At 45.9% G+C, this 951329-nt stretch overlaps 1 protein-coding gene across 2 annotated transcripts; it reads left to right on the top strand.

Annotated features, from left to right (window-relative positions):
• The first annotated feature begins 102188 nt into the window (after window positions 1-102188).
• DGKI (diacylglycerol kinase iota) lies at window positions 102189-791236 on the top strand. Of its 2 annotated transcripts, XM_086952973.1 has the most exons (34): window positions 102189-105623; window positions 152886-152994; window positions 241841-241936; window positions 247791-247865; window positions 275614-275670; window positions 280020-280085; window positions 282378-282449; window positions 323563-323679; window positions 346789-346863; window positions 352209-352304; window positions 355120-355202; window positions 356172-356232; window positions 357483-357596; window positions 358939-359076; window positions 359550-359628; window positions 383944-383999; window positions 384692-384754; window positions 385198-385271; window positions 389909-390020; window positions 397242-397441; window positions 397758-397874; window positions 497605-497705; window positions 535954-536033; window positions 555057-555101; window positions 563861-563930; window positions 582560-582600; window positions 584656-584783; window positions 618967-619089; window positions 717924-717949; window positions 739203-739240; window positions 740376-740496; window positions 774946-774982; window positions 778404-778503; window positions 788678-791236. In XM_086952973.1, the coding sequence occupies exons 1-34, from the start codon at window positions 104764-104766 to the stop codon at window positions 788792-788794; spliced, it is 3747 nt and encodes a 1248-aa protein (XP_086809099.1). In that variant the 5' UTR covers window positions 102189-104763; the 3' UTR covers window positions 788795-791236. The 2 variants fall into 2 exon arrangements, with proteins under 2 accessions (XP_086809099.1, XP_086809100.1); XM_086952974.1 differs by lacking the exon at window positions 397758-397874.
• The last annotated feature ends 160093 nt before the right edge of the window (window positions 791237-951329 follow it).

The following is a 951329-nucleotide window of genomic DNA, read 5'->3' on the forward strand; positions in this document are numbered from 1 at the left end:
AAGGGGGACCTTCAAAATAATCTTTAGAAGTACACAGCAATCCATTCAAAACCAGCTCTGGCTCCAGGCATCAGTAGGGGGTAAATCAGGCCTTTGTGTGAGGGCAGGACACAGCCTGTACAATTGTAAAGGGTAAACGCCATCTCCCTCTCCCAGCCCAAGAAGACCATCAGTATGCAGATGAACGCAGATGTAACCCTGTCACACCCACCCCTTCCTGTGTGATGGTCGTCTGGAAAGTATTTACAAAGTGTGGCTGTCACCCAGGCCTGGACGTGGATTGAAGTCAGGCTGCAAAGTACAAAGTGTCATAAGCACAGAGAAATATCCACTTTCTTAAGGTGGCATTTCTAAAATAGTAATGTAAAATCCAACGACACCAGGATTTGTCACTACCGTTCTAAACTTACTAAACATGTGAACGCTACTCCTTTCAGGAATTACCACTTAAAAACATATAACAGCATTTCCAATGCTAGCCTCTGAAAGGAGTAGGCCTCATAGAAGTGAGAAACAAAATAGGCTGTTTGTTACTAACAGGACATGCCACACTATAAAGGCACATGTCCTACCTTTTACTTACACAGCACCCTGCCCATAGGGCTACCTAGGGCCTAACTTACAGTGCAATAGAACAAACACAACAGAAAGGGTCAAGGGAGACTTTAAGACAAGCAGGTGTTGGCTCCCCAAAGTCCGAATATATCACATAAATAAACACCTGGGTCAGTAACAAGAAAAAGAGGAAGAAAGAGAGAGGGAGAGAAAGAAAGGGATTGGATCCAGGAAACTAAGGCAACCCAACTGGAAAGGAGTATTCCTTTTTGAGGATGGTTTCCATCACCCACCAGAGGTAGCATACTTCATCATTGGGAACCTCCTCATACCACAAAACCTAGTCATGGTGTGGGCTCCAACTCTTCCATGAAGGAGGAGGGGCTCAAATGATTTTTCCAAGAGATAAGAGCTTGTAGGTGGTGAGGTGAGCAGAGCATGCAATGGTGATGTGATGGGTATAACTGGCTACAAGGTGCACCCACAGGTTTATTAGGGCACTCCTGGGTCAGGATTAAAAACAAGGTACACTGCAGGAGTGGATTAAACCTATTGGAATGTGTTACCCAAGACGGTCAACATGTGTCTGCCTTGTACTCTCAAACGAGGTGTGTGGTATTCGACAGGACATAAGGTGGAAGTGCTGCTGCTCCAAACGTTTGTGAATAAAATGAGAATACGAAACCATACAGTGGTCCACTGGTAAGTTCAGAGGGGATTCACTGTTGATACACCTGTGGAGGGATATAATACAGGATTGTAATATACAGCTGGGTTACCGTTCCAAAACAAATAGGTAAGTCACCATTCCAAAACCAGGGCGGCCAATCAATTGTGCCACCAGTCACCCACCCTCTATGACAAATACAGTTGATCCTGTAATCAATGCATGTAATGCCTAAATCAGGATGACATTCATAATACAACTACTTGCCACTATATGTGTGCAATGCATAAATGCAGGTGGGCAGGCAACCCAAATGGGGCTTACCTGCAAATTGCAGGTGAGGTGCCTCAACTCGGTGGCCCTGGTGTGGGGCTCAGGGTACTCTTTATCTTAAGGAAGAACCGTAGGCGAGAGTGAGAAAATAAAGAATGAGGCGCTGGAGGCCTGGAAACAGTATTAATGTAGAAAAGAAAAGGCAGAGACAGTATGTCAAAATAACCAAATATTATATCAAATAAGGATGTCTCTGAGTATCCAAGAGGATGGCGTGAATAAGACGCCCATTGGGAACGTTATATGAGCAAGTAGAAGCTTCACAGGTGTCAGTCGGTGCTCATATACTCATAATATTTTCACGCTACCAGTCAAGAGTTTAGCAAACCAGTTAAAACCAGAAAAAACAGTGGAAACAAATGACCCGTGCCAAGGGCACTCTGCGCTTAAAGACAGAATATGTGTACACCTCTCATATAAGTATGTCCTTAAGACGACTGCTCAAAACGAGGGTTTTTCTGTCCCCAATAACAATGATTGAGAGCCACAGGGGATAATGTCAGCAATAAAATTGTAAATAAAGCCAAGTAGCAAGGGCATAATTGTAGAGAGTCAAATGCGGTGTGCCGCTAAGACAGGTTGTCAAGACCTCAGTAAGAGGCACAACGTGCCAACCGAGGGACTATGATGAAAAATGGGATGCTCTCATAGCGGTGTACCCTAATGCAGGGAAGTCGTGTAAAATGATAACAAAGCCCGCTGCGACCGCCTCGTCCTACCACTAAGGTGGGTTATCAAAACCTCGTAGAGAGGCACAACAGGCTGAATGGGGGGCCGTGTGCATATATGTCAAAACCCCAAAAGTAGAGTGAGAGCCTTGTAAGAAAGCTTCCAAAGGCAGGTGCGAGGGCGCCAGAAGCAATTCAGATGCCCTCTCAAATGTTAGAAAGAGTTCTACAGCTCAGAGTCAATTTCAATGTACAGTCAAGCAGTAGATAGCTCCATACTCAGTGATGCCTGGTATCTGGAAGTGGTGTTGGAGAATGCACAAGCACATGCATATCCATGTACTTAAAAATGGCTAAAGTTGTATATAAATGATTATATAAAGTGGCCAACAGTGAGGGTACCCTACAGCAGGTGGAGTAGAACAGTTCAGGGGATTGACGACCATGGATTTTATCGTTGAGCCCATTAATGTGGCTATGTAATTTAAAAATCAATTTCTGTTATTTTATAAAAAAATATATTGTAAAATGTTAGTGACTGATGTTGGTACTGTGGGTTTGTTGAGTACTGTCCAGTGTAATTCATCAGCTATATGTCCTTTGTCGATAAAGTAACCGGTCAGTTTGGTAGTCTTTTTTTTACACCTTATAGCGTTCGTGTTTCATGATAGTAGTTTTGATATTACGTGTTGTCATCCCAACATAGCATACACCACAGGGACATATAATGAGGTAAATGAGTTTCCCACTATTGCAATTTGTATTCGGTCTCAGTTCCCAAGGGGTATTCATCCCAATGTCAATGAGTGTTGTGTGTTCCGTCAGGGCACAGACTCTGCAGGAGCCACACAGAAAATGGCCAAGCACTTTTGGTAGGCCAGTGTGTAACCAGCCTGTCCTTAATTGTGTGGCTGCGTTTAAACACAAACAGGGGTCGTGAGATGGACTTATGCCCCTTGTTAAAAAATATTCAATTGCTGCATATTGATTTCTGAATTGAACTGGAGAGACTAGAGTAGGTGGTAACACATACTATTCTTTCTGTTTGTGGCTTTGGTGGTCTGATTTCCAAAAGTGCGTCCTGATTATTGTTCCTAGCTCTGTTAGCTGACGCCTGTATGAGCGGAGCAGGATATTGTCTATCTACAAGCTGGGTGGACAGTGTACCTGTATGTTGCTTGAACTTCTGTATATGAGAGCAATTGCACCTGAGGCGAAGGAACTGACCAAATGGGAGGTAATCCCTTAATGATTTGGGATGAAAGCTGTGATAGGACAGCAAGGAATTCCGGGCCATCGTTTTTTTGTACATTTCAGTTTCCAAAATACCAGCTGAAGGGTAAATTAGCAGGTCCAAGAAGGAAAGCTGCTTTTTACTATGCTCACAAGTAAGTCTCAAAAAAGTATTGACAGAGTTCCTCCATTGGTGGAACAAAGTAATGGATGTTGCACCCCTATGACAGATGACCAAAACGTCATAGATGTAACGTTTCCACATATGTTTGTTAGAGTGGTAGGGGTTGGTAGTGGAAAGGACATGTTTTGTCTAAAATGCATGCATGTAAAGATTCACCAAGCTTGGGGCAAAGATACTGCCCATTGAAGTCCCAGACGTTTGTCGATAGAGGCAGTCTTTAAAATGAAAATTGCAAAAAACACAGTTGATGGACAGAATGCAGAACAATGTCTTACATTCACCCCAGTACAAAGATCTGGGCCTAAATCCATCGTTTTATTGCACTCCACACCACCCTAGGTCAGACAATGGCTATATGCAAATCAGCCTTGACCCAGTGCCTCATGGGAACAGACCAGCCCGAACTACCAAGCCATGTCTTTCCTAGACCGGAATCAAGCATCCAAGGACCGGTTTCTGGCTATCAGCCTTCTTCAGCGTGGATAGCTTGACTCCAGTGATGTGGAGAGCCTGGGACTCACGTCTGAGCATACCCAGCCCACTCGGGGTGAAAATTGTCTTTAAAATGAAAGCAATTCTCTTTCATGGCCAGGTGGGCACATTTCATGATGAAAGATACTGGTGTTAGTTATTCATAAGTACTGGCTTGAAGCAGGGACTCCACAGTGACAAGAGTATGATCTTGGGGGTTGCAAGTATATATCAAAGGAGATGAGGAAATCAATTTCAATGTCAAATGCCCAACTATCTAGGAGTCTAAGGACATCTTTAGTGTCCTGGAGGTAGGTAGGCATCTCACGCACTAAGGGTCTTATAAAGGAATCTACAAACTGAGAGAGTGGTTCTAGTAACGACCCAATGTCTGAAATAATCGGTCTGCCATTGAGTGTTGTGAAATTTTTTGAGGACGTAAAAGTATGGGGTGATGAGGTCAGTTATTACAAGGAAATCAGCTTCTTTGGCTGATGCCCGTCCATTTTCTTTACTTCCTCGACCATTGACTTGATTGTAGAGAGTAACCTAAAGTAGTGACCAATAGGAATCCCTTACACTCAAATGTCGGAGACACTCATCCTAGGTATTGGTGTCCAGGATGATTTTTGCACCGCCCTTTTCAGCTGGTCTGATCATAATGGAAGTATCTGTACTGAGGCTACTGATGGCTGACTGGTCCTGTCTAGAGAGATTATAGAAGGGTTTTCTGGCATCCTTCTTGTTGATGTCAAAATCTTTCATTACTGCCTTTTCAAAGGTCAGAACCTCTGGTGGAACCATATGGGGGTCGGGGGGGAGGGTTAAAGTAGATTTGCTCCTTAAATTTGTGTTGGGTTGTGAGTCCCTAGACTCAATCTCACTGTTGTTTGCAAAAAAGTGATGTAATCTTATTTTCTGAAAGGACTGTGAGAGTTCTTTGTAAATTTAAAAGTCATTGATGATTAGATCGTCTTGTTGCTCGTGCCTTGTTGTGGGTGTGTTTTCATCATGCTTCGGGTGTGACAGGGTGACTTTTGGGGGCTCCAATGAATGTCCACCTGTTGGTGCCTTCTCCTTCCTCTTGATCTCCCCCAGTCCTGCTCTAAAAAAGTCAGGTTGTAAAAAGGAGGTGGAGGAGGTTGGAATTGTGGCATATGGTAGTACCAAGGGGCCGGGTGCCACCACTGATGGACCTCAGACTCTCAGCTATTAGTCTGCCCTCGGTACAAACTTGCCACCAAGGGCGGTAGAGCCTTTTCGGTGCTGGTTCCGCATTTATGGAACACACTACCTGAGCCACTACGAAAGGAAGGAAACCTCCTACGTTTCAGAAAGGGGCTGAAAACGCTGTTGTTCAGGAGAGCCCTGTGAGCCACGTAGGCTAGTGGATGCCCTCTGTACTGTCAAAGTTGTTGTTTACCATTGATTCCCGAGCGCTTAGAGGCCTGTAGGTGATTGAGCACGCTACAAATCAAAAATAACAATAACAATAACAAGATGGGCTGGAGTGTTGTCCACACCACCTGCTGTAGCCTCTCCTTTGTTGTCAAGAGTGATTAGAACCACTCGACTCAGAGTAGCCTGACCAATCATCAGTCTCAGAAGAGGAACAATCATCTCCGGGCTCAGCCATCTCCCTCCTTTTGGTCCATATCTGGTGGTACATAATCCTTGCTGGTGTAGGGGTATACTTTTTCAAGTGAAAAAACTTGCCAGATCCTTCTTGATCTTAGCAGTCAAAATGGAATCTTTGTAATCTTTATTAGTTTTGTTTGTGTCTTCCATATATTTTTTATGAAATGTAGCTGACACAAAAGTTTTCAAATTGCCCTCAAGGACCTGAATTTCAACTGGGATTGCATCTGCAATCCATTTGACAGTACTGACAATCAGGAAAAGCCTGTCCCTGGTGCATCGCCACTCAATCAGGACCAGTCCGTCCTGAACACCATATTGTCAAGAAAAAGCCTGGTGACTTGTGTGACAATTTTTGACAGTCACACCCATGGGTGCAGTTGCCCTGAAGATATTCGGTCATAATTGCCCCATGTATGGAGGTGCAAGTGTGAGTTTTTTTAGATTGAGTAATTAGGTCTGGTCATCTGATTGTACCAGACACTGAGTAGTTGCCCATTCCCATAAGCCTGGAGTTGTGAGAATAAATTGGTCTAGAGAGTCATTGTTGGCTGAGCTAGCCCTGCAAAATCAGCCATGTCTTTTGACTGGAGGGTTTCCTAAAGAACGAGCGTACCAGAGAGTCAAACGAAACAGCTATGAAAAAGAGAGGAAAGCAAAGCGAAACAAAACAAAAGCCCACAGCCGTAGCTGTTCACATAATCCAAACACAGCAAAGAGAGCCAAGGGAGATTTTAAGACCTGCAGGTGTTGGCTTTTCAAAGTCACAAAGTATCACACAAATAAAGACCTGGGTCTGGTAAAACAAAAAGAGGGAAAAAGAGAGAGAGAAAGAAAGGGAACAGATCCAGGAAACTAAGACATCCCAATTGGAAACCAGTATTCCTTACTAAGGACGGTTTTCCTCACCCACCAGAAGTAGCATGCGTCATCACAGGCAACCTTTTCATACCATCAAACCTAGCATGGTATGGGCTCCAACTCTTCCACTAAGGAGGAGGATCTCAACTGATGTTTTCAAGAGATAAGGTAGATGCCCAGCTAGGAGCATGTGGGTGGTGAGGTAAGCAGAGCATGCAATTTGGTGCTGGTTAAAACTGGCTACAGGGTGTGCATACAGCTTTATTAGGGTGCAACTGGGTCAGGATTAAAAACAAGGGACACTGCAGGAGTGGATTAAATCTGTTTGGATGTGTTAACCAAGACGGTCAACATGTTTCTACCATTGTACCCTCAAACTAGGTGTGTGTGGCATTCTTCAGGCCCTAAGGTTTAAGTGCTGCTGCTCCAAAGATTTCTGAATAAAAGGAGAATACAAAACCATACAGTGGTCCACTGGTAAATTCAGAACGGATCCACTGTCGATAAACCTATAGAGGGATATCATGAAGGGGTGTAATATACAGCTGGGTCATCGTTCCAAAACAAATAGGTAAGTCAACATTCCAACGGAAGGGCAGCCAATCAATTTTGCCACCGGTCACCCAAACTCTGCAATAGTACACCTTAAAACCTGAACCTGGTGCAGCTTTCCAGGGGTACTATTACACCAGTTTTTTGATTTGTGAAAAGTACAAAAGTATATTCAGTCTGAGTCACAGAAATCAGCCCTTTCGTTTACACTTATTGTTTTGAATCGAGTCCTTAGGTTGTTGGACTCAACACAGCTCTCACAGCTGTCACTTTCAGACCCTCAAACAGTGTACGGATAACTCCTACACTATTTGACTTGCAGTTTGTATACAGCTGCCGGTAACTGGTTTGAATCATGGTAGGGCTGTCTCAGACATTTATCTTTTTGAATGTAAACCATTCAATCATGAAGCACATAAATACATATTTAGAGATCCTTTGTTGACGTATACCAAGTGTAAACGTTCTCTGTCTTCTCCCTTCAATCATCTATTCAAAAATAAAAAAAGTTTATCGAAATTGTAATTTAAAATGTGTCTCGTGTGTGAAATAAAAAAAACGCGTTAAAATGGCCTAGTTGTAAATTACACATATTATCAATAGGTCAATGTCTGCACATTTCCTCTAAAGTATATTCAGTGACTGGATATTCATTCTTATACATAAGGCAACACAAATGTGACAAAACCAATAGGGTGTTCTTCAGGTTTTGCCATGTAGTTATGTGTGCACATTTTTTTTGTACCTTTCAAGCTTTCCTTCCTTCCCCTGGTGATCCAATGGCAGCTGTTGCAGCAGTATTGTTAGATCTGGCACTAGCCAAGACATTTTGATTTTAATAAAAATTAGAACATTGGAATGTTGGGAGCTCCATTGAAAACAATGGAGTGCTCCGGCTTATAATGGCTGCTGTAAGCCTGGAGCTCCAACATTGCAATGTTTCTTTGTTCACAGCTCTGGCTGTGAACAAAGGCTTCAGGGAGCCTGAGGGGATTCCAATCCGCTCACGCTCCCATAAGGCTTTGTTTTTTTTGTTAGAACATTCTGCCCTCTGGTGGCAGAATGTTCTAATAGCCTTATAGCCCTTCGTAGCTGGGCTATACCGGCTATTAAAGTCCCTCTCCCTTGTTAAAGGTAACGCTGGAGAGGGCCTTTAATAGCCGGTATAGCCCTCTACGGCTGGCTATAAGACTATATTATGCATATAATAAACTAATTTATTGGGTCTTTCAGTCATCTCTCTTTATCCATTTGTGCCCACCACAGCATGCAACAAGGAGCACAAGGTCTTCCAACTTCAGCCATCGGCTTACCTCTCTGTGAGTGACAGCATTCTTTTCTTGCACAATGTGTGCTTACACAGAAAAAGTAATCCACTTATACAGTTTTACAAAAAACATTTGCAAACTGTGGCAAAGCCAAAGGTTGGCAGCCAACTTCAGAAGTATGGCTCTGCCAATACTTGTTTAACTATTGTGGCCACAGTGGAGGGTGACAAATACATCACTGCAGAAAATAAAATAAAATGGTGTCACGTGCCTTTAGTATAACAGGACAATCTCGCTATATTGAAATTCCTGAGTAGGACTATGGTATCAAAGGAGTATCTAGTGATGATGCCAAATGTGTGTCATGTTCGCCTAAGCTAAGTTTTTGGGGAGGAGACAAGGATGTAACAAGAGCAAAGGTCTAATTTTGGAAGTTGCATCAAGAGTTTATTTTGTAGTAAATTTTGATCAAAATAAATTACACTGGGGTGAGAGAAAGGCTTTGGAGTAGCGGGGTAGGACGGGCGTTGCTACAGGAGTGAATCACCATAATGCAGTTATAAGAAGGAGTTTATGGGCACGTGTGCCAAGTCAGTAAAGCAGGAGCTTGAGAGCAATCAAGCCCGGCTTTCTTGAATCCAGTAAAAACAACAAGTAGTTCGGACTGGACTGTTCCCATGGGGCACAGGGTCAGAGCTGATTTGCATATCGCCATTGTCTAACCCAGGGTGGTGTGGAGTGCAAAAAAACGATGGATTCGGGCCCAGATCTTCGGACTGGGGTGAGTGTGTGACATTGATCCACATTCGGTCCATCACCTGTTTTGTTTACATATTCCGCCCTAAGTGCGCTGGGGATGCCCAGACGTGGGTCCCAGGCACTCCACACCACTGGAGTCAAGCTAGCCGGGCTGATGAGAGGTGTTACCTCGAAACCGGTCCGGTCCTCGGATGCTTGATTCCGTTCTGGGAAGGACATGGCTTTTGTAGTTCAGACTGGACTGTTCCCATGGGGCACAGGGTCAGAGCTGATTTGCATATCGCCATTGTCTAACCCAGGGTGGTGTGTAGTGCAAAAAATCGATGGATTCGGGCCCAGATCTTCGGACTGGGGTGAGTGTGTGACATTGATCCACATTCGGTCCATCACCTGTTTTGTTTACATATTCCGCCCTAAGTGCGCTGGGGATGCCCAGACGTGGGTCCCAGGCACTCCACACCACTGGAGTCAAGCTAGCCGGGCTGATGAGAGGTGTTACCTCGAAACCGGTCCGGTCCTCGGATGCTTGATTCCGTTCTGGGAAGGACATGGCTTTTGTAGTTCGGACCGGACTGTTCCCATGGGGCACAGGGTCAGAGCTGATTTGCATATCGCCATTGTCTAACCCAGGGTGGTGTGTAGTGCAAAAAAACGATGGATTCGGGCCCAGATCTTCGGACTGGGGTGAGTGTGTGACATTGATCCACATTCGGTCCATCACCTGTTTTGTTTACATATTCCGCCCTAAGTGCGCTGGGGATGCCCAGACGTGGGTCCCAGGCACTCCACACCACTGGAGTCAAGCTAGCCGGGCTGATGAGAGGTGTTACCTCGAAACCGGTCCGGTCCTCGGATGCTTGATTCCGTTCTGGGAAGGACATGGCTTTTGTAGTTCGGACTGGACTGTTCCCATGGGGCACAGGGTCAGAGCTGATTTGCATATCGCCATTGTCTAACCCAGGGTGGTGTGGAGTGCAAAAAAACGATGGATTCGGGCCCAGATCTTCGGACTGGGGTGAGTGTGTGACATTGATCCACATTCGGTCCATCACCTGTTTTGTTTACATATTCCGCCCTAAGTGCGCTGGGGATGCCCAGACGTGGGTCCCAGGCACTCCACACCACTGGAGTCAAGCTAGCCGGGCTGATGAGAGGTGTTACCTCGAAACCGGTCCGGTCCTCGGATGCTTGATTCCGTTCTGGGAAGGACATGGCTTTTGTAGTTCGGACTGGACTGTTCCCATGGGGCACAGGGTCAGAGCTGATTTGCATATCGCCATTGTCTAACCCAGGGTGGTGTGTAGTGCAAAAAAACGATGGATTCGGGCCCAGATCTTCGGACTGGGGTGAGTGTGTGACATTGATCCACATTCGGTCCATCACCTGTTTTGTTTACATATTCCGCCCTAAGTGCGCTGGGGATGCCCAGACGTGGGTCCCAGGCACTCCACACCACTGGAGTCAAGCTAGCCGGGCTGATGAGTGGTGTTACCTCGAAACCGGTCCGGTCCTCGGATGCTTGATTCCCTTCTGGGAAGGACATGGCTTTTGTAGTTCGGACTGGACTGTTCCCATGGGGCACAGGGTCAGAGCTGATTTGCATATCGCCATTGTCTAACCCAGGGTGGTGTGGAGTGCAAAAAAACGATGGATTCAGCCCCAGATCTTCGGACTGGGGTGAGTGTGTGACATTGATCCACATTCGGTCCATCACCTGTTTTGTTTACATATTCCGCCCTAAGTGCGCTGGGGATGCCCAGACGTTGGTCCCAGGCACTCCACACCACTGGAGTCAAGCTAGCCGGGCTGATGAGAGGTGTTACCTCGAAACCGGTCCGGTCCTCGGATGCTTGATTCCGTTCTGGGAAGGACATGGCTTTTGTAGTTCGGACTGGACTGTTCCCATGGGGCACAGGGTCAGAGCTGATTTGCATATCGCCATTGTCTAACCCAGGGTGGTGTGGAGTGCAAAAAAACGATGGATTCGGGCCCAGATCTTCGGACTGGGGTGAGTGTGTGACATTGATCCACATTCGGTCCATCACCTGTTTTGTTTACATATTCCGCCCTAAGTGCGCTGGGGATGCCCAGACGTGGGTCCCAGGCACTCCACACCACTGGAGTCAAGCTAGCCGGGCTGATGAGAGGTGTTACCTCGAAACCGGTCCGGTCCTCGGATGCTTGATTCCGTTCTGGGAAGGACATGGCTTTTGTAGTTCGGACTGGACTGTTCCCATGGGGCACAGGGTCAGAGCTGATTTGCATATCGCCATTGTCTAACCCAGGGTGGTGTGGAGTGCAAAAAAACGATGGATTCGGGCCCAGATCTTCGGACTGGGGTGAGTGTGTGACATTGATCCACATTCAGTCCATCACCTGTTTTGTTTACATATTCCGCCCTAAGTGCGCTGGGGATGCCCAGACGTGGGTCCCAGGCACTCCACACCACTGGAGTCAAGCTAGCCGGGCTGATGAGAGGTGTTACCTCAAAACCGGTCCGGTCCTCGGATGCTTGATTCCGTTCTGGGAAGGACATGGCTTTTGTAGTTCGTACTGGACTGTTCCCATGGGGCACAGGGTCAGAGCTGATTTGCATATCACCATTGTCTAACCCAGGGTGGTGTGGAGTGCAAAAAAACGATGGATTCGGGCCCAGATCTTCGGACTGGGGTGAGTGTGTGACATTGATCCACATTCGGTCCATCACCTGTTTTGTTTACATATTCCGCCCTAAGTGCGCTGGGGATGCCCAGACGTGGGTCCCAGGCACTCCACACCACTGGAGTCAAGCTAGCCGGGCTGATGAGAGGTGTTACCTCGAAATCGGTCCGGTCCTCGGATGCTTGATTCCGTTCTGGGAAGGACATGGCTTTTGTAGTTCGGACTGGACTGTTCCCATGGGGCACAGGGTCAGAGCTGATTTGCATATCGCCATTGTCTAACCCAGGGTGGTGTGTAGTGCAAAAAAACGATGGATTCGGGCCCAGATCTTCGGACTGGGGTGAGTGTGTGACATTGATCCACATTCGGTCCATCACCTGTTTTGTTTACATATTCCGCCCTAAGTGCGCTGGGGATGCCCAGACGTGGGTCCCAGGCACTCCACACCACTGGAGTCAAGCTAGCCGGGCTGATGAGAGGTGTTACCTCGAAACCGGTCCGGTCCTCGGATGCTTGATTCCGTTCTGGGAAGGACATGGCTTTTGTAGTTCGGACTGGACTGTTCCCATGGGGCACAGGGTCAGAGCTGATTTGCATATCGCCATTGTCTAACCCAGGGTGGAGTGGAGTGCAAAAAAACGATGGATTCGGGCCCAGATCTTCGGACTGGGGTGAGTGTGTGACATTGATCCACATTCGGTCCATCACCTGTTTTGTTTACATATTCCGCCCTAAGTGCGCTGGGGATGCCCAGACGTGGGTCCCAGGCACTCCACACCACTGGAGTCAAGCTAGCCGGGCTGATGAGAGGTGTTACCTCGAAACCGGTCCGGTCCTCGGATGCTTGATTCCGTTCTGGGAAGGACATGGCTTTTGTAGTTCGGACTGGACTGTTCCCATGGGGCACAGGGTCAGAGCTGATTTGCATATCGCCATTGTCTAACCCAGGGTGGTGTGTAGTGCAAAAAAACGATGGATTCGGGCCCAGATCTTCGGACTGGGGTGAGTGTGTGACATTGATCCACATTCGGTCCATCACCTGTTTTGTTTACATATTCCGCCCTAAGTGCGCTGGGGATGCCCAGACGTGGGTCCCAGGCACTCCACACCACTGGAGTCAAGCTAGCCGGGCTGATGAGTGGTGTTACCTCGAAACCGGTCCGGTCCTCGGATGCTTGATTCCATTCTGGGAAGGACATGGCTTTTGTAGTTCGGACTGGACTGTTCCCATGGGGCACAGGGTCAGAGCTGATTTGCATATCGCCATTGTCTAACCCAGGGTGGTGTGGAGTGCAAAAAAACGATGGATTCGGGTCCAGATCTTCGGACTGGGGTGAGTGTGTGACATTGATCCACATTCGGTCCATCACCTGTTTTGTTTACATATTCCGCCCTAAGTGCGCTGGGGATGCCCAGACGTTGGTCCCAGGCACTCCACACCACTGGAGTCAAGCTAGCCGGGCTGATGAGAGGTGTTACCTCGAAACCGGTCCGGTCCTCGGATGCTTGATTCCGTTCTGGGAAGGACATGGCTTTTGTAGTTCGGACTGGACTGTTCCCATGGGGCACAGGGTCAGAGCTGATTTGCATATCGCCATTGTCTAACCCAGGGTGGTGTGGAGTGCAAAAAAACGATGGATTCGGGCCCAGATCTTCGGACTGGGGTGAGTGTGTGACATTGATCCACATTCGGTCCATCACCTGTTTTGTTTACATATTCCGCCCTAAGTGCGCTGGGGATGCCCAGACGTGGGTCCCAGGCACTCCACACCACTGGAGTCAAGCTAGCCGGGCTGATGAGAGGTGTTACCTCGAAACCGGTCCGGTCCTCGGATGCTTGATTCCGTTCTGGGAAGGACATGGCTTTTGTAGTTCGGACTGGACTGTTCCCATGGGGCACAGGGTCAGAGCTGATTTGCATATCGCCATTGTCTAACCCAGGGTGGTGTGGAGTGCAAAAAAACGATGGATTCGGGCCCAGATCTTCGGACTGGGGTGAGTGTGTGACATTGATCCACATTCAGTCCATCACCTGTTTTGTTTACATATTCCGCCCTAAGTGCGCTGGGGATGCCCAGACGTGGGTCCCAGGCACTCCACACCACTGGAGTCAAGCTAGCCGGGCTGATGAGAGGTGTTACCTCGAAACCGGTCCGGTCCTCGGATGCTTGATTCCGTTCTGGGAAGGACATGGCTTTTGTAGTTCGGACTGGACTGTTCCCATGGGGCACAGGGTCAGAGCTGATTTGCATATCACCATTGTCTAACCCAGGGTGGTGTGGAGTGCAAAAAAACGATGGATTCGGGCCCAGATCTTCGGACTGGGGTGAGTGTGTGACATTGATCCACATTCGGTCCATCACCTGTTTTGTTTACATATTCCGCCCTAAGTGCGCTGGGGATGCCCAGACGTGGGTCCCAGGCACTCCACACCACTGGAGTCAAGCTAGCCGGGCTGATGAGAGGTGTTACCTCGAAATCGGTCCGGTCCTCGGATGCTTGATTCCGTTCTGGGAAGGACATGGCTTTTGTAGTTCGGACTGGACTGTTCCCATGGGGCACAGGGTCAGAGCTGATTTGCATATCGCCATTGTCTAACCCAGGGTGGTGTGTAGTGCAAAAAAACGATGGATTCGGGCCCAGATCTTCGGACTGGGGTGAGTGTGTGACATTGATCCACATTCGGTCCATCACCTGTTTTGTTTACATATTCCGCCCTAAGTGCGCTGGGGATGCCCAGACGTGGGTCCCAGGCACTCCACACCACTGGAGTCAAGCTAGCCGGGCTGATGAGAGGTGTTACCTCGAAACCGGTCCGGTCCTCGGATGCTTGATTCCGTTCTGGGAAGGACATGGCTTTTGTAGTTCGGACTGGACTGTTCCCATGGGGCACAGGGTCAGAGCTGATTTGCATATCGCCATTGTCTAACCCAGGGTGGAGTGGAGTGCAAAAAAACGATGGATTCGGGCCCAGATCTTCGGACTGGGGTGAGTGTGTGACATTGATCCACATTCGGTCCATCACCTGTTTTGTTTACTTCTTGAATCCAGTGGCAAAGTGAGCAAAGGTCTCACGCCTGAGCATACCCTGCCACACTTATGGCGGCCAAAAGCGGTACAAAAGGGGGTGGTGATGGACGGAGAATCTGAATTAATCAAACACTCACACCCAGTCAAAAGATCTGGGTTTGATCCATCACCGTTCTTTAGCCCACTCTGCCACCCCAGTTCAGACATGGCTATATGCAAATCAGTCTGACCCTGTGCCTCATGGGAACAGTCCAGCTCGAACTGCCAAGCCATGTCTTCCCTGGACCGGAAACAAGCTTCCGAGGACCGGTTTCTGGCATTCCAGCCGTCTTCAGCCCGGCTTGCTTGAATCCAGTGGCAAAGTGAGGTGTTTTTATGGCAAGATCAGAAGAGTTTGGTTTTCAAATTCGAGCCTAACTGCAAGAGATGTGTTCCGGGACTGGAGATACTGAACTATGGGGTTGTGGTGTGGGATTCTGTTGTAAATAAGTAGATGTAGACAGCAGGAGACTTCTTGGTAGTTGTAAGTTAGGTTTATTCAATTACAGCAAAGCAACACAACTTACACCTCACATTTCACTCTCAACACTCTTTGCCCTTTAACGCTCGTTTGCCTTCTATATCTTCATTTTTCTGTCTATTATAAAGGAAGAGGATGGTGTGTAATATATTTCCAGATAAAGGAGGAGTATGTGTAGTAAACATATGCTCCTCCCAACATGGCCATCTGCAGTCATTTGTCTTTTCTAGATAAAGGAGGAGGATGTGTAGTAAACTAGTTCTCCTTCCAACATGGCCACCTGCTGTCATCACACTTTCCTCTATGCTCCTACCTACTAACCTCCCAGAATGCCTGTCTACATTCTATGTTGTACTTGGTGGTTCCTCACTTGACAGTTGAAGGTCTGGTCAGCTGGCGAGTTGTGTTGCTCTGCTGTAATTGAATAAACCTAACTTATAACTACCAAGAAGTCTACTGCTTTCTACATCTACTTATTTACAACAGATTCCAAGAGTTTGCTTGATCATTTTGAAATTTAAAAATGGTTGTAAATTGCAATTTTCTAAGAGGATGCAGCACCCCATTTGCATATGATAAGTTGGAAAATGAAAGGAAAGTTTGATTTATTGGAGATTTTATGTAATTAACCCCATAGAATTGTTCGCTTAGTGGCGCCTTTTAGTCATTGCGCATAAGGTTAATTGTCAATTAATATTGCGTATAGACCTGAAAGACTTGATTCAGGACATGTTGGGTGATAGGTATGCTACCCAATATCAGTGAAATGTTTGTACTAATCCAGGACTGCACAATGTACAATCAGATCTCACTGCAATGGGAGTATAAATCGTGAATGGTATTCATCACTCTTGTATGAACATCCCAATGCAAACAAATGCCATTAAGTTTGGCTTCTACTGGATCAGTTGTTCAGCAGGGGATATACAGCACCATCAATTTGGTCAATGGTGTTCTGAGATGTCATCTTATTCAATTGTCAGTTTCTCGGTGACAAGTTAAGGCGTTTGTCTCAAAAAAGAAAATTATATATATTTATATAAAACGAGATTAGATTGGCCCCTGAGCCTGCAAGTCATAATGAACTGAGGATTTTCTTGGGTCTCAGAAATCTATTCCAAATTAGCTCTTAATTTCTCCAAACTTGTTTTCAATGAGGATTATAATGTTCAATGCAAGTGAGGTAATGCATGCCCAGGTGCAACTGAAAGTGTGATGGAGATCAATTGTGAGTTTACACATTTTGATTCAAGATTGGAAAAGGTGGATGTTATGGATCTGAGGGTCAGGGGGCTAATAGAGGTGTTGTTTCAAAGAAGGAAAAACGGGAGAATGTGATTGTCCATATGTCACGGGCATTATCACTGACCGAGGAAACATGCGCTAGGGATTAAGGGTTTACTTGCGTTTGTCAATAAATCACTTCAAGAAGTTTTAGCTGCGGCTGGAATTTGTGCTGAGGTGTGACCTTAAATCGCTGACTTTACCGACAGGAGGCATGCATAAGGCCTCAGCACAAGCACAGGCTAATCACAAGTCAATTAAGTTTTATCTCTGTGCATCATGAATAGAACGTATCCTCATTGCATCAATGCATCGCAGACAAATATTGTAAATTGCTGGGGGTGGGCCCTCTGCCCATCTGGGGGTGCTATAATGCACAGTCAGTTCATCGTGTGAACAGTGGTGATGAGGACAACAAAGGGGAAGGTGCCTTTGCTGACAAACAGAACTCCTCATTTCTTGTAAAAGATGTGGTGAAATTAGGAGTCTTAGGTGAGGTGTATGAGGATGAGTGGGGAGATTGTTGCGGTACATTTCGGAGTCAGGAGTCAGTGGTGTAGACCATTACCCACCAGGAGTGAACTAATCATTACCCAGAGGAGGGAGTGTTACCGAAGGTTTTGCAGAATGCCCCAGAGGGTGGAAATGTAGGTTGTTAAATCAGGTGGGAGCATGTTTAGAGATGAAGGAGACACTCAAGGAGGAGGCCATGTTCTTTTTGTGAAATCAGAGGCTGGTGTCACCTGCACTGCTTTGAGAGTAAATTGCATCTTTGCGTTTCGCGTGGTACATAGATATCCCTAGGACTGAAAATATAGTAGGAGACACATTATGGTGACCTGTGATGAACAAACATCTTTGTGGAGAAGGACATCTGAGAGTGTGTTGTTTGTGAAGGTATTGAGAAAGCAGTGAAGATGCTTCATCCCATAGCTTACCGTCGTTGGGTTATCCCATAGACATGCTTGTCATGACCGACCACTGTATTAAGCAAACCTACAATGAAGCCAATGCCTCGTCTAAAACTACCAGCAGAGCTTTCCTTTAAAAAATAAATATATATATTATTTGATTTTGGGAAAAGCAATACAAACGGGCACAAACTAGTACCCATAAAGAACAAATACACATTGCAGGGAATTATTCTGATTGGAAATATATTTCAGTTCTGTCTGACACAGTGGGGGAATTTCTGTTCTATTTTTTCTCGAAGTTTTATATATAGCGCAAACTTGAACCGAAATCAGGTATAAGAGCGCTTTACATGATCACCGGTTGCATTACACGAGGACACATTCATTTTTTTGAGGCACTGGGAGATTAATTGATTTTCCCAGAATCACAGGATGTTGAGCGCCATTGCCGAGACCCCTGTTTCCCAGATTTGAAGTCCACCACCCTAACCGTTAGGCTACTCATGGATTGATCACACATTCTCTTCCTTATAAGCTAGGAACCACTTTATTAGGATTGTCAAGTGGAGTCTCCAGTTGCCTGAATCGAATAAGGAGTTGAAGGAAACTGTATGGATGGTCAGACTGCGATAAGTAGTTTGAAATAGTGTTTTACGTTTGAACTGATGAGTTCCGATATTGCAGCACTGCTGCAAAACCGGTCCCTAGTGACAAAACTGGACATCACCCCTCCGGCCCCCCGGGGAAACGCCCGGTGCCCACCACGGCCAGTCCGGCCCTGATATGAATGCTGATATGGCAAGTGAGTAAGCCAGGCCAGTGATACCTCTTTTGAACTCTGATTCCTACAGGGCCAGGAAATAAACCCGAAGATAACTTTATATATGTTAGCGTCTAGCTAATGAACTTGAACACTATAACAATGTTAGAATAGAAGACCTTTCTCGCTTTTCTATGAGAAGTTTATTGGGGAGAGAGCATGCTAAGAAGCCCATGGAGAAGCTGTGAGAGGAGCATGCTACTTGCCTGACTTTTGCTGAGCTGTACGAAAGATCTTGGGTTGGTCTTTCTTGCCCTTTCGGGGCATATTGTACGTTCAGTCCAAGAAAAGATTAATATAAAGCATTTTTGCGTCAGACTTGACCAAAAGATAACAACCATATGCTAGGGTTGCCACCTAGTATTTTACTGGCCTGGTTTATATGTTTAATTCCAGGCTATTTGGGAAAAGCAGTGAAAGCTGGTATGTTTTCCTTTTTGAAATTATAAACCAAAAAAACTGAGCACAAACGAAGAAGTCATTTAAAACATAAACGGGAGCTCTCGAAATTATTTCTAAATAATAACTGATAGCCACTGTTTTTTTTACTGAGAAAGATGTAAATAAACACTAAGGTCTCCTATTGTGAGTAACATTTTATTGTCTGGGTTGACAGAGCAGCTGTCGCCATACAATAATGTGAGCATCACTAGAGAGGGGCTTTGGCTCTCCCTACATGGTGGTAGCCAAAGGTACATGTTTTGATTGGGCAGATGTGTGCTTTAAAAAAAAGTGCTTGCCCTCCACAGCTGTGATCCTTTCGTTTATATATCCAGCTGCCTAAGCTTGAACTTTCAGGGGTACTCAGAAGACATTGGAATACTATTTAAGTGCCTTAGATATCAAGTTTGGTTGGAGCGCAGTCATCCACCCCCATACTGCTAACCTGTTATGCTTCACATTACAGGACATAATTCCTCTAAAGCCAGGCCTATGGGCCTTGCCAATGCTTTTTCAGTACTGCTTGTAGGAAGGGGGAAGCAATTTCTTAGCTAGAATGAGACAGCGTTTAATGTGAAAAGGAACACTTTGTCTATATTTGTTCACGACTATGTTGTGTCTACATGTCCCACTAGCACAATTTTCATTCTGCACATTCCCTGGTGTGTCAATGATCATTTGTGAAATACTGCCATATGGCGCGGGTCCATGAAATTGTTCACGAACTGTAATAATTTTCTAGGAACTTGCGAACAGCTCTCGTTTTAAACAAAATTGTGTCTTGCGGTAACATCGCGTGACTTCGTGCAATATGGATGCGTTTTTGGGCGCCGACTGCCCTCTAACGCCTAAACTACGAATTACAGCGGAAATATTACCACTTCAGATGTTGCAGAGAATGGAGCAGTCCACCATCCCAGGGACCTCGGTTTCGTTAGTATGCCAACACAATTGCTTGTTTTTGTGTAATATACAATTGGATATTAGTGTAATTGCACACTCGGCAATGCCTAACAATATATTATTTGATCTGGGCGTAAAGCTTAAGAAAAAACACTTTAAAATCTCCCTTTTTCTCCTTGTACCTTGTGAAGTGATATGCAGAGTGCGTCTTTGTTGGGCTAAAAGAGGTACAATCTGTGCTCCATTTGATCGTTAACCAATCACAGCCAGGACAACAACTTCGACAAATGCAAATAATAATTATTTGTGAAGTAAGGCAATTGCAGAAGTGATGCATGTGATGGAAAATAAGAGCCGGCCTCAACCTAGAGGCAGCTACTCTACACGTTTATCAAAATTGATGAGTCTGAACTCACACTGGGTCACATTCAAAAGTCTGATTGAGTCAACTGAACCCAGTTCCAGGCAGTGGCGTAGCAGCGGTTGCCAGCGCCAGGGCAAAGCAAGTATTGCGCACTCTGACCAATGGACCGTTAGCACTTCCTGAGCCCCTTCCACCTGTCCTGTATTATTCCTTTAACATTTTGCGATCCCAAGAATTTTGCCCCCTGGGCTACACCCCTGGTTCCAGGTGCAGAATAACTGCTGGCTCCAGAATCCAATTGGTTCCCATTGAACAGATAGACTGGACAGTGGTATTAGTTTTAGGTAAACGGCGCACCATAGAAAATTAACACAAATTGTTACACAGAACCCTGTATTTGACGGTGCTATAAGGTAAGGAGAACCACCTCTCTCCTTAAAATAGGCCACAGCCTTTTAGAACCAAAATCACTCCTTAGTACACGTAGCAATATAGTTTGACACAAGTATGTAACGTGTTTCCACAGAGTTAATGCAGGCAGACTGTATTTTAAAGGAGCGCGGGAGTTTCTCACTCAAGCGTACTCTGCCTTGAGGACTCCGGGAGGCGTCACGGAAGCTTCAACACATCAAAGAAGCACAGAAGAAGATATTTACAAGTAAAATAAGATACCGGAGAAGCCAGATCCTTTACTAAAGACGCCTCCATTGGAACCCCTATGCGGGTCGGAAGTATCACCGAATATTAAAAGGAACTTGCCTAAGAGAAATTAGCCTTGAAAAAGTCGTGGGACGATTTCCCTCAATTGACAAAACACGTGTTGGCTGTTGAAAACTTCCTGAAAATTCACATAAAATAACGTGATCAACAAAGAAGAACGAATACTAATTTCCTGTTTCTTATTGCATTAACTCTGTGGAAACAAGTTACATACTTGTGTCAAACTATATTGCTACGTGTGCTAAGGAGTGTTTTTGGTTCCCATTGAACACCAATACTGCCCACTGGTTAATTTTGACTGCAGATCAGCAGAAACCTTTCCTGACATCTGACCAACTCGAGCCTGCTGCTCATGCTCTGGTCCTGTCGAGACTGGACTTTGTAAATACAGTTCCGGGCGTTGTACCACAGTCCACTCTCATTGCGCTGAAACCATCTTCCACACGACTGGAAGATTATTAACCTTATGGACAAAATATCATTGCATATCCCATATCGTCTCTCTCTGATGCATGATCTGTATTCAGGCTGGGATGCCTCACATACGGTCCTACGGCTTAACACATGAACCTACCTAACTCACCTATTTACAATGTACTACATAGCAAGGACATACTCCAGCTCCAAAGCCTAGGGGTTACAACCTCACCTCCAGAAGGGTAATTGTCCGCAAGGGCTGAAAGCACATTCGGGAGCTGCCTTCTGGGATTGAACCCTAATCTGCTTTCTAGGAGCATAACACAGGCCTCTGCAGCCCATGCAGAGCAGGGAGGCCGCCACCTCTTCAGGGGCCCATCAGCCCTTCAGGGGCCTCCATTCAGCCCAAAGCCAATGAATATTTGTGAGATATGGGAGACTAAGGGGCCCCTCCTGACATTCAGCAGGGGAGGTGGGGGCGCCATTTTGCCCTCCGCCATAGTGTCTTTCCATTGACAGTTAAAGACTCACCCTTTCAAGTTATATTTCTACAGTATGTGCATCCCTCTTGAATGCTCCTGTGTGTTTACGGTTCTGTTCTTTTTGTTTCAATTCACTTAAGGTTTATGATTCCTCTATTTCTGTTTGTGCAATGATAACAGGCCTTTGAATAATAGGTGCTTTAGAAAACTTCTAATTAAATACAAATATTTGGAGTGTGAAATGGATTCAGTTATACATATTGCCTTTATTATAAGTGCTAAGTGACTCCAAATTCGGTGGATATTGGGGTTCCCGGACGAATCAGGAATTAAATCTGAGGCGGTGCCTGACACATAAGACATTTTCCCAGCTAAAAGATACTGATGTTTGTGGGTGAGCACCAGCCAGAAATGGAGGATTACCAGCGGTGTCATGTAAAGGGAACCATGTTTCCTGCTGTGATTCCCCATTTCTCAGGGGCTGCTTAGGGTGCAAACAGGAATACCACAATATCCTGCTCCTTGTAAATACTGATGCTTGTGGTATGTTTAATACCAACATCTAGAATCCTGCATCAATATTCCTGCACCTGTGAGAACGAAGGCTATAGTGTAAATGCACCTTCACCAACAAAATCTTTGAAATAATATTTCTTGAACTGGCCTGTAAGGAAATCAGGCAGTCTCCGAAGGGCTGCTCTGACAGGTCAGTGTTGTGGGTCGTTTGTGGGCCTGTTTTATAGTCTGCTGGGCCTCTTTTACTGTTCATTTCCCTGATGTTAAAATAACCATTGCCTACAGCAAGCTCAAATCCATGCAGTCTTCCTACTTTACATTTATACAACAAGTCCAATAAGTTAAAAACTGCCTCAATTTGGGGGCGTGGCTTGGATGGCAAGGAGGCAGCAGTCCTGAGTCCGGAGCTCCCGATCTCCCAAGTCAAATAACGGCGAGCAAAAGGACAAAACGCAACAGGCAACGGAAATGAACACATGGAGAGGTGCATGAACTGAAGGGGCACCCACCGCAACCCTTTACGAACCCACAAACCACGCTGGGCAGACGCAAGAGACAAAAAGAACCGCCGAGGGAACGAGAGTGCTGGAGCACAAGATGGCGGCAGACTCCTGAAAGTTCCAAAAAGCCTCAAGTAAGAATACCCGGGCGAACCGGCTAACTAACAGCGCGCAACCCCCCCTCACCCCCCGAACAGGCCTTCGACCCCTAGAAAGGAGCGCCTAAACTAACGAACATCAGCGCAAGGGCGGAGGGAAGAGGCACCTGGACGGAGGCGTAGGGGGCGGCCATCTTGGTGCAGTACAAAGAAGGGAAGACGACCAAGCGGAGGGAAGCGCTAGGGAAACATCTCAACCACCCGACGGCGAGCGCACCGAAAACCGGGCAGGCCGGTGAGCACAGCGAACGCAGCAGGAGCGGAGGCATAGAGAGGAAGACCTCACATACGAACACCGAGGCGGCCATATCGGTAAAGTCCGGAGCCACACCCCAGGTCCAAACAGGCGCCGAATACAAAGGCAGCGCTGCATTCAAACCACAGGCAGGAGGGCAGGAGCGCAGACCCCGAAAAGGAACCCGATCGAGGGGGTGGGATGAGAATCTGCGACGGAAACCGAAGCAATTGAACGGCGGCGGCCATCTTAGGAGGGGCAGCAGCAGTGGAGCGCCAACCCGTACACAACAAGTCCACAACCAGAAATAAGGCCAAACCGCACAGAAGCCACACAGAAACGCACGAGATCACGAGACCCACCGGGCCCACTCCCGAAGCGACATAAGTGCGGCACTTGCGAGATAAGGTAGCGAGGCCACCGGCAGCTGGAGCGGCCATATTGAGAAACCGGGCGAGAAGAGGCGAGCCTGGGGAACAACGGGAAATAGAGCAATATACAGGAAGTACAGCTATCCAGCCGCGGAACAACAAGACGCAGAACGAAACGGGGAGAAGGCAGCGTGGTCAGGCGCAGGCGCAGGCGCAAGCAGCCACTCGCCGCAGGTCGTGTGAAAGTCGTGTGAAGGCAGACAGCCACCAGCAAGGGAACACTAACTCACAAGCACCAACACAACCAGGGCTAACACTAGTCCATCTCAGTCCACGCAGGAGGCTGCCAGGTGGGCATGGAAGCAGAACGTGGGGAGCACTAACAGACAACAAGCTAACAGAAGCACAATAACTGGAAGCGGGAACACAGGCACAACAACGAAGCAGACCCCACTCGCCGACAGCCTATGCAAGGCCCAGCCGACCAGCGACCACAGGGGCCTGACACAGCAAGGAATAAAAAGGGCAAAATCGCAGGAGGCTGGCGGAGGCCAGGACCAAGGCCAGAGTGGTCAAGTGGCCACCCCGCTTCAGAGACTGCAACCTAACAACGGGGCCGACCCAAAGAAAAAAGGAGGACGAAAGACAAAAAAAGACACCCACAAAGCAGCAGCGAACAGAAGTTAAACCTAGAACGCACCAGGTCAGGAGAGGTTTTGACATAATGGCAGAGAAAGAAGGCAACCTAGTGACAAACGCCCAGAAGAAGAACAAAAACGATCTGACCGCGTCACCCGCGAAAGATCGCGGAGACATCGGCGGCGAAACAACCACTCTGGACACACTACTAAAGAAGATAACGGAGGGCAACGACCTCGCAAAGGCGACAAAAAAGATAGTGGACAACATACAAATGGAACTAATAGCCATAAGAGCGGAGCAGAGCAGAGCCAACGGCAGAATAGACGAAGCGGAAAAAAGAATTAGCAACCTGGAAGACCGAGCCAATACAACACACAAAGATCTAGGTCTAGTCATAAAAAGAACATCAGCCCTACAAAGATCGATGGCCGAGCAGGATGACAGAAGCCGCAAGGGGAACATAAGACTACTAGGAATACCTGAGGAGGAGAAGGACACCCCGGGGGCATGCGCCCGTATGCTGGAGGACATTATCCCCCAACTAACAGGCCTCACTTTTGAAAGACCGCTTGAGCTGGTCAAAGCTTACCGCATCCCAGCAAAGAAACAATCAAACAGCAACACCCCGAGACCAATCATATGCAAACCGCTACGAGAGGACCACACAGAGGCAATATTCGCAGTAGCCAGGAAAGGTAAACCAATGACAATCAACGGGAAGAAAGTAACTATCACGCAAGACCTATCTAAGCTAACGGTGGAAGTGAGGAAGGGCTTCCTAGCTCAACGAGATACCCTGCGGAAAAACAACATCACCTTCTCTTTCGCAGGCCCTTCCAAACTGAGAATCACAGACAGACACGGGAGCAAAATCTTCGAAGACCCCAACGACCTACACAGGTACCTACAAGGGCCACCTCCAGAAGAGATGGAACACCAAAGCCCAGGGGCCAAGAGAAGAGCCTCGACGGACGAGACCGAAGGAGAGGGCATATGACAAGAGTGGCAGCGCTGGTCAATATTCAACAAAACCCTGCCTAGGTAACGCCAGAGGAAGAGACAATGTCCGGAAACGAAGTCCGGAAACAGCTCAAAGACTCCGAACGCACGAGACAAAGCTTAAGCACACAACAAGAATGACTAACCTTGAACTTTAGACAACAAACCTACCTCGATAACGCACACACTGATCAACGCTTCTACCTCAATGTCGCCAATGATGATCGGAGAGACAATGAAGACCAATGATGCACATATCCTTTGCCATATTCTGCAGAGACAATGCCAGACTTGGGGGGGAGGGGAGTGTGAGGAACCTTGCTGTCACACACCCGTTTTTCTACAGGCGGAGGGAGGGGGGAGGGAGGGGAGGGGGGAGGCCAGATGGGGCGGGGGGGCGGGCAGGCATGAAGGCCAGCGTGACAACGGACATCGGTGCAATGTATAACTACTCTTTCTCTCTTTTCTATACTGATCTCTACACCCATTCCTTTACTCATCCCCCACCCTGCTCACTTTCCCCCCGGGGGGGGGACCCAAGTACCTGGGAGGAACAAAGGCAGGCACCTCAAGATCCAGCAATGAAGACGACAGAACAACCAGCGGCAACAACAAACCCCCATGACAGACCAAACACCGGCGAACCTCTCCGCGAACCTAAAGGTAATCTCCATGAACGTCAAAGGCCTAAATCATCCAATCAAACACAGGAAAATACTAGAACATCTGGGGAAACTCAAGGGGGACATATACACGCTACAGGAGACCAAACTCTCAGAGGAAGAGGCTAAACTACTTAAGGCAAGATGGATAGGCGGCATCCTATGCTCACCTGCTAAGGGAAAGAAGCGAGGTGTGGTAACCATCCTAAGCAAGAAAGCCAACCTCACCATACATAAGACAAACACGGACGAAGACGGACGCCTGCTGATAGCAAGTGTCCAAAGAGGAACCGACCGGCTACACGTAGCAAACATCTATGGACCAAACACTGAAGACAGAGACTTCTGGCAAATGGTAGACGGCGAACTCAGCAAGCTACCACAGGACGACCTCCTGATTGTAGCCGGCGACCTGAACAAGACAATGGACCAAGCCACGGACAGACACCCAAGCAGGCCAAGCCACAACTCTCCAGGCAGCAACACCCTTAAAGATCTTTGCATCAAACACCACCTAGCAGACCCATGGAGGCTACAACACCCCACAGCGCGTGAGTACACCTTTTATTCACACCCGCATAACTCCTACAGCAGAATCGACTATATATTGATGTCCAACAACCGCACGCACCTAATTGAGAACACAGAGATAGCCCCAATAACCGTCTCCGATCATGCACATATATCCCTCGCCCTTAACGGCAAACACAATGAAAGCATGACGAGAAGGTGGAGACTCAACGACGACATCCTACAGAACAGAGACAATGTAAAAGAAATAGAGGAGGCACTAAAGAACTACCTGGAAGACAACGACAATGGCGAAGTGGAGAAGGACACCATCTGGGAAGCACTCAAAGCGACTTTAAGAGGCAAACTGATAAACATCAAATCAAGAATGAACAGAAGCAGGAATAAGAAGATCTCAGAGATAGAAAGGGAAATAGAAGCACTGGAGAGAGGCCACTGCGCAAACATAACAGACAAGAACACACTCACCACGCTCACAAAAAAAAAAAGCGAACTAAACAGAATCCTAAGCGAACGAGCTGGTTCGTGGCTAACAAAATTCAAGTCGGTGAATCTATGCAGAGTGAACAAAGCAGGGAAACAGCTTGCATCCTACCTCAAAGGGAAGCAAAGACAACACACGATAGCAGCAATAACAGACAAAAACAACAAATCGCAAACAACAAACAAAGGCATACTTGAGGTATTCAGACAGTTCTATCAGGACCTATATTCCGAAGATAAGAACTTGAGCAAAGATGGGGGCCACTCCCTCCTCAAAGACATCAACCTACCGAAACTCAGGGAGGAGGAGAAAGCACCCTTAGAGGCGGACATAACGGAAGAGGAAATCGAAGCCGCAATCAATCAGCTAAAACGGAACAAAGCCCCAGGACCAGACGGATACTCCGCCGTGTTCTACAAGACCTTCTGCCCAAAGATCAAGAAAATACTATCAGAAACATACGCCGCCTGCATAAGAAAAGGGGAGATGACAAACACCATGCGAGAGGCAAACATCACAATAATACCCAAAGAAGGTAAAGACCACCAGTACCCGCAAAACTACAGACCTATATCACTCATAAACGTGGACTGCAAAATTTATGCAAAGGTGCTTGCGAACAGACTTAATAGAATTCTGCCCGACATCATACACAACTCACAAGTGGGCTACATCAAACACAGGCTGTCGCAAGACAACACAAGGCTGCTGTGCCATCTGATCAACCACACAACACAGAGCAATGAGCAGGCGGTCATGATAGCACTGGATGCGGAGAAGGCTTTTGACAGAGTCTCGTGGCCATTCCTTAGGAACTGCATGACAAAGTTCGGACTAGGGGAGAAGTACATAGCAATGATAATGGCCCTATACAACAAACCGAGAGCAAAAATAGTGGTCAATGGGAGCACATCTGACTCGCTCCTACTAGGAAGAGGAACTAGGCAAGGATGCCCACTGTCACCTGGTCTCTTCCTACTGGCACTTGAACCACTACTTGCAAAAATAAGAGACAATGAGGGAATAACGGGTGTCAAGATCGGAGAGAAGACAGTTAAACTCGCAGCATACGCAGACGACATCCTCATCACCACCACCAACCCGTCAACGTCAATCACAGCACTAATGGAGGCAATAGGGGAATACGCAGAAGCATCCGGATACAAACTCAACAAGGACAAATCGGAATGCAAACCAATGAACATCCACACCACAAAATCGGTATTAGGAGACTCCGGCCTAGCCTGGCAAACGAAACCACTCAAGTACCTTGGCCTACAGTTCGGGAGGGATCTAACATCAACAATACAGCACAACGAAGACTCACTGCTAAAAAAAGTTAAAGATAGACTAGAGCTGTGGTCGCCCAAATACATCAGCTGGTGGGGAAGGATAGAGACGATAAAAATGATGATAACACCCGCAATAAACTACACGCTAAACATGCTACCGATCCCAATGACGGAAGGCTTCCACAAAAAACTGGACGGCTTGATCAACACCTTCCTATGGAGAAACAAAAAACCACGAATTAGCCTACCCAAACTGAGGTTAGCGAAGGAACTAGGAGGCCTCAACCTGGCAAACTTCAAAACCTACCAGACAGCCTGCCTAGCTAAACAAGGATTCGCATGGATCAACGAAACACAACAATACAAACCAGTCTGGCTGGAACTGGAACGAGAGCTCCTGGGAGGCCTACACCCGACAGCGATTTTAACTGCAAACAAACACCCCCTATGGTCTAACACGATACTGAAGCACACCAGAGAAGCGCTGATGGTGGTAGACAGGCGAATGGCACAGAAACTGAGAGGTACAACATGGGAATCCATCTGGTTCAACACAAAAATATCATATCAAGGGGCAGTAATGAACTATGACACATGGATCAAAAAGGGAATAAGCCTTCCCAAACAAATAGAAACAAAGGGGAAGCAGCTAACCTTCTCAAACTTACAACAACTATACAACCTCCCCAACAAAGAGCTATACACATTTCTGAAAATAAGGACTGCCATAACCAGAGCAAACCTAACCCGAGAGGAACCGGGCATCGTCAAGTACGTGCTAATGCTAAACTCGGCGGGACACCAAACCGCGAAGATCTACAAACTACTCGCCCCAACGACCCTGTCTCTAAACAAGAAGACAACAAATTCATGGGCAACACTCCTAGGCAGATAGCTAAACGAAAAGGAACAGGCGCAAATGTGGGCCTCAGCTACAAAAAGCAAGATCACCCCCCAACTGGCACAAACAAAATACTGGCTACTCCACAGAGCCTACTGGACCCCATCCAGGCTCCATAAAAGCGGCATAGCAGAATCAGGCGACTGCTGGAACTGCCAGAAAGAGGAGGGCACACTTGAACACCTCATCTTTGGATGCGTCAAAGTCAAGAAGTTCTGGGCCCAGATAAACGCATTCATAAACGACATGTTCAAAACAGACTTAATGTTAAATTATGTGACCTTGGCGACAGGGCACGTAACGGCAAACCTGAACAGCAGGGAAGAAAGAGACCTTCTAGACCTGCTCCTGACAGCAGCCCTGAAGATAATCTTAACAAACTGGAAGAACACGGCGAAAGCAAACTTCAAAACATGGATCAACTGGGTCACCTTCCTAAGAGGAGCAGATAACATTACAGGCAACCTCTCGAAAGAACATACGCCCCAAGAGCACATGTGGAAACCACTCGACGAACATTTAAAGAAACCACACTAACCCCCCCCCCCCTCTTTTCTTCTTCTTTCGTCTCTCTCTATCTCTCCAGCACTGTTGTAAGACTGCCAATGTATATGCCACTTTATTTTTCAATAAAATCTTTAAATCAAAAAAAAAAAAACTGCCTCAATTTGCAAACATGGGACACTTTTTTAGCTAACTAATTTATTATTGAGGCCACTTTTATTTTGTACTCAGGTCTATATTTTGTCCCAATCTGACCCTGCCAATCTATGCTGACAATGCACGGTGATTCTTTGTCACAGGCAACCCACCTGTACTCTGTTCAATCTGCCATGAAACGCAAACATGGCTGCCAAGTGGCTGCATTTAATGTGTGCCAACCCCTTGGTGTGGCTAACAGTACTGTGCATTCCTGGGACTTGTGCATTCACTTTCAACATTAAAATATTGGATTTAAAATGCAAGCACACAAAGTGTTGTTTACTCAAACGCAAAGACTGGCAGAGACTGCCACATGGGCCACTTGGCAGCTATGTACCTCAGTGCCTGAAAACAAGCATATTTATAATGTAGTGGTAAGGACATAGAAGAGGCTTGTTCCTTTCAAGGCATACTTGTAGACTGGTTTGTAATCATACTGGTAGATTTTCAGATACCAGACGGGTGAGGCATCTGAAAAGCAAAAGGGACTTGAGGCACAGTCGGTCATGGGTGGGAGATACACGTGACTAACTATCCAGAGAGCGGGCTGTGCTAACTTGCAGAGATAAACTTCTTCCATTTCTGGAGCTCCATGAGAAAGGGAATAAACAGAGAGAAGTTTGTACATTATGTAATTTTTTTATTTTGGGGGGAACGGATCTGCAAAACTGGGTCTTGTGGTAAAAAATTCCAGCAAATTGCTGTTTATCAGATTTATTTTCAAGCAAAATAACTGAAATATCCTTGAAATTATTTTCCTCTAAACAATACTGCAAATCTAATTTATGTGGGAGAATTTTCTCGCAAAAAGGTTTTTGTAGCCGCAAATCTTGTCAGAAGTGTGATGTTGCAATGTGGAGGAATACGAAAATCTTCAACTTGTCCAATTCCATGGATGGAATTTTAAAAATCACCCTATCGGCCATTCCCAAGGACTTTGCAAAGGCCTTCGAAGCCGGTTGTAATTAATGAAACAGGGTATCTAGCCCGCTGGCAGGAACAAGATTAAGCCACAATTCTACGCGGTTGGCTATATGGTAACGGAACGCTGATATGACAAATCGGGTGCTATGTCGTACTTAAAAAATAACTAGAAGGACATATACCTGTAGATGACCAGACAGTCTTAGGACCTGTGAACAAAATGATAAGAAAGGAGAATTTCAAAAGAACTTTTGGAGCAAAGGATGTTGGTTGCTGTTTTTAAAGAGAAGCAAACATTAAGCTCCCGTTGAGGACGGGAACCTTGGGAAATCCTTTCAAGAGGACATTGTTGATACAAATGTAATGGCGCTCTCCTAAGAGCACATTTGTTATATCTTGACGGTCTAGGACAACGTCTAAAGCACCACTATAATCCAAGTAATAGCTCTCCAACTGTCATTTCTGCTTGTAATACCTGTGTAACATGATGGATAGGTCTGGGGTTTGAGGTGCACCCTAGTAAAATCTGTGTAATTTCATAGATTGATTTGCGGTATCAGATTGTAAATGTAATTGCATTTATATAGCGCTTACTAACCTCTGACGAAGGCGTCAAAGCGCTTTCTGGCGAGTAGCATGCTACTCAGGAACCCAAAAAGGATTAGTGGTGAATTAGTAAAGGGGAACATGAAATTGATTTGAGCGGTGGACATGTGAGTCTGTTAGTTGGATTGAAAAGGATAGTGGAGGGATGGAAGAGGGAAGAGTCTAGAAAGTGTTTCTTTGGAGATCATAGCAGTAGGAGGAGGTTTGGATGAGTGAAGGAGAGATGCAGGAGGGAAGAGTCTCTAGAAGTGGATTAGGGAGAGAGATGAGGTATCGGATGAGTCTAGGAGGGATACATAAGGGAAGGGTTTAGAAAGGCTTTTTTGGGAGATCTGAATAATAAAAGAGGTTTGACATGATGCAAGGAGCGATAGAGGAGGGAAGAGTGTAGAAAGGGTTATTTTGGTGATTTTAGTAGAATGAGGTTTGGAATGAATCAGAGAGTGGAGGTAGAGGATATATTGAGAGGTATACAGTGAGATATAGTTTAGTGCATTGGAGATGCGGAATTAGGAGTAAAGTGATAAATATAAATATGCATAAGTACATGGAAGGTATGTATGTAGATGACTGCACTTACATCTACGTAACCCAAGAATAACACTGCTGTGTAAGTTTCATTCCTACACAATCTCTGATAACAAAGGGAATACTATTACATCTATGCATTCACATGTAATAATTTAGAGATGTACTCAACGATAGTTGTTTATTAATTCAGTATGCATTAAAATGATTAATACCTGCTGCCCGAACCATTCTTATAGCTTTGGAGGCCTGGACTAGCCTGAATTATCACATGTAGGAGTGTGATGGTTAGTATTTGTGTTCGTACTCTCATTGGTAGCCTTGGTAGGAGCAATGGTGGTGCACGCTGCAATGGCCGAGTGCCCTTTCACTTATAGTATTTTACAAATTAAGCACTGAAAATGGTTCTACTTTCTGAGACTTCTACCAATGCCAATATTTGGAAACCTGGAAGTACCGCTACTCCTGGTTTCTGGAATAAATGTTACCATAAAGTCAGCTAAAACCTATCACAGTGTGCGGTGGCTCTTTGCAAGTCAAAGCACTAACGGGTCACAGAACGCAGAATCATCAGCTCTGTGTTTACTGTCTGCACCACTTTATCTCTACCACTTGAGGCAGAAGTCCATGACCTAGACAGTGGTCTAACATAGGGCCCTGCAGCTCCAGCGTATGGGGGGAGGAGGAGAGCGGCCTACTGGGGACCCCCCTTCAGCAGAGTACTCTGGCCTGAGAGCTCCTGACTGACTCTGGAGGGGTGCTTCTATGTACTTTGCAGGGGCCCCCTCAAGTTTAGTTACGCCACTGGCCCTGGGCTTCACTGCTTTTTCCCTACCATACAGCAACAAACAGCCACTGTCCCTTGCCTTACACTTCCGACAGGTATCACAGGCCTGTTCCAACACGCCTGTACTCTCTCTCCTCCACTGGGGGCACACGTCCTTGACTCACACCGTCTACAAAGTGATCTGCAAAAGTCCAGACTCAAGCAAAGGTACACAACACGCCCACAAAGTTATTTTACCAAAATTTCAAATAGTATATTTTACGCACCATGTGTTGTCGCTGTCATTTTGGTTGGCCCCATGATAACTTGCTTCACCTTGTGTATGGGATATGTTTTACGCAAAAATTACAAAGGTTCCCTTTTCATCTGATCTTGAATAGAGAGACTGGGGTCTCTGAGGGATCTTGGTGAAAGACAATGGGTAAACACTGGATTTATTCTAAGGTTGTATATGAATTAACAAATTTACAATTTTGCAAGGATGATGTATATAAGATATTTACATCGGACATCAAGTTGAAACAATGAGAGTGAGGAGACAAAAATTGTAAGGTTTATCTCTGATATTTATTTTCTATTCTTGCATGTATTGTGAGTTAAAAACATCATATTTATTCATAAAAACACTTTTCATTATTAAAAACAATGTTCACACAAAATGAGAAAAAATATGTTCACGCGGCGTTTCGGTGATATAGGTCGTCACCTTCTTCAGGACAATTTTTTCATTTAAAAAGAACAGTCTGAATTTAAAACAGAAAAATTAAATACTTATTATACACGGTTTTCTATATTCATTGATGGTATTACAGAGATAATCATTTCTAAGGTTAGACAAAAACCTCATCTCCACATTTCACTCTTATTTATTAACTCTAACAAAAAACATTTTACATCACTTCAAAAAAGATTTTTAACCTATTAGAGCAATATGCACCATAGTTATCCACATTTTATGACATTTCATTTTTTTGGCTAGACATATCATAATACAGATCTACACAGTATTTGTTAGTCCACAACCTCATTGTGTTACCCCTAGTCTTTATTGTCCCTTCATGTAAGTCATTCATTTCTGACTTAACTTTACGTCAATTGTCGTTGAGCGTGCATGGTTCTACTGCTAGCTAGTCGCTTTCCTCCATGGGCGATTTCAAGCTCTTACGACTAATTTACCATTTCTAAATAGTGACTTGACATTACTTCAATTGTCGCAGTACATACCTAGTTCTACTGCTGGCTAGTCGCTTTAATCAATGGGCGATTTCGAGCTCTTGCAGTTTGTGTATCGTTTCTAGAAAGTGAGACAAACCTGTCAGACAAAGATTGGCGTACTATTACAGGAGCTCATATTTTTATTCTGCTCGATTAATTTATATACCTTGTTTTCATGAAGGTTTTCCTATTCATCAATCGTAGTAAAATCTTTTCTATCACAGTCCCATCTGGTGATTCATCAATTATCACTATTTGGGAATTAGATCATTTGGTTACATATTATATATTAGAACCAAGAATATAGTTTCATCTTTCCACATCCTAGTTCACTATTTGATTAACACATCATTCCATATGGTGCCTATCCTTCATATTCAAGTTCTTATCCTCAAACTGTTGCTTCATTTCATGCATTTTAATCTGCTCTTTCCATTTCTTTGTTGTAGGGCAATCTTTAAATATACCCTTCTATTCAGAAAAAGAAGCCTGGGGAACATTAGTTTAGATATGTTTTAGCACACAATACGGAAAGGGCCAATTCCATCCCTCATACATGCATGTCTATGGCTGGATACTTGGCAGCTCCAGCGTGGCTGCCTAAGCCATGGATTTTAGCATCAGCGTCCCCAGTTCTGGGCGCTGCCACTGCATCCTGCTTATTATCCAATTATCTCTGATAACTTCCCACAACACGCTTGCAAAAGTTGTATACTCAGTGCTTAATTTGAACTGGTGGTTGAAGGTGCGGTCCATTGGTATTCATTTTTGGGGACCAGCACATATTTTGCCTCAAAAGACTTTGATTCAGAGCAGACCAAGACAAAATACAAAAGGGGAAAAGAAGCAGCAGAAAGATGGACAAACTGTGACAAACAGCAGCGGCTCCTCCGCTACGGCGAAGGAGCGTAGCGCCATTGCTTTTCAGCAGTGCAAAAAGGAAAAATAAAATAATAATAGCACGTTGTTGTTATCATTTTATTCTTCTGTGGAGAAGTGTGGCTCAATGGTTAGAGTGGCAGACCATGATGCAGAGGTCTAGCCCAGGACCAGGGTTCAAATCCCCGCCTCGGCAGGTCTTGGGCTCAAAATTTCCACGGACCTCATAATTCTCGCCTTGGTGCCAATTCCAATCATGGAGTCCCACCCTGCAACTCTGGGCAATAGCTTGCTTAATCTCCACAACGGCTCTCACAACGCTAAGGATGCCTGGCCTCCACCTTGGGGGTGCCCAGGAGTGGACGCCTCACAGGGAAAGCCAGGATGGGTTCCACAGCGGTATTCGTACATGCGCCTTGAGACCCTTGCGGGTGAGTAGTGCGCTATACAAGTATCAATTTACAATTTACATTTTCCGTGTTGAAGCCTGTGTTGGGGTGTGGCGGGTGGTACTTGGCTGTCATCACAGCCAGCAGGGGGGAGGAGGAAATATGTGCACTTCAGCGCCCATGATGGTTTGGATGGCCGTCTTGGGCCGGCCAGTCTTTTTACACTTAGCATGTTCTCCACTGGGCTATAATGCACAGCCTGGGTGCAGATCATGCCCAGGCTCACAGTCCCCATTTGAACTCTGAACTACAGCACTCAGGCCAATAAAAATGCTGCTGTCATGCGGGTGACAGCGTCATGATTGGCTAAGGGGAGCCTGGGTGCTTTCTGCTTACGGGAGGAGAGACGAGGGACGTGAGATGGCGGCGTGCAGAGGTGTTTTTTTTTCTTTTTTACACCCCCTCCCTCTGCCCCCCACCACCACCACTGTCCCATAACAGCTGCCACTGGTGACAAAGTGAGAAAACAGAGATCAAAAAGCACCTGCAATGGGGATACAAAGAAGCAGAGAGTATCTCATTGTGAATTAAAGGGTGTGAGGCGGAGGTCGTGGTTTTTGGCACCCTAGTTTCAATATTACTAGCCCCGGGCTAATAAACAAAACTTTGGGCCCCAGCACCTATTCTTTAAGAAATTGAGCACCGGGTATTTTGGAAGCAGAAGTAGAACCCACAAAACGTTTTTGTGGCAAATGAGTTAACCATTGGCACAAAGCCGCGGAAGCACTGTGCAGAAAGGACAAAGAGTTCTTCATTTCTTCCTACTGTTGTCTCAGGGGCCAAAGAAGAGGCTGGGATGGGAGCCAGACTTTACCATCAAAGTAGCTCTGCTTCCTGGAATCCCCGGCCGGCTTCGCGATCTATACCTTTAATCCTGCCCTGTTCCAATTCACTTCAATACTGTATGAGTTCGTATTAGCAATTCTGAGCAGTGTTCCTTCCCAAGACACCACAGAGATAATCCTTTTTTGTCTTGACTGCCCTAGTGAGACAGCATCATGCCATGCTAATCAAGATGCTGGTGAGTGCATCAGTGCCTGTCTACAGAGAGGTGGTTGAACAAGTCAAAGGGGCAAGGGCGAAAGCTAAGTTAATAATAATGACTTTTTAAAACTATAATGATTTTGATTTTTAGTTCTATATAGCGCAAACTCGACCCAAAGGTATCAGAGTGCTTTACATGAGCACCAGTTGCGTTACAGACAGACACATTCATTTTGCTAGGCACGGAGAGATTAAGTGATTTGCCCAGAGTCACTGCGCGTCCCTGCCGAGACTCGAACCTGGTTCCCCAGCTTCAAGGTCTACCACTCTAGCCATTAGGCCCCATCCTATATTCAGATTACTCTTCTGCTATTTGCTGGAACCAGATGTACAAAGCATTTTACTGGTCGCAAACGGCCCATTGGGCCATTTGCGCCCGGTGAAGTGCATTTTGCCATGTACAGAAGGCAAAATGCGGCTCAGTAACTTGTTAATGAATTGCATTTTGCTTTTGCGATTCAGAAGTGGTGTGTTTAAGGCGTCCCATCCCAAATACTGAATAGCACTGGTATGTATGACATTCGCAGTTACCACCAGATCCAAGTTGGTGGTAACCCATTCGCAAACGGGAATTTGTGAATGTGGGTGCCAACATTTTTTAAGAGCAGTCAGTGACCCATGGACTACTGCCTACTCTAAAAAAATGAAAAGGTAGCTTTTAATTTTAATTTTGAAATGCTTCCTGTTTCCCTTTAAAGAAAACAGGCTGCATTACAAAAAAACATATTGCTTTATTTAAAAAGCATTCACAGATATGATGGTCTACTAACCCCAGCAGGCCACCATTTCTGTGATTGAGGCCATTCACACTGGGTCGCAAATTGCAACCTGCCTCATGACTATTGATAAGGAAGGTCCATTTGCGACCCACTGCGAATTGTTAACAGTGTCTAACACACTGTTGTACATCCCAGTTTGCAATTTATCAATAGCGAATCACTAAAATTTGCTATTAGGAATTCACAAACACACGATTACAAACATCTGGCCCTAAGTGATTTAAATAATTAACAGACTATTCTGTCATCCAATGTAATTGTTCTTAATTTACCAATCGTGCGATGATGAAGGGTAAAGTGTGGATTGCCATCTTTTAGACTTGTGTCCTATAAATAGCAAGAGATGTTAGCGGCAAGTATATTTTGAAACTCACAGTTGTGTTCATACATCACATGCATGTTTAGGCATGTATGGGATTCAAGACTTGTGTTGCTGTGAAGACTGCCTGAGGCCTATGATCCCCTTCGCGGTGCACTTGTAGTGCTTCCATAACAGAGCAAGCATTACCAAAGCCGATACGTAGCGCCATTGTAATGCAAGTGCCATTGTAATGCAAGTGCTTTGCTGATGTTTGTTTGTAAAGCATTGATTAAAAAAAAAAAGTTTACACAAAATCATAATAATCACAGAAAAGCCAACATATCTTATGGTATCTGAAAACTGTAAATTAAATCCAATATTTTCAATCTTCACAAACTACATGGTTCATTTTTCAAATATTTTCCACGCTCTTGGACGTGATCTAGCTTTAAAATAACACAGAGGACTGGTTGCAGGTATTTGAAAGAACATAATAGCTTTCTGAGGCTGTGAGTTACAAAGTGACAGAAGTTAAAGGAAAACATTTGTCTATTTTACTTTTTACAAAGTTTGGAACTGAAACACATGTTCCATCTATTTGGTGCTCTGCAGCAGCCTAGGGGGCAGATTTATGGGCCTCTAAGATAAAAGACATCATCATTCTAGTCACTATAAGTACACCCACTGCTTAAACTACCAACTGAGCAACCTGCTGTCCCCCGGTACCGTAAATGCTGCCTGCTTTTGCATGTCAAGACCTGGGCTTTCATGCAACATGTGGAGCACAGGAGCTAAAACAAATCCAGCCAGGCAAAGGCTGCTCTTTCATTGAACCCAGCCAAGGATATACCTGTTGCTGTGTTTTTACCGATGATCTGGAAGAGGCGAGGAGCAAAACAGAGAGCATGTGAGGCAGATATTTGAGGGGTAAGCAGCAAGAAGAGAGCAAGAAAACACATGCACTTCTATGGAGTGCCCAAAGAAAAAAGTAGTTTCCTGATGTGAGCTGTGGAAGTCATCCAATAAAGAAATGGTAAGGAGGCTACTCTCCAGGCGAAGAGGGAGAAAAGCCATGAAATAAGATGCACAAATATGAGAAATCCAGCCGATGAAAAGCAATGGGCTGTCTCAAAGCCAACTTGAGTATTAGTATTATCCCCAGGTCTTCCACAACAGGCAGCAAGAGCTGAAACCTAAAAAGTGCACATTTGAAATGAACCTGAATTCTAGTGATCCAAGCCACCCAGGGAATAGGCCACGGGTTCTGGAAGGCAGGCATGCTTGAGCATGGAGTGGGAGCCACAGGCGGATGGCTGCATGGATTTCAGACTCCACATACCTCTGCCAGAACAATTCCCGAGGCGAAATGCAATTCGACTATGCTTCCACGTGGGAAAATTTAGTGAAGACATCTGTAACCAGGAGAATTTAAGACCTTACCTGTAACTGGGAAGAAGAAACCAGCTGGGGTCAATAAGAAAAAGAACATTCGCAGTCTCCGTTCAGAAAGCGGAGGCCCCTGTGTGGTTAGAACTACACAGAAGAATAGTACCTAAAATGACATGCTGTTACATGACCTAACATAGAAGACCATTACACAATCTAGCAGCTTCAAAATTAGGTACTATAACATGATGCTATCATTTAACATAAGATAAAGAAACATAACATAATACAACATAAAACATATAATAACAATGTAGCATTAAATAAATTAACACAAAATAACAAAACATTGTTGAATTGTCTTTTTTGTGTGCCTTCTTTGGACGAGGGAATGTTAGATATGAACTTGTGACTTTTATAGTTGTAAGCATATAATTATGTCTGTTGTTTACTATTGTAAACATGCTATTGCTTTTTGTGTCTTTTAACCATCACTTCCATTTTTCTTTTTCTGTTCTTTTTCGTCTTTTTTCAAGTTGTTATTGCTACATTTAAATGATTACTGTATTGTTAGGATTTGTAAAATATATATAACTCTTTTGTACCCCTACCAGTGATGTGAAGTACTTTGATTTGCATTACGTTTCTGGGTGACCATTATGAGTACATTTGGAGGGTGTTGGTTGCAACGAGATTGTACATTGTAGAGGTTGTTAGTTACAATAAGATTTTACATTGTAGAGTGTGTTGGTTGCAATAAGATTGTACATTGTAGAGGGTGTTGGTTGCAATAAGATTGTACATTGTAGAGGGTGTTGGTTGCAATAAGATTGTACATTGCAGAGGGTGTTGGTTGCAATTAGATTGTACATTGTAGAGGGTGTGGGTTGCAATAAGATTGTACATTGTAGAGGTTGTTAGTTACAATAAGATTTTACATTGTAGAGTGTGTTGGTTGCAATAAGATTGTACATTGTAGAGGGTGTTGGTTGCAATAAGATTGTACATTGTAGAGGCTGTTAGTTGCAATAAGATTGTACATTGTAGAGGTTGTTAGTTGCAATAAGATTGTACATTGTAGAGGGTGTGAGTTGCAATAAGATTGTACCTTGTAGAGGGTGTGGGTTGCAATCAGATTGTACATTGTAGAGGTTGTTAGTTACAATAAGATTGTACATTGTAGAGGATGTTAGTTGCAATAAGACTGTACATTGTAGAGGGTGTGGGTTGCAATAAGATTGTACATTGTAGAGGGTGTTGATTGCAATGAGATTGTACATTGTAGAGGTTGTTAGTTGCAATAAGATTGTACATTGTAGAGGTTGTTAGTTGCAATAAGATTGTACATTGTAGAGGGTGTGGGTTGCAATACGATTGTACATTGTAGAGGTTGTTAGTTGCAATAAGATTGTGTATTGTAGAGGGTGTTGTTTGCAATAAGATTGTACATTGTAGAGGATGTTGGTTGCAATAATATTGTACATTGTAGAGGGTGTGGGTTGCAATACGATTGTACATTGTAGAGGTTGTTAGTTGCAATAAGATTGTGTATTGTAGAGGGTGTTGTTTGCAATAAGATTGACATGGGAGGTTTTGGGTGTGGTGGATGAAGTTAGAATACAACCCCAAAACATGGTGCAGTCGATATGTGGCACATACGCAAAGGATATCGAAAAGTGTGAGAACAGGTGCAGCACTGCAAGCAGAAACTTACAATTAAGGATAGTTAATTGTGAAGGAAGACCCAGGTTTTTAATTCTCCCTGAAATCTGTAAACGATTCTTATTCTCGCAAGAATGAGTCTATATCTCCTTGAACTGAGCAGAAATTTCCACAGTGTGAGATTTTCCAAAGGTGAGGCTGGTCAAGTGTGGGGCCAGCCTAAATTGTAGGGTTCTAGTTCTGTGGTAGTTACAAATGTTTTGCTAAATGAAAAGAGGTCCAGACTAGCCTTTAATAGCACGAAGACCTATGCACATTCCTTTTAAAGTTAGACATCTAGCCTTTCGGAGAACTATTTTGGGTTCAGAAAAAAACTGAAAACACAGCTTTTTCCAGATTAATGGTCCTTCTTTATCTACCCGCTCCCTCCCCAGTTCTCCTGTTGACTATTCACTATTGACTATACTCACCACCAACTGATCCGAAAAGCCAAGAAAACAGCATTCAAGGATCGACTTGACAACAACGCCCACAACAGCAAGGAACTCTTCAACATCGTCAAGGAATTTTCCAACCCCTCGGCCAACTCCAACGACATCACCCCCTCTCAAACCCTCTGCGATTCTCTAGCCTCTTTTTTCCACAACAAGATTGCTGACATCCACAACAGCTTTGACAACCAACCCGGAAGCCAACCCACCCTACCACCAGCTGACCATCCTCCCCCCGTTAACACCCTTAACGCCTGGAACCCAATCTCCACTGAGGACACCATCCGCCTGATGAATTCCATCCACTCTGGATCCCCCACAGACCCATGCCCTCACCACATCTTCAACAAAGCAGACTCCGTCATAGCCCCGCACCTCCGAGACGTCATCAACTGCTCCTTCAACTCCGCCACCTTCCCAGAAGACTGGAAACACGCTGAACTCACCGCCCTTCTGAAAAAACCAACAGCAGACCCCACCGAACTCAAAAACTACCGCCCCATCTCGCTTCTTCCATTCCCGGCCAAAGTCATCGAGAAAGCTGTCAACAACCAGCTCGCCGCCTTCCTCGAAGCCAACAAATCACTCGACCCCTCACAATCTGGCTTCCGAGCCAAACACAGCACTGAGACCGCCCTCATCGCAGCAACAGACGACATTCGAACTCTACTGGACAATGGAGACACAGTCGCCCTCATCCTCCTGGACCTCTCATCAGCCTTCGACACAGTCTGCCACAGCACCCTTCTACAGCGCCTCAAGGACATCGGAATCCAAGGAAAGGCTCTGGAATGGATCACCTCGTTCCTCACCGGAAGAACCCAGAGAGTCCGCCTCCCACCATTCAAGTCTGAGCCCTCTGAAATCATCTGCGGCGTACCACAAGGATCCTCACTCAGTCCCACCCTCTTCAACGTATACATGAGCCCCCTCGCGGCCATCGCCCGCCAACACAACCTCAACATCATCTCTTACGCGGATGACACTCAACTAATCCTATCTCTCACCAAGGACCCCAGCACCGCCAAAACTAACCTACACGAAGGAATGAAAGAAGTCGCCGAATGGATGAAACAAAGCCGTCTGAAACTTAACTCAGACAAAACAGAAGTCCTCATCTTAGGTAATTCCCCCTCTGCATGGGACGACTCCTGGTGGCCGGAAGCCCTCGGAAATGCACCCATCCCGACAGACCACGCACGGAACCTTGGCGTCATCCTGGATTCTTCACTCTCAATGAACAGACAAGTCAGCGCCGTATCCTCTTCCTGCTTTAACATTCTTCGCATGCTCAGAAAAACATTTAGCTGGATCCCCACCGAAACAAGGAAAACAGTCACCCACGCTCTAGTCACGAGCCGACTGGACTACGGAAACACCCTCTACGCAGGTACCACCGCTAAACTCCAGAAGAAACTACAACGAATCCAAAACGCCTCAGCCAGGCTCATACTAGACATCCCACGCAACGAACACATCTCTGGTCACCTTAAAGACCTCCACTGGCTACCCGTCAACAAGAGAATTACTTTCCGACTGCTTACCCACGCACACAAATCACTCTACGACATCGGACCAGACTGCCTCAACTCTCGACTGTCCTTCTACACCCCCTCCCGCCAACTTCGCTCTTCCAGCCAAGCCCTCGCCACTGTACCTCGCATCAACAAGACCACCATGGGAGGCAGATCCTTCTCATACCTGGCTGCCAAAACATGGAACTCACTGCCCGCTTACCTTCGCCTCACCCAGAATCACCTAGCGTTTAGAAAGCAGCTTAAAACGTGGATATTCGACAAATAATCCTCCTCCCCTTCCTAAGCGCCTTGAAACCCTCTGGGTATGTAGTGCGCTATACAAATTCTATGACTTGACTTGACTTGACTTAGCGCCATGATATCCCTCTGGAGACGAATGCTAGCGTCTACAAATACCGCAAAGAAAGAAATCGAGCAGCCAGTTTAGGGAAAGGTGCTATCCAAATCCACCTGTTATGATGAAGGATTTCCCTCGCATCTGCAGTCTGGATTCTCTGTAACTTCCGAACCACCTGGATGGATGCCCTGTGTGTACCAGTGAGATAATTTAAGCAGCAGAGTACTAAGCCAAAGATGGCTCATACCCTTTGAGGGAAACCTAGAAAAGGGCTAACCTGATGGAAGCATGTTATCTCAATGCACTTGAAGCCAGGGCGAGGTTTGAATCAGTAAGGATGCCTAAGGGGGAGGACTGGTTCAAGGGGATGACCCCCCTTGAGGATGAAGCAAAATGTAAAGGACACAGATAAGAATTAGAGAAGGTGTAGGTGTGTGCACAGTTCCACATTATGTATTACAAAATGACAATTTAATTGTATATATTGGGATGTACCCTGACAACTCTGAACTATCAATAAACAGAATAATCATTTAAAAAAAATAATGGTGCCTTGATCGAGGACTGGGTGTGATGGTCAGATGGGTATAGGTGGTAATTTTTCAGAGGTTAGATTTCACTATTTACTGTTTTTATATGTAATTCCAGAAGGCATTGATCGATAGTGCATGAATCGAAATACAATGGGTTTTCAAGTTCTATTAGATTGTATATGGCTTGTGGCGGAGCGGAGGGGTGTGTTATGTTGTGCTGTGGGGGCCCTGATGGGGTCGAGGTGCTGAGCTTTGCGTTCTTGTTGTGGAAGCGGTGCAGGATGCGCTGAGAGGCGGCCAGGTAAGGGCATTTGGTTCAGTTACACAGGTGTCCCCCAGTGCTTTTGCCCCACCCCAACTCCTGAGTCTGGCTGGTACCTGGAAGAGTAGCCCAGAATTATGGGGGGCTGGTGGACAGCCTGGAGGGTCTTTATTAAAGGTTTGCCTCTCTAACCTGCCATGTGTAAGCGGGTAGGGTCGCTTGTCATTTGGTTCGCTGTTGGTTGGCCTGCATGCCAGTTAGGTCCCAGTCTAAAAGCCGCATAGCCACACACGCAGCATAAGCCGCACTCTTAGTTTTGGGGCCACATTAAAGACACCCTAAAGGAACATTGGAGGAGGACTGCTGCGCTGGTTTGAAGGCACTGCACACCTGGCAAACTATTGGTCCAATATGTAGCAGACACAATGAAGGAGTGCGGAAGCTAATCTGGTTTCTTATCTACAGTGATTATATTTAGAACTATCTACACCTGCTGTGCCTCACCATATTTTGAGCCGGGGTGCAGAGGAGGGGTGGGGGATGTGGAGCATCTGTTATAATCCTGTGGTGCTCCGGATTGGAGTCCCGGGTGAAGCCAGGTTAGGTGTGACATCCAACTCTCTCACCTGGTTTGTTGTTTGAATGGGAAGCTGGTCTGCCACGGGTCGCCATAGAGTATGTCCCGGAGATTGGGTGTGAGTGAGGATGCAACGTTGTAACATTGAGCACAGAGAGGTAATTTGTTTTGGTGTAGTTTAAAGATCTGTTAAGACAAGAGGAAATTACTGTCCAAATGAAGGAACTTTGACGTCATGCAATTACATAGAAACGTGCAAGCGCATATGTTCTGAACACTAGCCAAGAAGCCACGCGTATGGTTTTATCCACTCCAAATAGCATCCCATTTCAGAAGATTTTTCTTCGTTTTAATGTATTAACTCCAAGAAAAAAAGTGTTAATCTGTATACATCAGTCCTGGCAAAAGGGAAGTTGTATTATACGGGATTTAAATCCCTCCTCTACAGAAAGACAAATCTTAACGGAAGATTACTTAAGGGAGGGTTCAATGGAAAAATCCATAATCTCATCTGTTAATGCCAACATGGAGACAATGCACCACTCTAGTGATTAAGCATCTCTTGAAGCAGATAGAGCAGTTTCAAAAATCATGTTGCAAGAGTCATTCGCTTCTTTGGTTTTTCACCTTCAGGTAATTGCACATAAAATAACAGACACACATCCGTGGGAAATGCACCATTTTAAAATAATGATTTAAATATTCACAGAGCTTTCTGTCACAGACTGAGACCTCTAAGCACTAGAAACAAACAAATCATTATTACCACTGTGCCAGCCATGATTCAATTCTGTGACTCCCTGGTCACGCACACAGACGTCTGTAGTAACCGTATTAAACGATTGCGGTTTCAAAACATAAAAGGGTGCATTTCCCACTGATGTGTGTCTGTTATTTTATGTGCAATTACCTGAAGGTGAAAAACCAATGAAATAGTTACAAACATTTTGTTGTTTTTAGCCATGTCTTTGGCCTCACTTACCCACTCAGTGGCCATGACCCCTTGGCACTCAGGATTAGAGTTCCCATACTTTTCTAGGCACCCCAACGGTGGCTTGCGTCTGTCTCAGCCGAAAGATGGCAGTTATATCTTTGTTGGCTGGAGGTCCTACTGAAGTGCAGTCTGCCATGCTTCTTGGCAGCCTACTCCATCTTACAGCCTTACTTGGAACACAAGTCAACAGAAGTCAATTTGCGAGAGCATGAACCTCAGAATTCCAATACTGATATTTGGATGAATGACGTTACAACGGTATTCACCTGTTACAACGCATTTTTTACAACGCACTACCACTACAACGCAGGCATTACAACGCATACCATTACAACGCATAGCGCTGGGGGGCGCTCTAGGATAAGAGGTAAGTTTAATTTACTATCCAACACCTTCCCTAGGGTCCACGGGGACTGGAGTTAGAATAGTAAATTATACTTACCACTATCCAGCACCCCAAAGCGCTATGCGTTGTAGTGGTATGCGTTGTGAATACCGCGTTGTAATGGTATGCGGAGTAAAAGTATGCGTTGTAACGTCATACATCCGTTACAACGCATGCTTTTACCACGCATGCCTTTACAATGCCATTTTTACAACGCATGCCTTTACAACGCATAGTGCTTTGGGGCGCTGGATAGTGAATAGTTTAATTTACTATTCCAACTCCAGTCCCCGTGGATAGTAGGGAAGGTGTTGGATAGTAAATTAAACCTATTCCCTATCCTAGAGCGCCCCCAGCGCAATGCGTTGTAAAAGTTGCGTCGTAATGGTAGTGCGTTGTAAAAGTTTCGTTGTAAAGGTTGTTTACCCTGATATTTAAACTTTTTTTTATAGCACTTGTTTTATTGCCCTGTAAGTAACATTTATTGATAATGCTCTACTTGATAATTCTATTTTTATCAGCCTCAGAACAATGAAGGGCTGAGTTGGCCCGTGAGCTGGATTCAAATATGTGACTGCAGATCACACACAGATCTCAGCAATAAATGCTTAATTCACTGAGCCCACTGAAATATGGGGATGTTTGTCCCAATGGGTTAGGGCCAGCTTTAGGGTGGTGTGACGGGTGCAGCTGCACTGCACCTAACACTGAGTTGAGGGTTGAAAAATGTAAGACTACTACTGAAGTAAGCGTTATCATGCACTGCATTTACTGTGATGCATTGGTGCAAATGGAGTGCTGTGATGTGTGGCAGAGTGCTCCTACCCTCCTTCTGTGTTTAGAAATAACGTACGAGTTTAAATGCACCTGCTGCAGAGTTCTTTCTGTGTCCAGCATTTTTTGGACAACAATAAAAAAAATCAAGATAACTCTGCTGATTAACGTTCCTCCTGAAGAAAGATTTCTAATGGCAGTTTTGGCTCATCTTAACCCCTTGCATGTTGATGACGGCCCCCAGCCGTCATGCACTACGGCGCTCGTGAGCTGATGACGGCTGGGGGCCGTCATAAACCCGCCCACTTGCGATTTTGCCGCACAGGCGCAGAATCGCGGCCGCATGCAAGGGGTTAAAGAAGCCCGGAGGGTTAATGTGCCTGTTGGAAAGAATCACAGAACTGTATTTTTAGTAGATAGCTCAGTGGGTTACTGGTTTTATCACAAAGATTTTGCTATTTGCTGTTCATAGGTTACAATCCTAATATATCACAGTGACCTAAGTCATCAAAGAGATGCATGCAAACTGCATGGTAGAGGTTAAAGCATTATGTTGTCCCCAGTCTTTCATTATCGTAATGTTGCTTAAAAACAGGGGTCATATGGCTAGAAATACATTCTTTGTTAAGTCAGACCCAACCATTGGGGTTGTTTTAAATCCTGAGTTTGTGCTTCTTCAGCCACTCTTAAAAATATTCCTCCTACCATTGTGGAAGACGTGTGAATCGTACACCTTGTACTACTCAGGGCCTTATGTATCATTCCCAATAGAGTGATTCACACGGGTGATTTATTATCTCTGTATAATATGTGTGTGATGTAAAGTGCTCTGACACCCTATACTGGTATGAGTAGCGCTAAAAAAGAAATGAAATGAATCTGAGAGAGGGGCTAGCGGGGGATGAGGAGCCCTTTGAAGAGTGGTAGTGAGGGATGCCACGAAGAAGGTCATGGGGGGAGAGGAAAAGGATTGTCCCACTGGGTGCCACCAATTTTAAAGCCGCCCATGCTCTGGGGCTTCCAAATACAAAAACAATCTTTTCACCCTGAGTATAAAAAATTCTTTTGGTACAGTACCTTCATTCTAAGCCTGGGCTCCCACAATGGAAATGACATAAAATCTCCTAGTGACCACAAGAGGGCGAGGTACGTCCATGTATCTGTAGCTTCTGTCGCATACATTTTCTTTCTCTGCCTGTGCTCACCATTCCATAGTGCTTATGACTGCATAGCGTGGGATTTAAACATGTATGCGAGGACCTTTGCAAAAACAATGGACTTGTGTTGTGATTGGAGATCTTAGGCATGAACATGCCTTCTCCACAACGCCTGCTTTAGGAACATTCGTGTCTATGCCTGACTCTTAGCTTTACCATTGAACTATATTTGGCAAGTGACAGACAGCATAGAAAGCTCTCAATAGACACTGGGGCGGCTCTAGGCTCATGGCGGCCCTGGGCAGGGAGTGTAGGTAGGGGGCCCCGGAAGAGGGGGTCCGGGCGGGGCGGAGCGCGGAGGCCAGTGAAGAGAGGGGGGCTGGGGCGGGGTCAGGGTGTTTGGAAGTGGAACAGAACCAGAGGCCGCCAAATCCCTGCCAGGGGCCACCACGCAAATATATATCCATCCTCAGAGGATTATTATATGTGGCCCTGGGGTTTGGTGGCCCTGTGCAGGTGCACAGCTTGCACATGCCTAAGGCCGCCCCTGATAGACAGCACACACTGTGAGTCCTCACACAAAGATGTGCACAAAATCTGTCGTGGGGATACCTGCAGCAAATCTGGGGGGCTCGCGGACTAGACACTAAACCTATATTTTACACTTTTCCGGGAATCTTTTGTTTTTGTAGTACTATTTAATACTATTTATACAAACCCATGCATAAGTACCCAGGCGCACAACCGCAGACTGGCGTGCATAGTTAAAAGAGGTCTGTGTTTTCTAAAAAGCACCAGATTGCCCCCTCTGTGGTGTTGTCTGATAAATTATTTCAAAGGTTGTAGTCTACGGAAGCCTCGGATTGGTAACGCAGGCACTCGGCCAATGCCTGAGGGGCCGGTGCCGAGTTCCAACTGTGGGCTACTTTTTGGAGCAGTCTGGGGGGCAGATTTGGGAGGTGTCGCTGTTGTGCAGATACAGCCCAGTGGGTGTCTGAGTGGCCTTTCTGGAGGTAGGTGGGCGTCAATTACCTCCCATTTAGGAACGGGCAGAGGTGTCACTCCCTTTCTCTCGCTGGGCCAGCCCAGTAATGCATGTATACCCACCAGGCAGGGGGCCTGAGCAGAAGTGGCCTCACTTGTTTTCAGTCATCAGTATAAACCAGAGGTCTTCAAACTTTTGAAGGTTGAGCCCCCCCAGCTGAATTTTTTTTAAATGTCGGGCCCCCCCACCACCTGACAGAAATTTCTGGAATCTGGTACACTACATAATCGACCGCCACCCGCATATCCCTGGCCAATTCCGGCAAAAAAAGTTCAAAACAATGAGTGTTTCCTCCTTCTCCATGAATTCCCTCACTACCACTCACCAACAATGCACCTCATCTCTCTATAGCACCTTTCTGGCAAACATATAATTATTTTATATAGTGCCACTCATAGTTTCATCATACTCAGGGGCATATGTACAAGCCCCTATAGACACCACACCATCACTTTTTAAGACGTTGTGGTGGTGATAGTGGCATTGCCGTATTTACACGGCAGAGTTAAGCCACTGAACTTGGCTTAACGCTGCCTTGTAAATAAGGCCCTCTTTCATACTATGCTTACCGTGAAAGGGTGGGCAGTGGGCGTTCCACTGCAACAGGCACTGATTTTGATGTTGCTCCCTATTTACAAGGGCAGCGTAAAAGTGAGGCAGCGTTAAAATTAAGAACAGGGAAAACCTGGTCTTAAGCTGGCGAAACTAGGAGAAATGCATTATTTCTCCTCATTTTTGATTCATTCATGTGTGCTGCCTTGTGCAGCACACATGGAAAAAGCAAAATGCCTTGTATTTGTACTCTTTAAAAAAAAATAATTTTGTGATTTCTGTGTGTGCTGCATTAAGCAGCACACATGGAAGTGAGAGAAATGGCATTTCAAGAGTGTTTATGTACAGGAAGATCCCCCTCCTGAACATAAACAATATTTTCCCTGCACCCAGACACCCTTGCACTATGGTGCAATGGTGTCTGCATTGGCGCTACACTGCTAAGTGTAGCACCAGCGCAGGGGAAACGCAAGGCTGCACCATATTGTTGTAAATATGGTGCAGCCTTCTTTTTCTGAAGTGGCGGAGAGAGGCATTAACCCATGACTGCTAACGCCTCACTCCGTAACTTCCTTGAACATATGCCCCTCAGTTCTTTGATCTGCATGGTACACCTTCTTTGTAGCAGGCACATTAACCCTCTGTGCTGTGAGGGTGGCAGGAGTGCTGATGTGAGTACACAGTGAGGTATGCAACAGTGTGAGAGTAGGGTAAGTGGAGTGACTGCGGTGACCATATGAATTTGGTTGTGCATGTTAGTGCCGAGTAGGACTAATGAATGCATGGTTAGTGATGGGCTTGTTTAAGTGAGATTGCAGATTGAGCAGTGAGGGGGACAGGTGAGTGAAGTGTCACATGAGTGCAGGGTGTGTAGTGTGCTTGTGTGGCTACAGGTTGAGGTACAGGGAAAACCGCAGAAGTGCATTGTGAGAGCAGAGTGATCACTGAGTGTAGAGTGAATGGTGTGAGTGCATGGGGGTCAGTATGAGGGAATTGTGATCGCAGGGTGAGCATGAAAGTGAAGGGCGAGAATGAGGAGCAAGTTGTCTGAATGCAGGGTGCATTCCCAGAAACTTGCAGTAACTCAGCATGCTATTGATGGCAGCGCAGGGTTTCAGATATGTTAAACTATTGTTATTGCAATTATGGCATTAACCAGGGATCGAGGGTGGAGGAAATAAATACTGGGCTGATCTTGCAACAAATTTCCAGTTTTATGATTAGGGTTGCCAGCTCATTATTTTGATGTCCCAGGTGGTACAAATATAAGCAGTCACTTAAAGCTCTATTTTCAGCACTTATCTGTGCATACTCTGAACAGCAAATATAAATAGAGAGCACTTTAAATTGTGTTTTAGGGCTGCCTGAATGATATGACTGATAATAAAAGGGAATAAAGACAGAAAAGTCACATCATAAATGAATACATACTTCTTTATAACCCATATTTAGTGTCAAGAGAAGCAATTTGCAGGCTGTTTAAACACCTATCTGGGATTTGTCTTTTGGCAACTTAAAGCCCTTTTAGCCCTGTGTTCATTGAGCTCCTGCCAGTGTAATTTAAAAAGCAACATTGTCACCTTTCTGGGAAGAGCTGTCCCTCCCTGGACGGGGTTAAATTCCTAGAGCTGAAATGCTTCAGCTGCAGTGGGTGGAAGGAAGCCTTCTCTGCTAAAACTGAAAGCAAGTAACAGACATTCATTTCATCTGCAGTGTGAGGCAAGGAGTCTCCTCTACTCTGAAATAGTTGCTTTCAGTTTTAGAAAAGGGGGCTTCTTGCCTCCCACTGCAGCTAAAGCATTTCAACTGTAGGAATTAACCAGGATAGCCCCCCCCCACAAACCCAGTGTGTGGCAGCCTGGATGAGACAGCTTCCTGTGCACACAGCCACGAGTATTTCACAGGTCTTTAAAAGACCTTTTTCTTGTTAATGAGGCTTTAATGGTTTTCACCCCTTCTTCGGGCCCCTGCAGCTCCACTCTGCCGTTTGTTTCTTCAATCAGTAGAAGACACAGGTGAGATTTACGGAGGAGTGCGGGCCCCCCCTGAGACGGTGTCACGCCCCCACAGGGGGGCGCGCCCCACAGATTGAAGAACTCTGGTATAAACATCCGTGCATTTTTTTGTACCACCCCTTTTTAAAAAAAAAATTCGCCAAAGCAGTGTTTTGAGGAAAGGCAATATGCAAATGTCGGCCACTTTTTTATTTGCGTGCCTGGGCCGATTTTGAATCCCAATCCAACCCTGGTCTACGGTGGAAGTTTTAAAGTTCACTTTGGTTCCCATGTGGCTGTATTGCATAGCACAGACTCTGTCGGAATGTATCATTTTTATTTTTAGCTCATTTCCGTCTTAGCCGCTGATTTTTGCTTTCAGTTTTATATAGCGCGAACTCGACCCGAAGGTATTGGAGCGCTTTACATGAGCACCAGTTACATTACACATTCATTGGTGATAGGCGCAAGGAGATTACTCGATTTTCCCAGGATCACAGGATGTTGAACAAACGCTGAGGCTCGAACCTGTTCCCCGGCTCCAAAGTCAGCAGCGTTGGCCCTTACGCCGCATCCAATTTGGAAGTACCTGCGGCATCCTTAGGTTTCCAAAAAACAGGTCATTGCAGTAGTCCAGTTCTCCTCATGCGGCTGCTCTCCCTGCTCCACAGAGGGCGAACTCTTCTAGGGAGTTTCAAATGGTAGGTTGTAGGCGCTGCTCTGTAGTTCAGCTGAACATCAATTGATAATTATTGGTCATGATAAATTAATTCCTATGCCTCAAATGACGAAAAAGTATGAGAAAGTGAAAAAAAAACATATTAGCAAGAGTTTTATCCAGGTATGGAGCTTTGGGTGGTCCTCTGTGTGCCTGTAAGTATGTGAGACTGAGGCCTCCATCTTGTCCTCAATAAATGCTTGCACTGTTTGGCACTATTCCGCGGATTCTTATCTGGGGGAGCAGTGGGTGGTTTTCAGATATTGCTTAGTCTGTTAGTTTCCCTGAGCTGCTGGCTAATTTTAGAATACCATCAGATATGAATTTCTTTTCTGCTAAATCGAGTACAGCTCCAGTCTCTTCCCCGAGTCGTTTAAGGTTGTTTTCTTGGGGTTTCAAGCGATTCTCTCTCCAACATTTCTTTAAGCATTTTACGTCTAGGCACTAATGTTGTTTTACACGCACAGGCAGCAGCAGGGCTTCACACAGATTTGCTCAAGTGCATCTTGAAGGTGCTCAACCCACACCCAGGTCTGCTTTAGTGAAAATATTTGTGGATTTGAGTGAATCTGAGCTGCACCAAACGTTTCCTAATTCGCTTAAATCAACTGGACAACTTTGTGGGTGTTCACCAACTTTCTATGAAATCAGCGCTTTGGTCATCTCACTCCCTGCCCAGGACAGCGATTTATTCCCACTTCAGTTTATCCTATATTACTGTAATTCTGTTTCGGAGTATTTCAGTTAAAAAGGTGTAAATTCTTATTTTAAGCAGTGGTCGAAGTGGGGGGAAAAAGTTGGGGAACTGTGGGTGGAGAATCAGAGGGCAGGAATAACCGGAGAACTGATCAGTGGGCGGAGTCAGAGGTGTGGCCAGAATGTGCAAATCATCCCACTTTTTAGTATTTGTTTGGCATTTCACTGGCCAGTTACAGCTTAATATGTTATTTCATTCAATCAGTGGATATACACAATTATTTAAGCTTTAATATGAGTTATTGACATTAAAATGCAATCACAAAGTGGAATATGTTTCCAATAACAGAATGTCCCACATACGCTTAAAAGTAATTTGTCTCTGATCCACAGAGATTCAGCAATTTAGCACTTCTCCTCCCTTTTTCCACAAGAGCAGTTCAAACGTGAATGGGAAAAATATCATAGTTTGCAAAAGTTTTCTAAGTAATTATGGCTCTGCCATATTTGCCACATAATACATCTGCTTTTTAATCTGACGATTGTAACTAATAAATTGTTTGTAGCTCACACAGATCAAAAGTTACTAAACAATGTGACTTGTGTTGCTGCGATTTGGATGGCCGTTTGCAAAGGTTGATTGATCACCTTTCTCACTTCTGCATTTGTATGTTATACTGGTACTAATAAGGCAACATCTTTCCAGAGACTGTTAGCATGTGTAAAAATATCAAAATAATTGTGTCAGAAAATATACTGCATTACGTTGCAGTATTTTTTTGCTGCATAATTTAGTCAACACTGCGGCATAATTTTATCTTCTTTTGATGCATAATTCAAGTGGCCCCAAAGCAGGCAGCACATCTTAAAAGTGCTTGTGCACGAAGCAAAGAGAATGTGAAGTTTGCAAAGTTATTTTTGTGCGTGTGCAAATCACGCTTTGCCAATCCCTGGTGAGTAGCAGCTACTACTGCTGAAACAAGGCCAATTGAGGTATCAATGGGTGAGGCGGACTGCCCCAAGGGCAAGGCCAGCTTTAGCATTGGTGGCGCCCCACCAATGACCACCTCCGCCACAGATTCCCTCAATTCCACCCTTTAACAGTGCCCCTCAAGTCTCCAAAACTACCCTTTCTCAGATACATTTCATTTGATTTACAGCGCCACTCATACCATTGTAGTGTCAGACCACTTTACAGCACACACTACACAGATGCAGTCAATTATAAATGTGTAAATCACTGTATAGGAAATGTTACATAAGACAAAGGACTAAAAGTTGTAGAAGTCACATGACAACCATACTAGTGGGCAGTATAGTTTATTAGTGATTGGTCTGGACAAACACAAACTCAGAATTTAAAACGTAATACCATGGTTGGGGGTTCTCTTTAATAATCAGAATTGATTTCTATCCAAATGAACACTTTTTGCAACATTAGGATAATCAAAGACTGGGGGAAAAACAATAACGCTCTAATTTATACATTGAAGTTTGTATTCTGCTCTTAGATGACAATAGCTCACTGTTCTATGTTAGGGTTTTAACTTCTAAATTGTAAGTAACCAAAAATCTGGCTGACAAAAGCAGTAACCCACTGACCTAATTTCATTATGTGCACTTAGTGATCTTCATGGTACATGTTCTTTGCAGCAGGCACTTTAACCCTCTGCGCAACCGTTCCACAAATCAAAACTTTTACTAGAAAAAACTCCAATCTCTCTCGATGAAAGAACATTAATCAACGGAGTAATCATAACATTTTTATTGTTGCCGAAAATTGCCGGAGGCCAGGAAAGAGGCAGCAAGCCCTTTTAAAACCATAATATACTTGCCACCCAAAGTCAGCACCCGGTGCGAACACACCGGTCACACTGCCCTAGAGCTGGCACTTCTCAAGGGTCCTGTTATGTTATGTTATGTTATAACAATTCATTATGCGCACAGCGACTCCAGCGAAGGAGCGTCCCGGCGCAGAGACAAGGAGCAACATAACACAACAGGGAGATAGGGCCTCAGAGAGATGGCTAAAACAGGAAAGTCTTGATGGCTCTACGGAAAGACAACAGGTCCTCAAGCAGTCGGATTTCAACTGGGAGGGTGTTCCAGATTAACGCAGCTTTCACCCTGAAGGAACGACCCCCCATCCTGCTGAGCCTAAATCTGGGGACAACAGCAAGGGCCTGACCTTGAGATCGAAGGTTGCGGGTGGGGGCATAGAAGGAAATTGAGTTGGCCAAAATCTCAGGGCCTATACCTCTTAGGATTTTGAAGGTCAAACAAAGGACCTTAAAAAGAATACGCTTCCTTACAGGGAGCCAATGCAGGGAGCGGAGGACATTAGCCACCGGGCAGAATCTAGGTAGGCCGACAATGGCTCTCGCCGCGGCGTTTTGCACCCGCTGCAGACGAGTTAACTCAGCCTGGTTAGCCCCAGCCAGCAAAGAGCTTGCGTAGTCCAGACGGGAGATGATGGTTGCCTGGACTACAAGCTGTCTGGTAGGGGCATCGAAGAATTTAAGAACTGGTCTTAAACCTCTTAACAGTCCAAAGCAACAGGCTGCAATTTTTTTGGTGTGACCTCTGGCACAGAGTCACTGTCGCTCTAGGGCAGAGGTCTTCAAACATTTGGATGCTGAGACCCCCTGTCGACATTTTCAGCTGTAAGGACCCCCTCATGACAAAAATTTCCAAACCTATAGGCAGAATCTGCACATGCATCAAACTCCAGCTATGGTCCAGGCAGCACAACACGTTTTGGTCCCAGGGCAGGAGCAGGCAAAAAGCCTGGATTCATGGTTCTGCCAGTGTCGCAGGTTAACAAAAGGTTTCCTAAGCCTACATACTCAAGGGCAGATTTACAAGCCCCCTGCGCCACCACTACGTCACTTTTTGTGACGTATTGGTGGCGCAGAGGGCCCTTCCATATTTACAAGTAGATGAAAAGCCACCCTGCGAGCCATTTCCTCTCCTTGTAAATATGGCCCCTTCACATGCAGCACTGTGCTTGGAAGGGGAGATCCATGGGTGTTGCCGTGGGTGTTCCCACGCAACACCCATTGAACAAGACACATCTCCATATTTACAAGAAATCGTAAATCTGGAGATGCGTGTGAATGCTACGCCATCCTAGAATTGGCGTTGCGAGGCGCAACGAGCAGAAATTTTTTCATTTCTCATTTTTTTCTCTTTCAAAGCGTGCTTCATTCTACAGCACACATTGAAAGAGGAAAATGCCTGTAGTGATTGTTTTGTGCAGGAAGGTACCCCTTCCTGCACAAAAACAATCTCCCCACGACGCAGGCATCCTTGCACCATGGTGCAAGGGTGCCTGCGCCGGCGCATGAAGCTTTTGCGCCAGCGCAGGGGAAGGTCAGAGATGCGACATATTCTTGTAAATATGTCGCACTCTGTGCTTTCCAAACTAACAGAGCACGGCGCAGCAAAATGACTTGCTGCACCGTGCTGCGTTACTTGTTGTAAATCTGCCCTAAAGTGCTTTAAAATTTTTACAACTCCAGCACATCCACAGGACCAAATTCTCACGAGTGCAGAGATGCAATGGGACTTGTATATAATGTTTTTATAAGATAAACTATTCTTATAATAGAAATTGGCAAAAGTGAAAAAGATTTTGAGGCAGATTTACAAGCCCCTTGCGCCACTTTTGCGTCACTTTTAACATGGGAAAAGAGACGAAAAAGTGGTGCAAGCGGCTTGTAAATCCGCCCCTTGGTGTACAGAAAAAACCTTTTAAGATGTATGAATGTCTTTTCTATTCTTGGTTAATTTCATTTGTTGTTGACCTGTGACATTCTTAACTTCCTGGAGTTTTATTCACAGCTACTGCTTGATAAAACTGTTCAATGTAAGGAATAGGCAGAGTGGGGGCCCCGGGGGTACTGGAACCAGAAAAAAAACAAAGCCCCTGTAACCAGTTAACAAAGGCATGTAAATATGCAAATGGTCTTTAACGACCTGTCAAAAACTCGGGTGTGGGGGAGATAAGACTCCGGACACTGCCCAGCCCACAGAAGCTCGAGCTGCACTGCAGCAGCCTGGGCTGAGACACAGACGAGGAGGGGGCGGGAGCCCTTGTAGTTTTATGGGCATGGGAAGAAGCTTGACTGGGAATGCGCGACCCCCTTTGTAACACTCCAGGCCCCCCCTGGGGGGCGCGCCCCACAGTTTGAAGAACCCTGCTCTAGGGTGTGCTGCTTCATATGCCTGCCCGCAAGACTGGAGGTGAACTTTAGTATGGATTGTGGTGGACAGGCCTCTAAGGTTAACCCACACTTGCCCCTACTAGGGTAAACCTGCTAGTGCTAAGACACCAGGGCTTTTATGGTCTTGCAGGGCCGCCTTAGGCCTAGCATGGGAATATGCTCCCTCGGGGGAGTGGTCTGGGGGACTGGTCATGAAGGCTGAACCTGGTTCCCTAGTTCCAAATGCGGCAGCTCTGACCATAGTGCCACATCCTCTCCCCCACTGAACACCATACTGCCCCACTGAGAGAAACTCGCACTGCCTTCAACTATAACCCAATTGTGCCCGCTATAAATTACTTGGATGCGACTCAGTTCAAATTACGCAATAAGACAAGAGCAATAAACTGCATAAAAAAACATAACAACATCCTGAAAAAAGCAAACACTCATAGGGAATGCAAGATTAAGTTAAGCATGTGAAATGTAAGCAGGAACAACATGGTTAACTTAACACATTTACAATTACTATTCAGAAATCAGTGAGTGCTTGTGCCTGAACAGTTAAGGACAGACTACAGGGCCCGGAAGGGACCTGCTTCAATGTCCATTGCTTATATCCTAACAAAACTCCAGCAGTATGGTTTAAAAAGACCACATCCGTGAACACCGAGCAGCAGTACACATTTTGTTTTCCAATCCACTGATCAATCCGGCATTGCAGTATCTCCAGGAATGGTGCACTTTCTCATTCAGGGAAAACAATGCTGTTCAAAGAAAAGATAAACTAAAAGTAGCGCTTCACTGGCAAACTCCGTATAGTGGCGCTAATGTGGATGGATGTGAATAAAATCAATCTGGCCGCTTTGTGAACACTGTCTTGCTTTATTAAGTTATTTATTAATTTTTCATATTTGAACGTTTTATTTCCCTCCGTCCTGAGGCTGTACTTTGGAATAGAATATTGTCATAAAAAAGACAACATTTGCAGCAAAAGTATTTTTCTTTTTTGGATCCATTTCACAGAGGACCAAATTAACGACAAGAGGAAAGAGAGGATGAGAACTGTTTCTTAAAATCACGGTTTTCAGTGAGGAGGAGCGAGACAGAAAGAGGGGAAGAAAGGGAGAGGGAGCATCTGCCAGCGACAGAGCAGAAGTGGACACTGTCCTTGTCTTCCGTCCCGAGACGCATTATTAAAATGAAAAAAGTAGGGGCACGGTATCTATTGAATTATAGAAGTTGGGGCACGCCTTGCCCTGCGGATCCCACCCACTTCGACCACTGATTTTAAGGATTCCAATATTCCTGCCATTTGCTCCACTTTGTTCAATTTAGGTGTGCAAATTACTTTGTGAAATATTTTTGGCAGTTGATGGCAGGATGAGAGCTTAGAATTTAATTCTTTCAGAGCTTATAAGCTATATTTTGTGATCCTGATTCACAAAGTCAAGTCAAGTCAAAGATCTTTATTCGGAATAAAACATCCATAAAAGTGCATACAGAGTATAATTTCAGAAAGTACAGTACAATGATATAACAGCCGACAAGAAGCATAATCCAATCAATTCCACAAAATCACAAAAATGTCTCTCTTTGTTTAAAAACAGCGGTATATACAATTTAAAATTTAAAACTGCTAAAAATAGCAACAACAGTAATAAAATCAAGATCAATATAGGTGCAAAATACAAATGTGCAGAGTAAAAATATAAAGTGCATAGAGCAATGTGCAAAATATTATACATCAATGTGTAAAGTGGCTCGTGACCGAACAACAGCTTTAAGAAAACAGCTGATTCACAAAGAGTTATGCCACAGCTCATCTCTGGATGCCTGGTGCATCTTTGAGAAGCTTCTGAGTGAATAATTATACTTATGTACCGCAAGTATCCAAGAACGGCCTCTAGGCGCTGATGTCATTGTGTATGTACAGCACCTGGACTTGCTCAAGTGAAACTTGAAGTTGCAATGGGCTTTTCTACATTTGCTTGGATGCAGATATTCAGAAAACTTTCCTTAAATTGCCTGGTTTGAATCAGATGTTCTCTGGTCATCGTGCAGTCCACTCCAAATGGAAATCTCTTAATAAGAGCCTGTGTGTTGAGGACTCTATTTGTGAAATAATATTACACAAATAAATTGTAAGGGTAAATTCATGTTCATTGTGTAGCAGACATTTTGCCTATGCAAATGGGGATTCGCAAATACAGAAAGTCCATCAGTGAAATAATCCTGCATTAGCAAATCCAAGATTTACAAAAGATTGGGTTCCAATGATCCTTTATTGTGCCGTACTCTAGACATTTTGATGAATACATTACAAACCCCTAAGGTTCTGTATATTCACAAATGTTTTTTAGGTTGCTTCCACCTTCAAAAGCACAGAGGCTTACTTCTGGTAGGGGCAGGAGTAAGTGTCTATCCAAGATAGGAATGGGTTATCTGAAGTGAAGTGGTGTGGCTCTCTGGTTAGAGGTGGCAGACCCGGAAGCAGAGGACGGCCCGGGACCAGGGTTCAATTCCCAACGCGGCAGGGTCGTGAACCAGGGTCAGCGGACTCGATAACTCTCGCCTCGGTGCCTACTCTAACCAGGGATCACACTCGGCAACTCTGGGCATTAGCTTGCCTCACCTCCACAACGGCCCCCCACAAACGCCAGGGATGCCTGGTTTCACCTTGGAGATACTAAGGAGGAACATCTCACAGGGAAAGTCAGGACGGGTTCCCCAGCGGTCTATAGCGCCAGGACGCCTCCGGGTAGCAGTGCGCTTTACAAGACACACACATTTACATTTATCTCTTTACTAGACTCCAGGTAATCCAAAGCGCGACTGCCAAGGTGATCTGTAATATGGACAGCTATAGCTCAGCTTCAGCCTGCCTGGCAACCCTACATTGGCTGCCAGTAAGGAAAAGGGCCAGCTCCTACACGGTCGCTATATAATACTGGGCCTGAAATTCTGCAAGACAAAGTGGATCTTGACATTCGGGCCCGCAAATTGAGATCACGAAACCTGGCGCTCGCCGACGCAAAATGGATAAAAAGTTAGAAAAGGTGGCTGTTCTGTTTCTCATCTGGCAGCGGTCCATTAAAATACTTTTCCTTTAGACCTTCGCCTGACCGAGAACCACCTATGGTTTAGGAAAAAAATAAATAATTGTTTTTTCAAAGGTTAAATCTTTCTTAGCAGTTTATTTTTAAATTCATGCCAGTTTTCACAGTTGAAAAGATAGGGAGCCTTCTAAGCGCCTTGATATCCCTCAGGAGACGAGTGCTGCGCGATATAAATATAGTAAATACAAAAAATAAAAAAAAAACGTCACCAAAATCAATGGCAGTGCAGGCAATTAGTGGATTTTACTGTAGGAAAAAGTATTTCATTTCTGGAGAAGCAACGTAACAGTCAAATGTGCAAATGAATATATGTGTTCATTTACATATGTGTGTAATTGTACTTGTTACAATTTACATGCAGAGCTTATTTCACTGCTTTGCCATGGGTGTCCTAAAGCCCGCCAGAATTCTTTGAAATGTCCATACAAGTTGGATGTTTTCCTTATGGTTATATGGATTGGTTGCATTTTGATGCTTTGAATATATGTTTTTAATTAATTGATATTTTACAACGTTATTTTTATACTGATAGGTGTTTTCTGTTTTATAAGGTCGTTTGGATGGTTTACAAAATCTTTTTCAAGCGTAAATAAAATATTGGTTTGATTTTGTGTTGCCCAATTTTGGAAAATTGCTCCACACATCCGGGTAACAAAGTGTACATCTTTTAGTAAAAAGAATTAGCAGTCTTCTTCCTTGAACGTTTTGTAAATCAAGCTAAAAAAGGAAGCTTGTTGCATTTGTTTTGCACCTTATCTGCAGAGTGCAGTGCATGGGTCTGAAAAACAGGGTTGGATTGGGATCGAAAATCGGCCTGGGCGCACCAAAAAAAAATGGACCACATTTGCGTATTGCCTTTCCGCAAAACACCGCTTCAGTGAAGTTTTATGAAAAGAAAGGGGGTGGGCATGTTTTATTAACTTCCCTTAGATAAGAAAATATGCACAGATTAGTTCACACTGCTGAGCCACACATGAATACAAGTGATACCACTTCTGCTCAGGCCCCCTTCCCCTGCTCAATCAGCATACATTAATGGGCTGGCCCAGCAAGAGAAAGGGTGTGATACCTCCACCCATCTGCCGCTAGAAGGGACACTCAGTCACCAGGCTGCACAAAAAAGAAGCCCTCAGCTAGAACTCTGCTGCCGGCCCTTTGACCATTTCCTGAATGCCCGCCTTACCAATCCGACCCTGCTGAAAAACAACTTTGCAAAACAGCTCTGTTGTAACATGTATATTTCTTTTCGAGCAAACTTCTCCCGATTGTGAAATTTTCAATTTAGTATTTTTGCAATATTTTCCTTTAGAGTATTTTATTGAAAAATAGACCACCCCAATGCGATTGGATGGGGGGATGAAACATGCCTTGTTTTCTGACTCATAATTTTCTAAAAGTTGGGGTACTTGGTGGTGTTACAGTCCCATTAATAGCAGGCATTGCACACCAAAAAAGTTCACCTCTTTTCATGTTGGTTGTGGATAACTTTTTAAAACTATCAAACAAAACCAGCCAGACATATTGACTTTGACATCTCAACTATTTATTGTGTCATTAACGAACAACTCCATCATTTGTGTTTGTAACACTATTGTGTTAGTCTCTTTTCATCACTCACTCAGCAGCAGGGCTTAATTTGTGCAAATATTTTCAGGGGGTTGACACCAGTACTCATCTTTAGAGACTGGGGTTAATTATTCATCATCAGATTTTGAACCCAGTGCAAGAGAGACAGGCAGAAAATATTGAGTGGACAAAATATCGTGTAAATATTATCGAGGACAAGAATATTGTGAAGGTAAGTTTCTACGGGTATGCAATGTTTTAGTATACTTAAATCCACATGTACGTACCTTGACAATATATATATTGTCAAGGTACATTGTTGTGGAATTAAAAATAGTAAATCTATACTTACCTATTTGCACTTAAGATCTCAATATTTTGAACCTTAATATTTTTGACACAATCTTCTGTCCACACAATATTTTTGTTCTTGATTTCCTGTCAGCCATCCTCATCCGTAGATCGCATCCGCTCTTGAACGCCATTATCAATGTCTAAACTGCGTGTGGTTAATCGAACATCCCGATTGATACAAAAACAACTGTGTTCTTCCTGCGTTGTCTCTGCAGCCCTCAAACGGACGGTTTCTTCTTCTGATTGGGAAGCTCGAATCAAGAACACATTCTCATGACGCATTTAGTGCCACAAATCGTCAAAAGTGGGCTATAGTGCAGTCAATAACCAGCTGAACCTGAGCACAATTAGTTAATTCCAGTCGTTCAAATAAAGCCTCATTGCCCTTATGTGAATGTGGTCACTGTGTTCTGAGACTGTCTGCATCTGGCATATGCAGACAGCTCGCGGATCACTCATTGGATCCTCTTGGGATCTCCGCTCAGATGTTCAAATGCAGATCTGGGTGGTTCTGAGGCTTTCAGGAATAACCTATGTATTCAGATGCATGATTAGTAGAGTGCCACAAATTTACCTAAAAAAGAATTTTACCTAATGGCGAATTTAAGAGCAGTAAATTTGTCAGGTGTTTCTTCCCAATCTCTGAGATCGAACACAAAATCCTGCCGGAGGAAGAAAGCCGCCCTGTCAGCTTCGAACATGTGACAAGTCACGCGTCCTCAAAGCGTGAAGCTGTATTCCATAGGGGCAGTCATGTCTCATTCCGTGCTTAGACAAGACACATGTTCAGTTTTTCTGGACTCTATCATTTCAGGAGGAAGAGGACCACAAAGGAATAGCATGCAACTGACTAAAAAGGCAATTTCAAGCCTTCCATAAAAAAGCATAGTTTGGCTTCATCCTTGGTGATGGGTGAGGCGGCCTCAAGGATCATTTTATTCTGCCCGTAAGCTACAGAGAAATATTCTTTTACCATTCAGAGAAATATGTGTAGTACTAGCAGTCAGCTTTAGCTTCTGATTCTTCATGGACTTTGGAGATCAAGATGCAGGGCCTGACTGGCCGTAGCGGGCATCAGGTGTTTTCCTGGGAGGCTGGAAGAGTGGGGGCCGGTTTTGCAGCAGGGGGGGGGCTGTTTTTTGTCACGGGGCTGGTTTTGCAGCAGTGCAGCAATATCGGCTCCCAGTAACAAAAGCAGCAGTGCTTTACGCTTGCACTCCCCCTAGCCTCGCCATGGGGCAGGGGAGGGGACTGGTCCTACAAAATTCCAGGGATGCTTTGGGTTACTAGTCCGGCCCTAATCAGATGGCTAGATTCGGCTCCACTAGGGTAATAAATATAATTTTTACATGTCATAGTCCTGCCAGGTAATGTTGGCATGGTCTGCACATGCTTTGCCACCTCTTGAAGTAGGCTCAAGTGCAGAATTAGAAAGAATAATATATGTTTGATACATTTTATAATAAAAGTGAGTGCATTATGTGTTTATTGCTTTTTTCTGGAGTGATACCAGATTACCAGTGCATGACGTTTGCTTGTTTACACACACTGTGTGCTTTTTAATGGAAGGGTTGCCATAAATTGAGACTAAAGATAAGGAGACTATAAGCAGAAGGAATGTGTAGCATTTATTTAGAGAGAGTAATGGAATTTTGTTGTGGTGTCCAACACCCACACATTGTAGTGCTCTCTCTACCAGAAGTTGTGGTCTTTTTCTACCTGTCAGGTGAAAGATGTAGGCGCAGATTCATCAAGTGCTTGTGTTGTCCTTGCATTGCCCTTGCGTCATGCAAGGCGACGCAAACCGTTAAATCAATACTTAATTTGTAATGGAAATAAGTGCCAGGGCCCTTGGGAGGAGGCCACCAAAGCGTGCACCACCCATTGCCACTGCCAGCACTGTAATGTAATGTAATGTAAAAACAATTTATAAAGCGCAACATACACCGGTCGGTTTCTTGGCGCTGTTCACTAAATCAGGAGGAGACAAAGAAGGGAGGGCAAGGGAGCTTATGTGTAAGCACCGCGGAAGAGGTGAGTCTTTAGGAGAGACCTGAAGTGAGGGTAAGAGGGGGAAAGTCTAAGTTCCGTGGGGAGAGAGTTCCAGAGTGAGGGGGCCAGAAAAGAAAATCTGAGGCCTCCGTGCTTTTTGCGTCTGAACCTGGGCGTCTGAAGGAGAGCATGGTGGGAAGATCGAAAGGGTCTGGAAGGGACGAACGGGTGCAGAAGCGACGAGATGAAAGAGGGGCCGATGCCGGCCAGGGATTTGTGGGTCAAGCAGCCTAGTTTAAAATGACAACGCTCTGATACAGGAAGCCAGTGCAGGGCTTTAAGTAAAGGACGGACGTGGTGATGTTTGGGTTGGTGGTAAATGAGGCGTGCTGCCTGATTCTGTATCATCTGAAGTCTTTTGATTTGGTATTGCGGGATACCTGCGTACAAGGCATTGGCATAGTCAACCCGAGAGATGACTAATGCCAGCAACGTCAGGGTGAGGGCTTCGGTGGTCAGAAAATGGGCAATTTTGCGAATTTTTCTGAGCTGGTGGAAGCAGGAAGACACTGTAGCACTGACCTGATGTTGCATGGAGAGATCATGAGAAATGTAGACCCCCAATCTTTTGACCTTGTCAGCAGGGCGGGGGGAGGGGCCAAGGGCAGGGGGCCAGAAGGTGGAGTTCCAGGGGTTGGATGGGCCTCCGACAAGAACAAGCTCTGTCTTGTCGGGATTGAGTTTGAGATGGTGAGTGCCCATCCAATTGCTGATATGACAGAGGGTAGACTGGCAGTCCTGAGCCGTATCCTGCGAGGAGTCAAGATTGAAAATGAGCTGAATGTTATCTGCATAGTTAAATGCAGTGACATTCCTTCCCCGGAGGGAGCGGATCAGGGGGGATCACTGCCAATTACAATTCTTACACATCTACTAACTATCATACTGTGACAATTCAGACTGTTTAAGGCTCCAAAAAAAGATATAAGAATGGCTTGGGCAGCAGGTATTAGTTGTTTTTAATGTATATTGAATGTATAAACAACTGCTGTTCTTCTCACCTCTAAATTACACAAACAGCACCACCATGTGGCAGCTGTCATAAGTCCTGGTGTTGACAAATAAATGCCGGTGCTGAGCACCGAAACCACCAGCTAAAATTAAGCACTGCCTTAAATTAGATTTGCTCTGCAATGAGACTATGCCTCACAAAGCTACCTAGCGTGGCTCTATGCAGCATAGTAAATTGGCTTAACGCAAGGCAGCGCAAGTTGCTGTCTTGCAGTCTCTGGAGCGTGAGTACTACCATGCATCCACCCGTGGTTTTTGGTGCATTCCCAGATTCACTAACACTAGGAAACCTGACAGAGAGCAGAAAAATACAATTCTTAGTAGATATAGCACATTCTTGCTCTCTTCATTTGATGCAACGCAGCACTTGTCTTGCTGAGTTGCGTAAAAACTTCGTAAATCTGCTCGAAGTGTCAGCCATTCCACGGTTTGCTCCATCAGCCTCTGCCCTGTGTGGTGTACTGTCATACAATCATACAATTTATTGTTGCTGTGCTGTGCAGCACCAGCATACAAGCAGAGGGAAACATGAGTCACAAGGTCACTCTTGAGTAAGGACAAGTAGCTGAGAGTTCCTCTTTTTAGTGAAGAGGGGCCGGCATGCTTATGGGAATATCCATAGTGTACAACAGCACATAACATTCCACCCAAGGAATATTCTCAGATGCAGTGTGGAGGATTGCCCCTCCCACCAAAATGACTGTAACAAAACAAGTCACAAGTTTAACCCCTTCCCTGCTGTGTACATTCCCCCGCTGTGCTGGGGGAGAGGGGGGCGCACACAGCGCCCCCATGCTCATGACAAGCTCGGGTAGTCATGAGGCACGGCGCTCCTGTGCTCATGACGAGCTCTGCTCGTCACAGGTACATTGGTTCCCGTGGAACGCTCAGCACAGCAGGGGAATTCTCCCCGCATGCGAGCGTTCCACGGCCCATGACGAGCTGAGCTCGTCATGAGCACCGGAGCACCGTGCCTCATGACGAGCTCAGCTCGTCATGAGCATGGAAAAGGGTATAAGGTACTCTTATGTCTTCACCTTTTTGAATGTAAATGCCTGCAGAAAGCCGCCTGCCACCTCTTTAGAGTTTGCAGAAAGAACTTGCCTTGCAATCTCTAACTGTGCCTCCAACAGTTTGCTTTTAATTGGGATAAGAGTCTGAGCATCATGATCAAGCAGCCCTGCCACAAGTTCCTGGTAGCTTGCAGCCGTACCCACAGCGATGAAAAGGGGAAGGGAGGTAACTCTCAGCTGGCCAACCACAAAAAACAACAGCAAATGTGTCGTGTCCTCAGACACCAGCTTTTTGCATATTGTTTCAGAAGGAAGTAAAACTAATAAGAGTAATAAAGCACGCGCACTGTGAATATGGTATCAAGGCAGGGTGTCTGGGCTTAGGTAACCGGGAGTCAAATCTTTCTCATTGGTCTTTATGTTGTTATGTTATGCTACTTGCATTTACTTAGTGCAAAGTCTGCAGAGCCTCTTAATGCATCAAAAAATAGTAAACAAACCTACAAGCGAGCGGTATTTTCTTCTGAACAGGCTACAGGAAAAGGAGGCCATATGTAATAAAAGAGAAAAAGAAAAAATAGGCTTTTTTTGGGGGAGGGTTTCTGGCTTTGTGAAACTATATTCCGAACATATGTGGAAAAAGGGTAGGGCTATGACCTTTTTCAAGATTTGCCCGGCGCTAACCGCCTTTTTACCATTCAAATTACCAAGCAATGAGGCAGGCGCCGGAGACCAGAAGGCAGGAAACAGAAGTTTTATTCCGACGGAGCAGAACACATCAGATCAGACAACAAGGTATCGTCTCGAGGTGCTCTAACAGCCTCTCTGAGGCCTGGCCTCTTATACACTGGTTTATGGCATGTGACCTTTCTTTATTACAATCAAGATATTGTGAAGTAAGGAAAGAGACATCCCCGTTATCCTCGTGTCAATCCCACCCCACATGCCTCTACAATAGGGGTCCTCAACCTGCTGATTAGAGGAGGGGGTCATCACGCAGCTGAGTGTTCTGCCGATTCTTAGGATGTGTGCGCCTGATCATATCCCCTGGGGTGGGGAGGCCATGATCAATAGTGGGTCCTTTGAAGAGGAGTGACTTCATACAATAAGGGGCAGTAAATGGTATCTCCCGGCTTAGGCGATGGCCTCGGATCTGTGTGGACAGTCGGACTCGGGGGAAGGGGTCATCAAAGGAGCGGTATTCATGCCGCGTGGACAATTGAACATCGGAGGGATGGCTTATCAACAGAGGGGTATTCATGGAAGGAGAGGAGGCGTTGGTCAGGCGCGGGTGTGATTTTCCAAGGACAGGGTCATGCAGGAGGAGAAGGGTTATGCTCATGTGAGGGAGGGAGGGGGGAGCCAGGGTGCGCGGAGGATGCCTGCAGGGTCAGAGGAGCGCGCTGGCGATCGATCGTGGACAGGGACACCATGATACCTAAAATGGCTGTCGTGTACATTGTACGTGGGTGACAAGCTGGCGCAGATGATGTTCAGCTCGTAAACTAGAATTCCACAGTCCTCCCTTTTAACATGTCTTCGCCAACTTGTCAGTTCGGATTTATCCCCATAAGGTCACGTATTTCTACCTCATAGAGGGGGCTCATGTGCTCATTTCGGAAGTCCAAAGTCTTTGGGCACATACAGTTAGAGACGAAGCTGCACAAAGATGGCAGACATTGAATACCTAAACAACACCCACATAATATCACAACAGGTATCAGTACGAAGGAAAACAACTTCCAACCCCAGTCCTTCAAAGTGTCCCAAAACCAGCTCCCAAGCGACCATCCTTCTTGTTCTTGGTGAACTTCCGAGGAAAGTCTGTGGAGGTGCTCAATTGCTCTGTAGACTGAAGGCGAGGTATCTGGCACGTAGGTGCAGCAGCTAGATCCAATGATGCGGCATGCTCCTCCTCGATCGGCCAGGACCACATCCAAAACAAGGCGGTTTTGAAGGGTCACAAGGCGGACCGCCTGAAGCTCAGCCGTGTTGTTAGCGAGGATACCAGCCGTGATGTTGATCGTTGTTTCTACTGCCTGGGTCAGGTGTCGGATAGCGCGGCTGTTCGCCATTGGGCCCCACAGAGGAACAAGTCCCTTTGCGGCGTCCAGGAACTGTGCTCCAGTGGAGTTGGCTTGTTCAATGTCATTTGCGCGCCTCTGCCGGTGATGGTTAGCAGGGGCTACATACGTGGGGGGGAGAACGAAGGCAATATAGCAGATACCCTTCCAACCTTTCGGGAGCCAGGTGTAAGCTTTGGTGCCACACACAAAGTACATGTTTGGAGAAGCAACAAAGGAAGGGGGGTCGACTGAGTCCAATGTTCTGATGACTCGGCAGGAACTGCGACCCACCAGCTGTGTTCCCTGGCCTTCGAGACACACAAGACCTGTGACATTGATAACAGACAGAGCCACAGTCAGAGTGGCGGTAGTTTGTTTTTGCAGATGAGAGAAGGTGGATCTAGCTGGATTGTGGAGCACCTGTACTTCGACACGTTCTTTGGCTGGAATGTCTTTAAGGAAGGTGGCGCCGGTGAGCGCAGGACACAGAGGAGCAGAGGTCTTTCCGGTTTTATTCAGCCAGAACCCAGAGTAGAAGTGCGACACCGTCTGGCTGGAAGTGGCGTTGTCCTTGTGGCTCTCTTGCATGAGGATCAACCAGGCGAGGCAGGAGCCGTGAACTGAGAAAGGAGAAGGGATGAAGGGGATGGAGTGTCCAGTGGCATGCGGGAGCAACCCGCAGATCCAGCAGTTCGTAGCATTTGCAGCAAGGTTGTGTTGGTGCAACAGTTGCACGAAGGAATTGTTCCAAAATTCCCTGCGCCTTTCTCGGAGCTGAGGCGACAGGGAGATTAGGTGATGCTCTTTCATAGGGGTCGGTCGTGCAGTGGGCAGAAATGCCTCATGAGCCGGTGTGCTTTCCTCCAGAAGCCAGAAGGAGGTCATGAGGAGGAGGCAGAAGAGGAAGACAATAAAGATGGCGATTGTCTTTGATTTGTGCAAATTGTCAGTCTTTGGATTTCTATAGTGGGTATTTCCTGTTGCTTCCATCATCTTCTTATCTGGCGCTTCCATCATCTTCTTATCTGGCGCTTCCATCATCTTCAAGGGGCTCGGTAGCGGGCAGAACCACAGACTTCGTTTAGCTTCTCTCCCGGTAACCCTTGGTTGCGTTTAGGTCACCGTTCTGAGATTCCACTTAGTCCGTGGCCTACTTAGCCGAAGCTCCCTCCTTTCGACGCAGAAAATACCCTTCTCAGGTTGGCACAGTGGGGTCAGAGAATTTTGCAAGTTCAAGTGCCTCAGTATCGGGATAACAGTTCAATGTTGGTCGATCTTTGTTCAGGAGCTCTTCTTGGGTGTTGACGTTGTCTGTCGTGGCCAAGGTCGAGGAGATCTTCCTGCAGTGGTGTGCGTGCAGCCGCTTCCCCTCCACTCGAAGTGCTGTCCGGGTGGTGATAAGCACTTGCCAGGGGCCCGTCCACCGGGGTTCCAGACTCTTGGTCCGCTGGAAGTTTCGTATTAGAACGAAATCTCCCGGTTGGATGTCGTGGCCGGGGCCCCTGGAAGCATCGGGGATGGCCTGCTGCACCTGTTGATGAATGACAGACAATGTTTTAGTTAACTTGCACAAATAATCAGATAGTAGGACGTCCGGGACGTCATGAATGGAGGTTGGTTTGGGAGCAGTCCAGAGGTTCATCGGTCGCCCGAATACAACCTCGTAGGGGGTCAAATGGTGTTTGGTGGGAGTGGAGCGCATCGATAACAAGGCCAGTGGGAGGGCATCTGGCCATTTAAGTCCAGTGGTGGCCACTATTTTCGACAATTTCAACTTCAGTGTGGCATTATGGCGTTCCACCAGCCCGGCGGATTGGGGGTGGAAGACTGCGTGAAATCTCTGCTTCACCCCCAATCCCTTTAGGATTAGTTGGATAACCTCGGCTATGAAGTGGGGGCCATTGTCGCTCCATAAAATTCGACAAAGGCCATAGGGAGGAAAGAATTCTTTCAGTAGTACTTTAGCAGTAGTCATGGCAGTGTTGTCACGGGTTGGATAGGCCTCTACCCATTTGCTGAAGGCGCATACAATGACTAGCACATACTTCAGGCCTTGGCATCTCTCTAGCTGGATGTAGTCCATCTGAAGGACCTCAAAGGGGTGATTGGGGGTCCCGAACCCTCCCCGGGGTACCACAGTTCCTTTCCCGGGGTTGTGCTGTAGACAGATAAGGCACTGCTGGACTAGGCGTCTGGCTGAGTCGGGGATTTTGTCGTTGTGCCAGACTTTGGAAATGAGTTCGATCATGGGTGCAGATCCTATGTGTGCAGGGGAATGAGCCATTGTCAGTATGGGGATCAGGTATGAGTCAGGCAGCAAACATTTGTTTGCATCTTTTGTTCGCCAGCAGCCCTCATCGTCCTTCAAACCCACCCCTGCCCACTTAGTCAGTTCGTGAGGGGTGCTGGCCGACTGTATGTCTCTGATCATTTCCCTTGCGTCAGTCCATTTTTCTGCTTGTGACCTGGTCACACACATGCGTGTCACTGTCCTATTCTCGGCTGTGGTTCGTGCAGTGATGTCGGCCAGTGCATTCCCTTGTCCGACTAAGTCTGTCACCTTCTTGTGTGCCTGGCATTTGATCACTGCTAGTCGTTTGGGGAGGAGAACCGCTTCAATCAGGGCAGAAACCAGATCTCCGTGAAGGATAGGGGTGCCGTGGGACGTCAGGAATCCCCTCTCCCTCCACAGGAGCCCAAAATGGTGAACCACCCCGAAGGCATACTGGCTGTCTGTATATACGTTCGCGGTGGTCCCCGTGGCTATGATGCATGCTCGTGTGAGGGCTATCAGCTCTGCTGCCTGGGCAGATCGTTGTGTGATGCAGGCTGTCTCAACTACTGTTCGGGCTGTCGTAACTGCATAGGCAGCTGAAGTGGTGCCATCTGGGAGTTTGATGCATGAGCCGTCTACCCATAGCTCTCCATCGGGGTCAGTGAAAGCAGTATCTCGGAGGTCAACTCTACTCCTAGTTTGTTCGTCCGTGAGGGTCACACAGTCGTGTATGGGAGGAACGTCGGGGTCATTTTCAGGTAGGGGCAACAATGTGGCCGGATTCAAAGTCGTGCATCTCTTTAGTGTGATGTGGGGTGCAAGTAGCGTCAATTCGTACCCTGTCAGTCGTGCGCTAGTCAGATGTTGAGTCTTGGTTTGGTTCAGAAGGGTGTCGACTGCATGGGGTACTAACACAGTGAGGGAGTTGGAAAGTACGATTCCCTCGCTCTGACGGATAGAGACAGCAGCGGCAGCTACTGCTCGAAGGCAGGCGGGCAAAGCTCTGGCTACAGGATCAAGAGTGGCGGAGAAGTAGGCACAAGGGCGTTGCTTTGGACCTATAGACTGAGTCAGGACAGACAATGCACACCCCTCCCTTTCGTGGGTGAAGAGGGAGAAGGGTTTGGAGTAATCCGGAGTTCCCAGGACGGGCGCTGAACAGAGGGCATCTCGTAATTCCTTAAAGGATGCTTGACACTCAGGGGTCCAAGGGAGCGGGAAGGGGGCATCTTTGGCCAACAGGGCAAGTAGGGGTTTTACAATGAGGCTGAAATTGGGTAACCATTGTCTGCTGAAAGAGGTTAGGCCAACCAGGGAGCGGACTTGTTTTTGTGTCTTTGGGACGGGGGTGTCTAGGATGGTTTGGATTCGGTCGGGTGTGAGTTTCCTCCCTTCTTTGGACAGGAGATGGCCTAGGTATGTCACTTGTGGCTGGCAGAACTGCAATTTCTTTTTGGAAACTTTATGGCCATTTTCTGCAAGAAAGTGTAGGAGTTGAACAGTGGCTGTGACTGCAAGTGGGGTGTTGTCGGCTGCCAAAAGGATATCATCGACATACTGGATTAACACCACTCCATCCGGTAGCTGGACGGCGTCCAGCTGTCTTTTAAGGGCCTGGCTGTAAATACTAGGACTTTCAGTGTACCCCTGGGGAGCTCTACAAAATCGGTACGAGCTGGAGTTCAGGGTGAAGCCGAAGAGATAACGGCTGTCCGGATGGATGGGGATAGGGAAAAACGCATTCTTGAGGTCGATAACAGTGAAGGTGGTGGCAGTGGACGAGATGAGGGTCAGAATAGTGGTGATATCTGAGACTACGGGGTATTGGGGTACAACCACTTTGTTAATCTCTCGCAGGTCGATGATGAAGCGGTACGCTTTCTCATCTCCTTCGCCTTGCTTCTTAACAATAGGTAGGATTGGGCTGTTGCAGACGTTGCTAACTACTTCTTCGACCACTCCTGCATCCACCAGAGACTGAATGATCGCTACCAGTGCCTTCTCGCCCTCGGGCGATATCCGATATTGTGGGAGTTTCGGGAGCATAGCGTCCTGTCTTACAGTTATATGAATAGGGTCAATCATCATTCGTCCCACATCAGAGTCATTTTTGGCCCATAGGTACGGAGGCAGGGTATCAAGCAAGGACAGGTCCGCATCAGTTATGGAGCACATGTGTCGTGAGGGGCAGGATTTGGGTATGTCTGGGTTGTCGTACAGGATGACTCGGATTCCATCTGGGGAACACCTAATGGTAGCTCGAAAATGTTTCAGTAAGTCAATGCCCATAATGGCGTCAGGGGAGTTGGAGGAGAGCAGAAATGTTGTGTCAGTGGTGTTGCTTTCTAGGTCAAAGGTGATAGGCACGGACAGGGGGTTAGTGGAGGGCGTCCCATCGAAACCTATCGATGTAATGTGTGAGCCAGACAAGGGTGCCCTTGGAATCAGTCGTTTTGATAACACACTACGTATCGCCCCAGTGTCTACCATAAATGGAGACTCTGTACCCAGGACCTTAGCAGTGACATAAGGACCTTGCTGGTCAACACAGAGCTCGACTGGATCTCTCCCTTGCCCCTGGCAGTCCTATGCAAAATCGGGGGCATTCTCACCGTCGGATAGTTGATATTGGTTCTGTCGGGGGCGGTCAAATGTGTTCAATCTCCCTGACCTGTCATTGTTGGTGTCGTTTGTGTGCCCTCGTCCTTGTCCTCTATTTCTCGGACCACCCGCCACATCCCTGGGGTCCCTATTTCTGTTAATCTCTAGCAGAACCGGACACTGGGATTTCCAATGGCCGAATCCTTTGCAGAAGGCGCATTGGTCATTGTTAATGTCTCTACGTCCAGTGTGGGGTGTTGGAGTGTTATCTTTAGGAGGTAGATTTCTGGGGGCGGTCGATTGGTAGTTCCCCCTTTGGGGTTCCCGTCCTACCGCTATACCTTGTATCTGGGCTATCATCACCCTTTCTTTCAAATCTTTCTTCTTTTTCTCGGACGCCCTATCATTCTCATTCTTCTGGTGCTCGTAATACTGAGCCATTTGAAGGATAGCTGCGGGTTTGGAGGCCCCCCAACTACTCTCGCTCGTCTGCAGTTTTTGGGAGACCTCCTGTGACAGGCCCTTCACATAGTTTTGTACAAACAGGTGTTGTCCGGTTGCGGTGGTCATGTCTTGGCCACTGTAGTCGGAGAACACTGTCTCGAATCGGGAGAAGTACTCTGATACATCTTCCTGGGGTTTCTGACGACAGGCCGTGATTATCGACCAATCTACCTTTTTCTCTGGGATCAGTGTCTTTAACTTCTGAACTAATTTGTCTGGGAGTTCTAGTATGTCTTTTACTGGTTTCCTTCCAGGCTCTCGCTGTCTATCTAGTTCACTGAGTTGCTCCCAGGTGTGCCCGAACAGATCTGTGTGGTCAGCCTTCCGGATTTGCTTCCACACGTCAGCAGGCAGGCATAACCCGAAAAACAAGTCAATGTCCGCTAAAGTCATTATCGTTGAACCCAGAGCTGTGTTCATCTCGGTTTAGAACGCTGTCGGGTTCTTTCTTAAATCGGGCAGAGTTTGTCTAAAGGTTAGGATATCTTGTTGGTCCCATGGTTGGTAAACCCAATTGTATACAACCCTCCCTTTTGCATCTGCGTGATTAATATCATCGTTTGTCCCCAGACCGCGTGGCGGAATCCAATATGGAGCCGCTTCTCTGATGGGCATCATAGTGTTGGCTACTTCTACTGAGGTCGTTTCAGGGACTGTAACCTTGGTTTCTGGTTTTTGCTCCGTGAGGTGGCGGAAGACCTCAAGCGTCTGCATGAAGAGCTCCGTCGCCTCACATTCAGTCCCATCTCCGACATCAATCTTCCTATACAGCGTGGTCAGTTTAGCGGGGCCCTTACTTTGATACCTATCTTCATATGCGTTCAGGGTGTGGTAGCTGAATCGCAAAATGAAATGCCGTCTGTGGCTATCGGCATGCGAGTTATACAAGTTCATTGTGTACTCTTCGCTCTCCCTTCGTTCCACTAGTGTCTTTGCTATTTTGTCAATCCCATCCCGTTCATCTTTGCTCAATCTGTTTGATCTGGCTGGTGGGTGCTCGCTAGCCTCGGGGGCAATCTGTTGGTGCTGCTAATGTGGCTGGTGCGGAGGCCGTGAGGGCTGGTGCACTAGCGCTAAGGCCGTTCTCGCTCGTACTCAGGGCCTGCAGGTGTTGTTGGCAGGGAGCATATGGAGGGGGCATGTAGATGATTGGGGGACCTAGCAGTAACTCATCGTTCGCCCGCTGTTTGGAGGGCAATTCAGGGTAGAGCGCAGAGGGGGTCCTAACAGGACATTGACCTGTCGACCCTGATTCTTGGTTTTGTGCAGCTTCTTTTCTTTCTTTTATTTCTTCTTCTAGTTGCTTGGCGGCTAGGTGGGCTGCCTTTCGTAATTCTTTCCCTATTTTTGCTTCTTCTCTTTTCTGTCGTTGTTCCGTTTCTTTGCGCCACATGCCAATACTATCGAGCATAGTGGGCGTGGTCTTATTTTTCTGGAGCGCTATTTCTAATGTTTTTATTTTATTTTCATCAAAGGACCCTATCAGTGGCCACTGACTTTCGGGGTTCTTCTTTGTATATTTATGCCATAGCTTAGTATAAGCTATAGCGACTAGTCCATGCTTAGTGAACATGTCCTTATTAGGGGTGCCCTCCAGTGGAGCTGGATGGTTCATCTCTAATAAGCGGTCCGGGCTGTACAGGCTACCAATCAGTGGGGAGAAGATAGGCATGACGGGTTACAACGGGGACAAAGGTCTGCACTACCTATCTTATCACGGCGGACAAAGACTAGACAGAATATTTCTATTCTACGTTGTTTGTAGGCCGTGAATACCTCAAAAGAACCAATACCGAACACTTAATGTACGGTCAATCAAACAATCAATGGGGAGAATAAGTGGGTACGACGTGTTAAAGTTTTGCGTTACCCGCTCTTTCTCTTCCTGCAAAGAGAGACCTTGTTCTTCCCTGTTTGCAGACAGAGAATCTCCAGACAACAATCCATGAACGATAGTTCGGGAAGACAGTGGGGGAGGAAGATAGGCACGACGGATTACAATGGGGACAAAAGTCTGCGTTACCTATCCTTCACTGTTTGCAAAGAGAGAGCCTGTTGTTTCTCCGTTTGCAGACGGTGAATCTCCAGAGGGATCAACAAAGCGTAATACTAGTATTATCCAAAACAAACAATCATTTCTCAGTTTGTCGTGTTTACATGACCTTACCCGGACCGCATGGACGGTTTCCTGTCTTCCGAATCCAGCGCCCGATCGTCCTCTCCTCTTCGCGATGTTCGTGGCACTCCTGATGGTTCCCAGTCAGGACCGTAGATCACTCGAGAGAGGTCTGTTCGGATCTAGTGAAGGTCGGATGATCGGCTGTCAGACGAGGGTCTATCGGACACGAGCTCTCCCGATCGTTGCAGTCGTTCACTCTGTCGTCGGGACCTCTCCCACTGGATCCACGTGTCGCTGATGGGCCCCACGCTTTGGGACGCCAATTGTGGAAAAAGGGTAGGGCTATGACCTTTTTCAAGATTTGCCCGGCGCTAACCGCCTTTGTACCATTCAAATTACCAAGCAATGAGGCAGGCGCCGGAGACCAGAAGGCAGGAAACAGAAGTTTTATTCCGACGGAGCAGAACACATCAGATCAGACAACAAGGTATCGTCTCGAGGTGCTCTAACAGCCTCTCTGAGGCCTGGCCTCTTATACACTGGTTTATGGCATGTGACCTTTCTTTATTACAATCAAGATATTGTGAAGTAAGGAAAGAGACATCCCCGTTATCCTCGTGTCAATCCCACCCCACATGCCTCTACAATAGGGGTCCTCAACCTGCTGATTAGAGGAGGGGGTCATCACGCAGCTGAGTGTTCTGCCGATTCTTAGGATGTGTGCGCCTGATCATATCTCCTGGGGTGGGGAGGCCATGATCAATAGTGGGTCCTTTGAAGAGGAGTGACTTCATACAATAAGGGGCAGTAAATGGTATCTCCCGGCTTAGGCGATGGCCTCGGATCTGTGTGGACAGTCGGACTCGGGGGAAGGGGTCATCAAAGGAGCGGTATTCATGCCGCGTGGACAATTGAACATCGGAGGGATGGCTTATCAACAGAGGGGTATTCATGGAAGGAGAGGAGGCGTTGGTCAGGCGCGGGCGTGATTTTCCAAGGACAGGGTCATGCAGGAGGAGAAGGGTTATGCTCATGTGAGGGAGGGAGGGGGGAGCCAGGGTGCGCAGAGGATGCCTGCAGGGTCAGAGGAGCGCGCAGGCGATCGATCGTGGACAGGGACACCATGATACCTAAAATGGCTGTCGTGTACATTGTACGTGGGTGACAAGCTGGCGCAGATGATGTTCAGCTCGTAAACTAGAATTCCACACATAAATATTGCTAGGGGAGACAAATCCTACTTCTCAAAGAGGCAGACTTCAAGTAACTTCTTAAGCATTATTAGCTTAGTTCTGTAGGTAATACGTGCGGGATCAGATTCAATGTTTTCCAAGTCACAGATAAAGCTCTGCCTCCATAGGTAATGGCTGCCGTTTAGGGACATAACTATTGACTGGGCGGGGAAAGCAAGATGCGACCAGGGATATGCAGGTAGGGGTGCCACCCTTCCAAGAGAAAAATACTGACCATTTGTTGTTGTGTTAAGCGTCTGCAAAGTCTTGATACAATACTAAATAAGACTTTAAACAAAATTGAATGTATATATCTGTAACTTGACTTTTCCGCTTTTCTTCACTTTAATTAATAAGGATTGTTAGCACAGCTGTAGAACACATCTAAAAGTGATTTCTATTTATCTCTGCTGTTTTAAGTCTGCACAAGCAACGGCTAAAAATACCGTTTTTAAGTCATTTTGCTTATACCAGCTGGGACATCAAATACCGGATGTGCCGGATTAAAACTTGCCAAGTGGCAATCCTATATGCAGGCAAAAATCAAGGGTTTTTGCATGAACTGCCTTTTGTGCTATGGTCATAGCCAGGGCTTTAAGAGGGCCGGGTCCTGGCGCTGCTCAGCACCGGCAGTTAAAAAAAGCAGGTGCTGAGACGGGTCCCTACCGGGCTCTTCATTTTTGCCCTCATCCTCTTGGTGTATTTTTCCTTTAACTCTGCAGCAGTACCACCATTCACTGCCTTTGATGTAAGATCAAAAAGACTTGTTATAGTTCTTTAACTGTTTCACACTTTCACAACTGAAGCATTTTCAAATATATATATATATATATATATATATATATATATATATATATATATATATATATATATATACCTGCTTCAACAGTCCCTCCCCGCAATCCTCGGGAAATAGGAGGCAGCACTCCAAAGATAGATGCACAAAAATCTTTAATCTCACACGTAGCGCTTTCGGCACTCGGCCTTCGTCAGCAATGAGACACTCATAACAAACATTAGATTGTATTTAAACTCCCGCGTTGCACGGGTGATAAACATAAAGATAGGACTACCATCAAAGGATAAATTCAAATATAAGAATGGCGGTCGCCATCTTGTAATGGTAGTGGTCGCAATGTGTTAAACGCTATGTTTATATCGTTACACGAGTAATATCCCATTATATTACCACACAATGCGACTGTATAACTAAGACATCACGCCCTGGATGGGCCATATTAGACGGCATCTGCCTATTCAAAGTAGATGCAATGTGCAAATAATCACCAAATGTAACAGTGTTAAAGTCATGTGTGAATCGAAATTGATCCTCACCGCCGTATGGCCACAATATTAACACCAAACTTAGAGTCCCCCTCTATTGTTATGCCGCCCTGGATGGGCGTAAATCCATAGTAGTATCTGCAACGTGTCACAACCCTTATGGAAAAGTAAATATTCTACACACATAATAAAAGTTCATTCTACCTTCCATTAGGAAACAGTTAGAAAACGTGAAGCAATATTACAGTCAATTCAAATCAAATCATCCCAGGTGCACAGCGAAATCCTCATGCATGTTCAATCCAGTAGGCATTTTACTTAACAGGTCGATCATATATCGTGATTCCAAACGCCTTAATTTTAAGAGTCTGTCACCACCCCTTACATTCACCGGGACAGAATCCAAGCAGAAAAAAGTCAGCAATTCCCTGTTGCGTGCATGCTCCTTATCAAAATGTCTCGCAACAGGATAAGTGGCATCTGCATTCTGGATCGCTCTCTGGTGTTCCAATATCCTTAATTTCACTGGATTGGTTGTACTGCCCACATACCTTCTGCCACAAGGACATGTTAGACAGTACACCGCATATGGCGTGGAACATGTGAGGAATTTTAGAATTCTTTTAGGCTCCTTGACACCTGGAATGCTGTACTGAGTTACTCGTTTACTTCCCTTGCACGCCTTGCAACGTCCGCAGGGAAAGAAACCTTTCATGGGTTCAATTTTAGGTTTGGGTTTCAGTTCGTCATGGTGACTGTGGACCAAATAGTCCCTCAGTGCTCTTGCTTTTCTGAATGTAATCATAGGATAGGAGGGCAGATCATGCTTTATGACATTGTCCGTCATCAAAATATTCCAGTGCTTCCGCAAGATGCGTTTGATGTCACAAGCGTTCCTCGAATACGTGGTTATTAGTCGAAATTGCCCATTCTCAGATTGTTTATTCTTCTCATGAGTTTTACAGTCGCATTGTGTGGTAATATAATGGGATATTACTCGTGTAACGATATAAACATAGCGTTTAACACATTGCGACCACTACCATTACAAGATGGCGACCGCCATTCTTATATTTGAATTTATCCTTTGATGGTAGTCCTATCTTTATGTTTATCACCCGTGCAACGCGGGAGTTTAAATACAATCTAATGTTTGTTATGAGCGTCTCATTGCTGACGAAGGCCGAGTGCCGAAAGCGCTACGTGTGAGATTAAAGATTTTTGTGCATCTATCTTTGGAGTGCTGCCTCCTATTTCCCGAGGATTGCGGGGAGGGACTGTTGAAGCAGGCATTGACGTCGGGTGCACCCCCGACTGGCAGGCACCCACCTCAGAGTGCGACAGGCTGGTGCGAGTGGAGCGGCTATATATATATATATATATATATATATATATATATATATATATATATATATATATATATATATATATATATATTTACCTCCCAGGCACAAAAGACCATCAGGACGAGACTCGTGTAGACCAAAAGTGTATTTATTTGTCGCCCTCGGACGCGTTTCACCTGACCAGCAGGCTTGTTCACATATACCATATATATATATATCTCCTCTTTGCCTCGGAAATTCGTCACCGCCTCCAGACCAACGGGTGTCTCGCCTGAATCAAAGACCTCCGATGCCAGGTCTTTTTAACATTTCCACAAAACGAGTAGAAAAACCACACGCTGGCGAGACCATGTACCAGACAAATGAGTTTATTTGTCAACCCCCGGACGCGTTTCGCCTGACCATCAGGCTTGTTCACCAAAGTTACAATACAAACATGTTTTTAAGCTACACCCTTAATTACATCAGCCAAACTCTTTGGAGAGACCCCTCAGTTTTTTTATCCCACTTAAAGCCCTGGTCACAGCCTCATAGGTAATCCAAACCTTCCAACTCACACAGTCCAACAATTTATCCCACAATATTGGCTTCTTTCATGCAGTCACCAAGTTAGGAGCTGACATCACACGGTGTGCACACAATAACGCAGACAGCAGATTTCCAGTTAATTGTTGAAGCCTCCGCAAAGCCAATGTCCTTAAGAGGGTGTGAAACCGCCCCAGGACATCGGTGGCAGTCTCAGAAGGTTTATTTTGGTGTTGGAGGGGGGAGGCAGTGGATTTAAAGTGCCTCCGGCTGTCCTCGTCCCTATGTCCCTACCCCTCCATGGCCCTGCATGGCGAATTATTTTCACAGGTTGGCAGGTCAGATGGTCCTTGAACACTGCTCACTTTATAGAATAGTCTCTTGCCTTAGTCTGTTTTATGTTATAGAACACTATTAAAAAATACATAAGCAAAGTATTCATCGTGGGCGGCCATTTTATCTTTAGACTAGAGTCTGGAACCGAAAACGAAACCACACAAAAGGCGGGAGTCATGAAGTCTGCTCATTATATGACAAATACGTCTTACTTCAAACAGTGTTGTAAATTCACATTTAAACAGTGATAAAACAACAACAGCTATGCTTAAACGTACCACAAATCAGTGTCAGAAACTCAATAAAAAAGGTACGTGGAAGATAAACAGATTGACAGAGCCCAGAAGCTCTGCTGCTGCATTTTCCAGTGAGGCATCTTTGCATTTGCTCTTCACTGAATCTGTGCAGATATTTGGCAGATTTGTTATTAGGTTCCATTTCACTAAGGAAACAAGCATTTGCAATGCAATAGGTCTCGCATTAGGAAAGTTTGAGCTATTGTTATTGCAAATGACACATTTTTTATTTATGTGTTGGTTTTGAAAATAGCGAAATTAATAGCTTTGTCATTTACAATGCCAATAGTTTTAACTTTCGCAAATGTGACACCTATAGCATTTGTAATGCAATATGTGTTGTATTTACGTGACAGATGTATTGATATCACAAATAACAATGGCTTTTAATTTTTTTAATAATTAATACTTAAATAAAAGTTATTGTAATTTATAATGGCAATAGCTTGAACTTTTGTAAATCCAAGAACCAAAGTGAAATATTAACATAGTTTTTGTGACATTTGTAATAAAGCTTAAAACATTGAGAGAACATATTTGAACCAGTTGTTGTTGAATGGTTGCACAGACTGATGCTGTGGTGGCGCTGAGTGATGTTGTGGTGGCGACGAGTGATGCTGTGGGGATGCGATAGAGTGAGTGCGATAGAGTGAGGGGGATAGATAGAAGGAAGGCGATAGATAGATAGAGGGAGGGCGATAGATAGATAGATAGATGGCGATAGATAGATAGAGGGAGGGCGATAGATAGACAGAGTGAGGGCGATAGATAGAAGGAAGGCGATAGATAGATACTCACCTCCGCCTCACACAGAACCACCTCTCTTTCAGAAAGCAGCTAAAAACCTGGCTATTCGATAAATAACACATCCACCCTCCCTCAAACGCCTTGAGACCCTCCGGGTGAGTAGTGCGCTATACAAATTACTGAACTTGAACTTGAACTAGACAGCCGAGGAGTTTAATACGGTTATCAAAAAGAACAACCTGTGAATGCTTATATCAGTACACCTGTGACATGACCCTCAATATATAGAATAAACTAGCAAGTAGAATGTGCCCGACTTCTTTCCCGGCATCATACCTCCCAATTCACTCTAATCCATCATTTACATGGGCATTGGGGGCAAAGGCTTCTTTAAATGGAGTCGGGGGCTCTAGAATGCTGTCAGATATGTTCCTTAAAGGGAAAATTAAATCTTTCACGCAATGTTAACTAGTTTGCGCTGGACGATAAGGAAAGGTTCAGGTGTGCACAGACCCGACCCTTGATCCAGAGGACAAGCAGGCAAGTATCCAAGAAAAGACTATTTGAGAAAGAGATCCGGAAGAAAATAGGGAGAAAAGGAAGTATTAAAGTGAGGCCAAAAGGGGACCTCAGATGGGCATACAGGGGCACATGGGAAAGAATACTTATGATATGCATACGACCCAAACAATGGGAAATCCTTAGAAGAGATTAACAAAAGCTTGCGGATTGCTGAAAACAAGGGACCTACACTACAGAGTAATGTATGGCTGGTATTACAAACAGGGAAGATTGAAATACATATATTGGAATGCTAGACATGCTGGAGAGGTTGTGGCGGTCGCGGTATATAAGATTGCATATATATAATATGGTGGTTGCACCCCACCATAAAGGTAAAACCCTTCTGAAGGAGCTAGGAAGACACTAGCGCAGGTCCTGGGTAATCCTCTCCCCGAGAATCCAGGCGCATGGAAACTAGGTTCGCGATCCTTGGAAATCAAATGTCTACATAAGCAAGAGTGGGAAGCAAAACTACAGTGTTCAGGGGCAGCAAAACTGACACTGATAACTATAAGAAACACGTAAATTGGAGAAGCTGGTGGACGTGCTTAATAAGTGGTTATTTAGAAGTATGGATCTGTATGTCACTCGCAACTCTGGGGAAAACGGATATTCACTTTATTCCCTTTGACTTTTTGTGTTGACATTATAACAGGTCAGGATGAAAATTCAATAAACATAGTGTGGACAAAACTACTTTAGGGAGGAAAAATGACAGTCTGGAATGCCTGGCTCAGCTGTTTATTGGCTTGTCAGACCATACAGGACAACCGCCGAGCCAGGTTCTTAATTTCTGCCTTTCTCAAACTTTAAAATGATTTCCCAGTTCACCTTGGAGGATGCGAGTTCATTTTTGCTTGATGGCAAGACAATGTTTCGAGATTATTTTCACTCTGATCAAGCTCAGCCAAAATGCACTGTGTATGCATAATTTTAATCTGTAAATTTACCTTTTGTGATGTTCGCACAGTTCACACATTTCTTGGAATTAGGTGCAAATAACAGCTGTAGATACCTTTTGTTAACCAGGCTCACAATGGCACCCACTGTTGAGCTAGGCTGTTCCTTTGACCCTCTTAAAATGTGATACCTATGACGTTCCAGTTCACATTGCATTACAAAATTAACCTGTAACCAACAATGCTGCTTGAGGGGTGGCAAGCGTTTACACTGCATACAAAGAAAAACAACGTTTACAATCCCGGGCGGAAGTCAGGCAGGCCGGGGGCGGGACATCAAGACACACCGGAAGCCCGGCCGGGCTTCCGTGAGGTGAGAGCCTCGCATGCACAGAAGGATGAGACCGCCGCCGCATCCAACGAGCCCTCGCCTGGAGACGAGTACCGGTGAGTGGGGGCCCTTGCTGAGCTGCGAGGGCGGGGGGCATGTGTGTGTTCGTGGGGCGGCGGGGGGCTCTGTATGTGTGTGAGCGTGCGTGTGTGTATGTGTCTTGGAGTCTGTGTGTATGCGTGTGTGTGTTTAAAAGAGCCCGATGACTGCGGCGTGGGGGGGGGCTCAGGGGGGGAGAGTGTGTGTGTGTGAGCGAGCGAGTGTCTGTCTGTGTGGGTGCGCACGCATGTGTGTACGTGTGGGGATGTGCACGTCGCGGGAATTGCTGCGAATGTGGACGGAGCCGACGTGCGCGTGCACGAGGTCAAATCCACAGGTTAAAGTGCGTGGCACCCTCTTGTCCCTAATCCCCCCGAAGTCGATGACTATAGTTGTCGAACTTGGACAGCATCCTACAGATGCTAGTCCAGCTCGACCTAAAAAGATAAGGACTGAGTAATGCCTGCCCAGCAGATCCCTTAATCAAAAAGAAATGTTGTAAAATGGTGAAATATAATGTGTCTCATTTAGTTGTGTCTGATCTGCAGGTGTTAGACTTGGGACAGTTACACACATCATTAAGGGCCAACCGCTGACTATGAAGTGGGTCAGTATCTGTACACCCTGGTGTTTTCTATTTACCATTGTTCCACTTATTGCTAAGTCTCACTCAAGCTTGGTCCTTCACAGTAATTAATTGTGGGCGGGCCTAAAATGCAGATAGCATGCAGTGGGCTGGGCCTAGCTTCTGACTGTGGGCGGGACTAAGGCTATCGGGAAACTAAAAGGATTAGGGGCGTGGCTACCAGTAAGAGCTTTGGGAGCAGTTTGCAACCCAGCAAACCCTGAACACGCTTATCTTCATTCAGTTTGTTTCTGCTGATAAATGTTTATGTCAACATATATGACCGGGATAATCAGCAGTCATGGGTCAGATAAATACTATCTACCATTGAGCTCAGCTTAGTGTTATCTGCTTCTGAGCAAGTCACAGCCAGGTAAGATTAAAAATACAGAGGTGAATATAGAAGAGAGAGACATAAACCCCAAATGGGCCACTGGACAGTGTTTTTCAGAGGTTTGACATAGCTGAACAAGTCCAGTGGCGGCTGCTGCCTATATAAAGTGGTAGGTCCGCCGCAGGTGGAGAGGGCGGCTGGTTGGGTGGGGGGGGGGGGGAGGGGGAGAAATAAAATATGATTAAAAAAAATAAAAAAGACTTACAAGCTGCTCCGCTCTTGCTGATGCCTGACTCGCACCTCTTCTCATCGGCCGGCCAGCATGGGATTGGCCCTCAGGGCACAGGGTCCACAACCACTCCAGACGCTCCTCTCACATGAGAGCAGCGCCAGGATTTGTCGGAGCGGCCCCGTTTGCCGTTCAGATGGTAAATAGGACCCTGTGGCTTTTTCTCCACCCAGCTGTGTAACACAGCTGGTTGGCGAAACATAAGTGCACATATGTGTTTGGCCAGCCTAGGACTGCGGGCACAGCACTCCTCCTCCCTGCCATGTCCGGCCAGGCCCAGCCCTATACCTATTGTATTTCGGGGCTCAGACAGCTTAAATAAAATGATAATAACATTGTGTTGTTATCATTTTATATATCGTCTGGTGGCACGGGCTCTGGGGCAACGCTCCTCCACCTTTACGGAATAAGCTGTCTATAGTTGGTCAAAGTTGCACCTCCACTGTGGGCCTCATAGGCACTGCACTACAAGGGGTAACTGCTGCTACTGCTGGGATTGTCCTTGTTAAATCTGTCCTCAGGGGTTGCAAATGCGTAAAACCAGAAAGTAATCCGGATTCTCCGACCCCTGTTTACTTCCTGTGGTTTCCCCTTCAAGGGCCAGATGTAGGAAGGCTATTACCGGTCGGTAACGACCGAAATTAATGAGTTTCGGCCGTTACCGACCAGTAATAGGCTTTTGTGATGTAGGTGGCCTATTTACAGATTCGGTAAATACCGAATCGGTATTTACTGATTCGGTATTTACCGAATCATCATTTACCGATTCGGTATTTACTGAATCTGTAAATGACATGTAGGAAGCACTTTGAAGAGTGCTTCTGTGCTTTAAGGATTCGTTATTTACCACCAACTATTAGTTGGTGGCAAATAAGGAATACCTCTGTAAATGCAAATCTGTGCATTTACACCAGTGCCATGTGGCAGACATACATGCCCTTAGGGCATGTATGTATGCAACATGTGCACACAAGCACTATGCAGGGGTGCAACAGGGTGTCAAAGTGACACTCTGCCACCCTTGACTCTTTCCCTAAATACCAATTCAGTAATTGACATTCATTCCTATGGTCCTCCAATCGGGAAAATTCGGTATTTAAGAATAGGTAAATAGTATTTACCTACATCTGGCCCCAAGTCTTTTCATTAGCTGCACAGCAACAGATAGAAGGCTTTGGAGAGGCAAAGTGTGGGATAAGAGGTCACCCCTGTTCTGTCTCATGAGTTAAATGGTTTACAATGTCAATCTGGTTAAGTTTGTCGATTTTAGGTTGAGCCAGCTAGACCGCACATGAGCTGTTGCGAGGCATATTGTGGCTTACCGTGAACACAGTGTGGTTTAAAGCCCGCACATTCCTTACCATTTGTTGGCTTTCCTTAACACTCTCATGTGCCTGCTTCTTATTCATGTCCCAGCTAGTCAATTGTATGTTTATCTCTACCATAGAGGATTGCCTCTTTACGAAGGGCATTTTTGCCTGTTGTCTGAGCTCAGGGGACTACTTTTTATTTTTTTTAATTGCAGGGTGGTAGAGGGTGCATGTGCCTTTGAGCTGTCTTCCTCAAGTACTCCTCTCCTCAGTTGTGCTGCTACCTGTCGCTGTGTGCCTATCCCCATCCACCTCCCTATTGCACTCGCCTGTGTGTTTCTTCATGTTGCATCTGTCTCCCCACCCTCTGCCGTGTTGCTTCTGTGTCTCCCACCCTCTTCATGTTTCTTCCGTGCCCTGTGTCCCTGCACCCTCCTCATGTTGCTTCTGACCGCAGCACTTCTTTGCCACCTCATTGCTTCGAAAACCCACCCACCACACCCCCACCGCCACTTTAAAAAAATGAAAAATGCTTTTGCACAACTCGATTTTAGCAACAGACCAGACTTGAATTGATAAATAAAAACAAAAGCAGCCAGGCCATTTTGTAGGTGCGCTAATGTGTGGTGCGCACGCCTACAGAATGATGCAGACGGCTACATAAACGTTTTTTGTTTTTTTTAACTTTAGCCATGCTGCACAGGATTGGGAATGTTGTGCAGCTTGGCTAAAACTATTTGCAAAAACAATAGGTTCTGGACCTATTGGCTTTGGCAATGCTTTTGCGTATTGACGCCTAAGACTTCCTTCAAGACAATAGCGTGAAATATACTCCAATTCTGGTTTAGTTGCCTGATGACCCAATTTATTGATACATTTGTAGAGTGCTGCAGTTTTGCCTTTCATGTAGAAAAAGTTCAAGCAGTCTTTTTCTTCTTTTTTATTGAGGATGGTGGTCCAGAGAAGACTTTAGCCTATGTCTCTGTCTTGTTTTGGGGACTACCCCACCTCCCCTCATTTGTCTCTTCCTCTCTTCCCTTTCACTTATCCACGTTGGGTACATGTCTTCTTCCTTGACAATGTATTTTTTCTTCACCTCGGTTCTCAACCCTGCCTAACCCCTAGCACTTTTACCCGTACCAAGAGATGGAAATCCAAATATGTCTATCCCCCTCTACAGCTTGATGTTTGTACCCTGCCTTTAACCTAGTACTTCTACACCTAGTAATACCCTAATCCCACTACCAATACCCTAGAACCTTTACCCCATCTTATCAAAGCATGTCTACCTCTACCTTCTATACACTGACTTCCCACCTTGCCTATCTTCATTAAAATGTATCCTTGTACTTCTACGCCTTCGTATACTATACAACTTCTACCCCTACCTACAAATATCATAGCATCTTTACCGCTACCTATATTCTAGTACCTTCACGTACACGTTGTACCTCTACCCTTCCACTTCTATCCATGCCTATATCCAAGCCCCTCTGCCTGTGTATACCATATCACTTCTACCCATACCTTATTAGCCCTATGTGAGAAACTGAGATGTTGGTTGAGTAGGGTGTTAACCCTGCTTAAGCAACAGCCACTGTCTCTGTCAGGGTGAATCACAAAAGTCAATAAATTAATCTGTGCTTAACCCTCGGTAGCTTGGCGTAAAAGCGGTCAGGCTTAACTTAGAGCTATTTATGCAGCCTACAAACAGTAATAAAGTGAAAACCCATGAAAAATGCCGCACCAGTTAAAAAAATAGAGTACATTTTAGTAAATTATTTGAAACCAAAACAACAAAAATGCAATCAGTAAAATCGAAGTTATGAATTTTTTAAGTTTAAGGTAAAAACTAGCACCTAAAAGATCAAAAGCGCCAACCTTGGACAGCTAGTCACGCTAGATTGGACCAAAGTTGAAAAATATGACTGACTGTGATGGAGCGCGAGTCGGAAACCAAGATTGGATTGGGCCTAGTCGGTGCTTACCTTCGGACATAGAAGACATTTTGACAAAAAATCCCTGAGAAGGTAGAAGTTCTGCAGGGCAAGGTTGCAGGCAGTGTCCGAGGAGGAGGCGTCATCTTCTGGGAACCGCTAGATGAAGTCATGGTGAAGATTTTTTTAATTAGACTTAGAGCCTGATTTAGATCATGGCCGATTGGTTACTCCATCACAACGGTGACGGATATCCCATTCACCAAAATATGAACCCTATTATATCCTGTGGGATTTCTATTTCCGTCACTATTGTGAGGGAGTAACCTGTCCGCCAAGATATAAATCAAGCCCTTCCTTTTTGGAATTTGAAAATCTCCAGCGGGACAAAGCTGAAGGCTGTGGCTGATGAGAGTTCCACAAGGGCTGGATACCCATTTGGCGAAGGCCAACTAAACAGGATTTGCCGGCTGGCGATGCATATGTGGCAGAGTAGATTGATCCTGGTCTCCTCACAGCCCCAAAAATGTCAAAGTCCTACGTTTTGGATTTTAGCTATCTGGGCACCATCACACCACCACCCAGGCCCCAGAACTGCTAGGGCACCACTTATGGGGTTAGGACTCACTCAGGCTGGGTCTAGGTGTGTGTTCACAATGATTGGAGCCTTTTCTGTCCCTGAGGCTCTGATCAAGAGGCCAGACAAATAGCCCATGCAGTCACTCTGGTAGTCCTGTGTCCAAGAAGAGAAACATGGCTCAGGCAGCAGGATAAGCCTCTGAGGCTTCAAAGCAGGCTTCAGACAGCAAATAAATCCTTCTATGGGCAGCAAAGCAGTCTTGTGGAGTACACAGAAGCAGACACCCCTGTGAAAGTCCCTTCGCAGGTCCAGGAAGTTAACAGAAGAGTGGATCTGGGGTCCTATTTTTATACCATGTGACTTCTTTGAAGTAGGGGAACTTTCTGTGGAATTCGCTTTGAAGTGCTTGAAGTTTCACACTTCCTCTGCCCTAGCTCCAAGCTGTCTGCATGAACAATGTTTCAAGGCAGAGGACAGCCTATTCAGTTGCAATTGGGACTGTGCCCAGCTCTGCCCCCACTACCAATCCTGCCAGTTGAAGGGCCATCCAGGCACACCTAGTTTCTCTATTGTGTGGATGTCTGGGAAGAATAAGCAAAGTCCAACATCCAATAATACCCAGTCGAGTGACCTAGGAACAGGTTACAGGCACCAAATAATTAGGACAGGAAAATGTAAACTTTTTAAAAGTTACCAAACCCTTTTGTACCGCTTTTGGCCGCCATAAGTGTGGCAGGGTATGCTCAGACGTGAGTCCCTTGCTCACTTTGCCACTGGATTCAAGCAAGCTGGGCTGAAGACGACTGGAATGCCAGAAACCGGTCCTCGGAAGCTTCTTTCCGGTCCAGGGAAGGCATGGCTTGGCAGTTCAGGCTGGACTGTTCCCATGAGGCACAGGGTCATACTGATTTGCATATAGCCATGTCTGAACTGGGGTGGCAGAGTGGGCTAAAGAACGGTGATGGATTAAACCCAGATCTTTTGACTGGGTGTGAGTGTTTGATTGGTTCAGATGCTCCGTCCATTACCACCCTCTTTTGTACCGCTTTTGGCCGCCATAAGTGTGGCAGGGTATGCTCAGACCTGAGTCCCTTGCTCACTTTGCCACTGGATTCAAGCAAGCCGGGCTGAAGACGGCTGGAATGCCAGAAACCGGTCCTCGGAAGCTTGTTTCCGGTCCAGGAAAGGCATGGCTTGGCAGTTCGGGCTGGACTGTTCCCATGAGGCACAGGGTCAGACTGATTTGCATATAGCCATGTCTGAACTGGGGTGGCAGAGTGGGCTAAAGAACGGTGATGGATTAAACCCAGATCTTTTGACTGTGTGTGAGTGTTTGATTGGTTCAGATGCTCCGTCCATTACCACCCCTTTTTGTACAACTTTCTAAAAGTGGCATTTTTAAAATTGTAACTTAACCATACAAGGGGATTTTAGATTACAATTTCTCAGACACCAAACATGAAATGCTTATCTATTCCCAATCAAAAGTTACCACTTACTAAATTTAACAAGGCAACCCAATGGTATCCTATGGGAGGGGTAGGCCTCAGAGTCGTTTTTCACCAACAGGATATGTAAATTAAAGGACATGCTCACCCTTTTAATTACACTGCCCCCTACCCTATTCAGGCTGCAGAAGTGGGCCTGGGACGTGTTTTAAGGGGCTACTTAAGTGGTTTCACAATAAGTGCTGCGGGCCCACTAGTAGCTTAAAAAAAAAATAATAATAAATATATATATATATATATATATATATATATACCACTTTACTCTGGACTTATAAGTAAAGTAAATATGCCAATCAGGTGTACGCCAATTTTACCATGATTTAGGGAGTGAGCACGAGCACTTTAGCACTGGTTAGCAGTCCTAAAGCCAACAAAAATGAATTCAACAAAATAGGATCCTAAAAGCTAATATTTCAGGAGAAAACCACCCTAAGACTGACCTAACAGCCGACCTATAACTGACCACCAATACCTATAGCTTAGGACTCTTACTTATACCATGCACCTCCACCCATTCCTGCAAACATTCTTGGGCCCCCACCTCTCCCTACAACCTCGTTCCTTTACTCCTCAAGTATATTAGTGTCTACTTTTGCCTTTGCCATATTACCTTTCACATATACCTATAGCTCCACCCCTGCTTTTAGCCTAGTAACTTCACCCTACGTATACGCTATACCTACACCCCAGCAGGATCTCTTGCCTTGACATTTACTCCTCTTCTACACTATTTTCTTGCAACTATTTTTGTTCTTCTTTCCCTAAATATTGTGGAATTTTCCTCATTCTTTAAAAACAAAAGAGTTTTCCTTGTTTTGGACATGTGCCCAAATGAGGAGGCTTGATTTCATGAGGCTTATGATCTCCATTGTCATTTTTTCTCCGAAAGGAAGCAGAGGTGTTTTAGTGTAGAACAATGGCACTTTATCATGTTATTCATAAAATGTTTAAGTTTAGCTTGACAGCACAGCTGTCACCAGTCTTTCTGTGATCAATAGAAAAAAAAGCTTTCAGATGTACTACTGAGAGAGGAAATTATCCCCCTCGCCCCCACACGTTGTTTTTTTTGCTTGAGTACAGCATTTGATTGAGCATAAGCTGTTTCTTTCCACTGAAAAGGATTGTTTGTATTGCTCTTTTTGCCTTTTGGGAAAGCTTAGGCCTAGTACTGTAGGACTCAGTTGATGATTTTGGGTCGCCAATGATTAAGACTCTAGCCCTGATTTGTTTATTAAGAAATTTCATGATAAAGGCAGTAGGCCTGACAGGTTTGTTGTGAAAAGTATATATTTAAGTCCATACGCATGAAATATGTTATTACTTTGTGTTAAAGACTGTCAAGAGGTTTCTTGTTACAGGGAATGGCACAAATTACTGTTTTAAAGAAGGGTTTTGGTGTTGCTTACCAACTCTGGCAAACCATGATAATAGAAGATTTTAACTGTTATAGTACTTATTACTCCTTCTCAGGAGTGATAGTGTTTGCTTGCCAACTGTAATTTTGAATACATTTATAATAGTTATGATTCATAACTGATGATTCAATTGTGGGAAAGCTTAACGCTCTATGTAGTAGGCTTGAGTTAGGTATGGCCACAATCCAATGCTAAAAGCTAAGACCATAATTGATTCACTGTCTGCTGTCATAAGCCTGATCTGCATTTTCAGAAGTTATGACAAAGGCAGTAGACCTAGCTTGTGTAATGTAAAAATCATTTGAAAAAACCAATAGGTATTTCAAAATGGATTATTATCAAAACCTTTTAGATCACCCTAATAGGCATGAGCACCCTTTAACAAACCTTGGCAATGCCAGATATGTAGAGTGGAAGGATAGCTAATCGGAGAGGAGGGTAAGGCCCAAACCCACAAACACCGATCACATACCCTCTGTTCTTCTCAAACAAATTGGGGCCTAGAACATTTTTTTAAGCTCTGTCTAAGTGCCACCACCGGCAAAAGTGCAGGCACTGTGGACGTTTCTTTTTCTCCCTGGAAAGCGGGAAGCAAGGGTAGGTGTCAAAGAGACCATCAGTCCAGCGGCAGCAGGCCCATCAAGGGCTCACTCTCCATTCTGACAATAGTGGGCCATAAACAGTATTGCTTGTCGGCCTTGCTACAGTCCAGATTATACTGCATACATGGGCTGCTTGTTGTAAGTCCTTATAAATGGCACATCCACCATCCTACCCATTTTAGGGTAAAATGCTTCTTTTTAAATTAAAAACAAGTCGCATCCTGTTTGCACAGGTATGGGAGGCAGGTATGGGAGGCGGATATTCGATGCATCAGCTTTTCTCTTGCTCAGATGCCACAAGAGGGTGTGACTCGTCGTTATCTCGGGGTGCTTCATCACTTGAGGGTCTCAGAGGGCACGATTCACAGAACTAACTTAAGACTATGGGCCATATGTATCAAGCTATTTAGCATTCGCAAAGGCCGAAATTCTGTGAATTTCGGCCTTTGCGAATGCTAAATACCTAAATGGTATGTATGAAACATTTTTGCATCAAAATAAGGAATCGCAAAAATTGCTATTCCCTATTTTGCGATTGCACTTAAGGAATCGCTAATTTTGCGATTCCTTAAATGCAATGTATCAAAGAAAAAAAATGCAAAAAATGCCATGAAGGAATCGCAAATTACCACCAACTTCTAGTTGGTGGTAAGTTGCGAATTCTTTTAATAATGCTTTTTTCAAACAAACCAAAGTTACCATATGACGCCCATACATGTGCTACATATGCCCCCAAATGTCTTTTTCAGGGGTGCAGCAGGGTGTTCTTGAGACACCCCTGCACCCTTGAAAAAATTCCTAATTTGCGATTACCTAATTGCTAATCGCAAATTGCCCCTTCATTCCTATGGGCCTCCCATAGAAATTAATGGGTAATTTGCGATTAGCAATTTGCTAATCGCAAATTAGGAATGGTAAGGAATCGCTATAAAAAAGCGATTTTGTACATACATACCGTTTTGCAAAATTCCAAATAGCGATTCCTTAAAATTCGCTATTTGGAATTCGCAAAACGGAACTATGATACATATGGCCCAAAATCCTAAACTTACTACTTTTGGTATTCACAGAAGTTAGGATTTTGTCTTAAAACAGACTTAAGACAGACTTAATTTAGGATTCTGTCTTATGTCTGTCTTAAGACAAAATCCTAACTTCTGTGAATACCAAAAGTAGTAAGTTTAGGATTTTGTCTTAAGTTAGTTCTGTGAATCAGTCCCTCAGAATCGCCACCAGCGCTGACTCAGCAAGATATCTAAAGACGACGCAGCAGCACCGTGGAGCGTTGTCACTCCAGTGCTTCCAGGCAGATCCAAGCACATCCAGGGCTCTGTACGTCACCCTCCCCTTCACGGGAAAAACCAGGGGCCTCATTTATGAGGCCTTGCGTCAGTTTTGCGCTGCGGATGCGTCACTTTTTGTGACGCATCTGCGGCGTAAAACATGCGCCTTGTTGCGCCATATTTAAAAAGTGACGCATCTAGGTAGATGCGTCACTTTTTAAACCCCTGCGCCACATTATACCTGCGTCAGGTATAATGTATGGAGAGGGGGCGTTCCCCCGCAAAAAGCCTCGTAATAGTGACGCAGTGAAATCTATGAGATTTCACTGCGTCACTTTTAGGATGCGGTTGCGTCAAAATCTTGCGCCTGCCTCACAGTAGGCGTAAGACTGACGCAAGCCCTTTCACATGGGGCTTTCCCCATGTGAAAGGACGCATTGCTGGAGATGCGTCACTTTTGTGACACACTCCAGCAATGCGTCACTTTTGCGCTTACAGATGCGTCAGAAATACTGACGTATCTGTAAGTCCTTGCGACATGATGCGTCATACATTAAATATGACGCATCATTGGTGTAGCAATTAGTGCGCAGTGAAAAGTGACGCATCGCTGTTTTCACGCAGCGATGCGTCACTTTTCATAAATGAGGCCCCAGGCATTTATTCTTAGCTCTGAAGTGCTAAAGAGCTGGAGCGAGTTTCAGCAGAAAAGAGCGAGCTAGAGAGAGTGAGACAGACAGCCTCAAGTGTTTACTGGAAAAACAGAGCGAGTGGGACACATTGCGCGCACTCAAAGAGGGGTTGTAGGGGCGGACGAAAATACACAGCTGTTTGCACCAGATGTTCCACCTCGGCGTTTCTAGACATTCTACCCTTAACATGACCCTGTAATATTATATATTATTGTATAATATTGTGTATGTGGCCCTGTAATATTATATATTATTGTATTATATTGTATATATAGTCTAAGGGCTCTCTCCTAAAGCAAGCATAGTCATACCCACCCCTTAAGCTGCTGGTGTGAGATGAGGGAACCCTAAACGAATACCACCTCACTCCAGGTCACTATGGACGCTGTCTCCTGTCTTGAACGTTTCACCAGAAAAAGGGTTCAGGTGTGTTAAGTGGTTCAATTGAAACAAAACAGAACTACAACACCCAGAGTTCATGAAGTTATCACATAAACATCCAGGACCCGGAACAGTGCCGTAGTGACCTGGAAGGAGGTGGTTACCTTACCTACTATTGCCGTACTTAATTTGCAAAATAATAAGGGGCAGATTTATGTTGCCTGACGCATCTCTGCAAATCAGTAGAGATGCGCCAGGAAAGATACGGCAGGCAAGTTTATCCTTGCGCCACCCATGATGCGCTGTATTTACAATGCGGCGCGCCATGGCGCAGGAATAAACAGATGCGTGTCGCATCTAGGGAGTGAAGTTGGCGCAGTGCTGAAGTTGTGTTGTATGTGGCACGCAACTCCAGCACTTTTCCAACTTGCCCTATCTGTTAACGTGGAGCCTCAAGCCTTACGCCTGCTTCAAGCAGGCGCAGGGTTTTGACGCATCAGCGTTAGTAAAGTGACTTGGTAAAAATCTTGTAGATTTCACTCAGTCACTTTCATGGGGCGTTCCTGCGACGGAACGCCCCCCCTTCGTGGAAACACCCACATGAAACCTGACGCAGGTTTCATGTGGTGCAGGGCTTCACAGCGTGACGCATCTCTCAGATGCGTCACGCTGTAAATACCCCGCACCATGGCGCATCTTTTGCGCCACCGCTGCGTCACAAAAGGGCCGCAACGGCAGCGTAAAAGAGGTGCAAGGGGCTTGTAAATCTGCCCCTAAGTGCCAGGGCCCCGACCAGGAGGCCACTGCAGCTTGCACAACACATAGCCCCTGTCATCGCTGCCAAAACAACTACTAACCATCTTGCTCGCCTGCGACAGTTCAGGTTATTACTGGTACCTAAGTGAAAGGAATGGCTGGGGAGGCAGGTATTAGTCATTTTTAATGTATATTGTGTTCATAAACCACAGTTGTTCTGCTAATCTCTAATCCGTCATACGTGCAGTGTTGACAATTAGGTGCTGGTGCTGAGCATCAGAAACCACCAGCTAAAATTAAGCACTGTAGCCATTGTCCTTGAGGGAGACACTTCCCACTTCACTCCTCTTGCTGTAAGGCTGTTCCCGGTGGCAGTGATCATTGCTGTTGGGGGTTTAGCGTGTTTTGCAGCCCAGCTTGTTATACAGTTCAGCAGCCCCAGTAATAAGGACTCTTCTCCCCCTCATCCCAAGTGCATGAGGCTATGAGACTTAGTCGGACAGCAAGTATACAAAATATTATGTTATGTTAAGTAGATTTATAAAGCGCAGTCTGGCCCGGCAGGGTGTGCAGGTGCCGGTGGATGCATGTCTACAGGATGCATGCCTACAGAAATTACAGGGCTTGATCACACCCAATGTCTTTCTCCATGGCATGAGAAGAAACTACTCTTCTTCTCGCCCTAGCAGCCCCCTAAAAGGTAAGCGAGACACAGAATACATTTTGTGAGCATGCTGGCAGCTGAGAAAATACAGATTCTGCAGAATTTCTTTTCCTGTGGGTTGACCTTAAGCGTGGGTGAGCGCTCCACTTAGAAACACAGCAAGAGGTAGTGTGAACAAAGTGTGTAATCTTGTACCTTATCTGTCTTCCAAACTGAGCACACTCGGACGAAAGAGACTTTTTAGCAATGATATTAAATCATAGATCATACCATGACTTGAAAACCTGGTAGTGTTCAACCAGTGTCCTGCAGAGTCGGGTTGTGAGGATCCTTTTTGATACAGTGTAAAATCCTGCTTGAGTGTCAAATCCCACTTGACAGGTCTGTTGAGATTACATATAACACTTTGGAGCGCACCTGACAGGCAGAGACCTAGATGCCAAGATAATTTCTGTGTATCCACAGTCTGGTTTCTGTAGATCTGCTTTGTCCCACCAGACTTCTGCCTCTAGATTTTACTTATAACACTTGGGGCACACTTGAAAAGAAGGGAAACAGGATGCCAAAACAATTCTTGTGTAGTCACTGTCTGGTTCCTAGAAAACCTCACTTTGGTTCTACCAGGCTTTTATCTCAGGGTTTATTGTGGGTAAAGTGGCTGCCCGAGTTGGATTTTAGTGTTAAGATCTGGGAGGACACTAGGATTACCTTAGTACTCTTCCCATACACATCCCCAACCCACAGAGTCCAAGTTTAATGTGACCAAAGACCTTCACCATCTTGAACATGCCCAAAGTGGGTAGAGTTGGCCGGAGGAACTTTTACTTCATGGGTAAGGGTGTGCCAGGCATACATGTAGCATCTACAGTCACTCACTTCAGAACACTCATAGCCCTGAGAAAGATCAGAAAAAGGGCTTGACCTGCTGTCTTTGACCATAGAGGAGCTCTGAATGACTGGACAAGCTACCTCTTATACCCTGTACAAATAAGTAGACTCCAGGGTTATAAGACTGACCTCCTGTTCAAGCTATAGGGATACAGCAACCTAAAAGAGGCTTTTCCTGCAACTGCCCACCTGACCAGTGGCTACTGGACTTGATTGGATGGACAATGCTTTTGGCCCAGGCTGACACCCTGTGCGAATCTAAGTGCCTCCTCTAAGGTCCTGAAGGGCTCTAGAAGTGTACGTTTGTAGTAGAGTGGGACTTAGAAGACTAAGTCAGAAGGTACAATCTTTGACTAAGGCGAACCTGGTTAGTTGTCCGACACACGCTCTACCGTGGCCAGCCTCAAATAGTGTCTAGGTCCTAGTCTGCTGTGACAATTGACTATCATTGGCACTTTATTCTTCTTGACACTTATCGGGCCCTTACTGGATTTCTGTCATTTCAGTGTAATTTCGTTTATTACATTTTACTCTACTTTTCTAACCAAGTTTGGGATTTTTATTGTTTTGCATTTGACTTTACTTCTGTTTTGATGCTGCTTAATCCCCGCCCACTCTTCAGAACGCCCGCACCACGGCGGAACGTCCGCCGCGGTAACAGGTTAACTACTTCACACATTGCCTCTAAGTTAAACCTGTCTGCTCTGTGCCATTGTTACTAGGGGGTTGAACTCGAGTTCATTTAGTGGCTTTAGTGGTTGATGCTGACAAGGGTTGTGATTGTGCCTTGAAGTGGGTGGTCACCCACCCAATTAATAATCCAATTCCTACAAGTCAAAGTCAATGGAAGAAGTACATACAAAAGAAAGGCTGCAAGTGGGGACTTGGAGATAGGTCTGCAGAACCAGAAGGGAGGCCCAGCTCGTGAGAGTCTCTGGAGCACAGGGACATATTTGGTTTACGTGAACCAGGGCTGGGGGCTCCGGTGTTCTTGCAGGATCTTTCTGACATGGTTGCGCCCACTTTTTGTCAGTGTAATTAGACTATAGTACACTGGGATCCTGCTAACCAGGACCCCAGTGTCAGTGCTCTTGTCTCTAAATGTACTTGGTAAGTACTTTGTACACCCCACAATTGGCATACTCGTGTACTCCTGTAAGTGCCTAGTGTATGGTACTAAGGTACACAGGGCATTGGTACACCAGGGGTGTCCCATGGACTACAGCATGTATCATGCCACCCATGGGAGCATGGAAACTGTGACAACAGGACTGCCATTGCAGCCTGTGTGGAATGGGGATTGCACATTTCGCTGCAGATATACTATTTACCTTATATCCCAGTCACTGCACTTAAAACCTATAAGTTACCCCTAAGGTAGCCCATTCAGTCCAAGGGCAGGGTGCATGGCTCTAAGCGTGTGAGTGCCCCTGCATGAGCAGAGGCACCTCATAAACACCGGACTCCTTTCTCTTGGCTTTGTAAGTGCAGGGAAGCCATCTTAAAGAATGTAGTGGACACTGGTCAACACAAGATGTCCAACTACATAATGGCTTCACCGAACCTGGTCATGTTTGGTATCAAACATGTTGGAATCATGCAACTACACCGATTCCAGTGTTAGTTGCATGATACTATGTACTGGGGGGCTCATCAGAAGATCCCTCCATAACTACCTGTGTAGCCTTGCAGGGTCTGGGTGCAAGCCAGTGCTGCCGCCAATTCCAAACACTATTCTGCCCTCCTGCTGATGAGCCTAACTCGGGCAGGGGAAAGCAGAACAATGGATTTCCTGTAGAGGAGAGGTGTCACCACCTCTCCTTTTGAAATAAGTGTCTCTGGGCTAGGGTGGGGGTGCTTTCGAGCGCCTTGAGACTGCTTTGAAGGGCACATTTGGTGCCCTCCTTTCATAAACCAGTTTACTCCAGTACAGGAGCCCTTGGCTCCCGCTCTGGAGCAAAACCACACAAAGGACAAAGGAGTGACCACCCCCTGTCCGGCTCTTCCCCCTGGAGGTGCCCAGGGCTCTACTAGGAGGCCGCTTAATTCAGCCATCTTGAAAGCAAGAAAAACAGAGGCCCCTTTGAGCATTTGACTGGTCAGTCCACCAGGGTAGCGTTCCTGACCCCTCCTGGTGGATGGGTCACTGCAGAAGTTGTTTCACCACTCTTCCTGGGTTCCTTAAGGGCTCCCCTGAGGGTAAATCCCTAGATTTGCCTGAACAAGTGTTCCACTGCAATACTCATCTTCAGGACCCTCCACAAGACTCTTCTGCTGCTGGACACTGGACTCTGCTGTTGGGCTCAAGACAAGACCACCTCTAGTAGGAAGGCTCCTTCTTTAACTTTGTCTCCGTGCTTTGCACCCATCCTGTAACGTGTGGCCATGCATCCTCCAGAATCACAAGGACTTTGTGTGCATCAAGGACAGTTGAAGACACTCCCCTGCACCAGCAGGCACCTCAACGACGATGACCAGTGTGTGGATCCTGCTGTCCCATGGACTCTCCAAGGATCTGCAACACAGGCGGTGGTTTGAGGGCTCTCCCACGGCCAGCCGGCCGGAGAGTGGGGCTCTCACCTAAAGGGGGTCAGAAACTGATCTGTGGTGGCAAGCTGGGTGATACCAGTCAGTCAGCATACTAGAGGACTAGTCAGTTTTCTGAAGACACCTCTAAAGTGCCCCCTGGGTGCATGTCATAATAAATCTAGTAGTGGCATCAGTACAGATGTATCAAGACAAGGTATTTGATACCAAACACCATTGGTTTCAGTGCAGCCATTGTCTAGCTGGGTAACTCATGTGCCCAGTACATGTCCTTAAGATGGCTGCCTGATCACTTGCAATATTTAGTAATGTAACTAGACATCACAGGGGCCCTCACATATAAAATAATGCACCCTGTCTTAGGGCTCTAAGGCCTGCTGTAGGGGTGACTTACATATAGTATATGCAGTGTACCTTGGCATGTCGTGTTTTCAAAATGGTTTGCACTATTTCATGCATCCTGCAATGGTAGTGCATGCAGTTTCATGTGGCATAATACATGCTGCAGCCCATAGGGGACCCTCTTTAGTACCCATGCCCTGGGTAACAGGAATACCATTTACTAGGGACTTACAGGGGTGCTAAAGTCCTTGCCAATTAGGTTACAATTAGACATTTATCTTTTTTTAAGGGAAAGAACACTGGCACAGGGGGCCTGATTAGTAGTGACCCAGTGCACATTCAGTCAAAAAAGGACCAGTACTGGGTACAAAAGTGGGATGACCATGTCAAAAAGGGCACTTTCCCACAGGGTGCTAGTCACGGTATAACAATTTATCATTACATTTCCACATATCATACTTTAAATACAGACAAAACACAACTACATTTCACCAGTTCAGCAAGATTTGCACCGGCTCCCACTGGAGTACATAATAAAATTCAAAACTGGCTGCATCACTACAGTGCTTAATTTGAGCTGGTGGTTGCCAATGGGGGCCACTGCACTTATTTTTCAGCATCAAAAATGTACAGAGAACAAAAGATGGAAAAAACACACAAAGTGGAAAGGAGGAAGAGAAAGACAGGACAACTGCTACTAAGGGAGAAAATAGGAACCTGCAAGGAAGGGATAAAGGAGTGTCAGGTGGTGGATTAAAAAGGCATGATATGGATTTAATAGTATGCAGCCTTGGTATTCGGAGCACCAACATTTAATTGCTCCGGCCACAGGCTTCTGAGCAAAGCTTTGGCAATGGCACTTATTTTTTTACAAAGTAAGCGCGGCATACATCACAGAGCTTTCCTTCGGAGGAGGCCCAACTAGCTGATAAACTTTTTAAAGCACTCTGAAGACTCCGGAATCAACACCATACTTCGAGAACAAGATCGACACATAACGGACACTTCAGTGTTGTAACACAGGCACCCCGCAGCCCCCTCGTTGTCGGGGGGCAAAACTACAGAGGGGCCCCCTCAGCACAGAACTCTGGCCATAGAGATCCCAAATTAGTCCGGAGGGGGCCCCTCGCCGTCCTTGCAGGGGGCCCCCTCAATTTACATTACACCAGGGGCCGATGCTTCATGGGAGCGCAACCAGCTTGGGTAACTCTCTACCAACCCTCTTGAGACAAAGACCACACGCGTTCAGAAGACGCTTAAAAACTTTCCTCTTCACAAAAAACTTAAACTAAGAATTATCACAAAGCTACTGAACCAAATCTTCTCTTTTCTCTTAATTTGTCACACTCATCTCAAAGCCGTCCAACTTGCCTTGTCCATTTTGTGTAAATATATCACACTTACCTTCACCATATCCCCAGGACATTGCTACTGTTTAGCAATTAGTGAGCCTATATTCCCTCTATCATTTTAAAAGAATGTCAATTGCTGCCGCAAAACTATATAAAAATAAAGTAAATTAAGGTCAGTTATGGTGGGGGGGGCGTATATCCAGCTGGGAACTGTTGCATAAACTAAAATTTCACCCCCTCCCCCCAAGGTATGCAGTAAACATTTTTTGAGACAGGAAGGCTGGCATTGCTTTGTAGTCAGGGTTGTAGCTACCATTGGTGCAGCAGGTGCAGTGCACCGGGGTCCAGACTCCTTGAGGAGCCCGTTGAACCCTGATAATTCTGTATTTTAGTACCCCAGTCGTAGCCAAATGGGCAGTTTTTCCTAGCTTCCAACAGGGCCCACTGCATCCTTGATACGCTACTGTTTGTAGTACCTACCATATTTAGATTATTCTTTTTTAACCTGATTTAGTTTTTTTTAACTAATTGCCTTCTGTGGATGGTGACAAAATATAAATATATTTATTTATATATATATGTTTTTTTAATATAATGCGCACAGCTACCCCCATCGGTTTCCCGGCGCACAGTCAGCAAGGTAGGGAATTTTGGAAGTGGCAGATTAAAAAAGCCAGGTCTTGATGATGATGTACAAGCTCTCAAATGCTCTGGAAGGGAGTTCCATAATTTTGGGCCTAACTAATATAGTCACCGAGGCCTGGCATCTAAGTAGGAAGTTCACGTTGGAGAAGCCTTTTATTGTCATGATATGATCCCTCCTGTTTAAAGTTTCCCAGATTAAGGCTGTGTGTGCATACGTCATTGCGTGTTGCCCCCCACATGCCACTTTCAGCTGCTTTAACCGTCACCATAAGAGGCTTTCAGGAGGTCAGGGAAGGAATGAGAGGGGGAAAGTTGCAAAAAAATGTGTGGGCAGCCGTTCGAATGCAGGGAGGGGCCTGGACTCTGTTAGAAAGTTGGCCTCAGCGTGCATTTGAGGAATCCGTACCATAAAACCCTAAAGTAAGAGGGACTGAACAGCAGACCTTGAGGCACAGGAAACCCTCGGGGAGGCCGGGCCTCGTGTGGCGCGAGGACAGCTGCCTGCGGTGCAGCCGCGCCGAGGAGAGCTGACTTCCTCGCGCTGAGGGGCTTTCCCACACACACGCTGGAGGCCCTCCCCCGGCACTGCCTGGCTCTCAGCCTCGCTCCCAGCCCCGAGCTGTGACCTACGGAGCGGAGAGGAGGGCGGCCCTGTCTGTGAGAGGGTGGGGAGAGGGGGGAGTGTGAAGCGGCGCTCGCGGGACTTTTCACCTCAGCCCGGGGTGCGGTGCGCAGGTGCCTGCAACTTCAGGAGCCGAGAGCAGGACGGCCCGTCACCAGGCAGGGGTCTGACTGCAGCTAGAGTGCCCCACCCAGGCCCCCCAAGGCACAGACCCCCGGACGCAGAAACATGCAGCGCCTCGTGGGACCGCAGCTGGGCTTTTGTGAGTGAGGAGCCCTGAGCGCAAAGCGGACGCGCACCCACTGAGCTGCAGGGCCAACACTGCCGGGAGTGTGCCTGAGCTGTGGACCCCGGACCCAGCACTGCCCGGGAGTGTGCCTGAGCTGTGGACCCCGGACCCAGCACTGCCCGGGAGTGTGCCTGAGCTGTGGACCCCGGACCCAGCTCTGCCCGGGAGTGTGCCTGCGCTGTGTACCCCGGACCCAGCTCTGCCCGGGAGTGTGCCTGAGCTGTGTACCTGCCTTGGACAGTCCTTAATGTCCCACAGCTCTGGACTCCCGACCCCGCACTGCATAAACGGCTCCTATGGTCGACAGCTGAGGACCCTGGACTGTCCCTGAGATGTGCAGCTCAGGAAGCCAGACCTAGCACTTGGTAGGACTGTCCCTAGGCCTAGAAAGGAGAGCTCTGGACCAAGAGATGCGTGGGATGTCTCTAGGACCTACAACTGAGACCCTGGACCCGGCCCTGCATAGCGCCTGGTGTGACAGTACCTAAGGCTTAAAAAGGAGAGCTCTGGACCAAGAAATGCGTGGGATGTCTCTGAGGCCTACAACTGAGGAGACAGAAGACTCCGCAGCAAGCACTGTCCCCTGACCTCAGAGCCACCATTGTGTGAGGCAACGTCTGAGGCCTACAACTGAGGACCCTGGATCCCCCCACTGCCAGGGACTGTAGCTAAGTATCTACAGTTGAGGAGAATCTCAGACCCAGGACTGTGTGGGAGTGTAACGAGGTTTCAGCAGCCGAGGAGAACCACAGACCCAATACTACTTGGGACAGTACTTAAGGCCTACATCTGAACACTGTTGACCGAGCATTACATGCACCTCTATCCAGGGCCAACAGAGTGAGGGCCGCAGACCCAGTGCTGCTTGGGACTTTAACTAGGTGTCTACAGCTGAGGACCCCTCTGTGGAACTGTGACTCATTCCTGCAGACTGAGTATCCCTGCTTACCCCGCTCTGCAAGACACACCGCAGACGGAACCCTGCTGGGGACTGTAACTAGGGCCTACAAGTGACGACACCAAGCCCAACATTCTGTGGGACTGACACTAGGGATTGCAACTGAGAACCCCAGCCATGACCACCACAAGAGACTAAATAGTTGTTTACAGCTGAGGATTCCAAGCACTGCACTGTGGAGCTGTAACTAGAACCCCAAAACCCAAGTGTTGTATCGAACCACAGCTAGTTGTCAACAACCAAGACTATGACAACATTATAGCAATGGCAACACAGCATGACACCATTGGAAAGTCTCGGTTGCAGAGCTCGACCAGCCCTACTGAACTGGATCGCATGATCCATGTAGATGTTTAGAGTTTTTATAAAACTCTTTAATACTGTGGCTATTGGCCTAGCGGTTAGTAGTCCACTTTAAGGCACTCCCAATTCTGACAAATAGCGGAATTTAATCATTTAGAGAAAAAAAAATGAATTGTTCAGAATCACACAATGTGCTTGAATGGAGAAGCCAGGATTAGAAATCGGGCCATCGGATAACACACCAATTAGAAGCCATCAACCCCATCCCTAGACCACATCACATGCTTGAACTAGCATTGCATTGAGCTGGGTAGTTGCCTAAGTCTGCCAGTACAGAGAGGAACCTAAACTCGACATTTGTGTCTAAAACCACAGGTCTTACCTACAGTGTGTGAAGTCTCAACAACCCCTCTGGTTGAGGCTAAGCCTCTCAGGCTTAATCAACAAAGGAAATCGAGGCATCTGAAATGGCTTAATCTGGCTTAATCATTTTATTGTCATCCATAAAACCGGTAACATTGCAAAACTGAGTGTGACGCTCCCCTTGTCACTCACAATTGTGCACAGCACGTGCGGCACTCTGAACGTGCTCGCTGAGTTTCTCCCCAGATTTGCACTGCAGCCCCAGTGAGTCTGAACACGGAGGTGGGGGGTGAAGAGGCCGAGTGCTGTTTGCGCACACACCAGCTGTTCCTTAATCCACACTGACCTTCTAGTTCCAGCCGCCCTGTCAGACAGGAGAGGTATGCAGACCCCAAAGACAGGCAGGAGGCAGGGACAGGCAGCGTGGGAACCGGGAACGGAGGAGAGAGGCAAGGGGAAGGAAGGACGAGGAGAGGAAGGCCATTGAAGGGGGCGACTGAACCTCAAGGCAGAAAATTGAGGATCGTACGTGAAAAGGAGGCCGAAGGAAAATGTTTAAATTGAGGGACAAAGGTAGAAGGTGGGGGCACTTAGGAGAAATATTGTAAAGGTCGAGGAAAAAAGAATACAGGAAGGGAATACCTGAAAGGAGATGAGCAAAGGGGAAAAAGAAGAGAGGCTAAAAAGAGAGAGCTTCAACACTCTAAAAAAACTCTCAAATCAAGGCAGAAGTTAAATAAACTGTGCCTTCCACATCCAAAAATATTGCTAAACCCTTCTCTCCACGTTATTCGTTGACAACCTTCAACCTGCCCCAGAGTAGCTGAACAGCCACCCCCCACTGGCCTAATCAATCACTCACCACCCACTTTGATCTCTTAATTATAAACTCATTCATCTCTGTTGCTTCCCTCATCAATCATCCTCATTCGTCCCTAATCAATAACGTTTGTGAGTAATGCAGATTCAGTAACCAACACTGCACATTACCTACAGTCTTTCATCTAGTAAATATTTTAGCCTCCCCTGCTCTCCTAAGCCTTAGCCAGCAACTCTCCCTTCCCTAATACATCATTTTGTGATAATAAATCACCAATCACCCATTCTGTTTGCCTGTTCAATAGGAGAGCTCTGTGGTGTCCCTTGACCAATTGCACTTTTGATAGTGCCTTTTCAGTGCACCATGGAGAAGATATTCTGTGGTCATTTTAAGAAGCAGCCGCCAGAGCCATGTCGGGCTGACAGAAAGAGACGGCCCAGTCTAGCAGTGACGGCAACCAAGGTGCGCAGAAAATCTAGTGTTGGTATTCCATCTCAGGAACTTTTGGCCCAAAGAAGGAAGTCCATTGGGCAAAGGTCCTCGTGCTGGGGAAGAGGGACCAGGGGGCGGCGGAAATCAAGCACTGCCCCGCTGCAAGTCAACCCGCGTTTCTCTGTCAGGGGCCGGAAGGCAAGAAGGTTTGGGTCTACAGAACTTGGTAGTCTACAGTGGAGCGATTGGACAAAATCACGAATCCTCGAAAGTGGCAGCGAGGAACCAGGATGCATCGACCCTGGATGTGATGATGGAAAGAGCCCAAGCATCTCTAGCCCAGTTATCGATGACCAACGCTTTGGGGCAGCCAGTGGTAGTCATGACTTGCGGTGGATCGCCAGAGCTATTCCCAAGTCATTGTTAGTGGCTTTGACGGCCCATTCCCATGTACGCCAAAGTCCTGACCCACGGGATGTTATGGGACCGAAGGCCTATGCAAGAAGACGACTGGCCACCTGGTCCCACTCACCCTTTGATGAGGTGGATAGTGAGACACCCACTGAGTGGGAAGATGCCTTCCATGATCAAGATGATGCAAGTACTGTTGTTTCACACACAAACAAACCCTCAGAACCGTTGTCGAGGACCGGGGCATTGGTACGTAGAAGCCCTTCCTGTCGCAGGTTTCAACGCCTGGCCCGGACTCTGAGTCATGAATCTGGAGTGCCGCAGGATTCAACCACTCTCCTGAGGACATTGCATGGACATCCTTGGAGGCCAAGCGTGAAGTACGTAAGTCTGTTGAAGCTATGTCTGGTATTTCCCCTTAGTTGTATACGCAGTGTCTCACCCTAAAATGTATGCAATATTCCGCCCTACTGTTTAATCAGTGATTGGCCCTAATGTGAAGGGTGTTCATTGGTATATGTCCGACCCACAGAATTTGCATGCTATATTTCAAAATTCCTGCAATTAAAAGACAGCCCAGAAATATTGTAAAATATCACACAATGTGTTGCTTTAAGATTTTCTTCAACTATTGTTTTAAATCTGTCTCATTATTGGATAAAAATCCTGTTTACTGAGTATTCAACCAGATGCAGACGTCCCTGGAAAACAAAATCTCTCTCTAAAGCATGGTGTTGGTTTGCAGTTTCTGTGGGGGTGTTAGAGGAGAGAGCCTGGCGTGCATAGATATATTTCCCTGTAAGGGAAGAAGTCTTCGCTCCACTTGTTCAAATAAGCAGACACTCAGTGGAAAAGCACGAGGAGTCTGAGTGAAGGTAGCTCCCGCCTGGCCCTGGGCCACGAGAGGCACCTTCGCCAAGTCATGGCTGGTATCCAACAGCTCTTTGCATGTCAGGCTTCTAAAGTTTGCGCTTTCTAATGCATGAATAGCCAGGATTGGATGAAAATAGATGCAAGGCATGACATTTGCAGGACTTCAGACAAGGTATGATTGCTAGGGTGAAAACCCCTCTCCAGGTTACTAACAGAGGTTTGTGAAATTTGTGCAAATTGCTTTTGCGCAATTACTGTAAAATTACACTGTATTATATCAAATGTAAATCTTTCAAATTGTGCTATATTTAGTGGCGTAGTGAGGTAATGCAAAAATCCCCATATTTGGCGAATTACTCCGCTGTAATTTAAATTTCTCCCAGGCCTAGTTATTATAAACACTGTCTCCAGTACTGAACTTTTCACATATAGACCGTTGGTTTCTGTTCTGAAGTCCAATTCATTCAGTTGAAGCAAAACTAGACTACGATACCCAGAATGCATTAGGCTATCACACAAATGCCCAGGACTGCTAATAATGTCTGTAAATGACCTTGAGGAGTCAGTAATCCTGACAGTTGTCGAATCTGCACCGATGAAATACTGCATATATGGTTGAAAATGTGATATAATGCAGATAAGCTGAGATGCAGTAGGTCATATGGACCACCAAGTGTTTCACATATTATATGCTCTACGTTACAGATTGAATACGTCATGTGAGCAGATAAAGGATCCATAATGTGCAGCTAGGAATTTGTTTACAGTGTAGACTAGTTGTGCAGCATCGATATGCAATGGTGTCACTCAGGATGGTACATATTGTGCATTGCTGATAGGTTGAGTTCTGTTGATAAGCACAAATGCCACTTGTGATGGCAAATATCTTGCAGTTAACAAACTCAAATATTATTGGTATTCCAAACATTGTGCCGTGTTGGTGGAAATTACTGTGAAATGTTTTTTACATTTTTTTAGAGTTTTATATAGCGCAAACTAGACCCGAGGATATCGGGTATCAGAGCGCTTTACATGAGCACCAGTTTTGTTAGAGATGAACACATTCCTTTTTTTAGGGCCATACACATTTTCCCATAGACACAGAATGGGCAAAACCTTTTGATGCATCTGGCCCTAAGTGATTTGCCCAGAATCACAGGATGTTGAGCGTTGTTGCCAAGACTCAAACCCGGTTCGCCAGTTTCGAGGTCGCTCGCTCTAGCCTTAAGGTTACATCCTCTACCCTTATGCACCTCGTGATGGTAAATATTGCGATGAGCTCAAACCTCATTGTGATGGCAGATACCTTGAAGTGTTATGAACAGTGTTTTACTGATGAGGTCAACCTCACTTGTGATGACAAATACTGTGCAGAGATAACAAGCTCAAACATCACTTGAATGAATGAATATTGTGCATTTTTGTTGCGCGTCGAAGTCACATATGATGGCACATATTGGGCAGTGTCAATGAACTTCTGCATGATGCGATGACAAGTGTTTGCTGTGTTGAGGCGTAGACCTCATATGTGCTGGGTGATATTGTGCTGATGTTAATGAGCACAGATGGGTGATATTGTGCAGTGCTGATAAACACAAGTATCACTTGTGTTGGCAGGTATTGCACAGTGTTCATGCGCTGACACAAGTTATTGTTGTTACTGTTCCCAACATAAGGCTTAGCAGTCTTCATTCTTATTGTCTGGCTTGACAAAGAGGGTCTTTGGCCCCCGCACACGTTTGGAGCTCATCTTACATACATGTTTTGGTTGGGCAGAAGTTGTAGGCTTCCACAGCTAAAATGCTTGCCCTCCACACATCTGTCATCATTTCCCTTATTTATCCAGCTGCCTTAGCTTGACCTTTTAGGGGCACACACATGGCAAATACATGCTATTAAAGTGTCTTAGATAACTAGATAATTGATGTTGTTTTTCTCGGACAGCAGCACTGATGGGAGGAGGGCAGTCATTAACCAATGTGGACCTTCAAGTCTGGCTTGACTGTGCAACTGTCACCTGACATTTAACCTACACCAATATTATTCAATAGTTCTTGCCTCCACACAAGTGCATATCTAATCCCATGCTGTTTAATTGTAAGGCTTCACATTGCAATACAACATTCCTTTAAATACAGACCTGTCGGCATTGCAAATGCTGGTTTAAAACAAGTTAAATGTTATTATGTATGTTTATCAGCAAATTAATTACACAAACATAAGACAAAACAAATACAAATTTTATGTAAATTAGAATATCATGTTTTTTCGCCGCTTTTCAAGCTTAGAAAAGTTCCAAAAAATAGTCACAATCCTGTCAAGAGTAATGTAACCAATTAGCTTATTATTTAGCATTAATAACTACTTAAAACAATGCATATGTTTTCTATATGTATCTGCAACAATGTGAAGTGCTGGACAGGATTATTATTAGTTACAAATGGGTTGCTTAAAATATATAACTTTATTCTTGTTGCATATTAATTAGGTGTTTCAAAACCATTTGTTACATGTTTAAACACCTAATTATCAGGTTTGGAAAATATATTCCATTTTATATCTCGTCCCACTTTTTACAGATTGTAAATATAATAATATTTATACCATTCATTTATATGTAATTCTGCTATGTTTAGGAGTATTTCAGAATCATACAAATAACGCTACATGGAAACTGTTATTCAGATTAAATCGTGATTAGAAATCAAACAGATCCGGAACTTCTTTTCAAGTGGACTCAAATTGTTCTTCTTGACCTTTCAGATTAAATGATATTTTTTCCAGTTGTGTCAAATTTGCCATGTTGAGGGGACATAGGTTGATGTGCGGGTGAATAGATGATATGTGCAATTTCACTTAGTGTGCAGTGTTGAAATAGGAGTGTGAGTGGGTGGATATGAAGTTGGGGAGAGTGGGAGAATTGCTTGGTGGACAATGTGGAATAACATTGGAGAGCTCAGAACAAGGAGACTGTTAGATTTTCAAGTAAAGCAAGCGATAGTGGGAGAAGGAGAGGAGTCTGAAGCAATGATGGGGAGAATGGAAGAGGAATATACGGTGAACTGAAGTAACATTGCTACTTTTTTTTTCTTCACTACCTATTTTATTGTTGACATCCAATACAACACTGGCGTCTTGAAGAGCACCCCGTACATATAGCAGTGATAACAAGCATATGGAGCAACATTTTGAACAATAGTAGCGGGTTGATTCCAAAAAGAAAATATTGCAAGAAAGATTAATAGCCACAAAAAAGAAGAGCATGAGAAGAAAGGAAAAAGAAAGAAAAGGAAAGAGGGAAAAGAAAAAAGAAGAAAGAAATAACAAAAGGACATCTGTGCAACATTGCCTGCATTCAGGAAACATAATAGCCTAAGATAGAGAAAAAGGTCCTGTCAACTACATTCAAGGAGATTACTAATTCCACATATATGCCAAACGATGAGTATCATAGTAGTGGTTCTTCAGCATCAGATGGGGTTGGGGGTGGAGTCTCTAGATATAGTCCTCTATAGTCGGCCCGTCTTTTCCAGATGTTGTAATGTTTACGGGGGTAGCCCCTCGCCTCAAAGACCAGGAGCTCCAAGCCCATACAAAAATCTAGACCAGTCTACCATACCCTAGGTGACTGTGGGGATTCATCTTTCCATACCCTGGCAATATCCCGTTTGGCTAGTGTAAGAGCCAAGAATAAGAGGTGACACTTGTATCTATTCCCACCTACATCTTCCGTAATATGTAGTAGAGCAAGTCTCGGTGAGGAGGTTATGGTCCACCCCAAGTCCTCTGATATGCATGTAAACACCCCCTTCCAGAACTTAGATAATGCAGAGCATGACCAACAGTATGTAGGAATGTACCCTCTAGGGATTTGCAGCACTGGCAATGTGGAGCATGCGATGAGTCCAGCACACCATAATTTAGGTCTGGTGTAATAGGCTCTATGCTGCTATTTCAACTAGATGAGGCGCAGGCGAGCCGCAATGGCTGCGCTGCATGGGGACTCTAGAGCCTCCACTCAATCACCCTCCTCCAGGGGACCCAGATCTGTCTGCCATGTCTCCCTAGTTTTAGACAACGTGGTGGGGGTGTTGTTAATAAGTGTGCCATATATTTGAGTAATCTTGTGATCTCCTAGGTCACCCATAAAAACTTTTGCTTCAATGGGGTTAAATTCAGAGATTTCCGTCGAGTGGGACAGGTATGGGGTAAAGGCATGTCTGAATTGGAGATAGCGATAGAATTGCGTACGGGGCATATCGTATTCTGTTTGTAGTTCAGAGAAGGACTTAAGGGTGCATCCACTCACTACTGCCCCCACTGTATCAATCCCAATAGCCCCCCAGCCCAGAACCCGGACAGGTGTGTTAGTTGTAATAATTGGCCATTATTTCACAATGGAGTCTCCCTAGTAAGTTTCCCCCACCAGCCCATCTGGCGGAGTGCCGTCTTTCAAATCTTAAAAATCGTGGATGTGGCAGGTGGTAGTTCATGAAGTAATGCCGCTGAGTAGAGGACCATGTGGAGGGCATTATCCCCCAACAAACACTGCTCAACCGTTCATGCCGGGTCCCAAAGGTCACGATACCACCAGTCATTGAGAACTAGCAAATGGACAGCCACATAATATGCCTGAATATCTGGGATGCCCACTCCGCCTGTGTAGGTAGACTGTAAGCAGGTCCTTGGAGCTACCCGTGCTGCACCCCCCCCCCAGAGGAAGCGGGCTGGAATTGCATTCAATTGGCGGAACCAAGTAGGTTTTATTGGATAGGGATGATTTTGTAGCTGGTACAGGAGATGAGGGAGGGATATCATTTTAAAAATGGCGGAACTACCAGACAAGGACAGAGGTAGGTGTGACCATACTGGTGTCTGATCCCCCACATGAGCCCACAGGGGGGGCGAGATTCCTATTCCACGCCAGTGTGTGGTGTGTGATGCGAAGAGAGATAAACTCCCAGGTATTTAAAGCCATCGGGGGCCACCACAAACTCCTGTGACCAGTCGCCCAGTCAATCTCCATCTCGCAACGGCTATAGAAAGGAATTGCCCCAGTTCCAGAGGTTTCGCCAAAGATCTGCATGATGCGGAGAAGACGCGGCCAGTCCGATCTAGATCCGTGAGAAAGAAAAGGACATTGTCCGCATAAAGCGCGATGCGATCGAAAATGCCTGGAGCCCACTCAAAGCTGTGCATGTGTGCGTCTATCTGTATCCAAGCTGCGAGCGGCTCCATACCTAGGGAAAAGAGATAGGGAGTGAGCGGACAGCCCTGACGTATTCCTCGCCCGACGGAGAAACCTCCGGAAACCGAGTCAGTCACATAAACTGAGACAGTTATATCCCTGTAGAGCAAACAAATATTAAAAGCAGCCAGGGAGTTGATGTTGAGGCGATTTAGCAGGGCAAAGAGAAATGTCTAACTAAGGGAATCAAATGCTTTGTTCATGTCTGCCATCAGGAAAGCGGCTGGAGTACCAAGCATGTCGACCGCAGCGATGGTATTTTGGGCACACCTAATGTTGTGTCGCCTAGCGCGGTGCGGCATAAATCCTGCCTGGCTGGTCAGGATGAATCAGCTCCGTAATATACGGTTATGTTATGTTATGTTATGTTACGTGACTAAATGATTTGCAATCACTTTCGCTAGAAGCTTAGCTTCCACGTTAAGTAAAGCAATTGAACGATAGGACGAGAAGTGTTCTGGTGGATGGCCCGGCTTAAAAAACATGACAATCTCAGTGTGTCGCCAATTGGGCGGAAGGAGTTCACACTCTCAGGAAGCTTCCCTAAAGGTTGAGTGTGATATTTTTGGAAGAACTCACAAGGGTAGCCATTTGAGCCTGGTGCCTTTCCCACTCGCATAGCCAATAGTGCAGGTTGGAGTTCATCTGCCGACAGGGGAGCGTCCAGCGCATCCCGTGCTGTATTGGACAGAGCGCGAGGAGGGAAGTCATCAATACATTTCTGCCCCATGGCCCTGGCAACACCTCACGGGGGCATAAAGGTCCGCGAAGTAAGCGGCAAAGCTGTTGGCAATGGCGGAAGGGTCCGTAAGCGCTGTCTCATCAGGTCCACGTATACTCGGGAGCGTCTGGGGGCGCAGCGTCTGCTGACACAAGCAATGCAGCAGCTCACTTGATTTGTCACCCCACCGGTAAATCGGACTACAAGTGGCAAGCCAATAACGGCGGGCTTCATTGAGGAGTTCGCTGGTGTATGTCTGCTGCATCGTCTGCAGGTGTCTGCGCGCAGCCTGTCCCGCTGTGTCTCTACTAACACGCTCCAAATCAAGTAATTGTGCTACGATGCTAAGTAGTTTATCACATCGCAGCCGACGCTGGGCAGTACAGAAGGCAATGTCTGCGCCCCGGAGAGTAGGTTTCATAGCCTCCCATAGGGTGACCTGCGACTCCACTGTGCCAGTGCTACGTATTAGATAATCGGTTAAAGACATAAGCATATGTGCCCTATATTTCTCATCTCGTAGCGACCATGGCGACAAATGCCACCGAAAACGGGAGCTCCTGGGGTCAAGGGATAAAAGAATGGACACCGGGGAATGGTCTGATAATCCCCTAGGGAGAATTGTGGCTTCAAGCAATATATGTGTGTGTGTCTCTGATAGGAAGACATAATCTAGGCATGAAAAGGAATCAAGAGCATTGGAGAAATAAGTCTATGCATGTATATCAGGGTGCATAGTTCTCCACGTTCCACCCACCCCAAGCCGCGGACCTGGGGCAATAGTTAGGAATCCGGAGGCTCAGTAGCTCGAGCCGTGGCACGAATCTATCCTATATTGAGGACATAACATCTTTCCAGTTCCCCCCAACTATTGTCATCGCCGACGGGAGGTCGGTCCAGAGCACTGTCAATTTTTCAATCAGGGACCATGAAATGGGGAGGGGCATATACACTACCTAGGACAATGGACTCTCCATATAGTGTCCCATATATTACATTAAATCTGCCCTGTAGATCTGACCACGTGCGGCTATGGACGAAGGCAAAGCTATGGTGTATGTGGATTGCAACTCCCCTGGAGCCTCTAGTAACGCCAGCTTGGTATGTGTGTGCAAACCTAAACCGTCCTAGACAGGGCGCCTTAGTGCCCGCCAGGTGCATCTCCTGTACACAGAGAACCCCTGCCTTATGTTGCTTAGCCTGACGCAGGAAAATGAAATGAAATGAAAATGAATTTTATAAAGCGCAAATAGCTGCCCAGGGGCGTCCAAGTGCTGAGTGCTAATCGTGTGTTGTCGACTGAGTTAGTGAGCGCAACGGAAACAACTATTTATTAAACAAAAAAGTTCTAAAAGAGGTAAGGTCCGAATTGGACCTTAAGTGGAAAGTTAACTGTTCCAAAGCTTGGCCGCATTCAGAGAAAAGGAGCGACCTCCCGCTCTGGACCTTTTTACCTTAGGCACAACAGCACATAAAGCATTGGTAGACCGTAGCTGTCTGCAAGGAAGGTAGGGAGTAATTAGGGGGCGACTGATCACTGGACCAGTTTCCCAAAAAGACTGGTGGGCGACACAAAGAGATTTAAAACTGATCCTGTCCTTCACCGGGAGCCAGTGCAGTCTTGCTAGTTCAGGTTTTATAGAGGTCCTACGGGGAATTTGAAGCACGGTCCTAGCAGCGCAGTTTTGAATCACCTGCAGCTTCTTTAATGTGAAGTCTGGGGCCCCAAGGTAAATCGAGTTTCCGAAATCCAGCCTGGAAAGAATCAGTCCTTGAACCACAATTTGTCTTGCCTCAAAAGGTAGCAAAGGAAGAATCTTCCTCGACATTCTAATGAGGCCAAAACAGGTGGCAGATAGTACAACAGCCTGATGGTCAAACGTCAAGGACTTGTCCAACCAGATGCCCAAGTTCTTAATGGCATCCTTAGGAACTGGAGGAGTACCCAGACACGCTGGCCAGATCTGGTCGATTGCATTTGGAGCTGAGTGGCCCAACAGCATGACCTCTGTCTTATCCCCATTAAGTTTGAGACAAGACAGGGTCATCCAGCTCCTGACCTCACTCAAGCAGCCCGCCAGATCCACTGTGCCCACAGGGTCCTCCGCCCGCGCCAGTGAGACCACCAGCTGTGTATCGCCCGCATAGGTCACGATCTTAATACCATATGGGCGGACGATCCCAGCCAGCGGCCTCATATAGACGTTAAACAGCGTCGGGCTGAGCGAGGAACCCTGCGGAACTCCACAGTCCAAGGGCCTGCTGGTGGAGATGGTAGTTCCCTCAAAAACCTGGAAATTTCTATACGTTAGGAATGAGCAGATCCATTCCAACGCTCCTCCTTGAATCCCAATGTCCCGGAGACGATGGAATAAGATGGTATGATTTACAGTATCAAAAGCGGCACTCAGATCGAGGAGGATGACTGCCACCGATCCTCCCCGATCTAAGATGCCCCTTGTTTCCTCCAGGACCGCCAACAGAGCCGACTCCGTCCCATGCTTGGGGCGGAAGCCGGTCTGCGAGGGGTCAAGGAGGCTGTTATTCTCCAGAAAATTGGTCAGGAGGCTGTTAATGTATGTTTACAGTAATTTACTAGCCCAAGGAAGCAGGGAGATTGGACGATAATTGCTGAGGTTGTTAGTGCTCAGATTGGGCTTCTTAGCATGTGCCTTTACCCTGGCCTCTTTCCACTTAGATGGAACTGTATTGGTGGAAATGGAGGCATTGAGTACCTTCAATACAACCGGGAGAATGGTTTGACCGACGGTCCTTAAGAAACTCGGAGGAGCGGGGTCACTGAGAGAGCCCGATTTTACCTGGGTCATTAAGGTGGCTAATAGGTCAGAGTGCAGCAATGGAAAGTTATCCAGTACTGGTGACTTGGGACTATTATCCGTCATGTCAGTTTTGGCATATCCAAAAATGGCTACTGGGGTATCTAGTTGGGTAGTAGGGAAGGCAGAGTATATAGAATCTATTTTATTGAAGAAATAGTCTGCCAGCTCGTTACAGCGGACTTGTAAGTTATCACTGTTTATGGGGGGCTGGGAGAGAACAGTAAGGCTTTTTACTATTCTATAGATTTCCTTAGAATTGGACCTAGCTTCAGTGATCTTTTTTGTATAGTGCCGAGATTGAGCTTTCTTAATCTCAAGCTTGTATTCCCTTATGGAATTTCTATACACAGATTTATCTAAGTCTGTATAGTCCAGACGCCATTTCCTCTCCAGCCTTTTACACTTACTCTTGATCTCCCTAAGCTCTGAGGTGTACCAGGGGGCTGAGATCCTAGATCTTTTAGCCCGTGTTGCCTTTACTGGTAGAATGGTGTCCAATGACTGGGTTATCCAGTCATTGAAAGTGCCATTGGCTGCCGTAGGATCTATGGTGATAGAGGGTATTGTGGCTTGAAGTTCATGAGCCCACTCATCTATTGACAGTTTAGGCCAATTTCGAGCTTCCCGTAATCCTGTAGAAAGAACAGGCAATTTATGGATGTACCAAGTTAAAGGGACAAGTCGATGGTCTGTCCACGGGAGTACAATGGGGGCTCATTCACTAGATCCAGGCAGTTACTAAACACGGGATCCAGCAAATGTCCTTTTACATGTGTAGGTGAGGGGACCAGTTGGGTCAGCTGTAGCGCGGATAGGCCAGCGATTAATTCTTGGGCAGCATGATCGTGGATGTCTTCGAAATTCATTTTTAAATCGCCCAGCAGCATGAAGTTAGCTGAGGTGGTGGCAAAATCTGCAACTGCTGAGGGCGCAGAATCTAAAAACTGTCAGGCGGGGGGTAGACCAATACTCCAGAGAAATTTAAATTTGGTGAAAGTTCCAGGCTAAATGACGTACTTTCACAGTCCAGAATAGAGGTGGAAATGCATCGGCATATGTAACTGTCTTTAAATACTATAGCTAAACCTCCTCCCTTCCCCGATATGCGGTCTGTCCTGGCTATTTGATATCCCTGTGGTAATGCTTGAACGAGATCAGGCACGGAAGATGAGGTTAACCATGTCTCCGTAAAGAAGACTGCATCCGGCTTATGTTCTTCAAGCAATAGGGATACTTCCGTTTGATGCTTGGGCAGGGATCTACAATTTAGAAGAAACATCTTAAAAGAGTGCCGATGTTCAGTGGTCATAGTGCCTCTTGGGTAGATACGGCAGTGTTGACAATAGGAGGGTAGATTTGAAGGGCAATACAGATGATGACATTTTCATTTTGGCGAAGGTCTCAAACTGAGTAGCTCATTAGAGGTATATCTTATATGAGGGCCGAGAAAATGGGCAGGGGTCGTAGCCCCTAGCCCCGTCTGGTCGCGGACGGGCGCAGACGGGCTCTCCTTTGGCGCGCCTTCGGCGCGCCGCCGCGCCCGCCCGCTGCGCGGACTGGATGACAACATCCTTATCAATGGATTAGAGGCGGGTGGGAGGCGACCAACAACTCGAGCGCCAACCCAGATTACCCCCAATATGGCCTCCTAAGCCCTGCCTCGCACAGCGTCAGCACTGACTACTGCAGCACCCCGTTTGATCTTGTCAAATTGGCCATTAACGTTCCAACTAAGGACTCAGAGCTCTCTATTCCCGACCCCTGTTAAATCTTGGGGCATATAGGGTGATGGTATATAATTGTGAACCTAATAACATGGATGACAGTGGCAATTTCAAAAGTATACATAGCAGTAGATGTAGTGACAATAACAAATATCATCATACAAATAAAGAAATCCTGTCCCCCAATACCCCAAAACAGTAGAAGTATCTGTCTCAGTGAGCGTCGTACCACTGCCCCCAACGGGGGCAAGGCACAGCTCTACACCAATGGATCCCCATAGAACTATCCCCAAACATATATTAGAGTCTCAAATACCTGAGAAAAGAAGATTAGGGAGAAGGCCTCACGTAGACCCATATACAGTGCCATCAGCGTAAATAATGCACAAATCACAGCAGTTAGGACCCCCATATCTGTGTCATACATTCAAAAGATAAAGAGAAATAAAAGAAGTGAGTTAGTGTTTACCAGTCAGTCCATTCAATGTACCGTTGCTGCCTGCAGTCTTCATTCTCCTTGGTGCGGAGTCACGCATAGTGCCATTACCCCTTGAGCCAAAGGCACCTTGAGATTTAGAGCGGCGCTTTGACAGTGATCTCCGGTTTGTGGTCTTTTTAGTCTTAGGAAGGCGCTTCGCCGCTTCTCCAGAGGACTACTCCGAATCAAATCGCGGTGGAGTGTGGGGCTTGAGTTTCCGTCATTTGTCTGTCCAACCAAAGACCTCCTCCGGGGTGTCAAAGAAGAGAGTACGCGATTCATAGATGACTCTCAGCCGGGCCGGAAAGAGTAGAGTATATTGGAGTATAAGATCTCGCAGCCGGGCCTTGGCAGCCGTGAATGACTGCCGACGTTGCTATACCATTTTCATATAATCGGGAACGATTAGGATATGATTGGATTCATGGTGTAGCTTGCCCGCCATTCTGGCCAGCGTGAGAACTGTGTCTCGGTTGTGGAAGTTTAAGAATCTAATGATAATGGGTCGGGCCTAGCTCCCGGCGGAGGTTTCTGCGTCAATGCACGGTGAGCGCGCTCGATGATGAAGAATGAAGAGAGGGACGACTGAGGGATACAACTCTTTAGCCACAGAGTGAGGAATCTTTCTACGCTGTTGTCTTCACACCCCTCAGGGAACCCCACAAAGTGGAGATTGTTCCTTCAGGCCCTGCCTTCGCCGTCCTCTGCTCTGAGCACAAGCCCCTTGGTGATGGATTCCAGAGAGGACACCTTTTGGAGAGAGGTAACCATATCTTCTGCTGTTGAAATCCGGCGTTTGGCCTCTGTTATCCTATCGACCGCTTTGCTTAGGTCCTGGCGAATCAGCATCACATCCGACTCCACCGCCCCAATTTCGGCTTCAAGGGAATCTCGCGACTGCGCAATTGCCGCCATCAATGTAGCATTACCTGGACCAGCAGAACCATGGCTTATCGGATCCCCTGATTGCGCCCCTGCGGTGGCATAGAGAACAAGTGTGCCTTGCTTGGTATTTTGTAATTTGTCATGGTGAGTGTCCACAAGTAAATTCCCAGGAGCCGGTGGAGTAGTAGAGCAAAAGAGGTGGTGTATCTGGACCTCAACCCCAACCAGGATGGCACCGGCGCCGGGGGGGGTTCAGCTGGGAGAGGGGGCTCCTCAGTAGCGAGCAGGTATTCAAGACCGGCTGAGAGGCAGTCGCGAAGTCGGCCCGCACGCAAGCCGCACCAGGATCTAGACCGGCCGCCTCTGCACACAGGCGACTCCCAACACCCCCTAATGGGTGCCAATGCTGGGTCACGCTCCAGCCATGGGGCACAGTCCGTGAGTGAAGGTAGTGCTCAGGGAATGCAATAATAATGCCGTAGGACCTAGTTCGCTCGACAGCAGCACCTTTCTGTGTCCCTCACAATGTCTAGGCCTTTCACTGGCCCTCTATGTGAGAGTAACTGCACACTAGACCCAGGGCCATGCTGCTGCCCACCACACCACTTTTCCTGCGCCACAGGGCTATGGGAGAAACCACGGGTCTCCTAGGAGGTCACCAGCCTGGATGGCAGGATATTGAAGAGGGGCCCGATCACGCACAAGGCGGGGGCCTGACCGTCTAGAAATCAGCCAGAGCCCTCACGATGAATCCAAGGCATGAAGAGGGGAGGGCCGCACTCACCCATCATGATCACGGCCCTCTGCAGCTGCCCGGAATGTTGTAGCCCAGACCCTGGCCCGCAGCCACAATTCATCAGGTCCGGCGGCAGCGGCCACCGCAGTCCTCAGCAGCGGCGTCCCCCAGCGGCAGCCTCAACCAGCCGCGACGCCACGGCCCGGAACGGGTCCACAGTCGACGTGGCGGTGAGCGAAGGTCCCAGCCGCGAACGGAGCCAACGCTCCGGTAGTCCGTCCAAGTCTGCAGCGCGCAGCACCAGGGCACAAGCACCTGGCTCCCCCCGGCCGTGTCACAGCAGGCAGTCGAGCGGCAGAGGAGCCCCGGGGTGCTCTCTCGCCAGATCAGGGGCGGCCCAGCAGCCGGGACACCAGAGGGCGGTTCTGTGGGGTCTCAGCTCGTCCTGCCGTCAATCCTGGGCGTGAGCCGGTAACCAGAGGCCGGAAGGTCCAACGGGCAGCGCAGCCAAGGCCCGAGCAGCAGGCCCCGGTCCGGCCACAGTCCCTCCAAACGCCCCCTCCGCCGCCAAATCAATCTCTCTTGGTGCGTCAGGTGCAGGAGTACTATGCCGGGAGGTCTGCGGCACAATGAGTGCTGATGGTACAGGATATTCGAGGATATGTCGGCGGGCCTCGGGAGCTCGTCCAGAGCGCGTCCGCCATGTTGGACTGCTCGGCCACGCACCCGAAGTTACATTGATACGTATGGTACAGACGTTTTGATGCTCGGCCGTCAGAGTAAAGACCTTGGACCAGTTTCACCAACCGTAATATTGTTTGTACCCACCAAGACCACTTCCTGATTTACAGACTCACGATTTTGGTGATTTTATGATTAAGGGTAAAATCTGCTAGTATAGCAAATTTTTTCCTAATTGTAAAGTTTGGTTTAGTGGTGGGACAAAGAGAGTTTTTTTCCACATTGATTTATCCTAGCATAACAATAATACTCCTTTCCTGGCTTTTCAAGCAATTACTGTGGCCCTGTTATCCACTTATTTAACTGGCCCTGTTTACTATCAGGTTATGGTGTTTATTGGAGAGATGCTGATTGATAGATGCAGGTGACAGCATGTTGCTTCCACTATACAATTGGAGAAGTCATGGATGATACACTCATGGCCAGAGACTTTCAGGGAGACAATTCACAAAAAAACATATTTACGCCAAATATGTCCATCATAGGTTTCCTCTTCTTTGTGTAAATGTCTGATTTTAAAGGGAATTCCCCAAAATCCCCAGAAAATAAGCACAAACATGTTTGCAAAATATAGATTGCTATATTTACTCCTGCTCTACACTTAATCCGGTGGTAGAAATGTGCACTGTATTGGAAGGCAATATTTTGAGATTGCAGTTGTATTTATTCGGCAGATGTGTCTGTACTGGGGATGTTTGGACACTTTACGGAAGAACATCCATATACAAAAGAATTGAGAAGAGCTCAATGCTGCATTTTTTTAGGTGGAAAATATGCCAAAAGGAACAATATTCAAATGTGTCTCTATTGTTTCTCATGTGAGTTGGATTCTAGTATCAGTTCAGGAATTAAGTTTGAGTAACACAGTCTATGTTGGTGCCCACCAGTGGATGTGTAAGCGATGCAATGATGAAACAAAGACTGATTCAGATCTTGGTGGATGGGTTGCTCCGTCACAACGGTGATGGGTATCCTGTCTGCAGAAATATAAATCCCATTATATCCTATGGGATTTATAATTCAGCCGACAGGAAACCCATCACTGTTGTGACGAAGTAACCAGTATGCCAAGATCTAAATCAGGTCCAAAGTGTTATGTGCTATAACAGAGATACGAATCTTGCACTAAGCTGGCCCTGATGCAGTCTGTGGCATTGCCAGATAGGTCTTAGGATAAGATGGCCATGGCTTTTATTAGACCTTTACGTATTTTACAGAGCCGAGAGAGTTGCATTTGGGCTGAAGTTAGGTTTATTGTGGAACAGTTACCACTGTAGTGTTCATTTTTTTTTAATTTCTAAAATCTCAGGTGTTAGTTGAATTCAATGTGATTTTCATACCTCATTTGTTGTGTGGCTGTCAACATTTTCCTAAGCCATGAATGTAGCTCTCTACAATAGTTCTTTTGATTTTGTGGGGTTAAATTAGACCATATGTCTTCCCATCTTTATTCACTACAGTGGTTACTGGTTCAAGGTGTATCCATTTCACAGCCTTCTTCATTTGTCCATAAAACACTCGGTATCACTGTCAAAACCTCTTTCAGAGAGAGGGCCACGGGACTTGCAGGAGTTACTGTGCCCAGCTTTGGGGGTTTTGGCCTTTTACTCATAATGTCCCGGGCTGTCTTACTATGACTGAGTAACTCGTTCAAGTACCCCTTCTGCACTGATTCTCAGGACAGGGTGGTCAGAGCAGTCCAAGGCTCCCTCAGGGGGAAGTGTGGATACTGTATAGTGAACTTGGGCTCACAACTCAACTTCTGCGCAGCAACAAATCATTGTTCAGCCAAATACTCACTTTTAGGACAAAAGAGAAGTATTATATTTCTACCGCTATCCACACAAAGGAAAGATTCAACATCCACAAACAACTACACAGCCCTCTCCTGGGGTCGGAGCTCTCGTGTTTCTGTGGTGGTTCCATGCCCTACTCACTCCTCGCATTAGCGATCATGGTTATATCACATTCACTTTTGGTATCATCCAGGGTATGCTCCACTAGTAGTCCAAGTCTCAAGAGTCCACTACGACTAACTTTAAGTCAATGGTGTTCCAGAGCTATTGTGCTAAATTAGCAGCAAGTTCCCCTGGGACCAACAGGCCAGAAGCCAGTCTTAGCCGCAGATATGAAGCATTTGGAGTTCCTGAGTGCGCCCCGTCATCAGGCACTTTCAACTGATGTGTCCAAGTTTAGGTAAGCTGGCCGCATGCGGGCCAGGCCGCAGCACTCAGTGGTTGCAGAGATCTCATCCGCGGTCGCTCTTCTGAAGTAACCAGAGGCTTTCTGCAGGGTAAGTGCTCGTTCAGCTCCCGATGGTGGGTGGCTATGACGATCCTGTCTTCGGTTCCTCGCCTGGGTCAAAAGTGCACAGGTGCTCCTACAGTGTCCTTACTTCTCCTGCAGGGGTAAGAACAAGTCACAATCCTTGCTGCTCCCAATGACCCCCTCGTGCATATGGAGTCACAGCAAGTCACTGTCCACTGGCTTTTTTCCGATCAGCACAGTGAAGTTCTCCACAGCAGCCCCTCATGGCATACGAGGTTGCCGCCACGCTACTGCACAAGGCTTGAGCAGTTACTCCACAGCAGTCTTTTGCACAGTGGCCCCTCCTGGCATACACTGTCACGCACTACCATTACATCGCAACCATTACAACGCATACCATTACAACGCATTGCGCTGGGGGGCGCTCTAGGATAGGGAATATATTTATTTAATTTACTATCCAACACCTTACCTGCTATCCACGGGGACTGGAGTTGGAATAGTAAATTAAATAATTCACTATCCAGCGCCTAAAAGCATTATGCGTTGTAATGGACTGCGTGGTAAAAACCGCGTTGTAAAGGCATGCGATGTAAAAGCATGCGTTGTAGTGACACCAATCCACTGTCACCGCCTCACTACTATGCAGGGCTGTGGCCTGATTGGCTCACCACAACACACAGCTAATTTCACGGCAGCCCTTTCCTGACATACGGTGTCACCAATTCTGTCCTGCACATTGACAACGACCTGATCGTTGCATCAGCCATTTCCTTACACAGGGAGTGCACTTGACAGGGCTCCCCACTGACTTCGTTCCCTGCAGCGCTCTCCTCTTCCTCACAGGGCACATTGCTTTTGGGAAGCAGGCAAGCACTGGTACCTTAGACTCCACAGGAGGGGATTTTGGATTCCCTGATGATGTCCCCTCACCTAGCAGGGACACTAGTAGGCCTTGGCCACCATTCCTGGTCACAGCCAGAAGTCTTGCAAAGCTTCCCCATCTCACACAGCCCATCTGGATTCTTTGCAGATGACAATTTTGGGGGTATCTAGCCCTCCTTCTTATAGTCCATTTCTAGACCCCAAATGTGATTTAGGATCTGGGTCTTTAAAGTTTTATGTTGGGGTTCTGCTTCTTTTGAGGTGTCCACTCCTCTGTTCCCTCTTCCTCTTGAAAAGCAGCCTGTCACAGCCGGAGCGTCTCAAAAGTTGATAGTCCCAGCACACAGTGTGCATTTCGGCTTCATTGACTTTACTGTAACGCTTCACTTCCGAGGGGCCCTGCGTGGCGTGGCAAATTTTCCTGATCCCTGCATCCCAGGAAAAGGGGATCCGAAAATGATCTGACCATAAAAGGGGCAGAGGAGGATCAAGGCCTAGAAGGAGATTATAAAATATGAGGTCAAGCGTGTGCCTCTTTGATGTGGTGCATGCGTGACGTATGGAGATAAATCAAGAGCATGACAGGCTTCCACCAAAACCCGCCTAGAACTATCTGTGGACACATCCAAAAGGAACAAAAACAGAACAAAATTGCACGATTTCCCCAATGCGAAATATAAAATAGAACTAAAGCGTATCTCCAGGAAATTTTCATAAACAAGTTCACAATTCTCTATTGGCACATGAAGTTCAGATGCTCAAAGTGTAATGATTTTATTAAGTTTTAATGTGAACAAGAAAAATAATACCACGACTTTCCGAAGGGCTCCATTTGCACACATTAATATGTAAAAGGTTGGTAATACCTGCTGAGTTGAATAACATTGTACACGAAAATCTTGGCGCCGCAGGCACTAATTTCGCACGGAATTCATAATAGTATGGTAAGGCAATATATCATGACAATATTGATAATCCATATTACTTAAGAGCATTAGCTGTTGTTGATCCCTCCTTTGTGGGCACTGTAAGGGATAACAGGCACTTTCTTTCATAATCAGTGTTATTACTCTTTTGTGCCTAAGAAATCTAACAAAAAGAAGCAAGCAGTGGAGAAAATGTGCAATCGGCTGGTTTCACGACTAATGCTTTTTTAATGCGCTCCTGTAGAATCCTCTGAATGTGATGGGCGGGGTGGGAGAGGCCAGTAAGAGAAGGGGGCGGTGACAGCTAATAGGATAGTACTTTGTGATGACAGTGAGTGACAGCTGGATAATGAAACTGTTTTATTATTTTTTTAAATATTAAACTATCAGCTATTTTTGTTGTTAAAAATTGTTACACTTTCAAATGATTTATAGCCAAAAGACCTTAAATGCATGCTTTTTTTTGCCATTTTTTCACTATCTGACTTACTCCCTTTTAAACTTGTTGCAATTTTTTTTATCAAATATCGGCTGAATCCGGTCTATTTGCTACATTCCCTGTAACAGGTGCAGCGAAAACGACGCGGCAAAAGGGGCATGTGTGTAATCTGGCCCCCGGTGTCTGTCAGCTTTTGCTTTTTGAAATCAGAGCAAGCTGAAGAAACGCAGATGCATGGACATCAATTCACCGAAATGCCAGAAGTAGCCGAAGTGACATCACACGCCCTTAGACCTCCACTTTCACTCACACACATGTACTAACCACAATACACTCAAGATTCACACATATACACTTTTTCACACATAAACACTGTCACGCGCAAGCACACACAAAACATACATTAAAAAGCATTTTTTACTTACCGCCGCTTTCATGGAAGGGCGTATTCCAGCTTATTGTACTCCATTTTTATTACACTATTAGTGAATAATATACTTTATTTATTCACTATTAGTGTAATAAAAAAGACAGAAAATAAAGAGAGTGGAGCCCCACCTGCCCTGTGTTCCTGGCACTGAATTTGTCACCTTTGAGGCCACGGGTCGCAAAGGCAGTGCTAGGGGTAGCAAAGGGCAAGCCAGGGGTCGCAGCTGCGACCCCTAATGACGTCCTTGTGCACGTGCTGGCTCCCATGCTCCCAAACTAGAGGTCTTCCCGTGAGGGAAATGTAACTCCTATTTAGGGACACCATGTGGAATGCATTATCCCTTTCAGTTCAGCTTCAGGAAAGGCAGCCTGAATTCTGAAACAGCCTACAATAGGATTGACTGTTGTTCGAGGACATAGAGTGACGTTGTCTTTAGGTGCTTAAATAGTTACCCAAATTAATCACTTTTTTTAGGAGTCTCAGGGGATGAAAGGTCCGAGTTTTCTGTACTGAGGTTCCACCTCTTAAACCTACACTCTACATAAAGACTACAACAAGTATTCAACTCATAGAGGTATTTTTACATGTTTCTGTGCATGTAGTTTTGCACTCTATATTGAGAAAGAAAGGGAAAAAAGTTGCTTCAAATATATATATCGCCACTGGGTAGTAAGAGCTAGGACGACTTGTCCTAAGGTTACTATAACTTGCGCCACCCCGGCACAGTTTTCTCATGAATAATTTATTAGCAAATGTTGCAGTGATATTATCAGTGATGTAATTGAAGATGTCATGAGTGATGTAATATATTCAGTAATTAGCAGTGCAATATGAAGGCATGAGTTGTAGTTACCTTAGGGCATGAGTTATAGTTACTTGAGATAACTGTAACTGGTGAATTTCTGTGGTTTATAGAGTTTAAAACCTTATGGTGCTGCTGAACATTTGTTAAGTTATGTATGTTAGTTTTGTCTTTTATAGCGCACAGCTACTCCAGAGAGTGTCCCGGCGCTTTTATTAAAACCAGTTGTAGAGTAACACAACACAGAATAAGCAAAAATGGATCAGCAAAAATCAGAGAGAAAAGAATTACTGGGCAAAAAGCCAAGTTTTAAGGCCCTTCCTAAAATTCAACAGATTAGAGGTGCTGCGTAGTGCCAGAGGCAACGTATTCCAAATCTGTGGTGCCAGCAGCCTGAAGGAGCGACCCCCAATGCGGGCCCTCTTTACTCGGGGTCCCACCGCAAAGAACAGTGATTCAGATCTCAACGATCGGGTCGGCTGGTAGAAGGCAATCCTCCTTTGGAGATATTTAGCTCCCGAGGCATGGAGAGCCTTATGGGCCAGGGTCAAGGCCTTAAAAACTATCCGCTTCCGGATAGGCAGCCAATGGAGCGACTGCAAAAGGCGTGAAACTCTGGAACGTCTCTAAAGGCCAAAAATGGCCCACGCGGCCGAGTTCTGGACGACCTGCAGACGTTGTAAAAGATATTCCGGCAGGCCAAGATACAGGACTTTTGAATAGTCCAATCTTGAGCCAATTAAGGCCTGCACCGTCATCTTCCTATGATCTTCTGAGAGCAGAGGAAGAAACTTACGGACCATCCTCAGGAGGCCAAAACATGTCCCAGTAAGACCAAGGATCTGGGATCTTAATGCCAGGCTATTATCCATCTTGATCCCCAGATTCTTAGCTAGCTGGGAAGAGTGCGCTGGAGGAAACATGTTGACATACCACCATTCCTGCCAGTCTGGGTCGTGTGGGCAGCCGAAGAAGAGCACCTCAGACTTGTCTGAGTTGCACTTGAGGCTGTTGAGCTGGAACCATTTAAAAACAGCCCCAAGGCACTCGCGGATACTCTCTCCATCAAAATCTTCTCCTTTCCTGCAGGTAAAGAGGAGCTGGGTATCGTCTGCATAAGATACAATCTGGGCCCCATAAGACTCCTCCAATGCGGCCAAAGGGGTCATAAAGATGTTAAAAAGAGTCGGGCTCAACACAGATCCCTGCGGAACTCCGACTCCCAAAGGCGGCATAGCGGCGGAGCTGGGTGAGGCCCAGACCGTTTGTAGACGGCCAGCCAGGAATGATGTAAACCAGCTAAGCACCGTCCCCCTCAGACCGATCTCATGAAGTCTGGTGAGGGGACCCTCGTGGGGCACGGTGTCAAAGGATGCCGACAAGTCCAGCATTACGAGCATAGCTTTGCCGCCCGAATCCAGCGCCTCTTTTATGGCCTCAGACACCTCCAAAAGCGCCATCTCAGTGCTTAAATTGGGGCGGAAGCCAGAGTGAGTGGAGTGCAGCAGATTGTGAGATTCCAAGAAATTGGAAAGCACGATATGAACATGCTTCTCCAGGATCTTAGCCAGCGCAGGGAGGAGAGAGATCGGCCTGTAGTTGACCAAGGCCTCTGGGTCAAGACCCGGCTTCTTAAGAAGGGGAATGACCATTGCCTGCTTCCAGGCCTGCGGGACCATTCCCCGAGTCAAGGAGAGATTCAAGAGTGGATTCGCCAGCGGATTTACAACGTCGGCCATTTTCGCCAGGAATTTGGCAGGGCATGGGTCAAGAGGCGACCCAGATTTAAGATTGGCCATAAGTGCCAATGACGAAGGAGCTGAAATAGGTGGAAAATCTGCCAAGACTGAACCCGAAAGGACCCATGGGCCTGGCCCATCTTCAAAGCTTGGAGGTACTTCAACTACCCTCAAAGGAAAAGAATCCTGGATCGATTTGATCTTGGTGGTAAAGAAGTTGGCGAGAGCGGAGGCCCGCGAGTCAGAGGGGCGGCCAGGGTCGAATTAGTTCGAGGGGCCGTGAATTCCCTGACGATCGTAAAGATCTCCTTGCACGAGTTGGAAGCAGCCTCTATCCTCCTAGCAAAATAGCCTTTTTTCTCCGAGAGGATGTCCAGATGGTAGGCCTTGACCGCTGTCCTGTAGACAAGCCTGGCTGCTGGATCATACTGAGCACGCCACGCCCTTTCAGCCACCTTGCATTGCCTATGAGAGGCCGACAATGCTTCGGTGAACCAGGGGGCAGAAACCCGTTTCGATGTTAATCGGGGGCCGTCTCGGGGGCTAGGCCGTTCAGCCTATCTGTTAGCCACGCCTGCAGGGACTCTAGGTCTTTCTCTAAAACTCCCGTGAAAGGGCATGGATGATCGAGAGATGCTTGAGCCAGCATCTCAGGAGTCACCCGATGAAACGCCCTAGGGGCTCGCCCAAGCTGCCTAGAGGCGGTGCTAGTTGGTTTCTTTGTGCCTAGAACATAGAATTTGGCCATCCTATGGTCTGACCAGAGCACCGGCAGAAATGACATGATCTCAATGGGAGACGTTGAAAAAACCTGATCCAGAGTATGACCCTTTTCATGCGTTGGTCCGAACAGGTAAGGCGCCAAGCCTAAGGGGGCCGTAATCTCAATCAGCTTGATCGTATCTGGGTCCGATCCCTCATCCATATGGAAATTGAAATCCCCAGCCAGGATGCAATGCTCAGCTCTCAAAGCCAGCACCGAGATAGCCGACTGCAGCTCGTCGAAGAAAGAGCCAGCCGGTCCAGGGGGCCTATAGACTAAGAGCCCTTTAAGAGATTGATGCGGCGCCAGAGCTATAGAGAAAGCAAGGGCTTCAGATCCAGTAATAGCATCCAAGGGAATAATGGAGCAAGCGGCCCATTTATTCACCACAAGTGCACCCCCCCACCCCTCCCATCCAACCTATCTTGCCTGAAGATATTATATTCTGGGGGGATTGCTATGGCTATATCGGGATTAGAAGAGTCCTCAAACCAAGTCTCTGTTAACATTAGACATAACAGCTTTTCAACAGTCAGGAGATCATAGATATCCTGCGCATGCCTACGTGCTGACCTAGTATTAAGAAGCAAACAGAGATGCTTCACACTATCCGGCTCCCTATATGGTAGAGTGGCCGGGGCATTATCTGGTACCCACCCACAGCCAGGGCATCGTCTCTTACCCCTATATCGACCCGGAAAAACTTTATGACAGCCACAGGGTATCTTTAACAGAGACCGAAGCTCGAACGACGTGTAGCAAATCCTAGTGGCAGCAGGAGAAGGTAATCTCGGAGAAAGAGCCCCGCGCTGACGGGCGCAGACGGGCTGGACTCTGGCGTGACTCCGGCGGTGATCCGACGTTCCTGCTGCGCGTGACCGCTGCGCTTAAGCATGACTTCCTTAAGAGGAGGTCGAGCGTCCTTGGGCGCTAGAGCGTGCACTACACGCCCGGCGTCCTTCCCTCACCAAAGATAGCCGCCAAACTGCCCAGCTGCCGAGAGGCAGAAAAAAAAGGATCCGGGACCCTCAAAACGCGGTGACAAACCAATTATAGTGCAAGTGTGGGGAAGCAGCCCTTAAAAACAGGGGAAAGACAAAATAAAAACGGAAAGCAAATAAAAAACGAGGAGATTTAAAAATGCTTGCAAATCAAGCAGAATGCACCACTTTAGCGAGCAATGCGGTGTGACCGCTCTACGCAGGTCAGATCTTCCTCTGATAATTAATCCAAGATCATTATTTCACCTAACTATTATGTTATATCAACCTCTGGTTTACTCAGTGAATTTCTAGTCTATTTTAGAAGTAAAGTAGGTTTTCTGGTCCCCAAAACCTACCCCATGCCTCTCCTGGGGAGAATGCGTTCTGGAACCCTCCTTTTTTCTTGGACCCTGCTTGACTAATCACCCCAGATTTTTCCATGCGCAAACTAGTAAAAAAAATAGCACTTTTTTGGAAGGTTTCCTGGAGATATGTCAAACAGCCTCAAAGTTATTAGCAACACAAAAAAGGCATTTCTTATGGAAACACGATCCTAGCTATAACTTCCCAAATCAACCACCACTGGGTAATAGATAAATATACATGTGTGCGTGTGTGTATATATTCATGTCTCTTGGTTCAGTCATGGCAATGTCTTTAGTTTGTGGGGGGATTCTTGGATGCTTTTAAGTTATTGTATAATATATTCCGTTTTGCGGTGGTATTATTTATGGTGCAAAATAAATCAATTACAAGTGTTAAAGAAATAAACTTTCTTTGAAGTTTAAGGAGTGTTTATCTTCTGTGTTCATGACATTTGTTTTATGAATTATGAGCCAAATCTTTCGACGGCTAGCCTCGTGCTTTGGCTCTTAGTGCCAAGAAAACTCCCTGACTTGGCTCTTATCCAGTTTCTCTGTGAAATTGCTGGTTTGTCCAAATTTTTGTTTGAAGTATTTCTTCCAAAATAGGGGAGCAGCTTATCCTGTCCCAATATTTTTCCTTGAATTCTGATACTTGTAGTACTGATTGTGTAAAGGGAAGACAATGCAAGTCCTTGTACGTTCATAAAAACCTCAGAACGTGCTGGATTTATCATGTCTTCTCTTACATCACCCTGTGCCCCATATTTTACATCATCCAAGTGGCACTGAACTGCTCATCACCTACTGCATCCTTCTTGCACAGCCCCCCAGCAATAGCTAGTACTCATGTGAGGCAAATCACCAACTAGGACTGTAAATGCAGGACTTGCTCTGGCCAGAAGTGATGTTGTTTTCATCGAGTTCACACAGACACTGATGCACAGTGCAGTATTTGCCAGGGCTTGTGGACGTTGGACCTGATTCACGGAACTAACTTAAGACAAAATCCTAAACTTACTACCATTTACTCATTTTGGTATTCACAGAAGGCACTTACTCAATTTGGTATTCACAGAAGGCACTTACTTACCAATGAGTAAGTAAGTGCCTTCTGTGAATACCAAAATGAGTAAGTGCCTTTCTGTGAATACCGAAATGAGCAAGTGCCTTCTGTGAATACCAAAATGGTAGAAAGTTTAGGATTTTGTCTTAAGTTAGTTCTGTGAATCGGGCCCACTGTTCCCTGCCTCAATCCACATGGGCCTCTGTCTCTTTTTTTACTCTGCCCTGGTCTCCTTTCTCACTCTCTCCCGCCTGGACCCTACTTGCTTTCTGACCTGTTAAGTTCGCCCCACAGCTGTAGCAAGAGAAGCAGTGGACATCTAGGTGAGGTGCATGTAGGGCTGGTACACACATGTGTTGCTGTGCATCCGGGGGTCTGGGTTGTGTCTTTCATGTTACACGTAGCGTCCTCCACCATGGTGTGTTCTGAATCCTTGTGGCTCACTATCTGCCCCTCCATTGCCCTGCCCCCTGACTAGAGCCTGGTGCCAACTCTAGTTCCTTTGGTGCTCTCCGAAGCCCTGTACTACTCTCCCCTTACCATGCACTGCTTCCTCCAGCCCCTTTGCTACTCTCCCTGGACTCTGTGCCGTTCCCCACCTGAATGCTGCTTCTCCTGCTTGCACCCTGAGATGCACCCTTCTGGCCCATGTATTCCTTCCTTAACCTTACCTCAGTGCTTAATTTGTAATAAAATAAGAGTCAGGGTCCTGGTTTGGAGGCCACTGCTGCTTACGCCAGCCATTGCTCCTTATAGCGCTGCCAATAAAATTACCAAACAACCCCTAACCATCACACTCATACAATTGTGACAAATCAGACTATTCCAGGTCCCCAAAGCAATAATAGTGGCTTGGGCGACAGGCATTGGTTGAATTATTAAATAACTGTTGCTGTGCTCATCTCTAAATTAGATAGACAGCACCACCACGTGGCAGATAGTCATACATGCCGGTGTTGACAAGTAAGTGCCAGTGCTGAGCACTGGAAACCACCGTCACAAATTAAGCACTGCCATTATGTTACCTCAGATGCTTTTCTGCCCCTATCCACAGCTTGTATTTTCCCTCTTCCCTTGCACCGTGTACAGCTCTTTGCTCCCTGTGCTGCTCCTCACTTCAGGACCATGCACTGCCCTGGTCCCTTAGGACCCTGCACTTCCCCAGTATTCCATAGAACAATGCACACCTCCAACCCCCTCATCCTCCCCTGGACACCTAATCTTGTACTACTTCTGCCCCTTAGGCACTGCACAGCTTCCTCGCCCATGGATCCTGAATTTCCCCTGCACGCACTCCTTTTCCCCAGTAGTGGCATTTTGTATAGTGAAAATGTATTGACCAAACTTCACTAATATACAACAGTTGTACAGACTGAGCTTCAGCAGTGCTTCATTCTGTGAGTAAAATGCTATGCTACTGCCACCCATGTGCTTCTTCTTCTGTGGTTTGCTTAAGCGTGTGCAGGCCAACATTTGTAGCTTGGTGACTCCTTCATGTTATCCCTGTTGGTGCAACCACATATTGGCTCTAGTGTGCTGCCTGTGGCCCTTGCCATTCAGCACTTTCCTCTCCTTTTCCATCTTTGGGTCCCGCTCGCCCCCACCTCTCCACCAAGTATCTGGACAAATGACAGCAGTCACTGGCTATAACTGACATGTGTTGTCTGTACCAGGGCAAATCTGCGTTTGAATATGAAAATATGATTGGGCGTAGGAGGCTGTCTCTAGCATAAACTGCATTAGCTAAACTTGTGATGCTGTACTTAGTAAATAATGACCATGCTTGGGCGTATGAGGCTTTATGTAGGCACCCAAGACTTTTCGCAGACATGTGGTGGGTGGAGCTGGCCACACGAGTGTGGAAAAAGGTAGGGCTAGGACCTTTCTCAAGATTTGCCCGGCGCTAACGGCCCTTGTACCATTCAAATTTACCAAGCAATGAGGCAGGCGCCGGAGACCAGAAGGCAGGAAACAGAAGTTTATTCCGACGGAGCAGAACACATCAGATCAGACAACAAGGTATCGTCTCGAGGTGCTCTAGCAGCCTCTCGGAGGCCTGGCCTCTTATACACTGGTTTATGGCATGTGACCTTCCGTTAATACAATCAGATCTTTGTAAAGCAAGAAAAAGACATCCCCGTAATCCTAGTGTCAATCCCACCCCCATATACCTTCACAATAGAGGTCCTCAACCTGCTGATAAGAGGTTGGGGCCATCACGCAGCTGAGTGTTCCGTCGAGTCTTAGGATGTGTGCGCCTGATCATATCACAGGGGGGTGGGGAGGCCTGGATCAATAGAGGGTCCTTTGAAGAAGAGCGACCTCATACAATAAAGGGCAGTATATGATATCTCCCGGCTTAGGCAATGGCCTCGGACCTGTGTGGACAGTCGGACACGGGGTGAGGGGCCATCAATGGAGTGGTATTCATGCTGCGTGGACAATCCAACGCAGGAGGGAGGTTTATCAACAGAGGGGCATTCATGGGAGGAGAGGAGGTGTTGGTCAGGCGTTGGCGTGACTCCCAAGGACAGGGTCATGCAGAAGGGTCATGCTCATAAGGAGGAGGAGGGAGGGGGAGCCAGGGTGCGCGGAGGATGCTTGCTGGGTCAGAGGGACGCGCTGGCGATCGATCGTGGACAGGGAGACCATGATACCTAAAATGGCTGCCGTGCTCGTAGTAAATAGGTGACCTAGAATAGCCGCCGTGCATGTAGTACATAGGTGACAAGCTGGCGCAGATGATGTTCAGATCGCAAATTAAAATTCCACAGTCCTCCCTTTTAACATATCTCGCCAACTTGTCAGTTTGGATTTATCCCCATAAGGCCACGTATTTCTACTTCATAGAGGGGACTCATGTGCTCATTTCGGAAGTCCAAAGTCTTTGGGCACATACAGTTAGAAACAAGGCCGCACAAAGGTGGCAGACATTGGATACCTAAACAACACCCACATAAGATCACAACAGGTATCAGCACGAAGGAAAACAACCTCCAACCCCAATTCTTCAAAGTGTCCCAAAACCAGTTCCCAAGCGACCATCCTTCTTGTTCTTGGTGAACCTCTGAGGAAAGTCTGTGGAGGTGTTCAATGGCTTTGTAGACTGAAGGCGAGTTGTCAGGCACGTATGTGCAGCAGCTGGATCCGATGATGCGGCATGCTCCTCCTCGGTCGGCTAGGACCACGTCTAGGACAAGTCTATTTTGAAGGGTCACGAGGCGGACCGCCTGAAGTTCCGCAGTGTTGTTGGCGAGGATACCAGCAGTGATGTTGATCGTTGTTTCTACTGCCTGGGTCAGGTGCCGGATAGCGCGGCTGTTTGCCATTGGGCCCCACAGAGGAACAAGTCCCTTTGCTGCATCTAGGAACTGTGCTCCGGTGGAGTCGGCTTGTCCAAGGTCGTCTGCACGCCTCTGCCGGTGATGGTTGGCAGGGGCTACATATGTGGGTGGGAGAACGAAGGCAATGTAACAGGTACCCTTCCAACCCTTCGGGAGCCAGGTGTAAGCCTTGGTGCCACACACAAAGTACATGTTTGGAGAAGCAACAAAGGAAGGGGGGTCAGCTGAGTCCAATGTTCTGGTGATTCGGCAGGCGCTGTGACCCACCAGTTGCGTTCCCTGGCCTTCTAGGCATACAAGGCCGGTGACATTGATAACAGACAGGGCCACAGTCAGAGTGGCGGTAGTTTGTTTTTGCAGATGAGAGAAGGTGGTTCTGGCTGGATTGTGGAGCACCTGTACTTCGACTCGTTCCTTGGCTGGAATGTCTTTGAGGAAGGTGGCGCCGGCGAGCGCAGGACACAGGGCAGTAGGAGTCTTTCCTGTTTTGTTCAGCCAGAACCCAGAGTAGAAGTGTGACACTGTCCGGCTGGAGGTGGCGTTGTCCTTGTGGCTCTCTTGCATGAGGATCAGCCAGGCGAGGCAAGAGCAGTGAACTGAGAAGGGTGAAGGGATGAAGGGAATAGAGTGTCCAGTGGCATGCGGGAGCAACCCGCAGATCCAACAGTTCGTAGCATTCGCAGCAAGGTTGTGTTGGTGCAACAGTTGCACGAAGGAATTGTTCCAGAATTCCCTGCGCCTTTCTCGGAGCTGAGGCGACAGAGAGATTAGGTGATGCTCTTTCAGGGGGGGTCGGCTGTGCAGTAGGTAGCAATGCCTCATGAGCCGGTGTGCTTTCCTCCAGAATCCAGAAGGAGGTCATGAGGAGGAGGCAGAAGAGGAAGACAATGAAGAGTGCGATTGTCTTTGATTCGTGCAAGTTGTCAGTCTTTGGATTTCTATACTGGGTATTTCCTGTTGCTTCCATCATCTTCTTATCTGGCGCTTCCATCATCTTCTTATCTGGCGCTTCCATCACCTTCAAGGGAGCTCGGTAGCGGGCAGAACCACAGACTTCGTTTAGCTTCTCTCCCGGCAACCCTTGATTGTGTTTAGGTCACCGTTCTGAGATTTAACTTAGTCCGTGGCCTACTTAGCCGAAACTCCCTCCTTTCGACGCAGGAAATACCCTTCTCTGGATGGCACAGTGGGATCGGAGAATTTTGCAAGTTCGAGTGCCTCAGTATCGGGATAACAGTCCAATATCGGTCGGTCTTTGCTCAGGAGCTCTTCTTGGGTGCTGACGTTTTCTGTCGTGGCCAGGTTTGCAGAGACCTTCCGACAATGATGCGCGTGCAGCCAGTGCTTCTTCCCCTCCACTCGGAGTGCCGTTCGGGTGGTGATCAGCACTTGCCAGGGGCCCGTCCACCGAGGTTCCAGACTCTTGGTTCGCTGGAAATTTCGTATCAGCACGAAATCTCCCGGTTGGATGTCATGGCCGGGGCCCCTGGAAGCATCGGGGATGGCTTGCTGCACCTGTTGATGAATGACAGACAACGTTTTGGTTAACTTGCACAAATAATCAGATAGTAGGACGTCTGGGACGTCATGAATGGAGGTCGGTTTGGGAGCAGTCCAGAGGTTCATCGGTCGCCCAAACACGACCTCGTAGGGGGTCAAATGGTGCTTGGTGGGGGTGGAGCGCATCGATAACAAGGCCAGTGGGAGGGCATCCGGCCAGTTAAGTCCAGTGGTGGCCACTGTTTTTGCCAGTTTCAGCTTCAGTGTGGCATTATGGCGTTCCACTAGACCGGCGGATTGGGGGTGGAAGACCGCATGAAACCGTTGCTTCACCCCCAACCCCTTTAGGATTAGTTGGATAACCTCAGCTATGAAGTGGGGGCCATTGTCGCTCCATAAAATTCGGCAAAGGCCATAGCGAGGGAAGAATTCCTTCAGTAGTACTTTGGCAGTAGTCATGGCAGTGTTGTCACGGGTTGGATAGGCCTCTACCCATTTACTGAAGGCACATACAATGACTAGTACATACTTCAGGTTCTGGCATCTCTCTAGTTGGATGTAATCCATCTGAAGGACCTCAAAGGGATGATTGGGGGTCCCGAACCCTCCCCGGGGTACTACAGTTCCTTTCCCGGGGTTGTGTTGCAGACAGATAAGGCACTGCTGAACTAGGCGTCTGGCTGAGTCGGGGATTTTGTCGTTATGCCAGACTTTGGAAACGAGTTCGATCATGGGTGCAGATCCTATGTGTGCGGGGGAGTGGGCCATTGTCAGTATGGGAATCAGATATGAGTCGGGCAGCAACCATTTGTTCGCATCCTTTGTTCGCCAGCAACCCTCTTCGTCCTTCAAACCCACCCTTGCCCACTTAGTCAATTCGTGAGGGGTGCTGGCCGACTGTATGTCTCTGATCATTTCCCTTGTGTCACTCCATTTTTCTGCTTGCGACCTGGTCACATATATGTGTGTCACCGTCCTATTCTCAGCTGTGGTTCGTGCAGTGATGTCGGCTAATGCATTCCCTTGTCCGACTAGGTCTGTCACTCTTTTGTGTGCCTGACATTTGATCACCGCTAATCGCTTGGGGAGGAGAACTGCCTCAATCAGAGCGGACACTAAATCTCCGTGGAGGATTGGGGTACCGTGGGACGTCAGGAATCCCCTCTCCCTCCACAGGAGCCCAAAATGGTGGACCACCCCGAAGGCATACTGGCTGTCCGTATATACGTTCGCGGTGGTCCCTGCGGCTATGATGCATGCTCGGGTGAGGGCTACCAGCTCTGCAGCCTGGGCAGATCGTTGTGTGATGCAGGCTGTCTCAACTACTGTTCGGGCTGTCGTGACTGCATAGGCAGCTGAAGTGGTGCCATCTGGGAGTTTGATGCATGAGCCGTCTACCCATAGCTCTCCGTCATGGTCAGTGAAAGCAGTGTCTCGGAGGTCAACCCTACTCCTAGTTTGTTCGTCCGTGAGGGTCACACAGTCGTGGATGGGAGGAATGTCGGGGTCATTTTCAGGCAGGGGTAACAATGTGGCAGGATTCAGAGTCGTGCATCTTTTTAGTGTAATGTGGGGTGCAAGCAGAGTCAACTCGTACCCTGTCAGTCGTGCGCTAGTCAGGTGTTGGGTCTTTGTCTGGTTCAAAAGGGTGTCAACTGCATGGGGCACTAATACAGTGAGGGAGTTGGAAAGTAGGATTCCCTCGCTCTGACGGATGGAGACAGCAGCGGCAGCTACTGCTCGAAGGCAGGCAGGTAAAGCTCTGGCTACAGGATCAAGAGTGGCGGAGAAGTAGGCACAAGGGCGCTGCTTAGGGCCAATCGATTGAGTCAGGACAGACAATGCGCATCCCTCCCTTTCGTGGGTGAAGAGGGAGAAGGGTTTGGAGTAATCCGGCGTTCCGAGGACGGGTGCTGAGCAGAGCGCATCCCGCAATTCCTTAAAGGAGGCTTGACACTCAGTGGTCCAAGGAAGCGGGGAGGGGACATCTTTGGTCAGCAGGGAAAGTAATGGTTTCACAATGAGGCTATAATTAGGCAACCACTGTCTGCAAAAAGAGGTTAGGCCAACCAAAGAGCGGACCTGTTTTTGTGTTTTTGGGATGGGGGTGTCTAGGATGGTTTGGATTCGGTCAGGGGTAAGTTTCCTCCCTTCCTTGGACAGAAGATGGCCTAGGTAAGTCACTTGTGGCTGGCAGAACTGTAACTTCTTTTTGGAGACTTTATGGCCATTTTCTGCAAGGAAGTGTAGGAGTTGGACGGTGGCTGTCGTTGCAAGCGGGGTGGTGTCGGCCGCCAAAAGGATATCATCGACATATTGGATCAACACCACTCCCTCTGGTAGCTGGAAGGCATCCAGCTGTCTTTTGAGGGCCTGGCTGTAAATGCTGGGACTTTCAGTGTACCCCTGGGGAGCTCTACAAAATCGGTACGAGCGGGATTTTAAAGTGAAGCCGAAGAGATAACGGCTGTCTGGATGGATAGGGATAGAGAAAAACGCGTTCTTAAGGTCGATAACAGTGAAGGTGGTGGCGGTGGACGGGATGAGGGTCAAAATGGTGGTGATATCAGAGACTACGGGATATTGGGGTACAACCACTTTGTTAATCTCTCGTAAGTCGATGATGAAGCGGTACGCTTTCTCATCTCCTTCACCTTGCTTCTTAACAATAGGTAGGATTGGGCTGTTGCAGACGTTGCTAACCACCTCTTCAACCACTCCTGCATCTACCAGAGACTGAATGATCGCTACCAGTGCCTTCTCACCCTCTGGGGATATCCGATATTGCGGGAGTTTCGGGAGCATAGCGTCCTGTCGTACAGTTATGTGGATAGGATCAATCATCATTCGCCCCACATCAGAGTCGTTTTTGGCCCACAAGTACGGGGGCAGGGCGTCAAGCAAGGACATGTCAGCGTCAGTTATGGGGCACATGTGTCGTGGGGGACGGGATCTGGGCATGTCTGGGTTGTCGTACAGGATGACTCGTATTCCATCTGGGGAACACCTAATGGTAGCTCGAAAATGCTTCAGTAAGTCAATGCCCATAATGGCGTCAGGGGAGTTGGAGGAGAGTAGGAATGTCGCGTCAGCAGTGTTGTTTTCTAGGTCAAAGGTAATAGGTACGGACAGGAGGTTAGTGGAGGGCGTCCCATCGAAACCTATCGACGTTATGTGTGAGCCAGACAAGGGTGCCCTTGGAATCAGTCGTTTTGATAACACACTACGTGTCGCCCCAGTGTCTACCAAGAATGGAGACTCTGTACCCAAGACCTTAGCGGTGACATAAGGACCTTGCTGGTCAACACAGAGCTCGACTGGATCCCTCCCTTGCCCCTGGCAGTCCTATGAAAAATCGGGGGCATTTTCACCTTCGGATAGCTGATATTGGTTCTGTCGGGGACGGTCAAATGTGTTCAGTCTTCCTGATCTGTCATTGTTGGTGTCGTTGGAGTTCCCTCGTCCCTGTACTCTATTCCTCGGACCACCTGTCACATCCCTGGAATCCCTATTTCTATTCATCTCTAGCAGAACCGGACACTGGGTTTTCCAATGGCCGAACCCTTTGCAGAAGGCGCATTGGTCATTGCTAATGTCTCTCCGCCCAGTGTGGGATGTTGGGGTGTGATCTTTAGGAGGTAGATCTCTGGGGGTGTTTGATTGGTAGTTCCCCCTTTGATGTTCCCGTCCTAGCGCTATACCCTGTATCTGGGCTATCATTACCCTTTCCTTTAAATCTTTCTTCTTTTTCTCGGACGCCCTATCATTCTCATTCTTTTGGTGCTCGTAATACTGAGCCATCTGAAGGATAGCTGCAGGTTTGGAGGCCCCCCAACTACTCTCACTCGTCTGTAGTTTTTGGGAGACTTCTTGTGTTAGTCCCTTTACATAATTTTGCACAAACAGGTGCTGTCCGGTTGCGGTGGTCATGTCCTGGCCACTGTAGTCGGAGAACACTGTCTCAAATCGGGAGAAGTATTCTGACACATCTTCCTGGGGTTTCTGTTGACAGGCCGTGACTATCGACCAGTCTACTTTTCTTTCCGGGACCAGTGTTTTTAATTTCTGGACTATTTTATCTGGGAGTTCCAGTATGTCTTTCACTGGTTTACTCCCCGGCTCTCGCTGTCTATCTAGTTTACCGAGTTGGTCCCAGGTATGTCCAAACAGATCCGTGTGGTCAGCCTTCCGGATTTGCTTCCACACGTCAGCCGGCAGACATAGCCCAAAGAACAAGTCAATATCTGCTAAAGTCATTATTGTCGAACCCAAGGCTGTGCCTAATTCGGTATAAAATGCTGTCGGGTTCTTTCTTAAGTCGGGCAGGGTTTGCTTAAAGGTTAGGATATCTTGTCGGTCCCATGGTTGGTAAACCCAATTGTACACAACCCTTCCCTTTGCATTTTCGTTATTAATATCATCGCTCGTTCCCTGGCCCCGTGGCGGGATCCAGTAAGGAGCCGCTTCTCTGATAGGCATCATAGTATTGGCTACTTCTGCCGAGGTTGTTTCGGGGACCGTAACCTTGGCTTCGGGTTTCTGTTCCGCGAGGTGGCGGAAGACCTCAAGCATTTGCATGAAGAGCTCCGTCGCCTCACGTTCAGTCCCATCTCCAACATCAATTTTCCTATACAGTGTTGTTAGTTTAGCGGGTCCCTTACTCTGATACCTATCTTCATACGCGTTCAGGGTATAGTAGCTAAATCGCAAGATGAAATGCCGTCTGTGGCTGTCGGCATGTGAATTATATACGCTCATTGTGTAATCTTCGCTCTCCCTTCGTTCTACTAATGTCTTTGCTATTTTGTCGATCCCATCCCGCTCATCTTTGCTCAACCTATTTAGTCTGGCTGGTGATTGTTTGCTAGGCTCGGGGTCGTCTGATGAGGTTGTTAATGTGGCTGGTGCAAAGGCCGTGAGGGCTGGTGCACTAGCACTGAGATCGCTTTCGCTCACACTCGGAGCGTGAAAGCTTTGTCGGCAGGGGGCATATGGAGGGGGCATGTAGATGATTGGGGGACCAAGTAGTAACTCATCGTTCGCCCGTTGTTTGGAGGGCAATTCAGGGTAGAGCGCAGAGGGGGTCCTAACAGGACATTGGCCTGTCGACCCTGATTCTTGGTTTTGCACAGTATCTTTTCTTTCTTTTATGTCTTCTTCTAGTTGCTTCGCGGCTAGGTGGGCTGCCTTTCGTAATTCTTTCCCTATTTTTGCTTCTTCTCTTTTCTTTCGTTGTTCCGTTTCTTTGCGCCACATGCCGATACTGTCGAGCATAGTGGGCGTGGTTTTATTCTTCTGGAGCGCTATTTCTAATGTTTTTATTTTATTTTCGTCAAAGGAACCTATCAGTGGCCACTGACTTTCAGGGTTCTTTTTCGTATATTTATGCCATAGTTTAGTGTAAGCTATAGCGACTAGTCCATACTTAGTGAACATGTCCTTATTAGGGGTGCCCTCCAGTGGAGCTGGATGGTTCATCTCTAATAAGCGGTCCAGGCTAAACAGGCTACCAACCAGTGGGGAGAAGACAGGCATGACGGATTACAACGGGGACAAAAGTCTGCACTACCTATCTTATCACGGCGGACAAAGACTAGACAGAATATTTCTATTCTACGTTATTTGGAGGCCGTGAATACCTCAAAAGAACCAATACCGAATAATCGGCCAATCAAACAATCCAGTGGGGAGAATAAGTGGGCACGAAAAATTATCGTTACCCACTCTTTCTCTACCTGCAAAGAGAGGCCTTGTTCTTCCCTGTTTGCAGACAAAGAATCTCCAGACAATAATCCACGAACGACAGTTCGGGAAACAGTGGGGGAGGAAGATAGGCACGACGGATTACAATGGGGACAAAAGTCTGCGTTACCTATCCTTCACTGCTTGCAAAGAGAGAGCCTGTTTGTTTTTCCCCGTTTGCAGACAGTGAATCTCCAGAGGGTTTCAACAAAGCGTAATACTAGTATTATCCAAACAAAAACAATTTTCCTCAATTCGTCGTGTTTACACGACCTTACCCGGACCGCATGGACGGTTTCCTGTCCTCTGGATCCAGCGCCCGATCGTCCTCTCTCCTTCGTGTTGTTTGCGGCACTCCTGATGGTTCCCAGTCAGGACCGTAGATCACTCGAGAGAGGTCTGTTCAGAACTAGTGAAGGTCGGATGATCGGCTGTCAGACGAGGGTCTATCGGACACGAGCTCTTCCCGATCGTTGCAGTCGTTCACTCTGTCATCGGGACCTCTCCCACTGGATCCACGTGTCGCTGATGGGCCCCACGCTTTGGGACGCCAATTGTGGAAAAAGGTAGGGCTAGGACCTTTCTCAAGATTTGCCCGGCGCTAACGGCCCTTGTACCATTCAAATTTACCAAGCAATGAGGCAGGCGCCGGAGACCAGAAGGCAGGAAACAGAAGTTTATTCCGACGGAGCAGAACACATCAGATCAGACAACAAGGTATCGTCTCGAGGTGCTCTAGCAGCCTCTCGGAGGCCTGGCCTCTTATACACTGGTTTATGGCATGTGACCTTCCGTTAATACAATCAGATCTTTGTAAAGCAAGAAAAAGACATCCCCGTAATCCTAGTGTCAATCCCACCCCCATATACCTTCACAATAGAGGTCCTCAACCTGCTGATAAGAGGTGGGGGCCATCACGCAGCTGAGTGTTCCGTCGAGTCTTAGGATGTGTGCGCCTGATCATATCACAGGGGGGTGGGGAGGCCTGGATCAATAGAGGGTCCTTTGAAGGAGAGCGACCTCATACAATAAAGGGCAGTATATGATATCTCCCGGCTTAGGCAATGGCCTCGGACCTGTGTGGACAGTCGGACACGGGGTGAGGGGCCATCAATGGAGTGGTATTCATGCTGCGTGGACAATCCAACGCAGGAGGGAGGTTTATCAACAGAGGGGCATTCATGGGAGGAGAGGAGGTGTTGGTCAGGCGTTGGCGTGACTCCCAAGGACAGGGTCATGCAGAAGGGTCATGCTCATAAGGAGGAGGAGGGAGGGGGAGCCAGGGTGCGCGGAGGATGCTTGCTGGGTCAGAGGGACGCGCTGGCGATCGATCGTGGACAGGGAGACCATGATACCTAAAATGGCTGCCGTGCTCGTAGTAAATAGGTGACCTAGAATAGCCGCCGTGCATGTAGTACATAGGTGACAAGCTGGCGCAGATGATGTTCAGATCGCAAATTAAAATTCCACACGAGGGCGCACCTGACCTGATAAACATATGAGTAACTATTAGGTATGTGAGTAAAGACCTGGTGTGTGATGGCTTTACCTTTATTTATGAAACTGTGCCTGGCTTTGTCATTAGTTTAGTTGTACATACTATTGCTGTACCTACGTCTGTGAGGTTTCACCTGGCACATGATGCCAATCCTTGGACCTATGAGATTATACTTAGCTTCTAATAGCTTTACTACTGGGCATATTAGACTGAACCGAACACATGATCGCAGGACTGGACTAGACAGGCAGTACTGGTGCATGTCATGATTTACCTCTGCATACCACTCTATGGGCCTGATTCACAGAATGAACTTAAGACTCAATCCTAAACTTATTACTATTTTGGCATTCACAGAATGCACTTACTACTTTTGGCATTCACAGAATGAACTTACTACTTTTGGTTTTCACAGAAGTTAGGATTTTGTCTTAAGTGTGTCTTAAGACAAACTTAAGACAGACTTAAGACAGACTTAAGATAGACTTAAGACAGACTTAAGACAAAATCCTAACTTAAGTCTGTCTTAAGTCTGTCTTAAGTTTGTCTAAAGACAAACTTAAGACAAAATCCTAACTTCTGTGAATACCAAAAGTAGTAAATGCATTCTATGAATACCAAAATAGTAGTAAGTTTAGGATTGAGTCTTAAGTTCATTCTGTGAATGCCAAAAGTAATAAGTGCATTCTGTGAATACCAAAATAGTAGTAAGTTAGGATTGAGTCTTAAATTCATTCTGTGAAACGGGCCCTATATCTGGGCATAGCAAGACCATCATTGGACATAAAAGACTGTAAGTGACACCAGACAGAGCTGGATGTATTCACTACTCCAGATTTATCATCTGGTTTTTCTAGACACCATATGAAATTTGCAAGACACAGTCCCTATAACCTAGCTCAGTGAGTTATGCACCCGCATCAAAATACAACTGTTAGATGCAGGAAGAAAAACTTGTAGGTTTTTTCTCAATATTTTGTTATTCTAAGGTTGTTAAAATGGTTCCTTTAAGTAGTAATGAACACTTATCAGTGAGTGCTATATAAATGGTTATTATTGTGCATACACATGTAGATATACCTGGGTTTTGTACAGAGTAGGCATTGGCCTACATCTCTTACACGCAGAGTGTGAGATGTACGTTTCCAGATATCAGTTAGACTATTGTGAAGTGACGTGCTCAGTGTCTGTTTCCTCTATTTGGTGTTGACATCAAGATATTAGATTCTAGCGGTGGCGCTTATACATCTGACTGCTTCCAGATACAATACGATTCAGATAAAAAGAGTTGTTGATGGCCATTCAAGTGAGCCATGTGTGCCAATCCCAGATGGAAAAAAAAGTAAGTGCCCCTACTCACTCCCTGCAAGCTTCTGTTCTACAGGCAAAGTACACTGAATGTTTAGGCACAGTGTATGTGTCCCTGTACTGGCAAACTTCAGTGGGGCACATTCAGTACGAGTCAGTGGGTCCCACCTGGATCTCAGATCTGGCTCACCTATAGCTGCAGGCTCTGGAATCTGTATTTTATTATTACCTTTCATCTATTTATCCTGGTAATGTATTCCACTTAGTAATGTTTTATGCAATTTAACACAAATGCATATTCTCTGATTGGTTATATTTATACATAATAGGGTATTCTGGCGCCAGACCCGGTCACGGCAGGGTCAAGTAGGACTTGAGGTCAGTTTTATTTTTCTGCATTAACAGCCACGAGCAATGCATGTTTGCACCCCGAGTAGTTCCAAGAAATGCACAAGGGGTACTAACAATAACCATGTTAACTGTGGTGAGGTATTAAAACCTACCGAGAGAAGTGGGAAGCAAGAAGTGGAGTGGATGGTTTTAGGTATCTACCGGCTGGCTCCTAGACAGAGACTTGTGAAGACTGTAGAGTGCAAACCAGAGAAGACTGGATAAGGGGGTGAACTGGAGACTCATTTAGTCTTGGGTGAAGAGATAGGCCAAGGCGATGTCTCAACATCTGAGCGTCAATACCAGTCTGAGGCGGGATGAGAAGAGTTCCAAGGGGAGGCAAGTGAGTGGAATGATCATACACACTTGTGGGAGATAATGAGTCTGTAGAGGTTTAAATGCGATTGAAGTGGTTGAAGCAAGGTATAAGTGTTATTAACCCCTTCCACGCGGGGTTAATTCCCCCGCGGTGTGGGGGGATGGGAGCGGAGCGTGGCGCTGCGGTGCTCATTACGAGCTCAGCTAGTCATGCTGCACAGTGGAGCTGTGCTCATGACGAGCTGAGCTCGTCACGACTCCGCCCACTCAGTCGTATGCCCCGCACAGGAGGGGAATTAGCCCCCCGTGGGCATTCCACGGCTGTTATGACGAGCGAGCACAGCTCCACTGTGCCTCATGGCTAGCTGAGCTCGTCATGAGCGTCGAAGGGGTTAAAAATATGAGTTTTGAAAATTTAGAATACACAGTAAAGAGTGTTTGATAATCAAAGGCGTTTCACTATGTGATAATGATAATGTTTCTGTGCCAAAATGTTATGTTATGTTATAAAATTTATAAAGCGCATAGCTGCCCCAGGGATGGGGCTTCCCAGGACTAGTCCAGAAGTAAAAAACCAACTGTAGCAACAGCCTGAGAAGAGGATACCCAAAGAAAAAATCCAAAGAGGAGAAAAGCCAGGTCTTCATAGTCTAAAGTCTAAAAGAGAGTATATAAGAAGCAAATGAAGCAGGTTCTAGAGCCCTGAAGGATTGTGTATCAGATGAGCTTCCCTGCACCAAAATCCACACAGAGCTGAGTGCACGCCTCTAGTTGGTGTTATAAACGTGTGGTGTGGGGTCTGTGATTAATTGGTAACAAGCTAAGCTGAAGATTCCTCAAATTCTGTTTTTGCACAACCTGCAAAAGAACCATCCGTGATGAAGCATTTCTGCAAACTGGGAACTTTAGTGTTTCCAAGGTACATTGAAAGACAAGGATATTGACTTACCAATATTTGGCTGCTGCATGAATGTGTTAAAGTTACATCCCATCCTTGTCGCCAGATTGTAGTGAATATACCAGAAATAGTTGTTTCTTCTTGAATTAAAAGGAAGTTTATTGTTAACAATGCTGTCACACCCATCCCTGCCAGGCACCACACTCCAACTGTTAAGAAGTTCGAAAGTAAACACCATGGGTACCCGACAAGAACATGCACTGAAACACTATTGCATGGTAAACTTTCCTTCGTGTTGAAGTTATAACAAGAACTCACTGCAGCAAGCATGTTGTACCTTATGACCGATTTCCTCAAAACTGAGCCTGGCGCCCTCTGCCTTTCATCGACCGTGGTCTATAATATTACTGCCTGGTTGGTTGAGAACCTTAACTACCCTTCATGCACAACACAGTCACTCAGTTTGCTATGCCAGCTTTGAACAAGTGCATTTTTTGTTTTGCTAGAATGAGGCTCAATAGAAGGCGCCTTTCACCAAGACAGCATCCCTTGGTACCCATCACCTTTACGTCAGCCATCCAAGCAAAGCCACTGCTCAATAAAAATCCCCACCCAGCCCCTGCTGCCTTCCTCCAACCTTATATCCCCTGCTGCAGCCCTCTCCCCATCTACATCCAGCCTAACACACACCTGGTGCAGTCCTTTTCCAATCTGCCCATGCCTCATACACCCCCAGGGTCCTTCTCAACATCTGCCCCTTGCATCTCTTGGCTCAGCTGTCTCTCTGCACACCTCTTGATCCAGCCCTTTCACCATCTGTCCACGCCTCATATACCCCCTGCTTTGGCAAAATTCCAACCTACAATTCAAACCTGTGGGAAATAAACTGTGGTCCCATGGTATGTATTTACAACGTCCTGCAGCCAAAAATAGGCAGAGAGAGGAAAGAATGAAGTTAAAATAATGTCATTTTTGCTCACATCTTCCACAAATTGTCTGCACGTCGTATTTCTAACACAGATGTCACTGTTATTTACTCACAGTTGTTGACATGGAACGAATATGAGATATAAATGCAAAAATAGGCACATTTTTGCCTCTTATTCTTCCCATGTTCTTCCCAGTACGAGCAACTTTAAAATAGGGCGAGAGTGTCAATCCACCCATTGTCACACCAGATCTGGGTGGCAAGAGAGGAATAGGTTTTAGCTCAGACAGGTCAGTGTAGCGTGTGTTTGCCAGACATCCTCAGGAACTGCAGACATCAGTGGGGCACTGAGCTTCGAGTGGCATGAGCATTCTATGTGATAGGAGTCTAATGGAAACTTATAAGTGTGTGACTGCTCTGTGTTGTGCTGACTGTGTTCATATTGCAGCACCCTTGCCACATAGTGTCTCTATGAGGGCAGAGCGCTGGGCAGAGTGGCTTAATAGAAGCTGGTTAGGGCATGCATTGGGACTCTCTAACACTCCAATGTCTGGTAGAAACTCTAATCACAGAGCAGAATCCACCAGCCGAATTTCCTCCACAATCGGAATATTATTGTGAAAGAATTTCAGCCCCTGACCAACATCAGCACTAGCACAGCTAATGTATTTTTTTATATGTGTGCCTCCACAGTACACTTCAAACCAATGAAACCCAATTTCCCAGTTAAGAATCAATGGGGCCGGGGCTGGCCTCAGTGCCCCCAGAGGATCTCCCAGACCTCGGGTTGCATTGGGAATGGAAAGGGTTTTGCTACCTTGGGATACAGGTGGCACCGACGGACGCACAGGCGATGGCTCAGAATGTAGACCGCATAATTGCTTCATTATGGCAGTCGTTGTCCTTTTGGAATACCCTCCCACTTTCATTGATGGGCAGGTTGGCCATCTCTAAGATGGTGATGCTTCCGAGGACACTGTACGTTCTTCAGAACTCATTATGTCCATTGTCGCACCATACTTACGTCTCTGCTTTGGGCGGGCCGGCGCAGTAGTGTAGCGCTCAACACTGTTGTTTGTGGCTATGAAGAGGGTGGTCTGGAAGCTCCTCGCTTAGACTTGTACTATTACGCGGCACAACTACAACCTGCAGCACGTTGGTTTTCAGACGCGGACAATTGGGAGAAACGCCTCCTCTGGCAGGGTAGACACTCAGGCGCTCGAAGAGGCACTGATGCAGGGCAGGGGGTCAGACGTGTCTCTTCCCTATGTCGTACGACACACAACTGTTATATGGCAGCGGTTTGTGGAAAGGGGCTTAACAAGGGCACCCTTTCATAGGGAGCTCCCAATCTGGATACTATCCCCCTTCATAGATATGGGAAAACACATGTCTTTTCAATCTTGGAAGGAGGGTGAGTGTGAAGTTCTTGCCGATCTCTTCCCGACGAGGCCTCATCACTTATGAGCAGGCGGAGGAAAACTTTTGGCCTTCGACAGGGCCAAATCCTACACTTCCGGGAAATTCAGGATGTGGTGAAGGTCACCTGGCCTCAGTACCCGAACATCCCACCACTGAGACACACTTTAGATGTCATACTCATCTGCGGTGCCGGACACAATTGATTTCACTCTTGTACAAGGCGAAGAAACAGAAGAAACAGGACTCAACCCCCCCGGAACCGCCGTCTCGGAGGGCCTGGGAGAAGGACCTTGCAACCCAAATAGAAGAGACACAATGGGCGCGCATAGGCTCCCTCTCATGCTCAGTCTCATGCAATGTCAGGTTTAAGTTGACACATTTTAACTTCCTACACCGCACTTATTTGACCCCGGTGTCCCTGAAACGCATCTCTGGTGACAGGGGAGATGGCTGCCCTAGATGTGCTGCTGAGAACGCGGGCTTCCTACACTTGGCATGGGACTGTCCACTGGTCCGGCAGTTCTGGTCGTAGGTGGTGGGCAGGACTGTGGCAGTTACTGGCCTTCAGATGATGCCTGAACCCTTATACTGCTTGTTGGCAATGGTACGGAACCCTAAGAAAAAGAAGCTCCAGTATAAACTGCTACAATTATTGCTATTGTTAGCTAGGCGTAGGGTAGTTATAACTTGGATGTGGCAAAGGGCCCCAGAAGTGCCCATCTGGCTCAAAGACGTGTGCGAGTGGTCCCTAGCTGAGGGGGTCCACATGAAACTCACCAGAAGGGACGAGAAGTTGCAAGAAGATCTACTAGCCTGGCGGGCCATGTGTGTCTCAGGGTTGGCAGAGGGAGAATTTTCTACGCAAAATGTAACAGACAGCAAGGAGAGTGATTTGGATATAGGCGGTGGACCCATTCATGACAGGGAGGGGGAAGGTTGACCCTGATAATGTACACTTTGGTCTTCAGTAAAGGGCCCGGAGTTCTTCCTCACTTTGATATCAATACAAATGATTTTCTCCTTTTCCCATTGTGTCTTTCCCTCCCGGTTGCTACCTCTTGCCCTGTACGCCATTAATGTTGTAAATGATATGCTTTCATATGCTGATTTGATGCCAAAGTGTTTTCTTTTTGTATTAGCATTTTGTAAAGTGAAAAAGAAAGTTTATGAAAAAGAAAGAATCAATGGGGCCACATAATTTTATATGGGGTTACCTGTTAATAAAAAAGTGAGGACATTTTGCTCGTTTGGCCATTCCTCGGGCCAAGCCATTGACTCAAGCCCCAGTGTCATTTCTGGACACACAACCGCATGTGCTATTCCGCAACATTCTGCTCATGTGCCAGGTAGCTTACCAGCACTTCCACCTCATGTACACACCGCACGCCCAGCATCCAGTTTTCCTATTGAGGCGTGACTGCATTTTCAAACAGACACAAGCAGCGGCGGTTCCTCTGCAATGGCGGAGGAGCATTGCCCCATTGGCTCCGAGCCAGCAGCTGAAAAATAAAACAATATTTTATTATTGTTTTATTTTTCAGCTTCTGGCTGAGCCAGCGTGTTCAGGGAGGGTTGGGGCCAGCAATTGGAGGAGTGGTATGTTAACTTTTAAGTGCGCATGTATGTTTGTCCGCTGTCTTAGGCCGGGCAAACTGACCAGCGCACTTATGTTTCTCCAACTTACCTGCATTTCACAGCCAGGTTGGAGAAAAAGCACTGACTCCCTGTGCTTGAGCGAGCTTTCATCCAACCCGCTCAGGCCAATCCCCTTGCTGCTCTCATGCTTGAGACCAGTGTGGGAATTGGATGGGGATTCCGTGATGCCAGAAACTGGAATTAGAGGAGCACGAGGCAGCCGGTAGCACCAGCTAAGTCTTTTATTATTTTTCATTTTCATTTATTACCCCCCCCCCCCCCCCCCCCCCCCCACGCGTGCTTCCCCGTGCCCCCTTCCACACCTCCCTGCTGGACCTCCTCCACCCATCTCACCTCTCTTTATCTGCGTTGGCCGCCAATGGTCACAAGCACATATATCTTTAGATTAAGGATATGGCTGGTCCTACTTACGAAACATGGGCCTTCTGGTTAGGTGTCATTCTTCTTCATTTTTCCAGACACCTCCTCGTGCAAAACCTTCTTTTCTGCACTTATCTGGGGCATTGTGATTCTGGCATTGAAATGTGTACATACCAAGGACATTGTAATACAGGAGTGGAAATGAGTACTTAAAAGAAGTATTGTGGAAACGTGTATGCAGCCACACTAAGCCACCGATAAGTCAAGCTCAGGTATATCTGATCACTGCTGGGTGGTAAGCTTATTCAACATCATAATAGGAGCAGCAACAAGCAATGTTCCAGCAACACCGTGATGTTGTTGGAATATTTATGCATCACTCCTGTGTTTGAGAGATGAAGAGAGAGAGATGAAGTGAGAGAGAGAGAGAGAGAGAGAGAGAGAGATCAGCTTTGTGAGGTTTGAGGCACCTGCTGTTATTATTTTTAGCCGACTAGAAAGTTTCTAAGATAGGCAGAAGGCGAGTCAGCAATGCACAGTAGCCTAACAGGAGTGTAGGCTCTAGCACGTTTGCCTGTATTACAGTGGCGCATTCTGTAGGTGCTTTGTGTGATGAGGGGAGCTTGCACTGCTGCTGTCTTTGCAATGCTTGTTCTGGGACCATGAAGAAAGCTTACCTTTATGCAGCCTGTCACTGATGTGTGCCTGAGGGACGCTTGCAGCCGAATGTATGTATAGGCATTTAAGGCTCTGTCTGGCCTTGAGGCTAGCATTGGCTATACCACGTCTATTTGGCATATGATGGCTGCCCATGGGCATGTGATTTCTGCATCTCTGCCATCTCATGATAGCAGGCCTAATCAGTATAGGCATGGTGACTAAAATAGACATACCTTCTTTAGCAACTTCTTATATGATTAGCATCGAATTTATTGTTTATCTTTTGCACTTATTTTGTTTTTTGTTCATTGATATCACTTCCTGTGATGTTATCAGAGTTAAATGGCAAACAACATAAGTTTAATGCAACAGGCCTGGTGTTACATGTCACGTCCTGTGATGTCATAGCATGTCAAAAGGCAAGTGATGTCACTTCTGTTCACCTAGTACTTTGGTGAATCGACGTCCATGTTGGTCACTTGCTGTGATCTATTTGTGCTCTGTTTGAGTAATAAGTATTGCATTTCATGCCAATTTTTAGTATGTCCCAGTTCTTTCCTCCTCAGGACTTTGGCACCCTAGGGTAGATTGTCTGCTATAAAGAGGATTTCAAAAGTTAATAAAGACAAAACGTATATTTCGTTCTTGGGTTATTGTCCCCTAAATCTGCCATCCAAAAAGTGTATCTTACAAATCCTATGTTATTTGTTGCTTATAGGCATCCACTGGCGGCGATATTTAAGGGTCGCTAGAACTCGAATAAGTTAGAGAATTGCAAAAGCTCAAATCTGCCCAAACTAAGGGAGATTCAATTGTGGCTGACCCCCTTTGCCCAGGCCTACTCAAAAATAACCCTGTCACCAGTTGGCTGCTTGTGGCTGTGGGGTACAATATGGTGTAACAACCATTTCTGGCAGGATCTCTTTCCGCCTTATGCACTCTGCTCACACAAAGTCTTATAAATCTGATTGTCAAGAGGGGAGAAAGCCTCCTCGACAGTCTTAAAGAAGGCTCTCGCGGTCCAGAGGAGAGAATATACCTTTCTCCTTCTAGTAAATAGACTGTAACATGAGGGGAAGTGTGGAAAGGTCCAAGCTGTATCAAATGTCAGTGAATTTCACTCTCCTCTCCCACTGAAATTCTCTGACAAGTGATTCATCTACATCTTGATAGCTGTTGAGTTGACTGCTGTGAGGGTAAACAGCCATAACAACGCGGGCATTACCCCACACTGCTATTACAACGTTGCTTTAACAACGCAAGTTGTTACAACGACTTGCTCTGGAGGGCGCTGTTGGATAGGGAATAGTTAATTTTCTATTCCAACACCTTCCCTACTGTAACGTGGGCTGGAGTTGGAATAGAAAATTAAACTATTCCACTATCCAGCCCTTATAGCGCAAGTCGTTGTAACAACAGTGTTGTAATGGCACGCGGGGTAAAAGCCTGCGTTGTAATGCCATACAACCGCTGTGAGCAGTTGTGTATCATGCAGTGTATGACGAAGAATGTCATGAATGCACAGTTTTAGGTCTGGCTTGGTAGCGCAGCTGTGTGCATGAAGTATTTTCAATCACATAAAATATACATAGTGCGGGCTTTGGATCCACCCAGAAGAGACTCACTCTTACCTCATGCTTTTAGCAATTTGGTGTATCCTTCCGCCTTACTGCAGTGCTTCCATTGGAATGTATGTGGAACTCTTTTACATCTGAAAGGTACTTTTGTCATAATGACTTCTTTAACTCCTATATGTATTCTGTGCAGAAAGCAATCCTCATTGCTATCTATTTCCAGCACTGGCATAGCTAGTAGTGCAGCCTTTAATGCGATGAACAGCATTTGTGCGCCACATGCAACTCATGTAACTAGTTTATGTATTTGTAAATGCCCATGTTTACATGTTCTAGAAGTCTGACCTATTATAGGCCTATGCCGGTGTCTGTTGTTTTTATTTTCACGAGTTTCAACTTTTTCCTACTGTTATTGTGTCAGTGGACACTTCTTTCATGTGGAGCATATTTGGCCCGATTCACAGAACTAACTTAAGATAAAATCTTAAACTTACTACTTTTGGTATTCACAGAAGTTAGGATTTTGTCTTAAGTTTGTCTTAAGACAGACTTAAGACAGACTTAAGTTAGGATTTTGTCTTAAGTCTGTCTTAATTCTGTCTTAAGACAAACTTAAGACAAAATCCTAATTTCTGTGAATACCGAAAGTAGTAAGTTTTGGATTTTGTCTTAAGTTAGTTCGGTGAATCGGGCCCATTGTGTTTTCTTCAAAACTTGTTGTGTCAAGCTTCTCAAGCAGCAATCGATTCATATACAACTATCTGGTGTGATAACGCTGCATGGGTGGTTGATGGCAATAGTTGCCCCCTGTCCAGGCTTAACCTGGAAGGCTTGAGCTGATCTATTTATGTCTGAACACATCTTTATTCACATCAGAGAAACTCTTTTTCCTAAGAAGACCTCTTGTGGGTTTGGATCTGGAGAATAGTTAGTATAGCGTTTTCGAGGTCTAACTTGAATAAAGACAATAATTGTTTTGTGAGGTTATCATGTTTGTCAAATGGGGCAATGCAGGATCCATAGAAGACGGCTGCCACACATAGGAAGGAGATATGGATATTGGTGGGGAGAGTCATATTGGGTCTGTTCCTTCTGCTTCCACTCACCTGCTGTTTTCTTTTCCCTCTTCTTGCAGGAAGGCGATCTCCCGGTCCGGCCTCCAGCACCTGGCTCCTGCTCACTCCCTCAGTGCTGCACTCTCCAACGGGCCCTTGAAGGAGCCCAGGTCAACTCTCGATTGGACTGTAAGTGACGCCTTTCCTCTCACTCCGCTAGCTTTGCATTGTGTACTGCGTCTCTTCGTTTGGCCTTCTTAGAGCATCTCCTGAGGATGGCTTCGCACAATGATAACAAATGTTCTTTGAGAAAGCTCCTGCAGCTACTTTTTGTTCTTTCTTGCACCAGCTGCTGGGTCATCCTCAGCAAGGGCACTAGGATTTACTCTTTCAAATTTATAGGGATTATGGTTTACACCAAGTCACATGAGATTATGACCGTAATGGCCCAGATGCCTCCGCGATTCACCTTCTGAGGGAACTCCCATATGAAAAAGCCACACCTTCCTGCAAACCTTGTCTCTCATTTGTAAGATAATGGGAAGTGGACAAACATCTTAGAAGGAGCCGCAAACACCACCTGGTGTCCACCATTAGTGAAGGGAGGGCTAATAGCTTAGCACCTTGACTCACCATAGCGTAGTCCTGCCTTCCCTGAAAGCTGCTAACAGTCAATACTTCCTGCCCCTTCAAGGGCCCTTATTGCCTCGTCCAGAAGCATGTGGCCGGCGAAGGGAAGATTGATTTGTAATTCATACACAAATCTTTCTAGCTTTTTCGGTTTTTCATTAACTTCACTCAGTCACCAAGTGGCTTTAATTTGACTAAAGGCCTCCTTAGCAGCCGACAAACTAATCGTCAGTAAAACTACAAAAGAGTTTCTGGAATTTGAATGGAGTATACTTTAAATTTGTTTCTAACTGGGGTTTGCAGAGCAGTCCCAGGAGTGGAGCATGGCTCTGGTACCATAGCTGCGTCTCATTTGCCCATCTTAGTAATGGTACACCATGCAATGAGCCCCCATTCTAAAAGTAGACATGCTTGGGTCATATCACCATCTTTGGGTCAGGCAATATTTGATTTTGACAGTGAGCTCAAAGGAGACTAAGTATTTTTGTTTTCTAAATACATCAAATCCATTTTGGGCCAATATGTTCTCTTTTTTACTGAATGCAGCAAAGATGTCTTTATCTATATGTGTAACTGGAAATGGGCTTCTTGCGTGAGTAAAGACGAAACAAAGTCTGAGAAGCTGGGTGTTCCACAGAAGGGTGAAGATGGTTAAGTAAGCATATATCAAGGATGGGCCATGTCAGATTAACATTAACTCTCTTCCTCCATCCCCACCAATAGCCCTTTTACTAATATTCAAGTTTTAGAAATTAAATTTGAAAACCCAATAAGTCCCAAAATGCATAATTTATATTGTTCATTATTTATCTAACATGCAACCTAAGCACAGTAAATAGATGCAGAATAAACTTTGCTAACTTTGTTGTCCTACCACATAGTCCGGTACAGTTCTCCATTTATAACCAACAGTATTCATTCTATATGCAGGGCACTATTTCAATGTAACTAACATGTGCATTTTTTATGTGAATCACATTGGCTTAGCTTTTTACAATTTGAGGGTTAGTGTTGTGTTATGGAGTCGTATTTCAGTTTAGCGTTTGTAAGAGTTGTTGTGGTTACCTAGTCGGGCCATTGCCCCTCCTCCTGCATCATCAAAGCCTCATTTAGAGCTTGTTGATCAGCTGGTATTTTACCACCCGGTGTAATTTTACTTTTAATGATATTTTAAAGTTTTTCAAGAGAACCATGGTAGCACTTTTACATATCCATGTAAACCTGGTGGTATTTGCACCAATGACATTTGTGGCAGTGTGGTTTGTGCTGGCAATTTGTCCAGTCGTGCAGAAATAGCTCATGTGCAAAAACACACTGATAACGCGAGTGTGAGTCACATTTCACAGAACTAAACATCTTGCGCTTGTGCTGTGGTTGGGAAGCGGGCATATTTTGATGAACCGTCAGAAGGAGTGACAAAGGGGCTGTTATTCCCCAGGCCGCGTGCCTTTTCTGAGCCCCACACTGATGCAACAACATTTATATACTGATTGTAAAGCAAAACTGCCTTATCTATTATTGATGAAGGAGCTGGTTAGCTGTGAGGGGAATCAGCCATTTCAACACAGTCATAAGCACGCATGACCATTACCATGCATCCTTTACAGCGAACATGCCGTTACCACGCATGTCCATTTCCACCAATCCTTTACCACAAATATTCATGGTGTTCCAGTATTTGTGCTACTGATACAAGTTGAGCATGCTGTGCCATGTCCAGAAGGTTTTATTTTATTTTTAAATTGTAACTTATTTAACCGTTTTCATATTTTTATTCTTCATTTTTTTCATTGCAAAAAGAGCTGACACAGGTTTCACCCAGGCCCGGACTGGCCATAGCGGGCACCGGGCAATCCCCCGCGCCGCAAGAGTGGGGGCCGGTTTTGAGCCCCTGGGGGCCGATTTTGATCAAATCGGCCGAAAACCGGCCCTAGCAAAGCGTTCGGCGGCACCTCCAACCCCCCCCCCCCCGAGTGGGGCGGGGGGGGGGGGGGGGGGCTGGCCGAGCACTTTGCCAGGGCCGGTTTTGGTTCCCAGTCCGGCCCTGGTTTCACCCCATAGCAGTATTTGTCTTGAGGTTTCCAATATGTGAATATAGTTACATATAAGGAAGATTTAATATACTGAATAATAAACCAACAGTGGTCGGTGGGCACGAGTGCGTAGGCACTGCAAACATGAAACACATGAGAAAATGTGTAGGTAGTGCATTGTGTGTCCCGGGGTGTAGGGTACATAGAGGTAAAAAAAGAAGAAGAAACAAGAACAATACTGTAATACAAATATCTCATTACAAACCTATGGGATACCAACTTAACTTCAGACATTAGCAATATATTGACTATTAGCCTAACATTTTGTCCAACAACCACTTGGAATCTGGAAATATAAAAAATAGACCTCTTCAAATTTACTCGCAAGCTGAAAACTTCACTTAATCCTTAAAGACAAAAAAGACCCCAGAAACACACCGAAATGCAGTTCACTGCAGTCCTTACAGAATGGGGCCTCCTTGAGCATATCAACCAACTTTGCTAATATGACTCAGGAGGGCCATGACATAGAAAACCTGCCACAAATCGCTTGTGTAAAGTTCACGCAGTTCCAGTGTGCACACCCAGACCAATGGAAATCAAATGCTTTCCGTTCTGGGGTGTCACTCAGATTCGGCTGCAAATTTCACATTTATTAATAACTATACCGGTGAGCATTGGCACTAAGTATGTGCACAATTTGCATCCATAGTTTGCTTTAGTTGTGCTATAGACATAGTATTTGTGCCATTTCAACAAAGATGGACAGACTCTGATTACAGTGGGCAGGACAGAGGTGTAAATGTGGCACTATGTGTCCTCTTTTCTGCAGATGTCTTTGATTACACCAGATCCCTATCTCATTTTATCAGATCGTACCATTTATAAGGATCTTCGTTCGACTGGACCTTTTTATCTGCTGAGAAGTGTAAAGGGGAGAAACCCAATACAATCACCACCATCAATAGGACTCATCAATTCGGACTCGAAAAGGAACACTTGACTACAACTTACAATTTAAGGGTTTTATTACAAAGCCAAAAATAATTGAACCTCATAATAAGGTTGAAAAAATACATGGGCACTAACACGAAATTCACTCTACGGACTAACCTAATTTGGTGCAACGTGAAAAGGATAATCAACTTCAAAAGGATTAAGCAAGCAACAACTGCTCCAATATCCAAATTAGTCTTTATCAGTTTACAGAAATAGGAAAAATTATCGGTTAATTCTGTCCCTACTCTAACACTAAGGTAATATCCCTACATAGCATCTTTCAGGCAAAATCGAGAAAAAGAAGATGTCAGCTTGTGAAGGCTTCCTAAGAAGTACATTCACATTAGCTAAGTCTTCATCCTAAAAATCGATCTCTTCTCTTACCCTCTAATGGCTCTCTGCTCTCATCAACCCTCTCTGCCTCTTCCCCCGGGGCACTGTCCCTAATACAAAATGCACAACTCAAAGAACACGCCCTGAAACACCTCCTTCAGATGGACATCTTCGGCAGGTAATTTTCCACAACTTGCTCTTCGTTCAAGAACAGTTGAGTTGTCCTTGGGTCTCAAGCTTCTCCAGTGAGCTTCCAATTATCAAGTTCCACTGTAACATTGTAACAGGCCTCCTCCATACCTAACTCCTAAAACAAAGAGCATCAGTCCAACTAAGGAGAAAAATGTCCTTGCACCTGCAACGGAAAGCATGTGAACAATCAACCTTGCACGCTCAAATCTGCTGACTGCACTCAACTGAGAGCCGTCTCAAGGAAAAATACATTTCAGGCCTACTCAATTCTGCTATTATAAGAAACCACGAACAGGCCTTTCATGACAAACCGTGAAAACTTATTTCAATTCAGGCCTTTATACATTCAACTTGCACAAAATTAATAAACGTTTCATTTGTAAGCATTACATTTCTTCACCTTAAGTCACATTTAGTCATCCCTACCTGTGCAGACTTTTATAGTGCACGTTTTAAATCTAATGCATTACATTACACACAAACTGATTCGTTAAGCACTTGCAAAAAGCAGTTACATTTAAATGTCATTTTACCCTTTATACTAACACAAACTAATTTTCTAACATTACGCATACATTGCTCATTATTACATCCACATTTTCTAATGATTAAACCTTAGTTCAACCCACAATATATATATGGGTGCGGACTAACAGTGATTATAATGCACCCCTACAAATTTCAGAATAACATGACGCTCTATCATCTTTATTTGTCAAAATACAAGATGACTAAATTAAGCAGTTAAGTTGAACCTGAGTGTGCTTGATTACATTACAGGCAGATAGTACAATTTATTTTATTGGAGAACATTGGCAGGTTCTGGTGACAGAGAGGACTATTCTATCCACACCAGAGGACTGTGTTTGGCCTCTTGGTTGCATGGTTGAATCCCTTCAGATCCACTGAACATTTCATCCTTCGAGGCCGATAAAACAATTACCTCTGTGTAAAAAACATTTGTTATTTCACCCCAAAACCCTCACAGGTGTGTGTTCACTTTACAGATACAGACATTATATTATGATGGTCTAACCATTTTTTGTACTGTAGGACGATTATTGTTCTAAATATGGTTTCAGACTTATTTTATAACTAGCACATGTTGGTGTTTGGGATATTTTTAAATTGTGACTGAGTTTTGTATATTTGAAAGTGAGCAAGCTGAATAGAGTAGTGAATCATACATAAGAATAGAATGCATATCAAGTTGTGAGCCTAAGAAAAAGGCAAAGTCCTCTCATTAATGTAGGGCTTTATTTAGTAGACACCCTGGCACAAAAGAACTACTGGAATTAATGTCTGTAACAGGTGCCACTTAATGTGCGTGCCAAAGCCAAAAATAAACCTCAAGTGGGGGTGGAGAGGTCAGCTGACTCCTCTGATGCAAGTACAATACATTAAACCACAACAGGCTGGATGATTCCTATAAGTAAGGCGGTGACCATTTGGAAACCATTGGGTTAGCCCCATAACCAATCAAGTCTGAACCGAGCTGCTCTTTCTTTACCTACATCCAGGCATGATTTCATTTTAGGAAGAGGCAGATGGAGTGGGGACCACCAATCTATATGTTGCGCTTAGTGCAGGTAGCACAGAGGCAGCTCTTGATGGGTTCCCGTCCAGGGACTTAACACAGGCTCCTGCAGTGCAAGGGGGGCCACCAGTCCATTAGGGGGCCCCAATCAGGACAAAGCCAGTGAGTATATATGAGAGACTTAGGGCTCCCTCATCACATTCTGCAGGGGGGGCCCCATCATTTTGTGTCACGCCATTGTTCCTGCAAAAAGCTTTGGAATGCCCTGGACCTAAACTTGAGGGAAGACCCCAACTAACTGCAGGTCAGGCAACTTTTAAAAACTAACATGCACATGCATCAAGAAAAGCTTTTGCGAGTCCTTAATTGCGATTATTAAGGAATCACCATTAAGGACTCCCAAAAGCCTATGCATGTAGGAATCTCTATTAAAATAGCGATTCCTAAACATTCCTAAATTGCGAGTCGCAAATTGCGAGTAGCAATTAAGGAATGGCTTCCCATTCATTCTCATGGGCCTACGGGCCCATAGGAATGAATGGGAAATTGCATGCGCAGTTTGCGAGTACGAATAGGTAGTGGCAAATTGTGCATTCAATTTCAAGGGTGCAAAGGTGTCAAAATGACACACTTTGCGCCCCTGAAATTGTGATGTGCACCCATGTTGCACACTAAGCTGAAACCTTGAAAAATGCACTTTAGTGCATTTTTCAAGGTTTTTGCAAAATACAGATCAGATAAATTTCTCTGTATTTTATGGCCCCAAATAGCGAATTCGCTATTTCTAAATGCTTCTAGCATTGAATCGCAAAATGCGATTCCTTAAATACAATCTCAATTTAAGAAATCGCAATAAATTGCGATTTCTTAAATTGCGTGTGTCTAACACTTTGATGCATCGCAAAAGGCCTTTTTGTGGGCGCAAACGGCCGATTTTTGTGATTCGCACCGTTTGCGCTTGCAAAAATTGTTGATGCATGTCCCCCATAGCTATTTAAAGTGACCTTTGGCTAAGACAGATGTAGTGAGGGAGAAATAGCCAATAGAGGCAGTTGTATACAAATCAGCATTTAATGGGACAAGTATAGTTATTTGACGTAAGCCCTGACGTGACATGCAGTACTATATAAAACTCCTAAATCAAGAAATAAGTGGTACGGGATTTAGGCAGCGCTTCCATTTCTCAAGCTCCTGCCACCGTGGATATCACTAATGGAAAAATCAAGTGGAACTTCTGGAAAAGCAGCCTCTTTTGAGCTCGATTCAAAGAGCTTTTATTATGTAAGCAGTTGTGTCTTGCAGAGGAAACCTCAGGTGTAAGTCACACCGGAGTCAGGAGTAAGACCCAAGTACTAAGAGCTTTGTGAATTGGGAGCATATAAACCATGCGCACGGTCAATTTTCGTAATTTGTAATTTTGTACTGCATGTTAGGCTGTGGAATTAATGTGGAGTTAAGACAGAAAATGTTGTGTTTTAAGCAATAAAAACAAACGTGGTAAAAGATGAATTAATTCTTTGTATTTATGGCGCCTTGTTAATTGTAATAGGAAATTCGCCTTAGACGTGGATCCATGCTGCGTCTTTCTCTATTATTTGAAATAAGACATGGGGTGCTTGTGAGTCACTGATGTTTAATAGACAAATTAAACTGCCACTCGAGCAAGTTTATGTGATCCAAGCACTCGAAGGTACAAGGAAGTAGACCTGCAAGGCTTCGTTGAGGCATTTATGCAAGTGGATTGTTTTAAATAGGCCGTGACATGACTAGCTGTAATCCACCTTATGATTAGAGGAGTGTTCGCAGTTACATTTTATTGTACACTGTTGGACATGGCTCTTCTTAAAACTGTTTGCTTTTTGTCCTGCTGGTCTTTGCTGAGTCTCTTTTCCTGACCTTAGGACTCTGGGCACTTTCCTATTGTACTGCAGCGGGAGAGTGCACGCACCATTCCCACACATACCAGAATAGGGTGCTTACTTGATAGGGTTAGGTGTTGTACCTGTGAATGCCCTATAAAAAGGTAAACCAGATACCCAGGGTAGGTGCGACACTGGCTACTAAGGGGACGCTGCACTGATTGTGCCATCCACCTGAATTGCCTGTCAAAAATGTCTCATACTGAGGGTGGCCAGTCTCACTATGTAGCCATCCCTGAGGCCACTGCTCACTACCTCCAAACTGGAGTAGGTGAGTGGCCAGGTAGGTACATCTGCATTTGCAATGCCTGGGTAGGGATGAGTTTTCCCCACCTAGAGGGTCGGCTCTCCTGATGGGACACTTCCTGAGTGTAGTCGATTCTCCTGTTAAGGCCTCAGAGTCTGGGGCACTTTCCCACAGTAAGTGCAGTGTGAACGTGCACGTTCCCTTCCTAAACACATTAGGAAGTTGTGTTCACCCGAGGTTTCTAAAACGTCTGTCATGTCTGCCATGGCCAGCCGGGGTGCCCATTCACACCGATCCGGCCTGCCATTGCAATAGCGGCTGACCTGGGCCAATTACCTGCTGCTGTGTGGCACCCTGAAGTCTGCTCTTCAAGGGCTTGTTGAGCGTGTCCCCTGTTATTTTGGAAGTCTCAGAGACATCAAAGATCACCTGCAAGGGACCCCATACCATCTACCTGTGACACCTGAAGTGCAGTGCCCTCTCAAGTACCCAGATTGTTTGCTGGATTCCAACTGGAAGCGTGGTGTCGGACTAAGAACTGTGCCTGGAGACCGGATTGATTTGTGCGGATCCCGAAGTCTGGCCCGCATCTAAGACATGTGGCCTGGTAATCTTGGGAGCTTGGCACGCATAAGCGTCTTGTTGGTGAGTAGATTCACTGGTTGCGGGATCCACGTTGCCATTTTTTTCGATCATGCTGTATCTCTCTCGTGCGAGACGCCGACTGCATGCTCATTGCGTGCAGTCTCCTATTCACACATTGTGATCCTCAGAGGTGGGGGTGTAACTGTAGTTGTGCCTCATTCTACCTCATGACGCATTGCTGAACGTGCACCTGTGTGTGTGACCGGAACTGTGCAGTACGACCAATATTAACGTGCACCAGAAGTTATACCTCAATTCCAGGGATGGATTAAACCCAGATCTTTTGACTGGGTGTGAGTGTTTGATTGATTCAGATGCTCCGTCCATCACCACCCCCTTTTGTACCGCTTTTCGCTGCCATAAGTGTGGCAGGGTATGCTCAGACGTGAGTCCCTTGCTCACTTTGCCACTGGATTCAAGCAAGCCGGGCTATAGACGGCTGGAATGCCAGAAACCGGTCCTCGGAAGCTTGTTTCAGGTCCAGGGAAGACATGGCTTGGCAGTTCGGGCTGGACAGTTCCCATGAGGCACAGGGTCAGACTGATTTGCATATAGCCACGTCTGAACTGGGGTGGCAGAGTGGGCTAAAGAAAAGTGATGGATTAAACCCAGATCTTTTGACTGGGTGTGAGTGTTTGATTGATTCAGATGCTCCGTCCATCACCACCCCCTTTTGTACCGCTTTTGGCCGCCATAAGTGTGGCAGAGTATGCTCACACGTGAGTCCCTTGCTCACTTTGCCACTGGATTCAAGCAAGCTGGGCTGAAGACGGCTGGAATGCCAGAAACCGGTCCGCGGAAGCTTGTTTCCAGTCCAGGGAAGACATGGCTTGGCAGTTCGGGCTGGACTGTTCCCATGAGGCACAGGGTCAGACTGATTTGCATATAGCCATGTCTGAACTGGGGTGGCAGAGTGGTCTAAAGAACAGTGATGGATTAAACCCAGATCTTTTGACTGGGTGTGAGTGTTTGATTGATTCAGATTCTCCGTCCATCACCACCCCCTTTTGTATCAATTCCAGGGAGGCACAGAATTTGCAACTCTTAATTGTGTGTGTGACCAGAGGAATCTGGTGTGGCCAACATCAACATGCACCGAATCTTGTGTCTCCTTTCCAAGTAGGCACAGATTTTGCAACTCTTTGTTGTGTGTAACTGGGACGGTCTGGTGCGACTCGTATCATCGAGCACCCAACTTTGTGCATGGATTACCTGAGTGCGACTCTGATCAGTGTGGACATGATGGGGTGCCTCCTCCTTCCGAGAGGACCCCCCTGCTCATTCTCCATTCATCTACTGTTCCCTTATAGCGCGGCGGGCCATCTGCCCTCTCCTCACCTGACCCGCCCCGACGACACCTTGCTGCCATGTAATATTACCCAGCTCAGGGCTATGTGGTGAGAGTGACTGACTGGGCTGGAGGAATGCTTCTGAGAACGATCGGAAGCACGTCAAGTGACTGCGTGACCCCCCCATGTGCTTCGCAGAAATGAGCTGGTGCTGTAAGGCCCTTGGGTACCCCTTTGGTGTGACCGTCTATTGCCCTCAACCCATGTCTGCTCTGCATCCTGTGGGTGACCTTCTCGAGTGGTTGACAGACCCCTTTTGGCGACTGCCTCCTAATTGACCTTGTTGCCTTCCCCCACCTGCTTCCTGGGGCCCTGACTAAGAGCGACTTCAGCCGCATGCAGCTTAGTACTCAGGGGAAGGGCAGAGTGTCTTGAATCTGTGTGTGTGTAGGATAGTCAGGGTGAGTTGAAGGACAGAGGGAGGCTTGGGGCCACGGGGTCTGCAGTACGTAATCAATTGAACTGCTGGTATCAGTGCACCGCGTTAGGTTGCTAAGTGAGTATGTGTACGAGCGATTAAATACAGACTTGTCTGCTATCCATTGCACCGCACAGCGGTGCAGAGTGAGTGTATGTGTGGGAGTGACAGTGGGGATCTCCCCGTGACTCACGACACTGGACGGCAGTTTGCCTGATACATTGATTTCTTGCCAGAATAGCATTGCATGTGACATTGTTTTTCTCACGCAGCCTTGGCCTTTGGTGCTGCTAAAAAGTGTTATAAATTTGTAGTATATACATATTTCTGATATTGTTGTGTCCCAGGGTGCACTCTATAACTTTGTGTTATTGAATTATCAGAATTGTAGGGTGAGCAACGTATTGCACCACACAAGGGTGCTGGGTGTAGATTAGAATATTTCCCATGGGTGCTTATTACAGATGTCATTTGAACACCGTTGGGCCTAGTAATGCAAGTAAAAATTCTCAATGTGATTTATGCCCAGAAATACATTTATCTTATGATGTGTTGATTATTACGTATGTTGAATACAAATGTTATTTACATATGTGTGTGATGCCTTTGTTTTGATGCTCAAGGTATTTATCATGAGTGATTGCTGGGCCAATGCTTTACACATTGTCTCTGTGGTAAGACTGACTGCTCCGGTCAAGCTACCCAAGGGTAACCACAGGCTATACATTGAGTGTAATCACCCACCCTTGACAGGAGTGGTAGATTCTGCTTGGCTGGGGTACTGCCTCAGCCAACCAGAAATTGCCAGTTCCAACACATAACTTACTACTACATAGGGAAGCTGAACATGTTAATGGACAGGATTGTCGTCACAAGGTACACAACTAGAACTAGAAGTCCTTAAGCATCGCCAGCAGGCAGGTATCCTTCTTAAAAGGTTTAAATCTTCTGTAACAAAACCCATTAGCCCACTGCTAGAAATATATGGGATGAAGGTACTTAGTTCGGCTCTTTATGGAGCTGAACTATGGGGTTTTGAAAAACTAGGGACCCTGACACAAGCAGAACATTAATTCCTAAGAAAAGCGACTAGCGTCCCGATAAGTACCCCGTTGCTACCTTTAATGTGGGATCTAGGGAAAAAATCTGTCCAAGATCTTGCTTTCCTGCGCCCGCTTTTGTATTGGCGCAGGATATGGACCACAGAAGAGCTTCAGCACTATGCAGAGGGCCTAAAAGAAATAATAGCTAAAGATTCCTCCCAAAAAAGTCGTTGGCTAAAGGCCATAAAGTCTCTGCTAATTAGTCTAGGGATGAGGGAACTTTGGGATGACCCGTCTAAAGCGGTTTTTCCCTCTAAAAAAGATTTAAAGACAAAATATTGGGAGATGGTTGCATCAAATGCAAGAACGAAGGGCCTCTCCCTGCACCTTACAGGTCGTTTTCTTGATTTCAAGGGATACCCTAAGCTAGAATTGTATTGGGATGCCATCGAAAAGCAGCTGGACCGCAAACTTTATTTTCAAACTAGAGTAGGCTCCCTTCCAACAAGGTCATTCACAGCTAAATGGGTAGGTGAAAATCATCATGACAAATGCCCGAGGTGTACAGAAGAACAAGAGATGATAAGTCATCTCCTTTTTTTCTGTCCTCTCTATGTGGCCCCTAGAAAGATGTGGATCAAACCAATATGTAAATTAATAGGTATCCGCCGACATGAGGAGGCACTACGAATCTTGTGTACAGACCCCAATCCCCCAATTGCCATAGCAGTGACAACATTTTTAAAATGGGCATGGATAATCCGGGTAAGAGCTTTATCAAATTAGTTTGAGAATATCATCTAAACTGTTTATTTATATTGTAAATGCTGGGATGTAGCTGGGACATGAGCCTTGCTATATAGCACCTGACCCACACAACTGATGAGTTTTATAAATTTTAAGGATGTGTTTTTAGCTATGTGATATTCGGCAACTGTCCCTTGGTGTTTAATTCTTTTATAAATCCATTTATTGTATAATCTTTTTAATGATTTTTTAATTATTGGAAAATGTGATTTTATGTCTCACTTTTATGACTTAATTGTCGAATAAATTTTATTTGAATTGAATTGACACAGTGAGTTATTGGCACTGCTCTTCCTGTCCCCATATTACCCTGTAAAATCAAATACGATGCAGTGACAATAGTATTACAGAATTATTAGGCAACCCAGGCAATTCCCACCAAGACAAGTTTTCAAACATTGCTTGCCAAAGTGCACCATTACAACTCTCCAGAAACTAAAAAAAGACTAGGCTAAAGTCAACAACGGTCACATTTTATGTAGTGTGCAGCATTTTATTTATGGCGGTAGGACTTGTCCTGCTAAACCTTTTTAATTTATCTTTCGCAAAAATGCTGTGATTTTTGCTTTGATCCCCTAGGAATATGGAGTAAGATGAGGTGGCTTGCTCTGTTCCTGGTCCCTCAATCATCAGGTACAGATGCTTGTAAACTTAAAGCACGTCTGTTCAAGAAGTATTGATACAACCTATGTGAAGGCACCAAAAGAAATGTGGAAAAGACTGATACAGGGAAAAATGTGTGGCCAGACACTACCTGGAAGTGTATGTCTTCCCCCATCCCTCTAGTAGTATTAGAATGGGGTACCTAAATGAATGGCCTTTCCCCTTGCAGGCAAAACAGTCCCAGCTGCAAAAACTCTGAGTTTTGCAAACAACCTTATGATGCGGACAGATTAAAAAAAAAATTGCTAGTTAAAAGGTTGCCCAGAAGAACCCCACATTGAAGAACCCTGGATTTTGGCTAATCTTGGCCAACATGACTATGTCAAGTGGTCATAGGATAGATGGTGGAGTACCCTCTTATTGTTCCCAGATTATCATTTATTCTAAGTCTTTTTATTTAGGAAAGTTTGATATAGCACAAACACAACCCTTTCGGGTATCAGAGTGTTTTACAGTTGTTCAGAGAGCAGAGACAAATAGAATTATTAATATCATAGTCATGAAAAAAACTTGATATGGCAGCACCCCAGATAAGGGAGGGTACAACACAAAGTCAGGAACAATAGATAACAAGCATCTGCAATGCAATAGGTTTCGCATGCACCCAAGTTTGAGCAATTGGCATTTTGCCTTTTAGTTATGTTTTGGTTTTTAAAGCATAAATAAAAGGCATTGTCATTTACCATGCCAATATTGCATTCCAAATGCTTGAAGGCATCGCAAAGTTGCCCCTTTCTGCCTTCCATGGCACCTGAAGAGCTCCCCATTTGAAACAAGTTAAATAAACAAGCCGGTGGTCACAACTGCGCAGGAGAGAGCCTCCTGCCCTCCTGCAGTAAGAGAAACTCATTAAAGAAAATAGTGCTCACAGACTAAAGAAGACGCACCGTGTTACAACCGAAGTAAAAGGGTCAGTCCTCATGGGAGGTTACAAATGAAGATAAGGCGGTACTAAGGAGGGACTGACAAGCCTATTCAAGGATCAGAAGCCAGCATTTACAAAGGACAATGACACAAGCCAATGACAAATATGAGTGGAGAGTGGGCGGGGTTCAAGTACATACTTCAATACAGCATGGCTCGCAGACCAGCGCCTGCGCTGCCCAGGCTCAGCCTAAAAAGTAGCACAGGGCAGCAGGAACGGGTATGAGTTGTGAAAGTTGGCTTTAGCCTCATCTGGACTTGGTTGAGGCTGCTGGGAAGCTTTGCTGATGGCAGTGCAGTTCCAAACCTGATACAGTGTGGCATCATCTCTGACATATGTGCCCCGGAGACTGATAGAAAACACAACCTGTTGTAGACCCATTCACAAAGGCTTTTGAGGGCACCAACCTGTTTCAAATTTATTTTATCAAGCATATTAATTAAAACCATTACATGTACATTTAAAACACTTTAAAATACTTCCATGAAAATACAATATAAAAGGAAACAGGAGGCAGTGCATAAAGTCAAGTTAGGCTGGGCCTAGCTGACAAGAGGTAAGGTAAGAAGTGCAAAAAAGGGGAGAAAGTGTAAGAGGCTTTCTCTGTCTGTGTTCACCGGATCTGCCACGGCATCCCTGTATCCATGAGGTCGGCACCAACCCTGCTCCAATCCAGGAGTGGAGGACACACCTCTTTAAAGACCACTATATCAGGATGCAACAGCAGTCCGCTTTCACCCTTAGAAACCAGCTGCCCTGCCAATCACAGGCTGACTCTATCTTTGCCTTTTTACCCTGATCGAGTGCTCCTGCTTTTTGGCTAGGTTCAAGCTGCAGAAATTCAACATACATACACCTTAGCCACCAAAATCATACATTTCCACTCAAGTGTCCTCCTCAACTTTTCATGATACACTCATACTTAACCTATGAGCAACAGACTGGTAGAGCTAAAATCAGCACCGGAGAATGAATGCCCATCAGCACCTTATTGAACCAACTGAGTGTAGAAAATTGGTCCAACTGTCTCCAAGAGGATTTGGTAGGAGGGTGAAAATGATATACATGTCTAGAACAAAACTGGGTGTGTTTTCTCAGGGCCAGATAACTGATGCTGCCTCAATCCACCCTCCCCTGGTCTTCGGCCCCCTGGTTTTCTCCTTGTGCCCCCTATGGCCAGGTGCAGCCCTGCCTCTGCGGTCACCGAGCAGGGCTGGCCCACCTTGAATCACCAGCGTTAACACAATCCCAAGTCTAGCCTCCAAGATATCTCACTGTCCCACAGGCCTAACACGTATGACCTCTTTCCCTTCCAGAGCCTGGACTCATCACGCCTTTCGGTCAGGGGCAACCCTTCAGGGGCTCCCATTCAGCCCAAGGCTAAAGAATATTTTTGAGATATGAGAGACTCAGCTGCGGCTTATCAGATTGGGGGGGCGTGTTTTCCATTAGGCTACTGCTTTGACTGGGAGACTCTTCCAGAGGACTCCCATTCACCACTTTTCAAAGTTTTTTCCTTAGTATCTGCTAATTATTGTTATCTACCATTACATTGCCTACATCCTCTCTGTTTGAAAGCAAACACGAGGAATGTACTTTAAAAAGATCTTGACACGGAGTGAGGCAGGGGTTCGGAGCAGTACTGAACAGACCATGTGTGTGGTGGCACAGTGTCCGGGAGGGGCAGAGAGCTGGCTGGGCAGAAAGACACAGTCGCAATCTAAACATGGCGAGAGATGGTCTGGAGGCCTGAAGCACGAGTGGCGAGCCTGAAAGGGGCGTGTGCTGGACAAACCTGGCTAGAGCCTGCCCTGGGGTGTATTCATCACTAGTTTTAGAGCCGTCTTACTACTCAGCATTGCTGTATGTGGCACATTTATCCACTGGGCTGCCAGGCTCTACAGGGCCCAGTGCACACGGTTACCCCTAGGGTAGCCGAAATGCCCCGGGGCGATGCACACTTTTACCATACGGGTTGCACGACTCTGCGGGGCACTGTACAAACACAACTTTAACACACGGTTTGCCGGGCCCTGCCCGAGCATAGTCAGTCCAGGATAGCCAGAATCTGCAGGTCCCGGTGCACAACGGCAACCTGCCATTAACCCTCGGTAGCCGGATTCCACAGGTGTCCACCTGTAGGTTATCAGACTCTGCAGGGACGTGTCCACCTCTCATGCTTAGGCTGCCGGAGTCTACCACCATCATCATCTTCTTTCTATAGTCTATAGGATGTGTCGGTGCTGTGCTGCCTGTGCATACCTTGAGCCCACTGGCCGCGGACTCTGCATGGCCGTGTACGCAACGTTAAGCCCTAGGCCACTGGATTCCACCGTTCACCCTGGGGATGTCGGACTGTCCAGGATTCCCCTGCACTTCTTGACCCCTGTGTTGCCGGACTCTGCAGGTGCCGTGAACACCTTTAACCCACAGGCTGCCTAAGTACCTTCCTTTAATCTCAGGCTGCCGGTACCTTCCTTTAACCCACAGGCTGCCGGTACCTTCCTTTAACCCACAGGCTGCCGGTACATTACCTTAACCCACAGGCTGTCGGACTCCGCAGAAGCCCTGTGCACAGCACACCTTGACCCCAGGGTCATCGGCTCGGTGCAGCATTACGCAGTAATTCTCCGAGCAGCTGCCGGGGCATTATGCAGCCGGCAGAGAATGCCTGGCTGTGCTTTCATGTAACCGCAACATCTAGGAAACGTTCAGCCCTGCTCAAGTGGCTAATTTTTCAAAGCAAACATGCCTTGTGGCCTCTTTCATGACTAATCCTCGGTGCGCCTGCGGTGCCGGGCCGTGTCTGCGATTAGCCGGGCCTTAACGCCGCCGCGCCCGCGCTCCCGGCCGCTTCAAAGGCCGCAGGACACATAACAAGTAGCGACAAGTGCGCATCTTTCTTTGCCATGCGTTTTACCGGGGGTGCCCATCCCTCACCCACGGCGCTGCCACACAAACCCTGTGTTTCCCACCCTCTGCCCTGCGTGGTCACTCACCCCGGGTCGTGCCGCCTGGAGCTGCAGGGAGGCGGCTGCCGGCGTCTCGCGGCGGCCCGGGAGGAGGAGGAGAGAGCGCCGCGCCTGCTCAGCTGAACACCGGCAGTGTGTGGCCGGATCTGAAAACCAGAACAAGCCCCACCGCCATTGTAAAGAAGTGAGAAGCAAGCACACGCCCATCAAAAGAAGTCCAGCAATCCCCCACCGCACCCGAAAATGCGTAGAATAAGTAAAAGCGAAGTACTTTCGTTCTAATGCTTCTGGCGCTATAACATCCCCCTCTAATTGTGTTCACGTTTTTTCTATTTTCTGAACGAAGGCCTGGCGTACACGGACAAGCAGCCTTTCCCATTTAAACATGATTTTTCAACGAATGTCTATTCCCCGGCAGTATCTTATTGAATGGCAGCTTCAGAGACTCCTTATAACACTCTTCCACGGTGATTCGTTTGTAGGAAACAACCAGGAACAAGTCAGGTCCCGGACCGTGCTGTGATTGGCTGACGTCACGGGGGTGTCCCGGGCCGGCAGCCAATCACAGCGCGGCCCGGGAATGACGTCACGGGGGTGTCCCGGGCCGGCAGCCAATCGCAGCGCGGCCCGGGACAAAGGGGCGGGGCTTAAAAAAAGCACCAGAAACGCCCCCGAATCGCGTTTTCAAGAGAAAGCGCGATTGACAGCCTCTGTCTCCCAATGGCTAGCCTCCATTTATGGAGCTAGCCAATGAGAGGCAGAGGCTGTGCCGACATCCCTACTGAAGACAAAAGTTTTCAAACTGGGAGGGGCACTTCGTGCCCCTCGCCAGGTCGAAACCTAAAAAATGATAACATAACAGAAGAGCAATAGTCATGAGTGTAATTGATGTGTCATGAAAGGTATGAAGAGAGGAGATCCTGGGATCTAGGGCAGACATTTGTTCAGTAGTACTTTAACATCTTTCTTGAAACATCCAGTTGAGGGATTGAGTCTGATTTCAGGGGACAAGTCATACCAAATTCTCGGGCGATTCTCAGAGAAGGCTCCGTTGTAGGTTTTCTTTTTAAGGAATCTCTGTGGTTTCAGCAGCGGGGTGCTATAGCTTCCAGAGGCTCTGCAGCCGCCAGAAAGTTACAGTTTCCGAGTGAGGTATCTCTGGGTATTGAAGTGTAGGGCTTTAAGCAATTTTTAGAGGAGTTCTTACTTCGTAAGGTCGCATTTGAGGGATTTCAAATCGGGGGTGATGTTGTTTTTTCGATCCTGTGATGAGCCTTGCAGAAGAGTTAAGAGAGGCCCTTAGAGGGGCAGTTTTTGGTCTGGGCAAGTTGAAGAGGTTTGCACTTCCATAGTTCAACCTAGGAATCACTAGTGCTTGCACTGCAGACTTGAAGTGATGGGGGGTGGAAGGGTGTTAATTTTTTAAAGATGATAATTTGGGCTTTCGCGCCTATGGTGGCAGCACTGATGTGCTTCAGCATCTTAAGGTTCTTGTCGAGAGTTATTGTCAGTGATCTTTCTGAATCTATAAATTGTGGCAAACAGTTGAGGGCTGTTAGTTGTTTCACCCATTCCTCAAATGAAAGGCGACTGGTTGGGTGGGGCGATTAGGATGAATTTAGTTAGAGCATTTAGTTTGAGGTGGTTGCATGCCAGCCAATTGTGGGTACTCTGTATAGTTAAGCTGAGGGATCTGATGTCTTCTGGGGAGGATACTTTCAGGTATAATTGGATGTCATCAGCGTTCATGTGGTAGTGGATATTGGATGCACTCAGAATTTCTGTTAGAGGCTCTATGAACAAGTTAAAGAAAGTGGGTGAGAGGGAGGACCCCTGTGGGACCCCTAATGATACCGGAGTGGTCTGAGATAGAGAATGATTGCGTCGTCTAGTTCCTACCAATCTATATAAGATCTGCAGGTTTAGACAATATAAACTGAGGGATTGGTATCCAGACTGATTCCAGACACCCCCAAAGGATATATTAGTCTGTAGACCAGCTAGCGCACAGTGCCACTATAAGACCCCCACAACCTTACCAAGGAGCGGATAGTTTCTGGCAACTATCGAGCATGACAACCCTGACCCCTCTAGGATCGTGGAAACAATACAGTACTTTTTGCTCAGTCACTCATGCTCATTTTGTCTCAGAGAGATACACAGAATAAATGGTGGGAATGCTTTCAATAAGCGTCATGCTACTACAAAATATGTGTGCTGCACCAACCATTAGACAGAAATAGATATATACGATTACAAGCACCAACAGAACCTAAAACACCTAAAACAGTCAATATATGCAGGCATATAGATACATGGCAGTAATCATGCGTACTCCTACAATGCAAACCCTATCTAGATGTACCTAAGTGTACCTAGCATGTATGTAGGTGTATAGTCAAGAATTCCCCTAGGAAAGAGCCTACCCCATTACCTGATGGGAGAGAACGAAGGAACCCATCTTGGTCTCAAGTTGGACACCCCGCAAGGGATGTCAGTGCACTGCATGCTGGAGTGTCTGCATGCAGGGACTTCAGCATCTCGTGTCAGCATGGAAGCTTCTCTTCTGGTTTGCCCAGCGAAGATGTGGTACTTATATACCTGAAAGGTACCCTCAGGGGTTATACCTACATGTGTCATGGTCGGCCAAGGATGACGATAGCAATGACTTTTGTACAGAGTTATTATGTAGTAGATGGGAATCCTACATTTTTAGCGCAACTTCCTCTATGTGTGTAAGAACAGGTTTGGTGCTATGTCCTGGACGGAAGCCAGGACATAGCACCAATTGCTATTTGCCAATTGCTAATTGGTCTAAAAGGCAGAATTGTTCAATGTGGTTAGAGAGCTGGACATGTACCCATTTTTCAAGGAGCTTCGACAGAGTAGGAATGTTGGAGATAGGGCAAAAGTTGTTTAGGTCAGGTTGTTTTAGGATGGGGGAAACCTGCCCTGACTTTAGGCAGTCAGAGATAGTACCTTGAAGTAGGGAGGCATTTACAATCTTGGCCCAAAGTGGGAGTATCAATGGTTTGATCTCATTGACAAAATTGTGGAGTAGAGGGTCGTCGAAGTGCTTTGAGGGTTTCAGCACTGCTAGAATTTTGTGAATGGTGCTTTCCTCAAAGGTTTTGAAAGAATTCCATGAGGCTTTGTTTTTGGGGATGTGCCCTGGTAGACATAAGGGAACAACAATCTGGGAAGAGGACAAACTGGAGTGAGGTATGAGAGGACTATGCACCAAAGCCATCTGCAAATCATTTCTCATGTTTTCGGTCTTCTCAAGAAAGAAGTAGGCAAATTCCTCGCAGTTTGGTAACAGACTAGATCCAACTAGGTATGCGTTCGGTAGGCCATTTAATTGTAGTTTAATGAGTTCAAATAGTTTTTTAGTTCGGTTTCTAGTTTGCTGTAGTTGGCGTCTGAAGGAATTTGCTTTCGAGCTTCTACTACTTTTGTAGATGTTATTACTGAAAGATGTCACTTCATTGAGGTTGCTGTTCCGCGTGCTCCTTTTACAGAGTTTAGGTTTAGTTAGTTGAGCTGTGTTTGTTCTCACAGATTTAGAGATAAGGCACGTGATGCGATGGTGGTCAAACCAGTTACAGGGTATGATAGATTCAAGTTGAACGGAGTTGGCCTTTGCAATGATAAGATTTAAGGTCGCTCCCTTGTTGTGCGTGGGACTGTTGCAGATTTGGGTCAGGTTGAGGTCAGAAACAGAGCTTTTAAAGCTGTTAACCGCAGGGCCATTCAAATCTTTCCAGTGTAGGTTGAAGTCTCAGAGAAAGATTTGGTACAATGTTGTCCCGTGTTTGTAGCAATGATTTCCATAATTTGTTCTGTGAAAGAAAGGTGATTTCCTGGAGGGTGGTAGATCCTGTGTAGTTTGCATAGTGTCTGTTGTTGCATGCGAGGTCGAGGCATAAGTAATTTGCATGTGAATAAAACAGGGGATTGTGAATGTTTCACTGATTGACTGTTAGGGTGTACGCTGGCAATGCCTCCAGCTGGTCTGCTGGGTCTATCCAGTCTAATGATGCCATGGTTAGAAGGGACTAGTATGTCAAGAATAGGTGCAGAGGAATCCTTTAACCATGTTTCCATCAGGATTAGGAGGTCAAGATCATGTGCGAGAATAAGGTCAGCAATATCCACTGCGTTTTTTGTAGCTGATCTGCAAATGAGTAGCATGCATTTCAGATAGGGTTGTGCTTGCTTACTTCTCTATGGTTGAGCCTTGGTGCTCGGTGTGGGTTTATAGGAATAGATTGGATTAGGCTCTGATTTTCTATGTTATACGGGTGTGAGTAGTTATATGATAGAAGGAGGGATTGGATATCTTTGTCGGCTAGAGGGACTTTCCGTCTAATCGACCACGAGAGCGCATTGGGATAGTGTAGGGTTCTCCATCTCAGGTGCGTGGGCGTCGAAGAAGGTGAGGTCAAGTTGGTTGAGAGGTGTGCTGGAGTTGAGGTGAAGTGGTTGGAGGAATGGTCATGATAAAGAGTATTCATCCTTGGATTCCTATTAGGTCACTGTTTATTGGTCGTTTCTACGGTGAAGCAAATGAGTCTTTGTAAGTCTGCTTTGAGATCAGGTAGGTTTTGTGTGATCTCAACCTGTCTGGATTCAAGTGAGGTGTGGGAGTGGTTGTCGGGTCTTGTAGCAGGGGGCAAGGAGGTGGGGGGTGTTTATGTCTGTGGTGTCGGTGTGCTGATGGCTAGGGGAGCCAGTGGAGGGGAGGGTGGGTTGGAGATGGTGGTAAGCTCCAGGTTAGGTGGGGGAGAACTCAAGAGATAGGTGAGTGGGAGTTCTAGGGGTGTATCACTGGGTGCATTTAGGGGATCAGCATTCGGGAGTGAATTGGTCGAGGCAAGTGGGTAGTCAGAGGTATAATCGAGGTGAGTGTGCGTGTACCACGGCTATATAGCTCTGAAGTAGCTGCTCAGGGTGTGGGGTGAGTCTGCAGTCTGGTGTGGCGATTGATGAAACAGTGGATTGGTCAGTGGCATACACTCACACAAACTGCAGACCAATGATGTCGAGTTTTGGCCACTAACCAACACATGTGTGCATGTTGGAAGCAACTCAACACTTTAGTGAAATATAGTCAGTAGAGCACTTAGATCAGTAAACTGTCCAGCCCCCATCTTATACCCTTTTAGGTTTTTTGAGCTAACAAAGCTACAATAAGAACAGGCAGGGTTCTCCAAGACTACATCATGGAATTTCTGGCCTCTTGAGGAAGCCCGTAAGAGCTCAGGAGTGACCCAAAGGTTATCCGGGAACATACGTGTCCAGAACTGACCTGGTGTGTAAAATGTTTGGACTTCGGGTGAGTGCCATCTGCTGTAGAAGTGCCTAAACAGGCCGGCTCGCAATCCAAGAAGCACACTTGCAAAAAGATGGCAGTACACATACAGTGAGAAATACGAAAGCAAAACTTCCCCTTTCCTAACAACACAAGACGAATATCGCCAAAGAAGGAGCAACAAACCCATACAAATTAAAGTGAATGCCACAAATGCAAAATATGTTAGGAGTGATGCAAATCGAAGCAACATGGGTTCCAGGAAGAATGCCTCAGTGTTCTAATGCTACACTAAATAATTCTGCAGCTGGTGTTTACAGGAGAAGGACAAATCCTCTGCGCGTGTTAAATGAGATTGAGGGACAACCTAAGAATAGTTAAATATGTCTGCTCCCCTGAGGCAGATCAAATTTGGCCATGCAATTACCAGTTGCTGAGACTGGGAATATTTGCAGTGTGCAGAGCCTATCACAAGGTATGGCAGAAGTAAGGGAAATATTGTGGTGGGAATTTTTTCAAGGAAGTGGCTCTTGCTTTCACAGCGGAAACTCCTCATGTACGAAGAACTTATTGTGCACGACCCTGCCCCGTCCTGAAACTCATTACAAGACGGGTTAGTGAAAAATATAATGGGTTTAAACCAACTTTATTAGCATTTTATTTTTCAGCTCTGGGGCTTTTCTTGGTGCACTTTGTAGTGGGGCGACGCTCCTCTGCTCTAACGTGGTGACAGGTGATATGATAATCCTTCAGTCATCCTCTCCAAGGAGACCACGGTTCTGGGCACTACTGATTCTTGGCTGAGTCAAGACAGTCAAAAGAGGGAACAATGGAGCCTGGGTTGAGGGATGCGAGAAAGGCACAGGGTACACAGCATCTCTCTCAAAAGTCACGGGCTTGCGCATTCGTTTACGCGAGTGTCACTCTTTATGGGTTCGGTCTGAGAATGTTCTTATAGTGCATACATGAAGAATAGTAGTGTGAGAAATGTAGGTACGGACAGGTTGGGTTATTGTCAGAACCTCCCTTCTGGTTCTATTACCGCTGTCCTGATGCTCCTATTGTCACAGCAGTCCAGTATGAGCACCCCAAGCTCCGGAGCCCCAGGGTGCTAGGGTGGAAGCGGCACTGAGGTTGCAGTAGCGGTCAAATCATAGACCTCAAGGCAAGGACTTTGCAGGACAGCAGCTGGAGGATCTCGAGTAGCAGAAAGATGTGAGGCCCTAAAGGGAAAGAATATTCAGACGGAGGTTAAAAACAACAAACCACCAACCTTTACTATATCAACAAGTTAGGTGTGAGGCACCATGGTTCCGCTGCTGGCACTTATTAAGCTTCCTGAAATGTGCCAGTTTCAGGGACTCTTAACCTCTGATTGGTCTGGCTTTTCCTTTGCCCTGTAAAGCCCTCCTCCTCCTCCTCAGCCCCAGCCTCCAAAGACCGGTATTCTAAACTCTCCAGCTTTTGCGACTGCACCAATGTTTCTGAGTTACCTTACATCTTCCCCTGTGAAGTCCTTTCCAGCCTTTGATTCTCCCCTTCCACTGAATCCCGACAGTAGATGCCGAATCAAGTCCGGCTTGTTAGATTCTGCAGATTTTTCCTCATTTTTGAGGGGTCCATTTCGTAATTGCCTGTTAACTACCCCCAGAGTTACCAAAGCTCTGAAGGGGAGGGGGTCTCGGAGTTACCAGCAGGATAACACCCCAACTCGTAATGCCACCCATGGAGTGGAAACCCTTCTCATGAGGACCATGAGCTTGGGGCCAGAACATTACTTGTCGATCAGTATTGTAGATATGCATAGATAGATATTACCTAGTGAGACAATTTGCTTCCACTACATAAATGTTTATGGGAACTTGTTGAAAAAGTAAAGTTACACTGACTCCCACAGTCTTCACGATTCATTTGATGAGAACTAAATTGTTTATGGCTGATTCAGCCTCAACACCCCTCGAATGAACTGTAGATGCACGCCCCGGTAGAATAGCCATGCCAGAAAGAGAATTGTGGGGTTCGATCGTAGGCTTGTGGAATTTGAAAAGAATCACCACGTTCTTAATTCTTGGAACTCGCTCTGTTACTCACTGACTCATACATCCAATCTAGATGCACATTGAAAGGGAATGTAAAAATAAAATCCCCATCATTATATATGAACCTATATCCATGAGGTCTTTTGCATTGTGGTAAATGAACAATATTGCTATCTATGACATACTGTATGTTGGGGCACAGCAGTTATGGGAATGCACACAGAGTTGTATAATTCATGTACTACTTAAACTAAGTGCATCGCTTTTTAATCTTCATAGAGATACAATCGCAAGAAACTGGTCTAAAAGACTTGCAAGCAATAACAATTTCACTGTCAATCAAGATAGGGAAACCTGTTGGATATGTGAGTCACATTTCTAAGAAGGCAAAGGATGCAAGGCAAGATATGCATATCAAGAAGATATTTGATAAAGACGAATGTGGTGGAAAAAAGAATTCATCTTTACTCAACCTTAAGAATTAAAGTGGTGTGGAAGTGTTTAGAGCAAAGTGGAAAGAGCGTGCATCCTGATGTGCAGAGTTCTGCTAAGAGTGTTTTTGAAAATATGGAGTAAGAACAAGCACTGCCAAAGCTAGGTCTTGCCAAAGCAAGAGCTATTGGCTTTGCAAATGTCTTTAAGCCATGTTACACAGCAGCATGGATGGGCTACCGGGCTAATAGTGAAGTTAGAAAAAAATCGCTATGATGCAGCCAGCACTGGTGCCGGGCCATATTGTTTTTTTGGGGGTGGGGCATGATGTGCAAGCAAAAACATGGGGAAGAGGGCAAGTGAATAACAAACTTAATGGGCTTAGAGACACAGGGCTTCAAACCTTGTCACAGAAAAGTAGAATATTATATATATTTTATTTAAAGAAGAGCAGGTGTGCCGACGACCGAGGAGCCCAAGGGGACGGGGAATGGACTGCGGACCATTTAGGCTAGGTTAATTACGCTCTCTATCTCTGATAGCTCTTTACGCATGCTGGGCATTTGGCCACACTGCCTACAGACAGTACATGCGTCTCCAAATGACCCAAAGCAGTCTCTCTCCTCCCGTTGTGCGGCAGAGACTTGCTTCGTGAGACGAGGAGAGCTTTTGCGCCTGTCTGATGATTCCTTGTAGTGCCATGAACCTACTTCAAGCAGGTTCCTAAAAAGAGCTAATGAGCAGTACGTATGTCCACTATGACAGCCTTCAGCTGTGTTATACATATCGCGCATTTTCCTTGATTTTGCCAGGCGCACCTTTTAAAAATGTGTGCCTGGCGCAATCCAGGAAAATGCGCCGTATTCAGATGAATGCACTGCCCCTGGGCAGCCGCAAACTTGCGCTGCCCTGGGGCAAGTTTGTCCTACCCATGAGAGCATGCGAATTATGAATAAACCTCTCTAGAAATATATAACATGACTTTCAAGTAAGTCTTCTTCCTATTGGCGTTGTCTACCACAACTTTGACCCTAGGAGGTCTTGTTCCCTGTATGTAAATACCACCTTGAATTAGGCTTTTTATTGTTGAGTATGAGAACATTCGCTGGCATCTTAAGAACTTGTATGAGCGTTTTCAGGTTTGGTGCAAGGGAGCCTCAGTGCAGATAAAGGAAGTGGCCTCTTTGAGTGGAATTTTATGTATCGAGCATCATATTGAAAGACCCGTAACGTTTTGACAGTTTGTAAAGTATTAACACATTTTAGATCAGATTTAACTAGAGTATTCACAAAACTAACCTTTAACTGAACAAATTGGCCATTCAGGCGAGCCGATATAGGTTAACTAATTGAAAGACACAACAGGAAACACCGAAAGATGATTTCAGTTCTATGTACATGTGCTGGTAAGACAGACCACTGCAAAGGTTTGTGGACGCAAGACAGGTTACAATAGACACTGAAGACAGACCTTTGCTTTCCCTAACGGCTAAATGAAAGGTTCCCGCAGTGAACCAATGGGTTAGTGGGGGTGTTTATGCAGAAGGTGTTCTTAAACTCTGACATGTCCCAAAGCGGGAAGAAAAAGGGCTAAGGAGGGAGCAGCAGGCAGTGGGCGGATATATGGGAAGCAATAGTACCTCAATTATGTCGGTAGCAGCAGACTGATGAACTTAAATCAATTGGTGCTTGTTCGATGCTCCACAGAAAGGATCAGAAGTGATGTTTAGCTGCACTGGCCAATCATGGAGGCTGCAAAGAAAAGTGACAGTGGAATCAGCAAATGGTAATCAATGGGCGGGTTCCAAGGCCTTTTTGTAAACAGTAGTGTCTCATAAGTGAGAATGCATGCGATAGCGCATGCTCTTGCAGGCTCAACCCTAAAATGACATGAACACCCCATATCTAGCTGTGGGGGCCATTAGTCACACCGCCCAGGGAGAGTTAGCTCATCATGTGGCCCAACTACTGCTTCTTCTCCTCTGCCCTAAGGTGCTCTACCACCCTCTTTGCATTTTTCCCACCTGGAAACGAGAGTGCCAACTCATATTGCAGATAAGGATGTGCCTTAATCAGAGGGAATGGACAGTGGATGTATAAACCTAAGTTGCCATAGGAGAACTTCCTCTTTCCTTCTGGATCCTCACAGGTGCCAGCACACAAAGGCAGCAAGGAATTCACCCACCCAAATCTCCTACAGTGCCTCGCTTTGGAATGCGAATAGATAGCAGATCTAGTAGTAAAAATGTATCTCATTAACTTTATTTCATTTATGTTTCTATGTTGTTCAACTCTTTCTGGGATTTTGAAGTACATATGGAACTGACTGGAGGAAATCTAATCTGCAGGCGGTGATGATGGTCTACTAGGCCTACCTTGGGGATTGCCCAAAGTGTTTTCCTTCAAGAGATGTGGTCAGAGCTGGCCCCACGTGCCCTAAGCGGGGTTGGCCTTGTGCATGGTTCCCTGGTTTTGTACATATCCTAGTTCCTTGTTGCCTTGATGTCAAGTTGGTGTTTTACCATTTTGTGTAAATAAACTTCGTTTTGATTATCCCATCCTACCTCCAAGCAGGGATGTAATCAGAATATCTGAATCTCAATGAAACGCTTTGTATCATTTTTAGGTCTCGGCTCAACGCGCGGAAGCGTGTCTCCGCCGAGATCTTTTGTCAGCGACTGTGCTTCCCAGGAGACAGTGTCGGCCACGCGCATCCTTCGAGGCGATTTGTAACTGGAACGCGCGCTGTGGCCAGGCGCTGTCTCCTGGGAAGCGCAAGCACCACACACGCATGCGAATACACACACACACAAGCGCCCATGCACGCACGCACATACATACATACATACAGAGACACCCCCCCTGACACATACACACACGCGCGCACACACACACAAGTGCACTGAGGCCCCCCTCCTTCCCCCGCCTCCCTCCCTCCCTCCCCCGCCGTCACCGTCGCACACATACATACACACACGAGCATACACGCACACACACACACAAGTGCACCAAGCCCCCCCAGCCTTTTGGAACTTACCTGGCCAATGTCGGGGACTCTGCTCAGCACGCGGCGCCCAACCTCCTGCTGGCGCGGCCCCGGGGCTCCACACCGCTCACAGGAGACCCGGGCGCAAGACTCATTTCACTCCGCCTGCCTCCTCTTCCGGTCTGGACGTGGCCCCGCCCCCGTCACAGGCGACCGTGCCTGACTTCCGGGGCGGCCGCGGCGGCATTCCGGGGGCATACTCAATTCTATATTTAAAGTGCCTCCTACTGTGTAATGTGACAGGCGGCCTGAAATTATGTTTTGCGAGACGTTTTTATGATGTAAACTTTTAAAAGATCTCTTTGAAAGAAGAATTTGCAGACTAAACAAAACGACGGCATTTGAGACAAACAGGAAATGTACCAGAATTTTACAAACAAAAGACGAAGTATGGAACAAAATAGTGACAAGGAAATAGAACAGTCTCTCACAAAAGTATGCAGAAAACGGTGAGACCTATTAAATGTAGCTCTCAGGCTCACTGCAGTAGTAATCAGTTGCAGGAAGGTATTTGCAACTTGTGAATGAGCATAGCAGCATGAATCATACTTAGTAATAACCATAAAATATGGCGGAAGGCTCGATACTAAAGAATCATTGTAAGGTGAGTGCAGAGTAGTAATGCAGAGTAGTGAGTGCAGAGTAGTGAGTGCAGAGTAGTGAGTGCAGAGTGCTGAGTGCAGAGTGCTGAGTGCAGAGTGCTGAGTGCAGAGTGCAGAGTAGTGAGTGCAGAGTAGTGAGTGCAGAGTAGTGAGTGCAGATTAGTGAGTGCAGAGTGAGTGCAGAGTGGTAATGCAGAGTAGTGAGTAGTGAGTGCAGAGTGGTAATGCAGAGTAGTGAGTGCAGAGTAGTGAGTGCAGAGTAGTGAGTGCTGAGTAGTGAGTGCTGAGTGCAGAGTGCTGAGTGCAAAGTAGTGAGTGCAGAGTAGTGAGTGCAGAGTAGTAATGCAGAGTAGTGAGTGCTGAGTGCAGAGTAGTGAGTGCAGAGTAGTGAGTGCAGAGTAGTGAGTGCAGAGTAGTGAGTGCAGAGTGCAGAGTGCGGAGTGCAGAGTAGTGAGTGCAGAGTAGTGAGTGCAGAGTGCAGAGTGCTGAGTGCAGAGTAGTGAGTGCAGAGTAGTGAGTGCAGAGTAGTGAGTGCAGAGTAGTGAGTGCAGAGTAGTGAGTGCAGAGTAGTAAGTGCTGAGTGCCGAGTAGTGAGTGCAGAGTAGTAAGTGCTGAGTGCAGAGTAGTGAGTGCAGAGTAGTAAGTGCTGAGTGCAGAGTAGTGAGTGCAGAGTAGTGAGTGCAGAGTAGTGAGTGCAGAGTAGTGAGTGCAGAGTAGTGAGTGCAGAGTAGTGAGTGCTGAGTGCAGAGTAGTGAGTGCAGAGTAGTAAGTGCAGAGTAGTGAGTGCAGAGTAGTGAGTGCAGAGTGCAGAGTGCTGAGTGCAGAGTGCTGAGTGCAGAGTAGTGAGTAGTGAGTGCTGAGTGCAGAGTGCAGAGTAGTGAGTAGTGAGTGCTGAGTGCAGAGTAGTGAGTAGTGAGTGCTGAGTGCAGAGTAGTGAGTAGTGAGTGCTGAGTGCAGAGTAGTGAGTGCAGAGTAGTGAGTGCAGAGTAGTGAGTGCAGAGTAGTGAGTGCAGAGTAGTGAGTGCAGAGTGCAGAGTGCTGAGTGCAGAGTGCTGAGTGCAGAGTAGTGAGTAGTGAGTGCAGAGTAGTGAGTAGTGAGTGCTGAGTGCAGAGTAGTGAGTAGTGAGTGCTGAGTGCAGAGTAGTGAGTAGTGAGTGCTGAGTGCAGAGTAGTGAGTGCAGAGTAGTGAGTGCAGAGTAGTGAGTGCAGAGTAGTGAGTGCAGAGTGCTGAGTGCAGAGTAGTGAGTAGTGAGTGCTGAGTGCAGAGTAGTGAGTAGTGAGTGCTGAGTGCAGAGTAGTGAGTGCAGAGTAGTGAGTGCAGAGTAGTGAGTGCAGAGTAGTGAGTGCAGAGTAGTGAGTAGTGAGTAGTGAGTAGTGAGTAGTGAGTGCAGAGTAGTGAGTAGTGAGTAGTGAGTGCAGAGTAGTGAGTAGTGAGTGCAGAGTAGTGAGTAGTGAGTGCAGAGTAGTGAGTAGTGAGTGCAGAGTAGTGAATAGTGAGTGTGCAGAGTAGTGAGTGCAGAGAGAGTGTGCAGAGTAGTGAGTGCAGAGTAGTGAGTGCATAGTGAGTGCAGAGTGGTAATGCAGAGTAGTGAGTGCAGAGTGGTAATGCAGAGTAGTGAGTAGTGAGTGCAGAGTAGTGAGTAGTGAGTGTGCAGAGTAGTGAGTGCAGAGAGAGTGTGCAGAGTAGTGAGTGCAGAGAGAGTGTGCAGAGTAGTGAGTGCAGAGTGAGTGTGCAGAGTAGTGAGTGTGCAGAGTAGTGAGTGTGCAGAGAGAGTGTGCAGAGTAGTGAGTGCAGAGTAGTGAGTCCAGAGTAGTGAGTAGTGAGTAGTGAGTAGTGAGTGCAGAGTAGTGAGTAGTGAGTGCAGAGTAGTGAGTAGTGAGTGCAGAGTAGTGAGTAGTGAGTGCAGAGTAGTGAGTAGTGAGTAGTGAGTGTGCAGAGTAGTGAGTGCAGAGAGAGTGTGCAGAGTAGTGAGTGCAGAGTAGTGAGTAGTGAGTAGTGAGTGCAGAGTAGTGAGTAGTGAGTGCAGAGTAGTGAGTAGTGAGTGCAGAGTAGTGAGTAGTGAGTGCAGAGTAGTGAGTAGTGAGTGCAGAGTAGCGAGTAGTGAGTGTGCAGAGTAGTGAGTGCAGAGAGAGTGTGCAGAGTAGTGAGTGCAGAGTAGTGAGTGCATAGTGAGTGCAGAGTGGTAATGCAGAGTAGTGAGTGCAGAGTGGTAATGCAGAGTAGTGAGTAGTGAGTGCAGAGTAGTGAGTAGTGAGTGTGCAGAGTAGTGAGTAGTGAGTGCAGAGTAGTGAGTAGTGAGTGTGCAGAGTAGTGAGTGCAGAGAGAGTGTGCAGAGTAGTGAGTGCAGAGTAGTGAGTAGTGAGTAGTGAGTGCAGAGTAGTGAGTAGTGAGTGCAGAGTAGTGAGTAGTGAGTGCAGAGTAGTGAGTAGTGAGTGCAGAGTAGTGAGTAGTGAGTGTGCAGAGTAGTGAGTGCAGAGTGAGTGTGCAGAGTAGTGAGTGCAGAGTGAGTGTGCAGAGCAGTGAGTGCAGAGTGAGTGTGCAGAGCAGTGAGTGCAGAGTGAGTGTGCAGAGCAGTGAGTGCAGAGTGAGTGTGCAGAGCAGTGAATGCAGAGTGAGTGTGCAGAGCATTGTGTGCTGTTGAGTGCAGAGTGCTGTGTATTGGCAATGTTAATGACAATGCCATTTATTTTTGATTTAAAGAAAAAAAAATGTCATGAGCAATGCCAATAGCTCTACCTTTAATGATGCCGAGACCATTGCATTGCAAATGCTTGTTTCAAAATATGTTATTGGGTGATTCAATTAATATTGTGCCACACAATTCTGAATATCATGATTTAAGTTAAATCTGGCTACGTCCTATGAATATCAACAATGGTCTTTGCCTTTCCTTGACAGCATCCTGTGGTTGGTGGTGGCAGCATCCGATGGTTCGGGACAAGTATTGCATATGCGCTAAGGAATGCAACAGTATCACAGCTCGTAGCTTACTGTTGTCTGTGTTTACTCCATTTGAGGCTTTATTGCTCAGTATTTCTTATCTATCGGCCTCCCCCAGAAACTTATTAACAAAATACAGGTGGTACTGAATGATGCAGCTAGGATGATTTTCAGGCTCCCAAGAAGGTCTCACGCTTCCCCGTTGCTGGCAAAGCTTCATTGGCTCCCCACCAGGCAGAGAGCAAAATTCAAAGGCCTCTGCTTTGCCCATAACACAATCTATGGGCAAGCTCCAGCCTACAGCAAATAACACCTCGAGAACTATGTTCCTGGCCGTATACTGCGGCCTGCCGAGGCCCGCCGCCTAGCCCTTCCACGCTGCAATACTGCATCCAAAGGGGGCAGAGCTTTTTCAATCCTGGTTCCACAGTTATGAAACCAACTGCCTGAACACCTTCGCAAGGAACCCGCACTGCTCCCTTTCATAAAGCAGCTCAAAACCTTCTTGTTTAGAGAAGCCTTAGACACTGTTTAGCACCCTGTCCCTGCAATGTTATGGTTCTACTAGCAGCTCTGACTTCTCTCTCCAAAGCAATAAGAGACCTGCCGGTGAATATGCGCTATACAAGTACCAGTTAACAATAACAATTTCCTCACCACATGGTGGATCTGAGGGGGCGAGCCCTGCAGTCACACATTCATCAAGGGTGATTTGCCGTTTGAGCTACCTTTTTTCCGACTTCTGGAGATCCGTACGCTCTACAAGGTGAAAAATAGGTAACTCAAAATGGCAATTATTACAGGCTGTGATATTGTCGGTTGCATGCCTGAGCACGCACGCGATACTGATTCTGAAGAAAGCTGTACTGCCCCTTTAGCTTTTAGATATGGCTGAAACATGTAGACTGAAACTGAGGGTGTTAGAGTTTATTACCTTCTTGAGGCACATCCACCACCACTTTTAATCTTTGTCCAAGGCTGCTATTAAACATACCTCAGTGGCTGGTAACCTGGAAGCAGTTTTAACTCACCTTTTCTTGACGTAAGAAACACCAAAAAAAAAGCCAGCTCCGCTGTTATCAGGCGTTGTAGCACACCCTCGATGCGCTAGGTATCTTGGGTGGGACCTCAATGATGAAGCATGCCACCAACTATGTTAGAGGAAGAGGGGGTCTTTTTAGAAAAACGAAAAGTGTTTTTTTCACACGGACGGGTGTAGAACATCTCAAGCAGACAAACAAAGTATGGTAGCATGGTCGCTTTTCTTTGTTGTGTACTTTTTACCTGTACGACATGAATGCATGCTTATCTGGCCAATTATCTAAACTTCCTCTGCTCATAATGAACCCAGAATCCTGAACGCCGACATCCCATGTGGTGTACATGTGCGCGTGTGCTAAGACTGATAGTGTGGTGTTTACGGGTGATACAGGCCTGTGTGTTCCATTTGGGAAGCCCACAGCCTCGATCAGAGTACAAGATGGAGTACAGGGTGCTTTGCCCAGATGACAAAGTAGTGTATTGCTGCCATCTCATAGTCAAAAGGGATAACACTAGATTCTATACCGAGGAAAGAGGTGATAGCCTTTTTTGAGCAGTGCCTGGGCTCTTCCTGATACATTGGGGTGTAAATGACTCTGACCACAGCCTCTTTTAGGTAAATGATAGGGAGTGCCAGGTGAGGCCTGTAGAATCTGTTGTTAGGGGGATGAGTCCTTTGAAAGGCCACTGATTCTGGTCTGACTTTCTAAATTTCTGTAAGAAGGGGTCGTATTTGCAGCCTGCTCTCACCTTTTTGTTCTTCTGTGGTGGCACTCAACCTGGAAACTCTCTGGATAGGCAGAACATTATTGAAGACAAAAACAGGTCTGCAAAATTGCTCCAGGTCATTGGTGTTCGTTGTTGTCTCTTCTACCAAGGGGGGTTTACTCCGCAAAGTACTCCGGGATCATGAGGCAGCCAAGGGTTGATGTTGCTACCAAAACCAACTCCCCACAGGATAGGGAACATTGCCTGGTGTCTGATCTGAAGGAAGAATGACTTGTATGTCCTCGGTGCCAAGACATCCTCTCTGTGAATGAGGAAAGGAAGCACAGCCCTGCAGGAGGAGCAGGGACTGCTGTGGAAGGGACTGCCATATTTGACCTTGGCGTAGGGTCCGTCTGACAGGGTCTTACCAGGGAGCTGCGCTGAAGGAATTGTGGTACTGCCAGACTCAGCAGTGTGTTCTTACTAAGTGTTATTGTAGCAACTACTGCACTTGGGGCTGTGTGCCCAATTGGTAAGCGCAGCCAAAGCTGGGAATAAACAACTACTGATGTCCCAAGTGCTTGACAGGTTTACTGCCGTCCTCCACGAGTCCAGACGCACCTGTAGACAGGTCGAGAAGAGATGGAGGAACAATAAAACCCCAGAAGCCCAGGCAGCCTTCAAAGCCACCGTCACTGTCCACCACATCCTCCTCAAAACAACAAAGAAAACGGCACTCCAAGACAGAATCCACCCCACTGCACACAACAGCAAAGAACTCTTCACCATCGTCAAAGAGTTTGCCAAACCCAAAATCGAGACCACAGTAGTCCCACTCGTGCCGCTCGTTCCGAGGAGTCTTTCTGCCAAAACCCTGATCGTGCTACAGGAGTAGCTATTAACTGTTCCAGCTCGTTTTCCTTGCCGGCGTGAGGAGGTGTCAGCTGCGAGGCCGCAGAGGAGGCGAGAGGTGCGGCCCCGGGACTGCGAGGACCAGCCTACAACATCCACAGCTGTGTCCTCTTCCCGGGTGAGCCGCGCCCCCTCCCAGTGCCCGCCCCCACCAAAGCGCTCTTCACTCCTCGCGGCCCCCGCTTCGCGGGAGCCGCTCGTTCCGAGGAGTCTTTCTGCCGGGTGAGCCGCGCCCCCTCCCAGTGCCCCGCCCCCTCTCCACCCAAGAGAATAACAGCAAGCCCAGTGACGCGCACCGCGGGACGCGCGCGGGGCGCACCCCGGGGCGAAGACCGGGCAAAGAGCGGGCCGTTTTAGGCCGTTAGAGGCCGGATAGAGCCGGGCCAGGCTACCCCCCTAACTCCTATCTCAAAAACATATCATATCATAAACATCCCCACTTGTATAAACATGTCTCCAAGGGGAAGCAGAAGTAAGACTGCAGCAAAAAAAGGACAACTAACTGGCCCCATAGACAGTTTTATAACTAAGGCTAACACCTTTATAGATCAGAGTATTTCACTCATAGAACGGAGAGTATCCCAAGACCTCCTGGAGGCTCGACGATCCTCAATGGGTCATCTAGCAACCGCCAGAACGCCAGTCCCTACCAAAGATCAAAGACATAGTGAGGGCAGAGCCTCCCAAACATAGTTGACCTATCGGTGTCACAACTCTCAGAATCTCAATTAATAACTGACTCTGACCTAGAAAAAACTCCTGACTTAGTTCCACACCCTACACCAGAAGAGGAAAGACAGGCAAGAGGGAGGAGGGAGGGAGCTATAAAAAAGAAAAAGAATCATATAGCAGCTAATAAATCACCAATGAGAAAACAAACTCCATCCGCTACAGAGGAAATAGGAAATACACTTAGTCCCCCTCTGCTGGGAAATCAGAGTAGGCACACTGCGAGTATACACCATGATGCTTCACCTACCACGAACTTAGTGATAGTATCTGAGGACTCCCCAATAAATGAAACTGACTGTAATTACAATCTAGATCTGCTAGAAAAAATTGGAAATCTCCTACACAAATCCCTTTCACCCATTCAAGATACCCTGGCAAAACTAGAAAAAGCCGTAGTCGAACTCTCAGCTTCGATAAAAGCTAACCCTGCCTCACACCGTGTACAAGAATCACAAAAAGTACAAAAACCTGGGGCACCAAAACCGGTAAATATAATCCCCGTGGCTCAAGCAAAAAGCTCGACACCCGTACCCACTATAGCCCCGAAACCCCCAGCCACAATATCATCTAAGGCCTGGGGTGGGCTATAATTTTTTGGGGAAGGGTCTTTTCAGGATTTCTGCGGTGTTTACCGGACAAGCGCTTAGAGACCCCTGGGTTATAACGCGCGATATAAATCGAAAGAAATAAAATAAATAAATAAATAAATCTAAGAAAAAAGCACCAGTCACATTAGCCTCAACAATCCCACCAGGAAACAAGCATTGGAAATGCAATAGGTCTCGCATTAGGAAAGTTTGAGCGATTGGTATTGTAAATGACACTCTTTTTATTTATGTGTTGGTTTTGAAAATAGCAAAATTAATAGCTTTGTCAGTTACAATGTCAATAGTTTTAACTTTCGCAAATGTGACACCTATAGCATTTGTAATGCAATGTGTGTTGTATTTACGTGACTTAGATGTATAGATATTACAAATAACAATGGCTTTTAATTTTGTAAATAATTAATACTTAAATAAAAGTTATTGTAATTTATAATGGCAATACCTTAAACGTTTGTAAATAACTTTTGTGAAGATTATGTTCAGTGTATTTTATTGTGATGAAAAACCAAGAACATTGCATTTGCACCTACACACACACACAGCCACACACACACACACACACATATAGATGTGGTGGTGGTGGATCTGGGGGATATGGTGGTGGTGGATGTGGTGGTGGATGCGGTGGTGGATGTGGTGGTGGTGGTGGATGTGGTGTTGGCGGATGTGGTGTTGGTGGATGCGGTGGTGGTGGATGCGGTGGTGGTGGATGCGGTGGTGGTGGATGCGGTGGTGGTGGATGCGGTGGTGGTGGATGCGGTGGTGGTGGTGGATGTGGTGGTGGTGGATGTGGTGGTGGATGCGGTGGTGGTGGAAGTGGTGGTGGATGTGTTGGATGTGGTGGTGAATGTGGTGGTGGTGGGTGTGGTGGTGGATGTGGTGGATGTGGTGGATGTGGTGTTGGTGGATGCGGTGGTGGTGGATGTGGTGATGGTGGATGTGGTGGTGGTGGATGTGGTGGTGGTGGATGCAGTGGTGGTGGAAGTGGTGGAGTGTTGGATGTGGTGGTGGATGTGGTGGTGGTGGATTTGGTGAAAGTGGTGGTGGATGTGGTGGTGGTGGTGGATGTGGTGGTGGTGGATGCGGTGGATGTGGCGGTGGATGTCAAGGTGGATGTGGAGGTGATGCTGGATGTGGTGGTGGATGTGGTGGTGGATGTGGTGGTGGATGTGGATGTGATGGTGGATGTGGTGGTGGATGTGGTGGTGGATGTGGTGGTGGTGGTGGTGGATGCGGTGGATGTGGTGGTGGTGGAAGCGGTGGTGGTGGTGGATGCGGTCTTGGTGGTGGATGCAGTGGTGGTGGATGGGGTGCTGGTGGTGGTGGATGGGGTGGTGAATGTAGTGGTGGTGGGTGTGGTGGATGTGGTGGTGGTGGGTGTGGTTAAAGTGTTGGTGGATGTGGTGGTGGTGGATGCGGTGGTGGTGGATGCGGTGGTGGATGTAGTGGTGGTGGAAGACGTGTTAGATGTGGTGGTGAATGTGGTGGTGGTGGATGTGTTGAAAGTGGTGGTGGATGTGGTGGTGGTGGTGGTTGTGGTGGTGGTGGTGGATGTGGTGGTGGATGTGGCGGTGGATGTCATGGTGGATGTGGAGGTGATGGTGGATGTGGTGGTGGATGTGGTGGTGGATGTGGTGGTGGTGGATGCAGTGGATGTGGTGGTGTTGGTGGATGCGGTCATGGTGGTGGATGCAGTGGTGGTGGTGGATGGGGTGTTAGTGGTGGTGTATGATGTGGTGGTGGTGGATGCGGTGGTGGTGGTGGATGCAGTTGTGGTGGTGGATGGGGTGGTGGTGGTGGATGGGGTGGTGGATGTAGTGGTGGTGGGTGTGGTGGATTAAGTGGTGGTGGGTGTGGTGGATGTAGTGGTGGTGGGTGTGGTGGATGTGGTGGTGGATGAGGTGTTGGATGTGGTGGTGGTGGATGCGGTGGTGGTGGTGGATGCGGTGGTGGTAGTGGATGTGTTGGATGTGGTGGTGGATGTGGTGGTGGTGGGTGTGGTGGTGGATGTGGTGGTGGTGGTGGATGTGGATGTGGTGAATGTGGTGGTGGTGGATGCGGTGTATGTGGATGCGGTGTATGTGGATGCGGTGTATGTGGATGTGGTGGATGTGGTGGTGGATGTGGCGGTGGATGTGGCGGTGGATGTCATGGTGGATGTGGAGGTGGTAGTGGATGTGATGGTGGATGTGATGGTGGATGTGGTGGTGGATGTGGTGGTGATGGTAGATGTGGTGGTGGATGCGGTGGATGTGGTGGTGGTGGTTGCGGTGGTGATGGTGGATGGGGTGGTGGATGTAGTGGTGGTGGGTGTGGTGGATGTAGTGGTGGTGGGTGTGGTTAAAGTGTTGGTGCATGTGGTGGTGGATGTGGTGGTGTATGTGGTGGTGGTGGATGCGGTGGTGGATGTGGTGGTGGTGGTGGATGTGGTGTTGGTGGATGCGGTGGTGGATACGGTGGATGTGGATGTGGTGGATGTGGTGGTGGATGTGGCGGTGGATGTGGTGGTGATGGTGGATGTGGTGGTGGATGTGGTGGATGTGGTGATGGTGGATGTGGTGTTGGATGCGGTGGATGGGGTGGTGGTGGTGGTGGATGGGGTGGTGGATGTAGTGGTGGTGGGTGTGGTGGATGTGGTGGTGGTGGGTGTGGTTAAAGTGTTGGTGGATGTGGTGGTGGATGTGGTGGTGGTAGATGCGGTGGTGGATGTGGTGTTGGTGGTGGATACGGTGGTGGATGTAGTGGTGGTGGAAGTGGTGGTGGACATGTTAGATGTGGTGGTGGATGTGGTGGTGGTGGTGGATGTGGTGGTGGATGTGGCGGTGGATGTCATGGCGGATGTGATGGTGGATGTGGAGGTGATGGTGGACGTGGTGGTGGATGTGGTGGTGGATGCAGTGGATGTGGTGGTGGATGTGGTGGTGGATGCAGTGGATATGGTGGTGGTGGTGGTGGATGCGGTGGTGGTGGTGGATGCAGTGGTGGTGGTGGATGGGGTGTTGGTGGTGGTGGTGGATGCAGTGGTGCTGGTGGATGGGGTGGTGGTGGTGGATGGGGTGGTGGATGTAGTGGTGGTGGGTGTGGTGGATGTGGTGGTGGTGGGTGTGGTGAAAGTGGTGCTGGATGTGGTGGTGGATGTGGTGGTGGATGTGGTGGTGTATGTGGTGGTGGTGGATGCGGTGGTGGGTGTGGTGGTGGTGGTGAATGTGGTGTTGGTGGATGCGGTGCTGGTGGTGGATGTGGTGGTGGTGGATGCGGTGATGGATGCGGTGGTGGTGGTGGTGGATGCGGTGGTGGTGGAAGTGGTGGTGGATGTGTTGGATGTGGTGGTGGATGTGGTGGTGGATGTGGTGGATGTGGTGGTGGGTGTGGATGTGGTGGTGGATGTGGTGGTGGTGGATGTGGTGGTGGATGTGGTGGTGGATTACATTGAACCTGCATGCATCAAGTGCGGATTATACAATATAAAATAATGATTTATTTTGTGCTGACTCGCAACCTTAACCAGCCATGATCATTTAGAAATAAATAAGACTATCCACTTAGCTGTGTGAATACAGCACATTCTACAGCCGATAATAAAAAGTCACCAACACAACTAAATAAAGAGCATGAAAAGACAAATAAGAAAGCTGGTGAAAAGGGAAACACATTGCCCAAAAAATAGTGCTTCTGCAAACTGCATATATTGTGCAAAAAGAAACGGAGCATTACTGACAAATACCAATAACTTACTTAACAATTCTTTTAAGCTAAAGAAATCCATTGCAGCGCACGTTCAGTGACTAAAAATTGAAATCAAAGCAACCACATTCATCCATCAAAAGAACAGCTCAAGAAGGCTGTATGGTGGGCATCGTAAATAAAAAGTGCACTTTACACGGCCGGCCGGCCATGAAACTGAAAGCACAGCCGGCCGGCCGTGAAAGCCTTTGATCTGGCAGGGGGTGGAGCGGCACCAAGCTGGGCAACAGATGGCTGGCGATTTGATGCTGTGCACGCGCATCGGGCATAGCACCAAATCGCCAGTTAGTTAAAGTTTGTTTAAAGCCCTATAGTCTCGCTTCTCTATCAATGCGCATGCGCATTGATAGGTCACGAGACCTAAAAATAGCACCCCCTGTAATAGCACTACCACAGCCACAAAAAACAAACAACCCCCAATCAAACAACCGCAAACATATCGAGCAAGGGAAAGACAACAACAGGGCGAAACGCGACCAGTAACACTTCCACCAGAAGCGAGTCCCTTTGTTGTTATATTGACCGGTGTACCAGAGCTGACGGACCAAAAATACGAACCAAACTGGTCATTAAAAAACAAGATACAACACTGGCTTAGCATAAATCGTCCACCACCCCCCTACTGCTCCACTAGAATTTTGATGGTCAGAAGAGCCCCCTGGGTCGGCCATGGTAAAAAAACAATACAGGGGGATTGCGTTCTAATTTCCTTTGAGGACCCCAGAATAGTAGAATACATCTGCTCAGGAGAGGACCTAACTTTAAATGGGGGGATAGGAATAAAACGTCTTTCTTTCCTTTACCCACCCAGATTTCAGGATGGCCCCTCGCAAATAGATGGACCTTGGTACACAGTGGGCCCTCATTATCGAGGCAGAGAAAGGGATGAATGGAGAGGGCAAGAACAGTGGAGAAATTACAGAGAACCCCCACGCTGGGACGGCTGGAACGGATTACCACTAACAAATATGTACAGTGGCCTAGAGTGTGTCGACTGACCACCACAGCCAGAAGAACAGGCCTCTAAAACTCCAGATAACCCGTCAATCCCAGATAACCCTTTAATCCCTGAAGACCTAGTTATCCCCAGCAATCTACAAATATATAATACCTCCACAAATAATCCTCCGACTTTGACCGTGATCTCCTGGAACATCACGGGATTACGGCCAAAAGTGGAGGACGGGACCATCATGCACCATGTACACAGACATCAAATAGTCTGTCTACAGGAGACATGGTCACAATCAGAACTCCACTTGCAGGGGTATAAGACATATTTTTCCCCTGCGCTGATGGGACAAAAGGGTAGACCAAAGGGAGGACTAAACATTTATATAGCTAACACCATCCAAAATATAAAAATAAACATCATTGAACTGGATTCTAATTTCCAGATCATTGGTCTTTCTTTACCCAAAAATGAGTTTGTAGTCCTCATCAATTTTTATAACAATCTTGAGGAATCACAGCTCCAGAGAGTTTTGGCCCACCTTTATGAAAAATTAACTACCCTTAGACAGAAACAAGGAGTAAAGGGTGTACTATCTATAATATGGGCAGGAGATTTCAATCTACATCATTGCACCCAACCAGAGCAAAAATGTCCAGGTATGGTGACAGAGGAAGGTGATTCCCTTATCCATTTTTCTCACAATAATGCGGGCGGAATAATGAACGATCTTCTATCAGATCTGGACCTCCAAATAGCAAACATTCCAGATCACAGAACTAGTTCATTAGAACCAACCTATATAGGAAGAGGTTTCGGCACTACGGTTGATTACATTATAATATCAGCTAGCCTACAACCTAGAGTAAACAGCTTTGAAGTCCTACCCAACACCCAAAGTGACCATGCTATTCTTAAAATAGAAATGACTTCAAACCACCAACAATCTCTACCTGTGACGATAGCTAGTGCATTGACCCAGGACAATATAAACCTGGGCCAACTAAATGGGTACACAATAAAGTGGGGGAAGATAAATCCAGAGGAAATCACCAAAGAATTGATAAAATCGGTATACCCCCAAATTAAGAAATGTTTAGATACACCGATAGAAGATGAGGAACTCCTTAATAGCTTCGCTCAAATTTTGGAAAAAATAAAGTCCCTACTCACAGCAAAACACAAAGCTGGACCACGCTGATTAAAAGGATGGTTTAATCAAGAATGTACCCAGGCTCATTCAAAACTCAAAGCAGTACTAAACAAAGATGAAAGGGATCCTCATACCATATCCGCTCTGAGAAAGGAATATCTTACAATCAGAAAAAAGAGAAAAGCGGAACTAAAGCAAGCTTTATGGGACGAACTCCACGCTAGTGCACAGGAAAAAAACAGCCAGGCCTTCTGGAGAGTAGTAAGAACCCCTTTTCTGGCTGATGACACAAATCCAAAAATCGAAGTTGCTATAGACGAGTCAGAATGGGTATCACACTTCTCAAAAATCTTCCAAAAACAATTGTCAGAGCAAGAAACTGAAGACGAGAATTCAGAAGTTCCGCCCTACCCCATTCAAATAGACTTTGAAATCTCCGAGATCCTTCTGGCCCTGAACTCAAGCAAAAATGGAAAAGCACCAGGCCCGGACGGAGTCCCGGTTGATTTCTTCAAGTATAACACAGATCTCTGGGCCCCGATCATTACCAGGGTGTGTACGGCAGCGGCAAAGAAAGGAATCCTGGAGTCCTGGACAAGGTCCGTGATGGTCCCGATATTCAAGAAGGGTAATCGCCAGGACCCCGCTTGCTACCGCCCAATATCTTTGCTGGACTCATTGGGAAAGATAGCAGGTAGGGTGATCCTGGAGCGACTTCAGGATTGGGTGGAGGAGAGAGGCATATTGTCTGAACTACAATTTGGTTTCAGGGAGGGCTTTGGAACTGTGGAACAAGCCCTAAACCTTTCCGTGATCATTGGAAAACACATACACGCCAAAAAAGATAAACTCAATATGATTTACGTGGACTTGTCCGCCGCGTTTGACTGTGTTTCTCACACCAAACTATGGTCCCTCTTGGCCCAAATGGGGGTAGATCCGCCACTCCTGAACTTTCTAAGGGAAATGTACTCCAAGCCCTCTGCTAGAGTTCGCTTTGGCACAAAGGGAGAGCTGACAGCGTCCTTCAGAGTGGAGCGTGGAGTCAGACAAGGATGTGTCCTGGCGCCTTTCCTTTTCTCCCTCTACACTAACAACTTGGAGGTTGAGCTCTTGAAAGGCGCCCGGGACCTCCCACAGGCAAAACAACGCCCGATTCCCGCCCTACTCTATGCGGACGACGCTGTCCTCCTGGCACGGACTCCCTGTGAACTCCAAAAGATCCTTAACAGGAGCAAGTCTATGGGGCCACACGGATGTCACTTCCTTGCAAATAGCAGAAAACAACTTTTTAAGGTTCCTTCTGATGGCCTCAAAGCGATCCTCAACTTATGCTTGCCACGCTGAATTAGGCGTCCCCTATATTGAGGACCTTGCAAAAATACAACCGCTACTTTTATGGCGCCGGATCTGGACTTCGGAAAAAAATGACCTCACCAAGATGATAGTGGCAGACGCTATGACATTGGACCACGCCCTAAAAATCAAATGGTTAGCCTATATCAGGAACTTTTTTATTGACCTTGGGGCAGAGCAATATTATTCAAATCCTGAAAAAATCAGAGAACTCACAAAGAAACAACTAAAAACATTAGCCCTGGGACATTTGGAAAACCTGAGACTACAATCTGAAGCAGGCAAACCGTCCGTTCAACATGCGATAATGGTCCAATCTACTCTTTCAATTCAGCCCTATCTAAATCTTAATATTGGTATTTTTGACCGTTTTCTTTTGACAAGATTCAGACTAAACATGTTTCACAGACTGGTAGCTTTTCCAACAGCAAATGTTTGGGATCCGAATCCACCCTTATGCCCCTGTGACGAAAAGTCAATACAAACCACATTACATACTGTCTTGTTTTGCAAGTTTTATCATGAACATCGCAATGTTTGGCTACTGACTTTGTTAAAATCCTGGGGTCTCAGGCAATGTCGCCCTGCCATGCTGTGTCTACAGCTTTTGGACACTGAAGCTACTTGCTACCATGTTCTCAATTTTCTGAAGTGCATACATAGACACAGAAAAAACCTTTAAAGTAATTTCCCTATACAAAACTACGTTTTTGTAAGTCAGATGTGAAACCTACTTGTTATATGAAATCACTTTGTACTTTTTAAAGACTTTTTTGTATAACTGTTTTATTATGCATTATCATTGCTTTTATGGATTTCTAACTTTGAAATTCCGAATAAAGATTATTATTATTATTATTATTATTATTATTATAGTAGTCCCACCCTCCCAAGACCTCTTAAAACAAACTCAGCACCTACTTCCCCCACAGGTCTATGACAGCTTCGACACCCAAGATATGCCCATCACTCCTGCCACCATCACACGCGACGACAATACCCCCCAACAGATTCTGCTCAACTGGACCCTGCTCACCACAGACGACACTCTCAAGACCATTCACTCCGGAGCCCCCTCTGACCCATGCCCACACCACATCTTCCACAGAGCCTCCATCGTCCTCGAACTAGGCCACACCATCAACTGCTAGATCGAGACCGCCACCTTCCCCGATGATTGAAAACACGCCGAGATCAACCCCCAGCTGAAAAAAACATTTGCCGACCCAACAAACCTCAAGAATTCCAGATCCATCTCCCTGGTCCCCTTCCCAGCCAAGGTCAAGATGGTCATGAACGCCCAATTCTCTGAGTTCATCAAAGCCAACCATATCCTGGACTCCTCTAAATCCGGCTTCTGAAGCAACCACAGCACCGAGACCGCCCTCCTGGCTGCCACTGATGATATCCGCTCCCTCCTCAACCGGTGAGAAACAGCAGCCCTCATCCTCCTGGACCTCTTTGTAGCCTTCAACACCTTCTCCCACTGCACCCTATGCACAAGACTTCACTACGCCGGTATACGCAATAAAGCCCTGAACTGGATCCATTCCTTCCTCACTGATAGAATACAGCGAGTTAGACTACCACCGTTCCTCTGAGAACCCACAGAGATCAGCTGCGGAGTCCCCCAGGGCTCCTCCCTGAACCCTACCCTCTTTAATATCTACATAGTCAGGAACCACAGACTCAACATCGTCTCCTATGCCAACGACACCCAGCTTATCCTCTAGCTCACCAACTAGCCCACAATCGGCAGATACAACTTCCACCACTGGATGAATACCGTCGCCACCTTTAATCTTTGGCTGAACTCTACTGAGCTGGACACTCAGGCAGCCGCGCTGAAAGAGACTTTACTAGACCTGAATTTGACCCAACAGATACACCTACCCACCCATGAAAAAGGGCATAGCCTTGATCAAATTTGGTCACAGAACATCCCCTTGGCTATCAGTTCCATCACTCCTTGCATCTGGTCAGATCACTTTTTGATTCATTTTACTATCACTATTGCAAAAAGTAAAAAGCAGCCTTTTCAGAAAGGAGGGAAAGTCAGAATATGGAAGAACACTGACATCTCTGCCTTCATCGACACTCTAACCTCATCCCTCCCCCCATTAGATCAGGATATTGATGGGACTGAAGAAGCCTTCTCCAACTGGCTACTTCAGGCAGCCGACGTGCATGCCCCCTGCTCTAATATTCCCCGCTCCCGCCCCAATGACGCCCACAGGTGGTTCACACCTCATCTGAAGGCTTTAAAACTTGAAGTTCGTCAAAAGGAGCGGAAGTGGCGAACAGCGTACTCAGAACTAGATAAAGCCAACTACTGTAGGGCCCGAAAGGATTATCAGAAACTTGTCCAAAAACACAAAACTGATTACTTCTCGGAAAAAATCCTTAATTCCCGTAATAAATCAAAAGAATTGTTCAACATCGTGGAAAGTCTTAGTGGCAGTGATAGAACTTCTCAACCTGTGGCCCCCACTCAGGACCTTTGTAATTCACTGAATTCTTTTTTCTTTGATAAAATCTGCACTATAAAACAAAGTATCCTCACTACTCTGTCCTCCTCCCCTTTGGCTGAACCTATTAAAACTCTTCAACTCTGGAATCTTTTCCCCTCATTGATGGCGCCACTCTATCTAAGCTTTTCGCCAGGGTCAAATCAGGCTCACCTGATGATATCTGCCCCCCCGCACATTTTGAGAGAGGTGGGAACTGCTATTCCTGAGGGCATGCTCTCTATGCTGAATGGATCTCTCTCACAGGGTAAAGTCCCTGACAACCTCAAAAAAGCCCTCCTCATTCCCCTGATAAAGAAAGCCGGAGCTAACCCGCTGGACCCGCTCAACTATAGGCCTATATCACTGCTGCCATACTGTGCCAAACTATTGGAGGCTCATGTCTGCGACAGTATCTCCAAATTTGTTGAAGAAACAGAATACCTCGCACCCAACCAAGCGGGTTTCCGCCCATGTCATTCAACTGAGGCAGTAATCCTTTCGGTACAAAATACCTTGAGGCGGAATGCGGATAAGGGGATCCACCAGGCCCTGGTGCTACTGGACCTTTCGGCTGCGTTCGACACGGTTGACTATACCATCTTGGTCAACCGTGTCGAACAAGCAGGTCTCAGGGGCCCTGCACTGAGCTGGATCCGCTCATTCATTACCGGCCGCACTCAATCTGTTAGATTGGGCTCTTTCAAAGCTCCCACTATACCTACCACCTGTGGAGTACCTCAGGGCTCATCATTGTCACCTTTACTTTTTAATTTATACCTACGCCCCCTTCTGTATTCCCTTAGGAAAGCGAAAGTTACCATCTTCAACTATGCAGATGATTTGCAGCTCATCTTTCCTTTAAACACCAAGGACTCAGTGGAGGAATTTCAAAATACCATGTCTCATATCCAGAGTTGGATGAGCTGCAATCATCTGAAACTCAACCCAGGCAAGACTGAATTGGTCTTGCCTGGGCAGAGTGCACTTAGTTGGAACCCTAGCTTCTGGCCATCTAGCATGGGGGCCCCTCCCTCCAAGTCATCTTCAGTTAGGAGTTTGGGAGTTCTTATCAGCGAGGATCTGTCCCTGAAAAGACAGGTAGGCGCAGTGGTGTCATCCAGCTTCTTTCAACTGAAGAAAATCAAGAAAATTGCCTGTTTTTTTTCTCCGGCTGCCCTTACTCAGATCGTCATTGCCCTGGTCCTGTCTAGACTAGACTTCTCCAACAGCCTTTACCTCGGGCTCCAAATTGGAGAGGTAAAACGCCTCCAGCTGGTTCAAAACCAGGCTGCCAGACTTATTCTGAACCTCTCTAAAAGGCAGTCTGTCAGATCAGGGTTGAAACAGCTACACTGGCTGCCTGTCGAGCAGCGAGTAGCTTTTAAAACGGGGTGCATTTTATTTAAGTCCCTACATGACTCTGGTCCTCAGTTTATCAGAGATCTATTCATCAGATATGACCCTTCTCGCAATCTCCGGTCCACTCACAAATCCCTTCTGATCGTCCCCTCTTATAAGAGAAAGCGTCTCGGAGGTTGCTGCTTTGACCATCTTGCAGCCACCTTCTGGAACTCCCTTCCTCTTCAATTGAAACTGAGCGATTACATTCTGAGTTTCAGACACTCCCTCAAAACCTGGCTATTCTCCCAGGCTTACTGCTGAGCTGCTTCATCTCTATTTTTAACCGGTGCGCTGTGTTCCTTCCTATAGCACCATGAAGCCCCAGGGCGTACGAGCGCTTAATAAATTAATATTAACATTAACATTAACATTAACCTGAATGAGAGACAGCTGCCGCAAGCTCAACTCGGACAAGACCAAAGTCCTCACCCTGGGGCCCAACACCACTCCTTGGAGAGACTCCTGATGGCCCGCCATGTTAGGAACCCCCCACATCCATGGACCACGCATGAAAGTTCAGCATCATACTAGACTCCTCGCTCGCAATGATCGCCAGATCAACACTGTCTCCTCATCGTGCTTCCACACTTCACCTGCTTCGAAAGACATTCAGATAGATCCCCACTGATGCCATAAAGACGGTCGGCCACACACTCATAAGCAGCAGAATCGACTACTTCAAAGCACTCTGTGCAGGCATCACCCAGAAACTCCTAAGGAAACTACAGAACGTTCAAAATGCCGCAGCCAGACTGGTCCTCAACATCCCCCGCTGCAGCCACATCTCTGAAAATCCTAAGAGAACTTCACTGGCTCCCATTCAACAAAACAGTCACCTTCAAGCTCCTCATACACTCCAATAAAGCCCTCCACGATGCCGGACCAGCATACCTGAACCACTGCTGCTCATTATGTATACCCAACAGACACCTCCGCTCCGCTCAACTGGCCCTTTCCACCGTCCCTCGGATCTGCAAGACCAGGACTGGAGAAAGATCCATTTCATACCACACAGCCAAAACCTGGAAACCCCTGCCTCTCCTCCTCAGGATATCCCTGGCGCTGATCTAATCCAGGAAGGATCCCAAGACCTGGCTCTTCGACTGAACCGCAGCGCCCTGTCGGACCTGCAGCCCCCCTCCCCAGCACCTTGAGACCCTCATGGGTGAGAAGTCGCACTTAACAAGTACTTATTGATTGATTGAGTTTGCTATTAGGTCAGGACTAGTCCTGAAGACCAATTTTTTTGATAGGTGTTCTGGGGTGCCTTGTGAAGAATCAAGTCAAGTGCCTCTAGGCATGATGGGGCCGATTCACAGAACTAACTTAAGACAAAATCCTAACTTACTACTTTTGGTATTCACAGAAGTAAGTATTTTGTCTTAAGTTTGTCTTAAAACAAACTTAAGATAGACTTAAGACAAAATCCTAACTTAAGTCTGTCTGAAGTCTGTCTTAAGACAAACTTAAGACACAATCCTAACTTCTGTGAATACCAAAAGTAGTACGTTTCGGATTGTGTCTTAAGTTAGTTCTGTGAATTGGGCCCTGTGTGCCAAAGGTAGCGCCCAACTACCACTGCATCAAAGAACGATCACCTGCGGCTGTGTTGTAGCACTCAAGAAGAAGCACCAACTACTCACTTGCATGCTGGAGTGAGCAGCCCTGTGTGCAGAGATATACCGCACAGCATTCAGAATGCTGTGCAGAATGGCTTAAACCAATTGGCAAAGCCAATATGTCCCAAAGGCGAGACCTATTGAGTTTGCCATTATTTTTAGCTTTTAGGCACTATGCACCTAGCGTCAACCTTAACTATGTCTGGGAATGGCAGGAAGCTAGACACTGTTTAAACAATTTTTTAGAAAAATAATTACTTCCTTTGTTTAAAAGCCCAAAAGAAACTCTTTATGTTGATTGCTGACCAGTTTCCTTGCTCTCAAGTACAAACACTGTTGTCTGAGTTCTCCTTGGCCTGCAAGATGGCGCTGTTCTCCTTCACCCTCATATTTTTGAGGGTGAATAAGACCTGGACCGGACAGTGGGGAAGCTATCAGCTGGCTGGATCTTTTTGGCCCTAGAGCCTCATTCGCTATCATGAATATCTATCACATCTCGGCAGCTGCCAGCACTGCTGTGTTTAGGTCGAGCCTAGCACAGCGCGCATGCACTGCTCTAGGAGATAACCTTTTGGAATCGGTCTGCACTTTTCCTTCCACTCGTGCTTGTGGCGGCCTCCACCTTGCTGGAGCGAGCAGTGGCACGCAGGGGCCATCTGTTTCCAATTAGCGCGGCAGCGCGCTCTTGTTTATATTTCTCTACTTTCCCTTCCTCTGCCTGTCTCACCCTCGCCCTCCCTTATTTTGATTGGGACTTGAAACCCATTAATCTAGTTCCAACGACTGCACCCCAGTGCCCTCAGACAGATTGTTACTGTTGCATTCAGAGCCGGGCCCTTACTCAGAGTGAGTGAGCCTTGGGCTAAAAAAAAAAAAAGAAAGAAAGTTGCCGCCCTTGTTGCAAAATGAGGCAAGGGGGGGCTTTGCACATGTCGGTCACTGGCTACCCTGGCTGGTTTACATCAAATCAGTGACTTGCTTCCGATGACAAACATCTTCCACCTCCCCCCAACCCATCTAAATTGGCCACAACCTAGTTTCGACAGGTGGGTGCCAAGTTGTTTTTAAAAGTCGAGCTTAGGCAGCGCATGTGCTGTATCTCCAAGGTGTAGTCATCAAGCGTTTATCTTAATCGTGGCGGCGCCCACTTCGCTTCTGCTGCTGATGATTACACCTCTGTTGTATGTGGTCCCACTAATGGTGGAGGCAGTGAACTGTTGTAGGAGGGGCCAATTTGAGAGCAGATGCCCAATGACTGATAGCACAGTACAAAAGGAAGGGGTCCCAGACAAGGAACAAATGATTCAAACTTTATCTTGATATACAGTTAATTCAAAGAGCAAAGCTATTGAATGCAAAAAAGTTTAATTCAGATTTGCATGTATTTCCTTTCATTGGTTAGAACACATAATACATTTTTTATAAATGACAAATTTTATATATGTGTGCCCACATTCACAACGGGGAGGGGGTGAAGTGAAGGAAGTGTCAAGGATAGGATAGGGTAAAGGGATAGTCTGATTCATTCAGTGACAGGTATTATTCTCAATTTAGAAACTGAGTACATGTGGTTCCTTTAGCCAAAGGCCACAACATAAGGCTCATAAAGAGTCCAAAAAACAACTGATGCAAACAGCCAAGCTCCGCTTCAGCCGCTAAGGTCTTGCTTGGGGTAGGAGTTGGTAGTAGTTGTGTAGTCTACGTTTCGACCCAGATTATAAGTAGGAAAGTGGTCCTTACAGAGCGGGTCTTCTTCAGGACAAAGAAGTTGTGGGTGGGCAACCTCCTATCGCTGAGGGCGAAAGGGGCAGGGTCACCAGGGGCTGGAATCTCCCGGGCCAGATTATAGGTTTTCAACTCTGAACTCGGGAGGTTCTCGAGGCGTCTCGCCGGTAGGATACATTGTTCTTTAATGTTTTATTTCTCTATCACTCAATTCAGTTGTAGACAGGGTGGATCCTATGTATACAGCACACTTTAAGGTGCTTCAGTAATTCGTACTATCAAGTTGAAGGTAATAAATATAAATTGTGCCTCTGAAATACGGAGGGTTCTCAAGGCATCTACCCGGTAGGAATTCTTTTATTTTATTTCTCATAGTTTGTGCCTCCAATGTTCAAGTTATATGGAGGAAGAATGGATCCATTCTTTACTGAAGCACCTGAAAGTGTGCTGTATACATAGGAGCCTGGACTGCTTCTCTTCTCCATACAATAGAGTTTGACTCCTCAGACATTCCCCGAAGCGGGGGAAAAGTAAAACCCACAGAGGAAGTCGAGTGACAATTGAATGCAAATGGCAGACTCAGGCTGGGGCACCCGTAGGTTGCTTCCTCCCCGACTTACATCAACCTGCACGTTCACCTTTGCATTTCACAGCCTGGGAGGGGTGCTGCTGTCCAGGGTTGCTCGAGACTCGACCCCGAGGACACAGGGGCCTTTCTCACCAGCCACAAGACAATGTGCTCCAGGGACCCGGTGCTTAGCAGGCCCTGATGCACGCACACTGCCCCGGGGAGGCACGGGGACCTTGCAGCACCTGCTAATGTTAAACTCTTGTCTACAGTGGTGCCCGGAGGAAAAGGAACCAAGACACGTGGAAATAATGATGCACCCAGGGTCACACAATAGGCGCTTCAGCGCCTCGTCAAGGGTTGTGTGCGATATAAGAAGTTAATTACAATACAAGACAATTTAGCTGAGCGTGAAATTTAGTGGCGTGCTTCCTAGCTGTATACCGCATTATTTTCCCTAATGTGTGAAGTTAAACAATTCTGTAAAACGTTCTAGTAAATTCGGAGTTTTCCCCTTGTAAAAGATTCAATCTTAGATGAATTAATACTTGCTTTGTTTGTTTTTATTTGTTGACTGAAAGGCGAGCCTCAATCGGGTGAACAGAGAGAACACTCTATTTGCACTTAACTGGCAGCCCCACTACAGTAGACTTAGGGGCCTAATGTTGTTTAGATCCCCTCGTGTTTCATACACATAAGGCCCAAAATCGTTTATAAACGGTGGTAAGCAGTAAATACTTCAGCCGAGTGAAGGCATTCTACAACAAGCATTGGCATAGCCAATAGGTCTCGCCTTTGAGACCGTATAAGTATTTAATTATGCAGCACAATATCCTTGGTGCAACATCAACGGTTGCATGGCTAAACACTTATAATGTACCAAAGGCGAGACCTATTGGCTATGCTAATGCTTGTTTTGTTTTTGTTAAGGCAGAATCTCTCCAAACTTGTCCTCAAGTCAACCATGGACAGCGAAGTAGCACTGAGTGTACCGACTCCAGTGCCTTGGGCAAGGTGAGGAAAAGGGTGAAAGAACAACACTCCTGGCCCTTGGCCAAGGCTGTGAGGGTCTGAAAAATGCACTACCCCCCTCACCACCATTTTGCTATCAGGCAAGGCGTGCTTCTCAAAACAACAACCCCCCTGGCACCTGGACAGGTGGGAAGGTTTAAACAAGCATTTGCAAAGCAATAGGTCTCTCATTTACATGAGTTTGAGCTATTGGCATTGTAAGTGACAACTTATTCACAACAGGGAGCTTTAGAGAGAAAATGATTGCCAGATCACCCTGAATGAATGAATGAATGAATGAATGAATGAATAAGGTATTTGTTGAGCGCACGGTGGCCGAGCAGCTTCCTGGCGCTGAGAGCTCTACTGGACAGAACAGAACGGGGCTGAGGAGGTTAGCAGGAGTAGGCCTGGGCAAACAAAAAAGTTTTAAGCGCTTTGCGGAAGTGTGAGAAAATGGGGATAGAACGCATGGATAGAGGAAGGGAGTTTCAGAACCGGGGGGCAAGAACAGAGAATCTAGTACCACCAGTGCAGGATTTGCGATAGCGGGGAACAGTAAGGAGGGCAGAAGTAGAAGAGCGGAGGGTACGGGCAGAGGTGTGAGTGGAGATCAGGGTATTGATGAACGCCGGAGCAGAGCGATCAACAGCCCGGAAAACTAGGCACCCTAGTTTAAATAGGGATCTCTGCAAAACAGGTAGCCAGTGAAGTGATTTGAGGACAGGGGTGATATGGTGAGTTTTGGGAAGATGAAAAATAAGACGGGCAGCCTGGTTCTGGATTGCTTGAAGACGGCGGGTTTCGTAGGCAGGGATGCCCACGAACAAGCTGTTTCCATAATCAAGGCGGGAGGTGATGAGGGCCGAAATGATAATTTTAAGGGAATCCAGGGGAAAAAAACGGGAGATTTTTCGAATCAGATGGAGGGAAAGAAAGCAGGAGGACACTATAGAGCTGACCTGGCCATGCATTGACAGGTCCTGGCTGACCTTGATGCCCAGCGTTTTGACAGAGGAAACCGGGGTAGGAGGGGGGCCAAAGATGGGGGGCCAGAAAGCAGAAGACCAAGGACTGGATGAGCCACCAGTCAGGACAAGTTCAGTCTTGTCTGGGTTGAGCTTGAGATGATTGGCGCTCATCCATCCGGAAATAAAAACCAGAGTGGAACGAAAAAATGATAAGGAGTGAGAAGAGGAGGAAAGGTCAAAGACGAGCTGGAGGTCATCTGCGTAATTTGATTATTTTATAACATTTTACTGTCTTTTGAGACATACTGTCTCTTGTATATCACAGGGTCTTTTCTGTTTGAAGATATATTCATCACTATTCTCACCTCTTTACATTTTCTTTACTGGACACAATTTTTCTTTCTATATGAGAAAGTTACAGATGATGATAAAAGCGTGGGCAAGCTGGTGAGAACCTGCCAATAGATCCTCTGGTGTTGCGCAAGTGAGGTGCTTTCTCCTTTTCATGCACATTTTTCTATGGTACACATACACCTGTTTGTTGAGGGTATGTATGTGAAGAGTGATCTGACTTACATTTCTTTTTTTATAAAATAATCAAAATATTGGTTAATGAGGACTGGATCAGACTGTGTAATTGATGAAAACTGTTTTTGGACCGAGGTGGATACCCCCCTCCACTAGTCCTAATCAAAATAAATGGATATTGCCTGTTACAGCCAGATTTTTGTTGTATAAATGATTGTAAATGACAATGCCTTTTCTTTTACATTTTGGTTTTTAAAACATGAATAAAAGGCATTGTCATGTATATTGCCAATAACTTAAAGTATTGCTTAAAGTTTCGCAAACGCAAGACCATTCCGAATGTTTGTTTGTAAAAGAGCCCCATGCCACGCTTTGAATTTATTGGTGGCCACGCCCCTTTCTTTAGGCAAGCCCTGTCTAACGAAAGGGGAATAGCCACCAATACAGGGCTCTTCTAAAGAAAGGTGCGGCCACTATTTAAATAAAAGAGCAGGGCGCTTTTACAAAAAAAACATTTGTTAATCAGCATAGCACATTTAGAAGTGCTGTTCTGTGCAGGGAGCATTTTTGAAAGATTAAGTGCAGCATTCATTATCGGCACCGCGCTGTTAAGGGTTAGGAAGAGCCTGTCATGCCTGAAAAAGCAGCAAGATTAAAGACATTAAAGAAACTAGTGCTCACAGACTGTAGATAAAACAGACTGTGTAACAACACAAGTCCAGCCCTCATGGGATGTTACAAATGCAGACAAGGCGGTATTAAGGAGGGACTAACAAACGTATTAACAAACCAGAAGCAACCATTTAGAAAGGACAGTTACAGGAGCCAATTGAAAAGCTGGACAGAAAATGGACGGAGCTTCAGGTCCATACCTGAATACAGCATGCTTCGCAGAGCAGCGCATGCACTACCCAGGATCGACGTAAAAATTCAATAACTGTCATACTTCATCAGGGCAGAGTTGAGGAAAAACTAACCATTTAGCCTCTTAGGCTATGTACGGAGAGTTAGAGCATAGGGCAAATAACTAAATCCAAAAGGAGCTTTTCATTGGCCGAATGTTTCCATGGTCCTGGAACACTGCAAATTTGATGGTTGGAAAACCCATAGAAGTTTTGAAGTGATTCCATCTGCTTACAGCCTGTAATTGGCTGGAATAGAACATCAGCAGAGCTTTTTCTGTCTGTAGACGAATCCTAAAAAGACATGAACTTTTCAGAACTGAGGTGGAGATTTGAGAAGCACACTCCGGCTTTGCCACACGGCAGAGTGTTAAAAATAATCCTTTAAGGCCTTGTCAGAGAGAGAGAGAGAAACAGACAGTGGAAAGGCTTTTGGAATTACTTATCAAAGGGACTGATTTATATCTTGGCAGTATGATGACTCTTTTGCAACGGAGGCAAAATATCCATCCTGCACAGACTGTGGTGCGTCAAGCTGCATAAAGCATTGAAAGGAACTGCTGTGACGGTGATTCCTGGTAAGGCTTTAAGAAATGCTCTCAGTTTCACTAAGTATGCAAACTTATATTGGTTATGATTCATTGGTACTCAATTTTTGCATCGCATCTACAAGTAACAGCAAGTTAGTTCTCATTCTTGTAATTTCATGTATTTTCTTAAAGTAGGAGTCTTCAATTCTATTAAATAGGTAGGTGTTTCAAAAGAGTTACTATAGCCAGCGTACAATTCCAATTCCTTTGCTCAAAACTTTTTTTTGTATATATTCAAGTTTCATTTCTATACTTTGATACCTTGTTTTGCACCGCGAGAGGCATGTGCTGTCTTTTGACTGTTTACTGCCCCCCCAGGTATATTGTATGTTCCAGGTATATTTGATTCTGGGCTCCTTTTTCATTTATTCCATTTAAAATTTTAACTTTAGGTGATTTCCTCTGAGAAAGCTTGCAGCTATAATTTGCGAGAGTGTTTCTATTGTAGGGCCCGATTCACAGAATGAACTTGAGACTCAATCCTAAACTTACTACTATTTTGGTATTCACAGAATGCACTTACTACTTTTGGCATTCACAGAATGAACTTACTACTTTTGGTATTCACAGAAGTTAGGATTTTGTCTTAAGTTTGTCTTAAGACAGACTTAAGACAGATTTAAGACAGACTTAAGACAAAATCCTAACTTCTGTGAATACCAAAAGTAGTAAGTTTATCCTGTGAATACCAAAAGTAGTAAGTGCATTCTGTGAATACCAAAATAGTAGTAATTTTTGGGTTGAGTCTTAAGTTAATTCCGTGAATCGGGCCCGTAGTGTCAACAGACTCGGTATCCAGTTGTAATCATACCACCTATCCTGAGTTATGTTTTGAAACATCTGAGTTGATTTGCAGGTAAGCAATTGGTACTGATTCAATATTCCTGGTATAGGAATAACCCCGGCTTCATCTTCATGCATATTTGTGGAGACGGTGTTTACCTGGTACCCTATCAGGCATTGCAGAAGGATTGCCACTTTCAGATGATATTAGGCCTAGGGCTAGCAGTCTTTACCCAGTGCTATCGTAAGTTCTACTTACAACTTCCCGTGCATGCCGACCTTACGAACGACATCTATCCCTGTGTTTGCACCACCGTGCACTTAGGACTTCTTGTGGTCGCTGGCCCTCTACAATTACTTGCACCTGCATGTGGCAAATACACTTATTCCTGTTTATTGTCGTTTAAGTAAAACAATAATAAATGTTTAAAAATGTTTGTGTGTTGCTTGCAAGAATGTCTCAGTTTGGCTGTCACAAGGCTTAAATGTGTGTTTTCTTGATCTAATGTTTGGCTGTGCTGAGCCTTTTCTTGAAGCCTCTAGGTGTCCAGCCTAGGGATGTGGCACATCTGTGGTAATGGGCATTAATATTTTGGAACACCATGAAATCATCTAATGACTTGTTTGCAAGACATTGTTTACTGTTCAGCATTTTTTTTTCTTCAATTGCTGTGTGCATTTCATTTTGTCCTCTCTTCCAACCTATTGCAAAGCGCTCTGATATCTGTCAGGATCTTGTTCGCGTTATATAAAACTTTATAAATAAAATAAAATAAATTACTCAAGGTGCAACAAAGATATGGTAGCCACTTGGGAGGACCCCTCCGACCTCCTGTTCATATTGAATGAAACAGTAGTTTTTTACTACTGTTGTGGTATTCGCGATTGGTGGTGGTGGATTAGCTATTAATCTGAGATAGCCGACTGCTGCGCCTTAGCACGGCCTCAGGATTAGCCCTTAAGCATTCAGCAGATCCAAAAATTGAACTCATAGGTGGCTTGTGCTTACTTCATTCACTTCTCAGTAAACGTCGACTGTTGGAAACCCGAGGTGGCAACCAGTCTTATTAGGTAGCGCAACTGGCTATTGGAAAGTGTATTGCGTTATACCATTGATTGAAATGACCAATATTCTCAAGGAGATGCCTGCAGCTATTCTTTGCAGCTGTGGGGTGTGAACCCTAGTGTGACTTCCTAGTCCCTCTCTAAAGTCCCAGATACCATAGGGCTAAAATATTGAAGGGCTTCGAAGGTTCAATTGGCTTCTAAATAATAGGCAAAAAACGCTGATCCAGGCGCTTGCATTACAAAGAAACAAAATATATGACAGGAAGCACCAAGAAGATTTTTTTTTAAGTTAACCTCCATCTATAGGCTAATATTTCTAGTGTCAGAGTTTGAAAAACGAAAACCTGGACTTTCCACAAACAAAGAGGTAGTACTACAGTTTTGTATCGACCGAGGGGCACAGAATTACTTATTTGACGGCACGCCTGCACAATGAGGCCCTACCTGAAATTAAATGCAGTTTTTTCCACACAGGATAATCTGTATAATCATAATTGCATTTCGTTAGAGGTTACTACCTAATCCTTTACTGAAACACATGAAAACTTGCCAACCTCTGTGTGCAGTTGACCCTCTCAGAAAACTGTGATGTGATAAATTTCCTTACATTTGCCGGAACAGATGGTGAAAAACCAGGACTGTTCCAGCAAACCCAGGATACTTGGTCACTCTAAATAAACCCGATGCAATAAATCAATACAAACCCTAAAGCAGCCCCCATAAGATCTCATGCAACTTTCATTCTTTAAAAGGCAGAGGCACAAGTGATGTGGGCGTGGCATTGGGAAGCTCTAGGATCACATACTTCCCAGTGGCGGCTAGCATGTACCAAGGTTAGTAGGGCGGGCAGAAAAAATAAAATACAAAAAATAAAATCGACTTATGTTTCTTGCTTGCAGTGCGACGTCCTCCTCCCTCGGGTGTCTTCTCTGGAACCATGTAACTGCACTACCCAATCCTGGCGCTGTTCTCTCAGCATGAGAGCAGCGCGAGGATTGGAGGAAGCAGCCTCACTCAGCGCTCTCAAGAGCACTGGTGGCCTGCGCTTTCTCTAACACAGCTGTCTAAAACAGCTAGATTAGAGAAGTCTAAAATGTGCATGTTTGACTGGCCGTCCCAAGACTTCTGGCCAAAAAAACTGTGCATGTCTGGCTGGCCTTCCCAAGACTGCTGGCCAAAGAAACATGCTCATTTCAAAGTGCACAGCTCTCTACTGCTGCCACTTGGCAGCACTGGCTCCGTCCCGTCCTGACACTTAGTTTGGAACGGGTTGCTGTAAAAGTAAGTGGTAATAAATAAACTTTATTAACATATTATTTTTCAGCTCTGGGGCTTGTGGGGCAACCCTCCTCCTTTCAAACGGAGGAGCCTCCCCTGATAGATCTTGTTCATCTTCATCTTTTCCAAGATCAGGGACTGAAGAATGGCTTAATGTTTGTCCAAGACGGGTGGACCTCACTTACCCAGACTCCACCTGAGGGACATCGCAGAGGCCCCTGCAGCCCATGCTGGCCATTAGGAGTCCAAAATCATCGATTCAAGGGGGTCCCATTTAGCACAAGGCCAAGGAATTTATGTGAGATATGGGAGTCTTGGGGGCCCATCATCACATTCTGCAGGGGGCCCCATTACTTTGCATGATGCCACTGCTCCACCTATGAATCCAGAGCGACAGTCCACTGGGTTGTCAAAGGCCACAGGGTGTGTAAAGGGGAGTGGCTTAAGTGTGGAGATTACTTCCTGCTGTACAGGGACCACTGCACAATCCCATGGCCAGAGGGGCACCAGTGGAAAAGATCACCCACTGGACATGGACAAGGCAGCCAGTCTTTGTCGCAGAGGTGTGCCAAGAAGCCTAAAATGGTGTCCAGCTTTATATAAAGCATTAAGGGTAGCCGCAAGGAGGGACGTACAGCTGCAATTAGTACCAGCCCAGACACCGTCATGGTGTGCTTGCCCTACAACAACTGTGTGTGCTGGCAGGGACCATTGCACGTGACTGTGCCCATCAAGGCACCCTTCCTGGATATGTGCACCAAACCTCACCCCAGACCCAGCTAGCTGCTCCAAGCAGAAGAGCGGGCAGAGTTTGCTGTTAAAACTTTCAGAATGTCCAAGACCAGGACTCCCCTCAGACTGGGGATATGAAATAACACCATTCATGCAATGTATGTAGCACTGCTCTGCCAGTACGAACGACAAATGTCCACTGGTGAACCACTGGTCCTGCCTGGCCCTCTCTACTAAAACAAGATTCTTCCTGCAGATGGGAAGATTGAGCTTTTTCTATGAGCCCCCTTTAATTTCTGCAGCTTCTTCTGAATCTTTGTTCCAGAAGAGGAAATGTTATCTCAGCATTTGCTTCAAGTCCTGAAGGTAAACCTTTGTTTACCTGGTGGCATAATGTTAAATATCTAAGACTACTACTGCTTTTACAAAAGGTTATTTGATCCGGCTCAGTGGCTGGAACAAAGGTGGGACTGAACAACAGAGTTCATGCAGCCCCAAAAACAGGCATGGCCAGATATCTCAGAGAGGGTTACCAAAGCTGGAAGTCCTTTCATTCTGGGGTGAACTCAGTTTTGAAGCGGCTTGTGACTCGGCGAACCCTCACTGTGCTAGTCAATATGCAACATTTGAAGGCAAAAAGACTCCACGCAGTAGTTCTCGTTTATTTGGTGGTGAAAGGTACTTACGGAGTTATGATATCGCTAATCTAAAACATAAACATGTCTGGACTTCCCACTTTATATGTCTATGTGCAGATCATAACATAAGTCTCCACACAGGCACCTTTGAAGCGTGTAGGAGGTTGGTGGTGGTATATTTCTGTCCCAATCCTTCCAACACTAACACTTAAAAGTCTCAGGGACGAGTGGCTTGTGTTCATTTTGTTATGTATTTGTGTTTCAAGTCATTTGGTTGTACTTGCTTCATTTAAACAATTTATTTATAGGCAATGTCTTTATACTTGATTTTCTTATTGGCTTTTTCCCATTTCTCCCCTAAATTTGATCCTGATTTTTACTGGTTCCTAACTCTGTTCTCTCTTCATACTTGCCAATTAATGTCATTTTGTGCTCTGCCTCTGTCCTTCAAGCACAGGCTCGTTTACGACTTTATCTCACATTTCTTCATATTTTGAGTAACGTGGTGATACGGAACTTCCTGAATGTGCTAGCCGTGCTACGTCACTGGATTTGCTACGTCACTGGATTTACTGCAACTAACTAAAGAAGGCTGTCCCCTTCCCTCACCCTTTCCCTTATCCTGCCTTACTCCTGTGTGGAAATCTAGAACTAGTCAGTCAGTGGAAAATAATAGTGAGGTGTAAATGCAAATTGTAATTGTTTTGATTTTTAAAACATAAGCGAAGAGGAGGTTTAGCCAAAATAATTTGTGCATCAGTTTTTGTATGCAAAATGTTTCTTGTTTTTTTATGGTAAAGTCTTACGTGCAACAGTAACCTGGGGTCTGCTCACAAAGTCAGTGATACTATGGGGTCTATTACGATGACGGGCGCACTGGAGTCATCCCGCCCACCCTAGCGGTGCTGGGACCAGCCACCATGGCGGTCTCATCCTGTATATTTAACATTGCGGCGGGCGGTGCTGTATTCAGCACCTGCCACAATGTTAAAAGAGCATGTTGTGCATTTGCATGCACAACGTGACAGGCATCGCTTGGTGCCTGCCACCTTATGCATGCAAATGTCGGGGGTACCATGGTTACCCCCCTAATGCAGCCACCCACCCCCCTAACCCACTGGGAGCCCACAACGGGCCATGGAAAGGCATGAGACCGCTATCATCGTAATATGGATGTCAATGCCTGGAAGGCACTGCCACCTTATTATAGGTCTTTTCTCCCTGGTAGGCAATCGGGCGGATTTCCTACAGGCGGACAACTTACAAACGGTCTTTCCGTCTGCCTGGGGACCCGCCGCCATCGTAATATGGAGGGGGGGAAATGATAGTCAGACGGACGGAAATGGCGGGCAGATCGCCACCGCCATACGGGCGGTGGCGATCCGGCCGCCATCCTAATAGACCCCTATGTATGAAATAATCTGGTCGCAAATGTAGAGATAATATAAAATGATCAAGCTCATCAGACATCCATTAGTTTACAAATGAAAGTGATGGGCTAGTTACTTACCGGTAATCTTAATTACTGTCAATCTGAGTCTTCCTTGTCATAGTTCTTGCATTGTGTCCTTCCCAGATCTGTCTCAACCTTAGTGTTTTGCTTGGTAGCTGACTAGAAAAGATTCTGAGAGGGGAGCTTATACCAGGGAAAGGGGCCATTAGTGAATAGAAGTACATCTAATGCCAAAAGACCAATGCAAACTCTTACTTGTCCCTAGATTTAATTTGCAGCTTGTGGCGGCAGGAACTTCTAGTTGGGCTCCTCCAAATGCTGGAATGCACTTCCGCTGCATATCAAAAATGCCGCCAACCTACTGGCCTTCAGGAAACTGCTGAAGACCTGGCTTTTTAACTCTCCTTATCCTCCCAGCTTCCTCCTCTCTGTGTCATTCAGTGCCTTTTAGCTAGCTCCAAGGCACCTCCTGTTATTCGTTGCGCTTTAGAAATCTTAATTACATAACATATATTTGCTAATCTGTTATGGAATTCGCTCCTTTGTTTGCATTCCATCCCATCTCATGCAAAGCCTAGAAGCAGGTATTTTGTTACAATGAATCTTAAAGGTTATCTTGTAGGCAATGCTTTTGGTGTTGATTGCTCCTTTTGACAGACCATAGGGGTAGAAGATTTGCACTGTAATGATTCTTGCTAGAATCTTTTCGAAAGGCCTGACATGCTTATTATCTGTCAGAGTCTTGTAATAAAAACATTTTTAAAATACAGTATATATACAGAATGATATACAGAGGCTTCTACCATTGGTCAGCACGATTGTCATTTACACTCTGCTTCCGTCCATGACATGACCATGGGGCAATGGGTCAGCTCACTTCAGACATTGGTTTTCTTGCAATGTGTTTGACACTGTTTGCCTGATCACATGTCCATCATGTGCACATCCACCCAGCGGTGGCTGCTGCCAATCCGACTTGGATTAGAATACAAAAATAAATGAATGCATTGTATACAACTTATTTCTACACTTACCCCATTACTTTATTTTAACTATAGCTTTAATGGTTAAGCAGAACGAACAAGGTTTTGAAGCGGCCATCTTTAATACTAGTGCGCAGCTGCAAAGAATTCCCACCAAAAGCTGAAAGACGTCACACCACGTATATGTGGCAGACGCATGCGCAGAAGAGTTCCCGCGTTTTCGGCGGCCATATTAGGTCACTCAAGAGACTGTTAGTAAAAGCACATATGCAAGCTTCCCCTAGATACTAGAAATGTCATGTAATTCAATTATTAGTAGTACAAAACATGTTGATTAATAAGTTATATGTTATTTCGAGAGGACTGCATCCAAGCAAGTTTCCGTACGTACGAAACCTTGCTCCATCAGTGCCAGAGCTGCTCTTCCAGTCCTTTAGTTTTCCATTTTTTCTTTTTGATTTCTTTTCTTCCCTTTTTATTTTCACTTACAGCAGCCTAGAGAGTGCTAAAAGGTCACTTGCTTGCCACTCATTTCCTCTTCAGTGTGCCGCATCATGAATGGCCACTGCCTCTAAATCAGGCAGCCATCAAAAAAAGGTATTGTTCATACTGTATCACTGTTTTACCCTACTAAGATGGCAAATACAATGGTTCTAAACATGATGGTTATTGGTGGAACTTAAAAACAATGATGCTTTATATATATAGTACCATTACAAGATGGCACCTCGCTGCCGTTTTTAATTTAATTTGTTATTGCAAGCAAATGCTTACCATGTTTAGGAGGAAACATTTATTTTTTCTACTTTTCTGTTTTAGTTTATCTTGCATATATTGTTGAGCTTGTATGTGTGTGAATGCAAGAATGAGTTAGTGGGGGGATGCATGGATATTTCAGTGCCAAGATGAGAGACAGATTGCAAGTGTAATGACCTGAGTGTCACAAATCATCAGCGGCAAAAAAGGCATTTTACTTTCTCAGCCAGACCTATTACCAATGCTTGTTATTTTTGTAAACGCTATACTGTGCTCCCTTGTTAGCAATCACAATTTGGAAATGGAAGATACAGAATGTATGGTAATAGAAGGCTTGCATGAGCTGGTGGCCTTATCCTGCCATCTCTATCTGTGTCACTTCTTTTAAGTGGGTCCCGAGAGCATTGACTCAGTCTCAAAACGTTCAGTGAATTAATTGTCAGTTAAGCTGCAGCATCTTAATATATGCAGACAATGCAGTTATTTTCTTCCTTACCCAATTTGAAGTCTAAGAAGGCCAAAATGTCTGTTTTTTAGAACAGAAACATATTAATGCATTGGAAGAATCAAAACGCCTAGATTTGCAGCACCAGTTGCATGAACAGAGCACACAGACAGATACACGGTAAAGGAAACAGCTGTCTTATAGGAGTTTCAGTTCTGAAAAGAAACATCACTAGGGTGACCAGATGGCTCCATGTCACAGGAACACAACTTTTCCACTCCTGGACTTTGCTTTTATATATCATTATTAGGTGTAGTCCAATGGGCTCAATTAAAATGAACCAAAACCACAACTCCCAGGATACACAGATATGTGAAGTAATAGAAAAGTGGTGTCCCATCTGGTAACCTGCACATCACACTGCCTTTGACTCCTGGTCACTGGGTTGACCTCTTGTTCGACCCTAAACCTCACAAAGTCAAGTTCTTTGCTGCTGAGGGGCTGTGGGAATGTCAAGGAAAGTGAAATGCAAAAAGTTCATGAGGATGCTATAAACCTATTTACTTTCTGATCCAACCACTGGCTTCATGACCTGTCCTATGACACTCAGGGTAACAAGGGCAGTGCTAGGGGTACCAGAGGGCAACCCATGGATAGCAATTGCTACTACCCTGTCTCTTGCCGCGTTTTAATGTTATCAACAAATCATCCCCTTTCACCATATCTCCTAGTAGACTTATCTGTTCCCACCCTTTGTGCTTAAAGCTTATCCTTAATTCTGGTCTACCTTTCGCCCGCCCTCCCTTCTCCGTCTTGTGCTTCTCAGTCACACTCGGGGTCAGGATGAGTTGTGAACCTCTGTTGCCTCACTGAAAATAATCAATTCTAAGTCCAAGAGACGTAGTGATTTGTCTAGGATCACACAATTTGACCAGCCTAGGAAGTTAAGATTCAAACTCGAATCTTTTTGTTCTGTAGTATGCAACTTAGCTACTAGCTCGCCATCCCATAAAGGAATCACAAATGTTAATTGAGAGCCTTCATGGCTGCAAGTTGTCATCTTGCTTATGTGTGACACTTGTATGGATTTAGTGTGCGTATGTGACATTGCACTGTCAAATGTGTGAAACTTCGAGTGACTCTCAGGAGTGAATTTAAGCAACGAGCAGCATTTGAGTAACTCTTCTGCTACTGCATATAGACTTATTACACAACAACAAACTTTAACCTAAAACAAGGCGAGCTTGTTTGTGCTACCAAGGTTTGTTAGCGGTATCAGATCAATGAATAATAACAATGATTTTCTTGCCTGTAATTAGAATTGAAAATGTTTCAATTCTGAGATTATTAGACTGCCAAGTGAACAGCACTAAGTCTGTGGAAGGCATAGTCGTCTTTGGAGACTCTCAGTCACACCTGCTTTCATTTCCCACCTTCTTCCTCTGTGGTTTCTTGCTCAGTTAGCCACTTACAGTTTTTTTCCCTCATATCTTTCTGAAATTCTCCATCTACATATCTCATATTTCACACGCTCTCTCTGTCTCTCTCTCTCTCTCTTTCTCTCTCACTCGCTCTCCCCCTCTCTTCTCTCTCTCTACCTCTCAATGTCTCTCTACCTTTCTCTCTCTTTCCATGTAAATAAAATATTCCCAGCACTGTCCTGATCACGCAATTTTCAACAGTATTTCCAACCAAATTGTCATTTATTCACAACGTAAAATGTGCAACCAGTATTCAACGGCGCAGTGGTCTGGGTAACGTGTTATGTTAATGTTAATGTTAATGTTAATTGTGTCTTTTATAGCGCTCGGCTACTCGAAAAGAGTGTCCCGGCGCTTTATTGACAACCTGAAAAAGACAAACACAACACAGAGATTTAAGAAAATGGAATCAGCAAAATAAAAGGAAGTCTAAGAGGCAAAAAGCCAGGTTTTCAGGCCCTTCCTGAAGGCCAGCAAGTTCGAGGTACTGCGCAGTGTCAGGGGCAGAGTGTTCCAAAGCTGTGGAGCCCGCAACCTAAAGGAGCGACCTCCAAGGCAGGCCTTCTTCACACAAGGAACAGTGACAAGAAACAGCAACTCTGATCTCAGAGATCGTGACGGACGGTAGAAGGCGAGCCTCCTTTGAAGGTATTTAGCCCCCGAGGCGTAGAGGGCCTTGTGTGCAAAAGTCAGGGCTTTAAAAACTATCCACTTCCGGATAGGCAGCCAATGAAGAGACTGCAACAGGCCAGAGACTCTGACTCGCCTGTGCAGGCCAAAAATGGCTTGTGCTGCCGCATTCTGGACCACCTGCATCCGTTGCAGGAGATACTCCGGCAGGCCAAGGTATAGGACGTTGGAGTAGTCCAATCTTGAACCAATTAAGGCCTGTACCGTAGTCCTCCTATGATCCTCAGATAGCAAAGGAAAAAACTTCCGAAGCATCCTGAGGAGACCAAAACAGGTGCCAGTGAGGGCAAGGATCTGAGATCTTAAAGTCAGGCCGTTGTCAATTTTAATCCCCAAATTCTTAGCCAACTGAGACGATCGCACCGGAGGAGACGTGCTCGGTGTTGACTCAATATCAGTGATACACACATGTGACAAATGATAATCAAAGGTGCATACATAAAAGCAAGAATAGCACAGCCCGTTGTCAATAAATCATTAGTATAGGGAAGCGTCCATGAGTCAAGTTGATGTTTCGGTACCCTGTTGAATGGCGGGATCATCATTAGGATTCTAAAGTACATAACAGAGCCCGGCATTCATAATGACACCATGGCCTATTTAAATACTCAAGAATTATGCAAGAGGCCTGCAGAATGCAATGGGTCGAGAGACCTGGGGAATGAAGCTTCTTTTTGTCGCAATGTTGGTGTTGCCTAAACTGGTTCAAAAGACACGGACCATGGGCGGCGTCCTGATGGCCCAAGAAACTTAGGAAAAACGCAAAAAGGGGTGTGATGTAATTACGTCGTCCCAGCAGCGCAGTGCAATAGAGTCGGCATGTACGGTAAAAGTGTTACTGCAAAAGGGGGCGTGGTTTAATAACTGCGTCCCAGCGCATTACCATACACGCACAACTCCATTGCACTGGTTCCCTGCTGAGGCCGCAGGGTAATCCACCAGAATTTCAATTACAGAATTTCGGCAAAAATATTGAGGCTTAAATACCAAGCACCAAAATATTGTGAAGGTAATTATACAGAGGTAAGCATAGGTTTACTATTCCTAATGGTACATAGGATTACCTTGATGATTTATGTATCTTTAGGGTATGTAGTGGCAGCTCCTCCATTGGAGCGAAAAATGCAAATTGATACTTGTATAGTGCACGGGTCTCAAGGCGCTTGTACGAATACCTCTGTGGAACCCATCCTGGCTTTCCCTGTGAGGCATCCACTCCTGGACACCCCCAAGGTGGAGGCCAGCCATCCTTAGTGTTCTGGGGGCCGTTGTGGAGATTAAGCAAGCTATTGCCCAGAGTTGCAGAGTGGAACTCCATGATTGGAATAGGCACCTAGGCGAGAATTATCAGGTCAGTGGAATTTTGAGCCCAAGACCCGCCGAGGCGGGGAATTGAACCCTGGTCCCGGGCTAGACCTCTGCATCAGGGTCTGCCGCTCTAATCATTGAGCCACACTTCCCCACCCCACTTAAATGCCCCCCAAATCCCCCGAGATGAAAAATAAAATGATAATTTATTACCATTTTATTTTTCATGCCCTGTCCCGAACTAGGGCTAGGGTGGGGCCGCTGCTGAGTGACTGAAGCAGGGAGGAGGGTGGGCAGGCTATGCACTTTTCAAAGTGTGCATATCCGTTTGGCCGGCCCCTTGCGACGGGCAGCCAGACATGTGCACTTTGAAACCTCTAACCTTTTAAGAGAGCTGGATTGGAGTAAGTGCAGACTTCCAGGGCACTGTGGAGAGTAGAGTGAGGAAGCTCCCTCCAATCAGAGCGCTGCTCGCACAGCATGAGAGCAGCGCCAGGATTGGTTAAGGAAGTTGCAGCATCCAGTTCCTGTGGGCATTAGAGAAAGAAGAGCTCCGTAGCCAAGGATGTTGTTCGGTTAGCCTTTTTGATATAATTCTGCGCGTGCCCACCTGCCTCCCTCATTTTCAGTAGATGTCAGCCACCACTGATGTAGATATGGAGTTAAGAATAGTAAATTTATACTTACCTATATCGACTTACCCTCATGATAAAGATTTTTGTCTTTGGTATTCTGACATACAATCAACTGCAGACCTCTCTATCCTGTCCCAACAAGAACATCCACCAACAACCAGAACTCACCCGAATACATAGAAACAACTCATGAAACCGTAAGCAGTTAACATTTCCATGATATACGAAAAATGAACCTACAGAAAGCAAACATCTGAGAAAAGCGTATACTCTTGAGGGATGCAAGATGGAGTGAAACTTGAAATCCATGTAATCGCTGCCATGGATTAATTTAAGAGTGCCTTAAGGGAAGGTGCTGTGTGCTGGTTAGAGAGGCCAATGATTGGATGAGCATATGAACACCTTAATGAGCCACCAATAGGCACGGTGAGAAGCTTTAATTGCCTTCATTCTCACCTATACGTCTCTAATTTGTGCTCAGTCATCCATACTCGCCAATAACCTATACTTACCCAGACACCTGGATGCCACTAAGTTCACAGTCCCAGCTGAGGTCTGGGTACACCGGATGGACTGCTTCAAGTGTGACTGCTCTGTCAGACAGTACAACCGACTTAGAGGCCTGAACTGTACACATAGCAACTTGATGTGGACTATTCGGCTCACACCTTCATAGCTTGCACTCGGAGTGCTTTATGCTGCTCACAGGGCAGGATGTGGGTCTTCAAAGACAACGTGACCATGTTTCTGAAATGAAAAACTAGGACTACAATAGCATCCGGTGCTTGATGGCTGCTTTGCACAGACTTGCCCAGTATGTCTGGTGTCCACAAAAGAGAAATGGTGCTGGTGTTGTGGTCTCGCTAGCTTTTGCGCTTTGATGGATACATTTGGTATTTGAGTAAAGTTTTTGAACTTGATCTTGACTCGCTAGCCAGTGAGACCGAGTTTGATGGCAGAAAGCTCGAGGCCACGGAGAAATGTCAAATCAGACATAAGTCCTCTTTTGATAATGCTATAACTAGCCCAGCCTTTAATTCTGTAATTTTTGTAGACTAAATAATTCTGGTCATTTTCAGTGGTGTCAGAACTCCTAAAATTGGGTGTGATGCCAGTCAAAGAAGCTTGCCTTGGACACCCCAGAGCTATACAATGGAAGTAGCCGGGCCCAGATCAGATTTTCATAGCAAACACAGTCACCCCTCTGGTCCCAGCGCACAGTGCCTCGGACGCTTCATAAAGATAACGCAGAAACACTCGCCTGCTGCACAAGGGCGGCTGCTCCATTAGAGCGGAGGAGCGCCACCACCAGCAAATAAAACGATGTATATATGTATGTATTGCGACTTATATAGCGCACGTATCACCCGAAGGCATCAAGGCGCTTGCCTTGGGAACCCGTCCTGGCTTTTTTCCCTGTGTGATAACCCCTACTGGGCATCCCCAAGGTGAAAGCCAGGCATCCCGCAGCAGGTGGGCCGCCGTAGTGGAGATTAAGCAAGTTGCAGCGTGGGACCCCATGATTAGAGTAGGCACCGAGGCGAGAATTATCAAGTCCGTGGACATTATTGGGCTCAGGACCCTGCCGTGTGGGGAATTGAACCCTGGTCCCGGGCCAGACCTCTGCATCAGGGTCTGCCGCTCTAATCAGTGAGCCACACTCCTCCACTCGTACAGTTTCTATTCTGCTTGGCAGCTGGCACCTAACTACAGCAGGTGCAGGAGTTGTATGTGCACACCATATCCCATTACGTCCGGATAATTATAAAAGGCAGGGCTCGAGTCGGGGTACCACGCGGGTGGACGGTGTCCCCCACTTATTTTACCGGGTGGACGCCTTACCCCCTGCCAAACAGCTGGACTACACTCTTTGGCCTCTCCGGGACGAGATCAGAGCTCACGCCACGCTGCTCACGCGCTGGCTTCTCAGATGCAATCACATCTAAGGGGTGAGCGAGGGGAGGCAATGAGCCTGATGGTGCAAGTAACCTTTCGTGACGTCACTTCGTTCAAATCAGCACAAAAGTACGTCACACATGACAGCGTCCCTCCACTTCTTTTTCTAGGACTTGTGCCCTGATAAAAGGAAAATAGCAGTGAGGTGCGGCGAATACTGTCCACCGCTGTTTAACGCTTACCATAAAACAGCGTTCGTTAAAATACTAATTCCAGATTAGTACATTATCAATAGTTCCCTATATATAACAGTAATGATTTATACCAGTTGATGCTTTCTGCTTCATAGTTTTGCAAGATATTTCAGCTGCAAATAGTTACCTCTAACGAGGGCCTCTCCTTTTAGGTCTGGCGTATAAGTGCAGCTCTCTGCTTACCCATTGTTACCACTTCTTTTTAGTATACAGTGCATGGCCTTTGGCTACAAGCAGGAGAGTGATTCTCACTGTTTTCTAATGCCTCTTTTTTTGTGTATGTTGCCTCATGAGCGTAATGTGGATTTCTTGCATTACAATGCACGAGGGACTATTTTGAATCTCGAAAATACTGTGAATCCTCATACATTTATTTATTTACCTCATAGATGAAAGTGTTTTTGTTCTGTTTTTAGGTATGGCTTGAAAATGCAGTTGTCAATTGTAATATTGTACGGTTTAGGGGACCAGGCCTTGGCTGATCGCTAGCGCAGGGGTGGAGGCGCGCAACATACACCAGTCAGCCTCACACCCAATGCTAGTCGGAAGTGACGTGTCCGAGCACACGCCTTCCATTTATTGATTCCCCGCAGGCCACGCCTGGCCTGCGGATGAGGGGATGCGTGCGTGCGACAGCTAGAGTGCTAACAGCACTACATCCCTATCCAACTTTACAAACTTTGAATTTTTGTTCTCGCAATTGTTCCAGAATTGAGTGATCAGTCTATCATATCATAGTCTCAATATAAAGCACTGTACTTGCGTGTCCCTTGTTGACGACTTCAGGGGCTCAGCTGACAGGCATAGTCCCTTAGCTTCTGGCTCGGGGGTAGATTGGGCCGTAGGTTGTATCGCGGGGGCTGGCTTTGACCATGTTCCCGGTAGTGTGGGGTACTCCTGGTGGGGGTTTGCGTCGTTGGTGGTCCGCTTTCTGGCTCCGGCATTACTTCTTGGGTCCCTGCTGGCGAGTTGTCCTCCTCCTCTTGCGCTAGGGCCCCGGGCGATGCCCCAGTGTTGTCCACCGCTTCCGGGTTGTTGGCCAGCCCAGGGGGTATCACTTTGAACCACGAGGTGTTTCTCCAAACTTCTTCCCCTTCCTTGCGCGTGGTCACCATAGTCCCTTTTGTGGCTGTCACAGTCCACGGTTCCGGTTCGTAGGGCGTCTGGAACTTCCCTCCAGGACGTCGGTTCCGTATGACCACTTGGTCTCCCCGGCACAGCCGTCGTGGTGTTGTTCTTCGACGCTGACTTGCTCGCTGATTGTTCTGTCGTCTCCGCTCCTGGGTTTCCTCTGTGTCATTCGGGGTCGATGCCATCCCCGGGGCAGTGGGAAGGAGGTCTCTGCGTTGTCATTGGAACATAAGGGCCCACGGACTTCTCTGGGTGGTGCAATGAGGGGTCCCTCTATATTCCCATAGGAAGTCATGCAGTCTCCGTTCTGGGTCTGCTTGCTCTACCATCGCTATCCGAAACATCTTATTTAGAGTTCGCATAAATCTTTCGGCCTCCCCATTTTCTTGCGGCCATTGGTGTGTTATGCGCCGGTGGGTGATGCCTCTGGCCTTCAGGAAAGTTGCGAACTCTGCTCCCTGGAACGGTGGTCCATTGTCGCTTTTCAGTTCTTCTGGGTATCCAAACATGGAGAATAATTTTTCTAATGCTGGCCCCACGTGTGTGAAGGCAGTGGAGTTGATTCTTTCAACGAACAGGTATTTCGAGTATGAATCAATGACCACCAGTGTGTGTCCTTCTCCTGGAAAACTCCCGAAGTCCACACTTATTTTGGTCCACGGTGTGGTGCAGGCCGCCTCCGTGATGATCGGGGCCGGCCTCTCCGGGTCACCCGTCAGTTGGCAAGATAGGCAGTTCTTCACATAGTCTTCCACCATAGTTTCCAGCTCGGGAAACCACACCTTCTCCCGCATGCGGGCCTTCATTTTCGTTGTGCCTTGGTGGCCGCCATGAGCGAGTTGCGTAGCTCGATGCCTAAGGCGTTGTGGTATTACTAGTCGTGTTCCCCTTAGTAGCACGCCATCGTCGGTGGCACTGAGTTCATGGCGGACGTGCCAGAACTTTGTGAGGGCCTCCTTGTCCGCTGCCGTCCAGGTGTTGGGGGGGTGTAGGTAATTGGCCCAGGTCCCTTCCTGGTTAGCTTGCAGCGATCTCATGTATGGGTTGTCATCAGCGGCCGCTTCCTTGATTTCACTGATGGTCATGCATCGGGGGCAGGATGTGAGTGCCACCCATCGGGCGTACTCGTCGCAGTCGTCATCGGTGGATGTCGGCTCCTGAGGTAGTGGATGGCGTGATAGATAGTCAGCCGGGTTCTTGGCTCCTGGCCGATACACCACCTCCATTCCATACGACTGCAGCTGGATCACCCATCTTTCAATGCGTGGTGGTGGATGCGGGGCTGTGCCCTTGAAGAGGTGTACTAGGGGTTGGTGATCTGTGACCATGACGAATGGGTGGCCCTGTAGGTAAAGGTGAAAATGGCTGCAGGCCCACTTGATCGCCAGGGCCTCCCGCTCAATTTGGGCATACCGGGTCTCAGTGGGGGTCAATGCCTTGCTAGCGAACGCTAGTGCTGTCCATTGTCCGGGCTTGTGCTCCTGAGTCAGGACTGCCCCCAGGCCTACCGGGCTGGCGTCGACAATAACCTCGGTGCGTTTCCCAGGATCAAAGTAGGAGAGTGTGGCGTTTTCCAGGAGGGCATCCTTGATGCTCTGGAATGCTTCATTTTCCTTGGTGCCCCACTGCCAAACGGCGTCCGTTTTGGTGAGGGCTCGTAGGGGTTCGCTTTTTGTGGCTAGACCCGGTATGAACCGGCCACAGTATGTGGCCATCCCGAGAAAGCTTCTCACCTCCGTTGGTGACTTGGGCGCTGGGGCGTCTTTGATGGACTTGGACTTTCTCGGGTCAACTTGAATTCCTTCCTGGTTAAATATGTAGCCAAATAATTCAATAGATGACTGAAAGAATTTACATTTGTCTTTGTGGAGTGTTGCTCCATATGCACTTAGTCTCTTCAGGACGTTCCGCAGGTGTTTGTAGTGGTCAGATGCAGTGGGCGAGTGTATTAGGATGTCATCACTGACATTGATGACTCCTGGCAGCCCGGATAGGAGTTCCCTAATGGTGTTTTGGAACACCTCAGCTGCTGACGAGATGCCGAAATTGAGGCGTTTGTAGCGCCTGATGCCGAGGTGAGTGCTGAATGTCGTGATGAACCTGCTCACCTCCGCAAGAGGTAGTTGATGGTATCCAGCGTTAAGATCAATTTTGGAGAACCATTTTGAGCCATTCACGTCGGCCACTATGTCGTCCATCGTGGGCGTCAGGTGCCTCGCTCTCCGGATGGCTGTGTTCAGTAGTCTCATATCAATGCACAACCGGATTTCGCACGGCTGTTTAGGTTTTTCGACGATGACCATGGGTGAAACCCATGGGGTCGGCCCAGTCACCTTTTCAATAACTCCAAGATTCTCCAGTTTCTCAAGTTCTTTCTCCACCAGGGGTCGGAGGTGGAAAGGTATCCGGCGGTGGCGCAGGGCTGTGGGGGAGATCGATTTGTCAATGTGGAGTTTAATGGGGTCACATTTGATGCACCCTAGTCCCTTGAATAGTTCAGGGAAACGCTCCAGCAACTCATACACTTGGTGGGCCCGGATCCGGTTGGCGAAGGCTATCAATTTCAGATCTTCCGCCGTATGACTACTCAGTAAGGTGTCAGCCTCCCGGTTGATGATGTGGATTGTTGCCGCTACTTCCTCCTCATCTGCTCGGATGGGTATCACGATCTTCCCCTTGAGAGGTAGGGGTGTATCCGCGCCATAGGCGAAGATTCTCGTTTTAGATGGTAAGACCTCGGGGCGGGGACGCAGCTTGTTGAATTGTTGTAGTCCCATCACATTGACAGTGGCCCCCGTATCAATGATAGCCTTCACTTCGCTTTGTCCCATTTGTACCACGCAGGTTGGCTGTGGTCTTCTCCGCTGCTTGAGTTCCCGGGCGAAGGAGATGACAAACGCCTCTTCGTCTTCCGAGTCCGAATCATCATCATAGACCGTGGGCAGGTGCTTCTCTGACTTCTCCGGGGCCGGGTCAGCTAGTGACACTTGGCGGACTGCTTTAGTGGGTGTCCATGATTTCTTAGGGTTTCTCATCTGGTCCTTCCTGCGACAGACTGATGCGAAGTGGTTTGGTATCCCACAGTTCCCACAGGTCTGACCCTGGGCCGGGCAGTCCTTGGCCGCGTGTGGCTCATGGCCACAGTATCCGCAGCGAGCCTGAGGTGACTTCTTTCGATATCCTTTCTTTGCCTGACCACGTGCCCGAGGCCGCACGGCGTCCGCGCGTTCTATCTTGATGCTTTCCGCCTTAATCGGGGTTTTATGCAGGGCCTGTTCCGAGAGCTCGTGGGATCTGGCCAAGATAAGGATGTCTTCCAGAGAGATTCCGGGCTTACGGAGAATCTGGCCTCTCAATTTCTTGTCCCGGCAACCCTGGATCAGCTGCCTCCTTATGGCTCTGGGCTGGTCCTCGTCGGTGGAACTGGCCAGCTCTCTGACGCTCGTGTGGAATTGATCCATAGTCTCTCCGTCTCGTTGACGTGCCTGTCCCAACTTGAATACCTCGAAGTCCACGTTCACTTGGGGGTCAAAATGTCCGTTGAGAGCGGTAACCGCGGCAGCATAGCTGGTCGCCGCACCCGCGTTAGGGAGGTGTTTGAAAAGTCTGAAGATCTCATCCCCTGCGTAGTGGAGTAGTAAGGATCTTTTGACTGCCTCATCCGTCTCTCGTGTGACTACAAAGTAGTTCTCACGTCTTTCTAGCCAAATCTTCCAGCGGGGTGAGGCCGTGGACGGGTCGATTGCTTCGCTGAATGGTGGAAGGACCCGCCTGCGGCATGCTGGAAGGGGATATTAATGACAGGCGCTGCCGCATCTCCATCCCCCATGACGCCGACTCCCAACTAGGGCGGTGATAGCTTCTGGTCTGGGCAGTCCCCTCAGGAATTCGCAGCAGCACGTGTACCTGTGCAAAGATCCGCACCATCCGCTCTCCCCGTGTCGCGGCTTCCTCCTGCGCCACGTGCGCCGTGCCTGGCCAGCCTCGGGATGGTCAGGACTGCTCCAGACGAGTCTCCAGGTTTCCAGGGTGTTGGCAGTTGTCCCTCCAGGCGTCGGCACACACCCCCGGGACGCAGCAAACCAAGAATTTGGTGCACGCGATATGGGTGAGGGTTCGTAGGGCGTTTTCCCGCTTCCCACGCGAAATGCATGAGGTTTGGCAGGGCGCCGGTGCCGCGGACCACGCGAGATGCGTGAGGTTCGGCAAGGCGTCGCAAAACTCCAGACCGGGACACCGCAGGAACCAGCAGACGGCTCGCACCCTCACCGGAGGGCAGCCAGAGGGTGGGTGTCGGGTCCCAGCAAGCAGGCAGGGCAGTGGCAGGGAGAAGAGCTCCGGCAGCAGCAGGCTCACTGGTAGGAGCCAGGATATGCGCGGTCGGCGCCGCGGAAGAGGAGCGGACTGCTCCGTTTGGTGCTGGTGCACGGGCGAGTGTTGGGCCCCCTCCACTCGTCGCCAGTGTAATATTGTAGGGTTTAGGGGACCAGGCCTTGGCTGATCGCTAGCGCAGGAGTGGAGGCGCGCAACATACACCAGTCAGCCTCACACCCAATGCTAGTCGGAAGTGACGTGTCCGAGCACACGCCTTCCATTTATTGATTCCCCGCAGGCCACGCCTGGCCTGCGGATGAGGGGATGCGTGCGTGCGACAGCTAGAGTGCTAACAGCACTACATCAATGACCTTATGTGATCAATAGAAAAGAAAAATAACTATTAAGAAAGAGGCTTTGGTTTGCCAAATGTTGATTCTCTTCAGTACAGATTTTGATTCGCCTCATGTATTCTTCCACTGAAAAAGGGTGCTTCTATTGCATTTCATGCCTTGTGGGAAAGCTTACGATCAGCTAAAGGCTTCACCTTACTCCAGTGAGTATGTCCCCCTGGGCACTATCCTGATCATGTGACCAAAATTCCAGTTTAGTGATTTCAATAATGTTCATCCAAAGTATTCAAGAGTAAACTCCATATTTTTGTTAACGGTAAACAAGTGTATTTCACTCATCCATCATTAATCATTTCTTCAATTTGTGATTATATCCCATTTTTTAGTTCCAATGCATTTCGGGTTTAACAGGCCTTCATCAGGCAAAATCTAGAATAGCAACAATGATTGTAAAAGAACATATAAGAACATGAACATGAAAGCTTACGATCAGCACAGTAGGATTTAGTTTTAGCCATTGATCAAGCTTACAGGCCTGATCTGTTTATTATGAAACGTTATGACAAAGGCAGTAGACTTGACTTATTTATTGTGAGTAGCGTTTGTTAAATCCAATAGGTCTTGAAGGGTGGATAGTCATTACACTGTGTTAAAGCTTTAGATGTAATTTGTTACATGGAATCTCACAGATTAATATGGTAGGCAAGATGTTTGGAGTGGTTACTCCTTTTGATAAATCCTCGAGTAAAAAGATTTGCACTTTGAGAATTTGTGTTTCGCTGGTTTAGAAGGGTTGTATAATGCTTTAATAACTGTAATTGTGTACATATGCTGTAATTTTATGACTACAGAGACTGAGGCTATGGTTCCTCCAAAATATTTGTTTCATCAAGTACAGATTTTTGTTGCACAGAAGTTGTGTGCATCTGCTTAACCCCTTCGACGCTGATGACGAGCTGAGCTCGTCAAGGCGTAGCCTCCTCGCACGCTGACGACGAGCCCAGCTTGTCACGTAAAGTGCGTTTTTTTAAAACCCAGCGTGCGAGCGGAATTCCGCTAGCGCGCATGCGGTTAAAAAGAGTGCTTGTATTGCATTTTTTGCCGTGTGGGAAAACTTATGCACAGTACAGCAGGACTGTTTCAGTTTTAAAATCCCGATTATTTGGACCGTTGGTCCACAAACAAAACATATACTATTAAAATTTTCTCTTAAAAAGGACACTTCATTAACACACTAAAACGTATCAAACATATTTAATATAAAACCCTCCAGTAACTCTGATTGGAGCTAAATTATTACTAAAACTCATTAGAAAAGGTATGAAGGAATGCCTTCACTTTTTGCATAAATTTCCCAATAGCAACAGCAATATCTAGATGGATCATTTCAGTCATTAAAGTTACAGCCTGGGCCCTAGAGTTAATTTCATATTTCTTAAAAATCGGTTTTAAAAACATAATTCGTAAGTCAGGAAACTTCTGACAATCTAGTAAAATATGTAACAAGTCACAAGTGGTGCCCAAGGTACAAGTGCATCTTCCCGTCTTATCGGTCATTACGTGTTTTGCCACATTATTCATATAACATGGGTTCAACCCAATTCTTACCCTGAGAACCTCACTTCGTAATCGGCAGTCCAGTAGCCTATCAATATAGGGAAAGCTTTGCTCATTTTTCCATGCTTTGAACATAAAATGCACTGAGATTTTATTTGCAAGGTAATTTTTGGTCCTGTTCATGGGATAATTCCTTCCCCAAAGTCTTAAGTATCTTCTTGTCAATACTAATCATAAGGGTCGTAGGGCACAATTTAACCTCCATCATGTGACATAGCTTCATCATAATCGCCCTAGTCTCTTTTGCCATTTTAATTCGCTATTCCGTATTTCGGTTTTACACCATTGTGAAATTTTGGAGTCTTCGTCTACTCCTAGACGTTGCCAGAATCGAAGTAGGGCCATACCAGCTAGAATGCCCCATGAAGTAAGTCCTAATTCTAGTCTTACTGCTTGGACCATGGCTGACAAGGGCAGTATAAATAGATTTTTTAGGTCTTTACCTTCCTCAACATCCTAGCTCTCTTTACCGCTCAGGTATAGCAATTCTGCGCCGTACAGAAATTGCGGAGGTACCATGGCCGAATAAGCTTTTAGAACTGGTCTGTCTGACATCTGACCATAGGCTTTGTTAAACAATTTCAAGCCACTAATTGATGCGATAGTTCTTACTTTTGATGCCTCTAGATGGGTGGACCATTTCATCAGTGGCGTCACTAGGGTTGGTGTCACCCAGTGCGGTAACTCATGGTGTCACCCCCTCACGACTTACCCCATGATGGACCTCCTCCAAGTCCACCAGTGCCAAATAACGCTCTAGCATAAAGCATGGCATGGCACAAAGAAGATAAAAAGTCCTGAGACTTAACACCTTTCATGGAAGGTAAACGTATCCGGCAAACCACCATTGCTATATTGCCCCCCATGATATTGCGTAATTTCTTTTATTAATGAATTTCAGTTACAGGTTTGAGCTCTGGGCTGCCGCACTGTGCTGGTGAGGCGCGGATTTTGAATGCTCACTTCCATTAGCTTTGTAATTGGTTGGACGGCAGCGCGTGCCTCAGTGGTGGCTGATGAGATTTAAAAGTGGCAGGGCGTAAAAAACAGTTTCCAAAGTGAAAAAAGTCAGCATGTATGCACTACTATTTTTTGTATATATGTTGCAAACTCAGACAAATGAAATTGACCAGAGCACTCTGCAAGAACACCAGATAAATTTCACAAGGTCCGAGTCCTTTTTAAGCATAAAGAGATGAATTGATTTGCCGAGAGTCACATCACAGGATGTTCAGCCGGTGTCAGGAGGACTCGACCACAGTTCCCCAGTTACAAAAGTTGGTGACGGCACATTATCATAAAGAAAAATAAAGCCTTTTCTCTCACCTGGCTCGAAAGAGAAAATATGTTTATTGTGTTGACCCTGGAGCTGGGTTTCCAAACTCTCTGTTTATATCTAAGAACTGTTCATAAGCCAAACGGACGTGCGCTGATCTTTATTCTTTGTGAGAGGATCCGCTTCTCAGTTTCTGCTTTCCACTGACCTGCCCAGGTGATCGACATGGTGATTCTGGCAGCAAAGGCTAGGGCTCGGGTGTCCCTGGGTGGGCACTGGCTCATGGTGAGACTGGCAGCGAAGGCTGGGGCTCGGGTGTCCCTGGGTGGGCGCCTGCTCGTGGTGAGACTGGCAGCGAAGGCTGGGGCTCGGGTGTCCCGGGGTGGGCACTGGCTCATGGCAGTGAAGGCTGGGGCTCGTGTGTCCCTGGGTGGGCACTGGTTCATGGTGAGACTAGCAGCAAAGGCTGGGGCTCAGGTGCCCCTGCGTGGGCCCTGGCTCATGGTGAGACTGGCAGCGAAGGCTGGGCTCGAGTGTGCTGGGGTGGGCACTTGCTCATGGTGAGACTGGCAGCGAAGGCTGGGGCTCGGGTGTCCCTGGCTGGACACTGGCTCATGGTGAGACTGGCAGCGAAGGCTGGGGCTCAGGTGTCCCTGGGTGGGCACTTGCTCATGGTGAGACTGGCAGCAAAGGCTGGGTGTCCCTGGGTGGGCACTGGCTCATGGTGAGACTGGCAATGAAGGCTGGGGTTCGTGTGTCCCTGGGTGGGCACTGGCTCATGGTGAGACTGGCAGTGAAGGCTGGGGCTCAGGTGTCTCTGGGTTGGCCCCGGCTCATGGTGAGACTGGCAGCGAAGGCTGGGCTCGAGTGTCCCGGGGTGGGAACTTGCTCATGGTGATACTGGCAGCAAAGGCTGGGTGTCCCTGGGTGGGCACTGGCTCATGGTGAGACTGGCAATGAAGGCTGGGGTTCGTGTGTCCCTGGGTGGGCACTGGCTCATGGTGAGACTGGCAGCGAAGGCTGGGAATCAGGTGTACCTGGCACTGGTTCACGGTGAGGCTGGCAGTGCAGGCTGGATCTTGGGTGTCCCTGGGTTTGGCGCTGGCTCATGTTGGTCTCACTTGCTGCAATCACAGTATTCACATGCACTTAAACTCTTGGAGTGGGAAGCACTCATTCCAGTAGCTTCACAAGTACTGCACACAACACCGAAAGCACCATCCCGTCCTCATTGCCATCACTAATGCGACCACTGCTGCTGGGTTTGGAAAGAGCGTCGTAAGTAGGTAAAGCAGGAGTAAATCAATCCTACTACTGCATGCTGGGCCTTCAGCAGGTTGTCGTTATTTGGGGATCGAACTATTGTTTAACGACCCGACTGATCATCACCCTGGTCTCTGCTGTTTGGCTTCCCCAGTCTTTTCTTACACACTTCTCTCGTCCCTTTTCTTCCCCTCCTCATCCTCACTCGCCTCCCCCACTCCGTTTCTATTTCCCTGACCCGAACCGCTTTCTTTTTCCCCATCTCACATTCTCCCTCCTCTCTCTTCTCTCAGCTCCTCCTTTCTTTTATCCCTCCTCACATTCTTCTTTCTCCTTCTCCCACTCCTCTCTCTTCTTCCATTGTTATTTCATTGTCTCCCTTTTCTCTTTATCCTCGTCTTCAATGACATTCTCTCTTCTTTCTAGATTTGATGCCTCAGAGGACTAACCTGTCCACAATAGAGGCCTGTGTTAGACCTCATGGTCTCAGGTTCAAATCCTGGCAGGTCCACTCAGCCTTTCATCCTTCAGAGGTCAATAAAATGAATTGGGTAAAAAGAAGCATCTGTCATTCGGCACCAAGATACCCTTGGGTGAATGCGCACTTTATACATGTTATGTTTCCACTCTTTAGCTTGACTTTATTGCCTTTTCTACCCTTCCTCTTACTAGGTATTCCATTCTGTTTTACTTCCCTTCCTCCCAATCTATTCTTCCCCTTTCCTTCTCGTTGTCACTTTTCCTCTTTCCTCTCACAGTCCTTCCACTCCCTTTATACTGCCTCTCCCATCGCCTCCGCAGCCCAGCCCAACCAATCCCGAAGCTGCTCTATAAAATAAAGAGCGCAATGTTCTTTCAACAGTCCTGCGTCTCTGTATTTGACAGGTTTGTGGTGCTCTCTCCTATCGTCTGCTCCTCTGCCTTCAGGCGCCATATTTCTAAGCGCTAAGTTCCTTGCTGGACCCCTGCTCCAGCTGACAATGTTCCTCAGTACGAGGAGAGGTACTGTGTGTTTATCAAGTTTTAAACAAGCTATTACCACCGCTGTCCCTGCCCTGCTGCACTCATCATGACAGCTGCTCCCGTCTCCGTTGGGCGTTCGTTGCAGCTGACAGCTCTCGCAGCATGCTGGCTTACCCGCTTGGAGATGGATTGGATGGCACTGCAGAAGTTAAGGAGTTCCAATACAGAAGTTTTCGAGAGGCTCACGGTGTCACCCCTTGGGGTGGTGTCACCCGGTGCGGGCCGCACCCCCCGCACCCCCCTAGTGACGCCACTGCATTTCATACTTTTTTCAAACCATGGCCCCAGGTACCTGTATTCAGTAACCAATTCTAATTTCTCTGTCCCCAGCCGCCATGTGAACCCGGCTTTCCTTCTACCAAAGCTCAAGGTTTTAGTTTTATCCATATTGATTACAAGTTTTTTCCTGGAGCAGTAATCATTAAATATATTCAATTTCCTTTGCAGGCCAACTTCTGTCTGATCCATGATCACAAGATCGTCGGCATGAAGCAAACATGCAATATGCCTACCATCTTGTTTCGGGCTTGCTCCAATCACATTCCCTAACATTTTTGGCAGACCTGCTAAGAATAAGGAAAACAGCAGAGGTGCCAATACACATCCCTGCCGCAGCCCATTTCCAATCTCAATTCTCCCAGTTAATCTACCGTCTATATCTAAAATTATCTGGGCCCAGTTCCTAGAGTGGAGCAATTGAATTAGGCATTGCAGATCTTTAGGAATATCAAAACTAGTTAGTGTCTCCCACAACAGTTCCCGATCCACCAGATCGAAAGCTGCTCGGAAGACTACGAAGCAGCAGAACAAACTTCCCTGTACTTCCGTCGACTTCTGCGCTATTGCCCAGAGAGCAAAACAATGGTCGATTGTTGAGTGCCCTGCTTTAAACCCTCCCTGTTCCGGGGGTTTAATCTGATTTTCCTCTGCCCAGTCTTTTAATAAACCCAATATGGCTTTGGCAAAGACTTTTTCCCCTACATCTAGGAGATTTATCAACCTATAATTTTTCGGTATTTTGTGGTCGCCCTTCTTATGTATAGGTCTTATGATTGCACCCTTCCAACTTTCTGGTATAATTCCAGTTTCCAAGACTATCTGAAACATATTTGCAAAGAACTGAGCCCACCAATCGTGCCTAGTTTTTATTATCACTGCCGGAAGGTTATCTGGGCCTGCAGCACGGGTAAGATTCATACTTGTTATAATTTTCTTTATAAAGCTTGTGGTGAAGTATTCCTTTATGTCATCCCTCACCTGTCGCCAAATTGGAATCCTGGGCTCTTCTTGCGTTGGCCATTTCTCATAGATTTCTCCCAGGTAGCCCTCCCAGTGATCTTCCGGGACCATACATTCTACACTTTCTTGCACTAATTTCCAAAATCCTTTGACATCTCTAGTTTCAATTACCTCCAACATTTTTACCCAACACTTATTTTTAAATGTTCTTTTTTTATTCCGAATTAGGGTTTTATATTTTAACCTTAAATACTAGAGCGACTGATATAATTCCACATTAAACCTTACCCTTAGTCTTCTTTCCTTCTGTCTAATCTGGGCCTTAGCTACCCGACATTCATCGTCAAACCAGGTTTTCCTATTTTTCCTATTTTTATTAGTACTATGGCTCCCAGAACCTGGCATTCTTGACCTAATTTTTTTCTTTGAGGTATCCACCAGCTTTCCAATGGTGTATTCAATCCAGGTAATTTCATCTCTAAGTTTGATCTCTTCTACAGGAATAGCCTGCTGGATTAGCTTTATTTATTTATTTATTTATTTATTTTATTTATAAAGTTTTATATAGCGCGAACAAGATCCTGACGGATATCAGAGCGCTTTACAATAGGTTGAAAGAGAGGACAAAATGAAATGCACACAGCAATTGAAGAAAAAAAAATGCTGAACAGTAAACAATGTCTTGCAAACAAGTCATTAGATGATTTCATGGTGTTCCAAAATAGTAATGCCCATTACCACAGATGTGCCATATGCCTAGGCTGGACACCTAGAGGCTTCAAGAAAAGGCTCAGCACAGCCAAACATTATATCAAGAAAACACAAATTTAAGCCTTGTGACAGCCAAGCTGAGACATTCTTGCAAGCAACACACAAATATTTTTAAACATTTATTATTGTTTTACTTACGACAATAAACAGGAATAAGTGTATTTGCCACATACAGGTGCAAGTAATTGTAGAGGGCCAGCGACCAACTTTTTTTAGATTTTGTTGCACCCCATTTATAAAGGCTCAAGGCCTCATGTGTTTTTATGAAAAGTTATAAAATAGTTAATGGGCTTGACTTATTTTTTTACTGTGGAAAGCAAATGTTAAAAACCAAAGAGTATTTATGGGTCAAATGCCATTACACTGTCTTAAAGCTTGGAGACAGTTTTTTTTGCTACAGATTACCATAGTATGCAAGGGTTTCGTGTTGGTTACCCATTCTGAGAAAACCCTCTGAATAGAAGTTGTGCACTTTGAGAATTCTTGTTATGCCATTTAAGGAAGGCCTGTATATTGATTGCACATATATGTATTTTTGTACATATTTGTAATGTTATAACTGTAAAGCAGTAGTTGCATTGCGGGAAAGCTTATGGGGAATACCGAAAACTTGGTTTGGTAATGATGACAAGCCTGTACTAAAGGCAATATGCATGGTTGGTTGGTTCACTGGAAGAAAGTTATGTCAGAGGCCTTCAGTCTATTCTTTTTATTATGAAAACTTGTGACAGGCGCAGTAGGTCTGACTTATTTATTGTAAACATATGTGTTATTACACAGTGTTAGACAGATATTGCGTTGCATGGACCCTCACAGATTACTGTAGACTGTAACGGTTTTTGGTGTTTGTTTCCCTTTCTGGTTTCCTTTTGACAAATCCTGCAGATAGAAGATTTGCACTTTGATAATCCTTGTTAACCCTCTTAGGAGGGATTGAATATTCATTTGCCAGCTGCATTTTTCTGTATATTTATAATGTTTTGCCTTCTGGGAAAGCTTACGTAGAATTCAGTAGGCCAGAGTTTGCTTCTGCTGACAAATCAATGATAAAGACGATGAGCCTGATTCGTTCATTTGGGAAAAGTTATGTAAGTGGCAGTAAGCCTCATATATTTATTATGAAGAGTTATGACGAATAAAATAAGCCATTCCAGTTTACTGTAAAGAGTCTATGTTAAAACCAATACACCTTTAAATGTGAATTTTCATTACAGTGTCTTAAAATGGCTACATAGATATTTTGTCATGTGGAATCTAATAGATTCCTATAGTAGTCAAGGGTTTTGCTGTTGGGTAATCCCGCTGACAAACAATTGCAATGTGATAATCCTTGTTAGGTCCTTTTCAAAGGGGTTGTTTATTTTTGCCAACTGTAATTTTGCTTCTATTTATAATGTCATGACTGTGTGCCTGGTGTTTGCCAGTTTATATGCAATAAAGTGGGCCTCTTTTGGTTTTAGCAACAAGTCAGGGATGAAAGCTTGATTGGTTCATGGGAAAAGTTAGGTCAAATGCCATAGGCCTGATATGTTTATTGTGTAAAGTTAAAACAAAGGTGGTAGGTCGGACTTACTTTTTGCAAAATGCATTTATTAAAACCAAGAGGCACTTAAACAAAACTTTTTAAACTGTGGCGAAGGCTAGAGACTGATTTTTTGTTTCATGAGATCTCACTCATTCATTTAGTAAGATATGACTTTGGTGCTGGTTACCTCCTCATATATCCCCTCTGGGTAGAAGATTTTCACTGTGATATTTCTAGGTAGACCTTATTAGGAAGGGTTGTATATTGACAGGCTTTTAATCTTGCTGACTTCCTAATGGCTGCCTTGTGTTAAAACATAGACTTGATTTAGAAGGCCTTAGTTGATGGTTGTGACTAGGCAGGTATATAGGCCTGGATGTTTCATTGAGAAAGTTATGCCAACTTTGATGCCAAGACACAGAGGACGTAAGACACACAGCTTGTCACTTTTGCAAGTGCTTAAGAGATTCTATAACTTGGAGGTATCATTTTTTTAAACATTTCCCAACTTTGTATCATATGATATAATACACTGTAGTATTGTCATATGCATTGGTCTATATGAATAATTACGCCAGTAATCATTTACACTTAGTATTAAACACTTATGACTTATGATAAGTGTTTAATACTAGTAAAAGGAATTCTTTTTAGTAACGTAAGAATAACAAAAGACTGAGACAATGAACAGGAAGGGTGTACAGTTTTGCCTTGCAGGCCACTTGCAGCTACTTGGTACTAGCTCATAACCCCCTAAGCACACTCAGCTACATTGCAAAGACTTGTACCCTTTGACCCAAGTAACTCTGGAGTCCGAACAGTGAGCCACTGAGCAACCTTCATAAAATTTAAATATGTGACCTACGTATTACAGAGTGTGATTTGCAGGAGTCACACTATTTTATGATGAGTCAAATCTGTAATTAAACAACACACAGATGTCTCCAGCAAGTGCATTAATCACCAGAGGTATCTTACTGCTATTACATTGGTATTTGTTGGGCACACAAAGATCTTTGCCATAACCCCTTAAACATTTTTAAATGCAGTCTCCTCATGACCAATTAAGTAACCCAGACATTTGTACTTGTTGCCAATTTCCTTGGTGACAGAGTTTTAAAAAATGAATGTGTTGACTGTCAGACAACATTCTTCATGATCCCGCCCCATTTCTACTGCCACTTTTTTATCCTAACGTTTTAGGGCTCCAGAGTATTTTTTTGCATTTCCAGGTCTGCTCCCAGCAATCTATATGTTTTTAAGTTTAATTTGAAAACATTTAGAACCAGATACACAAATCACTTTTCGTGAGTTTGCCTTACTTCTGGAAATTTAAGTCAAAGGCACACCTAAGCAGAGAGTAATTCAAGCTAGTAACCCATAAAAGCTTTGTGAATTGAATCTTAAGCTGGAAAACCTTTGAAAAATCGATTAAAAAAACTAGTTTTTTACAGTTTGGCATGGCGATATTTCTTACCGTGACTATTACTTTATCTTACCATTACTTGAACTGATCAGCTTTACTGTTCCCGCTCCACTCTTGTATAGTTTGATAATTGGAGCCAAGTCATTGTAATGTTAAGTTTTAATAATGGTGCAAATTCTAATTTGAAAGTAAATGCACGTAAACGAAATGCCTTTTCTAGGCAAATATTAAGAGCTGTAGATTCAGAAGCTAGTGCTCAATTAGCCTGCAAGTCCAAAGGGAGTTAATTTGATGACAAACATCCTTAGCAGATTATGTGAGTTGACTGACATATGATAAAATGAAGAAGGTAATGCCAACGTACGCGATTGCGTCAAACTAATACAGAAAGTAGCTAGTGTAATAAAGGGACGGAAAGAGCTTCAGCAAATTATATTGCATACTAGCAGCCCGTCCCGACGTTGTCCGGGTATGAATTGCTGCCGGCTAGTAGTATATTGTTTTGTAGGATTTCGTTTTGATAGCATTTCTTATCTGTCAGAGACCTGTGAAACCCTCCGATTCACAGTGCACTGCTGATGCACTTAAGAGTGCGCGTTCAGTAGTGTGTGAACTCGAGTTTCCCTACTTTATTTTTCCTTGCAATATTATGTAGCGCAAACTCGACAACATGGCATGAGCACAATTTACATTACAGAAGAACACATTAATTTGTGGTAGGCACGGGGAGACAAAGCGATTTGCCTGGAATCACAGGATGTTGAGCTGATGCCAAGATTCCAACGTAGCTCCACAGCTCTAAAGTTTGCAATTCTAGAACTTGTGGTAGGAGGTGTGTCTAAAAGTGTATGTCGGTGCTGGCCATCAATGAGAGAGACCTGTGCATTTTTCAAATGGGTGGTGAAAAAATATGAGTATGTTGCTGGAGATGTGGGCAGCTGTGCCACCAATGTACTTACCGGGGGAGGGTAAAAACCCATTATTCCGCAACTTTCTTTCCGCATACCATCACTCCGCATACTTTCATTACGAAAGTACCATGACTCCGCAATGCCATTATAACGCATGGCATTACATTTTATTTGCTTTTACCACGCATACATTTACAACGAAATTCGTTGTAAATGAATGAATGGTAAAAGCATGTTTTTTTTTAATGTTTGGATAAGTATGGGTATAGGGGTATATGTTTTGGGGTACTGAGGTATATGTTTTGGGGTGTTTGGGTATTTTAAGGGTTCAGATATAGTTTTGGGTTATGGGGTACAGGGGTACTTTTAGGGTTTAGGGATAGGTATGGGTTTTGGGGTACAGGGGTATTTATAGGGTTCAGGGCTAGGTTTGCGTTTTGGGGTATAGGGCTATTTTTAGGGTTCAAAGGTAGGTTTTGGTTTTGGGGTACAGGGGTATTTTAAGGGTTCAGGGCTAGGTTTGGGTTTCGGGGTACAGGGGTATTTTTAGCGTTCAGGGCTAGGTTTGGATTTTGAGGTACAGGGGTATTTTAGGGTTCAGGGGTAGGTTTGTGTTTTGGGGTACAGGGTTATTTTTAGGGTTCAGGGCTAGGTTTGGGTTTTGGGGTACAGGGGTATTTTTAGGGTTCAGGGGTAGGTTTGGGTTTTGAGGTACAGGGGTATTTTAAGGGTTCAGGGCTAAGTTTTGGTTTTGAGGTACAGGAGTATTTTAGGGTTATGGGGTAGGTTTGGGTTTTGGGGTACAGTGGTATTTTTAGGGTTCAGGGGTAGGTTTGGGTTTTGAGGTACAGAGGTATTTTAAGGGTTCAGGGCTAAGTTTGGGTTTTGAGGTACAGGAGTATTTTAGGGTTATGGGGTAGGTTTGGGTTTTGGGGTACAGGGGTATTTTTAGGGTTCAGGGGTAGGTTTGGGTTTTGAGGTACAGGGGTATTTTAAGGGTTCAGGGCTAAGTTTGGGTTTTGAGGTACAGGAGTATTTTAGGGTTATGGGGTAGGTTTGGGTTTTGGGGTACAGTCGTATTTTTAGGGTTCAGGGCTAGGTTTGGGTTTTGGGGTACAGGGGTATTTTTAGGGTTTAGGGATAGGTTTAGGTTTTGGGGTACAGCGTATATTTATAGGGTTAAGATGGGTTAGTGTTTAAGGGTGTTGGGGTATTTTAAGGAGTAAGGGTGGGATATGATTATGGGGTGCAGCGGTATTTAAAGGGAGCAGGGTGGGATTAGCACATGATATGAGACATGGCATGAAGGGCGGAACGTACCACACGCCCTCAGCGTTTGTCACGCCCCCAGCACACGCCCACAGCACAACACAGACACGCCCACAAGGGACTACTTTACTGGCACGGTTCTTTTACCTTTTAAATGTATATGGTTGGCGTCTGCATAGCCTATGTCTTTCTGCTGCAACTGCCCTTTCCAACGCTGTATTGGGTGTTGTGATTGGTGCTGTGGTTCCTGAGATTACCCGCCTCAAAGGTTTGGGCTCTCTCTTTATTATATTGGTATGGCTTTGCTAACTTGCCTGATTGACCTCAAAACAAATGCAAAGAGTCGATGGTCCTATTGAAAATATTTTGAGTTATATTTTTAACCTTTTATGCAGGAAGTGCTTTTGTTGTTAAATAACTTGCTGACATTGCTATTCTGAGTATTAAAAGTACAAGATGATATCAGGGTCTTTTCTACTTACATGCCTTGAAGTGTCTTTTTAAGTGTACTCGTCTCGTATATAGAAGAAATTCAAACATTTCTCCAAGTTTTTTCTAACATCAAGGGTCACATTCATCAAGGGGTTTTGTGTTGCCCTTGCGCCACACAGGGCAATGCAAATCCTCTAATGAGCTTTAACAAGCCACTCGAGATACCTTTCGTGGCGGGGTTAATCTGGAGTAATGCAAGGCAGCGAAAGTGGCTTCCTTTACTTACTCTGCCCAGGGAGGCGTTCCATTTGTGGAGCGTGGGTATCCCCACACATCCACCAATCGATTCTGAAGCATTCCCAGATTTATTTTTATTTATTTATTTTATTTATAAAGTCTTGTATTGTGCGAACGTGACCCGCGAGGATTTCGGAGCGCTTTACAGTAGAAGATTAAACAGTGGAAGAGGCAGTCAACACAAACAAAATGTTAATTTGTCGTAATAGAGCTATAGCATCTGAAGAACAACTTACATTAGAGACCTGGGCATGCGTCAGAGTGCTACACCTTCCCTGGGAGGCGTAGCAAGAACAAATATTTTTATTTCTCCTCATTTGTTCTTTTTTTTTTTTACGTGTGCTGCTTTCTGCAGCACTTGTAGAAAGACGAAACAGCTTTAGAGCATTGTTTTTGTGCAGGAAGGTGTCCCCATAGTATCTAAAGATCAAACAAATGCATTTCAAAAACCCCATAGTAAATCATTGAGCAAACGTTGCTTTTTCTAGTAAACGTGGAGGTAACATTTGTAGTTGCCACTGAGAAATGTAGTGGCACCCAAACATTTTATAATAAAACAGAATTCCTCTACTTCGAGAATACTTTTATGTATGATGTTTTATGTCGTTTTTATTTATTAATTACTATCCATTTTCTATTGCACTGCTGTATCTGCAATACAGTTTTACAGTAGTGAAGAAAAACATTTGGATTCATTGAAGCTGAGAAGTTTACTTCAAAACATTAGCCTGGAGAGAGGCTAGAATAGGATATACTCAAATGAGTGACTCAAAGCAAATTTAGTTAAGATGAAGTCGGAAAATGCGAGTTAACTTTTTTTCGTGGATGCCTAGAGGTCAGATTGTTTTCTGAGTTGGGAAAGGTGTTATATTAACTGATTCTAGCACCAGTGTATAATAGATTAGGAGACTGAAATATTTCCATTTTTGGTTTGTTCCCTACTCCCTACACTCCTCCCAAGTTGCTGAGCAATGACCCCAGATAAGATGTGGTACCAAAATTGATAGCCATCTACATCTGACGTCAGATTTTACATTTCTAATATGGCCTGGACAAGAAGCCAATGCCTTTCACTCAGAGGGGTCTCCTGGTGTGTTACCCAAATTGATAGCAGGGTAAATTGAAAATGGTCATATGAGGTTGAATTTCCTATGTGTAGAGCCTGGCCATAGCGTGAAAGACGAACTTAATCGGAATTAGTAATATCTGGAGAATAATAGCTGAAATTACAAGCAGCTTAAAAGGTCAGGAACTCGGTAGGATCTTCTTTGATGTTAGTTCCAATGATTGTGAGGTTGTACAAGAACCTATCTGGATTTAAGAATGCACCGACTATTATTCGCATTCCTACTTTTCTGATCTATGATTTTCATACCATGCTATTAAAATGTTGCTTTCACATTCTAAGGTTAGCTGCGATGCAAATGAAAAGCGAAGACTTCCAGCCTTTGTATCAGAGATCTGATAACCCAGGGAGGCTTAGGTAAGAGGTTCATAAGTTTTGGAGCAACAATTGACAAATGTGGGCAAAAGTTAGACCGTACGCGTTCTTTTCGACTGATACATTGAAATTAGTTGACCCGGAGAGTATCCCACTAGTGACAGATAATACCACTGCCTGTGAAGCACTACCCTAGGGATGGCTGTGACATGTCTGTTTTTGGTCCACAGGAGAACGCAATAAATGGAGACCACGTGTGGCTGGAGACCAACATCTCGGGGGACCTCTGCTACCTAGGCGAAGACAGCTGTCAAGTCAAGTTTGCCGTGAGTCTGTTCTTGGTTATCTCTCTTTTCTGTCCGTAAACAGCACTTTTCATTTTCTCTGTCATTCACTGCACAGAGTTCCTGGTCTGCTGTAGGCACTGGCCCCTCTACACACACTTTCGCTGCGTAAAATTAACTCTTTGCTTCAAACAGCTGCATGCTGCCTTTTCCAAATCACATCTATTTCCCAGGAACAAAAAGGAAACCACATTTCTGAGAAACCAATAGATGTGCCTCACAGTTTGTTGCAGTCCTACTGCTGCGAGACCTCCTGTGATAGTCATGCACAGAGTTTCAGGTATGGGTTGGGAGTGAAAGTTGTAAAATTTTACGTACACATTTGAGAGTCATTCTATTTCGGAGTCAACGACTTCTTTGAATTACATTACAAATAAATACAGAAGTCAGCTGATAGGCGAGGATGCCACAGCAAGGCAGAGGCTACTTGTCACCAGTTTTAGGTCTAACAACTGACACCTTTTAATTTTGCACAAAAAAGATAGATAGATAGATAGATAGATAGATAGATAGATAGATAGATAGATAGATAGATAGATAGATAGATAGATAGATAGATAGATAGATAGATAGATAGATAGATAGGGATTTCCAGGGAGTTCTCTTCATCTGTTGGTCTGTTATTGTGTCATTCACATTTTATTTCAGCCCACTACAGTAAAGGACCAGCCCGTTTTAGTCAATGGCTAACTCAATGTGAGTGATAGCATTCTTCTCTTTTATAAGGAGCACATCTCAACACAAAATAGCTCCCCTAATGCCAGAGGTTACTCTGGCAAAGTGTGCATTTTGGAAAAATAGTCTGCCTTTAGCCAATTTCGTATTCTTTTATTTCGGCGAGGGCCCGGCAGCTCCCCCAACCTCAAACTTTATCAGCCATGTCTAAACAAAGCAAGTATGGGCAAGCTTAAAGATTGGTAGCCAGCACCAGACCCATTGTTTTTTTTTGTTGCCAATGCTTGTTTTAAATTTCTAAGATCAAAATCGAAGGCTGAGCTGAGATTTAAAAGACGCATCCTGGTCACATGGCAGGCACCTCGGATGTGGACCACGTTTGAGGCTGCATTGTTAGACATGATAGACTTCAAACTACTGAAATCAGAAGTGATAGACTACAAACTACTGAAATCACTACTACTGAAATCAGAAGTGATAGACTACAAACTACTGAAATCGGAAGTCATAGACTACAAACTACTGAAATCACTACTACTGAAATCAGAAGTGATAGACTACAAACTACTGAAATCGGAAGTCATAGACTACAAACTACTGAAATCACTACTACTGAAATCAGAAGTGATAGACTACAAACTACTGAAATCGGAAGTCATAGACTACAAACTACTGAAATCACTATTACTGAAATCAGAAGTGATAGACTACAAACTACTGATATCAGAAGTGATAGACTACAAACTACTGAAATCACTACTACTGAAATCATAAGTGATATACCACAAACTACTGAAATCAGAAGTGATAGACTACAAACTGCTGAAATCAGAAGCGATAGACTACAAACTGCTGAAATCAGAAGCGATAGACTACAAACTACAGAAATCAGAAGCGATAGACTACAAACTACTTAAATTGAAAGTGATACTACAAACTACTGAAATCGGAAGTGATAGACTACAAACTACTGAAATCTACTTACTGCGAAGATGCTTTAGGCAAAATTCTCAGTGCATTGAACCCAGCTAATCATCCTTCCGACCCGCTTCCGGCAAAAGCAGTCAAAGCCCTTACTCCACTACTTCTACCTCTCTGGTCCAAGATCATAAACAGTTCACTTCAACAAGGATGCATCCCAGACACCCTCAAAGTGGGCCAGGTCTCTCCCATTCTTAAGAAGCCCACGGCAGACCCCACAGACCTAAACAACTATCGCCCTATCTCCAATATCCCTACCGTAGCCCAGTTGCTGGGAAAATGTGTGCACCTACAGCTAACCAAACATATCGACCACTTTGACCTTCTCAACAAACACCAGTCAGGTTTCCGTGCTGGCCATAGCACAGAATCAGCCATGACACACATCATCGATGATGCGCTGCAAATACCAAAATAGATCTTGCCTACTCATCCTACTTGATCCCTCCTCGGCCTTTGACACGGTCAAGCACGCAAATTTGTTAGACCTCCTGAAACACAGAATGGGCCTATCTGGTGTAGTGATAGCTGGTTCACTTCTCCTCTCCAAAACCGGACACAACAATTCAAAGTCAATAACACCCTGTCCAAGCCTGTCCCAGTAACCCTGGGGGTACCGCAAGGATCCACACTATCCCCAACACTGTTTAATCACTTCTTGGAACCTCTCACCGAAATTCTAGAATCATCTAACGTGCAATATCACATGTACGCAGATGATACACAGTTATAACGAAAGATACACACCCTAGAGGACATCAAATTACTTAACACAGCTCTTAAGAATACCCAAACATGGCTGGCAGAAAATCATCTTAAATTGAACGCCCTCAAGACTGAATTCCTACTAATAGCTCTGCCAGCTCAAATCCCCAAAATGCTAAACTTTTTCAAACCTATCACGGCGTTTAACGTACAACCTACCATTGTGGACTCAGCGAAGTCACTTGGAATGACTTTAGACAGTAACCTTAACATGCAAAAACACATTAGCAATGCTACAAAGGGAGCTAACTTCCAGATAAACACATTAAGGAAATTGAAACCCTTCCTACCACATAATGACTTTAAGCAGGCAGTTCAAGCTCTGGTTATACCAAGAGTGGAATACGGTTGTCACCCCCTATGTGGCCTACCTAAAGCATCAATTGCACCTCTCAGAGCCTCAATGAACGCCGCAGCAAGACTCATAACTGGATCTAAATGCAGCTCCCACATCTCCCCGAACCTTCAATCCTTGAACTGGCTACCCCTAGAGGCGAGAATTCATTTGAAAATTGCGTGCATGACACACAGAGCCCTACATCAAAAGACACCCAGTCACTTGGCACAGAAACTTACGATCTCTGGTGGGGCCAGATCCTCAAGAAATGCGGAAAAATTACTTCTGAAAAGACAAAAATTCCAGAAGAAAAAAACTTATAACAGATCCTTCTCTGGGATGGCACCCAGAATTTGGAACGCCTTACTCCCAGAAACCAGACTTAACCCGTCCTCTACTTCTTTTAAAAAGGAAGTTAAATTCATCCTCATGGCCCAATACACATGACTAGGGTCTGCTGAATCCCTGTAATGAGATGCTTTCGCGCTCTCAACTACAAGACACTTATTGATGCTAAATCTAACTATGCTACTTTTTACTATATTTTATGTACATTTAATTTTATCTATTTCCTGTGTAAGTAACATTTATTGTCTGTACAGCGCTCTGATATCCACTAGGATCTTGTTCGCGCTTTATAAAACTCTCCAAATAAATAAATAAATAAATACACTAAAAACTACTGAAATCAGAAGTGATAGACTACAAACTAATGAAATCAGAACTGGTAGACACACACTGCTGAAATCAGAAGTGATAGATTACAATCTACTGAAATCAGAAGTGATAGACTACAAACTACTGAAATCAGAAGTGATAGACTACAAACTACTGAAATCAGAACCTATACACTAAAAATTACTGAAATAAGTGATAGACTACAAACTAATGAAATCGGAAGTGATAGACTACAAACTACTGAAATCAGAAGTGATAGACTACAAACTAATGAAATCGGAAGTGATAGACTACAAACTACTGACATCAGAAGTGATAGACTACAAACTACTGAAATCATAAGTGATAGACTACAAACTACTGAAATCAGAAGTGATAGACTACAAACTAATGAAATCGGAAAGGATAGACTACAAACTACTGAAATCAGAAGTGATAGACTACAAACTACTGAAATCAGAAGTGATAGACTACAAACTACTGAAATCAGAAGTGATAGACTACAAACTAATGAAATCGGAAGTGATAGACTACAAACTACTGAAATCAGAAGTGATAGACTACAAACTACTGAAATCATAAGTGATAGACTACAAACTACTGAAATCAGAAGTGATAGACTACAAACTACTGAAATCATAAGTGATAGACTACAAACTACTGAAATCAGAAATGATAGACTACAAACTAATGAAATCGGAAGGGATAGACTACAAACTACTGAAATCAGAAGTGATAGACTACAAACTACTGAAATCAGAAGTGATAGACTATACACTACTGAAATCAGAAGTGATAGACTACAAACTACTGAAATCAGAAGTGATAGTCTACAAACTACTGAAATCAGAAGTGATAGACTACAAACTACTGAAATCAGAAGTGATAGACTACAAATTACTGAAATCAGAAGTGATAGACTACAAATTACTGAAATCAGAAGTGATAGACTACAAACTACTGAAATCGTTCACTTCCTGATTGTAGTCCATAGTTTACAAACACTGCAATAATCTATTGAGGTCGTTTGTGTTTTTATGGTCTCAGAGATGGCCAAAGGAGCTACATTTAGGAACTCATCATGCAATCTTCTAATAATCTGATCTAATTTAACATCACCAGGTCAGTTAAATTTAAGACATTTCTTCAGCTTAGGGCCTTCAAAATATTAATAAGGGTGTCCCCTTTGAAAATGTGGATATTTTTCAGTTCTGAGTGGGTTTATTTGCACCTCTCTTCAGCTCCAAATTGGCTTTGCTGTGTCATGCCTATGTTTCCCTTTTATATTTATAAAGGTGACACAAGATAATGCCCCTCAGTCTGTATGCCAGGTACAGTCCCGACATCAATTGTTTATTCTTTTGAGGGATTAATGCCCTCGATATAGAAACGTACATGTTTTCCCTGTGTTGAAATGATGTTCAGTTCCATCTTCCAGGTCTTTGTTTCGCTGCCATCTGAGCCAAGAATGTGTCTGCCTTTGAAAGCCTGCGCAGTGTTCCGCCAGGGATAATGTTTTCATTTAGTCCACTTAAAACCTGTACCTTACATGCAGCATTTCATTCTGTGCGAACTACTGCCACCTAGTGGTTTGTCCCATGCTTCACCTCGTCAAACCATTGAGGCCTTTCAATGAGCGTCTGTCGACATCTATCTGTCTGTATCTTTTCGGTTTTTAGGCCTACATGTGCTGTATCTTTCTCTGCGATTTGTTATGATGTGCTGCCTCTTTGTGGCCAGTCTTATGCATTACAACTTGTAAACCAACTGAGCCTTTTATTGAGCACAAGAGCGCCTGCAGTAGTTCCTTTATGTTTTTAGGTCTGGCTCACGCGTTTTGTCACATTCAATTCTTTATCTCCCCTTTTTGCAACTTTTTTTTACTTCTTTGTTCCCAGTTTTGGAAAATACAATAGGACAAGCTTAAATGTGATGAACAGTATGTTTGCCTGCAGCAAATGTAAACGGCGTTTTTTAAAACCATTAGTATATTAAGGTGCGTTGGCACAATGGAGCCAGACGTATTGGCTTTGCCACTGCTTGTTAGACTAAGCCAACATGTGCTAAATCCTAATCAGCGATTGTGCAGGATCTGTTGCATCTCAGATGTGCATTCAAAAGCATCACACGCACACCCAATTGCTATATTCTCACGCTCTCCTTTTGTCATGGCTCATAATAATACACTTTTCCCACATATTGGAGAACTGGAGTTATTATAGTAAATAATCCTCTTGAATAATTGTGATATGTCTGCACCCCTCTGCCTTTGAAGACAGCAAGGGAATCTCAGAATGAGGATAGAATCCATTTTTTTATTTTCAGGAATGTGAACAACGTGATTTCACCATGGACTTCATTCACACTTTCTCTCTCTTTTTTTTCATCAATGTCATTCAGAAATCAGCTCTCAGGCGGAAGTGTGCAGCATGCAAGATTGTTGTCCACATGGCCTGCATGGAGCAGCTTGAAAAGGTAAGAAAGTACAGCTGTCAAACTAACTGCTTTTCACATTGTGGTTGATAGACAATAAACATCTAGCAGTAAACAACAGGGCAGGAATTTAAAATCAGAGAAAAGCAACAGAGAAGATGTATTCATCACATGCGTTGATAGAGGGCCCGATTCACAGAATGAACTTAAGACTCAATCCTAAACTTACTACTATTATGGTATTCACAGAATGCACTTACTACTTTTGGCATTTACAGAATGAACTTACTACTTTTGGTATTCACAGAAGTTAGGATTTTGTCTTAAGTCTGTCTTAAGTCTGTCTTAAGTCTGTCTTAAGACAAACTTAAGACAAAATCCTAACTTCTGTGAATACCAAAAGTAGTAAATTCATTCTGTGAATTCCAAAAGTAGTAAGTGCATTCTGTGGATACCAAAATAGTAGTAAGTTTAGGATTGAGTCTTAAGTTCATTCTGTGAATCAGGCCCAGAGGGTTCCCAGTGCCTATACGATTCAAAGAAAATATGAATTTACTATTTCCTTTTCATAAAGCTCTGGACGGGTTATGGAAAGAAAGGCTGAGATCTCCCAGCAGGAATATGTTCTAGCTGAACATATATGATCTAATAGGACACGTGTGGTCTTTTGGTTGTGATGCGGTCTACTGTAGAAGGTATTGTCTGTTGTACGGGGAGTTGTCTGGCTGAGGAGGTGCTAGTAGAATAGGTGAGGTCTGTTGAAGGGGAGTTGTCTTGTAGAAGTATGATCTAGGGCCAGATTTATGGCGATTTGACACAACGCAGCAAGACACCTTGTTGATCTGCTTCAAATGGAGAGAGGAGGAATGCACCATATTTACTAATATATGGCGAATACCTGCTCTTTCTTTGCGCTGGTGCACTGTGTACTGCCTAGGGCCAACGCAGACACTCTTGCGCCATGGTGCAAAGGGGCCTGCATTGCAGACAGGATTATTTTTGTGCGGTAAGGAATACCTTCCTGCACCAAAACAAGCCACAGAGGCATTATCTTCTTTTTACATGTACTACAGAATGCAGCACACATAGAAAGAGGAAATAACAAGGAGGAATAAAGATATGTCTCCTTGTTACACCTCTGTTGGGATGGCGTACCATTTTGATGCATTCCCAGGTTTACTACCCCTTCGTAAATCGAAGAATGCTCCACAATACATTAGTGGATGCTTGGGAATGCCCACCCTCCATAAATGGTACTCCTTCCCAACGCAGAGTAATGCAAGGCAGGTGTCTCAGGATTTACCAATCCTTACAAAGCCTTGCAAGCTGTCTTTGCGTGTCCTGGTAAATCTGACGTAAGCCCTTGTAAATGTAAATGTATTGCGACTTATATAGCGCACGTATCACCCGAAGGCATCAAGGCGCTTGCCTTGGGAACCCGTCCTGGCTTTTTCCCTGTGAGATAACCCCTACTGGGCATCCCCAAGGTGAAAGCCAGGCATCCCGCAGCGGGTGGGCCGCCGTATTGGAGATTAAGCAAGCTATTGCCCAGAGTTGCAGCGTGGGACCCCATGATTAGAGTAGGCACCAAGGCGAGAATGATCGAGTCCGTGGACATTTTGGGCTCAGAACCCTGCCGCGTCGGGAATTGAACCCTGGTCCCGGGCCAGACCTCTGCATCAGGGTCTGCCGCTCTAATCAGTGAGCCACACTCCTCCTTGCGTTGCCTCGTGTGAAACAAGGACAACCCAAGGGCTATATAAATCTGGGCCCGGATACATTGAAACACACACGGCTTATTGGAGGACGTGTGGTCTTGTAGAAAGGGCATGGGTTGCTGTAGACAGTGTTGTTTCGCAAAATAATTGTGCTGTATTAGACGAGGTAAGATCTGCTAGAGTTTATGTGGTCTGGTGGAAGGCATATGGTCTAGTACAGCAGTTGTGATCTAGTGATGGAGGTCTGGCATTATAGAGGAGATTAGGCCTAGAAGAGGAGATACGGTCTAGCAGTAGAGGTAAGGTCTGCTGAAGGTGGTTTCTAGTGAACGAGGTATACTATAGTGAAATATATTTTCTCTGCTGGAGGAGGTGTGATCTAGCATAGTTGGAGTGGTCTAGTGGTGGTGTTGTCTAGAAGAGAAGGTGTGGTCTGCTTGATGCAGTGGGATTGTGGCGCAGTGGTGGAGGGGGATCTGCTAGTAGAGGTGAGGTCTAGTTGAAGACATGGTTTAATGGAGAAGTAGTCAATTCAATTCAATTCAAAATTCTTTATTCGGCCAAATAAAATAGACCACAAAAGCACATGATATCAAAATACAAATCCACAGTGTGACAATAGTAAGAATCCAAATTTACATTAATTTAAAAAATATTTAAAAGTGTGATTACGGCAGTGCATTTTAGGTCTCCGAGTTCATCGTATAGCCAATTTAAAAACACAAACACAGGCACGAACAGAAACATGGACACAAGTATACAATTATCAAGCAAGATAGGAGCACAAAACCCTCAAATAGGGTCCGCCATATGCTCCTATCAAACACTAAAAGAATAGAAGAGAAAAACCTCAATCTAATGCCATCTGATGGAGGGGGGATTCGGTGCAAGCAAGTTAGCCATCCATAGTCTTTCTGGCTCGAATAACTGCTTTCCAAAAAGCACACACAGAAAAAGAAATATCGTATGAGCTTAAAAACTGTAAGTGGAGCAGAGCTACCTTACACTGCCGGAAACCTAGTTTGCGTAGCAAAAGCTGGATAAAGTGATTATGTGCGCGACTGTACGATTTGCAAAAGAACATAACATGCAAAAGTGATTGTGCAGATTGATTATCACAGGGGCAGATCAAATCTGTGTTATCATGGGGGAGGAGCCAAGACGGCGGCCAAAATGGCCGCATAGAAGCCCGGCTCCGCAGCTCGCCCTCACCTCCAACACTATCCTGACTACGATCCTGCACCCCAGCCGCGGTCCAGTGTAGCGGAACTGCGACGGAACCCGACCGTGTGACTCCGGCCCTCGTACCGCCTCTGACGGCCGAGCATTGCCGTCTGAAAGTTTCTGGCCTTTGATCCGGTGTGAGCCGGGACCTTGGGTAACGCTGCAGCCACCCCGCAATGAGTAAACACCGGCCTCGATCGGCCATGATGGTCCGGCGGCCCGAGTGGTGAAACCGAAACTACTCTTTGCCGCGATTCCTGGATACCTCGCGGAAACGTGCCATTGATTTCTACGGCGCAAGTTCCCGGCCGGTACCGGCGAATTTGGGGAGGCAGAACAGCTTGCCTGGATCGGACTCTGGCCGAAACGCGGTAAGAGGCGCCTAGCGTTGTGCCTCCATGGGGGCTTGCGTGTGACTCTTTTCAGCTCCTTTGAACACTGCGCATTGCTCATTGAAGCCGGGCCGCCGCTGGGACGGATTTTCTTTGTTCTATGAGGCCCGAGGTCCTGGGGCGCTGGAAGTGAGAAAATGGCGCTTACGGTGAAGGATGTTTGGCTGGCCCTCCGTGACTGGTGCATTGACTTACAAGGACTGCGGGCGACTGTGCACATCTCGCAGCTCACCATCTCTCCTGCCATGGAAAACTTGGGCACAGCAGTGTGCACTGAGGAACGTGAGCCCGATTTCTCCCCGGTTGCTGCAGCTGAGGACTCCCAGGCGTGTAGGATACATGATGACGAGACCGGGGAGCGTGATAACCGGGACTGCGACTCTGCTACTCTATTTGCTCTCCTGCCGGCCGCCTTATTGCCTGGTTGCCATCGCCTTGCCTTCTTGCGGAATATGGTTGTGTTCCGGGAGAACGCTCCTGAGTCATTATTCTGGTCTTTGCTGCGAACCTGGGTGGCCCCTCCTGGTACTGTGGATTTGTTGCCGTCACCTGCGTACACTTGGGGTAGATTGTTGACTTTTTCCCGTACTGGCCAGGGCTGACCATTGCCTGTCTATGACACTTCTTTGTGACCTTGGTGCCGAAGTGGAACATTGTTTACACTGGAGACCTTGGGTGGTTGGGGTGACCGAACATTGGTGCCCACGTTCCTTTTAACTGGGCTTATGCTTCTGGGGTTGGGGGTGTACAAGGGGCTGGTGCTATGGCCCTCCTCCGTTTTTCCCACTTTTAGGGTTCTTCTCGGGGCGACAGGCATGCCTATGGGGGGGGTGGGCCGTGGCCTTCCGCTGGTATGCAGGGTGGGGGGTTGGGGGATGGGACGTGATTTATGTTACTCTGTGTTCTATGGCCCTCTATCTTCTTCTTCTTCTTTTCTTTTCTTTTCTTTTTATATACCTTATTCTTCACTGGGGTTTGGGTTCAGCGCGATTGGGGAGTTTTACACAATGTGTCATTTTGCGACTTGGTTATGGATCTTGGCCTCCTGAGGGTGGGACACTGTGTTCTGATAAGTGTTTGCTGTTCGCTACGCTCCCGATTTGTGCTTCTTCCATGATGACTCTCAACTGCGGCGAGATGTGGTTCTGGCGATGTTTTGCATTGTATACTGTTCTCTCCTGATTTCATGAGGCCGGGACCAATGTGTTGCTCTACGATATCCTGATGCCATTTATCCTTCAGACTTTTAATTTGAAAATTAGACCGCAGTGCTTCTGTAATTGATCCTTAAAGACTTACCTTATTGATATGTACTACATTTCTGAGCCTTCGGGCTGCGCGCTGGATTGTATGTGTAACCTCTTATCAATAAAGGTTTTCCAAAAATTAAAAAAAAAAAAAGAATCTGTGTTATCAGCAAAATCAGGGGGCTTTAAAAAAAAAGCAGTAACAAATGAATGGATCCTGCCCTGAAATGGAAAAGAAGAGATCTCTCCCATCCTGTGAGGTGTAAAGACAGATACACAGAAGATAAGCCTGGTAATAAGGGTCTGTAGTAAGTTAAAACTGAAGATTTAACCAACTTGGTTTTCGTTCCCAGATTTTCACTATGCTCCATGTATGCTGCTTTCACCTCTGCTTTTGAAGCTTTAAGAATACTGGTAGGTTCTGAGAACCAGGCAGATAGACCCACGGTTCCTAAGGTGTTCCACATGTAACTTAGCCAAGGGATAGACTGGGTGTTTTCGTATGCAATGCATTCGAGTATGATGTACCTAAATAGTTTTGCCGCTGGGTTCATCCAGACTCTGACCCACAGTAGGACTGGAGCCCCGCGTTGTTTGTCTAATATATAGGCCTGATTTAATTCTGATTGTCTAATAAAGCTGGACAGTAGTGTGTGGTAAACTCAGCAACAGCCGAAGAAAATGGTTTTCCTCGGACTGAAGGCCAGCGCATTTGTTAAAGCCCCAGTCAGCCGTGCCTTAGGTGGCTGCACTAATGCACTGAGAATTATATACTTTCAGTGGAGGAAGAACAGTCCCTCTAGACTCTGCTCTTGAGAGATTACAAGAAGACCATGCAGTTCTGCAAAGCTTTTGGCTGGCCTGCGCCAGGCGGGGGTTCCAAGAACCTGAGGAACTAAAAGTTAAGCCTAGGTAGCAGAAATTGTCAGTGGCCATTAGGTCTTGCCAATTGAGGTTGATTTTGTTCAACCTCATTTTCCCTGGTCCGCAGGACATGATGTGCAACTTTGTATAATTCGTTTTCAGATTCAGGTTGGACATAGAAGAGGAGAAAAGCTCCACCTGAAGCCTCAGTGCATTCAGAGTTAGGGCAACTAACACTGCACTGCATCGTCGGCATAGAGTAGAGCAGGAATGGGGGAGCCTGCTATTTTAGGGACATCTGAGGGGCGGGAAGTTAAATGGGCTGTTAGTCCCTTTATATATAACATGAATAATAAAGGAGCCAATATGCATCCCTAAGAAGTAGTCTATAGGAGGAGGTATTGTTGAGGAGCTTTATTCAGGGCCACTAGAATTATGTGGCATTAGAGGACCAAAATATGCTGTAGCGTTGACTAATTTATGTGGCAAAAAAAATCTAATTATGCATCGTTAAGTGGCACATTTTGTGGCAGTACTACATCATCATTTTGACATAGTTACACGTTAACGCTGTCCAAACAAAGGTTTCACCTCATTATTTTACGTTTAACACCTAAATACAGCAATCAGCAACAGAATGGTGCCTACCTAACCTCTGCAATGGGCCTGGCCTGCCACTGAGATTGTGGCCAGGTTGTGTTGTCTATTGTCTGCTGGAGGAGGTGTTGACTAATAGAATATGTCTAGTCTGCTGAAGGAGGTATTGCCTAGTAGGATGGGAACAGCCTAGTAGGACATTTCTATTTTACAGGGTTTGGAGTTGACTAGGAATAGCAGTGTGTGTTCTAGAACAAATGGGGTGACCTACGGGAGGACTTGTGGTTTAGTGAAAGATGTGTGATCCAGTAGAAATGTGATCTACTGGAGATGGTGTTGTCTAGTAGAGGTGGTATGGTTTAGTTGTAAAAGTGTGATCTGCTTTAGAGCATATGATCTAGTTTAGAGTATAACATAACGTGTATTTGCAAAGCGCACGTTCACCCAAGGGTATCTTGGCACTGAATAACAGATGTTTCAGTCTAGTTAAGCATTTGTAGCATATTGGAGAGGTTGTAGCCGTGGAGAGCAGTTGTGGCCCAGTGGAGTGGATGTGGCCTGGTATCTGTGAAATGTCAAACAAGAGGAGCTGTTATGAACTGAAAAAATGTGTCCTGAAGGTGGTGATGACTAGTGAATGAGTTGTAGTCTAGAAGATAACATGTGGTCTAATTAAGATCTTATGGTATTTTGTATGGTGTGTTTCTTAGTAAAAAAAAATTGTGGTCTGCTTGGACAACTGTGGAAAAGTAAACAACAGTTTTTTCATATTCTACCTCGTATGTGTGCCCTCTTAACGAACCACTGGCTCTTATCTTCAAAGCTATGCATAGGGCAAGTCCGTCTGCCACAAAGTATGTGGGCACAAGTCCAGTTCTCCAGCACCTTTAAAGACCTTCTGGAGAAGTGGATGGGCAGAAGCAGCCTAACACTGGATGACTGAGTGGTCCCCAGCCCCATTACATGCTTTGCTTACCTCCACTCTCTCCGCCCCTGTCACCCCTTAAATAATAATTTGATAGCAATCCAAGTATATTCATTATTAAATGCTATCACTGAATTTCTTCTCCTAGGAGCAGCAACCTGTTAATGATCTTTCCTCCAGAATCTTTGTCCCCTACTTTACTACTACAGTAGATTATACCATGTGGGCACTACTGTGATCTGTCAGAATACTAACTAACCACTCTCCAGAAAGTCACAAATGTGATGACAGAGCTAATAAAAGGCACACAAGAAAGAAACTTGTTGTTTATGGGTCCAAGAGACCTCCACTGTCGCCTCATGAGAGCGCGCATCAAGATACAATCCTGCGCCTCACGAGAGTGTGCTTGAATTGGCGCCTCTAGATCTACCCAAGAGCCAACCAGAAGCCTGCACTCACCTAAAACTACTCATGCCACCTGCCACCAAATAGAATAACTTCGAAGACAGGTAGTTGTCAGTGAAAGCCATGAGCTCCAAAAGGTGACCCTGTCCCTGTCCAACATTACTCTCCTTAAAAAGGGCTCTAAGTCCACCAATTACACTTTTGGAGGGTCAGTACGGTCTGATCCAATGAACCACCCACCAACCCCGGCTCACAGAAAGACAGAAGTGAAGGAGTTCATGGAAAGCATACTACAAATCTGACAAATGTACGAATAAAATACACAAATGCGACCAGAACAGGTGATCTTGTTTGTAAAGAATGATACCAGCACTCAGTATTTCCTGACTTGTCAGCCCCATTTCATGCTTTCTTTCAGTTTACAACTAGCCTGAAGAATTAAGTGTAAATCCAAGTTTTTAATGTAATCCTTACGTTCAGGGTAATTTTAAAAAGCATTACCTTCATACCTAACTGATTAAAATACAGTTTCCTTCTGTCTCCCTGGCTCATATCCTGCCTTGGATATCTATTTAGGAAGACTCGATTATTGCAAGTCTGTCACCTTGGCTTCCCTCTAGAAAACGTAGAACTTCACATCTCTTATAAATCCCAGAATGCAACACTTAGCCTGACCCCTTCCTGTAAAACCATCACTTCTGTCCAATACATGGGATTCTGCAAATCCTGTACAAACACCTGTCTCTAATTACTTTAGAATAGGCGACTTGTGACGCACCTAGTCACCGCCTATAAAAAAAAGACGTCAGAGCTCAACTATAATACGTTGTTACAGTTGAGTTTGGATGTCACAGTGCCTGTGGTCAGAGCCAGCAACCAAGTGAAAGGAAGGTCAGGTCATGAAGGAGCTGTTTAAAGCAACGAAAATGAAAGGTTGCTTTTCTTCTGCTCTATTTTCTTTAGCTTGCATGACAAGCAGACAGACCATGTTTATTGTTCGCACTGCTTACATAAATATAAACAGTTAGAATCTTACTGCATGTTTCTACACATTCCGAGCTACGGCAGCTCTTTTGAAAAAATTGATTTACATTGAACTGTTTCTAATATTTTTTTCAACAAATATTTAGCAGGTTTTGGTGTGTTTAATTTTACACTAGAGGTTCTATTTGTATTCTTCATGTTTGCAAACATGCTCTGTCTTTCATATGAAAGAACTGCGCACCAAGGATTTAAGCAGTTTGTGGGAATGGTGATGGTGTGACCATGTATTATATGGAATACAGTACCCCTGCTGTACATGATAAGGATATTGCAAGTCACCTCGGAGTTCCATAACCTTATAAAGGAACTTAGTCTTCAGCCTTGTTCCTCTATATTTTTATGGAACTCCTTGGTGACTTGCAATATCCTTACAATGTACAGCATGGGGTACTTTATCCCTTATACCGTTGTTAAGATTGTTAGTATTATTAGTTGTAGTAATAGTAGTAGAAATAGTAGTAGTGTTGTTATTATTATTATTATTTGTTTTGCCATAATCTTCATAGTTCTGTTATTTCTAAGATTTATAAATTACATGCCTTACAACCATATTAAATCAAAAGTTTGAATGGAAAGGTCAGAGTGCCCAAACGTTTGAATCTAAAATTGAATACAGTAGTTGCTAACCACATTTTTTGAAGATTAGAAAAAGGAAAGTTTGAAAAAAGTTTACAATTGTTTACAAAACAAAAAAACACATTCACACATTTAAGAACGATACTTGGTGGGTATTGGTAAGGATAAAGGCCAAGGTATAAGTGAGGTGTAGATTAATAGTTAGGGAAAGGGTTAGCACTCGGGTGTTGAGGCTTGTGATAGAGTAGGGTCAGGAGTAGGGTAAGCTTTAGTCTCGGGTTATTGTCGGTAGGGGTAAGGGTTAGGGTGCGGCTAGGTTGAGAAGCAAGGTGTGGGTTAGGGTAACGCTGGGGCTTAGGGTGAGGCAGTTTGTTAGAGTTAGAAGGGGTTTAGGATTAGGCAGGGGTCTGGATGATGCGTAGGGTGAGGGTGAGGGTTAGGGTGTGACTGGGGCTTGGATTACGGGTGGGGTTAGGACAGTGGTTGAGGAATGGGATGGGGTATGTGATAGGATTAGTGAGAGGTTTAAACAAGTGTAAAGTTGAAAATCATCCAACCATTGAACTTTTTGCTTCCAAACTATTTGACTATTACACAGCGCGCATATCTTTTCAAAGTAAACATAACAAACATTTATATTCAAAACTTTAGTATTGACACATTTTGATTTCGATGTTCAACTTCGATTTGTTACAGAATCATTTTCAAAAAGGCCCTAAAAGGTGTACATTTTAACCTAATGCGACTCTCCCTTATGTTCTTTTGTTATGTGGGCTATTGTACATTACTGATAATTAATAGTATTGACACAGCTTTGCAAGCAGCTGCTTTCACCAGCTCCCTGTATGTTGGGTGGCTGGTCGATGACTGACAGTCTAATGATCCAGTTTATCTTCCATTTTGCAGCAGTTAAATGTTATTACTAATCCTCTAGTCCTGACATGATAAAGAGTAAGGATATTCATGTTTCCAATCAGTAACCTGAATGTTTGCGTACATAAAAAACAAATCAAGCATTGGCTCTGCCAAAACATCTGGCATTTAAGTACTAACACATACAAACACAAGCATGCACCACTGTCCACTTCTTGCTTGTGTTTGCACGTGTTACACAAATATGTTTGTGTACTCTATCTGACTGTCTTGTCGCCAGTCTTGTTGGGTGTGGGAGCTACTGAGCAGTAGTCTGTGTTGCAGGCAGAAGGATCGTGTTGTCTGAACTTGACATTCCTAAGCATCACTAAGCACCCTTTAGGATGGCAGACAGTGGGTTATGTGAAAGGCCACTGGAATTGTGGGGCAAGAGAGGACCAAATTATGCAGCAGGGTTTACTAAAGTACATGGCAAGAAATGCAAATTATGCTGCATAATGTGGCATATTTTGTGTTAGTGTCTGCTCATTAGTATGCCATTTTCACACATGTTAACTCTGTCTGGAGAAAGCTTTCACATAATTAATACTAGTTTAACATCCAAATGCAGCGGTTACAATCTTTGCGACGGGCCTTCCACTGCTCAGCAACACGCGTTGTCACATTTTTTGTAACTTTTGATCCGTTTGAGCTAGAAACTGATTTGTTTTGTTGTTATTATCTGCACATTATACAGCAGGCGATGGCTTATGTGGCAACTGTAGCAAATTCATTATTCTGCAAAAAACTACGAGGTCGCAGAATCACAAAAATTACTGGACTCTCCTCACTGCTGACAACACCCTCAAGATCATGAAGAACATCCACTCCAGAGCACCCTCAGACCCCTGCCCACACCACATCTTCACTAAATCTGGCACCTCCATCGCTCCCAAACTCTGCCGCACCATCAACTGCTCCATCAACTCCACCACCTGTCCGGAAGACTGGAAATACCTAGAGTTCAACCCCTTGCTGAGACCTCTCCCAATCTGGCTTCCGAAGCAACCCCAACACAGAGACCACCTTCCTCCCCACCACAGACGATGTCTGCACCCTCCTTGACCGAAGCAAAACTGCAGCCCTTATCCTCCTGGACCTCTCCGTCACCTTTAACACTGTCTCACACTGCACCCTATGCACAAGACTCCACGAAGCCGGCATCCGCAACAAAACTCCGAAATGGATCCGCTCCTTCCTCACCGGCCGAACACAAAGAGTCACACTACCACCGTTCCACTCTGAACTTACAGAGATCAGCTGCGGAGTACCACAGGGCTGCTCCCTGAGCCCCAATCTCTTCATCATCTACATGGCTCCACTCGCAGCCATTGTCAGGAATCATGGACTCAACATCATCTCGTACGCCGATGACACCCAGCTGATTCTCTCACTCACCACCGAAACCACAGTCGCCAAGAACAACTACCACGAAGGGATGAAGGTTGTTGCCACCTTGATGAAGGAGATCTGCCTCAAGCTAAACTCAGAGAAGACGAAAGGCCCAATTCACAGAATGAACATTCAGCGCATTCTGCCCACGTCTTTTTACCTGCATTGCCTCACAGAACCTGAAGTACGACCCCAGACCTGCGTGTGCTTTCTGCTCCCCCTTCCGCCGCTGCAGACCAACAGCAGCCGCCGAGTGAGGGAGAGCGAGAGGGCGCGAAACCACAACACCCAGCTGCCCTTGCACCGGGACCGGAAGGGTGACAGAGAACCAGCGCGCCAGGCGGCGCTTAAAAACAAGGCTCCACATCTGCGTCGCGGGAGCGCCGGGCGAAGCCCGGGCAAAGGGCGGGCCCTCTACGGCCCTCCAAGGCCAGAAGAGGCTGGGCTGGGCCACCCCCCTAACTGCATTGCTACACCGAAGAAGGTAATTACCCCATTTTGAAACTATTTGAAGCCCTAACTTGTTCTATTGCATGTGGGTGGTGTGCCATTAGTACCATCCAAAGAATATTCAATCCCTAGGTGTTACTTATTCCCTTCTGTCTGTGTGTAAGATGAGGAAGACTATCAAACCGACCAGGATGCCCACTCTAAGGTCAAACACTAAACAGAAGGCGGCTGCCCCCCAATCAGTCCCTACACTTACCGCTATTGATATAATGTTGCAGCAGACTATAGGGGCAGTATCAACTGCTATAGCTAACACAGAAAGGAGGATGTCCTTACCACCGACAATACTTGTCCATGATTCACAAGATGCAGCCATTGATCCGCTGGTAACTACTATAGATGCCACTGATGATTTAGACCTTAGCCTTGGTGTTACCTCTTCCTTTGCTGAGCTCTTGTGTGCTCAGGCTCCATCTGAGCTAATAAGGGACACAGATTCTTCTCAGCCCAATTTGAGCATCCCTCGGGACGGGGAAAAGTCGAATCTAAGCAACCTAGTGCCAAAAAAATCTAGTGATGCTTCTGCATATAAGAAGAAAACAAAGGGCCAGAACACTACGCGTAATCACAATCTAGTTATCCCAATCCCCAATCCAACACCAGGAATACCTTGCTGGGTAGCAAATATGGTAGCCAATCTCAAGGCAGACCTTGAAGATACGATCATTGCCCATATTAAACCACTCATGTCAAAAATCGACAGACTGACGTCCCTAATAAACAACAAAGGGATGGGTTCCACTAGGCAAACTGCAAAGGAGAGTACACTAACTAAAGGGGGGGCAAAAGGGGGTACTACCAGTAACACCCCAAATGATAAGGTCACTACAGTTAATCAACCTTTAACTAATAAACCAAAGGATGCAATACAAAATAATACTCTGACTGGGAAGAAAGCTTCTGCACCCTTGAATCTTAGTGCACCTACTACCATCTCACAAGCCCAACCGAAGCAAGGACAAGGAATGGGAAACGCTTCACCCCTAGCTGATAAAACTGGACAACACTCCAAAAAGGGAACAAGTATAGACACTGCCCAAACAAATAACCAAGCAGAGAAGCCAAGATTAGCACGCTTCAGGACAATTAATCTTCCGCCTGAAGCCCTTCCCTTTGTGGTCGTATTAACAGGAGTGCCACCCATGAAGGAGGGAAAAAAGGAAACACAAATTGAATTAAAGAATAAATGTGTACAATGGTTACAACTAAACAGACCTTTACCCCCCAACATTTCTGGAGAAATACTAACGGTTAGACGAGGGGAATGGATAGGTAGAAGTATTAAAACAATAGCAGGGGATATCATAACTATTAATTTTAGAGATATGGCTGCGGTGGAATATATATGCAATGCACCCCCTAGTGGAACTAATACACAGATTCATCCTCTACATCTTTCATACTTTTATCCGACTATACACCAAAGGCAAATTCCAAGAAATAGAATACCTATGAGCAGGGCATATCAGCAAGCTCCCCAGAACAGATTCTTACAATGGCAATCCCCCTGGCAAGGTACCCCCAACTTTGATCCCTTTTCATCCAGTATGCACATTGGAACAGGTTCTGTGCACTGGATGAGGTGGATTGACTCAACTTTGAGGAACAAAACACTCTGTCATTTGATTCAAGGCTAGACGTGGAAGGGAATACCCTAATGGAAACTCCAATCACATGCCCCCTCCCTATCCCTACATTAGTATCTAGCAATGACCAGGCTTCGCGTTTAACATCAACTATGCCTCCAAGCGAAGTTCTACGTCCTCAAATGAGTAATGGTCATGACCCCCAGGGTGTACTAACGATCCTTAGTTGGAACCTAGCAGGTATCCATCGGAAATTGGGGTCGCCTGAGTGGAACTCTCTAGTGGAGGCGCATAAGATCTGCCTGTTCCAGGAGACCTGGAGTTTAGAACCACTTCACCGAGTTGGTTATGTCACATATTTTGTGCCTGCGGAGAAACATATGAATGGCAAGGGACGTCCTTCAGGGGGCCTGCTTACTTGGGTAAGCATCTGCCTTAACTGTTCCATAAAATCTAAGCAGATCAATAGTCCAGATATTCTAGGACTTTCTTTAAAGGGTCCTCGCAGGGGGCTAACATTTGATTTGTTTAATATTTATGTCAGAGGTACTAAACATGGGTCTATGTCCCCGATTGTAACCACCCTTGAAGTAGAATTAAGAGAAAAAACCGAGGGTGCTCAAATCCTGGTTGCGGGTGACTTTAATTGTACCTATGAGCCACTCTCTTCAGATGACATTCTGGACCTGGGTGAGGATGATATTAGAAGGGGCATTCCAGCCCTAACTATTCCCCCGATCAAGAGATGGTCTCATAGTGCGATCCAGTTAAATGCTCTGACATTGGAGTTTGGCCTAAGAGCCGCAAATGGTCGTACACCATGATCCCCTGGGTGCTGCTACATATAATAGAGTTAATCACACCTCGAGGATCGATTATATTCTCTTAGATTTTAAGCTATGGGGATTAGTCCAGGATATGGTGGTTTTACCTACGTTAGAAAGCGATCACAATCCGCTTTCTCTATCTTTAACAAACCCCTGGCCCAATAAATCAGCTGAAAAGCCCCTCAAACATGCCCATAAAAGTTCTGTCTCCACTTGTGGGAGACGTCTAAAGTGGAATCTCTGCTGATGAAGCCAAACTTAAAATAATTAATGATTTACTTATGACCTCACAAATGGAACTGGATACTATTGATCCAGCCCTGGTAATAGGAAGGGTGACATCCATCTTTGAAGACACACTCAGGTCCATAGGGGACATATTCCTGAAAAAGGGGTGTGCGGGGAGGAATACAGTATCCCGGAACTCTAGGGGTAAACATGACTGGTACACATCTGCATGCAGACATGCTAAATCCCTCTTGATCGAGGCAGTCAAAGGCAAATTACAACCACAGATACAGGAAGCCAGGAAAGAGTACAAGCAAACACTGGCAAGAGCAAAAAAGGAGTGGGAAGAAGACTTCAGGTGCACTTTAAAAGAGGCAAGTGCGAGGAAACACCCAAGGTGTTTCTGGGATACAATCAGAACCAGAAACAGACCACATAGTGAACTCATAACATGTAACATCACTAGCCAGGAGTGGGTCACCCACTTCTCTAAATTATACACTCGTCAACCTGGTCATAACATCTTAGACACATCCAAGGAAGACCAGGGATGGGAAGAGGCTCCAACTGTGACCCAAAAGGACTGGGATGTAGATCCAATAGACCCAGACTTCTCAATAAAAGAAGTAGAGTATGCCATCAGTACCATTATGCCCCAAAAGGCACCTGGTCCGGATGGTATCCCTGGGGATCTATTGCGCTCAGACATCCCGTTATGGGGGAAATTTATCCACCGCTTACTTTTTGCAATCTGCAGGGGTGCACCAATTCCTACATCTTGGAAAGGGGCGGAGGTCGTCCCTATTTTTAAAAAAGGTGCTAGGGACGACCCGTCTAACTATAGACCTATAAGTTTGCTGGATATAAGCCAAAAGGTAGCCGGAAAGGTTTTGTTGATTAGAATACTGCACTGGATCAAGGACAATAATATCCTCTCCGATTACCAGGCAGGATTTGGAGTAGGCACTGGCACAATTCAACAAGCCTTTAGATTGATGCTAGTGTACTGGAAGGTGGTGGTCATAGGCAAAGGCAGTCTTTATCTCGCATTCATAGATTTAAAGACTGCCTTTGACCTTGTACCTAGGGAGACCCTCTGGAGAGTCCTTACTGAGATGGGGATACCGTATTATATTTTATCGTTACTTGTAAGGCTCCATGAGAACAGCTTTGCCCAGATTAGATGGGGTACAGGGGGAGAAAAAACTACCAGCATTCCAGTGGAGAGAGGGGTTCGCCAGGGATGTGTTCTAGCTCCCACCCTTTTTTCCTTGTATATCAACGGAGTGGTCGAGTATCTGCTGAAAGACCCTGCAGACGAACCATCCCTGGCGGGGGAGCGTATTCCCACCCTTCTCTTTGCTGATGACACGCTCCTCCTCTCCAAATCCCCAATGGGTCTCCAAAAACTTCTTAACAACTTCCAGACTTTCTGTGTAGAACGTGGCCTGGTAATCAATACCGATAAAACGAAATATCTTGTGATGAATCCCCCCAAAAAACCTGTACGCCCCCCTGAGCTGAACGGCATACCTTTGGGGAGGGTAGACGTATTTGATTACCTAGGCATCCGTTTGTCGCACAATATGCAGTGGGCCCCCCACCTAGATAAAATGTTGTTAGCCCACAAGAGGGTAACTGGGGCCCTTCTGAAGGAACAACGTTCTTGTGCCATAAGACCCATAGCTCCTGTCATCGACATCTATATAGCAAAGGGAGTTAGTTCTGCTCTGTATGGGGCAGAGCTATGGGGTTCATGTAAAATTAACGAATTGTCAAGATCTGAAAGGAAGTTCTACAGGGCAATTATGTCACTTCCCCAAGGCACTCCCATGACCCCACTTATGCTTGATCTAGGTTGTCGATCTATTGAAGACCTAGCAAAGTTCCGGCCCCTACTTCTATGGGCCCGGCTGTGGCGAGTGCCGGAGCTCGCCAACTACGCGAAAGGGCTCGCTGAAATAATGTCATTACCAGGATGGTCCAAAATCAAATGGCTAAGAGATATGAAATCCCTTTTGTGCGACTTGGGCTTAAGTGAAGCCTGGACAAACAAGGCATCTCCACCAAAGGCAACACTCAAGAGTTTGTACTGGAGTTGGATTCTGAGCAAAAGGAATACCAATCATACACTGGGCAGATTGATGGAGGATTTTTTGAGATTCAAGGACATACCAATTCGGGAACTCTATTTAGACATTATTGAGAAACCATTTGATAGGTCCCTTTACTTTAAATTTAGAACTGGAACTCTTCCTCTGCATTCCTTTACATCTCGGTGGAAACCGCCAGCTCAGACCACAGAATTCTGTCTCTCGTGCCCACTCAAACAGGAGTCAGTGGCATATTTCATGTTTGAGTATAAGGAGTATGCCCGACCAAGAAGAAAATGGCTCAAGCATTTGTGCCGCTTGCTGGGGACTAGGCACCATGTTGAGGCACTGCGTATTTTAATGTCAGACTCTCGTCCACTGTATGTTTGTACCCTTTCGAAAATTTTATCATGGGCCTGGTGTATTAGAAGCAAAAGGCTTAAAGAAAATGTTTAATTCTTTTTTAATCTAATCTCTATGACATGCTTCTTTTATCGGAAAATTAAGGTTTTTCTACAGTTTAATATAATAACTTCATTGTACATCTTTTTTAATCAAATGAACTTGTGTATTTTTTATTATGAAGCTTTTATGATAATTTTTTATCGAAATAAAGCCTTTTTGACTTGACTTGACTTGAGAATGAACTTAAGACTCAATCCTTAATAAGTCTGCCTTAAGTTTGTTTTAAGACAAACTTAAGACAAAATCCTAACTTCTGTGAATACCAAAAGTAGTAAGTTCATTCTGTGAATGCCAAAAGTAGTAAGTGCATTCTGTGAATACCAAAATAGTAGTAAGTTTAGGATTGAGTCTTAAGTTCAATTTGTGAATCGGGCCCGAAGTCCTTATCCTGGGCTCCACCCCCTCTGCATGGGATGACTTCTGGTGGCCCGCAGATCTTGGATCCCCCCACACCCACAGACCACTCTCGAAACCTCAGCATCATCCTGGACTCCTCGCTCACCATTGACTGCCGGATCAAAGCTGTCTCATCATCCTGCTTCCACGCGCTACACCTGCTCCGAAAGATCTTCAAGTGGATCCCCAACGAACTCCAGAAAGATAGTCACTCATGCAGTCATCAGCAGCAGACTCGACTACGGCAACACACTCTACGCTGGTATCACCCAGACACTTCTCAAGAAACTGCAGAATATTCCGCTAGACTGATCCTCAATATCCCCCTCCACAGCCACATCACTGGCCACCTGAGAGACCTCCACTGGCTCCCAGTCAACAAAAGAATCAACTTCAAGCGCCTCACACACACCTACAAAGCCCTACACAATGCAGGACCTGTGAACCTCAACAAAACACCTTGCATTTCACGCACCTACCAGAGCCCTCCGCTCTGCCCAACTGTGCCCTGGCCCGTCCCACATTTCCACAAGACCCCAGCAGGAAGAAGATCCTTCTCCTACCTCGCAGCAAGGTCCTGGAACACCCTGCCTCTCCACTTAGGCAATCAACGTCACTGCCTCAATTCAGGAAGGGCCTCAAGAGCTGGCTCTTCGACTGAACCACAGTGCCTTTTGACAGATCAGCAGTCTCTCCGTCCCCCCAGCGACTTGAGACCCTTACGTGTGAGTAGTCGCGCTTTACATGTCACCTGATTGATTGATTAGCCCAGGGTATGAGGTGTTGAACAAGGCATGTTTTTCATCTACAACTTTTAGTATGCTTGGCCTCCTGGTGGCCAAACAAGGTATAACTTCTCTTAAATTGTACGCATACAACCTGAACGCGCCCCATTCTGCCTGTTCCCTCCTTCCTCTTGCAGTACGCTAATTGATCTCCAGCTTTACCATTACATGCTTAATAATTTCACGCCTGTATTCTTAGCAGAACTTTTAACCATATTTACCTATCGTTATCTATCATCGTCCCTAGAAGGTTAAGCCGAGCATTCACTGTACATCTTTGAAACCATATTTTCAAATGTTGCTCGTGTCCCCTCTTCAGTTTCACATCTCGGTCCACAGTTCTAGAAATGCTTTTGCTCAGAAACATGTTGTTCTCTGTTGAATTTCATCAGAATTCCGAATATTGATGTTACTCACCACACTCCTCCTCTCCATCATCCTGCGAGATGTCTACAAGGTCACTGCTGACATCGGCAGTGGTATGTCCAAATTTCTTCAAGGTTAATTCTGCATTACCTACTTCGAGGCTGGAAGATTGAAAACTAGGGAATCGGTTAATGGTGACAACTGTGACTGACTCCCAGAAGTGAAGTGTACAGCAAGTAGTTACTATTGACCTCTTCTCTTGGCCCTTACATTCACTCTTTTGTTAACTCTTTTTGGACTGCCTCCAACTTGTTCTCAGACACCTGGAGAAGTACACTTCAGAAATGGACTAAAGTGTCTGATGAGGCCTTGCTAGTGACCTCTACAGAGACAACACAAACTATTTTATTCCTTCTGGTTATAGGTTTCCTTCTGGGACATAGCACCCTTGCTGTTGACCTTGACGCATTTATTCATCTACTCTGAGGTCAGGCGATAGGATACCTTTAAGATCCCTCTCTGTCCAGTAACATGTAAAACCTCAGGTCCCATCCTGTATCGCACATATTCCTTTCGCACTTGGCTGTATTGGACCTAAAATGCCACCCTCTGCATGACGTGGATCCGCCCTTGGTGCAGTTGGCATAAAGGATTAAATAAGCAAGATTCCTGCTGTGCCGCCTTCTTAACTGTTGCAGCTCTAAGGCCTCTCAAGAACCCTGCAGAAAAAGTGTGCGCTTTACAGATGTGACAATAGATGTGGTACTCACAGAATTTCTCTCTTTGGAATTCCGCGGAGTTACCTAAACACTGAGCGAGATTTCATGGAGTTCCGTGAGCTACGGAATTCGATATATTGTGCTGCTCGTGTTGATTTTTAGTTCTGGGAGCCTGTCCTGCGCTGTATAAACAGCACCACACCGGGTGCCAGAGGGAGCTGCTTCTTTCAGACCCTCGAATATATTTTCTACTGAGCGGCAGCTTTCTCAACGTGAGCCATAGTGACCTGCTGTGACCGCATGTGTTGAGAAATTACGCTTGGAGGCGGTCTAACGCTCGATTTTCTCACTCGCGCTCACCAACTTAATGTCAACTAACGTTGGTGAGTCAAGCGTGAGGAAAAACTCCGCAACACGGTGGTTGGCAGAGTTTTTTCTGAAGTCTGCACTCCAAGCGGAGCGGACAAAACTATGCGAACTCCACCGGAAGAGTCGAGTTTACTGCCCACCTCTCTGTTTTAAGTCACAGCCAAAAGGTACAGCTTGGATATTGGCCAATCACCACTTGTAGGACTGTGATTCTGAACAACATGACTCTATGTACCAAGGTAGGTGCCAGTGTCCATTAATGGAGCCTCTGCGGGGCGTGCAGGTGTGTGCAACAAGTTCTGTAAACCTAGGCAAAGTGGCAAGTTACCTCTGTCCCACTTCACTGGAAATGGGACCAAAACCAGGCCCCAGGTGGTGGAATCCTATGCAGCTGCCTGGTATTGTCTTGCCTTGGGTGGAATCTGACTCTCAAGCTTTATTTAGCTTTTTTTGCTAGATACCTGGTTGCACTGCAACAAACCTCTAGTCCTAATAGCCATGCCCTGCCTCCCAAGCTCGAACAACATGAAAGGGCCCGACCCATGTGCCATGCTGCATTTTGTTTACAATCCACTGCCTGTGATCTTCTCTACATATCCCTGTCCCTTAAGCAGTTTTGTGGAGATACAGAATGTTCTCAGGTTGTGGCTTCATGGTATTTAATGGGACATAAATAGAGATGGGTACTTAGAGGCAAGGATCTCTAACGCAGGGTCATAATCATAGGTCCAAGGGTGAAGGCCATAGACAAGGCTAGTAGCACGGTTGCACATGGTGACGGGCAGGCAAAAAAGGCATGACACCATCCACCCTTAATAGGCAGATGGTGTAATGCAGTAGGAATGCAGTACCAGAAGCAGTCTGCCAGTCCCAAGGAATTTGGATAGTGTTTATGTGACCAAGTTTTGCTCTCTGGAATTCATAGTGAACAGAGAGAAATAACGTAAGAGTCCATATGTTGGCAAAAGTTCCCTTGTATTGGATGGAGAACCAGCAGTGAGATCTACGCAGAGTGTATTCCCTTATTTTGTCTGGAAGACATAAAGTGGGATACTTGAAATGCCAGCCTTCAGGAAAAAAACGTACCTTGAAGGAGTCCTTCTCAGGAAGCGCACCAAAGATTTGGAATTTAGCCCTCCCAAAATTTAGCCTCTAGCTTCTCTACCAGTTTCCCCCAAAAACTTAAAGATTTTCTCATTAATACATTCTTCCCAAGATCCACTCATGTTCAGGATGGCCTAATGTTTGTGAAGCGCGGAGAATGCTTTGTAAATTTGATTTATAATTTTAGTTTTCTTCATTTCTCTTTCTGAGGTTGGAGGACACAGATGGCTTTTTTTCGACTAGAACCCCTGTGCTGCACTACGATCATCATTGTAATTGTATTTATATTGGGCTTACTACCCCAGATGAGGCATTAAAGTGCTTTTTTAAAAAAAAAAAAAAAATTTGAAACCTTTATTGCACAGTAATCCGTGAAACAAATACGGGCCTACAACCATCTGGCCGGCCTCGACACATATTTGATGCAAAGTAGCAAGCAAAATGAGAACTCGGTAATATCTGAGCATGAAATAGCAATCAATCCGGGTTACACTGGACATCTGCGTAGTACCGAGCAACAGGATGAGTGAAGGTTAAATTTTAAAGTTTTTATATATTCCAAAATATAAACAATAAGAAGGATCAGTGTTCCAACAATCCACCAATATCATGAGAGGGCAGGTCAAACAAAAGGAAATCCAAAGACCAAATACGCAATCAGCTAGCGGCATGGGAATAATACGACAGGATAGTAAAATCAGGATATGCTACATGCCACTCGCCACCCCCCACGCACCGAGCCACCCCACTGACCCAAGGAAGAAAGGAGAAGGGAGAAAGGAGAACCAAAAAGAAGAAAAAGAGGCCCATAGAAACTGAAACGGACAAAAGTAAAACCCCACCCCCCTACGCCCACCCTACACGCATGCAGAGGCTACGGCCTACCCCCCCCTAGCAGTGTGTCTGTCGCCCCAAAAAGAGTACCCGAAATATAGATAAAGGAACGAGAAGAAAGAAAGAAAGGAAGGCTATCACATAAGACTGGAGGAGGGCCATATACAGAAATTCAAACAATCAGCATGTAAGACCTCGGCCGCCCTCCCCCCGGATCCCCGAACCAAAAGAAACAATAGGCGGCTCCGCCGTCAACCCCCCGCAGTCCCAGCATCTCACACTACCACAGTCTTTGACGGAGGGAGCTCAACCCTGGCCCCTGCGATAAGGAGTATCGACGCAGTCCAGCTGTACCGTGGACATCTTGAGCGGGTCAAATAATCGAAGCGACCCCAGCAGAGCATGACGCCGCTCAACAAAGACTGTCCAGTCCAATGCCATGCGTGCGAGAGTGATGTAGAGGGGGATAGCACACTGCAGCAGGTCACCCAGCATGGGCATTAGCATCAGCAGCAGAGGAACATAGGAGGCAGCTCCGACCGACCACAGAGGCGTAGCCAAACACGGCGTCTGGGAACGAGACCCCATCCCCTGAACGAGCACATAGACATCTGACCTTTGCATCCCCATCACGGACAGCATGTCGGGGATATCGGAATCACATACCTCCATCACATCCGAGCGTCCCGGGGTTAGTAGTCCACAAGAATCGGACACAGGATGTGGCGCAGTGTCCCGCAGTTGCGAGTTTGGTCGGTCGGGCAAGGGCACCACAAGAGGAGTAACATCCAGACGGTGACCCAGGTCGCAGACAGTATTGCGCAGAGCAGTTCGAAAGTCATCCAGAGCGTTCAAAATGTCCACAATCCCCACTGGTGCCTCGGGAGGGAATGATACTGCAGACCTCTGTCCATTGGGCACTGAGACTCGCAGGAGCCCACTAAACTGGCCATCCACAACACCATCGCAGAGCGGAGCACCTCGCCGGTGTCTTGCATAGCATCGCCGGGCCGGGGGCACAGAGCAACAGACCATGATGCATAAGCAGGCAGAAACGCAATGTTAGCAGCTGCTGTGGCAACAATTACAGCCCGAGATAGTAAGATCGAGCTGCAGATGATCGGCGTCTAAAATGGCGCCCGCCGCTTAACAAAGCGAGACAAAGCAAACAAAGCAGTATCAAGCCTGGGCGGCGATACAATGTTGCGAGTTCAAAAAGCTTGCCCCTCACGTAGAGAAGAGAAGAGCGATGTGGATGTAATACAGCAGCGGGAAGACACATTTCAGTCCCTGCGCTCCGTCGGCCGGTCAGCCCCGTCCACTGCAGCCGCCGTTGTTGTGTACGAGATCAGCCGATCTTAAGAACAAAGACCCACCAGCCACGGGAAGCGTCCGGGAGAAGGCAGGGACGTCCCACCGTATCCACCGCAGGGAGCGACGAGGGAGCCACACCGCTGGAATCGGGTTCGCCTCCCAGACCCGAAAAAGCAACTCGGGAGCAGGATTGATGCCAGGATAAGCCTCGGGTCGGAAGGGAAGCGAGAAGGTCGGCGGAGCCGAAGGATCAGGCGGCCATCTCGGTCGCAGGCTAGGCTCCTCCCCCAAAGTGCTTTTTAGCGAGTAGCATGCTACTCCAGAACCCACAATGTATTAGTGACGGATTAGTGTAGGGAAATATAAGTTGTTAAATTCGAGAGAGGGACAGTCTGTTAGTTGGAGTGAATAGGATAAAGGTGGGATAGAGGAGGGTGAAGTCTAGAAAGTGTTATTTGGGAGATTATAGTAATAAAATGAGGTTTGGGATGAGTCAAAGGAGGGCTAGAGGAGGGAAATGTCTAGAAACAATTATTTAGGATAACATTAGTAGGACAATGAGGTTTGGAACGAGTCAGAATGGAGGTAGAGTATGTATTGAGAGAAATATAGGATGAGATGTAGAGTAGTGCATTGGAGAGAACTGAAGGTTGTTTTCCCTACAGTAGGAGTAAAGTAATAAATATATAGATAAATAACTACATAGAAAGTTATACCTTTATATGGAAAATAACAAAGAGATATAAAGTTGTATTATATAAAGTCCCATATGTGCATGTATGGATAAATAGTTAGAAACTCAGACTTTCAAGTGTTGCTGTATATGAAGTTAATTTATTTGTGTATTTTATAAATCCTTTTGTGTAAATTTTGTTTTTTGTAGAATTTATATTTATTTTATAAAATGGGGCAAATTCAGGTAAATCCAGTGGCTCCATGCCCTCCACATGCCAGGAATGCAGTAGCTGAGCGTATTTAAAGAATTGATTACTGTACATAGCATATTCTCGCAGGAGCATTGCAATTAACATCAGCTCGCCACTCTCAAGGAGATCACCCACACACGAGATCCCCAATAGGTCCCAGCCAAAGAGAAGATACTTATCTGTGGATCTTATGTTTGGGGGTAATGAAGTTTGGCAGCTTGAACAAGAAAGATATACCGCCAATGTTTTTTTTTCTTGTACGACCGGGTTTTGAGGCAAGGTGCCAATCTGGAGCGGAGTTTACTTTGTTGTAAGTATCTGGTGATTTTATTCCTGATGAAAAGTGGTCCTGTTCCATGTGTTGCTTTGTGGGTGATACAAAGCAGCTTGTAAGTGGATCTTCTGGCAACCGGTAACCAATGTAGGGCCCTCAAGGAAGGGAAGATGTAGGCTTGTGGCTTTAAATGTAGCACTAGTCTGGCAGCAGAATTCTGAATTTGTTGAAGTCTTTCCATAGTGGATTAGGATGATCTGTGGTAAAGGTCATTGGCGTAATCAAATTTAGACAGTACCAGAGAGATAGTAGCTTGAACCTTGATAGAAAGAATTTTTTTTAAAAACAGGTGCTCACCACCGCATTAACTTGGGTGCGGAAAAGATGTTGACTTGACATTGTGACTGGAGTAATCCAATGAAAGGTAACTAGTTCTGGATTTGCAAAAATTACATCTAGGATTTTTCCAGCGATATGTGTGTGTTTGTGGATGATCGGATGTAGGTTCAGTGTATTTAGGCCAGTGATCATAGTTCCTGGATGGGGCATATTGAGTTTGTCATACCATGTATCGGTCCTCAAGGCTACATAGATTGGAGTATTGTGTCATAAGGTTTGAAACTGTGTCTAGAAATGTGTCTGTGAATATTGCATTGCTAGGTGTTAGTCTGCAAAGAAGAAGGGACTTGGTGTAGCATTGCATCTGGTGATGAGGGCCTCACAACCTTGTATGGAAATGTCGTCAGCTTTGGTGAGATTTATTGTTTCCTTGAATATAACAGCTAGTCCATCTCCTCCTTTGTGTATGTGATTTTCTGAGACCGTTTATTAGCCTAGATGAATGGCTTCATGCAACACTGGAGCCATGCCATCTGTCAACCTTGATTCAGTTATGAAGAGTAAGTCGAGTTGTGTGTCAGAGAGCAGATCATAGATGTGGTGCTTGTTTTTAGAGAGTGATCAAGGATTCCTAAGTAGGTACTCTAGAGATTGTGTTTTGGCTGTGGTGTGAATATGTTTTCTAGACCAGTGAAAAGTATTCTTTGAACTTGTAGCAGGAGTATCACTAGTGTTGGTATTGTATCAGGATAGCAAAAGTGATGTTTGTCTATATTGTAATTCTCCTTGAGCAGGCTTAGAGGGCATTTTGTTGGGTCTATGTGTGCAGCTGATGGATATGGTGGTTGAGAGTGGGTTGTGTGGCTGTGTTGTTTTGTAGTGTAGTCTTGTTGTGTAAAAGACAAGGAGATGAAAAGTTGTGAAGAGTGGCATGTTTATTTTGTGTGTGTCTGTTTAGGGTGGAAGGTGTATGGTTTAGGGGTGGGGGTGGAGCATGTGGATCATGTTTTAAGACCCTAAATTGTTCAATGGATGAGAGGCGGGTGAATGAAGTTGTTGTTTTGGTGTGTTTGTTGTAGGTGTTGGCGAGGATACAAAATTTGGGAGTAAAGTTGGTTTAGGACCAGTATGATTTGTTTAGTTAAGGGGGTGGGAGTTGGTGTTTGTTTCTATTTTGTGACCGAATGCAGTATGAAATTGTGCTGGTGTGTTTGTCATGTTTTGTTTTTGTGGAGTATTGAGAATGACGTTGTTGTTTTGGTGTGTTTGTTGTAGGTGTTGGCGAGGATACAAAATTTGGGAGTAAAGTTGGTTTAGGACCAGTATGATTTGTTTAGTTATGAGGATTAAGTTGGTGTTTGTTTCTATTTTGTGACCGAATGCAGTATGAAATTGTGCTGGTGTGTTTGTCATGTTTTGTTTTTGTGGAGTATTGAGATGAGATGGATGTAGTGAATTTCTGTGAAGGATTTGGATGTAAAGTACGGATGGTGAGTGGAAGTTGAATGGTAAAGAGGATGATGATGTGTGTTGGACGAGAGTGTATGTGGTGTGTGAGAGGGGAGGGAAAGGAGTTCTGAGTGTTTGTTTAAAACTTGATAGCAGAAAGAGGTAGTATGTATGGTGGAGTGGAATGCAAGGTTTGGTTGTGTGTTTTCTGTAAAAAGAGGAGGAGGGTGTTGGATGTTATGAGAGAGGGTTGAGTATAGGGTTGGTAGTGTTGGAAAGGGTCTGTTCGAAGGAAGAAGAGGGTAGGGCTGGTGTTTTGTATTAACAGGGAGTATGTATTTTAAGGGATTGAGTATACAATGTGGGTTTGTGTTGTGTTGATGAAGTGTGGATTTGATTGTGGTATAGGACAGAGTGGTGGTATGCTTGAGAGTGATGGTTCCATTGTGAGGCAGTAGGGGTAGAAGGGTGGATAGATGTGGTGTGTGGGGTTTTGCAGTGGTTGTTTATACATTGAAATGTGGTTAGATTGTGTTATGTTGTAAATGAACAGTGTGTGTTTGCTAAGACTGTGTTTTTTTATGTTTGAGGTATGTTTTATGTTCTAGCAGCCTTAACACAGTTTAGGAGAAAACTAGGACAGAGATTTAAGCTGTCACGGGTAGAAGAAAACACCAGTATTAAGTGTACAAAATGTACAGAAAGTAAGAGATACATTTAAACATTCATGGTGAGAGGAAAAGAGCAGATTTGATATTTCAAACTAGACAGCACAAAGTCTGTGTTCTTATTAACTTCCTTTGTCCATCCTCACAAGGCTGTTGAGGGCTCAGAGAAACTGGGACTAGAAAATGGAGGCGGCTGTTTTGGGGTTCCCGTCACAAACTTAAGGGCCTGTGCAGGTATGTGGGGAGTGGTCAGGTCTGCTCAGAGGCCTGGGGACCAGTCACTAAACCACAAACCGGTGTGCAGAGGGCAAGGAAGGGCTTCTAAAGTCAGAATCTCCTTGGATACAGACAGGCTCAAAACACACTTTGTAGTTTCTTTCAACCCTGCAGGTAAGGCCCAAATCGAACGCCATTAAAATACTGCTTTTCGTGCACTTAAAAAAAAGAAACACTTTGTCTAGCCAAAATCAAGTGCTAAATATACTTTCAAGGCACAATTTAATCCATAAAACAGATTAAGCAGTCTCTTAAATACACTGTGGTTAGGCGTAGGGGTGCATTTTGTTTTTTTAGCGCGTAAAGGTGGAGGGGACTGCCTTTTAGTAGCCTTAGCACACTTTAGGAGAAAACCAGGAGAGAAATGTAAACAGTCAAAGGTTTTAATCCATTTCATTGAGAATAGTGATATACAGTTGCTCTTTAAGCTACTTTTATCTAAGGATTTCACATGACTTTTGTGGATTACTAACAGGTGACATGGACCAAGAGCACCTGCTGCTCACGACCTACTTGTATTTCCTCTCAGAGCCTCTTGTACTTTGCTGCCAGTTTTGAGGACCAGTATTACTTCTAATCTGTTAGTCTACTCTCGAAGTTTATATTGTATTTATATATTATATTATCTTCTTATATTTCACAGATTTTTCTTACCTCTGATTGTCTTACTGAACATGGTATATGTTGTGCGCTGTATGTGTAAGGTGTTCAGATGCTGTAGTACCTAATAAGTGCTACATAAAAATACCTACACATTGCTTACTTCCATATATTGACTGGAGAATATAAAGTGAGATCCATCTCATGGTTTCCTTTGTACAGACAGGGAGTAGAATCAACTGAATGTGGGCCAGAGCTTGGTGTCCTACCCATGACATTAGATATTTGGTCAGTACTAGGATTTCTCTACCCTGCTGTCAGATTTATAGTAGAATTAATAAAATATGTTTTTTTTTCGTGTTGCAGATAAATTTCCGATGCAAGCCTACATTCCGAGAGGGCAGTATTCGAGCTCCGAGAGATGTAAGTAGTAAATTCATATCTTCACATGTGTAGTGTGACTGTAAACTCCAGCACCAAAAGTAGATCAGCCAGTCGAGAACTAGCCACCGCAATAAAAGTCGACTGGGCAACAGTAGATTGGGTCTGTAGGCTGTCTAGCCCACCAAGTGCTTTACTTCGATTGGCAAGATTTTGCATCCTGACCGATGCACCACATAGACCTGTCAGGTAGATTCCACAGCTCACAAAATCCCAAGATACATTTATTTTTTAAGTCATACAGTCTGTTTTCACATGCAGAAATATCCACTTACTGTTTTTTTCCGAAGTTCTCAGACAGACGGATTAATAGCAAGACCATAACTGAACACTAGCACACGAGGAGGTAAAATGACCTGGGTGGGGGGCTCTGGATAAGGGTAGAGAATTAAATGAGAAGAGAATAAAAAGGAGCTTGTATGGACAGAATAACAAGCAAGCAAAAGACTGACAGTTGTTGGGAAATCGAGGTTGAAAATGTGATGAGCTGAAATTCTTGAGTCACCACTTCTTAACCAATGTGTATACCTCTCAGTGGCATTCCATGACAAGCAGATTCAATGGTGGTTAAGCGCAAAATTATCTAGGTTCTGTTGTGAATGTGTAAATTTACAGGCACCAGTGCATCAGTTGACTTTGGGCCCTATTTAGAGTATGGAGCACAGGTTATTCCATCGCAGATGGAATGAGTAAGCCATACCCCAGTTCACTCACCTCATTTAACAAGCATTTACAATGCAACGGTTTCGCCTTTGCAAAAGTTTGAGCTATTGGTATTGTAAATGACAAACTTTTTATTTATGTGTTGGTTTTGAAAACAGATAAATAAATGGCATTGTCATTTACAATGGCAATAGCTTAATCTTTCGCAAATGCGAGACCTATTGCATTTTCAATGCAATAAGTCACGTATTTACACAAGTTTGTGCTATTGACATTGCAAATAATTCCCATTGCGCAGCACACATACCCGGTCTGTACCAAGGGTTTTATTTATATAGCGGATGGAAACAGGTGGGGGGAGGGGGACGCCTACTATTTTACCCCTCACACACATTACCTGTAACGACACTAGGAATAGTTCGAGTTTAGTAAAAATGTGGCTGGCCAGAAGTATCTGGCAGTCCCTGCTTTCCGAGTGCAATATTTCCTTTTAAAAATAAATACAATGTTCACAGTTCCAGTTTAATACAGTGTGAATCGTCTCGGGTACCCGATTTTTAAAGAGGGAAGACTGTTTAAGCTGCAAGGGGCTTAAACCCTGTGATTTTAGGCTCAATGATCTGTGCACTCAGTTTTCTGCATCTTGAAGTTGACCCTCCCCAGTTACGCGGAGCACTAGCACGAATGTTTTCATGGATGGGCTCCATTTTCCACCTGGTTTCCTGCCATCCTTGCACAACCTTCCATTCTAGCCTCAAACCACCGGTCTGACAATCCTAGCCCTGCAATCCAACACTAGCTAATCTCGAGCCCATTTGAACACGCGCCAATAATCATACCTACCCGGCCATGTAATGATGATGTCCACACCTTAGAAAGGATGCCTAGTTTGTTTATTAGACCACGGCCTTATGGAGATCCTCGTGGTTTTTATTCCACGTAAAGCACTTTAAAGGCGTTACACATAATTGGGGCAATTAGAAATTGCGCATTTGAGAGATTAAATTGATACTGCCGACCTCTCATGGATCTGTTAAAAGTTTAGACCTGCGAGGTTGAAAGTAGGATATGAGATGACTAAGGGGAGAAGTTCGGTCACATATTTTGCTCTTAGGGTGCCCTATGGGGCACTCACGCTACAATGAGGGACAATCTATGAAGAACATATTACACTCTTGTATGAACGACTTCCGGCAGACGCACAGCCCTAAAGCGACCCTTGATGTTCACGAGTCTTGTCAATGATTTTACTTTTTTACAATGCGACCTCCAATAAGTTACACATGTGCCCTTCTCTCCAAATCAGTGAGAAACACACATTCAATGCATGCTCTATTGAATTTTTTTTCACAGTGTGTACATGAAAGTTACAAGGCACAGGCAAGCTACGCTTCAAAACTGTTTCTTTCCCTTTTCATCCCATAGCAGTATTTGGGAATTCATTGTCAGTATTTTGTTCGAGTTTTGGGGCCAGTTTTAAAGTGGTATCTTCACATCAGAAACAAATACATAGTACACAGGGTCAGACTGCCACGTAAATTACCTATTATGTATAAGCATACCACGCAAGATGTACTATTGGACTATTTCAGAATACTTGTGTACATAACGTCGCTCCCCAAATATCAGTTTATCTAGTCACGACTGGTGACGGCTTTCATTTCAATTAAATTTATGTTTAACTTATAAACACATGTAAAACCTTACATAATCACACGAAAATTGATCATAACAGCTTTAATATGATCCTAATATGTTTGGCATGCTCGTATATGGCTAATCATTTTCCTGTCATAATGGTATTGGTTAACTCGACTCCAGCAAGGTAAATGTAATTGAATACAGTAGTATACCAGTTTGCCATCATTTAGTCTAACAGACTGAGCTTCAACTATTTTACTCGTTATTGTCCAGTTATCAACATATATGTTTCCTCCTAAGTTGTATTAAAACGAATTGCTGTTACATCAACTACACTCAGCAGATGTACGCCATGCGTTTATCACGTATGAGGGTAAGATAGTGTTGTGCTTTTGCCTGCTTCACACTTTGGTACCCCAGGAGTCCGACAGGGCTTTTCCCAAAGGGAAAACGAGTACCGAGGTTGTGCTTAATTGAAAACATCTACTAGTTTACATAGTTAAAATCCCATTGCTATGGCATAATGCGGCGCGCACACATGTTGGCTGCCACAAGCATTTGAATGCGCACAATTGTTCCCACTGCAGAAATTTGAAAGTGAGTTTCAATGCTTCCAATCTTAACATGGATCACTATAGTCTTGCATTTACATACCTCTTTAGTTTTTAGGACACGTACACACAGCAGTGTGTGCTCGTTTAAAATAGATAACACAACAAAAGTGTGCACATTTAAAATACATACTGCCACGAAGCAAAGCATCAAAAAGAACAAGGAGGCTGGCGGGGCGGGGCCGGATACAGTCTTCGAAGCCAGGGCAAGCCCGGAGGCCATGTTCGGGAAGCGTGCGCAGAGTAAATACATCCCGGCAACTTAAATCGTGCACCGGGGCGGAGAAGAGCTTCGGCAGAGGGAAAGGGGGGGGGAGAAGCGAGAGCGGGACGGAGAAGAGCTGCGGAGAGGTGAGCTGCGGGTGAGAGGGGGGAGGCGAGGCAAGAGCGGAAAGGAGGAGGGCTGCGGGAAGGGGGAAACGGAGGACAGGACGTAAAAAGAAAATTATAACAAAATGCTGCTTACCTGCTCGTAAATAAAGAAATACATCTCGGCAACTTAAATCGAGCAACCCACCACTGCAAAACACACGTTCAAAATGGCCAAAACATGCCGAGAAAAAAAAAAAAACATTCGCCCACGAATCTGCTTGGACAATTACGGACAGATCTCTCTTCCAATGGCTAGCCTCCATTTATGGAGCTAGCCAATGGAAGAGAAAGGCGGGAGAAAGCCCCGTACTGCTTAACAAAAGATTTTGCCTGCGCGACACTGCTGCCCAGTGGACGCCAGGCGAAATCTAAAAATGAGGAGAAATTAAGTATTTCCCCGATGGGCCCTTTTGGCCCCATTCATAGAAGGAAGACATTACTGAATCCGCTCTAATTAAGGTGGACATTGTAATGCCTTTTTTCCCTGCCCATCATCTTCTGAAAAACCTGGCAGTGAGGGACACGAAAAAAATAATGACTCACACGCACAGAGAAAAATCCTATAGGGAGTGGGATCCTTATTTTTTTTGTTTTTCAGAAACAAACTCCTGAAAAGCAAAAAAATGCAAAAGTTTGATGTCCATTAAAAACGATGGTGGCCGTACTCCAAGCATTTAGTACATTGAAAGGAACCATTGTGACTGCAGTTCCCTTCAATGTATAGAGGTGTCTGCTGTGCTGGTGGTCATCTCTACGTTTTGTGTAAGGAGTACCGCCAAGATGGCGGTGGTAATGTCCTCCGTGATCCTGACGAACAATACTTCATCCATCAAACGTTAACATCAGTCGCTTTGTCTAAAATGTTATACACTATCTGGTCCATTGGATACTAGCTGATGGCAAGTTGACATGTATGTGAACCAACAGGAGCATGAGAAAGGAGTTCTCAGAGCATGTTGACTGTGCACGATGTGAGGTTATGCTAAGTAAAGCAACTTGGTCAATTTTCTCAAGTGAAAGAGCTTGTTCTTGTTCTTTCCGCAGACGCTGGTGCGACACCACTGGGTGCACAGGAGGAGACAGGAGGGCAAGTGCAAACAGTGTGGAAAGGTAAGAGAGGAGTTAGGGTGAATACAAAGAGGCAAGCATTGGGGAACAGTTGGATACTACATATTCAGCAAGTGTCGGGGAAAGATAGTGCTGGCATGGAGTTAGACATAAAGCATGGAAGCGTAACTCGTTGGAGAGAATGGTTGCTACGGCTAAATAGAAAGGATGCAGTGTGTCTTTGAGGATGGAGGCTGGGAATAGAGCAAGGTAAAATTGGGAACATTTGTGAAAAAAAGAAACGGGATTCAGAGAGGAGGGAAACATTTGGGGTAAGAGAGGACAAAGTGAATGGGTCAGAGAGGAGAGAAGTTGGGGCTTGAGAGGGGATCTGAAAAGAGGGTGCAGGTTAGAGAAGGATGGATATTTGGGAGTTTAGATGAGTACAGCTGGGGAGTCAGACAGAAGAGTGCCTGGGTGTCAAAGAGAAGGAAGTCTAGGAAAAAGAGGAGAGTCAGACAGGGGGAGGCTGATATTCGGAGACGGGAGAGGCTGATGGAGATTTAGAGAGAAGTGAAGCAGAGTGGTGGAGAAGTTGCAAACTGGTGGAGAGTTAGTCAAAGAGATTGGGAGTCTGAGAGGAGGGAAGCAGTAGTGATTTGCAGAGTAGAGAGATGCTGTGATTCAGGGAGAGGAAGGCTGGGTTGCCTCACTGATGGTGGTGTTGTAGTAAGAGACTTTAGCTGTGATGAAGCAGGATCGGTAATTAGAGTGTAGTGCAATGAGGTCATTCGCGACTTTTGATATTCTCCATTTCTTTTCCTGCTTTCATATGGTACGTTCATTTTCACTCGCCTCTTGAGTGTACCAAGGTGCAGAGGTGGATCAAGGTTTCAATGGAAAGGGGTGGTTGGGGGCCAGAGAGAAGGAGCTTTATTTTTTTAACACCCTATAACCCATTGGGGTGGTTATGAATGACTTGCTCAATAATGTATTGAGTTGCAAAAGCATTGCACAGAAGTTGAAGTTGGTTTGATGTGAAAAGAACTCAGGATGAGAACTCAAATTAAAGACGAGAGTTTGGTGTTCGTGTCGTAGATAATGGATGTGGGAGAAGAGCTGATGAAACCTATGCCATGTTTGATAGGCATCGCAGGACGTTGGTTTCTATGCACCCAATATGTTTGGGTGTGCACTCAGGTGCTAAGCTGTCTAATGGAGATCATGGCCAGGCAACAATACAGACACACTGCATTGTGTCACAGAATGTGGTGGAACATCTTAACTATTAATACTTTCATACATGCATATATACGTACTAAATACAAAATGTTGTTCGAAATTAAATCTCCTCCTCTTCTTCCCCTCTCATTTCCTCCTCTGCTCCTCCTTTCCTTCCTTCTGCACTCTTCCTGATTCGGTATTTTCTCTTCATATGCTTTTTAAATCCCACTTTCTCCCCTTTCATTGCTGCTTCTATACTCTCTGCTCACCCATGCCCCCCCACTATATTAAATCTCCTCATTTGTATCTTTTTTGTCCTCTCCTCCCCCATTATCCATTACTGCTATCCACACTGATCCCGTCGTTGCATATAATTATCTCTCACTTGTCCCCTCTGCACTCACTCTATTCCTTTGTCCTCACTCTGAAACCTTACCTCTCCGGATTCCTCACTACTTTCTCCTCAAACTTGTCACCTTTAATGTGTCATCTCCACATGTTTTCCTTATGCTTATCCCATTTCCTTCTCGGCCTTACACTCCTATCCTTTCCACCCTGTATTCTTCTGTATTGCTTTTCTCTTCTCTCCTCTTCCTTGCCCTCTTTCTCTCCTCCTCTCACTTCGCTCCTTTATTCCGTCATCCTATCTCTCATTTGCTTTCTCCTTCTGAACCTCTCTCCTCACTATTTATGTTCCGCACACATCGCAATTTTTCTAATCTATCATTTCCTTTTTTCTCATTTGTCCATTTTTATCACTCTGTTGTTAATTGGCCTCTCTCCCATGTCCTTTACCCTCTACTCTCTATTCTTTGTATCTTCCTCGTTGCCTTTTCTGTGGCTCCTTTTCCTCATTCTGTCTTTCTTGTCTTCCATGTATTGCCACTCTCCTATGTGACTTTCCCTTGTCATCCATTTTGTGTACTTGTTCTCTTCTTCCCTCTTGATTGATTCTTATCATTTCACCCTTGTCTTCCCCTTATCACCTCTCCATTTCTGCTTTATTTTTTCCCATGCTTCCTTTCTCCTCCTTTTACTCTTGTACATGTTCCCTCTCACCTCTTTCTTGTCCATCTCTTATTTTTTCCCTATCTCCTCTCTATTGTCCTACTCCTTTTTTCTCCTCTGCAGGGGTTCCAACAGAAGTTCACCTTCCATAGTAAAGAGATTGTGGCTATAAGCTGTTCCTGGTGTAAGCAGGCGGTAAGTACATGTTGTGTTACATTATCATATGTTATGTTTCGGTGTATTTGTTTAGCCCAATGTTAACTAATTGCTTCACCTCTTGGCACTTTGTAAAAACTAAGCACTGTGATAGTGATCCATCCAGGGTTCTCCACTCTTGACTGAGGTGGGCTGGGGAGGAGTGTTATTCACAATTTACAAGGGTGGCATGGGAAGGGCGAGTTATCCTTATAGCATGTTCTAAAAGTGTGTTTAGGTTTTCTGAGCTTCCAACTTACCCTGATCAGATATCAAGTGTTTAGCAGATTGTTACTGTATTTTCGTTCCCAATAGGGGCATTGCCCTGCGACCCCCTGGCTAAGCCAATCTCAGCGAATATGTGTCCCTGATGTAAGATTGATTCCCACTGACCTATTGAGGGTCACAGGTATTGTATTTTTCTGCTGTGTGTCACCAACTACTGGAACATAATTCTTTTACTAGTTCTAACCATGTAAGGTTGGATCTTGGTGGTGTTATGATCCGCTGATGTTGGATGGCATTCTGTGTTTAAATTATTTTAAGTTATAAAACACTTGCTGCAGCGCGGCTAATCACGGGCTCAAAAAACACTCACACATCTCTCCCGATTTAAAATCCTTGAACTGGCTGCCATACGAAGCTAGAATACACCTGAAAATTGCATGCATGACACACAAGGCTATACACCACAACTCACCCAGTTACCTCGCTCAGAAACTGACAATCTCGGGTGGCTCAAGAGCCACAAGAAGCGCAGAAAATCTTCTCTTGAAACCTCAAAGATTCCACAAGAAAAAAACTTATAAACGCTCCTTCTCAGGGATGGCACCCAAGATCTGGAATGCCCTCCCCCCAGAAATCAGACTTATCTCATCCATGGCATCCTTCAAACAAGAAGTAAAATCGTTCCTCTTAGCTAAATTCACCTGAATATAGAATAAAGAAATCTCTTAACTCATTGTTTTTCCTCCCATCACTATGTACAACCAGACCACCCATGCACCGTTGCTACTTAACCTTGTTTCGATTGTTTAACCATATATATCTATAGCGGAAGAATTCGGGGCTATATCCGGATACGAAGTCAATGCATCCAAAACTGATATCATGGTTTGGAATCATCCTGTACCGACTGTAGGAGTACAGAAAACTAAAAAAAAAAAAAAAAAAAAAAAAAAAAAAAACATTTCCTCATCTTGGCACAAAATGAGTTGTTTTATTTATTACTCCTTTGTCTTTTTATTCCATTTATGTGTAAAGCGCTCTGATATCCGTAAGGATCTTGTTCTCGCTCTATTAAACTTTCAAAATCAATAAAAAAAAACTTTTTAAAAAAAATACACTCACAGACACTTCATGGTTCTGTGGAAACAAACCTGACTGTCTCCAGCTAGAAAAGGAGGAATGTTAAAACTATAATGATTTAGATCTTTCCTATATACCATGAGGGGGGTGGGAGGGTGGAGGGATGTTGAACCTTAGTTAATAAAGGTATTGAGTCCCAAGGTAGGCTTGGGAGTCTGAGAAGATTCTGTCTCCTGGACTTACTTTCTGTGTGTCTTTGAGTCTATTCACATGATGTGCAGAGTTGCAGATCTAAGGCAGAATGTCAATGACGTCTATTGGTGTTACTGGGCAAAAAGTTTCAAGTAACTCAGTAAGTAAAGGGGGGTTCCTGAGACAGAGGGAGCCCCTCACGAAACGCATGGTTTCATCCTGAACTTCCGACCAAATAATTGTCTCCTTTGTCCAAAATAACAAATACAGGGCATCACACATTTCTTGGGTAGCTTGGGGAAGTGTCTATAATATTTGTGGGTTGATAGAATCTAAGATCAATCTGAAATGTTCTTTAGAGATGCTGTCTGACCAAGAGATCAGAGCAGTGGCTTAAAGAAACTTGGGGCGCCTCCTGCAGGGTACGTCGAGGGCCCCCCCTCCAGATTCAATCAGGAGCTCTCAGGGTCCCCTGGAGCTTGGGTCCCCCTGCAACGTGGGGGCTGCAGTGGCCTATGTTTTGCCACTGGATCAGAGTGCTATAATAGGATTCAATTGCTACATTTGTGGCAAGAGTTTACACTTAAGTAGTCTCTTCTCCTTGCCATTTCTAGTCTAAGAGCAGTTAGTTGCAATTAGTCAAGATTGCAAGAAAAGCACATTATCAGCAGGCTTAGTTAAACACTTTCTGGAGCCTGACTGAAGAGAGCAAAGTGTATATGAAACAAGAGGCAAAACATCATTAAATTGGGAGAGGGAAAGAAAGCATTAGAAGGAGATTGGTATTAAGAGTTTTTTTCTGCTACCGTAAAAGTGATCTGACCAGTAAGTGGTACAGGAGCATCTGTAGCCAGAGGCAACAATGGAGTCAAATAGGTGTCTTGTTCAATGCATGTGGAGGTAGTCATGAAGATCCACTACCAGGATAGGGAGATTGACCACACAGGTTTCAGTAGCCCCAGAAGGGGGTTCAAGCCAGATATTAAGCTCTCCTAGGAACAATACATTAACATGATTTACAGCAAAGTGGAAAATATATTCAGGCGACTCAGTGAGTTTCTCTGTTGGGGAGTTAGGTTGTACACAGAGTAGGACAAAATGTACAAAAGTGTTGGAGCCCTTTTGAGTTATTTTTATCCCAGACGGTAGATGACACCTACATCATCACCAAAGTCTTTTCATAGAGGTGTAGTTTTAGCATACATAAGGTGATGGAAAGTAGCTTGGATTCATGTCAGCCACTGTTAATCACATGGAGATGCATTCCCAACCCTTTTTCCCCCTGAATGCCACTCTAGACAGAGACCTGCTATGTGTGGTTCAGTCTTATTCCTGCACTAGTAGGAACATTCTAGCCTGAATTGTCAGGCCAGTTACCCTTCAGACGGGAAGACCAGCAATCCCAGTCCAGTTTCAACCTATTTAGGGGTCGCTAGTGATGTAAAGCTTGAGTCTTTTAGCACAGTGAGCACAAATGAAGACACTGCTAAATTGATGGATCAGTCTCCAGATATACTGAAAATGGGAAGAGGCTGCTAAACTAAAAGTCAAAGGGACTGTAGAGATACTGAGAATGAAAAGAGAAAGCTGCTCTGGGGGAAGAAAGTGAAGATATCCTGAATGGTATAGACCAGCTATGGTGATAATAATGGAAGTAGAGTTGGACTGCAGAGATATGAAACAGGAAAAGTGAATTCTAATCTGCGGCAAGCAAAAATGTGGGAAAAAGGAAGAGTTAAAATCCTTGGTAGGAGACGGCAGAGAACCTAAGATAGAAAAAGACAGCTGCTAAACTAATTTAAGGTGCCATTGTTGAGCAAGAGTACAGTGGTAACGACATTTCAACTAGAGGACTGTACTGATGCTAGAGTAAAGAGACTAGTAACCATTATGGTGCTTGGGCATATGTGAAGTTGCAAAGTTTTTGCTTGCAAACTTCTAGCAATTGATGTGAATATTACATTTTCCCATTAGTGTGTGAAGTTTTCAAAATACATTTGTGCACCGCTTAAGTGGAGAAAAAATTGCTGCATTCATCCAGTTTCCAAGTTGCAAGGAAAACTATGATAACGTTGACGTCATGTACCTTTTAAAATGTCAGCTAACACTCACAAGGAAATACTTGCACTCATTGTTAAGCATTTCCAGTTTGTGGGTGTAAGAAATTGAATTACTCATTGAGTGCGATGCAACCCAAATCGAGCAGCACCCACAATGCTTGTCAGGGTGAAGTCACAAGCAAAGCCCAAACGAACCTGTGCTCAACCCTCTGGTAGCTTGGCACAGAGCGGTCAGGCTTAACTTTGAGAAAATATATAAAGTATGATTACATCACTTCAAACAGTAATAATGAAAAAACACCACACTAAATGAGAAAAATAATACGTTTTAATAAATAAATCAAGACCAAAATGACAAAAATCCAATCAGTAGAACTGGATATATGCAAGTTTCAAGATTTCGGTAAAAATTGCGCCAAAAAGCACAAAGCGCCAACTGTGGTCATCTGGTGGCACTGGACCAGCACAAAGTCACAAGTTCAGGCCAACCGCAATGGAGCACAAGCCGGCTACAGGGACCCACTTCGGCCCGCTGAACAGAGTGCCTTAGTCCTGGTGTTGTGAAGAGATGCTGAGTGCTGCATTGAGAATGTGTCTCACAGCAGCGGCTCAGGGAAGCTACGAGATCTGGGTGAGGAAATGTGTTCCGCAGCGGCGTTTCCAGGGAGCTGCAAAGTGGGATGCAATTTTCTTGTGTGGAGATGTGTCGCACAGTGGGAGGTCCAATGAGCTGCGTTAGGCAAACCAATGTCCTCGTGTGGAGATGCATCGCGTAGAGGTGGTTCCAATAAGCTGGGATAGACAATGTGAAGTCCTTGCTTGTGGGAAGTATGCGCAGCAGAGGTGATATGTTCGTTCGGAGGGTGATGCCTCGAGCAATAAAGGTGATGTGCTGCTGAGAAGATGCGTCGATTATGCTGAATCTACAGATGGGCTGGCAGAGCCCCTTCAGACCTACTTCCAAGGGTCCAGGACTGAGGTGACACCACTTGGGAGGGTTGGACTCACAGATGACAGAGTCCCGGTGCTGGGTTCAAGGTTGTTGTAACCCTGTTCTCTCCTTTAGGCGTCTGATGAGGAGACCAGGCAACTAAATTTTGCTTTCACTCTAGGGTCCTGGGTTTTAAAGATGCAAGTTTAGCCCTTCTCTCCCAGACAAAAGGGCAGCAGAGCAGCAGGTTAGTACTGCAGGGCAGCAGTCCTTATGGGCACCAGTCCAGCAGAGTAGCAGTCCATTTAGCAACATAGCAGCCCTTCCTAGCAGATTCCACAGGTGCAGAAGTATACTGAAGAGTTGAGTCTAAGGGTCCAATGTTTATACCTGGTACCCACTTTGACGTCTATAGATTTCAACCCCCCTGAGGTGTCAGGCATTGTCTTTCTACCTATCCTGGGATCAGCTTGTCTGGGGTCACTAAAGACTAGTGATAAACCCTTTGTGAGAGTGCTCAGGCAGAGCCTTTGGGATATGCAAGTGTGGTAGGTAAAAGCTTCTCCCTTTAGTATACATAAGGTGATGGAAAGTAGCCTGGATTCATGTCAGCCACTGTTAATCCCATGGGGCCGCATACCAGACCATCCTTTTCCCCCCTGTATGCCACTCTAGACAGAGACCTGCTATGTGTGGTTCAGTCTTATTCCTGCACCAGTAGGAATATTCTAGCCTGAATTGCCAGGCCAGTTACCCTTCAGACGGGAAGACCAGCAATCCCAGACCAGTTTCAACCTACTTAGGGGTCGCTAGTGATGTAAAAATTGAGTCTGGTAGCACAGTGAGCACAAATGAAGCCACTGCTAAATTGATGTATCAGTCTCCAGATATACTGAAAATGGGAAGAGGCTGCTAAACTAAAAGTCAAAGGGACTGTAGAGATACTGAGAATGAAAAGAGAAAGCTGCTCTGGGGGAAGAAAGTGAAGATATCCTGAATGGTATAGACCAGCTATAGTGGTAATAATGGAAGTAGAGTTGGACTGCAGAGATATGAAACAGGAAAAGTGAATACTAAACTGCAGCTAGCAAAAATGTGGGAAAAAGGAAGAGTCAAAATCCTTGGTAGGAGACGGCAGAGAACCTAAGATAGAAAAAGACAGCTGCTAAACTAATTTAAGGTGCCATGGTTGAGCAAGAGTACAGTGGTAATGACATTTCAACTAGAGGACTGTACTGATGCTAGAGTAAGGAGACTAGTAACCATTATGGTGCTTGGGCATATGTGAAGTTGCAAAGTTTTTGCTTGCAAACTTCTAGTAATTGATGTGAATACACCTATCTTCCCTTTGCATCACTATCTGGAAGCAGTACATAAAGACCAACTTCGAGCTGCATCTAATCATGCGACCCAGTGTCAGTGTACAGGCACGAAATGTTTAGGACAAGAAAATGCCAACTTTGCAAAAGTGACAAATCCTTTGCAATTTTGCTTCATTTGTGACTGCTTTATTCAATAACAATGGTTACCATATATTTCTTGATTTTAGTACTATATATAAATATAATACGAACATTTTTTGCAATTTACAGAACATCACACACAAAGTATATCTACATAAATCTAGACAATGCAAAAGACATAAACACAATTAAAACAACCCACAAATGACACTGTTACTGCGAAACAAATAATGACTCACAAGACACAACAAATAAACAATTCACATTATTTACAAATCCAGACGAGAGCTGAAAATTATTATCAATTACGTTTTTAATACAATCTAGACATTCATTACATTGCTCTCATGATTAATGGATAAGGCACCACTGCAACAAACGTAATTCTAACAAGCAGGATATGATTTAAACATTTGACATTGGATAATTTAATAATAATAATAATAATAATAATGCCCTGGATTACACAGTTATTTGCCAATTCATGTAATTAATGGTACACAGTAGGTGCTCAAGTGGTGGTCAACGCTTTTCAAACCCTCTAAAGTTTCCTTATCACCATCGCTGCTTGAGTTATTCTTCTTCTGTGCTAAGGGTCAATATAAACTGTTGTGGTCATGACGAGCTCAGCTCGCCATGAGCACACGAGCACTGTGCCTCATGACGGGCTTAGCTCGTCATGAGCACGGAAGGGGTTATCAGAGTTCTCCTCAGGACAAGGAACTGGTGTCTGTTTCTCAAAAGACTGATGATTGTATCACACAGCAGGTTTCAGTAGTTTTCACCAGAAATTTGGGACACGATCTTGTTCACCAATGACTGGGCACTGCATCTATAGCAGAAGAATTGCATGATGGAACAATTTGGTGGAAAATGACTCTATTCCGGCCGCGCAATGGCCTGGAGGTCTCAATAACTCGAGTCTGCTGAATGTTGAATCGTGGAGTTATTGAGACCTCCAAGCCATGCCGCGGCCGGAATAGAGTAATTTTCCACCAAATTGTTCCGTAATGGAATTCCTCTGCAAAAGATGCCTCGCCCAGTATCACTGGTGAACCAGATCGTGTCCCAAATTGCAGGTGAAAACTACGGAAACCTACTGTGTGATACAATCATCAGTCTTTTGAGAATCATTAGAGGGTTCGAAACGCATTGACCACCATTTAAGCACCTACTGTGAACCATTAATTATATGATTTGGAAAATAACTGTGCATCTAGGCGGGTAACTGGACTATTATTCTTACATTTGTGATTAGCAGAAAACGCCTCATGAGATCTAGGCAGGGGTTTCAGGCTGAAGGTTAATTCTGAAAAAAGAAAGGAAAAAACAGGCGGCATGGTGGCCGTAGTGAAGCACTGGAAGAGAAGAGCTTACCTGGGTGATGGTAGAAGAAGAGCGATCTTGGTGGCCCACTTACTACATGTCAGCTCTGCACCCATGTGAAAACCTAAGCGGCTGCTACGGGTCTTCGTCGGTAGGACGGCCATGTCTGTCGCATCCTTAAATATGCCCCATGATTGGCCGGTATGGCAGGTGTGCTCAACTCCCACTGGTTTCTGTGATCGAGAGGGGAGGGGGAGAAGGACATAGACAACAGACTATCAGGAGCCCTTGTGGTGAATGCGGCCGTGTAAGATGACGTGTAAGATGACGTGTAAGATGACGTGGGGCGAAAGCGCCTGGTCATCATGGAAACGGAGTAAACTATTCTGAAGATGGGCATGGCCATTTTTCAGGGCCGCTCAGCGTATTTCGCCTGGTCGGGGCATTTGTGTGTAGCAAAACCCTACATGAAGGGAGCTACTGAGAAAAAGCATAAGGAAATAAAACCATTGAGAGAAATGTTTCTGGAGGCAGATCGTTTGGCATTGTAGCATGTCTATCATGCATATCATCCGATCTGGGTGACTGGGACTGAGAATGTAATCTGCCCTCTTTGGATGGGGAACAGGGTGCGGTGCTAGGCACGCAGTGTCTTAAGGGTTCAATGCATCATACGTTGAGTGGATAATGTACACCGGATTGTGCTGCAGTGCTCTACTATTCTAGTCCTGATCTTGCGTGTTGTCATACCCACATAGCGTAGGCCGCATGGACATTCAATCAGATAGACCACGTTTGCAGAGTTGCAGTTGGTGTGTCGTAACTGCTTCCAGGTAGCTCCAGATTCCAGATTGAGTGTCTTGGATGGAAAGAAGGCAACCATGGCAGTCTGTACGGCCTCTGTGTCCATGTGTGTCTGTAAGTGATCATTCTGTATCTCAGTGATATAATCACTGGATCGGGCTTGTGGAGCAGAAGGGCGAGAAACTTCCTTGGTCTGTCGCCGTCGCCATACTGCCTGGCTCGTGAGTCTCTCCCCAGGTAGTGAGTCCCCCGATTTGCAGCCTCCTCAAATTCTGATAGTTTACGATGAATAGTGGCCAGAGGACGGGGCGTGGCTAGCGGCCGACAATGGACGCTGCTTAACTGAAGGGCTCCGTGCCTGAGCCGTCAATTATCCTGTTTACCCCGCACCCGAAGCTCCCCACTCTCCCAAGGGGAACGAGTGAGGACTCTCCCGCACCTGGGCTGCTGGATCGAGTCCCGCGCGGCTCCAATGGGACACAAGGAGCTGATCGGCGACGGGCCGGGGAGCCGCAGCACGCCACGCAAAATGGCGGCCGCGAACTAGAAGAGGATTCCCCCAGCGCTGATCGGCTGCAGAGGACTGAGCGGGCAGCGGAGATACAGCTCTCCTGCAGGAGCGTCTCGAGGGGTGGACTGGACCGGTGAATTGGGCAGCGACAGACCTTGACCGGCGGGTAGGGCATCATCGTGCTGGGTGCGGAGCTTGCAATGGGGACCTGAGCTGGGTCACAGAAGGTGGAGCGGTCGCGACCGCGGAGAGCCCGTGCCGGGCGCTGGGCCAGTGAGGATCGGCTGCAGTGGCTCCCGGACTGGGAGTGACAGGTGAAGCGGGGGAGACGCACAGCTGAGCTGCCTTGCGAGGATGCGGCGACAGAGCCCGGAGAGCCTCGGCGTGCACACCCCTACTGCACCGGGAGAGCGGAAATCCGCGGAGCGGAGTGGGCGTCTGTGGAGGCCCTCCTGGGAGCGCAGCGAGTCCAACAGCGGCGCTTGAGGGGAGACCCCACAGTGAATCTTGAGTACTGGACCTGGGGGCAACGCTGCAATGTTCCCACATCCACACTGCTGATACAAAAGCCAGGAACCCACCCTAATGAGCACGAGGGTGAGATCTTGTGCGTAGAACATTGTGCACTTATGGCGAGATTGGCGGAGTGGATATTGGGTGTCACCATCAAGACTTATAACTAAACACCAGCCCCAAGAGCTTCCTTGGCAGTGACCCCCTCCCTCCCCTCCTCCCCTCGCCATGAGCGAGCTGGGGTCGAGGGATTCAGTGGCGGAGCGGACTGTGCCAGAAGGACATGCAGAAGGTTGGGTTCCCTAGCATGGCGCGAGCACTCTCGCGGGTGAACAGCAGCTTGAGGAGTAGGTTGATTGGGGCCTCCCCGGCGTGACGGTGGTCTCGGACCTGTGGCCTCTGAGGAGGGTTGGAGCGCTATTGTGGAGAAGAGCAGCCTGGCATCGAGGCGACTGGAGGCTGCGCGAGTGGCCTCGGCGACCCAGTAGACACGCCAGGTGGACAACTTCCGCCCCGTGGGGCGAGGAAGAGGCGACTATTTGCTGGAGCGCTCAGACTGGCGCCGATGCCCAGAATCAGTGGCGAGGGGTGGCGAATGGGGGTTCGACGTCTGTGCGGTGTATAGGAGGAGGCTGGGAAGAACCCCCGGCATCTATCTCGCCCCTTACGCGGAGAGACTGGAACTACCCCTACAGCGGAGAGCTGCCCTGGGGTGTGAATAGGGACGACGACTTCCCGAATCTGGAACCAGGGAGACCGATCTGCCCTCTACTTCACGTGGATCCGCCAGCTGACGGCGGGGGTCCTGGGGACCTGCTGCCTTGGAACGGGAGGGCTGCCGCGGGGTGAGCTGACCTGAGCCTGAACTATACCCGGAGATAGGGGCTGAACACTCACGACTAACTTAGCTGGGGGCGAATATACGACGCTCTGTGAGGGGGAGCAAGTGGAGCGACTGCCGGATGCACGCCCCCGCGGCACCCACTGCACAGAGGACGGGAACCCATACTGCCGACAGGCTGCTCAGAGATGGGTAAACCAAAAGGAGCAAAAGGTGGGACCCAGCCACCACCTGACGAAGAGATGCCTGAGAAGGAGGAGCAAGGAGAGACGGGACAGGCGCGAGATCCACATCTTCAGCAACAATTGGATAAAATCCTACTAGCAATCTCGGACTACCGAGCGGCGCTCCAACAGGACATAGCACAAGTGGCCACACGACTGGGATTGCTAAGGGCGGACCATGGAAATCTGGCGGATAGAGTCAAGGACGTGGAGAGCTCGCTCCAGGTTATCGAACCAACGCAGCAGTCACTGAAGGCCACATTAGATAATGTGCGAGAACGAGTGGAGGCCCTGGAAAAGAGAGCAGAGGATGCAGAAGGCTGCAATCGAAGGAACAACATCCGCGTAGTAGGTTTGCTGGAGAAAGTTGAAGGAGCGGACATGGTACGCTATCTTGAGTCCTGGCTCAAGACTGTGGTGGTGTCGGAGGACTTCTCTGCCTTCTATACTTTGGAGCACGGCCACAGGGTGCCGGCCCGTCCACCCCCACAGGGCCACCCCCCCAGACCGGTGGTGGCCCGCCTGTTGCATTTCCAGGACCGGGACTTGGTCCTGCAGAACGCACGAAAGAATGGCCCATACCAGGTGGAGAATAGTAGGGTCAATATTTTCCCCGACTACACGTACGACACCCAGCGCCGCCGGACCTCCTTTCTGGCTGTCAAGAGGGAGCTGCGCACAGAAGGGCTGCAATATTCGCTCCTTTTCCCAGCGAGGCTGAGGGTCATCGTTGACAGTAAGACATAGTTTTCGACACTACTGAGGATGCCTGCATTTGGCTGGAAACCTACAGAGCTGGAAGGGGCGGCGGCGGGGGTGAGCTGCGGATGCCTGCAGAGAGATTACCACAACGTCAATCGAGGCGACTCCTAAGCAGACGGCGGGGCCTGAGAAGACCCTCCCCCTCACAGACAGCTGTGGAACAATTGGGAGCTGTAACGGCGGTGTCCACACTGTCGGCAGCACTGGTAGACCCATCGGGGGGGAACGGAATCGGAGGAAGACGAAGCCAACTCTGCATCAGAACACTCTGAAACGGGCAGCGTCCAGTTGCCAAAGGTCACGCCTGAGATGGCACAGGGTATACTTGACGGCTGTTAACTGTGACCGGCCTACTGACTAGCTAAGTACTTGCGTATGTGCTGGACTCCTAGCCATATGGTGTGGGGGAAGGTTGCTGATGATGTGGCTGACGGAGAGGGGGGAGGAACAAATGGGGAGGGAAACTGCCTTTTAGGGCTCATGGGCTATAGGACTACCGAAGTAGCAGGCCGCCGATCGGCTGCTGGCCCCCTCTCATTGCCCTTAAGGCGTGCCCACAGTGCCTACTGTTGGGCCTAGAGGCATATTGTTTGTTGCGATAGTTTGGATGGGAACTAGAAGTTGGTTGCTAGGTCCTGTTCTGGGGAGGTAGGGATCCAAGGGGTGTTGGGGATGTGGGTTGGGAGGGATTGTTATTGACGCCACTGTACGGAAGTTGCATGGGGAACGGATGAGACACATGCGCAGGGACTGGAGGAAGAATGGGTGATTTTGATAAACTGCGATGCATAACCTGGAATGTGAGAGGTCTACACACCATGACGAGACGGCACAGGGTGCACGCCTATTTGGTTAGGAGAGGGGTCCATATATCACTGCTCAAAGAAACACACCTAACAAAGGCTGAAGGGATAGCCCTGCAGCGCAGATGGCGAGGGCAAGTATATAACACCACGTATTCCGCGTATGCCAGGGGAGCGATGATATGGATCAGGGCGGGGGTCCCTTTTCAGATGACTAAACAGTTGATTGACCCTGAGGGTAGGTTTGTGGCTATTGAGGGAAGGCTTAGAGGCAAAGAGGTTTCTCTATGTAGTGTCTATGCACCCAACATCGAACAATTGAGTTTCCTGTCAAAGATATCTGGATCCCTGGCGCACTTTCTTGCGGGCCTTCTGCTGTTGGGCGGCGATTTCAATTCTATCGCTGACGTTGCATTAGATAGTTCACACCCGCCTCTGAATGGTTCGCCAATACATCGGCTAGCTAAGGGGAGACTAGACTGGCAGACGCGTTGGGGATTGATCAATGCCTGGCGAGTACAGCACCCGCATAGCCGTGATTACTCCTACTTTTCGGGCATGCATGACCTCCATGTGAGACTGGACGTGACCCTGTGCTCCCCAGGAGTGCTGCCGACTGTGCTAAGCTCTGAATACCTGACTAGAATAGTTTTTGATCATAACCCCTTGTTGCTTACGCTACAATGGATGCCCAGTGTCTCGTGAGTCCCTACCTGGAGGCTACACCCCGAAACGTTAGAAGACCCGATTTTCCAGGCTTCACTGGAAGAAGGAATCTCTCACTATTTTGTGGAAAATGCGGAAACAGCTGAGACAAGGGCGACAGAATGGGATGCTTTTAAGGTGGTTATCAGGGGGCTCTGCATAGGCAAATATGCAGGAGTGCGAAAGACGCTCTTGAATTATCTGAACAAGGCCGATACTGAACTGCGGGAGGTGGAGCTTCTGAGGCCTGGTCGCCCGGAGCTTCAGGAGAGGGTCACCGAGGCGTGAGAGGCGGTGGCGACGGAGGTGGAGCGCTTACGCAGTTTTGACCATAAAGCATACACTGTGAGGGCCCATGCTGAGGGTGACAAAGCAGGCACATTGCTGCCATGGTTGGCTAATCCCATGAAACAAAGCTCCCCATTTAAGCACGAGATACTGCAGTGCTTCACACAATATTATGAAGCTCTATATAAGAGTAGATTAGAGGCGGGAGACCCGGCTGTAGACATATTCCTCGAGGGTTTGCAACTGCCAACACTGGATCAGGAGCAGGCGGAAGACATAGAACTAGGGGAAATACGTAGCGCTATTAAGCGCATGGCCCGAAACAAAACTCCAGGGTTAGACGGACTGCCCGTAGAATCTTATGCGAAATATGCCGACTTGTTTTTTTTGTTTTTTTTGTTTAAAGACCTTTATTCTTTATATAGCATAGTACGCAGTACATAACTCAAAGTTTCTCGCACAACCGGTCAAAGCAGCATTGTTGAGCGACATAGTATAAATATGTTGGACACAGCCGTTTAGCCGGCATCCCGGAGGCCCGGCGGCGTACAGTACAACAGATATACAAAGTCAATAGCGGTTAGTCATAACATTGCAGGAGTATGGTTAGCTCTGTGTGTGGTTAAGTTCTCATGTCGCTTCCAACATACACATGAATTGGCAGTGCCTGCGAGTCGCACATCAGTGGTCTTATCTTCGTGTGTATCCGAAATCTTGTGAGTATAAAATAGCAATAAACTAACTACCCCAACCAACCCTCGCCCTCCCGCAAGTGCCAGCAACCATGTGTCTAGTGATGTGCCCAAGATGTGCTACCTGTTAGTACATAACTAGCTACCTACGGAACACTACTGTGGTGACCCTAATCCGGGTCCTATGCTAACTGGGAGCAGCGCTGCATGAGTTATCACCGGGTTACCCTTGCCCCACCCAAGACCCCACGTCTACTGTTCCTCCTGTCCCTCTGGGGATTCCGGGGGATCCAGTGCCCCGACACTATCCGGGTTTTCCACCTCGCTTTGTTGTATGTATGCCTGATATAAACCCCAGAAATTTTTGGGCCTGCTCCTGGGCGGAAGTAGCTCGCTGTAGTGTTCGGACTGCGTGCAACAGTAAAGTAAGTCGCCAGCCCATCTCTTCTTGGTGGGAAGCGGGCCCCGCATCCAGCATATGGCTACCACTCTTCTGGCTATCAGTAGGGCCATATCTACGAGTCGTCGCTGGGATAACGAAAGTGGCTTTGAAAAGCCTAGAAGCGCCAGGTCCTGTCTAACAGTCAGCTCTGAGCTCAAAATCGTACTGAGTTCTGAGAAAACCTCCACCCAGAATTTCCGAATTCCCGGACAGTACCATGCCACGTGGATAAAATCTGCGACATGCGCGTGACACCTCTCACACTCCGCCGTCTGCCTAAGCCCATACCGGTGCAGCCTCTCCGGGGTATAGTATACCCGTTGTAAAAACTTAAAGTGCACTAGCCTATGCCGTCCATTAAGGGAGAGTCTTCTTGTGCTGGAGCAGCAGTAGCGCCACATGTCATCATCAATTTGAAGCTGCAGATCTCTTTGCCATTCCTCCCTAGCTTTTGAGTGCTGGGGCTGCTGATGCGCAACCCCCAGTTTGTTTAGGGTGGAGGCTAGTTTGCGGGATGACGTGGAGTCAATCACATATGTGAGTTCAGGGACCTCTGGTGGCTCCGCCATCTCAGGGCCCAACAAGTCCTTTAACGCGCTCCGTACCCTGTGGAACTGGAAGCGCTGTAGAAGCGTAGCCTCCGGTTGCGTGGCAGAGAGCTGCTCCCAGGTCCCGGTAACCCCCTCGACAAACAGGTCTCCCATTTTAGTGAGTCCCAGTGCACGCAGTGCCTCCGTTACCCCTTTTTCCCTTAGCGGGCCCAGACAGAGTGCCCAGTCTATCTGCATCTGAGGCGAGTACAGTAAACTACAGTCTCGCGCCCGAGTCAACGTGTGCCACGCATGGTTGGTAGATTTAAGTGAGTCTAGCTGACCAATAGCTCGATCTACCGGTAGACAGACGGTGGCCGGAAGGGGAAGAGGCTCCGCAAACAAGCGTTCCAATGTCACATGTGGTATGCGCGGGTCCCCATGAATCCAAGAGTGTAAATGGGCTGCCTGCGCAATGCGGTAGTATCTTTCCATGTCGGGGGCTCCCAGACCCCCCATTTCATAAGGGAGCAGTAGTGTCGCCCACTTAACTCTAGACTGTTTACCCCCCATGCCAGCCTGATCAGCACCTGCGTCAGCTGTTTAAAGAACACCTTTGACAGTACCACCGGTATGTTGTTGAAGAGGAATAGGAACCTAGGCAGTACCACCATTTTCATGATGGCTATTCTGCCCATTAGGGACAGCGGGAGCTTACACCATGCGTCCACATCCTCAACCAGTTTTGCGTACGCTACTCCATAGTTTTCCCTGATTAGAATATCCGGATCAGTGTGAAGGTGTATGCCTAGGTATCTAACTGAGTCGGTGGTCCATTTCAGGGGGTATTCCATTTCAAAGGGCTGAGTCGCAGGGGTCAGTGGGAAAGCGATTGATTTGTCCCAATTCACTCTGAGCCCCGAGAGGGCGCCAAACCGCACAACCTCCCGCAGAACGGCAGTAAGGTTCGTTTCCGGGTCGCGAACATAGAGGAGGGTATCATCAGCATACGTTGATATGCCAATTTTATACGTTGGGAAACTGATACCTTCTAAGCTGTGGTATTCCCTGATTGCGTAAGCCAGCGGTTCCGCCACTAGCGCATACAGAAGGGGCGAAAGAGGACATCCCTGTCTAGTACCTCTGCTTATGTCAAACGGGTCCATAACCCTATCCCCCATCTTCAGCCTCGCTGTGGGCCGGTAGTACAAGGCTCCCAGCATCTGCAAGAACGGCTCCCCTAACCCTAGCCTCTTAAGGACTCTGAGCATGAAAGGCCATTCCACTGAGTAGAAGGCCTTTTCCATGTCCAGGAAAACCGTTAGGGCTGTGTTTTCCTGACGCACGTGCTGCATCGTCCCCAGTACCGTTCGGAGATTATATGTCAGGTTCCTGTTGGGGACAAAGCCGGCCTGTTCGGGCGCTACCAAGTCCGGTACCAGGAGAGCCAATCGCGTGGCCAGAACTTTAGCAAATATTTTAGTGTCAACATTTATCAGGGATAGCGGCCTGTAGGAGCTGCATGACTCCGGAGGTTTCCCAGGTTTTAAAATGGTGATTAGTAGGGCTTCCCTCATGGACTGGGGCATACTACCTTCCCCGCATATATCATCAAATAGGGTGATCAGGTGCGGGACCAATTTGTCCTTGAACGACTTATAAAAGCCTACCGTCAAACCGTCCGCTCCCGGGGCACTACCAGATCGCATGCTCGTCAGCGCCTCCAGAATCTCATCCTCCTGTATTGGAGACATCAAGAATTCCCAGTCCGAATCTGGCAAAAACGGCATGGCAATATGCTCTAGGTAGTCGTCAATCTCTTCCTCCACCTGCAGTTATCTGGAATTATACAGTTCTGCATAGTACTGCCTAAACGTTTGGAGGATCTCCTCTTCGTCAGTAATTACCTAACCCTCTGGCGTGAGTAGTTCGTCCACCACCAGGGGCCTCCTGGTACTATCCGAACTCGGCGGAGATGGGTAGGTGCATCCACGCGGTCACGGGCTGATTAAGCCACACCTGAAGGCTTAACCTCGTAGAACTGACCCGCCGAGCATTTCTGTGGCTCTTAGACCTTGACCTTTAGGCATAGGACTTTCCACTAAGGTAATATACACCTACACCACATACATGACACTGGCATGTTGATGAGTTCTTTTCCTTTTTTTTTTTTTTTTTTTTTTCACTTTTAAAAGGTCCTGATGAATCGCAGGTGATTAACCTAAGTGCGAGAAACATGTTGACCCATTGTTTTCTAAGGCCTCTCTAGGATTACTCTACCTAACGTGGTTACCCCTAGCGAGCTGCCCTTCTTCACTGGTTTTAATTGTAGTAGGGGGACCCCCAGAATAAAGTTGTTTCCGGCATCCCCTGCTGCATTTTAATCACTACACTGAGCCTTCCTGCTACTCTGCCCACACACCCCCACTTCACCATAGGGCTGTTGGATAAAAAAGATCTCCGCTAAAGAGCCCCTCCTCGAGGTGAGCCCGTTGGGGATTGCACCGCCCCCCCGACGAGGAGCAACCGCCAATGATGAAGCATGACACCCTTTTGGGTGTGTGAGGCAAATACATCCAACAAAATGGATGCCCAAAGGTGTACTACCCACACCTTCGGTCACGTCAGCTTTTCCTAATCTTTCCCTCCTTTGAGGAACAGTGCAGCACCCCCCCTTTTTGGTTGAACTACTAGTACCTGATACGGGCACATGCTGTGACTGGACCTTTCACTTGCTCAAGTGATAATTAGTGTCCGTTGATCCATTGATCACTCTCCCTCTGTTTGATAAATGCCTCCTGGTACTACACATCATTCTAGCCAGCAGTGCACCCGGTCGCCCCCCCCTCCCCGTAAGTACGCGCCGTAGCGTATTTGCCCATGTGTTGTACTTCCCTGTCGGCCAGGTCATGGTATTCAGTCAGTAGGAGTTTGATTTGAGTCTCAGCAGAGGTATCGGAGCCATTCTGCAGGCGCCTCTCCAAAACGGACAGCCGAGTTTCAAGTTGTTTCAAGTCCCGCCTTATAGATTTAAGCACACTCGAGTGTTTGGACATTGCCATACCCCTAATGTAGACCTTGAAGGCCTCCCACACCGTCTGGAAACTGTCAACGGACCCCAGGTTTGTTTCAAAAAACGTATCAATATCTTCCGCCAGTTCACCCCGAAACGCATCGTCCAGGAGGGAGTAGGGAGGAAACCTCCAGGTAAAGGGGGGAATTGTTTTCTTTGGGAGCACTAGGTGGAGCAATACAGGGGAGTGATCAGAGAGGGTGCGGGGCAGCACCACACAGCTGCTAATACTATCTAGTAGGGCCTGAGAACCTAGCCAGTAATCTATTCTAGTGTGAATATTGTGGAAGGCAGAGTAGTGAGTGAAACCACCTTTCGTGGGGTGCTTACTTCTCCATACGTCCACCAGGTCCAGTTTAAGCATCTCCGCCACCATGTGCAAGGCTGAGGCCACTGGCCTCCGGACAGGCCCCGCAGACCTGTCCAGGTCTGGGTCAAATACAAAATTGAAGTCCCCACCCCACAGCATTCTAGAGGAAACATGTGTTCTGCAGAGCGCCGCTAGTGATGTGTAGAAGACAGGATTATCATAGTTCGGCCCGTAAACATTGACCACTACCAAATCGTGTCCCCTGCCCACACACCTAGTAATGACGAATCGACCCTCCGGGACCGACACCAGTGGTACTAGTTTTAACTGAGAGGCAGGGTTGACCCAAGTGAGTACCCCCCTGGAGTGTGTCGTGAACCCCGCAGCTACACTGTGTCCCCCCAACCCCCTGGCCTGTAGCATCCTGCTTGTGAGTGGTTGGTGGGTTTCCTGCAGAAGGGCGAGGTCAACACGGTGTCTGTGTAAGTAACTGAGTACCTTACGTAACTTACGGTGATCATTGAGCCCTCTCACATTCCACGTTAGCATTTTCAGTTCCTGCAAATTGCGCGGAGCAAGCCCATCATTAGCATTAGTCATCCTAGCAGTGATAACAATAGGGTGCAGACAGCTGTATCACCAAGCGCTACATTCTCCTTAAGCTTAACATCAGACAACACATTGCATGGCATTGATTTCGAAACCCCACAATCAAAATAGCAATTGCAATCCCCAACATTGTCCCCCCCCCCACCCACAGCCGACCTCCCCCAACCTGGCCTGGCAGTACCCAATCCCACCCAACGACATCCAACTTATGGTGTCGTTACACCCAGTCCCCAACATTCTGCCCATAAGAACAATTAGAGCCAGAAGCACTAGGGCAGAGGTCACCATTAGTGGAACCAAACAGTGCATCAGGGATAACTAGTGCAAACATGGCTCCCGCCACCAACACCCAAGTCAGAGTGTAACAACGGAAGGACTATTCAAGGATCAAAAGGATATAGTGACCAGTAGGACCAAAACTCCCCCCCCTTCAGTCTCGTCCACAGCGTACCCTAATACAACAAAGAACTGTAACGGTGCACAGCGGTGCAATCGACAGTACATAATCACGAGCTTTGTCCCGAGCTCCACGCAGCTGTGGTCAAGCACATATAAATTGGATTGATCTCACCCAGCGCCTGGCGTAGTCCAATCGCCGGTCACAGCAATCGCAAGGCAGCCAACCAGCTTGTCACCAAGGCCCTGCCTCGAAGCAGTAGTGCCACCATCTCGACACCACATTGAGTCTGGAACGATCATACACTCCCCAAGGCCAGGAGCACGTGGTGTGCTATTCTTGTTCGTCCAGACGGCTGCTGTCCTCGTGCTCTTCAGTCTGTCGGTTGGGGCTGTTCCTCTGCTCTTTAGACCACTCCTTCAGCGACTTTTGCAGCTCCTTGGGGTCCATAAAAAAGTGCGAGTGCCCATGTCTGTTGACCCGCAGCCTCGCCGGGTATAACATCGCGTAGTCTAGGCCTAGCTCTCGCAACTGCTTTTTATACGGAGCGAAGTGCCGCCTTTCCTCCTGCACCTTTGTCGTGAAATCCGGATACAGGGAAACTTCCATACCCTCGTACTGGAGTCTCCCCTTGTCTCTAGCCACAAGTAGAGCAGTGTCGCGGTCCCTGTAATTGAGGAGTTTGGCAATTATCGGCCATGGGGTAGCTCCAGGCCGCGGCCCAAGAGTGTGGTGGGCCCTTTCCACTATAAACATCGGGGAGAAAACGTCATCGCCCAGGAGGGAGACCAGAAGTTTCTCCACGAAGAGCTCCATCTTGCCTGTCTGGGTCGTCTCCGCAACCCCCGTAATATGGATGTTGGACCGCCTCGATCTGGCTTCTAAGTCCTCCAACTTGTCCTGAATGACCTGAAGGAGTCTGGAAAATTGCTTGCGGTCCATTCGATAAGTGAGAGCGTCAATTTTCGTGCCAATGGACGACATGCTTTCCTGCAATCCTTTCTCCATGGACACAAGCATTTCTTTAATGTCAGTGTACATTGTGTTGTCCGCGCCCCTGTTCTTAGGGGAAACGTCTGGTGCCTGCTCCTCCGGGGCCTTCGCTTTGCGCTGGTCAAACGCCAGTTTGGTCTGGGTTCTATCGTTCTTGCCCATAGTGCGCAGGGAAGTCCAGGTGGCCCAGTCCTGCGTTTACTCACAGGTCTTGTAACGCTATGTCCTCCGGAGCTTGCAGGCGCCAACCCCAGGGATCGCCGCAGCGTGGGATTCCCAATCAGTGAGCAGCGCAGCCACGTACCCCCAGGCGATGGCGCAGGCCCACATCCGGTGTTAACAACACAGTCCAGGGCCAAGAACCTCAACGCAGATCCACAGTCACAACAAGGTATGGCGTCAGCAGCGCTGCAATCCGCGTCACCAAAATGCAGGGAGGTGCTGTCCAATGTACATCAGGGTCCCCAACTTGTCTCACAGTACCCGGTGCCTCAACCCAATCACCCAGGCAGTCCTCCCCGGTTCCCTGTTGCGAGTCACCTGGCCGAAGGCAAAGAGACGCAGACTCCTAGGCCACCCGATCACAGCCAGTGGTATGTTGCACTGCGGGGAGGCCTGCACCAGTGTCCGGACGCTACCTTGGCCCCGGCGTCCCCAGCAACCCAGAGGCAGCAGCACCGCTGGCAGTTCGTTCAGCAGCCGAGCAAGGAAGGAGATTATGCCTCAGAGGGTGTCCCGGGGGGGGGGTCCAGGCGCCGAGCATTTCTGGAGCAGATGCGGCGCAGCTCACCTTCGGGGGGCCCAGCGGGCCGTCAAGTGCCTCCCAGCTAAGTCGTGGGCCCAAGCGCAATGCGCGCGAAACTGCCACCGAGGCCATTGCTTGTGGGCCTGCAGGGTCTCCAAAACGGGGCCACTCAGTGCGATGTCGCAGGGAGCCCCACCGCAGTACTAGCCAGGCGCCACACTCCGGCGGGCCCCCACGGGGGTCACCAGGTCTCCGCTCCCCCTGTGACCGCACGCACAGGCACGCACGTCGGCTGGGTATGCAGGCAAGTCCGCCGCCTCAGGCCTGGTTCGCGGGCGTCGTCACGCTGCCGGAGCTCCGTGGGCCCTCCTTCGATTTCGCCGGCGGCTTCGCCGGTCGCTGCAGCAGTGACCCCAAAACAGGTCCCCACCTCGTAAGTCCGACGGTGGCCGTTGTTTTCGGATATTGAACAGGATAATGTGGGTGTTAGCGCGGAGCTCTGCACACACGCGTCTTACATTGGCGCTGGCAAGCTCCGCCCGTCTTATGCCGACTTGTTAGCACCCAGACTCCAAGAAGTCTACAGAGAAGCAAGGGAGTTGGGCCGGTTGCCACAATCGATGCGCGAAGCGCTGGTGATACCGCTACTGAAACCAGGGAGGGAGGGCAGTAATGCAGCCTCTTATAGACCACTGTCGATGTTAACTACTGATTATAAAATATTGAGTAGCCTTTTAGCAGCCCGACTGGTGCAACATATAACTGAGCTGGTTCATAAAGATCAGGCGGGGCTCATACTGAGGGTAAATTGGCCTAAGACGTGCTTATTTCCAGTGTGACGTGGGGAGACGCAGCCCAATATGCAACGGTTATTGAGCCAACTTGCCTAAAATACCTAGGAGTTCACATTTACCATGAAGCAGCAGACCTATTGGAAGGTAATATAGGACGTAGTGTAAGGGCTTTGAAGGGTAGCATGACTTTTTGGGCCACCCTCCACCCTCCCGCTGTCAGTAACGGGTCGCATAGCACTTTTAAAGATGATAGCGCTTCCCCGATTCTTATATTATTTTAGAACGCTGCCAGTTTGGATCCCTAACCACATATTTAAGCAGCTGAGATCACTCGTAGTGTCCTTTCTTTGGGGCACGCGTCGTTGTAGAATAGCACAGACGACGCTCGTGAGACCTAAGGCCGAGGGAGGGCTAGCGGTACCAGACTTTGAGCTTTATTATCTGGAGGCCCAACTACAGATATTTACACAGGAGGTAGCGAGAGGATTTAGGGGACCGCAACATGCCAGGGACGGGGGTACCCCACGCCATGTCCTTTCATTTATTGCGTTACAGCAGAAACTGAATCTTAGAGACCTGACATTAGAGGAGAACACCATGAGGTTGTGCTGGAACCGATCTCAACGCAGAGCGGGTGTGAGACACCCCTATGCACCTGAAATTCCTCTCGGGATGGTGACGGCGCTGCCACATTGGGGCGACTGGTCGCACTTGCTAGGCTGGGAGGAAGCAGGTATTCAAATGCTAGGGGACCTCTTTGAGGACAAAGCCCTCTTGCCCTTTTGGACGCTCCATGAAAGGTTCGATATACCAGGAGGGGACTTCCTGCTACACGCAACAGTGTTAAGAGCGTTACAGGCCCACTGGCGGGAGGGGCTGATAGAACCTGCACAACACGGGCCTGCCAATATGTTATGATGGCTGCAGGAACTTTTAAAGCGGTTACGTGTCTGTACACCAGAATGATCACCGAAACGTTATTGCCCTTGGATATGCTGAGGGAGAAGTGGGAGGTAGATGTGGGAAAGGCCATTCCGCCTACGACCTGGGCACAAATAGCACAAATAGTGCGGAGAGCCTGTAAGGACACGAGGAATGCAAGGCTCCAATTAATACACTTATATATTATTCATCGAGCATATCTAACACCAGCAAGGGTTAGGAAATACTTCAAAGTGGAGGCAGCTGCGTGCCCACGGTGTGCGGCAGGGGGAGCCCAACTGGCACACATGTTATGGTCCTGCCTGGAGGTCCGCCCATACTGGGGTGAGATAGTTCGTACTTTAAATGCAATCACAGAACGGAATCTTGACTTCGACATGGCAGTCGTGATCTTACTTGTATCCCTCACACACCCAAGAATAAGATCACGAGTAAGTTTGTGGATATGGGGCTTATACTGGCCAAACGTGAGATCACAAAGCACTGGAAAGCAGCGGCGGGCCCTAACGCCCATAGATGGCGGAATGAGTTTATTAAATGCGCTAGTAGCGAAAGCACGCTCAGGTATCAGCAAGCGCGCAGGCTCAGCAATGAGAAAATGTTAGAAGCAGCGGCAGCGTGGGAGGCTCTAGTGCAGGCGCTGAGAGATCAGGATGCGCCAAACAACACTGAGGTATAGCACTCCGACTGGGACTTGACCTTGGGCATGACAGGGCATCAGGCGGGCGACCAAACACTCGATCCTACGCATACACGATAGGGAGATTGGACACAACTTCTGGCGTTGGTAACAGGGTTTTGGGGAGGAGGGTGGGGGCGGCAAAGGGTAGTTTGGGGGTTGTTGGGGTTGAAAAATTTGGAACTTTACTTGAATGGCGACTCTGGTAATACAAACTAATGACCAACCATGTTGTATCGTAACGGGGTATGGGATGGTGAGGGCGATCTTATTGTCCATGTATGTTATGTGTAAGAAAATCAATAAACTACGTTTTTAAAAAAAAATGGATAGTGTCCAGAATGGAAACATCATGGAAAGTGAAAAATCGAAGCTCAAGCTCCTTAATCTCTTTTTCTAGGTGTGTCAGGTATAAACCATGCCCCCATTATAAACAGGTCTCTTGAGTCGGTTTCATGATGCCCCCACATATACATCAGCCAATTTTTGTATGTCCCAGTCAAACACATCTCTCCTGAGCTTTAAGTGTCTGGCTCTTCCATACTCTTTCATGCTTCCTCGATACTCGGACATAGATGAGAAAAGGCCATCATCTAGTGACAAAATGTGTTAGCAATTTTGAAAATATCCATGTCATTTTAAAAATCATCACATATTAAGACATCTGCTTACCCTGCAGAAACTTTCAAACTGTAGATTTGTATTAGTTTTTAGCTGCTGGTGATAATCAAGTTGTGAAGTTTCATTAAAACTTCCTGCACACACTTCATTACACAAAAAAGCAAATAAATATACCAAAGCTTGAAACATAATGTGTACGTTCTGCGGCTGTCAATTCTTTTAATGCATTTCTAATCTAAAAACCACAACAATTTGTATAAAGTAAATGTTTTTAAGGAGCATGGTTCACATAATTAGAATTACATAACTGTGCAAGAAGCACCGAACACATACCTTTTAAGGTAAAGACCTTCACATGCACATCTAATTTTAAACTATTCATAAATATATGCACACTTCTCAACAGTACATCAGATGCTATAATTGCCCCCATCTCTGATCAAGTGCACCCACACAGTATTATTTATAGGTCCATGACCGCCGGATCAATAGTTGCTAAGTAACACTGTCAACATAGGCAGGGGGTCAGATCCCACCAGAGGCTTCTTATACAAATCAGAACGAAAATAAATGCAAATGTACTTTGCTGGGTTTTAGATGTACAACACAGTGCCTATTTCAGTCACAAACAAAAGATAGTTCAAACATAGAGCCCTTGGGTCTTGCAGCAAGTTTCCATTCCAGTTAGAATATCATTGTGTGCATTGTTCATTGAACAAAAAGCATGTTCAGTCAAATTGTGAACCAAAAGCGCTCAGTTCAGGAATCCGTTTGTTTCAGTATTTGCTGCCTCTCTGTGGGTTTGTGGGAGTCCATTCAGTGTGATTGCAAGTGTACCACTGAGTCCCACACAATCCTGCACATTGGCCTTTGACCCCTGTATTTATTCTACTTGTCACTCCTACTCTTTCCTCTCCTCTCTCTTGCTCCCTTTTCTTTCTCTCCCTTGTGCTCTCTATTCCTTCCTCTTTTCCCACTCCCACTATATCCACTCTCTTGCGTCCTATTCCTTCTCTCCCTTGATCCTTCTCTTGTCATTCTTACTCTCTCTGCTGTTATTCCCCTTTTGTCCCCCCACTTCCTTAACCTCGTATTACCATCTCTCGTTTTAGTCACACTCTTCTTTGTTCCACTGCTCCTCCTCTCCCTTGCAACCTACCTTATAACCTCAGTTTCTTCCTTTCCTGTCACTCGCAATTCCTCCTCTAATGCCACACTTGGCCGCCTCTCTCTTGTCCTCTATATTTTAACTTCATCACCATCCACTCAACTCTATTCTCTTATTTGTTCCTTCTCTGGATCCTTTTTCTTCCCTCAATCAATCAATCAATCAATCAATCAATCAATCAAAAGCGCAAATACTCACCCAAAAGGGCCTCCTGGAAGTTCACGATGATTCGTCGAAGAGCCAGGTCTTAAAGTCCTTCAAGAACTTGGAGAGAGTAGGTGTCTGTCGGATGTGGAAGGGGAGGGTGTTCTATGCCTTGGCTGCGAGGTAGGAGAACACGCAACCTCCTGTTCTGGTCTTCTTGAAGCACTGCACCGTCTCAAGGGAAAGCTGGGCTGAGCGGAGGGACGTTTGGGGTGCGTAGAACGATAGGCGATGGGTCATGTAGGCGGGTCCGGTGTTGTGGAGGGTTTTGTGGGCATGGGCGAGGAGCTTGAAGGTGAATTTCTTCTCGATGGGGAGCCATTGTAGTTTCTGCAGTTGTTGGGTGATGTGGCAGAGGCGCAGTAGGCTGAGAACTAGTCTGGATGTTCTGGTGTTTGCGGGTGAGGTTCTTGTTGATCCAGTGATAATGCCGGATTCTTATCTTATCTTACCAATTTATAAGAATTCCCCGTTGACTGGATTTTTATTATCTGCTAAAAAGTGTAAAGGGGAAACACTCAGATTGACCACATAATCAATCAAATCAATCTTGTAACTCTAAAGGATCACTGACTCTGAAATCATATGTTAAGGGATTTACTACAAAGCCAAAAATAACTGAACACACAAACACCTCAGCACGAGGTTGAGAAAATAAAAGGGCACTAATACAAACATAATCCTACGCAGGAGTCTCCTCAAACTCAAAATAAGGAGAATAGTCAGTTCTAAAAGCATCAGGCATGCGATGACTGTTCCAATCTCTATTTTAGTATTCATTAACCTAGAAAAGGAAAGCAATTAATCTGTCCCTACACTGTCGCCAAAGTGACATCCCTACTTAGCATTATCTCCAGACAAGAGAGAAAAAGGTGTCAGTAGTGAGGACTTCCTCAGAAGTACACTCACTTTGCATAGGTAAGTAGCCAAAGCCACAGAGCCCATTCTAAGATACTCATTCTAGATTCCCCTCTAATCCTCTTCTCCTCCACCCTCCGGGACGCTGTCCTTATACAAAATCACAAACAGTAGAACACGCCCTTTACATGCCCCTTCGTGCAGGTCTTCTTTCCTGTACTTTTCCATTGAAACTCTGACTTCAACCAAAAATCGTTGATGTGTTCTTGGGTCCCAGGCACCTTCTCCGCTGAAAGTATCATATCTGCATTCTTAAACACTCCCATGGCGGCTTCTCCTACCATCCTAACTCCTAAAACAAAAGGGTTATTCTGTCTAGCGAGATGTGTCCTTGCACCTGCAATGAGAAGCATGTGAGTGAAGCAACCTTGCACACACGTAAAATCTGCTGACTACCTTCGACTGAGAGTCTTCCCAAGAAAAATACATTTCGGGCCTGCAATATTCAGCTAATGTAAGAAATCTCAAACAGGCCTCTCATTGCAAAGCGCAGAAAATCAGCTAGGCCATTACACATTTAAATATAATTCTCTAAGATCACCTTATAAGCATTGATTTCATTACTATGCATACATGAATAAGCAAAACTACATGCACGGACTTTAATATGGTGCACGTTTACCCCTAATGCATCGCTTTATACGTGAATTCATTCATTATGCATCATCTAAAATACATTTTCGATAAAACACTACATTGATCTTCATAAATGATGTAGTTACATTTCTAGTTTCACTAATATATGCTGTTTTAGTATCACATTTCTAATCACTACACATTAATACATTCCTTTAGATATGTGGGTGCTGACTATCTGTGATTATGATGCACCCCTACAATTTTCAGAATAACATGACACTTTATCAGTCCCCCCCTTTTGATGAGTAGTGTCATCACACTTTTACACAACTTCCTTAGAGAAAGAACCAACCTAAACAGAACTTGTTGCCATCCTTTCTCGTCTGCGTCTTTCCATACTCTTAAGAGTCTGATAGTGACTGTCCTGCACTCTTTCCATTCTTCTCTCTTGTTCCCTAAGTGATCTCTCAATTCTGTTGGTCCTATACCACTTGTAAGCTCTGACAAAACCCCACAAACAGTTCACACAAACAACAATTATAATGAGAAGTTTTAAGCCAAAGAAACCTCTTCCCACATTCGCAAACCAACTTCCCACTTGACCAAACCCTTTGCCAACTTTCTCCCAAACTCATTCTTCAGTAAAATCCTCAATTTCATGATGGATAGTAGTGATGTTACTTCTATATTTCTCCACATCCTTGCTATTGTCTGGGATATAAGTACAGCACTCCTGAACTTTCAACATTTTACAGACTCCGCCCTCTTTTGCTAAAAGGACGTTTAAAGCAAGAGGATTCTGAAAACCCATAGCCCTCATCGACAACATCTCTCCCTCCACCAACACCAGCGACTTTTCTGTGTTCATTGACAACTCATCAACCAGAGTCGCCAATCTTTTAATCTTCACATCATTCAAGATCACTCCTAAACCTGGTATCATTGCACCAAAAATATCTCCAACTATTGCTCCCGCACTTTCACCTCTTTTCACTCTGGAATGTTTTCCTCCCTCTAAAAGTTCCAAATCTTCTGCATGGTAGATCTTTTGGAAAATAATCGCCAAATAACAGGTACCATACCATTTCGAAGGCAATCTTACATAAGCATTCGTTCCACACACATAATACACAGTTGGTATCACTTGTACATGACCTTGCAAAAAGTCCTTTGCAGAATCTTCTAAGGTGAAAACATGATCACACGTAGTCTGTCCTCCTGGAACATTCTCGTAATAAGTCTGTTGACGTCTTATACACAGCTTCCATCTCTGCTCCTTATCTAGCGCTATAGGACCATAACTCCCTTTTGATTTATGCAATCACTCTTCATCGGTCCAATCTACCGTACCACCTACTGAATCTCGTATCTGTGTTAGTTTTCTATATCCATCTTCTAACTGATCTACAAACTTTTTCTCTACATCTGTTAATGAACAGGTTAAATTGTGTCTATGAGCATATGCTGTATCCAATTCTAATGATGGTATAAAATACTTCCTAAGCCTATCCTCTGGTTTATAATAATCGTACTTTTTCAAATGTTTATAAGCTGGTACTTCAGGAAGCACTGCTTCATAATTAGAAAATAAATATTCAAACTGACCTCTTTCATAAAAGATACTAAGCAACAAAATACATGAAATACCATACGTCAGTGGAAGGTGATGATATCGAAGACCCTCATCCACTGAAGCAGGTAACTGCATACACACATAGCAATCTTTCTCATCCATGGCATCTATATATTCATATAGCAGCTTAGCAAACACATTAGGCTTAAAATCACCTCTAGAAAGATGTACATGACATCTACGACTTTCTTTTAATAGCAAAGCTCTTTTAGCTCCTATGGTGACCTCCTTCTGGCTAGAAGTGGTAGGTGTAAGGTTTGCCTGAAGCTCCACAGTCTGCTCATGTGGAACTAAATATGAAACTACGACTACTAGAATTATGAAAAATATCACTCCATCTATAAGTGCACCTATTATACATTTGGATTTTCGATTTGGATTTCCAGCCTCCATGATCTCAGAATAGTTCTCAAAGTTCCCAGTTCCAGAAATGGATACTCAGGAGTCTCTTTTCTCCTCCTCCAGTTGTTTGCAAACTAGTTCGAACAACACTCTAAAAAGGCCTTTTGCGATTTCAGTTCCTTTTTAACACAGTACGAAAAAGACTTCCTTAATGTAATTTGGAGAATAAACCTCTAACTTCAAGAGCTGTCTATGAGTCATCTTTGATTTCTACATTGGCGACGAGGATGGGGGTAGGAGAACCTGCGTGTGTTACTTAAAGAAAGCTGATATTTCAAGTGAGAATTAATTCAAAGAAACATTAATGGAAATCATAGGAAATTCAAAGGTTAAAAAATGCATGCGTTTAAAGAGTGCCAGATCCACCTGCGTAGATCAGGGCATAGTGCGAGCCCTGTATCAACTACTGAGGTGTGGTGTTGCGCTCTAGTCTACGAGCGTGAACGCGATGACGCGTCACGCTGTAGACGAGAGCGAGACCGGCGCGCATGCGCAGTAGAGTAAATAGAAGGGCGCGAAACCAGGAGCGGCAGTTGGCGACCGGAGCTTTAGCGATACAGACGCTCGGCGCTCTATGTCATTTGCAGTTATTGTTATTGTGGAATAAAACTGTTCCAAAGCAACTGAGGCTCTGAGCACTGTGTGGGGGACGAAAGAGAGAACATTATATTGGCGACGAGGGTGGGATCACCCCACCGTCCGTGCACAGTCATACTGGGTACAAATCCGGGAACCAAGTCACCACCCCAGACCCAGAGAACAGAGCATCGAAGCAGCAACGACGCAGAAGCATAGAGCGTGGCAGCAGTGCACCCATACCACTCGGCAGGTGGCAGACCACAAGCAAATCCTCAGGTCAGTGCTGTCCCCGAGGCTAGGAGCCTATTACCCAGCACGCTGGCAACTAAAGGCACCATCCAAAAGCCAGAAGAGAGTGTACAGTCCACCAACCCAACGCAAGGGATAGGGGATAACGCTCCAGGTAGCCCCAGAAGTCAAGGAGACGCCGCAGGTGGAGCAGGAGCGTCCAGTGCACCCAACAACCCCAGAGCCCAAGCAGAAGCTCCTAGAGGCGAAGCCAAGATGGCAAACCAGTCCTCAGTTCTGATGGCCCCCATCCCATTCCTACCCAGACCAGGGGAACCCCGATGAAATGGGAGGACTGGAGGGAGTACTTCAGGAACTACATAGAAGCACTAGAGGACGAAAATGGAGAAGCATACGCCCCAGCGAGAAAGAAGAGGCTATTACTCCACAACCTAGGTCCCGAAGGGGTGAGGGTGTTTACAAATATAGTGCCCAAGGAACGGGGCGCAACAGAGACCGATGTCTTCAAAAATGCACTAGAAGACCTAGACAACCATTTTCGCCCAGCTGTGTGTGTTTCCATAGACCGTTACAATTTCCAGCAAAGGAAACAGGAAACTGGCGAATGCCTCATCGTTGAAAAGTTTCCCCTACCTAGAATCGAGGAGATGCTTGCGAGAACTAAAGGAATTACCCATTTCTCAACCATAGATCTCACGTCAGCGTACCACCAAATCGACCTGCATCCTACAAGTAGAAAGTACACCTCCTTCATCACACCCTTTGGGTGCTATCAATTCCGCCGCATGCCCTTTGGCCTAGCATCAGCAGCCGCGGTCTTTCAAAAGTTGATGCATCGATTGTTCAAAGACATACCAGGAGTCCAGTATTTCCAGGACGACATCCTGGTGATGGGGTCCACCAGGGAAGATCATGACAGTAAGCTAACCAAAGTCCTCAAGGTGTTACAAGACAAAGGCCTCACGGCAGAATGGAGCAAATGCAAAATAGGGATGTCCTCAGTCACATACTTGGGTCACGAGATCGGTACGCATGGCATATCTCCAAAGGAACAAAACGTGAGAGCCATCAAAGAGGCCAAAGCCCCGAGAACCAAGGAAGAAGTACGGTCATTCCTTGGAATGGCCGAGTACTATAGTAAATTTGTGAGACACTTTGCCACCAAAACCTACAGGATGCGACAGCTCATTAGAGACAAGTCGAAGTTCGAGTGGGACGCTGAAGCCCAAAGCGAATTCGAAACAGTAAAGAACTGCATTAGCGAGGCCATTCCTTTACAAGGATACGTCCCCTCAGGCAACACCATCTTGACGACAGACGCGAGCGACAAGGGCCTAGGGGCAGTGTTAGCACAGGAAAGGGCGAATGGGTCAGTAGAAACCATCAGTTTTGCTTCACGTGCTCTCTCCCCCACGGAACAAAGATACAGCGTCATTGAAAAAGAGATGCTGGCGGTCACCTGGGCAATGTGCAAGTTCCGACAATTCATCTGGGGCACCAGGTTCAAGCTCCAAACGGATCACAAACCCCTAGTCAAGGTCCTGATGTCTTCTGGTCACGACACTGCGACCCCACGCATAGCAAAAATGACGCTCAAGTTATTAGACTACACATATGATGTTGAATATCTACCAGGAACGCAAAACAGAGTGGCCGATTACCTCAGCAGAGCATCTGCCATGGAGGACGCTCCGGAGATTGCACCGGACAAAGAGGAGATGGTAGCAAGCATGGCTGACAATGAGATGACCATTTGCAGACAAGAATGGGCAGCAGCATATGAACAGGATGTGGAGAAATCGGAAGTTAAACGGCACCTCACTTCTGGTTGGCCTGACAAAAGGAAGCTCTCAGCGGGAGTGCGGAAGTTCTACGAAATGAGGGAAGAGCTGTCCCTGAGTGATTCGGGGGTCTTTCTATACAGAGGAGAAAGAGTAGTCCCACCTGAAGCCCTCGTGCCTACGTTATTGAAACAACTGCATGAAGGACATTTGGGCATTGTAAAGACCAAAGCACGAGTAAAGCTAATGTATTGGTGGCCTGGCATGGATGCCCAAATAGAAAGGCCAGTGAGAGAATGTGAACAATGCCAAGGAGCGGACAAAATACTCCGACCTCTCAGACCAGCATTAGGAAAGTTCGAGAACCCTCAAAACCCTTGGGAAAATTTAGCTATCGACCTCCTGGGGCCAGTGCTTGATAACAGAGGAGTAAATAAATTTTTGTGTGTGGTCATTGACAAATATTTGAAATGGCCGGAGGTCGACGTGCAAGAATCCATGGACACTGAAACGGTGCTGAAGTTCCTGACTTCCTTGTTCTTAAGGGAAGGAATACCCAAGACAATACTTAGTGACAACGGCCCGCAGTTCGTCTCAGACAAATGGACACGATTCATGAAGAGGAATGGGATAGAGTCAAAACACACGGCCATCTACCACCCGGCGTGTAATGGTCAAGTGGAGCGGTTCAACCGTGTGCTAATGGGTTCCATACAGGCGGCCATCACGCAGGGAAAAGATTGGGAAACCGAAATACAGAGCATGCTGTGGGCGTATAGGATCACCCCCACGGTGGTGGGGTACAGCCCCTTCCAAGTGTTGAGAGGCCGACTCCCGTTCACCAGAGACAACGTGGTGTGGAGAGAAAAAACGGTAACCAGCAAGTGGTCCCCGGCTGTGGTCCAGCATAACCTAGAAAAGGCCCAAAGGATATATGCTGCCCATTACGACAGGCGACGCAACACTAAAGAAACTGGGCTGGAAGAAGGAGAATGGGTCCGAGTCAAACTTCCCACACTGCAAAAGAAAGGAGAGAGCAAGTATAGTCAACCCTTACAAGTCAAAGAGGTTCGAGGCAGAGCTGCTCTCCTCAGCGACGGAAAGGTGTGGTCCCAAGACCGCATGGCGAGAGTCAACAGGATAGTCAAGTGGCCCAAGTCAGAGGAGGAGGAGATACCCATAGGGGCAGAAGTAGAAATGCCCACCAGCGGAGAAAGCATGAGTGAACCCTCCGAAGACAGAAGAGAAGGTGGAGAAAGAGAAACACTAACTACAGAGTCAACAGGGAGTTACTATACCCCTGCCAGCGATGGGCAGAGAGAGGACCAGAGGGACAGTGAGAGGTTACTTGGAGAGAGCGAGGCAGAAGAGAGCATACCGGTAAGGTGCACCCGCATGGGCAGAACAGTCACTTTGCCTTCAAGATATAGAGACTTTGATATGAGCGGACATTAGAGATTGGACTAGAACTATTTTCTGTTGAATGTTAAAGGGGGGAGATATGTGGTGTTGCGCTCTAGTCTACGAGCGTGAACGCGATGACGCGTCACGCTGTAGACGAGAGCGAGACCGGCGCGCATGCGCAGTAGAGAAAATAGAAGGGCGCGAAACCAGGAGCGGCAGTTGGCGACCGGAGCTTTAGCGATACAGACGCTCGGCGCTCTATGTCATTTGCAGTTATTGTTATTGTGGAATAAAACTGTTCCAAAGCAACTGAGGCTCTGAGCACTGTGTGGGGGACGAAAGAGAGAACATTATATGAGGTGTGAGACTGTAAGGACTAACTGCAGTCAGGGGCACTCATCGAGTCCCGTTGTGAATGAAGCGTAAGCAGAAGAGGTCAGGGGCACACACGGGCCTTGTTTGGGATAGTTAACTCGATGTTGAAGGCTATGGCTCTTAAGATGTAACGGAGACTAACATCGAGCCCGGTGTGAAGTGATTAAACTACTGTGAAAATATAGAGTGGGGGCACAAGAGTAAATCTGTCACGATCTTCAGAGAATGTGTCAGCAAAAATCTATTGAGAACTGATGGTGTTGTGTTTACCAACGTTAAATATATGACAGATATTTTCAACCCCTGCACAGCTGTTGGCCATTTACACTTAAGAAGGAAAGAGAACATATGTGGCAATTACTTGAAGTTGTTGAAAGTTTGAGCCAAATTGGATTTTGGTTCGGGGGCAACGATCGAACCCCGGTGTTAACACGTTATTGGTGATGAGCGGAGGCTAACCCCTGAGGTGAAGTGCTTGTGCATAATGCTCGGGCGAGAGAATGAGCCCTGAAGTGTTTTTGAGGCGTGTAAAATTACACAAGGTGAAATTTCACATTTAAAATTATGGTTATCCGGGGCACGAGAATGTTGCCACTTTGAAACTGTTGTGCGAGGGCTAGGATCCGGTCACAGTTTTAGGTGGCTAGGCAATATCATTACTGGCATTCGAGAGTCTTGACACGAATGAGGATTTCTAGATTACAGAGCTGTGAAAACAGCTTTTAAAAAGAAAAAAGGAAATGTCAGTTTGGCATTCACCTTAACAGTTTCAGCTCGTGCTCACCGAACTTTTATTCAGCGCGAGCCCAGTGTTCTTTTTACGCATAGTCCTGCAGTTTCATGCTGTACTGCACGGACGTGCCGACAGCCACCCGGCTTAACGTCATAAACCACCCGGTTCTACATCAATATACGTGCCTCCATTTTAAATCTATCAACCATGTAGTGCCAATAAAGTTAATTTCGTGCACCAGGTACTGACGATAAAGATAATCTTGCTGTAAAGTTTGCTGTGAGCGTTGCTGCCTGAAGATCGCCAAGGAGTCACAGGTTGTGACATTTAAGTTAATGAAAACTACATATTACCATGGAATGTCGCTGTGGAAAATTCAGAACTAGTATAACAGTGTGTGTGGTTTATAGGGAGGTGAATTCCCCTTTTTGGGAGGTTACTGCGTGTGCATAGTTTATAGGGAGGTAGATTCCTTTACAATGAATTATAAGGTGATGTTAAAGTCTGATTTGATATTTAATGTCACAGGAAATGTAGTATGTGAACAGAGTATTATTGCGGGAGTGTGAGTCCCTGATCTTGCAAAAGTGTGCAGTAGGGGTAAGTGTACGGTGTATTACAGTGTGTGCAGTAGAGGGCATGTGATATTCCCTGGTCCTGCTATTTGTTTACATTTACGATTTCTATTTTACAGTTTATTACTTGCATTATTATTACTGCATTACTATTATTACATTTTACATTATTATTATTATTATCATTATTATTATTATTACATAAGGAGAGTTTCTTCCCATATTAGTACTGTGTTCTATTACGTTTATTTCTGGAATGTTTATCTTCTCTTCCTACTTTTATTTCTGGAATGTTTATCTTCTCTTCTTATGTATATATATATATGTGTATACTGTTTGATTTTGTTTAATCATTATAAAGGGGAAGGTGTGTAGTAATCTGCTTGTTAAGTAATGCACCTTCCCTGCCCTTGTTCTCTGCCTGATGCTCTAACAATATGATGTCATTTGGAATGTGAGGAATGTTTGTATTGATGAGATAGCAGTTGCAGATGAAGGGCTGAGCAGCCAGGAGGCTGCTCCTGGTGAGGTGCATATTGGAACTTACTAAGATGTAATATGGAGAATAAACCTCTAACTTCAAGATCTGTCTACCAGTCATCTTTGATTTCTCCAATAATATTAGCTCCCATTATCTCTAAAACATGTTGCAAAAGTTCAAGACAAAGAACAATCTCTTCGTGAGACGGAGCTTCGTAGCCAAACGTTGGAAACATTAACCTGTGCAAAATCAGATGGTGAATTCTGCTCAAAACTGGAGGATTTGGAATCGTGATGGTCAGTAATCCTTCGAGTTCAAGTCCTGGAACCAACAACACCACATCTATTTTCACGTTAGGACTATTGCTTACTACAATCACTGCTCTCATCCTCCCGGAACTCACCACTCCTGGCATCGGTCACAACGGACATCTACTCCGGAGTAGCGTATCTCTGGCTAGGCACTCTCGTTCATCTTGATCTTCTCCGACTTCCACAAGCTTGCCCTTCTTCGCTCTCTTCTGATTCAGAGTCCTCAGACAAAGGAGCAAGATCTCTCTCGGAAACCAGTCTTAGATTTAGTCGCGTCTGCCTTTCAGGCCACGCTTCTTCTGTGCATTTGGCTCTCTGCTTTCCTCTCGCTCTCCCTGTGCAGCACTTCCTTCTGCTGAATCTGATTCTGGACCACTTTCACAGCAACTTCCCCCCTCCGAAGCATTATTGGTGTCGCTGTTGTTATGACCCTCCTCAGCTTGGCCTGGTGAGCAACCAGCTTCTTCAGCAACCCTCGCAGCTTGACTTATCCCCTCCAGTGGCTCTGCCACCACAGCTGGATTTTCATTCAGGAGGGGAGCTGTTTCTTCCAAGTGTGCTGAAAACTCTGCGGGTGTGCAAAGCGTGCACCCAATTTGGCAAACCTCCACACTTTACTGCAATGTTCGTTATCAGTATTACTTGGTAAGGGCCTTGCCAGCGAATATCCAAGCAGCTCTTCCTGACGTGCTTTCGGACAAGCACCCAATCCCCTGGACACAGGTCATGACAAATATCGCTTGAAGCTGAGGAGACACAGAACGGACCACATCAGCAAGTCCCTTGCAGTAATCAAGGATTAGATCATCTGTGATGTTTATTAAGGCTGTGATACAAATTTGGGCCAGTAGGCCTCAATTTCAGAGGGGTAGGTAACCACAGTTCAGTCTCCTTCGTGGACTATGTGGGTTGAAAGAAAGTTTATGCTGAGCAGTGTCGCTATATTATTGGACTGCCTGCGGAATGAATTTGGCGTGTCTTCAATAGATTTCCAGAGAAGAGGCCTGCCTGGCGGCAGGCACACGTCTGGGGAATTGTAGCCAATCAGTCAGCTTCTAGCTATTAGTTACTATGTTGCGGATTTAATCACAAAGTGTTTAGCAGTCCGTGCGATCTTCAGCCATGTTGTCTAAAGGCAGGCTTCCCCATGAGTGAAATTTTCTGGAACTAAAAGCTTAATTAACTAAAGCATGAGAAAAAAATATGAATATGTAACACCATTCAAAGTCACTACTTTAAGATGGCACCCGCGTTATAGGGATGGAGCCGGGCACCTCCACAGAGACGAGTGTGTGGCGCTCCGCAAAGAAACCAAAGAGTGTGACCTCTGGGATCTCAGATATGTCACAGTTAAGCAGACCAAAAATGATGTGTGGGAGAACCACACCTCCCTTTGTAGTCTGCTTGCTTTCCCACTTATGGCCGTTCATGAATGTGGTTTTCTTCCACTCACATACACGTCAGGTATCTAATGTGGTCTTCCAAACACACACATGGCCAAGCATTAGAAGTACTCTTCAGCCATTCTTATACATGGCGATACATGTGTTCAGATCTTCTCCTGCTCACACAGTTGGCCATGCACTGAATGTGGTCTTCTTTTGCTCACATACATGCCCAAGAAATTGTTCTGATCATCTTCCACCAACATGCATGGCAATACATTTGATGTTGTCCTCTTCCACTCACATACATGTCCATACTTTTTATGTAGTCTTCTTTCTCTTACAACCATCACCATACATTGTCTGTGCTCTTCTGCCATTAGTTAGAATGGCTGTACATTTGGTAAAGGCTTTGATTACTACTCACTTGAAATGAATTGAACACATGCTTGATTGAATGGGTTAATTTCTCTCGTCTGATTATTAGTGGTTACGTTTTGTCGCACCTGGATTTCTTGGATATTAATGAACCTGGGCCTGTTTCCCTCTGGAAAAACAGCTGGAAAATTTGCATGAGACTTTGACTGCAGCTTTGTTTTACACAATGGCGGAATCATACAATGCTTCCTGCTGCTAACAAAAGGACCTTCCCTCGTCTACCTCCTTAATTCATCCCCCACCCATGCCCCGGAACCCACATGCATTTACCACCTATTCACAGCAGCTGGTAAATGTATGCAGTAAAACCACATGGAATTGGAGATTCCAAGTGGGTTTTTGGCTGTAAAAGTCTGCCCCATATTGTAAATCTCAATTGCTTTGGGTTTTCTCGTATTTGGAAGGTACTCTGGCGATTTTACCGCTTGTAAATGGTAAAATCGTATGTGATTTTACCATGTGATGCAATCGCCTGAGTGACGTGCAACTTGAAATGAGGGCTCTAGACTTCCTCTAGTTGGGTGGTCAATCAGTCAATAAATCAATCAATATATTCTTTATTCGATTATTAAAAATATTCGTAAAAGTAGAATTAATAATCATTGCATTCAACTTTTCATGAAATAAAAATCCCAAACACATACATACCAGTAAAAGTTAAAACAACATGGATTTACAGTATTGTATGACTGATTTAAAAAAAAAACACCTATAGGGGCAGATTTATGATAACTGGCGCATCCCCAGGGATGCGCCAGTTATTTTGCGCCGCTGCTCCGCCACCCATGGTGCGCCGCATTTACAATGCGGTGCACCATGGGGCAAAAACGGCACAGATGCGTGACACATCTGTGCCGTAAAGGTGGCGCATTGCTGGAGTTGCGTCGCAAGCGCGACGCAGCTCCAGCAAGGCTCGGGTGCCCTATCTGTCCAATGCTGCGTCAAGCCTTACGCCTGCTTCAAGCAGGCGCAGGGTTTTGACACAGCATTGGCCTGAAAGTGACTAAGTGAAATCTTATAGATTTCACTCAGCCACTTTTGCGAGGCGCACCTGCCCCGGAACGCCCGCCCTGCGCCGGAACGCCCACAAGTGGCGCAGGACTTTACAACGTGACGCATCTGCCTAGATGCGTCACGTTGTAAATGGGTCGTAGAGATGCGCAACGTTTACGCCGCAGTTGCGTGACGCAAACGTGGCGCATTACCAACATAAATCTGCCCCATAGCATTTAAAGAATTCATTGTTTTGAAGTACTGGTACTAAAAACTGTAGTGTAAAAGGTTTACAAAAAGAGCATAAGTGCATATGAAGTGCATAAGTGTTTGTGGCGATGATTCATCTCCAGGGCAGACCAATATGTCCGTAGGATTGAATTGACCCAGGAGAATGCTAAGCTGACCGTGGATACTGCCCAAGCAAAATCTGATAAGTAGAGCTCTGTTCTACAGGCTGGTAACCATGTCTAAATAAGGCTCCATAGCCAATTATGTTTTGCTTATAAGATAATCCCGAAAAGATGACTTTGTCTTCTTTAAAGTCACTAAAGAAATAAACATGTCTTTAACTCATGCAGTCTCACCCCGTGTTATCAACTGGGGCCTGCTGAAAGAATCTGGCAAGATTATCAGCTGTTGATTTAATGTATTGCAGTAATGGAATTTTGTAGCCTTAGTCACAAGTAAGATAGTCTACAGTTATTTGTCTATTAAGTGGCGCATGTTCATTGGGCCTGATAGACAACCATAACAAGATAGACACAAGTTTCACCTGTTCCCCTACATAAGTTAGCCCTACCAGCTCTTGTAGGAAGAAAAATCTGGATTGGTAGGCAGTAGCCTCAGCAGATGCCAACAGAAGAGCTTTTTTCAGTCTGGAGGCTGTGTGCGGTATGATAGACCCAGATTGCTTCCCGGTTATAAATTTCGGGCAGGGCCTAAATAGTTTTTTTCCCAAACCCTTTGGGCAAAGCTGAATAGGCACCCACAGACTGGTTAAATCTTAACCACCTGGTCATAAAACAGTGTGCCCAGGAGCTAAGTGAATCGAAATTAATGCCCAAATATGGGAATTGGCTAACCCTCTGTATGCCTTTGATGAGGATTGGGCCACATTTTACTTTGCTTCTGACTCCAAACTTTATAATGTGTCTTCATAAAATTTGTATCTAGATTCAGAGAGTACATAAAAATTATAAAAGTTTCTATTAAGAATCTAAGACCGTCAGAGGTCCTTGGCATTAAAACTGTGTCATCTGCGTACATTAACAACGGTATGGGTTTTGAGCATCCCACTGGCATGTCCTTACAGTTAGCAATTACACATGCATTAAGACTATTAATATACAAGAAAACAGTATTGGAGCAAGGACAAAGCCCTGCTACCCCCCTCATTCGAGCAGAATTTGGTTGACGCAGTCACTTCCAGTCACTTCCAGCCCAATATCTTACTGACGCTGAAACCACTGCAGTTCACGGAGAAAGTCAATCAAGGTCTTATACATGCCCATATTGAATAGGATGTCCCACAACTTGGACCGATTGGCTCTGTCAAGAGCACTATTGAGATCCATAAATGATAGCTAACGATGATCTGCCTTGGCCACTGTATGATTACTTAAAGTTAGCCTAGGTGAAGCTTTACGCATTGTTCTAATGTTCCTATTCCTGTTTCCATACACTTACCCATACCGAACACTCACTGCTTTCACTCAAACAGCACCCCACTCTCACACTCATGCAGATTGGCAACCACTCACAAAACACCACACACTTTCATGCATGCTCCTCAGCACCCGCTTACTCACCAACCACGCCACAGAGATCTGGCATCTCCTGCACGACAATGCCCCGAACCCCCTTTTCCTCACAGAAACCTGGCTGAACCATGCATCTGCCCCTGACATCACCTCACCCACCCTCTGCCCCCTCCTTGCCCTGGAAAAGCAGTTGATTTTCATCCAGTGGGCTATTTCAGTCATTCAGGCATTACACTTGATCAGGTTACGGGCTGTCTTTTCCATGAAGGAGAGAATGAGTTGTGTGTTGTCGGTGTAGGAGAGGACATTGATGTGAGAGCCGATGATGCTGGCTAGAGGGTTCACGTATGGGTTGAAGAGGGTGTGGCTCAGGGAGGATCCATGCAGAACTCCTCAGATGGGGTTGCAGGAATCCCGAGGTGTATGCTTTCAGGCTAACTGACTGTGAGTATTCCTCCAAATACAGAAAACAATCGGACTGGCTCTCAGTAGAAAAATAATCAAATTCAATTCTGCTTGTATGAGGTTAAAATATATTATGGGAATAGCTCTACATTCCTCTCAGAAATTTCCGAAGCACACTCCAGCTCGCTACCTCAGATCCGCCAACACAATCAAATTTGGAATAGCAAAATAGAAACTTGACAAATGGTGCTTGAAGTCTCTGCCATTTCCTAAAAGGGCAAAAGTGATTTTTTAAAAAATGTTCTATGGATTTATATTGCTCAGCTTTTCACCTAAAGGGTATCCGGGCGCTGGATTTTAAAACTTAAAATACCACTTGAGATGTGGAATTCCTCTCAATAGATGGCCATTGTCAGGAATTGATGTGGGAACCTATAGATACTGCCCTGAGTGACTCCTCACTACATGTAATAGTGCGCATTACAAGCAACCTATAATCATACATTGGTATGTTGAAAGTACATTAGTGTGTCTAGACTTAAATACCCAAACCTTTACATTTCATCATCATTGCAGTGATACTTTCTTCTGATTCAACAGCTGTGTATCTTTAAGTTAGGTCTTCTAGCTGGATAGTTGTGTTGACCGCTGATTTTCTAGTATGCATGCACTGATTTTCCTTTATAAAGGTTATACACCTTGATCTCTGTTCTTAAAATGGTCTTTGGACAAAATATTGAGATCAAAATATCATGTGGGCAAAATATTGTGTGAAGAATATCCAGGACAGAAATATTGTGAAAGTAAGTTTCTGTGGTAAGCAAAGTTTTAGTATACTTAATTCTTCACATATGTGTCTTGACAATATATATCTTCAAGGTTCATAGATGTAGATTTAAGAATAATAAATCTATACTTATCTATATGCACTTACTTTCTCAATATTTTGATCCTCAATATTTTTGACACAATACTCTGTCCACACTGTATTTTAAGCATCAACATTCTATCAGACACCTCTGTCTACTCTTCTCTTCATGACTATTAAAATCATTTTGTTTAAAATATTCTCTCTCTCGCCCTGTATGCCACAGCTTCTTTATATGTCTCTTATGTCCCCTCTTTTTTGCTTGTTTACCCTTACTCCATTTATCTCATCAGTGCTTTTTTCCCTTTCAGTTCCACAATAAGGTAACCTGCTTTCTGCTCCATCACATTGAGGAGCCCTGCTCTCTGGGGGCGCACGCTGCAGTCATCGTGCCCCCAACGTGGATCATTAAGGTGAAGAGACCTCAGGTAACTGCATGCGCATCTGTGTGTGACACACACATGCACATTTGTGTGTGAGTTTCTGCACTGTGGTTTGAGCATCACATCTGTGAGTGAGCCCATGCACATCTGTGCTTCACCCCTGTGAATATCTTTGTGCAAATGTCTGTACATATGTGCCTTGTACACATGCACATCCGTGTGAATACTTTATCTGACTGCCTGCACATATTTCTGAAAACCTGCATGCCTCTATGTAAGCTATTTGTATTTCTATGTGTGGTACACCTCTATTCCATGTGACCCACAGCAATGTGTGATGTAAAGTGACTGGTGTGTAGACAGTGTCAAATCCTTTGGGTAGATGCATTGATTGAGTAGTACATGTGCTCAAACCCATCTATTAGTTTGTTCATTATAATGATTTCACTGTTTATTAAACAAAGGTGTATGTGTGGCTCTTTCCAGCTCTTGTAGCCATGACATTGTGCCACGCAATGGCAAACGTACAGGGCAGCTGATTATATCTAAATCCAGTTTGTACCTGGGCTGGTTCATCAACTTTACATTAAACTGGGTTACTTAGGTTCGGAATCTGAAAATATGTATATGAGGCATAGCTTGGCTTCTGGGATGGAAGAATGAGCAGCCAGTGGAGATGCTGAGCTGCCCTTTTTAGATTTTAGTGTGATAACCTCAGTGCAGGCTAGAGGTGAAGCAGGTCGAGAAACTGCAACCATTCACATAAACTTGCCCACACATTTTAGCCCCATGTTCTAAAAATGAACATAGTAATATATCTTATTAGAGTTTCTTCTTTGACACATCACATGTCCAGATCATGGGAGTGCGTTCGACTTGGTTTGCCTCAAGTGTATGTCTCAGGCTGCCGACAGGTCCAATAGAATCAAGACCACATGCCTGCTTTCATCAATGGAGTGGCCTTAATTCTGCTGGAACTGTCGTCAGCCAGTGACACAGTGTACAACAACATTCAGTTGCAGAGTGTGAAGCCTTTGGCAAGGGTATCACACCTGCCCCCTAAATTGGATCTCATAATTTCTCCATAATCAAAGCCAGAAGATATTGTGCAATTCCATTGTATTGTCCGACCACAAAGTACAGTTCACTAGACAGGGCTCATTCCTTTCTATATCTACATGCTTCTCCTGATGCATGTATTTTATTTTCAGGAGGGACAGTTCTTAATGTACGCTGATGATAGCCAGACTCGTTTCCAGCTCAAGAGCACTGATGTAGGTCATTAGACGAACAAGATTTCCCTCTGTTTGAATGGAGTCTTGACTGAAGTTCTAATAGTAGAAGGGATTGACCTTCAGTTGCTCTTTTCTAAATAGCCTTCTAGTCTGAAACCTCCACTAACATACCTACGCATTCTGTCCTCAATTTTATTACTGTCTCAATTTAGTTGTTGAGGGAACAATTTTTCAACTGTGTGTCCTGCAGAAAATCATCTTGCTTCTGCTCACTGATCGCCAAATAGAGCTAATTCCTGCCATAGTAATGGCACACCTGAATTGAACTTGCAATGTTGTCAACACTAACCTCCCTAAAAAACTCACTAGTCTTCACAGAGCTTAACAGAGGTTATCTGAAATGTACCTCCACCTTTAGAGATGTGACCATGTTAAGTCATTCTTGAAAAACTCCTAGGTCCACTTGGAACCCATACTTATATGCAAAATATTGAGCATCCTTCACAAAGGATGCTGGCCAGAAGTGCTAGTTACCTCCAACATCTGATGCACTATTAGGTACCAGGCAGGAGCGTGCATTCAGCTTTCTCTCTGTTGATCTAACAACACTCCTTCAAGACACTAAATCATGGTTGAAGATCCTTCCTCTCTCCAGCAGAACCCAGAGCATCCGCCTCCCACTCTTCCGATCCGAAGCCACCGAAATCATCTGCAGCGTCCCCCAGGGCCCATCCCTCAGCCCTACCCTGTTCAAAATCTACATGGCCCCCCTCGCACAAGTGGCCCTCCATCACGACCTCAACATCATCTCTCACGCCGACGACACCCAGCTCATCCTCTCCCTCACCAAGAACCCACACACCGCCAAAAACAAACTCCACGGGGGAATGAAGGCCATCGCCGACTGGATGAGGAGCCTCCGTCTGAAACTGAACTCAGACAAGACGGAGGTAATCATCCTCAGACCCAACCCCTCAGCCTGGGACGACTCCTGGAGGCCAACCACACTGGGAGCGGCACCAACATCCACCGACCATGCACGCAACCTAGGATTCATCCTCAAATCCTCCCTCTCCATGTCTAAACAGGTCAATGCCGTCTCCTCCTCCTGCTACAACACCCTCCGCATGCTCCGCAGGATCTACAAGTGGATACTGACCGAAAGAAGAAGAACGGTGACACTGGCCCTCGTCAGCAGCAGACTGGACTACGGCAACGTACACTACGCAGGAATCCCAGCCAAACACCTACGTCGACTACAACGCATCCAAAACGCCTCCGCCCGACTGATAGTCAACGTCCCCCACCGCAGCCACATCACCCTCCACCTGAGAGACCTACACTGGCTCCCTGTCGACAAGAGGATCACCTTCAAGCTCCTCACCCACACACACAAAGCATTCCACAACGCCGGACCAACCCTACCGGAACAGCAGACTCAGCTTCTACACCCCCACCCTGCAGCTCCGCTCCGCCAGCCTCGCCCTCACCGTTGTCCCCCACATCCAACGAGCAACCTCCGGTGGCAGATCCTTCTCCTACCTTCCCGCCAGAACCTGGAACACCCTCCCTACCCACATACGGCAGACCCAAGACCTACTCACCTTCAGAAGACTCCTCAAGACCTGGCTCTTTGAGCAGCAGCATCCCCCCCACCCACCCTCAGCGCCTTGAGACCCTCACGGGTATGTAGCGCGGTCTACAAGTACTATGATTGATTGATTGATTGATAACAATCTAGACCGAAAAAGTCATGAAAACCGTCGGCCTTTGGGTATGACTTGAAGGCAGTCGCATTCAATTGATGAAAATCAGTAAAGTCAAACGTTTCGGTGAAGACTTCAACTAGACTAATTTTATTAGCATCATCCTCAAATAGGGAAACATCACTTTGCATAAATTAATAAATTAATTAATTAATTAAATAAATCCTGCTGTAGTAAATTAGAAACCAATCTTCACGACAAACCTAAAATTAAACTGAAAAAACTGGATTGCACCTTGATATTGTTACATAGATGAGAAAGTGGGTTAGTGCAGAAAAACAATGGGGGAGGTAGATGAGAAAGAAGCCGACTCGTCCTCCAAACTATATGTAAATAACCAAAAAGAGCCCCTCCGGGGAGAGAAGAACAGAGGGAAAAACAACAACCTCGTTGTGAAAAAGGAAGTGGTTTAGTGGTCACAAATAAATGGTAGCGGTGGATTGAGGAACTATCAGGGTATACACTAATTTGATTTATATTGCTTAACCCTGTACCACATAATGTAGTTTTTGCAGAATGGAATTTGTCTGATTGTGAAACATGTTACAGTGTCCTCCCATTAGAAATCAGGCAAGGTGATGACATGCACTGACCCACAGTTGGGAGTCCAAATGTAATTTATTGTATATCCTAATTGATTCAAGGGAAACACCAGAAGAAGACTTGTTTGGGACCACACACAAAAGCAAATTGCTTCTTTCCAGCATGGAGCATCATTTCTGCTCCATGTATTGTTGTAATGTCTAAAATCATTTGTACTGAAGCTATTAAAATCATACAGATTACATACCTTGAGGGCTGTAATAATTTTGATACCTTCTCCATGGCCTAAACAGATCTGCTACTCAGAACTGTTGCAATTGCCATACACATATGACTTTCACTAAACCTTATGTACCGTAGAAGATTTAGGGGTGGTCTGGCACTCACATTTTCAGGAGTGCTCCTTCTGATTTTTAGTATAGGCATCAGACCTTGTCACAAGACCTCTAATTTTCCAAGAAACATATCTGTGGCCCTTGCCTGCTGCTTCAAGCAAAGGCAATATTGTACTGTCATTCCCTCGGAGTACATTTGACTTCTACAAAAGCAATTAAACATCAAGATAAAGTGGGGAGTTAAAAGCAAGATTTGTGAGGTTGCTCCTCTTCCAATGCATGCAACAACCACTGTCACTAGACAGAGAGAACACATATGACTAACACATCTGGTCTATCACCCGGTATCTAGAATTGAAATCGGAGACAAACGATTAATATCCCCACCATTAAGGGATACATTCAAATGAGGTTCATAATGGTCCTCGGGACACAGGGTAGAATGCATGCCTGGTTATCTTTAAAGTGCATCCGTTTCCGATTCTGTAACTAGAGCACTGAGCCGGCAGCTCAATATATATTGGCTCGGGCGGCCAGAATACGTGCACTAGTTACGCTTTGGTGAACAGCAGCTGAGTGCTGTTCACACTGAGCCCTGTGACCTGCGAACCGGGCTCTGTTGTCTAGCAGAGCTCTTTTAAGATGATCTTAGAGTACACAATGTATTCCAGCATCTCAGGACATCAGACATGTTGGAGTTCATTGTATACTCTAAGAACATCATTTTGGGTTCTTAACCATGCTAATGGTACCCTGAATAAAATAGTCATCAGAGGGGGAACTTGCAACAAATTTTAGGACCCCTAACATACAAAAATAGATCCATGAGACAATATCATAAAGCCCACCCGAACACACTTTGTGTTTTGGGTAAGGACCCAAGGATTAAGCATGCCACCAGTGTGATTGGTGGGAGAGGGTCCTTTTAAAATAAGTGGGTATCCCCCACCATACAATTCTAAAGAGGGACTCGATGTGTTAGTCATATAAGTTCTCTCTCTGGTGATAGTGGTTGCTACAACAGCATACAGAAAAAGTCCAGATCAAATACTGTTCTACAGCATTCCATAATTTAATGACTTCTGTGAGGGCTTCAGGATAATGTATGCTCCAGTTAGGAAACTATTTCTGACCTAAGAATTGAGAATTTATATTGTCCAAACACATGGCTCATGCATTCAAGCCTTTTACATTAATGAAATGTAACATTGTTTGATAGCAACATTTTTAGACACCGTTATGTTAGCAGTCCGGGTTAGTGAATCAGAACAACTGACCACAACAACTCTTTTTAAATGTGTACTTGGTGAAAGTTGTCTTAAGCAGACAATCTGGCTTCTTCCTTAAGGTGGAATCAGACTTCCAAGTAAACCATGTTCTCATTTTGCTTGTGTCTGTCCTTAATCAACTTTAAATGTGACAAAGTGATTGATAAGGCATTTGGTTTATGAAGCTGTCTTTGAAGCTTAGAGTCCGGCAATCCAAGGGAGGCCTCTCGCACAATAGAAGTGCCAAAGTGGATTTCTTACGCATCCAGCTAAATTACCAGAAAAACATATTTCACAGAAAACATTAAATGGTGCGGCTTTGCTGTGTGACACACATTATGCCAATCAAAACGTGTTGTGCCAATCTTAGATGCATATTCAATTGATTGTTTCAGTTGTTGAAGAAAATAGTAAAACACAATATAAAAAGGTTTTTGGGGCTAGTGAGAAGAATGGATCCTATCACTGTGTGGATCTGGAAATGTATACCTATGCTGTAGTATCGGTAAGTAACTTTTTTAACCAGTGGCTGTCACCAAATTAATGTTATCTCCTCCATATGCATTCTTATGAGGTCTATCATCGATACAAACAAGTTTTTTTTGCTGGGCCTTAACTTTCACTTTGAAGTTGGAAGGGACATTCCAGGTAACTAATATAAGTAGAGAAATGTATACTTAAAGAGAAAGCTGATATGAAGTCATAGGGTAAGTACACACATTAAACAATAATGCAAGGGATTCTGATGTTCACTGATGATGCCTAGCCAAGAGGCATGCGCAAGAGCTTTACAGAGAACCTAGCAGTGAGGAAAAGTGTAGAATCACCTCAGCTGGAAAATAAGGTTTCTTATAGTCACCAAATCACTCGCCACCACAGCAGCATGGGTTTGAATTAAAGACTTTCCCAAGCCTGCTCACTACCAACTCACTCAAAAGGGGCCACCCTTGACTGGAGTATCTCCACAGAATCAACAGTCAAGCTCATCTCTATAGACCCATGCGACTGGTCTGACCACCACGCCACCACCGTTCTCCTACCTGGTACCCACAAGATAAGGGCACCACAACAGGTGATTCCTAAATGCTGGATCAGAGACACTAAGATCCTGGACTGCAGGGAACTCGAGGCTCGCTGCAAATCTGACCTCCCCCCGCGCATATCACAACAGTCAGGGGCCTCAACTATCACTATTCTGCGACTATTGCCAACATCCTGGATGATCTAGCCCCATTAAGGCAGAAACCCCTGCTGAAAGATCCAAAACTCATCCGCCAGGCCAGAAAAGCCTACAACAGGAACATACACAAAAAAGACTTCTTCAGAACTGCACTAGAGAAGGCCAAGAACAGACCCCACAAGCTCTTTGGACTGGTCAAACACCAATCAAACAAATTGGCCAAAACTTCAAAAGAAACCCCCAAGTCTCTTATATCCTCAGAGAAATTCTCCTCCTTCTTCGCTGACAAAATCGCAGCCCTTGGAAATGAACTGAACTCCATCACATACCCCCAAACACCTCTCGAAACGCCTCCTCCAGCCACGTCTCGCCACAGGCTTCACCCAAAACCCATGCTCACTGGACTGACTGCAAACTCTATGACGATGACTCAGTGTCCAAAATCCTATCGTCCCTAAACCCTAAAAACCATTTTAATGACCCGCTCCCTTCCAACTGCCTAGCTGCCGTCACCTAATCCATTATTCCTAACTGGACTACAATAATTAACCCCTCTCTACGGCAGGGAACGACACCCGACTCTCTTGAAGCAGGCCAAGTCCTCCCCATTCTGAAAAAGCCCTGTCTGGATCCAGCCTCCCCTGACAACTTCAGACCCATCTCCAACATCCCCCTCTTAGCTAAAGTGATGGAGAAATGTGTGCAGCAGCAGCTAAGTCAACACATCAGCAACTACCACCTGCTCGATGACTTCCAATCTGGATTTAGACCAGGGCACAGCACCGAAACCACTATGCTCCCCATCATTGATGATGCTCTCCAAGCCCTTGACCAAGTTAAAACCTGTCTCCTAATCCTCCTGGACATATCCTCGGCCTACGTCACGGTCAACCATGAAAAACTACACAAACGCCTCAAATTCAGGATGGGGTTGGATGGCACTGTTCTAGAATGGGTCAGGTCCTTCCTCCAAAACCGTCCCAGAGATTCCTTGTGAACTGCAACCTATTGGCACCATCCCCGGTCACGGTTGGAGTCCCTCAAGGGTCAACACTTTCCCCTGCCCTCTTCAATCTTTACCTGGAACCGCTTACCGAAGTACTACGCACTGCTAATGTCTCCTATCATATGTACGCTGATGACACTCAGATCTACATCAAAACCTCATGTCTCAAAGAGATCCTCTCCCTGAACGAAGCCTTGAAATTCACTGTCCAATGGCTCGCATCCAATCAACTCAAACTCAACGCATAGAAAACTGAATTTCTCTTGATCGCCCCCCCCCCCCCCCCCCCCCCCCCCCCCAACTCCAACCTTGAGATTCAATCATGGATTAAGGCTATCACAGCCTTGAATTGCCCACAGACCATCGTGAATTCGGCCAGATCCCTGGGAATCACCCTCAACAGCAATCTGTACATGCGGGACCACATGAATTCCATGGCCAAATCAGCCAGATTCCTCCTGAGCTACCTTAGGAAATTGAAACCCTTCCTCGATGCTACCAACCTAAAAATGGCAGTCCAAGAATTTGTCATCTCTAGACTGGAACATGGCAGTTCTACCCTATCGGGTCTACCCAAGATCTACCTGGCACCGCTAAAAGCCTGCCTCAACGCGTCCACCAGACTACTCACCGGCACGAGGGAAGACAACCATATTTTCCCGCACTTGAAAGCTCTCAACTGGCTATCTCTGTAAGCAAGAATGTAGCTCACTTTAGCTTGCATCACACACAATGCCTTATATTCTAACCCTCCTTTATATCTGAGGCAGAAACTTGTGATCTCTGGAGGAATCAGAAACTCCCGATCTGCCAGAGACCTCCTGCTCTAACCCGCACGCTTTCGGAAAAAAGAACCTACAACAGGGCTTTCTCCAGGGCTGCTCCAAGAATATGGAACTCTCTCCCACCTGACATCAGATGAATACCCTCTCTGACTCGCTTCAAGAAGGATGCCAAAACATTCCTTATGGGTAAATTCCATGTTTAAACTTTGCCTCTACCACCACTATGGCCCTGATCTATGGCCATCTATTGCCTCCCTTCGGATTATCTAGCTCGCCCCATCAGAAACCTGGGGCCTTGTCGCGAACATTGGTTAACGTAATCTGTAAATATTTTATCTCGTCTTGAGTATTTGGATATTTAATCTGTAAATACATGCCCTATCTCCCTTATGTATTCTGCCCCCTGCCCTCCCTTATTTGATCTGTAACTGGATGATGCAATGCCTATTCTGTACATGACTATGTTTTCCTGTAAAGCGCTCTGATACCCTAACGGGTCAAGTTCACACTCTATAAAACATATAAATAAATAAATAAATACATTCTTTAAAAGTTAAAAATGTGAGTGTAATCAGTGAAACAGTTAGTAAAAATTATACTTATTTAAAAATTACTGAATGTCCAAATAGATGGATGTAAAGGCACATCATTTTGATAAATCAAATGTTGAGGTTAAAAGTTGAAAATCAAGGCAAAGCTTAAGCAGGGCCGAGTTATACATCTAATGACAATTAGAAGGGTTCATCAAACCTGCTTTAGTTGGCTAAATTGGGGGAGTTCAATCTTTTTTTCCGCTGGCAAAGTTACATATTGTCTATAAATGCCCATTGTTATCCTTATGCGACTATGATGTTTCTCCATGACGTATGTGATCATAGCGTATCCAGGAATCATGGTCACATGAGCATGATCCTTGTCCCTGCTACCAGGATTACCAAGGTCAATTGACCAAAGCTATTCATTGTTGTACAGGACCAGTTTTGATTGTGTTTAGTGGGATGTGGCTTAGCATGATCTGCTAATCTTCCAAGGACTTGGCTCTTATTCCAGTGACTTGTTCCTGTTTCTACACTTTCTTTTTTAAGTCGAAGCCTACCAGACAGTGCAGCTGTCTGATTTGCAAAGACTTCTTGGGGACATTCTGAAAGCTTCACATAGGAATGCATTCTGCCCATTGCTTACCATTGGCTTTGTGGTTTGTAACTCACATTTGCTTGCTTTCTGTTTGCCAGCTTGCCAGCATTTCTTTGTCCCGGCCGTGGAGTATAACTGTTTACAATTGCTTTGTGTATTATTTAACGAGTGCTCCCTTTTTCTAAACAAGCCTTTAAAATATGTTATTAGCTTTTCAGATTTGCTGTGCATTCAATGAAAGGTCAAATGTCAAGCTCTCACTTCCGAGGGTGCTTGGCGTGTACTTTTCTTTCACTGACTTCAAAGTGAGAGGATTTATGTGACAATCTAGCTGGATACTGGGGAGTTAAAGAGGCATTTTTTTCCTAGCACACAGCAACGTAAATGTTTGTAAACAAACGCTGCAAATATTGCAAACGATATTAAAATTAGGAAAGCACAAATTAAGCAATTTCTTTTTGTAATTTTAAAACGTTCAAAACAAATCAAAACACTATATGTTGCCATTTCCACACATTATCATTTGTGCGCTGTATAGTTTTATCAGTAAAAATGTGCGTGCAGATGTAATGGCCATTTCAATAAAAAATGTGTTGTTTGTAATGGCAGGGCGCTACCACACCATGCATGCTCCACTTTATACCACACCAAGCTACTCCACTGCACTCTGTGCCACTCTACGACACTCGCTCCACGGCTTTCTACAGAACACTCCAGTCTACGACACCCCACTCTACACCGCTCCACTCTAGGTCACCATACTCCACTTTATAACACTCCACGCCACTCCAAAACACTCTTTGCCACTGTGTTCCACTATATAGCACTCTGTGCCACTCTATGACACTCTGCTCGACTCTTTGCCACCTCACTCTAGGACACTGCTCCCCTCTGCACAATTCCCTCTATGCCACACCACGACATTCCACTCTACGAGACTCCACTCTACGCCCCTCTAATCTAGGCCCCTACGCTCTATTACACGCCACACTATGGCCCTCCACTCTAAGCCACTCCACTCTATGACACTCTTCTCTGCTCTACTTTTCACCACTCCACTATATGCTACTTTATCCCTCTCCACCCTACGACACTCTACTCCACTCTACGCCCCTCCAATCTGCACCCTTCCACTCTGTGGCACTTTACTCCACTCTGTGTCACTCCACACCATTCCACTGCATGCCACACCACTCCACTGAATGCCACTCCACTCTATTCAATGACACTTTACTACACTCTACGCTACATCATTCCACTCTGTGCCACTTCACTTTATGCCACTTCACACACTGACACTCTACTCCATTGTATGCTACTCTACTCCACTCCATCTATGCCACTTTACTCCTCTGTACAACACACCACTCCTCTCTACTCCAGTGTACACCACTCCAGTATACGCCACACTGTGCCATTCCACTCTATTCCACTCCACTCCACAACGCTTCACGACAGTCTGCACCACTCCATGACACTTCATTCTATGCCACTCAATGCCACTTTGTTCCACTCTATACCATTCCACTCTACACCACTCCACTCTGTGACACTTTACTCCACTCTGCTCTACTCCACTCTACTTCACTCTACTCTAAGCCACTCCACTCTAAGGCACATTACTCCACTGTATTCTACACTACTCTATGCCACTCCACTATACACATGTCCATTCTACTCCACTCTATGCCACTCTGCTATATGACACTCAGTGCCACTTAATGCCAGCCCACTCTACTCCACTCTATGCCACTCCAGACAGACTTAAGACACACTTAAGTTAGGATTTTGTCTTAAGTCTGTCTTAAGACACACTTCCTTCTGTGAATGCCAAAAGTAGTAAGTGCATTCTTGAAGGACTGGGTTATTTAAGACCCAGCGGTGCCAGGGGACAACACCTGAAACCTTCGTGGGTAACCTGCTCCGGCGTACAAGTGACAGAGACACGGGACACTTCCTTCGGCGTCAAAGATTCGAGCTTTATTTACTGCAGGGAATACAGAAGTCACGGCAAGTACAACGCGTGCTACTTGTGGAGACTGCTTCAAATTGCTACAAATGGGTCGCTCCTTATATACAAGTTTCGTCCATAGGGTTACATGGCACACAAAGGTTTATGGCTTGGTTCCCATAGTTATCCCCGAGAGGGGTCGCTTTGGTCACTTTGATACATTGAAGGTCCGGAACACAAGTGCGGAAACATTTGGCGGTTCCCAACTGCAAAAACCCATCTTCCCACCATTAGTACATTCCATTCAGCAATAAAACAGATCGAAGGAGGAACAAGGACAGGTGTGGAGGAAGATGGAGACAGTGGGGAATTGGAAAGGGTGTAAAAGAGGAGGTGTCGGGGAAACACGAGCTGCAGGCATCAAAGGGACGTGCCTAATGAGATGCACGGCTGAGACAATAAACCGACACGGCAAGATGAGCCTCGAGCGGGGCCATTTGCCTTACAGTATCATCCCCCTCGTCATAAAGACATTTTCAAAGGACATGTGTCTTCCGTAGATATCTTGGGAATCCCAGGGTCGCGAAGCGGACAACGTCCGTTCGCTGGCTACTTGAGGGCAAGAGACAAAATGGATGCCATATCTAAGATGGAACCCGTGGGTACAGATAGAATAACCCACGTAACAGACGAACGGTTTAGGTTAGCACAGCGAAACTGCATACACCCACTAAACTCGTCATTTGCGGTTCATAGATACCAGACTCGACCATATTCGTGCGAGTCGAAAACACCACTTACAATTGTCACAGAACCTCAGACGCTCCTTTTGCCCTCATGTAGGCAAGCACTAGTCGGAATCATACTCGATATTCATCAGACCATCTAGATGTTACTGTAACATAGCTCTGTCCAATCGAGCTTCTTTGGTAACAGGCGGCTGTCTTATACACGTTGTAGCACAGAGGCCACATAAGGCAGGACCACACTGCACACAAAGGCAACACGTGAACAGGAATGCCACAACAACTCCGATAATCATCAGAATCTTCCAACCCCAAGTCGACATCAGGCCCCAAAACCACCCAAGTAGCGTCCAATCCCCTACGTCCACGTGTATGGACTCAGAGATCTTATGCAACTTTGAGATGGCTTGATAGACGGTCGGAGCGTTATCTGGAATGAAAATACAGCAGCTCGAATGGATCACCTTGCATACCCCACCTCGATCTGCTAAGATCACGTCTAAAACCATACGGTTTTGTAACGTCATAAGTCTATCCGCCTGAAGTTCTGTGGTGATATTACCGAGGGCACTGGCAGTAATGTTAGCTGTCGATTCCACCACTCGAGTCAATTGTCTCAGGTTCCTACTATTAACCATAGGCCCCCAAAACGGGAGGAAACCCTTGAAAAAGTCTCCTGCCTCTTGACCGGCAGTATCCTCTTTGCTAATTACGCCTCTCACAACTCTAGTCTTGTGATAGTCTGCATCTACAGTGAACGACGGAGGCAACAGATTTGCGATAAAACATGAGCCCGCAAAGTCGGAGGGCAACCATGCATACGCACGATCATGGCAGACAAAGTATGTACCCTTGGCAGCCAGAAATACAGGGGATGAGATCATCGGCAGAATGTAATTCTCAGTGCAGGCACTTGCTCCGAGTCGAGCTTTCGATCTTCGACCACGACCCATTAAACAAAAATTACCAATGTGAGGTACGACCCATATCGGAGGTGAGCTTTTAAGCTGTTTATCACTCGTGAGCGCACTATATTCAACCTTACTCAGGACCCTATAGACTTGGACCTCTTCCTCCGGAATGAGCGACGGCTCATAGATATCTCTATCTAAGTCTTCTATCGCTATAGACAAAGGCTTGTGATAAGAGCCAGGGCCAGAGTAGGGAGAACGTGGCTCTCGACTGGGGTAAGAATCTAGTGCGCTTCGAAACATTGTTTGAAACGCTCGAGCGGAACCCTGGGAACTGTACGGTAAAACCAGATATGGAATTCCCCTATCCGTAGTATGTGGCATCAACCCACACACCCAACAATTAGTAGTATTAACCACTAACTGGTGCTGGTGAAGGAGCTGGATAAAGGAATTATTACGGAATTCTACACGTCTAGCCTGCTCGTGTTCGGGTAAGATATGAAAAGAATGAGGGGATGCAGTGGAGGTAAGTTTAGGATCAGAAGTAGGAGTAGGTATGGCAGAAGGTGAAAAGTACGACATCATATAGTACACCCCACCCGCCAATAATGCAGAAACAGTCAAAAGCAATACAGATATCTGAAACATAAAACATTTCGTTGTTGTAGCTCAAATCTTTGTGCCTGTGCTTTTTCCAAGTCCATCAGCTTTGAAAACGCCATCCCCTATGACCGTCCGCAACGTTTCTTGACGCACTTCGTTCTGTGTAGCAATAGTCAATCCCTAGGAGTTCCCAGGAACCGACGGTCTTTAACCTAGCGTCAAGACCTACTAACCAGAAGGAAGTACGCGCGCGGCCCTACGGCCTTTATTTACAATATATATGCAATGTCTCTCAGCTGTGGAAGCAAAAATACATAGAAAAAGAACCTTCAATATATACAAGAATAATTGCAATGATACAGGTGTTCAGACTGATCGTGGAAAACGGGATAATGCAATTGCCAAGGGGCAAAACAAAACTTTATTTGTCCTTGGTGCTGGATCGCAAAAAGTATCGAGTTTTCCCAGGACGTGTCTGTTCGTCAAACAAAGGATCCGTTGAAGAAACAGGGTTTTGTTGATCAGTCGAATGTTCTGGTCTCGAGTCTTTTGATGACAATTGTTCAACAGTATCTTTCTGCTGCACTGGGGATTCTCCGACAGGTTGTGCGTCGCTGAAAGGTACAAACGCCGGCAATCCTTCGGATTCAGCTGAAGCAATGCCCCTCCTCACCCACGAGTCTGCCGGTAACGGAATAGGAACTTTCTTCGTATGGGTGGCATGCACCCAATTTTTCCGGCCCTCTAAACAAACGGCAGTTCTCGTGGCAAGGAGGACCTGGTAGGGTCCGGTGAACCTGGGCTCCAAGTTCTTCTTACGAGCAAAATTTCTGGTGACCACCCAGTCTCCGGGCTGGAGCTGGTGGCCTGGACCCTCCGTCTGCGTCGGCAATGCTTCGTAAACCTGTTGGTGAATTAACCTCAGTTTAGCAGTCAGATCATGTAGATAGTCAATCAACATTGGGTACTCAAGATCGCAGAACACACCTGGTCTAGGGACCCCCCACACATTCGCAGGGCGACCGAACACTATTTCATAGGGACTAAGCCCTACTCGGGAGTGTACGGTTGCCCTTGTTGACAGTAAAGCTAAGGGTAAAGCGTCAGGCCACGAAAGACCAGTCGTAGCCTGAATCTTCACTAGTTTTAGTTTAAGGGTGCCGTTATATCCTTCAACCAAACCAGCTGACTGGGGATGATTGGCGCTGTGGAATTTTTGATTAATTCCAAGGCCTTTGCACACACTCTTCATCACACTCCCCACAAACTCACTTCCGTTATCAGACCATACAACCCGAGGCATTCCATACCGAGGAAAGTATTCCTTTAGTAGGATTTTTGCCGTTGACAAAGCAGTGTTGTCCTTGAGAGGATAGGCTTCAATCCATCGGGAGAACGCACAAACCACAACTAAAACATATTTCAGGTTATTGCATCGCTCCATATGGATGAAGTCTAATTGAATCACCTCAAAGGGACACGAAGGGGGAGCAAAACTACCAGGAGGAGTTGGGGTTCCCTTACCAGGATTGTACAACATACATACCATACAATTCTTAACCAAACGCTCAGCACATTTCGTGATACCATCATTCTTCCACACAGGGGACAGCAACTTACAAATACCTTTCATGCTAATATGTGCTAACCCATGTGCCATTGTCACAATAGCCAGCACATACGCATCTGGCAACATCCATCTCTTATGTTCCGACAAGTCTACCCAACAACCATTCGTATCCAACTTTCCCGTACTTTCATTCCACTTCTTCTTTTCAGTCTCAGTGGCCTCATTTTGTATCGCCTTCACACTCTCGATAGTGTCCTCACACATACTAGTCTCCGCAGGCCACCTAACCGAACTTGCCACATACATTCGAGTGCTAAGGTTCGGGGCAGTCTCCTTAGCAGTCTCGTCTGCAAACGCATTACCGCGTCCAACATCATCCGTCACCTTACGATGCGCACTACATTTAACAATCGCTACCTGCTTAGGCAACGTGAGTGCATCCAAAAGATCATTCACAAGCTGACCATGCTGAATCTTCGTACCATGCGACGTCATAAAACCTCTCTCTCTCCACAATCGTCCAAAACTATGGGCGACGCCAAACGCATATTGACTGTCGGTAAACACATTCACACGTTTCCTTTTTGCTAACACACACGCTCTAGTAAGCGCAATCAGTTCCGCAGCCTGGGCAGAATTCTGATTCAATCTTGCAGCTTCAACAACAGTATTCAACGTCACAACAGCATACGCAGTGGTGACATCGCCATTCGGCAATTTAAAACACGAGCCATCCACATACAACGTTCCATCTGGATCTTCTAAAGGGGTGTTTTTAAGGTCCACTCGACCTTTTGTTTCCTCTTCAGTCCTCAAATAACAGTCATGTTCTGTTATTTCATCTGACTCTGTGCTAATTGGTAACAAGGTTGCCGGGTTCAGAACATTGCAACGTTTTATCTGAATATGACTTGCCAGCAGCGTCAACTCGTACCCAGACAACCTCGCACTCGTCAAGTGCTGAGTTTTCGTACGATTCAAAAGAGTATCGACTGCATGCGGAACCATCACCGTAAGCATATTATCCATGACCAATCCTGCTGATTGTCGGATGGACACCGCAGCTGCCGCTGTTGCTCTCAGGCAACTTGGCAATGCTCTAGCTACCGGGTCCAAGGTCGAGGAAAAATATGCACATGGACGTTGCTTACCACCAAAAGGTTGCGTTAAGACACTCAAAGCACAACCTTCCCTCTCGTGAACATATAATGTGAACGGCTTACTGTAGTCAGGGGTACCTAACACAGGAGCCGAACACAATGAGTCACGCAATTCAGAAAAACTCTTCTGACATTCCTCCGTCCATGGTAAAGGAGTTGAAACATCCTTGCACGTAAGAGCCACCAATGGTTTCGCTAGCAATGAAAAATTCGGGATCCACTGTCTGCAGTACGACGTGATACCTAGAAAGGCACGCACATCTCTTTGTGTTGTTGGCACAGTCATTCGTGCAATTGCTGCAATTCTCTCTGGGGTCAACCGCCTTCCCTCCTTTGACAATAAGTGACCTAGATAGGTTACTTCTTGACAACAATATTGGAGTTTAGAAGGTGACACCTTGTGATGTAAGTCACAGAGATGTTGCAGCAACGACACCGTAGCAATTTTGCAAATGTCCTGAGTATCCGCAGCTACCAATAAGTCATCGACATATTGGATTAAAGCCGCACTAGCCGGCAATGTAAACGCATCCAGTTGACCCTTCAAGGCTTGACTGTAAATCGATGGACTCTCACAGTAGCCTTGAGGAGCGCGTTTAAACCGGAAGCTGCGTCCACCAAGAGAGAAACCGAAAAGGTCTCTGCTCTCTTCAGCAATCGAAATACTGAAGAACGCATTCTTCAGATCGATCACCGAAAACCAAGACGCAGAGGCTGGAATCAGAGTCAGTAGCGCCGTGATGTCAGGCACAACAGGAAACTGAGGAATCACAATTTTATTTACCTCCCGTAAATCGATAACAAAACGATAAACAGGTGGTTTCGAAGGATCAGTACGTTTTAAAATAGGCAGTACAGGGCTGTTGCACACGTTTCCCCGAGTCTCTTCAATAACGTCTTTGTCGATCAAATCATAGATGATCGCTAACAGTGCTCGTTCACCATCAAAAGAGATACGATACTGGGGAATACGTGGCAATAGCACATTAGATTTCAACTGAACAACATAAGGGGAGATGTCAAGCAGGCCCACATCATTGGGACCTGTTGACCATAGAGATGCAGGAAGAGAACTCAATTCCGGTGGAAGCTTATCGAGAGACAAGTACATAGGAGAGACAACCCTCTCTCCTAACGTAAGCTTTACACCCGCAGGAGAACAATACAGAGTTGCGTACAAACGTTTTAGCAAATCCAGACCCAAGAAATTTTCACCACAACCAGAAGTCAAAATCAACAGAGCTTCAAGCTCGCGTGGCCCAATTGTAAGAGGCAAAGGGCGTGAAACTGGATTGCTAACGGGGGCGCCAGAGAATCCAACGGAAACATTTGTTAAGCCAGACAAAGGTGCGCCAGGGAGTTTCGAATGCATAATGGAACTTTTCGCTGCACCAGTGTCCAACAGAAAAGGCTCAACGACGCCCGATGTAGCAACTGCGACGTAAGGCCCTCTCTGATCAACCGGAACTGATACCACTCCCTCTCCTTGTCTATGGCTGTCCTAGTAATTACTGTCGTCAGTTCCCTGATCGACGTAATAATCGTCTACATTGTACTGCGCAGATCGTCCTTGCGATGATCCACGTTGATCGAAACAATTATTAGAATTTGATGAGTTGTCTGAGCGGTCATTTTGAGCACCACGACCTCTACCACGTGATGTCTGTTGAGAACCACCACGACCTCCTCTAGATGAGTTACCACTATTACGATCGTTTAGGACAGGACAATTGAATTTTAAATGACCCTCCTGTCTACAATAGGCACACTGATTGTACCCTAACGAAGATCTTTGATAAGAGGAGTCATTTTGAGATTGTGATCGATTAGACTGCGACTGTGATCTATTTTGCTGTGAAGCATTCTGATTCGAACGCGGAGGATACGCTTGCTGTAACAACACTTTAGTTTTAAGTTCTTTCGTCTTTTTATCAGCGCGGTCGTTCTCCTCTTTCTCTCTATTCTCATAATACTGTGCTGTAGCCAATATTTGAGCCGAGGTAGAAACGGCCCACGCACTTTCAGAGTTTTTCAACTTACTGCCCAAATCAGGCAATAAGTTAGAGACAAATTTGTCCACGAACAACCGTTGACCACCCTCAGTGCCCATATCCTGCCCACTATGATCGATGAATGCCTCCTCAAATCTCGTAAAGAAGTCGGAGACACTCTCGTCCTTCTTCTGCTTACAAGCTGACAATTTGTCCCAATTCACCCTCATAGCCGGCATAAGAGTTTTCATTAATGTAATTATTCTCTGAGGGAGAGCAGCAATCAACTGTTCGGGTTTAGCACCACCAGTTTGCAACCCATCCGCCGCTATAATGGCCGCCCAATCACCGCCTAATTCGTTAGGATGGTTCTCCTGACGAATCTTAGCCCATACCGGTTGCGGCACAACATTGCCAAACAGCATATCGATATCGGCAAGATTCATTATCGTAGCATCTACAAGCTGCGACAATTCCTTATAGTACCCTGCAGGATTTTTGCGAGGGTCAGGCAAAGATTGCTTCACCTGTAACACTTCCGATCGTTTCCATGGGAGATGTATCCATACTCTCTGGAAGTGTGCCACAATCGGTGGCTGAGCTTGAGGGTTAGCTGGCATCCATACTGGAGGGACTTCCCGCATGGGAAACTGACCAGACGCATCGAACTGCCTCTCAACGTCCTCAACAAACAGGGCTTGAGGTATAGGAGTGGGACGGAAAGATAACAACCGCTCAACAGCACGTCGAACGTTGGTATCCACTATCAGTCCGTTCGAGAACTGAAGTTGTAGATCAGACAAAGCGGTCAACACCTCGTCAGGTGCATCGGCCGATATCTGATCGCGCAAAACTTTGCACATTTCTTCGAAAACAAATCTTTGTGTCGGTACATTGAATTGACAGAACGTATCAAGTACAACACGTGGAGGATTTCTAAGAGGATGCGTCATCCAACCCATCGCCATGTTATATAGCGAAGCGCGTTCCCTACCACCGGGAAGCTGACTACGTCTCTGAGGACCATCTGAAGCAGCGGACCCAAGAACAGGTCCAAGAGAATGAAAGAAGTTAGCCGCAACAGGAGAAGTACGACTACGAGTAGCTGAAGAAGTATAGCCCAAGGGACTAACAAGAGAAGGAGTAGAAACAGAAGCAACAACAGGAGTCAGTAGAGCAGGAACAGTAGCGGGAGCAGGAGTATGCGGAAGTGGAGGAGCAGTGGGAATAGCAGTAGGCAAAGGAGCAGGAACAGTCGGAAGAACGGGTGCAGGTTGAGGAACAGGCTGAAGAATAGGCGGAGGAACAGGTACGGGGGAACCACTGGAGCGGCGGTACCCTGTACATACGGAGGTGGCGACTTCAGAAGATAAGACATTAGAGGATCCTCAACTGGTTCTTCCTTCTTATCCGACTCCGTAGGCAAAGCAGGATAGCATTTATCTATGGACATACGCTGTAGCCTATCAAACACTTCCTTTTCCTTATCCTCCTTGTCACGCTGAAACTGTTCTGCTTTCTTTACAATGGTAGCAACACCATCTCTCTGATTACGTTTAGTCTGTCTGATCTCTTTCTGTCGGGCTTCTTTACGCCACAACCGAAAGGCATCAAACATGGCCGGCCTTGATTTCTTCGCAAATAATTTAGCCTCTAGATTATCTAAGATTGGAGTCTCAAAGCTACCATGAGGTGGCCAACTAAGGACACCATCCTTCTTAGTATACCGAATCCAATAGTCATTAAAAGTAATCGGGCCTAGCCCATGCTTACTGTAGAGCTCATAAGTGGGAGTTCCAACCGGAGGTATCGGACACGAGTCCTCCAGTCGGGAATCCGTACCACAACGTCTGAAACAACTAAACAAAGTACAGCGACCAGGCATCTTGCACACTAGCCGTGTTTCACAAACTTCAAGGGTTACGGGATTTACCAAGTCCCAGCAAAGAGCAAAAACCCTCGGTTTTTGGCGTCTGCAGTCGTCAAATATCACAACAAAGTACCAAGAACCACAAATGCAATGGAACCATGCAACAACTAAGTAACCACAACCAAGAACTCTGGGAGCGACCCACAAATACTTAACTCAAAGATCGATGGCGTCACCAGGAAGGCCCGTCAATCGTCTCGCTATACCAAGGTCTACGCCAGGCGCCAAAACAGGTCTACAGTCAGGGCAGCAGTCCGTCGCAGCCGTCAGGAGGCGGGAATCTTCGCGGGAAAAGTCTTCGGGCCACTTATTTCGACAACAGGATCGATGAAGCGGAGTGCACCTTCCCTCGGAGATTTCACACGAAGTTCCTCACGATCGTCGGGCTTGGACCGGTACCACTGATGCAGCCCCACGTTGGGCGCCAACTGAAGGACTGGGTTATTTAAGACCCAGCGGTGCCAGGGGACAACACCTGAAACCTTCGTGGGTAACCTGCTCTGGCGTACAAGTGACAGAGACACGGGACACTTCCTTCGGCGTCAAAGATTCGAGCTTTATTTACTGCAGGGAATACAGAAGTCACGGCAAGTACAACGCGTGCTACTTGTGGAGACTGCTTCAAATTGCTACAAATGGGTCGCTCCTTATATACAAGTTTCTTCCATAGGGTTACATGGCACACAAAGGTTTATGGCTTGGTTCCCATAGTTATCCCCGAGAGGGGTCGCTTTGGTCACTTTGATACATTCAAGGTCCGGAACACAAGTGCGGAAACATTTGGCGGTTCCCAACTGCAAAAACCCATCTTCCCACCATTAGTACATTCCATTCAGCAATAAAACAGATCGAAGGAGGAACAAGGACAGGTGCGGAGGAAGATGGAGACAGTGGGGAATTGGAAAGGGTGTAAAAGAGGAGGTGTCGGGGAAACACGAGCTGCAGGCATCAAAGGGACGTGCCTAATGAGATGCACGGCTGAGACAATAAACCGACACGGCAAGATGAGCCTCGAGCGGGGCCATTTGCCTTACAGTATCATCCCCCTCGTCATAAAGACATTTTCAAAGGACATGTGTCTTCCGTAGATATCTTGGGAATCCCAGGGTCGCGAAGCGGACAACGTCCGTTCGCTGGCTACTTGAGGGCAAGAGACAAAATGGATGCCATATCTAAGATGGAACCCGTGGGTACAGATAGAATAACCCACGTAACAGACGAACGGTTTAGGTTAGCACAGCGAAACTGCATACACCCACTAAACTCGTCATTTGCGGTTCATAGATACCAGACTCGACCATATTCGTGCGAGTTGAAAACACCACTTACAATTGTCACAGAACCTCATTCTGTGTATACCAAAATAGTAGTAAGTTTAGGATTGAGTCTTAAGTTCATTCTGTGAATCGGGCCCTACCTCTCCACTCCTTTCCCCACCTTGACTGAGTGACTGCCTTTCTACAGCACACACCACCCGATTTGGTCTCGCTCCACTGCTTATCGGCAGCCTTTCAGTGGATGGGTTTTAATTAACTCAAATGCAACACTGATAAAACGGAAATCTTCAGCTTTGGGCATAATTTTATTTTTAACCTACTAGCCCACTGGCCGGACGAGGCTCCTCCACCTAGTGCCCAGTCAGAAGTAGTAAACAAACCTGGGTGTGAAGATTGACAGACAGCTGACGTTCCACACTCACATTAACACATTGGTTGGCACCTGCTTTAGTCTGTTGCGGACGGCCCAAAAATTCCTGCAAATTCTCTCCTTCCCTACAAGGGTCACCGTTCTTGTGGCCTCGGTGGTGTCCAGATTGAAATATGCTAATGTCCTTTATGCTGGACTGCCACAATATCTGCTGCAGAAATGACTATTCTACTCTCTAATAGGAAGTTTGCATTCTTCCCTCTGTCATTTTACCAAAGTTACAAGGTTCAAATGAACAAAAACCGGAAGCAGAACCATCTCCCTCTTGGGCATGCAAGCTTGGAATAGCCTGCCTGCTGAGTAACGTCAATTCTGAAAGCAACTTAAAACTTGGCTTTTCACTCTTTAATTCTGTCCCTTGGCGTTCTCTTACATTCTAAACTAGCGCTGTGACACTCTTTGGAGTAGCTGTGCACTCTAGAAATCCCTACATTCATTCATTCAATCTCCTTGTAGGTGAGCCCAAACTCGGTATCTCTGGATGTCGGCCTTAGTCCCCAGATAGGCTATAATCCTGATAATGCAGCAGTGAGTCTTGAAGGTAGTAGCAAATTTCAAAAGGCATGTTTAGCTGTAGTGAAGAGAACTTACTGGATAAATACTACAAAAGAAAATATGCATAGCTAGACAAAGTTGGAGCATTAGCAGAAAACGTTTGTGTCAAAACGCTACTGTACCTCTGAACGGTTGTATAAATGCTGTGTTTCTTTTTTTATTAAAGGTGCATGTTTTGCTTTCTATTCAATGTATACTATGCTCTACACAGAGGCAAATGAATCAAATTAATAGAAGACCATTGCATTAAGAAGTAGAGAGTAAAAGATAGATCAGATAATTAGGGGCTTTCTCAGCTAGGAAGTGGCTGCAGTGTTTGTCTTATCACCCCTTTGTGAGCCGCCTCCCTGCTAAACCCTGACACAAAGAGTGACTGTGTGTGTTTCTCAAACTCTATTTTGGCAGACCCAGGCCTCTTCAGATTTGTCAGTAGCCCTGCGTTCTGTAATAACATGGAGTGCTCTGCATGCATGCCCTACTTAGGCCTGTTGTTTTTTGGGATCAGTCTGTGTTGTAACTGTAGTTTCTTTAGCTTTGGTCATATGGGGGTAAGTACCACATTCCTGGGCTTTAGTAAATGCACCAAGGAAAGGCAATGTGAGCCTAGTCCACGCACTTAGGGGTTTGCAAGGTTTTTCTGCCTCCTGATACACCTAGCTGTGATTAGCCATGTGGCTGGGTCTGCACAGCCGGCAGCCGAAAGCAAGGATACGGTTGTAGGGTTCTGTTCTTCTCCTGATGTCTCTATCTCTTACTGTGCTCCTTTTATATGTAGATGGCACTAAAATACTCCAGTCGACGAAAGAAAAGGACGTCGTTCAAGAGGAAAGCAAGCAAGAAAGGCAGCGAGGTAAGTGGCCCTTTGGATACGTTTTTGCAGGTTTGCCAGTAAATATGACCCTGTTTTAGACACTGAAAACCCTCTGGCAAGCATAGGCTGAGGCCATCTTATCTACTTGAGCCAGAAAATCAATCAGACTGTAATCCATGTATCTACCAAAACCTACTAGGGGATGGTGTATTTTAGGTATTTATTAATTATTATTGAGTTCCAGAGCTCAGTTTCCCCATTGGTAAACACACCCAAGAAATCCACAGTATATATTTAAAAAGGCTTTATTAATATTTGAAGCTCTCATTTAGTGCAGATTATATGAATAGATGTTACTACAAAAATTAACATAATGGTTAGAAAAGTAATACAACACAGATATCGATTAATAAGAATGGCAACATATTAGATGGTATTTAGATGGTGGTCATTAAATCAAAGCATGTATAGCTGGAACTAATCTATGATAACAACCTCTCCCTTTCTAGTGTGTAGTTAATCTTAACTTCAACCTGCCCATACGACTTCTGACACCCATACCGCTGATGCATAATATTGTTATTTTCATTCAAATGCTGTGCTTTGAGAAGGTCGACGCCTGCCAAACACACAGTGTAAACTGACTGCGCCATTCCGGGGCCTTCAGTTAAGATGTCTTTATCATTCAGCTTGCTTGAAACTCTGTGGAAATTCTGAAGAAGCCTCTCCCAGAAGATGCCTTTGCATTAGACATAAGTACAATTTTTTTGCTATGTTGAATAGGTCAGACCTTATGATTAGTATTGCAAAGTGCAAGAATTGACATATAAATCTGCCAAACATTATACATCATTCTGAATTTAAAGGCAATTGGTGCACTACCAAGGTATAATAAAGACAAATATATTTTAAACATGAGTCATTAGCCCCTTGGACGCTGATGACGGAACCGCTCCGTCATCAGCTGCGGTGCGCTGTGCTGATGACGGAGAAGTTCCGTAATGACCCTCTCGGAACGCCTGCGCGGCGCGAATTCCGCACCGGCGCTGAGTGTTCTATTGAGCGGGGCGGACCATGACAGAACCGCTCCGTCATGAGCACAGCTCAAACGAGGCTGGTGACGGAGCTGTTCCGTCACCAGCATGCGGCCGCCGCGCGGCCGCCCGCCCCCTTAGCACTGCGGCGGAATAGCCACCGCAGTGAAGGGGTTAATGTTAAATGAAAGGCGCTTATAAATGAGATGTAATAATACATATACAACGGAGGCATTTTAGCAGGAAAACACAGCGTGTGCAACACTTTCCTTCATAAAAATGTTTCTGGGACACTGGATCTTCTGTTCATTCATTTAACCTCCTAGCAGGATGTAGACTTCCCATTATGTTTGATGATGCAGGGAACAATAGCCACGTAACCCATTCTGCAGTTCCAGTTGTCATGGTCACAAGAAGACCTGAATCAGGTATTGAAATCAAAACTCTCCACAATCCCATTCTGCCAAACTTTGCAAAGATGCATTCACTGGAGCGCCTGTATGTCTCAGGCTCTTGTTTTTCTGGTGCCTTTAGATATGGATTTGGTACTGTCAGGGGGATCCCTTGTACCCCACTCTACAGATTGAAAGGTGACTTTAACTTCATTTGAATGCTTAAGATGTACAACTGGAGAGAGCCTTTGACGAGTTCCCACACTTGGAAGTTAACAGTCTCCAGTCATAGCTGCCCATGTATCAAGAACCGGTACTGGCGCCTGGCTTGGCACACTGCCTTTATGTACCATTCTTGTCAAAACCCAATCAAGTTGTCTACACTGTCCCTGTGGCACATGATGTCATTTTGCCTTAAAAGGGATTGAGCTGTGCAGATTCCGGTTTGGGTATGCGGAGATGTTCTAACACCACTATGACCCCCTACTCTATTTCCTGTAATCTTTCTACAGGAGGATATGTCAGAGTGATTAAAGTTAAGGCAAACCTTTCTGACTATCATTTTCGTGAAGCATACGTGAATATCCTTAAGTGGGATGGCCCACTTTGGTTTAGAGCTCCAAGCTACATCTCACCAATGCTCCAGCAACTAAACATGTCTGTGGCTTGTCAGAAGGAATATGGCCTAGATGTTCAGGCTGCACTGCTCATTTTGGGGTATGGTGCAACGTAATTGCAGGTGGTCCTCTTCTCCAACTGCACAGCAAAAAAAACAATTCAATAGAATGATGCCCTAAAGAATTACCAGTGGTTAAAATTCATTCAGTAATTTCCATCCATTACTTTTGTACCCTCTCAGTGTGATGCCTTTGTATCCAGGGGCTGAATTTCTCATGCCAGAATGCTACATGGCCCCATATAACTCGCATTTTCCCTGTACTGCCACCTGTAACAAATTTATATGAAATGATGGAAGTCATGTGAAGGCCATTGCTCCCTTTGTGGTTGTTGTTTATTCCTCTGAAGCAATGGAACCCATGTGAAAATCAGTCGCCCCACCAAGTAAGTACATTGAAGAGAGGCAAGGGCGTGTGTCTGTTATTTTCTATGATTGAAAAGCTGCTTTCCTCTCCTTTTTGAAGCTGTACATTTTGTGGTGCTGTGCTACTCCCATATATATGCGCTTTCACAAACTGAGTGTTCTTCTGAGTTGTTTCCTTTTATTATTTGGTGTTAATGAATACGAACCATATATGCTCATTAGAAAAAGTTATTCATCACTATTGTTTATAGAATGGCGAATGCACTGTGGGATGAAAGGTCTGTGTAATTGTTGGTTACCCAAAATGCTGTTTGGAGAAAGGCATGAACAAAATGATAGGAATCTGATAGGCTCTTTGTATACCACAGATGTTGCATGCTAGAGGACAGGAAGCAGATAGGAATCAGTGAATGATATGCAGTTTAGTGCTATTACTTAGCAATATTTGTCGCCATCATTGTATCTGGGTGATCTCTCCAATCAGCAAAAATTATCCGGCCTCAGGGTTCACCCCATCTCTAGACCAGCCGTTACTACTGGGCACAAGGCATGGGCACACGCAAACCTGCAGCAGCCGACTGAGTGGTCTAGTCACCACAGATGGGAGCACCTGCAGATTGCACATATTACAATATTCTGGGGTTAGACGTTTCACTACAGGAGAATTATCCCCTCTTATGTGATTTAGACATAGATTGCCTTGAGGGAGAAGTGTAGATCTGGGCGGCAAGTTGTGGAATCCTCAATTACTGTACATTTGCTTATTAATTAAACCTTAGTTTCAGTTCCACAGCTCCCATGTCAATGACTGATTTCCCTGTAGGTGTCTATAGGCATTGTATATCACTCAGGAGAAGTGTGGCTCACTGGTTAGAGGAGGCAGACCCGGACGCTGAGATCAGACCCGGGACCAGAGTTCAATTCCCGACGCGGCAGGCTCTTGAGCCCAAAATGTCTACGGACTCAGTAATTCTCGCTTCGGTGCCTACTCGAATCACAGGTTCACACTCTGCAACTCTGGGCAATAGCTTGCTTAATCTCCACTATGGCCCCCCGCGGCGGGATGCCTGGCATTCACCTTGGGGCTATCACACAGGGAAAAACCAGGACGGGTTCGCAATGCAAAGCGCTTTGAGACCTGGCGGTGATATTGCGCTATATAAAAACCTATCCATCCATCCATCATGACATTGATCAATATGTTCAAAGAATGTTTTGGCCAGTTTATCCTTATGTAAAAAAGTCTATATACTATAAATGACTGCTGCATTTGCTGTCACGCCTATATTGTGCTATCAAAAGTTTAAAGGGAATAGCCCACTCAAACTCAGATTTAGGTGTCACATGTAGAACCATTCAATCAATCAATCAATCAGTACTTATTAAGCATGAGTACTCATCCGTGAGGGTCTCAAGGCGCTGGGGGTGGTGGAAGTTTGGGGGGGATGTGTAGGCCTGATTGGGTGCTGCGTTTCAGTCTAGGAGCCAGGTTTTGAGATCCTTCCCGAATTAGGTCAGCTATGGGCATAGCTTGTTGTGGAGAGGCAGGGTGTTACAGGTTTTGGCGGCAATGTAGGAAAAGGATCTTTCATCCGGTCCCAGTCTTGCAGATCCAAGGGATGGTGGCAAGGGATAGTTGGGCAGAGCGGAGGTGTCTGGTGGGTACCTGGAATGAGAGGCAGTGATTCAGGTATGCTGGCCAGGCGTCACAGAGGGTTTTGTAGGTGTGTGTGAGGAGCTTGAATGTGACTCTGTTGTTGACTGGGAGCCAGTGGGGTTCTCGTAGATGTTCAGAGATGTGGCTGTGGCCGGGGATGGTGAGAACCAGTCTGTATGCAGGGTTTTGAACATTCTGTAGTTTCCTGAGGAATTTCTGGGTGACGCCTGCGTAGAGTGAGTTGCCATAGTGGAGTCTGCTGCTGCGGAGTGTGTGGGTGACTGTCTTTCTGGCCTCAGTGGGGATCCATCTGAAGGTCTTTCAAAGCAGGCAAAGAGTGTGGAAGTATGATGAGGAGATGGCATTAATCCATTTCGGGCCAATACAGCGTAAATACATAATTCACATGATGATTTGTGGTTGTGTTGTGTTCTTGAAATAATTCCCATCAGTGGATTAAGGCAACATCAATACTTTGTACTGTGTCCTTTGCAAGGATGTTTGGCAACTGATCCTAGAGAAACGTCTGGAGATTCTGCATTTTAACATTGCAGTTCAGTAAGCTATAGCTGCTGTGTTTGCTCAAAGTTGTGTGCCTTCAAGACAGAGAAGATAGATTTATGAGTTGCATATGCCCTCGCACCTCATCTCTGCTGCTGTAGTAGACCTGCAGGGTCAGATTAAAAAAAGTTACATTTAGATCTGAAGTCTAAGTTTACTACTTTTCGGTATTCACAAAGGGACTTACGAGTAATATCTTTAGGATGGGAGAGGTTCCGAACTTGGGGTTGAATCTCTGCAATAGGGGCAGAACCTGCACAGTCGTAAAGATACTACTCGTAAGTCCCTTTGTGAATACCAAAAAGTAGTAAACTTAAACTTCAGGTCTTAGTTTATCTTTGTGAATCAGGCCCACAGTTTCTGAATACAGTATTTTGTGATAATTCCCAAAGAAACATACAGCAGCATTTTCAAATGTTTTACCAACTTACTGTTTTAGAGCCGAGGAAGAACGTGTAATGCTGCATGTATTACAGAACCTTCCTCATTTTGAATTCTCAATGAACATCTTTAGCTTCTTTCTGTCTATGTATTTAATGTTGATTTCCAAGACCCTGTCTACTACTCCATCCTACTGAGTATATGAAGTATCTGTATTGGACTGAGGCCTTACATGGCTAGTGGAGTGGTAGACAGGTCATTACATTCTAATCTCATCTGTCCCTTCTTGTAATGATTATGTCCTTTCTCTTTTTCAGGACAGTAAAGGCCGGCCCTTTGCACTGAAACCCATTTCTTCCCCCCTCATGAAACCGCTGCTTGTATTCGTGAATCCAAAGAGTGGAGGTAATCAGGTGAGACCCAGAGTATGTCTTTACAGATTTCGTTCTCCTAGGGGTCTGACAACACAGTTTTAGAGAAAGTCGCTTTGAGGTTCGGAGCGGGCTGTGGCTTCTGGTGCGCAGTGGACTTAGGGCATTCTAGGAGGTTACGGAGGACCGTTGTTCACAATCTCCTAATGTTCAATTGAAGGGGAATAAAAGAGTGTTTTTATAAGAATTATGGAAGTCTGTGGGCCACGTGGTACAGTAGAGTAAGGGGTTTGCAAGGGCTGAGAGTCCATTTACAGTTCAAGTTCAGTAGAGCAGATCCTTACAAAGACAGAACCTCAATAAGGCTTGGAAAAAGCTGTGGTGCCTGGTGAACAGTAGATCTAGTTTCAAGTACACATGTACATGACGACTTAATATGAGTGCAGTTAGTGTACAGAAGCTGTGAGTCATTTAAGAATGTTTTATACAGTGGGGAAAGTAAAAATGTGTCTCTCCCTATGAGCCATAGCGGTTTTTGCTTCTCTAGTGCTGTAGAGTTGGGATGGTTTAAAGAGACCCTCTCTTTGAAGGCAAGAGAGTTACCTTATCTCCTGTTAATTAGTAGGGTGTAAACTCCCATGGCATGCGGAAGGCGTTGTTGCAGTGCTGTAGTATGATGGCCTTCCATTAAGAGGGTTGTAATAAGTCTTGCCCCTCCACCTGTGCTGCTGAGTGCAGGTTCTACCGTTGAAGTCTACAAAGGTGAACTAGGGTTTTAACTTTAGTTGTTGTTCACCGCTCTTTATCTGAATTCGGTTGTGCTTTGTGTGTAAGGTGTATGTGCAATTAGAATTTACAGAGGATTGTAGCCTTTGCTAAATGGTGACCAATGAGGAGAATGTGAGCTTTAATTGTACAAGTCCGTCAACCTTTGGAAAGCCATTATCTCTCCTAGGGCTAGGTGCCAGCCGCAAAGATATTTCTAAGTATGGTTATTGTGGGAGAAGGTAGGAATGTGAACCAGGCTACCATGAAGAATGAATAGCAAGTTTATTACATACATTTCAGGGATATTTAAATGATCGACATTAGGGATAAATCACAGGAGTGTGTTGGGTGCACTTTCGGCCAAGCAATAATGCGTTCATGTTTAGTCCTTAGGGATCAAGCCTACTTCCCTGTCTAATGGTGCCCACTGCATGGCCTATTTGAAAGTGTCACTTTCCCTGGAAATTACATCATGTAGACTCAAGGGGCCCGATTCACAGAATGAACTTAAGACTCAATCCTAAACTTACTACTATTTTGGTATTCACAGAATGCACTTACTCATTTCGGTATTCACAGAATGCACTTACTCATTTTGGTATTCACAGAAGGCACTTACTCATTTCAGTATTCACAGAAGTTAGTAGTCCTAACTTTAGGACTCCTAAATGCCTTCTGTGAATACCGAAAGTCTTAAAATTAGGATTTTTCTCAGTTTAGTAGTAGTAAAGTTAGGACTCCTAACTTTAGGACTCCTAAACTGAGAAAAATCCTAATTTTAAGACTTTCGGTATTCACAGAAGGCATTTAGGAGTCCTAAAGTTAGGACTACTAACTTCTGTGAATACTGAAATGAGTAAGTGCCTTCTGTGAATACCAAAATGAGTAAGTGCATTCTGTGAATACCAAAATAGTAGTAAGTTTAGGATTGAGTCTTAAGTTCATTCTGTGAATCGGGCCCAAGGGACAGCACCGGGGAATCTATTTAAGCTCTGGCAACAGTTATTGTCAGCTGCTTGTGCGTACCCTGAAACTCAGCCAGCAACAAAACAAAACATCGAGGGAAGAGAGAATAAATCTCTTTGATAGTTTTTGGCTTGTGCCCCATCACCATTGCTTGGGTTGATGGTTGGTCCAGTTCTTATTTCCCTTCTTTGCTACTGGATGAGACCTCTTGAGTAGTGACGTTACAAGTAAATAAGAAAGAAAGGACGAAGTCTCAGAGGACCAGGAAGAGTGATAAATAAATAACAGCATTGGCTAAGTCCCCACAACCATGAACAAGACAGGATGAGGCTTCCAGACATGGGAGCTCAAACAAACCGGATCAATACAGGATGTGGCATACAGGACTGTAGAGGCTAGCAGATCAGGAAAAAGACTTAATGAGGCCTTGTGATCTTGAAGGTCAGCACAACAGGAACATTGCAAAACGAGGCTTATGGCAAACTTTGTTACCAGCAGAATTGGAACAAGAAATAATGAGGGCATTAGGGAGGAGGGAAGTCATCTGAGCAGCAGCAAAGTAGAATAGTGCCCTAGGGTGCACAGGAAAGACAGTGCTATGTATTATGAAACCACAAGAGTTCATGTTAGGGTACTAGACTAGGAGCAATGCAGGATAAGGCTATGTGAGTGAAGAACATTCAGATGAATTTGAGAAAATTGTTATTCTTTGGCTCATGCTGCTATTGCCATGCATTGGTTACTGAGAAACATCCTAAGATTAATGTGCATTGCTGCTTTGTAGCTGGTGTTACTAGTACAGTTCCTACCACTTGTTATTCCTCTGCAACATCCTATTGGTACTTGCAGTTGTTTTATGAGTACTAACATATTACATACATATGGTACAATATGAAATGTATGGATTTGTGTAAAACATCCTAATGCATGTTGGGTCAGGAGCAATGTACCTGACTATTTAAGTAAATAAATAGCTGTAACTGCCATGGCTGGACTAGGTTAGGCAGTCACCTGCACACCTTCTCTTGGACAATACGTCTTTGTGAAGGGTAATCCTGGCTGTTGACTTTGGATAAATGATGTATTGATACCTCTCTCCCTTCATCTCATCACAATTTTACAGGGTACGAAAGTTTTACAGATGTTCATGTGGTTCTTAAACCCACGCCAAGTCTTCGATCTCTCTCAGGAAGGACCACGAGAAGCGTAAGTATCAATAATACAGAGACCAAACTAGCCCTACATGTATGAAATGAGGTTACATTAGAAGAGGATACTAGAAACCATTATGATATACTGCACCTAGAGAGAAACAATGTTAACTAGAAGGAATCAGTTTTCCACCTGAAAAGTGAGATTTGTACATCTGTAATATTGGGGATTAATATCATGTATGGAAAGAATAGCAAAAAGCAGTAAGCGTCCTGATTATGAGAATACATTTAAGTAAAGTGTTGGACAACCAATCACTTCCATAAATTGGTCTTCAGTGATTTGAATTCCCAGAAACATTAAGAAAAGTGTTACATGCATCCATGTGCATGAAGTGATATTTCTTGAATTTGCAAGTGTTGAGAGTTACACATGATAGAAGATCTGCCTACATTGTGTATTTGAATAGTGGGTGTCCTGAATATGATTGATTCCAAAGAAATCTGAAATCTGAAACATGTTGGCATTTTTATATTGTGTGTTATGCATTTTTGTGTTAGTGTTGTGAATGTGGATGGTTAAATAAGGTGTTATAGTTAACGAGTACATACTGCACTCAAATGCCACCATTTTAAGTGTCTTCCACAAATAATGACTGTAGTGAAGCGAATTTAAGAAACTGTTCTTACGTACATATCAGTCTTTCCAATTTGAATTCCAGTTATGTTGAATAGTCTGAAACCCTCAAAAACGTCATAAATGGTTGTGTACATTTCAAAATGGTTGTTGTGATTTGTAGATTATGGGAGTAAAGGGTGGTAGCTGATTTAGACAAGGCAAGTCATTTACACAAGAGTCTATTTTACTCCTGCTGAAGAATCTTTGGGCATAGATACCCCTCACAGCTGTTCCATAAGTAGTTCCAGCAACAATTTTTGCTTTTTTGTTATTAATGCAAGGACATAAAAGGTTTTTCTCATGTTGAATACCTTTGAAGTTGCTTTCATTTTCTTTTTCCTTGAGGCTTGAGCTTTACAGAAAAGTGCCAAACCTCCGAATACTGGCTTGTGGTGGTGACGGGACGGTAAGTGTGCATTGTGACAAGAAGACTCTTTGCTGAGATTGAATGGATGTAGTGTGTGGGTGTGGTATACACTATGTCTGATAGTGCAGGTGGAGAAGCAAAGCAATACATTATTTTGATCAACTGTACTTTCATGTATTTTATGAACAATTTTCATCTGTTCTGGTTGAACCTTTGGTGTTCACTGATTTTATCATTTTATGAGCATGTATTGCTGCCAGTACTAAGTCCTGAGTTCCATGATACTCCTCTGTTTAGTTATTTCTCTTCTTCACATCAAAGGTTGCTCTGTCATTTTTCCCATATGTTATTTTCCATCTAAACACAATTTTTACTCTCCCTGTTGTACCTAAAAAGAGCATATTTACAAAGAAATACATTTATGAAGTAATCTGCCCACAAGAATTGTCAATAATTAACATTTGAATTAACCTTAGAAGTACTTCAATAATGAAACTGCTTTTACAATATCCTTTATTATAAAAACCTCTAAATAACTCCAAAGTTTTTATCTCTGACCATAATCCTACCTCTAAACTGTACCATAACACTAAACTATAGCCCTTCCCATAATCCTAAATATAACCCTTATTCTAACCATGTATCATAACACTGAACCTACTGCTAACACTTACCCGGTTCCGTTGTAACAACTTTATCTCCTTTAATTTATTTTGCTTTGTTACTGATCTTGAAAACATATCTTTTATTAGCAGTTCTCTTGTATGGATTCTCATTTACTGTTGCAACTACCCTGTGTATGGCCTCTCCTCACCTCTTCACTCCTCTCCTCTCCTTCTCTTCTCTCCTTCTCTTCTCTTCTCTTCTCTTCTCTTCTCTTCTCTTCTCTTCTCTTCTCTTCTCTTCTCTTCTCTTCTCTTCTCTTCTCTTCTCTTCTCTTCTCTTCTCTTCTCTTCTCTCCTCTCCTCTCCTCTCCTCTCCTCTCCTCTCCTCTCCTCTCCTCTCCTCTCCTCTCCTCTCCTCTCCTCTCCTCTCCTCTCTCCTCTCCTTCTTCTCTCCTCTCATCTGCTCCCCTCTCATCTGCTCCCCTCTCCTCTCATCTCATCTCCTGTCCTCTCCTTCTTCTCTCATCTCATCTCCTGTCCTCTCCTTCTTCTCTCATCTCATCTCCAGTCCTCTCCTCTTCTATCCTCACCCTTCCGGTCCCTTCCCCTCCCCTCTCCTCTCCTCTCCTCTCTTCATCTCAAACTCTCAACTTTGTTACATCATTCTCTGCTATTGCTTGGCAGGTGGGCTGGATCCTTTCCGTCCTGGATGAGCTGCAGTTGCACCCCAAGCCCCCCGTTGCTATACTTCCACTGGGCACAGGCAATGACCTGGCTCGAACTCTCAACTGGGGAGGGGTAAGCATTCAAATTTCCTGTGCTGTCATTATCAGTGAGTCAGATCATGGTTGACTGTCATAAATACTGCAGATTTAATCTTGTGTTCACTGACATTGCCCAGGTTCCACTGCTCTTCACCGTTGTATGTTTGATCATGTGTAAGTCACAGTTTTCCATACTCCTCATAACTGTTCCTATGCTTTTGGTATCACCTGTATTATGTGTGTTCTTGTCAAAGTCTTCCTCATACAAAACCTGATTGTACATTCAACGTGCATCCAAGCAGCCAAGCATGAGTCTACCCCGGGATAGTATGCTGGCTGAATGGTAATGCAATGGTGTGTGGGAATAGACATTCGGTATTGGCCTAAAAGTGAAAAAAGTCCTTAAAATAGTTCAAATGAAGTCCTCCACAGCCACGGCACCAGCCAAGAAACTGCATCCAGAATGAAATCCTATCAGTCACCTATCTAAAGAATAACCAGCTCAGTAAATGGGCGCATTTCACGTTGACAGGCAGTGCAGACTCACATCTTGCCCTTATTTTGAACCATCCCAGTCTCTTCCCCGTGGTTCAGTTGTGCAACTGATTTAATACACATGCACACAGCCACAACCACGTGCGCAAACCCCCATTTCCACCGAGGTTGTTTCTTCTATGGAAGTAGCTTGCAATCTCAATATAAGCGGCATGGTATTCTCTCTGGTCACTTAGTGGTGTAAAGCCACACAATATCCTGCCTTCTCATACCCTCCACCCTCTTGTTAAATGTGCCATCTAGCCAATTTCTAGCCTTAGCACCCAAATCCTGGACAGAAATTGGATTATTCGTTACAATCCCCCAAGCTCTTCTCTGCACACCACTATTACACGTTGTGATCCTGGGTGTATCACTGTGATCACAAGTACACTTCTATGCTCAGCATTTTTGTGAATAATCTTGAATAAGTCACTTGCAGATTTTCAGATTGTCTCTAATCTTGAGCCAGTCATAATTCTGCATGCAGTCTCATCTAGATGTTTGACATGTTACTGCCATTACCATGCTGCATCTGCTCATTGTAGTGTTGGCAATTCTCTTTTAAAGCCATTGATTGATGTGATTATAGCTTCTTAGTTTAAAGGTAATACCACATACTTTAGTGCATTTGAATACTTTCACTGAACTATGCATTTACCTGTTAAATTATCTGAAGTTCATTCATCTGATAACTATTGCAGGTTTGATTTTGAGTTTTCAACTTGAAAAGACAGGATGTGGTGTTCCTCTTGTCGCTATATGCCATAGCAGATTTTTTACCCCATTAGAACAACACTCTTTGTCACTTGATATTACCATTTGTCCCTCTGATTGTCCAGGGGTATACGGATGAGCCTGTTTCCAAGATCCTCTGCCATGTGGAAGATGGGACGATCGTGCAACTCGATCGATGGAATCTACTGGTTGAAAAGAATCCAGACATGCCCCTAGAAGAGATGGAAGACGGAGCGCATAAGGTTAGAGGTCGGCTCCTCTGTATAAAGGGCACCGTCTGTGTGGGGATGGAAGGTCAGTGGTCAGTTCCCCTATGTACCAGTCTTTTTGGGATAGTCCCCCAAATGTGGAGCTAGGGATTGCATTTCATGTGCATATTTGTACGGGTGCTTGTCAATAGAAGGGTGCTTTGCTGGGTGGGGAGAATCCAAATTTGCCCTGCAGTTTGTCAGGTGACCGCCTGAGTATGTTAAGAACAAAAAAAGCATTCCCTGTTTGAAATTCATTAGAGTTGTTCTACTTGGTTTGGGAAATAGTATGTGACCCCCCTCTTTGAAATCATTAGGGTGCTTGCATGCCATGGGAGGATTGGTTGACATCCTCTTAGTAGAATTGTTGAGGAGCTTGGGGATGGTTTGCCTTTGCGTGGGTTCATGTGGGTTCTCACTTGGTTGGGGCAGAAAACACAAGAAGTAATCCACCTCTTTTTCTGCAGCTTCCTCTGAGTGTCTTTAATAATTACTTCTCTCTGGGATTTGACGCACATGTTACGCTGGAGTTCCACGAATCCAGAGGTAAGCCTCGATCTGAGATAACAGCAACCAAATTGGTTAACAAGCACAGATTGCAAAATAATACCAATGTACAGTACAAAAGCAATCAGGTAAATTAATTATCCGGGATACAAAGTTGCAGCACTTTTGTAGATCATCTGTCACACCCCACACACAAACTGTGCTTTCATCCTGCTACATGAAACCATGTACTCAGTGACTGAAAATTGACACAATTACTGTACCACACCAAGTAGGCATGTGCATTGCACAGACAGATGTGTATGTTCAGCTGTGTTTATTGATTAGACCACAGATGCAATATGTATGGTTCATAAAGTTTTTAATTCCAAGACATATGTACTCATGAGAAGGCAGTCACAGACCACATACAGATACAAACTGAGCCCAACACTGCCTGATCAAAGCAGAGTGATGTCAGTGCAAGAGTCTCTGAGTGACACCGCCAGCCATAATAATAGATGTTGTGATTGCAGAACTCATTGTTGATGTTGGAAGGGTGAAACATTTGAGTCACCTCAATGGGATTTAAATGGACAGTAATAAACTGAGCCACCATTTTTGTGTCAGTTTTTAGCTTTTATTGATTTTCATCTAGATTTACAACTCTTAATCATGAAATCCTTATATAGCACATCAGCCCTCTAGGCAGGTGCTCACTGGGGAGCAGCGTGGGTTTTCAGAAGCATTGGTGTGACCATCCAGCCTCACATCAGTAAACTGAAGGCAGTGTGTCTCCTGAATACTCTTCCTCTCTCTGAAATACTTACGTGCATATTGCACTGGCGTACAGGGGAAAGAGACCCTCTTTACTTTACCCAAGGCTCTGGACTGGCATTGGCATGCTTGTGATAGCCACAGTGCCTTTCTGCTGGCAGCGGGCTGCTTTCAAAGCAGTCAAAGACACTAGGCTGAGTAGTCAGAAGAAGAAAATATCTTGGTTAACAACTCTTGTAAAAGTTCATCTTCAATTATGAACTACCAATATTGTCAAGGTGATTTTCTGCACTTTCACATGTATATTAAGTGCAGAATGGCATTATGAATGAGAAGCCCTTTCTTTAGGTAATGAAAAGGCAGCGAGAGAGACCTTCATTGTGTCAAGTCCTTGACAAGAGGTCACTTTTCTGTCTTTTGATAAAAAGGAGTCGTACTAAACCTCTCACTTCTTTTCTTATATTAAGGTTGTATCTGATCTGATTTGTCTCCTCTAACTGCAGTTCTTCACTATTTACTGATCCAGATTACCTCCTAATTGAAGCACAGCACAGAAGTATAGAAATAGGCCCAAGATCACAGAGTACAAAGGGAACCATATGGGGGCCAGGCATCTGGGGACAAAGGAGGTATGTTGTGAACCAGTGAGGGCACAGAAAAAAGCACATGCAGTCTACAGAGCAAAAGAAGCACAAGAGGGTTATGTCTGTGCCTCTACAACACATCTGCCTTTATACAAGTACACTAAACAGAACAGATTAAAGAGTATTTGACATTCTTATTAGCCTCTTATGTGTTGCAAGATACTAAGGGTATATAACTAAGCATAATCCTTCAGAAGTTGTGGCTGAGAAGCTTTTATGGCACTTTGTATGAAAACATTCGAGTTTTGTCTACCTAACATGCCTCGCTCAGCAACAAGTTGCTTCTTTGCTGAAACAAGTCGTTTCTCTGGGTATCAAGGATTGCGTAGACTAGTTTTACTATCCTGCCATAAAGTGAGATGAGCCAATACTCTTGGAAAACGTTCCCACAGTGTTTTGTATTTACAGTCATTCACCTCATGATCATTAACTTTAACTAGTCTACTAAGAATCTGCTGATTTGGGGGCGATCTAGCCGCATTAATTACCCTGCAAGGGACAACATTTTGATTTGCCTTTGATATCTAAATCATCTTTGACAATAACCGGACCTCCGACAGCTTTTCTGATGTCAAGCAATCATTTGTTGTCTGGGCAATACATTTTCTCTCACTTTTTTATCCTTATTTCAATCAATTTTGAGTCATAGATGATGAGATAACCTAGAAGCGCTTAAATTGGAGGAATGCAATTATTTAATAATTCAAGTAGAGAAAAATAAATAGTAGAGTGAGGTGTGTAATGATGAACTCCTTAGCACTGACGTACCCAAAGCCATTTGAATTGCTTTACTCAAAATGCAGATTTAACTTTACAGCCAGATCGTTACTGTTGGAAGAATATAAAGAATTGTGTTTATTCATAATACCACCCCGCAGTAGAAATTGAATATTGTTTTTTTTTTTAATTTTTCAAAACCTTTATTGAGGAAATTCAAGTCAGACATATTACACTGTGCAACATAGCAGCTCAATTTGACACAGTAAAGATCAAGTCAAGCATTCGGAAACAAGTAGACTACACCTTGCAACAAGCAGGAATACATTAAGGTTGAGATCACAGCTTCACTACAGAGGGGTCCCACCCCTCATGGGGGGGTCACACATACAGCAATAACATCAGTGGGGAGTGCTGAAAGGCGCGGGGGGCTAAAAATAGGGAGGAGGCAGTCACCAACCAGCACTGGCAGCTGCCACGGGCGCAGGGCCGAAGGGGAGCACGGGAGAGGCAGCGCCACTGGGGTGGAAACGGGAATGGAGATAAGTCACCAGTGGGCCCCAAATGTCAACAGGTCGGGCCTTGGCAGGCAGTAAATCCCAGAACTCCGATAGCAGAGTCTGATACCGAGAGGCATCCTCCAGCCAGCTCTCAGCTCGTAGACCTGCTCTCTAGGAGCAGGTCTACGATGCCAACACATACGCCTAGCCAGGTCCAGCAGCATTGCAATCGGGCGTCTGGAATCATCTGGACAAAATTTTACTAAACCAAGGAGGCACAGGGAAGGGTCAGGATGCACTGTGGCACTAGTGATGTCAGAAATAGTGGAACAAACCACCCGCCAGAATTTGGAGACCTTAGGGAATAACCATGCTAAGTGTGCGAAATCCGCGGCAGTGGCAGCGCAAAGCAATGCATACAGGTGTCCCTTGGAATGAGCAAAGCTTGTGGAGCTGAACAGGGGTGCAGTACAACCTGTGCAAATACTTAAAATGTATCAGATGGAGCCGGTAATTTGGTGACAGCTTCTTTGTCTGGTTATAACAGTATAGGCAGTCAGCCTGCGCAATGTCAATACATAGATCAGCGTCCCAGGCCCGATCCGAAGAAATCGAGATGGAAGTCAGAGTAAGAGCGTATAATTTGGTAACTAATTTGTGCAGAGACGGGGATGTATACATGAGGTCCAGAGCCGGAATGGTGGGTGGGGGCTGAGGGAATGTAGAGTGTAGTTTCCTGCACATAGCACGCAGCTGGTAGAATAAAAGCGTGTCTAGCAGGCATGAGGAGTCTGGTAGAGAGTAGAAAGTGTTCCCTGGGTAAAGGTCGTCCACTGTCCGCAAACCCAAACGTGTTGCATGCCTAGACATGCCAGAAGGCTGAAGTGGGGGAAAATCCGGGTGGTTCACTATTGGCACAGCATTTGCAGAGAGTAAGGGAAGATTGGAGAGCAGGCAAAGGCCGGGCCAGGCCCAGCGGAATGTCTCGACTGTGTCGACCTACGCCCGCGGACGTACCCCCGGCGTGAATAAGACCGTGGACAGAGGCCAAGGGGATGCTATATCAGTCTCAACGGCAACGTGAGGTTGATAAGGGGTAGGATGGATCCAAAAGTGCACAAAGCTGGCCTGGGCACACAATGCATAGATCCTGAAATCAGGAGCGCCCATACCTCTGACAGACATGGGGAGAGTGAGGATATCGTATGCGACCCTTGACTATTTGCCTGCCCAGACCAGCGAAATGATTAAGGAGTGTAATTTGCAAAAGAAATGAGAAGTGAGAGGGATAGGGACGTTCGAAAACAGATAGAGAAATTTAGGCAAAACCACCATCTTAGCGATTGCGACCCGGCAAGATAGGGTTAGCGGAAGCCGGCTCCAAGATGGAATCCTAGATTCCAGGCAATAAACTGCACAACCGAAGTTAGATCTCCACAGTTCGTCCAGGTCCCTACTCAACTACATGCCTAAATAGCGCGGGGGGCCCGAGGCCCACACAAATGGGAAGTCCGGTGTGAACGGCATGGTGGCATCAGTCAAGGGAAACAACACTGACTTGCTCCAATTCACTTGAATGCTTGAAAGTCCGCCAAAGCGTATGATTTCCCGGACCAGCGGGCTAAGGTTTTCCTGAGGGTGACGGACGTATAGTGTTACATCGTCCGCGAACATAGAGACGAGGAGGGAGCTACCGGTAATAAAACTAGATTGGCCTGGAAGGGCAATGAGGGGCATAAGTAACAGAAGATGGGAGGCGATCAGTTTGGCGAAAATTTTGTTATCAATGTTAATTAGGGAAAGTTGAAAGTAGGAATCGCGACGGTCAGCAGGTTTGTCGGGTTTAAGAAGCAGAGTTATCATTTCCTCACGGAGCGACGGCGGAAAGAGGCCAGTGTTGAAGGATTTGTCATACATAGCCGCCAAGTGTGGTTCTAGTAGATCAGCATTGGTTTTGTAGAATGAGGCCGGTAGGCCATCCAGGCCCGAGCCTTATCCCCGGGTAAGCTACTAATGGCTGCTAGTATTTCCTCCCTAGAGAACGGTTAGTCTAGAAATTTCCGGTGATAGTCCTCTAGTCAGACCAGCGCAATAGGCTCAAAATATTGATCAAATGCCTCCCGTGGCGGAGGAGTACTGGCAGAATATAGCTGCGAATAGAAGTCCAAGAAGCTGGATTTAATTTCCTCCGAGGAGGTAGTCCTACTCGAACCACCGTCACTAAAGGCCGTTATATAGGAGGCAGCTCATGGTGGGCGGAGGAGATTGGCAAGAGTACGTCCCGGGTGGTCGCTTTCACCAAAACGACGAGCCCAACCCTTCCTACCCAAGAAGGATAGTTTGCTGTCCGCTTCTTCAGAGAATTCAGTGTGTTTTTGATGTATTAATGCCAGCGTCTCAGGACTGGGGTGTGCGGCCTGGGCGGCATCGAGATCTTTGATTTCCGCCTCAAGCTTAGCCAGAGTAGTGAGGATGGAACGGAGGATGCTGGCCTGTTTAAAAATGCATTCACCCCGAATGACGGTCTTAACCCCTTCCCATAGTACCGATGCCGAGGCCACAGATCCCGTGTTTAAGTCAAAATAATTAGTTATACCTGTTTGAAGGACCGCACAAAAGACAGTCTCCTGGACGGCGTCCAGGGGGAGACGCCAGGTAAATGCACGTTGCGGGGAGTGGGGAAGACTGAGGCGGATCTGGACTAACACATGGTCGGAGAGGGTACGTGCCATGTGTACTGCGTCGGTGAGCCAGGTCAGGGCATCCGGGAAGGTCAGCCAAAAATCTATGCGCGACCAACAACCCCTCGCACTGGTAACACAGGTACCCTCACGGGCGTCAGGCCGAAGGTGGCGCCAAGCATCACAGAGAGAGTTATCAGTTAAAATGGACGTTGGCACGCAGATGGGACGTGTAGGAGCCAGACCGATCAAGTGCCCCCGATAGGGTGACATTAAAAACCCCTCCCCAGACGACAGCCGCAGGGCCACAAGCGGAGATAAGGTGCCAAATATGATTGAAGAAGTCTGGATCGTCCGAGTTGGGACCATAGACCGCGGCAATCGCCACAGGCTGGGCCAATAGTGAGCCGTGGAGGATAACATACCTGCCTCCAGGATCAGTAATTGCCTAGGCGGTGTGCCAAGGGAGACCTCTGCATATCATAATAGAAACCCCCCTAGCATATGAAGAGTAGGTAGAGGAGTGGGATTTCCCCCAATAGCGCGCTTGGAGTCTGGAGAGGGATCCGGACATCAGGTGCGTCTCCTGCAAGAGTCGTATGTCTACCCTGTATCGCTGTAATTGTGAGTGGATCAGTCTGGCCTTACGGTGGTCATTCAGACCACTGACCTTCCAGGTCCAACAGACAATGTCAGTCATAAGGAGGTGGTCCAGAGTGTAATGTTACGCAGCGCAGGCGAGAAGCGCCACAGGCAGACACAGCAGCCATGAAAAGGTGGACCTAAGTGCAGCGATATACAGCGCAGGTGGGGGGCACAGACCAGAGGAGCAATGTGATCACAGACAGTGGGTAACCATAGACTTGAAGCAAGACGAGGCAGGAAGCACAATACAGTGTCGCAATCAAGACTTGTGAAAATAGTACTTAACAAACATATGGTGGTGAACTGAAGCCACCACCCCAATAGGGGATCGGAGAACCCCAACAAAGAACCCCCCAACCCCATCCCAACCCAACCATCTCAGACGAAGAAAACCCTCCAACCCCACACCCACTCCAACCTCCCAATGAGGCTGAGCAATCCACCCACCCCACCCAAGGAACCCACAACTGGGAGAAGAGAAAGCAATGGAAGAATAGGGAATCAACCTGTGAGGGCATGGCAGGGCTAGGCATACACCCCTGCAAAGAAGCAGGGTGGCCAAGCTAAGGTAGTGTCAAGCATCGTTCAGAAAAAGGGTTGCAGAAAAAAATAATGTCTGCACTTTTAATCATTGTCGCTGAGACGATCTGCACCGTCGGGCTGAGATTTAGGAGAAGAGGAGCGAGCCACTTTGTCCAGTTTCATGGCAAACTCCAGGGTCTCTCTGGGATCGAGAAAGATGAGTATTTTGGAGCCCTGACGAACCCTCAGTTTTGCTCGGTAAGCCAAAGAATATGAGACTTCGTGCTTCTGAAGAATGCGCTTAGCAGGTAGAAATTCTCTCCGGGCTGCTTGGACAGTGAGGGTGTAGTCGGGTAGAAGAAGAATGCGTTACCCTGGTGGTTGATGGTGCCCTTGTCTCGTGCCGCATGAAGAATGGCGTCCCGATCCCGGTAATTCAAAATTTTGGCGATGATAGGGTGTGGAGGCAGTCTGGGTCCGGGACGTGGACCGAGAGAATGATGTGCACGTTCTACAATGAACACTGGTGGAGGATGTTGCCAAAAAGTTCCTTGATCAGCTGTTCCTCCATCCTTGAAATGTTGGTGGACTCCGGAAGACCAGTAATGTGGAAGTTGCTCTGATGGGAGCGCGCCTCCAAATCCTCATTCTTTTCCCGGATGACCGCCAAGATCTTGTCCATCTGAAATAGTTTCTGACGGTCTTGGGTAGCAGCATCCTTGGCGTCCGACACTCTGGATTCGACATGGAGTAACCGGTTGCCGTGGGAGTCAACACGTGCCTTTACTGCATCCAGACGGGTAGAGAGTTGGTCCAGCTGGGTTGCGATTTCAGTTACTGTTGACTTGACGTCTATCATGATTGCCTTGAGGTTGTCGTCCCGATTTGGGGGGGCGTCCATACTGTGGCAGCGGAGTCGGCACCCTCAGAGTTAGCACTGTCCTGTCGGGAGGACCTTCGGAGCTCAAAAGCTATCTTGGGCTGTTTTGGGTCAGTTTTTCCCATGATGAGAGACCCAGGTAGCAGAGGAGAGGCCTACGCGAGGCAAGAGGCAGTCAGTATGGCCAGGGACGCGCAGACCACCAGCAGCTGGCAGCATAAAGGCAGTAAGAGTCCAACAGGATCCCCCCGATGGTGGCCGCTGAAGTCCGGAGAAGAGACACCTGGGATAATATGAGAGGCAATGGGCTGCCGAGGTAATGAGGCGGTGTGGCAGACAGTGACGCTGAAATAACAGGCTCCCACTAGAGCGGCAGATGAATGAGGAAGGCAAGCAGGGGCCCAGGCCAGCATCAGACAGGCACACCACAGGCGGACCTCCTGTCCCACGAAGCCACGGAAGGCGCGGTGAGGGAAGACACAGAGGAGCTGACAGTCAATGCTCCTGTAGGAGAATCGAAGATGGTCGCTCAGCACTCACCTAGCCGCCTTCCAGGCCACGGTGCGCCGAGGGCAGGGATAGTTCAGGGCACCCCACAGGCCGTAGGGGGTAAGACCAGGCCAGGAAGGCACATCCAGATGTTGAGCGGAGCAGCAGATAGAACCCGGGGTCTGACGCACCCCCAGGAGCTCGCAGGGGCCACAGCGCCCAACAGCAGAGAAGCAGGAGAGCCCCAAGCAGTAGCTCACGAGAGCGGGCCTCAATGGTGGCGAGATGAAATCAATGCCGGTATGGGGCGGGTGCGCCTGCCTCTGGCGGCGCCCCCCCAGCAGTTAGCATACAGGTGGAAGGAGAGGCGAGGCCACAGCAGATCAAAGACCCGATCTCCACAGCACGGCCCTCAGGGGGAGATCCAGGGCCAAGAGAGGTGAGCGCCAGAGATGGGCCAGGCGCAGAGCGGAGAGGCGCCGGCAGCGGGCAGATGGACAGCTGGCGGGAAGGTGGGGGCGCCAACCAAACTGAGGCAGAACAGGCAGGGAACCGTGGGGGGCCCACCGCTCACGTCGCCGAGCCCGGGTGCCCGTGGCAGCCACAGGAAGTGGCCGGGAGGGCGCTCAAGAGACAGCACATGAGCCTTGGCACCCCGGACCGGGCGGAACAGCCCGCGGGCTCCCAACCCCACCTGCAAGGCCACAGAGGTGGCGCCACTCACCCGGTGATGGCGGTCGACGTCCACAGATCGATCTTCGGCTGTGTGCGGCACCAGAAGGCCTCCGGGGTCCAGGGCAGGGAAGGTTAATTCTTACGGTCTCGATGTCGTAGGCCCAGCGTAGGTCACAAATGGCGTATCTCCGCCGCAGGACCCAGCTGGGATGCAGCGGCGCGATGGACCGGCGCCTCACGTGAAGGGGAGCAAGAAATCATCATTGGAGTGCAGCTAGGGTAAGGATGCCTGCAGGATTGTGCCGGATTATCGAGCTTGGCCGCAGAGCACACTCAGAGTGCGTCCATCTTGCAGCCGGCCAAGCCAGGCCCCCCAGAAATTAAATATTCTTGGAAGAAGTAAGTTGAGCTCTGTTATTTGTGGTTATAGAAACAGGAAAACCATGAAGTGCAAAACGCATTCTGTTGTGGGTTCCTTGAAAAATGACTAAATACTTCGAAGAAAAAAAACCTCAGTTTTTAGTTTAGCTTTCTTACTGCTTACATTCAAACTTGAGGAGAAGCTCTGCCTGATGGATGGACAATTTTGGATTGTGATTCTTTGGCACAGACATCTTTCCTTCTAGGCACCTATGCCTATAATTGCTATGTTATAGATGTGAGATCTGTTGCCTAATTTAGGAGTGCTTTACATCTCAGTTTTATCACCTACATTGATTGAAATACTAAAATTTGGTTTCATCTTTATTTATTGCATTTGGTCAGCGAAGCAACTTGTGTGCAAAAATAAAAACATAAATTTAGAGTAAGTTGGATTAGCACATGAGAGCATGTGAGGGAGGTGCATAAGAATGCAAGTGGTCAGAGTTGAGCAAGATCTTTGTATCTGTTAGAAACAAAAAGTTGGATGTATGACGGTACAACGCGTGCTTTGACAACGCGTATAGTTACGACGCAGGCTTTACAACGCAAGTTGTTACAACGACTTGCGTTGTGGGGCGCTGGATAGTGAATAGTTTCATTTACTACTCCAACTCCAGTCCCCGTGGATAGTAGGGAAGGTGTTGGATAGTAAATTAAACTATTACCTATTCTAGAGCGCCCTCCAGCGAAAGTCGTTGTAATGACTTTTGTTGTTAAACCTGCGTCGTAACGGTACTTCGTTGTAAAAGGTCCGTTGTAAAGGATGTTCCCCCAAAAAGTTGAGCTTGGTGATAGAAATCAAAGTAAGGTGGATGTTCAATGTCTATCCAGGTGTTTCATGGGGGAATGCTCATCAAAGTCACAAAGTCCCTGGGGTGTTGATTGAGAGGACTACAAATAAAGAGCTCTAATTCTTTTTAAAAACCAGATCCAATTTTCTGAAATTTGAATATTCATCTTTTTATGTCCTATAAGTATTACCTTCGCTAGGTTGCCTTGGAGCTTCAGAGCTGCAAAATACGTGTTGGCTGGTTTTATCCTTTACATTTGTTTTTTTTAACACCAACTGATATCAATGTTGTAAACTATTCTTTACAAATATCCATTTGATATATTATTAAAAATAACAGTGATGATAACCCTTTTTATACATTTAATTTAATAAGTATGGGTGTTAACATGCGCTACATATCAGTTCAACAATTTGCTGATGAGGTGCCTCCCTTTTTGTTTTTTTTTTCTATTTAGTAACATCAGGACGGTAACTGGCTTTTCATAGAGCACCTGGCACAGAACACTGTCTTTCCATTCACATGAATAGGTTTCAACCTAAATACCTTTTAGAACAATAAATTCCTTTTAAAACATTATAGACTTTCAAACATTTGTCGGATTTCTTGCAATTCAAGCACATTTTCAAAAAACTATTGTGAAAGACCACCAGTAATACGCTCTGACTAATTTCTTGGTAGCGTTCTTAATTCATTGCCCCTTATGAACACTTTTGCTGGTGTTCATTATGATGTTTCCAAAGGGAAGATATTCATCACCTCTCAAATGTTCATTTCCCGCACATAATCTCAATTTGCCTGTCTTTTTCCTGCGACAGTGGTAGAAACCCACCCTGAAGATACCCCCTTTGTACTTGTCCTTTAACGTAACTGATAACTCTTTCCTCATGCTTAAAGAAACATTCCCAAGGCTATGCTTGATACAACTTACATAATTTTTTACTTCAATTTGGTGAGAAAATAATTTCACACATTCTAGATCCATTACAAATACATTGTATATGCTTTTTTAAAACCTTTAATTTTTTTAAATTTTAGGTAGCAATACTAGAAATTGGAAACGCAGAGCCAGGTCTTCATGTTATGTCTACATTTTCTTGATGCGCACCTTAATGGTTATTGTCCTTTTTTGCTACATAACCGTTACCTAAAATCTTACTTTTTATTAAATTTTATAGAAAACAGAATAAATGCAGTCATGTCAGTAGCCTTACCACCTTAGTAGAAGCTTCTATCATCAGCCTCTTTTAAGAGTATGTTCTGCCAGTTTGTATAACAAAAATGCAATCAGAAATAATGGTAAAGCGTGCACCCGAGTCAGCCTAAACATGGGTTTTGATGCTCTCAGCACAAATTTCACAGTCAGGCCAAAGGTTCTTCATCAATTCCAAATATCTTCTGTTGTCATAAGTTTTCAACCTCTTCTTCATTTTGTGAATTGCTAATAACCTGCCTACTTTCAGAAACATTTGTTTCAATTCCCTGCACCACATTACGTTTTCTGCTAATACTCACACCAGAAAATGTCCCATTTTTTGCACTTGAAGCATTCTTTCACATTTTCAGGATAGCTCTTGACTTTTCCATGGTGAGATCTACACCACACATCTCTAATATCTATTTCTACCAGATGAACTGATCAAAAGTTTCTCTTTTTCCGTGAACCTATCTTCATTCTTCTCAAATACAGTTTTTCTACAAACAGAACAAATTTAGCCTCATGAATGTCTACTAAGAGCTAATTCCTTTACATATTGAATGGAACACTCTTGGCAGTGTCAATGGTTTTTGTAAGAAATGGGTTTCCGTGTCTCAAAAGTTGTCCCTGAATTTTCCTAACAGAACAGTGAACAGTTTAGCCTCTTACATAGAGGTCAGTAGAGCCATGAAATTACAGTGTGAAGCAAAGCTCCTCAAAGCTACTACAAGTGATTCAATGGGCCTTTAGGGAAGCTGAAATCTGGTGTATAATCCTTGTCTCTCCATAACAATCTGAGGACTATCATTCAAAGGTGATCAATATCCCTCACATATTCAATGTAATCTCAAGCAGATGTGGTAGGTGGCGGTAAACACTTAGGTGGATGATCAAATACATTTGTGCCTCTAATAAATTCAAAAGCAATGTATTGTATCCTTTCTCAATCTAAAGATTTACAAACAATAAAAACCATAGTAGTTGTTAAACTACTTTTTTAAAACTACTTTTGACAAATACTGTTCAAAATTATTACATTTTTTAAATGTTCTAAATGCAGAGGATGTTGATTGCAGCTCTCCATAGTGGGCAACAGGTACAGAGAAGAGGAATTGACATAAATAATTAATTGTGAGGAAGTGGTTGTCCTAAAGATTTGACTAGGGGCTAGAATTGCTGCAGTATGTGTAAATGTAAAGTTAGCCTTTAGTAGAGCTTTTAGAACTATTTCTTCTTCTGCTGGGCCATACTGCTGGAAAAGCTGCTTAAGTATAAACTGCAGGATAACATCAACTAAGGATCACTTTCTAAAGCTGGCGGGGCACAAAAGGAAGCCTTTGCTGGACAAATAAAGTAGATAAGGAGACATCAGCCCATAACTCCAGAATGGCTACAGCAGGGTGGTAGAACAGCAGTACTAGCCAGACAAAGAGGTACAACTGCAAGAAAAGCACATCAACTCACCACAAACTGGATTGCTCATTAGGATGGTTTCTGTAAAGACTCGGGTAAAGGCACTGCAGAGAAAATAGTAATTTATGCTCAGCACAGAACGAGGTATAGACTCTTAGCTGGCAGAGCTTTTACCAGGCCCCCACCTTGGAACACTGATTTTTTGGTGATGAAGTGAGGAACAGCAACTGAAGAAAGGAGACTGGCATGTTTGCAGGAAACCATGCTGCAGACGCCATGGAAAGGCCAATGCAGGAGGCTAAGTGAAGCAGGATATCTCAAAATATGGAAGGTGCAGACATAGAAAAATGCAGGTGCCCCTCTTAAAGAAGAAGCCTTCATAAGGGTGCAGTGAAGGATATATATCAAATCAAGAGCCTCACAGCCTTCAACCGTTGCTCAGCAGGCATGAGTACAGAATGCACACAAACAGAGCAGGCATGAAACGCCAGACCAGACCAGGGAAAGGCCCCAGGACCAAGAAGATATGGCCAAAGACAATGAAGACTCATGAATCAAAGAATACTGCCTACCAAGGGAAAAGAGCAAGAGGTTAAACAAAACATGATATTACAGTCCACTTTCCTTGCTAAGTCTTTAAACAGAGGTGTGCAAGTGCCGCACTATACCTAAGCTTTCTAAATTGCTTGACATATCACCATAGCAACGTACTAAATGAGAAACTGACAGGCAAACATTGTCTTTCAGACTATAAATGTATGAGCATGAATGCCTTAAGGATACACTCATCTGCGGAATACTTCAGGGCTCCTCGCTCTGCTCGACCCTCTTCAACACCTACATGACACCACTGCCCCATATCATCCGAGCACGAAACATCAAAACACTCACCTACGCTGACTACACCCAATTGATATTGTCCCTCTCTGTCACAAAATCCCAGCGCAAGGAATACATTTATCACCTGCATGACTGAAGTGGCCACACAGATGAAGCCCAACTGCCTTAAGCTGAGCTCGGACAAAATTGAAGTGGGGATCTTCAGAGAAGATGCCTTACTGTGGGACTCAACCTGTGGCCTACAGACCTCAGAGCCACTCCATCCTCCAGCCCATGAACAAGAAACCTCAGGAACATTATTGGGCATCAGGCTGGAGATGACTGCATAGGTGAACGCCATCGCCAAGACCTTCTTCGACAGTCTGATGATGCACAGAACGATCTAAGTGGATACCAAACCACTCCAGAAATACTATCACCCAAGCCCTCATCTTCAACAGGCTAGAGTATGGCAACTCATTCTGTGCAGGAATTACGAAACTACTCTCAAGATGCTACAGACAGTCCAGAACGCAGCAGCTAGACTCGTCCTCAATCTCACACGCATGACCCAAAACACTTCACGCATGATTGAACTCCAATGGCCCCTACTGCACAACCCCATACATTTCAACCTCCTCACCCACTCATACAAAACACTTCACAACACAGGCCCAGCCTACTTGAACAGCTGCAAATATTTGCCTCAACCCTCCAGACACTTCAGTTGAGCCAGGCTCTCATTGGCACACGTTCCATGCATACACAAACCCAAATCAGGAGGCTGAGCGTTCTCATACATCACTCCTAAAGCATGGAACCACCTCCCTCCCCACATCAGAGCCTCCGCCTTTCTTCTTGAATTACACAAGAAGCTGAAGACGTGGGTCTTCAAGCAAGCTCCCGCGTGGCTAGCCTCACTTACCTGTGTAGCACCAGCATACCCTCACGGGTGGTAACACTCTATAAAAATAGACATAACATAACATAAAATATGATATGAAGTTTAAGTATCTTTTGCATAGCACAGAGGCTAATTCTGTGCATATACTGTGGATAAATACTTGAAAGTATGAAGTAATGGATAGTGCCTAGCAGCAGTTAAACAATGATCCACACACACTCCACACAAGATGCTTTTTCTAACTTGTCTGCTTCCCTCCTGTGCTACTCTCTCTCGTTGCTTTTTGCACAAGTGTTCACAAGTACATGTGTTTTCCTGCTGTCTCACCTGTGTGCTTCTCTCCCCTTCACAGTCTGTGTTGCTTTCTCTCGTCTATATACTTCTCTTCGCCAAGCTGCTCTCTCATCCGTGTACTTCTATCTCCCCACTGTGTGCTCCATGTTGCTGTCTCCTGCCCATGTAGTTATGTGGTGTTCTCCCCCTCTTGTGCTTCTCTGCCTGTCCTCTATGTGCTACTTTTCCTCTTCATCCGTTACTCAACTCCCCACAACTCCTGCTGGCTTTTATTTTAATTGGTGCTTTCATGTTGAAAGAAATTCTTAATTTTTTTATTTACTGTTTAAAGTGATGTCTGCCATCTTGGGTGTGCTTGCTTTCTGATGCATGTCTGCATCAATGGAATGATATAACCATCATTGTGCCTTTTTACATTTATTTTGAAAGTGCTGCACTGCGTCCCAAAGCTGTACAACACTAACACCTGCAAAAACAACAATTGATGGACAGAATGCAGAACAATGTCATACATTCACCACAGTACAGAGATCTGGGCCTCAATCCATCTTTTTTTTGCTCACCATGCCATTCCAGTTTTGAACCAGCCATATGTAAATCAGTCTTGACCCTGACCCCAATGGGAACAGTCCATCCGGAACTGCCAGGCCAGGTCCTACCTGGACTGGAAACAAGCATCCTAGGACCGGTTTTGGGCTCTCAGCCCTCATCAGCCAGGATGGCTTGACTCCAGTGGCATGGAGAGCACGGGACTCACGTCTGAGCATACCAGTCCCACTCGGGGTGACAAATGCAAAAACAATTGATTTTTTTTTTTTTTTAAATATATTTTTATTGCAGGAATCAGTAAATCAATACAGTATCGACCAGCATTGTGTTATGAACGATATGTACAACAGAAAGCCCACTGATCCCCCTCCATAACGTTTGTACACAGCCAATTAGCCCATATCCCTGGGGTCGGGCGGCAAATAAGCTGGGGTCAGTAGAATGCTGGAGCTGGTCCGGATGACACACTGTCCGTCTTCTGCTTTTCTAAACAAACCCAAAACCCCCACAGTAACCCCCCCCCTTGAACTGCCCATTAACTACGGAACTCTCCCCCCCCCCCCCCCCCCCACCATCAGCGCCAGGGAGTTCATCAACGTAGGATCCATTGCTTGACCCACGGTGAAGGTAATAGTGCTATCAATGCTAATGTTTATCGGGACTCGGGGCGAGTTGCCTCATCACAATCGGAGTCGCTGGGGGTACAATAATCTCTGAGGGCCTGCACCAGCGTTTCCCACTCTAACGCGGCCTCCTGCGCCTTCTCGTTACCCTGCCTCCAAGCCAGCTGGTATCTCAGCGCGCTCTCACCCGCCGCCCACTTCAAAAGCTCACTGTGCCATCTGCTGCCTGCCGGACCAGCCCGTGCCTTCCAGTTCCTGGTCACCTCTCGCTTAGCAAGTAGGAGCCCCAGGTCAATGAATTTACTGGAGATTTTATTCCGGGGGGTGTGGGGGAACCAGTGCAAGAGCCCCACCGCCACATCGAATGATAGATGCCTCCCCGTCACCTCCTCTAAGGTCGCCTCTACCTCCTGCCAGTAGGACGTCAGCCCTGGACAGGCCCATAGCATGTGTAAAAGGTCCGCCTCCTGAGCCGGGCACCTAGGGCATTCTGCTGAAGCCGTGGCAAAATAACGCCTGATCTTTACCGGGGTCAGGTACGCTCTGTGGAGAACATAATAGTGGACCAGTTGGAAACGGGCGCTGCGTGTACCCTTCCAGGCACGCCTCACCAGCTGGGCCCAGGTCGTCTCCGGTATCTCCCTACCAATGTCCTCCTCCCAGCGGGATTTCAATGTGGTGAGAGGAACCAACCCCTCGGTGATCAACCTGCCGTAGAGGCAAGTGACCGCCTTCACCGTGCCCGCCGACATCATCACGTACTGGCATACCTGAGATAATTGGGGTTCCTCTAGCCCGTTCTGCCAGTGCGCCTGGATCGCTCGCACAATGGCCGAATGCAGCAGAAAGTCGCCCCTGGAGATCCCAAAGCGGTCAATGAGATCCTGAAAGGACAAGAGCGCTCCGTCCCCATACAGGTCCCCGACGAGCTGTAAACCTGAGTCCTCCCAGTCCGCCAATCGTGACCAATCCCCTCCGTGGGGGAGGGCCGTCAGCATCCCCAACGGTATTTCAGGTGCATATGGATTCCGTGAGTGGCCTCTAGCGTGAGCCCGGTTCCAGCACAGTCGGATAGTCCGCTCCTCCATCGATAGGTCCCGTAGGATCAAGCGTTGTCGCAGCGCGATAAAGGAGAGGATGTGCCTGGCCATACCCGTCCCCCTTCCGTCTTCCGGGCCTCTGAATTCCCTGGCTATCTCCTGGGTGTAGGTCTGGAGCTGTGCCGCCAGGTAGTACTTCTCGAAATCCGGCACAGCAAGCCCCCCCTCGTCCTTTGGCCTCATCAGGGTGTTGAGGGCCACCCGCCGCCGGCCCGTTCCCCAGAGGAACCCGATCACCATAGAACGCAGGCGACGAAACGTGGCCGGTGGGACCCAAATCGGCAAGGTTCGGAAGTAGTACAATAGCCGGGGGAGCGCCACCATTTTGAGCAGGGCAATACGTCCCGCCACTGAGAGCGGCAGCGTGGCCCAGAAGTCCATGCAGCCTCGGAGCGCTCGCATGCAACGGGCAATGTTCCCATCTAGGAGGTCGGGTTGGTCATGATACACAAATACCCCGAGGTATTTAAAGCAGTCGGGCTCCCACCTGATCTCCTTACTTAGCGTAGGAGCGGGGGTGCCCCTGCGCATTGGGAAGAGGCAGGTCTTAGACCAGTTCACTTGGAGACCCGAGACTGCTCCGAACTCCGTTAGCGCTACTTCCGCTCCCCGCAAAGCGTCGACCGGATCCTCCAGGAAGAGCAACAGATCGTCCGCATAGAGCGAGACATAATGCGGGCCCGCCGCCGTCCATAAGCCCGTGTAGTGGGCTCCCGAGCGGAGGTGCATCGCCAGCGGCTCTACCGCTAGTGCAAAAAGAAGCGGGGATAAAGAGCATCCCTGCCGCGTGCCCCGTTCCACCGGATATCGCGACGAAATCAAAGGGCCCGATCGAACCCTGGCCGAAGCGGAAGCGTAGAGGACTGCGGTCCATTTGACAAATCCCTCCCCGAGGCCGAATCTCCGTAATACCGTGCATAGGTAGTCCCATTCCAGGCTATCAAAAGCCTTTTCCAGGTCTACCGACAAGACCACCGGGGACGGGGCTTCCACAAATGGTTCCCCAAGCAAGCGGAACAACCGTCGGATGTTCATAGTTGTATTCCGCCGTGGGATGAAACCGGCTTGGTCCTCATGTACTAGGGAACTCATATGTCCCAGCAGCCTCGAGGCTAAGATGCTGCTCAATATTTTGTAGTCCACCGTCAGCATGGATAGGGGACGGTAAGACCCCGGGTCGGACGAGTCCCGGCCCGGTTTGAGGAGAGGAACCACCAACGCCTCACACATCGAGCCAGGGAGACGACCCAACCTCTTCGCCTCCCTGTAGACCACTAGTAACCGAGGGGCCAAGAGGTCAGCGTAAGCTGCATAGAACTCCACTGGGAGGCCATCTAGGCCCGGGGTCTTGTTTCTCGCCATCCGTTTGATGGCCCCGCGGATCTCCCCTAAGTCGATATCGGATCCCAGGGTTTCAGCCACTTCCTGTCCTACTGTGCGGAGTTCCAGTGGGCTAAGATAGTTGTCAAGCCGATCCGGGTCACGCGCGGAGCGACTACGGTACAAACTTTCGTAGTAATGCCGGAAGCAACTAAGAATCTCCGGTTGGGTGCAAACCTCGGTCCCATCTGCCCTACGCATGTTTGTCGTTGTCTGGGACTGGCGCGTGGGGTTGGCCAACCACGCCAGCAACGCACTTGACCTATCTCCCTCCGCAATAGACCGGACCGTATAGGCCTTATAATCAAAACAGCGGAGCCGCTCGACCTCTACCGCTACCTTCTCCCTCGCCTCTACCGTTTGCGTTTGTAATTCCGGGTGCCCGGGACGGCTAACCTCAAGTTCGCGGAGTGCCCGGTCCGCTGTATCTAAATCTGCCAGGATAACACGCCTCATGCCCACCTTCTTAGAGATACAGTAGCCCCTCACCACCACCTTAAAAGCGTCCCATTCGAACGCCCTAGTACTCGCGGAACCGCCGTTGGACGCAAAATAATCCGCGATTTTCTCCCCTAGGTCCGCCTTGAAGACACTGTCCTCGAGGATCTCGGGGCGCATCTTCCAGGTGGGTACTGCCGGCGTCCCGGGGAACCAGCGAACGTCCAGCAGGAGGGGGTTATGGTCCGAGATGGTCCGCGATAGGTACTCCGAACGGACCGCTGCCGAAACTAGTTCGGGCGAACCAAGAAAGCCATCTAGCCTGACATGTAGCTCATGGAGGCTCGAAAAGTATGAATAATCTCTAGTCGCGGGGTGATGCGCCCTCCAAATGTCCGTCAAACCCCAGCGGGTCTGCCAATCCTGACGACCCTTGGCCGTACGCCGGACCGGGGAATCGGGGAGCGGGGGGTGCGAGCGGTCCATGTCCACATCTACTACGGAGTTAAAGTCTCCCCCCAGCAGGAGGGGCCCGGCAAAAAAGTGGGCCAGCGAGCCCGATAACCCGGAAAGGAAGGCAGTCTGGTCAACATTAGGAGCATACACACAGCAAACGTTCAGATCCCTCCCTCCTAGGGTGCCTGAGATGGCCACGAAACGCCCCTCTGGGTCCAACACTGTCCTCGTGACCTGAAAGGGGACTCCTGCCCTAATCCATATTAGCGCCCCCCTGGCATAAGCAGAGTACGCCGTGGAGAAGACCTGCCCTCGCCACCTACGCTGAAGCGCCGCCCCTTCCGCCTTGTTCAGATGCGTTTCCTGCAGCAGCGCCATTTGCACTCCCCTACGCACTAAATAAGCATGGACCTTGTGACGCCTGGACATAGTGTGAAGCCCCCTCACGTTCCAAGTAACACATTTCAAGTTAGCAACATCAGCCATTGTCCCATAGTGTTCTTGCACAGTCTTCCCGTTTGGGTCCCCCCAAAGAAAAAGCATCAATCCACTCAGCGCTGATGGCGGCCATTTTCCCCAACCAAAACCAAACCACCCAAAAACCAACAAGGCCCCCCCCCAACCCCCCCAGAACAGGACCCAAACTGCATCATCTAGATCCCATCCAAACCTCGGCGTGTATCAACCCCAAAACCTCCCCTAGTCCCACGGTCGCCACCGTAGGAAGGCCTTATGGGCCAGGTGCGGGCTGGGCGGAGGCAGTGGGCCCTCGTCGCCCAGGCTACCAGGACTATAGCAAGCCCCCCCCGGTATCAAACCCTCCTGGGGCAAGAGCAGAGGCCCCCCAACCCTCCCTCCTCCGTTGTCAGCAATAAAGAACGGCAACCGCCTCCCCCCTGCCGGGCCCCCACCCAAAACAAGGCAGCGTACCCCGTCACCCTTGTCCGTCTAAGAGGTCCTCCACCGACTTCGGTGTGATCACCGGTGTATGGGTACTGTCTGCCACTGAATCCTCCGAGTCCGATGGTGCCCCCTGGGCACCCGGGTTTTCTTCCTCCTCCTCGAGAGTTTCATCTCTTGCTCCCGATAGTTCCGACAGAACCTCCAACACTCCCCTCCGCTCCGATGATGTCTCCGCAGTCGATGGCCCTCCCGTGCGGCCGCGGCGATTTCTGACTCTCTTGGATCGCCTCCTTTGTTCCGGCTCATCCTCCCGTTGGGTCGAGGCGCCGAAACCATCTGTCCCTGTCCGATACAGTTCGAGCCAGTTACAGACCTCCTCCGGGGTGTCGAAGAACTGGGTTTTGTCGTCGACAATGACGCGGAGCTTCGCGGGGAATAGGAGGGAATATTGGATGCCCTCACTTCTGAGTTCACGCTTAACCGCCAGGAAGGAGAACCGCTTGCGTTGCGTCTCGTAGGTATAGTCAGGGAAGATGTTCACCTGACTGTTCGCGACCTGGAACGGACCATTGTGCCTGGCGGCGTTTAGGATCAAGTCTCTGTCCCGAAAATGTAGCAACCGCGCCACCACCGGCCTTGGAGTGCGTCCCTGCTGTAGGGGTCGTGCTGGAACTCTGTGGGCCCGTTCCAGAGTGTAGAAGGAGGACAGCCCCTCCGGGACCACCGTGTCTCGGAGCCAGGTCTCCAAGTATCGCACCATATCACCATCCTCGATTTTTTCCGGTAGGCCCACCACTCGGATGTTGTTCCTTCTGTTGCGGCCTTCCGCATCCTCCGCCCTCCGTTCGAGGGTCTCGATTCGGGACATGGCATCCTTTATCGTCGCAGCTAAGGTTCTCTGCGCCGGTTCCAAAGTTTTCACCGTGCCCTCCACCTCCTTGACCCGGTCCGAGAGTTTACCATGGTCCGCCCTAAGGAGGCCCAGGCCTGTCGCCACCTGAGCAATGTCCTGTTGGAGGGCCGACCGAGTAGCCTCTATCGCCTCCAGTATTCGGTCGAACTGTTGCTGCAGCGGAGCGCCATCAGGTCTTTTGGGGTCTCCTTGCTCTTCCTTGTCCTGGGCTTCAGAGTCCGAGGTGGTCTGGGTGGATCCCTTGGCTCCTCTGGGTTTCCCCATGCTGCCGGGGGCTCTCCGTAGGTGTCCCGGAGTAAGTGTCTCCGCGTACAGGAGTCGATCGCGACCTTCCCGGGAATTCCGTCTCACATCGGGTCTGGGCGATCTCCTTCTCCAGTGCCTGTAGGGGCTCCGCCGCCTCGGCTCACACCACCGCCACGTCGTCCGAGGGCACCGATGAGGGGGCGGAGACAACCGTCGCCTGGACGGGCAGGCCCGTTCACCCACTATAGCTCCCGGGTGAGGGCCACCAACTCCCTCGGTTGTTCCGTGGCGCCAGAGTGTCGCGCCTCCCATGTAGTTGAATTGGCCGGGAGGACGTATCTGGCTGCGGAGTCGCGATGCGGGCCACCACCTGTAGCCGAAGGCTCCCACACCCGGTGCCCTCCAGTGCGTGGGCACCCGCCCAGTCGTCTAATCGAGTGTGAACCCGTTGCATAAAGTCTGAGCCCGTCAATGTCCACTGTCCAAAACAACCGAGGATGATGAAGCCGGGTGCCAGCCGACATCCGCGAGTCCTCCTCAGCTCAGTAGCTCCGATCGAGGGGACAAAGGGATCCGGGCGCCATGTTGGGTCGCACTCCGCCACTCCGCAAACTTCGGCATTTCTTCAGAGCAGTCCCCGTCCAAATTCCACTAAGGCCCCCGGCAGGGTGTCGTCGCCTCGCACAACCGAATGCGGGGTTTGGGGTGCCCCTCAGCCACCGATTTTCAGGATAAACTCGGGCTTAGTCCCGGAGCCGAGCTCTCAGGCGACCATCGCCATCGGCGCCCAAGCCACGCCCCGATGCAAAAACAATTGATGGGCAGAATGCAGAACAATGTCATACATTCACCCCAGTACAGAGATCCGTGCCTAAATCCATAGTTTTTTGCTCACCATGCCATTCCAGTTTGGACCCAGCCATATACAAAACAGTCTTGACCCTGCTCCCAATGGGAACAGTCCAGCCCGAACTGCCAGGCCAGGTCCTCTCTGGAGTGGAAACAAGCATCCTAGGACCGGTTTCAGGCGTTTAGCTCCCATCAGTCAGGATAGCTTGACTCCAGTAGCATGGAGAGCATGGGACTCAAGTCCCAGCATACCAGTCCCACTCGGGGTGACTAATGCAAAAACAGCAATTGATGGACATAATGCAGAATAATGTCTTACATTCACCCCAGTACAGAGATCTGGGCATTAAATCCATCGTTTTTTTGCTCACCATGCCATTCTAGTTTGGACCCAGCCATATGCAAATCAGTCTTGACCCTGCGCACAATGGGAACAGTCCATCCCCAACTACCAGGCCAGGTCCTCCATGGGCTGGAAACAAGCATCCTAGGAACGGTTTCGGACTTTCAACCCTCATCAACAAGGATAGCTTGACTCCAGTGGCATGGGTTTGCTTTGTTTGCCTAAATTGGCAGGGTATGCCCAGACGTGGGTCCCTTGCTCACTTTGCCACTTAATTCAAGCTAGCCTGGCTGATGACGGATGATTAGCCTAAAACCGGTCCCAGGATGCTTGTTTCCGGTCTAGGGAATACATGGCTTGGCAGTTCGGGCTGGAATGTTCCCATGAGGCACAGGGTGAGACCGATTTGCATATGGCCATGTCTGAACTGGAGTGTTGGAGAGAGCTAAAGAATGATGATGGATTAAACCCAAATCAGTTGACTGGGGGTGAGTGCTTGCAATGTTCAACACTCCGTCCATAATTCCCTTTGGTTTTGCTTTGTTCGCCCTAAGTTGACAGGGTATACCCAGACGTGAGTCCCTTGCTCACTTTGCCACTGGATTCAAGCTAGCCTGGCTGATGACGGCTGATTAGCAGAAACTGGTCCCAGGATGTTTGTTTCCGGTCCAGGGACGACATGGCTTGGCAGTTCGGGCTGGACTGTTCCCATGACACACAGGGTCAGACTGATTTGCATATGGCCATGTCTGAACTGGGGTGGCGGAGTGAGCTAAGGAATGATGATGGATTAAACCCAGATCAGTTGATTGGGGGTGAGTGCATGTAATGATCAACACTCCATCCATCATCCCCTTTAGTTTTGCTTTGTTCAACACTAACACCCCCCAAAAGCGAGATTTATTGGGTTTGCCAATGCTTGCTCTCCTGTAGTGCACAGCTATCAGCGTTCTGAGACTTTATTTATGTGATGTCAAATAGATTTTGAACCTTAATCCTGGATCTTTTAATTTACATGCCAGATTCCTCCTGTCCTAGAATATAGACATTACTATCATGTTTTCAGGGAAACACTAGAAACAAGTTAGAAGCAATTTTTAAACTTTAGTTGGAACCAATGGTGGTCCTACTCCAATATACGGAGCCTTGATTTTATATATTAATATATATACAAGGTTCCATATATATATATAGTCATATTTTCTTGCCTAAAGGGAAAGCAGAAAGCACAGTAAGGGTTTCTTAGAGATGCTAATGAAAACCATTTCTAGATTACTCATGCACTGTTTATGACTCTGCACATATAACAGAAGCCTATTTCTTCGTCTTTTTTCTATCAATCAATCTGTTAGTGGCTTTTTTCTTTTTCTCAGGTTTGTGCTGCCTACATCCTAGGCTGGCTCAGAGTCACTATCACTATAGAACCAAGCCTGAAATAGATCAAAGTTTAGAATTTAACTGAAATGATTCTGTTAACCATTGTCAGTAGACCAGAAAACTCTGTCCTGGGGCGTACGAATCACAGATCCCCACATGGCAACTTTCTGGACCATATACAACACAGCTTTAACCATAAAGCCCAAATGACAAGTCATGTACTGGGCCTAAAAAAGAGGGAATCCATGTATCCTTTTATGAAGCTGCTATTAACCAATAATGTATTTGTAGACGTATTGAGCAGTTGCAAACCTACATGACAGTCTGGAAACTGCACCCAGAGTTATGTCGATTTGCTGCAAAGCGAAAAATCAGCGAACGGGTGATTTCATGCTTCAGGGTAATGCTTACTGAGGACCTATAAAAAATATATGGGTGCACTCACTATGATTCCACACACACTCCCATTGCTATAACTTTATGCTATTGCATGAGTAGCAACTGATCAAATGCAATAGAACAGGTTTTAAAAGTTAGGAACAAGCCACTCGCCTCTTGAACAGTTATATACAAAATACAGGTGTTCAAAGACACCATGTCTAATGGTGTGAAATAAATTAACCTTAGTAAAAAATGTGACCTCAGCAGAGCTCTTCCTTCAGAGAAATCATTTGCAAACTCTAGAAAGCACATGTTTCAAACAACACACATTCTTCCTTTTCCTGATTTTGTTTTGATCCCTTTGTCGCTGATAAGCAGAGGGTCTCCCTGGTAGCTCCTTCTGACCTTCTGCCATTTCATGCCTGCCTTTTACTTCTCATTGCAGAAGCCAACCCAGAGAAATTCAACAGCCGGTTTCGAAACAAAATGTTCTATGCAGGGGTGAGTCAATGTTACCACATGTGCAGTGGAAAGAGAATGATGTCTTGGGAAATGGCAAAATGATTCTGGCTGTGGCGGTTCAGTTGGGTATATGACTGAGTGATGTTGAAGGTGACAGGTGGAGATGCTGTTGTCGTGAAGTACAACTGGAACATATTGACGCGTAGAGTTAGATTTGAATAAATCAACAGTATTATGGATTAAGAGTTAGGAGGAGAGAAGATTTCAGAGGTAAGATAAATTGAGGATTAAAGAGATTGATGTACAGATTAGTAACTGATTACACATTAGTTAGCTAAATGGTTGGATAATGTCTATTTATGAACCTCGTCCTTCTACAATATTGTACTCAGAGTAGCTTTCTTCCCCATATACATCAGTATGTTTAGGTTAGCAGTGTGAGTGGACCTACAGATGCAATAAAGCCCTATGTTATATTACCATATTGCCTGTAAGGCACATTGTGAAAAAAGTATCTTTTAAGGTCTGGATATTGCAATGAGGGCTGGGTGAAAGTTTCTCCGTGCCATGTTAACGTATTTAGTTATATATCTGCTTAAAAACAACTTACGGTGACTAAAATCATAGAGTTGATGGAGGGACACCGTACCATGTTGACTGACCCAATGGGTAAACAAAACTGTGTTCTCACAGTAGCTTCTTCTCTGCCCTCTCTCCATATATATTTACAGGCCGCGTTCTCCGACTTCCTGCAGCGAAGTTCCAGAGATTTATCGAAGCACGTCAAAGTTGTGGTAAGAGCTGCATGTGTGATAGACAAAGAGAATTATCTCTGATCTCTTTTACATGTTGGGGATGGAGACAGAGATCATCAGGGAGCAGATACACAGCCAAGAGACAATTAGAACCCCTTCAAAGATTTAAAGTCCTTTTGTGGACACAGTGGTTAAAATTGCTTAAATACATTTAAGAAAAAGGCTTTAATATCTGCTAGAAAAGGAGGGTTGCCCATAAAAGAAGGTTTTTATCCCCGGTGACTCTTGGGCCCTATTAATAGAGGCTCTTCTTTGTTAATATAGTGACCACAAAACCCGCAGTTCTGTTGTTTTTATGTTTCCATGGACATCACCTACCAGCCATCAGTATGACCGCTATTTAAAGCACTAGAAATTGACCAACCTATATATTCAATATATTTCAAAACCTCCTCTCAAATTAAAATATGTTTCTATTGCAGTGCGATGGCACGGACCTCACCCCCAAAATCCAAGAGATGAAGTTCCAGTGTATAGTATTTCTAAATATCCCCAGGTAAGAGACATGTGCAGAGTGTGTTTTACTCTCTGTTATTTCTAAAGATATGTTGCCTTTGCTTTGATGGTTTGCTCAAGGATGTGTAGTCTCTTGTACCCTTCACAGGATATTATCACTGTTTTCCTACACTGCTCATCAGTAGTAAACGTTGTCACTGGTCTCTTCCTTTCAAGAGGTAATACACCCCTTTATGCAGCACTTGAAGAATTGATTTCTCTATATATATTTTTTTTCTATCTTTTGTGATTGCTAACCTCATTGCCAAATCAGTTTTTATATATCTTTGATAGAGAGGGAAATTATCAACTTTAACACTTTTTGTAACGGCTACTTACCTTTTTTCACTTTCATGTTCAATAAACGTATTCTCGAAATTAGAGTAGCTGCCAGAATTGATCCTTGTACCTTTCTGTTCACTGAACTACCCGAATTCTCCATTATCTTGTTCCAGTGTATCAAAAACATTGATGTGCTATTCCAATTTGACTGCTCTACAACCCTTTCCCTTAATTTATTTATTCATGTTTAGGGTATTTTTGTATCATAAACGTAGCCAAAAGGCAGAGAAACGCTCTACTTATTTTAAAAAAGTGGCAGAATGTAGAGTGGAGGATAGTCTGACGAGAGTGGAGAAGTGTGGCTCAGGGGTTAGAGGCGGCAGACCCGGAATCTGAGATCGGTCCTGGACCAAAGTTCAATTCCCTGCCCCGGCGGGTCTTGGGCTAAAAATTCCACGGACTCGATAATTCTCGTCCCGGTGCCTCCTCGACTCATGGGTTCACACTCTGCGACTCTGGGCAATAGCTTGCTTAATCTCCACAACGGCCCCTCGCGGCGGGATGCCTGACTTTCACCCTGTGGATACCCTGACGGGGCTTCTCACAGGGGAATATCAGGATGGGTTCCCTAGGCAAGCGCCAGGATGCCCTTTGTGGTGACAGGTTGCGCTATATAAGTATACCTACATACATACATACATACTAACCAGGGAGGTAAATTCTGAAATCTGGAATGCAAGGCTGCGAAGATGCTTTTGAAGGTTTTTTTTGGAATGCGAGGCCGTCAGAATTTAGCCTTTCTTTCTCATGGGTTGCTTAGCTCTCTGCCTTTGTTTATTTGCCTTAAACATTTTTCTCATTGCCTTTGTGTTACTTGGAGGCCCAGATTTATAAAGGAGGTACACAACACATGGCAGCACCCAAAGGTACTGCACTGCATTGCGTAACAGCGAGAGAGCAGGAGAGTGCCAAATCTACAGAGATACAGCACTCTCTTTCCCTCTCCCTACACTGGTTCAGAAATTTGCCATTGAGAGCCACACACACACACACCTTTGCGCCATAGTACAAGGGTGTGTGCATGAGTCCATCATAGGTTTTGTACTGGATGGGAACTCTTCCAGTAAAAAATACTGTGATTAAACAAGTTTTAAAACTTTTCCTACTTTGTAGGTGTGTTGCACAGAGCAGTACCCAAGCAAAGAGAGGAAAAAAAGGAAAACATTTCCTTTTAACACCTGCTTTCCAGCAGCCTTATTTTTTGGTGCAAAACCCTGTCCACTAATATTAGTAGATGGGTTTTGATCTGAGCGCACGGGTGGTTGCATGGGGACACCCAATTACCACCCATGTAATGCCCTCATGACGCTAAGTAATGCAAAACCGTGCGTTGGTTTGTAAATCCTCAGAAAGATTTTGTGACTGCTTTGCATTAACAGAGTAACACAAACCTGATGCAAAACCTTTGTAAATCCTGGCCACAGTCTTCTGTGTGCCCTGTCCTGAGTCACCATCTCTATCATAATTTGCTCCTCCATTTAATAACCATCTTTTCATTACACCTTTACAAATGTCCTTTAAACTATGTATTCTCCATAGACTTGACAATAATCAATGTAGAGAGAGATGTGAACACCGTCATTGTTTCTGTTACCTATTGCTGTTGCCTTAACTGATGGATTGCATGTCGAAGCTTAAATATATGGCTGGAAATCTTGGGTTGAGTATTTTATGTGAGGAGAGCTGACTTTCATATGCCAGAGTGAGATTTGTGCACCAAGAGTGTAACAACAAACGTGGCTTTCAGCCAAGGCATGCTGGTCTTACAGAAAGGTATAAGGGATACCATTATAGCCACTTTTTCTTGTAAGATTGGTAGGTACATGGGTGGGGCGCGTTCTATATGGGATGGTTGGATGTTGTCTGTGAGGTCAAGAGCTGTGCTCTGAAGATAACAATTAGGTACTGTGGCTAGGTGTCATAATGCCATAGATTTCTGTTTTGTATAGTTATGCCTTCAGACATACCTTGGTGAGCTCTTTGAAGTCAAATATTTGCTCTTGCTGCTTAATATTCACTGTATATGAGTAGCAAAGTTTTTGGCCATAGTTAGGTATGACGAACACGGGTCTATGCAGATGAGAGCACAGATGAGAACACTGGAACTCTCAACAGGATGAATGTCTTTATTCAAGTCCATCTTAGAGAAATGATGGGCCAATGAGACTTACACAGAAATGAAGAGACATTATGGGAATAGACAAAGCTCTTTCTGATGAGGTCCATTCACAAGGGAGATGATAGGCTGTAGAGAGGCCATATGATCCCAAATCCAAAATCATGTTACAGGTCCATGTTTTCTCCACTTTTTGAGAAGGGAGACAGTGGGAACTATTAAGAAGTGACATGCTTAGCTAAGTGCACCCAGATGAAAATTGTGAGGCATTTGAAAAATACCGAGTTCACGGATCCCTAAATGAGAAATGTGATTAGCAATAGATTTAATTCCTTCATAAGGTCCATTCAGATGATTGTCTAAGAGGCAGCTCTGAAATACTCTTCACCTAGATCTCTTGTTAGGTCCACCCAGAAGAGAAATGTGGGATCAAATGTGAATTACTCAGGTCAAAGTCCCTAGCCCGTTCCACATGGGTGAGAGGATTCCAGAACAGAGATCCATTTGTAGATCCACCAATATCCTTATGAGAGCTACAGAGATGCAGAGCCAATCAGAAAAGCGTCTGTGTACATATATTATAGCAAAACGCAGATAATGACATCTCCTCACCAAGCTGGAACATTAAATATAGACTTAAATTAAAGGTATTTGAAAGGCTTCAATTCACAGTATTAAGCACATTCACACTAAATGGCCACCTATGGATCTCTTAGGTTGCAGATCACTAAGTTGGTCCAGTTAGTGGACTGCTAAACGGCAGCAGCGAACTATGCAGGTCTTCAATCTGTATGGGCATGCTGGGTTAGAACTGTGACAGATAATCAGAGAAATAACATTAGAGAGACATTTAGCTTGTGGCTGAGTAACTGCAAGGAAAGTAACTGGCAGAATGAAGTCAGCATAATAGATTGCATACAGTTCTCATTTGAAGACACTATGGCATTGGTTTGGGTCACCTTATCTACAAGGAATATTGCTAGGATTGAATAGTAGGCTCCAACGCATGGTTACTGGCTCAACCTTCCTAGGCCCAAAAATTGAGGTTGCCACAGAGAGTCGCCTTTAATTGAGCACACCCAAGAGGGGCCATCATGTAACTGGCCTAACCATGTGACCTGCAACTAACCAAAAGTATTGTGGGTCGAGAGGTGGGGGGAAGATTTAGGGGTTGATTACGATGTCGTTCGGAAAACATTCCGACCGATTCGGTTTCGGAATGCTTTCTGACCGACTCAGGTTCTGCGAGTATGACTGACCGATTACGATGCTTCAGGACTACGCGCGGTCCGACTCCCATTGACTTCAATGGGAGCCTTTGTTCCGACCGACTACACAGGCTCCCATTGAAAAAAGGGGTGGGTGTAGAAAATCGTGAACCCTGTGGCAGGCACCCCATAGTGCCTGCCCCACTGTGCATGGTTAGAAAGAGGGCTCCCATTGGTACTCCCACAGGCCCCATTCAGAGGGCCCCAGGTGAAGGGGGGCCTGCTACGGGCTACCCTTCACCTGGTCAGATTCCGACAGCTGATCCGTGTTGCAACAACCGATTTGGAAAGGATGTCCGTATCCTACATTCTAATCGCTGGTTTGGAAACGCAGTCCGTAGACCACAACGATTTTGCTCCAAACGACTCGATTACTTCGAATGCCGTTCGGAACCGAGTCGGACAGTCCGCACGGTTTCCGAACATCGAAATCAGTTGTTTGGAAATGTTTCCGAGTCGATCAGAAACAGGTCTTCCGATTCATATTCGAACTAATCGAATCCTGTTCGAAGTCCTTCCAGACGACATCGTAATCGACCCCTTAGAAGGAGACAGTAGGGATTCAGGAGGGCTAGAAAGGAGTATAGTCCTAGCAAGGCTGAGAAGGATCAGAACGGAATTTGTGAATTTGAGGTCAGCTAAAGAAAACTTTAAAATTCTATGTTGACATAAAATCCATGCAAAGTCAGAAAAATCCTTACAGGTAGGAAGAATATAATAGCTAAATTGTGTCTTAATGTTTTCTAAATGAAGCATTTTTACTCTGTTAACACATTTTTCATTGTATGTACGACTGATGAAAATATTCTTTCTTTGGCTGTTTCTTTTTAGAGATTCAGAACATTTCTCTTTCACTGGTTTTGTTGTATATCATTCCTCACGACTCATTGATTGCATGTCTCTTTGTTGCAGGTATTGTGCTGGCACGATGCCATGGGGAAATACAGGGGATCACCGTGACTTTGAACCACAGCGACATGACGATGGCTATATTGAAGTGATCGGCTTCACAATGGCATCATTGGTGAGTATTGCTAGAGAGAGAGAGAGAAAGTATGGTACTTGAACATCAGCACCAAAATATAATCTGACCAAAATATTGTAGTCAAAATATCATGACTGTAAAAATATTGAGGGGACTAATATCAATTGTAAGAATTGTTTTTGCAATATTATCAGTGTTTAAAATTATATTCATTAAATTATTGTGGTATTTAACATAGTAAGTGTTAATGTTGTAGTTAAAACATTTTTTTAATTTAAATAATTGGTTTGATATGTTTATAGTTTTGTTCATTTTTTATTTCATACATGTACTTTTTTTGGGAGTTGCTGGTTTTGTATGAGGGTTAGGGCATGTAGTGCAAGAATCTACATTTTTTAAACAAATATTTAGTAATACATATTTAAAATATCTTTTAATTATCAAAATGTATATGTAGTTACATTTGTTAACAAGTTTTTGTAAAATACAGATTGTGTAGTTTATTGGAGATATGTGAGCAGGTTTATTCGAGATAGAGATGTAATTATTGCATTTGTTGTAACAAATGCTAACTTTCTGGGGGTTGATATTTTTGTGGGTGCTGTTTCTTCTATAAATTGTTTAATACATATTTTAAATGTTTTTTACTTTTGTGATTTATTTGTTTAAAAAAGTGATTTTTTTTAATGTTGGTGTTTTTGTATTTGGGCTGGTTAAGATTTAATTTAATTTTTATGTTTCAATTGTGGATTAAATTATTTAGTTATGTTTCAATTACCGTTTTTTTTATTTTAATTCAACTTAGATTATAAAAAGGCGGTATGTTTATTTGTGGAGTTTAAATTTCAAATTTTGGAAAAACAAAATGTTTACATTAATTTGTGTACTATTGCTTCTATTTTTTTATATGTTGGGTTGTTATTTGGTTACTTTAGTATGGAGTATATTTTGGTTATCTATTTTTAAATTCGATTTTATTTTATGGGATACACATATAAATATAAAATATAATTATTACATTGAATCTTCTCACATGATGGCTCCCACCCTTTTCTTAACTGTAAATAATGTTTGCTACATTAGAATTACATAAAAAACATACCCTCCTCCCCGATATTCATTTATACTGTAAGACGCTCAACTGCGAGTGCTTGTGGAATGGACGAAACATGAATCCGATAAGCATTGGCTACACATGGACCGTAGTGTGACCGGTCGCACTATATGGGACTTAATATGGCGCTCAAATGTGCTAGGCCTAAAAACACTTATATAAGCACTCCTACACGTACAACATTTATGGTATGGGACTGGGTGTCGGGTGATGAGATGGACCTACTTTCTCTCCCCCTTTACGCCCTTACATTTTAACCCGGCATTCTCTCTGGGACTACAGTCGGGACCATTCGATGCATGGCGGGGGTTGTCTGGCCTTAACACATCTCTTCCATAACTATGATCCCCTCACCTTTGATAGCTGTAAAAGGGAGTAAGATCTACAGGAATCGGAGAGATACCATTGCCACCAGCTCCTGCACTGAGCCCTTGCTCCGCAAGTATGGGAGGGGGCTACACGACCCTTGACCAAATTCGAATTCTTTCTCATTAAAAGCAAAATCCATGAAAGGCCCAATCTCCTTTATATACAAGTTTCTCCTTACTACTAAACACGCGTTGCACCCCCGTTACATGTCAATGTGGGAGGATATTCTTCAACTGGATATGGCGGATGACGAGTGGTCGCACTTGTGGTACGATATCACAACGTTTAATCACTCTGCCGACCTCAGGGAGGCACACCGTAAAACTATGATGGATTGGTACCTTTACCCTCCCAAAGTTCGCAGAATTTTTCCTGGGTCCTCCGATAGGTGCTGGAGGGGCTGTGGTCTTCTGGGAGATTTCCAGCAAATATGGTGGGACTGCCCTTACATCAGGCCATTCTGGGAAGAGATCCTTGCTCATATCAAAGACATGCTGGGCTATTCTACACCAACGAATTTGGCTGAGGTGTTGTTGGGACTCCGGGAACTCTCGTTAGAACATCAAACATGGACGGATAAAAAAATCATGTGGCTATGTATTGGGGCTGCTAAGATCTTGCTTGCGGCGGCGTGAAAAAAGAGAGAAACTACGGCTCTCACCCTCTGGTACCCCAGATTATGGAGGCTTCTCAGTATTGAGCAGATGTCGGAAATTTTTAGAGATCAATCAATCAATCATTGACACTTATAAAGCGCGCTACATACCCGTAGGGTCTCAAGGCGCTGGGGGGGGGGGGGGGTGCCGCTACTGCTCGAACAGCCAGGTCTTCAGCTTCTTCCTGAAGGAGAGGTGGTCTTGGGTCAGGCGCAGGTCGGTCGGGAGGGAGTTCCAGGTCTTGGCGGCCAGGTAGGAGAAGGACCTTCCTCCTGTGGTCGCTCTTCGGATGCGGGGGACGGCGGCGAGGGCGTGGTTGGCTGATCGGAGGTGGCGTTTGGGAGCGTAGAAGTTGACTCGGCTGTTGAGGTAGCTCGGGCCTTGGTCGTGTAGGGCTTTGTGTGCGTGGGTGAGGAGGCGGAAGGTGATTCTTTTGTTGACGGGGAGCCAGTGAAGGTCTCTCAGATGTCCGGAGATGTGGCTGGTTCGTGGGATGTCGAGGATGAGTCTGGCTGAGGCGTTCTGGATCCGCTGGAGTCTCTTCTGGAGCTTGGCGGTGGTCCCGGCGTAGAGGGCGTTGCCGTAGTCCAGTCGGCTGGTGACGAGGGCCTGGGTGACGGTCTTCCTGGTCTCAGTGGGGATCCACCAGAAGACCTTCCGTAGCATGCGTAGGATGTTGAAGCACGCCGAGGAGACGTTGTTGACTTGCCTGGTCATGGAGATGGAGGAGTCCAGGATGAAGCCCAGGTTGCGTGCATGGTCTGTCGGTTTGGGTGCGGTGCCCAGGGCGGGAGGCCACCAGGAGTCGTCCCAGGCGGAGGGTGAGGAGCCCAGGATGAGGACCTCCGTCTTGTCCGAGTTCAGTTTCAGGCGGCTGGTCGTCATCCACTCGGCTACCTCTTTCATCCCTTCGTGCAGGTTGGCTCTGGCGGCGGCGGGGTCGTTGGTCAGGGAGAGGATCAGCTGGGTATCGTCGGCGTAGGAGATTATGCTGAGGTTGTGTTTGCGTACGATGGCCGCGAGGGGGCTCATGTAGACGTTGAAGAGGGTGGGGCTCAGAGATGATCCTTGGGGGACGCCGCAGATGACTTCGGAGGCCTCTGACTTGTACGGTGGTAGGCGGACTCTCTGTGTTCTTCCGTCGAGGAAGGAGATGATCCATTCCAGCGCCTTGTCCTGGATTCCGATGTTGCTGAGGCGCCGTACTAGGGTGCGGTGGCAGACCGTGTCGAATGCCGCGGAGAGATGACTTTAAAAACTTTGAATTCACTTGGGGTCCCCTGGTCACCTTCCTCTCGAGGTCTCCCGTCTGCTGTCTGCCCCGCCTCTGTTAGGGCGCTTCATCTTTTCCAGTTGTAACGTGCGACCCACCAAACAAATCTGTACCTTGCACCTTCTTTTTTCTTTTTCTTCTTTCTTTTTGGCCGCCACCTTGTACGGGGAGGCGGAGGGAGGGAAGGGTTGGTTGTTTCTTTTTTGGTTCAGTGCTCCACGGCTGGGAGCCATTATCCATCTGCTCTGGTACGTCCTGTATAACCCCATCGACATAAATGGCCCTTAAATACAGGGGCCTCACAGCCTGATGGGAAATTCATAGCATTCTTTGCTATTTTAAACTAAGAGCCCTGCGCCCAATTCTTTTAGAAGCTGTTCCCTCTAAATGTGCACTCCAATTGGCGTGGGCCGGGGTTTGTTTCCTGTGATGTTCATGACTCTTTAGGTCGTCAAGTTCTGCTATCATTCATTGTCATTCATGTGTGACGAATAAGATAGTGCTATGATTTGTCGTACCTTGCAAAATAAATAAAAAAAAGTTTGACAAAAACATACCCTCCACTGAGCAAATATATACATTTCTCCCAACATTTGTTGGAATAGAGTTAGAATAGTAAATGTCATCTTGATTTATGCACTTTCCCAATGTTTAGGTCTCGCTAGAGTCAGTGCATTCACTGCTCTTGCGAGACATTTGGTAGCTGCTTCAAAAAGTGCTACTTCGCCTGCCACCAGCTTGCTAGAACGTGCACAAGCGCCCTTAACGTGCACAGCACTTTTTCACGTCGCGCGCGCATGTGCGCACCACTCACGTTTTTGTTTTTTTTATTGCCACCTGGTGTTACTTTTATGGCTGCGCGGCCAAAGGAGTTATTCTTACATATAATGGCTGTCAGTCATTCCTCTTCATCCATTTGTCTGTTGTGTCAGTCACTTTTATATACATATATTGTATCTCCATTGGGGTCACACTGCACACTTTCTCTCCCTAGTTCAGTGGCGTCACTAGGCGTGCGCTCACCTGCTCTTCATTAAACCAGCTTATTGGAAACTCTCCCCTACTCTCCGGGTCCTGTCTCCATTTCACCTGCATAAGAAATGCGCACTCTCTTCCAGTCTGGTGATCTCACTATGTGCTGCCTGGTGGCAACAATGAGACAAAAACGTGCTATAATTGTTCTTGTTCACTATAACACGGCGTGTGTGAGGCGCGCCTGTCTTCGAATCTACGGGTGAGGGGCGGGGACAATGTGCTCTGCCCCGTGATAAAAGCACGCTATGATAGGCTTCCTCCCACTGACAACAAATCAAACATATCAATGTGTACATATCGTGTTGTATCGTAAATTGCATTTATGTACCTTTTGCTACCACTTGTAACCTGGCTACCTATCAGTGCACGTTCTCTCCGTGACCCGTCCCCAGTGCACTCTCTTTCTCTCTGGCGACAGTAGTCTGCCGCAGCTGTCCACAAAACGCCCCCCCCTCTCACAGCAGATCACCTGCCGCCTCTCTGGACAGCGCTTACTTTGTGCCGATGGTAGGTACCGGGACTAATTTTTTGTTACCCGCAATCCCTTTTCATCATCAGAGTTTGACCCAGATCAAGGGGTTGGAAATACGGAAATAAGGAGGATGAGAAATATATTAAAACAAGCGTTGGCATAGCCAATAGGTTTCGCCTTTGGGACCTTTTAAGTGTTTAGCCATGCAACAGTTGTTGTTGCATCAAGAATATTGTGCTGCATAACTAAATACTTAGAAGGTCCCTAAAGCGAGATCTATGCCAACGCTTGTTTTGAGTTTGAGTTAGAATAATAAATCTCACCCCTTTACATTATTCACTACCCACATTTTAGTTGAATTGGAGTTCGAATTTTAAATTTCACCCTCCAATTTATGCTCTCTTCCCAATGTTGCGAGACTGGAGTTAACATTTTTTGTCCCCCTTAAAATGAACGACGTTTGCACAATAGTTGAAGGAATGTAGGTACAGTAGTAAATGTAACCCCTTTTAACCCCTTTAAATAAATTTCCCAATGTTGTTGCCCTAGAGAAAGAATAATACATCTGGACCCCCCTCCCTGTCAAATTATGTATTTTTATAGTGTTTACAGAATTTAAATTAAAATATTATATTTTTAAAAATATTGTTGTTTATTTTGGTGGATGTAGTTTGAATTTAAATAATATTTTATAAATGTCTTTATTTATGAAATTATTTATATATTTACACCTTTTTTTCTTTATATGTGTATTTTATATTGTTACATAATTAACAATTAAATGTTTTTATGTTGGTAATATGATTTTAAATACAATACTGCAGCTTAAAATGGGTTTTGTCACAATTTTATAATTAAAAATTATTGTTAGGTTAAACAAACGTGTGTTAAAAAACAAATAAAAAGAAATGTGTTTTTTTTTATTTATTCTTTAAAAATATATTAATATGTATTTTATATAATTTTCTCTTAATTACAAACATGAACTTTTCTATATGTTTATAGGTATTATAAAACAGTATTTATTTTTTAATGCTTTTTAATAAGAATTTTTTGTTATTTTCATGCACAATTTATTATAGATATTGTGTGTCTGTTGTTCTTTTTTAAATACCATGTATTCATAGTAGATATGTTTATATTTATTATGTTTTTAATCTTAATATTTTTGTTGTTGCTAATTTTGAATTGCACGTTAGAAGTGCAGGATATGTAAATGTAAATGTACAGGAATTTATATAGCGCAAATCACCACTGGTTTCTAAGCGCTTGCTTAGGGAACCCGTCCTGGTATTCCCCTGTGAGATAACACCGGCAGGGTATCCGCAAGGTGAAAGCCAGGCATCCCGCCGCAAGGGGCCGTTGTGGAGATTAAGCAAGCTATTGCCCAGAGTCGCAGAGTGTGAACCCATGATTCAAGTAGGCACCGGAGCGAGAATTGTCGAGTCCATGGACATTTTAGGACTCAAGACCCCGCCGAGCCGGGAATTGAACCCTGGTCCCGGGCTGACCTCTGCTTCCAGGTCTGCCTCCTCTAACCAGTGAGCCACACTTCTCCACAGGATGCTGAGAAAAATGCAACACAACTGCTTTCTGCACAAACTTTATGTTAAGATTGTAAGTGCACTCTCTACTCATGAGTATGAAGACGGACATGTGCTTTAATTCTGCGAATGATGCAGATCTCTACTACTTCAAATACTAACGGCATCTGAATCTCCGGCACAGGGACAGAAATAATATATGATTTGCAGGAATAACATAACAGAATCTTAGTTTCCTCAATGCTCACACATGTTTTCCTCATAATTCCATCCAGAGACTTTTTCTACTTGCAGGAGATGCAGTTTCCATGTGAAACACTCCTTCTATGCATAGTTACAGTGGATCTTGCAATACTGTTAAGACTGGATATTCTCAGCAGTAGTAATGAAGGCTTATTTGCTGTTCTGTTTATATGGCTACAGCTTTTTTTTTTTTTTACTTTTCTTTTCTCAAGGACTAACTTTAAATGCACATAATGTATGTTATATGTACCAACAGCTCATTGGGGAAGTGGAAAGAATGCTAGGTTGCATAGCACAGGCATGCTTATTAATGTGCATCCATCAATTTTCAATGTGCCTGGGTAACTTTACCACTGTTCGAATGAATGTATTCTTATTTTCATTTTTTTTTAACTCACAAAAATATCCTTGTAATAAAAGTAAAGTGGAGATTCAGGATACGCCTTCTTTTGCCTCTAACATTTTATGTCTTTTGCTTTTCAAAGTTAGATGTTATGCTGATACCCCTTGAAATCCAGTGCACTAAGCTATGGATGACTTATATGATTTTGCAGGCTGCCCTTCAGGTTGGAGGCCATGGAGAGAGGCTGCACCAGTGCCGGGAGGTGACGTTACTTACGTATAAGGCCATTCCAATGCAGGTGGACGGCGAGCCTTGCCGTCTAAACCCCTCCCTTATCCAAATCTCCCTCCGGAATCAGGCTAACATGGTGCAGAAAAGCAAAAGAAGGACATCCATGCCACTGCTGAATGAGTGAGTGTCACCAATTACAGTAACATGTATGGGGATTGAAAAGGAGATTGGGGTGTTCATGGAACTTTTAATCAGGATGGCTAATACTGTATGGTACACTATAAACATGCGTCAAATCAATATAAATGTCATTGATAGCTCAGTCAAGGGTATGGGATGTCCAATTTGCAGCTGAATTTGAGTGTCTTCCTGATTACCATAAATCTGGTAAGCTCCGTAAGTAAAAGAGGGCAAGGCCACACTTAGAACTACAACTAGTCCTGGCAAAATATTTAATTTCTGATGGATACTTCTAACTGCAGATTCCTCATCTTAGAATATCTCCCTGGCACCAGACTGTATGCGGAGAGTTTTGTAGCAGTGCTCCCGCGTGGCATTCTACGGCTCCACTCTGGCTTCATACCTCCGAGGAAATGATGGAGCGGACCCACATGTAAGTGCCACCCCTGCACCCTGACTCTAATTTCTTTCTTTCTGCACCTTCTGATTTGAATCTGGAGTTCTGCTCCCAACTTTGTCCAGTGGCGGTTTCTTCATTTGGGTGGGGGAGCGTAGCCCCCCGCCTATTGCAAGCCTCGCAGGAAAACTAAAATGGCAATGAAGAGATTTAATTGCTATTTTATTTTTCCAATGTGCACACCACCACACTGCAGCAGCCAGCCTTCCCCGAGCCCAGAGACATGCGGGCATGTCCTCTGACAGTAGTTGTGGCTGGCTGGTTGCTCCAAAGTGCGCATGTCACTTTGGCCGTCTGTCTTGCACTGGCCAAAGTGACATGCACACTTTGATGCTCTACACCTAGCTGTCTTAGACAGCTGGGTGGAGACCAAACACAGGCCGGCAGGGCCTAAAGGAGCATCAAGCCAGCCTGCTCCATCCAATCCTGACACTGCTCTCACAGTATGAGAGCAGTGAGGGAATTGGTTAAGAGAGTTGGTTGGGCCCATGCTGGAGTGGAGAAAAAGATCAGGAGGAGCAAAGATGTGAAAGCCAGGTAAGCTACTTATTTTTCTTTTTTCTTTTCCTTCTGCCCTCTACTTTCATCCCTCGCCTCTCCACTCAGACGCTATGACACTGGCAGCGGCGGTTTGGCTGCCCCGCATGTCGGGTGTCTGATAGAGACTTCTGACTGCAGGTTCCTCATCTTTCGAATATTTTCCCAGGTGTCAAAATGGAATCAGAAGATTTATCAGCAGTACCTTGGTGCATCAAAAGGTGATGCCGTGTGGCTGTGCACCAACACCGTTCAGTTCCAGAAATGACGTGGGGAGCCTGTATAGGTGTCACCTCTGCACTTGCCTCAGTATCTTTCTTCCTGTGCCAACAAAAACGGATCTAGAGATCCAAGTCTCTCTGAGACTTACCTTGATTTTTTCCAAAATGTTTTAGTTTACAAGGGATGTCAACCCCTAAAACGTTATGTTTCAAGCCCTGTTGGGACTGTCGCAAACAAAAGTTTGTGATACATTCTATTAGGTGTGCCTATGGTGCTTGGGGAGACTGCGAACGATGACCCCGAAGGCCATCGAGGAATGTGACGCAAATCGGTCACCAAGCACAAAAAACGTCCTCTTTGGGACCATTCCAAATCATGCACGGTGTCCATGGTTCTTTCTCGGTCCGACATCCATTCCTGGAGACAACGGAGCCACTCCAGGGATCTGTCCTTATCGTGCTCCAAGTCTTCAGGTAAATATAAAAATATATAAAGTCGCCTTTGCATGATCAGACATGGGTGCAGTGCTATCCTTGTCGATCTCACTCCCAAAATCATCTAAACAAATCTAAAATCCAGTATTTGTAAAGTGCGAACTACTCACCCTTATGGGGCTCAAGGCGCTGGGGGCCTTTGTGAAAATTAAGTGAGCTATTGCCCAGAGTCACATGGTGCTGAGCTGATTTGCCGCCGGGGATCAAACCGTGAGCAATGTGCTCCAAAGTCAGCTGCCCTGACCGCGGGTCCACGCCTCTCCACTACTCTCCACTGACTTTGGAAGCAATTCCACAGCTGTTTCTGGCACAACCAAGGTTTCCAGGGCCTTCATCCACAATTCGTCAGATCGAAGAGTTCTGTACTGTCATGCTGCATCTCTTCAGATCTCTGCAAACTCCCTCTAGTGTGCCCTCAGGCCTCATGGAGCCAAAAGAATCTCTACCTGGAATACTGCAGGCGGGTTCGCCTTCTGCACCAGGTGGGCCCTTTAAAAGCATCTTAACTCCAGATCCTCTCCTGGCTCTGTTTCTTATGCTACAACCCTCGCATGCCCCAGGCACATTGACACCGATGCCGACTTCGGGATGTCACTCTTTCCCTAACTCAATGACTTGCTGCTCAAGGCGGGCTCGCCTCATCCAGTTATCAACCACCTCCAGACTACGGGCAACCTTCGGTCATCTTTGGGGTTCACTATCAACTAACTAAAGTCACACCTGTCTCCTTCTCACATGCTACCTTTCATTGGAGTCATTCTGGACACAGTTCAGTTTTGCATCTTTTCTCCGGAAAAGAGAGGCCAGGACATTCATGGTATGGTTTGGATCTTCCAGCCTCGGTCCTGGATTTCAGTGAGGTTGACTTTAAGGGTAGTGGGACTGGAGGCCTCCTGCATCCTGCTGCTTGCATATTGGCATATGCAACTCTGAGGTGGGATCTGAAGTCTCAGTGTGCCCAACATCAAGGGTCCTCTCAGACCACGTTCAGATTTCAGAGGAGACTGCAAAAGATCTACAGTGGTGGTCGCTGGACCTCGATTGGGTTAGCGGCAAACTCCTCTCTCTTTCCCACCCAGAGCTCATTGTGGTGACCTGTGTATCACTTCTCGGTTGAGGCCGCCATCTGGGAGAGGTGGAGATCAGAGTGGTCTCTTGCAGAGTCACATCTCCACATAAACCTTCTGGAGCTGAAGGCCATAAACTGGCATTAAAAGCCTCCCTTCCATCCATCAAAGGGAGTGTGGTGCAGGTGCTGACAAATGATACCACCCCCATGTGGCCCTGCAACAAACAAGGTGGGGTGGGGTCACAGACTCTGTACCAAGAGGCTTAGCTCCTCTACAAATGGATGAACAGCCAAGACATTTTTTTGATAGTGAACCACCTGGCAGCATCTTTGAGCGCCAGGACCGACAAGAGCAGCCATCGATGCCTAGCAGATCACGAATGGTAGTTACACATTGGATGCGGAGCAAGGTCTCCTCCGCAAATGGAGAAAACCTTTGCTCAATTTGTTCACCACCGTAGAGAGCATGCAATGTCACCACTTCTGGGCGTTGGAGTTTCTAACGTATCTCTTACTCGGAGAGTTGTTCCACCTTGAGTGGACCTCGGGACACTTGTATGCTTTTCCAAATAAAGTAATCCTACTCAAGAAGATAAGGATTGACCGGGCCCATGGCATCCTAGTGGGTCCGAATTGGGCATAGAGAGTATGGTAAACCCCTGATCTTGAGCATATGTCGTCCGATCAGGCTGCCCCTTACCTACTGTCACCAGGTCAGGGTTCCACACCCTGGCCTTCTCAGTTTCCACCTTCACAGCTGAACACCTTCCAACTCCCTCCAGTTTTAGTGGATGTCATCTTTGCAGCCAGGCATCAAAAACTGGACAAAAACTGTATATGCCTGACGTTGGGCCAGATAGTCCCCTTCCAAGATAAGTTACCTACATACTGTTATTTGTTTTTTCTCTTGCCCAGCAAGGTTTGTCTTTGGGTATTGAATGATTTACAAGTGATGGGACTGAGGCAGGAAAAATTGCACTTGTCGCATTTAGTGAATTTAGTCAAACTTATGTGATGCCCACATTAGGAAGATCAGCCTCTTCGACATAGGAGTCCTACTCCATAATACTATTACATAAGGATGATCAGCACACACAGTTTCTCATTTATAAATATATAATACATATCAGTTGAATCATGGGATGCACAGACTTCATTCATGTGGTTTTCTAGGAATTTCTTTATTCAAATCTTCTCAAAATTAACTTTTCACATGTTTGGTTTTGGGCATAGATAAGGTTATCTTACTGGCCATCCAGCCTCCTTAAGGTTTCCAGATCATCCCTTGTTTTTTGAGTCACTGAATGTGATGCTTTTTTTTGTTACCTGATGCACATTCTGTTTGAACCTATCCAAAGCTGTCCTTTACAGGTGCTTTGCAGTCAAGAATATGTTCCTTATGACCATTACCTCGGTACAGCATGTGAGCGAGCTTCATGCTCTTTGTGTCAAACCACCATACACCTCCTTCTTCACAGACAACTGGCTCTGCCGACTCAGGCGTCCTTTCCGCCACAAGTTGTGAAGCCATTCCACGTTGGCCAAACCATCAACCCTGCCTGTGTTCTATGTTTCACCTCACCCTTTTAAGGAGGAGGAGAGGCTCCATTGCTTAAATCTCAGAAGAGTTCTCAGTTTTACACTGATCTTACCAAAGACAACTGGGTGGACGATCAGCTCTTCGTGGGGCCCACTGGACAAAAAGCAAGGCATAGCAGGCAATGCATAAGAGAACCATCTCATGCCGGATCGTGCTCTGCATTAAGATCTTCCGTACATTGGCCAAAAAGCAACCTTCAGAAGGGACTGCATGTTCATTCCACCAATCCCAAAGCTGCAAAATCCTGTGTTAGCATGCGGGGTCCCTGTCCTAGACATCTGCCAGGCAGTTACTTGGGTGTCCCTTCATATGTTCACGAAGCACTATTGTCCAGACTGTCAGGGTTGCCAGCAGGGGCATTTTACCCATGTGGTCCTGTGAGACTAGGCTACCAAATACCAAACTACCAAATAGGTACCGCCTTGGTATCTATTCAAAAGGTGAGGAATCTGCTGCTAGAAGTCTCTGTCAGATGAATTTAGTTACTTACCTTCGATAACACTCTTCCTTGTAGAGACTCTATCTAGCCCCAGTTTCTTCACTGACCCTTCCATCCTTTCCATTCTATGATTTGACTCGACATGTTAATAAGATCCCAAGTTTAGCAATCTGCACACTGCGTACGGTCTAGTAGCTCGGACAGGGTCAAAAGCAACTGATGTCAGAGGGCCGGGGTAGCACCTATATAGGCTCCTCGCGTCACTTCTGGAGCAGAACAGCTTTGATGTGGAGCTGCTCAGTGCTATCAGGCATGCCTGGGTGTTGCTGAAATGTCTTATGGATTCAGTCTGACGCTTTTGGAACATTCAAAAAGTGAGGATTCTGCGGCTAGATAGTCTGTACCAGAAACAGCGTTACCGAAAGTAAGTACGTTGTTCTTTTCGATGACTCTAAAACTTTATCCACATTGTGCTAGTGAATAGTGCCCCCCACCGGAAACAACAGAATTCAAGGTGTGGTACAACTGCAGGAAGCACAAGTTGGTAACTGGCCTGACAAGTTGTGCGTTTGGTGCCTGGGCTCCAGACATGACTCGGAGTTAAGTGATAAGTGGGTCCTTATGCATCCGAAGTAGATTCGAGACTGGGAGGTGATTACATATGTCACCAAACACAAGACAAAGTCACAATCCTGTTCCAAGCTAAGGGCCTGGTCCCAGTCCCGGTCATGGGCTGTTACTGTGACTGCTCCACTTCCCCCTTGAAGTCTTCTGGTGAGTTGAAATTCAAGTCTAAGTGCAAGCATAGAAAAGTCACGCTGTACTTAACCCCATCCTGCCAGTCTTGCTCAGAAGACAATGCTCAAGAGCGTCACACTCTCAGTTGCACTCCGTCAAGGTCACTGACCATGGAGTTGATCTGAACTTGTCCTGAGTTTCCCTGGTCATCGTTGACCCCACAGCAGATCTAAGCCTTTAAGGAGGCCATGCTGCAAACTATCAGTGTTCTTCCGGCTCCTTGTGGTGTGCCTTCGGGCCCCCAGGAACCCCAGAGGCCTCCGGTCGGGATACCAATGTAAGTTCGAGGCATGTGGGCTGCTAAATTCATATCTTAGCATTAGATCGCCACCTAGTGTTGGGTCCGGATGATCGCACATTGTTGTCCTGGAAGAGTCTTCGAAGTATCCTGAGATGGGTGGCTCCTCCCCTGGACTACAGTGCGCATGGGCATCGGCTCCATCCCCAGATTGTTTTTTTCCGCCATTGGGTTCGGATGCGGTCTCGACGTCTCTCCGTCGGAACCGAATAAACATCAATCTTTACGGCCAAAAGGCTTGGGTTCTTTACGTCGGTATTGTTTGCGTACGGTCTCGAGTTCTTCCGTCTCTCGGAGCCGGATTCAGCGGAGTTTGTAACACTCTTCGGACATCGAGGCCTTCTCATCGCGACTCGACAACAAGTTCCCAACATGGAGCGGAGTCCGTTTAAACTCTGTCCGCTCTGTGGGTCTAAATACCCACACATAGACGTGCATCCGGTCTGTAATAAATGCCTTTCGCCGGACCACGACGAAGGCAGTTGCAGGGCCTGTGCGAGTTTCAGGTCGAAGAAGACTCTCACGATTCGGCGCGCGGTGCGCCTTGTGGCCAAACAGGCGGCCCCGGATCCAGAAAACATCTTCGACGACCAAGAAGACGAGGACCAGAGCCATCATCTTCAAATCTCCCCGCCCGAGACGGAGGTCGAGGCCGATCCGGAATATGACGACGACGGAGTCGTGGATCAAGACCTTGAATACGTCGACGAGGTAGGGGACGACAATATGGTTTATGGGGCCGCGGAAGATAGCTCAGGGGACGAGCTATGCCCCGAAGTTGACGGACATCAGGAGAGGGTCGCGGGATCGCCTGTCGGCCTTACCCAAGACCCTGGAGCGCAAGCCACGGCCTCGCCTGCTGGCCCGGCCACGGACACACTTGCTGCGCCAAGGGTTTCGAAACCGAAACTGAAAGCAACGGTCTCGGCAGCACCTAAGATGGCCGACCCAAAACCGAAACCGAAAGTCAAGGACTCAAACGTCCCTAAGATGGCGGTCGTCACCGCAAAAACACCTACACCGGCAGCCTCATCGACTCCGTCGACCTCCGGTCCACAGAAGTCGAAGAAACACGGCGATTCCACAAGGTCAAAATCGGCGCCGGAGGAGAGACCCGCTAAGAAGAGTGGCACGCACAAAACTAGCGCGTCGGCGCCGGCAAAGCCAACCAAAGTAAGCGACACAGCCCCGGCTCCAACGGGGACATCTGCGCATCGCTCCAAGGACTCGGGGTCGGCGCCGTCCGTCCCTCCAAAGGAGCACCGGAACGTCGCTTCCGACGGCAAGGCCGCCTCGTCGGTGCCAAAGACATCGGTCACCGACGCATCTCTCGTTGCTTCTTCACTACAAAGAATTAAGGAGAAGGCTTTTTCTTTGTCGACGCCAGCGCCATCGACGCAGAAGGCGGCAGACGTGCCGGTCAAGCCCGCAAGTAAACTCCTCTTCCTTCTACCGCCAAAAGTGGCGCCGAAGGCCTTTTCATCGAAATCGACGCCAAAGAAGGCGGAATCTTCTGCAGCTGGGCCATCTTCGGGTCAGGTGCTCGACCAGGAAGAGGATTCGGAGTGTTTCATAGATGCGGACACGGGGAAGTTAACCCTTTACAAAAGAAAGATCACTTCGCAGCCGGTGGAATCCTATGTCATTCCCCTAAAGAAGAAAAAGTTTCCACAAGACGCCTCAGGCCTCATGGAACCTATCCAGCCTCCTATGGGAAGGAGCCCAACACCGTCTCCAGACCACTCTGAAGGTGAAGGCTATGGTGAAGATGAACAATACACGTTCCCAGTCAATGAGCCTGAGGCACAGCCAGATTCATATGATGTCATTGGGGACCAGGGCACCCAAGATATGGGACAAGACCCACAGACTTTCAGTACACGTGCGTCCCCTACAGAGGATTCTACAGGTTTTCATGCACTCATTGAAAGGGCAGCTGCTAATCATGATGTGGACATGCATGCTGACCCAGTTGAGGAAGACTTTCTGTTCGACACCTTTGCAGTTTCGGAGAAAACTGTAAAGACACTGCCTATGCTCAAAGGGGTCCTCAAGCATGCTGCGGACATCTTTAAGGAGCCTACCAGGGCGAGGGTGGTCAATCCACGTATTGAAAAAAAGTACAGACCAGCGCCTGCGGACCCTGCATACATTCGAGGACAGTTGCCGCTTGACTCCCTGGTGGTCGCAAACGCACGCAAAAGGGCCAACTCCCAATCAACGGGTGAAGCTCCTCCCCCGGATAAGGAGTCCAAAGTGCTAGAGGCAGGAGGCAAAAGAGTGGCTGCGCAGGCTGCCAATTTCTGGCGTATTGCAAATACACAGGCACTACTGGCACGTTATGATAGATCACATTACGACACACTAGAGCAGATTGTGGAACACCTGCCTCCGCAGTTTCAAGAGGGCACCAAAATGATTATACAAGAAGGGCAACTGATCTCCAACGCGGCCATAAAGTGTGCACTTGATGCCGCGGACACAGCCGCTAGGGCCATTAACACCAGTGTTATGCTCAGAAGGCAGGCGTGGCTCCGCATATCAGGGTTCAAACCTGACATTCAGACAACAATACTTAATCAACCAGTCAACCCGGATAGACTGTTTGGTCCAGATGTTGACACCACCCTGGAAAAAATTAAAAAAGATACTGAAACTGCTAAATCTATGGGGGCCCTACAATCACAGCAGTTTCGTGGCAATAATTTTCGTCGCTCAGGTGCCCGTGGAGTCACCAGAGGACAGTTGGGTCAGCAGTCACAGTTCCCTAGAGGTGGAGCACAATCCTCGTACCCCAAACAAAACAAGAGGGGCTACAGGGGAAACAGCAACAAAGGACGCGGCAAAGGAGGCAACAATTCACGCTCCTCTGCCCCAAGCAGCCAGTGACTCGCTGTCACTGCCCCCCGACCACTTAACACCTGTCGGGGGGAGAATACAGCAGTTCCTGCCCGTCTGGATCAACATCACCACAGACAGGTGGGTGCGACAGCTTATCCAGTACGGTTATTGTCTAGAGTTAAAATCCACTCCACCCAACATTCCACCAAGGCAAAGGCCTATGTCCGCAGAGCACTTGCACTTATTGCAGCAGGAAGTGTTGGTGATGCTGCAAAAAGGAGCAATCGAGCTCGTGCCAGTGGGGGAGGAAGGCACAGGGGTCTATTCCCTGTACTTCCTCATTCCAAAGAAGGATGGATCTCTCAGACCAATTCTGGATCTCCGTCCCCTCAATCTGTACATACTGTCAGAGCATTTCCACATGCTTACACTCCAACAGATTCTTCCTATGTTAAACAAAGGAGACTTCTTAGCAACCTTAGATCTCAAGGATGCTTATTTCCACATTCCGCTACACCCGTCCCACAGGAAGTACCTCAGGTTCACTATCCAGGGCACGCATTATCAGTTCAAAGTCCTACCCTTCGGAGTCACAACTGCCCCAAGGGTGTTTACCAAGTGTCTGGCGACAGTGGCAGCGCACCTCAGGAGGCAGAACATCCATGTCTATCCCTACCTCGACGACTGGCTCGTTCAAGCCAGGTCGGAACAGCAGTGCGCCGCGGACATGTCAACTACCATTCATCTCCTTCACGACCTGGGTTTCTCGTTGAATTACCCAAAGTCACACCTTCAGCCGGCACATGTCCGGCAGTTTCTGGGTGCGTCAATCAATACCCTGACGGCCAAGGCGCAACCAAACCAGGTCAGGATAGACGGCATACAGTCTCTAATCCAAAAATTCAGACCGGGACAATCACTGCCAGCAAGAGTGTTCATGCAGTTGATAGGCATGATGGCCTCCTGCATCTTCATAGTCCCGCACGCACGGTTGCATATGCGCCCGCTCCAGGAGTGCTTAGCAAATCAGTGGACACAGGCTCAGGGACAATTAACAGACCTAGTGTTGGTTACCAGTCGGGCATACAACTCTCTGCATTGGTGGACTCCACACAACCTTTGCAAGGGCCGACTGTTCCAGGAGCCAGTGCCACAGGTTATCCTGACAACGGACGCATCTCTCCAGGGATGGGGAGCTCATCTGCTCGCTTACACAGTGCAGGGACTATGGACGACGCAGCAACAAAAGATGCACATCAACTATCTAGAACTGATGGCGATCTTCATGGCGCTCAAGTCCTTCATTGTACATCTGTGCAACAAGGTGGTGTTAGTCCGGACGGACAACATGACCGCGATGTACTACATCCAAAAGCAGGGGGGCACCCACTCACCACAGCTGTCTCACCTGGCTCAGAGCATGTGGAAGTGGGCCATTCAGAGGAACATCTTCCTCATGGCAGAACACCTCCCAGGGAAGGACAATCAGATGGCGGATCTGCTCAGCAGATACAGCCATCAAATGCACGAGTGGGAGATACATCCATCGGTACTCCAGCCGTACTTCCAAAGGTGGGGTCGTCCAGACATAGACCTGTTCGCCACAAGGGAGAACACAAAATGCCAAAGCTTCGCCGCCAGGTTCCCACACCCCCAATCGCAGGGCAATGCGATATGGATGAACTGGTCAGGCAAATTTGCTTACGCTTTTCCCCCGACACCTCTGATACCACTGGTGGCGAGAAAACTACGGCAACACTCGATGACACTTATCCTAGTTGCTCCAACGTGGGCGCGCCAAGCCTGGTACACCACGTTCCTCGAACTCTCAGTGGTGCCGCATCAAAGACTGCGCCTCACGCCCAGACTTCTGACGCAGAACCATGGAGAAATTCAGCATCCAGATCCGCAACAGCTCAACCTGGCGATCTGGCTCCTGAAGTCTTAGAGTTTGGATACCTCAACCTACCTCCTGAATGCATGAACATCATCAAGGAGGCGAGGAAGCCGTCAACCAGAGCATGCTATGCCGCAAAGTGGAAGCGTTTTGTCATTTACTGTGCGGACAATGACATAAACCCGCTAGATGCATCTATCCCTAACATCATTTGCTATCTGTTACACCTTTATAAGTGCAAACTAGCGTTCACTTCTATTCGGATACACCTATCCGCCATCGCAGCTTACCTTCAAAACAGGCAGCATCTCTCCGTCTTCAGGGTGCCTGCCATTAAAGCGTTTCTAGAAGGTCTGAAACGAGTCATTCCCCCAAGAACACCGCCAGCTCCAGTGTGGAACCTCAATGTGGTCCTCACCAGACTGATGGGACCACCATTTGAGCCACTGCACTCGTGTGAACTGCAATTCCTGTCGTGGAAAGTTGCTTTCCTAATTGCGATTACGTCACTAAGGCGGGTTAGTGAGCTGCAAGCGCTCACAATACAAGAGCCTTTCATTCAAATTCATCCAAATAGGGTAGTGCTACGTACTAACCCCAAGTTCCTTCCAAAGGTGGTGTCACATTTTCATCTCAACCAAACTATCGATTTGCCGGCATTCTTCCAGAACCCACAGACAGTGGCAGAAAGAATGCTCCATACGTTAGACGTACGGAGGGCATTGATGTACTACATAGACAGGACACGACACTTTAGGAAGACGAAACAACTCTTTGTTGCCTTCTCACCACAACACAAAGGCAACCCGATTTCCAAAGCGGGAATAGCCAGATGGATTGTTAAGTGCATTCAAATCTGTTATCAAAAAGCCAAACGCACTTTAACAATACCCCCAAAGGCACACTCCACACGCAAGTTGGGGGCATCCATGGCTTTCCTAGGAAACATTCCTCTAGAGGACATTTGCAGAGCAGCCACGTGGGTTACACCACATACCTTTACAAAACACTACTGTGTTGATGTACATTCCAAACAGCAAGCGGCTGTAGGGCAGGCTGTTCTCAAAACACTTTTTCAGGTTTCTGCAGCTGGCACGGGCAACCGCCGCTAATGGAGGGACTGCTATGTATTCTATGCTAAGATATGAATTTAGCAGCCCACATGCCTCGAACTGAATATGCTACTTACCAGTATGCATCTGTTCTTGGCATGTAGGGCTGCTAACATTCATATCGCCCACCCTCCTCCCCGGTGCCTGTCGCAGCTGCAGATATACTATTGTATTCAATCATTAGCATGGACATCCTTTACACTTTTCACTCCATCCTCTGCCACAATGGCGAAAAACAATCTGGGGATGGAGCCGATGCCCATGCGCACTGTAGTCCAGGGGAGGAGCCACCCATCTCAGGATACTTCGAAGACTCTTCCAGGACAACAATGTGCGATCATCCGGACCCAACACTAGGTGGCGATCTAATGCTAAGATATGAATGTTAGCAGCCCTACATGCCAAGAACAGATGCATACTGGTAAGTAGCATATTCATTTTCCTCCTTGGCTCCATCTGTCCTCTCGGGACCTGTTTCTGGGCACATAATGACTCCAGTTCGGACGTCCACTCCAGCTCAGAGATCCACACTAGTTCCAACCACCCAAACACTGATGCCAACCCCACCGGCACCAGGCAGATGATCTACTCATGACTCCAATGTCAGATCCTGAACTGACACCAGCTAGAGATCGACCAATGTTGTGCAGAGGGGTTACAAAAGCACAATCTGTTATCATGCATTGTAATGCGAACCCTGTGCCTTTATTGCTTTGTAGCCACCAGCAGAGGTTCAATTATCTTTTATGCTCTGACTCTGATTCTATGCCATTGCTGTTTGCACCCCGGGATGTTGATGATGATGATGGTGAGGAGGATGGCTTGCTCTCCCCCCCATAAAGCCATATACCTTGATTTGCAAAAGGTCAATGGGCTTGATAATCCCCCTGAGACAAAGTTTGACTTGCCTTAAGAGCCATTACCAGAAGAGAGTGCCTTATTCGCAGTGTTATTACGGATAGAAGCCAATGTACTAGAACTACAGCTGCCCTCTATTGAGTCTAAAACAAATATTTTTATGGAAATTGTACAGCCTGGGTTAGCAACATCTGAGCCCTTGCTTCCATTTAATGATGGATTCTAATGGCTACCTGTTCAAAATCATTATCTTGCCCTTCAGTTAGCCAGCAGGTGGCCAGACGTCAAAGACCGGCACCTGGTGATCCAGATTTTCTTCTTCAGATGCAGGCCTTGACCATTGAGATGAACCATAACTTATTTCTAACCAACCCTCAGGATGGAGAATTCAAAAGGAATGATGCTTCTGGGAAAATTAAGTTTTCCTTGCTCAGCGTGATCTGGAAACGCAATCTGTCTGTAGGGCCAATACTCGCATGCACTTGGGACATGCTTAGCAAAAGCATCCTAGCAGTTCTAGAGGATTTTTGGGGGTTCTCTAGCTCGGATGATAAATGACGGGCAGGATGTGGCCAAGTATGTTATCCGTGCCAGTTTTGATACCACAGACTGCATTATTGACAGGGCGGTTTCCTTCATAGAGGTGCTTGGGTGAGCTCAACCAGATACTCCAGTGATATACTGGCTTTGCCAATGCGTGTGCTGTTCGATGCGTCTAGTCTCTTTGAAAAGAAGGTGGACTCTCCTTTAGAGCCTGTTTTTGACAGCAGAGTTTCTGTGTGGTTTTTAGACTTTTGACCCCTGTCAAAAAATGTCCCCTTCATTTCTTGAAATTTACGGGCTTTTCCAGAGAGCTGACTGAAGATGCAGTAGACAGCCCTGTCAGTCGGGCGGTGGACGCAATGCCATCAGGCAATGCACAAGCCAACAGGGGTGGCTTTCCTCCATCTCTGCTTCCCTTGTTATAGTTTAGTTTGGACACAGCAAAGCATGCCCAAACAGTAGGGGGCAGGATCACATGAGTACCTTCAGGCACTGTCAGTGTACCCGACCTACACCCTATTTTTTCCAATCAAATTGGTGCTGAAGACTCAGGCGACAATCTTACCAAACATTGCGACTCCCTTCTACATTGGGCAGTCCATCACCCCACCAGCTTTCTTTGGCCTCCCTCATACCTCAAAAGAGGAGGAACAGCTCAATGATTGGACCCCAAAAGGGTGCAAAGCTTTTATATAAATCATAACAAGGACTATTGAGTGGACAATCATCTTTTTGGGGGTTCTCTGGATCTAAGGAAGGGAAGGCTGTTCAGAAGAGGACCTCATGAAGGTGTATAATCCTCTTCATTAAGATCTGCTTTGTCAAGGCCAAGAAGTAGCCTCCGTAAGGCCTCAGTGAACTTTCTGTCAGGTCCAAGGTTGCTACCACTGCATTGACAGAGGATGGTCTCTGTCCTCTATATCTGCAATGCTGCAGTGTGGACTACCTACATTCATAAAAGCACTAGGGCCTCGACAGCCACGTCTGGCAGGAAGACCTCTTTACTCCCTCAATTCTGCTCAGCTCTGGTTGAGCCCACTCCACTGACCAGAAGGTATTGCTTTGGTATCAATGCTGAGGTGCGGAATCTGCAGTAACTATCAATCAGAAGAGCAAGTAACTGACCTTTGGGAACTCTCTTTCTGGTGGATACCGCAGATACCTCGCTGACCTACCCCGTTCCTGTTCTACAGAGTGGTCTCTTTTTAACTTTTAAAAAGGTCCCAAGTTAGAACTCTGCACGCTGTCACAAACTATTTCTTCAGGCTCTACGTCTGTGGGCGTGGAAAGGAATATGGCAAGGAATTGACCTCAGTGCCTAGGGGTGGAACCTACATGCAACGCCTGCTCTGTCACTTTGGCGTGCATGGGCAGTGATACAAAATTCTCATGATCCAGTATGGCGCCTGGGGGCTATTCTAAGGTGAGCAATCTGTGGCAACATAGTGTATCTACCAGAAATAGTGTTACTAAAGGCATGCGTGTTCAACAGCCCCTTTTGCACTGAGTGAACAAGCCTAAACCCTAAAAGGGGAGGGAGGTTATCTCCAACCAGGAAAACAATTTAGCACAGTCTTTCAAATATATTGGAAAAAAATCCATGGGGTGTATGTATGTATATGGTATTTTACAGCTCAAACCTAGCCAAAAGGCAGCAGAGTGCTGTAGGTGGTGAAAGACAATCATTAAGTCAATGAGTAACAGGAGCGGAAGCTGGGTTTCGGGTGATTAATGCATATAATGTAGTATTCTATAGAGAGGTGAGTCTTCAACTCTTTCCTAAATTAGAGCAGTGTTGAGGGCAGTTTTGATGGATACAAGGATGGTATTCCCGATCATTAGTGAATAGATGGAAAAGGCATGATATCTTGATTTTTCTTTATTACACTTATTCTGCAGTATGATGGCATCCTGGCTGCAAGTGTACGAAGAGCCACCAAACATGGTGAGCTTATCTACATGATAAGCGGCAGTGCTAGTCGTAATGGCCTTGTAAATGATGCAGCTGGTTTTGAAGATGGTGCTAATAGAAAGGAAGCTAATAGAGTTCCATCAAGATGGGGATATTGTAATCATATTTCTTCTGCCCATGGATGAAACGTGCTGCGGCATGTAGGATGTCAGTAAGGGGTGCCAGAGTGTAGTTTGGGAGGCTATGGGGGTAGCCAATCCAGATGTCAGAGGATGAGGACTTGAGCATCAGTTCTGAAGTCACTTTCTGAAAAAATTGATTGGACTTTCTTTTTAGAAGAAAGAGCTGGTATGAGGCTGTCTTTATGATTTTGACAATATGTTCTTTGAGGTTGGCGTCCACGGTAAATCCCTGTGACTTGGAAGAGTTGGGGTTCAAAGCCTTCCATGCTCAGGTTTGTACTGTATTTGTTTGTTGTTCTTGGCAAATAACAGGAATTCTGTCGTGGTTTGGTTGATCTTCAGGTAAGCGCTGGACATCCAGGCTGCGATGATGTGCAGGCAGTGTTTGAAGAGTTTGGATATCTGAAGCATAGGAGACTTTCAAATAGGCTTGTGTTGCTTCGCCATATTGATTAATCTTAATGATGTTTTCTGTCAATAGAGTACCAAAGGGTAGGAGATAGTATGGTTCCATGGGTGACTCGACACGTGGTGTTTTTTTTTGGTACCCTAAAGTGTTCATGTGGTTCACTTTGCTTCATCCCTTTTCTCTTTAACCCGTTGACCACGGCGGAAATCCCGCCGCAGTGCGGGTGATTTATGACTTGGCGTGGTCAGTACGGCCCCCGGCTGTCCTCCGCACACGCCCACCGTGACGTCGGACGGCCGGGGCCGTCCGACGCATGCAAAGTGTTATTAAAGTTTGCTTTTGAGTGAGACACTCCCCGCCGGCCAGTGGTTGTAGGTGGGTGTGATGTTAACGATTGCATAATTTTCAATAAAACGATATAATCCATAAAGTGTCCATGTGAACAAAGGGCACCTTTAACACTCATACCCTAATTTAAAGCTGGTCTGATGCACCATATTGCATACATGCAATATCCACTTATGCTGTGTTTCTGATACTGCATGAGAGGATAATTAACAAGCACAATATTTAACGAAAAGCTAAATTTCTGTATGGGACGCAGTTTTGTTGTGATTTGCACATAATTTCTACAACATAGACATGATGGAGGAAACATGAGCTTCACATGCTTTAATAATTCAAAGTGGGAATGACGATCTTCTCTGACATTTAAATGCTGATCCATTAAACGCCTCAGTTAAGCCACTGTTTTATGAGTTAGAGGTTGATTAGGGCAATTCTTTAAATAGGACTGTCCGTAAAATGTAGGTGAACATTTTGAGCTTAGTTTTCATCAAAAATGTACTGTTTTTAAGCTGTTATCCCACAAATTGTTTAAACTGTACAATACACTAAATTGACTTCTAAACCTTTGAAATAATGGTCACTTTTAAAATGAGTGTAAAATGCTGGTTCGGACTCTCTGTTGGAGCTTTGCCCACCATGTACCATATTATGTTCATCTTTATTCAAAAAGAGAGTACCGGTGTCCCCCCAGACTCAGCTCAAGCACCAACTACCATTTAAATTGATCCATCTGGGTCTAAAGAGCTAAGAATTGGAGTAGGACGGGGAGTGACAGCAGAGGGACTCGGAAGGCTATGGTAGCCTTTCCCTCTCCAACCTCAGTGCTGCATCTGCCTTCGTTCTACAGGACCCAGGATAAGGCCTAGACGTCATGTCAGTAAGGTTGCCAACTTTTTTTGAAGCAAAGACTGAAAACCTGGGTAATCAACACACAATTTATGTCCCATTTTTAATGCGGCTATATATCTATAAACATAGGTGCACATGCCTATGCATTTGTGCTATGCTGTAATAGATGCCATAATTAAACTCAGTTACACTCATATTATAGACCATGGTGGAGTGAAAAGCTGAGTAGATTACAAAAGAGATCTGGACCTTTGATAATCAGGGTGCCCCCAGATGTCCAAAGCAAAAACATTTTTTGGCTGAGCTATCTTAAAAGTTGTATATGCTGCCAAGTGTATCAGCTGGAAAAATAGTTCTTGTTAAAGCGGCTGCAGTGGTGATCTGCATTTACCAATAGGTGAACAACTTTTGAACAGGTAAAATGGCACAAGTTATTAATTTGTCTGAGGTGGAGCGCTGTTTCTGATCGTCACCTGGCACTTTTAAAGAGTATACATACATGTAAATCTCTATGTTAATATAACAGATGTGTATCTATCGTGATACTACTCAGTTGTAGACTGGTATCCTTTACTTTGCTATTTAATTAGTGTTGAAGACAGTGAGGTGACTTAAAGTGGGAAACGCATGTTTTGCACCTACAATAATGGGACTTCTTCAGGGCTGTAAAAATAGACACATTATGGCTGTAAAAACAGACAAATTACAGACAGAATATTCTTATAATTATTAATAAGTAACATAATGTATTTATCAGTAGCCACAAATTGACTGGCCCAAATTGAAGAAGCCGATAGGTGCTTTTGTGTATCGGACTGTCTTTTCATCCAGGGCTCTTCTCCTCTCGTGCGCACCTCACCTATACACATCTGATTGCATTTCCAGTTCGGTGTGCTGCGAAAGATGTGTTAGTTAGAGGTCGACCCCTGTTGATACAGTAAAAAAACTGCATCTATCAAGTAGTAGCGTACACAAGAGAGTTGTTTTTCCTATCCAAGTCAAAAATAACCCCCCGATTTGCTCATATCTTTACCTGCTAATACATACTCAAAGCAAATCACCCTTTCTTCCTCCCAAAAACTTCCTGTCTGGTTTTGCTAATAATCTCGTCGCATATTCAGAGGTTTTATGAATGTTGTATCTATAAAGTGTGCTAAATTACCCTTGTTACAATAGATAGGCCTTAATGTTTCGGTGGAGTCAGGAGCAGTCATAAAATCTTGTTTTCTCTGTTTCAGCTGTATATTGATATCAGTTTGAATCCCCCTACAGTGCGGTAGACATTCTGGCACCTCTTGCCATCAAAATGACTGACCTCTTGTCAGAAAACACTTAATTGAAAAGCATTTCTCTTCATGCTTGCTGGTCAAGAGACACATTTCTTTAATTTTATTAGTCTGTGTCTATAGGTATACTTTAACGTAGTGGTACACATTTTTTCTCTTAGGGCTATAGCATTACCTAGTAATTTTACACACAACTATATGTTTACGTCTCTTTATTCTACATTTCCTGCTAAAGTGTGTGTTTTTGCTCATCTTGACTAAAAGGTCCTTGCTATTGTAAAGTTAATGATTACCTTACCCGACACTTCTCTACCTTGAGTTATTGGACAGGAATGTCTGTAGCAGCACTGTGATAACACTCAACCTCAAAATCTCCCAGCCTGTTGATGTTCTCGGAACCGGGCTCAGTTCCAGACATGAATAACATGCAGTTATTAAACTGGTCCCTAGAAAGATAGAATTCCTCATTTTCACAGACAATACCAAACAACTACAGATTCAAGTCTGGCTATTTGACATGAACTTAAACAGCTTCTCCCCAGCTAGCAACCAATGCAAAAGCTTGTGTGTTCAGTCTACACACATATCTTTCACTCAAAGAATAGATCGCTAACAAAATCAAATCAGCATTGTATCACCTGTCCATCCTCAAACAAGAGAAACTCTACTTATCCGAAACTTTCATCAGAACAGCAGTTCAAGCCCTAGTCCTCTCGCACTTGGATCTAGGCAAGGCTGTTCTCAATGGTCTCTCTGACACTACACTAGCTGTTGTGTATTTCCAAAAAATACATAGGATCTGCACGTTTGTTGGACAACATAAGGGCTTGGGGCTAAGACTGGTTCCGGGCACCACTGCAGCCTATAGCCCAGCTAGCTTACAGTGCCCCATAAGCCCCCTAACCTTAGCAAGGAGCGGATAGTTGCTGGCAACCATCGAACATGACAACCCTTGACCCTTCAGGGATCTTAGAAACAGTACTGTACTATTTGCTCAGTCAATAGTGCTCACTTATCCTCAGAGAGATACACAGTATAAACAATGGGTACGTTTTCAATAAGCATTTATTGAACTAGCGTCATTCTAGTATAAAACGTATGTGCTGCAACAATCAGTAGACAGAAGCTAACATAAGAGATTCCAAGCACCAACCAAGTAAATAAAAGGTAGAATTCTACTCTAGTGCTAAAACAGCTAATGTGTGAAAGCATATAAACATGAAAGTAATCAAGCGTACTCCTACGATGCGGACCCTACTTAAGTGTACCTGAGTGTACCTAGCATGTATGTGGGTTTAAAGCTAAGAATCCCCTAGGAAAGAGCAAACCCCATTACCTGATGGGAGAGAATGAAGGACCCCATCTTGGTCACAGGTTTGACCCCCTGCAAGGGATGTCAGACCGCTGTGTGTTGAAGCTTCAGCGTGCGTGCCGGGACCTCAGTGTCTGTCTGTGGTACTTTTATACCAAAAAGGTAGCCTTGGGGGTTCTACCACAATTGATGTGTTGTGAGGATGATTATGTAGATGAGCCTGAATCAATAATTGTAACTATGCAAAGTAGCCTGGTCGCCCTAGGATAAAGATAGCGATTACTTTTGCAGAGTGTATGTTAATCCTGTTATGTACGTCATATGCTGGGGATTTTACTAAGAATCCTCATGCGTAATAAAGGAGGCTAGTTTCAAGGATACCAATCAACATTTATTGAGCACATAACCAGGTAAAAGGTAATTGCTAGAACCGTTATGCATAGCAAGGCAGGACAAATGTAGGTAAAAGGTCATTTTGCTACTTAGGCTTAGTTTAGGGAACATAACAAGCACCTCTCAAATCCATCCTACATACTGAAGCTTGTCACTTCTTCTCTTCAATGAAAAAAGTACATTGACTCCAAAGCTACATCATCTTCACACCCAGTTCCATCACTTACAAGGCCATCAGAAATGGCACCTGTACACACGTTTCAGGTAAAAGTACCACAGCAAGTGAGCTGAAGAAATGCAGGAGGAAAAAGACTAGAACTTAGTTCTTCTTCATTGTGCCTTCAAGATCACTGACACAACAACCCATATCAAGAGCAGAATGCTGAAAGACTCACTTCTTCAAAAAACGACAAGGTGTTAGAAGTAGTACTTGAATTAGTATCAGTCACTGGTGATTGTTTGGGCCAATCTAGTTGATCATTTTGCCCTCTACGCCACTCTAGACAGAGAACAGTTGTATGAATGAATGAATGAAAAATGTATTGTTCAGTTAATAAAATACTTACAATTAAAACCATTATGCAATTCTTGCTTACATTTCATACATTATTAAGACCACATAATTAAAAGATACTTTTCATCAATTTATAGAACCAAGAATATATAAAACAATCCTCATTGTCCACAGTTTAAACAGTTTCTTCTCCACTATTTCTATAAACTTCAGAAGTCTGCCCGTAAATTGCAAACTTTCTCCTTGTAAACTGGCTATATGTCTGCTTGTCGGCATGTTCATATCATTTGACTATTAAAATCCGACTTGGGCCAATCTAGTTTATCATTTTGCCCTATATGCCACTCTAGACAGAGACCAGTTGTATAAAATTCAGTCTATGTCCTGCTCCAGTAGGAACAGTCCTGCTCAGGTCCCCCCCAGATTGGAACACAAGCAACCCCAGACCAGTTTTGGTCTACTTGCGTCTTTTCATAGAGCTGTAGCATGAGTCCTGTGGCCCAGTGTGCACAGGACCCATGTCTAAGCATACCCATCACACTGAGAATTGTTGTCTACAGCAGCAAACATTTAGGTGATGGATACTTAAATTAACATCAGCTATTGGTGATTGCCCATATCACTTGTTCAAAGAGCATTACCTGCCTGCACAATAGAAACTCCATGTATAAACTGTCTTTTAAAACTTAGCTTGAGTCATATATGTGGACTCTCAGTCCGCCGTTCACAGCTCCATTGCTTTCTAGCTAGTGTGCGCTCTACAAGTGACAATGCCAATACTAGGAGGTTGGAGGTATGGGCTAGAGAGAAGTCAACAGTGATCACCGGATACAATATACATTATTAGGGAATTCATTAGATAAAGATGATGCACAAATAAGTATACAGAGTGTTTGTCCTACTTAAAGTGAGGTTTAGACAGAATATGTAGGCACAACGTATATCTATATATAAAGAGTACGATATACACTTATGGCTGCACAAGTTACGAACATCCCAGTAGTGGACTTCTTTTAGCCATTGTTTGAGCTCGGTGCTGTACAGATGGTGGGGTCTTTGGAAAGAAGAGGGATGCTCCTGAGGATGAGGGTCCAGATAGTGCTGTAACACAGGTACACCCCTGTTGCAATGTTTGTAGAGTCAAAGGCAATGGGTCTATAGAATAGCTAATGAACTGACTCTGCAAAGATTGAATGAGTAACTATGAGTAAAGAGGTAAGCAACTGATTCCACGCCTCCTGGATGGTATGTTGATGGACGGCGGGCAGGTGAACAAAATAAATGGTCCTCTTCCAAGAGCTGTGTGTTACATCAGTCTTACTGGGAACACTAGAAGCCATTCAGCCTATTCCTAAGGCTGTGCTTGAATGAAGCCAGGACCATTCAGACCGGATAAATTGAATGTCTCCATATCCGCAGACACGGTTCAGAGAAGTACCAGAGACAGGACTCACTTTTCTACACCTTGGGCAAAACCAGATACTCCTTGCAGCCCTGTCTAGAGATGGGAAGTTCAAAAATGCAGTTCTGAATTAAGGACTTAGCCCCATCCCACTAACTGGGGCAAGTGGATAATGCTGTCTGGGTGATTTAGGCTGAGGCACTTCTATACAGGTCCATCAGTACCCGAAAGGGGCCACACACACCCTTAAATTAGCTCAGTTCTTGTTGGCTAATTTCAAACGTTCTGCTTCCTGTGATCCCAGTTTACAAAGCAATATACTTTTGCCTGAATTGATGCAGTGACTTAAAATCTAAGAGAGCTGAATGATCAAAAAGTGAACTAAAGTCTTTCTTGAGTTCTTCGTTCTTGCAATTAGTTAAATATGGTTCTGTGTTTTCTTACTGTCACACCCTAGGCCAACCCCTCTAATCTGCCAGGATGTTCACTTCTCATTCATGTTGTTATAAATGTATCTCTTCTGGGATGTTTCTTTCTTGTTCTTTTCACCGTTGCCAGGTAGTCATGTGATGTAAACACTTGCTCCAGAGTAGAACAAGGGATATGGATTGTACCACTCAGCACAGTAGGATCAAGGAATGATTCCACATGATTGCTGCCTGAACGTGATACAAGTTCAGTTCCTTAGTCTTGTGCTCTTGTTTTATCAGCTAGGAAAATGTATATGTGTTTATTTCCCATTTTACCTTTTCCATTCATACTCTTTCTTTTAACCTGGACCATCTGATTATTATGATTGTCTAAAACCACGCTTGTTTCCAAAAATCAATTTTGTGCTTGGAAAGGTGATCTAGTAATTGATATATTTCAGATTGTTCTAGTGTACTGTCCTCAGGAAACTTAGATTTGCTTCTTTGTAGGATTCAGCTGCGTAAGAGCTTGTCATCTGTTTTCTGTACTCTTTGCTTGTGTTATTTTTGTTATCCTCCTAGCCACTCCAATTGCTTAGGTTCCTTTCTTGCTCTTTCTGTTTTCTACCAATGTACTCCTGTAGCTGCTGAGTTTACAATTAGGGATAGGTCAGTTGACTGAATAAATGTGTGTGACAGATAATGCCCATTGAGCTCTTCTGTCTCCTCGCAATTACCTTGGAGTGTTCCTTGGGGGTCTTTATCATGATATTTCAGGTTAGAGGAACAGAGCCATAAGTTAGCCCTAGCGGGGTTATCCTGTACACGCGATAAGCATGACATCATCCATGTACGAGGAAGACGTTGCTTATAGAGCATAGCAGGCTGAAGTGCAAGGTAGCGGTGGAGTTCCCTGCCTTCAGCAAGCTGACTTGTGACTGTCTGGCACAAGACCAAACTTATGACGAATATGACACTTTACAACACACGTGTTACAGCGCGTGTCATTACAACGGATTTTTTACATCGCAAAATCCATTACAACGCATGTCATTAAAACGCATGTCATTACAATGCATAATCCATTACAACGCAATTACTATTCTAACTCCGCTGGGGCGTTACTTTGAGGAATGCGTTGTAATGGATTATGCGATGTAGTGACACGTTTTGTAATGTATTCGCGTTGTAAAATATTCATTGTAATGACACGCTGGCATGTTTTTGAAAAACACTCATTCCAAAATTTTCTTCAAATGATTGATAATGAAAGGTTCTTTTCTTCTTACCCAGTGTTGTTAGAGCTTGCCCTTGTTGAAAAGTTCAAAATTGAATACCATATTTAAAAAATAAATAAATAGTATTTACTGATTTTATGCATGGATAGTATTTTAAGCCTGAGACTGAATCAGTGACAAGCTCAGTCAGGGATGCGCAAGTGAGATCACCATGATTGCTAAAGTACCATGAAGGTATTCGAGGTACAGCCCTGTGGTGCAATAATAGGATAACATGAAATGTTTAACGAATAGAAGGTGTTGTCCCCTTATTCCTTTCTTTGAAACGTGGTGCGAAGGAACCGACAATCTTACAGATATGAGTGCTTAGAAGTTGGTACACACCGGTGGCGGAGGGAGGGGGGAGAGAGTTTCGTTGAGTTGGCTTGCTATTATTTCTATGGATCAATCGATTAAGCATCAGAGATAATTGGATGACAGTAGGACCAAGATTAGTACACTAATGCGAACATAATTTGAATTTAATTTGAATTTAAAAACTTTTCTATAGCGCACTTTTACCATGCGGTTTCATGGCGCTGTTGGATTGTGAGAAGCGGGCAGGAGCAGAGGGGGATTAAGCATTGTAGGCTCGAGAGAAAAGAAAAGTTTTGAGACCCTTCCGGAACTCCATATAGGAAGGTGACATGCGGAGTTCCGAGGGGAGGGAGTTCCAAAACGCAGGAGCAAGCACTGCAAATTTCGTACCACCAGTCTTTTTCTTACTGAAGCGGGGGATAGTTAACAGAGCCTGATGAGTAGACCTAAGCTCTCGTCCAGGTATGTAGGGAGTGATGGCAGAACAGATGAATTCCGGGGCGGTGCCTGTTTTAGCCTGGAAGGTGGTGCAACCAAGTTTAAACAAGGCACGCTCTTTCACCGGCAGCCAGTGCAATGCCTGCAGTAAGGGAGTGGCTCGATGATATTTAGGCAGGCCATGAATCAGGCGGGCAGCCTGATTCTGCACTAGCTGCAGACGGCGAATGGCGTAAGCTGGAGCGCCATTGTAAATGATGTTCCCATAATCGAGGCGCGAGAGCACCATGGCCATCACTATAATCTTTAGGGCGGGTAAAGAAAAGAAACGAGAAATCTTTCTGATGATTCGAAGGGAAAAGAAACAGGAGGAAACAACTGAACTGACCTGGGAGTGAACGGAAAGTGAAGGAACCAGGAAGATGCCGAGGGTCTTGACTTTGGGGACTGGGAGTGGGGGAACACCAAGTGAAGGGGGCCAGTGAAAGGGGGACCAAGGGCTGCAATCACCTCTGGTCAAGACTAACTCCGTCTTGTCCGGGTTGAGTTTGAGGTGGTTGCAGTTCATCCAATCCTGGATGAATAACATGACGGATTGGACATTTGAAGCAGAGGAAGAGGGGTGGGAAAGGTTGAAAATTAGCTGGAGGTCATCGGCGTAATTAAACACCGTGACCTCGAGCTGCTGTAACATAAAAATGAGGGGGTAGATGTATAAATTAAACAAAAGAGGGGAGAGGGAAGAGCCTTGGGGAACTCCACATGCGACCTTACGAGAGGCAGCGGTGAAACCAGCAAGATGGACTGCCTGAGCCCTGTCACTCAGGAAGGACTTGAGCCAGGCGAGGGCCAGGCCCTCTATACCCGCCGCCTTGACACGGGTGAGAAGGATGGAATGGTCCACCGTGTCAAATGCGGCGGATAGGTCTAAAAGAATGAGGGCCTGGGGGACGTTGGTATCAATGCCCTCGCGTAGGCTGTCCATCACTGAGATCACTACCTTCTCCGTCGAGTGGAGGGGGCGGAAGCCCGCCTGCCGGGGGGAGAGGCAGTGGTTGGCTTCCACGTAGGTACTCAGGGTGCTGGTTACGTGGGTCTCCAAGACCTTGGCCAAGTAGGGTAAAAGGGAGATGGGACGGTAATTTGAAGGAGATGAAGGGTCGGCACCAGGTTTTTTTAGAATGGGGATGACTGCCGCAAATTTATGGGCAGTGGGGACAACTCCGGATTTAAGTGAGTCATTTAAGAGTGTGAGGGGGGGGGTAGGACAGTGTAGGAAGACTTCTCGCAAAATACGAGCGTGGGCAAAGTCTAGGGGTGAGCCGGACTTTACCTTTTGAAGCAGGGGAGAGAGTGTAGCTGTGGTCAGAGGAGGGAAGGACGTGAATTTGGAAGTGATAACCGGGGGGGAGGGATTGATGAAGGCCGGGGAGGGAGGAGAGATTTTAGCCTTGATCGTTGCGACCTTGTCAATGAAAAAATCATTGAGGGAGTCGCAGAGTGGTTGGGAAGGGGGGATCAGGGCCGTGGCTCTGTTAGATGAGGCAAGCTCATGTACTGTGGCGAAAATCTCTTTGGATTGAGATTCGGCTGCTAGTATCCTGTTTGAGTAGAACAGGGTCTTGGCATCAAGTATGCTTTGTTTGTAAACTTTGAGCACAGAGAGGTAGATGGTTTTTTTGGCGGGACAGTATTCACTTCTCCATGCGCGCTCTGCGTGCAGCCAGCTTCTTCTCCTTGAGGTCGGAGGTGAACCAACGATTGGCCGCATGGGCGCGCTTCACCGTGATCCGTCTCAGGGGAGCGAAGTCGTCGCCTGCCCGGGTCAGCCAGCCATCGATGGTAGTCAGCTGGTCTGGGGCGGCGAGGCCCGAGAGGTCAGGGCAGGAGTTGGCCAGGGATAGGCAGAAGGATGGCATATCCGCCTTACCCCACTTTCTAGCCCAGGTGTTCTTAGGGAGAGAGGGTTTAGATGCTGGGGCTAGCGCGAGGGAGAAGGAAATTAAAAAATGGTCCGACCAAGAGCAGGGGGAGATGACAGGAGGAGTGGTGGGGATATTTAAGGTCCAGACCTGATCAAGCGAGTGGCCGTGGACATGTGTGGGGCTGTGGACGAGGGGACAGAAATTCAGACTGGTCATAAGGCTGGTAAAATCTTTAGAAAGGGGGGTTTCGGCGGGATCGTTGGGCCAAAAGTTAAAGTCACCCAACACCAGCACTGAGGAGTTGTTAATAACCAGTGTGGCGAGGATGTCTTGAAGACAAGAGACAAAATTGGAAGTTGCATGAGGAGGTCGATAGATGAGAACAGCCGTGAGGGGGGTCAAGTGAGAGCTAGCACGAATTATTAGGCAGTCTACCTCAGGGATAGGAGGAGAGGGAAGTATCTGAAAGTGGGAGTCAGAGTGTGTTATCAGGGCTACTCCACCACCTAATGGGGTGTGTAGCGAAATGTATGATTATGAATCATTACCACATAGAACTGCTGGATTGCATTGATGGGGACGAGCGGGGAAAACTTAACACAATAGTAATATGTAATGTACAGGTTTATTTATTTATTTATTTATTTATTTATACATTTTATAGAGCGCAAACTTGACCCGTTAGGGTATCAGAGCGCCTTACAGGAAAATATAGCAATAAACAGAACAGGTTTAACATCAACCAGTTATGGATCGAGTAGAAGGGGACAAGGTGCAGGATACATGAGGGAGACAAGGGCATGTATTTACAGGCTACATATCCAAAAACTCATGACACAATAACATATTACAGATTACATTTATCAATGTTCAAGACAAAGCTCCATGTTTCTGGTGGGGTAGCTAGATAATCCAAAGGGAGGCAATAGACGGCCATAGATCAGGGCCATAGTGATGGTGGAGGCCAGGTTTAAGCTAGAAATTTACCCATAAGGAAGGTTTTGGCCTCCCTTTTGAAGTTTTGGAATGTTTTTGCTTTTGCATGCACAGCTGTGATGCAACAAATAATACACAATCATTGATTAGGATTTAGCACAGGTTGGCTTAGTCTAACAAGCAGTGGCAAATCAATCAATCAATCAATCAAAACACTTGTATAGCGCGCTACTCACTCGGAAGGGTCTCAAAGAGCTTGGGGGAGGGGGGCCGCTACTGCTCGAACAGCCAGGTCTTGAGTTGTCTCCTGAAGGCGAGGTGGTCCTGGGTCAGCCGAAAGTGGGTGGGGAGGGAGTTCCATGTCTTGGCCGCCAGGTAGGAGAAGGATCTACCTCCGGCGGTGGCTCTTCGGATGCGTGGTACGACGGCGAGGGCGAGGCTAGCGGATGGTAGCTGGCGGGTGGGCGTGTGGAAGGTCAGGCAGTCGTTGAGGTACTTGGTCTTGTCTGAGTTCAGTTTCAAGCGGCTGTTCTTCATCCACTCGGCGACGTCTTTCATCCCTGGTGGGGGCAGGGGTCAGTGGGCGAGCCAGAGTGGATTGAGTTCATGAGGCGAATGGTGTCTTCAGTGGTAATTGGGTTCCAGGCGCTGAGGTTGTTAGTTGCGGAGTAGGATCTGAGGGGGGTGGGGAGGGTTGAACGCTGGGAGAATTCTCGAAACTGTTGTGGATGTCAGCAATTTTGTTGTAGAAAAAGGAGGATAACGCGTCGCAGAGGTCTTGGGAGGGAGTGATGTCGTTAGATGCTGCGGTGGGGTTGGTGAATTCTTTGACAATGTTGAAGAGTTCCTTGCTGTTATGGGTGTTGTTGTCGAGACAACCACATCTTCAACAAAGCTGACTCCATCATCGCACCCCATCTACGTGATGTCATCAACTGCTCGTTCAACTCTGCCACCTTTCCAGAAAGCTGGAAACACGCCGAACTCAGCGCCCTTCTGAAAAAACCCACAGCAGACCCCTCTGAACTTAAAAACTACCGACCCATATCCCTCCTCCCATTCCCGGCCAAAGTCATCGAGAAAGCTGTCAACAGCCAGCTCGCCACCTTCCTTGAATCCAACAACTCCCTTGATCCATCTCAATCTGGATTTCGAGCCAAACACAGCACCGAAACCGCCCTCATTGCAGCGACCGACGACATCCGAGCACTCCTGGACAACGGAGAAACAGCGGCCCTCATCCTACTCGACCTATCCGCCGCTTTCGACACAGTCTGCCATAGCACCCTTATACATCGCCTCAGCAACATCGGCATACAAGGAAAAGCCTTGGACTGGATTATCTCATTCCTCGCTGGGAGAACTCAAAGAGTCCGACTTCCCCCATTCCACTCAGAGGCCACCGAAGTCATCTGCGGCATACCTCAAGGATCCTCACTCAGTCCCACCCTCTTCAACGTCTACATGAGTCCTCTCGCCTCCATTGCGCGTCAACACAACCTCAACATCATCTCTTACGCCGACGACACCCAGTTAATCCTCTCTCTCACTAAAGACCCCAACACCGCCAAAACCAATCTTCACGAAGGCATGAAATAAGTAGCCGAATGGATGAAACATAGCCGCCTAAAACTCAACTCAGACAAAACGGAGGTACTCATCCTAGGATCTTCCCCCTCAGCTTGGGACGACTCCTGGTGGCCTCCCACGCTGGGCGCAGCACCCACACCCACAGACCATGCACGTAACCTTGGCTTCATCCTAGACTCCTCTCTCTCGATGTCCAGACAAGTCAACGCCGTCTCGTCCTCCTGCTTCAACGTACTTCGCATTCTCAAAAAGATCTTCAGCTGGATCCCCCTCGAGACAAGAAAGACTGTCACCCACGCACTGGTCACGAGCCGACTGGATTATGGTAACACACTTTACGCCGGAACCACAGCAAAATTACAGAAAAAACTCCAGCGCATCCAAAACGCGTCAGCGAGACTCATATTAGACATCCCACGCCAAGATGTGCTTTGGCCTACTCCGATCAGCCCGGAAGATTCTACCTCTCCTCCCAGTGGCCTCTAGAAGGTTACTCATTCAGGGGCTTATCATCTCGCGGTTGGATTTCAGCAACGCGTTGTTTCTGGGGGCTCCAGAATTCAACCTGAATAAACTGCAGCAAGTGCAGAACGCGGCTGCCAGGCTCCTGACGGGCCTTCCTAGGCGTCAGTCCCGCCCTGCGCTTAAGGCGCTACACTGGCTCCCTGTCAGAGAGAGGGTGAAATTTAAGGCACTCTGTATTGCCTACAAAATTCTGCAGGGGAAAGGCCCACCTATCTTAGGGGATATGGTCCAGCCTTACAAGGCCTCCCGCTCTCTCCGTTCTGACCATCAACACGTGCTGCAGGTTATGAGGGTGAGGAAGGCAAGAACAGGTGGCAGAAAGTTCTCCATAAATGTGGCCACCCTGTGGAACTCTCTCCCTCTGCACTTACGCTCGGAAACGAGTCTTCTACGGTTCCGCAAACTTTTAAAAACCTACCTATTCCCTGTCTAGTTCTTGTGCCTATTGTGGTAGCGTATCTTTCTGGATGAGCGCGGGGATGCCCAAGGGTAAACAGGCGCTATATAAAACTTGTTAATAATAATAATAATAATAATAATAATAATAATAATAATAAAGATCACATCACCGGACACCTAAAAGACCTCCACTGGCTTCCCGTTAACAAAAGAATTACTTTCCGCCTTCTCACCCACGCACACAAAGCCCTCTACAATCTAGGACCCGAATGCCTCAACACTCGACTGTCCTTCTACAAACCCACCCGCCAACTAAGATCGTCCAATCATGCCCTCGCCGCAGTCCCGCGCACCCGGAAATCCACCATGGGTGGCAGATCCTTCTCCTTCCTTGCCGCCAAGACCTGGAACTCACTCCCCACTCACCTCCGCCTTACTCAAAACCACATCTCCTTCAGAAAAGAACTCAAAACCTGGCTTTTTGACAAATAATGAACCCCTTCCCTCAGCGCCTTGAGACCCTCTGGGTGAGTAGTGCACTTTACAAATGCCAGAACTTGAACTTGAACTTCGTGGAGGCTGGTTCTGGCGGTGTCGGGGTCTCTGGTGAGGGAGAGGATCAGCTGGGTGTCGTCGGCTTAGGAGATGATGTTGAGGTTGTGTTGGCGTGCGATGGTTGCGAGAGGTCTCATGTAGACGTTGAAGAGGGTGGGGCTGAGTGATGATCCTTGCAGGACGCCGCAGATGACTTCGGTGGCTTCGGAACGAAACGGGGGGAGGCGGACTCTATGTGTTCTTCCATCGAGGAACGAGATGATCCACTTCAATGCCTTCTCTTGGATGCCGGTGTTGCTGAGGCGTTGGACTAGGGTGCGGTGGCAGACAGTGTCAAACGCGGCGGAGAGGTCCAGGAGGATGAGTGCCGCTGTTTCCCTGTTGTCGAGAAGGGCTCGGATGTCGACGGTGGCTGCGATGAGGGCGGTCTCGGTGCTGTGGTTGGCTCTGAAACCGGACTGCGAGGGGTCGAGGGATCCATTTGTCTCGAGGAAGGCAGCAAGCTGTCTGTTGGTGATCTTCTCGATGACTTTGGCAGGAAAAGGGAGGAGCGAGATTGGGCGGAAGTTTTTGAGGTCGGTGGGGTCTGCTGTTGGTTTCTTCAGTAGGGCGCTGAGCTCGGCATGCTTCCAGCTCTCCGGGAAGGTGGTGTCGAAGGAGGTGTTGATGACGTCTCGGAGTTGGGGTGCGATGGTGGAGTCGGCCTTGTTGTAGACGTGGTGGGGGCAGGGATCAGTCGGAGAACCGGAGTGGATGGTGTTCAACGTGCGGGCTGTGTCTTCGGTGGTCACTGCAGTCCAGGTGCGGAGGGTCGTGGTGGGGTGCGTTGGTTCGACGGTTGGGTGCGAGGATGGTGTGCCGAAGCTGTTGTGGATATCGGCAATCTTGCGGTGGAAGAATGAGGCGAGGGAGTCGCAGAGGTCTTGTGAGGGAGTGATGTCGTTGTTGCCGGTGCTTGGGTTGGAGAACTCCTTGACGATGCTGAAGAGTTCCTTGCTGTTGTGAGCGTTTTTGTCTAGTCGCTCCTTCAGTGATTTCTTCTTGGTGGTGCGGATGAGCTGGTGGTGCTTGCGGGTCGCGTGGTTGAGGGCGGTCATGTTGTCAGTGGTCCGGTCGAGTTGCCTGGCTTTCTCGAGGGTGCGGCAGGTCTTTTTCCAGTCCTTGAGTTTGTCGGTGAACCAGGTGGCCTTCTTGCCTCTGGGTTTGCTGGGAGGGTTCTTCAGTGGTGCGAGGTCGTCGGCGCAGGCTGTCAGCCATTGTGTGAAGTTGCGGGCAGCTTCGTTGGGGTGTGCTGGCAGGTGGGTTCTGGCTGAGGGAGGTGGTGAGCTGGTCGGCGGTGATCTTGCTCCAGCTTCTGTGGGGAACCTGTTGCGGGTGGTGGTCTGGCTTCATTTTGCCAACGCACCTGAATATACTATAGGCATTAAAAAAACGCTGTTTACATATGCTGCAGGCACAAATACTGTTAATCACATTTAAGCTTGTCCTATTGTGTTTTCCAAAACTGGTAACAAAGTAGTAAAAAAAAGTTGCAAAAAGGGGAGATAAAGAATTGAACACACAATATATCAAGAGCTATTATCCAAAATCAAAGTCCTCAAACACAAGATGATCTTCTCAGTCTTCTTTTTATTATCAAACACTTCTTCAATGCAAAGATCTAGCCACATATTGTGTGTTGTGTTTAAATTGATATGGTTTTCTGGTGAGCGGTGAATGGCCGTCACCTTATCCTTTGAGCTACAGCTACTTGGATTTATTTAACTGCTTCACAACTGTGCGCAATTGTCACCCAGCCCTCCTCCTTCTGTTTAATAATGAGATAAAGAATTGAATGTGACAAAATGCGTGATTATAAGCCTCCCTTGCGCACTGCTAGCCCGCAGGCGCTGCGCGCAATAAAAGGCTCAGTCGGTTTACAAGTTGAAATGCATACGACTGGCCACAACGAGGCAGCAGATCCTAAAAAATCGTAGACAAAGATATAGCACATCATTGAAAGGCCTTGATAGTTTGACGAGGCGAAGCAAAGGACAACCCACTAGGTAGCAGTAGATCGTACAGAATGAATTGCTGCATGTAAGGTACAAAGGTACAGGTTTTGACGGCTTCAAGTGGACTAAATGAAAACATTATCCCTGGCGGAACACTGCGCAGGCTTTCAAAGGCAGACACATTCTTGGCTCAGATGGCAGCGAAACAAAGACCTGGAGGATGGAAATGAACATCATTTCAACACAGGGAAAACATGTACGTTTCTATATCGAGGGCATTAATCCCTCAAAAGAATAAACAACTGATGTCGAGACTGTGCCTGGCATACAGACTGAGGGGCATTATCTTGTGTCACCTTTATAAATCTAAAAGGGAAAAATAGGGATGAAACAGCAAAGCCAATTTGGAGATGAAGAGAGGTGCAAATAAACCCACTCAGAACTGAAAAATGTACACATTTTCAAAGGGGGACCCCCTTTTTAATATTTTGAAGGCCCTAAGAAGAATGTCTTAAATTAAACTGACCGGGTAATGTTAAATTAGATCAGATTATTAGAAGATGGCATGACGAGTTCCTAAATTTAGATCCTTTTGGCCATCTGTGAGACCATAAAAACACAAACGACCTTAATAGATTATTGCAGTGTTTATAAACTATCGACTACAATCAGGAAGTGAACTATTTCAGTAGTTTGTAGTCTATCACTTCTGATTTTAGTTGTTTTTAGTCTGTCACTTCCAACAATGTAGCCTCAAGCGTGGTCCACACCCGAGGTACATACCATGTGATGGATCTTTTAAATCTGTATGGCAGATCAGCCTTCGATTTTGGTCTTAGAAATTAAAAACAAGCATTGGCAAAAAAGCAATGGGTCTGGTGCTGGCTGCCAGTCTTTTAGCTTGCCCATACTTACTTTGTTTAGCCATGGCTGATAAACTTTGAGGTTGGGGATTCTGCCCGTATCTCGCTGAAATAAAAAATTGGCTAAAGGCAAATATTTATTTTCCAAAAATTCACACTTTGCCGTAGTAGCCTCTTGCATTAGGGGAGCTATTTTGAGTTTAGATTTGTTCCATATGAAAGAGAAGAATGATGTCACTCACATTGAGTTAGCCATTGAATGAGGCAGGCTGACCCTTTGCTGTAGTGGGCAGAGGAAAAATGTGAATGACACACAAACAGACCAACAGATGAAGAGAAGTTGCTGAAAATTTCCATCTTTCCCTCTGTCTGTCTGTCTGTCTGTTTATCTATCAAACTATCTATCTTTTTTGTGCAAAATTAAAAGGTGTCAGTCGTTAGACCTAAAACTGGTGGCAAGTAGCCTTTGCCTTGCTGTGACATCCTCGCCTATTAACGGACTTCTGTATTTATTTGTCATGTAATGCAAGGAAGCTGTTGACTCCGAAATGGAATGACTCTCAAATGTATACATAAATTGTTACAACTTTCACTCCCAACCTATACCTGAAAATAGGCAGAAGGTCTCTCCCCAGTATTACTGCTGTTGGTCAGCAATACCGTTTTCTTTTCATTCCTGGGAAATAGATCACATGATTGGTGATATGACTGCCACTTGTTATTATGAAAAACAATAAAAAACAGATTAAAAAAATGGATAGTATTTTAAAACTCTCCATCAAAGGTTGTTGTGAGAACAGCAATTGGTCGTGGAATAGATATTGAACCAGCCTCCCACAGCATTTCATACCGGTTTCGTGATCATGTGCATTAGCTACACTATAGTGAAGAGACCAAAACAAATCTGAAAATTCGTTGTTAATGATATTTTAATTGCAGGGGTTATTCAGTTAGTCATACCAGTCTCATCATATTCTCAAGTAATGTCCTGCCACTCACCCTCTCTAGCAGCCAGATTTTCACTTAATCATGACCAGATTTCCCATAAAATCCAATGCACAATAGCATTCCTCCATTATTCAGTACGCCTATAATGCAACAAATTGCTTATCCAACCAAGAAAGTCACAGGGGAGGCCTACCTATTTAAGAGCAATACCGTACTTGGCTAAAGAATAGCTGATACACTTACTTGACCTGTACCAAGTAACCATGGACTCCACTAAGAGCCAACACATCAACGTATTCTACATTTCAGTTCTAAATATAGCCTTTCCCCCACATGGCCTCTTAAAACTATATCAATAACACAAGGGAGGTCTAGTCAAATCACAGGTGTATTTTTGGGGTATATCTCTTGGGTCCTTCTGCTGGAATGGTTGGAGGGCTTATTCGTATGGCTTTGACATCCCCAGCACTCATGCAATATCTTTTGCAAACAAAGAACACTCTACAGTTCACTAGCAAGCCACAGAAACCTATTGCACACGCAAGCTAAAAACACAAAGGAAACACTGAGGCAGCTCATTTCTTTTCATCAGCCTGGGCCCTGTCTTTTTGAAGGTTCTTCTCTGCCCCTACCCATATTCCAACCCCTGCTTTTTCAGTGAAAACTCTCCTGCACTGCTTGTATTAGTGGAAAGTACCATAGACCTATCCTTCCCCCGAACCTTAAACATATGGTGACCAACCAATCCCCTTTCCCTTGGTATTTGGCTCTCACCTTGAATTCAGCATTATGCACCCTAGAAGCCCTATTCCCTTTCCCCTTTGATGTATACCTCTAGCCTCTCTTTAAACGTTGTGTGCCTTTCTCTCTCTCTCTGCCTCCGTCTTCCTCTTGCTTTCTTCCCTGCTATTCCCTTTGTGTGTTTGCTCTCTTTTGCTTCCTGTTCCATGGCTACCTCCACCCTCCCTCGCTCTCTGCCTCAGTCTCCATAAAGTGCATGCGGTAGACTCGAGAAGGACCTCAGCTCCTCCTGACTCCTTCACCATGTAAGTATTTTTATCTCTTCCCCTGTGCCTTCTTCCTACCTCCCTCCCAGGGCTATATTTCAATGCAGGTATGTGGCCCTTCCTGAAGTGTACCTACCAAGATTCCATGTATATTAAGAAAATATAATAGAAATTGTATAACTTAACTGGACCATAGTGTTCAGCATCTCAAAAGGTTCTAGTGGATGCAAGCTATATAATAACTCTCTTGGGAGAGCATGCTTTTCTTTTGTGGTGACAGAACGGTAGAGAGTCAGAGCTGACCACCCAAAACTTTCCTCTTCAATATGAAACTGTTCCTGCCTGGTGTGTAATGCACTACTCATATCTTCAGTCTCAAATGTTAAGTATACAGTGGTTTTAATCACAGGTAATGCATATCATGAAAGTCTTTATAGGCAGTTGTTAGGGCCTACTAACATTGTCAGCATCTAGCTCCAACATATGATATGATATATATGTAAAATGGAAAGCTGTTGTGGTGGGAAACGTCCTTAACCACGATGTTTAAACAACTACTTACCGGAACAACGAAGAGTGAACAACGAAGAGGGCTGAACCGCGAAGGTAACATCCACGAACGACGGAACAACGAAGGATAGAACCACAACTTTTAGAACACTGGAGCATGCTAGGAAAACAATTAAAAGGGTAGATTGGGGGTGTGGGGGCTCCCCCCACAAATAAAAAATAAATAAAATATATATAGTAAAAAAAACGTGGAAGATTAAAATCGTAATAGATTGAAATCAAATACAGCAAAGGTTGTTGAAGAAATTAGTTTTAAAAAAAATTACCGGTTTATGTCAGGAGATGGCAGTGTTGCTTTCATTTTAAAAATTGTAAAAGCATAAGATTCATGAACAGAATATGGAATTAAATCTAAAAATTTCGTGGTTTAGGGAGTAGTGGTTTAAAATGTAGTGGTTAAGAAAAAGTCGTGGTTTAGCCTTCGTTGTAAAATAAGTCGTGGTTTAGGCAGTAGTTGTTAAGTCATACAATCGTTGTGGTTGCTCTCCTGAATAAACACTATATTCACAGTCGTTTGAAGCCGTAATATCACTGCTATACCACTGACAACATCTAGACGCTCTCACACAAAATACAAAAGGTCTTATTTATGAGGCCTTGTGAGAATTTTGTGCCAGCATAACGTCACTTTTTGCGACGCATCGGCGGTGTAAAACATGCCACCTGTTGCGCCCTATTTACAAAGTGACGCATCTAAGCAGATGCATCACTTTGTAAAACCCCTGTGCTACATGTGGGGATCTTTTGGCCCCTAACCTTCAGTCATGCCATTCAGCTAGGCCTAAGCTCGTGGAGCTAACTTAAATGATCGGACACACACACACAATGCTGGTCCGGACAGGAAGTGCCGTGCCACTCCTGCCCCTTTATTTATAGCCTTCTGGCCACGCCTGGCCAGAAGGTGATACAAAGTTGTATAGTCCTTCCGTGGCTCACGGGAGACCCTCTGAGCACTAGAGCGCTACACTACATTATAACTGTGTCAGGTATAATGCATGCAAGGGGGCGGTGTGCCCAGACAAGTAAGCCTCGTAGAAGTGAGGCAGTGAAATTTATGAGATTTCACTGCACCACTTTTCGGACGCAATAGCGTCAAAACCTTACACCTGCCTTATGGCAGGCATAAGACTGGCACATGCCCTTTCACATGGGGCTTGCCGGAGTTGTGTCATGCTTCCGACACAACTACAGCAATGCGTCATTTTTGCGCTAACAGATATGTCAGGAAAACTGACGTATCTGTCATTACTTGCGACATAATGCGGCATACAGTAAATATAACACATCCATCATGTCGCAAGAAGGTCGCAATGAAAAGTGACGCATCGCTGTTTTCACCCAACGATGCAGCACTTTTCATAAATAAGGCCTGTGAGAAAGTGGCTCTATATATACTGGACTATAATGAAGTATAGTGTGTATAGAGTCCACAAACCCCAAAGGTATAACAGAGGTTAAAGTCAGGACTGACCTTACTCTCAAAAGTGGTAGCTTGGTCGAGCAGTAAGGCAGTACCAGAGGACAGTGTAAAGCATTTGTTGTACACAGTCAGCAAAGGGTTTCACACACTCAAAGACTGAACTCTAGGCCAATTGTTTTTATATCCAAAGATATAGTTGTTTTATTTTTAGAACCAACAGGCATAAACATATACGTCTCTAGATATGAGTACTCTCATGGAATTACTTTGCAAGGAAGCAATAAAATTTGTGAACACAATAGGTACAGTGGTTGCTGAAGGCAACACCGGTCTAGACACACTTTAGCATTGAGCTCAATGGGTTTTCAGCATATAAGTACAGTTGATTACCACACAGATTACTTTAGTAGTTCCAGGACTAGCTCCTAGATTCAGTCCTGGGGTCTAAACTGAAACCAATTTAGTAAAATCTTTTTAGTAACTGTAGTGAATTTTCATGAATATAAAGCTGTTTCAAAAGTTCATACTTAGAAACTTTTCAAGGTAAATCTGACAATGTTATCCAATGGGAGAAAAATCAGGCTGCAGGAAAAGTATGAACACGTTACTTTTGTAATCCAGTACTGGGCTCCTGGGGCCAGCACTGGGGTCTCAACTTGAAACAGGTAGGTAATTGCGTTTCAGTATTTCGTAGGATCTTTAAAGAATATTTCAAGTTTTCAAAAGTAGACACTTAGAAGAAATTTCAGAGAAAAACATACAATGGATTCCCATGGAGAAAATACAGGTTACTGATAAACCCAATAAGGTTCAGTACTTGGCTACAAGGTACAGTACTGGCTTCTCCCCTAATCACAGGTGAGTGCTCGGAATTCGGAATTTGTGTGATTTTATATGAATATTTTTAGTTTCCAAAACTTCACACATAGAAGATTTTTCAAGTCAAACCAGTCAATGTTATCCAAAGGCAGGTACGTGAGTTACCGGTTTCCAGGTGAGTACTTGGCTGGTAAAGTCAGGGTTCTGGGCATAAACTCAGGGGTCCCCCAGTGTCAGGTAAGTACAGTTAGTTCACCCCCAGCGGCACAGGGGCGGCCGGTTGCAGAGGTAGTTAGGCCCAATGATATCCAATGAGGGAAAGGGGGGCCTCCGGTTGGTGGCTGCTGGCTAGCAGGCTACGCTGCTGTGAGAGCTGAGCTCCTGGTCACTTGCCCAGGGCAAGGGGGGTCGTAGGATAGGACAAAGGTGGCACAGCCAGCGGCACTCGGGCGGCTGGGTGCAGGGAGCTTTTGGGCCGTTGGGCGCTCAATGTTATCCAATGGGAAAGGTCAAAGGGGAACAAAGGCTGCAGGCTCGGGGACGGCGACTCTCCAGGGGCGACCAGCACTTCGAGAGATAAGTTGGGATCTTGGAGAACAGGTAGGTACCCCAAAGGGAGGCACAGGGGGCTGTAGGGCACCAGGTGCAGGGGTGTCTTTGGGTGTCAGAAAAGCTTACCCTCAGCTGGTCATGGTTGGGGTGGCCCCTGGTTCTGAGTCTGCAGGCGTCGTCCGGTTCGTCGAGGAGGGTCTTTGGGCACTGGACTTTGGGTCCCAGTCGCCGGGGGGATGTCCTCGTGGTCTTGGTTCGGTTGGGCTCGGCCCGGGCTCAGCGGGTGCAGAGAGGGTTGGTCCGGAGCTTTCTGGCTGGCACCAGGTGGGTTGTTGCAGCAGAGCCTCTGCTGATGGGAGTCCCAGCCTTTAGGAGGGTCAAGGCAGGCAGGTCCTCTGGGTGTCCCAAGGTTGCTGTCCGCAAGTCAGTTGTTGTCGTCCTGTGGTTAGCAGCTGCACGGCGGTCCTCCTTCCTCTTGATCTTCTTTCTTCTTTTTTCTTCTCGGGATCTAAGGAAGGAAGGTTCAGGGAGCCCCTAAATACTGAATTTAGGGGCGTTACAGTTAGGGCAAGGACAGGGACCAATGGGTCCCTGTCCTGGGGTGAGTACACCCCCTAGCCTTCTTCTCTCTTGTGGGAGGGGGGCAGGAGCCTGGCTGGGATTGGGCAGGGCTCCCCATCTTCAAGATGGCCGGAGTCCAGGGTTGTGCTTCAGCTCGTCTCCCCCACCTCAGGGGTGGGGTTGGCACAGGCTGGCACACTCCCCTTCCTGACATAGTTTTGCCACCAGTCTTCCTGCCAGAGTTGGGGTCAGGACTGGTGGGGGCTGGTAGCTGGGTACAGCAAATGATCTGGGGAAGCTCACAGAGGCGGCATGCCTTTGAAGCTTCCCCCTGCCCATCCTGGGGAAGGAGACGTAGCACCTCGCCCAGGATGTGCATTGTTGCAGGCCCAGCGAGAGCAGGGGTCCAGCAACATGTCTGCTGTGTGGCAGCCTCTGCAGCCACTCAGCCCAGACGTGGATTGTATGTTAGGTTTTCAGGGGCATCTCTAAGATGCCCTCTGGGGCATTTTACATTAAATCCCACACTGGCATCAGTGCGGGTTTAATGTGCTAAGGAGTCAGGTACCAAACTTGTCAGTCTTCAGTGTACCCATGATGGTGCTGTGGAGTTCGTAATGACAACCTCCCAGCACCATATACTCTTAATGGCATCACTGCATTTACAGTGCCCAGGAATGGCCTGGGTACTGTAGGGGCACTGGGCTCAGGCACCTATGCCCACACCTCTGGCATAGGGCAACCAGCTAGCGGGGTGACTGAAGTATGCCAGGGTAGTGGGTTCTGTGGGCATGGCACACAGGGATGTGGCCATGTCGACTCTTTGTTTGGTTTGGTACTCAGACACTCAGCCTGCAAGGGCAGTGTGTGGGTGTCAGGGTACAGTGCCCCTGAGGGTGGCACAATAAGTGCTGTAGCCATCAGGGGTCTTCTCTGGTCACAATGCCCTGGGTACCCAGGGTACCATTTACCAGTGGCTGACAAGTGGCCAGAGATGCCAATTAGGCAACACCGTTTTATGGAAGGGACACAGGCCCTGGGTACCTGGTTGGCAGGAACCCAGGGCACACTCAGTCAAAGCACATCAGCAGTTCAGAAAAAGTGGAGGCATACCAATGCAAGAAAGATGGCACTTTCTCAGCCCCCCCTCTCCAAATGAAAGGTGATGAGACAAACCTTGCCCTAGGGAGTCTTCATTGTCTAAGTGGAAGAACCTAAGAACCTAGAAAGTCCATCTGCATTGGCATGGGCAGTCCCTGGTCGGTGTTCCACTTCAAAGTCCATTCCCTGTAGGGATATGGACCATCTCAGTAGTTTTGGATTTTCCTCTTTCATCTGCATCAGCCATCTGAGAGGTCTGTGGTCAGTTTGAACCAGGAAGTGAGTTCCAAATAGGTTGGGCCTCAACTTCTTCATGGACCAAACCACAGCAAAGGCCTCCCTCTCAATGGCACTCCAACACTACTCTCTGGGGAGTAGCCTCCTGCTTATAAAAGCAACAGGTTGGTCTTGGCCTTCCTCATTGATCTGGGAGAGGACCGCTCCTATCCCCAGCTCTGAGGCATCAGTCTGCACTATGAACTGCTTGGAGTAGTCTGGTGCTTTTAGAATGGGTGCTGGGCACATTGTTTCTTTCTGGGTGTCAAAAGCCTTTTCGCAGCTAACAGTCCAGTTCACTTTCTTGGGCATTTTGTTGGATGTGAGTTCTGTGAGGGGAGTCACAATAGACCCATATCCCTTCACAAACATCCTATAGTGTCCAGTCAAACCAAGGAATGCCCTGACTTGGGTCTGGGGGGTTGGAGCTGCCCAGTCCAGGATGCTCTGGATCTTAGGCTGTAAGGGTTGGACCTGGTCTCCACCAACAAGGTGGCCCACGTACACCACAGTGCACTGCTCTGTCTAGCATTTGGATGCCTTGATAGTTAGTCCTGCAGATTGCAGGGCTTGTAGGACCTTCCCAAGGTGGATCAGGTGATCCTGCCAGGTGGAGCTGAAGACAGCAATATCGTCAAGATATGCTGCACTAAAGGCCTCCAATCCAGTCAGGACTTGGTTCACCAACCTCTGGAAGGTGGCAGGGGCATTCTTTAACCCAAAAGGCATCACAGTAAACTGGTAGTGCCCATCAGGGGTGTAGAATGTTTTCCTTTCTTTGGCTCCTGGGACCATGCCAATCTGCCAGTACCATGCAGTTTAGTCAAAGGTACTTAGGAATTTGGCTGCCCCTAGCTTGTCTATCAACTCATCTGCTCTTGGAATGGGGTGAGCATCTGTCTTGGTGACAGAGTTGAACCCTCTATAGTCCACACAGAACCTCATCTCTCTCTTTTCACCATGTTGATGAGGTTTGGGGACCAGCACCACTGGGCTAGCCCAGGGGCTCTCAAAGGGTTCAATCACCCCTAGCTGCAGCATCTTGCTGACTTCAGCTTTGATGCTTTCCTACACTTGGTCTGATTGTCAATAGATTTTGTTTTTTACAGGGTTACTGTCACCAGTGTCCACATCATGGGTTCACCAGCTGGTCAGATCAGGGGTCAAGAAAAAGAGACTAGCTAACTGTTGCAAGACTTGCCTGCAGTCAGTCTGCTGTTGGGGAGTGAGGGTATCTGAAAAGACTACTCCATCCACTGACCCACCCCTTGGCCCGGAGGAGAGGAGATCAGGGAGAGGTTCACTCTCTGCTTCCTGTTCCTCATTAGTCACCATCAGCATGGTGAGGTCAGCCCTGTCATTGTAGAGTTTGAGGCGGTTCAGATGGATAACCATTTTGGGTGTCCTGCTGGTGCCCAGGTCTACTAAGTAAGTGACCTCACTCTTTTTCTCCAGGATGGGGTAAGGGCCACTCCATCTGTCTTAGAAAGCCCTTGGTGTCACTGTCTCCAAAACCCACACCTGTTGCCCAGGTTGAAATTTAACCATGGAAGCTTTTTGGTCATGCCAGTGCTTCTGCAGCTCCTGGCTGGCCTAAAGATGTTTGAATGCCTTATCCATGTACTCAGCATTCTGGACCTTAGGCCAAGCACATAGTCCACAATGTCTTGTTTGGGCTCTTGGAGAGGCCTCTCCCACCCCTCTTTCACAAGACAAAGTGGTCCCCTTACAGGGTGGCCAAACAGAAGCTAAAAGGGTGAAAACCCCACTTCCTTCTGAGGCACGTCCCTATAAGCAAAAAGCTGGCATGGACATCCCATCTCCTTTTGAATTTTTCAGGGAGTCCCATGATCATACCTTTCAATGTCTTGTTGAACCTCTCAACAAGACCATTGGTTTGTAGGTGGTATGGGGTAGTAAACGTGTACTGCACCCCACACTCCTTCCACATATGTTTCAGGTAAGCAGACATGAAGGTGGAAGCTCTGTCTGAAACCACCTCCTTAGGAAACCCTACCCTGGTGAAGACACCTAGGAGGGCCTTGGCAACTACAAGAGCTGTAGTAACCCTAAGGGGAATTGCTTCAGGGTACCTAGTAGCATGATCCACTACTACTAGAATGAATGTGTTCCCTGAGGCTGTGGGAGGTTCATGTGGACCCACAATGTCCACACCTACCCTTTCAAAGGGTACCCCCACCACTGGCAGCAGTATCAGGGGGGCCTTTGGCTTACCACCTGTCTTGCCACTGGCCTGACAGGTAACACAGGAGCTCACAAACTCCTTTACCTTTTGGTTCATCTGGGGCCAGTAGAAATGGCTAACTAGCCTTTCCCAAGTCTTGGTCTGCCCCAGATGTCCAGCTAGGGGGATGTCATGAGCTAAAGTTAGGAGGAACTCCCTGTACTTCTGTGGCACATCCACCCTCCTGGTAGCTTCAGGTTTTAGGGGTCTCTTGCCTCAGCATACAGTAATCCCTCTTCCCAATAAGCTCAGTAGGTACCACTGACATCTCCCTGTGCTTCTGAAACAGCTTGCTGCCTCAGGCTTTCAAGAGTAGGGCAGTCTTGCTGACCCTGGCACTGCTCTTCCCTAGTGGGTCCCCCTGGGCCCAGGAGTCCAACCTGGTAAGGCTCAAGCTCCATGTGCTCAGTTCCCTCTAGGGTTTCCAAGTTCCCTCCCTGTTGTCCAATGGCAGATAAGTGAGTTACCGGTTTCCAGGTGAGTACTTGGCTGGTGAAGTCAGGGTTCGGAGCATAGACTCAGGGTTCCCCCAGTGTCAGGTAAGTGCAATAAGTTCACCCCCAGCGGCACAGGGGCGGCCGGGTGCAGAGGTAGTTAGGCCCAATGATATCCAATGAGAGAAAGGGGGCCTCAGGTTGGTGGCTGCTGGCTGGCTAGCAGGCCACGCAGCTGTGGGAGCTGAGCTCCTGGTCACTTGCCCAGGGCAAGGGGGGTCGTAGGATAGGACAAAGGTGGCACAGCCAGCGGCACTCGGGTGGCTGGGTGCAAGGTGCTCTTGAGCCGTCTGGCGCTCAACACAGGACCTGGGTACCTGGTTGGCAGGAACCCAGGGCACACTCAGTCAAAGCACATCAGCAGGTCAGAAAAAAGTGGGGGCATACCAATGCAAGAAAGATGGCACTTTCTCACAAGGCCCAAAGCTCCTGCAGAGACTCCTGGAGTTATACTTCAAGCAATACTTCTCATGATGCACATGAACTGCAGTTGTACATCCACAGTACCACTGTCCACATATGGATGCCTTCTTGTTAGAAGAGAAAATATTCTACATTTGCACTTGTAATTCAGAAAATCTTCATAGATATGAAATTAAGGTGTGAGGCTGCTGTAATAACGTCAACATCTAGATGACCATGCAAAAATTATATTCGTAAAACATGTTGCTGAAGTTATTGTTATAAGAAATGGATATTATTAAACGCATTAGATGTAATTGGATGGCTGCCTTAACGTTATCAACATCTAACAGTCCCACAGAGTAAATATACAGGAAAAATATTATTTTTCCACAGTCAGCCAATACATTAAAATAAAGCTTCAATCATGCGCAGCTTCTATGTTACGTTATGTTAATATAATTTATAATGTGCACGAATCCTCCCAGGAGGGGTATCTTGGTGCCACAACCAAAACCACAGGCAAAGCAGAGACTGTTGCGTTTAAAAGAGCACTGTCATGAGTAATTTTCTGAATTGTAGATGTTCACTACACATGCGAATGTGCAAAGGTGACTTAATGCAAAACAAAAGGGCTAGATAGGGGAAAGATCTGCCCTGCATGGGACCTTCTGACCCATGTAACTGTCAGGAAAGCTTTATTTATTTATTTATTTTATTTATGGTCTTGTATCGCGCCTGAATCAGCCCCGAAGGGGTATCTCCGCGCGTAGCTTTGCGTGATTTGGGCAGACTATAGTAAGGGGGGTGACAGAGAGAGTGGCCAGATTATTCGTGTGAGAACAGGTGAGTTTTTAATTTTTTTCTAAAGGAAAAGAGGTTAGAAATTTGCCTCAGCTGAGGTGGAAGAGAATTCCACAACAAGGGGCCTTTATGGGAGGGTGCTCGCCCCCCCTGTCTCGCTCTGGAGACTTTAGGAACATGCATCAGCATGGTGTTGCTGGAGCGCAGAGCACGTTCAGGAGAATAGGGAAGAAAAATCTCTTTTAGATATTTGGGGCCAGATCCATATATGCACTTGTGCATAATGCAGCAGATTTTGAAGTTTATACGCTGTTGCACTGGGAGCCAATGAAGGTGGGAGAGAAGAGGGCGGGAAGGGGTACGGGGAGGGGCATTCAGGATGAGTCTTGCCGCAGTATTCTGCACCACCTGCAGTCTGCGTAGTTGTTCCTGGTTGGCGGAAATGAGTAGACTATTGCAATAGTCCACTCGTCCAAGGACTAGTGCCTGTACCAGCGTTTTCCTGTAGATGTTGGGTAGGAAGGGGAAGATACGCCGTAGAAGACCAATTGTACGGAAACACGTTCCCGTAACCTGACTGACGTGATTTTTCATAATCAGAGCTTGGTCTAGGCGCACTCCCAGATTTTTGATGGTCAGTTTGGGCGCTGGGACAGGTCCTAGCTCAAGTGGCCACCAATCTGGCGACCAGAGCAGGGTGGCCCCTCCAAACAACATGACCTCCGTTTTGGACACATTGCACTGGAGGAAGTTCTGAGCCATCCAACCCGCCACTGCTCTCATGCCGTCTTGAAAGGATTTCATGACTGCAGGAGTGATGGTCTGAAAGGGAAACAACAGCTGAGTGTCGTCAGCGTAAGAGATTGGAGAGAACCCGTAAGATCTTATAATCTCTGCCAAAGGGGCCACATATACGTTAAATAACGTGGGGCTCAAACATGAGCCCTGTGGCACACCCTTGGTAAGCTTCCTGCAGACAGATTTATGGGAGCCTAGTTTGACCCCTTGTTGTCTGTCTTCAAGAAAGCTTTCAAGCCATGCAAGGGCGGTCCCTTTTACTCCCACTGCCTTCAGACGGTCGAGGAGAATTTCATGCGACACCGTGTCGAAGGCAGCGGACAAATCCAATAGCACCAGAATCACTGAGCTCCCCCTGTCAAGTGACATTCTGATGTTATCTGTCACTGAGAGGAGGGCTGATTCGGTGCTATGGTTAGGCCTGAAAACAGATTGCGAGTGGTCTAGGCCGCCCGCTGCCTCGATGTAACTGGACAGGTGTGCATTGACATGTTTCTCGGCCATCTTGCTGTAATAAGGCAGAAGGGAGATGGGACGGAGGTTGGAGAGCTCTGTCCACGGGAGTGCCGCATTCTTGCGGATGGGGTTCACCACTGCATTTTTCCACTCAGCTGGTACTTTTCCCTCTTTCAAAGACTGATTTATTACATCCTGAATGTGGGGGGCTAGCAAGGTGCGGAGGGAGGTCAGGGTTTTAGCAGGAATAAGGTCATTCGGTGAACCAGATTTTACTTGGGTCATTATTGTGTAGAGCTCTTCGGTATTAACAGGAGGGAATGTGGTTAATGTGAAGTTGGTATTATTATTGGGGGAGGATGCATTCAGGGTATCGCTATTTGGTTGGGATGCCAGAATTTTTTCATAGATTGCTTCTATTTTATTTTCGAAGTATGATGAGACCTCTTCACATAGACTTTGTGAGAAGTCATCTGGACTTGTGCAGGCCATGGGTTTAGCGAAAGTTTCCAGAATCCTATACAGTTCTTTAGGGGAATTGCCTGCTTCTAAGAGCTGTTGAGCAATAGTGTTTTTGCGGGCAGCTTTAATATGTTTATAATAGTTGTTTTGCGCTGCACGGTGTGCCTTTTCGTTCTCCTCAGAATGTAATTTCCTCCACCTTTTTTCTATCCTCCTGCATTCTTGCTTCTCTTTCCTAAGGGCCTCGGTATACCATTTCTCCTGCTTAGCTACAGGAAGCTGTTTGAATGTTTTCAGGGGGGTAATTTTATCAATGGCTGTTGTAAGAGATTGCTGGAACATAGTTAACTTGTGTTCTGCATCTTCGGTGTCTCTAATCTCGGGTTTTTCCCACACCTTTTGTAACGTCTCCAGTGTAAGTTTGTGCCACTGTCTGCGTATGGTGGGGGGTAGGGGTTTCTTATGGGGACCTACATTGGCTTTAAAAATTGTGAATTGTAGTAGGAAATGATCTGACCAGTTGAGTTGAATGGGTTTATGACACAGTAAGTTGTCAAAGTTGGTATATATCAGGTCAATGCAGTGTCCACCTTCATGAGTGGGATCCTGATTTTTTTGTGCCAGACCGATGGTGTTCATGTCGGTAGCCAGACTTTTAGCGCCTATGGAATCAGGTTGGTCAGTATGAATATTAAAATCTCCAAGGAGGAGAAAATCCTCATTGGCCCGTATATGGGGGCCTAACATCTCTAAAAGAGATGTAGAAAAATTGGGACAAGGAGGAGGTGGTCTGTATACAAGTGCGCCTTTACTAGCCTTTCTGTTTGGGAAAATAATTCTGAAAACCATAGTTTCCATTTCTTTGCAACATTGTTTGTCCAGAATGTCTAGTTTGAGGGACTCTTTATAAATTATGGCGATGCCGCCACCTATTTTGTCAGGGCGGTCAGAGTGATGAAGTTTGTATCCCAAAGGTACTCCCAGTGTAATGGCAGATACCGTGTGGGGCTTTAGCCAAGTTTCAGTAATGAAACAGAGATCTGGGGTCAAAGAATGTATTAAATCCCAGATCTCAATTTGATGTTTGGGCATTGAGCGAACATTGATAAGGATACAATGCAAATCATGAGGTGACTTGCTAGGTTTATGGGAGTCAGTGAAAGGCATAGAGGAGTAATGGCATTTTTTGCATGAAAACGGTCCTACAAAGCAGGGTCTGCTATCCTCTGAATAACACAGAGAAGTATGTTGGTTTAAGGTTTTCAGAAAGGTAGCCTCATACCTGATATGATTATCAGCACGAAGAGGCGGCATGATGTGAGAATCCCGCCCCGTCGCCTCGTCCTGTCGCGGACGGGCGCAGACGGGCAGCTCTTTGGCTGGTCTTCGGCTGCAATGAGGCTGCGCGCAATCGCTGCGCGCTTCCGGAGAGGCGATGGCTAAGTAGCCCCCAGTGGACAACTAGAGCGCTGACCGCTCCCGGAAGTGCCTGGCCCTCACCTGTCCGCCCTCCGCACAACGGTAATGAATTACCGAGTCGGACCGAGGCGGGCAGGAAGAGGAATCGGGTCAGCACTCCGGTGAAGTTTTATTAATGATGTTACAGGTATTTAAAAGAGAATTAAACAATTTAGAGCAGCGCTCTCTGGGAATCGTGCGCTGAGGGATTTAAAAGCACCACAAGTCTAAAATGCGCTGATGAATAAAAAAGCGCTACTAGTCACTCACTTAATAGTTTGTCTCCGCATACAGCATTTATCACTAGATCTAAAAAGTCTATAAAGATGATAAAGCGAGAGCCTGGAAGATAAGTAGTTTGGGTCTTTCCCAATCAGTGAGTTGTGTCAGGAAACAGATTTTAAAGAGAATCCTTTTCCAGATTGGTAACCTATGCAGAGTACGCAAAAGAGGGGAAGATGCCACTCTAAATGTACTTGCAGACGAGACAGGCAGCAGTGTTTTGCACCCCTTGGAGTTTCGATAACAACGTCTCATTTGACAAAACCAATAAGACATTGACATAATCTAAATGAATATTAACCAACACCTGTACCAAGGTTTTCCCTACAGACAGAGGCCGAAAGGTGAAAACTTTCCTCAACAGGCACATAGTGTAGAAGCAAATGCCAATAGTGGAGAACACCGGTTCCTTCATTGAGAGTGTTTGGTCCAATTTGACACCCAGGTTTTTGACTACTTGTTTGGGGCTCAGAGCAGGGCCCCAAGTTCTGAAGGCCACCAGTCAGAGGACCAAAACTGTTGGGCCTTGCCAAACAACATGATTTCAGTTTTACCTGCATTCAACTGAAGGCAATTAACTGTCATCCAATCAGCAATTGCCTTCAACCCGTCTGGAACACAGTCTCTGGCTTTGGCCAGACGTTCATGGAAGGAGGTTATTAGCTGCGTATCATCAGCATAAGATATTGGCTCAAATCCAAAGGCTTTAATGAATTTGGCAAGGGGGGCTATATAGATGTTAAATAAGGTAGGGCAGAGACAGGAGCCCTTGCCCAACAGCATGGTAAGGGGTTTATAAGGGCCCAAAGTAATGGTTTGAATTCTGTTGGTAAGAAAATTGTTGAGCCATTGTAATGCTAATTACCACCTCCTGCAGCCTATGAATCAGCCTGGGATGAGACACAGTATCAAATGCTGTGGATAATTCCAGCAGCTCGAGCAAGGAGGCAATGCTGGCTTCAAGGGAACATCTGATGGATGTATGACGTACAACGCATGCTTTTACCACGCATGCCTTTACAACGTGGTTTTTACAACGCATGCCTTTACAATGCTTAGGGCCAGATGTAGGTCGACATTTACCGACCGGTAACGGCCGATTCGGCCGTTACCGACCGGTAAATGGCTATTCCAGATGTAGGTGGCCTATTTTACCGATTCTGTAAATTTACCGAATCAGTAAAATACCGATTCGTTTTTTTTACCAATTCGGTAATTCTGAGATGTAGGTGGAACTCTTCTGAGTCCCACAGGCCGTACCGAATCGGTATTTTACCACCCAATCCAATTGGGTGGTAAAATACCGATTCCAGGTGTGCATGCACATGTGTGCATGCACACCTATGGCATGTGACAGACAGACATGCCCTTAGGGCATGTCTGTGCGCCGCATGTCACACATGCCTGGAATCGGGGTGCTAGAGGGTGTCAAAGTGACACCCCCTGCACCCTTGCAACATTCGGTATTTACCGAATCGGTAAATACCGATTCGGTAATGCCCATTGATTCCTATGGGCTTCAATGCCCATAGGAATCAATGGGCATTACCGAATCGGTATTTACCGATTTGGTAAATACCGATTCTTACAGAATCGGTAATTCAATTACTGATTCTTTCTACATCTCCCCCCTTCTATTTTACCGATTCATAAATACCGAATCGGTAAAATTCGGTATTTATGAATCGATAAAATATACTTACCTACATCTGGCCCATAGTGCTTTGGGGCGCTGGATAGTGAATAGTTTAATTTACTATTCCAACTCCAGTCCCCGTGGATAGTAGGGAAGGTGTTGGATAGTAGATTAAACCGCAATGTGTTGTAATGGTTTGCGTTGTAAAAGTTGCGTCGTAAAAGCACTGCGTGGTAAAAGTTGCATTGTAAAGGATATTCCCCACATCTGATATGGTCAGTGACAGCTACTAGGGCAGCCTCGGTGCTGTGAAAATGTCAAAACCCAAATTGTGATGGCTCCAGAATCATATTGGCCTCAAGGTAATCCGTAAATTGCTTATTAATTTGACCTTCTAAAAGCTTACCAAATAAGGGGAGCAATGAAATCGGTCAGTATCTAGTAAGGTTTGTGGGTCACATTTTTGCTTTCTTTTGGATCGGCAGAACCTGAGCCTCTTTTCAAGCCAAAGGAATCTTGCCGATATTAACAGATAGAATAAATAGCTAGCATACGGCAGGAGCAAGCTGATTGGACAGGATAGCTAAGTAACTAGGAGGGCAGATATCCAAGGGCGATTCCGATTTAGCTGTGGCAAGTACTATCTGAACAGCGTGGTAGAAAAGTTATTGAACTTGCCAAAGTGTGTGGCACAGTTAGAAGGAGGTGAATTGGGAAACATCCTTTACAACGCAACTTTTACCACGCAGTGCCTTTACGACGCAACTTTTACAACGCAAACCATTACAACGCATTGCGCTGGGGGGCGCTCTAGGATAGGGAATAGGTTTACTATCCAACACCTTCCCTACTATCCACGGGGACTGGAGTTGGAATAGTAAATTAAACTATTCACTATCCAGCGCCCCAAAGCACTATGCGTTGTAAAGGCATGCGTTGTAAAAACCGCGTTGTAAAGGCATGCGTGGTAAAAGCATGCGTTGTAACGTCATACATCCAGGTGAATTCAGAGTAGTCTCATCACAGGCCTGGACAGACGAGCTTGTAAAGTTGTGATTGATTGCTTTTACTTTATCATTGAAATGATTAGCGAGAGAGTCACATAGTGCTTGTGATACAGGAATTTCTTGTTAGCAAGCATGGGGTTGGTAAAGGCATTGAGCACTTTTTTTTATTTTTTTTTATTTGTTTATTGACATTTTTTGAAAAAATGTCAAACCATACAACACAACAGGCCAGCATGTTAGCAATATATATCAGGATTTGAAATCATCACAGTTCTTACATTACAGAACATTTTCCTGTTAACTCGTGTACCACCCGCCCACACCCAAAAGGAACATATCTTTTCACAACTATTTTCCTATTGGCTAATAAGAATAAACATTGCAATGTATCACATGTAGGGTCTAAAACTCGTTAGGCATATCCGACCAAGCATGTCAATTCTAGGGATTAATAAAATCAGCAGGGCAAAGACAGGTTAAAACTAATATCAAGTCACATCGAATCACCAATCAGAGTGTTGCTTGCTTGTTCGTCCTCAGTAGGTCCGTGCTGCTCCCGAGCCCAAACTACAAATGGTTCCCAAATATCACGTGGTCTTGAAGTAGGGGTCATAATTTTCCAAAAAATACTTAATTGTGTATGACCAAAGGTGACATCTCTAATCCACCCTTTAACTGAAGGCATCCTCCTCCTTTCCCAATGTACTGCAACCTGACGTTTAGTAAATAGCAGGAGAAGCGCATGTAATTTGCGCAACTTAGCTGGAGTGTCTTTGACATAGCCTAATAAGCCCGACGTGGGGGATGGGCCAAGTGACGTTCAGATAATTTGATTCACTTAGGTAAAAATTGGAGACCAGAATGTGACAAGCTCCGGACAATCCCACACCATATGAGAAAAGAGGCTGGAGTGGACCCGCATCGCCCGCAACTCTCATCTTCCCAGAGCCCCATATGATACAGACCAACAGGCGTCCTATAAAATCTGTGTAAATATTTGAAATGGATCAAGCAAAGTCTGTAGTTAGGGGAAAGTTCAGAAAGCTACCCACAGTAAAAGTCCCATTGAACCTCAGGCAATGAAATAGGAAGCTTGTCATTCCATCACTGGAAGGCTCTAGGTTTCACCAGCGGGGCAGTGTTTTGCATGTGTGTGTAAAGACGTGTAATACGTTTACGGGGAGATGGAGATCGCAACAAGTTCTCTAATGTGGACAAAGACGGTGGGTCCATTGGGAAACCCTCACAGAGGGCACGACAGGCTGTGTGCAACTTATGATATAAGAATAGCTCGGCAAATGGTACCACCTGCCCCTCAGCTGTGTCCGGAAGGGGTCTGAAAGTGTCTCCCGGATAGAGGTCCGCGAAAGTGTGAAGTTTCATCTTCTGTACCAGTGTCTTGCCAATACCATCCTGAATGCAAGGTAGCATGGGTTTCTGTGCCAGTGAAATGGAAGGGGCATACAATATCGAATATCCGCTCTCTTGCGCAACTCGTCCCATGCCCAACGCAGTGTTTCGGAGGTGTCTATGTCACCACAGGGCGTCGTGATGACTGATAAATCGCCACCCTGAGTGGGACAGGTGCCACTGCATCAGTGTCAACTGCCACATGGGGTTGGAATGGCGTCGGGTGAACCCAATAATACAGAAATTGGGCCTTAGCGCAAAGTGTATATAGTTGCATATCCGGAGCACCCAATCCTCCCTGCCTCAACGGGAGCATCAGTAAATCCCAGGAGATTCTGGCCTGTCCGCCCGCCCACACCAGGGAGACCAGCTGTGACCTCAGGGATTGTGCTGTGTAAGGGGGATTGGGATATTATCGAATAGATATAAAAAACTTTGCTAGAATGACCATCTTAGCCAATGCAATTTTCCCTGCCGGGGATAGTGGGAGTCTAGACCATAGTTTGACCTTCTCCTCCAACCACGTAACAGCCCGCCCATAATTTGGATTCCATACCTCCTGCGTAGCACAACCGATCCATATGCCCAAATATTTGACCGCCTCAGCCTCCCACTTCAAAGGGAACTCAGAGGTCATCTGAGGTGTGCCGTCCGTCAGTGGAAATATCACCGACTTAGTCCAGTTAATAAAAATTCCGGCCAGACCTCCGAAGATGAAAAGTTCCCTTAAAATGGGGTCTAGATTCACCGCGGGTCGGTAATGTAAAGAGTTACATCATCCGCATGAAGCGAAATAAGGAGGCTCCTAGTACTGATACCCCGAGCCGTGTTATGTTGTTTGATGCTTGCAGCCAGGGGCTCCATCGCAAAAAGCAAAGGAGAGAGGGGGCATTCCTTCCTGGTGCCACATGTGATGGGGAAGGGATCCGAGGGCAGGCCGTTCACCCTGATCCGAGCTGTGGGTAGAGTGTATAGCAGCCGAATACGATTTATGAAGAGCGGGCGAAACCCTATGCGGCCTAGTACAGCAAATAAATATGGCCACTCGAGCGTATCAAACTCCTTAGTGGCGCCTAAAAAAACTACAGTGGCATGCACATCAGGGTGTAAGTAGTGCAGCACCGAGAATACAGTTTGCTAATTATGAGAGGTCGACCTCCCAGGAAAAAGTCCTGACTGGTCGGGGAGAGCAATAATAGAAAGTAAGGGCTGCAGCCTGTTGGCTATTAGCTTGGCAAGAATTTTGACATCCACGTTTATCATCGATAATGGCCAATAGGAATCGATCTCCGTTTCTAGCTTTCCGGGTTTCAGTGGGTTAATAATTATCGCTTCCCTCATGGATGGAGGAAATACACCATCGGTTTGGGCCCCCTCATGTAATGCCAAAAGTCGAGGCAGCAACTCTTCCACTTATGTTTTATAGAAGGAGGTGGTCAGGCCATCAAGCCCAGGGGTCTATCTAGTGGTAAACTTTTTATGACCTGTGCGACATCTTCCACAGTGAACAGGAAGTCCATATAGTCTCTATGATTTTGATTGAAGCATACGAGTGCTAACAAGTCAAGGAAGGGTTGCATTCCCTTGGGGCATGCCACCTGTGTTGCAGTGTAAAGTTGAGAATAAAACATGGAAAATGCATCTAAATGTTCTGCCTGGCCTCTGACAGTAGTACCCTGTGCAGTGAGCAGTTCATGTATATAGGCAGTGGATCTAGGGGGTCTGATCATACCAGTCAGTGTGCGTCCCGGTCTGTCGCCCTCCTCATATCGTCGTGCCTCCGCATATTTCCCTAAGAACTTAACTTCACGCTGTGCCTCCTCAGCATAGTCTAGGAATTTACATTTCAGAAGGGCCATAGTGGCAGGTTCGTTTGTGGAGTAGAATTGCTCTTCAAGCCCTTTCATCTGAGCTCCTAGTGAGGTTACCGTACCCCTAATGGCCTTCAATACTCCCACTTGACGGGCAATGCACTGTCCCCTAATAATCACCTAAAACGCCTCCCATAAAGGGACCACAGTATCCACTGAGCCCATATTGAGAGTGAAATAGTCAGTGATAACCGTCCGGATTGCCTCCTTGAAAGCCTCATCTAGCAGGGCGTGTGGTGGGAGAGGCCAGGAGAATGCACGGGGACGTGAGCCCTGGAAGCGTCAATTTCAACAGACACGGTGTGTAACGTATCAGATGTCCAAGTGGCTACATCCCATGAGACCAACCAGAAGTCCAACCGAGACCAAGCACTGTGATGATCGGAAATACATGTACCTTCCCTAAACAAGGGGTGTCTCCGATGCCATATGTCGATCAGTTCCCCATCAGAGATTATAGCATTCAAGGCGGCACTAGCAGCTGGATGCAAGGATCGAGCCGCTCCCACCTGTCCATGTCATCGTCTAAAATAGCATTTTAGACGATGAATTGTGCTGCAACCAGTTGCTCTAACTCTGGTCCAAATATCCTGAAAAAAGCTGAGGGAATCTACATTGGGTCCATATACCGCTACTATGACTAGGGGAACACCGCCCAATACGCCTTGTTTGAGGATGTACATTCCTTCTAGATCCCCGTGAACTTCACCCTCTCGCCAGTCCACACCTTGCGTAACCAACAGAGCCACATCCTGGGAATAATGCGAGAATATGGAGGAGTACACGTATCCCCACCTGTTGTGCCGAAGCCTCGGGATGGTGTTACATTGAGGTGTGTCTTCTGCAATATACACACGTCTATATTGTGTCTGGATAAATAAGCATGCACAAGTCTAGACTTCCTACTATCATTTAATCCTCTAATGTTCCATGTAAGAAAATTTAGTGCATTGGCGTGAAGACATGAATTGTGCGCTGAAAGGAGGGATGTTAGCAATGGCAACGCGGTATCTTTCAATTACAAACCGTGAAGGCATTGGGCACTTTAAATAACTCTTTAGATGAGTTGCCAGGCTATTTAATTTGGTTGGAAATATGACAATTCCAAGGGCTTTTTATGTAGTAAATCGTTAACCGTGCGCTATATGCTTCCTTGTTCGATAGCAAATGTGTCCTGCTCAATTGTCTCTCAAATTCTTTTATGAGGCAATACATGTTGATATTGTTGATGTCATAAATAATGTCAACAGTGATATAATAGATTATGTCATTTCTCATATGGCATAGTGCAAGGAAGAACACATGTATGTTTTCGTGGATTATTTTAACGCATGTGCTGCTCAAGCCCCTTACAGAGTTACAGTAACTCATCACAACCAAAATGAACACTCCAAGGCTTAGATTTTCTTTTCTTTTCTGTTCTAATATTGGATGGTTAAAATGCGTGTGCCTGCTTCCTGCGTGAACGCCTGATAATTCCAGTCTGTAGAGAAAGTTGGAGACTCGAAGTGACTTTGATCCTATTGTCTTATTAGATGAGGCATCTGCCAAACATTATGCCAAATTTGTTTTTAAAAAGCTGGTTGTCTGGGGTCTGCGAGAATAAACCTGATTTCTTTACAAAAGGGCGACTTTCGCTGTACAAAGGGAAATATATTGCTTTTGTGAACAATCACTAAGAAACATGTTACAATGGGGAGGCAGACGGTCTAACAGCTCTTTTTATACTTTTCCAGCGCATTTGATCAGATTGTACATTGTTATGGTCAATATTGAGCAAATGGGGTATACCTGGTGAATTGATGCATATCCTAGTTGTCCTCCATACTGATCATTGTATCAGGATATTATTAGGTCCGAACAATGCATTTAGAAAGAAAAGTCGTGTTCATAATGTAATAACACGGATGCAGATTGGCTCCTTTTATTTCCTTTCCACTGCAGATGTCTTGGAACGTCCATCAAAAAGCATTTCCACCTGAAACTGGGAAAACTACAATTTTTTTAAATTATGTATGCTGATGACTAAGTCTTTTTTGACATTGAAGCCCAATTATACTTCAGTACTGTGTTAACGGTTAAGCAACTTATGTGAACAATAATGGCTTGATTATTAACTTAAACAAGATGAATACTATGCTATTTAGTTGTTCGAGGAGAACAGTGTTTCAAAGTTGGCAGATGAATGGTGTTCAACTTCAAAATGTTGAAGAATACACATAACTTGGAGTGTTGGTCTCTAGTTATGTGTCTTGTCTACCTCACATAAGATATTGACTGGCAAATTCCTTCTCTACAAGGGTGGGTAGAAATCAGTCTAAGATCCCCATTTCTGTAGCCATTGCTTCTTTAATGTCTGATGTGATAGCCGGATTACCTTTTAGTTAGCTGGGCTTCTAGGAAAGCTCTTGATTGACCAAACAATGTCCTTATCTGAATGTCTTTGTTAATGCAAAACGAAATTCCTGTTAAAAAATATCAGGACCTCTCAAATAACTGACTGACTTCACTCCTGCATTGGTAACTACCTCAGATGGTCTCTTGGAGCAGGTCTTAAAGTGTGTAATATCCAAACAAACTGTACTTCAGCTGTTCTGTGAATGTAGGTAAGGGGATGTAGTTTCGGGCAATCGAAAGACTGTCCCTAAAATGAGGGGCTTGAACTAAAAGGAGTGGCCACCCTGCATCCTGGGTTGAAACCTTGGAACTTCTAGCAAGCTTTCATTATTACTATGGAGGTCCCTGACACATACATTTTGTGTGAGTTTGGTTTAGAGATTTGCTAAGGTCTAATTGATTGAGGCAGTCAAAAGCCATGCAGCCTATTCAGATTGCTCTAACTGTGGCATACTGCACTAGTTTTAACTACTACCAGATGTGCCTGAAACGCTCCATTTTGGGCATTAATGTAGTCCAGATGGATGTTTATTGTTGTTCTCCCCAATAATGCTTTATTTGAGAGCGAAAGGAGGGGAGGATTGATTTGATGTTTTTCAGTTGCAGAAAGCAACTCTGGACCACTGATTTCATATGGTGAGCCAGGTTGATACCGATATCGATTATAATATTGAAAAATAGGATCTGCCGGGGCGTGGCTAGCCGAGCAGCGAGATGGCCGCTCTCTGAGTGAGCTCCGCCGGCTACTTTCAGTAATCCTTACTTGATCCTGTTCCTGGTGACTGCAGTCCCCCATTCCTTCGGGGTTCTGCTCCTGAGACCCTGTGGTTCCTCCGATCCGAGTTTCGACCGCGGAGGCGGCTGCCCTTGGAAGCGAGACTGATCGCCGTTCTCGCCGGCCGGCGGGCGAGTCCTGTCCCCAGCCGGAAGTGCCTGCTCCTGGGCGCCGCGGAACACGGTGGGCCGAGGCTGCATAGGCCCCAGAAGATCGTGGACACACTGCGGAGGAGAAATATCGCGCCGATGCCAGGGGCGCTGCCGGAGAAGTATTGACGCCGATCTCCCGCTGCAACCGACGGCGGCTCCATCTGACGCGCGGCTGCGGGAAGATAGCGGAGGCCGGAGCGGCTGTACAGGTGCTGCTGCGCGGCAGTGGTTGAATCCTGCGACCGCCGGGGGCTGCGCGGACACGAGCGGCGCCCGGTGGGGACGGAGTAGCCGAGCCTACATCACCCTCATTATTGAAGTGCGAGAGCGGAGGTGAGCGGGTGCTAATGCGGAGCTGGGAGGTTCGAATGGTGAAACGTGCTGGCGGATAGCTGCACATGGCCCTCCTGCTGCTCTGTGACACGGCCAAACTCAACACCGCACGATCGATGCACCAACTGGCCGCCCTGATCCCCCGGAACCCTTGAGCTGCTCCTTCTCGGGTGTTTAGGTGGGTCCCAGAAAACACTGCCAGTGCCCGCCATTTTGGACCGCGTGGAGGCCCGTACTACACGCGTGAGTGCTTAGGGCGGATTCCGGTTCATGCTGAGCTCACATAGACACGTCTAGAGTGCACTGACAACGCCTAGGCGGCTGCGCCCACACAGGACACTTGCTAGCTGGATCGCAGTACAGTGCTGCCCAACTGTGTGACCGGTGACTTATTCTGTTTGTGAAGATGGGGAAAAATGAAGCCAAGCAACCAAAGCTGAGCTTTGATAATAGAAAAACGCCAAAGACCACGCCGGTGGAGTCGGATGGGGGCGCAACATCTTCGCAAGGGGGGGCCCAGGACATAGATTTCGGAGCCCTCATCATGGAGGTGAGAACCAGCTTGAAGAGCATAGACGCCAAACTTGATAATATGGCGGCGCAACTTGAAACCGTGAAGACGAAAGTGGACACTCACGAGAAGAGGCTGGACTGTCTCGAGAATAGACAAACGGAGTGTTGTGAATTCCAGCAACAAGCCAAGAAACACATCACGGCGCTGGAGCGGGAAATGGATAGCTTGCGCGCCAAGTCGGATGATTTGGAAGCACGTTCCAGAAGATCCAACGTCCGCATTACAGGCATTCCAGAGACTACAAACATCGGGAAGATGGAATCGTATGTATCAGACCTACTCCATGAACTGTTCGATCCGGATCTGTCCCCGGTCTTCACGGTGGAGAGGGCGCACAGATCCCTTGGGAAAAAGCCCCCGGTGGGCGCCCCACCGCGCCCAATCCTGGCCAAATTGCTCAACTACCAGGACAGAGACGTCATTCTACGCCTGGCGAGAGAGAAAGGTACAATCACGCATCAGGGAAACCACATTTCCTTCTACCCGGATTTCACCCCTCTGGTGCAAGCGGCACGAAAGGAATTCCTACCGGCGAAGAAGATCCTACTGCAAGCTGGAGTGCCATACTCGCTCCTATACCCGGCGAAATTGAAGGTTCAACACGAAAACACCTCTCACTTCTTCACTGACGCCAAATCGGCCCTCAAGTTTGCCAAACACATATGCGCTGGTGCCAGGAGAAAATCGCCACGACTGGAGGACGCCTCGGAACAACTCAGTGATAATGACTGAAACCTACACAACGTTCATCCGGCACGGCGACCGAAATGCTTGTTACACTGGGGCTGGGAGGCCTTGAACAATCTTTCGCGCAGGTATGCTCCTACTGAACTGCCTTCTTTTGGGTAAGTCATTGGGCCGCCTTTGTGCCACCTTTTGCAGCTAACTCCGTGCCTCTGCTGGGACATTTGTTGACTTTGTCACTGGTGGATTACTGGATGGGGGACACTGTCAGGTCCCAGGGACATGGCAATTTGACTGTAGCCACCCCGTGTATGCGGGGGAGTTAGCCGAGCACACCACGCCTCATGGGGTGCCTCCCTTTGTTGTTGCTGTTGGGGTACTTCCACGCATTGCGTGTAGACTTTTGGGTTACATCACGACCTAATTGGGGGGTTGCTGAGGGTGGGGGGTGGATGGGAGTTATTCCAAAGTTGCGAGTTCTTGTTTGTTCCAGGTGCAATGTACTACTACAACTGACTATGTATTCGCGTGCTATGTCTGCAGTTGGGGCGGATGGATGCCTAAGAAGCCTTATAGGGCGGAGAGGTGGGGTGGGGGCTGATTGTAGGTGTGTACTTTGATGGAAGGTATCAAACTCTGGACTTGGAACATTAGAGGCCTAGGGGACTACAAGAAAGCCCGCTTACTGCATGGAATGTTGTCCAGACACAATGTAGATGTATGCTTCCTTCAGGAAACTCATCTGAATGTCGCCCCCTCAGCTCGACTGAAAAATTCCAGATGGGCGCATGTTTATTCTTCCATCTATTCGAATTATGCGAGAGGAGTCGCCATACTCATTCGTAGGGGGCTGGATTGGCGAGAGTACTCCCAGGTGCGGGATGAGGAGGGTAGATATGTTCTGCTGCATGGGTCATTACAGGGGCGACAAATTGTCCTAGCTGCACTCTATGGCCCCAATGTGGACGATCCGGATTTTTTCAGGAATGTTTGGGCGAAAATTGTGTTACTGGACTGTCAGTCGGTGGTGTTGGGAGGGGACTTTAACACTGTGTTGAATGATGACATGGATCGCAGAGGCGTAAGCAGGCCGCAACACACTAGAACGCGCCAGGCGATATCTGATATCATGAGCGAGGGACTGCTGTCTGATGTATGGCGTGCTAGACACCCGGGTGCGAAAGTGGGGACCTGTTACACCTGTCATAAAGATGCGTGGTCGAGGCTGGACTTCTGGCTGGTGTCTCCCGAAGTCGCGACATGGGTTTCAAAGGTTGATATCATGGCTAGATCTTTGTCCGACCATGCCCCATGCATGTTGGAACTACGCCCCCCGGGGGCTCCGCGTAGGGCATTCCAATGGCGCCTCCCTCCGCACGTGCTCACAGACCCTGTGTTTGTAGAGGAGATAAGAGACGACATAAACAATTACTTTGCTGAGAATGCGGGGTCTGCCACATCTGAGGCCATCGTGTGGGATGCATTTAAGGCTGTCATCAGAGGTCAATGTATAGCGCGCAAGGCAGGGGTGCTGCGTACCATCAGGGACGAGCTGGCTAAAATTGAGGGGGAGCTGAAAGCCCTAGATGTTGCGTTTAGTGCTCAACCGTCGTTAGCGACTGCAGGCGCTCTAAAAGCCAAACTGCTAGCATTTAACGAGGAGGCGGAGCGAGAGGTGAAGTTTCTAGGGAAACAAGCGGAAGCGCGCAGGTATGGGGAGGGTGATAGGCCAAGCAGGACCCTAGCCAGACTGATTACTCCCCGCGCACAATCACATTTTATACACACTATTTATGATGCCACCGGGCGCCTGGTGATGGGCCAGGAGGCAGTGCTAAAAGCCTTCGCAGACTTCTATGCTACCCTGTACACCTCGCGACAACCCACTGCGCCGGCATCGCTGCGAGACTTTCTTGACTCCATAGCACTTGTATGGTTCAACAACAACCATAGGCAATACATGGACCTCACTGTCACAGTACAAGACATAGCCCAGGTGATTAAGAGTATGCCGGCAAATAAGGCGCCTGGCCCTGATGGCCTGACCACCTCCTTCTATAAAACGTATGTTACTGAACTGGCGCCGAGGCTACATTCTGTTTTTGTCGAGGCTCTCGAATTGAATTCCCTCCCTGACTCCATGCGTGAGGCTCTCATTATCACACTCCTCAAGCCAGATAAGGATGAACAGCAGCTGGACTCCTATAGACCCCTGTCCCTTATAAACGTTGATGCTAAAATATACGCAAAGGTTATCGCGGATAGGTTACAGCCTATGTTGCCTATGATAGCGCTCCCAGATCAATCAGGCTTCATTCCTGGGCGCGCGACATCGCACAACCTTAGAACGATCTTTTCGGTCCTTCACTATTTACACCCGTCAGTGCAGGCAGCAGTGGTGTTTCTGGACGCCACCAAAGCCTTCGATTCCTTAGAATGGCCCTACCTCTTCAGTGTATTGAGGCGGATGGGTTTCAGCCAGAACTTCATGACCCTGATAAAGCTTCTTTACATGGAACCGAGGGCCCGGGTGAGCGTCAATGGTCTAGTCTCCGAGCCATTCAGTATTACACGAGGCACTAGGCAAGGCTGTCCTCTATCGCCGCTCCTTTTTGCGATAGCGATGGAGCCGCTGGCGGCCAGAGTCAGACAACACCATACCGCCAGGGGCATCGGATTCAGTGCTAGAAGCTTACTAATCTCGCTATATGCGGACGACGTAACCTTGTACGTCCTGAATCCTAAAGAGAACCTGAGCCCACTACTCCGGGAATTTGTACGATTTGAGGGATTGGCGGGGATATCCATTAACTGGATGAAATCAGTGGCCTTCCCCCTGACGGAGAGCACTGAACGCCCTGCTCCTGACTACCCCCTCAGGTGGGAAACGGAATCTGTCAAGTATTTGGGCATCTGGATCAGCAGGGATGTTCAGGAGTTGTGGTTGATGAATTTTGGCAGAGCGGTGGACTGGTTGGAGAGGAGGGTTGAGATCTGGAATAAATTACCGCTGTCCCTAGTTGCGAGAATTGCATTGGCTAAAATGGTGGTCCTCCCTAAATTCTTATATCTGTTCGTAAATGTGCCACTGCCTATGACAGCTTGCTTTCACGCCCGAGTCCGCTCACTGCTGCTTAAACTAGTGTGGGCTGGAGGTCAGGCTAGAATCTCCTGGGACCTACTCACGCTTCCGCTACGACAAGGGGGACTTGGTGCCCCGGATTTGAAACTCTACGCACTATGTGCACAAGCCCAGTTCCTGCATTTCTGGGCATTCCCTACACCTTACCAGCCGCATGTGGCGGTGGAATTAGCCGTGGTCGCCCCCTTGCCATTACGAGTGGCACTGTACGGTAAAGTTACGTGCCCGTCGCGCGAGGTGGACACGGTAGAGATGGTCCGCTGGACCTGGCGTGAACTTCAAAAGAGAGCCGGTCTCTCCCTGCTTTATGCACCAGCCATCCCCCTGAGGGGCAACCCGATGCTGCCGTGTCTGACAGCCAGAGGCGATGTCCTCACTATCCTGGGGAATCGGCTACTTACCTTTGCGGACTTGTACCCAGATGGTACTTTTTTCGAGCTGACTGCCGAGGGAACTGACCGGTCCTGTCCATTTAATGACAGATTGCTATTTCATTCCCTTAGGGAGTCTTGCAAGAAGATGGGGCCGTGCTTCCCGGAGGAACCCTGCGCACTTGCCGCCCTCCAGAACTTGCTTTCGCGACCTTCCCCCAAAAAGCTGGTGTCCAGGTTATATAATTGCATGCAGGAACAGGCCCCGGTGACGGTAGCCACGGCCAAAACCGCCTGGGCTGCGGACCTGCGGGACGAGCTACCAGACGACGCCTGGGAGTATTGCTGTGCGCAACTTACAGCCCTGTCCCCTAATTATCGTCTGAGGCTCATTCACTTTAAATTCCTACATAGATACTACCGCACTCCGACTCTCCTACACCGAATGGGCGTCCGTGAGGATGCCAACTGCTGGAGATGTGGAAGTGACGAGGCGTCCTTTCTTCATATGGCCTGGAACTGCCCCAAGCTGACTGCATACTGGTCAGAGGTCTTCACGGCCATAAATCAAATCAACTGTAGGGAGGACTCTCCCTCCCCGCTGCTAGGTCTGCTGGGGTATGTCAAGGACACCGAGCCCTGCGACAGGAAACTGCATGCCTTACTCCTTTTATATGCCAAGAGACAGATCGCACTACACTGGGGCAGACCAGCCCCCCCCTCTCTTGAGAGCTGGATCAGGGACGTGACTTACGGCCACACGCAGTTAACGCACTATTGGGAGTCTATGCCTACCGCTTCCAGACCCACTGACATATGGGGCCCGTTTATACAGTGGGCCACGGCGCGCAAGAGCTCTGACTCCCTGGATACCTCCAGAGATACGAGTGTTTCAGATGACATGGGCTGAAGGTGTGCAATGCGTAAGTTAGTTATGTTGGTCCCGCAGTCCCGCGCTTACACTGACATGCCCTGACCGGACGCACGCTATGCGACTGCTGCCCGCGCTGACCCGAATCGAGTCCCTGGCCTCCCTGCGCCCACCTGGCAGTCTTGTGTTCTAGCCTCTGTCCCTGGCCCCCTCCCCCCCGCAGCGCCCATACTCCCCTAGTCTATACACAACCGGACCAGGTATCCTTACATTCTCGCCCTGAATGGGGCTAGCCCACTACCTGCAGGACCTGGGGCTGGCCCATGTGTCCTTGTTGTAGACTGTCGTGTTGTGTGGATGATTTGTCCATGTACTTGCACCTCTGTTTGTAGTGTTTGGTTTGTCTTGCTGGGGGGGTTTGTTGGGAGAAAAATGGTGCTGACAGACGCATCCTTTTACCGAACTGCTGTGACGGGAGATTAACCGCTCCTTCCTTAGGGGCAACCTCGTTGATCTCCAATATCTGTCAAGTGACGACAGCACTATGAGAAAAGTAAGACCATTTAATTGCTGAAGTTGTACTGCATATGCTTAAAATTCTATTGTGCCTCATGATTCCATCTGTATGTTTTACCCGGCTGGGTGAAGGACCCTGATCTGTCTCTCAGTGATCTCTGTATGAACTTCCAGATAGCGGCCTGCCTCCGGGTTGTTGGCGTGACGCAGTGTACATCTTCCTTCTCCTTTGTAACAAATAAATGTCTTACACCAAAAAAAAAAAAAAAAAAAAAAAAAAAAGAAAAATAGGATCTGCCCTGTAGAACTTTATGGAATCCTGTCCTTCGAACAGTTTGAATAACAATCTGCAACTGGAATTATTTTATATGTTACATTTAATCATTCGTAGAAGGGAGGTATAATGAATTTTGCTCATAAAGTAGTTGCAACTTTGAAAAAGCTAGTGAACGATATGAATTTGCTCAGTGCGGTGTGTAGACACACAGGGCCTGATTCACAAAGATAATATAACAGTTTTGTGTAGGTTTGTTTTTTGCAGACCCCCATGATATTGCGGCATGGAATTGCATATTTTGAAGCTCACAATTTATTTTTCTTGGCATTTTGCAACACTTTATTATATTCAGACATATTCATTTTGCAGAGGTTTTGGCAGCAGAAACAGATGCAAGCTATTCCCCTTTCAAAGAAATATTTCAACAGTAACTTGGAAGGTTTTTTCTATGCATCCTTTGCTACAGAATTTTCGCCGTTAAGATTTTGCAACAAGAAACCTACCTTTCTTAGTGCTGAGAAGTCACCAGTGAAGCGTGCTAGCCTGTATTGCGTTAGATGAACTGTCAGAAACCCTCTATGACAGGGATCCTAATTGACTCCCCCCACTAGTTCTGTGCACCAGTCATCTACCTGTGCAGATATGAGAAAGCCCAGGAACTCATCTCCCTTTGGAAAACATCAGCATAGGACACTTGCATGCCACTTCTGGTCCAGGTGAAAGTGACACAATGCAAGAGCACACCACAGAGATGGAAAGAATGGGGTGAAAGGCTTAGATATGTCCAACAGGTAGGGAGAAGGATGAGCAACCATGTGGGAGAAAGAATAGAGTAATGCAGACAGCCTCAAGAGAGATGCCAATAAGGTGAAAGAGAGATCAGCAGCTGCACCCAATAGAACAACTCAACTTAAGAGAAACTGCTTGGTCATTAGAAACTTGAGATAACACCACGGTGGAAGGAAACTCCCATTCCCCTTTTTTTAGGCCCCTACTACATTCTTGACAATCAATTCCACTGATACATTCCTCATGTTTTTCTGAGTGACAGTAATCATGACCATCTTGGCTCGCCTTTGAACCCAAGACGAAAGAAAGAAGAAGACATCTCCAGTTGGCAAAGAACAGAAATCTACCACCAAAACTAACAAGAAGGACATGGTTCTCTTAGTTATCGTTTCCCCATGCCTGATGTAAAACGAGCACAGAACAGCAAAGATAACCCATATGTCCTGCCATTATCTTATCAGAATCCTTTCCTACACTGTCTCTCTCTCCTCTCTCTGCATCTAATTGTTTAGCACAGATATGGTGGGAAGAGATGAAAGTTCTCTGCAACTCTAGTTGGGCCTCGACTAAGGTTCTCAAGTAGGTGTAACACTATCTGATGGGTCTGAACACAATATGCTTCCCTTCGTCTCCCTACTAGCCTCTGTATCAGATTATGGGGCGAGCAGGTGAGCATTTTGTAAGGTATTCACAAAATTATTGCTGAGACACTTGGAAGGAAGTGGCTGTTGACCCTGATACTGCATCCTGATTTAACTCCAAAAGCTATGAGTAAGACATTCACTCTACATTATCTGCATAATACGTTTTGTGCTTGTTTTTACAGTAGTGATAAACCATTTTCAAGGAGGAGATCCCATCGTCAAACATCCCTTTTCCATGGTGCCTGAATGAGACTTAACACCTGTGTTTGCCCGAGGGCCAACCTCCTCCACGCGCTCAATTTTCCCTTTTCTGTACAACGGTATCTCATGCAATCTAAACTTGTTACTTGAATACTGGTAATTGTATTGCTGCATGTGATAATTTGGATTACAAGTAACACAAAACAATTGACAGACAAAATGTGTCTGGAGTGATGCATATATTTCAGCCTACTCCCTACAGCACACATATTTTGAGCCTGAGCTTTTTATGCATCAGCAAATTACATTTTTAGGTTTCGCTTGCACAGTGCTTTTGAAATCTCTTGTATTGAAATACAAACATGTCCAATGCAGTAGGGCTCACATTACTGAAAGTTTGAGCTATTGGCGTTGCATTGATATTTGCAACGCCAATTCGTCAGCCTTTCAGTAATGTGAGACCTATTGCAATGCAAATGCTTGTTTAATCTTGATCTTACCTCTGGGATCCCATGATGTTCTTCAACCGCCGGATGGGAAGGTGTGCGAGCGAGGAGTCAAGAGATGGCCAGAGCTGGCCAACCAAAATAATTAATTGGTAATGTCCGCTGGGAGGGAACAAAGCAACGAAAGGCAGGACAGATGCACAATATTAACCAACCAGAGAAAAGGAATTTTAAAAAACTGGCAAACTAACCAACCAAAAGCGGTGGGCATGTCCAAAGTCCCCGGTAGCCCATATACTGAATACAGCATGCCTCGCAAAGCAACACATGCGCTGCCCAGGCTCGACCTAAAAATATGACTTACCTTTACCTACAATTGACTTGCTCCTGTATCACTTTACTTACCATTGACTGGCTCGCATTCTCATTTCCTTGCTTCCTATTGGTCAGTACCTCCTCCTCGCCTCCCTTTTCCTCCTGGACTTTGAGTTTGTGTCTTCCTTGTATCCTGGACCAAGTACTACTTTCGGTTGCCAGTGTCCTTCCACTACAGGCTCCTGCAGGTACTCTTTTTGCCTCATCACCTTCAATATACGTTAAGGGGCAGTGGAGCAGTTTGCACAGTGGATAAACAGTGGCAGTGAATCCGGGTCCGTGGCGTCGCCATGTGTGCTGTCCCAGTGGCCTGGGATGGGAATCTCTAACCTTCTGATACTTCGTCTCTTTATATTCTCCTCCATTCAGTCAGTATTACACATATTTATAATGAAACATTCAGAATACTCTTGAGTTTCTGCTGTAACAGAGCACGCTACATTTTTTCCAAAATTTGGGAATCGATTGTTGCAGCTCTCTTGGCTCGGGGCACACAACTTTATTCAGCAGCAATAAGGTAGCACAGATGTCTGCAGCTGGTGTTGTATTAACCCACAAATGTCTCTTTTGGAAACTGAAACCCTTGACCCGAAGGACGCATCCAGATCCTGAAAGCAGGGGCATTGCACACGTCTGCAGTAGGTGCATTATTCCAAAGTATTAGCTTTTAGAAAACGAAATCCATGTTACCTGTAAGTTAGAACTTAGAGCTCATTCAGTCAGTACAACACTTCATAAAGCCTCCATGCAAGTTGCATTTATGCCTCTGGGAGATGTAGTAATCCACTGAACTGTCTTAGAGGTGCTGAAAATGGGGACCTGCATGTCAAGAACAGATCCCTGAAGCAGGCGCATTGACCACCTAAGCTGTGTTTATGTGACTGGGGTCATTGTTTCCTGACAGCACAGTTTATGCTGCAGGTGCGGTGAACCCCCAAGCTGCATTATCACTGTCTAGAGATGTACCTGCTGCACACAAACCCTGCCCTTGGCCCAGGCATCACACAAAGCTGTTATTTACACTGTACACAGAGCACGCCCGAGCTCTAGAAACAAACCCTTTCGCCACTGCCTCCACATCTCTGGATTGCCTCCATAGCCCCACACAACCACAGGACTCCTAAAACGTCAAAGGGGAGATCTGGTGGGGCAATTACCGATCCAGGGAATAGGCATTACGTGCTATGTACGAACATTTGCCCTTGACACCATTGGCCCATTTTATTACATGCTCGTGGACATCGCCTGCATCTAAACATCATTTGCCCCTGACATAATCTGCCCCTGGCTATCACCTGTCTCTAGTAATTAATCAACTGGTAGGGAGGAGGAAAAAATGTGTCTGTTTATTTCCCCATGGTGAGTATGAAGATAATCAGAAAAAGAAAAGGGACACTTGTAACATTTCTAAACCATTGGTTAGAAGAGTAAATGAAACACCCTCAAAAACTAAATGTTATTCGAAAAAGCGGTATATATTTTTCAACCGCCTCACATTGATGTTGTGGCATTTATCATTGGATGTTCCAATACGTGCTCAATGCCAGCCTCATCCAGAGGCACCTCTGGTATAGAATGCAGTGTCCAGAGATTGAGGGTTACCCCCAAAAAAAGGTGTAAACCAAAACAAGAATTCTTGAAAAAGAGAAATGTTAAAAAGAGAAAGTCACCCTAATGCTTTAATGTGAGGTGAGATTCTGCTATCTTAAAATATACAGATACTTCAAAAAGATCGGGTTACTGACAAAAGCTCCACAGACCCAGCTGGGCCAAAGGGAGCTGAAACATGTCGACAAGCTTTTTATAATACTAAGAGATCCAGTAACCCTATCTTTTTGAAGTATCTGTATATTTTAAGCTAGCAGAATCTCACCTCACATTATATATATATATATATATATATATATATATATATATATATATATATATATATATATATATATATATATATATATATATATATATTAAAGCGTTAGGGTGACTTTCTCTTTTTAACATTTATCTTTTTCAAGAATTTACTCTTCTAACCAATGGTTTAGAAATGTTACAAGTGTCCCTTTTCTTTTTCTGATTATCACCTGTCTCTAGTCTGACCCTGGTATTATCTGCCCAGCGCCTTTGCCCTAGACCCGAGTGCATCATCAGTATCTGAACTGTATCTGCCCCTACTATCGATACCCATAACAGCACAAGTCCCTGTCCATGGCATATCGACCCCGAGACCTCGCCTTCACCTCCGCGCTCCCCACAATCTCTGTTATTTTTAAAACCCACTGCTCACCGTTGTTCTTTTAAAACCCACTCCCTGCTCTTCCTTAACCCACTCAACCAATTTCCTTTTGTTTTTAAATCCTGCTCCCACCGCTTTCCTGTTGTTTCTAACTTCGCTTTTCTCACATTTCCTCTCCCGCTCTCTATTGTGTTTCCCCACTTCTCCCTCATGTCACAGCCCCTACTGTTTTTAGGTCTCACCTATGCAGCGCACATGCGCTGCATAGGAGACCTTTAGCCGTCGTTCAGCTCTTTTTCGAAGCACATACTCGTGCTTGTGACGGCATACGCCTTGTGGGAGCGCGCAGAGGCGCGCCACAAGAATGAGTATGTGCTTTGAAAAAGAGCAGGCTGCTCTCCCCAGCGCATGCGCGCATTTTTTTTTTACATTTAGCGCGAGGCGCCCGCCCTTGTTCTGTCATGTTACTCACTCGCTTTTCATGACTTCTCCCATCGCGCCGCACTGTAAATGTAATTTGTACTTGTATAGCGCCTATCACCCAGGGGTCTCTAAGCGCTGTACAAATACCGCTGTGGAACCCTTCCTGGCCTATTCCTGTGAGGTGTCCATTCCTGGGCACCCCCACGGTGAAGCCAGGCATCCTAGCGTTGTTAGGGCCGGTGTGGAGATTAAGCAAGCTATTGCCCAGAGATGCGGAGTGGAACCCATGATTAGAGTAGGCACCAAGGCGAGAATTATCGGGTCCGAGGACATTGAGCCCAAGACTCTGCCGCGAAGGGGATTGCGCCCTGGTCCCGGGCCAGACCTCTGCCTCAGGGTCTGCCGCTCTAATCGGTGAGCCACACTTCTCCACGCACTGACATCCTCCTTTAGGCTCGTCTTTGCTCAGAGTGCATACCAGTGTAGAATTTCTTTAAAAAGAGTTCTTAATATTTCTCCGCACAAGACATGATGGGCTTAGATGTTTTTCCTTTCTGTTTGTCTTGGCTGGGTGCACTGACTGTCTAGGTGCCACAGTGGCAGAATTTTTTTTTATATTGCTAAGACATTTAGCGCAGTTGTTCCAGTGTGAAAGAAGCTGAAAGCATTCTAGCGGATTGTGTTGTGGGACACTTAAAAAAATAAATTGCAACACATTTTTTTGGGGTTTGCACCTACAGTGCCGTGGGGCGAAAGTTGTATACCAAATATAAATCAACAATAATAAGTACAGAGAATACAAATAGTAAAAACAAACCACTTTGCCATCCACAAGTTATTCAATCCACCACCCTGGTCCTGTTTACAGCCCAAGGGAAGGAGATATTCTGCCACTGAGGTCCTTCCCAACCGGGCAACACATGTCCCTGGCCCACTCATCCGGGACCACATCCTCTCACCTTAGTTTCTATTAGGGTAGTAATGGGGGCAGTCAAGTCTTTCGCAATTCCTCTGTATTGGCACCTGCCGGATCTATTCTTAACATGCTTTGTGGGCGGCCTCTCGCTTTTCCATGCTCATACAAAAGTCCAGCCATTTGTTGGATACCTGGTAAGATATTTTATTTAGGGCACTAGCCTGCCACCCACACTAGATCATGTTGTTCAGAGCACGGTTCCATTCAGTCATTCACAGTGCTGGTGAATTGCCAGTGGAACTGCCTGGTTCTGCTTTGGAAACCCCTGAGGTTATAAAAGTCTAAGGTTGACCTAACCAGTTTGTTCTTTTGGTGAGTTATTGCCCGTTTCTATGTATTCATGTCTACATGTTTCATGCACGTTAATTTTGTCAGTTTAATGGCATTTCTTCAGCACAAGGGTACTCTGGATACTCCTACCCAAACGACCTTCCTTTAAGCATGCAAGGTACATGGCGACAAATATTCTTGTCTTGTTGTACTTATCTGCACTTTCAACCACCCTTTTTAAAAAGTTGCTTATGTGAGCGACGCAGGTAGGTTCAGGCCACTTATACCACAACAGAGGAATCTGCTGCTTTTCCTGATGGTAGGCAGATGGTCGCCTCTCATGACAAGCCATCAACAGGGCAGTTAGGATTGTCCCCAGGGTTTGAAACTAGGGTGCTCGAAAGAGCAGACTGATTTCCAGCTTTGGATATCAAAGCCACATAGGATTGGCTCTAACAACCACCAGTAGCTTCCATGCAAAGAGAGATACTAGTTCAAAGGACTTATTTCCTCCCAGAAAACTGTGCATAGGGAATCTACAAATATGGGTTCATGTAAAGCAAACACAGGAAGATAATCCATAGTAAAACTAAAAATAGCAAGCAAGGCAGAACACAAAGCAAAAGAGAACAAGAACAGTAATTGGACACATCTCATACAACTTTACGAGTACAAAATATCTTAATACCTCTATGAGGGTCTGATTTACAAAATGTTTTAATGGTGGCAAACCATGAGATTAGGTAAATCTGAGTGTTTGCACCTGCTGAAACACTTTTTGTTATTTACTGAACCAAAATAACTTTTCAGAAAAGGTTTTTCTGAATTACTAAGGGCCCGATGTAGGTCGGTCGGTAACGGCCGAAAATCGGTATTTTCGGCCGTTACCGATCGGTAAATAGGCAAATGGTATGTAGGGGGCATTATTTTACCGAATCGGTAAAATTACAGAATCGGTAATTTTACCGATTCGGTAAAATAAGTAATCGGTAAATTTACCGATTCGGAGCCACCCATATGTAGCTGGGACTCTTCAGAGTCCCAGGAGCCTTAACGAATCGGTATTTTACCATCAAATCCAATTTGATGGTAAAATACCGATTCCGGTGTGCATGCACATGTGTGCATGCACACCTATGCCATGTGACAGGCAGACCTGCCCTTAGGGCAGGTATGCCTGCCACATGGCACCCGTGCCTGTTTTGGGGGTGCCAGAGGGTGTCAAAGTGACACCCCCTGCACCCTTGTGTGAATCGGTATTTACCGATTCGGTAAATACCGAATCGGTAATGCCCATTCATTCCTATGGGCTTCAAAGCCCATAGGAATGAATGGGCATTACCGAATCGGTAAATACCGAATTCATCCGATTCGGTATTCCAGCACATCTGGAATACCTACATGTCAGACCCATACATTTACCGATTTTAAATTACCGAATCGGTAAAATTCGGTAATTTAAAATCGGTAAATCTTTCCTACCTACATCTAGCCCTAAATGGGTTAAGTAAACATTAAGGAATAGCACTTTGGATGGGGCTTGTTAAGGGCATCCCTTCCAAATACCAATTCCTTAGTGGATGTACGGAAGAGGTCACAAAACATTAATATTTTACCACCAATTCAAAAATGATGATAAGCCATTCTGAAACAGGAAGGGGCGATAATGTTTTTTAGGAGTACCACTGCCTACTCCTAAGAAAGGTTTGTTTAAATTTTAATTTGTTTTTAAAGAGAGAGATGCTGGAATCTTTTTCAGATTCAGTGTTGGAGGGTCCTAATACTTCCAGAAAGGATTTGGTCCAGATTGTGGATTATGTTAGAAGTAACCTGGGCTTCAAGGAGCTGTCGGCTCAGCCAGATGAAGAGGGTCTCTTCCCTCATTATGCTAAGCCCTTACTTTTGTCTCTCTCTCTTCATAAGGGTACTAGCAGCCCGCCCCAGCGTTGCCTGGGGCAGAAAGGGGCTGGGGGCAGCATTTGAGGCTTGCGTGCACTCCCGCCCCGGCCCCCGCCCGCCACGACATTGTCTGTGTCCCGGAGCCTGCGCCTTACCTCAGCCGGCTGATTCTTATCAACCACCTTTGTTTACTACACGTGAAAAAACAGCATCACATAAACCACATATGTAGATTCGCATAAAACAATCACTGTTGTTGTGGTGGGAGTCGTTACGCAATGCCTCTCTTGGGTCATGGTTCTGGCCAATACTCAACAGTGGTAATCATTAGCTTATTACTCTATAAATCTCCCGCCCCCATCCCGGCCCGGCCTGGCCCCCTCCCGCCCCGGCCCGCTCCCGCCCGTGTCCCGGAGAGAATTGATCCTTACCTCAGCCGCCGGTCCCGATCCAGGCGCCCCGCCCGCACAGCACAGCAAGCAGGGCCGCGGCAGTCTTCCCAGCAGGTCGCGATCTTCGCCGCCATTTCAGGAAGTGTTCAGGAAGTGTTGGGAGCGCAAATGATGTCATCATGCAGAAGTCGCGGCCGGCGCTACTTGCAAGGGACTACTTTATTTTTATTTCTAAATTTTTTAAACAACGTATATTTTTATTTTTATTAGCCTATGTCCTTCTGCTTGCCCTGAGGTTTTCAAAGATGTCTTGGGTGTTTTGATTGGTGGTGTACTTTTCGAGTTTACCTGGCTCAAAGGACACAGTTCTCTCTTTATAATAGTAGTATAGATTAAGGACTTACTGTCACATGCATCAAGGTAGGCTTTTGCGATTCCTTCATTGCGATTATTAAGGCATCTCAATTAAGGAATAGCAAAAGCCTTCCTTAATTGCGACTCGCAAATTGCGAGTCAAAATTAAGGAATGGCTTCCCATTTATTCCTATGGGCCTCCAGGCCCATAGGAATGAATGGGAAATTGCATGTGCAATTGTGAGTACCTAGTAGGTACTCGCAAATTCCACATGCAATTTCAAGGGTGCCAAAAGGACACCCTGTTGTACCTCTGAAATTGTAATGTGCACCCATGTTGTGCACACACATGCCCCAAGGGCATGTGTGAGTGTAACCTACAACTTTCGATTTTTGCGTATCTCACTGTTTGCGATCGCAAAATGGTTTGATGCATGTGCCCCTTAATCTTCAGGCATTGGAACAAGTTGGATCAATCCAGTATTCCGAGGTCCCTCTAAAAGATGTATGTCCTCACTGAAGAAGAGGAGTTATTTTTGCCCAACATTAAGGTAGATTCAATTCTGTCACCTTTGATTAGCGGAACGGTGATTAACCCAGAAGATTTCTCACCCGCAGATGCTGTGGATCATAAGATTTATGGTGCTACTAAGAAGTCTTTAGCTGCCAGTTCAGTGTCTCTGAATGGGGCTACTTATGCGGCATACACAACACCGTCCTTAGTAAAGGACTTTGAGTCTCTTTCTTTGGCCGTCCAGGAGAATGTAGACAGTTCTGATTTGCTGCTGCAAATGGAACAGTAGGCAAAGCTGTTACATGATGTTTCTTTAGAAATTATTTTATCCTCAGCAGTGGTTTCTGGTGCTTCCTTCCTGTCATACTGCCCATTATGGATGCAGGAGTGGAAGGCTGATTATGCTGAAAAGGCTTCCCTCTTATACATTTCTTTTGAAGGGAAAAAGTTGTTAGGAGACCAATTGGATGCTACCATAACAAAGTCTTTCAAAGATAGGAAGTATTATTTTCCCTAGAAGGGAGCTACTTCCAAATCCTATAGATCTTGGATCAGGGAATATAAGGATTTTTCTAGGAAGGATGCAAAGGGTTATTTTTCCAGAAGAAGCCGATTTCATTCTTGGAAATCCTCCAAATCTCAGGACTCTGGTAAACAGGTGGGAGCAAGCAAAAACCATTCCTGACTAGTTTCCCCTTCTGGAGGCTGGTTGCGCAGTTAGAGGGAGGTTGTTGGACTTTGGCACCATTTGGCAGCCATTTTCGTTGTTCACTATTGCAAGGCTACCTGTTCTCCATAGGCCAGAATGGGCTGTTAGAGTTATTACATTTTATAATCCTAACTGTCTCAGAGAACATGGTAGAAATTCGAGTTTAGTATGCCTGAACTCAGAATGATAAAATGCGTATTTTAGTGAAGTTGGTTTTAACATTCTGTGTTTGAAAATACCACTTTTAGAAAGTAGGTATTTGCTTGTCTAACCCTTCAAACCTAGCTCTGCTAGGTTGTGTATTCCTTTGTCTGGTTTTGTGAGTGACAGGGCTGGGGGATTCCAAGAGACCGACTGAGTCACCCTGTGGTGAATAGAGAGATCTGCATCTAGATGGGAGGGAGGAGTTGCACCTGAACCTTGAATAGGGCTGTGCCTGCCTTCCACAATGCTGGCTCCATCTCCTGGGGAGCGGCTGATGTCTCTGCCCTGCACACTGAAAGAAGAGAAGGAGTCCTGTAAACAAAGTGCTCCAGGACTGTACTTGCCTTCCACAATGCTGGCTCCATCTCCTGTGGGGCGTCTGATGTGCCTGCCCTGCACTGTGAAAGGAAAGGAGAAGTCTGGTAAACAGTGTGCTTCAGAACTGGCTTGGACTGGGAAAAGGCCCCTCTCCCCTCAGAGAACAAAGGATTTTGGGGTATAAATATTGGGACCCTGATCCCATGAAATTAGATCACTTTGGACTACAAGAAGAAACCTTTACTGAGGAGAGCAACCTGAAGAAACTGAGGAGAGACTATTCCCAAGCTGAAGTGATACTTGGGGGATTGGCCTGGAGTGGTTCCCTTACTGCCAAAGGAAGGAGAAAGGGACTTTGTGTACTTTGCTTTCAACTTGTGAAGGATCTCCAAGGGCTTGGAAAAGAGCTTGCCTCCTGCTGAAGTCTCGGGGACAACAGACTTCAACCCCGAGCTCCCCAGAGTTCCTTGGAAGTGCCTTCTGAGGAACTGCGTGTCGCAAGGAGATGGAGGCGCGACTCAAACGAGAAGAAGCATGGCGCAGTCGCTGCGCCTGCCAACGCAACTCTGAAGGAGGGTGTCACCGCTGGAACTTCCGCACTGCACTGCATCGGAGAGAAGCGTGCCGCTACGAAGAGGAAGCGTGTCGCCGTCGCTGCTGCTGCCGTCGCAACTCTGAAGGAGGGTGTCGCCGCTGTAGCTGTCGCATTGCACCGCATCAATCAATCAATCAATCAATCAAAGTACTTGTAGTGCGCGCTACTTACCCGTGATGGTCTCAAGGCGCTGAGGGGAGGGGGTGCTGCTACTGCTCGAAAAGCCAGGTCAATAGAAGAATCTCGCAACGAGGTTGGAGCGTGTTGCCGTCGCTGTGCCTGCCGTCGCAACTCCGAAGGAGGGTGTCGCCGCCGGAACTGTCGCACTGCACCGCATCGAAGAAGAGCACTTCGCATCCCTGAGAAGCGCGCCGCCATCGGAGCTGCTGCCGTCGCATCGTGGATGTCGCCGCTGTACTTGTCGCATTGTGCGGAAGCTTCACGCATCGTGGGAGAAGAGTGTCGCCGCTGGAGCTGCTGCCGTCGCATCGCAGAACAAAGGTGTCGTCGCTGCAGTCCACGCATCGAACCGAGAACTTCTTACATCCCCGAGAAGCGTGCCACATCTGGAAGATCTTCACGTCTTTATTTCTTTGCACCTGAACTTTGCAGCATTTCCCTCGCTGCGACATTGCTTGTCGTGGAAGCGCAACGCATCGTAGGGTACATTGACGCAAAGTATCGCATCTTAAGAACTGAACTGAACTAAGCTAAATCTACTATCTTAAAGTAACAGTATTGTGTATTTTTGTCGTTTATGGTCTTGTGGTAACTCTATATAAAGTCTACTTATTTTTGACAAAAAACCTGTGTGGTGTCCATTTGTAGTGTTGTCACTGGATTACTGTATGTGGCCACAAATGCTTAACACAATGCCTCTGAGATAAAGCCTGTCTGCTCGTGCCAACGCAACCAAGGGGGTGAGCAGGGGTTATTTTAGGAGTGTAATCCCCTTATCCTGACTAGAGGCGAGGGTCCCTATTTGTCACAAGTACCTACCTGTGCCAACTAGAGACCCCCAAATCTAACATCCCCATTTACAGACATCACCAGAGATTTCTGTGGTTCTCAGTGGGTCCATTGCACTTTCAGTTTCGGGTGTTAACCTTCAGTCTAAAATCAGCACCAATGGTCTTTTCCAAAGTCCTAGCACCTCTGGTGGGGGTTTTGTGTCACGAGAGCATCACACTCTTCTATATATTGATGACTACCTGGTGTTCTCATCCACCCTGGAGACCTCTGTGGCTTATGTCATGAGAGTACTTTCAGTACTGGAACATCATGGGTTTCTCGTGAATCAGAAGAAGTCCCATCTGATACCTGTTCAGGACCAGACTTTCATTGGTGCAAGGTTTCTAGTCAGCGCAGGATTGGTTCCACTGACAGAGAAGCGGATCAACAAGTTTCACTCATATTTTCCAGAGTTGGTGGTGCATCAGCAGAATGAATGCAGGTGCAGGGAGATCTTGCAGCGACCATTTTTCTGGTACCATGGGCCAGGTTCCATCTAAACGAGGTGGTAAGACACATTCTGGATCATTGGTTCCTGGTATCTCAGGATTTGACCATAAGGTTTCTGATGAAAACGGTAATGAGAGAGAGGCTTTCTTCGTGGATGGAGTCTCCACACATTAGAAAAGGGTTCCGCTTAATACCCCAGACCTCGATCATCTTGACAACTGATGCCAGCTCAGATTGGGGAGCTTGTATTGGTGCACTGCAAGTGCAGGGGATGTGGTGGAGGAGGCAGCAGTTGAGGTACTCCAAATGGAGGGAGCTAGAGGTGATTCATATGGCTCTGCTTGCATGTTCTCCCATGCGGAGGGGCTAGGGTGTCCTGGTATGGACGGACAGCAACACAACCAAGTCCTATCTGAAAAAACAGGGGGGCACAAAATCTCCAGGATTGTCGAGGATCTCTGATCAGATCTTTCTGATTTTTCTGTGGGCACACACCAACTTACTGGAGCTGACAGTGATTTACATTCAGGGAAAGCTGAATGTCTGAGCGGACAAATTGAATAGGGAAATTCCCTCCTCTCAGGACTTTTGTCTGACCTGGCAGTCCTTTCACGGGATTTGTCAGGAATGGGGGACGCCAGTAGCAGATTTGTTTGCATCTCTCAGATTGCCCTTCTTCCCCTGTTCTGTTCTAAGGTTAGAGAGGAGGGGGTTTGGGCAGTAGAAGCCCTGTCTTGTCTTTGGTCAAAGGGGATCTTTTAAGCCTTTCCGCCTTTCCCTCTTCTCCTAAGGTTCTTGATCAGGTTGAAGCGAGAGGATTTGGTGGCGATACTGGTAGCTCCAGCATGGCCCTGCTCTGCCTGGTACCATCTGATAATGATATTTATTTTCGTAGTTCATAAAGTGTATTTAGAAATTCTTTTCATTTCTTTAGTGTTCCATAAACAGAAAAACTGTATTATTCCATATCAAGTTAAATTTTTTGCTCCAATGCATTTCGGGCGCTGTGCCCTTCGTCTGGGAACGTTTCTAAAGTGTAAACTAACATAGCTAGGTTTTAGTCTACATAGACATCACAAAGATTACATATCGTCATCGTATATATATATATATATACACAGATACCAACAAAAAGCTGCTCCTGCTGCAACGCGGTGACCCGTGGACAAGTGGCGTACACTCCGGCGAAGCAACCGGAAAGTCAATATCCAACAACGAAAATTCCAATGTTGTACGCTCTCAGGAATCAAACACAGTCCAAGAGTGTAAGTAGAACCTTGGTTTTAATCACACAACGCGTTTCGGCGACTTGCCTTGATCACGTGTGACATCAATGTGAAAAAAAGTGTGCTATTTACAAACGAGTACAGAAAAACAAAGGTAGGACTATGGGTACATCAGCACATTAGCGTCAGACATATTGGAGTGGTAATCATACGTCTATGCAACTGGCTTGAACATATCATAATTCACATTGGTTAGACATTATACGACTGTGGCATTAATTAATTTAATCATACCACATTGCCCCCCGTCTGCTGGGTGAAATAATATTAATTACTGCCAAATGTACATTTCCATATGACCACGTACAGATAAACTTTTCAGGAATTTCATGATAGTGAAAAAAGTGCTCAAGTGCAACATACAATTCTGCTGTGGCCTGCAAAGATAATACTGTAGTGCCTCAGTTATTAACGTTAAAGGCATGGGTTTAAAGGTTATTCATGACTAGTGTCCAAATGAATATTCTGTGCCAGTGTCATAGCCAGTCTCCAACTTGGGTGCTTTTAATCAAGCTCTGCATAGTCCTACTGGCGACTGTACTGATTGTGCAAAACAGGTGAGTAAACAATAACTGACCGTGAGAAAGTGTCTAAAGGAAGAAGTGCAAACCGGAAGTGCCAATGACAGTGGTGCCCAATGCACTTTTTTCACTATCATGAAATTCCTGAGGTGGAAAGGGGTCTAATATGAACTGTTTATTGACCGATCAATCCACCTTTATTGTCGTATTGCAGAATATAGACTCTTGAATCAAGTATCTCTTGCCGAGAATAAGTTCTGACTTACAATATTTTGGCATGATCTATGGACTCTACATAGGACTCCGTCGTAATTATTTTTTAGTACGCAGTCCCATCTTTGAGGTTGTCTGTTTGGTGTTTTGGACACTTGTCATTACCGCTTTATAATTATGTGGGTGAGGTCAGGGTACCCGGTTGCCATAACACCCGAGATGTACATGATTAGAGGCAAGCTTTGATTGACGCGCCAGTGTATCTCTGTAATCTTATGAGATACACAATGCTCAATGCCAGGATATATACATTCCTCCATGTGGAACTTTACTGTTACAATATGGCCGACATGAAAAGTTTATCTGTACGTGGTCATATGGAAATGTACATTTGGCAGTAATTAATATTATTTCACCCAGCAGACGGGGGGCAATGTGGTATGATTAAATTAATTAATGCCACAGTTGTATAATGTCTAACCAATGTGAATTATGATATGTTCAAGCCAGTTGCATAGACGTATGATTACCACTCCAATATGTCTGACGCTAATGTGCTGATGTACCCATAGTCCTACCTTTGTTTTTCTGTACTCGTTTGTAAATAGCACACTTTTTTTCACATTGATGTCACACGTGATCAAGGCAAGTCGCCGAAACGCGTTGTGTGATTAAAACCAAGGTTCTACTTACACTCTTGGACTGTGTTTGATTCCTGAGAGCGTACAACATTGGAATTTTCGTTGTTGGATATATATATACAGTTGTATCAACCATAATCAATGTCACCGTACGCTGATGTATAGAATGTGGACCAAAGTGTGAAGTCATTTGTTTGAGAATGTTTTACCCGAGCAAGAAACACCACAATCAGATCAACTAATGGGCCTAAAAACTAGAAGCACCTACCAAGCACCAGTCAGCCACAAAACTTTAGACCTGTTCGAAAACGTAATTAAACAAGACATATCCAGATTGAACTTTAACAAATCAACATACAAAAATATCACACAGAAGGACTGGGACGCCTTAAAAACTATTGCCAACAACAAACCGATAACATGTGTAAAAGCAGACAAAGGTGGAGCCTTATCATTCTTCTGAAATATGTTGTGAATACTTTTTCTTTTTGAATATCAGTTTAATCCTATATTGGAACCATAGAAGTGTGCCCTACGGGATGGAACCAATTATTGATTGGAAGCACAGTTAATGCTTTTAGACATTCGAGTGAAGTAGTGTGGCTCACTGGTTAGAGGCGGCAGACCCGAGAGCAGAGGACGGCCCGGGACCAGGGTTCGATTCCCGGCGCAGCAGGTTTCTGGACCAGGGTCAGCGGACTCGATAATTCTCTCGCCTCGGTGCCCACTCTGATCAGCGATCACACTCGGCAACTCTGGGCATTAGCTTGCCTCATCTTCACTAACGGCCCCACCAGACCGCGGGGGATGCCTGGTCTCACCCTGGAGATACCCATTAAGGGACCATCTCTCAGGGAAGCCAGGAAGGGTTTCGCAGCGGTCGAAGCGCCTTGGGACCCTCCGGGTAAGTAGTGCGCTATATAAATGCCTATACATACATACATACAGACGTCACTAGGACAGGAGAGGTCTCCAATGGAGCACCTAAACCATTAAAACTCGTCACACAATTATTTCAAAATAAGGCTGTGCACTCACGAATTACACGATAGCAACCATCTGATAATGACCATGAGGTTCAGCGAGGAGTTCCTTCTTCCAGTAGTCCCACCCACTCTAGCGTTTCTCTTCCTTCCGGTCAAAGCATTGAGAACCCTCAAGTTGATGGCCTGGAGGTTGAAAGGGCAAGGTTAAAGGTAAAGAAGGTCTTTGAGAGTGTGGTTTCCACCATTCAGGTGTCCAGGAGGACTTCCACTCTTCCAGACATTGGGTCACTTTTCGGAAATTGTGTACAACTACGCATTTAATCCCACAGTCAGTTGAGCTGGTGCAGGCACTGGATTTCCTACAGGATGGTTTTTCTCTGTAATTAAAGGTTTCCACTCTTAAGATTCAATGGGCAGCTATTAGGGCTTTTTGGATGTCGAGAGGTAATTTGCAAGATGCAGCTGGGTTCGTACATAGGCTTTTAAAAAGGGTATTTGAATCACAAGCCTCAGGCTAGATCCCTCTTGGGATCTTTCTTTAGTCCCAGAGGTGTAGCAGAAGCCTCCTTTTGAACCTCTTGAGAGGGTAGATTTGAGATGACTTACCTTATAAACGTTTTCCCTGGTGGCAATTACATCAGGGAGGCGGTTGAGGGAGTTGGGTTCCTTATCAGTAATTCATCCTTTGTTAAGGATGTTAGAGGACAGGGTCATTGTACGTCCTGGCACTTCTTTCATTCCTAACATAAATTCAGTATTTCACAGAGAGCAGGAGGTTATTTTACCAGTGTCTCATCCTAATCCTTCTACCCCGGAGGAGGTGAAGCTACATTCTTTGGATGTTAAGTGGGCTATTCTGATTCATTTGGATAGAGTTTCTGATTTCAGGATTTCTTCTTTGTGAATTTCGGGCCTGCTAGGACGGGCTCTATACCATCCACTCAGACTCCGAGTAGGTGGATCAGGTCTCTGATTGCATTGACATACAGAGAGTTAGGAACTCTGTGTCCAGTTGGGGTGGAAGGTAAATCTACTAGAGCCATGTCTGCTTCCTTTGCAGAGGCTCAGGATGCATCGTTGATTGAAGTTTGTAGGGCAGAAAATGGGGTACGCCTTCTACGTTTGTGCAACAGTGATGCAGAAAATTGACCTGGGGAGGTTTTGGGGTCAAAAGTGCTTTCTTCTAAGAAGTAATAGGAGTTTTGATTCCAGGATTAAATACACTGTGTGGTGCGAGAATAAACTTGTCCTGGTCGATGTTATTGCTTGCTATGTCGCATTAAGCAATTAACTAGGGAAGGAAACTTAATGAGGAGGTAATGCTTCAGTTGCTTACCAATCATAGCATTACTCTGAGTATGGTTTCACCCTAACTAATTGCCTCCTCCCTCCTGATTTGGTAGGACCTGGCCAACGGTACTAGGTGGGGGCTTGTGTCAGCTAAAACAGGAGGTCGTGAGGGGGTAGGGCTATTCAACTTTTTGGAAAGGGAGCTAGGCGTGTCTGTTAGGCGCAGCGGCCTCAGAAAGTACTAGTGTGAAAACGTTCTCAGAATAATGCAATTTCCAGTAAGTAATTAAAGCATTAGTCCTGTTCACACTTATAATTATCTACGTCAGCCCTGACAGTGCTACTTCCAATCGTTACTAGCTACTCCAGCCCTTGTTTCTCTTTGCATTCTGGGACTTGTGGTCTTGTTTATCCCATTATAGACTAATCACTACAAGTCACAGAATACCAAGGAAGAAACCTGGTCTGGAGCAGCTAGCAAACCATGGACGATGGAACATTGGCAGCTATTACCGTCCTTTTATATGTTGATGCCAAGCTTGATTTATTACCCGTGGTAGCGATAGAGCCATGGTGGAAGAAAGGTAGGAGTGTGTAATGCAGCGTGACATAGTAGGTGCACATGGGGAGGATGTTTATGTGCTATATCCACCTGGGTGCAGGTCTGTGGTGCAGTGTGCATTTTCTGTACTGACCCGATACTCTTACGTGTCTATGTTTGCGACTCACGGTGGACTGAGTGGTTTGTTCTGGGCCGCCAAGTGCATTCACGACTGCACGTGCTGGTGTGAAGTTTCCAAGGCTCCTAAAGTGTAATTTGCAATAGTGTTTTTCTAAGGTACGATATAAATTGCTTGAATTAACTAAAAACATAGGGCCCGATTCACAGAATGAATTTAAGACTCAATCCTAAACTTACTACGATTTTGGTATTCACGGAATGCACTTACTACTTTTGGCATTCACAGAATGAATTTACTACTTTTGGTATTCACAGAAGTTAGGATTTTGTCTTAAGTCTGTCTTAAATCTGTCTTAAGTTTGTCTTAAGACAAACTTAAGACAACATCCTAACTTCTGTGAATTCCAAAAGTAGTAAATTCATTCTGTGAATACCAAAATAGTAGTAAGATTAGGATTGAGTTTTAAATTCATTCTTTGAATCGGGCCCATAGCTATCTTCTTGTTTCATTTTAGTAGTAATTTTGTAAAGCGTCCAAGAGGTGGCAGTGTTGTTCCAGATTGGAGGGTCCACATAAACCTTCAATATACACTTCACATTTGTACAGAGAATATGTTGCTGTACTTATGGTGTTTGGAGAGGCCCTTCTAGCCTGACATAAATACACAGGGGCAGATTTACAAGCCCCTTGAGTCGCGGTTGCGCTATCGTTGCGACGCAGTGGCGGCGTAAAAGTTGTGGCCCATTTACAACGTGACGCATCTAGATAGATGTGTCACGTTGTAAAGCACTGCGTGAAATTATACCTGCGTCAGGTATAATATATGCAGGGTAGGTGATCTCACGCAGGAAAGCCTCGCAAAATTGGCGCAGTAAAATATACAAGATTTCACTGTGTGACTTTTAGGTCGCCACTGAGTCAAAACCTTGCGCCTGCTTGAAGCAGGCGTAAGGAGTGACGTAGTGTATTGGGAATAGACCGCAATATGCATTGCTGGAGTTGCGTCATGATTGCGACACGACTTCAGCAATGCGTGACTTTTTCGTCAACAGATGCGTCAGAATTTCTGACGCATCTGTCAATCCTTGCGCCATGGTGCGCCGTATTATAAATACGGTGCATCCATGGTGACGCAAGTGTTAAGCATGGTGGCGCAGGGAAAGTGACGCATCTCTACAGATCCGTCACTTTCTTGTAAATCTTCCCCACAGTCCTTCAAGCCGGCGCATACAGATAAAACAGATAGGGATTCATTTCCGAAATTGGGAACATTTTCAGTGAGTAGAACGTAAGTAACAGACGGGAATGGTACAGTGTAGTGGTGAACAACTGAGAAAAGTTGTTTTTTTGTGAAAAGAGAGTGCGACTCATTGCAAGTAGTAACTAGTGAATGAAGGCCGAGTCAGAGAGGACTTTTGTGATGAGACTTGTAGGCTCCTATGAACAGCCTGCCATTGAATGCACATCTCTCACTGTTCCCAGGTCCATGCGTGAGTAGCACATCCAATCCAGGTTTTCTCTTTGGATTCTGGGACTTGTAGTGCTGTTTGTGTCTTTGTAAAATCAAGACTAGAAGTCCAGAATACAAAGCAAAAACCCTAGATTGGATGAGCTACTCAGTTATGGACCTAGGAAACCTGAAAGAGCTGGGAATGCAGTGCAGCCTTTACCATTGAACATGAACTATATCTACGTACAGTGACTAAATGGAAACCATCCATATAGTTAGTGGTAATTTAAAAATATGACATGGTCTATCCCTCACAGGCAAACTATCTTATTTCTCCAAACTTTGTATATGATGGATGTCTGTCCCAGAACTTGGAAGGATTGGACCTCTATTGCTCGTACCCAAGACACTAGGGGCCATGTGTATGAACACATTTTCCCATAGACACAGAATGGGTAAAACCCTTTGATACATCTGGCCCAACAGAACCGACTTTCTTTTCGATGCTCCTACTTCCAAGTTCAGATGGGAAACAGCCTTTACAGCGCGGTAAATACATTGCATGTCTTTGCCTCGCATTTTTTTAGCACACATATTTTTACAGCGAATATGCACTTACAAGGCATGCCAATACCACGTATTTAAGGTAAGTTGGGGCTGGAGGGCGGTGGTCTCCCTCCACAAATACATTGTTTTTAAATCTAACAACAATGCGTAGGATTGGCATGCGATGTAAATGCATAATCGCTGTAAAACATGCGTGCTAAAAAATGCAAGGCAAAGGCATGCAATGTATTTACCAGCGTTGTACCGTCATGCAACCGTTCAGATTCAACCATCTTGTGGTGGATTCTCCAGACACCTCTGCGCATGGGCATTACTCTTCCAGGACTCTGGGGTGGTTTAAGTGGTGGAAGGGTTCGACCCTCCTTGCTATCATATGTTCATCATGTCACAACATTTACTAGTAACAGAGTAACTTCTACTGTTACAGACGATAGCAGGAGGTGACCTTTGCCCTCCGCTTTCCATAGTCGTACCAGAGGTTCTGACACATGGCCATCTGACTCCTCATAGATGTTGTGAAGGTGGCCTGGAAGCGGTCAGCCTGCATGCAAAATAGAAGCAAGTTCTCTATGTATGGCCACTGGGATCCTAAGAGGGTATTCGCTTTTCTGTTATTTTCTTCATCTTTAGTCGATTCTGCCTTTCAGTTTGACTTGTGACTGGCCTGCCCTCCACTGACACAACTGGAACTTCGGATTCAGATGTTTTTGTTTCAGGATTACCTTTGTGGGATTTTGGTAAACTCTATTGTTTTCTAGACCCTCATGTAGGATTCACATTCGGACTACCTCTTCGAGTCCGACCTAAGGAGTTTCTTTTCAGTGATAACTACTACACCGTCTCACCTTTTGTACGAGTGCCCACCAGTGGTGTAAGAGCCGTGGTAAGGACGCCTTTGTTACTTGCTGATAGTCCTTAGGTCGCTGAGCTGCAGGCGGTCCCAGTCACATTAGTCCATTTTGACTCATGGATAGGTTGTGTTCATGACACACCTACCTCTTCAACCCATGATCATATCTGATTTTCATATCAATCAGGATATAGTCTTTATGACCTTTTTGAATCTTTTTTCGGATACAGAAAGCATCGCCAATTACCTTATTGTAGGAGGACAGGCAAGTTTTACATTGGGTACACAAGGGGGTTTCGCAGCTCAAATATTATCGTTTCTGAATTATGGCGACTGTAGTCCTGGGGAGTGAGCTTCTATGGCCTCCTTCGCCCACTGGGTTATGTGTTGGAAATTTATACGGCGGGGGCATTATCTTGAACTAGTTTTTAAGATGCCAATCCACACATATTTGGACTTTTGAGTTGTCTCCTATACAGAAGGGAATGAGTCTTAGTAGATATAGGTTCTTCACTGTAGCCTCCGTTGGGGTTGACGTTCGTCAGACCCCTTTTCAGATTGTTACCCACAAATCTCTTTAGCAGGATCAGATTCAATCCTCTGGTGATTGGAGTAAAGGACGTGTAGAGCCAGCCCGCTGAGGAGTGATGGGGGGCCAGGGATGTGCTCGGGATGCTCTGCAGCTGCGCTGTAGCGCTCTTCTTCACTTCTGTACCAGGGCAGGCAGATCACATGGATAAAGGATGGATTTTGATGGCGGCGGTCACCGAGCTGGCTCAGTCTCCAAAACTAATAACTGCAGAAAATAACACCTGTTACAAAACAAATTATACTAGGTGTTTATTTTTTGCTAATGCTCACCTCAATTGGATTTGCCAAGATAAAAAAGATAGCATTTTTTTAAATGTATGAAATGAGTTAAATTTACAGGTATTTAGATAACTTGCTTGTGCTGTGCAGCAGGGTGAACAAGAAGTAAGCTCAAAGGGCTTTCTCAATGGTTCTTGTGCAGGCGCTTCGATAATTACAGTCCTCAGTTTAAACTAATCATGCGCTTCTGAAACTGCCATCAATTAGGTTTGCATCCTGTGCCATGAAGGTCTGTGCCACAAACCCTGGTTTTGGCCATACATTATCGAAGCTGCAGCCGCGACACTGCTCAACCGCTTGTATTTTTTCACACTTGCTAGTGCTTGCGAGACAGCCCCCGGTCTCTTTCCCTAACTCACCACACCATGGGGGTAGAGTAGCTCCCCCTGCCGGTAATCTCTTAGCGTGGCCTCTTGATTTCCGGATTCCTATGTATGGGAATCTGAGTTTCTCTCTAAACAACAGCTGATTTTCATAAGTGACTCTGAAGTTATCGTGCCGGGAGTGACACTGGTCATAAAGAAAATATGTTCACTCACTCTGGGCCCGATTCACAGAACTAACTTAAGACAAAATCCTAAACTTACTACTTTTGGTATTCACAGAAGTTAGGATTTTGTCTTAAATTTGTCTTACGACAGACTTAAGACAAAATCCTAACTTAAGTCTGTCTTAAGTTTGTCTTAAGTCTGTCTTAAGACAAAATCCTAACTTAAGTCTGTCTTAAGACAAAATCCTAACTTCTGTGAATACCAAACGTAGTAAGTTTAGGATTTTGTCTTAACTTAGTTCTGTGAATCGGGCCCTCTGTACTTTGCGTGATTTGAAGTCTGTTTTTTTTTGTCCTGGTTGCGCCTTGAACCCCATCTGGCACTGATCTGCACCTGTTGTTGTTAAGTCTAGGGGCAGATTTACAAGAAAGTGACGCATCTATAGAGATGCGTCACTTTCCTTGCGCCACCCTAAAAATGCTTGATCCACCGTGGATGCGCCGTATTTACAATACGGCGCACCATGGCGGAAGGATTGACAGATGCGTCAGAAATTCTGACGCATCTGTTGGGGCAAAAGTCAAGCATTGCTAGAGTCATGTCGCAAGCACAACGCAACTCCAGCAATGCATTTTGTGGTCTACTCCCAATACACTGCGTCACTCCCTACACCTTCTAGCAGGCGTAACGTTTTGACGCAGTGGCGTCCCAAAAGTGACGCAGTGAAATCTTGTAGATATTCACTGCGTCACTTTTAAAAGGCTTTCTTGCGTAGGAACGCCCCCCTGTATACATTATTCCTGATGCAGGTATAATGTGACGCAGGGCTTTACAACTTGACGCATCTCCCTAGATGCGTCATGTTGTAAATAGGGCACACTGTTTGTGCTGCTGTTGTATCACAAAAAGTGACGCAATGGCGGCGCAAAGAGGCGCAAGGGGCTTGTACATCTGCCCCCACGATTTTTCCCCCCGATGTGTGAAATAAGGTAAAGATATTTCAGCTGACCACTCCACTTGTCTTCGTTTTCCAGAGACCACTTCCTTTTGCCTTTGAAATCAGTCTTGGATCCGTAGCCCCTTACATCCTGGCATCCAGTGACGTGATTCTTATGACACGTAATATCCTGCATCCCATTGTAGCTACTTCAGCTGAGCTGCCTAAGAACTTACGTCTGAGGCCACAAAACTGCTTAGTTGGCTGACAGTGCTGAGTCGAGTGGGGTGTAGGGGCTGAGCCATCTTCCATGGTTCTCAAACATTTTGTCTGTATTGCTTGAAAAGCCTTGCTGTTCTTAGGCCTGATCACTAGGTCTTAGATTGGCATCTGGCGTGAGGTTTCCTCATCAGAAAGAGTAGAATTCTAGAGCCCACTACTTCTCGGTGGAATTATATAAATATCAGAACTCCAAAAGGCCTGAAAAACTAATTATTAACTAATTATTATGGCAAGTAGCTAATTATATACCATAGCAATGTTTTATTGCAAGATTATTATTGAATGCATTTTCCTGTTGTCTCTTTATGATCTAGTTTTTGAGCAAATGTTCTTAATTAGGTACACTGCATGATTGTAATCTACATATTCAATTAACAAAAACAAAGAGTGCTAAATGTGAGACCTTCAAGCAGGTGTATCATGCTCAGCAGTAATTCCGTTTTTGAGCTCTCAATCGTACTCTCTAGCCCCCAACAGTCAGATTCCCGTCCCCTGTATTGTGACATTGGTCAACCAGTTTGGAATAACTAAATATGACAATTCCAAAACTGTCAAACTTGTTGCTGTCAGTCTCAGCGGGTTGACTAGAAGATCTGAGAGTCTCAGGTTCAGGGAAACAGTGGGCGTGAGTATTATTTTTCAGGTTCATGGCCAGCCCTCCACGTTCTCTCCCATCATTTGTGTTTTTGAGTGGAGCATACCTTGAAGTAGCGATATATAAAATACATGACCACGTCAGCGAGTTCTAGAGCGCAATTTGTGAATTTGTGAATTTGTGAGGGTATTTATAGAGCGCAGCGGTCGCTCCGGAAGGAGCATCATGGCGCTGAATTTCCAGGTAGAAGATCAAATCACTTTATAGTAGCTGTGGAATTTAGATGGCTGCCTTGGTGTAGTCATCCGGGAGGTTAAAGATCCAGGTTTTTAGCGATTGTTTTTCTTGGGTTTGGAGTCTAAGATTTTTGGGCATGAGGTGCCAGGCTTTTGTGGCCAAGTAGTTTAAGGTTTTGCCTCCTTTTGTCTTCATATTGAACCTGGCAGGAAGGATGAGGTTGTCATGGGAGGAGCGAAGAGATCTAGTCGGGTAGTAGTGGGGGAAGCGTCTGGTAAGGTATTTTGGGCCGGAGTTATTGAAAGCCCGGAAGGCGATAATCAGCATCTTGAAAAATATTCTCTTGTGAAGTGGGAGCCAGTGCAGGGATCTTAAAGCTGCGGATATTGATGATTTTCTAGGCAGCTTTAGAACTAGTCGGGCTGCGGTGTGAAGTACACTTTGGAGCTTGTTAAGTGTAGCCTTTTTAGCTCCAGCAAGGAGACCATTACAGTAATCCAAGCGTGAGATTATTAGGGCCACTGTTACGGTTTTCCTAGAGTCTAACGGTAAAAAGTCGAAGAATTTTTTTAGAGATTTTATAATTCCGAAGCATCGGCCCGCTACAGTCCTGATGTGTTGGTCGAAGGATAACTCGGTGTCAAACAGGACACCAAGATTCCTTGCAGTTGTTACGGTTTGTGGGGGGGCAGCTGAGTTTTCCGGCCAACAGAGGGCTGGGCAGAAGATGGTATTTTTTCCCATGGGGAGGATCTCCGTTTTGCTGGAGTTGCATTTAAGATGGTTTATATCCATCCATTGGAAGACAGCCTTCAGACAGTTTTTTAGGTTTAGCTCTGCCTTGGTCGAGTTTTCCTCTAAGGGTAAGATGAGTTGAGTGTCGTCGGCATACGATGTTACAAGTATGCCGAATGACTCAATCAGAGATATAAGTGGGATAAGGTAAATGTTAAAGAGGAGGGGGCTCAGGGTGGAGCCCTGGGGGACCCCCAAGGAAACCCTCTTCTCTTTGGAGTGGAAAGGACCAAGAGCGATAGTTTGGGATCTGTCGGTTAGAAAGGATTTTATCCAAGATAGGGCCACATCAGAAATACCTATGTCTGTCAGTCTACTAATCAGGATGGCATGAGAGATAATATCGAACGCCGCGGTGAGGTCTAGGAGAATGAGGACAGCATTCTTCTTCTGGTCTTGCAGCATCTTTATCGAGTCTGTAAGTTCGATCAGTGCCGTTTCAGTAGAATGATTGGGGCGAAAACCAGATTGTTGCGGGTGGAGTACATTGTGAGCTTCAAGATATCTTTTGAGTTCTCTGTAAACCATTTGTTCGGTGATTTTTCCCAAGGCTGGGAGGAGCGAGATAGGACGAAGATTGGTGAGGTCGGACGGGGGTTTGTTGGCTTTCTTCATCAGGGGTTTAACTATTCCCTGTTTCCACAGGTGAGGGACAGATCCCGTGCAAAGAGATGGGTTAACAATATTATTAATGATAGGATTCACCACGTCGATGAGTTGGTGGAGAATTTTGGGGGGACAGGGGTCGGAGGGAGACCCAGATTTGCACGCCAAGATAACTTCTCTGGTTTGGTCTAAGCTAACCGGAGAGAAATTTTTAAGACTTGCACCTGGAATTTCTTTCTGAGGCGAATTGCTTGAGACTTGAGTTGCTTGTGGAGGGGGAAAATTTTTTGGGATGGCGTCGATTTTTTCCTCGAAGTAGTCGGCTATTTTATTACAAAGATCTTGAGATGGGGGGATTTCAGGTTGTAACGCTTTGGGCTGAGTGAACGATTTCACTATTGAGAACAGTGTTTTTTGTTTCTGATTGGACTCCTTAATAGCGTTAATATAGAAGATTTTTTTAGCTGATTTTTTGTTGGAATGGTATATTTTCCTCAGCTGAATATATGAAAGTCGGTCAGCATTGTCGTACGTTCTACGCCACTTACGTTCGGCTTTTCTACAAGATAGATGGGATGTGGCTAGGTCGGGTGTGAACCAGGGGGCATTGGTTTTGGGTTTTTTGTCTGTTCTTCGGGGGCGATTTGGAGGGTCCCCTGCTCTGATTTCCTGAGAGATCCAGCTGTGAAAAAGATTTGCGTCGTATTCAACGTTGCCAGTGAGGGTGGGGGCCTGAGATTGGGAGATGGGATTTAGTACGAGAACTTCTTGAATCTTTTTCCAGTTGACGGAATTGTCAAAGTGTGAGTTGGATTTACTGGAGGTATGTGGGCGTAAGGTTTTAATGTGGAACGGGATCAGACTATGATCCGTCCATATTTGAGGGACAGGGGGTAGGGTAGTTAGAGGGGGAAAGTTGGTGCAAACCCCGTCGAGTGTATGCTCAAGTACGTGAGTGGGCAAGGTAACACTTTGCTGAAGGTTGAATATTTCTAGGGTCTGTAGAAAGTTGTTGGTCTGTGGGTCGGATTTGGACTCCAGATGTAAGTTAAAATCCCCGAGTAGGGTGAAATATGGGTATCTAAGTAAAAGATGACCCAGAGAGTCGCTCAGTGTGTCTAAGAACCTGGAGGCATTACCGGGTGGGCGATAAATCAGTCCACCTGAGAAGGACGAGGATTCATTGAGTTTGATTGAGAAACCAAGACCTTCGGTGCCTTTTAAGGTGTCTAAGTTAAAAGTATGACAGGTGAAACTGTTTTTCAGTATTACTGCAACTCCTCCGCCTCTCCCTTTCGGTCTGTCTTGTCTGAAAATGGAAAAACCCTGGGGGAGAGCAATGGCTAAATCCGGATTGCTATCTTCCGTTAGCCAGGTTTCCGTTATCAGGAGGCAGTCGAGGTCTGAATCGAGGATGAGGTCTCTTATGTCTTGGCTATGCTTACACATGGAGCGGGCATTAATCAGCCCTCCTTTAAAGTGCGGCTGGCTAACCATGGGGAGGGATATGGGGGTGGGCGAATGGACTGGGGTTTTGATGGAAGACCAACGGCAGAGTTTACAGCTGAATGAGCCGGTGAGGTTCGACATATCAAGTTTGCAGGAGCAGTTGTTCTTACCACGTAGCAGGTGGAGGTCGCTGGGAAGGTACCTGATAAACGTGGTGGTTTGGGCAGAGTTTCCTGCGCCTGTCGCGGTCTTGGCGCGGACGGGCGCAGACGGGCTTGCCTTAGGCGCTCCCGCTGCGCTCGTCCGCTGCGCTTCCTGTGCATGCACATATCTACCTGAGGGGGGTGAGGCCTAAAGGGGGCGTGGCCAGCGAGCACGCCTGGGCTGATGGCGGCCGCTCAAGTGGGTGGAGAGCGCGACAGCGTTCAGGTCTGCTGTGCGCTGGAAGAAGACTTTTTGCTTACAGTGACGCTTTAAAACACAGAGTAAGTGACACCAAACAAAGATTAAAATTCAAAGAAATGCAAAATGAACTCGTACCACCAGCTCCCGGCTTCCGCCTCATGACTGGGTATGGAAATTGTGAAAGACGCTAGTTCTCAGCGCTTTTTCTAGGCAGGTTGTGGGGCGTGGCCTAAAGGGGGCAATTCCCTCTACCTAGACCCGAGAACGTGTGCATATCACCGGGTGATGGTTATTTGCCTCATTCTTGGCTCGCCCGCATTGTATTTTGGGTTTATTTCAGGTTTGTTACCATTATTGCTGACTATAGCTACTGAGTGAGATGCAGTGTAAGTTGTTTTTAATGCATGCTGACGTTCGCCGCTTTACGTTGCAACTTTTGTCACTGTGGGATCTGTTCCTTCCTCGGACTCACTTTGGCTGGTGATAGGCTTTTGATCACCTAGAGGTCCCGGGGATGTTAAGGCATTGTCTGTCTGGACTTGGACTGTGACTCATGCCTGTACCAATTCTGTCTGAAAATCCTCCCTGAAATAATATATAGTCAAGTGAAACAGTCTTTAAGTTTGATTATTTTGTAGTCTGAAAGTAGCTTGTATTTTATTGCCCTACTCAGAAAACTGTCCTCTATTTAGGGTTTACAGTTTATATTCACACCGTTGTGCATTAATGACGTTTGATACCGCCAAAATGTCAAAACTCTGTGATTCACCATTAACAAGCAGAGGATGGCCACATTTTACATTAGCTACTTTTCCTACAAGTCCCTACTCACAGACAGGTGACTGCACTGTGTACAAGATGCAGGTAATCCCTCCGCAGAGATCCGGTACTCGATTGCACTGGCTTCCTATTGCAGCAAGGATACAGTTTAAAGCCATGTGTCTCACTCAGAAAGCAATTTTGAGGACCGGTCCAGCTATAATGCATCCTTTAGTCACTCCCTATCTCCCCCACAGAGCTTTACACTCTAGCTCATCACACCTGGCTACCCTGCATAAGATAAACAAGGCCCGTTGGGGAGGTCATTCGTTTTCTTTTAATTCCACAAAAATCTGGAACTCCCTTCCTCTCGCTCTCAGAAAGAATAACAACCTGTTGGCATTTAGAAAGCTTTTAAAAACCCATTTGTTCGGAACATCTTGCTAGCACGCCAACCTGTTCTTCTCTGATTCAGACACCAGCGCTGCGAGGCCTCAGGGTAGTCTATGCGCTATATAAATATAATTTTCATTTCATTTCTTTACATTAATAATACCCTTCAGTACTACAGACATAAAGCCCTGACTGCTACTCCAGAAACCTTAAACAGTGACAAATTCCACAGTTGCAGATTGGGCACCATAAAAAGCCGCCTTACTCATCAAATACTCATCTGGACAGATGCAATCTACTCCATATTCATGGACTAAAATACCACTAAAACCCTTCTGGGCAAAACTAACTATCAGTGGCTACCATGACCAGAAATGTCATCTAGTCCTAAACCTATATGAAAATCCGATTGTCATGATCCGGCTCCCTAAGCGCAGTGGACTCTCTCAGAGGGGTCTCTGAGACTCCAAGGCCTATTTACTGGATCCTTCCCAAAAAGGGGAGAGGGAGTGCTTTGGCAAGGGGTGCCATACCTCAATTGTGAGTGGCTCCCTTGGCGCTGTGGACTCTCTCAGCGGTATTCTGAGACTCCAGCGTATATAACTCTGATCTTTCCCCAAAAAGGGGAGAAGGAGTGCTTAGTCAAAGGGCTCAAAAGGACAGGGGGCTAGGTGGTGAAAGCAGGCAAAAGGGAGATATTCCAGGGAATAAGAGGGGGGGGGGTAGGAGCAGGGGAAGTAGACAGCGAGTGGAAGAGGGAAAGAGGAGGGGAGGGTTAGAGACACAGCTTGGCAAGAGGAGGGGGAGGGTGACCTGGACACAAACCGGTAGGCGAGTCAAAGTTGCACCCAAACTCCAGCAGCTGTGATCCCAGGGGGAGTGGTATCATTTCTCCATTTCAGTTGCGAGAGGCTCCCTAAGCGCAGTGGACTCTCTCAGAGGGATCTTTGAGACTCCAAGGCCTACTTTAATGGATCCTTCCCCAAAAAGGGGAGAGGGAGTGCTTTGGCAAAGGGGTGCCATACAATACCTCTATTGTGAGTGGCTCCCTTTGGTGTTGTGGACTCTCTCAGCGGGTATGCTGAGACTCCAGCGTATATGTCTTGGATCTTTCCCCAAAAAGGGGAGAAGGAGTGCTTAGTCAAAGGGCCCAAAAGGACAGGGGGCTAGGCGGGGAAGTGGGCAAGGGGAAGATTCAGGTGAGAGGTGATAGGAGCAAGGAAGTAGACAAAGAACAAAATAATGCTGAATAGGAGCAGATAGATAGGAGACAAGGAAAAAACAGAGTCACAGAAATACGATTGAGGGGGGGTGGGCAAGTCAGGGAACTGGGGAGAAAAACTGTGCCCAAAGTCCGGCTGGATAGGTGATGGTCAGGGGATGAACCAAGGCCTATCTCCTCAATAGCTGAACAGAGCAGCTCCACCGGGCATCAGACATAGTGCTCGGACTCCGCTGTCTGGATGGGGATCTGGGCTGGGCACTGCCAGAGCTGTTCCTGGTCTTCGGTACGGGTGTCAACTGTTTTTTCAAGGTCATCTGCCCTCTCCCCAATGTCTGTTACCTGCTGGACTGGGACTTCCTGGGCAGTCCACGCCTGATCCAGTGCATCTTCTTCCTGCTCCTGAGGGACTCCAGTCTGGCGGCCCCTGGGCTTGCCCATGGTGGTAGAGACTCTCCTAGCCCCCCTCTACTTTGCCGCTTGTCCGGTGAGAAGTGCTCTGTAGTTACAACTCAGACCGCGCTCCCTGCTCAGCTGAGATACAGTCCCGCTATATGCTTTAGGGGCCCGGCCTCAGGCGCCCGGCGCCCACAGCCCAGGCCAGTCCACAACTGCGATGCCCAGGCTCTTCTCTTACTTCCCAGACCTTCCTCCTTTACTCTCCCTCCCCCTCGGACATAAAAGCTATTTCAGATCTAGCCCAGAGAGGGTGGGAGTCGACCGGTGCAAACGACAGCCCCAATCCACACAAGACTGCTTCAGAAAAGGAAAATAAAACTGCTTCCAGGGACACCGGCTTTTATGTTTTTTAAACAGCAGTGGTCTCGGGTCGGCGAAGGGAAACTTAACGGCGCGCTTTCAGCTGCTGCTGTGCCCCCACCCTTCTTCAGACCAAAGTACAAATAGTTCACCCCTCCTAGTGAACTGAAGACTTTAAATGGAAATTAAATTACATCTATGAAACAATGCAGAGCCTTCATCTGTCTTCCCCAGGTATGCTCATGTTAGAATGTGGTCTCCCAACTCCTTTCTCCAAGGCTCACCTGACATCCACAGTCCAGAGCTGAGCCACAGATACATCACTTCTAACACCTTCAAGCTGCAGCTAAACACACAACCTCCTACACACTTCTTGTGCCTGAATACTCTACAACTGCAGATGACTCAGCTCCCTACATTCCCAGTAGCTGCAAAACTAGCAACCCCAGACAGAATCAGAGATCCATTTTCTCAAGTACCCATAGAAGCATTACCTCATGTCATGGTAGTGAGCTATCCTTCACCTCAATAGCTATGGGTAATCGGTTTGAGGGATGCTTTGCCCCTGTACACCAGTAGACCCTTGACGGCTTGGGCAAACAAATATTGGCGGGTAAGTGGGCCTACAAGGGGTTTGTTGAATTAGATATTTGTATAATTATTGCATTCAATGTTAACAAACTCTATCAAAGTATTTTGCAAATCAAATTTCCAAAACCAAATTCCAATTCTTTACACATAAACAAATAATCCAAAAATGATTTATCACACGGGTGTATATATTCAAAATGTTGAATTTTATATCAATCGAATTTAATGAATTAAAAAGGGTAAAAAAATTATACAAAACACAAAGGGCCAGATGTAGGTAATTCCTATTTACCGACTCTTAAATACCGAATTTTACCGATTCGGTATTTAAGAGTCGGTAAATAGGAAGGGGGCATATGTAGGTAATTCTAAGTTTAGAATTACCGAATCGGTATGATTCGGTATTTACTGATTCCGTAAATACCAAATCGGTATTCCCCATTGATTCCTATGGGCCATGAAGCCCATAGGAATCAATGGGAAATACCGATTCGGTATTTACCGAATCGGTAAATACCGAATCCTGCAAGGGTGCAGGGGGTGTCACTTTGACACCCTCTAACACCTCAAGTACAGGCTTGTATGCCATGTGGCACACATACAAGCCCTAAGGGCATGTCTGTGTGTCACATGGCACAGGTGTACATGCACAGATGTGCATGTGCACCTGAATTCGGTATTTTACCACCCAATTGGATTCGGTATTTTACAGAATCGGTAAATTTACCGATTCTGTAAAATAATGGCCCCTACATGTCAAAAACCAATTACCGGTCGGTAACGGCCGAAATCGGCCGTTACCGACCGGTAATTGGCGACCTACATCTGGCCCAAAGCAACTTGAAGTATACAGTTGTATATGTCCTTCTTTTTGGACCAAGAAGTCAGCAACGCTCGCTCAGAAGTCAGCATCTCCGACTTCTGAGCGAGCGCTGTCTTCTTGGTCCACATCGTGGCAATACAGATTGATCTATTTTTGACCAGTTTATGCTTTGAAGAATTTATCCTGGTCTTCAGTTCAAGTAATATTCAACTTTGCTTGCTGGATACATTGTAGATACTCTTGCTACTACATTTTGGTTTGGATTTCAATATGAAAAATCACTTTCAATATTCTGGAAGGGTCATTCATCTGTATCTCTAAAAGTCCTGAAGATGGTCTAGTGGATGCAAACTGTTGTAGACTGAAACGTCGACATTTACACCTATTTCATAGATCATTGTATCAAAGGCAAAGTTATCTACAGAATTTAGCTACACTGCCTTGGAACTATTAGAAAAAAGTGTTCACAACTGTAACAAAGAAGAACATATGCAACTGTATACTTCTAGTTGCTTTGTGTTTTGTATGATTTTTGTACCCTTTTTAATTCATGAAATTCGATTGATATAAAATTCAAAATTTTGAATACATACACCTATGTGATAGTTCCTTTTTGGATAATTTGTTTATATGTAAAGAATTGGAATTTGGTTTTGGAAATTTGATTTGCAAATTACTTTGATAGCGTTTGTTAACATTGAATGCAATAATTATACAAATATTTAATTCAACAAACCCCTTGTAGGCCCATTTACCTGTACACCTGTAGCGGCTTCAGTGCAAACGTCCAACTCATTTAAGTCCCCCATTTTCCAGTGCTTCATGGTGTACATTAACAGCAAAACACCCAAACCTTGAAGGCTAAATATTCTTTACCGCTCCCTTGGCAGTAATAAAGAGCTTCTTAAAGAACTTTATTTACTACAGAATGGGTGAAACTCATCTCCTCTTGTGAGCAAAACTTCTTAGTTATTTCAACCTCCGCTAATGACAAAAACAAGGTACTTTCACATCTCTTCTCAAATTCTTCTATCGTGACAGTAATAGATTTCAACATTGCATCTCCCCTGCTCACAATAAGAACTCCACCTTTGATACAATTTTCCCAGCGAAGGATCACATAGAGAATTCAAACCCTCTCCAAGTAGACATATTGATGCAACACATTCTCTACTCAGTACATCTCAGCCTCCAATGGCAAACTCAAGAGTGCTTTGACCTGAAGACCAATAATCTCTGATCCACAAGATAAATGTACCAATAAAGAAGAGTGCAGACTCTTACAATTTGTTACAGTGGTGTGAAGTAGTGACCGCCAGCATTATGAATAAATGAGCCCCCTTCTCCCCACCTCCCACCTAAAAAGATCTAACAAATCCTCAAATTGGCACAATGATAATGTTAAGAAAATGTAAAAATACCAAAAGCTACATAGGGGAGATGGAAAGATGAGGAAAATCTTCTGCATACACCTACCTCTTTAAACTCAATACTGACAGGAAACTTTGCAGATTAAACACCAAGCTAAATATTCCTTCCTGAAATTTGTCTGCCAAATTGCTCCAGAGAACTTTCCCAGAACATGCAAAAGCAATCTACAGATTCCGCACCACCTCCCCTGGTAGAATCAAATGTAATAACCTAGCCTTAAAATTCTGCAAATAAATCATGGCAGCAATGGAGGATTTAGCCAAACGCACAATCCTGTCCTTTGCAGAGAGTATAAACTTCACAAAGATAAAACTGCTTTGAGCACCTTAACCCCTTTGACTATTGAAACATTCAAAAAGGCCATCTTAAACACTAAGCTATCACATTTCACCTCAGACCCACCATCTCAGTCAAAGGACACTAATGCTGTCTTCCCCCTGTCGGTTCAAATTGCGCATTCATCTATGAACCAGGGCCGAATGCCAGTTTTCCTGAAGGCTGCCTATGTTCCCCCTCTTCTCAAAAACCTAATGCTTACAAGTAAGCGCTCAACAACTACAAGCCCATCACTGCCACACCCTCCTTTCCTAGATCCTGGAAAGATGTGTTGCCAGTACATCTTAAAACTAAACTACTGTACATTTCTAGTAATTTCTAATCTGTCCCCAACAATCAAATTTGTGTCCTTAAAATTGTAGACAGTATACTCTGAGTAGTAAATCCCTGCCTACTGGTCCTCTTTGACCTGTCTTTGATACTATTCACCACAAAACCTTAAATACTAAATCACTAATATAAAGTTAAGACTAAACATACATAAAACCTAGTTTATTTTGCTTAACCCTTCGGAAACGCTATAAGCTTCCCGTATCTCCTTTATTGCTCAAATCAACTTAAAGACTCTTTGATGGCGGCCTTCCCGAGCCGCGAGGACATACCGGACTCGTCGCCTCTGGAGAATCGCTTACTGGATGGGCCACTGCAGTCTAAGGCGATCTCCTTAACTTATAAAAAACTGAGTAATAATTTGCCAGATAAATTTGGAAAGCTCAAGGAGCAATGGGAGAAAGACCTAGGACCAATCGACTAGGCGGATTGGCGATTGGCCCTTATGTCACCATACGGCCAACACGCTTCGATTCAGACTAATACAACTTAGGATTTTGCACCGCTCCTACCTGACAGGGATCACGCTGGCCAAAATAAGGTCCAGGCAAGATGACTTATGTTTGAAGGGCTTGTTACTAAAGAAAAGGGTCCCTAGACAACGATTATACTTGGGGTGATCAACATAAGCTAAATAGACAATATGTTATTTGTCCAGCCGTACAGAATTTTTATTCAAACAATGCTTTTTAGTCAAGGAAATATTTGAGTGGAGCGCAACCTGCGACCCACACACATAGAACAGGAAACAAAAATAATAAAGGGGTGGGGGGAGGGTTGGTTTCAGGCAAGGAAAGAAGAGGTCTGTTTAACAGTAATCAGTGGACAGACTTGATTATGCGTTAGTACCATTGTACATTACATTCACAATATAAAGTGCCATATGGTACATAGGCGTCAACATTTTGATCCCTTAACTTAGATACATGGGATCATCTTCAGGACAGTAAAAATGAACATGCCTGTTGTAGAACCAAATGATTACGACCCAAAAGGGCCGTAACGTTTTCCCAATTTCCGTAGCATATGTGGGGATTAATGTAACCTGTAGTTATTATGTGTAAGAACTGTATACTTGTCTGACATGTCTCACTATCAATAAAAACAATTTAAAAAAATCAACTTCAAGACATGGGTCTCTCACCCAGTAATATTGCCTCAGCAAATCGCTACTCTTTAAATTTGATAGAGTACTACACCTTGATCTGCACATCAAAGTGATGGCCAAAAAGGCAAGATTCCGGTGAAAACGTAATAATAGACTCACATACTGCCTTCTCAAAGAAGACCTGAAGAAGGCAGTCCAGGATTCAATCATTTCACACATAGGCCATTGTAAAGTCCTGCTAATTGGGTTATCCAAATGTCACCCTGCTCTACTCAAACGATCCTTCACATGCCATCTGACCTGGTCTTTAAAGCTTATTGCATCTGTCCGTACATCTGTAAGCTGGCTTGCTCTACAATGCTGATTAGCCTACAAGAATACATGTCTTACCTATAAGGTAGTCAATGTAAAGAAATGCAAATGTCTGTCACAAAAATCCCATTTCTCAAGCAGTAACATAATTGTAAAAAGTTAATCTCTATAAAAGCTGGACACTCGCAGTTTAGAAAGCCTCCACTTTCAATCTTTCGCTTGAAAAGTTTCAAATGCATGAGTTGTACTTCTGGTGCACATCCACACTCCAACAGTAATTGCTGATTTACTGTACTGTAAATCCTGTTGATAACATAATTTGCTTTATCTTTGTCTTTTCTCTGTAGCACTGAACTATTTGTGCTATGTCATCCTCTGCCCAAGATCTTGAAAATATGCTTCAAGAACTACTATAAATATATAAAATATTGATATGTCTGATATTCTATTTATTCAATTCTCTTGTCTGCAGCCCCCACTCGGTGCCGGACCGCCTGCGGATCAGAGTGAACAGGATCAAGTTGCATGATTACGAAAGGCTGCACTACGACAAAGAGAAGTTACGGGACGCCTGTAAGTCCAGCTGTTGCTTTTATCCATGTTTCTTCATTTTGTGGCTATGTGGATCATCAACATGCTATATTTCTTGGTAGGATTCTTTTCTTCAGTCTCTTATCTGCCTGCTACTACCCAATAACCATTTGTGTATTCTTTTTTTCACTCTGATGTTCTGTCACTTTAATGCAATCCCCTCTACCATCTATTTCTCCTGTCTTTCTAGCTTTTGTTTCTGCTTCTGTCTCATCCCTCTTTGCCTCATCCAGCTTTCTTGTCTGAATGAAAGGTTTAATGATTTCTAGAGTTTATCATCCGCTAACGTGTACGAAAGTAAACAAAACAGTGATGGGTGGAATGTTTGAATTAATCTAAGCCACTGGTAATTACTCGGGCCACATCCCAGTCCATTGTTTTTTTTTTTGCCCACCATGTAACTACAAATTCATCCCAGCCATATGCAAATCAGTCATGGTCCTGCTCCAGTAGGAACAGTCCAGCCCGAACTGCCAAGCCAGGTCCTCTCCGAACGGTAAGACAAGCAAACTTGGTTGCGGTGGCACTGTGGGCACGGGACCGACGTCTGGGCATACCTGTTTCACTCAGGCCATGGCTCTACGGTATACAAAAAGATGATGGATGGAATTCTTGAATTGCTATCAGCCACTGGTAATTACCCAGGCCGCATCCGCATCCCTCATGTTTTTGTCCACCATGCCGCCTCAAATTAAACCCAGTCATGTGCAAATCAATTGTGGACCTGCTGCAATAGGAACAGTCCAGTCTGAACTGCCAAGTCAGGCTCTATAACCAAAACAACCCAAGCGACCCAAGACCAGTTTAGCCCTAGTTGAGGCTCTTCAGTCAGGTGCAGCTTGGTTCTAATGGCACAATGAGTAAAGAGCATACCCTTCACACTTATGATGTTGCACTGAAATAAACAAAAAAGTGATTGATTGAACGCTTGAATTAATCCCAGCCACTAGTAATTACTTTGACCACGTAGCAACCCCAACTAGAGCAAAACCGGACTTGGATTGCTTGTGTTCCGGTTCAGAGAGAACCTGGCTTGGTAGTTGTATATGTCTGGGTATAATCTCTGGTGGTAAGCTAAAGGCACTGCTCAATTTCCACATACTCGGATAAAGAGTTGGAGGTTTGGAGGGGCCCTGACTATCCCACTGTGAAAGCAGATCTATCCTGTTTGGAAAGGGAACAGGAGGCAATTTATTCATGCAACAAATCCTCCTGGTCCGATGCAGGGCATTGTGGATCAGCTGTGTTTCATCTTCCTGCACCTTCCGAAGACTGGGAGCAGCTGAGCTGCTGCCATTTTAGCTGCTAGGAAACCAGCAACCAAATCTATTTGGGTCACTGGTACAGATTTGTTTGCTGGTGCCAGCCTGGAGGTTTAAAGCATTTTGAAAATCGCTTAACTGATGTTTTGCGCTTTACGCTTTCTTTGGCTTGACTTGGCTTGGTTTAGTGGTTTATTCCATCAAATACTATGTAACTGCTCTTTCTTCATTTCTGCTTTTCCCTGACCAGCCTCGTGTGTTCAAGTCAGCTATGATGGTGCATTTCTTCAGATGTTTATTGTATATTTCCATCCACACTTTTTGTTGTTTGTCAGTGAGACTTAAAACATAGTTTGACTTTTCTAATGCATCGTCATTTGAATCAGTTGTTCTGGATGCCAAAGACTGTCTTTTCGGTGGTGATTTTTCGATTCTTAAAGCTCTCTCAGTCTGGTTGCCATTTGCTGTCCATCTTTCTCCCTTCTCATACCTCCAGAGGCAAGGAGCAGCTACAAAGGCTAGCCCCTAGGCAAGTAATGTTTTAGGTCTCAGTCTAGCGATACACTGTGCAGCAGTGTTCGTGCAGCTAGACTCCTTTTGGCAGGGTTTTGCAAATGGATCTGGAAATTCCACACTCTTGTGCGTGTGATTTTCCATTTGCTGCCTGCTATTGACCTTTCCCTACGTGTTGTTCTGTAAAATAGACACCAATAGGCCAGAGGCGGGCGCATAGCTCCCCCTGGCCTATTGGTGTCTATCACGCGCATTTCCTGCCTTATGCTTTCAATTATCGTGCCCAGACACGGGTGCGATAATTGAAAGCATATGGGCGTGCGCGCACCACTTGCGACTTTTTCGGATCACTTTCAGTTTCGCGATCGCCTCCCTCCCCACACAGAGTGTGTTTGTGGGGAGGGAGGTTCCTATAAATGAGCCAGAGTTGTGAGTGAATCTCCCCAACAAGTTGTTTGAACTCGAGAAAGCCTGCGCCAGAAGTGTCATCACACAGCGCGTGTGGTGATTCAAATGCAAGCATTAGATCAGGTAACATTCAGGTTTTCTCCGGCTGTTTCTATTGTTTTCGAGTCTAGCATTTGTTTACAGACACTTCTAATGTTCTTGTTTACCAACGTGCCATTTTTCGTAGCCTGCAGGTATTGGTATGAAGCCATATATATCATTGCAGGGTGACGCGGGTTTCAGAATGCGAAGCTGTCAATATGCCTTCTTCCACGCTTCTTTGCCAGTCTGTCTCAAGCTGCAGTGTGCATCCGCCCATTCCGCGGACTTCATTACTACACACAACATTGCTTTATGTAATGACCCACAAACCATGAATCACCTCAGCAGACTTACCCCAGACAGCGGAGTAAATAAAGCACCTCCCGATCATAAATATCCTCCCAGAGACGGATGTCTTCACTGCTCCAGCCTGCTCGGGTCTCCAAGCGCCTCCTGCAACTCGCCAGATGTGCGAATCATGACCTCAGGAAGAGCCCCGCACCAAAGCCCACAGATGTGCTGCGAGAGGAGCAGCGAAGCGCTGGAGCTTCTCCAAATGCCCACGGCAGCGGCAGCAGCGGCAGCAGCGCCAGAGCAGTCCCGGGAGAGGAGCAGGCAGCATCCCTCTGCCTGCCGCTGCTGCCTTCCAGCCGAGGAGATGTTCGGAGGTGTAAACAGGTGGATGAGAAATTTGAACCAGGTCAGGGGAAGTGCTCATCACTCCCAGGTCTGCGATCCTCAACAAACACAGCAATTGAGAGTGGAGGAGGCTGCAGCGGGGAGGAGGGAGCGGCGAGGCTCCAGACACAGGATGTGGCTGTCTCCGGCGCACTCTGCCTCCGGGCTCCGAGGACAGCAGCTCACAGGGGAAGCTCGGCCAACTGCATGAGGAGGAACACGTCCTCTGATAATCCTGGTTTAATACTTTCATTCCCCCTTTCACCGGTTGGCTTCTATATTTGGGAATGCACAAATAAAAAGTGTAGCATGGTTTCCATGCAAGGGATTGGGCCCAAGGCCTCTGTGTCGGGTGATGATGAGTTTCCCAGGCACATCCTGTACCCCTGGTGCCACTGCATCTGCTGCATCATTGATCACCAAGCCTCTGGGAAGCATTCACATGTACCAACACAGCCCCCCTTTGCTTGTTTATTCAGTCACAGCAAGAGGTTTGAGCCAAGGTGCAGTGCGCCCTAGTTTATGCAAGGGATTTGACCTCACTGTTCACAGAGTCGGGAAATAAGTAGACAAATATTGGTTAGTATTACCCCATCACGCACAGTACCAACGCACCTACTGCACTACCAGGAGCTATTCCCCCTGAATGCATGAAGATACTGCATCCAAAATGGGAGTTCGGTTGCATGAATATATATTGTTCTTGGTTAATACGCCGGCTCTAAGGTGGTGGAACCAGAAGCGATGTTTCAGTGGCGAGTGCCGCTCACACACCAACCCTCAAGGGTCACGGCGGCACTACACATTCTTACACTATTGATAGCTGCGCCACTGGCTGCAATTGCTTTTTTGCACGCCCTGATATCCGCGCTCAATATGCTTGCCTGCCACTCTGCCTCAGCCTGTTTTGTTTCCTGTCGATAATCATGAACTTTTAATAAAATGCGTGTGATGTGTTTTGGCGCAGCAGCCTGCGAGATCCACTGGCTGATATACATTTAAAGCACAGTTACTTTTGGGGGTCAGAAGAACTTCACCCTTTATATTTTATTTGTAACCATGTTTTTTAGTTTAGTACACAGACAAGGCATGCGCACTGTCGTGGAGTCACGTCTGTATATGACAAACTGTGCCTGTGGTTCAAAAAAAGTAAAGTGCGTGGCTCGCCACAATGGCCTCTTGCTTCTTTCTATTATGATCTTTCATCTATATCATTCATAATATTTTATTCTATTTATGTCAGATATATTTTTTTTCTCCCTATCTTTTTCTCATTATGCTCTATTGTTGAAGGTGAGCCCATAATTCTATCGATGCCCAGGCTGCTGGCGCAAACCGCCTCTTAGTTCCCATTCTGAATAGTTACCAAAATAAAGAGACGGGCGCTGGGAGCAGGAATCAAGAACGGAGTTTATTTCTCATGAGGAGAGCCAGTCATTTCGGACACGAAACACAGTGTCTTTCGGGAGGTGCTCTAACAAGTGAGCGTGAGACTCCGGCTTTTATACATTTGCAGAACATTTGATGATACAATCAGGTCAGTGTGTCGCAAAAGGAAAACATTCCTATAATCCTCGTGATAATCCTACTCCAAATACGTTCACAATGGGGACCCTTGACCTGCTGATAAGAGGGCAGGGCGATCGTGCAACTGAGTGTGTCGTAGGGTGTGTGCGCCTGATCATAGCCCAGGGGGTGGGGTGGCTAGGCATACAATAAGGGCAGTAAATGGTATCTCCTGGCTTAGGCGATGGCCTCGGACATGTGTGGTCAGCCGAACTCGGGGGAAGGGGTCATCAAAGGAGTGGTATTCATGCCTGCGTGGACAATCGAGCGCGGAGGGAGGGCTCGTCAATAGAGGGGCATTCATGGAAGGGAAGGAGGTGCTGGTCAGGCGCGGCCGTGACTCTCAAGGACAGGGCTCTGCGGAAGAAGAGGGTTTATGGCTTGCTCATATGAGGAGAAGGAGGGGGGGTCAGGGTGCATGCGGGGCCAGAGTCGCGCAGAGAGAGAGAGAGAGAGAGAGAGAGAGAGAGAGATCTTATGACCTGTATATGAGAGAACAGGGGCAGTCAGATACAACTGGGGGGGGGCTATGTCAGCTGAGGCGAAGGATGCCTCTTCAAGAGGGAAATGGGGGGGGGGGGGTTGCCTGGGTCAAGCAGGAGAGTTGCCTTTCATAGCAGGGTCGCGCAGAGTGCTGGGTTTCATGGTCTATGTATGTGAGAGTGGGAGAGAGGGGGGTGCTCAAATGCGCGCAGGAGGGAAGCCAGTGATCCTAACGAGTGGGCAAGAGGCCAGGGTGCCTAAAAATGGCTGTCATGTACACATGGGTACAGGCCTTTGCGGGCTGAGGGATGCAGTCAATGCTCTACAATATTCATGGTGCGTGCAGGGAGGGGAGTGGGAAAAGGGAAATGAACGTAGCCTATGTACATCAATACTACTTATTTTCTACAGTCGCCCCTTTTTACATAGCAAAGTTCATTTTTTTTTTTTTTACAGTCAATGAAGGTACATATAAACAGGTGCGATCGAAGAATTTGCATTTGTCAATACTAACATATGTCATGCAATCATGGACAGTTCATGTATTTGGCAGAACGCAGTACATAGGGGATGGCATTTGTCGAGTTCCTATCATTTCAAATCAAGTAGTCAAGGGAGGAATTCAGTTACAAGATCTCTTCGTCCCAGTGTCTTTTATCAGTGAGCCATCACTGGTAGGCTCTAGTCCGTGTCCTTTCGTTGGCGCTGTTGAGCACCCGCGGTGGAGCTATAGGTCCAGCTCTGTTCTATCCTTGCGCGTTGCAGGGTGCGGTCAGTCCTCTGCTGTTAGACCACAGTCCTGTTCCCTAACCAATCCTTTGAGTGGCGCCTTAAGCTTGGCACCTATATTTCCGTGGTGTAACCCTATTTCCATCTAGATGCTGTTCTTCCTTTCATCAGAGAGTCGCGTGGAAAGAGGGTGTGCTGTTTCGTTAGTCGATGGGAGTGAGAGGGCGGAGTGGGGGCAGATTTTCCCGGGACACACCAAAGGGACCAAGGGAGCAATGGGTAACAAGCAAGCAGACCCATCAATCGGGCTTGAAAAGAGGGACGGAGGCTCCAGGCACACGTGGGTTGGCGGACAGAGAGCTTCAGGACAGCCCTTCGTTCTTTCCTTTACCGCCTTTGAGAGTGCTGCCTCGTCCCGTTTCTTGTTGTTCTGCGGCTCCACCTTCGGTTGAGGTCGCATGTGTCTCATGATCTGCAGCCACGCTGTGCGTCACATCCGGCCCTTCTCCTCCGGTGATTGAGTATCTTTAAATGGGTAAAAACAAGTTTTAGAGAACTGGCAGGAGAAGAGATTTTTACATATGAATTCCACTCGCAATCCTAGCACCGGGCGTTATGCTCATTGGTCATAGTCAGAAGTCTATTACCATGAAGTAAGTAGATGGGTATTTCTACTGCGTTCGCACCAGGTCTAATCGGCGTTCGTTCATGACATATATGGACAGAGGTCGGACTCTTATCACCTGCGTATTTCAACAAAAAACCCCAAGACTGACAACATTTCAGGAGAGACTCGTCCTTCTAATTCGAGCCGTAACAGTCTTACATCTCCCTTTAGAGCTGGCTAACTCTTTAAAACAAAGCGGGGGTGTAATTATCGAAAGACAGAGTCAAACATGTTTTTCTCGAGGGGCGGCAGTTACTCATGGTCATCATATATATATATCGGGGACAGTAGCTGGGGTCGATCAAGTGGGGCGGGGACGCTTCGGGCATTCGTGCTTGGGTGCAAAGGGGTGGGGCAATCTGGGCATTGGGGGGGTCAATATGGACCTTGGCGCTTGTCTTTAACAATAAAAATTAGGATGCCATTGGCATATAGTTCCCCTATAAAAGGCCAAATTGGGGGACCTTAGCCGTCTTACCCGTCCTTTCCTTCTCAGCCAATTCAAGTTCATTCATTTTGCAGAAAGGAGAGGTAGTAACATGGCGAGATACAGTCATTTTAGTTTCGGTCAATTTCGCTGAACACCTTCGTGTTCAATATGTATCAAATCAGACTGGTGCCGGTGGGGCACAAATTTTACCAACAAGAATGGAGAGAAAATAGAGAGACTCTCATAGAGAGTGAGAGTCGTCCGCAATCTAAACGAGCCATTCGGTACACGTATGACATGTAGAGAGAGAGAGAGGAAAAAGGGTGGAGAGAGAGAGAGAGAGACGTGTACGAAAATAGGTCATTTAGTGCGTTCACAACACAGAACAGCAAAGGTCGGGTAACATGCAGATATAGACAGAGGGGAGACATATATTCGTACGTTACACACACACACAAACTCAGACAGGGGAGTCGGCACATGTAGTACACATATACAAGACATTCACAACAAGACAGAAAACAATTGTTAGTCTACAACATCTATTTTTATATATATATCCTACGTATCTTTACTATCCTATTTATCTACGTGCTTAGCTCTTTCTGCCTTTCCCCCCTTTTCCTTCTCGTTTGTCACGCCTGTGAGCGTTCCCAATTACCAATACTCACACCTCCGTTGGCTGATCGGAAATTAACCTGGTCATGCTAGTTACCCATGGTTGGATCTTAAACCATTTTTCTGTTCCCTCCTTTGGTGGGAAGTTCTCCAGGCTGAGGCAACGGCAAGTATTGATCTGGAAAACAGTCGGACAGCTTGGCTATATCTGTAAGAGTGTGAGAAAGGGAGTAGTGCATTTTGAACATCGGCGACATTTCTAACTTCCTAGGCGGATGGTGCCGTGGCAACCCTTACCCGTACAATTTTTCTTTTGTCCTTTCCCTACCTAGTCAAAACGTCCAGTCATTTCATCTAACGCGTCGTTTCTAGTCGATTTTATTTTTGTCATTCAGTACCTGTCCAGTCTCTATGTCAGTCCATCCTCCCATTGCTATGCTCTAAGGAGGAACAGTCATGTTTAAGTCTACGTCTTTTTAAAAACTTTTATTTGTCCTAAGGACCATGCTCACATTCCCCTTTTTTTTTTCTTTTCTCTCATCGGCGGTTCGGTCGTCGTTCATCCATACATTAGCCAGTGTTCCGACGTGACCTGCAGAAGGGAGGAAAAAGAAGGGGTGGGGGGCAACATTCAAAACCTCATCAACGTGCAGTAATCCGGAAACGCTTTACCTACCACCTACTCGACCTATTTTCACGTAGTGCATTTCCCTACCATCACGGCGTTTAAGCCCAGATGGACCAGAGAGGTCAGACAGATAATCGTTGACGATCTGTGCGACATGAGCTACTTGGTCGTAACCTCTTTTGATCGGGTACAAGGGTGGCGGTCAGGTGGCATTTCTGTGGTGTCGTTTCAGGGCTTCTAAAGCACCTTTCCGGCTGCCTGTCACACATAGTGTGGCTGCTAAATATCGGGTCCTTTTTAACCTTTAGCCTTCATCATACTTTCTCGTTGCTCATAGTAGTAATACATTCAAAACTCATTAATGCAATCCGTTACAACGATGCTTTCGTTTCCAAAATACCTTTAATAAAGAGGGTTGACACAAAAATACAGGCCTACAACCCGGTGGGCTAGCCACGGAGCAGATTGGAACTGTGCATGGGAAGAACGAAGCTGGTGGCAGTTCATTGTATAAAGTGCGGCAGTGCAATAAAATCATATTAACCTCTCCTACAGAGCAAGCATGATGCATGTCAGTAATTCATCTTTAATACGTTCATAAATACATCGTCCAATGATCATTCATTTATACCAATTCATTTCCCAACTCATAAACAGTACCCACCCTTAAGTCAATTCATTGTTCAAGCACATACTCAATATCCTTCATATTTACTTTCATTATCCAAACGTTATATATATCTCGGGGCAAAAAGCTTGCGCGATCAGGGTGCAACAAAGTTCATTAAAAACGTCACATTTTGCGTCGGCGCCATTTTGGGTGGGGTCAGGCAAGTTCTAGCACAGTCAGAGTGTCTCTAGTCTCGCAAGGTTGGCCCAGAACTTTCCATTGGCAGTTCAGAAAGTCTCGTGCAGTGTGGTTAACAGTCTAACAATATGGACCATGAGTCAAAGAGTGGGAAGGGCGGCAACAATTTTCCTACCGGGTCATTCTGGTGTTCCTCCGGAACTGAACAAGCCTGTGCCGTGGCGGCATCTTAGCCATTTCCGATCCGAGTCTGGTGCCGGCAGGAGTAGCACCGATGTCGTGGTTCCCAGTGAAGGGGGCGGGGGCACCCATGCAGAGGGTCGGGGGCCCCCCGGCTCTTATAGAATCTTCAAGGTCGAGGAGAGGCGATATGGAGCGTGTGCCCGTCCTGGGCAGAGGACCTCTTTTTGATGTTGACCCTTAAGCGAAGAGTGTTGGGGTGTCGCTGGAAGCCTCCACCTGGAGGGAGGTGGGGGAGGGTCGTTCGCGGCACCTCCCCCTTCCAGCGACCCCGCGCCGTTCCCCGGCTCCATCGTTTTCGACATCGGCCGTGCCAGCCATTGATGATGGGGGGGGGGGGTGGTCGGCGGCTGCGGCAAGACAGCCCCCCCCCCCCTCCTTTTTTGACATGTGGCGGGACTACCTGATTCTCCAGGGAGCCCGAAATGCGGCAGGACCGCCTGTACCTATGAAGGCGGCGGCAGGCGGCGAATTTGGCATCTGGCGGGACTACTTGATTTGCCGCCGTTCTTGCCTTGGCTTCGGCTCTGGACCAGCAGGCGATGGCATGCGGCGAATTTGAAATGTGGCGGGACTACTTGATTCGCCGCCGTTGTCGCCTTGGCGTCGGCCTTTGGCAAAAGCCGGATCGGGTGAGAGAGAGGGGTGGTCGGTGGCCGAGGCAAGACAGCCCCCTCTCTCCCCGCGACCTGCAGGGCGGCAGAAGGGAGAAGACGGAGAGGTCCTTGTCATCCTTTTTGGACCGCCTGCCCAACATCGTCTCCTTCTGACCGTGGGCAGGCGAGTCCCTCGTGCCTCCAGGCCTCGCCTTCCGGATGGGCGTTACCGCGGACCTGTTGCACTTCGGGAGCTTCCGGGACGGGGGTAGGTACCTATTGAGTTGTTTCTATTTCATGTGACCGTTATTTGGGCGGGGCGGGCAATGAGGCAGACATGTTGGGAACAGGAACAGGCAGTGAAGCCTAGCTACCTCGTGGCTATGTTCTGCTATCGAATCTTCTCGCCATTTTACATTTCTTATCACGAACTACTTCTAATGTTTCTTATTTTTGGTGAAGTCAAAAGCTCATCAGGGGGTTACTGACTTAGCCTGATTTCTTTTTATTTTTCTTTCTCTTCCTTAGCGTGTTTCGAGCTAAAGCTTTCTGTTAGTAGGGAACGGTGATCACTTCATATTTTTATGTGTCCTTTTCACTAGGGGGGTACATCTGGACGGACCAGACGAGTCCCCTCCAATAAACGGTCCGGGGTGGAACGAGATTATCGATCAAAAGGGGAACATATATTCCTTCATTAGGGTATCATCCTGGACAGACCGAGCGATGTACTTCCACTTACTAGGGTAGCCTCCTGGACGGACCAGTCGGTCTATTTCTATTAAATGGCCCATGAGTAGAGAGCATATGTCCTCCATAAGAGTAGTCTCCTGGGCGGACCATGCGAGCTACCCCACAATCACCAACCAGTGGGGAGTGGGTAGGACTGACGAATTCACAAAGGGGCATAACCTACCCTTTTCTACTTGCAAAGACTAGATAGAGTGTTTCTATTTCACGTTGTTTGCAAATAGAAAATACCTCAAACGAAACAATTCCTGGAACAACAATGTCCAGGCAACCAACCAATCAGTGGGGAGAAAAACAGGCATGACGGATTACAACGGGGACAAATGTCTGCATTACCTGCCCTTCGCTATCCATAAAGGGAACAGAATATTCCTATTCATCTCTGTTTGTGGACAGGGAAGATCTCAAAGAGCAACAATCGATTATTAATCGACTTCAAACAATCAGTGGGGAGAAAAGTAGGCATGACGGATTACACCGGGGACAAAAGTCTGCATTACCTACCCTTCTCTATCTGCAAAGAGGGACGACGTTCCTATTCGCCGCTGTTTGCAAACAGAGAATGTCTCGTTCTCAAAAGAGAACCAATATGTCAAGTAGCCCTCAAAGCTAAATGAACCAATACCAACAATGCCAGTATACAAATACTGGTTTTCAATACAAACAATCAATCAATCAGGTGGACAGAGCCACCCTACCAATCAGGCGTAAAAACACCCTACTTAATCTTACCCGGACCGGACCATACGGACAGTTCTTCGACTCCCTCCTCCAGCGCCCGATCGTTCTCTTACTCCATGTAGCGTTCCTGTGAGATTCCAGTCAGGACAATAGGTCACTCAAGAGAGGTCCGTTCAGAATTGGTGAAGTTCTGTCGATCGGCAGCCGGGCTAGGGCCCTCTCAAGGCAGGTATACTCCGATCATTTTAGACGTTCACTTCTTCGTCTGGATCCCTCTTACCGAACCCTATGTCACTGATGGACCCCGCGTTGGGACGCCAATTGTTGAAGGTGAGCCCATAATTCTATCGATGCCCAGGCTGCTGGCGCAAACCGCCTCTTAGTTCCCATTCTGAATAGTTACCAAAATAAAGAGACGGGCGCTGGGAGCAGGAATCAAGAACGGAGTTTATTTCTCATGAGGAGAGCCAGTCATTTCGGACACGAAACACAGTGTCTTTCGGGAGGTGCTCTAACAAGTGAGCGTGAGACTCCGGCTTTTATACATTTGCAGAACATTTGATGATACAATCAGGTCAGTGTGTCGCAAAAGGAAAACATTCCTATAATCCTCGTGATAATCCTACTCCAAATACGTTCACAATGGGGACCCTTGACCTGCTGATAAGAGGGCAGGGCGATCGTGCAACTGAGTGTGTCGTAGGGTGTGTGCGCCTGATCATAGCCCAGGGGGTGGGGTGGCTAGGCATACAATAAGGGCAGTAAATGGTATCTCCTGGCTTAGGCGATGGCCTCGGACATGTGTGGTCAGCCGAACTCGGGGGAAGGGGTCATCAAAGGAGTGGTATTCATGCCTGCGTGGACAATCGAGCGCGGAGGGAGGGCTCGTCAATAGAGGGGCATTCATGGAAGGGAAGGAGGTGCTGGTCAGGCGCGGCCGTGACTCTCAAGGACAGGGCTCTGCGGAAGAAGAGGGTTTATGGCTTGCTCATATGAGGAGAAGGAGGGGGGGTCAGGGTGCATGCGGGGCCAGAGTCGCGCAGAGAGAGAGAGAGAGAGAGAGAGAGAGAGATCTTATGACCTGTATATGAGAGAACAGGGGCAGTCAGATACAACTGGGGGGGGCTATGTCAGCTGAGGCGAAGGATGCCTCTTCAAGAGGGAAATGGGGGGGGGGGGGTTGCCTGGGTCAAGCAGGAGAGTTGCCTTTCATAGCAGGGTCGCGCAGAGTGCTGGGTTTCATGGTCTATGTATGTGAGAGTGGGAGAGAGGGGGGTGCTCAAATGCGCGCAGGAGGGAAGCCAGTGATCCTAACGAGTGGGCAAGAGGCCAGGGTGCCTAAAAATGGCTGTCATGTACACATGGGTACAGGCCTTTGCGGGCTGAGGGATGCAGTCAATGCTCTACAATATTCATGGTGCGTGCAGGGAGGGGAGTGGGAAAAGGGAAATGAACGTGGCCTATGTACATCAATACTACTTATTTTCTACACTGAAGCAAACAGTTTATAGACGAGGAATAATATAAAACAATAGTAAACATTGAGCAGTCAATATGTTGTAGAAAAACAAGCAAATCAACAATTGCAGCAAAAAAGAAAAAATATAATGATAAAAGAGGTAGGAATAAAATAAAAACACGTTTGATCAACGTGGGTCCCTATGCACATATTGTTCGTTCCTTTCAGACCTTTCTGACACTGCCTATGTTGAAGGCCATCTGCTCTTTTAATGGCCAAAACATCCCTGCGCACATTCTTGGGTAATTTCTCTTCTTGAGCCATATTATGCAGCTCATTCACAAAATATAAAAAGCATTTACAATGCAATAAGTCTCGCATTATTAAAGTTTGAGCTATTGGCCTTGTAAATGACAATGCCTTTTATTCCTTTGCCTTGGTGCGTAAACACCTTGGAGAAGCACGTGCACACTGTGCTTTCTAATTTTTTGGAATCACACGACCTACTCCATTCCACTCAATTGGGCTTTCGCCCTAATCTTAGCACTGAGACGGCGCTGTTGCAGGTGTCCGAAGCCATCAAGGAGACACTGGACTCGGGTGGCAGAGCCATGCTGATAATGCTGGATCTGTCGGCGGCCTTAGACACCGTCCCCCATGAGGGTCTGCTTGTCAGACTTCATGAGATCGGTCTGAGGGGGACGGTGCTTAGCTGGTTTACATCTTTTTTGGCTGGCCGCCGACAAACGGTCTGGGCCTCCTCTAGTTCTGCCGAGATGCCGCCATTGGGAGTCGGAGTCCCGCAGGGCTCTGTGTTGAGCCCGACTCTCTTTAACATCTTCATGACCCCTCTGGCGGCCTTGGCTGAGTCTTTCGGGGCCCAGATCGTATCCTACGCCGACGACACCCAGTTGCTCTTTACCTGTCGGAAAGGAGAGGATTTTGATGGAGAGAGTATCCGTGAGTGCCTTGGGGCTGTTTTTAAATGGCTCCAACTGAACAGCCTCAAGTGCAACTCAGACAAATCGGAGGTACTCTTCTTCGGCTGTCAATCCGATCCGGACTGGCAGGTATGGTGGCCCGCTGACATGTCTCCTCCGGTGCGTTCGTCTCAGCTGGCTAAGAATTTGGGGATTAAAATTGACAACGACCTGACCTTAAGATCTCAGGTCCTTGCCCTCACTGGCACCTGTTTTGGTCTCCTCCGTATGCTTCGGATGTTTCTCCCTTTGCTAGCTGAGGACCACAGGAGGACTACGGTACAGGCCTTGATTGGTTCAAGACTGGACTATTCTAATGTCCTATATCTTGGCCTGCCGGAATATCTCCTGCAACGGATGCAGGTGGTCCAGAACGCGGCAGCGTGGGCCATTTTTGGCCTGCATAGGCGAGTCAGAGTCTCTGGCTTGCTGCAGTCCCTTCATTGGCTGCCTATCCGGAAGCGGATAGTTTTTAAAACCCTAACTCTGGCACACAAGGCCCTTTATTCTGCAGGGGCTAAATATCTTCAAAGGAGGCTTGTCTTTTATCGTCCGTCACGATCTCTGAGTTCAGAGTCGATGTTTCTTGCCACTGTTCCTCGCGTGAGGAAGGCCCGTATTGGAGGTCGCTCCTTTATGTCCCGGGCTCCACAGCTTTGGAACTCTTTGCCTCTGACATTGCGCAGCACCTCAAACTTGTTGGCCTTCAGGAAGAGCCTGAAAACTTGGCTTTTTGCCTCCTAGACTTCTTTTTTCTGTTGACCCCGTTCTCTTTTAATCTATGTGTTGTGTTTGTCTTTTTCAGGCTGTCAATAAGCGCCGGGACACTCTTTGAGTAGCCGAGCGCTATAAATGACACAAAATAACATAACATAACATAACATAACATAACAAGCACTTTGTACTTATAGTCCCTGCTTATGAGAAGCAAGGCTGGCAGTCTCTTTTACTGCCAGCCTTGCTCAGTGTAAGCATGGACTATACATTCAAAGTGCGTGTTGATGCACTGATTGCAGGTTTTAAAAACAAATGAATAAAAGACATTATCATTTACAATGCCAATAGCTCAAACTTTAATAATGCGAAACCTAGTGCATTGTAAATGCTTGTTTCTGTTTTGATCTCGTATGGTCAGGGCGGAAGATGAATTACCTTGTCCAGGGATTAACTGTAGCTAAGAAAGGCAAGGCAGTGACCAAGTGTACTTCGTCGTGTCAGGTCACTTTTGGCATTAGGATCGACTATGCCTTCAGTACGAAAGATTCACCGACTGTCAACCATGCACTCTTTCAGTAGGTAGCTTCTACTTCTCTCACCAGTGGCGTCCCAGTATCTGATGTTTGCCTTTGCCAAAACATAACTGTCTGGCGGTTCATGCGTGGCGCGCCAGATATTTTGTGAGAGCCCTGTCACATGAGATCTTTGGTTCATTGGCAATTCCTAGTCCTGCCTTGCAGTGAGCACAGTTTTGGGACTTATTCATAAGGTGAAGAGGGTGTGTGAAAAAGGATCCATTGATAAAAAAGTAAATAACGTTCTGTAATGTGACTTCAGATGAATTTGATATCTTCCAGCAGGTTCTTCACCAGCCTTCCTTCTCTCCTTCTGTGTTAGCACTGTTCATGAGAAGGCGTCAAGGTTTACCATAGTTATTTGTATTGGTTTTTTTAGCTGCTATTTTTATTCTTTTTCAATTCCTCTACGCACCGCATGGCTGAGCATGGAATGAATGGGGCCAGCATACAAGGGGTTGCTGCATAAAGGGTGCTGTTTCCGGGACTGCTGGAGCCGTATGGCGCCACTGTGCTGCTCTGAAGAGCTATTGTTGAAATTACTTTTTCTGGATTTGGTCTGGCACCTGGGGATATTTGGAAGATAATGTATATGTATCCAGAATCTAAATGATAGCTATCTTGTTTAGGCATGACTGTTAAGGAATACGGTATCCACTGCAAGTATTGTTTCCAAAGATAAGTAACTTTTTCTTTTCTCCCTACCTTGAGAAACATGTTTTAGCTCATTATCTCTGGTTATATTAGCTTAAGAATAGAATTGTCACCAGTTATTGTTAAATAATCTTAGAAAGAACTGTATTATTTTTTATCAGATTCCTCCTTGTTCAAGTTCTAATGATAAAGCATCCCACTTGTTCATTATTTCAATACAGTTTCTTGGGATGTAATTGCAAGGTAGACAATATGAGCTCCTGCCTTTATAATGCCCATTCAGAGCCCGAAAGGGTCAGCTCCCTCGGGGACTTCCGTAGTACTTTATTCACCCCGGCGGACCTTGTAAGCTACAATGGAACCAAAGCTATTGATAACCTCAACAGCAGGTACTCGCCAGCAAGATCCAATACATCTAGTGAGCTAGTAATGAATTGCATAATAGCTGAAAAACAGCTAACATCCCTCTATCCACGGTATTTGTAATTCTTCATTTGCCATATTAAATACCAGTAGAGGCAATGAGCCCTTTTTGAACCACAATAAATCTTGCATTGCCTTAAGACCTCTCCGTTTGTAATAACTTGTCCGGTCATAACCCATTAAAAGCAAAATATTCCATTAGTCCATTCAGGACAAAAAAGAATGTTTCTATGGTAGTTTACATATAGTTCCGGGTAATTGCCAGAAAGGGACACCATCCTGCACATAAACAATCTTTAAAGGTGATGTGCTTTTTCTATGTGTGCAGCACACATAGAAAGAGCAAAAAGGGGGAGAAATTAACGTTTTTCTCCTCATTGCTCCAATCTAATGCCTGCTAATCAGTGGCATTAGTTCTTGGCACTGCCTCAGATTTACAGATCCATGTAAATCTGGGGCAGTGAAAAAAAACAATGAATGTTGCCTGGGTACGCCCATAGCAACACCCATTGCAGGCACCTTTCATGCAAAAAACTGTGTGAAAGGCTGTGGCGTAAAAAAATTTGAGGGAGCCCCCCTGCAAAGTACATGGAGGGGCCCCCCTCTGTAGTCAGTCGGGAGCTCTCAGGCCAAGGTACTGTGCTGAGGGGGCCACTTGGATCTCGGGACCACACACCGCGGGGGCCTATGTTACGCCACTGGTGAAAGGGCACACTATTTACAAAGCAGTGGTAAGCCACACAAAGTGGCTTAATGCCCCTTTGTAAATATGGTGCAGGGCATTGCATCACTGGAACATCGGAAAATATGACATTTCGTTTGCGCAATGCCTTTGTAAATATGCCCGCTTGTCTCTCCCTGGTTCCAGATGTACATTAATGTGGTTGTGTTGCCTACACTGACTGAGTAGCTCCTTGTGGCATGAACACTTTTCGTACTAGTCACGATATTTAAATAGAAATGTATATAAAATGACCTAGAAGGAGTGGTTTCAGTGGCTTTTCTCTGCCAGTTCTGATGATTATGCTACCACACTATTGCCTGTCACATGCCCTAGGTAATCCCTTGAGAGTTCAGTACCCTATCAAGGACGCTAATTCTGACAATAGAATCATCAGGATTCCTGGTGACTTCAGCCTTAGAAGAGCCTTGCATGGCATCTACGAAGTAGCATGCAACCCCCATTAAGCACTGCAACACCTCATCTGGGAAAGTATGTGCTATATAAATGCAAGTTCGAGGCATGTGGGCTGCTGAATTCATATCTGTGCATAGATCGCTGCCTAGTGTTGGGTCCGGATGATTGCACATTGTTGTCCTGGAAGAGTCTTCGAAGTATCACGAGATAGGTGGCTCCTCCCCTGGACTACAGTGCGCATGGGCATCGACTCCATCCTCAGATTGTTTTTTTCCGCCATTGGGTTCGGATGTCTTTAATTCCCTCATGTCGGAATCAATAGAAAACTTTCTTAAGACCAAAAGGTCTTTAGTCTATACGTCGGTATTGTCTTGCGTTCGGCATTACTTCTTCTAGCCCGGATTCTCTACTCCCGCGTGCTCTCGGCGCGGAAGGCCCAGTCGACGCTCCTGACCTATCGACCGTCCATCATGGACCGAAGTCCATTCAAGAGATGTCCGGTCTGTTAGTCTAAGTACCCCCACATCGACGTCCACCCGGTGTGCAACAAGTGTCTGTCACCGGACCACGATGAGGACAAGTGTAGTGCTTGTTCACGCTTCAGGTCCAAGAAGACGCTTAAGCTTCGACGAGCTGCGCGCCAGGAGGCCCAGCAATCTGTTCCGGCGCCTGTGGACATCTTCAATGCAGGGGAAGTCGAGGACGAATCTATCCAGGACATTTCTGAATCAAACCCCGCGTCGGACGTCGCCTATGACTACGATGCAGATGCTGAGGTGTTCGAGGGCGAAGAAGTCGTCGACGAGGTAGGGGATGACGACGGGGCCCTCGGGCCATGGAGGATAGCTCGGATGAGGAGCTTCCTCAAACTGATTCTGGGGCCGAGCCGATTTATAAGGCCCAAGTCGAGGGATGGCCTTCAGGCCTTACCCAAGATCTACCTATGGGTTCCACGGCCACGCCTTCGGGCTCGGCCACGGACATTGTTGCCGAGCCACTCCCTGGCAAAACGAAACCGAAAGAGAAACCTACGGTCTCGACGCCAGATACTGCGCAGGTGCCAGCCTCGAAACCGAAAGTGCGCATCGCTTTGGTCGGCTCCAAGGCCTCGGAGTCTTCGGCGCCGAAGAAGCCGAAGGTGGCTGTCGAGCTGAAGGCTCAAGTCAAGGGCGTCGAGACAAAGTCTGCTGCGCCGAAGACTAAAGTGAAGGTGGTCGAGACGGGCGCGTCGGCGCCGAAGAAGGTCGACACCGGCAAAAGCCTCGGCGACCCGAAGAAGGCTGTCGGCGAGCCGAAAAAGACTCTTGGCGACCCGAACAAGCGTCTCAATGACCCAAAGGCCCTCACGACCCCGCGTCCGCAGGACAAGGCCAAGGGCACCGTGCCCCGCGAGTCGACTCCAAACGTGGCCTCGAATGATTCCATTGAACCGGCGCGCCCATCCGCCGTGTTCACCAGGAAGGTGACGGACTCCCTGCAGCGCATCCGTGACGGCACCGCGTCGGTCGGTCCGGAGGATCCCCCGCCTACGAAACCTGTGGAAAAGCACTTAAGGCGTCCATGCCAATCCACTTCACGTTGCCGCCTAAGACGGCACCGAAGGCTTTCGCTTCTAAGGCAGTGGCCGGCGTGCCCGAAAAGGTCTCCTCGGCGCTAAAGGCGTCATCGGTGGTCCACGGGCCGCGACCTCGACGACCTTCGGGGGACGAGCGTCAGGAACACTTCGACGCCGAAACAGGCAAGCTTTCCCTCCTAAAGAGGAAAATCACCCCAGAACGCCCACTGGAGTCTTACAAGATCCCTCTCAAGAAAAAGAAGGACTCTGCTTGCTCTCCCGTCTTGGTGGAACCCCTTTCCCCACAGACTCATGATGTGTCGCCCACTTACTCGGATGTGGACGCTGGTGAGGGTGATGATGAGGATGAATACAGTTATCCTGTCTATACAGACCCTGAGGATGCCAATGAACCCTGGGCAGCTGGTGGTGACCCTGGGGATCCTCAATCAGGACAAGACCCTCAACTTTTTTCTGCTAGAACGTCCCCTACAGAAGACTCTGCAGCTTTCAATGCCCTCATTGAGCGGGCAGCTAACAATCACAACGTCCAGCTGCATGCTGACGCTGTGGATGTCGATTTCCTCTTTGACACCTTTTCAGTCTCTGAAAAAACTGTTAAAACTCTGCCTATGCTGAGAGGAGTTTTAAAGCATGCTGCTGAGATCTTTAAAGAACCTACCAGGGCAAGGGTGATAAACCCTAGGATTGACAAGAAATACAAGTCAGCGCCTACTGATCCTACCTACATCAAAGGACAGTTGCCTCTGGACTCTCTTGACGTCTCGAATGCCCGGAAGAGGGCTACTTCTCAGACTACGGGTGATGCTCCTCCCCCAGACAAAGAATCTAAGGTCTTTGAGGCTTCGGGGAAGAGGGTAGCAGCACAGGCAGCCAACATCTGGCGCATTTCTAACACACAGGCGCTTCTGGCGCACTATGACAGGGCACACTACGATACACTGGAGACCCTGTTACAACACCTGCCTGATCAATACAAGGAAGGGGCTGAGATGCTGATTCAGGAAGGGAAGCTAATCTCTAACGCTTCAATTAAGTGCGCTCTGGACGCAGCTGATATTGCTGCCAGAGCTATAAACACTAGTGTTATGCTTCGACGACATGCCTGGCTGAGAATCTCTGGATTTAAGCCAGAAATCCAAACCACCATCCTAAACCAAACAATCAACCCAGATCACCTGTTTGGCCCAGAGGTTGACACCACCCTAGAAAAGATAAAAAAGGACACTGAGACTGCAAAATCCATGGGTGCCTTACAGTCTCAGCAGTTTCGGGGTGGGTCTTTTCTTCGCTCCAGCACTAGAGGCGTTTCCAGGGGCCAGCTCTCCCAGTCCACGCAGTACTACAAGGGCAACACTCAGACCACTTACACCAACAAGAGTCGAGGTGGATATCGTGGCAATAGCGCCAAGGGTAGAGGACGTGGAAACAACAGCTCCAGATCCTCTGCCACCAGCAAACAGTGACGCCTTGTCACTGCCCCCGACTATACAACACCGGTCGGGGGAGACTCCAGCAGTTCCTGCCCGTCTGGAAGTCCATCACCACGGACAGGTGGGTCAGAAAACGTATCCAATACGGTTATTGTCTGTGGAGTTAACATCCACTCCACCCAACATGCCCCCAAGACAGCGTCCTATGTCGGATGAGCACTTGCACTTATTGCAGCAGGAGGTCACCGTCATGCTACAAAAAGGAGCAATAGAGCTCGTGCCGGTGCAGGAAAGAGGCACAGGGGTCTACTCCCTGTGCTTCTTAATACCAAAAAAGGACGGGTCCCTCAGGCCCATCCTGGACCTCAGGCCACTCAACCACTACATCCTGTCGGAGCACTTCCATATGCTGACCCTGCAGCAAGTGCTCCCGTTGCTCAGTCAGGGGGATTTTCTCGCAACTTTAGACTTAAAGGATGCGTACTTTCACATTCGCCTGCACCCTGCACACAGGAAATACCTCTGGTTCACCATACAAAACCAGCACTACCAGTTCAAGGTTTTGCCTTTCGGTGTCACCACGGCACCCAGAGTGTTCACAAAGTGCCTAGCGACGGTGGCGGTGCATCTCAGGAGACGGAACATCCACGTCTACCCTTATCTGGACGACTGCCTCATCCAGGCAAAGTCAGCACAGCAGTGTGCCGCCCACATGTCCCACACCATTCACCTCCTGCACTGAATTACCCAAAATCCCACCTCCAGCCCGCCCACATACGGCAGTATCTGGGTGCGACCATAAACACTCTGGCGGCCACAGCACAGCCAAATTCAGTGAGAGTCAGCAGCATTCAATCGCTGATACAAAAATTCAGACCTCAACACTCCCTTCCAGCAAGAGTGTTCATGCAGTTGATAGGCATGATGGCCTCCTGCATCTCCATAGTCCCGCACGCGAGATTACATATGCGCCCGCTTCAGGAGTGCTTAGCACGTCAGTTGTCCCAGGCTCACGGGCATTTGAAAGACCTAGTGTTGGTGAGCGGTCGGGCATACAACTCTCTGCATTGGTGGAATCCACGAAACCTTTGCAAGGGCCGACCGTTCCAAGAGCCTGTGCCACAGATCATCCTGACAACGGACGCCTCTCTCCAGGGATGGGGAGCCCATGTACTCCATTACACTGTGCAGGGACTATGGACGCAACAGCAACGGAAGATGCACATCAATGTTCTCGAACTGATGGCGATCTTCATGGCACTCAAAGCCTTCAAAGTACATCTGTGCAACAAGGTTGTGTTGATCCGGACGGACAACATGACAGCCATGTACTACATTCAAAAGCAGGGAGGAACACACTCTCCGCAGCTGTCTCATCTGGCTCAGAGCATGTGGAAGTGGGCCATTCAGAGGAACATCTTCCTCATGGCAGAACACCTCCCGGGCAAAGACAATCAGATGGCAGACCTGCTCAGCAGGCACAGCCACCAAATGCACGAGTGGGAGATATATCCATCAGTACTCCAGCCGTACTTCCGAAGGTGGGGTCATCCAGAGATAGACCTGTTCGCCACAAGGGAGAACGCAAAATGCCAAAGCTTCGCCGCCAGGTTCCCACACCCAGAGTCGCAGGGCAATGCGATATGGATGAACTGGTCAGGCAAATTCCCCCAGCACCTCTGATACCGCTGGTGGCACGCAAGCTCAGGCAGCACTCGATGACTCTCATCCTGGTTGCTCCAACGTGGGCTCGCCAACCATGGTACACTACGTTTCTAGAACTGTCCGTGGTACCGCATCAGAGGCTACGTCTCACACCCAGCCTTCTGACGCAGAGCCATGGCGACATTCAGCATCCAGATCCGCAACAGCTCAACCTGGCGATCTGGCTCCTGAAGTCTTAGAATTTGGCTACCTGCACTTACCTTCTGACTGTATGGACATCATCCGGGAGGCAAGGAAGCCCACCACCAGAGCATGCTACGCGGCGAAATGGAAGCGGTTTGTCATTTATTGTGCAAACCACAACGTTAACCCGCTAAATGCTTCTATTCAGAATATCATTTGTTACCTTTTCCATCTGTACAAATGTAATCTGGCCTATGCTTCCATTCGCATACATCTATCTGCGATGGCCACTTACATCCAGAATAGGCAGCACCTCTCACTCTTCAGAGTGCCTGCCATTAAGGCCTTTCTGGAAGGACTCAAACGAGTCATTCCTCCGCGGACTCCACCAGCTCCGGAGTGGAACCTCAATGTGGTCCTCACCCGGCTGATGGGTCCTCCCTTTGAACCACTGCATTCCTGCGAGATTCAGTTCTTGACGTGGAAAGTGGCTTTCCTCATAGCGATTACATCGCTACGGCGAGTTAGTGAACTGCAAGCCCTCACTATCCAAGAGCCTTTTATTCAAATTCATTCTAACAGGGTGGTGCTGCGCACTAACCCTAAATTCCTTCCTAAGGTCGTGTCGCAATTCCATATCAACCAGACTATTGAATTGCCTGTTTTCTTCCAAAATCCTGAGTCATTGGCGGAGAGAATGCTCCACACCCTTGACGTCAAAAGGGCCCTGATGTATTACATCGATAGGACCAAGGATTTTAGGAAGACTAAGCAACTCTTTGTTGCCTTTGCACCACACCACAAAGGTAACCCTATTTCCAAGGCTGGTATTGCTAGGTGGATCGTTAAATGTATCCATCTGCTATCTGAAAGCCAAACGTACTCTCACCATTCCGCCAAGGGCCCACTCCACCAGAAAGTTGGGGGCCTCTATGGCATTCCTTGAAAACATTCCTTTAGAAGACATATGTAGAGCAGCCACATGGTCTACCGCACACACATTTACAAAGCATTATTGTGTTGATGTCCACTTCAAACAGCAGGCAGCTGTAGGGCAGGCTGTTCTCAAAACACTTTTCCAAACTGCTGCAGCTGGCACGGGCGGCCGCCGCTAATGGAGGGACTGCTATGTATTCTATGCACAGATATGAATTCAGCAGCCCACATGCCTCGAACCGAATATTCTACTTACCAGTATGCATCTGTTCTTGGCATGTAGGGCTGCTGACATTCATATCGCCCGCCCTCCACCCCGGCGCCCGTAGCAGCTGCAGAATTCACACATACTTCTAGCATGGTCGTCATTCACTTAGTTTCACTCCATCTTGGCCACAATGGCTAAAAACAATCTGAGGATGGAGTCGATGCCCATGCGCACTGTAGTCCAGGGGAGGAGCCACCTATCTCGTGATACTTCGAAGACTCTTCCAGGACAACAATGTGCAATCATCCGGACCCAACACTAGGCGGCGATCTATGCACAGATATGAATGTCAGCAGCCCTACATGCCAAGAACAGATGCATACTGGTAAGTAGCATATTCGTTTCTATACAATGGGCCTTCTGGTTTTGATTGCAGATCTTTTGAGTCTTCTTCCACAGTTTTCCGCAGTGCCTCCACCCTGCCTTCCATTGATTTCACTGTGCAAGATGTGATATGCCATTTCGTTTCTCAAAAAGATATCTTCAGCAACTTTGGGCCATATGTCCAAAAATTAGAAATTTGCGTTTCCAAATTGCAATTACGAAAAAAGGAGAGGGGGAAAGAGAAAACCCAAATGACTTAGTTGTAATAGTGGGCTGATGGAGTTAGCAAAGCGGTGGATGGAAAATTTGTGTGTTATAAATTGTATGTTGTTTATTGATTTTTTTCATTGTAATGGCTATATGTATTTTTAAACTGGAAATCCAAAAAAATTGAAGAAAAAAAGATAAATTAATTAAAAACAGTATCCTGTTATACAAATCATGTTTGGTTTCTATTAATAATGTTCATATGTCACAATAATTAATATATTTTGTTGAACCCTCTAGGTTTTGGCTTTAGATTTATTGTAATTCACTACTGCTCCTTTCCCACAAAATCTTCTGTTAGTCCCTACTGGTAGTGAATACATCACGAGTAGGGGTCCCCCTAATTTTCCAAGATTTGTGATCTGGTACTTGCTGCAGGGCTGGCCACATTGGCACCTCTCGCCAAATGGGGAGGACTGCTCAGCTAGGGTCAACTGTTTTTATTAGGGTTGAGGCTGCTATAGTAGTCTTATAATAATAGCATACAGCCTGGCTGTGACCTATGTGTTCCTCGGCCTCACTCTCTGGTGTCATTTCTAATATTTATATTACTCGTGAAAAAGTGTCACTCATAATCGTTGAAATGTCACTCATAATTACATTGAAATTATGAAAATGTTACACATGCCAATCTGAAACCTTGGCAGCTATGAAGCTAAATCGGTAGCGCTGCTGCACGTGTGTTATTCGTTGTACTGAAAGTACTTGCTACTGTTTCGATTCACCACCTCATGGCAGTGTTGTTCCACTGAGGGGAGAGAGATAACTTTGATTTTAGATAACAAATACATTCTTAAATAAGCACTGTTCTCGCTATTGGAATATTTTGGCTATGCCTTTTTATTTTATTTGTTTAAGTTTTGTATAGCGCTAGCTAGACCCGTAGGTATCAGAGCGCTTCACATACATATTGTGCAAAGCCGAAGGGCCTTACATTACCTAGAAGGCTGACAGTAAGTGAGCAAACCACGGATAAAAAATACAGTATGAACAATAAATAACTGTGCAATGGAGGGGGAGAGAAAAAAAAGAAAAACAAGGTGATTAGCATAGTCCGTTCGCCAACAATCCTTGAATACGAGTCAACTCGGGATATTGAGGTCTAGGTTAGCTGGCGTTGTTCAGGAAAGTATTTATTAAGGAGCTGGAGTTTGAGGTCTCTTTTGAAACAAGAGAAGGAGGGGTTGCATCTGAGGACTCCCGGAAGAGCGTTCCATATCCTGGGAGCGTTGCCAGAAAACGATCGGTATTGGGTGGTTTTCTTTTTCATTTGATTTTTTATTTTTTTTATTTTTCAATGATTTTTAGCCATGCTGGATTTTTTCGCCGGTGCTGTGCAGCATGACCAATTGGAATAAACAACTACGTTGTCGTCATTTTGTAGGCGCACAAATGACGCTGCCGTCGGGGCACATACAAAATGATGTTTTTTCCCCATCTTCTTACTGATCTGATCCGTGTTGCATTGGTACATAAATAGAAAACAAAGCGTGCATACTTTATCAGTAAATATAAAAGAAAGCACTTTAAAATGTGTTCTAGATATGCCTTACTGATCCCTGACCGATAACTAAAGTAAATATAGGCAGACCATGTTAAAAATAAACACAGGTCATTTTATGTACATTTCGATTTAAATATTGTGTCTGGGCCGTGATCATATAGCTTACATTTTTCTATGGGGAAGGTGGTATCCCTGGCACGTAGAAGCACATTTTGGACAAGGCAAGCCATTGAATAAGAAGCAGGTAAATAACAGTGACAGTAAAGTCAGTAAAGTCAATCAATGGTAAGCATTGGGCGGGCTGCAAGACTCTTGGGCATATTTACAAGGAAATGTCGGAGCACGGAGCTGCACAAAATTTGGCTGTGCCGATCTCCAACATTTCCAAAACAAAGGGATGCGCTGTATTTACAACAATATGGCGCACCCCTGAGTTTTCCCAATATCTGGTGTTAAAATTAGCTGCCTAGCGCCAACGCAACCACCCAACCACAGTGCATGGGTGCCTGCGTTGCAGGGAATGATTGTTTATGTGCAGGAAGATGTACATTCCTGCACATAAACAATCAATAACCGCGATTTGTTACTCTGCAGCACACATACAAGTAGCAAATCGTCATTATTTAATTGTTGTTTATGTGCAACAAGGGACATCTTCCTGCACTTAAACAGTCAATAATGTTGTTTTGCTCTTTCTATGTGTGCTGCAGAAAGCAGCACACGTAGAAAAAAGAAAAAGCGAAGAAAAATAAAAGTATTTCTCCTGGTTTGGCCATTCTAATGCCTGCTATTGCATGGCGTTCGTTTTTGGCGCTGCCTCAGATTTATACATCCTTGTAAATCTGTGGCAGTCTCAAAAAAGCAGTGGGTGTTTTGATTGAATGCCCACAGCATCTACCAATGCATGCTCCTTTGTGTAAAGAGGCTGTAATTACAAGGCGGCGTTTAGCCACAAAAAGTGGCTTAACGCCGCTTTGTAAATATGGAGAAGGACAAAGCACCACCAGAACGTCGCTGTAAGTGATGTTCTGGTGGCGCTATCCCCTTGTAAATATGCCTCTCTATGTTCGTAGTAAACCCCGCCACATGCCTTATGCAACCAAACAAAGCGATTATAAACTGTGTGCTTTTGCCTTATGCACTTTTTAAGCGATGATGGCCTGTGGGTATTGTTGTATGACATGATAATGAGTGTCATGAAAAGAACTATGTGTCTTAGGCAGACAAACCCACAAGGGCAACGTTCTGATTGGCGGGCAGAGCATTATTACATCTTAAGCTTCAGGCCTCACTTCCAGTCAATGCCCTTTTTTAGGTCTCGCCTGAGCCAGCGTATGCTCTGCTCTGGCGAGACATTTTGTGAGTGGGCTTTAAAAAGCTGACCACAGCTTTTTGGGTGGTATAGGGCATGCGGTTACGCGCAGGGTTACAAGCAGGGACGCCATCTGGCTTTCCTCTCGCTCTCCCAAGCACACGCACGCCTCTTTCCACCTCTCTGTCTTGCTCGCGCTTCAACGCCCCTCCCCCACATCAGAGCGTGTCTCGCGGCCTCGGATCTTGTTACTCCTTCTCTCTGGCTCATCTACTAAGCTACCTTTACGACATTCAACCAGTGTAACTTTATCTACTACAGACAGTCTCCTTTGCTCTATCAAATCGAAGAAAGACTTTCACCTACCCGATTCTTGCGGCTGATCTCAGTCCTGATCTCCATATTGCCGGTTAAAAGGGCACACTCCGGTTCGATCCCTCAACCGGATTTCCCAGGCAACCTTTCGCACAGAATCACAAATGGCAAATGCTCACTCTGCTCAGCTGTTTCTGGGGGAAGCATGCACAGCCAACTCTGCTCAGCGCTCCTCTAACCTTCCCTGACTGCCCCAGACCCACCCCGTGCCCTTCTTTTTTTCTATGCGTTGTATTTGCTCTTCTATTTCCGCATGCCTCGTTTGCTCCTCTTTTTTCCATGCCGTATTTGCTCCTCCTTTTCTCCACGCTGCCTTTGCTCCTCCGTTTTCCTCCAACGCCCTCTACATTTCTCTTCTAAGCTTGTTTCTTCTCGGACCAGGCATATTCCTGGAATACAGCGCCTTTCCCACTTGAATGTGACCTGGACCTGCTCTGCTCTTCTCCCCTCTCCTGGGACAGGCTGGCACGTCCCATAAAATGAATGACCCTTGCGACCAGGTCTTCCCTATAGCTATACTGGTCACTGTGTCAACTAGTCCCTTCTTATCCTGCTGCCATGCTTCTGCAAAAAAGTGTTGGCAAAGTGAATGGGCCTGCAAAATTCCAAATCAGACTTATTTATGTGTTATAAGAAGTCCAAACCAGACCTATAGGCTTTGCCAATACTGGGTAAGATTGTAAGTATGGGGTGGCACGCCCTCATATGCTTAGCACAGTGTACTCTTTACCATATATGACCTTGCCTTGAAGGCACGGGGACTCAGACAAGGGGTCAGCTTTGATCACCCCAGCCCCTACACCGGGAATGCTGCTTCCTTCGAGGGTGACTGGATGCAAACTCACCAGCCGCAGCTACTACTCCGGTTATGTGGATGTTTCACAGCAGAAACGGCTTTAGGCTATAACTTTTCAATTATAACTGTGCAGCATAAGTGTGGTATGAAGTGCTGTATATCAACAAAATGCAGGTGTGCGTGAATGTGTGTGTGTGTGTATCTACATATTCGACAAATGCACTCTTTCCAGGGGCTTGGTGCCCAGGCATTCCTACTGGACTTGGTATTATTTGTAATCTAAACAGCTTACACAGAGCTTCTGAGTTGGCCTATAGGTTGAGGATGTCTGGTGATGTGAAAATGACTTCTACGGTAGTTATATGATCATCCAATGACTCTGGGATGGCCTCTTACGTAATCCTTTTTAACATGGGCTGGCACTACCATAAGAACCATGTCACTAAAGAGTATCAAACAACAGGTTGTAAAAACATTGTCTCTGGGCAGTGACAAACCACACTCTGCAGGCCTCAAGTAATGGACGAATGTAAAAAAATTAAACTACTTTTCCTGCCCACTTACAGCAGTTTTATGTAACACCATTTCTCCATTGTCCGTCTGGCTCTCTGCCATTATACCCCATACCACTGCAGAAAGACTGGGCCTTCTAAAGCTTGCAACCATGCTCCCCTTTCATTTAATCACTCTGTGAATTTGTGCACCAGGAAATCCATACAACATTACAATCTCTGACAGTAAAAGTATATTCGCCCTCCTCACTGAGGGCATCCCAAAACATGCATGGGCCTGCCATGTCCAGTACTGCGGCTATGAATGGATGAATGGAGCAGATTTATAAGCAAATAAATGGTCAGATTTAGGGATAGGTACCTGACTGTTTCTAGGTGCTCTTCTAGATCTAGAAAAGTAATGAGATACGCTAAACATTGTATAGTGCTTGTCTACCTGACAGCCTCTTGGCTCTGGGTTGGGAGAAATCAGCAGTCTCTGAGGAAGGTAGTACTGTTGTTTACATTTGCAACACATTTGCAACAAAGCATGCTGAATAAACCTGTGAGTGGACAGCTTAAAACTGTGCAGCATTTATACCGCTGCTCGTAGGCCCCTGAAGTCAGGGAAGAGGTCAGAAGTGAAATGATTGGGGACACTAGGAGATTAGTGCTTCGAGGCAGGACCCCGTCTAACTGGCAGGTTGAAATGTTGGAATTAATTCCTCGTGCCCGGGTTCAAAAACTGCATTCTGTCCGGCAGCCGGCCTGTGTATCCTGGCCGCAAGCCATATATTCACATGAGAAGTGTAGGGGTACATGGAAGAGACATCTGGGAGAGTAAGGTGGATACAGTTTTTTAGGTTGAGCTTTCGAGTACTGTTGTGTACACTTTATTATGTACTTCTGCGTGGACTTAATTCCCGCCCACTGCTTTTCGTTTGTTTGTTTCAGTGTCCATGAAAAATCCTTGCTTGATAGTGGTCAATACATCCTCTCTGTCCCACCTTTTTGTCTTTTGTTTTCCGGCCATGGAGCAGAGACCAAGTACTGTATCCTTACGCTTTGTTTGTTTATCTATTCGTTTCGGGGACTATTTTTTAAATTTCATTCCTGCTCGTTTTACACTGTGGGTATATGTCAGTTTCGGTCGCCATATTTTATTGCATCTGCCCTCTCCTTACCTGTTGTTTCTGTCTCCCTTCACTTACCTCCCACTCCTCAAGCTACGCTTTTTTTAAGGGTTCCTCATCCTTTACGTCTCACTTTTAGCGATGGAGTGCCGTACCGTGAAATCTGCCTGTTTGTTATCCCAGACTGCACGGCTACACGAGCCAGTACCGGCCCGTTCAAGACATTCTTGAAGATAAACATCAGGGCTGTTTTTATTTAATGTTCATTTAACATATCCCATAGGGCACAGCTGCAGGAGCCGGTACAGACACGTTCAGGACACTCCGGCAAAACAATTTCCAAAACCCGCAGCTACCCTGCCCACTCACTACTTCTGCTGGAACAGGTGCGGTGACGGAGTCACAAATGAATAAAGGACTAAAGGAAACAGAGCAGCCATTTCTAAAGAGGCAAATTATGGTATAACTGAACTTTTTGGGCATCAGCACTTCTCACACTGGGTTTTCAGCCCTTCCTTTTAGTGTTTGTGAGTGAAACTACTGTCTTAGTACAGAAAGTGCAGTTGGCCTGAAAGCCAGAAATGATTGGAAACATCACACTAGGCCTCAAGAGCTATGTAAATGAGCTCTGAGCCTGCTTCAGATAATTATGGATAAACAGCATGTTATCCTTGGAAGGTTGAAAACATGAGTGCCACCAAGTTTGCCATTAACATAAGCCTTCCTCTGGCCCTGGGCTAGATGGATGAGCTCTTAGTGTTGCTGATAGTCTTTGACTTGTTTCCCCTGGGGTTGCTCTTCTAGATTTTACAGTTTTCCGTTTCTAGAACTTTTGACCACCCTCCGGGTGCCCGCTTCAGGTGATTAGACGTCTTCACTATCCAGGGTTTGGCTTGGTGACTTAAGACAAATCTCCATTACCTTCTCCCTCTCTCTCCCTCTATCCCTCTTTCTGTCTCTCTCTATCTCCCTCTCTCTGTCTCGTGTTCCCTCTCTACGTCTCTCTCGCTCCCTCTCTCCCCTCATCTCTCGAGCAGGCTGGCATTGGTTTGAAGTGGTGCTGACTTTACCATACATGTCCACTCCACAAGTAGTAACTCCGATTATGTCGTTGACTGGTTTAGGAGGAATGTCAGTTCCAAGCTGCACAAAAAAGAGAAATTAGCCCAAGAAGTCTGAGTTTGTCTACAACCAAAGTGCTTTCATCACTAGACTACTGCGCTTCCATTAGTAAAACTAAAACTCGGGAAAACACAGAATGTTTAAAGGCTTGTAGGATAATTCACAGAAAAAAAGACTTATTGGGCTTATCCCATTGAACCTGCACCTGTCAAGTGGAGGTAAGCAGGGACATAATTTTTGCATTAATGATCTAACAGATGCATTAAATGCCTCAGATCACACATTATTAGTTTGCCTTGCTATCAAACAAAAGCCCTGCCACTTTGCCAATAGTAAAGAACATGCAGATATGACCAGCAGGATTCCACCATCAGATTCTGTTGCTGTTAATTTAAACAAAGCTCTTATTTTAAGAGGCTCCACTGCACTGCAGTGGAAACTCGGGCACTGGTCTTCATCATCTTCATTTTTTCAGGGGCAGGGCAACATCACAATGCTGTGTATTCTATTGGTTACTGACTGTACTCGCTAACCTGGTGTGCCAAGAAGTACAATATGGTGGTTGGCCTCCTAAATTATGATAACTCTACTTCATGTGGGTTTTTGCAACACGTATGAGGGTGTTTCAGGCTGGCATATTGCTTTGGAGCTGAGGGTAATGTTTTGCTAGGTCTCTAACTGTGCCAGTTATATACCTACTAGCTTACCCGTCGCGCATTGCTGCGATCTCAGAAGAAAATTTAAGGAAACTTGTTATAATAACATTCAATTTACATTGTGTCATTTTTATTGAAACTTATTCATTTTAATATGGAAAACATTTCAAAGTTTTAATTCTGTTTATTTATTCGAGTGCTTTGGATACACAGTATTTTTTGTTTTTCCGTCTGGTGCGTACACAAATAAATCAGAAGGTTTTCAGATGCTTGAGCTGGCCACATACAGTTGTCCATGTGAGAAGCACGGATGCTCCTCATCTAGTCCACACACTTGTAGCGATTGTCCTTGTGCTTTGTTGATGGTCATAGCAAAAGCAATTCACACCGTACACTGTAAACGTTTAGTATTGGAAAGATTATGAGGGCCGATATTTAACTTTTTTTTTTTTTGCCAGAAACCTTCGCTGGAGTGTACTCAACAACTTTTAACAATATTTTTTTTATTTTTAATTATTATTATTTATTTGTTTTGCCAGAAACGTTCGCGGGAGTGTACTCAACAGCTTCCCAAAGTTTCATGGCGATCGGATGAATGGTGTAGTAATGCATAAAGGACAAACAGACATACTTTCGTTTTTATATATATAGATAGATACATATTTCTTCTTCTGTCAGCTGTGTGTTGATGAAGACTATTGAGTTTACTGGATGCAGCAGGAATTCTAGCTGTTCAGGGCAGCAGGTCCCAACATGTTCCCAGGCAGCATCCTTTTACCTCCACTCCACTGTAATCACTCTACTCTCCTCCCCTCCTCGCCACTTTGCTCCACTCTGTTCCACTCCATGTCACTCCACTCACCTTTAGCCATACTGAACAGTAGCCATGCTGGTGTACACCAAGGCTAAAACACATCGGCAAAGCCAATAGTTCTCTTTACTTTTACCCATGCTAAACAGTATCTTGTTTTAGTTTCAGCTATGCTGCACAGCTGCTGTACAACTTGGCTAAAAAAACATTGACAAAGCTAATAGACCGCACATAGGCGAGACCTATTGGCTTGGCTGTTGTCATTGGTTGTCCACTTGTGACCTGAGACATTCAGGTCAAACATTTATTGGAGGCAAGACTGTTGTTCACAGCAAACACAACGAGGGTGGTGTGGCATTTTGAACGAGAAAGACCCATATATGTTTCTTTATTATCTCGGAGAAATAGGAGGGGGGAATATAGATGAAAACATTGATAGAAAATATAGTAGCCAGATCCTTAGAACTTGCTGAGGACAGGATACAGGTCTCTGGGACTGTTTAGTCAGCAAGACCGAGACCCACCGCGGTCTCCCCAGGCCCGCTTCTTTGAGTATTGAACCAAACAGTGCTTAGAAGAGGGGCACAAAATTACATTATGGTGGAATGCGCATGATGAGGCTATAAGTATCTTTAGAGCGTCACAAAAGTCAAACATTTGTGTAATAATAGGCCCAGCCTGAGCGCTAAATAACTCTTGTCTTCGCCTCCCTTCTTACACCCACCCCCACGCCTCGCAGACCTGCTCTCATTCTATCAGTTCTCCGGATAAGATGGTTTTTTCTCCATGCGATTTTACCAGTACTTCGTACACAACACTAAAAAGGATTCATTTTTGCTCTGCTGGATGTCGACATCTCATCTTAAAAACCTTCCGAGCAATTGAACGAACCCCTGCTGTGCTCTGAAGGGCAGGCCCTGCCTATGATGCCGCTTCCGGAGTAAAGTAAACTCCGGCACCAAACTCTGCCCTCCTCTGTGTATCTGTAGTCTCTGTGTCCCCTTTTTATTTCTCTAGCTCGTTCCCAGTCTTCTTCTCTAGCTGTATCCCATTGCCTTTCTCTCTCTCACCATGCATTACTATCATGTTCCAGTTTTGTCCTTTGTTACCCTCTTATCTTCCTTGTCACTTTTCTTCATTTCTTTGTTTCTGATAGCTCACTTCTTTTCCTCATGTTTCTCTATTTTTGTTCTGCTCCCTTTTCACATCTCTTTTATCTTTACTTCCTTCCTTTCTCATCATCTTTCCTTTTTCTACTCTGCAGTGAGACCCTGGTGGCTGCCTCATACTCTTCCACCTTTCACCATTTTCTCCCTTTCTTGTTATCATTCCCTTTTTCTTTAACCTCCTCAGTCTCTAATTGACATTGACATGCTCTCTTTCCTGTATTTCATTTTCTCTAGGCAGAACTCCACAAAGTGACCAAAAAACTCTGCTGCGCTACGAGTCCCACAAACGGCGGAGTGCATTCATGTTGATTTTTAGAACCCGGTGTTTGTCCCGTACTGGTAAATCCGCACGAATGACACCATGTGCAGCGCAAGAGGGCGCTGCTTCTTTTTGCTGCTCGAGTATATGTTCTACTCAAGGCGTGGCTTCCTCAACGTGAATGGAAGGTTTCTTAACGTGAACAGTAGCGACCATCCGAGACTGCCCGCATTGAGAAATCTTACTGGGAGGTGGTCTGGTGTAAGATTTTCCTCGCTCGCCAACTTAACGTTGCTTCACTAAACAGAGTACAGTTTTTCAGAACTCTGTGCGCTACGAGGAGCACGAAGTGGGTAAAACTCCACAAGCGGAGCAGAATTTCCCGCCCAGTCCTCCTTTTCTCCTGATCTCTCCATTTCTACTACGTTTCCAGCACTTTCTTACTTGTTATTGTGCTTTTAGTTTAAAATATCCCACTTCAGAAACCGGGCTAGAGCCTCATTTGCCAGTTGGTGGTAACTTGAAACCTGGGAAAAATTGTGAGGTTACCAGACCGCCCACATCTCATTTTCGACACTTGCTTCGAGGTGGTGAAAACGATGTCTTTCCGATGGCAGAACCTCAGCTGATTCGGAAACATAGTACTGGTGGACCAGCAGTTAGACAAATACCTGCTCAACAGAATCGGAAGCCTTTTGTCGGAAATATAGTACTGGTCAACCCGTTGCTAGAGAGCCGGCTGCTAAATAGCATCAGAAGCCAGAAACAATCTGGTGGACCAGCTGCTAGACCATCACCTGTTCAACTGTATCAGACGTCTACTATTAGAAATTTAGCACTTTTGGACCAGCTCCTAGAGAACCACCTGATCAACAGTAGGGAAAGCCAGAAATATAGTACTGGTGCACCAGCTGCTAGACAATCACCTGTTCAACTGTATTAGACGTTTGCTATCAGAAATATAGTGCTGGTGGACCAGCTGCTAGACAGTCACCTGCTCAACAGCATCGGGAACCTGCTATCAGAAATACAGTACTGGTGGACCAGCTGCTAGACAGTCACCTGCTCAACAGCATCGGAAGCCGGCTATCAGAAATATAGTGCTGGTGGACCAGTTGGTAGAGAGCTACCTGCTCAATAGCATCAGAGGCCAGAAACAGTGCGAGTGGACTAACTGCTAGAGACCAGCCTTCTGAACACTTTTGGAAGCCTACTGCTGAATAACCACCTGCTCAACAACATCGGAAGGGATCCAGAAATATAGTACTGGTGGACCAGCTGCTAGACAATCACCTGCTCAACAGCATCGGAAGCCTGCTATCAGAAATACAGTACTGGTGGACCAGCTGCTAGACAATCACCTGCTCAACAGCGTCGCAAACCTGCTATCAGAAATATAGTGCTGGTGGGACAGCTGCTAGACAGTCACCTGCTCAACAGCATCGGAAGCCGGCTATCAGAAATATAGTGCTGGTGGACCAGTTGGTAGAGAGCTACCTGCTCAATAGCATCAGAGGCCAGAAACAGTGTGAGTGGACTAACTGCTAGAGACCAGCCTTCTGAACACTTTTGGAAGCCTACTGCTGAATAACCACCTGCTCAACAACATCAGAAGGTGGCCAGAAATATAGTACTGGTGGACCAGCTGCTAGACAATCACCTCCTCAACATCATCGGAAGGTAGCCAGAAATATAGTACTGGTGGACCAGCTGCTAGACAATCACCTCCTCAACATCATCGGAAGGTAGCCAGAAATATAGTACTGGTGGACCAGCTGCTAGACAATCACCTGCTCAACAGCATCGGAAGCCTACTTTCAGAAATATAGAACTGGTGGACCAGCTCCTAGAGAACCACCTGAGAGCAAGCCAGAAATATAGTACTGGTGGACCAGCTGCTAGACAATCACCTGCTCAACAGCATTGGAAGCCTGCTATCAGAAATACAGTACTGGTGGACCAGCTGCTAGACGATCACCTGCTCAACAGCTTCGCAATCCTGCTATCAGAAATATAGTGCTAGAGGGGCAGCTGCTAGACAGTCACCTGCTCAACAGCATCTGAAGCCTGCTATCAGAAATACAGTACTGGTGGACCAGCTGCTAGACAATCACCTGCTCAACAGCATCGGAAGCCTGCTATCAGAAATATAGTGCTTGTGGACCAGTTGGTAGAGAGCTACCTGCTCAATAGCATCAGAGGCCAGAAACAATGCAAGTGGACTAACTGCTAGAGAACCACCTGAGAGCAAGCCAGAAATATAGTACTGGTGGACCAGCTGCTAGACAATCACCTGCTCAACAGCATTGAAGCCTACTTTCGAAATATAGTTCTGATGCACCAGCACATTGAGAACCACCTGAGAGCAAGCCAGAAATATAGTACTGGTGGACCAGCTGCTAGACAATCACCTGCTCAACAGCATCGGAAGGTAGCTAGAAATATAGTACTGGTGGACTGACCAGCTGCTAGACAATCACCTGCTCAACAGCATCGGAAGGTAGCTAGAAATATAGTACTGGTGGACTGACCAGCTGCTAGACAATCACCTGCTCAACAGCATCGGAAGGTAGCTAGAAATATAGTACTGGTGGACTGACCAGCTGCTAGACAATCACCTGCTCAACAGCATCGGAAGGTAGCCAAAAATATAGAACTAGTGGACCAGCTGCTAGACAATCACCTCCTCAACATCATCGGAAGGTAGCCAGAAATATAGAACTGGTGGACCAGCTGCTAGACAATCACCTGCTCAACAGCATCGGAAGCCTACTTTCAGAAATATAGTATTGGCGGACCAGCTCCTAGAGAACCATCTGAGGGCAAGACATAAATATAGTACTGGTGGGCCAGCTGCTAGACAATCCCCCTGCTCAACAACATCGGAAGCCTACTTTCAGAAATATAGTATTGGCGGACCAGCTCCTAGAGAACCATCTGAGAGCAAGACAGAAATATAGTACTGGTGGGCCAGCTGCTAGACAATCCCCTGCTCAACAACATCGGAAGCCTGCTATCAGAAATATAGTACTGGTGGACCAGCTGCTAGACAATCACCTGCTCAACAGCATAGGAAGCCTACTGTCAGAACATTTTTCTTGTGGACCAGCTGTTAGACAGCTGCCTGTTCAGCAGCTTTGGAAACCTACAGCTTTAGAACTGCCTGCCCAACAGCATCAGAAGCCACCAGCCAGAAATATAGTTACAGTGGGCCAGCTGCAAGAGAACCACCAGCTTGATAAAGTACTGGCAGAGATTTGCATCTCTAGCTGAGTGTCACAAACATTCCCAGAATCATGCACAGAAAACTGCATCTGGTGGAGGTTTCCAGGTGTACTTATGGGAACAAGATTTCACTTTTCTTAAAGGTTCCTATTGTACTTGTGCAAATGCAGGTTTTATCCAAAAATAAAAAATAAATGTTTATCTGGGAAAAAAAACTTCCAGCAAGTCAGAGGTGATCTGTTCCTCTTTATATGGGAATTTACTTCTCTCTGTTGAGTACATCTCTGACCATTTCAATGGTGGAATGGGGTCAGAGAGGAGTTTGTGAATATGTTTATGGGGGTTCTCAAATGTCCAAGGCAATAAAAACGTTGGAACACCCACTTCCCAGCTCTTGCACTGGATTTATCACTGCAGATGTCTTTGCACTCATGGCGGAGAAACACCCACTAATCAGTATTGGGGAAGAGTATGTGGCGGTCGACCTCAAATCTGGGGAACCGAGTTGGAGTCTCAGCAGTGATGCTCAACATCCTGTAATTCTGGGACAATCACGTAATTTACCCGTGCTTAACAAAAATGAATGTGTCCTTATGTAACTCAACCGGTACTCATGTAAAGCGCTCTGATAGCAAATTCTTTCGGGTCAAGTTAGCGCTATATAAAACTCTGGTAAAAAAAATAACCACATCAAATGGCATAACAACTCCTTTATTATTTGGCTGGGTGATGGTCATAGTTAATGCCAGAACGCAGGCTTTTGTGCTGAACAAAGATGCCACTATTTAGTGTCACAGTAATGGGCACATTCTGTGGCATATTGTTGGTTCTTATCTGTGGCGGGTGGCCATCTTCCTCAGCTCAAGATCAGGTACATTTTGCAGACTATGATTTGGCTTATTATGTGGCCCAATAAGAAATTATTTTTAGAAAGACGTTAGCCAATATCCCATTTTTACTGTATGTCCAACAACACTTTATTCTAATACAAATCTCTTGTGATAGAATAGTTACTGTATATACATTACTGTTCTTCTCACGGTGCTTTTGATTATAGCCTTTAAATCTCCTCGCACGGTTATATATTTGAGATTAATAACATTTTGCACTATGTTCTCTTTCCAACATATTTTCTTACTGTCCCACATTAAAAATACTGTTCACTGACCGCTCTGCACTGTCACCCGTTAACAATATTGTGTCACAGAGTTGTTCATTTGTGCTTGTGTAGTGTGGAGAATGTTGACATGTGTGTGTGTTTAGATCCCTCTGTGGCCAGAGGCTTAACATCTCCGCTGAAGCCTCATTCCTATATCTTCCCTTCCTGCCATCCTCCCCCTTTGTGCCAAGCACAGGACACTGCTTTGCTTCTTCTCCATCTGTTCATACTTCTGACAGGCAGCCACCCGTGACATCTTATAGTGACATTGGCTTTCACCCTTTTACCCCTATTGTTATCTGGGAATAAATGGAGGACCTCCCTAGAAATGGATGGCCAAGGAATGGAGATTGAGGTGTGTTTCTTGTGAGAGATTTGAGAGAGTGAGCTTCTTTGACTGGAGGGCTTCCATCGGCCATGAAAGGTAGCTCAAAGGGTAATGTAATGTTGTGGTTTGACTCATCTGTTCCATGTCTTTCCAGCTATCCCCCTAGGTATTGTCGTGATGCGTGGAGACTGTGACCTGGAGACCTGTCGGATGTATGTCGACCGGCTTCAGGAGGTAAGAAAAATGCTATTTCCTCTCCGATTTTGTGAATAAAATTGTGAAGTGTCATACAGTGCCTCTGTTACCCACAGCCTCAACACATTTCCAAATCCTACCAATTTGTCAGACATCCCCTCGCTCCCTGAAAATTTTATTAAAGGATACCTTTATCTCTGAGTGACCACTGACCCCAGTTCCCCAGCAGATGTTAGTGTTAGATCTGTAGAGTTTTCCAACATGCTGTATGACAGGAAGCTGATCTGAGGTATTCAAATGATCCACACAAATTTGGTGGGCGATATCTGAAACTCCTAAAAGTAGCTCGTAATGTGAAGGGAATTCATAGTCTGATCAATGAATCCACAATTTGGTTTACATTTATGAACTTAAATTGAAACAAATTGGAAGCCTCTACTTGGAGACTACTGTTGAGTTTCACAACGATGGGCAAAGGAGTCCGCTTGGAGGTGTACAAGTGGAGAGACCTGCAAATTCATATAGCGAGCCGAGCCAGGGAACTAAAGCACGAGCCAGGCCATGAAAAGACTTGGCTTGTAAATCATACACAAGCCCCCCCTCTTCCTTGTTTAACAAACTTGTAAATCATACACCCTTTAAAATTAATTTTAAAAAATTCTTTAGCCTTTTTGTTTTCATTTATTACATTACATAACACCACTGTGTTGAGTGACTTTTAATTATAGTAATGGTCTTTAACATTAAACGCAGAAACATTCAGTAACCCCTCGGTCTGACAATGTTTCCATGAAATACCAACTTGTCCTATGCACTACATATCAATTTTGGATTTAAAGCAACATTATTGTCTATTGAACTGTAAACGCTCAAGTAAGGTTTTGGTATAGTGCCTGTATGAAACCAAAGTACTCCAAGGTCCATTCAAATTGGTTGGTCAAGGAAAGTGAGGCACAGTGAAATGGAATGATGTGCTGAGCATCATAAAATTTGGTCAAGCTATGACTTGTAAAAGTTTATACACATATTTAATAAAAAAACACAAAGGTTCAAGCTTAGCTATGGTTAGGAAAGCGTTATTTATTCTTTCTATGCAAACCAAACTTAAACAACACAAACATTAGAAATTCTGATGGTATATTTATGCCTTAGATTTATAATTTACGCAGCACCTTAAAATTATTATACTTCACGCACCGCTGTCCGCAGTGCAGTGAACTCAGTTGTCAATGTACATTAGCTGTAAGTCAACCTTTCTCCAAGCAGTGCTAATACCCTTTCATATTAAATCCATTATACCACCTAAAATCACAGCATTCATAGTAACACTCATGACAGTGTGTGTGTATATTATATATACATTATTTTGGTGCCGAAACGCATAATGGCAGCAGAGTTTGGAACTAATAAAGAAGATTCTGAGCACTGAACTGTGGTCCGTGCTCCATTTGTGAAATTGCATAAGCCGCCCGGTAGTGGAGTGATCAGGACATATATATATATATATGTCCAAAAGTAATGTGTAATGGGGCTTAGGGACAGTTTCAGAGCTCTGGAAGAGTTAAAACGTCAGGAGCAAGCGAAATGGTGGGAGGCGAGGTCCCTCCAGCAATATCTGGATGTGGGCAGGATACCAAGAGGCCTCCGCATCATGATTGCCCTTAGTTACGAGTCCCCCAATCCAGCAATGATGGCAGAATGGGGGGAATGCAATTTGGAATCTTCTCGAAAACTAGTGGAAATATTAGTACGTTATGCAGAGATTGATAGAAAATTGCTACAGGAAAAAATCGAGCTCTTAGAAAAGGAGATAGAACCACAAGGTGATCCTCAGTTTAAAACCAAAATGGTGGAGGAGAGGGAGGTACTCTCACAAAAGAAGATGAAAAAATAATAAACAGAAAAAGTTACAAATTAAGACGTGACCGGGATGATTATATGAATGGACAGATTTTCACCTTCGCTAGAAGATATGACTCAATGCGAATGGCCACGGCTAACAAACGAATTGGGCAGGGATCGGGCCAGGCTGAAATGCGAGCAAATCAAATGACAACGGAATCCCCATCAGCCTCAGATTTCAGCTCTGCAGTTGATAGCGGATCGTAATCCGATAATCTAGGAACGAGGCCGATACAAACCAACATCAAGCTCACGTTGGGGGAAGACTTGGAGATTTTAAAAAGCAGCTGCAGGGACACTTTAAGGTCGCGAACCAAGGGACCAAACAAAACAGGACAACAAGGAGGAGGAGGGCCCGTAGGCAAGCCAGGAGAAGGAACAGTCAAACGAGGAAGGGGCAGAGCACGCAAATAAATGATGAAATGACGACAGGTCTTCATGTTGACAACTCGGACCTGGGAATAAAAATACCATCATCAATTTAGCTGGCATTGACCTCTCTGCGGCTGAACAGCAGCCTTTGTCACTTGGCTTGTCCTATTGCCCAGAATCAAATTTCAGCTACACCCAAACCCGAGCCGATATATATAGATTCATACGAAAATTGAAATTAAAAAGTTCCACCAATTACGAGGTACCCAGGCAGATAATGCGGAGATGATGACACCATAGAATCCAGCTCTACGGGGACTAGATGGAACTGATTATGACCTATATGAAATGAAGGGGTTGGAAGGTTTGAGAAAGAATCCATCACAAAATGAATCTGATATTCAGCCATCACAAATATTGGGAACTAATGTTAAACCCATCACGTCTTTTAAACAAAAATCAAAATTTGAATGGCATGTGACTCAATCGATGTTTTTAGTGAGCAACTGGGGCACAAGTCAAGAAACTCAGTAATATAACTACAAATTTGAAAAAGAAAGTTACGAATCATGAAAGGCAGTATTGGCAGCTTGTAAGAACTGGGACCACCAGCTCTCCAGGGGGTAGCATGGCACGAGCAGGAAGGCAGCCAATGTGACATGAAGTGGGCGCAATAATGGAGACCACGCCATTAGTTGTATTTGTAAATCAAGATCTTTTATATAGATTTTAGATTAGAGCAAATCATGCATTAGCAACTCATTAGCATTGCATTAAAGTACCACATTAAAACCTCTCATGAACGCCTTCCAAATTGCACTTCCTGGAAAGTGATAAAACATTTCATCAAGTACATTCAGTACAACAGAAAACTTCAAAGAACACAGCCTGTCACGTTATGCTACTCAGCAGGCAAAAAGGTAATTTCATAGATCCTAGATTAACCTGTAGGAAACAAACACAAGCATTTCTTCTTGTGAATACTGAGAGTCTTGTGACCCAGAATCAGACCATCAGAATAACACTAGAATGAACCAATAAGTATCACAGATCAGTCCCCTCAGGAACTGTAGAAGCCCACCCCTGCAAGAAATTCAGTACAGGGAAAAGGTCATCATCTTATAGCAGGCATGAAAACATCTCAGGAAACATGAACTTACTATCCACCTAAGTCGGCCACTAAACACTACCAATCACTGAAGTGGATTATCTGACTGTGTAATATCTCCCCACAATTCAATGACAGGCTCCAGGCCTAAAACTCTTGTTTAGCAGAACAATGTAGGAGGGCAAAGGTCTGTCCCCAAGCCTCCTGAACACTCGAGGCACAATAGGTGGGGGCCCAACGGGGCCCAGTCTGAGTTCACCCGTGGGGAGGGACGACCTCGGGCCTACCGCCCTCCTCCCCGGGGGTTACCTGGGGCTCTTCGGCCCTCCGGGGCCCTTGCGTAGTCGCTGGTAAAGGGGAGGGGTATTCGACCCTCCTAGGGCCTCACTCGGCCTGGCGCGGTGCAGCTGTGACTTCTGGGCACCAGCGCCGCGGCCGGAGCGAGATCGGCGTGTCGGGCACAACCAGAGGGGGCTTTCTGGCTCCGCGGCCCTCCTCCGAGGTGAGGCGCGGCTTTCCCAAGCGCCGGGCCTTGTCAGCGGGGCCCGGCGGTAACAGCCAATGATGGTGCTGCTTGGGCGGAGGCGCGTCCGATGACGCGGCGGCGCTCCCGCTCACGTGACGGGGCCTAGGCAGGCTTCAGGCCTACCGCGGCCCGGCGATCTCCATGCAGCGGCCCTCTCCTGGCACCGGGGGCCGCCGAGGGGGCTCAGTGTCGGAGCTAGTCACAGCGCGGGGCAGGCGGCCCCAGGACAGGTCAGCAGCGCCTCTGAGGCGTCGTATGGGCGGCGCTGACGCCTCAGGGGCAACTCTCCTCTGGGGCCTCGAGGCGCCAAGGTACAGCGCGAGCCCCGGTCCCGGGAAGCGCTTGGGGTTTCACAGCGTGGGTCACCAGGGGGGGGGCCCCTAGGGACAATCTCGGACACAGCGCTGAGCAGTGGGGGTCAGAATAGAGCATTTCTCTCACAGTCACTCAGCAGATTGGGTCGGCAGGAGGGAAGGCGACCTCCAGCCTCCTGACAGGACAGACAGTCTCAACCACAGCGCTGACCAGGGGGGTTCAGGATATAGCGTTTTTCACACAATTCAGGAGGGACAGCAGAGCAGTTCAGTCAGGGGAGAAGACAAGTGGGGCAAGATGGGCCCACTGCAGGCAGGGGGTGCGCAGGGCCGCACAGTCCAGTACCTGGTCGATTCCCCAGCAGTCTCTGATCAAAGGGAAGAAAACTTCTTGGCGCTCGGATGGTTCTGCGCCCTTAGTTGCTGGTTACTTGAAGTTGAAGAGGGGGGGGGGGTGTGAGTTAAAGGCTTGCTGAATTTCTCCTCAGTCACTGCAGATGGACCCTGGAGTTCCCTTCCACTGGGCCAGATCAGGGGGCTAGCTTAGGACACCTCACCCAGCTTAAGAGGCAGCACCTCAATCCTGTCACCCCCAGTAGCATAGGTTCCTAACTAGGCCCTCCCGCCTAAAACTCCTGCGTGGGTTCCCCAGGTCAGTGATGCCCCAACTGACTAGAAAAGTTCCCTCCCTTGCTTATATATGCCCAGGTCAGGTGACCACTCTCTAAGGCGGCAAAAAGCAGGCCTGCCTGCCTTCCTTCTGGAAGGTTCCAGGAGCTTCCCCACTCTACCTATGGACAGGGGCTTGGTGGCTGGCCCTGCAACATTGTATGGGGATCCAGCCTGCTCCTGGCAGCTAGGGTGCTACACTAAAAGACCACGCTGCAGTAGCAGGGGCCAGTGGCAGCCATGTTTGAAGTAGAGAGCACCTGCACCCTAACACAGTTTAGCTATGAAAAGGTGCCTGAAGACCTATGGACCAACAAAAAGAAGGTGGGAAAAATTAGGCAAGGGCAAAAAATCACAGGGAAAGACCACCCTAGGGCTGACAGGTCTAACATAGCTGATTAACAAATTGAAACACAATGAGCAGATAATCATAAGGAACTCTGATAAGGGAGGAAATTTGGTGTTATGGCCACATAATGACTACATGGAGGAGGCTTACAGCCAGTTGAACAGCATTGAATGTTACCGGAAGGTTGCATATACGAAGTTCAAAGACACACAGGAAGCACTGTTTGCACAATTGCTAGCTTGGAAAAGTTTGGGGTTATTGAATATGAATGAATTCAAATTTTTAAAGGTAGAACACCCTATGGTTCCGGTTATGTATTTTGTACCTAAAATACATAAAAATCCAAATAAGCCTCCGGGACGTCCTATTATAGCAGCATGTGATGGCCTGTTGGAAAATCTATCAAGATATATAGACTTTTTCTTGCAGGACTTTGTCAAAGGTCTCAAATCATTTGTGCAGGATACAAGGGACTTTCTAAGCAAAATACAGCACATAAAATGGAAACCTTCCTTCTTAATGTTGGCACTCGATGTTTCTAGTTTATATACATGTATCAAGAACCAAGATGGTTTGAGAGCCGTCGAGTACTTTCTGGTCAACAGGCCAATATCCTTTGCTCAACACTCCAAGATGATTTTTAAAATGCTTCAATTCTGCCTAGATAATACATTTTTCTTATTTGATGGTATAATGTACCAGCAGATTCAGGGTGTTGCTATGGAGGCCAGCTTCTCCCCCAGTTACGCCTGTTTATGTATTGGTTGGTGGGAGGAGCTGGTCCTAAGGCAACAACATGAACAAGCATATAATAGGAGTGTAGTTACTTGGCTGCGCTACATTGATGATTTGTTTATAATTTGGGATGCAGATCTTGACAGTGCATCTAAGTTCATTGAAAAGTTGAATGACAATACAGTCAACCTGCACTTCACAGCAGAAATTAGTAGGTCTATGGTAACCTTTATGGATGTTCAAATTGAGGTGAAGGGGAATGAACTGACAACTACCCTATATCGGAAACCCACGGCAGGCAATACCTTATTGCATGCCTCAAGTGCTCATCCGTCCCATTTAATTAGGAGCATTCCGTATGGAGAAATGCTCCGTATAAGACGGATTTGTAGCGAAGATGAAGATTGCAATACAAAATAAAAAGAATGCAAGGGGTACAGTTCTGAGGTGATTGAGTCAGCAATCAATAAATCTAAATCATTGTGTAGAAAGGATCTGCTGAGATATAATAATAGACATAGCAAAAAAGAAGGACCGGAAGAACCAGTTAGGCTTATTCTTAACTTTTCCAGACAACAAAAACAGATCAGAGGAATTGTTAGAAAAAATTGGTCTATCATAAAAAGTGACCCAGTAATAGGAGGTATTTTACCTACTAATCCTTCGATTTCATTCAGAAAAACAAATAGCATGGGGTCCTCACTGGTTAGAAGCAGTATAGAAGCTAGACCTAAAAATTCCTGGTTAAAAGCTAGAAAAGGCTTCTTAAATGCTCTGTCTGTAAAGCATGTCAATATGGAGAAAGCACCACCTGCTATAAAACAGCATTTGATCCGGGAGTTGGCAAAATCAATTTGCACTTGACGTGCAAAACAGATTATTCCGTTTATGTGCTCACCTGTAGCTGTAACTTAAAATATATATGGAGTACGAAATTGCCAGCTCATAAGAGAATTTTACAGCACATTCGTACAATCTGTAACAATGATGAGAGCTATCCGGTTGCCAGGCACTTCAAGCTAAGTCACAATAGCGATCCCAAATTCCTCAAATATTTTGTGATAGGTGCCATACTTCCTACTAAGAGAGGCGGGAATAGGGAGGCTAGATTGAGGAGCCTAGAAACATCATATATCCTAAGATTCGACTCCAAACAACCTAATGGGTTGAATAACACTGAGGATTTGTATACCTTCCTATAAAAATGCCATTTTACTGTGCCTAACATGAATATATAGCATTTTTCTATATTTATTTATGTGGATATGTATATATATCAGTTGGAAGGAATATGAGTACCATGCCTGATGAATTGGACAATGTATCGAATTGACTATGATATTTTATTTCACTTTCTCCACTGCTTAGATTCTTTTAATTTGGGAAATGGATTTTAGGATATTACTATTTATATATTTTATTAAATTAGGGATTGATTTTAAAGATTGTTAAATAGAAAGTATATATATTAGCAAATACTTCTTGATATTAATAATGGTTTTTAACTGAATCAACCCTTGATGAAATGAAAATAGTATATTTGATGTCCTGTAGCCCTTTCATTACACTTTAAAAGAGTCTAGCACTTCATTCACTTTATTAGTAATAGTCATATTCAGACTATCGTGGAAATAGATTATTATATATGCACTAATACACTTTTGCACATTTATTTATTCACATATTCTACTAATGAGATTTGGTGTTTATTGACATCGTTGAAAATGAATGGTCTTTTTAAGCATTTATGCTGCTACAAGTTTGTAAATATAATATTTATTCAATGAAGAAGTTGGAAAAATGGATAAATAATCAAGCATTTAAGCTGTTATGAATAACACTAGAAAGACATGTACGTGAAAAGTATTTTTACTATGTCTATAAGAGGTTGCACGGCACTGGCACTTTAAAAGCGATACAAAAAATCAATGAGATGTCATGTGATCAAGGGAGGGATCTCCCGAAACGCGTCATGGCGGCATTGGCAATATTAAATAATGCACTAAGAAAACCTGGGTCTATGCTTGTCTGTTCAAGTTTTTGGATTTGATGCAGTAAGGCGAGTTTGGACCGACTTTCTTGAAATAAAGAACCTCTGAAGCGCATTTGGTGGTCCGTTTCCTATGTTTCCTTGCAGGTCTGACTCCCGTCTGACTCGGAAGTGGTGTTTGGAGTTTCCGCGTATATATATATATATATATATATATATATATATATATATAAATATATATATATATATATATATATATATATATATATATATTGTACTAGCAAATGTCCCAAAGCGAGAGGAGCGGCTTAGTGGCTGGTGCTGGCGGCGAGGTTCAGGACACCCTCGCAAACAATGTTTTCAGCAAAGAACCTTCAATGAAGAAGACACCACACACTACTTCGATTGATGATCTTTAATTTATTTTCTGTAGGTTCCCCACCTACGCGTTTCGGACAAGAGCTGTCCCTGATCACGGTTACAAATGGTTTGTACCTACAGAAAATAAATTAAAGATCAACAATCGAAGTAGTGTGCGGCGTCTTCTTCATTGAAGGTTCTTTGCTGAAAACATATATATATATATATATTACCTACTGGCTATCGCCAGTAGGTATATATAGTTAGGATTTATTCCCTATGGGATTTTTGAAAATTCTATGTCTAATAACTTTGACGTTTGTGGACGGAATCGGCTGAAATTTTCAGGAAAATGGCACATTTTGTTTCTGAGCAGCCCTTGAAAATTTGGGGGGGTTTTGTCGAGGGGGGGGGCCGAGAAAAAAGGGGGGTCCCAAAACGCGTTTTTCCCATGTTAATTTCCATAGGGCGGTTGGACTCACTTTTAGCTCGAGCGGCTGAATGGATTTGCACGAAACTTGGCAAAATTGTAGGGACTGTTAGCCCGATGTGCCTTTGCTAGGTCTCAATATATGTGCTCCAGTAGTTTTTGAGAAATTAACGTTCAAAACAAGATATATATCTGTAACAGCGCTCCGGGCTGCGCTCCGGTTCGCTTACTTTTCGCGAAACGGAAGTTTGCGCGCAGAAAGCTGATTGGCTTTCCGGTGTCTGTCAACATTCTTAACAGTCCGGAGCGGCCGCCATCTTATCTCTCGGTAGGATCGAGAGAGAAGAAGAGGTGAAAAACGAAGGGGGAATTTAATAAAAGGGGGCAAGGTATACCCCTCTTGACCCCCTAGGAATGTTGTTGGGGTTATTAAAGGGTCCCGTGGGGAAAATAAAAAAAAAATGATTTTTCACGGTAGAAGCGCTTCACGGGCCGCGAACTAGGCCGCAAACTGGTAGCGAAACGGGAATTCGCCATGTTGTGCTACGTTTTAATTAAATTACTAGGTAAAGGGGGTGCGGGAGACGTATCCTAATCCCCTATGTTTCCTGAGGGTGGCTGAGGAGGCTCATATATGTTGATACATCTCTTCCAGCGGCTGTGCGTGAGCTTTTTTTTTTTTTTTGCTGCGTGACGTCTGTTAACGTTCGATTCGATGGAAATCAGGAAGTGTTGACCGCCAATTTGTCAGTGCGATAAAATATTTTGTTATAAATGAATCCTTATTGATAAACATTGTCTGCGCCATCTTGCCTTTTTTCCAATGCCACAATTTTGTCGTGCACGGCAGCCATTTTAGATGCCAGGCCGGTCCCAGGCTATCACCTAGCCCTGCGGATGTAGTTTATGGCCCCAGCTGTAGAGAATCGAGACATGCCAACCCTCCCGATTCAGGCGTGAGACTACTGATTTCAGTGCTAGTCTCCCGCCTCCCGATTTCTGCAAGCAAAAACCCGGGGGCATATTACCAACAACTAGCGATAATTTTTGTCTCTAACTTGTTTAGAGACAAAAATTATCGCCGCACATCGGCGATTTTTATCGCAGATAAACCTTGCTATTAGCAAGGTTTATCGCAAATGCGATAAAAAACGGCCGCAATGCATGAATATCGCTGAAAAGTCAGCGATATTCATGCATTATCGAGCAAATGCTCTTAGCCATGTTATCCACCTCCCATTGGATAACATGGCTAAGAACTGCTCAGGGCAGGTGTTAGCTTTTTGAGATATTCGTGCTTAGCGCGAATATCTCCAAAAGTTGGTAATAGGAGATAGCGATGTTAGGGACTGTTTCCAGTCGCTAACATCTTGGCACGCCCACTTTGCATGTCATTAGTGATAAATATCAGTGACATGCAAAGCGGGGCCCAAGATGGTCGCTATCTCCTTTTAGCTGTCACTAACTGGTGTTAGCGACAGCTTGGTAATAGGGAGATAATTTTATCTCCGCTTTCTTGGCTTTTAAAGCCAAAAAAGCGGAGATAAACCCCCTTGATAATATGCCCCACGATTCCTCGGGGGTTTCAGCTGACAAGGCTTGGTATTGTGTTACGTGGTCATTGTTCCAGGAAACGTCAGAGGGTCGATGCAGGGGTTCTAGAAGGGGTGATAAACCATTTAAGCCTCATGAACAAGCGCATGGTCTTTTAAAGATCTGTGAAGTACTCGGGGCGGCGGTGTGTCCTCTTTCAGGAGCGGGCGGGCGGGGGGGGGGGCACTGCCAGCAACTTGCCAGGCCAGGCAGTGTTCAACACTTGCATCACCCTTTCTCTGCCTGCTATTGCGCTCCATGCTTCGGAAAGGTAAGAAAAAGAACGTGCATTTGAGTTTGAAATGTCCGATCCTGTAGCAGTACACTTGCAAAGCCCACACATGACAATAACCCGATTCAAGGCCCCATTCACCCGATTTTTTAAAAATATATAGCACTCCAACAAAGTGGGATTATAAAACTTTATTAACTTTTAAATATAACGAACGGAACAAAAACTGTAACAAACATTTAAACATTTTTGACAAAAAAAAGCAACAATGGTCAGAAGCTGTCTTTTGTGCGAATAGTGCCAAGGCAGCACAACGTGCTGAGTTCTGGACGGCACCCAGGTGATGTCACCTGGGTGCCGCACTGGTTTTTGGGATCCTACAATGCAGCAAAGAAAAACAGCGTGGGGCGTCCAGGGTGGTGCGGAGGGAGGCCTCGTCAGTAGCGGTCTGTTGTGCGAATAGTCCCAAGGCAGCAGAACGCGCTGAGATGTTGATGGCACCCAGGTGATGTCCAGTAAACTGCCGCACTGGTTTTGGTATCCTACAATGCTGCTCCGAAAATTGGCGTGGGGCTACCCGGGGGGGGGGGGGCGTGGGGGAGGCGGCGTGAACGGGCCTCCCCAGGTGGCGGCCATCCAGCTGAGTTGCGCCCGCTCTTGCGGCTACAGCGTCTCGCTCACCATGTTGTTGAGTTGCTCCCACTCTTGCAGTGCAGCGATAGGCGGCTGCCGCATGACTCTTAAAATGGCGGACGGCTCTTCGGTTTTGGGCCTGGTCCACTAAAATGGCCCTGGGACACCTTGGAACTCGGACGCTTGCCTGCTAGGGCTTGGGCTCCATTCTCGAAAAGCGTCCCCTCAGCCGTGAAGATTCTACAAAAGTCTTGGGGGCCCTCGACTCCTGCAGGCTTCCGGTGGGGAGCGGCTGCCATGATTGCTCGCGGAATGACCACGACGGAGCCACGAGATGGTGGTGCTCTCATGCTGACGCCAGCTTCAGTCTGAATCATCCAGAAACAAGGTGGGGCTTTCATCGTTTGGGAAAAAAAAATGTTCTAAACCAATGAAAAGTGTTATTTTTAGGTCATATGACCAAGCCTTCCATCATTAGGAAACCAAAAGTAAAATGAACCAATGAAAAGTTTTATAAACAAGTCACATGACCTGTTATGCGGCACAGGGCTACAAAAAGCGTAGAAAATCCGTTGGCACGTGAGGCGGCGTCAGTAGTGGACCGATGTGCGAATAGGCCGAAGGCAGCACAACGCGCCGAGATCCGGATGGCACCGAGTTAGTGTCCAGCAAGTTGCTGCACTGGTGTGGCTATCCTACAATGCTGCGCCGAAAGTCGGCGTTGGCCTGTGAGGTCGCGTCAGTCAGTGGGGGCTGTGGGTCTCCCCCAAGATGGAGGCTCCTCGGCTGCAGTGCGGCGCCCCTTAGCGTTTCACTCGCCATCCAACTGAGTTGCGTCCGCACTTGCGGCTACAGTAGGCCGAAGGCAGCACAACGCGCCGAGATCCGGATGGCACCGAGGTGGTGTCCAGCAAATTGCCGCACTGGTGTGGCCATCCTACAATGCTGCGCCGAAAGACGGCGTGTCCAGCTGAGTTGCGGTCACTCTTGCGGTACAGTGACTCGAACGCGCCGAGATCCGGATGGCACCGAGGTGGTGTCCAGCAAGTTGCCGCACTGGTGTGGCCATCCTACAATGCTGCGCCGAAAGACGGCGTGTCCAGCTGAGTTCCGGTCACTCTTGCGGTACAGTGACTCGAACGCGCCGAGATCCGGATGGCACCGAGGTGGTGGCCAGCAAGTTGCCGCACTGGTGTGGCCATCCTACAATGCTGCGCCGAAAGTCGGCGTGGGGTGCCCCGTTGGCTTATGAGGTGATGTCAGTAGTGGACCGATGTGTGAATAGGTCGGAACCAGCACAAGGCGCCAAGATCCGAATGGCAAGTCCTGGATGTTGAGTGCCATAGTTGAGAGTTCTGAGCAGTGCTTGTAAGACTGTCTGAAGCTTATTTGCACCTGCTGCAGCTTCACTATTGCCCTGGTGTGGCCAAAGGTCGCACATGACATAGGCGGCCGGCTCCCGAGGTCCGGCGGAACTTTTTTCCTTTTCCTTTCTGCTTCTTGTCCTACAATCCGTTTCATCTGAAGACACGACCAGGTCCCTGAATGTGTGCAGGGGGACGCTATTGATTGAATGAAAATGGCGGCTTGACACAAAGCTGACTCAAGCGTTGCTGTTGATGCTATACAGACAAAAATTGGTTTTCAGTGTGTACATTCTTCAGGATTTTTTTTTCCATCCAAGGCTGATTGAGAGTTTGTAGAAAAATGGCTTCAGATTTTCCACATATTACTCTTCAACATTCTTCCTAAATGTAACAATGTGAGACTCACTAGGAGAACGGCTGTTTATGTTTCCTTTCAAAATGCTGCCAACAATATTTTCTGAATGGAAGACACCATCTTGTAGCATACAGGGCCGAAAGGGGTTCTGGTCTGGCCGATTGTTGGTGGAGACATTTTGACTATATCTTGGACCTGCCCGGCCTCGCCCAAAATGGCGCCGGTATAAATGGGACTCGTAACTCCTTGCCCGCAAATGTATATCTAGAAAATTTTATTGTAAGTGGCCCTGTCTTATTTTAATTACAAAATGTACGTCCACCGATTCCGCAACTGTTAGACACCTTAGTTCTTGCAACCTAATGGCCCGCTCGTTACGTTCCTCTACAGTGTAAATGTCTCCTCATCATATACGATTTCAGTTTGCTCCGTGGCCGGCCCACGTGGTTATAGGCCCGTATTTGTATACTGACATTTTCACAATAAAGGTTTTTAAAACAAAACACGGTAGTAGTATTTACATTGGTAAAGTTTTTACTTTTAGTCACTGTTTTCGAATCAGTAAAAGGCAAGTGAAATAAAGCAGTCCAATTACATGACGGATAAAAGGTATAATATGTAGGAACGCAGTAAAGATAAATGGTCAAGGGCAGTTGTGTTTTCCACTCCTGCAACATAAAGTGATCGATAAGAATCTGATAATCAGGCGTATCGGCGACTAAGACAGCAGGCCGAGTCTCTTTTACTCAACGGCTCCGTCATGGAACGAAGAAACGCCCTTTTTCTCGAAAAAGGAATATATTTTACTTGCAGGACAGTTGTAAATTTTCCGGGAAAGTACATTAGCCTGGAATATTATAACATATATGTTTAAAAAAAAATAATGTTCGAAAACAATAAAAAGCGTAATTTTTAGGTCATATGACCAAGCTTTTCATCATTAAAATAACAAAAGTAAAATGAACCAATGAAAAGTTTTATTAACAAGTCACATGACCTGTTATGCTTACGTTACGCGCTGCGCGCCGCGCCCCGGATCACTTCCGGGTGCGCTAACGCGGCGTGTCATATAACGCATTACGCGACAACGTAGGTCAAGAATATAGTCAAAATGTCTCCACCAACCAGCGTTCGGAACACAACCCCTTTCAGCAGTCCAAAAAGTTCTGTTAAATGACAACAGAGGGGACAGGCAACAAGAACCATCAGTCAAAGAGGGGAGGGTAAGTTCTTCTCTTCCGGGTCATGTTGGGGCGCTACCGGAACTGATCGAATTGGTAGTCTACAGTGTTTCTGGATGTTTCAGACTAAAGCTGGCGTCAGCATGAGAGCACTACCATCTCGTAGCTCCGTCGTGGCCATTCCACGAGCAGACATGGCAGCCGCTCCCCACCAGAAGCCTGCGGGAGTCGGGGGCCCCCAAGACTTTTGTAGAATCTTCACGGCTGAGGGGACGCTTTCGAGAATGGGACCCAAGCCCTATCAGGGAAGCGTCCGAGTTCCAAGGTGTCCCAGGGCCATTTTAGTGGACCAGGCCCAAAACCGAAGAGCCGGCCGCCATTTTGAGAGTCCTGTGGCAGCCGCCTATCGCTGCACCGCAAGAGCGGGAGCAACTTAACTACATGGTGAGCGAGACGCTGTAGTCGCAATAGCGGGCGGTAAACAGCTGAATGGCGGAAGAGGCACAGTGTAGCAAAAGCGGGCGGAATGGCAACTAAAACGGTAAAGGGGCGCCCCACTACAGCGTGTCTTCAGGTCAAACGGATTGTGGGACAAAGTCCAGAATAGAAGAGTCATCAAAAGGCAAAAAGTTCCGCCGGACCCCGGGAGCCGGCCGCCTATGTCGGGGCGATCTCAGGCTACACCAGTGCTATAAGACTTGGGGAGGGGGTCGGAGCCAAGCGTCTTCTCCGAGTCCGTGCCATCACTCCGCCACTCGGGGGTCTCCGTCAAGCGGTTTAGGGAGGTACCATATAACATTTTTTTCAAATGCAGTCAGGTCCACAAACGACCCTCACTTACTTTGAGAATAGTGAAGCTGCAGTAGGTGGAAATAAGCTTCAGACAGTCTTACAAGCACTGCTTTTGTAAACATTTTTTGATTTTTTTGTATTTTTGCACAGTTTTATATATTTTTTTTGTTTTTGATGGAGGGGAAACAACAAAGCACAGGCATTGAAAAAGGCTCAAACTCAGAACTCTGAACTATGGCACCCAACATCCAGGACTTGCCATCCGGATCTTGGCGCCTTGTGCTGCTTCCGACCTATTCACACATCGGTCCACTACTGACATCATCTTATAAACCAACGTTATGTAAATAGTTATTTAATAAAATGTTTTACCCTGTTTCTTTGCTGGTGTGTTGTCTATATTTTTAATATTTGCATAGGGTTTGTCGTTATTTTGGGCGGGATGGGTGACGGAGCCGAGCTGTCTTGCAGCCCTCATGGTGTGGAGCTCAGTTCATCTCACTAGTTTCGTATTTCTCATGAGGGGTTGTGGTTAATGTTTCTATTTTAGCGAGGTCAAAAAGAGATCCCATTAGTGGCCTACTGATTTTGCTCGATTCCATTTGTTTTTTTAAACGATTTTTCACTATCTGCAAAGACTAAACAGAGTATTGCGACTCTGTGCTTGTTTGTAAATAGAGAATGAACCAAAGAGAACCAATTCTAAAACAGTAAATGCTTGGATAACAATCAATCAAATGGAGAGAGAAGCAGGCACGACGGATTACAACGGGGCAAAGGCCTGCGTTAACTACCCTTCACTATCTGCAAAGAGAGAGTACTCCTAAGAGAAAAGAGAGGGGAAGGGGGGTGCAGCGTTCAAAGCACATCAGCGTGCATAAATACGAAAATGTTTTTATCTATCACGTACTTGACATTTTAAAGCTTTTCATATTTGCTATTAAAAAACCATTGAAATTCACTGAAAAAACCATAGGTTATAGTCGATATATAGTTAGGAATTTGCATTTACAAAACCTTGAAAATTCAATGAAAAAACCATTGGTTTTAGGCCATATATAGTTAGGGATTTGCATTTACAAAACCTTATTTTACTCGCATAAAACCATTGAAATTCCATATATAGTTAGATGCGCTAACTATATATTGCGCACCCGCAATCCACTGCTGATGATGTCACATATTACATCATTCATGACATGGTCAGTGACATCACTGATGACATCACTGATGACAACTCAAATGACATCACTGATGACATCTCAAATGACATCACTGATGACATCACTGATGACAACTCAAATGACATCACTGACAACATCACAGATGACATCATTCATGTGTTAATACGATGAACCTCTACAGACTCTGATATATCCTTAGATACACTCAGTGAAAACAGACACTCACAGATTGTCACTCATCCATGGAGTTACTCATACACCTAGACAGTCATGCAAAGAATCAAACACACCTCCAATTCCTCAACTATACAGTTATACACACCTTACTTATTGAAACATATTCTAACACATATTTACTCTCTTATATAATCCCTAATAAAAGTTCACAATGATCCATACAGCCACTCACACATTCACTGGCTCTAATGCACAGTTATTTATATATGTTAACTCTCACATGTACTGTGTTTTACATATGTACTTACTTTGACATGTAGCACTGAGATATCCATTCACTCACCAATACACTCATGCACACAGTCAACCGCCCATACAGCTGTTTCCACATGCACTTTTGAAACCATACATCTAGTGAATCAACTGCTCACACATCTATGCACAGAGTCACACACCTCCCAGCCACTCACACACATACTCACTCTCCCATACAAATACTTGAGCAACCAATCAATAACCCATATAGTTATTCATATAGCTACTGATCAACACATGCAGCAGTTTACAGAACAACAGATATAATGATGCACAAATTAATACAGTTTAATCACTAACCCATGCACTCAGTGAGACACATTTAATCACTCCCTCATACAATCAGTCATGCACCTACTAAATCCTTCATCCAGACATTTATACATCCACTCATTCTTCAATATGTAAGACATATTTTAACTTTACAGAAACATACAGTCACTGGATGTTGTGATCAGTGACGTCATCAGTGATGTCACTGACCATGTCATGAATGATGTAATATGTGACATCATCAGCAGTGGATTGCGGGTGCGCGATATATAGTTAGCGCATCTAACTATATATGGAATTTCAATGGTTTTATGCGAGTAAAATAAGGTTTTGTAAATGCAAATCCCTAACTATATATGGCCTAAAACCAATGGTTTTTTCATTGAATTTTCAAGGTTTTGTAAATGCAAATTCCTAACTATATATCGACTATAACCTATGGTTTTTTCAGTGAATATATATATATATATATATATATATATATATATATATATATATATATATAACTATATATATATTCATCCAACAAACGCTCTGACAGAGTGCTGGAGGCCCCAAGGGAGGTGGCGTGCGTTCCGGTAAAGCCAGCCGGAAAAACGGATAAACCAAACAGCAAGATGCACGCTCTCAGCAGCTGCCACAAAACACCAACACAGGTACAATCCAAGGGTGTTTATTCCACAAGCTGTTTGGTTGATATATATATATATATATATATATACATATACTTTTTTTATAGGAAAAGGGTAAGGGTGAGGAAAGGTAGGAAACTATTTTCAAGTTAACATCAGTAATAGCAACTAAACGGATTAGCAAAGTAAAGAGTTCTCACAAATGTTGCACGCAGAATGCTGGTCTTTAAATAGACAAATTTGAAGCACTACTGAACTACAGATATTTGGTTCCAAATTCTGTAGTTTGAAGCAGAAAAGCTTTTAGCAGTTTATGACTTCCAAAACGTCATAGCGGTGGGATTCTCAAGAGCGTAGAAAACCTAGTTATATTCCATTGACGGTTTGTGAATATGCCCTTAGCAAGGTGAGAATGGCCTCAGATTTCTATGAACCAAAGAAATCCTTTAAGGGTTATCTTAATTTCTCAATCCAATACTATCTCAGAAAGTTCTGTGACCCACAGATTAGGCACCGGTTTCATTGGGCCCGATTCACAGAACTAACTTAAGACAAAATCCTAATCTTACTACTTTTGGTATTCACAGAAGTTAGGATTTTGTCTTAAGTTTGTCTTAAGACAGACTTAAGTTAGGATTTTGTCTTAAGTCTGTCTTAAGCCTGTCTTAAGACAAACTTAAGACAAAATGCTAACTTCTGTGAATATCAAAAGTAGTTAATTTAGGATTTTGTTTTAAGTTAGTTCTGTGAATCGGGCCCTAAGATTTCAATTTGGTAAAGTTAAAGTTTGGGAGGTGAAAAGAGGTTGGGCTACTTTAAAGAGTACTTATCAAATATGTCACTTGTGAGGAAGTGACACTGAGATCATCAGATATGTGGTGCTTCGGTGTCATGTTATTTCTTAATGGGAGCTCGATTGTGTTAAGTGAGAATGATGTGAGGGAATTCAAACACATATGAATCATATTTGTTTTGAACTGATTGCTTTTGACAAATATGTGTCTTTCTTTCTGTAATTATGATGATTTGTTGCAATGAGTTTATTTAGGTGTGAAAGTTTATTTAATTTTTCGTAACTCCTGGTAAACTATACCATAAATCTGAAACTCATTGGACCAATGAGTTTCAGTTTAATTGTATAGTTTACCCGCAGTTACGCACAAGTGCTTAAAAGGAACACGTGCCCAGGGCACGAAGTTGCTCCTTGCATTAGAGTTTGTCTAAAGGAAGGGGTGTGCCTTGAACCATGTTGGGTTTGGATAAGTTATGGGTGAGAGATGAGTGTCCTCAAATGTACCAATTGTATATGAAGCACTCTGTGCTTAGCCACAGCCGATCAACTCTGTCCATTAGTTGTACCAGTGCCATCACATGAGTTAGTGGGTATTCCCCTGGTATCAGCTCAGCCTTTACTCATATCATACAGTATGGGGGTAACATGCAGTAACCTGTTGTGTAAGGTGACTATTGTAGAACACCATGATGCCTGCCTGCAGCGCAGTTTAAACCCTTTGATATGCTATAATTGATCTGTTTTATGACACTGGCATTATCTTTTTTTTTTATTCCTTAGGACCTACTATCTGTGACGTCATCTGTGCACAAATCCCACTGCCAGGTAAAGAAATGCATGTATTCCCACTAGCCTTGCCCTCTGCTTTGGATACACAAGTAGCAGAACTTGTTCTCTTTTAGTCCTCAGGATGTAGCTGGGGAATTAGTGGATACAATAGCTCCTCTGTGTGATCTGTTGAAGGCACAGGGAAACGTGTGTGAGCTGGAAGTGGCAAGAACCAGGGTACTTGTTACTAACCCTAAGAATAAAGTGAAGCAAAGTTTACTATTGTATGGATTAACACCTCTTCACATTGAGCACTTTGTGGTATACCTCGGAAGTACTAACATGAGAGAGATGAATGATTTTCGGCTCTCTTGCTGCGGCCCAAATGTATTGGTAGTAACAGGCATCAGTTTGGTCTTAGAACTGTGTATTGAGTTAACTACTAGTTCAGTAAAGTTCTGTAAGAAAGTTAATGTGTGAAGAAAGTTCCATTCCCAAGTAAACTCTGCAAAGAAGGATTGAAACCTTAAGGCTGGTTTCTTGGTAAAGGGAATTTGGAGCATTTACAGGTAAGCTGTTGGGTTTAGGGCTTTCTAAGCGTCAGCTTGTCTGTCTTTCTGGAGTTTGCTGGTGTCCTAAGCTGATGCTATTTGGGGAATGCTCCTGTGTAATATTTTTTATGTTAATCATACTTATAAGCAAATTTACACCAATGCTCCTTGGCCTTCTAGAGAATGAATCAATAGTTGTTTGTGAGTTTAGCTATTTGGTTGTATACGTTTGAAGGGATCTGTTGAGTATGAAACTAGGGGATGCATTTGTGGGAGGGCCACCAGCTGTCACGTTTCATTTTGTCCAAGATCAGTTTTAAGGAATAAACACTGACCTCCATGTGAAATCCATGAGCTTTGAATGGGCATGGAGGCACAAGTTCCCTCACCCTGCAATATGTGTTCTAAATAGATCAAAGTCATGAATTTTAGATTTATATACATCCTTGGCATAACACAGATACTAAATAAAGTTGATATAAACTCTAGAGACAATTAGCACATTCATAGTATTATTTGGTTTAAACAGCACCATTTATATTCCTTAGAATGTTGTCCATTCCTACTCATAAAGCCCATCAGCTACTGCTCTCACACCAGACAGCTGAAGGGATGATGACATTTCAGACTCGTTCAGGTCGTCATACAACTACTAACTTTGGAACTAGTCTGTTATGCTAGTCATTGTCCTGTCCCCTCGCTTATGGCTTATTCTAGTAAGTGTCTTTGGTGCAAAATAGTAGGTTCCTTAACGGTTTGTGGAGTCAGTAATGCTACAGTACTGTAAAACATTGTCTTAAAAAGTCAAGAATAAAGTGTACTTCTGAGAGCATGTACATCCTTCAAAATGGGTAAACATCTTTTACAGCGTGGTGTTTACCCCACGCGTCCTTTACTACGCAGCCATTACAACGCAAGTCGTTACTACGACTTGCGCTGGAGGGTGCTCTTGTTAAAGGAATAGTTTTATTTTCGATTCCAACACCTTCCCTACTGCTACTTGGGCTGGAGTTGGAATAGAAAATTAAACTAATCCACAATCCAGCGCCCTCCAAAGCAAGTCGTTGTAACGACTTGCGTTATAATGACCGCGTCGTAAAGTACCGCGATCATTTTGATCGCGTTGTACTAAAGTACATCCTTCAAAATGTTCAGTGACTCAATGGGCATTAACGTTGAACTTTATTACTGTTCCTAAAGTGGCCCATATAGAGGACAGCAAGTAGTTTGGTATAGAGCTGGTGTGTCACGATTATCCCTGGACGAACTCTTCCATAGATGGGCTTAAGTACGAATGAGGATGCACAATGAAAAACGTGTGCAGCCCTGGAGAGTATCTTCTAGTTAAGAGCAAACTTTCGGGCTGAGAGAGCTGTCATTGCTGACTAGACACTTACTGTTAACTTGCCTGCTTTTAAAACAGACAGTAAGAATGGAAACTGTCTCAGTGGGTACACATCCTCCTACCCATTGTCACTGACAGGCAGCCAGTAGCCGCCACAGCATTAGAATGCAGAAAAGCTTTTTCTTTCTCTCCTTAAGAGGTTACCTGAACACACCACTTTACCTGTCACCTAATGTTTCACAGAAATTCCTTTTGTAACTTCCCACAACATTATGGGCCCGATTCACAGAATGAACTTAAGACTCAATCCTAAACTTACTACTATTTTGGTATTCACAGAATGCACTTACTACTTTCGGCATTCACAGAATGCACTTACTACTTTTGGTATTCACAGAATGAACTTACTACTTTTGGTATTCACAGAAGTTTAGGATTTTGTCTTAAGTTTGTCTTAAGACAGACTTAAGACAAACTTAAGACAGACTTAAGTTAGGATTTTGTCTTTAGTCTGTCTTAAGACTAACTCAAGACAAAATCCTAACTTCTGTGAATACCAAAAGTAGTAAGTTCATTCTGTGAATGGCAAAAGTATTAAGTGGATTCTGTGAATTCCAAAATAGTAGTAAGTTTAGGATTGAGTCTTAAGTTCATTCTGTGAATCGGGCCCCCTATATTTGTAACTGTATTTTAAGATTGGATCCCTACAGGTATGATTTAGTGAGATGTGTCAGTTATCCCTAGTCTTGTTCTAAGACACTGTAGACTATTTTTACAGGTGTGGAGAAAAGGTAGGACATTGGTAGGTTTATTTATACTTTCCGCTATAGTTTTGCTTTTGATCATATCTTTAGTGTTCTGTATGGAGTGTTTTGTTTTATTGGATGTGATCTAGATGGGGACAAACATTCACAACCATTGCTGTGCAGATGAATTCACTGTCCCTTAAGGCACTGCAGTTCTGCTCCACTGTTATAGAAGATGCCAGTGCAGCAAATTGTGTTTCCAGACCAGGGCGGCAAGCCTGCCCTTTTCTGAACCTGGGTAAGTGTAGAAGACCAGACAAAATGATCTGTTTTTTAAACAATCTACTGAACTAGAATTCATAAATGAATATTTTTTTAACAAGATATGGTTATGTCTAGAGAGGAAAGCAATCAATATTTGGACATTACTAACCATGTGACATAAGGCTTTATTGTGGCAATGGTCACAAATTATGTTGGTTTGCAGATATATGATATTATATCTGAAAAATATCTGATTGCATATTTGCATTTACATAATTTAATTTTACAAGGGTGCTTGTTAGACCTGGCATCCTTGGTGTGGTTTCCCCAGTCTTTTTGCCTCTACCTCCAGTATTTTTGAATGTATGCTGGACTTTGCTTTTGCTGTTTTTTGTACTCTGGGCACTTTACCACTGCTGATCAGGGCTAAAGTGCAAGTGCTCCCTATGTTAATTGTGATTATGATTGGTTATCCTTGTTTGGCATTTTTGATTTACTGGTAAGACCCTAGTAAAGTGCACTGTGTGTGCCCAGTGCCTGTAAATAAAATGCTACTGGTGGGCCTGCACTACTGATTGTGCCACCCACATGAGTAGCCTTTTACCCATATCTCAGGCCTGCCACTGCAGTGTCTTCCAGCGCAGTTTTAAACTGGCATATCGACCTGGCAAGTGCACCCCCTTGCCAGACCCAACCTTCTTTTTTACTACATATAAGACACCCCTAAGGTAGGACCAAAGTAGCCCCATGGGCAGGGTGCAATGTATGTGAAAGGTAGGACATGTACTGGTATATTTTACATGTCTTGATCGTGAAGTAGTGTCAATTTCGTTTTTCACTATTGAAACACCTATCTCTGCCATATGTTACAATTGGAGCTGCCTTGTAACAAACTTACAAGTGTAACTTTCAGTTTGGAAGAGATAGAGATTTGGAGTTTGGTTTCACTGAATTCAGAATTAAAAAATACATATTTTGGTACATATGGTTTTTAAATTGTGTGTTTTGAAAATGCCACTTTTAGAAAGAGGACATTTTCTTTTTTACTGTTCTGTGCCTCTGCCTGCTTGTGGAATCAATGCCTGGTTTAGACTGACAGGGGCTGTTTGTGCATTCATTCTAGACAGTCACACAAAGGGAGCTGAGGTGTGTCCTGCATATCCTGATGGGCCTTCCTGAGCTAGAGTGGTGGGAGTAGTTGTCACTGACACCTGAATAGGGCTGTGCTTGTCCTCTCACAACATTGTCACCAAGCCCCTGGAGTGAGTCTTGAGCCAAGGCAGTATGCGTATTTCAAAAGCTAAAGGGGGTATAAGTATTGGACCTGTAACCCCACATTTTTAGAACACTTCTGGACTGAGGACTCTGCCTATAAGAAGAGCTGAAGAGCTGTCAGAAGGAGTACTTCCCCTTTGCTGCATTTTGCTGGGTTGGCCTGAGGTTGCTGCTTATGTTTGTGGGCAGTGAAAGAACTGGACTTTGCTTTTTAAATCCTGCTTTTCCAAATTTCTCCAAGGGCTTGTGTGTGCTTGCCTCCTGTTGAAAGTCTCAGGGTCATCAAAGACTTCATCTGCAGCTCCCCTGAACTTCACTGCTTGGAGTTCTGACCTGTCAAGTGGTGCCAACTCCAGTTCTTGTCCCTTGAAGGATGCTTTGCTGCTTCAAGAACCAAACACCCATGCATCTCCCTTCCAGTGCAAGCTTGCCGTGCAGTTGAAAAACCAATGCAGCGCCTGCTCGCGGCCCCAGGAACCACCCCGATCCAAGTCCAGAGCACCGAGTCCCGACGTCCAAGATCCCCACTGTGACTTTGCCGCAGGCCCTGCTCTCCAACTGAAGAAATCGACGCAGCATCTGTTTCACCACCGCATTGACCCGCTTTTAGTTTCACTAAACAGATAGAAAGATCATCAATTCACCAAACTGGAGGTTACAGTAATTTAATTGTGTGCAGCAGCGACTTCTCTGAATCAAAGTGTAGAGGGATTGTGGTTTCTAAGTGTTAGAAGGTGGTTCTGACCATCTCAACCGCCCACATTTTTCGTTTTTTTGAACACCTATTTGTTGTTTTTACTGTGGGAGAGCCCCATAAGTTGGGACTCACCCACAGTGAACTCATGATGAAAGAGACTGCATGTGGATTTTGCTGGTGTCCCCCTGGCTTGACTAGGCCGCTGCGCTGCAGCTGATGTAAAGGGCACCAGGCTGGTTACATGCAAACACATGTGGACATGCGTGTGCACATGTGTAGGGGCTGCGCAGGGGAGATTCCTGGTGTGCGCAGCCAAGGAGCAGGTGCAGATAGAATGGTGTGGCAGGAGTTATGCAGAGCTGGGTGGTGACATGAAATAGGCTTTATACAGTGGGAAGAAACATGACAGGGAAAGTCAGTGTGCTTTTCTGTTTTTCACTCCATTATTCTCCTATGAGGATGGGGAGCACATGGGCTAGTTTCACTTTCCTAGGGCCTACAAATTCCAGACATGCACCAAAGTCCACTGTAACTTATGTGAGAAGAAGTATTCTGCTGAGTCCAAAGTCATATTTGTACTGCTTTTGGGTCATCCAGAAATGTCATATTTCTCTGAGTCAGCACATAACCAGGGCCTGCCTAAGGGCTGACCCTGCCTGGATGAATGAATGACCTTCCTCGCCAAGCTGTAGTCTCAGAGGTCCAGCCCTGCACAACAAGAATTCCAAGGGCGAGGGCCTCCCCTCCAAGAAGAGAAGATAGGTGGAGCTACAGGTTCATCCATCAGCAGCCGACACCTGGTGCCAGGCACCAAGCATCTCTGGAGAGAAGGCAGCGAGGGGGGAAGGGGCTCTCAGAGACCATGTGGCATGAAACCCCTGGACGTTGCCATTTTGAACAAACCCAGAGGCCTGGCCAGGCAGGAGGTAGCAGGGGCAGAGAAGTGATGTGTCGCTGTGTGATAGAGCAGAGACTTCCTGCCAGCCCCCTCTCCAATTCTTTAAAAAGAGTTGGCACAGGAAGAGGACCTCTCTTCGGGTGTGGTCTGCTGAGGAAGACTGGTGCTGGAGCCTGAAGCCATGGGCAGCTAGAAGGAAGAACCTCCAGACTATGTGGCATGAAACCCCTGGACGTCGCCATTTTGAACAAACCCAGAAGCCTGGCCAGGAAGGAGGGAGCAGGGGCAGAGAAGTGATGTGTCGCTGTATGATAGAGCAAACAGAGACTTCCTGCCAGCCCCCTCCCCAATTCTTTAAAAAGAGTTGCCACAGGAAGAGGACCTCTCTTCAGGTGTGGTCTGCTGAGGAAGACTGGTGCTGGAGCCTGAAGCCATGGGCAGCTAAAAGGAAGAACCTCCAGACTAGCCCAGGACACTGCCTGGCACCACAGGTGAAGACCAGGACCAGTGAGCAGAAGCCTGGGCCTCTGCGCAGGGAGAAGAGGGGCCCAGGAGGAAGGCCAGGCGAAAGGCTGGTACAGGGAGCCAGTGAAGACTGCTCCCTGCTGAGTTCACCCGCTTGAAGACCAAGAGGGTGAAAGAGAGTGCTCCCAGTGGCTGGGGAGTGTCACCAGGAGCAAGAGGAGGCAGAAATGTCGCAGATCAGTACCCTGGGGTCTGAGATATGCCTCCCAGAAGGTTGGCAACCTTGGACCTCCAAGAATACTGACGACAAAGTGCATGGGGCGCCGCCGCTGGTCTTGAATGTGGGTCAGGTCCTGGGGGATGCCCCCAACAGAAGCTAAGACGGGGAGCGCTCCCCATGAACATGGTGAAAAGGGGCCCAGGATCTCAACTCTGGGCCCTGCTGGAGGCGGGGGGTGCCGTCACACCCCTGCAAAGATGAAAATCGGGGAGTGCAATTGCGCTCCCTGGGAAGGAGCCAAACCGGGGTGCCAGGAACCCACCCTGGCCCCCGGCGACAACAGAGTGAGGGAAGCGCCGTTGCGCCCCCGCAAGGAAGTCAAGGTAACACGGGACCCCAACTCTGGGCCCCGTCACCTGGAAGTAAAGCTGGGGAGCACGTGAAGAGGTGTTGGTGGGGTGTCAGCAGCCCATCCTGGCCCCTGCAGAAGAGTTTTAGTCGGGGAGCGGTGGCATGGGGGGGGCCCAGGACCCCAACTCCAGGCCCCAGGAACGAAGCCAAGCTGGGAGGCCCCGTCGCGCCCTCCCCATGAAGATGGCCCAGGGGCCCGGGATCCCACCCCCGGACCCCGAAGAGAAGGAGGAGGGTGGGGGAGTGCCGCAGCACTCCCCCAAAGTCCAGCCCAACCGGCGGGAGTTATCACATCTGCCCGCAGGAGCTGGCAGACCAGAACTGTGTTGCCGGCTCCCACGGCAGCACGCAAGGGTGCTGGTCGGGTGGGGGGCTGGCAGGGGCTGCTGGGGGTGGAACCGGGACCCCAACCCACGAGGAGGAGCCAGGGGCCCGGTCCCAAACATCCACAACTCGGGCTCCCCGAGCTGTGGACACCCACCTGGGGGTCAGGGTAGGACCGGGCCCCCCAACAAGGGCTGGATGTGGGAAAGCCGCCCGCGGTGCAATTGCGTCTCTCCTGAAGCAGCGGGGGAGCCGCTGCTATAATATGCAGGAGAAGACGGAAGCACCCCATAATGCCTTGCAGGCCGGGACCGACCTGAAAGGGCAAACCACTTTTTCTGGGTCTGTGGTGGCCCCAAGAGAACGGGGTCACCACCAAGTGAGTGCAAAGGTACAGGGGGTGCTGCAGGAGAAAGGCAGTCTCCCTCAGCACGAAGAGGAAAAGTCCCTCCCTAAGTCTCTACGGACTCAGGAGAAATAACCCCTCAAGGGCTCGGCCAGCAGTTATCAACATCCTGAAGCTGGAACTTTTGTTCTGCAGCTGGTGGTGTGTTATGGACTGCACCAAGGGATGAAGGGCTGAGTGAGGGATGTCTGGAGAAGGGCATCCCCTGGAGGCAAAGAGGTGCAATTACAGGAGAAGTGCGTTTGCTAATGTTATTTCTATGGAGGGTCTGTAAGTCACATGTGTAATGTGAAGTCATAAGCAACGAGGGTTTATGTTGCTAGACATTCCTGCTAGGTTGTCTTGCTGGATATGCTTATTCCTGTGATTGCATCTGTAATGCCTTTTATAGGTTGTAATTCCAATGCATTATAAATGTTATCAAGTCTAATAAGTACCTCGTTTTAAAGGGATGCCTAAACATGTATTCCTACTGCTGCGTTAGGTGAAGAAGAACCCAGACTGTTAGCCCCTAAGATGCAGAGGTGTATACTTCGTGGTCGGTATGGGATGCTCAGCCACAGTTATGTGTCACCCTGGCAGGTGTGCCTATTATAAATGCTCGTTGAGGTAATGGGATGGGTTGCCACTGGGATGGTGCCAGTGCACAAGGCCCTCGCTCCAGGTTATGTTCAACTAACTGCATTATGAGGCAAGATGATGTTCACACATGGAAGTTGTGGTGCTACACCCCACCCCCTGCCGGAGGGGTGGAAATGTTATGCAATGTCACAATGTAATTCCAACAGCTTATGTATATTTGTAAATTGGTGCATAGTATTGAGTAATGTGTGTTTAATAAATGTACTATTACTTTTGTAAAGCAAAGTACAGACTGGAGAATTAATTATTGAGTTTTATTTCTGCGTACCTGTAAATGGCGAGTACTAGCCCACACCACCTCCCTTGAGTAAGCCTTAGACTGATCTGCAACGCTACCCTCTGAGAGTCAGGTGCTATACTATGGTGTTTGGTTCCCAGTGAAGGACAAATGTGACATGTTATTTGTGCAGGCCTCACAGATACTGCCTCATTTTCCAACACTATGGTAAGAAGTCAAATGTGTTCGATGAGAGGTTATTGACTTCAGTCCTTAACTCACTGTATTGAACAGTGGAGAGGGGATGATAACATAAAGTTGGACAGCAAATAATGACAGCTCTTTTTTTTCTCAGGATGATGAGAGCCCTCCCCCACATGTTTCCCTCGGTGAACGGCTGAATCCTCGATGGTGCTTCCTTGATGGTGAGTCTGCTTCTAAATCTGTTAATTCCAGGCTTCTACATCCTCCCTCACACTTAAACAACTTCCGCTTCAACAACACACTTGCCACCTCCACCCCTTAAGTTGGTCCATTACCATAGCACCCGCTGTGCTTTCACTTTTGTCCATGAACCACCTCATCTGTCCATTGTTATCAAGTCTTCCGTCTCACTACCCACCCTCCATCCACCATCACACCAGTGTCCCCGAACTCACACCTCTCTTACACTCCCACTGCTCACACTTTCTGATCCTGTGTCACTCTTGCCCGCCACTCTAACATCTATCCATGGCACTATCACATTATCCCTGCACCTCTGATTTTCACCCACTCTGCTTTCCTTCCTGTTCACTCTTGCCTCTTCGATATTATTCCATCACAACTTTTGTTACAACAACCTGCCTTCCTCCCGAAATAGTTATGTAGCTGAAGTTAGAAATAGTAGATTACTCTGTCCTTAAATATTTTGAAATGTCCTCTGCTGATTCCCTTATATTCTAAGATTGTAAATAGGATTGACAAATTACATTATCCTTAAATATTTCAGGACATCTACTTGCTTCTGCTTTTCAAGTGAGAAGAGGGGGGATTGGCAGTGCAAAGAGTAAGGATGTATTTCAAATGCCTTGGTGAATCTGTTGAAGATGACAGCCTTTAGTACTGGAGTAATATTGAATCGGAAAACGTGCTGGATGAAAGAGGCTAGAGTCAGAAGGCTTAGCATATGCAAAAGAAGGGCAGAAAAGACAGTTACTGAAACTTAGACCTTAAACCTGAAGGCCAGGTGTGGGCACATACTAGTGCTAGTATGCAATCTCCTCCATTCATGCCTCTTCATGTCTCATCTCACACTTTTGATCCTCTTCACCTTGTGTTACGGCAACACCTCCAAGCGGAATCTTTTAATTGACCTGCTTTTGATGAGCCTATGCCCTGATCTTTGTAGTCAGTGGATAGAGAAAAGGAAACCTACCCAGTGAGACTGAGAGATTCGACGAGACAGGACAATTTTTCAAGAAGGCAGCATTATTAATCTGCGCTCGGCTTGTGCATTTGACTGCAGGAGTCCATTCTACGCCCTGCAGTCAAATCCATCTGTTTTTCTCCTTGATGCTCATAAGCTTAAGATGGTCGTTAGACTGGTAATGTCCCCAGTGACTATTGGTTATTGCAACAGCAGCGCTTTACACCCAATGTCAAAGCAGTGTCTTGCATTGCTCCTAGATTCTTCTCTAGGCTATTCTTTCTGTATCGGCCTCTGAGAATACTGGCTAACCACTGGCAACAGATCATTGTGCAAGAGATGCCTCCTCCCCCACCATGTACAAGGATCCAACTTCCACCTCACAGCAATCAATCAATCAATCAATCAATCAATCAATAAGAGTACTTGTAGAGCGCACTACTTACCCGTGAGTGTCTCAAGGTGCTGAGGGGAGGGGGGGTGCTGCTACTGCTCGAAGAGCCAGGTCTTGAGGAGTCTTTTGAAGGCGAGTAGGTCGTAGGTCTGCCGTATGTGGGTAGAGAGGGTGTTCCAGGTCTTGGCGGCGAGGTAAGAGAAGGATCTGCCACCGGAGGTCATTCGTTGGATGCGGGGGACAGCGGCGAGGGCGAGGCTGGCGGAGCGGAGCTGGCGGGTGGGGGTGTAGAAGCTGAGTCTGCTGTTAAGGTAGGCTGGACCGGCGTTGTGGAGTGCTTTGTGTGCGTGGGTGAGGAGCTTGAAGGTGATCCTCTTGTCGACGGGGAGCCAGTGTAGGTCTCTCAGGTGGGGGGTGATGTGGCTGTGGCAGGGGACGTTGAGGATCAGTTGGAGGGAGGCGTTTTGGATGCGTTGTAGTCGCCGTAGGCGTTTGGCTGGGATTCCTGCATAGAGTGCGTTGCCATAGTCCAGTCTGCTGCTGACGAGGGCCTGTGTCCCCGTTCTTCTTGTTTCGGTCGGGGTCCACTTGTAGATCCTGCGGAGCATGCGGAGGGTGTTGTAGCAAGAGGAGGAGACGGCGTTGGCCTGTTTAGCCATGGAAAGGGAGGAGTTGAGGATGAATCCTTGGTTGCGTGCATGGTCGGTGGGTGTTGGTGCTGTTCCCAGTGTGGTCGGCCACCAGGAGTCGTCCCAGGCTGAGGGGGTGGGTCCGAGGATGAGAACCTCCGTCTTGTCCGAGTTCAGCTTCAGAAGGTTGCTCCTCATCCAGTAGGCGACAGCATTCATTCCCTTGTGGAGGTTGATTTTGGCGGTGTGTGGGTCCTTGGTGAGGGAGTGGATGAGCTGGGTGTCGTCGGCGTAGGAGATGATGTTGAGGTTGTGATGGCGGGCCACTTGTGCGAGGCGGGCCATGTAGATTTTGAACGGCGTCGAGCTGAAGGATGAGCCCTGGGGGACGCCGCAGATGATGTTGGTGGCTTCGGATCGGGAGGGTGGGAGGCGGACGCTCTGGGTTCTACCGGAGAGGAAGGACGTGGTCCAGTCAAGGGCATTCTCTTGGATTCCGGCTTCTAGGAGGCGTTTCTTTAGAATGCGATGGCAGACCGTGTCGAAGGCGGCAGACAGGTCCAGGGGGATGAGGGCTGATGTGTCGCTGTTGTCTAGTTGGCGCCTGATGTCATCTGTGGCGGCGATGAGGGCTGTCTCGGTCCTGTGGTTTCGTCTGAATCCGGACTGGGATGGGTCCAAGTTGTTGTTGTCTTCCAAGTGGCCGCTCAATTGCCTGTTGACGATTTTCTCGATGGCCTTCGCCGGGAACGGGAGCATGGAGATGGGGCAGAAGTTCTTGAGGTCCTTGAGGTCCGCCTTGGGCTTCTTGAGGAGGGCGTTGATTTCGGCTTGCTTCCAGCTTTCCGGGAATGTTGCTGTTTTGAAGGCGATGTTGATGACCTTCTGTATTTGGGGTGCGATGGCTGCATCTGCTTTGTTGAATACGTGGTGTGGGCACGGGTCTGACGGAGATCCTGAGTGGATGCAGTTCAAGACCTTGCGTGTCTCGTCGTCGTTGACGTTGGACCAGAAGGTCAGGCGGGTGGCGCTGGTGGTGTTCCCAGGGGAGGTGGAGTTTGGCATAGTCGGGGCGGTTGTGGTGTTGAAGCTGTCGTGGATGTCAGCGATCTTGCGGTGGAACAAGATAGCTAGGGAGTCGCACAGTTCTTGTCAGGGCGGGATGTTGTTGGCGCTGGGGATGGAGAGTTCCTTTACGAGGTTGGAGAGTTCTCTGCTGTCGTGTGCGTTGTTGTCCAAGCGGTCTTTGAAGGAGGATCTCTTGGCTAATCTGATGAGGTGGTGATGTCTGCAGGTAGCGTCCTTGTGGGCTGCGTGGTTGTCCGTTGTGTGTTCATGGAGCCATATTTTCTTCAGTTTCTGGCATGCGCGTTTGGAGGTCTGGAGCTCGTCGGTGAACCAGGTGGCTCTCTTGCTGGCGTGGCTGTTGGAGGGTTTCTTGAGCGGGGTGAGAGTGTTGGCGCAGTCTGCGTTCCACTGTCTGAGGTTGCGGGCTGCGGCGTCTGGGTTAGTGGGGTCGGTGGATGGGTTCTGGGCGAGGGTGGTGATCAGCCGATCTTCGGTGACTTTGCTCCAGCAGCGGCGAGGCAGCTTTTGGGTGCGGTGGTGCGTGGTTGGTTTCTTGTATGTGAAATGAATGCAGCGGTGGTTGGTCCATTGGAGTTCGGTGGTGTGGTCGAAGGCGACGTGGGTGCCTGTGGAGAAGACGGGGTCTAGCGTGTGGCCGGCGGCATGGGTGGGTGTGGTGACGAGTTGCTTGAGGCTGAGGTTGTCGATCAGTGTGGCGGAGTTGGCATCATTGTTGTTCTTGAGGTGGAATTTCAGGTCCCCGAGGAGGATGTAGTCCGTGGAGGCGAGTGCGTGGGTGCTGGCGAGGTCGGCGATGGAGTCGCTGAACTGAGCCCAGGGTCCGGGGGGTCTATAAATGAGTTTTCCTCTGAGGGTGGTGTTGGGGTCGGTGTGTATCCGGAGGTGCAGATGTTCGGCGGTGTTGATGGTGTCGTCTACGTGGGTGGCGACCTTGAGGGTGGACTTGTGGACGATCGTTATTCCTCCTCCGATTCCGTTGGCGCGATCCCTGCGGGTGATCTTGTAGCCGTCCTGGATGGCTATGGCGATGTCGGGCGCCGAGGAGTTGTTCCACCAGGTCTCGGTCAGGAAGGCCACGTCTGGGGCGGAGTTGTCGAGCAGATCCCAGAGCTCGACGGCGTGTTTGCATGCGGAGCGGGTGTTGAGGAGTATGCAGCGGAGGTGGTCTGGTCCAGTCCTTGGAGGTTTGGTGGTTCTATTGCAGGTGAAGCTGCAGGTGCGGCAGGAGAAGGGTCCGTGGGTCCGTTTCGGGGTGGCCTGAAGGCAGGTGTGGTTTCGGCAGGCGTTGAGTGCGTGGAGGCTGCTGGTGTCGTAGTGGAGTCTGGTGTTGTGGCGTTCGCGGGGTCCAGGGGTTCTGACACTGGGCGCGGTCCAGGCGCGGACGGGCGTAGACGGGCTTGCCTTTGGATCGCCAGCGGCGCGCCAGCGGCGCGCCCGCTGGGAGCGGCCGCTACACGGCCGCGCACCTGCCGCCACTTTAAGGGGAGCTGGGAGGGGGAGCAGCTGGGAGGCACGAGAAAGCGAATGGGCGTGGGGACGGGCCGCAGGGGAAGCAGCAGCGGGAAAAGTGAGCAGTGAATACGGGGGGGGGGGGCAGGGAAGAAAACAGCGCCCAGGAATGGGCAGCAAAGAAGCCAGCAGAAAGACCAGTAATGCAGGGCAAAAGCGGTGGTGGAGCTGCAGCGGGGGGAGAGTGACCTACCTGGAAGGTCAAGGGTCGCTCCCCCTGACAGCAGCTTTGTAATCGAATTAACAACTCAACGTCTTGCAAGTAGGTAAAAAGCCACAACTCCTCTATGGTTTTGGAGTGTGCACTCATGCCTTGCACTTGGACTATGTGGTAATATGCCTTCTCTAGGCATGCCCCTCTACAGAGTTCATTAAGTGATAGAAGCACTGTATACAAACATTAAAATAACTAAATGTAAATAAATATGTTTTTATTGTGAAGATCTTTCATACTATTTATTGCTATTTGGATTGAGCTTCTCCTTAGCCCGTTTAACATCATGTAAGGGGAGGGGTTTCAGAAAGTGGGTCAACTGCGTTTTAAAATGTAACTTTCTCTGCCTGTGTTTGTTTTCACTGTGTGAGACTGTTTCAGTTTAATGCAGATTCTAAAATGGAGGCTCCCAGAAAACTGGTCCATGTTTCATCACTATTATAATGTGCTTTTCTTTGTAGCCCCACTCTTGACCTAGATTATGATTTACATGAAGCTTATTTGGAGTTTTTGAGAGTGAGGTAAGGGATGAAAGGCTTTGCATGGCTAGGAAATCTGTGCCACTGTACACCTGCAAAGTGTATTCCTATATATATATATATATAAATAAATATATATGTAAATAAATATATATATATATATATATATATATATATATATATATATATATATATATATATATATATATATATATATATATATATATATATATATATATCTGAAGCAAACGCACTGGGGCTCAGGAGGGATACACGACCATGGTCCGCCATCCGGCCGTTACATGCAGCCTGCCGCTACCTTAGTGTAAATTCATTTTCTGTGCCGACGCGTTTCAGGGCTCAACACCCCTTCTTCTTGGGCAAACATAAAAAATGTTAAGAACCACGCCAGAACTTACTTAAAGGAGACTTACCTGCATCGCGAACTCCATCCCCCAGAATGCACCAGAGGACAGTGCGATGAGAACACGCCCATGGGAGGCGGGGATGGCATCAATAAAGTCAGAGAACGAGTGATGCAGGGCTCAGGCGTGCTTTTTATGTTTGCCCAAGAAGAAGGGGTGTTGAGCCCTGAAACGCGTCGGCACAGAAAATGAATTTACACTAAGGTAGCGGCAGGCTGCATGTAACGGCCGGATGGCGGACCATGGTCGTGTATCCCTCCTGAGCCCCAGTGCGTTTGCTTCAGATATTTCAACACGGTGCCTGGCCGTGGGGAGGAGAACCATCCATAGCAGGTGAAGACGAACATTACAGGCTATGCGAGGCAGTTGTTTGAACTTATTAGGACAAACTAGCACCATGTTCCAAATGCAGATTGAGCCTGCCAGCGCCTAACAGTGACTCACTCAGAGACCTAACGTTTTAAACGGATGTTAAGAACCACGCCAGAACTTACTTAAAGGAGACTTACCTGCATCGCGAACTCCATCCCCCAGAATGCACCAGAGGACAGTGCGATGAGAACACGCCCATGGGAGGCGGGGATGGCATCAATAAAGTCAGAGAACGAGTGATGCAGGGCTCAGGCGTGCTTTTTATGTTTGCCCAAGAAGAAGGGGTGTTGAGCCCTGAAACGCGTCGGCACAGAAAATGAATTTACACTAAGGTAGCGGCAGGCTGCATGTAACGGCCGGATGGCGGACCATGGTCGTGTATCCCTCCTGAGCCCCAGTGCGTTTGCTTCAGATATATATATATATATATATATATATATATATATATATATATATATATATATATATACTCTCCTCATAATCCCCTTGTAGGATATTGATAGAGCCTACTATTCAGCACTACATATCGTTTTACCTATAACCCTAATGGAGAGGTTGGCTACTGACCTTTCCCTGAAAACCTGGACTATTGTTTGCACCTGGGGTTCTTAATCACCCATACAGTAAGGGCCTAGTGAGCAGTGTGGGCCTGAGGTGCATGTTACACAATGGAGGATACGATGCGTGCTTGGTTCAAATGATGTTTCCTGTTCAGGTTGGCTTCATCTTTCTCTGCAGACATTAAAACCTGTATGCGGGTGTTCTCTCTCAGGGGATCGATCTCCATTAATAATCATAAGTACTGAATAGTCCCGCCCACATGCCGTGACCCTGGAGCAGTTCTTTCAATGTCACATTTTTACAGTATCTTTGCCTTACTTCGAAATGGCCAATTGGCCCCCAGTGTCCCAACATGCCCTGCAGGTGGCAGTTTACTCAGTTATTTTTTCCATTTCCTGCTGACAGGATCCTGAATCAAAGCTCTACCTTTTCCAGGCTTTTTCTCCAAACATTTTTCGTTTTTTTTCTCTCCAACAGTGATTCACTTGACATCCTTTAGGGCAAAGAGTACTTTTTGAAACATTTTCCTGACAGGAAATATGTCTGTTTTAAGCAACATGCCTTCTTTTTTCACGAAATGCCCAGAATGTGGCAGACAAATGGTAAAAACAGACCCTGCCCTGGATTTGAATCCAAAGATATGTTGTCACTGGAAGACCTTCTCCAAGTCTTTCTCCAGGTGCACTTTGAGGGTAAGAGAAAAGATTTGCCTCCAAAGCCAAGTGGAGCACCAGAAAAGGCAAGATTCCCTTGCTGAATAGACATCTGAAGGATGAAGAGAGACTGTTCCCTCTGCCAGTGCCCCAATCCCACCCTCTGAGGACTCCTACATCGAAGGGGAGAGCACCATCGACTTCGAGGGATGGCTCGATGTCGAGGCACCATACAAAGTCCAAAACTTTGACTTTGAGACATCATCCAACTTCTCTGACTAAGACAGTGGAATGGCTTTCCCACATGAAAGTTTGCAGACATTCATCAGAATCTGACTCAGAGTATTCAAGAGCCTATTCTCCATCCAGGCAGGCTTCTCCAGTCCCCATTTCAGATTCACAATCACCTCCTTAGGCTCCGACGGAATCTCCTCCTCCACCGCCATCATCTTTTCTCCATTCTCCACGGCCTCTTCCACAAATAGCAATTCCATCTGTAGTTACGCCACTAAACCCACCAGCCTCTCCTTCTCGGACGCCACAATCACATGCACCAGTGACATCTACACCAAGGCACCCTAGATCTCACTCCCATCACACGAAAACTCGCAGCAAGATCTCGCCACTGTCATCTTCGGTCAGGATCTCCCAGGCATTCATGCTCAAGGCAAAGAAAATATTCTACCTTGAGATCGAGATCCTCACAGTCTCACCATACCTACTTTTGGGGTCTGTTTTCACCTACTTTGACATACTCACCTCCATCGAGAATATCTTCTGTGGATGATATAAACGCTTTCCAGGAGGTACTTTTCAGTGGTGCCAATATTATAATATTGACTTGCAAACTGCCCCAGCCACCACTTCAGTAATCTCTGAGACACTCCATCATAGATCGGCATCTAGACCACAGCTTTCTTTGGTACCAGCTATGGAGCTATTTTTGACTCCCGTTTCTGTAAAAGCTGCACCAGTGCACCTACAGAACAAAATGCAAACAACTGGATCAGGGTCCATCTTTGTGTTGCACCAATCCTACACCACACTCTGCCATCATCTCTGCTGAATGGAAACGACATGCCACAGCTCCTTCATCTCCTGACCTCCTGACAAGGAAAGTAAACATGCATTTGCTATGCAATAGGTCTCGCATTTGCGAGAGTTAGAGCTATTGGCACTGTAAATGTGTGAAAAACAGGACCTCTCGTTAAATCTCACAAAATGTCATCCTAATTATATAGCAGGGACAGGAAGTAGAGATGGTATTTACTTAATATAAGTAAATCTAATGCTTAGGCCGTATATTTTTTAAATGGAAATAAATGGCTGCATTTCAGCTATGTGCTCTAGATGTTTGGTAGGCGGGGATAAGTTTAACAAGTGGCACAGGCTATTTATTATGTGTGCATGCAAAGTAAATGGGAAGTTTGCTCCTGCTGCGAAAGACTGGACCCCCCCACCCCCCCTTGCAATTTTATACATAGCAAGCTTGAACCGAAGGATTTTGGAGTGTTTTACCCGAGTACCGGTTATATTAAGCAAGTTCAGATTCAGCAGACCACAGCAGGTGCTTTACATTTACTCAACACCATTGTGTGTGTGCATTTTTATTCCAGTCACCCTATTTTTTACTCAAAGGTACAGGGTTTGACGTGTAAGCGCAACGTACGTGCTTTAATGCTATTAACAATTAATTTCCCCAAATGCAATGTCCTGCTAGTTTGTTAAAGAACTGGGTAGCCCTGCACCGTTCCAGAACCGAGTTGGCACACAGATGCTCACTCGTGTGCAGAAGTGGTGCCCATGCGTTAAGCTCATGTGAGCAGGTGCTTGCCTTTCCTCAGCGTGTTGCATCGTCGAAAAAATTAATATATGGGAGCATTTTTACAACCATGCATGCAGCATTTTATAAATAAATTGCTAGAGACGCTGTCAATTCTACATGGTGGGATTTAACTGTGGTACACCTATGCACTTCAAGTGGTGCACTGTAGAACCAGGCAACACCAGTTCAAGCACACCCCAGCTGCCAATCTTTAGGCTGTGCAGTTTTAGGCAACTCACCAAACACGCACTGTGGTTTAGCACATACTTTATAAATGCCAGCGCCCCCACTATGCATGCCTGCTCTCCCTAATGCAAGCCTTGGTGCTGACGTAAAGCACTTTGATATCTTTGGGTCTAAAACAAAAATCGCATACCTCTCGCATGTCCATTCTTATTTTGCGATGCCACACACCTTTGGGTCCTTGTTCTGCTTAATTGCACCCAGCTCTAGGTGAGCTCCATGGCAGGCATGGTTTGTTGCAGAGCTGTTGCATGTAGCCGTTGTCCTGTGGCTGCACTGTGGGGTAACAATGCGGGAGCAGGAAGGCAGGCAGTCGGTAGGGCTGTGCTATGGCAGTGTAGTCCACAGTACAGGCTGGGCACGGGGTTGCTGTTGGCAGACTGGAGGTGGTGAGGAGGTGCCGGTTCGGTGTGCCAACTTCCTGAAACACTGATCTTTGATTGGCGCGGGTTGGTCAAGCGCTGGGGCCCTGTGGCCCATGTAGATGTAGGCCAGCCCATCGTCAGGTGGAATGTGGCCAGGGGAGTCCAGTGTCACGCTGCAAAAAGGGCTGGGTCTGTACTCATCGAAGATGAAGCCGCTGCCATCAGTGGGGCAGCTGGACACAGTGATGCTAGACGACAGACTGGCAGCGCTGGCAGTGGCAGGGGATAGCAAAGGCAGGCCATGGTAATAAAAAAATGTATGACAAAATAGGGCGCCGGCCTAAAACATGAAGCGCGGTGCCCATGCATAGTGAAGTTTAAAAAAAGAATCATAAAGTAGGGCGCTGTGCTTAAACATGAAGCTAGGCGCCCGTGCATTTTAAAGTTAAAAAAAAAAATTACAAAATAGTGAGCCGTGCTAAAACATAAAGCGCGGCACCCTAAACGAAAAGTAGTCATTCAGCGAAAAACAATAGACAACTGTAGTTGGTCAGTGCTGCTTGATATAAAACCGAAGTGACATATTGGAGCACCTACCAATAAGGAAAACCAACTGCAAGCAGCAGGTGGGATTATACTCCTATACGCATTACAGCAGGTCTTGCAGACAGCGCATGTGCGCTGGCTAAGCTCAACATAAAAATTGGACTTTGTGGGCAGAGAACTTTGCGGTACATCGGCTGTCTCTATGAAGGCTGATCGCTCTTCTTGGGCATTATGACAGGTTTCTTTGGGATTAAAAACAACAATTCGTGAAAGACCTTTCCAGAGAAAGATGTGAGGACTTCCGAGAGATAGTCAGCGAAGGCATGATGGTGACGAATCAGGTCATGGTTGCTGCAGCTGATGGATCCACTCTAGCAGCTCATAGATACTGCCATAGTCTTACACTTCGGCGTTCATCTTGGTTCAGACTCACAGGCTTGAAACCTGAAGCTCAACCCCCGAATTTTTAACCTTCCCTTTTCAGCTCGGTTCTCATGCTAATGATGAGGTATCTAGAATGAAAACTGAGCTTGACACTCTGAGAGCTGTTGGATTGGAGAAAAGGTGGGAATATAGGAGACATCCCATAGGCCCTATGACTGCTGGTACTTTAATCAGAGAGCTCAAACCTCTCAGCTTCAAGGGCAACAACAGGAATCTCAATGGCCACAGAGGCATCAGCAATACAGACTTCAGTCAAGGGACAGGCGAGGTCAGCAACCATTGGCCCAAGCCACTAAAGGAACAACCTGTGGCAAACAGTGATTGTACACTTTCCCCCTCTCCATTACACACTACGGTAGGGGGAAGCATAACATCTTATCTACAAAAGTGGAGAAAAATAACCACTGACAAGTGAGTTCTGAATATTATAGAACATGGAAACTTTCTCAGATTCAAGTGCCCTCCACCATTCATTCTAACAAAAGAAATTACCCCTCTTCCACTGGGGAAGAACTGCAACAAAAAGTCTCCATCCTCCTGTAAAAATATGTGGGAGAGAAAAGCCGTACTCCCCTTAAAACAGCCACTTCCCGTGCAGGTAAAAGTGGTTGGAGGAATTTCGACAGAGGATGATGAGGGATGATTAGATAAATAATACATTTTACCTCATCCTCCTCCATCGAAATCCCCCCTATCCTCCCACGTGCCCACTGCCTCCCCACTCTTACCTGCACGGGCTGCGGCTTCCTTAAAGGAAGGAGAATTTATTCCTATAGATCTGCAAGATGCCTATTTTCACATCCTGATAGCAAAGGAACATCAAAAATTCCTAAGTTTATGGTAGGAAGAGACCATTAGCAATACAAGGTTCTCCCTTCTGGTCTCAAATCTATGTAGCTTACTTTCTCCGAATGCATGGCGTTTGTAGCAGTTCACCTCTGAACAATGAACATTATCGTCTATCAATACCTAAACCACTGACTCATCAAGCCATCTTTGTACCAACAAGCAAACCAACATCATCATTTGGCTGGATCTCTCTCAATAAGCGGGATGCATGTGAATCACACAAACTCTACTGTGATACCAGTACAAATCCTACACTACCTAGATGAAGTAATAGACACAGTGCACACAAAAATGTTTCCTTTGGAGGAAAGGCAATTATTTTCCCTTCAGAAATGTCAGTCTGAAGACAATAGCCCACCCTGTGGCAACACAAGTCTTCTCTCTTCTAGGATCAGTGGCATCATGCATTTTTATGTCCCCGAATGCAAAACTCTACATGCTTCCTCTGCAATAGTGCCTAGAAGATCATTGGCATCAAATCTCAGGAGGATGGGAGGACAGAGTGACGCTAACCACTCATGCCATGCAATTCCTCAGCTGGTGGTGCCGCACAGAGAATATTCTAAAAGGAATTAATGTAATCCTTACCTAAACAATAATGACGTACAGGTTTGGGTGCTCATCATCAGAACAGAGCGTGTGATCTCAGAAGGAACACTCTTACCATATCAACCTACTGGAGTTGAGAGCACTGTACTTAGCCCTGAAGGCTTTCCTTCCATCGTGAATTAATGAATTATTTCCTTGTTCAGATGGACAGTATAGCAACCATGCATTATCTGAACAAACAGGGAGAAACAAGATGCAAACTTCTGTCATTGCAGGCTCACACAATCTGGAAATGGCTAAAATACAGAGATCTTAGATTACAGCAGTCCATTTACCAGGAATCCAGAACACTCGGGCACACACTCTAGCAGAACCATTAAAGAAAATGACAAATGGGTTTTAAACAACTCCGTACGTCACAGCATCTTTTGTGACTGGCTTTTTCCTTAAATAGATCTTTTTGCAGATGGAGGATACGAAAAATGGTCAAACTTCACCTCAAGGTTTTACCACCCAGGCACACTGGGAATGCCCTATGTATTGACTGGTCAGGCAAATTTCTTTACACTTTTCCTCCACTTCCTCTACTGCCAACAGTGATCATCAAGCTGTCTCACTCGAAAGCCAGAATGAATCTTATCATTTCTCCTTCACCTCTAAGAGTTTCCACATAGGAGACTGTCGGGCAAACAAGACCAACTGCAGAAATTTAGACACCAAATTCAACACCCAAGCAAGCACAGATTTAGCAGTTTGGCTCCTTAACTGATACAATATGGTCACCTGAACTTCCTCAATAATGCATGAATGTTTTTAAAGAAGCCAAAAGACCTACTAGAACTTCTTATTCTTTAGAGTGGAAGAGATTCTGCATCTGGTGGGCTCAGAACAATTTCAGTCCTTTCACATGCCAAGAAGAGGTAGTTCTTCCATACCTCCGTTATCTGGTCAAAGCAAAATTTCAATTTTCAACTATTAGAGTTCATCTTGTGGCCAATACGGCCTATTAAAAAATGCCCTTCACAAATATTATTTTTCAAAAGATCTGTAGTCAAGGATTATCTCATGGGTATTTAGAAAATCTATCCTCCTCTCAGAAGGCCTTCTCCTTCTTGGGAAGTAAATATTGTCCTTTCTTGACTTATGGATCTTCCAACCCATTCATAATGATTCTCTTCATCATCCATCTTGGAAGGCTTGCTTCTTAGTCACTATAACCTCTGCACATAGACATAGTGAAATACAAGCCAATGCTCCCACAAACCCTACACAGTATTCCATAGTAATTGGTTAGTTATGAGGACACATCTTTTTATTGGCATTTTAATCAAACATATACAACAATACAATAACTGTTACTACTTACCCCTACTTCTCCCCCCCCCCCAGTCCAGTCCCCATTACAGCATAGTATAGTGCATGTATAGACACATCTTGATTCACAAAGTACACTTCTAATTTACACATATTAATTTGCTAAGGACATGTTTACTAAAATACAAACTTAGGAAGAAATCTAATAAATGATCCCATGTTCGTCCCCTTTCAATAGATACATTTAATTTGCATTAATGTGCGAAGTACATTTCTATTGCGATGTACATTTCTACTCATTTTCTTTCCCAGAGTCATCTCTCATATCCGGACTTTGAAAGGAATAAAATAAATGATCCCATGCTCGTACCCTTTCAATTGATCCTTTACCCATCCTTACTTCAAAATATAACACTGAGCTCTCAAACCCCACCCATCGAATCAGCTTCCCTTTCCATTTTGCCACCCTGGGAGACCTGGGTGCCTTCCAACACATAGCTACATCCCGTCTAGTAAGTGCCAGGCCAAGTCAATGAATCATGTTGTGCTTTTGCACCTAACAGGTTTTGGAAATCCCCCCAGAAAAATAGACCATATGAGCACAATTAATAGATCTTTGTGTTCCTTCATGCATGTACGAGACTACTTCCTTCAAGTATTCCTCAAATAATGAGCATGACCAAACCATATGCAACATCTCCACTCCTTGTTCCCTAAACCTAGGGCATGCCACAGCTGTCTGATATATCCAATCTATTTTCACCAGAGTTAGATATGCCCTGTGTAAATAACAAAAATTAATCAATTAAATCTCACATTTCTAGACTCAGTACCAGAATTTGCAAGAATCTTTTCCCATTCTGGCTCTAAAATTGAATGTGCCAAATCCTGCTCCCATTACTCTTAGACATGCAAAAGGCGTTCTCATGTAACTTCCTACCACCTAATAAAGACACAACAGTGCCTTTATGCGACCCGTTGTAGTACACAATATTTGACAAGCCCTGTGTACTTGAGGCTCTTCTAAATCCAAACCCCAATGGCGGCGCACTGTAGCAATCACTGCCCGATATAATAAAAATTGCCCTCTGGGAATCTCATAAACTGGAAATAATTCCTCAAATGGTAGCAGTACCCCATCTCAATACAGCTCCCCTACCCCACGAACCCCATGATTAACCCAGTTTGTCAAACTCCTCATTTGTCAAGCTGTATCTTAGAATCTCCTTCCATGGCTTCTGAGTGTCAATAAGCCCTTCGGCTACGGCCTACATGCTTGTCTTTCTTATCCTAGGGTTCATGTGAACTTAACATAGCACTTCATTGATCTTGTATTCACAATTTGTTTACAGTGTTGGTTTCTAGGTGATTATCATTCAGTTTCTTAATAAAAGTTTGTCTAGTAGCACCATGATGGTTTTATAGTTGCAGTTGGATGGTTTCCAGGCCTTTGCTTTACATTTCAGTGAGTTCTCATACTTTTTTGATATCCCATTCGTTTTCAGCATTCATAGTGTGGTTTAGACATTGAAGGGGACCACTAGTTTCTCTACGTCCATTTGTAATTGTATTGTTTCTGTTTTGATTCTTGTGCATGCAGGAGGGGGTAGTGTGTTACCCTCCCATGATTATTTTTAAACTCGCTGCATTTTCCTCCACAGATTTCAATTATATATGTATTCCTCCCACTGACGAAGAGCATGCTTAAAGTACATTGGGGATCTCCATAGTAAAAATTTTGGAATAGAACTGAGAATATACAATATGCAGTACATTGTTGTAATACTTTGGAGCTGTTAAGATAATCAAGCAATAAACAAGGAGCATATTTATTTCTCCTGTTGGACCTGGCCCTCTCTGCTGGGTCACCCACAAACCCTTTGCCTTTTTTCCTCCACTTTGAGCTGAATTTGTTTTTGTTGACCTTAGGGATCTGTGCACTTTGCCGCTGATAACTAAAGGGCTTGTGCTGTCTCCTCCAATCATGGTTTAATTGACTTATACCCAATTGACATATTTAATGTACGTATAATTCCCTTGTAGAGAGGTATACAATATATACAAGGCCTGTAAACTAAATACTACCAGTGGGCCTGCAACACTTATTGTGCCATCCACTTAAATAGCACCTTCAAATATGTCCCAGGCTTGCCATTTCAGCCTGAATGCAGTTGTAAACTGCCATGTCGACTAGGCATTTAAATTCCCTTGCTAAGCCTTAAACTCCCCTTTTATTATATGTAAGTCACCCCTAAGGAAGACACTAGGTAGCCCATGAGTCAAGGTGCTGCGCAAATAAAATTAGGAATTGTAATTTTAAGTTTGTATGTCCTGGTAGTGAAAAACTATTGAAATCGTTTTTTACTACTCCAAGGCCTACCTCTCCTATAGGATAACACTGGAGATGCCCAATTACATTTTATAAGTGTAATTTACAAATGGGAATAGGCAACCAGTTCATGTTTCATGTCTAAAGAATTGGAGTGTAAAATCCTAACTTATGGTGAATTGGGTTTCATATTATTGTTTTGAAAATGCCACTTTTAGAAAGTTGTACAAAAGGGGGTGGTGATGGACAGAGCATCTGAATCAATCAAACACTCACACCCAGTCAAAAGATCTGGGTTTAATCCATCACTGTTCTTTATCCCACTCTGCCACCCCAGTTCAGACATGGCTATATGCAAATCAGTCTGACCCTGTGCCTCATGGGAACAGTCCAGCCCGAACTGCCAAGCCATGTCTTCCCTGGACCGGAAACAAGCTTCCGAGGACCGGTTTCTGGCATTCCAGCCGTCTTCAGCCCGGCTTGCTTGAATCCAGTGGCAAAGTGAGCAAGGGACTCACGTCTGAGCATACCCCGCCACACTTATGGCGGCCAAAAGCGATACAAAAGGGGTTTAATCCATCACCGTTTTTTAGCCCACTCTGCCACCCCAGTTCAGACATGGCTATATGCAAATCAGTCTGACCCTGTGCCTCATCGGAACAGTCCAGCCCGAACTGCCAAGCCATGTCTTCCCTGGACCAGAAACAAGCTTCTGAGGACCTGTTTCTGGCATTCCAGCCGTCTTCAGCCCGGCTTGCTTGAATCCAGTGGCAAAGTGAGCAAGGGACTCACGTCTGAGCATACCCTGCCACACTTATGGCGGCCAAAAGTGGTACAAAAGGGGGTGGTGATGGACAGAGCATCTGAATCAATCAAACACTCACACCCAGTCAAAAGATCTGGGTTTAATCCATCACCGTTCTTTAGCCCACTCTGCCACCCCAGTTCAGACATGGCTATATGCAAATCAGTCTGACCCTGAGTAAGGCACAAGCAAACCCCAATGTAACCTGTACTCAACCTCCGACAAGGATTGTAGTTGCTGCTTGACCAAGGCTCACACCTCAGTCTACCAGTAACCTAATTTCTCACATCTCCCTAAACCTATATACTGTACTCTGTAAAAGGTCCTGTGCTCTCCATGTCACTGGAGTCAAGCTAGCCTGGCTGATGTTGGTTGATACCCCGAAACTGGTCCCAGGATGCTTGTTTCCGATTCAGTGAGGGCCTTGCCTGGCGGGTCGGGCTGGACTGTTCCCATTGGGAACAGAGTTCATGACTGATTTGCATATGGCTGGATTTAAACTGGAAATGCATGGGGACCAAAGCAATTATGAATTTAGGCCAAGATCTCTGTACTGGGACGATTGTTTGACATCGTTCAACATTCTGGCCATCAATTGTTCTCTTTGGTCTTTAAAAGGACGCCTGTATAGGCTGTAATCGTGGTGCCTGCTCAAGGAAACTCTAAGGAGTGGCAGAGTATATGCAGAATTTACTGTTGCAACCAGTACTGTGTGTCTGTTGGCACACTCCTACTTATACACATGTGTTGACGTAAACGGATCTCCTTTCATACTTGAAGTGTGCTCTCATGAGGAAGGATCTCTGAAGAATTTTGAAGAGGAGAAGTTTGAAGAACAAGACCCAGTGGGCAGACACCTTGGTGAAAAACATCTTGAAGAAGAGAACCATACAGAAGCCTTAAGATCCAATCCAATTCTTACTTTGTAGAAACCTGTATCTGCCCATTTCCAGACCCAGAGTGGGTGAGAGCTTTACTCGTTGACTAAGACCTTTGGATAATATCCTTTTGGCTGTGGCCAGTGGTCTTAATTTAGGAAACGTTTTAATTATGTCGCCAGTGTTTACATTTTCAGAGATATCATCATAATAATTCAGGGTTGAACCCCAACTCTGCATTCTAGCTCATCTCCAGAATTAGTATTTGTTGAACTTTGACTATGAGACCAATTTGGATGTAAACTGGCCTCCCATCTGGACTGTCTGATTGTTGATATCCAGTACCAGACCCAATGTTTCCCTATCTCAACACTTGACATTTTGGGAACTGGACCCTTGACAACCTAAAACAGCTCTATAAACATTGAGTGTATTATTTTGTGTAGTGTTCACTGAGCAAACCTTTTTTCTAAGGGCGCTTCTAACAAAGGTCTGGGTGCTACATAGGGGTTTGATTACAGTGGCATAATCTTTCCCCAGCTTGCATATTTATATCATAACACTTTTAATATTTTCGCACTGAGGCAGAGCTTCAACTGCTAGTGCATTGTTGGCTAGTGTTACACAGATCTTCCGTCTGTGGCTACATTGGCATTTTCGTTGTCTGGCATATCAAAGCTTGCATTTCCAATGTTAGGTATGTTTTTATTGTTGGCACTTTTGATGAGCTATTCGGGCTGCTTATGTATAGTATTTTTCATTGTTGGAAATCCCATTGTCAGTAGTGTCTTAGTAGGATACATAATATTTATTTTTACATTGTGCAACCCTGGTCTATGGGTGTTTCAGTTACTTTGAATGTTGTACCATTTTAATGAATGTATCCGCTACTGGAGCTCCACCCCATGTGGTTGGCCCTGGAACAGCACCAGTTGTAACTGACAGCATCTTCCAAAGATATTGCTCAGTAGTCACTGAGCAACAGGATCCAAAGAAAAGGTCTCAAAGGAGATTATCTTGAAGAGCTTTGAGTTAAATAAGTGTCAGACATGTGCCTCTTCTTATAGGCTGGCAAATCTTTCAGTTCTATCCAGTGCTTGACTGCAGGGTTTGATACTGTGGGATGCTACACGTCAAATATTTTCAACCAACCTATGTGTTGTTTCTTCCACAGCGACATCGGCGGACCGATTTTACCGCATCGATAGATCTCAGGTATGTTCCAGGCAAGATGATTGGCTAACTGAGTGCATCACCAGGTACTTTTGTGTGAGAAAATAATCTGTCATGGAGACAATAACAAAATAACCTGCTCATCCCTTGTTCGAAGTTTATCTCCTACCCTCTGTATATTGTGTCCCTCTCATACCCCGTGTGGCTCTGTCTGCCACCTGTGAAATCTGCCGCTGCTATACCATGCAAATCTTGTTCATTCTTGTCATGTGTACCTGTCAAACTCTGAACAGTGCCTGTCTATCTTGCTCTTTGTGGTCTTCAGCTATCCACATCCAAATCAATCAATCAGATGTCTTGTAAAGCATGACTACTCGCCCGTAAGGGTCTCAGGCGCTGGCCCATGCCTAGCTTGCTCTGTGTAATGTGTCACAGTCACAGACCACCACTGCTTACAGTTTGAGGTCAGTGTACTTGATTGAAGTGAGTGATTCAGCAGAGGGGGCAAGCAACAGAGTTGTGTTGCTTGAGGCAATTGTAACCTGCAATATGTGTTGCTCCTAAAGGCAATCATCTAAAAATAGATTTATGCAGACAGTAATGAAAACAATACACCCATTTGGCGTGTTGCCTCATGGAGGTTCATGCAAGCAAAGGGCTTTAAATGTAGACCTTTAGCCTTACAGCACAAATGATCAAGCAGCTTTTCAGTATGTAGACTGTCCGTTATAGGTAGTGTATGTACACTTTATATTAGTATTAATAACCATGGATCTGTGTATAGTTTAGTTGAGGATGTACATGGGTGTGAAGAGCTAATAAAATGTTATAAATCATTTTGCTGAAAAATAGTTGCTCAGTTAGTTGAGGAAGAGATATTGCGTCTCAAAAGTAGTCAGAGAGATTCAACCGGTGGTCTTCAGGAATCACCATATATCTCCACAATAGTACACATCTGCTGATGGCTCTTGAAGCTAGGGGTGTTAGGCATTGGTGATATGACCACACTTTGATCAGGCTACTCTTTGGAGCCAGTGGAACCATAATATTTATATATTGAGCACGTGCAAGAGACCGCAGTAGTGCTTAATTTTTATGAAAAAAAGGCAGGGGCCAAAATATTTTCTTAGATGACCTCCACTGATGCAGTTGAATGCTGTGGTTGTCGAATACCAAGGCTTCCTCATCTTGATCACATCTCATGCTTTTCTCTTTCACAACCTAATCTTTTTAATTCTTGATCTCATTATTTTTTAATCCCTGTTGTCTCCCTTTCTTGCTGTTTTCCTTATCTTTCTCTTCCTCGTGCTGTCTCAATTTTCTGTCTTTCACTCTTTTGCGCTGGGTACAAGTTTGATGATGAAAAATAGCTCCCAGTCCTAAATGTCACTCTTGATGCCCAATATGTGCAACACTCCAGGGCTTTCGAGTTGACTAGTTCCACTACTCCTTTGGGGCTTTGGACTCATTACTATCCAACTCAGTAAGTAGCATGAAAACCCATGCTGAGGCGGGTAGTCCATGTACACTCCCAAAGTCTTTTCAGAACCCAACCCTGCACAGTTACTGTCAAGAGGGAAATCATCACACAGTCAGAATTACTGGAAGCGGTTCATGTTTCATGCAAAATTTAGATATATTCCAGATTTTGTTGGGGAACAGTGCATGGACATAGGTATACAGGAATTTTTTTTTCTGACACACCTCATATGGTGTGTCAGAAAAAGATGGGATGTAAGGCAAGCCCTTCCAATCCAGCACTCAAAACCACTAACACCCTAGCTTCTTCTTCAAAGCATCCAACTTGCCTCTGTTCATGCCTTGATTCAACTCCGTCCTGTCTGAGATTGTCCAGATAGATTTAGATAGAAATCCATGTCTGCATGCATGCCTCCAGATAAACCCTTGCTGCGACCCAGCCAATAGTCAGTGTCTATGCCCTAGTCCATATCCTTGCAATGCCAACCTTTAAACATCTATCTTAGCTCCTTCAGTATCACCTTCACTGGGATCACCATCATCACAGAAAAATTCATTGCCATTAATGACGTTACAAAAATCTTCATGCCTTACAAACTGTCCCCTTTCTATTGGCAGGAACATTTGCACTTCGTGACCGAGATTTCTCAAGAAGAGATTTTCATCCTCGACCCAGAAGTGCTGGAGGCTCCATCGGAAGTTGCCCCACCAGGCATGCCTGATTTGGTGATGGAACAGGCTTCAGGGTGAGCTTTGGTGCTGAATCTACCAGTGACTTCAGATTGACATGGTTAAAGCAACAGGGTTACAATTTGGGTAGTGAAATTATGACTGAGACACTGTATGCATCTGTTTTGTTCACCTTATCAGGCATTCCAGGTTTAGATGTATTATATTAGATTCACTGAAAAAAACTAAGATTGTGCAATTTATAAGGTTTTGGATTCACTGTCATGAAGACACTACACAGTATTAAGATTGTGAGTGTAATCTTCTTTTTCCACCACAAAGCTTGCAAAGCTTATGTTCATAAACCATTGACCATTACCAATGTTTCACAGTACACTTATCTCATGAAAACGTCCATACAAATCTCAGTGGCCTTGTCAGTGGTGATGTGGCGAACAAATTTAACTTTGGACCACTTTGAATGGTGTTCCACCAAAACCAAAGCATACCATGAGTCACAAGGTTGCTGATTTAAAGGTCCCAAAATTTCAAACCGCAAACTATTTGCTTGCTTGCGTAAGCCAAATCACAAGGGTTAATAGGGCAGACTAGGCCTTTAACATTCTTTCAATGCTACTACAGTCTAAGCCCTCCTTCACCCACTTAAACACAGCTTTGTCAATAAGTGTACCATCAAAAGCATTCTTTATAACCTTTTCATGAAAGACATTCAGGATGCCACTCATGGACAATTTCCAAAATCTTGTTCTTATTGAACTTGGTGGCACACATTTCCCTGGCTAAAAAATAGATCCCTTCAACTTCCATCTGATGGCTAGCACTCTAAACTGGAATAGCATCATAAAACAAACATTTATTGAGGCTACCACATTTAACGTACTATTTTTCACATCACTAGGCACTTTAGAAAAGTAAGAAAGCCTTGATAAACAATCCGCTGTTATATTTTCTCACTAAGCATGTATTCCACTTGCAAACAGTACTTCTGTAACCTTGGCGACAATCTTGTAATGTGTGCCGTTAAATTCCACCACCATCGGGAGATAAAATTCCCACAAGAAGTTTGGGATCTGATCTGAGGACAAACTGGTTCCCGCAGCTATAGATATTAAAATGTTCAACAGCCCATACACATGCCAGCAACTCTTTCAGTCACTGTGCACCTGCTTTCCATGACACTCAACATTCTTCCTCTTCTTTTTGTCTGTCCCCTGCGACACACAGATCCCACTACATACATACTGTCATCCATTGTGACGACAAAGTTATGCAGAATAGTTTTAATGTGGGAGCCTGGGCAATCTTCAATTTGGTCTGCTTAAAAGCTTTTTGATATTTGTCGGGTCAACCTTTCTCCTTTCATCCTATCACGTTTCTTCAATGGTTCTGTCATTTCTGTGAAGTTATTTCACATTTGCTTTCATATTCTCATGGTCCTGCAAAAAATCGCAATTTCTCCATGTTGTCTGAGGCAGGAACCCTTAGGATTGTGCCTACCTGTGATTTCTTAGAAACTATGCCATTACTTGATAGTTTAGTCTGCTTTCTTGTCGAATTGCTTGTTTGTTTCTTCTTTCAATGTCAAACCATTCTTAAACAACCTCCTGTGGACTTTCTTGATGGGAATCTTTTTTGCCCTTTAAGAACATCAAGTCATCACCTTGGAAATATTTCACAAATATGTCCACATCTTTAAAAATTAGGTACATGGCTCTCGAGAAAAGAGGCCACTGAGGCCAATGCAGAGGCATTTTTCTGAACTGGAACATCCCTTGTGGCATGAGTAAGGCAGTGAGAGGTTTAAAATCTGGTGACAACACAATTTGGTGGTATGCAGATCACAGGTTCAATGTGGAAAATACTGTTGCACCTTCCCGAGTGACTACCAGCTCATGTTCTGTAGTAGGTGAGTATTAATTACAATAGTGCAATAAAATGCTCTCAAATCGACACAGATTCTTAAGGAGCTATACACCTTCCTGGCTAGGACTTTGGGCGCCACTCATTCAGATGACTCCACCTCGATATTTCTCCCTTTTGCTAATTACTCTAACATTTCCTTCAATTCGACCCTCACACTAGTTGGTACCCCATTACCTTTGGTCGTATCAGATTGGGGATTTTCTTTAAATTGATTTTATGAGCAAATCCTTTAAGCATTCTTATCTAATCAGAAAAGACGTCCTAACATTGTCTCACAATCCACTCATCACCAACATATTCTTTTGCTACTAACACTTGCTCCCTGTTGCAAATATTCTAAATGATGCCTAGTATCCACTGACCCTTCTGACCAAGAACATTGATCCAATCACTACACTTTAAAATCTGCTTCACTTCTTCAGCCTCAGCAAGAGAATGCTCCAACACTTCTTTCTTTAACATTCACCCAAATTTTAAAATAGAACAGTTCTTTGAAAACAACGGTCCACAGAGACCCCGAACCAGCCATCATGGGATGTGCTTGCATAATATGGTCACCTGACACATATTAGGTTCCCTCACGGTTAAATCACATTGGTTCCTTGACATTACTCAAAGCAACCTTTACCCTCCCTGGATATGCACCTACCTTCATTTTTATAACACAGATTTTCTTCTCAATCAAATTCGAAAGCAAATTTCATTTTGATATTTTTCATTCCCTACTTTGCCTCCCTACATGCCTTATCAAAATGACCTAATCTGTCACTGTTTTTATAGTTATTTGTCACAGTCCTTACTTATTGCAGGGCACAGCAATGGATGCCACATTTGTAATGTGACACAGTTTCATGACTGTTCTTGGTGTGGAAGCCATCTGTACCACTCTGAATACTCACACAGCACAGTTGAGAGCACTTGCTGTAATTTCTGCCTCTATTGACTGACGTCATCCACTACTCTGATTGCTCTATAGGCTCCGCAGTTGCCATGGCATCCTGGAGTTTAGGATCGCCTAACACTGACAGTTGCTCCTGTATCTTTTCAACCCTCACATTCACAATTATCTGGGCCCTAATACTTTTGTCTGCCATTCCTCAAAATTACAAGACATACATAACCCCCTCAAAGCTGTTACAAACTCATTGAAAGATTCTCACTCTCTCTGTGCCCCGGCAGCTTTCTAAAGCTAAGGGGATAGTAAGTTTAATTAAAACGTCCACCTTCAAACTGAATACTATCCCCTTCACATTCATGAGCTACTGATCCCTCTGACTCTAAACAGTGTAAGAATATTTTTTTTCATCTGTCCATATGCATCTTGTTGGCCTTGATGGCTTCCATGCAAGTCATGAATTCTTTCTTTAACTACTCCATAGAGCAGGAGGCTTAGATTGAATAAAAGAGGTGGATCAAACTACGTGTAATTCTTAAAATTACACCCTGCCAAACAAATGAAAACAAAGCTCCAAGTCACTCAAATAGTATTATTATAAAAAACGTATTGGATTTGATACACAAACAATAAAAGCATATAAATAACAGTCATTAAAAATGTTTCACAGGAGTACGTTTGAGTAAAATAAGCTAAAGTAAAATATCATTAGCATGATTCCTTAACTTACTGTGTGTTAACAGGAAATAAAACTCAGTGATATACTCAATCCCCCTTGTTATTCATAGCTTTAAAGCGGCTCTTAAAAAGTTTACCACACAATAGAGAGTAAAAACATTGGTTGACAATTTTAAAAACAACAATGCTACCCGTGCCTGCCTAAATCTAGCTTTCCTTAACAGGTCCTTCAAAAACAATTTCCTGGGGAGGGCGTAATACGGGCAGAGTAAAACTAAATGAAGGATATCCTGCGGAGACCTATCTCTTCTAAATTTATAATAAAACCTGCTGGTACTGCCAATAAATGGTGGATGCAATAAAATCTAAAGCAGGTTATCAAAAATCAGTCATGGGCACTTGTCATTAATGTTAGATAAGGTTCTATGCCCTGTGATGTTTTAACTAAGATATGATATCTCACTGAGTGTTTCTCCAATTCGACAGTTTTGCGCTGCGCCATTGCAAACTTTAGGTACTGCACTTTAATATCACCTATGTCTTTTAACCTTGTTGTCTCTGATTTGTCAAATAGATCTGCGCGCCCCCAGATTAACAAAGGAATCCCTAACGTATTTCAACCATGGGAATTTCCGTGTGTACTCCAGGGAGAAACTATCCCTCACTACCAGCCTTGTCAGGCCCACCTTTGCATTGATCCAAATCTTCAACCAACATACTAGGGGCTCCACTCCACACTATCTGATGTGTACCTAACCCCCAGTTCCTCGTGTGCCCAGTATGCTGGTGTGCTATGTGGGACCTTCAGCATCCACCTTAGATATTTATTCTCTTCCCTTTGCAAGTTGGTGGGCTTAACAAATCCCCACACCTCACTCCCATACAAGACTTTAGCACAGCAGATCGAATTATATAGTTTTAAAATCACACCTGGGGTCCAACACCCCAGCCTCTGGGCATAATTTGCAATTGACCCATGGACCTGTTCAAAGTTAGACACTTATCCTCTATTAGATGTTTGAAGTTTAGGTGGTTGTCAAAAAGCACACCCAAATAGTTGAAGGCTGGGACTTTTCCTAAGGTGTATGAGCCTATGGTGTAATTATATTTTTTACTAGGCTTCTATTCTGTCTCCATTACATATGATTTTGCAAGGTTAGAGGACATATCCAAGTGATCCATGAGTTTTACGAAGCCATCTATTAAAAGCTGCAAGCTATGTGGGGTACGGGCAAGAAGCACCTCATCGTCTGCGTACAGCAGAACCGGAACGGTTTTATCACCTATTCTAGTTATGTCAGCCTCAATGTTATGCAAGGTGACATCGAGCCCGTTAATATATAAAGTAAACAAGAATGGCGCTAAAATGCATCCTTGTCTAACCCCACTATAACACTTAAAAAACTCTGTGACTTCCCCTCCTTTGTGTATCTTACAGCTGCTGTTGTGTTGGAATGCAATGATTGAAGGATATTTATTATTGCTATGTCTACCCCGAGGTCCCTCATTAGAATCCACAACTTATTGCGATTCACACGATCAAAGGCCGTGGTGAGGTCCATGAAGGTTAAGTATAGCCCCCCAGCCTTTGCTATAGTATATTTTGCGGTGATAAGGTACAGGTTAAGACGCTGATCTACGGTAGATTTTCCCAGGCGAAACCCATATTGCACATCCGTGATAATTTGTGTCTCCTCTACCCAATCCATCAACCTGTTCAGAATCACCCGCCCCAGGACCTTCGCTGCGACATCGATCAAAGATATCGGCCGATAACAATGTGGACTGTCCCTGTTGACCTTCTCAAAGATCGACACGATAACAGCAGAAGACCCAAGATGCTGACATAGTTGTATTTATTACTGCGTTCAGAAGCCTAGTTCAAAGAAGGGTCTAGAGTCCACAGTGTTAGACCTAAAAAGGTCAGGTGGAATCCCGTCTGGCCTCGGTGCGGTGTTCCTCATAAAACCCTCTATTCCTAGGGTTACTTCATCCAACTTGAAGACAATGGGGTTACCACCTAGTTGCATAATTCGGGTTTGCTGTTCAACCTGACTAGCAAGATGGTTATACATTCCCTGAAAATGCTCCTGCCATTGGTTTGGCAAATTATTATTACTTAGCCCCGGCTTATTTGCGTCCGAGAAACAGGGGTTATTAATTACTCTCCAGAAGCGGACAGAGTCCTTTGATTCTGCCGCCTCTGTGAGTTCTTCCCATGTAGCACGTTGTAACTTCCCCTTTCTTCCTTTGACCGCTAACTTATAGCTTGCACAACAAGCAGCCACCAGTTTCCTATCTCTAGGTTTCTGTTTAAGTGCCCCTTTAACTTTCTCAGGGCCTCCAAACACTGGCTGTCAAACCACCTTGGGGGAGCCCCACTAGACCCCCGTGAGGGGGACTTCAATAAATTTTCTACCAGATGTGCAATATTCGTGACAGTCTCTCTTATTTTCATACAGTAGGTGTTTGGGGGAGAATGTTTGCATTGTCAGCATTACGTCCATCATTTGTTTGCTGTAACACTTTTTGCCCAAAGTGGGTTGGGCATGCCCAGACGTGGGTCCCTTGCTCGCTGTGCCACTGGATTCAAGCTAGCCTGGCTGAAGAAGGGTGACATACCCTGATACCGGTCCCAGGATACTTGTTTCCGGTCCATGGAGGACCAAGCCTGGCAGTTCGGTCTAGACGGTTCTCATGGGGCTCAGGGTCAAGCCTGGTTTGCAAACGGCTGGGTCCAAACGGGAATGGCATGGTGACCCAAAAAACGATGGATTAAGGCCCAGATCTCTGTACTGGGGTGAATGTACAACAGTGTTCTGCTTTCTGTCCATCAATTGTTGTTTTTCCATTTGTCACCCAGAGTGGGACGGGTATACCCCGACGTGGGTCCTGTGCTCTCCATGCCACTGGAGTCAAGCTATCCTGCTGATGAAGGCTGAAAGCCCGAAACCGGTCCTAGGATGCTTTTTTTCCAGTCCAGGAAGGACCTTGCTTGGCAGTTCGGGCTGGACTGTTCCCATTGGGCACAGGGTCAAGACTGATATGCTTATGGCTGGGTCCACACTGGAATGGCATGGTGAGCAAAAAAAACGATGGATTAAGGCCCAAATCTCTGTACTGGGGTGAATGTATGAAATTGTTCTGCATTCTGTCCATCAATTGTTGTTTTTTCATTTGTCACCCCGAGTGGGACGGGTATCCGCAGACGTGGGTCCGTGCTCTCCATGCCACTGGAGTCAGGCTATCCTGGCTGATGAGGGCTGAAAGCCCGAAACCGGTCCTAGGATGCTTGTTTTCAGTCAAGGAAGAACCTGGCTTGGTAGTTCGGACTGGACTGTTACCATTGGGCGCAGGGTTAAGAATGATTTTCATATGGCTGGGTCCAAACTGGAATGGCATGGTGAGCAAAAAAACGATGGATTAAGGCCCAGATCTCTGTACTGGGGTGAATGTAGGACATTTTTCTGCATTCTGTCCATCAATTTTGTTCTTTTTTTTCATTTGTCACCCCGAGTGGGACGGGTATGCCCAGACGTGGGTCCCGCGCTCTCCATGCCACTCAGTCAAGCTATCCTGGCTGATGAGGGCTGAATCCATCAATTGATGTTTTTTCATGTTTCTGTTCTCAGAGCAGAGTGCAGTTTTCAAGAGACCACTATTCATTATTGACCCTTTTTACAGCACTTTCATGTGTATGTCCCTTCCCGGGCTGATGTGTGGAAAGGGCATGGGAGAGGGAGTGTATCTAAACCAGGAGTCTCCAAACTTTTCTGGAGTGAGAGTTCTTATGTTTAATAAAAATCATCCCGAGCTACTAAGATGATTAGAGTTTTAATACTGACCACGTCAAGTTTACCTTAGTGGCCCTCATATGTAAGAATACCAGCAGAGCAAGCGTATCAGCCACGGTTCCCAGCAGTAATATAACAAATGCTTTGTCAATGTGGAATGCCTCTACATGCGTAAAACATAACAGCCATAGCAGCAATGGCGCTGGAACCGAGTTACTATTAGTAATGAGTCTCTCCAAACATCAATGCATTATTTATGAATATACACACATTTTTGTCTTGAATACACACTTTTTGATTTTGGTATACTTATATTATTTCAACCAAGAAAAAGCTTTTAATTTAGTAGGCTGGGATGCACACAGGAGAGCTACTTATTAGTAGCTGGAGATCTACCAGTAACGCACAGACTACTAGTTGGAAAAGCCTGATCTAAACTGTGCCTAAAGATTGTGTTGTGTTGTATTGTAGAGCTGTAAACTTGGCCTAAAGATTGTATTGTATCTGTATTGAAGAATGTAAACAGCGCTTAATGTCTCTTATGGGGCCACTTTAAGTAATAATGTTAAAATCAGGGGTGGCGAAAATATTTGCCCGAAACCTGAAACATGCACATTTTGCCTTTTTTCCTCCTGTGAAGCAGAATTAAGGGTGCTCCGCTGCTCCACAAGGGGAAAGGTAAAAAAAAAACTCATTTGAGTGTAGAAGCAGCCCATATGTTTTCCTGAATGAAAGTTACATTAAGTTACTACGCTCTGTCAGGCTTCTGACTGCTCATGAAAGCAAATTCCTCAGCCGGGAAGCGTGTGTGAAGCATCTTTCTGCAGGGCTCTCTCCATGCACGGGCTTTGCTGCAGTGACAGAGGCCAGATAGGGTAATTCATTTAAGTAATTACTAATGACAGGTTGCAGCCTTTGCCACTACTGGATGGCAAAAGAATTCCTCGTACCGTGCGATTTCTTCAATGCACTGGATGAGTAAATCTTGTGCTACAGGGCATTCTGCTTACATTTCGTTTTTTTTGTTGTTTAATACATTTAAGGCGGATGTAAGAACGGGCAAAATTTTCTGAATTTTGCATCCGCATACCACAGATTAAACAAGCATTTGCAGAGCAATAGTTCTCGCATTTATGAGAGTTTGAGCTATTAACATTGTAAATGCCAACGCCTTCCATTATGTGTTGTTTTTATAACAGATAAATAAAAGGAATTGTCATTTATAATGCCAATAGCTTAAACTCTTGCAAATGTTAGACCTATTCCATTGCAAATGCGTTCATGCTATAAAAATAAAAATAAAGCGTTAGGAGAGAGCATTTCCTGCCAACAGCAGGCAGTACAAAGCTATTTGAGAAAATAGTGCTTGAAGACTATAATTATAGCCTATCGAGTAACAACACACGTAACAGGGGGTTTCGCCATGGGAGGTTACAAAATGCGGTACTAATGAGGGACTACTAAGCCCACTGACTAATGAACAGCCACAGTTTATAGTGGACAATGACACAAGCCAATACAAAGTATGGGCGGAGATTGGGCAGAGCTTCAGGTCCCTACCTGAATACAGCATGTCTGACCGAGCAGTGCATGCGCTGCCAAGGCTCCACCTAAAAAGGGAATTTGCTCAGAGTTAAATAAAAAGGATTTGCCTGCTGCTAGGTCAAATGCATGCATCGCTCTCCTGATACTCTCCTTAGTCTGTTTGGGCTGCTAAGATCATCTGGCAAAACTGCATGAGAGAAATACCATTACTGCATAGACATAGTCTTATCCCTGCAAGCTCCAAGATCTTCACTTCACAATGGGGTTTTGGCTCTACCGATCAGCAAATTTGCAAGCTATTCCTATCTTCGAACTGATATCTTTGTGCAAATTCCTCCAGGTAATACGTGCAAAGATTTTCATGCGGAAAATGCCAGAGTCCCTGCTCAATAGGTGCATTTTGGAAACTGTCTGGCACTTTCATCTAAAGGTGTGCATAGCATGAACAGACCACTCTCTAATCTGTATTTGTCTGTCTTCCATACGCCTCTTCTTTCATTGCTTCACTTCTCCTCGCTTATGTGGACCTCTTCTCCATTTATTTTTATTGTGGATATTTATAAAAAGTCGATCTAGTCCAGGAGTGTTATTTTTAGTAGCATCATACATGCGTCTCTCTATTATCACGTTCACTCCCATTGCGACAAGTAGGCCTTTGTACACACATCCAACAGACAGGTAGATGTTTTCACATGCAAGTTTATTCCCCATAAAAAAATTCCATCCATCATCCTCATCAGCTGCTGCCAGGATTCATCTGCCTCACAGTCATTCTACATTCCACATGACATCACAGCATCCCACTGTCATGGCTACGCACACATAACAGGTTTCAATATATACAAGTACATTTAGATGTTACATACCTGTCACTATCCAGGATGTCCTAGGATATAAGAGTAGTTAGTCATAGTAAGCAAAACGCGGAGCCCCCCTTCGGGCACAAGTCCTAAAAAAAGAAGTGGGGGGACGCTGTCACCGGAAGTGACGTCACAACAGAAAGTGACATCACGAAAGGTGGCTTGCACCATCGGGCTCATTGCCTCCCCTCGCTCACCCCTTAGATGTGATTGCATCTGAGAAGTCAGCGGGTGAGCAGCGTGCTGTGAGCTCCGAGCTCCTCGTCCCAGAGAGGCCAAAGAGTGAAGTCCAGCTGTTTGGCAGGGGGACGGCGTCCACCCGGTAAAATAAGTGGGGGGACGCCGTCCACCCGTGTGGTGCCCCGACTCGAGCCCTGCTTAGGTTCCAAATTAATGTGCAGTGTAAGGGCCCCCAGTCCTGATCTGTAGCACACTTGCTATTCCAGACCAGACAGTTCATGCTTCATTTTGATCTGCATGATACCTTCCTATTCCGCCGTTTAGGCTCACAGACAGCTCTACCAATGTACTTTAATCCTAGCCTGCATCACTTCCGGCCCTTATATTTCTACACTTTGGAAAACATAAAGGTGAGCTAAAGTTGTGAGCTGAAGTTACTCATCTTTGCAAACAGCACTCAAGCTATGTAAGTACTTCAGCCCACACACTGTCAATAAATCCAAGCCTATATCTACAACATGCTTTGCTAATCCCATATAGAGGTCTAGATACAGCTCTACCAGTGCACCTCAGTTGTGACCTGTAGCCTATGCTACTCACTGCTGCCACATGCGGCCTACACAAAGCTACATCTCAGAACAGGTCTGTGGCATCAGTGGACATCAGTCCTGCACTACATTATGAATAGCACTGCCATACTTGGGCCCAGGCTGAGCACTAATGATGGCAGTCAGGACAGCTTGCAGCACCCCATATCCCGCTCCCAAAGGTTTTAATGCTGTGGCCTACGCTCATCCACACCATGCACCCCACTTCTAACCTGCAGCACCGTTGATTTTGAAGAACTGGGAACACATGCAACATCTGTGTATTAAAAGCATGGACAGCATATCTCTCTGACAATCTACTTCAATCCAGGTTTGCAGCAACCCATGTTATTCTAGCAGTGGACCCTACAAAGTCTCACTGTTCCACAGCAAAATTAATTCAGAACATCCTAGTATTTCCGTAGTGGAACCCTCAGAGAGCTTGGGCAATACAGCACTATTTTAAGCATTTTATAATAATCCAATGTGTAAGAATTCTGCAATGCAACGATGACTTTACACGTTGTATTAACAAAACACTCCTGACGCTATCCATCTCTCCGTATTGGTCACCTTCCTTTTAGTTTCTATGGCATGTCTGTCCTTGCAGTGCTGCTATTGGACTTCTTTTGGCCAGTCTGTCCTGTTAGATCCCGTAGCCCAATGTCTACCCCGACAACAGGCCTTTTCCACCTCTCTGACAGGTTCAGACATAGATAATGCAGCTCTTGCACATATAGGGCCAATTTACGGAGTAATTTTGAAGTATGTAAAGTAGTACATACGTAGTACTTTTATGTACTCTTACATACCTTTATGAATTGCTACCAAAACATAAAAATGGGAAATGGGAGCACACTGAGTTCAAATAACAAGCATTTGCAAAGTTTAAGCTATTGGCATTGTGAATGTTTCAAAAATCAAAATATAAATAAAAGGAATTCTATGGCAGGACTGGAGGCTTTGGATTATGCCTTACTTCCTTCCCTTTATTGCCAACACAGCAGCAAGAAAAAACCACAAACAACTACATTTCCCATGGACATAAGGGAAAGAAGAAGAAACATAATGGCAGTACCTTGTCGCTCTCCGCACTCCGGCAACTCCCATCATGCGCCGCAGCTGCTCCCTCCTCCTCTTTCTTCGCTGCTCAGCAGCAAGATAAGTAGTGTTTTTGCTTCTCTCTGATTTCTGGGACTGTGTGAGTAGCGTTTTGGGTTCTAAGGCAAGCGCTGACCTTTTTTCCATTTTCAGAGTCCCTTGACGATCGCGGGACGCTCTTAGCGCTCCTCACGCGATCTGGCCCTAGTGCGTTGTGCGGTGTGGGTTTTCCACCGCTAGGGGGCAAGTCCCGTCGTGCCTTGTGAGTACCCGTGGGACGTTTGGCGAGCGTTCGGAGTGAACTCCAGTGCTCCTGCCCCCGGCTTGACACCCTGCGGGTTTGTAATTTAGGTTTCCCTGTTTGAACGCCCGTGAAGGGTTGTATTATTCTGTGTGGCGAACACCCTACGGGGTCGTAATTGGCGCCAGCGTGCTGGTGCGTGGAACGCTTAGCCGGGTGGGCGCCCTGTGATCTAGAGGGCCATAGCGTTCCCTGGGCTCTATCCCATAAATTGTGTGCCTTGGTGCCACCCTCATTGTCTGGGCTCCCTCCCAGCTTATATTGGGCACCCGTTAGGGTCCGACTTTATTGGCTCTACTGCTGATCCATCTTTGCCAGAACTAGATTCGATTATGGAAGGAGATCAGGAGCAGTATACAAAGGGTGACCCCCTCAGTTACGTACCATGGGACGACGATTTCTACCAGGCCATGGATGACTCCATTTATCGGGCGGTGGACCAGGCCATGGTGCCCTTGGAGCAACGTCTCACGGCATGCCTGGATGAGGCCTATTCTAAGTTGGCGGCTCTGATTCCCGCTCCGGGCCCGGTCCCGGACCCCACGTCCGCTTCCACTACTCCCCACCCAAGAAGCCCTGCACAGAAGGGGTCGACGCTGAAGCTTTCGCCCACGTCAAGAACGCTTTCAAGGCTCTCGAGGAGTCCCAGCCTGACCCCAAGCCTGCGGAGGTTCCGCACCCCCGACCCCGCGCACTATGTCCCCAGTTTCTAGGGACGATGACGACTTGCCGGATACGGATGAGGAGGCTTGTTCATCGAGGTCCTGGCTCCCGTCACAGCCCGCTTCCTCGGAGGGACCTTCGGATATGTTGGACCCAGACGACATCGTCCATCCTCGGTCCTTGGACTGGGTCCCGGGTGACAAGGTGGCCAAATACGTGGCCGGTCGCTTGCGCAAGCCTGTGGAGAAAGACGCGCGTAACCGCCTCCGAGCGGAATGCCCGAGGCCTACCCTGGAGGGCAAGGTGGCTTTGACGCCGGACATCGATCCGAAAATGGCGACGTTCCTAGCAAAGTTCGTGCGAGACCCCCGCAAGGGAATCGACAGATCCTGGCGCACCTGCCAGGACAAGTTGCTGGACACGGTGGGCCCTCTGACAAAAATACTGGACATGGCAGAGGAGGCAAAGGTTACAGGCGACCAGATTTCCCCGGAGGTCCTGTCCAACTGGGCCCAACGGGCCATCGTCTTCCTGGGGAATGCAAATTGTGCCCTATCAACGGAGAGGAGGAGGTCCCTGCTCATCAAGATCGACCCTAAGTTGGGTGATCTCGCTTCGTCAGAGGCCGGACCTGTGGCCCAGGGGGGTCTGTTCGGGGACCCTTTCATTAAGGAACTCGGAAAATTCGTCGCTACCTTCACCTCGTTGGACCGAGCTCAGTCCAACATTAAGAAAGTGTTTGCCCCTCAGGTTTTTGAGGGGGCCGGCCGTGGCAGGGGCCGCTCGTTCGGCCACGGCAACCCCTCTGATCGGGGTCAAGGCTCCGGCTGCGGGCGCGCCCAAGACAATGCCCGTTTCAACAACTTTTACCCCACCCGGGGCCAGCAGTTTCGTGGCCGTGGAGGAGGCCAGAGGAGACAGCAACAGAATGTTGGTAGAGGTGAGTGTGCTGCCTTCAGCGAGTTTGCGGGTTGGGGGGCACTTGGCGCAGTTTCTCCCCGCATGGGCATCCCTCACTAGCGACGCTTGGGTCCTGCAGACGGTCCAGGGCTTCCAGTTGGAGTTTCATGGCCATCCTCATCAGCCTCAGCGTCCCCGTCCCATTGTCTTTTCACAACGCGACGCAGAATTAGTGCGCGACGAGGTGTCCGCCCTCCTCCAAAAAGGGGCGATTTGTTGCACGCGAGAGCACCCAGGGGGTTTTCTCAGCAATCTGTTCTTGGTCGACAAGGTCGATGGGGGCCGTCGCCCAGTCATCAACTTGAAAGAATTCAACGAATGGCTGGTCTACCGCCATTTCAAGATGGAGGGAATCCACCTTCTGAGGGACGTTTTGCGACCGTCAGATTGGATGGTCAGGTTCGACTTGAAGGACGCCTATTTGACGGTGCCCGTTTTTCCTCCTCACCGTCGTTTCCTTCAGTTCGCATGGGCAGGTCAGGTTTACGAGTTCACCACTCTACCTTTCGGGCTCTCCTCGGCACCGTGGTGCTTCACAAAGGTGTTGCACCCGGTCATCGAGGCCTTGCGAGCTCGAGGTGTTCGGATGATCGTTTACCTGGACGACATGCTCTTCATTGACCAGAGTCCAGAGCGCCTCTCATCCCAGCTTCAGATGTCGGTCAACCTTCTCCAAAGTCTGGGTTTCGTCATCAACGAGAAGAAGTCGCTTCTGGTTCCCACCCAGTGTGCCACCTTCTTGGGGTTCACGGTCAATTCAGTGGACGCCACACTGAGCCTTCCCGCTCGGAAGATGGCGAAGATCAGGCACGAGTTGCGTCAGACGCTGGCGAAGTCTCACACCTCGCTGCGCCATTTGGTGCGGGTGGTGGGTCTCCTCTCCTCGTCGATTCAGGCCATCTTCCCAGGTCCCCTTCATTATCGGGCTATGCAGCGCCTGAAGGCGTATCACCTCCGGCGGGGGGGGACCTATTCACAAATGATTCCGTTGTCGGAGGAAGTGCGGGAGGAGATGCAGTGGTGGCTTACGCACATGGAGGCCTGGAATGGCCGTGCGATCTTCGGCTCCGCTCCGGACATCGTTATCGAGTCCGACGCCATTCGCTCTGGCTGGGGTGCCAGGTGCGGAGATTTTTCCACAGGGTGAGCCTGGTCAGCGCTCGAGCAGTCATTGCATATCAACTGTTTGGAGTTGCTAGCAGGCTCTTTTGCGGTCCAGTGCTGGACGAAAGACAGAGTTCAGTCTTGTGTCCTTCTTCGGATGGACAACATATCGGCGGTCCGCTATATCAACCACCTGGGAGGCACCAGGTCCAAAGTCCTAGCGGACCTTGCCAAGGACTTTTGGAATTTTTGTCTAGACTGTCAGGTGTCGGTCACAGCGGAATACTTGCCGGGTCGACAGAACGAGGTGGCCCATTGGCACTCCCGGCACCTGTTAGACGCCAGTGTGTGGAAGTTGGATCCTCTGGTGTTCTCTTGGTTGGCGGACAGGTGGGGTCCCTTCTCAGTGGACCTGTTCGCATCGCGACTGGACTACCAACTTCCGAGGTACTTCAGTTGGCGACCGGACCCTCTGGCGGAGGCGACGGATGCTTTCCTTCAGGATTGGTTGAAGGAGCAGGGGTATGCGTTTCCCTCGTTTTCAATGATAACGCGTGTATCAGCGTTGCTCCACCGTCAGTTGGCGGAGGTGGTTCTGATTACCCCTTGGTGGAGGTCTCAAGTGTGGTTTCCGGTTCTTCTAGAACTTTCCTGGGATTCTCCAATCCTACTCCCCCACTCTCCACATGTTCTACTCAGTCCGTAAGGGTTTCCCCACAGGTTAGTGCAGGAGGGGTCTCTGCGTCTGATGGCTTGGCGGATCTCCGGCGTCGCTGAACGCTCCCTGGCCTTTCGGGAACAGCAGAGAACTTACTCTCCAAAGCGTGGGCCGATAGCACGACCAGGAGATACCGGTCTGCTTGGCATTGATGGTGCCGCTGGTGTATGCGACGGAGTCTTGATCCCATGGGGGCAGATGTAGTGCAAGTGTTGAACTTCTTAGCGGGATTAGCGGAGGACGACTTGGCCTACCGGTCAGTGAATACTTTCCGTTCAGCTATCTCAGCCAGTCATGACCTGATTCAGGGTTCCCCAGTTGGAGAACATCCCTTGGTGTGTCGGCTTTTGAGAGGAATTAGCCTCTCGTTACCTCCGGAGCCACGCTATTCCGTCCTCTGGGACGTGAACAGGGTTTTGAACCTGTTTTTATCCTGGCAGCCGAATCGGTTTTTGTCTCGTAAAGAACTCACGGCTAAACTGGCTATGCTGCTGTGTTTGGTGTCTTGCAGGGGAGTCTCGGATGTGCGAGCATTGGACATCACAGCTAGAGTTTTCTCTCCTGATGGAGTGTCTTTTACTGTCAGCAGGCGGACCAAATCCCTTTCGAGAGTGATCTCGTACCCGGCCTTTCAGGACTCCCCTAAACTGTGTGTGGTGCAGTGCCTCCGTGCTTATGAGAGCTTGACTGAAGATACTCGTCCTCCGGGCGAGACACAATTGCTTATTGCCCTACATAAACCGTACAAGGCAGTTTCTTCCCCGACTATCGCCAGGTGGGTGCGTTGGGTGATGCAGGAGGCGGGGATTGATACCAAACAGTTTGGTGCCCATTCTGCTAGAGGGGCGATGGCCTCTAAAGCATTTGCCCTTGGGGCTCGATTGGAGGATCTGATGAGGGCGGCCGATTGGTCCTCAGATTCCACTTTCAAGAGGTTTTATTTTAGGCCAGTGCTGGATGTTGCCCGGTTAGTGATCGACAAGCTTTGAACTGGCATAATCCGAAGCCTCCGGTCCTGCCATAGAATGAGAATTTGCCTAGCCTTGGTGCTGGTAAGTTCCAATTCTATTAAGGACTCGGAGGCGAGGATTATCCCCCCCAGTGACTTCAGGGAAGTGGACCCTCCCCGTAAGGAATGTAAGTAATGCGTTTTGTAATTATTCTCCGTTATACAGCTTGTACCTGCAAATCTCTTGGCATGTATTTTACACTTGTTAGTGGCTGCTCAATGTCTGACACTGCGTATTTTGCAGGGAATGACGGTAATAAGCAAGATTCGTGAGTTGGATGGAGCATAAGCTTCGCGCGAAGAAAGAGGAGGAGGGAGCAGCTGCGGAGCATGATGGGAGTTGCCGGAGTGCGGAGAGGGACAAGGGACTGCCATTATGTTTCTTTTTCTTTCCCTTATGTTCATGGGAAATGTAGTTGTTTGTGGTTTTTTCTTGCTGCTGTGTTGGCAATAAAGCGAAGGAAGTAAGGCATAATCCTCGCCTCCGAGTCCTTAATAGAATTGGAACTTACCAGCACCAAGGCTAGGCAAATTCTCATTATCATTTACAATGCCAATACCTCAAACTTGCTTAAATGTGAGGCCCCTTTGCATTGCAAATGCTTGTTGTTCATGCTGGTGCAGAGCTATCTGCAGTCTCACACCTAAATGCCAGTGTGATGGTGGGAAACAAAGGCACTCCTCTTCTTAAGACTTCACAGGTGCTAAGAAGAAGAACCCATGGGTTGGAGAGAGGGACTTTCCGTTTCTACCTCTTTTCTGTTAGAGGTGCTCTTCCCCTGTAAGAATGTCATATGTATCTGTCTCCATGAGAAATTACAACAATAAACATTTATATGGCACTTACTCAGTTTTCTCCCATTTATTTTTAAACGATACTCAGCCCGAGGCAGGGTGTCAGATTGCTTTACTTTAACAGATATTGGACAAGGACTCATACAAGTTGTAAGTCAATGTGCAGGGAATGCTAAATATGACGGTTCCAGGTGTAGCAGTCCCATAGCATTAGGGCCATTGGATTTATGAGAGTTTGCAGAAGTGACATTTCCCTTCATAAGTAAGGATTTGCCACATTTGCCTCATAATACAGCACCTGCTGCATATCCTGCAGGTTTTACAAAAAAAAATTGCTTCTAGCTCATACAGTTCAAAAGTACTAAAAATGCAGCAACACGTGCAGCTGGGCAGTGGAAGGACCTTTGCAAAGGTTAACTGGTCCCCTTTTTGTTGTTTATTTCTGTATTTTGGTGTTAAACTGGTACTTATGATGTGAAACCTTTATTCAGGCATTGTTAACCTGTGTAAACATGGCAAAATAAGGAATAATGCGCATTTTGGGCCGCAAAATTTGCCTTTTCTTTGCACATAATTTAGTCTTTCCCTGCCGCATAATTCTAGTGCCCCTGTAAATCATCTATACTGGTAGAAATTACATGGTAAGAGCACTTGTTCTGGAGAAACGCAAAGTCCGGATTTAAAACGTGTGTGGGGTCCACAAAAACAGGGTTAGGGATTATCTTTACTAGTATGCATTTATCACTACCCTAAGAAGTCTTATAAAAAGGTAAAGATTAAAGAAAACAACAATGCGTTTCTTGTAGTTTGGGTGCAGCTGTTTGGAGCTGGTTTATAACTCACTGTGCCGTTGTACAAGGATTGTACATTATGACCTTCGCGTAACACAAGGACCTCTGCGACAAAAGCTGTAACCCACTGAGCTACCTGAATAAAGCAGAAATCAGTGACGTGCGCTTTACATTGTGCTTTACAGCATGAACCCTCTCTGTTGTTTTATGAAGACGCAGACTTGTGACTGGCCTGCACACAGATCTCTGCAGCAAGTGCACTAACCACCGGCAGGGCTTTAAGTGGAATGAAAAAACTGGGGTGCTCTCATGGGGGTGGCTGCAATAATTAAGGGCGTGGCTTGAAAATAACCTACACTAAAAAACAGTGCTTAGCATAGTGTGCCACTGACTGGTATTTTGCTGCTTGTGTCGATACATCCGTCATTACAACAGAAAAAGTGGAGTTCAGCGGATCCAAGTTTATTATTTCACTACAGCTCTCATTTCCGGGAAGCCTGAAAGCATCCTTGGTTACACAGGCAGCACTCTGTGTCATGAGTGCAGCAGCTGCATTGTTTGAGCGCACGAAAGTGAAAGCACAGTGGGAGCGCGCGAAAGTGAAAGCTGAGATCGCCAGAGAAGAGACGCTGTGAGTGTGCACATCTGCTGTCAGGGCGCAAGTTGAGATTGCCAGAGAAGAGACTCCGTGAGCGTGCACATCCGGCGTCCCCCTTCAGAAGCAAAATCCACAACAATAGAACTCGCCAAAGCGAGTAGCGCATGAGCTGCGATGCTAGGCGAAGTCTAAAAAGGATTGTGAATGGACGGATGTGGAGCAGTCAAACCTAAATTAACTGTGGGTGGATCTTTTTAATCTTAACATCCATATTATTCTACAGTTCACACCCTTTGCATGCTCCGCAAGATCTTCAGGTGGCTCCCAGTCAACACCAGAAGGGCCATCACACAGGCCATCATCACCAGCAAGCTGGACTACGGGAACACACTGTACGTTGGAATCACCGCACGCCTTCTGAAGAGACTACAGACAATACAAACTCAGCGGCAAGGCTCATTCTCTAAATATGGACCTTCATCACTCCACACCTCAAGAAGCTACACTTGGTCCCTTGGTCCCGATCCTGAAGAGATGCCAGTTCAAGATGCTGAACCATGCATACAAAGCTGTGCACAATGAAGGACCAGCATACATCCACAAACGCATGAACCTCAACCAACCCACCAGACACCTACGATCCACCTCCCTCCTCCTCACAGACATCCCCCAGATCCTCCATGGCAACAGCAGAGGTCACTCCTTCTCATACCTGGTGGCCCGAGCTTGGAACAACCTTCCCCTGTACCTCAGGACCGCCTCAACTCTCTGGCAATTCAGTAAAGGACCCAAAAACTGTCTGTTCGAATCAACACCATAAAGCAGCTAGCAACTCTAGCGCCTCGAGACCCCCACAGGTGGTTTGCAGCACTTTATAAATCCCTGATTGAGTTCTTCGCTTCCACGCTGATGCATATATATTCCTGTCTTATTTACCCGTAATGCTTCACGTTACTATACAATATTACTTAGAGCCAGATCGATTGACAATGCCAGTGCTTGTTTTATTCATCCAGCTGTCAGCGTTTGTGTTATCTGCGGTACACACATGCCATTACAATGCTATTAATTTGTCTACTAGATAACTTATGTAGTTTTTCTCTGGCAGAAAATTAGCGCACATTGATTTTTTAGTTCTACCTGGATTGTACATTCATTAGGTGACCTATTGGCATAGCCAATGCTTTTATTCACCAGCAGCAGAGAGCAAGCCCTGTGCCTGGCTATCAGAGTAAGGGGCTGGCTCTATCCTAATGTATGTCCATAGGAGCGGAGTTCCGTCAAGCTGGCAGGTGGCGGCCGTAGTACTTTGTTTAGACTTTTGTTTATTTATTTTATTTATTTATGCGTTTTTATATAGCGCGGCCTTTCCCCAAAGTTGTCAGAGCGCTTCACAATAGGAACAGAACTGATACATAAGAACATTACAAGTGAACAAATTACAAAAGCAAACACTAAGTTACATGAGGCAAAAGTGACAATCGTGAGCAAACAAATAGAAGAGGTAGCAAACGGTGCATTACAGGACGAAAAAGTGACATGTGTGCAGGTTACAAAAGCGTACAAAGTACAAGTAGAGGTGAAATACTGCAATACATGTCAGACACTCAAACACAAGAACAAACATTACGTAGGCAATGGTAGCACTTGTGCAAGTATCGAAAGCAAACAAAATGTACATCTGTGAATGAGCAGAGCTCTATCTCTTTAGAGTAGACGTCGGTGACCGACCTGTGTCTTTCCACAATGTCTTTTTTTGTCTTAAACGTCACGACTTCTTGTCCCTAGACGTCTGCGACTGAGCTGTCTCTTGTCGATGTCTATGTTGAATGGCAGCCACTGGGTGGCAGTGATGCTCTATGTATGCGTTTCTCCTGCTGTCCATTCTGAGCAGAGCTCCGGGCATCCCAGGCGTGATTTGATTTAGCGGACCGGGGATTCGCCCTATTAAGCTCAGCCGTGCCCCGCATTTGATTGATACGGACTTCTGTACGTTGGTGCTTGAGCTGCGGTTTATGGGACGTGCCGAGCCCGGATTGCCCTCCAAGCCTTATGCTTGCGCGCAAACGCGTCCGCGGGAGCGCCATAAAACACCAGAGCAGCACAGTAAAGCACGCCATGATTCCTGGCCTGTTCCCGCCCTTAACCAATCACAGCCGGCCCCAGCTCCCCCCAACACGGTGCCGCTCGAGGGGCGGCAGATGCCCGCAGCTTCAGGGCCGCGGCTGCGGAGCATTTTAACTGTGAACATCTGCAGCAGGAGTGGCCTGGAAACGCAGTTAATACGCGCACAGCCGCCCGGCGTCAGAAGGTGCCCCCTGCTCGTCTCTGTTAATAGCCCCCCCCATGAAGACGGGCATTAGATCGGCTTCAGGCCCAGTCCACGAGCATCCACCCAGGACCGCAACGCTTCCAGACCCACAACATGTCATTTAACACGCATAGGATTGGGCGCCAGAAAGGCTTGGGCATCCATCAGGGGTGACGGGTGCTATATGAATGCAAACCTTTCTTCCCCTTGTTGTCCCTCCGCTGTCCTTCTCACTCCAAATGGCTGACTGGTGTCTCCAATGAAATTCCTTTCATGTTTCACCATGTTAATTCACCACTGTTCCTTTGTGGGCTTCCTGAGTGGCGTGTTTCAGCACCCCATCGGGGGAAACAAGCGCTATATAAATACAACCCTTTTTTTCCCCTCCTCTGTCCTTCTGCTATCATTCCAAAACCAAGTGGCTGACTGACCTGTCCACCACTTAAGATGTACTTGCATGTTTCACTATACTAATTCAACACTAAGCCTCTATGGGTCCTGGAGTAGCGTGCTACCCGCTGAAAAAGCGCTTCAACGCCTCTTCAGGGGTAGTAAGTGCTATATAAATGCAATTACAATACATTTACAATACAATGAGGCCACGTGGTCTCCCAGCAGTACTCCTCATGGGTACGAAGCCCACCCATGCTCTGATGATATCGTAATCCACGTCTGGGCTGATTCTTAGAAGTGGGCAAGCGCGACTGTCTTCTTCAGGGAAGTGCGTTCCCATGGCCCTCACATTGACCCACATTGACACCTACCCAGGGCAAGTGTTGACTTCCAGGCAGCCACGGAAATTCTGCGCCATGCCAATAACCAGATCTATCAACCTACCCAGCTGTCTCATTCCCTTTAGCTGCGCAAATTGACCCAGTAAACGCGCGCTGGGTTAAAACTGCAGGTTGGAGCAGATTCGCATGTATCAGAATGTCATGTTAGGTGGGTGATCATTAAATATGCATTTGAAATTGCAAAGCAGGACCCTGAAACTCTCTGTATAGCTTTCCGGAGTTGTACACATCATCCATAGGTGTAAGCGCCACTGACAGGATCTTAGCGTAGACGTGAATCTGCCAAGGATCCTTCGGCGAGGACATCAACAGTGTCCTGGTCGTCGAAAATCCTCTTTTCCAATAATAAGGAGCCATATGTATCAGCTTGGGTGGGGACACGCCCCGTGCATGGTTGCAGAACAGCCCCATTGTCAATGACATTAGCCTTACGTCATTCATCAGAGATTTCTACTTGGATCCTTTGCCAGGAACTAGAGCTGGGCACACAAATAATAAAGCTTCAGGTTGTGAACTCCCAGATCACTCGGGTGCACGAGTTACCTTTGTTCAGAGACACTGTCCGCCTTCTCTTATGCTATGCAGAAGCCAACCAATTGCTTAAAAAGGATCCCTAATGGCCACTGGGAGGTTCTGAAAAAAATAGAGCAGACACCTTAACCCTTACCCCTGTGTTTGAGGCTAGATATGCTACCTGGGTAGAGGTTATCTGGCTGTGCGCAGTGGAGCCTGGCTCTTGGTGGCAGCGGTCAACCTCCCCTCCCTCTTGATGCAGGTGCGATCCAGAGGCCACCATTTTGGTCCAATGGGAAATCACCCATATTTATTAAAAACCAAAGATGGACTACAACACCCCCTCCCACCCCAAATTGACCAGAGATACAAGACAAATAAACACCCATGACCTTACCTCAGGAATCTTGTGACAGCTTTGACACCCGAACAAGGAGGAAACAATGACTCCCATGGCTTATCCCATGAAACTAAAGGGCAAAAAAACTAAACTCTTATGAAAGGTACATCAAAGAACTAAATATAGGGATGAGGAAACGTAGATTAGCTAACAGAAATGGAGACTAAACCCCTCAACCATTCTGGCCAAACTTTATACTGAAAAGAAAATGACTAAAACCATGGTCTATGATGCACCTAAGACCAATGCATTCTGGAACAAGTTCATGTAAATCAATAAGAGAGATCTCATTAAAACAATAGGTAACTCAAGACCGGTCTCGCACTTCGCTGATCCGATACCTTGCACCTTAATAAAATAGATCAGCGCTCTCCTCACCTTAGTAAGATGCAGTTGATTAACTCCTCGCTGGCCCAAGGCGAAGTTAGAAACTTAAAATGGAACAGGCCACACCACTGCTGAAACCACTAAGAGCTGACCCGCAAACTCTGAACAGCTTTTAGACCATGACTAATCTTTTTTTTCATTTGAAAATGCTGGAACGCTATAATGCAACTCAACTTAAACATTACATCGAAGATCGCAACCTGCTAGACCTTCGAGGTTTGGGCTTTAGAGCTGGTGGTAGCATAGAAATAGCGATTCTCCTTATCATGACGACATTTTACATCTACTGAGCAAGAGAGATTCTTTCCTTCTCATCCTCCTCAACTATCCATGGCATTCAACACAGTCACACCATCCACCACAAGGGGGATACGTAAAATGGAACAGTCCTAAGCTGGTTCGCCTCATACTTGGAAAACCCATCCCAACAAGTGAAACTGAACACGCTTCCAGCCGACCCAGTGCCTGTAACCCAGAGGGCTCCTGGAGGCTCCATCCTATCACCAGCTCTTTCAACCTACAACCGGAACCTCTGACCACAGTCCTGAACCACTCCTCTTATTTCATAATAATGCAGGTGATGCGCAGATGTATCATCATAAACCAGTTTCTAAAGGACATCTAAGCCTGGCCTCCAAGCACCAGAACCCAAACCTGATGAAGATGGAGTTCCTCCTTAAGCCCCTCCCCTCAAATCTTGACCCTGGTCAACACTGGTTGGACCCACTAAATGTACCACTAGACTGCAAACTCAAAATGATTGAACACACTAAGGGGCAGATGTATCATCCGTTTTTTTTGTCGAAAACGCTGCGATTCGGAAAATAGCAGCGTTTGCGACAAAAAAAACGGGAATCGGAATGTATCATTTAAAAAACCTCGCAATATTAAGGAATTGCTAATTTAGCGATTCCTGAATATTGCAAGGCTTTTAAGAAATAGCAAATTGCGATTTTAGATTTGAAATGTATCAAGCATTTCAGTGTTGCGATTTTTGACTAAGAATTCGCAAATTACCATCAACTTGTAGTTGGTGGTAATTTGCGAATTCTTTTCAAAAAGCACTTTTTTTTAATTCTAAAGGTGCCATATGACGCTCATACATGCCCTTAGAGAATGTATGTGCGCCATATGCGTACACATATCAAATTCAGGGGTGCAGCAGGGTGTCCTTAAGACACCCTTGCACCCTTGAAATTATTCTCAATTTGCGATTAGCAAATTGCTAATCGCAAATTGAGTATAATTTTACATTCATTCCTATGGGCCTCCTGGCCCCTAGAAATGAATGTTTAATTATTCCTTAATTGCGATTAGCAATTTGCTAATCGCAATTAAGGAATTCTAAGGAATCGCTAATTAATAGCGAAATTCTACATACATACCATTTTGCACTTCTCAAATAGCGATTCCTTAACAATCGCTATTTGAGAAGTGCAAAATGGTATCTTGATACATCTGCCCCCCATTCTCTAGGGATCAGTCATGAGAAGAATCTCAAACTAGAAGCACACATAAATGCCATGACAAAGAGTTCACAGCAGCCTTCAGCCTGCTCAGAAATATCAAACCCTTCATTCTGGAAGCGTATTTGAAAGCGGTGCTAGGGCCTCCAGATTCAACTATGGTAATGCGCTGCTCACAGGGATGTATAAACCAACCTAGCACCAATGAAGGCCAACCTTAATACTGCAGTGAGGCGTGTCTCAGCAGTGAGATGTTTCGAAAAAAATAACTCAGGTGCTTCTCACCCCTAACTCACTCCCAATAGAAGTTAGAAGCATTTTCAAAGTGGCCTGTATTACCCACAACGCCTTGCTCTCTGGCACCTTGAAGGAGCTGGCACCCTTTCTGGGGGAGGCAGATCTCTGCATAGCACTGAGTCCATACTCCTCCACCCCTAGGTTAAAGAAACAAAGACTTGTCTCTCAATCCTTCTCTGGAAGCGCACACAGAATATGTAACTTGAGCACATCAGAGATCCCTCATTCGAAACATTCAAGAAGGGCTTGAAACTCTTACTGATCCTGAAATGACTACTAAGTTGCCTATCCCTACAAACATTGATTCTATGTAACAGAATCTGCTAAGAAATTCCAGTGTATCCTTTTTTTGTAACGTTCAAATTGATATTGTAATGTACTCTGACACCCATAGGTCTAGTATGCGCTATATACAACTGCAATTAATATAAATAGGCAGGGAATGACCACCATATTAGAGAGGCACGCGGTAACTGTAATGATCAATGGCGGGTTCTTACAGAATGTCTCAGAGTTCTATATAGCCTGCAAAGACCTGGTCAGAATCTCTTCATTGAACCGTTTGCCAGAGAAGACAGGCCCATCCATTAAATGTATGCTCTGGTACGGGAATTGCCCAATGATGGTAGCTTCGGCTACTGGCAAAAGACATGTGCTGAGGAAAATGGACACAGAATTCTTACTACCGTATTTTCCGGCATATAAGACGACCTTTTAACACCTTAAAATGTTTTGGAAAGTCGGGGGTCGTCTTATACGCCGGATGCTAAATTTGAAGGAATGTTTTCATGCGTTTTTACATAGCGCAGACTACACCCGAAGGTGTCAGACTGCTTCTGCATTATATAAAAATGGGCTGATGTTAGCAACAATAACAATGGACAAATTACAAAAGCAAACATTAAGTTACATGGATCAAAAGTGACAAAATACATGAGGTAGCAATCGGTACATTCCTGGAGAAAAAGTGATAAGTGTGCAGGTTACAAAAGCATACAAAGCATACAAAGCAAACAAAGTACGAGCCAAAATAAAATAAAATACATTCTCAAAATGGCTATGCAGGACTGCGTTGGACTGCACTGGAAGTGGGGGTAGTCTTATACGGCGAGTATAGCACAAAACCTACATTTTATTAAGCAAAGTAGGGGGTCGTCTTATACGCCGGGTCGTCTTATACGCCGGAAAATACGGTAACTAGGGTGACACCGGTGCAGGTTAGTGTTCCTCAGTATGCCAAGTCTGTCTAAATACAGACAACCATAGCCACTTGCATGCATAACCTCTTGGAGTAAAGGCCTTGTACATTTAGGAGTATCTATTTTTTCACCATTTAAAACAGCTTTGCTCTAAGATGCCACAAATTATGGTGAGGGGTAGAGCTGATGTACAGGCCGTACAGACAATTGTGCATGAATCGTATTAAGGCATAACACAATGTCACCATGGTTATTAGCCCATTGCTAAGGGCCTGATGATACCTCTTTAGTAATTCTAGTGAATGCTTAGAAGCCACAGGTTGGTGGTTGTGAAAGCTGTGTCATCATCTGATGCTCAGTGTAGGGTTTAAAGTGTTTTGTGTAGTATCCCTGAGTGGCCATGATCCTCAATACAACATTCTGACTGCTACAATATGTTTTATATTTTCCTGCACAGGAGACTTGATTCCTCTGCCCGGTCTTCTACATGATTTTCGCTTGTTGGAAGAGTACTCGAAATGAATCACCGTTAATTATGGGTGACTATTGTCCTTATGATTGCCCCAATGGCAGCTGACTGATAGCTGTCTGGTACATTTTTTTTTACTTGTGCCCTAGGTTGAAGGGGCTGCATATTGATTTATTACTTTTATAAAGCGTGCTGTCACCATTCAGATATTCTGGCGCTAGACCCTCCTATCAGAACATAGCAAGCTAGAATTGCAATGGCCAGATCAAAGATAGGTGATTTAGTGGGGAAAAGGGCAGGTCTTCAAAGCTTTCCTAAAATGCAGTAGGTCAGATTGAGATTTCAGGGCGGAAGGTAAGTTATTCTATAGCTGAGCCACTCTGATCATAAAGGCTGGCCTGCCCTGTTTTGTCTTTTGAAATTTCAGTGCAGTTTAGATTTGGAGTTGCTGAACGAAGACATCTCTTTGGGGCATATCGTGTTAAGCTTTTTTGTAGGGCTAGGGGTCCCTTGCCATGAAGGGCTTTGAAGATTATGCACATGGACTCGAAGGCTAACCTCTATTTCAAGGTTAGCCAGTGAAGTTCTTTCATGGCGGTTGATGCAGAAGATCTTCTTGGTCTGTCTAGAGCCAGTTTTGGACTCGGTACAGTCTGTTTACCAAGCAGTCCAGAACTCCTAACAGTAAGGCATTGCAGTAATCAAGCCTACTTGGTATGAAGCTCCGTACAATCAGAAATTTTGCATGTGGCAGCAGCAGAGGCAGGAGTTTCCTTAGTCCATGGAGTAGTGCGAACAAGGTGCCTACAACTTTTTTACGTGACACGTGGATAGTTTGCTGTCAAAGGTGACCCCCAGATTGCAAACTGTTTCTGAGTGTTTCAACTCTTCAACATTTGTTAGTGGCTGAAAATTAGGGGGGAGCTTCATGGGAATTTTTTTCAATGGGCGGCATAAGAACTCAGTTTTATCTTAAATTGAATTTCAATGAGTTTGTGTCCAGCCATTTAACAATGTCACTTATGCAGTTGTGTAAGGCCTTTTAAGCATCTCGCCTGTTGCTTTCAGTAGAAAGGATCAATTGTGTATCCTCGCCATAATTGACAATTTGATGTTACGTTATGGGATTTGATGAGTTTCATTACCGGCATTCTATAAATATTAAAGTGGATTTGACTGAGTGCCGATGGTTTTTAATGTCAGAGCAGTATGGTGGCAGAGAAACCGCTTGGCAGCGCTCTTACAAATCAGTGCACAGACAGGTTAGTGTTATATCCCTGATTTCATTCATAGCCAGTCAATTCAGCAGGATTTTGTGGTTAACCGTATCAAAAGCAGCTGATAAATCTAGAAGTATTAGAACCTCTGACTGGCCACTGTCCACTTTCATCAGGAGTTTGTTCCTAGCTAGCAGCAGAGCAGACTCCGTTCAATGCCCTTGTATAAATCCAAATTGTTCCTCCTCCAGTAGGGTTTGGTCTCTCAGATATTTGGACAGTTTTTATGCTGACAAGCATTCTAGGATTTCTACTGGGAAGGTCAGGAGGGATATTGGCCTATAGTTACTGAGGACCAAGGGGTCCACTAAGGGCTTCATTAGAATGGGGTAACTACAGCTTTTTTCCAAGCCTGGGGGACCAAGCCTGATTTCAGTGATAGGTTGCATATCTGTAGTAATGGAGAAAATAGCTCATCTGCCATATCTTTCCAGACCTTGGGGCATATTCACAACTAAATGGTGCAGTGTTGCGCTGCAAGCAATTAAGCAACGCGCTGTATCATTAAAAAAATGCAGGGATGTGCCGTATTGACATGAATACGGCGCACCCCTGTGTTTTCCTTTGCGCCATCGCTAAAAGGCTGCCTAGCATCAGGACAGGCACCCTTGATCCATGGTGCAAGGGTGCCTGCATTGCATGGATGATTGTGTTTGTGTTTGTGCTGGAGGGACAACATCCTGCAAAAAGCGAGGTGAAATAAAAGTATTCCTCCTCATTGCTCCACTCTAACGCCTCCTTTTCAACGGCATCCGTTTTTGTGCTGCCTCAGATTTACTGGGGCAGTGTAAAAAAGAAATGGGTGTTGCACCGATACGCCCACAGCGACACCCATTGCATGCCCCTTTGCTGCAGAAAACTGTGGCGAGGAAGTCCATATTTACAAGGCGGCATTAAGCTATGCAAAGTGGCTTAATACCTTTGATCCATAGTGCAAGGGTGCCTGCATTGCACGGATGATTGTGTTAGGGCTGGCAGGGACACCTTCCCGCACAAAAACAATCATCATTAATGGTGTTTTGCTCCTTCTATGTGTGCTGCAGAATACAGCACACATAGATGGAGCAAAAAGTGATGCGAAAGCAAAGTATTTCTCCTACTTGCGCCACTCCAACGACTCCTTTTCAACGGCCTTCATTTCTGGTGCTGCCTGAGATTTACAGATCCTTGTAAATCTGGGCCAGTGTCAAACAGCAATGGGTGTTGCATGGGTACTCCCACAGCGACACCCATTGCAGGCACCTTTGCCGCAGAAAACTGTGGCGAGGAGGCCCATATTTACCTAACGACCGCATTACAATCTCCTCTACATCCTTGTACCGCCCGCCATGACGGCTTTATCCTTGACTTTCCCGGATTATGCCTCCCGTCCCCCTGGGCTTCACACCCGGGAGCGGAGACCACCTACTTTCTTGTATATTAACTCTACCTGTTTTTATCCATGTCTATCCAGAACTTGAGACTCCCTGTTTTTCCTACATAATGTACATAACCCTTGTTTCCCTTTGATATCCTCCCTTCATATGCCCTTTGTATATCACCCCCTCAATCATGTAAAGCACTCTGATACCCTCACAGGTCTGGTTCGCGCTATATAAAACCTTAAAATAAATAAATAAATAAGCTATGCAAAGTGGCTTAGCGCCACCTTGTAAATATGGAACAGTGCATTGCGCTACCGGTGCGTTGGAAAAAGTGATGCACCGGTGGTGCAATGCCCTTGTGAATATGCCCCCTCGTATGGTAAGGGGCCTATTGGCCCTCTCGGGTATATGTACTCTTTTGTGACTGGGGCGGCTCCTTCTGCTTGAGCATGAAGAGTAAGTATGTGTGTACTGTAGAGTGCCATATACTCCATGCTGTTGGCCCCCCCAAGTTTATACATATTCCAAAAAAGGTCCATTGTCATGTATGACAGGATATACCTTTTGATGGAATCCATCCAAAATGTCAGGTACTCTGTTAACTCTTAAATGTTGTGATGCCGTGTGCACTAACAGTGGTGAAATGAATAATCAAGGTATGATAAGTGTGGCTGCTCCCTGTAGATGTCAGGAATAGGCTCCAGGATGGCATGTAAGGAAGAGAAGGAAGACTGCAGTGTGAGTGTGACCTGCCTACACTCAACGCGCTTGGCTCCAATGTCCTGAAATACTGCCATGAGGATCTGCTGCGGGAAGAGAGGAGCCTTCGACTGCTGCTGAGAACAACTGCTCTTTAAAGAAGATGATCTTTTCATATTCTCTCTTCGTGTTTCTCCAGTCAGGGAGAGAGATCCTCGTTGTGCTGCAGGTATGGCACACTGAGAAATCTCAAAAAGCCTCGAGTGGCAGTGTTACTTTCAGATTAACCTGAGGTATCCTTCCTTTCAACATGCAGAGCTTAGAGGGCACTGTATAGGTCCTCCGCGGGCGAGACACCTTGACGAAAGTGTAACAATAGAGTGCCCCCATTTTAAGACTCTATGGTGCGATATACAAATAAAAAGCATACTCTCTAACAGAAACGTATCTTGTGATGAGGCAATCACTACTGTAAGAAATAAGAAAAATAGCATGATGCAATGCAAATTGATTATTGGTGCACAAATTGGTGTTCTGCATGAGATATAATAATATGATAGGGATCTTGAACAATTACTGGTCCCGAAGAAAGCCATTTGACCGTAGGTGGCATCTACGATATGGCTGAAACACGTAGACCAAATACTGATGTGGGAGCTCATAATATGTCCATTCACATCAAACTTCGCTGTTTTTAACCTTATTAAAGGGTCCCACTAGCAAACAAATTTAATCTAAGAAGGTTTACCTGCAGGTAATTGTAAAACATTAGATCCCTTGATAAACAATAGCTTCACTATAAGTTAACCATCCAAGCACACCTAGATACACTAGATATACTGGGTGGAAACCCTGCTATAATGAAGCATGCCACTAGTATAACTAGTGGATGGGAATTATTTTACAAAACATAGGGGAACCCCCTTCTTTGATGAGAGAGATAGTGGGTGATTAACTTTTTAAAAGTTCTCTCTCTTATAATATTTGAATCCTCCCATCCTCCATTGCCACCACTGCCTGGTTTTCTTGTCTCAGTTATCTGTGGCTCCCTGTTGGCCGTCTCGTGCTTTCTCCTGCCTGCCACCCACTGTCAGCTGATTGTACATTTTGTGTCATGCAGGTTGCTCAGACCCACCTATCCCATGGAGCCATGGATGAGGGATCACAGCCTCAATTTAAAGGATTCAAAAACAGAAATCATTGTTCTGGTCCCAAAACACGAAAATGTTGATACCTGTGTCTGCAAAACCGTTTGCAAAGACTTACCCATCAAAACAAAAGTACAAAACTTGAGAGTGTTGTGGGACATTCACCTCAGTTTGAACACACAAGTGAGAGCAGTAGCAAAAAAAGAAAACTTCCACCAAACGCCTATGAAAAACCTTTCCTTTCTCCTGCCCACCAGAAGAAAATCTCCTTTGTGTTGGAGGCATTGGCCAACTCAGGCCTAGACTGCTGGAATATGTTGTGCCTGAGGCTGCTGGCAAACCTAATAAATCACAAGGCGCCAGAGGGTGCAAAACTCAAGTGTGAGACTGATATCTGGCCATCTTTACTCATTACCTCAAAAGTATATACTGACTCCCAGTTAAGGCAGACTCGGATTCAAGAACCTCTGCCACAGTAATAATGGTATCGAAGGTACAGTGCCCAAAGACTGGCAAGATATAATCGTAACATACTCCTTTAAATCCAATCCATGAGCTGCACAAAAACATCTCCTCGTCACCCCATCACCAGGTGCAAACTTAAAGGTGACAACCCTTTTTCAGCAGCAGCTTCCACCCTGGGTACCAGCCTGCTCAAACAAATCCACCACTCTCATCTCTGGCAGAGTTCAGCTCGAGACTCAAGAGCTTGCTGCCCATACCACCATATTCCAGTACATTGTCCTGTATATATTGTATATTTTCCTAAATATATTGTATATTTTAATACATGTCTTCTACATATGCTTCACCTGTATGAGGTGGAAAAACCTGTAGTGAGGGAAAGGAATGCTTAAAATAATGTAAGCAACTGGTCATGGCTCGTGCCACTTTCCAGTCTATTGGGTTTTTTTGCCCACCATGCACCTTTAGATAGAGACTAGCCATGTGCCAACCATGCCACTCGTAAATTGCCATTTTGGATACAAGTACGTTGACCACAGCCAAGTAAAACTTTCTTTTGTGTTCCTAGAGGAGGCTAAATGTCTGATTAGATCTCGGCGGACAGGTTACTCCGTCACAGCGGTGATGGATATACCGTCAGCCGAAAAATAAATCCCATAGGATATAATTGGGTTTATATTTGGAAGACGGGATATCCGTCACCGTTTTGATAGAATAACATGTCCGCCGAGATGTAATGTAGCCCCTTAGATGCCTAAGCTGTCCCTGGAGTGGTAGTTTTTCTGGCTGGCGACAAGCATCACATGCTCACAGTTAAGCAGTGAAGATAAAAATACTAAAGGGCTGGCACGTAAATAGTGCCAAAATGACTTCAGTGCTGATAAAATTCTGAACATGAGCATGGAGGAGGCCCATACTCAACATCTGAAATGGACGCTATAATGCAAAGCAACTACAAAAAACTATGTTTACTAGTATTCACCTATCACAGAATTGTCAACGTAGAGTCTGGACAATACTGTGGTTAAAGAAAACCATTGGTCCAGACAATATCTTGCTCTGTTTCCCTGTCACCTGTCTACCAAGCTTGCAACTTCACTTTTTTGTCCTACCCTTTCTATTTTTCATATGTGTCACACCTGAACTGTTATCACTTATTTCAATTCATTTGACTTCAGTTCAATTATTTATTATTCACTTGCTTCTTATAAATTTTTAAAGATTTCCAGATCTTTGCACTTCTGTCGTCTGGTGTCACAGTGTCGGGTGTTCTGCTGTGCCACCTGCACGGTGTGGTTGTTTCCTCAGCAGAGTATGGATCTTTTGTTTGTGTTTTGGCTCTGTGAAATCACCTGTCCTCCCTTAGAATCCTCATGGTAACAGTTCCTCACTTTTCCTTGTGAGGGATGGTGCTCATTTTACGCCACAAGTATAAGGCTGCATTGCTGACAGGACCCTTTCTGCTCTCAAGGTCTGTCTGCAAGTTTGGGGCTGAACACCCTCGTGCAGACCCACCTGTGTGTAGGTCTCCTCACTGTGAGCAGATATGTTTCTATGATGTTGCTCCCATTTACCAGTGCAAAACATTTTATGCCTATGTCTGAGATTTTCTGTGGGTCTTAAACTTATGCTCAGCTCCTTTTGATGTTATATCCAGGAACATGCTTCAGAGATGCTTTGGAATGGATGTCCCCAGCTCAATTTTTCCAACTTCTCTTTCTTCCTTCTCTTTTCTTCGCAAAACATGATTGTGGGTAAATTGTGCAAGGTTATTCTGCACCCATTCTGTCTTGCTTTTTTTATTAGCAGGCTTCACCTTCTGTGATCAACTGAAAAAGAGCTTTCAGAATCACTAATAAGAGAAGGTACAGAATTTGATTGAACAGAAATTGTGTGCTTCCACTGAGTACTTGTCTTTCACTTTTGCCTTGTGGGCAAACTTATGATCAGTACAGCAAGACTGAGATGGTCATGGCAGAAAGTCAGTGATCAAGACTAGCGACCTGATCTGGTGATGATAAAACGTTACGGTAAAAGCAGAATGCTTGGCATATTTATTGAGAAAAACATATGCTAATGACAATTGGAAATGAAGGATAGATTGTTGTTTTATTAATGTATGCATGATGGTTGCTGTTTGCGAAACTATATACTCAAAACAATACCCCAGTAATTGGTTATAGCGACAAGCAATGATAAATGCTATTGTCCTGATTGGTTCACTGGGAAAAGTTAATGCCTGCGGGATAGGTAAGATATGTTTCTTATAAAAAGTTAAGACAAAGTCAGTAGGTCTGACATATATTATGAAAGCGTTTTTTAAAGATAATAGGCCTGTAAGAATGGTGGGTTGCTATCGCAGTGTGTTACAGCAGGTATTGTATTACAAGAAATCTTAGAGAGTGCCATGCAAGTGTTTTTGTGTTGGTCACCCCCTCTGAGAAACCTAGGGATGGACAATTTGTACTGTGATAATCCTAGTTTGGTCTTTTGAGAGGGTCTGTACATTGTTTTGCCAACCATAATTTTGTAATATTTTCAATTTTATAACTGAAGCGTGATGGCTGCCATTTTATGCACACTTCAGTAGGCCTTTGTTGGTTATGATGTCAAGCAGTTCTTTAAGTGAGATGAAAAGGGTTGGTGGGAAGGGGTCTTTGAAGGGAACATGACCCTAGAATAGTAAAGGGAAATTCACTACAAGGGGTGTGTCCTGTGTGATTAAAGGCATGGCGTAAAACATTTGAACTAAAGTCCTGTGCTTTGCACAGCTGGCCATCTGACCAGTATTTAAGTCTCTCTTAGCTTTCTGCTTTCTATTATTGATCCAGACATATCACACAAGAGCGAGATAAAACAAGCTAGATATGTTGGCTTTGCCACAGATCTCCATAGGGTGGTACATGCTTCATTGCCATCTCCTGAGTCTTTGTTTTGTTTTCTCCCAGGATGACGGAACGGTGGAATCCTCCAGCTCGAAAACGAATGATCCCAGATGGGGAAGTAGCCGGGAAGACCTGCAGAGAAATCCCAGAAAAGATAAAACAGGGAAGCACAACACTGATGCTTCAGTAAGTGGGGTTCCTCTTAGTTATTTTGTGGGAAGGCCACATAAAACCCACCTTTCTGCTGACAACTTAGAGCCCTTTATCAATATTATATTGATAAAGAATATGATCCTTCTTTCATTGATCTGTAATAGGCATGTAAGGTCCCTCTCTAAATATCTGTGGCAAAAGCCAGCTACCTGTTAGGAACCACAGTTTTATATAGTATAAAACATCCCATTCCCTAGCTAGGCTAGGTGTTTTTTTTAAGTGCCTATAAAAACACATTGCTTAACTAGAATCATGTAATTGGAGTTTCCAGCACACCCACAGAGAATTAAGTTTGTTTTCACTTTCTATTGATGCTTCCCATTGTGTAAAAAGTTTAGTATTACAAGAACACTTGTGTAAAACTAAATGTGCCTGGCCATCCCTGGGATCCACTTCATATGAGAATAAAACTCAAAGCCATATTGACCACTTCTCTTTTTCGTTGCTCCGGTAACCTTATAGGAGAGTACCCAAGTGAACAAAAATTTGTGCCCTTCTCAGGTATAAAGACATCTTGAGTTTTGGTCCGTAAACATATATTTACACGTGTTGCATTGCCTCCCCTCTAATGAATGAGAAATCAGTTGCGTCTACAAAAAATGGCAGTAGTCATTAAACCTACTTTATTCCCTTACACTTTAACAAATACAATTTGTAGCTAAACAATATAAAATGCGTTTGATACAAATCTTCAACATTCGCTCCATGTCTGGTCTGCCTGAATCTATAAAAGTATACAATGGAATAAATGAATACATATATATATATATTTTTTTCTTTTAATATTGGGCACACTATAATTTTATGCAGTCTGTTTTTTTAGCAAAAAATTGTACTAATGCAGAGTGAGATAAAGTAATGTGTCAGGCCTCATATAATTTGTTCATGTGGCAAAGTAGACTTCAAATGTGCAAACTGCCAACCCATACTGCAAAGGCAGCCGTCAGTGGACACGTGTTCTGGGTGCCTAGAGAGAAAGTGGTTAGCCCAGGGTCACTCAATGGAAGGGTGGATTAGAACTCTGGTCGCTGAACTGCACATGCAGACGTTCAGCCACTAGCCAGTGATATCTCTGCCCAGTGGATCCCTGCACTATGATCGCCTCAAGAGAGAAATTGCTAGTGTTTTCACCACCCCATACAAAATTCTGTCTTTCTGCCCCTTCTGGGGGACAGATGGGGGTAATTACCCCTGATCGAGGCAGAAAGCCCACTAGATACTAGGGAATATTATAAAGCAAATATAGGGGTGGGGGCATGCCCCCACCACAAAGAAATATGTTGACAGTCTTTTTGTACCTCCCTCCCCATCCCTTTGGGGCAGACAAAGTTTTTCCTAATTGGGGAGGTTGCCCCAAATCTGCCTCCCCAGGGGGTAGAAAGCCTACTAGACATCAGTTATTTTGCATTTCGGGCAAAAGAAACAGGCTTGGTAGTTGGGCTCTGACATTCCCACACCCCCACCTCAAAAGAAGCAAACCTGTCTTCTGCTCTCCACAGGGGTGGATAGGTTGTTTGCCCCCAAATCATCCCTATCAATGGCACAAAGCTCACTAGACACCAGGGAATTCAAAATGGTGCCAATCAAACAAAAGGAGGTAGTGACTTACCCTGGCATCGAGCCATGCACTCACCTCAGAAGGGGCAATAGTGTATTTCTGCCCCCCTCGGGGCAAATAGAAAGTTTCTCACAATTTGGGAGGTTGCCCCCAATCATCTCTGTGTGGGTTTAAAAAGCCCACTAAGCACCAGGCATTTTGCATTTAGGTGCAAAAAAAAAGGGGTACGGGCGTTTCACTCTGGCATTGCCCACATCCCCACCCCAAAAGGGACAAACCAGTCTTCCTGCCCCCCTCCCTCCCCCAATTCCTCCCCTGAAGTAGACAGAGGGTTTGCCCCCAGTTTGCCCGTCTGAGGGGCAGAAAGCCCACTAAACTCTAAGGAATTCAAAATGGCACCAACACAAACAAAAGGAGGGGGCAGCCCCTACCCTGGTATTGAGCCATACCCCTGCCCCGATGGGGCAATAGTGTAATTCTGCTCCCTATCCTGGAGGCAGATCAGAGGCTTGTCCCAAAATAGAGAGGTTGCCCCAAATCTGTCCCCTGAGGGTAGAAAGCCCACTCATCACCAGTGATTTTGCATTTGGAACAAAAGAAAGGGGCCCAGGCATCACACTCTGACATTAGACTATAGTCCCTACTTGGAGACAAACCAGTACTTTGGCCTCCCTGGAGGGCAGAGAGGGAGTTTGCCCCTGGCCCAGAAAAGCCACTAAATGACAGGACTATTTTTTATATAAAATAGTTGGGGGGGAGGGTTTGGCCCATCCTGACATCAGACATCCATGCCTCTAAAGCCACAACAGTCTTTCTGCTTTCCTGTCGACTTTAACATCCCTTCCCAGATTCAAGCAAGAGGACTTTTGATTCTTTTGGGTGTTTTTGCATATAGGCCAGGAGAGCAGGGCAAAGTCCCAATATCTTTCCTCTTGCCGTGGTGATTGCCTACACTTTTTGGGCTTCGGTGAGCCAGCACCTGGCGAAAACTACCAGGCCCAGACATTTTGGAAAACTAGACATCAAAGGAAGTTCCGGGTGGTATGCCTTGTGTGGATCCCATGATGTTTTCTTATCCATAATGCTCCTTATACCTTAAACTTTGCCTAAAGTCACGTATTTTCCTTTCATTTCTGTGATGTATATTTCCAGAATACACAGAGATCCACAACATTTCTTCTGACCACCATTCCCCCACTTGTCCGATAAAAACTCTACCTTTCTTGTACGGATGGGTGTAGTGGCCCCTACAGGAAAAGCCCCAAAGCTTAATGCGGAAATGTGAACATTTCCAGTCAAGAAACTAACCTGACTTGTTAATGGGGGTAGCTGCGTTAACTAGGCCCGGGCTCAGCTGCAACCTAGGGATTCCAATCTAGGTGTCCCTGAAAACGTTTTTTGAAAATGAAACACCCGAGTGAGTTTGGGGTGGTGTTCTTCATGTGAATCCCATGACGTTTTCTTACCCACAATACCCTGCAAACCTCAAACTTTGCCTAAAATCACGAATGTTCCTTGTATTTATGTGATGGAAAATCTGGAGGAATCCACAAACTTCCTACCACCCATTGTTCCCCCACTGGTCCCGATTAAAACGCTGCCCCACTTGTGAGCCTAGTGACCACGACAGGAATGCATCAAAAGAGGGTCAGGTGAGGGGGAGACGTGTGGCGCCGAGGCCAGGGTGACTGACTCCGGAATCTGGGGATCACGGTTCGATCCCCAGGGCCGGCGGCAGATTAGCCCAGCACCATGTGACTCTGGGCAATAGCTTGCTTAATCTTCCCGACGGCCCCCAGCGCCTAGAGACCCTAACTGGTGATGGTTCGCGCTTTACAAATGTGGATTATTATCATTATTATTATTATCAATGCAAAACCCACAGTGGAACGCCCATTGACCTTTATTTGAACCTTTCCTGTTGCGGGCACTAGGCCCAGCCGCACAAGTGGGGTCGTGTTTTTATGGGCACAAGTGGGGGAATGCTGGGTGCTAGGAATTTTGTGGATTCCTCCTGATTCTGGAGGTTTCATCACAGGAATGTCAGAAAATGCATGATTTTAGCCAAAGTTTGAGGTTTGCAGGGATTGTGGGAAAGACACACCACCATGGAATTCCCTGGATGTCAACTTTTCATACATGTCTGTGGTTGGTAGGTTTCCATGGGTAGAGGCCAAGCATGGCCCTAAATACAGCAGCTACCCCTATCGCTGATCTCACCACGTAGCCCTCTAGGGCCTTTTGTGTATTGGTCTCTTGGCCCCACCACACAAGTGGGGTACTAAGCCTACTCACACAATGAACAATCATTTTTATTGGTAGACTTGGAGAAATGCTAGGTAGTAAGAAGTTTGTGGGTCCAGACAGATTTAAGACCCTTCCATTACAGACTTATGAGAAAAATATGTTTTATTGTCTGGGTTTGATTTTTCAATGGATTCCGGGTAACAAAACTTCAGGAGAGCCACACAAGTCACCTCACCCTGAATTTCCCTACATGTCTAGTTGTAAAACAAAATCAGGTTTGCTAAGTTTCCTTGGGTGCTGGGTCAGTTAGGGCCCAAAATCCAAAGCCGCCCACATTAGAAAAATGAGCCTGTTTTCAGTGGAAAAATGTGGTGTCCATGTTGTGTTTTGGGTCCTTTCCTGTTGCCGGCAGTAGCCTACCCACACAAGTAAGGTACCATTTTTATCAGGAGACTTGGGGGGAGTGTTTGGTGGTAGGAGATTCGTAGTTCTGACAAATTCCATGTTATCCTCACAGAAATGTGTGGAAAATGTGTGCTTTTAGTCAACGTTTGAGGTTTGCTAGGGCTTCTAAGTAAGAAAACCTTAGGAAATCCATGCAAGTCACTACGCCCTGGATTCCCCTAGGTGTCTTGTTAAAAAATGTACAGGTTTCAGAGCTTAATTTGTGATGGTGCTAGCCGGTGCTTAGCACTGCACTTACTTATCAGGGCCGGGTCTACACATGGCGGCGTCTGCACGTCACATCGGCATGACTACTTTATTGTGCAGAGTGTTGTTGTTCTTGTCTCCAGACTGATTCCCGGTGAAGTGTTGCTGCTGTGATCGCTACTGCCTAAGCCAAAATTCATATTATACGATGGCGGTCGCAGCCCTTGGTTCAGTATTGCCAGAGGGCGGGAGTAGGGCACTGAATTGGGCTGGAATCTGGCTGGCTTTGGTTCTGCGGGGCTGTGTGCGGCAGTCAGCCTGTGCATACTTTTTGCAGAGTGCCACGTGATGTCCTGGCACACCCCGCGGCCTCACCCCACCCACGAGTCAATTTCAGCCCGACGGCATTGAGGAGCAGAGGCATATCCCCAGTTTATAAGGCAGTGACACGACCCCCCAACAAGAGTAAACCGTAAGTATGCGTATGCCATTGCCATACCAACGCTGTTTTTATTTTTTCAAGCGTGGTGGCGTGACGTCGGTCACCGTGGTGGTAGCTCCGCCAGTGGCTCCGCAAGATTCCATGATTCACTACTACAGTGCCTGCCCTGGCCTAGTAGCGGCCCGCTGCAGTCGATCGTACACATTATAATATGCAAATTTACAGATTCTTCACACGGTCTCATGCAGCATCAAGGCAAAAGGACTAAATAGGCTAGACGTTGGTTTAATTGAGACTTTGAGAAGTTAGGGAGTCCATGGGTAATTTCTGTTGTCCTGGTTCTCAAACAGGCACAGTAGAAGTGTAATTTCATTTTGCGAGGCTTCCGTAGTATGTGTGAACTTAATTTATGGCCGAGGAGAGGTTAAGTTAAGGCCCTGCCCTGGGCTAGAATCTGGCTTATTTAGTTCTGTGTGAAGCAGGCAGCGTGTGCAGATATGTTTTCAGATTGCCACGTCTTGCAATGATTGTAATTGTCTAGATAGCCACCGACTAGCTCTTACAGTTAAATATAATGAATTCGCAGCGCGTTGGTGAAGAGAACGTTCTCTTTACAAGAAGAGCACAGAGCTGTTTTATGAACATAAGACATTTGCAGCGATGTGAAAACACATCCAGTCCTATTTGTAAGGTCTCTTTCATACTTGACTGCACTCCTAAAGCCGCGGGAAGGTCGTACAGTTTGTGAAGATAACTTAGAGAATTTCAAGTGTGAGGTAGAAACATGTCAGCAACCAGAGGGGCACAAATTTGAGGCCTGGCGGGAGTCACAGCCTTTTGTGATCCTCTAATTTAACGAGTTAATATTTTCATGTTAAAGTAATACCTTTATGTTAAAGTAATACCTGTTATTAACATGATTTCAAGCCAAAAGGTAAATACTATTACAATGACATAAAGTATTGGTATTTCCTACTCTGCATCAGGCACTCCCTCCTCTAGGATTACATTAGACGAAAATACCTTTAATGCAATTACAGTTGGAATGTGGTCTCTCTTTGTCTTTCTCTCTTTCCCACACTTTTTTTACTATTTTTTTCCTCCCCTCCTTCTCTTTCCTTGCCCTTCTCCCTCTGTTTTTGCTCTCTCTTTATTGTTTCTTTTTTCCCCTCTCTTTCTTAATGACATTCTGTCTCTTACATCTCCATCTTGATGCTTCCTTTTATTTTTCATTTTCCATCAAAGCCTTTCCCTCCCTCTTTTATTACATGCTTGTCATTCTCAGAACACCACAGTGTGACAGCATTTTGAATAATCAAGCGCTGACTCATATTTAGTTTTTATGTGAAAGACGATGTTGATGGACATGGTATGGCCCTACCACGAGCCTGGTAGTTTTTAGGTCGAGCCTAGACGTGCTTGCTGTCTGCTCGACAACTATTGTTGCCCGTTTCTGGGAATGTTGACACAAGTCGGACGTGCGTTTTTCTAGTGTCAGTTTTGTCTGCGGGAGCGCGCTGCTGGCTGCTTGCTGTGTGTGCGGTGTCAGTTTCGCTTTTGCTACGTGCTATTAAGCTCAGGCGAGTGCTGATAAAGGCCTGACACCATGTCCAAACACATTCATGCGCCTGCTAATGTTTAAAGTGCGTATGCGTAATATTTTCAGACCTTCGATTTAATTAAAAATGCCATTTCAACAGCTAATGATATTTTAGCAAATAAGGATGACATCTTTACCTTTACAAACAATGAAGATGACACAAACATAACGAACAACGTTTTGCAACACCAGCAATATTACTAGATTAAGAATACTGACTGAACTCACAAAGTGCCATTAAGCTCAGGCGAGTGCTGATGAAAGCCTGACACCATGTCCAAACACATTCACGCGCCTGCTAATGTTTAAAGTGCGTATGCGTAATATTTTCAGACTTTCGATTCAATTAAAAATGCCATTTCAACAACTAGTGATATTTTAGCAAATAAGGATGACATCTTTGCACACACTCACACACATGCGCGCATGCACACACACACAGGCACACACCCCTACCCCTCCCTTACCGGGCTCGCACCATCTGGAACACGCCGGGCACTCAAGCTCCTCTGCCAGGCCAGCACGAAGCGGGGCTCTCCCCTTAGGCATGGGAGCCCAGAAGTCTCCCCGCTGGTCTTCACCCGGGCCCCCTTCTGGGACCCGGGACTTCAGATGCGGCACTTCGTTTTCGCTCCGGGGCTCGCTACTAAAACGAAACTTAGGGATGGTGCGCATGCGCAGACAGCCCCCACAGACAGTGTGAGCAGTTATGTGAAGTCGGGAGAGTCCATTTCAGGAGTAAGGGGAGTCTGTAAGTGATCCTCTATACTTCTTGCTACCTCTTAGCTTTCACCTCGCTAGAACTCCTTGCGCAAACCCGACTATTTTGAAATATATATTTTTGTAGGGGGTGTTACGTTTTGCAAAGCCTTCCAGGAGAATGAGTCATGTGCTCAACATTAAAGACTCCTCTGGTCCGCCCCTCTGTGGTGCAGTCCAGCCTTCAGCTGGAGTGTGCCTGTAGCAGCCTCGTGTAGCTAGGAAAAGTTTTCCAAGGAATGTCAACTCCACCGTCCTGCGCTCGGCACCCGGCAGGAACCTGGAGACCCCGAGGGGATTCGCAATGAGGGAGCGGGACTCGACCTGCCCATTGCCCGCTGTTCCAAGGGACAATTCAGCGGCTCCCCTGTGAGGTGGGTTAAGCAGAGATTGAAGAACATGGTGAAGCTGCCCCGGGACCGTGGAGAAGTATTTGAAAAACGCAGCACCCCTAGGTACAGCCTGGGGCAAAGGGTTGTTGACACTGCCAGGCTGAAACACTGCTGAGGTGGGGGAGCAGCCATGGAAGAGGAGGACCAAGCAGCCTGTCCAGAGCCCCAGGAGGAGACGGGCATGTCCGATGGATTTTCCAGGCTCTGGACCGATGTGATGGGGATGCTGGTGAGTGTTTGTGTGCAGCCGGTGACAGGGTCGGGGGAGGGGAGAGCGCTGGGGAGCTTGCGGGACAGTGAAGAGATCGTCCAGTCATATTTGTGAAGGTGCATACTGGATACTGTAGTCCTGCTTGTGCAGCGAAGAAAGTAAATCTATACAGGAGGGGGCAAAAAGGACTGAGAGTCATCCCTACACACACCGACATGCTGCAACATCGTACTGTTCTTTATTGCTTTGTTTGATTTTACTTCTGTATAGTTACATACCTTGTCGTAGGTGTCTGTGTGATTTACAGTGGCACAGTAGTTGCCACCCACAAAAACTGGTACTCACGTTTTTCCGACCTCGGAAGGATGAATGGATGCGCGAGACTTTATCAGACTGGTTGTAATATCAATACATGTAAGTCACGTAAATACAACACATATTGCATTACAAATGCTATAGGTGTCAGGTTTGCGAAAGTTAAAACTATTGGCATTGTAAATGACAAACCTATTAATTTCGCTATTTTCAAAACCAACACATATAAAAAATTTGTCATTTACAATACCAATAGCTCAAACATTCCTAATGCGAGACCTATTGCATTGCAAATGCTTGTTTCTCAAGTCATTATATTGAAAGCATGGCAACGTGTTTTTGTCCAAACTGGCAGGCATTATGTCATTTAAAAAAAAAATTGATTTTTAATCTGAAGTTTGGATACATCATCCCAGAGAAAAAATAGCCATAAAAAATTACAGTAGCTTTCTCTTCCTAGATAGATAGATAGATAGATAGATAGATAGATAGATAGATAGATAGATAGATAGATAGATAGATAGTGGTTTCTCAACCTACAGCTTTGACTTTATTCTCATGTTCATGTTAGAACGTGGAAACCTTTATGTTCGCCAGATCTCGGTTTTCTTACAAATCATTTTGAAAAAAAGGTACTTTAGGGTTATCGTAGGGAGTGCAAAAACGGGTGCTAACAGTATATTTTGTACTACCATTTCATAGGAACCCAAGAGCTGAGCACAGCCTGGGCTAACTCTGGTTTTGTACTTGCCTTTACCATCAACTGCTGCTTTTTTAAAAGACTGCACTAGACACAAATTGTTGCCCATAGCTTTAGTAAATGCACTCCTGCTTTAAAACGCAGTGTTGTACTAGCATATCTGTGGCTGAAAATAAATGCTCGCCCCCACTCTGGTTTCTTGTCTCGAGATTTAAGAACAAGCAAACAAAGAAAAAATCTTTTGTCTGTCTGGGTTATTTTATTTGAACCCTTTGAAATTTTTCAATACTATTTGTATATTTTTATATGGGTGAGAAAAACACTGTACAAAACATTTACACATATTTACAAAACTATTATACAACTAACATATATACAGTTATGAACAATTTTTACATAAACTTCTTTTTCAAAAATAGCGATTATATGTCCACAAATAATTCTTTGCGAATTCATAAACCACTTCAGTAACCACAAGGTGAAAAATGGCAACAAAATTTCTTTGGAGAAGATCAAGAGACTACTTTGAAAATTAGGTCAAAGATGAAGAACAATAAAGTCAGAAATTATTCTCTTTCTTTTTAGTGCCTGCCTGCACTAGACACAAATTGTTGCCCATAGCTTTAGTAAATGCACTCCTGCTTTAAAACGCAGTGTTGTACTAGCATATCAGGCATTTCCAAAGTGCCAGTCTCAGTGTGCCTGACGAGCCTGTCCAACTCTTTTTAGGTCGAGCTGGTAAGCATCCGTAGGATGCAGTCCAGATCGAGAACTATAGTGATCGACTTCGGGGGAATGACTGGACAAGAGGGTGCCACGCGCTTTTCCTCTGGATTTAACCTCGTGCACGCTCACGTCGGCTCTGTCTACATTTGCAGCAACATGCGTGCGCATACACAGACACTCGCTCGCTCACATGCGTGGGCATACACACACACACACACACAGACACTCGCTCGCGGACCCCCCCTCCCACACCCTCCCCCTCCCCCTCCCCACAGTCATCAGCCTCTTTTAAACACACACACGCATACACACACGCATACACACAGACTCCAAGAACACATACACACACTCACACAGAGCCCCCAGCCGCACGCGCACACACACACACACACACACACACACACACACACGCACACACATGCCCCCCGCCCTCGCAGCTCAGCAACTCACCGGCTTCCTTGGTGCGGCGGCTCTCCTCGGCAGCTGCAGGGCTCCTCTATGGCTCTCCCTCACTCCTGGGAGCCTCGTGGAAGGCGCCGGCAGCAGGACTCTTCCTCCCTCCATCTCAGGGCGAGTGCACCGGGGCGCAGGGTAGGCTCCTGCCTGCTCCGGTGCTCGAAACAGCCGCGGCTCTTCCGTGGGAGGCGGGGTAGGCTCCCGCCCTCCTACTTCCGGTTTCCGGTTGTCCCGCCCGGCCTGCCTGACTTCCTGGTCGCAGGCCGGCGGCGATGTTTGTTTTATCCCGGGCTGCGGCGGTGATACACGAGACGTAGGCTCCCTCAGTGCTTAATTATAGTTTTGAATTTAGCAGCATGCACTAGTTCGTGGGTACTTGAGCGTTATCTACAAAAAGGACTTATGTAAAAATGTCTGGTTTTAATCCCGCTTTCATTCCTTGCGCTGATTGTGTGCGTGCTTTGTCACCGTAAATTACATGCTTGCTTTCTTTCCTTCGCGATCCTTTGTTCACTTTTAATTCATAATATTTCATGCACTTCCTAAGTTTGATTTCAAACAGTGAAAGGGGGGATTTGTATTACATGGTGTTCGCATGTCCTCTTGCGAAGATCTCCACCTTCCGGCACCCTGGTTAGAATGAATTGGCAGCCCCACACAGGCCCCATGCTGTGAGAGGAGCTCCCACTGATCCGCGATTGAGCGGCGGCCTGGCTGCTTCCACTGCACCGTGGTGATGCTAAAGTCAGTGGTCCACCCTGTGTTTTCGTCTCGCGTGACGTGTGCTGTCTTGAAGGAATGGCGGAAGGATTTGCGCCCATGTATGTCACCAGCCGTCAAAGCACCGGACACGATTTTTAAAATACCAACAACAGAGGTATTTGCGCCTAGAGAGATTTTCGGGCCACAAGTCGGAAATGTAATTAAGTGCGGTGTTGGGCGTATGCAGCTAGAAAGATTTTTGAGATTGTTCCATGCCGATTAAAATATTGGATGGAGATTGACCGAGCAGTCAAACTGACCGTCCGTTAAGATTGAAAAGCCAGGCGAGTGTCAGGTTCGTGGAATGCTGGTGACTTCATAGATGAGAAATTATTTCATTTCTCATGGTAATTGCGGAGCTGCCAAGCGCTTAGACCTCGGAGAGCAGATTGCGCGATAAAGGTGAAGTCATACATGCCTCCCTCCGGGTGAGGGACATGGACACCCCTGCAGGCGTCAGTGCATACTTGCCTCATCGCCGCGCGCTCTCGGTGGGAACGCGGCCTCGCGTTTCTGCCTACTCAGGCATCAGCAGTCCGCCTTTGCAATTACATACTTTATTTAACCTTCGCAGCGATGTTTTCTTAGCACAGCTGAGCAGTTCAACTAAACTGCTTTCCCATGACTATTTTCTGGTGTTATATACTGTTTTAAAAAAATTACCTGCTAGAAGCATTTTGAGGTTGTGAACGAACAAATTAATATAGAGCTGCTTCGTTAATTAGGGCAATAAGGCACAACACAGCGAGTTTTTTTTGGTCATCGAGTATTGTAACATGTTTTCTGAAGTGCGTCGAAAAGTAATATTATGTGCAGCCTAACATAGTGACCTGTTGAACTCACCTTGCTCTGTATGGTCAAGAGGGCGCTGCTATTTTCAGGACCTTCCTTGTCCAATGGCCGCCCTCCTCTCTCATGAGTGTTGCCACGAGCTGCAGCTGATGACTCTTCCAGCAGACGGTCACACTATGCCTCGATTGGCAGCTCACATGTAGCCATTTAGGGCCTAAGGTGCCGTGCTCTGCTCCCGCTTACTCACACTGACACTCTCCAACACTCACTCTCTCACTAACTAGCTCTCCCACTCACTCACTCACTAACTGACTCTCCCACTCACTCACTGTCACTAACAGACTCTCACTGACCGACTCACCCACTCTCACTCACTCACTGTCCAGACTCTCACTGACCGACTCACCCACTCTCTCTCACTCACTAACTGACTCTCCTACTCACTGACTGACTCCCCCACTCACTGACTGACTCCCCCACTCATTCTCACGCACTGACTCACTCACTCTCAACACATATTGCATTACAAATGCAATAGTTGTCACATTTGCAAAAGTTTAAGCTATTGGCATTGTAAATGACAATGCTATTAATGTATCTATTTTCAAAACCAACACATAAATACAAAATGTGTCATTTACAATGCCAATACCTCAAACTTTCCTAATGCGAGACCTATTGCATTGCAAATGCTTGTTAAACATAGAACACCTGTTAGAGGCAACTTTCAAACTCACAAATCTGAAGATATTTAATCGTATGCAGGCAAGTTGGCCCCCATGTACTTTTCTTTATGGTATAATCCAAGGGAGCTTCAGAAACAGTTTTGAAAAACTCAGACATCACTACTTCATTGTTCATTACTTTAGGTAAAATTACGTTTATTGTTGCATTTGCTTATGAGGAAGGCCCCCTTGCTGAAATTCAGATTGGTTATTACTTCTAATTTTTAGCAGTGCCCGTTGAGGATGTGGGTGAAGCCAATCAGGGCCGGACTGGGAACCAGAACCGGCCCTGGCAAAGTGCTCGGCCGGCCCCCCTGACCCCCTCCGGGAGGAGAGGGGAGGGGGGAGAGGTGCGACCGCGCTCTTTGACAGGGCCGGTTTTCGGCCGTTTTTGTTACAGGGCCGTTTTTGCAGCATAACGGCCCTGTAACAAAAACGGCCCCAGGGGCCCAAAACTGGCCCCCAACCATGCGGCCCACCGGGGAATTGCCCGGTGTGCTCAACGGCCAGTCCGGGCCTGAAGCCAATAGACTAAATGGGTGGAGCCAGTGGAGGAAGTGGGTGGGGCAGGGGAAAAATTGGGGTGGCCTCCGACAAACATTTGAGCACCTGGACTTCATATTTTACAAATTAAGCACTGACAGGTTTGCTAGGTTTCCTTAGGTGCTGGCTGAATTAGGGCTCAGAATCCATAGCTACCCACATTGCAAAAAAAAGGTCAGTTTCAGTGGAAAAATTTAATGTATCCAGGAGACCCCTTGCTGAATTCAGAATATTGTCTACTCTTTAGAAATCTATAGCTTTCCTGGATCACCCATTAGTTTCACACTGGTTTGCACCACAAACTGGAAGTAGATTGAAAGCACACAAAAATAGGAAAAGTTGGCTACCTCTTTGAAAAATGCCAACACTGTGTTAAAAATGTGTTTTTTTTTAATTCAGCTCTGTGTGCGCCTGAAAGCTGGAAAGATGCAAACCTTTTGTTGATGCCATTGTTAGGGGAAAAAGCAGACACTTTTTTATGAAGCACTTTTTTCCTATTTTTCCTCCAAAACTCAAAATGTAGCTATATTTTGACAATTGTCTTGGTCCCCTCCAGGGGAATCTGTGGGGAGAGGCAGTGTAGTGTAGTTCCTATATTCCCAATAGGCTCCGCGCATTGGAATAATATATCCTATAGATTTGACGCAGGACTGAGGTCAACTAGGTCTCTATCGAATATACCAAACTTAATTGTGTGTGTGCCAGCTAACTCAGAGCTCACTAGAAACTTTCTTGAATACACAAGAAGGGATTAGTTTCTGACAACCGCATAAACATGACAACTTTGTTTTCCAAGAATAAGAATATATCTATCAGAGTCGCTGAAATAATAGATGCGTATTTCACTCAGTCAATCGTGCATGCTTCGTTTCTACAGAGTTGCAGAGAAATAGTGAGACAGGTGTTTTCAATAAAAAGGGTTTATTGAACAGTCTTCTTTCTCATGCAAGAGAGGTGAACTACTACAATTGTTATGCAGACTGCAAAGTATAATGCGTATAGTGTAAACAGTAATATGAAATAATACTGTAAGAGCATTGTATGGTACCTAAGCCATATAAAAATACATACATAAATAACATTTACTAAAATACTCAACTGGTTCTTCTAAAATACGCCTACCCCAAGTCTAGTATGAGGGAAGAGGTAAGTATTGTGTAGCATAGGTTTAGTTTTTGCCAAGAAACTATCAAAGGTTTCTCTAGGTTCTAATCAGCTCCATACCTTGGTTAGAATGAAGGAGGTCTGGTATCTCAGTCTCAGGACTTGATTTCCCAACACCCCACAAGGGGAGCCGGAAACACTGGAGCTGGATTCTCGGCAGAAGAAGAGCAGCTTCCTGATCACTGCGTCAGCTGGAGAGTCGGCTTCCTTCTGCACTTGTTGTAGCGAGCTGCGTTGGGCAAGTAGGTCTTCGAACTGCTCCGAACCACCGTACCTTGCTGGAGCAAGAGAAGGTATATTTATGTCTTGAAGGTGTTTAGGAATGCCATAGTTTGACGTAAAGTCAGGCATATGAACGTCAGGAAAGAACCCCTAGGGAATAGTTGTTCTTTGTAAAGTAACTGAGTTCTTGGACAAATCAATATTCAAGCAAGGGGAAGTCCCTGACTGCTTAAGCTGGTTTTCCAAGAAGTCCTTGTGACGTTTGGTACGGGAGGAAGTAGCCATGCCTGTATTTGGGTAGCATGGACTATGCCTAAATAAGGGCTTGATTTCTATGCCTTTATAAGGGCAATGTGAATAATACCTATATAAGGGCATGAATCAGGGAAATTCACTGGGAGCTTAAAATGCCACACAACAGCAGCAGTTAAGGGGTTAAACAGCTGACTAAGTCATATAGTCATGTCTGAAAAGCCTTATGTATGTTAAAGGTTTGGTGACTCTTATAGATGTAAAAATATTTACAAAGTGCCTTTCTAAAGTATAAAAATATTCCAAAATCTATGTCTATTTTTGAAAGTAAAAATTAAGTGCCTTGCCTCTTGATGCGTAAGCATAATGTAAAGAAAAACAAATAATAAAATATATGGAGTTTCCTTGCGGTGATGTAAACGAGGCAAAATGAACTCATATTTCATTTTGGGGAATATATATTTTCTCCATTTCCAACTGATAGAAGTGCAGGTCCATGAATGGGTACCATTTATGAAATAATAGGCAGGTATTATTGCCAAACAATTTTATTAACAATAGTCTTAGACATTGTGTTTCTTTTAACTTTCTCATCTTTGACCTGCCATACTTTTAGTGTATGTCATAGTATGCTAATTTTTGATATGATGTATTATAATGTAAGATGGGATGATATCGCAGAATATTTACGTTAGTGATATTCATTTTTCCTCTTTGATGTATGTGGAATATCTGCACTAAGCACAGAATCATGCCAAATTGCCATAAAAGGGCAATTGAATTTTGTCATTTTAGGAAGTTTGTCGTCTTAATTAAAAAGGTAAATATTCAGATATGGGCTTTCTAATTTGTGCTATTTTGTTTCCCAATGACATGGACCTCCTAGCTATCAAGGGGGTTCCCCTGCACACCCTAGAGAAGTAATAAAAACAACCATACTATTTTGTACATAAGGAATAGCCTTAAAAAATGAACAATAAAGGTCCAGAAATTCACAAACAGCAGTCTTGCCAACCTACCTAAATTACATATTTGCTGCACATAAATAATTTTTGGATGTGATACGAGTCCCACCTGAATGGTGGAGGTGGTTACATATTGAGGATGTGAAGGCACACTCATACAAGTGAGCTCAAGGAGAAACCTGCAAATCATTGGCTTATAGAAGTCACTTGTGCATCAAAGAGTGAGTATACATCCGTGGTGACTGCACACAAAAGTGTGTGGTAGTCTGATCAAAGAGTGCCAAAGCATGAGCCTGTCTTTGAGGCCAGGTGCCACCTGAGGCTTATGATGATCTGGAGATACAGGCATCCCAAAGGTATGTAGAAGAATGTTCAACCCTAAGGCTTGTGAGGTTGTGTCCCACCAGAGAACCAAGGATGAGCCAGTCCCCTGCTTTCACCATGAGTCCTGTGCTGGCAAGGGACACTTTCTAAGGGAGTTATGCAGAAGTAACCATTTTGTTGTGAGATGGTCGCATCCACCCAAGACAATCTTTATATTTGTTATGCTAAATAAAGTATTCTTTTTTGCTGTTTACTCACCCAGAGACCCTCGTTCTGAGAGGGTAGCAAATTGTGTGGCCTCTCAGAATTCTGTTCTTGCTAATATTAAGGCTTGCCCGGTGGTCTGCTTTTCAGAATCTCACTAAGAATTCTGATCCTCCTTTTGTGGAACACAAGTTCACCTTATATTCAAGCATTTTCTTGGCTGAATTCCAGAGCTTTGGTGGTTTCTGTTGGTATTTTATTGCCAACCTCCCAGTTTGATTAGCTTGCGCTAACTATGAATGGTCGACAGGAACTTTACTCATACATTGTGAAATATGTTCTTATAAATTAACCATGAGTCCTGTTCTTTTTACAAAAGGTCTTGGGTAGAAGGCAGTACGCTCAATTGTTTCACTCCGGCGTTCAGTAACATTATGATTTTTTTAAACCCCATACATTTTACTGAGCTGATGCCACTGGCCAGCACCTCCACGCTAAAAACTGCCCCAGCACCGTGGCACTACCCAGACTAAACAATACACTGCGGAGTCAATAATTATTTGAGAAAGTTCCTCTTGGTGCCTTATATCTGCCCAAGGGTCTGAAGAAGTGGGTCTGTTTTCCACAAGCACTTGATCGCTCTGTTTGCAGGTCTGTTTTTGCTGCCCTCGTTCAGTTTATAACCTGTGATTGGTCATTAGTTTACCTGTAGCTAGGTTCTCGCTCTGTGATCATTTGTTCAGCTGGACTGTGGGGCATATTACCAACAACTAGCGATATTTATCGCGAAAGAAGCTTAGCGAAATTTTTTTTATCGCCAAGCATCGCCCGATTTTATCGCAGAGATAACGTGCTATTAGCAACGTTTATCTCCAATCCGATAAAATAACCGGCGAAATGCGTGAATATCGCTGGAAAACCAGCGATATTCACGCATCATCGCCAATAGGGTCTTAACCTGAATATTCACCTCCAATTGGATATACAGGCTAAGAACTGGTCTGAGCAGGCGTTACTTTTCAGCGATATTCGCGTTTAGCGCAAATTATTTTATCGCTACGCCTGCCTTGCTAATAGGCGATAGCGACGTTAGTGACTGCTTTCAGTCGCTAACTGGTTGGGTACGCCCACTTTGCATGTCATTAGCGATAAATATTGCTGACATGCAAAGCGGGCCCCAAACCGCTCGCTATCACCTAAAAGCTGTTGCTAACTGATGTTAGCGACAGCTTGCTAATAGGGCGATGGAATTATCGCCGCTTTGCGGCCGAAAACTGCTGCAAAAGCGGCAATAATATTATTTCACCTGCCTTGATAATATGCCCCTGTATTTCTTATGTATCATTCTATACCATATAATGTCCCTGAGTGCTTGCATCAATGTGTCCCAGTAGGTGGTTGGCATAGTTTGCTAGCAGGCTCAGGTACTGTGATTCTGTGTCTCTCTTGTTTATATAGGGTGTGTGCATGTCAGCCTCTGGCCTACACACATTTTCTCAAGCTCTTGTCTCATTTTGATGACTTTGTACCTATTACAGTGTGGCTCCTCTGGGTGGCAGTCAGCTCCCACATCCAGACTTTGCTTGAAATAAACAATTATTGTGAACATCTAGAAGAGGGAATCCTGTCTGTGCTGTTGGTTATGTGTGGGCTGTTCTTGCAAACAGCCATTTGTAGGCTCAAACATCTGTGTGGCTATTGCTTCACTACAGCGTGTAGGTTGGCGCTTTCAGAGTACCCTGTTTTCTGTTGCCTTGTGTAGCAAGATACTTCATTGATTTTCATTACAGAGACTATCTACAGCTGTCCTTGGTGGATAGCATTGTTTAGGCACCTGATGGCTTTGTGGTGGCACTTAATGCATGAAAGTAGATTCTCCAGTACGCATGGGGTAACAGAAGTGACATCGTGTACACTTTGGCATCCACCCGATGTCATCACCAAGTGCTTCCTGTCTCACCCTCCGCCTTCAACATATGCCTGTTTGCTACCAAGGGCCATGATGTGGTCAATAAGTGGACACTGTTTACTTTCTGTTCTTGTCGCTGACAGCGTGACCACTGAGACTAGCAGTAGCAAAGGTTGTGGTACCAAATATTAACCATGACTATCTCCCTCCCACTAACCGAATAAATGGCATTATAGGGGCATGTACGTAATAGAAATACTAAACGTACCTTTCTGTATTAATAGGCAAACAAAACCCTTGAAAAAAGGAACGGCATCTAGTTTAAGCATTGCGTACAAAAATATTAAGCCCTAACATTGTCTTTGATGGCTTCTGCCTGATTTATAACTGTAACTTACTCTTTTGAGCAAGATTACACTTTTCAGTAGGTTTACTACTTTTTGGTATTCACAAACTGCACTTTTGTAGTAACTTACACTTTTGTAGTAATTTACACTTATGTAGTAAGTCCAGCACTACACATGGCCAACTGCTGGTACTGCTAGTTGGCAGAGGTAGGCACCTTGTCCAAGTAGGAACCTACTCTCTAGTTAGGCTAAAGTGCATGTGGTTTGTGTCTAAAATGCAATGGCATTTGGTTTCTCCATGATTGCCATATTTGATTTACTAATTAATCCCTAGTACAGTGCACTACATGTGCCCAAGGCATGTGAATCTAATGCTACTAGTGGGCCTGCAGCATTGCCTGTGCCACCCCAATGAGTAGTTCTTCAACCCAGTCTCAGGCCTGCCACTGCAGAGCCTGTGTGCGCAGTTTTAAACTGATATGTCAACCTGGCAAGTTCATCTACTTGCCAGGCCCAAACCTTCCCTTTAATTACATGTAAGGCGCCCCTAATGTAGGCCCACGGTAGCCCCATGGGCAGGGTGCAGTGTACTGAAAAGGTAGAGAATATGCTTTTAAGGTTTACACGAACTGGTAGGGAAAAACCTCTAAACTGGTTTCCCCTGCTCGAGCTTGGCTCAGCAGCAGGAGGGCAGAATCATGTCTCTGATTGGCAGCAGCCATAGTTTGCTGTCCTGGTCTAAAAGGCTGGTACCAGGAGCACTAAGGGCCTCCCGGAGGAGCTTTGCAGTGCATGGAATCATACCTCCATTACGGTGTTGGAGGTATGATTCCAACATGTTGGGGTGATTCCAACATGTTTGATACCAAACATGACAGGGTTTGTTACAGCCAGTTTAGAGCTAGCCATCGCGTAATGACGCATGGCCAATCTACATATCGTACTTGCTGGCGCACTTACAACCTGGGAGAATGGACTCTGAAGGTTGTAGTGGGTGTCCCACTTATAACCGAGCACTCTACCTTCAGGATTGAAAGGCCTGCCTAAGGGGTGACTTATACTTTTTAAGTGTAGGGACCTCAAATATAAGGAAACTTATATCTGTTGAAAGTGGTGCTAGCACCAACTTACACGGGCTGCAATGACAGGCCTGTAGTCACAATTTGAGTGGTCTCCCATGGGTGGCATAATACATGCTTCAGTCCCTGGTGTACCTATGCCTTAGTACCATATACTAGGTATTTTCAAGGTTACATCAGGAGACAATCTGGGGTGTACCTAAGTACTCAGCATGTCCAATTTAGGGAAGCAGCACAGAGACTGGGGTCCTGATTAGCAGGATCCCAGTCAGACTAGACAGAAAAACATAGCAACACCAGGCAGAAAGTGGGGGTTACCATGCAGAAGGACCATGCCTCCTACGAAACATATATAAGGATTTTCCTGGTCCTTAGTGAGAAGAGAGAGTTGGCTAGTTATCAAGGTGGTGCTAAGCTCTCGGCCCAGCCAGCGATCTGGTAGCTTTCTTTCTCAAGCTAGAAAGGACTCATGTGTCACTTTTTGTCATTGAACAATAATTCCAGATATTTTCCCTGTGGAATCCACATGTTTTACATACTTGATCATTCACACATAGTTCCACAGTAAAGTAGGCCTGAAGAAGCCTTCCTATCTACTTGTACCTTGCCAGACACCTGAAACCGCCACCGTGCCACTTACACCAGGGTGAATACTTTTCATATATTTCTGCCACAGATTAGAAACTCATGGAACAACCTCTTTTCTTCCAAACTGCAATCGTTGAATGCTGTGCTTGACAAATACCCAGGTTGCTTAGTCTTGATTGCATCATGCTTTTTTCTTCCAGCACACTAAGTTTCCTATCTCTTTATCTCACTCTTGCAGATTATTTTTCATTCTTGTTTTCTCCTTATGTCACAGTTTTCCTATCTTTCTCTTCCTCCTTCTTTCTCCATTTCCTGAATTTCTGTGCTGGGTCAAAATCTGAAGATCAAAAATAATTCCATGTCCCCAAATACAAGTGCCAATACGACCGTCTGCGACCACCTACACACGTTAAGCAGAAATATAAAATCACAGGAAAAACTTTTTTTCCGAATTTTCACAGAAGCAATCAGTAAAAAGGCTATCAAGTGAAAGGAAAAACATGTTTCCCTTTACCATTTACAAACAATCAGATGTTTCATGGTGTGGTGCTGAGACCTGTTGTGATGTCAGTCACTCGATTGCCCTTTTTAAAGACCACAGCCAGTAAAACAAAAAAGCACTGCAGGTGGAAATGGAAATGGAAATGGATGTGCATTTGTAGAGCGCGAATTGCTGCCCGGAGTTGTCCAAGCGCTAGAAGAAGGTAAAGGGGGATCTCATAGAGTGGCTGCCTGGGGATTAGTAGGGAGGGTTAGGTAGTGGTCTCAAACATCTAAGTGTCAATTGGGATTCAAATGACAAGGTAGGCGGGAGTTATTTGCAACATAAAGATGCAGCCACACAACTCCAACCCACCTCTCGGGTAAAATCCAGGGGCGCTTTGGTGATGAGGATTTTTACATCTCTGCAACACCGCTTCTGATGCCAACCTACGAAAAGGCGGACTCCTTACAACATTGTTACTATGAAATTATGAACATTCATAATTGACTGTAAGCTGTGGCTGTGTTTAACTAAATAATAAGTGAATAAATCTTGTGCCCCAGTGATTTTCCAAGCATCAATATGCGGTGTTTAGTAGTGGTTTAAATGGTAAATATAGAAGTGTAGGTACTCACTATTCAGATTACCTCTTTGCCTCTGAGAAGTGGCGGTACTCCCCCCATTAAATGTATTGCAGCAGTGTTGAGAAGTGCAGGTACTCCCCCTTTCACATTAAAGAAGTGCAAGTACTCAGTACCAGACAGTACCTGTCATTTAAAGCGCTGGTGTTTTTTGGAGCATAAAAAAGTAGCCCAGGGAATTGGGAATGTGATCCCAATAGACAATGTAATGAATGGCTCTCAATCTCATCTTGTTGTATCTGTGGGTCAACACCCTCACATCCATGCACCCCCCCCGGCCCACCCCCCACTCACAAATAAGGACACGGGCATGCACTGTCGACCCGGAAGTGACATCAAAGCCCATATTTAGCGGTATCTAAAGACGATCTGGTCAGCCGGTGCAGAGTGGCGAAGGGACGTATGCTGTTTGTCCAAATTCAACTGAAAACTGGCCTTAGGGAATATAACTTGGGGGCATTGTAAATATAAATTCACAGTATTGATATGTTCCTTCTACGCAGTATCAATTTTCACTTCTCTGTGCTCCTCACCTTGGCAGATGAGGGAAATGAGGCACAGTCAGTTAAAGATATTAGCCCAGTATCATACAATTGGACTAGGATTAAAACTGGTTCCAAAGTTGACAATGCAGCCACAGTTCCTTAATGCCTGCCTTAAAGCACTACTGCACACAGGAAGGCATATATAGTGCCATCGGAATAGCATGGGATTACCACCTGCCAAGTACTTCACTCATTGGTTACATCTTTCACAAACACAGTCATTAATATTTTCTAGTCTTTAAAGCTGCAGCCATTATACCCCATGGCATCTACTCTGTTTCTGATTCTGTTGATATGAAAGGATGCTGCAGAACTCCAGGCAAAGTATGGAAAAGCAACACTCATACCCTGCTGCCACTTGTGCATTTCATCAGTTGCATGGAATTTACAACGCCATTTGCAAAAATGCTGAAAAAACAAGTTGCACCCATAATTATGGAAATGCTTTTCCAGCGCAACCTATGGACAATAATGAGGGGCAGTCACAGTTAGAGAAGGGCGAAATTACATTTTTTCTCAGATGCAAACATGTCCAAAACTTCACTGTTTGTGCATGCGTCTGCCCCATTTTGGAAAAAACGAGACGAATGCCTGCGAAATGCCCTGGAAAACAAGAATTCCTCATTCCTGGCCATGAGGAATGCCAGGAACTAAGAATTGTACCACTGGGCAATGTCGGGGGCAAACGTCATAATTATATTGATGGTAACTTCAGTAGGTTAATAGCAATGGCCGTCTCCTGACAGTGCTCTTCAAACAAAATGTCCCCTCAGGGGAGGTTGAGACTGAGCCCTTCCTGCCAGGAGGACCCCGCAGGAAGGCACTGCACATAAGACTTCTCTGCTGAGGAAGTTGCTTTGAAACGCACTGACAGGGTTCATGTATGCACCTTAATGCAGTAAGCATAAAGGTGCGTCCAATGCCCAGGGCCTCACAGTGCTTCAAAAGGCAAATGTGTTTTTTAGCTTTTTTTCTGTCCATGTGTTAGCGGATCAGTTTCACGCTGTAGGCAGGAAAAAAGCGCAAAATTCCTACAATTGTGTTTTCTGCACCGGAATTTCACCACCTCTAACATGGACAGCGGCTGCTACCCCTCGCTTACCCTTTAAAACTCTGCCTTTGCTACCCCAACGCAAGAATAAATGAGGGCAGCCACAGGAATGCCTAGTAAACAGGGTAGAAATCAAACATTGCTCTTCAATGCCTGTTTACTGTGGTTCCACCCCTTGTCCTTCTTTTAGCTCGTCAGCTGCTGCTGAGAGGACGTTATTAAGGGACCAGGATGAGACATTGGATCAACCCATTGGTGTCACTGGGAGCCAATGAACCAAACGACGGATGATGTCACTTCCTCTGGCAAGTTTTGTTGAATTGAGGCCCTTGTAAAATGGAGTTCAGGCCCTAAAAGCACTGCACTCGTAGGTGGAAGCCGGGTTTATCGGAAGGGGCTCAGAGACACGTATTGTGCCCCCCCCCCCTTTTGACAGAGTTCCTTTTCTCAGGCCTGGCGCGCACTTTACCCGGCAGTACCGCTTCGCAGAGGTATTTTTGTGTGTGTGACCGAGGATAAAGGAATAAAGGGGAGCCTCGGAGTGAATGACCCACCGCGGGGATGGGAACAGCAGGCGGCGAAGAGCCGGCCATTGACGGTAGAGTCCGGGATTGTCCGCCTGCCCGAACCAAAGGCGCCCGGAACAATGCGGCCCTGACATGCCTGGGCGCAAATCACAGGCCTGCGCGGGAGCAGCAGCAGAGCCAACAGGCCCCCATTGAGCTCTGAGCTGTAATTTTGGTCAGTGGGGGATTTATCGACGCTCGCGCTACAATGCACTGAAAAAGTTATTTATTTTCCTGGGGCTGCCTGCTGTGATGTGGCAGGTCTGAGCTTGGCATCCCCAGGGCCAGAGATCATTGCGGATGCATTTATCGTAACTCTTACTGCAGGACTTCTAGCTGGGGGAAGGAGGGCGACATTTTGAGTCCCTGCTAATACATTTAAAAAGCATGCTGCAGTGAAAAACAAAGCAAAAAGAGATTGGTTTCATTGCATCTGAGAGAGAAAAATCAATGTGTGGTAATTCAGATTACATGTGAGATATCAAATAGTACTTGATGTGGGGGTTATACACCAAACATCCAGTACAATGATGTGAGACAGTACCTTCCCACTGGGAGGAGCCAAAAGCCACTATATTTATATTTTAAAGAATTGGTAAAATAAGTCTTGGGGACAGCTAAACTGTTAAGTCAGACCTAAATATCCTTAAACACTTTCATACACCTAAACATTCTCGACCCAGACAACTGTTATCATTTAAGACTTCACACTGCTGGAACCTTGCAGAAACCCATCTGTTCGTCAGAGTCGTCAATTTGTACCCCTTTATTTACCATCTGTACTGTCAAAACATCATACGCAAGTACTTATTTTACCTGCACTGGATCATTGTAAATTGTGAGTACTGTCTGTTATTACATCAATTTATTCAGTTGCTCTGTAAATTGTTATCATGCTACGTTCATTTATGACATGTAAAGCGCTCTAATTTCTTAATATTCTGGATTATGTAAGCACTACGTAAAAATAAAAAATGAATAAAGGATGAATGGCATAGCTCACTTGTGTGTCTTGGATCTTTAGTGCTCTGCTGTGCGTGATGCTGAAATACCACTGCCTTTGGTAGGTGGTGTGAAACTGATGCATTCACGATAGTGCACAAGTGCTGATGTATGAGGGTTGGGCTGTAGGCCATGTTCACTTTGGTGGAGACTTAGGAGTATTTTCTGTGGGGTCAAAGGGCGCTGGCTGCGGTTGTCCTGCCCAATTGGCAGAATTTGCTAACTGTGCCCAAGGGTTGGTTTCAAATAATGGTGTGAGAAGAGTGGTTGCCAGTCTCTGTGTATAAGTGTTTGATGGCTATTGTGAATCCTTCAGGACCTGCATAGGAATTAAGGCTTTAAATGGTAGTTTTATAGCTCTGAGAGGGCTGAAACACTGAAGGAAGGAACTTGGCGTTCAAGTAGGGGAAGGTATATATGATAAGGACGTTTTATAGATTACAAATAATTTAAAAGGACATTTCTACTTCAGATGTACGTGTTTCAGTATATGAGGCTATCGGGCTACTTGTGCTGTTGTGTTGTCACAGTAACTCGGACCTACATGAAGCGACATTTGAGAACATTTGATACAATCCTCAGTTTTTATGCTGTCTATTATAAGAAATTAATGTCTCTGCTTATTTATATTGTAAGTAAGCGAGGGAGAGTCTGGGAAGAAGCTACATTTTTGGGTAAATGCATGAGTGAAAAAGGGTGTTAACTGTTTTTATCGCATGAGTTATATCATGACAAAAATATTTAATCCACTACTTCGAACTACCATTGTATTGTAAGATAAGTATATATTTACAAGTCTTGATTCTTCTTATACGTACCTCAAAAGGTAGGCTTCGCTAGAGTTAGGAATAGGAAATCTATATTTCCTTTCCAATACCGCAGTGTGTCATATTGATGATGAGATATTATTGCTGGTCTGAAGTAATGACCTCAGTATAGTGTCATACACCTGTGGCAAAAATCATGAGCAGTTATGTAGCAGTTATTAGTTCCGGAGTGTGCCCTTCAGTCATGTGCCTAAACTACTTCTCATAATAAGTGTTCCTACATTATCTCTACAGGAGACTCCAGTAGACCATCATGCAGTGTACAACATTACCCATAGTTAGTACTCATACACTATCCTCCATAGACCGTCCTTTATTTGTACCCTGTGTCCCAGAATCAGAGTTCTACACTAGTTTCCATAGTTACTGCTCCTACAGCATGTCCCTGTAGTCAGTCCTGCGACAAGTGTCCTTTTATCAGTGTTTAAAACACCATCTCCACATCCAGTGCTCCAGAAGCACCTGAGTAATCATCTTGTTAACACCTTTCCAACAGTCGATGCTTCTGTACCATCTCTCATAGTCAGTGCTCCGACACCATCCCATTTCAAATGCTTCTACAACATCCACCATTAGCACAGCGCCTACAGCATTGTCCTCAGAAAGAGCTCTTATGCCATACTCGCAGTGAAACCTGCAGTCAGTGCTTGCATGCTTCTGTACATTCTGTGCTCCTACACCATTCTCACGGTCAGTACTCTTCGACGAGTCCTATTGTGCTCTAACACAATCTCACCATCGGTACGCCTATTCAACCCCTAACATCAGGGGTCCTACACCCATCTCCTAGTCAGTGCTCCTACACCATTCTCATAGTCCATGCGCCTACAGTGCTCTCATAGTGGGTGCTCCTATTCCATTCTCATTGTCAGTGCATCTAAAGATCAATCACTCAGTGCTTCAAGGGCATTCACAACCAGTATTCCTACGCCATCGCCCACAATTAGTGTTTGTGCACATCCCTACAATCTGTGCTCCTACTCCATTCTTATCGTCAATGCAATTGCAGTATCCAGTTTTTGAAGTCTGTCACCTGTGTTTGCCTGCGAGACTCACAACGCCGCACATATCCCCTCAAGAGGCCCCTCGGGGAGGACTTGCTTGACGCCGACAGCATGGTCCATGAGAGCACCGCTCCTTCATTGAGTCGAAAGAAGGTCTGTAGTTTGTCGTCTATGAACGCAACACAGTCGGTGGCTTTCAGGTGCTAAATCTTCACATCGGGGGGAGGGTTTGGTGGTGGGCGTCCCAGTCCGTCAACTAGGCTGCATGGTCAGAGATGCCGCGTGGGAGGCTGTGCACGAATTCAAGAGACAGGAGGTCTGCAGCAGGCCAACACAGTAGGTCGATGTGCAACTCCATGTTGTGAGCATCAGATTGATATGTGTAGGCCCATGCTGCTGGACGCCAGGAGCGCCATGCGTCACAATAACCCATTGAGTCAGTCCAGGAAGCGAAATAAGCTGAGCGGGTGCACCGACTTGGATCAGAGGCAGTGGAGGTGTCCAAATCTGGGTCAGAGACCGCATTAAAGTCGACGTACACCACAGTAGTCCCCGTGGGAGGTCTAGGATAAAAGACATCAGCACCCAGAAGGTGGGCTGCTGCAACGGCGGAGGAACATAGCAGGAAGTAAGGTTATAATGCCTAGCTTCCATACGTCCTTCAGTTCCCACATATCTCCCCTTGAGGTCCCTGTGGACTTTGGTTACCGTCAATGAGAATGATTTGTTTAACATTATAGCTCCCCCAGGGGAGCCCCTCATAAAATCGGAATAAAAAACTCTTATCGTAGCCGAATCGGCCAAGGAAAGAACACAGCATGCCCAATAAATGGGTTTCCTGTAAGAGGACGACTGCCAAGTTTGTCCCTCTTAATGTAAAGCAACTCCGCCGATCTCTTGATCCGGTCTAGTTGACCGTTGGTGTTCCAAGAGAATATCGTCATGTCGGGCCATACATGGTGGGGAAAGGAGGGCGTTCATCGAGCCTGCTGAGGATATGAAGCAACCAAACAGAGTAGAGCAAGCACAGTCGAAAGGATTCACTGAAGAGCAGCAGACGGCAGCGTTACTGTCTGATCGGCACTTGATATCAGTCCCAATGTCTTTGGTTAGAAAGGCGAGGGGGGTCACGGGAGCGGATTTGGGACATCATCAGAGGATCAAAAAAATCAGTAGAGTGTCTACCAGGGTTTCATCCAGTTCCGTCATCCCCAGTGCCCCTTCTTCTTCTTCCGGTGCCAGGCCCTGTGAAGCGCTCACCTCTCGGTGTTCATCCCTTGGCTTCCTGGATCCAGAGCGACCTCCCTTGTTCTTTCTGAAAAATAGGAGTATTTTTAAGAAAACAGAATTCAGCGTTGGTGTTTGTTCCTAATAAGTACACCTCAAGTTCATGATTTTTCTATGTTTTTGTGGACCAAACCTGTACTAGTTTCTCCCCAGGAAATAGTTTCAAACGGACCCCCACCTGGGTCTCACCAAAATGCATTTAATCTTTGTGACATTGGTGACAACAAGTCTCCGCTAGTGGACACACGTACATGCTGGTCAGGAAGCAGAGCGGCTAGCTGTACTTGATTTACTCTTTATTAGAAAGGAAGTCATCCATTTTGACATGCTATGCACACTTCCCCAAAACAGATCTAAGTATTGGAGGAGCTCAAGAAAGTTATCCTCACAGAAGACATGAAATGCTTTTCTGGCAGGGGTGGTGTGGCAGATACAGTAACAAAATTGAGTAATACTTCCGGCCACACAAGCAAAGCCTAAATGGAGGCTAGGTAGATTCTGAAGTTTTGCCTCAGTCATGGAATTGGGCTGATTAAGTATTCCTTGGTTGCCTTTGCTCTAGGCGACTCTTGTTTGTTTATGTTCTATTCCTAAATCTCTCCAGTCCCCTACATGGTTTCACTCGTGGAATCCATGTCTTCTGATTAAATATATTCACCACAACCCCCTCCTCCCCTAAAATGTGTTACATTTACACAAAAGTTGATTGAAATAGACAGCACAAATGATGAGAAAAGCATAAATCAGAGAAGTTATCGTAGCTTTGGGAAAAGTGAATCCATGGCATATTTTCAAGACTTTTAAACAGTGAACCTAAATATCACTCATTTATATAGATAGTGGTCACCACAATGTTTGCTGTGGTTCTGGCCCTCCTGGATCTATGTTGGACACCTCTGGAATAAAATAATGCTTCTCTTTGACCAGCTGAACGCCTACACAGTTGACTCAAGCTACGACTTGATGAGGTCCTTGAAAGCTATTGCACACGTTTGGGCTGGATGCCACTTGAATGCACACTGCATTGCAAGCAGTGTTTTTACATTCATTCTGGCAACTGTTCCAGTATCGAGCGGTCTTCCCTTCTTGGCCACTTACAAGAGCGGGGGTGGTTAAAGGGAGCCTCCTTCAGTTACTTTAATGGGCTCTGTAGCCATGCACTTACTGTAAGTGCCTTTGCTACCAAGGCTCATTATATTCAATATCACTGTTAGCACGCCTGCTGTGTTGCCTGAGGCACTCGCATACCCCTTCTTGACCCTTTATAGCTGTCTGCTAGGTGGGTCTGCATACCGAGCAGCTTCTGTCCCTGGCTGTTCCTGTGTCCATTCGAGTACAAGGAAAGAAAAGAAGGCAGTATGCTAAAACTATGCTTCCCCTTTCGCTAGCAGGTAAATATTCTGAAAATATATATTATTTGTGGAGTCCTTGCCCATTATAATGAATGATTGGATGAAACATCAGAACAGAAGGAGCTATCCCCCGGATGCATCAAGCACCCACTCTGCGAATTCTAATTAGCGAAAAATACCGAATCGCTAATTAGAATTCGCAGATTGGGGTGCATCATCAAAATCGCAAATAAAGTGCGAATCGGAATCGCCGTATGCGAATTTCCAAAAATCGCTATTAATTCGCAGAATCGGCTGTTTCCCAACCCCAAATTGCGATTTTGCAATTACCAAAATCGTAAATAGCGATCTCGCAAATTGCGAGATCGCAAAAATGGGAAGTCGCATTTTGAGCACAATGATGACATCACAACCAGGAAGTAGGTAGCTCCATTACTCATTTGGAACACAGAGCTGGATAGAGGAGGAGGCACAGCACTGAGCTCCAGGAGACACACCCTGCAGCCCCAAGACAGGACATACATTGCAACCACAATGCCCCAGGATGCAGCAGGATCCAGTGAAACTGGCAGGAAGAGGAAAATCAAGTTCTCAGAACAGGAGCTGGAGTACCTGATTGAGGGAGTCAGCAAGGACCATGACAAGCTTTTTGGAAAGCTTTCCAGGAAGGTGCCCGAGACTGACAAAAGGCGCATCTGGCTGCGCAACAGGGCAAAGGTCAACACCGTAGGAGTGACACATCGGTCAATCGATGACCTCAAGAAGAAGTGGTATGACCTCAGAGGCCGTGCCAAGGAGCTCATTGCAGAGAGGCTGGGGGGGGGAGTGGCCACGGGAGGAGGAGACCCCACAGTTGCTGCAAACACACCACTGGAGGACTTGGTTGAGGACACCATCAACTCTGCAGCCTGCGTGGGGGTCACTCAGCTGGACACCTCCCGACCCACACACCAATCACAAGGTAAGAGCCATGCAACTGCGACCCCGTCCCCTAACAATGCCCATGCCCCCAGAGCTAGCCATTTGATAACCCCAGTAATGCAGTCCCTGCCCATCAGAAATGCCCCATTGCATTGTGGGACCTGTAGTGTGACAATCTGCCCTGATAGCCACACACAGCCAGAACTGCCAAGTGAAACATACCCCTAAAGCCAGTCAGGGAATGCAAGGCTGCATGCATGTAGCTACATCCCAGGTGCCAGAATCTTATCATTAATCATTCTCCCATTCACATCACAGGTGCTGCAGATGCAGAGACCTCAGATAGCGAGGCACTCCATATCGAGGAGACGGAGGGAGAGAGCCATCCAGCCCCAGAACCTGGACCGTCACATGCACCTGAACCAATACCAGCACCTTCTTAAACGCACAGGGCCACTCCTGCAGCCACAGGAGGAGTTCAACCACCCCAGGCGTCACGCATGGCAGTGGAACAGATCTCACGACCACCCAGGAGGCAGACACGCCACACAGCCACTGTGTGGTCCCAGGCAAGCGGCCGGTTGAGGCAGCAGCGCGCCACACGAGCAGACAGGGTGCAACAGGCCCAAGTTCTAGGGCTAGGTATCGAAGCCCGGATGCTAGCTGTGCACCGCAAGCAGGCACATCACATGGTAGCCATGAAGCTGCAGCTGTACAAAACTGCACACAATATAAACCAGCTTACAGGAAATGTGCAGGAGCTAACGGCTGCAGTCAAAGAAAACAACCAACTGATGGTGGCGCAGCAGGACATCACCCGCCGACGCCACCGCCAGCTGCTGACCCGGCTATCTGCATATACCCGGTCGAACCACCTGATAGGCAATGCCACATCACAACTGTCGCGCAGGTCACTGGCAATCGAGATTCAAATGGTACAATGCTGCCAAGGTGTAGCAGGGCCCTGGAGCAGGTTACCTCCACAGTTCAAAATCTACAGGTGTGTGGCCATGGCCATGCAAGTGGGGGGTGGAGGGGGGTGGGGGGGAGGTGATGATGCCAGTGAGGGCACATTGAGCCTGAGCATCCTGTCTGTGCCGGTGCTACCAGAAAGGCGCCGCAGTTCCAGGCCCAGTGCTGCATCCCGGCCAGACACTCCCAACGTGGAGTTGGCGAAGCGAAAGGGTGCTTCCGGCAGGAGGCGCCAGTGACTGACTGAAAATGACCAACAGTGCCATGGTGATGTAACCACGCACGCCTGCTCTGCATACAAGAGCCTGTATGACGCAATACATTTGTGATATTGTTTGATAATTTAAAACACTTCTAGTGCTTGTTGAACATAAGAATAAGAATTTATTTTGAACACAAATCTTCCTCATGTCAATAAATCATGTGGCATGCATGAGTGCAGTGTTGTGTGAGGGGTATGGGTGAACTAGAAATAGTTCAGTGTGATGTTACGGCGCCTGTGTCCTTCAGCAGCATTCTCCCCACGTGAATGATGCACATGTGCAGGTCCGACTCACTGCCAGACACCTCCACAGGTATCCTCCGCTTGGTGGCAATATTGTGGAGTCTGGCACACACAGCCACGATGCGGCAGCAGACCTCAGGCTGGTATTTGAGGGCCCGCCAGTCTTGTGTAGGATGCGGAATTGGCTTTTTAACATCCCAAATGTCCGCTCAATTACATTTCTTGTGTGTATGTGCGCAGCATTGTAACGCCGTTCCTGTGGTGTAGTAGGGTTGATGTATGGGGTGAGGAGGTATTCACGGAGGCCGTAGGCGCTGTCACCTGAAGGATAGGAGCAGAGGGTCTGTGCCTTCTATGCGCAACTACATGGTCTTGACATACTGTATGTGGGCATGTGTACTTACCTAGGAGATGTCCTTCGCTAAAGTCACCCCTGGCCAAGCGGGTTTGTATGCTGCTGTGCCGAAAGATGAACAAATCATGCGTGCTCCCCAGGTATTGGGCCACAATGTCGGTGGTGATGGTCTTCGCATTGCAGACCATCTGGATGTTGAGTGAGTGGTAGGACTTGCGGTTCCGGTACATGTATTCTGTCTCTGCGGGTGGACAGATGTGGATGTAGGTACAGTCAATGCAGCCAATTACATGGGGGAATTGGGCAGTGTGATAGAAGTCCATTTTTGTTTGGGTTAAGTCCTGTTGAATTCTTGGGAAGGTTATGTAGTGGTGTATCCGGCTCAGCATGGCCTCCAGGAAACTCCCTAGGCAGCGTGACAGTGTGCTCTGGGATATCCCCCCTGCATATGCAACTATCCCCTGGAAGCTTCCGGAGGCCAGGAGGTGCAGGCAGCACAGGACCTGGACATGGGTGGGCACGGCATTGGTCCTACTTGTTGGGTGCTGCATCAGGGGGTCAAGGTCTCTGATGAGCTTAGTTATCATTGCCCCATTCAACCTGTATTTGGAGTAGATCTCCTCTTCAGTGTGGCCCAGGAGTGTAATCCGCAGCCGGAAGATGCGCTCCTGGATCCTGCGTCGGTTCCGGGCTGCAGCCTGGAGCCTCAGCCGTCTTGCCACGATGTAGAGACCTGGCATTGTGACTTTCCTCATGCGCCTACTGTGTCTCCTTAAGTGTGTTTGATTTACCCTACACCTGTTTCTTGTTTTGGATTTTTTTTTTTTTGCAATTGAACTTTATGGTTACCACCTGGTTTGGCTTCTCCTTAAATTGCGACTCGCTTTTAGCGATTTTTGTGTTTTTCGCTATTTGCGATTTCTGATGAATTGGATTAGCGATTTATTTGTGAATTTGCAATATTATTCGCAGAAAATGTGGGTAATCGCTGTTAAGGAATCGCAATGGGGGTTCCACATTGGTTTTGCGATTTTGTTTTTGCGAATTCGCAATTTCATGCTTTTTTGGTTGATGAATTGCGGGAGCGGAAATTGCGATCGGAATAGCTGTTTCGCAGCTATTGTGATCGCAATTTCGCTTGATGAATCTATGCCTATGTCTTTCTCTACACTGTGTCCATTAAACAGCCTTTTCAGCCTGAGTGGAGGTGGATTTCAGAATAATTTTGACCGGAGAACGGTAATAGGGATTAAGAGGTGGGTAAAAGTTAGGGTCTGAGCCAGAGACCACTTTAGTGCCTAGCGTGTAGCAAGAGTGCCACGGGTCCTTCTCACAGTTGTTCTAAATGTCTTTTGGAGAAGTTTTCCTTCAAAACCTCATACAGCTGACTTGGTATTCAACTTAATTATCTGTGAATTGTATTGCATTACTATGTCTATAGCTCCAGCAGAACATTCCAGGGACCCTTTGTAGTGAGTCAGGCTATGGGGTGTGGACGAGAGGAGGCAGAGGGTCCCTTTGGAGCTTTGCCCTGTTGTTCACTAGAAAGGCAACTCCCCACAGGAGTCTGACAGGTTATACAGTTAGACAGCCTCCCTCTCTTTTGTACCTTTGTTTCTGATGGATACTTCTAACTGCTGAGCCCTAGCCTCTTGAATTCCCCCAGGTGCCAGACTGGATCCGGAAACTTCTTTCATGCTCACAGACAGGTGGCAACATCAGGCTCTGTGACAGCCTCATCCCACTTTTGAAAGTGATAACGCATAGCCTATGTGCGCACCACACCTGGGCAATGACTTCAGATCCTTTTTTTCTGCCCTAGTGAACTTATGTTAGTACGCTGCGGATTTCCAAAACGTCTTTTAAACTAGTGACGTAATGAATAGGTCCCAATAAAGTCCACAAACCTCAAGCTGAGCTGCAGATATTGGTTAGGGACCCGCAGGACCTCTGTTTTTGGTGTCTCTGATCCAAACTTGATTCAAAATCGTATGGCAGTGCTTCCGAACGTCATCTTGTCAGGGAGCGGGGAGCAATGCTGCATATTACAGAACACATGAAATAAAGTTGGTCACACTCCCAAGTCTCAAGAGACAGACCACATCTAAAACATCATAAGGCCAGCTAGCTGAAGAGAATAACTTTTTTCTGAATGTGTCAATGCAATTAGATTCCTTGCTTGGTGGCAAAGAAGGAAAAGCTTCTGGGTTAACCTTACTCATTGATATGCACTACAAGGATTTCCGAAGTTGGGTGAGGAATGCTGAATCACCAGAAGTTGGCATATGTCAGCTAGCCACCGGTTGACTGACTGGTGAGCCGAGCATGGCTTCGCCCATGTAGCAGTTAAGGTATTCGTAAGAGCGTCATTGAAGGGCGATAAAGGTTCTGAAAGACTGGCCCAAGTTGAAGAATGTCAGCAGTTTTGATTTGGTCTTTACAATGGACAGTCATAGATCAAGGACTCCTGCTGACCTACACACAATCACTGCAGATGAAGCACTTTCCTCTTTGGGTGGCCTAGGTGGGTATTCCAGCTCAGTTTCTGGAAATGTATTTGACCCACAAGCAATAAGCAGGTCCGAGTAGAGTTCTGCCTTGGTCATCGGTCGAGTGGGAAGGGAAGCATGTTCTCCACCTCTTCATTATAATTTTTGTGTGGAATTTATTGGATCTCCTGGACTGCATCTGAATCAGAACTGAATACAGCTTCTAGCCTCTGCTGGCATTAAGGCTGTGGGAGAAGCCGAGGATCACATCCTAATCTGGCTGGTTGCACATTACTAAATTGAAAGTGGAGCAAAGGCCTTGCGTGAGCTGGTATTAACTCTGGGTCGAAGACCAGTATTGGATTGTGTCCAGCATAAGCACCATTGGAATTGGTATTGATGCCAACATGGAACTGGCCCACGTGAACCCTGACCCAGGGTAGAAGCCTGCACCAGTGCTGGCAGGGGGCATTCGGCTCAAAGGAGGGATGCGCCGGTAAAGTACGACTGTTCCTGCCTGCAGCTCCATGGGGACTGAAAGCACTGTGGAAGTAGTCCTCAGCGTCTTGAACATTTGCAGCCTGGCCTCTCTGAAGGGCTCTATCTGTTGCAAGGTCAATGAGGGCATACCACCTCAGCACTGGCTTGAAGTCAGGATGCGAGGTGAAAAGGGCCCTTAGAATGTCAGTTGCATGACTTCTCGTCGGACTTCGAGTGGCAAGTTGTGGACGAATTCCGCTTGGCCTTTGGACTTTGACTTACCTTGTGACTTTGAGCAGGACTGGGATTTGGAGGAGGACCAGGACTGCTGCTCCAAACGTGACCTCTTCTTGTGCTGTGACTCTTATAACTTTGCTTCCTGCTCTCCGATTGCCTCATTAGGGTACACTTTTAACACTGCTATGAGCCATGGCCAGAGCCCAGACACCAAAGACTCCGATTGTGAGGGTTTGTGACTAACATCTGATTTCTGTCATTTAGGGGGAATGCTTCTTCCTTGGCACACTATTCAGAAATATAGAACCATCAACAGTATGGCCATGGAGGTCTGGATCATATAGAATGGTGTGGAAAGAATGGAACTGATCTTACTGTGTATTGATGGCTCCTAGAAACCAACCAGAGCAAGCCAAATACCAACCAAACGAACTTTTTTGAACTAATCAAGCTTCAGTCAAATAGTCAACCTAACCTTCCCTAAGTAGGACCCTGTCCACAGCCTAACTTTGAGGAATTTGCCACCTTCTTCTGTAAAAAGACAGCAAAGATTAAATCGGATTTGCAGTCAGCTTTGGAGACCCTACCCACCACACCACCTATCACCCTCCCTCCCTTCGGTTTGGCATGCCCTGCACCTCCCCTCCCCCACCCCCAAATCACTTCTTCTTGGAGCCTATTCAAAGCACTGAATAAAAGCACTATTCTCAAAACTCTTGCTGCACTGAAACCCTCTAAACACTTTAGTTACCCCTTGCATCAAACTTCTTCAGTGAGATCAGATCATCCATACTCCCACTTTGGACGAAGATAGTCAATGCCTCACTACTTCATGGCTTTATTCCGGATTGCCTAAAGTCTGGGCAGGGCACCCCTATTCCAAAAAAATCGACTGCAGATCACACTGACCTTTACAATTTCCATCCAATTTCAAACATTCGCACTCTGGCAAAGGTCCTCGAGAAATGTGTCCACACCCAGCTATGTAACCAAATAGAAACATTCCACCTGCTAGACCAATTCCAATCCGGCTTCCATCAGGGCCATAGCACTGAATCCGATCTCACTCACATTGTAGATGATGCACTAAGAATGCTGAATCCGAGTGAATCATGCCTTTTGCTCCTCCTCGACTTATCGTCATCTTTTGATACGGTTAAACATGACAGCCTAATCTACCTATTGTAACAGAGGATGGAGTTTTCAGGGCCCATTCTAAACTGGTTCTCCTCATTTCTCCAAAATAGAACCCAGAGATTCAAGGTGAACCAATCTGTCTAATCCCTCAACTCTCCCTCTGGGGGTGCCACAGGGGTCCACACTTTCACCCACACTCTTCAACTTGTTAATGGAATCTCTTACAGAAATTCTGAAACCGTCCACTATCACGTGTATGCCGATGACACCCAACTGTACCTGCAAGTCTCCTCCCCAGACGTCAGCTTTACAGAAAACACTGATCCTTAATCACCTGAAATTAAACGCTCTCAAAACCGAATTCCTCTTAATCGCCCCATCCAAACAGTTACCAGCCATCGATAAATGGATGAATCAACTAACAGCTCTCAACAGCATGCCATACATCATTGATTCCACAACCTCATTGAGAAAAATGCTAGATAAGAGTTTGAAGCACATCAGTGGTTTCGCCAAAGGAGTTATGTTATGTTACATAAATTTGTAACGCGCACAGCTACTCATGAGTATCCCGGCACGGTGCCTAGCAGGGTATGGAACATGAATCAGACAAAGAGATGTGTTTTTAGTTTCCTCTTAAAAAACACTGGATCCTGAATAATACGCAGGACAAGCGGAAGAGCATTCCAGGCAGCAGGAGCCTTCACTGCAAAGGATCTGCCCCCAGGACTCTGAAGCTTGAAGCGGGAAATCTGAGGAAATTGTAGAGACAAGGAGCGAAGGGAGCGCGCAGGAGCATAGAACGAAAAGCGTCTCTGCAAGTAAAGAGGACCACAGCCATGAAGGGCGCGATGGGCCAGAAACAGAGATTTCAATTTGACTCTTTCCGCCACTGGGAGCCAATAAAGGGATCGCAACTGAAGACGAGCACTGTTCCCAGCCATAGTGCCCAGTAGGAGTCTAGCTGCCGCGTTCAGAACCACCTGTAACTTCTTCAACAGGTTGCCCGGTATGCCAGCAAAAAGGGCATTGGCATAGTCCAGCCGCGACAATACAAACGTTACCGTTTTCCTCGCTGCCTGAGGTTAAATGGGATAGAATCTTCTGAGAGTTTTGAGAAGGCCAAAACAATTGGAATGAACTTCCAATTGAGCATCTTAAGGAAAATAAAACCTTTCCTACCCCACAACGACTTCAAGGCTGCGGTGCAAGCACTAGTGATCTCTAAGCTGGGTTATGGACGCAAACCCTCTTCGGCCTTCCCAGATCCAAGTCAGCTCCATTTAGGGCCTCTCTCAACCCTGCTGCAAGACTCATCACAGTTTCTAAACGAAACAATCATATCACAACTAAGCTGAAATCCCTAAATTGGCTCCAGTATGAATCAAGGATACAAATAAAAATTGCATGCATGACCCACAAAGCTTTACATTTTAACACCTCAATATACCTCGCACAAAACCTTGAGCTCTCTGGTGACTCTAGATCCCTTGACTGCTTCTTTCAAAAGGGAACTTAAAGCGATACTGATGAAGACATTTCTTGCCTAGATCCCCAGGCACTCTATGAAATGCATGTTTATATTTGACTGTTATGACTGTATGTTGATCTGTTGGTTTACTGTTACTACTTCCTGTACCTTTCGTGATTGCCAAAATGTAAAGCGCTCTGATGCTCCCCGGGGTCATGTTCACGCTATATAAATCTTTTAAAATTTTAAAATATATGTGGTCTGCTCTGTCACTTCTAAAGTGGTGTAAGTGCATCACTGAGTCATTTGTTGCCACCTGTCAGCTCACAGGAGCCATTGATTTCAGATTTCCAAATCTAGTCTCATTTTAGTATTTCCAAACCTAGCCTCATCCCTGGGAATGTTCTAAAGGGGAGAAATGTGTGGTTAGAAGTAGCCATCAGAATTATTTATTATGGAACACGTTAGACCTTAAAAGGCGGATTCTTATTGCACCATGTTGATGCCTGCAGACAAGCATTTTGTTGCATGAAATTTCTCAGATTCCCTTTGTATTCAACAATTTTTGTACAGAATCACTACATTGAGAAATCATAGATCTGGAGGATTTGCACTGTGATATTTCTTGTTAGAAGTTCTCTGGAAGGTCTGAATTCTTGCTAGAATTTCTCTGGAATGTCTGACTAACAGTTGTGTGCGAGGATTGCGTAATCAGTATAAAATAATGAAATATATGTCTATACATATATATAGAGGGATGTATGACGTTAGAACGCATACATTTACAACGCGTACCTTTACAACGCGTTCGTAACAACGAAAGTTGTTACCACGCATTGCGCTGGGGGGCGCAAAATTGATTAATTTAATTTACTATTCCAACACCAGTCCCCGTGGATAGTCGAGAAGGTGTTGGGATAGTAAATTAAATCATTTACTATCCTTGAGCGCCCCCCAGTGCAATGCGTGGTAACAACTTTCGTTGTTACGCCCGCGTTGTAAAGGTATTCCGTGGTAATGCTTGCGTTCTAAACGCTGCATACCATATAGAGGCGCATTGGTATATCCAGTCTTTTCTGCCATTGGTGGCGATGAATGCCATTTACACCACGCTTACGCTTCCATCAAAAACTGTACAGCGTAAGCCAATGAATGGGTCAGCCCACCTCAGCCATTGTCTTTTTTGTCCTGTGAGTGACAGCATTTGTTTCATCACATGTTCACATCTGCCTGAAAATGTGCCTAGACAGGTGGGCCTGTACTTTAGTTTCCACTTTTCTCTTTTTATAGGCCCTCTTTCCATTATTTCCTTTTCTTTTAATTTTCATTTTTAAGAGCATACTACAGCTCCCCAGACAGTGTTAATGAGCCGCTTGCTTGCCGCTCATTTTATCTGCAGCGTGCCAAATTCCAAATGGTACTGTTCATAGTGTATGATTGTTTACCATTCCCAGATGGCCAACATGTTGGTTCGAAACGTGGCTGGCTCCTAGCTGTAGCTTTAAAACAACTATATACGTCGTACAACATCATTGCAAAACAGCCACCTGTTATATTTAATTTAATTTGTTATTGCTAGATTTGCCTTCTGTGCATATGTTCTTGAGTTGCTGTGTTTGTTTTATTGTGCCTGTGTAAGTCGGTGACATCAAAAACGAGTCAGTGGGTAGAATGTGGATGCAAGAGTGCAAGGATGAGTGACAGAGTACACTATGAGGATGTGAGTACCTCAGCCCATCACTAAACGAAGAGGCATTTTGTTATATCCTATGTTTCCTTCTTTGCTTATGCTTTTCCTATGTTTGCATCCTAGCATCTAGTTGCTAGGTGATAGTAGAATGTTCTGTCCTGATCTTCAGTTGAAGACTGGAGCTTGTTGGATGTGCACTCTGATGGATCTAATGCTGTACTTGAAACTCTTAATTAAACTTAATCTTTAAGTTTACCTTCTTCTCCTGTGGTTCCTTGGATGCAACATAAATTGGCGACGAGGTGGTCAAGTCAGCATTATCTACGAACCTACGCTCAAGATTTTCATTTGATACAGATCTCATCAGACTTCAGCGCTCATCATTTTATCTTCAATATTTTACCTGCCTCCAAACTGAATATGTGAATATTTTCAAGAAACAACCTTAACTTCAAAAAAAAGTAAGCATTTACTTTACTATTACTTGTGATTTGATTGCACCAGCGCCTGTACTTCCCATTGTGTATTGATTGCACCAGCGGCTGCATAGTATTTCAGCTTTCATCCTAATATCACTTTGCTTTCACAAATGTGATCAAATAATCAACCCTTGAAATAACCATGATTTTTTCAAGTCAGCTCCTTTTGTGATTTGATTGCACCAGCGCCAGCTTGTTTCCTACTAATGTGTTTTGATTGCACCAGCGCCTGATTTAATTATTTTACTTCTTTTTTCATAAATTTAACTATCCCTTTCTACTCAGCGACTGATATTCTAATTATCTCTAAATTGTGCCCTTGATTGTACATACAGCAGACCCTTACAACGTGTTTTCATTTCTACTAACTGTTGCTCGAAAACATCATACTCCGCATTTTACCCAATTCATCAAATTTTCACAAAACTGTATTATTTGACGTTGCCCTCTACCTTGTAGAATTCTCGCTGTTTTGAAAGTCGCCATTATCGTTTCCTTGGCGGTTTGTGCAGCACGAGAACGACACGCGCTGCACTTCTTCTTCTCCGTTCATTATCTTCAACAACAATGCGCGTCATCTCGATCTGACGGCAAGGAATACATCATCACGCACGCACGACGTAGCGGCCATTTTGTGGTTGCTTAGATACCTTCGTCAACATCACGATCCTCCGTGACCTGAATTCCGAACACAAGGTACTTTAGATTTTCTTACTTTACAATTAGACTTTCAATTGAACTTACTTGTGTGTCTTCTACGCTGACACACACAGCTGGTTCTGCATATTTAAAACAACGTTTGAATTTAATAATACTGCGAAATATACTCGTGTGTCTCCTACGCTGACACACACAGCTGGCTCTGCATCTTTAAAACAACGTTTGAATTCAATAACAATGCGAAATATACTCGTGTGTCTCCTACGCTGACACACACAGCTGGCTCTGCATATTCAAAACAACGTTTGAATTCAATAATACTGCGAAATATACTCGTGTGTCTCCTACGCTGACACACACAGCACTAATTAACACAGCGTGCTTACAACGTGCATCTTCTCCAACGCTGATACACACAGCTAACATAAGACTGTTACAACGTGTATCTTCTACGCTGATACACACAGCTGATTTTATAGTTTGACTTTACTTGTGTCATTTATACTCATACACACAGTTAACTTTGGTGTTACTTTCCATATTTACTACAGTTAACTTTCTCATTTAATAGTTCAAATAATAATATGTCTTGTTAGCTCTTATTTGATACTGTTATTCATTAATCCAGGATGGCACAACAGACTGCAGTTCTTCCTTCTTCCTTTCTTCCAGAACCTGGTACTCCAAAAATAAAATGGTCCCATTGGTTTAAAGCCTTTAATAGCTATATAATTGCCATAGATGCCGTGGAATTTCCTGCTGCAAGGAAAAATGCAATGTTGTATAGCGCCTTGGGTGCTGAAGGTCAAAGAATCTTTGATCATCAACCCCCTGTTGTTAGACCTCCCTCAGATGATTGGAATGAGTACACTGAGGCTATCGCTCGTTTAGAAAAATATTTTAAAGACGAGCCAAGCGTAATTGTCGAAAGACATAGATTTTACACACGCAAACAAAGGGAATATGAAAAAATTGATATATTTTTAGCTGAGTTGAGAATTTTGGCTGCAACTTGTGAATTTGAAGGCCCTATTGATCAGTATCTCAGGGATCAAATTGTTGTAAATTGCTTTAATAACAAAGTTCAGGAAAGGATTTTATGTTGTCGTAACCCTTCTTTGCAAGAAACTTTGGAATTAGCTAGAGGTATAGAAAGATCTGCTTTTGCTTCCAAAGAGTTAGGCAACAATAAACCTACACATGTGGATTTAGTAAAATCTACTTCCTCAAAGAATTTTCAACGTAGTCAACATCCAAAACTTGAATGGAAAAAGTCTGATAAACCTCCCATTTGTTATAGATGTGGTTCAAAGTTACACCTTGCTAATTCAACTTCTTGTCCTGCCTTAAAAAAACAATGTACTAATTGTAAAAAGATTGGTCATTTTGCTACAGTCTGCAAATTTAAATCCAAGACAATGTACCTTGAGGTCTCGGATCCTGACAATTCTAATACATGTGAAGAACAGATTGTAAAAAAAATATTGTTGTCTGTAGACATGATAGATGATCATGAAGACCCATCTATCTATGATCCAGTATGTGATCTTAAAATTGGTGAGATTCTTGTTAGAGTCACTGTAGATTCAGGATCCCCTATTACTATTATTGCGGATTTCTTGTTTCTTAAACATTGGCACAAAAATTTACTTCTACCTCCCGATATACGTACTGTTGCATTTAATGACAAAGTCATTGATTTAATGGGTTTCTTTAATAACAGTTTAACTTTTGAAGACCGTTCTATTCAGGCAAAAATTTACGTTTCAAAAAAAGGTTACAATGTCTTGGGTTGGAGAGATCAAGGCAAATTCCCTTTAGTACTAAGACCTGGTACCAGAAATCCCATTTCTTTAGATCGTTCCGTCAATATTAGTGCTCTGATTACTGAAGAACTTTCTCTAGAAAGTATCATAAAGAAATACAACAATGTTTTCTCTGACAATCTTGGTTCAGTTAAAGGCTACGAACATAAAATTATTTTGAAGCCTGATGCTGTTCCAGTAATTCATAAGGTTAGACATGTCCCTCTAAGCATTATGGAAAGACTGAAGACCCATCTTCAACAACTGAGTAAAGAGGGAGTCATTGAAAACATTAACTCTTCGTTGTGGGTTTCTCCAATTGTAGTCGCACTTAAGAAGAACTGTGATGAACTCAGGCTATGTGTAGACCTAAGAGCTCTAAACAAAAATATTCAGGTAGATTGTTTTCCTCTTCCCCGTATTCAAGATATGTTGGCTCAGCTTAGAGGTACAAAGGTTTTCTCTACTATAGACCTACGAGCAGCCTATCACCAAATAGAGCTGTGTGATGAATCTAAAGACTTAACTGCTTTCAACACTCCCTTTGGTCTGTTTAGATATCTGAGATTACCTTTTGGTCTTGCCTCAGCGGCCTCAGTTTTTCAGAAACTTATGTTTCAGCTGTTTGGGGAAGTTCGTGATGTCTTAGCCTACCAAGATGACATTTTGATCTCTTCTAACACTGTGGAAGAACATCTTGTCAAACTTGATCAAGTTATTGGTATTTTAAGTGACCATGGCATGACTGTAAAAAAACAGAAATGCAAATTTCTTCTTAGTGAGGTTGAATACCTTGGTCATACCATCTCTCACAAAGGCATCGCTCCAAAACATGATCTTTTACAAGGCATTCGTGATTGTGCTCAACCCGTTAATAAGGATCAATTAAGATCATTTTTAGGTTTGAGTGAATTTTATTCCAGATTTGTACAGAATTTTGCACATGTTAGTGAGCCTTTGAGGTCACTTACTAGGAATAATGTCAAATTCGTGTGGGACGAAGTACACAGAGTAGCTTTTGAGTCCTTAAAAGAATTGATTATACATGCCCCGGCTCTCAAACCCTTTGATGGGAACTCTCTCTCATTCATTACAGTGGATGCTAGTAACACCGGTCTAGGTGCTGTTCTGAGTCAAGCTGATGGTGGGACTGAAAATGTTGTTGCCTTTGCTTCCCGTCAACTCTCCCCTTCCGAAAGAAATTATAGTACCATCGAAAAAGAAGCTTTAGCTTGTGTTTGGGGAGTCAGACATTTTTCCACATATGTTTGGGGCCGTGAGTTTGTACTAATTTCAGATCATAAGCCATTGATTTTTATTTGGAATGATAAAGGCTTAAGGAATGCTAGCCCTAGATTGAGTCGTCTTCTTTCAAAACTTTATGATTTCAATTTTGTCATGAGACATATCCCTGGTGGAAAGAACTTCACGGCAGATTTTTTGTCCAGGTGCCCTTCAAGTGAATTGAAGTTTTCTCCTATCCTTGATGACAAAGAAGTAGTAGTTAATCTTTTGGATGGACTAGTTTTAGCAAAGGATGTGGTTTCTGAATCCGATTGGATTAAAGAATCTTTGCAGGATTCTTCTTTTCTTACACTTAAAAAATATATTGCTGAAGGTTGGCCTAGAGAAAATCTTATGGATAAGGATCTTCTTCCTTTTTCCAAGGTTAGGGATGAATTAAGTTTGGAGGGTGATTTCCTTTTGAGAGGTGTCTCTCTCATTCCTCCTGTTTCCATTCGAGACAAGATTATTGAGATTGCTCATAAAGGTCATGGGGGGATCACAAGTACAAAAAAAAGATTGAGACTTCACTATTGGTGGCCAGGGATGGACATCTGTGTGGACACCTTCTTGAATGGCTGCAGTGAGTGTTCTCATGCAGAGAAATCTTTGCGGACTGTTAACAAACCCTTGTGTCCCGTCACTTTCCCTGACAGTCCATGGGAGAAATTAGGTATGGATTTTCTAGGGCCCATTGGTGGTTTAAATCAGGGTTTCAGGTTTATTCTCACCATTGTAGATTATCACTCCAAATGGGTTGCCTGTGAGTTTTTAAAAGAGCCCAATACTCATAATGTCATAAAATGTCTTAGGAGACTTTTCCAGTCCGAAGGAATTCCCAAGTTCTTAGTATCGGACAATGGGGTACAATTTGTATCTTATGAAATGAATAGTTTTTTGAATAATTTTGCCATTAAACACCTTACCACTGCTTTGTACTCCCCACAAGGCAACGGTCTAGTGGAGAGAGCGAATCGTGTCCTGAAGGACGCAGTCCAACTAGCTATTTCTTCTAGCCTTTGTGTTCAGGATGTTGTCTTTGACAGAGTTTGGTCGTATAACAACACACCACACTCAACCACTGGGGTGACACCTTTCCTCTTATTAAGAGGGAGACAATCCTTTAATGAGTTATCCCCTGGTTGGGTTGTTAACAAAACATCTCAAGGTAAAGATGTTGTTGATCTGGATCTTGTCAAAGATAAGGTTGCCTCTGCTCAGCTCAAGTCCAAAGTTAGATATGATCTGGATAAACATGTAAAAGAAATTTCTTTAAGCGTTGGTGACAAGGTTAGAATCCGAAGACCGTGTAAGGCCAAAGGCTCAAAGTTTTATCCAGAGACATCTATTGTTCAAATCGGCAAACATGCTGTTAAAGTTACTGGTGGTAAGTGGTGGAGTAAAAGGGCTGTTTCAAAAGTGAAGGGCTCAGATGTTGCTTCTGTTGACGTTTCTGATTCAAACGGTATTCCCAATGTTGTTGACCCTAACACTTTGTCTCCATGTAATCTTCCTTCATGTAGTTCCAATGTGTCTGATGGGGCTCTATCATTCCTTGACAATCTTAATATTCATGAGGGAGATTCCCTTCAATCCACTGCTTTGACCAGTTCTGATGATAATAACTCGACTTCTTTAGATAATAGTGAAGTTGCTTCAGGCCCTTCTGAGGTCTCTGCTTCCTGTTCAAAATCTTCCAGAATTAAGTTTACACCGAAATATTTAAATGATTACATCACCTGAAATGTTGTCTGTAAATTGTTGTTTCATCTTTTGTTTTATCTCTTTATTTTATTTCTTTTGTTTTATTATGGGAAAGGAGGTGTGTTATATCCTATGTTTCCTTCTTTGCTTATGCTTTTCCTATGTTTGCATCCTAGCATCTAGTTGCTAGGTGATAGTAGAATGTTCTGTCCTGATCTTCAGTTGAAGACTGGAGCTTGTTGGATGTGCACTCTGATGGATCTAATGCTGTACTTGAAACTCTTAATTAAACTTAATCTTTAAGTTTGGATGCAACACATTTTCATTCTTAGACCAGACCTGTTGGCATTGCCAATACTTTTTTCATCCTTTCAAGTTGAGTCACTGAATGCCAACATATTTTCAAGCGTCCTTGTAGTGATTTTGTAGGAATTTGTGCGCTCCCTTGGCAGAAATGTTGCTTTGCTGAAATATTTTTTTATATGGACACTTCACCAAAGACCTTATTTGTAGCTTCCTACATCACTTTTCATATAACACATGGCTTTCATGAGGTTTAACACATTTTTTGTTAGCTTCCTAATGATTTCACTTCTTTAGAATTGGTGTGGAGATGCAATGTAGTATGGTCTTGAAATCTGGAAACGTGTGGCCTAATTTAGAGTTTGATGGACGTCCTAGCCCTCATATTACAAGTGCCTTAAGGTACAAAGCACTTGTAATAAGATTGCCAGGTTATCCCTCCCTTTGTTGTGGAGTACTTGCTCGCAAACTCAAAATCAGGCTTTGCGGCTCAATTTCTCCTAAATATACCTAAGTAAATAAGACCAGCAAACAACACACTTTACACTTAAGTTTGCTAATAGCATAATTGTACGTTTGGACTTCAAATTTGAATAGTTAACTAATGTAGTCCACATTTTCACACTATGTACGTTTATTAACTTTTTGCACTGTAAAAAATTACATTTTTCTGTTAAATGTACCAGCAAATAAATGCATGCATTCTTTATTTTTCAAGCGAACATTGGGGCATATTCCCAAGCAATAGCGATAATTATCGCTATTGCTTGGTTAGAGACAAAAATTTACCGCTGAGCTGCGGCGATTTTTATCGCAGATAAACCTTGGTATTACCAACGTTTATCGCAAATGCGATAAAAATCGGCCGCAATGCATGAATATCGCTGAAAAGTCCGGGATATTCATGCATTACCGAGCTAATGCTCTTAGCCATGTTATCCGCCTCCCATTGGATAACATGGCTAAGAACTGCTCAGGGCAGGTGTTAGCTTTTGAAGATATTCCCGCTTAGCGCGAATATCTCCAAAAGTTGGTAATAGGAGATAGCGATGTTAGCGACTGTTTCCAGTCGCTAATATCTTGGCACGCCCACTTTGCATGTCATTAGTGATAAATATCACTGACATGCAAAGTGGGGCCCAAGCTGGTCGCTATCTCCTACTAGCTGTCGCTAACTGGTGTTAGCGACACCTAGGTAATAGGGAGATAATTTTATCTCCGCTTTCTTGGCTTTTATAGCCAAAAAAGCGGAGATAAACCCCCTTGATAATATGCCCCATTATGCTAATTTACTCCTCAGCACAAGCCTAATGACTTTGTCACTACTTCTTCCTCCTCTGATTTTATAATAGTTGGAAAACTCTTATGCCAGGTAATACACAATCACTACAGGCACTGGCCCAGTCTTATCTGTACAGGCAGCAACAGAACAATAAAACAACAAACATTTGCAAGCCTACTTCCTAACTTTACCTGACTCCGCAGTTAGACTTCAAAGGAAGGCAAAGAAAAGAGAACCTGTGGTACTAAGGCGCGTACATAACTGAAGGGGGAGGAGCTAGAACTCTATCAAAAAGAATACTTTTCTAGAAGGATTTGTAAGTTCTTAGGGGTCGGCTGTGCTTGTCTCTAAGTCAGGGCTTCAATGGATCACAGTTATAGAGTCATGTCAGTCTTATGGCAGACCCATTGTTACCAATGTATAACTTAGCTTGAAGCAGTCTTTGGGAAACCTCATTTTTATGATAAGATGGCTTTGTTAGCTGTCTGTGTCCTCCATTTTAGAACGGTAAATTAAAAATGTGCATGGTGCATCACAGCACCTGCGATGCACAAGTATGCTTCACGATGACCAGGTATGGCTCGGCAGCCATCTTGAAATGAATTTTCTTTAATAGAAAACGTATTGCAGCATTGCCAGCCAGACCTGTTCGTGCTTCAGGAAACATATGTGTGTTATTTATTACTGAAACTTGGGGTGACGAGCCATCCAACCCGAAGTTCATGGTGCTGTTCCGGCTGGCTACTCGCTGTTTGGACTTGGTAGACCTGTATGTAAACAGGGACAGAAACCTTGCTCTGATGTACCGCAGTGGCCTTATGGCTAACTGTACCGCTGTTCTCTCCACCGACTGTGAAGCATTTTATTTCAAACTAGGCTGCCTTAAGCAACTAACTTTTAAAGGCATACTTCTACATCACCCCCAGTCGCCAAAACCAACTTTTTGCATACATTTCAGTCACTAATTGAGGACAGTCTCCAATTCGCCACCTTCAGTATTCTTGGCGACTTCAATTTTCCTTTGGAAGCCAATAATGAAAAAGTCACACAAGCCCTCTTGGAAATTTCTTCAGCACTAGGACTCAGCCAACTCATTAAGGATTCCACACACTCAGCTGATCACACCCTCAGTTGGTCTGACCACCACGCGATAATTTTGTAACATCATATACCTTTTAAAATGTATGACCATACAGGGCGCGGAGCTCCCCACTCTCAACCAAGCCCAAGCGGACTTTCTGGAACGGCCCATTGGCCTGGAGGAAGTCATCTCTGCCATTGCCCGCCTCAAAGTGGGGAAATCCCCGGGGCCCGACGGCTATACCGCGACCTTCTACAAGACCTTTTGCCAGCAGCTTGCCCCCCTCTTGCGCGACCTGTTTAACACCTTTGACACGCCTGGTGCCATCCACCCGGACCTGCTAGAGGCGTCCATCTCTGTCATTCCCAAACCGGGCCGTGACCCGCTGGCATGTGGCTCATACAGGCCCATCTCGCTGCTGAACGTAGACTTGAAGCTCTACACCGGCATACTAGCGGGCCGCATTGCACCATACATGCAGCAGCTGATAGACCCTGACCAGGCGGGCTTTATCCCCCAGCGGCAGACCAGCGACAACACCAGGCGGGTGCTGCACCTCATTGAGGCCGGGTCGCGCACTAAACCGGGCTGCATGCTCCTCACCATCGATGCGGAGAAAGCATTCGACAGGGTGCACTGGCCCTACCTCGACCAGGTTCTCCGCCACTTCGGATTTGGGGAGAAACTCCGCCATCGCATCTTCAATTGCTACCGCCGGCCCAACGCCACGGTCAGGGTGAACGGTCATACCTCCCCGAGATTCGACATTGGCAGAGGCGCGCGCCAGGGCTTCCCTCTATCGCCGCTCCTATTCGCACTATATATGGAGCCGATGGCACAGAGGGTGCGGCAGCATGCGCTCATATCTGGTATCAAATTTGGTGCCGACACGCACAAGATCAGCCTGTATGCGGATGACGTTTTGCTGTCCCTCACTGACCCGATGCAATCCCTGCGTGCTCTCTTTGTGGAGCTTCACACCTTTGCTCTGGCCTCGGGTTTTAAGATCAATGAAACGAAATCCGAAGCCCTGAACATCTCCCTGAGCCCGGACGTGGTGGCCGAGATTAAGGCCGAATTCAAAATACAATGGTCGGATGCAGCCGTCCCGTACCTGGGCGTTCGCCTGGCTCCCACTGTCCGGGGTAGGGCGCGAGTCAATTACGAAACACTCACAATAAAACTCCGGGAGCAGCTCCGACGTTGGAAGCCGCTTACATTGTCGTGGCTGGGCAGAATTGCCGCCGTCAAAATGACACTACTACCGCAGATCCTGTATCTGTTCCAGACGCTCCCCCTAAATCCCCCGGCGGGTTGGCTTCAGCAAACCCAATCGGAACTGTCGCGATTCATTTGGAACGGCCGGCGGCCGAGGTTTAAGCACACCCTCGCAACTCTGCCCCCGGCGAACGGAGGGGTCGGTGTGCCCGACCTCACCCTGTACTTCCAGGCAACGCAGCTGCGTACCTTCGCGGAATGGTTTCAATTGGAGTCCGGCAAGCACTGGCTCTTCCAGGACCAGGCAGTGGCCGGTCGTACCCTTCAAGGCGTGCCTTTCCTGCCACGCCGACACCGGCCCCCTAACCTGTACGCCTCTGAAATCACAAGCACCGCCCTGAGAGTGTGGGATAGAGTGGCAGTGGCCAGGGGTCTGACCACCTTTCCCTCGCCCATGACCCCCATTTTTGAGAATCCGGATTTCACGCCGGGTTTAGACGTCGGAGCGTTTACGACGTGGCGGACGACGCCCTGTAGAGCGGTGGGACACATGTTCGACCTCAAGGGGGTCCTCCCGTTCCAGCAGGTCAAGGCGGACTACGGTGTGGCCGAATCGGAACGCCTACAGTACCTGCAGGTGCGGCACTGGGTGCTCCACCCCTCGATGCAGCCCGGGGCCCAACGACACCTCACGCCCTACGAAAGGTGGCTGCTAACACGCACCTCGGACAAGAAGTTGATCTCAGACCTTTATCAACAGCTACTCCTCACTCAGGTACACACGTATAACGCGGGTCAGGCCAGGTGGGAAAGGGATCTAGGGAGGCAGCTTACTAGGAAAGAATGGGAGGGAGTGTACCACAGGGCCAGACACTCGGCACACCACACCGGGCTCACCGAGACACTAACTAAAGTAGCCACATACTGGTACCACACCCCAGAGAGGTTGCACCACTGGGATGCCCGAGTGAGCGACAGATGCTGGAGGGGGTGCGGGGAACTAGGGACACTGGAACACTTGCTATGGAGCTGTGAGGCGCTTCGCCCCTATTGGGACCCTATCCTGGACCTCATAGACGCACATCTAGATACACAACTGCCGCGCTTCCCAGCATACATTATTCCCGAACGCCCTCATGTATCCTCTGAAGTCCTGGCGGGGACAACTGATCGCACTTGCGCTGGGGGCGGCGGTCCAAAACATTGTGGCCCACTGGAGAGCAGTTCAGGCTCCGCAACAATTGGGGTGGCTCCACCGGCTCTGGGCGATACTGGGAATGGAGAAACTGTCACTGGCGGCGGCGGGGAGGGGAGCGGACTTTGCGGAGCTCTGGTGACCGTTCCTCACCCTCCTTACCGGGGAATTTCGTGAGGTGAGCTGCCCCCGCTACCTGCGTCTGCTACGCCTGGCGGAAACACCTATCCCAGAACCCAAGACACGCGCCCACAAGCGTACAGGCCCAGCGCACGCAGCACCACTTGACCGTTAATGGACGACAATAAGCCGATGGCTTATCCCAGACATTGGACAAGGAGAGGGGAGGGTAGGGGTGGGACGGGTAGGGGTGTTGTTTCCAGTTCTTTGTTCCTCTCAGATTGCACTAGTTCTACATAGCTTGCACCTCTGTAGCACCTCTTATGACGCGGCCGGCCCAGTTGGGTTGTAGGCGGCTTGCTGTGTTAACTGACAATGCGCCCGCTGGCCTTGTGATGGGTGTCGGTGGGGTCGCTGGCTTAGGCCTCCCCGGTGTGGTGACGGCCCCTATATATATTTCGGAGGTGCATATTGTTTGCCTATGCTCAATAAAAGATTTAATACATAAAATGTATGACCATTCTATGCCAGTCGAGTTCTACTGCTCACAGAGCCTGGCACAAGTTAGACATTGACACACTACCCCAGCTCTTGGCACAGAATCAACCTGTCTTCCCTCCTGACGCCAACCTAGCATCTACCATCTACCTACTACACTGACTGGCTTAATTCCACCTTCCTTAAATTAGTTCCTCCCAATTCCTTGCACTCTAACAGGAAGGAACTGTTGCTCCCTGTTTCTACGAAGCCCTGAGATTGGAGAAACAAGCTTGCTGAAGGCAGCAGCGGTGCTGGTGAAAGCACTACAATGCCCAAGAAAAACACAAATTAGCGTTACGCAAATACAAAACTCTCCTCATCACAGAAAAAAGACATTTTTATATACAGATGAAAATGCGTCCAACTCCAATAAGGAACTTTTTCAGGTGGTCACTAAGCTTACTTCTCTGCCCCAAAAAAACAATACGACCACACATAGCCAACACTTTTGTGAGACTCTAGCCTTCACCTTCAAAGACAAGGTTAACAAAATCTTCAGTAGATTTGACACTTCTCATACTGAGGCCACCAATAAGCTGAGACCTCAGACAGACCAGTGCTAATCCTCCTCTCTCTGAATTTTCTCCCACGTCTCCCAATCAAGTGACCCAATCCTGATAGGAGCAAAATCAGGTTCCCTTGACTACCCTTGCCCACTCCCCCCTGGATACTTAAGCTTGTACCGGAACTTATCTCCACCAATCTTTCAGGCATTTTAAACACAATGTTTTCATTGGGTAGGTTTTCAACTGAGTGGAAACAAGCATCCATCCTTCCGCTAATAAAAAAAAACCAATCCTGACGCTACCAATCTTAATCATTACCGTCCTATTTCACGTCTTTCCCTCCCTGCGAAAATTGCAAAAAAAATCATGAACTCTGAACTTTTAAAGAGTATCCAAGACAACCATTTACTGGACTCTACCCAGTTTGGTTTCAGAACAGGGTACAGCACAGAGACGGCCCTCATTAAAACCACAGAAGAGATAAGAGCTGCCTTAAACAGAGGGGGATCAGCCACCCTCATTCTCCTTGACCTATCCGCCACCTTCGATACAGTGGATCGTAAGACCCTGATCCAACATCTAACTGCCACAGGGGTAAAAGACAAGGCCCTCTCCCTGCTAAACGTCCTTACTTTCAAACAGGACCCAAACCCTGACCATGGGCCAGTTTGAATCCTCACCATTTACTCTGCTGTGCGGGTCCCTCAGGGATCCTCGCTGATCCCCACCCTTTTTAATTTCTAGGTCTCTGAACTGGCTCCTCTAATTAACAGTTTCAACCTAGATCCTACCTCTTATGCTGATGTCACCCAATTGGTAGTTGCAGCACATGACAAAGACCCCTCAGGTCCCCTACGTTTCCAGGACAGTATGAGAGCAATCAGTCTCTGGATGAGTAAACACTGTCTAAAACTAAATTCTGGAAAAACTGAAGAAGTATTGTTAGGAATCTCTTCCCCTCCTGGTGCCAAGCCTGGTGGCCTGATAAACTCGACACCCCATCCATACCTGCGACCAAAGCCAAAAACGTGGGCTTCCTTATTGATGACAAGCTCAAATATGGAGCCCAAGTCTGCACAGTGGTTTAATCCTCCTTTCATACTGTAAGGATGATCAAGAAAATTGTTCACTACCTTCCTGATGAGACCAGGTTGAATGTGATCACAACCCTAGTCCTCTCAAAATTGGACTATTGCAATGGCCTATCCATGAGCTGGCAAGAAAAATTCGTTAGAAGGCTTCAGTTAGTCCAGAACGCAGCAGCCAGAATATTCCTAGACCTCCCGAAATTTCACTTGATTGCTGCCGTAATCTGAAAGCTGCATTGGCTCCCCGTCCACAAGGGAATCAAATTTCAGGCCCTCTACTTGTCGCACAAAGCCTGCAGCACGCAGTGCCTGAATTCCTGTGACACTCCTACCAGTGGTAAATCAACAACAGACCCCTGCATTCCGCTGCATCCAGACGCTTACGATCCCCAGAGTCAGGAAAGCTAACTGAGGAGGTAGGAGATTTGTCGCCAGTACAGCCAAGCTATAGAATAGTCTTCTTACCCATCTCCGAGCTATCCCATCCCTTCTTGCATTTAGGGAGGAGTTCAAGACATGGCTCTTTGACAACTAAGATGGTCCTAATTCTGCATGCTTAAGTTCAGCTAGCGCCAAGACACCCATGGGTATTAGTGCGCTTCATAACATGCCATAACCAACATTGTTATGAGATAAGCAATTAAGAAAGCATTTACAAAGCCAATAGCTTGGCCTTTTAGATTCATGTATTATGCTATGCCAGTGCGTGTCTGTTTCTTGCTGGTGATTTACTAACCGGTAAATGCAGGCTGGTTTTTAGTGCTTTGAGCAGCATTCATATTTAGCATGCCAAATGTGTTTGAACATTGGATATTTGGAAACAGAAACATTTTTCATGGATTTTGAAAATGATTCAACCGATGATGAAAACCCTAATAATGCATGTTGTGCTGTGGCTGTAAATTGTCATAATTCCCTTTCTCCTTCAAAACCTCCCACAACGGATGGTGCCTTTTTCTGTACCCTAAAGGCGGTGCTCATTTGCTATTTTTCACAGTTTATTAGTTATACTTCATGGTCAGTGAATCATTGTTATATCCCAGTTGTCTCAGTGCTCATTCATTATATTACAGTTGGTGCTCCTTCTCTGCACCCCATAGTTGGCATTCCTTCTTTATATCCCACAGTCAGTGCTCACTCATTATATTACATAGTTGGTGCTGCTTCTCTGTACGTCATAGTTGGTGTCCGTTCTCTGTAACTCACAGTCCGTGCTCATTCACAATATTACACAGTTGGTGCTCCTACTCTATTGCTCAAAGATGGCGTCCTTTTTATTATAACCCACAGTCAGTTCTCATTCACTATATTACACAGTTGGTGCTCCTTCTCTAATCCCCATTGTTGATGTCCCTTCTATATTACCAAAGTCACTAATCACTGTATTACACAGTTGTTGCTTCTTCGCTTTACCACATAGATGGTGTCCTTCCTTTATAACACACAGTCCGTTATCATTCACCATATTACACAGCTTAAGCTCTTTCTCTATTCCCCATAGTTGGTGTCCTTTCTTTATAACAGTCAGTGGTAATAATAACAATAGTTCAATTCCTAAAGCGCACGGTTACGCCCAGAGGCTTGTCACCGCGCTAGGATTGGCCTACTTACCTACCGCCAAACTTAACCTTACATCAGTAACAAGCCATACTGGACAGGGGTACTCCACCAAAGATCTTACTGCATCTGAAATAGCCAAGTTTTGAGCATCTTGGTGAAGGCTGTTTCCGAAGACTTCATCCTAAGATGGGAGGTTAGAGTGTTCCACATCTTGGCCGCTCGGATCCCGAAGAAGCAGCCACCAATTTGGGCTTTTTTCACAAAAGGAACCATAGGCAACTTAGCTCTTGAAGATCTAAGACTGCGGCTGGGACAATAAGGTTGCACCATGGATGACAGATACCAGGGACCCCTATCATTAACAATTATGTGACCCAGGACCATTGCTTCAAAGGAGACTCTCTTGTTTAAGGACAGCCAGTGCAACCCAGCAATAGCAGGCAGAGATTGCGAGCAACAAGATTAATTCATCCCTAAGCATGCTGCCGCATTCTAAACTCTCTGAAGCTTCTCTCGAGAGACCCGAAGATAGAGAAGTTTGCATTAGTCCAGCGAGGTTGTGACTAGTGCCTGAACTATATTGTTTTTTTGGCTGTCAGGGGTATAAGGTCCATAACCTTCTTCAAGACTTTGTGCCAAAACACTTTCCTGCAAAACATTCTGACTGTCAAAGTCATCATAGGGTCTAACCAAACACGCAAGATCTTTACTTTTTGCTTTGGAGTTGGGGCGGGACCTAAGATGTCCGGCCACCATGCGGAGGACCAGAAAGAAGGGACTTTGCCTACAATGAGAGCCTCCGTCTTATGCTCATTTAGTCTGAGGCAGCTCTTATTCATCCACTCTTCCAGCTCCTCCAGACATAGCCTGAATTGAGTGGCCGCACCATCCACCTCCTGGGACAGAGTGACAGTCAGTTGTGTATCCTCGGCATAAGACACAATGGTTACATTGTGTCGCTTGACCATCTATGCCAGGGGGCGCATATATAGATTGAATAAGGTAGGGTTCAAAGTAGAGCCCTGCAGCACCCCATGCGGCAGAGGCAGTGTTTCAGAGGATAAAGGTTTTGAGCTACTTGAAAGGTGCGGTTTTGAAGGCAGGAAGCCAGCCACCTCAGTGCGAGACCCCTAACACCGCAGTTCCACAGCCACTCAAAGAGGAGGTCATGGGACACGGTGTTGAATGCTGCACTGGGGACCAGCATTATTAGTGCTGTTATCTGATATGTGTCTGCCCGGTGTCCTGAGTGTTTTTGTGGCTGGTAAGAAAGCTGACTCGGTAGAGCGTTGGGCTCAAAAGCCTGACTGTGACGAAGGTGCAGAATATTGGTGTCTATGAAATTAGTGAGTTGGATATTTACATGCTTTTCGCCAATTTTGCAAAAAAAAAAAGGGGAGTAGCAAGCTAGGTCTCAGGTTTTCGGGCATCGCTGGATTCAGATTGGGCTTTCAGTGCTCATTCACTATATTACACAGTTGATGCTCTCTCTATTCCCCATAGCTGGTGTCCTTTCTTTATAACCCACAGTCAGTGATTATTCATGATATTTCACAGTTGGTGCTCCTTCTCTATTTCCCATAGTTGGTATCCTTTCTTTATTACCCACAGTCACTGCCCATTCATTATATCACACAGTTGGTGCTCCTTCACTGTACCCCATAGTTGGTATCCTTTCTTTGTAACACACAGCCAGTGCCCATTCATGATATTACACAGCTGGTGCTCCATGTCTATACCCCATAGTTGACGCACCTTCTTAATGTTTTTGTTTAAATCTGTTTTATTGATGAGGAAACAAGTTTACATTTAAGGAGGTTACAGCTTAAGAATTGGTAACATCGTTTGTGGTTCATTAATGTTATTACACGTTGTACATGAAACCAACCGAAAAACAGCACAAATAGTTAAGTAGTCAACATTTACGGCCAATAGGAGAAATACATATGTTAATGCATTGGCGGGAGACTGCATTTGGGCGTCCAGCGAGAATAGTACCACCGCCTGCGGGACCCAGATTGTGGTGAGATCACGGCCGAAGGCCCATCATTGGGTCATTGATTCTGTGTTACATCACATTCTTGAAGGAGGGAGAGGAAAGTAAATAACAATGTGGAACAAAGATACAACCCAGCCCAACTTGGGTTTCCCCTTGGCTCGCCACAATCCTCAGCCATGAAAATAATATCCATATCAGTGCACATATAATTCAGTAATTCCCCTGCCGATCATCTGCTACTGGTGTGAGCTAACACAGTGCCATTACCATGGTTGTGTAGTGTCGAGTAATAAAGTAAGTCACTTTCTATCCCACTAGCCTCCGTCTCCACGTCGGTGTGCTCGGAGTTTGAGTGCTGATCCAGTCAGAAGTCCTGTAGTATAGTGCCTCAGTTGCCGGCTATAGGTTTTTCCAGAGTGTCTTTATATACTGTGATACTTTCGGCTTGCGTCCACACCAGTAGCGATTGCCGCCATGCCAGTGGTGGGGATGGTCTGGGTGATTTCCATAGCCTGGTGATAAAGCGTTTATCCGCTGTCAGACCCAGATCAAGAAATCAAGATGTTACCCTTTGTTTCATTTTCCTGCGAATGAGTCCTAAGATGCATGCCTCCCATGTGTGCAGGTTTGTGTGGCGCTGCAGGCGGCCAGCTGAGTAGTCTAATGTCGCCAGTATGTGTGAAGGTGAGGACATGTCCACAGCATGTGGAGAAGGTCTGTGTCTTGTAAATTACATCAGGGGCAGTGTGCATCTGTACTTATGTAGTATCTGTTAATTTTCGCTGGTGTGAGATAGGCTCATTGGATTATATAGTATTGGATGAGGCGTAGCATACATTACAAGGGATGTGAGTCGGACCTTCCGGCACGGAGGCCCATTCTGTATCTGTGTATGGATGGGCCAGGTCTCTCTCCCCAGTGCCTCCTCAAGGGTGTGAGAGTTACTACTGTATGTTGTCGGAGGGAGGCTGCGAACCATCTCGTGAGGTGTCTACCCATTCCCATAAAGGGAATGTATTGCATTGTGAGGTGCATGGGCTGGTCCCTCGTCATGTCCCCCCATTTGTCGCCCAGTGTTGTGAATAAGGAGGTATGAATCAAAAACGGGCCCAGAGGCAGCCCTCTTTTTCTGCCAATGTGTCATATGGCACTAGGTCGGCATTCTGATAGAAGTCTCCCAGTGTATGCAGACCAGTGGCCCTCCACCTGCAGAAAGCTCGGCTGATGACGTTCACATTGCTTCTTGACGTGCCCAACAATGGCAGCGCCGGCGTGTAAAGTGGGAGGGATCGGGTAAGATACAGGCTACGTCTGTGGCACTTGTATGCAACCTCCATTAGTAGATACTCCAGCGGCTTGTCACATGCACATGAGTGATTGAGTCTGAGCACCGCAGAGCGGGTCTAAGCCTGGGACGGTGTTGCAGTGTCAGAAAGCTGCTCTCTCGCCAACCAACGGGCCACCCACCGGAGCCTAGCACTCTGCGTCCCTGTTGGGTTTAGGTAACAAGGTGTCCTTCGATGCATAAATGCTGAGGAGTTGATGTCTTTGGTCGATGTTTCAGTCTTGTACGTTGGCATCTATAAGACCATCATCAGGACTAGTATTTTTCATCAAGAAAAACCCCTTAGATACACTTGGTGTATAGGACCGATCTTCAGACTGGATATTATTTTAGCGGAAGGATCTGCCGTAGCTCCTGTATGCAATTGGAGCTTATTGCGTGATGTAGTTGTGCTGGTATCCTTATTTCCAGATCAACAGGTCATGATATTTTTCATGCTTATATAACGGGTCTCCGGACGGTTCCTCGCAGTCTCGAGTTGAGACTGCGAGGAACCGCAGTCTAAGGGGTCTTACTTGATGAAAAATACTAGTCCTGATGATGGTCTTCTAGATGCCAACGTGCAAGACCGAAACGTCGATCAAAGACATCAACTCCTCAGCATTTATGCATTGAAGGACACCTTTATACATTTATGATTTTGGTCTTCCTCAACTATCTATGGAGCTGATGAACTGTTGTGAATTGATTAGTTATTATAGATATACTGCTATTCATGACTTTTACTTGAAGTTTTGTTCATTTTTGTCCCCATGATTTTTCCTTGTGATTTATCTTAATACAATTTACTTTAAATATAACTTCTTTTGCTGTGTGCTTCTTCTCTCTTTGTTTCACTATATTGAAAAGATTCATTTGAAAAATATTTCTTATGAATGTCTAAGTAATCCTGTGGATACAACTGGTTCAATTGCTTAATGAACCTATAATTGAATTACACTTAAGCCTAACTGAGCAGTTTAGGAACAAAATCCCTTGTAGTCACTTTTTACATTAGTCGGGGAGATTAAGCAAGCTATTGCCCAGACTCACATGGTGCTGGACTGAGCTGCCACCGGTGCCAGGAATCGAACCCTGAACCACATGCTCCAGAGTCAGCCGCCCTGGCCGCCACTCCACACCTCTTCCTCCATTGGTGTTTCGGCCCCTGTAGTAGATGAAATAAGAAAGGGTGAGGATTAGCCCTCAGAGGCGAGCGACAGGTTGACACTCGGTGGGCCCAGACAACAGTTAAAAAAGGGAGAGACCCCTGCATTTGGAAGTAAGGATCAAGTTCTCTGTGTAGGCCTGTGCATCGAGGACCTCACCACCTCCCTGCAATCCCACAATGCATATGTTGTTGCGTCTGGATCGTCCCTCAGCATCCTCCACTCTGCTTTCCAGTACTTGAGCACGATCTAGAAGACTCCGCAGTTGATATGCTGAGTCTCGTGCTGTCAGCTGGAGCTCAACTATTGTGTGTTTGACGTCACATACTCTGTCAGTCAATTTGCGATGATTTGCATGTAGTAAGGTGAAGTCTGCTGTAATCTTGTAAATTATGCTTTCCAGCGTGGATGGGTTTCTTCAAGAGTGGTTCCAATCTTTTCTACTGCCTACAAGATAACATCTATTTTAGCTCCCACAGATGTCTCTGAGTCCGGTGGGCCAGTTTCGGTCGAATCCTGTACTGGCCTTTCCAGGCTGGATGATTTCTTTGGCGCTGTTGATTGCATTCCAGAACGGAGGCTGCCTATGCCCGGTCCATATGTTTTAAATGGCTGTGAGAGCTTAGAGTAGCTGATGTTCTCACAGAAGTCCCTCGGTGTAGCTACACGTGTGCAACAGAGCTGGTCCACCGCTGGTTTGAGAGCTACCCCCAGAGACGTCGGCCCCTCGGGAAAGGACAAGAGTCAGCTCCAAACAAGTTGATTACGATTAAATTGCATGAACTTTGGATGTGTTGTTGTGCACCGCAGTGTAAACGGTCCAGTGTGCACTTAGGTTAATGTCAGTGTCAGCTGCTGGGGCACGCTTGCTTGTGCCTGTTGTAGCAGTGGCGCTGCAGCACGAGCAGCCACACACTCTTGGGTGGCGACAGCATCAACAGTGTGCAGGGCAGATTCCTCTGAGTCCACCACATCCTCCAGGGGCCTGCTTGCTGACACCCTTCCGGTGCCCAGGATGTCACTGCCCAAGCAGCCCCGTCATCATAATTGTCCCTCTGTGTCTGGGAGCGAGGGGCAGGTGAGGGTGCCTTTTATGGCGCACGTGTTGGACAGGTGAGCCCGAGTAGCCGGCGATACACTGGTGGTGTCTTTGGGCCACACAGCAGATCTGTAAGCGGAGTCAGGAAATAGCAAAGGGGCGCTCTTCGGGTAGGCTTCAAGCCAGTGTGGGCCACCCCACTGGTCTCCTCTCTAGAGTCCCCAGCAGACCACAGCATTGATGTTATCCGGTCCCCTATTGGCTCCCGTCTTTCGAACGAGCTAACTTTCAGGTTGCAGGCAGGCCTCCAGCCGTGGCGCAAGCTTCAAGGGGAGCTGTCAGTGCATCCGGGTGGGGAAGGCACGCTGTCCCAGCGGCCCCTGCCCCTCAGCGTGACCCCGCCGGCCTCTCCCGCTCTGGTGGTATTGCAGGGCAGATTCCCCCTTCAAGGCACCCTGGGGACTTAGTCTCCTTCCAGGCCCACCTCAATACTTTTTAGGGCCTAGTCTGGCTACCAACTGGACCCTCGCTCCTTGGGGCCCCATTGACAAGAAGTCACACATATTAGGGAGGGGCCCACTGTGCCAGTGAGTCGCGATCGGCAGGGAGGTGTGTGAGGGCCAAGGACCTCTCATGCCATGCCCTAGCATGGTTTGCTCGGCAGCAGGCAAGAGCGCTCAGGACGACAGGGGTAGGAGTCTCCTCCCTCTATGCTCCCATTCACCGCCTCAGCTCCCAACCGGTTCCCCCCATCACCACAGGGGCCCCAGTCGGGTCACACCGAGGCTCTGCATGTTGGCTTCAGGCTGCTCAGCAAAGGCACCGTCAGGCACGGATCAGTCTCTGGCGCACGTCCACCAGTAAGTAGATTTTCCTCGACGCCAGGGGCCGTAGCTGGGTCAAACGCCATAGAGGCTGGCGGGTGTCACGCACTTTGCCCAGCAGGCCTCAGGTGGTTCGCGGGTGGCATGGCAGCCGGAGAGAAGGGCGGGGGAGCCCCCATGTATTGTAAATGTAAATGTATTGGCATTTATATAGCGCACTACTTACCCGTAGGGTCCCAAGGCGCTTCGACCGCTGCGAAACCCTTCCTGGCTTCCCTGAGAGATGTTCCCTTAATGGGTATCTCCAGGGTGAGACCAGGCATCCCCGGCGGTCTGGTGGGGCCGTTAGTGAAGATGAGGCAAGCTAATGCCCAGAGTTGCCGAGTGTGATCGCTGATCAGAGTGGGCACCGAGGCGAGAGAATTATCGAGTCCGCTGACCCTGGTCCAGAAACCTGCCGCGCCGGGAATCGAACCCTGGTCCCGGGCCGTCCTCTGCTCTCGGGTCTGCCGCCTCTAACCAGTGAGCCACACTACTTTACTATGGTGTCAGTGGACCAAGAAGTAATTAGATGCAACTCACACATACCTCGAGAGACCTGAAATCGGAATTGGTGGAAATGGGTGGGGATAGTCCAATAGGGAATTTACATAAGTAGGGTGTTTAAGCTTAATAAACAATGATTTAAAAAATGTGCATGTTACAAAGGGAGTATTTGTGAAAGAAAGAAAACTCCCCTGGCAACTTTTTATTATAAGGTCCAGAGGTCCCACGATTGCACGCCGCACCATACAAGAGATGCAGATGGCATTGATACATTATGGGGCTAAACAGGTTTTTGGGAGTGGGCACTGTATCATATGTGCCCCTTCTTGGCATCCCTGAGACACCTTAGGTCTGTTGTTCTAAAGAGAATGTTGCCAAAGAACGCCTACACTTTATCCAAAGTTTTCCAACCACATGGCACGCCCCTGCACAAGAATCCACTCCTAATCAAGTTGGTAAGACTGACAGTTCTCAGTTCAGAGTCCACAAGTATATTAATGACAGATAATTCATCATTTTAAGAAGTCTGGAATCTTCTCAAAGAAATTAACACAAATAAAATCACACATAAACTTGAGTCTACAGAGCAGGGCAGACTTAAGGCATGGGCTAACTAGAGTTTGACCCAGAGCGGCTTACTTCAGATGGGAGCACTGAGTTTTCCTATCAAATTGATTTTTTAATAATTTTTGGAGATGCCCAAGTACTGTGCCACACATGAATTCCACAAACACAGAACATGTGCGCCACTGTGAGAATGCAAATCTGAGTTCAGAGTCCCCAGTACCTTTCACATCTTACTGGTTTTGGCCTCAAGGCAGTGCTCTATATTGTTCTTAATGTGTGTTTAAGATTTACACCCACCTGGGTGAGATACCTTTTCACCTCTTTTTAGAATGTAGAGGTCCAGCAGATTCTAGCTATGTGTGTGCTGTGCCACGTTAAGCAGATAACTGAGGGGTTATCCTAAATCTGCGCAGAATCCACACTCCCTGAGTTTTTCATGGGATTCAGCAAGTCATCTCTCTGCTTAACCCACAGCACCTTTTTTTATCTTACTCTGTGGTCCTATGACAAAGGAAGGACATTGCCATACGCTAAAACAAAAATCTGTTATTTTATACCACTTTCCCTAAACTATTTACATGAAGCATTATTATATAAAATTCTTAATACTGATTTGAGCTTGATATCTAGTCTATGGACTTTGGAAGGATTAACTGCTAAAACATCTTCACCAGAATTCGAATGTGAGACCTGCACATCACACACCTATCTTGGCAGACTGCTGGCCTTCCTAAGTAAGGTAAGTGTCCGATTGCACCCGGTGGAATAGGAGCAGTCCCTTCTTTTCACCATACAAGGAAGAAAAAAAAATGACACCAGGGGAAATTGGTGCCAGTCTCCTGATCTCACCAGAGGGATTGAAGCCCTTTCCCCTAATTTACTCCACAAGAAAGACTGGGGCCAGCTCCATGCACCAGAGCCACATGGCCGTTTTTGGTGCATTTTTAGATGCTAGCCGGTGAAAATATGGGAAAATCATGGGAACACAATTGTTTTTCCCTGCTAAGACATAAACCTAAGCCTGCAACTAAATGAAGAAATCTGTCAAAACGTCTTCGATGGCTGTTTAAAATGTTGCAAAATGATTAATAAAACAAACAGATAACTGTCATTTAATAAAACATCCCTGACAATTTTACAAGAATTGTTTTTCACTTCCAAGCTCTTGGCTGTTCGAGAATAAGAAGACATCTGTCTAGCAAAGATGGCGTCTATAGTCTGCTCCTATTCCCTTCCTTTAGTTTCTGACGTTACCCCTTTATACCCGTATCTCACTTCAATCAATCAATCATATCATTTGTAAAGCGCACTACTCATCTGTGAGGGTCTCAAGGCGTTGGGGTGGGGAATGCTGCTACTGCTCGAAAAGCCAGGTCTTGAGGAGTTTTCTGAAGGTCAGCAGGTCTTGGATCTGCCGTAGGTGGATAGGGAGGGTGTTCCAGGTCTTGGCGGCGAGGCGGGAGAATGATCTGCCGCCAGAGGTCGCTCTGCGGAAGCGGTGGACTGTGGCGAGGGCGAGGTTGGCGGAGCGGAGCTGGCGGGTGGGGGTGTAAAAGCGGAGTCGTCTTTTGAGGTAAGCTGGTCCGGTGTTGTGGAGTGCCTTGTGTGCTTGGGTGAGGAGCTTGAAGGTTATCCTCTTGTTGACCGGGAGCCAGTGCAGATCTCTCAGGTGGGGTGTGATGTGGCTGCGGAGAGGGATGTCGAGGATCAGGCGTGCAGAGGCGTCTCAGGAGTTTGGCCGAGGTTTCTGCGTAGAGGGCGTTTCCGTAGTCCAACCTGCTGCTGACGAGGGCCTGGGTGACCGTTCTTCTCGTTTCAGTGGGGATCCACTGTAGATCCTGCGGAGCATGCGGAGGGCGTTGAAGCAGGAGGAGGAGATGGCGTTGACCTGTTTAGTCATGGAGAGGGTGGAGTCGAGGATGACCCCTAGGTTGCGTGCGTGGTCGGTGGGTGTTGGAGTGGTTCCCAGTGCAGTCCGCCACCAAGAGTCGTCCCAGGCCAAAGGGGTGTGTTCCGAGGATGAGGACCTCCGTCTTGTCTAAGTTCAGCTTCAGTCGGCTGTTCCTCATCCATTCATCGACTGCCTTCATTCCTTCGTGAAGGTTGGTTTTGGCGTGGTGGGGGTCCTTGGTGACGGAGAGGATCAGCTGTGTGTGATCGGCATAGGAGATGGTGCAGCTTATGCTAAACGCAATTGCAGAAAACAAAGACGTGTGTCATCTCCCTTTGCACCCCCATTTCACGCTATTAAGGGGGTGTGAGCAGACCGCATTAACCGGTAGAGACGAACATTTTGGGCTTTCACTGGAGCTTCATAAACATGTACAGAACGCAGCCAGATGTTCGCTCGCAATGCTTGCTGACGTGACGGTGACTGTCATCTGTGAAATGCGGAGTCTAACTACAGAGAGGGTCATTCTAAGGTATTTGCATTGCTGACGGCGGCGAGAGGAGAATGACGACAGGGGTACAGCAGGCCGGGCAGTGCTTTCAAGTGCTGTTTAGACCAAAAGCAAGAGTAACCTGCATTCGGGGAGAGGGGGGGGAGGGTCGGGCGGTTGTATGACGGAACCACACACTTATGCTTTCTTGTCGTTGGCGGCGGACCCACACGTCGATCCCCGCCAGCCCGACCACGCTTACCCTCACTCCTCGCTAACGTGCAGCGCAACCCGGCCCCATCGGCGCCATTTGCAATGCCCATCCCCCCGCCCGCACAACAGACCCCGCACGCCAACAAAAGGGGTCTCTGAAGGCAACCCGGCGCTTCTCTTGGTGCTGCTCGCTGTGCCGGTGGAGCCACATGCCGCTCCCCGCCACCCCTAGTCTGCTGCCCTGGGGCTGAACGTTCTACGTGGGTGCTTGCGAACAGCCAGGGCTGCCCGCCCATATGCTTATTCGTCGTTGGGGCAGTTCGCCCATATGCTTATTCGTCGTTGGCGGTGGCGGCGGACCCGCACGTCGATCCCCGCCACCCCGACCTCGCTAACCCTCACTCCTCGATACCGGGCAGCACAACCCAGCCCCATCGGCGCCATTTGTAATGCCTATCCCTCCGCCCGCACAACGCACAACAGACCCCGCACGCCAACAAGAAAGGATCTCTGGGCTCCCCCGTGGTAGAACCACGGAGCCCTGTCGACTCGGATACTCCCGAGGACGGGGCCCGGGGGGGAGGCCTGATAATCCCTTACCTGCTCGTGAGCAGAAAGCGCGGGCCTCGCGTCCGTCGTCGGGGGGGGGGATGAGAGGGGGGGGGGCTGGGAGACCTAATGGGCCTAAGGCTGGCGAGGAGCAGCCTGGCACGACCGACTAGTGAGGGTGGGCAGCAGCAAAGAGGGCGCCAGGAGGGATGGGCTCCCCTATTTCATGTCCCAGAAAGGGGGATGGCCTACCCTTGGGTGACCCCGCCCCCCCCCCCCCCCCCCCTCCCTCCACTGGGCTGGCCTATGGTTCCCCACGCCCTACTACGGGGTTTGCCCTCCTATGGGGTCCCCTGCAGGGACCTCGGGCCTCCCGCAGGTTGCAGGCAGGCCTCCAGCCGTGGCGCAAGCTTCAAGAGGAGCTGTCAGTGCATCCGGGTGGGGAAGGCACGCTGTCCCAGCGGCCCCGGCCCCTCAGCGTGACCCCGCCGGCCTCCACCGCTCCCGCTCTGGTGGTATTGCAGGGCAGATTCCCCCTTCAAGGCACCCTGGGGACTTAGTCTCCTTCCAGGCCCACCTCAATACTTTTTAGGGCCTAGTCTGGCTACCAACTGGACCCTCGCTCCTTGGGCCCCCATTGACAAGAAGTCACACATATTAGGGAGGGGCCCGCTGTGCCAGTGAGTCGCGATCGGCAGGGAGGTGTGTGAGGGCCAAGGACCTCTCATGCCATGCCCTAGCATGCTTTGCTCGGCAGCAGGCAAGAGCGCCCAGGACGACAGGGGTAGGAGTCTCCTCCCTCTACGCTCCCATTCACCGCCTCAGCTCCCAACCGGTGCCCCCCATCACCACAGGGGCCCCAGTCTGGTCACACCGAGGCTCTGCATGTTGGCTTCAGGCTGCTCAGCAAAGGCACCGTCAGGCACGGATCAGTCTCTGGAGCACGTCCACCAGTAAGTAGATTTTCCTCGACGCCAGGGGCAGTAGCTGGGTCAAACGCCATAGAGGCTGGCAGGAGTCAAGGGTGTCACGCACTTTGCCCAGCAGGCCTCAGGTGGTTCGCAGGTGGCATGGCAGCCGGAGAGAAGGGCGGGGAAGCCCCCATGGTGTCAGTGGACCAAGAAGTAATTTGATGCAACTCACACATACCTCGAGAGACCTGAAATCGGAATTGGTGGAAATGGGTGGGGATAGTCCCATAGGGAATTTACATAAGTAGGGCGTTTAAGCTTAATAAACAATGATTTAAAAAATGTGCATGTTACAAAGGGAGTATTTGTGAAAGAAAGAAAACTCCCCTGGCAACTTTTTATTATAAGGTCTAGAGGTCCCACGATTGCACACCGCACCATACAAGAGATGCAGATGGCATTGATACATTATGGGGCTAAACAGGTTTTTGGGAGTGGGCACTGTATCATATGTGCCCCTTCTTGGCATCCCTGAGACACCTTATGTCTGTTGTTCTAAAGAGAATGTTGCCAAAGAACGCCTACACTTTATCCAAAGTTTTCCAACCACATGGCACGCCCCTGCACAAGAATCCACTCCTAATCAAGTTGGTAAGACTGACAGTTCTCAGTTCAGAGTCCACAAGTATATTAATGACAGATAATTCATCATTTTAAGAAGTCTGGAATCTTCTCAAAGAAATTAACACAAATAAAATCACACATAAACTTGAGTCTACAGAGCAGGGCAGACTTAAGGCATGGGCTAACTAGAGTTTGACCCAGAGCGGCTTACTTCAGATCGGAGCACTGAGTTTTCCTATCAAATTGATTTTTTAATAATTTTTGGAGATGCCCAAGTACTGTGCCACACATGAATTCCACAAACACAGAACATGTGCGCCACTGTGAGAATGCAAATCTGAGTTCAGAGTCCCCAGTACCTTTCACCTCTTACTGGTTTTGGCCTCAAGGCAGTGCTCTATATTGTTCTTAATGTGTGTTTAAGATTTACACCCACCTGGGTGAGATACCTTTTCACCTCTCTTTAGAATGTAGAGGTCCAGCAGATTCTAGCTATGTGTGTGCTGTGCCACGTTAAGCAGATAACTGAGGGGTTATCCTAAATCTGCGCAGAATCCACACTCCCTGAGTTTTTCATGGGATTCAGCAAGTCATCTCTCTGCTTAACCCACAGCACCTTTTTTTTATCTTACTCTGTGGTCCTATGACAAAGGAAGGACATTGCCATACGCTAAAACAAAAATCTGTTATTTTATACCACTTTCCCTAAACTATTTACATGAAGCATTATTATATAAAATTCTTAATATTGATTTGAGCTTGATATCTAGTCTATGGACTTTGGAAGGATTAACTGCTAAAACATCTTCACCAGAATTCGAATGTGAGACCTGCACATCACACACCTATCTTGGCAGACTGCTGGCCTTCCTAAGTAAGGTAAGTGTCCGATTGCACCCGGTGGAATAGGAGCAGTCCCTTCTTTTCACCATACAAGGAAGAAAAAAAAATGACACCAGGGAAAATTGGTGCGAGTCTCCGGATCTCACCAGAGGGATTGAAGCCCTTTCCCCTATTTTACTCCACAATAAAGACTAGGGCCAGCCCCATGCACCAGAGCCACATGGCCGTTTTTGGTGCATTTTTAGATGCTAGCCGGTGAAAATATGGGAAAATCATGGGAACACAATTGTTTTTCCCTGCTAAGACATAAACCTAAGCCTGCAACTAAATGAAGAAATCTGTCAAAACGTCTTCGATGGCTGTTTAAAATGTTGCAAAATGATTAATAAAACAAACAGATAACTGTCATTTAATAAAACATCCCTGACAATTTTACAAGAATTGTTTTTCACTTCCAAGCGCTTGGCTGTTCGAGAATAAGAAGACATCTGTCTAGCAAAGATGGCGTCTATAGTCTGCTCCTATTCCCTTCCTTTAGTTTCTGACGTTACCCCTTTATACCCGTATCTCACTTCAATCAATCAATCATATAATTTGTAAAGCGCACTACTCATCTGTGAGGGTCTCAAGGCGTTGGGGTGGGGAATGCTGCTACTGCTCGAAAAGCCAGGTCTTGAGGAGTTTTCTGAAGGTCAGCAGGTCTTGGATCTGCCGTAGGTGGATAGGGAGGGTGTTCCAGGTCTTGGCGGCGAGGTGGGAGAATGATCTGCCGCCAGAGGTCGCTCTGCGGAAGCGGTGGACTGTGGCGAGGGCGAGGTTGGCGGAGCGGAGCTGGCGGGTGGGGGTGTAGAAGCGGAGTCGTCTTTTGAGGTAAGCTGGTCCGGTGTTGTGGAGTGCCTTGTGTGCTTGGGTGAGGAGCTTGAAGGTTATCCTCTTGTTGACCGGGAGCCAGTGCAGATCTCTCAGGTGGGGTGTGATGTGGCTGCGGAGAGGGATGTCGAGGATCAGGCGTGCAGAGGCGTCTCAGGAGTTTGGCCGAGGTTTCTGCGTAGAGGGCGTTTCCGTAGTCCAACCTGCTGCTGACGAGGGCCTGGGTGACCGTTCTTCTCTTTTCAGTGGGGATCCACTTGTAGATCCTGCGGAGCATGCGGAGGGTGTTGAAGCAGGAGGAGGAGATGGCGTTGACCTGTTTAGTCATGGAGAGGGTGGAGTCGAGGATGACCCCTAGGTTGCGTGCGTGGTCGGTGGGTGTTGGAGCGGTTCCCAGTGCAGTCCGCCACCAAGAGTCGTCCCTGGCCAAAGGGGTGGATCCGAGGATGAGGACCTCCGTCTTGTCTAAGTTCAGCTTCAGTCAGCTGTTCCTCATCCATTCATCGACTGCCTTCATTCCTTCGTGAAGGTTGGTTTTGGTGTGGTGGGGGTCCTTGGTGACGGAGAGGATCAGCTGTGTGTGATCGGCATAGGAGATGATGTTGAGGTCATGCAGACGGGCGACGTGGGCGAATGGTGCCATGTAGATGTTAAACAGAGTTGGGCTGAGGGATGAGCCCTGGGGTACGCCGCAGATGATATCAGTGGCTTCGGTGCGGAAGGGGGGAAAGCGGACGCTCTGTGTTCTGCCGGAGAGGAAGGAGGTGGTCCAGTCCAGGGCCTTCTCTTGGATCCCGGCGTTGTGGCTGACAGGTACAGGTGGATGAGGGCCGCCGTTTCTTCGTTGTCCAGCAGGGACTTGATGTCATCGATGGCGGCGATGAGGGCAGTCTCGGTGCTGTGGTTGCTGCGGAACCCGGACTGGGAAGTTCGGGTTCCTGTTTGAGGCAAATAATTGCCCTGCTACCGAGTGGCGGCCACCTGCAGAGAACATAATGGCCTGTTCGACATCCAAATCAGTATTCCTCCCTGGGTCCTGACTGGAAATTTGTGGTCCTCTCTTTTCTGACAATGTGGGCGCGAACATGTGAAGTTGGCAAAGAAGGAAGGGGTCTTTGTGGAGGGTTTCCCCTCGTTTCTGTCACCCTGCAGCGACGAGGGTGACGCCACGGACACATTTACAGCAGAGGCTGCTCACTGGAAAATGGTCACGGTAGCTAGGGGTACAGGTACATGCTCATGTGACCGTTTTTCCCATAACCGGACAGGCCCAAGTGAGTACCGGTACTCTCCTCATGCCTGGAGAGGTTCCGGTACTCACAAGGCAAAAAATTAAAAGTTCCGGTACTCAGTACCGTTTAGCACCGGCCCATTTAAAGCACTGAGTACTGGTGAATACAAGGTGACCTCAGGATCACAACAGCCTGCGTGATGGCTGTGAGTTAGATGCTTTGTCCAGGATGCAGGCCGGATAAACGGATGGGAGCTCAGAGTTTTGCCAGATATTTTGCGCCATCCTGGCCCAGCTTGCCATGGCCTCTGTTACACCCTCGCTTTTTAATCCACAGTTAGTGCTTATTCACGATATACACAGTTGGTGCTGTTTTCCATTCCCAGTAGTTGGTGCCCATTTATTTATAACCCACAGTCAGTGCTCATTCACTATATTACACAGTTGGTGCTCTTTCTCTGTTCTTCATAGTTGGTATCCCTTCTTTATAACCCACAGTCAGTGACTATTTGCGGTATTCTTCTTTATCACCCACAGTCAGTGACTATTTGCGATATTCTTCTTTATAACCCACAGTCAGTGACTATTCGCGATATCCTTCTTTATAACCCAGTCAGTGACTATTCGCGATATTCTTCTTTATAACCCACAGTCAGTGACTATTCGCGATATTCTTCTTTATAACCCACAGTCAGTGACTATTTGCGATATTCTTCTTTACAACCCACAGTCAGTGACTATTTGCGATATTCTTCTTTATAACCCACAGTCAGTGACTATTCGCGATATACGTCTTTATAACCCAGTCAGTGGCTATTCGCGATATTCTTCTTTATAACCCACAGTCAGTGATTATTCGAGATATTCTTCTTTATAACCCACAGTCAGTGACTATTTGCGATATTCTTCTTTATAACCCAGTCAGTGACTATTCGCGATATTCTTCTTTATAACCCAGTCAGTGGCTATTCGTGATATTCTTCTTTATAACCCACAGTCAGTGATTATTCGAGATATTCTTCTTTATAACCCACAGTCAGTTCTCATTCACTATATGACACAGTTGATGCTCCTTCTCTATTGCATATAGTTGGTGTCCTCTTTCTTTATAGCCTACAGTCTGTGTTCATTCACTATATTCCTAAGTTGGTGCTTCTTCGCTGTACTCGACATCAGTACATTGTTACTATACCCCACATCACCCCTAGTTATTATGTTCTACAGTTGTGCATCCTGTTCCATACTCCACAGTTCTACGTCACACATTCTGAACTCCTTTGGTGTATTTCACAAAGCGTTTTTTATAATCCACATTAGTTACTAATTGTTGTTAAACTATATTTTGTGCTCCTTTGTTTTTCACCACAGTTTACTTTACTTCTCTATATCCCAGAGTCAGTATACATTCACTGCACCCCACAGAACGTCCTCCTACTCTTTACTCCGCATTAAGTGCACGCTCTGTATAGTCTACATTGGTGCTCATTTGCTGTATCCCACAGATGGTGCTTCTTTGCTTTATTCCGACTTTAGTATTGCCTTATTGCAACCCACAGGCAATGCTTATTTGTGATTCCCCATAGCCTGCCTTAACTGTACTGCACTGTTGGTGCTTCACCACAATACCCCACAAACGGTTACTCCTTTGTTAAACTTCACACACCATGTTGCTGGGCTGTGTATGCCCCACAGCTCGTACTGCTTTGCTGTACCCACAATCCGTGCTCTTCTATACCACCCAGACAGTGCTTCTAAACTCTACCCCACAATGTGTGCTCCTTCTTCATCTTGCACTGTTACTGTAACCACCTGTCAGTGCTTCTTTGCTGTACCCACAGTTAGTCCTTCTTTTCTGCACACTATAGCATGTTCGCCTGTACTGCACCCCACAGTAATTTCTCCTTCCAGATACCCCTGTCTGTGATACTGTACTCTACCTTACAGTGCATTTTTTCAATATCCCACATTTGGTGCTCCCTCGGCGTACTATACAGACATTGTTAATTTACAGTTTAATGGACCTACACAGCACACTGCAGACAGTGCTCCTTTGTGAAATCCATGGGGTGGTGCCTCTTTGCAGTATCCTACAGCCAGTGCTCCTTTGTAATATCTCACGGTTGGTGCCTCTTTGCAGTATCCTACAGCCAGTGCTCCTTTGTGAGATCCCACGGTTGGTGCCTGTTGGACTTGGCCCTTTTTGTTGGGTAACTCCAAAACGGTTTGCCTTTCTCCTAGTCTTTTTTCTGACATGGTGTTGGTGGTTTTAAGACTCTGGGCACTTTAGCACTGCTGTCCAGTGTAAAGTGCGTGTGCTCTCTGTGTTACATATGGTAAGATTGGTCTACACTTATTTAGCCTATTTAATTTACCTGTCAGTCCCTTGTAAAGTGGTATCTCAGATACCCAGGGCTGGTAAATTAAATGCTACTGGTGGGCTTGCAGCGCTGATTGCGCCACCCACCAAAGTAGCCTTTCAAACCTATCTCAGGCCTCTGCCATTGCAGGGCCTGTGTCACGATCTAGGCGCCTTAGTCTCTAAGACTACATATCCCAGAATGCCTGTTGTGTAGTCTGTCATCTAATCACTGTCCCTCTATCTGTTACTGCTTCCTATAATTGCCCCTCCCAGGAAGTCTTCGCTGCTTGCCACCTGAGTTGTATGCAGTTCCGGGTCTTCGTGGAAGCTGACTTGCCATATCGTGCAGAACCTGAGGATCCCGTGACTTTTGCTCCCGTTACTCTTTTGGGACGGGCAAATACCCGATTAATTGTGCTTTTCCGACATTGTTTACTTGACCTGCGCTGTGAGAGCCGCTCTGGAAGCCGCGCTGTGAGAGCCGCTTTCTACCGCTGTTTCTCGAACTCTGGAAATAGATATCCATACCTTTGTGAACTACAGAGGAATTGGGTATAAGGCGTTAGTGATGAAACTAACGCGAGAGCTGTTGCGAGGCTCTAGTCTTATTTTTATTATTATTTTTTGCATTCTATTGGGCCCCTGGTATTAACTGAATCTTCAAGGCACCACAGAGCTGTTGAGTGGCTCGGATTGGGTTAACAGGAATTTCGAGTAAGAAAGGAAGAGACATCGTTCATAAGCTAAGTGGCTTCCTGCCTTATTGACTAATATCCACTGAAGGCTAAAGGCTTTAGCTTTCAAGAACTGTTGATCATTTGAACTTCTTTTCTTTTGCCTTTGCTTTATTTTTTCCTTTTGTGCTTTGTATACCTGGATGCTTGTGGCAGTTAACATAAATGAGTGGGTCCCTATACTCCTATAATATAGCAGATGCTTGTAGGGGTTGGGAGGTGTATTCATGAATGTTCCTTGTGTCTTTATGCAAGAAACAGAAGACAGATCTAACGTGTAACAACTACCCTGTCATCACGTGCTGTAGATGGTTTCTGGCTGCCAGTCCTTTATGTTTTATTTCTCCATTTTTAGGTCTCGTAGCGTTACAGCGCGTAAGCGCTGTCTCGCCGAGATCTTTTGTTACTGGGTCTGCTTCCCAGGAGACAGCATCTGGCCGCGCGCATCTCGCCAAAGGCGATCGGCGCAGGCCACGCGAGCGCGAACGCGCTCGCCGTGGCTGTCTCCTGGGAAGCACAAACATACACAGGCACACCTCCCCCTGCACGCATGCGCGCACACATACACAAGCGCACATACACGCACGGAGAGACGTCCCCCCAACCCCCCGCCGTCGCGCACACAGACACACACACACGCACACATACAGGCATCCGCCCCTTCCCCGCTCACCGGCACTCCGGACTTGTGCAGCCTCCGACCGCGGGGCTCTCCCTCGGGCATGGGAGCCCCGCGTCACCACTGCTCCTCCAGGCACTCCGTGGGCGCGGGCTTCACAAAACGAAAGTCCCGCCCCACGATAGGTTTCGTTTTGCGTTCGCACGTCTTGGTAGGAGTGGGCTTTGCGCACAATACGGAAGTCCCGCCCCCACCAAAGGTGTTGCATGCTAAAAAGCATATTTATGTGCACGCTCACGGCGACATCTCCGCCGCGCGCCACATCCCCATGATGAAGGTGACGACGAGCACGCTTTCACTTTCGCCGGTGTTGCAGAGCCAAAAGACGTAAGCAGCAGAGTTCACGGACCTCTGACGGGTTTTTTTTTCTCTCGGGTCCTTCCAATTGGTTTGGCATGATGTATTTCCATAAAAGTAATATTTGGAGTTTAAGCGGGCTTTGATGGAGTGCGGCGTGCACGGATGGGTGGCTTCAGATGTATGCCTTTACAACCTTCTCCTCTGATGGACAGCTGTATCACTTCCAATAACACAAACCTGGGAAATTGACTCAAAATCTTCTCAGCTCTGGTAAGCTTGAGCTCCCCCTGCGTCCCTGGTGTATTAAGTTCCTAAATGACTGTGGTAGAAGGAATGTAATGCAGAAGTAGTTTTAAGGGTGGAATTGCGTCCTGTTTTCCAGGGGATCAATACCCTCTAGCATGTGGCTTGCATACTGTTTTTCATTTTAATGCGAGTGGAGTCATCGGAAATTTGAGATACTGAACCATAGCCTGATAGAATACTCCTCTGCTGCATCACAAGAGGGATTCAACAAAGCATCCCTGATGCACCCTAATGAGGGATGATTACTGGTATCGGGTGAAATCGGATTAGTTGTCACTTCTTAACCAACAAATGCCTTCTTAAATGGCCCTGGGTACCTTTGAAGTAACGGAAAACAACAATTTGATCTTGCAGTAGAGGTGGAAATGGAAGGAGGGTAGACACCAGCTGTTAATTGAAAACCTCAGTTTGCCCAATGCATGTACATTTTGCACTTGGTCAACAATTTGCATTACCATTTCTGTGCTTAAGCTACACATGAGGGTGTTTATTTTGCCCCCTACTGGTTGCCTTTCTCCTAGTCTTTTTTCTGACATGGTGTTGGTGGTTTTAAGACTCTGGGCACTTTAGCACTGCTGTCCAGTGTAAAGTGCGTGTGCTCTCTGTCACCCTTTGAGGGTGTTTATTTTGCCCCCTACTGGTTGGGTCACTGGTGAACCGTTTGATCAGGGGTTTAGCTATAAAAAGTGACAAACAGGAGCTTGAGGTGCAAAAAAAACACCTTGCTTAGAGCATCCAAATAACTTAAGACCTATGCAGTTTTTGTGAGTATATGACCTAGCCTTTAATAGGCATCAGATTAGACCCCAAGCAAAATCTGCAATCACTGTTTGTACTCTTGAGTTATGTGTTTATCATTTTGGTACATTCGCAGCCATGTTTGGCTCTCACTGCGTAAGTGATTGGAGTGGTAATGCGGTTTCAGTATGTCTGATCAACAGAAGCCTTTTGATCCGGGGTCTTCATCCATACATCATTTGGTCTAGTGAGGTCTACAAACTCTTGATTATGGTGAATGAGTTTAGTGCACCCCTGTTGGTAAACGAGAAGAGAGCTATGTTCGACACCCCATTGGGCACTGAAGCCACTGCACATTTCTTACTACCTTTCAGACACAAACACGTATTTATAAAAAATGTGCACTCTCTTCCAGTCTGGTGATCTCACTATGTGCTGCCTGGTGTCAACAATGAGACAGCATACATTCTCTCTCTCTCGCCAATAACGTGCTATAATTGTTCTTATTCACTATAACAATCCTATCCAGGCCCTTACATAACCATCTTAACATTAAACTTTAACCAAATAAATATACAATGTTTACATATTTATTTACAAACAACAAAATAGGCACTTGCAAATCATCTTCATGCGCCAATACAGAGTTTGTAAAAAAATTCATGCAACACATTGTCAGATACAATGGCAATAACTCAAACTTGAATGCTGCGAGACCTATTGCATTGCAAATGCTTGTTTCCTTTCTTCTGGTGAGGTCCTCTCTGTGTAGTGTATACATATATGACTCACATGAGGTATCGCTCCTAGGGAAGAGAGAAACTAGCAACATCATCGCTTCTGCTGTACCTGCTTCATAAGGGTAGTCCATCTGCCGTTTGTGACAGCCTGTGAGTGCAGTGCCACTGCTGCTGTGACATGGCACATAAAGTGTGCGCCATGTCTGTGACCCCCCTTTTACTACATGCCAGTCACCCCTAAGGTAGGCCCTAGCTAGCCCTATGGGCAGGGTGCATTGTAGGTAAAAGATAGGACATGTACATTAAGTGTGTGACATGTCTTGGTAGTGACAAACAGCCATTTTTGTTATTCTCTACTGTGGGGCTGCCCTCCCATAGGAATGCATTAGGGATTCCCTGATAACTGTTTCAGTGGTAATTCCTGATATGAGAGGAGCAGCGTGGTCAAGTTTAGCATATTTGGAATAGTAATATTAAATGCTACGCAATGGTGTGCGCAGATTTATTATAACTATTATAGAAATGCCAACTTTTAAAAGTTGGCATTTCTGTGTGCTATGTGTCTGCCTGCCTGATGTGAATTGCATGGCTTTCTTTTGAGTGACAGTGGCTGGTGAGGAGTGTGTGGCTCCAGGAGGGGTAGGGTGAGTCAGCACTAGGCTGAATGGGACATCTGCATTTGGAGTAGTGGGAGGAGTAGTCCCTTGAATAAGATTGCGCCTGCCCTGTCCAATGTTGGCTCCGCCCCCTGTGGTGTGTCTGATGACGAGCCCCCACCTGATAAAGGGGAACAGGAGCCTGGTAAACAGTGTGCTCCAATTCCCCCCTGAACCAGTTTTTGCTGGTTCCCCCAAGCCCTGTGCCAGGGCAGACAAAGCAAATGTGCCATATAAATATAGGGGCTGTGAGCCCATGAGTTGTGCTGTTTCTGGACTTGCTGGGGGCTTGCTGCTGCTGGGGGCCCAGGAGGAACCCCCACAAGGGGGCCCTGTATGCTTGCCTTCCTGGGCCCAGCTGTGCCCCTAGGTACATTGCTTTGGACCTTTCCTTTTTAAGCCCAGGCTCCTAGCGCCTCATGAGCGCTATATTTTCATTTGCCCCAGAAGAGGAGCGCTTGGGCTTCGCAGCGCTGAGCTGCCCATGTTTAAGAGGGAATCCCTGTCGTAGGGATTCCGCCTTCCCTCGTTGTGGAGCGGGTGCCCACCCCGCGTTTTATGCGATTAAGTGGCTGGAGCCCACCCCGCATTGTGAGAAGACCGGGTGCCCATCCCACATTGGTGACGCTCGAGCGGGAGCCCACCCCGCCTTTTTTGATTTCTTTTTAAACTTTTTTTCAAAAACAAATTTTATTAATAGATTGCACACATGTCACAGTTCTCTGTACCCCAGAGATAACTGCAGGGCAAATATACAACATTGAGTAATCTGCAATCTATTTTTCGTATACATTCTAAGGGAACATCAAATAAAACAGTCCTAGACCCCTCCACCCCCTAACCCTCCCTCCCTCCAAACTCCCCCTCCCGGATCCCACCCACCCCAGTCGCACGATTTCATCACATGTCTCCCATACAGTACACGCTGGACTGACAACATTTCCACACCCTCAATCTTTGCCCCTTCACACTGCCTCAGGATAATCTTCCCGTTCCACTAGAGGCTTCAGCCACAGGCCCCTAAATTCTGCCCAACGTTTCCAGATTTTATAATGCTTACGTGGGCACCCCGGGCAACAAAGATCGGCTGCTCCATTCCCATACAAAAATCCAACCCTCACTTCCGCGCTACCACAGAGGGGGCCCATGGATCCTTTCATGCTTTGGCTACATCTCTTTTGGCCAATGTAAGTCCCAGCAACAGTAGGTGTCTCTTATAAATATTACCCCCCACTCCTTCCAGCACATGCATCAAGCCCAGCAGCGGTGTTTGGGGGAGTACCCACCCCATGACCTTGGACAGACAATCCCACACCCCCTTCCAGAACCTATCCAGAGAGCTACAACTCCACACTGTGTGTAAAAATGTCCCCACCTCCTGTCCACATCGGAGACAGTCTGGGGATGCAATCCGGCCCGCCTGCCACAATCTCTCCCTGGTGAAGTACACCCTATGCAAATACTTGAATTGAATGAGCCTCAGGCGCAACGCAATGGCGGCGCCTCTAGGGGCCGCCATTGCTCCCATTCGAACCCCCGCAGTTGCGCATCCATGCGCACCCACGCCGCGAGCAGCTCCATAGCCAGGGCTAACAAGTATGGCGAGAGGGGGCAACCCTGCCTGACACCACGCCCGATGGGGAATCTGAAGGATATGGCCCCTGCGACCCGAACCAAAGCCGTCAGGTCCGTGTATAACAGTCGTAGATAGGACAGAAAACGGGGCCCTAAGTTAAGCCGGGGCAGGAGAGCAAATAGGTAAACCCAACTCAATGAGTCAAAGGCTCTGTCCATGTCTGCTAAGAGAAGCGCCACCTATTCCACGGTGCCTCAAACCGCAGCCACCGTCACTTGTGCTCACCTGATGTTGTGCCTAGTTGCCCTCTGGGGCATGAAGCCCGCCTGACCCGGATGGACAAGTTCCGCAATGTGGGGCAGAAGCCGATTAGCCATTGCGTTGGCCAATATCTTGGCCTCCACATTCAGGAGGGAAATTGGTCGGTACGACGGGTGCTGTTCCGGAGGCCGGCCCGGCTTGTGGAGCACTACTACTTCCGCATGCCTCCAATCAGGAGGAAGGCTGCCTCGTTCCCTGGCATCTTCCAAGGCCGCCCTATAGTGCGCACCCAACTGTAGATGGTATTTCTTATAAAATTCACTAGGGAACCCATTAGGTCCTGGAGCCTTTACTGTATTAAGGTCACCCAGGGCCGTGCTCAGCTCCTCCTCCGTCAGCGGAAGTTCAAGGCGCTTTCGTACCACATCGGACACAGCGCGTGGCGGTAAATCTGCTATAAACTTGTCCACGACCTCTGCAGGAAGGCATTCACTCTGGGCATATTGATCTGCATAGTATATCGCAAAGCTTTCGGCTAACTCTTTAGGATCTGTGACTAGGACACCCGTATAATCAATAATTCCGTGTAGGGACTGTGCCTGGAACGTGCCCTGGCATAACCGGTGTAGCATTGCTCCCGATTTGTCCCCCCACTGGTATATCCTACTGCGCGTTGCAAGCCATATCTGCCAAGCCTCGTCCATCAGCAGAGACGCATAGGACTGCTGAGCCAGAAGAAGCTGCCCCACCGCTCGGCCCTCACCTTCGGGGCCACTCAGACGCTCCAGCACCTCTACTTCAGCTGCAGCTCGTACTAATTCCACCTTGTGCCTCCTTCGGGCAGCCGCACACCAGGCAATGTCCACTCCCCGTAGAGTAGGTTTCAGGGCCTCCCACATTGTCCCCGCGTCTGCTACTGATCCTACATTCTCAGCCAAGAAGTGAGCTATGGCCTCGCCCATATGTTTCTGGTAGTCTTCTAGCTGAAGGTGCCACGTGGAGAGGCGCCACCGAAACGGCTGCCGTCCCCTCTCTAAGCAGAGATCAATAGTGATGGGGGAATGGTCCGATAGCCCACGCGGCAATATATTTGCCGACTCTACCCTACCAAGCACTGCTCTGGGAACAAATATATAACCAACCTCGGAGGATTTGTGGACCGCTGAAAGAAACGTGTACTCTTGTTCGTTGCCGTGCAAATGTCGCCATGTATCCAACCAGTCCAGGCCCCTAACCATGTCACTCAGTTTACCTATCTCTAAGACCATCCATAATGTCGTTCCAATCTCCTCCTACCACTGCCAATGCTTCCGGAATGTCAACCCACACCGCAAATAACTTCTCTACCATTGACCATTGCAAAGGGGGCAGGGCATATACACTCCCCAGTACCAGGGATTCTTTTCCAATCATACCTATGACAAATATGTACCGGCCCTGTGGATCGACCCATTGAGCTGAATGGACATAGGGAAGCCTACAATGCACTAAAATGGCCACCCCCTAGTTCCTTTAGTAAATCCCGCATGAAAGACCTGCTGGTAGCCAAAACGCTGTAAACAGAGTGCCTTAGTTCCTAGTAAGTGGGTCTCTTGTAGCATCGAAACATCGGCTCCCGCCCTCTTTGCCTGCCGTATCACTGCCCCCCTCTTAATCTTGTCCAACACTCCCCGTACATTCCAGCTAAGGACCCGGAGAGAACCTCCTTGCCCCAGGGCCCTGTCTACAGGAGTCGCCATTAGGGAACGATCAGAGCAAACGCCCAGATGTTGGGCCATGTAGGTGCACACTCAACAACTACTGAGACCCCCATGTAACCGTGCGACTCGAACCCAACTAGAACTAATCCCCCCTAGAACGAATACCCCCCCTCCTCAAAATACAACCCCCCACCCCATATCTCAAAAACACTGAAGTATCTGTCGCGGCATACCTGGCTCCCGGCCCCCAACACAGGACTTGAGGCCGTCTACACCAATGGATCCCTACCCAACAAGCCCTAAGCTAGGGGGAAAGTCCGCCCATAATGCATCTCCCTCCGCCCGCTTCACCCCACAGTCACTCTTTGCCGTGGACATATCTACTCATCAGCTCCCTCTCATTCCCAGGTCAAGAAGTCAATGGTACACAGCAAGACAATACGATTCAATGTTGCATTAAAGCCAAATTCCTATTCGCCCTCCAGCTGGATCATCAGGGATCTACTGTATGTTGTTCAGAAGCCTCCTTCCCCTTCTCCGAGGCACCACCGGATGTAGAGCGCCATCGGGATCTGGACCGCCAGTCCCCCCTGTTCGTTTCCCCCGAGATGTCTGCGACTGTGCCCCGCTCAATGATGAATCCGAGTCTAGTATCGGCTGGGTATATGCCCTCACCCGCACTGTTTCATCCGTCCATTTGAACACTTCCTCAGGGGTATCAAAGAAGTGGGTGCGGGACTGAAATATCACCCGCAGGGGGGCTGGGTAAAGCAAGGCATAGGGGAGCTTAAGATCTCTAAGGCGTGCCTTGTCTGCCGTGAACGATTGCCACTGTTGTTGTACCAAGCAGGTATAGTCTGGAAAAATCAGGATACGCTGGTTGTCGTAAAGTAGGGGTTCCTTTGCCCTGGCCTGCTGCAGCATAGTGTCACGGTCATGATAGTTCAATAGTTTGGCTATCACAAGCCTAGGACGAGCTCCCACTGGCGGCTTTTGCGTAAGGGCCCTGTGTGCCCGCTCTATTACAAAGCACTTTGATAATGAGTCAGGGGGGAGCCAGCTTTCCAGCCATTGCGTTAGGAAGCCCTCCATAGTACCTTTTTCACAGCCCTCCGGGAGCCCAACGAAGCGCAGGTTGTTCCGCCGGGCCCGCCCTTCTGCATCCTCAGCACGGAGCGCCAGGCCCTTCTGAATGCTCTCCATGTTGGCGCCCTTGCGCTTCAGGGTTGCAACGTCATCTTCCAACCCCGAGATCCGAGGTTCGGCCTCTGTGATGCGGGACAGGGCGTTTCGCAGATCCTGGCGCAATAGTGCCACTGCGCCTATTTTTGCTTCCAGTACATCCCAGGATTGGTTTATGGGTGCCATCAATGCCGCATTATCTGGTCCTGAGTTTTGGTGACCGCCTGTAGCCCCTGCACTGCCACCTGGTCCCGTGAACTTGTCGATGAGCCCATGTTTCGTGGTCCCTCCACCGCCATTATCTCTGGTCATGGCTGCTAGTCGTTGGGGTCCGCCCACAGGGGACCCAGACGTCACGACCCCTGGCTATCGCACTCAAGCACCACCAGGACTGCTAACGAATATCGGGGCCACTCTCATCCACAAGCCGGGCACACCTGAGTCAGGACTTACCTCCCAGTCCTGTGCCCCACGTCCTCTTCACCAGATTTTAGGCCATATCCTCCCCAGGCCGGTTATTGTTTAATAAGTCTCTGGCCCATGACCCTTGTAGCCATCTGTAATGTTGTGGGTCAACTCCCCTTCACTAGCGCCGCGTTGCACTCCCCCGGCCTAAGGTCCAATCTGGCAATGGACTCCTAGCCAGTCCGGGTGCACTCCTGGGCCCCCGGCGAAGACAGGACCAGCACTGGAAGGTTCTATGTCTGTCCAGTCGCACCTCCTGCACACCCTGGAAGCCGCCCCCGCGGGCCGAACTGCCCCCCCGATCACTCTCCACTGGCCCCAGTGATGGATGTCCACCCCTGGGCAGCGCCAAATCAGAGCCCCGGGGCTCCACCACGCAACACCAGCCCTCACTGCGTGGGAGCCCCGGTGAAGTAGGAAGAATGAGGAGGGGTCCCTGCCCCTGGGGTCCACACTCGGGAGTGATCTCCTGGGAGGCTATCCGTTCTCAGAAGTCGTCCGCCAATGCCTCTAATGACGGGTCCGGTTCCCCCAGCCACCGGCCGCCACCAGTGTGCTTGATCCCGTGAGACTCGAAACTCGAGGTCCCCGGCTGCGCCTCTCCACCCCAGGCCGCGCCTCCCGATCTCCACACTGCGGTCACCGGGCACTACTGAGCTCTCCAACCGCCACCGGAGTCTGGCCACCGGCACAGGGCCTCGTTTCGGCAGCCACAGGCCACCACCATTGGGCTGGGTCCCAGGACGCTTGGAACTCGAGGTCCCCAGCATCACCTCGCTGCACCAGGCCGCACACCGTCGATCCTCTCCCTGCGGTCACCGGGCACCCTGGAGCTCCGAAATCACCATCGGAGAATCACCACCGGCATTCTACATGAATGTAACCCCTCTGGGCAGCAGGTTGTTCAAGAGGGACAGGATAAATAGACGGATCAATGTCTTGCAGGACGGATCTCTACTAAGCTGCGTCCGCCATGCTGGCCCACGTAGCCACGCCCCCTTTTTTTAAACATTTTAATTGTTTCTTTACATTAAACGATACTGCTCACAGGAATCTGAAAGTTACAGGTATATGTAGAGTACACAGGTGTGCAAACACTTAAATAACATCCGTATATATAAATTCACAATATTATTTCTCTTCCATGCCCCCCAGCAGTACCTCACGGTGATGGCAGCCTACATCTAGGTACCATTTTTTTGGAAGACTTTACGGAACGTGGGGTGGGTGGAATTTTGTGGATCAACGCAGATTCCAGAACTTTCCACCACAGAAATGTGAGGAAAATGTGTTTTTTAAAATACTTTTTTAGGTTTGCAAGGGATTCTGGGTAACAGAACTGGTGAGAACCAGTCAAGTCACCCCATCCTGGATTCCCCCGGGTGTCTAATTTTCAAACATGTATAGGTTTGCTAGGTTTCCCTAGGTGCCGGCAGAACTAGGGTTCAAAAACTACAGCTAGGCACTTAGAAAAAAAATTGTCATTTTTCACTGTGAAAATGTGGTGTGTTCACGTTGCGTTTTGTGCTGTTTGCTGTCGCGGGCACAAGGCCTACCCAAACAAGTGAGGTACCATTTTTCTCTGAAGACTTTGGGGGACGCGGGTGGGTGGAATCTTGTGGATCCACGCAGATTCCAGTTCTTTCCACCACAGAAATGTGAGGAAAATGTGTTTTTCTTGGACAAATTTTTAGGTTTGCAAGGGATTCTGGGTAACAGAGCCTGGTGAGAGCCAGTCAAGTCACAGTCTATGGCGTGGAAGGAGACTTCCTCCTACAGATGAGTGCGCTCAATTTTCAATGAAACACTCGGGTTTCTTCACCACATTTTTTAGTTTCATCTGAATTTATTTCCAATGTTTTCAAATCAACAATTCACTTTCAGCCCTATCGATCCTTGGCTGCACCAACTCATAAACATGCAACTAGACGAGATAGCACAAATCACTACAAATAAAGCTGAAACTTTAGGTTTCACTCCAGAAGCAGCTCAGGAAGTTTATGATTTGATTCAGGAGACCAGACAATTCACTTCTCAGAAAACCACTACTGCACAATTAATGCGTCAATTTGAATATATGAGCAAAAAAGAAATTAACCAGAGGATGCATGCCACCACGCTAATACACTATCATAAAAAATAAACGAATACCGAGAGGCCTTCGGATAGCCCTCAAGCCTATGTTGTGTAAAAATAGTAAAAAATTTGTTGAACGTTGGTACCAAATTCTGAACAAATGTTCGCTGGACTTGATTCTGCTAATTGTGGAAGAGCTTTCGAAAGCACTGACAGAAATTGAGGAAGAAATCAAAACTTTAAAATCTGAAATCAGTACAATTCCAGACCTGCAAAAAACATTAGAGGAGGTCAACAGCAAACTTGACAAGTACGCAAAAGAAGTGAATGAACGAAAAATCCGTAAATATCGTAGAGACACCTTGGATTATAAACTTCAAGAGGTTTACACCTGGGCCGACATTTATAATCAAAGGAAATGGCAACCCCAACAACAGCAATCAAAAAAGACCACAACATCATCATCTCAAGAAAGCGTTGTATCTGACTCAGATATAGCATCAACAAGAAGACCCATTACCAAATCTACAATTCCAACAGATAATATAGGAGAAAAACCTTCAACTAGCAATGTGACCCCTCAAGTGAGTTTTTTAGAGATCAGCCCAGCTGCAAACGCTCCACCAACAACTCCAGAATCACAAGAAGAGGGCGTGGAAACAGAAAAAAGCATAGCAGAAAGGACAAGGAGTAAAAAAACGAAAAACCAATTGATTGTTAACATTTCATCCAAACAACTTACAGCAGCTGAAACTAAAATTCTAAATAAAGGGATGACATTTGTACCTATATATCGTTCTAATCCAGCTGAAACAGATATTGCACTATTTAAATTCTTCAGATCGTTGAAGTTGAGATACTTCTTTAAAGATTCCATTGAAGTACAATCTGGAAAAACTTGGGAGAAAGAATTCAGACCTAAAAGTTCGTTTTGCGCACCATTCACGCACAAAACCATTGAAGCCTTTGAGCGGTCGGTCCTTACAGACGTTCAACAAATCACTTACACCAAACCTAAAAAAAGCAACCTCTCACCCAGCGAATGGAACACCTTGAAAAACTTGAACAACAACAAACGTCTCACATTTCAAAAGGCAGACAAAGGAGGTGCCTTAGTAGTTATGGATACGGATTTTTATACAAAAAATGTGAATGATCATGTCAACAACTCCAACATATATCTTCCTCTAGAATCTGATCCTACCCAGGAATACCAACTGATTCTACAAAAAATCATCAACCATGCCCATGACATGAAGTGGATCAATGAAAAAACCAAACAATATTTTGAAATGAAATACCCTAGACGACCGAAGTTGTACATGACGCCAAAAATACACAAGAATCTGCACAACCCGCCATTCAGACCCATCGTTTCTGCGTGTGGGTCAATCTCTGAACCCATAGGGAAGTTTGTGGACAAGTTCTTGCAACCTATTGTACAAAACTCTTCTACATACATTAAAGATACGACCGCATTTCTGAACTTGTTGAAAACCATTGTACTTGACATGAATGAAACATATTTACTGTGTACCATCGACGTTACGGCCCTCTACACCTCTATCCCCCATAACGAGGGTATAGAGGCATTAGAATGGAGCCTTATAAACAGTGATCTTGAGGAGGAACAAAAACTGTTCATCATAGAACTCATGCAATTTGCATTATATTGCAGCTATTTCGAATGGGAAGGCAAATTCTACAATCAAAGTAGTGGCACATCTATGGGCTTTGGGGGGGCGCCCTCATACGCCAATATTTTTATGAACAAATTTGAAACAGATTACATCCTTGGAAATCCTGCATGGACAGAACATTTGGTTATGTACAAAAGGTACATTGATGATCTATTTATAATATGGAGAGGTGCAAGACAAGATTTGGAAAACAACATCATGGCACTTAATTCATGTAATGAACGGATTAAATTCACGCACACCATAGATGAACAAGCAATCGCATTTCTTGACGTAAAAGTGGCAATTACAAACAATACCATCAGCACGAGCGTCCACATAAAAAAACTGATAAAAACTCCTCTCTACTGTTTTAAAGTTTTCATTCTATGTCTCTGAAAAAACACCTACCAACTTCACAATTTATCAGGATGAAAAGAATTACCTCCAATGAGGAAGAGCTGACTAATGTTTTGCAAGAACAAGTAATCAAATACCAATCAAGAGGATACCCAGAGGATGTGTTGCAAACATCTTTAAAAAAAGTGGCTAACCAGTCTCGAACCAGCATGTTAAAAGAGTCAACTAAAACCCAAGAAGCAAAAACTGTGTGTGTATTGAAATTTTCCACGGATGCACCTAAAATAAAAAAAATCATCAATAAACATTGGAGATTAATTCAACAGGAACCTGATTTAAAAGAGTTATACAATGACAAAATAACTTTTGCGTTCCAAAGGTCTAAAAACATTAAAGAACTTTTGAATACTCCAATAAAATCTACGGTGACCTATCGAGGCATGCAAAAATGTCAAAACTGCACCCACTGCGGAAATGTTATTGTGGGAAATCAATTTACTCACCCCACTAAAGGACACCAAATCGAACTGAAACATAATAGCACATGTGACACCATGAACTGTATATATGCAATTAAATGTCCTTGTGGAAAGACATATGTGGGTCAGACCGAAAGAAAAGTTAAAACACGTATAACTGAACATAAGAGCAGTATAAGACTCATGAATTCGAAATCCACCGTCGCATGGCACTGGCTAGATGCTCGACACCAAATCTCTCAACTACGTTTCACGGTTTTAGAGAGAATCTCACCACGCAGAGACCTGGATCCCGCTAAACAGAGACTCAGATGTGAATATTTTTGGATCAAAAAACTTAACTCTGCCCACCCTATTGGGCTCAATGATCGAATTGAACACTCATGTTTTTTGTAAATTTATCCAACATCAGTCTTGTATTATATCTGAGACCCTACAATCGATTCTGGTTATTTGTTAATAACATATTTTCCATTATTGTATTTGTTTCATGTACATATGTTGTCAATAGCTTGTTTCAGCAGTGTTACCACTTATACGTTTCACCCTTGAGCATAGTACATTGTTCACCTCCAGTATGTTTACTTAACACACTTCCTTGAAGTCAGAATAGACCTAGCCACGTGACTAGAGCTTAGCATCCCCGTGATTGGAAGGATTTCCGATCACGTGACCGGAACTATTAGGCTTCCGCTTACTTAGTAACATTTGGCGCGTAACTTTGAGAACGCCAATACGACCACAGCCAGTACATTTCGTGCAGCAGACCTGTTGGTCGCAAGTGAGTAGAATCGCTGTTTAATTACGTACTTATAGCTAAGCGATCTGGAAGTGTATGATTAGTACAGTTGTTACCGTGGGGTAGCGTGTTACGTATTAGATAGTTTTTTCATTAAGAACTTTATATATGCTTTAGCAATTTAGTTGAATATGAATGTATCGACAAATTGACTGGACATATTTTTTGGTCTTACTCCTTGGGCTTATTAGTTTGACACTGTTGTAACTTTATTGACATTGTGATTATTGGACAGTGAATTAATTGGTCCTGTTTCTTTTCATTTTATAGTCCCCTGACGAAGGGTCTATTCCTTTGGACCCGAAATGCATTGGGTGCAAACAATGTATTGACTATTGGCAAGATAACCTGCAATGAACCGTGTTATTATACAAGAAGTTAATGGATTACTAAATGGATTGTTGATTTGAAAACATTGGAAATAAATTCAGATGAAACTAAAAAATGTGGTGAAGAAACCCGAGTATTTCATTGAAAATTGAGCGCACTCATCTGTAGGAGGGAGTCTCCTTCCACGCCATAGACTGTGTTTTGCAAGACAAGGGCAGGACGCCTTGTGACATGAGTCGCGCCAACAGTTAAATTAAGTACACTTTGTTTAAAACTCTAAAGCAAGTCGAGTGCACAAGGATAACAATTTTCAAGCCAGTCAAGTCACCCCATCCTAGATTCCCCCGGGTGTCTAGTTTTAAAAGATGTATAGGTTTGCTAGGTTTCCTTAGGTGCCGGCAGAGCTAGGGTTAAAAACCTACAGCTAGGCACTTTGCAAAAAAAGGGTCATTTTTCACTGTGAAAATGTGGTGTGTCCACGTTGCATTTTGCGCCTTTTCCTGTCGTGGGCACTAGGCCGACCCACACAAGTGAGGTGCCATTTTTCACAGAAGTCTTTAGGGAACGAGGAGTGGGTGGAAACTTGTGGATCCATGCAGATTCCAGAACTTTCCACCACAGAAATGTGAGGAAAATGTGGGGGGTTTTGGACATTTTTTAGGGATTCTGGGTAACAGAACCTGGTGAAAACCCCATCCCGGGTTCCCCTGGGTGTCTAGGTTTCCCCAGGTGCCGGCAAAGCTAGGGTTAAAAAATTACAGCTAGGCACTTTGCAAAAAAAAAGGGTCATTTTTAATTGTGAAAATGTGGTCTGTCCACGTTGCGTTTTGAGCCGTTTCCTGTTGTGGGCACTAGGCCTACCCACACAAGTGAGGTACCATTTTTCTCGGAAGACTTTGGGGAACGCGGGGTGTGTGGAATTTTGTGGATCCATGCAGATTCCGGAACATTCCAAAACAGAAATGTGAGGAAAATGTGTTTTTAAAATATTTTTGTAGGTTTGCAAGGGATTCTGGGTAACAGAATCTGGTGTGAGCCAGTCAAGTCACCCCATCCTGGATTCCCCTGAAAATGTGGTGTGTCCACTTTGCGTTTTGCTCCGTTTCCTGTTGCGGGCACTAGGCCTACCTACACAAGTGATGTACCATTTTTCTCAGAAGACTTTGGGGAACACGGGTGGGTGGAATCTTATGGATCCACGCAGATTCCAGTTCTTTCAACCACAGAAATGTGAGGAAAATGTGTTTTTCTTGGACAAATTTTTAGGTTTGCAAGGGATTCTGGGTAACAGAGCCTGGTGAGAGCCAGTCAAGTCACCCTATCCTAGATTCCCCCGGGTGTCTAGTTTTAAAAGATGTATAGGTTTGCTAGGTTTCCTTAGGTGCCGGCAGAGCTAGGGTTAAAAAAACTACAGCTAGGCACTTTGCAAAAAAAGGGTAATTTTTCACTGTGAAAATGTGGTGTGTCCACGTTGCGTTTTGCGCCTTTTCCTGTCGTGGGCACTAGGCCGACCCACACAAGTGAGGTACCATTTTGCACAGAAGTCTTTAGGGAACGAGGGGTGGGTGGAATCTTGTGGATCCACTCAGATTCCAGAACTTTCCACCACAGAAATGTGAGGAAAATGTGGGGGGTTTTTGACATTTTTTAGGGATTCTGGGTAACAGAACCTGGCGAGAACCCCATCCCGGGGTTCCCCTGGGTGTCTAGTTTTTAAAAATGTATAGGTTTGCTAGGTTTCCCCAGGTGCCGGCAAAGCTAGGGTTTAAAAATTACAGCTAGGCACTTTGCAAAAAAAAGGGTCATTTTTACTTTTGAAAATGTGGTCTGTCCACGTTGCGTTTTGAGCCGTGTCCTGTTGTGGGCACTAGGCCTACCCACACAAGTGAGGTACCATTTTTCTCGGAAGACTTTGGGGAACGCGGGGTGTGTGGAATTTTGTGGATCCACGCAGATTCCGAAACATTCCAAAACAGAAATGTGAGGAAAATTAGTTTTTTTTAAAACAATTTTTTAGGTTTGCAAGGGATTCTGGGTAACAGAACCAGGTGAGAGCCCGTCTAGTCACCCCATCCCGGGTTCCCCTGGGTGTCTAGTTTTCAAAAATGTATAGGCTTGCTAGGTTTCCTTAGGTCCGGCAGAGCTAGGGTTCAAAACTTTGCAAAAAAAGCGTCATTTTCATTGTGAAAATGTGGTGTGTCCACATTGCCTTTTGAGCCGTTTCCTGTTGTGGGCATTAGGCCTACCCACACAAGTGAGGTACCATTTTTATTGGGAGACTTAGGGTAACACAGAATTGTAGAGCAACTATGAGCTGTAATTCTCATGCTAGTATGTGTATTCCCAATTTCGGAAATGTGCAAATATCTACTGTTTCTAAACTCTATATTTTGTTCCCATTTCAGAAATACATAGGTGTCTTTCATAACAATTTTCCATGTATACATTTTCCCAGAATAATTGATATATACCCGGTACCATTGCAAGTCGCTGCTCAGTTATTGGCTCTAGGTTCGTCGGGTTCTTGGTGAACCTACAAGTCCTATATATCCCCACAACCAGAAAGGTCCTGCAGGTGTAACGGTATATTGCTTTCAAACAGCTGTCATAATTAGAAGAAGTTACAGGTGAAAACGTTGACACAAATGGCTGTTTTTTTAAACTTTTAAACTTATTTTTATTTTTTCCTATATTCAACAGTTAGTTTCTATAAAGAAACCTTAAAGGATCTACACAAATGACCCATCACTGAATTCAGAGTTTTGTCTACTTTTCTAAAATGTATAGCTTTCCAGGATCCATTATTGCTTTCATACCCATTTCTACCATTAACTGGAAAGAGGTTAAAAGCACAGAAAATAGCAAAAATAGGCTATATCCCAGGAATATGCCAAAACTGTGTAAAATATTTTGGTTTTCTGACAAAAGTCTGCTTGTCCCTGAAAGCTGCGAAGATGGTGATTTCAGCACCACAACCATTTTTTTATACCATTTGCAGGGGAAAAACTAGGTGCTTTCACTTGTAGCCCTTTTTCCCCATTTGTTCCCCAAAAAACAGAATTTAGCTGTATTTTAGCTAATTTCTGGGTCCCTTCCAGGGGAATCCATAAACTCTGGGTACCTTTGGAATCCCCATGATGTTGGAAAAAAGGACTCCAATTTGGCGTGGATACCTAATGTGGTCAAAAAGTTACAGGGGCCTAAGCGCAAAGTACCCCAAATAGCCAAAAAAAGGCTTAGCACGGGGAGGCCTAGCAGCGAAGGGGTTAAAACTAACATAAAACATCAAAGTAAACACAAAAAATAGAAATGAAGAAGAGACTTGCCTTTTACCATCCGGCTCGTTCTCTTAGGTCAGAATCTCTGTTCCTGGCGGCTGTGCCGCGAGTGAAGAGAGCCCGCATTGGAGGCCGCTCCTTCGGACTGCTGGCGCCACAGTTGTGGAACACCTTGCCGCTAACACTCCGGGGAGCCACCAGCCTACTTGCATTTAGGAAAGGCCTCAAAACCTGGCTGTTTACCCTTTAGGCTGTTCTGCTGTTCTCTCTGTTTTCTTTCTGTTTTTCACCTCGTTTTTTTTTTACTGTGTTGTGTTATTTTGCTGTAGGTCTCCTTATTTAAAGCGCCGGGACACTCTTTTTGAGTAGCCATGCGCTATACAAAAACAAATATAACATAACATAACATAACAGAAGGATAGTAATTGCTGAAATGTTATATACAACAAAATAAATGTAACAAACTGGAAACTTGTTTCAGTCTTCCAGGTAATTTGAGCAATGTGGCTGTGCTCTTTATTTAATGGGCAGTCCGCATAAGAGGTAGTTCTTTCAGTGGTATCACATTGAGGACAATCCACTCCTCTATTGCTTGAGTATGTGTCCAGATTGTTATTTTTTAAGTATTTAAGATTGGATGGCTCATCTACAAGAAAATGTTGCTGCGTTTCTGCCCTCGTAATTGTGGGCCTCCTCAGGATATTGGAAGAAGAGAGTACCTAAATATAGGATACTTTACACAATGTAAAACGGCTTCAGGGTGCTAGGAATTTTTGTGCACCTTGAGATAAAAGCCAGGTACGAGTACCCTTGAGAAACAGTATGTGCAGAGGCGAATATATTTCGTAGCTGCAGTCAGAAAATCAGGTCTACCTGCTCTCCTCTTACTGATTGTTCCGCCATTACACCCCTTGCCGCCAACCCACATGTCATTTTATGCACACTTTGAAGCAATTTCCTGGCTGCCTGTCGAGCTCAACAAAACACGCAAGACACCCATACATGGGCATACACATAGATCCATTGTTTGTTTTTCACGCATTGGCTGGCCGTGTCTGGTTTCTCAGAACTGGACCAGTTTAAAGTTCTCAATGATGGTTTTGTTGCTGTGTACTTACTGTAAGTGCCTCTCTGGAGCCCATTACAGCTAATAGCCTTTTAGAGTCCCTGCTGTGCTCCCTAAAGGAATCTGTTAACCTTTTAGATCTCCGACATCCTTCAGGATGCCGGCCTGTCGGCTAAGCATCTTCTATCGCAGGTTTACATTATACATGATGATAAGTAATAATAACAATGTATAGTTTAATGAACATGTAAAAAGCAATGTTTCCTTTTTAATAATCAATTTTCTCTGTCTTTCCCTATGTTTTTTTAGGGGGAAATCAATGTTTAGATTTCATTGAATCCCACGCAGTCACTTCTATTTTTCCAACCTATTCCCAACCCCTCTATTAAGGAGATCAGGCTCCTTCGGCACCCTCTCGGTTGAAGGCTGAGTAAATATGCTCGGAGTTTCCGGCACAACACGACCGAGGGGTAGGTTACTGGACCCGAGATAGGCGAGCACATTTACTCAGCCTTCAACCGAGAGGGTGCAGACAGAGCCTAATCTCCTTAGGGGATCAGTACCTACAGTAAGAGTCCCTGTCAGCGCAAGGACGCTGGACTCCTTAAGAATAAGGTATTACAGGTCCACAGGCTCTCTCTTTCCTGGGACCTGTTTCATGTTTTGTTTTTCACTTCTCACTCCTGACGAAGCGCCACAGGATCCTTTAGGGACCACTTGAGAGTGCGAAACATGTTGACCTTGTTTTATGTAGGACTTTTTTCACTACAGCACACATCCTGAGAGCAGCGGTTAGTCACACATCTGCTCTCTGTTTCTTTTTTTTTAAGAGGAGCTCCAGGATCCACACCCTTTTGATTTACCATATGGACCCTTGAATAAACATAGGCTCTGGGTACCATTCGGTAATTTTAATACATCCACTCACCTTTTTTACGAGGCCCACACACCTGCATGTACAACTGCGGCGTCTCCTTAAAAGACCTCTGCCAAAAAGCCATCTTGCGGGGCCCGTTAGGAATGCAGTGCCACCCCCACGAGGAGCAACGCCCTATTATGAAGCATGACACTCGCAAGGGTGTGTGAGGGCACTACATTCAAAAGGAGAAGTTCCTCCCATCACGTATGTAGATCCAACCTGTCGTGAGCCTTAGGTACCATAACTTGGTAACAACTTTCTGAGTTCTGAGGAACTGTTACCCCCCCAGTGTATACAAGATGACCATCTTGCCATGCCCAACCCTTCACTTTTAATACATATAAGTCACCCATAAGATAGGCCCTAGGCTGCCCAAGGGCAAGACGCAGTGTATTTAAAAAAGTTGGACATGTACTTTCAAGTTGTACATGTCCTGGCAGGGAAATACTCTTAAATTAGGTTATCATTACTGCAGGGCCTATCTCTCCTATACTTTAACATTAGGACTGCCTTATAACATTTTATAAGTGTAGTTTCCCATTGGGACAAGATAGGAAAATCAAATGTAGTGTCTCTGGACTCACAATTAAAAAATACAATTTATGGTAAAGTTGGTTATTTGTCGCCTTCTGCCTGTCCCTGGAATACGCGTCTGGGGTGGGTGACAGCTGGCTTCCTGCATTCCCTCTAGACATCCACACACAAAGGCAGAGTAGGTATGACTGAGCAGCTATCTGCATGGTGATGGGTCATCCTAAGGCAGAATGAGAGGAAGGAGCTGACGCTGGCATCTGAATAGGGCTGTGCCTGTCCCCTCACACAGGGTTGCAGAAACCCATGTAGTGATTCTGGGGCCAGGGCAGGAAAGGCAGGGCCTTGCACAGTTCAAAACATCTCTTTGAACTCTCCCTACTTCAAAGGCCAAACTGGGTATAGGTACTGGACCCTTGGCACAATGAAGTCAGAACACTTCTGAATCTAAGGATGTTCTACCAGGAAGAAGAGCTGCTGTGCTGTAGGAGGACCTGACACTTTGCTAACTGCTTGGCTGTATTGTCCTGCTGATTGCTGTGCTGCAGGAGGGACTGCCACTCTGCTACCTGCTTTGCTGTGTTGGCCTGCTTCTTGCCTGGGAGTGAGACAGACTGGACCTGCTCTCTGCATCTGTGAACAAAGGTTTTCCAAAGGCTTGCCTCAAATTTTGAAGTCTCAAGGCCATCAAATACTTCCTCCAACTCTGCTTCAGTTGCTGGACTCTGCTAACTGTGAGTCCTGGCCTGCCAAGAGGTGCCAATCCAGTCCTGGTCCTTGAAAGTGGGTTCTGCAGCTGTTTTTCTACAAAAGTCGATGGAGAGATGACTATGCGCTGATCAGAACTGATACAGTGCCCTACGACGTCGCTTTGAAGACACCCTTGCATGGCTTTGCTACGGCACGGGACCCGTCTGCAAGGCTCAACATCCACACAGCGCCTGCATCGTAAGAGGTTCACGCCAGCGCCGGAACCGAGTGCCAGGCCTGATGACAACGCATTGTCTGCACCAAAGGGGTTCACCGGCGATGCCGGACCCGACCACGAGGCTCGAAACTGACGCATCTGCCCTAGTGCCTGGGTAAAAACCGACGCATCAAGGCTTTGATGCCAACACTTGTCCCATTCAAGATACTTAATCAGCGGGCCCTGCGTGAGATTGTAGTCGGCCTACATCGCGGTCGGACTGAACTTTGGATTTACCCTGCCCAGCATGTTGTCAAGTAACCCCCTTAGAGCTATTTGCTTTAAAGCACTATATTGCAGCTTATTCTTTAAAAATTCATATCTCAAGTTCTACTTATTAGATCGTTTTGGTCTTGCTTTACTTATAAAACATATTCTTTATCTTTCTATACTGGTGTGGAGTCTTTTTGTGGTGTGCTGCTGTAATAAAAGTGTTGCAATAAAACTTTATGCATTGCCTCTTAAGTTAAGCCTGATTGCTCTGTGCCAAGCTTCCAGAGGGTGAGCACATGATAATTTAGATTGTGTATCTGACTTACTTTCACTAAGATTGTGGTCCCTACTTGAACAGGGTGCATACCTCTGCCAACTAGAGACACCGTTTCTAACAATATGTATATCCACAGTCTGCAGACCAAGTATACATTCACTTTTTAAGCTGCATGAAATGCAATGGATTTAATCTTTGAATACTAATCGTTTGTAATAAATTGTTTTTTGTATTCCTTTTGTGTTGCATTTGCTTGTCTTATCTGGAGTGACTGATAATGAGGTGCCCTTTAATTGTTTGAGAGCAGTCTTCTACTGCTACATCACTGGTTTAATACTTTTAGTTTTCGTCAGTTGCATGTGGAGGGGTCAGGTGCGGTTGCTCCGACAGGCTGTGTCGCAGGCTGTGGTGCAGGGCAGGGATGCTGCTCGACTCTCCCATCTCCCCAGACCCTGTCTCTGCTTGATCTGAGCCTCTTCCGCCACCAGCCTCCACTGCCTGTCACCATGGAGCCACCTCCTACAAACCTTCCCTGCTGCTGCTTTTAGCTGGAGCTGCTCTTACCTATACTGTGCTGTGCTAGATAGTGCTAGGGGTACTATGCATGCAACAATGTACTAATCAAAAATGCTTTGTAATGCAATGCTATGAAGCAAAATGCAGCATTATTATACAAAACTGCACAACGCATCAATACTATGCAGTGTATTACTCTGCAACAGCATTGTGCTAGGCAAAGCTATACATTCAACAATGTTGTACACTTCAGTACAAATCAACAATGCTTTGCAATGCCGTGCTATGCTGTGAAGTACTATGCAATTCAGCATTACTATACAATACAAAATATCAATACTATACATTGTAATACACTATAAAAATACTATGTAATTTAATACTATACAGCAGTTCTATTTAATATAATAATTTACATTGCAAAGTACTATACAGTGCACTAATGTTATGCAGAGTAGTTCTGTGCAATTTAAAATATTATATAATGCAACAGTATTATGCATTGAAATACAGTGAAGTCCACATTACAGTACATTGCTTCACAATACAAGGTAGTGCAATGTAGTTCAGCTACCATGCTGTAATTCTTGCATTGGCATAATATTAGCACATCTTGTCATTCTTATAATATTGCTCTTGGTGTCTAAGGCTTTAGCTTGTCTGGTTGATTTAACTTGTTTGCACCCACCCCTATATTTATACATGCACTCACTCATTCATCCAGAAATCCACTTATACTGTCACATGTTCACCTATGCACTTGCTCATCTGATAATAATTATATATGCACGCTGTAAACACCACTCTCATTTATCTCTAACCACAGGCACTTACTTGTCAGTCATTGAAGAAGTACAATTTTACTTTCCCTTCTAAAATAGTTTTGCTTGTTGGATTGGCACTGCTTGTTTTATCTACACAGCACTCAATTCTGAGGATTAGCCAGTCTGTATTTTGGCAATTCAGGGAATTGAGACCTTAAACAATCACCAAAATCACTCGGGGTAACACAGGTTGGCAAAGTGGCGGAGGCAGAAATGAATCCCAGGAATTCTGTTATTCCATTCACCTGCGTAACAACTTGGTCGCGTAAAATAGAAACCCTAATGTGGAAATGTGTTTATAATGTGTAATAAAAAATGGATTGTATATTTCAATAAGATGGTCCCGTTTGATTATTAATGAAAAAGCTATTGCTGACTTTTCCAAATGGCTTGGGCTGTTTGTTGGAGAAGGTGTTGATTGCAGTGGAGCTGCTGGTGATTGGTTGCTGCTGAAGGGGTTAGAGAGGCTGTCTGTGCGGAGTAAGGCACAGTGGCATAGAGCGATAGTCTTGCTCAACAAAGTTTGAATGGACTGCAATGTTTGTAATATTTGATCGTGAGCTTGCTTGATCCATGTGTGCACGAGTAGCACATATTATTGAGGAACTATTTGTTTTAGAGTACTACAAATCACTTATGGCCGTCTTGTTAAAATTAGTTTTTTTTCCATTTTTGAGAAGTGCTGTAATAATGTCTGTTTGTCATTCAACCAGCACATTGGCTGTAGCCACATTCCTGTAAAGTTTGAGCTTCTTTATGCAATACTCTCAAATGGGCATGCATCTATTGGCCCATCGGGGAAATGGCTGTATTCCAAAACCACATCTTCCAAAGCCAAGTTTTATGTTAGCTGCAACTTTTCAATATCATTTCCCAAAGACGTCTTACACACGTCTCCCTCTATCGTGAACCTCAACACCGTTCTTTACAACTATTGTATCACACGCCTCACTCTGCACTACTGGCTTTACACACTGTTGCCTGTCTCAGTCTGCTCCCCTACACATTGTCAACTGCAGTTTGCAATCTTGTCCAGTCACCTATAGTCTCTGCCCCTACCTAGTTGTATAGTGACTCACAATCTGCTCTTCCACATACTGGCAACCTCAATCTCTTCTACTACAGCTGGCAGCCACACGTAGGGGCATATTTACAAGACCCTATCGCCACCACAATGTCACTTTTTCCGACGTTGTGGTGGCGATAGGGGCTTTGCTTTATTTAAAAGGCAGCGCCGCTTGAAAGGAGAGGACAATGGGTGTTGTGGTGGGCGTTATACCACAACACCCATTGATTTTTACGCTGCCCCATATTTACAAGGGTGACGTAAATATAGAGCAGCGCTAAAATTAAGACCAGGGGTAACCTGGTCTTACCCTGGCGAAACGTGGGGAAATGCTTAATTTCTCCTTGTTGTTACTTTTTCCATGTGCTCTGCATTGTGCAGCACACATGGAAACAGCTAAACACCATCAATTGTTTATGTGCCGGAAGATGTCCCTTCTTGCACATTAATAATCGTTAAAACAAATCGCGTTTTGCAACTTCTATGCGTGCTGCATTAGCAGCACACATAGTAGTTACAAAACGCCATTTACAGGTGTTTATGTGCAGGAAGGGACACCTTCCTGCACATAAACTATCTTCCCCTGCAACGCAGGCACCTTGCACTATGGTGCAAGGTGCCTGCCCTGCGTTTCAGGAGTGAGGCGTTAAGCCAAGGAGGCTAACAATACGCTCCGTCACTTCCTCGTAAATATGCCCCTTAGTGCTCCGACACACCGTTAGCCACAGCTTAAGCTCATACACACTATCACCCACAGTCTGCACTCTTACAGCGTCACGTACACTGGGCGCTCCTGGACACTGCAACCCACAATCCGCATTTATGGCAATATCACCCACAGTCAGATCTCCTACATATTTCTTTATTTATTTTTATTATCTTTTTTTATTTATTTATAGTTTTATATAGCGCAAACAAGATATCAGTGCGCTTTACAATAGGATGGACGGAATTAACACCCACATTATGTGCGTCTATACACAGTCGCCCACAAACAAAGCGAATAATCATTATTACTCACAGCCAACACTCATGCAGAGTACCACCCACAGCTGGTGCTTCTATGGTGCCCACACGCCCAGTCCTTTATGCCACCCTCAAGGTTCTCCTACACACTGTTGCTACGTTGCAGTCACTGCATATACATACCATTTCCACAGCAGGCATTTCTATAGAATATCCTTCACAGTCAGCACCCTTACCTACACTGTCAACACGTGATGCTTACATTTCTGCATTTGAAGTCAGCACTTTAAAAAATTTAAACATAATTTTGTCTTCATATGTAACCATCAAGCACTTGTGTAGAGAAATACGTTTATTGTGTGATTAATTAAAACCTTAACAATATAGCACATTGGACATGCATTAAAAAAAACATTTTAACAGTTGTGGTTATCTTATTATTAATACAATTGTTTAAAATCGACTGTCATGGAGTCAAAATGCACAGTTCATTGAAATTATTAGAGATTGAGCAAGCACTTGTGTATTCAATGTGTTTCTGTCTTTAAGCTCTGCTTGCCTCAATACAAAAACAAGCACTGGCAAAGCACAGCTTTGGTAGATGTTTAATGTACTAACGGATGCAGCATTAGCACTTTAGTGCAGGGTTCTGCAAAGTCTACCCTGAAGGGCCGGATCCATGACAGATTTTAAAGATAGCTACATTTATCTAAATGGGGATATGCTAAAAGTCAGGGCCGACTTTGGAGAACCCTGCTTTAGAGTGAGACACTTAAGAGGGAGCGAACAGGAGTGGAAAGAAAGGGTAATAGTTGTAAAGTAGTTCCTCATGAAGTACAATGAAAGCCCTGAAGTGGAGTTTAAAGGATACAGCCAAACAGCCCTTAGCATTAGGCAAAAAAAGATTGTTCCTCTGTGTGTGTGTGTATATTATTAGCAGAGATTATTTGGGCAGCTGTGCTGTCAAAACCCAGACTTAATGATCTTGTTCCTGGGTCTGAACTTATGTTCCGCCTGGTGTTAATCCAATTTTTGGTTAGATAATCATAGGAGGAGGCCCCAACTCTAAGAATAATGGCAGCTACTACTATGCAGAGTTATACTCCAACCACTCTGAGAGAGGCCCACACTGTCTACTCACCTCTCTTCTTACTGTACCCACTTATCATGCATGAACGACTGAGATGAAGCCATTTATGAAGTTAAGTCAGTGATGCTTCTATACTCTCAGTGCAAATGTACCCACTTGCACACAATCTCTGTGAAGATTTTCCCCATCCTTCCCAATCTTTAGCATTCCTCCAAATTAGCAAAAGATTCATGCACAGTAAGCAGTGTTGTAACTACCCCACAGCAAACATGTCAACACACACTCAATAGCAAACATTTTGGACCACCCCTTACATTTGCAGGTGACAGTTCTCCATCTGCACCACCATTGCTGGCACATGATCCATTCACCTCATTCTATACCCTGCGACAGGCAAGTGGCCGTACATAATTTATATTTCACACTCTTTGTTTCTTCGCCACTATCCCATGCCATCAGGTTCCTTGCACACCTTCTAGTGGTACCACTTACATTATGCACACAACTGCCACATATATATTGCACACAGCGGACCCATACTAATGCCCACAGTCGCCTTATACATCATGTCTTGCAGTAAGTGCTTATATGTCCTCACCACAGCCCAGGGCTGCCTTGTACATCTCATGACTCACAGGCTGCGCTCCAAATATTTCTTTGTAATGATGTCTTTAGGCTAGTGCAAACAAAAGTGAGATCTTCAACAGCATCCGGGATGGTGAGACTTCCTCACACCCCATGTTATGTTTGTGCACACAGGTCTCCTGCTCTCTTTTGGCTATGTATTAAGCCTGTCATCTGTTTTTTCCAGGTCTCCAGTGTCCTCAGAAGATCGAGGTAAGATGCTGCTCTTTGTTTTGATGTACCTCAGTAGAAAAATAGTTGATGGAGTCTGATATAATGTTGTGAGTCTTTAATCAAGTGTTTGTGCTCCTCTGCTGCATGATGAGTTTAAGGTGTGCAGCCTCTCAATCCCACAGTAGGAAATAGGCTTACTTTATGAGATATTTCTTACCAGTCGGAGGCCTTCAGAAGAGTAGAGAGAGCAAAGATAAGTGTGATATAGTTCCATGTGGGCATAATAAAATGAAAGATGGTCTTATTCAAATAGAAATAATTATTGTATACTACGCAAAAGCCTTCGAAAATAGTCTGACTTGTTGAGGTCAAGCGGAGATGTGGTCCAGCCCTCTCAAGAACTGTGATCAACTCTGCCTGAGGTGGTACAAGATCAGCTTGAGGTGTCATGCCAAATCATAAAGCCGGCCTATATATCACAGGTGATGGAGAAAGCTCTGTGGGCTGTGAAGCTGTGCTCAGAAAGCGTACATCGTTATTCATCTCCATCTTAGCTCCCAGTGTTCAGAATGAATAATAGATTACTAGTTTGGCAGTGTGAAGGTTTGCTGCACCTTAAAATAGGAGAAGCTGGAGACGCTTTAGCGAGTTTTTTAGGCCTACCCTCTTACCATTTGTCCTCTGATGGACCTTAACCGTACTGAGGGGTGAGGAGAGTGAATGTTTCTCAAATCAAATACAATTATCAGTGTAACCCATGTGGCTCCTGAGTGAGGACTAGACATTAGTGACTATAGTTAAGAAAGTTTATTACAAGTTAACAATCAAGTTAAGGTACACTACCCATAACACCGTGCTTTAAAGGTACAGAATAATAACAGAAAAGCCCAACCTCCAGAAGAAATTTAGGTGGACTAAATTTAGACAAACGAGCACGTCAGTCACAGCTATGCAAAAGAGTAACACAAGAACTTGATGTTGAGAGAAAAGTCTCAGATTCTCTTGTCTATACATTAGTAATCTAGGTTTCCTAAATTAGAGTCCACACTTAAAGGATGGTTCTATGAATCTGAAGAATCCCAAAAATCAAGGAAATTTCATGAAGGAAATATAGAACAAGGCGGGTAAAGTTAAGTATGAAAGTGCAGCATTTCAGAAACTCAGTCAAGAGTCTTCTTGGGTCCAAGAATAAAGTGTTAGCCTAAGCCACACTTAGGAGAGAATTGAGTGGAAGCATAGAGCTCTGAACTTCACAGACCAAAAGGAAGTAAGTTATAGGGTCTGGAAAGGTTCTGAAAGAAATCTGAAAAAAGGTCTCAACGCAAATGGTGTGAACACTAAGTTATCATACACCAAATTCTCTGGATTCATTGCAATACTCCACCGTACCCGTCATCATTGTCTTTCTCTGTTTTCATGTTGCAGACTGCAACATTCACAAATGATCCCACACCAGACATGTGAACGACATTGTCTTCTCACACTCAGGTTAGATGGTAACATTGCTAAATAGGCCTTTCAGACAATGCTCTGGCCCTCCATGTTCTTTCGTCAAGGTCTTCTTAGGTTCTTTTTCTCTGTCACTAGTACTGTATTGTATCTGAACTCAAATTAACAATGTGTGTAAATACCTGCTGGATACGTCATGATAGCAGAAAATGGAAAACAGTATTTTATGCTGCAAGGTGAAATATGGGCCTATAATTTAAACTTAAAGTATTAGCAAGAGTACACATTTAATATGTGTGCGTACATTTAAACACAAATAAATACACATTGTAAACACATTAAAATCGCATCACATGTGGCACCCAGTACACCTTTAAATGTATACATGTAAGTCTAAGAGCTAAATTTTATTGCAATTGAAACGTTAATGCACCCATTGCATAAATCTTTTTTCGTTTTTAGAGAAATCACAGCCTACAAATGTGAGGATGTTTGCCATTCAATCATCTAACCAATACATGTTATTTAATGAATCAAGGTACACCTTATGTAATATGAACTAGTATAATGAGACGTCTACTAAATAAAGATTATTTATTAATATCTCATTCAATACAGTTAAATCACACAATATAAGTAAGATAAACTAATCCTGCAATGGATGCACTTTCGAAATAATGTCAAGTGCAGTATTCATTTTAATGTTCTTAGACCACCGGGGGAACATGTGCTAAGTGCACGTTCAAGTCATGTATCTGTTATGAAATGTGATGTATTTGTGACGTGAAGGATGGGCAAAATTGCTCTGCACCTCCTGCAGCGCTGCCCTAGGGCAAAAGAAAAGGCAATGCGTTGTATCTATTAGATATGCAGAATGCAGCTGTTGTAGAAAAAGGGAAAACAAGGAGAAATAAAGCTATTTCTCCTCGTTGTGCCTCCCTCACAGACGTAAGTTTTGGCCCTGCCTCAGATTTACGATTTCTTGTAAATCTGGGGCAGTGTCAAAAAGCCATGGATGTTGCTGGGAACGTCGCCAGCAACACCGATTGCACGTCCCTTTAACGCAGAAAAATGTGTTAACGGGAACGATATTTGCAAAGCAGCATTATTCTAGAAAAAGTGGCTTAGTGCTGCCTAGTAAATATGGATTAGGCTCCTGTGCCACAGAACATCACAAAAAGTATGTATGCATCATCATGTCAAGGCCTTGGACTGTGGTGACACATACGTTCACTTGCATCACAACGCCTTTACGCGCACAAGTCATCATGCTTCTTTTTTACAATAAACTTTTCTTTTCCTTTTCTTTGTTGAACATCATCAAAAACAATGGGAACGCTAATAAGTCTGCACCTATTGGTTTTGTCAATCCTTGTTATCTTTGTAGCAGAGGCATGCAAAACTTAAATAAAATGGCGTTTGTGCCAGCTCGCTGAGGCTAAGTGTATTGCCTCTGCCAGTTTTACCTCTTACTTTATATCTCCCGTTAACGTTTTTCCTCCAGGAAACTCCCCTCCCACCCCCCTCCCCTTTGTTCCTTCACTGTCCCCATTCTCACTCTCTTTTGTTCTTCTCTGGTTTTGCTCCCTCGCGCCGCCTCCCTCGGGGGCCTTGAAAGGGGCAGGATTATTTGGAGCCCGTATGTTCATTTTGAGCAATGATCTCATTGCACACGAGCCCTAATAGGAATTAATTACATCATTTTCCCCCTGAATGGAGAGAAATGAGCCTCGGGCCCGCAGGATCTCCACCGGGAATACCTAAGTGGAAAAACCAGCCTTTCCCGCCATCTTCCCCTTCCTCCCTCCCGCCTGCGGTCTCCTCAGTAACAGCCCCGGCAGGAATGCTGAAGTGTAAGATGCTTCTCTACTGTACCCCTCGCCCCTCCCAGGCTGCGAAAAAAATAGAAAATGCATCACAATCCACCCGCTTGCTCGCATCAGAAGAGCACTTTCCCTGGATGGAGAACTCGAGCGAAGCAGCCCTTTGCTTTCGAGTGTTCAGATTGTGCAGCGCCATCATTATTTTTGTCCTCCGAGGCTCATTACGAGCGTCCCTTGCCGGTGCGCTCATTACACCGGGCCTTGCTCCCATTTTACATCCTGGCAGGTCTGACCTGCTGACATTTCACAGAGGGCGCGAACTTACTTTATCTCACCTGGTAATTATCGATCAAAAACGGCGCCATTTATAACTGCGAACATGTGTGTGCAGAGGGATGTTAATTTAACAGACCACATGTAATCAGGCCCATAGTGGGCAGTTATAGGCTGAACGGTATTGACTGGCATATATTTATCGCTACACCTGAAATATTCGTTTTTGTGCAGTATTAGTGCTATTTCGAGTTAATGGCCAGACAATGGGGAATAACATGCAGGATGTTAAATGACCACCTCTTCCCCTTTACTGGGAATTTTCCCGGGAATGAACTCCACCTGTTTTGGCATGTGGAACGGTGTTTGGATTTTTCTGCACCTAGCAATAATGGATGCAGCAAATCTCGGAACTTGACATCCGATCATTGAATCCTATATATGCAGTAAACAGAAATGCATGGGCAAAATGGGGTTTTGCTTCATTTATTAAGCTTGTAAAAATGTAAATGTACCCCATAGGCTTTCAGATTATTTAATCTCAAAGAAACACCACGTTCCCTTCCAGTTTTTCCATCTGTACATTATTGTAATTGATACCTTAAATCCAGAGGCCCAGGATTACTACTCCGAGAGTGCATTGTGGCCCTCATTCCAAGTTGGGCTGGGTGTTTACGGTATGTGGGAAACACCAACACCCTAGCGTCAAGTATTTACCGGATGTGGTAAATACCTCTTAGTCCACGTCTTCAACTTTTACAAGAGGCCACATTTGCAGAATCAGTTTAACAAGCTAAATTCTGTTGTTTTGCCTTTTTGCCCAACCTTTTCCCCAGTCATTTTTAGAATGTTTGATGTGTCAGAAGATGTCCGGGATGAACTGTGAAAGTTTGATAATTATTACGCAAGTCGTAATTCTGATCCCCGTGCAAACTCCAGTTTACACAGGGACTGGAATTTAGTTCTGAACTTGAAATGAGGACATGAGTGGACAAATATAAGACCGAGAATGGAACATGGAGTCACTGATGTCTGAGTATTTGGTAATAAATACAATTGCATTGTAGTGTTTCTTTTTGTACAGACGCCAATTTCCAACAGTGTTTGACAGCCAAGTGTTGTAAAGGTGATCTTAGACTGCCAAAGAATGTGTTCCAGGTTCAAAGACAGTAAAATATTGCCCATCCCCCACATTAGGGAGAAGTAGAAAGAAGGGGCTTCTGGCTGATAATAAATGTCAGCTTTGCCACGATCTTTAAAATAAATGAAGAGATTTCATATCCTCCCAAAACAGACTTAGATGTACCCTGGCAAAAAAATGCATTAGAGACCACCACAAGCAAAGCACACATATGACTACAAGTCACTTAAAAAAAAAAAAAAAACTAAAAGTGTAATATTACTATAAAACTCTTTGAATGTGATTGACCTTCAACAAACAAGATTTCCCTCTGCTGTGGCATCCCACCCATTTTAATCAATCAATCATTTGTAAAGCGCGAACTAATCACCCCTATGGGTCTCAAGGCGCTGGGGGCTGTCAGGGAGATTAAGTGAGCTGCCACCGGAACCAGGGATTGGACTGAGAACCCAGCGCTCCGGAGTCAGCCGCACTGGCTGCTGCGCCACACCTCTCTTATCCACCCCAACTAATGGGATGGCATTTTGTGTGTATTATTATCCTAATGGTTCACACTTGTTTCATAGGACTGGTCCTGCAATAACTCTAATATTTCTTTTTAATATAAAAAGGTAAAATTCTTGCCTCTGCATAAAGAAGATACTTGTCGGCTTATTGTGAGCATTAGTTTTGTAAAGGTGCTGCCAGTATAATGTTTCAGAAAAGGGGGTGGTGATGGACAGAGTATCTGAATTAAACAGAACACTCGTACCCAGTCAACAGATCAGGGTTTGATCCATCAGCGCTCACTGCACCATCAGGATTCAAGCAAGCCGGGCCGAAGACGGCTGCAATGCCAGAAACCGGTCCCCGGAAGCTTGTTTCCTTTCCAGTATAAGAATTGGCTTGGTAGTTTGGTCTGCCCTGTTCCCATGATGCACTGGGCCAGGGACAGACTAATTTGCATGTAGCCAGGTTCTGAGCTGGTATGGTGCTGTGAGCTAAAAAACTGTGATGGATCAAGCCCTGATCTTTGGACTGGGTAGGAGTGGTCTGCTTAATTCAGATACTCTGTCCATCACCACCCCCTTTTCTGAATCGTTTTGTCCACCATAAGCGTGGAAGGGTATGCTCAGATGTGAGTTCCTTGCTCACTGCACCATCAGGATTCAAGCAAGCCGGGCCGAAGACGGCTGCAATGCCAGAAACCGGTCCCCGGAAGCTTGTTTCCTTTCCAGTATAAGAATTGGCTTGGTAGTTTGGTCTGCTCTGTTCCCATGATGCACTGGGCCAGGGACAGACTAATTTGCATGTAGCCAGGTTCTGAGCTGGTATGGTGCAGTGAGCTAAAAAACGGTAATGGATCAAGCCCTGATCTTTGGACTGGGTAGGAGTGGTCTGCTTAATTCAGATACTCTGTCCATCACCACCCCCTTTTCTGAACCGTTTTGTCCACCATAAGCGTGGAAGGGTATGCTCAGATGTGTGTCCCTTGCTCACTGCACCATCAGGATTCAAGCAAGCCGGGCCGAAGACGGCTGCAATGCCAGAAACCGGTCCCCGGAAGCTTGTTTCCTTTCCAGTATAAGAATTGGCTTGGTAGTTTGGTCTGCCCAGTTCCCATGATGCACTGGGCCAGGGACAGACTAATTTGCATGTAGCCAGGTTCTGAGCTGGTATGGTGCAGTGAGCTAAAAAACGGTGATGGATCAAGCCCGGATCTTTGAACTGGGTAGGAGTGATCTGCTTAATTCAGATACTCTGTCCATCACCAACCCTTTTCTTAATCGTTTTGTCCACCATAAGCGTGGAAGGGTATGCTCAGATGTGAGTCCCTTGCTCACTGCACCATCAGGATTCAAGCAAGCCGGGCCGAAGACGGCTGCAATGCCAGAAACCGGTCCCCGGAAGCTTGTTTCCTTTCCAGTATAAGAATTGGCTTGGTAGTTTGGTCTGCCCTGTTCCCATGATGCACTGGGCCAGGGACAGACTAATTTGCATGTAGCCAGGTTCTGAGCTGGTATGGTGCAGTGAGCTAAAAAACAGTAATGGATCAAGCCCTGATCTTTGGACTGGGTAGGAGTGGTCTGCTTAATTCAGATACTCTGTCCATCACCACCCCCTTTTCTGAACCGTTTTGTCCACCATAAGCGTGGAAGGGTATGCTCAGATGTGAGTCCCTTGCTCACTGCACCATCAGGATTCAAGCAAGCCGGGCCGAAGACGGCTGCAGTGCCAGAAACCGGTCCCCGGAAGCTTGTTTCCTTTCCAGTATAAGAATTGGCTTGGTAGTTTGGTCTGCCCTGTTCCCATGATGCACTGGGCCAGGGACAGACTAATTTGCATGTAGCCAGGTTCTGAGATGGTATGGTGCAGTGAGCTAAAAAACGGTGATGGATCAAGCCCTGATCTTTGGACTGGGTAGGAGTGGTTTGCTTAATTCAGATACTCTGTCCATCACCACCCCCTTTTCTAAATCGTTTTGTCCACCATAAGCGTGGAAGGGTATGCTCAGATGTGAGTCCCTTGCTCACTGCACCATCAGGATTCAAGCAAGCCGGGCCGAAGACGGCTGCAATGCCAGAAACCGGTCCCCGGAAGCTTGTTTCCTTTCCAGTATAAGAATTGGCTTGGTAGTTTGTTCTGCCCTGTTCCCATGATGCACTGGGCCAGGGACAGACTAATTTCCATGTAGCCAGGTTCTGAGCTGGTATGGTGCAGTGAGCTAAAAAACGGTGATGGATCAAGCCCGGATCTTTGAACTGGGTAGGAGTGATCTGCTTAATTCAGATACTCTGTCCATCACCAACCCTTTTCTTAATCGTTTTGTCCACCATAAGCGTGGAAGGGTATGCTCAGATGTGAGTCCCTTGCTCACTGCACCATCAGGATTCAAGCAAGCCGGGCCGAAGACGGCTGCAATGCCAGAAACCGGTCCCCGGAAGCTTGTTTCCTTTCCCGTATAAGAATTGGCTTGGTAGTTTGGTCTGCCCTGTTCCCATGATGCACTGGGCCAGGGACAGACTAATTTGCATGTAGCCAGGTTCTGAGCTGGTATGGTGCAGTGAGCTAAAAAACGGTGATGGATCAAGCCCTGATCTTTGGACTGGGTAGGAGTGGTCTGCTTAATTCAGATACTCTGTCCATCACCCCCCCCTTTTCTGAATCGTTTTGTTCACCATAAGCATGGAAGGGTATGCTCAGATGTGAGTCCCTTGCTCACTGCACCATCAGGATTCAAGCAAGCCGGGCCGAAGACGGCTGCAATGCCAGAAACCGGTCCCCGGAAGCTTGTTTCCTTTCCAGTATAAGAATTGGCTTGGTAGTTTGGTATGCCCTGTTCCCATGATGCACTGGGCCAGGGACAGACTAATTTGCATGTAGCCAGGTTCTGAGCTGGTATGGTGCTGTGAGCTAAAAAATGGTGATGGATCAAGCCCTGATCTTTGGACTGGGTAGGAGTGGTCTACTTAATTCAGATACTCTGTCCATCACCACCCCCTTTTCTGAATCGTTTTGACCACCATTAGCGTGGAAGGGTATGCTCAGATGTGAGTCCCTTGCTCACTGCACCATCAGGATTCAAGCAAGCCGGGCCGAAGACGGCTGCAATGCCAGAAACCGGTCCCCGGAAGCTTGTTTCCTTTCCAGTATAAGAATTGGCTTGGTAGTTTGGTCTGCCCTGTTCCCATGATGCATTGGGCCAGGGACAGACTAATTTGCATGTAGCCAGGTTCTGAGCTGGTATGGTGCAGTGAGCTAAAAAACGGTGATGGATCAAGCCCTGATCTTTGGACTGGGTAGGAGTGGTCTGCTTAATTCAGATACTCTGTCCATCACCACCCCCTTTTCTGAATCGCCAGTATAATGTTAGCATATTGTGTGCATCAGTAGCATGATGGAACCCTAGCATTTCTTGGAATATTGGCATTGTGTACGCATCATGATTTCCAGACCTGGTGTAATGGTGGTTTCAGTCAAGCTCCTATGGCCGTCATAATAAACTATGCAGAGTGTGGTGGGGTATTTACCACATCTGGTACATACCATAACCGCACTACTTATATTTCAAGTCGGATCAGAAGTTAGCGTGGACGAACTTGGACTGCCCTCTGCATATTCTTTCCTTTCAATATCCTTCCCAATGGAAGAGACTTAGAAACTGTTTACATGCTGTTATAGTACCTGGTAGCATCACTTATGGCCTTGGTGTTGCACGTGTGTTGTGTGATGCAGACCACATGTGACAACTCTCAGTACTGAGTCCCCTTTATGTCACTCTGGTGTTAGGATTACAGAGCACACCCTGAACCAAATCCCATAGTCCAAATTAAATTTGTTTGGTATCTGTAAAAAACATTATTTCCCCTCTTTGAGTCATTAGGGCTTAATGATTCAAGAGCTGCAGAAAATGTCCTACAGCCATGTCAGAGTTGGAAATTCTAGACTATTGTGTGTGATTCCATGGGAGACCAGAAAGGGAAACGAAAGTACAGTGCTTGTATGTGGAAGAACGAAAATCAGTCGCTCTGTGGAAAGGAGGTTGGTGGCTCCAGTGACCCAGTGTTCCTCTATGTGTGCATTATCTTATAACATTTGCAATTCTGGGACTCATATCCAGGTTCTTTGCTGAGAAAGGCATCACAAAAAGTAAGAAAAATATTTTTAAATGTTTGAGGGTGAATGCTGATGAGACATTCCCCTGAAAAACATAAAGAGAAGAACCTCTTCTCTGGCCAGCGAGGTTGAGCCAGAGCAGATTGTGGAAACATTTGAGAAACAAGTCCTCCTGTGGGATTCACGTGCAGGGGAGGATCTTATGAGATTGAGGATTGGGGTGTCCTCTTTGCTGATTTATGTAACATCTCTGTTGAATAAGATGATAAGGTTGTTGGCACTGTTAAGGATGCGCAAAATGCAAGTGGACTGGACACTTAATATATTAAATGCAATTGTACATACCTCACTATCAAATGATTGTTTAATATTTTCTTGTACTGAAAGCGGCATCCTTCACTTTATGGTTGAAGCCATCACATGCCCAGGAGGCTAACATTCATTATGAAGAATGCAGTTAATTCCAGAGCTAGACCTAATGAATTGCCAACTTGGTGCCGGATTATTAGTGCCCGGGGGGGGGGGGGGGGGGGGGGGGGTAGAGGGAATTTAATGCACATGATGAAATCCAATATCCCTGGTTTTGGAATTTATTGGGGGCAATAAAATCCACATATTATGAGTTCTTTCCTGAAAACAGAACATAATTTGCAGATTTTGGTGTTTAGTGCACCAAAATCCACATATTCTGTTATTTAGCAGACATTTTTCACATGTTAAATTCCAGCAGGATTGACATGCTAATATTTAGTTGGGGTGCAAAATTTATCCCACCTGGTTACGACTAGGCGCAATCGGTGAGTTTAAAGGTTCAGATGCTATGACAAAGAAAGATTTTGCTTCTGTTTTTTTCAAGGCCGTAAAGCCTGGGAACATGGGCAATAACTTGGCAAATTACCAATATTAATTTTGGCAGCTATTTGAAAAGACAGTGGGCCATTAGCCTGACAGGCCGGCATAGACTTACAGGCATGCTGTAGCTGATGATTCTGGAATCATCCATTAATCAAGTCTTAGCTCCAGTAATTCAGTTGTGCAATTCAAATGCCATGGCTACCCCATTCAGGATGAGAAGATGAGGTTGTGTTGCTCTTCACAGCTATCTGGTCCACGATTTTGAATATGCCTCTGCATGGAGAACTTTTTTCTGCGATAAACTCGTTCATACATCAAATAGTGTAGGCAGGCTTAAAAATCTCTTAAGAGTCCAGAAAGACCTAGTAGCCTACATACTGGCACATCAATGCATGTCAATGGCTCCAGTCTTGTAAAGGCCATCCTTTCAGAGGTGCCCCATCACAGAAAACCATTTGAAGGACAGGCAAAAGGAGACAGCAACTCTGGACTCCGAGTTGCTTTGTCAGATTAGGGAAAGCTAATTTGATTATTCCCTTATAGTATGACACCAATGACAGGCATAGTGATGGAATTGTTTTCTTGGAATGGAAGAGATCAAACTAAAGTACCGATTTATATTTGGATGGTCGGCATGTCCTACACCAGGGCAATGGAGTAAATTACTCCATTTGCGTGACAGAGGTGCTGACCACCAAATTTCTAAATGTCCACCAGTCCAGTGGACATTTCAAGCATTTCACAGGGGCCGCCATCAAGGCGTGTATATTTGTAACTATGCCAGATGGCTTCATCAAACATGTTGGAGCCATCTGGCAATCTCATAATTTCTTTTCCCAAAGCGGGATTTTCTTTTTGAAAAAAAAAAATCTCCCCTTGCCATGGGAAGTGGGTATTGAGCACTTTTCAATGCCCTTTATCGACAGGTTTTTCCTGGCAGTGACGAGCATTGAAAAACGGCTATATGTCTACCGATCTAAATTAGGCAAGCAGACAGAGCCAAAACTCCGATGGGCCTTACTCCATTGAGCCGTCGGAGAAGTTTGACCTGCGAAGATGGAGTTGTCTCCAGTGTCGTCAAAGTATGGTCCGCCCAAATCAAAATCAGGCAGGCAGACATACCATAGTCTTAGCCGGGAGGGTACTCAGTTGCCGCGGCAACAATATTCCCTTTACCCCAAGAATTAAATCGGACCCTTGGGCCTTAATATTTACTCCAGATTAAGAAAAGGTGTCACAGTCTTCTTTGGAAGAGTTTTCATCAAACTGTCCTACAAAACCGACAGCCAACATTTTACAGATACTCTTAAAGAAGAGGTACTAAAGGAAGAATGGAAGGTGTGGTGTTACTTTTCTTATACCAGACAGACAACCATTTTAAAACTCAAAGCACTCAATAGGTACATGAAAACAGAAAACTGCAAAATGATCTCAAAATGGTCTTTCTGGCGCCGATATGGCAGTTTAAGAGGAGACCAATCTAATTTCCCTGAATATACTAGAGCATATTTAAACGTCCAATTTCTACCAGTACCCTTAAAGTACATGTGTTTTGTGCTCGGCAGGCATTACCAGTTCAGAGTCTTCCCACTCATTCTCAAGTAAACACCACATTATTTTACAAAAGTGTTGCCAATGGAAGTGTTGGCTCATCTGCATATTCACGGGTGTTCTTTAACCCGGATAACTAACTCCTGATGGTAGTCTCCCAAAAAAGAAGTTTTGCTTTGCATTCCACACTGATATTTTCCATGACCTGCACTCCAAATTCATGCCAACAAGCAGACTTCCATTTATTGGATCAGTGATGAGTATTTCTCTGATGAAAGCATTTCTGCTGCCCAAGAACGTATGCACCATAACAAAAGATTATTTGGTATTATGTGGTATTGGTGTTGATACTATACATGACTATTCAATTTAGTCTCTGGGGTTGATAAGCATCATCAATTCCACTAATACCTCAGGCACTGTTTATAGAGTTATCATTGGTTATAACTTTGTGGAGGCTAATCGATCTGCTAGTGAGGCAGAATGTTTTCAAAGGTTTCCTTGCTGGTTGATAACCTGTTAAAGGGCCAGGATTTTGCTGTTCCAGAATATCCATATATTATAACATATTTGGAGAGCTGACGTAAGTGACCTTTTGTAAGAAATTATCCTATGTCAATTTCTCTGAGGTAAGCTTGGATCTGGCAGCCCTTCTTTCAAACACAGAAAATACGCTGTTTCCAGAGGTGATGGACAATACCACTTCCATGCACTAGGTGAATATGAACACAGGAGGACACAGCCCTTAATTTGTAAAAAAAAAAAAAAAAATGAAAAGTGGCACCTATAGGGCATGTTCACCAATGATGACAACCACTTTCACCACCGACGCTACCTATTTAACCACTGGCACCGCATACTTCCAATGCTAGTGCCTTCAAAAAAGTATATGTGACCTGAGTTGCTTGCAATATCATCTACCTCACAAGGGGGTTAGAGTGTTACTCCCCATAATAAATGGTACAGTGTACCATGCACACCCCTGGGCCCCTCTTTACTTCATCTGCTGCACTAAATAAAGCTATGCCCATCGCCATGTTAGGAAATATTGTACTGCTATTGGAAGTGATTGATGTAGCTGTTCCACGTGTAAGTGAATTGTGCACTGTTACTGCTATAGCAGTTCAGAGTGTTTTTGGGAAGCTTACATTATCCTTAAAATCATAGAACTTTAATGTAATGAATTCCTTCACAGAAAACAATGGTGGTGGATTTTGTTTTGTTAGTGTGAATTATGATACTATGGGATACGTTTTAACAAAGCCAGTGCTGATGCAGGCAGTTTTAGTGAATCCAGTGCCCTTTACCACCCTGCTTCCCTTATGTCAGCTATTGCTTTGCATTTCTGAAAAACATTGAGTGAAACAAAGCAGAGGACGTTGGCAAAGTTGATCAGCGAATACTAACACTATCGGCAGCATCACTGTCTCGTTGGATTTTCTTGTTTATTCCGATACCATGCGTGTATTTTTTTTTCAATATGTTGGTAAAAGAATTCTGGTTCCCTAATTAAGGGTTTATTTAGCAACTGGCACAAGTCAAGATCTTTATGGGGATGCATGAATTTGATCAAGGAAAACGATGCTATTGAACTGGGCTTTCTCCGAAGGCATGTTTTTTCAGACTGATCCATTATGAGGTGGAAGAAATCTAGAAATATTCAAGCTTATGCTCTCAACAAACTTCAGTCATCTTCACACAAATGGACTGGATGCAGTCACACAGCTTTGTGACACTCAAATGTGTAAATATTCAAGTGTGGATCCACTAGGACACAAAGCACCCCTCTCTAAGAGTGTCATGTAGGCTGGTTACTGGTCCCTGGAACTACAGTTTGGTTTAAGTCTTGCTATCTTTTCCATTTAAATCAGATGGTTTAGCTTATTCCGTAGGTGGCAGATTGGATCCAGAATCTTATTTTTATAGCAGTCCTCCCGCACACCACTGGCTGGTGCCAGGTGGCCATGGTGATTCCACACCACCCCACAAATGATGGTGCAGAGCAGCATGTACTCTCCACCCCTGCGGGCAGACTTCAGTTCCTTTCTTTCCACGACTTCTGATACGGACCCGGAGCTCAGTTCCGGAGTTTATCATTTTTTCATCGACTCCCAAACAGCATACAGTGTGCTAGAGAAGGATCTCCACCCTGAAATCGACAGTATTCAATCCGTTCAGGGACCGCAGGAAGCAGATGTCGGTCATGGATCCACACAAGGTGCGTCTTTGGTGCCTGGGCTCGGGACACAACTCTAGGTCGAGCTCTCTCATGTATCGGAAGGAAACTCAGGACTAGAAGGTGAAGCTGTGCGTCAATGAGCACGAGAGGGTAGTCGTGTTCCTTGCATAGGTCCTGCTCCAAGTCATGGGCCCAGACTCAGCCCTGATCTCTTTGCTGTTCGTTCGACAGTTCCGTTTCCTGCTCAAAGTTTCCGGTAAAGCGCTGGGCCAAACGCAAGTAATATAAAGTGAAGCATGATGTGACCCCATAATGACTCCAGAGTGGAGGCATATTGGCGTCAAGATGCAAGCCACACTCCATCAAGTTTGCCAGTCACTGAATCGATACCTAAGCTGATCCTCACATGTCACGAGTTTCTCAGGCCATCATAAAGCCTGCAGCAGATTGAGGCCTTCAAACAGGTCATGCTGTAGCTGGTCAGTGCGCTTTCTTCGGGCTCCTCGAAACCGCAGGGCCCTATAATCTGGTTACCTTCGGCAGGTCCTCCCAAGGCGCCATCTGTTCCCTTCGGATACGCTGCTGGGTCTATACTGACTCAGGTGTATGCTTCCATACCAGCCTCATGATCCATGCCAGTTGCTGCCAACATGATGTTGGTGGTTCCAGAGGATGATCCTGGCCCAACACCTATGTCAGATCCCAAACCAACACCTGCCTGACCTTGAACGTTGGCGCACCATGAAATTATTAGCGCGCAACCACTCGTCATGCAGCCTGACTCTAACCCTTTGCCTTGCAGCTATCAACAGAGGCTCCAATATCTTTTTTGAGTCCGTTTCATCATGTGCCAGAGTAGAGTGCCCTCTAGGATGTTTATGATGATGAAGGTGAACTTTTGATGCCTTGTATCTTGATTAACAAAATGACAGTGGGCTTGACACCTCCCTTGAGACACAGCATGACTCGCTGCACAGGCCACCAGTGGAGGAGAATGCCTCATTCACAGTGGTGCTTTGGAGGGCGGCCAAGATGCTAGAGCTACAGCTGCCCTCCATTGATACTAAAACAAATGTTGTGATGGAAATTCTAAAGCCTGGGGTAGCAGCATCTGAGCTCTAGCTTCCTTTCAATGATGCTCTCACAAATAATGTGAACAGGCCTGGTAGACAGACGTCATAGAGTGATGCCTGATGAACTGGATTTCCTCACCAAACATCCCATTCCAGAGAGCCTTATTGTGCAGACCTCGACCAGGAAAATAAATCCCAAGTTATTCTTCTCTACTCATCCAGCTAAAGAATCTAATAGGATTGGTGCCTTTAGCAAACACATTTTCCCTTCAGCAAGTTTAGCTTTGTGGCGGGTCAGTGCAGTCTGCCTGTTGGATCGCTATACCCATTCCATTTGGATTATAGCCAGCGAAATCTTGCTAGCAGTCCCAGAATTTCTGAGGGTCTGTTTCGCCGAAATGATACATGATGGGCAAGATGCGCCAGATACCACGTAGGTTTGGATATCACCGATTACCTTGGCAAGGTGGTTGGTTTCAGTGTGGTCCTTCATTGACATGGATGAGGTCTACTGGGTTCTTTGGTGATGTGCAGGCTTTGCTGATACACACGTCCTTTGATTGTCCCCACCTCATCTGTGAGAAGGCAGACTTCTGTTTGGAATACTTTAAAGATAGTAGAGCTACAGATGATTTTTGGGACTATTGGCTTCCACAAAACAATTTTCACACCGCTCTATGAACATTTGAGGTTGCTACAGCGGGCTGCTATATATATAGACAAAAATAGCCTTAACACCCAGTGATGCAGCAGTCAACCCAGTACTTTCAGGCCACAGTTGCAGACCAGGCACTATTCCTAGTTTATTGCCCTTAGCAGCGCCCTCAGCACTTTCTCCCATTCAAAATTGCTACTCTTCAACCCATCCTAAAAATAGTTGGGTAGTTTATGACTTTCTTGAAATATTCCAGGGCTGGAGTTTGATTAGTAAATACGCCTCCTGTAATATATGGGAGAAAGATACTCTTTTCCCAAATATTCTAGGACTGGAGTAAAAATTGTTAATTTGACCTTCCAGTGTCCACCACGCCCACTGCTACCCTGAAGGCACAGTTGAGGGCAAAAAATACTAATGAGGCCGGCGGAGCACCAGCCTTCTGACTCCTCCTCCCCGACTAAACCAGTCAACGTGATACTTTTTTTGCTCCCTTGCAACTCCTGCCCACCAAGTGGGAGGTTGGATCCAACATTTCCTATTCAGGTTGGCGATCCATCACATTTGAGAAATGGGTCTTGCAAAATATTCAAACTGGCTATGCCCTTCCCTTTCTTTTCTCTCCACCCAATTCCCTCCCATACCAGAAGAGACTGCAGGAGACCACCTGTTCATCTGCCTACAATAATAATAATAATAATAATAATGCGATTTATTGAGCGCGAACAGCTACCTCACAAGGAGGTGTCCCGGCGCTGTGAAAGCAGCGGATCCCCAAAGCGCAAGCTACATACAGGAAGTTAGTGTATTTTGTGGAAGAGCCAGGTCTTAAGTCTTTATTTGAAGACGGCTTCAGAGGGAGCCTGTTGTAGGTCTAGGGGAAGAGAGTTCCATAACACGGCTACGTTAGCCGTGAAGGTTCTTCCCCCTAGGCGTACTCTTTTTACCCGAGGGACCACAAGCTGCACCCGCCCGTTGGAACGGAGAGTTCTAGATTGGTGGTATCGGGGTAGCCTAGATCTCAGGTAATTAGGGCAAGTACCATATAGGGCTCTATATGCCAGAGTCAAGGTTTTGAACTTTATCCTGCTGGCCACTGGGAGCCAATGCAGGGCTCGCAGGTGCGGAGAGACTGAGTGTTTGAAGGGAATTTGCCTTAGCAGTCTCGCAGCCGCATTCTGAACCATCTGAAGCCGTTGGTTCAGATAGGCAGGAAGGCCCAGGTATAAGCCATTGGCGTAGTCCAGCCTAGAAGTTACCGTTGCATGAACAACCGTCTTGCGACACTCCTCCGCAGTAGCCGCAATATCTTGTTCAGGTTCCTCAGTTTAGAGAAACAGCAGCCTGCAGTTTGCTGAATATGCGAGGCAAAGGATAGGCTGCTATCCCATCTGATCCCCAAGTTTTTGGCACTATGGCTCGGCGAGGGGGGGGGGCCCATTTCCACCGGCCACCACAGCTCTGCAGGAGGAGGCGAGCCTTTGCCGAAGAAGATCACCTCTGTCTTCCCGGCATTTAATTTTAATTTATTTGTGTTCATCCATCTAGCGACATCTTGGAGGCAACCCTTGAAACTCGCAAAGGCACTTTCAGATACCTCCGAGTATGGGAACACCAACTGGGTATCGTCGGCGTAAGAGATCGCTTTGATCCCCCAGTTGGCGATAAGCGTAAAAAGGGGGGCCAGGTAAACATTAAATAGAAGCGGGCTCAAAGCCGAGCCCTGGGGGACGCCGTATTTTATCTTGGTGGATTTAGAAACAAACTCCCCCAGAGCCACCTTCTGTGTTCTCTGCGATAAGTACGAGCGAACCCAGCCCATTGCCTGATCTTTTAGCCCTATCACCGCCAGACGTTGTAGCAATTTAAGATGGTCCACCGTATCAAAAGCGGCCGATAGATCCAGGAGAACCAGCATAGCTGACTCCCCTGAATCCAACAACCACCTTACGGAGTCAGCTACCTCAATAAGAGCCGTCTCCGTGCTGAAGCCCGGTCTAAAGCCTGATTGGGTCTCATGTAATATATCATGCATCTCAATATATTTGTTGAGTTGCCTTTGTATAATTTTCTCAAGCATTTTCCCAGGGGCTGCCAGCAATGATATGGGGCACAGTTAAATTGAGGTCCATTGGGTCACCATTAGCTTTTTTCTTTAGTGGGAGTAGTGTAGCATGCTTCCAGGCATCAGGGAAGACTCCTTCAACAATGGACCTGTTCCAAATTGCCTGTAAGGTAGGTGCAACAAACTCACTAAAGGATTTCCAGAGCCTGGGTGGGCAAGGGTCCATAGGAGACCCAGATTTACATTTTAGAAGTTCTTTGATGACAGTGATATCATCTACTTGGTCAAACTGCTCAAGTATCGCGGTTGGCTTTCTTATTATGTCAGGGGCATCAAGAGGTGTGTCTGTTGCTTTCAAAAGGTGCAATAGAGAAGGTAGTGGACTCAGAGAAAGGCAAGGTTGTTACTCCCACTGTTTTGTTTTCTTGTTCCTAAATAGGATGGGGCCTGTGGCTTATCTTGGAATTCTATCCTCCTCAATTCCTTTCTATGGAAGGACAGATTCAAAATGCTCATATTGCCCCAGCTCTCCTTCTTCAGTTTGACAGAACCACCTCTAAACTCTACTACTGAACCCCCAGTACATCCTCTTTCTGCTGACAAACAGCTCTGTAGCTGGAATGGGCTTCGTTGTGGTTGGTGTCTGGGTCTGAGGAAAATCCGTGAAACGAAGGCCATCTGCACCATGAGCAGTGCAGCTTGAACACAGCTGGTCAACTGCTGGTGCAGGAACTTCCAATGCTCACTTGACCCGGCATGCACCAGAGCTGCACCCAACAAGACACACTCAGGCTGGGGAGATGAACTGATGATCCCACCGGAAGGGCCGCACAGAGCATGCCACCTGGAGTGGTAAGCCCGCCAACTACCAAGGGAAGCGTAGGCCAGACTGGAAAGCTGCACCAGACACAGAGACTGTTCAACATCCAAAGAGGGGACCTTTCATTATTGACTCACCAGCCTTGAAATTGACTAAAGTCTTGAGGGGAGATTGAAGACTGACCTGTCTCCTATAGAGGAAGGAGGGGGAAAGCCATTCAAGAATGCATATGTTCGCTAGGTGAGTTCCTTAATGTGGTTGGGGATGGTGCAATCCCCATGAGAACGCTGCCTGAGCGGGACAAGCAGAGGCTGTGTTCCCCAGTGCACCAGCATAAGGAACAGACCCTACCTTTCTGAATCTAATGTACATATTTTGTGTTGTGTGTATAGAAGTAAATGGCTATTACGTTTAAGTAAAAGCATTGGCTTGACCTTAATTTATATACTGCCATAAAGATAGCTTATTGAGTTCTGAGTCTCTGCACCCATACCACCTCACTCAGTAAGCTTTCAGCTGATCAACTCCACTACTTTGAGGGTCAAATGCTAAAAGGGTATTCCTTGCTCTCAGTTTTGGGTTCAACAATGATGTTAAGCTCCAAGTCACCAGTGGTAAAATGCTCTGATTATCACAATCTCAGCCCAATAACCCCTGTCTGCCCTAGAACTATTTTCTCACTGGAGAAAAGAAGAAACCCCTTTCCCTACACCCCCACGTCTTCTACCCTGTGAAAACTTTCACTTCTGCTGCCCCATTCTGGGGTATATTTCCAATCTTCTCCAGGTTGGAAAGTGTTTGAAGAGGAGTTTGTGAATACCCTTCAACAGGTAAGTTTGTGGGTGTGCAATGGTAAGTTTATGGATGTGCACTAACTCACAGGACCTTCTCATCCTTGAATTTTTACTGCCCACCGACACCGAGCCCCTGTGAGTAGATTTGCTCACATGAAAATCATCCTCTCCAACATTTGCAGGGGTAGGCCAAACTTACATACATAAATAGCATTGATAATCGAATAACATACTCACTTAGAAGACCTTACAAGGCCATATTTATCAAGGGTTGCGTCGCATTTTCATCACACAACGGGTTGCAAAAGTGCCGCAACCCGAGAAATGCGATTTGTCAAGCCATACAAGGCCACCTTGCCTGGCCCTGAGTGGCTTGATAACTCCAGAATTACACAACTCAGTGCAAATTGCTGCTTTGCATTACTTTGCCTCAGGGAGGTGTTCCATTGGTGTTGCATGGGTGTTTCTATACAAAACTCATGGATTTGTATAGAAATCTGCTACAACTCCCCAGGTGAGGCATAACGAGGAGTAATATGTTTATTTCTTCCTTATTTTTACCCTTTCTATGTGGTGCATTCTGCAGCAACATAGAAAGAGGAAAATGCCTTGGTGGATTGTTTTGGTGCCTAAAAAGTATCCCTTCATGCACAAAAATAATCCTGCTAACAACGCAGGCATCCTTGAAGTACTGCACATTCATGCCCTTTCTCGCAGCTCAGCACTGCGATGCATACTGATTAAAAACCAGTCATTACTAGATGAACTGGGCACAGTGAGATGAAGTGATTTGCCCAGTATTACTTGATTTTGGCTCAAGTGAAGGTCTCATTGACCCTCATTTGGCAAGTTAGGCACTGGCCTGCAAATATGATTTACACTAATATTGAATTTGAGTGAATACTTTAAAGTACATTTTTCAAAGAAATTCAAAGGACAGTTTTTAAGAAAATACAGTAGGAAATAGAGCAACAGTATGATTATAACAACAACATATCCAGAACTGTAACCACCCTTAAAATTAAAGTGCTGACACATTCAAAGAAATGCCCTGGTCAGAAAGCTGGCCTAGACAGAGCCAGCCAATTAGAGACAGACCATCTGTATACTCAAACTCTGTGAATATTTGAAGATTTGACATAAATAGAAACCCTGGTATGTTTGGAGTCTGTTGTAATCATAAAGTTGGCATAATCAGCGCCTTGCTAGAATCCAACCTCTGACAAAAAATGCACCAAAGAATAACCAGAGAGGCTGTTTTCAAAGTGCTCTGATATCATGAGAATGGTGAATAGATTGGCAACTTAGTGCCACCAAATGAGACAAATGCATTTTCTTCTAGAACAAGGAGATTTCTGATTCTTCCCCTTACCTGGATATGTAAATATTTTATAAAATTCCGCACACTCCCCTAAGTATGCCTCATCGTGACATTTCCAGATGAAGCACACTGAGACAGTTGTGGATTTCTAATACTTATTTGCCCTCATTTATAGTTGAGCTACTGTGCCTTGTGTGTGTATAGTTTCCAACGTTCTCTTGGGTATCTGAATGGACGGGTGGGTGAATGGTAGGTGAAATTAGAATACTTCTGACCCTATGACAGTTGTGACTTAGTTATAAAAAAAAATCAAATGCAGTCACTCTCCGCTTCATTACAGAGAGCTCTGAGTCTGCTACTAGCTGCATGTAGTAGTTTTTTTTTCAAGAAAGAGAGAATTAACAAGTGGATTGACAGTCCAGTGCATGACAGTACAGGATTCTAAAGTGTAACATGTATTATACAAGGAGAGCCCCGAGTACATTCTGACTTCTAGTTATGAGGTTCAGCAGACACAACTCGTGCCTCCTGTTGCCTCCCTCCCTCCTGGTCTGCTCTCGGTCATGTAAACTTTCCTTTGCTGCTATGTGCCTCACCAAAGCTGTGAGTGAAAGTATGTCTATCTATGCAAGCAGTGCTGGACAGGAGACTTTATGTACCCATGTAACCCATCTTCTGTGCTCTCTCTCTCTTCTAGCACTTGTCCAGGCAGTAATAGCCGGAGATCTAATGAAGGTAAGAGCATTATAAGCAGCTGTGCCAGAGAGGTCCTCATTATGAGAAGTACCATAATCCTGTTTTGTTTGGAAACAGGGGTTTACATACAAATTGAGATTACGACAGGTACTGGAGTACCACCCTACTGAGGCCCTTTCCTGCACACATTTCATCAGGCAAATCTTGGAGAAATACGCGCACAGAATAGGCGGCGAAATGAAGGAAAACTTACAGGATCGTGTGCAAACATAGATCTCCATGATCATTTTCCGTTACCGAGTTAAAAACGTAAAATATTGTGGTAAAACCGCATGGTAAATTACTACGCCCCTTGTGTTGGTTATTTTAAATGCTGTGTTACAGAGGAAGTTCTCTTGCACATCTTTTGAGATAGTAGTAATTTCCCATCAATCTCAACGTTACTACTTAAACGCTATGCCAATGCATCTAAAGGTTTTTGTGATACCCACTCTTCCAGTCCCGCAGAGATCCTATAGCTGTACCCGTCTGCCTCATTCCTGAGTTGTTGCACCCGTGCTTTATATGCTATTCCCAGCCCTCCAATGCACCCGCAGAAGCCCCACCACTGTGATTTGTCTACGTAGCTCAGACACTTTACTGTAGGTCTACATATAAGAGACAGTGCACCGTGCCTCTTTATGGCTCACCCCAAATATCTCATTCCCAACCTGTATCCCAGTTATCCTTGATGCTCTCATCGAGAGCCTTCAGTTCATCGCTGTCCAAATGTGCACAATTTGCTCCACCAAAGCACCGTAGTCCTAACCTCCATCTGGCTCACAAATGAGTCTCCCATCGAGCGACTCTGATTATTTCTAATCATAACCTACACTAGATTGCAGCTCTCCACCTCCATACTGCAGCTCTCGACCTCCATACTGCTCTTCTGAAGCACCTCATCCCTAATCTAGAAGAGGATCAGCACTGACACACGCATAGAATGATTCTTATTCACTAGTCTGTAGGACTGCATCCTCCATGCTGGGCTGGCACTGAATTTTAATCCTCATATGCAGCATGCCCCTCTGCTATTTCTCGAATCTGATAATCACCTACCCAAGCTCTATCGTCATGCACACATTTATTACAGCATGAAGTTATCGTCTCCCTCTGTTCCCACTGTCATCCGCAGGTCACTGAGAGCTGCAAGGAAGGCGCAAACCTCCTCATCCTTGGACCTGAGAAAAGTTCACTGCTTCACCATGCTGCAAAGACCGGGCAGGCTGAGACTGTTGGGTACCTTCTGGAGCATGGTAAGTGTGTTGTGAGTTGGTCTCATTGTTGTATTCCTGTCCTTTTTTCCAGTAGCTCCCAATGGGGTGAAGGCTTTAAATTACATTCTCAGTTCTTGACTCCAATCATATTTCACTTCTGTGTCACTCATAAATGATGACACTGACACGTGGCTCACTGGATAACAACTATCCAGCCTTTTGAATGGAAGTCTCCACCATTACAAACTGTTTGTGTCTTAGTTTTCTAAGCTATGCCTTGACCTATTATGTGTTCCATCACAGAGAAACCATTGGGCCTCCATACACTTCCTTTGCCCTACTACGTACGTATCTGATTCTACCTACACCCCTCCATTCACATATCTAAACACTCGAACCATATGTCTGGTTTTCAGCAAGCTCCATTGTAAGAAAATGTATTTTTTTGCTTTTTATGCAAGATCACCCCCAACGTTTTGGACTGATGCTGCTGGTTTTTCGAAACCAATAGTGCACTGAGGTCTGCTAACAAGACCTCAGGCCAGTGTTCTAACCCCTTGCAAAATGTATGTTGAACTGGCTACCCCCAATTGGCATCAGCTGACTTACTTATAAGTCTCTCATATATAGTACCAAGGGTACTCAGGGCATGTAGGTTAGAGTGTCTGCAGCACTAATTGTGGCATCCTACATGTGACAGAGTACAAAAGGACTCATAGCCTGCCACTGCAGCCTGGTAGAGCAGTTTTAAAACTTCTAGTTTGACTTTGCCATTTAAACCAATGGCAAAGCACCCTATTTTCCTTAACAATATTTATGTCTCCCCCTAAGAAGGCCTATTGAGACCTAAGGCAGGGGGCTGTATATTATTAAGTGGGACATATACTTTAATCTGTCCTAAAAGTAATACTTTAAAATAGTTTTTACTGTAGAAAAGCCGGTAGCTGCATTGGCTAATACAGAGTTACAGACTGGCATCTCAGTCCTGCTAACTTCTGCATGGTAATACTAAAATGGATACTTAAAGGTATCAAATTAATCATGGTATTAAACCTGACTTGAGCCCCATTCAAATTTAAAGTCCCTTTTAAGGAAAGACCACTTTTAAAAACTTGCCACTCTGTTACCCAGTTTATCTGATGGCCTTCTGCAGTTGCTGCCAACCAGACAGCCTTCTGCTATCCTGGGGATTAGTGTGAACAACTTCCAGATGTGAAAAAATAGAGGCCTGCCACAGAGGGAGTTGTTACCTTTTCCCTGCGGGAAGCTAAACAGGGTGATTGTCCAGAAAGCATGCTTTAAAAGGGAAGTCGTCTTTGGTGGGCAAATGGTGATCACATATGTGCAGGCCTGCCCCTTTGTTCAGGTAGATATGCTGGCGACGGGAACAGAGAGGGGAAACCAGCTGCCAAACTGTTTTTTCTGTGAGAATGTAGCCCACAGCTAGCCACACCTCTACGGTGGGTTGCCAAGTTCTTGACATCCAAGGAAGGGATCAGACATCTTGGGAGTGGACAGAATAGTGTGCTCTGAGATTGCTAAATGCCACACATAGCTGAAAGCTGTCATAGGGCGAGTGGGATCCTCGTAGCCCCTTGGCTAGTGGTTGCATCATCACCTCAGACATTTTCGGTGCATAAATGTGGCACCCCTGAACCTCAGATTCCATCTGGATTGGAGACAGGACCGAAGCAGGACTCTTCTGCTGACCCTTGGACCTGGCAAGAGAGACTGCACCAACCGATGAACTGCAGCTCATTGAGCCAGCAAAGAAAGGACTATGCCTGTGGTGCCTGGTGCAACACAATTTGCTCCTGAGCCCCAGAATGAAGTAGTTAACCAAGTGACAGTTGGCTGATCCTCTGTTCCATACCAGACCCACAAAAGTGGAAGCCATTTGCAAGTAATCTCCACTGACCACTACCATGCAGCCAAGAAAACCTCCACTTCAGACTCAAAAGTTTCACCTGTGTCTGCGACTCTGGGGAGTCATAAGAGTGTGGATTGGTTGCCAAAGACGGACATCATCCCTCACCAAAAGATACAGCTGGACCGACTGTGACTGAATATCGGTACCCAGCCTGTGCTAGGCTACTACTGGCTAAAAGAGGACTTTGAGGGACTCCGATTCCTACGGCTGAAATTGCCCCACCTTACCCATGGTTTAAGGAATAACCCCATGTTGGGCCCCGTTGACTGCTCAGGACCCAGAGCATCTATGAGCAGCGTCAGCATCCTGCATCCCCAGCATCAGGACCACTCTGTTGAAGTCTATGGCAGTCTTGATGTAAAGTGTGGAACTGGACTTGAGATTGTTTTGGTGATCAGGTAAGGGTACAAAATACTCTTTATTGGTTCCCCTGACCTTCTTTCGGTCAGAATGGGACACCCAGTCCGGGCTGGAGTAGACAAACACAACTCTTTCAAACTCTTTGAAAGTTTACAAACTTTACGTCTACCAATGCTTGTTTGCGATTTTGACTAAAATGCTTAGATTTAAATGTACTCAAAAATCTATATCTCCGGAACTCTCCACTTGATTAGGCTCATATTGGTGTCTAAAAATTCATAAAAATATATTCTCTTTTTATAAATGTGTTGGATTTATTTTGTGTTGTGTGACTTTCTTATTTTGTTGTTTGGTGCTTTTAAAAGCTTTACACTAGATCCTTTGTTTAAACCTTGCTGCTCGAATCCACAGCTACGCAGAGTTGAGCTAGAGGTTTTACAAACGAGCCTTACTAGACCGAAGACGGTTTGGTGAATGTATTACATGGTAAAGTCGCACAACCATACCATATAATACACCACAATACTTCCATTACGTCTGATGTTCAGTAAACCCATTGACACATTAGATGCTCCACATACTCTCTTCCTTGTTCTTCACTTCTCTACTCTCCTATCCTCTGGTCTGATCTTCTCTCTCCCCCTCCCACCCCTGCATGTCTCATCCTCCCTGCTCCTCCTGTATCTGATTTCCTTCTGCCACCCTCGCTGTACCTTCAAAGTCCATTGGCTGAATCCCTCAGAAGCCACGTAAATAGAGGTAATTAATATGGTAATATTGTTCATGTTGATATAATGTAGCATTTTTTTTTATTAAGTAGAGTAAGTGCTCTATAAATTGTGATTTAGGCAATGCAATTGCCCAAAGCAGGTGTCCTGTCTTTTTACGTTATACTGTTAACTGGAAGTGAAGAAACAACATCATTGAATGTTCTTATTTCGATGAAGTTAAGGCAACACACAATGTGAAGGAAGGAATGCTTGAATTATTCTGAAACACTCAACACCTTCCATGCTTATGACGAGCTGAGCTCGTCATGAGCCACTGTGCTCAGGTGCTCATGGCGAGCTCAGCTCGTCATGAGCCGTGGAACGCTCACACGCGGGGATAATTCCCCTGCTGTGCTGAGAGTTCCACGGGACCGGATGCAGCTGTGACGAGCTCAACTCGTCATGAGCACCGGAGCGCCGTAGCTCATGACGAGCTCAGCTCGTCATGAGCATGGGGGCGCTGTAAAAAACAGGATTGCTTCTGTACATAGTGCAAATAGGGGATTACGAATGAAACTGACAAACGGTGTGATGACTGAGTGTAGTTTTAAAATATAGTATAGTCCCTCCTTCATTCCAAAGCAAGGGATTATTTGAAGGTGAAATGATACACTAAATAGCCAAAATTATGGGGTGAGAGTGAATTACTCCTCCGGGTGGAGACGAAAGCCACTCTATGTATATATATTTTGTTATGGGAAAAATAGATTTTCAGACAGTCCTAAAAAGCAAGAAATGTAGTTAGTGAGCAGAAACCTCACCGAAGAGGAATATGACACCCATCAGACTGCATTAGCATCCCATAATGTAGTGAAGTTTCTGGAAATATAAGTACATTTTGGAGGTCTTATTGGAGGGAAGAATTAAATCAATATGCCATTATTAATGTATCTGGTCTCAGTGGAGATAGGTGGGTTATTTATGAATTTGATGAAAATATACCCGACAGTGAGCTGGAATTGAAAGTAAGCACATTTTCATTTTCCATCATGGGACCTCTGTTATTATTAATGTTCACATAAGTGATTTAACAAGCTCACCTCCTACCCGGGAGGATAAGGATGTCGAGAGAATAAAAATAACCTTACAAGTAAAGAATGAAATGTGAAATTAATCAGTTGAACAAGTTCTTTAAAGATGCCGAACTCATATCTTTTTCTATATTGTAATTTTAATAGACTGCACCTAGAAAAAGTATGGACTGACCTTAATGTGCCTACTTGGCAACTTTATTTAAAAAGACCATTTCTCCAAAGAACAGGGATAGTCGATTTCCCTAAGGTGGATCTGCAACCTTATTTTGTAATAAGAGCTACTTCATATCAGTGGAAATCATCCTGAGCTACTGTTATTATTAGTTTTGTATTATGACCACGCCAAAAACAATTTCATTAGTGGCTACCATATGCAGGACTACCAGCAGTGGTCACCTAAACGAATCAGGCAGTTGCCAGCAGTAATGTAAAAGTAGGCTTTATCAATGTGGTATCCCTCAACATGGGAAATACATGACCAACATGGCTACAAGGGCCCAGGCACGAGAGTAAGAATATTAGAAATAAGTCTCTCTAGTGCTGCACGACTTATCACTAATTTATTAGCTTTAAATATATTTGAGAAATTCAACCATTCTTCTTCACACATCAGCTTATGAGAACATATACACATTTTGGTTTGGTATCCAAATACTAACTCATCCAAGCAAAAACTTCTAATTTAGTAGGCTGGGCTGCACATAGGAAAGGTACTCACAGGTAGGCGGAGAGCTATCAGTAGCTCACCAGGTTTAAGCGAACCTGAATTGTTGCTGAGGCAGGCAGTTCCAAGGTTACCTCTAACATTTGGCATCTATCTCAGATTGTATCCTGTTCCCCCGTAAGCTCATTGTTGCATCAATCAAATACATGGATCCTATTCGACTCGTCCTTATACTTCAAGCCCCACATGAGCAAAATAGCAAGACGTTTGGTCCCCTTAAGCTTCTCTGTAATGGTAAAGATGTCCTAATCACCACTTGATCCCTTTTCCTCTCGCATCCCCATTTCTACATCTCCTCTACCCTAAGAGACTTCATTTCCAAAGTCAGATGACAGTCTCATTGCAAGAACATATTTATGGAAAAACATCTCCCTCGAATTCCACCATCTTCCCCTTCATCTGGTCAAAGGGAGGACTATATTTAAGTACCCCAAAGGCACTGTACAAAAAGCTATGTGCATTTACTGGTAATAAAATGTTTATCCTGTGTCTTCAGTGATTTTCTCAAAAGGTTGTGTTTATTATCATCACCGCATGACCCTAACTGGTGGGAAAGATTTTGTAGTCTTTGCTGCTGACTGTGGTTCCTTGTGTTCTCTTCTTGAAGAAACAAATGTACCCACTTAAAGGCCCAACTTCTCTCAGAACTTCTGGTTATAATCCATATTGTGTTCCTTGGTGGTTTAAAACCACCTCTAATGACCTGCTTCTCTGTCCCTCCTACGAAAACTCCAAATGACATGATTTATTCCCTTCACCCTCTGTAAACTGGGGTTTTCCATGTTCCCAGTACCCTTTCTGATGACAATTCCCACACTTACGTCGCTCCTCCAATACCCTCGAATATCATCCAGTTCTAATGTTTTCTTATAATAATTTAATTTATTTTACAAGTTTGAATCTGTTGCAAATGCCCACGCCCTTTCGGTACAGTGTATACAGACTTGGATTGCTATGCCTCTTTTCATGTACCCTCTTAAACCTTGAAACGTTTAACGTCTTGATCTACTCTCCCCCTTACTGCAGAGGTTCATTGCAGAACTGGAAATGCTGTCCCCGAATGGCCTCTCCAGCAGTTTGCACAGACCTACTTACTTTCTGGATCTTGCTCTCTATGCTTTCAGCATTCATTCGTTCTCCCTAATTCCATGTCTTATTGTTGGCAGGTTTTTAGGGTCTGGGATATATTTTCTAAATATCCCTCTTATTGAGTTACCTGCAGAATGTTACCTCTCATTCTGGACTACTCCCCAAGAGTTTTAAGTTAATGATTTTAAAGTGCTACACAGAGGTCCACCTTGCTTCAGTACTAGTCAGAACACAAGTCAGTACTATAGAAAGGATGTTAGTTATAAAATAGGCCTTTTTAAAAGCTATAACATCAGGTATTTGACGAATATACTGAGGCCCCATGCTCACTGTGCCACAAGAATCAAGCTATACCTCATTAATGGGACCTAACTAGGGTAACATCTTTCTCGGGGGCACTTCATAGTGCCCCTGGCCTGATTGTTCAGGATGGACTGTTCATTTTAGGGGTGTGAGAAATGTATATAATTTGTTTTTGCATATTTACAAAGAATTTCAGGAAAATTACACATTACGTGAAATGTACATCCATCAGTTAGTGCTATATTTAGCAGGAAATGAGTCCCTGTATCTATTTTTATGCAAAGATGCATCTTATGGTAAAAATGTTAGCCAAAGAGCACAATTTTTCATTGGCTCAAGCATTATTCAACTACGTTAGGGTGGCCCGCATAATGCCCCAGCACTCGCAGTAAAAGTTTGCTACAAACAGCATGTAATAACACAACGTGGCATAATCCCTGAAAACCGGGCGAGTCATCCTCATCCTAAAAAAAAACCATTCTGAATACGGGAATTCCAGACAGCCAAAGACCAATTTCCAATATTCCTCTTCTTGCGAAAGTGCTGGAGAAATGTGTGCAGCTACAACTAAGCTAACATATCGCTAATTTCAACTTGCTTGACGAATTCCAATCTGGGTTCAAGCCTGAACATAGCACAGAAACTACTATTCTTCACATCATAGATGATGCTCTCCAAGCCCTTGACCAAGGCAAAACCTGTCTCTTGATCCTTCTGGATCTTTCCTCAGCATTCAACACAGTCAATCACGAGAAGCTTCTTAAACGCCTCAAACACAGGATGGGTCTAGGAGGTACCGTCATCAAATTGTTTGGTTCCTTCCTCCAGAATCGCACATAGAGATTCTTAGTCAAAAGCAACCCATCTGCTCCTTTCCCGATATCAATCGGTGTCCCTCGAGGCTCTTCTTTGTCCCATACCCTCTTTAATCTCTACCTTGAACCATTAGCTGAAATTCTTCGCTCGGCAAAAATCTCCTTCCACATGTACGCCAATGATACTCAGATCTACATCAAAATCTCTTCTCTAGAGGAGATAACCCATCTGAATGATGCCCTGAAACTGACTGGCCAATGGCTCACCAACAACCAGCTTAAACTGAATGCCCAAAAAACAGAGTTCCTTCTCATCTCCCCCCTCTAAAAGCTCCAATGGCATCCTGGCACTTAACTGCACACATACCATAGTGGATTCTGCTAAATCCCTCTGTCAAACCTTGACAGCAACCTGAATATGCGTGAACACATCAACTCGATGGCCAAAATTGCCATGTTCCACCTGAGCTACTTGAGAAAACTAAAACCTTTCCTTGAAACTGCGGACCTAAAAACCGCAGTACAGGCGTTAGTTATCTCCAGAATTGAATAAGGCTGCTCTACCCTATCTGGCCTACCAAAGACATCTACAGCCCCTTTAAAAGCTTGCCTCAATGCAGCAGCTAGACTCTTATCTGGCTCAAAAAAATGTGACCGCATTTCACCATATCTGAAGGCCTTGAACTAGCTTCCTCTTGAAACCAGAATTCAGCTCAAGCTGCCTGTATCACACACAAAGCCTTGAACACGAACTCCCCGGCATATCTTGCCCAGAAAATCTTGGTATCTGGGGGTTTCCAAAACTCACGGTCAGAGACCGTGTGCTTCAGCCACCCCGCTTCCGCAAGGAAAAAACATATAACAGAGCGTTCTCTGGGGCTGCACCAAGAATCTGGAACTCGCTACCATCCTTCATCGGAAAATACCTTCTCTGTCAATCTTCAAAAATGAGCAAATTCCTCCAATAACTCTCCTTTGTCGCGCATACCGCCTTTTGTATTCAGCTTTTGTTTCTGTGCATAATTTCCTGTACTGCTTAGCCCTTCCCGTGTACCAACTCTCACTCATTATGTTCTGCTGGTTCTTTCTGCCTTTTGCTATAATATCTCCCCTCTTATACAATTGCAGTTTTTCTCTTCATCGCTGACATGTTGCTCTGCCAATTATGGTACTGTACTGATTATTGTATATAACTCTGGCTTTTGTCCTAATGTAGTCAACTCCTAATCCCCATCTTTGTGTTTTGTCTGTACCCAACCTGTATGTAACGTGTTATCCCTGTAAAGCGCTCTGATACCCTAACGGGTCACGTTCGCGCTCTATAAAACTACAAATAAATAAAATAAAAAAAAATTAAAATCATCTAATCTGGGGAATTTTGTAATAAGGATAATGCAAAATTCATGAAATCTCACGAATTATGCAGGTATAAATTATATTTCATGAGGCCCATGTTTTGGAGGAGGACCATGCTGTCATAACATGGCTGGGTCCTGTTTGAGGTGGCATGGTGGGCAAATAAAAGCTGAAATGACATGCAGCAACGCGGTCTGAGTAATTTCATATAGATGAGATTAATTCAAGCATTCTACCCATCACGTTTTTGTTTTCTTCAGTGCAATGCCATAAGAGCAGTGGGTATTCACAAACATGGTTCCGTATTCACTCTGCCACAGCAATCAAACTGTAGCTCACTAATGAGGCCTAACTAGACCGAAACATGTCTGAGTTTGCTTGTTTTCTATTCAGAGGGGACCTGGCTGGTTCCTCTTTGTGGAGGTATAGTTGGCAAAAAATATACATTGGAACCCAGCCGCAAGTAATTTCCAGTGACTGAGATTCAGGCCTTTCGCCCCTCAGTTTTTGATTCCTTCAGATGAAGAGGCAGATAGAGCATCCAGATGTTTTGGGGCAAGGGCCAACAAACCGTAAACCTCATTTAAACCTCGACAGGCAAGAGCAGAATAACTGAGCCTGAAGTCTAGTTCATGATACAAGGGCAGAGAGATTTTTTTCCACATATATTCCTGGACAGACTGTGAGGGCAGTGGGATCCAAAAATAAGACTTGCGGCTTAATTACGCTTATACATCAGATATTTTTCCTGATCGGCCTAAAAGGGCATAAATGCATGACATTTGTCCTCTTGGTGTCTTAAAGAATGACCTTAGACTAGGGTGCATTTAGCCTAAGCTGCTAACCCTCCAATGGCGTGCCTTATGAAAATGTTGAATCTATTCTTTAACCCCTCCGACGCTCATGACGAGCTCAGCTCGTCATGAGCCACGCTTCTCTTGTGCTCATGACGAGCTCAGCTCGTCATGACCGTTAGAACGCTCAGGTGCGGGGCTAATTCCCTTGCTGTGCTGGGCGTTCTAACGAACGGGCGTGGTCATGAAGAGCTCAGCTCGTCAGGCTCGTCATGAGCACCGGGGCGCTGTGCGCGTCCCCCCAGCACAGCGGGGGTATCGGCCCCGCAGCCAGGGGGTTCATTTTTTAGGGTGCTAACCCTATGACAGGTCTTTGCGTCATGTACATATAGCCACAAGTTGTCTTCCTGCTTCTGCAATATTATTATAATTAAAGAAAGAAAACAACGAGGCAACACTTTCAACAACGGACGTTTCATATTTGGGGACGTGGCAAAACTTTTAGCATCACATTGGCATGTACTGTATGTTTCCTTCGTACATCTCTGAGGTCCTTTATCTGCATTGTAATATCAGTTATGAATCCATATAGGAGCGCTGAGGTGAGTGCTGATCTTTGTGGGATGCAGTTGTCTGCAGATGTCTTCAGGAATTCTTGAACGATTTCATAACTTCCCAGGGAATGTTCTATATTCTCAGTGTGTCTTTATTGCATATGCATTGCTTTGTTTTGGCCATTTTAATGTTCATAGTTAATGCAATAAGAAGTCAAGAGTCAAGATGATGCAGAACAATGCAGGCATCCTTGTGCCAGCCAATCAGCAGAGCTAATTCAAGACGAAACGATGGTGAAAGGTCTGTCATTATATAAAAATCACATATGGGTGAAGGGGCCAGATGTACTAAGATAGAATTCACAAAAAGTGGTAGCAAATTGCGCACTGACTTTTCGGAAATCCTATGGTATTTTGCAAACCAACCTATATACTAATAGGTCGGTTCACAGAATACCGAAGTGCAGTGGGTTGCAATTCGATCAACCAATGAGCTAGGTTTCAAAATGTGACCCACCATGATAAGCTGCCATCACAGTGATGGTGGACTGTTGGGATCAGCAGTTCATGATGTCTGTGATTCCTTTTAAATAAAGCAATATATTTTTTTTAAATGCAGCCACTTTTCTTAAAGGAAAACAGAGAGGAAGGGGTCCCTTGCGGACCCCTTCCAGTTTGCAAAAAGGCAAGCACTATCTTTCAGCAGTCTGTAAAATATGAATGTTGTTTTACCGGATTTCGGTCACAAAACATGAATTCATACCATAGGAAATCTGTATTTGGGGTGCCCTAAACACACCCCTTCCGAATTGCGATTCCTAAAGGTTTTATAAACTCATCTGGCAATTCTGCAACATCTTACCGAATTGCTAAATGGGCTTAGTACATTAAAAAAACTGTTATTCATGTTTCATATTATCGGATCACATGTTTTTTTTCTTAGAAAATGTGTTCCTCTAAGAAGTCTACTGTTTAAGCCTGAGTGATTCTTTTGTGTGTAATACAGTAGCGAAATAGTTGCGTTTCTCATAATTTCGCCACTAAGCAACACAACATAGAATAAAAAAGGGCACCAGATAAAAGTCATGAGACGAAATTTTGTGTATGTTTCTGCATTTCCTGGGTGGTCATTTTTCATCTCTTAGCCAAAAAGTTGATATTTAACAATTTGTTCAATGTTCTCTTTCCTAAAATTGGACATTAGTTAAATCTGGATATATATCAGTGGGGTATAAGAAGCTGCCAACTTGTGTTACAACTCGGTGCACATTTTGTAAGCTACAGATCCCTAAGTGAAGTGTGTAGCTATTTGTAGGCTAAGAATAAAATGAGATCGCTATAGACATCATTATGGCACTTTACTCAGGGCATCAGGGGGACTGGTTTTACTTGGTAGACATCTGCCTGATTCTGTGCTCTGAGCTCCCTTCACACCGTTCTGATTGTTATCAGGCAGCACAAACCCATCCAAACTGCGCGCTTGCCAGCCCATCTGCACTACTGTTATGTTATGTTATTGTATTTGTAAAGTGCACTATAACCCGTGAGGTTGTCCTGGACCATGTGGGCGTGTCTAGCCCTGCCTCAGGTAGGTTGCTTATTTGAAAAGCCAGGTCTTCATCTCAAAGAATTCATGGAGAGGAGGAGGCTCGGATGTGGAGTGAGGGTTGTTCCACACTTTAGGCGGCGTAAGAGAACTCCTGCTGTCCTGTCCTGCTTCTGTGTATGCGTGTGAGTAGGAGTCCTGCGGAGAAGAGGTGTCTGGGTGGTTTGTTGTAGGAGATGTGACTGTTTAGGTAGGTGGGGCTAAAGTTGTATGGTACCTTGAGTGTGTGTGTGGGGAGGTTTGAAATTAGCCCGTTTGTGCAGCAGGAGTCAGTGGAGCTCCCTGAGTATGATGTGATGTGAGGTCTGGGGGGGCGGGGAGGGGGAGGGGGGGGTGAGTCTGGTTGTCGAGATCAGTTTTTTGTTTTAGTCTTCTGACAAGTTGCTTGGCATAGAAGCTCTTCCCATAACCCAACTTGCTGGTGACTACTGTGTGAGTGCTGGTTTTTTCAGTGCTACTTGGAAGCCATTTGAAGATCTTCCTCTGCATCTTCAGGGCGTGAAAGCAGGATACAGTTACTGCATTGACGTGTGCAGTAATGTCTAGTTTGCTTTCGATGATGGTTCTGAAATTCCTGGCCTTGGTGCTGGGCATGGGTTCCAAGTTTGGCCGGTCACCAGTTGAAGTTCTCTGATGAGATGTTCTTGCCGAAGTTCACTACCTGTCTTTTCGGTGTTGATCTTGAGACAGCTGGCTCTCATCCGGTTAACGACTTCAGTCATGCAGGCGGTGAAATTATTTCTAGTGTTGGGCGTCTTGTCTGCGAGGGAGAGTAGGAGTTGAGTCTCATTGATGTAGGCGAGAGAATGTGCATGAACAATGTTGGCCAGAGGGAGCATGTATGTGCTGAAGAGGGTGGAACTGAGCGTTGAACCTTGAGGCACTCCCCAGATGAGTTTGCTTGATTCCGAGGAGTAAGGAGCCCGGCTGGCAGCTTGTGCCCTGAAGGACTGGGTTTTTCTAAGACCCAGCGGTGCCAGGGGACAACACCTGAAACCTTTGTGGGTAACCTGTTCCGGCGTACAAATGACAGAGACACGGGACACTTCCTTCGGCGTCAAAGATTCGAGGTTTATTTACTGCAGGGAACACAGAAGTCACGTGAAGTACACAGCATGTAGGTTCGCGGGATCTGATTCGAATTGCTACTGTGGGTCGCTCCTTTTATACGCATTTCTCTCATAGGTTAACATGGTACACAAAGGTTTACAACTTGGTTCCCATCATTATTCCCGAGAGGGGTCGCTTTGATGTAGTCAGGGTCCGGAACATAAGTACGGAAACATTTGGTGGTTCCCAACTGTAAAAACCCATCTTCCCACCATTAGTACATTCCAATCAGTAATAAACAGATCGAAGAAGGAACAAGGACAGGTGCAGAGGAAGACAGGACAGTGGAGAGAACGGAAAGGGTGTAAAAGGGGTGGTATCGGGAAACACGAGCTGCAGGCATCAAAGGGACGCGCCTAATGAGATGCACGGCTAAGACAATAGACCGGCATGGCAAGATGTGCCTCAAGCAGGGCCATCTGCCTTACAGTATCATCCCCCTCATCATAAAGACACTTTCAAAGGAAACGTGTCTTCCGCAAGAGTCTTGGGAATCCCAGGGTCGCGAAGCGGACAGCGTCCGTTCGCTGGCTACTTGAGGGCAAGAGACAAAATGGATGCCGTATCTAAGATGGAACCCGTGGGCTCGGATGAAGAAACCCACGAAACAAACGAACAGTTTAGGTTAGCACAGCGAAGCTGCGCACACCCACTAAACTCGTCATTTGCGGTTCATAGATACCAGACTCGACCATATTCGTGCGAGTCGAAAACACCACTTACAATTGTCACGGAACCTCAGACGCTCCTTTTGCCCTCATGTAGGCAAGCACTAGTCGGAATCATATTCGATATTCATCAGACCGTCTAGATGTTGCTGCAACATAATTCTATCCAACTGAGCTGCTTTGGTAACAGGCGGCTGTCTTATACACGTCGTAGCACAGAGGCCACATAAGGCAGGACCACACTGCACGCAAAGGCAACACGTGAACAGAAACGCCACAACAACTCCGATGATCATCAGAATTTTCCAACCCCAAGTCGACATCAGGCCCCAAAACCACCCAAGTAGCGTCCAATCCCCTACGTCCACGTGTATGGACTCGGAGATCTTATGCAACTTTGAGATGGCTTGATAGACAGTCGGGGCGTTATCTGGAATGAAAATACAGCAGCTCGAGTGGATCACCTTACATACTCCACCGCGATCTGCTAAAACAACGTCTAAAACCATACGGTTTTGTAACGTCATGAGCCTATCCGCCTGAAGTTCTGTGGTGATATTACCAAGGGCACTGGCAGTGATATTAGCTGTCGATTCCACCACTCGAGTCAATTGTCTCAGGTTCCTACTATTAACCATAGGTCCCCAAAACGGAAGGAAACCCTTGAAAAAGTCTCCTGCCTCTTGACCGGCAGTGTCCTCTTCGCTAATCACGCCTCTCACAACTCTAGTCTTGTGATAGTCTGCATCAACAGTGAACGTCGGAGGCAACAAATTTGCGATATAACATGAGCCCACAAAGTCAGAGGGCAACCATGTATACGCACGATCATGGCAGATGAAATATGTACCCTCGGCAGCCAGAAACACAGGGGAGGAGAGCATCGGTAGGATGTAAGTCTCGGAGCAAGCACTCTCTCCAAGACTAGCTCTCGATCTTCGGCCACGACCCAGTAGACAGAAGTTACCAAGGTGGGGTACGATCCATATTGGAGAAGAGCTTCTACGCTGTCTTTCATTCACGAGCGCACTATACTCAACCTTACTCAGGACCCTATAGGCTCGCACCTCCTCCTCTGGGATGAGCGACGGCTCATAGATATCCCTATCTAAATCAGCGATCGCTATAGCCAAAGGCTTGTGGTACGAACCAGAGCCAAAGTGGGAAGGATGTGGCTCTCGATTGGGGTAGGAATCTAGTGCACTTCGAAACATTGCTTGGAATGCTCGAGCTGAACCCTGGGAACTATAAGGAAGGACCAGATATGGAATTCCCTTATCCGTGGTATGTGGCATTAACCCACACACCCAACAATTAGTAGTGTTCACCACTAACTGGTGCTGATGAAGGAGCTGAATAAAGGAATTATTTCTGAATTCCGCACGTCTAGCCTGTTCGTGTTCGGGTAAGGGTGTGTTACTCTTACAACGCAACTATTACAACGTAATGCTGTTACAACGCAGCTATTACATCGCAAATACCATTACAATGCATGCCATTACAACGCATGGCATTACATAGCAGATGCTATTACAACGCATACCATTACATCGTAAGTATTGGTAAGTATTTAATTTTTTTTTATTTTATTTAATATTTTATAATTGATTTAATTATTATTTATTATAACAAAAATATTTATTTCGTTTTTAAATATTATAAATTAAATATATTAATTTAAGTAATTTTTTAAATAAGTATGAGTATAGGAGTATATGTTTTGGGGTACTGATGTATATGTTTTGGGGTGTTTGGGTATTTTTAGGTTTTAGGGCAGGGTTTGTGTTTTGGGGTACAGGGGTGTTTTTAGGTTTTAGGGCAGGGTTTGTGTTTTGGGGTACAGGGGTGTTTTTAGGTTTTAGGGCAGGGTTTGGGTTTTGGGGTACAGGGGTGTTTTTAGGTTTTAGGGCAGGGTTTGGGTTTTGGGGTACAGGGGTGTTTTTAGGTTTTAGGGCAGGGTTTGGGTTTTGGGGTACAGGGGTGTTTTTAGGTTTTAGGGCAGGGTTTGGGTTTTGGGGTACAGGGGTGTTTTTAGGTTTCAGGGCAGGGTTTGGGTTTTGGGGTACAGGGGTGTTTTTAGGTTTTAGGGCAGGGTTTGGGTTTTGGGGTACAGGGGTGTTTTTAGGTTTTAGGGCAGGGTTTGGGTTTTGGGGTACAGGGGTGTTTTTAGGTTTTAGGGCAGGGTTTGGGTTTTGGGGTACAGGGGTGTTTTTAGGTTTCAGGGCAGGGTTTGGGTTTTGGGGTACAGGGGTACAGGGGTGTTTTTAGGTTTTAGGGCAGGGTTTGGGTTTTGGGGTACAGGGGTGTTTTTAGGTTTTAGGGCAGGGTTTGGGTTTTGGGGTACAGGGGTGTTTTTAGGTTTTAGGGCAGGGTTTGGGTTTTGGGGTACAGGGGTGTTTTTAGGTTTTAGGGCAGGGTTTGGGTTTTGGGGTACAGGGGTGTTTTTAGGTTTTAGGGCAGGGTTTGGGTTTTGGGGTACAGGGGTGTTTTCAAGTTTCAGGGCAGGGTTTGGGTTTTGGGGTACAGGGGTGTTTTTAGGTTTCAGGGCAGGGTTTGGGTTTTGGGGTACAGGGGTATTGTAGGGTTCAGGGGTAGGTTTGTGTTTTGGGATAATTAAATAATATTTAGTATTTTTAAATTAATTAAAATATATTTTATAAATTAAATAAATTTTATTTCATTAATTACATTTTTAAATTAAATTAATTATATTAATTAAATTATTTCAATTAACTTAATTTTATTTCAATTATTTAAATATGTTAATTGAATTAATTTCTTTATTTAAATTAAAATAAATTATTTCCTTTTTTATTAAAATTACATTTATTTAATAGATATTATTTTATTACATTAAATTAATGGCTATTTTAAAATGTATTTTAATTAAATTAATTAAATTAAATTAATTAAAATAATTTATTAACATTTTTTTAAAAAGGTATACTTACCTATACTTACGATGTAATGCCATGCGTTGTAATAGCATCTGCGATGTAATGCCATGCATTGTAATGACATGCATTGTAATGGTATTTGCGATGTAATAGCTGCGTTGTAACGGAATGCGTTGTAACACAACGCGTTGTACTGACACCAATCCTCGGGTAAGATATGGAAGGAATGAGGGGATACAGTGGAGGTAGGTTTGGGTTCAGAAGTAGGAGTAGGTATGGCAGAAGGTAGGAAGTACGGTATCATGTAGTATACCCCACCCGCCAATAACAAGGAAACAATTAGAAACAGAAGGAACACCTGAAACATAAAGCATTTGGTACGGGTAATTCGTTGCAGTTTGAATCTTTGCGCCTGAGCTTTTTCCAAGTCCACAAGTTTTGAGAACGCCATCCCCTAAAACCGTCCGCAACGTTTCTTGACGCACTTCGTTCTGTGTAGCAGTAGTCAATCCCTAGGAGTTCCTAGGAACCGACGGTCTTTGACCTAGCGTCAAGACCTACTAACCAGAAGGAAGTACACGCGCGGCCCTACGGTACACCTGGATGTAAGGTATTTTATATACAAGCATGTACAAAAGTCTCTCAGCTGTGGAAGCAAAAACACATGTGGAAAAAAACTCAGTATTTACAAAAAATCACAATTGCATGTGTGTTTAGACTGATCGTGGCAAAGGGGTAACGTAGATGTCAAAAGGATAGAAACGAGAATTTTATTAGTCTTTGGTGCTGGATCGCAAAAAGTATCGTTTCTTTCCAGGACGTGTCTGTTCGTCGAACAAAGGATCCGATGAGGGGACAGAGTTCTGTTGATCAGTCAAATGTTCAAATCTTGAGTTTTGCGATGACAGATGTTCAACAATGTCTTTCTGCTGCACTGAGGATTCTCCAACAGGTTCGGCGTCGCTAAAAGGTACAAAGGTCTGTAATCTGTCAGTTTCAGATGAAGCAATGCCTTTCCTCACCCACGAGTCCGCCAGTAAAGGTATAGGTACCTTTTTGGTGTGGGTGGCGTGCACCCAGTTCTTGCGACCTTCCAAACGGACAGCAGTTCTCGTGGCAAGGAGGACTTGAAAAGGTCCAGTGAAACGGGGCTCAAGATTTCTTTTGCGAGCGAAGTTTCGCGTAACCACCCAGTCTCCCGGTTGGAGCTGGTGGCCTGGACCCTCCGTCTGCGTCGGCAGTGCTTCGTAAACCTGTTGATGAATTAACCTCAGTTTAGCAGTCACATCATGTAGATAGTCAATCAACATTGGGTACTCAAGATTGGAAAACACACTTGGTCTAGGGACCCCCCAAACATTCGCAGGACGACCGAACACTATTTCATAGGGGCTAAGCCCTACTCGGGAGTGTACAGTCGCCCTTGTTGACAACAAAGCTAGAGGCAAAGCGTCAGGCCACGAAAGACCAGTCGTAGCCTGAATCTTCGCTAGTTTGAGTTTAAGGGTGCCATTATACCCTTCAACCAAACCTGCTGACTGGGGATGATTGGCGCTATGGAACTTTTGAGTAATTCCAAGGCCCTTACACCCACTCTTCATTACACTCCCTACAAACTCACTTCCGTTATCTGACCATACGATTCGCGGCATTCCATACCGAGGAAAGTATTCCTTCAGTAGGATTTTCGCAGTGGACATAGCAGTGTTGTCTTTAAGAGGGTAGGCTTCAATCCATCGGGAGAATGCGCAAACCACAACTAAAACGTATTTCAGGTTATTGCATCGCTCCATATGGATGAAGTCTAGCTGGATCACTTCAAAGGGACATGAAGGGGGTGCAAAATGACCAGCAGGTGTAGGGGTTCCCTTACCAGGATTGTACATCATACATATCATGCAATTCTTCACCAATCTTTCAGCACACTTCGTAATACCATCATTCTTCCACACAGGGGCCAACAACTTACAAATACCTTTCGCACTAATATGCGCTAACCCATGTGCCATCGTCACAACAGCTAGCACATACGCGTCTGGCAACATCCACTTCTTGTGCTCCGACAAATCAATCCAACAACCATTCGCATCCAACTTCCCCGTGCTTTCTTTCCACTTCGCCTTTTCAGTCTCGGTGGCCTCATTCTGTATCGCTTTCACACTCTCTATGGTATCCTCACACATACTCGTTTCTGTAGGCCACCTAACCGAACTCGTCACATACATTCTATTGCTAAGGTTCCGGGCAGTCTCCTTAGCAGTCTCATCCGCAAATGCATTACCACGACCCACATCATCCGTCACCTTACGATGCGCACTACATTTAACAATCGCTACCTGCTTAGGCAATGTAAGTGCATCCAAAAGGTCATTCACAAGTTGTCCATGCTGAATCTTCGTACCATGCGATGTCATAAAACCTCTCTCTCGCCACAATCGTCCAAAGCTATGCGCAACGCCAAATGGGTATTGACTATCAGTAAACACATTCACCCGTTTCCCTTTCGACAACACACACGCTCTAGTCAAAGCGATCAGCTCTGCAGCCTGAGCAGAGTTCTGATTCAATCTCGCAGCTTCCACAACAGTATTCAAAGTTACCACAGCATACGCAGTCGTGACATCACCATTCGGCAATTTAAAACATGATCCATCCACATACAAAGTCCCATCGGGATCATCCAAAGGAGTGTTTTTAAGGTCCACACGACCTTTTGTTTCTTCCTCAGTCCTTAAATAACAGTCATGAGCTGGTACTTCATCTGACTCTGCACTAATTGGCAATAAAGTCGCCGGGTTCAGGACATTACAACGTTTTATCTGAATGTGACTTGCCAAGAGCGTCAACTCGTACCCAGACAACCTTGCACTCGTCAAGTGCTGAGTTTTCGTACGATTTAAGAGAGTGTCAACTGCATGTGGAACCATCACCGTAAGCATATTATCCATGACCAATCCTGCTGATTGTCGGATGGACACCGCAGCTGCCGCTGTTGCTCTCAAACAACTCGGCAATGCTCTAGCTACCGGGTCCAAGGTCGAGGAAAAATATGCACATGGACGTTGCTTACCACCAAAAGGTTGCGTCAAAACACTCAACGCACAACCTTCTCTCTCGTGCACGTATAATGTGAACGGCTTACTGTAGTCAGGGGTACCTAACACAGGAGCCGAACACAACGCGTCACGCAATTCAGAAAAACTTTTCTGACATTCTTCCGTCCATGGTAAAGGAGTTGGAACGTCCTTACACGTAAGAGCCACCAATGGTTTCGCTAACAGTGAAAAATTCGGGATCCACTGTCTGCAGTATGACGTGATGCCCAAAAAGGCACGCACATCTCTCTGAGTTGTTGGCACAGTCATCCGGGCGATCGCAGCAATTCTCTCTGGGGTCAACCTTCTTCCCTCCTTTGACAATAAGTGACCTAGATAGGTTACTTCTTGGCAACAATATTGAAGTTTAGAAGGAGACACCTTATGATGTAAGTCACAGAGATGTTGCAACAACGATACCGTAGCAATATTGCAAATGTCCTGCGAATCTGCAGCCACCAATAAGTCGTCAACATATTGGATCAAAGCTGCACCAGCCGGCAACACGAACGCATCTAGTTGGCCCTTCAAGGCTTGACTGTATATCGATGGACTTTCACAGTAGCCCTGAGGAGCACGCTTGAACCGGAAGCTGCGTCCACCAAGAGAGAAACCGAAAAGGTCTCTGCTTTCCTCAGCAATCGGAATGCTGAAGAACGCATTCTTCAGATCGATTACTGAAAACCAAGATGCCGATGCTGGAATTAGAGTCAGTAGCGCCGTGATATCGGGCACAACAGGGAACTGAGGAATCACAATTTTATTTACCCCCCGTAAATCGATAACAAAACGAAAACAGGTGGTTTCGAAGGATCGGTACGTTTCAGAATGGGCAACACAGGACTGTTGCACACGTTTCCCCGAGTCTCCTCAATAACATCTTTCTCGATCAAATCATAGATGATCGCAAACAGTGCTCGTTCACCGTCAAGAGAGATACGATACTGGGGAATACGTGGCAACCGCACATTAGATTTCAAATGGACAACATAAGGGGAGATGTCAAGCAGGCCCACGTCATTGGGACCTGTTGCCCATAAAGATGCAGGAAGAGAACTCAATTCCGGTGGAAGCTGATCGAGAGACAAGTACATTGGAGAGATAACTCTCTCACCCAAAGTAAGCTTCACTCCCGCAGGAGAACAATACAAAGTCGCATATAAACGTTTTAGCAAATCCAGGCCCAAAAGATTTTCACCACAACCAGTGGTTAAAATCAACGGAGCTTCGAGCTCACGTGGCCCAATTGTAAGAGGCAAAGGGCATGAAACTGGATTGCTAACAGGGGCGCCAGAGAATCCAACGGAAACATTTGTTAAGCCAGACAAAGGTGCGCCAGGGAGTTTCGAATGCATGATAGAACTTTTCGCTGCACCAGTGTCCAACAGAAAAGGCTCAACGACGCCCGAGGTGGCAACTGCGACGTAAGGCCCTCTCTGATCAACCGGAACTGATACCACTCCCTCTCCTTGTCTATGGCTGTCCTAGTAATTACCGTCGTCAGTTCTCTGATCGACGTAATAATCATCTACATTGTACTGAGCAGATCGCCCTTGCGACGATCCACGCTGATCAAAACAATTATTGGAGTCAGAAGTGTTAGTGGAACGATCGTTCTGAGCACCGCGACCCCTACCACGTGATGTCTGTTGAGAACCACCACGACCTCCTCTAGACACAGTACCACCATTACGCTCATTGAGAACCGGACAATCAAATTTCAAATGACCCTCCTGTCTACAATAGGCACACTGATTGTACCCTAACGACGATCTTTGTGAGGAGGAATCATTTCGTGATTGTGACCTATTTGATTGAGACTGCGGTCTATTACGTTGCTGCGAATCATTCTGATGCGAACGCGGAGGATACGCCTGTTGCAAAAACACTTTAGTTTTGAGTTCTTTCGTTTTCTTGTCAGCAAGATCGTTCTCCTCTTTCTCCCTATTCTCATAATATTGGGCCGTAGCCAATATTTGAGCAGAAGTAGAAACAGCCCACGCACTTTCAGAATTTTTTTATTTGTTGCTCAAATCAGGCAATAAATTGGAAACAAATTTGTCCACAAACAACCTCTGACCACCTTCGGTACCCATATCTTGACCACTGTGGTCGATGAAAGCCTCCTCAAATCTCGTGAAGAAATCAGAGACGCTCTCATCCTTCTTCTGCTTGCAAGCGGACAGTTTGTCCCAATTTACCTTCATGGCTGGCATAAGCGTTTTCATTAGAGCTATAATTCTCTGAGGGAGATTAGCAATCAACTGTTCAGGCTTCGCACCACCAACTTGTAAACCATCAGCTGCTACAAGTGCAGCCCAATCACCACCTAATTCGTTCGCATGATTCTCCTGACGAATCTTTGTCCATACTGGTTGCGGCACGACATTGCCAAACAGCATATCGATATCGGCAAGATTCATTATCGTAGCGTCTACGAGCTGCGATAATTCTTTATAATACCCTGCAGGATTTTTGCGAGGGTCAGGCAAAGATTGCTTTACCTGCAAAACTTCTGATCGTTTCCATGGAAGATGGATCCACACTCTCTGAAAATGTGGCAAGATCGGAGGTTGAGCAGCAGCATTACCCGGCATCAATACTGGAGGAACCTCACGCATGGGGTACTGACCAGGTGCTCCTAACGGCCCTTCAATATCTTCTACAAACAATGCTCGAGGCATCATAGAAGGACGAAGGGACAGTAATTGCTCGACTGCACGTCGAACATTGGTACCTACTATCATTCCGCTCGAAAACTGAAGCTGTAGATTAGTCAAGGCAGTCATTACATCATCGGATGCGTCAGCCGATATTAGGTCACGTAAAACCTTGCACATTTCTTCAAAAACATATCTTTGTGTCGGTATATTGAATTGCTCAAACGTTTTCAATACCGCACGTGGAGGATTCCTAACGGGGCATTTCATCCAACCCATAGCCATATTACACAAAGAGTCACGCTCCCTACCACCAGGAAGCTGACTACGTCTTTGAGGACCGTCCGAACCAGCGGACTCAAGAATAGGACCAAGAGAATTGAAGAAGTTAGCATCTACAGAAGGAGTACGACGTCGAACAGACTGAGACAAAGAATAGCCCTGAGAGGTAACAAGAGAAGTATCAGAAACAGAGGGAACGGCAGGAAAAACCAGAACAGTAGAGGCAGCGGGAGCAGGAGTATGAGGAAGTATAAGTGGAGGAGCAGTAGGGACAGAAACAGGCAGAGGAGCGGGAACAGCTGGAAGTGCAGGGACAGGAGGTGGTTGAGGAGCAGGAGCAGGGGGAACCTCAGGAACTGCGGTACCCTGTACATACGGAGGTGGTGACTTCATGAGATAAGACATTAAGGGGACTCGATACCTTCCTCCTTTTTGTCCGTATCCGCCGGTAAAGCAGGATAGCACTTATCTACAGACATACGTTGCAATCTATCGAAAACTTCCTTTTCCTTTTCCTCCTTATCTCGCTGAAACTGCTCTGCTTTCTTTACTATGGTAGCAACTCCATCTCTCTGACTACGTTTTAACAGCCTGATTTCTCTCTGTTTGGCTTCTTTACGCCACAACCGAAAGGCATCAAACATGGCCGGCCTTGATTTTTTCTTAAACAATTTAGCCTCGAGATTATCTAAAATCGGGGTCTCGAAACTACCATGAGGTGGCCAACTAAGGACACCATCTTTTTTAGTATAGCGGATCCAATATTCATTAAAAGTAATCGGACCTAGTCCGTGCTTGCTGTAGAGCTCATACGTTGGAGTTCCAACCGGAGGTATCGGACACGAGTCCTCCAATCGGGAATCCGTACCACAACAACGAAAACAACTGAACAAAGTACTACGGCTAGGCATCTTGCACACTAGCTGAGTTTCACAAACTTCAAGGGTTACGGGATTTACCAAGTCCCAGCAATGAACAAAACCCTCGGTTTTTGGTGTCTGCAGGCGTCAAATATTACAACAAAGAACCAAGTACTAAGGACCACAAATGCAATGGAACCATGCGACAACTAAGCAACCACAACTAAGGACTCTGGGAGCGACCCACAAATACTTAACTCAAAGATCGATGGCGTCACCAGGAAGGCCCGTCAATCGTCTCGCTGTACCAAGGTCTACGCCAGGCGCCAAAACAGGTCTACAGTCAGGGCAGCAGTCCGCCGCAGCCGTCAGGAGTCGGGAATCTTCGCGGGAAAAGTCATCGGGCCACTTATTTCGATAACAGGATCGATGAAGCGGGGTGCACCTTCCCTCGGAGATTTCACACGAAGTTCCTCACGATCGTCGGGCTTGGACCGGTACCACTGATCAAGCCCCACGTTGGGCGCCAACTGAAGGACTGGGTTTTTCTAAGACCCAGCGGTGCCAGGGGACAACACCTGAAACCTTCGTGGGTAACCTGTTCCGGCATACAAATGACAGAGACACGGGACACTTCCTTCGGCGTCAAAGATTCGAGGTTTATTTACTGCAGGGAACACAGAAGTCACGTGAAGTACACAGCATGTAGGTTCGCGGGATCTGATTCGAATTGCTACTGTGGGTCGCTCCTTTTATACACATTTCTCTCATAGGTTAACATGGTACACAAAGGTTTACAACTTGGTTCCCATCATTATTCCCGAGAGGGGTCGCTTTGATGTAGTCAGGGTCCGGAACATAAGTACGGAAACATTTGGTGGTTCCCAACTGTAAAAACCCATCTTCCCACCATTAGTACATTCCAATCAGTAATAAACAGATCGAAGAAGGAACAAGGACAGGTGCAGAGGAAGACAGGACAGTGGAGAAATCGGAAAGGGTGTAAAAGGGGTGGTATCGGGAAACACGAGCTGCAGGCATCAAAGGGACGCGCCTAATGAGATGCACGGCTAAGACAATAGACCGGCACGGCAAGATGTGCCTCAAGCAGGGCCATCTGCCTTACAGTATCATCCCCCTCATCATAAAGACGCTTTCAAAGGAAACGTGTCTTCCGCAAGAGTCTTGGGAATCCCAGGGTCGCGAAGCGGACAGCGTCCGTTCGCTGGCTACTTGAGGGCAAGAGACAAAATTGATGCCGTATCTAAGATGGAACCCGTGGGCTCGGATGAAGAAACCCATGAAACAAACGAACAGTTTAGGTGAGCACAGCGAAGCTGCGCACACCCACTAAACTCGTCATTTGCGGTTCATAGATACCAGACTCGACCATATTCGTGCGAGTCGAAAACACCACTTACAATTGTCACGGAACCTCAGCTCTATCTGTTGAGGAGATTCAGTGGAGGTCGGGTTCTTGGATACCAATCTCATGCAGGCGCATGATGAGGATGAAGTGTGAGAGAAAGTCAAATGATGCAGAGATGTTCAAGAAAATGAGGACTGCCGTGCCTCCTCTGTTAAGGATCACATGGATGTTGTCTGTGGTGGCAATGAGTGTTGTTTCTGGACTGTGGTTTGGCCAGAATCCAGACTGTGTGGTGTGGAGGAGCTGATGGTTGCTGAAGTCGTCAGTGAGGCATTGGTTGATAAGTTCCTTTGCTAGGTATGTTAGAAGGGAGATGGGTTTGTAGTTGGAAGTGTGGCTATGCCAGCAGATGATTTCTTGAGCAGGGGAATGATGGTGACATATTTCTAGGTGTATGAGAATGTGAGTCGATGGAGGTGTTGAGGATGTTTGTTAGTGCTTGGTGAATGCGTGGTGGGGGCAAGGGTCAGATGGGGACCAAAGTGTTTGGTCTTCATTGTAGCAGTGGTTTCGACGGGGATGAAGGCGGGCCACGAGGTGAGGGTTCATTCTTGGGCCGTGGTGGTAAGATGAGTTTCAACATTGATGGGGTCCGGTTGAGAGTCGAAGTTGCTGTGTATGGAATTGATTTTGTTACAGAAAAATTCAGACAGCTTAATGCATAGGTTTTGTGAGGGAGTGATGTTGCTGTAAGCTGCAAGAGATGTGCTGAAATCTTTGATGATGGTGAAGATATCCTTGTTGCTATTAGTGCCAGCGTTGATGTGATCTTCAAGAGCTGTGCGCTTGTTGTTCCATATATGCTGGTGGTAGCGTCTCAGGGCAGTATTGAAGAAGTCTTTACCTGTAGTGTCTTGACTTGTTCTCCATTTGCACTTCAGTTGTTTGAAGTGGCATTTTTTCATCTTGAATTCTTCTAAGGATTAGCTGGCCTATTGTTGAGCTCTTGCAGTTGGGTTGTGCTTGAGGGGATCCAGGGTGTCAATGCAATTGGTACTCCAGCTGTTGAGGTTCTTGATGGCTTTTGGCAAGTTGCTGATGAGCTTAGGCTGTTGAGCGGAGAGATTGGAAGCCCACCCCTATTCTGTGATGCTTTTCCAGCTAGGAGGTCCAGTGGTGGTAGGTCTGTGGTTGTGTGGGGTGGGTATGCTGAAGCTGACAAGTTGCTGGTCTTCTCCTGTAATGTTGATTGAGGAGAAGTTCGGATCCAGTAGGTGTCCAGCAGTGTGGGTGGGTTCAGTAGCATGCTAGGTGAAGCCGAGGTTCTCTAGAAGGGCTGTCGAGTTTGGGTCAATGCGGTCCTCTAGGTGAAAAAGGTCTCTGAGGAAGATTAAGATGCTGGCGATAATAAGGGGGTGTGACAAAGTCTGTGATGTCCTGTGAAATGGTTTAATTCAACTTGCACCCCAGTACTAAAACATTTTAAAAAGGCCCTAAAAGCATCCCTATGTAATATGGTGAAGGTTAGACTCCTTCGGTCCTTATATAAATCCACTATTGAATCTCGAAAACATGAGGTAAGGAAACAGGCTTCGGATGATCTGCAAGCAGCCTCTGCCTTTAAGGGATTTCTGGGAAGTCATCAATAGGCCCTTCCTCTGAGATGACAATCAACCAAAAAATATAATGTCACTTTCCCGCTGTGGATTTGGTCTGACATTTTTCAGAATTTTTTCGTAAAGTTCTGTCATTTCATCCTATTGCGGATATCCCTACCCCCTTTCCTACTAAAACCCTTGCCCTGAGCAACTCCATCGAAGTTAGCGCATTCCTTGGAGCAAAAATCTTTTGCCGGAAAGGCGCCTGGGCCAAATGGGATGCCCATTGACATTTTTAGACAGACCCCATCACTTTGGGCTCCTCTGTTAACAAATGTTTTTCACTTTGTGGTAAGAGGTGACATCCCGAACTCCTGGATAGAGTCTAACATAGTCCCAATCTTCAAAAAAGGAAATAGAAATGATCCTTCATGTTACACACCTATCTCCCTCCTGGACTCTTCCATTAAGATCCTAGAGTGGGTAGTTTTCCAAAAACTGGAAGATTGGGCAGAGGACAATAGGTTTTTCTCCGAGGCACAGTATGGCTTCCATCCGGAGGTAAGTACTGTTGAGCAAACTTTGAATCTCCTTTTGATCTTGGGAAAATATGTCCATGCCAGGCGCGGGCCCTCCATATGGCCATCATGAACCTCTCAAGCACTTTCGATCTGGTGGATAGCGGCAAACTTCGGGCTATGATGGAGTATAACAGGGATTGACCCTACCGTGATTGATCTATTAAAATGTCTGCACTATGGAACAACGGCCCAGATTCGTTTTGATACGAATGGTGACTGTATCCCCTCCTTTTTATTCTAACAAGGGCGCGTAAGACCGGGTTGCATTTTAGCTCCCTTTTAATTTCTTTTTTGTATAAATGACCTTGAGTCAGAGCTGGTGGCCAAAGAAAAAGATCGTCCTTAAGCTGGTAACCATGTAGTCTCTGTTTTACTCTAAGCTGATGATACGGTTCTAAAAGCTTGTACAGCCAATATCCTCCAGTAGCTCCTTGACATTTTTTACGATTTTATGGGAGAGCTAAACTTGAAAATAAATCACCAGAAGTCACGTGTAATATAATATGTGGTCCAAAAAAGACCTGCTCATGCCTTCATAATATAGATGGGACCCCTATTTCAAAAGCTCAGTTTTAGCTTCCTTGAAATTTGTTGATGGCGATTTGATTTGAGAAAATCTTTTGACCCAGAGAGCCTAAAAACTCGAGTGGGCCATAGATGCAATTTTCAGGTTCTCCAAGACACTTGGACACAAACCCATCAAGGAACTAACCACCGTCTACAAGAGTAAACCCCTCTCTTAGGGACTTATGGGGTTGGCATGTGGAGCTATACTCTCTCAGTAGCCTTCAAATGATCGAAAAGAAATGTTTGTGAAAGTTATTAGCAACAACAAGTGGCACGTCCAGCTTTATCGTACATCTGGAATCTGGTCTTTTCTTTTGGAGGACACAGTTCTGGCCGCCTGCATCTATCTGGCCTAAGACTTTGTCCTCACCTCACACTTCATTTACACGAATGATCATATAAGACTGCTTAAGACAAGACCATGTGGCCTCTATCCCTTGGTTAGATTATGTCAAAAAGATTTGGCCTGACCTGTCAAACCTTTTTTATTCCCCAAACGAAATCACCAGTAGCTCAGACAATATGGTGAAATCCCTCTTTCTTTCTTCATTATAGAAAGCAAGCTAGACTGCTAAATTTCAATCATTGACCACAGTCGCCCGTTATTGAGACATAAAACAAATAGAGGGAAAAGACCCATATCCTCATTTGGATTTGGAACTCTGAACATAGGTTTTATTTCATGCGCTTCAGATTAAGAACCTATCACTTTCTGGTAGGCCAAGTGCCCCAGCAGGGCACTTGGTTTCACTCTTTACCACCCTGCCCTTGCATTAGCACTTCTAAACTAACATTGGTGCACTTTATGTTTTGTTGTGGTTTTAATGCTCGACCGAGGACACAATTTTTACACCCTCTGTTGCGCACCTTTGGCTCTAGATCATTTAATGCATGTCTGCATCACCTCCAACTTTTAGATCTGGAACTTTGTTGCTCAGCTGTCTTATGCTATGTCCGTCAAGATCTTGGAATTGCAGTAACTCTTGAGAAATTATGAACTTTAATTTTAAATTCAGACTGGAGTTTTATCTGTATGAATGGTCCAGTGTTGGATGTTTCTAACTGGTTTAATAAGAGCCCCATTGACTGTGATGATATGGCCGCATCACTGTATCATGAATTTTACTTACAAATGAATGTTATTCTGTGTTTGTAATCACTCGTACTGGTTTGCTTTTAACAATGCTTTATTGACATTTTGTGTTGCTTTCTGCCAAATAAAAGCTTTTGACTGACTGACTGTTAATTCTACAAATCAAAATGAAGCCTGTATCATCAACAAAGAAAGCCACACAATGCACTGGTCCCAGCTAACTTAGGGAAAGCATTCACATACAATTGATATTACCAGAACAATATTGAAGGCACAAGTGGGAGGTTGCTGGGGACAAAAAATTCAATTTGCATTCTCAAGTAGATTTTAAAACATGTATATTCTGTTTCATGTGTTGTTAAATGTATTTTATAGTTGGTCTTTTCAAAGCCTGAAGAGACACTGCAGGCATTATAGCACTTGCATCAATTGGATGCCATAATGTACAGTGTGAGTCAGTTTAGAGAACTTCTTGGAATAGTTAATTAAACGTTCTGAGCGTTTGTTTGACATTTTTAGTAGAAAAGGCCAACAGTTTCCTTGGCCGTAGACTAGAGAAGGGTTGCAACCATGAAGTGTAAACGAACAAACATCGGTTGATAGTCTGAGTTTTGTCACTGAAGCTTGCAGTGTTCAACTCGGAATACCAGGGTGAGTTTCTAATCCGATTTTACATTTGGTAAGAAGACAGTTTCACACTGTGAAAGTAGCCATCGGGCGAAAACTTGAAGGATACCGTGCATGATTGGCAAAACTGAAGGTTATAGGAAAAGACAGAGAACCAAGGCCATTTTGCATTGATCTTGAAGCATCAGATCAATTTCTAGAAGAAGAAGAAGTAGGCGCCAGCCCGAACCTTGGTCCCTTCAATGTCAGGGTAGTTAGAAGACTTGAACACACTACACTTATATTTTCATAGCACTTTCAATTCGAACAGTGCAATCCCTTTGATGCTGGACTATTTTGCTGCGTGAATGTAAGCTGGTATCAGTGTAGGTGGTGTTAAAATCGCCCTCTCTGGATAATTTCCTATCTGGAGGCTTGAGTGGTCATTGGGCCAGTGTGGCTCTGGGGCCACTCACCATCCCATTTTAACACCAGCGCACTATCTTTGTGCGTCTCCACTAGCTACACTTGGGTGCGAATCACGGGACATTGGATCACCATCAATGTTTCCATGTGTATTCATATTTTACCCATCAAGTAAGCACATGCATTCGGTCACTGGCTCCTTGCGTGCTACTTTGACTCATTCCCTCCTCCCACAACAGAAAGGAAGTCAATTGTGAGACTTCCTTGTCTGTGGGATGCTCGGTGGATGTTCTGACATTGATATCTTTACTGTCTCCAGTGCTTCCACATGATCCTCAGCCGCAAACAAGAGCCATATAAATGCACTTTAGGTAACAGGCACAATGTAGCCAAGTACAGGGATGAATCAAAACCTTTGCGACTCCCGACTCTGGAACATTAGCAGACTATAGATGACATTTTATGACTACTGATCATCTAGAGATGGTTCAGATCGTCCCCCATGACCATGCTGACAGCAGTGAGGGGCAGAACATGCTCCTGCGAATTCAGACACAGCAGACTACTTGGCACTGCAAAATGCTGGAAGGTATGGACATCTCTGCATAAATGGAGGTGGAGACAGAGTGCCTTTGGTGTCAGCACCCGTAGAGTTGGCCTCCTTTACAGCAGTCTTGAGGAAGGCAGTCACTTCACCCTTTTAATGAAGCTCTCATTTGGCCTACCAAGACAGCCTGGGACTAGCCCATTTCCACCCCAGCAGTTAACAGGCTTATTTCTTGTTGTTATCAGCTGGTACAGTGGAGCCTGATTTTGAATCCACCCATCCATCACTGAACACCATGGTGGTCCAAACCCCCTCCTGCTCCAAACTGAACCCTGGAGTGGTTCCTATTGCACCTCCACACTAGGAGCCCAAACAACAGGAATGTGTGGAGTCTGCCAACCCAATTGAAGGACCGTTTTCACTGAGGTGGTCAGGGATGAGAAGGATGCCACCAGGCAAATCCGTGGGGCAGGGCTAAATACAGTGTACTCGGTGGCCATTAGCTCTTCAGTTGTCTTAAGGTGGAATGCCTTCATGCGCTACGGAGGCTTTTCAGGCAGTGTACAAGCCAGCCTGATGAACATGCCTTGTAATGTCTTTTGCTCATTTGGTAATAAGGCGGACTCAGCCTTGTGGAAATGTTCATAACAGGGAGAGTGACTGCCTACTCTCTGAGTCTAACGTCTGCAGGCCAGGATTTCCATAGACACTATAGGAAGTTTTTGTGGTTATTCCAAAGGGCTCCTCTTTCCTCTGTGCCAGCCCCCCAAGTCTGTCCACTGCCTAACAAATTCCTCTGGCATTTCACATGTTGGGGCAAGCCCAACGGCAGACAGGTCCAGCAATCTTCCTCCTCCTCCTAACCCACACCACCATGGAAACTACTTTAGTTTACCCTTATGGGAACATGTACAGCCAATTGGGAGAATGTTGTTATCCTACCTATTGGCCTGGAAGGCCATTACAATGGACGTGTGGATCTTTCAAAGTGTAGAATTGAGGAAAGGCCTTCCTTTTCAGAGGTCCCGTCCATTCTCTCGCTTCAGATTTTCCTGGTCTGGTCTGGGAGTTGATCCCAGACCAGGAAAGTTGGCATGGATGCTACTAGCTGTACTTCCTTGTTCCCAAAAAGGACAGCAGTCTGTGATCAATACGTAGTTTCAGGGTCTTGAACTTTTATGTCTGTAAGTAGAAGTTTAAGAGCTGTTCCTGGATTGGTGCTGTTGGAGATTGAATCAGAAGATTTGGTGTGGGTATATGACTCCCACGTATACCGTCCCCTCCGATCGAGGGGCAGGACATAACTATCATATATATCGTCTCCTTACAGTGATTAGTCAAATGCGGACATGTCTATTAGCATAATTACGTTTAACTTGTTTGCAATACAATTGTTGAATAACAGTAGATAATAAAGCATGGGTGATAGGAAATGAGCAACATCTCTGATTGTAAAATATCTTCATTTTTTTAAATTGGAATCATAACTAAAAAACATGAAACAAATGCAAAAGTAAAGGAGATATCAAGTACACAAAGGGACATGTATCTTTGAGTTCCATGTCTAGCATAGGTTTTGTACCTTGAGGGTACCCTTACAGAGAATTAGTATGCGTAGGCAAACTGTACAACTTTTACCACTACGGATGTGTGCTATACAGTGGAAAAAATTTGGAGAAGTAAAAGTGTTTCTTTAAGTTAGCTTCAACATCAGAGAGGCCTTATTTTTTGGTGCCAAACCCTCTCTTCCATTGTTATTTGATTGAAATTCACGTCAAAAACCATGGTTACCTAGGAACGTCCACATACCAGGGTCGGACCGGGGTAGAAAATAGACCAGGGGCCAAAATACAATGTGGTCCCCATTAGTAAATTAAATAGCTAAACAATTGGCCCATATTTGCAAATTGGGTCAATATTGAACGTATAAAGACATGCTGTATAGGTGCTTTACAAGATATGGAAGACTGCATGAATTGGGCTTGCAGCAGGCAAAGTTTCTTTTAATATCGGAAATCAACAGTAAAAACAACCCTACAAACCATAAAACTGGCCCCAAAACATCGGAAAAACATGCCTACTCAGTGACCTATCAGACCAGTCCATCGGGCACTGCCTGATTGCCAAGTAGGCCAGTCCGAACCTGTCCTGTGCCACCCATGGAAGATCTCCCTGAAGCAAAGTCTTGCAAAGCAGGGCAAAGCTCCAGACACCATTTCAGAGCAAAACCCACTGTGCACTGGAAAGTAAGTTAAAAATAAACATTTCTTGCCGCATCAACTCTTTATTCCCTGCATCCTTCACCCTTTATTTCCTACAACACCCCTACTTTCTTTTTCAGTGATTTCTTTCTCTCCTAATCTACGAGTTTAGCCAATCTTTAGCTTCATTACCTGTCTTGCAATATCTTTTCAATCTGTCACTCTCATGGCCCGAAATCTTCCCGTTTGTCTCTTCTTCTTACCCATCCCTATTCGCTCTCATTTCTGTTCTTAGGAAATCTTTCTTCCTTCACGTAAACGCCCTTTTGCTCTTTCCCTATTCCCTCTCTCCTCCTCTGTTGCCTGAGCACTTCCGTTTTCTCTCGTTGGCCTTTTCATCTCCATCTCATTCGATCCTCTCCCGCCCCTTCCACCGTCCCCTCTTAAGAGCATCTCACTGGGGCAGGGGGGGGACTCGATGGAAGGCAGGGAGGCTTGCGGGACCAGGCAGAATGAGTCCATTAGAGGCCTTCTCGCTAGAGCCGGGCCCCAGCTGGCGGTCAGGCGCTTCCTGCCTGCAGCCTTCCTTCCCTCTGCCCTTGGCATGTGGTGGGCTCCGACCTCTGCAGCATGTTCCGTCTGTATTGTGCGGCCCTCCCCTCCCGCTGTTCCCCTCGAAGGACTCCGCGCTCGTGCATTTCCGCGCCCGGATTTCTCTGGTATTATTTCTTCCTGTCCTTTCTTCCCCCTCGGGTCTCTCCGCCTCCATCCTCGCGGGCTCCCCGCAGCGACGAGCCGGCAGGTTTCCCAAGGCCCGGGCTGGCCCCATCCCGCCGGGGGACTCTTTGTCTCTCTCGGGCGGATTTGAAACGGTTGAATGCGGGCACCAGGGAGACGAGGGAGGGGGCAGGGTCCGCGGAGGAGGCAGGCCCGCTCCAGCACGGTACTGAGGCCTGGAGCGTCGAATGAGGCACCTTCCCTTGGTTGCGGTGTCTAAGGGGGGAGCGCAGGTGCGCATAGCGCCTTTTGAGAGTTGTGTGCAGTCAACCCGCTTTGCATTCTTTGCGACGCGGGTCTGTGACTCAGAGCGTGGGTGGCTTTGAGCCACAGATGCCAGCAGCCTATTGTGGGCTTTCCAAGGCAAACCTTAATTTAAGACCACAGGCCCACTACTCTGCTGAACGGACCCCTACCTCTGTTCCTAGATTACTGTATAAAATGGCGGATGAGCGCATACTTGACAAATTCAATGACACTACACTTCTTCCCCCCCCTCAAGATCATGCACAAAAACAAGATGAGAGCACTAGTGTGGTCCACGCGCCCTGCTCCCACACTACCCACATGAAGTAGGGAAGGTTAACTGCGAGATGGAGTGACAGGTCCAAGTTGTACTAAGACACAAGCTATGACAGGCAACACGTGGACTTGTTGGTACGAGCATGAGGGGTCGGGTTGGAACCTTTTGAGCTAAGAAGAACCCTGTGTTGCACAGATCAGGACCAGCCTTCCCAGGTGGAGTTCAGAGTGCGTCTGCCTCTCACTAAAGTTTGTAAATATCGGACCAAGCAGTGCATTTTACAGCACATTTTTTAAATATTTTCTACTCAAAGACTTTAGAGTCAGAGCTAAAGGAGAATTTGTGGAAAAAATGTAAATGTGATTCAATAAGGCACTTGCACAGCAATGGTTTCTTGGCGCTGAATAACAGGAACACCTCTTGCAATTAACTTGAGTGTGCCTGCTTGAATAGCCTCAGTGCCTCTCACAGGTGCACGAGTGCCTGTCATGCTGTCGTGCGTTCAATAGAAACAGTGAGTGCACGAGAGACAAATGTGCGTGCTGCGTGAATGATAGTGCTCCGCGGTGGAATGAAATCGTACACATTGCGCATTAAGATATACTATGCTATGAGTTATGGTATTTGTCATCATTCCTGTGCTAGTAAATACGCCATCAGATTCCTTTATCTGAACACAAAATATTTGAGTATTTCCAGCGTGAGTTACACCAGTGATGCTGCTGAATTGTGTCATAGGTGCTATATACAACCTTCTCAGGCCAGTGATGTAAGACATTTGTAGCAGGGAGGCTGTTCAGTGATGTTTACCGCTACCTAAATACAGCAGAGGTTCAGACTCCCCGCATAGTGTTTGGAGGACCCCCTGAATGTCTCTTGACTGGAGGAGATGGGAAGGGTTTCCTAGGATTTGGGAGGAGTCTTTTTTGTTAAACTGAGCCTACATCAGAGAGATGAAAGAGCCTCTTTAAGATTAACTGGCATTCCCTTGGGCATCTTTTAACTCCTATGACAAAGGTTGAGAGCACAGTACTGTATGAGAGCTGCTTCACCCTGTCCCATTCCTGCTAGAACTGTCTCATAGTCAACATTGAAAGAGTCTTTCTCAGTGAACTACGACCTGTAGTGCTCAAGACATATGTGCACTGTTCAAATCTTGCATTACATCAACCCAGCTGATTTTACCCTTCCGCCTTTGCAGTATTCTCCTTTGCTTGCAGCCAAGAATATGAATACCCTGGACTATTCTGTTCTTCTGAGTAAACACATTCTCTCTCTCTCTCTCTCTTTCAGGTCCAAAGGATTTACTAGAGATGGCCGAGAGTGGCACGTAAGTGTATAACGGGGCACTTTACTGACAGACTAAAGAAAGACATCCTTCCCTTCCACCTAATGTGAATTTCACCCCTTTCTATCTTACAATATATTTATGTGTCCAGTGGGCCCTAGAGTTGCGCGTCCCTTTGTAGTTGTAACTTTTGAGGAGGCCATCATTCTGAAACTGCATTCCATTTACATGTGTGTTATACATCCCAAAAAAGAGCCTGCTTGTGGCTGCCTCTACAAAGGGTGGCTAAGAGCAAAAATGTATACATATTTGTTCATTTCCCATAATGCACCAAGTCTCATCCTTTGGTCCAGTGACCTCTGGAGTGAGCAGAAACCCATCACCTGATCAATGCTTTTGTTTAGGCATCAGTATTGGGCTCAGTGGAAGCCCCCACAAATGCCACGTTCAATTAGATAAGAAGTGAAAACATGCAAATTTCAACAGAATAGACGATACAACCAACTGCTAAATGCAGGACATGACACATAACCAGCAGCGTAGAACGTGGCTTGTAGACGTACACAATACAATACTGTGTGTGTATGTATGTGTGTATATATATATATATATAGTTACAGTGACGTTATAGTTAGACTCATATTTCCTCGTACAAAACCAGAGAAATTCAGCAGTTAATCTTAGTTGAGCTAACTATAACTGATGCCCCCATGGCATTGCTTATGACCTCACATATTACATCACACATGACATGGTCAGTGACATCACTCTTGACATCACTGACATCTCAAATGACATGCACAACAAGAATCACCGGAGCACTCGTTTTGGAAAATTTTGTGAAGCTTCTTCAAACAGCGCCAAAGGTATAGGCAAACCAAAAACACCTTTCCTATGGAAACATGGTCTTAACTAGAACTTCCTATTGGCAACCGCCAGTAGGTTTTTTATATATATATATATATATATATATATATATATATACACACACACACACACATTCTTACATACACTAATCTATGCAGGGTGGCACCATTGCTCCTAGGAGGAGTTGTCCTTTCTTTAGAATAATCAAGAAGGGGACTCCACACAGCTTCAAAGTGTCCAGTTCTTGACAGCAGGAAAAAAGTCTACAAAATGGCCAATTTTGCACCTCCACTGAGTAATTCACTGGCTAGTTGCCCCTGTTCTCTCGCCCAGCTTAGTTATTAGATCTGTCTTAGGGACTGCTTAAGCTGTTTCCTAACTCCTCATCAATTGAAGAAAAAAAAAGAAACATACATACATATGCCCATACATGCATAGATGTACATGAGCTTTGGGTCAGCCCTTTTCATCCCTTCATCTAGTCAGCTGACATTCATGTTTTACTTCTGCCCACCACAGCAAACTACACATGACAAGGTATCAGCACACTTCAAAATCACTGGCTGTCTTGCACTGTAAGTGACAGCATTTTGCCTGAGCATATGTGCACAGCAATCTGAAAAGGAGTGCACTTCCTTGCAGGGCTTTTGTGCTGGGGTTGCTAGGCCTCTCTTTTAGTTTATACTTTTATATGTTGTGCCATTTGACCTATTTTGTTTGCTAAAGCCAGGCCTGTTGGCTTTGCTAATCCTACTATTGTTGTTGCCCATGCTTGCAATACAAAAATATAATTTAACCTGTGCACCAGATTGCCATGGTCAGCCTTAATGATTTAGAAATGTTTTTTTAGGTCTGGCACAGGCCAGGACCTTTTGATTTTACTAAAACTGTACATATAATTTATGTATTTTATAGAGCGCCCAAATATCCTTACTTGTAGTGGCTTTCAGTTAGCCTTGTTCATACATTGGTCTGTTGTGTCGTTCACATTTTTCATCCACTCACTATAGCACACTGCATGAGGTAATGGGTGAGCCCACTTCAGCCATTAGCTAACTTCACTGTGAGTGAAGACATTCTGCTCTTTCACAAGCAGCTTGTCCGCCATCAAAGTAGTTCCCTTCAGTGTCAGGGACTAGTATGGCAATGGGTGGTGTTTGAGACTAAAAACATATTTTTGATTATAGGCAAAGTTCCACCAACCATAAGGTTTTTGCAACGCCAGACCTATTGAATGTGCCAATGCTTTTTTTTATTGAAACAAGTTTCTCACTGTATCATTCATTCAATCACTGAGTTCACAAGTTCTGTTTTAGAGCCCTAAATTTAACTTTGTGTAATTATTAGCTCATGCATTCCCTTCTCTTGTTTAATTAACATACTTCTGAGTCGCTGATTAGGATGCCACTGTACTTACTAAGGGGTTGGAGACCTTGTTATGGGTAAATAACAGGTTTATTCTAATGCTGCAATTCAATATGGTATTGTTCCATGCAAATCAATAGTACTCACAAATCCCTGTTTTACCTCATTTTACTCACACTGTCATTCACGCTACTCAGCTATCTGACCCTTTGCGCTCTGTAGTCAGCTAAATTGTTGCCTTCTAGGATTTGCTCCAGACCTTCCAACTCACACGGTACGGTGCCCATGTGTGTCACACAACATTGAATCCCTTTACACTGTCACCTGGTGTGGAGCTGATATCACACAATGTGAATGCAATTAGCTCGAAACCCCTGCAGAGGACAGATTTCCAGTTAATTATATGTTGGCTCTGCTTAGCCCATGTCCATTCCAGTGAGTGAAACTTCCCTAGGACATCAGAGACCGCCTCAAAAGATATATGCGTTTGTGTTGGCTTGGCATGGAGGGGGAGGGGGGAGCAGTGAGTGAAAGTGCTTCATGCCATTCATGGCATTGCCTCCTCCAAAGCGCTGCCCCTTTCTCACACAGTGAACATTTATCTAAAGTTGGCAGGTGTGTTGCTCTGTGAGTCACGCTAACACTGTCAACGTTATACCGTTGACCCAACTAGCCTGCACGTACCCCATGAGAATCAATCCCTGCTCACAGCTACTGACTTTCCCAGCTTAAATACCTCTTAAACCTCTTTCTCATCTGAATTCATTTTCAATATTCTTATAGATTAGGGGCTTTACTTAGTTCCTTGGTGTGGACTGCTCAACTCACAGGTTTACTTTGGTTTACTGATACTTTAATTTTCTTTGTTACACACTAAGTCATCACTTCCTTTTCATTTGCACAACAAGTTGTACTTCATTTGTGCTCTCTCCTCTGTGAAAGCATTTTTTCCTCTTTGCCAAGCATAACAAAGATGTTTATCTATCTATCTATCTATCTATCTATCTATCTATCTATCTATCTATCTACACATATGTATGTATATATACGTACATATATATATGTGTGTGTGTATATTTATATATGTATATATATTTATGCATGTATATAGATAGAAAAACAGATAAATACATAACGATATATATATACACACATACACCAGTCCCTCCCAACCCCCTGCACCTGTTGACAGTTGAGTCTTTTTCTTCACCTATATCTCTCATTGGTTTAGGGGTGAGACAGCATTGCACAAGGCGGCATTTCAGCGGCACAGACGAGTCTGCCAACTTCTTATAGATGCCGGAGCCTCATTAATGAAGAAGGACTTGAAGGTAATGTGCCTGTATGACCCTTGTAGGCTAGCACAGTTGAGTATTGCTACCCCAGGTGATATATTAAAATTAATAATAACTTGCTTTTTATATACTACTTTATACTGGACTTTGGTTGTTTCTAAGCACGGTAACACGTGCTACTATTAAACAAGTTAAAGGTACTCAATTTACCCATCTAGGAAGGAAGGTAGGCTGAATGAGCCTTCCTTGGAGTCAGACCTTTGAACTCCTTAAACCAGTCTCCGGCACACTGAACTCTTAAATACACAAATTTTCTGGTCTTGGGCGACCTAAATCTCCACATGGATAAGCCTTTGGCACTGGAAGTGGTTTCTCTGAAAGAGACTCTCTCAGCTCTTAGCCTTATCCCATATGTTGTTCTACTAACGCATAGGCCTGGACATACCCTGAGCACATTTTTTCAAATGTCACACTTAAAGTAGATGACCGTGGCCCACTAACCTGGTCGCACCATTCTTCAGTTAGTTTTAGTTGGTCCACATTTTAAAAAAGGCAGATGCATTCCATAACCACTTCAACAACATATAGAGCTTTTATTAGAATCTCTCCGACTGACTTGGGCAACGCCATTGAGGCCCCCATCCCCCTTCTCCCAGGTAATCCAGAGATGGATGACTTCCAGCTAGAAGCTTAGATCTCGCAGAACGTAAATGAGCTAGCTCCTATTACTGCACAGCACCAAAATAAAGCAAAGCTTTCGGCCCCCTCATTTAATGAGATTAAAAACCAGTAAAAAAGCGTGTAAGTGTCTGGAAAGGAGATGGCGGAAAAATTACAGTTTGGAGGACAAATGTAATTATAAACTGGCTTTGCAGGCGAACTATGTAAAAGTCAATGCAGTGAAAAAAACCTTTTTACGGAAAAATAGAGGAATCTGGAAAGAAAGCGAAGGAGATTTTTTAAATTGTCAAATCTTTTCTCAATCCTGAGACCACATTTAGAGATTATCAACCTTCAGCGGAATAGACCAATCAATTGGTGACAATGACAACATTGTTGCTATACAAAGCTTTTTCGATATTGTGCCCCTAGGCGACAGCTGCGATATGACATCACCTGACCCGAGAATGATCAAAGGCGGAATCCCCACTCTTCTTCACCTACCTTCTATATCTTTATTTATTTATTTATGCAATTTTTATAGCGCACAAATACCCAGAGGTGTCTCGGCGCTGAAAAATAAAAGAACATAAGGTTGAGAAGAGTGCTTACTGGTTGAAAAGCCACATTTTTACCAGCTTTCTGAATGTCAAGAGTGATGGGCTGACCTTGATGTGTACAGGGAGAGTACTCCACAGTCTAGCGGTGGCAACTATGAAAGATCTATCTCCCCATGATGATTTCTTTGTGCGCGGAATGGTTAGGCAGCGAGCTGAGGAAGAGCGAAGGGTTCTGGTGGGTATAGACAGGCAAAGTGCTTTTTTCAAGAACTCTGGTCCAAAGTTATTGATTGCTTTGTATGTTATACATAATGCCTTAAATTTGGTTCGTCTTCTGATTGGTAGCCAATGTAATTGGCGAATGACTGGGAAAATTGATTTAAATTTAGGAGTGCCAGAAAGCATTCTTGCCGCTGAATTCTAAACCAATTGCAGTTTATTTAAAGCTCTCTGCAGAGCATTCAGGAAGAGGCCATTACAATAGTCGATCTTTGACATAATCAGAGTACACATGAGAGTTTTTCCTGCACTAAGAGGAAGGAAATAATAAGCTTCCTTATCATTCTTAGGATATGGAAGGATGAGGAAACAACCGCATTCGCATGGTGAATGAACGAGCGCTTGTCATCGAACATAGCACCAAGATTCCAGACCTGAGTGACTGGTTGAGGCGGGGGTCCCAAATTGGTTGACCACCAAACAGAGGACCAACCAGGGGTTAAACTGCCAATGGTCATTACCTCCGTTTTATCGGAGTTCAGCTTTAGGCAGTGCGTGCCATCCAGGAGCTGATAGCTAACATTCCCTCCTGAAAGCTGGCCGCCATTTGCATTCCATCGTTGTGTACCGCCAACACCAGTTGGGTGTCGTCAGCGTATGAGGTTATTCTCATCCCGAGATCTTTAATGATCCTGGCCAGGTCCGACACTTAGAAATTAAATAAGGTCGGCCTAAGGGAGGATCCTTGTGGCACCCCACAGGGAAGAGAAAACACTGGAGAATAGAATTCGCCAAGTTTAACTGATTGAGTACGATTGGCTAGAAAGGAGGTTAATAGCATTTTGGCCTTGTGTCCAATGCCAAAATGGAGACACGGTTGATTAGAATGGAATGATCGACCGTGTCAAATGCCGCGGACAAATCCAATAGAATAAGGACTGCCCGCACCGCCTTGATCTAATATCATCCTGATATCATCGGATGCCTTAATGAGGGCTTTCTCCGTCCCATGACCTTTCCTAAACCCAAATTGGGTGGCATCCAAAAGATTATTGTGATGAATGAATGAAGATAATTGGATGTTCATTATTTTTTCGATGATCCTTGATGGAAAAGGAAGGCATGCAATTGGCCTGTAGTTGTTTGGTTCTGTGGGATCAAGGTTGACTTTTTTGAGTAGGAGTTTAAAGATGGTCTTTTTCCAAATCGAAGGATATGAGCCGGTGTGAAACATTGAATTAGAGATATTGGTAAGAATAGGAACTATGTGCTCCGGGATAAGTTTTAACATTTAGGGAGGACAAGGATCGAGAGGGAACCCTGATTTGATGGAGAGGATAAGCTCTCTTACTTGTTCAGATGAGACCTGGCTAAATTCTGCAAACCCCGTGGCGGGGGTATTGGTTAAACTATTTATGATAGGGGGATCTGACGTAGCTTGCATTGAAAAGTTTGAGTAAATTTGAAGAACCTTGTCTTCAAAGAAATTAGCAAGAGAATTACAAAGGGCCGGTGACACGTCTATAACTGTAATTGCAGGTGTATTAGAAAGTTTGGTTACCACCTGAAATAGCTGCTTTAGAGGAGTCTCTGTCTACCATCAGGTGACTAAAGTCAGACCCCTGCTGATCCCTGCCCAGCTCAGCTTTTGGACAAGGTGGCTCTGGAAATTAATTCAGTGGCCAATAAGGCTCTCAAGGCCTGGCTGACCTCTGGACTAATGCCTTCTGCATGGAAACAAGTTAAAATTCTTCCGCTACTTAAAAAACTTTCAGCCGACCACAAAGTCTTAGCCAACTATCGGCCGATATCCTACTGCCTGCCTTCTCTAAGGTGTTGGTAAAAGCACATGTAAATTCAGTCATCTCAGACTACCTGGAAAACAACAATTTGCTGCACGCCAGTCAATCTGGTTTTAGAACCAGCTGCAGCACTGCAACAGTGCTGCTAGAGATCGCTGAGCACATTAAAGAGAAGTTGGATCAGGGAGGAAATCTGTCCTGTTTTTGTTGGATATCTCTGCGTCCTTCTTTACGGCCCCTCATGATAGACTACCAAAGCAGCTCCAAAGTATTGGAATTGGTGGTACTGCCCTGAAGTGGCTAACCTCTTTTCTTGAGGCTAGAAGTCAGGAAGTTTGGACTCTTCTCTTTTCTGCTGCTGTTTATTTGACCGCACTTCCAGATTTGCCTGAATCTTGTGGGGCTGGTGCCAAAATAATACCTTATGCAGATGATAACCAGCTTTTTTTTACATATCCACCTGATGAACTCCATCCACTCAGGATCGCCAACCGACCCATGTCCCCACCACATCTTCAACAAAGCAGACTCCATTATCGCACCCCATCTCCGAGACGTCATCAACTGCTCCCTCAACTCCGCGACCTTCCCCGAAAGCTGGAAACATACCGAACTCAGCGCCCTTCTGAAGAAACCCACAGCAGACCCCACTGAACTTAAGAACTACCTCCCCATCTCGCTCCTCCCATTCCCTGCCAAAGTCATTGAGAAAGCCGTCAACAGTCAGCTCGCCGCCTTCCTCGAATCCAACAAATCCCTCGACCCCTCACAGTCCGGCTTTCGAGCCAAACACAGCACCGAAACCGCCCTCATCGCAGCAACAGACGACATTCGAACACTACTGGACAACGGAGAAACAGTTTCCCTCATCCTACTTGACCTCTCCGCAGCCTTCGACACAGTCTGTCATAGCACCCTCATACAACGCCTCAGCAACGTCGGAATACAAGGAAAAGCATTGGACTGGATCATCTCGTTCCTCGCCGGAAGAACACAGAGAGTCCGTCTCCCCCCTTTTAGATCAGAAGCCACCAAAGTCATCTGCGGCGTACCACAAGGATCATCACTCATTCCCACCCTCTTCAACGTATACATGAGTCCCCTCGCATCCATCGCTCGCCAACACAACCTCAACATCATCTCCTACGCAGACGACACCCAGCTGATCCTCTCCCTCACCAAAGACCCAAACACCGCCAAAACCAATCTACACGAAGGGATGAAAGAAGTAGCTGAGTGGATGAAGAACAGCTGTTTAAAACTGAACTCGGACAAAACGGAAGTCCTCATCTTAGGATCATCCCCCTTTGCCTGGGACGACTCATGGTGGCCACCGGCCCTGGGAACCGCACCCATACCTACGGACCACGCACGTAACCCGGGCTTCATCCTGGACTCCTCCCTCTCGATGACCAGACAAGTCAACGCCGTCTCATCACCATGCTTCAACATACTACGCATGCTCAAAAAAATCTTCCGTTGGATCCCCACCGAAACAAAAAAGACGGTCACCCACGCACTGGTCACAAGCCGACTGGAATACGGAAACACCCTGTACGCCGGAACTACAGCCAAACTACAGAAAAAACTCCCAACGCATCCAAAACGCCTCAGCCAGACTCATACTAGACATCCCCCGCCAAGCTCACATTTCTGACCACTTGAAAGACCTCCACTGGCTCCCCATCAATAAGAGAATAACGTTTTGTCTCCTCACCCACGCACACAAAGCCCTCTACGATCTAGGACCCGAATGCCTCAACACGCGCCTGTCCTTTTACACCCCCACCCGCCAACTACGATCGTCCAATCAAGCCCTCGCCGCAATTCCGCGCTTCCATAGATCCACCATGGGGGGAAGATCCTTCTCCTACTTAGCGGCCAAAACCTGGAACTCTCTCCCCACCCACCTCCGCCTTACACAGAACCACCTCTCCTTCAAAAAGCAACTAAAAACTTGGATATTCGATAAGTAAAGTACCCCCCCTCCCTCAAGCGCCTTGAGACCCTCTGGGTGAGTAGTGCGCTATACAAATTACTGAACTTGAACTTGATGTGGGCCAATCCTTGCTTTGACCCCTGAATCAACCACTAGATGGCAAGACGCCACTGCACTAGCCCAGGCGACCCTGTCATTTTATCTCAGCACCCCTCCCCTGAAAGCTTGGTGGTACAGGCGTCTACAAGCAGGGCAAACCCTAACACATTTCCAACTACTCCCCCCAATTAGAAGTGAGAACAGGTGAAGAGGTTTGGAAAGAGTCTTCTCATCCACCAGCTTGGCTCCTAAATCAGTGAATGCCAGCTGTCTCCTGGGGCTATTCCCACACCCTTTGGGATTCGGTGGTGCAAGTCCTTGCAGTTGCCCCTGAAGATCTCTAACCTGTCCTCCCCCTAGCTGTACGGGATGGACGTGATGCATCCAAGTTCAAAATTTGTTGTGGGTTGGACACCACTGATTCCTTTGGGCGAGTCATTAGCACTAGTGTATCCATTCACTGCCACGTGTGGTTTTGTCAGGAGATTTTTCAGGCAGTGTCCAGTCGTCCCTCGTAGACATTCCCTTTGACGGAGCTCACCTATGGGGGGATAAAGCAGATTCCAATCTAGAACAGTTCAAGGAGAGTAGGGCCACAGCATGATCCATAGGCTTATCCGCCTCACATTACGAATCGCATCAGCCCTATTGCTCCTTTTGTGGTGGCGGTAGAGGCACCCTGTACTGTCAGCCAATCCAACCTCAACAAGGTGTCCAGCAGTTTTGTGGTCCACGGGTGTGTTGCCCACCACCCCTATAGTCAAGGTCAGTGGGCCAGCCAGACCACTGTGGCCCCCCATCACCCCACAACCTCACCTGACAAACCCCTTCATTGTGCGTTAGTGGAGCACAGCCATCAAGTCCGAGGAAGAATCTGGCCTTTCTTGCCGGGTTCACCGGCCTTAATATCGACAGGTGGGCCCTGCAAAGTGTTCAGAAGGGGTATGCCCTACGCTTCCTTTCCACTCTGCTGCTTATTCCACCGTCTCCCAAACAACTGACAGAAGACCCTTTTGATCAAAGGAGCTATCGAGAGGGTGTCTGTGCCATAAGTAGGTCATGCTGTCCATATACGCTTTCCTGCATGCCCATCGGTGGTACCTGAAGTTCACAGTGGGACAGGGGCATTTCCAATTCCCTGAGCTTCCCTTTGGTCTTACTAGTGCTCCTCAGGTATCTCGGTCATTGTCTGTTGAAGGCAGGCTCGCCCCAGGCAGTTGTCAGCCACTTCCAGACTACGGTGGCTCTCCTGCATGCGCTGGTGTTCACGATCAACATGGGAAGCCACACCTGACTGCTTCTCAGATGTTCCCTTTCATTTGAGTCATTCTGGACATGGTGCAATTCCGCGCCTAGCCTCGAAAAAGTCCAGGACATTCAGGCTATAATCCCAATGTTTCAACATCAGTACTGGATTTCGGTGAGAGTGACTCTGAGACTGCTGGGTCTGATAGCCTCCTGCATCCTGCTGATGAAGTATGCTCAATGGCAAATGCGAGCTCCAGAGTGTGATCTGAAGTCCCAGTGGATGTAGCATCAGGGGAATCTCTTCGACACGGTCAAGCTTGCAAAAGATCTGCAGTGGTGGTTACAGGTCCGTAATTGGGTCAATGGCAGACCACATCCCTTCCCCACCCAGAGTTGACAGTGATGACGGAAGCATCGCTTATGGGCTGGGGCGGCCATCTGGGAGAGGTGGAGATCAGAGTCCTCTGTTCTTCAGCGGAGGCTTGGTCCTAAATCAATCTTCTCTTCTAGAGCTGAGGGCGAATTCACTTGCCAATGAAATCTTCCCTGCCTTCCATCAAAGGGCTGGCCCATGTGTTCACAGACAGCACTACTGCCATATGGTACTACAGCAAACAGGGCGGAATGGAGTTGTGGATCCTGTGCCAGGAGGCTCTGTGCCTCTAAACATGGCTGGAATGTCAGGACATTTTCCTGGTCCTGCAGCATCTAGCAGGATCTCTAAACGCCAGGGCAGATGAACTCAGCCGTCAATGCCTCACAGACCACTAAAGGCATCTGCATCCAGAGGTAGCTCAAGGTCTGTTTTAGTACTGGTGATAACATTGGCTTAATCTATTCACTACCGCTGAGAACACACAATGTCAGCACTTTGCGCGCTGGAGAATCCAAAGCAGCTCTTGCTCAGAGAGGCATTCTGAATAGACTGGATGACAGGATTCTATATGCTTTTCCACCAATACCTCTCCTCACCTGAGTTCTCAAGAAGATCAGCACTGACTGGACTCCGGTCATCCTGGTGACTCTGGATTGGCCGAGAAGAGTATGGTATCCAAAACTCCTGAGCATCAGCATCTGCCCTTTGATCAGGCTGCCCCTTCGGGAGGATCCCCTTTCACAGCAACTGGGCAGAGTTCTGCGGATGTATGGCGTTACAACGCATACTTTTACTCCGCATACCATTACAACGCGGTATTTACAACGCATACCGTTACAACGCATAGCGCTTTGAGGTGCTGGATAGTGGTAAGTATAATTTACTATTCTAACTCCAGTCCCCGTGGACCCTAGGGAAGGTGTTGGATAGTAAATTATACTTATTCCCTATCCTAGAGCGCCCCCCAGCGCAATGCGTTGTAATGGTATGCGTTGTAATGCCTGCGTTGTAGTGGTAGTGCGTTGTAAAAAATGCGTTGTAACAGGTGTATACCGAGTTCTGCACACTCCCCACCTTCATGCATGGAGATTGAGCGGTGACAGTTGAGGGTATCCGGCTTCACTCCCATTGTCTGTGACGTAAATGGTCCATCAACAAAGATGTATATGCCTGCTGTTGGGAACGTTTGTGGCTGGTGCACTGACATATTGATCCGCTATCGAAGTTTTGTTGTTTATTTTGTCCTTAGCCCGGCAAGGCCTTGCTGAGGGCACACTTAAGGGGTACCTTTCTATCACATCAGCTTTGTTGCGGTTGTCGAATCAACCCTCACTGTTCAAGTCACCTATTGTGACATGTTTCCTGAAAGGCTTTGAACACGTGCTCTATCCCAAGTCTTTCGATAGGCCGCAATTGACCTTACTTTGGTTTTAACCTCCCTGATGTGTTCTCCCTACGAACCTATGCATAGCGCAGGACTTCTACCAGAGTCAAAACTGTGACCACTGCATTAGCTCGCGAAGTACTTGTACCGGACATCTATCAGGCTATTATGTGGCCTCTCTGCATCTGTTTACTAAACACTACTGTCTTGACAGTCAGGTCTGTTGTGATGGGCACTTTGCCTGTTTTTTTCCTCCAGGTCTTTTTGGTTTGTGTCTGTTCGCAGTCCCACTTCCAGGAAGGAAAGAAAAGGTAAAACAGAGCAAGAAATGAACAGAGGAGGCACAGAGGACAGCAGGTAGACGGACAGCAGAGGGTAGACTGCGGACAAGCTGAACAGGAGAACTGTCACAGGGGGAGCTGGCACAATGACCTGCTCAATGGGGTCGTGCTGTGTCCTCCTTTAAGTAGGTCTTGGGGGGAGGGCGAGGAGCTGGGTAGCGGGACGAGGGAAACGGCAGGCACAGAGAAGAAATGAGGAAGAAAAACAAAGCACCACTGACTTAACTGGCAGGTTCGTTGAGTTCTGCAGGACATTTTAGTTTGAGTACACTCCACCAACTCTCCACCTTTGGATGCTCTTCATAAAGTGAGGAATCTGCGGTTAGAAGTAGCATTCAGAAGAAAAAGTTACTTACCTTTAGTAAAACTTTAGTGAATATTCTACCCAACAGCAGATTCCTAACTGATCTTGCAAATCCCGGTTCTGTGGAGCATTCTTTTTAACATCTAAAAAAGTCCCAAGATAGAGACCAGCACACTGTCACCAACATTAGTTTTACAAAAGGAAGAAATAAGAAAGTGACGTGATTGCGCAGGGGTGGTGCTTTTAAATCGCTCTGCTCTGTCATTTTCCGGTCCGTACAGAGCTGCACAACACCACCTACCACACACAGGAACACTGCTTACAATTCTCCAGATCCAGGCAGGTGCCTGGGGGTATTGCGGAATCTGGAAGTAGATAGAGTCTGCACTTGAAAGAGTGTTACAGAAAGTATGTAACTTGTTATTTTTATTTATATTTCCATGTCTACTAATACTCAATTTAATCACTATTTTAATCCACTACACCCTGAAAAATATTCTGGATTTTGTTTGTTTCTCTCTCCTGTTTTCCTCATCTATCCCTGTTTTTCTCTGTTCTGTCTACTACAGTACTGATTTTTCTCTCCCACTCTCCTCTTCAGTCGGTTTCTGTTATCTTTATATTCTATTCTTTGTTCACCATTGTATTTCTCCCTCTACACCCCTCGTCACCGTCATCTGTTGCATTTCTACCATCATCCTCGGTTTATGCATTTTGCTTCCTTTCTCATTATCTATCATTCCTGTTGTTTATTTACTTTCTTTTGTACTATCTTCCTGTTTTTCGCCCATTTCTTGCTGTCCCCCTCTTTCTCTTTTAACCTTATTCCCCTCCTTTTTCGTCCTTTCTCTTGACTTCACAGTTCTTCTCCTGCTATCCATCCTCTTATCACTTTTGTCTTCTATATCCCTCAATGGTTTCTTCTCGTATTCTCTTCCTTTCTTTTCATTTTCTTTATCTTTTCTCTCTGTTGCCTATGTTCTTCAAGTGCACCTTCCTTTCTGTTTTCATTGCCATTTACTTCCATTTTCGAGCCCTCTTTCAATCACTATATTAACTATCACACCCCCAGCTCTCCTATCCTATTTGCTCTTTGCCTATGTCCTTTTTCTTGAATTCTTCACTTTCCCTCACCACCCGATCTTCTGCCCTACAGTTTATGGATTCCTCTCATACTCGTACCTTCTTACTTTCTATTCTTTCACAGTCTCCTGCTTCTCTTTATCATTCCTCATGATGTACATGTCTTCCATTGTTCTTCTTTTTTTTCCTCCGCAGGGCTTGACGCCTCGTGATAAGGCACTGCAAGCAGGAGATGCAGAATTAGCATCCTACTTGGAGAGTCGACAGAGTCACCAGATCGCCTCCCACGAGGACCTGGAGACAGCGGTTTGATGCAAGTACCGTGATTGGAAACTCTAGAAGACATCCAGTCTGCAGCAGAGATGCCAAGGCATCTTACACAGGGAAGAAGCTCCTTCATGCAAAATTCCCAGTGGAGGCCACGCCCCCAGTTACTAAGGGCTACTGAGACTTGCCAAGGAACCGTGCGCCCGGTCAATAGCCCAGAAGATGAAGTAGAAAACGAGGGACTCCCCAGAGCCCGTGGTCCACCATCTTTTTCCTCTCAAACTACTACACTCCTTCCAGCAAGTAGCATGAACCTCTCCAGTGTCTGTTGCTCTCCTACCCTCTTGTTCCCCACACGTTGTGTTTATGCAGAGAACAAAATGGACGTGCAGCTAACAACTTCACCAGTCTCCAGACAAGACAGTATCTGTTATTTCACATATCGTACAGTGCTCTGGGTGACCTGCGTCAATGAACACTGAAGACCAGTCCCTTGTGAAAGCTGCTGAAAACTGTGTACTATTGCCTTCTGAGGCCGCACTGCCCCCTGGGCTGCCTGCAACTCCTACCCTGGGGTGCAGAGTACAGTGACGTGACAGTGAGGTGCTCCGGAGGGGGGCAGGTTAGAGTTTTGCCAAAACCCAACTTCCTTCTGAGGAAGCTCTGTGAGAGCAGGGGAAGAGTTGGGTCTGACTTTTCTTTTTTTATTTGAAATGAGGTGGAGTGAAGTGAATGTTGGTTAGGCACCACGTCTCCAAAGTCCTCTATCGCAACTCCTTTGGTTTTGCGCCTCCGTCTATTTCTACATGTTTCTCTTTGTTTCTTTTTCTCCCTTTCTCACCTCATTTCTTCCTTGCTTACTTTTTCGTTTTGTGAATTTCTATCGTGGAAGATTGTCTTTTTGATCCAGTCAAAGTGAATGACCGATTTTCCAACTAGATGAAAGCATTAACTCTGCACATTGCACTTCTTATGACATTGTGTAGTAGCCGAGAGCCAGTGGTGGGGACGGACACAGTAGAAACCCATAGTGCAGACACACGATGGTGGCTTATTCCTCAACCAAAAACTTGATGAGATATGAGTACTATAGGAGTGACTTGATGGGCAAGACCCAAAAACAAGTATCGGCCAGTGTTAAACCTGCAACAAACCCCACTAGACTCTATAGAACTGGTGAACCCCATTCCAGACTGACTATGGATCATCCTTGGCTGGAAGATGATATCTCTTTGAAATGAGCCATAGCAGTGATTTTACTAGTTTTACCTAGGAAGCCCAACAGCAAGGGAACAAAGTGTGGCATTCAATTCAAAGCACCTGCCAACTTGAGCAGACCAGCAACTCAAAACATATCATCACATGGTCTAGGAAATCTCATTGGAATTCATGCTTGACCCCTTGGTGCAAGATGCTCATTGTAGGGGTGTATGTCAAAACATTGAGGTCAACAATACCTACCTAAAAAGTACTCCCCCCCACATTCCCTACATTGTTTGCTACTACATTGTCAAGCTACATACTCCACATCTACTTACCTTGCAATGTTGTGGTTAAATCGGTGTAGCGGATGTGATAGTCTTGTCATGCAAAATATCCTATGTCATAGAATGGGGGTGTGCCCCTCAGCTGGGCCAATGACACCTGCACATGAAGAAAGTGTGCTTGCCAGAGGTATTTCCCTTCATTGACGCTTGAAAAGAAGCTTAAATTTGGTGGTACAGTCATAAGAAGTATGATCCATGGTCAGTGTTTCAGAAACGGTGTTCTGGATGGTGGCACACAAAAAGTTAAGTGATGGAACGGGTGGATTATGGCATTCTCTACTAATGGGTGCTGATTACAGCTGGCACCTCAGCTGAGAGAATGTAGTGCTTAGATTCTGGGTTTTAGTGTCCTTAATATCTGCAGTTTTCTTTGGCCCCAGTTTGTGAAAGCCGACATCTCGCTCACCTTCTGAGCCACCAACTGCAGATACCACTTCACTGGTCGCGTCTAACCACAGGTTCTTGGAGAAGATAGCCACTTAATTAGAGGTCAAAGCATGATGTTATATTGGTGGCCACCTTTTGTTTTGATGTACTATTTGAGGCCACTGTGGGAAGGACTGGTCATGAAGCAAAGGTAAATGTGGATGGCTGTTTTATGATGATTGTTCCCCTCCCCTACAAAACATGAAGTTTCTACCAGAATAAGAGGATTTTTAATAGGGCTTCCTTGGGGAGGTGGAAGTAAGAGGTAGCAGTTTCTATTTGTTCTTTTTTTATGTATGGGATATCTGGCTTCGTTTTGCTGCATGCTTTTCCACTCCATGTCACACATATCCACAGTATCTATTTTATCACCCCTTTCACACTACCCAACAAACCTCAACCTGTCTATTACAAGTTGGGCCATAATATTCTCAGTCTACTCTCCATCCCTTCTGAAGGTCTTATGTCTCGCTGGCGTGCTGCTGTGTTTTTGATTAAAATCAGCTATACTTTTCTGTTTTGGTGATTTCAGTGCTTGTGAATGGTGTTCTGAGACTCATGGAATTATTTTGTCTGGAAAAAGACAAGTGAAGTTCTGTCCTGCCCACACAGATGGTCAATCCAGCAATATAGTGAACGCCATTATTACGGGGAAAGATTCCAACACAAGGGCGGACATGCACCATCCGCACTCTGTGACCTCTGACTGCCAGCTCCGGAGTCGACCACCCCTTGAGTCAAAGAGTTGTTCTTGGATGCCCCTAAATCTTCAAGTGTTGATGCCTACTCTCCTGGGAGAGGTCTTTTTGTTTCAGTATCCTCTTTCATACACCAAACCAGTCTTATTTTCTTTTTTTTTTCTTATACCCAACTCTAGTTTTCTGTTGCTCAATCATTAAGCCATTCCTCTTGAAGAGCTTTCTCACAGTTTTATATTTGTTTGGCTTCCTTTTGTGGATCATTTTTCATGGTCTCAAAAGCTTTGATTGTTTCTAGTTCTGTAGCAATGTATTCTTTGAGTTCAATGCAGCCGGCTCCTGAGGAGGGCGGCAGTCCTTGAAATGATTTTCCTGTTTTCCTTGCCGGAGTCCTTTTAGAGAGCTTTTGTCTTCACACAGAGACTGCAGAGACTTATGGTGCGTGAATCTAACCCCTTCCCCCTCTTTCCGTTCGACCCCAACTGTTTGTTGTAACAAATTCGCACAAAGGCACAGGAACCATGTGGTCCATTGACATAGCAGACTCGCTGCATGTTGGTGGCAGGCCTTGGCTGTGTTTGAGAGTGCGTGAATGGACGACTTCCTTCTGAGAGCGCGATTATGGAGTAGAGGAGAAGCCCCCAGCTATTATTGAGTTTTATCCAGAGCTACAAACACCCTATTGTTCTAAGTCTTAACCCAGCGCTTTCTTCCTAGTGACACCCACATGCTATCTACGCCTCAGCCAACAAGGTCTACTCATCCGTAGCTGCAGGCAGAACCTGCCAAAGCCCCAACCTCTTAGTCGGCAGCCATTCATTTCAAGCAACACAATGACAGCAGGGAGACTAAACTAAAAAGTGCTTCCAAGAACCTCAACAAACGTATTCAGCCGAGGAACATCTCACAGATCTCTCCCAGCACCGCACAAAACCTATTCATTCCAAGTACACTTTGGCCTCCAACAGCCACAACAAACCTATTCAGCACATATAGATCTTTGGAGCACAATCATTGTAGTAATTCAAGGCATATGCAGCAACTAACTTATTCATACAAAGCACAAACCAGTGCATCATGCACTAGAAATCAACTCATTCAGTGTCAGTCCACGACAACCAAGTTCCCTATTCATCAAAGTTAATGAAAACTAAACAGTGTCTCCCAACAGCATATCCACCCTGTTGATGACCAGGACAACAGATCTAAATCTACATACGAGAACAGCCAGCCTCTTCCTTCTAGGACACAACACTAGCCTGTTCCTCCCTGCGCCACAACTAACATATTCATCCATGTGATACAATGCTGTGCCTCTCAGGGACCAGCTTACTCATTCCAGCAACATCCCACCAACCTTTTCCTGCCTACACACTATCCAACCTATTCAGCACATGGAACCAACACTACCCCCACCAACGCTTCATGGACCACCACCAACATGTGCACCATAGGGACATAACGCTTAGGGGATTAGTTAGAAGCACAACCAGCTTGCTCATCCCAGGCAAACATCATTACCCTCTGTTTTCAAACACCAGGTGTAGCACAATAACCTCGGCCTCCAGGACAAAGACAAGCCTGTTCACCGTGAGCATAGCAGACTCACCTGTATCTGGAACACAGGCAACCTCTTCTTCCAGGAGACTTTCTACTAATTTGTTTATAGTGTGACCAACGTTTAAATCATACACGTGGAGGAACTATCCAGCGAAGCTGGGCGTGAAAGGGTGGTGCTCCAACCAGTACCTCCAGGGAGCCCTACCTACCACTCACATTCACAGCATCTTCTTGCTGATTTCTCCGTATTGAGAAACCCGCACCGGAAAGAGGCCTCCATAATGCTTTACGAAGGAAGCTCCAAGTATCAAAAAGCTTTTATCGATATTATCTGGCAAGCTGACAGCAATGAATCATATACAAATCCTTAGCAGCTTAACATGCCATTTTGTATGCAGAGCCCGAGCGCAATCTGTAGAAGTGCAATTACTTGAATTAAAAATTGCAATATCTCGTATATGCCAGACCAAACTATCCATTATAGACTGAAAAACACATTCATTGAATGCTTTTGATCCACCCAAGATATATTCCAAGCGATTTTTTTCAGCTTTTTTATTTTGGTTGTTCCATGTGACAAGCACTTTGAAATAAGGATTATTGTCGGCTGCACATGCAAGCTTAAGTAAGGTCTATTAGCACTTGACCTTTAGCACAGCATTGTCAGGTTTTCCTTGCCAGTTGGCTAGGCGGTAGCTAAGTATTAGACTTGGGAATATATGCGTTGGCGCCGCTTCGCTGCTCTGTGGATTTTTGGATTTAACAAATGCAATCAACTAGAGCATCGACCAGATTTCACACTCTATGAGAGAGTTATCATTGGTCTGGCATAAACACGTTCTGCTACCTGCTAGCAGAAAGTGAAAAAGGTTCATGTAAGTATTCAAAAGAAAACAACCTAAACATTAAGTAACAATGCCAGATGTTTGTCTTTGCCCACTTAAGCAAACAACATATGTGTACTGAGGCACACATCGTGCATACACAGTCTATATATGCACTTAAATTCATGCTGACCAGTAATCATAGACATAACTGTACAAAGGCCAACAGTGAAAATTACCTTGGGGTGGGCATTTTTTGAAATTTGTTTCGACTTAAGCGAATTGCTGTTCAAACCTGCTATTTCCTGGATCTGCTTTGCACCTGTGAACAATGAAAAATCATGCTGAAATCTTGCATTCTTCCACTATTCACTGCATGAAAATCAGTCAGTTCAACTCATCACAGACAGTAATCAGTAATGGGATAGATTGTTAGAGACAGCACCATTGTGGCTAGCTGCTCCCAGCCAATCATAGAGGTCAAACCACAGAGATCCGTACTAATTGTTTGATAACATCCAATGGGAATTATTGTTTTAGCAGTTCTGATTGGCTGCCTTGGACCAGTCAGAACTTATCTTGGTAGTGCATCCAGTATGATTTGCTGATGGTAGGCACTCACAATTACTATTGCAAGTTTGTGCTGCCAATAATTGTTTTGTAGTTTGTGGTGGCACAGTCACCCCAATCATTTAGTGCATGACATCTATCATTGTTCTCTATTCCTACCATTCAGCTGCTATTGGTGTTTTTGTGTTGTCTCAGCTCTGGGGAAGAACAAAACAAGCCTTTGACAAGCCACACGGTCTTGTCATCAAAACAGTGTTCCCCCTGAATATCGAAACCACAATATTAATGAGACACAATATCATGGGCTGATTATCAAAAATAAGATTTTGACTGGTAAGTCTAGATTTTCTATACCTAACTCTACAAGTATGTACCTGCGTGGTTCATATATCTTCAAGGTCCGTAGATGTGGAGTTAGGAATAGTAAATCTATACTTCCCTATATGCACTCACCTTTCGATATTTCGATAATGTAAACTATTAAAATTGCATTAAAATATGTCACTATGGAGGCCTGCACATCCATGGTGGACTTCTTAGAATGCATTTGTACTGTTTCAGAAAACCTGTTCAAAGATTGCCACTGTGGAGAAGCATGCGTGCATGACAGCCATTTTTGGAAGAGGTTTTGTTTTCTTTTTTAAATAATACAAGCCCATTTCTTAGTAGCAGCCATGCATACATCTGCACACTCCTGGGTGGCCATCTTGGAATGGGTAAAAAAACATTTTACGCTGGATGCTTGCCCAAAAAGTAATAGAAAATTATAAATGAAGTGGGAGAGTGACAGGATAACAAGATACCAAGCAGAGCATGGAACAATAGAGGAGGGAATTAGGGGAGATATTAAAAAAAGAGCGATTTGGTCAGGGGCAGGAGAAGCAACAAAAGAACTGGTAGGGAGGAAAGCACATGGAGAGCAAGTGGCGGTCAAGGAAAGGGGAGGCAGAATATAGGGGAGGTAGAAACAAAACATACACTCTCTTAGAATGTTTAAAGTAGTAAAAGTAAGGTATTTTAACACCAAAATAGAAAATGCACCAAATTCCTCAAATTAACATTTCAAGTTGTTTAACACTTAAATGAAGCTGGCCAAGACCCAAAGAGGGCCGGCACCCTCTGATGATTGGTGTAACATGCTAGCAGACCTTTTCCTGATGAATGTGAACACCATCCTTTTAACCTCCCACAAACGCCACTCAAAATATTTCTTGCACAGATATAACCTAAACTCGTTCAAACGAGGGTCGCCTCTTGACCTAGCCCCCCCCCCAGATATTTTAAGAAAAGGAGGAAACATCATATTTCAAGCATTTGCACACCTCCATAATCCGTCATTAGACAGCAGCATGGTACCATGGATATGGAAACATTCTGCGGTGAACTCCTTAAAAAAACCACTGCTGACCCACTATTGGTGGAGAACTACCGAACTATCTCAATCCTACCCAGGTTAAGCAAAATCATGAAAAAGAAGTTGAACATATATCTTTCCACTTTCTTGGATACTCATGACATCCCGCACCCAACTCAACCAGGGTTGAGATTCGGTAGCAGCACAGAGATTGCTCTCTAAGCACCAAAAGAGGAATTGAGGGGCCTTCTGGATCAGGGGGGGCTCCACCGCAACAATCTTACTCGACCTAAGTGCGTCCTTTGACAAGTATCGCATACGATCCTTATCGAAAGGTCAAAATAGCTGGAATAGGAAGAATCGCCCTGAAATGGTAATCTAACTTCATAGACCAGAGAAGTTTCCAAGTCCAGGAAGAATCCGCAACCTATGCTTTAAAGTGAGGAGTAACCCCGGGATCATCAGTGAGTCCGACCCTTTTTAACCTTTATGTGCGTCCACTGGCAGAAATAGTACGGAGACTCGGCTTCGCACTAGCTTCTTATGCAGATGACACACAAATTGTCATCTCACTGACTACCGACATCAAGTACACCTCCCATCAGTTAAATGCATGTTTTAACCATGTCACCAATTGGATTTCAGGCAGCTGTTTCAAATTAAACCAAGAGAAAACTAATTTCCTAGCTGTGGGAAACATGCCCGCCCTTTGGAGAAAACTCACCTGGCCGACCAGCTTAGGGCCCCTCCCCATTTCCGTCCCAGCAGCAATGAGCCTCGAGTTTCAGGTAGATGAAAGGCTATCCATGGAAGTCCAGGTTAAGAAGTTAGCAGCATGCTGCTTAGGATCGCTTTGCATTCTATGAAAAGTTCTAAATTGGCTCCCAGCACCTACGCTTATAGTGGTAGTTCGAGGTTTATTAATTCACTTTTGGATTATGTTAATTCCCTGTACTTAAGTAGTCCCATATACGTAGCCAACCGGCTACAAGTAGAATGCGGCGACACGTATACTTTTCATTGTTCCCAGACGAACATCAGTGGTCACTGGCAGCGCTTCATTGCTACCAGTCCAAAAGAGTATACAAATAAAATCTGTTGTTTGGTTCTTTGGGCCATTTATAAAAAAGGCCCCCTGCTCATCCAACGTGTCATAACTGCTTCACCTTTCCTGCCTCCAGACTATGAAACGGGCTTCCTGTCCATATCTGAAGTTGGCTAAAGGAAGCAGCTCAAAACCTATCTTTTCTAGCATTTAGCACGCAAACAACATCAAGAGCCGTGGTTTACGAGTGCTGGGAGGTCCGTTGGGTAGCCATGCGCTATATAAATCTCAAGAATAGAATATTCCTAAAAGCTTTGATGCCATCCGGAGTTACTTTGGGTCCCTCTGCTCCATACTGCTTTTACATGTCCTTGTCTATGACCCCCATGGTGCCACACAACCTGATACTATGCTGGCTCCACATTGCTTCGATCCGGCTCTTTGCTATATGACACAGCAACCTATGACGTCTCGGTCAACCTCACTTCTACCGATGCTGCCTCCATCTACAGTACCAGAACTAACGCCATCTGTATCAACTGCAGAACCACTACTTCCCTGCAGTGATTCCATCCTGGATTCAGTCATGGCAGCATGGTAGAAACCAACTTCTGCCCTGGCAATAAATATCCTGGTGGCATGCTGCTGTCACCCCTCTCCGAGTGACGAACGCTTTCTCTAAACCCAGCCTTCGCCTGAAAGATTATACAAGCGTCCTGCTCAGCTGGTCAATCAAAGGGAACTTCCCCACAGTTCTGTCTGCAAGAGAATCAAAACACCTGGAGACTTGGGAAAAAAGGCCTTTTTTCAGTGGGCAATATGGACCTGAAAGCCATCAACACCAACTGCCTCCTCACATGCTAAACCCATACCTTGTGGGATCTGAAACAAATGGTGGTGTCTCATGTGGGAAACAACCTTTACAACACAACTATTACATTGCACTACACTTGCAACGCAGGCATTACATCGCAACATCCTTTACAACACATGACACTACAACGCAGGCATTACAACGCATGACACTACATTGCATGTCACTATAATGCAGGCATTACAATGCATACCATTACAATGCATACCATTGGAGTTAGAATAGTTATTTTAATCCGTACACTATCCAACACTTACCCTACTGTTGCACCCCCTGGAGTTAGAATAGTAATTTTTACCCCTATACTATCCAATACTTACCTTAAATGCAATGTAATGGTATGTGTTGTAATGGTATGCATTGTAAAGGTAGTATGCGATGTAATGGAATGCGTTGTAAAGGTAGTTTTTTAAAATACGATGTAGTGTCAGGCGATGTAATGGAATGCGTTGTGGTGTATGTTGCGATGTAAAAACGGCATTGTAAGTGCATGCATTGCAAATGTATGCGTTGTAACATCATACATTCGTCTCATGTACCAGAGGGCATTAGAGCTAATTTTCAGAAAGTTATTGAAGACGGACAGAACACCACCTATCACATCATCAAATCTGGTCTGGACACAGCAGATTCTGTAGCCCCGGTGATGGGCACTTCCATCTTCATTCAGGAGGCATGCCTGGCTCCGAACTTCTAATTTTTTTTCTGCCAATCTAATTGATCTGTGCTTTGATGGGGCACGGTTGTTGGGTGATAAAGTTGATTCAACACTGGAGCAGTTCAGAACCAATACCGCTACAGACTGTTCCCTGAACCAATACCGCTACAGACTGTTCCCTGGAAATACAGTTCTCTCCCCCTGAAGAGAATATAACCAGTTAAGGTGTTTTTATTGCTTTTTGAGGAGATTCACATTTTGCCAGAGCCAGCAATATGAACCTCAGCAACAACCACAGCTGAACCCGTTGGTCAGACAATACTGTGGTAAAGCCGGAGGAAAAGTCATCGTATCTATCCAGCATCCTTCCTCCTCCTCTGCACCGTGAGGAAAGCAGACAAAGGGGAATATTTAGAAGGAGTAAACACCACCAGAACGTCCCTTTTTCCAACATTCTGGTGGCATTAAGTCCTTTGCCTTATTTACAGTCGGCGTTTTAGCACTTAACATGGCTTAACACCACCTTTTAAATGATGCCCCTATTGACAGCACTTAGCGTGAAAGGGTCATGCTGTGGGCAATCCACCACAATACCCATTGTTTTTGGATGCTTCCCCATATTTAAAAGGTTTAGGAGAGCACCAAAATATTGCCAGGGAATACCTAGCCTTAAGCAAGCGACACAAGTAGAAATTTTAATTTCTCCTCGTATTTTTCTCTTTCCATGTGTGCTGCATTCTGCAGCACACGTAGAAACACCAAATCGCCTGTGAAGATTGTTTATGTGCAGGAAGGTGTCCCTTCCTGCACATAAACATTCACCCCTGTGGCGCAGGCACCTTTGTAACATGGAGCAAGGGGGCCTGCGCTAGGAGGTTCTGTAGCACTAGCGCTAGGGAGAACGCAGGGGTGCACTGCAGTTTTGTAAATACAGCACATCCCTGCATTTTGAAACCGACTGAGTGTGGCGCTATGAATTTCAGCGTAACACCACGCTCTGCCAGTGTCTAGTATATATGCCCCCTAGTTTGCTACCGAGGTACCACTCAGAGCCTGTGGGTGTTCTTTTTCTTGACATGGAAGGTTGTCACTTTGGACCTGTGGGTCCTCCAAATGTAGAAAGAGCTTGTCCTTTGCTAGCTGCTAAAGTATGGGAGAGACCCGACAGACTATCATAGTCTCCCCAAGCGCTATCGCGGAGGTGGTTTGGTGGGGGAGCGAGGCAAACCTGACCTGCAGGATGGCCCTCACTTCCCCTCCGACTGTGGCTACAGAAATGACAGATAATTCCACCTTAGGGCTGGCAGTCCAATTGGGGGATCTGGAGGTCGGAGGACATTGGTCTCTGGAAGAACAGGTTCTTCACATCAACTGTTTTAACTGCAGGCGAGTCGGCTGGCATTCAAGGCCTTCATCCTCTTCATCTAAAACTGGTCCATTCAGACCTTGACGATCAATTTGATTGCAATGTGGTACATCAACAAGGAAGGAGAGTAGGATCTGGCCTCCTCTTTCTGGAAGTGTTGAGTCTATCTTCTTTATTTTTTGTTAGGATTACTTGTTATAGAGAAATTATCCCATTTTTTTAATTGTAGACATTGAGATTTTTTTAATCAAAATATATACAAAAACATATCTAGACACATTGTATCAAAAGGTGCTCCAAAAACAACGCAATGACGGGTAAAAAGTGAAATCAAGTGCTATATACACGGCATATATGCAAAGCTAGGGGCTGATGTGAATGTAAATTTCAATGACAACGCAGTCAGTGTACTGCATTCTGTCACATTTTGTAATTAACTGTGCTCCTCAGAAACGTTTTCTTTTTTAAGTTTCAAAAAGAATTTTATTAATCATAAAATAAGGCATCAATACAGAATAAAGGAAGAAAAACGAGGGCAATAAAGGAAGGGGAAGGGGAAAACAAAGAAACAATAAACAGGATATACTTTACAAGGAAATTAAATATTGAAAAGACTTATCATGGGCAATAGGATCAAACGGTATACAATAATTGTACATCAGAAGCAAATGTGAATAATGACATAGTAGGTAATAATGCAGAAAAAATAAAGGAATTGAAAAGGGCATCAGGGGGGTTTGGGAACCTCCTGCTGAACAGGTCTTAGGCGAAATGAACGGGTCACACAATTATCCAAATACATTGTAACAGGAAACCATAAATCTGCACGTTCGGCTGCCAATTGGGCAGGAAACACAAAATCAGTATCAAGTCTGTGATTATGACAAGCATTGTACCACCATGCTTCAAATTAAATGTTAGAAGAAGTCTTCCAATTGATGGTAATCTGTTGGAACGCAACAGCCAATAACAAATCAACAATGCGAACAGGTAGGTCAGTCCCCTCCCAGCAGGAAGAGAGGCTTCCTAAAAAGAGATGAACATGGGATTGGGGAATACAGGTATGAAAAATTACATTGATTTGAGCCCAAACCTGCAACCAAAAGTCATGCACATGTTTACAGAGAAATAACTATTGAAACAGAGTAGCGTGTGGTAAAGAGCAGGACCAACAAGCGTCTGAAACGGTAGAGAACAGCTTGTTAAGGGTAAAAGGAGTAAGAAGCAGCCTGTTGTAGATGAAAAACAAGGATTGCGTCAAGGACGCCGCTCTAGACGATTTACGAACCTTTGTCCATATCCTGTCCCACAAGGATACTGGCCATGATGTAGCAAGGTCCCGTTCCCACTGCTCTTCTACCTTAGACTTAAGTCTTGTAGATGTATGGGTATGAAGGTGTTTGTAGATAATGGAAGCCTTAGGAGTAGTGTGTAGGAGAGAATGAAGCTGGAGAGCTGGGTCAGGAGAAATGGAGGGAGGTGCTGTCTGCATAAGTCGTGTGTAAATCTCCATGACCGCTGCTTTAAGTAAGAGATATTTGGGAGCGAAGGACGAGGGTAGATCAAAGGAGGAACAGAGAGTGTGAAAAGGCAGAAAGGTTGAATTGGAGAATAACTGCGAAATCCATATCAATCCTTTGGTCCTCCAGGATTTCCAGTAAAAGGGTTTGTTATGAACTAAAAGATACTTGTTATGCCAAATGGCGGACGAGAGAAAGTAAGCAATAGTCACAGGGGGAGGAGGATTGGAGGATAAAAGGAGCTTGATAGTAAATTTGGGAATTGAAGAGGGTTTACGTGAGAAAGAGATATACTCAGCAAAGGAGAATGGGGAAAGGAAAAGGCGCTCAACCTTAGTCCATAAAGGGCAGGGGACGGTGGGATCCTGAAACCAAAAAGAAGCTTGACGTAACAAAAAGGCCTTTTGATAGGCAGGAAAGTCCGGAAAATTGACTCCACCTTCAGAAGCAGGGCGGATTAATCTGGCACGGGACATTCTGGGTTTCTTGTTATGCCACAAAAAAGAAGACAGGACCGAATTAATTTTCTTAAAGAATTTGGCTGAGATGGAAATAGGGATATTAGAGATTGTGTAGAGAATTATAGGGGACAACATCATATTAATAGTGTCGAGACAACCCCACCAAGACAAATAGAGAGGATGCCACCTAGTTGTAAGGTCAGATATTTTCTAAGAGCACTTATTCAAACAGAGGGAAATGGTATCTGAAATAGAGGGGGGATGTACGAACCCAAATATTTAATATGGGAGGGACACCAGGCAAAGTTGGAAGCACTAAAATCAGGTTTAAAGGTAAATGTCGTCAGGGGTAGAATCTCACACTTGTCATTGTTGAGCTTATAGCGCGAAATTGAGGAGTAATCCCGCACTTCCTCTAGGAAAGCTGGAATGGATTCCGTGTGCTTAGAAATGAAGAGTAAAATATCATCTGCATAAGCAGCAAGTTTAATGGGAGATTCCGCAGTCTGAAAACCATGTATATCGGGATTCTGGCGAAGCTTGGACAAAAAGGGCTCTAAAGCGAGGTTGAAAAGAAAAGGTGAAAGGGGGCAACCTTGAGGAACACCTCTACCAAGGTCAAAATAAGAGGAAATCTGACCGTTCGCATAGACCGCAGCCCGTGGGTGAGAATACAACAATGAAACTAGGGAAATTAATTTAGGGCCAAAAAAAAACCAACCGAGAGTATGGAAAAGATATAGCCATTCGACCCTATTGAACGCCTTCTCGGCATCTAGGGCGATCGCTGCAAGGGAATGTTGGAGATGTGATGACTTCGACAATATGTTGAATAGAAGTCTAGTATTGTCAGTGATGTACCGGCCCTTAACAAAACCAGACTGCTCTTCGCTCAAGAGGTCTGGGAGTAAAAGGTCCAACCTTATCGCCAACGCCTTAGCAAAAATTTTATAGTCAATGTTGACAAGGGAGATGGGCCTGTAATTCTTGCAATGCTTCACATCCTTTCCCTCTTTAGGTATTAAACAAATGTGTGCATCGGAAAAGGTTCCTGAGGAATTACCTAGAGCAACAAAGGTATTAAGGAGAGAATGTAGTTTCGGAATCAATAGGTTGGAAAAGTGGAGATAAAATTCAACTGTAAAACCGTCTGGTCCAGGAGCTTTATTAAGTTTGAGATGTTGGAGCGCGGTGGTCAATTCCTTCTTCAAAATGTCAGTCTCCAAAGAAGAAAGATCAAGAGGGAAGTGTGAAGGCTTTTGGATAGTGGAGAAGAAATGTGTGAGAGAGTGAATAGAGGGTTGGGTTACAGAGGTGTATAGGGTTTTGTAAAAGCGAGAGAACTCAGTAAGGATGTCAGCGTCTTTGTGCTGTAAATTAGAATTAGTGTCATAAATAGACTCAATGTTCAACTTGTTATGCTTGACCTTCAAATAATTTGCAAGGATTTTCTCCGCCTTGTTCCTGCCACCATAAAACTTAGCACTAGACTTTAGCAAATATAAGGAAGCATCCTCCGTAGACTTCTCATTAAATTTCATCTTGGCAGCAACAAGAGCTGTCAGACTATCTTTAGAATGTGAGGTGAAATAGACATGTTCCAATCTCTTAATGTCACTGAGGAGGTTGTTAGTATACTGCCGTGCAGACCTACGCTTCTTTGCAACATAGCTAATAATAAAGTTGCGTGCTGCTGCCTTGAAAACATCCCAAACAGTGGGCTTCGGGGTGGAAGGGGTATCATTGAACAAGAAGAATTCGTCAAAAAAAGCAGTGAAGGAAGCAGTGAATTTGGGATCTGAGAGGAGGGTATTGTTACAGCGCCACCTCTTAGGCCCCTCAATCTTAGGAAGCACATCAACGCTAATTACAACAGGGGCATGGTCCGAAAGCAAAATAGGACCAATTTCAGCAACGGTGAGTGTTTGAGCAAGGGTATGAGAAACAAAAATATAGTCGATCCGCGACTGGGATCGGTGAGATGGAGAGTAAAAAGTAAACTCCCGCAAGGTCGGATTACAAAGTCGCCAGGAGTCAACAAGCTTATGTTGGGAAATGGCTTGAGTAAAAAGTTGTGCGGTTTGTTGGGAATCAGAAACGTTTTCTCACTAGCGATTTTCCTCGACTAGAATTACCTGGGACTGGTCCTCTGGCTGTTCAAAGGCCCTTTTGGACCTTTGAGGCCCGGCCACATTCTCTCTGCTACCACCACTCTCTCTGCCTCTCACTTTTTGCCTTTTCTCTCTCACTCTTTGCCTATGCTTTGTGCCTTGTACTCTCATGTTTACCCTTTGCTATGTGCCTCCGTCTCTCCTGCTCTGCCTTTGCTTTGTCCCTCTTTCTCTCACTTGTTTCCATTGCTTGTGCCTCTTGCTCTCCATCATTTCCATTGCTTGTGCCTCTTTCTTTCACTCTTTGCTTTTACTTTGTGCCACTTACTCTCACTCTTTGCTTTGTTTTTGCCTTTTTCTCATTCTTTGCCTTTGCTTTGTTCCTCTTTCTGTGTAAATGTAAATGTATGAAGCTTATATAGCGCATGACTTACCCTGGGGCATCTCCGCGCTTGCTTAGGGAACCCGTCCTGGTATTCTCGTGTGAGATAACCCTGGCAGGGTATCCACAAGGTGAAAGCCAGGCATCCCACCGCGAGGGGCCGATGTGGAGATTAAGCAAGCTATTGCCCAGAGTCGCAGAGTGTGAACCCGTGAGTCGAGAAGGCACCGGAGCGAGAATTAACGAGTCCGTGGAATTATTGAGACCAAGACCCGCCGAGGCGGGGAATTGAACCCTGGTCCAGGGCCGAACTCAAGCTCCAGGTCTGCCGCCTCTAACCCCTGAGCCACACTTCTCCACCTGTCACACTTTGCCTTTGATTTGTGCCTTCTCACGGTCTGCCTTTGCTTTGTCCTTCTTTCACTCGTTTCCACTGCTTGTGCTTCTCGCTGTTGCGCTTTTTCCTTGCTTGTGCCTCTTTCTCTCAATCTTTGCCTTTGCTTTGTGCCTCTTTCTTTGCTCTCAGTCTTTGCCTTTGCTTTCAATCAATCAAACATTTGTAGAGCGCGCTACATATCCGTGAGGGTCTCAAGGCGCTGGAGGGGGGGCCTGCCGCTACTTGAAGAGCCAGGTCTTGATCAGTCGTCTGAAGGCCAGCAGGTCCTTGGTCTGACGTAGGCCGGTAGGGAGAGTGTTCCAGGTCTTGGTGGCGAGGTAGGAGAAGGATCTGCCGCCGGCGGTGGTTTTCCAGATGCGTGGAACTGGCGAGGGCGGGGTTGGCTGAGCGGAGGCTGCGGGTGGGGTTGTAGAAGCTGAGTCAACTGTTAAGGTATGCTGGTCCGGCGTTGTGTAGGGCTTTGTTTGCGTGGATAAGGTGTTTGAAGGTGATCCTCTTTTGACGGGGAGCCTCTCAAGTGGGGTGTGATGTGGTTGCGTCAAGGGACATCGAGGACCAGATGTGCAGAGGCGTTCTGGATGCGTTGGAGCCGTCCCAGGAGCTTGGTTGTTGTTCCTGCATAGAGGGCATTCCCGCATTCCAGTCTGCTGGTGACGAGGGCCTGGGTGACGGTTTTCCTCGTGTCGGAGGGGATCCACTTGAAGATCCTGCGGAGCATACGGAGGGTGTTGAAGCAGGAAGCGGAGACGGCGTTGACCTGCTTGGTCATGGAGAGGGCAGAGTCGATGATGACCCCAGATTGCGTGCGTGCGTGGTTGGTGGGTTCTGGGGGTGTTCCTAGCGATGTTGGCCACCAGGAGTCATCCCAGGCTGAGGAGGTGGAGCTGAGGATAAGGACCTCCTTCTTGTCTGAATTCAGCTTTAGTCTTCTCTCCTTCATCCATTCGGTGACGGCCTTCATTCCTCTGTGGAGGTTGGTTTTGGTGGTGCGGGGGTCTTCGGTGAGAGAGATGATCAGCTGTGTGTCGTCGGCGTAGGACATGATGTTGAGGCTGTGCTGTCGGGCGACGTGGGCGAGTGGTGCCATTTAGATATTGAACAGTGTCGGGCTGAGGGATGATCCCTGTGGAACGCCGCAGATGATCTCGGTGGTCTTGGAGCGGAAGGGTGGGAGGCGGACGCTCTTGGATCTGCCGGAGAGGAAGGATGTGGTCCAGGCCAGGGCCTTATCTTGGATTCCGACGTCGTGGAGGCGTGCTGTTAGGGTGCGGTGGCAGACTGTGTCGAAGGCGGCTAATAAGTCCAGAAGGATGAAGGCGACTGTTTCTCCTTTGTCCATGAGGATCCTGATGTCGTCCGTGGCAGTAATGAGGGCGGTCTCGGTGCTGTGGTTGCTGCGGAAGCCGGATTGGGAAGGGTCCAGGATCCTTTGCTATGTGCCTCCTCTCCTGCTCTGCCTTTGCTTTGTGCCTCTTTCTCTCACTCATTTCCATTGCTTAGACTTCTTTCTTTCGCTTTTTGCTTTGACTTAGTGCCTCTTTCTCTCACTGTTTGCCTTTGCTTTGCGCCTCTTTCTTTCACGCTTTGCCTTTGCCTTGTGTCTCTTTCTCTCACTTGTTTGCATTGCATGTGTCTCTTGTTCTCACATGTTTCCATTGCTTGTGCCTCTTTCTCTCACTCTTTGCCTTTACTTTGTGCCTTTCTGCCGTGCTTCCATCTTTCTCCCACCTCCCCAACCCTAACTCGCACTTGTCCTCCTCCTGCCTCCTTACCTGCTCTTCAGTGCCTTCCTCCCACATCTTCTTCTACCTCCCTTTAGCCCCACCCACCTCCCCACTGCACTGCTCCCACGACCTACTTAATGATGGCCGCTGCGCAACTGCACAGTGGATGCAGCTGGTGCACCAAATCAGGCCCTTCTGTGCCTGGACCACGTCCAGCACCACGACCCCATGTCAGATCATCCACTACCGCTACTCCGTAGCAACCAACGTGCTCGACCCTAGATGCCCCTCCACCCGTTGCTGTCGCACTGCACCTCACCAGCACAGTAGGACCATTCTCCTGCTCCCACTGCCACTTTACCTGGAGCAGTCCAGTGCCACAAACTCCCCTAACTCAGACTCCCACGTCACCCACGTCACCCTCTCACAACCTCACCTCACCCAACAGCCCCACATGAGGTTCAGCATATGCATGCATGCTGCTAAATCCCCTCTCACACAAAAAATGCACTATTGAAATTTGGGTCCTCCTCAGTAACAGCACACTGGACCTCCTCTTCCTAACAGAAACCTTGCTGAACCCTGCCTCAGCTCCTGACATCGCTGTGGCTCACAGCAGAATACAAAATTACACGACTGGACCGCCTCCAGAAGCCTGTCAGAGGACTTGCCATCCTCTACAAAGACATCCTCAAATGCACAACCACCACTGAGCCAGACACCCCTTTCATGGAACACATGCACTTCAACTTTCAATCAAATAGCCCCACCTTGAAGGGCACCTTAGCTTTCAGACGACCGGTCCGCGAGGAAACTTCAGCAACCTCATCTTAGACCTCACTGCCCCCTTTGCCATCAACTTCAAGAACTTCCTACCTCTCTGTGACTTCAACTTCCACTTGCAAGACACCTCTGACCACTGCTCGTTCAACCTCCTTGAGGGTCTTTTCAACATTGGACTTTCCCAGATCATCACCAACCCAGAACACAATGCAGGGAACACTAGACACAATCTTCGCCTCCGGCAGCAGCATCAGCTCCTTCTCACTACTCGCATGGTCCGACCACTGCATTATCCATTTCACTATCTCCATGCCACAAGCCAAAGCTCTCATCATCACCAACCAACCTTGCAAGAACAGAAGCAGAATAACAGAAACAGACTTGCGCTACACTCTTGAAACAACACAACCAGCAAACTAGCAGAGGACATCACCAGCTTCAACCAATGGATCTCCAATTGTGCTGGCGCTCTTGCACCCATCAGAACTCACAAACATCACATAACCAGCAAGCGGGCCTCCTGGTACACAGAAGAACTCTGAGACTGCAAAAGACACTGCAGACATCTGTAAATGAAGTAGAGAACCAATCACAACGCCAGATCAACCTACAAGGTCACCTTCAGGCACTACACCCTCCTCCTGAAAGTAATCAAGAGAAGATAAATAACGGATTGGATTTAAGCCAGTTCCAACAGCAGCAAAATGATATTTGCCATCATCAATGAATTCACCACCCCAGATGCCTCAACCAACTCCATCACCCCATCGCAAGGAACTCTGTGACGATCTTTCACACTACTTCAACAAAAAAGTTGAGAAGATCCAAAATAACTTTGAAAAGCAACTAAACCCGGAGGACATCATCAGCAAACTCCACACCTACCATTCAGGCAAATACCTAACGAACTGGAGAGCACTCACCGAGTGAGACCCACCTTAATCATGAAGACTGTTCACTCCAGAGCCCGCACATAGACCCATATCCACACCATATCTATGACCTAGGAATCCGTGTGATCAGCAAATTCCTCGCTCACATCATCAACTCATGCATCAAGTCTGCAACTTCCCCCGTAAAATTGGAAGCACACGGCAGTCACAGCCCTCCTTAAAAAATCATCAGCAAACCCCAACAAACTAAGCAATTTCTGTCCCATCTCCCTACTACCATACCCAGCAAAGGTGATAGAGAAACCAGCAACCACCAACTACAAAGAACTCTACAATCTTCTCAAACATTCCCAACCTGACTTTCCTAGAAATTACAGTACAGAGATAGCACTTATTGCCACCACAGATGAGACCCACACCCTCCCAGAGCTAAAAGGAACCTACGCCCTCGTACTACTGGACCTCTCAGCAGCATTCAACACCTTGGGGCTGATTCACAGAACTAACTGAAGACAAAATCCTAAACTTACTACTTTTGGTATTCACAGAAGTTAGGATTTTGTCTTAAGACAGACTTAAGACAGAATCCTAACTTAAGTCTGTCTTAAGTCTGTTTTAAGACAAAATCCTAACTTCTGTGAATGCCAAAAGTACTAAGTTTAGGATTTTGTCTTAAGTTAGTTCTGAGAATCGGGCCCCCTGTCACACTCCAGCCTCATCAAAAGATTGCATGCTACAGGCATCCAGGGTCCAGCCCTAGAAGGGATATTATCCTTCCTCACAAGGAGAGCACAGCATGTCCCTCAAGGGTCACCCCTATGCCCCACCCTGTTCAACACTTACATGACGCCAGTCGTTGACGTTATCAGGTCTCACAGCATCTTGATCACCTCCAATACCCAGCTCATTCTCTCTATGTCAGACATGTCCCCCATGACTAGATCCAACTTCACCGAATACATGATGCGCTTAGCAGAATGGATGAGAAAGAGAGCCAACTACCTGAGGCTCAACACCAACAAAACAGAAGGTCTGATCTTCAGGAACTAGAACTCCCCCTAAGATTATATCTGGTGGCCATCAGAGCTCACGCCAACACCATCACTCTTTAACCACTCACGTAATGGGTATCATATTAGATGACAAACTAAATATGGCCGCACAGGTAAACGCATTTACTTCCTCATGCTTCCACATGCTACGCATCCTCAAAAATATCTTCAGATGGATTCCCAAAAGCACCAGACATACCATCACTCAAGCCCTAGTCACCAGCAGACTTGAATATGGCAATCACTCTATGCCAAAATCCTCAACTGCCTCCTCCACTTGTTTTGCGACCATCCAGATCGCTGCTGCAAGACTTGTCCTGGAATTCCCACGGCACACCATCACTGCTCACTGCAGAGATCTCCACTGACTGCCAATACACAAACACTCCCAATTCAGACTCCTCACAAAGGCATACAAAGCACTGCACAACATTGGACCAGTCTAGCTCAACTGCTGCCTCCACTTCCACCAGACACCTGTGCTCTGTCTCACTCTTTCTTGCACAAACCCTGCATCCGCAAAAGCAGAACAGGAGGTCTAGCCTTCTCCCTCTACACATAAGGGCCTCCTCCTCGCTTATGGAATTTCACAGGAAGCTGAAGACTTGGCTCTTCAACTAACACCCAACAGATTACCTCCCCGCCTGCTCTAACACCTGGATACCCCCCGGATGATAAGTCACGCTTTACAAATCCTGATAACATAACAATTTCTCTCTAGACACAGATGATCACATACAGCAATTTGTGATGGGATGTGTGGAAAATGAAAGGTGACTTACTGAACCTTGCTGCCATTAGGCAATGCACTCCCTGCATGACTCAATCGTTGCTCTGAAGACCAATTATTTTCTACGATTGCCATACCAATTAAAAGACCGGCTGCTAATGGGCTCCTAACATGCAGAAGCAAAACTATTTCTGAAGCCGAATGCTGAGAGCTAGCGATTGCACTTCTCGCATCACAGCTCATTTTACCTACATTAGGCTTTGTGAAGAAGAATGCTGCTTTGCAACCTTTTTAAAGCCAAACAAAACAAGTCCTTTCTTTGTTTTAAAATGTCTACTGTCCCACCTAAAAATGGACTGTTGAAAAGTATGCAACAATCTTCAGTCAGATTCATCATACTTTGTTAATCTAAAAACTCAACAATTTGTCAGCAACACTGTCTTTTCTGGGAGTCTCAAGTTTACCCAGCCAAAACACAGCCATTAGGAAACAAGCATTTACAATGCAACGGTTTCGCCTTTGAAAAAGTTAGAGCTATTGGCATTGTAAATGACAACTTTTATTTATGTGTTGGTTTTGAAAACAGATAAATAAATGGCATTGTCATTTACATTGCCAACAGCTTCATCTCTTGCAAAAGTATTGTACCCTACTGGAAGAGCTCAGCAGACAGCAATTACTACCACACACACACACACCCAGAGCCAGCCACACACACACACACACGAGCCACACATACACACCCAGAGCTACACACACACACACACACACCCAGAGCCACACACACGCACACACACACCCAGAGCCACACACACACACACACACCCAGAGCCACACACACAACCTTGATTGAGGCTCTTCCTGCCAAGCCCACTGACACGCGCCGCCGGCACCAGAGAGCGTGTCTAGCCAACGTGCTAGCCAAGCCACTGCTGCACAGCTTTGCTAGTCAGCATCCTCCCGCTAGCCGGGGACGCTTCCGACAGCTTGAAACCCGTACAGCGTTACTAGCGCTTACAAGCTGCACCACAGTACTACTGCATCAGTTTCCTCTCTCGAAGCAGGACGTCCTCCAAAACAGACATTAAAGGAAATTAAGAGGCGGTGAGAACGCTTCCAAAGACCTTGCCTTCCTAGGGTCCTGCAACACAGCGGAGATGCGCTGGACATCTGGGGTTTGTCGGATATCTGCCACGTCACACCCCCTTCTGTACCAGATGTGAATAGTGCACAGTTCCAGTCCTCGCGCCGTGGCACCAGTCTGTCTGTGCATCTCTGTCCGAACGACGACTAAACGGCGACACTGCATAGTTGTATAGTGTTCGCGTTTCCACTGATTAAAAGGTGTCCCCTTGAAAAACATAATATGGAAAATACACAACCTACAAAATTGCCTCTGAAGCCAGATGCGTTGCTACTTTAATGAAGAGAGCGAGAGGTGGGCAGTACGAACAGGCTGCTGTGCCTATACCCGGTCTGAAGCGTCCAGTGCACACCTGCTAGCTTGTCACAATGATTTCTCAAACTTGTAGGACCTAAAGGACTAGGTCAGCAGAAAGTATCCAAACCATGCAACCTGGTCATCCTTTTCATGAGAAGATGAGAAACCCCGCCCCCTCGCTGCTGCTTCCTACAGCTGCCAGTGCTAGCAGTAATATCGTAGAAATAAGGCTTAGCAAACCTCTCCTTCAGCCCTGTCCTCTAGAATGCCTTCAAAGCACACAGGAGTCTAGCCTCCGGGAGTTCGCCGTCCAAACTCTCAGTGAAAATGGCCAATAACAAACGCATCGCTGCAGGAGCGGAGGTCCGTGAAAGCCAAGGCTGGGGGTCGTTACCATAGGTGCAGTTGCAGCACAGCCTCAGGACCAGCAGGATCTCCATCTCAGGCTCCCTGGGGCGGCCGGGCGCGTGCAGCTCTGTGCGCTCCGTCCATGGCGCGCGCCGGGCTATGACCAGCACCGGCACACACTGGAGGGAGGCAGGGCCGCGGGGGGAGGGAGGGAGCGAGCGAGGGGCGGACGGACGGGCTCACACAGCACCCGAGAGTCTTGACTACATCCCCGCATTTTAGACAGTATTACTTAGCTCTAGCTGCAAGATTTCACAGGGATAATTACACCGCATGCATTTGTAAATGATACTAGATTTCATGTTAAGCTCTGCTTTTCACGGAATTCATATAGCCAAGTAGGCAATTTAAGCATAGCGTTGTGGCACAAAAGAAACAACGTTTACCATCGGCCGAAGGGAGGGCTGCATAGAAATCCCGTCTTCTTTTCATTTCATCTACAGAAGGAAAACACCTCGGCATTAAACTCCCCAAAAATAGCAGCGGGGACGGGCTCGCTGATCTGGGAGGCGATTTGCCTGCCTGCGAGCCCGACCTAACATCACCCGGCTGCAGCGCCGGAACAGCGGAGGTGCGGGAGACGGACACTGGGTGCAGGTGAGGCTGCGGCTGCGGCTGCACACGAGGATGTTGGGCCTTGACATGGCGGCGGCACTTTATGTTTCCCAGCTGTGAGTCGTCCTGAGGAGACGCGGCTCCTGTGTGTAGCCCCCGCTCAGTTGAGGACCGTATATATGCCAGAGACTGCGGTGCCCCGTGGATTTGCGAATATAGCTAGCAGCTTAGGGCGGTGTTAAAGTTGAACCGGGCTACTGTGGAGTTGGCGCCTGGCGCTGTGACATCGCCGATGGGCATGGTCGCAGCTCTGAGGAGGACGGCGCTGCGGAGGCTGTTTCTGCCCGATGCTGCAGAGGGTCTGGTGAGGCTGGTGTGGGCGGAGGAGCCCTTGTAGAGCCATTAGACGACCGTGTCCAGTGGGGCCCCTGCATACTGGCGACAAGACTGGCATTGAGGGCTGAGATACGGCTAGAGGTGCCCCGTGTGACAGCGGGGACGGGCACACGGACAGCGGGAGTCACGAGGGGGGGCGAACAAAGACACGGACAGCGGGAGGGGGGACGGACAGCGGGATACAACCATGCGGGACCAGGACAATCGAACAAATGATGAAAAATAGCCATGTAAAAAAAAAAAAAGTACACGCCCACAGTGGACACGTCTTCATGACGTTGCGAAAAGCCTAAAAATCGCCGGAACGCCCACAAATCTGCTCCGGCATTGACGGACAGATCTCTGTTCCAATGGCTAGCCTCCATTTATGGAGCTAGCCAATGGAACAGAGGGGCGGGACAACACACACATACTGTACACATATGATTTCGCCTGCGCCGAAAAGCTGCGTGGTGCGCAGCTTTCGACCGGCGAAACCTAAAAAGTAAATCAGTGTAGATTTTGACTGGAGATCAGTATCTGATAGAGACTTCTAGCCACAGATTCCTCACATTTCAATTTCTGGATCCAGAAGGTTTTTTGTGAGCAGTACCCCTGTTCCCCGGCAGGTGGCCTTGTTTGGCTCAGTGTGCGCCATCTGCTCCGGAAGTGACATCCGTGGCACCTAAATGGGCGCCACCTAGGTATGCTGATGTCCGTACTTTTCGTTCTGCGCCAGTCAGCGCTGATCCGGAGTAGAGCTACCTCTCAATCACTTTTTGACTGGATTTTAAAAAAATGTTGATAAGTACTTTTTGTAAATTGTAATCTAAGAACGCAGGATTCACGCCCTGCAGAGCCTGTCATCGCCAATTTGGGTGACAGACCCGCACCTTGTCTGCCTGTGGTGTCTGGAACACAATTACGACCCAAAGTCATGCTCTGATTTCCACAACATGGACCCGATTCACAGAACTAACATAAGACAATATCCTAAACGTACTACTTTTGGTATTCACAGAAGGCATTTAGTAGTAGTAGTAAAGCTAGGATTTTGTCTTAAGTCTGTCTTGAGTCTGTCTTACGTTTGTCCTAAGTCTGTCTTAAGACTGTCTTAAATCTGTCCTAAGTCTGTCTTAAGTCTGTCCTACTACTTTTGGTATTCACAGAAGGAATTTAGTAGTAGTAAAGTTAGGATTTTGTCTTAAGTTTGACTTAAGACAGACTTAAGACAGTCTTAAGATAGTCTTAAAACAAACTTAAGACAAACTTAGGATAGACTTAAGACAACATCCTAACTTTACTACTGCTAAATGCCTTCTGTGAATACCAAAAGTAGTAAGTTTAGGGTTTTGTCTTAAGTTAGTTCTGTGAATCGGGCCCCATGAATCCAAATGCTTTGCGGTAGTAATCCCTCATGGCATCCCGGCGTGCGACACTGCGTCATTCGAGTTCCACGTCAAGAGGAAGGTCCTGAGAGCGCTCGCGGAGTCTGAGGTTGTCGCCCCACTCCAAGTTCTCGGACAATTGTGTAAGTCAAGGCACAAGAAGAAAATGTCAAAGAGGTCTTCATTCAACGAGATGACATTTGAGGCTGAGCTTTGCGATGGAGCCTGCGCCTGGGACGTATCCATGCCTCCCCAAATTTCCAGGACCCAGAGCGACCCCTGCCTAACTATAGAAATTTTATGAGGCCTTGCACCTCATCTTTGGATGCCTTCTGGCCCCGCAGAATGGAAGGGTGCCCCTCTGCTTCCACGCTTGTGGCTCCGGATCCAGTCAGGCCTCATAGATCCGTTCCTAAATCGGGACCATTGTTGGTCATATCAACATGACCTTCCCCGCCCGTCGGCAGCACCATCCCTATTTCGACCCCCAACTCCAATATGGAGCAAGATGGGCATGGCCCAATGCCGCAGCTGGCGCCAACAGGATCTTTACCTCCTAGGTCGGAGCCTGAGCTCTATTCCCTTGGGTTAGGACTCGGGGAACAACAAGATAGGTCGCTGGACCCTAGAGAATACAAGCCATATGAGGGAGACTGGTGAGGAACTGGGTAAAGCCAGTGGACTTGATACTTCTTCAGATACTAGTATTTTTTCTCCCCCTACTGTGACTATGGAGGAGGGAGCTTTGTACGCAATGGTGGTGGGGAAGGCGGCTAAGGTCTATCGGTGGCAGTCAAAACTAGCATCTTGACAGAGGTGCTGCAACCGGGAGTCTGCTTTTGGGGACATGGTTTAAACCCAGCGCAAGGGATTCTGTGAATTGGACGATTGCTGATGCCAATGCACTGCTCCAGAAGGCCCACACTTCCTCACTCAACACCCTACCCTGGGGAGCTTGGTTGTCCAAGCCTCAACATGCCATAGCACATTCCCTACTACTTCCTCAGATAGGGATTTCAAGAGGCTGGACTCTTTGGTGAAGATGTTTTCTCCTGCCGGCCTAACATTACCTTTTGGGCTGTATTCACACGGTCTGTGTGACATGGTTGCACAAGTGCTGCCACAGGTCCCAGAGGAGGCCTGGGCTGTACTCTCTCAGGCTGTTGCCGATGGAAGAGACACAGCAAAGGTCACTATCTGCTGTGGATGTAACACGGCCGACTCACTGGGCAGAGAAATCTCATCTACCGTGGACCTGAGGTCCTACACCTGGTTGAGGACAACTGGCCTTTGCGGGGGATGTCCAAGCATCCTTCACAGACATGCCCTTCAATGGTACCCGTCTTTTCGGAGACAAAGCTGATTCAACGCTGTAGGACATGTGGCCTTTTGATGGCCCACGTCATCCACCAGTCTCCTATTTGCTCCTTTCGTGGCTACAGGAGGGGCTTCCAACCACACCAATTATCTCCCAGCCACCGAGCTGCGCACACTCCCCAGCCTCTGCGTGGACGAGGGTGTTGTTTCCTACAGACCTCGTAGGTTGGGTAGCCATCGGTCTGGTCTGTCAGCCACCCCCGGCAGCTGCAGCCTCCAAACACTCCTAATCTGTCCCTTTACCACCATGCGCATCCAGTTGGCAGCAGGATTCAGCACCACCTACCCCACTGGCAGTCCATTACATCGGACAGGTGGGTTTTGCAAATCATCCAAAGGTGCTACTCCCTCTCCTTCATGACAATCCCTCCCTCCATGCCGCCTATTCTAGATCTGCAGGCCCTCAACTTCTTCCTCAAGAAGAAATTCAGAATGCTCAAGTTGGCTCAGGTCGTCCCTGCCCTGGACCCAGGAGACTGGATGGTAGCATTGGACTTGTAGGACGTCTACTTCCACATCCCCTTCCTGCCTGCCCACCGGTGCTATCTGCAGTTTTCGGTAGGCCATGAGCATTTTCAGTTCACTGTTCTTCCTTTTGGCCTAACCAGCGGCCCTCGGGTGTTCACCAATATGATGGCTGCAGCTCATCTGCAGAGATCAGGGGTGGCAGAGTTCCCTATCTCAATGACTGGCTATTGAAGGCGGGCCTGCCCAAGGCTGTCGTCTCACACGTCCAGCAGCGGCGAACTTTCCTCACTTGCTGGTGTTTAATATCATCATGCCGAAGTCACACCTGACTCCCTCTCAGATTCTTCCTTTCATCTGAACTATTCTGTACACAGTACAGTTTCGGGCTTATCTTCCAGAGCGGTGAGTCCAGGATATTCAGGCTACGATACTGATGTTTCAGCTTTTATCCTGGATTAGGTGAAACTGAATGACTCTGAAGTGGGACCTGAATTTCCGGTTGGCACTGCAGCAGGGAGATCTCTCTGACATGGTCTATATCACGGAGGGAACTGTGAAAGATATGCAGTGGTGGCTAACAAACCGCAATTGGGTCAGAAGTTGACCCCTGGGATGGGGCGGCCATCTGGGAGAGGTGGAGATCAGAGGATTCTGCTCTCTGGTGGATTCTGGACTCCACATCAACCAGCTAGTGCTCTGTGTGATCCTACTGGCATTGAAGGCCTATCCACCCTCCATCAAGGGAAGGCAGGTACAAGTGCTCAAGGGCAACACAACCGCCATGTGGTACTGCAACAAACAAGGTGGGATGAGCTTGCGGATCCTTTGTCAAGACACCCTGTCCTTCATGACATGGATGGAACAGCATGGCATACCCCCGGTTGTTCAACACCTGGCTGGCTCTCTGAACACCAGAATAGACGAGCTCAGCCATCGATGCCTAGCGGATCACAAATGACTTCTCTGCTTTCAGGTGGTGGAAGGTCTCTTTTAGCAGTGGGGATAGCTTTGGTTAGATCTGTTCTCCTCCATCGAGAATATGCAATGCAAGCAGTTTGCGCTCTGGAGTTTTCATGGTGGCTCTCGCTCTGAGGTGCTTTTCATCTCAAGTGGAGCACAGGCCTCCTGTACACCTTTCTGCCCACACCACTCCTGCCCAAAGTTCCCAAGAATATCTGGAATAACTGGGCCCAAGTTATCCTTGCAGCTGCAGTCTGGGCATGGAGAGTCTGGTATCCCAAGCTACTGAGCTTGACCATTGATCATCCAATCAGGCTGCCCCTTCAGGAGGACCTTCTTTTGCAGCAGCAGGGGAGAGTTCAGGCACCCAAACCTGTCCACTCTCCGTCTTTTTGCGTAGAGATTGAGCGGCAACAGTTGACAGCCTTCAACCTTCCTCCCAAAGTCTGTAATGTCATCTTGGCAGCTAGGCGTCCCTCCACCAAGACGGTAAACACCTGCTGTTGGAAAACATTTGTAGCATGGTGTGCAAGAAAAGACGTTGACTCCCTTAGTGCCCCACTTTCTGAAGTCGTACTCTACATTCTTTCCCTTGCTCAGCTGGGCTCTGCTCTGGGCATCCTTAAGGGCTATCTATCTTTTTACCTTTTGCAGCTGCCTGACCAACCCTCATTGTTCAAGTTCCCTATTGTACATAGGTTCTTAAAAGGTTTTGTCCGTCTCTTCCCTCCTTCATCATTTGTCATGCCTCATTGGGACCTTAATCTGGTTTTGACTTTTTTAATGTGTGCTCCTTTCAAGCCTCTCCATAATTGTCTCTTTAGGCTTCTGACAATCAAAACAGCCATCCGTGTAGCAATTACATCTGCCCATAAAGTGAGTGAGTTGCAGGCCTTGTCATCCAAGCCACCTTACCTCTCAGTCCATCCTGACAAACTGGTACTTCGCACCTTGCTACCAGAAGTGGTCACTCCATTTCAAGTAGGCTAATCAATAACATTGCCTACCGCACCTTGCTACCAAAAGTGGTCACTCCATTTCAAGTAGGCTAATCAATAACCTTGCCTACCTTTTACACTCCTCCACACCTCTCTAAAGAAGAAGAGCGTTGCTGGTCTTCCTTGACCGTACACAAAAGCTCCGGGTTGATGACCTACTCTTTGTGGGGTATGTCGGTGCCAAAAGCGTTGGGCCATGCAAAAGCAGACCATCTCTAGATGGGTCGTACTCTTCATCAGAATCTGCTATGCATTGGCCAAGAAGCAACCTCCTAAAGGTTTGCAAGCTCATTCCACCAGATCTAAAGCTGCGACCACTGCATTAGCACAAGAGTTCTGGTCCTGGACATCTGCCAGGCAGCAACGTGGGCTTACTTGAACACGTTCACTAAACATTACTGCCTGGACAGTCAGGTCTGTGAAGATGGGCACTTCGCCTATTCAGTCCTGCAGGACTTCCTTGTGTGAAAAGGAAACCAAAGACCCACATACGGGGAGGTATTGCTTGGGTATCTATTCAAAGGTAAGAAATCTGTGGCTAGAAGTCTCTATCAGAGGAACAAGTTACTTACCTTAGGTAATGCCTTATCTGGTAGAGACTATATTTATCTACAGATTCCTTACTGACCCACCCATCCTCCTGCTCTGCTAACAGATTTCTAGGCACAGTACTAATCCCTTTCAGTGCCCTAGTTTTCCACATCAGTGATCAGTGTTGTTTATGGCTCTGAGCTTCTGGTGTGGAAAGTCGTGAAAAGAAACTGACGATAGCGAGCCTGGGTGTCATCTATAAAGGTGCTGCGGACATCACCTTCGGCACGGACGATCCCGGCGATGCATGCTGAGCCGAATGACCCCACGTACTGGTGCTCACAAATAATCTTCTGGATCCAGTCTGACGCCTGAAAAGAAAATTCAAAGGTAAAGAATCTGCCGTCGGAAATAGTTTCTACCAGATAAGGGGTTACCGAAGGTAAGTAACTTGGGGGCATATTAACAAGGAGATGCGATAATTATCGCAAATCGCGCTTAGTGCAATTTACTCTATCGCTGGATTACATTGCCGTGTTAGCGACGTATTCGCAACGTTTTGCTAACAGGCGATGTAATTCCAGCGATAGAGGGCGATTCACAGGAATAGCACGTGAAATCCAGCTATGATTTCACGGTGCTAATGTACAACTTGCTTATAGGCAGGTGTGGACTCAGCCATCTTGACAATGGGAGGTGGATTGTCAGGCTAAGTGAGGATTTAATCAGGCATTAAATACCAGCGACAATCGTGAATAGCACAACTTTTATTATCGCTTTGCGGGTCTGCTGCATGGCTTGCTAATATCGCAAAGCTGTGTTAGCAAGCATTTCCATGTTATTTAGCTCAAGAACGCCTGCTTTGCATGTCAATAGTGATTTTGATCGCTGACATGCAAAGTCACATGGAAACACCTACTAACACTTGTTAGTGTGTCCTTGATGATATTGAGCTAAAAAAATTGCTGCTTTTTCAGCGCTATGTGTCGAAAAAGCAGTGATATATCTCTTGATAATATGCCCCTAGTTCTTTAGATCCTTCAACATATTTGGAATTCTGTGGCATACTTCTTCCTGCAGATTCCTCGCTTTATTAATAACCCTTGGCACCAGACTGGTCCTGATAATTTCTGTAGCAACATCGCTTAAGTAGCATCAGGTGGTGTCACATGACTTCAGTGATGGCTCCGCTCATCTCTGCACCAGCCTATATATAGCAGCACCTGACTTACTGATGTCAGTTCCTGTTTTCCACGCTTTATCAATCCAGGTGTAGAGCAGATTCTTCTAAATTCTAAAAAAAAGCTGGTTCGACACACTAAATCTAATTTCACGTCCTCTTGTTTTAAGGTTTAAATCCCTGTTGCCCATATCATTGACAGAAGTCCCTGTTCGTCACCGACCACATCTGCTTGCGATCCCAGGGGCCTGATCGTGATTCTTTGATATGTGACTTTTGAGTATTTGTGCACCCAAACACCATTAGGGAGCTGAAAGCTAAGTTATTCTTGGCTCAGGCCCATAAGGAGACTCATAGTTGGTCCACTCCCCTCCCTTACTTAAGTCTCCTGGCAGAGATCAGTGCTTAAAGAGGCCTTATCACAAGAAGCAAAACAATACAGGAAAAAGAGAAGTCTCCTTAATCTTTGAAGAAATGTTCCCACACCCGGAACTATTTGGGGACTATGCCAGCTTCTTCCTCTGAGCTTATCCCTGTTCTCAAAAAAGTTTAAACTAGAGCTGCTGGCTCCCTATACCAATTTGTCCTAGGTTGAAACAATGTTGTATTTTTTTAGGACTGCTCCTCCTGCCTGTGAGCCCCTTTCTACTGTAAGAGTGGACCAGACACTCCAGGCCTAGTGATTCTAGTGGCTCAAGCCCGATGCTCTCCTTTACAGCCTCTGGCCTTAGTGCAGCTTCTGTGGAAGCTGCACATTGTAGATACTGGCACAACTGGCATCAAAGTCACAATCTTATCTCCAACTCTACTCTTGCATCCACGTTAGGCACCGCCTCAAAGCCCAGATTTAGAGAAAATCCTTTTGTTGGCTACCAAGAAGGACCAGGCTCTGGCTAACCCTCTACCCAGAGCCCAGAGTTTCACATGCATGGAAGAATTATTTGGCTCTGATTGGAATGGACTTGATATATCTATCACATATCTTTCAGATTCAGAGGCTTCTTTCCTTCTTACCATTCAGATACTGGGCTTCACTTCAAAATACCAGTGGCCTTGATACATCCCCAAGGGGAAAATTCTATATTTTTAATTCCTTCAGTTTGATAAAATGTTCATCTAAAGCTTAGGTGCACAAAGAAGCACTTTTGGCTACAGACCCCAAATTGAACATTCTGATAGAGTTGCGGATTCTTCACCTTTTGAATATTCCCCTGGCATCAGACTGGACCCAGAAACATTTTTAGTAGTATCTCTGTGCGCTGGTAGGTGGCGCTCTGTACCTCTACACTGATGGCATTACACTCTGGAAGTGGTGTGGGGCCTAAAAAGGTGACACTCCTACGCCGTGACATCAGTTCCTTTCTGCGCCTCTTTATGCTTATCCAGAGCGTCTCTCGTAGACAGCTTTTTGTGATTTCTCTCACAAAATGTCTACAGTGTGCAAGGGTTGTCACACCTAAGCAGAGAGGTTTTAAGCCATGTAAGGACTGTTTCAAACAGATATCTGTGACAGATCCCCTCCAGGTTTTCCTGTTGTGTCTGGGGTCAAGCCATGCCTACAAGACCTTCGGAGACTGTGTGTTGATGAAAGCAAAGGCCATCAGAAAAATCAAGGCAAAACTCTGTGTCACCAAGCCCAATAAGACACAAGTCCAAAGCTCATTTCTGGTACCGTTCCCAGAGTCAATGGCGCCACTCTCAAGGCCAGTCTTGTGGCACTCCAAATCTTCAGTTAAGCACAAGAAATCGTAGTGGGGTTCCGCTCTTTAACGCAATTCCCACTCCCCTGATAAAGTGCACAGATCATTCTGTTCCTGCTCCCGATGCTGGTTAACTTCAGAGCTGATTCAGCAGCTGGTTCTGGCACAACCTGAGATTCCAGTGTCTTCAGTCATGCTGAGCCTGATCGAAGTGTTTCATTCAGGTATTCTTTGGTTCTTTAATGACTTCCTCCGGCGTGCCCTTGGGACCCACGGTGCAGGGAAGCCTACCACCTGGATTACAACTAACTGATTCATCATCTGCGCCAACTGGACCCTCTGAGCTGCTTCAGCTCCAGTACTGGCACCGCTTCAGGCACTCATACCCACGTCCAACTTTGCGGCCCTATGAGTGGTCTTGATTGTCCTTTCTGAAACCGACTCAACGCCGTTCTAAATTCGATCGATTTTACAATTGAATCTGACTAAGGATTCTGCACTCTCCTTACCACAAAGCACACATTCTATTTTTGGAATGGACTGGATCTGAACTGGGGTGGCGAAGTGCGCTAAAGAACGATGATGGATTCAACCCAGATCTGTGACTGGGGTGAGTGTCTGAAAAGTTTCAGTGCTCTGTCCATCATCTCCTTGTGTTTGCTCTGTTTGCAGTAAGTTGGCAGGGTATGCCCAGACGTGGGTCCCTTGCTCACTTTGCCACTGGATTCAAACTAACCTGTCTGTTGAGGGGTGCTACCCCATAACCTGTCCCAGGATGCTCGTTTCCAGTCCATGGAAGAACTGGCTTGGCAGTTCGGACTGGATTGTTCCCATAAGGAACATGGTCAAGACCGATTTGCATATAGCTGGGTGTGAACTGAGGTTGTGACGTGAGCTAAAGAACAATGAGGGATTCAGCCCAGATTTGACTGGGGTGAATGTCTGAAAAGTTTCAGTGCTCCGTCCATTATCTCTTTGTCTTTGCATGGTTATGCACATACAGCCAAAGTTCTTGATCTCCACCTTCCCACCTTGTAGGTGAAAACAGAAGTCCTGATGGAAGTCCTGCAGCCTGACCAGACTCCTTTGCGCCTCTCCTAACTTTTAATGAGGCCTTGACAGGCACCCTACTAGGGGCTTGGACTAAGCCTTGTACTGGCCTTGCTGTTAAGCGACAAATTACCAGACACCATCGCCCTGCTCGCGGTGAACCTGCCTTTTTGTTGCAGCACATTCTCCTTACAGCCTTGTGATGCAGGCCTCCACCAGCCGGAACACCCCCAACAATTGTCTTTCCATTCCCCCTGACAGAGAATCAAAGCGAGTGGAAACATTGAAAAAAAAACTATACTCATGCCATCTGGTACTTTGTGGCGCAAGACCTCCCAGGTGTTCCTGAAGACCTTTGCAGTATCCTTTCAGAGGCAATTCAGGATGGTCCTCATATAGTCAAGTTTAAAATTCGTTGTGGCTTCAACACCTACAACTCAGTCGGACTGACTACTGGCATCAGTTTGGCCATCTGTGGCTATGATCTACCAGATTCTCGGGCAATGTGGAGTCCTCCCTGATGGACCTGCCACTTGATAGGACTCACCTGTTTGAGGACTAGGCTATTTCTGCTCTTTAGTGCTTCAAGGAGTCACTGGGCCTTTCTAACCAGCTGCTCCAGCAACAATTTTAATGTTCCTTTTGTGGCTTCGATGAGGAATTTGTTCCCATCAGCCTGCCCCTGACCATCAGAGACCCCAGCAGTTTCACAGTAGAATCCATGGTGACTACTGTCCTGTAGCCAATGTTAGTTTGGCGCTCAGCCTGCCACCCTGTCTCCACAGCCCCACCCGCTAATCATTTTTAGTGGAAGGCCACCCGATGGAAGGCAGAATCAACCAATTCTATTCAGGTTGGCAGGAGATCATATCGGATAGATGGGCACTCCAAATTGTTCGAAGAGGGTAATCCATACCCTTACTGTCTTCCCTGCTGCACCTCACACCATTACCCCAGAAACTGACGGAGGACTATCCCTCCATTAAGTGGCTGGAAGTGCAAGCCCCTTTGGAGTGGTTGCTATCCCGCTACTTTCTGGTGCCCACAGAGGACAGAGGTCTTTGGCCTATTCTAGATCTGCTCCCTCTCAATGCATTCCTTCGGAAGGAGAAGTTCAAAATATTTACCTGGCCCAGGTCTGGTCTGGTCTCGATCCTGGAGATTGGATGGTGGTGTTAGACCCGCAGATACTTATTTCCATATTCCCATCCTCCCAATCCACCTGTGGTTCATAGTGGAGGAAAAGCATTTTTAGTTCGCTATGAATTGGTTTCCCGGGTGCCCCTCGGATGTTCACAAAAGTGATGGCTGTGGTGGCACCACACCTCTGAAGTTCAGGGAAGCCAGTCTTACCCTACCTCAACAACTCCCCTGCAGTTATCAGCTGCCACCAGAATACTGCGAACCTCTAGTCATCCTTGTCATTCACTATTAATGTGCCCAAGTCATCCCAGACTCCTTCTCAGACCCTACCCTACCTCAACCGCTGGCCGTTGAAGGTGGGCTCACTCTTGGCAGTCTTCAGCCACCACCAGAATACTGCAAACCTCTTGTCATCCTTGAGGTTCACTATTAATGTGCCCAAGTACCACCAGACTCCTTCTCAGACGCTACCCTTCATCTGAGCCATTTTGGAAACGGTTCAGTCTTGTGTCTTTCCCCAGAGAAGGAGAGTCCTGGACATTTAGGCTATGATCCCTATCTTTCTACCTTGGTCCTGGATTTCAATGAGGTTGGCTCTGAGGCTGCTGGGACTGATGCTCTCTTGCATCCTGCTGGCCGGGTACGCCTGGTGGGACATGTTGACTCTGCAGTGGGAATGAAGTTTCAGTGGGCCCTACATCAAGGGGACTTATCTGGCCATGTTTGGATATCAGAGGAGACTGCAAATGATCTGCAGTGGTGGTTGCTGAACTGCAATTGGGTCGGAAGAAGACCCTCTCCCTTCCCACCCAGAGCTGACAGTGGTGACATATGCATTGCTTCTGAGATTGGTCGGCCATCTGTGAGAGGTGGTGATCAGACGGCTGTAGTTTCCGACAGAGTTCTACACCAACATCAACCTTCTGGAGCTGAGGACTATCCGCTTGGCCCTGAAAGCCTTCCTGCCGCCCATCAAAGAGAGGCAGGTGCAGATGTTCATGGACAACACCACCACCATATTGTACTGCAACAAACAGGGCGGAAAATGGCTTGACTGCTACGGAAACTTCCTGGTGGGGAACCACCTGGCAGGATCTTTGAATACTAGGGCAGAGGAGCTTGGCCGTTGAGGCCGGAGGTGGCACAAGGTCTCTTCTGCGAATAGAGAGAATCTTAGCTCTATCTGTTTGCCACTGCTGGGAATGCGTAATGTCAGCACTTCTTCATGTTGGAGTTTCCAAGACATCTCTTGCTCGGAGAAGCATTCTGCCTCAAGCTGAACTCAGTACTCCTGTATGCCTTCCTGCCGATACTAGCCCTGCTCCTAGTTCTCAAGACAGTCTATCAGCCCGAGTCAAAGTTAGCCTAGTGGCTCTGGATTAGGTTCAAAGACTTTTGTATCCAGAACTGCTGGGTTTGAGCATATGTCCTCTGATTAGGCTGCCCCTCTGGCAGAACCTACTGTCTCAGCAACAGGGTAGATTTCTGCACCCAGGCCTTCCCAACCTCCATCCTCATACATGGAGATTGATCAGCGACCGCTGAACAACATTGACATTCATGTGAAGGGGATTGAAGTTATCTTGACAGCTAGGTGTCCCACGACAAAAGCTGTATACGCCTGTTGGGACACATTTACAGTTTGGTATGATACTCGCAAGGTTGACCTCCTACAGGCCAAACTGTTCTGGTGTTTTGTTCTTTAGACCGGGAAGACCTTGCTCTAGACACAGTTAAAGGATATTTTTCGTACCTCTCTGCCTTCTTATGGTTGCCTGATCAGACCTCCTTGTTTAAATCACCAGTTATGATGCCATTTCTGAAAGGGCTTTGTTAGAAATGGAGTTTCTAGTTGGCAGTGGTTTGCACCCTGTCCAAGTAGGGACCCTCGCTCCAGTCAGGGTAAGTTACACACCTAAGATTACCAATGCTCACCACCTTGGTAGCTTGGCACAGAGAAGTCAGGCGTATCCCAGTAGCAATGTGTAAAGTATCTGTGCACACACACACACACAGACAGAGTATCACATTGTCAACACTATAAAAGCACTCCACACCATTTTAGAACAATAGCCAATATTAATCTGAGTAAAACAAGATCAAAACAACAAAAATCCAACATACACAAGTAAACATACACATACAAAGCTTTAAAGATTAAATGCAGTTATAGCCCTTTGAAACACAATAGCTCCAACTGGAGCTATAACGATGTGGTTGATGAACTCATATCTCAAAGTTCGGGGCAGACTGCGATGAAGCACCGGCAGACTATGCGGTTGTACAGACCCCGGTTACTGTACCTTGGAAGCAATGACAAAACAAAGATGTTGCAAGGCACAGGGCAGGTGATGCAGCGCTGAGGCCGGTGTGGCATCCGTTCCTTACTGTTGGTGCAGGTTGGTGGCATGTTGGGGCTCGGGTCATCGCTTTGCATAAAGGAGGTGAGGCGCCACTGAAGCTAGTGAGTCATTGGTTCCTAGAGGTGGTGCGGAGTTGTTGAGCTGGGGACATCCGGGACGTTGCAAGGCATAGGGGGAAGTGATGGGACATTGGCGGCAATGGTGTCGATTCCACTTGTGGTGCAAGGTTGATGAAGCGTTGAGAGTCGAGCCACATGCGCCGATTTTGCAGTGTCAATGTCACACCACTAGGTCACCAGTGTAGCGGCAAAGTCAGAGTTGTGCGCCACAAACTTTGATGGCGGGTACTCTGGACTCCCTCTGTCGCAGTTCTTTGGAGGTGCTTTGGTGGCATCAGGCCCTGAATTGTAAGTTGTTGCGTGTAGTGGCGACCACGGCTCCAGTGCAGGCAGCGGCACAGTGTCAGAAAGCAACACCAGTTCCGAAGTCAAACTCAAGGGTGATGTGCTGGCTTCCTCTGGGTGAGCACAGCAAACTCAGTTCCAAGGGCCCAGGAACTGGAGTTGGCCCCACTTGGCAGAGTAGGGCTCTCAGCAGAACAAACCCAGATGTTGCAGGTAAAGTATTTGATGGCCCTGAAACTTCCAACAGGAGGCAAGTTCAACTCAAGCCCTTGGAGAAACTTTGAAAATCAGGATGTAGAAAGCAAAGTCCAGCGCTTTCACTTCCAGGACAGAAGGATCTAGCAGCAGGCCAGTACAGTAAAGCAAGCAGCACATTGACAGTCCCTCCTGACAGCAACACAGCTCTTCTTCTTTTTAGAATATCCTCAGTCCATAAGTGTTCCGAGTGTATGGTGTCACAGGTCCAGTACTTATACCCATTTTAGCCCTTGGAGTAGGCAAACTTCAAAGAAAAATCTTTGTAGTGCACAATCAATCAATCATTAGTTGAGCGCACTACTTACCTGCGAGGGACTCAAGGCCCTGCCTTTCTCTGCCCTGGCTCCAGACACACTGCAGAGGGTGGAGACTTCTTTATGTGAGGACAGGTACAGCCCTATTCAGGTGTCAGTACTAACTCCTCCCACCACTCTAGCTCAGGAAGGCCCATCAGCCTGGTGATTGGTCATCAGGATATGCAAGGCACACCTCAGCTCCCTTCGTGTAACTGTCTAGAGTGAATGCACAAACAGCCCAACTGTCCTCCTGACCCACACGCGCATTCAGAGATAGGCAGAGGCACAGAATGTTAAAGTAAGAAAATGCAAACTTTCTGAGAGTGGCATTTTCATACCTGCAATTTAAAAACCAACTTCACTAAAATATATCTTTTTAAATTGGGATTCCAGAGACACTAAGCTTCAATTTTCTCACAGTTCCCAATTAGCAGATTCACTTACAAGATGTTACAAGGCAGATCCAATGCTAACCTTTGGGAGAGATAGGCCTCGATGTAGTGAAAAACGAATTTATCAACTTTTCTATACCAGGACATGTGAAACACACCAATATATGTCTTACATTTTAATTACACTGCACCCTACCCATGGGCCTACCTTGAGCTTACCTTAGAGGTACCTTACATGTAATAAAAGGGAAGGTTTGGGCCTGGAAGATCTGAGACATGTTTGCAAGGCACCTCATGTGGGTGTCACAATCAGTGCTGCAGGCCGGCTAGTAGCATTTGATTTACAGGCCCTGGGCACACATGTACCTGTGCCGGCGCATGGCTGCAGTTTGTGCACTAGTGCAGGGGAGAGCACAGGAATGCAGCATATCATTGTAGATATGTTGCATTCCTGTGCTCTGAAAGTGCCGCAGCGTGGCGCAGCCAAAGGGCTTGTGGTGCCGCGCTGTGGCACTTTCTTGTCTGTGGTTTGTCAATCACCACATCTCCGACGAAATGTGTAAGAGAAAAATCACATACATAAGAGTGACCTTGGATGCAGTTTGTGCGACACAGTCTCTCAGTCTTGCTGATGTCATACGTTGGTATTGGACCGAGAACTTCTTTGAGTAACCTTCCTTTTGGGACCATGGCCGGACTGGCCATGGCAGGCACCAGGCGTTTCCCCACTGGGCCGCCAGGGTGGGGGCCGGATTTGGACCCCTGGTGGGTCTTTTTTGTTACCGGGAGGCTGGTTTTGCAGCACAGCTGCAGTGTTTTACACGCGTTCCCAGTCTGGCCTTGTTTGGGACTGGCTTATATGTCCATCACAGGGTTCCAGGACTTCTTACTCAGGTATCCCATAGAAGTCGTTTAACCAGGTGATGTCAGAGTAGTGAGCACTACACCATCTTTTAATGTTTGTCCTACTTTATTCAATTCCAGAGGGGCATGGTGAAGACAGTGTCCATGAGGCCTGACAGGAGATATTGACCACAATCAAGTGGCCAATCAGCAAGGGAGTCATTCCCTGGAAGGGAGACAGTTCCTGGGTCTTTGCTTTTAACTCTTGAGTTTAGGCCTCCTTTCTTCACTCTTGCAGACACTTGAGAGTAATGCATAGAAGCTTTATGATAACCTTCAGTTACCATTGAAATACCGCGCCCTTGAACGGAGGCCCTTGTCCATCTGTCTCTTAGCATACGGTGTGTGTAGCTGGTATATTCTCCAGCTTAAGTCTGACGACATCTGCTGAGGTGAAAGTGGATACTATGATGAGCCGCAGACTCTGTCGATGCAGACGTCAATGCTGATCTTCTCCCACTGGACACAGCCCTGCTGACATTATGGATGCTTATCGTTAGCCTGCAGCCTGACTGACACATCAGCCATCAAGCTGCTTCCTTTGTTACCAGAGAGACCACCCCACGAAATCACACCTTCTCTCTATTCAAGTGGTCATCAAAACTTTGAATGCTGCACACCCATTTTGTAAATAAAAAAGTATTTTTTCTTTAAACTCCATGGGGGCCCCACCCTGATAACATGTTTCCTCATATATATTCTATAACACCCTTAATTTCTGAACAGATTTAGCAATTCAGACATTGCTGTTATGTTCAGTTATCTCTTTTAAAAATGTGATCAAATACATGATTGCCAACATGCAAGTGTGAAAGTACACACAGTGTGATCCTTCATCAGACATTGGGGGAGGATGTTGAGGGTTGTTCAACCCCAGCATTCACCCTGACCCTGATACCTCCCTCCAGCCAGGACATGAGTGAAAAAGACATTACTAATAGCTCATTGCTTTGCGTGTAAGGGGTGTTCCAATGGTCATGCTGTGGGTATTCCCACGCGACACCCGTGGATTCTGATGCATTCCCAGATTTACACGGTTTCGTAAACCTGGGAATGCGTCAGATTCTAGTGCCTACCCAGGGAAGGCATAAAAGTGGCACAAATCCTTTATTTCTCCTAGTTTTTCCTCTTTCTTTGTGTGCTGCATTCTGCAGCATACAAAGAAGGAGGAAATGCCATCAACTTTTGTTTTTGTGCAGGAAGGTGTCCCTTCTTGCACAAAAACAATCATCCCTGCCATGCGGGCACCCTTGCATTATGGTGCAAGCATGCCTGCCTTGGTGCTAGGCAGCCTATTGTGCGCCAGCACAGAGGAAAGCACAGGTATTCATCGTATTGTAAATACGACACATCCCTGCCCTTTCCGAATGACGCAGCTCGGCACAGTAAGATGGTTTGCAGCACCACGCTGCTTCAATATCTTGTAAATATGCCCAAGGTTTGTCTGTAGTCCCTGTTGACATAGTAAAAGCTCCTCTTGGCCAGAGCCTGATGAGCTCCCCAAGATAATTTGGACCCTTGGGGTCCCTTCCCATAGTTTAAAGACATATGCAATAATCTGTGCCTTCCTGTTGACATCCTTTGGAGCCAAGTGAAAGCCAGCTGTGCTCTGCATGTCACCAGGAAGTATGGTATCACCATGTGCAAGCCTTCCTTCAAAAGTGCAAACTCTGAGCACACATTCATGATGTCAGTTAGATACTCCCTCATCTCAGTGGCAAGTTGCTTCTTGTTCACAATTGGAGACTTCTCTTGGTTCTCAGAGTGAACTTAGATCACTATCTGGAGAAGTCTTCTCTTTTCCTCCAGTTGGCTTTCAGCTGTTCAGACAGTGGCCTTCCATACACTTTCTTCTTATTCACTTATGTTTTTTTCTGGCTAAAGTGGAGGTCTAGTGTGCCCTGACAGGTAGATTTTCAGTTTTTCTGCTCCAGAATAATGTTCTATTGTGAAACTATATTCTTGAAGCTGCAAGAGACATTTCTTGGTCTGGATAGACAGGTGGAACAATGAACCTTGGTCTGGATATCAACAAGGTAGATTTAGAAGTTCAGGTATCCTCAAAAAAGCAAAAAGGCTTCCCACTAAATTTGGTGGTATGTCTGCTCTGTGGTGGTCAGAGGCAGTTAGGCATGGGTCATGGTTTTTGCCATCATACATCTTCTCCCCCTTGGATAAAAGCTGGCCAGCTTAATGCCAGGTTGGTGGACATCCGTTTTGGCAGGCCGCCCTGTATGATAATGCAGGAGATCGAACAAGGGCTTGTTGGACATGACCAGATCTTGGACGAACTAGTAGGTGGAGATAGTAGTTCCACTTTGTAGCCCACAGCCACTCACGAAGACCAGATCCAATCGCTCCTAATAATATCCTGAAGCCATAAACAGGATATGGATTACCTATCTTCATACATAAATGTAGGGTGAACAACTCTAGCAGATTCGATATCATCAGACCGAGTAGCCACCCTGGACAATGCCCACAGCTACATCTAAAGTTTGGTATAATTAATATTAATTCCACAAGGAGATGACGACCCCCACAGGTCAATAACATCAATACCCACAAGATACACCTGGCCTCAGAATAATTTAACTCTACTCTCAGGACAGCAAGACACACTGCTAGGTACGGGAATCAGAATATCTGTGCTGAGACTCCAAGCAGCCAATCAATCTAAAACTACAACAAACAACAACACTAGTTAATCATGCTGCTTACCTAAAAACATACCACCCTTAAAAGAAGACAGCCCAAAGGGAGTCATTCCATGATGTCACTTGTCAGAAGGAAACTGAAGACTAAAGGAAGGCAAGAGTGCATGACCATTAGGTACCCAGGCCACTGCGTTCCTTCAGCTCCCTTTTCCCCGAACACCTTCTGGCCCCCAAAAGAAGCCCTTCCCGCTTCCCCAGGATCAACCTCCTCCTCTTTGCAGCACAAGAAGAAGAGTGAGATTCAGCAACTTAACTGCCTTTTGCTCAATGCAAGATCCAAGACCTCAGACTGATGAAACGCCACGCAAACATCTTAAGCGCAAACGGAGAATGAGCTAGTACAATACAACAGAAGCAAATACATCTGTGCTATTGTGAAGGAATTCAGCTCACCATAGGTGGCCTCCAACTTGATCACTCCCTCCCAGGATCTCTTCAACAATCTCTCTTCAATTCTTCAGAAACAAAATTCCTCCCACTTACAGCTCACAACCAGACCTATCAGACCATGCCAAATACCTCCCAATTGTATCCAAAGACCCAATGCTAACTACATGGCCCATCATCACGCCAGAAGAAACTGCTGTCGCCATGAAGCGCATCCACTTGGGGGCTCCATTGGACCCATGCACCCTCCGCAACACATTATTCTAATGCTCACACCCATTCTGTATGCCTCTCTGTCTTCCTTAACCTTCCCAGATGCTTGAAAACAGACAGCTGTCCTCCTTTTACTCAAGAAACACTCTGTGGACACTTCAACTACAGACCGATCTCTGTGTTACCATTCCTGGCCAAGGTGTTAGGAAACATTATCAACAGACACCTCACCAAATACCGCAATTACCTCCAACTCCTCAAAACCACTCAGTCTGGCTTCACACCCAAGCAAAGTATGGAAACTGCCTTCATGGATCCCACAGATGACATCTGCATGCCTCTGGGCAGAAGAGACACAGCAGAGCCCATCCTGCTAGACCTCTCTGGAGCATGTGACATGGTCTGCCACCCCATCCTCATTCAACGCCTACATGACATTGGAATTCAAGAACAGGCACTTTGATGGATCAGTTCCTTCCTGAGTTTAAGGACCCAGTTGGTCAGCCTGGAACCATACAGCCCAAACACCGGCGATCTTATTTTACGGACTAATGCAAGGCTCCTCCCCGAGCCCAACCCTCTTCATTGCATACATGATGTCCCCTGGCCAGCATAGCCTGCTCTCACGACATCAACATCCTCTCCTATGCTGACTACAAACAAGTTGTTCTCTCCCTCATCAACAAGACTCCCAGTACGTCGATCAAGTTCAGTGCCTGAAAGACTAAAATCAGCCACTAGATGAAGACGAAGGGTCATATTTACGAGGGCTTTGCGTCATGATTGCACCACGCAATGTGGTACAGGCACTACGCAAATCTCTCAGTCATATTTATGAAGCCACGCAAAGCCACTTTGCGTAGCTTTGAATGACTTCACAAATATGGATTCATGCAATGCAGTGCAAATCGCTGCATTGCCTTACTGCGCAATGGAGAAATTCAATGGGATTTGCGGTGGGTGTTTCCGTGCAACTCCCATGGTTTTTTATAATATCCCATATTTACAAGACCGTGTAAACCTAGGAATGCATCAAAATGGTACGCCTCGCTAGGTGAGGTGTAAAAAGGAGAAATATGCTTATTTCTCTTCTTTTTTTCCTCCCTGTAATGCATGCACCCTTGCACCATGGTGCAAGGGTGCCTGCATTGATGCTAGGCTGTCGAAACGGTGCCAGTGCAGGGTGAAACAACAGGAAAGCATTGTATTGGAACATATGGTGCATTCCTGTCCTTTCCCTGTGACGCAGGGCTGCACAGCAAGGTCATTTGCTTTCCTGTGCCATCATTCTGGTAAATATGCCCCTAACTGTCTAAAGCTGAACACCGACAAGACCGAAATTATGATCTTCAGGAACTTCACCGTGGGAGTCCAACTGGTGGCCAACATCGCTACGAGAAAATCTCACCAGAAGACTACAGACCATTCAGAACTCTACACCTAGAATCACTCTCAACCTCCCACACCGCTCTCACATCACAGCAGCTCCGCTGGCTCCACATACACAAATGATCACAATTCAAACTCCTTGCCCACACTTTCAAGGTACTACATAACACTAGCCTTGCATACCTCAACAAAATCAGCTTTCACAAACCTTCCAAACACCTCTGGTCATCCAGACTCCTACTCGCCCACATCCCACGCATATGGAAAATAAGAGCATTCTTCTACATCACTCCTAGAGTGTTGAACGAACTGCCACTACACAGAAGTGCCTCCTCCTCACTTCCTGAATTCCACAAGAAGCTGAAGACCTGGCTTCAAGAGTAGTGCTACTAGGCTCTAGATTTGACATGACTCTTACCTGCTGAGCTCCAGGATATCATCTTGAGTGATAGTGCACGCCACAAATCAACATAACATAACATAAAATAGTCTCTCAGAAGCAACCCCAGATCTCCCCTGCATCAAGGAAACCTGGCTCAGCAACAAGCCCATTTGCCATTAAGCCAGCCCACTGGAATGCGGCATGATCATAAAGAATCACACTGGCAAGACTGCAGGAGGCCTAGAAAGATTCTTAATGAATCATAAAACAAATATCCTGCATTGACGACTTCAGCATGACAGACTGAGAATACCTAGTGGTAATATTCATCCCACCCAAAACTTCACTTACTCTTTCCAACTGGTTTACAAACAATCTCCCAGCAAAGAAACATGCAAGACCTTACTGCTGGACACAGGGATCAAGACTCTACAAAATAACCCCAATGTCTACATCCGAGAACACCTCAACATCTGGTTAGACAAAGAGGATCTAACAGCAACTGCAGTTACTAAATCCTGCCTAGAGCCTAGCAACCTTCAGTAATTCATATCAGGTCCCTCAGATACCATTGGTTGTACACTGAAAGTCATATTCTTGACACTCGAAAGTGCATCAGTGATTTATGACACCTCAGTCATCTTGAGTGTCCATGATGTAATCTCCTTCAAAAACAGCTCTAGGGCAACTTCGGAAAAATAGAAATAAAACTGGACCTGTCAGCACTTTACCTTGAAAAAACACCAATCAATAGGTGCCCAAAGAATGTGCCTTCCTCTTGCAAAAGAATTTCAACAGAGCTGGACTGCCAGATACCACACAATCCTCTTCCTGGGCTAACCCTAAAAATTATTTCATGAGCCAATGACAAGATCAAACAAATGAAAACACAACTCCACATACTACAATGCAAATGGAGACAAATTGAGGGAGGAAAATGACAAGATTATACTGCGTCGCTACAAAGCAACCATCCGGACCACTAAAAGACACCACTATTCCACTTGCATCATAGAGAGTGACTGTCTGTCAAAGGAACTGCATTAGATCCCTGTGGAATTCCACAATATTGAGTTACCAGGGTTCACAGTCAGCTCCATCTCAAGCTTTTTGCAACACAAATTGCTATAGTATTCATATCAAAAATAGAGGAACTAGAAAACTACCTTAAGGACAAATCACCCAACACACCATCCAGGATTTCTTTTCAGATGGGCACAAACCTACCATCCCTAGCCCCTTCCAAAACAGGAATTCTATGACATCAACACAAGCAGACCATCAGGAACACATTAAGCCCAATTGCCACTAAAGATCTTTAAATGTATTCTTTGAGTAACCTGTGCAAGAGAAGTATCTATAAGCATTCTGCACAACTCATTTATGTATGATGCTTCTCACTGGAGTTAAAAACCTCATAGCTTAAACCTTTCCTCAGGAAGGAGAACCTCAATCTGTTTATTCCATCTAACAATAGACCAATATCTAGCGGTCCATTTTATTCATGTGTGTATGTATGTTTGCATGTAGGTATGTATGTATGTATGCATGTATGTATGTATGTATATGCTATTTCTATAGTGAACATCTGGCCAAAAGGCAGCGGAGTGCTGTACATTATCAAAGCCCAGCATAAAGTCAATGAGTAATAGGAGAAGAAGCTGGGCTGTGGGCCGTTAATTCATTATGACGTAGAGTATGTTAAAGAGGTAAGTATTCAATTCTTTCATAAGTCAGAGCAGTGTTTGGGTGATCCTGATGGATATAGGGATGCTGTTCCAGGTCCTAGGTGAATAGATGGGAAAAACATGCTGCTTTTTTTTCTTTTTATACTTTTTAGTAGTATTCTTGCTGCAGGAGTGCTTAGAACAGCCAGAAATGGTGAGCTTGTCTGCAATAAGTGGGGGTGGTTGTTGTGATAACTATGTACATGATGCAGCTGATTTTGGAGATGGTGTGAGCTAAAAGTGTTTCATTCAGGACTGGGGTGATGTGATAATATTTCATCAGGCACTGGTTGGGACATGCTGTTTGTGTGTAAAGTTTAAAGGTAATAAGGGGCAATATGGAACCCTGGGGGACTCCACAGGTGAAATGGATCTTTTACGACCTGTAGGTGCTATTGTGAACAAAATGGTGTTGGTTGGAAATGTAGGAGAAAAAGTGAAGGACATTGCTGAAGAATCCATTCGAGACTCCAGGGTGCATTTGAGGTTGGGATGGTAGACTGTGTTAAAGGCAGCTGAGAGGGCCAGCAATATAAGGAGACAGTGTCATATTTATCTTTGTTCAAGAGGTCATCACTCACAGTGTGTAAGTGAGCAGTCTCTAGGTGCTCCACTGTCTAAGACCAGATATGGCTAGCATTGTTGTGATCTTGAAGTTGAACATAGACTGCTTTTCCAATGATGTGCCTGTATGTTTCTGAGTAAATTATTTGAAAGAGCAGTCCACACAACTTTCTAACTTTACTGAGGATAACATTTGGAATTCAGACCAGGACTCTGCCCTGGTATCTATGTGGAATGATATAAAAACTCACAATGGCCAAGAACGGAGGAGCTGCCATACTACTCCTGAATCTATTAAAAGTATTTAGCTCAGTTTACCAACAGATTTTCCTACGAAGGCTTCATTATGTAGGTATATGGGAACAAATTACTAAAATGGTTTGCTTATTACCTCAAGGACAGGAAACGCCTGGTATTCAGACCCCCTTTCATAGCTGCACCTCACACCAAACGGTGTGGGATCCCTCAAGGATCCATAACCTCTTCTTTCCTACTCAATGGCTACATTAGTCCCCTGGGAGAAACAAAGGACGACTAGGCTGTTCCTGGAGAATATCACTGTCACTGTGGTGCAGGAGGGAGTGCTCGTTGGAGATCTACCCCAGGGTATCCATTATGTTGGATATAATGGCCTCACACATCCTTGCGGGTGTCATGCTCCATCATAGGCAATGCTCCTCATTGGGTATGCAGTGCAATTCCCAACGGGCAAGACCTCTAGGAGGGGCTCTTTGGCGGAGATCGTTTATCCAACTGCCTATGGGTGAAGGGAGGGTATGGGGCCAGGACAGTGTAGACGGTGTTAGTGAGGATAAAATGAGGCAAGAGGTACCGGAAACAACTTTATTCAGGTGGTCCTTTGCCTTAATTAAAATAAGAATAGTCTGTACTCGCTGGAACTTAGGTTTTCATTAAAATGGTTAGCTCAGAAATCTACACAAATTAGGGCTAAAAGACTGCTTCAGCGCTACATATACTTGGATGATGAATAACAACCTGAAGATTAACGCTACAAATACTTGAATCATGACCTGTGGAAAATGGCATAAATCTCAACCTACATACATATGTCCAAGGGGAAATTGATGCCTCATCAACCATATCAAAAGAGGTGGGTAACCTAAGTGTGATCATGGACTCATATATCTGATTTGACATGTCAACAAAGTCACTAGAAGCACCTTTTACACTATCGAAAGCTTTTGTTGGGTCATCCCTACCTTGGATACCAACGATAGCTACAAGCCATTCTCACGCGTGTGATATCGAAGCTGGCCTATGCAAATGGCTTTTTCCTGAGTGTCCCTGGATTCATTTTAAATATTCTAATAGAAAATCCAGAATACTGCAGCAAATTTCCTCCTTCCCCTCTCCTCCTTCCCCTCCCCCACAGGGAGCATAGAACACCAATCCTGCAAGCACTCCCCTGGCTACCTAGTTTATGAAGCCTCCCATGGAAAGAGACACTATTTCGACTAAATAAATGAAACCGAAAACTCTGCTCCAGATTAGCCCCCAGTGTCATCGTACCACCTTACAATAAAGAGACCTTGGGTGGATCCTCTCTATCGGTACAAAAAGCCAATTTCAAGAACTCCCTACCAGTGTTGATCTGCTGCATAAAAGAACACAGTGGGTCTGATTCACAAACTGCATTTGTTAGTATGTAAGGTGGTACTATAGTAGTACAGTTTATTTACTACAATATGCAATTTCCAAAGTTATTGCCCGAGACCTCCATTTCTACTTTTCCTGTCTTTTCTGTGTGGCGATCTACGCCATGGTGGTGAAGACATCTCCACACGTTTCAATACTAAATATGGGAAGGACAAGGTGGAGAGATGGGAAAATGGGGAGTATCTACTCCTAAATGCAAAGGGGCCTAGGGAAATTTAAGTTGGGGCTTATGGAGTGTCATGCTGATACGAACACACACCCCAAAAGAGTAAAACCCTTGTAATTCGTAAACTACACTTCTAAAGCTACTACAGCAAATAGGTGTCAAAACAAGTGTAAATGTACTCCAGCTCAGCCTTGGAGTATGTTAATCATCAATCATTGCCAAGCACTAGTAGTGTAACACACACCCATTGAAAATATTGTCAGGGATAAAAAAAAACAGCATCCTATGTTACCTAATATTAAATTAATTAAATTAGTTTGAAAATCATTTCAATTAATTAAATACATCGTAACAAAATAATAAATAAAACAAAAAATGCTAGTGAGGGTGTTTTTAAAAAAAATTATTATTTAAAAAATATTACTTATAAAATAAAAGTATTATTTTTTCAATAATTTGATGAGATAATGTGCTGTAACATTTTGATCCATTAGTTCTACGTTATCGATAAATATTTTAAATAAATTACATCTATTTTATACATTAAAATATTTTAAAACATTTTTTAAAGAATAATAATCTTTACTAGTTGTTCTTATACTTTCCCATGGTGAGATTTTGACCTTAGTGTCTGGGACCTCGACCAAGATATGAAAAGTTACTGGTTGTAAGTTTACACTCATAAATTGTGTTATAGGAGGCTCCACTCCATGATTTAATTGAGTGGACACCCGTAAGTTTACACTTTGGTATAAAATTTCCACTCGGAAATGGTAAACAGCAAAGAAGTGGAAAATTACACCTAAGTGCAGTAGAAAATATATACATGTTGCTATGCCAAACAGAGATTCCACATGCAATTGTAGCCAAGGAAGGGCACCTGATAAATACCTGTACCATATTAGCCCTGATTTATTTATTTAATTTATTTATTTTGAGGGTTTGTAAAGCAGAGTGGTACTCCATGGGAACCTCTTTGTTCTAAAAAGCAGAGAACAGGGTCTGCACCAGCAGTGATCAGACATTAAATGATCTGTGGGTGGATCCAGGTCGTGCAAGCTTTCCTGAAACTATTAATGAGGTTTGGACTCGAATCTCAAGGGGAATCACGCTCCAAAAGATTGCACATAAGACAGAACAGCCGTGGAACTCATCTAGAAGTCATTATCCTGTACCTGGCTGCAGATAACCACTCTACGGCAACTGGACAGGCAGACTATGACGGTATAAAGAGATCTGCTAAGCAATGCTGGCCACAAGAGGACTCTAACATAGTCTGGCACTGCAGGGCCTGACCAGCTATATATCCTTTACTTTCCCTGTCACCATTCTGACCGTCATATAAAGGATAGTAAGCCAATCATATAAAGGGCAGTATCAGAGTCCGTCCAGGCAGAGCTCTGACATCTTCCCTCTTCTATGATCCCTGTCCAGCACCATAGCATTGTAGTGGGCAAATTCAGCAATCAATGTAGAGAAAATGGACTGGAATCATTTATAATAATTACAGCCACCACAAAGAGACCTGCAGTGCAGACTACTCTTGACAGCATACTTCAAACTGTAAATTATGCATCTATCGCTCAGACTTCCTCATTTACTTCACCACCAAGCACTGCAGCCTACAACACAATAACCTAACGTAGGAGGCCATCACACACCCATGGAAACATTTTCCACATAGCCTCAAAACTAATGTAACACTCTTCCACGCCAGGGGCTAGCTTTCCAATATCTGTACAAAAAAGGAGGGTGCAAAGTGATCTGATTTTTGAATTATGTGGTAATTACCACATCTTCGCGAAATCGCCCTGATGATTCTGTCAGGTCAAACCTGCCGAAATATATCATGACAAAATACCCTGTAAATAGGCAAACTTGGAGAATTCAGTGTCCTAAAAACCAATTCCACATGTTATCATTTTCAAGCTGATTAGGATGTATTTACCACACATTGAGCATACTTCACCTTTGGGTTCTTGTAAATGCTCCACCCTTTTCCGCCCAAACTGTAATGAGGGCCCTACTGGTAGTAAGTGTATATAAATGCTAACGTTCTAAACAATCTTCCACAGTATGTTATCCATCCATCACAAGGTCTTACATATTGCTGAACAAACACTCATTGTCTATCCAAGTGTGTAATTAAAGGTCCAGGTTAAAGGCTCAGGCACTTTTTAATTAAGTTCCAAGGCTCATGCAGATTACTATTCACCTCTGTAGAAAGGAGCAAAGCATTTATTAATACAGTTGCATGCAGAGCAAGCAGCATAGCTCCTGCCGTGAACAGGCTGGTACAATTGCTGCAGATTGGATTGTGCAGTAGAGTGCATTTCCGAGGACACTCTAGCATCGAGCCGAGACTGGCTGTGTCAGTGATTGCAAGCTCTAACCTTCACTTTGGCTTTGACATCAAGTCAATGAAGCATATGCAAGATTAGGATAATGTGCTGTGTTGTGGCTGCTCCTTGTTCCTAGTAGAGACAGGAGATTCTGAATATTATCCTTTGTAGTGACAATAATCAATTTGAGATCCTATGACAGGCCTTGCTTTAGGTCCATGACACTTCTCCTCTTTAAAAGGCTGATTCTTCTCAGTAATTCCAGGTGATCATTAGGTGACAGGCCAGGCTTCCCAGTAAAAGGACCTACTCAAACAGCATACTAAATTTGACGATGACAGAGGGCACGCAAGGCTATTTTTAGCAAGATTTGAATCGTTGCTGCGAAAAAGATCTAATTCTAGCCTTCAAACAGGTTTTATTTTACCTCTATGAGTTGCAGCATAAACAACACAAGCATTGGAAATGCAATAGGTCTCGCATTAGGAAAGTTTGAGCGATTGGTATAGTAAATGACACTTTTTTTAATTATGTGTTGGTTTTGAAAATAGCAAAATTATTAGCTTGGTGGATGTGATGGTGGATGTGATGGTGGATGTGATGGTGGGTGTGGTGGTGGATGTGGTGGTGATGGTGGATGAGGTGGTGGATGCGGTGGATGTGGTGGTGGTGGATGCGGTGGATGCGGTGGATGTGGTGGATGTGGCGGTGGATGTCATGATGGATGTGGAGGTGATGGTGTATGTGGTTGTGGATGTGGTGGTGATGGTGGATGTGGTGGTGGATGCGGTGGATGTGGTGGTGGTGGATGCAGTGGTGGTGGATGGGGTGGTGGTGTTGGTGGATGGGGTGGTGGATTTAGTGGTGGTGGGTGTGGTGGGTGTGGTGGTGGTGGGTGTGGTTAAAGTGTTGGTGGATGTGGTGGTGGATGCGGTGGTGGTGGATGCGGTGGATGTGGATGTGGTGGATGTGGTGGTGGATGTGGTGGTGGATGTTATGGTGGATGTGGAGGTGATGGTGGATGCACCGGGCACAGCACCAAATCGATGTCTTGGCCGTTGCAAAATCTTAAAACATGAACAAATGGCTAATATTTTTCTATGTAAAAAGTGGAACCCCTAGATCAGTGGAAAGCAACTGGTGAATACTTTAGTGAGCTTCTCTCAGGTCATACATGTAACTTAGAAGTGCTCAGGGGAAACTGCTTTGGTGCGCTTGACCAATCTACGGATGCCTGATTTGAAGAACTGAAGTCAGCAATCCCCTATACTACATAGCTGGCTGGAGCAATAAAACACCATTAGTGTAGGAAAGACAATAGTTTGCAGTAGGAGCAGAGAAAGTCGCTGTGTTTTTTCCTCACCAGTTCACTTTCCAAGACAGATTTTGTCTGTAGGCATTGTGTGTTGCAGCGATGGCTCACTGACTGACTCATCGCTCAGGGCTCTCACCGCATGAAAGTGCTCTTTTTTTTTTTTTGCAGAAAAAGAAAAAAATGACCGGATTTTTCTGGTGCCTCAGAAGCCGGTGGCCCTGGTAGCCTGGCTGCCATGGTAGCGGATGAGGCCTGTTCCAGAAATGAAGGCCTGCATAGGCCTCACGTCTGACGTTGGGTCGATTCACTGTGTGCACAATGGTCGGCCTTGGCTCCCGCGGGAACATAAAGAGCGTCGTTCTCGCATATGGAACTTCTCATGCAGTACTGTGGCCTTCAGGTATGCCAGCATATGACAGAAATACTCGGAATGTAATATTATGACGCAGCTTGCACACTACTTCAAGTGCAGTGTCGTGACTGCACGCCCAAAACCTCACTATCGTCCTTTAGTGCCCACTACAGACAGATAAAGAGTAATCACGACTCTTCACCCATACATTTCTTAGCTCTCTTGATAAGGCAAAAAAGAATACATTTGGAAACAAATATGATGCTGTTAATTATTTGGGCCGAAATGCATATTTGGTGAACTGTTGCTGTTTGCGCCGCGGTGCACACTTAAAGGTGCGCCTGGCGCAGACAGGTGCAGTGCACTACATGAGGGAGTGCCTCGTGTGACTGTGCTGGCGCAAAATGTTCGTTCGGCATGAGACATCTTTTATTTCGATACGAAATTGCAGATGGGGGCTACACAAACATCTGTAGCCCCTTCTGTACTGCTGACGCGCAGAGGGAATACAAGAAGCGGGTGTAAACGTATATGCACTACACAAGCATGTCCAGGCTACATTCAGCAGACTGTTTTGAAAAATTTGAGGAGCACTGGGGAATTCCGCAACATTTTGAGGTGAAATCACTTATCATGGCATGTTTTCATGTTATTTTGCTCCTTGCTGGTGACAGCGAAAGAGACTCAACCTGAATTAGAGTTGGGCAGTCACTGAAAATCACTCGATTAAGCAGCAAACTGGTCCGGTGTTTTGATGGGAGGTGCACAGACATTTAAATAGACCCTTACCGTACCTCTCATCTTGTGTGCTTAGAAATACACATACACGCACAAAGACGGATGCGCATGTAAACACAAACGCACACATAAAAAAATGCGACACGGCGGGCAGGGGAGGGGGCGGAGCGGGTAAAAAAATAAATAAACAAGACGGAGGGAAGAGAGAGAAGGGGAGGGGGGAGGAGAAATGCGACACGGCGGGCAGGGGAGGGGCGGAGCGGGTAAAAAAATAAATAAACAAGACGGAGGGAAGAGAGAGAAGGGGAGGGGGGAGGAGAAATGTGACACGGCGGGCAGGGGAGGGGGCGGAGCGGGGAGAGGGAACAGACGGCGATTTTATTGCTGTGCACGCGCATTTTAGGTCAATGCGCTTGCGCATTGACCTAAAAGCCACGGGCACAGCACCAAATCGCCCAGTTAGTTTAACTCTGGTTAAAGCCCTATATGCTCGCAAGCTCGATGCGCATGCGCATCGAATAGCGAGACCTAATAAAAGGCTGGTGACTGAAGTCAAAGTAATAATTACTGGTGCTTTAAAGCACATGGCTCACACTATTTCTTAGACTGGCTACAATTGCCTCTCTACCCTGTTCTGCAGACACAGCCTTTGTGTAGAGTGATGCTCGTCACAGCGGGGAAGACTCCAGCCTGGAGCATCCACAACAGAGGCACAAAGATGTGTGAATTGTCTGCATCGGGCCATGAACAGCCACAAAGACAGTGATTAGGAAGGAGACAAACGGGTAGTGTTATCTAAAAGACCAGTCTCACTCTGAACAACAAAGACTGCAGTCCCCTACACCGCCACCTCTCACCAAGTTGTAGTGCTGCAGGAAAACTAATCATCAGCCCCTCCCATGAAAAGGACCTCATCAAATTTCTATAGGAGCCTTGTCTCCTTTGTCCTTACTCCACTGTCTACGTCTTCTCCCTCCTACATCTCTCCTGATACATGTCCACTGTCTGGGAAAACACCACCCCCTTCTGCATGAACAGGCAGGGGCTTTCAAAATGGAACCTACAACCCTCCATTACTCTGCTTCGCTTATACACACAATGCATATACTACAATAGCCCCATACACAAACACCCTCAACATGAAGTTGGATGGGATTAGGTGACAGGGCATAACCCTGTCTGCGCATTGGCAAGACTCTCTCAAACAGTGCCAAATAGCTAATTTTGGGAGTGAGTTAAAAACTCTTTAATGGCAGAATAGTGGGGGAAGATCTTCTCTTTTTCGGCACCAACTCCCCTTGTGCAGTGCACAGACCCTGCACCAAGGTTAGGATACTTTAGACTATATTTAACAGTGCTACACTAGCACTGGCACACAGCAGGTTCAGGCTCTTAATGTTTAAATGATGTGTACACCTCAGAATCCCATGTTTAATCAGTCTGACCCAGATATGGATCTCTATGTATAACAGTGTTTTTGTTTTACAGCTTACATCCTCCGATTGATTGCTGTCTATGAGAGTCTTCTCTCACTACACTCCTAAAACCCTGCATGAAAAATTGACCTTGACTTACTTCTCCTTTCTTTTTCCAGAGTGACCCTCTTCTTCACTTCCATCCCCTGCATGCCTTCTATATCTGAGTATAGCACACCTCAGTCTCATGCCTGTCTGCCTTAATTCTTCTTATTGTAATTCTGCAATTGGCTGATACCTCATGTCGTAGATCACAATCCCTCCTCTTTAAAACTCTGTCCCTGTAACCTACAATTACCTGATCTCTGCCTGCCTATCGGTCTCGCCAACCATTCCCCTGAAACCACATAGCCCCCACAGAGGATCACACCTAACTGGTATCAATATCCTTTATTGCTAAATATCTGGAGTAAATGCATGCAATTCGTTTCTGGAGAGCACATGACTAACCGCAATAGCCACCAGATTAACTGCTAACCTTGGGTCCGGGGAAGCATGCTACTCGCCGTAAAGCTCATCAACGCCGTGTCAGGGTTAGTAAGCGCATATACATACAATTACGATTACTACAGAAATACTTTGGTAGCTGGTTTTCATTTACTGAAGTTCGTTCTACAAAATATTAGTTAAGGGTTGAAAGTTCTCCTGATTTTGGCACCTGTACGAAGAAGGAGGATTTCCAAATCTACTTCAAAAACAACATTCTGGTCAAGTTCATAACATCTTATAGTCTAATAGTTATATGGTTGTTGTTTGCGTAGTCGTGAAAGACCAGTCCTAGAGTTTGTAAACTACATTGCAAAGGCTCAACAGTTATATTAAACAAACAGGGCAAATGTCAAGGATAAATAGGAAAACGCCTAACTCTAAAATCTATCTGTTGGGTCTTCTTTCTGTGCACCCACTGCTTTAACAATCATATTCACTCTTCAGGAGTTTTACGTGTGCTACCGTGTTCATCCTCCTGTCACGGATCCAAAACTCAGTGGCCTGGGTAGTGCATTTTACTGTAAACGTCTTGACCCCAAAAGCCCTTGATATTCTATTGCTGGGTGTTAGAAATGGGGGTCTCTAGTTGGCATAATTAGGTACCTTTGTCCAAATAGGGGCCCTTGCTTCTAGTCAGGGTAAGGGGGATACAATCCTAAAATAACCCTTGCTCACCCCCTTGGTAGCTTGGCACGAGCAGACAGGCTTATCTCAGAGGCAGTGTGTAAAGCACCTGTGAACACATACAGTAATACAGTGAAAACACTACAAATGGACACCACACCCGTTTAGAAAAATAAGTAATCTGTATGTAAACCAAAACAAGACCAAATGACAAAAATCCACAATACAGTTCTCAAGATATCCTTAAAAATAGGTTATTCACTCAAATAAAGCTTGTAGCAACAAATAACTCCACCTGGAGTTATTACGACATCGTGACAGGTGAAAATCTCAAAGTACAGCACCAACAGCAAGGTACGCGTAGTCAGGCCCACAAAGAACAGTACCTTGGAAACTATGAAAACTAAGACAGTTCACGGCATCGGCGAGAGGCTGCTTCAATGGTGCAGCACGGCGTTGGTTACTTACGACCCATGGGGAGGTGTAGCCTCAGTTCCTTACTGCAGTGCAGGGTAGGCGAGACGACTGTTCCTTCGTGTCAGGGAGGTGACGTCACTAAGGCGCCGTAGCCTCAGTTCCTTACAATGGCGCGATGGCTCAGGATTCAGGGATCACCCACGTTGAGAATCGGTTCTGCGATGATGAAGTCAGCTTTGGAGTTGGTGCGGCACGGCAGCAGGCGTCAGGCCTCTGTCGCAAGTAGGAGCAGCGCTCACGGCTTCGGTGCAGGTTACGGAATCGCTCCCTGGTGTCGGTGTTGCAATTTCCTTCTGTAGCAGCTGAAACAGCAGTTCCAGATGCAGGGAGACAGAAGGAGTGAAGTCTTTGTGTTCCTGAGACTTCAGAACAGGAGTCAAGCTCAGTTTCAACCCCTTGGAGATCTACTCTTCAAGCAGGTGACAAAGCAAAACAGCAAAGCCCTTTTTCTCCTTTCCTTGGCAGCAAGCAGCCACTGCAGGCCAACCCCAGACAGCAAACAGCACAGGGACAGAATTCCTCCTCAGCTTCTCTGGTTCTTCTCCTTGGCAAAGGTTTCCTCTTGATTTCCCAGAAGTGATCTAAAAGTGTGGGGTCTGGGCCCACTTTTTTATACATACAAATCCGTCTGTACCCAGCCAAAACCAGTTCTGGCCTCACTGGTGCAGCTTCCTGGCTGGACGCGGAGACAGCATTGTTGAAGGCAGACTAGGCCCAGGCAGGTGAAAGGAAATCTCCTCGCCCTACTCTAAATTCAACCCAGGTTCATTCAGCCCAGGCCTCACTCATCAGACGTCTAGAGCCACAGCCCTTCCCCTGCCTCTATCATCCAAAAGCCAGACATGCAATGCACAAACCTAGCAGAGGCACACTGGATAGTTAGGCAAGAAAATACCAACTTGCAAAAAGTGGTATTTTCAAACACAGAATGTAAAAATAACCCTCAATAAAAGATGCACTTTAACATTCTGAGTTCAGGCATACTGAACTTTTCTTTCCTATCTTGTTCCCAGGGTCAGTTATGTTTATAAGATGTTATAAACAAACTACCCATTCTGACCTATGGGAACAGAAAGCCTTGCAATAGTAAAAAACGAAATTGGCAGTATTTCACTATCAGGACATGCCACACACATCGGGGCATTTCCTACCTGCACATGCAATGCACCCTGCTCACAAGTGTACCTTGGGCCTAAATTAGGAGTGACTAATATGTAGAAAAGGGAAGGTTTAGGGACTGGCAAGTGTGTGCACTTGCCAAGTCACATGGCAGACCCAGACAGCACACAGGCAGACCTGAGCCACATTTTACAAGCTGCTTCTGTGGGTGGCACAATCAGTGCTGCAAGCCTACCCGCAGCATTTGAGTCACAGGACCTAGGCACACATGGTCCACTGTACTAGGGCCTGCAAGTAAATCAAACAGCCAATCATGGAATCACTAATCCATAACAACAATTTACAAAGAGAGCATATACACTTCAGCACTGATTGGTAAAGTGCCCAGAGTCATAAAACCACCAACAACAGGTCAAAACAAGCATTGGCATTGCCATTAGGTCTCGCCTTTGAGACCTTATAAGTGTTTAGCCATGCAACACTTGATGTGTTGCATGGCTAAACCTGCAACACATCAAGTGTATAAAGTCCCAAAGGTGAGATCTATTGGCTATAATAATGCTAGTTTTTATAGCGCTACTCATAACAACCCTACGGTGTCAAAGCACTTTACATCACATAATACGTTATACAGAGGCAATATACTATACGTGTTGAAATCATTCTATATGAAACGTAACACAAAACAAACAAGGAGTAATTACTGTTATGCGATCTGCCTGTACACGTTCTTTGCAGCAGGTATATTAACCCTCTGTACTACACTATGACAAGTCAAAGCTGCCACTAGACAAATCGCCCATCTCTCTCCAGCAGAAACATGAATCACCTGATTATCTTGACATTTTTATTGCTGCCTGAAAAATGCTAGGCACGCAAGTAAACAGCAGGTGCTTTTAAAACCGAAAGTTATTTCTGAACATAAACACTGCACCTCTCCCAAGCCAGGTGCGGCTGCACGGGTCGCACCATCCTAAGGCCAGTCCTCCCTACATTAGACCTGTCCTCCCACCCAAATTTCTGAAGCTGCTCTCCAGATTTATTAGGTGGTGCTGCGCTGGCATTAATACTTGGGAACATCGTAGTGGTCGTTGCTAATCACTCCAATTTAGAGGCTCCCTGGTCGGCGATCTAATGGCAGTCAATACTTTTCCAACAACGATCAATGCTTATCTTTATGCACCCAATGACCCCTTAACTGAAGAGACAGTGGGCTTCAGAAATATCAGCACACTCGCCATCACAATTCCACCCATTAAAACGCATGTTTTCCCCAATGACCTAGTGATACAGCGATAAGATGAAGCTCACATATCTACGCTGCATGAAACCAACGCAAAATAAGAGTACGTCACCCAATTCCCAGCACCTTTATAATGACCGAGTTGCAGGCGCTCGGGGTAATAGTCCAGCTGGTTTACCTGTAGGTGCTCTGACTGGCTTTATCGCTCTCCCTTCTACTCCTTCTCAGGCTCGTATGTGGATTGCCAGCCTTTTAGGCATTTCTGGTTTTAATCGAAAGCTGAAGGCACGCACGGAACCCAAACAGGGTGGATCACCGAGCTATCAAACGCATATAGCTGCAGAACTATCATATCACAAAAAGGGAGTGATAACTTAGTTGCAGAATGTATATGCTGTGCACGACGTACTGCAAGACAAACAGCTTTAGAACCCATCGCATCCGATAGTCTCACGATGGTGGTAAGAACTTTTTAGGAAACTATAATCTAGCTTGTAGTCAAAGGCAAGCACAACGAGCAAAAAAAAAACGGATCCACAAAGTGTCTTGGGGGGGACGAGCTGGGGCACCATCTGTTTGCAAGTTAATTACAAAGTTAAAGCTCGCTCCCGCAAGGGAATCGCCAAACGTGCACGCGTCGCCATTGAAAGCAATGCAAAGCGTTCACGTTTTTGGGCGAAAAAGCAAATCGATTCCAAGAGGTCCCCTCCTAAGCAGCGCATGCACGTTGCGTAGGCGAGACCTAAAAAATACAGGAGGAAGGCAAAAAGTTCTGGGATGACCCTGCAAAAAGGGCCAAGTCCAACTCTAGGAAACAGCTAGAGGGCTTTTGTTGGTTTGGTGTGACACTACTACTATCTCCAGGACTCTTTTTTGTAGTATAACATGGTCCAGTGTGTTTAAATTTATGGGCAATTCCAGCCACATCAAAAGCTTCTACACTTCCTCACTAGAAGACTGAACATATAACAGTGCTGTTTCTCTCCTCCTTTGTTGAGTGATATCAAAATTGGTGATCTCTCAAAATAGTATGGGGCAGGTTTACAAGGAGCTGGCACATCTGCATAGATGTGTCAGTTTCCTTGCGCCAGCATAAAATGTCCTTGCGCCACTATGAGTGCGTTGTATTTACAATACAGTGCTCCATGGCACAAAGATTAACAGATGCATCAGAAATTCTGACGCATCTGTTGGGCCAAAAGTCACGCATTGCTGGAGTTGTGTCGCAAGCACGAAGCAACTCCAGCAATGTATTTTGAGGCCTTTACTTACTGCACTGCATCACTCCTTATACCTGCTTCAAGCAGGCGTGAGGTTTTGACACAGTTTCATCCTAAAAGTGGCGCAGTGAAATCTTGTAGATATCACTTCGTCACTTTTACGAGGCAGGTATAATGTGATGCAGGGCTTTACAACGTGACGCATCTGTTGTAAGTAGGCCGCATTGTTTGCGCCGCTTTTGCATAAAAAAAGTGACGCAATGGCAGCGCAAGGAGGTGCATGGGGCTTGTAAATCTGCCCCTATGTTTCTATACATTGTTGAAGCTGTATTTTAGTGGCTTTCTTGAAATCTTGAATTCAAAATGAAATAAAAAGATACCGCTTTTAGGAGTCCAGCACAAAGCAGAGCAACTGTTGCCTGCGCTACCCAAATTCACAATAAACACTTGTTACAGTTTCATAGTGACCCTTTAGCAGATCAACATAACCCGCTGCCCTCTGTCCATGCTTAGTGCTTCCCATGATGGAAACACCAGATATGGAACAAGCCTCAAACACACCTGGAAGAGTGCAGCAATGAATAACAAAGAGAGGACAAGGGCAGATGCCTGTTGGAGCCTAAGGGCGGAGAGGACAAGGACAGTTGCCTGTTTGAGCCTGTTCGAGACTGGTTGGGACCCGGGCCAGAAATGCTGCCCATGTACCCATTCAGTAATACCCATCCACAATTTGTTTTCACTATAGATAGGTACCTATCTTTGTGTTTTGCTTTGTATAAAAATGTAGAATAATTATGCTGTTAAAAAAATATATATCTTCTTTGGTCTACGGGTACTTTCTTCTATTGTGCATCTATGTACCTCCATGTACTTGGATCTGGGTGTCTCTTACTTTTCTCCTGAAAAAGAATATATCCAATGCACTACCCTATTACTCATCCTGTATCTCTATCACTATCTTCAGTCTACATATACTTACCTCCTTTACGCATCTATATACTTTCAATGTACTTATGGATCTATATATTTATCTCTTTTTCTAATTTGGCATTTCCAATGCACTTCCCTATTTTTCAGCATATACTTCTCTCAATATATCTTCTAGCCCAACTTTCTGGCTCATCTCAAACGACTTTCTACTACTCTTTCCAATACACTACTCTTTCTCTGACCCTATACATCTATCAATATAGCCTCTACATCCACTCTCTCATTTATCCCAAAGCCCATGCCACTACTATGACCCCCAAAATAACCCCTTCTAGACTATCTCCTACTCTGCCCCTCCTTGCATCATCTGACACCTCTTTTACTATATCGGTCCCTAAAACAAACCTCTCTAAACTCTTCCCTCTGACTCTTCCCCTTCAAAGAAGCTTTTTACTCATGCAAAAGCCTCCTCCTACTGCTATGACCTAAATAAATAAGAAAAAAAGAAAAATAAATCCTTCACTCTTCTACCCCTCCGCTATCTGTTTCAATTAAAATAACAGACTAACATGTTCACTTCTCAAATTCCATATTCAACTATACTAACTGCCCACTAATCCTTTATGGGTTCCAAAGTAGCGTGCTACTCGCCAATAAAGCGTTTCAACACCCCATCAGTGTTATAAAGCGCTATATAAATGCAAACCTTTTTCTCCTTTTCTACCCCTCCCCAACCCTTCTCACTCCAAATAACTGACTAACATATCCACCAATCAAAGTGGAATAGCAATTGTTTTTAAAAATGAGATTTCTGTTTCAGTTATTGATCAGTGTTCTAATTCAACTTTTGAAATGCTGATTTTTAGAATTGGCTCGTCCACAAAAGACAGCAGGAAAGGAGCCTTGGTCTATCGCCCGCCAGGCCCCCTAAAGGATATGTCCAAACAGTTAGTGGAGGCACTAGCTCCCTATGTGTGTCAAGATAAAGATTTTCTGCTGCTCGGAGATTTTAATCTTCACAGTGAAGTTGAGACAAATAGTGATGCACAGTCCTTCCTAACTGATATATCTCTTTTAGGATTAAAGAAATGTAACAATGGACCAACACACCAAGCAGGACATACATTGGATTTGATATTATCCAACTTCCCTGGCATTAAATGTTGTGTACCTAAACGATATCCTTGGACGGACCATTTCGTGCTTGAGTTTTCAATGCCGATGAACGTCCCTCCACCTAACTCTCACATACACATTCCATCTAAACGCAGACAATGGCACAAGATAACTAAGTAATTTTTTACAAAAATATCTCCCTCCCCCTACTGTTGGCACAGATGATATTAACACTGCTCTTTTAAACTGGGAACATGCAGTTAATGCCGCAGTACAACAAATTGCCCCGATAAAGATTTTTAAAAATAGCCTGGCCAGGAAACAAGAGATGTGGTATTCTGAGGAACTGCGGAATCTTAAACGCCTGACTAGGAAGTCGGAGAAAACATGGAGAAAATCTTCCTTGGAGGAAGATAGAATCAATTATAAAAAGAACCTAAATATCTATCATAAAGCCATTCGATCAGCACGGAAAAACCACATCTCTGCTCAGTTAGAAGCAGCTGGTAATAATTCAAAAGTTCTTTATCAGATCGTGAACACATTTTTGAAACCAACTGCTTGTGAAAGTGCAGATATGGCTTCACAACATCTCTGTGACAGCATCTCCTGTTTTTTCTCTGAAAAAATTGATGCCATCTATAATAAAATAGAGACACTTAGCTCTGTCACAAGTAGCCAGGATAACCATACTGTGACTCAGGCAGCACCCATTAACACCCACTCCTTTGACGATTTTCCTGAAATATCGTTAACTGAAGTCCAGAAACTGTTCACTGAAATTAAAAGTGGAAGCCCGGCGGACTTGCTGCCAGCCAGACTTATGGGTCCACTGGGAAGTACACTAGGACCTGATGTTCAGAGACTGGTGAATCTCTCACTTACATCTGGAGTTGTCCCACAATGCTGGAAAAAAGCCCTAGTTAGACCCATTAGGAAGAATACATCTATTCCTTGGACCAACATGTCTAACCTGAGGCCTATCTCCCTTTTGCCATTTCTAGGGAAGATTATTGAAAAGCACACCAACAAACACTTATCCACCTACCTAGAACAATCTGGTAGCCTCGATCCATCACAGTCAGGTTTCAGGCCAAAATTCAGCACTGAAACGGCCTTGCTGTCGATAACGACGATCTGCGGCTGTACCAGGACAGGGGTTACTCTGTTGTCCTGGTGCTGCTAGATTTATCGGCAGCGTTCGATACGATCTCTCATACCATTCTGATCGAACGCCTGTCTGTGAGTGGAATCGGCGCTAGGGCCCTGGACTGGATCAAGAGCTTCCTCTCCAACCGCACCCAGTCTGTCACCATGGGTGAGTTCAGGTCGGAAGAGGTTAGCATTACCAAGGGAGTCCCGCAGGGCTCCTGTTTAAGCCCTACTTTATTTAATACCTATGTGGCTCCCTTGGCAGATGTTACTAGAGCTTTTGGTTTCCACCCAGTGTCCTACGCTGACGACACGCAGCTGCTCTTCCCCTTTAAACATCTGACCCCGGAAATTATCCTATCTTTTTCCGATGGGATGAAGGCAGTTGCAAGGTGGATGTCGTCCAACTTTCTCCAATGCAATGTTGGAAAGACAGAGGTGATGCTCTTCGGGGAAGCCAGAGTTCAATGGTCCCCCGACTGGTGGCCCCCTGATTTGGGCCCTGTTCCTGAGCCAAAAACAGTAATCAAGAACTTAGGAGTCAGATTGGAGCCGGAGCTGTCCATGAAGCAAAATGTTAATATCACTGTAGGATCATGCTTTCATGTGATTGGTCTCCTTCGTAAAATCTTTCCCTTCCTCCCTGACACTTATAGAAAGACCTTAGTTCAGGCGCTGATTATAAGTCGCCTTGATTATTGTAACGGTCTTCTGGCAGGAGCAAACGAGGAGGTTTTGGATCGCCTACAGGTGGTACAAAATACAGCAGCTAGGTTGGTGCTGAATGCACCCCCCAGATCCCCCTCAAAACCACTACTACATAAACTTCACTGGTTACCAATACGCTTACGAGTGAAGTTTAAGACCTGCTGCATTATTCATAAGGGCCTTAATCAACTGGGACCAGAGTATCTTGCCAGTAAATTTGTTCCTTATATCCCTACCCGGGCCCTTAGATCCAGTGACCAGCTGCTACTGAGTGTTCCAAAGATAATCAAATCAAGGCTAGGTGGCAAGGCTCTGTCCGTAGTAGGCCCCAGTCTTTGGAACTCACTCCCGCTCTCATTGAGACAATGCCATAACCACCTTCAATTTTGGAAACATTTAAAAACCTTCCTGTTTAACTCATTCTAATTGGCATTTGCTGGTCTATAGGAGCTTTTTACTGCACTTTTAATTTCATTGTTTCTATTGTTAGTTCCTACCGGTTGTCACCAGCGCGGAGATACTCCTTCGGGAGTTTATTCACAGCGCTCTACAAACACGCAAATAAATAAATAAATAAATGTTTCACCGTACTAATCCAAGACTAATCCTTATGGGTTCCAGAGTAACGTGCCACTCGCCAAAAAAGCGCTTAAAACCACATCAGGGGTAGCAAACCTCTTTCCCTCTTCTATCCCACTACCTACCCTTCTCTAACCAAATAACTGAATAACATATCCATCACTCAAATTACTTCATATATCACTATGCTAATTTTCAATCACTAATCCTTTATGGCTTCCGGAGTAGCGTTCTACTAGCCAGAAAAGCGCTTCAATACCCATCAGGGGTAACAGGTGCTATATGAATGCAAACCTTTCTTCCCCTTCTATCCCTCCGCTATCCTTCTCACTCCAAATAACTGACCTATATCCACCACTCAAATTACTTTCATATTTCACCATACTAATTCACCACTAATCCTTTATGGGTGTCCGGAGTAGCGTGCTTCAACACCCCATCAGGGGTAACAAGCGCTATATAAATAAAAACCTTTTTTCCTCTTCTATCCTCTGCTATCCTTCCGAATCCAAATAACCGACTAACCTATCCACCACTTAAAATTTACTTGCATGTTTCACTATACTAATTCAACACTAAGCCTCTATGGGTCCTGGAGTAGCGTGCTACTCGCCCAAAAAAGCGCTTTGACGCCTCGTCAGGGGTAGTAAGCGCTATACAAATGCAATTTCAATACAATACAATACATAGGGTCCCAGGATGTAATACCTAAAGAAACGAGACAGACGCACACACTCATAAACACAAACAAAAGCACAGCAGAGGGCCTGCATTCGGCCCAAGGAGACGATACCAGAACAGCCAGTCAGTTGCATTTATGAGATAAGGCCCAAAAACCATGCCCAATAGTAAGCGTTACCCTAGATAACCCACACAACAGACCTGGACCACCTCAGAATGTGACCTCCAATTGTTTTTTATGGCCCCTTTATCAGGCCAGGATCATGAATCTAAACACAATTTATGGCTCATTGTACCAGTATTTCCTGCCCAAAATAGGACACGCTTCTCTTTATTGCACATTCTGTACAGTATAAAGCATGCTATGTACCTAATGAAAGTTGAATTCCAGCACGCTACTTTAACTCTTTCGCTGCGGCGGCTATTCCGCCGCAGCGCTAACGGTCGCGGGGGGCGCGCGGGTGAGCTGCGCGGGTGACAGCACCGTTACGTCACGGCTCGCGGGTGAGATGTGCTCATGACGGAACGGTTCCGTCACAGCCCCGCCCGCTCAATTAAACGCGCAGGTGCAAAATCAGCGCCGCGCAGGCGCGGCGGCCGGGCCGTGACGGAACCGTTCCGTCATGAGCACAGCTCACCCGCGAGCCGTGACGGAACCGTTCCGTTAATAGCCTCGAAGAGGTTAAGATATGTGGCTGCTATTCCCGGCCATTATTGTTTAATTAAACTTAAACTGATTCCTATTGCCAAGCCTCGCTGTTCTCCTTTTTGATAATCAGAAGCTGCTTCAACAATTCCATAACATACAGAAAACAATCCATTAGGATAAGCAATGCCGCTCTAGGCCTTTCTACTTTTGTTTTCCTCTCCAGCCTCATGTAAACAAAATACATCATACTCATACAAGAAGAGAGTTTTAGGTCAGTCCTCTTTATCCATTGTTCTGTTCAACTGCACTTCATATTTTTCTTCCTCGCAGCATTAAGCCCTGTGCAGTGAATCTGTCCACTTCAGTCATTGATTCTCTTGTGCTCTTAGTGAAGGCATTTTGAATGATTGCATGCTCATATGTGCCCAAAAACAAGACCATTTAAGTGCAAGGGATAGTGAGCACATACTGCATTTTTCTGATAGTTAGTTCTGTCCATTCTTTATCTTCTTCATTTTTTAGTCATCCTTCGGTATTTAAATTATTTCCTAGTTTACAGTTGACAGTAATTCAAACCCAAAAGTACTTGCTCTTTACACCACTTTAAACCAAATTTTCCTGTGATCTGCATTAAAACTAAAAAGAATGTCTATACTTGTTCTTTTTTAACTATTTTATTTATTTGGTTTTATGGATGTTACACTTTGATGTCAATGCTTTCTCATTTAATACAGTTAGACAACAGTATTTAATTATTTAGTACAAGTCCCACCAACTCTAACGTTTGCTCACGTTTTGATCTTAGCCATGATCTACTGTATTATGTCATGCCCTCTAGTGTAGATTGTTCTTTTGCCAATTACGATATATTTCGTCTAAATGCATAGTTGAAGTTGAACTACTTTTGGAGTGTAATCAGCACCATCCAAATGTGCATCGTCTTGTACTAAATGCGTCTTAAATGGCTGCCATACCTGTTTGTAAAATATCATGCACTAATGCTGAGAGCTGCAACATGGTGTAGATACGTTTTTTAACACAACTGGTTGTGTGCTGCTTCCAAAATGGTCTCTATTCAATCTGGCTGCTAACAGTAAATGGGTTATTAATTTGCCCAGTGTTGATGTCATTGGGTAAATATGATCTTTACTTGGGGCCCCTAATAACATATTGGTGGTATCCATTGGTAATTCTACTCCTTTAATCATGCTTATTCTTTATATTATTTTCCTCCAATAAGTCTGGTTTTGATCATATGTCTATCACACATAAGCCATGGTTCCAGCGTAACTGCAGCCATGCCATATTGAGCAGAGCTACCATACATAGCTTTCCATCTTAGAGGAGTGAGATATCACCAGGTCAGATTTGTTTTGTTTTTTCCTTATGTTGAGTTCAAACAGATGATTTTGCATCTCTTCTTCTGAGATGTATGTACAAGTTCTAAGTACACTTGCTTGCTATAAAAGCACCATCAATAGAGCTTGCAGACCTACCAATGGTTGTTTCTAAATGGAGTGGTCTATTGTGTTGGATAGTTTAGCTGTTGATGGTGAAGCTTCTTGCACTTGGCTGTCTCTCCTGCATCCTAGAAGATGAAGTGCAAGAAGGCTGGGCTTCAAGAGCTCATAGTCATTTTTTGGGCTCTCAGCACAGCTGCCAACAGACAACAATGATGACCACCAAGAGAGGGTCTTCAGCCCCTCCCCAGTGACGGCAGCTAGGAGTGCATGTTTTAACTGGGCAGACGTTGCGTGCTTCCACAAAAAAAGTGCTTGCCCTCCACACAGATGTGATCATTTGTTTATTTATGCAGCTGCCTGAACTTAAAGTTTAAGGGGGGGACACATATCCAACTGCAATGCTATTAACGTGTCTTAGATAACTAGATAATTTATAGTATTTCTTGAGGCAGCATCACAGAGATGGGAACAGAGAATCATTAACATACATGGATTTTTAGGTATTGCTTGACAGTGCATTCATAAACCAGAGATATTGGCATTACCAATGCTTGTTTTTAATATTTAGTTAACCTGGCAGATCAGCTAATGTATTTTTGAGTTTTCTGGAAGGCTTTGGCTGCTGATGAGACCCCATAGTGGAGTATTTTCTATATTCACAATGAACGTACGGGTATTCCTATGGGTATTCATATGATGCAAGTTTAGTTTTGAATTGATGGAGTGCTTCGGGTAATGAAGTACCTTGATTGGTCAAGGAGCTAGAGCTTGTGTTGTCCCATATTTCATTCTTATGATATCGGAGATACCCCCTTGGGGCTGATTCAAGCGCGCTATAAGCATATAAATAAATAAATAAATGAAACACTTAGGGGCAGATTTATGAGACCCTTGCGCCACGTTTACGCCGCTGTTGCGTCACGCAAGGCGGCGTAAACATGGCGCATCCCTACGAGGCATTTACAACGTGACGCATCTATGGAGATGCGTCACGGTGTAAGGCCCTGCGCCACATGAAACCTGCGTCAGGTTTCATGTAGGCGTTCCGGTGCAAGGGGGGGCGTTCCGTCGCAGGAACGCCCCTGGAAAGTGACTCAGTGAAATCTACAAGATTTCACTGAGTCACTTTCTACGTCAATTCCTTACGCCTGCTTGAAGCAGGCGTAAGGGTGATGCACCATGCAATGTAGGGGTGGCCCCTGTGCATTGCAGGAGTCATGTCGCACTTGCGTCATGACTCCAGCAATGCGCCGCCCGTACGCCGAAAGATACGTCACGCATCTTCCCTGCCTTGCACCATGGTGCGCCACATTGTAAATGCGGCGCACCATGGGTGGCGGAGCAGTGGCGCACTGTTGCGCATATTAACTGGCGCATCCCTGGGGATGCCCCAGTTAAAATAAATCTGCCCCATAGCTCGGAGATCAGCTATAATCTTTAGTTTCTTTTCTCTGGGTCTTATTGATGAGCCTTAGGTCCACACAGACCCTTACTTCTTCAGAATGCTTTGCCTTTTACATAATGGTGATGGGGAGATCTTGACCCCAGGTCCTTTTCACTTCTCACTGACATCATTTAACTTTGTTGTTATATATGTTTTCCATGTTTCTTCGTTTGTAGCCTTGACATAAAATATTATGCTCCTGTGCCATAAAGCGACAGCCTGTGCTGACTTGTAAAGTTGCACCTCTCTGTTTAGTATACAACTCATACCAGCTAAAAGTTACTTGAGCTCCTCCACTATTTCATTCTTTGACCCATTCAAATAATCAGGGCGAAATAGCAAAGGTATTGGTGTACAGTGATGCCTTCGAAAAATAGTGTTTCTTTCTCGTCTCAGCCACAAAGGTTTTTTGCCTTCTCCATTGTCACTGCGTGTTTAGATCATTGTAACTCTAACGTGCCTTTCGACAGGGTGCATACATTACAACAATATGCATACAATGTCTTCGAGGTGACTTACATCCAGGGTCTCCACTTCAGTTTGCTGAAATCTCTGAACCCCATTACGCTATCAGAGGATTCAGCGCCAGTGGCATCATGACTTCCAAACCCTTGATGACATCTCTGAATTTGGGATGAGAGCAAGCAGCGTTTCCTCTTTTCACCACTAACATGGCAGATCAAGATTAGACACTTCTTTGGTCTGTGCATGCCTTCTAAACATTGAGCCTCGTCGTCTTTCCTATAGATGGTCCTTACAATGTTTAGAGTTCTCTCTGTCCAGCATGGTTATTTAAAAGAAATATAGTGGCAAAATGTTTCAGATACTTAAAGTCCAAACACCTCTCCTCTTTAGTTGGGCATGGCCTACTGTGTGGCAGATCACCTCTGCAGAATCCACCACAGGTCTTTGAGGAGGACTTTCTTGCCTATTCATGATCGAGTGCCCTTATACGCAAAGTGAACCATTCAACCTGCAACACTGCATAGATCTTCATAGTGCAGGGGCCCACTGCACCCCAATTGTGGCTGCACTTCACCATCTAAATTGAGACTTGGGGACCCTTTTCCATGTTCACATTAGGGCCCCTGGCACTTTTGTTACGCCTCTGAGATAGTGACTAAGAGCTCTTCCGTGTGTTACGCCCATTAATTTTAGTGTTCATAGGATCTGCCCAGCATCCCTAGATGGCCTGTGCCATCACTTTCCTGGGCATTGTTTGCTATGCTTGTGCTGGCCAGACTCTTTTGTCCACGTTCATTTTTGGGCCGAAGTGAGTCTGCAGGGCTGTACGAGTTTCAATATGGTCTCAATCATCCCCAGCGTCGAGATAGGAGCTGGACATTTTTGTGCACCTCTAAACTGGCATAATCTAGGACCAGAGAATGCTTTGCTGCACTTTTAGTCTCCCTCAAGCAACTAAGGTTGTAGGACAACCTTGATATCCACGGTTTCCAGCATGGTTCTTTAAATGGTTGGAGCACTTGAACAGAAGCAAATTGCAATATGGCCGCAGCGGACACCAATACAACATGGCGACTTTGCGTGACCGTATCACTTGACAACACGTCACACGGCTCCTCGCACCTTAGAAAATTACCATTAAGCCTGAACTTAGGGCTAAGTGGGCATTCACCTTCCGACAGTGATCCATCTGTCTGTGAGGTTACCTGTGGCCAACCGGGATTGGGTGCACAACGGACACACAATACACTTTTGAGGTCCAGAATTAAGACAGCTTCACTCAATCCTGCACCAGCACAAGCTTGAACCAAAGCGCAAAGTTGCTGCCGCGGAAATCCTTCCCTGAAGTCTCATAGCCTTCAAACCACACCATCCGGCCACAGAGACAGAATAGGCAATGGTGCTCGGCACTATCAATTTATTATTTAAATACACGCTCCTTAGTCAAACCCCAGCTTGACATCTTCATACTTCTTGCCTCAGAAAAACCTGACATCCTTCTTCTAACCGAAACCTGGCTCTCTCATGAATCGTCACCTGACATCTTGGCTGCACTACCTAATGATTATTACATCCTTCAAACAAACCGGCCACCAGGTAAAATGTGCGGCGGAGTAGGGGTCATCATCCGCCAGGATCTTAAATTCACAGCTCTTACCCCACTCTGTCTCCCCGCAGTAGATAACGTTGTAATCAAATTGGAATCTGATTGCTCCCCGCTCATAGGTGTTTAACTTTACAGACCCCGCAGTACACGTCCCTATTCCTTCACTCATTGGGCGAACAAGTTGACAATTTGGTAACTAATCACGCTAGAATCCTGCTAATGGGTGACTTCAACTACTGGGCTAACAACACACAAGGTGGGCCGCAATCTGCTGAGCTGACCGACTTATTAACTAATTTAAACTTTGCTCAGCAGGTATCCTCAGCCACACACACTAAAGGGCACATTTTGGACCAAGTCTGGACCATCAACCTGGTAGTGTCGGCACTGTCAATCTTACTGCGCATATGGTCGGACCATTACCTGATACAGTTCACCTTGCTGAACCCTACCATGGGTAAGAACCCCATGAGTGAGGGGGGATTGGCTAGGAAATGGAATACCGTTGATAAAAATGATTTTTACACCACACTGGCCAACACAGCCCAAAACACTGTACCCACTATTAACCTCCATGAGGAAACTATTTCAGCTTGGCTACTAGCGGCCACCAACAAACATGCCCCACTCAAAAAAATAAGGCTGGCTCACCGTCTAGAGGCTGAGAGATGATTCTCCCCTGAACAAAAATCACAAAACGTGCTATCCGCCAACAGGAAAGGAAGTGGAGACAGATTTACTTACTAGAAGGAAAACTCACCTACCTAACGGCAATGAGGGAATATAAAAAGTCTATTTTAATGGCTAAAGCCGTGCACTTCCACTCTAGAATCCTAACCTCTAATAACAGATCTAAGAAAATCTTTACAATTGTAAATGAACTGTCCAACTCAGACATTGTCCTAATTAAATCTACACCCTCTCAAGCTCTCTGAGACTCCCTGAACAACTTTTTTATTGAAAAGATCTCCACCATTATAGCCAGTATCCCACATGCATCTCTCAGGAAACATCCTCTCTTATGCCCGGGAACCCCTACTCTCTCGATCCTTTCCGTCCATTAACACCCAGGCCTTCCAGGACCTCCTGTCCAAAGTTAAATCTGGATCCCCCACGGACTGTTGCCCACCACATGTCCTAAAAGATGCCCTCACCACCATCCCAGGTCCAGCCCTTGCTCTTTTGAATGGCTCCCTTTCCCAGGGTTGTGTCCCTAAGGCCTTTAAAGAGGCAATTGTGGTTCCCCTCTTGAAGAAACCTGGGGCAGACTCCCAGATTTTGTCAAATTACCACCCTATCTCCTTGCTCCCGTACCTGGCTAAGGTACTGGAGGCCAATGTGGCATATGAAATTTTATGGAACAAACCAACTACCTCGATTCACACCAAGCTGGATTCCATCCTGCCCACTCAACGGAAACGGTAATACTGGCAGTACTGGACTCCCTCCGAGAGAAGGCTGACAGAGGTACTTCTCAGGCCCTGGTGTTGGTAGATCTTTCGGCTGCCTTCGACAGCTCTTTTCTGGAAGATCGTTCCCAGGCAGTCAGCATAGCCAAGTTTATGACTCCCAAGTTAAGAACCATGGGCCTCATTTATGAGAAATGATGCATTGCTGCGTGAAAGCAGCGATGCATCACTTCTCAGTGCGCACTCCGTGCGACATACCTGATGCGTCATATTTAATGTATGACGCATCATGTCACAAGGAGTTACAGATACGTCAGTATTTCTGACGTATCTGTAAGCACAAAAGCGACTGCTGGAGTGTGTCACAAAAGTGACGCAACTCCAGCAATGTGTCCTTTCAGATGGGGTCAGCCCCGTGTGAAAGGTCCTGCGTCAGTCTTACGTCTGCTGTGAGGCAGGCGCAAGATTTTGACGCAACGGCGTCCTAGAAGTGAAGCAGTGAAATCTCATAGATTTCACTGCGTCACTTTTACAAGGCTTTTTGCAGGAGAAGGCCTTCCCTGCATACATTATACCTGATGCAGTTATAATGTAGCACAGGGTTTACAAAGTGACGCATCTGCTTAGATGCGTCACTTTGTAAATACTGCGCAACAGGAGGCATGTTTTACGCCGCAGATGCATCACAAAAAGTGACGCATCGGAAGCGCAAAACTGTCGCAAGTCCTCATAAATGAGGCCCCATGTGTGGGGTGCCACAGGGTTCCTCGCTATCCCCTCACTTGTTTAACCTCTACCTTCTCCCTCTGATTAGGTACCTGAAGGTGGCCACCTATAATTATGCCAATGACCTACAATTAATGTTCCCCATCGACAACTCACCACAATCAACCTTTGACTTTTAGTCAACCATGTTGTTCATCTGCTACTGGATGGACTGCAACCGTTTAAAGCTTAACCCAAGCAACACCGAATTAGTCCTGGTGGGTGGTAGCCACAACTTCTGGGGCCCACACTATTGGCCAAGGGAACTAGGGGCCCAATGTAGGTAAATCTCATTTCCCGACTCTAGAATACCGAATTTTACCGATTCAGTATTCTAGATTCGGTAAATGAGATGTAGGAAATAATTTGGTAATTTTTACCGAATCGGTATGATTCGGTAATTACAGAATCGGTATTTACCGATTTGGTAATTGCCATTGATTCCTATGGGCTTTGAGGCCCATAGGAATCAATGTCAATTACCGAATCGGTAAATACCGATTCGGTAAAATTACTGAATTGTCAAGGGGGATAGGGAGTCACTTTAATACCCTGTTGCACCCCTGATTCTGGCTTGTGTGCCATGTGGCACACATACATGCCCTTAGAGCATGTATGTGTGCCACATGGCACAGGTGTACATGCACAGATGTGCATGTACACTGGAAATCGTTATTTACCACAAAATATTCTTTTGTGGTAAATAACGAATTCTTAAGGGCCTGTTGCACTGTTTTCAGTGCCACCTCCATCTAGATTTACCGATTCGGTATTTTACCGAATCGGTAAATTTACCGATTCTGTAAAATTTAAGGCCCCTACATATCAAAAACCAAATACCGGTCGGTAACGGCTGAAATCGGCCGTTACCGACCTTATTTGGTGTCCTACATCGGGCCCTAGGACCCCCCCAGCCCCCTCCTCCTCTGCCAAAAGCCTTGGCGTCACAATAAACAATGACCTATCTCTAAAATCACAAGTTGGCTCTGTGATCTCTATTTGCTTTTTCCAGCTGCAAAAGATTAGAAAGATTAGTAGGCTACTCAACCAAGCAGCTTTGGTACAGGTCTTGATAGCCATGGTTCTGTCACACCTAGACTATTCAACTCAGTCTACCTCGGTATGCCACTTTTCCTAACCAAACGGTTACAGATGGTACAGAATCAAGTGGCCAGAATGATGTACCAGCAACCTAGGTGGCAACATGCCTCCCCCTCCTAAGGAAGCTGCACTGGCTCCCCATTCCTCAACGCTGCACATTCAAAGTAGGTTGTTTGGTGTTTAAATCCCTACATGGCCGGAGTCCCAAATTCATAGATAGCATCATCTCATGGTACACCCCCTCACACAACCTTCGCTCGGCTCACCTCCAACTTCTGGCAATCCCTACCTTTAAGCTGAAGTTATAAGGGGGATGTAGGTTTGCAACTCTGGCTCCCAGACTGTGGAATTCCCTTCCTCTGGAAATTAAGTCATGTACCGACCTGCTGAGTATTAGAAAATACCTCAAAACATGGCTGTACATCCAGGCCTATGAATAAACTTCCACTGTGTTCGATATTTCCTAGAATCAGCGCCAATTTACCTTTCGACAAAGGCCCAGCACACCTGTTTCATCTAGAAGAAAACCTGTGAGCATGCACAACTTGACTTTGTAAAGTAAAAAAGCTGTAAATCCAACCACTTGAGAGCAAAGAAAAAACAAAACAGCTAAATGAGCAAGGTGACTACAGAATAGCACTCCCTAAATAAAAAAACTTTAAATCAACAATAATTACATCTGTAAAGTAAATACAACTATGAACAACTCACAATGCCTTGTAATTACAAGCTACAGATCATGTCATATCTGAAGTCTCACACAAGGACTACTTGATAACATGTCATCAAAACCGAACTGTCATAACAATGGGACATTGTAACGATTCTCAAAGTCGCCTGACCTTGATGGGCACACTATCCAAGAAGTGCAAACCCTGAAGATCATCTGAAAGCTGATAGCTGAAGGTAGCTGAACCAAAGCCCGATCTCTGTCCGCTCTTTTGAGTGCAGGTTATCAAGAATTAAGGGCAAAGCGTCTTCCGAACTGATAATGCTGTCTGTGGCCAGGGCATCAAGATGCATTCAATCTGTCACTGCCAGTCACCTATTAGAAAGAAATAACATAGCCGCTCAACTGTAATAACTTATTAGGGTTCAGTTCTGAGGTCACAATGCACTAGAGACTCCATTTGTATTCTTCATGTTTTCATATGAAAGAGCTACGCACAAAGGGTTTAATGGTTCATGTAAAATGTGATAGTCTGACTATGTATTATAACTAATAAAGTACCCCCTTTTGTAAATCATAAGGATATTGGAAGTCAACTCTGAGTTTTATTACCTCATAAAGGAACTCAGCCTTTGGCCTCATTCTTCTATATGGTCATGGAACTCCTCTGTTATTTGCAATACTCCAGAGCGGTGATTTGTTGTGCCCTCATATGTAGGACTGCGAATGAGTGAGTATGTATAGTTTTCTATCAGGTCCAGGCCGGGTTGTTGTATTCAGTCCCGTTAGGTTTTCTATGCCTCTTTGCTACCATCTCTCTGGCACGTAAAGGGATTGTTGACAGTTAGATCTAATGAATAGTGTAGATCTAAAGCAGCAAGTCGTTGGGCCTACTCATACGGCAGGGCACACGTTGGATGGTATTTTTTCCACCAACCCCACACCTTTATTTTACCGGCCTGTTGCCTCTCGTTTGGTCAGATCATGTGGCAGTTCTATTTGAGCTGGCCACATCTAATAATCATCCTGTGGAAAGACAGCTAAGAAACAGAGGGATTTTAGAGCATGGAATAAAATAGAGGCTAATGAGTTAGACGAATTGCTGAGTTCTATGTCACACCAAATGCCCCTAGATATAGATGAGGCGACTACTCTATACACTAACTGGCTAGAGGCAGCCAGCACTAAGTTAGCTCCTAAGAAAGTCCTATTTTTTAATATGGCACAACCCTCCGCTCCTTGGTACTCGCAGGAACTTAGAGACCAAAAATTGATCTGTAAACATGTGAGGAGGATTTGGAGGAAAGGGTATAAAGGTTTTGAAAAAAACGTGTATAAACAAAGCTTGATGATCTATAACCTCATTACTGCTGCGCGAATTCCGCCAAAAACGTGTATAAACAAAGCTTGATGATCTATAACCTCATTACTGCTGCGCGAATTCCGCCGCAGTGCTGGACATTCCGATCGCGGGCGTGGTCGACAGCTCCTGGCCGTCATCAGCACACTCCCACCATGACTCATGACAGCCGGGAGCCGTCATGAGCATCGAAGAGGTTAAACAGCTACTTCTCAAAACAAAGCAAGAGTTTTTTACTAACCGAATAAACTCTGCTAAAAACTCGACCAAAGAACTCTTCAAAACAGTAATTAGTTTGGCGCATCCTGGCGAACCTAGTATTACTACGATTCAGGGTCTATGTGATGAAATAACCATGTTTTTCTTTGATAAAGTGGAGGCCATCTATTCCTCGTTCAAAGGTCCAACAACTGATGGGACACTGGACGTAATGGATGGACACAAACATGTTCTTAGCCTCCACTCTACCTTAGAGGAGTTTCCACCACTATCAACTATGGACACGCTTAAGTTTCTGATGTCGGCTAAATCAGGCTCCCCTTATGATCAGTGTCCGGTTGCAGAACTAAAACTAGCCCCGGAACCTATTGCATTGACGTACACCTCTCTGATTAATGGAATGTTCGTAGAAGGATATTTCCTTAAAGACTGGAAAACCGCATCAATACTACCGCTGCTTAAGAAATCCAGTTTGGACCCTTAGGATCCGAACAGCTTTTGGCACATCTTGCGTCTCCCTCTTCCAGCTAAACCGGAAGAGAAAAGAATGAATGCACAATTGAGTGCCTATTTACAAGAGGTTCAAGTGCTGGGTCCTACGCAATATGGGTTCAGAGAGGTGCATAGCATGGAATCCGCTGTCTTAAAATCTACAGATGAGATTAGGGCTGTACTTAACCGGGGAAGTAAGGCTGCTATGATTATGTTAGACCTGCCCGTGGCCTTCAATAAGGTCCATCACGAGCTATTGATGGACCAGTTGCGGGAGTGTGGAGTCCAGGGTAAAGCATGGAAACTCCTAAAGTCCTTCCTCTCGGATAAACTGCAATCAGTCTCACTTGCTGAATTCTGTTCCAAACCTTTCTCACTGCCTTGTGGAGTCCCACAGGGGTCGTCCCTTAGCTGTACACTTTTTAATGTTTATGTGTCCTCCTTTGCTCCTCTTATTGAATCCTATGGGTTTTGCCTGACTTTGTACGTGAACAACACCCAAATTGTGGTGTCGCTGCTACCGGGGTAGGAAATGGGGACAGCAAAACGGTTCCATGACTGTATGGAAGCTGTGGGCAACTGGATGTCCCAAAACTGTTTAAAACTTAAACTCCAGCAAAACGGAGGATATCCTGTTCGGAAATGACTCCAAGTTTTGGGCCCCAAGCTGGTGGCCGGATTCTTTGAGCTCTCTCCCTACCCCTACTAGGAAAGTAAGAAACTTGGGAGTTTTCATCGACGATAAGCTCAATTTTGGCGACCATGTTAATGCAGTAGCCTCAGCCGTGTCATTTGTTCTTAGAACGTGTAAGAAAATATTGCCTTTTCTACCGAAGGATAGTCAACGTATGGTAATTACTGCATTAACAATGTCAAGTCTAGAATATTGCAATAGGCTGTACCTGAACAAGCAGGAGCAGTTTCTGCATAGACTCCAACTCTTACAGAATGCGGCCACCAGACTGCTCACCGGGACTTCTAAATATCCGTCAGTCTCCGGGGATTTCTAAAGACTTCACTGGCTACCCGTTAAGAAACAGGTGCAATTTAACACCTTCGCTGCGGCGGCTATTCCGCCGCAGCGCTAAAGGGGGGGGGCCGCGCAGCGCGCCCATGCTGGTGACGGAACCGCTCCGTCACCAGCCTTGGTTGGGCTGTGCCCATGACGGAGCTGTTCCGTCATGGCCACGCACGCTCAATAGAACGCGCCGCGCAGGCGCGAAATAAGCACCACGGAGGTGCGTCGGGCGGGCCATGACGGACCCGCTCCGTCATCAGCACAGCGCCACCGCGACTGATGACGGAGCGGTTCCGTCATCAGCACGTAAAAGGTTAACTCACTCTGGGGCATATTACCAAGAATAAGCGATAATTATCGCTAAGCTTGGTTAGAGGCTATAATTTTATCAACGTGCTTCGCCTATATTTATCGCTTAGAAACCTTGCTATTATCAAGGTTTATCTCTTAAGCGATAAAAATCGGCCGATATGCATGAATATCGCTGAAAAGTCAGCAATATTCATGCGTAACGGAGTTAATGCTATTAGCCATGTTATCCACCTACCATTGGATAACATGGCAAAGAACTACTCTGGGCAGGCGTTAGTTTTTGGACATATTCGCGCTTAGCGCGAATATTTCCAAAAGTAGGTAATAGGAGATAGCGATGTTAGCGACTATTTCCAGTCGCTAACATCTTGGCACGCCCACTTTGCATGTCATTAGCGATAATCATCGCTGACATGCAAAGTGGGCCCCAAGATGATCGCTATCTCCTACTAGCTGTCGCTAACTGGTGTTAGCGACAGCTAGGTAATAGGGCGATAAAATTATTGCCGCTTTAGCGGGAAAAATTCCCGCTAAAGCGGCGATAAGGCCCTTGGTAATCTGCCCCTCTGTACAGTTTACAAGGCCCTTCAGGGTGTAGGTCCTGACCACTTGAACCGGCAATTTCAGTGGTATGTGCCTAAAAGACCACTTTCCTCCTTTGGAGCAAATTTTGTAGTAGTTCCAATTTTAAAAAAAGCCAGTTGGGGAGGCAGGAGTTTTGTGGCTGGTGCAGCAAAGGCCTGGAATGACCTCCCTTTCCACCTTAGAAACATTACTGATTTACTGGCATTCAGGAAGGCCTTAAAAACCTGGGGGCACATTACCAACAACTAGCGATAATTATCGCTATGTTGGCTTAGCGGCAATATTTTTATCGCCGAGCTGCAGCGCTTTTTATCGCTTGGGAACCTTGCTATTATCAAGGTTTATCTCCTAAGCGATAAAAATCATCCGAAATGAATGAATATCGCTGAAAAGTCAGCGATATTCATGCATTACCGAGCTAATGCTCTTAGCCATGTTGGCCACCTACCATTGGATAACATGGCTAAGAACTGCTCAGGGGCAGGTGTTAGCTTTTGGAGATAATCGCGCTTAGCGCGAATATCTCCAAAAGTTGGTAATAGGAGATAGCGATGTTAGCGACTGTTTCCAGTCGCTAACATCTTGGCACGCCCACTTTGCATGTCATTAGTGATAAATATCACTGACATGCAAAGCGGGGCCCAAGATGGTCGCTATCTCCTACTAGCTGTCGCTAACTGGTGTTAGCGACAGCTGGGTAATAGGGAGATAATTTTATCTCCGCTTTCTTGGCTTTTAAAGCCAAAAAAGCGGAGATAAACCCCCTTGATAATATGCCCCCTGGCTTTTTGCCGTATAGCTTTGGCCGCATATGATGGCTTAATCGGGAGGACTGTAGTTAGCGACAGGACACCCTCGGGTAACAGTTGCGCTTTACAAATGCCTCTAACATAACATAATAGTACTGTCTGTCTCGTACTCTCTCTCTCTCTCTATGGCTCGCGCTCTCTGGGGCATATTACCAAGCAATAGCGATAATTATCGCTATTGCTTGGTTAGAGACAAAAATTTACTGCTGAGCTGCGGCGATTTTTATCGCAGATAAACCTTGGTATTACCAAGGTTTATCGCAAATGCGATAAAAATCGGCCGCAATGCATGAATATCGCTGAAAAGTCAGCGATATTCATGCATTACCGAGCGAATGCTCTTAGCCATGTTATCCACCTCCCATTGGATAACATGGCTAAGAACTGCTCAGGGCAGGTGTTAGCTTTTGGAGATATTCGCGCTTAGCGCGAATATCTCCAAAAGTTGGTAATAGGAGATTGCGATGTTAGCGACTATTTCCAGTCGCTAACATCTTGGCACGTCCACTTTGCATGTCATTAGTGATAAATATCACTGACATGCAAAGTGGGGCCCAAGATGGTCGCTATCTCCTACTAGCTGTCGCTAACTGGTGTTAGCGACAGCTGGGTAATAGGGAGATAATTTTATCTCCGCTTTCTTGGCTTTTAAAGCCAAAAAAGCGGAAATAAACCCCCTTGATAATATGCCCCTCTCTCTTTTGCTCGCGCTCTCTCTCTTATGCTCGCGCTCCCTCTCTGGCTCTCCTCCATTCCGAAGAGTTGGCTGTGTGTCCTCGTGCACAATCGCCGCCCTTGCGTTAACCTTGCGTATTAATAATGCACGAGCAGCTTTGGTTTCTCCGAGACTCTAAAAGTATCCGATTGCAGGCGAGGAGCCCTTAACGCCGGGGGCCAGGAGCCCCTCCAGGTTCTCATAATAATCAGCCGCGGATCAAAGTAGCGCCTGGGCGGGAAACGAAGAGAACCCCCCGCGTGGAGACCTCCAAGCGCCTTTCATTTCAAGCAATGCCTTCTGTAGGGGTGGGCCCGTTGCGAACAGCATGGCGGAATTAATTCAATTCAATGGTGTGGCCAACAGTGGAGGGGAGGGGCAGGAAGGGGAGGGGGGCGAAGGGGGCAAGGGTAAATATGGACGTGGAGGGGGTCGGATGAGGGGAAGAAGAGAGGATATTGAAGGCAGAGACGAATTACGAGTTTAGAAGAGAGAGGAAACGAGAAGGGAGGGCTGAAGTGAGGGGGAGGAGGAAGGGGATGAAAGGATGCTGAAAGGCGGAGTAGGAAGAGATGGTACGAAAAGAATGAAAGAAAAGAGGACAAGCAAAAGAATGGAGCAACTGAAGAAGGAAGAATGTAAGGATGGCAAAAGAGATTTGTAAGAGAGAAAGAAGGGAGAGAAGAAAGTCACAAGATTTACGAGAAGGAAACAAGAAGAAGGAAAGAGGTAGAAAGGGAGGGTTGGATGGATGGAGAATGGAGTACTTTTTCTTGTGTCTGGATCAGATTTGGTGTAAAAAGAGTGAACGACGACTGATAAAGCATGTCTTTTATTTCCTGATCCAGCCGGACCCAGCGCATGCGGTGAGCATAATCTACCCTGTGGAACAGGGGCGTAACAAACGCCCCCGCAGCCCCTGCAGTGCGGGGGGGGCCTCACTCTCTACAGTTAATGAAGGGGGCCCCAGGGTCCCCGGCCCCCTCAGCTCTTCTGAGAGCTGTGAGAGAGGTCTGCGCTGAAGCAAGCCTCTCTCCGTCTCATCTGAAGCAGGTGCAGGCTGCTCTGAGCCCCTCGCCCCCTCCCTCTGACTGAAGAGAAACAAAGTATCAATATACATTGTTTCACTTCAGTCAGAGCCAGAGGCAGTCCCGGAAAGAGGATAGGGGCCCCAGAGACAGCAGTCTCTACTGCTCCTCTGAGGCAGCACAGAGCCCGGCCCCCACTCTCTCCTCTCGATAAACAAAGCCCACCCCACAAGAGAAGAGAAGAGACAGGGACAAGGATGGGGTGGGGGCCCACCCAAGAGAAGAGACAGGGACAAGGATGGGGTGGGGTGGGGGCCCCACCCCACAAGAGAAGAGAAGAGAAGAGACACGGACAAGGATGGGGTGGGGGGCCCACCCCACAAGAGAAGAGAAGAGACAGGGACAAGGATGGGGTGGGGTGGGGGGGGGGCCCACCCCACAAGAGAAGAGAAGAGACAGGGACAGGCCCCCATCCGAGAAGAGACAGGGACAAGGATGGGGTGGGGGAACCCACCCACAAGAGAAGAGAAGAGACAGGGACAAGGATGGGGTGGGGGGCCCACCCCACAAGAGAAGAGACAGGGACAAGGATGGGGTGGGGGTCCCACCCCACAAGAGAAGAGAAGAGACAGGGACAAGGATGGGGTGGGGTAGGGGGGGCCCACCCCACAAGAGAAGAGAAGAGACAGGGACAGGCCCCCATCCGAGAAGAGACAGGGACAAGGATGGGGTGGGGGGCCCACCCACAAGAGAAGAGAAGAGACAGGGACAAGGATGGGGTGGGGTAGGGGGGGCCCACCCCACAAGAGAAGAGAAGAGACAGGGACAGGCCCCCATCCGAGAAGAGACAGGGACAAGGATGGGGTGGGGGGCCCACCCACAAGAGAAGAGAAGAGACAGGGACAAGGATGGGGTGGGGGGCCCACCCACAAGAGAAGAGAAGAGACAGGGACAAGGATGGGGTGGGGGCCTCAGAGAGCAAGAGCAAGAGACAGCACAGAGCAGTGCTCGGGACCCTGACAAGGATGGGGTGGGGGGCCCACCCACAAGAGAAGAGAAGAGACAGGGACAAGGATGGGGTGGGGGGCCACCCACAAGAGAAGAGAAGAGACAGGGACAAGGATGGGGTGAGGGGCCCACCCCACAAGAGAAGAGAAGAGACAGGGACAAGGATGGGGTGGGGGGCCCACCCACAAGAGAAGAGAAGAGACAGGGACAAGGATGGGGTGGGGGGCCACCCACAAGAGAAGAGAAGAGACAGGGACAAGGATGGGGTGAGGGGCCCACCCCACAAGAGAAGAGAAAAGACAGGGACAAGGATGGGGTGGGGGCCTCAGAGAGCAAGAGCAAGAGACAGCACAGAGCAGTGCTCGGGACCCTGACAAGGGTGGGAGTGGGGGCCCCCAGACAGAGTATTCTCCAGGGCAAAGCTCACATGAGAAGGGATGAGGCAGCAAAATGGTGCCCTCATGTAAGCACTCTTGTTAGAACACACCAGGGAAAGGGGGGCCGAGAAGGGTGCAAGGCAGAGGGGGAGAAGGGTGCGAGGCAGAGGGGGGAAGGATGCAAGGTAGAGAAGGGTGCAAGGCGGAGGGGAGAAGGGTGCAAGGCAGAGGGGAGAAGGGTGCAAGTCAGAGGGAAGAAGTGTGCAAGGCAGAGAAGAGAAGGGTGGAAGGTGGAGGGGAGAAGGGTGCAAGGCAGAGAAGAGAAGGGTGGAAGGCAGAGAAGAGAAGGGTGCAAGGCAGAGGGGAGAAGTGTGCAAGGCAGAGAAGAGAAGGGTGGAAGGCGGAGGGGAGAAGGGTGCAAGGCAGAGAAGAGAAGGGTGGAAGGCAGAGAAGAGAAGGGTGCAAGGTAGAGGGGAGAAGTGTGCAAGGCAGAGGGGAGAAGGGTGGAAGGCGGGGGGGGAGAAGGGTGCAAGGCAGAAAAGAGAAGGGTGGAAGGCGGAGGGGAGAAGGGTACAAGGCATAGGGGAGAAGGGTGCAAGGCAGAGAAGAGAAGGGTGGAAGGCGGAGGGGAGAAGAGTGCAAGGCAGAGAAGAGAAGGGTGGAAGGCGGAGGGGAGAAGGGTGCAAGGCAGAGAAGAGAAGGGTGGAAGGCAGAGGGAAGAAGGGTGCAAGGTGGAGGGGAAGAAGGGTACAAGGCAGAGGGGAGAAGTGTGCAAGGCAGAGAAGAGAAGGGTGCAAGGCAAAGAGGAGAAGGGTGCAAGGAAGAGAGGAGAAGGGTGCAAGGTAGAGAAGGGTGCAAGGCGGAGGGGGAGAAGGGTGCAAGGTAGAGGGGAGAAGGGTGCAAGGCAGAGGGGAGAAGGGTGCAAGACAGAGGGGAGAAGGGGTGCCAGGCTGAGAAGAGAAGGGTGCCAGGCAGAGAAGAGAAGGGTGCAAGGCAAAGAAGAGAAGGGTGCAAGGCAAAGAGGAGAAGGGTGCAAGGAAGAGAGGAGAAGGGTGCAAGGTAGAGAAGGGTGCAAGGCGGAGGGGAGAAGGGTGCAAGGCAGAGGGGAGAAGGGTGCAAGGCAGAGGGGAGAAGGGTGCAAGGCAGAGAGGAGAAGGGTGCAAGGCGGAGGGGAGAAGGGTGCAAGGTGGAGGGGAGAAGGGTGCCAGGTGGAGGGGAGAAGGGTGCAAGGCAGAGGGGAGAAGGGTGCAAGGCAGAGGGGAGAAGGGTGCAAGGCAGAGAGGAGAAGGGTGCAAGGAAGAGAGGAGAAGGGTGCAAGGAAGAGAGGAGAAGGGTGCAAGGAAGAGAGGAGAAGGGTGCAGGGTAGAGAAGGGTGCAAGGCGGAGGGGGAGAAGGGTGCATGGCAGATGGGAGAAGGGTGAAAGGCAGAGGGGAGAAGGGTGCAAGGTAGAGGGGAGAAGGGTGCAAGGCAGAGGGGAGAAGGGTGCAAGGCAGAGGGGAGAAGGGTGCAAGGCATAGGGGAGAAGTGTGCAAGGCAGAGAAGAGAAGGGTGCAAGGCAAAGAGGAGTAGGGTGCAAGGCAAAGAGGAGAAGGGTGGAAGGAAGAGAGGAGAAGGGTGGAAGGTAGAGAAGGGTGCAAGGAGGAGGGGGAGAAGGGTGCAAGGTAGAGGGGAGAAGGGTGCAAGGCAGAGAGGAGAAGGGTGCAAGGCGGAGGTGGAGAAGGGTGCAAGGTAGAGGGGTGAAGGGTGCAAGGCAGAGAGGAGAAGGGTGCAAGGCGGAGGGGAGAAGGGTCCAAGGCGGAGGAGAGAAGGGTGCAAGACAGAGGGGAGAAGGGTGCAAGGCAGAGAGGAGAAGGGTGTAAGGCAGAGAGGAGAAGGGTGTAAGGCAGAGAGGAGAAGGGTGCAAGGTAGAGAAGAGTGCAAGGCGGAGGGGGAGAAGGGTGCATGGCAGATGGGAGAAGGGTGAAAGGCAGAGGGGAGAAGGGTGCAAGGAAGAGAGGAGAAGGGTGCAAGGTAGAGAAGGGTGCAAGGCAGAGGGGGAGAAGGGTGCAAGGCAGAGGTGAGAAGGGTGCAAGGCAGAGGTGAGAAGGGTGCAAGGCAGAGAGGAGAAGGGTGCAAGGCAAAGGGGAGAAGGGTGCAAGGCAAAGGGGAGAAGGGTACAAGGCAAAGGGGAGAAGGGTGCAAGGCAGAGGGGAAAAGGTTGCAAGGCAGAGGGGAGAATGGTGCAAGGCGGAGGGGGAGAAGGGTGCAAGGCAGAGGGGAGAATGGTGCAAGGCAGAGAAGGGTGCAAGGCAGAGAGGAGAAGGATGCAAGGTAGAGAAGGGTGCAAGGCGGCGGGGGAGAAGGGTGCAAGGCGGAGGGGGAGAAGGGTGCAAGGCGGAGGGGAGAAGGGTGCAAGGCGGAGGGGAGAAGGGTGCAAGGCAGAGGGGAATAGGGTGCAAGGCAGAGGGGAATAGGGTGCAAGGCAGAGGGGAGATTGGTGCAAGGAAGAGAGGAGAAGGGTGCAAGGTAGAGAAGGTTGGAAGGCGGAGGGGGGAAGGGGTGCAAGGCAGAGAGGAGAAGGGTGAAAGTTAGAGAAGGGTGCAAGGCGGGGTGGAATAGGGTGCAAGACAGAGAGGAGAAGGGTGCAAGGCAGAGGGGAGAAGGGTGCAAGGCAGAGGGAGAATGGTGCAAGGTAGAAAAGGGTGCAAGGCTGAGGTGGGCTAGGGTACAAGGGGAAGGGGAGAAGGGTGCAAGAGGGAGGGCAAGAAGGGTGCAAGGCAGAGGGGAGAAGGGTGCAAGGGGGATGGTGATGAAGTTAAAAATGTGCCCCCCCTGGAAACATTTCTGCAGACACCCATGGAACGCACACTACTTTGTGAGGGAGAGTGGAGAGAGAGAGAGTGGAGAGAAACAGTGGAGAGAGAGAGTGGCTAGAGAGAGAGAGAGTGGAGAGAGACAGTGGAGACAGAGTAGACAGTGGAGAGAGAGTGGAGATAGACAGAGGAGAGACCGAGAGTGGAGAGAGAGTGGAGAGAGAGAGTGGAGAGAGAGAGTGGAGAGAGAGAGTGGAGAGAGAGAGGGGAGAGAGAGAGAGTGGCGAGAGAGTGGAGATAGACAGTGGAGAGACCCAGAGTGGAGAGAGAGTGGAGATAGACAGTGGAGAGACCGAGAGTGGAGAGAGAGTGGAGAGACACTGGAGAGACACTGGAGAGAGTGGAGAGAGAGAGAGAGTGGAGAGAGAGAGAGTGGAGAGAGAGAGAGTGGAGAGAGAGAGAGTGGAGAGAGAGATAGTGGAGAGAGAGAGAGTGGAGAGAGAGAGTGGAGAGAGCGAGTGGAGAGAGCGAGTAGAGAGAGAGAGAGAGTGGAGAGAGAGAGTGGAGAGAGAGAGTGGAGAGAGAGAGTGGAGAGAGAGAAAGAGAGGAGAGAGAGAGAGTGGAAAGAGAGAGAAAGAGTGGAGAGAGAGTGGAGAGTGGAGAGAGAATGGAGAGTAGAGAGAGACAGTGGAGAGAGAGACAGTGGAGAGAGTGAGTGGAGAGAGAGTGAGTGGAGAGAGTGGAGCGAGAGAGTGGAGAGAGAGTAGAGATAGGGAGAAGGGAGAGAGAGAAGGGAGAGAGTGTGGAGAGAGAGACAGTGGAGGGAGACAGTGGAGGGAGACAGTGGAGAGAGACAGTGGAGAGAGAGACAGAGGAGAGACCGTGGAGAGAGAGACAGTAGAGATAGAGTGGACAGAGTTGAGAGAGCGAATGAAGAGAGTGGAGAGATAGTAGAAACTGACTGACTGACTCAGAGACTGAATACTGACTGACCGAGAGACTGACTGACTGACTGACTGAGAAACTGACTGAGAGAGAGAGTGACTGACTGACAGAGAGAGAGAGACTGATTGAGAGTGAGACTGACTGACAGAGACTGGCTGAGGTAGAGAGAAACTGACTGAGAGAGAGACTGAGAGAGAGAGGCAGAGACTGACTGACAGAGAGATAGACTGATTGTCTGTGATAGAGACTGACTGACTGAGAGAGACTGACTCGGAGAGAGACTGACAGAGAGAGACTGACTGAGAGACTGACTGAGAGAGAGACTGATTGAGAGAGAGAGTCTGACTGAGAGAGACTGACTGACAGAGAGAGAGAGACTGACTGACTGGGGTAGAGAGAGAATGACTGACTGAGAGAGACTGACTGACTGGGAGAGAGAGACTGACTGGGAGAGAGAGAGACTGACTGAGAGAGACACTGACTGACAGAGACTGACAGAGATAGAAAGAGACTGAGAGACTGACAGAGAAAGAGAGACTGACCAACAGAGAGAGAGAGACTGACTGACAGAGGCTGACTGATAGAGAGACTCACAGAGAGACTGACTGACAGAGAGAGAGACTGAGACTCTGACAGAGAGCGAGACTGACTGACAGAGAGAGAGACTGACTAAGAGAGACTGACAGAGAGACTGACAGAGAGAGACTGACTGACAGAGAGAGAGCGAGTGACTGACTGGCTGACTGAGAGAGACTGACTGAGAGAGACTGAATGACAGCGAGTGATAGACTGACTGACAGAAAGAGAGACTGACTGACAAAGAGAGACTGACTGGCTGACAGACTGACAGAGAGAGAGAGAGAGAGAGAGAGAGAGAGACTGACTGACTGACAGAGAGAGTGACTGACCAAGAGAGACTGAATGACAGAGAGAGATAGACTGACTGACTGAAAGAGAGATACTGACTGACAGAGAGAGAGAGAGAGACTGTGATGGAATTGGGGTCAAAGTGTGTATGAAGCTATGCAATGCCTCTTAAGATTGCTATTGTCTACTGATAAAAATGTACTATCAAAATGTGCTCTTTGTGGTTACATCTGCTTTTGAAATACTGCATTGAAGCTTTGTCCAATGTCTTAAAACGGAAAAGAGAAGGAGCAGTGGATGCACTTTTGTCAAAACTGAACGATGAGTGGGCCCGATGTTGTATATCATGACAGGAGTCTGCATCAGGAAACCCACCTAAAATTGGGCAAACTTTCCCGGCCTACTCATGGCAGGGACCCTGTAATGAATGAACCACCACCTATGATAGCCGGCAGACTAAGCCCAACCTTTAACTCCACCATCCAGTGTTACTTATAACGGCTGTATTGGTGACAGTGGCATAACAATCGCCCGGCATCCCCTGCAGTATGGTGGGTCGCTGGCCTGAGAGCTCTAGACTGGCACCGAGAATGGGAGGGGGGCCCCCTCCATGTAGTTTGCAGGGGGGCCCCCTCATGTTTCGTTACGCCACTGCTGTGGAAGTCTTCAGTTTCCAGAGCTGACGGGATGAAAAGAAAGGGAGCAAAACTAAGAGGAAAAAAAGCTTTTCGCCCACCCGAGGCCTCTCTGAGAGATCAATTAATTGTGTTCCTGTCTGCATAACATTCACATTGTGACATTCTATAAATATGAAAGCTGTGGTCAGGAACATATTTAGAAAAAATATATTTATATATTTTTTCTTGAACAGATACTCACTGTTTGTGCGACGTGTCAATATGATTTGACTTACATAATAGTTTTTCTCACGCCCACATGCACGTTGCAAGAAGTCAAAAGAAACATTGAATACCCTGGGTGAGCCTCAAACTAACTGTACCAAGAAAGACCCCAATAAAATACACTGCCATCGTTAACAGTGTTAGATTTTAGTTCTTACCAGTATGGGAATGGCTTGGTCTCCACTAAAGGTTTGTGAGAAGGTGTTCTGTTGAGTCCATGTGCTCACACCTCAAGTCTAAAATAATATATCTCTACCAGGCCGCTAGGAGGCGGGCTCGCAAGATGGCCGCGCATTAGTGAGGCTCCTGCAGTCCGGGAGACCTTAATATCAAAATCCTGCACCTGAAGCGCTTATCATGTGATGAAAATATGCGTGAGATGGAGAGGATAGTGTGGAGAGCCGTCAGACCGTGCTATCATTGACAGGATAGCCCCGATTGAGGAGACCGAGCGGTGAGGCCTGCAGAGGAGGAGCGGAAGGTAGCTGCGACTTCCTGCATGAGAGGGGCGGGTCACCGTTGGGAAGCGAGCACAGGCACGTGGCAACCTCCCGCTTCAGGAGACAGAAGAAGCCATAGATGAACAGCTCCACAATAGAAGCCAGAGACAGGGACCCACCGTAGCACGGTTGATACCACACTGCGGGTGAGGTACAGAGGCCGGGGTTGACGGGAGGAAGAGCTGTGAAGCCTTCAGAAACTCTGAGCAGCCGTGACAACCGTGAGCTCGGAGTGGGAAGTGGTGCCCCCACCCGCAGCTGACCAGCATCTCTGAAGGCAGGAGATTTGGCGGTCCTCATCGAGGAGTGCTAGGCCTCAGGAGAGGCAGACGAATATGCCATTTTTTGCCCCGTCGGAGGTTCAGTGCCAAACACGATGCAAGTGCCGCAGCACCAGCAAATACAGCGATAGGTTCTTGCATGGTGAGGGAGGGAAAGGCGAGCCACAGTACCACAAACCATGAAGCAACAGGACACGTTTTTTGACTAGAAAGGGAGAGCAACAAGAAGGTCCAGTGTGCCCCTCCTCCAAGAGCGCATTCCCGAATACAGACCTTGGGGGACAAGCAAAGGTCCAACAAGATGGGTAAATCAGACGGTAAGCAATCAAAACTGTACTTCGAACCCAGAAAATCGGCAAAGGGAGACAGTCATGATCAGGACTTTGAGGCAGCAGAGGGGACCGATCCTAGCCAGCAGCCAGAAGAGGAAGATGTGAAATCCCTGCCTGTAACGATGAAACGCAGCCTCACCTCAATCAAGTCCAAAATGGTCACCATGTGCACACGTATGACTTCATAACCTAAAAATTGGAAAAGCAAGATGGCAGGATAGAGAGGCAGAACACAGAATCTCGGAACTCGAAGACACCACCTCCTGCAAAAGTGAGCAAGTGAAGGAAATGGATCCCCTCCTGAAGATAATAGCGGCCAAAAAACAAAGATTAGGAGCTAGGTCTTGGAGAGACAATATACGCATCCTGGGTGTACCCGAGTCCGCCAACACCGGGAAGATGAAGGAGTATGTGGCTGGTCACAAGCTTTGGGAAGGACGCATTCTCCCCACTCCTGGTTGTGGAAAGAGCGCAACAATCACTCACGGCTCGAACTCACCTTGGGGCACCCCCAGACTCATAGTGGCTAAGCTTCTAAACTACTGATACTGCGACACAGCTTTACGCAGAGCAAGGGAACAACAGTCACTGATGTTTGAGGGACAAAGTATTGCCCTGTTTCCGTTTACTCGTCCTCTTGAGAGGAACCAACATTCTTATACGAAAACACACCTCTTAAAAGTAGTGTATGGAGCCCTGAATGACCCACGAGGAAGGTACAGTGTAGCTTGGGGGAGGCTGGCATCGCATTCAGTTACACTGGTCAACTGCTATGGGCCCAACATAGATAATGAGTCGTTCTTCGTCACTCTGTGGGGACTGGTCATAAATATTGGCTCCTCTCATATTATCTGGGGTAGAAATTTCAACCTTACAATACAACCAGCCCTCGATCGTTCTTATCCCCAGCCATAACACCACACAAGGGCCCTACGCCAATTGCAGCTGATCATGGAAGCATACCATCTAATCAACACATGGCGGTCTACCCACCAAACACACAGGGAAGGCACCTACCTCTCCACAGTACATTCCAGCTGGTTTCATTTGGACTTTTGGTTAATGTCCAGGGGGCTCGGGTCTTGGATCACATGCACACTACATCTAGCATGCACATACTCGGATCACTCCCATGTATGTTAGCAGCTGTCCCCTCTGGGGAAACCCCCCAACTACATGTCCTGGCAGCTCCCTACAAAACCATTACTGGATGGTCCCTTCAGGGTAGAAATGGGACAGAAGCTGGAGCACTTCCTTAAATGCAATATAGACTTGGTACCTACCCTGGCGACGGTCTGGGGGGGCTCTGAAAGTGACCATACGGGGCACATGTATTGCTAAAGCAGGGGGTATACTGAAAGACATCAGGAGCACTTTGGGGAAGCTGGAGAATAATCTCAGAGAACTAGAATATGAACTCACTGCAACTAATGCAGTGAAGGTGCGTGCAAAACTTAGGGAAACATTACAGAATCCAAAATATGGCTGAGAGAGAAAGCATCTTCTATGGAAAATTTCACAGCGCCAGGAGGTATGGAGAGGGGGACAGGCCGTGGAAAGTGCTGGCAGAATTGTAAACCACAGTTTTCCAACTACATCATGGAGATCCGAGATGTAGAAGGGAAACCCAACAAAGACACTGAGGAGATACTGCAGACCTTTTGGGCGTATTATTCCTCACTGTACACCACTGGGAGAACTGTCCCTCCAGACATATAATCATATCTAGAGACAGTAGAGCTCGGATGGCTGAGTGGCAATCAACGGGAATTCATCTCAGCTGATTTCGAGGAAGATGAAATAAGAGCTGCCATTATGCAACTGGGGTCAGGCATGGCCTCTTGCCCAGACGGGCCCCCGGCAGAATTATATAAAGCATACATCGAAGTTCTGAATCCATTCCTCAAAAAATTATATGTAGAGGCCTTACAGTTAGGAACCCTTCCACATACCATGTGGGAGGCCCTCATTATCACCCTTCCAAAGCCTGGAAAGCCTGGTGACAGCAGCGAATCATATAGGCCATTGTCATTAAAAAATTGGGATATAAAAATACTGGCCAAATTACTGGCGAAAAAGACTAGGCTTGCTGATGGAAAGGTTAGTACTGCCAGATCAGGTGGGATTCATCCCCAGCAGAGCTACTTCATGCAACTTACCACCTTGTCCTCAATTATCCAGGACATAGATCTGGAGCTGAACGCAGCGGCAGTCGTCCTGGATGCCACTAAGGATTTTGACTCCCTGCAGTTGGATTTCTTGATGCCAGTATTGCGGCTTATGGCTTTTCCCCCAATTCAGCACATGGGTGCGGCTACTAAATCTCAGACTGGTGGCAAAACTGCTTATCAATGGTGTGCACTCCTGTTTTTGACATAACTCGAGGCACCAGGCAGGACTGCCTATTGTCCCCCTCCTATTTGCCCTTGCGGTGGAACCATTGGCAGCTATCCTCATACAACACCACCGTTAATATGCATTGAGATACCGGTCTAGGCACGTTCTGGTGTCACTCTAAGGGGATGACATCACGCTATACGTCAGGGACCCCCAGAACAGTCTTAATGAGATATTGTGGGAATTTATTAGGTTTGGAGAAATCTCTGGCATAGCAATCAATTGGAAGAAATCTCAGATCTTCCCTCTCACTCCCAATACTGCCCTTTGATTTAGACTATCCACTGAGTTGGTGTGAATCGGAATTTAAATACCCGGGAACAGTTATCACGAGAAATAGGGAGGAACCACAGAGAGCAAACTCTGGCAGGGTGCTGGACTCCATAACTGACTCCATTACGTGATGGATTGCTATGCCTCTGTCCTTGGCAGGACGCATTGCGTTAATGAAAATGGTAATCCTGCCTCAGTACATAAATATCCCCTATGCCCCGGGGCATCAATTTTTCAGGACCTCGAGAGGCCAGCTGATCCGACTTGCTAGAACCCGTTGGAACAATCTCACCTTACCCTTCTCTAAGGGAGGGTTTGAAGCACCGGGCCCAGAACTACGGGGCATATTAGCAAGGAATTGCGATAGTATTGCAAAATGCGCTTAGCGAGGTTTTTTTTATTATCGCTGCATATCGCTGGATATGTTAGCGGAGAAAACATGTTATTAGCAACGTTTTTCTCCATTGTGCTAAAATATCCAGCGGTAGCGTCGAAATGCGTGAGTATCGCTGGAAATCCATCGATATTCACGCATTAACGCCAATGGGGGCTTAACCTGACAATCCACCTCCCATTGAATACACAGGTAAGTCATCCTATTAGCAGGCGTTAGATTCTAGCAATAATCGCGCTTAACGCGACTTTTTGTATTGCGAAGCCTGCATTGCTAATAGGCGATAGCTGTGTTAGCGACTGCTTTCAGTCGCTAACAGTTTGGGTACGCCCACTTTGCATGTCATTAGCGATAAATATTGCTGACATGCAAAGCGGGCCCCAAACCAGTCGCTATCGCCTAAAAGCTGTTGCTAACTGCTGTTAGCGACAGCTTGCTGATTGGGCAATAAAAATATTGCTGATTTAGCAGGAAAAAGTCCAGCTAAAGCACTTGCTAATATTCCCCATATTATTTATGCTCGCAGGCACACTAATGTTGCTAACTGCTGTTAGCGACAGCTTGCTGATTGGGCAATAAAAATATTGCTGATTTAGCAGGAAAAAGTCCAGCTAAAGCACTTGCTAATATTCCCCATATTATTTATGCTCGCAGGCACACTAAGCGCTGTATTGGTATAATCCTCTGCCCTTCATGCCACATATTGCGGTGGAACAAGGGTACATGACACCCATACCAATAACTGGCTTCCTTGGGGTCGACCGGGAGAGGGCTGGAGGTGGGGACTCAACTGTAGCATGTACGAACGCAGCATGGAAAAGCATTGCAAAGCGGCTGCAAGCCCCAATGGTGTACTCCCCTGCGCTACCGCTAGCCTATCAACACAATATCCCTGTAACTCATGAAGGAATATGTTGCTGTACGCTGCTTCGCTACAATATATGCACATGGGATCAACTGTACGTTGGAGGGAATGTTTCGACATAGGGAAGAATTCTTTGGCAAACATACCCCCTCACCTATGGAGATATTTCCATACATAAGCCTGCTGCAAGATATTGGGGCAGCTACCCCAGATTTCCCTAAGGAGTCGCCCACACTAATCCCATAACACAACATGCTTCAATCCACCAACCCATCACATGTGGTGGTACGATTATACCAGGGCACTCTCACTGCGCAGGTTGAGACCAATGACGGGTTGAGGAAGGGCTGGGAAACAGAGTTAGGCTTCCCACTTGAGGACGCACAGTGGATGTACTGATGCCAGCAGACTGAAAAGATAACAGCAAGCAGCAGACTGCAGATTATTCATTTTAAGTACCTGCACAGGATGTACTATTCCCCAACACAGTTACATCAATATCATCTGAAGCCCTCTGACCATTACGAAAGATGTGGGGCCAATTCCCTCCACCTAGCCTAGTCATCAAGATTAATTTCCAAATACTGCGAGGAGGTCGGAGAGGCCCTATCCAAAATAGTGGGGACGCGTATACACCTTATCGCACTCACTGTATTGCTTGGGTACGCTGAAGACATAGTAGTATCTGTTAGACGATTTGTGGCCCTTGGGTTGCTGCTGGTCAAGCGAAGAGTGGCGTGTAGATGGGGCCGAGGATGGGCTCTTAAGTTCAAGGAGTTTCTGCAGCATCTGGTCCACTGCCAGGAACAATGAACCACATATTCAGCATTATTACCAATATAATCAGACCCAAAGATATATGGGGACCCCTAAAGACATACTTATTGCTTACCCCACAAGCAGCAGACACTGTAGGACCCCCACACTCTACAACATGATAATGCTGTCTAACTATCACCCCATGAGACCCCTCGCTGTGGGAGTTAGAAAGTCCTCAACTAGTTGCTATGTCACCTGTACAAAATGCTAGATTATACTGTGATTGTTGTGAAGGTGAACGGCTAATCTCATTACTGCTGTAGCAATATGAATAAGTTGTATTTTTACTGATCTGAAAGTGCTGTGTAAATAATGTGTAATTAATTATACAAATGTGAACAAAAGCAATTAAAAAAAAGTAATATATCTCTACCAGCTACGTCATCTGCCCTGGAGGGGATAGAAATCTGATCTCAGTAATAATCGCTGTTTATACAGGACAACCGGGAAGTTGGAGACCGCGTATGACGGCGTACCACTCTGATATTTAGAGTTTCCAGTGACTAGCAGGAGTACACGCTCAACTCGACTCATTTACAACACTTTAGTTAATTGCCTCTGTCATAAGGTGGGAGGACTCTGTACTTTGAATTCTGCTACATCTTGAAATTGATACTTGCAGTTACTAGCAGAATACAAGATTATCAACTCGACTTTTGGGAGCTTTTATATACTGCTTCTCGAGCCCTGAAGAAGTTCTAATAGGCTTGTGCTTTATAAGAACGAAACGGGTTGGCTGCTTTGATGATCATTTGTGGATATTGAAATAAAGGATGAAAATAAAGAAAACACAAATGGACTGAAATGTACTTTGTTTGGTGCACCTCCTTTTGTTGAATTTGTTGACTAAATCTGTGACCAGCAGTACCAAAGGGTGACAGGTGCTGGAGACTTGTGCACGAACAACCAACTCTAAATTGACAGCAGTGTTAAGATTGGGTGCTAACCGTGAGATCTGTCACCCCCTTTTGTGTTTAGAATTCAGTAATAATTGTGAACTGTGCCCCTCACCCCAAATGACATCGATGTTCAGGGTGGCACATCATCTGATAATTGATCCAGTACTAACAGGATATTGTCCCATAACAGTTGCGTTGGAGACCCTCAACCGACAACACTGCCACTCTCTCATTTCCAAGTAGAACTAGCAGAACTAGCAAAAGCTATAGTAGAACAGCAGTGCATTCTACTTGATTTTGGGCTCGCTGCAGAAGCTCTAGTAGAACATCACAGGGGCGTAACAAACGCCCCCGCAGCCCCTGCAGTGCGGGGGGCCTCACTCTCTACAGTTAATGAAGGGGGCCCCAGGGTCCCCGGCCCCCTCAGCTCTTCTGAGAGCTGTGAGAGAGGTCTGCGCTGAAGCAAGCCTCTCTCCGTCTCATCTGAAGCAGGTGCAGGCTGCTCTGAGCCCCTCGCCCCCTCCCTCTGACTGAAGAGAAACAAAGTATCAATATACATTGTTTCACTTCAGTCAGAGCCAGAGGCAGTCCCGGAAAGAGGATAGGGGCCCCAGAGACAGCAGTCTCTACTGCTCCTCTGAGGCAGCACAGAGCCCGGCCCCCACTCTCTCCTCTCGATAAACAAAGCCCACCCCACAAGAGAAGAGAAGAGACAGGGACAAGGATGGGGTGGGGGCCCACCCAAGAGAAGAGACAGGGACAAGGATGGGGTGGGGTGGGGGCCCCACCCCACAAGAGAAGAGAAGAGAAGAGACACGGACAAGGATGGGGTGGGGGGCCCACCCCACAAGAGAAGAGAAGAGACAGGGACAAGGATGGGGTGGGGTGGGGGGGGGGGCCCACCCCACAAGAGAAGAGAAGAGACAGGGACAGGCCCCCATCCGAGAAGAGACAGGGACAAGGATGGGGTGGGGGAACCCACCCACAAGAGAAGAGAAGAGACAGGGACAAGGATGGGGTGGGGGGCCCACCCCACAAGAGAAGAGACAGGGACAAGGATGGGGTGGGGGGCCCACCCCACAAGAGAAGAGAAGAGACAGGGACAGGCCCCCAATGCCAAGAGGACAGGGACAAGGATGGGGTGGGGTAGGGGGGGCCCACCCCACAAGAGAAGAGAAGAGACACACCCCACAAGAGAAGAGAGAGACAGAGGGACAGGCCCCCATCCGAGAAGAGACAGGGACAAGGATGGGGTGGGGGGCCCACCCACAAGAGAAGAGAAGAGACAGGGACAAGGATGGGGTGGGGGCCTCAGAGAGCAAGAGCAAGAGACAGCACAGAGCAGTGCTCGGGACCCTGACAAGGATGGGGTGGGGGGCCCACCCACAAGAGAAGAGAAGAGACAGGGACAAGGATGGGGTGGGGGGCCACCCACAAGAGAAGAGAAGAGACAGGGACAAGGATGGGGTGAGGGGCCCACCCCACAAGAGAAGAGAAGAGACAGGGACAAGGATGGGGTGGGGGGCCCACCCACAAGAGAAGAGAAGAGACAGGGACAAGGATGGGGTGGGGGGCCACCCACAAGAGAAGAGAAGAGACAGGGACAAGGATGGGGTGAGGGGCCCACCCCACAAGAGAAGAGAAAAGACAGGGACAAGGATGGGGTGGGGGCCTCAGAGAGCAAGAGCAAGAGACAGCACAGAGCAGTGCTCGGGACCCTGACAAGGGTGGGAGTGGGGGCCCCCAGACAGAGTATTCTCCAGGGCAAAGCTCACATGAGAAGGGATGAGGCAGCAAAATGGTGCCCTCATGTAAGCACTCTTGTTAGAACACACCAGGGAAAGGGGGGCCGAGAAGGGTGCAAGGCAGAGGGGGAGAAGGGTGCGAGGCAGAGGGGGGAAGGATGCAAGGTAGAGAAGGGTGCAAGGCGGAGGGGAGAAGGGTGCAAGGCAGAGGGGAGAAGGGTGCAAGTCAGAGGGAAGAAGTGTGCAAGGCAGAGAAGAGAAGGGTGGAAGGTGGAGGGGAGAAGGGTGCAAGGCAGAGAAGAGAAGGGTGGAAGGCAGAGAAGAGAAGGGTGCAAGGCAGAGGGGAGAAGTGTGCAAGGCAGAGAAGAGAAGGGTGGAAGGCGGAGGGGAGAAGGGTGCAAGGCAGAGAAGAGAAGGGTGGAAGGCAGAGAAGAGAAGGGTGCAAGGTAGAGGGGAGAAGTGTGCAAGGCAGAGGGGAGAAGGGTGGAAGGCGGGGGGGAGAAGGGTGCAAGGCAGAAAAGAGAAGGGTGGAAGGCGGAGGGGAGAAGGGTACAAGGCATAGGGGAGAAGGGTGCAAGGCAGAGAAGAGAAGGGTGGAAGGCGGAGGGGAGAAGAGTGCAAGGCAGAGAAGAGAAGGGTGGAAGGCGGAGGGGAGAAGGGTGCAAGGCAGAGAAGAGAAGGGTGGAAGGCAGAGGGAAGAAGGGTGCAAGGTGGAGGGGAAGAAGGGTACAAGGCAGAGGGGAGAAGTGTGCAAGGCAGAGAAGAGAAGGGTGCAAGGCAAAGAGGAGAAGGGTGCAAGGAAGAGAGGAGAAGGGTGCAAGGTAGAGAAGGGTGCAAGGCGGAGGGGGAGAAGGGTGCAAGGTAGAGGGGAGAAGGGTGCAAGGCAGAGGGGAGAAGGGTGCAAGACAGAGGGGAGAAGGGGTGCCAGGCTGAGAAGAGAAGGGTGCCAGGCAGAGAAGAGAAGGGTGCAAGGCAAAGAAGAGAAGGGTGCAAGGCAAAGAGGAGAAGAGTGCAAGGAAGAGAGGAGAAGGGTGCAAGGTAGAGAAGGGTGCAAGGCGGAGGGGAGAAGGGTGCAAGGCAGAGGGGAGAAGGGTGCAAGGCAGAGGGGAGAAGGGTGCAAGGCAGAGAGGAGAAGGGTGCAAGGCGGAGGGGAGAAGGGTGCAAGGTGGAGGGGAGAAGGGTGCCAGGTGGAGGGGAGAAGGGTGCAAGGCAGAGGGGAGAAGGGTGCAAGGCAGAGGGGAGAAGGGTGCAAGGCAGAGAGGAGAAGGGTGCAAGGAAGAGAGGAGAAGGGTGCAAGGAAGAGAGGAGAAGGGTGCAAGGAAGAGAGGAGAAGGGTGCAGGGTAGAGAAGGGTGCAAGGCGGAGGGGGAGAAGGGTGCATGGCAGATGGGAGAAGGGTGAAAGGCAGAGGGGAGAAGGGTGCAAGGTAGAGGGGAGAAGGGTGCAAGGCAGAGGGGAGAAGGGTGCAAGGCAGAGGGGAGAAGGGTGCAAGGCATAGGGGAGAAGTGTGCAAGGCAGAGAAGAGAAGGGTGCAAGGCAAAGAGGAGTAGGGTGCAAGGCAAAGAGGAGAAGGGTGGAAGGAAGAGAGGAGAAGGGTGGAAGGTAGAGAAGGGTGCAAGGAGGAGGGGGAGAAGGGTGCAAGGTAGAGGGGAGAAGGGTGCAAGGCAGAGAGGAGAAGGGTGCAAGGCGGAGGTGGAGAAGGGTGCAAGGTAGAGGGGTGAAGGGTGCAAGGCAGAGAGGAGAAGGGTGCAAGGCGGAGGGGAGAAGGGTCCAAGGCGGAGGAGAGAAGGGTGCAAGACAGAGGGGAGAAGGGTGCAAGGCAGAGAGGAGAAGGGTGTAAGGCAGAGAGGAGAAGGGTGTAAGGCAGAGAGGAGAAGGGTGCAAGGTAGAGAAGAGTGCAAGGCGGAGGGGGAGAAGGGTGCATGGCAGATGGGAGAAGGGTGAAAGGCAGAGGGGAGAAGGGTGCAAGGAAGAGAGGAGAAGGGTGCAAGGTAGAGAAGGGTGCAAGGCAGAGGGGGAGAAGGGTGCAAGGCAGAGGTGAGAAGGGTGCAAGGCAGAGGTGAGAAGGGTGCAAGGCAGAGAGGAGAAGGGTGCAAGGCAAAGGGGAGAAGGGTGCAAGGCAAAGGGGAGAAGGGTACAAGGCAAAGGGGAGAAGGGTGCAAGGCAGAGGGGAAAAGGTTGCAAGGCAGAGGGGAGAATGGTGCAAGGCGGAGGGGGAGAAGGGTGCAAGGCAGAGGGGAGAATGGTGCAAGGCAGAGAAGGGTGCAAGGCAGAGAGGAGAAGGATGCAAGGTAGAGAAGGGTGCAAGGCGGCGGGGGAGAAGGGTGCAAGGCGGAGGGGGAGAAGGGTGCAAGGCGGAGGGGAGAAGGGTGCAAGGCGGAGGGGAGAAGGGTGCAAGGCAGAGGGGAATAGGGTGCAAGGCAGAGGGGAATAGGGTGCAAGGCAGAGGGGAGATTGGTGCAAGGAAGAGAGGAGAAGGGTGCAAGGTAGAGAAGGTTGGAAGGCGGAGGGGGGAAGGGGTGCAAGGCAGAGAGGAGAAGGGTGAAAGTTAGAGAAGGGTGCAAGGCGGGGGTGGAATAGGGTGCAAGACAGAGAGGAGAAGGGTGCAAGGCAGAGGGGAGAAGGGTGCAAGGCAGAGGGAGAATGGTGCAAGGTAGAAAAGGGTGCAAGGCTGAGGTGGGCTAGGGTACAAGGGGAAGGGGAGAAGGGTGCAAGAGGGAGGGCAAGAAGGGTGCAAGGCAGAGGGGAGAAGGGTGCAAGGGGGATGGTGATGAAGTTAAAAATGTGCCCCCCCTGGAAACATTTCTGCAGACACCCATGGAACGCACACTACTTTGTGAGGGAGAGTGGAGAGAGAGAGAGTGGAGAGAAACAGTGGAGAGAGAGAGTGGCTAGAGAGAGAGAGAGTGGAGAGAGACAGTGGAGACAGAGTAGACAGTGGAGAGAGAGTGGAGATAGACAGAGGAGAGACCGAGAGTGGAGAGAGAGTGGAGAGAGAGAGTGGAGAGAGAGAGTGGAGAGAGAGAGTGGAGAGAGAGAGGGGAGAGAGAGAGAGTGGCGAGAGAGTGGAGATAGACAGTGGAGAGACCCAGAGTGGAGAGAGAGTGGAGATAGACAGTGGAGAGACCGAGAGTGGAGAGAGAGTGGAGAGACACTGGAGAGACACTGGAGAGAGTGGAGAGAGAGAGAGAGTGGAGAGAGAGAGAGTGGAGAGAGAGAGAGTGGAGAGAGAGAGAGTGGAGAGAGAGATAGTGGAGAGAGAGAGAGTGGAGAGAGAGAGTGGAGAGAGCGAGTGGAGAGAGCGAGTAGAGAGAGAGAGAGAGTGGAGAGAGAGAGTGGAGAGAGAGAGTGGAGAGAGAGAGTGGAGAGAGAGAAAGAGAGGAGAGAGAGAGAGTGGAAAGAGAGAGAAAGAGTGGAGAGAGAGTGGAGAGTGGAGAGAGAATGGAGAGTAGAGAGAGACAGTGGAGAGAGAGACAGTGGAGAGAGTGAGTGGAGAGAGAGTGAGTGGAGAGAGTGGAGCGAGAGAGTGGAGAGAGAGTAGAGATAGGGAGAAGGGAGAGAGAGAAGGGAGAGAGTGTGGAGAGAGAGACAGTGGAGGGAGACAGTGGAGGGAGACAGTGGAGAGAGACAGTGGAGAGAGAGACAGAGGAGAGACCGTGGAGAGAGAGACAGTAGAGATAGAGTGGACAGAGTTGAGAGAGCGAATGAAGAGAGTGGAGAGATAGTAGAAACTGACTGACTGACTCAGAGACTGAATACTGACTGACCGAGAGACTGACTGACTGACTGACTGAGAAACTGACTGAGAGAGAGAGTGACTGACTGACAGAGAGAGAGAGACTGATTGAGAGTGAGACTGACTGACAGAGACTGGCTGAGGTAGAGAGAAACTGACTGAGAGAGAGACTGAGAGAGAGAGGCAGAGACTGACTGACAGAGAGATAGACTGATTGTCTGTGATAGAGACTGACTGACTGAGAGAGACTGACTCGGAGAGAGACTGACAGAGAGAGACTGACTGAGAGACTGACTGAGAGAGAGACTGATTGAGAGAGAGAGTCTGACTGAGAGAGACTGACTGACAGAGAGAGAGAGACTGACTGACTGGGGTAGAGAGAGAATGACTGACTGAGAGAGACTGACTGACTGGGAGAGAGAGACTGACTGGGAGAGAGAGAGACTGACTGAGAGAGACACTGACTGACAGAGACTGACAGAGATAGAAAGAGACTGAGAGACTGACAGAGAAAGAGAGACTGACCAACAGAGAGAGAGAGACTGACTGACAGAGGCTGACTGATAGAGAGACTCACAGAGAGACTGACTGACAGAGAGAGAGACTGAGACTCTGACAGAGAGCGAGACTGACTGACAGAGAGAGAGACTGACTAAGAGAGACTGACAGAGAGACTGACAGAGAGAGACTGACTGACAGAGAGAGAGCGAGTGACTGACTGGCTGACTGAGAGAGACTGACTGAGAGAGACTGAATGACAGCGAGTGATAGACTGACTGACAGAAAGAGAGACTGACTGACAAAGAGAGACTGACTGGCTGACAGACTGACAGAGAGAGAGAGAGAGAGAGAGAGAGAGAGACTGACTGACTGACAGAGAGAGTGACTGACCAAGAGAGACTGAATGACAGAGAGAGATAGACTGACTGACTGAAAGAGAGATACTGACTGACAGAGAGAGAGAGAGAGACTGTGATGGAATTGGGGTCAAAGTGTGTATGAAGCTATGCAATGCCTCTTAAGATTGCTATTGTCTACTGATAAAAATGTACTATCAAAATGTGCTCTTTGTGGTTACATCTGCTTTTGAAATACTGCACTGAAGCTTTGTCCAATGTCTTAAAACGGAAAAGAGAAGGAGCAGTGGATGCACTTTTGTCAAAACTGAACGATGAGTGGGCCCGATGTTGTATATCATGACAGGAGTCTGCATCAGGAAACCCACCTAAAATTGGGCAAACTTTCCCGGCCTACTCATGGCAGGGACCCTGTAATGAATGAACCACCACCTATGATAGCCGGCAGACTAAGCCCAACCTTTAACTCCACCATCCAGTGTTACTTATAACGGCTGTATTGGTGACAGTGGCATAACAATCGCCCGGCATCCCCTGCAGTATGGTGGGTCGCTGGCCTGAGAGCTCTAGACTGGCACCGAGAATGGGAGGGGGGCCCCCTCCATGTAGTTTGCAGGGGGGCCCCCTCATGTTTCGTTACGCCACTGGAACATCAGTGCCCGTGATATCAGCATAAGCTCTAGTAGAACATCAAAGCATGGCTAGCCGCAAAGCTCTAGTCGAACACCAATGCATGCTTCCTGATTTTTTGCTAGCTAAAGAAGTTCTAGTAGAACACCAATGCATGGCTAGCTGCAGAAGCTGTAGTAGAACATCGATGCATGCAACCTGATTTTTGACTAGTTACAGAGACCTAGTAGAACATCGATGCATGCAACCTGATTTTTGACTAGTTACAGAGACCTAGTAGAACATCGATGCATGCAACCTGATTTTTGACTAGTTACAGAGACCTAGTAGTACATCGATGCATGCTATCTGATTTTTGACTAGTTACAGAGACCTAGTAGTACATCGATGCATGCTATCTGATTTTTGACTAGTTACAGAGACCTAGAAGAACATCGATGCAGGCAACCTGATTTTTGTCTTGCAGCAATGCCAGCTCTATGAACTTACATACTGATCAATCGTTTTTATGTCTACTCATTATGCCTAAAAGACACTTCTCCGGGGTGTGCGTGGTGCGACCACCCATAAGAGAGACAAGTATAGTTATTATGCCCCTCTAGAATGTTTCAATGACAGTACAATCCCACACCATGCTGAAGAGGCCGGCTTCTTCTCCACATCTTATGCATGTATCCGAGAGACCAGGGTTCATCCGGTGGAGTCACCAAGGTGTTAGATATGTGTGATGCACATAACTGAATTGTAGCTAGCATTGCCGGAAAACTTGTTTTTGTGATATAAAGATGCCTCATTCCTGACCCGATAGTCTACCCTGAAATCAGCCTCCCATTTAGCTCTCACAACCCTCACCCAAATTCGACCAGGATCATGGGCTTATTTTTTTTATTGAACTTGAACTGAGCAACTCAATTTTCTTACACCTTCCAACCTCAATAATGCTCGCAGAACCCTCTGAGTGATTGGCTCTGATGTTTAACAGCCCCAAATTAACAGCGGGCGGCTCTTGTCAGTGTGGTGAGCATTGTGGTATTATGAGTCGGCCTACTGGCACATCATGCTCTTGATTCCCTGGTAGTCAAGCAGGTGATTGAGCTCTTATAGATCACCCACACATGCTACCAACCATACAGCTATATGAACACCTGTTCCCTAATGCAGAGAGGGGGAGGCACCATAATGGAAGTTTCATTTTGCATCCTGCTTTCATATCTGTTCTACTCAGGCATCTATTCCAGCAGTGTCTTTCCATCTGCAATCATTTTGGGAACTTGGACTTCAGTCTACGATCTCCCAGAAGACCTCATGGTTGGATACCTGCCTAGGGACCTACGCGTATTGGACCCTATCTCCCCAAGTCATCCCATCACCCCCTTGTAAATGGGTGTCCAAGTAGGAAACATCAAGGCCAGTCACTCCAAGCCCCGATCTGTAACCTGCATTTGTGGTTATTATTGGAGCCTCTCCATCTACCTCTGCTACAGATACCCGCCTAGGGTGACAATGTGGGCCTCATTTATGAGGCCTTGCGCCAGTTTTGCGCTTCCGATGCATCACTTTTTGTAACGCATCGGCAGCGTAAAACATGCCTCCTGTTGCGCACTATTTACAAAGTGACGCATCTAAGCAGATGTGTCACTTTGTAAACCCCTGCGCTACATTATACCTGCGTCAGGTATAATGTATGCAGGGGGGGGCGTTCCCCCGCAAAAAGCCTTGTAGAAGTGACGCAGTGAAATCTATGAGATTTCACGGCGTCACTTCTAGGACGCCGTTGCGTCAAAATATTGCGGCTGCCTCACAGCAGGCGTAAGACTGACGCAGGCCCTTTCACATGGGGTTTGCCCCATGTGAAAGGACACATTGCTGGAGTTGCGTCACACTCCAGCAATGCGTCACTTTTCCGCTTACAGATACTTCAGAAATACTGACGTATCTGTAACTCCTTGCGACATGATGCGTCATGCATTAAATATGATGCATCAGGTATGTCGCAAAGAGTGCGCACTGAGAAGTGACGCATCGCTGCTTTCACGCAGCGATGGGTCATTTCTCATAAATGAGGCCCATGTGCTTTACAAATGCTGATTGCGTGATTGATTGATTGATTGACAGATCAAATCTGCCAGTAACAAGTTTAGATCTCGAACAATGTATCTAGAAAGAACCAGTGGTATGTTAGCAAACAAATACAGTAACCAGGACTATACTATAATTTTGGTTGATTGTGTGGGATCAAGCTTAGAATTGTTGAGTTGGGTGTGATCAGGCTAGTTTTGTGTGCACTTGGTTAGCTACCGTGGGGCAGATTTATCATTAGATTGCATCCTTGTGGGTGCAAGGGCGACACAACTACTATGCCAGATTTATCAAGCCACCCAAGGCCCCCTTGCGATGCCCTGAGTGGCGTGATCTAGAGTAACGCGATGTACTGAAATCGCTGCTTTGCATCACCCTGCCCCAGGGAGGCGTTCCATGGGTGGAGCGTGTGTGTTCCCACCATCCACCCATGGATTTTGGCGCATTCCCAGATATTCCATGACTGGTAGACCTGAGAGTATGTCAAATGCTTCACCTCCCAGGTGAGGCATCATAAGGAGAACTATTTTTATTTCTCTTTGTTTTGTTTCCTTCAATGTGCACCAAGGAGCCCATTCCTGCACAAAAACAATCCTGTCTGCAGCGCAGGCACCCTTGCACCACGGAGCAAAGGGTGCCTGCATTGTTGCTAGGCAGCACATTGTGCGCCGGCGCAAGTCAAGGACAGGAATGCGCCATATCATGTGAAATAGGTGCATTCCTACCCTTTCACGCCCCTTGTTCAAAAAAAGGCAATTATAAGATTGCACCACCTTGTTATTTGGGTAGCAGGATTTTGGTTTAAGGCATTTTTGTACCACTGCCACTGAATGGAAGTAAAGCCTGTGTGGAATGTGTCAATGTTCAACACAACGGTGTCATATTGAACGTAGTTTGGAAACGCTTCAACCAAGAGGTCCAAGCAATATGTGCTTGAATCTTATTTGTAATTAGAACATAGCATTGGTAAACATTGATAGTATGAGCAGAAATACAGGGCTTATCAGTACCAGAGAGAACTACAGTAAAACAACGATAGAAAGAGACAATAATCTACATAGAAACAGCATTACTGATGAAATGACTGACTACAAAATAGTTTTAAGTGGAATGAGCAGGTTTGCTTGATGAAATAGCATAAGGGGGACAGGTACACTCCTTTTTAATGGGTGATTGTGAATTTCTCAGGTATGTTTAAGGGCTCCAGATCATATTAATAGAAGATGTGAGCATATGAATCAAGAAAGTAAGATCTAAACGTATTTTGTATCATTTTTTCAGTCATAGATATTGTTTGGTAAACATGAAATAAGAGGCTTCTGAAGAAGGGAAAGTATACATGAAATTCATTACTCATGTTAGATTCCTTTGGGAATTTTCTTCCTTATTCCCTAAGGTGGCTAACTAATTATGTTTATTTTAGGAAAGAGCTAAAGACTTGGCTTTTTAAACAAGCTTACTCTTGCTTTTAAGTGCATCTTATGATTTAGTTTAGTACGTACCCTACAGCGCCAAGAAACCTCTGGTGATCATGTGTTTAATAAAGTAATCAAAATAACATTACATTATATATGGAGAATACAAAAGTTGATGTCATTACTCAAAAAATGGGTGTGTGGAATAATATTGTAATGCTTTAAAGTATGAAGCAATTTTCGACACAAATGCTGCACCACTGATTGGCGTCAAAATATGCCCCCGCGTCAACACAGTCTAATGTAATCCACTTAGTGCAATAACGGCTCATGGGAAAACCTCTAAGTAAGATACTATGGGGCTTATTTACAAGCCCCTTACGCCCCCGGTGTGTCACTTTTAATATGGGAAAAAGTGAAGCCCCAGTGGTGCCAAGGGCTTGTAAATAAGCACCTATGTTAGAAATTAAGGGCCTCATTTATGTGGTTTTGCCACAGGGCAGCGCCACGGGCCTTCCTGCTGCGCTGCTCTATGGCAAAAGAAAAGGACAGGAATGCGCCGTATCTATCAGATATGGCACATTCCTGTCTATTTCCCCTGCGACGCTCACAATGGGCTGCCGTGTGCCAACACAGGCACCTTTGCACCATGGTGCAAGGGTGCCTGTGTTGCAGGTATGATTATTTTAATAACAAGAGGTGTCTTTCTATGTGTGCTACAGAATGCAGCACAAATATAAAGGGAAAAAAACGAGGACAATTAAAGATATTTTTCCTCGTTGTACCTCCCTTCTGCCTCCCTGAGGAGGCGTACATTTTTGGGGCTGCCTCAGAGTTCCGATTTCTCGTAAATCTGGGGCAGTGTTCAAAAGTCACAAATGTTGTTGGGAACGGCCCCAGCAACACCCATTGCACACCCCTTTAATGCAAAGAAGTGCGTTAAATGGAACAATATTTACGAGGCAGCATTAAGTGAAAAAAAGTGGCTTACTGCTGCCTTGTAAATATGTAGCAAGCTCCTGCACCATGGAACGTCACGAAAAGTGACGTTCCGGCAGCGCAAGAGGCCTCATAAATGAGGCCCTAAGACTTTATGAAGGTGTGCCCACTGAATCTGATTGTGCTAAACAATGTGGACCTGACAGAATGCTCATCATCATGACATATTGTGCACACCCATGGCAGAGTGGTGCCCAATTGTAGCATAATGACTGCCCTGGAATTACAGAGTAATTCATAGCATATTGTGGGCACCCATTACATAAGGCTGCCAAACCCTGGTATAATGTGCACCGGTAATTTTCATTGACGGTGATTACTGGTATTTTAGTGGCCTCCATGGCACAAAGGTGGTTCAGTCAGTCTGTTGATCATTCTTGCCATTTTGTGGGCATCCATTACACAGTGGTGGTAATTCATGACACATTGTAGGTGTCGATTGGCACCCGCCCATGCTACAATGCTGTCCTTTGCATAACCACTGTAATTTATAATATATTGTGGTACATCATGGAAAGGTGGTGACCAACGTGGCAGGATGCTGGCCCAGCCATATGGTGCCAATATCATAGTGTGGGAAGTTATGGTAAGATGATGCCATTGCACACATTTTGAATATCTTAAAGTTCATACAGCTTCATGTGCACTAGTGTAATGCTTACCCAATCCTTCTCCAATACTCAAGACAGATCAGTCTTCACCAGTGCACAGGTTCTGTATGAAGGGTCAGGATTGGAGAAACCTGTTGCATTTGTAGATGTTTGTTATGCATATGCTGATCACTTGCAAATTCTTCTCTGGCTGGAACTTGATGTCTATGCGATGAGCTATTCTTGGCAGCAAGAGACTCGATGAACAGTGATCATTGGGGAAACTAAGACAAGGCAGATTTATGGGAAATGGTGGTAGGCGTCAGCTCGGTGACATTACAATCTGAGCAGACCCCATAGACCTCTGATTGTCTCCGGGGTGAAACAACAGGCATTGGGAACTGATTCCACTTTTTGCTTCTACCTCAGGTAAAGACTGTGGAAAGCTGGAAAGGTGATGCTTTTACCAGCTGATGTTTGTATAGAACATGCTTCCAGACCTGCGATCCTATACCATGTATCTGTGGTCAACACAATTGATTAGCATCAAGTTTGATTACATGAAACCCTTCAACATTTTGATATTGAACCCACTTTACTGATCACATCACTCCAGTCATCCGCAAATTGTATTGGCTACAAGTCGAGCAGTATTGTTGAGATGACGTGCACATGTATTGTGAATCAAGCCGTCTACCAAATGAACACAGCATTCCTGTCTGAGAGCGTCAGCAAAACACCCACTCTCATACCCTGCAACTAAGCAGTGGCGTAACTGGGGTGACGGGGTGGGCACTCTTTTTCGGGGCGGCTGTCGACTACCACCCCCCTGCCCCCATGAGCACATCATCTATTGACCGCACCCCGATCTTAGGTGCACCTGGCGGCAAACTCAGGGATTGCCCCAGGCGGCAATAGGTCTAGCTACACCACTGCAACTAAGATGTATAATGGTTATGGCTGCCGAACCATAAAAAAATAGATTTATTGACACCCTTTTTGGTGCTGATCACTAGTCCTACGAACTTTCTCCACTACTGTTGCTTTGCTTTCTGCAGAGCTGCCCTGCCTAACCCAAAGTAGCCTCTGCTTCTACAGCTGTCCTGATACTTTGCTACAAGAGATAGGAGGTGGGTGTATCTGCTCTTTAGAAATGCCGTTACCATAGTAGAAATGTAACAATACCATGCATCTGTTCATTCCACAGGATTACAACCCGTCTAAAAGTCTCATCCAGTGTTATTTAATGGTACCATTGGCCACACGTTTCATGTGCAGCATACATTTAACTGCCACTCACTAATTGTTTTTTGTTTGCACTCACATAAAACTGAAATGTAGACGTGCTTCCAAGCCCTGCAAATTATATACGTGGGATTGGATCCTAACATGTTTTGTTCTAAAGGACTCTTAAAAAGATTAGAGTTAATTGGATGTCGCACTTGAGAGCTTTTATGATAAGCCTGGTTGAATCGCCCATCTCTGCTTTATTTTGCTTGAAATAATTATGAGTTTGACTTCCTTTGCCAGAAGTAAATCGCAGACCCTTTCCCGAGGGGGAATATTCGACGCCACTCCACACTATACCACTCTACACGGTGTCACTTCACTCTACTCTGCACCCCTCCACTCTATGCCACTTTACTCTCCACCTCTCTACTGTACTCTGCACCACTCTACTCTATGTCATTGCACTCTACTGCGCAACACTGCACTCTTTGCCACTCGACTCTACACTACTGCAGTCTAGGCCACTCCACTCTACCATGCACCACTTCACTCTATTCTGCAACGCTGCGCTCTATGACACTGCATGCTACGCCAAAGCACTCTACTCTGTACCACTTCACATCAGTGAATTCTATGCCCATTCTCTCTACACTATTCTAATCTACTCAATGCCACTGCATTCTACGCCACTCTACTCTATACCACTCCACTCTGTGCCACTCTACTCTGCAACACTGCACTCTATGGCACTCTACTCTACGCCTTTGCACTCTACTCCATGTCAGTGCACTCTGTCCTGTATAACTCAACTCAGCCCTGTACCACTCCACGTCACTGCACTTCACTCTGAAACAATCAACCCTAAAGCGCTCACTCTATGCCACTGCACTCTAAGCCACTGTGTGCCACTGCACTTTGCGCCTCATGCCACTGCACTCTAAGCCACTATGCGCCACTGCACTTTGCGCCTCTGCACTCCACGCCACTACAATCTATGCCACTACCCTCTACACTGCTCCATTCTACTCTGCACCTTCCTACTCTACACCACTGCACTCTATGCCAATGCACTTTACCCCACTTTACTCAAAATCAATACACTCTACGTCACTGCACTCTACGTCAACTACACTACACTCTATGACATTCAACTTTGCAAGACTGCACTCTCCGCTACTCTACTCTGCACCACTCAACTCCATGCCACTCTACTGCACTCTACAGCATTGCACTTTACGGCACTCTACTTTGCATCACTCCATTCTATGCCACTGCAATCTACGTCACTCTAATCTACTCTGCACCACTGCACTCCATGCTACTGTACTCTACACTTCTGTACTCTACCCTGCACCATTCCGCTCTACCCTGCACCACTCTATGCAAATTCACTCTACTCTGAAACAGTCAACTCTATGCCACTGCACTTTAGGCCGCTCTACTCCACCCTGAGCTACTCCACTCTGTGCCATTCTACTCTGTACCACTCTAGTCTATGCCACTGCAGTCTATGCTGCGGCACTTGACTCTACAACACTCTACTCTACATCACTGCACTCTCCGGCGATGAGCCCTACACCACTTTACTCAAAACCAATGCACTCTATACCTCTATACTCTACACCAGAGGTCTTCAAACGTTTTGATGCAGAGACCCCCATCAAAATGTTTAGGGAATAGAGACCCTTTCCTGACAAAAAGTTCTAGACCCTAGTACTCATCATCGGATGTTTACGGTGGGGAAATCATATTAAACAGCTTTTAGCAAACCAAAGGTTTGTGGGCAATTGTGTCAGTCGCTTCATCCAATTGCAAAGCAAACAAACTCGATTTCAACTGTGCTGTGAGTTGTCTGTGGGTAGCCTACCCTTCTCCCAATACCCACCCTCCCACCACACAACTCTGGCATGCCAACCCACTAGGGTTTATTAGGAAGTGCTTTGGAACTCCTAAAATCCCAATTGTCAATGCCATGGTCACAGCCCAATTAGACTATGGCAATATTCTATATTTAGGAGCATCCAAAGACAGTCTAACTAAACTTCATCACATTCAGAAAGCAGCTGCACATCTAGTTCTCAATCTCCCTAGAAGAACCCCTGCCTCTAAGGCTCTGTCCTCCTATCACTGGTTGCCTGTGTAGAAAAGAATCATCTACAAGGCCATGTGCTATTGCCACAGAATTTGGTGGAATAAGAGTCCTAGCTACCTTCGATTCTTGATCACTCCCTACACTCCTAAACGGAATCTAAGATCAAGTGGGACACATCTGGTCAAGGTTCAAAAAATTCAAAGAGACAGAACAGAGCCCAGATCATTTAGCTACCTCGCAGCAAACAAAAATGGAAAACTCTGCCTTTTTCTCTCAGATTTGAATCCGTGGAATGAACATTTTGTAAACAGCTAAAAACCTGGCTATTTGCTTCCTAACTCTGGCTTAAGTATGCTATCTAGCTCAGCGCTCATCGATTAGACTCTGTTTCTAGTCTGATTCGGCTGTGTTTCTATCTTCTCTCCTGTCTGACATTCAGATTCTACCATGGGGACACACCGTTTGGTGTAACCAGGCGTTCTACAAATGATATTTATATTTGATAATATATTTGCAAAATTAGGTTTTTTTCAGGCTTTGTCTACCGTGCTGAGTCACCTCCGAGCGCATATATTGAAAATATATTTTTCTCAAAAAATGAATAGCAGTTCCTTGTGAAAGTCACATTATTAGCATGTCTGCCTGTACTCACTGTTGAGTTTCTTAGTGTACATTACTAGGTATAATCAGGGCCACTGATATTATACAACAGCTGAGGGTTAAATTATGTGGCAGGGTTGAGTAAATTATGCAGCAAGAAAAACCTAATTATGTGGCATAATGCGGCACATTTTGTAATACTATTACTTCATTTTTGCGTCATTTCTAAACTTGGTAACACTGTATGGTTAATGGTTACACCTCATCAGTACCAGTTTAACATCCAAATATAGCAATGTGGAAAAAAGGACCTTCTACTGCGCAGCAACGTGTTACCTGCTTTTTAGTAACTTCTGAACCATTTGACCTATAAACAACTGTCGTTTTATTAAAATCAGCAAGCAGCTTTATGAAAAAGAAATTTGATTACGTTTTTACCCAGTGGGAAATGTACTATAGAACATTGTGAAACCTCTATTCGTTAAAGTGCGGCCAAGGTCTGTGTTTAACCAGTGAGCTGCAGAATCGAATCTTGGATGGCGCAGTGAAGAATAGTGACTTGTGTATTTTTAGTGCTACAAGGTCACAGCCTGTGACAGAAAGCACTGCGAATATGTAAATCATTACTTTATACTTGCATTATACACATGATAAGATAGACTGCTACAAAATGAGTAAAACGTTTTATAATAAATGGTGCTTCCAAATTATAAATTTCAGTAATACCCATACCATACGTTAAGCAATACATAACTGTCCCTTTAACACCTTCTTAGGGGTAGTAAGTGCTATATAAATACAATTACAATTAAAAGCACGCACTTCACAGTTCAGTTGTAAATTATTTGTACTACCACTCAAAAAGAATACATCTTTGTCATCACAAAGCTTCGAGTGATTCGATCAATTAAAGCCAATACCGGCTCCCAAGAATCCTTTATATTTGCAGATTACCCTTTACAATTGCCGATTAACTCGTAAAGCACATTTGCATTTGTTTCATGGCAAGCAGGCGCCCTGACAGGAAGGCTTGATGAGCTGTCTGCCCTGCTTCAGTTTCACAGGACCTTCCCTGAATGACATTCCAGCTGAAGCATTTTAATTATTGGAATTAACAGCTTCGGGTTGTATTTTTCAAAAAAGTGAGGGAACAGTTTTTCATAAATCCATTGTGTGCTGCCAATATGACTGACCCCTGAGACACTACTATTTTGAATTCAAAACGAAGAGCAAACGTTTTGGATTCCAGGCAGAAGTAAGGCTGGGGAATGCACGCTTCCTTTTTTCATGACTCCATTGCCCCCCTAGGGGTCACGCCCAACAGACTGAAGACTTCTGCTCTACAGCAATCTACTCTGTACTTTACGCCACTTCACTCTATGACACTCCACTCTACGACACTACACTTCATGACACTCCACTCTATGATGCCTTATACCTTTAAGCTCACTCCCCTCTGACACTCTACTCCACTCTGAAACTCTACTCCACTTTATGGCACTACTCCACTGTAAGACGCTATACGCAACTCCCTTTACATCACTTCATGCTACTTTACTTTAAACTATTATGAATCACAGTGCTCCACTTTGTTCCACTCCAATCTATGCCACTCCACTTTACGATGCTCTACTCCACTCCACTCTACTCTACTCTATGCAGCACCCTCTATGCCACTCCACACTGCACTAAGCCATTCCAATGTACACCACTCGGACACTCAACTCCACTCTGCAACCTTCCACTCTACAACACTCTACTACCTCCATGACACTCCACAACACTCTCCACAACTAAAGTCTATGCCACTCCACGCCACTCTACGATGCGCCATGCCACTCTATAACATTCCACTCTACTCCACAACACTCCACCTTACTCACTCTATGCTACTCTCCTGTGCGCCACTAACGTGTAACCATGCTGAACAGCAGTCACACTGGAGTACAACGCGGCTAAAATAGATTGGCAAAGCCAATTGCTCTTGCATAGAAGAAACCTATTTGCTTTCCAAATGATTGTGTAAATTTTGGCATAGCTGGCACTTTAATGCCACTAAAGTGAAATTAGTTGTGACAGTATAAGAGAGGGTGGGTAGGGCAGCTTGGCTGAATGGCCTCTTCTGCGTAAGGCAGAAAAAGTTAAATAATTCAAACGATTCAAGGAGATGTGAAATTGCTGCTTTATTGATTGGCTGAGAGGGGCCGTGCATGTATCATAGTCTCAGGAATGGAGTTTTGATTTCTCACCACTATAATAGGATAGCATTTGGCGGTTTGCGTGGGGAATGCTGCAAGAAAGGAAGTTATTACAACACGTTCACAAGCAAGCACTTGCAGCTGTAAAATTCTGTGTGCATTTTCAGTACACTGGCACCTAAGTGCCTCAATACTTAAAAAACTATGTGTCTGTTATAGAGATTAAGGGCCCTATTCACAGAATGAACTTAAGACTCAATCCTAAACTTACTACTATTTTGGTATTCAAAGAATGCACTTACTACTTAGGGCATTCACAGAATGAACTTACTACTTTTGGCATTCACAGAATGAATTTACTACTTTTGGTATTCACAGAAGTTAAGATTTTGTCTTAAGTTTGTCTTAAGACAGACTTAAGACAAACTTAAGACAGACTTAAGACAAAATCCTAACTTCTGTGAATACCAAAGTAGTAAGTTCATTCTGTGAATGCCAAAAAGTAGTACGTTTAGGATTGAGTCTTAAGTTCATTCTGTGAATCGGGCCCTAATTGTTTGCAGCCATTTTAATGCAGTGAGATGTGAACAAACACTTGCTAGCCCAGCACAGTAGAGGGAATAAAAGCTTCCATTTACTTTGATGCATATTGTTAAAACTGCGTTATTCCTGTCAAAGCAGCAATTTAATAAGGCAAGATGCCACAATAAAAAGCCAACTGTTTTTTTCATGTCACTAGTGACAGTTTCAACCAGTTCTGGATTTTAACCACCAGGACATTGCATTCTGGGAATTGTCGTTTTGCTTTTAAGCTTAAAAATCTCATCATGCTAATTTGGCAAACACCCAGCACTGATTGAAGTTGTAATAGGTGACATAAGGGCACTTGGCAATCATTCAGGTGTGTAACTGTGCCTATGTGTGAGCTGCATCAGCATGTAAGTGTCCCATGTGTGTTGTCTAGGTACAAAGATGATTGTAAGTGTGTTGGTCTATATAATGAGGGGCAGATTTACAAGAACTGGCGCTTCTCTGCATATTAGCAGAGATGTGCCAGTTAATTTGCGTGACTGAAAACAAGCCTTGAATCCCCATGGATGCATCGCATTTACAATGTGGCGCACCGTGGCGCAAGGATAGAAAGATGCGTGACTCCAGCACTGGTTAGGAATACCTATTCATATCATGCTGCGTCACTTCTTACGCCTGCTTCAAGCAGGCGCAAGGTGTTGACGCAGTGGCGTTGTAAAAGTGACTGCCTGAAATCTTGTAGATTTCACGGCGTCACTTTTACGTGGCTTTTTTTACGTCAGAACGCCCACGTTGCATAAATTATACCTGGCGCAGGTATAATGTAGCGCAGGGCTTTACAATGTAACGCATCTCCCTAGATACTTCACGTTGTAAATATGTCACAACGTGGCGCAATGGCGGCGTAAAGTTGTCGCAAGGTGCTTCTAAATCCGCCCCTGAGTGTTTAGAACTTTGTTGTCCGCTTAGTATTCTGTATTTGTTTTGTGTGCATAGTTTGTTTGCTCTTTTTCCATGTGTGCTTATGCCTCTTTGTGGTGTGGGCATTAGTGTGTATGCTTTATACCTGCAGTTTGTAACCTGTTGACTTCTGTTGGCCCCCACTTAATCATTACTGGAACCTGGGGACCTCCACTGAATCATTATTGGAATCCGGGGACCCCATTGACCCATAATTGGAAGGTGGGGACCCTGGCAAAGCATTTTCGATTATGTAAAACCCAAAACAATGCACAGAAATAAACATTCATCCCAAAAATGCACAAATTATGAAACATTTTATTTTATTCAAAAATATTAAAAAATCGAAATGTTTACTTTCATAAAAAGGTTGGATCTTTTCTAAATTCATTTAAGGCCACTCATCGTCCCTACTATATTCTGTCGGATGCATTTGCTTTGTTCCCACAAATCAAACTGAATATGCTAACTTAAATTGTAGCCTCCGATGTCAAATTCATAACATTTACAGAACGTATTAAAATGTGTAAATATACATTTTGCGTCTTAATTTATCAACACTTTATTAATCTATTAATATTTACATTTCTAAGCTTTTGCACAGCCTCTGAAAAGTATTTGCGGACCTCAGGGGTCCCCGGACTACAGGTTAAGAACCACTGCTCTATACAAAGGCCAGACCTATAGGCTTTATCGATACTATTACCCTCTATATGTGGTACGCTGCTGCACTTAACAAGAACAATGAATTGGAATTGAAAAAGATATCCCAGAAGGCTGTGGGCCCTGATGGCACTGTTAGAAGTTCAATAATGCTGTCCTTCTCCCGCACAGGGCCATGATTGGTGGCAGGACCCAGGCGCATGCCGGCCCCAGGGCACAATTTACTTCGATTCCCCCAGTAGTCAGACGAATGGGTGTGCGAAGTAATAATTTCACCAGGGTGACTGGGTGAAATTGATCGTATTGAAGTTTCATGAAATTGCTACATCTTTTTCTGTTATGCCCCGGGCAATATTATTTTGAATCGCTGACAAGTCAATTCACACTTTTTTACTTTAAAAACATATTCTGTCTGATATTTCTCCAGCAAAAATATAAACTTTGCAAATGTAAGGAAAGTTTTCAATAGAATTGCATAAAAACACAAATTGGCAGGTGCCAGTCAGTTCTCCCTTTCCAGGAACGGGATTAGGAATCGGTCAGGGGTGGAGAGTGCTGGTCTGCTGACAGTACCCATCCTATGAGCAGAGGAGTCACCCTGCAATCCACCCCCGCCCCACTGAGCCAGCGTGGGGGCGTGTTATTCCTTTAGACTCTAACATCTCCATCTTGGTGGTAATGGGGAAGACAAAAGATACAGCATGTTCAAGAGAAGATCTAGCAACCTCTAAAGTTTAGAGGTTGCTAGATCTTCTCTTGAACACGCTGTATCTTTTGTCTTCCCCATTACCACCAAGATGGAGATGCTAGGCTCTGTTCTCCATTTTATTTTTTATTGGGATATTTTGTCTACCCCATTTCAACAACATATTCTTTCCTGATTAAAAGGGTGGATGAGGCACCTACTCTCATCTTCTGACGTACGTCTTCTAGGCTTTTCATCTCCTCCCTATGCCACCTTGACCAGTTCCATTCCTTGATGGTGTGCACCTCTTTCATGGGTCATCTTTTCCTTGAAGAACATCATCAGCACCAGACACCCTGCAGGAGCATAGAGTTATAGGATTGTACTATGGAATACCGAGGCTAGGAATAACGTAATAGACTAATGTCATGGACACAGTATAGAGGGACCAAATATCGAAAGGTAAGTGCATATATAGGAACTGCAGATTTACTATTTGCAGCTCCACATCTAAGCACCTGGAAGATACATATATATTTATACACAAACACACGGAAAAATAAATGAATAAATAAATACATAAATAAAAAAAAATATATACACATATTATATATATTTATATATATATATATATATATATATATATATATATATATATATATATATATATATATATATATATATATATATATATAGAGAGAGAGAGAGAGAGTGAGTTAAGGTACATAAGTATAGAAAATCTATGCTTACTTACCTTTCCACTTACTTACCACACGTGTTATATTGTCAATATACAACGTCCAATCATGTATTCCCGTCACACACTTTCAATCATTCATTCATTAGCCCTCTGTATAATCCTGCCATGAACCATTCCTAAGCTCTCTTAGCATGCAAGGAAACATGTCTCCTTTCATGCATTTCTCAGCACCCCACCGATCTACCTACAGAAAGTGTCAAGGGAAGTGAAAGTTAAAACACATGCAGTGTTAACATGATTTAGAGCAATTTCAGATCAAAAAGAATGAAACAAAAATTGCTAATTTTGGACTGTCGGCATTGGAAATCTCCAGGAAGAGGGAACTTTAGAATGATAAATTGGGACTTTTACAGCCTAATTCATGAAGCCTAAATCGACTCGCAAAGGGCCAGATTCTGAGAATCTGGCCCTTTGCGAGTGCGATTTTAGCAGTTGGGATTCAACATCCCAAATGCAAAAATCGCTATTTGCTAATTCGCATATTTGCGAGGAATTACATTTAAGGAATCACAATTTGAGATTCCTTAAATGTAATTCATCATCCATTTTCCAATTGCGAAATCGCAATTTCGGCCCGCAATTTACTGCGAGGTCAAACCTCGTGGTAAATTGCAAAAACTCAGAAAAATGCATTTAAATGCATTTTTCTGAGTTGCATGTTACACACACACATGTCCTTTTGACATGTGTGTGTGCAACACCTGTGTTAATTTCCATTGCAGGGGTGCTACAGGGTGTCCTTTGGACACCCCTGGCACCCTTGTACTCGCAATCTCATTTGCGATTAGCTAATTGCTAATCGCAAATGAGGAATGACTCCCCATGCATTCCTATGGGCCTTTTGGCCCATAGGAATGCATGGGGAGTTAATCCTTATTTGCGATTAGCAATTAGCTAATCGCAAATAAGGAATCAGTGGGAATCGCAATTAATATTGCGATTCCTACATGAATACCGTTTTGCGAGTCTCAAATAGCGATTCCTTATGATTCGCTATTTGAGCCTCGCAAAACGGCCCGTTCATGAATCAGGCTGATAGACTCTCTTAGTGAAGAAAAATGGGTGTGCAGAAACTCAGACGAATTTATTTGCAAAGTTAACATTTCTGACTGAAAATAAGCAAAGACTCTTCTAAAAAGGACGAGTTAGACATTTTTCGGGTCGATAAAGAAAAATTAAGTGTTAGACCCCCTCTGCCGTCCACCCTATGTTGGCCGACACAATGACAGAGTGGACGGACTCATTAGCCTGGGCATTGTGACAGCTCGGTGGTGACGTGGCCACGGAAAAGAGCTGCAAAGATCCTTCAGACGTCATTGGAGCGCAGAGAGGCTCAATACAGCCACTAAATAATTCAGTAGCACTAATGGAACGCGGAGGGAGGGATGAGCGGGTGGGGTGGCCGTGGTGGGCCCGCACCACCAAGGAGGGCAGCTGATGGAATCAGAAGACCAGAGGGAGGCAAGGGATACTGGGACAACCACTACTCTCTTCATGTTACCAACCCTGAACCAGGCCCCATCTTTGCTCGGGGAGACTGAGAAACAAGCATCTCAACAGCATCTTTCAGGTGTCTCATACGCTTTCCTTGTACTATCACCATCCAAACCAATGTGCTTCGACCACCTTCTTGCAACCTCTCGCAATTGGGCCGTTAGCGTTCTTTACTAATTTCTTCCAATCCACGTTCATCTCTCTCCGTTTTTGTTGCATGCAGACTGTCGCTTGCTCTTTCCATACCACACTGCACTAGCATAAGAAGCATCTGTAAGACTGTCCATGTAAATAGATGCTCGGCCCCCTATACTTATTAGCAGGGGCAGCTGGTAGCCTCAGATAGTGGTGGGGTGAGCGAAGTGCCCCACCGCTTCCCAAAAACCTAAGTTAAACAACCCCTCCCTCCAAAAGTAAACAAGCATTGGCATCGCCAATAGGTCTCGCCTTTGGGACCTTATAAGTATTAGTTATGCATCATAATATCCTTGGTGCAACAACATCAACTGTTGCATGGCTAAACACTTATACGGCCAAAAAGGCGAGACCTATTGACTATGTCAATGCTTGTTTTTCAAGGGAATCTAAACCCCCACTGTACACTCATCACATATATCGCTGTTCATTCTATGCCCAAAGGGAACATAAACTTCTGTAATCCAAGGAGAGTCTGAATCGTATGGGGGCAAACGGGACAATTCAAGTCAGACATCATAGAGCACGGGTACTCATAGTACGGCCCGCGGGCCGCAAGCGGCCCGGCAAGCCTTCCTTGGCGGCCCTCGGACCTTGCAGACATCTTACGTGTGCTCTTTTTTAAAAAAAGTTAAAGAGTGTCAGCAAACACAAACTCTGCTCTGTGGGGGAGGGCGATTACAGCCATTGTCAGAGTGGAGCTGCAGGGGTTCTAAGAAGAGGTAAAATACAACAAAGCCTCATTAACAAGTGAATGGTCTTTTAAAGACCTGTGAAGTACTCGGGTGCAGCTGTGTGTGTACCTGGGAAACTGTCTCCGCCTGGGCTGCCACACATGCAGGGTGAGGTGACAGAGGGTGACGAGGGCAGCAGGGAGTGAGAGCTAGGACAGGGGCAGACAGATGAGGCAGAGACAGGGAGACAGAGACAAATGAGGCAGCGACAGGGAATCAGAGAGAGACAGAGACAGGTAGCCAGAGAGACAGAGACAGGGAGACAGACACAGAGAGACAGAGACATGGCGACAGACAGGGAGACAGAGAGAGACAGAGACAGGGAGACAGAGACAGGGAGACAAAGAGAAAGAGACAGGGAGACAGGGAGACAAAAAGACAGAGACAGGGAGACAGAGAGACAGAGACAGGGAGACAAAGAGATAGAGACGGGGAGACAAGGGAGATAGAGACAGGGAGACAGAAAGACAGAGACAAAGAGACAGGGACAGGGAGACAGGGTGACAGAGAATTTGTATTTGAATTTGAGTTGGATTTCTAAAGCGCGTAGTTACCCGTGGGCGTCCCAGCGCTGTTGCTCATTATGCTCGATCCAGGGAGAGGAAAGTTCAGGGGAAGAGCTAAGTTTTTAGTAGTTTACGGAAGGCCAATAGGTTGGTTTCTCTTCGAATAGTGAGGGGAACGGCGTTCCATAGCTTTGGAGCATTGTATGAAAAAAGGCGTCCTCCAGCGCGTGCTCTTTTTATTCTGGGGACACAGGCCAATGAGAGGGTGCTTGATCTCAACTGTCTATTAGCTTTATGAGGTGAGGACAGAGACAGGGAGATAGAGAGACAGAGACAGGGAGACAGAGAGACAGAGACAGGGAAACAGAGAGACAGGGAGACAGAGACAGGGAGACAGAGACAGGGAGAGACAGAGGGAGGGAGAGACAGAGGGAGGGAGAGACAGAGGGAGGGAGAGACAGGGGGAGGGAGACAGTGGGAGGGAGCCAGGGGGAGGGAGTCAGGGGGAGACAGAGGGAGACAAACAGAGGGAGATAGAGGGAAGGAGATAGACTGGTTGTTGCATTTGTCACCCCGAGTTGGATGGGTATGCTCAGACGTGAGTCCCATGCTCTCCACACCACTGGATTCAAGCAAGCCGGGCTGAAGACGGCTGGAATGCCAGAAACCGGTCCTCGGAAGCTTGTTTCCGGTCCAGGGAAGGCATGGCTTGGCAGTTCGGGCTGTACTGTTCCCATGAGGCACAGGGTCAGACTGATTTGCATATGGCCATGTCTGAACTGGGGTGGTGTGGAGTGCAAAAAAATGATGGATTTGGGCCCAAATCTCTGTACTGGGGTGAATGTATGACATTGTTCTGCATTCTGTCCATCAACTGTGGTTTTTGCATTTGTCACCCCGAGTGGGATGGGTATGCTCAGACGTGAGTCCCATGCTCTCCACACCACTGGATTCAAGCAAGCCGGGCTGAAGACGGCTGGAATGCCAGAAACCGGTCCTCGGAAGCTTTTTTCCGGTCCAGGGAAGGCATGGCTTGGCAGTTCGGGCTGTACTGTTCCCATGAGGCACAGGGTCAGACTGATTTGCATATGGCCATGTCTGAACTGGGGTGGTGTGGAGTGCAAAAAAACGATGGATTTGGGCCCAGATCTCTGTACTGGGGTGAATGTATGACATTGTCATGCATTCTGTCCATCAACTGTGGTTTTTGCATTGGTCACCCCGAGTGGGAAGGGTATGCTCAGACATGAGTCCCATGCTCTCCACACCACTGGATTCAAGCAAGCCGGGCTGAAGACGGCTGGAATGCCAGAAACCGGTCCTCGGAAGCTTGTTTCCGGTCCAGGGAAGGCATGGCTTGGCAGTTCGGGCTGTACTGTTCCCATGATGCACAGGGTCAGACTGATTTGCATATGGCCATGTCTGAACTGGGGTGGTGTGGAGTGCAAAAAAACGATGGATTTGGGCCCAGATCTCTGTACTAGGGTGAATGTATGACATTGTTCTGCATTCTGTCCATCAACTGTGGTTTTTGCATTTGTCACCCCGAGTGGGATGGGTATGCTCAGACGTGAGTCCCATGCTCTCCACACCACTGGATTCAAGCAAGCCGGGCTGAAGACGGCTGGAATGCCAGAAACCGGTCCTCGGAAGCTTGTTTCCGGTCCAGGGAAGGCATGGCTTGGCAGTTCGGGCTGTACTGTTCCCATGAGGCACGGGTCAGACTGATTTGCATATGGCCATGTCTGAACTGGGGTGGTGTGGAGTGCAAAAAAACAATGGATTTGGGCCCAGATCTCTGCACTGGGGTGAATGTATGACATTGTTCTGCATTCTATCCATCAACTGTGGTTTTTGCGGGGGAGGAGCCAAGCAGGCATTCGAAATGGCCGCATAGTCGCTCGGCTCCATGAGCCCTTTCGCCCCACACGTTTATCCTGGCGTCTATCCTGAACTGAGAAGGCATACTCTGATAGGAGAAGGAATACGAACACCTACCGTGTGTTCCCGGAGCTCTGGTGTGCAGCGGATCCTGTGAATTGTCCCCGTCTGCTCCGCGGCCTCAGCGGTGACGAGACCGGGGCGTTGACTCGACAGGGCCTCCGGGCCCAGCTGTAGCGGAAAATGGTGGGGTAAAGAGAGAAAGATGGAGGGTGAGCTTAGTGATGGAGATTGGGTTGTGTTTTGCGGGTGGAGTTGTGGTTGATATAACTAATAAAAGGTTAGTGTGTCAAGGTCATCAATGCATTCCTTTGGTCTGTCTAAGGCAATGAATGACTGAAATGTGCGCTGTCTCACTGTGTTGTGATGCTCAGTTACGTGCTTAGCCTTCTGTGTGGGACTTCAGAGTTGATTAATGGAAGCGTGCATGATGGATAGCTCCATAGAGATATGAATGATTACACATTTCTATAGCGCATGGTTACCCTAAGGCATCCCAGCGCTTATGTGGTCAAGTCATCTCCATTAACTTTAGCAGAATAGGAAGGTTTTCAGCATTTTTCTAAACCTGAGATGGTTCTCCTCCAAGCGGATAGCGTCTGGAAGATTATTCCAGAGCTTTGCAACCTGTAGAGTGAAACGTCTGCCCCCGGTGCGCGATCTCCTGATCCTGGGGATTGCCAGTAGATTCTTATTGCTGGATTTCAGGGTTCTGCATGTTTGATAAGGAGTAAACAAGGGTGCAAGAATGTCTGGTCCCGAATTATGCAGGGCTTTGTGAGCAATAGTCATTGCTTTAAATTGAATTCGTTGTTGCACAGGCAACCAATGTAGTTGCTTCAATGCTGGTTTGACAGAGGTTCTGCGTGGGATGTTTAGTAGTATTCGGGCAGCACAGTTTTGGATGGTCTGAAGAATCTTAATTGTCCCTTTAGGGGCCCCTAGATAGACTGCGTTGGCATAGTCTAATCGTGATAGTATAAGGGATTGTACTAGGATCCTCCTAGCCTCAAAGGGAAGTAGTCCTAGAATTTTTCTGAGTGCTCTCATAAGGGCGTAACCAGTCCCTGCTACCTTCCGGGCTTGGACCTGAAAGTTAAGGGCTGGGTCGAGCCACACTCCCAAGCTTTTAATTTGCTCCTTAGGGGTTGGAGGCTGCCCCAAAGAGTCCGGCCACCACATATCCACAGAGGTAGGTGGTTTATGTCCTAGCATCATGACCTCTGTTTTAGCTCCATTAAGCTTCAAAAAAGAGTCATTCATCCAATCCTGAACTTTACTAAGACAGGAGGATAGGTTGTTATAAATCGTCTCCTGCCCCGACAGGGAGATGATAAGCTGAGTATCATCAGCATATGTTACCAACTGTACTCCCCAGGGTTGCACCACCTCAGCCAAAGGTCTCATGTAAATATTAAATAGAGTAGGGCTGAGGGATGACCCCTGGGGAACACCACATTGGAGCTGTATTGGGGCTGAAACTATATCATCCTCAAACACTGAAAAAGTCCGGTTGGACAGGAAGGAGCTAAGCCAGTTCAGTGCGGTCCCAGTGATACCTATATCACTCAATCTCTGAACGAGGATCGTGTGATTAACGGTATCAAAGGCCGCACTGAGGTCTAATAATAGTATGGCCGCACATTTCCCTTCGTCCAGAATCTTCCTGGTTTCCTCAATTACAGCCACCAGGGCCGTTTCAGTACCCTGTTTACATCTAAACCCAGTCTGGGTGTAATGTAGCAGATTATTAGCCTCAATGAAGGTGGATAGAAGAGAGTTAACATGTTTTTCAGCAATCTTGCTAACAGTGGGCAACAGGGAAATAGGACGGTAGTTGGAACAGTCGTCAGGATTGAGGTTGGGCTTTTTTAATAACGCTCTTACTCTTGCTTGTTTCCACATGGTTGGGACTACCCCTGTGGACAAGGATGTATTAATCACATTCTGCATCACAGGGGCTACTGTGTTTGAGACAAGCTTGAGGATGGTTGGTGGAGCTACGTCACTAGGTGATCCAGATTTCAAATTGCCCAGAAGCAATTGGGCCTTGTCGACATCCAGAGGGGAGAATTCATTAAGCGTAGGTAGATCTTGTGCTAAGGGGGGGTTAGCCCTATTGCAGTCACCTGTGGCAGTCGCTTGAAAAGATGCATAGATGTTTGCTACCTTTGCGGCAAAAAAATTTGCCAATTCCCTGCAACGCGGGAGTGCCATATTTGAGTCCATGACGGGGGTAGGAGGGGTAACCAAAGCTTTTAGACTGTTAAGGATTTCCTGGTTTTGAAAGCTGCTTCAATAAAGTGTTGTCTGAAGTAGGTCAGTCTGTAGTAGGTCGGTCTGTTGTAGACCAGTCTGTAGTTGTACTTTGTTGAAGGTATGGGCCTATCAGCAGCCTCTCAGCACTCTTTTATTTCTGGTGAGATTGGGATAGTTCGCGGAAGACTTTGCTATGAAATCTACCTTATTCCAAGCTCTCTGTAAAGTGCTGCATCTTTTGGTTGTCCAGTCCGGCAGTGGTTTAGCACTCAAAAGTGTCAACATGCTAGCACTCTGTAAAACGAATACACAAATATCACCACAACACGAATGCAAAAAAGCATGAAAAAGCGAACTTAATACTCCAAGTAACAGGAATACTCAAACTCCTTCACAGGGTAACAATAATATTTTAGAACAGTACAGCGCACTTCTTTTAAAAAAATATTTGCATATTCAGATTCCACAGCACTCCAGAGGGGACCGTGCTATTTATCTATGTGGAGCGTGTGACTCATAGTAACTTTTTGGAGTGCGGCTCAGTTCGGCTCCTTATTAATGTTGCAGTAGCGACTAGCGAGGCTGTAACATGTTTCAAAATTAAAGCAGCTATTTTTCCTCAGGATTAAATGAGCAGAAAAACTAAAAGATGAAAGAACCCTATTTTGGCGTGTGTACTCGAATTCGACATTGAATATTAACAGACTTTTGACGAAATACTCGTTCAAAATATGTTTTTGCATCAGCCTCAAAGAAGAGATGGCAAACATAAAGTTTCTGACACGTGTTCCATCGGGTGAGTCTGAAGCTGTCATGCGCAAGCCTTTGGTCATATTCCGGGGAGTTCTAGAGTGGACCAGGGATTACACGCAAGCAGCATCGTGATCGGCGGTCCTCACTTTTGAAGCACTGCACTCATGCTTGTGGTGTCCGCCTTGCGGGATCGAGCAGCGGCCATATGTTTGTAATTAACGTTGCTGCGCCGCTGCTCCCTCCCGCAAGGTGGATGCCGCCACAAGCACGAGTGCAGTGCTTCAAAAGTGAAGACCAATGGCTAAAGGTCCTCGTAGAGCAGCGCATGAGCGCTGCCTAGGCGAGACCTAAAAACAACTATCTGCACCTTCCAAATGCCCAAATCAAACCAACTCCTCCACCCAAAACCCCCAAAAAACATAAATACTAACTTAAGCACTACACTTATATGCATTACACATTCCTAATAAATAAAATAAAATAAAATGTTACTTATCCACAAGCATAAAAAGAGAAGAAGTCTCTGAGCTTTAAGGATATATCTTATGTCATAAAATAGCCCAGCTAAGATGTTTATGGAGGCTATATTCGACCCAGAGAAAAAGCTATCCCTGCAATCTAAATAGTCACTGTAATTATCACTAGATAGTGGCTAACAGTCAGTATAGGAACTCTGTGAACACCAAATACTGTAAATACAATCCTACAATATTTAAAAACACTCTAATATACACCAATATTTAAAAATCATCAATTTATTATTCAAAATTAATAACATCATCAAATCTAGCAATACATAAAAATACAATCAATCACAAATAAAAACCAAAAGTCGACGCGGTGTTTTGGTGTCTTGTGTAGATGGCAACACCTTCTTCATGAAGTTTTTTAAAAAAAAAATCACTAGAAAAGTAAAAATTTCATAGTTTCAATCACTTTCAACAGAGGCCTATTGTATACTGACGTTAGCAAAAACATTAATTCGCATTCTCCTATGAGATCACATTTACCAAACATTTGTTATGTACCCACATTCGCAATTATCCCGAAATGCGGATTATATCCCAAAATGAGGATTTAATACCAAGGAAAGTCCCTATTCCATTATTCTATGTAAAAGATCCACTTGTATTTCGATAAGCATCATTTTAATACATTCATTTGGCCTATCTTTGGGTAGCCTGATTTTAGTCATTTGGTTGACGGTAATCACATTTGTACACAGCAATGTTAAAAATATACCTCAAACTTTTGAGGAATTCAGATCATAAATATATGGTATTTTGTTTAGTCTGTTATTACTCACTCTATACTTTAATGAACATGAGTCTTACGATCAAATTCAAAATGCTTAAATTTAGATACCTTCTTGATAAAAGGATGGATGTAATCCTATCTCGAAATGAGAGGAAACTTAAGGGCTGATATGCCGTTGCGTGATAGAAGGGGCTTGGAACTTGCTTCCTTCTACAGTCTGGGTTTTTTCTCCGTATTTTGGATTTTAACGTCTAATCTCAGAGACAAAAATGTATTTAAGATAAATTACCCTCTTCATATTAATGAATGACACACTACTTATCTGAGGCATTTTCTTCTAGTTGTAGACCTTGACGTCTAGGTATTATTTGCCAGTGTCCAAGCCTCCTGTTATTTGCATATTACATAGCAACTTTGCCGATATATTATCACGTCATCTAACACACAATGCGGCTTGGTTTAAATGGGTCTCCTTTTGAGGGGTCTGCAGTTATATGCTTTCCTGTACAAAGAATTATAGCCCTTACTCATATCGGGCTACCTTGTGGTGGATTTCTATTTTATATATAAATTTCAGTAAACTATGCTACGATGAATAGTAACACCACCAAGTAGGGGATATATACCAATGTCCTACATAGTTTATTTATTATTAAGTTTACCTTTATACTAAAAAGATATCTATGGGCTTAATTCGATAAATATTCTACCTGCGCAAAAGTTCATTAAAAAGGGACCCGATGTCGCGGGTTTAGCTTTAACGTGTACACAGTTTGCCCAAACGCTCATTAACAAAAAGCCCGATCTTGCGGGTTTAACTTTAAAGTATTCGAAGTTTGCCCAAAAGCAGATAACGCGAACTAGGCATGAAAAAAATGCAGCAGTTCTATGTTTTAGGGGTTATGCCTCACATACCTTCGTGAAAAACAGCGGCCTCCCTGTCACCGGATCCTGGTACAGCCGATTTCTCATGTCGGCTATCTTCCAGTTCTGCCGTTTATATCGCGCCATTCCGCGCAAAAATCGCGTATGGTTGCGTGTTCACGTGATGCTGATCACGTGATCCTGATCACATGGTATGGATCGGCCATGTTGGAACATGTTTTTTTGGGGATTCACAATTCCCGGTATAAGGTTGCCCGATCAAAATAATCCATATGGACCCTAGTACTAAACATATTCATCTAAGGAATATTAATTTAAGAGTTTGATAATCACCCAAGTTGTCTAATAGATGTGTATTTTATCGTTTTTACAGCAAGATTTTAGTTTCCTGCACTCGTTGGGGATGTAGCCTGTTAGGATCCTCTATGTGGTGGTGTATAGTAAGTTAATCCGCCATCTTAGAGTAGGTTACACTAATGAGAGGTTAGTGTATGCACTATACCGATCGATTCTAGTTAAATCCTGTGTGGACAATAATGGTTCCTAGTTTATCTAGTGTTGTCTACCACTTATTTTACTTCGCTTTGGTGGATGATAGATAACAATGAAAACTCACCTCTCGAGTCGAGTTTGCAAAAAGATATACTTGCGAGATATTGCCTACAATAATCCCTATTTATATATAAGGAATACTGATTTAGCGATTTAATAATTACCCAAGTCGTCTATTAGTTATTTATTATATCATGTTACCGGCAAGATTCACATTTCCAGCACTAATTGGAAATATCACCTGTTTGAGTCCTCTATATTGGGGTTTCGTAGTAAATTAATCCACCAATTTAGAGTGGGCTACGCTAATAAGAGATTTATGTGTATAATATACCTCGATGCTTACAGAATCCTGTATGGTCAACAATGGTTGCTTAGTTTATCAAGTATGATCCAACCCCTTCTTATAATTAACTTCGGTGGAAGATAAGTAGCAAAAATATCTCACTGCTCAGGTTAAATTTAATAAAAGCATACGGTTGCGGGGTTTTCCCTACACTAATCCCTATTATTCTCAGGGTGGTTACAGGATCTTACCTGCAATAATCCCTATTGTTATCAAATGGGTTCTGAACTTACTTTGGATGTTAAGATGAATTTCATTTCCGAAATTTTGCACTTGCAAATGGAATATTAGATGGTGTTATTCATTGGAAAAAGTGTATATAGACCGCATTGCTGGCAGAACTTGTTTCAATCAATACTCTGATGATGTCGTTTTTTTATATTATCCTTTCCCAATCCTCTTTACTGTTTAGTCCTCTTCGCACAGAATTAAATTTGGACATATAAAATTGTTCTCGCTTTTTGCGTTTTGTTGTTATGTCTCCTCCTCTCGTATTTATTTTAATGGACTCCAAAACACATCATTTCAGATCTTGATTGGTGTGTTTGGCAGTTAACCAATGTTCAACCAGAGGCGCAGTGCTCTTGTTGGTTCTGATTGCAGACCTATGTTCGTTGAGTCTTATTCTTATTTCTCTAGATGTTTCGCCTATATATATTAGGTTGCAGGGACACTGAATTAAGTAAATTCAGTTTTTGGACCTGCAGTTTTGGAACTCAAAAAATCTATGGATTTTGTTATTTATTGTAATTTCTGTGCCTCTAATAATGTCATTACAGTTTCCACACCCACTGCAAGGAAGGTTCCTTTGGGTAGTGGGTTTTTGTCTAAGGTGGGTTGTTTCACAGAATTAGTTTCCCTGTATGTTTTCACAAGACTGTTTCTAATTGTTTTATTTCGTCTATATGAAAACATGGGTTTTGGAAGGATGGTACCATTTTGATTGGCCACCAAATGCCAATTGCGGTTTATTATATTTTTTATCTTGTTATTGATGCTACTGTGGTTGGTTACAAAGATCAGCGGTGTATTCTTATCCTCATTGCTCTTTTTATTAAAGAAGTCTTCTCTGTTAAAATATTTAGCCCTTTTGTAAGAATGTCTTATTAGTTTTTTGGGGTATCCTCTTTCTATAAATTTTTCTGGGAGGATTTGGGCATGCTTATCATAGTCTATATTCTTGGTACAGTTTCTTCTGAGTCTAAGAAACTGACCATAGGGTATGTTATTTTTTTGGCATGCTGGGTGATGACTCTCAAAGTGTAACATAGTATTCCTATCTGTGGGTTTCGTGAATAATTCAACCATGAGTTTCCCTTCACTATGTTTTATTATTATATCTAAAAACTCACATTTATGGTTACTAATACTGTGAGTAAATCTTAGATTGATATCTCCTAAATTGAGCCAATTAATAAAATCAATCAGATTTTCCTCCAGACCTGTCCAAATAAAAAAGACATCATCAATGTAGCGTGTCCATTGAGAGATATTTTCAAAAAATGGCGCTATTGGGTTGAAGATGTGCATTTCCTCAAATCTAGATACGTAGAGACATGCTAGGCTCGGAGCACAGGTAGCCCCCATGCTCGTCCCCTTGGTTTGTTTGAATAAAGTCTTTTCAAATAAAAAGATATTGTTTTTTAATATCAAGGTTACACATTCAACTATAAATGTTGCATGTGGACTCAAGTCATAATCGCCAGTTTGTAATAAGTCTGCTACCATATGAATGGTATCATCTTGAGGAATGTTGGTATATAAGGCCTCTATGTCTAAAGAGACCAGAAATTGGGTGTCCGGATTAAAACACAAATTTTCTATTTTCCCTATCATGGACGTAGTATCTTTTATGTAGGCTTTTTGTATTTTCACTAATGGTTGTAGAAAGATGGCGGTATATTTACTCAAGTGTTCCGTTAACGAATTGATACTAGACACGATAGGTCTCATCGGGGGGTCAGAAATATTCTTATGAACCTTCGGGAGACCATATAGTGCTGGTATAGTTGGATTCTCGTTATGAAGAAAAGAGTGTTCATCTTGACAAATGATGCCATCCTCTTTTGCTAATTGCAGAAGTCTAGTAATCTTGTCAGATAAGGACCTAAGTTCTTATCTATTTGAGGGACAGTAGTGTTCAGTGTTATTTAGCATGGAATACATTCGGGCATTGTAGTCCGAAGTATCCATTATCACAATACTACCTCCCTTATCTGCTGGTTTTATTGTAAAAGTGGTATCCTCCTCTAATGATTTTAGTGCTTGTCTCTCAATTTTTGAAAAATTCTGCTCTACCCAGTTCTTCTTGTCTAAAAGTTCCTCAATGCTCCTCTCTACACAATGTTCGAAAACTTCTATATCTTTTTTAACCATGTTAACCTGTGGGGTCCATTTTGATCTAGGCTTAAGGCCAGATTTATTTTCACTGGGAACTATCGGTTTGCCCTCAAAGAACGCATTAAGACGAACTTTTCTAAAAAAACTTTGTAAGTCACGTTCCAGACTATATCTATCTATGGGATTGGCGATAGCAAACCCTAGGCCCTTCTCCAATACTTTTTTATCGTCGTTTGAGATTAATCTAGATGAAAGATTGATAATGGGGGCTTTCTTGTTTAGTCCCAGTTCTTTTGGCTCCTCGTGTTGTAGTGACGTGGTTGGTATTGCTTCTGGGGGAAATATCCACCCCTCCCTCTCCCTCTTCCTCTCTGGGGACCAAAATTCTTTTGGCGCTGTTCTAAAAAAGGAAGACTCTCTCTCGTATTATTCGCAGCTGGTTCTTTTTCTTTATTACTGGTATCCTGATGTGACTCATTCTCTGATTCGGAGCTGGTATATGAGGTGTCGAAAAAACGCACCTTTCTCTTTTGGAAATTCCGACCAGGCTGTACCCATTGTCGTCTATTGTTGTATTCCTCCTGTGGTTTTTCATAATAGTCCTTCTGGAGGTATGGATAGACTTTTTCTATATCATACTGTGCCACATCTTTTCTAAATGTATTAGATTTTTTGTTGATCATATATTCTCGATAGCCTGATATGTCAGCCTGTATTTCTTCCAACTTGCGCTTGGCCTCATCAAGTGCATCACACTCATTTAATTTTGTTTCTAAGTCCTCTATTTCGGCTCTTTCTATAATTAAAACTTCCTGTGCGGTCTCAATTATAAGCAGCATCCAGTCTCTGCTGCATCTGTTTGCTATCAAAGTCCAATTCTCTATAAATTTTTTGACTTTAACAAAGACTCCAGGTTCATTTGTTATCTGCAATCCCTTTGGGATAATGCCTTTTTTGCAGTAGTCAATTAAAAAATCAGCATGTAGTTCTGTCCATACAATTTTCTTTTTGAGATTCCATAGTTCTCTCCATTTTACCTCTTTGCCGTTATCAATAATCACAGCTGAAGTATTCCTAGAGGAACCATTGATCAGTTTATTAAATTGATCATCAGAAAAACCATACGTCTTAATTCCTTCCATATATATAGGCAAAAAGCTCCCCAGCTAACAAGCTGCATTAGTACTCAAAACACAAGGAGGGAGGTACCCTTAAAACCAATATGGGACCGGGCAGATAAGTATAAAAAGAGAAGAAGTCCCTGAGCTTTAAGGATATACCTTATGTCGTAAAATAGCCCACCTAAGAAGTTTATCCACCAAAGCGAAGTGAAATAAGTGGTTAGACAACACTAGATAAACTAGGAACCATTATTGTCCACACAGGATTTAACAAGAATCGATCGGTATAGTGCACCAACCTCTCATTAGTGTAACCTACTCTAAGATGGCGGAATAACTTACTATACACCACCACATAGAGGATCCTAACAGGCTACATCCCCAACGAGTGCAGGAAACGAAAATCTTGCTGTAAAAACGATAAAATACACATCAATTAGACGACTTGGGTGATTATCAAACTCTTAAATTAATATTCCTTAGATGAATATGTTTAGTACTAGGGCCCATATGGATTATTTTGATCGGGCAACCTTATACCGGGAATTGTGAATCCCCAAAAAAACATGTTCCAACATGGCCGATCCATACCATGTGATCAGGATCACGTGATCAGCATCACGTGAACACGCAACCATACGCGATTTTCGCGCGGAATGGCGCGATATAAACGGCAGAACTGGAAGATAGCCGACATGAGAAATCGGCTGTACCAGGATCCGGTGACAGGGAGGCCGCTGTTTTTCACGAAGGTATGTGAGGCATAACCTCTAAAACATAGAACCGCCGCAATTTTTTCATGCCTAGTTCGCGTTATCTGCTTTTGGGCAAACTTCGAATACTTTAAAGTTAAACCCGCAAGATCGGGCTTTTTGTTAATGAGCGTTTGGGCAAACTGTGTACACGTTAAAGCTAAACCCACGGCATCGGGTCTCTTTTTAATGAACTTTTCAGGTAGAATACTTATCGAATTGAGCCCATAGATATCTTTTTAGTATAAAGGTAAACTTATTAATAAATAGACTATGTAGGACATTGGTAGATATCCCCTACTTGGTGGTGTTACTATTCATCGTAGCATAGTTTACTGAAATTTATATATAAAATAGAAATCCACCACAAGGTAGCCCGATATGAGTAAGGGCTATAATTCTTTGTACAGGAAAGAATATAACTGCAGACCCCTCAAAAGGAGACCCATTTAAACCAAGCCGCATTGTGTGTTAGATGACGTGATAATATATCGGCAAAGTTGCTATGTAATATGCAAATAACAGGAGGCTTGGACATTGGCAAATAATACCTAGACGTCAAGGTCTACAACTAGAAGAAAATGCCTCAGATAAGTAGTGTGTCATTCATTAATATGAAGAGGGTAATTTATCTTAAATACATTTTTGTCTCTGAGATTAGACGTTAAAATCCAAAATACGGAGAAAAAACCCAGACTGTAGAAGAAAGCAAGTTCCAAGCCCCTTCTATCACGCAACGGCATATCAGCCGCAAGTTTCCTCTCATTTCGAGATAGGATTACATCCATCCTTTTATCAAGAAGGTATCTAAATGTAAGCTTTTTGACTTTGATCGTAAGACTCATGTTTATTAAAGTATAGACTGAGTAATAACAGACTAAACAAAATACCATGTATTTCTGTCTACTTGTAGAAAATTTGTATCTGATCCTATGTACACATACGGTGGTCGGCCCTGGTACAGCCAAACACTGAATGCACATATGAATTTCTGTTCAGGTATGAATTTTAATCACATATTATCTAGGAATAGTCTTAATGTATACATACTACTTTAGGGGCTGAATAAACCACATTATGAAATTTATTCTTCAGGTGGAATAATTGCCAAAAAATTCCATTGTGAAAAATAACAAGATATGCAGCCCAATGAATGAAAAGCTGTACAACCAAGATATCATTTATGATCTGAATTCCTCAAAAGTTTGATGTATGTTTTTAACATTGCTGTGTACAAATGTGATTACCGTCAACCTAATGACTAAAATCAGGCTACCGAAAGATAGGCCAAATGAATGTATTAAAATGATGCTTATCGAAATACAAGTGGATCGTTTACATAGAATAATCGAATAGGGACTTTCCTTGGTATAAAATCCTCATTTTGGGATATAATCCGCATTTCGGGATAATTCCGAATGTGGGTACATAACAAATGTTTGGTAAATGTGATCTCATAGGAGTATGCGAATTAATGTTTTTGCTAACGTCAGTATACAATAGGCCTCTGTTGAAAGTGATTGTAACTATGAAATGTTTACTTTTCTACTGATTTTTTTTAAAAAACCGTCCTGAAGAAGGTGTTGCCATCTACACAAGACACCGAAACGCCGCGTCGACTTTTGGTTTTTATTTGTGATTGATTGTATTTTTATGTATTTCTAGATTTGATGATGTTATTAATTTTGAATAATAAATTGATGATTTTTAAATATTGGTGTATATTAGAGTGTTTTTAAATATTGTAGGATTCTATTTACAGTATTTGGTGTTCACAGAGTTCCTATACTGACCGTTAGCCACTATCTAGTGATAATTACAGTGACTATTTAGATTGCAGGGATAGCTTTTTCTCTGGGTCGAATATAGCCTCCATAAACATCTTAGGTGGGCTATTTTACGACATAAGGTATATCCTTAAAGCTCAGGGACTTCTTCTCTTTTTATACTTATCTGCCCGGTCCCATATTGGTTCTAAGGGTACCTCCCTCCTTGTGTTTTGAGTACTTATCCACAAGCTCCATGTCCTCCTTGGTATTCCCAGCATGAGAGCAGCACCAGGATTGGATGGAACGAGATGGCGAGATGTTCCTTCAGGCCCCTGGAGGCCTGTGCTTGGTGTATAATTCCTGCCATAAGCCACTTCTAAGCTCTCTTAGCATGCAAGGAAACATCTCTCCTTTTATGCATTCCTCAGCACCCCACCGATCTACCTACGGAAAGTGTCAAGGGAAGTAAAAGTGAAAATAAATGCAGTGTTAACGTGATTTAGAGCAATTTCAGATCCAAAGGAATGAAACAAAAATGGAAAATGTTGTAACTGTCGGCATTGGAAATCTCCAGGTAGAGGGAGATTTAGAATGATAAATTGTGATTTTTTAGTCTCTCTTAGTGAAGAAAAATGGGTGTGCAGAAACTCAGATGGAATTATTTGCAATCTTAACGTTTCTGACTGAAAATAAGAAAAGACATTTCTAAAAAGGACGAGTTAGACATTTTTTGGGTCGATAAAGAAAAATGAAGTGTTAGACCCCTTCTGCCATCCGCTCAATGTTGGTCTAAGACAGCTGGGTGGACAGCTTCAAAGGATGCAAGACAGCCATCCAACTGACATGCGCACTTTGGAGCCTCCAGTCAGTGACTGCTCCAGTCTGGCAGCAGAGGACACCCCTCTATTTCTCCTGGCTCGGGGACAGGCTGGAGGTTTCGCCGTACCATAGTGAAAAATTAAACGGCAATAAAATCATTTAATTGCCATTTTATTTTTCACTGTTAGCACAGCTTGCAGCGGATAGGGGGGGTAGGGGCGATGTTCTCCCGCCCTAATGAACAAACTGCAGCAGCTTATTAGGATATATCGAGACCTCCCAGAAAAATACTTCCAAAACTGCAAAGGGTCCAGCATACTGGAGCATATTTTGCTCTGGTGATTGACACATGGCAGCAATTCAAATAGGAACATTAAACTAACTTTACTGGCTCCCGAACAAAGTCTTGACCAAGAGATGGATTGTTAGTGGAATGCACACTCCAGCTCATCCCTAGATCGACTTATTGCCTCCTTTGATGCCTGTGGATCTCCATTGGCTCCAACCATTTGTCTGTCCCATCAGCCCCAGTTCAATAAGTTATCTGAGAAAATCTCACTGTGATGAAGTAAAGGGCTTACCTCCAATCTCCATCCATCCATCCAGTCTCAACAATCTCCAACTCTAAAAGAAAGAAAGAGAACAGGTTAAAACAAAAGAAAGGCCATACGAAGCAAAGAGAGAAGAATAAGACTTCTGTTCCTTCCCTCTCAGGAGCAACACTTGGAATCAGAGAGAGGACTATTTTCTAGGGGGTCTATCCGCAAGGTGTGGTGAATGAAGAAGACAGGTGGTGGATGCCACACTGAAGGGAATAGTTGCTGCTGCTACCTGGTCCACTTACAGATGCTGAAAAAACTTAGGAGTACCAGAGGAAGAAACAAAGGACCTGGAGGCCCCTCTGTCCGCCTCAGTGCCTCCTACTCGACCAGAGGATCAGAGGGGTGCCCAGCCCCCACTACTCGGCCAGAGGAGTGTGGCTTAGCCAGGTGGATGAGCGCGTTCGGGAGTAGAGGCATGGGGGCGGACTTGTGTAGTGGTCGAACTGGGGCGTCTGTGAAAAAAAATGCACATTTATGTTTCCATCTTTTTCCTTTCTCTTTATTTTGGGTCATTACACTTTGGTTTGCACTGTGTCTTTTCCCTCTGATGCATAGCGCACAGGGTGTTTATACAGCACATAACCATGGGCTTCGATTCACCAAAATTCCTGGGGTAGTGGAAGTGACATAACATACCCTTTGATCCTAATGATATCACAGGAGTGACATCATACGACCCTTGACCTTAATTTTTCCAAGAAAGCATTTCACATGACCCTAACATCACATTCACACTCTCTTACACCCCTTTACACGCTTTCAGCAATGTAGATAGGAGTGATTTGGTGGTGGGGCCGGGTGTGGGGAATTTCAACAGATGAGGGAAAATTCATTATTTATTTAATTTTCCCTCGTGGTCATCTGTCTGTCGAATCCCTCCCCCCCCCCAACCCGGCCCACCGCTCTTACCTGCATGGGCGGCTCCAGCACACATACTTATTCTTTCTCACTCACTTGCATTCACTCTTAATCTCACTCACCCAGGGAGCACTTACACTCTGACACTGATCAGCTGTGGCAGAGTGTCCAAAGCATCTAAACCAGCAAAAACGAAATCCAGCACAGCATCAAAAATACAGGAGCTTAAGGCCAAAAAGACAGGGGAAACCACGCCAAAGATGCAGGTCTAACACTTATTTTTTCTCACTCACTTGCATTCACTCTAAATCTCACTCACTCATACATGCTCATTATAATACTTACTCATACATACTGACACTTGGGCTCAGGTGTACTAGGGTTTTGCACTTCAGTGACAAAACTGGTGCCAAGTGTTAGGGAAGAATTTACTATCCAATGCAAATCCTGATTTGAGATCAATGGTGGGGTCCCTGTTGACATCTTTTTAACCAAGAAGTTACCGTGGGGTCCTCTACTGGCAAATGTTTTCAACTCTATGGTTAAAACAAATACAATCCGCCAACCTCCTGGACTCATTCAGGGGCGGCCTTAGGCATGTGCAAGCTGTGCACCTGCACAGGGCCACCAAACCTCAGGATCCACCACGCCAATATATATCCTTAATATAATAATCCTCTGAGGATGGATACATATTTGCGTGGCGGCCCCTGGCAGGGATTTGGCGGCCTCCGGCTCTGTTCCACTTCCAAACACCCTGACCCCGCGCTCTTCACTCGCCTCCGCACTCTGGCCCACCCGGACTCCTCTTCCGGGGCCCCCTACCTACGCTCCCTGGCCCGGGCCCCCATGAGCCTAGAGCCTCCCCTGACTCATTCAATAATCATACCGACTTTCAAAAAGGGAGATGTATCCAACCCAAAAATTATATCCAACCCAAAAATTATAGACCTATGCCCACATGCATCATTGAGAATTGCATTCGCAAAAGGTGCAAATCGCATTTTTCGACCGTTTGCGAATGCAATTCTCAAATTTGGGATGCATCATGCATTTCGCAATTTTAGGAATCGCAACCATGTTGCGATTTCTAAAATTGCAATTGCATTTAAAAAATCGCAATTTGAGATTTCTTAAATGCAATGCATGAACATTCTTAATTTGCGAATTCGCAAATAGGAAGGGGTAAATTAGCATGAAGTTGACCTTCATGCTAATTTGCGAAAACTTTCAAAAATGCACAAAAATGCATTTTTGAAAGTTTCATGTTACACACACACATGTCCTTGGGACATGTGTGTGTGAAACTCGCACTTAAAGTTACATTTCAGGGGTGCAGGGGGGGTCCATTGGACCCCCCTCTGCACCCTTGAAAATGCATTCACAAATTGCGATTCGCAAAATGCGAATCGCAATTTGTGAATGCCTTCCCATTCATTCCTATGGGCCTCTTGGCCCATAGGAATCATTGGGAAGGGATTCATTAATTGCGATTCGCAAATTGTGAATCGCAATTAAGGAATTTTTAGAAATCGCAAATAAAAATGCGATTTTTTGATGCATAGCAATTTGCGATTTCTTAATTGCGATTCCTTAATTTTTGCAATTAAGAAATCGCAAAGGCTAACTTTGATGCATGTGGCTGCTAGTTCCCTAATTGACTGTTCAGCTAAAATTCTGAGACGCCTCCTACTTAACAGGTAAGAAGAATGAGTAGGTGAAAAAAGATCCTCTTTTAGGCCCAATATGGGTTCAGGAAAGGTAAAGGCCCCACTGATCAATACCTGAACTTAATTATGGTGACCGCTAAATAAAATATGGCAAAACAAGGTCAACTTTGTATGGCCTTTATGGACCTCTCTCACGCATTCAACTATGTGGTCCATACCAAACTTTAGGCCATCATGGAGTTATGGGGTTAGAGATACTGATAATCACTTTCATAAGGCAGCTGTACGAGGGAGCCACAGCAAGCATGCGGTACGGGAAACAAGGTAAATGTACAAAAACTTTTAATATTGAAAAGAGCAAAGAGATATGGCTGTGTCCTTGCCCCTTTTTTATTTTCCTTTAATACTAACAAACAGCAGTTGCGCCCCTCCAATGGAAGAGAGAGTCGCCCCACTGCCTGGCTTAGAGCCAGCAAACGAAAAATATAATGATGCTCTAGCCTCATTTTATGTTTCATATGCCGGTTCTGAGCCAGCGCAGTAAAGAGGGGTGAGGCCGAGGCATGGGAGGGGGAGGAAGAGTGCTATGTGCACTCCCTATGTGCGCATATGTGTTTGGCCGGCTGTCGCCGGACGGCAAAAACACACATGCCCACTTAGGTTTCTCCAGCCCTGCTGCATTGAACAGCTGGGCTGGAGTAACCCCACAGACTCTGGTCTGAGCAAAGCGTCTTTTCAGCCCACTCAGGACAATCCTGCGCAGCTCTGCAGCATGGGGCTTAGATGGGAGTCTGTCCCAGGGGTACCTGGGACTAGGAAGAACAGAGAAGGCGCAATGCAACGCGACTCAGGAGTTGGCCGGTGGCTTCAGGTAAGTTCTTTTTTAATATATTATTACTAACACCTCCCACGACCCCTCCCACTTTCTCTCCATCCACCCCACCACCGGCTATTTGTGGCGGCTGCCACTGCTAACAAACTGGAATCGGTACTGGTGGAGAGTGCAAAGGACATCCCATATGGAGAGTCTGTTCCCCTCTCACTACTCCTCTATGCAGACGATGCAGTGCTCTTGGTTAGACCCCACCGGCGCTGAGACTCATAGAGCCGTAAACACGCTTTATGGCATGTTTGGGCCTACATGTCAACGAGACTAAAACATTTACCTCAATAGCAGGGGCTGGCCTTAAAAAGTCCCTGAGATTCTTTATAGGCAATAGAAGTGGTGGATACGTTTACCTATCTGGGAGTTCTTTTTGTTCACAAATTAAATTGTAAGAACATTGTGAGGAATAGAGCCAACTTTATGGAAAAAAAGTATTGCTGCACTTTTTAGATTCTCTAAAACATTAGGCTCAAAACCTATCCCAGGAAATACTGATGAATTATGCAGCTAAGGCAAAAACTATCACCACACATGAGGCTGCAATATGGTTGCATGGTGGAATTTGGAGAGCTGCAGCAGGTGGAGGACGCTTTTTATAAAAGATTAATATCTGTCCCAGCGCTTGCTCAAAACTTCATCTACGACAACGAAGTAGGTTTACCTTTTATCAGTGACGTGATTAAATTGGCCCATATTTTATTGTAGAACTCAATATGGAAAAGGGATAGTGTTAAACTGAACCAATCAGTGGTGAGGGATATATTGAATATGGACCATGCGCTTACAATTCCATGGTTGAGTTATTTAGGGCACCACTTGCACTCACTACTAAATTGTGTTTCCTCATTGTTGGCAATTAACAGTTTAGATATTGCTTTTAGCCCATTCCGTGCAGGTGACGGAACCGCTCCATCACGAGCCACGGACGCGCTGTGCTGGTGACGGAGTCGTTCCATCACGGCGCGGCCGCCCCGCCCACGCTGCAGGAATTCCGCACCCGCGGGCCGTTCTAATGAGCGGGCGGGCCGTGACAGAACCACTCCGTCACAAGCACAGCGCGCCCGTGGCGGAGTGGTTCCGTCATGAGCATGGCAGGGCCGCGCGGCCCCCCTCCCCCCAACGCCGCAACGGAATTACTGCCACGGCCAAGGGGTTAACCTTACCAGGGGTCCCGGGAATAAAAAGCACCCTCAGGGTACCTCCTTGGTATTTTTTATCTACCGATTCACTTGTTCTACACACCTGCACTCACCTTTAAGGAGTGCTACAAAAAGATCTCTGCTAAAGAGCCCTCTCGCTGGGCCCTTGGGGTATTGCAGCGCCAACCCCACAACGAGCAAAACGCCCAGTGATGGAGCATGACACCTTCACAGCTGTGTGAGGGCACTACTTCCTAATAAGGAAGATTCCCTCTGCTCCAAGTGTCCACTTGTAACTTTCCTCCTGTATTATGTTACTTCTTTAGGAACTGCTAGCCCCTTGGGTGCTACATGGGTTATATAGAGACCACTTTGACATCGTTGAGACTGCGTGAACTGTAGGAAACCCCATTGTTGTGCGTCACCTTCTCGAAGCTTAAAGTAAGAGGACTGCTGCTGGCCAAGGTAGCAAGTGGTAGAACGCCTAAAAACAAGCATAAAAGCACAATAATGTTATACCAGATGTTACCTCCCGCAAAGCACGGTGCACTTTCATACCTAGGCTTCGTTCAATATTTACAGCATCGATTTATTTTGTCAAAATTCCATTTAAATCTCATTCCACTTATGATTGGATTCCCTGAAAATACTAATTCATTGAAACAGTTGCTCCCCTGTCCTTGTGACGGAAAATCTACACAATCCATTTTGCACTTTTTATTCTTTGCCCTTTACATAGACAAGAGAGGAAAACATAAATTGTTCCTTTTATACGTAAACACACTTTTAGACAGTGTTTGCCAGCCCTAACTTTTATTCAGCAACTAGGAGATGTTTATGTATGTTGCTGCATTGCTTACTTTCTTTGGGCAGTTATTAAACGCTGGTGATCTTTATAGTTATGGTAATTTTTATTAGGACAAGTGTTCTTTAGTCCTGTCAGTCTTGCATGGGCTGGCCTATAATTTTTATTGACTCGAAGAATTGCGAAGCTTAGATGTTCAAACTATTTTATAGCCTTGTACCTGTATGAGACAGGATACAGATTAATTATATTTTTGGCTGAAATAGGCTGCTTGTTTTGGTCATTGTTTTCTTATAGCACATTGTTTTTGGAGCCCAGTGTATTTTAGTAATCAGAATTTTATGAAATATGAACTGATCAATGGTGTCTGAGTGCCAAAACGTCTCATTTATTTATTGTACTTTTATGCATTTTAATTGATGTGAAATAAAGGTTTTTGACTGACTGACTGACTGACTAGTATCCCAAAGGTATGCACACTTTCTCTTAGCATACTTTTGTGGCATGTGGATGTTCTATAGGTGGTGCATGGTCGTTCCTTGCAACCACCCATGGGTTTTGACACAAATCCTGATCTACAAACATTGGAAGAGAAGAATTTGTGGCAAAAACGTACGTGTCCTCGAGGCAGACATAACAAGGAGAAATGTTTTAATTTCTCCTCATTTTTCGTTCTTTGCTTGTGTGCTGCATTGTACAGTATAAATACAAAGTAGGAAAAGCCTTGACGCATAGTTTTTGTACGGGAATGGACCCATTCCAGGACAAAACCTATGTTTCAGAGAATGCACACACCCTTGTACTATGGTGCAAGGGAGTGTGCATTGGCGCGAGGCTACCAAAAGTGGATCACTGTACACGGAGACAAACAATGCACCATATCGACTAAGATATGGTGGACTTTTCTCTCTCACTTTGACGCATGCCAGCGCAGTACTGCCTTGCATCACAGAATAGTAAACCCAAACCTCAACCTCACACATCATCACACATTCTCACTCACTACCTTTCACTGACTCTCACTCACTTTCACTCACCCACGCATGCTCAAATATACACCTGCTCTCTCACACATAAACACTCTCATCCTCAATCACACACAACATACATTTATAAACAGTTTTACTTACCACAGCTGTCACCAAAGGTCGCATTTCAGCAAGTGTGCTTCATTTTTCATTACCCTAATAGCTAATAATAGATCTAGCATGAAGAATAATGGGCTGAAAATAAAGATTTCAGAACCTCCCCTGTGTTCTTGGTGCTGGTTTTGCCACCTCTGAGGCCAGGGTCGCGTAGGCAGTGCCAGGGGTTGCAAGGGACAAGCCAGGAGTCACAGCTGCAACACCTGGTGACCCTTAAATGAGTCCAGGTTGTCCATTTTACATTTACTGCCACATATGGGACCAGTCTCTAGGGCTATACCAATTGTACTGCCATAGAAGTTGAGGAAAACACTTTTTTTAAACGGCTACTCTGCTTACCCGCTTCTGTTTCAACTATGATTGTCCATCAGGAGGTTGCTCTGCAATATCTAGAAGATATATTCTGGTAACTACCTTAATTCTTAGGCCTTACCCTGGTTCTGACCCATTTGTCTGCCTTCTTTCCCAATTCTCGTTTTTGGCCACAAAGCGGCGATCATTTCATCGCCCTATTAGCAAGCTGTCGCTAACATCAGTTAGCGACAGCTTTTAGGTGATAGCGAGCGGTTTGGGGCCCGCTTTGCATGTGAGCGATATTTATCTTAATGACATGCAAAGTGGGTGTACCCAACCGGTTAGCGACTGAAAGCAGTCGCTAACATCGCTATCGCCTATTATCGATGCAGGCGTAGCGATTAAAATATTCGCGCTAAGCGCAAATATCTCCAAATCCTAATGCCTGCTCAGACCACTTCTTAGCCTGTATAGCCAATGGGAGGTGGATATTCAGGTTAAGTCCCTATTAGTGATAATGCCTGAATATCGCTGAATTTCCAGCGATATTCACGCATTTCGCCGCTATCGCCAGATATTTTATCGCTTTGGAGATAAACGTTGCTAATAGCATGTGATCTCTGTGATAAAATCCAGCGATGCACGACGATAAAAAAATGCCGCTAAGCTTATTTAGCGATAACTATCGCTAGTTGTTGATAATATGCTCCAGTGTTCTTTACCGCCAAATTGCCATTGTGGTGAGGCAATAGAAGGATAAGAACGGGGAGAAGAAAGGGGCACGCAATAGTTTAAAATCCACAACAAACTTGTTGAATAGACCCTGGCGGTGGTAAGTGCGGGTGATGGGGATTTAAAGAAGAAATGAGGTCTGGGGAGGAATAGATGTGATGGAAGAACTTTTGTTTCATTACCTTGTGTGATTTGTGGTGGAATAGACATATCATGAATGTGCGTGCCTCTTCTGTCTTGATATGTATGAGACACTGGATGGAACCATGAAACTATTGCTAAATTCTCCTCCTCATTTCACTTTGCAGTGCTTATAGAATGCAAACCTGGCCCTGGGGAGCAGTGTACCTTGCACCGACGATTGAATGTGTAGTGGTAGGGACTATACCAGGTAACAGAGAAACATAACTATGTTTGCATTGCAAGAAGTTCAATTGGGAATAAGAGGGAATGTTGTCAGGTTGTGTTCAGCAATGAAGATCCAGTTAGGCTTGTGAAGGAGCCAGGGTTTCGAAGACGACACACTACACCCTGAAAAGAATGAGTATGACAAGCAAAAGCCAGTTCAGTGCATTTGGGATCTGAGTGATGCCATCACATCTGTTCTGGCCTCTGATCAGCTTGGCTGCTGCAGAACAATGCTCTTTAAAGGGAATAGGGTGGTGTCAGGCAGGGCGATAAATATGGCATTTCCCCCAGCAATGTGACGAAGAAGATGGGCTTGGATCACCAAAATTATAAACTATTATAAACTGGCAATGGAGGGCTCAGACCAGGCAGTTAAGGATTGTCTGTTGATGTGCTCTCTGAAAGTTGACTTGAGTCCCTACTTTAACCCATGATACCTGATTCATCACTGAATGAGAAGCAGGCACTGTTTCAATCGCTGGATATCATTGGCCAATGATACTCTGAGGTAGGTGTGTGTGTCATGTACGCATGATGTAAGTACTAGTATAAAGTGGATCTTAATGGGCAGAAACGCAGAACTGAACAGTGAGCGAGAGGCCAGCTGTACTATTCAGAATAAGATAGGATCACATAGGCTCCTATCATTCTCCTTGAAGAGATGCGTCTTCATGGTCCTTGAAATGATATCACCAGGTTTTTTTTCTGAGGGTCTGTGCTGTAGTGTATTGGGGTATTGTAACATCTTGGCTTGTAAGGATGCTTCCCCATGTATCCTTATAGAGAGGTGACCCAATCGAGGCGTGGTCATCTCAACAAGTGACTGCGAGCGGTGGGGACTGCTGCGTGTTGAAATAGAAGGTGAACTGTTTGTAGAAGGTGTAGTAAAATCTCATGTGGTCCACAGTATCAAAAGCTGGAAACAATTGTCAAGGGACCCCATCATTAGTGATAGGCAGAGTTTTCATTGAACATCTGGAGAGTGGAGAATGGCCACCCCAACACTGCATCAAGAGTAGACTGGAATCCTGACTGATGTTTGGAGTTGGTCGTCGGGTCTTTATTGGTGTGGAGCTGCATTGCTACTTTTCGCCTTTGGTCCTTAGCTAGCTAAGAAGAGGTGAGTGTTAGCCAACGACTGAGATGTCATCTTGGTTAAGAATGTTTTGTAGGAGGGGGAAGATCAGGGCTGCATTGAGAGAGGAGGAGACTTGTCTGTTAGGCCCCCACTCCTTGGAGTTTTACAATATTGATTTTAATAATCACTTATTTGTTTGTGTATTTTAATGTTGTAGCCACTGTCATTGTGAGCCTTACCTGACCTGATTTGCACCTTATACCCGCAGCCCCTGTCCGACGCGGCTTGTGCCGTTTGCTTCGGAGGGCTGGCACGGGCAGTTTCAAACCCACTTCCGGTCAAATGGCGCGGTTAGCGCTACAGTCATTGGATGTAGATGGCCCATTTAAGAAACAACCCCTGCGCGCCGAAGGCAAGCCCGTCTGGGCCCGTCCGCGCATGACCGGGACCAGGGGCCACACACCCTGTAAGATTTTCCAATGTCCGGTTACGAAACACTTCCTCCCAAATTCATGCGCTGAGGCCTCAGATGAATTCTAGTTGCACCATTTTTGAGGTATCCAGTCAGGGTCCTTCGTTCTGTGCTAACTGCACTTTCTCACTAGAAACTCCTCAATTGTGTCATTGTTGTTTGCCTATTATTAAGCCTACGTTCAATTACTCTTTTTTTAATTTAAACTGCCGCTCTCTTTCAAAGCACAAAAGAGATATTTTTGATCTCTTGACTAATGAATCTCCAGCTGCCTTGTTCCTCACTGAGACGTGGCTTCACGAAAGTTCAGGCCCTGACATCGCTGATGCCTTACCAGCGGACTATGCTATTGTAAGAGTGGATAGGCAAGAAAAAACTGGCGGAGGAATTGCTATAATCTTTAATAAAAAATATCAGTGCAAGTTCACTTCGCTAAACCTGACCAACTGTGAAGCAGCGCTATTTCAACTTTTCTTAAATCCTAGTTTCACATGCTCCGGCATTTTAGTTTATCGCCCACCAGGACCTCTTCAGTCTTGGTCTGAACAACTGTCAAGTCTAGTGTCTTTAAGTTTAATGAACTCATCTAACTTTTTGGTTCTCAGAGATGTTAACCTTCATCTCGAGGACAAGCATGACTTGGCCAGTCGAAATCTGATAGCCGACCGAGCTGCCATGAATATGATGCTATGTAATGGCGTAAATAACAAGGACCCCCTGTTTGTGCAACGGAATTTGTTTTACAGGGAAATTAGACAATGTAAGAAGAAGCACAAAATATAATTTCACCAGGGAGAGAACGACATATGAAAAGCACAACAATAAATTAAAAAGTACAAAATTATATTTATTATTAAGTATATATACTCAGGATAAAAACATTTAAATTCAGACACATAACCAATTATAGTTTCAATGAACAATCAATGTACAATCAATGTAATACAAATAAAATTATTAATGACACAATTAAGTAAAAATTCATAAAACAGTGACGGACAATTATAGTCTTCGACGCGCGTTTCGGCGTTTTAACAAGAACGCCTTCTTCAGGAGCCACATACACAATCAAGAACCTAGATGTTCTGTGTGATTCCAAATGATAAATTGAACACAGGAGAAAGACCCGTTCTCAGTCGTGGGAGTGGTTGAAAGACTCAAATTCTTATTATTGTACCCAACCATCAAGCCGAAATACTAATGTTGATCAAATCGATACATCTAGCTTAGTACTTGAAAGAGCCTCCAATCGTTTCCAGTACTAGTATATGCAACAAGATAGTTGCTGATATCAAAGCGGGACGGCTGCTTATAGACCTGACGCTCGTGTCTCTTGATAATTTCTTCAAGACAAAATTATATTCGGATAAGTGAATAATATTAAAATAACATGGGACCGCAGTCAGGATATCTGCTCACGTCCCTTGGCGATGTCTTTGATACGGGAATGTCATGAAATGAGCGTTAGCATCAACCTGCGGGCGTCACGATCGATGAGTCTGTCGGCGTCCCGCAGCCGTTGGAAATGGTGATCATCATGACATTCCCGTATCAAAGACATCGCCAAGGGACGTGAGCAGATATCCTGACTGCGGTCCCATGTTATTTTAATATTATTCACTTATCCGAATATAATTTTGTCTTGAAGAAATTATCAAGAGACACGAGCGTCAGGTCTATAAGCAGCCGTCCTGCTTTGATATCAGCAACTATCTTGTTGCATATACTAGTACTGGAAACGATTGGAGGCTCTTTCAAGTACTAAGCTAGATGTATCGATTTGATCAACATTAGTATTTCGGCTTGATGGTTGGGTACAATAATAAGAATTTGAGTCTTTCAACCACTCCCACGACTGAGAACGGGTCTTTCTCCTGTGTTCCATTTATCATTTGGAATCACACAGAACATCTAGGTTCTTGATTGTGTATGTGGCTCCTGAAGAAGGCGTTCTTGTTAAAACGCCGAAACGCGCGTCGAAGACTATAATTGTCCGTCACTGTTTTATGAATTTTTACTTAATTGTGTCATTAATAATTTTATTTGTGTTACATTGATTGTACATTGATTGTTCATTGAAACTATAATTGGTTATGTGTCTGAATTTAAATGTTTTTATCCTGAGGATATATACTTAATAATAAATATAATTTTGTACTTTTTAATTTATTGTTGTGCTTTTCATATGTCGTTCTCTCCCTGGTGAAATTATATTTTGTGCTTCTTCTTACATTGTATGATGCTATGTAATTCAGGTCCCACGCACATAGCGGGACATCTGCTTGATCTAATTTTTTCTAATCTTCCTAATATGCTCTGTTCTCCTGCATTGCCAGTACAATGGTCTGATCACTTCTTGACTAAATTCAACATCATATCGGATGTCACTCCAGAAGTTCTCAATTCAAGGGCCAGTATTCGAAAAAGAGACTGGAGGAAATTAAACATAGAGCTTCTAAAACAGAATTTGGATGACCACCTGCCTTCCTTTACGAATGTACAAGATGATATTGAATCTACATCGAGATGTGTGGACAGCTGGCTTCTTAAAGCAGCAGATGCTTGCCTTCCCCTTTCAATCAAAAAATGTAACTCTCACAAAGCCCCAGCCCCCTGGTTCAACAAAACTCTTAAACTAGAAAAGTCCAAGTGCAAGCACTTAGAACGAGTATGGAGGAAACATTACTCCTTGGAGTCCAAAGAAAATTATAAAATAGAATTAAAACAATATCATAAAGCATGTACAACTGCTCGAGCCAACTATGTAGCCTCAACCATTAAAGAGGTCACTAATAAACCTAAAACTTTGTTTTCCTTAGTGAAAGAACTAGCTGGCTCCAAAACCACTGCTATTACACCTCCCTTGAATGGTAAAAAATGTGAGGAATTAGCCCAATTTTTTACAAATAAAATTGACAACATTTATAAGGAAATAGCTGCACATCAGGGTCACAGTCCCCATGTTCCCCAGACCCCCATACGAAACCCTTTGCCAAATTTTTATCCATCCTGTACTACCCCAGTCCTTAATTGCTGGCCACCTCTTAGCCTTGAGAATTTGAGGGCCATTTTAGTAAATTTAAAGTCAGGATCACCGAATGATCCGCTTCCCGTGCCTATACTTAAACAACTCAGCACTTCTCAGCTCTCTGTGATTTGTAACACCTTAAACTTGTCATTACAAAATGCCACTGTTCCAGTGGTCTGGAAGCACGCAATGGTTTCACCATTATTAAAAAAAACAACAGCCGACCCAAATATCCTTTCCAATTTTCGTCCCATCTCATTACTACCAGCTTTTTCTAAAATTCTTGAAAAGCATATCCACTACCATCTTGCTCAGTTTATTGAAGATCAAGCGAACAAGGTCTCGGCTACATGTTTCATCATACTGCGCTGGCTAAAGAAAATTCTTTGGATGTTGCCAGAAGACTCTCAAAAATCCGTAGTCCATGCCCTCATAACTTCCCGCTTGGACTACGGAAACATTCTCTTCTTAGGGGCAAAGAAAGATGTAATAGGGCGACTGCAATTGGTACAAAATGCAGCAGCAAGATTGCTGTACAAATTACCTAGATCTAGCCATATTTCAGGTCCTTTACGTAGTCTCCACTGGCTTAAAATAGATAGCTGTATCAAATTTAGGACACTGAGCTACATGTTTAAAATTAAAACTGACCTGGCCCCCGATTACCTTAAGTCCCTTGTTCACACTCATGTACATTCCCGGAATTTGAGATCTGCCCACATGGCCTATTTTGTTGTGCCTAGAATTAGACTAGCCAGAATGGGGGGTAGATCTTTTGCTCAGTTAGGCCCCATCTTGTGGAACTCCTTGCCATTGCACATTCGAACTGAAACGAATTATGTGCAGTTCCGCAGAGCCACTAAAACCTGGCTTTTCAACCAATAACTCTTTTGTAGTTGAAACGGAGATTTAATGGAACTTGCCTGTCCAGCGCCGGGAAACCCTTTTTGGGTAGCTGCCACGCTTAACAAACTCAAATAATAAATAAAATAAATAAATTAGGCAGCTGTTCCTAGTGTTGAGATGGGTTAATAGCTTCAGGGATATGGATGTAACAATTGAAGATAGCAAGGCTTCACTCAGGTGTCTAAGAATTACCTTAATACTGTCAGCTAATTGAGAAAAGCCTAGCTGGAAATATGGGATGGATATCATCCTATGTCTGGCCATGTAACACTAACATACTCTAATGAGAGACTAGTACACTAATCAGGTTCTCTTTTTCAATACGTTTTTTGAACAAGGAAATTGAAACATTAACTGCTTAAACCTTACTTGCTATCCAAAATTCTCAAGAGCTTTCTTATATAGAAATTCACGTTTGTGAACATTTAAAATGCACTTGTTTGTATTAGTATGAATGTACCTTGCTACAGTCATGTTTTTTTGCTATCGATGACATTGTCTAGAGCAAGTGCCAATCTCTGTCATGGTGCCACTTTGCGTTTTTGACCTATGGGTACGAAAAGCCAATATACGCGTGCTCAACTGAACCTGTGTACATTTTTGTTACTACCTGAAGACCACTCTCATTCTCATAACATCTGTTAGGCACCTGCTTGCCAGTGCTTACTTCATAAAAAATTAAGTGACAAGGCACTTCTTGGAAGGCCACTTCCCTGTTAGTGCTGCCCATGACAGTACTAACATAACACCTCACCATGTTATGTTATGTTAACAATATTTTTAAAGTGCAGCGGTTACCCGGGGGTGTCCTGGCGCTAGTTACAACTCCTTAGGGCAAGAAACGTAAGGAACAACATTTATTTAGCAAAGAGCCAGGTTTTTAGGCCCTTCCTGAAAGTTAGGAGACCCGTGGCATTTCTCAGGTACAATGGCAAGTTGTTCCAAGCTATTGTCGCACAGAGGGCAAAACCTCTACCACCCCACAAAGCTTTTTTTGTGAGTGGAACTGAGACCAGTTTGGCCCTCAGTGAGCGAAGTGTTCTTTTAGGTATGTACCAAGTGAACTGTCATTTGAGATAGTCTGGCCCTATCCCTTGAAGCGCTTTACAAACCAAACAGAGGGATTTAAAAAGCACTCGATTCTTTACCGGGAGCCAATGCAGTTTTTTAAATTTCCTTTAGATATGGGAGAGAATCTGGACGTGCCAGTAAGTAGTCTAGCGGCTTCATTCTGCAGCAATTGAACCTTATTAAGGAATCTTTGTTGAATATTTAAGTAAAGACTGTTACAGTAGTCCAGACTCGACATTACAAAAGCTGTGTCCATTGTTTGCCGGCTACCCTGCAGCAAGAATGGCAGTATTGTCCTGACTGTTCTGATCACATAAGCTGTTTTTGATGCCAATGAGTTTACTTGGTCACCAAAGGTAAGTCTATCATCCACTATTACTCCCAAGTGTTTTCAACCTTTTTTGATGGCATAGGGAGAGTGCCTATCGAGTCTGGCCAACAGTTAGGTGTCCAGAAGTTGGTATAATTGCCAAACAGTATCACTTAGGTTTTACCTGTATGAAGTTTTGGTCAATTCTCTGCCATCCAACTCCCCACAGATACCATGCAATCTTGAAAGCGTTTATCCAAGCCCACCTCCTGGTCTGGTAGCAGTGACACCACTATTTGGGTGTCATAAGCATACGAGGTGAGACTGAATCCAAATGCACTGATAATGGGGGCCAGTGAAAAGACATACACATTCAAAAGCATAGGACTCAGGGAGGACCCCTGTGGGACCCCACAGGGCAATTCAAAAGGTTTACACTGATATTTACCCAAAGCAACTGTTTGTCCTCTGTCCAAAAGAAAGGAGCTTAGAAAATCCCAAGCTTTCGATTGAATCCCACAAGCCTAACCGGTCCATCAGGATGTCATGATGGACCGTATAAAAGACGGCAGACAGATCCAACAAGATCAGGGCTGCTCTGTCACCCAGATCAACTGCTTCCCCGATCTCCTCTGTGACCTTAATAAGAGCAGACTCTCCCTCCCTAAAGACTATCAGCCTGATTCATCATTCATATTTGCGCTCGCAAAGGGCCAGATTCTGAGAATCTGGCCCTTTGCGAGTGCAATTTTTGCATTTGGGATTCATCATCCCAAATGCAAAATTCGCTATTTAGAAACTCGCAAATTTGCGAGGAATAGCATTTAAGGAATCTCTATTAGAGATTCCTTAAATGCTATTCTTGAAACATTTTAAAATTGCGAATTCGCAAATTTCGGCCGCTATTTACCGCGAGGTCAAACCTCGTGGTAAATAGCGAAAACTTAGAAAAATGCTTTTAAAAGCATTTTTCTAAGTTGCATGTTACACACACACATGTCCTTTGGACATGTGTGTGCGCAAAACCTGTTGAAATGTGCATTTAAGGGGTGCTACAGGGTGTCCTTTGGACACCCCTGGCACCCTTCAAATCGCTATCTTATTTGCGATTAGCAAATTGCTAATCGCTAATAAGGAAGACTCCCCATTCATTCCTATGGGCCTTTTGGCCCATAGGAATGAATGGGGAGTTATTCCTTATTTGCGATTAGCAATTTGCTAATCGCAAATAAGGAATCTGTAGGAATCGCATTTAAATTTGCGATTCCTACATGAATCCCGTTTTGCGAGTCTGTAATAGCGATTCCTTATGAATCGCTATTTCAGACTCGCAAAACGGGTCTTTCATGAATCTGGCTGTTGGTCCCTCCCTAAAGCCATATTGCGAGGGATGCAAGGCTTGTGTCTCAGCTAAGAAGGTTGTGTGTTCATGATTTTTTCAATTAGTTTTGCTGGGAGTGGAAGACTGGAAATAGGGCAAAAGTTATTTGGGTCCTTATGGTCCAGGCTAGGCTTTTTTAATAGGGGCAGTATTGAGGCCAACTTCCAAAGTGTAGGGAACTGCCCTGTTGTAAACATGCCGTTAAAGATAGATGACACATTTAGAGCGATCGGAACAGGGCCAATTTGACCACCGCGACCAGGCATGGATCAAAGGGCGACCTCGACTTGGCTGCATTAAGGAGCCCTGGAGTCTCTGCAGGGAAAACCGGCCGGAATTTGTCAAAGGTAGACATGGGAACCCTCGTGGGCTCAGTGGAGAAGTGTGGCTCAATGGTTGGAGCGGCAGACCCTGATGCATAGGTCTAGCCTGGGACCAGGGTTCAATTCCCTGCCTCGGCGGGTCTTGGGCTCAAATTTCCACGGACCTGATAATTCTCGCCTCAGTGCCTATTCCAATCATGGAGTCCCACTCTGCAACTCTGGGCAATAGCTTGCTTAATCTCCACAACGGCCCCCACAACGCTAAGGATGCCTGGCCTCCACCTTGGGGGTGCCCAGGAATGGACGCCTCACAGGGAAAGCCAGGATGGGTTCCACAGCGGTATTCGTACAAGCGCCTTGAGACCCTTGTGGGTGAGTAGTGCGCTATACAAGTATCAATTTACAATTTTTTACAATTTACTTGAGGTCCTCCCTAGCCACGTTCATCCCGGCAGTGCTTGGACCACTGAAAGCCAAGAAGATGGATTTCACTTTGGTCAGGAAGAACTTGGCGATGTCTTCACAAAGTTCCCGGATTGGCTGAACTTTTGGTGGGTTTAGGGAGGCCAGGCTAGAAACGGATCTAAACAATTATTGTACTGAGTTCTTCGCTGCGACGATACGGGTTTCGTAGAACTTTTCTTTAGCAGAGAAAATGAGTTGCTTATAAATCTGCAGGCTGAATTTATATATCTTTTTCTATGTCTTATTCATCTCCCAGAATGACTAATGGTGTCCAGGAGGATTGCTGTACTACTTCTGCAATATGTTGTGGAACAAAAGCAGCATCTCTCTCTCTTAAGCACTGCAACAACAGATACTCCAATTAGCCGGACTGCATGCATCAGTGGATGTCAAAGCCCCACAGAAAGAATGCATGAATGGGGCCAGTAACTTCTATCAGTGGCCTCACACAGTACATGCATTACTGATCATAGTAATCTGTGAGAGAGGCCCACAGAGTGCATACATCACTGAGATCAGTAATGACCTACAGTGGCCCCACACTGCATGTATCAATGGGTCTACTAACTGGTGTCAATGGCTCCACACGGTAATCAATTAACGGGTGTCAGTGGTCCGGGAAACTTCATACATCGTTGGGACGAGTAGCAGTCATCACACACAATACATGCATGAACACGCAAAAGTGGTGCTGTAGAGTTCAGACATCTATTGGGATATTAATGGACACCAATGAGTTTCAGCTTTATACATTTTCTTTTTCCCAACTTTGTAAAGTATTTTTACAACTTTTCCAGCATCAAAAAGATGACAAAATGTAAAAAGGAATAGTTGGTGAAGATCCTAGCAAAAGTAGGTCTCATAGGAAAAAATCCTACTTTTTTGAAGAAGAGCCCTCCTGCAAACAAAATGACGTTTTTGGGGGCATTTTCTTGTGATTATGTAACTTTTCAAAGGTGAAAAGGTTCACAACTCTGTGAAGTTGTAGAGTTTGATACTTTTGCCAAACTTACCAGCTAAATGAAAAATGAACTCTGTACACCCTTAGTCAACATTGGTGATCTGGCTGGTTGGGAAGACATGGTGCAGGAGGACACTGATGCCCTGGATTTCAATGGATTTGGATATGTGTAGGTTCTCTTTACCATGGGTGTCCAGGGTATGGAAGGGGGTGCCTCTGGACTCATCTATCTAGCCAAATATTAAGTGGTCGGATATGAGGAAGCAGAGTTTTAGGTTAGGACGGGGATCTTTATTACATTCTCTTGGAAGTGGCTAATTCTATCATGTCCCACTGGATTTTACAAGACGTATGACTTGGGGGTGAGGAAAGTGGATGTCATCCTCGTACTAGGCAGATGAACCAAGATCCTAGGATGCACAGGGCTCAACTCGAGTGGGTAGGACTCTGAGGGGAAGCGGTAGACTCAGGGTCGGCTTTAGCATTGGTGACGACCAATGCGACAATCATTTTTGGCACCCTCACGTACCATGAACATCTCTTCCGATTCTCTCACAACCACCAGGCGAAAGTGCCCCTCATCTCTGCATCCATAAGTTATTGATAAACACAGCGCCACCCCCTGAGGTCAGAGCCCCCTCCACAGGTCACCGCCCAGTGCAGCTGCACCAGTCGCACTGCTCTAAAGCCAGTCCTGGGTACACTGATAGAACAAGCAGCCGGGAGTTCAGAGGTGTGTCTATGTGGGAGAACATAGGGATAAGGGGCAGGAATAAATATAAATAGTGGGAAGGCATGTATGTGGCCACAAGGAGCTCAACCTCGGATAGCTTTACATATTTAGTCTAGGAGCTGGTTAGGTGAGTGAACCTAGACCATTCACTCCCATGGAAGATTACACAGAAGTGTTTGACCATCAGAGGCCTTACAATTATGCTATGACTATGGCGCTTCTCGCGGTCAAGCTGGATAAAGATTAAGCCATCTTTTTAAGTGTGACTGTCAGGCCGCTGAATGGATGGTGTGGTGGAACTGTGACCTCTGCTCTCCAGCTGTGGTTGGCCCAGTGCATTTAGTTTGTCTGCTGTTTACATGACGGTAGCCACTTTGGGGGACCCATTGCAACATAATTTTTCTTCTAAAGAAAGAATCCCAAAGCTGGGGTATTTCATTTGAAAAACATATAACTGATGTCCTTCAACATGATAGGAGTTTTGTCCAGTGCATAGGGTACTTCTGTGGCCCTACCATGTTAAGGGCTACCATGATTTTCATGGTGGACCCAGATAGAAAAGACACTGTCCTCTGTGGTGTCACTGCGCAGCCCTCGGACGCTATTGTTGCTGGGATTAAGGCAGAGATGGCAGCTACCTTGTTACTGCCCACATCTAAGTAAGTCTCTGATTTATGGATGGTGGTTCGACTGTCCAGCCACTGGTGTCATGAATGAAATACTGTGAGAGGAATGTCCACTACATTTAATGTTTCCTGCTATGGTGGCAGATATTTACATTCTTGGGTGGCTGTGGTCAGCATGGCTGAGCCACCTTGAAGGAAAGACTTCTTTGGAGGCAACTCCATCAATTCTATTCATTATGGCTCGGGCGGCAGGTAATACTCATTTTTTATGTATATTGAATTAAAAATTACCTGTTGTTGTGGTCATCTATAAATTAGCCAGACAGCGCCATCTTATGGCAGACTATCACAAGCGCCGGTGTTGACAATTAAGTGCTGAGCACTGAAAACATCACTAGCTCAAATTAAGCACTGGTGGTAGCGCAACATATGCAGACATTTCTGGTATCATGAATTACTGATGCTTGCTGGATATTCTACGTGGAATTTCGTGCAATTTATGAGTAAACTCCGGAGATTGGGGAATAACTACACAGACTCGGAAGCGCAGAGCAGAATTCTGCCCAGTGAATCTCAATTCTGGGGGATTTAATGCAGACCTTTACTCCTGGTTCTGAGCAAGTGGTAAATGTCTTCAGAAGTGCTGGGTTCAAGGACTGCAGGGGTCAGGGGGTTGGGATGGAAGATTTTAGGAGTGAATAAGAGGGTGTCACCTGGCAGGTGGGAGCAGGTACTGTGGGAGGTTGGGCAGGGGCTAGGAAAACTGGTCTGGCATGCAATTCAGGCTTTTCCCGTTGTGATTATACTGGCTGGATATTGACATCTCGAAAATAATGAACCACTTTCCCCCATTTTTAGTGTTGGGTGTAGAAACCACATAATGGTTTTCCCTATTGCATAAATTATACCCTTTGGGAAGGCTGCCTTCCCCCATCTTTGCAGTTGAATGAAGGAATGCAGAGGTGGGCTGCTTTCTTGGCAGGGGCGCATTACCTTTAAATCGGGCGCTAAACAATCTGGTCATCAGTGCCCAGACAGTAAGAGGTTACCACTGATCTACTTTAAGCTTCTTTGAGTAGTTATAACATGAACCCTGTTGTTCCTAGACGAAGAAAAATAGTGATACGGTCAAGAGGGGAGGAAAATTGATGGGGGGTAGTGCTCAGTGGAGTGCTCCCCTGGGCATCCCATTAGTTGGAATGAATGGCCTCACACACTCTTGCGAGTGTCATGCTTCATCATCGGCCGTTGCTCCTCGTTGGGCAGGCGGTGCAATGTCCAACGGGCTCACCTCTAGGAGGGGCTCTTTATCGGAGATCTTTTTTCCAACAGCCTGTGGGTGAAGTGCAAGTGAGGGGCCAGGTAAGAAGTGGATAGTGTAGGTGGGTGTGTTAAAATATAGCAAGGGATACCGGAGAGCAATTTATTCTGGTGGTTCCACTACTATAAGTAAAACCAGTGGGTGGCCTATGATCGCCAGAAAGTTAGGTTCTGTATCACGATCTAGGACTACACAGCGTTACGTGAGGTCGACATGTTTCTCGCTTCTGCGATTATGCTGCGATTCTTCAGGACCTTATTTAAATTTTACATCTATCACAACGGGAAGACCTGAAAGTGTCAACCTATAAACATCAATTTGTAACCGTTGTACTACCTGTGTATAACCGCTCTTGCCTATAGGTCAAGGGGTACAGGTGTCAACAGTACCCGGTAGGTGTGACTTCAAGGGAGAGAGCCAATAGGGGTTTAATGGTTCTCAGAGCCTCGGTCAGTGCTCTTTCGCCTACCCATCACTACCGGGAGGATCCATCACTACCGGGAGGATCCCGGTAGTGATGGGTAGGCGAAAGAGCACTGACCGAGGCTCTGAGAACCATTAAACCCCTATTGGCTCTCTCCCTTGAAGTCACACCTACCGGGTACTGTTGACACCTGTACCCCTTGACCTATAGGCAAGAGCGGTTATACACAGGTAGTACAACGGTTACAAATTGATGTTTATAGGTTGACACTTTCAGGTCTTCCCGTTGTGATAGATGTAAAATTTAAATAAGGTCCTGAAGAATCGCAGCATAATCGCAGAAGCGAGAAACATGTCGACCTCACGTAACGCTGTGTAGTCCTAGATCGTGATACAGAACCTAACTTTCTGGCGATCATAGGCCACCCACTGGTTTTACTTATAGTAGGGGAACCACCAGAATAAATTGCTCTCCGGTATCCCTTGCTATATTTTAACACACCCACCTACACTATCCACTTCTTACCTGGCCCCTCACTTGCACTTCACCCACAGGCTGTTGGAAAAAAGATCTCCGATAAAGAGCCCCTCCTAGAGGTGAGCCCGTTGGACATTGCACCGCCTGCCCAACGAGGAGCAACGGCCGATGATGAAGCATGACACTCGCAAGAGTGTGTGAGGCCATTCATTCCAACTAATGGGATGCCCAGGGGAGCACTCCACTGAGCACTACCCCCCTATCAATTTTCCTCCCCTCTTGACCGTATCACTATTTTTCTTCGTCTAGGAACAACTGAGCCCTCTTCTTGTTAATCATTGCTACTTGGGGCTCCGACTCATGTTGGACCTTCCATTCTAATTTCTTGGAATGGTAAATTGAGCCTTAGGATCATCTCTTGATCTCATTTCTCTACCCCTTCTTTGTTACATAACATGAACCCTACCTTGACAGTTGCCCCAATTCCATCCCGCCTGGGCATCTTCATTAAATAGATGAGGTGCTCTTTATAGGCAATCAAGGGACATTCCTTGGAAAACTATCCCTGTGAGGGATCTTTGCGGGGTCATGAATACAATCTGGCAAGGTTTAGCAGCACTCTCATCCCATGCCGGGAAATTTGGACCCTATTTTATATTTTAATCAGATTTATGTTTAACATCAGCAACAGAAAGCCAGTCAGCAAGGAAGCGAATTAGGGGACACTTTAAAATGACCAGAATAAGATCTTGTCTGGTCTGTGGCCAGAAATGTTGGTTCTTTAGAGATAAATTAATATACGAAAGTGCAAAATCCTTAAGCTGAATTGTAAGACACTGGTTATAAAATTGTTGAATATACAAATATGGAAATATATTTTACTAATAAAAGATGTACAATATCCCAAAATTAACAAATGTTCCATTGAGGGGAGTGTTAACAGCCCCTTCTGTGTACTGTAAAGCTTTTATTCAAATTGTGTGGTCGCCAATGGGCACGTGTAAGATGAAAGGAGAGGTGGAATTTGCTGTCATATTACTGCATTATTTCTCCTTTCATCATTCCTCAGAGTCATTGCTTCATCTAATCTGGCGTTAGCTGCTTGTGCAATAATTGGCAAATGTAAAAGATAATTAATTAACTGATGTTACAGCAATTAAAAACATATGGTTCACGTTGTGATATGCTGATGAATGATCTCTGATTTGTTACACTAATTCAATTAAATGTCATTAAAAAGCATTTACAAGTGCCCAAAAATCCAGCTACATCTGTGTATAGAGAAAATATTTTAATGGACAGTGCTAAATTAGAAAGAACCAGATGGACACGTACATTTTCCCAAAACGATGCAATATGTCTAAAATGAAGTTGTTTTAGAGTGAACCATATATATTCTATGCTGTTATTGAAATCTGGCGAACGTTAACTGGCAGGCCCAATGCCACGAGTGGCATGTCAGTTGTTATGAAAAATTTACTTTTTATGAAAGGTACAAAAGTAATCAGGAAGGCTTCCTGATGGGGATGGAGGAGAATGTGAGATCATTGTCAATGTGGTACCAGTGGAATTTACGGATTACATATTTAGAACAAAAAAGAAAACTGTTTACAGAAATTAACTGTCCAGTGAAATTAAATAGATAAGAAGCGGGGCTCTTTTAAATGAAGTTGTTACTTATAAAAATGGATGCAGCGCCTACTTTGACTATTTGAAATATTATTTCCATGAAAGAGAACTTGTACGAGCTCCTACCTCTGAGGACACATAAAATTCCAATATAAAGACAAATGGATAGCAGCAATCTTAAATCTTTATGTTTTATAGCGATTTTTTTTGTATCTGTGTTGAAGAAGAATGAACATCTTCAAAGTATTATTTAAATATTGCAAGATATTTTTTTACTACTTTTTGTAACAGGCAACAAGGACATGGAGCCATCAAAATGCCAGGGTCAGTGAAACCCTCTTTGACCCCCTGGTGATACTTGTTAGACCCCTTCCCATATCCATTCTTCTCCAGAGGCCAGTAGAAGGGACTGCATCCCCAGCGTCCTCCTGGAATGCTAAGCCGTATGTTGTAGGCCAAGTAGAACTGGGCGGAAGGCCAGGGTGTAAATGACTGGTGCCAATACAAGTAGGACTACTAGTAATGAAGATTACTTGTAAGTAATTCAGCATTATCTCCACATCCTTCTTATTGTACCAGTTAGTACTTAAAAGGAATGCCAAAGAAGTTATATGCACTTCAACAAAGAAACTACATAAATAACAAAAAAACGTATATTTTATAGCAAAATCTATATATATAAAAAAACGAATGTATGTCTGTCTGTCTGTCTGTTTGTCCTTTATGCATTACTACACCATTCATCCGATCTCCATGAAACTTTAGGAAGTTGTTGATTACACTCCCGCGAAGGTTTCTGGCATAACAATTTGTTAAATATGGGACCGGAGGTCCCTCATAATCTTTCCAATTTCAGCATTCAAAACGGAATACCAGGCAAAGCCACAACGTATAAGTCCATTGATACTGTGATGAATCAAGACGAAGTTGTCAATTACCCAACGGAATTCTTTAATTCACTGGATTTGGCAGGTATGCCACCTCACATTTTAACATTAAAAATTGGCGAGCCTATAATTCTTCTCCGAAACATCAATCCACCACGACTATGCAACGGTACAAGACTTTCGGTGAAAAAGATGAATAACAATGTCATTGAAGCTACAATTTTAAATGGGAAATTCAAGGGGGAAGATTAACTGTTGCCACGTATTCCAATGATCCCAACAGATATGCCATTTGAATTCAAACGTTTACAGTTTCCGGTGCGACTCGCTTTTGCAATGACCATCAACAAAGCACAAGGACAATCGCTGCAAGTGTGTGGACTAGATTTGGAGAATCCGTGCTTCTCACATGGACAACTGTATGTGGCCAGCTCACGTGTCGGAAAACCTTCTGATTTATTTGTGTACGCACCAGACGGAAAAACAAAAAATATTGTGTATCCACAAGCACTCGAATAAATAAACAGAATTAAAACAACACTTTGAAATGTTTTCCATATTAAAATGAATAAGTTTCAATAAAAATGACACAATGTAAATTGAATGTTATCATAACAAGTTTCCTTAAATTTCCTTTCTTCTGAGATCGCAGCAATGCGCGACGGGTAAGCTAGTAAGTAATATTATGATTGGACAAAACTCAAGACCCCCACACCAAATCTTTTTCTATCAATGTCCCACTTGCCTATTTACCATATTTTCATCCTCTTACAGATTGTCGCAAAGGTCTCGCAAAGACCTTATTGCCCCCATTGAGCTCTTAATGTTGAGACAGATACAATTCTTAAAAAAACCTCCAGGATGAAAAAAGCGGACTACGTAATGGAGGTAAGGAATGGTCCTAATACCACCTGTGAAATTAACTCCATTGTCGTCTGTTGGATTTTAAAGTTGATGGTTTCCTTGATACTTTTCATGGTTTCTGCAGTATGAATAGAAACCGCTTTTTCTACCCGTTCCTCTCAACTTCCAGAGCAAGAATAGTAGAGGTCTCAATGTTTTCAAAAGAGTACATGGAGGGAGGGAACTAGGGGAACCCCCAAGCTCAGACAAACTGACCGCCTCTGTAGCAGAGGAAACCATGATCTCCTCTGCAAGAAAATCATGATCCAGTTGGTCCCTTTCAGATGGATTAAAATGAAGTGAAATACCAGCATTTGTAAAGCGCCCAGCTAACTCCGGAGAAGTGTCAAGGCCGTCGGGAAGTTTAAGTGAGCTTTTGCCCAGAGTCACATGGTGCTGGGCTAATCTGCCGCCGGCGATCGAACCGTGAACCCCGTGGTCCGGAGTCAGGCACCCTGGCCGCTGCACCACACCTCTTCCACCATTAGCACCTTCGGAATCAATAGAATGGAGGACACATCCTGGAAGCCATTCCACATCATTTTACCCACCTCCCTTCCTTCCACCCGTACCATTGTACTAAACCTGGAACCTTCACAGTCGTTTTAGGCCGTGCAAAGGAACCAGGCACGGTGTCCTGAACCTCAGACATATGTCCAGGAATATCTCTCAAGACAGAGACAGAGACTGAGAGGACTGTCTTATTGAGATACAGGAGGAAATCCAGGAGGATGCTGGGAATCGAATTGCTTCTGATGGTGGATGCTGCGGGCGCAGTCCTTCTTAAGGAGAATGCTGGGGATCCAGCCCCTTGACCTGGAGGATGCTGGGGATCCAGCCTTTCTCATGGAGGATGCTGCTGATCCCGCTCTTCTCATGGAGGATGTTGGGGATCCAGCCACTTATCATAGAGGATGCAGGGGATCCAGCCACTTATCATGGAGCATGCTGGGGATCCAGTCCATTCTCATGGTGGATGCTGGGATCCAGCCCCTTCTCCAGGCAGATGATGGGGATCCAGACCCTTTTCATGGTGGATGCTGGGGATCCAGTCCCTTCTCATGGTGGATGCTGGGGATCCAGTCCCTTCTTGTGGAGGATGCTGGGGATCCAGCCCCTTCTCATGGTGGATGCTGGGGATCCAGCCACTTATCATGGAGGATGCAGGGGATCCAGCCACTTCTCATGGAGGATGCTGGGGATCCAGCCACTTATCATGGAGGATGCTGGGGATCCAGTCCATTCTCATGGTGGATGCTGGGATCCAGCCCCTTCTCCAGGCAGATGATGGGGATCCATACCCTTTTCATGGTGGATGCTGGGGATCCAGTCCCTTCTCATGGTGGATGCTGGGGATCCAGTCCCTTCTCATGGTGGATGCTGGGGATCCAGTCCCTTCTTGTGGAGGATGCTGGGGATCCAGCCCCTTCTCATGGTGGATGCTGGGGATCCATCCCTTCTCGGGGAGGATGCTGGGGATCCAGCCCCTTCTCATGAAAGATGCTGGGAATCCAGCCCTTCTCATGGAGGATGCTGTGGATCCAGCCCCTTGTCATGGAGGATCCTGGAGATTCAGCCGCTTGTCGTGGAGGATGCTGGGATCCAACCCCTTCCCACAGAGGATGCTGGGGATCCAGCCCTTTTCTAAAGAAGTTGCTGGGGATCCAGCTCTTCTCATGGAGGATGTTGTGATCCAGCCCCTTACCACAGAGGATGCTGGGGATCCAGCCCCTTCCCAAAGAAGTTGCTGGGGATCCAGCTCTTCTCATGGAGGATGCTGTGATCCAGCCTTTCTCATTGAGGATGCTGGGGATCCAGCCCCTCTCATGGTGGATGCTGGGATCCAGCCCCTTCTCATGGTGGATGCTGGGATCCAGCCCCTTATCCAGGCGGGTGCTTGGGATCCAGCCCCTTCTCATGGTGGATGCTGGGATCCAGACCCTTATCCAGGCGGGTGCTTGGGATCCAGCCCCTTCTCATGGTGGATGCTGGGATCCAGCCCCTTCTCATGGCGGATGCTTGGGATGCAGCCCCTTCTCATGGTGGAGTCTGTGGGTCCAGCCCTTCTCATGGTGGATGCTGTGATTCACCCCCTGCCGACAGAGGATGCTGGGGATCCAACCCCTTCCGACAGAGGATGCTGGGGATCCAACCCCTTCCGACAGAGGATGCTGGGGATCCAACCCCTTCCGACAGAGGATGCTGGGGATCCAACCCCTTCCGACAGAGGATGCTGGGGATCCGGCCCCTTCCCACAGAAGATGCTGGGGATCCAGCCCTTCTCGTGGAGGATGCTGGGGACCCATCCCCTTCTCATGGCGGATGCTGGGGATTCAACCCATTCCCATGGAGGATGATGGGGATCGAGCCCTTCTTGTGGAGGATGTTGGGGATTCAGCCCCTTCCCATGGAGGATGTTGGGGATCCAGCCCCTTCTCATGGAGGATGTTGGGGATCCAGCCCCTTCTCATGGAGGATGTTGGGGATCCAGCCCCTTCTCACGTCCCTTGGGTAGTGATGGGTGGCGCTGAATTAAAAGCAAGTGTCCGGTGTTTTCCCCTGTCTGGGACAGGCAGGGTCTACCTCGGAAGGAGTGACAGGTACAAGGAGAAAGGACGTAGACGACAGTAGTGCAGAGGGTAGTAGATGACTCCTACCTGATAACCATTGGGTGTATAACTAAAAAAATATAATAGCATTGACTCAATTTGTCTATTTTACCAGTGTGTCACTCAATATATTTAATTGTGATGCAGATATTTGCAAAAGTGATACCTGCACATGTCACAGGTTTGTGAATTGGTTATCCTCAGATCACACATCGAGGTGCGCGGAAAGCCGTGAT

The sequence above is a fragment of the Lissotriton vulgaris genome, chromosome 1_2, assembly GCF_964263255.1.
Source record: "Lissotriton vulgaris chromosome 1_2, aLisVul1.2, whole genome shotgun sequence".
Taxonomy (NCBI): domain Eukaryota; kingdom Metazoa; phylum Chordata; class Amphibia; order Caudata; family Salamandridae; genus Lissotriton; species Lissotriton vulgaris.

Excerpts from the sequence above, each read along its gene's own strand:
- DGKI (XM_086952973.1), top strand. The coding sequence starts at position 104,764 with ATGGAGAAGATATTCTGTGGTCATTTTAAGAAGCAGCCGCCAGAGCCA. Across the intron at positions 241,937-247,790 it reads GCTGTCAAGTCAAGTTTGCC|AAATCAGCTCTCAGGCGGAA; the intron begins GTGAGTCTGTTC and ends AATGTCATTCAG. Across the intron at positions 584,784-618,966 it reads GTGATGGAACAGGCTTCAGG|GATGACGGAACGGTGGAATC; the intron begins GTGAGCTTTGGT and ends GTTTTCTCCCAG.